Source organism: Hermetia illucens, chromosome 2 (genome assembly GCF_905115235.1).
Source record: "Hermetia illucens chromosome 2, iHerIll2.2.curated.20191125, whole genome shotgun sequence".
Taxonomy (NCBI): domain Eukaryota; kingdom Metazoa; phylum Arthropoda; class Insecta; order Diptera; family Stratiomyidae; genus Hermetia; species Hermetia illucens.
The window spans coordinates 159,379,321-160,440,319 of record NC_051850.1 but is presented as its reverse complement, the minus strand read 5'-3'; the positions used below and the strand labels follow the sequence as shown (position 1 = coordinate 160,440,319).

Here is a 1,060,999-nt window from a genome sequence, read left to right as displayed (position 1 = left end):
ATGGCCGAAAAGTGGAGGAATCTTTTGAAAAACTTTAAACGCTCATATCTCCCTTAATATTGAGAATTTCGAGAAAAGGAGCTTAATTCGTGATCACTAGTATAGAGGAGATTTAGAGCTTGAAAATGGTATATGGGTTGGGGGTGTATGTGGTGGGGAAATGGCCGAAAAGTGGAGGAATCTTTGAAAAACTTTAAACGCTCATATCTCCCTTAATATTGAGAATTTCGAGAAAAGGAGCTTAATTCGTGATCACTAGTATAGAGGAGATTTAGAGCTTGAAAATGGTATATGGGTTGGGGGGTGTATGTGGTGGGGAAATGGCCGAAAAGTGGAGGAATCTTTTGAAAAACTTTAAACGCTCATATCTCCCTTAATATTGAGAATTTCGAGAAAAGGAGCTTAATTCGTGATCACTAGTATAGAGGAGATTTAGAGCTTGAAAATGGTATATGGGTTGGGGGGTGTATGTGGTGGGGAAATGGCCGAAAAGTGGAGGAATCTTTTGAAAAACTTTAAACGCTCATATCTCCCTTAATATTGAGAATTTCGAGAAAAGGAGCTTAATTCGTGACCACTAGTGTAGAGGCGATTTAGACCTTGAAAATGGTATATGGGTTGAGGGGTCCATGTGGTGGGGAAATGGTTGAAAAGTAGGGGAATCTCTTGAAAAATCTTTAAAACGCTCATACCTCCCTTAATACTGAGAACTTCGAGAAAAGGAGCTTAATTCGTGATGACTAGTGTAGAGGCGATTTGGACCTTGAAAATGGTATATGGGTTGGGTGCTCTGTGTGGTGGGGAAATGGCCGAAAAGTGAGGAATCCTTTGGAAAACTTTAAACGCTCATATCTCCCTTAATATTGAGAACTTCGAGAAAAGGAGCTTAACTCGTGGTCACTAGTATGGAGGAGATTTAGACCTTGAAATGGTATATGGGTTGGGGAGTCTGTGTGGTAAAGAAATGGCCGAAAAGTGGAGGAGTCTTTTGAAAAACGTTAAACGCTCAAATCTTCCTTAATATTGAGAATTTCGAGAAAAGGAGCTTAATTCGTGATCACTAGCACTGGCTTCCAGAAAAAGAGCGAAATGGTGTTGGGGTTCTGGTGTACAGAACATCCTTAACACGCCCACCTGGTTGCTGCTAGGTAGCAAAACAGAGGAGAGAGCTGATAGGCCGGGAACTTTTCTCACTATCGGCGTTCCCGAACCCGATAGTGAAAAATCGGGCTGCCGGCTCTACTATGCGCTAGGGACCGTCACGTTACAAGTGTCGGCTCCTAAAACCGTTGAAGAGGACATGGAGCCCCCAGCATCTACATCTGAAACGTAGATGAGGTGCCACATTCCCAAGTAAATTTGCAGCATTGTAAAGCGGCGACTGCACTTATCAGTCGTCGGATCAATAGCTGCAAGACATTTATATACCTCATACAAGAACTGTGGGTTGTTGGTGTGGCAGTCAGGGGCCTGAACTTCCAACATACTGACCTATTGTATGCCAATGGAAGCGATCGACCCCGCACCTGCATGGTAGTCTCTAAAGACTTCCAGGCTAACCTGGTTAACGACCTATGTGATGGCGACACCACATCGGCTAAGCTAACCATAAAAGGTCAACAGGTCAGATAAAGAGATACTATGGTGCTCTGCATATTTCTCCTACGACGCAGAAGACGTTCCCAGTGGAACATTCATCAGAGCTATCCAATATACCAAAAGTAGAGGCATGGGGGTAATAGCAGGATATGATGTCAACGCTCACCACATATGCTGGGGAAGTTCGAACATCAATGCAAGAGGATCGAGACTAATGGAGTATCTAGTAGGAACCGATTTGCAGATCCTATGAATGAACCCACTTTCTTCAACGTGGTCAGGCGAGAGGTCATCGACATCACGATGGCATCTCGGGGAGTGGAGAGTATCAAACAATATCACACTCTCGGATCACAGATGCATTGATTTCGTTATGGGCATGGATCCACCTCCACCCACTCCATTTCGGAATCCGAGGAAGACAGATTGGGTGATGTATCAAATAGAATTGAGCGCCCAAGTCACGATCCCTGGGAAGCGCATCAAATCCATTGCTGGAATTGAGAAGACAACCCAGATGATCACAACTAGCATGAGAGAAGCTTTCGAAGAAAGCTGTCCACTCAAGATGCCAAAGAAAGGTAAAACACCATGGTGGAACTCTGATTTGGCAAAACAGAGGAGAACGACAAGGATGCTCCTTAATCGTACCCTGAAGGGTGAATCAAGCACTAGCTGGAATCGCTATAAAGAGGCACAGAAGGCTCTAAAAAAGAACATAAGATCGGCTAAACGATCATCTTAGAGGCGCTTTTGCGAAGAGACTAACTCTCAAAGCTGAAGCGGATTCTGCTCAAAGAACGTAGCCAGAAGCTGGGTTCTTTTCGTTTACAAAATGGGAAGTACACAGAAAGCGATGAAGAAACGGCAAATCATTTGCGTCAAGTACACTTCCCAGGCAGCATCCAAAATCTAATCTCGGGGCCAACAAGTGCATACAGCCCTCAACCGAGCGACTGGAATCTAGCATGCAAAGTAGTATCACTGGAGCGAGTGGAATGGGCATTTAACTCGTTCCATAGATACAAGTCTGCAAGTCCGGATGGCATCATCCCTGCGCTAGTAATAGAAGGAATGGATGCCCTGGGTCTACACATTCGGAATATATATCGTGCATGCCTTGCACACGCTTATGTTCCAATTAAATGGCGGGATGTGAAGGGGTTGTTCATTCCCAAACCAGGAAAACCCACTTACACAGACGCAAAAAGCTTTCGACCGATCAGCCTAACGTCCTTTCTGCTAAAAGGACTAGAAAGACTAGTAGATCGGTTCATAAGGGATACACACATTCCGCCTACCAGAAAGGCAAATCCACGGAGACAGCACTCCATGAACTTACGGCAAAAATTGAAAAGGCGATGTCCGAAAAAGAATACGCCTTAGGCGCATTCATGGACATCAAAGGTGCCTTCAATTATGCCTCATTCGCGGCAATTTGTGATGCGGCAAGACAGCATGGAATCGAACCGCTGCTAATCAGTTGGATCCTTCACATGCTAGAGTGGAGAAAAATCCACATATCAGTCGGCCGGAAGTCTATTGAACCAGGATGTCCCAGAGGCTGTCCACAGGGAGGGGTTCTCTCTCAACTGTTATGGCTCCTGGAGGACAAAAAAGTCTTCGCGCAAGCATTTGCGAACGACCTAGCCGTAAGTTCTAAAGTTTGCAACACAGTATGTGACCGCTTGAATGCAACTCTGCATGTAACCCACAACTGGTGCCTCCGCAATGGACTCACGGTGAACGCTAGGAAGACTGGACTAGTTATGTTAACTAGGGACGTCAGGGGGGCCAGCGATACGCTACCCACCTTAGCAGGGGCGGAAATCCAGCTGGCACAAACAGTCAAGTACTTAGGAGTACATTTCGACTCCAAGTTAACGTGGAAGCATCATATCCAGGAACAATATCAGAAATCCTGCAGATTGCTCTGATGCTGTAGGAATGCGATAGGTAGGACCTGGGGACTTTCACCTAAACGGATATACTGGATGTATACATCCATAATAAAACCCATTTTGATGTATGCATGCATCGTCTGGTGGCCAAGACTGAACTTTGTTAATAGCAGGAAGCTGCTAACGCAGATTCAGAGACTTGGTTGCCTAAGTATTACTGGAGCAATGAGTACTACGCCGACTGCGGCACTTGAAGCTATGCTAAATTTACCCCCCATTCACTTGGAGGTGAAACGGAAAGTTGCCAACGACGCATATAGGCTCGATACCAGTGGGGCGTGGAAAGGCGGCCAATCAAACGGTAGTCCTGATACCGACCGATCATATGGTTTCCAGATTCGTCTTTGAAAAGACATGTCGGAATCACCGAAAGAGAAGAATGGTCGAGAAGTGGCCAGGAATCTTTTCAGATTACAGACCTAATAATCTTCACCGACGGGTCAGTCATGGAGGATGTATCGGGCGCAGGGGTGATCTCGGAGAATCCGATTATAGAACTGGCCCGACCCCTTGAAAAAATGACGACCATATTCCAAGCGGAAATATATGCCATTTCGTTGGCAGCAGAAGAATGTCTGCGGCAGAAATGGAGTGGTCGCACCATTCGAATCTATTCCGACAGTCGGGCGGCATTATCAGCACTAAATGGCAACGACGTGTCAAGCCAGTTGGTGTGGAGTTGTCATCAGGTGCTGCTGAAACTTGGCCGGGGCACTCTAACATCGCCGGTAATGAGGAGGCTTGCAGACTAGCTCGCCAAGGGTCTGGATCCATAATGGTGGGGCCAGAACCAGCTCTTGGAATCCGACCATATACTGTCAAGTCTACTCTTAAGGGTGAAATTGCAAGGATTCACGCAACCGAGTGGAGAAATTTGGACTTTTGCCGGCAAGCGAAAATCCTTGTGAAGGAGCCTAGCGCCTCTAGAGCGGCATTTATGTTGTCCCTTAAGAAGTGGGACATGAAAACCCTAGTAGGGCTTTTGACGGGACACTGCCCCCTAAACTACCAATTGGAAAAGATTGGGGTAGTGGTTTCGGCTGTGTGCAGCCAATATGAGAAGGAGGAGGAGACGGCCCTGCACTTTTTATGCAGCTGCCCGGCATCCTCAGATTTCAGACGAAGACGCCTTGGCAAGATTTTCTTCAATGAAGAATCTGCACACTCTCTGCCTCTGGAGAATGTTCTAAGATTCGCTAAAGCCTGCGAACACCGTAGGCGGGAAGCCATTGAATAGGCAACTTACGGGGATAGTACAATGGGCCTAACAATGGCCTGAGTGCTCGGAGCTGCGGCTCCCCCCAGTTAACTAAACTAACTAACATAGAGGAGATTTAGACCTTGAAAATGGTATATGGGTTGGGGGGTCTATGTGGTGGGGAAATGGCCGAAAAGTGGAGGAATCTTTTGAAAAACTTTAAACGGCTTTTTCTCCCTTAATATTGGGAATTTCGACGAATACTAAGCTTGAGAAAATGGTGTTCTTCGTATGCAGTCCTCAGTGAAATTCGTGTCTCGTCAAACTGTTGACATTCACTCAAAATACTTATCGCGTGCTTAGCTACTTTCCCCAAATTTTAATGTATGATATGGACCGTGTAACAATGCACATTCTTTGTTGCAAGAAGATATTATCTTTGCTGCTTGAAGATAAAGGGAATGGAAAATTTAGGTTTGTTGTTTTTTTCGGTTTATCTGTGCCGCGATGATGGGCAATATTCATAAATTCAAACCCAGTTAGCCGCGAAACGAACGTTTCTTGTTTCGAACGGCAGATGGCGAGGCGGTCATTACGGTGATTCGAAACGTCAAATCTCAGCGGACAAATTGGATTTAGTCGCGGTCGCCTATCAAAAATCAGCGACGGGTGAACAATATGATGGCGTACAGTGTTTAGGCGGGTGAGGTCTCGTGTCGGTGCAGTGAATTCTCCGATTTTGTTGCGTTCTGTATTGTTTTCTCGTAGTGCTCCTATGAAATTATGATTTGCCAATAGTGTGCGTCCTGTTTCGCTAATTTCCAGTTTCTCCTTCCGCGTAATTTTCGAGTTTTCAGTGATTTTCCGGGTAATGTAAACAAGTGTCGTGTGGTTGTCGGGAAACCTGCTTGGAAGTTGCTGTTCCCGGACGAGATAAGGCAAGCAAAATAAACAAAACTCATTCGGATCTAATCAATTCGGCGATAGCAAATTGCCTGTGGCGATATTTGAGATTTCGATTGCATATTGAAGCGGTTACACCCTCGAGGCAAGTTCCTTGCGCGACTTGTGAATCGATAAAAAGTGCCGTGTTTGAGGTTGAAGGGAAGCGTGCCTGCAGCCTGAATTACCCAGAGTGCCCTCCGCAGCAACTCGAGTGGAAGCTGAGTGATTGACGGCGGATCATCTGCAGAAGGTAAGCGTCCGACCCAGACTCAGTCTTAATTGAATTGAATTCGCAGGGGGGATCCCCGGGATGAACTCTCCGCTGGGGCACCATATATCAATCCTCCCCCAGAATCAATAAACTCACCCCGACGGGAAGACAGCACACACGTCTGGTACACGCAAAAATAGCTGCCGTTGCTCCGCAAATGGTAGGTCATCGGCGCCAATTAATATATGACCCCATTCGAAGAATTCGCACGAAACATGCGGCAAGCTTTCACCCGGTCTCGCTTCCCTCGCCGCAAGTTTTCCGGCAATTTTCCTTTCTCATGCCGAAAATAGAACAGAAAAGAATTTCTGAGTTTCATTGAGAAATGTCGGAATTGGCTACGACGGGTTCACGCGCAAACTTTTCAGAAGGTGTCCGCCGATTTGAGTTTTTATGAGCGATTCGCTCGCGATGCGAGTGTGATCCTTCTTGGTCGATTCAAGCACGTCGAGGGTCAAAAGAATTTTTATTGGGTGCCACGTAATTAGCGGAGATTTAGAAATGACGCGAGCCAAAATGTTATTGAAATAATTTCGGGGCAGATGGGAACAATCGGGCGAAGTTTATCTGCCAAGAGAAGGTGCCCCATTGAGCCAGTTCGCCGTGTTCGAAAGAAATGATCATTGCAGGGTGCAAGCTTAAAACCAGCAAAAATGTTTAAAGTGAATTTATTGTCTGGGTGGGAATGGAAACCACTTTCCATGCTGGTCCTTTAGGAAGATGTACGGTACTAGCAGCAGCAAATTTACTACTTTAAGGCCTTTTCCTATGGCTTATGTCGTTATATTTGTCAGTTTTTGGACTTCGATATATTCGTATGACTGTGATCGCTGGCTATGCCTAATTGCAAACTGTCAACTGTATTCTCAGGTCCCGATGCAGATCTTCATTACAAATTGGCCCCAAAACAAAGGCCATACGAGAGATCGTGTGGTCTTAAGAGGCTGTCCGCGCGTTTAACAAATCCCGTCAACAACTGGCCGACGCTACACTCTTGGCATTTCCTCTGCAAGATGCATCCCCAGCCGTTTTTGTTGATGCCTCTGACATCGCAGTAGGTGCTGCCCTTCACCAAAAGGTGCATCAAGTTTGGCAGCCGTTGAGCAGTTGAATTCCACTCAACGGAACCACAGCACTTACGATCGCGAATTGCTCGCCGCGTACTTGAGCATCAAATACTTCCGCTTCTCCCTAGAAGGCAGGCCGTTCACAGTGTTCACAGACCATAAGCCTCTCACGTATGCTTTGAAACAAAAGCCCGACAAAGCGTCCCCCGTCAGCTTCGACGTCTGAGCTTTATAAGCCAGTTTACGTCAGACATGCAGCACATGTCCCGCAAGGACAACATAGTTGCTGACGCTTTGTCTCGTATCTTCGAGGTTAACATCCCCGCCTCACTCGACTTCTCGGCTATTGCCAAGGCGCAGGAGGATGACGCAGTACTTCAGAGCCTCAAATCCAACCCCAAATACAAATTTCGGGACTTGCCTATCTTCGGCTCGAACCTCTTTCTCTGCTGCGAAGATTCGGAAAAGGGACCCCAGCTATACATTCCGGCCACCTTTCACAAGGAAGTGTTACACGCGGTTTACGACTTAGCGCATCCAGGCATCAGGACAACAAATCGGCTAGTCACCTGGCCCTCCATGAACAAGGATGTCAACTCCTGGACCAGAGAGTGCATCGGATGCCAGAAGTGTGTCACTAGGCATGTAAGGAAAGAAGTGGGCTCATTCCCCCGCACTACCAAGCGGTTCGACACCATACACCTCGACATAGACCTTTGCGAGACTCGCACGGTTACAAGTATTGCCCTACAATCATCGACAGGTTTATGCGGTTGCCTGAGGCAATACCTCTGAAGGACATAACGACGCAATCTTGTGCTGAAGTCCTCTGTCGAGAGTGGATACCTCGCTTTGGCGTCCCTGCAGTGGTCATCACTGACCAGGGAATGCAATTTGAGTCCACCCGTTTCTCGGAGTTAGGCAAATTCCTGGGATTTAAACGCCAGCGAACTACTGCTTACCACCCGCAATCAAATGGGATCCTAGAACGTTGGTACCAGACGCTGAAAGCCGCCATTATGGCACGCGACGATCCGTCCTGGACTCAAGTCTGGTCCTACTCGGCCTACGTACAACCCGCCGAGAGCAATTTGCTGCCAGCCCCGCGGAGCTGGTATACGGGGAGAACCCAAGACTCCCAAGCGATCCGGTCTTCGACAAGAGATCGGGTCTCACAGAGTTGGGGTTGGTGCGTCTGCTGAGGGACAATCTCCGACACATCAAAACCACACCACCTACCCGACACTCGTCCGCACCTGCCAGTGCGCCCAAGGAGCTGGACACGTGTACGCACGGCCTGGTCAGGACGGATGCCGTCCGGAAGCCGCTGCAGCCTCCATATGAAGGCCCGTACCGCGTTCTCGAGCGGGGAGAACATTTCTTCCAGCTCGAGATCGGCGAACGCAAAAAGGCGGTCTCCCTGTCCAGGCTGAAACCCGTGTGCGCCCCGAAGCAACGTCGCGTTCGCTTCGCGGACTAATGGAGAACGCAGTTCCGGATTTAGTCGCTGTAACCCCCTAGGTTTCATCTGGGGGCGGAGTGATGTGGCGCAGCAGGATTCGCGGCATTCGAAATTTATTTCTAATGTTGCGGATACGAGGGATAGATGGCGCACGGAACTCTCCACGCCTTTACAACTCGCCACGGGAGTGAAGAGCTAGCGGTGAGAGTGTGCCGTTGGTTGGGGGCATAAAGAACCACATGGAGACGAATCGGTCTCTTCTGCCTCCAGCCTAGAGATAGACGGTTGTTCTTGCGGTGCAACGACTCATAATTTCTTTAAACTCTTTCGTTCCAATTAGTGTGAAATAAAACTGTTCTTTCTTCATTGAGCGCAGGTCGTTTTTATTCATTGTTTTGGAATTCTATCCTCGGCGTAAAATTATTTTCTATGCTGAGTCGCGGGTAGTGGAAGCGTGCAATTAGAACTACGTCCTAACGGGGCGAAAATACCAGCTGCGCTCGATGCGAAAGTGGAATTGTTACAGTGAGGTGACACAAAGCATCTTGAAATTTGATTTTTGTATGAGCTGCCGAACGGCCAGCGAACGAATACTAATTTGTGGTATTCCTTTTGCATAATAACGTTCGAGCTGAACGGGCCAGGTCGCCAGAACTAGTTGCGGAGTCGAAGAATAGCTAAAAGGCAATCGTTTGATGAACCATGTATTCATAAGTACAAGGTCATGGGTGTCCGCAAAATCGATTATACGCTCGCCAGCCTCATTGCGCGCTCCGAACCCCTTTCCCCCATGGCACCTGTTACCGTCTGCCTTTTCATCCGCATGACCATTAAGGTCGCCGGCAATAATACTATAGTCGTTAGGAGGCATGTGACAAGTCTTTTCATCGAGAAGTTACCAGCAGGCATCTTTCTCAGCATCAAGTCGGCCTGTCTGTGGCGCGTACGCGGTGAAGAAGTGAATAGTGCGATCAGCTAATATAATGGTGAGCTTCATCAGCCGATCATCAAATCGTTCGACTTCTTTAATGGCATCACGGAAACCCTCTGAGATGGCAATGCCAACACCATATTGAGTGTGTGGGTTACCAAAATAGAGAAGTTTATAGCCATTTTTACCGCGTCCGAGTTCAATGTCGCAGCTTTTGGCACCAGACCATCGAGTTTCTTGCAGAGCGCAGATATCAATGCGCCTTCTCCGAAGGGCTCTTGCGAGTTCTTCCGTCTTTCCAGTTAGGGTGCCAACATTTCGCGTGCAGACACGTATTTGTTTTGTTTCTTTTGTTCGAACTAACTTGCTTACGTCCTGACGCCGTCCATGCGTCAAGAACCCATGCCCATTTCTCGACAGGACTGGGGCCCGTCCTACCGCGTTGACTACGGTGGACGACCTAGCATTTCTCCGAGGCTTGTGACTCAATCGGATCATCATGTTTGTAACGATATTGTATGCATTTTCTTGGTCGGCCTGTCGCGGGACCTGTCACCAAGAGAGATCAGGTAGGATTTAGCATAGTGGAATAACTTTATTTATCTCTTTCCCTGCTCTCAGCATTTTATTTTTGTTTAATTGAGGATAGTACAGAGTACGTTGCCTCAAACCCTCCTCCTTTACCTGGTCTCGGAACCAGCATACTATGTTAATAGCTTGGCGGAGTTCCCCATGCAGATCCTCATTACAAATTTTATATTTATTTTAATGAACAATACGCAAGACAACTTGCTCGACTTTACCAACTTTGTCGCCAAATGTCTAAATTCACGGCAGGAGGTGCATTCTATTGACTTGGCTAAAGCCTTCGACACTAAATCATAAGATACTTTTATCCAAACTCTGGTCTCTAAGCGTTTCCGTACCACTTGTTTTATGGCTTGCCCCTTACCTTTTCAACCGATTATACCAGATCTCTTTTGAGGGCTGCACATCCCGCTCCTTCTTCTCCTCCGCTGACGTCGCAGGGACCTATTGTGGGTTCTCGAGTTATCACAATCTCGACAGATGCCGGTTTTTACCTAATACTAGCACTAAGTGCCAAGCATTTAGGCTCGGACGATCCTACGTACTTAAAAACTAAAGGGGCGCTGGTGGCGGCGGCCAATGGCAGGTTAATGGGAAAATCCGTCGAGAACTCCCCGCAACATCGAGCACGTATGCAGAATGGTATGCTTCTGTATGGTTTGAACCAGCCAATGGCTCATAGTTCACCTTCTTCTCCACATATTTCCGTTCAATGTTGCCATTATGGGGGATAGCAACATCAATAATCTACGCGGAGCGGCCCGTCTTGTCAACTAACAGTACGTCAAGTTTGTTATGTCCAACGGCTCTAACGCCGAACCACACATTCTGCACTGGTCGTTCTCCACCCGTTCTTTCATTATGAGCTTTTTATAAGCTCGGGTGGTCATGAGGCAGGTTCATCTGCTCCACGGTAGACTTTGGGTGATGCATTCGGAGTTTGGACATACTAGTCCGCATCGGCCGCTGTTCGTTTTCCAGATCGGTCTTCATCCACGGTAATATTCCGAATGCATAAGCCAGTAAAGGAATGGCGAATACATTCACCGCGCTTATTTTATTCTCTAAGATGGTTGTCAGTCCCAGCATACAGCTTGATGTCATCTAAGTACGTCAAGTGTGTCAGTTCGCACTTAGCACGTAGGCCATACGACTCATGACCTCATTTATACTGCGTGCCAACCGCAGTGAGGAAGGGTGGAAATTCCTCCGGCCGACTCATGACCTCATTTATACTGCGTGCCAACCGACTGTGTACGCTGGTAAATTTCTTATACCAGAAATTCTGCACCCGATCCAGACCTGGGCCCCTCTAGTTCTTCAAGCTGTTTATGGCTCGTCGAACTTCCTCTTCGGTAACATACGCGAAATTCATGCCATGCGTATTGGCATGGCGGGTACCTTCGGCGGTGATCCACTCAGTATGCTGGGCGGGTAACCAATGTCCTGCCTAAGTGAGTTCCGCCGCCGTTCCAGACGAATTTTCCATGGTGGATCTCTTTGGTCGCTCAAATCAATAACACGAAAGCGAATCTTCTGACCGTGCAATCTGACAGCCGACAAGTGATTGTAGTTGCAGCAGCGACATGTCAGCACACAGCCGAAATGCAATCTCACCATTGATTTGAGATAGAATTCCCAGAGTTGCTGGAGATGCATAGAGCCTGGGATTACCCGGTCTATGCAAAGGATCCATATCCGAGAAATCTATACACACTCTTTGGAATTCGTCCCGAACCTCAGCGGAGACCTCAGGTGGACGGTGGAGAAGAGTGCTTCGACGAGTTCTGAAACTGTTACCTGCAGTGCGACGTGATATTGTTGATGCAGCCGCCTCTACCCCCATCGACTCTCGGTCACCAGTTTCCCCGATGACCTCAAGTCGAACACGCTCCCTGATGGTGACCGGGATTGTGTCGCTGCAAGTAATAAAGCGGTACTGGTCTGCGATTCACTGCACAGTCACGTGCGCGAATTGCGGGAACCGTTCGACGAATCTCTGGTGCAACAAGGGGCGGTAAGATGTTGTACCCGGCCCCGCCGTTATTTCGTAGTAGGAGCGGATGATAAAGAGGTTCATTTCTTCAGTCCATTTCATCCGCTGCCTACGCGAGACTGCTGAAGTAGTCGCCACAGATTGTGGTGAAACAGCTGCAGCAGGCGGAACTATGCTCTTACTCGTCGTTGCGCCTAGACGTCGAACTGCTCCACGACTAGCGGTTTCGACGCCGTGCTGTCCATTAAGGGAGCCCGAACCAGTCACCAAGTCAGACGACTCCCGCCGGTTATTCGTACCGGACCTCAAATTTCTCCTTCTTCTCATTGGATGGATTTGCATTTTATACCTGCAAAGTTCTTGCACTTTCCTCACCTACCCTTTGAGACGCTGCGATGGCGTACAGCCATTCAGACTGAAGCTATCCAACCCTGCTCCTTTCAAAACCGGGCTTGGGATCGGCTTCGGCGGAGTTTGGGTTTTCTATTATTTTTATTTTTTATCCCATCCCTCCTTAATTGTCCCTGTTTACTCTATGCCGACGACCTTAAGCTATTTTCCGCTATATCATCGCCTATGGACTGTGTTTTCCCTCAATCTGACACTGCTTCGTTGGTGCACTGGTAATGGTTTAGCGCTAAACATTAAAAAGCGGAACACACCAACGACTCAGCGGATGGAACCTTACAATCAGAAGAACCAGATGCGGTCAGACTGGACCGGATTAAGGTTCCAACGTTCGATGGAACTTGGTCAGCTTGGATTTCGTTCAGAGACCTCTTCAAATTTCTTGTCCACGACAACGGGAGACTGTCTGGGGTGCAGAAGCGACAGTATCTTCCGGAATCAGTAAAGGGAGAAGCGTCTCAGAATATTAGGCATCTTAATATGTCGGATGCCAACTATTTCGCCGCTTGGGATCTCTTGACGAAGAGATACGACAACAAGCGCATGATTGCCCAGTTTTGGAACATGAAAACTGTGGTAAACGCCGAAGGCATCAAAAGAATGATTGATACGACCAACGAGCTGATCACGAATTCCTAAGACGTGGAGGTTGACCCATTCGACGCAATCATGATATTCATTCTGCAGAGCAAGCTTGATCTAGAGTCAAGAGCAGAATGGCAACGGAAAATTGGCGCCACAGCGGACGTACCTAAGTTAGAGGCATTCCTAGAATTCCTGAAAACCCAGTACCACATCATTGAAGAAATGAACAAGTTCTCCTCCCCTAAGAAGTCAAAAAAGTCAAATCCGAACCATTCTGACCAGTCCAAGAGCTACCTCGTGAATCGGGGAAACATGTGGACAGTGCTATTGGCAACCGTAATAATTGAGCTGCACAATGTCAACAGCGACTTCATCAAACTGCGCGTGCTAATAGACCAAGGCTCCCAGAATTTCTTCATTACGGAATACACTGCAAATTTATTGGAGTTGAAACGAGAATGATCATATCCGGAATTGGAAATGCAACCAAGAAATGTAGAGGAGAAGTACCAATAAGCATGAAGGATTAAATGGTCAAACGATCGGGGAGCAAAGACTGCCAAGTCGTACATTGCGGTATTCATCTGCCTTGCGACGAAAGCTATGCATCTGGAGTTAGTCAGTGATCTCACGTCAGCAGCATGCATAGCGGCGGTAAAACGATCCAGAAGAGGAAAATGTAAAGCCATCTTTAGCGATTGTGGAACAACATCATAGCAGCTGGAAAGGAAATAAGGACCTTGTTTCAAACAATGACGCAAGAAACGCCAGCATGAATGGTGAATGACCACATCGAGTGGCATCACATTCCACCAAATAGTCCATTTCAGTGGATTATGGGAGGCCGGAGTCAAATCGGTAAAACGACACCTCTTGAAAACCTTCGGAGAATCCCTTCTCACTGAATGAAATACAAAATACAACACAATCAAAATCTATTGCAAATCTATTGGAGTCACTTTCGACAATAAGTCCTGCTTCGACACCCATTACCTCAAAGTCACCAATCGAACAGCAAAATTGCAAATAACCGGGCCGAGAACACATCCTCCAGGAATTCTCCTGGAGCATATGCTCTCAGAGGGCCACCCCGGTTCCCATGGTACCAGATAACCTCCGGTGAGGCTTCGTGGCAGAGCCACTTCAGATGAGTCCCTTGCAGACTTGGGTCTGATCGCCCTCCTCGAGTACGTGGGGACGAAACTCCCCAACGGGTTAACTGGAATCGATTATTTTCTAGGTATCAAAAAATTATGTATTATTCTATGGAGAAACATAATTCTGGGTAATGTAGGAACTTCAAGACTGTTTTAAACGTTACTGAATTTACTAACCAGAATATCACTTTTTTACGCGATAACTCGTAATGAATCCCTGCAAGTGATTCATAAAACCAAGAGGCCGAAAGTTATACACAAAATAGCCTATAAATGATAACGTTTCTGTATTTCATTTGGGCACCCAATAATCACAAGAATGTATAATTTTAAGTGTTTATCAAGAGCCGCTAAATAAAACTATTGTTTTGAAGAAAAAATAATTCAAATATATGAAATCATCATAATAATACACATGCAAGGAATCTGTCCTTTTTCGAGAAATCTGTAAATGACTATTTAATTCCACTTAAGATCGTGCCTAGCACAAACAGATGCGGCATATGGTCCACGGAGTCGCTACCACAATAAGGAACTTGGAGTGAGATTTTATGTTCACATTCGATCCCTTTAGATTCCAATGACATACTCACAGCGTTGAAAATTACTCACTCAGGCCCAGAGTGGAGAGTGACGGAATTTTATATCGCTTCCAATGGAACAATTGCTTTATCTTGAAGCAGATATGATTAATCTTCTTTATCTTGAAATTCAATTGGATTAATATTGTGGGCTGATTCTAGTTCTATAAAAAGGGATGTGATTAATATGTAATACAATGTTTAGGAAGTCAAGAATTACAGAAGAAAATTGCCAAAGAGGACACCCGAGAATATTATATGCAGCCCCTTCCTGTGTCGGCTACATCTTTTTATTTAGAAACGATTCGGATCGAAAGTGGGAATTGAAAAATTCTACCGTTCTACCCAGCTCTACTGAGGTATTTTATCAACACGTTCTTGTGCTAGTCACATACGAGAATATAGGGAGCGGTTCCTTTTGGACAATTCAGCTCTTTGCACTTCATTAACACAATTTTTACCTGTTATTAATCTGATCGATGGAACCGCACCAGAACCTGAAACATCAAGCTGAGAAAAAGCGCGAGAACCTACCGACAAACTCAGGCGAAGCTAAATTAGGAAAATATACTTTCTTTATTTAAGTGTAATTTCGCGTTGTTTCTCGCAATTAAATTATTTGAAATAATTAACACTTGCTCTCTCTCTATACCAACTAACAAATCTTGTTAGCACTGATGAAGGAAACAAGTGGTTCCCGAAATATCGGTATTTGCAACCATAATAAATATCACTAGCGAATAGAATCACTTACTGAACGAGCTGACGCTAGGCGACCGTACCCCCTTGCCAGTTGCTACGAGAAATGAGGCCGAATTGTTCGCACGCCCCGTTTTCGTGGAAGTCTCTAGGGACACCCGTCGGGAAGTAGAGGATCTGAAGGCAATGGTGGCGACACTTGCGGCCGCAGTTTCCAAACTTACGGCGACTGTACTTTGCGTTCGAAAGGTAGATCTTGATTGTAGTCACGGTCTAGGTCTGCTTCCTGAAAAAGGCGTTTGGATAGTTGCATTTGCTGCAATTCCGCGAAGCTGGTATACAGGGAGAACCTGAGACTCCCCAGCGACCCTGTTCTCGACATCAGGTCGGGACTCAACGCTACCGGTGTGTTGCGTCTGCTCAAGGACGCAATGCCAAAACTGAAGTTGCAATCACCCGTCAACCAGACGAAAACCGTGACTGACGTGCCCAGGGATTTCGAACCCTGTACCCATGTCCTAATTAGGACAGGTGTTCCTCGGAAGTCGTTGCAGCCACCTTATGAGGGCCGATTCGAATTCCTCGTGCGAGGCCGACATCATTAAAGCCTCAAGGTTGAGAGCACTTTCAGACGGGTCTCCTTGGCTCGACTAAAACCCTTCGTTCAGCAAGAAAACCTGACCAGGCCGAGAGACGCGGGACGCGTCCGTTTTGACTTGCAACAACGAAAATTGTTTTTCGGTGTCAATTATTATTATTTCCGAGTTGTCACAATCTCGACAGATGCCGGATTTTACCTAATACTATTACTAAGTGCCAAGCATTTAGGCTCGGACGATCCTACCTATTTAAATTATAAACGCCTCTGACGCCGAACCACACATTCTGCACTAGTCGTTCTCCACCCGCTCTTTCATTATAACCTCGGGTGACGACCACGCTGTCCTGAATGGCACACTCGCCTGGAAAAATAAGCGCGCCGCGAATCCACTTTTCGATGATGTTGTGCCACCACGTTTACCACGCCTCTATCTCCGATGTCACGAGGTAGGTTCAACCGCTCCACGACAGAGTTTGGACAATGCAGTCGGAATTTAGACATAGTAGTCCTAATGATAAACGAAATCTCATGGTAGTCAAACCACCGTTACTTCGAAGTCAATTTGACTACCACGGATGAACTGTCTATAATACAAACTCGCAATCTTAGGAAAACGGATTTGGGAAACTTCATTGAATTCTTGGTGATAAAGTGCTGCTGCCTGTGCGACTAAGGCCTCCTTTGGCTGCCGAGGCTCAATTAGGAACTCTAAATCGAACCATTTTAGAGTAGTATGAGGCGAAAGAGCGGATTCAAGTTCTGCTGAATCATACTTCTAGAGTACTATGCGGGGAAAGATAGGTTTCAGGCTGTGGCAAATTCTTAAGCGTGATAAGTCGAAAATAGATGGTTCTTTTTCATACTTAAGCGTTAAGTCAGCACAGCCTCTCTAAGAGTACATGTTTTTGCAAACAGTTTAAAAAGTGTTGCAAAAGAAACTGGAACATTGCGAGAGCGGTGGCTACCAGGGAAAAAGAAGAAGCTGCTATATTATTCTCTGAGCCTTTGAAAATAGTTGACATGGATGGCATTTATCTGACGATAGTAAGGAAAGGAATAGAGAAACGACCTGTGAGGAATATCTTTCTGGTGAGTCTTGCCCTGGGCAAGGGAAGCCTCTTGGCAGAAGTTTAGCGTAGCCTTCATGCCAACACCTGAGAAGGATGCCTATTTAAGCCCGAAGAATTTCAGACAAATTAATTTACATCATTTTCACTAAATTGTCCGGATTGAGGTGCTTGAGTGTTACAGTGGCGAAAAGGAGCAAGTTTCCCCCGCTAAATAAAAACCAGCATAATATCACCGTAGAAAGTTGGTTGCCAAGTGATTCATGGACATTGTACGGGATTTTGATTGTGCGGTCTTATTAGAACTTTGCGATACTGTTAGATATAAAATGAACGCTATGCAGCAAAGATTGCAATTATAGATCCCTGTCTGACAATAGAAGCAAAGAAGGTAGTCCCAAGGACCTGCTAGAACTGCCAATACACGATAAAGCATATGCCCTCGGTGATAACCAAACAACATTGAGATTCAAAAGAAAGACCACTAAAGGTTTCATCCAGGACAGAGGCAACTCATCAGTGGTAACAGGTGGAAAACGCTTCTTTTTTAATTTTTTCTGACACAAAACCTTATTAGAATCGATTCGATGTCTGTCTGGCACACTCGATTTACTCGGAAATGGCTAAACCAATTGTCACGAAATTTGGTGAGAACATAGTGGTCTGTGAATCCCTTTACAGACAGGGACGCCATTTTCCGTTGAGTTTAAAGAGGCTCAACATACATATGTGCGGGGGGGGGGGGGGGGGGTGTAATTTTTTTCACAGAATATGGTCTTGTGGAGCATCAAATGAAAGAACTCAATTGGTACTTTTCGAAACTGATGATAATTTTGATATCGGAAGGGACATAGGGAAGTGGGGGCTTAAAATGTGTACCCCACAAAGTGTAACAGGTCTCGTTCTCGAAACATATCCAACCGAAAAATCTGAAAAATCACAATGATGCATCCATTCGAAATCTAGGCCTCAAAAAAATATCCCATTCCGCTATCTGCTTAAATAAAGATAATAATAGTATATTCCCATATTTTGGAAATTAAACCGTATAGTTCAGGCTAGAAGTAGAAAATAATCTAAGTTGGACCGAAATCCAACTATTATTAAGAAAGTGTTGGAATATGGACATCAGTTGCGTATCATAGCCAGGGTGAAACTGTATACGGCCATAAGAGAATTCGGTATTCCGGTGAAATTGGTAAGACTGACTAAGTTGACCCTCAATGTGCGAGGTCAGATAAAAGCAGCAGGATCACTATCAAGACCATTCGACATCAACAACGATCTACGACAAGGGGATGCCCTATCATGCGTCCTCTTTAACCTGGCCCTGGAAAAAGTAATCCATGATGTTGATGTAAATGCGAGGGGATCCTCTTTAAGTCCACCCAACTACTGGCCTATGCTGACGATATCGAATATATATATACCATGTGTACCCCTAATTAATTTGCGGTTTTTTGTGAATAAAATACATAATTCCAAGGAAACCATAATAGTTATTTTATTCGAAATATTATATTTTCCATCGCTTTCTACACAATTTGTCCACCTTTCTGGTAGTTTGTGAATACCACACCAGTAGAATCGACTGTCTTTCGAGGTCAACCACTCAGTGATCCATTTCCGCAAATTTTCGTAGGAGTCGAAGCGCCTCTCAGAAAGTGCGTGGCCCAAAGCGGCAGGGGTGGTAATCCGATGGATCCAGCTCTGGTGAGTAAGTCGCATGGTTAAGCACCTCCCATTTGAGTTTTCCCAGCGTGTCGCGAACGACTTTCGACTAATGCGATGATGCATTGTCGTGGAACAAAATCACCTTCTTTTGTCTTTCTTGATATTCTGGTCGGTTCTCCGCAATCGCTCGGCTCAAATCTTTCATTTGTTGTTTGTAGCTAACGGCGTTCACAGTTTCATCAGGTTTCAGCAGTTCATAGTAGATCACATCACCACCGAGACCATAACGATTTAGTCGTGCCGTCGATGTCGATGCTTCCCCTGGACTCACCCACGATTTGTTGCGTTTAGGGTCCTCCAAGGACCGTCGCCCGTAACAATACGATGGAGAAAAGACTTTCTTTTGTACTGTTGAAACATCATTTCACACGTCACTTTTCGGTTCTCCATTTGTCTCGCATGAACTGACGACACCCACTTCTCTCACTTCTGAATTTTTCCCATAGCTCGCAGACATTTCGAAATTGCTTGCTGTTGAACTCCCAACGTATCTTCAAGCTGTCATTGTGTTTGCGTGTTGTCTTCATCCAATAATGCTTTCAATTTGGCGTCATCAAACGATTTTCGCTTGCCGGAACGTACGACGTCGTTCAGGTCGAAATCTCCGTTTTTGAATTGTCGAAATCACGTTTCACATGTTCGAAATGTTAATGCACGATCGCCATAACCTTCCACAAGTGCACAGTGGCTTTTGGACACTATTTTCCTTGAGTGAACATGAAAAGCAATGCATTGCGTAGATGCTTGAAATTCGGTACGTACGCCGACATTTTTAACGCGCACTAAAAATTTCCTGGAGGAACTTTTTGGGGAAACGTCAACGCAGTTTAGACACACGATACAACTAAAGAAAATGGCAGGTATGTGTGACCAATAGCGACACAAAACATAGAACGCCATCTATCGAAAAAACACCGGAAATTAATTAGGAGTACACCTGCTATATGGTGGCAATGTTAGCACCGAAAACCAGCCAACCAACAGCATCAAACCGCACTGGTCAAATCATCATCATCAACGGCACAACAACCGGTATCCGGTCTAAGCCTGCCTTAATAAGGAACTCCAAACATCCCGCTTTTGCGCCGAGGTCCACCAATTCGATATCCCTAAAAACTGTCTGGCGTCCTGACCTACGCCATCGCTCCATCTTAGGCAGGGTCTGCCTCGTCTTCTTTTTCTGCCATAGATATTGCCCTTATAGACTTTTCGGGCTGGATCATCCTCATCCATACGGATTAAGTGACCCACCCACCGTAACCTATTGAGCCGGATTTTGTCCACAATCGGACGGTCATGGTATCGCTCATAGATTTCGTCATTGTGTAGGCTACGGAATCGACCATCCTCATGCAGGGGACCAAAAATTCTTCGGAGGATTCTTCTCTCGAACGCGGCCAAGAGTTCGCAATTTTTCTTGCTAAGAACCCAAGTTTCCGAGGAATACATGAGGACTGGCAAGATCATAGTCTTGTACAGTAAGAGCTTTGACCCTATGGTGAGACGTTTCGAGCGGAACAGTCTCTGTAAGCTGAAATAGGCTCTGTTGGCTGACAACAAGCGTGCGCGGATTTCATCATCGTAGCTCTTATCGGTTGTGATTTTCGACCCTAGATAGGAGAAATTGTCAACGGTCTCAAAGTTGTATTCTCCTATCCTTATTTTTCTTCGTGTTTGACCAGTGCGGTTTGATGTTGTTGGTTGATTCGTCTTCGGTGCTGACGTTGCCACCATATATTTTGTCTTGCCTTCATTGATGTGCAGCCCAAGATCTCGCGCCAATTGCCGCCTGCTGGATCTGGATGAAGGCAGTTTGTACGTCTCGGGTGGTTCTTCCCATGATATCGATATCGTCAGCATAGGCCAGTAGTTAGGTGGTCTTGAATAGGATCGTACCTCTTGCATTTACCTCAGCATCACGGATCACTTTCTCGAGGGGCAGGTTAAAGAGGACGCATGATAGCGCATCCCCTTGTCGTAGACCGTTGTTGATGTCGAATGGTCTTGAGAGTGATCCTGCTGCTTTTATCTGGCCTCGCACATTGGTCAGGGTCAGCCTAGTCAGTCTTATTAATTTCGTCGGGATATCGAATTCTCTCATGGCCGTGTACAGTTTTACCCTGGCTATGCTATCATAGGCGGCTTTAAAGTCGATCAACAGATGGTGCAACTGTTGTCCATATTCCAACAACGCAGAGAGAAAATCTGATCTGTTGCTGATTTGCCTGGAGTGAAGCCTCTTTGGTATGGGCCAAAGATGTTCTGAACGTATGGGGCTATCCGACCTAGCAAGATAGTGGAGAATATCTTATAGATGGTACTCAGCAACGCGATACCTCTATAATTGCTGCACTGTGTGATATCTCCCTTTTTATGTATGAGACAGATAATGCCTCGTTGCCAATCGTCAGGCATTGATTCGCTGTCCCATACCTTGAGCATAAGTTGATAAACCACTTGGTGTAACTGGTCGCCTCCATATTTAACTAATTCGGCTGTAATTCCATCGGCTCCTGGCGACTTATGATTTTTTAGCCGATGAATTGCACGGACTGCTTTTCCTAAACTTGGTGGTGGCAGTATTTGTCCGTCGTCTTCAGTTGGCGGGACCTCCAACTCGCCGATGTTCTGGTTGTTCAGTAGCTCATCAAAGTACTCAACCCATCGCTCTAATATGCCCATTCTGTCGGAAATCAGATTTCCCTCTTTGTCTCGGCAGGATGAGCATCGAGGTGTATGAGGCTTCATCCTGCTGACTTGTTGGTAAAACTTGCGCGCCTGGTGCGTTTGCTCCCGGTACTTTTCTAGTTCACAGGCTTGTTGGTTCTCCCAGGCTTCCTTTTTCCGTCTGTGAAGTCGTTTCTCCGCTCAACGGAGTTCGTGATAAGTCTCTGCGCGTGCCCGCGTTCTTTGAGAATGCAACATTACTCGGTATGCGGCATTCTTCCGTTCCGTTGCTAGCTTACATTCATCGTCAAACCAGCCGTTCCGACTCCTTTTGCGGCTGGGGCCAAGTGTGCTTGTAGCTGTATCCATAATAACGTTCTTTAGGTGGTTGTGAAGATCATTTGTTGATGCTTCATCTTCAGGATCGCTGTTGACTGCGGTTATTGCGACATCCATTTCCCTCTTATAGGTGTTGCGAAGGGTTGTGTTGTGGGTGGCGTCAGTGTTAACTCACACCTGATTGTCAGAGGGGATTCTGGGTGGTGTTGTTATTCGAGCTCGGAGCATCATGCCAACGAGATAGTGATCCGAGTCTATATTGGCCCCCCTATATGTTCTGACATTCATCAAGGCTGAGAGGTGGCGGCGTTTGATCAACACGTGCTCAATTTGGTTGAAAGTGGCCCCGTCTGGAGAGGCGCACGTATGTTTGTGGACCGCTTTCCGCGCAAACCAGGTACTTCCGACAACCATTTCGTGTGACCCTGCTAATTGAATAATCCGCAGTCCGGATTATTTGTTTTTTCGTGTAAGCTATGGGAGCCAACGTATCGCCTGAATACGGGCTCCTTCCCTACTTGGCTGTTAAAATCCACAAGTATGATTTTGATATCATATCTGGGACAGGCTTCGAGGGTCCGTTCTACTGTCTCGTAGAAGGTATCCTTCTCCGACTCTGCAGTCTCCTCTTTAGGGGCGTGAACGTTTATGAGGCTTATATTTCTAAACTTGCCTCGCAAGCGCAGAGTGCATAGCCGTTCGCTTATGTTTTCAAAGCCGATAACAGCAGGTTTCATTTTTTGGCTGACTAAGAAACCTACTCCGAGCACATGGTTTACTGGATGACCGCTATAATATATGGTGTAGTGGTTCTTCTCCAGGAAACCGGTTCCTGCCCATCGCATCTCTTGCAACGCTGTTACATCAGCCCTATATTAGGACAGGGTATCGGCTAGCTGCTCATCAGCTTCATCTCTGTACAGGGAGCGCACGTTCCATGAGAAAATGCGCAAATCGTTGATCCGTTGTCGTTGCCGGGTCCGTCGTTTTAAAGTCCGTCCTGTCCGAGGCTCCTGTTGTGGCTTCGTAACAAGCTGTTTTCTGTGTAAGGTTGTCTGCCCTACCCAACCCCCAACCTGGAGGACCAGTTGGTACAATTTTTCCCGTTTTTAGGCGCCGGAGACTCGCCTTCATCCTTCTCCGTCTGCAGCTTTTCATTAAGAAAGAGCTCCCAGCGGTCACCACGTGGAGGTGGAGATAGGGTTTGGTAGTAAAGCTGTTGGTGTTGGTTCAGCAGGCATTTCCCAGGTTTTATGCTCCATCGTGGGTACCAATCCACGTTTCGCCCTGGGAGCTATACTACCCTCTGACCACCACTGGTCAAATGGGAAGAACAAAGTTAGGAGACTACAACTTTGAGACCGTTGCTAATTTCTCCTGTCTAGGGTCGCAAATCACAACCGATAACAGCTACGATGATGAAATCCGCGCACGCTTGTTGGCAGCCAACAGAGCCTATTTCAGCTTACAAAGACTGTTCCGATCGAAACGTCTCACCATAGGGTCAAAGCTTTTACTGTACAGGACAACGATGTTGGCAGTCCTCATGTATTCCGCGGAGACTTGGGTTCTTAGCAAGAAAAATTTCGAGCTCTTGGCCGCGTTCGAAAGAAGAATCCCCCGAAGAATTTTTGACCCCCTGCATGAGGATGGACGATTCCGTAGCCTACACAATGACGAAATCTATGAGCGATACCATGGCCGTCAGGTTGTGAATAAAATGCGGCTCAATAGGTTACGGTGGGCGGATCACTTAATCCGTATGGATGAGGATGATCCAGCCCGGAAAGTCTATAAGGGCAATATCTATGGTAGGGTTTTAGGGATATCGAATTGGTGGACCTCGGCGCAAAACCGGGATGTCTGCAGTCCCTTATTAAGGCAGGCCTAGACTGGATACCGGTTGTTGCGCCGTTGATGATGATGATGTGAGGACCATAAATCGTGAGAATAAGTTGCTCTCCATTTGGTCTGGTTCAGCATCAAGTAGAAGTTGACTTAGGATTCCTTATATCCCAAGCGAAGAAGTCACATAAAAGACGACTAAAAAACCAATTACCAGGTTCACGAGACAATATTATCAAGTAATCATCGATTTTTTTTGAATAGATTCCAATGCTCTCCTGCAGAAAAAGCTGAAAAAAGTGAGATCTAATCCTACAAATGTACATAGTTGCCTATAATCATCCCCAAGCTTCGTTCAATCAGCAACCTCCAAGTACAATAGAAACAAACAAAGATCCAGTCCTGATGGTAACTTTTAAAGTAATTTCAGAATGAAATCGTAATTATCCCCTGGGACTTTTTTTTCTCCACTTCCATCGTTTAATTCCACAAAGCGGGCGTTGGAGTGGTAAATGACTTCCCTTTCGAGTCGACTCGTATTTACGTCTAGCATTTTTGTTTACAGTTTTGCTGGTTGTTGTAAGATTTCACTTTCCTTTTTCGCCATTGTTAGATAAGAATTTTCCATTTTATCGTGGTGGGTTAGTCTAGGAATCTGGTATGCAAAAGTTGGCTTGCGAATTAAGATATAACTTAGTGTTGTCACCAGAGATGCTGACAGATTAAAAAGCACAAACACAAGTTAGCGCTTGGCTGAAGGGAAAGGGACACAAAACTTTTGGGGACGTTCAGCGGAGTGGAAATGTTCTCCTTCAAAATAATTCTCATAATCACCGGATTTTTTGTTTAAGAAATTCACTTCAGCCACTTTTCCTTTCAGACGCGGCAACAATGTCTTTATCGCTCCAACCCTTTCGCGGAGGCCTTTTGTTCTACCCTGGCTTTGTGTTTCCTTTATTCTTTTCTATCTTTGCAGTGGTGAAAAGTTTTCCGTTTTCGGTTCCGAGGCGGTTGAAATTGCTGCATTTGTTGTGGGTAATGTTCGCCAATGACTATGCGGATTTAGTCCCACAGAGAACACACTGCAAATTAGATTTGAATTCCACTTCCGAAGGTTTTCCGACCACAACACAAAGCAAACTTTTCAATTCATTCCCTGCAATTGATGCTCATGGAAAATATTTCCAAATTGGAAGCGAGGATGTTCAGCATTCATTCCATTCGCTATTTACAGAGTCTTCAATACAGGTCTTGCCATTTTATCTCCCAATGAGCATTTCATTTCATTGACTATAAAAACTCGTTATTGATGGCCGATTGGATAGTGAAAATTCGTAATTGAAATCGTTGCTTTTCCATTTTATTCAATGGAAATGTAAATGTCGTTACTCTTAAGGGAGATGCAGTATTCACGGCTAGTTTTGCTGGAACTCCGAGTGCAAGCCAGCTCTCTGCATAGAGCAACACAAAACGCCCAATATGAAGATACAACTTGAAGATAGAAAGATGCTGGGAATGTGGGTGTACACATGCGGAGAACTCGATTTTTCCGTAGAATGAATTATTCTTAATGAAGTTTTCATGAGATTTTAATTAAGCTCGGTTGGGAAGAAGCGCATAGTGGATGACTAGGTTCTTATCGATCCCATGGTAACGAGTGACGACATCCGAAATCGAAGTGTAGGCGACTTCAATGACAAATTTGGATTGTTCAAGCACAATTTTACATGTGGTCATTATTCAAATTTGTTGCTAATGATTTAGAATTCGACCGGATAAGAGGATTTTATATACATATATCGTGATAGAGTTAACATTTTCATCTCTATTTTAGCCTAAAATGGTACAATTGATTGATGATTGATTCAATTTAAGATTACAAATTATGTTGTGTAATGCGGCCTCATAGACGACTATAATAACGTAACAAATGATAGTCACGTGCCATGTATATCAAATTTGTTGTGTGTCTTTATAACCATTGTTGGAAAAAAATATAAAATTAAATGTCGAAATCTAGGCGCTATTGGTATTTACTAAGAAAAGATCGGTCATTTACCCCGATCGCGAGGAGTTTACCCTTTCCCTCCGCCTTGCTTCTGAAGACTCTCCATAATCGCGTATGGAGATCCTCATTCTAAGTGATTAGGAGGCCCATGAGATCTTCCGTCTCTATTGTCGCGGAACTGTCACCATGTGTGCTCCTGGTATATCATTTCCAGCACATGTTGGCAGTTCTGTCCCTTTCCATCCTGGCAATTTAGGAACTATGGTCCTAATGCACTCTGCAGTGTCTTCCGTCGCGCAGTCCACCAGTATAAGACCTGGTCGAAAGCTTGTCCAACACAAGTTTCAAAGTCCATTCCTTGCACATCTGCCTGCCGATAAAAGTCTTCGATGGTTTCCTGTTCTTCACGAGTGAGTATTTGTTTGGTAAACATTTTTGGCAGTATGGCCTTCTTCTGTCAGTCTTCTGCAAATCTGGCCCTTTTCCATGAATTTTTCCCTTCAGCTGGTCTAAAAGGTTACAATAATATTCACAATTTATTGTTTTGCCAGTTTGGAAGTGATTTACAAAAAAAATCCTTTCGCATCCCAAAAAGCTGATGCTAACACCTTCTTGGCCGATTTCTGGACATTAACTCGTTTCGGAGCAGAGGAACCATGTTCACTCCACTCTTTGCGTCTTGTTTTGATTCAGGATCACAATAATTGACTCAAGTCCCATAGTTATGAATCGAACCACAAAATCCACTTTATCCTTCCGAAAACGCTCTAAATGTTGCTGAGCGAATGCGGCACCCATTGTGCATACAGCTTTCTGAAACCCAATACTCCGATTAAAATTGAATGCGAAGAGTCCTTATAAACTTTTAACATTCGTTCATAAATTTCCTTTGATTTTAAACCTTCCAAAAATAAAAATTCAATCACTGCACGATACTTGATTTTTTCCATTGTAAAAAAAATACTCTGACACGTCGATACTAAATGGCTTGTAAACAAAGAATGAATTGACAGATTAAAATGAAACTTTACATACGTTCACATGAAGATTGTACCAACGTAACAAAACAAATTTAAGCTAGTGGCAATGCCCTCTCTTATTGAACCGCAAAACTTATTGAACAATCTAGTATTTATCTTAGACGTGCTTTTGTTGGTCCCTGCTTTTTGAGCAGTGGCGTTTGTTGGTTGTTGTCCACGTAGTATGCCAATATTAACCTTGGATCCACTGCTTGACGTCCCAATTTCTCCCTTCTTGGGTGTAATCACCTGGCTCTCAGTATTTCCGAGATGTGCCTCCGCGTGGTTAACCAGTTTGTGTGCGGTACGGAGTCCCGCTTTATCGGTTTTAGTTTTTTTTTTTTATTGCTGGTACTCATTTGATTCCCACGAGTATGGGGGCTAGGAGGTCCGCCGTGCCATAGCCCGTAGCACGGTGAGGTCTAACTTACTCACTGAGGCGCCCAGGTATCAGTGAGGCTCCGTTCGAATACAATCAGTTACCCTCGACTGCTAACTATCCAATAATAATGGTTCGCATGACACCCTGGATTGGGCGAGATGTTTTTCGACTCCCCAGTCTAGACCCGTAGCGTTTTGTTAATAGTAGGGTCACCTCGTACAAGGTGTGGCTATTACCACTCACTAACGGTCTTGGTAGACGAGAGGCTTGGCCCCTGAAAAGCCATACATCGCTCTAGAGGAGAGACAGCTCACCCTCAGAGAAAGATAGGTTAGCCTCGGGGAGCTATATTCCGCGTCGGTCTATCCTGCAATGCACTGCTTGACCCCTCGAAGTATAAGGTCTACAAATAAGTTCTGTCGGTTTTCACAATAGATAGCGTAGCTTGTTTTTTATTCCATTGATCCACATTTCCAAACATTCATCGAAAAGCTACTGTCAATAGGCACAAACGTCAGTATAAATTATTTAATTGAAGTGTAAACAACAATACTTTTTTCATCAACGAAAATGGCCAATTTTGTACCAAATAATGTGTTTTTGCGGGGAGTTCTACTTCATTATTTCAATATGAAGAAAAAAGCAACCGAAAGTCATTGCATTTTGGTGGAAGTTTATGGTGACCATGCTCTATCTGAAAAGTGGCAATTTTGACTTGGAAGACGAAGAGCGCGCCGGACGGCCAACAATGTTTGAAGATGAAGAATTAGAGACATTGCTCGACCAAGATCCATCGCAAACGGAAAAAGAACTTGGAAAAACACTTGGAGTCACTCAGCAAGCCATTTCCAACCGTTTAAAAGCAACGGGAATGATCCGAAAGGTCGGAAATTGGGTTCCGTATGAACTGAAGCCAAGAGACGTCGAACGCCGTTTTTTTCACGTGCGAATATCTGCTCCAATGACAAGAAAGGAAGGGTTTTCTGCATCGAATAGTTACTGGCGATGAAAAGTGGATCCATTATGATAATCCCAAGTGTCGGGCAACGTGGAGATACTCCGGCCATGCCTCATCATCGACAGCCAAAGCGAATATTCATGGTGAGATCATGCTGTGTATATGGTGGGACCAGCTGGGTGTGGTATACTATGAGCTGCTAAAACCGAACGAAGCGGTCACGGGCAAACTCTACCGACGTCAAATGATGCGTTTGAGCCGCGAACTCAAGAAAAAACGGCCGCAATACCAGCAAAGGCGTGATAAAGTTATTTTGCAACATGACAATGCTCGTCCACATGTTGCACAGCCCGTTAAAACATCTAGAAACGTTGAAATGGGAAGTCCTACCCCACCCGCTGTACTCTCCAGACATTGCTCGTTCTGATTACCATTTGTTCCGGTCGATGCAGCATGGCTTGACTGACCAGCACCTCCAATTACGACGAACTCAAAAAATGGCTCGATGAGTGGATAGCGGCCAAGCAGGCCAATTTTTGGCGCGATGGTATCTATGAATTGTCTGAAAGATGGAAGAAAGTTGTGGCTAGCGATGGGCAATACTTTGAACAATCAATGTATAACCAATTTTTCACAATAAAGCTTCAAATTTAAAGAAAAAACCGACAGAACTTATTTGTAGGCCTTATACCTTACGCTCATATATGTGAACATTCACTTCCTCTTTGGGGCTAATCATAAACTAACGAATGATAAAGGAATGTTTTTGCTCAATACTTCATCACTTACTTCATCATAGATCCATGGTAGCAAATGGCGATTATCTATTACGGAACCTAAAAATGTGTTCTTCATTACGGACAAATCCATAGTTATCATAGTTAACCGTCTCCCATTTTACAAAATTTTAACATTTGAATAAGTTGAAGAAAAAAATCTAATCACAATCCTCCTCTTGAATCAGTATAAAAGTAAAGTTGAAGCCCCATTTTATTAGCAACTTTCAAGGTTGTTTTTTGTACTCTTGAAAAGTAACCGGGATGCAAGTCCCCACAAAAAAGGATGGATTCTGATGGGCTTCGAAAACAAAAAACAACAGTGGTTGACCAAGGACTTGTGCTTATCGACCGTCTAAGGACTGCTAGAGACCTTACTGATGTTGATTACCTGAAAGGATGTCAATACCGTGTAAAGTCTCGGCTAGTGACAAAAAAAAACTCAATTTCTTCGAAAATGATTTGACTTGGATTTATGCTTATGCCATCTGCGTTGCCAGAGGATATGCGACTCTAATCTTCTCACATTCCTTCTGTGCGCCGCGCAATAGCTTTTGCATGGTACACTGTATGTCTCATCAACCTCCACCACGACAGTGTTCTTCTTTCTACCGTTCGCTGTTAAGATCTGGTTAACCTGGCCCTCTCCAGTCCAGAATTTAGCGCACTTACTGTGTCGATCTCATAGATCTTCACATATTCTAGATGCTTTGCTTAACAACCACATCCAGTTAATTGGAAAAGTCGACAATCTGACACGGGAAAATCAAGCGCTCCATTATACATGACATTACATAGCAGGGAACCCAGTCGAGCTATGTGGTACCCTTGCTATATCGTTCCAGAGAGACATGTAAGAGTTTATTTTCGATCAAACTTGCCAAATATCCAGGAACACATATTTCAGCTGATGCCCCTGCGTTTGTCCCATCCACAGCACAGCAGCAGTCGGAACTCAGGACGTCTTTTGTGAGGGTCAACACCATGTTTGCACATACTGACATTCTGACAAGGAATTGCTACTTTCAACGATGGACAGCAGTATTGTAGATCTCCCCAGAATCTTCTCCATTGTATCTAAGAGACAGATCAGACGATATGATCTCCAGTTAGCTTATTGGGCTTGGAAAGCACCACCAACTGTTGCTTTTTCCACTGAGCAGGGAATATTCCTTCTTTTAGGCATGCTTTGAAGAATCGAGGGTTTTAGTGAAAAGTTCGTGCCTAGTCTTTAGTGCCAGTTTCAAAGTGCCGTTAGGAATGCCATACACACCTGGGACCCTGTTGTCGCCGATCCTACCACATATTTCCTGCAACTCTTCCTTGGTTTCTAGCGGTATCATATACTCATAGAGCTGAACTGCCGTTTGCCTTCCGCTGTTTTCGTGCTGAGGAGACGAAGGCAACAGTTTTTTTTTCAGAAGACGGTCTTCTCAACCTTCTCATTACCCCCCTATAGGGCCCGCCCCAAGAGTTTATATGTGCATGGTCACACAAATGTTTGAAGCAGTCCTTCTTGCTCCTCGGGAGCCTCCGGTAATGTCTCTTTGCTCCTACACATACAGCTCGCAAAGTTTCGATTTGCTTCATTAGTAGTTTGGTTGCCTACTAGGAAACAGTCGCATTGTGGTACTTGTATTTGTACCTGGTGCAGGAATAGCGGGCTACGCGTCAATCCAGCCAAAGTCCCCATAGAACCATTCACTATGAAGCGTAAACTTCATCACTTGATAGCTATTAGGTTACTTAGCGTCTAAAAGAAACGAGAAACAGAGGTAAAATATTTGAGGTTTACGCTAGACCAAAAATTACTTTCGAAGCCACATGTTGGAAAGCTAGAAGGACTCTGATGACTAGCAAGTCCACAGCAGGAAAAAAATGGGGATGCACACGAAGATACCACTTTCGATATATACTGCAATACTAAGCCCATAATTACCTATGAGGCTTTAATTTAAGTAGAAAAAACTGAACTCGACACAGCAGCTAGAAAATTACACTAACTTCAAAGACTAGTTTACGTGAGTATGAATTGGACAATGAGGACATGTGGAACAGTATATATTTGGAGATCCTACTGGGATTAACTCCTCTACATCTTCATATACAGATTCAGACAACAAGTGCGATTTTCCGAATGACTTGTAGTATCAGTGAGACGAGGAGCTACCTAAGTCGAAGGAACATTGATTGTCTTTCTAAACGGTATCTCGAAATACTGATGCGAAGGTATAATATGACAGCGAGGTTTCCTTTAAGGAATATGTTTGAAACACATTTGGATAACAGTGCAAACGGGGAAAGCGTGACAATGACCTATAGCTTAAACAAGCAACTGATTACCTGTTGCACTAACGGAGCCCTCACAGCATATGGACGGCCGCCGGGATCATTAGTAAAAAAAAACATACATTAAATCAATGGATAAGCACACTAATATATTCCAGGCAAAAATATGCGCCATAGACAGATATACCTCCCTCAAACTCCAAAGGAACTATAGGAGACAAAACATTGGAATGCTCGTGCAGTAAGGTGTGGATACTCTGAGTTCCAGGCCATGTGGGATTAGAAGTCTACGAGGCAGCAGACGTACTGACCAAAAACGGAGCTGGGACGTGTCTACTCGAACCACGACCCATCTGTGGAATTGAAAACAAGTTCATGGCCACGACTTGTACAAATGAAGAGGAACCCTTGAGGAAACTACACTTGTCGAACCTACCAGGAATAGTGCAGTCCAGGTTGCTCATGGGAATATACGAACCCAAGCACTCAAAGGGTTGTTTAAACCTCATCAAGAAGAGGCTCCGGGTCATAGTTAGAAAACTCGCTGCTCACTTCGGACTAAACTATCACCTGGCCAAGCTAGGGATATCCACAGACGCTGCCTGCAGATTCTGTCCGGCACTTGTGCAAAGCAGTTTGGGGCATCTGGGAAAATACTTAATAACAGATGCCAAGGTGAAATACTTGGAAGTAGGGAATATCTTAAAATTCTTGACGGTTTTACGCTTGCTTGACATATTATAGTTAATAGATACATTATAGCCAGTAAAAGGGCACAATAGTTCTTCTTGGACACAGTGCAACTTCCCTTAACAGAATTTATTAATATTATTTCATTCCCGAGTTGTTACAATCTCGGCAGATGCCGACTTTTACCTAATACTAGCACTAAGTGCCAAGCATTTAGGCTCGGACTCGTGGATCTTATCTTAAAAGATAAAGGCGCAGCACATCAGGCTTGTTCTGTGGTGTATGGTGCTCAGAACTTGGCGATCCCAATACATTCTGTAAGCAGAACTACCGGCAAACCGGACATGTTGCCGTGATCAGCCCATGCTTGTATGCAAGGTTTTGGTGAATTACATTACATACAGCATTATGCCTTTTTGTATATTGCACCGGTGCCATTACAGTGCAGCCAGAAATGAAATGGTCCAACGTCTCTTATGTCGAACTACACAATGTGCACTGGTCGTTCTCCACTCGCTCTTTCATTATGGGCTTTTTTTATAAACTCAGGTGGCGATAACGGCATCCTGAATATCACACATAAATCCCTCTGTCTCAGAAAAAAGCTCCCCAGCACACATCTGCTCCACAAATGGCTGTTGTGCATTGCCATCGGCTTCTATTCATCGATCATCTCTTGTTCTGACTTCATCCCACTCAGAGGATGGAAAGATCAATCCTTCTAGTTAAGTGAATCAGCCCACAGTCTGCTTTACAAACAGTCACATGCAACAGTGAAGAAAGCGAATAAATTCAATGCGCTTGCCTTATTCTTCCCCGAGAGGTGCGATTTCCGTACCAGCTTTACACGTCGCAGGAATCCGGACAGCAAAGCATCCTTCAGATCACCAACTCGAGCGTGTCCGGCATGCGGCTCGTGATGACCTTTGCGGATGACTTGGATTCGACACTTGTCGAAATGTCCAAATTCAACCCGTCTACTATATGCAACAGACTTCTAGGATGGTCATCAGTACCAGCATACAGCTTGATATAATCTAAGTATATCAATTGTCTCAATTCGCATTTAGGCCATACTTTATTGCAAATGCTCTCTAGTATCATTCAATAGCCAAGAACGCAGGTTCAGTGCCGTGCAGCGAATCCCCTTGGGAGGTGCCCCTCCATATACGAATGGGCTCTGAGGTGTTGGTTCTCTCAGATAAACGCACTGATAAGATGGTATGCTACTCTTCCATGACTGTCGCCAAAAATTTTATTAGTTTGGGACCAATGAGATACATATGTAAAGCATCGATTAGCCAGGTGTGCGGGACGCTGTCGAAGGCCTTGACATAATCGATATAGCAACTAAAGAGGTTTCTTTGATCGCTATTCGCCTGTCCTACAACAATCGAGTCGATAGTGAATTGCTTTTTGCAACCCCTTGCCCCGGCTCGGCAGCTTTCTACTCCTCGGACAGAATGTGATTGGTCTCAAAGGTACGCATTGACTCTTCCACTAATAAAGGACGTTAGGAATTTGTAGTGGATTGGTAAGCAAGTAATCGGTCTTGTATCTACGGGGCTCTGTACCGTGCCTTTCTTAAGGAGAAGGTAGGTAATCCTCGCAAGAGGAAAGGTGCAAATTCCTCCGGCCGACTCATGATCTGATTTATGCTGTGTGCAACCGACCATGTATACTGGTGAACTTTTTGTATCAGAAGTTCTGCACCCGATTCAGACATGGGCCTTGCCAGTTCTTCGAGCTGGCTCGTCGAACTTCCTCTTCGGTAACATTCGCAAATTTCACGCCTGGCAAAGTGGCATGGCGGTCTATCCCAATATTCTTTCGCCAACCTTATATAAAACTGCACGGTCTAGACACTCTGTTGGGATTTGTTGAGTGATTTGAAAAAGCTCCGCTGTTTCCTCGCGTACGGTGCGTTGTGAACACGTCTGAAGTTGCCAGCCATACCGGGCATCCAAAATTTCAACTTCGTGTACCTTAGTCGGAATGACAATTCCTGTAAATCCTCTGTACTTTTGTTTTTCACTTGTCTGCAGGCACTGCCAAAGCTGATTTGAATCAGCCTAGCAAAGTCTTGTCATAGTGAGTCACGCCGACGTTCGAGACGAATTTGCCATGGTGGATCTCTTCGGTCACTCAAACCAATAATGCGAAAGTGAATCTTCTGACCTTGCAATCTGACAGCCGCAACGGCACCATAATACACAATTGATTGTAGTTACAACAGCGATATATGTATCAGTACACAGCCGAGTTGCGTCTCATCATTGATTTGAGATAGAATTCTCAAAGTTGCTGGAGATGCAGAGAACTTGGGAATTCCTGGCCTATGCAAAGGATCCAACACCCTCCGTGATGATGGCCGGAATTGTGTCGCTGCGAGTAATAAAGCAGTGCTGGTCTGTGACTTCCTGCGCAGTCACGTGCGCGAATTGGGGGGAACGTTCGACGAATCTCTGGTGCAACAAGGGGTGGTAAGATATTGGACCCGCCCCCGCCGTTATTGCGCAGTAGGAACGGATGATGAAGAGGTTCACTTCCTCAGTCAACTTTATCCGCTGCCTACACGAACCTGTTGAAGCGGCGACACAGTTGCAGCAGACGAAGCAATACTCCTGGTCATTATCGGGTCTAGACGTCGAGCCACCCCACGATTAGCGTTTCGACGCCGTGCTGTCCATTACGGAACCCCGATCCAGTCACCAAGTCAGACGAATCCTGCCGGTTATTCGTACCGGACCTTTAAATTCTCCTCTTTTTTATTTGTTCTATACCTAACTGTCAGGTGTAGTCATAGCTTCCTCAGTGAGTATGCAAGACTGCAAAGTTCCTGCACTTTCTTCACCTACCTCCTGAGACACTTAGGTGGCGTACAACCATTCAAACTAAAGCTATCCATCCCTCCTCCTTTCACAACCGGGCTTGGGACCGGCAACAGCTGAGTTAATTATTAATATTATTATTACTTTATGCTTGTTTATACTCAAATACCATCGGTATTGGGCGTTACTGTTGCTTTAATAATTCTGGTGAGTGATTTGACTGTGAAATTCGGCGAGGCGCTGTCACTCTTTAAGGCAGGCCCCATGATTTTATGTCGGTCACCTCAAATTATTTCTTCCAGGCATTGTGGATTTTCTCTTAAGTATGTCTTTGATTTTGATATCACCTTCTAAAATCTGAAAAGGATTCGGTGAACGATTCACCAGATGGTCCTCTAGATTAATTTTCAAATAAATATCACTGCCATACCTAAAGGTCTGTGTTTACCAGTAAGTCCTCAGCTTTAGTAGCATGAGCAAGAAAGCACGGATGACTTTAGATTCGGAATGACGAGTCGCGGATGGAGCAAAATAAGGTGGAAATTCTGAACTGAAAATCCATCAAAAGTCACACAAATTCAATCTTAAGTTAAATTTTCATTTTTGAAAAACCTTTCTCTCATTGGCTTTGTGAACCTCATCCCCCAAAACCCAGTATCTGCGATAAAAATATAAAAAAAATAGTTTTTTTTCTTTGGCATTTAACCTCTATTTTCTAAAGTTGAATTATTTTATTACAAAATTTATTTCTAATAAATGGATGATTTTTGACGGCCTCGTTTCGAAACGAAAAAAGCAAGCTCGTCCACTCTCCAAGATCCACTATCAAACTCAATTTCACACCAGTGGGAAATGAAATGTACTAATTTAACCTATTAACACTGACTACGGGGCTTGCCTTCGATATGATAGCTCGCGTTTATTTATTGAATGTATGTAATCTAAATATAAATAAATTCATTGATGCCACTCAGCGTTAATCGAACCCGTTCTGGCTGATAACATTTGAGTGAACATCAACATGCACTACCCAATGAAACTTGACTCAAAGAATCCACTGAATATCAGCCAAGAAAGCGGGAAGTTGAGATATGCTGTCTCCGCTCCAAATCAAGATCGCTGCCCTTTATCTTCTGATAACACAACATGGTGGAAGTTATGCATGAATTTCGCGCTGTTTCCACAAATTTAGTAACAAAATCCAATTTCGTAGATTTCAGAGCACCAGAACTATGACCCAGTTGTGTAGATATTTCTTCTCAGATTTCGTGGATTGGTACTCAGCGTCCAGAAATAAACCTGAATGGTTGCAACCGAAATATTGAAGCAAAAGCACAAAATCATCGAGTGATGGAAGTATATCGTGTCAATGAACCGTACAATGTTGGCCAACCTACAATGACACTCAAACAAATTACCGCTGCTCCCGACATGTACTAATCGCTTTCTTGTCCGCAAGTCATTGCTTTTCAGAACGATAAGACCCGGCATCAACCACCACACTATGGTCATTATAAACGGATTATCTGCACTTTCTTAGCAGCGATTTAGAAAAAGTTGCTGAAGTTCAAAGAAACGACCTCGTTCCTTCCGGATGATAACGCCATACACTTGTGAGCTGTCGCCAAAACCCACCCGTAAGCAATTAGCTTCGGAACGGTTTATGAATATTTAAATTTTTCCATTAGATTGGGTCTCTACCGTCCTTAATGCCCTACGCACAATGAAAGAAGAATGACGCACGCCGAAAATGCTGCATGATATCCCAATTAACCCTAAAATCGAGCATTTCAAAACCTGACGCTAATGGATCCGATATCAGCTCTGAATCGGGGACGATTTAGATGAGCATTATTTATCAGGCTTATGGCCCACTTGTTACTATTTTTGGGAACATTAAAAATTTACAAATCCGCCAACATAGAACCAACGCAGATCTTCTCAGAAGAAAGCATTCAGTCCATGAAGTCAATGATTTCAAATTTCCTCTAACTGATTGTGACATACCCTTATCAGCGGTAACGTCGAGATAAGATAGCTGGCGACATGTCCTGACGTTCCAAAAGGATTATGGTGATTATAATGGATGCACAATATGTTTGCGTTCTGGTTTTGATAACACCAATTCAGATGCAAAGTCAAGTTTTGTTATCAGGAATGACAGTGTACATGATTTTCTCAGCAAATATGAATATATCGCATTGTCAGCCGACGAATTATAGTTGGGACGAATGCCAATCATTCCAAGCTAAATTTATTTTTTCGATTTTCAGTAGTATTCGAATGGAATGGGGCCGTGCCTTTGCTGAGAGTTTATTTATGTATGTGGACAGATTTCATTGGTGAGGCTGCGGAAAGATGTTGTGTATCGCATATGTCATTAATATGTGGTTGCCTTTCCTATATTGGCACTCCAATGCATTTAAGGATGATATGAATGAACGTCAGCGTCAGCAATGATCCATCTAGATTTTTTGATTTTAAAATCATGTGAATGACAGCACTTTGATTTCTAATTGTTGAAGGCTCAAATATCCATTTTCAAAAGCAGGAAAAAGATACATGGTGTACAATAAACCGAAAATCTACAGAAATTTATCGTAAAATCTACATAATTCCCAATTCGAAAGTGTCAGGGATGTTTAAAAAGTGATTGTCTGGAAAGTTCCTAATGCTAGACCGCTAAAAGTCAAGTGAATGATGGGGAAAACTTCGTCGATAATGAGTGGGCCAAAGTTGGTTGGATGTTGGTTCCGAACCCGGACAGATAGACAAGAAAAAGGGATGAGTGCCAAGAAGCCTAACTTCATTATCCAAAACGAAAAGATTCTTAAGTTTTTGTTGAAAACAAAAACTTATTCAAATCGGTTAGGTGTGCCACCATGAGCGCTTCGATAATACGGTTTCATTCGGCAGAATTGAACGCGTTCTTGATGTCGCAAGTCACCAGTGCACAAAATTTCCCTTCATCAAAGGCTTTCCTGGCTAACTCGAAAACAACTTTGGTAGTATCAAATGTTGACCGAGCCGTCGGGAAGCCAAACTGCCTATTTGATAAACACCCGCCTCCATCAATTATTAGATGTAGCCATTTATAGATTATCCCCTCAATAACCTTCACTATTATATTCACCTCCACGTGGTGACGGCTGGGAGCTCATTCTTAACGAAAAGCTGCAGACGGACAAGGATGAAGGCGAGTCTCCCGTGCCTAAAAACGGGACAAATTGTACCAACTGGTCCTCCAGGTTGGGGATTGGGTAAGGCTGACAACCCTACACGGAAAACCGAAGTTACGAAGCCACAACAGGAGCCTCGGCCTGGACGGATAACACAACGACGAACCCGGCAGCGACAAAGGAATAACGATTTGCACATTTTCTCATGGAACTTGCGCTCCCTGTACAGTGATAGAGCTGCCAAGCAGCTAGCCGATACTCTGTCCTAATATAGGGCTGATGTAACAGCGTTACAGAAGATGCGTTGGACAGAGACCGGTTTCCTGGAGAAGAGTCGCTACACCATATGTTATAGGGCCATCCAGTAAACCATGTGCTCGGAGTAGGTTTCTTAGTCAGCCAAAAAATGAAACCTGTTGTTATCGGCTTTAAAATCATAAGCGAACGGCTATGCACTCTGCGCTTGCGAGGCAAGTTTAGAAATATAAGCCTTATTAACTTTCACTCCCCTACAAAGGAGACTGCAGAGTCGGAGAAGGATACCTTCTAGGAGGCAGTAGAACGAACACTCGAAGCCTGTCCCAGATATGATATCAAAATCATACTTAGGGATTTTAGCAGCCAAATTGGGGAGGAGCCCGTATTCAGGCGATACGCTGGCTCCCATAACTTACATCAAAATATAAATGATAACATACTGCAGATTATTCAGTTAGCAGTGTCACATAAAATGGTTGTCGAAAGTACCTGGTTTGCGCGGAAAGCGATCCACAAACAAACGTAGGCCTCTCCAGACGAGACCACTTTCAATCAAATTGACCACGTGCTGATCGAACACCGCCACTTCTCAGCCTTGGTGAATATCAGAACATATGGAGGGCCAATATAGACTCGGATGACTATCTCGTTGGCATGGTGCTCCGAGCTCGAATAACAACACCACTCAGAATCCCCTATGTCAATGAGGTGACAGTTAACACTGAAGCCATCTACAACACAACCCTCCGCAACACCTTTAAGAGGGAAATGATGCCGCAATTGGAGCGATGGAGGTCCCGCCAACTGAAGACGACAGACAAATACTGCCACCACCAAGTATAGAGGAAACAGTCCGTGGAATTCATTGGCTTAAAAAACATAAGTCGTCATGAGCGAATGGAATTACAGCCAAATTGGTTAAATATGGAGGCGACCAATTACACCAAGCGGTTCATCAACTTATGCTTAAGGTGTGGGACAGCGAATCAATGCCTGGCGACTGGCAGCAAGGCATTATCTGTCCCATACAGAAAAAGGAAGATATCACGCAATGCAGCACTTATAGAAGTATCACTTTGCTGAGTACTATCTTGCTAGGTCGGATAGCCCCATACGTCCAGAACATCATTGGCCCATATCAAAGAGACTTCACTCCAGGCAAATCAGCAACAGATCAGATTTTTTCTCTGCGGCAAGCGATGGGAAAACTGTTGGAATATGTTTATATAGTTTCACCCTGGCTATGCTATCTAAGCGACCTTAAAAACGAGGTAAAGATGTTATAACTCATACATCTTTTCCTCGTCTTTAAGGTCGCTTAGATAGCATAGCCAGGGTAAAACTGTACACGAGCATGAGAGAATTCAATATTCCGACAAAATTCATAAGACTGACTAGGCTGATCCTGGCCAATGTGACAGGCCAGATAAAAGCAGCAGGATCATTCTCGAGACCATTCGGCATAAACAACGATTTAAGACAAGGGATGCCCTATCATGCGTTCTCTTTCACCTGGCCCTGACTGATTATTTCTCCTATCTAGGGTCGAAAATCACAACTGATCAAAGCTGCGACAGCGAAATCCGCCCACGGTTGTTGGCAGCCAACAGAGCCTATTTCAGCTTACAAAAATTGTTCCGCTCGAAATGTCTCACCATAGGATCAAAACTCTTACTGTACAAGACAATGATCTGGCCAGTCCTCATGTATTCCTCGGAGACTTGGATCCTTAGCAAGAAAAATTGCGAACTCTTAGCCGTGTTCGAGGGAAAAATCGTCCGAAGAATTTTTGGCCCCCTTCATGAGGTTGGACGATGCCGTAGCCTACATAACAACGAAAACTATGAGCGATACCACAACCGGCTGGTTGTGGTGAAAAGCCGGCTCATCAGGTTGCGGTGGGCGGATCAATTAATCTGTATGGATGATAATTATCCCACCCGGAAAGTCTATAAGAGCAATATCTCTGGTAGAAAAAGAAGACAAGGCAGACCCTGCCTGAGATGGAACGATGGTGTAGGCCAGGACGCCAAGCTGCTTTTAGGGATATCGAATTGGTGGACCTCGGCGCAAAACTGGGATGTTTGGAGCTCCTTATTAAGACAGACCGGATATCGGTTGTTGCGCCGTTGATGATGATGAAGTTGAGTGAGGGTGAGTCGGGAATATTCCTACCATCGACAAGAATATATTGCCAGGAGGGGGGAGCACATAATTTATTCGAAATAAGACAGCATTGGGTTTTAGAAGCATTGCACTGCAATAATAGACAATATGTCTTCATTCGATGACTCAGACATGCGCTCCCGGTTGACACGCAATATACTACGACGAGAATCAGCCAGCGAATCAAACGAATATGCCAAGTCAAGGGCACTGTCATCCGCAACGCTGTGGATTGGATTGACAGTACTACTTAAGAGGTCATTAATGACGATGAGAAAGAGGGTGGGTGACAGAACAGTACCTACGAAATCAAAATTGTCAAACTTGTACAAAAAAATTACGAGAAACTCATTCTGCGATAATTCAAGGTTTCGACTGTCTAAACTGTCATTTCCTTTCCGGAGATACAGTATACACAGATTTACACCGGCCTGGTCAATCATTCCCAAAAAAACAACGCATCGGCCATCGGTTGCTTCGTCGGACACACGTGTAGTTCGAGCACAGTTGATCAAAGACATCTGTCCACATTTTGTTTTGATTGTAGAAAGGAATCGTCTCTGGCTTATCACTGTCTACGCATTGTTTTCCCGTCGTGTGCTGAAAGAAAGCAAAATATTATCCCCGTCATATCCATATCTGGTTGTACCAATGAAAGAATTACATTTGAAAAATTGCGGAATTTCACGCTTGTTTTTTCGGATTGTACCAGTCATGACTTTTCTTCATCCTGCTGAGCAGTTCGATAAATGTGAACCAGTTGTCAAATATGATAATTCGAGGAATGTCATGAATCGGCTCACCCAATTTACGCACATAATACGATGGTACACTTTCTTCGCGCTCTATTGGTACTTGCTAGATGTACGGAATATAATTTATCATGTAAAACGTTTTGTCATAATTCATCGAAACAATTTTAATTCCATAACGCCCCGGTTTAGATTTTATATAATATTCTGTCAGTTGATGCATATAGCGAGAAATGTTAGGCCGCCGAAATTGGTAACACTGCGCACGGAAAAGGTTCCGAACGTCGGTAGTGCATGAACGACAACACGATGAAGTTCGGTAACTACGAAAAAGGAATCGCGATTATTACGTTCCACCAATGTGGGAATACGCCGAAAAAGATTCATAGTTTGTTAAAAGTTTAGTAGTTTGTGGTTGACAAGCCGCGCGCTCCGTACGTGGTCCGAATGTCGTGCATGTTGTGCGTGAGCGTGCTCGTCGCAATCCTCTCAGCAAGGAGAAAAAAATGTCGCCGAAAATGGGCGTTTCAACTCGAAGTATAGTATGAGTCGTATTTTATGAGAAGATCTCGGTCTCGGTGCGTTGGCCATATGTTAACGCCAAAACTTAAGGAAATATGGCGAATTCGGTGTGCTGCTCTTCTGCAACGATTTCCCAGTAAAAAATATCGCAAAATTAAATTTTGTGATGAAAAAATTTTTACCATCGAGGAACAATTCAACCGACAAAATGATCGAGTATATGCTCATAATTGTTATGAAGCCAAAGAAAATGCTCCGCGAGTCCAACGTCATCACCATCCGACTTCTGTCATGGTATGGTGGGGCGTCTCATATCACGGAGTAACTGATATTCATTTCTGCGAGCCCGGTGAATCTCTATTCACTGGAAAACCGTGGTGCTTCCATGATAGTTCTATCAAATCACGGGGATATTTGCCTGAACTACCTGTATGTGTTTGAATCTACCTTTATATTGGAGAGGTGGTTATCTCGTTCTTTAGAAAGGAGTACTACGGAGAATAAATAATCTTCGCCGCAGGGTTTTCTTGTAGTGGATGTCTTGTAGGATATCGTCTGGCAGAGGAATAAGGTTACAAAAAGGAGTGGGGGTGGGTGGCGGATTGGCACGAATTCGTCAGATACCTCATGAATTGCTTCAGTATATTGATGAATCGCACGTTCAATTGTCTCGTTGGAAATTTTCTGGTTCTGTGGGAGTTTGCCTTTCAGGGATCGGTTTATGAGCTGCCAGTTAGCGATCCTAAAATCTGGGGTTGTGAGAAGCGGTGAGCGAATGGCTCGATCGGGGAATTGTATATCAAGGATGATAGCATCGTGATCACTGATACAAGGAACGGTTTCAATTGATGGAACGGTGTTTCGGTACACTGTTGGTCCGCGCAAAAGGATTTGATGATGGGCAGGTCGTTCCGATCAAATGCTTGGTTAGGACAGTACAGGAAAATTACGTATACGAAGCCGGATGTGATTTCTATTGAGGAGATGGTAATCTCTAGTGACTTAAGAGAATTGGCAGAAAAAAAGAGTTAAGTTGCGGGAAATTTATTGGAGACCAGTATTGCGATTCATCCAACAAGTTATGAGGAATTTTGATTAGGACGGTTCCTGTCTGTATGGAAAAATTTCAAGCTTGGAAAGGAAGGTGTGTTTCAGAAGCAACCTGGTTTCACACATAAGCACTGTTTGTGGGTTATGCTCGCTTAGGAACAGATTGAACTCGTGTCTACAGGTACAACCGACTATAAAGTTAATAACCACCTCAATGACTCTAATGTTTACGTTGGATGCCATAAGGTTGATCATTCGGCGAACTAAAGGAGAGCCGCGATGGCTTGATTAGAAGGTTCATATGCAGCCGGAAATTTTGGACTGTCGTTGCATACTACTCCAGCGGTTGCCTCGGGAGGGGGGCCCGTTTTTAAGCGTTCCTCCTCGCCATCGCTTTGACGAAGTTAAGGGCACTTACCATAATTATCGGAATGATCGCTTACCCCACAATTTACGCGTTGGAAACTTTCTTCATGTGTCTCGGGACACTTGCCTGACTGGTACGTGCCGTCACATTTCACACTGTAATTTTGAAAGCGGCAGTGCGATGCCGCATGACCAACCCCCTGACAGTTTTTGCACTGCAATATTTGCTTATTGATAATCCGCTCAGGACGGACCAAAGTGCGATTTATACCTTAACTACAGTGAGATCATCTATCTAGAAGGTGACTAGCCACAGGCTCAGTTTGGGGCCCTCTTGCTTCGCCTTCGAGATGACGAAAGTTTTGACGGACAACGCGGAGTAGTTATTATATGTTTATTCTACGTTCGTAACGCTTCGTCAATAGGAGGGTAAGCTCATACAAAGTGTGACTATCATCACACACTAACTCTCTTTGTAGATGAAAGTCTCGGTTATTGAAGACCGATGGGTTGTCCCCCAGGCAGCTATATTGCCCATCAGTCTATACCAAATGACCTATCCTTTATTTATTGGTGATTTCATTATTTAATTATTATTATTTATTATTAGTCCTTCAGACTCATTAGATTATATAAAAGGCGACAGAACCATTTTAACAGTATAAGCAACATTCATCAGGAATTGCTTCCTCTAAGTTTTGCTTTCAATCAATGAATAAAAGACTTCCATTTTCATAAAGGTCAGAGACCCTCTCAATTGTATTTCTGTATTGTTCCTTATTTCATTTCTCATCTCACTTCTAAAAATTCCTTTCAGTTCTTTTTCTAGACAAATATTTCTTAGAAATGAACTCTATACTGCCCAAAATAATTTCAGTATAATCACCTCTTACCTATATTGTTTACAAATTAGTACGCAAATTCTCCCAGAGACATTATAATATTGAAGTTTTCGCCGTCAATGGAACGCGTCGACAAATCATTATTCCCAATTTGTTTTACGATTTCTACACTCCGCGATCCGCGAGTAAGAACACTTGATCAAACGGGGGAAAAGTGTGTGGAAATCGTTGCGATAGTTCGTTGCTCACCAGACAGCTTACGGAAAATATACTTGATTAAATCATTTTTGCTTCATAAATTTAACATTTGTTGCTTCAAACCTCCACAACCCTTACTTCTTAGGAATCGGATTCCCCCGGACCCGGAGTTTTTTCTAGGGGTTCCGAAAAGAAACTTGTGCTAAATTAAATTAAAAAATATCAGGACGACAATCCCCATTAATATCTAAATTGTCGATAAGAAATTTAACAATGACAGGAGACAGAAGAGGAATAGAAGGATGAAAAAATAGGAGTAGATGTAAAAATTGGAGAGAAGTAATTCCGAAGAAGTCCACATGCAGAGTTGGGGGAGACTAAAACACAATCATCGAATTTTATGTTGGCCCCCGGCGGAGCAGCCAAAGAGTGGGCAGATCTGACATGAGACCAGAAAGGCTAAAATTCATATCTCTCGAAGGAGCCTTCAATATTTGATAGGTAGGTTGGTTGAGGTTGAGTAAATGTTTCTAATTAAGGCTTTTGTGGACGAACCTTGATTTAGATAGATATTTTTGCCTAGGCCGGTGTTTCACACGTAAGGCATCACGAAATACAACCCAGGAGAAAGTGGGAATGGAGAATGAGTTTGCTGCGTTTAGACCGGACGGCAACCCAGACAGTACCAACGCAGTGTTTTAGTTGCGGAAAGAGGCACAGTGGAAACTGCTGCAACTAACCAGATGGTTTCGAATATAAGCCAAGTGGGAGCGCTGCCGACTACTCTGGCGAAAGTTGAAGAGGAAAGGCTTATTAAGAAATCCGCAGTAGTTGTGATGCAAATGCGATTTGCGACGTTCCTCCAGAAAAACGTCAGCAAAAAGGCGAAAAACGGGCTGATGGAGCTGGAGGCACTCCTGGGCAGAATTTCCTATTACAGGTGGACATGGAAAGTAAGAGAAATTCCGCAGAAATCAGAAAAACCGCACCTCCCGATGACAGCACCACAAGCGCTAAATGGATCACAGACAGCCCGTCGCAGAACGAACTGGCGAAAAACGAAGAGAGGAACGAGCATCTAAAGGAGACTTCACTCAGATACTCTCAAGGGCTCAAAAGAAGAAGGCGAAGGGGGACAAGAGACAACAACACGCCCCGTCATCAGAAAAACCTCTACCTAAAATTAAGGCAGACCCGAAGAATGGAGCACCAAAATGAAAGGTGGGGAGACGAAAGAGGACTCGACCGCCAGCTCTACTTATTTAGCGGGCTCGATGCGGTGTCCAGTCTTCAGAGCAGAAATGGAAAGAGCTAGGACGCGGTCAACATGATTCGTCTCCTACAAGTCAACATGCACCGGAGTGCAACCGCTCACGACTTGCTAGCGCAATTCGCTGCGGAGACCTAAGTTGATTTAGTGTTCATCAGTGAGCAGTATCGAAATAAGGACCCAGCTTCATAACACACTGACATATTAGGTAACGCTTCCATCTGGGTTCGAGACGGCACTCACCTTAGGGTTCTTGCCTAAGGCAAACTAGAGTTGGACTGCACGGCTCATTGGCAATTTAAATGCGTGGCTGAATGGAAAGCATGGCGAAACTGACTATCTCCTTACCTAGTGGGCATGGTGGTTTTCAGTCTTACCTGCATAAGATTGGAAAGGCACCATCTCCAGATTGTGTTTTACAAGAGAGTTGTGGACGACGCCCATCACACCTTTTTTTCATGTGGAAGGTGGGGTGGCATTCATCAGCAGCTCTATTGAAACAGAGAGGATCTCTCATCAGACAACATTGTTGCGGAGATACTGAGTAGCACTGACAGGTAGAGCCGTGTTGCCCATTACGTTCGGGTCCTTCTCGTTGCAAAGAAGGCAGAGCTCGACCGGCGAAGGAGCGGCTGGCAGGGGGTTGCTTGATCTGACAATTCTCTTCCTCCCGTTTGTGAAGGGAATTCCCTGATTTGAAAGGTCGCCCGAAGTAATGTGACAAACGGTTCCAGACTAGCTCTCTGACAATGGGGAGGTGTTTAGTTGGTGGTCCAACGACGTACCGTTGCGGGAGTCCAACACTCTGTCCGCAAGTACGTTCACCTACTCTACCGAATTGGCAGAGCAGTCCATCAGACAATTGCAGAGTTTGAAAAGAGTACACATCAAGGAAGATACGGCGTTGCTGCAGAAAGGGGAGATTGAGGGTGCGGAGTCGTGACGGAGGTTCTTTTTTTAAAAGAGATGGAAAGGGGGCCAGACTACACAGCAATATTCAAGGATATTTCTGACAAGGGAGTTGAGGAGTGTTAAGCATGATGCCAACGAAGTGGGAATTGAAACGGAGTTTGTCGTCAAATATTACACCCAGGTCTTGGAAGGAGGTCAGTAGTGAAAGGGGTTGTCCACTAAGAGAATAGGGAAAGGATGTTGGGAGGGTTTAAGCGAATAGCACATCCAGTGGCATTTGCTGACATTCAGTGTTAGCTTGTTGATCGAACACCAACGGACCAAATTATCAAAGTTAGAGTGCAAGAGAGCACGCATACTTCAGCAGAGACGAAACAGAGGCAAATAATTTAAGATCGCCTACATAAAGCAAACACGTGCAGATGAGGATGGAGGCGTGGTAATTGATAAAAAACAGATAGATGTGGCGATAGTAGGAAGGATAGAAGGGTCTCCACTCTTGAGGATAGGGATGATAAGAGCCTCTTTCCAGTGTTGGGGAAAGTTGCATTCTTCTAGCCTTTTGTTGTAGATTATAGACAGGTGGGAGGAAAATGTGTTTTCTACCATCGGGGCCAGGTTCGACATTGCAGATAGAAGAGACGTAGAGGGTAGAAGGGTCGCAGGATTGTTATGGGGAGTTGGCAGTGGAGTCAGCAAAACTGATAGAACAATTACTGCGGGCAAAAGCGACTTCGACGTGCAATAAGTACCTTTTATGCGCTTATGACTGGGGTGGACGTTAAATTGTAATTGTTTGGGAAGAACAGTCGGTCCGACAGAGGTCGACTATAAAATTCAGGGAAACTTGAAGTCCCTACAGAAGATGAATGGCTGGCCCGGATGTTTAGTTGATAGAACATTCGTAAAGTATCAAACAATTCTTCAACTAGCGAAGCTGGACAAGAACACGGAAAATTATAAACGGGGCACATTTTAAAGGTACAATCCAATTTTATGGTAGCCACGATCTAACACCAGTGAATGAGAGCCAGAAACCCAAACCAAAAGTTCTATAATCTTTATTTAAATATAGCCTCAAATGAAAGCAATCTCCCCTCTACAGAAATATAGATATTGCTGCCATTATAAAATAATGATGATCTAATAAGCCATGGAACCACACATCCCAAAGACGAACAAATGCAGCAGAATTTATCTGAGCGCACTTGTCCATTCCAGCTGCATCCCTTCCTAATTGACTATCAGATATCGTAACAGAATACTCAGAACTGCCCACGGATTCCTCAAAAGAACAATGCCCTTGGAGACGATTATACACTCAAAGTTCAATTTCTTTCCGTATCAAATAAGTGTTAATGGCCTGCCGAATTGAAATCCGATTCTATCTTATCTCGTTGAATCTTTTTGTCGCATAGTAAACTGCTTCTGGCTTCCCGACCCATTCACACTAATTCGTGCATCATTCATTTGCTGGTTTGTCGGTTCGTTGTTCTACAATTCCTCCGAGATTCCGTTAATAATATACAATAATAAATATTCTCCCAAGTCGTCAAAGTGTGACTAAACGATTACCTAAACGGAATGAACATGGACAACGCGTACTGCACGAACCTCGCAATCACACGACTTGGTGCGACTGTGCCACCGGATATGATGAAATATTTTTTGATAAAATCATTTCGTGCAGCGAATACTGATTTGGTGGATTTACGTTTGGGAAATTTTAGTGTTCTTCTGGGAGAAACCACAACTGAAAGAATTGTCGGCGGAATTCGACCTTTACAATTTCGCTAATCAGTTGAGGATTAATGGAGTTTACAAACAAATGGGACAGATACTGCAGGTCGGAAGTATCTATTGGTTCGAAAGCTCCAACTTCCTAGGGAGCTCTGTTCATTATCTCGTTATAACTCTTCCTTAGAAAACGAACAAATGATGACCTTTGTCTGCTACAAATAAGATTCACTGATTCAGATTAATACCGTCGCCAGCATAGTACTTTCTCCATCCGTTCATGTAGAATCACGCCTTTCTGGAATTTCCATAAGCACCCTTGCTTCGCTGTAGTGCAGCCAATTGCACTGGAGCACCAGAAGCATTGCAAGGTAGACTGCGCACTTTAAGGGCTTCCATGAACTACTTGATACCGACCCTCCTTCTTGCCACTCTTGTAACATTTCTTCTTTACTTTCTTTGCAGACCAATTTCATTTGAAGAGCATGGAATGCGATGCTTGAACGTCTGCGTCTCGGTGGATTAAGTGGTACATATCGGAGCCGAAGTGCAGAACTGGCGCGTGACAAGAAACCACGAACAATTAGTGTCACTGTATTGTTCCTTGATGACAGTACATACACATTCCATATAGAGGTAAGTCAGAATGTTCGTGCAGTCAGAATCGAGTCAATTTCCAAACACTTTGCTTAAGAATTGTTGGCTGTTGAAGGTGGAATTTGTAACATTTTAATGGAGAACATGTAAAATAGGAACAGTAAATTTTCGGTCATCCAACATTCTAAAAAATAAAGGTCCAGATCTCGTAAAGGTGAAAAGTGTTTGTATTTTGCAAAGCCATTGGTGAATACGGATGATATCAAATAGTATTTTTAGCTGCTTATCCTTTTGAATGTTTTGCTACTTTTCCGAGAAAACATTCCAGTGGAACCACTCAGACTCGATCACCATGGCTACTAAACTGCGACGGGATTGAGAGGGACATTGAAATTTGTTTCATATTTTATTTTATTATATTTTACTATATTTTTTAATTCGTTTTAATTTGCCGTTGTGTACTGCGCCACATCACTCCGACCCCAGATGAAACCAAGGGGTTTCGGCGACTGAACCCGGAACTGCGTCGTCCATCATTCGGCGAAGCGAACGCGACGTTTATTTGGGGCCCAAACGGGCTTCAGCCTGGATAAGGAGACAGTCTTTTTGTGTCCCCCGATCTCGAGCCGAAAGAAATGCTCTACTCACTCGAGAAGACGGTACGGTCCTTCGTATGGAGGCTGCAGCGGCTTTCGGATAACATCCGTCCTGACACGTGCGTGCACTTATCCAGCTCCTTGGGAACGCAGGCAGGTACGGATGTGTGTCGTGTGAGGTATGGCTTTAATGCGGTGGAGATTGTCTTTCAGCAGGCGCAGCAATTCTGGGTCTGTGAGACCCGATCTCCTGTCGAAGACCGGATCACTTGGGAGCCCTGGGTTCTCCCCGTATACCCGCTCCGCGGGGCTGGCAGCAAATTCCTCTCGGCGGGTTGTTCGTAAGTCGAGTAGGACGAGAGGCAAGACCTGAGTCCAGGACGGATCATCGCGAGCTAAAATGGCGGCTTTCAGCGTCCGGTGCCAAAGTTCTAGCATCCCATTGGATTGCGGGTGGTAAGCCGTAGTTCGCTGGCGTTTGAATCCCAGGGACGCCAAAGCGAGGGATCCACTCTCGACAGAGGGCTTCGGCACAAGATTGCGCCGTAATGTTCTTCAGAGGTATTGCCTCAAGCCACCGCGTAAACCTGTCGATGATTGTAGGCAATACTTGTAACCGTGCGAGTCTCGCAAAGATCCTACTATGTCGAGGTGTAAGGTGTGGAACCGCTTGGTAGTGCGGTGGAATGAGCCCAACTCTGGCATGCGATGCACTCTCTGGCCCAGGAATTGACATCTTTGTTCATGAAGGGCCAGAAGTATTTCTCGGTGACTAGTCGATTTGTTGTCCTGATGCCTGAATGCGCTAAGTCGTGAACCGCGTGGAATACTTCCTTGCGAAAGGTGACCGGAATGTATGGCCGAGGTGCCTTTTCCGAGGCTTTTGCAGCAGAGAGAGAAGTTCGAACCAAAGATGGGCAACTCCCGAAATTTGTAAATGCTGCGTCATCCTCCTGCGCCTTGGCAATAGCCGAGAAGTCGAGTGAGGCGGGGATGTTTACCTCGAAGACACGAGACAAAGCGTCAGCAACTATGGTGTCCTTGCGGGACACGTGCTGCATGTCTGACGTAAACTGGCTTATAAAGTTCAGGTGTGTTTCAAAACATACGTGAGAGGCCTATGGTCCGTGAACACTGTGAACGGCCTGCCTTCTAGGGAGAAGCAGAAGTACTTAATGCTCAAGTACGCAGCGAGCAGTTCTCGATCGTGGGTGCTGTAGTTCCGTTGAGCGGGGTTCAACTACTTAGAGAAGAAGCTCAACGGCTGCCAGACTTGATTCACCTTTTAGTAAAGAGCAGCACATACTGCGATATCAGAGACATCATCTTGTCGAGGAAATCCCAAGAGTGTAGCTTCAGCCAGTTGTCTGGATTTATTAAACGCGCGGACAGCCTCTTCAGACTACACGATCTTGCGTTCAAAACGGACTGGTGTTGGGCGGCCTTGGGCAGGAAACGACGATAGATGTGTAGCATGCCACAGTTTTCGGACACGGAAAGCTTGAGATGGCTTGCACCTTGTCTGGGTCGGGCTGTATTTCGTCAGGGGAAATGAAGTGGCCGAGGAATCTCACCTGTGTCAGAAGAAACTTGCATTTATCAACGTTTTGGACTAAACGAGGAGACAAGGAGACGTTGAAAAATGCACTCGAGATGGGCTAAATGTTCAGACTCTGAGGAACAAGCGACCAAAACATCATCCAAATATACGAAGCAGAAGTCGAAGTTTCGCAGGACCGAATGAATGAACCTTTGAAAGGTTTGCGCCGCATTGCACAATCCGAAAGTCATCCATGTGAACTCGAAGAGTCCAAAGGGTGTGCGTATTGCCATCTTTGGAATACCTTCTGGAGCTACAGGGATTTGGTGATAAGCCTTGGTTAAATCCAAGGTCGAAAAGATGCGGCAGTTTGTGAGATGATGCGCAAAGTCATGGATGAGTGGAATGGGATATCGGTCAGGAACAGTCTGTGCGTTTAGCCTTCTATAATCCCCACAGGGGTGCTATTCGCCATTTGGCTTAGGGACCGTATGGAGTGGGGAAGGCCAACAGCTGTCTGAAGGTCTGTAGATATCCTGTTGTATAAGTTGTTCGAATTCTTTCCGTGCAATAGCTAGCCAGCCAGCCAAAAATCCAAGGCCGTTTCCTTTAGTAAATATTTTAATGCCTACATATTTCGGCGACTACTTGCTGCTTTATCACTCAAACACTGATGAAGACGACAAGTAGTCACCAAAATATGCATATTTGCAGACATTAAAATATTTAGTACAGAAAACGGCTTTGGATTTTTTATTTTATGATATTAAAGCAATATTTCTAGAACGTCAACTGCCATGGCTAACTTTGAAAGTCTGCGCCTCGAAATCAGAATCAATAGTGGTTCCAGAGGTTGGTGGTGTGGTGTTAATCTCATTCCATTCCATATATACAGTTACTCAAAAAAGTATCCGGACAATGGTTAATTTAGAATTGTAATGCGAAAAACATAGATTTGTAAAATAGTAACATAATTTCGTTTTCCACGATAATAATATTTTATAGCAACACTTTCGAATGAGCGAAAAAAAATCATCATTTCGTTTTAGTACAGTTGTTTTTCTGAGAATTTATGTATACATGCTTGTTATGAAAGTCAAAAAAGTATCCGGACAGCGATGAATTCTTGGAAAATGCACAATATTGCAACTGAGTTGTCTTTTGATTTAACATGGTGATTAAACATTGATTAGTAGCGCATTTAATTCTTCTGTGTATACACACGTTTAATAAAGATGGGTCGGAAAACGCGGGAGATTAGTAGTGATGTTAGAAAAGTTATTATTGATCTTTTCAAGGACAATAAACCGATACGAGCGATCGCGGAAATCGTGAAAGTTAATAAATCGACGGTTCATGAAATAATTACACGCTTTAAAAAAACGGGTTTCATCGATAAGAAAGGGCGATCAGGCCGTCCACGAAAGTTTAATGACCGAGAAGAAAGATGGATCGTGCGGAAAATGAAAATAAACCCCAAACTAAGTGCAGTTAAGTTGAGAGCTCAGGCGGAAAAGAGGTTTGGTAAAGTTACAAGTGTCGAAACAATTAGAAATATTCTTCGAAAGAATAATTTCCACGGTAGAGTTTCCAGAAAAAAGCCCTATATAAGTAAGCAAAATCGGCAAAAAAGGCTACGGTTTGCTATTGCACATATAAATAGGTCTTACGATCTTTGGAAAACCGTTATATTTGCCGACGAAAGCAAATATAACATATTTGGATCAGATGGAAGTAAGTTTGTATGGCGGCAGCCAAATACGGAGCTGAATTTGAAAAATTTAAAGTGCACGGTGAAACATGGCGGTGGTTCTCAGTTGGTATGGGGCTGTATGTCAGCGGCGGGAGTTGGCAATTTAAAGTTTATAAATGGGAAATATGACAAATATCAGCATCTCACAGTCCTTAAGGAAAACTTACTTCAAAGCGCAAGGAAAATGCAAATGGAGCATTTTTGTTATTATGAGGACAATGATCCCAAACATAACTCCTACGTTTGTAGACTTTGGCGGCTGTACAATTGCCCAAAAGTGATAGATACTCCGGCGCAAAGTCCGGATCTAAATCCAATAGAGCATTTGTGGGAACATTTGAAAAGAAAAATTCAAAACTGCGAAATTTCAAGTCTAATTACACTTAGAAAAGCTTTGAAGGAAGAGTGGGCGACGATCAGTCCACAATTTTGTGAGAAACTTGTCAAATCGATGCCTAATCGACTAAGGGAAGTAATAAAAAATCGAGGAGGTCCAACAAGATATTAAATTTTACATTAAGGGGGTAAGTTTCCTTCAAACGCTTTCTGTCCGGATACTTTTTTGACTTTATTTTTTGTAGCGTTCTTAACAGCGGAGCTATTTTTTTTTAAAGCGGAAACTGAGAAATTTTTTTTTTTTGGAAATTTATTATAAACCAATCAAAGATAAATATAACAAATAATCATTAAGCAAATGTGCTACAATTGTTTATATTTCTTTGAAAATATCTATACAACGGTCATGTCCGGATACTTTTTTGAGTAACTGTACATATGATTGCCATTTACCCCTTGGTGGGGTATAGCGCGTCAACCACACTTACACGCCATCGTTCGCAGTTACCTGAAATACGCTGCGCTCCTCTGTTGTTCTGCGCCAAGTGCTCTTGGGGCGACCCATTCGTCAGCAACCTTGGGAGAGTTGTCCACTGTCCTAACAACTGCTACTTCCACTTTTGTATCACAGTGCGCTCGATAGTATCAGGCCAGCGTTCTCCGATGATAAGGCGCAGACAGATATCGATGAAAGCTTAAACCTTCTGGGTAACACTGGAGTTCGCTTTCCATGTGCTACTCTCATATAGCAACACAGGAAGAACACTAGCACAGAAAAGTCTCAATTGATCTTGGTATTGAGATAACTGCATTTCCAGATTTTAGACAGGGCAGCGAAAGCCGATCTAACGCTATTAATGCGATGGGCAGCATCCACTTCGGTGCTGCCGTTGGCAAAAACCACGCTTCGTTGATATACAAATTGTTCGGCGCCTTCGATGCTCTGCCCATTAATGCAGATAGGGAGAGTGCAATAACCCGTCACACTGGGACCTTAACTTTGTTGGTGCTTATCTTCAGTTCAACACTATTTGCCCTCTCTTTCCAAATCCAGAGCCATTTGGCCAAGGTACATGACCCGGTGAGAGAGCAAACAGATTTCAACAGCTTAATTGAAGTGTTTGAACGTCACCGATAACAAGACAAAACAAGTCGGCATACCTAAAGCCAGGCATTTCGGGTATCAAGGTTTTGTGTTCATCTTATGTGAGAAACTCACTATACACAATTTTCGTAACTACGAACACAAAATATTCCGGCATATTTTGCCAAACCCCAAGATTCACATATGTACATACAAATCAACGACATAAATACTGTACTCACCCCAAATAAACATTATCTATTACGGCATAACGATGCATGCATCTATGTGCGCATCTAAATTGGTGTAACGCGTCTTCACGCATTTTCACTTTACTCCTGGGATGAACTAAAGGGGACTTTCCGGTAAATTTCCAAAACATGGTAATATACCTTTATTAATTTTATTGGCGCCGATATCGGAAAGGAATGTATTTTGATTCCTAGAATTCATATAGTTGCATCACGTTGATTTTTTCAGATTTTTTGGGGAACACATTTTGTGCCCTACCTCCACTAGGTTTCATCCAATATCACAAAAAAAAACAATTTTGAAAAGTACCCATATGATCATGTTCTGTAGAAAAAAATGTGCACCGTTCGCATATATGGAGAGCCCCCCCCCTAACATTCAACACATAATAGTGGCACTTGATGCATGTAAAAGGACACACAGACCACATGTTCTCACCAATTTCGTAACAATCAGTTCAGCCGTTTCTAAGTAAATTGGGTGTGACAAGCAGACAGACAAACATTGAACCGATTTTAATAAGGTTTTGTGTATACATAAAACCTTAAATATTGATGACAAAATACAACCCTGGATTGGACATCAAAATCCTGTGAAGTTTTACCTTTAGTTTCCTCGGAATGCCGCATGCAGATATACTTTCTATTCACACTAACGAAAGCTCTCTCGAAATCGAAAGAAATCAGCCTCCTCTCTATCGATCAAGCTTTCGAGATATTATTTAATGCGTTCCAGGATTGTTTTAGATACTCCTTCAATTGTCACAACCAAAACGGGTGCCCTTCTTTGGAATCATAATGACTCTCTAGAAAAGCATTCGGATTCCCAAGATTTCCTTACGAGTGAAGTAGCAGATCTGCAGTAACCGCAGGTGCAGCGATAAATATCTCTACAGGGAGACTGTCAAGCTCCTCCATTTGAGTGACTGATTCCCGAAATGATTTCCCTTCTGCTTAGAGGAACAGTCCGTATGCGCATATTACGATCATTAGCCATTTCATCAACAAGAGGAGGAACCTCATCGAATGTGATAATGTTAAGAAACGTAATCAGGTGTTCTTTCTACTTCTTTAATTGCACGTCATCGTGGATTAGAATGCGACCGTTGACATCCTTCACAGGACAATCGAAAGATTTGCGACCACATGCAAGCTCTTTCGTCTTGCGGTGTACACTTCTGAAATCATTGCGTTCTACTGCATCTTCCATTTCACTGACCAGCGCTTCTCGGGATTTCCCTCAGTATCAGATTTCGAGCGTGTCATGCCATCAGTTGCAGCGGTCAATAGAGCCTTCAACCCCCTCCGTTCATCGATTCGCTTTCACAATTCCGCAGTCAGCCAGATCTTATGACTCCCCTTTTGGACATAGCCGACGAACTGTGCAGCAACCGAGTAAAGAGCATTTTAGACGACAGCCCAATGCTCATCGATTTTCTCAAGAGAGTTACTCAGTATATCTGCCGTCCGATCAGCAAGATAGCAACAAGCAGGGAAGATTTTGAGTGTATTCTTAAGCCCCAACTCAGACTATGGCTATGACTATTCTGACAAGATGATGACGTTGATGATTGACAACGAATTCAGATCAACAAGTTCCTCTGCTTCAACTTGTTTATCTAGCCTCTTCAGTTTTAGACCATATTGGGGTATTAAACACGCTCATGTCCTCTTATTTTGTCGGTGTAGATCGGCTTTATTCACATACTACAAATCAATCAAATCAAGACTACCTGGATTAGGAAAATTCGTAGATACAGAGATAAAGCCTTTAAAACAGATCGTCAGATCGTATAATTAGATTTCATTCTTATCACCATTTAGCGCATTGTTGATATTCTCTGATAATATAGGCACCATTGAAAACGGAAATCGCCATAATCCTACCTCCGGGAGCCAAGAAAAGAACTTAATTCGCATTGGTATCCCCACCGGATAGTCGCCATCAATGAGGGTTTTTTTGATGGCTAGATGACGTTCGGCAATATTCCCCGATAACGAGCAACTCTAGTTGGAACACTGTACAATTCGAAATGACGGTGTTTCCTAATGAACTAAATGGACGGGAACCAATTTAACGGTACTAGAAGATCGCATCGTATTTGCTGATAATTTATATAAATTCTTATCTACGCGATTGTTGGTGCTAATACTGGCTGCATCACCTTATTAATTACGGATCGCGCTTACAAAATCGTGTATGCAAAATCTCTCCAACATTCTATGTCTCTATGGCTATGTCTCTTTTAGGAATAAGAAGTTCTGTGAAACGAAAGCGGGAGCTTTTTTACTTGTTAGCACGAGATTGGCCCTTGAATCTGTAATGACTTATGTGGATTGGACGATGACCAGAAGACCATTCTGTGTAACCGGAATCGTCCTAGAAGGGGGAGCAATCATTTGTGATCATCTGGGTTGTCTTCTCAATTCCAGCAATGGATTTGATCTGCTTCCCAGGAATCGTGACTCGGGTGCTCAATTCTTCCGCAATTGATGGAGTGGATGGAGGTGGATCCATCCCCATTACGAAATCAGTGTGCCTGTGATCCGAAAGTGTGATATCGTTGGATACTCTTCACTCTCCGAACAGAGCCGCAATGTTAAGGTATGCCAACGTGAGGTCGATGACCTCTCGCCTGACGACGTTGAAGAAAGTTCCCACTAGATACTCCAGTAGTCTTGATCCTCTTGCATTGATGTTGGAATTCCCCAGCATATGTGATGAGCGTTGACATCACATCCTGCTATTATCCCCATGCCTTTACTTTTGGCATATTGGATAGCTCTGATGAATTTTCCACTGGGAACTTCTTCGTCATAGGGGAAATATGCAGAACACCATAGTATCTCTTTATCTCCCTGTTGACTTTTTATGGTTAGTTTAGCCGATGTGGTGTCGCCATCACATAGGTCGTTAACTAAATTAGTTTGGAAGTTTTTTGAGACTACTATGCAGGAGCGGGGTCGATCACTTCCATTGGCATACAACAGGTCAACATGTTCAAAGTTTAGGCTTCTGACTACCCCACCAACAACCCATGGTTCTTGTGTCAGGTATATAAATGTCTTACAACTATTGATCCGACGACTGATAAGTGCAGCCACCGCTTTACAATGCAATGCTTTATTTGGGAAAAAAGCACCTCATCTACACTTCAGATAAAGATGCCGAGGGTTGCACGTCCCCTTCAATGGTTTTAGGAGCCGATATTTGTAACGTGACAATTCGTAACCCGTAGTAGAACTTGCAGCCTGATTGTTCCCGAACCTTCTTAAGATCGGGTTCGGGAAACCGATAGTTCGCGGCCTATCGGTTCTCTCTCCTGTTTTGCTGCCTAGCAGCATCCAGGCGGAGGTGTTCAGGATATTCACACCAAGTTGTTCCAGAACCCCAGCACTATTTCGTTCTTCTTCTGAAAGCCAGAGAAAGCACTTTTTGAACGATGGCAGCTCAGAGACCCTTTTCAGGATTAGTCGCGCACCCTCCTACACATGGAAAAGTAGACCTGAGCCACTCGTTCATGTCTTCAGGTACTTCCAGCAACCATTTCGTGCAGCACTGCTAATTAAATAGTCCACAGTCCGTTATCATTAGTTGTTTTTTTAATGTAAGCTGTTGAAGCTCCGCCCCTACTTGATTGTTAAAAATCTCCAAGTATGATTTTGTTATCATACTTGGGACTTGCTTCGAGGGTCCCCTCTACTGCCTTGTATAATAGAAGGTATCCCTCTCCGATCCTGTAGTCTCGTCTATGGGGGCGTGTACGTTAATGAGGTTTATATTTCTAAATTTGCCTTGTAAATACACGCTTATGTTTCCAAACCCCTTTTTGGACTGAATAAGAAACCTAATCTCAGCACATGGTTTACTGGATGGTCCCTATAATATATGCTGTAGTGCTTTTCTCCAGAGAACCGTTCCCTGTCCAATGCAATGCAATACGCTGTGACATCATATACAGGGAGCGTACATTCCATAAGAATTCGCAAACGGTTCATCCATCCAGTCCGAGGCTCCTTTCATGGTTGTCAATTCTGCACAACCCCCAGCCTGGCGGATCAGTTGGTATAAAATTGGCCCTGTTTTTAGACGCTGGAGACTCGCCTTCATCTTTTTCTGTCTGCGGGTTTTCATTACGAAAGCGATCCCAGTGATCACCACTCAGAGGTGGAGATAGGGTTTGGTAGACGAACTGTTGATACTGGTCCAGCAGGCGTTTCCCAGGTTTTATGGTCCATCGTGGGTACCAATCCACTATTGGCTTTGAGACCTACCTATACTACCCTTTAAACGCTTTCATATGCAGAGCGTCTATTCATACAGACTACGGTTTTGTATATGTCCTCTCGTTACTTCCTGACTAATTTTGTCGTAGATTTTTAGAGTTGCGATTGAATAAAGGTATTTGATTCTGTCCTTGATTAGACTTCCACTTCGTACGCTCAACACCGATTGAACCTTGGAATATTTTTCCGCAATATAATAATTAGAATTGACATCTCCATTGAAAGAAAAATTTTACAATTAAATCAAAGGAATCAGTGTTTATTGTTCTTATTACCCTGTAGATAGCACATATTGAAGAAATTGAAAAAAAGATTTCGCACTGAAGAAGAGAGCGAATGATTCATAAAGCGCTCATATACAATAATTTCAGGCAAGGTTTTCTAAGATCGTTAGATTCTGAAAATGCCCCAAGTCCACACCATAGATAACAATCAACGATTCTATACAAAATTCATTCAAAATTCCGTTGTTAAAGACTCGTCCCTATCCTAGGCTCTAGAGTCCTTCGAAACTAATTAAGAAAAAACCTTCAAAATCACCAAATAAAAAGTGAAAAACGCATTTATTTTAATTGATTACCTTGAAAAGGGAAAACGATCATTGAGGGAAGTACCATGCAATTTTACTGGAGCTAAACGTTAAACAATACAATTAAGAAAAACATCAGCAATTACGGGGGATCAAAAATTGTCTTTAATTGCTATATATCCTGGCTCACACATTCTTTCAAGCATCGGCATAATTGGACTGATTACGCTATGAATTGCTACCCCACCCTATCCCTTAGTGAGTCCCAAGATTTTTTTTCCATCTTTAAAAAGATTACTACATGCTGCCTTCAGACCACTCATGAATACGTGAAGTTCTCCACTACGATGTTCTAATAGGTATTCAATAGTGATTCAGGTGAGCCACAATTCCCAGTATCTGAGAATTAGTTGCCATGATTCCCATCACGCACCGTGGTTCAGCTATCAAACACGACTACTTTACGATAAGAACACTTTTTTCTTGTCTACATATCATAAATTTCCCGTATTTTTTTTTCTATATTTACTTTCATTTTTTTATTCATATTTTCCAACGCAAATAATTTTTCTTTCAACTGTGCGATTACCATGTACTTAACTTTTCTTTACATTTACATTTCCTCCCTTCTTACCTTTCTTTTCACTTTTCCAGAAGCGTGCCAAAGGTGCTGAGCTACTCGATCAGGTTTTCCAGTACCTTGAGTTAACGGAGAGAGACTACTTCGGTTTACTATTTCCACAGAAGCCGGGCGATGTCGTCGTAAGTTGGTTATGAAATCCATTCCCTTCCTCTATCGCTATCCACCGATCCGCCCATCCATCCATCCATTTGCCCATCATATGCACTCGCTTGTCAACGACTCTCATTCTTACTCACAATTTTCTTAGAATTATGAGTTATTATGAGTGTCGTTAAGACAACACATAATCCAACCATTATGGACTCTTTAAGTTGTCGAGTTAATGTGGCTAATATAACGTTTTTCTCGTTGTTTCTTTAATTTTTTTCTTGTCGGTCGTGTTGCTGCGATTTAATATCGTCGTCTGTGCCTCATTTTGATAACGTTTAGCGGTGGGTTGACTCGAACAAATCTTTCAAGAAACAATGGAGCAATTTTCGAGAGGCGGATACAGTTCCGTTGCTTGAGTTTAAAGTTAAGGTGAGTAGTGGTCGAATTCTGTGATGGCCCTGAACTTATAGGGTCTAAGCCAACTATTTTGGACAAGCCATTCATTTTAATTACCGTGCCCACTTTCAGTTCTTTGTAGGTGATCCGAGTAGACTGCAGGAAGAGTATACACGATACCAGTTCTATCTGCAAATCAAACGTGATATATTTCATGGGAAGCTGCCATGTTCGTTGAACACACAATGTCTCTTGGCGAGCTATACGGTGCAATGTAAGTATGGATTTTCACTGAATCTTAGTAGTAGTCTTTATCCGCTGCATCTCCAGTATCGCTTATACAAAGATGTGCATATATCGGCGCTAACCCAGCGAGCCCAAGCTAACATGTCTCAATACTTCAGATTATAAAGAATTGTGGTTACGTTCGAACTTTTCCCCAAGTTCTTGATATTTGCGTCATGATCTTAGTTGTAAACACCGCATTACCATAATAAGCCCATTTGACTGCAATAAATTGTAGGCAGTAGCACTATTTTGTCGAATTGAACATCTGCATACCATGCATATTCCACTAAAAAGTTTGTAAAAGTATATACATACTATCCGCCCTACATACTCATATTATACAGCCGCGTCCACAAATGCTTAATTGCATTATATCAGCCACCATCATATCGAAACGGCTGTCCCTGTTTTCATTTGGATAAAGCATCATTATGAGTCATAAATATCATGAACGTTCATTAAATAAAGGTGGGAACTTCGCTGAATTTCTCGTGTTTACAAATGTTAACCTCGAGATGCAATATTGCAAATTTATGTGTGAATAGTGCACTTCCGTTGAGCCTTTCATTCACAATGACTTGACTATGAAATAATATCCAAGAGGAAAATGAAGGAGATTGTGGACGGATTGAAGTAACCTTGACGTTGTTGGTGTTGAAAACTTGACTTATACGCATTGTTAAAAAGTTCTCATATAAATCTTATTATTTCGGGATATTTAAATAGTTTCATATATTCAAGTCATTATGTAGTGTTTTTATAATCCGCATCAATAGCAGTGGTGTTACAGTACAGTTCGGATTTTCTTCTATTGAATAACTCACTTAGCATCGCAGAATTTTCCCCGAATCTTCTCACTAGGGTCCTTTCCAAATAAATTTTCCCCCCTCTCATTAGGCCTGCTTTGGTCGTGAAAATTTTGATATTAAGTCTCTAGTTCACTTGCATTTTCGAGATAAGGAACCGCGAATGTCTCTACTGAAAAAAATGTATAGCAGCGATAAAACAAGACCACCTGGTTGTGGCCAACGTTGAGAGATAAACGTCCCATTTGTTAACTTCAGAAAACATGAGTTGATTATTATTATTCTATTAAGGGAAAGTCGCACCGCGTCCTTGAAGAACTATTGTGCCCCTTTGACTGGTTATAGTGTACCTATTGATCATGCATCTCAAACAGGTCTATAACCGTCAGAAACTTTAGTATGTTCCCTATTTCCAGATCTTTCAGCTTTGCATCTGGTATTAAGTGTTCTCCCAGATGCCTCGACCTACTTTGCACAAGTGCCGGACACTGTCCCAGAACGTGTATAGAGGTTTCGTTATACTCCTCACAAAACCTGCAAGCAGTGTCCGTAGTTATCCCTAGCTTCCCTAGCTGATAGTTCAGCCGACAATGACCAGTGAGAATTTCCACTATGATTCGGAGGTTCTTTTTGGTGAGGTTTAAGCAATCCTTTGTGCGTATGGGTTCGTATCCCCCAATAAACACCCTGAACTGCTCCATCCCTGGTAGGCCCGCCCAGTATAGTTCCCTCAACCGTTCCTCTTCATTTCTTAGATTCATAGCCATGAAACCGTTTTCGATTCTACAGAAGGGTTCTGGTCCGTGTAAAGGCGTCCCTGCTCCCTTCTTGGCTTGGCTAGTTAGTCGCTGCCTCGTTGCCTCCAAACCCAGCATGGCCTGAAACCCAAAGTATCCAGACTTTGTTGGACGAGCCGAGTGTATTCAGTCTCTCAATGCATTCCCATACTAGTTTAGAGTTGACCTGGTTGGACCTAAGTGCCTTAATCGCTGCTTCGCTATTGGTGAGAATAGCAATGTTCTGCCCCCTATAGTTCCTTTGCAGATTAAAGGAGGCACATTTGTCTATGGCGTATATTTCCGCTTGGAATATGCTAGTATACCTGCCCATTGGCTCAAAGTACATTTTCCTTGGACCAATGACACCGGCACCCGCTCTCTCTGCTATGAGGGACCCGTCAGTGTACCAAATAATCAGTTGCTGGTTTAAGCCGTATGTCGCAGACACGCTCTCCTAGTTTGCCTTGTTACTCCAACGTGTTTCAAACTTCTTATCGAAATGAAACCTCGTTGTCATGTTATCCCTTGGTATCAGTAATTCGGGATACCGCCTAGAAAGAATATCAATCTTCCTTCGATTTAGGCAGCTCCCCGCCTCACTCATACTACCGGCCATCCTGAATATTGCCCTCCTTGCCTGCATCTGTATGTGCAGATGGAGAGCGGTTAATCCCAGAAGGACCTCCAGGGATGCCGTTGGGCATGTCCTCATTGCCCCACTAACACACACGCAAGACAGCCTTTGGAGCTTATGTAATTTCCTGGCTTGTGTGCTGAGTTCGGTAACATGAGTTGATACTCAGTCAAAATCTAAAAGAATTTCTTGGGGAGAACAGAAAGATTTTCCCCCGCGGGGGCCAAATTAGAGATACTAACAAAAAAAAATAAATTAGTATTCAACTTCAATAAAGCGCGTAATCTTCACCCCGTTCCGGGTTTCTGCTTATAACCCTACCCGTATGTAATGTAATGTTTGGTGAAATAACCTCGTCTAGAATTTTGTTTGAAAATTGAGGGATTCCTAAGTTCGCCATCCACTCAATGGCAGACCGGACCAGTTGAAAAACAACATACTTCCTTAGTTGTGGTCCACGGAACCCTCATCCTCTGGCAAGCACCCAAGATGCAAAAAATTTGACTTGCGGTTTCGGTCAAGGCAGAAGCAACTCATAAGACGCTGCCTCTGCTCTGGAAACAGCGTCACCGAAGTGGTTACAAGTTGGCATTTGCTCGCTTGTATTCATTCAAAAACACGGCATATGTATAATTTATAATGAAGAGAAAAACCGCTTTCAGTCAAGGGAACAAATGCCAAATTGTAACCACTTCCGTCACGCTGTTCCCAGGGCAGAGGTGAGGCAGCGTCTGATGAGTTGCCTCTGCCCCGCAAGTCATATCAAACCCTCATCTGCTTTGTGAGGTAAGCTTCCTTCTCTGAAAAGTGAAGTTCGAAATACGAATCCATATTAGACGACATTTCAAGGAATGAGTCCTCAAAACAGGCATGTCTCAACTCAGCTCTCGCGATAGTCAAATACGTGTAGAACCTCTGTAATCATTTTCACGACCTGAGTGTTGGCCAACTATAAAAGACAATGAATAACGTCTTGCGGTAATGGAGACGAAGGTGATGCGTTGGACTAGTGGCGTGACACGTTTTAATCACATCCGAAATGAGGATATCCGCGATCGTTATGGGGTTGCACCGATCGTGAATAAATTGCGAGAGATGGTCTTGCAATTCGTGCTAATGAGAATTCACTTGCCAAGATTGGTCTGAACATCGAAGTTGATGGTAAACGAACAAAAGACAGGCCGAAACAACGGTGACTTGGTACGCGGAATAGGGGTTTAAAAGCCTCGATATTGCACCCAAATCAGGCATAGAACCAAATGGCGACACCGATCACGACGAGCCGACCCGGCTTGTAAACAGGACAAAGGCTGCAAAAAAAAATAGAAGAAGATTTTCACGACCTGATTACGAGGAAATTGTTTCTAACCTGATCTTTGCACCCGAGTTCTTGGTTACAATCACATAGCCAACCATTTTAGCAGAATAGCCAGTGACCTACAATATATTGTATTCCCAGCTTCCTAACGTATGGAATGTATTTGAAACATTGGAAATGTCAACGTAGACAAGTTTATCGAAACTTTTCTCAAGGCTCAGATGTAGACAAAGGGGCTGTTACTAAACGCCCGTGGTTTTCAAAGACTCCTACTCAATGCTGAACACGTGCTTACAGGCCCGTTGAGAGAGGTGGACGTACATCATTACCCTAGACCCGAAGTTTTCTATAGAGACTAATAAAATTAGGTTAATTTCGAAATTGGTGGAAGCGCCTAGGTATTTCCAATTATAAAACACCCTGTTCTGAGGAACTTAGAGAAAATTAATTTTGTTCTGTGGAATTTCGCGAATTTTACATAGGATTTAGTAAATCACGTCCTACACTCCTCCTGCCCCCTTTCTGAGGCCATTATCGGGATCTTCTAGTTCCCTTGTTGATGTGAAATCTCCCATAGTCTAGAGTAATTGTCATTGATTACTTTATTATTATTCCTCTTACTCAATCTGCAGGCATTACGAGGCCAGTATTGCCATTCCCATTACGTATGTTGGAATTCGGCGTCCAACTATCTACCAATTATCTTTGAAAATACCAAAACATCGACGAAAATCTCGTGCTTGGTGCTAATTGCTCCTTTTTTGATGAATCCTCGCAATAAGTCGAAAAAATTACTCTAAATTGCGACAGGCTGATCTAACCTGTTCGCTTACTCCACAGCCTTGTGCCTACTTATAGATATCATCCACCGAATATTCAGTCTTAACTTCAACTTTCTCGAATTAATTCTAATAAGTGGAAAATGGCAGAATAGTTTTCTTCCCAGGCATCAGAATCGTCCGTTTCGTAGTAATTTGAATGAATTGCAAGCTGTCAAGATTTCGTCTTAAAGAACGGAACTTGCAGGTTTGGCATGCTATCTTCTTTTTTTCAATCGTTGTTTAGTCCCCGTTATCGAGGTTGACTTCGCCATTTTTCTCGGTAAAGTAATCGTCCTTAAGATTTTCGATTGCACTCAAAATTTGCAGAATTTCAATGTTCGATAAAAGTGCAGAGATCGAAGGCTAAATTCTGAATGTTCTTCAGACGGTCTTATAGAGCAATGCTTTATATTGTAACGGTAATTTCTAGTTCTTCCTTTTCCGAATCTAGGGCCATTTTGCCAAAGTCCATGATTCAATGAAAGAGCAAGCAGCTGTCTCCAGCACAGTCGAGGTGTTTGAGGAAAGATTTCATAGTCCGTGAAAGCCCTCCACGTCCCCCTGGCAAAACAGAACGGAGAATAATATCAGGAACATCTTAGCCGTAACGAGCACCCCTTTTTTCCATTCTCTGGGAAATTTGGGGATCAGAAATTTTCCCAGGGCTTCTGTTTAAGTGGAATAAGCAGTTCTTCAGAGACTGCAGGAGATGTGATGAATAATTCCGCAGGGAAACCACTTACCCCAGCGGCGTTAGTCCGTCTGAACGCACTAATCGCCAAGATATTTCACTTTAGGTTGAAGAACAAGTCCTTTGACCACATTTCCGGGCCAAAAATTATCGTAATTGTAGCTGATGCGGAATGGGGTGCTGATTAGCCATCCGGGATTGAATTCAAATACTACTCATGGCACAGATTCCTTACTTCACGTTAAAATCTTCCTTTTTGATGCCGCTAACTTTCTACTTTTTCACTCGGATTATTTCACTAATATATGGTGGCAACGTCAGCACCGAAGACGAATCAACCAACAACATCAAACCGCACTGGTCAAACACGAAGAAGAATAAGGATAGGAGAATACAACTATGAGACCGTTGACAATTTCTCCTATCCGCGCACGGTTGTTGTCAGCCAACAGAGCCTATTTCAGTTTACAAAGACTGTTCCGCTCGAAACGTCTCACCATAGGGTCAAAGCTCTTACTGTATAAGACTATGATCTTGCCAGTCCTCATGTATTCCTCGGAAACTTGGGTTCTTAGCAAAAAAAATTGCGAACTCTTGGCCGCGTTCGAGAGAAGAATCCTCCGAAGAATTTTTGGCCCCCTACATGAGGATGGACGATTCCGTAGCCTACACAATGACGAAATCTATGAGCGATACCATGACCGTCCGGTTGTGGATAAAATCCGGCTAAATAGGTTACGGTGGGCGGCTCACTTAATCCGTATGGATGAGGATGATCCCACCCGGAAAGTCTATAAGGGCAATATCTATGGTAGAAAAAGAAGACGAGGCAGACCCTGCCTAAGATGGAGCGATGGCGTAGGTCAGGACGCCAGACAGCTTTTAGGGATATCGAATTGGTGGACCTCGGCGCAAAACCGGGATGTCTAGAGTTCCTTATTAAGGCAGGCCTAGACCAGATACCGGTTGTTGCGCCGTTGATGATGATGATGATTTCACTAATGTTTGGTTACTTTAACTTTGAGTTTGGAAAGCGCGAACCGCACAACAAAAATTAAACCTTACGCCCAAGAAATTTCCACGTGCGTTATTCAAGAAACGTAATACTCCACGCGTCTCCTTTTCCGTTCCTTAGTTTCCACGCCGAAATTAAACACACCATTCGAACTCGTCAATTTCTGATTTTCACTCCCCTCGAGACAACACAGCAGCATTTTCCTATCAGCAGGTCCCGCTAACCGTGGCCTTGACCATCGAAATTCATGCCGGCTCAGCGACAACAACAACACCTCATGCCCCGTTCAGAAGCTAAAGAACGCTGGAGCATGCATTCAACAACACAGTTATTGTTTTTTTTATAAAATAAATAAGATTACTAAATTTAAAGGTTGCATGTTGAAGTTAAAACTACAATGTAAGAATGGGAATAAGTAAGTGAAAGTAGGAAATTGTAGTAAGGAATGTTCGGACAGGAGAAAACGAGGGAATATTGCATATTATTACATGCACTCTCCCGTCAGATTGTCCTTGGACAAGGCAACGAAAATGTTGTCAATGTCGCAAAGTCGCGGTCATTACACGGAGCTACCATAACAGAAAGACATGCGGCGGAGTTGTTTTGAATGGAGGATTGATAACAGAATAAGCATCGTTTATGGAAAACTATGTTCGATATTGAATGTAAATGAATCAAGGGAAGAATTACCTCAAGCTTAAAACAAGTCGGGAAACCGGAAGCTAGACGCTTCAGGTATGAAAGGTTTTGTGTATTTCTTTTATAAAAAGATTTGGGTGTGCATTTGTCCCATTAGCATGTAGCACGTAAAATATGCATATATTATGTGAAAATAGCCACTTTCAAGTGATATTGACATTCATAGTCTTGAAGTTGCAGAGGAGCGCAGATTTGACCTAGTATAACTTTGTTAGTAATAGTGTGATTTTCACCAAATTTGGCAGGATCATGATCTATACTGTAGCCTACATTGCTGAAAAATTTTGTGATTCTAGGGTGAACTTAAGGGGGTTTTCCTGTCAATTACTAAAAATTATTTTAATATACTATTATTAACTTTATTTGAACATCTATCGATATGGAGGGTATTTCGGAGCCTAGGCACCATATAGGGGCAGCCCCCTGATTTTTTCCAGATTTTTCGGTTGTGTAGTTCCTGAGAATGGGTTCGTTAAAAAAAATGACCACTTTCAGCCCACCGCACTCCCCACCTTTTCAGCAGAAGTCAAAACTAATACCGGCTTCGAAAAGTACTAACCGAGACCTTTAATTTGATACCCCACGTGACTATATTTGATGAAAAACAAATTTACACTCCCCTTTTGCATGTATGGGGACCCCCCCCCCCCCCCTTAAATTCGTCGTAAGAGGATGTAATTCACTATATGCGTGAGTGTTCATAGTTCCCACCTTTCTACCAAATTTGGTGTCAATCGCTATAACCGTCTCGGAGAAAAATGCGTGTGACGGACAGACAGACAGTAAACCGATTTTAATAAGGTTTTGTTTTACAAGCAAAACCTTAAAAAGTGGACGGAGTAGTTAATAATCCATCTACGCTACGCTTTTCGGCTCCTACAATTGAGTCTACAAGCAATGCAATGTAAAATCTTCCGCTAGCGATCAGCAGTCATCTTTAAATCCAAACTAGCTTTATATATTGACTTAGATTTGTTCGAAAGGAAATATGTATTTTGAAATATGCGATTAACATAAAGACTGCATAAAGCCTGCTTTCCTAGCCTATACTCATTAAATTTGGAGAAAAATGCTTTGTTACTGCATTAAAATGTTGCTGATTTTTTTCAACTGACAAGCCAGAGTATATTGGGAATTGCGGATATTATCATCACTTCTCTACTGGATGATGATGAAGTGCTGCGCTCGGTGATTGTAGTGTCATATTACACTTTAAGCTAAAGTCACTTTTGTGATACCATATTACATACATCATCTACCCATCTTTAGTAGAGATTATGAAGTCTAATTTGTTGAATTGCAAAAAAAGGTAAGAGTTTAGTACTTTTACACTCACTCTTTATTGTCGGGGAGTAAAAAGCACTTATTTCAAATCGTTTTCGAGGTCTAGCTGAATCAAATAACACTACCAATTCGACGAACCAACTCGTAAATGTAATATGACTTTTCAATACGCGTGACGAATTTTTCTGCGAATGTCGTGGAATACGCTAGGCCGCCAGCTTTGTCGGCGGTAGTTCAGTGCGTCAGTGGATCACGCTGATTGTTATAAAACATTTTGCTAGGTGTGCCTCTTATGAAGCTCTTTTGGCGGACAGATACTAAACACCCGTTTCACAGCCTTGTCTAAGACGAGCAATGCGTGCGCCCACCGGACGCGCAATTTTGTAAATATCCGGTGTGTTCGTCAGACACGCCAACAATCGGAAAGAGCGCGGGTGGCCACGAGGTTGGTTGTAAAACGGAACTCAGCCCAGTCGGACAGGATCCCGCAAAGTAAAGAGCCGCTGCGTTTTCTTTATCGCTGAAAGAAAGTAATCAATTCTTATGCTAGATTATGTTAATTCTGATCAATCGTTTGTGTCCTTTTTCAATCAAAAAGATTCGTTTCAAAGTAAAGTGATACACACTCTCCTTTGGGAGCACTTGTCTTATGGAAACTCACACTGAACCCAAGCCAAAGCTTACATGTGAGTCAGCTCAGCCCCTTCTTTGTCAAATCTTTGAAGGAGTTGGTTGAGGAGTACGTGAGGGGGATATCTTACTCTCTGCATCTTGTCTAGCATCCTTAAAGACTAAAGAAGCCTTCTAAGATAGCATTATATCAGCTAATATCAATCAATTAGCATGGAGACGACTATCGTGGTCCTCATGGGTATAAGAGGAACTTCTGATAAAATATCCGTTGAGTCTTTGGTCTTTGATAGATAGCACGATGTACGAAACATTATTTATGGATAACTACGGTCGCAGCTAAAAGGCAGGTTGGCCCAAGCGTACTTGTGATGAGACCATGTACATCGTCATTTGCAAGCGATGTTCGCAAAGTGGGAATTCTATTACGACTATTATGGTAGGGGATGTAAGCAAACCCAATTATTAAACAGGGCAGGGTATTGTGGCCTGAGATATGCTAATAATGTCAATACACTTACTATGGAAAAATTGCTCCAAACGATTTCGGAGTTTGTTCAACAACTCCGCATTAAACGCTAAACTCTAAAGATACCATCTCACCCTGTAGAACGGCTTCAGCTATCAAATAAGGCTAGAACAAACATCTTGAGCAGGTAATAAATAAAAAGAGTCTAGATAAGACATGGCTTTTAAAACCATACATAGTATATTGAATATATCAAGTAATGATAAGACCCGTGCTTGTCTATAGGACTTCAATCCTTTGACCAAGCTTCGAACAAAGGAAAGCTGCAGGAAATTTATGCCGGCTTCAAAAGCTAGTCTATCCCTGTGTTTTGGAAGAGTCCGTTCTCCCTTATCCTAGAAACGTTGTTGCAACTGTCACTTTCTCAGTCAATTCAACTGAACCAAAAAATAAGATAAGAAGTGAGCCCTGTAGCAAATATGCTCTAAGTGCACTTTGAACACCTGTAATAGAATAACAAAGCAAATCCAACATAATTGTATGTGATAGACTTGTGTGCGTTAGAGAGAATATGCGGAGAAAGTACAGACGTATAAAAATCCAGATCCTCAAAGACAGAAACGTAACCCTAGAAGCACAGCGTCTGCTTCACCTAAAACAATATCTAAATTGATCTGAAAAAGCCACTAAAACTTCAAGACCCTTAAGATTGAAAACGAAAATGAAAAACATCTGATTCACCATTTATAATATCAAATCCCACTCGTGAAGACTATAAGAAAATGAGAAACCAAACAATTAATATGTCAATGGGAAATGATTAAGATCAAAATGAGGACGCTTCGCTTAAATAAATTTTGTCAATATGTGTCAGCAGATTCGAATACGAAGCCATAGAACTCTATTCCATATCCAGGCCTGATGAGAGGGGGAGAGGAAAGGGGGATTACCGCGAATCCAGAAAGGGATTATAGAGGGACCTGCGTAATTGTCACCTCAGGCGCGATTTTCCCCAAAATATTAACCATATTTTCCGGATAATATTCACCTTGGACCCCCATCACTTACTTGAATATATAATCTATCTTAATTGTTGGGGTTATCGTAATATTTTTTATTTTACTTTGCAGCCGAATTGGGTGATTTTAATCCAATTGAACATCAACCCGGATATTTGAGTTCGATGCAATTGCTTGCTGATCAAAATGAGGAAGCTGAACGTCGCATATCGGAACTCCATAAATTACATCGCGGACAACTGCCAGCCGATGCAGAATACAATTACTTAGAGCATGCTAAACGCTTAGAATTATATGGAATAGATTTACATAAGGCAACTGTGAGTATTCATCTGGAAATCTTTTGAATAATTGGAGATCTTGATAGTAAATCAAGTTAGAATCTTCCTTATTTAAGGAGAAGTGCGGGGAAAATTTAAGTGATAACTTCTTTGATATTTCATTCATAGGACTCTGCCGGAAAAGAACTGCAGCTAGGGGTAACGTCCATAGGGTTACTAGTATTTCAATACAGTATTCGTATAAATACATTTTCCTGGTCCAAAATGGTTAAGGTTTCATTTAAGCGAAAAGACTTCTTCATACAATTAAGACGAGAGCCGGTAAGTTATGCAAAACGCAAGGGTTGACAATCCCTAATACTATCGCTTCCTTTATTTTACAGTCCGAGGACTATGACACATTACTAGGATTCTGTATGGGATCACATAAAAATGCCAAAGCATTATGGAAATCATGCGTTGAGCATCATTCATTCTTCCGTTTAAAACGGCCACATAGATTGTCGAGGTTTTTAAATCTGTCATTGGGCTCAAAGTAAATATCTTGTCACTAAAGCAGGAAGAGCTTTCATATTTATGTATTCATAATTTCGTAGGTTTTATTATTCAGGCCGAACTGAATTGCAAGCTGTGCAGGAGAGCAAACAACGTGGCAAGATTGCCAAAGTTTTTGCTAGATCGCCCAGCAAACGTGTCTTAAGCTCACCCCTAAATGGTGCAACCACGACGGAGAGTAATGGGACATCACTAAATGGGAAAAATCAACTTTTGACAATAACAAAATCATGCCGACCACATGACAATAAAGTAACATCAAAGGAGTCAATTCCTCGTAAGGCATGGGAGCAACAAAGTGATGAGTACGTATATTTCTCTACTTCTGCAAAATATCCATTCAATTCATTGACAATTTCTCGTACCTTTCCAGAGAGGAAGGCTTCATAGAGCGATTAGCTCGAAGCTATGATTCGCCTGCTCCGCCTGTTTATAGTTCCGAAACGCACAGTCCAGTTCCGTCCGATGATAATTTAGTCACAATCCGTCTGATAGCCGACGAACAAGGACGGTTCGGTTTCAATGTTAAAGGTGGAATTGATCTCAATCTACCCGTTCAAGTGTCACGAGTAGTTCCTAATACACCGGCCGATCGAAGTACGCCAAAGATTTGTGAAGGTGACCATGTCATCATGATAAATGGACGTGATGTGAACGGATTACGGCACGAGCAAGTTGTAAGTTTAATAAGGACGTCGCGAGAATCCCGTTCCGGCGAACTAGTTTTAGTTGTTAAACCGAATTCATCACCTACCCTACCCGAAGAAGAGCCATTATATCAGTATGTGCCTGATGAGAATGATGATATCGTACAACAGCTGTTAGATGGCGATGCGTTGTTTACCCAGTCACTTTTACTGCTAAGCGATGGGTTGGCCTCTGGTGCTTTGCTAAGCCAATATGAACAGTTGTACAGGAAAAATCCAGATTTAACCATAACGGAGGCGAAGAAACCAGAAAATGTACAGAAAAATCGGTATCGTGATATTTCGCCTTGTAAGTGTACTTTTCTCTTTTTTATCGAATCAGGAATTTCGAAAAGGGTTCATCTCGCATTTTTAACATTTTTCACGAAACACGAAAACTTAATTTCTTTCAATATCTGAATGAAGGGATTTAGCTTTAGGATAGGTTTCATTAATTTAAGGGGTAGTAAGCTGAAGGCTGAAAAGGTACACTCTGAAGGAATTCCAGGATGAACCCTTTTCGAAATTCATAGAGATGCCCATATCCACTCTAGTTCTAACATTGGAGAGTGTGACTGAAATATTGAAAAACACCATTTACAGATGACTGTACTCGTGTTGTACTCGTCAATTCCGAATCAGGCGACTACATCAATGCCAACTATGTGAACATGGAAATTCCTGGTGGCATAGTAAATCGTTACATTGCCACACAAGGACCTCTATCAAACACCACCGCCGACTTCTGGCGCATGGTGCAACAGGAAAGCAGTCATTTAATTGTTATGCTAACAACTGTAATGGAAGCAGGTCGCCAAAAATGTCATCAATATTGGCCAGTAACTGGCGAAGAACTGAAACTAGGTGATGGATTCTCTGTGAAATGTTTGAGTGAGAAAGCCGATGAAACGGGCAGCTTTGTATTTCGTGAATTCATTTTAAGCGATAAGAAAACAGGCGAACAACGTTCCATCCAACATATGCAATATTTGGCGTGGCCAGATCATTGTGTGCCGTCCGATCCAAATTTATTTTTAGAATTCACTGAGCGTGTACGTGCCGCACGCAATAAAACTTTGCTTCAGGAGATTGAGGAGAGCTTGAAACAAGTTCGACTATTAGATGCTGATGCTGATGGAGTTGACGAACTGGGCCTGGGTGAAAGGAAGTGTATTGTTAGCGATGGAGAGAGCCCAGAGGATGAAATCCCTACAAGTGTTCATCAGTGAGTTTCTCTTTGCAGGACACAGTTGAACCCAGCATAACTTTCGATTTTAATCCACAGATGTATAAGTGCAGCTAATCCACCCGTGATAGTTCATTGCTCAGCTGGAATTGGTCGAACTGGTGTTTTAATTCTAATGGATACAGCATTGGCTTTGATGGAAGCCAAGGAGCCTGTTTATCCGTTATACATAGTTCAAACGATGCGTGATCAACGTGCTTGCATGGTTCAAAATGTTGTAAGTATATTAAAACTTTCAAATGTTCATCTTGTTGTTGTTAGAGTTTGGTAGGGACTATCCCTACTATTTCTTTATTGCAAAATGAACTCAACATTTTTACTTAGCCTAAGGGCAGAATTAAAGAATTTAAGAAAAATCCAGGATTCCTGGGCATCTCTCTGACAATGATATCCCGAATCTATTAGTGTTTCCTGTGTTTTTTTTGGTGGCTGGCTTGGCTTACACACAGCTAGTTATTTTCACTATCATCACACTAAACGCTGTGCAAATGATAAACTCACAGCAACGGAAGAACACAGGCATTCATAACGATTGGGGGGTTCTAATCCAGAGCATCGAGATTGAGAGGCTGACGTCTGTTTTGGTCGCTTCTTGCTCAGAGTCTGAGCACTTAGCCCATCTTGAGTGTATTTTTCAACGTCTCCTTGAGGTTTAATCCTAAACGTTAAGAAATGTAAGGCCCTCCAGACACAGGTGAAATTTCCCGGCCATTTCATTTCCCCTGACGGAATACTGCCCGACCCAGACAAGGTACAAGCACTCTCAAGCTTCCCGCATCCGAAAACCGTGAAGGATTTGCGGAGGTTCTTGGGCATGCTAAACTTCTATCATTGTTTCCTGCCCAAGGCTGTCCAACACCAGCCCGTTTTGAACGGGTACTTGTCTGGCCCCAAAACAAAGGACACACGAGAGATTGTGTGGTCTGAAGAGGCGGTCCGCGCGTTTGATAAATCCTGACAGCAACTGGCTGATGCTGCACTCTTGGCATTTCCTCGACAAGATGCACCCTTAGCCGTTTTTGTTGATGCCTCTGACATCGCAGTAGGTGCTGCTCTTCACCAAAAGGTGAACCCAGTCTGGCAGCCGTTGAGCTTCTTCTCCGAACAGTTAAACCCCTCTCAACGGAACTACATCATCTACGATCGAGAACTGCTCGCCGCGTACTTGAGCGTTAAGTACTTCCGCTTCTCCCTAGAATGCAGGCTGTTCACAGTGTTCACGGACCATAAGCCTCTCACATATGCTTTGAAACAAAAGCCCTACAAAGCGTCCCCTCGTCAGCTTCGATACCTGAGCTTTATAAGCCAGTTCACGTCCGACATACAGCACGTGTCCGGCAAGGAAAACATAGTTGCTGACGCTTTGTGACGTGTCTCCGAGGTTAACATCCCCGCCTCATTCGACTTCTCAGCTATCGCCAAGGCGCAGGAGGATGACGCAGTACTTCAGAGCCTCAAATCCGACTCCAAATATAAATTTCGGGAGTTGCCCATCTTCGGCTCGAATCTCTCTCTCTGCTGCGAATACTCCACGGCCACCTTTCGCAAGGAAGTGTTCCACGCGGTTCACGACGTAGCGCATCCAGGCATCAAGAGGAGAAATCGGTTAGTCGCCGAGAATAAGGACTTCAACTCCTGGGCCAGAGAGTGCATCGCATGCCAGAAGTGTAAGGTCACCAAAGGCATGTAAGAGAAGAAGTGGGCTCATTTCTCCGCACTACCAAGCGGTTCCACACAATACACCTCGACATCGTAGACCCTTTGCGAGACTCGCACGGTTACAAGTATTGTCTACAATCATCGACAGGTTTACGCGGTGGCCTGAGGCAATACCTCTGAAGGACATTACGGCGCAATATTGTGCCGAAGCCCTCTGTCGAGAGTGGATCACTCGTTTTGGTGTCCCTACAGTGATCATCACTGACCAGGGAATGCAATTTAAGTCCTCTTTTCTCGGAGTTAAGCAAACTCCTGGGATTCAAACGCCAGCGAACTACAGCTTACCACCCACAATCAATGGGATGCTAGAGCGTTGGCACCGGACGCTGAAAGCCGTAATTATGGCTCGCGATAATCCGTCCTGGACTCAGTGTCTTGCCTCTCGTCCTACTCGGCCTATGAACAACCCGCCGATAGGAATTTGCTGTCAGCCCCGCGAAGCTGGTATACGGGGAGAACCCAAGGCTCCCAAGTGATCCGGTCTTCGACAAGAGATCGAGTCTCACAGACTCGGAATTGCTGCGCCTGCTAAGAGACAATTTCCACCGCATTAAAGCCACACCTCACACGACACTTGCCCGCACCTACCTGCGCGTGGCGGAGTAAGCGTTGATTTTCGAAATGAAAAATAATGGAAGTAAGGAAATTAATATTGACATTTTTGAAATTCAATTAAGAGAAGAGATAACATGGCCCTCGAGAAAGTGATCCGTGATGCTGAGGTGAATGCAAGAGGTACGATCCTCTTCAAGTCCACCCAACTACTGGCCTATGCTGACGATATCGACATCATGGGAAGAACCACCCGAGACGTGCAAACTGCCTTCATCCAGATCGAGCAGGCGGCGCGAGATCTTGGGCTGCACATCAATGAAGGCAAGACAAAATATATGGTGGCAACGTCAGCACCGAAGACGAATCAACCAACAACATCAAACCGCACTGGTCAAACACGAAAAAGATAAGGATAGGAGAATACAACTTTGAGACCGTTGACAATTTCTCCTATCTAGGGTCGAAAGTCACAACCGATAACAACTACGATGATGAAATCCGCGCACGGTTGTTGTCAGCCAACAGAGCCTATTTCAGCTTACAAAGACTGTTCCGCTCGAAACGTCTCACCATAGGGTCAAAGCTCTTACTGTACAAGACAATGATCTTGCCAGTCCTCATGTATTCTTCGGAAACTTGGGTTTTTAGCAAGAAAAATTGCGAACTCTTGGACGCGTTCGAGAGAAGAATCCTCCGAAGAATTTTTGGTCCCCTGCATGAGGATGGACGATTCCGTAGCCTACACAATGACGAAATCTATGAGCGATACCATGACCGTCAGGTTGTGGACAAAATCCGGCTCAATAGGTTACGGTGGGCGGGTCACTTAATCCGTATGGATGAGGATGATCCCACCCGAAAAGTCTATAAGGGCAATATCTATGGTAGGAAAAGAAGACGAGGCAGACCCTGCCTAAGATGGAGCGATGGCATGGGCCAGGACGCCAGACAGCTTTTAGGGATATCGAATTGGTTCCTTATTAAGGCAGGCCTAGACCGGATACCGGTTGTTGCGCCGTTGATGATGATGATAACATAAAGTTATTATTCTCGGCCGACACGAGAAAAAAAATTGTGTTTTCTCAAATTTCGGAGGTCTCAGACGAAGAATCGAGCGCAGCACAACGCTATTAAGTTACTTTACCGTTCAGTGCAACTTTGACGATATTGGAAGATATATCAAGACTGAACTGATGTCCAAAGACACCCCTTTCACGATTCTGCCCTTACTCTTGATTACAGAAATTTTCGACAACAAGTCGTTTAAGCATGTCGTGGTCGATTTCCCTTTTATGTGCGCATAACAATGCTCCGCAAGCAAGTTTTTTGTTTCTACGAAGGGAGATAGGTCTGAAGTTCATGGTATTGTTCAGATCAATGTGGTTTTTGGGTATTGGAATAATCTTGACTGTCCTCCATTCTTGTGGTAGTTAGAGGACCCTCCAAGCTCCATTAAGTGCGCTCAGGAAGTGTAATTAATTAATTAGTGATTAATCAAAAAGAGATGAAAACTTCTTGCCCATGATCTTGACAGGCGAAGAATCATGGGTTTACGATTAGGACATTGAAACAGAGATCTAATCGTCCTAATGATTAGGTTCAATTCAATGCTAAGGAGACGCTGACAATTTTCTTTTATATTTAGGATGTTCACCATGAATATCCCCCCAACGTCAAACAGCAGTCAAACTTACTAAATTCAGATTTTGGGGTTAATTAAAAAGCTAGAAATGCAACGTAGTGGCGACTGACGCGACGCAGAAAACTCGTAAGCTTTTACCAGACACTCGATCGTTGTTACCACCCGATGGCAGTTTGAGAGCTGCTTCTGTTGATAAAGTGATGGTTACAGTTTACGTCTCTCTGTACGCCTGCCTTAACCCGTTCGGGAGTTCCGTCTCCACGTACTCGAGGAGGGGGATCAGACCCGAGTCTGCAAGGAACTCATTCGAAGTGGCTCTGCGACGAAGCCTCACCGTAGGTTATCTGGTACCATGGGAACCGGGATGGCCCTCTGAGAGCATATGCTCCAGGAGAATTCCTGGAGGACGTGTTCTCCGGCCGGTTATTTGCGGTTGGCCCTCTAGTGGGAGTTTCATGGTGGTTGCGGTTATGCGTACATCGCGGGCAGAGCTCCTCGGAGCTCAAACGTGGAGTTGCGCTGTAGAGGTGTTAGATAGGCCTCGCATTCACTGGTATGAATGCTCAGCCTGCACTCAGTATAAACCAGTATCGCTGTGCTTGTCATGGCGGGGCTGTGATTGTGGTCCCAAAATCAACCCGTGTCCGAAGAGAATTGTGGGATTATGCCCACACGGCAGGTACTCACTTTAAACCCCCAGGACTTTCATGTACGCCTGCCTGAACTTTTAACCCTTGACTCTGAATCTAAAGCAATCTATACTGTGTTTCTAGCGCCTCACAGATGTTCACTTCCGTCGTCTTTTCGCTTTGTCAATGTCCTTGCATTACATAACGTTTTTTGGATTCTTGGTCCTTATTTTAGCTTGTTGGTCGAAAGCCTTATAGAGAAAATCTTCCATTAACTTGTCGGTCAATTCCATAGCATATTTTTATGATATAAATTGTAATTTGTTTACTTCCTCATTTAATTATGAGTTCACTTTCAAACATGTAATTTCTTTCATTTCAGAGTCAATATCGGTTCGTATGTGAGTGCATTTGTGCAGCTTACCTTAAAATGACGAAGAGTGCATCTACAGACGGATAGTATCGTTTCTAATAAACTTTGCAGAGCTCTGCAGAACTTCTACTTGTATATGTTTGATAAATTGTTAGAAAAATATTTTTTTAAGGCCAATCAGAAGAACCATTTTCAATTAAAATTGTGTACAATTGCTATGTTCTCGTGGTGTTAATTTATTCATTTCTCATCGTAGACGATAGTGGCTACACGAAATTGTAATTATTCTTGACATTTCTTAAAGTGCATTGATTGTATTGAATAATTTGAAACCAACTTCAACGGTAAAGCATTTTAAATTTGCACAATCAAATCTTTGGGATATTAATCTTAAGGCGTTAATCATTAAAAAGTAGGTTCAAATATTTTGACGATATTCTGATTGATTTAAACTACTGAAACGCTATTCCAGGTAGTGAACGACGGAGTAGCGTTGGCGAACTCGCGCTTCTATATCCGACTAAGTAAAAAGCCTCAAATATTGTCCATAGAACTTAATATTTTGTAATCATTCCAATCACAATTCTACTCATTGCTATATTTCTAACAGTAACTTGTAATACGATTAAGCATCTCAACACATATTTATCCTTCATTCACTTCAGTATAGACATTGACACGATCGTAATGCAGCTTTCATTTTGGCAACACAAGTAATATTCTACGCAATATCCTTTATCTTTGCTAACGTATTTATTAAGACACGCGGAGGGTGGAGTTTCTTCTTACTTCTTACTATTTGTAGCGTTTTTTCTGTAACAACCTATTGGTATGTATTACTGCAACACTGGCAACAATTGATACAGGAATTATCTTCGTCCGTTCTATATATTTCGATGAGTGACTTTTATCTTTACGATGGATATTCAGAAATGTATTTTAGGATTTCGTAAACATATAATGGCAGGAATACAATGTAAAGATTATAAGAATAATTTTAAATAGAAATTTGGCAATGAACATATTATTGACATAGTATTTATAAATAAATGTATACAAAATTTTGTACAGGAATTTGTGTTTGATTCCGAACATTTCCTGAGTTGACTTGAGAAGGAAGCTTCTGCAATCCCTACATTTATATCCAAGCATGCAGGATGGATGAATATGAGTCAACATATCAGCATTTCGGAAGGATAAGTATGTCTATCTTATTTTTCAGTGCAGTTTGTTATCAGGCATAATCGACGAAATATAATGTGCTCAAATGTCATGAATTCCAGGAGCCTAATCCTTACCCAATTGCTCTAAATATCCTTTAAATTGTACTCAATGATTGCTCGTGTTTAAACTTTCTTGGGTACTACAGGAACGGACAAATTAGCCCGAACATTGTCAAAGTCAGAAGTGCTCACTATTTGAGCACTACAGAAACCCAGTACCGGCAGGTTTTGAAAGTGTGCAGGCAAGCTCCACCCCGTCGATTTCCGGCAAACCCAGTACATCAGTGGAAAACCTGACTACTCTGGCATCTAGTGCTTGAAGAGATAAGAGTAGAGGGGAAATGAGACCTATGCCGAATCCTTTTCGTGAGAGCTCGAAGCTTGCGAGGTAACCATCGTGGACAACTTTGCCCGTTGACAATCAAGCTACGTCGCGGGACTCGGAAGTGAATACGAATAGTCCGCTGGAACGACACCATCGCTGGTAGCGCAAAAGATAGACGTAAAAGTGAGCAACCCGGAACTGCGTTTGTTCACTGGGAGAACGCATAAGCTGTGTGAGTTCGTCAAGGAGGGGCAGAATATTCAGGAAAATATCAGGCCTCCAAGTTGTCCTATATTAAGCCACTCGAAAAAATGCCCAAGCATTAAATGCTAATACCCTGTTAAGGAGGTAGCTGGGAAAGGGAAAACGATGTAGAGACAATATCAACGAGCTCCTTTGCCGTGGACCTTCCAACCAGGGCAAAGTGGAAGACCGGCGGCGTTCTGCAAGACTATGACACAGTATTCTTTACGGACGGATCAAAGATGGCCTATGGAGTCGGCGCGGGGGCTTTCTCGAATACACACGGTGTATCCAAGTCGTATGGTCTCCCAGGTTTCGCCAGTGTATTCCAGGTGGAAGTACTGGTGATATTGGAAGGCTGTCGATGGCTGGAGCGTGATTCGAGCCCCAAGCGTAACATAGTCATTCTGACCGACAGTCAAGCGACCATCAATGCCTTGTACTCAATGACATCTTCCCGGCTGGTGGGGCAGTGCAGAGACGCGCTTAACCGTCTGGGCGGCACGCTCAAGGTCACTCTCCTCTGGGTTCCCGGGCATAGGAACATAGAGGGGAATGAGCGGGCTGACGGATTGGCCAGGCAAGGCTCTGCTCTTGGCAATCCCTCGGCGAATACAGTCGGTGATCCACTAGCGGCTGTCGGGGGCCGAGTCTACTCGCACTACCTAGCAGCCGCGGGCTTGAGATGACCAAGGCTTACAAGCTGTGCCAACTCAAGGAGAATTTGGCCCACTTATAACATAGCCCGATCACGAGAGCTCCTGTGTCAGACGCGTGCAAATGCATTCAAGATTACGGCGGTCTGCACGGGGCACTAGCCCATAGGGTGCCATACCGCTAGACTCGGCATACCCTACAACTCGCATTGCCGAAGCTTCGGAGAAGGAAGGGAAACCCTCATGCACTTTCTCTGCGATTGCCAAGCGCTGGCTAGAGTCAGGCTGCGGACACTGGGTAAACCATTCTTTGGGGACCTCAAAGAGATTTCTAGCTGCAGGGTTGGCGAGCTGCTTTACTTCGTGAATGCTACGGGCTGGCTCTGAAGATCCGAGCCGGCTGGACTCTGCCTCCCTGCTCCCATAACAACAGTCACGGTCTTAGGAGTTTGTGGTATCAAAACGCCGCACCAAAGCGCTAATTGGGCTCCTCGGAGCGGTCACTGATACCTACCTACCTACCCCATCAACGAGCTATTTGAATTTTTGTTTAGGATATGACGGTCACGTTTCCCCTGTCAGTCGCCTTTCTTGAGCTAGCAAGCATCCAAGCAGAAAAAAGCTTTTTCACCGTTGGTAATCCAACGACAAACCAGAAAAATGGAAAGGTAGGCAAGTACATAGATCGCAGTACGATTTGTATCAGACGAACACAGAAAGTCGATCTGATATTGGGAAAGGTGCTAGGTCAGCAAACGGAAGTTAAAACACGAAATCAAGAGATAAGAATAGAGTAGAGTTCCATAAAAAGGCTTGCCTGAAGAATCAGTGGTTAAATTTATTACAGCGAACAAGTAAGAATACGTCAGCCTTGTATGGGCTCAGTGAGCAAGTATCTCCAAAGAAACGCTCCGGCTGCTTCGACTTTGGGCCATTTTGCAGCAGCATGAGAAAGAGGCCAATTTCATAAAAAATTGCTGTGGAGCTCTAACATGCACGTTGTATAAGAGGGAAGGGGGAATAGACAGCCGGCACGTTGCAGATCGTAGTAAATGTCTAGCATACAGAAGGGTGCTGAATCGCACGGTTAAATGAGGTTGACAAATGTTAGTTTCAACCACTGCGAGGCAACTGAAGATCTGCTCCCACATACCATTCAAAAATCGAATTCAACGCTGCATATGGGCACATAGAAGACAAGCCATGCAAAAATCAATGCTATTCCCGGCAGTTGGCTTTGTAAAGTCAAAGTTTAACGTCGTCCATATCTACCGCTGTTAAGGTCCTCTTAGTGTAACAATGACGCAATATGTGGAAATGTTAGATAGCGTAGTGTTGGATGCAAGAGATCGTCAGCATCATCATCTACGGCGCAACAACCGGTATCTGATCTAGGCCTGCCTTAATAAGGAACTCAGGACGCCCCGGTTTTTCGTCGAGGTCCACCAATTCGGTATGCTTAAAAGCTGTCTGGCGTCCTGCCCTACGCCATCGCTCCATCTTAGGCAGGGTCTGCCTCGTCTTCTTTTTCTATCATATATATTGCCCTTATAGACTTTCCGGGCTGGATCATCCATCCATCATATGGATTAAGTGACCCGCCCACCGTAACCTATTGAGCCGGATTTTATCCACAACCGGATGGTCATGGTATCGCTCATAGATTTCGTCGATATGTAGGCTACGGAATCGTCCATCCTCATGTAGGGGGCAAAAATTCTTCGGTGAATTCTTCTTTCGAACGCGCCCAAGAGTTCGCAATTTTTCCTGCTAAGAACCCGAGTTTCCGAGGAATACATGAGGACTGGCAAGATCATAGTCTTCTACAGTAAGAGCTTTGACCCTATAGTGAGACGTTTCGAGCGGAACAGTTTTTGTAAGCTGAAATACGCTCTATTGGCTGACAACAACCGTGCGCGGATTTCATCGTCGTAGCTGTTATCGGTTGTGATTTTCAACCCTAGGTAGGAAAAATTATCAACGGTCTCAAAGTTGTAGTCTCAGATTTTTATTCTGCCCGTTTGACCAGTGCAGTTTGATATTGTTCATTGGTTGGTTTCTGTTCCTGACGTTGCCACCATATATTTAGTCTTGCCTTCATTGATGTGCAGCCCAAGATCTCGCGCCGCCTATACGACCTGGATGAAGGCAGTTTGTACGTCTCATTCTCAAACCAATTGCTTGGACCTTCATTAGCCGTGATAGCTATCTGGTACTCAGTTAGAATCACTATATTTTGCCATTGTAGTTGCTTTGTATATTGCTTACCCACTGGTTCGAGGTATGTTTTTTCTAAAACGATCCCAAACGAAAACATGGATTGGTACCCACGATAGAACATAAAACCTTGGAAACGCCTGCCGAACCAATACTAACAGCTTTACTATCAAACCCTAACTCCACTTCCACGTGCTGATCGTCGGGAATTCTTTCTGCACACGGAGAAAGCTGAAGGTTAGTCTCCCGCGCCTAAAAATGGGACAAATTGTACCAACTGGTCCTCCATGTTGGGGGATGCGTAAGGCTGACAACCCTACACGGAAAACAATTTGTTACCAATCCACATAAGGAGCCTCGTACTGGACAACCTGGATAACACAAAGACGAAACCGGCAACGAACGGGGAATAAAAATTTTCGCATTGTCTCATGAAACTTCCATTCCCTATGCAAATCGAATGCTGCCCAGCAGCTAGCCGATACTCTGTCGCAATATAGGGCTGATGTAACAGCATTACAGGAGATGCGTTGGACAGGGACCGGTTTCCTCGAGAAGAGTCGCTACACCATATATTACAGTGGCCATCCAGTAAATCATGTGCTCGGGGTAGGTTTCTTAGTCAGCCAAAAAATGAAACCTGCTGTTATCGGCTTTGAAAACATAAGCGAACGGCTATGCACTCTTCGCTTGCGAGGCAAATTTAGAAATATAAGCCTCATTAACGTTCACGCCCCTACTGAGGAAACTGCAGAGTCCAAGAAAGATAGTTTCTACGAGGCAATAGAACGAACCCTCAAAGCCTGTCGTAGGCATGGTATCAGGATAATACTAATATATATAGACTCGAATCACTATCCACTGCTCCGGCCTCGAATAACAACGCTACTTAGAATCCCTCTGGCAATCAGGTGAGATCCATAGCGCAGCGTAATACCACAATAACCGCAGTCAACGAAGGTCGTGCCGATAAACCATCAAAAAATGAGGAAGTGATCCGTGATTCTGAGATAAATGTGAGGGGTACGATCCTCTTGAAGTCCACCCAACTACTGACCCATGCTGACGATATTGACATCATGGGAAAAACGACCCAAGACGTACAAACTGCCTTCATCCAGATCGTGTAGGCGGCGCGAGATCTTGGGCTGCATATCAATGAAGGCAAGACTAAATATATGGTGGCAACGTCAGGAACAAAAACCAACCAACCAACAACATCAAACCGCACTGGTCAAACGGGAAGAATAAAGATGGGAGACTACAACTTTGAGACCGTTGATAATTTCTCCTATCTAGGGTTGAAAATCACAACCGATAACAGCTTCGACGATGAAATCCGCGCATGGTTGTTGGCAGCCAACAGAGCCTATGTCAGTTTACAAAAACTGTTCCGCTCGAAATGTCTGACCATAAGATCAAAGCTCTTCCTGTACAAGACAATGATCCTGCCAGTCCTCATGTATTTTTCGGAGACGTGGGTTCTTGGCAAGAAAAATTGCGAACTCTTGGCCGCGTTCGAGAGAAGAATCCTCCGAAGAATTTTTCGTCCCCTACATGAGGATGGACGATTCCGTAGCCTACATAACGACGAAACCTATGAGCGATACCATGACCTTCAAGTTGTGGATAAAATCCGGCTGAATAGGTTACGGTGGGCGGGTTATTTAATCCGTATGGATGAGGATGATCTAACTCGGAAAGTCTATAAGGGCAGAATCTGCCACAGAAGGAGCGATAGGGTTCGCCAGGATACTAGACATCATTTAGGGATATCCAATTGGTGGATCTCGGCGCAAAACCAGGATGTATGGAGCTGCTAATTAAGGCAGGCCTAGACCGGATACTGGTTATTGCGATGTTGATGATAATTTCCCTTATATGGTTGAATCTCCGCTGCTCCCCGCTTTCTTGGTTCCGATAATGATGGCTGGGTCTATCCTGAGCCTTCTTATGTGTCTCTTCTGGTTTCTGGCTTTCAGATAGCGCAGGTGCCATTTCGCATTTGCTTTACTGAGGCCTGTCTCCTTCCGGACGTCTGATATACTGGTCTCAGACGTGCTTTAGATTGTCCCAGCTTTTCGAGCAGAGACATTGTTGGTTGTAGGCCAATGTTCACCTTAGCTCCACTGCTTGCTGCTCCAACTTGTCCCTTTTTGGGTGTAATCATTTGGCTTCCAGTGTTTCGGAGGTGTGTCTCGGCCTGCTGGACCAGTTTGTGTGCGGTGCGGGGTCTTGCTTGCTTGTTGTTGTCTTCTTTGGGGGTTAGGAGGTCCGCCGTGCCATAGCCCAGCGTAGCACTGTGAGACCCTGTTCAAATACAATTAGTTACCACCGACTGTAAACTATTCAATGAGACCGGTTGGCATGACACCCTGCATTGAGTGAGACTTTTTTGATTCTCCAGTCTAGATTCGCGGCATTGCTAATAATATGGTCGCCTCGTATAGGGTGTGGCTATCACCACTCACTAACGGTCTTGATAGACGAGGGCTGCTGAAGAGCCTCATATCACCCTCGTAGAGTGGCATATCACGCTCAGCGGAAGACTGGTTGCCACGCAGGGAGACATATTCCAAGTCAATCTATCCTGCAGTTCATTGCTTGACACCCTCCACAGGGTCAGTCACGCGCTCTCAGGCACATCGTTGAGGGAGGAGCAGTGCTGGATGAGCCAATATGCCTTGTGATAATGATGCTGTTCGCGTCACTTACTATCATAACTGTATATATTGGCGTCTCGGGTTCTTGTACTGACAAAAGGGGCTTGCTTTGACTCGTCCGTTAGTATGGTTCCCAATTGAATGAGCGGAGAACCTAAGTTGCCATCGATGAGCTTAGGGTTGCTTCTTGTTTTTGTTGTTTTATACTTTGAGATTTTTCATAGTGGGCTAGCATGCCTTTGACACGGTAGTCATATGTATATTGAATTGGGGTTTTGATTGCCGTTCACCTTCGAGTTTCACCTCTGGTTCCCTAGAAGATTTTTCTTATTGAGTTCCCTCAACATTACAATCATCGAGAGAGTTGCGAGCAGAGTTTATTAAATATTTAGATAGCTAAGACATTAATGGAGTCAACTCTACTTGCTGGGTATCGGAGTATGGCAAAAATCCTTGGGATATTTGCTTAAGGCTCTTAGACCACAACAAAGATTACGGATCCTTGGGACGGGTAATGGGGCTAGTAAAAACCAGTAATGGAAAACACCGCGGATTGATTATGGCTAGCCTACTTTATTCATTTCGTTCTGATTTATTTACAAAATTATTTCTTACTTTAATTGCTTGATCAACAAATTACAATTTTTTGCAAAAAGCTAAATTGCATATTTAACAAAAATTCTTGGTTGTAATTGGGTCGCCTCGACCATTCTTGGGACATTAAGGGACAAGCAATGCGTATTCTAGTTTTGGATATAGAGATAACGGAACAGTGAGAATTGAACATCAGCTGATTTGTTACGTCATTAATCAGCTGATGTAACAGAACAACAGAAAGTAGCTGTCAACAAATTTGGTTGATGGGCAGACGTAAACAATGGCTTGATCCCTGGTTTCCGTGGTGCATATTCCAGTAGAATGAACGATTTTGAAAATAGTTTCATTACCAATGGCGACTTGATGCAGGTACTTTGCGTAGCTAACATTGTTGTTTATGATTAATCCTTTAATTGCACTGTCAGGATGTCGAATTGTTCCAACCGTCTGACGGAGAAATTCTGCCCTGCGAAGAACCAATCCCTCAAAGCCTCCACCTGGATCAGCTTACCGCCGAATTGCCAACAGCCAGGATATTCGTGAAGATTCCCAACAACTTCCTTGATCCTCAGAATTCCACGCAGTGTAAGGCCCAGCAAAGAGATGCCCAGAACCAGGAAGAGATCAAGTCAGAGCCGATTAAATTCGAGCTAGGCGAGAACCATCCTCCAGAAAACGCAATCCTTGTTAGAAGTGAACCACAAGGGGAAGCTGTGAGCGATATAGCCCCAAATTTGATTACCGCAAGGCCAAAGAACGTCGTCAAATGCTTTAAGTGCACTCAGTGTTTGTTTGCCAGCGCCTTTGAGAACCGTCTGAACCAGCATTTGAGCGAATCTCATCCACAACAAGCGGAAGTAAATGACATTAGGAGTAGTAACAACGTCGTCAAGAAAACTAGAAAATGTCCTGCGTGTGATAACGAATTTCTCGCGAGGAAGGCGTTGGAAGTCCATCTAGAGTTGGACCATGAAATGCCGATGAGTGAGATTCAGAACTTCATTGAGGACCGAAATGAAACTCACCAGCCCGCGCCAATGCCCGTTCCAGAGCAGCGACCAAACCGGATTTTCATTAAAAGTGTTGATGTGCTGCGACAACCCGAAACTAACTTCGTTAACACCGAGATCATCCAGCCGTTCTCGGATCCATCGCCTACGCTGGACAGTTGTCCACAAAGCGGCCCAATCTATATCGACCTCATCAACACAGATAGTCCGAGTCAAGTGATACTTCCTTCCTTAATATCTTCACATGAAAACTCCTCGGATGGAACCTTTCGCACAAATAGCTGTGCTCCCATTCCTGAGGACGTCAGCTCGCCAAAGCCGGCGCCCAATACTGCATGCAAGGCTAAAATTTACATAAAAAATGTCGACATTTTGAAGGAACCAATTTTGGTGCCGCCCATATCAGCTTATCCGTCCAACATCCTGAACGCGAATGACAAGTTAGAGCTGTTCCCGCTGGACGAAAATCAGTCCTCCCTGGACATTTACGACTTAAACACGAACATGCTGAAGACATCAAACTGCTTCAGCGGAACTGAATTTTCCGCTCCGCCTGCTTTTGAAAATTCGCAGAAGAAGTTGCCGAATGTATTGCATTTGCGTACGGTTGACGAACTGAATCTGATGAATATGAATGAAGTGCAAAATCTACTGGCACCCCTTCCGGAGCAAAGCACAAATAACAATCACATGACCCACCAAGCTTCGTCGATTCCTTCCTCTGAAAACTCCAAGAGTTCCGATGAAGTTCGGCTCCTTAATAACAGCACGCCTTACATCATTCCTGACCTGCCTTACAATGCAGACACCAGTTTCAGCATATCCGAGAACGAGCTGATGCCTGCGAACTGGAGTAGTTATTACAATTTCGAGGATCTTGAAAACGCTACGGTGACGCCGCTGAAATTACAGCCAGAATCCATACCAAATTCGACGCATTTCGATTTGAATACGCCCCAGCAGATTATAGACCTCGAAAATGATCAGGACATACTTTTCGTGTGTGCCCAGGAGCTGATAGCCGATAGCGGCGTGTTTAATTCTCCCGAAAAAATCCACGACGAGATTCTGTTTCCAATGTTCAACAAAGAAGAACATCCAAACACGGAAAATACCGAAAGTCAACGAGCTGAAGTTGTGGAAATAGAGGATGATCTAAACCAACAAGGAGCGATCGAAAACGAGCCTGAGAAAATGGAAACAACAACTGCTCCAGTTGCAGAGGGTAATGCAGCACCGATACCAGAGAAGGGCAGGATCTACGTGGCTGACAATCTCATGGAAGACCGCAGTGATAAAGTTGAAATCGAGTTGAGCACTATCCGGCGAAGTCGTGGAAGGCCAGTGGGGTCGAAAAAGACTGGCATTACAAAGTTGAGGAAATCTAACGCCAATGCATCCGCTGAAGACTTGGGATATCATAAATGTGATTTGGATTGTGCGTACAGGTTCAAGGACAAGAGCAAACTGGAGTATCACAAAAAATGCCATACGAGGTAAGTCACGGTTGATTTCTCATAAAGTTTTGGAAGATTAGAGGTAACCGTCCGTTAAAAAGTTCAAAACCTCAATTTCAGCCAAACAAAAAAAATATTGGCATCTGCATTTTAGACCATAAAAGAATAATTTTGATTGAATATCTGGTTAAGGGGGTGACTATCAATGTGGCAAGATATTTGCGGTACCCTAAAAAAATTGAAAAGGGGGAGATTCAGAATAAAAGGAAGAGAAAGGTAGTCTACATTTTCTTTAGGAATTGATGAGTGCTAATTCCGCCTTCCACTCCATGGTAAACTGGATCAGTTGGGAAGCAACTTACTTCTACGGTTGTGGTTACATTTCACGGCCAAAATGTTGGATATAAAAATAAAGTTACGAAATCAAGTTGAATCCGTTGCAATCTAATTTTATGAAAATTATACTTTGACATTTTTCTTCGCCCCAGTCCCATGTCAGAGCGTCAGCTGTTTCGGCGGCCATTGAATGTAGCGGTGGAGGCGAATTCATGTTGGTGCCTAGGTTCGCGCCTCCGATGTGCCACGCGGGTTCAGCGAAGCAAACCATCCGCGTGATCCTGCCAATTGGGGTCAACGGGCGAATCTGACGCTTCGCGAGCGCCCTTTCGAAGCAATCACTGGCTCGTCGAAGGCCTTCAGCCTCGACAAGGACACCTACTTGGGTCCACCTCGGACGATAAGTTTGAAGGAGTGCTCGCCTCGTTCCAGGACTTTAAAGGGGCCCTTGTATGGTGGTTACAGCGGCTTCTGAGGAGCGTCGACCCTGATGAGGACCTTATCACATGTCTCGAGACCCCTGGGGGTGTTGACCTCCAATATCGCGTGCCTGGGTGGTGGAGTCAGCCGCATCTTCGAAATCGCGTCCCTAAGCAGATGCAACATTCCCGAGTCGTTTAGCCCTACTCTGATGTTCAAAAGATGATCACCGAGGAGACGTAGTTTTTCCACCTAAACCATTTCCGCTGGGCTGGCCGCGAACTCCTCTCGCTGGGCTGTACAGTGGAGGAAAGGCAAGGACCGCAACCACGACGGATCCGTCGCAGGCCATTAGAGCGGCCTTCAGCGTCCGGTGCCAACGTTCCAGCATACCATTGGACTATGGATGGTATGCAGTAGTCCTATGCCGTTTAAAGCCAAAGAGCTTTCCTAACTCCACGAAAAGAGTAGATTCGAATTGCATTCCCTGGTCCATGATGATAACGGCTGGAACACCAAAGCGCGGAATCCATTTTCGACAGAGAGCTTCGGCACATGATTGCGCCGTAATGTCAGGCAGAGGTATTGCTTTAGGTCACTGCGTAAACATCTCGATAATTGTGAGGCAATACTTGAATCTGTGCAAATCTCGCAAAGGGCTGATGATGTCGAGACGGATGGTGTGAAAGCGCTTGGTTGATCAAAGGAACACACCTACTTCTTTTCGAACGTATTTATTGATCCTGCACTTCTGGCACGAGATGCACTGTCTGGCCAATGACTTTACGTCCTTGTTCGTGGACGGCCAAAAATATTTTTAGGTGACTAACCGGCTCGTCGTCCTGATGCCTGAGTGCGCAAGCTCGTGAATTGCATGGAATACTTCCCTGCGAAAATCAGCCGGAATGAATGTCCTGGGTCTCGCAGAGTAAGTAAGAGTTTGAGCCGAAAATAGGAAACTCCTTCAATTTATATTTGGAATTTACCTTCAGGCTTCGAAACTCTGCGTCGTCTTTTTGTGCCTCGGTGATTACCGTATAATCGACCGAGGCAGGGACTGTGACCTCCGAAATTCGAGACAAAGCGTCTGCAACAACGCTTTGCCGGGCTATTGTCTAAGCGCGAATGTGAGGGGCTTGTGGTCCGTGAATATAGGGAACGGCCTGCCCTCGAGAGAGAAATCGAATCAAAGTACGCGACCAATAGTTCACGATCGTAGGCCCTTTAGTTGCGTTGAACTGGGTTGAGCTGTTTTGAAAATAAGTTAAACGGTTGCCAGATTTGATTCACCCGTTGGTGCAGAGCGGCGTCTATGGCAGTATCTGCGGAATCGACGAACACAGCTACGGGAGCATCTGGCTGAGGAAATGCCAACAGTGTTGCCTCAAAAAGCTGTTGTTTGACTATCGCAAAACCGAATGCATGGACGGGCTCAGCAGACCACGCAATCTCGGGGGAGTCTTTAGTTTTGGGCCCAGACAAGTCAGCGTTCAGTATCGCTTGGTGATGAGTGGCTCTGGGCAAGAAATAACGGTAGAAATTGAGCATGCCCAAGGAGCTTCGCAGATCCTTAACCGTACTTGATAGTGGGAAACTCTTAATCGCGTCAACCTTGTATGGGTCAAGTTGGATACCGTCAGGGGTAACTAATTAGCCGAGAAATTCCACCTACTTCTGTAGAAATCTGCATTTTGCAACGTTTAAGACAAGTCCGGCCTCAAGTAGACGTTGAAAAATGCACTCGAGATGGTCTGAGTGCTTAGATTTGGAAGCAACCAAAACATCATCCATATATGCGAAACAAAGGTTTAAGTTTCGTAAAATAGAGTAGATAAACCTCTGGAAAGTCTGCGCAGCGTTGCACAAGCCGAAAGTCCTTCTAGTAAACTCGAAGAGTCCGAAAGGTGTGAAAATATCTTCAGGAGCCACAGGGATTTGGTGGTACGCCTTGGCTAGATTCAAAGTCGTAAAAACACGGCAATTCGTTAATGAGTGCGCGAAATCATAGATGAGTGGTATCGATCTAGAACTGTCTGAACATTCAGACTTGTATAATTTCCGCATGGCCTCCATTCGCCGTTTGGCTTAGGGACCATATGAAGCGGAGAGGACTAACAACTGTTCGATGGTCTGCAGATACCCCGTTTCATTACATTCCCAAACTCTCTGTTCGTAGCAGCAAGTTTCTTGGGTGAAAAAGGACGCATCCTTGAGGAGATTGGAGAGCCGGTGGTATTGATATGGTGCTGCACTTCGTGCTTCACCGGCTTGGAGAAACTATTTTCCGTTGTGATGTTGCGAAACTTTCGGAGGAATGCGCGAATGCGATAGCCGGCAATGTCCTCGAAAATGATCGGGAGAGTGTTATCTCGGTAGGTAGATATCTTCCATGACGTCTGTAACGAGGTTGCGGGGTCTATCAATGTTCTGTTCTGTAAATCAGCCAGTAGTCCATAGTGAAAAAGGAAGTGTGCGCCTAATATGGGGATGCTGATCTCCACTAAAATGAAGAACGTTCGATAGAGTCCGAGACTCACGTCCACCTGTCTATAGCCATAGGTGCTCATGGGAAATGAGTTCGCGCCGACTAAACCCAGGTTTTACGGAATAAGGGTGTTCGGACAGAGTACCGAGAGAACCGACACCTTAGCGCCAGTGTCGACCAGGAAGCAACATCTGCTTAGGGGGTGGAAGATTGTAAGGCGGCGTGGTACTGCTCGAGTAGCCGTCACAGAGGCACCCAGCGGGTCTAGATTTTTACTAGGCTAAGCTAAATTCCGGTGGTACATTTAGTCGCTTGAGCTTCATATTTCTGGTGGTACCAAGAAACCGTCGAGGCCAATGAGGATCCCGGCGTGATTATTCAAACGCCCCTTCGGGAAGCATACCTCGACCGTGATTGCGATCGAGATCTACCTGCCGAATGCAAAGTACCTACCGCCGTAATGAGCTTGGCGACCGGGTCGGCCAATGTCGTCACCATCGACTTCAGTTCGTCGATTTCCCGAGTTGTCTCGGGAAACTTCCGCGACCACGGGGCGCATGTACACCTCGTGCATTTTGTCGGCCGTGGCGGACAACACCTCCAGCGATCCCGAGTCCGCGCAGGCCAAGATGGTGTGGGTGCTCTCCGCGAGTCGCTGCAGCCAGAGAGATTTTAGCAGCTCCGAGCCGACTGTATCCCTACCCAGCTGCTTCATTTCTCGTAGCAACTGGCTGGGTGGTTTAGCTTTGCTTCCTCACTCACTGAAAGACCGATAAGCGCGTGGCTGAACCTTGTGGCGTCCGTCATAACGCCGCCAATTTGCCTCTTCGTGTTGGCATAAACTGCAATCCTCAAGTGCAATTGATTGGTTGGCTAAAACGATCCTATGGCTCTTGAACCAGAAATATATAAGGACAGTCCTGCAACTATGCCAGCTTTACCGCCAGTAGATAGGTAGAAGGTTTGGCATGCTGGAGGTTGATTTGACTAACTCTTATATTTATAGCCATAAGTGCAGTCTAATATGAAAACCGCCGCTGAACTGAAAAGACTGCTGCGTTCAGTGTGGATTTCACCGAGTTTACCAGCTTGTTCTCATCTTCAATTGAAAGTTCCGTATTCTTGCGTCCGATTTCTCTGGATATCGCCACACTTGGTGGTGTAGCAACGTTCATGTCCTCATTCATAAGAAACTCCGCCTTTTTTCGCAGTGCCTTCCGTTGTCGTTGGCTAGAAGCCCTCCCAGGTTCACGGAGGCCGGGCTGCATCGATCTGTTTTCACATATCGGCATTAAACAAGTTGCGTCCACATTACCAGCTTCCCTTTCTTCCGTTTTTCCGGGTACAGGCGGAGGAGAAGGTTCTGACAGGCAAGCCTGTAGTCCCTTCTCCTTTGCGGCTAAAGTTTCCTTCTGGCGAGCCTTCCTCCCCGTATTTTAGAAGAGTTAGGCAACAGTGTGACCGACAGGCCTCTCATTAAGGGAGTTGTTGTACTCTCCTTTTTGGCTGACCGCGCCGTAGACACCGGGTGTAAGTTTTCCACGATTTTCGGACGCAGGAAGCTTGAGATCGCTTGCACTTTGACTGGGTCGGGCTGTATTCCGGCAGGGGAAATGGAGTGGCCGAGGAATCTCACCTGTGCCTGGAGGAACTTGCATTTCTCAACGTTTAGGACTAAACCAGCCTCAAGGAGACGTTGAAGAATACACTCGAGATGGGCTAAGTGCTCAGACTCTGTGGAAGATGCGACCAAAACATCGTTCAAATATAAGTCGAGGTTTCGCAGGACTGAGTGAATGAACCGGAAGGTTTGTGCCGCATTGCACAACCCGAAAGTCATCCGTGTGAACTCGAAGAGTCCAAAGGGTGTGCATATTGCCGTCTTTGGAATGTCTTCTGGAGCTACAGGATTTTGGTGATACGCCTTGGTTAAATCCAAGGTCGAAAAGATGCGGCAGTCGCAAAGTCGTGGATGAGAGGAATAGGATATCGGTCTGGAACAGTTTGTGCGTTTAGCCTTCTGTAATCCCCACAGGGGCGCCATTCGCCATTTGGCTTAGGGACCATGTGGAGTGCGGAAGAGCAACAGCTATCCGAAGGTCTGCAGATACCCTGTTGCATAACTTGTTCAAACTTTTTCCCTGCAATAGCCAGCTTCTGGGGTGGTAGGGGACGCACCTTCGAGAAGATCCGGGAACCAGTGGTGTTAATGTGGTGTTGCACATTGTGCTTCATTGGTTTCGAGAGACTACGCTCGGTAGTAATCTGGCTGAACCTTTGGAGTAGTGCCCGAACACGAGAGTCGGTAATGTCTTGTAAAAGTACGTAAAGATTGTAACTTGGGTGAGATGCCATTTGGCCCGACGAATTAAGGTTGGCCTACGGGATCTATAAGAGACTTGTTTTGCAAGTCCACCAGCAACCCATAGTGACACAAGAAGTCTGCGCCTAGTATGGGGAAGCTGACATCCGCCAGGATGAATCGCCATAGAAACCTCCTACGCAAGCCAACACTAATGTCCACTTGCCTATACCCGTAGGTGTTGATTCGGGAGGAATTTGCTGCCGCCAGTTTCAATGGTTGCGGAAAAAGCCGATGATGCCGGGGTACGGGAAGAACTGAAACCTCCGCAGCAGTACCTACGAGGTAGTTACGCCTGCTGAGGGAATTGAAAATCGTTAGGCGAGGTGGTGCTTTGTACATTTGGTGGCTTTCTCGCCGAAACTGCGGTGGTACCAACAAATAAATTTCGAATGTTGCTAATCCTGCTGCGCCACAATGATACGTGCCCATCCTGTAATAAGGAAGCGGAATCCACGGGACATTTCCTATGTGAGTGCCACGCCTACAGACGCATCAGACATCAGATTTTGCAGCGGGTAGCATCACATCCACTAACGGAAATCCTGCGATATATAAACAAATTCAGGTTAGACGGGGGAATCGAGTACAATGGACCACTAGGTCTGAGTGCTTTGTTTCTCGCCCACCTCAAACCCTCCTAATTAACCTACATATTTCCTCTTTAAATATCACTTTCACGTCTTTCTTTTCAAATACTTTTCCATTTCAGTTCCTCACAAAAAATGCTGTGTCCTGAGTGCAACCAAAATGATTTTTGTTCATGGAACACTCTTCACACTCACTTATGGCGGCAGCATAAAATCGACATGGAACTCTACAGTTGTGAATTCTGCTCCTTCAAAACGCCCATTCTGTCTCGTCTGACGAATACTCACATTAAAATTCACTCGGACGATCGGAACTTCAAATGTGATCAGTGCAACAAAGCCTTCAAAAATTCTAAACAGTTGAAGGATCACCGAAGGCTGCACAGGCTGTCAACATTACCTCAAGAGGCTCATGTTTGCCAGGAGTGCAACTCCTCTTTTGGACGCCTTAAAACGTTGAGGGAACATATCAAGAAAAAGCACACGGAGAAGGAGGGTAGCACGACGGATGTGAACGCGACAAGATTGCAATGTGATAGATGCTCCTACGACACTGTTGACCACAATGCCTTGCGGAGACACAAAATGACCCATGAGAATGGAAAGCAATACCAATGTCAATTCTGTGATTATATGTGCATTCAGAGTACCATGTATCAGAAACATATACGGCAGAGGCACCCGGAGCATGCATCAGAAGTCATTCTTCAGTGCGCGCATTGCAATTTTTGCACGATAAATCGGCGGTATTACAACGTTCACATCGCCAAGCATAAGAACGTCTCCACCCCCGAGATGAACACGTCAAGCTGTGATAATGCCCAAGATTGCTCAGACGATCGGGAAGAAGAAACGAGCATGCAGGCAGCCTATGTATTAGCGGAAGCCGTGAGCGGTAGTTTTGACAAGGACGACTACCAAATTATGGACCTGGACCGGAGCAGCGTGATCGACCTGTACGACGACAGCAACAGCTTACGAATTCTCGATCTGGACCATAACAGCATCCACTGCGAAGTGGACAACAGGCACAAAATAAAAGTCAAGAGCGATTCCGTGTTGACGGACCCCAGTAAGTTTTGTACGCTAGAACCTATCCCAATGCCAGATCTGCAGATCCTGTAGCTCATAGACTGAATAAAAACACGGAGTTATGTAAAAACCAGTTACTTGTTTATATATTATAGTTTATAATTACAAAATACAAAAACAGTACAGTAAGATATTGTTTTTGAGGATCGAGGGGGGTAGGGGTAGGGGTCGCTACATAGAAATAACAATTTTACAGAATAAAATTAGGAAATATTTAGATGAAATGAAAGCAATCGATTATGCATAGTAATCTCTCTCAGTAATAAATAAATGCTTTGCGATTAGTCAAAGACAAGAAAAATCATTAAAATAGTTCGTAAACGATTAAAAATCGATTTTTTTTAAACTTAGGCGAAGAAAGAAGAAAGGTTACGACAAGTACAAAGCATACTTTTGTGATTGTTGATTTCTTTGTTTGATTCTTTGTTTCGTTCTTGTTAGCAAAATATATATATAAAAAGTGGGTACACGTGGAAGCGTGTGTAATCCTAGTTGTAAACGTAGTTAAAAAAAAGCAACACAGCAATTAGAAAAGTCCACGCTCTTTCTTTAAGTTGGTTTGCTTCCAAACGGGAAGCTGATCGAATTCTTGTCTCGTTATCCCTAGAGCCGGCACAAACTCCGAGTCATTTAAGTACAGTTCCAGCCGCGTCGGCTCGACACCCTCCGGGAGCGGGCGTTGTTTTAAGACCGCCAACGGATATTCCTTTTGTGTGAGCTGCGAGAGACACTCAGCTATGGGGGTTGGATCCTTGTTACGTCCGTCCTGGAATGGAGAAAAAAATCAAGTAGGTTAGAAAGAATGTCGATTATGTTTTCAAATTCAGAAATTCAGTTGAAATCAGATTTAATTAATTTAAATGTAAGCCTGACATGAGCAAGCAGATTGAGTATATAAATCAACGCCGAAAGCCGAAAAGTCCCCCCTCCCACTACCCGAAAAGCGGGAAGTGAGGGTGGAACATACTTCGAATAGGTATAGAGTTAATTGGAGATCTCAACCGACAGCCAACATGTTGGACAGCAATAGGCTGTTATGCAATGAAGATACAGTCTTGAGAACAGAAGAACAGTGAAAGATTTGTAGATTTCTGGAATTTAAACCATCTATCTATTAAGCTTTTCAGAGTATAAAAAGACAGTTTCGCAAGATGAAGAGGAATACTTCCCAGAATACATCTTATATCACTTCAGTTAGGCCCAGAATGTTCAGCTTATAATATATCGCTTGAATTCTCGATGAAGTTGAGGAAAGCGAGCAACCTGAAGGCTCTCGACACCCAATGCCGTTGTCGATGAGCGTTCGCATATTCCAGAGACCAATTTGTTTCTAGTCGACTATAAATTGCGGTTCTGGGTCAGGAACGCAAAGATAAAAGTGTTCCGCTCTGCAAAACTGGATGACGATCTAGATCCAATCGACGCCGCCAACCAACTGTTGGAGGAGAAGGCGATGAACGGTCCGACGGGGACTGACGAATCCTCCACGCAAGTAGATCATGCTGAGGGTAACGCAGATAAATCTGCACCACTCGAAGTGCGCCTTGGCTAACTTGCACTAACACAGGAGCCCTGATTCGGAGGTGACCGAACCATCAAAGGGTTCCAAAGCAAATATTTTAATTTATTCCACAGCATAGGAGACGCTGATCAGGACAGACCAAGAGCATGTATTCTGGGGAGGAGGAATCTGCACGCTTTTCTGTGTCCGAACCTGAGCTCCAGCGACCTAGTCGTGGTCAAGTTGGAGCAGGCGGGGGCAGAGGACGTGTATATTTCATCGGCTTACATGGCGCACGAACGATCAGCTCCGCCAGAAGAACTACAACATCTGACGAACACCATAGCAACAAAGGTCAACCTGTTGATAGACTGCAACGTCAATGCAAGGCATACGCTTTGGGACAGTTCGTATATCAACGAGAGAGATGAATCATTCTTTGATGTTATTATTACTTCAAACCTATCGGTGTGTAATAGGGGCAGTACACCAACCTTCTATTTCCCCTGCTCGGAGAACTGTGACGGTTGGGAGGAGGTCTTTTATATCACCCTAATAACCGACAATGGGATTCTTAGGGTGGATGATTAGAGAGGGTCTGACCAGAGATTCTTGTCGGATCACAGTTGGATACTTTTCAGTCGAGATCTCGTCGCAGAGGTCTCCAAACCCTTCAGCGACCCCAGGAAGATCGACTGGAGAAAGTTTGGTCTAGTAATTAAAAACAAACTCGCCCGTGCGCAAATTGGTAAGATTGGCCCGACAGACGAACTGGAGGCAAAGGTCGGCGCTCTGGAAAAGGCATTTAGGCATTTGATACCGCCTTTAAAGTCTCGTGCCCTACTAAGTACAGCAAAAAGACACTGCCAACCAGGCGGAATGAAGATCTCTCCAGTCTCAGGAAGCTGACCAGAGAAATTTTCAACATCTGCTACAGGCATAAATACTGGCAGCCATACAAGGACTGCCTGAAGAAGTACAAGTCGGCCATCATAACCGCCAAGAGGCGGTCTTAGTTGGACTATTGTCAGAACATCGAAAACATCAGTAAATCCGCGAGGCTCAATAACATTCTGTCCAAGGAATATAAAAGCCCATCCTTTCTTAAAAAGTCGGAACGCTCCTGGTCGGAATCTTCTAGTGAAACCTTGGAGCTGCTGGATCAAACGCACTTTCCCGCCAGCGAGGAGGACTATGAGTCAGAACCTTGCTTGGAGGGTTTGCGGCCACCCCAGCTGTGCGAGACTATCAAATCGGTAATTACCGCGGATAAGATCGGCTGGCTATAAACAGCTTCTCCGCATATCAATCTCCAGACCCAGTCATGCTTCAGAAGTAGCAGGAAAGAATTGTTCCGTGGCTTGTTGAGATTTGCCGGAGCTGCATCTCTTTAGGATACGTACCACAGTCCCGGCGACGCATACACGTGGTTTTCATAACGACAGCGGGCAGGCGCGGTCATAAGTCCGTGAAGGACTTTGACCAATCAGCCTGACTTCTTTCGTGCTGAATACCCTACAGCGCGTTCTGGACATCCACTTAAGGACAATTATAGAGAGAACGCCTCTTTTTAAGTCCCAGTACGCTTACCTCAGAGGGAAATCCACAGAAACCGCTCTCCACGAGGTAATTGGCACGGTTGAGTGGTGGTGGATTCACCGCATGTGCAGGTGCTACTGGGGCTCTGCAGTCCTGCCCGGCAGATGTTCTCAATGTACTCCTGCATCTCCTCCCCCTAGACCTCCACATTAAATACGTTGCAGCGTGGAGTGCCGTCAGACTATGTGACTCCGGATGCTGGGTAGCGAAGTCCTACGGTCACAGTTTTTTTTTTTTGGAGTAGGGTAGGTGAATGCGTTTACGCGCAGAGTGTTGGACTCCCGCAACAGCACGCTGGCGGACTACCAACTAAACACCTCCCTGCCATCAGAGAACTAGCCTGGAACCGTTTGACACATTACTTCGGGCTAGCCCTACCGCTCTCCTGGCTTTGGGAGCTTTCAAATCAGGAAATTCCTTTCACCAACGGGAGGGGAGGAGAGAAAGGGAGTTGTTGTTAGTTCAGGGAACCCCTTACCGTCCGATCCCTCCGCCGGTCGAGTTCAATCTTCTTCGTAATAAGAAGAGCCCGAACATAATGCGCAATACGATTCCAGTTGCCAGCGCTCTTCAGCATCTCTCTGACGATGTTGTCTGGAGAGAGCTCCCCTGCGTCTGCATAAAGCTGCTGGTGTAGACCATCCCACCTCTCGCAAGAGAAAAAGGTGTATTCAGCGTCATCCGCCACTCCATTGCAGAACACACAGTCAGGAGATCACGCCTTCCCAATCTTGTGCAGGTAAGACTGAAAACCTCCATGCCCAATTAGAAGTTGGGTAAGGAAGTAATCAATCTCACCGTGCCTTCTGTTCAACCATGGGTCTAACTTGTCGATGAGCCGCGCAGTCCTCTGGCCCCTTGACTCATTTTGCCAAGAAAGTTGCCGCTCGCTAAGGATGCGTTGACATTCTTTACGGGCAACCACTTCCCTTAAGTTTTCGCCCTTACGGCGATAGATAGCTTTGCGCTCCTCGGCAAGGAGGGAGGTCACAGTAACATCATAGACAAAGTACCTAGGGAATTGCGGGCATTCCCCATGGACTATGCCACACGCCAGCTGGACTTCATGAGAAACTTTGCTGTGGACTTTCCAACCAGTGGAAAACCGGCGGCGTGTTGGAGGGTTATCTCTGATAAACTCAGTGTACACAGTTCCAATCATCAAGAACTGAATAGAACCATAGGAGATTATTTCTTTTGAGGATTAGCGTTGGTCGCTCCAGTTAATGTTGGCCTGCAGTAGTTGCATATTAGTGCGTAGACCACTCGTTCATGGACAAGATGCCGGGATTTTCGAAAATAAAAAAAGTTGATAATTTCAATTTCAATTTCACCTTTTCAGACGCAGCTTCACCTGTATTGTTTTGGGAGTACTCTTAGGACATAGGTGAGACATTGACAAATATTCTCTTTGAACCAGATGAAACTTCCTGACGTTTTTCGGTTCTCATAAGAGATTATCACGGAGTCGATCAATAATAGTTTGAATTGTTTGTCAGTCGAACGCTTCGAGAATGCTGCGAGTCTCAAATAAACTTGAAATAAGCCTGTAATTGCATAAATCGAAAAAGACCTAACGTAGACATCCCCTTAAAAATTGGTTAAATCAACCAAATCAAATGGAGTATGATTGCCAGTTACCCCTTGGTGGGATATAGTACGACAACCACACCCACGTGTCATCGCTTCGCGGTTACCTGAAATGCACTTCAGTTATCCCCACGACTTCTCAAGACGTCTGAACTCCTTCTCTACTGTTTTGCGCCATTCGTCGTTGGAAGAGCGGATTCCACTGCATGGTGTAGCCAGCAATGCAATTGTCGCCCCTCTTTAATATGTGGCCTGCCTGTCCATTGCCACTTTTGCCTTTCCATCACATTGTGTACGAGTATCTAGTTTGTGCGCTAAGTTTTTCGTTTTTAATAGTGTCAGACCAGCGTACTCCGATGATATGACACAGACAGATATTGACGAAAGCTTGGGGTTTTTGAGTAACAATGGAGTTCACTTTCCATGCTATTATCATATAGCAAGACAGAAAGAATACTAGCACAGAACAGTCTCAACTTGATCCTAGTGTTGAGATAACTGCATTTTCAGATTTTAGGCAAGGCAACGAAAGCTGATCTAGCGCTGTTAATGCACCGGGCAGTATCCAGTTTGGTGCCACCATCAGCACAAACCACACTTCCTCGATATACAAATTGATCGACAACTTCGATGCTCTGCCCATTAATGCTGATTGGAAAAGTGTCCTTATGACATATCAGACTGAGAGCCATGGTTTTGTTGATGTTTATTTTCAATCCAACTCTACTTGCTTTTCTTTTCAATTCAGGGCCATTTGGACCATTTGCCATTTGTTTGAGGAAAGATGTCATTGTCCATTGAACTCCTCCACGTCCTGCGGAGCCCAAAGAACGTCACCGATAATAAGAAGAAATAATGTCGGTGACGAGACGCAACCTTGGGGACTCCCCAAGATCCTCGATACAGCACATGACATTTTGCGCCATCATATCTCGCTCTGATAATAGCTATTATTTTCCCCGAAATACCTCTCCTGCGTAGAGCACTCCAGATACACTTTTTGTTCACGCTGTCGAAATCGATGAAAAACAGGTGAAGTGAAGATTTAAACGTCGCGCACTATTCCAAAACGACCCGTAGACTGGTGGTCAAAGCAGGAAGATCCAGAACAGAAATCAGCCAGCTCTCTGTCGACCAAGCTTTCGAGATGTTCTATGATGCCTTCCAGGATGATTTTAGCTATTGCCTTCGCGAGGGCAGGGAGTACACAGATACCTTTCCAATTATCACACTCAAAACGGATGCCCTTCTTTGGAATCTCAACGATCATCTCCTTCCCTCCCAAAGGTTTCGGATTTCCAGGATTTCCATACGAGTGGAAATAGTAGATCTGCAGTATTTGCACGAGCAGCGATAAACAACTCTGCGACCTTATGGAAAGCTATGCGTTCGTACAATATATCATCAATGACGAGACGGTGGAAGCTGCAGAAACTCACAAACCTCTCATCATTATCGTTACTGTCGCTAAGATTGTACTTCCCCATTCGGTGTCCGAGTAACGCCAGCTTGGCGTTCAGATCACTGATGCTCTTGGAACGCTTCCCTCTCCACTATATCGGAAGTTTCCGTTGGTGCTTAGCATTGTACAATTGTGATGCTCCTTAACTTGGACCGGAATCTTGTAGACAGAAGTCTGTCAGAAACCGGCTCCCAGGTCAAGAGAGCGCAGCTTGCGGTGGCCATCAGAAAAAAACTGATATTGGATTCGCGTCTGGCTTTCCAGAGTACAAAAGGACGTTGCCCCAAGAGGGAGGGAAGTACTCTCTAGGCTTCCATCATCTTACTTTGCTTAGCCCCAGAATGACCAGCTTATATCGTTGGATTTCTTGCTCGAGTTGGGGAAAGTGAGCAACCTGAGGACTCCTGCTACCGTTGTCGAGGATCGTGCGCATATTTCGGAAAGCAATCTTAGGCCCTTCTTCGTTAGCCAAAGGTAGCGTGCGTGGTCGGTCCGAGGCGTTGTTGACTTTTTGCTAGCAGAGTAAAGTTTCGAAATTTTCAGGTTGCTAGACCACAAATTTGTATCCCTTTTATTCGTATCTTACAACAAGCAGGAAAGGCTTTGAGTGTATTCTTGATTCCCAATTTACAGGGCTCGTTCTATTAGCTTTAGCACGGGGTCGTGCTGAAAATTTAGCGAATCATCCTATTATCTCTTTAGCTTCAGCTATTTTATTGGGTGGATTTCGAGAAAACTACCGGGGAAGGGGGAATCAAACTATCATTTCCTCTCCTTTTTCCCCGCACGGCTGAGTATACGATTGCTGATTTCATCCTCATTTTCAAAAATCAAAGTGTTTTGAGACATAAAGAGGTGACTGCATCGGGCCAAGTAGGTTGTCAAACGAGATTCATTTGATTGGTCAGGAAAGTTGGGAGGATCTTATGCTATACAGAAGTTGGTTCCACAAACTGAATAATGCCGCATCACTGGCGCTAACATCAAATTTTAGATAATAAAACAACTCACCTGTAAATTGATCTCCTTAATATCGTTTCTATCCTCCCAATAAGGGAAAAGGGATTTGAATTCAAGTGGTTCAAGTCCAGCCCAAACCACATCACCGTTGATTCCTCCAAATGTTGGATCTTTGTTGTCTCCGTCGTCTTCATCGCTCGACGATGAACTGCAAGAGGCTTCACTACCCGACGATAAAGTTCGACACTTATCACCAAACTTTGCTTTCCAGTACGAAACAGCAGTCTCTAGTGCTGCACGCCTTTCCGAGATCCACCGATTAACGCCGGAACGGTTCTCAATATTGGGGTTTTCAGATTCATCGTCGCTAACTGTAGGATGGAGATAGGAAAAAGTAAGGACCATATATTTAGATTTAGATAAAACGTGAGGGATGAAGTTAAGTTCCAGTTTCAAGGACAAGGGGATACTTACTCTTCAATCCGTCCAGCGGCCACCAACCGAGCCACATCCACAGCTTATCTCCATCATCCACCATAAAGATCGTGGGCTGTCGAGCGTTATACAGGAGAGACTGTGTGAATGGGAAGGGACTAACTAAATCCTTCGTCCTAAGACTGTACATAATTTCAGTTGCCTTAAACACTCCTTGGGTGCTTGAGAAGTGAAACAGACGCGGCGTGTAGTTGAAATCCTTAACACAGGATTTCATTGAATAGAAAGCGGTCTCATCAAGACCATTGGATAGTGCGTTTTTAAATGCTTCAGTTTCTCGACTCTCATTGATTTCATCTATCCGAACAGAGCTGACATCATCTGGGAACAGATCACGGAACTTCTGCTCCTTTATAATTTCCGCGGCGTGTTTAGCCACATCTTTTGTGTGCGTTAGGCTCTTACAGCCATGCCAAATAAATACTTGTCCCAATTCACCATTTATAACTAATATCGATGCACGAGACCTTAATTGATTAGAATCACAGTTAACTTCTTTGAGAACGATTTCAGATTGATCGTTCCCGGTTATAATATACATGCGCCAATCTGACCGCCTTGCCAGGCATTCGTCACGACGTCCTTTGTGCTGAAACAGTATTCTGAATAGGCGTATGAAGGCAGGGAATTCGTCACCTTGCGATACGCGCATTTGTGAACCCTTCTCCTTGTCCAGTTCGACCGTTAAGAGAGCAGCTGCACCTTTTTCGTTAGCACTTGCGTCTGTACCCTGCCAGCAGAAGTAGACGCATCGGTCGCGTCCGACAGCTATGCTACGAGAAGATATTCTTCCACTTAGCTCGCGGACCGTAACAGAAATTTGATACATCCAACGAATGATATAGCTCTCAGCAGAATAGAAATGGCTGTAGTTGGACTCGTTCTCCTCTTCGAATGAGTACTCATTTATTTTCCATTTGTTCACAGACTTTGATTTGATGTCGTAGTGCCTCATACTGTCGTCATCGTAGTAGAAGTTTCCGCGGCCCAAATTACTGCCTTCTAGGACCAAATTAGGTTCCTCATAAGGTTCTCCCTTGAAGAGTGCATTTCCATCGAGGCTCCGGATAGCGGAGACACCGTTCAAAAGATAATCTTTCTCCAAATCCTCCCGTTCGCATTCAGGCCAGTCTGCAAACTTCTCCTTGAATAATACTGTCTCCATGTGTTGTGTGACTTTTGCCAGGAGGCACCATTCGAACCTCTCAGACTGTTTCGGTGCCTTATAGTTGCTGCGGTCCCCTGCGATTTGAGAGAAGTTCAGAGGATTTAGAGCGCATGCCTCGTAGTCAATCTTCTGTGTTGAGTACTGTTCCTGTGCAAGACGAATCGCTGCCCTCTTATTGTCAGGCAAAGCATTCTTCCCGTTCCAAACATACATTTCACTTCCAAAGTCGAAGACCAGGACTTTCTTTGGATCGAGCATTTCAATTTTTGGTACCGCTCCCCAATACTTTTCAATCGGGACTAGAGAATCATCGGCGAATTCATAAATCATATTTGTTTCAATCAAACTTGTCTCGAATAGGTCATCCTCATCAGCGTGCCCACAATCGGGAACTTCGTAATCCTCCGGCTTTTGGAGTATCGACCAGAATGCCCTCCAATGGCGGTCGGTTCCGCCACGTCCGTCGTTCAGGATAGTCTCCGAGTTGGCAGTGCAACCCATATCCTTATTTTCAATTAGGTATGCGCAGATTTTCTTACTTCGTGAGATCTCAATAACGTTGGCAAATGCGCCTACGTAGCGGTAGAGTTTGCTTCCTGAAATCAGGATAAAGCAGTCTCCTCGGTTAATAGAGGTGTAAACTGACTCAACGAGTCTGGTCTGAACATGGGTTCGACCCTTCACGTGGAGCAGCATTGTGGGCTTGTACGGCAAAAATGATTGATTTAATGGCAACGAACTTGACTTTAGGCTGACCGATTTGAAATCCTCGACACTAGCCAATCCAGCTAATGCTTCGACGGCGAGATTGCTATTTTTGGCAACTGTAAAAGGAAGGAAACATTTAAAGTAGTTTTTCTAAATTAACTAAAAGGGGAAAAGCTGCCGCCTATATTATCAATCAACTTACTCGACTCCAACTTTATACGTTTCATCTCCTTCTCTGCGATTCCGGTTTTGATCTCCGTATATTCACTTTGGATATCGTTGCGAGCTGCCAGGGCTTTCAATGGATTTCGTGCCGCAGGACGCCTTCCTTGCGGTCCTTGCACTGTCTTTTTGTTAGACAATCTAAAATTTGGATAAAGAATTAAGTGAATAAAAGTTCGTAACATTTTTTGTGTTCTCAGTGATCATTGTTTCCTTTAAATCCTAAACTAACTAAGCATCTAGCTCCACGAAAGGCACCTCAAAAATTCCCACGCAACATTCGTTGTGGGACACATTACAGGGAAATAATCCATCCCAAAAGCTGGAAGAGGGTCGTTACATATCAGTGAAGGTAAATGATACACCGACGCAAGTGGCGTGGCCCACGCCAAGTAAGATCTCCTTAAAATAATAGTGGGCCTAGTATAAAGCCTTGAGGAGCTTCAGATCCAGAGAAAAGAGAGAGGGAATGGAATGTGCAATCAACAAAAGATACTCTGTAGAAGGGTTAGAGAGGTAGAAGGCTGACCATGTAATTACTGAACTTCTATGACCAACAGAAGAAATTGTGACGCACAGAAATTAATTATGGACCTTATTTACTCTCCAACCATCACCATTAGGTGGAAAATAAGGAGTATGATGGGTTGCCGGAAAGACAAATATGAAACCAGGATCAGATGATTAATGGGGCTATAATTACGTCCAAGTGCAACTAATTCTTAAACTAATCATTTAGATTCCTGAAGTATTCCAAAAATTTTGAGCAACTATGATATTTAGAAAAATTCTGTTCCTATTCTTATTGGCAACGTATTTTGGTCCCTTAGGTCTTAATAAAGTCGTTTGACCGTTCAGGTCTTAATTACGTGTAGTTCTACCAATTTCGTAATTGTGTAGGTCCACTATTTCTTTCTTTCCTGCAGCAAAAACTTCCCCGGTGAAATGAGCATCAGACCAATAACTCACCGCTGCAGTAACGTCATTTTCGAAGCCCCCTGCAATACAATTTCAGGGGTTGAACTCTTGTTTCCGTTCTTGCAAGAAACATCACGTCAATAGAAAGGGTATATTCTATCAGGGACAATAGACCATTGCTGCCGTTGCTCGATTTTCTTCCTGAGTGACATTTATTTCAACTTTGGCCATATCTGGCCATCCGCAAACGATCTTGCAGGCATCAGGGAGACGAACCGGTTAATCACTGGAAAATACTTCTGGCCATCTATAAACAAAGACGTGAACTCTTGGGCCAGATAGTGCATCGCGTGCCAGAATAAGGGAAGTAGGTCTATTCCCTCGGCCGACAAGCGTTTCCACACCATCTATCTCGACATCATTGGACGTTTGCGAGACTCACACGGGTACAAGTATTGCCTTACAATCATCGACAGGGTTACGCGGTGGCCTGAAGTAATACTGACATTACGGCACAATCATGCGCCGAGGCCGTCTGTCAAGAGTGGATCAGCGCTTTGGTGTACCAGCAGTAATCCTCGCGGACCAGGAAATGTAGTTTGAGTCTACCCTTTTCTCGAAGTTAGATAAGCTTCTTAGTTTCAAACGTCACAGGACTGCTGCACACCATCTGCAGTCCAATGAGATGCTGGAACGTTGGCACTGGACACTAAAGGCAGCTTTAATGGCTCATGACGAACCGTTGTGGGCACAGTCCTTGTCTTTCGTACTTCTCAGCCTTTGCACAGCCCACTGAGAGGAGTTTACAGCCAGCTCCGCAGAGATGGTGTACGGGGAGACTCCCCACCGAGCCTGTGCTGGACATCAGAGCTGGGTTAAACGACTCCGACATGCTGAGTCGGCTCAAAGGTGCGGTTTTAAGGCTGCGACCGACGCCACCTTCCCGACAAACGAAGCTGGAGGTCGACACCCCCAGGGACCTCAAGACATGTTCACACACCCGCCATACGAGGGCTCCTTTAAAGTCCAGGAGCGGCGGGAGCACTCTTTTAAACTCCATGTTCGGCCCGAATAGGTCCCCTTGCCGAGGTTGAAGGCCTTCGTTGAATCAAAGGACGCTTTAAACAAGCACACGCGAAGCGTCAGGTTCGCCCGTTAACCCCATTGGCGGGATCACGTCCCGGGTTCCTCCGCTTAGCACGAGGCCGGCGCGCAGGCTTCCGCTCTTCTCGATTAGATCGTCGCCGAATACAGACGCAATTTTGAAGTAAAGAAAAATTTATTTATTTTTTGTCGTCTCTACATTCATTATATCCAATCAACATAGGCTGAGACTTGTGAATTGGCTAAAGGACGCTTCTGATAGATACTTTGGTGCAAGTGCAGACGATTCCGTGGGCGAATGTCTTCTTTATAAGGAACCACCAAGTTGGGATATCTCTGGATCCCGTAAATAGCACGTTAAAAACGCTTCCTTACAGAAATACGTTTATCCAGGGAGGATAGTGGGAAGTGAATGACTTCCTCCGTTTCGTAGTTTTCGCGAGAGGATGGAATCGAAACTTTATTGAAATAAAGGAATAATGAGTGTCCCCCATAATTATTACCCCCGGGCTCAACACTTTTACCGCGCGGCTACTACCCCATTCTGTCAAGATAAATCTACACGTCTCAATGTACTCACTAGATGAAATACGCAAGAGTCGTACTATGTAGATGTCGTCCTTTTCTTTGAGGTTTTATCAGCTTGTAAGCTATTGAGTACGATGGCCGAGGTAGTTGAGGTGTCAATTTCGTGGTCCCTATTTGAAAACGAGCCACTATCGACTCACGATTTTCGGCGAACTTTAAAATCATCTTATTGGTCCTTCTATTTTAGGATAGAGTCTTCCTACTCGACTTAGGGACTGTCGTAACTTTAGTTTTTGCCCTCGTTGTGATATGCTGCCAATATTAGAGTAGAGCCTAGTTGGTAGGGCGAACGTGAGTTAGCTTGGGGCTAACAACTCATTCATAAAATTCAAAGCCAATACAAAATCGCAAGGGAAATTAAAAGGGATAGAAGCAATAAACCTGGTGATATGGCGATATGAAAATGTTTCCATAAAACATACGCACGAGGCCAGATCAAAGAAGTTAGATTATTATCGATTGCCCTCAACATTCCAAAGGACTTCGAGAGAAAGAGGCAGAATCGTGTATCTTCTTTAATCTGATGCTAGAAAAACAGCGTTGAGTGAAAATGAGAGGAAAGAGGTTTTCTTCAGAGGTCGCACATCGGAATCAAGAACAATGACGATGCATACATAGAAAGGGCAATATCACGTAGTACACCAATTATAGAGGTATCACGTTGCTGAGTACCATCTATAAGATATTCTCTTCTATCTTGCTAGGTCCGATAGCCCCATACGCCCAGAACATTATTGGCTCATACCAAAGAGGCTTCACTCCAGGCAAATCAGCAACAGATGAGATTTTCTCTCTGCGGCAATCAGGAATATGGACATCAGTTGCACTATCTTTTCATCGACTTTGAAGTCACCTATGACAGCACAGACTGACTAGGCTGATCCTCACCAATGTGCAAGGTAAGATAAAAGCAGCAGGATCACTCTCAGGACCATTCAACATCAACAACGGTCTAAGACAAGGGGATGCCCTATCACGCGTCCTCTTTAACCTGGCCCTGGAGAAAGTGATTTGCGTTGCCGATGTAGATAAGAGAGGGCACCATCCTCTTCTAGTTCACCCAACTACTGGCCTATGCTGACGATATCGACATCATGGGAAGAACCACCCAAGACGTACAAACTGCCATCATCCAGATCGAGCAGGCAGCGCGAGATCTTGGGCTGCACCAACCAACAATATCAAACCGCACTGATCAAACGGGAAGAATAAAGATAGGAGAATACAACTTTGAGACCGTTGATAATTTCTCCTATCTAGGGTCGAAAATCACAACCGATAACAGTTACGATGATGAAATTCGCGCACACACGCCAACAGAGCTTACAAGAACTGTTCCGCTCGAAACGTCTCACCCTACGGTCAAAGCTCTTACAATACAAGACAATGATCTTGCCAGTCCTCATGTATTCCTCGGAAACTTGGGTTCTTAGCAAGAAGAATTGCGAACTCTTGGCCGCGTTCGAGAGAAGAATTTTTGGCCCCCTACATGAAGATGGACGATTCCGTAGCCTACATAACGACGAAATCTATGAGCGATACCATGACCGTCAGGTTGTGGATAAAATCCGACTCAATAGGTTGCGGTGGGCGGGTCACTTAATCCGTATGGATGAGGATGATCCAGCCCGGAAAGTCTGTAAGGGCAATATCTATGGTAGGAAAAGAAGACGAGGCATACCCTGCCTAAGATGGAGCGATGGCGTAGGTCAGGACACCAGACAGCTTTTAGGGATATCGAATTGGTGGAGTTCGGCGCAAAACCGGGGTGTCTGGAGTTCCCCATTAAGGCAGGCTTAGACCGGCGCCGTTGATGATGATGAAAATAAAATTTCAAAGAAGTTAGATTGTTTTCCTATTGGGGGTCGAAAACGGTATAGGTCCTATTTTAGCATAACAAAACTCATCCGCAAGATAATTATTTTCAGGGTCCCAAGTTTTTACTGTGCAACACCATGATTTTGCCAGTCGTATTGTATTTTTGTTTTAAGTTGGCTGATAAGCAGACAAAGAGGAACATCCTCTGGAGGATCTTCGGCCTCAACGACGAAACCTTTGAGCGATATCTTGGTCACGGAAAAAAATCAGGGCAGCCCGCGTGCATTACTTTATCTGAATGGATCGACAATATCTATGATACGAGAAGACAAGGTAGGATTTGCCTTCAGTAGAGCGATGGCATATGCCAGAAGGCCAAGAACTTGTTGAACTGGATTACCTCGGCACACGCTCAGGGCCTATCTGGACAAGTCAAATGGTTATGCTTAGCTTCTATGCTTTTTGGACGAATAATGGATTATTTGATGAAATGTGCCATCATGAGAAACTAAATATAATACTTTGAGCTTCTTTCACTAAAGAGCAGGCCGAAAAAGACTGAATTCAACAAGTTACAGAAACAACACGAGACATTCGCAACACGTCTAGAGAGGAGAGCTATGAGGACAGCTTAAGTTCGGTACAAAAAGGTTAACAATGGAACTTCCAACTTAGACGAGGCTTATCTAGACATTTTCTGAATGAGGAAGAACATAAAAAAATAAGAGTATTAACAGAAAATGTGGACTATGACAAAACACTGTCGCTAACCATGTTCATTCCTTGGAGTCTGCTAAAAAAACTTGAACCTTGTGTGCCACATATATTAAGCGACTAAGGGAAAATGGCTACGAAGTAGTAGCTTAAAATTTCAATAGAAGCGTACAACATGCGGTGACAGGCAACAATTTTGGTACAGACTTTTCACGGTAGATGAGAAGTGCGGTCTTTACACCATAATCAAGTTGAGGAGGACATATCAAATCCCAGGGGTATACTGGGAACTACTGGGGAAGAACAAAAGGGTCGGCAGAAAACGCTACCTCGTCAAGTTTCATCACATAAAGGGCCGATCAACGCCGATAAGCCACTCTTCTGCAGAACAACGCATATCCTGACAAAGAAAACATCGTCAAAGATGTTTTAAAAACTCTCGAATTAAGAGATTCGACCGCATCCGCAGTGCTCTCCGGACATTACACAAGTGGATTATGACCTTGTCTGGTTGTTGTGCAACCGGGGAATTTTCATCAAAGTCACTTCTCGCTTAGTTTCGCGACGAGACACTATAATGGCCATGGAAGTCTTCATTCCCGAAGTGGTGGTAGTTGGAATTATTTATCTGTAATCTTTTTGGGAGTTCAAGCTTATATTTTACTGGTAGAAGTAAAGTCCTTACTCGTTAATCTCCTAAGTCCCTTATAAGTTAACACCAATGGAACACATCTAAATAAGGTTTCAAATATCGAATCAAAACTGAATGCAATGAAGTCAAATTTCCCACAGAAGCGGCCAGAAGCTTTTTCCTACATATGATCCTCACTATTACTTGTCTCATCTACTCAACATTTTTTAAGCTTATATATTTGAACATCTGTGGCGCGGCAGGATCTGCAGCATTCGAAATTCATTTCGAATGTTGCGGATGCGGACGGGTAGATGGCGCGGAACTCTCCACTCACTCATTTTAGAACGCACCAAGGGAGTGGAGAATTAGCGGTGGAAAAATGCCGTTGGTTGGGACAGTAAGGACCGCATGGAAATAAGCCGGTCTCTTCTGTTTCCAACCGCGGCGGTGAACACAACATAAAAAAAGTAAAAGTATATTTATTACATTGTGATACGTAAAGTAACAAAGAAGAAAATCCGATTTGTACCGGTTTAAAGATTAGCATCTGAACGCAATTGACGACAAAAAAAACTGTTAAAATACATTTAAATTGGCAAACATAGTCAGCAGTGACTTTTCAATTTTTGCATTAAAATTTGTGAAGATAATAATCGTTTCAACAAATCTAGAAACCTAAAAAATTATATGTGTGAAAAGTTGACTTACCTCTCTGTCGATTTGATATCATCAAAATCAGCTATTTCCACACTCTCATCGATCACAGCTTTCTGTACAGTTGTGAAAAATTTCGAGAAAGTCTCCTCATCATCTAACTTTGGTACTGCCACTTTAGTTCCAGCAAAATGTTCGCCATTCTGCCGTCCAACACGATTCTCCTTTTGGCTTCGGCCACTGGCATCATCTGAATCCGCCCCATCGCCGCAATTTACACTGTGACTACGTTTGAGGAGGCTTGCCAAACCACCACTACCTATACCACCAACATTTCTAACACCGGCATTATGTTCGTCACCCTGATTATTTGAGCTTCCAGTCATTGATGTCACCATCATTGATGGACTCTTGGCCAACCCCAATGGTGTAGGATTGGCACTTCGAAGTACCTTCATGCGGGGTGACTGTTTGTTATCGCCTCGTTCAAATTGCAGTTTGGCTGGAGATTTTGATTGTAACCGACCGGCAACCGTGAATTTGGATGCATCGGATGGCTCTGTGGGAAGAGAAGAGAATTTAAATAAATTGAAGTAAGGAAGAAAGATAAAAAGATAAGATAAACAAAACTAGACCAAATGGATGGAAAGAAAGACTCGATATTGTACATCGTGCTTCACGACAAGGGTGTTCTCCAACTCGACCGGTGGAGGAGCCGGATGGCAGGCGTTCCTTGAACTGACTCGCATTGGTGAAGGGAATTGCCTAATTTGAAGGCTCCGCAAGGTGTGACAAACGGTTCCAGGCTAGCTCTCTGACGATGGGGAGGTGCTTAGTTGGTAGTCCGACGACGTACCGAACCGGGAGTCCAACACTGTGTGCGTAAATGCATCCACCTATCCTGCCTATTCTTTTGATAAAGAAATTTTCCAACAACTTTACTGATCAAACTTTCTGGAAATGCTACTGTAACAAATTAACTTCGCTCTCATTTAGTTTATTAAATTAATCGGGATGCATTAGCTATATTAAGTGTGATGACGCTAGGTCACATCATATTGCATTCCAAGGCTTTCAGTTTCATTGGTCGTGGAATGAACATGGGTACATCCTTTAGTGAAAAGGATGTAGAAGCGGTCAAACTAGGTTTAACTAAAAAGATAGCGCAACTAATGAGAAATTGATGACTAATAGTAGGCTTCAGTATTGACTAAAGATAATGAGAAAACGTGGACATATTAGCAGAAAAAATAGCTTAGTTGTGGCAGTCAAAATATACAGACACCATGTTCGTGCAGAGCGGACCTTCTTGTCGAATTAAAACGCAACACATCTCCATCGCTAGAAGAGATTTTTTTATTCAGCATATATCCATATTTCGGGAATCACTTTTTCCCTTCTTCAGTGCCGGATGTATACAGGGACCACTTGGTTTTTTTAGAGCGAAGTGAAAAAAAACATCCGTCATATTAGACATTGGGTTTTAAACAAGAGCCCGGAAGTAAATCGGCATATCGGCGGTTTTTGATGCTTTTGAATGTCAACAAATGGGAGGTAACTGATAAGCAAAAATGTACCCCTTGGACGACAGAAAGCGTATTTTTTTTGTACATGGGCAGACATTTTTGTGAAAGTCTAATGCAAAAAAGACATACACTTTAATGTGCTTTTGGATTTTGTCGGTTTTTGACAAACATCAGAGGATCTGCTATGCATAACAACGCCCCACGAGTGTTTGTATACTAGACTACATGACTTGAATGAAGGCGACCCACCAGGTGAACAAATATTTTTTAATTTTCGTCAAAAATATTTGTGGCGAAAGCATTCGGTGTAAATTTTTATTGATGCGGTTCAATCCAAGAATAGCCGAATTTTTTGGGTGATTATCGTTTTACTGGACTCGGAAAGTTGAACGGGGAATTTTCCCAAAATGCATTCCACTTAATATATGAATGATATTATTTACTTCTAATCTAATTATTTGAATATATGTAAGTCAGGTACTCACCAATTCTATTCCTCCAGCTTTCCGATGAACTTTTCAATTTTCCTAGACGATCTTGAACTTTTCCACCTTCGACGCCGGATGGTATCAACGTTGATGAATATGGTGGTGGTTTATCCGATAGATTGTGGGTTAATGCATCCTGAAAGAAAAAGTAAGATCATATAATTAATTGAATAAGATAGCGGCTGTGCTTAAGTATTTGGCTAATGGTGTACTCAGAAGACCATATCAATTTGCGAATTACATGATTATTCCCACAAAGAGAATAATAAGTAGACCCTTCCCAATATGTTTAATTAAAATATTTTAATGAGAATATGGGGCTTATTCTTAAGAGTTAATTTACCATTTCAGAATCACCGGGTGAGGTAGATGGCCGACACCAGAAATTCAATAAAAACTTCTTCTTTTTTAAAATTTGATTTGTTTATTTAGAACAGAATAGAACACGTGGATCCTGCTTTCCAATGTGAGAGCTGTGAGTAGACTCCCCTTCTACCGAGTGACTGCTCTATTTATTCCTTTAGCAATTAGCTAGCTTTTAAAGAGTAGATCACTTCGGTAGAAAACAATGGCAATTAAACAGGTTCTAAACTACAGGTAAGTGTTTGGAGGTGATTATCGGCCCCCACACCTATAACAACTTTTATATGCACTTTATGATCAACCATATTTGCAGTAAATTAGCTGTTTGAAAGTACTCCTTTCTCTTATTTGAGAATAATTTCTTGATAATACCATTTGTGTGTTTTCGGTGCCTCTGGCAAGTAAATTCAGCAAAAACACACCTTGAACCGAAGAAGGGAACAAGTTATTCTCAAAATACTGACTGCAGAAATATTAAAACTTTATTTTAGATTTATTTCTCCTGTGACCTGCAAAATGTCGTTATCATGGGAGACTTCAATGCCGGAGCGATTGCCTTTGGGGATTCTTTCAACTTGGCGATAATGGGGAGATCACTTTCTCGATAATAACATACACCGGAGTGTGCAAGTTTTCAGTACCGGACATATCCCTAACAAATGTAGTAGCCGCGTCCTTGAATTGGAAAACACTTGACGCATCCTTCTCTAACAGCAATCACAAACCGATTCTGGCACAGAGCCGGGAAGTCAACCTCAAGGATGCTTTCAGAGTGGTTAATCTCAAACTTAGGGAATTGATTTAGAACCTACAGCCCGTCCCACGATGGCCTGATCAGGTTGCCGACTCATAAAGTAAGGAGAACCGCGAGTCCCAAGGCCTGGTGGAATAAGGACCTAGGATTCCACCTAAGAGAAAATTGGGAGCGGTCAGAGCTTTCGCCCAAATTCCAAGCTACCAGAATTTTCTCAGGATCAAACAGGCTACTAAACGATGGAAGGAGGAAATCAGGAAAATAAAAACTCCTGGGGTAACTTATGGGAAGAAATGTCCAACCAGACCGACAACAAATCGTTCTGGCTAAAGTTTACGCGGTTAAAAATTTTTCATGAAGGGTCCAAACAACTTAAATCATGGGATAGGGACGAAAAACGAAAATTTCTCACAGAAATAGAAGATTACTATGACAAAAGATGTGTAGATACAACACCATATACCCCCTATTGCCATGCTGCCTTCAGCATGGATAATCTCAATAAAATTTTTGCTAAGCACAAGAGACAGTCCGCTCCAGGGAATGAAAAAAAACTGTACTCCTTTGGGAACGGGCTGAATGAAAAAAACAAAATACACTTTCTGAGCGCGCTTTATTGAGGCTTGGGGGCCCTGCAACCACGACAGGAATGGAGCAGAGTCAAGACTATTCCAATACCTAAAAACCACATTGACCTGAACAACATCATGAACTTCAGACCTATCCTAATAAACATCTTCCCCAAAATTCTTAACGGTATGGTCTAGAAACAAAAAACGTGCTTGGGGAGCATTGCTATGCGTACAAAAAAGGGAGATCGACCATGACTTGCATAAACAACCTGATGCTCAAAATATCTGTAGCCGAGAGTAAGGACAGAGTTGTGAAAGCGATATCCTGAGCCATCAGCAAAGCGTACGAAAGAGAAGACCTATTCCTTCTTGCCGGAACTATGAGAGAGAAAAACGTGCCATCTGGCATATACTTTTGGACCCTGCGCTTTCTGGAATACAGGTTGTTCGAATTGGATGAGTGGTCGTGTTCAGTAAACAGTGGCCTACCCCAAGGAAATGTACTGTTCAATTTGTACCCAACCTTGCTTCACTCCACCGTCACTGATTGCAAAGCCGTTCCCTATAAGACTATCGTACCTCAACATCGGGCTTTGATTGCCGTCCTGCGAATTAAGCCACCGATAAAACAGCGTGAGGAACGCATTGGCCCACCGTGCATTAAATGGCGGCAATTTCGTGAGAAGAAAGAAGAAATGATCTCACTTACGCGATTACTAACCATTACGAATGTGGAAGAATCGTGGAAACAAATGAAAGACACGATCCACAAAGCGGCCTCTACAACCCTCGGGGTCACCAAGCCGGGTAAGCGGTACATCTATTACAAAAATCTTTGCGATAAACTGGACACTCGGAATGGCGGAAGAGATCTGTATCGACTTGCCAAAAGCAGACACGAACGCACACAGGACAGCAATACAGGCTGCACGGTTACCTATGGGAAACACCGCGAGAAGCATCGCCCTCTTTACATTGCATTTGTGGATGTAGAGAAAGCGTTTCACCGTGTGCCACACGAACTCATCTGGTATGCATTACGACAACACTTAGTGCCAAAAGAACTCGTGCGCTGGGTTCAATTGCTCTACCATGATCCGAAAAGTAAAGTAAATCGCTCCGTGTCTCTGTTGGTGTTCATCAAGGAAGCACCCTACCATCACACCTCTTTTTTCTTGTTATGGACACTATCACACGGAAGATCCAACGGGCAGCGCCCTATACACTGCTTTATGCAGATGTCTTTAAATTTTTGACGACCGATTCCCATAAAACAAGCACAATCACTGTCCACTGCCCAGAGTTGAGCGATTTAAATATCTCGAGTCAATGCTAGCAGCCAATGGAGAACTGCGTTATGAAATTACTTCAGGTAGCAACGCAACCTGGATGAAGTGGCGTTCCACAACTGGTGTTTTTTGTGATCGACGTATCAACGAACGTCTCAAATTTAAAATTTACCGCAACGTCGTCCGTCTTGTTGCTCTCTATGGTTCTGAGTGTTGGCCTACTATAAAACGCAATGAACCGTGCCTTGCGGTAATGGAGACGATTGAATCACATCTGAAATGAGGATATCCGTGATCGATATGGAGTTGCACCGATCGTGGAAAAACTACGCGAGAGGCGTCTTCGATGGTATGGTCACGTAATTCGCATTAACGAGAAATCACTTGCCAAGATTGTTCTGAGCATCGAAGTCGATGATAAACGACCAAAAGGAATTCCGAAACAACGGTGGCTTGATACGCTGGATGGGGATTAAAAAGCCTTGCGATTGCATCCAGATCAAGCATTTGATAGAATAAAATGGCGAAGCCGATCACGACGAGTCGACCCAGCTTGTGAACGAGACAAAGACTAAAGAAAAAGAAGAAGAATGGTACGATCCATGAATCTTACCACAAAGTAGGGATCATAACATACATGGAAACTCGACTTAATTCGTCATATTGTTTGGTCCCCAGTGGACAGTGTTAACAACATCATCATGTTAGCCCACACTACGGCCAAACGGGCTATGTCAGTATGCTCCTCCCTTTCCTCATCTGATGGAATTAGCTAAATTTCTGACGAGATCAAGATGATTAGGGAGACAAGCTACAGATTCCGAGTCCGAATAATAATAATAAGTGTCCGGATAGCTGAGTGGTTAGAGTACAAGGCCATCATACGGGAGGTCGCGGTTCAAATCTCACTGGTGTTTGGCAGTGTGATCTGACGTCGTGATTTTAAGGTTTTGTTGAATTCGCCAGTGTGTGGAATTACCTACTAAAATCACCCCGACTCCTCCCCTACTCTGTGGAATCACCTTCAGGTATTATTTTAAGCGGTGGATTAGTGGTTAGATTAATTTAGCTAGGTCTCCTTCCGTTCTGCAACTCTTCCACTTTATGCAATTTACTTCGAATAATGGCGATCATGGAGTTGATCGCATTCCAACCCTACTGGGAAGCTACCATTTTCCGGACAAAATTTTCCGGTGTAGCATTTCACCGAGAGTTTTCTCTAAGTTCCTCCTTTCTTCCACAAACCTCGGGCATAGGAAGAATACGTGCGCAGAGTACTCTGGGACTTCATCGCAGTTTCGACAGTCAGGTGAGGTGTCAAATTTAAACCTATTCAGGTATTGGTGGTATCCTCCATGGCTGGTGAGAAACTTGGTGAGATTGTAATGGATTTCCCTACGTTTTCTCTCTGATGTTAGGGATCAAGCTGTGTGTGTGATATGCAGCGCTGATCCCCAAACTGAGATTGCATGCAGCAAGATTAAATTCATCAGTCTGCCTACAAGCAGCCTGCAAATATGCCGCGGACCTCTTACATCATTCTTGCTAGAGCCATATTGGCTTGGATTGTTGTTTTGCAAATATCTTCCACTTGTTGCTTAGAACTGAGGTTTGCGTCTATCATCACTCCCAAGTATTTTATGACAGACTTTGAAATGATGATATGATTTCCAATTCTAATGCAAGCGAAATTTCCTTTTTGGCGCTTGGTGATGAGGACCCATTCCGTTTTTTCCTCCGCGAGTGCCAGCCCAGCGCTAGCCAATCAAGCCTTAACAGGACTGATTGCTTCGCATGAGTACAACTCAGCATCATCGAGATGCTTTGCAACCACAACCAGTGCAATGTCGTTGGCGTAGTCCATCACTATGGCCTTCTCCGAGTAATACGTGATGTTCCACAGTAGTCGGGGCCCTGTTGGACACCTGCGGAGGTAACGTATTCCTGAGGTCTATTATCTGTCATATACCAAAATGTCAGTTCTCGCAAGTAGCTGCCTACAATGGCAGTGAGTTAGATGGGCACAACAATCATCCCCAGTGACTTATGTATGCGGCCCCAATTAACCGAATTGAATGTATTTCCCACGTCCAGGGTTACTACCACGCAATATTTGCTGGTACTACCCTTTCCATAAATTACATTTTTCACCAAGCCAGTAACCAATTTGATAGCATCAATGGTTGATTTGGCTTTACAGAACCTATACTCTCAATATGAGAGGCGTCCTAGGCTCTCAATAACCGGCAGTCATCTATTATAGATTACCCGTTCCAGCATTTTTCGCATAATGGCTACAAGACTTGTGGGTCTATAGGAGGATGGTTCACTTGGAGGCTCGCTGAGATTAGGCAACATTACCAACTTCTGCTGCTTCCATGCTGTAGGGAGTATCTCCTAAGACGTGCAGGCTTTGAACATCTCGGCGTACATGTCCCGTCTAAATTCCAAGACCAGCTTAAGGATCCTATTCGGTGTTCCATCCAGGCCCGGAGGTTTGTTGTCATTTATTCTGCTGCAGATCTCCAATAGCTCCTCTGTGGTTACTGCCGGAATTGCCGTCAAATTTAGAGGTCATCGAATCGTGTTAGCGCCCCTCTCTTGCTGGGGCAATAACCCTTGGATGGTTTTCAACAAGAGAGTAAGAAACGTGATTTACGGAAATTAACAGCCTCTGAATTGTCCCATCACAACTCTATAGGCGCTCCCCCGTGGATTTGCCTCCGCCTCAGAGCAGAGCTCCTTAATCCCTTTTGCTCCGCTGGATGGCCAGCTTGCGATTTTTGTTGGCTTCCTTGTATGTTCTTCTGGCTCGGTGGCAGGCTGATCGAAGGCCGGCCAGTTCATTATACCACCAGTAGTTGGTTCTTCTACTGGGGAATATTTGTTTAAATCATTAAGGACTACCACCACACATTTGTGGATAAGCCACGGGAGACTCTATATCGATTATGCCTACTTGCCTTGAGGTTTGTAATTATTCACCTCTAGGCCGAACCGTGGAATCTGCATGGAAGATGTAAGCTTTATTTTGGTTTACAATGGTTGGTCACCTTGTCTTCCATATTTCAATGCATATTGAATCTTGGAAAATCTAAAAACCGTCTTTTGAATACATTTATCTGTTCCTATTTTAAGGCAACTTAATGTCTGATTCATTGATGATGACTGAAAAAGATGTTGCTAATATGTTTCTCTAATGCTGTCGTTATAATTCAATCGTTTATTAGAGTTCCCATCAAGTTTTCATTACAACATTGTATGTATACAATGTTAATTCATCTAAAAAAACAATATTCCAATATATTAAAATTTATATATTCCATTTAGGTATATACTATTGAAATGTTAATACATCGATGACTAATCCAGATTTCTGATTATTTTTATGACTCGCGTCACTTTGTCTTGATTAAAAACAAATCACTAAATTCATATCAATTGAAATTATGAACGGTCACGACTATTTATAATCAAGAATGCACTCTCATTGTTAAACTTTTCCTCAATCAGTCTAGAGACAGTTTTATTGCTGAATACTCATTCATAGGAGCTCTCCCCCATCCATATAATGGGGCAATCTAAGTTTTCTATCTAGTGTGGGACCAATGTTGTTGCATTGATTTTCCATGACATGCATCTACGTATTAAGTCTAGCAAGATCAGTGAGTAATCACCGCTATTGTCCTCGATTCTAATTTATTACAAATTGTTCAGCAATCATTGTTCAAAATTGTATGGTAAATGGAGCTTGATGATTACAGATGCGGGATGATGCGTGAGAGACCTCATTTCTACCGAATATTTCGATTTATGTAAATCAAGAATTTATTGAGACCACTGTCTTTGCAGACTATCGACAAATTGAATTCCCTCATATTAATTTCGAATAGATATGAATGTAGATACCAACGGCAATAGATACTTTTCAAGCCACTCTAATTTTCACTTGACGATTAACCATGAATATACTTTCAGCTAAATAATTACAATCAACTTCAGATACTCCCCCTTAGCATTATTTCATGATTCCAATTGAATACGTGATCCATGGAAATGAGGCTCCCAAAAGCGTGAGTAGTATTTGTATTTCACACTCTATTTGCATAGTTGACCGATACAAATTGATCGAATAGTATCACCGATTAATTGACATGAAATTGGAACGGGCCAATGCCGAAACTTTGTAAATGGAAAATTGAAAATTTTACAATAATTATCGCCTACCACATGTTATTCCAAAACGTAATTTGGTTGTGGCTTTGGGAAATCAACTGAATTTCAATAATTCAAATGAATTTTGCGCATTTAGTTTGGGAAAAGTGGTTTCATGGCATATTGCAGTATTAGCAAATGCGGTTTCAAGATTTGAGTTCGTTGAGGTAATGAGGAAAACAATGTATTATATTTGATAACACTCATTGCAATGATTAAATATCAACATTTTGAATAATCAATTTGAGATTATGCCTCTGAGCTTCAGGAAAGCTGTGACTTTGGATTCATTTTGATTTCTTATCAATATTTATTTATTGACAAATGTATAGATACGAATTAATTGAAATCATAGCTCGACACTACTAAAACTTTTCTGCCATTCAGTGAAAAGGAGACACATTCATGTAGGTTTATGTACGAAGAAAAAGGGAGCAAATAGTTCCCTAAATGCTATACATGAGGTAATTCAACAAAAATTTTCTTATAAAACAATAATTTCTATTGATCCACACTTCATATGATTTAAGGACAATAGTAAACTGATAAGATATTTGGTTATTGTTTTTAGTTAGCTTTAAACGGGGGCTGTATCCAAACAGGCAATGCATTTCCAACTGCTCAATCCCGGAACTAAGGGTAGATTCATGTGCACTTCAGCTTTTACATATATAATAGTAACGACTCGCATCGTCCACCATTCCCTTCTTCTTGTCGAGTACCTTATTGGCAAACTTGATGTCAATGTCGGCCCTGGCTACAACGGTCTTCTAAACCTCTCTTTGCTTCAAACTGGTCAGTCCATCTCCCTTTCACTATCCCTCAATTTCAACAAAAGCGTCGAAGAGAATCATTTTCCTGGCCTGTGAAAAAAGGCTGTTATCATCCCCATTCAAAAAAGTAGCGATCGTATTCTTGCCGATAGTTACCGTCCCATTTCGCTCCGCTCCTCCTGTTCCAAAATCTTGGAAAGATATGTCAGCGACTGATTGTCGGCCCACTTTGTCCACCACATAGTGAAAGAGCAATATGCCTTTGTTAAGCGTAGGTTGACTGCCTTTATTAGCTTTGTCGTTAAATGTCTAAATTCACGACAGGAAGTGCATACTATTTACACTGACTCTGCGAAAGCCTTCGACACTGTAAATCACAAGATATTTCTGTCCAAACTCTCGCCTCTAAGCGTTCCCATACCACTTGTTTCATGGATTGCCTCTTACCTTTCTAACCGATCCTGCCGCATCTCTTTTGATGGCTGCACATGCCGCTTCTTCTCCCCTCTCCGCTGGCGGCAATGACCTTCCTCCCTCCTTGCTTGTCTCAGTTTGCACTATGCCGACGCCCTTGAGCTGTTTTCTGCTATATCGTCGCCTATGTACTGTGTTTCCCTCCAATCTAACCATTCAAGACCTCTGAGTCACTTTCGACAATAAGCTCCGCTTCGACACACATTGCCTCGAAGTCACCAATCGAGCAGCTAAAGTATCAGGCTTTATACTTTGCTCCTTCTCTGAAGAAAGTTACTTCCCAATTGGTCCGGTTCGTCATACAGTGGATGCCGATTCAAGACTCCCTCCATCTCCAAACAAACATTTTTCAATTTATTGAGTAGCTATTGAGAGTGGTTAACAGAAGTCAACTCTACAAGGAAAACCAACGCTACGAAGCCACAGAAGGAACCTTGGACAGAATCGGCTTTACAACCACGAACCCGGCAACGAAAACGGAATAACGATTTGCGCATTTTCTCATGGAACGTGCGCTCCCTGCACAGACCGAATGCTGCTGAGCAGCTAGGCGATACCCTGTCCCAATGTAAGGCTAATGTAACTCTGTTGCAGGAAATACGTTGGACAGGGACCATTTTCCTGGAGAAGAGCCACTACAATATATATTATAGCGGCCATCCAGTGAAGCATATGCTCAGCCATAAAATGAAAGCTGCTGTTATCGGCTTTGAAAATATAAGCGAAAGACTATGCACTCTGCGCTTGCAAGCCAAATTTAGAAATATAAGCCTCATAAACGTTCACGCCCCTACAGAGGAGACTGCATAGTCGGAGAAGGATACCTTCTACGAGGCAGTTGAACGAATGAAGCCTGTCCCAAGTATGATATCAAAATCAAACTTGGAGATTTCAACGGTCAAGTAAGAACAGAGCCCGTATTCAGAGGATGCGTTAGCTGCCATAGCTAACAATGACAATGGACTGCGAATTATTCAATTGGCAGTATCGCACGAAATGGTTGTTGGAAGTATCTGGTTTGACCGGAAAGCGGTCCACAAACATACGTGGGCCTCTCCTGACGGGACGACTTTCACCCTGACCAATGTGCGAGGCCAGATATAAACAGCAGGATCACTCTCGAGATCATTCAACAACAACAACGGTCTAAGACAAGGGCATGCGCTGTCATGCATCCTCTTTAACCTGGCTCTCGAGAAAGTGATTCGTGATGCCGATGTAAATGCGAGGGTACCATCCTCTTCAAGTCCACCAAGTCACTAGCCAACCCTGTACAGTCTACCTTCATCCAGATCGAGCAGGCGGCGCGAGATCTCGGGCTGCACATTAATGAAGGCAAGACAAATTATATGGTGGCAACGTCAGCACCGGAAACCGGAAAAAATAAAGGTAGGAGAGTACAACTTTGAGACCGTTGATAATTTCTCCTATCTAGGGTCGAAAGTCAGAACCGATACCAGCTATGACGATGAAATCCGCGCACGGTTGCTGGCAACAGAGCCTATTTCAACTGACAGAAACTGTTTTGCTCGAAAGGTCCCACCATAGGGTCAAAGCTCTTACTCATGTATTCCTCGGAGGAGGGTTCTTAGCAAGAAAAATTGCAAACTGTTAGCCGCATTCGAGAGAAGAATCCTCCGAAGAATTTTTGGCCACCTACATGAGGATAGATGATTCCATAGCTTACATAACGACGAATTCTATGGACGATACCACGACCTTCCAGTTGTGGACAAAATCCGGCTCAACAGGTTCCGTGGGGCAGACTTAATCCGTATGGGTGAGGATGATCCAGCCCGGAAAGGAATGGTCGAAAAAAGAGACAAGGCAAACCCTACCTGAGATGGCGTGGGTCAGAACGCCAGACAGCTTTGAGGGATATAAAATTGGTGGACATCGGCGCAAAACCGGGATGTCTGGAGTTCCTTATTAAAGCAGGCCTAGACCGGATACCGGTTGTTGCGCCGTTGATGATGATTGAATTAAGATTCTATTATCAATATACAGAGTGACATCAAGAAATATTTTACATCAAAGCCGCCTGATATTCTGAATAATAGATGAACAGAATAAGAAATGTCAATTGTCATTGATAATGATTATATTATTGGCCAAAGTATAAAATCTTCAATTAATATTGTTTGAAAACAATTGATTTCTTATGAAAGCTGCTGATAACAAGGAGAATGGTATCCAGGGTGAAAATAAGTTATTTAATTGATATCCAGTCCACGCAACTTTTCAGGATAAACGAGTGGGCTTTCCTTCACTGAAATTCGCCCGAGAAACATCCAATTCTATCAAGGTTTACGCTGAAATCACGAGATTACCCAAAGCTATGTTGGCACACAAATCGTAAAGGACTTTCGTACCAGGTAATACAGAATTTACAGGAGGATCATTTCAAAGCAGAATTCCGAATATCTTGTCTTAATTCCCCGAACCAAAACACAGTATACAGTAGTAGAGCTTAACTTATCTGCATCGATTCAAGGTATATAATCAACAACTTAGCAATTAAGGATTACGACCTGTATTTCTGTTCAACTCTAATACAATTTGTTTGCGAGATTCGAAATTACCATGCTCCAGACTCAATCTAACCTCAGAGAACTATTATTATTATTCTGTTAAGGGAAAGTTATATAGTGTTACAGTGTACCTATTGATCATAGTATCTCAAGCAAGCCTATAACCGTTAGGAACTTTAGTATGTTCCCTAGTTCCAGATCTTTCAGCTTTGCATCTGGTATTAAGTTTTCTCCCAGATGTCGCCACCTACTTTGCACAATTGCCGGACACTGTCCCAGGACGTGTATAGAGGTTTCGTCCTCCTTATCACAAAACCTGCAGGCAGTGTCCGTAGATATCCCTAGCTTCCCTAGGTGATAGTTCAGCCGATAATGACCAGTGAGAATTCCCACTATGATTCGGAGGTTCTTTTTGGTGAGGTTTAAGCAATCCTTTGTGTGCATGGGTTCGTATCTCCCAATAAGCATCCTGGACTGCTCCATCCCTGGTAGGCCCGCCCAGTATAGTTTCCTCAACCGTTCCTCTTCATTTCTTAGATTCATAGCCATGAAACCGTTTCCGATTCCACAGAAGGGTTCTGGCCCGTGTAAAAGCGTCCCTGCTCCCTTCTTGGCTAGTTCGTCCGCTGCCTCGTTGCCTTCCAACCCAGCATAGCCTGGAACCCAAAGTATCCAGACCTTGTTGGACGAGCATTCCCATACCAGTTTAGAATTCACCTGGTTGGACCTAAGTGCCTTGATCGCTGCTTGGCTATGTTCTGCCCCCTATAGTTCTTTTGCAGATTAAAGGAGGCACATTTGTCTATGACGTATATTCCCGCCTGGAATATGCTAGTGGCTCAAAGTACATTTTCCTTGGACCAATGGCATCGACACCCGCTCCCTCTGCTGTGAGGGATCCGTCAGTGTCCCAAGTAATCAGTTGCTGGTTTAAGCCGTATGTACCAGTATTAATCAGAGAACTAAGGACTCTTCAATTCCCTCGAGCGGAGTACCCTCGAGTACCGCTCCGTGATCTGGTCACCTTCCCGTAACTGTGATTTTCTTGCCCTTGAAAATGTGCAACGTAAATTCACCCGTTCCCTCTTCTTTAAAAAAAACTTCCCTCGTGTGGACTATCCCTCGCGCCTTCGCTTTCTGAAACAGCGTACATCCAATCTGGATGTAGATCAGCGTACAACAGCGTAGATCCTATGTGGATTTATGTATATTTTTTAAACTTTCCTTGGATCTGATGGACCGACGACATCACCTGCCATCCTGCGTCTAATAATACACGCAACGCAGACATTTCCACCGTGCCCTTCGAAGTCTACTTTCATTCCCCGATTCCTAGACTTTGTCGAAGTTACAACGCAAAACAGCTTGTCCCTTTAAACTTCTCTTCTTTCGGTAGTTTTAAGCATAGCTTAAGATTATTGCCTTTTCCTCCTCCTGAAGGCAATAAGTAATTGGAGTTTACTCTATTTATTGTCCGATAAATAAATAAATAATCGATGGCGCAAGAATCCAATTTGGACTTCTGCCTTGAAGTGTGTTATATCACTTCTTCTTATAATGGAATACAAGAGGCAATATGGCCATCATTGTGTTCGCTTGAAATTACATATATTAATCTGACTTAATAAAGGCACTCATTCGCTGCTGAGTCGACTGATGTCAGACATCCCGCCTTAATACAAATTTGTCGGCCATCAGGGATCAGGCGAGGAAATGGCCCCGCAGATATCATATCTGAACTAACTAGTTTTGAGTCCTTTCAAGAAATTCAGTGAAGTGGTGAAGGTGAAATATATCCTTTGCCAAAACCCGCAGAAAAGGTCAGAAGTTCTGAAGAAATGCAGTGTTACAACTGTCAAAACTTCGGGCGCATTATCTAAAATGGCTCAAATGCGCAAAGAACCACTGGCCTTGGGAATATCCAAGACCCATGACGGAAATACCAACGACTGCGGCCAAAACGGATATCAAACTAATTATTGCACAGTCCCAGCTTACAAAACATGTTGCTAGAAAGAAACCTGGTAAAATGTCCCGATATCTCTTAAGCCTAAGCCGCTAAAATCGCACTTTCCACAACTGCGGCCCAAGCTGTCTCCATTCCAAAATCTATGGCATTCAAACAACTGTGCAGTCGTTGGTTGATTTTTTGCAAACAGATTTCAACTTGATTTTGAAGAAGTAACTAACTAATAATAATATCATCAAGGAAAGACGCACTGCGCTTTCTGCTGTTCAAGACATAACCAACGAGCAGACATAATGTCAATTTCGCCGGTTGTAACATTATCTGGAATGACACCAACACCAGCGCTGCTCTATTAGTCTGAAAAGACTATGAATTTGAGGAAGTCATCATTGACAAGCTGCCGACATCTTCCGCTGAAGTGACACTAATTAAAACTGCCAATAATCGAAAAATATTGGTAGATTCCCTCTATATCGAGAATGCAACCCCCCAATTGAGCGACTGGGACAAGGTTTAACCGTCATGGATGACCTCCAGTAAAAATTCAAGTGCTTTAATTTTCGGTGGTGACTTCAACTCAAGGCACTTCCGTTAATTAGAATTTAATCTAACGAACAGTCAAGTACAAAGACGGAATCCTAGGAAACCGGATTGAAGAAAGTTCAATGGACTTCTTGGCAACAAAGTGTAGCTACCTAGGCGACTAAGGACTCCTTTGGCGATATGAGATCAATTGGAAACTCTGAATCGCACACTTTTAGAGTGCTTTAAAGAGGCTTGTCATATTTCCTGAGGCCAACGTGGTAAACGCGGTAAAACGGTTCAATGATGGAACCGAGAACTGCAAAGACTCAGGAAATCAACCAGACGACTTCTAAATCGTGCTTGCATAAGTAATAAGGATGAAGACTGGGTAAACTTTCGGAACTTACAGTGTGAATACAAGAGGCTTGTAAAGCGTTCGAAATGAGGAACTGTGAGGAACTGGAAGGTGAAAGGGAGACTTCCAGATTGTGCAGAGTCCTTAATAAGGATGATTCGGCCAAGTTGGACTCTCTTAGAAAACCGAATGGTATTTTCACGAACTCTAGAGTTGAGTCTATACAGACTCTCTTGGAAGTACACCATCAGTGAGAAAAGGTCTCTGAAGTGGGAGTAAAAGAATTGCGGTATTTGCAAACCCTTCAACCGGAAGGTGTTTCAAGGGGAATTGGGACACTGCGGGAGCGGTTGTTACCAATGAAAAGGCGAGAGCTGCTGTACTATCATTGACCTGACACCTGACATGGATGACATATTCCCAGTGATGCTAAAGGAGGGTATGGGGCATTTAGAGCAACTTCTAAGAAATATTTTCCAAGGATGTCTTCCTCTGAACTGCATGCCTTCCTCTTGGCAGAAGCTTAAGGTGGTCTTCCTACCTATGCCTGAGAAAGATGACTATTTAAATCCAAAGAACTTCAGACAATTCAACTTAACATTATTTTCGCTGAAATGTCTGAAGAGACTGGTTGAGGATCATATTCACGAGAAGGCGTTAAGGTCGCACCCACTAAATGAAAACCAACATGCTTATTAACGTGGAAAGTCCTGTGAAGTCTGCTCTTCACTCTTTGGTTTCAAAGATAGAAGACGCAAGTCTGAAAGGCGAGTTCGCGATGGGGTTGCTTGTCGACATTGAAGAGGCGTTCGACTGTGCACCCTTCCAAAAGCTCTGTTATGCCGCTAGAGAGCATGGTGTTGATGAAACATTAATTAAGTGGATCTATGCTACGCTAACGCAGAGGCTGCTGTGTGCTGAAGCGGAAGCGACAAAAGGCTGTCCTCAAAGAGGTGTGCTATCGCCACTTCTATGGAGTATGCTGATCGACTCACTACTATATGAACTGCAAAATCTGCCAGTACACGTTCAAGCTTATGCGTATGACGTGGCTGTGCTGGTTGTTGGTCGAGATCTCGAATTGGTGTGTAGGGAAATGAAATCTCGGACGCTTTAGCAAAAGAGGGGTTCAATCTCCTCCATGCCAGGACCAGAACTAGCAATTGAAGTATCAACAACCAGCAATTGTAGGAACAAGCTTCCCAAAGCTGCTAGACACCCCAAAATTTTCCTGTTAGAACCAAACATGCATACCGCAAAGTTAATCTTGTCGAAAAGCATGAGGACACATTTTCTATGTGAATGCCCCGCCTATGGACGCATTAGGCATCAGAACTTCGGTGCCTATATTCTCCAGATGCAACATCCACTAACGGAAATCCTGCGATACGTTAACGAATCCGGAATATTCCGTTAGACGGGGGAGACGAGTATATTAGGTCACTGTTGCAGGGGCACTAGTAAAAATTGCCGAGAGCAGGCAAATTTTGGTAATCTCTCACTGCTTCGAATGTGACTCTCAAACTGACCAGCTGGAACATGATATCTAATCAAAATTAAAGTACGTCATTTTCGAAAGGCAATAATCTTGTGGATTAAAGTTTTTGTTTAAGAATCGAGGGATTCCTAGAACCGCCATCCAGTTAATGGCGGATCGGACCAGTTGGAAAGCAACATGCTCTCTCGGTTGTGGTCTACGGAACCCCCATCCTTGGGCAAGCTCCCAAGTTGCAGAACATGACTTGCTGTTTCGTCCAGTGCAGAGGCAACTCATCAGACGCTGCCTCACTTCTGCCCTGGGAGCAGCGTGGTCGAAGTGGTTACAAGTTGGCTCCCTTATATTAATTCAAAAACACGACATGCGTATCAATTATATTGAAGACAAAACCGCCTTGTAAAATTCAGGCCTAAGCCGGCCGAGGTTAACCTAAAAGTTTTGTTTAAGAAGTTCCTAAGTCCGTCATCCACTTAATGGGACTAACTGCCTGAGAACTCCAATCCGGGAAATGTTTGCCGAATTCCATAACGAAAAACGTATCCGTAAGTTAACATATGTCAAAGACAGTTGAATTTGTTTCAGCACATAAATAGGCGGACAGGTAGAAACAAATGCCTCAACTTTGTTCTTATCAAAACGAGGAGCTTATCTGCAGTCAATTACAAAAACGCAAATACCAGCGAAATCTTTTGAACCTCAGCTCCACACTCCTTCGCCCCGCACCAAACTCGCCGTACCGTCAATTGTTGACTTGAAACCTTCTAACAAACATTCTGCAACGGCAAACTCTCTGCGTTTATGCCAGCTCACGGGACTTACCAAAGATTTTAATGGTAACAAATTGGTCCGGGCAGACGAAATTCCTAGCTTCGCCATTGAGAGCGTACCCAAGGCCTCAATGGAGCTTCATCTTGAAGGCTTTAAGAAATGCATTAACATAGGCTATTTTCCCTGAACATGGAATATAGCACAAGGATTACCAAGAGCCTCAAAACTATAGGCCTACCACCCTTTTATCAAAGTTGAGTAAACTTTTGAACAAAGTATGGACTGTAGGGTTGGTCCAACATTGCGACCTCACAAGTATTATTCCTAGTAGTGGGCCTAGTAGACTCAAATTTAATAACCTACGGTAACATGTGCACTAGACTTGGAAAAGCCTTTTGACTCCGTAGGGGTAGATGGTCTCATATATATAAATATAATTGACCATGAATTCCTTATCCGAATAATTAGACTTTTTATAAGCACCTTCGAAGGCAGTCACTTCTATATTAGGGTGAGAAATGAATTCTCCTATCTCCTGTCGGTTACTTCGGGAGTACTGCAGCGATCCACTTCAGGACCAACTTTCTACAACATGTTCACGAATGACGTTCTGGTCCCAGAGGGTGGTACAGATCTGGTCAAATTTTCCGGGGTAACGCTTAATTTCTCTTCAAACTTTCGCTCCGACAAGGCACAACTAAATTTAACCTGTATTCCTCGCCGATGCCATAAAATAACGTTTTCTTTCAATTTCATCTATTTTCCAAAGAGTACATTTTTTTTATCGGCTGACAGTGGGTTGTTGAAGAAACATGCTGGCCAAGGAGCTAGGGGTAGAAGCTAATCTTTCTTATGCTTTGTCATCTGGAATGAGTCGCAGTTCATGAACTTTTTTTGGGTCCACTTCCTCTTAAATGATTCGAGCAGCTTATTTGGCTCGAAATAAGAAGCTTTTCTTTAGGGTAACAATACATATTTTTAGAAGTTTAATCTCCGTTTGCAATGACATTTTCCAGGTGTTTTGCAAATACCACCCCTTTTTGGCATCACTGTTTGCCCAGGAGCCGTCTCCTGATATTTAGGGTGATTGATTTGAACATGCCTTTTTACTGTTTGCAACTTTCCCTAAGGAAAAGTCATATAGTTGGGGTATGGGTAGGGTAGGTAGGTATCAGTGGCCGCTCCGAGGGGCCCAATTAGCGCGTGGTGCGCCGTTTTGATGCCACAAACTCCTAAGACCGTGACTGTTGTTATGGGAGCAGGGAGGCAGAGTCCAGCCGGCTCGGATCTTCAGAGCCAGCCCGTAGCATTCACGAAGGAAAGCAGCTCTCTGACCCTGCAGCTAGAAATCTCTCTGAGGTCCCCAAAGAATGGTTTATCCAATGTCCGCAGCCTGACTCTAGCCAGAGCTGGGCAATCGCAGAGAAAGTGCATGAGGGTTTCGCTTTCTTCTCCGCAGCTTCGGCAATGCGAGTTGTAGGGTATGCCGAGCCTAGCGGCATCGTCCCCTATGGGCCAGTGCCCCGTGCAGACCGCCGTAATCTTGAAAGCATTTGCACATGTCTGGCACAGGAGATCTCGTGATCGAGCTATGTTATAAGCGGGCCAAATTCTCCTTGACTTGGCACAGCTTGTAAGCCTTCGCCATCTCAGGCCCGCGGCTGCTAGGTAGTGCGAGTAGACTCCGCCCTCGATAGCCGACTGTATTCACCGTGGGACTGCCAAGAGCAGAGCTTTGCCTGGCCAACTTGGGGTAGAAAAATCAAAGAGACGCAATTGAAGCCAGAACTTTTCGGAGACAGTCTGGATACTAGTTAAGTTAAATATATGTAAGTGACCATGTTTAGAAGAATGAAAATAAATTCCAACCATGCGTGGTGCTCCTGGAAACATGCGAATTGAGAAATGAGTATCACAATGGGAAATTATCACCCGAAAATTATTATGAGATAAGAATTTAAGATGGGACCAGTATCTCTGAGCATTTGCATATTCAAAAGTTGTTCTTTTCGAATTTGATATATTAATGAACGCAGCATCGAACCCCTGCCAATAAAAGGTTAAATCCCTACAAGTGTTATTAATAATTACGGCTACACAAAAATAGACTATGTGGAAAAACATGTCTTAAAATGGCTCATTATTTATCGATTAGGACGTAGAAAGTATCTTCTGCACATGGCGATAAGAATCAAATTAACTAACTGCGGACTTATGTATTTACTGGTGAGCAATAGCTTGCTAATCAATTATTTAGTATTTCAACCTTTCTTTTGTGTTCACAGAAAGTGATAAGCACCTCTTTGGACTCATAGTTCTTATCTTGAAATGTGAATGTTCTCATAACATCGCGCATGTGTTGCTCCAAACAGATTTGCTTCAAAATATTGGATGGCTCTTTTCCGCTCGTGTACTAAGCACAGGGCGCTCACATGGTCATGTTTTTGTTTATTATTTTTATTTATTACATATTATACTAATGAGCCCATGCTTTCGTCTCACTATCTTCACAATTAAGACCGTTTAAGTGATAAGCCAACAGCAAAATATTTAGTTTTCGTTAATTAAGGCCAAGGTGCGACATTACTAGAAGTAACTCCCAAGGTAGGCCCATGCCATAAATAATTCAGTTCATATCATATGGAATGGGCTGCAAAATACTCTTTCGGAGTCATGTAAATGTTTATTTCATAAAGTGTAACAGCTATCTTAGGTTCAATGCAAAACTTGGAATTCTTATATTCGTTTGCCTTTTATCTTAGGGATAATATTTTTGCATTAAAACTTAGAACGCGTCATAGTTGCTCTTTGCTGTTTTCAAAAAAAAAATAAAAAGATGTGGTACCCTTTAGTCTATGAGGTCCATACGTACTAGCAGTCAAAGTTAAAACGAAAAAATGGAGAGAAAGAGAGTTAAATTTTGTGCCCATAATCACAGATGATACCGCGATGGCGACCCACGCCCTATTTGGTGTATAACGCGTCAAGCATATCAATGCGTCATCGCACGACGTCACGACTTTCCGAGATGCTTGTAATGTTTCTCCACTGTTCTATGTCACGGGGCTCTAAGATAATGTTGTTCGTGTTTGCCTTCACTCTCAGTGTGCTTCCCCTTTTTACAAATCCAAAGTCATCTGGGCAAGGGCCATGATTCGGTAAAAGATATCAACAACATAGTAGATATCAACAACATAGTTGAGCAAAGGTGACATAATACTTTGAACCATTCCACGTCCTCAAGTCAAGGCAGCATGAAGAACGTCTCTGATGAAGTAAAGAAAGTTTCGAAAACAAATGGAAACCCTGGCGGACTCCGCTTTGGACTTCAAATTTCCGTAAAATCTTACCTAGATGCAACACATGACATTTTGAACCAGCATATGCCGAAGGTTTTCCATATAGCGGAGAAGAATGCTTTCTAAGAGCAATTACACGCAGTTCAGGAGAGGCTTCCTAAAGGTGACATTGCGATGGTGATTGGTGATCTGAATGTCAAGGTGGGCTCTGACAACGCCTTATTCGGATATGTGATGGAAAAACACGGTCTTCGTGACCGTACCTTTAATTGGCGTGAGGTTTGTGGAATTCTGTAGCTTCCACTGCCTCGTCATTGTTAGTACATTGTTCGAACATAGAGGTTGCCAAGAAGTCAGTTGGGTTTCATTTAACTGACACGGTAGAAGCAATCAAATTGACCGCTTTACGATCAGCAGTGGATTTAGGAGCTGTCTCCTGGATGTGCATAACAAGAGAGTTACTGACATGGGCTTCGAATGAGGTCACCTGATCTGATCTGATCTGATGGTCGCATAAATTGGTTTCTGATTTCTGCAGCGTTGGAGAGCTATGATCTTCTATGCTCAACATCGATCGCTTATATGATCGACAGAGGACGGGAAGCGGATAGATGGAAGGGGTTGAAGGTTCTATTGACCGTTCCGAGCGATGGCAGCGTAACGCACTCAAACTTCGATAGTGAACGAAATTTCGTGAAGTTGGGCGTATTGCGCGCCGTGACAAAAAAGAATTTGTTATTGTGCTGATTAGAGAAGCGAAAGATGCCGCGAAGCGTAATGATTTCAGAAGTGTATATCGCATCACGAAAGAACCTTTCGATGGTCCTGTGAAGGAGGTTAATAGTCGACTTTTCATTCACGATGAGGAACAACTGAAGAGGTGGAGGACACTTGGGTGTACTCGTAAGTATTGTCAAGCAAGCATAAAATTGCTGGTCTGAAACACGAGGGAAATGTGAATGCAATAGTATAAGAAAAACATAGGTACCTGGGAAAATGTCAGAATAATTAACCGCTACCGGATAGGCTGGTTGCCATTCCGTTTTTTTCGGAATCGGATATATTAAGAATTCCTTCGAATAAGGGTAGAACCATGTGGCGGCTTCCACTTCTCATGCCTAGTGACAGTGAAAAGTTCTGGCATTGACATTCATAGCCTCGCGGATTCCATTCAACAAGATTACAAAAAATTACCAAAGCCTCCTATTATGAAGCGCCTCAGCTCTGTTGGTAAAGGCCTACCCAACAAGGCCCCGAAGCTTGAAGCCAACAATCCCATTCATAAAACGCATACGAAATTTAATGGACAAAAGCTAACCGATATCCTAAAACATATAATGCTGATAGCACCGTGCTGCAGGAAGTGATGCAGAATTTTTGGCACATCTACTCTTGACGACAAGAATTTCTTCCTTGAAGAGGAAGGACGAGCCTTTGGTGCCTGCTCTACGTATGACCCCTAAATTTAGCCAGGGTACGTTAATAGTAAGTACTAATGAATAGCTAGATAGGGATGGACATAACCGATGATAATCGATTCTGAATTATCAAGGTGCGCAAGTTGGCGAGAAATGGATGGTGGAACTTTAAGCGACAAATATCCACAAAATTTTCGAAATAACTTCAGATAGAATCGCTTTTAATCAAGTTGGCTTCTTTGAACCTGACGAATGAAAGACCATATAGGGACACCAATATCAACTTGGATCATCATTTTGATGGGGTGAGGTTCCGAATTAGACTTCATAACTTCAGAAGGCAGCTGGAGCTGAAAAACGACATGACAGACAGAAGGAGGAGACCTATGCAATCGATGAATACATGGAGCAGTCGTACCGGGCGGTACTTTTATCAAAGCATAAACAAAGATGACAGTATACGCTATGATACGTCTACTGTCGTAACATAATAAAGGAAAAGAGCATGAGAATGAGCATATGAGACAGGCACAATACTCTAAAGAATTGTTTAGCAGTCAGATTTCTGAGTTGAAGACGACTGCTAACATTATTGGTTGTATACAACAAGGAATGGGGCCATTATAGAGACATTATGATGTTGAGTACCTACTTGACAGAATGGGCTCATATGCCCAACACATTATTAGCCCATACCAACTAAGTTTCGCCTCAGAAAAGTCTGCAACCCATCAAATGTTCTGCCTACAGTAATCGATAGGAAACCTTCTGAAATCTAATCGCCTTTTCATGGATTTCAAGGTCGGGTATGATGGCGTAGCCAGAGTAAAACTTTACATGGCGATGAGAGAATTCAACATCCAAGTAAAATTGATAAGTTTGATTAGGCTGACCGTGACAAAGCCAGATCAAAGAAAATGGGTCCTATGGACTCCAACGGACTATGACGGGCAGATGGACTATTATGTATGTATTTTTGTTCAGCCTGGCATTGGTAAAAGTAATACCGAGACCTAGAAGTGAGTATTACTAGTACCATCTTCATCAAATCTACCCAATTCCAATCCCGTCTAAGGACGAACATGCCCTATAGAAAGCTTTAATATTAACGAAAGCAATACGGTGACAGCATTGGGAATAATGGCAAGAGCTCAACTACCGATAGGAAGGGAAAGCTTTAATGAAGTTGAATTATTGTCCTATCTGAAGTGCTACGCCCCGTGAGTTGGGGCCTAAAAATACACTCAAAACCTTCCCAACTTGTTGTGAGAGGCGACTAAAAGGGATAAAAATTTCTGGGCTAGCAACCTGCATATTATGCCATTTTATGGTCACTTACGTTCGTTTGCATGTTGCGCCCGCCATTTCTCACAGTATTGGAAACCTGGGATCCCCCGAGTTCAACATCGACCGCTTGTACTACCCAGCTGTCGCTTGACAGTGGAAGAACTATCTTGCTGATCGGAAGGCAGATCTACTGAGTAACCCTCCTGAGAATATCGATGAGCATTGGGCGGTCATCAAAAATGCTGCACAGGTCGTCGGCCACGTCCCGAAAGAGCGTCATTAGATCTGGCTGACTGCGGAGTCGCGGAAGCAGATCGATGAACGGAGGACGTTGGAAGCTCCACTGACCGCTGCGAGTAATGGCGGGCGTGACGCTCTCGAACTCTGATATCGACCGAAATTCTGAGAAGTTCAGCTACTCAGCTAGTCAGGGAAGCGGAAGATACCGCAGATTGCAAGTGTATACCGCATCACGAAAGGGCTTGCATGTGGTCGCAAATCTTTCGATGGTCCTGTGAAGAACGTCAACGGTCGACTTCTCATCTACGATGATGAACAACTGAAGAGGTGGAAAGAACCCTTCACCAGGGTCCTTAACCGTATTACATCCGGTGAGGTTCCTTCCCTTGTGGTTGGTCACCGTAACATGCGGATACGAACTGTTCCTCTAAGCGCAAGAGAAATCATTTCGGCCATCAATGCACTCAAACGGAGTAAAGCCGCTGGGCTTGACTGTCTCCCCGCAGTTATTAATCGCTGCACCTGCAGTTACTGTATTTCACAGTGCTAGGATGAAGGGGGGGGGGGGGGGGGGTTGCAGCCAATTATTAAAAATTATAGTAATATACTATTATTAACTTAATTTGAACAGATATCGGTGTGGAATATATTTCGGAACCCAGGCACCATATGGTGGCAGCTTCCTGATTTTTTTCAGATTTTTCAGTAGGGTAGTTTCTAGGAATCGCCCCCTTAAAAAATTTTCACTTTTCAACCCCCCGCAATCCCCACCTTTCTAACAAATGTCAGAATTAAGACCGGCTTCGAGAAGTACTGACCGAGACCTTATATGTTTGCCGAGGCGTTCACCACATGCCTTAAAGTCCATCTTTATTTCCTACAAAATGGAAGAAGCAGAAATTAATACTAGTCCCCAAGCCAAACAAACCTTTGAGCGAAGCTTTGTCCTGCAGGCCGATATGCTTTCTAAATAATACTTGTCCTAGTAGCTAACGCAGCCAAGACCGCACTTGACGGGCATATGTTGTGCAGTGATTACACTTGATGTGAAGAATGCCTTCAATTCCGCTAGATGGAGCAAGATACTTGAGTCCCTAATCAACTTAGGCGTGGCGAAGTATTTGATCTGTATCGTTGCCGACTTCCTAATTTATAGGATTCGGTGCTGCGAATCAAATGAAGGAATGAAATCATACCAAATGACATGCGGAGTTCCACAAGGTTCTGTCCTAGGGCCACTCTTGTGGATTATTATATATAACGGAGTACAGACGCTAGACCTTCCTACTGGTGTGACCTCCATTGGTTTCGCGGGCGATTTTGGTGTGACGGTTGTTGCACGTCTTCTCGTAGAAGTCGAGCTTTACGCAAATGGTTAGAGAACGGTGGTTTACAGCTCGCAGAGCATAAGACGGAAGTAGCACTTATAACTAAGCGGAGAAAGTGCACTTCCATCAAAGATCAAAGTTGAAATGCAAACAATTCATCCAAGCCTGCGCTCAAGTACTTAGGCGTAATTATTGACCAGAGCTTAAACTTCAGATTTCACGTGGAGGGTGCAGCAACCGATGCATATAACATTGGAGCGCTGGTTGCGAGAATGCTACCAACGAATTTATGATCGAACGTGTCTCACCGAAGAATCTCCTGCCCGTCGGCGACAGTTCGCACGAACTGAAACTGTCGCGGAATGGAAAGAGAAGGGGGGAGGGGGATGGCCGCTGCACTCACAAAATCATATGGAATATCCGGAACTGGATCGAGCGACCGCACGGTGAAGCAGGTTTCGACCTAACTGAATTCTTCAGCGGACATGGAGGCTATCGAGCATATCTGTATCGATTTGGGCGTGGTGATTCGCCATATTGCCCAAATATTGTAGAGGACGCAGAACACGTCTTTTTTCATTGCCCCAGATTCGAAGCCCAAAGGGCTACATTAGAAGCTACAACCAAGGAGCACTTTACACCCGAAAATATAATGGAACTTATGATGAAAGCAAAGGGGATATGGACCGAAGTCGAAAAAGTGATTGCAGTCATAGGAAGGAAGCTTAGGCAGGAAGAAGTCATCCGAAAGAATGAACGCGAGAGAAACCCGAATATTAACATGAGCGTAGAATAAATTCTGATCCAGCCCCGCGACGTAATACCAAATGGGAGTCCCGCGGGGAGAGTGGCAGGAGAAGGAGGTGGTTATAGTGGGTAAGAGTCCCACATAATCGTGTGGCAGAAACCTACGGTAGCATTTGAAGCTTTCCACCTTCCATCGGCCAAAAAAAGACAGACAGACAGACGTACAGACAGTAAACCGGTTTTAATAAGGTTTTGTTTTACATAAAACCTTAAAAGGCAACCCGTGGAGGGTTATCTGCGTGCTCCCTACCGTCGCAAAGATAATGACTAAAATGATCCTGGAACTCATTAAAGAACATCTCGATAGGTTGATCGATAGAGAGCAGGCTGGTTTCTGCTACGGATCCTCCTGCATCGATCGCATCAATACCCTACGGATCATTTTTTTCATAGATTTCGAGAAAGCATCGAGATTGCATCCTGTGACCGATATTATTTCTTCTTGTTATCGGTGAAGTTCCTCATGCCGCCCTGTCCGGAGGAAGTGGAGGAATTCAATGGACGATGACATCTTTCATCAAACACCTCGACTACGCTGATGACATCTGCTTGTTCTCTCATCGGGTCATGGACCTTGCCCAAATGACTCTGGATTTGGAAAGAGAAGCAAGTAGAGTCGGACTGAAGATAAACCGAAGTTCTCAGTCTGACGGGTCATCACGTTCCTCCTCTCCCTATTTGCAGGGCAGACTTGTTAGCACTGATGAAGTGGTTCCCGAAGTATCGGTGTTTGCAAGACCAATAAAAAGCAAGTCTTAATTATTTCAAAAAAGAGAAGTTAGAGAGGATTCATCTAGAATAACCTAACATAGAAAGGATATCGAGAATAATCTCAGCTATGTATAGTTGTAAGGGAACTTTGAACTCAACCCTTTTTTCATTATGCAAAGTTATGCAAACCCGACCTACTTTATGCTAAGGCTCTTAATTTGCTAAATTTTTTAAATGTTACATAATATTTACCAGCAATTTGTTAATCCTATCCATTTTGTTCACAAATTGTTAAGTTCTCACAATTTTTAAAATTGTTTCCTTATCAGTTGAAACCAAGTGCAACCATTTGCAATTCTATCGTTATTTATTACAGTTGAAGTTCATATTTATTGACTGCTCTATCAACATCCGCAATCAATCACATAATCAATAGCGAATTATCGTTATCACCGCAATTTCCTTCACTCAGACCAGATAGCGTCCGGGGATAAACAATCTATCTTTTTATTAGCTTGCGAAATCACAACTCACACAACTCCAGAACACAACACTTAATATTTAAACTTATATCACAGCCACTTTCAACATGACACAATAATAATAAAAAAAATTAGAGAAAAAATTGCAAAGGCAATCTCCACCTTTAGATATATCTGTACACTCGGATTAGCTTGATTACACTCTATATAGCACTGAATATTTCTCTATTTAATTTTAAAATTACACACTACGATGATTAGGAGGAGGTAAACACGATAAATATCACCAGATAAATGATAAAAGTTGCACAAATGCAAAAAGCTTGTTGTTATCAGCGCAATCGAATCATACGAAAGGAGACACACTCGATTCTCCTCTATGAATTTTAGATAAGATATTTACAATCGAAAATAGATACGGGTGTGAGTCACACCTTGTTCAAAACGTACGAGGTTCGATTCAAAAAAGGTGGTCAATAGCGTTACTTGAAACTCATATCCTGTGTCCATTAAACAGTCCCTTTGGCTAGTGAAGATCGTTTATGATTTGATCGATATTCGGATCCGGCGGCTGGTCCTTGAGTAAATCACTTATCGAGTAGGACGAGAGGCTGCGCGAGAATCGCTGTTCCACCAGGATGTCCTCCACTGTCTCCACTTGACCCGCCTTCTTGCGCCGCTTTATCGGTTCGTACTGAGGTGGTGGCTTCAATGAGTTCGGACTATCTGGGGGTTGGTGATTATCGCTGTTATTTGTCGATAGTTGGCCGTTAACGATAGCACTAATGATATCACTGCCATTAAGTTTCTCCTCCGACGGTAATTGCGATACAGAGTTCGATTGTATTTGGCGAGGCTCCTCTAGTGATTTCTGGAGAGTTTGCGGTACCAGCTTGGAATAAGGACCGTTGGTTGTTTCGGCTTTAACTGCTGCACTTGGCTTCTCCACTTTGACCTCGGGTATTTTGAATCCTTCGAAGAAACTAAGTGTGTGTCGTTTGCGAAGGGCCGCCGAGGAAGCCACATGGATTTTTTGCTTCTGCGCCCTTCGCTCGTATTCGTTTGCAATTTTCGCCACTGAATATGTCCCCCTGAATTCCTCATTTGTGTCGTTGCAATTATCAAATTCACCTATGTGCTGGCCTCCGTTATTAACTAGTGAACTTTGAATGAGGGTTGGTGACTTATTAACTGCTTCGGAATTTTCGGTGGTGGTGGCTATTGTCCTTCTCCTAGCGATTAGGTTGGGTTCAATTCGCTTTATCGTTTGTGAGGTTTCCTTCAATTTTGTCCGCCAGGACTTTTTTCGGTTTGCCTCGTATTCAATTTCACGACGTGCATGCTCCCTAATCCTTCGCCAACTCTTGGGGATCAGGGTCAGTACGGAGTAAGCGTAAAATGCGAATTTGAAGTATTGAAACCAAATATCGTACGGCTCAGGTAACATGGCTGCAGACAATGGGCAGTAGGAATCGAACCGGTCACTTAGCAACTCGAAAAACAAGGGTTTGAAACCAGAAGATATTAGATATGTTAGAACTCGCGATCGGACCGTTCACACGAAGCACTTTGTCTGCAATTAGAACTGTGTCAGGTCTGGTTTGGCGTGGCGACGTTTAGTCATGCCTTGTGCACTCCACGGTTTGCTAATCGCGTCAACGTTCTATAAAACCATACTGCGGAATGTTTTGCTACACTGAAGCTGTTCCGCGGCGCTCTCGGGGTTGTTCTTTGTATGCACTATTCTAAATAATTCAGTCTTGAATCAGCAGCATTACACAGACCGGACCGCTGGAGCCGCTCAACACTCATACTTTAACGGCGGAACGACAATTCGCTTGTTCCAGTGCTATTTATCTTATCAGAGATGACGACTACGTAGACGAGAACGGGTAGCGACAATTCCTAGTATTTGCCGAAGTAATGGCACTCAACCTCAACTAGTCCGCTGGGCTGCTTGGACAATAACTCACTCAATACCGCCAAGCACTTAAATCAATTTGCTCGAAAAACTCGCGAATATCTGAAGAATCTGAGAAGTCATTGCTTTTTGAAATGCGACTGCGGATCGCTACCACTTACTTGCCCTCTGTTTGTATAAAAAATTTCTAGATAAAAACGGTGGAGTTCACCTTTAATTTGCTCGGAAAACGGAATGGAGTGTGGGGAAAGAGAAGACGTTTAGTGAAAATTGGCTGCTTGAGTCATCGAAAAATTTCGCATTAAAGATGATACTTTTTATTTTGAATCGTCTTCAATACTCGTTATAGATTGCCGCGGCCTACACGCACACAGCCAGCGCCAAATATGGGCTATACACCTTGTTTTCGCGGACCAGACACAGCCCGGTCAACATTCCATCATTAGCGATCTGCAGGTCTTAGATAGCTTCGTAACGAACATTAAATCCTCCTACGAAATGCCTAATGTGTAAAGTCAGCAGTAACCTTTCTTCGGAAAAAGACTTATAGAGATTGATTGGGATCTGAGGTTACAGTTGGGGATGCAATGAATTGGATACTTTGGATGTGATGTGAGATGAATGGGGCGATTCGGTTGAGTATCAGCCGTCGGCTCCGCGGTTGTAAACTTATTATGGAAGTGACTGTTATTGATTATAATGATAGTAAGGAAAATAAAATCGAGATGTCGTCCCATGAATAATGAATAATTTAATTGTGGAGAACAAAGGTTTCACCACAAAGGAATAAATAACAGTATATTATTATGAAAGTCAGCAACTGCTCATAAACCAGCAGTGAATGTAAGCTAAAACCCTTACGTCACTGGAGTAACTACGAAAGTGTTGTCTGAATTTGAACTGACAGATAAGAGTAGTCATACTGGCACATACAACAAAGCAATCAATGATGTCCCATAAAATCCGAAATAAAGAAGACTGGTGATCAAATATCGGGTCCTCCCCCTCGGACACCACCTTGTCGTGGTGGCGGAGCCTGTGATAGTTTACTACTACACTAAGGGTGATCAAAAACACACGAAGATGGAAACAAAGGATTGTAACTCTCCAAGTGGTAAGAAGTCACAGATTTCGAATCTTCTCGCGACTTTGAGAAATCAGGTCGCGGCCGAGCCACGGATTTTAGAGGCCTCACCAGATTCATGTTCCCCCACGGGGAAATTTGTGGAAGACAAGCTCTCCACTTCAGTGGAAAAGCTGCACCCGGGGTTTACGGCACGGTCAGCCAGAAAGGATAATACAGCAACTTCCTTAATGGGAGGAACTGGAAACCTGACTACGGCTGGTCTGTCAGTGACACTGTTCCCTGATTCTTCCAAAAAACGGGATAGGAAAGCTCGGCAGAAAAAACTTCAGCCGCCAAGGAGAAAGGACTACAAGCTTGCCGGTCAAAATTTTCTCCTCTGCCTTTACCAGGAAATACGGACGAAAGGGAAGTTAGCCTTGGATGACGGAACTAATTCCGGTCTAATTCCGGTATGTGGAAACAGATCCGTGTGGACCTCGGAGGACTTCCAGCCTACGACAACGGAAGGCACTCCGAAAGAAGGGGAAGTTTTTTAACAATGAGGACACCAACAAGTTTGGCGATATCCAGAGAAATCGGACGCAAGAAAGCGGAACTTTCGGCGGAAGGTGGGGACAAGCTGATAACCCGGCTTTTCAGTTAGCGGCGGTTTTCATATTAGTCTACACTTATATTAGGTTGTTGCATATGAAATGGGCGATTTGGCAATCAAGTGAAGTTAGTTGCGATTTTTGCTGTAGCGGCGCCAACCAGTTGGTGCTGTTGGTGTCGGATAATGAAGTATAAATATTTTGAGCATGATTGTGATAACAGTGAATAAAAAGGAAAAAAAGATGGAAAAGAGCCAAGAACGTATATTATTTCAATATGAGTTCAAACTCGGTCATAAAGCAGCGATGGCCACCAGGAACATTAATAGCGCATTTTGAGCTGATACGGTAAGTGAACGAACCACACGGCGGTGGATCGAAAAATTCCGGTCAGGTGACGTAAACCTTCAAAGTGTAAGCCACGTAGACATCCAGGACTATCGGTTGATAACGACGAACTGCGTTTGCTAGTCGAATCCGACACACGTCAATCTGTAAGAGACATTGTAGAGAAGCTGAACTTGGGTTCCGCAAGCCTTACGGAGCAAAGCATGACGCTTCGAATGGAAATTTGCAGTTCTTTACTCTCCCGCAACAGAAGCGATCCCTTTTTGCACAGAATAGTGACATATAATGAAAAATGGATATTATACGACAATCGTCGCCGATCAGCACAATCGCTAGATGCTTATGAGCCACCAAAGTATATGCCGAAACTGAGCTCACGTCCGAAGAAAGTAATAGTGACTGTTTGGTGGTCCACAGCTGGAGTTATCCATTATTATTTTTTGGCACCTGGAGAAACGATAAATGCACAGAATTACTATGCCAAACACGAGAAAATGCACCAAAAATTGAGTATTCAACGGTCGAGATTAGTCAACAGAGATGATGTGATACTCCTTCACGACAATGCACGACCTCATGAATCCAGAACAACGGTTCAAAAGTTGAACGAATTGCAGTATAAGACTCTGCCTCATCCACCATATTCATCGGACCTTTCGCCAACCAACTACCACTTTTTTAATCATTTGGATCATTTTTTGCAAAATAACAATTGCGGAAAGAAGAGGTCAACAAAACGAGTTTATAAACCCCTGAAAATGGGACTTCTACGAAACTGACATACATGCTCTTATATCTCGCTGGGAGAAGTATTTTGAATCGACTGGCACCTATTTTGATTATTTAATTAAATTTTGTTAGCTTTACAGTCGTTTGAAATTTTAGTATCAAATCGGCCATTTCATGTGCAACAACCTAATATCTACAGACATAAGAGTTAGTCAAATTAACGTCGCAGCATGCCAAAGCCTCTCCCTATCTACTGGCAGCAAGGCTGGCAAAGTTGCAGCACTGTCCATATATATTTCTGGTTTAAGAGCCATGGGTTCGTTTTAACAAAATTTTTAATATTGGATCGTCAAGGGGACTAGGATCTTTTTCGATGAGAAATCCTCGAGACCGAGGGCCTCCGTTCTGATGTCAAAATTGTTAGAGGGAACTATGCTGAGACAATTTTGTCCCTAGTACCTTGTTGCGATCAACTTATTCCTACTTCCTATATATAGTATTTCTGGTTGAAGAGCCATATGTTCGTTTTAATAGAATCTGTGGTATTGGATCAGTCAAGGGGACTGGGATCTTCTTCGATGAAAGATCTTCGAGACCGAGGGCCTGCGTTCTGATGTCAAAATTGTTAGAGGCAACTATGCTGACACAATTCTGTTTCCAATACCTTGTTGCAGTCAACTTACAATACCAGGTTAATGGTAAGAGCAAAAACGCCATAGTTGCCTCTGCGTAAGAACTAAGGAATCTAGTAGTGTATGTAGAATCAAGTGGCCTTGAACTTTTAATAGGTTGTGATGCGAACGATCAGCATCTTTGTTGGGAATTGCTACTTCCCAATCCTAGAGGAGAGAAGCTATTTGATTTTATCACTCCAACTGGTCTAATGACCGCGAATGTAGAGAGCGCCTCTGCGTTCGTGGGGCCAAGAAGAAGTGAAGTAATTGACCTAAGAATCTGCACTTCAAAGTTGCTAGAGTTGATTAGAGACTGGCGAGTGCAAGATGAAGCCTCTTTCCCAAATCACCGTTGCTTAGAATTTAGTTTGACTTTCGCAGGCAAACAGTCTGTAACATAAAGACGGAATCCTAGGAAAACGGATTGGACCAAGTTCAATAAACTTCTTGGCGACAAAGTGGAGCTAACTAGATGACCAAGAACACTTTTGGCGATAGAAGATCAATTCGAAACTCTGAATGGCACACATTCAGCATACTGCAAACACTTAGGAAATCAACCAGATGACTTCTAAATCGTGCTTGCAAAAGCAATGAGAGTGAACACTGGGTAAACTTCTGGAACTCACAGCGTGAACATAAGGGGCTCGTAACGTTCAAAACGAGACTCTATGCTGTGGGGAACTGGAAAGTTCAAGGGAGACTTCCAGGCTGTGCTGAGTACTTAACAAGGATGAGTCGGCCAAGTTGGATTCTCTTATAAAACCGGAAGCACTTTGACGAACTCCAGAGTTGAGTCTATACAGACTCTCTTGGAAGTACACCACCCGGGAGAACAGGTCTCAGAAATGGGAAGGAGAGAATTGATGGTTTTTGCAAACCATTCAACACGAAGGGTAATTGGGACACAGCCAGAGCGGTTGTTATCATAGAAAAGGCGAGACCTGCTATAATTTACATCTATCCAACGATGCTAAAGGAAGGTATAGAGCACATAGTGGAATTCCAAAGAAATATTAAGTAGAACCGGGTTATTTGCACTGACTGTTTTTTTTAGAAAAACCAAAATTATTCCTTTTAAGTTCATGAGTAATTTATTGTCCCAAATGTACATTTCAGTAGCAACTTGCTACCTTCATCAGTGGTCAGCATTATGTTGACGAAACTTTAATGAAGTGGATCTACGCTACGCTCATGCATAGATTGCTGTGTGCTGAAGTGAGTGTTGTTCGCTACCTGACAACGAAAGGCTGCACTCAAGGACTAGTGATGGCTGGGCTGAAGGAGATGTGATTGACAGTTGGTGCCTCAGGTACGGAACTCCAGTAAATCCAAACAAAACCACGATGTTATTATTTACAAGAAGGAGTAGACTGAATGGTCTTTGCATTCTAGAGATGAGGTGTATAACCCTTCAACTCTCCGAAGAAGTGAAATGTTTGGAAGTTGTTTTAGACATGTAGAGGTAAAGATGAAACGAGCCCTCCCAGCTTCTGGGCTTTGTAGGCGGACCTTTGCCTCGACATGGGTACTTAGGCCTCAGGTAGTAATGTGGATAGTCACATTGCATAGAACTGTGTGGCTGTGTGCACCATGACATCCAGCGCAGCTCTGAATGCATTACTCAATCTGCTGCCCTTGGATTTGGTTATTCAAAATCCAGCTCATAGACTAATTCGATGAGATGAATAGAGAAACAATGGATATGTGAGCACAGAGCATTGGAAGAGTTATTGGGAGAACTGAATCTAGCTTTCACCATGCCTTCTGATTCTTGGATCCCCATACATTTGTTTAGTAGAAGATATGAAATTATCTTGAAACGAAGAGAAAACTGGGACGAACCAACCGGACGATGGTTCAAAAACAGAACAAGGTTCTGGAGCAGGAATCTTTCGTATCTGGGAGATGTGGGACAATATACAACTGTATTTCAGGCTGAAGTGTATGCGATCTTAAGGGCGGAAACCTGGATGATTGACGAGCGGTTGAAGGGCAGGGACATCGCAATTTGTAACGATAGTCAAGCTGCATCGAGGGCGTTGAACCGTCCTTTGATCACTTCAAAAATTGCTCAGGAATGCAGAAATCGATTGAACTCTGTTTCCATATTCAATACGGTGAAACTACTCCGGGTCATTGTGTTGTCGAGGGAAATGAAAACTCGGATGCTTTAGCGAAAGAGAGTTCAATTTCCCCCATGCCTGGACTTGAACCAGCAATTGGCGTATCAGTAGCATTGGCTAATGCTGCTACCAAAAACTGGGAATAAACTTCCCATAGTGACAGGTAGTTGAGCCTTAATACTGCTAAATAAACCAAACTTTTCCTGTCAGAACCAAACAAATATACTGCGAAGTGTATCATGTCGAAAAGCAAGAAGACTTGCAGAAGTATTGGGGGCATTCTGACTGGCCATAATTCACTAGCTGAGCATATGTTCAGAATAGAAATGATCCAAAATGATACGTGTCCATCCTGTAATGAGGAAGCGGAATCCACGGAACATTCTGTATGTGAGTGTTCATCCTATGGACGCATCAGACATCAGGTTTTGATCCTCACACTGATACTAAGGAGCATTGAAATTGGAGAAAATTAGAATGACAAGGATACTGGGTTGTCGTGTATGTTTGTTTATAATATTTGACATTCTACATATTCTTAGCCAGGTTTGATCATCGCTTTGAAAATGCAAAATTTGTTCAACCTGTGTATTTGCTTTGACCTCCACGAATAGGTCGCTGGAACTCAGGTCCGGATACAGAAAAACGTGCAGACTCTTCCTCGCGAGGATACATGCTCTAGGTCTGCCCTGATTAGCGTCTCCTGTGATGTGGAATAAATTATAATATTTGCTTTAAACCCCTTTGATGATTCGGTCGCCTCCGATTCATGGCTCCTGTATTAGTGCGATGTCGACGTCATCCTCTAGGAGCAAGACAAGCAGATTAGTCGAGGATCACTTCGAGTGCTGCAGATTTAGATGTGCTAGTTTCACCAAGATCTACTTGCGTGGGTGGTTCGTCAGCCCCCGTCGGACCGTCGACCCTCATCTCCTCCGACAGCTCGTTGGCGGGGTCAGTTGGATCTAGGTCATCGTCCGGTTTTGTAGAGCGGAACACTTTCATCTGCGCGGTCCTGACCCCAAACCGCACTTTACAGTCTGCCTTTTCCAGTTCCTCCGGACACTGTCCGTTTGTACGGAGCGGGAAAGGTTGGCTGTTGGTCTGGGGTTCCTCCTCCTTGGTAACTACCCAGTCATCCATTGAAATCCTTGGGTATTGAAAGCGCTGGGATTGAACGAGTTTGTCCTTATGCATGCGGATCTTCAGCAACCAGATGCGAGCGACTGGTCTCCTGGGAATCTAGGCGTAGAGGATAACTTTGAGCTTTGCGCCCTCTCAGGCGAACCGTGAAAGTCCATGGAGAGTTGGTCCTCGCAAGCTATGAAGTGGAACCTACGGACCACGTGAGAGGAATCTAAGCAGGGGATGGGACCGAAAAACAAGAGCTAAAAATCGAAATAGTTGCTTGGAAACAAAGCAATCAACAGGGCAGTCGAAGCGGGGTTAACTAAGTTGGATTGATTGTTTAATTTCAGAGGGGGCACATAATTTTTACCGCGGTCCTCAATTCTCTTCTTATAACGCCACCAATATTAGATAACTGCTGGGCGAAATTTGTTTATCTCCCTTGTAGAGTAAGCTTTGTTTCCTGGAAGATGAAAGATGTAGGTTCTTTTTAGAAGATATTCGGGAAAATGAGTCCCGAAGACTCTAGCGAAAGCCCCAACATTTCCACGATCTGCTTACGAAAAAGCTGCTTATAGTCTGATCTTCACATCGGAGTTGCAGTTGCATACCTAAATGTATTCTTGCGGTGTTTCTCACGATTAAATTCGGTGAAATAATTATATGGTTTTTGTTTCTTCTTCGCTAGTATGAGAAAATGGTAGCGAAGAAGATAAGTTATAATTATTTATCAGCAAAAAATTTTAACAGAATATCCAGTGACTGCTTTCCGGGGGAAGTAGAAACCACTCCCAGTGTTTTAACATGTGGAATATATCTGAAACATTGGGAAGGTCAATCTAGGCAGGTTTGTCTAAGTTGTTCATAAGATTCAAACACAGGCAAAGGAGCTGCCACCAAGCGCTTATGGCTTTGAAATAATTTTAAACACGTGAAGTGGCTGGCAAGTTCGTCGTGAGTGAGGAAGGAAAGTGGGAGTTTGTTCCAGGCCCGAAGTTTTCTCAGGGAACTTGATAGAGAGACTTTAATAAAATTAGGTTGATTTTGCAAATAGAGAAGTACATCCTCTTCTAATTTCAAAGTCCCCCTGGATCTAAAGTTTCTTCCGATCACCCAGGTTGTTTAATGGTTGTTGGTCTACGTAAGAATCCCATCGATTTCGATAAATTTTTCCTTTTTTGAGTCACACGAATATGGAGATATGAAGGGATATCTGTACTTGTAATTGATACAAAAAAACTCTGTTGGAATGAAGTAATTGTTAATATAAATAAGACCCATAGAGCCTCGAAAATAAGCTATTTATCCAGACGCTTGATCCCCTTTGATCATCGTTTTCACTGGAAGTGACAGCCACAGAAGGGATTACTCGAAGATTTCTTTTGTCCAACCTCTCATAGTCGATGTCATCGATGAAGACGAATGAACAGAATATGGCCCTCTCTTATTCGTAATAGGGTAGCAGAAGAGATCACTGTTTAGAGTAAATACTCTTTTCTGAGTAAATTCTCTGCCTTTGCTATAGGCGGATAACGGCATAAATAAGTAAATTGGGACTTCGAGTTCCACAGAGTTTCCCTGGACCGGTACAATATTTATGGGTCAGCGATTCTTATTTTTCTTTGCATGGAAACAAAATGTGTGAAATTCCTTTAAAAAGTAAGAAACGCCGAATTTAATATGCTCAGAATTGCTTGAAGGTTTTCCTTTTGAAAAGCTGGTTTCAGTGGTCTTCTCAGTGTGCATTTTCTTTTCATATATTTATTTATAAAGATAACAAAAATTATCAAGAAGAGCAAAATACAGTTTGTTTATTCGTTATTACTTAAAAAATTGTTCAACATTAGAAAAGTAAAAAAAATTGAAAATTATTGATTCATAAAGCAGAGGAGACTCATCCGCAAATTCACTTCATATAAACTTTACTACGCGACAGTGCGTGTGATCACGCCGGCGGTTGGAGCAGAAGAGAGATGCGGTCCCTCTGTTTCCAAACAACGAGACTCCCTCACAGCTGGCTCTCCATTCTCCTGGCGAGTTCTAGAAAAGCCGCGGAGAGCGGTGGCGGCGTCATCCATCCGCTCGTATCAAATTTATGGAATGGAAATTTATTTCGAATGTTGTTAATCTTGCTGCGCCACATCACTCCGCCCCCAGATGAAACTTCTCGTTCGTGCGTTCTCCATCATATCGCGAAGCGAACGCGACGTTGTTTTGGGGCGCACACGGGCTTCAGCCTGGATAGGGAGATCGCCCTTTTGTGTACTCTGATCTCCAGCTGGAAGAGAACACGGTACGGGCCTTCATATGGAGGCTGCAGAGGCTTTCGGACGGCATCCGCCCTGACCAGGACGTGCGTGCACGTGTCCAGTTTCTTGGGAGCACAGACAGGTGCTGACGAGTGTCGGATGGGAGATGTGGCTTTCATGCGTCGAAGATTGTCTCTCAGCAGACGCAGCAATCCCGACTTTGTAAGACCCGATCTCTTTTCGAAGACCAGATCACTTGGGAGCCCGTATACTATCATAGCTCCCGGGGGGCTGGCAGCAAATTCCTTTCGATGGGTTGTTCGTAGGCCGAGTAGGACGAGAGGCAAGACTTGAGTCCAGGACGGATGGTCGCGTGGCATAATAGTGGCTTTCAGCGTCCGGTGCCAACGTTCTAGCATCCCATTAGATTGCGGGTGGTATGTCGTAGTCCGCTGGCGTTTGAAACCCAGGAGTTTGCCTAACTCTGAGAAAAGGGTGGACTCAAATTTCATTCGCTGGTCAGTGATGACCACTGCAGGGACGCCAAAGCGAGGGATCTACTCTTGACAGAGGGCTTCGGCACAAGATTGCGCCGTAATGTCCTTCAGAGGTATTGCCTCAGGCTACCGCGTAAACCTGTCGATGATTGTAAGGCAATGTTTGTAACCGTGCGACTCTCGCAAAGGTCCTACTATGTCGAGGTGTATGGTGTGGAACCGCTTGATAGTGCGGGGGAATGAGTCCACTTCTTTCCTTACATGCCTGGTGACTTTACGCTTCTGGCATGCGATGTACTCTCTGGTCCAGGAGTTGACATCCTTGTTCATGGAGGGCCAGAAGTATTTCTCGGTGACTAGCCAATTTGTTGTCTTGATGCCTGGGTGCGCTAAGTCGTGAACCGCGTGGAACACTTCCTTGCGAAAGGTGGCCGGAATGTATGGCCGGGATCCCTTTTCCGAGTCTTCGCAGCAGAGAAAGAGGTTCGAGCCGTAGATGGGCAACTCCCGAAATTTGTATTTGGGGTATAATTTGAGGCTCTGAAGCACTGCGTCATCCTCCTGCGCCTTGGCAGTAGCCGAGAAGTCGAGTGCGGCGTCATGTTATCCATTCGCTCGCATCAACAACATTCGAAATAAATGATATTCTTGGCTATATAAATGTCCTTTTCCGAAGAAGTTAGAAGCATAGAATTGCACTGGAATGGTGATTGATCTACGTGATTATTTCTAATCAAGTGTTCAGTTTTCTTGGTAGCGCTGTATTACTTCTTTGCTGTTTTATAACGTATACGTGACATATTTCATATGCAACAAGAAAGACCGGCCATCAACTTTGTCAGCAACAAACCAAATTTACACAACAAACCAAATAGTCAAATATTTTCGAGTGTTTGTGTATACACCGAAAATACATTTTGTTTGAAAAGTCATACAGAAGTTGAACAACAACAGAAATACATACAAATAATAAATTATCTTAAAAATGTTTCGCTTCACGAAAAAATCAAGTTTGCTGGGTCGTGTTGAGGATGATTAAGTGGCTCATCAACTCGCTTCTGAGTCTAGTCTAATCGCCATTGTTGCGGTGATGTTACTCACGGTTGTGCAGATGACAATGATTGTTTTTTGAAGCAGGCACACTTCATTTGGAGTCTTTGCAACATATTCCGAGTCATACGTGTACAAAGATACAAAAGCGTACACAAGATCATCTTTTTAATGTTTTTTTCATCGATAAACAAGTGCAGATACACAGTGTTGTGTCACTCTGTTGCTCCAGCACAGTATATCGCACGGTGCGGCTCAGATTGCTGCTTCTAACCACAGACTTGGAATATGGATAATTAATTATATTTACTCGTACATGCTCTTTTTTCAATACCGGTATTGGGAGTGAAGTTTCGCAAACCGGTTCCGAAATGATTAATGCATTATTAAGTCTAAGCATCTTTTTTCCGCAATAAATACGGCTACGTGCATTTGTATTCCAAGACCGGCCCGTCGGGCAGGTGATCAAAGCAATGTTGTTCAAATTTTACGCTACAAATTTGTTATTGTAATTTCCTGAATAATTTTACGCACAGCAGACAATTAATTACAGAATTGATTGACAAATTGTGGTGTCGAATTATGTTTTCGAATTTTAAATGAACCATAACTGACGTTGCTGTGGATGAATCATCCCCAAAAATTATGAATACTTTGGGAGATGTTACTTAATGGCGTGACTAGAGTCTGACCCTCTGCTTTTATCAGTGAAGGTGGGGTGAGATCACTATAGGAACGCATACACGTGAGAAGTTCATGATCTGATTCATCCTAGACTCTTGCATAAATAATTAAAGCTATGATTAGGAGCATGTTCTCAAAAGAATGTATTCACGCAGTTGATATTGACTACTGCCTATTTTCAAAACAAAAATCAACCATTTTTTAAAATCATGTTTCTCTATATACAGCGCCCAACGTGGGACTGATTTTTGAAAGTGACAAATTAGACTAAAGCATTTCCTGTCATTATTGAAGGATCTCTTTAAAATTCACTACAAAGTTTAAAAATTAATAAAGTATTAAAGGAGGTAAATTTATTGCAGTTAACAATTTCAATAAAAGCTTCTTGAAGCAAGGGGTCGTCTTTTGTTTAGGAACTTTGAATGAAATACAATAATTGCTTCAGTCAGCTAATGAGCCACGTAATGTTACCTAAGAGCAGCGATGTGATAATTTGGAGCCTTTCATCATCATCATCAACGGCGCAACAACCGGTATCCGGTCTAGGCCTGTCTTAATAAGGAACTCCAGGCATTTCGGTTTTGCCCGAGGTCCACCAATTTGATATCCCTAAAAGCTGTCTGGCGTCCTGACCTACGCCATCGCTCCATCTCAGGCAGGGTCTACCTCGTCTTCTTTTTCTACATGGAGATATTTCCCTTATAGACTTGCCGGGCCGCACTGACTTTCCGGTTGGGATCATCCTAATCCATACGGATTAAGTGACCCGCCCATCGTAATCGATTGAGCCGGACGGTCATGGTATCGCTCATAGATTCCGTCGTTATGCAGAGTACGGAATCGTCCATCCTCATGTAGGGGACTAAAAATTCTTGGGAGGATTTTTCTCTTGAACGCGGCCAAGAGTTCGCAATTTTTCTTGCTAAGAACCCAAGTCTCCGAGGAATACATGAGGACTGGCAAGATCATTGTTTTGTACAGAAAGAGCTTTGACCCTATTGTGAGACGTTTCGAACGAAACAGTTTTTGTAAGCTAAAATAGGCTCTGTTGGCTGCCAACAACCGTGCGCGAATTTCATCAACGTAACTGTTATCGATTGTAATTTTCGACCCTAGATAGGAGAAATTATCAACGGTCTCAAAGTTGTAGTCTCCTATCTTTATTCTTTCCGTTTGACCAGTGCGGTTTGATGCTGTTGGTTGGTTGGTTTGTGGTCGGATCGGATCGGATCTCTTGCATTTATCGGATCGTACCTCTTGCATTTATCTCAGCATCACGGATCACTTTCTCGAGGGCCAGGTTAAAAAGGACGCATGATAGGGTTTCCCCTTGTCGTAGACCGTTGTTGATGTCGAATGGTCTTGAGAGTGATCCTGCTGCTTTTACCTGGCCTCGCACATTGGTCAGGGTCAGCCTAGTCAGTCTTATTAATGTCGTCGGGATACCGAATTCTCTCATGTCGTGTACAGTTTTACCCTGGCTATGCTATCATAGGCGGCTTTAAAGTCGACGAACTGATGTCCATATTATAACAGTTTTCCATCGCTTGCCGCACAGAGAAAATCTGATCTGTTGCTGATTTGCCTGGAGTGAAGCCCCTTTGATATGGGTCAATGATGTTCTGAGCATATGGGGCCATCCGGCCTAGCAAGATAACGGAGAATATCTTATGGATGATACTCAATAACGTGATACCTCTATAACTGCTGCACTGTGTGATATCTCTCTTTTTATGTATGAGACAGATAATGCCCCGTTGCGAGTCGTCAGGCATTGATCCGCTCTCCCATACCTTCAAAACAAGTTGATGAACCACTTGGTGTAATTGGCCGTCTCCATATTTAACTAATTCGGCTGTAAATCCATCGGATCCTGGCGACTTATGATTTTTAAGCCGATGAATTCCACGGACTGTTTCTCCTATACTTGGTGGTGGCAGTATTTGTCCGTCGTCTTTAGTTGGCGGGACCTTCAACTCGCCGATGTTCTGGTTGTTCAGTAGCTTATCAAGTACTCAACCCATTGCTCCAATATGCCCACTCTGTCGGAAATCAGATTCCCCTCTTTGTCTCGGAAAGGTGAGCATCGAGGTGTATAAGACTTCATCCTACTGACTTGTTGGTAAAACTTCCGGGCCTGGTGCACAGAATTGTTGGTTCTCCCAGGCTTCCTTTTTCCGTCTGTGAAGTCGCTTCTCCGCTCGACGGAGTTCGTGAAGTCTCTGCGCGTGCCCGCGTTCTTTGAGAATGTAACATTACTCGGTTTGCGGCATTCTACCTTTCCGTTGCTAGCTTACATTCATCGTCAAACCAGCCGTTCCGACTCCTTTTGCGGCTGGGGCCAAGTATGTTTGTGGCCGTATCAATGATAGCGTTCTTTAGGTGGTTGTGGAGACCATTTGTTGATGCTTCATCTCCAGGACCTCTGTTGACTGCGATTATTGCGGCATCCATTTCCATTATCATTGGTATCCCTATGTAAACTATGGAAGCCGACGTATCGCCTCAATACAAGATCCGTCCCTACTTGGCTGTTAAAATCTCCAAGTACGATTTGATAGCAGATCTGGGATAGACTTCGAGGGTTGGTTTTACTGCCTCGTAGAAGGTATCCTTTTTCGACTCTGCAGTCTCCTCTGTAGGGGCGTGAACGTTAATGAGGTTTATGTTTCTAAATTTGCCTCGCAAGCGCAGAGCGCTGCAGAGCTTTTCGTTAAAAAAGAGCTGCCAGCGGTCACCACGTGGAGGTGGAGATAGGGTTGGGTAGTAGAGCTGTTGGTGTTGGTTCAGCAGGCATTTCCCAGGTTTTATGCTCCATCGTGGGTACCAATCCACGTTTTGCCCTGCCACCTTTCTATAAATGGAGGGTTAAACTTTCCAGTAATTTCCCACCTTATTGCTTTAGAGCAGATGGATCGGTGTATAGTGACTGAAGATTTTCTGGACCAAAATCGTTGTAAACTATGTTTCCTCTTTTTCCATAATACCCTGATAAATTTGTTCTGCTTTAAATTTTAGGGGGAAAGTAAGTCAATAGAAAATATGTATTAGGCTGTTTTAGCTGCTTCTGTTGTCTGATTGTTAAACAAGATTCAGATGAGTATCCTGAAGCTTTTGATATAAAATTCTAAGCTGCTATTTACGAACACCTCAATATAGTCTCATCTAATATGGTTGAATTATATTAATAGGATTGTATTCTACTACTATTATATTTTTACTTACAAAAATATTCCTTAAACTTACCTGTAAAGAAAAGAAAAAAAGTCGTTACTATTTGAAGCAAAATTAATAAAAGTCCGTTTCAATGATAAATTAAAGATACCATAAAGAGTTAACTCTTCAATCTATAAATTGAGCCAAACAATACAATCTACATACAACTGATGGTTTCATCCAGTGGAGAGACGACGATGCAGCCCCACCTCTTCTCTGAGAACAGCATGCAAGAAAGTGCTTACCAGGTGTTGTTTGCTACCCTCCCCACGGAGGTGGATTATTTTGAGGATGAAAACTGTCTGGTATAGACTTAGGCCAAACGAAACATAATTGATTTTTTGTTTAAGGATTGAAGGGGTCTTGATAACAGACCGGACCTATTGGGGAGAAACTTTTATCTACTTTTTTGGTTCATAGACTGCTCGTTTTGGAAAAAGCTCTGAATTTAGAAAAATAGGACTGACAGTTTCATCCAAGAGAGCAAGTAGTATTTCGGTCACGTTACTCCCAAGCTAGATCTGAGGTAGCATCTGATGAGTTGTTTCTGCACTGGGTGAAAACGTCAGTCATCGTTTTTCAAAACTCGGGTGTTTTGTCCAAAAGGATAGGTTCGTGAACCAAAAAAGAGAAGAGAATTTACCCCCATTTGGATCGGACCTCAAGGAAAAAATGTAACCTAATATCTGTCAGATTCATTGTATTGAAGGGGGAATCGAGCACACTGAACCACTTGTTGGCTTTGCCTCTCCTCCACCTCAAACACACACAATTGTATTGAACAGGTAAGAAGTAATCGACAAATAGACAATAGCCATTTTCCCTAGGATATATCCAGATAGCATTAGCAGATGTATATGATCATGGCTTGATTAACTAGCAAAAATAGAAAAGACAGTTTGAGAGAGACGAACTTTTTTATGCTCCTTGTAAATTACTATACTGTTCCTATTCATGGCTTGCTTCTTCTGTGCTGACGCAGTTTCATCAGTGCTAATACGGTGTTAACAGCATCCCTACCCTCGTATTGTGAATATTCTTTTCGGTATGTTCTTAGATGTTTGCAACGGTTGCGATTGGCTTTCCATATGAGGGTTTGTTCTCAGCCTTCCGCCTGCTAAAGTTTCTCAAACGATATTTAAGGTTCATGGCCCCTGGCGAATTGAGGAAATACCCGTCAACTCTTACCGCCGCTGTGCACAAGTTGTGTAGTGCATGCCTACTTCGTCATGTCGAAAGATTCACAGCAACTAGGCCAAGCCCCAAGTAAAGGTTGTTCTATCTTCTAGTAGACAGTTATACGAGAAAACCGCCATGTTTCTATCGGGTACTAACATAAGGGGCGCCAATCTAATGACTTGTAATCCAAGGAGATATTCAAAATGAGCATTCTGGTTTGCTGTGGTTAACCACAAGAGCAGAGTTTTCCCAAAACCTGAAAAAAATTGCGAACGTTAACCGTGCCGTTCTTTCAACGACGAAAGTTGGATACGAGAGTTTATAAGTTAGACAACCCCAAATGCTCACGGGAGCACAACGATCTGCATAGGGCCTTGGCCAATACAGAACTTGACATACCCTATAATACGCACTACCGAAATTGCAATTAGGAAGGTGAGACCTTCATGCAATTCCTTTCCGATTGCCTAGGTCCTTGTGTCAAACAACGGACACAAACGGAAACGTTCTTTGTCCGCATGAAGGAACTTCTAACTGCAGTGTAAAAAAGTTATTACCCATCGTAAAGTCAACGGCTGGCTCTAAGATTCAGAGCCGGCAACTACTCCTTCCCCCTTATAGCGGCCATGGTTTTGGGAGTTGTACAGATTTTCCCTTTTTCAATCGCGGAATCTGGATTACCTAGTGGGCCTTTCCAAGCGTGGTCGCCGTTTATTCTTTCATTTCCCGTCCTTTTGGTGTCTTTGACTCTACCTAGGTAGCAAGTCTAGGTTATGGCGGAGCTGAAAGGTGAAAATTTGCCGCTTTTCCGGTTTGTAGGGCAACTTTGTTCTGGGTGCTTATAATAGGCAACTTGAATGTTCAGTTGGTGCATCTTCTTACTTTTTGATTAATCACAGAGGGCAGACGAAAGAAAGTGGATATCGACGAGATCAGAAATTGCCGTTGATGATTTTCGCATCGGCAAAATACCAATGGCTTGAATTCAACGCTGTGAAGTAAATACCTTACGCCTTGTGTCACAAAACTTTGGAAAGTAACTTAGTAGCGATAGATTGATAATAGAAAGAAACCTTGTTGATCTCTTAAATATTTTCGAATAAACAGTAGAAGAAGAGGAGTCAAATGAATAGCAACCCTCAATCAGATTTATATTTCCTCCTGTTGAAGCGAAGGATTAATTTCCCAAAGCCATCTTCCCCTTCTTCAGCATTTGTCTCGTCCAGAAGCGGGGTCGAGTCTTCCAAATGCATCTGTTTAAAAATCTGAAAGGAAGTAATAGGGGCGTCTGGTCGCGGAGTTTTTGGGGTCGGACTAGAGATTTTACTGAATTAAAGGGAGCTGGGCTCAAATTTTCCGGATAATAACCACATTGGACTTGGTTTTTTTTCTCTAAAATCCTGGCCAGATCATATCAGCCCAGGATGATATTTCCACCTTTCCTCGATGCCTGAGTTTAACCGAGGCTAATCTGTTACTAAAGCGGCTGTTATTCCCTTTCAAGTTCTTAGTAAAGAAGCATATTGACTCTCGTTTGTCCTCCATTCCAAAATAGGTTTGTTTTTTTAACTAACTATTCAAAGGAGTATTTCTGGAACATTACAGAGATATATGATCTCAAATTGCGAACGGATTTAGGTATTAAGGGCAAATAAACCAACAAACACAAGATCATTTCAGATACTGAAGGATGATACAAGAAATCGGTCTGGGCACATATTAACAAGGCCATCAGACCCAAACTAAGAAAAAGGTTACAAAAGAAGTAACTACTGCCGGGAATTCGTCATTATACGGTCCGTATTGGTGGTGGTCAGTTTTTGAAGATGAAGCTGAAGCGTTTGACCGTGTGCCACACGAACTCATCTGGTATGCTTTACGACAACACTTTGTGCCAGAAGAGCTTGTGCGCTGGGTTCAATTGGTCTACTACGATCCGAAAAGTAAAGTTCGAAGTATGGCGGGTGTGTATCAAAACCTCCTCTTTGTTTTTGTTATGGACACCGTCACAAGGGACATGCAACATCCAGCGCACTATACACTGCTTTATGCAGATGATGTTTTCCTAGCATTTAATTGCAAAAATAATCTCGAGCAACTTGTCCAAAAATGGAATGATCGCCCCATGCAACACGGCCTTACATTGAATCTAAATAAAACTGAATTTTCGGCCACCGATCCCCATGAAACAGGCACAATCACTGTCAGCGGCAGCGCCCTGCCCAGAACTGAGCGATTTAAATACCTTGGGTTAATGGTAGCCAACGGAGAACTGTGTTATGAAATCGCTTCACGCATTATCACAACCTGGACGAAGTGGCGTTCCACAACTGGTGCCCTTTGTGATCGACGTATCAAGGAACATCTCAAATCTAAAATTTACCGCAATGTCGTCCGTCCTGTCGCTCTCTATGGTTTTGAGTGTTGGCCGACTATAAAAGATAATAAACGGCGTTTTGCGGTCATCGAGACGAAGATGTTGCGTTGGACTCTTTGCGTGTTTGATCACATCCGAAATGAGGATATCCGCGGTCGATATGAGGTTGCACCGATCGTGGGAAAACTACGAGAGAGGCATTTTCGATGGTATGGTCACTTAATTCGCGCTAATGAGAATTCACTTGCCAAGATTAACGACCAAAAGGCCAAAACAGGCAGAAAGCAATAGGTACTTGTTATCATTTTGGAGTCATGTGTTTACATCATGCCAGAGTTATTCTTGCCATAATGTGTGCATATGCCTAGGAAAAGCCAGAATATGTGATATTCATTGGAAAGGAGGTATTCAAAAAGGTGTATTTGGGATTTAATGAGGAAAGGCAATCTTCGTAAATATTCGAAAATAAGGCCATTTACTTCAGCGAAATTAAGTTGAAGTTTTCATCGTCCTATCTTATTTTTTATAATGTTGAATGCACCCGTATTGAGGCAGATATCAAACTTTGATAGCTTAAAATTGCCTTGGAACTACTTTACTTGTGCAGATATTGGCATTTAGATTATGCCAGATACGCTTTGTCCATTCCATACATTTATGGTACATGCGATGATGGAAGTTGGAAGGTATTTTGACAGTATCTCATTGTTAGGATGTTCTGTTGTTTTAAAATCCTGCCCATTCACCCATTTTCCATTCCCTTGAATGTCAACATTGAATACGCAAATGTTCCACTAAGAACCTTTCAAACTCTTTCAGTTTTGGATTTCCCGATATAACTGTAATTAAGCTGCCATTAACACGTCATGGATATGCTATCGTGAATTGGATTCTATGGAAAACTATTCATTTCTATCTTTTGCTCACAAAGGAGCTGCTAACATGTATTAAGGACCGATCTGGAGGTTGATGTCTAGCTGATACAATCGAATCTTTCACCATTTATAAAAGAAACTATCCATTGCGAATGGTACAAAGACCATGGTTCAATCTTCCTGAAGATACACGAAGAACATTGCCATTTGGCAGCATCATGCTCGCAAATATCTTACAAAACTATCTTGCATAAGACTTCATATTGAATTTCCTATGAAACCTTCATTACATTGTTTATTGGCTTTTTATTCGGTCAATTTACAATACAAATCCTCCATCATTTCTCTCCCTGAAGCCATAGTCACTTCGCATCTTTTATTAAATCTCACCGAATGGAAACTCTCAATAAACCATTAGTCGGCGATTACCATCTTCATCCGTTGGTTGCTCAGCAAATTACAAAACGTGAATTTATGTATCTAACATTATCATCGCAAACTTAAGACGTAACACTTTAAAATTGCCAATTGTAAGTAGCAACAGGGCAAAGTGGCAGCTGCCTGTAAGACGCTGCTTAGCTAAAATGGCCATAAATGCTCCATGATACCAATGCCAAACGTGCTGATAAATTATAGCCATTTTCATGCTCCGCGCCACATATCCCCAGCGTGGAGTGAGTGCTCCAGTAAAAATGAAAATGAAACTTTTCCTTTCAGTGCATTCAGTCCGTACAATCCTCCATTCATTCATCCGCCATTCCATTGTGTAACGCGCTTGATAGTGTCTTTGGCTAAATAATTGGTTGCAATGGAGGAATGTAATGAGAAAAATCGGCCAAGATGAAGATGGCTAAGACCTCTTTGGAGCAATGTCAGTGTCTGTAGACGTCGGTCTTTCGGTCGAATGCAAAAGGAACCCACTTCAAGCCTTGTTTCGCTGGTCGTGGGTTATCTTCTTTTGCTGGTTTACTTTGTATCGCACGAATCTGCTTAATTAAATCATGGAATTGGATGGGCAAAGAACCTCTGGATGCTCGGTACTGTCTTCCCCGTCGGGCGCTGCTGATGGACGGCCACTTCTGCTGGTTGGAACAAACCAACAGACTGGCAAATTATGCAAATTGAAAAATAAGATTTGCTCAGAAGCAAAAAGAGGAGAAACTGTGAAATATTGAAACAGGTTCCCACAGAATGGCTACTGGGCTTGAAAATGACGTTGAATGTGGCATTACAATTTTTCATTGACTTTACGTGAAGGAAAAAACTCTACGGCAGATGATATCTACATAAAACCTTAATTTTTCTAGGAATTTATATTTATTTTTCACTTGTAGCACTAATATCTTTTATTTATGCATATCTGAAGAGGATCAGTTGGCATTATTGGGCTCTTCATTTCGCAGGAATGGGATGAAGCATATCAATCAGGCTTTTTGGAGAGTAAATGCTATAAACACGTGCGAAAGCTTAAAATTGGGGGTAATGTGAACCCACTTCCTTTAGGAAATAATCATGATACTGACTTTTATGCAAATTAAGCGGTCATTTGTGTGATAGTCCTGATTGTGATGTGTTCCCTGCTGTAATAGACTAACAAACGAGATTGATTTGTTTTCAACCCAATCGAAGAAAGTCTTTCAAGGATTCGAAAGAAGAATTTATCGTCTATGCATGTGCACTGCGCAACAACATTGTGAGGAAGCTAAATCCTCTCTAGCCTCAAGTATTCAACAAAACCGCGAATGTGAAGTTTCAACCGCATAACAAGCGTAAAATATCTGAAAAACGGCAAAAAATCGGCCCAGGGAGATCGCCGGAGCTTTGAAAAATTCATTCTTCTTTACAAGATTACGTACCAAAGGTCATCGGGCGATCACCTTTCTGGATTTCACTGTGTTACAGTCCTTATCGTCGAGTCCACAAAGTCCTCATAAATCGATATTAAATGAGTACCTTACGTCCGCAGTCCTTTGGTAACTACTTTTTAAGGTTAAAATCGGTTTACTGTTTGTCTGTCTGTCCGTCACACGCATTTTTCTCGGAGACAAGAGCGATTGACACTAAATTTGGTGGAAAGGTGGCAACTGCGAACGCTCACGCATAGTGAGTTACATCCTTTTACATCGAATTTAAGGGGGGGGGTCCCTATACATGTAAAAGGAGGGTGTACATTTTTTTTCATCAAATACAGTCATAGTCATGTAGGGTAAAAAATTAAGGGTCTCGATTAGTACTTTTCGAAATCTGTCTTACTTATGACATTTGTTAGAAAGGTGAGGAGTGCGAGGGGTTGAAAGTGATAATTTCTTTAACGGACCCATTCTCAGAAAGTACTTAACCGAAAAATCTGAAAAAAAGTCGAGAGGCTGCCATTGTATGGTGCCTAGGCCCCCTCCATACCGATACCTGTTCAAATGAAGTTAATAATAGTAAATGACTGTAATTTTTAGTTTTTGGCAGGAAAACCCTTGCAGCCTTGTGGGCTAGAGCATAAGGCATGATCCTACCAAATTTAGTGAAAATCGGATTATTACTAACAAAGTTATAATAGGTCAAAGCTGTCGCTTCTGTGAAAATTCAAGACTTTGAATGTCAATATCACTTGAAATTCAATTATATCTGATAACGACGGCTTCTGGAGCTTCCATGCCCAGGAGGTCACCGAGACGTGGTAAGTCTTCTATGGATTGGTAGACGCAGAAATTGCAGAGCTTCGGAAGGAGTGTTAGAAACTCCCCTGTTTCACACAACGGACCGGGAGGAGGCATGTGTAGGGAAATGCGAGCCCGTGGGGATTTGGTTACAAACTGTTAATCCGAAAAATCGGGGCTCTGCGGAAACCTTCATCATTTAAGGTCAAGTAAATGGACCGCATTGTACGGGAACTATTCCTTGGACACTCCGATATGATGGTAGTGCGGAGAGCGCCGAGGATGGCCAGCTTTTTTCTATAAAAGAGTTGAAAGAGACAGTCACCTCTATGCAAAACAAGAACTCTTGCCTGAAAGAGGGCATTTTCCCTTCTCGTTGGCAGGTGGTGAGGCTTTCGCTGAACAGTGAAAGGCGACCCTGAGTTGCCGTCTTCATACCGACCGCTTTGTAGGCTTGACATTTCCGGTAGAGTGCTGGAAAAGCTCATCAGAAATAGACTCGCTGAAGTGATACGTGCCGCCGAAGACTCATCTCCACGGCAGTTCGGCTCTAGAGCAGAACGATCCGCTTTTATCCAAGTTGTGGGTTCCGTTCATCAAACGGAGGCATACAGCCGCCGAACTCGACAGGTGGTGTTCTTCGTAACGTTTGAGGTTAGAAATCCCTTTAATTTTGTAAGATGGAAAGATATTTTAGGCACATTGGACAATATTTTCTACCCGCTATCTCTTATGGATATTGACAGATTATCTGAGGAACCGCTCCCTGTTCTATGAGATGCTAGTGGGTCAGAGGAGGATGGAGATCACGTCGGAGATAGCGCAGTAATCCATCCTAGGGCTATACCCCTGGAACGTTTATGGAAAAAAACCAAAGTAGTCATACCAACGGTAAAATGCCTTGGGCTGAATTCTTGACTCAAAGGTGAGCTTTTTCGAGTAAATTAAACCAGCAGCGGATAGGGCTATAGCTGGAGTTTCGGCCTTAAGTAGACTAATGGCAAATATTGGAGGTCTCCTGATCAGTTCAACGCAGTCTGTTCTGCTCAGCGGCGCACAGGTATCGGCTGGTGGTGGTGTATCGTAAGCGTCTCGCCCAAGTACAGAGACGGGGAACTTTGCGGGTGGCGTCTGCGCCCCGCACTGTCTCTGAACTGGCTGTGATGATGAAAGCGGAAGTGATCCCCGTTGCACGTTTTGTTAACGAACGTAAAATCATATACAAGCGTAAGGGAGGTGGTGCAGAACGGCTTCGTACACTAGATTAGTGGCAACTTTTTTGGCAAAATGAAACTAGAGGCAGATGGACTGTGCGGCTCTTTGGCAACTCAGGTGTGTGGCTGAATCGGAAGCATAGTAAGATTGACTGTTTTCTTACCCAGTTCCTAAGTGGGCATGGAGATGATCAGTTTTACCTGCACAAGATTGGAAAAGCAGGATCTTCTGATTGTGTGTTTTCCAATAGAGTTGTGGACTTCGCCCATCACACTTTTTTTCCTTGCAGAAGGTAGGATGGGTTTCGTCAACAGCTCTACTTAAACACAGGGGATCTCTCTCCAGATAACATGCTTGCGGTTGGTAGTCTGACAGCGTACCGGGAGTTCAAGACTCTGTGCGCATATCAATTTACCAACATTTGCCCTCGAGTTTTGGAACGCTTCATATAATTGTTTACTGCATTTCGAGATGTCTGACGAATCGCGTCTGATTGGATAGGCGGATGAACGGCCGAAAAATTCCCGTGTACAACAGGAACGTAGAAGTGGTGGAGACGATTCTCACAATCCTTCCTAAAGGGGTTAGTGAAAGAAATTCCCTGATTTGAAGGCAGCAAGCGGTTCCAGGGTAGTTCTCTGATGTTGAGGGCGAGATATTTAGTTGGTACTTAGACGATTGCGGGAGACCAACGCTTCGTACGTAAATGCATTCACCCACTTTACCCAAAAAAGATAGGTTTGTAACTAAAGTTTCAAGGAACTGATTTATTTGTCCTGCTGGAGTAGGCTTATTTTTAGTGACAGCTATATACTTTGATCAATATATATATTGCGTCAGAATGTTGGTATAAGACATTTGGCAATGGATTTTTTGATTATTGGAGTATTGGACCAAAAAAAAATGAATCGGTAATAAAGACAACAAATGTTGCCGATGTAATTGAGATGAGACTATTAGTGACTTCTTCAACTTTAAGATGAATGGCAAAAGAAGCTCTTTAAGACAACGAGGATATCGTCTCATTCATCAATTCGTACACGACTCAGAGCATGTATATGTAAAATCGGTCATTCCATCGACGAAGCTTATGACTTCAACAAGTAAAATACAATCTAAAATGATGATGAGAAATTGACGAAAATATTTCTATTGCGGTAGTTTCTGGGGTCTTGTCGTTTGATATAACAAGTCCTAACTTATAATTTTGTAGATATTTTTTATTGTAGGATACCGAAGGAACATTTAGGTCACGAAAGAAACAAGTACAAATTTGATGGAGGACCAGTCTTTATGTCTCATTAGCAATAAAGTTGCGAAATTCATAAGCTGCCGGATCGAAATTCCGTTCTCTTTGAGTCGTTCCTTCACAAGTCAATTTTCCGCTGTGCAGCGGAAATCAAGAAATCTAGTTACAAGTTACTGCCGAAACACCATTAGTTGCTGTAATAGGTTGGATTTGAGCTAACCTATAGACATATAGACCAGATGAACTGCATAATATCGATTTATATTACTGAAGACGAAAGAACGTATGAAGTCAAGTCAGATTCTCATTCCCGTGACTTAAATGAGATCGTGATGGTATCCTGACAGTAAATACGAGTAGTTAAATACATATTTATATTGGAAAAGAGATATTATTCATGATTTTTTGTCTCCTCTGTAGCAATGACTGGTAGAGTTCAAAATCCTCCTCTTCGCAAGTCAATACCCTTCAACCCCAACAAATATCAGACATAGACACTTACAATACCCAGCGCCTATTATAGAAACTAATTAGTAAACTAACCCAGTTCCCTCAAAAAGATAACAAAAGCTTAATTTCTATGTCAATAGCGGTAGCAGCAAATTAAATCTCGATGGGCTTCCTCCCGGCCTTTCTCGTCCCATTCACTTTCGACTGTATTTCCCGTGCTAATTATAAGGAAATTTACATAGAAATTAGCAACCGTGTTTTGACTACAAATCACTCCAATTAATGCTTTAATTAACGATGAAAACTCCTGCAAGCATTATTATTGCGAAAAGGTTGATTGCAACAAAATTTCAGGCATCACTGAATATTTTAGTTTGCAGAATTTGTGGGAGTCAAACTGTATTCCGGAATTTGATTAGTGGAGCATGAGATATTTCTGTAGTTTTGTATGGAGTGTTGCTATGCAATTGTGTAGACACACAATAAACTGATATTACATTTTTCGAAAAGAAAAAGGTTACACATGGTTTGTTTTATGACTGGTTGGAGCTCGGTAGCTACGCAGTTGAGGCATGGACAATTTTGTTGTTTGAATATATTTAACCAAAACTATTGGTGCGACTCTATTATACTATTATTACTAAGATTCTCGGGTAGAACACAATGTTGGGTTTTCATTGAAAAATGGTGAGAGTTTCATTGAACTTTTCCATTTTTAAGTTTATACGAGCATCATTCAATAACAGAAAAGAAAAACAGAGTCGTAGGATGAAAAACCGGCCCCGGAGTGAAAATCATGTGGGCTCCCATTAAAATCGTATACTTGATGATGACGTCATACACGCCTTAGAGTGCAATAAATTTACGTGAAATACAGAAATTTAACTTTCAATTACTTTGTTAAGAATAGTTAGATTGCGTTCAAGCTTTTACAAATTATGTCCTATATTATTGCGTATATTAAATTTTATACTTCTAGAATGAGCTTGAGAGGGGTTTTCAGGCAAATTTCTAAAATATGGTAATGTACTGTTATTAACTTTATTTGAGCAGATATCAGAACGGGATGTATTTTGACGCTTAGATTTTATATAGGTGCATCGCTGTGAATTTTTACAGATTTTTCGGTTGGATGGGTTTTGAGAACGAGACCTGCTTCACTTTCTGGGAGTCACATCTTAAGCCGTCACTTCCTTATATTTCACTCAATATCAAAAGTAAGAAGAGTTTCGGAAAGAACTAATCGAACTAACATGACCACATTTCCTGAAAAAAATTTACACCCTCCTTCAAACCCAACACAAAATGGCGCCACTTGCTTTATGTAAAGATCACACGTTTTTACCAATTTTAGTAACAATCGATTCAGCCGTTTCCGAGTGAATCGAGTGTGACAGACAGACAGGCAGACAGCGCGAGTGATCTCTTCAAACGGAGCGCTAAATTAGAGCGATAACCGTCAGCGAATTTGACGGAAAAGCGGCATGTTGGATCGTCTTCAGCAGTATTTGCACTACTGCTGAAGACTGCTTAAGGTGACGCATTCACGAGACTGATCAATAATCTAATGGAGCACGTTCTCAACGAAATGACGTATACCACGTGATTAAAGATCAGGTGCGTTCTATCAGGGCAACATACTTCAAGGCTAAAAACGAAGTGAAAGCACGTGCAGAAGGAATAATGTTGATCAGCCAACTGAAACCGATGGTTTCCGTAGCAACCCAAACCACGCAGAAGACATCTCTTCCCAAAAAGCTCTTTGATAAAGAAGTCTTCCAAAGTGATAAGGATATCTCGGAAATTCGGAACAAACGACGATGGGACTCAAATGACGAAGTGCAATCTCCCTAGTGAACAGCGAAAAGGAAAAAAGAGAAACAGATGCCGGCACAACCTAGGAAGGACCGAGGTTTATCTGGCCATGTGGAACAGGCCACTAACAGCATCGAAGACACTTGGACGAAGGTAGGACCTATGAAAAAGCTGCAAAAAAGAGCCAGCCCGGATGGGCTGATAATAACTAAAACCATCGAGTTGACGTACGCGGAAATCTTACGCAAGGTCAAAGCTGATGCCTCTTTGACTGTTCTGAGTGCAAATGTCACGCGGATAAGACGAACACAGAAAGGCGACCTGCCGTTCGAATTTAAAGCTGGTGTCACTATGTGAAGCTGCGGCGGTCAAAATGAGTAAGGATTCCGTGCTGATCGAATACAAGGACTTGGTTAAAGTCACCACAAAGTCTGAGATCTACGAAGTCATGCACATCTAATCAGGATTACAATCGAATGTGGAACTCTGGCGCGGCCAACACATTTCGAAGGGGGAATTTCAATCGGTGGTAGGCCTCAGCTTCGCCAGTGACACTCTAATCAGGTACTTGCAGTGGCGTGTCAGCGAGAAATATACACATAGCCGTCATCAGGCTATCATCTATTAAACTTCGCAAAGGAAGATTATGAAGCTATTAAAAAGAATAACGATGAGCTGGGTAACCAAGAAATTTGACGAGGAAATATTCAAGGAGTATTTCTGGGAGATACATTGTCATCGGGAAGCGCATAAGAAAAATTTTCACAGGTCGTGGAAAAATTAAACGGGGTATGCGTTGCCTCTGTGCTTCGGCGTAGCGCTTTCCCAAGACCAAATCACAATTTCTGGCGGAATTCCGAAATCGGGGAATGCCGGAAAAAAATGTCTCAAAACTTGGAGACGCTCCCAGCGCAGAAGAAACCGACCTGAATTTGAGAAGTTGCACATGCAATACAAAAATCCAAGGAAAAAATTGCAAGTAGCTATCACGAAAAGCAAATCCATACATTTCAAGCGGATGTATAGTGAAGCTGACTCTAACCCATGGGGTGGTGCCTACAGGTCGGTGATCATCATTAAAAGGCAAGCGCTCTAAACCGATTACTTGTCCCGTGCTGTTGCAGAATGTAGTGAACATTCTGTTCCCAGTAGATGAGAACTGTACGAGTTTTCTAGCAGTACAGGCAAATCCCGACGAAGTTCCGGTATTTACCACTACCGGAGGAGCAGGTTCTAAACGCAGCGAAAAGATCCACCGAAAAGAAGATGCCAGGGCCGAATGGAACCGCTAATATCCGCCATGACAGCGCCAGGTATGTTTGCCCAAGTTTTCACGGCATGCCTTAGAGGAGGAGAATTCCCCGAGCAATGGAAGCTACAAAAGCTCATACTCATTCCGAAGATGGGTAAAACATTGGATGACCCCTCCTCATATAGACCGATACGTCTGGTCAATACCATTGACAAACTACAACTACTATTTGACCGAGTTATAAACAATAGGCTGCTCACTGTTGAAAAAGGAAGGATGCCTTTCCGACACACAGTTCGGATCCACCGATGACTGGCTTGGCTCAGGCTGCAATGCTGGGTAGTAATAACCCTCGACGTAAAAAATACGTTTAATACTGCAAACTGGAGAAAAATCATCGAGGCACTCGCCACGCTAGAAGCTCCGAAATACTTTGTACGCATTGTTGTTGAGTTTCTCCTTGGGAGAAGACTTTACTGCGACTTGGACGATGGGCTGTCCTAGGTCCCTTACTGTGGCTAGTTATGTATGATGGGGTGTTGATGGTACACCTTCAGTACAACGTGACAACCATTGGCTTTGCCTATGATATCGGAATAACAGTACAGTACAGTACAGACCTCAATTCCTTTTTAAAAACTTCTGGCCTACCATTTGCTGAGCATGAAACAGAAGTAGTTCTCATCAGCAAGAGAAGAAAAAATACAACGGTGAAAATTAAAGTTGGCGAACAAACAATTTAATCCCAACCATCGCTCAAATACTTGGGAAAAATTATTGACAACTAAAGCGTCTTCTATCGCTGCAACGATTTCGAAGATATTACCGAATATTGGTGGGCTAAGACAAAGTCGACGTCTTCTACTGTCTACGCAGCTTCAGTTGGGGCAACTGTTCTGGATAACAATGTAAACTACACTCCGGGTATGCAGTGCGAATCGGACATCAGGAGAAGCAGCATATGTACTAGTAGGGATGCTCCCCATAGATATATTGGCGAATGAAGATCGGCGACTCTACGACAAAACGTATGCAGCTGGGAAGTCTAGGGTATTTCGACGGCAGCTGGCCCGGTGGGAATCTATCGAAGGGTGGCAAAAGAGATGGGATGAGTCATAAACTGGTCGTTGGACATACCAGCCATGGGGAATTAAACTAGTTGACGCAATTCTTAAGTGGACATGGAGGTTATCGTGCTTATTTACATTGATTTGGTCGCGACGAGTCACCGAAGCATGTCATATTTAGTTGCCCCAGGTTTACCGCGCCTCGAACAAGAATGGAAGCGGTCGCATACAGGCGCTTAGCACCCGAAAATATTGTAGAGTTCATGCTGAAGTCAACAGATGCTTTGAACCAGGTTGCAAAGGAACTGCAAGCTATTCACCAACTGCTTAGGCAGGAAGAACTACGGCGAAAACAAGAAAGGGAGAGAACCATAATGAGCCGCAGTTAAAGGCTGATCCAGCCCCGCGACGCAATAGTTTATACGAGTTTCGTGGAGAGAGTGAAATGAGAAGGAGGTGGTATTAGTGAGTAGAAGTGTCACATAACTGCATGGCAGGAGCCAGTAGTAGGTTTTGAACCTTTCCACCTGCCAACGCCGAAAAAAAAGACGGACAGACAGACAGTGAATGGATTTCAAGGTTTTGTGTAAACACAAAAAAAAGTTCCACATCTAAGTATCAGCGGGAAAAGTCACGTTGACAATATTTTGGGGTACTGTAGATGCGGTTTTATGAGATTATCTTGAGAATGTCGAATAATCCTTTGAAACAGTGACAGCTAGACAGATACTCTATTGTGAAGCGTTAGGTGACCGAGTGGCGTTATAGATCCAGAAGCAATCGTGCGGAATTAGAATTACGTAAGAAGAGCCTTTATTAGAAGATAGACGTCAAAGAATTTAGCGGAAAATGGCTGAAATATTAAGGCGTAAGTTTTCTTTGACAGCGGGTATACGAAAGGCACCTTTAAGTTGTATTTTTTTTAACGCGGGTTAGTTCCTTTAATGTTTAAATAAATAACAAAGTGGTTTGTACTTTAATCTCAGTTTACCTGGAAAATCTCGAAAGAGCTCTTCACGCTTCTTGGCGAAAAATTTAATTTTAATTGTCGGTAAGTTCTGTTCTTGAATAAATTTGGCGTGACGTGCAGATGGGCATAGAGAACTGCTAGAAAGGCTGAGAATCAACTTTACTTGTAATATTATTCTGCTTTCTTTCATCATTCAACAAAATGATTGATGTCTCAATTACTGAAAGTACAATTGCAAAAGATATTCATCTTATTGCGTGTAAACTTTTAAACGTGATTGACTAATTGCTAAAAGGTAGATCCATTGCTATTTAACAACTACCTCACACATGAGAGCCTTCTAAATCATAAACTTCCATTCTAAACATTCGTTCTTTCACCCAAAGATTAATAAAAACTGCAGGTGAATTACCATCATGAAAACTACACGAAGAAGATGTGCAACCACCATGGAGAGTTCAAAGGGGTCAATAACTTTTTCACGGCTGTTATGAAAGACTTGCTCTTTCCAGTGAAATTTACTTTAAAAGAGCCAAAAGAGACTTAATGTATGTTTAAGCATATGTGAAAAGGTGTCAACAATTTGACATTGTAATTAGGTGGTCGCACGTCAGGTGTGATGTTTCAATATAGTTCTGAAGCATGGAACCAGAATGAGCTATGACGTTCGAATTCTTTAGGACTGTTTACGTCTGAAAGGGACGTTTTAGTTAATTGGACTGGAAGCTTCCTTAGATAGTGCTGTGAATAACAATTAATTAATAAATAAAAACAGCTGAATAATAATTAATTAATAAATGAGAATAGAGAATAGCTCAGAAAATATTGACCTTCCTTGTATATGGGGAGTGAGTAATGCCATCGAGTTGAGTGGTGAAGTCGGCAGGACAAGATATTATGAAGCTGACCTCGATATAGTTAATTACATTAGATATCATTGACATAAAGAGAAAATATAGCAGGTCAGATCGAACTGTTAGCTGCCGAGATAATATCAATGACGATAGAAGTGACTGTTGGGATCAATGTTCTCATTCCTATTAAACGCTCAGTAACTCTTCATCGTGTTATCATACTTTCAGGGAGCCAAATGAAAATTCGGAAATAGAAACACGAAAGGCCCAGATATTGATTTCATGGATGCGAGATGTCGACGAAATACTACATGATTACTAGTATAAGAATCTTCTCGAAGATACCAGCTAAATTGTTTTGGAATTTATAATATCAAAGGACATCTTGATAGATTGAACGACGAAGAACAGGCTGGTTTCTGCTTTGAATCCTTCTGAACCGACCACATTAACACTTTTCGGATTATTGAGGAGCCATTTGCCGAGGTTATATTCCCGCTCCACCTGCTCTCAATGGAACCTACTATCCTAGGATGAGTTACGTGTAGGTTGTCCTGAAATTAGGTGGCATAGAACAGTGTACAAGGAGCGCAAGCTTCTCGGAAAATCATGGAGGAAATTGTAGCACATTGCGAAGAACCAACAGGATTAGGTATAAGTTTCATTAACGATTGTAAGTTAACCATATATGTAAGAGTATATAAGGATTCTGTTGATATGACCATATCCTGATAATCAACAGGGCTCAGCAGTTTGACAGCAAAGCTGGGAACTTCCAAATACTAGGTTTCCGTATATATTAACTAGTGAAATTGTAATTGAAGCTGCAATTGATAAAATGTTACCTTTGTAGTTTTCTCTCTAACAGACATTAGTAAACACAACAAAAATCGCTCTTTCCATAGATAATGTTGAAACCCACCAGCGAAATGATTCCAAAGTATATATTCATGAAAATGATGCGGTGAGTGCGGAACCAGTCCCGCCCCAACTAAGGGATATTGATGATAATTTACCAGCTAAAATTGGCCTATGGAATATCGAAGTCGATGGAAAATGGCGAAAAGGTTGGCCGACATAGCAACGGCTTGATACGCTAGACGACGATTTGCAAGCCTGTAAAGCTGCGACAGTTCCTGCCCTGGAGGCGTGTATTTTTAGGTATTCGCGTGTATTTTTAGGTATTCGCAGTTTATATCGGAACCTTTGAGCCGGTAATACCGAAGGTTATGGAGAAGCCGGGTCTCCACATAGTTTTGTTTTAGCTTTCAAGGAGGCGATTTTAGATAGGATTTTAGAATTTAGTAACTTTTTTGCTCAACAATTTGTGACTAGTTTGTATATACCAGCGAGTTTGACACCTTTTGACAGCATTCCGGCTGGAACTGGGGAATTATCAGAAAGCAGGCCGATTCAATCCCAATGCCAGGGCCATGCTTGTGGTTTAAATTTAGCTGGAAAGTTCTTTTTACTTAGTAATCGACATGTGAAGCATCCAGTATCGTAATATGAGTAGACTGAATAAGGCAGGGTAGTAGTAGAAAGGGCCTGTAACGTGTCTTAATGGACATGTGGTTGAAAAGGCAGGCGGTGACAGGTGCTATGGGGAAAAGGGTTTGGAGCACGTAACGAGGCTGGTGATGGTATAGTCCATTTTGTAAAGCCTCACGACCCTGTATTTATCAATACATGGTTTATCAAACGATTGTCTTATCTTCGTACATTTTATGGCAGGGGTAATACGGGAATCGATCAAACTATAGTAAGACGAAGGCATTTCAACACCGTCACTGACTACAAAGCCATACGTGATACATCGTACCTCAACATTAGTCGTTGATTACTGTCTTGCGAAACAAGCCAACGATAGAACACCTTGAGGAACGCACTAGTCCACAGTGAATTAAATGGTCCATGTAATCCTCGGGGTCATCTAGCCTGGTAAGCGGTACATTAACCGAGATATTTGGCTTTGGAATAAACATATCCAAATGAAGATCCGTGAGAAGAAACGACGCTATCATAAGTTTCTCAATAAATTATTAGCCAATTGGAAAATTTATATGAACGCCAATCGGCAGGCAAAGAAATCGGCGGCTGTTACTCGAGCGTTCGGTCACAAGATTCTTTATGATGAACTCTGTACTCGGGATGGCAAGAGAAATCTTAATTGACTTAATGAGAAAAAAAGACAAATTTTATTTTTTAAATGCCGAATAATGAGCTTTTTATTCCTCATATACCGGTATTTCGAGGACCAGTTCTCTTCTTCCTCAGTGAGTTTTTGTCTATAATTGTCTGTAATTGACTTGTCAAATGCAGAAACCAACACAGGATGTCGAACATTGCAGGGGTTTGCCAAGAACAATGAAATTATTCAGGCGCAGTGGGAAGCATTGCCATCAGTATATTGCATTCCTAGATCTATATAGAGCTATTGACCGCAAGCCAAACGACCTCCTCTTTGTTCTTGTTGTAGTCACTGTCACTTGGGATATCTAACACCCACCCCCTTTACATTGTTCTACGCAGGCGACGTTTTTTGAGCGTCTCATAACAAAACTGACCTAGAACAACTTGTTCAAAAGTGGAATAATAGCCTCCTGAAACACGGTATCAGACTGAATCTGAAAATGAAATGAAAAATAACCATCACTACCAGTAACAATGGCTTGCCCAGAACTGAGCGATTTAAATATCTCGGATTAATGCTATCATTCAATGGTGAACTGCATTATAAAATTACTTCGCGCATCCACGCAACTTGAATGAAGTGGCATTCCACAGCTGGTGCTCTTTGTAACCAAAGCATCAACGAACGTCTCATCGCTTCATCCAAAATTCACCGCAATGTCGTCCGCCTTGACACCCTCTATTGTTCTGAGTATTCACCGATTATAAAAGACAATGAACACCACGTCGCGGTTATGGAACCGAAGAACAACACGTAACACGTCATAATCACATCCAAAATGAGGATATCCGCAATTGACACGGGGCACTGATCATAGGGAAAATTAGGAGATAAGCCCCTTCGATGGTGTGGACATATAATCCGCGCTGACGAGAACTGACTTGCCAAGATTGGTCTGAACAACGAAGTTGATGGGAAACGACCAAAAAGGCCGACTTAAACAACGATGGCTTGATACGCTAGACGGTGATGTGAGAGCCTCTCGACTTCATCGAAGACGACTTCACGATTTCGTACCAGGGCAGAATCAACTCGTCAGACGCTGCCTCACCTCTGCCCTGGGAGCAGCGTACCCGAAGCAGTTCGCAAACGTAAAATGTTCACTTTATATAATTCGCAGCCTGGCCTGGTTCAACATCAAGTGAATGCGGACTTAGGATCCCTCAATCTTCAAACAAAATATCATGTTAGGTTCTTGTGCAAAGGAAATACCCAAAGTTTGGATTTGCTGACAGAAATGGGTCCCATATTTTTATAAAGAGGATCTGCCTGGACGGTTAGTTATTTCTATCCGGAAAGACGTTATTCAATCCTTTATAAACGCAATATGTTCATGAGATTCATTTCCATTCAATATTTTTTTTTGTTTTTATCTTCTAGCATGTAATATAACTTCAGCGTAGCCGTAGGCGATTCGTCCTTGATTTTGATCGCCCGCAAGGAGTAAAGCGTCTTGGGAGAGAATTATTTGAGTGAAAGGCTGCCAATATAACGAAAATAGTAATGCCATCTACTCAGCTAGTTTCGATAGAGAAGACAAATGGACTCCATATACTAGTGTACCGTCTCTGTATGAACTAGTTTACGGGTGAATCAAACTCTCGATAAGAGATAGGCGATACATCTACCCGCAAGGTCATCTGAACAATCCATTGTTTTTCACTTGGCATGTTGGCTACAAGTGGGCTAAGTAAAATATCGGCCATTTTTTGATTATGCTAAAACAAAAATTACCTAAATTTAAAATTTCAGTTTTTAGGATCTCCCTGAAGGGGTGTTCTTTGTGATTGACGTAACAACGACATTTCATCGTCTCATTCAAGATTTATGGCAGTGTCACCCCTCGGTATTTATAGTTCCGAGTGTGGACCGAATGTAAAAAATAATGAACGACGCCTCGCGGTAATGGAGATGAAAATGTTGCGTTAGACCAGCAGCTTAATAGGCAATGATCATATCCGACGTGAGGATACTCGCGATCAATGTCTATGAAGGTATGGATGCGTAATTCGCGCTGATAAACATTCACTTGCCAAGGTTAGTCTGAACATCCAAGTCGATGGGAAACGAAAAAGGCCGGCCGAAACAGCGATGGCTTGATGCGTTGGATGGTGATTTGAATGTCCCGTGACTGCATCCTGATCAAGCTTTTGATAGGACAAAATGGCGCAACCGAACAAAATGAGCCGACCGCCCTTCTGAATGGGACCAAGGCTAAAGAAGAATGAAGGGCTGAGGAGAAAGAAAAATGTTTGCACTCAAGTAAGCTATTGATGTACGCCTCCATTGTCTATATTACAAAATAATAAGATAGGCATTAGGAATAGATGATAGTGGGTTTGAGTTCATCTAATATTAGTATTCGGCTGGAAAAAAGTGCAATTTTATCCAGTCAAAGCATAGTTGGTTAAAAAGGATAAAGGTTCAAAATGCAACCTAAGCCCTTCAAACCAGAAATATGTATAGGATATGGACATGCATAAGATCCGTGCAAATCAAGTAGATTTTACATTCGTAATTTTTACTGTCTACCGTTGGCATATATAATTGGGACGTCGAGAGACTTTCGACATTTCGCACTTTTTTTGGGCTGTGTTTTTAGGGATAGAAATGCATAAATCTGTAAGCCTTTTACGTCGGTTTACCATTCACCGGGACCATGTGTCCCTACCATGTATGTTATCAACAGTTTGGAAAGCCATTTTGATATTTTCATTCAAGAAGGGTTTCTAGAGCATAAAGAACTAATGATCGCTTCGTTAATATCTTGAACCCAGTCGGTAGCAGGGCGCATTTCGGGGGCTTTGTTGTTCCCCGCAGGGTATGCATATTACAGCGACAGATGTAACTTTCACCTCTTAGCTACAAAGCCCTGGCACTGTAATTGTTTATTCAGCAGATAACGCTTACGTTAAAACTTACATTGACAAAGTTCTCTCGTTTAACATCATCGACCTCATCCCGTTTTGAAATTCGTTTACGCCATTCATCCTCTCCGCTTTTTTGTAGAGCTGCCAATCGCTCGGCAATCGAGCCAGTTTTGGCAATAGTATTCTGATCGGGCCTCATGACCTGAAAATGTATCCAAAATAAATTCATTCAACATCCTCCGAAGTAAATACGGTATTACTCAACTAACCTGCGTGAAACTCCTTCGTACACCGCCTCTTAGAAAATCAGGAAGAACTGTATCGGAATTACGTTTTTCGTCCAAATGTCCTCCACTTGTGCCCGAATGGAGCCTGAGAACATCGTCCGATGATTCCTTTAACGCATTTCGTAGACTTACAAAACCTCCACCTCCAATGGGACCAGTATTTGTTGGATATTCAGATTGATTTGATATTGATGAATCTACGATGGATGAATGACTCTTGCTTTTTGCTATTAGATTGTTCGCTTGTCTAAAAAGAGAATTGAAAGAAAACAGAAATGAAAATTAGATTGAAAATGGAAATTTATTGTATGTCGTTATGATATTGTGAAAATACTGGTAATGTAATCCGATAATATCGTGTGGTTTCCTTTGTGAATTTAAGTTGTAATATCAGAATTGAACTTGTGGAGTCCAGAGAAAGTTATGAAATAGGAGATGCAAATTATTTAATTTTTTAACCCTACACTACTACCCTATCAACATGCCGGTATAAACAATCTTCTGGTGTACAGAGGATATGGACGAATTCTTAGGTAAACAGCATTTGCTTAAAAAAAGACCGAAAAAGTTGACTGACGGTTTCTTCCAGGGCAGGGGCGACTCACCAGACGCTGCCTCACCTCTACCCTGGGAGCAGCATGACCGAAAGTAACGGCAGACGGTAATTGCTCCATAATCGCAAACACGAATTATATTCAAGTGAAATCCATCATAAGTTCAGACCTAAGTAAGCAAGTTGCGTCCCAAGTGGTCCGCTCCGCTACCAAGTGGGTGCGGACTCAGGACTTCCAGCATCTTCAGCAGAAAAGTATTTGCTTGTTTTCCATCTGAATGATAGAGCCTGGTTAAATGTCCTTAAATTTCTCAAAAAAATGAAATCGAAATAAATCGGACCTTAGCCGTGGTATGGTGGTAATTTGATGAGTAATTACACGCATCTATTTGTATTGATGAGGATCGGTTGTATCCTTTGGCGTAATTCTTTCAAAACTCAAATCAGGTTGCTGTTGGTTGGCAGCAATGTTCCCTTTATGAGCAGACAAATTCATAGTTCCCAAAATACACAGCACCGAGTAGGAAAATGACAAATTCTTCGAAATCCTGGAAGGATTTCAATTTTATTACTCAGATCCGGTAGCGATCGCTGTTATGCCCAGAGTCGCTCAAGTTCGCTCAAGTTTGGTTACGAACTTGGGGGTTAGGTCAAACACTTTATGATCGGTTTCGCAAGTTTCGTCGTTTTTATAAAAATTGGGTGCTTAGCACAGCACAAGCGGTCCCTCGATCAAAGAAGAGGGAGAAAGATCAGCAATTTTGGACTCCCTCAATACTAAAACAAGCATTAGTTCTGCTTCTGTCGGCTTAGTATTAAATTAGGTGGTTTTCCTTCTATAATATGATTCACACCCACATCGCGCTTGTCGATATGTATAAGGAAGTGAATAACATCTAGGGAGCACTTTTGGTAATGCTGCTTCCAGGGCAAAGGTTAGGAGGCGTCTCATGAGCTGGTTCTACCCTACACATAACCGCAAGTTGTCTTTATTAGTGTGTAGTTCAGTATATACGACCACACGGGGGTGTAATACATTGCATTCCGAAGTTGGTACTACGCTATAAGACACATAGTAAAGACTTCGGAATGCAGATTTTCCCGATTTCAGGAAGTCTCATTCCAAACACATGTCGGTATGAATTTTTTTAAAAAATCCCGTGAGTCCTAGGAAGCCGATTATGCTATTTGTGTCGCGAGGTTCAGCAAAATTTATTATCACCTGCGAATAATTTCTGTAAGGGATTCACACTTCCTCTAAGTAACTATTTTGCTGAAATTGCGTGGACAAAGGAAGCGCGTCTTGCAACGAAATAGGCGTTTCGCAAAAGGCTCAAGATTTGTTCTCTATGCTCGGTGTCTGATAAGTTATCGAATCAAGATTGTTCTTTCTTTGGTTTATTTGGCGGAGTGAGAGTTTACATTGTCCTGTTGCGAAAGCTAAGTTAAGTGGCGCATAAATTTAATCGAGTTGCGCACCTAAGAAAACTGGGCAAAAAGTCTGACCTTTGGGATCAACAAGAAACCGATTATACCTTAGAAATTTCACGAAACATACAATATTATTCTTTGGTTACCGCTTCCTTACCCGGGTTCCTGAAATAGACTCATTTCCATAGCCGGTCACAATTTGACGAATAAAGTGGTTGTCACTTGAATTATCCAGTGACCAGCATTGTCGATACGATTTGGAGCTTGTGTTTGTTAGGTCATGTGACAATCCTCAAAAGCAGTTTTTATTTTCCCAAGATGCCGGATAATCGACGTTTGAGGATTATTGAGTTCAGTAAAATGTCTGGAGCGGTGGGTTGACCTCAGCCGGTGAGATGCGCAAGACGAAACGTACTTTTAAGATTTCAAACTGGCCGTCCCTTTCTTGAGAACAATTGGTAAGCGGAAAGGGCAGTGGAATTTAATCATTCTCTTATTCATTGACCTAGAGTCAATGCATACATATGTCGGGTCGTCACTTTTAATTACCAAAACTATTGAATATGCATAATCTGAATTCATCTCTCACTCAATCTTTGATCCATTCATCAATAAATTTTCTCGACGTTATCTCCATTTTTATGGGGTAAACTTTTTGGGCGCGAATATTATGATATTTTATCCTTAAAGACCGATTTTATTGGAATGCCACTATCTTTCGTCTTTTGGAATTATTATATATTATAATTCGCGATATGGTACCCTATTTTGCGGAGGACGTTCAACTTCGTCAGGAACATTGCTCTGGAAATGAATATCGCATGGGTTAGCAGTCCGCATTTTTGAGATTCGATTTTCCCTTGCGTAAATAGTCAAGCTGGCTTTATTCCACAAGCATTGCCGACATTTGGAGCCATTCCACCTGGCACTGTCACTGAAGTCGAGGAATCAATAAAACGAATGAAATTGGGGAAAGCAACAGGACCTGACGACATCGCATCTGAGCTCTGGAAAGCGAAAAGCTGGGACCCAATACTGTCGATATGTGAATTCTTAAATCGGGTTATTCTGACTGGCAAGACAGTGGCACAATACCAATATGGAAAAAGAGAGGTAGTCCAGCAGGATGTGCAAATTGTTGAATCAAGCGGAACTACTGACGCAATACACGCTGCGTGGTTACTCATGGAGAAACACCGTGAGAAACATCACCCTCTTTACATTGCATTTTTGTACCTGGAGAAAGCGTTTGACCAGAAGAACTCGTGCGCTGGGTTCAATTGCTCTAGTTCCCAGTGTGGCGCCAATCAGCCAATGGAAAATTGCGTCATGGCGGTCCATAACTGGTGTTTTTTGTGAACGACGTATCAACGAACGTCTCAAATCTAAAGTTTACCGCAATGTCGTTCGTGCGTGCTGTCACTCTCTGTGGTTCTGAGTGTTGGTGGACTATAGAAGACAAGGAACGGCGTCTTGCGGTAAGAGACGAAGATATTGCGTTGGACTAGTGGCGTGACACGCCTTGATCACACCCAAAATGAGGATATTCGCGATCGACATGGGGTTTGCAGCGATAGTTGAAACATTGGGAGAAATGCGGTAATTCACTTGTTAAGATTGGCCTGAACATCGATGTCAATGGTAAACGAACAAAAGGCCGGCCGAAACAACGGTGGCTAGATACGCTGGATGGTGATTTAAAGGCCTCACGATTAACTCCAGATGAGGCTTTTGATAAAAATCATGACGAGTCGACCTCGTTTGTCAACGAAAAGAAGGAAGGAGAGGATGCTCGTCACAAATTCACTCAGTGCTTAATTTGAGAAGATCCAATAATATTGGCACGCTCAACGACAATACTGATGAGCTTATTTTAGCATACCCATCCATTCTCATCGCGCTCAGGTCACTATCGGTGTCAATAAATCCAGTAAAACTACAGTTTTCTATCAAGACCATTTGCATGTATATCCTCAGCTTGCCTTATGATTTTTTCTCACCGTACAGGTTTTCTTTTTGTCAACATTGTTCTTGTCGCTCTTACAGCCGTGACTCCTCATTCTCAATTTGTTCTTACAATCTGCTTCTCCTTTCATTTTTCAGCATCATTCAATTGCCTTTTTCAGCTGACGAACGGTCTTCATGCAATACAATATATCCTTATTGACAGGGAAATCTTTCCGGGTAATCTTCGAGGAGGTTTTGCGTATTCGACGTGAACATGTACATGTCAGAAAGTTTTCAAGTCATCTGGTGACACTCATGTCAGTTCTGCAACGGAATTTCTCCAGTAAATCGTCCATGTTATCAAATATAGTATTGTCTCTGCTCGATTAATTTCACTTTTTTTCGCCGTGTTGTTGGTGTCTGCCGGTGATCAAATGAGTACTTTCTAGTCGTTATTGTTTTGCTTATCTCTTTGACGTTATCACCTCATCCTGCTTCACCCCGCATTGTTGTCAGACTTGGTTTCAGTCATACAATTTCCGTTCGGCTTTAATACTTGGCTTGCCATTGTAAGTCGTACCGTGTCCTCGTGATGGCTATTTCCTCGTTGATGGCTACCCGCAATCTTTTCATCTACTCTGCATATTAGGGGCTGACTATTGCGACCTTCTTTTCTAGGTAATGATCACTTCTTCTGAAGCTACTGGCTATGTTTACTGCTGGTTGATCTCTACTTGATTTTTGATAACAAACTGAAACTACTGATTTGCATCCTTCATGTGAATTTTGTTGATAATAATTCTTTGGGGGCTGTCATATGAGATCCTTTTCCAATTCAATTTATAATAGTCATTTTTAAGCTTTTGTCTGACTGCCTTCTGTGAATCCATCCGTCTGTCTGTCACACGCACTTTTCGCAGAAACCGTTGTACCGATTAACACCAACAAACTTGCTGGGAAGGTGGGAACTGTGAACATCCGCGCATGTAGTGAGTTACATCATTCTATGTGGAACGTAAGGGAAACTTAAGAGGGATGTAGAATTGTTTTCTATCGAATATAGTCATGTCGGGTATCAAATGAAAGCTCTCGATTAGTACTAGTCCGAATCAGGTCTCAGTCACGAAGCCGATTGCGAAACGGAGGAGTCAGGGGGTCATAAAGGAATCACTTAAACTAAGGTGCCATTCTCAGAAACTGCCCCCCAGAAAAATCATCATGATGATGCCTCTATATAACACCTAGGCTCCAAAATACCTTTCATACCGATATTTGCTAAACAGATTACAGTATTTTAATCTATTCTTGAAATTTACTGCAGAACTCCCATTAAGTTCATCCTAAACCCGTAAAATTTTGAATTAATATAGGCTTTCATATATATATAATATAATGGAAAGTTTGGTGGAAATCTTACCATCATTAACAACGTTGTAGTAGGTCAAATTTCCTTCCTTTGCGTCAAAATGGTACTCCACAATGTCAGTACCACATCGAATTGAGTATCGGGTATTTTCAACGTATATATACTACGGGCTATGTATAAATGAAACCATCATGCCTCCGAAAAATATTACATAAAAGATCAACAAAACCTTTCACACTTGAAGCGCCGAACTTCCGGTTCTCGACTTGTTTGTCAGCTGCGGGCAGACCATGGTTTGTACATTATTTTCTGGGTAGAAGATCTACATATATATGACCTTAGTGAGGTTAACTTTCTATAGATGCTCTACCTAATTTAAGCTACAACTTCGTTGAATGTGATATAGAGAGAAACAAGTCGGGAAACCGGAAGCTGGACGCTTCAGGTACGAAAGGTTTTGTGTATTTCTTAGTACGTAGCACGTAATATATCCATATATTATGTGAGAGTATCCACTTTCGGGTGATATTGACATTCATAGTCTTCAATTTTCAAAGAAGCAACAACATTGATATATTATAACTTTGTTAGTAATAGTGCGATTTCCATCAAACTTGGTAAGATCATGCTCTATGTTACAGTCTACATCACTGCAAAATTGCGGTGCTAGGATGAATTTAAGGGGGGGTTTCAGCCAATTACAGAAAATCATAGTAACATACTATTATTAACTTTATTTGAAGAAATATCGGTATAGAAGGTATTTCGGAGCCCAGGCAATATACAGTGGCAGCCTCTTGATTTTTTTTCAGATTTTTCGGTTTGGTAGTTTCTGAGAATGGCCCCCTTAAAGAAATGATCACTTTCAACCCCCGCACTCCCCACTTTTCTAACAAATGTTAAAACTAAGACCGGCTTCGAAAAGTAGTAAGCGAGACCTTTATTTTGATACCCCACATGACTAAATTAAACGTAAAAGGATGTAACTCACTGTATGTGTGAGCGTTCACAGTTCCCACCTTTCTACCAAATTTGGTGTCAATCGCTCTAACCATCTCCGAGAAAAATGCGTGTGACCGACAGGCAGACAGACGGACTTGCAGAAAGAAAATCGAGTCGTCACTGGGGGAAGCAGCAGAAGTGAAGCTCAGTCAAAATCGTGTGGTTATTGAGTGTTATTGAGGACGAGATCACAACGAAGGAAGAAATTTGTCAAGCCCTACGATCCCAGCTGGGAATACAGTCGGTCTAGGAGCGAGATATTCTACGGCTAAGGAAGGCATATGGTGGCACACAAACTGCGACCATAAGTCTAACACTTGAAGCGGCCAAGGGCTATCAATGCCAGTAAAGTCCGGATTGGCTGGGTCGTCTGCCGACTACGAGAGCAGATAACTTTGAAAAGATGCTTCAGGTGTTTGGAATTTGGGCACGTGGCGAAAAAATGTTCACGATAGGTCCGACCTGTGTCGAAAATGGGGAAAAAAGGCCACATTGCAAAAGTTTGCGAAGAGGGGCAGGGGGGGGGGAGAGACAGACAGACGGACAGACAGTAAACTGATTTTAATAAGGTAAAAAGGTTTCTTGATGTTTCGACCAAGTAAACTTTTTCAGTGGAAATTCTTGTCAAGTAGAAGTTCTTTATGGCAAATATTGCTTCATTTTTCTGCATTTTCTTCAATTACTTATTCAAATAGTTTATAATTTTAGTTTATAGATGATGACCTATTTAGGCGAGCACTGCAAATATATGTTTCTTATTACTTTCCAATTGCCTCTAGTATATACAAGTATGCGACCCTTGTGATCTCCCATGAAAGTAAAGGAGAACATATCATAACGAAACAACGGGTTAACTCTACATTCTTCTTAGCCACAAATGAAACTCTTATTTTCATGCTTTCTAGAGCATCTAAATGCCAGAAACATCAGCAGCTCCACTCACATCTAAATGCTATACTTCACCATGTGACTTTTACTTGGCCCCTAAGCATGCAGCTCCCATCTTACAATACAACAAAGAAACCTTGAAGAACTTGGCGTGGAAATCACATGTGGTCTCCCCAGCATTGCTCGGTTACAATGATGTAACAAGTTGCATGTTATGATATTTGAACTATCCGTTTCCAGTCCGTTTTCTTTTCTCGGTTTTGTCCCCATGCAACATTTGTCGACGGAAATGCCGCCACGTTTTTAGCTCAGCGACCATAGTTAGAATGAGCAGTTACATTTTTAATATAGGAAAGAATTTCCATGAAAAACAATGGGAATTATAATTATGAGGAAGAAAATGTCTGAAATGTCTGGGTTGTGTATTGTATGGGAATTGCAGCAAGAATTTATGGAAGAGATCAGAATGAACAATGTCGTGTGTGCTGGACGATGAAAGGGGAGAAATGGCGACCGGAATAATGGACAGTTGTAATTTGGCTAAGGAGCTATTACGTAGAACGGAATTTTGATAACTGTAATGAGCTGATTATAGACATTCGTATTGTTTTTGTAAAACGATTGTTTATTTCTATCTTTTCATGGGTAAAATATCCATACTAATTTTAAAGGCAGATCTGACACATCTGATCTACCGGTAGAAGACGTGAATAATATCGTGGGAATATCCACTCAAATAATTATCGACGCGGTAAATAAAAGGCCTCTTGAAACGTGAAATTGAGGAGTTTGAAAATGTCAGTAATTGAATATAACAGTCTAGCGACTTTAAACCCTAAATGAATTTACTCAGTGAATAACCAATGGATTTTAATCATAACGTAGCCTGCAATATCTAGTAACAGATTTCTTTAAGCACAGAGAAGAAAAGTGTGAAAAAAATTCCTATAAGCAGCCAAGTGCTAGATTGCTGAGCAATGCGCCTGCGCTTGTTGTCCTACATGTACAACAACTGACTTATGATATATAGTGATGCCAAATCTCCAAAATTACAAATGCCGATTCTGGGTAGCGGTATGTGGAAAGATGAAGGATAGTTTTGGGAAGGGACGAGATGTTGGCAGTTTCGATAGTTCTTCTTCGGTGGCGCTACTGCCCAAATAGGGCCCTGGCCTCCTAGATGCATCGCCTCCAATTATCTCGATCCAAAAACCGCGTCCTCCAGTTAGAACATTTTAGAATCGGTCTGCAATCTGCGTCCACTCAGTTCTCAATATGTTGGTTACCTTAGCTTCCCTTTTGGTCGTTCGATGTGGCCAGTCTATTGCAATTTTCAGATTTTGACTAGTGTCGATACTGCTGGGTAGTCAAATAATTCACGCAATTTATGATTGTATCTGATTTGTCAGTCATTTCCTTCCTTTACAATTCCGAAAATCATTCGAAGGACTTTTTTCTCGAAAATATTGATCTGCTTTTCCGATATTTGCGTCAAGGTCAACATCTCGCATGCATTCAGCAGTACGGACGAAATAATATATTGTAAATGCGCAGTTTATTGGATCTGTGCGTCTGATCTCATCATCGGAGGACCACATAAAATGCCTTATGAGCAGTAGAAATTCGCCTTTGGTTTTCGTGTTTTTCGTTTCCGCCCTTCGAGACTAGAGCACCTAGGTAGACGAATTGGTCCAGTTGTTATGCTCGCCCATTGCAGTGTTCTACATATTAGCAGTCGCCTTTCGAGTTTGGGTCATGTATTTCGTTTTGGATTCATTAACCCTGAGCCTCACTTCACTCGGTACTGACTCGAACTGCTCGAACACTTCCTTCGCACGATCGGGCAAGAATATTCACATTGTCTGCGTACGCAACCCGTTACACGGATTTTGACAGTAACGTACCTCTGCCATCAGCTGAGGCCACCTACCTGACCAGTACCCAGTTAAAAAGGGTGGGCGTGAGATCATTTCCTTGCTTAAGTCCTGTGTCACCTCATTTTGAATTTTTATCTGGCCCTCGTTGTTCATCATTGTGGCTTTCACTAGTTGGACTAATTTTGGTGGGATTTTTAACCCGATCATTATTCTGTACAGAGTATTACGATTTATACTATCGTACACCTGACAGAAGTCAGCGAACAGCTAGTGTCCATCGATGTCATATTCCCAGTACTTTTCAAGCATCTGCTTTACTGTGAATCGTCCGGACCTGAAGCCACCTTTGGTATTTCCCTGTCTGTATATTCTGTCAGTCGTTTAATAATATTCGTTAGCACCTTGAAGCACAACAATAATATCCCCGAGTGGTTTTCGCAACGCGGACGATCCACTTTTTTTGGACACTGGACAAATTACAATTTTTCTCCAGTCGTCTGGTATTTGTTCGGTTGTCCAAATTCTGATGATTAATTTGTAGCTTGCTTTTATTTGATTCACTTCGCCCTTTTGATCTCTACAAAGGTTGGTTCGCGGTTTAAAACCTATATTCATCTGAGGCCTCAAAAACCCAACCTGCACTATAAAATGCACCTGAGAATTGCACACACTACTTCCATGCATCCGCATTACTGGTTTGCGTAGCGTACCAGCAGAGACATATATTTCCCACGATCTTACCTATTCTAATATCGTCTACTGCAGTTTGCTCTTTGGTTTGGCTTTGACGTCAATCAGACGTTCATCGCGTGCTCATTTCGGATCAAGCCATAAAAGATGCCTTACATTCTAGACCTTTTACAGTAATCAACATTAGTGTCACACTCTATGAACCTCAACTTTGAAATTTTGAACAGATATCCATTCATTGGTTAAAGGTTTCGCGACCGTACTCAATAAGTGATAAAACGGGATTATTCAGATGTGAGCAATTTCAATGTGGGATTTACATCTGTCAACTTCAAAGGATAAAAATTGGTTATTGCCACTCTGTCACATCAAGTTAACTTCTGCATTGTGTGAAAATAAAGATGGGATCATTTGCAGGATACGGCGAAGGACAATTCCAGCCCTTTGTTGCGCTGGGCCTACGGGCACATTGTACCGGTTTGCAAAGGGACAGAAGCAGTCTGTGTTAGAGGTGTAGCGAACCTGGACAAAAAGTGAAGACAAGCCAGTCGAAAACATGCTGTGTTGTGTGCCAGGACTCTGCAAAAACAAGATGTGTTTCATGTTCTCAGTTCCGAGCGCTGCCAGTTCTTCAAAGAAGAACTATAAAGGTAAAAAGCCAAGCACCATGATTTACATCCTGTAAGCGAACATGCATAGGAGTGCATCTGCTCACGCCCTGAGGGAGCAGATGATGCAAGAAAGAAGAGCTAACGGTTTCTCCCAATGTTCTGACGTCCATCAAATAACTAACGTTGGAAAATATGCCAAAGCTCTCTCAAGAAATGATAGAAAAACTGCGAGTGAATTTATAGTATACTCAACAACGAGCCTCATCACCGCAGCTTGCAACACATCGGCTTCCAAAGGAAAACACGGTCACAGCAAGTTACCTATGTACTGGTGGGTGGCCAAAATTGCAAATTTACGAAGGAACTGCCTCAGACTTTGGCGAATTGCTCAGCGTGCAAGAACTCTGCGACGAAATTAACAGGCGGCAGGAGATAATCAGAGACGTTTAGAGGTAATCATGGAGATTCGGGTATAAGCTGGTGGCCAAAAAAATCGATGCCTCTCGATCACCCTGTTTCATGGAAATAGAGGAGGCAGACCTGCCTATGACGGACAAAAAAGCACTAGGACCGGATGGTATTCCCAGCGAAGTGCTGAAACTTGTATACAAATATAGGTGGAGTTGCTACTCAGCAGGGTGGTTTAATCTCCCGCTGGAAGGTTGTGAGGGCTGCGCTAATACGCAAGGACAAAGGTTACAGGTTGCACACAACAGGGAAGCTGCTTGAGAACGCAACGCAATACGTGCTGCAGGGAATACTCACATGCACAATATGGTTTCAGAGCGGGGTGATCTACAATTGATGCGATTGTGGAAGTGGCCTAAACGGTAAAACTGGCTGATGCATACAATCGCTACTATCGACGAGTGGCGCTCATTATGATCCAAGACGTAAGAAACGCCTTCAATTCTTCTAGGTGGTGCCACATCCTTGAGGCGCTGGAAAATCGTTTCCATATTCCATGTTACTTTTTGCGAAATTGAGGAATTATTTAAGGAACCGTGCCCTGCTCTACCTGATCCGGGAAGATCAGCACAAAATGAATGTCACAAAGGAGGCCGGCTTAGGGATAGTAAAAGGCGATAGTTGGGCGGCGAGGTAGTAGATGGATGGTTGAAAATCAATTCTGCTTAGCTCTAGAGAAGGAAAGAGTTCCCACAGTCCTCTCTATTCAGGTTGGCGAAGCCATGGTCTTGTTGAAGCCGGCATGTCCATGAAGGACAAAAAAGCAACAGGACTGAAAGGTATTCCCAGCGAAGTGCTGAAAATTGTGTCTCAGTATAAGCCAGATAGCGCCTTCAAGGCATGTTTGACAGTGAGTGATTTCTCCACCCGCTTTCTGTATTTGGACATAGTGGAATGGTTGTTTGACAAACTTATCAAGCCAATAGTGACTAACGCAACACATGCTGCGGTGAAACTGGCTGAGGTACACAGTCACTACTCTCGACGAGTGATGCTCCTTGTGACGCTAGATGTAAGAAACCCTTTCAATTCTTGCAAGTGGTGCAACATGCCTGAGGCGCTGGAAAATCGATTTCAAATTCCATGAGACCTTTTGCGGATATTGAGGGAGTAATTGAAGAACCGCGCCTATGAGACCTTGGAAGGAAGATTACAATGAGGATTAAATCGGGAGGGGTAGGATTTATCCTTGATGCAAATGTTTGGAATGCTTTATGAATAGTCTGCTACGACACGAGATACCAAATCCGGTCGTACACGCGGATGAATTTGCGGCGCTGGTTGCGGCACATGCTAATGAGCAAGCTCAGCGCACACTTAGAATAGATATGCGGTGAGTCCGCTACTGTATGACTGAGCATGGATTCTTCCTATTTTTGGAGAAAATCGAGATAGCGGTTCTAACCAAGGAGAGGGTTTCCACAGTCCTCCCTATTCAGGTTGATGAAGCCATCAGCAGCCAGCATCATGGCAGACACGAAGATGAGTTCATTCAAGCAGATTCTCAACACCACAGGTAAAGCTTTGGCTAGGATGTTTGCGATTTGCCAGCGGAACATCGGAAGCTTCTTAACCAGTAGACGTCATTTGCTGATGGTGGCCGATATCTCCCACACCTTTTTCTTCTGCAGAAAATGGGAGCACCATCGACATCATTTTTCGATGGAAGGGATTAAATACCATAGCTGAGGCCATGCTGTGGAGTGAGGACGCTCAAAGCATTTTTAAGTCGAAAAGGAGAAAAGAGGTGGATAAGGAAGATGCCAGGGTAGCTGAGGCTGCCTGAACCACGGAATTGTGTTCCTACACTGAATAGGCCTTGCTTGTGGTTATGTGTGCGGGTTAGGGTTCTAGACGCAACAGGGGGCCCTTTCAGCCGGTCTCTTTCCTTCAGTCCCTAAGTTTGATTAGAAGTTTAAAGTAGGAGTGGATAGTTCACAACTGAAAAAGGGCGACTTCTTTCTTTTTTGGCTATGACATGCAATGGAATCCACTAACCCAAAGCGATGGACAAGTAGGTCGTCCGAGAAATGTATGGGACAGAACAGTAGAGGAGAAGTGTAGATTTCTCAGGAAGACTATGAAAAAGCTAAAGCACATTTCTGACAACCGATAACGAGGAGGTGTAGTTGACGCGCTATGCTCCATGGAGAGGCAACTATATATTACAGGAGGGTATAGGAGCTTGAGGCAGAAAATGATGCTTGATCTATCTGTAGATGAAGGATTCTGAAGGATGATAAAATCTTTTGTATGTATAGACAATTGTGCACATACATACCTCACTTTCTGTATTAAATGGATTCTATATTATTTTTATGCACTCAAGGGAAACTAACTTGCACTGATTGCATTCGAATGATAAACCTTTCCGATGCCTCAAACTACAATGCACTAACAACACCGCAGAAAACACTGGAAAACATCTAATGAACTCCGCATACTCGTATTGTTGTGGGCACTCTTTCCTTTTGCAAATTTAAATTTATCAACGACCATAATACATTTCATAGGCGCAGTAAGTGATGTTGCATCGTCTTCGCTTGGGGCTGGGGGCATTCGATTTTCTCGTATTTTCTTTGTTGCAAGTGTAATTGGCCATGAGTTACGTAATTAAAAACATTCTCTGTAAATACTCTTTACGATACTTGAGCTTGCGCTGGAGATGTTTTCCCAAGGCGAAATGTGTTTTCTGCGATACCAAAAGGTGCGGCTTTCCTAGGTTCCAGATGATATCAGCGGTGGCGTAATGGAAATGGATGCCCAGTGCTTCGAGGGGGAGGGAAATGAGAAATGATGCAATGAAGTTGATAGAATTGTTATTTCTGAGGTATTGATTGTGAATACGTGATTAGGGATGCATGGAGTACTTGGAATATTGCTGAAACGCATATTGAGGTTGGATTGGCGAGGTCATGACTTGTCGTAAGTGGAAAACATATATTTCGGGTATTCGCGCCTGGAGTGAGCTCTGTATTTCGACAAACACTTCAATGCGTATGTAAATATCACTTCAGGGTCAAGTTGCAATTCCCAGAGGTGCCCCGACTAATGTACATTTAAGTTTATTTGCATCTCAAAGCTTGCGATAGTCTAAAAATAGACAGAGAATTACCACTAAACAAACGAAAGATTTTGTTTACGAACATAACAATCAGATTTTGATACGAGTCAAAAGAAAGCCGCCTCTCGCAAGATACAAGATTGTTTTTTGATTGGGTGGATTAACATTTTCTCAATTGAAAGCAGAAACAGTTTTCGGAAAAGTTTTTAGCAAAGTAGCGAACATGAAAATTAAAGTATTAAAAATTTTCTGTTTTAGAAAGTCGCCGTGTTTTCATTTCAATATGCAAATGAATTTCCAAGCGAATTTTCCTAAACTAAATTTAATCCGACCATTGCAAGGCACACATTCTCAACTAAATTTTCATTCAAACCGGTCCTCATACTTCAATTTATAAATGCAGTCCTTACTTTTGATGCAGTTTGGCTTCAACTTCCTGCTTCAGTTCTCAATGACCATCACGAATCATTCAAACGTAAATTGGCCACCACGAAGCGAAAATGCCTGCTCCATTAAATGCAAAACCTGAAACTTCCCGGAGACCACTTTTTGGATTTAATTCACGAAGTAGAAAAATTGAGTTTTCTATTTCCAGCCCCAACTTTCAGGAAATTTCTCCCTAAATAAATTGTTAAATGTCTGAGCCGTAATTATGGTTGTGCCGGTGATATGCGGTTCCGAAAGGATTTGACGCTGTGACGCTAACGAGTTGGCAGCCTGGCTGGTTGGGAAAATAAAGGTGTGCCCGTTGTGGAGCAGCAATTTCCGTGATACTGTCCTTTGGCGAAATAATGTCAGACTTTTTTTATAGGTCAAAGTGCACTAAGTGTATGCTTTTAGTTATATTTAATGCCCACGAGCGCCAAGGGAGTGGAAGACTCATATCGTTCATAGCTTTTTGGATTGATAACGAGACCTTTAGGAAGGATGCGATGCAATTAAGCTCCCGCCTGGTGTTGGAGAAGGTTCGCGATGACTTTGACTACTATCCATGTGAACACAATGAATATTTGAAAGGTTGCATGCAGAACTGAGGGAGCATAAATCTCATTTCCGGGTGACAGTAATGAGAATGGGGAGTTCCTTTTGTATTTTAAGCCATGTTGTGACAATGGCTGCACTCAAAAGATCTTCTGCTTGTAAAATATCTAGCATGCTTTCAGCTACACGCTTTCATCCTTTCCCAACGTTGGTTTTTCCAACTTGTAGCTTGCAATTACCAAATTCAAACACTGACTAGCAAACAAGTACAGCACACACTTTCTCATTATACAAAGCATTTGCATGACCGGATTCACGAATATTACGGTAGTAGTCATTTGTGTGTACCTTAGTCCTACCTTAAATTACTTGTAAAAACGCATGAAGCCCTCATATGCATACTGAAAACTGCATACTTCGCTGCACATTATGTAAGCTGCCATTCGATATGCTTGGAATCGTAAATATCCACATACGCTTGGACTGGAAATTATTTCTTAACGTAACCATAATTTTGTTTATGTTTTCATTTCTTCTTCTGTTTTTCCAGCGACGTAAACATAAACAAGCCAGAAAAAGTTGCAACAAATTATAAATAATTACCTGGAACTTTTGCAGAAGCACATGTACCGGAAAAAATGCGATATGGATTCGTTCAAGTGTTGCGTACTCAGATTTACGGGGTGGCTGTTTGCTTTTGTTACCAAAACTTTGGCGTGAAGAATTGCAGAAACTCTGCAAAAGATGGTATAGACCAATTGAAAAAGAAGGAAGTTCAAAGAACATCTATGAGTTTCTGGTTATACCGTAGGTGGAGTATCTGAGTGTGTCTAAATATACATGGTTTCCACATCCTTGTGTAGACTTTCTGTACCAACCATGCTTATGAGCGTCTCTTCCTGGCTATCTATTTCACGCTTTCAACATTCCTGCTTCACATGGCTGCAGAGAAAACAAGGCAAATGATGGAATTGTTGCTCTATCCATTGGCAATTCGGCCTAATCATTACTTCAACCCGGAACCCGTAATTCATTCGAAATGATATCAGCGAGAGAGACAAAAAAAAGATACAAGTCAAAAATAAATTGATAAAGAGTATTCCTTTCGGACACATTTTGGACTTCTGGAAGGCGGATACTTCCGAGCTAGGCTTTGTATTGCAGTAATGCGTGGGTACTCTGTGGATATCACATAATAGCAGAGGGTGACCAATCCCTAGCGACATTTGGGAGGCGTGAAGCTGCAATCCAAGAGGCTTCCCCGAGATCTGTGGTTCCCATTCGGTTGCCCAAAGCCTGCACCGATAGAAACAAAACCTAAGGATCTTATGGGGACGTCTTGGATGCACGGACTACAGAGTACGATTCGGAGTCAGGAAAGCAAATGTCTAACCCGACAACGATTTGAACTAATGGATGCCGCCAACAAGCTGTTAGAAGAGATGAATGTCGAGGGTCTTCGACAGACCAACATTTTCTCTACGCGACTCTCTCGACTCTCGACTTCTCTACGTGACAATCGATGTCATGCCGTTTCTAGTCCAAAATTGCATTACAGAGAGGGCAATATGAGCCCGCGCGTTACCATAATAGAAGAAACAGTCACTTGTGCACCAAAGATCTGTCCTTTTCTTCTGAATATTCTCCCTCAATCTTTTCAAAACTTCCAAGTATAACTTTTGGTTGACAGTTTGACCCGGGGCAACGAACTCTGCGTGCACAACACCTTTGCAATCGGAAAAACAAATGAGCATTGTCTTGATGTCTTCACGTTGCGAGCTTTTTTGAGACGAGGGGAACCAGCGGTCTTTCACTGGCTCTTTCGCAGCATCCCCGTAGGCATATATACGGTTCCATTCGGTTCAGTTTGTTTTCGGTCGCAACCTAAAATAAACCGAACTGAATTAAACCTTTTCACACATATATGACTCCTACTCGGTAGACTGCTTATTTCACTCAAGTAAAACCCGAAAACTTTTGATAACACATCATTAAAATCCACTCACTTTAACGTCAAAATCTCAACTGTGTGAAAGCTTTGTTTGTTTTTTGTCCCCTGCACGTTAATTTGAATGGCATTGAAACCTGATAAGACCTCTTCGGGTCGTGGGAGAATTCGGTTCTATACAGTTTCACTGAGGTGCCCAACAGACGCCGAACTGAAACCTAAGCATTGTTTCTGCCGACAAGGCAGCGACCTAAACTAAACCGAATGGAACCGTATAGGTACAATCGTTACGTTTAACGGTCGCGCATTGTTCTTGACAATAAGTTATCACGTTTGGTTTAAATGGAGAAAACTGGTTTACTAAGAACGCTCACGGGCAAATCGATGTATTCACAGCGACACGGCTTCGTACTTTGACTCAGATGACGGTTCCGAGGAGGACTTCTATATCACCCTACTAATTTACAATGAGACTTTTAGTGTAGAATGATCGGATCACAGTTGTATACTTTTCGGTTTTTACCCTTCTAGTCACCCCAGGAAGACCGACATAATTAGGTCTAGAATTATCAGTTCTGGTTAAAATAATGTCAGAAAATAGAAAACATCAGTGATTCTGGGAGGTTCAGTGAGATCAGAATCCAGAGGCAATTAACGTAGGAACCTATCTTTTCTTAAAAAGTCGGAGGGCTCCTGGACAGAATCCCAGGGTAGAGGTAATGCAGCGACTGATGAGTTGCCTCTGTCCTAGACGAAACCGTTAGTCAACTTTTTTGGAAACTGTGTTCAACCCAAAAAAGAGGAGTCCGTGGATCACAAGAGAGGAAGTAAGTTGCTTCCCAAGTGGTCCGGTCCGTCATGAAGTGGGTGCGGACTCAGGACTCTCAGGATACTAAAAATTCAACTAAGGGTTGAGAAAGCCTATATGCTTGCAAGAAAACTTTCGTAAAGAAATAATATCAATGGCCAAGGACAGTTATTTGGGGAATACAACTGTAGTCCGTCTTATTTTAACCTACGGTTCTACTGCATGGTGGCCGGCGTTGAAGAGGGGACACGATGGGTTAGAGCCTAACAAGATCCAGCAATCGCATGTCCAGGTGTTTTTGGGGGTTTACCCTGTCCGATGGATGCTTTACATTATTATCACGGTGCAAAAATGGGTATCGGGTCTAGGCGTGCCTCGGTAAGGCACTCCAGACATGTTGATGCCATCTAAGGGAGGATCGGACACAGTTTCTTTTTCTATCATCGATATTGCCCTTATAGATTTTCTGGGATGGATCGTCCTTACCCGCACGAATGAAGTGATCCGCCCACCGCAAGCTATCTAGCCGAATTTTAGCCACAAGTAAATGGTAGTGGTATCGCTGATAAATTGCATTGTCATAACGGCTACGGAAATGCCTTTCATGTACTTAAAAAACAGCTAAATAGCAGATATTCATGCTTGCGGTTTTCTGTCAACTTGGGGTTCACAATCTACTGACACTATTCTATGGTTACCGTAAAATCCTGTATCGAAGAGGATAATTAAAGGAGCTGAGTTGTGGCTTATGGATTTCTGATTTAGCAAATAAAAGTTTGGAATATTAGTCGATGAGTGAGATTAATCTTTGGATTTTAATGCGGTTTAGAACAACGGTATCGTTTAGTTTTAGGGAGCTAGTTTGAAGATGAAGACGAACTCATTCAATCCTCATATATTGAATCCATTGTATTATTACCCAGTATGCCTATTTAGACGATTTCTTGCCTGCATCGCCTGAAGCTTTCAAGAAATGAAGGATGTATATTAACGTTTCAGAATATGCGGAACCTTTTCAAGGTGTTTTTCCTTTAAATCTAGAAGCTGGATAGTTGCATATTAAGTCTGGGATCACCTCTTTGTCTTCCTCACATTGGTTGCTGGTAGATATGCGCACCGAGCCACCGGTTATCGTTTATATGTAGAGCAACGTCCCGTCCCAAGTCCATTAAAATTTCCGTGCTCTATTTTTCAGACAGGAAAACAATGTGGCACTAGCAGCTTCCATATGGCTCAGTGAATCTTTAAATCTTAACGCCTCAGAACAATCTTGACAGTGGATGTTCAACGTTAAAACCCGCTTTGGTCCCACCAATGTAGAGCCAGAAATCTGGCTAACCAATCTGCTGTTTCGTTAATACCTTTCGTTTAAATCGATTGAGTTTAAGAATTTTTTGATTACAATCCTTTGAAAACGGGCCGGGCAAGCTATTACCGGTTAGTATTAAATTCTTAATACTGCTTGCGACGTTCGCGGGCTGTTGCGAATTTGAGAATGTCCTCTAAAGGTAGAGAGTGAGGAGACCCTACGTTGGAGAAAACCTTCCTGCAGGCAAAAAAAATATACTCTAGAGCCCTAGGCCATTTTCATAAAAATTTCCACATATCGACAGGACTGTAAGTTCCTCTTTCAGAGTCGAGTTGATAGTGAATGGCTGAAGGTCACATGCTCACTTTGGTTTTACCACTGTCGGGCCTGATGACCTTCTCATTGCAAACGACATTCAACTGGTCTGGCACAGAATGAGAAATGTTTCGTTCAGTCTTCTGTTTCAGCAGTGACTGATGGTATCCTGCTGTTTGTGCAATACATATTCTTCTATTGCTAGGCCGGCGCCCTACGAATAAACGGATGACCATACAATCGACGGCTTTTCCACATACCATTTTTTCCAAGCCTATTTGCATCCTTAGTTGCTGTCCGCTCCAGGCTACCTCCGAGTGCCACGGATGGCATAGAGCCTCTCACTATAATAATATTTCGGCGATTGAGCCCTGAGATCTGTTCCAGTAGCTTCCTGTCGCTAATAAAGTTCAAATGGGCCGGGGCGATTATAAAAGTGTACATCCAGAGAATTGGTTCAACAGCAACAAATCAATCTGCAAAATTGTTGATATTGTTCCTGGATAGGATGTTACAACGAAAGTATAGAGTTAACATGGTCTCCTAAACACTTGATTGTTTTTACTCTTTTGAATCCCGCCATTGACAAAGCGTCCAGAGTGTAGCCAGCTCACTTTTCGTTCCTGGTGAACATAGCTAGTCCAATCCGAATGCTAGATTCATCGTAAGCTCTTTAGGGAAGCATCAATGGTGAACCACATGAAGAGTTGAGCCCAAGCTTACTGCGGCCAGGTTCTACTGGTGTCCATGAAAACGTTTAAGACGTATTCCTTTTTGGAGTGCGGGCTTCGTGAACTCTCTTTTCTGGTAGGTATGCTGCCTGCAATAAAGCAGTGGCCGCTTGTAGTGTATAGAAAGGAAGTTAGACCGATCAGTAAGAAGTCTTTCGCATTTGTGTATATGGTTTTCCCCGGCTTGGGGAAGATGTCATCTGGGCACGCAGATTTGTTTCTGTGGAACGAGTAAGGTGCCCGTTTAACACGCCAAAATGACCCTACTCTATATGCAAAAGTTAAATTAGGTTGAGGACTAAACATGTCTGTTGGTTATGATTTTGGATGCTGTCTGAGAAGTGCGCTTCAAACCGACGGCTTGCTGTTTCCTAGTTGCTATAGCTTCTCTCAATGTAGGTTACTTAGCTGCTGGCGCTTTGGGTGAATCAGTCTTAAGAGCTAAGTTCAGGAATGCCCTTGTAGTCTTCTGCATGACTAAGTTTGAGTTACATCATTTTATGTTCCGTTTATGTACTGAGAGGACAGTTCTCTTCACAAGCTGCTATCGTACTTGGTCTTTTGAAACCACCATGCAAGAACGGAACTTTTGAAACTACCAAGAAGAACGGAACGGAAGCACTTTCGTTCATATTCAATAAGCTAACACAGCAGTTTATGCCCTTAATTCACCCCCTACAATCCACACTGATCACTTTTTTTTCTTTACTCCACTCCCTAGTAGCATCCAGATGGCGGTGTTGAGGTTATCTCGGACAGTAAACTGTTTCTGAACCTCGAAGTCTTTCAATTTTTCTATAAAACCCAGGAAAAGCAATTGTTGAACGATGGCAGCTTAATGTCCATCTCTAGGTTTAAAAGCACACCATCCCGTACGTCCCTTGGCTTCGATAGTCTTGGCTGTAAATGAAGACTTAGCCGTTGCTAGCTAAGTCTTCTTCGTTGCCATTTCGGTTCCTGATTGGGATCATCAGAGGACTACCAATACTTCTGTTAATCCTTAACTCCAGATGGCTCTTACGATCCTTTCCTCATAGCCTTGGTAAGACCAACGACGGTTTGCCCGGAGGCCGGAGCACGAGCCTTTTCGCATAGGCAAGGCCTGACCTCAGCACGTGACGCTGACTGAAGCATAGTATGAGTAGTACTGGCAGAAGGGGTCTTCTTCGGCTGGACGATTAAGGACTCGGTGTCAATCGGATTGGCTCCAATTGAATATGTAGAGAATCTGAATCTGGAAACAAGCTCTTTTTCGATAAACTCAGGGTAACCCCTTTCCCGTTCAGAGTTGAATCGAATCCCCACGATCAAAGTTGAGTTTTTGGTTTTCTTTTTCTATTGTTATTTGTACCACCAAGGTATTTGTTCTAAAATGGTACAAACTGATAGAAGGATTCATAGTAAGTTAGGATATGATCCATTGGAAATATCAACAGTTTTTCTGCATTGAAATTTTGAGGTAGGGTTTTCCGAATTGTTCGGCTGAGCTCGCGAAGGATTTTGGGGATATGCGTCTGGCCGACATAGCTATGAAAAAACAGACCAAATTACCCAACGAATCACGAAAGTATGTTGTACTCTGCGATGTCCAGGAGCCAAGAAGAAGAATGCAGGCCAACCAACCATTGGTGAAATGCATAAATTGCAGCGCTACGGTCACATTTTTTTGGAAAAGCCTATTCTACCTGGGATTTAGAGAGAAGAGAACCAGGAGAACTGGAGGATACTATTCGGGATACTAAAGAACATGCTTTCAAGAAGTTGTATGAGGAGTCCATCATAAATCACAAGGTTGCAATCTACAGAATTGTAATGAAAATTCTGCGAGAACATCAGCTTAGATCATCCTTTCCAAAAGGATACATAGTTTAAAAATTTATATTTGATTATTGATAGGAAAACTTAATAATTTCTATTGATGCTCTAATAATAAACAAGCAAAGTTTTCAAGAAAGTAAATATGTCAGACATGTCGAAACATATTAGAGATGTTAATTCGATTTATGGATCCCAAAGGATTACTCCTCACAAAGCAAATGTGTATTTCAACTGACTACATACATATGTACTTAATATGAACGGTATCTCCACGAAATGCTTTGAACTTTTCTCCTTTTAAATCAACTTAAAATTTCTTTATACCCTCGTTCGTAGTATTTTGGAAACTACTTAGCCTTTTTGTTCAGTATTGAAGAAGTTTTGTAAGTTTTTTGTTTGTTAAGGGTTGATAAAGATGCTCAAAGTTGGAAAACTGTTTTTTCCAATGTTGCAAAAGGGTCGAAATAGTCTGACATAGTCAATAGAAATTAATGTCCAGGAATAATAGACATGATATCCCCTCGAGGGTATCCTTTTGATAATATTTTCGGAAAATTTATTGTTGTAAATTCTTGAAAATTAATCATCTGCATTCATTTCTGGTGGAAGAATGAAAAAAGTTTTTCTCTATATTCCAAGTTTATGGGTGTTATTTTCTTTGTAAGGAAATTATCCGTTTTCCTACTATATTTATTGTTGTTAGATGGAAAAGAGTCCTTCAGTTTATTAATGTCAGCTATCACTTTCCATTAGCCAGTGCGGGTAGAGAGTCGGAATGCCGACACCAATGTCAGATTTTGTCTTAGGATCGAATATCGCTTTATTTCATGGTACTTGGGTATGTCCTTGTTTTGGTCACGCTACTACAGGTAATTGCGCAGTAAAAATAGATTATAATTGAAGTGAAACATTGCTCCACCTAATAATACACGGAAAAACATGAATATTCTATACTCGTACAGGAGTGAACAGTTATTATTTGGTGTTGTAGGTTGTACAATTGCGCTTACTCCATTCGTACTTCATTCAGATACTTACATAAAATTATTCAAATGAATTAAAGTAGCCTGATATCTACCATACAAGATACATCTGAATTTATGTAACGTCTCACCGTCTACACGCAACTCGCACTACTCATCGACCTAGATACATTTCCAAAGTGCATTTAAGAATAAGTAAATGCAGATAATGAAGAGAATTTACCAAATAATTGGAAAAATCTTAACAAGCAACAGCGGAAAGAAAGTTATTTTATGTAATGGAATTGGGGAAGCCATTGGAGCAGCTTCGATAATATTCCTAATTGTTCAGTGGAAAACTTTACACAGTAATCGACTTCAAGGAAGTTATGTTGCAGTTCGTACGGTTATACTGGATTACTCATGCCACGTATGATTCAACATGCGGATGGATTTGGGAATGCTTGCAACATAGAAGCATTAGCAATGCATTATGGCTACTGGTGGATTGCACTAATCGTTTATTATGAAAAGTTTTCAAAATGAAAACCATAAGTTAAATACTTAGTGGTATACTGGAAGACCAAATCCCGGGGCTAATATTGCTGGAAGTGTTAAGCGAATTAAGCATGAAAGTTGTTTGGATGTGGATATTATGGTAGTAAATTCACCGGTCAAATATGCGTGTATAACTCATGTTAACTTAATTTTATTGGCATCAAAGAATGTTTGGGTGTATTAAGAACAAATTGATTAATTAGAGCACTCTTAACATTGAGGAAGTAACAAAATTTACTGTTTCTGAAGCGGAAAAAAAAAGAATTTCAGCATTTCTAACTATATGATGGCCAGGACACCAGGTCTGAGGTGGAAATAATGTGCCCCTCCCCCCCTTGCTACTTCAAAATCAATCTAAGTTCAAATCTTTTTTCCGGATCCCACAAAGAAAACTCCGAGCCCACGGGAACCCCTTCCCTGTCAAGAGATTTTATGATGCTATGGGTTCAAGTCTGTTACACTCGCCAATAAACTAGGGTAATCCATAAAATTAAACGGATTGAGAAGATTATTCCCTTTATTGGCTAAACATTTGATGAAAAACTAATACCATATTTCAGGCACCAACTGTCAGTATTTTGAAATATCGGGAAGGGACCTACTGATATTTGTCACAAGAAACTCGAAGGTGTGGATATAAGAATTGCGACAGAGAGACCGTGAACGTAGAAAAAGCGGGTAAAAGTACTCACGTTCTCAATTTGGTGTCGGTATTGTCAATCCTAATAGTTTCCATCTGTTGATTACGCATCGCAGACAGATCGGTCATATGCCGAAATGGACACCTACTGACATATCCTCGAAAGACAGATCTGTGGCGTACTTTCCGATGAATGTATCATCATTCAAGTGATCTCAATTGTCATTTTGGTGGAAAGCCAGGTAGCAGTGGGTGAAACAGGATTAAATAAGTTGATGAAAATGGCCAGTATGTTGTCGACTTTACCAATACTCACGATCTTATGGTTGTCAGGAGATACATTGTACAGGCACTGACAAAAACGAAACGAGACACAGCACAGAGCACGCAGTCGCTGTCAAACATTTTTTTTCGATGTCGTGGCCAAACGAATTCGCACTTGCGCACACACGCTCCGCCACAACACTCCACTACCAGTTGAAACCAGGGGGGAAAGGGGGGCTGCCGCTAGTCAAAATGGATATGTCGCGCGTATCACGCCTGGGTCGCGTGTGCTTGCTGAACGAAGGGCTTTAGTCGAGCCAAGAAGACCCATTTTGTCGTGCCTCCAACGTTGAAGGTATAATAATGTCAGCCTTGCTCGAACACTTCGAAGGGGCCTTCATAACGTGGCTGTAGCGGCTTCCGAGGAGCGTTCGTCCTAATTAGCTTTGGCATGTCGTCCTTGAGTAGACGCAACAGACCGGTAGCGTTGAGTCCTGACCTGATGTCAAGAACAGGGTCGGTGGGGAGTCGCAGGTTCTCCCCGTATACCAGCTCCGGGGGGCTTCCAGCAAATTCTTCTGACTGTTCGGAGGCCAAGAGGAGCGAGTGGCAGGATTTGCGCCCAAGAAAGAACATCTTGGGCCATTATAGCGGCCTTCAGTGTCCTGTGCCACCTTTCAAGCATCCCATTGGATTGCGGGTGGTACGTGGCTATCCGGTGGCGTTTAAAGCCGAGAAGTCTACCCAACTCTGAGAAAAGGGAGGACTCAAACTGCATTCCCTGGTCGGTGATTATAATTGCTGGCACACCAATGCGTGAAATCCATTCTCGACAGACGACCTCAGCACAAGATTGCGCAGTAATGTCTTTCACGGTTGTCGCCTCAGGCCACTGCGTGAACTATCGATGATTGGAGCCACCGCGTGAACCTATCGATGATTGGAGGCAATGCCTGAAATCGTGTGAGTCTCGGAAAGGGTCAATGATGTCGAGATGGGTTGTGTGGAAACGCTTGGTAGTGGATATACTGCCTGGCCCAAGAATTAATGTCCTCGTGAATAGCCAGAAATATTTTGCGGCCGATTCGTTGTCCGAATGTTTGAGTGCGCTAGATCATGAACGACGTGAAGTACTTCTTTTCGGAATTTGGCCGGAATTTATGGTCTTGGTCTCTTGTCTGAGGTCTCGCAATACAACTGTATTTTGATCCCAAGATAGGAAACTCTCTGAATATATATTTGGAGTTGGTCCTCAAGCTCTGAAGAACTGTGTTACCCTTATGCGCATCGGCGATTGTTGGGAAATCGACGGTGGCGATGATCTCTGCAATATGGCCTCTGCAATATGTGACAAAGCGTCACCAACCACGTTATCTTTTCCACACAGGCAGTTTCAAAGTAAAAGTGAGTGGCTTATGGGCCGTGAATAATGTGAATGGCCTGCCTTCAAGGGAATATCGGAAGTATTTAATTGCGAGGGACGCGGCTAATAACTCACGATCGTTAGTACTGTAGTTCCGTCGAGCTATTTGGAGAAGAAGCTCAACAGCTGCCAGATTTGATTCACTTTTTAGTGAAGAGCAGCACCTACCGCAATGGCTGAGGCAGCAACGAATATGGCTAGGGGGCCACCTTCCTGAGGGAATGCCAGAAGTGTAGCATCCACCAGCTGTTGCTTGGTGGTCTCAAACGCCTGGACAACCTGGAAACTACACAATCAAACGGGAGTCTTTGGTTTTCGGTCCAGGCAAGAAGCCTTGCGCAAGAAATGGCGATAGAAGTTTAACATTGCCAAGAACCTTCTCAGACCCTAAACGGTTTTTGGAAGCGGGAAGCTCGAAATCGCTTGCACCTTGACTGAATTCGGTTGGATGCCTTCATGGGTAATCAGGTTGCCGAGGAATCTCACCAGTCATTGTAGAAATTGGCACTTTTCAAAGCTGAGTACTAGACCGGCCTGAAGGAAACGTTGCAAAATGCACTCGAGGTGTTATAAGTGCTCAAACTCAGAGGGAGACGCGACCAGAATATCATCCAAATTTGCGAAATAGAAGTTGAAGCGTTAAAGTAAAGTAATCCTAGTGAACTCGAAGAGTCCGAAAGGTGTGCATATTGCCGTTTTCGGAATATCTTCGTGAGCTACAGGGATCTGATGGTATATCTTGACGAAGGCCAAGGTCGAGGAAATATGGCAGTTTGCGATGCAGGGCGCAAAATCCTGGATGAGTGGGATGGAGTAGTGGTTTAGAATCGTCTCAGCATTCAGACATCTGTAGTCACCGGAAGGTCTTCATTTCCTATTGCATTTAGAGTTCTTCAAACTTTTTCCGCGCAACCGCGAGCTTCTGCGGTCGTAATGGGCGTACTATAACTATAGTCTCAAATATCAGCCGCCCCTATAATTGGCAGAAAATTTCGGATGGTTTCTACTGTTTGTGTTTTAGTCTTATGCCTAAGCAACGTGAAAGATATTCTCCGAGGTGTTTTCCTGCTTAACACGAGTTCCAGGTACATATGTAAATTTGTAAATGGACTTTTTCAAGTTTCCGTCCTATCTGCTAGAAAAAGGGCAGAAAAAAGCCGCAAACCCATGCTAATGTATGTACAGCAACTTATATCGAAAATCTGATTATGTATCTTCAACGTTGTGGAAGAATGTTTCACCGTTTTTCTGTCTCATTTTGCTTTGTATGGCTGGCGGTGTAAGGATGAAGCAGTGTTTGGGTCCTCTCCCACCAAAACCACCTCTACTTTCTCCTTTATCCTTTCTCGCAGAACCGCCGCAAAGCATTATTTCGCTTTAAGCGACCATGACCTTTCATATATTATAGTGGCCATCCAGTAAACCATGCCCCCGGAGTAGGTTTCTTAGTCAGCCACAAAATGAAACCTGCTGTTATCGGCTTTGAAAACATAAGCGAACGGCTATGCACTCTGTGCTTGCGAGGCAAGTTCAGAAATATAAGCCTCATTAACGTTCACGCCCATACAGAGGAGACTGCAGAGTCGGAGAAGGATACCTTCTACGAGGCAGTAGAATGAACCCTCGAAGCCTGTCCCAGATATGATATCAAAATCATATGGTGGATTTTAACAGCCAAGTAGGGCAGGAGCCCGTATTCAGGCGATAAATTGGCTCCCATAGCTTACACCAAAATACAAATGATAACGGACTGCGGATGATTCAATTACCAGAATCCCCTCTGACAATTCGGTGAGAGTTAACACTGAAGCCATTCAGAACACAGCACTCCGCAACACCTATAAGAGGGAAATGGATGCCGCAATAACCGCAATCAATAGAGGTCCTGGAGATGAAGCATCAACAAATGATCTTCCAACCACCTGAAGAACATTATCATTGATGCGGCCACAAACATACTTGGCCCCAGCCGATGACGATGAATGTAAACTAGCTACGGAACCGAAGAATGCCGCATACCGAGTAATGTTGCATTCTCAAAGAACGCGGGTACGCGCAGTGACTTACTACGAACTCCGTCGAGCAGAAGTTTTACCAACAAGTCATCAGGATGAAGCCTTATACACCTCAATGCTCATCCTGCCGAAACAAGGAGGGAAATCTGATTACCGACAGAATGGGCATATTGGAGCGATGGGTTGAGTACTTTGATGAACTACTGAACAACTAGAACATCGACGAGTTGGAGGTCCCGCCAAGTGAAAACGACGGACAAATACTGCCACCACCAAGTATAGGAGAAACAGTCCGTGCAATTCATCGGATTTAAAATCATAAGTCGCCAGGAGCCGATGGAATTACAGCCGAATTGGTTAAATATGGAGGCGACCAGCTACACCAACTGGTTCATCAACTTGTAATCAAGGTATGGGACAGCGAATCAATGTCTGACGAATGGCAACGAGGCATTATCTATCTCATACATAAAAAGGGAGATATCACACAGTGCAGCAATTATAGAGATATCGCGTTGCTAAGTACCATCTAAAAGATATTCTCCGCTATCTTGCTAGGCCGGATAGCCCCATACGCCCAGAACATCATTGGCCCATACCAAAAAGGCTTCACTCCTGGCAAGTCAACAGATCAGATTTTCTCTCTGCGGCAAGCAATGGAAAAACTTTTGGAATATGGACACCAACTCGATATCCCTAAAAGCTGTCTGGCGTTCTGACCTACGCCATCGCTCCATCTTAGGCTAGGTCTCCCGTCTTCTTTTTCTATCGAAGATATTGCTCTTAGAGACTTTCCCGGTGGATCATCCTAGTGACCCGACAACCGTAGCCTGTTGAGTCGAATTTTATACACAACCAGACGGTCTTGGTATCGCTCATAGATTTGATCGTTATGTAGGCTACGGAATTTTCATAGTTTGGTATTATTCAAAGATCTACTATGTATTGCTTGTGCTACTTTTCCCTTTCTCCGTGAATGGTTTCTGTTCACTCCAACATTTGCCCCAGTTTTATATTTGAGCAAGCTTTGAAGCAGCACCTCCTGTGCCTAGCACTGTCATTACCTACTTGCTTGTTTGCTTGGGTTTGAAGGCAAATAATTAATAGTCAACTTTCGGGGCGAAACATGGCATCAACGTCTCCATTCACTTGGTTTCGGAGATATGGTCCTTAGTTTTGCTTGTTTGTTCGAGGTGACTCCACCTCCTACCTTAGAAGTCGCGCCAAAATTTCACGTGTCTGCAGAAAATTGCTCCAAATTTGGATTGTTTTAAAATCAAAATCAAGGGCACCTTGAACCGATAGCTTAATACACGTTTTAAGATTTCGTAATATCTACTAAGTGGCTTTATTAAAAACAAACATTATCACCGGCAACGTGGCCAAAAGAAATTAGCCAAGGCAAGCAACATATCAAGCCAAATCAAATATATTAGATACACTCGACACCCAATCTCTCAATATATGTATGTATTTATCTAACAGCGAATATACATAACTCATTATTAAAAGTGACTGAGGTAGCTGAAATTCCAAATCATCGTAGTATTAAATGGCGTATAATTTGGGGATTTTTTAGCCCCGCGTTGGGAATTATTTATTATGTTATAAATTCCATGTTGAGTGTAGCAATATCTTATGAAAGAGCGGAGTATATTGTGGAATTATTATTTAGGTAACCACACAACGCAAACTTGTATCTCCAATTTAGGTCAATTCGCCAACGCATTGTTTCGAACGTAGATACATAAATCTAATAATCAGAACTTCTCACGTTTTGGAGCTATGAATGCCAATCCACCTCCTAAGCAACATATCTGGGATACCAGCATTTGAACCTGTCATTCGTTCGTACCTCGTAGATTTAGTTGAGAATGATACATACGAGTGTGGACCCATTGAGATATATGGACCTGCTTGAATCTACCACCACTTCAGTCGATTTAAATTTATGTTACCAATTCAGAAGTAGTTTGTGTCGAAAGACAATATTTAAATTGAAATTCTAACGTATGTAGCTCGTGCGTTTGTCTTCCTGATTTTTTCTAAGCCATTTTCTTTGAGAGTAGTCTGTCCAGGAGCTGGTTTATAACTAGGAAATGAGAAAATATCATTGTGGTAGCTATAGATATTCCAATGAAATTTCAGATGGAATTTGCACAGGTGCGATACTATTTCCTTAACAATGCTGTTCAAATTGGTGGCAACCCCCTAGAGCTTTGTGGTATGCATCTAATCTGGATTTAATGATGAAAGCGAGTTTCATTAACTCAAAATTGTGCTCGATTTCTGCACGGATCGTATCCCAATGTACACAAACTAGTTTTCAATTAAACACATATTGCAAGCAATTTTCCGCAGAATAATAAATACTTTTGCATGTCAACATGTTTTTTTGCAGTAAAGTGTTCAACCTGCACAGGTGAATGCCTGGCAACGAGTGGGTGCTCTAATTAATATTGAAATGCCAATAGTCGTTGAATTATGGATTTGTTAATTCTGTAATAAGACAGCGGAGCTTACTGGCTGCTGCGATTGAAAGTAAGAGGAGAACCTGCTAATAGAGTCACTACTTTGACACCTCCATGCGAGCTAAATTTCAGTTGCACCTGAGCTTGGAGTATGTGACTATTTTATGATTCTACATAGGTGCATGCATGCCACTTAGTAGGTATGATCGGAAATGTGTAGGTTCTCGTTGGATGATATGGATCTGGGTCAGATTTACTACCAGACCTGTGAAAATATTGTTGGCAATATGATATTACTACTTAAAGTTTATAGGAATAGATTGAAAATTGAGATGGCGAACTGAGAACTGTATCGTAGGAAATTCAATATGGGTACAAGTATTATCTTGAAGTTATAACTACAGAATAAAATACAAAACTAGAATAGAATACAACAGTTTCCAACCTAGGGTGGAAATGGTTTTTCTCATCAAACTCGGTGAATGGGCCGCGGCATTATCCAGCAGCGAAGTAACTGTTTCCGCGCCATTTCGGTTTTTTTTCTATGAGCACATGGTCTTATTTGACGAATCGCAGCTGGTTTCGGCAACTCCTAGTACCCCACGCCCGCTGGTTTCACCAGATACAAAGCATATCCTTCTGGTCGAAGCGATTGGGTTTTGGCACCGATGAGGAGGCTCGTCGGCTGAAACCTACGACTTTTTTATTTCGGGTTCTGGAAGTCGATTCATTCACCGTATCCGGTCATAATACGATGCAAAGTCGACTTTTCATCAAAGCGAAGAACCAACACCTCACACATCGATTTTCGCCGCTCCATCTACCTTCATTTCAATCGATGAGGCACCCACTCTCCTGCTTGGTCCTCATCCGAAAATGTTTGCAAGGCGGTGTCTTCAAACTTTTTGGTTGGTCTGGACGCTCTTTTTGTTAAGTCGAAACCACTCTCTTGGAAGCGTTGAAACCAGCGGAAATGAGTCTCCACCGTTGCTTATAAACAGACGTTCAAACAAATATGCCTTTCAAAAGGCTACTGTCTCCTGTTCACTGGCACATCAGTTTCGCTTCTATCTACTGTAATCTTCCACCGCCATTCCGCAGTTTTTAGGTATAAATTACCACTGTCCCTTGCTCATGCCAAAACCTTATTTATTCTCGACATTAAATGTATAACTTTGCTTCAATCGTTTTACAGTAGATGGTTCTGGCGGCAAATATTCATCGAAATAAATAGGCCATCGATTTTATGCAATAGGCGTCGACATTCATCAATATAACCCTGTTGAGCACAATTGGGAATGTCAGTTTACAAGTCAGACTCTCGTCCTTTGTGGGGGATTTGAATTTTCTGCGTTAATGTGAAGGTACTCTAAGGTGACTAGAAAGCAGACAGAACAGCAACCCTGTCGGCCGAATCAAAACTAAGTGGGCGAGGAGAACATCGGGAAACGCTGGATTCGCTTTGACTTGCTGGTCGTGATGCGATAAGGTTCTTATCTGAAGTGGCTTCGGCAAGGAAGCCTCATTAGGGTTACCTGGTACCACGGGAACTGGGATAGCTCTCTGGGTCTATATGTTCCAGGGGAGTTACTGAGGTATGTATTCTCAGCCCGGTTATTAGCGATTGGCTCCGCAGTGGGAGTTTTATGTGGGTTATGGTCCCAGCAGACAAGAGACCTTTGGGCCTTAAGTCTAGAATTGCGATGTATTCAGTATAGACTAATACCGTTGTTGCTTGTCACAGCGGAGCTATGGTTGTGGTCACAAACTCAACCCGTCTCTTAAGAAGACCGTGGGGTTAGGCCTAAACGGAAAATACTCACATTAAACCACTAGGACATAGTCTGCTTCAGAATGAAGAAATATGAGCCTGGGGTTCATCATATGCCCCCAAACGCTTTTGATAAGGTCGGCGAAGGTCAGTGAAACAATGCTTCCCAAATACATACAATACATATTTTTTTTAGGAAAAAAAGAAGAAAGAAAAGACAATACGCATCAGAAACGATAAATACCTTACAGCTATAGAGGTTGGGCTGCCGACAACGCAGCGTTCTAAGCAACAAAAACTTTTCAAGGCTAATACGAATTAAAAGATCATCCAAGGCAGAATTCCATCAAATTTTAGGTAATACGTGGCTGTATATCTTCCGCTGTTTTTCGTGCTGTAGTAAGGATTCATAAAAGCGTCCAGACAGTGCAGTTTTTGGTAACCGAGGCAAACGAATATTGGGTTTGACTTTGGAGGTTATACAGAATAGACTGCTGTCAAATACATTCATCATGTCACTAACCTGAACACGACTTTTGTCATAAATAGGTCGAAAAACTGGAGTGTTCGGGGGTGGATCGATTAGATTTCCGGTAGAAGAGGTTCACTAGTATACACAGTTGATTGGCACTTTTTATAATACAGGTCATAGTCGGCCGCAGGAATTTTTATCTTTCCCCACGTAGAAATTCTCCCTAAGGGCACTGTACGAGGCCCCGTCAACGTCATGTCACGGCCGTTGTAAAATTCAAGGATACTAACCTCCTGTTTAACTCTAGGGCATTCACACCGCCTTCTTTTCATTTCAATGTGATTATTATTAGAGCGTCCATCTCAATCGACAAGGCAGAACGGGTCCACTGTTGTCAAGAAACGAATAAGGATTTTTGACGTAAGGGGGATATTGGGACATAAGTTTGTATGTTCAATATTGATACCCTCACTGGTAGACGGAGCATCTCGCAAGAGAAGCATCAAAGACTACGCTCTGCAAAAAGGAACGCTCTATCATAACTTTGTTGCCAATAAAAAATACGGTAATAGACAAATTGCTAAGAATGCGAAGCATGAACCAAATAAAGCGATTGCTATTACACGAGTTATAGAAGAATTTGATCTGCATCATTTCCATGATAACTCCTGACGTTTGGAACAACTTGTGTTATTGAGAACGATAGAATATCATCTGATTGACAAAAAAAACACGACCATCCTAAGATTTGGAGATGGATTGCTGGCAACCGCTTTCGCAGCATCAGGCAAATTACCTTTAACTAAGCCTTGTTTGCCAGAAACTGCAGAATTGCTGACGTAATAGACGTTGTACGATGGTCTTAGAGTCAGTGCCGGATAGCAGGCATGTTCCGTCATAATACTCGGATGCAATTTGGTCCATGTCAAATCCAAGTTATTTGTAAAGGTTATTACGATCCGCTTGCTGAACTTGACATTGGTTACCACCTTACTTAAGCTATAACCAAGATAGACTTCTACAAGTAGCAAGCAAGTCGGTGATTTGAATAATGTTTTGTTATCTGAAATCCTGCGATTGATGAAGCCGGTGCAAAAATCATGTCTCTCGGGCAAGAACTAACGCGCACTAAATGTGTTCGCTATCTCTTTGGAATTGGAGCTGAAAAGCGTCCAGCAACGATTATGGACTGCTACATGCGAATTCTGCATAAATCCGCCATGCAATTAACATAGTATGCTGGCCCCAAACCCAGGTAAAGGAGGAGTGTTTGAGGCAAAGTACTCTCACCACTGCTCTTTATTCTTGTTATGGACACCGTCATACGGGATATCCTACGTCCAGCGCACTATACACTGCTTCATGCAGATGATGTTTTCCTAGCATCTAATAGCAAGAATGATCTCGAGCAACCTGTCCAAAACTGAATAAAACTGAATTTTTGACGGCCGATCCCCATGAAACAGGCGCAATGTACTTTGTCATCGACGTATAAACTAATATATCAAATCTAAAATTTACCGCAATGTCGTCCGTCCTGTCGCCCTCTATGGTTCTGAGTGTTGGCCGACTATAATAGACCGTCTTGCGGTAATGGAGACGAAGATGTTGCGTTGGACCAGTGGCGTGACATGTTTTAATCACATCCGAAATTAGGATATCCGTGATCGATATGGGGTTGCACTGATCGTGGAAAAATTGCGAGAGAGGCGTCTTCGATGGCATGGCCACGTAATTCGCACTAACGAGACTTCACTTGCCAAGATTAGTCTGAACATCAAAGTCGATGGTAAATGATCAAAAGCCCGGCCGAAACAACGGTGGCTTGATACGCTGAATTTAAAAGCCTCCCGATTGCATCCAGATCAGGCATTTGATAGGATCAAATGTCGAGGCTGATTACGAGCTAACCCCGCTTGTGAACGGGACAAAGATTCAAGAAAAAGAAGAACGAGAGAAAAAAAAGCGACTGACGATTTGGTACGAAATATCGGGAGCGCAAAATAAAAAAAATTAACTCTGGGGACAGACAAATTTGTACGATGTAGGCGAAAATACGAATAATAGATGTACGAATTATCGAGATTTCACTCCATGCAAATAACTTTGACGTAACCGTCAGGGTCTTTTGCTTTCATATATTTGTCTCCAGGTTATCCTGGTATATATAAAATTATCTAGAAAAGTAGTTATATGATGTGCTCTTCAAGGAAAGATGAATTCCAGGATTAATAATAATAATAATAATCGTTGGCGCAACAATCCATGTTGGATCAGGGCCTTGAAGTGTGTTAGAGCACTTCATTCAAGACCGTAACGGTACACTAGGAGGCAATGTGGTCAGCATTGCGCTCGCCCGAGATTATTACCCTGATTTGACTCAGGTACTCATTCACAGCTGAGTCGACTGGTGTCCGACGTCAAATCACGATACAAATTCCACTGCCACCAGTGAGATTTGAACCGCGACCTTCTGTACGATAGCCTTGCGCTCTAACCACTCAGCTATCCGGAGCACACGGGAGCATTCCAGGATTAGCCGCAGAATTCTAAAATCTGCGACGAATTTGACCTACACCCCACTAATTACATAGTAAAAGTTATGTCAGCCAAAGGACCAAATAATGACAAGAAGAAGGGGAAATGATCGCAGTTCTTGCATGCTGCACTACTGATGGATGATTTGGGCCAGCTGTGATCATTCTGAAGTGAGAGAATAAAAATCCTCGTTTCGAAGGTGGCATTAGTAGCACCTGCCTAAGTGAAATGAGAAATCATCCCAGATTAATGTATTATACTTCTGCCTTGGTTTGAAAAATATTCCTTGCCGCGAAAGGTCCCGGGTGAATTCTCCTTATCTCAGATGGCACGACATCCCCTTCTTATTATTCAAAATTTGATAGTCACCTGAAGCTAATGATCTGGTGCTGATTTACTGTTGCTGATTTACTAGGGCGTGTGGGACTATCCAGCCTAGCAAGATAGGGGAGCATTTCTTACAGATGGTACACAGAAACTTAATACATATATTGTATAATTCCTGTACTACGTGACGCCCTCATCACATGTTGGCAAACCAAGAGAGCAAATTATATCTGACTACATCTTACGGTCACGCTACTCTTAGGTTAGAGTGTTCACCTCTGTGATTGTTTCTTCTGCTGCAGGGTTATCCTTTCATGAGCGCTGGTCGGTCTTCTTCCTGATGACTTGAGTTTGGCGGTTTAAATAATCAATATGTGCTAGATACACTTGGCGCGCACATCGAAAAAGCATGGTACAATTTGGAGACTTTCCGACTGACCCAGAAAAAACAATGTAGAGCTCCTACTAGGCTCAGAATTATGATCCGTAACTGTCAAGCCCAACTATAAATAATGCAATTTTTTTAGGATCTTGCGCAATGACTCAGTTGATATTAAGTCCTCATCACTAGTTTGGATATATTGCTATCGGGGTTATTGAAACAGATGAGAATGAGCCCCAGAAGGTACCTGGTTTTGAAAGGCAATTTAAGGAAAATTAAAAAAAATTGTGCGAGAAGTAGCGTTTCCCGACAATGAGAAATCTACTCTGCGAAAATAGTTAATTTTTCTGATAGATTCTAAGCAATAAACACAGTCAAAAACTTCTTCTCTGCCAACATATTATATGTTGGAGCAACTAAGTCAGGATATCTTTAAATTTTAGGCAATACGCAAGAGTATATCCTTCGCGGTAACAAGGAAGAAAAGGAAATCGGACTGATTTCTAAAGAAACTTCGAAATTCTGCAAGGAGTCGATGCAAATTTTGCTGTTGAGTAAATGAAGTTGCCTCGTGACATTGGAGAGAGGGGCGTGGTTTATGTTGTAGCAGAACATCACCGTCGAGTCGACTCTGCGCGCTTATTTTGATTGGAAGGAACAGGGGAATCCCTTGCAATAAACATCAAATACGCGAATTGCTTCTGATAGCGGTTCGTCAGTTTCTGAGATGGAGAAAGAGCGAGTGAAGAAGGACCTGTGCAGAATGTGTGGTTCAGCGCCAGAAACGCCAGATCTGATTTCTAGTACAATATATGGGCAGGAATTTCTGCATGTAAGATTACTCATCGAAACCTTGTATAAAAGCATGAACTGATTAAGGAAATATGTTCGGTTTGCAGACAACCTCAGGGTATTGGCATCAATAAGTTTTAATCGATCCCCATATTTCACACAACAAGTCTAACAGTCTGCTAGTTGACAAGACCTTACTCCTCAAAAAATAGTAACATTGAATGGAAATACATGAAGAAGGTAAAATCAAGTAAATTTGACATCTCGGGAGGGTTTTCTTGTAGTTTTCCAAATATTGTCAGCTGGAGGTTTCACTAGATGTCCTGGCCCTTTGGCATAGTCTGATTCAACCCATTTAGAAGTACACATTTCTGCAAACGTGCTCGACTTTGCATAGAGTTCTACACGGATCTTTCTAGTAACCTACCATTTGCCGTCACTACTAATGCCCCCCGGTAGAAGGACTGCGCGGCTCATCGGGAACTTAGGTGCGTGGTTGAATAGGAAGCATGGTAAGTCTGACTATTTCCTTATCCAATTTTTAAGTGGGCATGGGGATTTTCAGTCTTATCTGCACAAGATTGGAAAGGCGCGATCTCCGGATTGTGTGTTTTGCAATGGATTTGTGGTTGACACCCATCACACTTTTTTTTCTTGTGGAAGGTGGGATGGGGTTCGTCAGTCAAGGGATCTCTATCCAGACAACATTGTCGAAGAGATGCTGAGGAGTGCTGACAGGTGGAGCCGTGTTGCCCATTACTTTCGGGTCTTCTTCGTTTCTAAGAAGATAGTGCTCCATCGGTGGAGGAGCCGGATGGCAGAGGGTTCCTTGAACTGACAGTTCCCTTCCTCCTCTCCCCTCCCGTTGGTGAAAGGAATTCCCTGATTTGAAGGCTCCGCAAGGTGGCAGAGTCCGGGAACTAGCCCGAAGTAATGTGACAAACGGTTTTAGGCTAGTTCTCTGACGATGGGGAGGTGTTTAGTTGGTAGTCCGACTACTTACCGAACCGGGAGTTCAATACTGTGTGCGTAAATGCATTCACCAACCCTTATTGTTTTTTTGGGTAGAGAGGATGGTTTAAGCCTAACCGTCCGGAACAGTTAGTCTTAGAACCCGGCACCACTTAGACAACTTACTTGCGGTATCTTAAGCAACCCTATTGGTTTAGAATCCGCTTCTGTTTCATATCCATTTCTTTATCAATATCTATTTTATTTACACTGTTACACTTCAGTTTTGGTATCGTCATACACAATGCTGTGTAAGCCTGCAGCAATGGGAAAAGTGCAAAGATGATTAAAAAATTCAGAACCGACCGAGGATTCAACCGCGGGGTTAGAATTAACTAGCTAACCTTTAATCAAAGTATGAGGCAGGATATATCATCATCATCAACGGCGCAACAACCGGTATCCGGTCTAGGCCTGCCTTAATAAGGAACTCCAGACATCCCGGTTTTGCGCCGAGGTCCACCAATTCGATATCCCTAAAAGCTGTCTGGCGTCCTGGCCCACGCCATCGCTCCATCTTAGGCAGGGTCTGCCTCGTCTTCTTTTCCTACCATAGATATTGCCCTTATAGACTTTCCGGGTGGGATCATCTTCATCCATACGGATTAAGTGACCCGCCCACCGTAACCTATTGAGCCGGATTTTATCCACAACCGGACGGTCATGGTATCGCTCATAGATTTCGTCATTGTGTAGGCTACGGAAACGTCCATCCTCATGTAGGGGGCCAAAAATTCTTCGGAGGATTCTTCTCTCGAACGCGGCCAAGAGTTCGCAATTTTTCTTGCTAAGAACCCAAGTTTCCGAGGAATACATGAGGACTGGCAAGATCATAGTCTTGTACAGTAAGAGCTTTGACCCTATGGTGAGATGTTTCGAGCGGAACAGTCTTTGTAAGCTGAAGTAGGCTCTGTTGGCTGACAACAACCGTGCGCGGATTTCATCATCGTAGTTGTTATCGGTTGTGATTTTCGACCCTAGATAGGAGAAATTGTCGACGATCTCAAAGTTGTATTCCCCTATCCTTATTCTTGTTCGTGCTTGTGTTTGACCAGTGCGGTTTGATGTTGTTGGTTGATTCGTCTTCGGTGCTGACGTTGCCACCATGTATTTTGTCTTGCCTTCATTGATGTGCAGCCCAAGATCTCGCGCCGCCTGCTCGATCTGGATGAAGGCAGTTTGAACGTCTCGGGTGGTTCTTCCCATGATGTCGATATCGTCAGCATAGGCCAGTAGTTGGGTGGACTTGAAGAGGATCGTACCTCTTGCATTCACCTCAGCATCACGGATCACCTTCTCTAGGGCCAGGTTAAAGAGGACGCATGATAGCGCATCCCCTTGTCGTAGACCGTTGTTGATGTCGAATGGTCTTGAGAGTAATCCTGCTGCTTTTATCTGGCCTCGCACATTGGTCAGGGTCAGCCTAGTCAGTCTTATTAATTTCGTCGGGATACCGAATTCTCTCATGGCCGTGTACAGTTTTACCCTGGCTATGCTATCATAGGCGGCTTTAAAGTCGATGAACAGATGGTGCAACTGTTGTCCATATTCCAACAGTTTTTCCATCGCCTGCCGCAGAGAGAAAATCTGATCTGTTGCTGATTTGCCTGGAGTGAAGCCTCTTTGGTATGGGCCAATGATGTTCTGGGCGTATGGGGCTATCCGGCCTAGCAAGATAGTGGAGAATATCTTATAGATGGTACTCAGCAACGTGATACCTCTATAATTGCTGCACTGTGTGATATCTCCCTTTTTATGTATGAGACAGATAATGCCTCGCTGCCAATCGTCAGGCATTGATTCGCTGTCCCATACCTTGAACACAAGTTGATGAACCACTTGGTGTAACTGGTCGCCTCCATATTTAACCAATTCGGCTGTAATTCCATCGGCTCCTGGCGACTTATGATTTTTTAGCCGATGAATTGCACGGACTGTTTCTCCTAAACTTGGTGGTGGCAGTATTTGTCCGTCGTCTTCAGTTGGCGGGACCTCCAACTCGTCGATGTTCTGGTTGTTCAGTAGCTCATCAAAGTACTCAACCCATCGCTCTAATATGCCCATTCTGTCGGAAATCAGATTTCCCTCTTTGTCTCGGCAGGATGAGCATCGAGGTGTATAAGGCTTCATCCTGCTGACTTGTTGGTAAAACTTCCGCGCCTGGTGCGGTTGCTCCCTGTACTTTTCTAGTTCACAGACTTGTTGGTTCTCCCAGGCTTCCTTTTTCCGTCTGTGAAGTCGCTTCTCCGCTCGACGGAGTTCGTGATAAGTCTCTGCGCGTGCCCGCGTTCTTTGAGAATGCAACATTACTCGGTATGCGGCATTCTTCCGTTCCGTTGCTAGCTTACATTCATCGTCAAACCAGCCGTTCCGACTCCTTTTGCGGCTGGGGCCAAGTATATTTGTGGCCGTATCCATGATAACGTTCTTCAGGTGGTTGTGAAGATCATTTGTTGATGCTTCATCTCCAGGTCCTCTATTGACTGCGGTTATTGCGGCATCCATTTCCCTCTTATAGGTGTCGCGGAGGGTTGTGTTGTGGATGGCTTCAGTGTTCACTCTCACCCGATTGTCAGAGGGGATTCTAGGTGGTATTGTTATTCGAGCTCGGAGCACCATGCCATCGAGATAGTGATCCGAGTCTATATTGGCCCCCCTATATGTTCTGACATTCATCAAGGCTGAGAGGTGGCGGCGTTCGATCAACACGTGGTCAATTTGGTTGAAAGTGGTCCCGTCTGGAGAGGCCCACGTATGTTTGTGGACCGCTTTCCGCGCAAACCAGGTACTTCCAACAACCATTTCGTGTGACTCTGCTAATTGAATAGTCCGCAGTCCGTTATCATTTGTTTTTTCGTGTAAGCTATGGGAGCCAACGTATCGCCTGAATACGGGCTCCTTCCCTACTTGGCTGTTAAAATCCCCAAGTATGATTTTGATATCATATCTGGGACAGGCTTCGAGGGTTCTTTCTACTGCCTCGTAGAAGGTATCCTTCTCCGACTCTGCAGTCTCCTCTGTAGGGGCGTGAACGTTTATGAGGCTTATATTTCTAAACTTGCCTCGCAAGCGCAAAGTGCATAGACGTTCGCTTATACTTTCAAAGCCGATAACAGCAGGTTTCATTTTTTGGCTGACTAAGAAACCTACTCCGAGCACATGGTTTACTGGATGGCCGCTATAATACATGGTGTAGTGGCTCTTCTCCAGGAAACCGGTCCCTGTCCATCGCATCTCTTGCAACGCTGTTACATCAGCCCTATATTGGGACAGGGTATCGGCTAGCTGCTTATCAGCTTCATCTCTGTACAGGGAGCGCACGTTCCATGAGAAAATGCGCAAATCGTTGTTCCTTTGTCGTTGCCGGGTCCGTCGTTTTAACATCCGTCCTATCCGAGGCTCCTGTTGTGGTTTCGTAACAGGTTGTTTTCCGTGTAGCGTTGTCAGCCCTACCCAACCCCCAACCTGGAGGACCAGTTGGTACAATTTGTCCCGTTTTTAGGCGCGGCAGGCTCGCCTTCATCCTTCTCCGTCTGCAGCTTTTCGTCAAGAAAGAGCTCCCAGCGGTCACCACGTGGAGGTGGAGATAGGGTTTGGTAGTAGAGCTGTTGATGTTGGTTCAGCAGGCATTTCCCAGGTTTTATGCTCCATCGTGGGTACCAATCCACGTTTCGCGCCGGGACCTATACTACCCTTTGACCATATATGGTCGATACAATTGTAGTGAACCATTCAGCTTGGGGCTGTGATTTTGATGAAGATGTCATGATGATGAATTATTTGCTGTTAATTACGCGGTTACTGAACGTCAAATTGGAAAGTGATGAAAACGAACTAAAGATTTAACATTGACAAGGTTGTCCAACTACCTTGCTGTACCTTGTGGTTCTTATCGGAAGGTGTAGGTAATGAAAGATATGAAGGACATTTGAAGATATTATGCGTTCAAGAGTGTTCATGAGATTTTCCATAGTGGTTAGACCTTACACCTAGTTACTCTGAGTTCATTACCATATCCAAATTCTTAAACAAAACTCATTAAACTCCCACCTATTTGGTAATATCTGCTATAAGAGTACTCACCGTAAACCATTCACTTCACATTTCTTGCACTTTCAATTTCAATCGGCAGCTCTTTGTTTCCGCAAAGCTTAACAATGGACTGAATAATTAGTCATTATCGTCTCACATCAAAATTCATGAATTCAGTATAATTACGAAATTTGCACGTCCGTAACCTCTACACTTGGAACACCTTGACTGCTTTGACCATAAAACTTAAGTAGACTATAAAAACAGCAACAGCAACAATACCACCATCATCGTCTGCACAACATAGAAAATTTCACGGTCAAAACCAATAAGCCAGTTTTTGGCAAGCCAGATTTTGGCAAGCCTCTTTTTTCGTTCGGTAAGCTTTGAACCTAATAAATCTTATGTTCCGTATACGTTGCTGGATGGATAATCTTGCCTTATACGTTTGGATACTGCCAGTACATCTGAGAGAAGATATTTGATAAAACAGGTTTTGAAGGTTTTTTGTTGACACATGTGTTCATGCAAGCACGTAAGTTCTGCAATGCGAAACGTAGTATTTTTTTGTTTCTCTTCGATTGTACCGAATTTTGTTTTCTTTGTGAAGTATTGAGAGCTTAACATACCTGAAGTCTTCTCAGGTATCTGAAGTTAGGTCATTTCCTTGTGCCTCGGGCATTAGCTCTGAGATGGGATCTACACTTGGTCCGTTAGTTTGTTGTTGCACATTGTATCGATTGGTGGTTAATCATTACTTTAGAACACTTTTGTGTTATCGAGATGCCAAAACGTTAGTTAATCTCGTAGGAGGTAACAATTATAAGAAGTAATCAGGTACAAATTAATTCAATTCTAATTTGAATGCGAACATATCAAGATTGAAAGGTGGGTTCGATTCATACCAATTCATGCAGAGTCTGTAATCCTCCGTCGATCAAAAAGATACCAATCCAAAATTAAATTAGTATCAGCAGGGTAGAGGTGAACTTCAGATACATACGATTACACTGTAATAATTTTCAACTAATAGATGTCTATCTTCATGGATTATCTAAAACCTCTTGGTCTTCCAAGGCCCATAGATGCATATGTAGTATAATTTGCACTTCTTGAATTGCTCCACTAAAATTTCCCACTGTTCAGACTTCTTACAAGTCAAGTGCCTATTTTTTGAACGAATAATTGCGAATGAAAGAAATGGCCCGACTTTTAGTACCCACTCTGGGTCATCTACATTTTTAAGACCCTCACGTACAAGTGCGTAATTTTCACACTCCAGAAACTCATTGGACACTCCACTGAGTCATCGTTGCACTAAAATGTCAGTAACTGGATGTTATGCAATGGAAGCACGAACGTTTTCGCCTGGCCTTAGACCAAAACTCGGAATGGTTCCAGTCAAACCTATTACGAGCAGAAATGAAAGTAAATTCATATTTGGGTTATTGACGTTTTGAATGGTGCTACATTTAACGGAACATTGACCTTATCAGTCGGGAACTTAATAATGGACGATTTTAGTTACTACACTACTTTCACGATTTATATTTTAAAATTTTTCGCACAGTTACATTTGGGGGATTATTTTGGTGGGCTATCGCGAATTTGGCAAGCGTTTACGTTTTTGGGTGTTCTATTTTTGCTGATGACTAGTGTTTCATGAGCCATGGGTTCCAATTGAAAAAAAAAAACGTTTTTAGATGCACAAAAATTTGGTTATTCTTATTTCATGTTCCACGAAGCAATGCGTGCTATTTTTCGTTTTTTTGGATGTGGTGCTTAAAATTTTACACAACAATTTACTACTTCCACTCGTACGAAAAGCTTGGGAATCTGAGACTTTTCCTAGAGAGTAGAAAAAGTTTTCAAAGAACGGCACACGTTTTGATTGTGATGTGCGAGCAGATCCCCAAAGTTGGAGGGGTAGCTGCGAGCTCTCTACCATCGTGAAAATAATATTTAAAATAATCCAGGAATGCCTTAAAGAACATCTCGAAAGCTTGATCAACAGAGAGCAGGCTGGTTTTCGTCCCGGATTCTCTTGCATTCAACACATCAACACCCTACGGATCATTTTGAAACAGTACGCGGAGTTTAGATTTTCGCTGCACGTGCTCTTCATCCATTTCGAGAAAGCTTTCGTAAGCATGAGCAGGGAGCCTATCTGGAGTGCTCTACACAGGAAGAGCATTCCGGAGGTAAAATCTCGGAATCCTCCAGAGTTGCATCTCGTCACCTATATTATTTCTTCTTGTTATCAATGACGTCCCACATGCTGGTTTGTCTGGAGAACAATGAATTCTTTCCTTAAATACCTCGACTACGCCGATGATATATGTTTGCTCCCTAACTGGAACATATATGTTGGGCAAATGGCTCTGGATTCGGAAAGAGGGACAAGTAGAGTCTGACGGGTCATCGCGCTTTCCTATCTGCATTATTGGACAGAGCATCATAAACATCGATCAATTTGCATATCGTTTTTGTCTTTTATTGCATAACATTCATTTTTGGACCTTTCTACTAAATAGAAAACGATAGAAATTGATCAAATCTTTAATCTAAAAAACAGTCTATTTTGAAATCAACAAGTGGTACCCTAATATAAAATTCGCGATGGAAGAGGAATCAAACGGTGGTATCCTCTTCCTCGACATCAAAGTGCTAAAGAGGAATAACGGCCTCGAATTCGATATATATAGGAAGCCATAGAGTACACAACGTACCATTGTCAGGACATCTAACCACTCACATCAGCATAAAGTGGCCGCCTACCAATTCAAGGTGCACAGGCTTTTGTTTATATTACTGACTACAGAAAGTTTCGAAAAAGAACAGGCATACATTGTGGATACAGCTACAAAAAATCGATTTTGGCCAAATCTAATCCAGAGCTTAATTAGGAAGATGCAAGGTACGAAGGAACAAAATCGCCTAACAACTTTGTTCGAACGAGAGAGAATGAAGATGGATACACAACGAGCGAGCATAACATACTCAAAGGAAATGTTCGCAGCTTTGCGATGACTCTTGGTCAAAGAAAGCATCGAAGCAGTAGGATTAAGCAAGATTCACACGCTCAAAACGCAATTAGGCAAGGAAAAAGACCCAAAGGAGGAAAAGGAAAAAGCGGCATCTACAAGATGTCTTGTGAACATTGCCGTTGTGCATACGTAGGGCATACCAAATGGCTAGTCAACACTCAAGTCAAGGAATACTTAAAAGAAGTTTTGCTAATAAAACGGGATACCCTATGTGACAGAATCCAAACTGGATTAAGTGTTACTAGTGCCTGGTGCAGGAAGGTGGGACTGCGGATCAAACCAACCAAAACCCCCATAGTACCATTCACTAGGAAGCGTAAGCTGGATCGCCTGAGAGCCATAACATTACATGATATGGAGGTGAAACGAGAAACAGAGGTCAAATATTTGGGAGTCACGCTAGACCAAAAATTACTCTGGAAGACACATGTCGGAAACACTTGTCGGAAAGCCACGAGGGCTCTGATGACTTGGAGATTCATAGCAGGAAAAAATGGGGTTGCAGCCCGAAGATACTACTTTGGATATATACTGCAATAGTAAGGCCAATGATTACCCATGTTCCCCGCCCGCCCGCTTTTATAAAAAAGTCAACTAATGGAAGTTTTTTTCGACTTTGCCTCCAGATATCATGTATTTTTTCCATTTATTCCTTAGCGATAAGTTAGTTTAAACCATAGATTATACCTTAGATTAAGCTAGGCTGTTAAGGTAGTACTTAAGTTAGTTTAATTTAGCACTGTATTTTTATAGGTTAGAATAAAAATGTTTGTTTATGTTTGTTTTCCAATGATTACCCATGGAGCGGTAATCTGGGCAGAAAGAATCGAACTCAGCACACAAGCCAGGGAATTACATAAGCTCCAAAGGCTGGCTTGCGTGTGTAACAGTGGGGCAATGAGGATATGCCCAACGGCATCCCTGGAGGTCCTTCTGGGATTAACCCCTCCCCATCTGCACATACAGATGCAGGCAAGGAGATCAATATTCAAGATGGCCGGTAGTATGAGTGAGGCGGGGAGTTGCCTAAATCGAAGGAAGATTGATATCCTGTCTAGGCGGTATCCCGAATTATTGATACCGAGGGACAACATGACAACGAGGTTTCACTTCGATAAGAAGTTTGAAACACGTTGGAGTAACAAGGCAAACTAGGAGAGCGTGGCTGCGACATACGGTTTAAACCAGCAACTGATTACTTGGTACACTGATGGATCCCGCACAGCAGAGGGAGCGGGTGCCGATGTCAGCCAATGGACAGATACACAAGCATATTTCAGGCGGAAATGTACGCCATAGACAAATGTGCTTCCTTTAATCTGCAAAGGAAGTTCAGGGGGCAGAACATAGCTATTCTCACCAAAGCAGCGATCAAGGCACTCAGGTTCAACCAGGTGAACTCTAAACTGGTATGGGAATGCCTTGAGAGACTGAATACACTCGGCTCGTCCAACAAGGTCTGGATACTTTGGGTTCCAGGCCATGCTGGGTTGGAAGGCAACGACGCAGCGGATGAACTAGCCAAAAAGGAAGCAAGGACGCCTTTACACGGGCCAGAACCCTTCTGTGGAATTGGAAACGGTTTCATGGGTATGAATCTAAGAAATGAAGAGAAACGGTTGAGGGAACTATATTGGGCGGGCCTACCAGGGATGGAGCAGTCCAGGGTGCTTATTGGGGGATACGAACCCATGCGTACAAAGGATTGGTTAAACCTCACCAAAAAGAACCTCCGAATCATAGTGGGAATTCTCACTGGTCATTGTCGGCTGAACTATCACCTAGGGAGGCTAGGGATATCTACGGACACTGCCTGCAGGTTTTGTGAGGAGGAAGACGAAACCTCTATACACGTCCTGGGACAGTGTCCGGCACTTGTGCAAAGTAGGTCGAGACATCTGGCAGGACACTTAATACCAGATGCAAAGCTGAAACATCTGGAAGTGCGGAACATACTAAAGTTCCTAACGATTACTTGAGATACTATGTTTGATGCTTGAGATACTATGATCAATAGGTACACTATAACCAGTAAAATGGGCACAATAGTTCTTCAAGGACGCGGTGCGACTTTCCCTTAACAGAATAATAATAATAATAAAACAGGGCAGAAAACCACATATTAATTCTGCAGTCGTCCGACATATTGTAGAACATGACCAAAGAATGGAGAGGGTAACAGTGCTGAAAGAGGTCAAGCGTCGCCAAGGTAGTCGCTTTAAGCAAAAATTGCATATAAGCCACGGCCCAAGGTAGCGTCCTTTGAGGTTGGTTTTCCTTTTTAGAAAGAGTAAAAAGCCTGCTGGATCAACGTGGGGATATACAGAGGCTGGGGAATTATTGCGATGCCATTCCCTGTCGCGTGATCGACAACCACGGCGTAGGTGGAGCTTCTAATTGACGCGATTTCGGGCCGCACTCGGTTGACCCGTCGCTTCACTCTCTTTAGCACTTCTACGTAGAAGGCATCAAATTCCGAATGGACAACACTCTTCCTGTTAAAGAAAACGAGTAGCATTGATTCTGGACTTTTACATGCGAGTCTCCTTTTGACGCATCGATTACGGAGTGCGCCATTCGCTGCTTTGCCGTTTTGTTTTGAGATCGTATTCGAAAATTCAAGTTTCATTCGCCTAAAAACTCATGCTCTTTTTCAATGCATCCGAAAATATCTTTTGAAATAGTCTCGCGGGTTTGTTTCTGTTCATTCGTCAACACTTGCGGAACGAGCCTGGCGTAAATCTTCCTCATCCAAAGATCCTCATCGATGATTTTGTGCGCCACCATTTTATCGATTCCCAGGATATCCGCGATCATACGAAGATTTTAACGTCTGTTCGTGTTCAACAAATCTCGCACACTTTCTTTTATCTTCAGCTCAAGAAGTTGACGGACGACATCCCCGGGGTTCATTCTCTACGCCCTCCTGATCTTCTTTAGATATTTCACGCCACCAAAACTTTAGTTTGCGATAAGAAGACGATGCAGACCCTGCCTTAGATGGAATGATGGCGTAGGTCAAGACTCCAGACCTGGTGGAACTTGGCCCAAAATCGGGATATCTGGAGTCCCTTATTAAGGCAGGCTTAGACTGGATACCGGTTGATGATTATGCTTTCACTGCCGTACGCTTACTGAAACATCTCCAGCGTTTAGCCACCAATTTTTCCAAAGCGAGCAGAACACTGGATTACGTAACGCTGTTCAATGCTTGCTGCATTTTGAGCTTGCACACACTTGGTTTTGTACGTCTACTCCGCTATCAAATATTTGGGAGTGATGATCGACGCCAAACTGAGCTTTATCGAGCACCTAGAGTATGCGTTTCAAAAGACACCAGGTGTCGCTGCGCCACTTGTAAAAGTGTCGCCGAATGTGCGCAGCTGGAAAAACTGCCGGAGATTGTTTTTAGCCGGAGCGGTGCGATCCACTCTACTTTACGTGTCACCTGTGTTGGCGAAGGCGCTTGCCAGTTCTGAGAGAGGAAAGCAGGTGCATCGGGTTTACGGTTGATGGCTCTAAGGGTTTGCAGCACTTTTGGAACTACATTGAATGACACAGTACTAGTGATGGCGGGCATTATCCCAGCCGATATTTTAACTAAAGCTGTACTGCGCTAGATGTATGGAGGAAAACGCAGAATCTGGGAATGTTTGCAAGGTCAGACTCGCATGATATCGGGCAACGCAGATGGGAAGAGTCTTCGAAAGATCGGTGGACCAACAGGTTTATTCCCAACATAAGGGTATGGCTGCTGAGGTGCAGGGAGAACTGACTTATGGTTTCCTTCGTCATTGTAAAAATATAGTATAAATTACTAGACGTCTGGGCACAGCCTACTCTTCAAAAACTTTTCATGTTTTGTTTTTACATTTGGGGTTCAGGAAAATCCATTCGTACTTCATTGAAATTGGACGTTGATTTCCCATAAAAATACTGAAATGTACTATCGTGTTCCCTAGATCCGTACAAGGATTCCATTCTTGTGTAGTAATTATTACTAGAATTGTCTTCCTAAACGCTGGTTTCCCCGGTTAGAAAAAACATTTCTCTGGACAATAAGCAAAACTCAGTTTGAAAAAATTTTTCAAAAGACTTAACACATTTGATTGAAACCAATGCATCCTTAAGCCAATTATCTACAAACTCAACGTGTTCGTGGAAAACCAGCGCCTTGTCAGACTAAGCTTTTGTACCACTCGCTCCTCTCAACTATGCTGGGAAATACTATGCGACTACTGAACATTGTTAAGGCCAAAATCATTGCCAGTAGAATACAATTAAGCAGTAAAAAGCTAACCGTTTTAACTCCTGATGAACGAACACTTCCTCATAAGCTTTCCTTATTGGTCGCTATAGACCAACTTCAAGTAATACCAGCCCAGCCGAAATCTTGAAGCATTTTCAAGCACACAAGTATTTGAATGTGAACAATGCAGCCAATTGGAGAGATAACATTGAGGTGACTACCCAATTAGTAAGACCACTTGCTGCTAAGCAAGCTGAGTGTCAAATGAGAACATACTCAGCGGTATTCCCGGAGGACCTTCTGGGATTGACTCTTCTTCATCTTCACATAGAAATGTAGGCAAGGAGAGCAATCCATAGAATGTCAAAAGGGATCAACGAGGCTGAATCCTGCCGCGTTTTCTAGGCAGCATTTCAATTTACTGATACCGAGGGATAGCATGATAATGAATGGGGGACAGTAATGACCCACTTCTTAGACCAGCAACACACTATTTGGTATACTAATGAGTTTCTCACAGCAGAGGGAGTGAGTATATACGTCATTGGCCCGAGGGAAACATATATCGCCAAGCCACTATGTTTCAGGCGGAAATATAGATTATAGACAAAGGAAAGATAGCTAGCGGAACACTGCAATCCTAACTGACAGCTAGGCAGATGTCAAGGTTTCAGTGTTGTTTCCTTCTTCAGTGTTCACCAACTGTTGGTGCACTTCTGTCAAGCGTACGATAGTGTAAACTGTAATGCTCTGTACAGAATATTAAACGAGCTAAAAATACCACCGACGCTAGTCTGGCTAGTAAGCGAATAAAGGACAAGTAAAAAGTCAAAATGAACTGACACAAAGCATTCCTATGGTATCAGAAGGTGGCCTCAGTTGTTACTAGATGTACATTACTAATAAAATTCGCGCAACTCGTCGCGTACACAGACGACGTAGATGTTCTTGCCCGATCGATGCTTCGTGTAAAGGAAGTATTCGAGCAGTTCAAATCAACAGCTAGTGAAGTGGGGCTCACTGCCGTCCCATGCTGCTATATAGAGGCGAGGCGTCCTCCGAAAGATTTTTGGAACCGTAAAAAAAGGTGATGCCTGGCGAATGAGATCCAATCATGAATTGTATGAATTATTTGATGACCCACGACGCTAGTCAAAATCCGGAAATTGCAATGGGCAGATCACATCGAACGAATGCACGAGAGAAGGATTCCGAAATGAGTGCTGAAAGACCGAGTCGATGGTAGCTGACCAAAAGGGAAATCAAGGAAACGTTGGGGAGACTCTGTGGACGCAAATTGCAGATCAATTCTAAGATTTTCTAGCTGGAGGACGCGGTCTTTGGATAGATATAATTAAAGGCAATGTATCTGGAAGGAGGAGGCTCGATTTGGGCACTAGTGCCATCCAAGAAGAAGAAGAGTTTTTGGATCATCACTTCAGGCTAAACTGCCATCAGCTGGGGATATTTGCAGATAGCGTCTGACGTATGTCGAGGGATTGATCCCCCATATATTCGGGGACAAGGACATAAGTAGAGAAGCTTACAACACCGTTTTTAGCATTCAATAGATTTATATTATGTCACAAATGGCTGATGGATTCAATTCGTCTAAGCGCTGTGAGTTTAGAAAGAGCTGAATTCTTCTAGTATATCCGACATTCAAACCAAAAATAATCTACAGAATAATTATAAGTTTTTCGAAAACCAGAGTTTGCTCCGTTTTGGAATATTACAACATCAATCTTAATTCAAATGTTTACAAGGAGTAGCTACAAATTTTTATATATTTTTTAATGTAAAATCAAATCGGGGCATAGTAGGCATTACGCATTGTCGCATACAACATTAATCACTTTCTCCACGCCTTTTATCAGTCACATCAATCGCGGGTACGTCCTTCAGCACCGCCATAAAATGTGATCTATCTAACAATGAATTACATATTTTAGACTATCTGTCATCTGAGTTTCTTGTTAATCAAAGAGATTAAAGTTTGGCTCCAACAAAGTCTCTTCAGCACCGCACACGCGGCCTTGCACATCGGAGCCGAGTGGAATTTTAATAAAGAAACAACTCAGCCTTCTTGTGATGCATGGCGTCGTTATACACTTGATAACTTTTCCGTTACCACATAATTCCCTGCAGCACGTTCTGAGATGTCTAACGTTATCAAGACCTCTTAGGGAAACCCACATGATGTCGTATTGTTGCATGAAATAGTGCGGATGCTCTGTCACCTCCGCTACCTACATCCCAGATATTGTACATCTCCTGGAGATAATTACGCTGAGTAGTTTATGCATTACCATAATCTTGGAAGTAGTTGGCTGGCACTTTTGGCATGTGGTATTTGTACGCCACACCTTCCGATAACTTCTCCTGCTCATTAAGTAAATTGTTTATGTTTACATGCATTAAATGGAAATGAGTAAAAGCAATATTTCCGGGACATTACTTGCCGTTTTGTGTAATAAACTCAATTTCATTGCTGTAATGGGAATTGACTAGTTCGGAGAGGTGTTGATGGTGGCTTTCGTTGAAGTTATCAAACTTGGAATAACTAATTTTCTCGGGGGTTTATCGTTAGAAGTCTCTTGAGTATGGAGATTAGCATGGATAATTAATTTCCTAAATACAATGTCAGAGGATACGGCAAATAGAAATTTTGTGTTTCGTTGTGAATGTGGAAGGGCTGTTTCCAGAGCAAAGTGCCTTATAAGAGCTAGATAAGTCGTTTGAAGATTGAAAATGAATCTTATTATTTGGTTTGGAGAATGAAGGCTTGCCTCCGATTTAACAACGGCTAGAAAAGAAGATGAAGATAAAGATAGAAATGGGAGAGTCACACCCACAAATATATCTCATAACTCATAAAGAACGATGATCCTCATTCTACTTTTAAACCTGGGCCATAAATGTTATGATAATAGAGGCAACTTGATTTTTAATGAATATTATTCAGATAGTAACACATAGCGTTGATACATACTTATTGGGAGGGCTTAAGATGGATTTTTTTCCGTCCTTAAAAACTGAAAAATAATTGCTTTGTGCCCGGAAAGAGTCAACGATTTGCGGATATTGATATGAGAAATGTGAAATATTATTAACTTTTTACGATTTCGAAAAATTTAGAAAATCTGTTAATGAGACAGAATTTATCTATCGGAAACAAATTTCAGCAATGAACTAAAATTGACAAGACAATTTCCCGGAAGGGATAACAAAGAAAATGGCCGCGAATGAGAAAACAGCAAAGTGATCTTCTTAGTTGTTTCAGGAAACACCTAAAAAAATGCAGAGGGAAATCAAAGCTATTGTGACTGTTGATAAAAATCGGGCCACAGACGACTGTTTTTGGGAAAATATTTCGAAAATCAGCAAAAAATTTGCTGGTATTTTTGAAGAAATTTTTATCGATTTGGATGCGGCTTGGATATGTTTCTAACATTCTGAAACATCAAATTATGTTTCTATTTTCTGGCTTGGACCACAGAGCAACTACAAAGCCCTTCCATCGGAATTTGCCTTGGTTTATAGTGGTATTTTTGATCAACAATCTGCCATTAATTTCTCTTACCCTGGTTTTCAGTTAAGTACCAATGCTGCAGGGTGGGCTGAAAAGCTCGCAGGCTAACATACAAACTACTATAATTATATCCATACCATTTTTGGTTAACCCTAACTTTCAGAAGGCACATCTGCAAATTTGACAGCTGTCAAACTATTAGTTTGTGGGATAGAGCTTTTTGAGTGAAGCAACTTTTGTTAGTTTAAAGAAAATGGATAAAAAAGAATTTCGTGGGTTAACAAACATTACTTTTTGTTGAAAAAAAATGCTGTTGAAGCCAATGTTTGGCCTGATAAACATTATTCGGACGGCACCAGGAAAATTAATCGTTGAGAAGTGGTTTGTTAAGTTTAAACGAGGCGAAATGAATACCGAGGACGCCTGAAAGAGGCTGACATCAACGGAAGCATCACAAAAGTCCACAAAATAATTTTGGATGAATGTAAAGTGAAGTTGATCAAGATAGCTGTGGCTCTATAGATATCAAAGAAACGTGTTGGGCATATCATTCTTGAATGTTTGGGTATGCGAAAGCTCTGTTCAAAGTGGGTCTGAACGCGACCTCATAATCGACCAAAGACAACAAGGAGTTGACGATTCTGAGCCGTGTTTGAAGCTCTTCCTCCATAAAAAAACAGAATTTGTGCATTGATATGATGAGGAAACTTGGCTCCATTATTTCAAACCAGAATCAAATGATCGATTTGAGTGGATGTGATGAATTGGCTTCAACGCGTAGAAAGACGCAACAGTCAAGGCAAGGTTATGGCATCAGTAATTTGGGATCGCATGGTATGATATTTATGGACTATTTTGAGAATGGAAAATCCATCAGCAGCGATTATTATATAGCGTTATTGGAGCGCTTGAAAGATGAAATTGAGGCAAAACGGCCCCATTTGAAGAAAAAGAAAGTGAGGCAATGAACCGTATTATAAATTCATTAGAATGTTGGCAAAATTGCATGAATTGGGCTTCGAATTGCTTCGGCATCCACCCTAATCTCTAGATCTGATCCCCAGCGATTTCTTAGGCCTGAAAAGAATGCTCCCTGGAAAGAAACTTAGCGCCGATGTAGAGATAATCGCCGAAATTGAGGCTAAAGACAAATCGTATTATAAAAATAGTATTGAAACATTTTTTGACAGCTTTAATCGTTGTATCGCCCTCGAAGGAAACTATATTAAATAATGAAAACAAATTTTATTATCATTATTTATTAGTGTTCCTAGTGCGACGTTCGTTGATAACGAACGTCTGAAATCTAAAATTTACCGCAATGTCGTCCGTCTATGCTTCTGAGTGTTGGCCGACTATAAAAGGCAATGAACGGCGTTTTGCGGTAATGGCGACGAAGATGTTGCATTGGACTAATCACGTGACACGTTTTGATCACATTCGAAATGAGGATATCCGCGATCGTTATGGGGTTGTACCGATCTTGGGAAAATTGCGAGAGAGGCGCCTCCGATGGTATGGTCACGTAATTCATACTAACGAGAATCCACTTGCCAAGATTGGCCTGAGCATCGAAGTCGATTTTAAACGACCAAAAGGCAGGCCGAAACAACGATGGCTTGACATGCTGGATGGGGATTTAAAAGCCTCGAGATTGCACCCAAATCAGGCATTTGATAGAGCTAAATGGCGAAATATTTCACGAGCCGACTCCACTTGTGAACGAGGCAAAGGCTGAAGAAAAAGAAGATGTTTCTCTACTGTATAGCAGGAGTCTCCTAATATACCTTGAACACTGGAAGTTTCGTTCCAGATAGACCTGCAAGGATTTCTAGATAGCGTTTAATCTATAAAACTCCATATTACACTATTATTATGCTTTTGGAATTCTTTCACTTGGGGGATGTAAAATTTCGAAAAGTTATCCATTTTTCATATTTTTCTTATTTACTTACTGATAGATGGTAGTGTTGGTAATATTCAAACGCACTTTGGTGACTTACCTGAAAAAGGATGAAAAAGAATATTTTTATTTTTTTTTTGGAATTATAGATTCTATATTTTAATCAATTAGACCATTTTCAAGTAAAATTGGTAATTCTAATGAATAATCCTGCAAATTCCAGTAGCGAGCATGAAAGGGATATAAACGAAAGTAGCCGCTCGAAACTTAAACTGTACTGCACTATCGCGACAGCCAACTGCAAACAACTACATATTTTGACATTTTAACAAGTGGATGTAAACCAAAACTGAAAAATCGTAGCTGTCAACTGAGTTCATTATATGGAAATAACACACGACACTGCAAAATATTCTTTGCCAGGCAACTCGGCAGCGTCGCGTCGCTTAGCTGAATGTGGCGTCGCGCAATGTCTACAAGACCATATGAAGATATTTTGACAGGCACGCCGCATGACGTATACGGGGTCCTACCTTTAGGGGTAACTTCCCAATTCTCCCACTTAAGGGAGCTTTCAAATCAGGCAATTCCTTTCACCAAAAGGGAGGAGAGGAGAAAGAGAATTGTTAGTTCAACGAAACCATTGCTGGCCGATGTTAATTTTCTTGGCGAGAATAAGAACCTGGACCTGGAACCTGGATCTTTCTGTAAGTGTTGACCAGAGCTTCCATGAATCTGCATAAATTTACTGACAAATCCCATTCCACCTTCACATCACACCACACAGTCAGCAAATTGCGCCTTCCCTGTACCTCATGTAGTCGCTTACAATACATTTCCTTGGCTTAGTCTAATGCAAGAACTTCGACTAATATCCTGAATATAACTTTTGCGACATTCCGGACGCAGCGAGAGCTCCGGGCAAGTGCACGCTGCAGAATAGCATTAACCATTTCGAATGTCATATATTGTTGGAAGTTCGCTGGAAAGTTTTCTACAATTTTTCACCTGTCGCAACTGTCATCGATGCCGTCACTGATTTCAAGGCGAAGGTTTCACGGGAATGTTTCCCTCGGAATCCGGGCATCGGAACGTTGGTGTGGATCCGATATTTAAAACTTTGGCCCCCATTTTTCTGGCTATTATCAGACATTACCCTGGCCAGCTAGAGTTACAATCCGCAAGTTATTTTGTTTTTAAAATCCGCTTGGGTTTCAGTTTCTCAGACTGTACTGCAGTCGTGGTGGAAAAAGTTTTGGGGCACTATGCCTAGAATACTGTCATGAAGACATGGAGATCATAAAATTTTTTCAAATGCGGATAGTGCTTGAAGTAACCAAATTATTGGTTAAAAGTTAAATTCATTGACAATGACAATGATTGATGATTTTGATACCATATTTTGGATAGGCTTCGAGGATCCGCTCAATTGCCTCGTAGAAGATATCATTCTCCAACTCTGTAGAGGCGTCAATGTTTATGAAGCTTATATTTTTAAATTTGCCTCGCAAACACAGAGTGCATAGCCTTTCGCTTATATTTTCAAAGCCGATAACAGCAGGTTTCATTTTTTGCCTGATTAGGAAACCTACTTCAAACACATGCTTTTCTGGATGGCCGCTATAATGTAATGTGTAGTGGTTCTTGTCCAGGAAACCCATCCCTGTCTAGCGCATCTCTTGCAACGCTGTAACATCAGCCTTATATTGGGACAGGGTATGGGCTAGCTGTTGAGCAGCATTCGGTTTGTACAGGGAGTGGACGTTCTATGACAAAATGCGCAAATCGTTATTACTTTTTCGTTGCCGGGTTCATTGTTTTAAAATTAATCCAGTCCGAGGTTCCTCCGGTGGCTTCGTAGTATCGGTTTTCCGGATAGGATTGTCAGCCCTATCCAACTTCAACCTGGAGGACCAGTTGGTACAATTTGTCTCGTTTTTAGGCGCGGGAGACTCGCCTTCATCCTTCTCTGTCTGCAGTTTTTCATTAAGAAAGAACTCCCAGCGATCACCACGTCGAGCTGGAGAAAGGGTTTGGTAGTGAAGCTATTGGTGTTGGTTCAGCTGGTGTTTGTGAGGTTGTATGCTGTATGTCGGTATCAATCCACGTTTCCCTCTGGGATCTATACTACCTAATGACAGACAATGATCCGATTTGAATCAGTTTTTGTGTTCCACGAAATTTTAAATATGATAAGTCTTGCGCATACTATAAAAATAAGATAGGAAATTGGGCCCCAAAGCGTGGAACAGAAATGAAGGGAAGGAAGACTTGCTTTACTGGGAAAAGGGATGTGAAAATAAGGCAAAATTTAGGGGTTGAAGTCCGGTGTTCGTAGAGTCTAGCGGTAGAGCAAATTTAACCAAAACAAAGTTCGACAAGCTTCGAGAAATACTAATTGAGACCTTTTATTTTAGACCCAACATGATTATATTCGGTGAAAAAAATGTTACTCTCCCTTGCATGTATGAAGAATATTCTCATCAAATTTCCTGTCAGTCGGTGTCGTTTCTGAGAAAAGTTTGTGTGGCAGACAGACAGACGAAGCGTAAGAAGCAAACGTCGATAAAGACCAGGATTGGCCAACACATTATACACTCGGGACGAATGCTTAAAAATCTAGGAGTCATGATTGACGAGAAACTGAAATTCAAGCCACATCTCGAGAATTTAGCAACAAAAACTTCGCGAGTTGCAACATTGTTGGCAAAAATTCTACCGAATGAATGGGGCCCTAGGAAAAGCCGTCGGTTCCTTCTCTCGAGAGTTGTCAGTTTCATACTGCTTTATGCAGTTCTAGTCGGGAAATTTGCATTGAAGCTGGAAGCAAATAGGAGAAATTGACACCGGAGCGCTGTTATCACCCAAGAATATCGTGGACCACATGCTAGCCTCTGAAATTAAAAGGCAGTAGAGGGCCATAATCTACTGAAGAAGGAGGAACTTCGGAGGAAATACGGGTCGCAGTTTGTAACTGATCCTGTCCCACGGCGTAATACCGAATTAGTAGTCCCGCGGGATAAGCGAATGAGAAGGAGGTGGTTTTTGTGAGAAAAGTCTCACATAACCGTATGGTAGGAGCCAGGGGTAGGTTTTGAAACTTTCAACCTTCCAACCCCAAATAAAGACAGACAGACATTGAACCGATTTTAATGTTTTTTTTACACACAAAACTTTAAGATCCATCCAATCATTTCAGCTAATTTAATAGCTAGAAACACCACATGAACATACTTAGGGTTTCTCTCAGTTGGTACAAAAGAGTATGTAAGACTTAAACTGACTTCTTAGGAAGAATGTCAGAACCCCTCCAAATAAGAGAAATGGCTTAAGTAATCTAATATGCCTCTAAGAATATAAGATCGCAGCTAGCTTAAAAAGTGCATCTCCATCAGAAAGAATAAGCAAAAAAACCGATACATTAATTGAGAAGTCATCATCTGAACTTCAAGACCGATATTAACAACTACATATGAATAATTAATTGAAAAAAAAACATCTTTTTTGCTACCATAAATTACATTCCTCCTGTGGAGAAAATTTAGTAGAGACTCTAATTGCTCTTCGAAACCCATTACTTGGCACGAATAATTCTAATAATTGTAACATAAATTGTGTGACGGTTGCAATAAATAATAGTAAGATACGCACGTGCTGAAGATTTATGGTCTTTTCTTTGATTGCTACGGAACATCTAATAAGTAATAACCATTATTCACTATAAACATGCATCAATGTTATTCGTTATTAATTTTTTTGCATTCCTATGGCTTTTCCGTTTGAATGATGATTTGGCAGCATTCACACTAACATATTATATGAGTACAAAAAAGGTAATTTGGATCTACAGACATTCTTCAGTAATAAATAAGCTCTTTTTACAGATTATTGCGATAATGTCCCTAACGATGATTGCCTTCTATAATAATTTTGAATGGAAAAAAATCTTTACTTCATAGAATATCTGTATACATTTGTATTGTATCCACTTTTCCTTGAAATCGTGCCAAAATTTAAATTCCACCGATAATGACAAACCTAGTAAAACTTCATCAGCGAATCCTTGCAACTCTTCCTCACTTCGGAGTCTTTTGAATCCTCATTTGAAATGCACGAAACGGTGCAGCTATTTCCATGCCTTCTGCCATTGTCAAAAGTAGAATAATGGAAAAAGTTAATGCGACTCTTATCAAGGCTTATTCGCTCTAGCAGCGAATGAGAAAGGACTGAAAAGATTCCTTCTAAAGGGCAAACATTTTTTACATAATATCATGGTCCTTTTGAAAGGATTCTCTAGCTGGTGTGTTTCTGAATAGCAAAAGGTAATGAAAGAAAGTGCTTTCGTGAACGATTGTACTTTCATCTGAAAGAGACATTTTCATTTGGGATTTTACAACATTCAAAGGCGCCTTACAACAAAGTGTTCTAGTGCTTTTATATCTTAGTATCAGGAGGCAAGATAATCGATCAAATAAGCAGTTTCAAGGATGCTGGTGGGAATAAAAAACATAAGCAAACGCCTGGTCAATAGACAAAGCCACGAATCTAGCTGAAGAATCCAATCGAAGCCTAGTGGTACCTTCTAGATAATTTTAGGTAGGATTGTGACAGGTGAGATATAATACATCCTTGGGCTGGACGAAAGATGTTACTACGCACCTTGGATGAAACCTAAGAATAGCTGGCGGTTGCTCAAGGAGAAAAACCAATCACCCTAAAAATGGGGACTGGGATGCATCTCGTAAGTCCATCGGCGGTGGGGTCCTAATTGCAATAAAAGATACACTCCCCGCCGAACTCGCCTTCTCCTCCTCTGGCTTTCCTTTTGACTGTGTTGCTCTTCATGTCTCCCCGCGCAACTTCCTCCGGTTCATTGTATCTTGTTTATACGTCCCTTGTGCTTGCCCTTCTCACCTGTATGAAGAATTGTTTGCCAGTTAGTCTGAACTCCTTACTGTCAGATTCCCTTCCCTCCTTTTCTTGCTTTGCAGAGATTTTAACCTCCCCATGCTTCACTGGTCTAATAATTCTAGCCTTCCCAAATTCCTTCCAACAACCTCCCCCATTCTTCCCTTCTACTTTCTTCCTTTCTGAACACTTGTTCTGCCGTGAATTTCGATATCTCCAAAAACTCCTTGGACCGCACTCTCCATCTCTTCCTTTCCAACCTCCCCGAGCGCCACCTCTCTTAATTTCCTTGCACATCCCCATATGTAAAAACTGACGCTCACCTTAAATTATTTGCCACTGTTTCGTCTCCGCTGGACTTTGCTCTTTTGCAGTCTAATCTTGATAATTTGGTCCATTGGTGTTTGGTCGACAAGCTAACACTGAATGTCAGCAAATATCATTAGATATGCTATTTGCTTAAACCCTCCCTAACGTCCCTTTTCTATTCTCCTCTCTCTTCTCTTTCATTACTGACCTCCTTCCAAGATCTGGGTGTAATATTCGACGACAAACTTCGTTTCAATTCGTTGACATCATCAATAGAGCTTCCAAGATGTCTGCTTTTATGCTACGTTCCTCCTCCGACTTTACCTCAATTCAGCTCTCCTTAACACTTTTCAATTCCCTTGTCAGAAACATCCATGAATATTGCTGTGTGGTCTGGTCCCCCTTCCGCATCCGTGACTGTCACGCTCTTGAAGTTGTACAACGTAAATTCACCCGGACCCTGTTTTACAAAAAGAATCTTACACGGGTTGACTATCCATCACGACTCCGCACCCTTAATCTCTCCTCGCTCCAGCAACGCCGTATCTTCCTTGATATGTGTACTCTTTTCAAACTCTGCAATTGCCTGATGGACTGCTCTACCAACTCGGATATTACTTTCCGCACCGCCTCTCCTAACACACGTAGTGCGGGATTTTTGAAGTACCCTTCGTGGAGCTTGAGATTTACTTTCACTCCCTGATCCCGTGGCTACGCCGGTCCTAGAACGCCCTACAGTTTAGGTCCTTCGACTGTGTCTCTTTCTTTAGTTCTAAGCGTAAAGTAAGCCTGATGTTGATTTGATCGATTTCATGCCTTGTCATGAGGAAAATCGGGATGCACGATGGAAAACTTCAGTGAAGCTTCAGTATTTGCCTTCATGGTCAATTCCGTTAACTTATAGTTCTCCCCTCTTGATTGAATCTGGCCAACCAATATGGTATTTATACCATCGCGAACCCATCTATTTCATTACGAATGGGTCCGGTTTGGTGTCCATCTTTCGTTAGCTTCAGGGCGAAATTTTCATTTGTTTCTACCTAATTGAAATTTTCGGAAATAGTCTTTTCCAGCTCTAAACTTTGTTTCGGTGTTTCGGATAGAGAGACAAAAGTTTCATAGACTTTCCTGACACTCCGAAAGTTGAGGTCTCTGGTGTCGTTAGAGATGCTCTGAGAAGGCGAGGACCCAAGCCATACAGGAATTTATAAGGCAGCCCACAATTGGGTTTGTATGGGAAAACATAAATGACATAAATCCCTAGTTGCTATACTCCTCCAAGCCTGACGTTGGTTCAATCCGACGACATGTTGGATAAATTGGTCTTGGACCTAAAAGAATGCAGATCAAAAGTCATCGCCGGTAACTTCAATGCATGGGCCACAGAATGCAAAACTCATTGACTTATTGATGCAAGAGAACAGTTCATTTATGGATCTGACTTTTGTTAGTTCTTCACTAATTCGCGATATGTCCTGGAACCTCAGTGAATAATACACCCACCAGGCAATCGTCTTTGACCTGAAAATCAAGCCAAGCGGTTGGAAACCTGCTCGTCCAAGAGTGAGGAGAACGTCACGTTGGTCAGAGAAACCAATTGACGAATAAACATTCATAGATGTGTGGTTGGACCGGGACACTGTATCAGGCACACTCTCGGAGAAAGGCCCACACAGGCTCATAGATATCGAGACGTTATCCTTTTCCCAGTAGAATGCACAACTGCTGGTGGAATGGTGAATTGTCTGATTTTCGGTCAGCGTGTCATCGGTCGAGACCGGGAGCCGGTCCAGAGAACAATGAATATGATTGACCAGAAGGTGAAGTACCATGTCGGGAAGCTAGAGGAAACCTGAAGCTTCAGACAACTCTGCGCAGGGGCGGATATAGAACCAGTGGAAAGCGCCTATAGGGTTGTAATGGGGAGGTAAGGCACTCAAATTAAATGTCCCGATATCCTAATGAAAATTGTTCAGGATTTGTTTTCTCAGGGGAGCATAAGCGGTTATAGTATGTAAATACCTTTAGATGTGAGTGTAATACCCCCAGTAACGACGAAAGAAGTACTAGAGATTTGCGCTCGGCTGGCAGACAACTAAGCACCGGACCTATACCAAACAAAGCCTTTAAGTTGGCTGTTAAGTCAAAGTAAGACAATTAATAGAATTGGTTGAAGCATACTTGGTTGATGGAATCTTTCCCGACACTTAGAAATGACAAAGACAGTATTGTTGCGTGAACCTGCAAAGCTACCGGGTGAGCTATCTTCTTACAGCCCTTTATGTCTATTGGACACTATGGGGAAAATGTTGAAGCGAGGGTGCATTTTCACCTCGTTTTCTAATTCCAGACTAAGAAGAGTGGATTCTTGCGTTTCCCCTTTTGATTTTTGTTGACTGTATTCTCCTATTCTACGATGGGTAGCGAGTTTCTCTTAATAGAGTAAATTTTTGTACATTTTGAACAATCAGGGGGTTGTGATGGCACTTTGTCGTTAGTGAGATTCACGGGAAGTCCTACTTCCGCTGGCTTTTTGGGTCTTCCTTGGTCTTGTAGTTTGAGGAGAACTTTCTTTGACCGTGTGCAGGAGTTAAGAGTTAGAGAAGTTAGTTTTGGTTCCCACGGGTCCTCATTTACCTCGTAGATTGTGTTCTGCCAGCCGCGAGCGTTGCTCTTATTTATCGGGCCGCGGAGTCTCCTTTTTGTTGATCTGTACTTTGCCTTTATCGGGCATGCCTGGCCGCGGATGTGTAAACGTTGTGACAACCAGCGGAGCATATGGCACTTCTTCCGTAAGTCGACAATTTCTGATTTCCACCAGTACATAAAAGGCTTGTTACGGCTACAGCCCCTCCGGGACATGAAAGCTTCACAGGCCGTCGTTAACAGCCTAATCACTGAATTTGCAGCAGTGTCAGCTGCAATACTATTATCCCCGAAGTGTTCTCCGGGGCGAATTTGCTTTTTCAAGAGCTTCGACGAATCTCCCAATGTTCAACCACTTCGAACGAGATGTACTAGTGGTCACTTCTCGCGAAGCCTTCAAGAACTCGCTTCTAGTTCATCGACGATACCAGAGATTTTGATTGGCATGGATTCTGTGTTCAAAACTACGAATCCTGTTCCAGTCGCCAATTCGAGAATCTGGCTCCCTCTGGAATGTGAGTGAGGAATCTTTCATTCACGGTCTCTAGCGTTAAAATCCCCTCCTATCAGGATTCGCTCCTTTCGCGCCCAAAACGGCGTCCTTCAGGGCATCAAGCCTGCGTCGAAAGCCGGCATCATCTTATTCGGGGTTAGGTAAACGTTAAGAAAGGTTATTTCTAAACTCCGAACTCCTCGGCCTTGGGCAAGAACCCGAAGTTGAATGCCGTCCCAAACCCAGATGACAACGGTGCCTGATAAGTCGAGATGACACGAAGCCGGACTATTGTTCCGGTGTTGCTTGCTGATTAGCACTAGATCAGGTTTTGCCTTCGCGGCAAACTGCGCTAGCAACTCTTGAGCGGTGCACTCCGGTGCATGTTAATTTGTAGGATGCGAATCATGCTAATTGCATCCTACACCTTTCTAGTTCCTTTCTGATGAATGAACACTGCCCGGAACCCGCAGTGTGTGCAACGCTTTTACCAGCCACGACAATATCCTTGCAAAAAGCGTAATTCTCATTTTCGATGCAGGCCTTTGCTTGGGATCTACCAGAGTGCATCTGCCGCATGCTGTTCTCCCATCTGGTTCCTAGCGAGCTGCAGAAGTTTGTTTATAGTTGTTAAGGAGTTTCCTCCCGTGTTGCTCACTGACTTCCATCACATCGAGCTTTTGGCTCAAGCATTCACAGAAGCGATTCCTATCTGAGCATTGGTTACCTCTGGACAATCACGCTTCATGGTCTCGTCCACTTTGACCTTGTTCGTGAGGCAATTAAGATCTGGGATTTCCAGAGAGCACATAGGTTCTAGACAAGGCCGTTTCGCAGAACGTACTCTTACTAGTTGTCTTCAGGCCTAATTCAACGACGACCCTGGCATCCTTCGTTTTCCATAAGGAAGACAGTTTTTCTGCACTGTCTTCGGCCTTTATCTTGTAGTGGATTTCACTGAGGACTTCCCCAATTGTTTTGCCTTTCCTCGACTTGATGAACAGAACCGATAGTCTGGTCCTTGTCTTCGGACAGATGGGTTTCTGAAGGTGAACCACGTTGTTTTTTTGTTTTTCTTTGCTTTCTTTTTTGTGTCCTGGAACTACTAATTAACTATCTGGATAAACTCCCCTTCAGACATGACTTCCGCTTTCCGCCTCTTCCCGAGTTCGCTGTGCAGTTGGCTGTCTATGATCCGTTCTGCGTTTACAGTGTTCTCAGCAAGGAGTGCGGCTTCTTCTGCTTTTTGCGCATTTTCCGCTGATATTCGCCTGTAGAAGGAGATGCAGGCCAGTAGTTCCTCCAGTTCCATCAGCCTGTTTTTGGCGCCATTGCTGGCGGTCTTCTGGAGGAACATTGCCGATCTCATACACTTCATCCCTGCCGCGCATTTCCTGAGGAGATTTTCTGCTACGGCGGTAGCTAGAATGGTCGACGCGCTTCCACTCGGTTCATATCCGATGCATCTGCTCAGGTCTAGTGATTTTGACTGGGCTTTTTCCCGGAGCAGTCACGTCACTTTGCAAGGCTTCCTATTTATTTGGGCGTCCCGATATCACCTCGGGTATTTCAGCCCTCACTGCCTCTTTCGCTAGGCGCCGCGGTGAGTGGGGCATTTTCGTGTTGCGCCCAAACGTAATCAACTCTTCCTCCTTCCCCGTTATTGCATTGATTTTTTGATCTGTTTTATTTTTGTTCTGCATGGGCGTTTTGTTTCCTTTATATTAGGAACGGTTGGAGCGATGTTGGACTATGTAATGAGCATATAAGTGAAGGACGGCCAAAATGATTATCGAGGTTGACCATGTTCAACTGAAAGTAACGAAAAAACTGGGATAGTTGTCTGGTCCTCCGGGGCTTTTAGAAAAGAAAAGGAGGTCACGACCTGAAAGGCTTGGGTTGGGTCAAATGTGCCATCGTATAGCTGTCGCATGTGACAGTACAACGTCACTATGGCGTTTGCATTATAGCGGGGGACCAAACTACTGGTGGAGATAGGATTGAGGTTGGGATTGTCTTGTCTGCGAACAAAGACACTTTGCTAAAGCGTCAGGGAGAGGCCGAAGCACCGGGAGCTCGAAAAAAAATACCGTGATTTCAGAAGTAGGCGTATGAAAAAGCAGAGTCGAAAATGTTACAAATAGCTGTGCTTTCAGACTAAAAGGAACTGCACGAAGTTCACAGTAATGTACAAATCATGTTAAATGGCGATCCGTGGGATTACTTGTGAATAATTACACCTGTAGGCTGGCCCTTAGCCAGTGATTCAACATGACACCTTCTCGATCATCCGAGTTTAAGGAGCAGAAACCACAGTAGATCTGCAGACATATCGGAAATAATAATCCTTCAGGACTGAATCGAATCCGGACCAAGCAGAGCATAGTGCCAAAGAGTTGAGAAATCCTAGGCCTAGGCTCAATTTAGAATAAGTTCACTTCAGGGGTTTTCCCAGGTTGTGGCCTACAATTAGAACAAATGTCGATCCATTTCTAGGGATCGTTGCATATCCTACATAGTCAAAAAAATCCTCGCCTTTCTTGTCTAGGTGAAATTTGGCGTAACTATGAGAATTTTGTTTCTACAGTGGGACCAGAATATCGGCAATGGTATAATTGTCCACTTCATTGCCCCTTTTTTTCTACGAAGCTGTGAACTGAATCCCAGATAAACTGCCATATGGGGCAAACATTTGTGAATGCAGCTACATGCAGCGATAAATAACTGCACCAAATTGCTGACTTTAGTAGCTTTTGGGATCAGATTAGAAAAAAGTTAGGAACTTCATTCCACAGCCACAACATGTGGTTAGTTCCGCAAAACTTCGAAGCGATTGCATAGTTAGTAATGGTTAAGTGAAACCGCATCCATAATTTTGCTTCAAACTTAGTATCTAAGTTATTTTAAGCGGAATTCGCCAATAAAAAGGTTTCCAACTCGCTGCCATTGCTTCCTGAAGGTATTCCGATTTACTTTCAAATTCAAACCGCATTCAATGAATCCAAGGTGAAATTCCCTAACTCAACCTCTCGCTGCAGTTCAAGCGCATACACGTAACGATGCAATCACAGTTCATTACTCGTAGTCGTTATGCAAACGAGGAAGGTGCTGTTGCCCAACAAAGTATATGCCACCTACCAGCGGCCAGCAGCTGTAGTCATTCTACTATAAATAAAACATCAATAGAATATTGCAATTGCGAAGAACGGTACCGCCGGCCATTACCTGGTTGCTGCATCTGCATACTTTGCAATGTGTACCGCCATGTCTACCTGTTTCGATGGTTACTGCACAGAAATAGATACGTCGGAATGTTCTTGTGAAATGGGCATTGTATGAAAATCGAGTTTCCCGACTGCAGAACAATGGGCAGAGTAAGCTGCATGAGCCATTGTCGATAGATATACCGATGCAAGGGCGCACATGAATTTCAAAATGCCAAAACGTGACTCCTAGTCAGTGATGCACTTGGACACCATCATAACGCTATCTTGAAGTCGGGGGCATGCATCTTTCGTATTTTGCCCAACCGGTTCTTCCTCATAAGAAAGCATGCAATGATGTCTAACTCGCTATTACTTATGGTCAATTACAGGCGATACCATGCCTTAGTTTGAGTCAGGGTACACTGTACGGACGTGAGAATAGTACAGCGAAAGTCAAGGGAGTCAAGTTCCATTTGAAATTGGATCTTCATTAAACCTTACTCCTACTTATACCAAGATCCTTTAACGAAGAGCTTCAAAATAACGTTTCATTCCATCCAATTGCTCGACTGGCGAAGCACTTGAAACATTTCCATTGCAGAGTACACCACGATTATTGGCTAATGTTTTACTTCAAAGTGCTGTTAGTGCTTAGAGAATCACTCTCGAAGCACCTCGGCATGTATCATTTCGGCACGTAAAAGTTACTTTATTATTGCTTGGCAAATCCAACATACGAGCCCCATACTATACGCGGAAAAGCGATGTGCAGGTTCAAGTGAAAAGTCAATCAATAAACCAGGAAAAAGTAGTCATGCTCCACTAGACGACACGACACTCGAGAACCTCAATGAACCTGCGAGTCACTGCTATTAATATTGTTGTTACTTCCCGCGATGGATGCAACTGCGAGAGGCCTCTTAACCTTATGCCCGCTCCATCCATCCATGCACTTGACGATTTTCTTCCATTTAAGGAAAGCCAGCATGGATCGTGTGTGTATTGTGGAAATGAGAACATGAACCTTCGCTTAAGTGAAGTGCATTAATCGAGGAAGTGACTTTATCGACTTTCTTGGTTATCTTAGAAGCAGGTGTACGACATAGGATTGATTTCCAGCACGTTTGAAATTTATGGGTTTGGTACTTTGAACCGAGGACAGAGAAATGGATATCAGTGTATACCTGGATGCTTTCTCTAGTTGTGATATGTGTTGGTTTTACCGATTTGGAAGGAATACCACTTGATTGAGAAGGACAGGGAGGGAGTCTTGGGCAAGCTATCAGGAAGTAGTGTAGTTCTGGAACCTAACATAAGTGTTCGGTTCCAGAACTACACTACTTCCTGATAGCTTTTTTTTGTGATATCCCAGAACATGTATGGAAGCTTCGTCACTCTTCCTACAGAATCTGCAGACAGTGCCTATAAATGTACAATGATCCTAAGGCTCTTCTTGGTGAGGTTTCAGCAATCCTGCGAGTGCTTGGGTTCCTATCCTCCAATGCGCCCCCTGGACTATTCCATTTCCGGTAAGTTCGTCCAGTATATGTGGCTCCCTCAGTCGATCCTGCTCATTCTTTAGCGCCACAAAAGGGTTCCGGTACGTAAAGCGGGGTTCCTATCTCTTTTTTCCTGGTCAGTTTATCCGCTACCTCGTTGCCTTCCAAATCAGCCTATTAAGAAACTCCCATATCAGTTTAGGGTTCACCTGGTTAGAAATAAGTGCCTTTATAGTTGCTTGTCTGTCGGTCAGAATAGCAATGTTCTTCCCCCTATAGTTTCTTTTGAGGTTGAAGGAAGCATATCTACCTAGGGCGTGCTCAAACGGAAAATGAAAGCAGAAATTTGTTAGAGCAACTAAAACTTGCTCGATGAGCAACGGTAGTTCGATAGTTGTTAGTTCGGGCTTAAGAACACCCTCAAAGCCTTCCGTGCTTGTCGTAAGAGGCTACCGAATCGTCAACAAAGCCTTGGATAGAGGCTGGCATCACGGCAACGACCTTTGGCTATCAAAAATTGACTATGATTGGTTTCTGTAATGTGCTCTTCTACAACGGTAGCGAGGGTCCTCAGAATGCTCGCTTTCTCTAACTTGAGCGATATATACAGGATATTCTGAGCCAAAGCGAAATAAGATGGTGGGACTCTGCAGAGTACTCGTCTCCCTCTTGGGACACTAATAACTTTGTACTCTGGAAAGTCAAGTGGTAGGGGACGTGAATCCGGTTCGGGATGCTTCTGACGACTATTGAAAGCCGCGCTCTCTTGACCTGGGAGACGGTTTTTAACAGACTCCTAGCTGGAAGATTTAGGGTCAGGCTAAGGAGCATCACAATTGTACAATGCTACTTACCAACGGAGACTAGCAATTAAACGCGGTGCAGAAGAAGCTTCCTAAAGGCGATATTTTGATTTTTATGAGTGATCTGATTGCCAAAGTAGGATCTGACAGCACCTTGGACAAGTGATGGGGAAGCACGGTCTTGGCGGCCGTGAGGTTAATGGTATGAGGCTCAACGATTTCTGCAGCGAATAGAGAGCCTTCACGAATAGATTTAGGAATTGTTTTTTGGATGTGCGTAACAAGAGAGACGATGACAACGGCCTTGAAAGGGGATGGTCGCTAACGTTTGCCTGCTTGATGCGTTCCCCTAAGTTCAACATCGTCCACTTGTACGACCCAGCTGTTGCTCGACAGCGGGAGGACTATCTTGCTGACCGAGCGGCAGATCTACTGACCGCCTGAGAGTGTCGATGCAGGCTGGGCCGCCATCAAAAATGCTCTTTTCTCGGCCACGTCCTGAAGGTGCATCAGAAGATGTGGCTGACTGCGAAGTCATGGAAGCGGATCGATGAACGGAAGCAGTTGAAGGGTTTATTGACTGCTGCGAGTTATGGCAGGTGCCGCAGATCGCAATGATTTCTCTTCAGTTGTTCATCATCCACGATGATGAACAACGGAACACTTTACCATGGTTTTCACTCATATTACATCCGGTGAGGTTCCTCCTCTTAGGGATGAACTGGCTAGTCATCGTAAAATGAGCATACGGACTGGTCCTCTAAGCAGAAGAGAAATCATTTCGGCCATCAATGCACTCAAACGGAGCAAAACCGCTAGGCTTGAAGATCTCCCCGCAGAGTTATTCATCGCTGCACCTGCAGTTGCTGCAGATTTTCTGCTTCCACTCCTACGGATGTCTGGGGGATCTGAGACGTCATCCAGAGAGTGGAAGAAGGGGATGATGGTTAAGCTTTCAAAAAAAAAACACACGATTTGAGTGTAATAATTCTCGTTCTCCCCGCCATCGGAAACTATAACTATAACTATAGATAACTATAACTATAACTAAAATAATCCAAAAAGGCATCAGAGAACATCTCGAAAACTTGATCGACAGAGAGCTGGCTGCTGTGCCCTCTAGATCCTCCTGCACCACATCAACATCCTACGGACCATGTTGGAACAATGCGCGGAGTTTAGACCGTCGCTGCACCTGCCCTTCAACGATTTCGAAAAAAAAGCTTTCGATAACGTGAACAGGGGCGTGCGTAGACGCAGGAAAGGAATTCTGGATAAACTAATAGTTATTATCAGAACATGGCGCAAAATGTCTCTTGCTGCATTGAGGTAAAATTTCGGAGGGTTTTGAAGTCCAAAGCAGAGTCCGCCAGGGTTGCATCCCGCCATCGACATTATCTCTTCCGGAGGACGTGGAGGAATTCAATGGACGATGATATCTTTCTTCAAACGCCTCAATTACGCTGACGACATCCATTTGCTTGCTCACCGGGTGATGGACCTTGGCGAAATGGTTCTGGATTTGGAAAGAGACGCAAGTAGAGTTGGGCTGATGATAAATACCAACAAAACCAAGGTTCTTAGTCTGACGGTTCATCACGCTCGCCCTATCTGCATGGGCAGAGCATTGAAAGTGTCGCTCAATTTGTATATCTAGGAAGCGTGGTTTCTGCCCACGTTGGTATCGAACTAGATGTTCCCCGATGCATTAACAGCGATAGATTTGCTTTCGCGGCTCGGTCTAAAATCTGAAAATCAAGGGTTCTTCCTGCACTGCTATATGGGAGTAGCACATGGAAAGTGAACTCTACTGTTACTGAAAAGCTCCAAACTTTCGTCAATACCGGCCTGCGTCCGTATCATCGGAGTACGCTGGTCCGAAACTATCTTGAATGAATAACTTGGTCGGCGCACAGGCCTGGTACTCGTACGCACTGTTATGGGAAGTAGCAGTGGATAGGTTACAATTTATGGAGGGCAGCAATTGCATTGCGGGCTGCGTTATGCAGGGGAATCAACTCTCCTAAGATGGCCGACGAGTAGGGTGCCCCAAGGGTACTTGGTGCAGAACAGTAGAGGGCGAGTGCCAGCGTCTCGGGAAGTCGTTGAGGGACCTAAAGTGGATTTCATATTACACTTTAATCGTTTTTTTTAAGCTATAACTCTCTGGAAGTATGAAACAAGTCGGAATACCGGAAGCTCGTGCTTCGGGTATAAAGGTTTTGTGTTCATCTTATCTAAGAAACTTCAACGCACATTTTTCTACCCCTATACAGCTACAAAACTACGAGACTTACGTACATATTACAGCCGTAGATGTTACGCTCACCCTAAACAAACAAACTGCCTATTTCCGAATACTGTACACATATAGGCACATATATAAATTGATCCTACTCATATTTCCGATTTACTTCTTATATCTATTTAAATTAGGCTCTACCCGCAAAGTTCATTAGCACGCATATACTATATACCTACATACACACATGTCTCTTTGGAATAATTGATATTCATATACAAATGATTAAAGAACTAAAACAAAATAATTCTTTTCCACCCAATTTATACGAACTTACTTCGTTGTGGTATGGATGAATTGATATGTGATGATAACGTCGTGCAGGTGGAAGAGTGCACGAAATTCACAAAAAATTGTAAAGTTTTACCCTCTATAACTTTGTTAATAATAGTAGGATTTTCTTCAAACTTAACTAAATTGTGCATTATGTTCTTCATGACACGCATGCCAAATTTTGTACTTCTGGGATGAACATAAGGGTGGTGCCGGGTAAATCTCTAAAATATAGAAATATACTATTATTAACTTTATTTGTGCAGATATCGGAACCGGATATATTTTGAGGCCTAGATTTCGTAGAGATGCACTATTGAGATTTTTTTCAAATTTTTCGGTTGGATAGGTTCTGAGAATGAGACCTGTTACACTTTTTGGGGGTCATATTTTGAGCCCTCACTCCCCTATATTTCACCCAATATCAAATATTGAACCAGTTTTGAAAAGTACTAATTGAGACCTTTCATTTGATATCCCACATGGCCACATTTTATGAAAAAAAATGTTGCACCCTTCTTTTACATGTATGGGGAGCCCCCCCTTAAACTTAACGCAAAATGGCGTCAGTTACTGCATGTAAAGGGAACGGCAGATCACATACTCCTACTAATTTTTATGACAATCACTTCAGCCGTTTCCGAATAAATCGGCTGTGACAGACAGACAGACAGACAGACGGACAGACAGACAGACAGACAGACAGACAGACGGACAGACAGACATCGAATCGATTCTAATAAGGTTTTGTTTCACACAAAACCTTAAAAAGTACCGAATATAGACTGATCTATTAAAATCTAAATTTAACCTAAGATAATATCGGCATGGGTCCAGAATAAGACTACCAAAATTGTATTGAGTTTCCTATGTACATATATGTCATCTGACACACTTAATGCTGAGGAAGTGATAAACCGCAGCAGTGAATCAAATCCATAACGTGACTAGGATTCGAATCCAGGACACGAGGTCATCGGTTTCCCATCTGACGTTTTGCATTTACCAAGAAATTGAGGCAACGACAGTGAAGTTTTGTTTTGAAAATAATTACAATTTTTAATAACTTCGACTGAGGATGCCAAATGGTAGAGGAATCTATATATTCCAGGAGCCTTCTCGAATATAACAATTATATATGTAATTGTTTCCAAATGACTCCTGCGGAAGTCGCCTTTATGAACACTTAACGCAAAATTTCAGTGTAGGGGCCCCAACTGAAAAATGCACCTCAACCTCAAAGCGAAAATCTAGGTTTACCAGAGTGTAAAAATTGCTACGCACCTATGCACATGTTCATATGGTAATGCATTAACAGCTAGTTACCGTATCAGGTGTCATACGAGAAGCTGCTTGTTAACGAAGTCAAACAGCGGTCAGGTGACCATTAACCACTTCGTTGAGCACTAAAAAATCAATTCATTTATTTGTCAATTTACGAGCAGTGAACGAGTGGAGAGAAACCTTGCTGGCCTACTTTGCAGAGTGTGTACAAGCCACCGTCCGATGCATAGAGGTATGCACTTACAGAACGCATTCACGCACCTCGCCTCGAGCGACACACCGTATTCAAGTTTGAAAGCCGTTCAAAATTGATTGTTCTAAATTTGCAGAGATTGCGGCCTAATGATCGATGCAAGTCGATTGGCAGGTCTTAATTTGGACGCAAAACCACTGGAAATTGGGTTTTAATTTAGAAAAATCCGGACTTTTCAACTTAGTTACGTAGTTCTTGCTGGTGTCAGCCTATGGAATGGTGGCAAAGGTTAATCAATTGGAAATAGAAGGTATTGCTGTTGGAGAAGCTCATTTGAGTTGATCTTGTTTCTGTACAAATTAGGAACACTTTTTCCTACTTCTTATCGTGAAACCTCGATGCAACCCGACAAAACTCAGTTCATTCCATTTCTGGGGGCTGAAAAATATATTGTAAAATTAGGCAGAATGAAGAAACGTTTGAAACATTAATGGAATTATATAAAGCCGAAAAATTTGAAATTGTCATAAATATTTCGGTGAGAAAATAAAAAAGTTTCATAAACAGTGATGAAGATCGTGTTGTGTGCTAATCATTGTTGGTAAGAAACCATTTGTCGTGAGATGCAATTTCTATTGCTAACAACTATGTAATAAAAGCAAGTGAATGAAAATAATTGAGCAAAAGTAATCAAGAGTTGTGTTGCACACTAAGTCGTGGTGGAAATGGCGGAGGTGTCATGAGGAGTTTTGATGAATCATCATATAACCTTGCGTCACTAGAATAGGTCATGAAAACTGATAAGGAAAAGCCCTGGACATTTCGTCCAGCCACTTTCTTAAGATTTAAGATTAATGCACGGCCACCTGAGGTCCTAATACATCCCGTGCAAGTGGAAAGAAAAATAGGAATTGCGAGATATTGTTCATCTCCACATATCACTAATAACGACTGAACTGCAAATAAATGGGATTCAAAGAAAGCATGCTTTGAAAGAACTACCCCGGTTACCGGGTTAACCGCGTTAATCGGTCAGAACTCTGATAAGGTATCAATTATGATCCGTCCAGTTTGATTTTCGCGAATATTTATATGAAATTCTTCGTAAAAAGTATAGAATTCGTAATTTTTCAAGGCGTAATCCTAGAGTCTATTGTCATCCGTGATTATTGGATATTAACGAGTTTAATATCATCCCAGATAGTAGCCTATTTGGACGGTAGCCATAGAACTAATCTCGGCATGATTGAAAGAGAGAATGAAGGAAACCCTGGTGAAGCTTGAAACTAAGGAAGGCAGCCTAAAAATAAAGGAGAAGACTAAAATCAAGACATAGGCAAGATGACGAAACGCGATAATAAACAACTTCGTACATCTTCAAAAAAGTTGACAGTCTTGTGTACTTAGGCATAACAAACAAAAACAAACGACATAAACAAAATCAACAGGGGAATCGTCCTTGCCTACAAAATATTTTACATTCTCTATATTATAGCTTACATTCGTGATTCTAGAGTGAACTTAAGGGGGGGGTTTGCAGCCAATTAATAAAAATTATAGTAATATATTGTGTTCTGATAGCTGAGTGGTTAGAGCACAAGGCTGTCGTACGGAAGGTCGCGGCTCAAGTCTCACTGGTGCCAGTAAGATTTGTATAGTGATTTGACGTCGGATACCAGTCGACTCAGCTGTGAATGAGTACCTGACTCAAAATCAGGTAAATAACTTCGGGCGAATGCAATGTTGACCACATTGCCTCATACAGGGTACTATGATCATGTAGTGTACCGTTGTGGTCTTTCCATCAAATTTGGTATCAATTACTATAACCGTCTGCGAGGAAAATACGTGTGACAGACAAACAGACAGACAGAGATTAATAGCTCTATTGGGAACAGCATCCAGACCGGGCGCTTTGTTATCACCAATTTCCGGTGAATTCGCGCAAGCTCCTCCTCAATTAGCGCAGGTATGGTGTAGACGTCCAATGCTTGCTCGTATTTTTTGCGCTCACCTTTATCCGAGGGAAGAGCGCTATCATCGATCAGAAGATGCGGGTAGGTTCATTGTGGTGTCCCCGCTCTCATCTTCTTGATAAGCATCCTGTACTCTGTTCTCCAGGGGCTTTGGTTGGCCCCTGCAAAAAGTTCCTTGAAGCATTCTCGCTTGCTGCTACTGCTTAACCCTACCACGAATACTTGCTATTTCTCGCCGAAATCCGGTCTTCCTCTAGATCGTTGGTAGATACTTCTAGTTCGAAAATATGCAGCTCGCAACTCCGCGATCTCTTCATTCCACAAATAGTTTGACCGCCTTTTTGCGAGCACTCGCCGCCTCGGTATAAGAGCGTCGCATGCTCTCGTTATGCGTTCCATCATTTGTCCAATAGCATCTTTATGAACCAGCTGTTAAGACGACACCCGACTGGTTTATCAGCGTATTTGAAACATGCATGGTAAAAGGACCCGACCGGTGGAAGAGGCAGAAACTAGTTTTGCTCCCGAAGCCGAATAAGCATCCAGGACATTTCATCATCAATTTTGATTTGCTCAAAAGCGCCATTTACAATAGACTGCTTCCTATCATTAAATATAAGGATAGACTGTCGGTCCGCTCAACGATCGGCTTGAGACGCGATGTCGTCTAATAAATGCTGTGCCATGGTGACGTTGGATGCGAAAAATGGGTTCAATACCGCTAGTTGGGAGTGGACAAAAAGCTCGCTGGCTAAAACGGGTATCCCTAGTTAATTGACTAAGCTCCTCGAAAGTTACCTCTCCGAGAGGACACTTTGGTACGATACGGATGAGGGATCCAAGCAGCACACCGCCACCGTAGGAGTACGACAGGGCTCAGTGTTGGGTCCTCTCCTGTGGAATGTGATGTATTATACAATGTGGTCCTTGTCCTTACCGCTACAAAGGAGGCCACGATAATCGATTTCGCAGATGATCTAGCCGTGGTTGTCGCCGCGAAACAATCTGAAGACATTGAAGTGTACGCTACGGAAACCATTAGCGCCATAAAAGCGTGGATAGAGATTGTTCAGCTTGACCTTGCGGAACAAAAGACGGAGGCGATCTTGATTATCTACAGTAAGAAAAGGAATACGGTTAATATTTGTGTTGGTGGTTACATCACCACTTCGAAACCGGTTATCAAATACCTGGGGGTTATGATTGTCAAGGGACACCTGGACTTTTCCTGTGAGAAAGCGGGGACGTATCATTAGTGCGGAGTTCCAAGATACAGTCGTAAATTACTTGCGGCCGGAGTGGTTCGCTCCACACTATTATACGCGGCACCAGTTTGGGAAGAAGCACTAGCGTGTGAGAGTAATCGGATGAGGGTAAACATGACTTACCGCTTAGTGGCGCTAAAGGGGCGTGTGTTATTGCAGAAATTATCCAGATGGACATTCTGGCAAGTGAGGGACGCTGTCTGTACGAGAAAAGGAGAGCGAATCCACCTGAAAATGATACAGAATACCGAAAGGCGGGAAGGCAAGAGTCGCTGGAAAAGTGGCAGCAACGGTGGGGTGACTCGCAGAGGGGTCGTTGGACCCATTCTTTGATTCCCCGTATTGGGGAGTGGATTCACCGACGACACAGCGAGATTAACTACCATCTGACGCAATTTCTGTCAGGGCATGGTGGTCACAAGAAGTATCTGCACCAGTGCAGGCTTCCTATTTGTCCTGAATGTGGTTGCATACCTGAGGACCCGGAGCATGTTATGTTCTACTGTCCACGATTTTACTCAGAGTGGAGGAGTCTGGAAGACTATCTGAAAATCAGCATAAGCCCGCAGAACATCGTCGGGGAAATGCTTAAGTCGGAGGGAAGCTGGTGCACGGTGAACTCTGAACTGAAGGTAACTTAAAAACTGTACACAGAAAGTGAAATTCGCAGTATATAAACCGTTAATGTGGCCGGTTCTGTGTTACGGCAGTAAGAAGCGAACGATGAATTAATGCTTTTGAACGCCGAGTCCTGAAGAAAATGTTAGGCCCAGTGAGAATTGACCGTTGGTGTTGAATGGGATATGACAGTGAGTTGAACCTATTATATGACGAACTAAAAACCGCCAGTGGGCAGGTTATGTAGAGCGTATGGACGACAGAAGGATTTAAAAATGCCTACTCAAAGGCAAAGGCGAAGATTTAGAGATGTCATTAAATTGAATGTAAAGTTTTGAAAATTTTATTGTGATCTGAATTAAAAAAGACCATTCTCCAATGATGATTTAGCACTAAAATTCCGTTCTTATATCAATCTTACCCTAGATCTCTCATGTGGGTGCGGTGTTCATACACTTATAAAATCGCTTACCTGGAAAAAGAGAAAAAATAAATAAATATTTCTGCCCGTAAAATAAATAAATCAAATTAGAAGGACATGATTTAGTCAAGAAATTACTCCAGCTTGCAATCTTTCGGATTACATACATAGACATATTAAAGTGATCGAGACTATTTTCTACTTCTATTGCCCCTTCTTGTTGTGACCTGATTCTACTAAATCTAAGGCAATTTATTCCTACATGCAGCTGTAAAAGTTCTACAAAAAACATTCCAATTCAGTCGGGTGAACGTTCAAACTAAAGGGAGTACGTACAATATTTGCAGCTGACTCACCTCTAGTCTGGCCGTCTCTTAACTCGGGGACTACAAATTGGTACTACTTGCGGGGTGGGTTAGTCCGGCTGCCACAGCCTCTTTTGGATTTTCCCTTTCGTCTGTCCTTCCCTTTTCGTTTCAACATCCCCAATTTGTACTTTCTCACCTTTGGCGCCTCATGAAAGTTTCTTCTTTTAGCCACGCATCGCGGTCCTCTGGTATGCTACAACATTCATGATAATTCCAGGAATCATCTGATCCAAAACCGTTTTGATACTCTCTGGAGCAACCACCCTGTCCTGCGTGGAGCTAAGTAATATCCTAATTGATCTCCCCGTGTCTCCGCTGGAGCCACTTAGATTTCTAATGCGACTGCGCTTCAGTTTCATTATCATTGCACTTGATGCTACCTTACAGCAGCGGGACCACATAAAGACGAACATATCTCTGATAAATCAGGATTCATAGCCTCTATTAGGATGAGAAGCACGTTTACTCGATTATAAGTTACAGAGGGCCCAGTACCCAGATTTGTAGCAATTTCCCAATAACAATGTTCCCTTTTACGGTCGTTATCTGTGAAGTACCGAACGGTAATATTTAAAAAGTATTCTTGATCAAACTGGAAGAAAATCTAGAACCGCCTATTTCAGCCAATACGCCTCTAGTTGGCGAAGTTGGTTGTGTTTTTAATATCTAACCTCAACAGCCTCAACAACCAGCCAGGATTTACTGTATGCCTTACTAAGTTTGCCGCCATACTTATCGCATCCAAAGTAGGGGTGGCCGTACCGAAAGCCATACCGGTGCTTTGGCAAGTCTTTCAAGTTGTCGAAGCAGCGCCAATTTTTGTTTTTTTTTCACTAGACAGAGAATATTCCCTCTTGTAGGGACCCTTAGAAAGTGTTGGAAAAAAGGTCAGATGTAGTCTTTACTATTAGCTTTAAGGTTGCCTTGGGCATATCATTCAAGCCTATGGCCTTACTTTTGTCGTTCCTCCCACATATTTCTTGCACTTCCTTTTCAGTAACTGGAAGTATCGAGAAAGTTTTGGAAAGTAGGTCACATGTAGTTTTAACTATTAGCTTGAAAGCTTTCTTGAGCATCTTCTCCAAGCCTACGGTCTTATTTCGGTCGTTCCTCCCACATATTCCTTACACTTCCTTCTCAGTAACTGGAGGTATCGTGCACTCGTGCGATTGGACCACCATTTGCCATTTGGTTTGTGGCAAGAAAAACAGAATAGCAACAATTTGTTTCGGAAAGTACCGGTAGATCGTCCGGTGTAATCTTTGCCGAAGCAACCCTGTCATTGCTACTTTGTAACCTCAAACCGAGAGTTTATGTCATCAACCATTTGCGGTTTCCATTGCTTCTTCGCTTCTAGGCTCCCTCCCAATAGTCTTGATCGCGGTAGTATTTTTTTAAATGGGCTTCTGGCAAAGCCTTCTTGCCCGAAATCATGGAGCATGCTGCATTGCGTTTTAACTGTTCCCGTTTTGGATCTTGGTTTCCTTTCGATCTCCATGCAGGTTGTGTGACGGTCACTGTCAGTATAGTGTCACCTAAATTGCGAAGCGGCTTCCCGGTTTATGTGGTGTTCTTGCAGTGTTAGGTTTACACCTCAGGTGTATGAGGTCCCAACAATTGCGGCTATTACAATACATCCAGCTCAGGAAATAATTCGAGAAGTGCACATTTCTACATTCTACATTTGTTATTTCATTGCCTCACTCAAGAGTCCACACATCAGAATCTCCTGTTATGATTGTGGGGTAATATCCTCTAGTTTTCAAGGATGGTCGTAGCAACTCTATATGTGGATTCTTGTCATCTTTCACTACCTATGTGTATGATAAAAAGCATTTCCAGTTGCCGAATGTAAAAAACCCGCGGAATAAAATGCAACCACTTCGGAAATTTGAGTTTGGAAAACTAAAAATTCAATAGCAAAGGAGATGATCGGTTTGATGATGAACGCCAGGAAAAATAGAGTCAGCAATCAAATGCTAAAAAGTGAACAAGGCGACGGGCATAGATGACATCCCCGATGAATTCATCAAATTAGGCGATCCATGGACCATAAACGCTATCTATAATTTGGTCCTCTCCATCGATAACCACGAACTGATTCTGTAACAGTGACAAGCGCCATGTAACTTGTCTCGTGAAGACAAAACGGGGGAGGCGCAGTCCCGCGGCGTGGTTCAACTTGCAGGCATCACAGTGGACGACATACGCTTTTATCACGCGCTTGTCGATCTCGACAAAGAGACCATCGGGCTAGTCGCGGACGTGTTGGAAGATGACTCATACGACCGGCTGTCAGTAAGTGAGGAAGTGAAACCGAATCACTTGCTGAACGAGCTGACGCTGGATCAGCTGCTTCGAGAAAGAAGGCAGCTGGGTGGGGATAAGGTCGGCTCGGAGCTTCTGAAATCGCAATGTTTGCAGCGGCTCCGGAGAGCACCCGTGCTATCTTGTTTGCGCGGATTCGGTGTCGCTAGAGGTGCTGTCCACCACGGCCGACAAAGCCCACGAGGTGTACGGCCGCCCCGTGGTTGCGGAAGTGCGAAGAGACATACGTCGGCAGAACGGGGACCTTAGGTCAATGGTGACTAGACTTGCGGATGCAGTCTCCAAACTGGCGGCGACTGTAATTACTTTGCATTCGGGAGGTAGATCTCGATCGCAGTCACGGTCGGAGTCTACTTCTCGAGAAGGGCGTTCGGGAAGTCGCGCTCCGAGACACCATAAATTTGGAACTCAAACGACTCAATATATCACCATTTCAATGCAAAAAACTAGCCCCACTAGTTATGGCTGAAGAAAAAGAAGAAGATATCAACAATTAAAACAATAGACGAACTATTGTAATCTTTGCAGAAATCTAACACACGCGCTGCAACCTGAGGAGTTTACTTAATAAAAGTAATGTTGGCTAGCATAATTTAAAATATAAATATAGGGATGACTATAACACGCGGGGAGTTGCATTTAAAATCGTAATTAGTTCGGTTAAATCGCTGCTTGGTCGTTTGGAACTAACCTCGTATAAAAAAAAGAATAATTAGTTGGAAATAAAGACATTGTGTACTTGTACAAACCAGAGTTTTCTTTCAGATACAGTGCCTTCCATTTTTCAACACAGAGAGCAGACGTTACTTTCTGGTGGACCCGGGCGTGGAGGTGTGGTTCTCTCTGCACCCCGTTCAAACATATTAATACCGCAAACTTGCGACTGGCGGCTGCGGACTCCTCTCTCAACCGCACTTACGGCTACAGGTAGGTGGACGTGAGTCTCGGATTGCGCCGAACATTTTCGTGACGATTTATTTTGGCTGAAATTAGCACCCCCATTTAGAAGGAGACTTCCTGTGTTCCTATGGCCTGTTGTTGGACCTGCAGAATAAAGTCTTGATAGACACCACAACCTAAACCTAACCTAGCAACCTAAGGTAGGTTTTCCCAGTCAGTTAAGCACGATGTGCAGCGCCACATCAACAATACCGGCTCCACGATCTTCTCAAAGGTGCGTCCCTGATCATCCCAGAAGCTAGCTATTGCAAAGAAAGGGTCCAATGATCTTATAAAACAATAGCTGTTGGTCATCTCCACTCCATATGGTCCCTAAGCCAAACGGCGATTGGAAACCTTGCGAAGATTTCAGGCCTCTGGATGCTCAGACATTTCCCGACCGATGTCTTACTCCACTCATCCATGACTTTGTGCATTCATTGACAAACTGCCATGTTTTTACGACCTTTGATGTAGCCAAAGCGTATCACGAAATCCCTGTAGCTCCCGAAGACATACCGAAAACGGCTACTTGCGCACCTTTTGGACTCTTTGAGTTCACAAGGATGACATTTGGCTGTGCAATGCCGCGCAGACATTTCAGAGATTTATCCATTCTGTCTTAAGAAATTTAAACTTCTGTTTCATCCATATGGATGGTGTTTTGGTCGCCTCTTCTTCCGAATCTGAGCATTTGGGCTATCTCGAGCGCATTTGCTCCTTGAGGCCGGGCTCATTGTTAACGTGAAAAAAGCTAATTTCTACAAAATCAAGTGAAATTTCTCGGCCATATGATCAGGTTAAAGCGATCAAAAACTTTCCCCCTGCCAGCCATGGTAAAGGATCTGCGAAGGTTAAACTTCCATCGTCGCTTCTTGCCCCAGGACGCTCATTACCAAGCGATCTTAAACGTTTACTTGTCTGGGCTAACAACAAAAGACTCCCGCATTTCCCGGGCCAGACGCACCGCTTGCCGTGTTCGTCGATGCCTCAGACACAGTTCCCGATATTCGCAAGGAAATATTCAACGCAGTACACGATCGTGTGCACCTAGGCATCCGCCGACGGCGAACCGCCTAGTCACCGGAAAATATTTCTGGCCGCTCATGAACAAGGACGTCAACTCTTGTGCCAAACAGTACATCGCGTGCCAGAAGTGTAAGATCAACAAGCACGTAAAAATGAAGTAGGCGTATTCCCTCGGTCGACCAAGCGCATCCCCACTATCCACCTCGACATCATTGGTCATTTGCGAGACTCACACGGATACAAGTATTGCCTTGCAATTATCGACATTACCGCACAATTGTGTGCCGAGGCCCTCTGTGGAGAATTGATCCGGCGCTTTGGTATACCAGCAAGATCCTGGGTTTCAATCAACACAAAACCACTGCATACCATCCGCAGTCCAATGGGATGCTGGAACATTAGTACCGACGCTAAAGGCCAGCTTAATGGCTCGCGACCATCCGTCGCAGTTCTTGTTTTTTGTCCTCCTCGCCTTCGCACAGTCCATCAAGAGGAATTCATGGCTAGTATCACGGAGATGGTGTACTGGAAAAGTTCTGTGTTTCCCAGCCGACCCTGTGCTGGAGAGCAGGGTTAAGCAATTCCAGCATGCGGCGTCTGCTCAGGGACCCAGTTTCGAGACTGCGGCCAACTCAACCTTCCCGACATTCCTCGAGACATGCTCGCAGGTCCTCATAATGGTGGCATTCATCATATGAGGACCCCTTTAAAGTGCTGGAGCCAAGTTACTCGACGAATCAACGAAAACATTTAGAAATTACGGTCATCTACGGCCATATTTTTTCCCCTTTTTTAGGGCCACTTCCGTATTTCCATTGTTAGTTGCAGTCCTTTTCTCAAGAACTGCAGCTATGTGTGTTTTGTCGGCAAATTTAGCCGCTCCTTCTCTTGCGGGTTTCGTTGTCTGTTGATTCGTTCAACCGTTCGTCTAGCCTCTTTCCCGGTTCTATAAGATTTCAGTATTAGCGATAGTCTTATTTTGGATTCATAATACTCCATTTCTATATAAGGGTAACATGTGCAAAGTATTCAACATTATCACTTAAACTTTCATCAATTTTATTTGAATCCACCAAACGTGCCATCAGAGCGCCTTCAACCGGCAATGAAGTGAAAAACTAAATCAACTTCGGGCAAAGGCAGTAAAGCCTCTTAATGAAAAGTAGTATTTGTTTCACTGCAACATTGTTTCTATTCTGCGAGTGTATCTATTTCATAGCAGAACATAAAAGAAACTTAAGATTAAATGCAAATTGAATTTAAATGTTTAATTCGGCTCCGTTTACCCAAAGAACATAATAATTGCATGTGAAACGCAGCTAGTCACCTGCTAACACGCAATGCATCCCCGCACTTTACTCTGAGGTGAACAGTGCGGTTAAGACAGCTAAATAGGCAAAGTGAACTTGTAACACATGTAAATTGCCGTTTGAATAGTTAATCCAATTGAAAACGGCGGATTATGGGAGAATCCCGATAGTGCTAAAAGCGGCGTTAAGCCTACTTGATATCACGGCTCAAATCTTACCAACTTGTAGCTTCTCACCTTGAAGTCAAATGCTCGTGACATTCTATTCATGGTGACACAGTGAGCGATGTATATTTGTACGTTTTAGATAGAATTATGTATGTAGGAGCGAGATTGCTGGTACCATAGATTGCAGCTCGTAAATATTCCTAAACTAGCGCAAATAGTGTTTATCAAAGCATTCCAAATGTATTCTGGGAAGTTTTTGATAGTTTTCTTTGCATATCAAATTGCGCGGAATTATGAGCATGATTCATCACAGTTATGAGTATGACTGCTATACCTTCCATACATCTTCGAAGGGGAGAAATAATCACATTACGATAACAGAACATACATTCACTGATAGCGGATTGATAACGCTAATGGTATGGAAATATTTGCCAGTGCATTGTGAATGAAAACAACTCAAGTGGAAAGGTCAGATAAGTGGTTCTACTCGTGTGCATAGAGTCAGTCCTCCGGTAAGCAGAGATACCAGGCAATCCAGCTCGCACAATGCCCCGCTGGTCTAGATTCCTTCTTTGTTTTCATCACTGAAATCATTGGAGTACGACCACCGGTACCGCTTCATCAATCACATTAACATAATGGAGCAGCCACTTGTTTGATGTCAGGCTTTTAATCATATCAGTTTCGGCTTGGGATGTCGAATGGGAAATTTGTAGATGTAGGAATCCGATATCTATAAAAGTATCTAGGTGTATGGACGCTAATGAAAATGTAGACGAATTGGTAGACTTCCATTTCAATCGATAGTATAACGTGTCATCACCTCCAAGAATTTTCAGATTTTCCTCAGGTTTCCGTTTTAATACTTACGCTGATGACAAAGTCACTGAAGAATTTGTGGTGAGATAGATAAATTTTACTATTTTTGTTGGACCTTGCAGTCATCCAACAAAGCTTAACGACTCCTCATAAAACGTTCGACAAAAGCCACAAAGCCATTTATACAATGACAAGAAGATGCCAGTTAACCTCTTTTCACAATGACCCTCCTTGGCGGCATCAAGTCATCTTCGAACCAACCTGCTTCGTGACTTTCCTGCGCTCTCCAATGATTAGAATCAGTACAGAATAATTCATCCACCGTTTGGGACCATTATAAAACGATCATTCCTCAATTTGATTAATCACGTTGTCAATAAATTAAAATTTGCGCTTCCATCTCCTTTCGCTATTATGATAATGAGCAATCGATCAAGAAGCATAACGACTTCTAGTTAGTCAACAGCATCTACGAGTATGGCTGGAGAAAGGAGGAAACCAATCTGTGCTCGTATTCTGTTAGGTAATAGTTAAGGAAAATATGGGAGCGAGCGCATTGTTAGATCTTGGGGCTGATTTGCGCTGCAGATCAATAGATTGAAGTATTCTCATCACCTTGCTGCAAGCTTAACATATCATGGAACCGATGTGGTTACATAAGAAGGGATTTTGAAGTTGATACTGGCCACGAAATATAAACTTATTTTGAAGTGCAGATACGTCACGACGTTCGTGATTCAATGACAAGGAAACGAAGATGGAACTGAAAATGAAATATTGATTTCAGAGGTTGACACCTATTGATTGCTGTGGCTTGACTTTGAAGCTCAAATTGCAAGCATTGGATTGACAATTAAATAATTGTGGATTTTCTGGGAAGATCTGTCTAATTGAATGTCATGAGATGAGGATTGACCACATGAACACTCACTCCTATTGTTGCAGTCATACATGCGCTAAGGTGGCGATTAGGAAGACAGAGAAGCAGCTCTCTCGGCTGAAAAAACAAAATGGCCGAGGGGAGCCTCCACATCGTGGTACCAGGAAACGTTGTACTCACTTTGACTTGCTGGTTGTGATGATGTACTGACTTCTCAGCTCGGTTATTAGGTGGTCCCCTAGTGGGAGTTTCATGCGGATTGTAGGTCCGCATCCAAGCCGACAAGAGACCATCAGGCCTCAAGCGTAGAGTTGCGTCTACAATTCGAGTGCCGTACCCTTTATTTCGACAGAAATTTATGTAGGTGTTGTTTGTCACAGTGGGGCTCTCATTCTTCATTTACTTTGGCTTTTGCCACACATTCATAAACCATACTTTTACTTGGGTTGTATTGTTCATAACTTTATTGGAAAGTCCTAAAAAAAAACAAATAACAGCTCTGCCAAACTAATTAGGTATTGTCCATTATTATTCGCTACTTGCTCCCACCTTTCGGCAGTTCATAGATCGTATTTCGTGGGGTCAAAGTAAGTGTCGACCCAATCCTTTCCGTTATCGATTTTTACGTAACACAACTTAACTGCGCTGCTTATTCCCCTGATGACGTAGACGAAGCTCCTAGTGGACCATTCATTAGAGCTAACCAATATGCCTAAAGTAAAGGCATGGGAATAATAGCAGAATGTGGTGTTAACGCCCACAATATATATGTTGGGGAAGTTCCAAAATCAACGCGTGAGGGTCGAGACTATTGTAGTATCTGACAGAAACCTAATTACAGATTCTCAATTTGGGTAACGAACTTACTTTCTTCAGCGCGGTCGGGCAAGAGATCATCACATCCCCTGACATTCCGGCTTTTGTCAGAGAGTGGAGAGTATTAATCGGTATCACGCTCTCTGATCACAGTTGTATTGATTTCATAATAGGCATGGATCCGCCTCCAACCACTTCATTTTGGAATCCACGACCTAAGGCAGATTGACTGACGTACCAAACAGATCTGACCGCTCGAGTTACAATCCCTGGGAGACGCATCAAATCCATTGCTGGAATTGAGAAAATAGCCTAGATGATCACAACTAGCATGAAAGAAACATTCGAAGGGAGCTGTTCACTCAAAGCTAAAGCGGATCCATGTCAAAGAACGTAGCCAACAGTTGGGTTATCTACGTTTACAAGGCGGGAGGTACACAGAAAACGATGACGAAACGACAACCCATTTGATTGAAGTGCACTTCCCAAGCATCGTCCAAAATCTCATCTTAGGCCGACAGACACATACAGCCCTCAACCGGAAGATTGGACTCTGGTATGCAAAATAGTTTCATGGGAACGAGTGAAATGGGCATTTAACTTGTTTCATAAATACAAGTCTGCAGGTCTGAATGACATTATTTCTTCTCTAGTAATAGAGGGAATGGATGCCCTGGGTCTACACATTCGGAATACATACCGCGCTTGCCTAGCACACGCTTTTATTCCAACCAGCTGACGTGATGTCAAGGGTAATATTTATTCCCAAATCAGGGAAACCCATCTACCTAGGCAACATGCCTACCAGAAAGGTAATTCCATGAAGACAGCACTCCATGAGCAAACGGCAAACATTGAGAAGGTGCTGCCTCAATAATGAATTCACGGTGAACGCTAGGAAGATTGGACCAGTTATGTTCACTAGGAGCGCATAGGCGGAAATCCAGTTGGTACAAATAGTCAAATATTTATGGAGTATATCTCGACTTAAAGTTAACGACGCATATAGGCGTGATACTCTTGGCGCGTGGAAAGGCGGCAATCATACGGTCATGCGTCCATCTGGAAATTTCTTGGCAAACATCAGGTGGCTCAGATGGCTGTCAATCATATGGTATCCAAATTCATCTTTAAAAGGACATACTCCGTCGTAACCACCAAAAAGCAAAAAAATTGGTCATAAATGGCCACGAGTCTTTTGGGATTATAGACTCAATAATCAGTGGTGAAAAACGATCAGGTGCAGGGAAATCCGATTATGGAACTGGCTCAACCCCTCGACGAAATGACGACCGTATTTCAGGCGGAGATATATGCAAAAATGGAGGGGTCACACCATTCGGATCGCTCGACAGTCGGGCGCATTATCAGCGCTAAACAGCAACGATATATCGAGCCAGTTGGTGTGGAGTATTCATCAGATCCGGCTAAAACTTGGCTGACTGAACAAAATATTCCTGATGTGGGCGCCAGAGCACTCAAAAATCACTGGTAATGAGGAAGCTGACAGAATGGCACGCCAAGATTCTGAATCCGCAATGGTGGGGTCAAAACTAGTTTTCCATTCCATTCCAACCATTTACTGTCAAATCTACTCTGAATGGGAAATTCCAAGGATTCACGCAGCCGAATGTAGAAATTTGAACATCTGCTGACAGGCGAAAATCTTTGTGAGGAACCCCGGGGCGCTAGTGCGATATTTTTGTCGTCCCTTAAGAAGTGGGACATGCAAATTCTATAAGGACTTTTGAACGAGACACTGCCCCTTAAACTATCACATGGAAAAAGTCGGAGTGGGGGTCTTGGCCATATGCAGCCAATGCGAAAACGAGGAACAGACGCCCCTGTACTTCGTATACAGCTGCCCAGCCTCCTCGCACGAAGATTCCTTGGTAAGGTTTTCGTCAGTGCAGAGTCTGCGCATTCTCTCTCTCTAGGGAACGCTTTCAGATTCAGCCTGCAAGAGGCCAACGAATAGGTGATCTCCGAGGATAGTACAATGGGACTAGCAAAGGGCAGAGTGCTTGGAGCTGCGGTTCTAAACTCAACTAACTAAGTACGTAACTCAATTTATTAGTGAGCGGAATGAATCCAAGTTGAAAGTCTTTGCCCCTTACTCATTTGGATCATTTTTTGAAAAATCGTCATTGTTGAGTATATTTGCTACCCACCTCCGAGCTGTTTGACGGCCATTTTCTCTTCATATTGCACTGAGAACCTATCCGTTAATCTCGGCAGGTCGATGGTGTGATTGATGATGTGCGAAATTGAAGTTTGAATTTTTGGCTAGTAGAGTCTTCGAACATCTTAATAGAGATGCAGGGTGCGTTCCATTAGATAAACTCCTAGAAACTAATTATACCTTCTCACATTAATACACTTCTGGAGGTGGTGTTTGTATGGTAATGTAAGACCATCTTCGGGATGTCCTTTAAAGTTAATGTAAAATGAGCTCGAACATTGCTCCCCTATCGTAGTTCACTTTAAACATGGAAAGAAAACCAAGTTCGCGGGAGCCAGGGTAGGGCTGCAGAGAAGCTGATTTCTGAGGAGTAGGTTTAAGCCAGGAAACTATGAACAACGAGGGTGCTGCAATTTGCGGAATTAGCATAATGACGTTTTCTTACGTCTTTGAAGTTTCCTCCAGGGCCGGGGTGATCCTCAGGTGTACTACTTTGAGGTCTGCTTTGTTATCACCATATAAAATTTTAAAATCCAGGAGTTATCACCAGTGATAACTGAACTTTAAAACTTCGAGGTAATTTGGACAGTCCGTCGGACAACAACTCTTGGACCAGTTTCGGGCACGTGTTATTCATGTTCAAATTTTTTACTACAATGTATTAAACGGTTGTTTTCATCTTGCTTAGAATTTTTGCTATCCATTGCCGCCGTTAACTCCCGCTCAAAATTGATAAGATCAAGAACACATTTTTGTCGATTGGGGAAGTTAAGGACGCTTGTGGGGTTCATTGGTGGCCTTTTTTGGGCTATCTTGAATGATTTGTGCTACTCCTGACTATCCAGTAATTAAATTTAGGCGTATTCTGGAGTTAACTCCGCGTGATCTAGTTCAGCAGTAGCGACGGTGAATTGTTGCATTAGGAAAAAAAATTGGCTGCGTTACTTGTGAAATGTTCTTTGATCCAATTATGAAAAATTGAAAAAAAAAACGGGCGACGAAGGATGGGGATGGTGATGATATCCCTTCTAGTCTTTTGTTGTCGTTCTAAATAGTTTAAATTTGATGTTTTCTGTTGTCAAGGATCAGCTATCTGAATGACTCGAAGCTTATTCAACGAAAAATGTAATGACTGCATGTACCTTTCAGCACCACATGGGGAAGCAGTACCTGATGAATTTTCTTGGGGTGCACGAAAAAATCATTAAATCTGATATTTCTTAATCCTTTTTAAGGTTTTTTAGAAAAACAAAATCTTATTAAAATCGGTTCACCGTTTGTCTTAATTTGACTAGAATCCAACCGGGGCTTGATTCACTTTGATAGTCGGCTTCGATCGCAAGATTGGCCAAACTTTTGAAAGGATTTTCTATTGAGCCTGCTGATGTAAGGCTTTGTCGTCAATATCTTCTCTAAAACGTTTTTGTGATTCTAGTCTTGGTCGCGGTGGAACCCTCCGCGGTTTACCGGTTCTTTCCTGCTCGCCTCAGTTCCTGTCTCTGGGTGGTCGACAACAGCTGAGGTAATACGCAGTAGCAGCAGGTTTGATGATAATGAAGGGCTAGATTCTTCTTCGTTTTCTTCAGCCTTTGTCCCGTTCACAGGCCGGGTCAGCTCGTCAGGATTGGTTTCTTTCTTTTATCAAATGCTTGACCTGGATGCAATTGCGAGGCTTTTGATTCCCTATCCAGCGTATCAAGCCACCGTTTTTTCGGCCGGGCTTTTGGTCGTTTACCATCGACTTCAATGTTCAGACCAATCTCTTAAATTCTCGTTAGCGCAAATTGCGTGACCATACCATCAAGACGTCTCTCTCGCAATTTTTCCACGATCGGTGCAACCCCATATCGATCGCGGAAATCCTCATTTCAGATGTGATCAAAACGTTTCCCCCACTCGTCCAACGCAACATCTTCATCCCCATTGCGCCGAGACGCCATTAATTGTTTTTTATAGTCGGCCAACATTTAGAACCATAGAGAGGGACAGGACGGACAACATTGCGATAAACTTAAAATTTGCGACGTTCGTTGCCGCTTCGGCCACGCTGCTCCCAGGGCAGAGGTAAGGAAGCGTCTGAGGATTTGCTTCTGCCCTAGTAAGAAACCGTAGCCGTCTTCACCCCCCTTTTCATTTTTGAACTTTGAGTGTTAGCTCAAAAAGAGGAGTCCGTGGACCATAAAGAGTGCTCTCTATTTGGTCCGGTACGACATTAAATGGATGCGGACTTAGGACTCCTCAATCCCTAAAAAAAAATTGTCTAAGCATATGTTCGACAGCATACGTCTTTGACCAAGTCTGATACCACAGTCTCTAAATCGTCAGGCTTGGATGAAGGGAAAGTACAGTACTGAAAAAGCCTTGCTCAAAATATCGGGGCGGAACTGTTGATATGTGCTAAATTCCTACAGCCAGATTAAAGGATATAGAGGAGCTTCTAGACTTCAGGATTGTTTAAAATGACCGTCTTCATATGAGGCAGTGGAGAGTGTTTAGAAACAAAGGTGAGGAAGAGGAAGAGAAGCAGAATGATCTCCTGGAGCCAGGGTGGATAATGAATCACAAACGAGTGCCATACCAAAGGCAATGCAAAAGAGCTCCAACCATTAAAGGAGTGAATGCCAATACTAAGACAGCTTGGGTAAACAGCAGTTTTCAGGTCAATTTCTGAGAATGACATTGGGATAGGACGGTGTGACAAACTCAACAACCCCTCTCATTCCAAGGCCATATTCGTGGTCTGGCAAAAGAAAGCAAAATACTAAGAAATCATGAACGTATACGACGCGAGATGAAGACCATTACCTCATTGAGAGGTGTAACCTGATGGCACAAAAACTTAGCTTGAATGAGGGCAGATGCGCGAAAACTTTTCAACTGGGTAAAACAAAGCACAAAGTGCTAACTATGTAACGCATAACAGTGCGATTAGAGAACAAAACGGGGAAAGTCTGTGAAGATGCTGAACAAACCGAAGGAGCATCCGGACAATGAATGATATCAGGCAAGGATACGACAGTATCCTCTACTTGTTTGATAAAGGAAAATTGATATTCTTTTTAGGTGTTATCCCGAACTGCAAGTAAAGAGGGCCGACTTGGCAGTGAAGGTTTATTTCAACAAGAAATTCGAGACATGAATGACAAGGGCAGATTAGAAGAGTACAGCAGTCCAATAACGCTGGAATCAGCAATTATTTATCTCGAGTACCGGTTGAATTGAATTGAATTTAGCGTTTAGCAATAATTCATGACTGCTGCTGCGGCACTGTCAAACGTTTTTAACATCAATATCCAATAGTCAACGTAACATAAATTTGGTTTTTTTTTTTTAATTTTACCCCAGGGGCCTGCTCAATAGTGTCAGTTTCTTAAACTTAAGAAAATAAAAGGATACCTCCTCCTTGTTGGCGACTGTTTATCAAAAGACACCACCAGTTTTGCGAGGCGATTATTTCTTTCCATAGCTCCAAACAGGCTTTTCAGGAATTTTCTTAATATATTCTTTAAAAGTTCAATTCATTATTTTGGTAGAACGCATTTGTCTACTCTACAAAATATTCTAAGGCTATCATAAGGGAGGGTCTTTTAAGGACTGTTGAATTTGAAGTTTAGTTTCGTATCAGTTAAATATATACAAATCAGGATAGAAAATTTGCCACAACTAATTTTATATCTATTTGATTCGTAGAGTCTATATTTAATTGTATCTGGTGTGGTTATATCCAAAATTTGAAAAATACCCCTCCGGCTATGACGAAGTAATTGTGCAGGTTTTTTAGCTTGAAGATTAACAAGGGAGTCGAACTTTTCTCACACAGTATACGCGCATGCTCGTAATTTCCACAGGTTTAGAGGTTGACAATTTTTTAAATCGAAAAATGGCTTTATATTTTATGTTCAAGGCACAAAAACAAGTTAAAAGTGGTTGATTCAGTATATACTCCTTCAGTTCCCACACATTTCCGTCATCTATCGCACAAGTTAAAGATGCCTTGCGAAAGAAAGATTCCTGTTTGGAGACGACCCACCCGTGAGCTCATTGCTGCTGCAAAAGTGCATGCGCCATTGACGAAAATAAGTCATAGTCATAGGGCAAGGTCCATAGAATAAAGCGGGAGGGGCAACAGTTCCCAACCAATGAAGAGAGCTGCTGCAGAATAGCTTCGCCGTGCCTCTGCGCCCATTCCGACGTTTTCAATGACAGACTGGTTCAAGTTGAGGCCTGGCTGCCAGCAGCACTCAGCCGTGAACGCCTGATCGGCATTTAGGAGCTCGTGGTACACCATCCCACGCTGATGTCACCAGATTCACTAGCCGAAGCGATTGGATCTTGGTGTCGTTGATGAGGAGCACTTGCCGATTGAAACCCTTGGGGTTTTAAAAGTGGAAGTGTTTGCAAGGAATCGAATGCCTCGAATTCAGAGGGATTTAGATACGATCTAAGAGATCCGCTTTTTGTTCTTTTGCTTTGTGTAAAACAAAACTTTATTAAAATTGGTCCATTGTCTGTCTAGCTGTCTGCTTGTCTGTCCGTACGTCACATGCACCTATCTCAGAAACGAGTGTACTGATTGACACGAAATTAGGTAAGGTGTTGGTTTGAACTGTGAACAAAAGCATGATATTGCCAAGTTTGGTGCAAATCGTACTATTACTAACAAAGTTATAGTAGATCAAAGTTGTGGCTCTTATTCAAATTTACTGCAATCTAAGAATGTCGGGATCATACTAAGACTATTCAAGACTTATAAATATATAAGAAATACACAAAATCCTTCAAATCTGGAGCTTACAGTTGAACTTCTTGCCTGATGTCTTAGTTGTGGTTCGATCCACCCTGGCCGTATTATGATTATCCTGGTGAACTTGGAGGAGACCAATGGAATTAGGTGAAACGATTTAGATCCCCCCTCCCGGAATCGCTAGACTCTAAGGAAATGGCAAGTAGTTGCTGTTTTAAATTAAAGCATGTTCTTTTTTTGTTCGGTGGCTATTGTAATCAACTATTGATAAGAATCTTGGATGATTTCATGGTCTTAACTGCAAGGAACAACCCCGAGGGTAGTATCCATGGATTTCCCTGTTTATATATTTGAAGTGTTTATATTTTGGCTTCCAACTTGTATTAATCCTAATTTATGAGCTGCAATTTAATATATATCAACATTAAATATGTTTGCTGTTTGGTTTTCGCTGCTCCTAGTATTACGTCAATGTCATCATATACAATGCTCTCATGCCTCCTTACGGAAAACACACCCGAAAAATCGATACTGTGATGAACGCTTTTAACCGAAATCTAATAGAAACGAGATACGATGATGACCTAAGAACCCAACCTAGCTTAGTTAGGTGTTCTCCCATAGGCAATGCGGGGTCGTACCGAAAATGGATTAAAAGACTAAAACGTGGAAGTGGAATTCCAGCGCTACTTTTGCTTCATCTTTGCTGCACAAAAAAGAGCCATTTCATCTTCTACTTTTCATCCGCCAAACTCTCGCATTTTAATTCTGACGACTATAGATAACCAGCAATTATGCAATTAAATTGAACGAGATATTTCGATCATTTTACCAAAACGGATATAACAATTTTCAGTGATATATGAGAATGTGGAAGTGAAGCAATTTACAAACGATTAATCACGGACGGGCGTTTATAGATTGCGGTTCATTAAACTCAGCCGACATATTAAATTTCACAGGAAAAACTTGGATATTTCATTAGCCGAAAAGACGAGTACGAATTGCAGGAGTAATTTAAAAATCGCTGTTGCCAGCGAAACGCTGTAAATTATGTTCAATGAAAATGGAAATGCTCAAATTTATTGCTGAGCAAGTACAAACTTTCGCTACACGGAATTATGTATATTTTATTGAATTTTCAAATGAACATTTTATCTGTTTGCTTGAGTACTTGCTGTCCGGTGCGGTAACGTCAGCCCCGGCAGCCCGTCACTGGTCCGCAGTTAGTGGCTCCCATTGCATTAGAGGCTTAGCAAATGCAAGTGCAAAACCACTTTGATTTACGATTCAAAGAGCATTTAATAGTAAATCTCATTACCTAATGCCATGTCATAATGGCTACGTTTAATTTTATTTCCATCAATCTTAGTGATTTTACCATAAATAGACTTGTATCTGGTGAGCTTGGCTGGTAGAGGCATGTTGCGTTCAACTGCGCCCATTACAATTGCATTTGCTGAAACCAGGAAGTGTGGTACTACGAAACCTGTCCGTAATGGAATCTTCTTCGAATGTGAAGTATATCCTCTGCCTCATGGGAAGTAGTTTTCAGATTATGAACCCATCATGAGCCCGACGATGGATGGGAAAATTGTCTTGTGTGCAAATGGAATGACTTCGTAATAATATGCTTTCAAGATTGCAGTAGTTGTCTGAGATTAATAGTCACGTTTGATGTAGTGACACATTATTTTAAGTACTAAGTAGATTCCATAATAGTTGTGAAATTGACTGGGTAAAAAGATCTTAGAGTTCAATCTAATAGATATAAATTCTTCGACAAAAGTTTAGTGTAATATGACTATTTCGTTTTCAATTTCACTCCTTATTGGGAAGGTTTTAGCATTAAAACATGAAAAGTTACCCCCTTCGGATATATAAGGAGCTTCCTCATAAACTCAAAGCAAAGTTTTCCCATCTGCTATGCATCTGGGCAGTCCTTTTTGTACTTGAAACTCAAAGAAGTCGGAAACCAGAAGCTCGGCACTTTAGGTCAGAATATTCGGGTTTAGGATGGTCTCATTTGTACATTGGGCGTAGTGTAGGCAACTTTGACCTACGTTGGTAATAATGATAGGATTTCCACCAAACTTTCCAATATGATGTTTCATATAAGAACAAATAAAATACAATTAAATACTATTACGAGGGTTCCGTGAACAACAACTGTGGAAGTATGTTTCTTTCTAACTGGTCCCGTCTGCTATCAAGTGAATGGTGGACTTAGAATCCCTGGATTCTCAAACAAAAGTCTACTATTATCAACTTTATTTGAGTAGTTATCCTAATGAAAGGTATTCGGAGGCCTAGGTACCATGTGGATCAGAATTTCTTTCAAATTTGTTGGTTGGGTACTTTCTGAGAACCGGGGTTTCTGAAATAATTGACCCTTTTCGGACCCCTCACGCCTCTTCTTCGTAAACAATGTCAAAACTAATATCTGACTCGGAAAGTACTTATTGAGATCATTTGGCTATATTTGGTAAAAAAATTGCACCAATTAGAATCAGAAGTTCAACGTGCAGTAGTGTAATTCTTCGCATGTATAGGGATTCATAGGTCCAACCTTTCTGCTAAATTTCGTGTTAATAGGTGTAAACGTCTCTGAGAAAAACACGTGGGGGAGAAAACCAAACCTAGGGCATAGCTACTGATGTGTTCATGTACTTTTTTTCACACTGTGAAGAAGTGTTTGCTCTTCTCTGATACGTGGACCAAAAAGGCTATGGCAAGGATACCCTCAACATAAAACCAATAACAGGGTCTCTGAACCTTTGCACAGGCGGTTTTAAAAGTTAGCCAGCGGGCTATTGCCGTCGATATCCCTCGTCCATAGTGCCTTGGTAGTAGACAAATTAGCCACCGTGACAGCTAATACTAAAAGTGTTTTAAATTTCGAGAAGGACGTGTTCAAACGAGATATAACTCCACCAAGAACACCAATATCAAAGGCAAAGAATGACGGGCTGACAGGAGATGGCTGTCTAGAGAAGGCGATCCCGACACCTCACCGCATCTGCCCAAGACATACTCCAGGGGCAGGAAATAAACCCACCCAGCGCATTAAGTGTTAGGTGTCCTCCAAAGCCAAAACGCAAAAGAGAAAGCTCCTGGAAGCTCAGTAAATGATAAAGTCGGAAAAGTCTTTAGAACGAGTAGTCCGATCAAGACTCAATGAGAACAGAGCCTTGATCCCGAAGAACTGCCTTTCATGCAGCTTGGGGCTAAACTAGTTAAGCTGTTATCAAGGCCAAGCATAACGTAAACCAATCTATTAAGAACATGGTGCTTGCTTCACAATAGGTCCAAGGAGGAAGAAAAATGACCTAAGGATAAACCGAAACCTGATATCCAAACAGTGTCACAGGCAATCCAAATGACACCAAATCGCAGAGCCATCGACTTCCGGGACGACCAAGTAAAAGAAGGTTAGTCAAAGAAGGAGAACCTTTAAGGAATCGCCAGGCATCTAAAAGGGAAGGAAGCTGTTGGCTGTAGGAAAATTTTTAATGGGTTGGGTTGTTTGCTGTCATAAGGGACAGATCTCCCTAAAAAAGTGCTGATGTTTGGACATTTTGCGAAGATCGGTCTGGCCGATGTTGAAGATGTGAGAAGAAAGGACATATTGACAAGGAGTGCAATAAGGATTCTAAAAGAATTTTGTGCAAAGCAAAGGAGGGAAGAAATAGAAAATGCCCAGAATTTAGAGAGGCGTGAACTGCAATGAAAAAATGAGATTAATACAAATAAACCTTAATCATTGGAAGATAGTACAGGATTTGCTTGCGCAGAGCACTTACGAATCCGAAATGTATATTGCCAAGTGAAACCTACAGAAACCTTGATGCTGGTGTGTGGATCACAGATTCGACTGATGGAACCATACAATATATCATTGGTCAGACAGCTAGTGGCTTTGAGTAAGCAAACATAAACGGTGTATTCGTGGATAGTCGCTACGCCCCATCGAACCTCGCGTTGTTTGAATTTGAGAATCAGTTAGACAACCCTGTTCTCGACGTGAGGGAAAGAAGTCCAAGGATGATAACTGCTGATTTACGGGGGTCATCGAGTGCGGCAGCAAAGAAACTAGGGCAAGAGGGCCCAAGTCATTAGAAGCATTCACCCAGTTAGATAGAGTTCTAGCCAACGAAGTTGATGTAAACACCTATTGGAAAGGGGGTTCTGGTTCAATTGTAGATCAGACTTTTGCCAGCTCTGCGCTGGTTTTAGCGAGGACTTCACGTACAGCGATCAGCATCGGATTAGGGAGGGAACTACAGGGCAGGAAACCCGCACGCCGGAAGCTAAAATTGAAAAGAACATCAGGATATTCCGCAAAAGCAACCGATAAGCAGACATTCATGGAGGTGTGGCTAGACCAGGCTAGCAAGGCAGGCACCTCCACGGCTAGAGCTCTCCATATAACGCAAAGCATCGTCAAAGCAAATGACACTTGGATGCTTAGGAGGTGCTCATTCCTCACTAGAAGACCCAATTACTGGTGAAATAGTGAACTAAGCGGCCCTCGATTGAATTGCCATCGAGCCAGACGAGCGGCTCAGAGAGCCTATAAGGAAGCCTGCAAGAACCTCAAGTGCTTTCAAGAGCTCTGCTCGCAGAAGGATATAAAATCGTGACGGGACGATTCAGAGGCCGTTCATCTCCACAGGTCACGTGCCCTAACCTTTTGTTAAATATCATCCAGAGATTATTACTCCGCAAGACGGGAGCCCTGACATCTTTCAGCGACCTCTGAATGTGACGCCAATTCAGGCGGTCACCAGAGACGAGCTGTTGAGGATCTGCAGTAGAATAGGCGGCAATAAAGCCCCGGGTGTGTAAGCCGAATCAGCACCTAGTCGTTAATTCCTTTCGTGCTGAGGATCGGAAGGATAAGGGGCGGCGTTTTTTATACCCTTCAAATTTCCGGAAATTTTTTTCTGAAATGAAATCTTAGGTATAAAAGAGTGCTCCGTCAAAATCTTTATGAGTGGTTTAGCAATACAATCGTGCTTACTCGCTTATGAGTAACCAGTTGTGCTATCACACCGATAGTTTCCATCGCATGAACTTAACACCGTAAAATGAAAATTTGGACCCTGTTATCTCTTCAACAATTTCATTGTGTGTATTTATTCCGAGACCTTGAGAGAATTGCTGCCTGCTACTCTCATAATGCTGGGAAATCTTTTCTGTGTTCCATATTTCGTATTATTTCGGAAACTTGTCCGCCGTGTCTTTACTGCGAACTTGAATTGAGGTTTCCTCCCAACTCCGAAGCTCTTCTTTGCTTACTGTAGGCTCTAAAACCATCTTCCAAGGATTTTATGGCATTCAAGATTTCTCTCTTGCTGATGTAATTCATGAATGATGATGAAATCTGCTTAATAAGCTTTATTTACCGTACTTTATGCATTAGGGAGGATAGACACTGTTCCACCAGAAGTTAGGTTTTCTGCTGCAAAATGTGCATCCTCTCAACATTGAATCCCATTTTGTTTTGTAGGAAGCTCTCTCTCTGTAGGTACCTGATCTAACTGGACCCCTCCAAAGGTTACTGGACCATCACTTTCGCTAGGCAATTTGACAACGTCTCCATTTTCTCCAAGTCTCCCATAGATTCCCTCCCTTGTTGGAATAAAATTACTTGGGGATTTCAGGGAGCAACCCTGATTGAAGTCCGGAGACATGTTATGCACCAACGCAGCGCCAATGAATGTCAGTCCCATAAGTGAACCAGATACCCCTTACCGGAACCTAATACTTTTGTGACCAGTATAATGTCCAGCTGCATGAAACTTAACAACCACGAGCATCGGGGAGCTAGCTGCCGAGGCATGTTCTCGAAATGTGTAAAAGAAAAACTTGGAAAAGCGGTCTACAGAAAAACAGCCCTAAGGGTGCGGTCTACAGAAGAACAGCCCTAAGGGTGTGCTCTGCCTTCAGAACCGTCCCAAATGACGCGGCATCCGTCATCTCGGGAATGGTATCGGTTGACACCTTGGCAGACACGATTATGAACATATATAACGTCAGGTTCATCTCCCCTTTATCGCAGGTGAAAGGAAAAGATAAATACATAAGCAGATGACAACAGCCATGGGACCAGTCAGAAAAGGGTAAATGAAATGAGGTTGATGCATACCGTCAGAGAGTGTCTCTGGAAAGAAAAAACATTGGGGGGCGGGGGGTGAGCTAACTCTGTCCCGTAATGTAATTCCTAATGGTGGTTCCACGTGGCAGTCGAGGGGTAATCAGGGGTGAACCCTTTTAATAAGGTTTTGTTTTCAGTTTTCAACGAAAACCTTAAAGAAGAGTGTTGCTCATAATGTCATATCCTTGAATTGGATCTAAAGATCCATACTTAAATTTCATAAGATTCCATTTCTACCTAATTTGTTTATGTTTTGAAATTGGAATTTGGATTTTCCGATTTATTATACTAAACTCGTAACTTGAATTTTGCTATTTTATTTCGTTCCGTAAATGAATAAAAGAATCATGGATAATGGATAAGAAAACCATTCAAAATTCAATAAAATGTTGTCTTCTTCATTCGCAATTCATTTAAATTATACAAATAAAAAAAAAGTGCAATAATTTCCAATCGCAAATCTCGAAACTTTCAGTATCTGAGTATATTTATGACAGCGGCTCCTACGTAAGCAAATTTTACTTTCTTGAATGAGTCACGTTTCAAGCAAAGATAAAAATGACGGCGAATAATTTGCATATTTTGCTTCATTAGAAATTTTTATTACTATTCTCACATAGAAGATGTAATCCAATAAATAACGAAAGTATTCACTATGTCCGATGGGTGAATTTGTATGTTTTTATGGATTGTTAGCTTTTATGGAAGCACACAATTGAATCGTGACAACATTTCATCAAATATGGAATGAATTTTTCAACAAAGTTTATTTGTCCTTCTGGAATTACTCGGGAAAGTTTTCGGAATACGGTTTGAACTGTATAAGGATAGTTTTAGCTGAACTCTTCTTCTTCTTTTTTCTTTAGTCTTTCTAGAGTTCAGCACAAGGGTCTTCTTTTTTTCAGGCTTTGTCTCGTTCACTTATCATTTTGCTTGGTCATAGGTGTGATTCGCGTGGAGTCGAAGGGTTCTCAAATCACCGTGTATGATATCAAGTCATCGTTATTTCGCTCGGCCTTCTGGTCGTTGCCAGTGGTTTTGGTGTTTAGACCAATCTCACCTAGCGAATTGTCAGAAACGTGAATCACATGACCATACTATCGAAGACGCCCGTTTCACAATTTTCCCATGATGAGTACAACCCTATATGGATTGCTGATATTTTCATATCGGATGTGATTATATCGTGTTATTGCGAGGCGACGTTCATTATCTTTAATGGTTAATGACAGAGGTTACTTGAAATCAGCTTTGTTTTGAGGTGGTTGCTGGACATAGGACGCCTAAAGAGGAGTCGCGAAAGCATTTCCTTGATAAGCATCGATAGACACATGAATCAGTTTTGATATGTCTGCCACATTTCAAACTTTACTCTTCAAATTGTGGTAAAGCCAATATGGCTTTAACTTACTGCATGAGTTCCTCTGGCTCTAGGTGTCATCGTAATGCATACCAGATAAGTTTTCCTAGCACATGGTCAAACGGGCTTCTCTAGATTCAGGAATACGATGTAGAGGGGGTGGTGCTTTAAATGGTATTTCTTAGCAATGACAGTGCTTCCTGATTATTTCAGCAGATAACACAATAGACAAAAAGAAAAATAAAAACTGTATATTGGAGCGTCCACCATTTTCTCTTCAAAGATTCGACAACAAGTCGGGTAACCAGAAGCTCATTAGGAATATTTACACGCACAATTGTTCAACAATGTAATCGGATTCAGCTTAGTGTAATTCTATGTCTTATATTAAACACAAAATGATCGCGCGATGGTTGAGAGGGCAGAGTGTTGGTCTCTCGATCTCCTTCCCCGGATTCAAATTCGGTCGTCATAGATGTGTTGTGTTCGCTTTTCTGATTGTCCCCGTTACTGTAGGCTTGCCACTTGAACAGCATTCAGTGTGATGGTGGTGAAACTAAAGCGTACTCTCATTGAAAATAAAATGTGAGTGTGGATGCTCCATTAAATCGTAAACGGGAAACAAACACAAAATGAGCAACTTTATCCTACTATAACTTCGTCAATAATAGTAGGATTTCCACCGAAATTTCCAGCATCGTGCTCCATATTATAACCTGCATTTTGTAATACTAGTATACTAGAACTTCCAGTCAATTCTCAAAAAATATAGTAATATACTGGTAGGACATTGGCCACAATTCTTAACAATAATTTTTTACAACCCACTCCCCTCCCTTTGAAACCAATTCCTTTCATTTCATTTTCCAACAAATTTGTGCCAATAAATATAACCGGTTCCGAATAAATCGCGAGTGGCAGGCAGAAAGACAGACGTGTCAGTCATGGATAGGAGACTCGGCTCAGGGGTGCTTTCGACAAATCCGATTATGGATCTTATCCACATCTCAGGCAGATACATTTGTATCCCATCCCACTGGGACAAAATTGGCGAGATCGCACTATATGAATCCATTCCGATAATGAATAGGAGTTACTAGATGATAACGTCATTATCAAGTCAGTTTGTGTAGTCGGCTGAAGACTACTTGACAGAAGTGGGAGGGTACTTGAATATTGTTCGGGAGCATGAGGCTGCAAAATTGGCTGAGTGGAGGGTCACCCTTGATAATATTGGGACCAGAGCTACTTTTTTTCGTCAAGATATTTATCATTGGGTCTGCTTTGAAGAGTAAAGAGTCGGCAGGTGAACAGCTTTGTGAAAGAAACTGGAATTACTAAAATGATATTATCATTGAGGTCATTTCCTAACGGCTGCTGTCTTATAATAGCACAGAGAGAACATAGGCACGAAACAACAATCTGTATTTCCAAATTTTAGACAAACCAACGAGCACGGCCGATAACATCGAGTTTTAGGCCACTGGCGAAATTGATTGACGTGAAAAAAGGGAGCGTGAGAACCTTGGTTTTGTTGGCATTTGTACTCAGTTCAACTCCTTTTGCCTGTTTTCCAGACTTATTTATCCAAGGACTAAGCAAATGTTAGCAGCGTAGTCCAGGCATTTGACGAAAGATGTCATAATACGTCCAATCTAATCCAATATATATATACATAAAGAAATATTGTCGGTGGTATAATGTAGCCTTTTCGGTCTTTCTGTTGACTTCAAACTTCCCCGATGTTTTAGCTCCATGCAGCGTGTATCATTTTGTGGCATCATATTTTGTTCTCATAATAGCTGTTAGTTTCTCATGGACGCCCCTCAGTGCAAAACATTCTAAATACATTCCTTGTGGACGCTGTCTGCCGATCAAGCTTCCGAGGCGTTATTTGAAGCGCTCTAGGATTATCCTTCTACTCCTCGGTAAGGATGTCGAATTGCCAGGATTTTTGGATACGTGAAACTAGCAATTCTGCAGAAAGTGCAGGGAATGCGATGAACCATTAAACCCTGGGACGTTGCCTCGCTAGGTCACACTGTTAACCGCGATATGGTCGATATTATTATGTTCGTTGCTGGTAGGTTAAAATTCAACTGACCTTATGGCAGACTCTGTACTCGAGCATTTTTCGTCAATGTGGAAATCGTGGAAGGGGCAGGTTGTTATTCGAACCCAGCTACCTATTCAGGTCACTCACCCGATCGAAGAGGAGCCGCTTCTCGACTGCGTTGAACTGCTCATACAAAGCTGGTTCTTGCTCAGTATAGAAATTATTCTAAAGAATAGCTTATTAAATTTTCAATCAATTTATTGGGGCTTGAGAGCCACCAGATGCACTGCACATGGTTAACACAATGGTTTTAAAGTGATGGTAGCAGTGGTTTGGTGTTCATTACACCAAGTGAATGGTTATTCAATGAACCAATGAAAGGATGTGCCAATTATTTTTGAAAATTCGGTTTGATGGCCGCCAATTACATGACCATACTATCAAAAATGCCTCTCTCGCGAATATATTACCCATATCGGGTGTGACCAAGGATTGCCATACCACTAGTCCAACCCAAAATACTCGTTTCCATCACCGCGGGGCGCCATTCATCATCTTTTATAGTCGGCCAACACTCAGAATCATATAAGGTGGCAGGACGGACGACACTGCGGTAAATTCTGGATTTATGAGGTGTGTTGATACCCGTATAGCAATTTCAAAACGCAGTTCACCATTGGCTGGTAAAATGAGTAGATCACTACCACTGACAGTGATAGTACCTGTTCTATTAGCATCGTTCGTCAAAAATTCTTCTTTATTCAAACTCCATTTGAGACTTTTTTGTCTTGCTTCCGCAACATTTCCTCTAGCATAGCCTTTTTGCATTTCATTATCCCATGTATTTTCTCTATACCGCCATCCTTATTCAACATCGATTAAACATCAACTTCGAATGATCAAATTAAGTTCACTTCAATTTTTTTATAAAAAATTCCGCAGTCCTCAAATGAAGCCAACCCGGAATCCACTTTAATTGGTACTTTTCTTAATGACTATACCAAAGCTCAGGGGTGGCCCTTTGATGCTATAAAGCTATAGCAAAGCCTTGGCCAGGAAGAAGGAAGTTAGGATTGGAAGAGGAAGGGGTTGAGCGCGAAGGAAGTGGCGATGCATTCCTTGGCTAAACATCTGTATGTTGTAGTCAGACGGGAAGACAGAAGATGGTAGTTTATTCCCCATTCATATAGTTTGAGAGAAGAAGGATTCGTGGTATTTCACGGTGCCACTGGCACTGACCCTTAGAGTATGGGGATGGGAGCGGCTACTTAACCGAAGGTTGCGTTTTGGAGGTTGACCCGCAATGTACTACGACGAGAGTCAGCCAACGAATCAAACGAATACGCGAAGTCAAGGGTGCTATCATCTGCAAAGCTGCATTGGATTGAAAGTGTTACCTAAGAGGTCGTTAATGCAGATGAGAAAGAAGGTGGGTGACACAACAGTACTTTGAGGTATCCCGGCATTTTGGATATGAAGTTCTGATCCAACATCGTCCAATACAACTCGAATGGGAGGGCCATTGCGAAAACTTTCAATCCATTTGACGAGCTTGTCAGCAAGACCAAATGCACGAGGAGGAGCGCAGGGTGCCATACTCTGTCAAAAGTCTTCGAAATGTCAAGGGTAACAACTTTTACTCGCCGTGATTATGAAGACAATGATTCCATTTTTTTCCGTGAGAAGGGTCATCACGTCACCGGTCGAACGCATAGAACGAAATTCGTATTGCTTGTCGTTGATAATGTGGTTTGAGTCAAGATAGGTCATTAATTTAGAGTTGATAAGTTTTTCAACACCTTTGGACAGCATTGAAGTTAATGCTATTGGTCGGTAATTAGAGGGATCACAAGTCTCTGCTTTTTTAGGTACAGGCTGGATACGAGCAATTTTCCAAGCCAATGGAAAGATACCTTGAGCGTAAGACAGATGAAAAAGTTTGCGCAAATGTCTAGCCAGAGAAGAGGCGCAGGTTTTTACGACTATGAGGGAGATACCATCAGGGCCGGCAGATTTGGACACATCAAGCTTGGTTAGTAATTTAAAGACTTCTCTTGTGCGAAAGTGCAGGGGTCCTTGATGAGAATCGCAACTTTGTATGTTAGTATGACTCTGGGAAGAAGATTAGAGTTCGCCGAAAAAAATTCGGCGAATAAATTGGCCTTCTCCAGTGATTCATTGAAAATTTGATCAGAAGAGCTTGCGAAGTTGTTTTTCACTGTTTTCGCAAGGGACCAAAAACTTTTACTACTCTTTTGGCTAGTGAAAATGTTCTGTCTTATACTTTGGCTTTTTCAATAGTGGACTTGCAGATTACATTTGGAAATATAGGTTTGCCTCATTTCTTCCGATAGGCAGTTTTTATATGCCCGGAATGCCACTTCTTTCCCATGAATAACTATTTTTCAATCGTTTGAAAACTAAGTCGACGTGGAAGATTTAGGGGTTTTAAAATTATGTGGGATGAATGAACGCAGACCATTTTAAATTATATTATTCATGCAGTTGCATAAGAAGTCCACAGTTTTCACAGCGAACACCGCAGACCAGTTTATCACTCTTATGTATTTATTAAACGCGACCCAGTCGGCTCTGGCGTAATGCCACACTAAGCGATTGGTGGAATAAGGGAGCTTTTTGTATAGAAAGGTGGTACTAAATTTTGTGGAAATAATGCAGTGGTCCGAACTCCCGAAAGGCGCTACTACGGAGACTGCGCACTTCTCAGGGTGTGACGACATGAAAAGATGATTTATCAAGGATTCTTGTTGGACAATTCACTAGACGCCGTAAGTCATGAGACTCACCGAGAAGCTCGACATGTTTTCCCACCAAGCTTGTGGTAACTGAAAATCTGAGCCAGTGTACATTATGCAGCTTGAAATCGCCTGCAATAACGAATTTAGACAAGGGAAATTGTTGGGTCAAATTATCAATGTTAGAAGAGGGTGCGTCAAAGAAACGTACAGCATCGAAGAAACAATAGAATATGATGTGCTTCGAGAGATTAATTCTAATCCAGGTGGATTAATGGAGTTTAGATTAGGGACTATGGAGAAGGGCACATCGTTACGAGCATAAACAGCAATCCCTCTTTGGAGAGAGAGAAGAGGTACTAAGAGATAGCCAAGGACATGGTGTTGATTAATGTCAGCATATGAGCTGACCTTAGTTTCACTTAATACAAACATAGCCGGTTTACGGGTAGTCAACTACACATATACCGAGAAAAAGTTTTCCCTTATCCCGCGAATGATACAAAAATTGACACAGAATTCCTGCGTCATAATTCTATTAGAAAATAAATAGAAATAAAAGTAGACTGCAACAACAAATTTACAGAACTACAACGTTCGCAGAGATAATGAGCGATCCTGGCCCACGTCCGCTCCTTTCGACTGCACAATGCAAGTTCACATAAATCAAAAAATTAAATTGTTCATTAACCTTTTATTTTTCTCTTACTTGCATACCATCAGATGCATTTTGCTTAACGGCTCAATACAGGCAATGGAGAATTTTTTACGGATGCACACGGCATTTGTCTCATACACAAAGCCAGCTGGTTGTTGCAGAGTTAACCGGTACGTCGAGGAAAGCACTATGGGGGGCTCTACCTCAGGCAGGGGTTCGATAAATAATCTGATTGAGAAGTCTTTTCACAGAAATTGATTGAAAAGCAGCAATTGTTTCATCCGTTGCACGGAGGATGGAGGATATTTGGGGTCGTCAACGAGTTGCCTATAAAATGGAAAGTTCTACAATATAAGCATAGGCGAAAATCATACCTAGCAACGGGAAAGATTTTGATTTATAAAGATATAAATATTCTGGTTAAAAAAATGCCTACAAATGTATAATAGCTGATACTCTCCAGAACTACATTTGACCCACAATGTTTTATGAGCATCAAAAACCAGAACTGGAAAACATATTTGGTACTTGATTTGCAAGGGTTCTAGCAGGTCAATGCCCGCAGAAAATTAATGGGCACTGGCACTTCTGGTTTGTACCATAACTTTTCTGACGGATAAAGCCACAAAATCATTTGTATCTGCAGTGCTGAGCTTCCGGTAATCTGGTAATTATAGAGTTATCTCCAATAATTCATAAACATGAAACCAGCAATTATTCACTTTAATTGCAATACCTGCAAATTTTCCAAATGCTCTGCATCCGGTGTCTATGATTTTAAGTATCTGATAATCAATTTTATTGGAAGAATCAACAACTACTCCGAACATTTAACCAAATCCATTCGAAGCTGGTAGTACTCGTTACTGACGTATCCAAGAACTAACACGAAACTCTAGGAACTGGTACCAGCCAACACCATAATGTGTTAGTTTTAGTTGTTGGAAACAACTTTTGCAAAATAATAGTAAACAGGCGAAACTCTAGTAAACAGATGAAAGAAAAAAAGATTCAGATTCATTTGAAAAGATAAAAGATGAAACACGATTCATTTTACGACCCACATTATTCTGACAATTGCAATATCCTCACCAAACACAGCTGAATGCGAAAGGGTTCTCTGTTTCCAGCCCAGTCGGCCTACTTGAAATTATAGAGCTCTTGCCTTCTGCAAGATACACGAAGCTACTAAAGTAGGCGCTCGCGGATTATATGGATGGATAGATGAGACAGCGGCAGTTAAAACATACATTGCAGCCGTTTTATAAAAAATGCAAAGGCTCATGGAAAAACGAACGATGACTGGCTGACTTACTGACTTTCATGTATCGGAGTGCACTTCATAGTTCATGCAACGCGAATGTATCTTTGACTCGCTTTAAATGGTTTTTATATTTGGATTGCCAGTCAGCCAGTGTGTCAGAATATCACAGAGAATTTTACATGATGCAATCCGTACATTTCGCTTTAGCGGAGTTAATTATGAATATTGCAACGGGTAATTTTTGCTTGGTACTCTTAAGCTAACTCGTATGGACGTTGCGCATGCATATTTAAGTATCTGTGATTGCATGCAGGTGGAAGAGTGTCAATGAACTATGCAGTTGTCGGCATTTGGATCAACACATGACTAGCAACTTACAGGTTTCTCCGAGCTAGGAGGAAATCTTTGTGATTAGATAACCAACTTGGGGGGTTGGCATACCCAGTTTGCTTTTAAGCAAATTGCCCTCAATTTGAAAGCAACGATTTTATCCATGGATATATCAGAAATTCGGGGACTACGTATTCTCCTACTAATTTTCCTTTCTTTTATACTGCTGGAGGAATTTTTGAAAAATACAAATAGGACCACAAAAACTACTATCAACAATCATCTAAAGCAACCAGTTAAGCAGTGGACTGCAGCATAGACTAACGCGGAACGCGGCTCCCTGAAGGCCAACCTGTCCCTCTTTGGGGTTGATGTGTGCTTGGGAGCCAAGCTATCTCTCTTCATGGATGATATGTCGGTGTCTACAAGTCACCGCTAGTGCGTGGTGATAGCCAGACACTCTGCAAGGTGACCTTACTGTTAACAAAACGCTACGGATATAGACTGGGGAGTCGTTAAATGCCTCCTCCTCGACGATATTGTGCGAACCATACCTATCTGATAGATTGCAGTCGAAGGTAACTGACTATGTATATTCGAACGGAGGTTCACTAATAGCTGATCGCCTCAGTCAGTATCTTTGACCTTACTGTGCTTAGGAGGGCTATGGTACAGTGAATCTTCTAACTTCCATACTCGTGGGAATCAATTGAACGAGCAATTTAAAAAAGACAAAAGATAACCAATAATGAACTAGCGGGATCGCGCAACGCACACAAACTGCCCCGCCGGGTGGAGCCACATCTCCGCAATACTGAGAGCCAGGTGGTTACTCTCAAAAAGGAAAAAGTTCGGGAGCCAAGCAGTGAAGCCAAGGTCAACAATGACCTACTGCGCAAACCAAAATCAACAAAGGCACTGCTTAAAAAGCAGGGTCGCCCAAGACGTCCAAGATATCAAACATCAGGAAGGAGACAGGTACCTGCGTTACCTGGAGGAAGGCCTGAAGAGGGCCTAAAGAAGGGTTAGAGTAGACCTAAGCCTTCAACATCAGAGCAAAGGACGCGGGAAATAGCGGAGATCAGCCCAAAAGAGGGGGATGCTCTCAAAAAATCCAAACTGGAATCTAAGATGGAGGAATCCCGGGTAGATCAGGGGCGGAGGCATGAACCAGGAGGTCCATTATAACCTGCGTTAGTACTGTCAAGGGCATTTGACTGACCAAATTGCCGAAAACATTTCCGGTACAAATAATCACTCGTGAGGAGCAGCAAATTATCCAAGACTTTACCGTCAGACAGGATTGCAAAGGATGGAGTGCAAAGCTCGTGTCCCACCGGCGTACGCTTTCCACCAGGTCATATATTGGTGGACTCCGTGATGGAGGACACTGCGGAATGACTTATGATAGCCCCTAGATTTCAAGGTTGGAAAGGAGCAAAATTGTCGACATTGGCTGGAGATGATATACCAGATGCACACATGGTAACAGTGTATCTTGCTTAATTGCATTATGGAGAGTCTTCAAAAGCAAGGTGAAGGGCAAAGGCAAACTCCTCATAATCGGAATGGATGGCCGACCCCTAGAGGCAATCTATAGATTTGGCAATATACCTGGGCACACGCACGGGGAGAAGCCGAGGAAAGATACTTTGGAGGGTAGATCGGGTGGAAAACCTTCCGAGGTCCCCAAAGGAATTACGGTGATCATTGACGATGAAAGGACAGAACCAAGCAAAGAAGGTGACTTGCTGCCCTGTGAGGAAAAAAAATTGAATGACCTAGACCTGGATCTTCTAGGTCTCAAGATGGACAGCTATATGCAAGAAAGCGGCATGTCGGAGGAAGGTGATGCTTCGATATTAGAGAAGAACTTCTAGCACCAATGAAGCCAATCGCCAGCACTAAGACAGCCCAAGTAAACCTCCACCATGCAAAAGATGCATCTGCAGTAATTGCAAACGCTAATTTCAAGGATAACATTGGCTGGCTCAAGAACTCTGATAACAACGGAGTCAAATTTGTGGTCTGGAAAGAGGTAGTACGCAGGTATATTGGGATTTCGTTCGCGTGAAACCAACAGCTTGCAACATTTTTAAGCGAAATATAAAATATATATATATTCAGAGTTCCTGACTGGAAACTATCTCGAACTCGAGAAGCAGTCGTAGCTTCGCGATACTTCCCAGGAGACGACGCCCGAATTTCACCGGAATTAGTTGCTAAACTGGTGACGGTCCGCTAGACGAAGCCGCTACCAATTCTTCTCGGCTGCACGAGATCTGAGGAGCACCAATCGAAGAGTTGTGTACCTTCTTAAATTTATTCTTAGCAATAAGTTCGAACTATATAATGAAGAGAACATGCCAACACTCGTGACCGGAAATAAGCAGGACTTGCTAGACATAACTCTAACGAACACTATGATGAACGGGCTGGAATAATCAGACTCAACAGTGAAGGCAACTCAAAAGTGGAAAGAATAGTTAGAAATTTTTGGAGAAGAAGATTAGAACTGCTGAACCTGAGTGACAACATGGCTCTTTTAGAGTTGGGCGATGACAACAAAAGCGAAATAGAGTTAGAAACAGTGGTGACAGATCCTATCAGAGTCGCTATTGAGGCATTCCAGGGCAGCTGTCCGACTATGGCAGTCACGTCATCAAGGGATATACGCTTGTACAATAGGAATCTAGTCAGAACGAGGTCCGGAAACTCTTGAAAAGACCGACAAATGTACAAAAAATGCACTAGTGACGTATAGCAATGTTCTGGGAAGCAAAACGAAACAGCGTTAGGAAATGGTAGGTATTTGCGAATTTAAATAAAACACTAGCGAAACAAAAAAGAAAAAAAGGTCCAATCATTTCCACTAAACGACAAAAGTATCTGGGCTATACAAGGTTATAGCTACACACAGGGCAATCTCTTCTGTCTTGAATGGAATTTGAGTCTGTTACCGAGAATGAGCAGAGGTGTGACCCTACTTCTCTTAAAGGATATAGATTGGGATTTGGTGGTGTTGATTGGTAAGCCTAATCTACGGATTTCATCAACAAAGAGATTAACCTGTCTTTGCAGACGATAACTAATCAATAGTTTAGGGTCCTAAAGAACTTTAGGGACGAGTACCACTCGAATAAAAGACCAATTCTAAGGTGGGATCAAATTGCACCAGATGAGGTTAAGCCCGGGTAGCAAGGCCAAGAGGGCTTCAGGCACCAACCACCGTAAATATTGATAGGTGATCTTGTCAGCACCAGAGGCAGAGTCACGCTTGTTCTTGAGCAAAACGGCCGTAAGCTCTTCTAGAGAGATGGGCAGAGGTACTGTGGGATATCTGAGGACATCAAGAAGAAAGAGGGGGGGGGGGGGGGGTGTACTGCCCAGCTAGATAATCAAGATATTCCAAATTCTTCCTAGGATCCCATGTTGGGGGCCTGTAACTAAGATAGCCACGAAATTCCTTCATGGATTTCAAAAAGGACATAACATCTTTTGTCTCAGATAAATCAGATCAAATTTCGCGCCAACGCTTCCGCTTCGCGTTCGCAACCACCATCATCCACAATTGTTCGGCCTCTTCAAAAAGGAGAAAATTTCTAGTGTTGAATTTAGTTCTAAAAAGCCTATACACGATTACTTAGGCTCGGAGGCCCACCACATCTTTGGCTGGTCAGTGTGGTTAGTCCAAAGTCCAGAATTAGCAAGAGCAATGTCCAGAACCAAACTCAATTGGTTTGACATTAACGGTGGGTTGTGAAAAGTGGGTATACCATTATTAACGAATATAAATGAGAAATTGCTGCTGCTATTGCTGAAGTAATCACCCAGATTAATGAATCTGGCATTCAGACCCTCCGTGATGAGAACATTGTTATATTTTTCACAAATTATGAGAAGCCTCCCAATCCCTGTTGGAGATACTGGAAGAGAGATAAACAGGAATGTGGAGTATGGGAGTTGACAAACTCCTAAGAGAGGTAAGATACACTGGAATACAGGGACAGGGTTGCGTTGATGACATCATATTAATCTGCAGGGGCAAATATGAAGATAGCCTATGGAATAGAATCCAAACTGGACTACGAATCATTAGCACTTGGTGCAGAGAGGTGGGGCTCCGCATCAATTCATCCAATACCAATATGCTACTAGGAAGCGGCAGCTAGATCCCCTGAGAGCTATTATTATATATTACATTGCATGAAAATGAAACGAGCAAAAAAGGTCCAATATTTGAGTATCATACTAGACCTAAAACTCTTCTAGAAACCACATGCTGAAAACACATGTCAGAAAGCTATAAGGGCTTTGAAAACTTCTAGTTTCATAGCATGGGGATGTGCCCCGAAAATGCTGCACTAGATATACACCGCAATAATAAGGCCAATGATTATCTACGCGGTGGTAATGTGGGCAGATAAAACTGAACTCAGCACAACATCCAGGAGGTTACACAAACTCCAAAGACTGGTTTATGTGTACATCAGTGGGGTAATAAACCAGCGACTGATCACCTGGTAAACTGACGCATTCCTTACAACAGAGGAAGCAGTTGTCGGGGACATTGGTCTAAAGGAAAGGCACAACAGAACATTCTAGGTAGAAGTATACGCTGTAGATAGAAGTGCTATTATAACCGAAAGGCAGACGGCCATTAAAGTACTTAGGTCCAACCCGGTGAATTCTAAACTACACTTAACTAAAACATGAATGCATTGACAGACTGGACATGCTTGGTTTCCTCAATAAAGTCTGGATATTCTGGGTTTCAGGCCACATTAGGGGTAGAAGTTAATAAAGCGGCGGACGAGCTGGCCAAAAAAGGAGCAAGGATACTGCTGTATGGATCAGAGCCCTTTTGTACAATCGAAAATGGGTGCATAGCTACGACGCTGAAAAACAAAAAGGAACTGTTGGGGGAACTGTAAGGAACGAACCCACCAGAAATGGAACAGTCATAGGTGCTCATGAGGGGATACGAACCTAAGCGCTGGAAAAGTTATTGAAACCTAACCAAGGAGAGCTGCCGGATCATAATAAGAGCACTTACTGATCACTGCAGGTTATCTACGGGCAATGTTTGCAGATTCTGTAAGGAGAGTGATGAAACCTCCACGCATCTTCTGGGATACTTTCCGCTGTTTGGATATATTGATATCTTTTCGAATATGATTTAAGTTAGGAGGTGGTTTGTTAGTCAAGGTTTAAATTAAACAGGTTTCGGGGTTATTCATCAAATTTTTTAGCCAATAAAGGAACTACTCTTCGGAGCCCGTTTAATTTTATAGTAAAATCAGTACACCGAGATGATTAAAAAGGATTATTTCGGGAGGCAAAGGACACCAAGCATAGTCTGCATCGTCATGGAAGAAGAAAAAAGTTATTGGGGCCAGCTTACAAATGAAAATAGCTTAGAAGTAACTAAATATTTCAGAGTTAACTGCCGAGAAAAAACTGTAATCAAAGTTGTTTATAAATTCATAAATCTAACATAACACATAAATCTAACGTATCTGATAATTTCGTTCTTTTTGATCAAAACTGCTGATTCACATACATCTGAATCCGAAAGCTAACAACTTAATAGTGGCGTTAGTCCAAAATTAATGTTATTGTATAATTCCCAGTGGGTTATCCAAACATGCTTCTCGCCTAAATAACCACCTGTCTGTTTCTGAAAAGTAGAGAATCTGGTTGTAATGGAAAAAGACCGATATCTCCGTTCAATTAACTTTCACACAAATTTAAAGATCGCACGAGAAGGCTTAAGAAATGCGTATCATTCATGATGTACTATAGATAGTTTCTCTGGATGGTGTTCTGCAGGTTTTCTTTAATTGCGATTGTAGCTATCAATTGTTCCGAGCAAAAGTGATAATGCCAATGATTTGTGATTTTGTGCGTAAACAAAACTTTCAGTTTCAGGGAAACGCACTTTTTACATAAAAGATTAATTTGAAGCTTTACAAATTGTTGCAGTCCTTCCAAATTAAGTGGAAAATTTGCGTGAGAAATTCAACCTTTGGTACAATGTAGCGAACATCGCTGAAGGGAGCTAAGGGAAACTCGGAAGAAATCGTTACAATTAACGCGATCTGCAGCACTTTTCCTAAATACAGCAATCAACTGGAAAAGGTAGACTTTTCGCATATTATAGGTCTGAGTTTTTAATAGGGACTTTCACTTCAGTAACAAGTGCGTTACTCGATATTCGTAGATAATTGAATAGCGATGCACTAATCTTCTTCCATAATTTACTGAAGGGGAACTATTGCTATAGGCATACTGTGAGTAGTTAATTCTTAATTACGATTGTTTTTCTTAGACTGCGTACTTCGAGGAACGCTTCGCAAGAATAATTAAATTATTCCGATAATCAACAATCATAACAACTCCGGCAAACCCACGAAGGATGTATCGGTTAATGAGCGCTGTAATTGCAGCGATAACTACATGGAAAGTTATCAAGGGGGTCTAAGATGGAATTATTTACAGAATTACAATTTCTAAGAGCACAGAAATTGCAGTGCCAGTACTATGGAAAATTAAAATGTGGATCACTACTTGGCTTCAGATACTTTAGTGTCGCCAGCAGTAATGAGTATGTCTTCAATTCCGAGATAAGATTCGCACTGTTATCCGACAATAATTACTTCCGCATCTTCTACTTGGCTTTCAATTCTATAAATTGACCTATGACTTGAATACAGAAAATATGTAACATAGTTACATATACAGACAAACATTATTATCAGCAGCGACAAAGAAAAAAAAACTAATGACTCCGTTCTGAATGGAGGGCGAATTTCAGGTGGTGTTTAGTAAAATGCGGTATCGTAGTCGACAGTGGTCACGGACAGAATTCGATGCAAGTCGCGACGACCCACGAATGCTAAAGAAAAAACCAGCCTGCTATCATTCGTGCCCTGAAGAAGCAAAATGACAGCTCCCTCTGTTAATAAAATGAGCCCCATACCGGAAACAAACAATTCCCTGGGATAAAAACCCTAGAACCCTAGAAACTGTTCTAGATACTCACTTAGGAAATTTCAACATAAGCGGCAAACCTTAACTTCTTCGTTGGACACAGAAAGAGCACTCAAAAATGTTCCAACGCCACCCAGAAGGCTCTAGTCAAAATATGGATGGAAATGTATATCTTACGTATTGGATAGTATCTATGCTAAGAATCAAGATAATTCAATAAGATCCTGACCAGCAATGGGTATCTGGAATGTTTCCAACTGTTATCAGCAAAGTTTTGGAGATTCCGTACGAAAAAGTAAACCTGTGGCCCACAGGATGCGGACTAGAATTCAACTAAAACTGATTTGAGGCTATTCACTATTAAGGCGAAGATAAGCGAGTTCCACCTCTGGGGACTGAGCGGACAATACAGTCACTTTCTTTTACGTAAAGTATTTTGGTGTGATCCTGAAAGCAGCGTTGAATTGAAAACCAGACGTAAAACTGTAGATTAAGAAAGCCGAAATAATCTCCCATCTTTGTTGAAGGTCATTGGGCAAAAATGGTGTTTTCGTCTGAGCCACTAAAGCATCAAAAATGGATAGTGCAGCTTATTGGCGAAACCAAAATGAAATATAGTTATTTTGACCTTTCAGTCCACCTTTCATCAAAATTTTAGAACTAGCGATGAAACCCTTTAAGTTAGTGAGTCAGCGCAGGAAGAAGTTCCGCTTACTACTGCTTACCATGAAATATGGGCATTTCGGCGGAATTTCGTTGGTTTTCATGAGGAACAGAAATACTCGCACACTTATCAGTTATTCACTCCAAGTGGAGGCTATACTAAATCCAGAAAGATTTTGCCTTGTTCGATAAAATTCCGGCACGTGAGCTTATAAGTCCTACAAGTGCAAATGCTCTCAGGATCACAACGATCTGGAAACGATGCCGCAAGATTCGGCGTACCCTATGATATGCGCTGTCAAAGTTGCGTGAGGAAGACGTTGCCGCCATGCATTTCGTTGTAACTGTACAGCTTTAGCTGGAGCCAGGCAACGTATGCTAGATAAATCTAAAACTATAGGGCAAAATAGCTGTTATCTTTTACAAGCTCGCACAGATTCAGTCCACCAGAGTCCACCAGATTTTACTTTTATCACCATTTAACAGTCATAATCGGGAGAGATGTGACATCAGAATGGCGCTATATAGCGGTAATTGGACTACGGAGCTTCTATGACGTCCCTATTTAGGGGACTTCAGTTGATAACTATTCTACTAAGTGAAATAATTTGAACGACATTTTGGGAAAATCAGTCCTACGCAGGCCAACATTTTACTAACACTGAAGCCACTGCAGCCATTGCAGTCGCCGCAACCAATGCAGCCGAGATCAGCACCTAGAACTACCGCGGCAGCCAATACTGTGCAGCATATCTAGTCAAAGGGCAACGGCCACAACAGATTTTTCATAGGAAGCATACAAATAAAAAAATACCCTCAATCACTGCTATCGAACCAGCAGCGAATTCCAGGGGCACATAAGCGACAACCTCTAATTCCGTGTTCCAAGAATTCCTGATGAGAAAATCAGCAAGTTCGTCATTTTAAACGTACTTGCTCTACACATGGGGAACGCTGAAAACGTAAAGGCCAAAGGCATTTCCCACAAGATGTCCGCCAAACCCTTTGTCACATCGGAAGTGAAACAAGAGTCCTGCTAGTCTCTTTTCCCGCCTTCTTTTATGATGCACCACATGAAAGCGATGAACTACACCTTAGTTCGGTTTGAGTGGAATAAACAAATTTAGCAACGAAAAAAGTGCAAAGTGCTCGCTGCAAGGTGTCGAATCACCTTGAACTTCAGGGCATGCAACGAACTGTAAAAGAATGTAAGTGCCCTAGCCTGAGGAGAAACCCCCCAAAAAATACTCCACCATTCCCGACCAATCCACCTGATCTCAACATCTTCAATCATTCCTGTGTCGTGGCAATCGCTGAAAACGAAAACCAAAATCCTTCTCTGTAAACTTTTAAGCAGAACTACTCCAGGTCTCTTATCTCTAATGTCATTATCACAGGCAAGCGCAATGCACATTGCCTCCTAGTGGACGGTACTGTCTTAAATGAAATGTTCCAATACGCTTCAAGGCCTAGATCCGATTGGAATTGTTGCGTTGAACATTAACTCTATAGACAAATAGTCGCTATCCTAACCAACGGTTCTCACGCGTTAGCGAAAGCACAGCAGATTTATTATTTCTTCCTACTATCGCCCTCAATTTCCACTTTGAGCGGAAGGGGAAAATCATATATTCTAATCTGCGCTTGTGGCAGTGGAATTTATACCGTGATTTGACGTCAGATGCCAGTCGACTCAGCTGTGAATGAGTATCTGAGTCAAATCAGGGTCAGACCGCAATGCTAACCACATTGCCTTTTATAGGGCACTGTAATCCTGCAGTGTACCATTACGGTCTTAAATGAAATGGTCTAACGCACTTCAAAGCCCTTATCCAATTGGATGGATGCACCAATCATTATTATTATTAATATTAGGGGGTAACTAAAATACCAGACATACCTGCTGGTCGTATTCACATCTCCGGTACTCTGTCTAATAACCATGGATGAAATCCTAAGAAAACTCAACAGGGGGGGGGGGGCGGGGATGGTGGTAGCGTATGTCGGCAATGTCGGGATATTGGCATCAGGATGTTCCCCACTGTTGTCAGTGAGACTTCGTCAGCGATGAAGAACTGAACGGACAAAGTATGCAACTAAAATCGATCAGATGGAATTCACCACTAAGCCGGAAATATCTGAGCTATATCCCCCGCGTTTGAACGAAAACGTATTGTCATTTTCTTCCACTGTGAAGTATCTTGGCCAAAGTAAAGTATCCGCATGCGAAGTTAAATTGGAAATAATACATAGAATTTCAGGTTAAGAAAGGTGGCATAGTTTCTCATGTTTCCGAAAAGTTCTTGGTGAAAAAAGGAGTTTCGTTCGAAAATGATTCCATGTTGCCTTATTTGTCAAAAAATCATTAACCTCTTACGACTAGTGGCAAGAACCCATTTCGTAGAGAGCAAGGACAATTTCTCGATCGACGCTCTTTCTTTACAGAAAACCACGTCACTTATTATTCATCATTTTAATCAGAATTAATATTTCAAGATATTATCGACTGCAGGGTTCCCTAAAATAATAAAGGAATTCAGCATGTATGTGACGAACTCGTAATAATGGGCAATTTCTTCTATTTCTCCGTAACCTCATTTTGCTCCCAGGAGGCATCTACTACAAGAAAACCGTACGTCGAGAACTATATAGAAGTAGATACTCTCCGCAGTACTTTTCTCTGAAAAAAAGAAATTCACTATCCTCAATCCGCGACCTCTTCCATAATCACTTTTCCAATCTCAAACGAAACCCTAATACTTGCTGTTCAAATACTTGAATAAAGTATTGAAGCTGCAGACAATGACACAGTTGGCAGTGCTTGCTGTCCTATACCTAAGCAGCCAGCCAGACCGGACTATCCTAATATCCTGTCCTACGAATGAACTGACTAGAACAGGTCAGTTTTGTCAAACCCAAAATAGTCATAATATCCGTTTGATCTTGATCAAAATCTTTAAAAAATATTCAGTTTTCATCAGTTCCTTTGTGTCCACAATATTTAACTATTGAACATATACTTCATCGCAGCAGAATTAAAATTCTTCCCTTTCCGAATAGTTACAGGAGTATTTCCAATCTCTAAACCTGAGGGATAAATTATCGAACTGATCATTAAATTATGAATACTGAGATAGAAGCAACACTGTCCCAGACTTCCAGTTCACTAGTCGAGCAGGTCGTTGAGCTAAATATGCCGGTTAAGTATACCCTCGTAACATTGGAAGCCGAAGTCTTTCCAGAGATTAATCGCAAATAGGTAAAACTTTGGTAGCCTTCAACCTGCAGAAATATCATAAAAAGGTCCTCAAAGGAAAAAAATGAAAATTACACCAACAATAATTTGTCGCATTAGACACTTAACCCCAGGAAGAATCTTATCCATGTTAAGATAGAGGTGTTCTTTATATAGGTCGCCACTGGCTAGAGTTGCTTCCTTACAGGCATTATCTATAAATATTCTAGTTAGAATCAATAGAAGGTGGGCCGAAATTGTATTTGAATTTACATCGACTGTTGAATAGCATCGCTCCAGAAGTAGTAGAACCACTGAGAAACATCAAGGAACTTCAATAAACCTGAGTAAATAATTACCATCAGCAACTAAATAATCCCAGATGATTATATTGACATGACACGATTATGGAAATATAAAAGGACAACAGTGGAAATTGCCTTTGCCTATCAATATTCGACTTTGATGCCAACATTCAACTATTGACAATTTCAGGAAAAGATGGCATCCATTGAAATGTTTACTTGTCCTTCCTGGTGATATTTACCGGCATAATTGAAAGATACATCCTTTTCACCCCATTTCCAGGACATTTCATTTCATTAACAGAAACCCATCTACTTGCAATTCCGTCCGTGTCCACTGCAGTTATGATATTTCCGCATTACCCACATATGCCAATCAATTCCCTTAGACCCGAAAGATGTAATTCCATCGTCAGCTTCCGACCACCTAATTAAGAGAGAAACGTCCGACCATGTTCAAATTTTATCACTGGCCTACAATCGCCACTGGCCGTATTCCCTGTTCAATGGAATCGCATCCTCACTACATCATCACCCCAACCACGAGCACGTTGCCCATTTACAGAATCAATGTCCGTCTGTCTATCGATTGGTGAGCAGATTCGAACCGTTCGTTCTTCCAAATTAGGGATTCAAAGCTGGTCAATAACGTACTCGTAAATTACAATTAAAATCGAATTTCGAGATACAGATACATTGCGACATCCCATTCAGTCTGGTCCGAATGGGAAGCAATAGTGATTACGAAAGAGCTTGTAAAGGCGGCGGAATGGACAAAGTGAACGCTAGTCAGCATCCCAGTCGTAAGCAATTACCATCATTATCGCCATTGGGAGGGCATCTGCAATCCACGCATGAGTGCATATCATGGAGTCCATCAAACGTACTCAAGGGCAATATTTTTTCAAGTGAAAATTAATACTTTAGTTCTAATTAAATTTATCCGTTTCGGTATTTGTTGGTACGTTATTCAGTGGGGGTGGTAGTGATTGCGTATTGGATAGTCATGCATATATGGACATATCAATTGAACAAAATTGAAAGCAGATTCATTTGCTTAATATCTGAGAAGGGTTTGAATCTGCTTCCTTTGATCTAGCCAAAGTATGAGTTGAGAACTTTTAATTAACTACAGTGTGGGGAGGGGAGGAATTGTGGCTTTTTTTTTCCTTCCTAATTCACATGTTATAGTAGCAGCTTTCGCCCTTAACAGTCTGTAAAATCGTAAGAAATACCATAACATACTTTGGCTGTATAAAAGGTCGGAAAGCACTCTCTTTTAAAGTGAATGTTGTTCTACCAAATAGGTGCGCGATCCGTCGAAAGCCGCTTAGCGGATGCAAATTTGCGTTGAAAGCCGATATAAATAGGAAAGGTCATTAGTCTTCTACATTTAGCATCACAATGTTGTGCACCTGCCCATACTAGCGTGCAATTAGATGTATTATATGTACCTAAGCATTTCCATCAAGCAGTAAAGAGATATTGGTGGGAGTAATATTATAAAATCGTGGGCTCGCGCCTAATAAATATGGTTTACTTAACATTTCTTTGACGATTCAAATGCAGAGGAGAGTTAACCAATACGTCGCTGATTGGACTTGACCGATCGATTATTGCTTGATGTGTGATCAGTTTTCTTGCTTTCTTTGCGAAGTGTCCGTCCGTTGTGCGTTCTATCGCAATATCACCGTGTGCTGAAAATTTTTCGGAAAGAATTTGAGTTGATGACACTTCAAAAAATAAAAAGCATCCAAACGAGGCATTAGCAGGCACGCAACGGTTACGGCGCAGACCACGATGATAACTGGCGAACTAAACTAGATCTTCTTTACGATGACTATGGTGATTTCCGGTCTTAGTCTGCAAAAATTTCACAATCAGGCGAGAAGATGCGAAGCATTGCGATAACATACATGCCATCCAAACAGAAAAACACCTTAACAGCGCAACCCCAATGGACACCTAGATCCCTCGTACATGCACGCAACCAATCTTCCACTGTGGAAAGCTTCGTGAACAGTTTTCTCGGAGAGAAATTTCGGGTTTCCTGCGCGGATTCATGGATGCTGCGGAGCAATAAAGTATACTAAGTACAGAATAGAATTGTTGGTAGTTAATTTTATAGCCACCATGTTCCTATGGTACTAAATAACCCTTGGTAAAGCTTTGCGATAACAGGCGTCTCAGATAAATCCCTCGCATACTCGGGTCTGTCGATCTCATCAAGTATGGGGAATGGCAAATCTACAATATATGGATGGGGCAAGAACATCAAATCAGTCGAAAAACCGAGGACAAATAGGAAGACGCAATTGACGGTAACGAATGAAATGAAATAATTTAAGGTATAAGGAATTGGAAGGCACTGTCACTGATCCGGGACAGTGGGACGCAAATCTTCAAGAAAACTATATCCAAAAATGGGCTGTAGCTCTGCGAAGAGGAACGAAAGCGCTCTTATGTGAAAATTGAACAAAAATGGAAATGCATTAGGCTCAGAGAGCAAGGATAATTCACTCATAATAAGTGGTTCGATGAAGAACGTTTTAAGGCCACGAGAAACGAAAAGGGAATGTAACATACAAGCAAAAGATGAACCACATACTTTCAAATGCCCTTAAAATCGGGTGAAATCTAGTTGCCAAGTATCGTACCAACTCTGAATGAAGTGCTTATTTCCTAAGTAACTTTGATAAATTTAGGAGACCATCCAGAAACTGAAAATGAATGAACCAATGAGAAAGTCCTGAGTCTTCCATCCACTTGATTGCGGACTACACTAGTTTTGACCTGAGAAATTCCAAGAAAAACACTTTCGATGATATGGTTATGGCGGTGACGTAGTTAGCAACACAGTTGCTCTGAACATCCAAATTGACGAGTAGCAGCATAAAGGTGGACATTGGTTTGAAAACCTCTGGAACTCCTCTATAGCTGGATCAAGCTTTGAACGGAGGATTGGCGAATCGTAACCAGATGAGCCAAATCCATCACTGAAGGGAGCAAGTACTGAAGACGGGGGTTAGAAACACTCATTTTGAAGGAAAATTACAATTTATACAACAACGAAAAAACCCATGCAAGCTACCATCAAAAATTAGAAGAAGCAAACGAAGAGAGAAGTGCTAGTAGTTCTTAGCAATAAATGATAGTTTCAAAAGAAGTTATTGCTTAACGAATTAAGATTGGCCACTGATCCCCAAGGCAGTCCGTGGATGCGTCGATTTCAACGAGTAGTGCTCCCCATAACGCTTGATGTCAGAAATGCCATCAATTTCGTAAGATAGGAAGATCTGGTACTCTACCCCTTGCGGATATTGAATGACCATCTGCGAGACCGCTCGCTACTCTACAAGACGTTGGAGAGCCAGAGAAGGTAGCACAGGAATCTATCCTAGTACCGGATCTCTGGCACGTTACCTAAGATAGTATACTGAGATTGCTGCTCATAGTTTCAGTTTTGTGCTGGAAAGAAAATCTCGTCCCTGCTTGTCAATCGGTGAGAACATTATCAACGCAGAGCCTACGGTTGAGTTCCTTGGATTTACGCTCGACCCGAAGATTAGGTTTTTGGAGCAAATTAAAACAGCAGCGAACAAATTGCGAAGTTTAGGCTGCTGATCTTAACAAGGATTTGCATCCCTAGGCGCTTTGCGCAAGTGTAGAGACGGAGGTGTTTGCCGGTTTCGTCTGCCTACCGTAGTGTCTTAGAGCCGTTTGTTATGCTCATGTCCGCCCTGCTTGCTAAGGAGTGAGATGCTTCCAGCATTCCCTGGCAAGAAGGCCAACGATTACTAAGCACCAAGGTATGGGACCCAAAAGCAGTAGTTGCTAATGAAAAATGCCAACATACAATAAATTAATGGCAACCTTCTTGGGAAAATGGGTCAAGAAGCAAACTGGACTACAAGGCACATCGATAGATTAAGTTCGTACTTAAACCGAAAATTAGGTGAGATTAACTATTTCCTCACCCAACAATGGGGTGGTGGTCAACTTCCCTGAAAACCTTTTTTCCTGGGGAGGGTGGATAACATCATCAAAAGATGCTGAGAAGCGCTGATGAATGAGGTTGTCTTGGGCACTATGTACGGGCTTTTCTTCTGAAGAAGAAGATTGAGTTCGACCGGTGGAGGACCCGACAGCCAAGGGATTCTTTGAGCCAACAACTTCCTTCCCTACTCTGCCCCCACCGTTAGTGAGAAATGTTTTGAAATGAAGGCCGGCTAAGATAAGAGAGCGGAAGTGCTAGCCGAAAGTAATATCACAAGCGATCCCAGGCTAGTTCTCTAACGACGGGGAGATGTTCAGTTGGTAGTCCGATTGCTTACCGTTGCGAGAGTTTGCCACTCAGTGGTTAAACGCATTCACCCACTCTACACAAAAAGAGAGTGGTATCGTTAGCCAAACTGATCGGAACATGTGAAAAAAAGGAACTGAATTAGTGTTTGGTTTGGAGAACTCCTGGAATAGGACGAGCTTTTGGTTTCCACTTTCAGAAAGTAACGAACCTAAGAACAGTACGGTGGCAAGAAGATTGCATTGGCAAGTGAGAAGAGGTGGCCACTTAATAGAAAACCACTAAATGGTTCATTGTATTGATTGCATAATAATTTTTGGCCTCTGCCTCGTTAACGCTAACAAAAGATAGAGAGCTAGAAGGCTAGTGAAGCCACTAAAAGATGGATACCTTTTTTTTAAACGTGGAAGCCAAAGACTTGTCATCTACTCATCAAGAGCAAGGTGGTAACGAACGTAGCTGCGAGCAACAAGTTTTCTCCTTCTTTAGCCTTTGCGCCATTTAGTAGCAGGATCGGTCCGTCTGGATCGTATTTGCCATTTTTCTAGGTCTGGGTGTAGTCGAGATGCTCTTAAAACACCACCTCGTGACCAAGCCATCATTGATTTGGTCTGCGCAAATCGCATGACCATATCATCCATTACACCTCTACCACAATTTTTCTAAGATGGGTGCAAGGCAACATCTTCGTCTCTATTACCGCCAGCGACAAGTACTTCCGTGTGGACCAAGAGACTGCAATTCAGCTTGCATATCAACACATATAATAAGCCAACAGCAATGGGACAAAACAAAGAGGAACACATACATCCATGACGAACCTTCAATTTAGGGACTCCGGTGTTTGGTTTTTGGCTTTTGGGGCACATTTTCGACCTACTTACTTGGTGTATTTGTCTATTCTATTACATACTACACTTGCTTGTGATGCATTTCATGTGCGACCTATCGTGAAACCCATACAAGTAGTTTTTTCTTAGGCGAACTTTAACAGTAGACTTAAAGATAAGTCATATCAACAAACAAAATCGTTTCTTGGGAAATTCTTTGAATTAAAGATGTCGAAGCAAACCACCAACTTTATCATAAGATATTCACTTAGGTTAACATAGATACGTAGATATTATCTATTACTGCGGTCATGATTCAAACATCACTTCATGATTCAAGCAATGCTGACATATTTCTGTCAACCAACAACTTAATCCACCTAGACCCATTCGCATCAATTCCAACGATGTCTGCATCATAGTCCAATCTAAGACAGTCGCAATAAAACCGGACACGACGTGAAGCAGATCAGATCGAAACATTTATTCACACCATCAATCTTTTCATCCATTTACTTTCACTCCAGCACATGCCCCCTATGAACAACAGAATATCATAATATCTAATGAAATATTCATCTCATGCATGCACCAGATGCACAAGACTGTCCAAGAAAAACAAACTGGCGGATCCTTGTCCAGAGTCAATTTGCTCATATGCATATGGGATGTAAACAGAGCAAAAAGCCGCAAAATTGCCGGTGCGTCTATCGAATGCCAATGACTAGCTTAAATCTGTTTTATGCGAGATTTATAGTGCCCACCTGATTGGAGTTAATGGATTTAATTTGAGCGGAATCGCTTTTTGATGATACCAACTGGCCGAGTTGTATCTTTATTAGACATTCGGGACGCATGTTTTCGCTGGGTTTTTGGGATTAGTGTTAATTTTATGGTGCCGACAGAACTGGACTGAAGCCTTTATCAGGAAGACAATAGTTTGTTTTCGCAGTTAGAGGAATTAATCTGATGATAGAAGTGAGGAGGTATATAAACAAATTGCGACTTCTTAAAATTGGTCATAGGGTATGCCAATATAGAGCGAACTCAAACCTTTTGGAAACCTGTTTGAGGATGACTCTGCCGCAAGTGATGATTAGAAAAACTTTCAATACGTATACAGGTAAATGTTCCTATGCCAACATATCAATGGACAAAAATTCCTTATTTTTCAAATCAAATCCCAGAAGTGGACTTCCAATGAACTTCGTTAAGTTTAAATACTGAACTCCAAGTTCGGTTTATAAGTCCCTTTTAACATTTTTTATGACGTTTATAATACTTACTTATCAATTAAATAATCAAATCGATGACTTACCTAGAAGAGAAAACAAATTATTATTAGCAAACGTATTAGAGGATGAGAAAAAGAAAAAAATAAGAGTTAGAGTTACTGGCACCACTTCAGAAATTTATGGAAGTCTGACCTTGAATAGTAAAAACCTAAACCTAATAAGTGGCTAACAAGAAGACTACACAAGGGAGATTCGCCTCCCGGCGCATTAGTTGGATTTGTATGGTAGAAAAAATCATTGCACATATTCAACGTTCTTTGATCATTTGCGCGTGAAAAATTTCGCTTATTTACTCTGATGTTACTGCCGTGCATGTACACTGAGTATTGGTCTGCGGGTACGTGGTTGCGAGCACAGTTGTTTGTGGTGGCCTGTTGATTCAAGGGTAGTATGTACCTCAGCGCGGTAGGCCGCATGGCACGGTATACTACGATCAAAAACTAAGAAATACACTCTGATCTACCATCTACAGCTCTGCTACCAAATCCCACTCTCCCCTTCACGTGGTAACCTTCAGGCAATTCAACTGTAGCTAACGAAAGAGGGAGCCGGGGGGTTCCTTATGCGGGGAAACAAGGTTTTAAGCCATACCTGGCTGTAGGTATAAAAAGTAATGGGAAGGTCACCCTGAAAATAAACCTAAGGAATGTAAAGTACCTGTACACGTCATTGGAATACGATTTGGATTATTGACTTTGGGCTAATGTTTACAACATTCTGTTACCTGAAATCTTACCGAAATGACATTCAGGCTAATGTTCTGTCAAAGAAAGCTCAATGTTTCGTCACCATTAGGTTGGTGGTGTAGATTCGGATGTACTATATCTAATTAATACTGATTCGACTGTGAGCGCAAGACCCCCTAAAGGCTTACACCAACCCTTGCATGGCCTCTCTGTTTACATAGATAACCATAGGATCTCTTAGTGACTACACACCCGAACATTGATAACGGCTTTGAGTAGAGACCCAATTAACATGAATTCAAATAACATAAATTATACCGGAAGAAACAACAACCGCGATCTGAAATTGGCGAACGAGAAAAATCCCTTCGAAAGGACTTTTAAAATTCCAAGATCACCAAGCGCAAGCTTACCACGGAGCGTCACCGAATGCAAACCCCAAACGCCACTGAACGTGAATATGAAAGTGGACTTAGTCACGGAAGGAAGCAATTTTAAGCATGATGAGCAAATTAGGAAATTGATCGATATGTTGGAGGATGGAAAAAGTCGTTCCATTCATCAACCAATGAGGGATCCAATTGAGAGTATTAGAGCTCTCTATAATTTGACGAAGATTGAATGGCGTGACGAGAAGGCTAAAGAAACGATTCGGAAGAATAACCCCTCACAGACCACTTCTTGGATTAAACGCTTTCGTGGTAAAGAGGAAGAATATCCCGAATGGAGACTCCTCGAACTTGAGACGCAAGCAAGAAATGACACAGATACCGCAAATGGAAAATGCAAATATTACAAACCTGAAACAGATGGACGATAGAGAAATAAGTTGGACAAAATTTACCAAGAACCGGATGGCGAAGAAGAGCAAAGAATTCAAAAAACCGAGGGCCGACGCTATTTTGATTAAGAAAACGGGGGAAATGTCGTATGTACACTGCGCAAATGAGAAGGACTTAAAACGGGGATCTATTGCTATTAGCAAAGAAGGAGAAAAATCAGTTGAGTTCAGAAGCACCATCGCAGAAGCCCTGGGCGTACAAGCAGAGGTTAAAACCCTAACCTATCGTATTACCATCAAATGTAAAGGCATCGATGAAATTACACCGCCACCACCTCAGGAGTTACAATAGGTAATCCCTTTTCTCCCCTACTTAGAGAAATTTTCGTGAAAAAAATAGAAGAGAAGATGGAAAAGGAAGGAACAATCCCTTTATTCTTGGCAAGATATATGCATGACATCCTTGTCATGGTCAAGAGGAAAATCTAAAAAATACCCAAAAAAATTGCCTTCACAGATGCAAATGGAACACAGCCTCCCCACTTTCTGGACGTCAAAATAATGAACAAGGATATAATGAGTTCAGAAAAATCACCCACACCTGACAGACCATCCAAATAACCGCCAACTGTGGAGTTCCCTTCAACTTCATGATTCATCGCATGTACGTAGTTTCGATAAGTGAGGAAAACTTCAAGAAGGAGAAAAAATACACCCGCATCACCCTGAAGATGAGGAGCTGCAAGAAGAACAGACAACTGAAGAGGAGGGAACTAACACCCCTAAGCGAGCAGCAGGAGAACCCAAAAAAACACAAATAGATTCCCTTCCATTTACTTAAGAGCAAAGCGTAGCATGGAATGATTAATGGCAAAGACAAACCTAGTGCCGATACCCGCAAGCAGAAAACAGCAACTGAAACAAAAACTGAGTTTCTCAAAAGACTGCCTGTAACAGAAGGAAAAGAGTGGGATCTATAAAATTGATTGCCCGAAATGCAATCAGGTCTACATCGGACAAGTAAAAAGACTAGTGGCAATCAAGATTAAAGAACACATAAGGGCACGGTTAGCATAAAAAAGAAAGCGAATGAAATTATCAGTAGCCAATCACCATGGAGAACTACGAGATGCTGCACGCAAGGAACCCTCTGCTCTCCGACTCCTCCACCGGTCGAGGTCTATCTTCTTGGCAACGAAAAGGACCTGAACTTAATGGGCAACATGGCTCCACCTGTCAACACTCCTCAGCATCTCCTCGACAGTGTTGTCTGAAGAGGGAACCCCTGTGTTTAAATAGAGCTGCTGACGAATCCCATCCCACCTTCCACAAGAAAAAAAGTGTGATGGACGTCGTCAACAACTCCATTGCACAGCACACAATCCGGAGATCGTGCCTTCCCAATCTTGTGCAGGTAAGACTAAAAACCGCCATGCCCACTTAAAAATTGGGAAAGGAAATAGTCAGTCTCAGCACGCTTCCGGTTTAGCCATGCACCTAAATTGCCGATGAGCCGCGCAGTCCATCTGCCTCTAGTTTCATTTTGCCAAGAAAGCTGCCAATCGTCTAAACCTGTTCGACGGTACATCCAGCAACAAGCGCCGCGACATCCTCTGCACAACCGACCAGGCGCGGCTCTTCTGGCATGTCGAGTTTAAGCAGACTATCATAGGTAGCGTTTCAAAGGTCCAGGACTAGGATGGAGTGACTTCCATCCTCCTGTGATCGTCTCGTGTTTCATAGAGCAGAGAGCGGTTCCTCAGATAGTCCCTCAATAATCGTAAGAGATAGTTCGGTACGTGGAAAGTATTGTCTAGCATGCCTAGAATGTCTCTCCATCTTACGGAATTGAAGGCGTTTCTGACGTGACCGTCGAGTTCGGTGGCTATGTGCCTCCGCTCGTCGAATGCATGACAGTATCAACTGTGAATCTCCCTGCTCTAAAACCAAACTGCCGGGGGAATAAATCTTCGGCAGCGTATATCACTTCAGCGAGTCTACTTCTTTTCGAGCACTTTTCCAACAGTGCCAAGCATACATAGTAGGCGGTATGAAAACGGCAACTCGGGGTCGCCTTTCCCTTTGTTAACCAGCGCAAGCCTCGTCACCTTCCAACGAGCAGGGAAAGTACCCTCTTTCAGGCAAGCGTTTAGTGCGCCGAGCAATAGGTCTGGCCGGTGTCGGAATACCAGTTTCTATGCCTCCTCCTACCATCGGGTCCTGGCGCCTTCTTGCTTTTCATAGAGTGGCCTGCCTAGTCGAACTCTTTTATAGAGAAAAGTGGACAGCCCTCGATGCTCTCCGCGCTGAGGTCATTATCCCATACGGGATGCGCAGGGAATAGTGCCCTTACAATGCGCTCCATCTGCTCGGCCTTAAGCGAAGAGGGTTTCCGCAGAGCCCCGATTTTTCGGGTTACCAGTTCGTAACCGCGTCTCCACGGGTCCCCATTCACATCCTGACCAGATCATTGCCAGCAGCCAGCTTGGCTCTTGTTTATTGCGCTGCGGAGTCTCCTTTTGCCTGATTTGTACTCCGTCATAATGGTACAAGCTTCCTCCCGGTCGCTTGGACGTTGTATTAAGCGGCCGAGCCTGTGACACTCCTTCCAGAGATCTATGATTTCCACTGTCCACCAATATAGAAGGTTTGCCACGTCTCGATACCCTCGTGAGCGCCACCGCCCCCAAAAGTACCCTCCATTGCGGCCCCACCTGCTCCAAGGGTTTCGACAAACCTACCGGTGTTCACTTTCGCAACGTTCTATGCACAGAAAGAGCGCCGGGGTGGCGCCAAATCGTAGGCAATGTATTGATGGTCGCTTGCCGAGAAGCCTTCCAGAACTCGCCACCCGTCCACCAGCGACACCAGTGATTCCGACGTGAAGGTTATGTCTGGAATGCTTTCCTTGCAACCCGGGCGCCGGAACGTTGGGGTGAATCCGGTGTTTAGAACTACTAGTCCTGTTCATCGCCGCCATTTCCAGAATTCCTTTTCCTCTGGAGTCTGTGAGGCATGCCCCTTCAAGTGCCCTGGCATTGAAGTCACTCCCGACCAGGATCCGCCCATGTGTGCCTAAGAAAGCGTCCTCCAAAGCATCAAGCCTGCATCGAAAGTCCGGCATCGTCTCATTCGGCGTAAGATAGATACTAAAAAAACGTTATCCCTGAACACCGAATCCAGACAAAGCTGTCCCCTCGGTCTTGGGTAAGAAACCTAAGGAGAGTGCTGTCCCGAACCCAGATGGCAGTGGTACCTGATATGTAAGGGTGCCATGCAACTGGTACTGCTCACTGATGAGTACTAAATGAGCTTTGGTCTCCGCAGTGAACTGCACTAACAACTGATGTACTTCAAAGATCTGTGGGCCCAAGAAAGAACAAAAAGTTCATCATTGGTCTAAACATTAAAGGACAAACCCGTCTACTGTAACTTACAAGTTCATATCAATGAGATATTCGAAACTATTAATTGGTAAACTGAATACGACACCAACTTACGTTAAAAAGCAGATTATATGTAATTTCCCTTGATATCAAAATATTCAGTAATTTAGCAATTCATCTCTGCCCTCCATGCACGCAAATGAAGCTCTTGAACATGGAAACAACCGACCGAGGGAAATAAATGAAATTTCCCTGCCAAATGCAGCAGATAAGATAGGCGGTGTTAAGGGCAATATATCACGAGCAATTTGCGACCAGCACACAGAATCACGTACATCCACTCCGTCGTTCGCATGTGCATCAAATGCCAACAGTTTTTCCAACCCTTTTAATAAATGTAATTAGACGGGCAGATATAAACAAGCCGAAAATGGATCTCAATTTCATAAGGGGGTAGGGAAGGCATGCAAACATCCATTCCGGGAGCATTTAAATGCAATTTAACCCTATCGTCCGGGGTCTAATGCAGCAATCTCCATGAGCAGACTATTATCGATAGCCTGCAACTAATACCCCAAGGGTGGATTTTATGTTGTTATTCGTCACATACAACCCCCGCATCTGGCTCGAATTACCGTACACTGTCAAATCCAATATCAGTTCGAGTTCTGTTGGAAGTCAGGGAAACAGCCTGCAGCTGAGCTATTAGCATGGCTAAGCTGAATGACAAACATCAGACCACTCACAACCATTATTTTCTTGGTATCTGGTATTACACTTTTGGGATTTATTTGGCTGCATTTATGTTGATGGTGTCACGTACTTGAAAATGTGTGTGTGTATTATGAATATGGTAGGGATGAATGAGTGATTTAGAAAATTGTTTAAAATCCTAATTGAATTCTACTTGAATGGCAGATTTGCCATAGAATCCTTTCAGATTCGGGAAGCACATCCCTCTTTTTTAGCGACAAATCCAAAATGAGGACAACGACGTAACTTCCAGTGTTATCCTTACTAGCCGAGGAGCTTTTGCATCAAGGGCAGCGACCCTCCCTCCACATAATTGACTGTGCACAATCCAATCTCCAAACAACATGTAAAACGTAAATAATTTGCAAATAAAAACATTTTCGCCGAAAGCAAAAATTACCTCGCAAACAGAGCTCCGTCACCCACCCCACCCACGTCGCCCTTTGTTTTGGAAGGGAACTATAGCTCAAAACCCTCCTTTTTCACTCGTATCAAATAGCTGCCAATGTATTAGCCCCAGGGCTGAAACAAAGCACAGGCAACAACATAGGGGTTGCTTCAAAATTCAAATATTGCCTTAAAATATTAGAAGAATGAGACATGAAGCACATTCGGCTGATATTACCAAAGTGAGTTGGTATCTTATTCAAAGGGGCAAGGCAGGCGGCATGCTGTAATTCATTCGTTCTCATCTGAAAGATACTCATAGGTACACATATATTCTAGTGTCATAGCATGGGAGGATACATACTTAACTCAGCTATACAGTGATGTACGAGCTGGGCATTGTTCTTCGGATCCAGCCTTCTAGCTAGAACGGTGTTCTCTCTCCTTCTCCACGGGATATTTCAATATGCCCAGCACTTAGCGGGCTGGTGGTCCACCTGAACCTGAGATATGGCCATTTAAAATGCTATGAATGGAAATGGTCACTATGTACACCTATATAGGAACGACAGCCTAGGTTGCGCAGAGAGGATGGACTTTCTTTTGGAAGCCAACTGACTCGACTATGAGGATAATAAATTTCAATAATACTAAAAAGATGAGCATTTGGAAAAGTATCTGAACTGTCGGCACCTTTTGCAGCAGAGTTGCCTCCAATATGAATGTGTTTGCGGGACACTAAAAGCTGGATGGGTTCTATATTCGTTAGCTTTCGTATTGAATTAGCATTTGTACAACATAAATCCATAACACAGTCAGTATGGACTTTTTCTTGTAGGTTGTTTGGAAGTGGCTTTTATGGCCCGTGACCAGTAACTACTTTTAGTCCTGATGATGATTTACTTATGTGTTATTTAGATACATATTGTAACAACTAAATTTGCTGCTTCATGCTTTCGAAATTGGGATTCTTTGAGGAGTTCAAAGTGGGCCACATGACTTAATGGATCCGATTTTAAGTGCAGTGCAGCAAAGGTCGATACATCGTACCGAGAACCAAGAACTTAACTAAAGAGATCATAACAGTTATTATTATCGCATTACTAATGCTAAAGTACATTATTTATGTCTCCTTTCATGTACACACTCTTTCATATAAATCCAGGCTTTGAACTCCACCGACATAATCGACAATGGTTAGACAATTTCAAAATCATCTTTCTTGGAAGAACTGTTCAGATAATCCGTACAAATATGCAAAGGATTGCGATGACTTTACAAACTGTTTAGATAACCTTTTGAATAATTTCTTTTTTAAATTTTTATGCTCAACAACTTAATGGCAACAGAGGGTCTGGAGTCTGAGTATTGTGAAGATCAGAAGCAACAAGCACGCTTGACCTAAATTGCTGGCTTACGTAGGTACTTCGTGTTGACTAGGTGGTGTAAGCCGATAAACTAGCAAATCAGATTTATTTGTTACATTCTTTATTGAATGCATAGAAATTAACAATTCAGTTCACACCAGCATTTACACCGGCCGATTTAGCTTGGATGTAATTGACACAAATCATTTGCGCAGTTTTGTAGAGGTAATTCGCTGTAGTCGAGCTAGAAGTGTTATAAAATTCTATGGGCGACAACCAATTCAAAATCCATTGAGTTAGGAAAATACGGGAAATCTATATGGAATAAATATTGACACTCGACTAACATAGCGGGGGTGCTGCGCTGAATACTATTTCCACTCAATGAACACCACATGGCCAAGCTTATATAGTACAGAATCCACACGGCTTATGGTTACGAACAATTTTGATCCATACTCATTGGTTGAAGAAAAAGATAGTCCAAGAGATGCCAAACTGGAGCGCACCAAAATTTTGAAAGCAGATTCTTGCACAAAAAGTCGCCGAAGTTCTAATCTGGGATGTACTTTGTTGCTTTCAGGACAATAACCGGAAGATCTTTTATCCGTAAAGGCGAGTACGTACTGAGGTTTGAATTTTATCAAGCCAAGTCGGTTCAAGTTTATTACAGATCTGTATGTGAATATTGCTTTGGGTCTAGCGGATACGGTGAATTTTACATTTTAATAGTGTGATTTCAACCAAACTTAGTAGGTAGGTAGGATTATGATTATATTATAGTCTATATCACTTCAAAATTTCATGATTCTAGAATGAATTTAAGGGTGGTTTTGCAGTCAATTTCGGAGCCCAGGCACCATATAGTGTTTTTGATTTGGTCTGTGAAGGAAATGATCACTTTCGACCGCCCACACTTCCCACATTTCCAACAAATGACATAACTAAGGCCGGCTTCGTAAAGTACTAACCAAGACCTTTCATTTGATACCCCCCACGACTATATTTTGTGAAAAAAATGTGCATGCTCCTTTTGCATGTATGGGGACCCCGCCCTTAAATTCAACGGAGAATGATGTGACTTACTATATGCATGAGCATTCACAGTTCCCAGCTTTGCACTAAATTTGGCTTCAATCACTGTAACCGTTTCCGAGAAAATACGTGTGACAGACAGACAGACACCTGCTGCCAGATCTCTCATCAGACGCGTCCCTTCGTGCGGATAAGAGAATTCCCGATGGTGTACAAACATGCACTTTGTGTGCGTCCATGGACATACTTATGCGCAGTTCAAGTAAGGAGGGGGGGGGGGGGGGGGTGAAGGGTGAATATGGATGAAGGAAACAAAATACCATTAATATTGAAGGAAAAAGAGGATGTTGATGCCATTCTTGTTGGTGGAGGAGGTAACGTACCTGGATTTTAAGCAAAGGGGTAAAATGTCACGCTCTCCAACCAGGTCTGTGAAGACGGATGGACGACGAAGTATTGATTGTGGCAAAGGATGTACCGGGCCCAGCAAAGAAGAAGCTGTGCCAATGACAAGAAAATTGACACAGTCCTAGCAAAAGTACTCAGAGTGGAAAATTGTATAAAGGAGAGGGGTAATACCCTAAACACGCTCTACGAATTCATTAGGCCGAAGCATAATGTTCATCGCTATATAAAAGTGGTTGTTCAAAACCTTAAAGACACCTGCGAAAAGGCCATGGGTGAGATAGGTTGCGTGGAGGTTATATTTAGGCCCCACGCCGCAGGAAGTGGAAAATGCCCCTTATCTAGAAAGAAACCAAAAGTAAAGAGTAAATGAGATTTATACAGATAAATGTCATTCTGGGGCCGCACATGATCTTTTGAGCCAGTCACTCTAAGAGCTTCATGTGGACGTTGTTGTAATAGACAAACACCTGCAGACTGTTATCTCGGCATGTGAGACATCGGTTAGGCTAATCAAGGTTTGGTTGGTATCACATGGGTTAGATTTGGCGGAACATAAAACTGAGGCTGTATTGGTCAGCAGCCGTAAACTGAAAGAACCTCTACGGTTTCGCGTGGGGCAGCATGTGATAAAGTACAAGCCTTTCATCAAATACTTCGGCGTTATGCTGGATCATCGGTTGACCTTCAAGGATCGCCTGAGCTACGCGGGCGAGAAAGCAACGAAAGTTGTAGGTACGTTAACTGGCATGATGCCTAATGTTGAGAACCCAAACCGCCGAGGAGGCTGCTGCTAACCAGTGTGTGTTCATCTATTTACTATATGCAACACCCGTTTAGACAAAAGCCGTTAATGATCAGGCGTATAGGAGAAAATTATCTTCAGTATATCGTCTGAGTGCGTGAAAAGTCGCAACGCATTCCGAACAACGTGAGAAGAAGCAGCTTTCGTAGTCGCGGGAAAGGTGCCCATTGATATTTTGGCTGAGGACATCGGAACATTATACAATTGGAAAGCATGATCAACCATAATGCCGAAGAGCGACGGCGAAAAAAAGAGCGCGCACAATCAGGGTGTGGCAGGAACGTTGGGATAATTCGAAAAAGCGGCAGGGAGGGAGCAATTCTCACCATAGGAGTGAGCCGATTGGGATTTAATCCACTCCACGATGTAATGTCTCTAGATAGTTCCGTGGGGTATAGCGGGTGAGAAGAGGTGGTTTTAGTAGGTTAAAGTCCCCTACTATGGAATGCTGTGTTTCGATGCTTTCCACTTCTAAAACCAAAAAAAAACGGACCAACAGACAGACAGTAAACCGATTTTAAGAAAGTCTTGTTTTACATAAAACCTTAAAAACGGGGACGATGCGAGATGAGCGTCTTATTTCAAGAAAGTCTTCAACCCCTCACACACAACTCAATCACCAGATCTCACAAGAATTATAGTCGAGTACAATGGGAACATTTAACCGCCAAGATTGGAAGAAAAAGGGTCAGCAATTAAATGTCAAAAAATGAGCAAGGATAGATGACATTCTCGTTGATTCATCAAATCAGTCGGAATAAAATAAGGATATTGGCTGTCACCTCTACTGTTCAATCTGGCACTGGAACAGGTCATACGAAAATTTCCTGTGGAAACAAAGGGCACGCTGCTATATAAGTCTTGTAAAATCGTTGGATATGCGTGCGATATAAATATCATGATGCGACCTTTAAGCGTTAGCAAAGGAGATTTTTATCAACGTCGACAAAAGAACAAACGAAGCTTTTTTCTTTTCAGTACGTAGCTACAAGTAAAAGTAAACTACGCCTCCTTGAGTCTTTGTGGTCATCAGCAATCATAGGCATCGGCGAGCAGGCTGCCAAAGCAAATTGTCGAACTCTGTCAAAATAAGACTTGAAGGCGAATAGAAACTAGAAGCATAGAGATCGCCAATCATGTTTAACACAAAACAACCCCGTGTAATATATAGTTTGGCGGCAGGATGTTCATTTTGGATATTTGGAATTTGCGATAATGTGGTGCGATTATCTAAACCCTTCTTCTCTTCGCACAACATCAACGTCGCATTGTGCTTCCAGATTCTTGGGGTACACAAATTAATTGGAAAATTTCACGGCCAGTGCTTATCAGTCCATTTTCTTCGTGCGACAAACCGAAGTAGAATATCGGGAAAACGACGCTGGAAAATTCGTTAAAGCTGCCTGAAGAGGGGTAAATGAGCCACAACACCGTGACGCTGATAGAAGAATTGCGACTGAATCACTCGTACATCCAACAATGAGCCTTACCACCGCAGCCTGCAATAGATTGGCGCCCAAAAAGAGACTTCGCCATAGGAAGTTATTTGTGTTCCTGTTGGACGGCTGAAATTTCAAGTCTACGAAGGAACTGCCTATGACTTCAGTGGTTTGCCCAGCGTGCAAAATACCAAGCTGAGGTTACCCTTAGCCCCGCAGAATACAAAAGATTGAGAAGGAACCTGCCACGAAATTACATGCAAAAAGCAAGCTACTAGCAGGAGCTGATCAGCGACATCAAGCAAAGATTGACTAATGCAATACGCGCCGCGGGAGGCTATTCACCAAAACAATATGGTTTTAAAGCGCGGCGATCTATAAATTATCCGATTGAGGAAGTGGTCCAAACGTTGAAAAATCGTTTCCATATTCTAGGCTACTCTGTGCAAAATGAAAGTTATATCGGGAGGAGCTTAGGGATCTACCCTTGGTCCGGACATTTGGAACGCTATGTATGACAGTTTGCCATGACTTACTTGCTACTTGCTGAATCGCATCTGGTCGGATAAGTGGATAATATTGCGATTAAACAAACTCAACGCGTACTGGCAATGGTGATGCGGCAAGTCTGCAGATGGATGGTTGAAGTGGTGATCCTTATCAACGAGAGGGTTCCCACAGTCCTCCCTATTCAGATTGGTGAAGCCATGGCCTTGTCGGAGCTGATGATGAAATACCTTGGCATCATGATAGACACGGAGATGAGCTTCTTCGAGCAGATTCGTGACACCGCAGACAAGGCTACGGCTAGAATGTTGGCGATTTATCGGCTGATGTCCAATGTCAGAGGTCACTTATCAAATAGGCGTTGTTTGCTGATCAGTGCGGTTTAGTTCTTTACGGCTCGAAAGTATGGCCTGACTCCCTGATTAAGGGGATGCTCCTCAAGCGCTTAGCGCGTTCGTCTATTATGCCGTTTCTGATGCAGCAGTTTATATACCTCAAAAAAAGGCGAAGGAAATATGGAAGCCGTCGCTTGTGAAGAGAAAACGGCAATCTCAGCGCATGGCATTCTGAGAAAGAGAATCGAGGGTAGATGGATCGCGCAGGTGCGGCTGCCGTTTAATCGAAAGAGCGGTGAGGTTGATTATTACCTAACCTTGTCTTACCTGCACACAATCGGGAAATCACCGTTGCCCAACTATATTTACTGCAAGAATGTGGTGGATGATGTCTGTCCCAAATTTTGCTTTTGCAAAAGGTGGGAGTGCCATCGTCATCCCTTATCAACGGATGGACATCAAGTGTTCCTGGACACTATGATTGGTGGCATGCAGCAGAACGAAGACACGTGGAGCAGAGTGGCACGTTACATTGAAGACATTCTAAACGTGTAAAATAGGAAGATGGATACGAGATCCATCAGGGTAGCTGAGCCGTTCTTAAGGAGAGGATTGTACTTTTACACTGGCATGAGGCAATGTTGTGGGGGGGTTCTTAGCAAGAAAAATTGCGAACTCTTGGCCGCGTTCGAGAGAAGAATCCTCCGAAGAATTTCTGGCCCCCTACATGAGGATGGACGATTCCGTAGCCTACACAATGACGAAATCAATGAGTGATACCACAACCGTCTGCTTATGGATAAAATCCGGCTCAACAGGTTACGGTGGGCGGGTCACTTAATCCGTATGGATGAGGATGATCCCACCCGGAAAGTCTATAAGGGCAATATCTATGGTAGAAAAAGAAGACGAGGCAGACCCTGCCTAAGATGGAGCGATGGCGTGGGTCAGGACGCCAGACAGCTTTTAGGGATATCGAATTGGTGGACCTCGGCGCAAAACCGGGATGTCTGGAGTTCCTTATTAAGGCAAGCCTAGACCGGATACCGGTTGTTGCGCCGCTGATGATGATGATGATGTGGCAATGTGTCACAACGGTTCCGTGTTAAGGGTCTAAACGCAACAGGGCACTGTTTTAGCCGGTAGTCTAGCTGAGACAGGAGTCCGGCAGTTTGTGCGTAAATGCACTTTGCTTCCCTATTGAGGACCCCCCATATTGAGGACGGTAAAGAGAACATTCGAGAATAAAGTGCCTATATCCCCAAAATATTTACGAAATTTTGTTAAATTCTCTATGTGGAGAATTCATTCCTTTCTTTCCCCCTATCTCCACAAGTTTGCCCACCCGGATGCTTGACGACAGCACTAAATCTCTAATTTTTTCATTAACATTTCGTTCTAATAAAACTTCCCTAATTAAATATAATCCCAATTTCCGTTATAGATTATTGACTTTATTGATATCAAGTATTTACTATATCATCTTTCTGCTGTTTACCCATGCAACGGAAATACATTTTAAATTTTTAGTGACATCCACCGACGAATATTGATAAACGGTTTTTTTTTCTGAAATGATGCATAAAATAAAGATATTTTTCTATAAAAGATACATCTTGTGGCGGTGGGTTTTGATGTGGTCTTGATATAGGTTTCAGAATTAGATACGATGAAGTAAGAATTACCTTCACTTTCTATTAACTGTGAAGTTCGAAAGTAGTGGATTCATATTTAGTATTTCATATTTGATTCATTATCATATAAGTTTGCATAAAGACAAAATTTGATAAAAGGCTACGCTTTTAAATCTGCATTCGGCAAAAATTTAAAATTGAGTATTTTTTCGATCGACATATATAAGTGAGGAAGAAATTTATGTATTTACGAATTTGATATTTTCTTACCAAGCACGACAAGAATTATCATTCAAATGATGCTTACCTGAAACGAAAAAAAGAATGGTTTGGATATAAATATCTGAATAAAATATTCAGTGTAGAAAAGGAAATATATATATCGAGGAGGGCTTAACTGTAAATAAATAAATATCCATCTTTAAGTTGGTTTTGTTTGTGCGTTGAAACCGCTGATAAGGCTTTGCATATGAGATGAATGTCTTATTATTAAAAAGGAAAGTGATAGCTTACGCATAAATTATCTATGCAGGGAGAGAAACCATCTAAGGCCAAAGATAGAGGCAATTATTTAGCTATAATTTCCGAGCGCGATTAGCTATCATTAACCCCACAACTATGGAAATATTTATCACCCGCTTCTATCTTACATTCGAACTTTTAGTACGGATCCAATTTAAACTAGCTCTTCTACTTCTAAACCTACGCATTCCATTTCGTGCTCTTGTTATCTTCACTTTCTTGACTAAAGAGAGCTAAATTCATGCCACCATAAATTTCGATGTCTCATTTAAATATTTCCATTACAAAGTTCTAACTCTAAGCGGTTTCCACTTTGTACTCCTCATAACGAATCCACTCCAGGCACATAAAACAGGAACCCCAAAACGGCATCCCACAACACTCGAACAATCTAAATTTGTTCTTCTCTTCCTCAGATTTTCTCACGTGCATGTATCGTTTCCAAAACTATTAATTCGAACATATAAGGTATCTCCTCCTCTTTCCCAGTCCGGATGTGTCGGGAAGCGTAACAACAACCACTCAAACAAACATGAGCTAACATTTTAATGGCTACTTAAATCGAATAAGACAATGCAGTTATTCCCTAAGATGGAGGGCTAATGGCCTTTCTTCCTACTCTCAAGGGCTCTATTGGTTGCACAAGTTGAAACTGATACAGATATTAGATGTTCTGCCAAGGGGATACCACTTGTGTTGGGTGTTCAACCGTAACGATTATAGCATGCACATGTTCGGGTGTAATGCTCAATTTTCAAGAGCTCAATTCATGGAGCACTTCATTGAAGATGACTACTCGGGCTGGAGAGGGGATAAGCACACCTTTGGATTAGCAAGGAGAGGTGAGATTTGGTGCAAATGAATGAGAATGGAAAGTCCACTCATAGAAAAGTGTAGTGAATGGTCACCAATGAATCAGGTTTTAAAGGGAAATATGGGTCTATCAGGGAATCAGCCCTGTAGGTAGACTGTCTCCTTGTTTGGAATATGAGGGATCTTAAGTCCACATCCACTTGATGTTCGACCGCCCTGTCTCCTGATTATTGATTCCAACTGTTAATAGAGTAAATCCTAGAACTTAACCATATGTCTATAATTGGTTTCAACTATAAAATATACACCCCCAATCATTGACTTAAGTTTCCACATTGATCAAATTTGCTTGAATTGCCTTAAAAGTTTCCACTGCACTCCCTCCTACATCCCAACTTTAAAGCAACGTACTATGGACCTGTAATTAATAGAATTTCTAATGGGGCTTTGGTCATTAAATTGTAATCAAGAATAACGCCAATGTGGAATGTAGAAGAAAATTTATAACACTCACGAGAAATTAGAAAAACAAAAGGGAAGCTAAGACGATGGGTCAGAATGCACGTTTCCCCTAGGTGATACGTGCTTGGAGTTGAACACATGGCTGGCGTAAGGAATGGCTTCAAATGGAAATTCCCTGTCAGCTCCATGGTCTGTTTTTGATGCAATGAAATGGTGGCACGTGTCCTAATATATCTCAAGTGCTGACAACCAGACCGCATAAGCAATAAACTTCTCTGTACTTTCTAGTCAGGTGGAATTTCAGGTTTTGAAGAACATTTCAAGCTGGATTTGTGGACCTTAATCGTATTTAAAACTATGCAGAATCATCACTGCAATTCAGAGATTGTTCAGGTGAATTATGTGTCAACTAGGATTGTAGTGGGTATTTGACGTTAGCTCATAACGTCAATGTCATTTTTTCGCACTTCTGTATTACGCCCAAGGAAGTCGTTAAATCCCCAATAAATTTCCGCTAAAAGTGTTCACTCCAAATCTTAACCAAAAGAAAACAAGTTCCGCCACCAGTGGTGAGCGGGTAAGTTTCGCTTCGTGGTGAATTACGCTACTCTGGTGCGGAGCTCGAACTACACACTGCAGCGCTTCCACACTCCCCCATCCCCAGCGGATACTGGGTTTCAGCGACAAAATCCAACCACTGGCACCTTTTTCCCCAAAACTTCAGCCCCAGGAATAAAAGGCTTAAGTCTGGACACGGAGACGTTCTTGGGCCTGCCGTCGACGTCCAGCCTAAAGAAGTGCTGCCCTCTATTCAACACTACATATGGGCCCTCATATGTATGTAGGTTGCAAGGAAATCCGGGAAGCATCCATCCGAGCGAAGACGTGTCTGTGGACATCCGGGTCCTTGGGGTGTTAGCCCTTGTCGAATAATTAAGGGATGGCGGTGGTAATTTTAATCTTGCCCCGGTGTCCCGGATCGAACGCAAAAGCCCAATGTTGGAAAGGGCTTATCTGATATTGAATACTGATCACTGGGAAGTCTCAAATTCTCCCCGTACACTAGCTTGGCGGAGCTGGCGGCAAACTCTTCACGATAGGATGTACGTAGGCCAAGTAAAACGAAAGGCAGGACTTGCTACCACGAAAAGTCATCGTCTTCCATTATGATGGCCTTCAGTCTCCTATGCCAACCTTCCAGCATCCCCTTGGATTGCGAGTGGTGCGCAGTCGTCCGGTGGCATTTGAAACCTAGGAGTTTGCCCAACTCCGAGAACGGAGTAGACTCGCACTGTATTCCCTGATCATCATCATCATCAACGGCGCAACAACCGGTATCCGGTCTAGGGCTGCCTTAATAAGGAACTCCAGACATCCCGGTTTTGCGCCGAGGTCCACCAATTCGATATCCCTAAAAGCTGTCTGGCCCCCTGACCTACGCCATCGTTCCATCTTAGGCAGGGTCTGCCTCGTCTTCTTTCCGGGTGGGATCATCCTCATCCATACGGATTAAGTGACCCGCCCACCGTAACCTATTGAGCCGGATTTTGTCCACAACCGGACGGTCATGGTATCGCTTATAGATTTCGTCATTGTGTAGGCTACGGAATCGTCCATCCTCATGTAGGGGGCCAAAAATTCTTCGGAGGATTCTTCTCTCGAACGCGGCCAAGAGTTCGCAATTCTTCTTGCTAAGAACCCAGGTCTCCGAGGAATACATGAGGACTCATAAGATCATCAAGAATTACTATTCTTTTCCGACAAAGGGCCTCGGCGCACGATGATTCGGAAAAGTCGCCCAGAGGTATTGCCACCGCATGAACATACCGATCATTGTGAGGCAATACTTGAAACCATGCGAATCTCGCAAGGGATCAATGATGTCAATGTTGATCGAGTGAAAATGCTTTGCAAAACGAGGAATTTAGCCTACTTCTTTCTGTACGTTTTTAGTAACTTTACAGTTCTAGCACGCTATGCACTGTTTGGCCCAGGAAATAACACGCTTACTCATTGAGGACCAGAAATATCTGTTAGTGACAAGCCGATTCGTAGTCCGACTGTTTAGGTGCGCAAGATCATGTACTGCATGTAATACTTCCTTACGAAAAGCGGTCGAAATATATGGTCCCTTTTCAGTGGTCTTGCAGCGTATTTCGGAGGTTTACCCGAAAGAGGAAAAACAATCGAAATTTGTATTTTGTGTTGTCCCAGAAGCTCTAAAGCACTGTATCAACTTTCTGTGCCTCGGGGATTGCCGAAAACTCGACCGGGGCAGGGATTTTAACCTTTCAAACGCATGACAAAGCATCTGCAACTATATTATACTTGCAGGATACGTGCTGGATGTCCGGAGTAAACAGGTCTATAGAGCTCAGGTGCCCAAATACTGTTAGGGTTGCATCTGTTTGAGGGAATGCCAGGAGTGTAGCGTCCGCCAACTGTCGTTTGGAAGCCTGGACGGCTTCTGTAAACCATGCAATCACACATAAGTGTTTGATCTTGGGTCCAGATAAATATACATTGAAGACCGCTTGATCTTGTTTGGTTTTGGGCAAGGAACGACGATAGAAGTTGAACATACCTAAAAACATTCGCAGATCCTTGGCTGTTTTAAGGTTGTGGGAAGTCTGTGATGGCCTCAACTTATCTGGATCCGGTTGAATTTCCTGGTCTAAAAACTTCACCTGGTCTTGAAGGAAAACGAGGTGGCCAAAACGTCATCCAAAACAAAGCCAAAGTTAAGGTTTCGCAGGACAGAGTGGATGAACCTCCGCAAAGTTTGCGCCGCATTACACAGAGCTAAAGGCATCCGTGTGAACTCCAAGAGTCCGAAGAGTGTGCATATTGGCGTTTTCGCAAGATCTTCTGGAGCTACAGGGATTTGATAGTACGCCTTGGCTAAGTTCAAGGTCATCAAAATACGGCCCTTATCGAGGTTATGTGCGAAGTCGTGAATGAGTGGTATAGGATAGTGGTCTAGAATGGTCGGAGCATTCAGACGTCTGTAATCGCCACATAGTCTCCATTCGCCGTTCGACTTTGGGACCATGTGCAGTGGAGAAGACCAGCAGCTATCTGACGGTCTGCAAATATATATCCTGCTTTAAAAGTGTATTGAATTCTTTCATAGTAACTTCGAGCTTTTGGAGTGCTAATGGACGCCCCTTTGAGAAGAAATGAGAGCCAGTAGTGCAGATGGCGCTTACTCAAGGGATCATATATTGTTAAGCGGCGTGGAGCTGCGTTCTGGGTAGTCGCCGCCGGAGTTTTCAACGAATTCAGTTTTTTGAAGCCGTGAACGTACACGGGCTAATACATCTCCTTGGTTTGTCTGCAAAGATGCGGTGGTACCATCAAATTGCAGAACTCGTTGAGGACCCCGACGCACGAGTGTTGCCACCGTCTATTGAAGCTCAGCAATTTAGTCGGTGGCTTCTCGCGACACTTTGCTGACCACGGGGCACGCATGCGTCTTGTGGATTTTGTCAGCAGTTTTTGCTAACACCTCCAAAGATTCGTAGTTCGTACAGGTCAAAATTGCCTGGGTGCTTTCCTTCAGAACCCCAACGTTATCCTGGCCCAACTGCTTCATCTCACGCAACAGTTGGCTCGGGAAGCGGTCGAACTTTTGACGAGGTTCGCCACTTCGCTCAGTGGAGCCCATAAGTCTGCGAATCAGATATAATTCCAGCGAATATGACCGTACCATTAAAGACGCGTCTCTCACAACTCGCGTCCTCCAATTGGGTTGTGGCAATCGTTGAGTTCAAAGGATTTATGAGAAATTAAGAAGTGATCACCGCATATTGTTTCTTGGGGTCTTTTTCATACACCGCCCACTTCGGATGCTCTCAGCTAAAGTGAGAGTGCTGAACGAAAATATTTTCTGATAGTAAACGGAATCGTCAATGGACTATTATACGTGAAGGCAATATCGGACATGAAATGATATCTCAAACGAAGGATGTGCCATTTAAGAAAAGTTCAAATCGGTTAGTAAACATCTCACAAATCTACTGCGATTAGATCTAAAGATGTTAGCAGTTAAACTAGCATATTTACTCCTTCTTCAAGATCCTCCTAGTGCTGTCTCCGCTCAGACCAGCGAAGGTTTCAAACGGATGGTTTTCTGTCATTATAATTCATAATCATGCCAGGGTTTTGAATTTATATAAGCGGGCCAACAACACCTGTAGCGCTTTTGGCCATATTGCTTTGCAGCGCAGAAGTGAAGTAGTGTCTGATGAGTTTACCTCTGACCTTGAGAATGACACCAGCAGCAAACTCTTTTTTGAACTGAAGGAATGTTTGCGTCCTTCCCTGAAGTCACTTCAACTTTTTACCAGCTCGAACTGCGAAAAGCGTCTTGGTTTCCATCCGCATACAGGGGTGTTCTGTTCTTTATGAACTTATGACTGAGCGGAGGCAATCATCACTTCAACGGGACCCCTGTATAGTACTCTTTTGACCACTTTTCGGCTTCTTTAGGGGCAGCTGCGATGGAATCTCCAGTTCATTTGTTTTCTTTTGGCAACAAAACCATCGTTTCCTCTTCCATTCGTCACGTTTTCATTCAGGTATTTTCGTATGGTGCGTATAAGCATAAGCAGTCTCGGGTGGGCAGCAGCTTTCCCCGATTCGCTCGGAATACCATCAGTTCCCGGAACTGTCACTTATTTTCTTGCATATTTGAACACGGTTCTGAAATTTATGCGCCTTTCACAAGTGGTCTTTTTGTGATAGTAATATCTGCGATATTTTTTCAAGCGGATCGAGATCTATAGCGCGAGCCCTTAATTTGGCAAGCGATTGGTTTTTGCCAATAACCCTTTGAAAATAAAGAAAAGTCTAAAACACCCCGAAATCGAGTGGTTGAACTGTTGAGGGATACCACAAAAATAGGTGACATTTAACAACAGAGGAATTCAAATTACGATGAAACCCGTTTCTCTGGATATCATTCCATGATCATTCCTAGATGTAGTTAGTTCAAACGGTAGAGGACTACACAAAATCAACCTACGTTAGTGGACACTCCTAGACTAAGCAAATAAATAGAATGATAAAAAGGGTAACCCGTGCCAAATAAATGGGTTGAAAATAAATCGGAACACTGCCAAGTAAAAAAGGACCCAGGCAAGTGACGTTTGCCCCACGAATAGGAACTGCTGAAGTATAGTTGCGATGATTAAGAACCATTGAGTATAGAAAGTTGATTACCTGAGTTGTACAAGGAATTACAAAGAAATTTCTAGTTTACGGTATAACCACAATAAATCTTAGGGGTGTGGATTTGCCAATAAATTTTCTGGGTGTTTGAAATTCAGTCGTCATAGAAAGTTTTTCGGGAGATAATTCGATTCGATTGGCTACGTACCTCAAATGATGCGCGAAGTGTTTCCCTAATTCGCAAGTGGGTCGAAAAGTTTAAAGAGACTGGTTCAGCATTGGATACACCGAAATCTGGATAAATAAGGTCATCTATGGTAAATTGGATGAATCGGTCTGCTCGTGAAGATCCGAACTTTTCTATTGCTTTCCGTCTGCAAAACTAAGGAACTAAGGAGTTTCAGGATGATGAAGCCACAACATTACACGCGTCCTTGACAAATTAATCTGTTTGGAAATTGACGCAAGAGAGAGAGAGAAGTTCCAAACTCTATCCTAACGAGAATCTACACCGGGTACCGATGGTTGCACTGTTGGTGGTGGTGATGTAATAAAAATAATCTTCAAGGGAGGAGATGTAAATTTCCCCCACGTAATCATGATTTAAGCCTATTCATTTTTTTTGTGGAGATGTTTCAAATATAAAGTGTGCGTCAATAATCCGGCATTGTCGAAAGACAATATCCCTTACGAACTAGCAACCATCACGCTGCGTATATAAACATGCGAGCTCGATGTTTTACATTTATATGATATTATTATTATGACTACTTCAATAATTAATAATTTCAACGAGAGACAGGAACTTTTCTTTAAGATAGATATATTAGATACAAATTTTCTTGTGACGCTCCTAATATTAGCCGACACGCGTGGGACACAATGTATCTTCGTGAGCGATTTAACTGCTTCTTACTTCTAGTGAACCTTTTGAGTACCGCGTTGTCCAATTACACTTAAGTACTGTGGCATCTTAATGTATAATTTATGCTACATGAAAAATGGAAGAGAAGTTTTCTGATGAGCAGCATAGAATACACAAGTTGCTTGACTATTAAGTGAACACCTGCTATTTCACTTACAAAGAGAAGTTGGGGATGGAGCATTTGAAGCTATGCAATCAGTTACCATTAATAAGATCATAAAATTGAAGGCATGGCTGTATTTCTCCTAATAACACGGCCCAGAATAGTATAATTTTTTAGATATTGTAGATAGCCTAAAATCCTGGGTCACAGCATGGATTAAGATCGGAATTAATTTGGGAGTGTATTCGAAATTTTCATTATTGCAATGAAAAAATAGCACTGTAACGAGTTGATGTCCTTATCTAAATGATTTGATGATGGAGGTCTGCGCCTGGAGTTTGTAATCAAAATACTGAACAAAAGCCTCTAATTATCAATCAAGCTGTACCTAAATCCTACTAAGCCTCCCTAGGCCCCCTGTCACATTTAATAAGTTTGTATCACACTGAGCTCCACCATATGCATTCCTGTCCACACACCCAAACGGAAAATGCATCGCAGCACTTAACCTCGATATATCGTAAATAAAACTCTTCATTATGAATTCTATCAATTGATCAGAAGCAGGGGCTTAAGATACAAAGTAATATTGTATGGAATTCCAGTGCCCCCCACTGTTGTTTTCAATCGAACTTTTTAATGATGTCAATGATCTTACGAAAGCATTTTTTTGTAATTCTAGCCCTAGACAAATACTCAAAAACTACGGCCCAAAGAACGTGATCGATCACTGACATTCGGCATTTTGGGGAGTGCTCGATGCACACAATTATTGTTATTTCTTTGAGGAGTTCCAACTTAATAAACGACTTCTACTTGGCCATCGTGTTCCGCCTTTTGTACTGAAGATATGCCACTGACTTAGAGAAATTATTAGATTCAATGTTGGATGCCATCAGAATATTCGTCAAATTTTTTGTATTGAGGGAATTTGTAAAACATAGTACGGAGTATGATTAAAATGTTCTGAGATAGTCTATCCCGTCTCCAAATTGCTGGTTATAACATTCTGAATTGTATCTTATAAAAGCATCGATACTTTTCTATTCGATTCATGCATTGTTGAATTCTGAAGATTGAATTTAGCTCAGGAATTCCTTTATATACATCGAAATGGTGGGTCCAAAAAAGGCGTTTAAAATATCCCTCGGACTTGGCATAAATAATTGAATTTTTTATACAAATTCAGAACTGAATAAATTCGCTGAATTAAGGAAAGTGACCACATCGCTTTGCGTTTTTCTAAGCGGATCCTAATAGAGGTCACCACTGGTCTTAAAATGAGAAACCTAGAGAACGATATTTCAAACCAGAGTATTTTACGCCTTAGAGCAAAACTGAACCAAAAACTCCTGGAAGCATATCACCTTCATTTGAAACGAGCACACGAAAATAATTCGAAAAATATCCTTTATTTTTACCACTAAAGCGAAAGTACCAGAAAGATATAAAAGCGAATGAAGAGAGAATTCCTTAATAAGAAGTTTAGAGGTCTACAAAGGGAGCAGAAGCCAATTACCCTACATGAACCTTATGTTCGTATCAAATCGTCAACTAAGTAGTGAACCAGTCCTCGCAAATGATCACACAGCACCAACTAAAGCTGCTGAACAACGAGCTAAGCTTTGCCATCCAAAGTCGGGCAAACGTGTCAATACTTATCACCGTTAAAGAAGTAGGAAGTAATGCACAACCACCCACCCCCCCGCCCCCCCTCCTATATACTCGTAAGTGAACGCAAAACATCAACAGCCGACGCCATAAAAAAATAAATCAATACACGGGCAATGAAGAAAATTCACTGTTTGTATTGGACAAAAAGGCCAAGAATTCGAGCAAATTCTTCCACGCCAAGATTTTCGACGAAGTATCTGGCTGACATCAGCGCGATCACTGAAAAGCCAAGTTTGAAAACGCGCTTAATTCTCTCAACAGACTACATCAAAATGTTGAGTTCATATATACATACATATATAAGAGTTGTCTTTTTAAGGTTTTGTGTGAAACAAAACCTTATTAGAATCGAGACGGTGTCTGTCTGTCCGTCTGTCCGTCTGTCTGTCTGTCTGTCTGTCTGTCTGTCTGTCTGTCTGTCTGTCTGTCTGTCTGTCTGTCTGTCACACCCGATTTATTCGGAAACGGCTGGACCGATTGTCACGAAAATTGGTGAGAGTATGTAATCTGGTGTTCCCTTTACATGCAGTAAGTGGCGCCATCTTGTGTTAAGTTTAAGGGGGGCTTCCCGTACATGTGAATGGAGGGTGCAAATTTTTTTTTCGCAGAATGTAGCCATATAGGGTATCAAATGAAAGGTCTCAATTAGTACTTTTCGAATCTGGTTCAATATTTGATATTAGATGAAACATAGGGGAGTGAGGGTTCAAAATATGACCCACAAAAAGTGTAACAGGTCTCGTTCTCAGAACCTATCCAACCGAAAAATCTGAAAAAAATCACAGTGGTGCATCTCTACGAAATCTAGGCCTCAAAATATATCCGGTTCCGATATCTGCACAAATAAAGTTAATAATAGTATATTTCCACATTTTAGAAATTTACCCAGCACTCCCCCTTATGTTCATCCCAGAAGTACAAAATTTGGCATGCGTATAATGAAGAACATAATGCACAACTTGGTCAAGTTTGAAGAAAATTAAACTATTATTAACAAAGTTATAGGGGGTAAAACTTTACAATTTTTTGTGAATTTCGTGCACTCTTCAACCTGCATGACGTCATCATCACATATCAATTCGTCAATACCACAACGAAATGAGTTCTTATGAATTGGGTCGCAGACAATTATTTTGTTTTAGTTTTTTAGTTATTTGTCAGCCAGACATGTGTGTATGTAGGTATATAATATATGCGTGCTAATGAACTTTGCGGGTAGTGCCTAATTCAAATAGATATAAGAAGTAAATCGGAAATATGGGGACGATCCATTTATATACGTGCATATATGTGTACAGTTTGTTTGTTTAGGGTGAGCGTGATATCTATGGCTGCAATATGTACGTATGTCTCGTAGTTTGGAAAAATATGAAGGATTATGTTGGATTTGTAGCTATATACGAATAGAAAAATGTGCGTTGAAGTTTCTTCCATAAGATGAACACAAAACCTTTATACTCGAAGCGCGAGCTTCCGGTATTCCGACTTGTTTAAACTTGTCATTGAAGAGGAGACAGGAAACATTCGATTCAAAAATCTTCCAGAAAACAATGTCGCCCCTTACCCATCGAGTCACATTCATCAACACAAGGTGGCGTCTTTCACCACATGATCCATTCAATGCTTATCATCCTCATATACACAGAGGCCGTGGCGAAAAAAACCCAACAGATTCTGACTAGAATATCAAAAGCTTAATCAAATAATCGCAAAAGGACTCTTCACAGGTAAGCACTCATCAAGCTTACTCCGGATTAACAACCCAAAAGGAGAATAGCAAATTTAGACAAATCTAAAGCATGGTTTGAACATCGTTTTCGGTAACAGGAATAGCTTAAAACTTCTCTGGCGGTCAAAGGGTAGTATAGGTCCCAGGGCGAAACGTGGATTGATACTCACAATAGAACATAACACCTGGGAAACGCCTGCTAAACCAACACCAACAGCTCTACTACCAAACCCTATCTCCACCTCCACGTGGTGATCGCTGGCAGTTCTTTTTTCATGAAAAACTGCAGAGGCAGAAGGATGAACGCGAGTCTCCCGGGCCAAAAAATGGGACAAAATGTACCAAGTGGTCCTCCAGGTTGGGGTTGGGGAGGGCCGACAACCCTATACGGAAAACCGATGTTAGAAAGCCACGAAAGGAGCCTCGGATCTTACAACGACGAAGCCGGCAACGGATTAACGATTTGCGCATTTTCTCATGGAACGTGCGCTCCCTGTACAGACCGAATGCTGCTGAGCAGCTAGGCGATACCTTGTCCCACCGTTGCAAGAGATGCGATGGACAAGGACCGGTTTCCTGGAAAAGAGCCGCTACACCATATATTATAGTGGCCATCCAGTAAACCATGTGCTCGGAGTAAGTTTCTTAGTCAGCCAAAAAATGAAACCTGCTGTCATCGGCTTTGAAAATATAAGCGAAAAGCTATACACTCTTTGCGAGGCAAATTTAGAAATATAAGCCTCATTAACGTTCACGCCCTATAGAGGAGACTGCAGAGTCGGAGAAGGATACCTTCTACGAGACAGTTGAGTGGACCCTCGAAACCTGTTCCAAGTATGATATCAAAATCATACTTGGAGATTTCAACAGTCAAGTAGGCAAGGAGCCCGGATTCAGGCGATACGTCGGCACCCATAGCTTACATAGGGATACCAAGGATAACGGACGCATTATCCAGATAGCAGTATCGCACGAAATGGTTGTTGGAAATACCTGGTTTGCGCGGAAAGCGCTCCACAAACATATGTGGGCCTCTCCAGACGAGACCACTTTCAACCAAATTGGCCACGTGCTGATTGAACGCTGCCACCTCTCAGCCTTAATGAATGTCAGAATATATGGGGGGGGAGGGGGCAATATAGACTCGGATCACTATCTCGTAGGCATGGTGCTCCGAGCTCAAATAACAACACCACCTACAATCCCCTCTGACAATTAGGTGAGAGTGAACACTGAAGTCATCCACAACACAGCCCTCCGCGACTCCTATAAGAGGGAAATGGATGCCACAATAATCGCAGTCAACAGAGATCCTGGAGATGAAGCATCAACAAATGATCTTCACAACCACCTGAAGAACGTAATCATTGATACGGCCACAAAGTTATTTGGCCTCAGCCGCAAAAAAAAGTCGGAACGGCTGGTTTGACGATGAATGTAAGCTAGCTATGGAACGGAAGAATGCCGCATACCGAGTAATGTTGCATTCTCAAAGAACGCGGGCACGCGTACAGACTTATCACGAACTCCGTCGAACGGAGAAGTGACTTCATAGACGGAGAAAGGAAGCCTGGGAGAACCTACATGTCTGTGAACTCGAAAAGTACAGGAAGCAACCGCACCAGGCGCGCAAGTTTTACCAACAAGTCAGCAGGATGAAGCCTTATACACCAGGAAGTTCATCCTGCCGAGACCAAGAGGGAAATATGATTTCCGACAGAATGGGCATATTAGAGCGATGGGTTGAGTACTTTGATGAGCTACAGAGCAACCAGAACATCGGCGAGTTAGAGATCCCGCCAACTTAAGACGACGGACAAATACTGCCACCACCAAGTATAGAAGAAACAGTCCGTGCAATTCATCAGCTTAAAAATCATATGTCGCCAGGAGCCGATGGAATTACAGCCGAATTAGTTAAATATGGAGGCGACCAGTTACACCAAGTGGTTCGTCAACTTGTGCTCAAGATGTGGGACAGCGAATCAATGCCTGACGATTGGCAACGAGGCATTATCTGTCCCATACATAAAAAGGAGGATACCTCGCAGTGCAGTAATTATAAAGGTATTACGTTGTTGAGTAAAAGTTATAATATATTCTCCGCTATCTTGCTAGGCCGGCTTCATTCCTGGCAAATCAGCAACAGATCAAATGTTCCCTGTGCGGCAAGCAATGGAAAAACTGTTGGAATACAGACATCAATTGCACCATCTTTTCAACGACTTTAAAGCCTCTTATGACAGCATAGCCAGGGTAAAACTACGTACGATAGCCTTGTGCTCTAACCACTCACCTATCCGGACACATAGCATAGCCAGGATAAAACTGTACACGACCATGAGAGAATTCGATATTCCGACGAAATTAATAAGACTGACTAAGCTGACCCTGACCAATGTGTGAGGCCACGTAAAAGAAGCAGGATCACTCTCGAGACCATTCAACATCAACAACGGTCTAAGACAAGGGGATGCCCTATCATGCGTCCTCTTCAACCTGGTCCTGGAGAAAGTGATTCACGATGCAGATGTAAATGCGAAAGGTATCATACCATCCTCTTCAAGTCCACCCAACTACTGGCCTACGCTGACGATATTGACATCAGGAGAAGAACAAACCGAGGTGTACAGATCTTGGGCTGCACATTAATGAAGGCAAGACGAAGTACATGGTGGCAACGTCAGCGCCAAAAATCAAAGAACGAACAACATCGAATTGCATGGTCAACTGAAAAAAATGAAAATTTGAGACAGCAACTTTGAGACCGTCGAAAATTTCTCCTATCTAGGGTAAAAAATCACAACCTATACCAGTTATGACGAGATGAACAGAGCCTATTTCAGCTTACAAAAACTGTTCCGCTCGAAACGTCTCACCATAGGGTCAAGGCTCTTACTGGACAAGACTCTGATCTTGCCAACCCTTATGTATTCCTCGGAAACCTGGGTTCTTAACAAAAAAAATTGCGAACTGTTGGCCGCGTTCGAGAGAAGAATCTTCCGAAGAATTTTTGGCCCCCTAGATGAGAATGGGCGACTTCGTAACCTACATAACGAAAAAATCTATGAGCGATACCACGACCGTCCAGTTGTGAATAACATACGGCTCAACAGGTTACGGTGGGCCGGTCACTTAGTCCGTACGGATGTGAATGATCCAGCCTGAAAAGTCTATATGGGCAATATCTATGGTCGAAAAAGATGACGAGGCAACCCCTGCCTAAGATGGGACGACGGCATAGGTCAGGACGCCAGAGAGCTTTTAGGTATATCGAATTGGTGGACCTCGGCGCAAAACCGGGGTGTCTGGAGTTCCTTATTAAGGCAGCCCTAGACCGGATACCGGTTGTTGCGCCGTTGATGATGATTAATTGCATACCGCCTAAGGACCTTTTGGATAACTTTCTATCAAACAACGTATTTTAGTTAAAGCTACTTTCTAAAGCAGAAAGGAAATTGGACGTTACTTCGAAAAAGAGAGGACCTTATTATAAAGAAGGGGACTAATGGATCCTGAAACACAGTAGGTATGTTATTGAAATGGACGTTTTGCAACGAACAAATCTTCTAATTGTTCATATTCTAAAAAGATCTTAGAATGAACTTAATGACAATAACTATTTCCTCCCGCAAAAGATCAAGTCAATCTGGTTTTTGCTGCTCTTGATAGGAGTAAATTGGCTCTAAATTTTAAACGACCCTCAGTTACCCTAACCTTAATAAGCATAACCGCTCTCTTCCTCTTGATAGTGATTAGTTAAACAAAACAAAAAAAAATAATTTCTCAAATAAGCTGCCATTTTTAAGGTTTTGTTTGTAAAACAAAACCTTATTAAAATCGGTTTACTGTCTGTCTGTCTGTCCGTCTGTCTGTCTGTCTGTCTGTCTGTCTGTCTGTCTGTCCGTCACACGCATTTATCTCGCAGACGGTTGTAGCGATTGGCACCAAATTTGGTAGAAAGGTGGGAACTGTGAACGCTCACGCATATAGTGAGTTACATCCTTTTACGACGAATTTAAGGGGGGGTCCCCATACATGCAAAGGGAGGGTGTAAATTTTTTTTTCATCAAATATAGTCATGTGGGGTATCAAATTAAAGGTCTCGATTAGTACTTTTCGAAGCCAGTCTTAGTTTTGACATTTGTTGCAAAGGTGGGGGGTGCAGAGGGTTGAAAGTGGTCATTTTTTTAACGAACCCATTCTCAGAAACTATCAAACCGAAAAATCTGAAAAAAATCAGGGGGCTGTCACTATATGGTGCCTAGGCTCCGAAATACCCTTCATACCGATACCTGTTCAAATAAAGTTAATAATAGTACATTACTATAATTTTTAGTAATTGACAGGAAAACCCCCCTTAAGTTCACCCTAGAATCACAAAATTTTGCAACAATATAGACTACAGTATAGAGCATGATCCTGCCAAATTTGGTGAAAATCGCATTATTGCTAACAAAGTAATACTAGGTCAAAACTGTCGCTTCTCTGCAAATTCGAGACTATGAATGACAATATCACTTGAAAGTGGCTATTTTCACATAATATATGCATATTTTACGTGCTACATGCTAATGGGACAAATGCACACTCAAATCTCTTTATAAAAGAAATACACAAAACCTTTCACACCTGAAGCGTCCAGCTTCCGGTTTCCCGACTTGTTTGAATTTATTTTCCAATTCCCTAATTACGACGAACTTGATACCTCTCAATGAAACTTTTTATTATGATGCAACCATCATTTTTGTTTATGAGGTGATAATGGAATGATCAAAATGCCGGTACTTTTATATCAACAAACATAATTCGAAATTAGTCTTAACGTGGGAAATCATTTTCGGGGCAAATCGTATACTTTATTACGAGACACGTTCGCCATAAAAAAGTAACAAACATGATGCGTGCCCTCCGGTGCTTTTTTTCACTGTCATCAAACGAATTAATCAACTTCGTTTATGAACAAAATCCGCAGATAAAACACCATATTCGCGAAATCCCACTAGGTGTGAACGTACATCTTGTAACTAGCTCCCCTCATTGTATTTACGTTTCTAATTATCTCCCAACATTATGACTCACCCGCTGTAATCTTCAGCCATATAAGATACAAGATATAATTGCACACAAGATACAACAGAGTCTAAAGAAAACGTTCCGTAGTTGGTCATGTTATGTTGCTTGTTGTTCGTCGTTTTTCCTAGCATAAATAATTACAGTCGTATAAATTTATAGGAAAAACAAACGCAATCAAGAACGTCTCCAAGTTGGGAAGACAAAACCCAGGCCTGTAGCTTACAACGTGTATGATATGTAACGAGTTAAGAAAGACCGCAACCAGCTACGGAAGTTGACTTTACCTGGTTGGGCGGGCCATTTGCACGATACTTAAGCACGCCAAGAACAACAATTGCACAAGAGGTTAATTAAGGCGAAAATGATTGAGAAACAGATAAATTGTCTTAGTTTACCGTAAAATTGGCATTAGAGCTATGAAAGAATTTAATCTCGCACGAAAAATCTGAAAATTTACCACGACGAAATTTCTGTGCCAGTTCCCTTAATTTCGGTAACGAGATCGGATTTGTTACCTGAAAGCGGATGGAAAGTTTGTGTGTATTGTCAATACTTTAGGAACTTTGTCCTTGTTCGTGTTCTGGTCTGCAAACATTGGATTAGTCAAATTTACGAATGGAATACTTTCTGACTTGTTGCCATAACAACTTATAAAAGGACCCAGATTCAACTTAAAAGCAATGCAGTTCCTCCTCAGAACCGTCCAATCACTGTTGCTCGTTAGCACACTTCGAAACTTCCCTCCCCATTATGAGCTTCAAGCACGCTCCTAAATATAAACAAAAGCAACTTTGTAACTAATCCCGACTCCCTGCCAGGAACTTATGTCTCCATTAACGTTGTCACAAAGTCACTTCTCAAAGTTTTCCGAGTACCGACCCTACTACATTCTAAATATTAGCTCGTAATCCTGCAGAGCAGATGGTCTACTTTAGGCTTCGTTATAAAATCTTTTCAAACAATCCACTTGTTCCTTCACTTGCTCCTGTTAGGTTCCTCTTGTCTGCTCCGTGCAAAGAAGAAGTTCTGGGAAAATTCGAGCAGTGAATTACAAGATTTTACGGACTCTTCGAAGGAAGTAAACTTTGAAATTAACTATAAACAATGCAGCGAAAAGTGTGGATTCAGTTTGGGAAGGGTAACGGGGGGAGTGGTCAGTATTCAAAGGAATAATGAAGTAGGAAGATAAGTTCATTTGTTCAGAGCAGCGAAAAGGAAAGTTATGCCTTAAATCACTTTGGGGCAGTTAGTTTATTTTAAGTACCTTCTCCAATGGGACGTAAATTTTAGCGAACGTAATTTCAAACTGAATCTTTAGTAATAAATTTCAAAGTCTAAAGTAATGGTCAGTAAAGGGGATGTACTAAGAGATTTGAAAAATTTACAAGGAATACTCGTATCCTTCAGTAGGAAGGACAACATTGAAAATAGAACTAGAGTCCAGTAGTAGTCGGAGAAAAGATGAAAACAAGGACGCAGTGGAAAACTATACCAACACTTGGCACCGTTGCAGGAGGCATAGAGCATCTGCTTGCCGTATGGTCACTGTTACTTCATTAATTTCAGTGGTCATTATTTTCGAAAGTGTCCATGTTTCGGCTGACACATTGAACTTAGAGAATGAAAAAGTAAAATGTATATATCTAGCTACAAAAAGGACACACAAAGCGGCTGCCAATCATATCAAAAATGCACCTACATCAAGAACGAATTACACAGCTGTTTTTGGTCCACCTTTTGCCTTGGTAGGTATCAATATTCGCTCTGAGGAGTCAATTTACCACTCTGGTGCGCCATTTTGAATGTCCCAAATTACTAAGACCAAGATTGCTATGGGAAATCTGGGGAGAGCTGAATCGAACTGGCTCAGATTTTGCGAGCCAAGCCGTAGCGAAGGATGACAACTCTCCCAACCTGCGACTGGAGTTTTCTTTGAGGTCCTCAAAGAATTATTTACCAAGTGTCTGCAACCTGGCCCTAGCTAGAGTGTGTCCGAGGGTTTCTCCTTCCTCTCCGCAACCTCGGCTACGGGAATGGTAGAGTATGTGTTCTATCCTATGTGTTCTGTTTGCAGGCTTTAATGGGTGGAAAGTGGATAGCTAAATGCAGTGTAGTCTTCTTTCATTCCTCAGATTGGCAACCCGATTCGGTCAGTTTGAATAACATTCATGAGTGAAAGCAGGAACGAGGCTTTTTCACATTATGTATATGCTTACAGCCTCGCCCTTCAAAATAGTCATGGCACGATAGTATGACGCCTACAAGCTGGCTCTAGCCCCACGGAGCTGCTAGACAAAACTATCCCGACAACCATAGCCGAGGCTACTATATGTGACCTGCAGTTCAACAGTTCCCAGTGTTTACGGAATAAAAAACCGAATTACTAAAGAAATCTTACATCACTGCTTTACATAAAAAACACCAAGGATGATGATCATCTTGTGCGGATCCTCCATAATCTTCTTGAAACTTGAAACACAAACTATATGTAAGTGATGCTACAAAGAAGACTATCTACCATAGATAAGATATGTGGATCAAACAAACAGATATGCAGAAAATCTGTAGAGTTTAAGCACATTTATCGAAGCCTACTTACTATCCCCGATAATATTTAACTTTCCTCTGAAACTAATGCAAACGACAAGCGTTTACTAAGTTTTTTTCCAAGGAAAGTCTTGTTCTTTTCCTTCAGCCTTTGTCCCGTTCACAAGCGGGGTCGGAAAGTAAGTTTCACAAATAAAAAACGCTTGACAGATATATGATTTGAGGTAGAAAACAAGTCGGGAAACCGGAAGCTAGATGCTTCAGGTATGAAAGGTTTTGTGTATTTCTTTTATAAAGAGATTTGAGTGTGCATTTGTCCCATTAGCATGTAGCCCGTAAAATATGCATATATTATGTGGAAATATTCACTTTCAAGTGATATTGACATTCACAGTCTTGAATTTGCATAAGAGCGACAGTTTTGGGGCAATGTAACTTTGTTAGTAATAGCGCGATTTTCACCAAATTTGGCAGGATTATGCTCTATGCTGTAGCCTACATTGCTGCAATTTTGTGATTCATTTTGTGATGGATTCATTAAAAAAATGATCACATTCAGCTCCCCGCACTCCCCACCTTTTCAATAAATGTCAAAACTAAAAGTACTAATCGAGACCTTTAATTTGATACCCCACATGACAATATTTGATGAAAAAAAAAATGTACACCCCCCTTTTGTATGTATGGGGACCCCCCCTAAATTCGACGTAAAAGGATGTAACTCACTATATGCATGAGCGTTCACAGTTCCCACATTTCTACCAAATTTGGTACGAATCGCTACAACCATCTCCGAGAAAAATGCGTGTGACGGACAGACAGGCAGACGGACAGACAGACAGACAGTAAACCGATTTAAATAAGGTTTTGTGTTTACACAAAACCTTAAAAATTAACTTTCGGGCCAACGAGGGGTATTAAGGCCCTTACAAGGAAAGACGCAATGCAGACCGATATTGATCAGGCATATTAAGAGGTTAAGTTCATTGATACATTTACTCAGAAAGCTAAGAAGATGCCATGTCAACAGGGATGATAGAATTTTGTTCGAGAATCGAGGAATTCCTAAGTCCACCATCCACTTAATGGCGAATTGGACCAGTTGGAAAGCAACATACTTCCCCGGTTGTGGTTAGAGATAATAGGATTTCGTCAATGCGGACATCATATTGTCGATTAAACAACAGAGTAAGCAAACCAAAACAGTTGAAGAAGGACCTGAATGTAATCCAGAGTTTGATTTGAACTATTTTCGTCCAGCTAATGATCATTGTTGCGAAGAGCAAGAACAGGAGACTCATAGCACATACTAAGGGAAACTCCTGAGTAATTGTCTTTGAGAGGACAGTTCGTCGACCTTACCAAAAATTCATCTAGTTGGATAAAAGATAATGAATATTCAATGTGTTCGTTCTTCGATTCAATTAAATGCCTCCATTCATCCGCATATCTTTTAGAGAATAATACAAATCTGTGTTTCCCTTTGGGAGGCTTCAAATTTTCTACCTTCCAACTTTAACCTTGCTTCAAGGCTTCCACTTGTGGAAGAAAGAAATATGAAATATGAAATATGAAAGCCCAGCTAATTTGAAAGTGTTTACTTGCTTGTTAGGCCTCCCAATAACGTATTGCATCGAAGGAGAACAAAATATTCTATACATTTTGTTGAAAAATGTTATCCTTCTTCAAAACGCTGCATCAGCAGATGTTTTTCTTCTTGTAAATTTTCTGAAGGTCCTGATCTGAACAACGCGATCTTCCTGCTATGAAAAGATCCGTTGATGTTTTTTGTTTATTCCCCTCGGCATGCTAACATTGCAAACAGGACCTGATAACTACCACGATGTACCTCAACAGGACTGATGGCAGGCGAATAATCTATGTTACCACAAACTCACCCTCATTTATGGCCACAAACAGCCAAAAATAAATAAGTTTGATTCTTTTTTGTAATCAACCGATATACTTACAAACACAACAAGATGCATTGTAGTTGAGGTCCGGAAAACCAAGATTCAATATTCTTTCGAGTGAAATAGAAGGTTGTCTGCATGCTCCATCCGAAACGCTCCCAGCCTAGACCAGAAAGCCGACAGTAACTTGACACACGAAACCATAGAGACTGCCCGATGGTTTAAAGGTATCTGGCACCATGTGAATCAGGTACTTCTTCGCAACTCTCCTAACGATTGCGAACCATTGGGAGCGCCGAGGAGAAGTGGAGGGAGGATCTCTACTCAAAAAGATTTATTGAAGGTTAAAAACTTATTATATCATCTACACTTAATCTGAAACCGGGCATAGTCCTTACACTCGAAGATGCTGTATTCGTTAGTTTCTCTAACCTGAAGACGATTCATTTATTTTTCTTCGGGAGCTGTAAGCGTACGCGGTTGAATTAAGGGTAAAGCAGCTTGAATGTTAGAAACAAATGGTCCTTTGACACGTGGTACCGCCAACAAATCAGCCTCCCACTCTCTATAGGAGTGTTCCTGAATTGCCTTCAGAACATCTACAGGGAGGGTTCAACCAAACTTGTGGGACTAGCAGCCAAGGCCTTACGGGCCTCTACATAAGAAAGTTCATTTAATGGGTGTTCCGCGTGCGCTGAACACCATAGAATTTTTAAAGATTTAAACAGGGGGTCAGAAGCTAGGGCATGTATTTTGCCCACTAGGTAATGCGATAGCCTAGTTTGTTTGAGTAATTTTGTAAGTCACCTATCCTGAAAGCCACCTTGATGACCTGAAGCACGGCAAAAAGTTCAGCCAAAACCGAATTGACATCCATGGAAAAACGTGAGACTTGCGTCCTATCCGGACCAATCACCGCACTGGCAGAACCACCAGGGATGAACGCAGCATTAGACGCCAGAATCAAAAAACCTCTTCATTTGAGGTCTTCCAAAGCTCTGCCAAACGCAGCCGCCACCTGGGCTCTGCCGCAGGATAACCTGAATCTTATTAGAGATTGAAGGAATAACATTGGGAATTAAAATGTCAAACAAGCTACGGAACGACTTAAAGATCGAGGAGAGACCATTTTCAGCATCCGAGTTCTGAACCACCAAATGATAGGCTCTGGGATTTCTTTCCTTTAATTTAAGAAGTTAAGAAGACTTCAATTTGCAAAACTGGCAATGGCCTCTTGGTAGAGTCCACTCTAAGATCACATCTACTTGTTACTTGCTGCTACTAGCTTTGTACTGATGAAGGGGGTAAGTTGCTCCCTACTATTGCAGCGTAAAAGAAACTGATTACAAAAACCTCTTGAAAGAAATCTCAATCAAGGTTAAGCCGCAAAAAGCAAAAATACCATTAAGCGGGGAAAACGGACTGGTATTTTCTTCACTGGGCTTACTAACTAGTGGCAAACCTGCGCCTCTCAGATACCCTAAAACGATACACAGCTTTCAACTTTTTTGATCCAGGAATCGTGTCCTCTTCTGATTTCTTTGCGTGTATCCATATATGAAAAGTTTGGCATACCACCCAATACGACCACTTCATCGCAGCCTATGAAAACCGACATGTTCCGCTAGTCGCGTTTCGCCAGATAATTCGTACAACCGGCGGTTCACGATGCATCTTCTTTTACTGATGCGAAAACCTTATGAAGTATTTCGTTATCAAAAGGGGACCTCTAATTCACCAAGATTTATATTATTACCTTATGCCTCTATGTGGACCATAGTGTCAATCATAACTACATACTATGGTTGACGCTTCCCCCAGAAAACTCTGAGGACTTTTTACTCCACCCTTACTGTTCTATACGACGTAGGTATAGGGCCTATTCATCGGCCATCCTGCAATAATATATATATTCATAGGAAACATCCTTCTCCTTTATATGTATACTATTGTGACATTCCTTAACCTCACTCGGAATCCCGCGTTATTTTGACTGCGTCAGAAAATGGTTCTCAGGCTATAAGGGTGCGCCTTATGGCAGTTATTGGTAGCAATCCGTCACCACATTCTCATCTACTAGCGTTATGCACATCAGATTACAAAAGTACAGTACTGTGTGAGGAAAAGATGTGCACAGCCACACCATGTTTCCCAAGATGTCGAGTATTTCAAGAGCCTTCGAAAACGAACTCGACCGAAAGACCATCCTTTCTCTAATACATAGTGCAGATAGCGAGCCCTTAAATTTGTCTCTTTTTAGCCGACTTTTGTGATAAGCAGGTGAGTGTATTCTTATTTCACCAACTCAAGGGGAACGCACCAAATCATTGGAATATTTGCTGCCCTGGGGAGCGGAATTTACTCGAGCTACTCACCGAGAAGTCGGAGCGACAGTATAAATTAATGATGATGTTTTATAGAAAAAATATATTCAGTTCCGGCAACTAGAATAGGACCAAACACGCGTTTCACTCAAAAAATCTAGACTTTTCTGGTTACCTGAACGAGCGAGTAAATATATTCATGGTATGGTATTTATGGGGACCCCCCTTAAACTCAACGTAGAACATCGTTACTCACTATTCTTACCATAACCAGTTGCTCTTATTATCATAATGTCCCTTAAATGCTTAGCAACATCTTAACCTTACGTCAGGAATGCGTGGAAAATCGATTACATAAAACATCTAGTTTACTTAATTCTTCGCTTTTCTACACGTCCAACTTACATAGAAGCTACCAATGCAGAATAAAGAACGGAACCTACTCCGGAACGCAATGAAGTAGAAAAACCTTCATAAGTCAGATCGATACTGATTAGTGAACGCACAACCGTTAAAACTACTTCCCGTATTGAAGAGCAGATGTTAAATTCGATAATTCAAAGGCCAAGAGTAGAAATGTTAAGTTGTCTAAAAATAAACAAACAAATCGAAAGCCTTCAGATATGAAAGGTTTTGTTGAATTTCCAAATTTATTTATATTTGACTATATGATGGTTCCACTTATATATCGCTGGTAGTGAATATGCGTTCAATTTGCCCTATATCCGATTCGATCTGACAGGGGTAACTTTGACCTACTGTAACTTTGTTAATAATAGTAGGAGTTCCACCTTTCCAAAGGAGGGGGGGGGGTTACAATGAAATTTAAAAGATAATAATATACTATTATCTACTTTATTTGCGCAGATATTGTAATGGCGAATATTTTGTGGTCTAGATACCCCTCGCACGTACCACCATGATTTCAGATTTTTGGGATGGTTAGTTCCTGAAATCGGATCCCTGCTAACTTTGCAACTAATGTCAAAACTAATGTCTGCATCAAAAAGTACTAATCGAGACCTTTAAGTTGATACCCCGCATGACTATATTCAGTGAAAAAAATTGTACACCCACCCTTTAAACTCAGCGTAGGCCAATGTTACTCGCAGTTTACAAGGGGATTCACAGTTTCCACTTTTCAACCAAATTTCGTATTAACGACGTAATTATTTCTGAGGAAATGGATGTGACAAACAGAGCGATGGACGGACAGAGAGGCAAACAGTAAAGCGGTTTGAATAAGGTTCTGTTTTCAACAACACCTTAATAAAGGACGGTCAGATTCATCAGATTCGTTAACATCAAAGTATAGCTTCATTGGAATATCTTACGACACCGCTTGCTCGCTACTTTGTCAACTATCTCTGGAAGGTGGTTCGAGTGCTTGGCATTAACAAATAGCACCTACTTTAAATCCAGTGTATCTAGATTTGTACCGGGTAGATGAAGGGGTAAGCCTCTACAGTTTACACAATGTAGAATAAAAGACTGTGCATCAAAGAGGCTTGATGTGTGGAAGAAGCATAATAGTATAAAAAACTTAAAAGGGATGAAGTTCCTAAACTAATCATAATGGGAAATCTGAATCAGGAAGCATATTTTTTGTGTAGACGTTTCAATGCTAATAATAACGGTGAAATATGGGCAGTTTTGCAATCCTAATCCCTTTAATTTCGGCGGCACATTGCTGGAGCGTAGAACTTGCCGTAAGGTATTGTGAATAAGGTCGACCAGATTGCAATCAACGGTAGATAGAGCGGTAGTTCCTTATGGCGCCCAATGAAGAGACGATAAGCTTAAAAGGATGATAATTCAATTATTGTACAACTTGATTCATGTGTTGGATCAAAGCACATTGAATAGAATAATCCTTCAAAGCGCTAGCGCTACAAGAAAACTGTTCATGGGGCTCTTGGTACAATATTGTGATTACAACCTCTCCCGTCCCCGTAAGGCTAATGTATCCAGTGGTTAGTGAGTTTAATTTAATGCATCCCCTGAAACCGCTTATTCAATGGCTTCCCATATGCGTTGTTCGCAGGCTTTTGCGAATGTCCAGAGAAGAGGAGAAGGAGAGAGGAGGAGAGGAGAGAGGAGGAAAGGAATATGGACACCAGTTGCACCATATCTTCATCGACTTTAAAGCCGCCTATAATAGCATAGCCAGGGTAAAACTGTACACGGCCATGAGAGAATTCGGTCTCTCGATGAAATTGATAAGATTGACTAGGCTGATCCTGACCAATGAGCCAGGTCAGATAAAAGCAGCAGGATCACTCTCAAAACCATTCGACATCAACAACGGTCTACGACAAGGGGATGCCCTATCACGCCTCCTCTTTAATCTGGCCCTCGAGAAAGTGATCCGTGATGCTGAAGTAAATGCAAGAAGTACGATCCTCTTTAAGTCCACCCAACTACTGACCTATGTTGACGATATCGACATCACGAGAAGAACAACCCGAGACGTACAAACTTCCTTCATCAAGATCGAGCAGGCGGCACGAGATCTTGGGCTGCACATCAATGAAGGCAAAACAAAGTATATGGTGACAACGTCAACATCGAAAACCAACCAACCAACAACATCAAGCCGCACTGGTCAAACGTAAAGAATAAAGACAGGAGAATACAACTTTGAGACCGTTGTAAATTTCTCCTATCTAGGGTCGAAAATCACAACCGATAACAGCTACGATGATGAAATCCGCGCACGGTTGTTGCCAGCCAATAGAGCCTATTTCAGTTTACAAAAAATGTTCCGCTCGAAACGTCTCACCATAGGGTCAAAGCTCTTACTGTACAAGACTATGATCTTGCCAGTCCTCATGTATTCCTCGGAAACTTGGGTTGCGAAAAAATTGCGAACTCTTGGCCGCGTTCGAGAGAAGAATCCTCCGAAGAATTTTTTACCCCCTACATGAGCATGGACGATTCTGTAGCCTATATAACGACGAAATCTACAAGCGATACCATGACCATCAGGTTGTGGATAAAACCCGGCTCAATAGGTTACGGTGGGTGGGTCACTTAATCCGTATGAATGAGGATGATCCACCCCGGAAAGTCTGTAAGGGCAATATCTATGGTAGAAAAAGAAGACGAGGCAGATCCTGCCTAAGATGGAGCGATGGCGTAGGTCAGGGCACCAGACAGCTTTTAGGGATATCGAATTGGTGGACCTCGGCGCAAAACCGGGATGTCTGGAGTTCCTTATTAAGGCAGGTCTAGACCAGATACCGGTTGTTGCGCCGTTGATGATGATGATGATGCGAAGCAAGCCCTGGTCGCCCAGATATGGCTTAAGAGGAACGTGTTGTTACGGAGTGCTTAAATTTCTGCTGTGAACACAAAGTCGAGAGCAAAATCCAATACTCAAGGGCCTATTACTAGTTCACCAAGTAGATAACAACGGGAGGTTGATCAATGATGAACAAAAGACACGATTTCTATCTAACAAGTACCGAAGCTGGCTGACGTGATCCATTAGAGGAATCAATGCTTTATTGATAATTTGGCATGCAATGATGCGAGGAAAACTGGCAGCTACTATCAGGGAAAATGATCGAGAAGTACCGTGACAGATAGATCATGACCAGGGGGATTTTCAGTAGCATTTCAAATATGTAGTGGCTACTCGATGGGAAAGTGAAGGTCTGGAGTGTCCACGCTTAGCCACGTAAGCCTTCGCACAAAGCCCTTGTAACCAACAGAGTACGACCGGAGAATCGTACCAGAATGTCCACGTTTTTCCCGACTTCACTTGAATTTCAAATTTTCTATCCTTACCTGAATTTAAAGATCCATAAAAGCGGAGGCAATTCATAGTTCCTGAACAATATCCACTACATTAAGCTTTGCCAATTCGTCACTTTTGTGTATATCCATAAATGACAAATCAAGCGCTTCCAACCGATTTCCAGGAATCGTGCATAATTCAATATAATATCGAGGGTGAGATTTTTGGAGTTCTTGTCAGGTGTACCGACGGAAAATCTGGAATCCCCTTTGTGATTCCAGATATTCCCTTTGTCCCTTTGACCTTTGTCCTGTCCTAGAGATCATCGGATGTTTCCCATTACTAAAGGGTTTTGCTTTCCGTCATAAATCAACTGCAACCACTACAAATCCCTACAACCCACTTGCTTTCATAAAAAGTATAGTCACGAAACCTAATAGAAAATTCAATTGGTATTATTACATCCAAAAGGGGTGATGCATAAAGCAGAACAACACTACAAGAATACGAAATAATCTTCCAAGACCTCTCCTGGCTCAAGTACAACCAAATCGCCTGCAAACTTTTCGGGGGATTTGATTCCGTAAAAGAGATTTGTCTAGTCATTGTTGGCCAATCCTCAACTGAATACAGAAAAATAATCTGATTTCAGAACAGATTCATTTTCCTCGGCAGACGCGCACATCAGAGAAATCAATGACCGATTGCGAACACGAATTAATAATGCTCCAATTATACTCAGGAAACGTGTACTACTGCCTCTATTCACAGCCCACAATAGCATGCAATTAGTCGGATAGAATTCGATTTCCCAGCTAAACTCAGGAGCGTTTTCCTCTGCTAGAATACCAAATCGTTCGAATAAAAATGAAAAGGTGCAAAGCCCTCACATACGAGAAGGCGGGGGTTCATGTTCAAACTACACATGTAGATTCAATATAAAAGCAATTACCACTTTGCACTCGTAATCCAACAATTGCTTCTGACTTCAGTGTTTCTCTTTGGATTTCCAACGTACCCAAGGTGGCTTTCCCCGGAGTGAATAATCAATCGGGAGGAATAGAATGGGCTTATTCCCTTCAATCGATTCGAATGGGATCTAAAGCGACAATTAACTGTTGCCGTCATCGTCTTAAGAAATTAAAAATTGATTACGTGAGGTTTGTCCTAATGACACAGCCACGAACAAATAGAAGCTCACTGGAGCGTCTCCAACAGCCCCGGGGATTCGAAGGCATTTTCCGGCCTCCAATAAATAATGAAAACCCGTTCACGTGCCATCCCGTGATGAATGAAAGGCAACGACATAACGTCTAGAAAGTTTAATGGGACTCCGATGAAGGGTGAAAGTGGGTGATTTTTGAAGGAATGAGTTTTATAGGGGTTGCATGTATGCTAAGTAGTTGAGACTGGAATTATGCTCGGATAGGGGAGAAGAAAGTACAAATCGCAACTCCAGAAGGAAGAGTGTGCAAGGAGTGTACACAGAAAATTTTGGAAGCAAAATAAGTCCTTCTTCCTACTACCCCTTTTCCATCAAAAGGACTAGAACCGAGCGGCGGAACAGTCGGATAAATTTCCTTGAAGTTCCGGGAAGTAACATTTTGTACGGAAACAGGACCATCTAGGACGCAATTAAAACCATTCTAAAAACAACTTTTTAAATTTCTTACGCAAAATTTACGAAACTGTCATAGTGACCGAGTTGTCACACGAACTATGGTAATTTCACCCCTTCAACTCCTACGGAAAGCCATGGCAAGAGTCGAGACAATTCTCATAATTACCGTCTCCTATTTACCTTGCACTCATCCACCCTTCTCAAAACATTCCTGATGCATTGCAGCGCTCTATGAAAACAAACATGCATTTCCTCTCCCCCCCCCCCCCCTCCAAGTTATTCACTTGCAGCAAAATCAATGAATTCTACTCGTTTGGAGACGTCGACCGTCTAGTGAAATATGAAACAACATTGCAAATGCGAATCATGGTCTCGTAATCACAACAATGCAGCACAGACTCTGGATGTCATTCTGTCATCCAAGCGGCACTCAGTAATAATGAAGAAAATTAGAAACAGTGAAGAAATCCTTGAAGCTCAGTGTCGGAACCTGTCCTATGCTACTCTGTGTCGGTTTCATCCAGTCTACAAAAAAAAATCCCAAACGGCTTATAGGTGGCTGACACAATGCTGAGGAAAAAAAATACGGAAAATCCCAGGAATCACTACCGAACGCGTCCCCCTCAGAAAACGGTCCCATCCAGCAGAACATGCCGGGATCCCGAAGGAAACTCATAAAAAACATCCCCGACAAGCCGGGTGAAACACCCAGACAGAACGGGTCGATAATCAGCAGTTTTATGTTTTTGGGTGTTTCGGTAAAATATATTACAGAGCGAAGTGCGGTTGAAAGGAAGTCAAAAGTGGGAGTGGAAATTGGGGCTGATACTGCCGGTAGTACCTTGAACTCGACTTCATTGCTGTGCGGCTTAATGAGTTTGATTCGATTGTGGGCGGCATAGTTGACAAGGCTGGTGGTTGCACGAAGGGAGCAGCTGCTCGGTCCCTCTTCCGAATCGAGGTGTAGGTCTTGGAACTTACTAAAGAGGCATTCAGTGGAAGGCTGTTGTCCTCGACAACGATCTGATTGTGATGAAAGTTTATGGGTGGATTCCCCTAATTTTAATTTCACCAGCAACACTTCACCAAAGCTTGCAATGTGTTTTGAATATTTTCATCGCAACAGCAACTCCCCGGCACAGAGCACCAGAGGGTTCAGCCAGTGCTTTGTCCGTGGAGCATCTTGAGAAGAAAGGAGCACTTACAAAGAATTACGACAGTCTGAGCAAGCGGGAAACCCCAATACATTACAGCGTCTATACGTCCCATTTTTTGCGTTAGCGAATGAATAAAGTATTTATTACGGTTCTGCTTCTTTACGGCCGACAGGGATATGGTGGAGAGAAGTCGTTTTTTACTGGAGATGGTAGACGTAACGGGTGGCTTTAATGGAGCTATTTCAGGAGCATTGCTTGCTTTTCGAGTCTGCATTTAAGATTGTCACTTGAGGGGGATTTCGAAGATTGATATTTGTATTTCGGAATGTTGAATCTGATATAAAAGATGTTCTTTGTTTGGAGAAAAATGACTCTTAAGCGATGATAAAACGATGGAAGAGGGCATGACATATGAAGTCGAGTCTAATTTGCGAATCTTAAGCCTGTGGAAGTGGGGGATTTAGGAGATTTTTAATTTTAAAAGAGGCAATAAGGAGAGTTGTTTTAGAAGAAAGATTCTCGTTGAAAGGGTAACTGACAGCAATGAAAGAATCTTGCCTTGTTTTGCGTCAACGGCTTATGACTAGAAGTTTATACTTGCTCCTATGAAGGGAAGGATTCCAATGCTCTGGAAAGAGTATAGTAGTTTCGGAGATGAGCAAATGGTCGAATCAAATCGAATTGAAAACCATGAGGGAAGGCTATACCTTACATCCATCGACACGCTTTTAACACTTAAACGTTAAAAACGGATTACATTTAGATTCAAACAACCCCAGATAAAACCCTATGTGGTATATTACCTGTAAAGCATGCTCGTGAATCCTCGTTGACTAATGCGTTTAAACTCCCCCCAAGATTTTCCGAAAAGCTTTCACTACTCCTCCTGTGATTTATGCGAAAAAGTTCTAGGAATAATCGTTAGTTCTAGGGATAATTTAGACTAGTGGATAATAATATAATTGAATTAATAATAATAATCGTTGACGCAACAATCCAATTAGATAGGGCCTTGAAGAGGGTTAGAGCACTTCATTCAAGATTGTAACGGTACACTACACTACCCTATAGGAGGCAATGTGATATATATTGATTACCCGAATGATATTATTACCCGAATATGACTCAGGTACTCATTCACAACTCAGTCGAGTGGTATCCGACGTCAAGTCACGATAAAATTCCCCTGGCAATAGTGAGATTTGAACCGCGACCTACCGTACGACAGCCTTGTGCTCTAACCACCCAGTTATCCGGACACAGCTATCCAGCTATAAACTTGTTATCCGGAAAATTGGGGCTCTGCGAAAACCGTGCATTCTTAGTACCGACTAGATGGAGGGCATTGTACATTAATTATTCCCTAGACATCCCGTACGGCTTGAAGTCGATATCGCGGAAAGCGTCGTGGACTGCCCCCTTTTCACAATAAAAAAGCTCGAAAAAGCAGTTCTCCCCATCTTCTTTTTCTTTAGCCATGAAAAACAAGAAGGCTCGTTCGGCTTTCGGATTCAGAGCAGGGAGCCTTCAATTCCGTATGATGGACAGATATGCTAGGCACATTAGAAAACTCATTCCACGTGCCAAGCTATATCTCGCGGATGTTGAGGAATTATCTGAAAGATCGCTCCCTGCTCTATGAGACGGAAGAGGGCCAGAGAAAGAGTAGCACAGGGATCAATTTTAGGGCCCAACCCCACACAGTTGATCCTCGAAATACGTATTTTTATAGATAAGATGCTTTTAACCAATAAAAAATAAAAATATCTTTCAAGGTAATCCTTCATTTTAATGACGAATGTTGAAGGCCCTATATCCCGAGGCGTCTTTTTATGGGAACAACGTAGTCCGTACTGCTCTACTGCGCGGAGATATGGACTGATACCGTTGATAAGGAAGTGCATAGTAACCACCTTGCGCAAATGCAGCGACGGAGAGCTTTGTGAGTGTCATCTACTTATCGCACTGTCTCAGAACTGGCCATCATGGTGATCGCGGAAGTGATCCCCGATGGTCTTTTCGCTAAGGCACATGAAGCTATTTACAACCAAAAGTGCGAAGACTTCAGAGAGTCGGTTCCCCGTCTGAAGAATGACAACGCACACTTACCCAGTGGCAACTCCCTTGGCAAAATGAGACAAGAAGAAAATGGGTAGCACGGCTCATCGACAAGTTAGATCCGTGGCTGAACCGAACGCATAGTGAGATTGACTACTTCCTTATCCAACTTATAAGTGAACATGGAGGTTTTCGGTTTTACCTGCACAAGATTTGGAAGGCACAATCTCCTGATTTTGTGTTCCGCAATAGTGTTCTGAAAGGTGGAATGGCTTTCGTCATCAGCTTTATGCAGACACAGGGGACCTTTCTCCAGGCAACATTCGTTAGACAGATGCTAAGGAACGCTTTCTGTTACGCATCATGTTCGGGTTTTTCTTGTTGCGAAGAAAATTGAATTGAACTGACCACTCCTTTCCTCCTCTCCCGTCCCGTAGTTGAAAGGAATTCCCTAAGCCGGGAGAGCGCCGAATTATTGAGATTCCAGGCTAGCTCTCCGATGATAGAGAGGTGTTTAGTTGGTAGCACGACAGCGGACTACTGCGGAAGTCGAGCACTTTCTGCATAAACACATTCACCTACCTATTCCCAAAAAAACCTCTGTCTTCATAAAAGGCAACCAACGTCGGACCCTGAAACTATAGGAAACTCCTGGAAATACGTCTATGTTGGAACCTAGTGTCGCTTTTGCATGTCCAGATAGAGTTGAAACTTTACTCCCGTTTATGCTCAATGCCCACTTGCTTCGACTTCTTTGCCAAATCTCTGAAAGTTAACGATTTTTGCATTTGGGCTCAACTAAAATATATCGGGACATGCGCTTACATGCCTCTGTGCCCTGTTAGGTAAAGGGAAAAAATTGTGTCTTATACATGGTCTCATATGCAGTCGGATAACTGGAAATCGGTGTGCCGGTCGTGGTATCTACAACGGATAGCATTCTTATCCGAAACTTCCTTCGCCTTAGGTATTTTTGGGAAGCAATCTACAAGGTTCTCACCCTGCTTCGACAGCTACTTAAAAGTGGCGAGACGGCAGACGGGGCAGCAACCCTGTCGGCTGAGTCAACACCAAGTGGTCAAGCGAAACCTCATAGTGGTAGCACCGGGAAACGCTACAGTTGAATTGACTTGCTAGTTATGGTGGAGTAGACGGAGCTCCCCTGGTCATCTGAAGTAACACCGGCCACGGATCCTGAACAGAGGTTATCTGGTCCCAGGAAAATTCTTGAGCTGATTCTTTGCCTTTAGCCCCCTTGTAGGATTTTCATCGCGGGCAGAGCTCCTTGCACTGTACAACTCAGGTGCCGTTTACAAATACACTATAAATAGCATTGCTTAAAAAATCCCTCCTCCTTTAACTTTTGCCTACAACTAACTACGCTATTCTGGTCATGGTCGAGTTTAAAAAAATGGCTGCATTAGAAAGGGCCTAAGAAAAGTGCTTCCCCAGATGAGGTGTTGGCAGAATTTCCTAATGAAAGGTGAAGTGCATAGCCACACATGGCACATAGGCTTGATTCGGGTGTACCAATGTAACTGCTGTAGTAGGACATTATGGCATTATGGCTGTTTGATAAGTGATCCAAGCTGAACCGAATTTTTAAGACCTAATAAAATTATTAATCACCTAATCACCTAAGATCTGCATAGAATATTAATTTCTCATCCCAAATTATCCTAGTACTTGTGAGGTATTAATCCCTGTCTTTAAAATGGCTGACTGTGGTAGAAGAAAAAGAGGTTTCACCCTTATACCAGGTACTCAAATAAAACAAGCAGCAACAATAAAACACTCAACTTTTAATTAGTTAACTGACCTATATAATACGACGAAAGAGTGCTCAGATAAACAATAAGTCAGTTTCCCAGACTACAAGGATAGTTTTACCCCGCTCCTAGTCCTGGACCTCTGGTCTCGGCTTACTAGTTGTGCAGTACTCAGGATCATCGATAATAAGAGACTTCCAAATGGTATAAACTACTGCAAAGGCATCAGCTTTGAACACATCATCCTAGACAGACCCTCATAACATCATTTTTTTAAAAGCATTCCTAATTGAAACATCTGCAGTAAAATTAATTGTGGAAATTCTTCTTTGCGTTCCGCACCCATTAAAAAGCACTTTATTTGCATATAATTTCCACGCACGCCAAGACGCCATTAATTCCAATACGTTTGGAATGAGAAAGGATATCGTGCAGGCTAAATATAGCGAAAAAAACCGTTTCTGTTTCCTTTGAGACTAGTATTCCTGGAAACATTTTTTAGAAAGCAATAGGAACGGAACGTTTGAATATTTAACAACCTTTTCCTAAACCAATAAAGTTTCCCGAGCGAAGGACAAACATGAGGACTCACTGGCTACATAGAATAGGTAAGGAGTAAAAATTACCTTGACGAAAACATTGCATGCAGGTACACACGAGACTTTCAACTACCATTGACAGAAAGGAAAGGCGGGTTTAGTCACACTTTTGCAACCATAAAATCAGAAAGGCAGACAGGATTGTTTACTTGTGACCTTGCAAGGAATAAGCAGGTAATATTGTGTAATTCTAGGAATCGTTTATTACTAAGCAGGGATTTGTTAAACTAGAAGGACGTTTCTAGGCAATAGTTTACCTAACGCCACCTGACTCAAATCAGCGTTAGTAAAGAGTTGTTCCTAGATTGATTTGGAATTACCTCGGTCAATATTTGACTGGCGTTTGGGTTCAAATTAAATGTTTCCATTATGCAATTCGTCGGAATCCGCAGATTGCATTGAAAGGAATTGTCTTAATATTTTAATTAAAATTTAACATTAATCAAATCAATAATGATTATTTAGAACTTTCATTCATTGAACTTCTAGACGAAAGTGGTAATGATTGAAGGAGATATCAGAAATTTATGTGGGGATAATGCTGTGGTCAAAGGGTAGTATAGGTCCCAGGGCGAAACGTGGATTGGTACCCACGATGTAGCATAAAACCTGGGAAATGCCTGCTGAACCAACACCAACAGCTCTACTACCAAACCCTATCTCCACCTCCACGTGGTGACCGCTGGGAGCTCTTTCTTGACGAAAAGCTGCAGACGGAGAAGGATGAAGGCGAGTCTCCCGCCAGCGTTGCAAGAGATGCGATGGACAGGGACCGGTTTCCTGGAGAAGAGCCACTACACCATATATTATAGCGGTCATCCAGTAAACCATGTGCTCGGAGTAGGTTTCTTAGTCAGCCAAAAAATGAAACCTGCTGTTATCGACTTTGAAAACATAAGCGAACGGCTATGCACTCTGTGCTTGCGAGGCAAGTTTAGAAATATAAGCCTCATTAACGTTCACGCCCCTACAGAGGAGACTGCAGAGTCGGAGAAGAATACCTTCTACGAGGCAGTAGAACGAACCCTCGAAACCTGTCCCAGATATGATATCAAAATCATACTTGGGGATTTTAACAGCCAAGTAGGGAAGGAGCCTGTATTCAGGCGATACGTTGGCTCCCATAGCTTACACGAAAAAACAAATGATAACGGACTGCGGACTATTCAATTAGCAGGGTCACACGAAATGGTTGTTAGAAGTACCTGGTTTGCGCGGAAAGCGGTCCACAAACATACGTGGGCCTCCCCAGACGGGACCACTTTCAACCAAATTGACCACGTGTTGATCGAACGCCGCCACCTCTCAGCCTTGATGAATGTCAGAATATATAGGGGGGCCAATATAGACTCGGATCACTATCTCGTTGGCATGGTGTTCCGAGCTCGAATAACAATACCACCTAGAATCCCCTCTGACAATCAGGTGAGAGTGAACACTGAAGCCATCCACAACACAACCCTCCGCGACACCTATAAGAGGGAAATGGATGCCGCAATAACCGCAGTCAACAGGGGACCTGGAGATGAAGCATTAACAAATGATCTTCACAACCACCTGAAGAACGTTATCATGGATACGGCCACAAGCATACTTGGTCCCAGCCGCAAACGGAGTCGGAACGGCTGGTTTGATGATGAATATAAGCTAGCAACGGAACGGAAGAATGCCGCATACCGAGTAATGTTGCATTCTCAAAGAACGCGGGCACGCGCAGAGACTTATCACGAACTCCGTCGAGCGGAGAAGCGACTTCACAGACGGAAAAAGGAAGCCTGGGAGAACCAATAAGTCTGTGAACTAGAAAAGTACAGGGAGCAACCGCACCAGGCGCGGAAGTTTTACCCCACAAGTCAGCAGGATGAAGCCTTATACACTTCGATGCTCATCCTGCCGAGACAAAGAGGGAAATCTGATTTCAGACAGAATGGACATATTGGAGCGATGGGTTGAGTACTTTGATGAGCTACTGAACAACCAGAACATCGGCGAGTTGGAGGTCCCGCCAACTGAAGACGACGGACAAATACTGCCTGGAGAAACAGTCCGTGCAATTCACCGGCTAAAAAATCATAAGTCTGTGGCGCGGCAGGATCTGCAGCATTCGAAATTTATTTCGAATGTTGCGGATGCGGGCGGGTAGATGGCGCGGAGCTCTCCACTCACTCATTTTAGAACTCGCCAAGGGAGTGGAAAATTAGCGGTGAGAAAATGCCGTTGGTTGGGACTGTAAGGACCGCATGGAAATAAGCCGGTCTCTTCTATCTCCAACCGCGGCGGTGAACACACCTAGACGAAGTTTAAAGTTTTAATTGTTTAATAACAAAATTTTGTTGTTCGTCTAGGTGTGTTCACCGCCGCGGTTGGAGACACAAGAGACCGGCTTATTTCCATGCGGTCCTTACTGTCCCAACCAACGGCATTTTCTCACCGCTAATTCTCCACTCCCTTGGCGAGTTCTAAAATGAGTGAGTGGAGAGTTCCGCGCCATCTACCCGTCCGCATCGGCAACATTCGAAATAAATTTCGAATGCTGCAGATCCTGCCGCGCCACAAGTCGCCAAGAGCCGATGGAATTACAGCCGAATTGGTTAAATATGGAGGCGACCAATTACACCAAGTGGTTCATCAACTTGTGCTCAAGGTATGGGACAACGAATCAATGCCTGACGATTGGCAAAGAGGCATTATCTGTCTCATACATAAAAAGGGAGATATCACACAGTGCAGCAATTGCAACCATCTATAAGATATTCTCCACTATCTTACTAGGCCGGATAGCCCCATACGCCCAGAACATCATTGGCCCATACCAAAGAGACTTCACTCGAGGCAAATCAGCAACACATCAGATTTTCTCTCTGCGGCAAGCGATGGAAAAACTGTTGGAATATGGACAACAGTTGCACCATCTGTTCATCGACTTTAAAGCCGCCTATGATAGCATAGCCAGGGTAAAACTGTACACGGCCATGAGAGAATTCGGTATCCCGACGAAATTAATAAGACTGACTAGGCTGACCCTGACCAATGTGCGAGGCCAGATAAAAGCAGCAGGATCACTCTCAAGACCATTCGACATCAACAACGGTCTACGACAAGGGGATGCCCTATCATGCGTCCTCTTTAACCTGGCCCTCGAGAAAGTGATCCGTGATGCTGAGGTGAATGCAAGAGGTACGATCCTCTTCAAGTTCACCCAACTACTGGCTTATGCTGACGATATCGACATCATGGGAAAAACCACCCGAGACGTACAAACTGCCTTCATCCAGATCAAGCAGGCGGCGATTAGTGCGAGATCTTGGGCTGCACATCAATGAAGGCAAGACAAAATATATGGTGGCAACGTCAGCACCGTAGACGAATCAACCAGCAACATCAAACCGATAACAGCTATAATGATGAAATCCGCGCACGGTTGTTGTCAGCCAACAGAGCCTATTTCAGCTTGCAAAGACTGTTCCGCTCGAAACGTCTCACCATAGGGTCAAAGCTCTTACTGTACAAGACTATGATCTTGCCAGTCCTCATGTATTCCTCGGAAACTTGGGTTCTTAGCAAGAAAAATTGCAAACTCTTGGCCGCGTTCGAGAGAAGAATCCTTCGAAGAATTTTTGGCCCCCTACATGAGGATGGACGATTCCGTAGCCTACACAATGACGAAATCTATGAGTGATACCATGACTGTCCGGCTGTGGATAAAATCCGGCTCAATAGGTTACGGTGGGCGGGCCACTTAATCCGTATGGATGAGGATGATCCCACCCGGAAAGTCTATAAGGGCAATATCTATGGTAGGAAAAGAAGACGAGACAGACCCTGCCTAAGATGGAGCGATGGCGTAGGTCAGGACGCCAGACAGCTTTTAGGGATATCGAATTGGTGGACCTCGGCGTAAAACCGGGATGTCTGAAGTTCCTTATTAAGGCAGGCCTAGACCAGATACCGGTTGTTGCGCCGTTGATGATGATAATGCTGTGTATTCAGAAAGGTGAGGAAACTTTCACTAAGTAGTTGTTCTTGCTGAGCGGAAAAGGGTAATAATATGTACCCTTACATATTATTACCCTTGCGGGTGCAACTATATAAGAGGTCAACGTACACATATACCTTTCCACATTGCTGAGTGGTCCAATAAGCAACTAGGTAGATACGCTATTGCCTGTTCGTTAGATTTGTTTGAGTGAAACCTGGGATTGTATACTTGCACTGAATAACTTATGACATCTTTGTTTCTTTATCGAAAAAGAGTTATGTATATGGCTGCTGGGGGCATACGATATCCACCATGCCTACACACCATTGCTGCTGATTTTTTTACAATGTGCCTTACTTCTTCCTAAGGAACTACAGGGGGCAGAACATAGCTATTCTCACCGATAGCCAAGCAGCGATCAAGGCACTTAGGTCCAACCAGGTGAACTCTAAACTGGAAGGGGAATGCCTTGAGAGACTGAATACACTCGGCTCGTCCAACAAGGTCTGGATACTTTGGGTTCCAGGCCATGCTGGGCTGGAAGGCAATGAGGCAGCGGATGAACTAGCCAAGAAGGGAGCAGGGACGCCTTTACACGGGCCAGAACCCTTCTGTGGAATCGGAAACGGTTTCATGGCTATGAATCTAAGAAACGAAGAGAAACGGTTGAGGGAACTATATTGGGCGGGCCTACCAGGGATGGAGCAGTCCAGGGTGCTTATTGGGGGATACGAACCCATGCGCACAAAGGATTGCTTAAACCTCACCAAAAAGAACCTCCGAATCATAGTGGGAATTCTCACTGGTCATTGTCGGCTGAACTACCACCTAGGGAAGCTAGGGATATCTACGGACACTGCCTGCAGGTTCTGTGAGGAGGAGGACGAAACCTCTATGCACGTCCTGGGACAGTGTCCGGCACTTGTGCAAAGTAGGTCGATACATCTGGGAGAACACTTAATACCAGATGCAAAGCTGAAACTTCTGGAAGTGGGGAACATACTAAAGTTACTAACGGTTACTGGCCTGCTTGAGATACTATGATCAACAGGTACACTATAACCAGTAAAAGGGGCACAATAGTTCTTCAAGGACGCGGTGCGACTTTCCCTTAACAGAATAATAATAATACTTCTTCCTAAGACCCTTTGAGGAACCAACACTCCTCAACTATTCCGCACCGTGAGGCTCTAAGGTGACCCTTACGTAACGCTTCATGGGAAAATGTAAATTGATATAACCAGCAATATAGTTGTTAGCCTTTTTTATATGTGACCTATCCACTGCGGTTCCGTTTTGCAATCTGCTATCTTATTTGTGCGCTGATGAAGTTTTTCATTCCAAATTGTATTTAGTCAGTATTTTTGGCAACTATTGAGGACAAATTTTCATAAAATTTTGGAGTTTGAACTGACAGTGGTGGTCTACCACTGCCCATAAAACTAGTTGCAGAATAGCCTCAACTTGATGCTGATATTGATATAACTGCTTATTTTAGACAGAATAGTGGGAACGAATTTAGTGACGTTTATGCGCCGCATTGAATTCAGCATCAAAGTAGATGAAAACAACTCCACCTCCAGCTTTTTCGATTTTTATAAAACAGTAGATGTGAGTTGATGTAGGCGTGGAGCTTTGGAAAAACAATAACGGTTGCTCTCCACTGCTGTTTCTATGCTATTACATTTACGACAGCAGGAAGCACCCTAATACCCCTCCAATTATCACACTCAAGACAAGTATCCTTCTTCAGAATCTTAACGATACTTTCCAGGATTTATGAATCAGTAAAAGTAGCAACTCCACAAAAAGTGCAGGGATTCAAGAAGCAATCCCGCGGAGCGCTCCGGACTCTGATCTCATTAAGGGTTCCCCTTAAAATACAACCGATTTACTGGATGTGCGCATCCATAATCAAGCCCATTTTTATATCTGCATGAATCGTCTGCTGGCCAAAGCTGAACTTTGCTAACAGCGGTAGGTTACTGGTTACTGGCATGGATCTAAAGGTTCGGTTGGCAGAGTATTACTAAATGGCGCAACCAATCACGGCGAGCCGACCCCACTTGTAATATGGACAAAGTCAATAGAAAAAGAAGAGGTTGACTGCCTGTTACTAGTGCGATAAATACTATGTTGACTGTTGTCCCAAATCAATACCTATTCATGCGGAGGTGAAGCAAGAAGCAGCTAACGACACATTTAGGCCACCACTCATATGACCACGCGTCCATCTGCAAATATAATGTTGCTCTAATGCTATAAACGCATTTGAGATGAGATTTGTCCCATTAGTACCTAGCACGTGTGATATTGACCTTCAAAGTGTTGAATTTTAACAGAAGCGACAACTTTGACATATTATAACTTTATTGTTTATAGTGCAATTTTCACCAAACCTGGTAAGATTACGCTCTATATTATAGCCTATATTGTGGGGAATTTCATGATACTAGGATGAACTTAAGGTGATTTATAGTAATATACTATTATTAACTTTACAGATATCGGTATGGGGGTTGTTTCGGAGCCTAAGCACCATATAATGACAGCCTCTTGTTTTTTTTCAGGTTTTTGGCTTGTGAGGTTTCCGAAAATGGTCGGCGAAAGAAATGATAACTTTCCACCACCGCACTGCCAAAACTAACACCGACTTTTGAAAGTACTGAGACCTAGCATTTGATACCCCACGTGACTATATTTGATAAAAAAACATTTACACCCCCTTTTTGTTATATGGAGACCCCCTTAAATTAGAGGTAGCATGATGTAACTCATTGTATGCGTGAGCGTTCACAGTTCCCACTTTTCCACCAAATTTGCTATCAACCGCTATAACCGTTTCCGAGAAAAATGTGTGTGACAAACAGACAGATAGCCAGACACAAATCTAGACAGTAAACCGATTTTAATAAGATTTTCTTCTTCTTCTTTTCTTCAGCTTTTGTCCCGTTCACAAGCGGGGTCGGCTCATCGTGATCGGTTTTGCCATTTGGCTCTATCGAATGCCTGATCTGGGTGCAATCTCGAGGCTTTCAAATCCCCATCTAGCGTCTCACGCCACCATTGTTTAGGCCTGCCTTTTGGTCGTTTACCATCGACTTCGATGTTCAGACCAATCTTGGTCACGAATTACGTGACCATACCATCGAAGACGTCTGTCTCACAACTTTTCCACGATCGGTGCAACCCCATAACGATCGCGGATATCCTCATTTCGGATGTGATCTAAACGTGTGACGCCACTTGTTCAACGTAACATCTTCGTCTCCATTACCGCAAGACGCCGTTCATTGTCTTTTATAGTCGGCCAACACTCAGAACCATAGAGAGCGACAGGACGGACGACATTGCGGTAAATTTTAGATTTAAGACGTTCGTTGATACGTCGATCACAAAGAACACCAGTTATGGAACGCCACTTCATCCAGGTTGCGTTAATGCGTGAAGCAATTTCATAACGCCGTTCTCTATTGGCTGATAGCGTTGACCCGAGGTATTTTGTTTTACACAAAACCTTGAAAAACAGGTTTTCTTGGTTGGCTAAAAATATATATATGAAAACAAATCCCTTGCCTAGTGTTTTGCTCCTTTCTAGCACGGATGAAACAAAACACTGAGGAAGGGAAAAACTGATTACCGAATTACGGATTTTGTTTTATTAAAGACAATTATAGCCAACAAAGGAAACTCGTACTTTTTCTTTTCACATAAAGAACTGGCTACCAAATTGAGTCTGAAAACGGCTAATTTGAAAGACATACTTTGAGGAAACAGTAAAATAGAAGAACGGTAGACAGACGATCACGAATTTTTTGGTATCACAGACTTAATAATCTTCACCGACGGAAGACAAACTAGGTTCAGGAGTGCTCTCCAAAAACACGAATTTGAAACTGGCCTGACCTCTCGGAAAAAACGACAACTATACTTTAAACGCCATTTTATTGGCAGCAGAAAAACGTTTCTGGCTAAAATGATGGCGCCTCATCATTTGAATCTGCTCCGCTCGACAGGCAGCATGATCAGCACTGAAAAATAAGACCAGATCATACCAGTTGATGTGGCCTTGCTACCAATTGCTGCTAGAACTTTCCTGAATGAACGAAACCTTTTTGATGTGGGTGCAGGATACTAGACTCTCGCTGATAAAGAGAAGGCTAACCTACTGGCTCGCCAAGAACTTCAATCCCCAACGCTGGAAAAGAGGAAGCATTTGGCACCAGACCAACCCCTACTCTGACGGTTGAAGAATTCAGCCAGTGGGATGGACAAATTTGAATTCCTGCTGACAGGCGAAAGTCTTTTTAGCAGAACCCAAGGTCTTTGAAGCAGCATTTTTGTTGCCCATTAAGAAAGAGAGTGAGAGCCTTTAACAGAATACTGCTCCTTAGAACACCATAATTGAGGTAGTGATCGCGACTACTGGTGGCCGATGTGAAGAAGAGGAGGAGAAGGCCCTACATTCCATACGCCGCTACCACCACCCCCCCCCCCCTTTCAGACCTCAGACATAGATACTTCGAAAAGGCTTTCTTCAACGAAAAATCTGCAAACTCTTTACCTCTAGGAGATGTTCTCAAAATGGCAAAAACCGACGATAGACGCATGTGCAGGCGATTCTAGGCGAAGAAGCAATGGACCTAATAAAAGGCCTGAATAGTTGGAGCTACAGCTATTTCGTCAAACCCAGCCTGAAAAATATTCCCACCATGTTACCAAAATATCTGTCAAATTTGGTAGCCTCTATTCCGAATCTCGATAAACACGCATCCTAAGAAAACCACTCCCTCCTCTCGTCGAGCCTGCCTTTTACTAAAACTGCTATAACCGTTGGGCTTTTCAGGAAGGAAATGAGGGCAAGACCCAAATTGCAAGTTCCAGTGCACTGTGATACCTAATGTGTTCCTGCAATTCATATGGAAGGACTTAAAAGGGACAGAAGTGAATACGCTGGCATATTTTCTTGACTATAAATAGCCGCAGTAAATCAGTGGAATATGCAAAAACTTGATGGGGTTTCATTACCCGCAAACCTTCACGACTTTCGACCTGACTCCATTTACTCATATTCGGAGGAAAATTTATTTTCTTCGCTGCTCCTTGCGTCGTTTACAGTTTCAAGATTTTTAGTTTATATTCATTTTTAATGGAAAAAAAACTTAACTTCCATTATTTTTTTTCAGAATATAATACAGGCTCCGTGGAAACCAGAAAACATCTGCATATCTAAAGAAAATTGATCCACTTTCCAAGAACTAAGGCGGAATCTGGTCGATTTTGATCTACTTTCAACAGAAAAAAGTCTTGATTCGTGATAACAGCAATTAGCGCAATTCTACCATATCTCGATGGCTGGAGTGCGCCACTATATAACAAACTAACTTTCCCTGGAGCTCAATTAACGTCATTTATCGTAACACAGAAACGTTGTAGCACATGTAAGCCACATAATTCTCAAACTATCGCCAACAACATTATCGTGTTCCGCAATTTCGATAAGACAATCTTGGAAAGTTATCTACGCTCCGAACAAGCACTCCCCGAAAAATCAAGTGCGCTTGGGGGTCAAACATGCATGCGTTCTTGTACATGGCACATGGTGACTAAGTTTTTTTATAAACCATAACAATATCAACGATAAGGTTCGGAATTCGTTGACAAACTTTTTTTCTAGACCCAACAGAACTCAATCAAGTGAATGCCTTAGTGGAGACGATACTCTCCCAATAGGCGGCCATTCATAATTTTTCCAGTAAGACTGCTGGGAGGCCTGAGGAGCTGAGGATTATCATGATAAAGGCCACGTTAATAAAGGGGAGACATTGTCCGAAAAGACCAAACAAGAAAGAAAGAAGGAAAAATAAGTGGCGTCCATGATACAATGATCGCCCATTCCTAAAGAAGTCGCTCGGGGTCTCAATGAAAAGGCCACTGACTCACTGGCTAACGCTACAGCTCGTACGAGCATTGGATAACGTGTGGTCGCACCGAACACACAAAAAAGCAGGAAAGCTGTAATCAAAACAGAACATGATACCGAGATCAAGATAAAGATTATGAACCACTTCAAGTTTTCGGAGCTATGACAACATTTCATGGAAATGAACACTGATGCGTTGTTACTCATGGGGCCGAGCTTCCTCTCGACCAATGGGTCTTGGGGGATTTAAGGATTAGTCGTTGCTTTTGGCACTGGGATCAGCTTTCTACAAGAAATTGATGCGTAATTAACGCGTTCCACTGGAGATCCGGCTCTGATCGAGGGAGCTGGTATGGGACCCGAGATGACAACACAACAGAACACGGTGCAGGTGCTACAGGTGCTAAAATATCGTGGAGCATGTCGCAAACAGAAATAACGTAATTAAGAGATACATGTGAGCCACTTAATGGTGATGTCGTTGTTTGTACAGGTTGTGAATTATGAGAGTGTTTTACGGGGAAAGTACAGTTCAGAAAGGTTTAAGACAACCTCGGGAGCCAGAAGATACTTGGATTGTACTCTGGACCCTCTTGGGAAGAAAGCAAGAATCAAGGGAACTTAGAAACTCTAAACAAACGTCTTCAAAAGGCAAAACTTGAGAAGTTGCCTGGATTGCAAACCTCTAATTGATTGAGTCTTCCCCCATTGCCATGGCTTGATTTATTGCCACTAATTCGATTTGAGCGTGCCATTCAGGGTCACCCGATCGGATCCCCACTGGCTCAACTGGTTCTAATCCCCCAACTGCTTCCCAGACCCATTCAAAACAAAGCTGAGCATCGTCGCACTATGTCTGGCTCAGAGCATTCGCTTGGAAGCATTCGAATTAGGTAAGAAGCGTGAGTTCTCATATCTGAAACGCCTGAGACCCCGAGCCCCGGCTTTGTTTATGTCAGCGTATTTGCCCACGCCATAAAAACGACATATCACGGTTTCGTTTACTGCAGAAGATACTGTTCGTGTTTTTCCTAGGCAGACCGAGCAAGCTCACAGTTACGTTCAGACACTATCAGCAAAAAATCTGAAACCAGAAATCGTGTGTAATTTCAGACAAGTTTACCTTTGGTGTGGGTTCTCCGCCCGGTTCACAGCTTCTCCAGATTTCGAATTTACTCTTTTGGTATCAACTGCACTTTCAGAGGAATTCACTTCACCGCTAAGACCACCCAATCGACTGATGATAGTCTGGGAACGATTCTATGCACTATCGCACTCTTGGAGATTTTTTGAATTTCCAGGAAAAAACACTTTTCACGAGCAGCACAGGCACTGTGCTCGATTCCGAACCAATTTCAGATAATTCTGGACACCTTTTAATTCATAAATCACAAGAAATGCACTCTGTGAAAATCACGGCTCAGTTTGACAGGCTTCGTCTGGGAAAATGCACTGCCGCCAAAAAAAGACACACAACATACCACCTCGCCAGATGCTCCGACTGAAATGCTACACCGGCTCCGAGGAAATCACACAAAAGCTGCGGAAAGACACGACCCCACTATGCGGGACTGGAAACCAAGCACATGGTAACCCTGCCCAGTGTGGACTGTAAAGATACACTAGAATACCACAATTCTCCTTCAGTCCGGTGCATGGTGTCTTCACTGACTTCTCATCTCCAGTTGGGTTCGCTTGTGTGCGTGCTATTTTGTGGACTGTGAGACAGTCACCCAGTCGAACTGGTGGACGCGAATGAGATGGCAGAAGTCGTGTTTCTCTGCTTTCTCTCTTCTTTGTTTACATTTTTGGGGAATTCCATGGATTCAGCCTTGTGACGTCACGAACGGTTTAGACTGCATTCACTCATACATTTCCGCGAATGCAGTGCACGTGTTGAGCAACCAGACCAGCTGTTTGGCAGACACCGGCGACAGGGTAGCCAGATTTGGTGCAATTTGTGGTGATGAACGGGCAATTGACACATCGACGCTTCTCAAGGAAGCAGAAATACTAAGTCAATCAAAGTGGAGACATATCACCGCAATTTACTACCGCATGATATCATGATTCCCCTGAAAGTCAGACAAATTTGGTGCAAAAAACTCAACAGGCATTTTTCAAATCTAAAATGATTAGAAAACATTGCTTTCTCGGATTAATTGTCTGAGTACATTAATTTGTGAAATGTTGGCAGAATTCCTTAGGAAGGAATTCTCACAACACCAATATCCTGTCGGTTCCAGAATCGTGATGGTTTGCACTAAGTGTTTGCAAGTGGGAAAAACTGGTAAGAATGTATATTAATTGAAATTTGAAGTGCTAAATTTGGAGTGATTAAGGGGCGACTGTGTGCGAATTGTGACAAGACCATATTTTGAAGGTTTTTTGTTAAACACAAAACCTTATTAAGGTCCACGTAATTTGCGCTAACGAGAATTCGCTTGCCAATATTGGTCTGAACATCGAAGTCGATGATAAGCGATCAAAATGCCGCCCGAAACAACGACGGCTTGATACGCTGGATGGGGATTTAAAAGCCTTCCGTTTGCATCCAAATCAGGCGAATGGCGAAACTGACCACAACAAGCCGACCCCGCTTGCAAACGGGACAAAGGCTGAAGAAAAAGAAGAAGACAAAACCTTATTAATGTCGATTCAATATCGCTCCGTCTCTCAATTCTCACGAAATTTGGTAAGATGGTGTGGTCTGGGAACCGCTTTACATATAACCAGTGGCGCCATTTTGTATTGATTTTGAAGGAGGCGCCCCACTTTTCCAAAATGATCTTGTTTCTGATATTGAGCGAAACATTGAGGGTTGAGGGCTCAAAATGTGCGCCCAAAAAGTGGAACTGGTCTCGTTCTGAGAACCTATCCAACCAAAAAATCTGAAAAGAAATCACACATCATCTGTACGAAATCTAGACCTCAAAATACATCCCGTTCCGATATCTGCACACATAGCTTAGATATTTACCCGGCAACGAACTTAGGGGGGTCATCCTAGAAGTACAAAATTTGGCGCTGTTATGGGGGATAGCATAAAGCACAATTTAAAGTTCGTAGAAAATCCTGCTATTATTAAAAATGTTATAGAGGGTGGTACCCATGATGGAGCATAAAACCTGGGAAACGCCCGTTGAACCAACACCAACAGCTCTACTACGAACCTTACCTCCACCTCGACGTGGTGACCGCTGGGAACTCTTTCTTAACGAAAAACTGCAGAGGGAGAAAGATTAAGGCGAGTCTCCCGCATCTAAAACAACTACTACTAACTGGTCCTCCAGGTTGAGGGTTGGGTAGGGTTGACAACCCAACACACAAAACCGAAGTTACGAAGCGACAACAGGAACCTCGGACTGGATGGATAACACAGCGACGAACCCGGCAACGTAAACGGAATAATGATTTGCACATTTTCTCATGGAACGTGCGCTCCAGATACAGAGATGGGCCAGATACCTTGCCCCAATATAGAGCTGATGTAACAACATTGCAGGGGATGCATTGGACAGGGATCGGTTTTCGGAGAGAAGCCACTACACCATATATTATAGGGGCCCTCCAGTAAATCATGCGCTCGGTGTAGGCGTCTTAGTCATCCAAAAAATGAAACTTGCTGTTATCGGCAAAATGTTTTAATTAAATTGGTGACTCCGAAGAACTCGCCCGGTTCGAGAATAATTGGAATAAAATTCCCGATTGATTGGAACGAGGAGAAAAAACGGGTTTGTGTGGAAATTTGCAATTGCGACGATTGTGCCCAGGTAGAGTGAGACAGCGCAGCCAGAACTTGAGCGAGAGCCGGCATCGTCGCAGGGCCAGTTCGGGCTGTTTTTTGTGTGCCGCTCGTTGCGAAGACGGCGAAAGGTGGCTAAACCGAAGGAGCCAGACGCAGCAATGCCAGCGCAACTTCGAATGAGCGATCGTAAGGAATTCTGCCTAGAACACCCCGCATCAGCGCCGACTGGAAGGTTCATGCCATTTATTTCGCTGGGAGACCACAGGGAGCCGGAGCCGCCGACAAGGATCAATCGGAGGCTTACGAACCCCAACCTCAAAAACGTTGTCAGTGCAAGCCGCAGCAGGGAAAAAGTTTTTTAAGTTGTAAAATTTTGTATTGTTTGATATTGATGACATACTTCCACCATGTCCTGAATTTGCCGCAAGAAACAGCGACAATATTTTTTAAAATTCGTCCTTGGATTTCCGCTCTCTTGGCGAGTTTTTTATTTTTGGTCCGCGCTTCAAGCGTCCGCTCCGGGGTACATCGGTGGATTTCGCTGAAGTGTATTTTTCTTTTGTCTTTCGTAAGGACATTTGGGAGTGCGGTCTGTTGTCGTCAAATTAGGGTCTGTTCAAATTCAGTACAGCCGGGTTCTCGACTCATCTCGCATCGTTCAACTTAGCTTTTGTCATGTCTCTGGACAACAAAGACGCGGCAGGCGCATCGGGGTCTCAAGTGACCGCCCCGGCTGTGCGCGTCCCCCCTTTTGGCGGAGGGACCCGAACCTGTGGTTTGTCCATCTGGAGGCGCAATTCTAGATGTCCGGAATCACAGCGGACGCGACCAAATTCAGCCACGCCATTGTAGGCCTGGATGAGGAGATCATCCTCCTGGTGGCAGACATTGTTAAAACGGCCTCCTACAATGTACTAAAAACAGGGCTAATTAAGCGCCTGTCGGTAAGTGAGTCAGCTATGCTGGATCACTTGCTGGCAGGTTTGATGTTGGGCGAAATGAGGCAATTGGGAGCAAGAAAGATTCTGGGGATGAAGTATTAACAAATGATCCCAACAATCACCTGAAGAACGTAATCATAAATTCGGCCACAAACATATTAGGCCCCAGTCGCACAAAGAGTCGGAACGACTAGTTCTACGATGAATGTAAGCTAGCAATGGAACGGAAGAATACCGCATACCGAATTATGTTACATTTTTAAAGAACGTAGACACGCGCAGAGACAGCATGAACTCCGTCAAGCAGAGAAGCAACTTCACAGACGGAAAAAGAAGCCTGGGAGAACCAACAGGTCTGTGAACTCGAAAGTACAGGGAATAACCGCACCAGGCGCGCGAGTCTTACCAACAAGTCAGCAGGATGAAGCCTTATTCACTTCGATGCTCATCCTGCCCAGATAAAGAGGGAAATCTGATTTCCGACATAATGGGCACATTGGAGCGATGGGTTGAGTACTTTGGTAAACTACTGAACAACCAGAACATCGGCGAGTTGGAGGTCCCGCCAACTGAAGTCGATGGACAAATACTGCCACCATCAAGTATAGAAGAAACAGTCCAAGTATAGAAGAAATCATAAGTCGCCAGGAGCCGATGGAATCACAGCCGAATTGGTTAAATGTGCAGGCAACCAGTTACACCAAGTGGTTCATCAACTTATGCTCAAGGTATGGGACAGCGAATCAATGTCTGACGATTGGCAACGAGGCATTATGTGTCTCATACATAAAAATGGAGATATCATACAATGCAGCAATTATAGAGGTATCACGTTGCTGAGCACCATCTATAAGATATTCTCCGCTATCTTACTAGGCCGGATAGCCTCATAAGCTCAGAGCATCATTGGCCCATACCAAAGAGACTTCACTCCAGGCAAATCAGCAACAGATCAGATTTTCTCCCTACGGCGATGGAAAAGCTGTTGGAATATGGACATCAGTTGCATCACCTTTTCGTGAACTGTAAAGCCGCCTATGATAGCATAGCCAAGGTAAAACTGTACACGGCCATGAGAGAATTCGGTATCCCGACGAAATTAATAAGACTGACTAGGCTGACTCTGACCAATGTGCGAGGCCAGATAAAAGCAGCAGGATCACTCTCAAGACCATTCGACATCAACAACGGTCTACGACAAGGGGATGCCCTATCATGCGTCCTTTTTAACCTGGCCCTCGAGAAAGTGATCCGTGATGCTGAGGTAAATGCAAGAGGTACGATCCTCTTTAAGTCCACCCAACTACTGGCTTATGCCGGCAATCGGTACGATATCTTGGGCTACACGTCAATGAAGGCAAGACAAAATATATGGTGGCAACGTCAGCACCGTAGACGAATCAACCAACAACATCAAACCGCACTGGTCAAACACGAAGAAGAATAAGGATAGGAGAATACAACTTTGAGACTGTTGACAATTTCTCCTATCTAGGGTCGAAAATCACAACCGATAACAACTACGATGATGAAATCCGCGCACGGTTGTTGTCAGCCAACAGAGCCTATTTCAGCTTACAAAGACTGTTCCGCTCGAAACGTCTCACCATAGGGTCAAAGCTTTTACTGTACAAGACTCTGATCTTGCCAGTCCTCATGTATTCCTCGGAAACTTTGGTTCTTCGCAAGAAAAATTGCGAACTCCAGGCCGCGTTCGAGAGAAGAATCCTCCGAAGAATTTTTGGCAGCCTTCATGAGGATGAATGATTCCGTAGCTTACATAAGGACGAAATCTATGTGTGATACCATGCCCGTCAGGTTGTGGGGGGGGGGGGGAGACTCTGCCAAACCATCCAGCATTCATCTGTTACAACGGTCTCTCCTCCTTAGTATTTCCGCAAGTTCGATTAAAACTCACTTACCAAAATTGGTCTGCATAGCGAAGGCAGAGGTCACTGAAACAACGATGGCTTGTTACACTGGAAGGTGATTTGAAAACTTCGCGCCTTTGACCAAACTAAATAGCGCTGCCTGATCAAACTAAGCCGCCCTAGCGTCTGAACCGGAAAACAGTTGAAAAAAGGAGCACCGTCTATAAGATATAGGCTTTGAATATCATCTACCTATCAAAAGGGGTTCCCTCCAGGCAAATCAGCAACCGATTAAATTTTCTCTGTACGTGGTCACAATTTCGTCGCCGCCTATAATATCCAAAAAAAATGTACACGGCAAGGAATTCGGTATCGCCACTAAACTAGCAAGACTGATAAGGCTGACCACGACCAATTTTCGAAAGCATATTAAAGCAGCAGGATCAATCTCGAGACCATTCACCGTCAACTACGGTCTAAGACAAGAATGATCCGCGATGCTAATGTAATTGCGAGAGATAAGAGAATAACTCTTGAAGTCCACCCGATTACTGGCCTATATTGACGTCGTGAGAAGAGTAACCCGAGGTGCGCAAACGATCTTGTCAGTCCTCATGTATTCCTCGGGTATTTCGGTTCTTAGCAAGAAAACTTGCGAACTCTTGCTCTTGCTAAAGATATCTGCCATCTGACCAGCAAAACAGTTCTCTTGCTTTCGAATGACAGCTGTATGTCGCATGCAAACCATGCTGAGCTTCGGCGATCGAGAGTTCTACCTTCTGCGAGAAGATGCGGATGCAATAAGCAAATGAAGGCAAGCGATCATCACTAGAAGCCAAAAATAGCGCCTCTCTTGATTTGCGCATCCAGAAGCAACTTCTTAATCTACTGTTCATTGCAGTGTGGTCGATCTGCCAGTCTGTTGAAACAACTGAGTCTATCGCGGGCTCTATTCTCAACTAATATGTCACCAATGATGAGGCGGTGATAGGTGCAGAAAGCTGAAAGTCTGTCGTCATTGTCGCTATGGTCCCTAAGACTGTGTTTTCTCATCACGCGTCCGAGGAAGGTAGTGTCAGACTCCAGTTTTGCTTTCAGATCTCTCACCACGATCACAATGTCAGCTTGAAGCAGGCGTCTCTTGAATCACATTGAGTTGATCATAGAAAGCCTTTTTCTCTCCTGTATCAAACGCCTCTGTTCTTGCACTGCACTATAATATTGAGACATTCCATAATATGGCCGGAATCTTGCACCTAACCTTACCTAAATATAGAATTACTAACCTGTATCTGAAATTCTCACTGGGATTGAAGGAAGGGAGCCTTCGTACTACTAAGGTGGCATAGTGAAATTTGGACTCTTGCCGGCAAGCGAAAATCCTTGTGAAGGAGCCTAGGGCCACTAGAGCGGCATTTTTGTTATCCCTTAAGAAGTGGGACATGAAAACCCTAGTAGGGCTTTTGACGGGACACTGCCCCTTAAACTACCATGTGGAAAAGATTGGGGTAGTGGTTTCGGCTGTGTGCAGCCAGTGTAAGGAGGAGAAGGAGACGGCCCTGCATTTTTTATGCAGCTGCCCGGTATCCTCAGATCTCAGACGAAGACACCTTGGCAAGGTTTTCTTCAATGAGGAATCTGCACACTCTCTGCCTCTGGAGAATGTTCTCAGATTCGCTAAAGCCTGCGAACACCGTAGGCGGGAAGCCATTGAATAGGCAACTTACGGGGATAGTACAATGGGCCTCATAACGGCCTGAGTGCTCGGAGCTACGGCTCCCCTCAGTTAACTAAACTAACTAACTAAGGTGGCATAGTATAAATCATAAATCGTTGTCGAAAACAAAAATCGTGGCAGAGAAATCACTTTCCCGCTGAGGCGTGGTAACAGTTTTTGAAGTAAAAACTCAAAAGAATTTTACGAAGAATATTTGGGCGTTAAATATCTATAGTAGAAAAAGAAGGCGTAGTAGAGCTTGTCTCCTGAAGCGATGGCGCAGCCCAGAACCCCAGACAGCTTTTAGAGATATTTAACCTTAAAAATTCGACGGCGTGTGGAGTTCCTTACTTACGAAAATCGACATGGTATACATTTTGAGGCGTCAAATTTAGCTGGTGATCTACCTTAGGAAAACGTCGTCTAGCCCAAACTTGTTAGCTGAGATAGTGATGAATCTCTTCCCACAAAATGTTAAAACCGCTAGCCTTCCTATTGTCCAAGTGGGTCGCATCGAAAACCCCATTGTAAGCGAGGAAGAGACCCTGAAAGTTGCAAAAACATAGCAGAAAATAAGGAGCCTGGCTTGGACAGAACAAATCCAATAAGGTAGCAAGGAATATAGCGCCAAATATGTCCGCCGAGGTATTCACCCCATGTCTTCAGGAAGGAGCATTTCCTACAGAGTGGAAAAACAGAGGCTGATTCTCATACTCAAGTCCGACAAACCGCTGGGTGAACCTTTATCATACCGACCGATACACCTTCTCAATAATACTGGCAAATTATTTGAACTTATAATTTGTAACAGATTACTTCCAATTGCCGAAAAGGGAGTCGGTCTCTCTTATAATCAGTTCGGTTTGCGAAAGGAGAGTTAGCCTGGTTAGCCGCACTTGACGAGGAAAAATGTTGTGCAGTAATCATACTCGATGTAAAGAACGCCTTCAATTCCGTGAGATAGGCCAATTACTTGAGTCCCTAATCAACCTAGGCATACCGAAGTACCTGGTGCATATCATTGCCGACTTCCTAATCGATAGGCTTCTGTACCACGAGTCAAATGAAGAAATAAAATTATATCAAACGACATGTGGAATTCCACAAGGGTCCGTCCTAGGCCCACTCTTGTGGATTATTATGTACTGACGGTAGCCCTCCCTACTAATGGGTCCTACATTGGTTTCACGGAGGACATTGATGACACGGTTGTTGCACGCCTCCACGAAGATGTCGAGCTTTATGCTAATGAAACAAGTAATATTTATTACCAAGCGAAAAAGTTCCTTACTGAGAGGTTTATTCAGAACTCTTTAAATTCTGGTTAGGCCCTGATCATCTTATCTTAGCAGATTTCTTTGATGATTTTGGAGATACATACATCTTAAATATTATGTATTAGTCACACTTTCGTCATTTTGACCACAAATTGTAAGGCATCATGTTTAGAGTCTTCCCCTGACAATGAAGTTCAATATCTTAAATCTGATTTTATTGGATGGTTGTCGGGGTGGTGGTTTCATAAAATGGTATGAATTTGAATTCAAAGCGATTCCTATTAATCTTGTTGTAAGAGATCTTAAATACCATATCCAAATTATGTTGAATTCGAAAGCATTTCCTACCGCAAAACGTTTCACTATGAGATCCATGAGATACAATTTTACATATTTTCGGTATCGCATCACATCTTGACTTAGAACGAATTTAAGACGGGAAAGGTTCAAGTTTGGCATCAAATACCTTTGAAATGAATGTCGTCGTGTTTAAAACGTTTGAAATTTCCTGCATTGCGCTTGAGTTTCCGCTATGGCGACAACATATCGAAAATTCACCAGTCACTTATCATGAAAGACGCCAACATATCTCAGCTTTCAAAAGTTGCTACTTCCATCATTTGCTGGCCATAGTGGAGTGAAGACATGGAATTCACTGATCTTAGAGGAGCTTCTATGACAACTCCAATTCCAGCGAATGGCTCCCCGCAGTAACTTTAAATTGCCGTTCAAGCATTCCCAAGTCATATTTGCGGATATGACTTTGCCTTTGTATCGCTTACAATGATATATCACGTTCCAGTCCGTTTTCCGCAAGCTCACAGAACACCAGTCGGAAGTGTCTTTGAAAAGTTATTTAATACAACTTGGTCGCAACCACATAAATTGCGAATCATTTTTAATAGAAACCACAATGCACGTGACTCGGAAAATTCCCTGTCCCCCATTTCGCTCCCTTTTACCATTATGTAAGCACGTAAGCCCAGCAGCTCACAAGATAAGAAGATGAATGACGTCTGAGAGAATGTCCCTGAAGATACTTATCAACGTCCTCCACTCGCCATTCTTGTTTTCATTCATCAGTGAAAAGAATTTCATTTTCATTTGCGGAAGAAAATGAAATGAGATGAAAACGCGATGCTGACGAGATTCTTCTTTGCTTGCATGCGCTTTTGTAGGCCTTCAAAGCTGGGAAGCTGGCTGGAGCCAAGTAGGCGATGCGATATGCCAGCGAAATACGTGCATGGAAGACATAAAACGCCCGCGCCTATGAGTTTTGAAGGTTTCTGCACGTCCTTGCGGGGGTATCCAGTAACACGCATTGAACGGGCGCCTCGTCTATTGAATGATGAATGGAGGCTGAATGACGGAGATAAGGCACGTGGCAATCGGATGTTCGAAGGTTCTTGTAACGATTCTGTTCTCCTTTAATGCAGTCAACCTCAATGAGGCAACAGAAGACTTGTTCAAGGTTTCAGTATAGCAGGCATTGTTGATGGCTTGTCTAACTTTCTCGGGAACATGGAGGCACTCACCTCGCTGTCAGGAGATACATTTTCTTGCGCAATAGGAATTCCTTCCCTAGTGTAAGGTGAATTGCGTTGTACCAATATAATGTTCAAGTAAGACACATAAAAATACAGATAAAGTTCAATATAAATAAAATTATATCGAAAATTTGAGTGACGGCGCACGAAATTTAGAGAAACTAATGAGACATCAGGACTACTGAGGAAATCTAGGGAAAAACGTCCACAAAATTGGCTCAGGATTATTTTCAGGTTTGGATGTAAGGGAAGGTATTTTTCAAAATAATTTGAGTTGCCAATGGACCCAAAGATTTCGGCCGGAAACAACTTGCTTCAATACAAACTTTATGGTGACCTCATATATACTGCATACTTTAAAATATTGTATCTTTATATAATTGACTTAGTGGAATACCAACATGATGATGTGAAAACTTGCACTGTTGCTGGGAAGTGGGTCAAATCCAGGATGCAGAAATTGCCCTGGTGATCACTATTAACATATGTAGTTTCCGAAAAAAGCCGTCTTCATAGTATACTAAAACAAGTGGGAATACTGGAAGCTGGCGCTTCGAGTATGAAGGCTTTGTATCCAACTTATGAGAGAAGCTTCTACGCACATTTTTCCATATAGCTACAAATCGCCTTTTAGAATGCACGAAATTCACATAAAATGTAAAAGTTTCACCTTGTATAACTGTTAATAATAGTTGGATTTTCTTCAAATTTCTCAAAGTTATGCCTTGTGTCATCCCTTATGGGGTCAAGCAGTGTACTGCAGGATAGACTGATGCGGAACATAGCTCCCTGAGGCCAACCTATCTTTGTCTAAGGATGAGTTGTCTCACCTCTGGGACGGTGTGTGCCTTTTCAGGGGCCAAGCCTCTCGTCTACCAAGACCGTTAGTGAGTGGTGATAGCCACACCCTGTACGAGGTGACCCTACTATTAACAAAACGCTACGGATCTAGACTGGGGAGTCGAAAAACACCTCCCCCAATCCAGGGTGTCATGCGAACCGTGCCCATTGGATAGTTTGCAGTCGGGGGTAACTGACTGTATTCGAACGGAGCCTCACTGATACCTGGTCGCCTCAGTGAGTAAGTTAGATCTTACCGTGCTACGGGGGGCTATGGCACGGCGGACCTCTTAACCCCCATACTCGTGGGAATCAAATGAGTACTAAATTGGAAAAAAAAAACAAAAACCAAAAAAGCGGGGCCCCGTACCGCACCAAAACTGGTTAATCAGGTGGAGGCACGTCTCCGAATTACTGAAAGCCAGGTGACTACACCCAAGAAGGGAGAAGTTGGGACGTCAAGCAGTGGATCCAAGGTGAGCATTGGTATACTGCATGGACTACAGCCAACGAACACCACTGCTCAAAGAGCAGGGACCAGCAAAAGCACGTCTGAGATAAATATAACAGACGTCAGGAAGGAGACAGGTCTCAGTGGCGCCGGGGTTAAATGGTACCTGCGCTATCTGAAGGAAGGCCTGAAACCAGAAGAGGCCCTTAAGAAGGCTCAGGACAGACCTAAGTCATCTCTACCGGAGCCGAGAAAGCGGGGAGCAGCAGAGATCAGCCCGCATGAAGGGAATGCCCCCAAAAAACCCAGACCTGAACCCACGGGAGGAGAAAACCCGGGCAGGTCAGGAGTGAAGGCAGGACCCTGGAAGCCCGGCATTAGCTATGCTAGTGCGGTCAAGGGCATTCGACTGGCCATACTGCCAAAAAGGTTTCCCGAGCAAATACTCACTCGGGAGGAACAGGAAACCATTGAAGAACTTGTCGTCAAGCAGATGATCAAGGGATGGACGTCGAAACTGGTGTTCACCGGGATACGCTTTCGACCAGGCCTTATACTGGTGGACTGCGCGACGGAAGGTACCGCAGAATGGGTCAGAACCATAATTCCTAGATTGCCAGGCTGGGAAGGGGTGGAACTGTCAACATGTGCTGGAGATGATATACCAGGAGCCCACATGGTGACAGTTTTTCTCCCAAAGGCCGCGGCAATAGTAACAGAAGACCTCATGAGACTCCTAATTGCTCAGAACGAAGATCTCCATACTCGACTATGGAGAGTCTTCAGAAGCAAGGTGGAGGGAAAGGGTAAACTCCTCACGATCGGGGTAGATGACCGATCCCTAGAGGCAATTAAACGTCGGAGTTGTCATATCAACTACCGATTTGGCAACATACCCGTGCATGTGCACAAGGAAAAGCCAAGGAAAGAGACCTCGGAGGAGGCATCGGGTGGAAAACTTACCGAGGTCCCTGAAGAAGTCGCGGAAGCCATAGAGGCGGAAAGAACGGGATCAACCAGGGAAATAGACCTGCTGCCCAGTGAAGAGCAGAAGCTGGACGACCTAGACCTAGGACTGCTAGGGCTCGGGGTGGACAGCGACGCGCAGGAAAGCGCCATGTCGGAGGAGGAGGGTGACACTCCGACAGTGGAGAAGAGCTCCAAACAATAACGGAGCCAATGGCCAGCACTAGGATAGCCCAGATAAACCTCCACCATGCGAGAGCTGCATCTGCAGTGATTGCAAGGGCAAATTCCAAGGAGAACATTGGAATAGTGCTGGCTCAGGAGCCCTGGGTGTACCGGGGGCAGATTCGCGGTCTGCAAGGAGGAGACATGCAGGTAATTTGGGACTCGTCTTGTGAAAAACCAAGAGCTTGCATAATTCTCAAACGTAATCTAAAATACATATGTCTTTCAGAGTTCTTAACCGGGGACCTTGTGGCTATCCAAGTCTCATTGGAAGCCGGGAGGAGCACTCGAAAGGTAGTGGTAGCATCGGGATACTTCCCAGGAGACGAGAGCCGGGCTCCACCGGAACAAGTCGCAAAGCTGACGGAGTATTGCGAGGAGAGGGCGTTACCACTTCTTCTCGGCTGCGATGCCAACGCCCACCACGTAGTGTGGGGAAGCAGTGACACTAATCGTAGAGGTGAGTACCTTCTCGAATTTATTCTTAGTAATAAGTTAGAAATATACAACGTAGGGAACACTCCAACATTTGTGACCAGCACCAGACAAGAGGTACTAGATATAACTCTAGGAAATACCCTAATGAACGGAATGGTCAGGAATTGGAGGGTGTCGGATGAACCCTCAATGTCTGATCACAGGATAATCAGATTCGACATTGAGGGTAACTCCGAAATAAAAAGAATAATAAGGAATCCCAAGAGAACGGATTGGGAATCCTACACAATGCACCTGAGCAACAACATTGCCCACCTTCAAGGGAGCGGTGACATCAGGAGCGAATTAGAATTAGAAACGGTGGTGGAAGACTTCAACACAATCGTCATTGACGCATATGAGGCCAGCTGTCCGGCCAAGACAGTCAAGTCATCAAGGGATGTACCATGGTGGAACAGAAACTTAGCCAGAATGAGAACGGAGGTACGAAAACTCTTTAACCGGGCAAAACGAACCGGGGACTGGCGGAGGTATAAAAATGCACTGACTGCGTATAGCAACGCCATCAGAGAAGCGAAACGGAACAGCTTTAGGGAATTCTGTGAAGGGATTGAACAGATCACAAAAGCAACTAGGCTGTACAAGGCTGTAGCCAAAGACGGGAGAATATCCTCTGTCTGCTTGAAAAAGGAAGATGGGACATTCACCGAGAATGAGGAGGACAGGGTACACCTGCTTCTCAGGACTCATTTCCCGGGGTCCTACCCCTCGGCGGCAGGCGACAATAATCTGCCTGACACCCCAACAACGAATAAAAGGGGAAGGAAAGAGAGCTGGAAACTAGCAAAAGAGGTATGCTCAGAAGCTAGGCTAAGATGGGCAGTGGGAACCTTTCAACCAATGAAATCTCCCGGAGCAGATGGCATTTTCCCTGCACTTATCCAGAGAGGCCTAGGAATTATCCTAGAGTCTCTTCTGAGGGTGGTAAGGGGGAGCATAGCACTGGGTTACATACCAAGGGCATGGAGACGGGCAAAAGTGGTCTTTATTCCGAAGGCGGGTAAAAAGGATCCTTTTCACCCTAAATCTTTCAGACCAATCTGCCTAACATCGTTCGTACTCAAAACGGTGGAGAAGGTCATAGACAACTATATTAGAACTAACGTTCTAAAGCGTAATCCCTTACATCACTGTCAACACGCTTACCGGGCAGGAAGGTCAACTGAAACTGCTCTGTATCAGCTGACAGAGGTACTACGGGACGCCATTGAAACAAAAGAAATTGCACTGTGCGCGTTTTTGGATATCGAAGGAGCATTCGACAACACATCGCACACAGAGATACAGGATGCCCTGAGCCGCAAAGGAGTGGGAAACACCCTGGCACTCTGGATGGGCAAAATGCTAGAAAGCAGACAAATAGAGGTACAAACAGGTACAAATTCTATTATCATGAACACCACTCAAGGCTGTCCACAGGGCGGAGTACTATCGCCGCTGATGTGGAGTATGGTAGTGGATGAACTCCTGGACGTGTTAACTAATACTGGAATACAAGTCCAGGGCTACGCGGACGATATTGTTCTAATCTGTAGGGGCAAATATGAAGATACCCTATGTGATAGAATCCAAACTGGATTAAGGGTTACTAGTGCCTGGTGCAGGAAGGTGGGACTGCGGATCAACCCAACCAAAACCACCATAGTACCATTCACTAGGAGGCGTAAGCTGGATCACCTGAAAGCCATAACATTACATGATATGGAGGTGAAACGAGAAACAGAGGTCAAATACTTGGGAATCACGCTAGACCAAAAATTACTCTGGAAGACACATGTCGGAAACACTTGTCGGAAAGCCACGAGGGCTCTGATGACTTGCAGATCCATAGCAGGAAAAAAATGGGGTTGTAGCCCGAAGATACTACTTTGGATATATACTGCAATAGTAAGACCAATGATTACCTATGGAGCGGTAATCTGGGCAGAAAGAACCCAACTCAGCACACAAGCCAGGGAATTACATAAGCTCCAAAGGCTGGCTTGCGTGTGTATCAGTGGGGCAATGAGGACATGCCCAACGGCATCCCTGGAGGTCCTTCTGGGATTAACCCCTCTCCATCTGCACATACAGATGCAGGCAAGGAGATCAATATTCAGGATGGCCGGTAGCATGAGTGAGGCGGGGAGCTGCCTAAATCGAAGGAAGATTGATATCCTTTCTAGGCGGTATCCCGAATTACTGATACCGAGGGACAACATGACAACGAGGTTTCACTTCGATAAGAAGTTTGAAACACGTTGGAGTAACAAGACAAACTGGGAAAGCGTGGCTGCGACATACGGCTTAAACCAGCAACTGATTACTTGGTACACTGACGGATCCCTCACAGCAGAGGGAGCGGGTGCCGGTGTCATTGGTCCAAGGAAAATGTACTTTGAGCCAATGGGCAGGTACACTAGCATATTCCAGGCGGAAATTTACGCCATAAACAAATGTGCCTCCTTTAATCTGCAAAGGAACTACAGGGGGCAGAACATAGCTATTCTCACCGATAGCCAAGCAGCGATCAAGGCACTTAGGTCCAACCAGGTGAACTCTAAACTGGTATGGGAATGCCTTGAGAGACTGAATACACTCGGCTCGTCCAACAAGGTCTGGATACTTTGGGTTCCAGGCCATGCTGGGCTGGAAGGCAATGAGGCAGCGGATGAACTAGCCAAGAAGGGAGCAGGGAGGCCTTTATACGGGCCAGAACCCTTCTGTGGAATCGGAAACGGTTTCATGGCTATGAATCTAAGAAACGAAGAAAAACGGTTGAGGGAACTATATTGGGCGGGCCTACCAGGGATGGAGCAGTCCAGGATGCTTATTGGGGGATACGAACCCATGCGCACAAAGGATTGCTTAAACCTCACCAAAAAGAACCTCCGAATCATAGTGGGAATTCTCACTGGTCATTGTCGGCTGAACTACCACCTAGGGAAGCTAGGGATATCTACGGACACTGCCTGCAGGTTCTGTGAGGAGGAGGACGAAACCTCTATGCACGTCCTGGGACAGTGTCCGGCACTTGTGCAAAGTAGGTCGATACATCTGGGAGAACACTTAATACCAGATGCAAAGCTGAAACTTCTGGAAGTGGGGAACATACTAAAGTTCCTAACGGTTACTGGCCTGCTTGAGATACTATGATCAACAGGTACACTATAACCAGTAAAAGGGGCACAATAGTTCTTCAAGGACGCGGTGCGACTTTCCCTTAACAAAATAATAATAATAGTCATCCCTTATACTACTGCCAATTTTGTACTTCTAGCATAAACTTTTATGAAGTGCTACCACCAAACAACTTCAGTAACCCTTAAAAAACCAATTCATAAACAAAAGCGTAACGAGGCCTGCCCTAATAATTAGTTGGTTCATGTTGTTTAAAGGCCGATTCCTAAAGGCCTGCATCCCTGGTTAGCTAAGCCTGTCAGTTACACATGAACGGCTCACAATCCATCCAGCCACCTGTTGGATTGAAAGCAAGCTGGACGACACCATTTGTCCAACTCTGGCCGTAAAAGGTGTTGAGACGCAAATCAGAGATAATTTTATCTTCGAGCATTTATAACAAGAAAGCCGCAAGCTGGACGCTTCAGGTGCGAACATATCAGTGGATACTTGTTCCATTAATACCTACCACGTAATATATCCATATATTATAATATATGAGAATATCGCACCCTTGAATTTGAATTGAATTGCTCAGAAGCGACAAATTTTATTTATTATAACTTTGTTAATAATAGTGCGATTTGCACCAAACTCGGTAGGATCATTTCGTAATTCTAGGATGAACTTAAGGGGGTTTCGCAATCAATTATTTAAAATTATAGTAATTTCCTATTATTAGCTTTATTTGAGCAGATATTGGTATGGAGGGTATTTCGGAGTCTAGGCACCATATAGAGGCAGCTTCCTGATTTTTTTCATATTTTTCGGTTGGGTAGTTTCCGAGAATGGATCCATGAAAGAAATGATCACTTTCAATCCCCTGCACTCCCAGCCTTTCCAACAAATGTCAAAACTAACACCGACTTCGAAAAGTACTAACTGATACCTTTCATTTGATGTCCAACCGTGAATAAAAATGTACACCCTCCTTTTGCATGGATTGGGACCCCCGTCAAATTCGACGTAGAATGATGTAACTCACTGTATGCGTGAGCGTTCACAGTTCCCATCTTTCCACCAAATTTGGTGTCAATCGCTATAATCGTTTCCGAAAAAAATGCGTGTGGCAGACAGACGGACAGATAGCCAAACGGACGGACGGACAGACAGTTAGACGAACAGACAGACAGGTAGTAAACCAATTTTAATAAGGTTTTGTTCTACATAAAACCTTAAAAAATGTTTACCAGTGATGAAGATCTCCTGAACCACCTGTGTGCGACGACCGTCGATATAGCGCAACAACGAACACATGATTTATAATAGCTTATCTCCTTTGCGACCAACCGAATGACTGATTCGATCACCGGCCACCTGAACAGTTGAAAATGACAGGTCAGCTGCATCTCACTCTTTCGTTTGTGAAGAAGTTTTTCAATATTTCTGTTCACAGTGATGGGCTGAACTAACATGAAATTCGGTAGAATTGTAGGAACTATGTAATCTCAAGTTAGCATGAATTACGCTGAGTTTAAAGAATGTTCCTAAAAGCGTGGAAGGGGGTAAAAGAAACATTCTCTATTTAATACAGTTAGAAAAGCAATATACAAACTTCACTAATCTTTCCAATTTTGCAATCATGTTTATCCATTTTTTGATTCAAGTCAGGCCCGTCAAAAGGAGGGAAGAGAAAGGAGGATTCTTCCAGGCCCGGAGTTGTGTCGGGAAAGTGGGCTAGAGAACCTCTTTTTCTTCTTCTCCAGCCTTTGTTCCGTTCAGAAACGGGACCGCTCATCCTAATCGGCTGCGTAATTTTATTGATCTGGATGCAGTCACAAGGTTTTCAAATCACCACCCAGCGTATCAAGCCACCGATATTTCGGCCGATCTTTTGTCTTTTCCCATCATGGGGAAGAGGTATGTATAATTCCCAACATGCACTTAAAGATGAAGAAAAGACACCCCTACCTTCCCGATTTCAAGAGATGTCTTATTCTGACTTAGTTCCTTACAATTTATGCAAGTTTATGTTGGTGAGTGTTGGCGCACTTTCTGTAGAAGCTTATGCTGGACAAATGGTCCACAAAGGTATAAACACGTCGTTGAAAGTTCCAACTGATCAATTCCATGCTATCTTTTTGCGAATGAATCATTGAAACCACCTCTGATGTTGATAAATGCGCCTAAGGCTTTTTCAGATATCGTCTTCTCAATTTTTGCCGTGAGCTCATGGAGTGCTGTCTCCGTAGATTTACCTTTCTGGTAGGTGTGTTGCCTATAGTGAAATGGGTACTTAGGAATGCATCCATCCCTTATGAAATGATCTACTAGTCTTTCCAGTCCTTTTAGTAGAGAGGACGTTAGACTCATCGGTCGATAGCTTTTCGCGTGCGTGTACGTGCATTTCCCTGGTTTGGAACTAAATATCATCTTCAGATTACGCGAGTTAATTAGGTGCGTGTGATCGGCATGCACGGTATATATTCTGAATATGTAGACCCAAGATATCCATTCCCTCTATCACTAACGCAGGAATGATGCCATCCGGACCTAGAAACTTGTATCTTGGAACAAATTAAATGGTTTTGCTTGTTCCAGTGATATTGCTTTGCGTGCCAAATTCCAGTTTTTCGGTAGAGCGCTGTATGCACCAATCGGAAATGTACTTCAAGTAAATGGTTTGCCATTCTTTTATCATTTTCTGTATACCTCCCGCTCTGGAAACGTAGATAACCGAACATCGATTCGCTCCAGCTTTGAAGTTGCCTCAAAAGAATTAGCCTCTTCGCAAAAGCGAATCTTATCTATCTTAATGAGTCGGGCCGACGTTTCCATGAATTTTCCATGGTGGAGCCCAATAACACGAAATCTAATCTTCTAACCATGAAACTTGACAGCCGAAACTATACCAGAATCCGCAAATGACTGTTGTTTCAGGAACGTGCAATTGAGACACAATCTCATCATTGATTTAAAATATAGTTTTCAGCGCTGTTCGAGATGTATGGAGCTTGATTGCGCTAAGGGTGTGCAGCGCATTTAGGACGGCGTCGACGGAGGCAGTGTGTGTTATCGCAGGAATGATCCCTATAGATCTTCTAGCGAGCGAGGCACACTGGCTCTACGAAAAACGGAAGGCAAATCCAGCCGAGGTGAATGCGGATTTCCGAAAAGCCATCAGGAGAGAGTTATGTGGCAAGTGGCAACAACGATGGGATAACTCCGACAAGGGCAGGTGGACCCATACATTGATCCCGTGTATCGAGAAATGAGTCAACCGAAAGCACGGAGAATTGAATTACCACCTGACACAGTTCCTTACGGGACACGGTGACTATAGGAAGTACTTGCATCGTTTCGAGTTGGACGAGTCTCCCAACTGTCCTGAATGCGGTGCTACACTCGAGGACCCGGAGCACGTTATGTTCCATTGTCCCAGATTTCTGCAGCAGAAAAGGAGGTTGAACAGCATCTTAGGGGCGGACATCGAGCCCTCCAACCTTGTGGAAGAGATGTTGAAGTCGGAAGAAAACTGGATGGTGGTAAATGAGGCAGTAGCCGTGGTGCAGACAAAACTCCTGGAGTTGGATCGAGCTCGAAAGGCGGCGCTACGGAGACGTGACATGGACGAGCTGGTATAGCGAACCAGAGCTCCCCTCCGCGAAGTAATACTTCCCGCGGGGAGGGGCGCAAGAGTGGGGGTGAATCCCACACACTGCTGCAACCTGGCGCAGCAGCGTCTTTCTAAGATTTCCACCTCCATCCATAAAAAAAAAAGATGTATAGAGCTTGGGAATACCTATGCAAAGAAACTTGTATGACATTCGTCCCGGACCTCGCCATGCGGAGACTTTAGCCTAACACTGCCCATTACAAGAACTAGACGCATGTACCAAGTTAGACAACCTCGCGGGCTCTCCGAACCGAACTTTAAATTCTACCTTGTTGTGATTAGTTGGTGATCTATTAATACTAGAATGCAAGATTTTATGATGGTATGTAGGTAGGTATAAGTGGCCACTCTGAGGAGTCCAATAAGAACTGTGATGCGCCGCTTGATTGCCACAAACTCATTGCACCATGACTGCTCTGATAAATTCAAGGGGAGCAGAGTACGGCCAACATAGCTCTCCCACCCTGCCACTAGAAATCTTCTCCAGGTCCACAAAAAATGGTTCATTTAGTGTCCGTGGCCTAGCCCTAGCTAAAGCTGGACCGCCGCAAACGAAGTGGCTGAGGGGTTATTCGTCCTCTCCATAGCCTCGGTCATGCGAATTGCAGGATATGCCGAGTTTTCCCGCATGGTCCCCTATAAGCCAGCACGTCCTGCAGACCGACGCAATCTTCCATGCATTTGCACACGTCTGGCACAAGAGCTCTTGCGATCGGGTTTTGTTATAAGTAGACCTTCTGAAGTCAATGGGTGCTAAGTACTGTAAGTAGATTTCGCTTCTGACAGTTACTAGCGGAACGCATATTGTGTCCACCGAGAGAATACCTGGGTAACAAGTAAACCCGTCCATTCCTCTCTATGTTTCTTTCACCGGGAACCCAGAGTAGGGTGACTTTAACTGTGGCGCCCAAACTGTTTAGCGCGTCCCTCCCCTCTGCTTCACGAACCTGGAGGATGTCGCTACTAGTACAAAACCTTCATGGCCGTTTGGCTGTTGATGAGAATGGCTATGTTATGCTTGGGTCATGACCCAACTAACGGCAGGATTCTAGTATCACCAGCACCTGCGCTTGGAATATACTGGCGAATCCTGGAAAACCGTACGACTTGACTACGGCGTGTGTATCCGAGAAAACCTTCGCACAGACCATCTCCGATCCATCAATGGAGAATACAATGCCATAACCCTGTTACACGTCACCGGTCCTTCACTCTGCCCTGGTTTGAAAGTCCACAGTGAGGTTGCTCGTAAAACTTAGTTTGCGTGTGCTGTAGTCAATTGGGAACGCCCAAAGCTCCTGAAGTACTTCGTTTAGGATGTTACTGTGATCATAAATCTTCGCTGCCCAACATCTGGACTAGTCACGATAGCTTCTTTAGCGAGTAACCAGCGATATTAGAGTGCCCCGGCACCCACATCAGGAATGATTCGTTCAGTCGGCCAAGTTTCTGCAGCACCTGATGACAACTCCACACCAACTGGCTTGATATGTTGTTGCAATTTAGTGCTGATAATGCCACCCGACTGTCGGAACAGATTCGAATGGTGGGACGCCTCCATTTTTGTCGCAGACATTCTTCTGCTGCTAATGAAATATCATATATCTCCGCCTGGAATATGGTCGTCATTTTTCTGAGGGGTCGGGTCAGTCTTATAATCGGATTCTCCGAGAACACCCCTGCGCCCAATCCTCCCTCCATAACTGACCTATCGGTGGAGATTATTAAGTCTGCAATCTGAAAAGACTCATGACCATTTGTCGACCATTCTTCTCTTTCGGTGATTACGACAGACGAATCTGGAAAACATATGATCGGTCGGCATCACGGCTACCGGATGTTTTTCATGGAATTTCCAGATAGACCCATGATTGGGTGATTGGCCGCCTTTCCACGCCCCAATGGTATCGAGCCTATATGTATCGTTGGCTGCTTTCCGTTTCACCTCCAAGTCAATGGGGGGTAAATTTAGGATAGCTTAAAGTGAGGAAGTCGACGTAGTACTCATTGCCCCGGTGATACTTAGGCAACCTCTAAATCTGCGTTAGCAGCTTCCTGCTGTTAGCAATGTTCAGTCTTGGCCACCAGACGATGCATGCATACATCAAAATGGGTTTTATTATGGATGTATCATATATATCCAGTGTATTCGTTTTGGTGAAAGTCCCCACCTATCGCCTTCCTACAGCCCCAGAGCAATCTGCAGGATTTCTGAATATGGTGCTGGCACGTTAGCTTTGAGTCGAGATGTACTCCTAAATACTTGACTCTTTGTACCAGCTGAATTTACGCCCGATAGGATATGGTGGGTAGCGTGTAGCTATCCCACCTAAAGTTCCTAGTGAACATAACTGGTCCAGCACTCCTAGCGTTCACAGTGAGTCCGTTGCCGAGACATCAACTGTGGATTACATGCAGAGTTGCATTCAAGCGTTCACATACTGTGTCCGCAAACTTGCCCGTGATTGTTACGGCTAGATCGTCCGTAAATGTTTATGCGATTAGGAGCCATAACAGAGGAGAGAGAACCCCTCTCTGTGGGCAGCGCCTAAAACATCCTACCTCAATAGACTTCTGGCCAACCACTCCCCACTCTAGTATGTGAAGGATCCAACTGATTGAAAGCCAATCGATATCATGTTGTCTTGTAGCATCACAAATTGCCGCGAATGAGGCATAAAGGCACCTTCGATGTCCATGAATGCGGCTAGGGCGTATTCTTTATCGGATATCGTCTTTTTATTTTCAATGAGCTCATGAAGTGGTTTCTCCGTGGATTTGCTTTTCTGGTAGGCATATTGTCTGCAGTGAAGTCGTCACTTAGGAATGTATGCATCCCTTATTGAACGATCTATTAGTTTTTTTCAGCCCTTATTGTAGAAAAGACCTTTTCGGGTTTCCATTGTTTGGAAATAAATTTCACCTTCATATCACGCCAGTTAATTAGGATATAAGCGTGTGCTATGAATGCACGATATATATTCCGAATATGTGGACCCACGGTATCCATCCCTTCTACTACTAGTGCAGCAATGATACCATCCGGACCTGCAGACTTATATCTATGGAACGAGTTAAATGTATATTTTACTCGCTTCAGTAATACTACTCTGCATGCCAGATTCCAGTCTCTCGGTCGAGCGCTGTATGCACCTGTCGGCCCAGAGATGAAGTTTTGGATTCTGTCTGGAAAGTGCACTTCAAGTAAATGGTTTGCCATTTTTTTCATCGTTTTCTGTGTATCTTCCATTTTCTAAACGTAGATAACTGAGCTAGAAGCTGCTTTCTTTAACAAGGATTCGCTTCAGCTTTGGGTTGCCTCAACAGAATTAGCCTCCACGGAAAAGCATCTCCATTATGGTCGTTTAGCCGACCTTATTGTCTACTTTACGGCTTTTTAGCCTCTTTGTAAAGATTGCAGGCAGTGGCTGAATCAAACTTTATAGCTCCGTTGAGGAGTGCCCTTGTCGTTATCTACTATTTTGCTAAATCCGAGTTCCATCATAATGTTTTCCCCTTCTTTGGCATCTTGGATGGACAGCTCTCCCAGAAAGCTTCTCCCATGCTCGTTGTGATCACCTGGGTTGTTTTCTCAATTCTAGCAATGAATTTGATTTGTCTCACAGGGATCGAGACTCGGACACTCAGTTCTATTTTATACGTCTTCTGCGAATACCGAAATGACGTGGTGCCCATTACGAAATCAATGCGCCTGTTATCCGAGAATGTGATGTCGTTTCATACTCTCCACTTTCCGACAAGAGCTACAATGTCAGCGGATGCCACCGTGATGTCAATGACAATCTCGCCTAATCAGGTTAAAGAAAGTGGGGTTATTACCCAAATTCAGGATCTGCATACTCTAATAATCTCGATCCTCTTGCTTTTATGTTGGAACTTCCCCAGCTTATGTGGTGGGCGTTGACATCACATGCTGCTATTACCTTATGCCTTTATTTTTGGCATATTGGATAGGTCTGATGAATGCCCACTGAGACCTTCTTCTGCCTCATAGGGGAAATATGCAGAGCACCATAAAACCTATTTATCTCCCTGTTGACATCGTCATCACATAGGTCGTTAACCAAATTAGTCTGGAGGTGTTTTGAGCGGCGTCGATCACTTCCGTTGGCATACAACAGGTCAGCATGTCGGAAGTATGTGAGGTATTGCACCTTAAGAATAGGGACAAGTCTCCATGTCTCCATGTAGTAAGGAACGCAAATAAGGCACCACAAACATATCGGAAAAATCTTCTTCAACGAGGAATTTTTACGTTCTCCGGCTTTTGGAGACGTAGATTTACGACGACGCCATAGATTTGTAAAAACCTGAAATTGACGCAAGCGGGTCGCCGAAATTTTCGTTCCCTACTTTAGTTTTCACACTGGTGTCGATTTTAACCTTTACCAAGCCAGTCAAATTCAGTCATTGATTTTTTTCCGAGAGGATTTATTTGAGACCCCACTTAATGTATTAGACCCGACCTTGAACTGAGTAAACTAAAATTTAGCTGAAAGCAAGGATGACAAAACACTTATAGATCAGGTGAACACTAAACAAGTAATTTGTATCTTTTAGCCCATCACCTTTTGATATATATCATAATTTTGACAATACGAAGACCAAAAAAGTTCCAAGAATTAGCACTTGGTTAGTCTGACTTTGACAATGACGGACGGGTAGAAATTAAGCATTAGAAGATACCAAAACCACACAATTAAAAGTAGTTAATCTAAAAGCATAGATATAAATGAAACGCCAGGACATTTTTTTGTTTTTTTTTTGCATTATAAAAAATTAAGTACGTTTTCGTTTTTATTTCTTTCTTTTTTTTTGTGGAAATAAATAATTTATTTTGTTAACATTTTACTTCGACCAGCAACAAAACAACGTATCAATCGTATCTTTACTTTGTTAGTACTTACTCATGCGGATAAAATTATGCAATTACGATGCGTCTTTTTTGATAATCTTTTATATTTATAGTTTTTTGATAGTTACAATTTATGAATGAGAAGTAATTGTCTTTTTCTGGTTGATATAAGTTTTAAAATTATGTTTAGCAATTTACTTTGTTTTTAGTATGAAATTTGGATTTTTGTGCAGTTTTTTCTCGAGTTAGTTTCAATAAAATTTGAAAATGCATTGAATAATGGAATCAACAACCATTCGTGAAGTGCAGGTCGGAGGTAATTGAGTAAATTTTAGTAATATAAATTCGATATATATTTTATTACGAAACTTTGATTGTACTTTTTTTTTAAGTTCACAAAAAAATTTTGCTTTTTTTGTTGTGTAAAATTGAAATAAAAGACAATTTCGTTAGTTGCTGTATAGATGAGTACAGGAAAATGGGTAAAAACATTCAGTTCAAAAGAATGTGGTTCAAAAAATGATCAAAGCCAATTTATTTTATTCACAAAAATTTATTGAGATTTTTTTACAATGTGAATGAAAGATAACAGTTAATAATAGATAAAAAGCATGAAAACAAGGAAAAATGATAGACAAAACTCGATGAGAAAATTGTGTTCAAACCAGACACATGTTTTTTGTTTTTCTTTCTTTTTGTGTTTTCACAAATTCAACATTTAATTTTCGAATAATTATATTTATTTAATTACAATTTTTTTGGCCTAGATTAGAATATTTGCAATTTTGTTTTTATTATTATTTTTTTTTTATATTTAATGAGTATAAATGGAGAAAGGCAATGAGAATTTAAAACGTTAGACGAGAAATAAAGCAGTGGAGAAAGGCTTCTAGTGGTCCCCCTAATAAATGCATCTAATGCCGAGAATATGATATGATTAGGCTAAAATGATAGAATGGCAACAGGATAATGTGGGTTGGAAAAGGCAATGCAAAGACTTTTTAAACGTTTACCTTCCATCTTTGATACTTTTAATTCTAATTGAAAAGCAAAAACGGCTCTTCATGCGTGTATCTGCAGAAGTAATGATAAATTCAGTTGCGGTTTCGCCAAACACAGATTTTTTTTCATTATTCACAGAAACATTTAGAGAAAACAAAATTGCAAATATATAAATTTAGAGGAGAGAGATAAAACGAAATTTTGGATTCAATTTTAAAAGCTTAACAAAGAGTGAAAATACGTTAATATACAATACAATCACAAAGGTCCTCGCTAGGTTAGTCTCTGTCAGAGGGGAGAAGACTAAGTAGCAACAGAATTTACAGGATAATTTGTTAATTAACGCTTAAATTAGTTCCTTACATTATATCAAACAAATTCTCAACACTATCGGGAGCTGCTATAATTAGGGCTCTCTATTCCTCACATTCATTCCGGCATGTATTTTTGACTAAACATTCATTTATAAGTGGCTTCTCATAAGACAGTCCTTAATTAATTGAAAAACTTTAAGAATCGAACGTTATCAGCTATAGTTGTAGTTTGCTAGGGTGTACGTGATGTGAAGGGCTAAGTGTGGTTTTATAAAAAGCTTCGATTAAAAGGCGAATTCGTTTCTCTCATCTTACTTCCATTTTGTTTAGTAATAACTATTCTAAGTCGCTTGATAAATTGTTATGATACTTTGTTTAGTCAATAGCTGAGAGAGAAGTCAGATTAATTCTTAACCAACAGTGACAGTGGCAAACAGCAGTCTTCAAGGAATGACTTCGTAAAATGCTTTTAGTTTGTTTCTTAGGTTATTCAATTTTCCAATAATTTAATCCCATTATAATTTGTTCCTAGTAACCATGAACGTGATGAGTAACAATAGGTATGTGATCAAGGCAGCAGACAATTTTCGACTCTACTCGTTTTAGCCCCTCAAATTTTCATTCTCCTCCTGGAAACTATCACTTTAAACTAATTGATAAATTTGGAATAATTTCTTTTGCAACGGCCTCCAATTTAATGACCCCTGGTATTTCCTCAAATATAGGCAATATCCTTCAGAAATCACTGGACGCTCATCTTACACCCTAACCTCTTCTTATCTCCTAAAGTATCTTCAATTCACTCACCCTTCGTTAAGTTTTCGTCGTCTCGCGATCGCACTATTCTTGATGATTGACGTAATTTCACGACCCCCGGAACTTTCACCTTCGGAAGTTGATGTTGCACTCTGAGGAGCATAACCAGCGCTTTTCAATTCAGCTGCGGTAGGACCTTTTTCTAAACTGGCTAAATTTCGGACTAGATTGATTGTATCGTCATGATGTGATTCCACTGAAGGCAATCCACCACTTGTTGGTGCAGTCTTTTGACTCTGTTGTGTTTTCGAGGCTCGGTTCATGTTCTCCTTAGAAACACTTCTCAAGATTTTGGCAAGATTCTTTTCAGGATCCACTCCATCGTCATCGTCGGATTCTGATGAGCTCGGCTCATCGGCCGGAGTGACAGGCCTTGGTGGTGCAATTTCTGATGGTCCGCGAGGTATTGGTTGATCAGATGTGGCGGATTTTCTCAGATTTGAGACGGTGGCATGAGTGGATTTTTTGAGACGATTTTTCAATTCAGAGCTTAAATCAGTCGGGAACATTCCAACACAGCCGGATTTTGATTTAAGGATTCCTTTGCGAGGCTCTAGACCACCGCCAGGCGGTGAAAGAAGTGGCAGATGGAGTGGTTTGGTTACTGTTGAAGATTGGGTGGATTCTGAAAAATAAAGAAATGTAAAATAAGTTTCATTTGCTATCGTATTACTAGCTTCTATAAAATTGAATATTTTTCATTCAGGAAATATGTGAGTTTATAGCAGAAAGATCTTGATACAAACCGGAAACTGAGTCCCTCAAAAATGAAAAGTTACGAGGTTCCTCCTCTCTGTCAAAAATGTAACGGAAATTAGAAGCTCCGCCGCATTGGTTTGTGCTAGTGGAGGCGATGCTTATCTAACACCTCTGCCACAATTGAGCGGTACGGCCCCCAAGTTGTACAGCGCAACTTTCCGCGATATGGACGCAACCACACCTACCATGAAATCGCACAGGGGCCGCGCCTCATAGAAGACTATCCCGGTTCCCATGATGCTAGATAACCTCCGGTGTGGTATTATAACCAGAGCCGCTTCAGACACTCAGCAACGATTTGACTGGAATCAGTTTAGTGCGGAGAACCCCAACCTCAGCCTTTCTACAATTCATATGCCCCTCTGCATGCAACCTAAAAGTCATCACAGGACAACACTATCACAAAAGACACGGAACTGGTGAATATCCACCACGACCACTATGAGCAACCGCTCTTCATATTGCAAATAAAGCAGCGTTGATGAACTCCTTCCGTCCCGGGAAGGTAGGACGCATGTATGCATTAGCGCATAGAAGCAAAAATATTGTCCACTACATGATTGCGTCTGTAAGTCTAGATTGTGCCTGTAACACAGGTAATGCAACCAATCCTCTGAATCTACAAAATGAAACGCTGATTATAGGAAAGGTTTCGTGAGAAAAAAAACTCATTCAAGCTTCTCTGCCTCATCAAGAGGTAGCACATCTCGAGCCCAAAGTCCAGCTGTCTCTGGCAGACACATATTTCACGTGCTCATATGTGACCGAAACTTGCCTACTTTCATTCCATCTAATCTGAAACTTAGACGTAACACTCTCATCTCACTAAACTATAACAGTTCGCAGCGAAAATGCGCTCTCCTGATCCTGTAAGTGGTGTCCGACTGCATTCAGTTCAAGAGGAGGAACATCCAAGAGTACAATATGCAGGTCGAAATCGTGCGACATACAAGAAGACACGCTTAAAATGCCACACGGTGACAGGTGAAAGCAGTTCCCTGCCCTGCATCATCATGGCAAATTCATACAATAGAGGGGAACCGTAGGTCGAACGCGCAACGAAGAGTCCCATATACATGGATCCAACAAGTCTCCTGCTTAGACTACAATCACACCTTATTAAACGCCTCAACGTGTCCACCAAATTCAGTAAAGGCATCCTGAGCTTGGTCAGGTGAGGGCAAGAGTACATGTATTCCCCATATCACTTTCCTCCGGTATATTAAGCACGCATTGTCCAACTTGGGCAGTGTCGGAGAATCTTTGAGCAACATCGCAATGTTTTTTTCCATTGACACGCGACACTGACTTTAAGAGACTACGCATTAATGACGCACATGTACTCAGTACCCTGTTCTTCAAACTCAATCTGGGTGTTCCCCTCAACAAGAATAAGACACCTCTTCCGCGTAAGCAACGTATTCAACCATTGAATTAACCTCACTCAAGAGTTCATGCATTATCAGGTTCCTTGTAAATGGACATGTGATAGATCCTTGTGGGTAGCTGCGCCGCACATTCACATACACACGCTTATGGTCGCCATAGAAATAGGCCATCTAAAGGGCTAATTCCTGGCACCCAAACTCAAAAAATGTTGACAACACAGACGGGATACACAGCCCCATGCTATGCACCTCCGCTTCCAATTGAAAACTCTCCAGAAAAAAACATCGTCCATCTGACACTAAAGAAAACTCGTCTCTTCAATATATTATAATGTTCGAAACGTCTGATATCCGCAACGAAAAAGAGCGAAGTACTGGAGGAGCACCTCACTACACTCCTCCATTTCCAACCTAATAAGCGCTCTTTCCATTTTTTCATTCCGACTCAGACGAAGAGGTGAAATGTGAAATGCTGGTGACGGCGAGGAATACCAGCACACAACAGCCCTCCGCTTCCAACTAAATACTCGTAGATCATTAGCTTCTTCTTCACCAAGAAAGAAAGGACCAGACCCTTCTACAACTCGGTCGGCACATCCTGTCAACTTGCGACTTGACGTTCGTGCTATGCAACTCAGAAAAGGTGAGAAAACTTGCCTATGGAAATGGGCGTGTATCTCAAAATTTAAAAGACACACTAAGAATAAATTGGAAGCCGGAAAAAGCTATCTTCCACAGATTTACTTGGTTGAAACCTAACGAATGTTGGCCGTCCCAAAGCATAGATTTACACAGCAACTATTATAGGTAGAGGTCATATCATTTAAGCCAGAACTATACAGGTCAAACCTAAAGGTCAAAATTTGAACGAAAGTAAATTAGAAGATCTCGTCCATAATGACATAAATTTGCTTGAATACTTCACATTTCCAGTTAACGTTTCGAAAATATAATTCAGTCGCCGTTGTGTTTTTTCTTTTGCTTTGTGTTGCTTACTGGTGTGATTATAGTTTCCAGTGTTTATTTCCTTTTTGTGGTCCCACATTTGACAGTGTCAGTCTACTTCAGTCTTGTTGTTACTTAATTTGTGTCAATGAGTGTCGCCGGGCCTACATAGTTTTTGTTAACAACAAACAAAACGGCAAGTCAGCCATTTCTGTTGCCCATGCGCCGTTTATATATGGAAGCCGGTGTTGTGTATAATCGGCATTTATCAGTGGCTCCCACAATGCACCAAAATCGGTCTTGAACATGGCTCAAAAGGAGAAACGGACCCAAACGGACGGGTCATTATCCCCGCCTCCTGTGCGTGCCTTCAAGACGTCAAGGCGCACAGTTTCAGCCCGTGTTAAAAAGGTCCCCAAACGGAAGGGATGTGCAAGTAGTCACTTACGACGAAAGCATCCGTAAAAAGTTCTTCTTTGTGTTAGTTGAGTAGGTTTTTCATCCAACTGAAACCAGGAAAAGCCTGGAAATTAATTTCTCTCATTTTCGTGTCACCCTTGACACTGCAAAAAATGCGAACGATTTTGTCAGAAACGAAAAGTAGAAGGAGAAAAGCTTGAGAACCTATATTCCTCAAAACTATGTTCTTTCAACATTATATACAAAGTTTACGCAAAAACAAAGCATCTCTTGTTTATTGTGCTAACAATCTTAATGCCGATATAGTGATATTCGCAGAAATTTTCAACAACGAAGAAAAAAGTAGTAATTTCTCTATTCTTGGTTTTGATACGATTGTTAAACTAAGACCAGACCTGTTTGGGGGTGTCGCAATCGCCTTCAGACACAACATTGTGTTCCAAAGTGACCATGACATTATCATAGCCTGCACTAAAAACCTAGACACCAATATCACAATTGTTTCCATATACGCTCCTTTTTCAACCCATGTATCTACCTTTCACGCAGAAATCAACAAGCTGCTTCAATTTTTGGAGAGCAGACCAAATGTTGTTCTAGCTGGTGATGTCAATGCACGTTCCCAACCAAGAGGTGATATTATCAATTCTCCCAAGGGTCGAGCTCTTTCAGAACTCCTCTCTGGAACAGATTTCGAAATTACTAATAATAGGAAACCTACGATCTCATCAATCACACACAGATTCTTTTTTCGGTCCCGGACCTAACTATAATCAACAACCCCAGCTTAGGATGGATGTGGGATACACTAATGATCAATATCAGCCACCACAGCCAAAGGTCAGAATCCTATATAGCACGCAGCTTACTAAACAAGTCGGGAAACCGGAAGCTAGACGCTTCAGGTATGAAAGGTTTTGTGTATTTCTTTTATAAAGAGATTTGAGTGTGTATTTGTCCCATTAGCATGTAGCACGTAAAATATGCATATACTATGTGAAAATAGCCACTTTCAAGTGATATTGAAATTCATAGTCTTGAATTTGCAGAGGAGCGACAGTTTTGGCCTAGTGTAACTTCGTTAGTAATAGTGCGATTTTCATGAAATTTAGCAAGATCATGCTCTATACTATAGCCTACATTCCTGCAATTTTGTGATTCTAGGGTGAACCTAAGGGGGGTTTACTATTATGAACTTTATTTGAACAGGTATCGGTATGGAGGGTATTTCGGAGCCTAGGCACTATATAGTACCAGCCCCCTGTTTTTTTTTTCAGATTTTTCGGTTTGGTAGTTCCTGAGAATGAGTTCGTTAAAAATATGACCACTTTCAACCCCCCGCACTCCCCACCTTTTCAACAAAATTCAAAACTAAGTCCGGCTTCGAAAAGTACTAACCGAGACCTTTAATTTGATACGCCACATGACTATATTTGATGAAAAAAAAATGTACACCCCCTTTTGCATGTATGGGGACCCCCCCTTAAATTCGTCGTAAAAGGATGTAACTCACTAAAAGTGTGAGCGTTCACAGTTGCCACCTTTCTACCAAATTTGGTGTCAACCGCTATAACCGTCTCCGAGAAAAATGTGTGTGACGGACAGACAGACAGACAGTAAACCGATTTTAATAAGGTTTTGTGTTTACACAAAACCTTAAAAACAATCTAATAAACATAACAGTGCCTACAGAAATAAACAATATAACCTCATATCTACAGTCTGCACAAAGTCACCTTACATCAAAAACAACTCTAGGAAGCCAAAGGCTGATGGAACCCTTCTCTAAAACCTTTTTGCAGCGAAAAGCAACGTTGCTAAAAAGTCTTTTGTACCACATCAAAACTAAGGAGTTTTAGGTTGTTCTAAAAAGCTTCAGAGGAATAGGAACAAAAAGTCCGGGAGGGCAAACTCAATCCTCAAATTTTTCAGAATTCTGGACCTTCATTGAACGAATCCGGAGCTCCTTGCAGGAAACTCAAACAAAATCGAATGACGAATACAACGGCAAATACCTTGATCTGCTTACGGCTCAATGTCATCCCTCGTCGGGGCTACCTCCGTTAAAACCACCTACGGCTGGTGTACCCCAACCTTTTTCACATGCAGATCTGATGTATGTACTTTCCAAATACGTTTCTTCATCCGCTCCAGGCGTGGGTGGCATCACCTATGATATTCTGCGTAACTTGAATGAGCTTACTCAAGCCCAGCTGTTGGAGGCCTTTAGTTTTCTATGGATGCAGAAATCGGTGCCACCGGAGTCGAGAATCATCCGTACAGTTCTCATCCCAAAAGGAAACAAAGATCTCACGGGCGTCCGCAATTTCAGACAAATATCACTAATCAACGTTTTTGCCAAAAGACTCAATGCAATGGTTAAAGATGGGCTTTACAATTTCCTAGAAGATTTTGAATGTTTGTCAAGCCGAAGCTATGCGTATAGGAAACATAAATCCACAAGTAAGTGTCTAAATATACTTCTGCTACACATAACTTCGGAAAAACAGGAAAAAAATGGCATGTATCTGCCATTTCCTTCGACATCCAAAATGCCTACGAAAAGATTGAATTAAACCAACTTAAATATTGCCTTGTATCTCATGCTATGCCTACAGAGATTTCGTCGTGGATTCTAAACTTCCTGCGTGAACGCACGCTCAAAGTCGACAAGTGCCACACACTCATTCAGCATGGCCTACCGCAAGGCAGCTGTCTTAGTCCAGTTTTTTATTATTTACTATTGCGGGCACCTCAACGGTAATCTTTCAATTTGCTGACGTTTTCCTCATCATTGCGCCTGGTAAGACCACATAATTGACAGCCAGCAACTCCCAATTGAAGGTCAATCAATTTTCCAGCCTATGCAACAGATTAACGCCCTCCATCAACATCGACAAGCCCAGTACCATAAGATTTATCAGACATTAAAAGGAAGGACTCAGTATCAAGATAGGAGAGATCAACTGATCTCATACACCGGTCATATCAAATTCCTTGGAAGAACGATAACCAGCCCCCTCCCCCCCCACAATTAAACTTCATTTTGACGATATCTTAACAAATGCATTAGCTGCAACCAACGCTCTACGAACAATGCCCGGTATCAAAAGTAGACCCCACTCCAACAAAACCTTAATGCTCTATAGGAGCTTAATCAGGCCCAGGTTTGAACACGCTGCGTCCACTGTCAATAGCCCACGTTACATTAACAAAAAGCTGGACAGCTTTGCAGTCTCGCAGCTGCGACGTTGTGCAGGGTAAAATTTTTTTTCACCGAATATAGGTATGTCTTGATTAGCACTTTTCCGCAAAAATATTAGTTTGCAAAAGAGAGGAGTGCAGGGGTCCGGAGAAGGTCAATTATTTTAATGACCCGTTCTCAGAAACTAACCAACCGAAAAATTTAAAAAAAAAATCATGATGGTCCGTGTACATAGTATCTAGGCCTCAAAACACTCCCCGTTATGATATCTGTTCAGATAAAGTTAATTATAGTATATTATTACATTTTGAAAATGTGCTGCCAACCCCCATTTAAGTTGATTCTAGATCTAATAAATTTTGCAGCGAGATATACCTTACTGGGAAGTTTGGTGAAAATCCTACTATTATTAACAAAGTTATGGCAGGTCAAATTTGCCGTTTTCGCATCAAATTACTACTCCCCACAAGACAAAATATTATATTATATCGGGTATATTTAACATATATGTGTATATTACGAGCTATATATAAGTGGATCCATCGTGTAGCCAAATATTCTTATATGAAAACTCCACAAAACCTTTCATACCTGAAGCGTCTACTTTCCAGTTTGCCGACTTGTATAGTGCTTACCACGGATTTTATTACTTTTCTTTAACCAAAAATTAAAAATCATTAAAGAGTTAAGTTAACGTCACGTTGACAAGCCGTGAAAGTTCCAGAATTAAACGTAAACCATCGGAAAACAGTATGAAAATTATCAGTCAAAACCTTCTTATACAATGATCTGTAAAATAACGTTGATTTTGTGGGTGGTGTTCACTCGATTTCCCCACGTATTTCAACCTTGACAAAAAAAATTCACATTAGTGAAGGGCGCGACACTTCATCTGATTTGGTCCTAAATTTCATCAATAAAGAGTGGAACTCCGCCGGATGTATGATAATATGGTGTTGACAGTCCTCTTAGACACTACTAGTACCCCTGATTAAGAACTTAAAGCATTTATTTTTGTCAAAATCTTAGTTTCCCTCGATTGGTGTGGTAATAAAGCTCCCTTTGTTAGGTTTCAACCGGCATTGACCTTAGAGCGCACAACGATCACATCCATTTGGAGCGATTATTTGAACCCGTAGTTCCTTCGCACCTTAAACTTTATTGTGGCACGGTAACCTCAACCTTTTTAGGCCGGAAACACCGCCTATGTTATTATGTACATCCAAAGGATATCCGGTCTCATTTGGAGTGGTCGGAAAGCTTTTGCTTGAAGAAGATGCCGTTCGATGACCGGATTCAAAATCCTCCATTAACACTTCATATTTCGACATTATCTGTACAGAGTTTCTCCTGAACTTTTTTGATATAAGACTGTTAAATGCTGCATTTTGGTAAACGACTTTGAAGTCCTCAGGGGAGTTTGACAAAGTTACATTCTGTCGCCGATACTTTTGCTTCTTGCCCGGAGGATTCAGAAGACTTCAATAGACCATGCCCTCTTCCCGTGACTGCGATAATGATATCTGCTTGTTCTCTTATCGATTTACGGTGGCCAAATGGATCTAGATTTGTGGAGCAACACCAACAAAATCAAACTTCTCAGTCTGATGGATTATCGCACCCTTCCAAAGCAGTCGATCATTCTACCCTAGTAGTGTTGTTTTGGCTAAAGATGGCATCGAGTCTGATATTACCCGGCTCATTAACAGTGATAGATCCACTTTCGCTACTTTTTTTTTAAATATGGAAATGCAAATATCTTAGCGCGGTGTAGATGTTTGAACCGATTAAGCATTCTGCATGAGGTTCTAACTAGCTGCTTTTTTGTGAGGGGATTACCTTACTGAATTAGTTCATTTTCTCATTGATTTGTTAGTCAATCAAATCATTCCTTGGTTTCTGGGATGGCCGAACTACACCTTTCTTTGTCCAATAACTGCGTCCTCCCGATAAACGGTCTCAGGGGCGCTCTGCTGCCCCCATCAACTGAGCCTCCTGTTCTCTTAATTATGCCCCTCTAGTTCCCTTGAAGTGTACTCTTTAATATACAGCTGGAAACTCAGCATTTTTTCATGCACGCGCAGCCCACTATCTTTTTCTAAGTTTCGTGGATGTGTAGCTTCTCGAAGGTGCGTCCTTTAACTTTCAAGGAACTCGTTATTGCGCAAGAAGAGTTTGAACAACTCGTTAGCCACGATGTAGACCTTCCAACAGCTATTGGTATCTTCCACTCCATCTGGTCCCCAAACCTACATAATAACGACTGGCGTTCTTGTAGAGATTACAGACGTTCGAATGATCAGACGATTCCGGACCGGTACCCCACCCCTCTCATCCAAAACTCCTCATTATTTAGCAAATTGTCGAGTTTTCTGGACCCTGGATCTCGCCAAGTCTTACTACCAAACCGCTGTAGCTCCCGAAGATATTCTCAAAACAGCAATTTGCACAGCTTTCGCTAGAGTTTACACGAAATACTTTTGGCCCGTGCAATGCGGTCAAACTGTCCAAAGATTCATCCACTCTATACTACGAAACTTGGACTTCTATTTCGCCTTCTTGAATGATGTTTTCGTCGCTCCCTTTACCGAGTCCAAGCATATCTCGAGTGCATTTTTCAACGCTTCCTTTACTGTAAGCTAGTATTCAACGTTGAAAAATTTGAGTTCCTCCAACCGCAGGTGAAATTTCTAAGCCGGTCCATCACCCTTGACGTCGTACAACGTGACCCGGACTAGGCGCAAGCAATCGCGAACTTTTCGTTACTTAAAACAAGTAAAGACTCTATAAGGTTCTTGGAAATGGTAAACTACTACCATCGTTTCCTGTTCAAAGCCTCTCACCACCAGACCTTACTTAACGCCTTCCTGTCTGGTCCTAAACCCAAAGAATTGCGGGAAGCTGTGTGGTCTCCAGAAGCCATCGAGGCGCTTGAAACCACTAAGCATCAGATGGTATGCGCTATACTTTTGACATTTCATCGATAGGATGCACTTCTTGGTCGTGTTCTCAGTAGGCGCTGTTCTTCACTAGACGGTGAATCAAAGCTGGCAATTATTGGGTTTCTCCTCGAAGCAATCGAATCTCGCTCAATGGAGCTACAACACCTAAGATCGTGAACTATTGGCCGCATATCTGAACATCAAATGCTCACCTTTCCTCGTGGGAGTTAATTTTTCGACATTCTCTGTGGGCCAAAATGATGACGAAATTCTTCGAAGCCTGCAGTCGGACTCCAAATGCAAGTCTGTAGAGTTCTCCATCTTCGATTCACCCTTCCCTTCGAAAGGGACCTAAGGGATATATCCAGCTTTTCGTAAGGGAGTGTTTCGGTCGTTACTTGATCTTGAGCTTTCTGGTATTCGGGCAAAGTACTGAGTAGTGTTTAACAAGTATTTCTGGCCGTTCATGAACAAGGGCCAGAGAGTGCATCAGCTACTGGGCATGTTAGAAACGAGATAGGAATATTTTCTAGGTCTACAAAGCGCCTCCACACCATAAACTTTGTCATTGTAGATGCTTTATGAAACTCGCACGGGTTGATCGGTTTACGCGGTAGACTGAGGCAATACCTCGGATTCCGCGCCTTGAAGTTCCAGCCGTTATAATTACAAACTAAGGAATGCATTTGGAATTTGCTCTCTTTTCGAAGCTCGGCAAGTTCGTAGGTTGCAAACGCCTGCGGACAAATGCATAACATCTGCAGTCTAATGGGATGCTAGAACATTGCCACCGGATGATAAAAGCTGCCATTATGGTGCGCGACGATGCGTCCTGGTCGCTGGTTTTGCCGTTCGTTCTGCTTGGCCTCCGTATAGCCGTCCATGAAGAGTTTGCTGCGAACCATGCTGATCAGGTGTAGGGGAGAATCTACCTTGACAAGATTGTTGCGTCTGCTACGGGAGGCCATACCAAAATTGAAGCCGCCTTCGCCATCTTGTCAGGCCCAGCCACCGGCCTGTACCCTTAAGGAACTCAAAGCCCACACCCACGATCTGGTGAGGACAGATCCTACCCAAAAATCACTGCACCCACCATACAAGGGCCCTATAAGATCACCGAGTATGGAGCACACGGGTTCAGACTAGATGTTGGCTCGACGACGTTCTCCTTAGATAGGTTAAAGCCTTTTTTCTAGGGGGCAGACGGGACTAAAAGGAAGTGTAAACGCCGCGTCTATTTTGACGTCCACCAGTCGAACGCAGCGACCGAGTAACCCCGTCATGGGTTTTCTAGCCAAAATCGACTGGGTTTAAGCTGGGAGCGAAGTACTGTGGCAGAATGATGAACGCGCCCAGCGGACACCTCGACAGCTAAGACCGGATGCGGATTGCCCGCCGAAAGTACCGATAATCGGAAAATGGCACGCGGGAAAGCAGAACTCAGCCAAGTTAAGCAGAATCCCTTGCATTCACCAAACCGGCCGATCTGCAACCATTCAGAATTATACAAGTAGAAAAAAATTAAAAGTAATTTAATATTATTTAATTAGTAATTTAATTAGTAACTTAATTTAATTTAACTCAAAAGTTTTTCCACTTTATATTTTATCCAAAGTATTTTATCCAAGTGGGTTTTTGCGCTTGATATCCGTTGATTTAAAACAGTTTTTAAATTGCATCCGGCAGAACACATTTAAATGTTTTTGAGACCGGAACTGACAAAGGGACTTTTTCGATTTGATATTTGGAGCATGTAATTGAGTCCAAGCGAACGTTTTGCGGAGTTGAATTTTCTAATAGGGTTAACTTATACCCCACAGTCGCTAAAATTTAGATGATCTTTGAATATAACAGTAACATTGCAGAAAGGCCACACTTTCTTACGCTTATGGTGAAGCAACCACTTTGATGCTTCAGTTAATTGTCAGACGTTAAACACAAAGGACCTTTTGCATATATGGGTCAACGCTTAGTGGCATAGGGCTCAATTTACTACCGATCAAAGATTCATTTATTCATACTTATTTGTAACAGTTTCATGGTGTTAAAAACTTACTGGATTATTTTTAGGACAGTATCTTTGATAGTGGGTCAAAGAGCAGATAACTGGAAGAGCGTATCTTTGTGGTTTCACTGAATTCGCAAGGCATATTGACCAATGGTAGTAGGCGAAAACTCAATACCACCCCGGAGAAACTGACTTCATTGTGAAATGCTGTATTTGACAAAGCATATGGTAGTATTGATATTTCCTTGGTATAGTTTAATCCTCACGTATCCCAGAAAGGAGTTCACATCCAAGCTTGCAAGGAGCTAATTGGAACCTGGAGAGCCCTTCCAGTGTATACGCTCCGATTATTTGCAGCGGAAAATGTTCCTTATGGGCTCAACGTATGGAGATGCGCTTTAAAACTCGGATACCACACCCCTTAATTACAGCAAAGATGTTAGATGCACCTAGCATTCTGCTGCACTGAGCATACTAGTAGTCCGATATCCGTGCGGCATTTACTGCGGAGCGCCAAAAATCAAAGAACCAACGAACCAACAACATCGAATCGCACTGGTCAAACGAGAACAATAAAGATACTAGACTACAACTTCGAGACCGTTCTTTCTTCTATCTAGGGTCGAAAATCACAACCGAGAAATTCGCACGTGGTTGTTGGTTGCCTATAAGCCTACTTCAGCTTACAAGAACTGTTTCGCTCGAAACGTCTCGCCATAGGATCAAAGTTCTTACTGTACAAGACAATGACCCTTCTTCGGACACCTGGGTTCTTAGCTGGCTGTGTTCGAGAGAAAAATCTTTCGAAGAATTTTTGGCTCCCTACATGAGGATGGACGATTCCGCAGGTTCTATAACGATGAAATCTATGAGCAATACCATGACCGTCAGGTTGTGGATAAAATCCAGCTCAACAGACTGCGGGGGGTTGGTCACCTAATCCGTATGGGTGAGGATGATCCTGCCCAGAAAGTCTATAATAGTGGAAGAAGTAGATGTGGCAAACCCTGCTTAGATGAAACGATGGCTTAGATCAGGACGCCAGACAGCTTTTAGGAATATCGAAATGTTGGACCTCGGCGCAAAACCGGGATATTTGTAGTTCCTTAATGAGGTAGGCCTAGACCGGATACGGGTTGTTGCGCCGTTAATGATAATGATTCACTGCGGAGCTCTAATTATTGTCACCAAACCAATACTTGTCCGAAAAAAATCGTAGGTTTATGCTTAACCGGCAGGTACATACGTTGAATTTCATAACCTTCCCTCACGTTTCTGAATTGGTGAGCCATAAAACTCGAGTATATACAGAAAAGTTTTGTCTTCTTTCGAGCTGATGCTCAAGCTCATGGCGGAATTCAGTTTTTCTCGGCTCAGCTTGAAATGGTTTTTTGTCGGGTTTCTATCGTTTGAGAGTTTCAAGAGTTGATAAATCTTAAGCCAGCCATAGGCACACATGCAGGCCTATCATTTCACAGACAGCATGTGACCGAAGCATGTATGGCTTTCGGCCGGCCTGTCAATTCCAATTGTACAGCCGGTCGGCGCTCAGAGGTGACGAGGAGGCAGACAGGATTGCAATCCTGTCGCCGAATTAGCATCGCTATGGAAAACCTCTAAGCAATGACACCGGGACACGCTGTATTCACATCGACTTGCTGGTCGTGATGCGAATGGTCCAAGACCTTGGGCGATCAGACCCGAGTCTTTACGGTCACGAGGCCTCACAAGAGGTTATTTGGTATCATGAGAGCCGGAATAACCCTTCGAGTTCACATATCTCAGGAGAATTTCTGGGGCATGTGTTCTAAGCCCGGTTATTTGCGGTTGGGCCCCTTGTGGAAGTTTCATGGAGATTGTGGTTATGTCTACATAGTTCCTTTTGGACTTAAATGTGGAGTTGCGCGATACGTTTCGGGTGCCGAACTTTCTGATTCGGTGGGGACTTCAGGTATATCTTCCATTCACCAGTATTTATGCTGAGCTTACACTCAGTATGCACTAGTACACTCTGCTAACCACAGCGGGGCGCTGATTGTGGTCCCTAAATCAATCCGTGCCGTAAAGATTGCGCCAGCTGGCTAACCTAAAGGAGTTCAGACAGGAATGGAATGAAGTGCCCGGCCGACATTTCTTTTACCATGTGGACTTTCTGTCTGATGATTTTCACGGCTAGGATTCAACTGATGGTACTGAATGGAGTTTTCAGTTCCAGAGACGCCCAGATGGATAACTGGTAAGCCTGCCGAAGTGTGTATGGCTGGCTTCAAATGGCCTGAAATAGATCAATATCCTGCGCATTACTACCATGGATTTATGAGAAGCGAAAAACGATAAAAATGACCAGCAAACACTGGAATATTGGAAAACGCATCTAGCGCTATCTAATCTTACTTAAAGATGGCACAGTGATTTTCTTCCTGAACAAAAACTGAAAATTTTACTGAGGATTTCTGAGTATCCTGGTGGGAGACAATGCAATAGAAAGGCATTTGTTTAGAACAGAAGTTTGTAGACGATGTTTTTGCGTATCCGGTAAGGGATCTGTGGCCGCACTGAGGAGCCCACATAACGCCATGACATGTCGTTTTGATATCACAAACTCCTAACACCAGAGAGGTGAAGGCAGAGAGAGAGAGAGAGAGCTGAGCGTCCAGAGTATTCCCTCCATCAGTGCCTTGCGTTGTGGCCCGTATCTATTTTGATATATTTCCAAGGGGTGACCTTTAACACTAAGGGACTCTCCTGCAAATTGGTATCGGTTAAATGAGCACCTTTTCTTGCAATTTAAATTGTAGTTCGAAAAATCTTGCTCAATAACAATATTCTCTACCTAAATGCTTCAGTTTGGCAGAATTTCGTTTCTGTTAGGGTCTTCTTCTGCATATTGTTCGTCGGCTAGCGAATTTTCGTCTCAAAAACGCTCTCAAAATAATCATTTTGCATTGACTCAAACTTACCTTTTCTCCGCTATAAACTCAACTTATCCTGACAACAAAAGGTGATTATATGATTTCCAAAAATCCAAAGGACAAAACTTATTAAAAAATGCATACAAAAATCGACTAAAAGCTTAACAATACGAAAGCCAGTTATTACTAGGTGCAACAATGGCAAGTGCAAGATTAGTAAAAGACAGAGGTCATGCGGGTGTTAAATTTGTACAGTGCAAGCAGTCAAATGCAATAACGAAGTGATTAGGTGAGGGACATGCAACAATTATGCAAAAAGATACAACGAGTGGTTAATTGCAATTATCAACAGCTCAATGTATTTACAATAAACACAAAAAAATTGTGAGTTTGGCATATGTACATGTGTATCTTTACATCAATCTAGATTGCAGCAAGAATACCAGGAGATGTGTTCAGCGTGTTTTTATTAAAAATATTTAACTTGGTCTATATAAAGTAATTACATTTTTAATTTGTTTATAAAGCATCACGCTAACTAGACAAGTGTTGCAATGAGAGAAATGTACCTGAATCAATTGTGCTTTTAAAGGACATTTCTCCCATCGTGAGCCTACAGCGTTGCAAAGGATAAAAACATCTAGAAAATACGACGAACGACTTAAATAAAATAATAAAAACAAATAAATCTACAAAAAGCGTAAGCGTATCTACATAAATTGAGTTGATGTCTCTTTTTTATACAATATTTATTTTTTGTTTAATTTATTTACTTAGAATTCAGGATGAGTTTGATTCGAATGAAAAAAGGACTTTCTATTTTGAAAATGGACGCGATATGCCCAGAATGTATTTTGTATTTAAAAATGTTCTAATTACAACTAATGCGGATATGGAATGAAGAGAAAACATAAGAAGGAAAAAATAATGATGTGCTTCCGATTTTTTTATTATCAAGAACCCAAAACAGCAAATGTAATGATACTAAAACTAAACAATCTTTTATTATACCGCACCTAAGAAAATCTGTTCAAATTCCTTAGCAGCCGTTAGTAAATCTTCTTTGGTCACGTGCAGATCTTCATAGCGACTTATCATGTCCTTCGGACTCAACAAGGTAACTGGCGTCCCGTTGGTGATTGTCTTTGAGCGATTTCGTAGGGACAACCGCCTGGTCGACTTTTCGGGAGTGTTGTTTACAACTGTTGTAGTCACAGCACGACTTCGGCGAACTCCAAAGCTGCGCCGCTTTGTTGAAGCTGACTCTGCTACGGTCTCGCCATTTTCAATGGGGTCGGCCATGAGGATGTCTATCCCAGGTGCTTCCGATTCTTTTGACGTCGATCGTTTCAGCACTTCTAAGACGACTCCATTCCCGTTTCTGCATACTTGGTTCACTTGGCTCAAATTGCTTTCACTGTTTCCATGCTTGGATACATCATTTTCCTTGGCTACCCCAAAATATTTCGCGATTTTATCGTCTATGCTTGGTGAAATTTTGAGGCTGCTTAGGTCCTTAGAACCGCTCCTTTGGCATTTTCGTCTGTTTTCGGAGTGATTTGAATCGTAGTTCTCCTTGCCTGAGTCGAAGTTCAAGTCAGTTATGAGCGTGGCGGATTTGGAAGTTAGCACCTTCTGGGGTGGCGAGTCGTCACTTATGTTACTGCTATTGTTATTCAGGAAAGGTGATTTAATTTTTCCTATTTTCCTTGGGAAATCCTCCTCAGTTTTTTCATTTGAACTGCAAAGGGTGGTGTTGTTGTTGGCATCGAAGAAGGACGGTAAGGCGAGCTTCCCAATAGTTCGGAGTTTAAGCCGCTTTGGTGCCGACGATTTCGGAGTTGTATCTATTGCATCTGATAATGGCTGCTGGTCCTGATTTTTATCGGTGCTTTCGTTAGCAAGTGACTGAGCTTTACGGATGCTATGGACGCTGCTAGTCGTATGCGACCGACGGATGGGGGTGACTTTGTTACTTTCATTCATTGAGGTCGGCCGTTCACCTGAGAATATCTTCAAGCGCTCGGAAAGTGGTAAAGTTGATGGCTCTGTAATGTTGCATTTTGATTTTGGGGGTTTATTTTCAAGGATTATAGTTTTGGGAACAACACATTCATTTCAATTTAAACTTACATAAAATGGATCTAAGGAATTTGGTACTTTTCTTGTAATTTGCATGGGTTTTTGTTACTTCATTTTATAATATTAAGTAAAAATGTTTTGCCAATTCTTTTGATTGCCAAACTGGTTTCAATTTGCTTTTCAGTTATAATTTAAAGTTATAAATAAATTAAACAAAATCTTGGCACTAGGTCATCCGATTAGAATTTGATTTAATTGGGAAACATAAGTAGGGCCGGTCACCTCAGTACTAATAATTGAAGAGCATTCCTTTATTAACTTTGTAAGATAGAATATAGGGGGAAAGTGCTCAGTGGAAAGAGTATTTAGTGAAGAAACAGTTGTGAGTGCTTAGGTTCAATAAACTGAACTAAACATAATTTAAACCACAATTTAAACAACCTTATATGCTCAGCGTAATATTAAATTGAATACAGGATGTCGTTGTCATACTACTAAGAGTAACTGCATTGTTCAGTAAATATGCTCAAAGGACTCTGGGCTTTTGGGTGGAGGTATTTAGAACATCTGCCTCCTTATCTGGTAAAATATTTATATCATATATCGATAAAGTCGTGATAGGTTTCGTAACAGATACCAATGCAGGGCATTTAGTGTCCCTATATTAGCACATACCGTGGACGTCCAGAAAAAAGTACAACGAGCTCTCACGATCTGATTTTAAGGTTTTGTGTAAAACAAAACCTTATTAAAGTCGGTTTACTGTCTGTCTGTCTGTCTATTATACGTATTTTTCTCGGAAACGGTTATAATAATTGACACCGAATTTGCTGAAAAGGTGGGAGCTGTCAACGTTCACGCATACAGCGAGCTACATCATTCTACGTCGATTTTAAGGAGGGGGTGGTCCCTATATATACCAAAGGGGGGTATCAGTTTTTTTCACCAAATATAGTCATGTGGGATATCAAATAAAAGGTCTCGATTAGTACTTTCCAAAGCCATTTGTTGGAAAAGTTGAGAGTGTGGGGGGTGGAAAATGATCGCACCCATTCTCAAAAGTTACCCAACCGAAACACCTTTAAAAAAAATAAGAAGCTGTGACCATATGGTGCCTAGGCTCCGAAACACCCTCCATACCGATATCTGTTTGAAAAAGTTAATAATAGCATACTACTATGACGATGATCCCACCCGGAAAGTCTATAAGGGCAATATCTATGGTAGAAAAAGAAGACGAGGCAGACCCTGCCTAAGATGGAGCAATGGCGTAGGCCAGGACGCCAGACAGCTTTTAGGGATATCGAATTGGTGGACCTCGGTGCAAAACCGGGATGTCTGGAGTTCCTTATTAAGGCAGGCCTAGACCGAATACCGGTTGTTGCTCCGTTGATGATGATGATGATGACTATAATTTTCAGTAATTGACTGTAGAACCCCCCTTAAGTTCATCCTAAAATCACCAAATTTTGCAATAATATAAGCTAGCATAGAGCATGATCCTACTAAGCTTGGGGGAAACCGCATTATTACTAATAAAATTATAATAGTTGCTGTTTTTGTGTAAATTCAAGATTGTGAATATCAGTATCACGCGAAAGCTGATATTCTCACACAATATATGCATATATTACGTGCTAGGTACTAATATGACAAATGTCCATTCAAAAGATTTTATAGAAGAAATACAGAAAACCTCTCATACCTTGTTTCAACATGTTGGTAACATTGTCGCATAGCCTGATTCCTCCCCTTCAAAACAGGACCAGTTTCAAGTTGGTATATAAAAACTCTCGGTCGCTACCCTTTTGTGCTTACGGTCATGGAGTTATGAATCGTACAAGTGTGTACAAGTGGTGTCGCGAGTTTAAAAATGGCATGACAATCAGAGCAGATTGACGTTGAATGAGCTTTGGACACGGACTTTGGAAACCGTCTGCAAGATAGGTCCCAAAAAAACTAACAAATAAAGGGCGATCTCTAAAGAGTTTGTGGAGCTCTGCTAAAATATCACAACCACTATTGCAGCCAAGTCATGGAATGCATACTTTGAGATCAAGGTATAATTATGTTTGAATATCTAACTCAGGAGAAGACCATTAATGCAGCAATATACTAAACTACTAAAAATGAAAAAGGGGATTTAGAACAGCAGGAAGGTCATACTGACAAAGGGAGTCTTGCAGTGGTAAGACAATGCCAACGTCACCCAGCATCTCATGGATTCGTTTGGGTGGGACGTTTTGAACTACCCCCCCTATTCTCCTGACCTGGCGCTGTTTTTGAAGCCTACACTCACTTTCTCGACATACCTCGTACCATTAACTTGCGGATTTTTCGCCCTTATATTACCAGGTTGCGAATAGGTATCGGATCCATTTCTGTCTTGAAGACTATAAGCTGTCCATCTGTGAGAATAAAGTCATCCTATAGAACAGGGTTTACCACATTCCGATGGAAAAGGGCACACAATAACGCATAATGAAGCATTCTTTCCATTCTAATTGGCTATGTGCGGCTTCCAGCACGATATACGTATATTCTTCGCTAAGAGAATATGAGGATTGTTGATTGTTTCTCCTTTCGATATGTAGATATTGCGATAGTTTACAAGATAAAAACAGATACAGATACAGATGGCTCAGCATAAACTGCATGACAAAACAGAATAAATGGCTATTTTAAATAAAATTTAAATACGTTCAAAGCCTTCCCTGCTTGTCGTAAGAGGCGACAAAAAGGGATAGAAATTTGTGAGCTACCAACTTGCAAAGTTTGAAACTCTACCGCTACTGAAACATCAAAAACCCCTCGGATAGGGACTGAACTCATGGCAACGACCTTTGGCTATCGAAACCGGACTATGATTGGTTTCTGGAATGTGGGCACGCTCCTCAACAACGGAAGCGAGGGTCCTTAAAATGCTCACTTTCTCTAAATCAAGCGAGAATTTCGGCGATATAAACTAGACATTTTGGTCCTAAGCGAAATAAGTGGTAAGATCAATGAGCATTGGGTCGCCATAAAAAATGTTCTTTTTTCAGGTGCTACACAGGTCGTCGCTCACGTCCCGAGGGGACGTTATAAGTTCTGGCTGACTGCGGAGTCACGGGAGCAGATCGATGAATGGAAGGCGTTGAAGGCTCTACTGACCGCTGCGAGTGAAAGAGCTTGCATGTGGTCGCAAATCTTTCGATGGTCCTGTGTCGACTTCTCATTCACCATGATGAACAACTGAAGAGGTAAAAGCAACACTTCAGGTGAAAACAACACTTCAGGTGGGAACACCACTTCATCCGGTGAGACTCCTCGACTTGTAGATGAAATGACTAGTCACCGCAACATGCGAATCTGAACTGATCCTCCAAACAGGAGAGGAATCATTTCGGTCATTAATGCACTCAGACGGAATAAACCAGCGTTGTTTATCGCTGCACCTGCAGATCTGCTACCCCGTTGGTACGGAAATTTTGGGAATACGAGACCTCTCCAAGAGAGTGAAAGAAGGGGATGATCGTTAAGATTCTAAAAAAACTCCCGTTTCGCGTGTGACGATTCGAGGGGTATCTGCGTACTCCTTATCATCGTAGAGATAATAGCTAAAATAATCCTGGAATGCATCAAAGAACATATCGAGGGCTTGATCGGCAGAGAGCAGCCTGGGTTTCGCTCAGATCCTCCTTCATTGACCGCATTAACACCCCAGGGATCATTTTGGAACAGTACGCGGAATTTAGATCTTCGTTGCACCTGCTCTTCATCGATTTCGAGAAAGCTTTCGATAGCGTGAATAGGGAGTGCATCTGATGTGCTCTACATAGGGGGAATTCCGGAGAAACATCAGAGCGATGGTCAAAATATTAATGTTGGACTGAAGATAAACACCAACAAAACCAAGGTTCTCAGTCTGACGGGTCATTGAACTCTCCCTATCTGCATGAATGGGTAGAGCATCGAAAGCCTCGATCAATTTGTATATCTAGGAAGCATGGTTCCTGCCAACAATGGCACCGAACTAGATGTTGCCCGGCGCATTAGCAGTGCTAGATCCGACTACTGTATCTCCAGAAATCTGGAAGGGTCAAGTTGAGATTGTTCTTTGCTAGTGTTCTTTCTGTGTTGCTATATGGGAGTAGCACATGGAAAGTAAACTCTACTGTTTCTCAAAAGCTCCAAACTTTCATCAATACCTGCCTGAGTCCGTATCATCGGAGTACCCTGGCTTGACGGTATCTCAGAACATATAGAAGTGGGAGCGTCCGGTGAGTCGTGGGGAAGGGGAGGAGCTGGAGCACATTCTAAGTTACCGAGCAATGGTGCAAAGGTGTGCTTGACGCGCTACACGCCACCAAGCGATGAAAGCAACCATATATAGAAACCGATAAAACACCCATTTTACGTTCCGAGCTGCACACGGTCGAGCTGTTCACTTTTCATCTTTATATTTCAGTATTTTGGCTGCAAATCAGAGCCCCGAACTAGGTAGCATAATACGAGTAGCTTATAAGCGCGTATCGATGAAGATTTCGGTGTAGCTACCGCATCCAGAGGATCTGAACGGTTCTTAATCGCTAATTTCCCCGAAGTTAAGTATACTTTCGTGCTTATGATTAATAATATTTGGTAGCCTCCTCCCCCTCTCCACCCCAACATTTCGGTTCAGTACATATTAATTATAGAATATAGGACACCATAATATATTGGTCCTTGCAAATTGTTACATTGAGGTAAAGAAAAAGAATACAGTTTGAGACACGTAAAATGTAAAATTTAGTACTTCGCTTTGAGTGTAATTTTTCTCGGTTTTCGGTAAGTTAACTTTAGTTTCTTCAACTTTTAAAATAAAATATTTCTGGGACATTTTCCTCGCTACAAAATGAACACTCACAACCTGATTTTCACTAAATGACGATTTTCAATACATGCAAATTGTGCATTCTTTACTGTTGCCTAAAAGTGACTGCAATCAAAGTTCTTCAAATTATCTAACATTTTCATCTCGCCTGAGAGTGCTTCGGCCTTTTGTCTAATTTAAAACCAATCGAAAATTGGATAACGATAGATTGACAAGAAAAATTCATGTTTTACTATAGTAGTATATAATATGGTAGTTTTGCGTCAAACTTTCTGGTACCGTGCCTTGTATAATGACATACATCGGTGTAAAATAATGATTTTAATAAGGTTTATACAAAACCTTAAAAATAACATCCAAAGTCCAACGCCCTATACACTGCTTTATGAAGTGGAGTTACACAGCTGGCGTTCTTGGTAATCGACGTATCAACGACCGCTTCAAATCCAAAATTTACCGCAGTGTCCTCACCCATGTGACTATGTATGATTATGAGTGTTAGCCAACTATAAAAGACAATGAACGTCACCTCTCGGTAATGGAGGCGAAGATGTTGCGTTGGACCAGTGGCATACCACGTCATGATCACATCCAAAATGAGATCAATATAGAGTTTTTGCACCGATCGTGAAAAAAATTGCCACTAAACGCCTCGGATGGAATGAACATGCAATTCACTTGCCATGATTGCTTTGAACATCGAAGTCGATGGTAAACGACCCAAAGGTCGACCGAAACAATAATGGCTTAATACGCTGGATGGTGATTTGAGAGCATCGCGATTTCATCCAGATCAGGCCTTTGACCGAGCAAAATAGCGCAACAAAGGCTGAAGAAAAAGAAGGAGAGGAGGGGTCCAAATTACTTCATACACAATTTTGTTCATTAGTTTCATCATTTATTATATTACTGAACTCGTTACCTATAGAGCCCCAATAAGGAGTAAAGGGTTTAAATCTCAAAACCACCCGGCTCACTTGCTTCATGCTGGACTGATAATAGAACGGCAAACCCGGCAAAGACAACGGAATAACAATTTGCGAATTTTCTCATGGAAAGTGAGCTCCTTGTTGAAAGATAGAGCCAAGCAGCTATCCGATACCCTGTCCCAATATAGGGTTGATGTAACAGTGTTGCAGGAGATGCGTTGAACAGGAACCGCTTTCCTGGAGAAGAGTCACTACACCATATATTATAGTGGCCCTCCAGTAAACCAAGTGCTCGGAGTAGATCTCTTAATAATAATAACAATAATCGTTGGCGCAACAATCCATATTTGATTAGGGCCTTGAAATGTGTTAGAGCACTTCATTCAAGACCGTAACGCTACACTACAGTACACTGTAGGAGGCAATGTGGTCAGCATTGCGCTCGCCCGAGATTATTACCCTGATTTGATTCAGGTACTCATTCACAGCTGAGTCGACTGGCATCCGATATCCAATCACGATAACAAATCACTTTGCCAACAGTGAGATCTGAACCGCCACCTTCCGCTACGACAGTCCAGCGCTCCAACCACTTGAGCCATTCGGACACTTTGCTTGCATATTTCCTAGTCAGCCAAAAAACGAAGCCTGCTGCTGCGCTTGCAAGGCAAATTTAGAAATATCAACCTCGTTAACGTTCACGCGCCTACAGAGGAGACTGCAGGGTCGGAGAAGGATAATTTCTACAAGGCAGTAGAACGAACGCTCGAGGCCTGTCCCAGATATGATATCAAAATCATACTTGAGGATTTGAACAGCCAAGTAGGGACGGAGCCCGTATTCAGGTGATACGTTGGCTCCCATAGCTTACATCAAAATACAAATGATAACGGACTGCGGATTTTTCGACTAGCAGTATCACACGAAATGGATGTTGGTAGTACCTGGTTTACGCGGAAAGCGGTTCACAAACATACGTGGGCTTCTCCAGACGGGACCACTTTCAACCAAATTGACCACGTGCTGATTGAACGCCGCCACCCCTCAGCCTTGATGAATGTCAGAACATATAGGGGGGCCAATATAGACTCGGATCATTATCTCGTTGGCATGGTGCTCCGAGCTCGAATAACAACACCACCCAAAATCTCCTCTGACAATCAGGTGAGTGTTAACACTGAAGCCATCCACAACACACGCTTCCGCAACACCTATAAGGAGGAAATGGATGCCGCAATAGCCGCAGTCAACAGAGATCCTGGTGAGGAAGCATCAATAAATGATCTTCACAATCACCTGAAGAACGTTATTATAAATACGACCACAAACATACTTGGCCCCAGTCGCAAAAAGAGTCGAAACAGTCGGTTCGACGATGAATGTAAGTTAGCAACGGAACGGAAGAATATCGCATACCGAGTAATATATGCATTCTGAAAGAACGCGCGGAGATATATCACGAATTCCGGCGAGCGGAGAAGCGACTTCACAGACAGAAGAAGGAAGACTGGGAGAACCAACGGGTCTGTGAACTCGAAAAGTACAGGGTGCAACCGCACCAGGGGCACAAGGTTTACCAACAAGTCAGCAGGAAGAAGCCTTACACACCACGATGTTCATCCTGCCGAGACAAAGAGGGAAATCTGATTTCCGACAGAATGGGCATATTGGAGTGATGGGTTGGCGAACTAATGAACAACCAGAACATCGGCGAGTTAGAGGTCCCGCCAACTAAAGACGACGGACAAATACTGCCACTACCAAGTAAAGAAGAAACAGTCCGTACAATTCATCGGCTTAAAAATCGCCAGGAACCAATGGAATTACAGCCGAATTGGTTAAATATGGAGGCGACCAATTACACCAAGTGGTTCACCAACTTGTACTCAAAGTTTGGGACAGCGAATCAATGCCTGACGATTGGCAAAGAGGCATTATCTGTCTCATACATAAAAAGGGGGATATCACTCAGTGCAGCAATTATAGAGGTATCACGTTGATGAGTACCATCTATAAGATATTCTCCTCTATCCTGCTAGGCCGGATAGCCCCAGACGCCCAGAACATCAGTGGCCCATACCAAAGAGGCTTCACTCCAGGCAAATCAGCAACAGATCAGATTTTCTCTCTGCGGCAAGCGATGGAAAAATTGTTGGAATATGGACAATAGTTGCACCATTTTTCATCGACTTTAAGGCCACTTATGATAGCATAGCCAACGTAAAACTGTACACGGCCATGAGAGAATTCGGTATCCCGATGAAATTGGTAAGACTGACTAGGCTGACCTCTCAAGACCATTCGACATCAGCAACGGTCTACGGCAAGGGGATGCCCTATCATGCGTCATTTTTAACTTGGTCCTCGAGAAAGTGATCCGTGATGCTGAAGTAAATGCAAGGGGTACGATCTTTTTTAAGTCCACCCAACTACTGGCCTATGTTGACGATATCGACATCATGGGAAGAACTACCCGAGACGTACAAACTGCCTTCATCCAGATCGAGCAGGCAGCGGTTGGCGCGTGATCTTGGGCTGCACATCAATGAAGGCAAGACAAAGTATATGGTAGCAACGTCAGCACCAAAAACGAACCAATCAACAACATCAAACCGCACTGATCAAACGAGAAGAATAAAGATAGAAGACTACAACTTTGAGACCCTGATGATTTCTCCTATGTAGGGTCGAAAATCACAAACGAACGATGATGAAATCCGTGCATGGTTGTAGATTGTCAACAGAGCCTATTTAAGCTTACAAAAACTGTTTCGCTCGAAACGTCTCAACATAGGGTCAAAGCTCTTACTGTACAAGACTATGATATTGCCAGTCCTTATGTATTCCTCGGAGACTTGGGTTCTTAGGAAGAAAAATTGCGAACTCTTGGCCGCGTTCGAGAGAAGAATCCTCCGAAGAATTTTTGGCTCCCTACATAAGGATAGACGATTCCGCTGCATCTAAGATAAATTTATGAGCGATACCATGACCGTCTTGTTGTGAATAAAATCCGGCTCAATAGGTTACGGTGGGTGGGTCACTTAATCCGTATGGATAAGGATGATCCAGCTGGAAAGTCTATAAGGGGAATGTCTATGGTAGGAAAAGAAGACGAAGCAGACCCTGCCTGAGATAGAGCTATGGCGTAGGTCAGGACACGAGACAGCTTTTAGGAATATCGAATTGGTGGACCTCGGCGCAAAAGCGGGATGTCTGGAATTCCTTATTAAGGCAGGTCTAGACCTGATACCGGTTGTTGTGTCGTTGATGATGTTGAAGCAAAGGTATAAGCAGAATGGAAGATGATTTCTGAGAAAACCATTCAAAACTCGGCTTAAAATCTCTCTAATAATAGTGTTTCATAAGATCCAGTTAGCAGAATGGCATTAGGCTTGTCTGAACATTGGTGAAAGGGCATAACATCGTGATAAGTTCTAAGAAATTGGAGGACGCAAACCAAATCCATTGAAGACATTGAAACTGAGATTGGAAATGGATAGCAGCGCCGCGAGGTAGAGGTTAAAGAGGGTAACATCTGCCAAAAGATATTACTTCATTTAAAGACAAGGCGGTAAAAGAATGGTTGAATTACAAGCTAGAGAAATGGTTTCGGTTTAAATATTTTGTACTAGCATTGGACGACTAGTTTTTCACATTAACGTCTTATCCTTGAGACGATGAATCAAAATGGCAAGGTAAATACAATAGCAATTTTGAGAAGATTCAATTACTTTGTTTGTTAGTTCGTTTCTTCTTATTGAATGCAGTCACTTTTTCACCTAATCGAGATATCATATACAGTAGTTCGCTTCTTTTCACAGGCAAAGCTTTGAAGTTTTCTAGTATTCAGAAAGATATATACAATTATTCGGAAAATCATTAAAATACAGCAATTTTTGAGACGTTTTTATATATTCTCAACAAGAGAGATCCTAGAAATGCATTTTGGTTTCACAAAAAAGGAGAATTACATACTGATAAAGGATACAGAAAGGCATATAGTTTGATGCTGGGGCTACAAACTAGTCACTACTTATGTATAATTATTGAGTTAAATTTAGATAATACGAAAAATCTAGAATGGAAAATGATCAATATTTTCTTTCCAAACAATAATTCTACGATCTATGATTATCTACTTAACACTATACAAAATGAAGCTAATTATTTTTCCTCTCGTTATTTATGAGTGATAAAACTTACATTCTTACTTGGTCCATTTTCAAAGTAGCTTAAAACAATTTACTTAAAATATTTCAGTTGTAATATAATCTAGGTTTTCAGGAACATATACATATATAATTACTTGACAGTTACTTAGCACTATCTAAACCAACGAAACTTTTCATAAAAGCTATCAGCAATACCAGAACAAAGTTAACGGACGATCAGTTGGTTTAAGCGAAGGAAAACAAAAGAAAAATCATTGTTGTATTATTGTTATGCTAAAAATATGAAAGTTAACAGGAGGGACATTAAAAAATTAAGGAAAATCGATTGCGTGCTTCGAAGCTTTAACAAGAGCCATCGCAAATTTTATTTATTTAAAACAAGGTAGAAGCGCTTTATGGAAGTGATTCTAAAAGAAAAGTGCATGGAATCGCCATGATTGCAAAAGCTAGAGGCTTTAATTTCTTGAAATTCATCTATAGAGTAACTAAGAATATTTAACAGTATTTGACATAAAAACGTCTATGGAGCTTCGACTATGGTATATCCTGATAATAAAAGAAAATACTTGCTAAGAACCTTAATCACTAACAACGAAATAACACATTGAGGGTCAAAAGGAATCATGTTAATGAAAAAGGAAATTAAAACATAAAAATCACAATACATTTTGAAAGCCTATTCGTTGTAAGATTCCAGGACAATATCAACTATAACAACACTTCAAACAGCAACATCAACATCAATCAATTCATTGTCAAACCAAAATGCATAAATGAAATTAATAAAGTTAGTTGCAAAATTAAATCAAATATTTTCTTTGTAATTACGACTAAAAATCTTTCAATAAAGACAACATCACAAAAAAGTCGTTGTAAAAATAGCAAAACAAAAAAACCATTTCAAAGGAATTAGGAGAAAAAATATCAAATAAAAATACAGAATAGATAAAAACACTTCAAAAATTGTTTGCTATGCAATAAAAAAGGAAAACCACATGCGTTAAAAACAGATTTGAACAGTATATATCGTATATATTCCATATTATATATTATTCAGGAAATATTATGAAAGACATTCAATCAAAGGTAGAATGATTTCATCTTTTATATAATTTAGAATGCAGAAATCGCCATTGTATCTAAAGTGTATTGTGATACTTACCAAATTCACTGTCCGAATCTTCTGAGCCAGTCTTAGGTGCAGCAGGGCCAGGCTTGATTGGGGTCACTTCACTGGCAGCTGATGTTGGTGAAAAGCATGCTGGTACTGAAATTAAGAATAGTTTAGAATTGAACTCATTCAAATAAAGAATAATTTTGCAAGTTAGTTATATTTTGGGAATTGTATCTTTAAATATGCGTAGCTTCTACTTAGCTAATGCCAGGAAACTGGCAATTGCCTAACGAACAAATTTGTATTTGGAAACCTAAACAAATGCAACAAACAGTTAAAAAAAATTGGCACACATAATAGATATCAGGCAGTAGGATTAACTTCGAAAAATATTGAATTTTTTCTTCCATAACGACGTCAATGGAAGCTCAGAAGGCTATTCGGAATTTCCTGTTGACATTTTCTTGCCAATAACTTACCTAACAATGAAATCGGTTAACGAATAAACTTTAAACTCGATAATCAAAAAAATCAGCGCCTCCAACTTCACAAGAAGCCAAGAAGATACCGGGATTTAACAAACGGAATGCCGAGCAACAAGCAACTGCTTGAATCTTTCTCTAACTATTGCTTAACCATGAAGTTTATTTTTTATTAAATTCTCCCAACAATTTAAATTCCTATTCAAAAAAAATATAATGACGAACAACAGCAGGTCCTTCATCTGTACTGTGCTACCTGAAAAAGTAACAATTCTCTACTTAAGAAAGAGGTTTTAGAGTCACCAGGTTTCACCACAACCCAAGCAAAAAGGGGCTAGCACGACCTATGAAGGTTTTTCGACATTCGATCGGTCTACTGCGATATGATCTAGAAGGTACACTCAATTATTTTATGCTATCCTATCGTCGTTTTGCCCCGGAATACTAGACTGTACCTCCTATATATGCCCCCAATGAGCTAAATTAATAATTTTAACATTTACCTCTCTACATTAGTCGTAAAAATTGTCTCCAATACACTATCGTCCTAAAACTCCCTATTCCCTCAACTGCTGGAATACTCAAGTACATTCTTCATGCGTTTATGTTTTTGACGTGCTATTCCTATCATTGGAGCAACTGGATGCAAAGTTTCCGCCATTGCATGTTTTACGTTGGTAATAACAATGCCCTACGGTCGTAATCATCAGGAAATTCCATTTTCGTCGTAGGGGAGTCATTGCGTAGTTCTTTTCAGATTGTCAAAACTTTTCATCTAGTCATTCTCATTAGATTTTACATTTGTGTAGATTACTTGGGAGTATATGGTAGATGTTTTAGTGTTAAAGACAAAAATATGGATCTCAAAAAAAATATAGTAAACATGACACTAAAAGAATAGAAGAGAGAGAGTTCTTCGTGTGAACATATATAATGTAAGGAAGCTAGTAAAAAAAAATGAGTAATCTGAAATCGTAACAGTATACAGAAGACAAGTTTATAGACAATAAGACGTTATCAAGAATTTCGACCGGGATGCGAAACCTCTATTGGAAAAGCATCCATAACGATTTGAATTGTGTGAATAAATTAATTTTAGGGATTCTACAAAAGATGACGCAACCAACTTCATGACGGAGCGTCACTGTCAGACTTCAGATCTCAGTATATGCCATTTCGTTTTAGTGTACACAACATATTTTTTTGTACTTCAAACATGTCAAACTATGTGCTATAGCAACAAACCGCAATTTGCGAGAAGCCTTACCTTTTTGTTTTAATTGGAAAAAAGCAATCGAAAGTTATCGATTGCTGTGTGAACATGCCCCATCGCCACAAATGTGTGATAATTGGTTTCACGCTTTAAAAAGGCGGTTTTGACATTGAAGGAAGGACGTTTTCATATGTGTTTCAACCACAAAAAAGAAAAGGCTTTTTGCATCGCATGGATACTGGCAATGAAGAGTAGATCCCGCCGACAATCCCGAGCGAAAAAAAATCAATATCCATGGATCAACGCTTATATTCTGCATTTGGTGGGTTCAGAAGGGCGACGTGTACTACAAGCTGCTTCATCCGAACGAAACCATCACGGGGTAGCGTTACCAATAACAAATGATGAATTTGAGTCAAGCGATGAAGATAAAACACCCACAATATGAAATAAGGCATGAAAAAATGATTTTTAAACATGAAAATGTTCTAGCCCACATTCCAAAAACCCCTCAAAGAAAAAATGGAAGCGATAAACTGGTGCGTGTTATCCCACCCGCTATACAGCCCAGACATTGATCCTTCGGATTACCACTTTTCCCAATTAATGGCCTGTCTGACCAACACTTTATTTCTTACGAGAAAACCAAAAATGGGTTGATTGGTGGATTACATCAGAAACCTAGGGACCATTTTCACGTGGAAACCCTTTTCTACCAAAAAGATGGGAAAAAGTAGTGGCTTACAATGACCAACATAGCAACCATTTTTTAAAAATAAAGGTACCATTTTACGAAAAAATTCTCAACATTAATGTAGACTCTCAGCAATTTTTTCTAAATATCTAAGTCAATATCTGTATTTTAATATACGAAATAAAAGGGGAACAATTAGTTGAAAAACAATAAGCATCAGCATCCAAATGTTCCAGTTCGTGAAAGTTGTGGAAGAAATGCCAACTAGAGACAGAAAAAAGCTTTTACGACCAACATAAGGGGATCACCTATATAAAAGTTTTTTTCTTTTTGACATTGAGATGTGACGGACTGATGCACCAAAGGACTCAAGTCACCTTCCCGAACTGGCGAACAAGCGTGAATCAATCAGAACGTTATTATAATTGCTCTTGAGTGTTCCGCTTCATTTGAGAGGTCTTCCCTCATGGTTGACAATAGACAACTTGGATGTTCATTTTGAATATTTCTAATTTTGTATTACAAAGGCTAATGATGACTTAATTCTTTAGTTCGTCAAAATTTTTAACTTAGTCGACTGAAATAGTTCAGTTTTCTTAGTAAAAAATTAATCCAATTTAAATGCATATTATGCGTGATAAAAATATAACTTTAGATAAACAATTACTGCGGTGATTTTATTTATCACTCAATCAAGCGTGCCACAGTCTATGGTTCAAGTCGATATTTCAAAATACATTGAACTTAATTTGAGCAGTTATCGACACAGTATAGAGGAAACTTCATGATCTTTTTCAGATTTTTCGATTGGTAATGGGTTCGTTAAATAAATCATCACTTTTGACCCCTCTCACTCCCCGCCTTTCCTTCCAAAGCTAAGACCAGCATCGAAAAGTTGTAATCAAGACCTTTTATTTGATATCGAACATGACTATATTCGATGAGGACCCCTCCTCCCTTAATCCCAACCTAGAGAGATGTTACTCACTGCATGTCTGGGCGTTCACAGTTTCCACTTTTTCACCCAATTTAGTGTCAATCGGTATAGTCGTTTCTGAGAAACGGGTGTGTGACAGATAGACAGACAGAAATTGAACCGATTTTAATATTGTTAATTGCAAACGAAACCTTAAAAATGAGTCTCCACGTCAAGATTCGCCCTGCTATATATCGGTTGGAACTTTGCCGCTGATCTCCCTGAGTTGACATAATATTGCTCTTTCTTGGAGTTTGAATCCTCGTGGCATTTACAAAACTAATTTCTTAAAATTCTTTTAGAAATCTGAAGACAAGCTACAGACATTCAATGCATCGACCAACAAAGGATCTTCTTAGTGCTATTACGTTGAAGATTAAATCAATCGTAGCCCATGCGCATAGGCAATATTGCGAGCTATTTTCAGCAAGGGAAACCTTCAACCAGTGTTCCTCTGTGAAATCAGCCTACACTATAAATACAAACCACACTTTTGGAATTTTCAAAATTTTTCAAACGGTTGTATGCATACATGATTGCCACTCCAGAAATAGGGCACTGTGCACCAACCCCATTTAGGAGTCATCGTTGTCGGTTTACCGAACTGATCAGTCACAAACTATTTCCTTAAACCTTCAAGTTACGATGGTGAGGTTCTCATCTCACTGAGAAAATCCTCTATTTCCAATCATAAATTTAAAAATTTTCATTTCGGATTTATTAGTTTTTTAGGAGACAGGTCCTTGAAATGACATCATCATCTTGCTCCCTGATTCGTTCTATATCACATTAGAAATATTCTAGGGATAAATTATTTGAAATAAATACTTCTGGAATTTTCTTTCTCCGCCGCTGAGATAGAATCCTCATCTCTTGAACCAACAACAACTGCATTTCCGAATCGAGTTCTGGCAAATGCAGGAAAATTAGGACACCCAACCCTGAATTTGGAGAAACTACCAACCAATACGAGCGGGACATAAAACCCCCAGATAATCGTTCAGAGCTTAAACGAGCAAATACGGAGGGTGGGGAATGACAGATGTCTTCTGGGAGGCTAAATAGCGGTTCACTCCTAACACCGTGTGTACAGGGGCATTAGAATAACGAAGGAACCACTCACCTGATCGCCAGCTATTTCCTCGGTTCATCCTATTGCGGAGGTTTTAAAACTTCGAAATGAAAGTGCTGGTTAGCAGTCTGACCAAAGGGGGACAAATTCCCGGTATATAATTCTACGAACTTAAACAAGGATAATTGACATCGTTTTCACATTCAACATCATTTGCGTTGTTTTGTTTGGTCTTGGGGAGTTGGAAGTCTTCCAATAGATTGACGCTTGCTTGATTTCTAGGTCACACCCCAACCTTCATCACTTGTAATGACTTTGGACAAAATGAATGAAATGAAGTGGCAATACGTCTAATTTAAAAACCCCAGTTAACAATATCGAACGAACTCCAACTCCCACCTGTCTGTTCTGAAATTTCGTCGATCAATGATCCTCGATGATTTTTGTTAGATATTTTCAACGTTTTCATTGTTTCGAAAAAATGAAAGACGCAAAAAACCGCATGGCCTTTAACACTTATCCCATCATGTTTAAAACGCTCAAGCCAACCACACTGTGTGCGGTTCCTAGTATCCTCTTTGCACGGAACAACATTTCAAACAAACTCTTTGTTGTTGAGGATGCTGGGAGTCCTGAGTACGCATCCACTTGATGACGAACCGGACCACTTCGGGAGCAACTTCCTTCCTCTCTTGTGGTCAACGGACTCTTCTCTTTGGGTAAAACACCCAAGTTTATCAAAAAAATTTTGCTGACGGTTTCGCCTTTGTTCTTGTAAATTTTCTATAAAGACTCTGCCGGCACATCACAGCAGCAGTAAAACCCAACATTATAATCCAAACTAACGCCGTATGGTCAATTGTTATGTCGAGATCCCTGCTAATTCCATCTAGTGACAGACCTTTCTACAATGGGTCTCCATTCGTTTGCAAATTTCTCAAAAAATATATTCTCCAATAGGAAAAATTGATAGCAAATTGTTTTATCCTGCTCAGCTAATTTATCTTCACACTCCTCTTTATTATGCGTGACAATAAGCCAGTGAGGCAAGTTCATACTGATCGTTGCGAAGGAAGTATAACACCGTACAAACCAAATTTACCAAAATAATGTATTCTTTTCACGACATTCGTAGCAGTAAGGATTGTGTAAGATATATACATATATACGGTGTCGATTGTAGTTTAGCCGATATGGGAAGCTCACTTCTCTCTCTCTTCTATCCTCGACCGCCGGAGCCCTTCACGGCCGCAGAGTAGCACGAAATCCAACTTTATTATATATGAATAGCGTGGTACCACTATCGTCAAAATGTTTTACTTATTGACATCGCCCTGGTCTAAAATGCGATGAATTTCCTTATTAAATATTTGCCTTACTCTAATCTCTCTCTCCTTGAATCGGGACGTATTGAAAAAGTTGCATGGTAACACCATAAGTAATAATAACACATGATTCTTAAACTCCACCTCCTCTTCTTCTTCTTCTTCAGTCTTTGTCCCGTTCAGAAGCAGGGCCGGTTTGCCTTGATCAGTTCCGCCACTTTGCTCTGTCAAAGACCTGCTCTTGATGCAGGCGCGAGACATTCAAATCACCATCCAGCGTGTCAACCCACCGTTATTTCGGCCGCCGTTTTCGTCCTTTCCTATAGACTTCAATGTTGGCAAGTGAGTTCTCGTTAGGGAAAACTACATGATCATATCATCGTAGACTCCTCTCCAAAAAAAATGTTTACACGATCGGTGTACCCCATATCAATGGCGAATCATTTCGCAAGTGATCATAGCGTGTATCCACCAGTTATTGTCATTTATAGTCGGTGAACACTCAGAATCATAGGACTCGGCAGGATGAACGACACAGTGGAAAATTTTAGATCTGAGAAGCTCATTGATATGTCGATCACAAATAACGTCAAGTTGTGTGGGACACGGTCAACTGCTTTTTCTAGACCCAGAAATGCTATGTAAAGAGGGTTATGTTTCTGACGGTGTTTCTCTATAAGTAACTTCGCAGCATATATTGCGTCAGTAGTTCCGATTTTGAATGAAGTCACGAATACAATTGCCAAGAATACGTTCAAAAATTTAATTCCTAAACCCCACCTTCATCGGAATCCTTTGTTTAGTACAGGGAACTCCTATAGTTACTTTGTTATTATTGTTGATAGGCGGAAACATCATTGCATTTTCAAAGTGTGTTTTATCACAATCAATGGTGCGCAAGTGATAAGCCTAAAGCGGCCGGAATTCGAAACCGCAGCAAGGAAATTGAAAGGATGACGTTCAAGCAATTCAGCTACCGGCTAGAATTACCGGGATACCGACTACGATAGAGTACACTCGTACGATAAATGACGAGGGTCCTAAAAATAAGGCTCAAAATAGCATAAAAACATTATTCCCATTTTCTCTTTAATCTGCAGTAGTACATTAAAAAGTCGAGTCCAAGGAAAATGGCCTAGAGAAATACAACTAAAGATAGGACGACTCAATTAACGCAAACAACAGATCACTTTTGAGGATGTTCATCTGGAGGACGCAATCACTGAACTGAGAAGACTACATGCAACTGATTCTGCAGGCCAAGAATTGACTTGGCTCACTTTCCCATGGAAGTAAAGGGCATAAAAAAATCAGCAGAGTATTTTCCACAGCTACTGCTACCCAATGGAGCATTCATAAGCTGGTTTGAGTTGATGAAATTCAGCCTTTTGTGATTAGAATATATCCTTGCTTCCAGGATGGATGAACTACCAGAAGAATATATTAGCTTGTTGCACATGAAATGGCCGATTTGGTACTAAAATTTGAAACGACTGTAAAGCTTACAAAAATTTATTTAAATAATCACAATAGGTACCAGTCGATTCAAAACACTTCTCCCAGCGAGATACAAGAGCATGTATGCCAGTCTCGTAGAAGTCCAATTTTCGGGTGTTGATAAACTTGTCGAAGGCAATTTCGATGGCCTCTTCATTCCTAAATTGTTTTTCCGCCAAAAAATTATCCATATGCTTAAAAAAGTAGTAGTTGTTGTACAGTTTTTCTGTGCATTTATCTTCCCTCCAGGTGTCAAAAAAGAAAAGTGGATAACTGGAGCTGTAGACCACCAAACAGTCACCATTATCTTCTCCGGATGGAGGCTTGGTTTCGGCATATGCTTCGGTGGCTCATCAGCATCTAGCCATTGTGCTAATCGGCGACGATTGTCGTATAATACCATTTTTCATCACATGTCACTATTCTGTGCAAAAAGGAGTCGCTTCTCTTACGGGAGAGTAAAGAACTACAAATTTCTATTCGAAGCGCCATGTTTTACTCCGTAAGGGCATGCGGAACCCACTTGTCTAGCTTCTTCACCTTTCCCAGTTGTTTCAAGAACGGGGAAACTGTCGAATAGTGTATGCCCAGTATCTCTGCAATGTCTCTCATAGACTGACGTGTGTCGGATTCGACTAGCAAACGCAACTCGTCGTTGTCAATCGATGGTCCTGGATGTCCACGTAGCGCAATTTGAAGGTTTACGTCGCCTGACCGGAATTTTCCGAACCACCGCCGTATGGTTCGTTCGCTTACCGTATCAGCTTCAAATGCGCTGTTAATGTTCCTGGTCGCCTCCGCTGCTTTATGACCGAGTTTGAACTCATATAGAAAAAGTATACCTTCTTGACTCTTTTCCATCCTTTTTTCCTTTTTATTGACTGTTATCACAACGATGGTCAAAAATGAAATGACTTTTTGATTAAATGTAGGAGTATAAATACTTCATTATCCGACACCAACAGCGCCAACTGGTGGTGGTTTGATCCTGCAAAATCGCAACTAACTCCACTAGATTGCCAAATCGGCTATTTCATGTGCAACAACCTAATAACATCGCATCCAGCATGGAAGAACTACTAGCGAACCGAATAGCTAACTTCTTGATGCCTGAGCAAAACGTACGTTTGTCGCGTGCGACGTGAGCATAAAACGGAAAGCAAACTCTGCTAAAATACAAACTAAGCGCTATTGGACAAGCTTCGTAAAATTCTGGCGGAAACAGTTAGCAATCAAGAAGTCTTTCAAAACAAGGGATATGCAACCAAACCAATATTCGCATCGTAACAACCACGAAAGAACATACATAGTATAAGCTAGCCCTGCCCTGCCGAGGTACCAATTGAGGCTATAAATAAACGCAAGAAAAGGTACCTTTACTTTTAAGAGGGATTCATAATTCCTAACCTACTGTACTGTTGCTGTACTGCTGTGCAACCCGGTCCCTGGTGGAAGATCGAAATCAAGATGCAGTTTGCACACCCCAATTTTCACCATTAGGTGAAGATTTTGAGTTTATTAGGATAACTGAGGGTTTATTAAGGACAACTGAAAAATATCGAAAGAAGCCTCGTAAGCTAGAATAAGATTTTAGTTTGAACCAAGAGAGAAAACATCATGTTTGGTTTGAAGCCTCGCCCAGAATTTAAATGTCTATGACCGTCAGTCGGCCTAGCAGCCTATACCAAACTCTGTTAATATAGTTGACAACTTCTTCTATGCGAGAAGGTGACGCAGATGCTTCTTTAGCAAGTGAAAATATATTTTTTTAACACTGATATAAGACTTGCTGATTCATTAGTTTGTAAACATACACATTCCTACATTCACTTCAATCAATCTTGACCTAATCTACTTTTACAGCTGCTAAACATAATACCAATTGCTATATATCATATTTATAACTTCTATCATGTGGCAATTTCAGGTACCGTTTCTGAGTAATCATACATAAAAATTGGTGATATCTTTAAGTTCACACATAACAAAAGAAAGTGATTCTAATTTTCTGTGTCAAAACCACACCAAATCAAAACATAGGCTATAATTATTTCACAGCAAACAAGTCGTTTTTTTAATCATTGGATTAGAAAGATAAAAGTTCACTTTAAAACTTTGATTGCAAATAAACGCTAATATAAAGATAGCATAGATTAGATTGGGAAATATGAACAAAAAAGGTGCTGTGAGAAAAGTGGTAAGATATCTTCGATTTCGACTCCAAGTTTACTTTTGATTGATTTTAATTCAAATGATGTATCACAGTTATCCAAAAAAAAAAAATTAATTCAAATAGGAAGAGTTTGGTCATACCTTTTCTAACTTTCGGTGGTAGAGGTTTCTCCTCCGGGCTGCTACCATGCTTCATTCGCTCCTCCAACTGTTGGAACATACTGGCCCGGGCACGAACACTGTTATTACGCGCTAATCCACTTGCAGCCCCTCCCGACGTTGGGGGCGTCGTCATTGTCTTGTCCATATCGCTACTATCGTGTTTGGCAAATTCTTTATCTTCTAAACTATCGCATTTAGTAAGAGAATCATCTTCGACGATATCGTCCTTGCTAATGCCGCCCACCGCAGACGAACCCGACTCTGATGCTAGTGATTTCGACGTGGGAGTCGCACTCGCAACTGACGACGTTGAAATATTATCGCCGTATCCGGACATTTCAGATACTTTGCCCGTTTGTAATCCGCTATCGCTACTTAAAGATAAACAATTCAATTCAGCCGATACCGAATTTGGTGAATATTGATCGGTTATTGGCCGCGATGATGATGATGTTGGTGAATAGGATGATGTGCTACGTGGTGATATTTTTAGCAAATAGTTCAAAGATTCCAATGATCCTGGCTTGAATAAATCCACTGCGGTTGATTGTACACTAAAATGAGGAATAGAATGTGAATATTGCGTTTTTTAGAAGCTTTATAAAAATGTGTAATGATAGAGGGTAAAATGAATGGAAAACAGATGGAAACCTAAATCGGAACCATACAATTTTGGAGGGATACTAGAGTTTCGGCAAAGTTTTTTTTTCTTCAAAATCACTATAGATTTAAAGATTAAACCTCTTATCCTGATTAAAAGTTTAGTGATAGTGGTTCACATGATCACCCTTTAATATCGTTTAAGAATGGTAGATGTTAACTAGCGTTGTAGGTTTAGAAAATACATATCTTCATTTAATAATTTCCATTTGCGCCAGTCTTAAGTAACAGGTAGTGAATTTTTATGGCTTCCTAATATTGTCGAATCAATTCTGAAAATAAGTAGCTGCAATACAAAAATTGATGGACTATTTTAGAAATCTCTGAGATCTCTAGTAGTTTTCGAATCGATGCTTCGAGAACAGTTCAAGATTGGAGAATAATCCTTACACATATCACGACCGAGAAGATTTTCGCAAATTCTCCATAGACACAGAAAAAAGTGGAAAATTTGGTGCAAACCGTTTTATGCCTACGCGAACGTCCAGTTTTATTTTCATTTTCAAATTCCTTTATTCTGCTACTACGTTTCCCAGTCTGGTTCAGAAAGGGAAGGAAGGAGGGGCTAGGAATTAATCCACATAATCGATAGACATCTAAGTACTACAAAAATTGGATGAGGCAATGATTTTCCTTTGAACGAATGAATAATAGGGATTGAAATTTATGGCCTACCCTAGCGGATATTTTGAATCTAAACGAAATCTCTTTCAATATGGCACTGCACTATTGCCATCTGGTGAGCATTCCAGAAAAAAAATCTTTTGTCGCTTTGATGCAAGTAACATCCGCAAGCTGCAACCGCAGAATCTAGGAATAGCTTCCAGGCAGAATAGTCAGGTCTGACGAGAGGACGGTCAAAAGGAGGGGTTTCCCCAGGCCCGCACAAGCAATAGAAATTTTAGTAAACCCATGACCCATATAATTTTCACCCCGGTCTCGATTTTTTCGCATGATTTTCATCCCGGCTATTCGGAGTATAGCGTATGTCCCTTTTCAGCCGGGACTGAAGAACATTACAACAAAGCACCAAGAGAGACTTGCAACACGGAGGAGCGGAAGCATTTTAGTGTAAAACTGAATAGTTCAACATACTCTTTAAAGCTAACAATGGGATTGTGATGACAGATGGATATGCAGGCGATTCTGACAACACTTTGTTACACCTAACAATTAATCAGAGATGAATATTGAGCCGTTATAAAATCAGCTAAGCATAGGAATGCTGGAAACGGAACCATGAACAAAAAAAGATAAGGAATCAAAGGGAGTTAACCATTGCGACGACTGGAGAAATAGGTCATCCCACATTATATCGGACTAGGATTGCTAAACATAGTCTCTAAGATACGCAATCGTTTCCACTTCAGTGGATAAAACAGTTGGTCGTCGAAGCGTAAGGATACTAATGCCCCAGCTATCTACTCAAAACAAAATCATTACAGCTATCAATGTTGTCAAATGGAATAAAAGATATGAAGGACTCTTGATAAAATATTTCTGTCTGTACACAATAGAGATGAGTTCAACATAAGTTTTTAATAAGTGATGTGACATCGGCAGTCAAAGGGTAGTATAGGGCGAAACGTGGATTGGTACCCACGATGGAGCATAAAACCTGGGAAACGACAACCAACACCAACAGCTCTACTACCAATTCCTATCGCCACCTCCACGTGGTGATCGCTGGGAGTTCTTTCTTCATGAAAAACTGCAGACGGAGAAGGATGAAGGCGAGTCTCCCGCGCCTAAAAACGGCACAAAATGTACCAACTGGTCTTCCAGGTTGCGGGTTGGGTAGGCCTGACAACCCTACACGGAAAACCGATGTTACGAAGCCACGGAAGGAGCCTCGGACAGGATGGATTTTACAACGACGAACCCGACAACCACAACGGATTAACGATTTGTGTATTTTCTCATGGAACGTGCGCTCCCTGTACAGACCGAATGCTGCTGAGCAGCTAGCCGATACCCTGTCCCAATATAAGGCTGATGTAACAGCATTGCAAACGATGTGATGGACAAGTACCGGTTTCCTGGAGAAGAGGTATTATAGTAGCCATCCAGTAAACCATGTGCTCGGAGTAGCTTTCTTCGGCAGCCAAAAATGAAACCTGCTGTAATCGGCTTGGAAAATGTAAGCGAAAGGCTATGCACTCTGCGTTTGCGGGGCAAGTTTAGAAATATAAACCTCATAAACGTTCACGCCCCTACAGAAGAGACTGCAGAGTCAGAGAAGGATACCTTCTACGAGGCAGTTGAGCGGACCATCGAAGCCTGTTCCAAGTATCATATAAATCATACTTGGAGATTTTAACAGTCAGGCAGGGACGGAGCCGGCGATACGTCGGCTCACATACCTTACATAGGAATACCAATGGTAACGGACTGCGGATTATTCAGTTAGCACTATCGCACGAAATGGTCGTTGGAAGCACCTGTTTTGGGCGAAAAGCGGTCCACAAAGATATGTGGGCCTCTCCAGACGGGAGCACTTTTAATCAAATGCTGATTGAACGCCGCCACCTTTCAGTCTAGATGAATATCAGGATATATAGAGCGGCCAATATAGACTCGGACCACTATCTCGTTGGTATAATTCTCCGAGCTCGAATTACGACACCACCTACAATCCCCTCTGAGAATCAAGTGAGAGTGAATACTGAAGCCACTCACAACACAGCCCTCCGCAACACTTATAAGGACGAAATGGATGCCCCAATAACCGCAGTCAACAAAGATCCTGGAGATGAAGTAGCAACAAATGATCTTGACAACCACCAGAAGAACGTTATCATTCATATGGCCACAAACTTACTTGGCCCCAGCCGCAAAAAAGGTAGCTTTGGAACGGAAGAATGCCGCATACCGAGTAATGTTGCATTCTCAAAGAACGCGGGCACGCGCAGACACTTATCACGAACTCCGTCGAGCGGAGAAGCGACTTCAAAGACGGAAAAAGGAAGCCTGGGAGAACCAACAAGTCTGTGAACTAGTAAAGTATAGGGAGCAACCGCACCAGGCGCGGAAGTTTTACCAACAAGTCAGCAGGATGAAGCCTGTACACCTCGATGCTCATCCTACCGAGACAAAGAGGGAAATCTGATTTCCGACAGAAAGGGCATATTGGAGCGATGGATTGAGTATTTTGATGAACCAAAATATCGGCGAGTCGGAGGTCCCGCCAACTGCAGACGACGGACAAATGCTGCCATCACCAAGTATAGGAGAAACAGTCCGTGCAATCCATCGGCTTAAAAATCATAAGTCGCCAGGAGCCGATGGAATTACAGCCGAATTGGCTAAATATGGAGGCGACCAATTGCACCAAGTGGTTCATCAACTGATGTTCAAAGTATGGGACAGCGAATCAATGCCTGACGACTGGCAACGGGGCATCATCTGTCTCACACATAAAAAGGGGGATATCACGCAGTGTGTCCGTGTCCGTGTGTCCGGATAGCTCAGTGGTTAGAGCACTAGGCTGTCATACGGAAGATCGCGGTTCAAATCTCACTGGTGGCAGCGGAATTTGTATCGTGATTTAACGTCGGATACCAGTCGACTCAGCTGTGAATGAGTACCTGAGTCAAATCAGGGTAATAATCTCGGGCGAGCGCAATGCTGACCACATTGCCTCCTAGTGTACCGTTACGGTTTTGAATAAAGTGCTCTAACACACTTCAAGGCCCTGATCCAATATGGATTGTTGCGCCAACGATTATTATTATCACGCAGTGAAGCAATTATAGAGATATCACGTTGCTGAATACCATCTATAAGATATTCACCTCTATCTTCTAGGCCGGATAGCCCCATACGCCCAGAATATCATTGGCCGATATCAAAGAGGCAGCAACAGATCAGATTTTCTCTCTGCGGCAAGCGATGCCAAAACTGTTGGAATATGGACATCAGTTGCACCATCTTTTCATCGACTTTAAAACCGCCTATGACAGCGTAGCGAGGGTAAAACTGTAACTGTAACTGGCCATGAGAGAATTCGGTATACCAACGAAATTGATAAGATTGACTAGGCTGTGGAGTGGCAGTGGAGTTCTATTTGGATTTTGGATCGCCAGACCTGCACAATCAACTTTCACCACTTTTCCCAATGATCATTTTGGCCTTACTCTCACTGGAACCACTAAACTTATTAACTCCATCACTTTTTTGCAATATGCGGAAACTGGTTGAAAAGTTGTGGTAAACTCTGTAATTGAGAGGTATAAAAAATAGCCATCCCCCAAAAAGCTATTAAAGTAGCAGTCAAGAGAGCGCTGTTTGCTCACGCGTCTGAAAGAAGGAGCTTTTCCATGCAGCGGAAGAAGCAGAAGCTGATAATCATTCTCAAGTCAAATAAAACTTTGGATGAACGCCCACCATTTTCTCTCTCCTCTCCCCAATTCTCTGGCATTTTTTTAAATGGATAATCTGTAACAGATTACCGAAAGAGAAGAAAAGGTTTCTTGGAAAATCAATTCAGATTTCGAGAGACAAGATCTATGACCTATGCAGTTATCTAAGTGCAATCTGTTTGTTTTTAGTATTTTTAGTGATTAAATTATTTGCAATAATTAAGACTGCCTTTTCTATTCGTTAGTAATATTCATTAAGCTTGCCAATACCGATATTTCGGGAACCGCTTGTTGCCTTCATCAGTGCTAACAGATCTCTCTCCGCCACGCAATGATAACACTTGATATGGAGAATGCCGTCAAAGCCACGAGATGAAGAAAAATACCAGAGACTTAATCAAATTAGGCGCATCAAAGTACCTGTTGTTTCTCATTGCCGAATAGAATTCTGTGTGCAGATGAAGGACAGAACTCATATCTAACAACATGCGACGTTCTATAAACTCCATGCTAGGCCCACTCTTGTGGACAATATGTATAGCGGAGCGCTGATGCCTGACCCACCTACTGGCGTTGGTTGTGGTTTCGTCAGCAATTTTGAACTGACAGGTCGATATTTAGGCGAAGGAAGCAGTTTGTGACATTAAGTCCTGGTTAGAGAATGGTGACCTATCGCTCGCAGAACAAAAAACGGAAGTAGTACTTATCAGTAAGTACGAGTAAAAACAGTCATCGTCTATAAAAGTAGGAGCACAAACTATATATTTACAGCCCGTGCTTAAGGCTTTTAGTGTAATCACCGACCAGAAATCTCGAACTAGATAGAGTGTACAGTAACCCAACCATGCAATGCTGGAGCTGGGAAAATGCACTGGAAGAGGAAACAAATAGAAGGAAAATAGGAGCTGCATACTGGAATTGGCCATTTACACCCCGCACATTGCACTTACCAAACAATATCCGACGAAGTGGCTTGTGTGATAATAGGGACGATATTCTGGTGAAAGAAGGTCATTGTGGTCAAACGTATACCATCGGAGGGTCTTCGCGACCCAATGGTAGTTTGCACAGGATGAAGCTACTGTTGAGTGGCAGAAGAGATGGAACGAGTCAGAAAAAGGCTTTTGTACCCACAGAGACATATACGATACTTCTAGATGGACGGGACGTCAGGCAAAACAGGTTTCGATCTAACGCAGCTTTTGATTGGATGCGAAGGCTATCAATTCATAGATTTGGATATAATAATGTACCAGTATCCTGAATGCTGTAGAAAACGCAAAGCATGCTTACCTTAAATGCCTAATGTTTCTAGTTCAACTTAGCACCCGAAAAGATCATGCAGGTTGTGTTCAAGTCGAAGAGGATATGGATTGAAATCGAAAAGACATAAGAAGCTTAGGCAGGAAAAAAATTGTTGAAGAAAGGAACGAGAGAGACGTACGAACCCGAGCAAATCGTGATCCAGTCCTGCGGCATAATCCTGTATTGCAGGGAACGTGGAAAAAGAAGGAATTGATTTCATTGGGCAAAAGTCAAACATAACCGTCCGACGTAGTAATATGCTGTTATATTCTATATTTGAGTAGATATCGATATGAAGAGTATTTTAAGGCCTCAGCACCGTCCAGGGGTAGTCTCATGATTATTTTCAAATTTTTCGGTTGAATAGTTTCTAAGAATGGGTTCGCGAAAGAATTTTTTTCTAGCGGATCGAAACCTTTTCTTTGATAACCAACATGACTATACTCGGTGAAAAAAAAATGACACCCTCTTCTCGCAAGTATGTCCCACCCCACTCACCATCACACTCAACTTAGAACGACCCGACTCACTGGAATTCACAGTTCCAAATACCATCAAACTTCGTGTCAATTGGTATAACCGTTTCTGACAGACAAACGAACGGAACAACAATCAGAAAGAGCATAGTAGGAGTTCTCTCCACTCGATGGAAGAGGCGAAAACTAGTTTTCCTACGGAAACCCAATAAATAACTGGGATATCCATCGTCATACCAGCCGATTTGCCTTATAGACACTATAGAAAAAAAACTCTTGACAGAGCCATCTACAGCAGACATCTTCCTGTCACAAAATATAGGGATTGCCTATCGGGGCGACACTTTGGTTTTTGTTAAGCTTATTCGGAGATTGACGCCGTAGGCGTTGACTCGATACGCGATGTCCTCCAATAAATGCTGCGCCTTGGGCATAAAAAATGCGTCAACTCAGCCAGCTCGGAATGGATACAAAACTCAGAGCTCAGTGGTGGGTCCTCTTCTATGGAACTTTATATACAGTGGAAACCATCTAAGCTGAAGATAGCTCAGCTTCACCTTGAGAAGGCTTTTTGATTACCAACCCATACTATATTACTATTTGCCTTAGTGGTCACATCATCACTTCGAAAACGGTTATCGAATATCTAGGCGTGATGATTGACGCGAAAATCAATTTCAAGAGACACTTGGACTATGCCCATGAGAAAGTGGTAACTACCAACAGATCGTTAGCACGGGTGAATCCATAGCATGGGAGACCCAAGATATCACAAAATTATGCGCCACCAATTTGCGAGGAAACACTAGCAAATGCGAGTAGTCGCAGGGGGAAATATATGACTTATCGGTAGTGGCACAAAGGGTGTGCAGCGTCTTCATGATATTCTCAGGACGGGCAGCGTGTAATATTGTGGGAATGGTCCCGGGGGCCATTTTTACAAGTGAGGCACACTGTCCGTACGAGAAAAGAAAAACGAATTTACTCAAAAAGGATATATACCGAAGGGCGGTGAGGAAGGGAGAGGCAGGAGTCGCTGGAAAAAATTAGCAACTGTAGGATGATTCACAGAGACGACCAAATATTGAGGATTGGATTCAACAACGACATGGTGAGAATACATATCAGGGAATAGAGCTTACAGGAAGTATCTGCACTGATTTAGATTGCATGACTTTCCATTTTGCTCTGTATCTGGTTGCATACCTGAGGACCCCGAGCATATCATGTTCTACCGGCCTCGATTTTGTACAGAGAGAAGGAACTTGGAAAATTCTCTATAAATCAGCATAATTCTTCAGAACATTGTCGGGGAAATGCTGAAATCCGGGCAAACTCATCCGCGATAAACTTCATAATCAAAAGGATTCAGGCGGGACCTGGAAAAGCGAAACACGCAACCAACACTTGATCCCTTGAAAAGTAGGCACATATTCAAATATGTATCTACCGAATTCAATGGAATAGTGAGTTCCGTTTACTTACGTTCGAAGTGAGGGCTCTCTTCACAAACAATTAATGAGCGACGTAGAAAAACTTGGCAAAGTTCTGAAGGAACAGAGACGATCAGTAAGGAAACGTCAGGCTTGTTCTACAACAGTTACAGGTCATTTCTATATAAGATCCTTAATCAATCCATGGCAGCTGGAAAATTTTAGTTCCATGTGAAGTAACATCTCATCATCTAAAGCATTGTGAATATCTTTCTATTAGTATAGGTTAAGTCATCCCAGTTTTAAGGTTGATCCATTGCTTCACTCAATAAAACATGGCTTTTTATGTTCCCTTTTCAATGCAAATTCCCCACAATGAATATAAAGGAAAACCACAACACAAAATTTTAACAATATTAGCAAACATTTAGAAACCATCGTAAACAGGTATAGCTAAACTTACAGATTATAAGCTTTCCATTAACCCGTAACACTTGTTTATAATGCCGCGAAAATAAAAAATAAAACATAAACGAAAACGTTTCTCAACGGACAATCCTGCGCTGAAATCTAAAGATAGCACAGTCTCCACACTTGAATTGTCCACATCCACAATCACTTCATACGATAGACACGAATGGCCTCTATCATTCAAGATCTCCAAAAAGATCTTTTAATAATATTTATTTTCATTGAAAAATCTTTCGTTTTCCACTGAGCGAGTTGAAAATCCGTTAAAAATAGACTGTCCACAAATCCACGGGGATCACACTCATTCACAGTCGAATCGGACGCGATGTAATTGTAACTTTTGTAAAACGATTTTCAATTAAGTGAGGGGAAAATCTCGAGATGTTTTCAAGTGGATTCCACAGAAAATTGTCTTCTGAAAACCGCAATGTCTATTGCTACCCCGATTATAAGCCACAAAAACCAGACGATTCCGATCGGTCAGATCAAATTCAGTGTCTGAATACTGCGCCGTGATTTCTTCTATACACTATGTATCGACTAGAACCGACGATTTTCAAAAACTTAAACTGTTCAAAACGTTTTCATTTATCCGGAAAATCGAGTGAAATGTTTTAATGACGATTCATTCTAACCCAACTGTGTGAAGATAATCCCCAAAAGACTAAGTCGTTTCAGCAGGTTGCTAGCTTCGCCGGCGCAGCCTAGTACCGCCGCTCAGTCATGTGAGAATTTTCCGTGAGAGCAGCATGAAAAGCGGGAAATTGTATGGAAAATATTCCGGCGCAAGTCATTTAGTTAATATTTTTGTTTTCCCGAGTGGGAAATGAAAGTGCGAGCAGAAAGGTTCTGAAAAACTACAAAGCAGCTGGCCGCTGTCGGTGCTAATTTTATAAATGCTGAGAGTTGAGAAATATTAGAAGGGATTTAGCATTTCCTCAAAATTTTCCGAGAGAATTGAAAACTTACCGCATTTTCCTGGCTACAGCTGTTCGGTGCCAGCAGAATGGAAACAGTAATGGTAGTGAGACTGCCCATAGCATACCCGACATTTCCTAGTTCCATTGAAAGTTTTTGTGTTGGAAATCAATGCATTCCTTGCACTCAATCGTGCGAAAGTATATTGATTGCATGTTGGGTAAGCTACAAAACCTTTAAGCCGATTATTCTGTCACTTACTGCTGGAATTATTGTACTGTTGGCGCATTACGGGCAAGTTATCAGTGTAATTTTTCCAGAGCAAATAAACGAAAAAAGCAAACTATTTGCGATGCAAATTGTGTTATAAATTTGATCTGATTGTTTGGTACCACATTGGAGAAATTAATCTCTTTAATTGGGTAATTTCGATAATAAATTACTGACAATTTATAAAATGTACGGTAAAACGGTAGTTTTCGAGTTATTTTGAAGATATAAATCTTGATGTTGATGATCCCTTTTTTCCTTTTACCTTTTAACTTCGAAGGAATCGAAAACCCAGTTTGCGTATTATGACCTATTTTTTTAAAATTCTAAACCATCAAATGGAAACGAAAAATACATATCTTATTTCCACAGATAATTCGCCAAATCAAGATCTGGGATATAGTAGTAAAGCATCTGTTCGTTGGAACAGTAGCTTGATTAGTTACGATAGCTCCTAGAGAAAGCACAACCAAGTCGGTGGGTGATGCTCGTAAAAATACATCTCCTTAATCTATAACAGGCCTCCGACGAGCACCAATATACTTATGTATATCGGGAAATTGCAAAATTACAAACGAATTCACCAGCTCTGATTCAATAGAAGAGTGGTGAAAAGTGGGGAATCTCACGAGAAAAAAAAACTATCAAATTAACCTGGATGTATTTATTTAACAAAGACCAAGGAGCAATTTTCACAACAAAAAGGCTCGTAGGTAAGACATAGGGATTGAAACCACATCTGGTAGTATACAACTAGATACAGCATGTTAATGAAGCCCATGTCTTCCTACGGAGCACTAGTATAATGACCAAAGATGCTGCAAAGGCAAGCTGTCAGCAAACTGTCCATTACAGGTTCCATGAAGAGCACACTCAACCTTGCCAGCAAGTCTTCAAAATGCTCGCTGAGGAAACCGAAATGGATATCGAAACAGAAAAATCTTGCTGACAATGAAAAGGCGGATAAGATTGCAAGAAAGGGATCTCAAACACCAATTGTAAGACCGGAGTCTGCACTTGGAATCAGTAAAATCGTAGGTGCAAAAAGCACATGAGACTGGGAACCCAAAAATTAGCCGATCGATGGGGCATTGGTGGACTGTAGGCATAGTGAATTAATACTACAGGGTGGACGGCGAATAAGAACAGCAGAAGTCCTGACACTAAGTAAACTGAGAATGAGGAAGACAGACTCGATTAAGTGTCCGTAGTGGACTATCTCCTTAGCCTGGCAACTAGGATCGGACTTCTAACATAAATGAACTTTGGTAGGGCATACAATAAATTAGCAGACTGAGATATAGTTGAATATCACCCAATCCTACAGAGTCAGATCTATCTACCCATTCATTACGGTATTTTTAAATACCAGCAAGGATACAACCTTAACCGACCTACTGACATTCAGTTTCAATCATCTCTAAAACCCTTGTCTAGGCATTAAGTGCATTGCTTTGGTCCAATAGACTGAATTTAGCTTTACTGCAGCAACCTAGTTTACAGGGTCAACAACGAAATGGACAGAAGGTTTGAGTCCTTACGAGGCTCAAATCTGTGCAACAACTGCCTTAGAGCAGGCTAGTTCTGAAAGCGACATCACACGATCTTCTGCCATACTCCAATATAACAGGGGTCAGTCCAGACCCAACATCGCCCCCACAGTAGCAAAACGTATCCAAGAGTCCGATTAAGTGGAATCCATCTGCATGAGAAAAGCTTTTGATTTTCTCTTTGACGAAGGACTAGACAGTAGTCCTCTTGGCAATGGCGCAATTCTAGGCGAATGGCAAGTTTGGGCAGCAACATTTGCTCCGAGCATGCGACTCTATCTCACAGGGAAGCTTTATAATGTCTCGATTGGTGCAGCGGCTCCAACTACGTAGGAAAGGTAGGGATGTGGATGTGGTAGGCGTTGGAGCAGCACCTACAGTTCACTTATTTGGCTTAGTGAAACTGTCTTTGCGTTTAATATAAACGGAATTTAGCCTCAACCTCGAGGCGATGGAACTAGCAATGATTTCTCCGGCAGTGTAGCTAAATCGGCCTCATCGTCACGGATTTCAGTTGACGCATTCACTATCCGGAGCATTTGCTCACTGAGCAGATGTTTGGAGTCTCGTCGCGAAATCTGGCGAAGACCAGTGGTCAACCTGAGGAACTCATCGCGCAGAGGCAACTCGATTTGGCTGGCTAGTATTGACCCGAGCTTCGGCAATCCCATCAACACAAGCTCCCATGCAATCATTTACTGTGCATTTTGACCACGAGCAGTTACGCTCAGATGACCTTATTCATGATTGATGCTGACCATCTGAAGGAGGAACATTACTGCGCCGGCATCTTTACAGACACCTATTTTCACATAAATGATGGTAGTTACGTCGTGCAGATCCCGTTTCGAACGGAAGTACCAAACGTGTGTGATTCCAGGCAGATATAATTGAGGCAATTTAAAAACTTAAAGCGGCATTTAGCTTCTAACCCCGAGCTGCGAGAGAAGTATGGAGCTTCCTGATGATGTATGAGGACATAAGGTGCACGCCCCTAGACCTGGCTACATCCCCAGAGTTGTGTTCAAGGCCTCGGCGCTGACGCCCAACGGCAATTCATTGAACGGCGTGCAGTGAAGCAGACCCTACTCCACATCATCCTGCGATTTAGACAATTTCGAGTGGCATTATCCGCAGAGATCTTGGACATGTTCAGATAGGTGTAGCATCGTGACTATCAGCGAATCGTTTGGAGAGAACACTCGCAGGATCCTTGACAGCTTTCGACGAGCTTCTGTTCCGAATAGATTTCCCATCTTCGCTATCACCTCCGACTAAGTGCCAACTGCTGAGCTAGGTGGCAAGACTTTTTCATCCTGTTAGCCTTACCGAGGCCACGTAATTCATTTGGGCAGCTGGTTTGGATTGGGATACGCATCTCCCAGATACTACGGCACAGACTTGGCTAACCTTAAGAGAGGGCTTGAATAACCTCGATCGGTTGCGTATTCCACGATGGTCTACACACTCAATTTTTCAGATGCCAACATACAAACCTCAAACACCACAAGGCGATGCTACGATTCCTAGGCTGGTGTGCTCCAACCAGTAGCTAATCTTCTGGCAATCATGGTAGACAACGTGCGATCAGTGTTGTCATTAGCGGCCTTTTCGTGCACATCAAGTGATGCTTCACTGACTTGCTTTGTCGAATGTGACCAATCGAGTGAGGAAAATGCAGATTCTCAGTTTCAGAACTGATTGCGTTCCGTGAGATTGGCCGAGAATCATGCTTATTGTACGAGTCAATGTCTCTCCGCTGCGGAGCTTCTCAACTATTCTCTATAGTGACAAGACCTGATGTGGCTTAGTGCCTTCCCCAACGAACTTGCACCAGGCTCCACTGTAGGAAAGGCCTTCAGTTATCGTAGCATCGGCAGTTATCATTGCCCCGACCATTGCTTCATGTCATGACAGAACTAATCGATCTTTCAGACATTCTGGCGGGGTTGGCGCGACGAATTTGGCGACACTACAACTCTGCAGCAAAAGATGGAAGACGTTATTTTGATCACGTTACATTTGGTTTGACGTTTTTCCGTTTCCTTCACACTCTTTAGTATTGGCGTGAAGTGGCATGCGTAATGTTTTTGGTTTTGGTGAAATAAATTCGTTTCGTTGGAAATTGGTTTTTATTCCACAAATCGGACTCACGAAGTAAATAACTCTTAACACCGGGTTTTTCAAGAACTTCAGAACTACTGATGCAATACATGCTGGGCAGTTATTTATGGAGAAATGCTGTGAAATGCGTCGCCCTCTTTACATTGCATTTCTGAATTTAAAGAAGGTCTTTGACCGTGTGCTACACAAACTCATCTGGTATGCCCTGTGGCAACACCTAGTACCAGAAAAACTTATGTGCTTATGTTAAATTGCTCTACCTCGGGGGGATAGTACAGAGTGCTACCAGTAATACTCAGGTGACCGAGGCTCCGGATTTGGGACAGCAGCTTTCTACTGTTAGCAATCTTACCAGACGATGATTGCAAATCCTGAATGGGCTTTGTAATGAATGTGTGCATCCAATGAGCCTATTGTGATGGGACTTTCATCAAAGCCTATTACAATCCTACAGCCACATAGCAGTCAGTAAGATTTCTTATATTTTTGTTGGATATGATGGTTGGAGCCGAGGTGCATTCCTAAATACTTGACTATTTATATTAAGAAGCAACAACTGAGGATTACCTCATTCAAGCGATCACACAATATGTCACAAATTGGTCGATAAGGTCGTCGGCAAAAGATTGCATAAAAACCTTTGTGTACTACAGGATTCACAGCGAGGTTGCCAGGAAGAGAGTATCCCTCCTTGTGGTCAGTCCCTGAGATATCCTGCATCAATAACTTTCATCGGATCAATATGTGGACCCTTCCCCACTCCAGCATTTGAAGAATGCAACAGATTAATAGCTTGCATGTTACTTTGTCGCAACTAAGGTGTATAGCTTTCCCAATTTTTGACATAACCTCGTTGAGTGCTGTCTCTGTGGATTGGCTTTTCTGGCTTATGTTGCCTGCAGTGGAGCAGCCACTTATAAATATATATACCCCTTATCGCTTATTTACAAAACTATTAATCTTTTCAGACCTTTTGTTAGAAATTGGCCGGAAGCTTTTCGAGCCCATGTAGGTGGATTTTGCTGGTTTCGGAATAAATATAACCTTCACATCACTCGCGATAATGGGAATATAAACATGTACCAAGGATGCGCAGTGTATACTCCGAACATATAGACTCAGCCCATCCACTTAGTTTAGTTTAGTTTAGTTAAATGGGGGGAGCCGTAGCTCCGAGCACTCAGGCCATTATTGGGCCCATTGTACTATCCCCGTAAGTTGCCTATTCAATGGCTTCCTGCCTACGGTGTTCGCAGGCTTTAGCGAATCTGAGAACATTCTCAAGAGGCAGAGAGTGTGCAGATTCTTCATTGAAGAAAACCTTGCCAAGGTGTCTTCGTCTGAGATCTGAGGATGCCGGGCAGCTGCATAAAAAGTGCAGGGCAGTTTCCTCCTCCTCCTCACATTGGCTGCACACAGCCGAAACCACTACCCCAATCTTTTCCATATGGTAGTTTAAGGGGCAGTGTCCCGTCAAAAGCCCTACTAGGGTTTTCATGTCCCACTTCTTAAGGGACAACAAAAATGCCGCTCTAGTGGCCCTAGGCTCCTTTACAAGGATTTTCGCTTGCCGGCAAGAGTCCAAATTTCTCCACTCGGTTGCGTGAATCCTTGCAATTTCACCTTTCAGAGTAGACTTGACAGTAGATGGTCGGATTCCAAGAGCTGGTTCTGGGCCCACCATTGTGGATCCAGACCCTCGGCGAGCCAGTCTATCAGCCCCCTCATTACCGGCGATGTTAGAGTGCCCCGGCACCCACATTAGGAATGTTTCGTTCAGTCGGCCAAGTTTCAGCAGCACCTGACGACAACTCCACACCAACTGGCTTGATATGTTGTTGCCATCTAGTGCTGATAATGCCGCCCGACTGTCGGAACAGATTCGAATGGTGCGACCCCTCCATTTTTGTCGCAGACATTCTTCTGCTGCCAATGAAATGGCATATATCTCCGCCTGAAATATGGTCGTCATTTTTCCGAGGGGTCGGGCCAGTTCTATAATCGGATTCTCCGAGAACACGCCTGCACCCGATCCATCCTCCGTGACTGACCCGTCGGTGAAGATTATTAGGTCTGTAATCTGAAAAGACTCATGGCCACTTGTCGACCATTCTTCTCTTTCGGTGATTACGACAGTGTATGTCTTTTCAAAGACGAATCTGGAAACCATATGATCGGTCGGCATCAGGGCTACCGGATGTTTTTCAAGGAATTTCCATATAGACGCATGCCCGTTGGATTGGCCGCCTTTCCACTTACTCTTTAACTAGAGTAGGAAAGATGGCTCGCAGTTTTGTATCTATGGAACGAGTCAAATGCTCACTATAGTCGCTCAAGTGGCACTATTTTGCATGACAAACAATAGTCTCTCGATTGACGGTTAGTGAGTGGCTGACGGCCCTGATCAGTAATTTTGGATGATGTTCGGGAAGTGTATTTCAAATAAATGGCATTTCTTCTGTAAACTTAGGTGCTGGCTACGTTCTTATTATTTTTCAACCAAAAAAAGGGAGAAAATACATTTCCTGTACGCAGGACGTTGATATGGTCAATGCAGTAGGATCTGGAGCGGAAACCAGCCTGTTCTCTATCGATCAAATTTTCCAGATGTTTTTTAATGCGGATTATTAGGATTATAGCTGTTTTCTTCGCGACGGCAGAGAGCACGCAGATGCCCCTGCAATTGTCACATTCAAAATGGGTGTCCTTCTTTGGAATCTTAATGGTCATCCCATTGTTCCGCTCTCTGGGAAAGGCCCCGGATTCCCAAGATTGTCGTATGAGTGGAAGTAGCAGATCTGTAGTAACTGCAAGTGCAGCGATGCGGGGAGATCGTCATGCCTAGCGGCTTTACTCCGTTGATGGTCGAAATGATTTTTCTACTACTGGAAGGAACAGTCCGTATCCGCATGTTACAGTGACCAGCCTTTCATTCAGAAGAAGAGGAGCTTCACTGGATGTGAAACGATTAAGAACCGTGGTGAAGTTTTCCTTGCACCTCTTCAGTTGCTCGTCATCGTTGATGAGCAGTCGACCGTTAACGTCCTTCACAGGATCATCGAAAGATTTGCAAGACATGCAAGCTCGCTCGGGATGCGGTATACACTTCAGAAATCTTTGCGCTCTGCAGCATCTTCCGATTTCCTGACCAGCGCAATAAGTTCGAGTGCGTTAGAGTCGCCATCACTCACAGCGATCAATACAACCTTCCTTCCGTTCATCGATCCCCTTCCACGGTTCCGCAGTCAGCCAGATCTTATGACGCCCCTTCGGCACGTTGCCCATGACAGTTTTTGATGGCAGCCGAATGCTCATCGATATTCTCAGGCGTGTTACACAGTGCATATACTCTCCGATCAGTAAGATAGCTCTTCTACTGTTGAGCGATCATACAAGCGGTCGATGTAGAACTTGGGCGAACGCAGCCCTTCAGCCTTCCGAACAGTGGCGGATCCAACACGCAGGCGAAAGTAAGCGACTATAGGAAGATAATCCCTTTCCAGGCCGATTTCAGCGTCTCTCTTGTTACGCACATCCAGGAGGCAACTCTTAAATCTATTGTTGATGACAGTCCTGGTCAATCTGACCACTCGTACGGCGTCTTTCAGTTGAAACCAAACTTACTTTATATATACACATACTCTCGGCAACCTAATGGGAAGTTCAGAGAAAACAGAACGGCGAAGTCTTCTATGGTTAAAACTACCCGATGTTTCGGAGGAATTTTTTGATACCATGATCAGAAGTAAGAATCAGTGGAATTGAATGGTATATTACACTTACTGGCTACTGAGTTGACAAATATTATGGAATAAATAGGAGAAAAGCCAGAGTAACTAGTGTTCTCCCATCGCTTTAATGATAGATTCACTCTGAATAGGATACCACACGTTCCCTGTCTAGGTGTGTAGTCCACGTGAATAAGAAATTCATAATTATCGCTTTCGACGCCTCATGTCGTTGATTCTAAGTTGCTCAGATCATCAACCATACGTCGACAGGGTTGGTTATCCCAAGTAATGTTGGGATAAAATTTCAGTGCTTAGAAGTATTCTTTTTACGAGTACTTCCGGAAATTCCTCTATTCCCAGCTAGACCACAAATTTACTTGACACAAATTTCAAACAAAGATCATTGTACTTTCCTCAACCAACAACAACTATAAACAAAGCTTCAATTCTACATCTACATAAATTCATGACTTTTTTTCCTGAAAACTACCAAACAAATAATTCTTCTCAAATTGAAATAATAATCTATTTTCGGTGCCATGTCAGCACACGTCTTCTGTTCGCAAATTGGGTTTGGAACATCTCCAAAATAATTTCATGTCCTCTAGGCAAATTATAGTACACACGCGGTAAATCCCGAAAAACCATAGATTTTGTAAACTGTGAGATTTCAAACAGAAAAGCATCAGATCCAAAAAAACCAACAAATTATCTGATTTTGCATTCTAGATGTGTGTGCAAGTGTATGGTAATTTTAGCTTTTGGGAATAAACCAATGAGTCAGTGGCGAAATCTATGGGTTTTCACAGAGGACCTGGCATTTAAATTGCGTGCAATGATCGGTGATGAGTGATTTTAGCTTGGATTTCGAGGGGCAAGTAGTCATTTTCAAAATTGTTAACAGTTTAGGTATATTTATTGCGATAATGTGGTAACTTCATATGAAAAAAATTAGCCCCTCCCTTTATGAAAACAGGTTACGTTGCGAACCTAAGTTCTATATACAAATATGGATTCCAAGTCGTAATGTTATATGATTACATCGTTATTCATGAAAAGAAAGTCATCCTACTCACCAGTTAATTTCATCGACAGTCACCGGTTGCGTTCGGAACCGATTTTTATAGATATCCCTCTTGATACTCCTCCCTTGCTTAGGTACAGCACCACTGCTTCCATCAATTATAAATCGTTCCATATTTCGAATTCTCTCTGCCACTGAAATTATTGGTTTTTCAATTGGCCCCGTACCAGACGAACTCGATGCTGCCGCTGCTGGATCCCAAGGATCTTCAGGATGCTCTAAACTTCGGCTACGTTGCAATATTGTATTCGATTCAAAGTTATCAGTCAAGCTACGACGCTTAGCAGGCGAATCAATCTTCAAAATCGGTTTGACTAGCTCATCATTATCTGATGATTCTTCGCGACTACTTTTACGCGAGGTCTTAAGTATGGGCCGGATTTCTTCCATTTCGGACGAATATTTCTTTTTAAGTATCGGTTTAGGGACGTTAGGCACGTTCTCTGTGTTATCAGTTTTCAAGATTGGTTTAATATCGTACTCGTGATCTGATGTTATAATGTCTTTGCATAACTCCGCCGCGGCTAGGATGACAGCCTGCGATATTGAAACATGTTTCGGTTGGTTATCAGACGGTGTGGATGTCGAGTCTTTCTTCTTTAATATGCCATGATGAGGTTCAGCTGAAGGACATCCATCACTTTTACTTTCATAGCTACGTTGCTTCAAAATACCGTGGTGGGTTTCCTCAAGACTGTTCCTTCGAGGGGTTTTAATCAGAATACTCTTTTCATCAGGCGAGTGGCTTCGACTGTATCGACTTTCATCCAAGCTGGAGCGCTTCTTCAGGATTCCCTGGCGCTTTGAGCTACGCGTTGGTGTGTCCACTACGCTCGATGAAAAAGTTACAGGCGAAGCGTTACTCGATGCAGAGCTAGATTCGGCGTCTTTCTTTTTCAAAATTGAGACAATATGGCTAGGCCCGACTAGATCTTCAGGACTTCTACGACGGCCCATTGGCGAGACTTTCGATGGTCCTGCAGCATCTGGGCTGAGTTCACGATCGTGACTTCGGGTTTTCAAGATTTTACGAGGTGATGGCTGGTGATCATGTTGCATACCAATGTCATCCGGTGGTATTTCGTCGAAACTGATACGATCTTTCTTAGCGAATTTCCTTCTAATGAAGTTAGGATCACTATCTGCACCCGCAGAAGCACCACGATCATTTGTAAAGTCTGTTCCGCTACTCGAAGCAACGGGTTCGCTATGCCATCCGGTTGGAGCTAAAAAATGAAAATGTTAGTAAGAACCTTATCGTCTTTATAAGAAAACTTAAAAACGCATGGAATGCGTGGGAAATATATCAGTTGAAACTTACCGGAAATAGCACTTGCTACAGTCTTCGTATTCACAAGAATTTCATTACATTTTGCCGTAATCTTATTAATTTCTGCCAATTCACTTCTGGTTCGCTCACGAATCGCGTCAACTTTTCGGCTAACATCAGATAATCTTTTATTCTTTCTTAGATAGTCATGTTCCTTTGTGTTACTGCTACGAGTTAATGGCACTGATTCACACTTTTCCGGGGATTTTCGCGTCACCTTAAGATCCACTTTAATTCCAGGACTCGATGCAGAGCCGGATCCAACTTTTGGACTAGCTGTGTTAGCACGTCGACGATCAGTCGATCCAGAAAGGACCTCCCTCCGGGCGTTGGCCATATGGAAAGCAAGATCATTACGAGGTTGTGGCGAGGATCCAGATGGTGAAGTTGAATTTTTAATGGGTGAGATAGCATCTCGGATCGCCGTTGATGTTTCGTCAGTGGGGATTAGCTGGCGAGCCATGCCAAGTTCACGTCTTCGACGACGACGTAAAGCAGCATCATCTGAGATCAGAGATAATCTCGATTAATTTAAAATACTTTAATTGAGGAGAAATAGATTTAAGCTTACGAATCACAATCCTTAAAGTACACAACGAAAAGTGGAAAATATAAACCTTTGCTACCATACTTTCACTAGAGGAAAATAAAAGTAAAGGCCGCGAGATGCGAGCCTATTGACTTAGCAAATCGAATTATAAGCTGACATAGTGGCACTAAAACGCCACACTCGCCGACGCTATTGAAATTTGTTGTGTTTTTTCATAATATCTGTATCTGTGCAAGTCGACAATAAACTCAACCTATGCATGCTATTCTCTCGTTTTTGTTTGTTATGAAAAATACAACAAATATCGCAAATTGTTGTTGATATGCACGCAGAAGCTCAATTGCTTGTGCTCACTTGGTATCCAGAAGTTGACTTCAAACGAAAGGGAAAATCACAATTGCCATTGGCAGTTCTTAGCTTCTCGAATGCTTTAGATAAGAAACTGCAACATTAAAGGCTTCTTTATCGCTTTTGTATCTGGTTCTAATAATTACTATCTTAGTCTTGACGAAAATTCCTAAGCTGTGAGCGAGGCTTACAAGGGCGTGCATTGTGGAAAACCCTGGCCCTATATCGAGAAGGCCATAATTTTCTAAGCTTCTCACATCCTCGAGCTGATTGTAAATAACCGCCCTCGAGTGTTTTATGCATTTTTTTATAGGTTACACTTATTAAACATTTTACTTCCACTTGCAGTTTGCGGAAAAACTGCAAGCGTTTTACATTATCAGCGACGCGTGAAATACTCTTCTACGCAGGGCGTACTTTTTGCCACACGAGTTTATATTGATAACATAGTACTTGAGCCGGGAGTTTCCTTCCTCGTAAGTGTATAATTTATCCAAACAAAGTGTAATATTTAAGGCAAGGAAGACCTTGAGTGCATTCTTTCTGATATGTATAAGTACATCCGCATGCAGTAGATTGAATGCAATTCCATGTTCTTTTTGTGAATATATTGAATCTGCATATTTTCATGATGGCATATGAGAGATTGCACTTGTGAAAACAAAGGCAGCGCACTTGTTGATGGATATTGGTTGCTTATACGTGTGCAAAAGTGGAGGATGATCTGCAATGAACAGACATGTGGGCGACATTTCTCTGTTTTTGATTCATGCAATTGTAAAAATGAACCCTCGTGCTAATAACATGAAGAGCTCACCAAAGGTCTTGATTATATGTCGGGGGCATAGCACGGTAACCACACCTATTGGCCACAATTGAGGTTCCTGGCAATATTTTCCAACCCTCTCAACGATTTTCCGAGAAGTTTGCCCTCTTCCTCTACTAATCTACCCCATGTAGTTCTAGAGGGACCCACTCGATGGCCATACCATCCACTGCCTTTTTGGCCTTCTAATCAACACATCCACGGGTGTTAGGCCAGCGCGACAAGTTGTTAATTTTTTTATTATCTCAGGTCAAAATATTCCCCCACCTTTTAAGCTCCTCGTCATCGTGGATGAGAAGTCCACCTTTACCGTCCCTAAGGTTTGCCCCCACTCACAATCACAAAAAGGCTCTTCAGCACCCTACACCCGTTGACCAGCTTCCAACTTCCAGCAAGTAGCCAAATCTCAATGCATTCCTTTGAGACAAGACCACTTGCGCCAGAGAAAAGAGCACTTTTGATGACGGCCCAATCCTCATCAATATTCCAATTCGAGCTGCTCAAGATGTCTGTCGCGTCCGGAAGCGGACCGTGTTGAGCTTCGGGAGTTGAGGCTCCTTACCCCTGCAAAAAGATGTGGACGCAAACGCAAGCGACCACCACATTTAATGCTGCTTAATGATAAACTCACAGCTGTGGGGCAATACTAAGCCGAACGCAAAAAATCTATGACAATTCGAATTTGAACCCAGAGCATGTGGCCTGTGAGCTGGGGCTTAAAATTGCGCTCAAAGTCTTCCCTGCTTGGTGTAGACGCTGACTAAAACGGATAGAAATGTGTGGACTAGCAACCTGCAAATTTTAAAACTTTATTGCACCGAAACGTCAATAGCGCCTCAGATAAGGACTGCCTTCACGCCGATAAGGAGGGTCCTCAGAATACTCACTTTCTCCAAGTTGAACGGGAATTCCAACGATATAAACTGGACATTCTGGGCCTAAGCAAAATAAGATGGTGGCACTCTGGAGAGTACTCCTCTCCCTCTTGCCACACGAATAGCAATGCGCTTTTGTACTCTGGATACCAAGTGGTAACAGATGCAAATCCGGTGTTGGGTTGTTTCTGACGGCTACCGCAATGCGCACTATCTTGACCTTGTCCGAGTCCGGTCCAGGTTACGGAGCATCACAATTATATAATGCTTCGCACCAACAGAAACTTCCGATGTATTGAAGGATTCTTTCTACGAGCTAGTAAATGCAGTTCAGGGGAGACTTCTTAAAGATGACATTGTGATTGTGATGGGTGTTCTGAATGCCAAGAATGACAACACCACACTCGGACATGCGATGGTGAAATACGGTCTTGGAAACCATAACGATAATGGTGGAAGGTTCGTGGATTTCTGCAACGTCCACCGCCTCGTCATTGATGGGACATTCTTCAACTGACCAACACCGTACGAGCAATCAGATCGAGCACCTCGCAATCAGTAGTAGATTTAGGAATTGTCTATTGGTTGTGTGTAACAAGAAAGGCGCTGACATCAGCGTAGAAAGGAATCACCATCTGATGGTTGCTTATCTTCGCTCGTGTGTTACGTCCGCCACTTCTCGCAGCATTGAGGAGCTGCATGCAGTTCAACATCAACCGCTTGTATGACCCAACTGTCGTGCGACAGTGGGAGAGCTATCTTGCTGATATATTGAGTAACCCGCCTGAGAATGCCAGTGAGCATTGAGCCGCTTTCAAAAATGTTCTTTTCTCGGATGCTGCACAGATCGTCGGCCATGTTTCGAAGGAAAGTTATAAGATCTGGCTGACTACAGAATTCTGACAGCGGATTGATCAAAGAAAGGGGCTGAAAAGCCTATTGACTGCTGCTCCGATACCGAGCGAAATCTCGAAGTTTCTCCTCTTGTGGATGAAATGGTTAGTCACCCTAACATGCGAATACGAACTATTCCTCCAAGCAGAAGAAAGAGCCATGAATCCACTCAAACGGAGTAAGGCCGCTGGGCTTTACGGTCTCCCTGCAAAATTATTTATCGTTTCACTTGCAGTTGCTACTGATCTGCTAGTTTCATTCGTATGGAAATCTTGGGAATCCGAGATCTTAAAAGGAGAATGGACGAAGGGGATTATCGTTAAAATTCCAAAGAAGGGTATCCGTTTTGAAGTGTGACATTTGGAGAAATATCTATGTGTTCACTGCCGTCACAAAGATAATAGATAAACTTATGCTAGAACACATTAAAGAACATCTTGAAGCTTGATCGAGAGGGAGAAGACTGGTTTCAGCTCCGGATACTCTTGCATTGACGACATTAACACTCTGCGGATCATTTTCGAAAGCTTTCGATAGTGTAAACAGGGAATGCATCTGGAGTGCTCTACGCAGGAATGGCATTCTAGAGAAACTAATTGCTATTATCAGAGCGACATGTGATGGCGCAGAATGTCACGTGCTGCACCAAGGTAAGATCTCAGAGGATTTTGTGGCCCAAAGCGGAGTTCGCTAGGGTTGCATCTTGCCACCGATATAATTTCTTTTTGTAATCGTTCTTTATGCTGCCTTGTCCGGAGGACGTCGAGGAGTTCAATAGATGAAGAGCCAAATATCTTAGTCAAATGGATTTAGATTTGGAAAGAGAGGCAAGTACAATTGGGCTGAAGGTAAACACCAAAAGAACCAAGATTCTCAGCCCAATGTCTCCCTACATGCATTAATGAGCACAGCATGGAAAGCATCAATCAACTTGCATATCTAGGGAGCGTTGTTTATGTCGACGGTGGCATCGATCCGACTAGCGACTAGACCCCCTCTAACTGTCTTGTCCAAAATCTGGAAATACAGTTCTCTCACCATCAAGATCAAGCTGAGACTTTTCTTCGCTAGTGTTCTTTCTGTCTTATTATATGGATGTGGCACATTGAAAGTGACCACCTCTGTCACTCAAAATCTGCAACCCTTCGTGAACATCCATCTGTCGCATATCATCGAAGTACACTGGCCTAATACTATTTCAAACAAATAACTTCGTCGGCACATAAGCCTGTGATCCGTGGGTGATGTGATCGGAAAGCGGAAGTGGCAGTGCATAGGTCACATTGCTGCTCCCGAGTGGGTCTCTCCAACAGCACTTGGCGCGGCATAGTGAAGGAGGTGTGTAGGTATCTTGGGAAGTCCTGGGGGGAGCTGAAGCGCATTTCAGCGACCCATAGACGAAGACGCGTAGGTATGGTTGATGAGCTTTACACCAACAAGGGGTAAATGGTAAACATATATATGCAGTAACTGGCATTTTGCACCCAGGTATGTCTCTCGGATAAAAGTTGATAGCTTCTACGGAATGCCCTACTGCCTAGAACATTCCAGACACAACACACCCAAGCTGTTGAAAGACTTCTCGAAATCGATAAACAGCAGGTGAAATGAAAATCACTATTCCAAAATGATCTGAAGAGCGTTGAAGTGGTCAGTGCAAGACAATCCAGAGCGAAAACCAGCCTACTTCCCGTCTAGAATAATTTGAATTATAGTCGTTGTGACACTAGGGTGCACACAAATCCCACTGACCCCCAGATTCCCAGAATTAACAAAAAGAAGTAGCAGTACTAAAGGGACAACAAAGAAATGCAAGGAACACTTTCGCACATTAGATAATACCCCACAGGGCTCCATACTGGGTGCACTAGTGTGGAACATCATGCACAATGATGTACTAAATCTTAAGGTTCTGGAAGAGGCCAGGTAGTGAATTACGTCAACGACATAGCACTGGTTGTGAATACAATTATTTCGAAAATGCTGTAATATACTCATGCAGTCAGCGGTTGGTCTGGTTGGTTAGGGAACGCTGGGCTGGCGCTTGCGGGGAAAAAGACGGAACCGGTGTTTATCACCAAACGCGTTAAAAGAGATTACGCTTGCATTAGAATTGGAAGCCACATCATTACTTCCAAACCGACCATCAAATACTTGGAAGTGATGATAGATGCAAAGCAGCGCATGAAGTGTATTTACGAAAAAGTGACCACGGATAAAGCTCTAGCAAGAATGATGCCGAATGCGGGAGGACTGCGGCGCACTTGTAGGCTGCTTGTAGCCAGGTCGGTGAGTTTCATATTGCTGTGTGCAGTCTCATGTTTTATCTAACGTACATAAACTCAGCGCCGTCTACAGAAAAGCAGCGCTGAGGGTATGTTACGCCTCCAGGACCGTCTTAGATGATGCGGCGTTTGCAATCTCGAGAGTGGTACCGATTGACATCTTGGCCGTAGAGGGCGAACATATACAACTTCGAGTCCATCTCTCCTCCATTACAGCTGGAAGTAGCTTTAGTAAGTAAAAATTTCCTAGTGTTTTTTAAAGACTTTCCCCTGTTTAAAAATAGGACAGACAGGTGGTGAACCGATTCTAATAAAATTTGTTTTCCGGAAAACCTTCTAAAGGATCCAATAGCAACCAATAGTACGAGGCAAAACTGGAAAAACAATTAGGTCCTATTCTCCAGAATATCACGAGAAACTTCATAGATGACACCTAGAATAACATAAACCGCGAAACAAGTTGTGGCTGGATCCCTGGGCCGGAGAAATGAGATCCGACAAGAAAAACGAGGCATATAAACAACGTATAGAAGTTGTTTAGGATATGGGATATCTTAAGTCCACATCCCCATGATGTTGGAGCAAACCAAATGGGGAGCAAATTACTCCCACGTTTTTTGGTCCACGGATCCCTAGTTTGGGGCATAGCCCCAAAAAAACGGACTAACCATTTCGTCCAGGGCAGAGACAACTCTTCAGACGCTGCCTCACCTCTGCCCTAGGAGCAGCGTCACCGAAAGTGGCAACAGTTGGAAAAATGCTCCTTTATATAATCGCAAATACACAAGGTTGCGAATTATAGTTGTTTGATTCTAAGCTAGACTAAAGCTGGGTAATTGTTTAGGAGATGGAGGATCCTAAGTCCACATCCACATGGACCGACTGGACTGGACGAAACCGTTAGTCGTTTTTTGCTTTTTTAATGCTTGGGTGTTATGCCCCAAACTAGGGATCCTTGGACCAAAAACCGTGGGTGTAAGTTGCTTCCCATTTGGTCCGATCCGACATCAAGTGGATGCGGACTTAGGACCTCTCAATCCTTAAGTAAAATATTTTCAGCTCTGAACAAGTTTTGGCTTAAAATATGGGCGGATTCACGCTTAATATAATCCGCAGTCATGTCGCGTTCTGCGAATTACATAAAGGAGCATTTAACATCTACAAGCCGCTTCGGTCACGCTCCCAGACCAAAGGTGAGGCAGCGTCTGAAGATTTGCCTCTGCCCTGGCGAGAAACCGTAAAGCTGTCTTCGCCTACTATTTTTTGTTAAAATTTTGTTGTTATTGAACTTTCGTTGTTCTCGTCTGCAGATCTTCTTAGTGTATCACCTTAGTTCGTGATACTTATCTTCTCTATCTCGGGTTCGGCTTCCGACTAACAGTAAGCCTTTCTTGTTAATCGCTCCTAGACATCATTGAATTATTCCTTACGGTTCCTCCGTTCTACATACCCAAGGATGTTTTTAGCTGCACTGTGAATACCATTCTTAATTTTTTGCCACATTTCGTCACTACTTTACTCCGAACCAGCATGAATTAGTTCATCGAAATGTGCCCTGATTGTGGACATGTAAGTCACTTTCACTGTGTCGTCTTTCAACTTTTCTACATTGATTTGAGAAGTCCAGCTCCTGTTGCTGTTTTCGACTATTCGACAGCAGTACTACCCTCTAACCAGGAAATGGTCTGGTTCACAGTCAGCACCTCCTAGCGTCATCACTTCCAATATGTATGAGCTCTTTTTCGACAAGGACGTGATCAATTTTATTGAATGTCTGCCCCTCGAGTGATGTCTACGTCATTTTATGTATGTTTTTATGGGGGAAGCAAGTAGAGCTTATGACTAATTTTTTGCTGCTGGCCAGGTCAATGAGTCTTTGGCCAATATCGCTTATTTCATTTTGGAGGCTCTGCCCTTCTGCTATGCTTCTGTGGAACAGTTCGATGCCAATTTTAACGTTCAAGTCTCCCAATGTACTTTGATATCATTTGAGAGCAATCCGTCAAAAATCCTGTCCAGTTGCCTTTAATGAATCATCTTTATCCTGCGCTGGTGCATGGCAGTTGATATACCACACCTTTTGGTGAAGAGCAACACCTACTGCAATGTCAGAGGCATCAACAAAAACGGCTAGGAGTGCATCTTGTCGACGAACTGCCAAGAGTGTAGCGTCAGCCAATTGCTGTTGGGATTTATCGAACGCGCGGACAGCCTCTTCAGACCACACAATCTTTCGTGTATCCTTTGTTTAGGGGCCAGACAAGTACGCGTTCAAAACGGATTGGTGTTGGGCGGCCTTGGGTAGAAAACGACGATAGAAGTTTAGCATGCCCAAAAACCTCCGCAAATCCTTCACGGTTTTCGGACGCGGGAAGCTTGAGATCGCTTGCACCTTGTCTGGGTCGGGCTGTATTCCGTTAGGGGAAATGAAGTGGTCGACAAATCTCACCTGTGTCCGGAGGAACTTGCATTTCTCAACGTTTAGGACTAACCCAGCCTCAGGGAGACGTTGAAAAATGCACTCGAGATGGGCTAAGTGCTCAGACTCTGAGGAAGAAGCGACCAAAACATCATTCAAATATACGAAACAGAAGTCGAGGTTTCGCTGCACCGAGTGGATGAACCTTTAGAAGGTTTATGCCGCATTGCACAACCCGAAAGTTATCCGCGTGAACTCGAAGAGTCCAAAGGGTGTGCATATTACCGTCTTTGGAATGTCTTCTGGAGCTACAGGGATTTAGTGATAGACCTTGGTTAAATCCAAGGTCGAAAAGATGCGGCAGTTTGCGAGATGATGCGCAAAGTCGTGGATGAGTGGAATAGGATATCGGTTTGGAACAGTCTTCGCATTAAGCCTTCTGTAATCTCCACAGGGTTGCCATTCGCCATTTGGCTGAGAGACCATATGGAGTGGGGAAGACCAACAGCTGTCCGAAGGTCTGCAGATACCTTGTTGCATAAGTTGTTCAAACTCTTTCCGTGTAATAGCCAGCTTCTGGAGTGGTGGACTACACTCGGTAGTAATCTGGCTGAACTTTTGGAGGAGTGCCCGAACATGAGAGTCGATAATGTCCTCTAAAAGTACGGAAAGATTGTTACTTGGGTGAGATGCCATTTGGCCCGACGAATTAAGGTTGGTCGTGGGATCTATAACAGACTTGTTTTGCAAGTCCACCCATAATGACAAAAGAAGTCTGCGCCTAGTATGGGGAAGCTGACATCCGCCAGGATGAATCGTCATGAAAACGTCCTACGCAAGCCAAGACTCACGTCCACTTGCCTATACCCGTATCTGTTAATTCGAGAGGAATTTGCTGCCGCTGGTTTTAACGATTGAGGAAATAGTCGATGGTGCCGGGGTACGGGAAGAACCGAAAGCTCCGCACCAGTGTCTACGAGATAACTGTGCCTGCTGAGAGGGTCATAAATTGTTAGGCAACGCGGCGCTGCGTTCTGGGTGACAGTGGCCAGGATCCCCCGCGGGTCTAATTTTTTGAGGTAGGCGCAAATTTACACGGGATCGTACATTTGTTGGCTTTTTCGCCGAATCTGCGATGGTACCAACAAATGCTTGGGTTCGTATCCTGCTAAGGTTCGCAATCATTTACTTGGCTTCTGAGCCATTCCGTTTCTTGAAGCGTGAGGATGCTAATCCTGTTACGAGATGCTTCCTGGAGAAGCTCCCGCGAAAAAGGGATCGCACATTCCAACGCCCAAAAGAGTAGGCCATTTTACGTTGTCGAAGTCGTTGCCGTTTGATTCGTCTAATCCGAGGCTGGATATTGGTTCCTGGACACGTTGTTATTTTCCAAGAAAGTGTTGTCAGAGCGTCGCTCAACCCCCTACCAGGAGCCCCGGTCAGGGGACGTTTCACAGGATTTGGGCTAGCCTAGTACCGCCGTGTTGCCCTGTGGTCCCTATTCTCTTTTGACCATTACTTCATACATTTCAACGCGAAAATTACCTTTGCAAAGCTTTTATCATAATATTTAATAACTTCGAAATCTACTCTTTATCCTATTAAGTTTAATTAACCAAGTTTTGCTTTATATAGCAATCTGATAAATTTGAAGTACGTGAGGGACCACGAATTCCACACGGACCTTCAAAAATATGTTGCCGTTACTTCCAATTCTGAATTAAATAGATGAATGCGTAAAACTTTTCTCTAAATTTTCACCACGAAAGAATTTGAGCTGTGAAGTACCTACCAGACTTATAGCGTCGTCTACCAAACGATCCACCTGGCTTTTTCTCAATGAGTAAACATTTCATATTCTGTATTAATCGTGTCTTCCAATTTAGTAACGAATCCACAAAATAACTGATATCCTTGGGGGTTGAAGGAAGACAAAATCACAATTTGTCTGGCTAGTTAACGAGTTGTCGATGGACGATCCAATAAACTTTAAGAGTTGGTCCCGACACTAGTTGCGTAGAAAAGAAACCCTTATTTTACTACAAGATTTTCTTCGATGACCGAAACGCGGCAAAGTTTAAAGTATTGAGATTGTATCTGGAAGAGGTCTGGGGTAACACTAGGATAGCAATAATTGTGCGAAAGTATAATCGGATAATCAGGTAAACCAGTTTCTAGAGAGATTACTATTAATCAACAGCTTTCTTTCAAAATCACTCATTCTCACTATTCCATGACATTAACATTTTCTTGACTGTTATCAACACGTTTTTCTTTAACGCGAATGGTTCAACTGTGTTTATATCAAGTGCAGATTTACCCGTGACAGACGTGACAACACTGAGATTAAGAATTTACTAGTATCTAGGCTCCAAATCAGGCATGCTTCATTGTTTCTTGGAATCCACCCAAGTACGGCATTTGTCATAAATTGGGGGAAAAATTTCTCAACCCCAATATTTTGAGAACAAAGCACTTGAACACCAAGTTACATTCTGGCATATTCCATCAAACACCAATCACTTTTCGTTAATTAATTCACTTCAAGAGTTTTATCTGTAAATCCAATTAGCCAAAGAGACTGTGAAGTGAAGTCACTTCAGGCGGATTCGCGGCGGCGGCGGTGATTTCGCACTAACAACCGGTAAAACCCCCACGAATTAGTCAACCACATCAAAGAAAGTGGACGAAAGAACAGCAACAAATAAGACTCTAATAACAAATTCTTAGTGTACCCTTTGTATGCAGAGGGGGGGTAAGGTAGACAATGGATAACAGTCATACATGTGACAAACGGTCTGACGGTGAATACGGCGGCGACCGTTTATGAGTACGAGTGTAGTTTGGCTACCATTTATTGATTTTATATGGAATATGTTATTGGAATGTAATTTGTTGCTAAAAATTTAAATGGGGACGAAAATTTGAATATGGAATTATATGCAAGGCTCTAGTTAAGCGTTTGATTTTTCTACAGCTTAATTTCAAAAATGTTACATCCCTATATAAGAGCACTACTTCTGATTCAGTAATAAAAAGTGGCATCGTCATATAAAATGTCCTAACCAACTATGTCTTCACGTCGATAATCCCTGGATAAGTATAAAGCAAAATAAGATAAACAATGAGTTATCGGCATTGCGAAACAATGCGACATCTCTTCACGGGGCACATTGATTATCCCTGACGAAACCCAAGAATTATGCATTAAATCACTTGGAAAGGAGGTTTTCCGAACTCGAAATCGTCGATAAAAAATAAACCACTACTCATGAAACGAAACGGGTAAGGAGTGATATATCTGATTCTCGGATAAAACTCAAAGTGAAAGTTCGTTCATTTTTTATTATATTGATCATCTTGTCCCTAATTTCCTACATTCTATCCCGACTTCATAATATTAAAAATTGACATCTCTAAAATGAACTTTGCTTTGATTTTTTTTCCCAAAAACCACCAACGGAAACTCCAGATCCAATTTTTATAGCTACTTTCTTGCCCATGCCAGTACACAATTAAATGCATTTTACCTAATGGATTGATCACAAGTAATGTTGTGAAGCTCGATGCGGCAATATTTACAATTTTCTTTATTTGACATGACTGAATGATGATAAAATGCGGGCAATCGGCGAAACGAAACAATTCATTTTGTCCCAGGTATGTACTGGACAATGACCTGACCGGTGGAGGTGTATTCGGCAAGTCGGGTAATTTCTTCAGAGAGTTATTTTGTGAACACGAAACACATCTAAGCCAAAAGAATTAAGAGGAATTTGAAATGAAGTGGTAGGTGAATGTTGTTTACTTAGAACACGCCTCGTGCAATAAGCGATATGGAAATTGATAATTGGTACTTATATAGACTGGACGACTTATGAGCATCGTTAGTAACGTGAGGGAGAACATTTTTTTATTATATGAAGGCGGCCTTTTGAGTAGAAAGTGCGAAAAAGAATGAAGGACCCGGAAAAGGATGTCCACGCAAATGTGAAAGGCAGCCATGAAACCCATTATCCCAAGATAACCGGTTAGCAATTCTCCCTAGAACCACGTGGCGTAGAATAGCTGGTGAAGAGGAGCACTTTTAGGGTAAATAGTAGAAAAAGTTAAATCACATTGGCAGGAACCGACAGCAAAGACATGCAAGTGTAATTGACACACTATCCCCCAAGAAAAAAGTTTATGACGACCATAATGCTAGGCAAATATGATAATATGCGTAATATTGTTAGTAGATTAAGGAAGCTGTTAGTAGATTAAGGAAGCAGGCAAGGGCAGAATTATGATTCTGGAATAGACGGAATAGTTGTAGCTCCCAGTACCCTCTAAGGAACTTACGGGACTGAATTTCACACCGATGTAATCTAAACTCAATACCAGCTCATTATTGCCCTGAACTATTTTAAAATTGGTCCTGCAAAGAAACTAAATTTCGGTTACTATCTGCCAACTGCATACATCATCAATCCAAAAGCGGGAGGCATGAGGATGAACGATTTTTTCAAGATAGAATTGTTAAACGATCCTGTTTCCAAGCGGGACCCCTAAACGACTCCGTTTTGCAAAAGAATTTTGCCCAATCTTGTTTGAAGGAAAGCGCAGGCCAAACTTAAAATCAACCCTCAAAGTTCAATTCTGATACATTCTATAGATAATTAATCTGAAGACAAGCCAAAGTACGTGGTGGGAAAGTCAGCACCAAAAACCAAAGAATCAATAACATCAAATGTCACTTGAAAAACGAGAACAATAAAAATAGAACACTACAACTTTGAGATTGTTGAAAATTTCTCCTATCTAAGGTCGAAAATCACAACCGATACCAACTAAGACGATGAAATCCGCACACGGTTGTTGGCAACTAGCAGTGCCTATTTCGGCTTACAGAAGCTGTTCCGCTCGAAACGTCTCCTCATAGGGTCAAAGCTCTTACTGTACAAGACAATGATCTTGACAGTCCTCGTGTATTCCTCCGAGACTTGAGTTCTTAGCAAGAAAAATTGCGAACTCTCGGTCGCATCCGAGAAGAATCTTCCGAAGAATTTTGGCCCCCTACGTGAAGATAGACGGTTCCGTAGCCTCTATAACGACCCAATTTATTAGCGATACCACGACCGCCTGGTTGTGCATAAAACCCGGCTCAATGCGTTGTGGTGGGTGGGTCACTCAATCCGTATGGATGAGGATGATCCAGTCCGGAAAATCTACAAGGTAATTCTATGGTAGAACAAGAAGACGAGGCAGACCCGGCCTCAGATGGAGAACGCCAGACAGCTTTAAGAATATCGAATTGGTGGACCTCGGCGAAAAACCGAGTTAGCGGCCATTCTCATCGAGCCAAAGGAAAAGAGATCTTTCGCGAAAGTTCTTCGAGAAGTCCGTACAACGCTGGAGTAGACGTTAAATCTATTCAGCAGACCCTAATCAGCAATATACTTGTCGGGCTTGCGCCGAAAAAAGAAGAGTAGTTTCTGCGAGGCAATCCAGAGCATTCTGGGCATGTACGGTTGAACAAGATCAGCACACACTGGGAATAGTCGTGCGACGAGTTAGTAAATGGATGGCTGTACATGGATTCTGCCTAGCTCCAGAAAAAATCGAAGTCGTTATCCCAAGGAGGGGGTTCCCACAGTCCTATTCAGTTCAGGTTTTCACGAAGATAATAATTCAAAATAAGAAGTATATGTAGAACGTCCTGACCTAATATATAAGTGCAAATGATTCGAGATTATCCTACGACGTCCGCAAAACTCCCACATTTTAGGGACATCCTCCATAGTAATGACCTGAGGACGTCAAGGAAGGGAACCAACCTCGTGGCCGGCGCTTCAATAAATATCTGAGACAGAAGAAATAGGGGGAAACGGGTCTGGAGATTTACGGCTCCTCGCGCGCAGTCGAGCCGTCGTTTTTTTTTATTTTCATTCTTCAGGGTTTAGCTCGCGTTTTGGTTTAACTCATTAAGCATACCCGAATACCTACATATGTTTATGCCGTTATTTACAAGATCAGGTGCGGACCCATGCACTGTTATGTACACGTGAATTTTGTATAATGAGACGTAAGGGATCGTAGCGCTCAAAGGGCCTCGGGAGGTGGACCCGACATTCCCAACCGTTGCTAGCACAAAGCGTGCCAGTAGCTCAGATGGAGCTTCAGTATTTACGGTAGATTTCGCCGCTTTTTAGGTTTTTGAAATAGCTTTTCCCTCCAGGTCGTCCTCGGCCACTGAGAATGGTCGTTTGACCATCGCAATCCTGTTAGTTCATTACAAAATATCTCGACAACTATGTTCTTTCTGAAAAAAGGCATAGCAGACGAAATTATAAATTTTAAAAGACAGCCAACAGGGGCCGTGATGAAATTTGTGATAAGCCGGCCAAAGTTTACGTTACCAGAAATATAATATATTGACTCGGTCAAGAACCAATGGAAACAAGGCAGAGGCAATTAAACAAGCGCTACCTCACCTCTGCCCTGGGAGCAACGTGTCCGAAGTGGTTTCAAGGTGGTATATGTTTCTTTATAGACTCCGCCATGCTATTAACATAGTATGCTGGTCCCAAGCCCAGGTAAAGGAGGAGAGTTTGAGGCAACGTACTTTGTACTATCCTCAGTAAAACAAAAATAAAATGCTGAAATCAGGCAAAGAGATAAATAAGGTATAATCGGATTTATTCAACTATGCTAAATCCTACCTGATCTCTCTTGGTGGCAGGCCCGCCAAGAAAATGCATTCAATGTCATTAGAAACCAGATGGTCGGATCAAGTAATAAGCCTCGGAAAAATGCTAGGACGTCCACCTCAGTCGATGCGGCAGGACGGGCCCCGGTCCTATCGAGAAATGGGCAAGGGTTTTTGACGCATGCACGGCGTCAGGAGGTAAGCAAGTTAGTCCGAACAAAACGAACAAAATAATTGCTTCTCTGCACGTTAAATGTTGGCACACTAACTGCATTGATATCCGCCCCGATGGTCTGATGCCAAAAGCTACGACATTGAACGCGAACGCTGTAAAAATGGCTATAAACTTCTCTATTTTGGTAGCCCACACACTCAATACGATGTTGGCATTGCCATCTCAGAGGGTTTCCGTGAAGCCAATAAACAAGTCGAACCATTCGATGATCGGTTGATGAAGGTCACCATTATATCAGCTGATCGCAATATTCATTTCTTCACCGCGTACGCACCACAGAAAGATGCCTTCGGGCAACTTCTTGATGAAAAGACTTGTCATATGCCTGCTAACGACTAGATCATCATTGCCGGCGACCTTGATGGTCATACGGATGAAAGGTAGACGGTAACAAGTGTCATGGAGGAAAGGGGTTTGGAGCGCGCAATGAGGGTGGCGAGCGTATACTCGATTTTGCTGACACTCATGACCTTGTACTCATGAATACATTTTAACACCGGCACAAATGGTGGCGACTTCGTAACAAGAAAGAAGAAATGATCCCACTTACGTAATTACCAACTACTACGAATGTGGAAGAATCATGGAACCAAATGAAAGACACGATCCACAAAACGGCCTCTGCTACCCTCGGGGATACTTGGCTTTGGAATGACGATGTTGAAATGAAAGTTCGTGAAAAGAAACGCGTCTACTATAAGTTTCTCGACAATAAAACGCTGGCCAATTGGCAAATTTATAAGAATGAAGCAAAGAAAGCTCACTGTCACCCGAGCGAACCATTTCAAATATCTCTGCGATAAACTGGACACTCGGGATGGCGAGAGAGATCTGTTTCAACTTGCCAAAAACCGAAAGGAACGCACACAGGATATCGAACACTTCTGTTGGATTAATACCAATAACGGCTCTTTGCTTACCGACCGTCGAGCCGCCACGGATAGATTACGAGAATACTTCGAGCAGATTTCAACTGAAGAATTTGTTCATCCTCCACTTCCACAATTATTGCCAACATTTGGAGCAGCTCCACCTGTCAGCGCAACTTGTGCTCAGAGGTGGCAGTGAGGAAGACGGGGCGCAACCCTGTCGGCCGAACCAAAACCGCGCCGCGGAGGGCCTTCATAGTGGTGGCACCGGGAGACGCAGTATCACATTAGTTTGCCGGCCGTAATGCAGTAGGCGAATGCTGCAAAGACCTAATTAGAGCGATCAGACCCGAGTCTGCATGGGGACTCATCTGAAGTGGCAACTGGTCACGAAACCTTACTAGGGGTATACTTCTACCATGGGAACCGGGACAGCCCCTGAATTCACATGCTTGAGGAGAATTCCTGTTGTATGTGCGTTCAACTCGATTGTTGTGGTTGGCCTACTAGTGGGAGCTTAATGGGAGTTGTGGTTACGTTCAAGCGAACAGAGACCTTCGGGTCTCAGCGTGCAGTTACGTTTCAACACGGAAGCCGTACTCCTTAGTTCTGTAGAAATTTAGGTAGGTTAGATAGGTAGGGGCTCTGATTGTGGTCACAAAATCAATCCGTGTCTTAAGATGACCGAGGGATTAAGTCCACGAGACAGGTACCCACGTAAAGCACAGTGACGTAAATGCAGCGCAACTGAAGTCGAGGAGGCAATAAAATGAATGAAATCGGGGAAAGCAACAGGAGCTGACGACATTGCATCTGAACTCGCGCAGTGAATTCTTTAATCGGGTTATTCAGGAGGGTAGAACACCATGTGATTGGCAAGAAAGTTCCACAGTTTCAATATGGAAATAGAAAGGTAGTCAAGCAGAATGTTTAAATTATCGTCCGATCCGATTACTTTCCCGTACCATGAAGATTTTTGAACGCATTCTTGACAACCGTATTCGCGAAATCGTTGAAATAACCGTGAATCAAGCCGGATTTGTCAAGAACTGTGGAACTACTGCCGAGCTACTGCGCGGTTATTCATGGAGAAACACCGTGAGAAGCATCACCCTCTTTACATTGCATTTCTGAATCAAAAGTTTGACCGTGTTCCACCCGAACTTATCTGGTATACTCTACGACAACACTTAGTGCTAGAAGAACTCGTACACTGGGATCTATTGCTCTACCACGATCCAAAAAGTAAAGTTCAAAGTGTGGCAGGTGTATCAAAACCGCTTCGTGTCTCTGTTGGTGTTCATCAAGGAAGCGCCCTCTCACCACTCCTCTTTGTTCTTGTTATAGACACCGTCACAAGGGATATCCAACGTCCAGCGCCCTATACACTGTTTTATGCAGATGATGTTTTCCTAGCATCTGATAGCAAAAATAATCTCGAGCAACTTGTTCAAAAATGGAATGATCGTCTCATACGACAAGGTCTCAGATTGAATCTCAATAGAACTGATTTTTTGACGACCGATCCCCATGAAACAGCGGCAGTGACTTGCCCAGAACAGCGATTTAAATACCTCGGGTCAACGCTATCAGCCAATGGAGAATTTCACTATGAAATTGCTTCACGCTTTAAAGCAATCTGGATGAAGTGGCGTTCCACAACTGGTGTTCTTTGTCATCAACGTATCAACGAACGTCTCAAATCTAAAATTTACCTGTAATGTCGTCCGTCCTGTCGCTCTTTACGGTTCTGAGTGTTGCCCGACTATCAGACACAATAAACGGCATCTTCCAGTAATGGAGACGAAGAAGTTATGTTGGACTAATGAAGTAACAGGATATCGGCGATCGATATAGAGTTGCACCGATCGTGGAAAAACTGCGAGAGAGGCATCTTGGATGGTATGGTCACGTAATTCGCGCTAACGAGAATTCACTTGCTAAGATTGGTCTGAACATCGAAGTCGATTGTAAACGACCGAAAGGCCAGCGGAAACAACGGTGGCTTGATACGCCGGATGGGGATTTAAAAGCCTCGATATTGCATCCAGATCAGGCATTTAATAGCGCCAAATGGCGAGGCCGATCACGACGCGAAGAAGATATGCTTCTTTATATCAATTCAAAAATACGACATACGTTTGAATTGTAACGAGGACAAAAACCACTTACTCAAATTCAGGCAAGCCGACCGAAGCTAAACTAGATTTTGTTTGGGAATCAAAGGAGTCCTAAGTCCGTGTGTCAGGTGAAGCAGCATCTGTCCTGGACGAAACCGCAAGTCATATCCTTTTCGCAACTTGGGTTCTAGCCCAAGAATGAGGGGTCTGTGAACCACAACCATGGAAGTATGTTGCTTTCACATTGGACCGGCACGCCAAAAATCTAGCCCCTGACTGTTTTCAGGTAGAAAGATATAAACCTAAAATTCGCGTTGAAGGTGGAAGCAACTGTTTCCCGAGATACTGTAGGCAGTAATTCAAAAATAAAAATTCTTTCTAGGCGAAACCAGTCTTGATGCAATTCGCTCTAGATATAATGGAGAAATTATGTAGTGATATCACCAAATAGCACCACCTTTGCATCTGTAAACTCACCAACACCAATTCGCGCATATCATTGCAAAAAAAGAGATTATCGCGAACGTTTAAACTAACCTTTACTATAAACTAAAAACAATAGATCGTTGACTTACCCTCTTTCGTCGATTCTTCATTCAAAGCGCGATTTAAATTCGATTTACGTTTCGATGATTTATCACGTTCGCCGCCAGTCGGTGAGTTTGACTAAAATAGAATAAAAAGAAAGATTATATTATTTATATAATTGGTTTCCAAAACAATTACCGTTCTCGAAGATCTGGTTGGGCTTGAAACTGCTGTGCCTGCATTTGAAATATTTGGCGAGCGCTGTCTCAATTTTAGGGTGCATTCCGTATCTGCTGGACTCCGAATTGCCGGCGATACACTATCACTTCCTGGTGGAGCTGGCGAGGTGGAGTTCGACACGCTTCGGCATCCATCAATGGACAATTCATTAAGAGTTTGCTTGACCGACACCGAGATTGATGGATATAATTTCTTTGTAGACGAAGACGGTGCCATAGAGGTTGCTGTAAATCCGCTTGGAAGTCCCGAAATTGTATTGGCTTTCCTTGAAGTCGAGACACCAATACGAATTCTATGCGATGGGGACAGTGGTGTTGTTGCGCTTGTTGCTCCCACTGTAGCCGGTGGCTCCGACCCAGACTTGGTGCTTGTCTCCAATGAGCTTTGTGAAGCTTTAGGTGAATAACGAGAAGAAGGTTCGTCGCTTGAGTCTTTCGTTTTTTTCTCTGTAAATAAAAGAAATGATGGTGGAGGGAAATGCGAGGTTAGTAATAATATTCACATTAGCTTTTTTCATACTCAACTAATTGGGAGCGAAAAAACGGACGTTGAATGCCCGGTGCGACTCATTCAGTGTCGGAATAATGACTAGTTCGTTTTTAGTTGACAAATTTTTACAATTGAAAGACCTTGTCTGGTGTCTGGGGTTGGCTTAATGATATGCACACTAAGGGTTGTTCGAGTTGTTTCTAAAGAAAGGGTTTATACTCACGAGGGTGCACAAACTAAACTAAATCAGTAAAAAACTCGTCAGAGCTAGAGAATACCCTACGGTATGTCCGAGCACTCACAGCTGAGCTCACTAATCTAACTGAAAAACACAAATTAGATTTGTGACCCAGAACTCTGCATTTCTTCAAGTGAAGACAACAAAATAGCGACAACGAGTACATGGACATGATTCATTACGTGTCGTTATCACGTAAGTGAAAAGAATTTTTCCAAGAAGGTTGCATGCAATGTACGAGGCGAGTGCCATAAGGCACTCTATCTGTTCCCAGTTCCACATAAATGCACATGACGGCCGAGGAACGGCAGATATGCTTATTACTGTAACTATGCAATTATCTTCTGGCGATTATTGGTACTCTCAGAGATTATGGGTATGATTTGTGTGTGCCGTGGGGTTACGTGCCTGAAAACAGGTTGACGAGCTGATTGAGGCGACAAAGAGGTTGGGACCAATATCAGTCATATATAGGCGACTGATAAGATTTGTGGAACTGCTGACACAATTCTTGAGTATATGCAGCTTGGGAGGAAAAGAAGTTTGGAATGTTGTAATTGATCTTAAAACGGTAAATGTAAGATTATAATATTTTTTCTTTATGCGGAATAATTCCTCTTTTCCAATGAAAATTAAGTTTTCGGAATTTTTCAGTGCGAAATGATACTAGTTTTTTTTTTAAAAAAAAAATTACGAGTTTTTGGCAAGAATAACCAAAAAGGAGTAGGCAATCCACGTAACGAATTTTGTTATTTCTGAAGCCTAATTTCGTGGGAGAGTCAAAGTTTCAAATTTAATAACTTCCACTTTCGCTTTTGGCCTTACTATCACCTTTTTGGTTACCTGATGAATTCTTTATTTTTTCTTGTTCATACACGGAGGTGGAGAATCTTAGAAAAATACATTTGCTCCAACTCAACCGCGAGATCGTCAGAGTTAGAATAGGCGCGTGTGGGATTCACACCCACTAAACACCACCAGTCCCAGCCCCGTGAGACCATCATTTAGGTATTATTACGCGCAATTGGTTCGCCTTTAGACGCTTGTACTATTGCTCCCTTCCGTTTTCCTCCATCTTTCTTTTTTCAGCAACTCCTTCTGCATTTTTACGATTGCGGAGGAAACGGTTAGTCAGTTCTTCTTCACCCTCAATATTTTCGCAACTATATTCTCCCTGCTTGGTTCAGATTCTTCTTCTTGGACAATGAAACATTACAAACTCAAAATTCTCCGATATGCTACATCTAGGACAATTCGGTGAATGATCCAACTCAAAGCGATATAGATACTATCTGTAGCAACACCTTGCCCCGTGAGGAACTGGGTAATGCTGTAGTTGGTGCTCACTAAAGCTATACCCTAACGTTGGAAATAAGCATGTGCGCCCAGCGACATTTCAAAGACTCGTCCCATCTGTGCCAATAGAGATCATACAACGCTGACCTTCCTGCATTCCTGCGTTCTCCGTCTACCTCCACACGTCTTACATAGTACAACAATGCAAGGATGTCTTTCGCTTGAATGCCGTCTGGGATCATGTCCGCACTGTAAACTCTCAAAGTCATCAGTCGGTAAACCAAAATCGCTTTCTTCCTTGTCTTAGAGTTTTGAAATGCCTTCCCCGATAAAGACGATGCATAAAGTGGAATAGATCGCACCACGCCGTGTCCCACGGCGTTTTAGTCCGCCAACTTTCAGTAACATTGTTGAAAATGCCGATATTAGCTAGCTTTTGGCACCAATCATCATCCCCAGGTATTTGATAACCGGCTTCGAGACGACAGTATGTGCACCGGCATAGTATTCTTCTTTCAAGGGTTCATTATTAACATCACTTCTGTTTTCTCATCCGCCACGCCCAACACGGTTATTTCTAGCCAAGACTTCACTGCTTTTACTGTTTCCATTGCGTAAACCCGTAAGGTGACTCTTCTGGGACAGGAAGAACAAGCAAACCATTATACACAAAATCCCGCAGCAACCAGCATCGAGCCCTGTGGTACTTCCGCGGTGATAACTTTCACTTTGAGGACCTCATCCGTTCCGTGCCAAAGAGTACTCTATGAGAGGTAATTCTCAACCAGACACGCGAAATGTCCAAGAACGCTAACACCTCTTTAGGAGTTAAATACATTTTTGCATCCAATGCCAACATGGCATTCAGCGTATTTTTTGCCAGATTCACTACCATGGTTATTGCATCCACTGTAGAGTAGGCGCATCGAAACCCATACTGGAGCTCTGACAAGTCATCGCTGATTTTGACGATGGGTAGTAGTCTGTTGTATATGACTCCCTCCATCCTCTTCCCTATTGCACCTAACAGACAGATTCAGCAAGCTGGATCTCCAGGTGGTATATTGGATTTAGAAAACAAGAGCTGATTTTTCCATTGAGCAGATAATATTCCTCCTCTTGAGCACGCCTTTAAGGTGTTAACGAAAAGACCGGGCCTATTCTTCACAGATAGCTTCAAAGCTGTATTAGGGATGTCATCCAAGCCTAGAGTCCTGTTCTCGCCGATCCAATCACATATTTTCGCCAGCTCCTCCTCGATTACTGGAGGTCTCGTACACCCAGTATACTGAACCAGTTTCTCTTCCGGTTTTTAGTGAGAAGGAAATAGACTGGCACATTCTTCGTCAAAAGGCGTGAGCAGGTCCCCCGAAATGGTTTCCGCAGCCCTTTTATTATCACCCTGTAGGCTCTACCGCCGGGGGTTTATAGCGACATTGTCGCACAACTGTTTGAAGCACTTATTTTTATTCCTGCTAATAGCCTTCTGTCCGGGCAGCTGAGTAGTTAGAACACAAGGAAGGTCGCGGTTCAAATCTCACTGGTGACAGTGGGATTTGTATCGTGATTGACGTCGGATACCAGTTGACTCAGCTGTAAATGAGTACCTGAGTCAAATCAGTGTAATGCCTCTTACAGTGCAACATAGAGCTGTAGTGAATCGTTACGGTCTTGAATGAAGTGCTCTGACACACTTCAAGGCTCTGATCCGATATGGATTGCTGTGCCAACGATTATTATTATTATTAAATAGAGAGCTCTTTCTTGACGAAAAGCTGCAGACGGAGAAGGATGCAGGCGAGTCTCCCGCGCCTAAAAACGGGACAAATTGTACCAACTGGTCCTCCAGGTTGGGGGTTGGGTAGGGCTGACAACCCTACATGGAAAACAACCTGTTACGAAGCCACAACAGGAGCCTCGGATAGGACGGATTTTAAAACGACGGACCCGGCAACGACAAAGGAACAACGATTTGCGCATTTTCTCATGGAACGTGCGCTCCCTGTACAGAGATGAAGCTGATAAGCAGCTAGCCGATACCCTGTCCCAATATAGGGCTGATGTAACAGCGTTGCAAGAGATGCGATGGACAGGGACCGGTTTCCTGGAGAAGAGCCACTACACCATATATTATAGCGATCATCCAGTAAACCATGTGCTCGGAGTAGGTTTCTTAGTCAGTCAAAAAATGAAACCTGCTGTTATCGGCTTTGAAAGCATAAGCGAACGGCTATGCACTCTGCGCTTGCGAGGCAAGTTTAGAAATATAAGCCTCATAAACGTTCACGCCCCTACAGAGGACACTGCAGAGTCGGAGAAGGATACCTTCTACGAGGCAGTAGAAAGAACCCTCGAAGCCTGTCCCAGATATGATATCAAAATCATACTTGGGGATTTTAACAGCCAAGTAGGGAAGGAGCCCGTATTCAGGCGATACGTTGGCTCCCATAGCTTACACGAAAAAACAAATGATAACGGACTGCGGACTATTCAATTAGCAGGGTCACACGAAATGGTTGTTGGAAGTACCTGGTTTGCGCGAAAAGCGGTCCACAAACATACGTGGGCCTCTCCAGACGGGACCACTTTCAACCAAATTGACCACGTGTTGATCGAACGCCGCCACCTCTCAGCCTTGATGAATGTCAGAACATATAGGGGGGTCAATATAGACTCGGATCACTATCTCGTTGCCATGGTGCTCCGAGCTCGAATAACAATACCACCTAGAATCCCCTCTGACAATCAGGTGAGAGTGAACACTGAAGCCATCCACAACACAACCCTCCGCGACACCTATAAGAGGGAAATGGATGCCGCAATAACCGCAGTCAATAGAGGACCTGGAGATGAAGCATCAACTAATGATCTTCACAACCACCTGAAGAACGTTATCATGGATACGGCCACAAATATACTTGGCCCCAGCCGCAAAAGGAGTCGGAACGGCTGGTTTGACGATGAATGTAAGCTAGCAACGGAACGGAACAATGCCGCATACCGAGTAATGTTGCATTCTCAAAGAACGCGGACACGCGCAGAGACTTATCACGAATTCCGTCGAGCGGAGAAGCGACTTCACAGACGGAAAAAGGAAGCCTGGGAGAACCAACAAGTTTGTGAATTAGAAAAGTACAGGGAGCAACCGCACCAGGCGCGCAAGTTTTACCAACAAGTCAGCAGGATGAAGCCTTATACACCTCGATGCTCATCCTGTCGATACAAAGAGGGAAATCTGATTTCCGACATAATGGGCATATTAGAGCGATGGGTTGAGTACTTTGATGAGCTACTGAACAACCAGATCATCGGCGAGTTGGAGGTCCCGCCAACTGAAGACGACGGACAAATACTGCCACCACCAAGTTTAGGAGAAACAGTCCGTGCAATTCATCGGTTAAAAAATCATAAGTCGCCAAGAGCCGATGGAATTACAGCCGAATTGGTTAAATATGGAGGCGACCAGTTACACCAAGTGGTTCATCAACTTGTGCTCAAGGTATGGGACAGCGAATCAATGCCTGACGATTGGCAACGAGGCATAATCTGTCTCATACATAAAAAGGGAGATATCACACAGTGCAGCAATTATAGAGGTATCACGTTGCTGAGTACCATCTCTAACATATTCTCCGCTATCTTGCTAGGCCGGATAGCCCCATATGCCCAGAACATCATTGGCCCATACCAAAGAGGCTTCACTCCAGGCAAATGAGCAACAGATCAGATTTTCTCTCTGCGGCAAGCGATGGAAAAACTGTTGGAATATGGACAACAGTTGCACCATCTGTTCATCGACTTTAAAGCCGCCTATGATAGCATAGCCAGGGTAAAACTGTACACGGCCATGAGAGAATTCGGTATCCCGACGAAATTAATAAGACTGACTAGGCTGACCCTGACCAATGTGCGAGGCCAGATAAAAGCAGCAGGATCACTCTCAAGACCATTCGACATCAACAACGGTCTACGACAAGGGGATGCGCTATCATGCGTCCTCTTTAACCTGGCCCTCGAGAAAGTGATCCGTGATGCTGAGGTAAATGCGAGCGGTACGATCCTCTTTAAGTCTACCCAACTACTGGCCTATGCTGATGATATCGACATCATGGGAAGAACGACCCGAGAACTGCCTTCATCCAGATCGTACAGGCGGCGCGAAATCTTGGACTGCACATCAATGAAGGCAAGACAAAATATATAGCGGAAACGTCAGCACTAAAAACCAGCCAACTAACAACATCAAACCGCGCTGGTGAAACGGGAAGAATAAAGATGGTGGACTACAACTTTGAGACCGTTGATAATTTTTCCTATCTAGGGTCGAAAATCACAACCGATAACAGCTACGATGATGAAATCCGCGCACGGTTGTTGTCAGCCAACAGAGCCTATTTCAGCTTACAAAGACTGTTCCGCTCGAAACGTCTCACCATAGGGTCAAAGCTCTTACTGTACAAGACTATGATCTTGCCAGTCCTCATGTATTCCTCGGAAACTTGGGCTCTTAGCAAGAAAAATTGCGAACTCTTGGCCGCGTTCGAGAGAAGAATCCTCCGAAGAATTTTTGGCCCCCTACATGAGGATGGACGATTCCGTAGCCTACACAATGACGAAATCTATGAGCGATACCATGACCGTCCGGTTGTGGATAAAATCCGGCTCAATAGGTTACGGTGGGCGGGTCACTTAATCCGTATGGATGAAGATGATCCCACCCGGAAAGTCTATAAGGGCAATATCTACGGTAGGAAAAGAAGACGAGGCAGACCCTGCCTAAGATGGAGCGATGGCGTGGGCCAGGACGCCAGACAGCTTTTAGGGATATCGAATTGGTGGACCTCGGCGCAAAACCGGGATGTCTGGAGTTCCTTATTAAGGCAGGCCTAGACCGGATACCGGTTGTTGCGCCGTTGATGATGATGAATAGCCTTCTATAAGAGGTTCCGCAGTCGTCTGTGTGTCCCCTCGATCGTCGCTCCTGGGTTTTCTTTGAGGTCTCTGGTAAAATCCCTCGCGCGGAAACATGTAGCTTGCAAACTTGCGATTTATTTCGTTGTGGCATCTGAAGTTGAGGTACCTACTAGAGGGCAGTCGCCTTCTGGGCGTAATAGCGATGCATCCTTCCGTCATTCATTAGGTCGGTTGAGTGACTTTTTCTTTGGCTCTACCATCCTGGGATATGTCGGGCTCTAGTGCCACTTTAAAAGCACTGCAAATACGGACCTGGTGAGAGCTCTTTTTCGTGCTCGATTCGTCGTTGATTTCCATGCAGGTTGTTTGCTGGTTACTGTGAATGTAGTCCTTGCCTCGTAACTCTACTGGCTAAAGCGGTGCTCACGTAAGTCAGATACTGTATAGACCCTAGACCGCTTCCTCTGAAAATATGTGAGGTCCTGAAACTCATTAGCAGCACATCTAGCTCCGGGAATGCTTCAACCAGAACATGCCCTCTCATATTCGTTACCCGGCTGCCCCATTCAAGACACTAATCGTTAAAGTTTTCGACCAGCATTTGCTCATGTTCGGCAAATCGAGTGCAAGGTAGAGAAAGCAGCTTCATATGTGGATTTCTTTCACTTTCGCTCTCATAAATCCCTCCTCCGGATGCTTCATAATTTCCTAACCCAAATGCCACCGCCGTGATTTTGGCATAGCTGGTCACATCCATGCCTTCCTCGCGCATTATTTCGGCGAATATTCCCTGCACTGCCTAGCAGTAGTTGAGGTAAATTTGTATCAACTTTATCTAAGATTTGCGTTGAGGGCTCTCCTCTATTCGGGGTATCTGCAACTGCATGCAATATGCCGATGCTCCATACCCTGCTCCTTCCTCTTCAATAGTAAGCAATTTTGGTCAGCTTTAAAATCCCACCAAAGCCATCCGCTTCAGTGCCACCTAGTCCTAAGCTCTATGTATCGGCTCTTACTCTCCCTGCTGCCAACAGTTTAAGTGCTTCCTCCACTGGTAGACTGATCATGGCGATTTATGTTCCATCATTTTATTAGCGTTTACACGGCAGACTGTTCTAATTCGATAATATCAAATAGCTTTTCTGTCTTTCGTGGTGAACTCATGTATACCCTTCCAGAGTATGGTGATCTCCGGTCGATTAGCCCTTATTTCGGCTTCCCGTCCTAAGGAGCTTCCCATGAATTTCTCAGCGGTTATATCCTTGGATTTCTTGAGCTTCAACATAAGGTTTCCTTTCTTGGACCGTCTTATGCGGCTAACATTATCACTCAAATTGGTTAGTTCGGAGTTTGCCTTCACTCTTTTCAGGGTATGACCCTTCACCGCGTTTGGAGATGATAATCTCCGGCCTTATCTTCCAAAGAAGCAGAAAGAAGGATGTAGAAGCCTGGAGAAGGGTAGCAGCTCGGAAAAGGAGACACCGGTCCTTTTCCGAGGTGCCACTTTTCTCCAGCCATCTACATCCTTTTCTCACTTTCTCCAGAATTCCGCTATGTGAGTTTTGCCAACAGTTTCAGCCATCCTCCTTACGTGCTCCACAATTTTCAGAATTGGACCTTTCTCTCTCCTCGGAATTTGCTAGCCTGTTAATTCGTTTAACTGCCACGCAGCCTCTTCCTTGGTTTTTCCTCTTTGGTCTTTAGGATGGGTATTGTGTCTATCATACACCTGGCACTGAAGAATGGAACAAGTTGCTCCCGAAATATTGATATAATCTGAAAAAAAATTACTTCGAATGACAGAGACAATGTTGATTTTTATTTCTAAAATTCTTATGAATATTCCGCTGCTCGCTGAGTTCCATGACCTTGTTAAGTGATAGAGGCGGGTCCTGATTGGACACTGCCTCCTCCATCGCTCCGGCGGTTTGGGGTCAAAGCTTCTACCCTAGCGTGTTCCTCGACAAACCCCTCCATCCGAGCAACATATTCTACCCAGTTACAAACATGTATGATATATTCCAACGAGTCGGCACAAGTGCGGAATCAACACTCACAATCACACCTCTATTGACGAGCACGACTTCAATAGGAATGGTGTCACTCACGCTGCATCCATCCAACAATCTACATGACTGGAGAAACACATTTTCACACACGTAACATTAATATCACTGACGCCCCTTGAGCTCTCAAACGTATAAACATTTGACAGGACATTCAGGAAAACACATCATGCTTAAGAAACGTTTCATACAAAACCTCTCCCCTACGTATAGTACGATGGCAAGACGTACACTTGACCATCTTACTATGCCACATAGGGAAGACCATATTCACGTTCATGTGCAAGATGAATGGTGTTCCGTAAAGACGCGGAATCATCTCATTATCTGTGGATGGACAGTACATGTTTGTACAAAAGATTCTCATCAGAGATGCAATCTAGATGGCCGGCCCCTTAGCAGTGAACGCCAGCATATTTGCAGGCAAGTCCCTGATGCAGCATTGCAACGCTAAGCTTTGCTCGTGCAAGTGCTGGCCGAGATCGTACATTACGGGAGTTGCTCTAGTGCACTTCAAGTGCAGCAGTGTGAGCGACATGGCGCTTAGTAACGGGCATTAATCCTAGCTAACCTGCGGCCCCGCCGGAAGTCCTCGGAACGCACAGTTTCGGCAGTGTATTTCATTGCTGAAGGTGGAAGCTATATGGGTACTTTGCGAGAAACGAGCGCAGGTAATGCGACTTGACCTTGTAGCTAAACCATTTGGCTGCCTCAGGACCCAACCGTATTGGACGACTTACAATCTTTGCCTCTTTCTTAAATCGCTCGATGACCATCTGGTCCCTCAAGTGATTCTCATGCATCTGTTGCATCAGTTCATTGGCACTGATACAAAAGTGCACATTATATACGATGGCACGAGGTCTCAACTTCTGGGCTGCCACCTGCGATCTATGAGTTTGGGTTCTCAGAAACTCCCTCTACACTTCAATGGGTTCACGGTATGAACTCTAACTCTCAGCGCGAGAGCCACTTCGTGCATAAGCGCCCATGTGAATTCCTTCCGCGAAGCCTGCTTGTTCCAGCTTTTGACTACTATCGACTATGTCTCATCGGGCTTAGGTGCCGTGGGTAATGCGCCAACTACGAAGGCAATTGACCTGCCGCTACTCACTATCTGAATTACAGGCGGGTTGCCCAGCCCTCAAGTCTTCCAACTTCCCTTTATACAGGAATACCTTCTCGCCCTTTGTGGTCAGCAAATTGCTGTACTCCAAAAGAATCTTCACATAACTTCCCAATTGTCCTCTTCGAAGCAGTGGTTTTCAACAAAATCCTTTATAACAGGCGAACAGGAAGGGTCGCTCTTCTTTACCTTCGTCGAACCGCTCTTCCACAGCTCAAACGAAGCGTATGTCGACTCGTGTTTACTCGACAATTTCCTAGCCAGTTCGGGAAGGTAAGTCGGGTCCTTGTTACTTCAGTCCGCCGCTGCTATCATTCAAGGTCAAATTTTAAGTGAGGTACACTAGAGACTTAAGGTAGGAACTTTCCTGGGGGCGAATTTCCATTATTCCTTATTTATAGTTAGGAGAATCAACGATATAATAAAAAAGGAATTGCATAGAAATTAATTAGCATTGAAAACCCCTCTATTGAGTCTCATTTTCTGTCAGCCCTCTTCTCACTGAAAGTATCTGAAATGATGGTCAACCCAGAAACTCCACCGGTGACGCTGCTATAAAGGTCTCAAAAATTGTAGACGATGGTTACTAGCTTTCCGAATTTAAATTTAAAATGAGAAAAGCGTAACTAATGAAGAAATTGGAATAAGGTAACGGAAACTAGAGCATCTGTTACAATATTTCAAAACGTTCTTCGCAATTCAATCTTTTTTAATGAAGCTGCAAATCATCCTCGCGCAGTCAAAATAAAATAAAAGATTCAAAATTTAAACGCATGACTTAAAAACCAGCTTCTCTTCCATGCATCTGACCTTCGCATTTACCGCTATTATTATAATTTTATACATTTTTTTACTTTACAAAAATTTCCATGTGCTAGTGATAAATCAAATATCACCGAACAAATGAAAGGAAAAAATAGTCATGAATCACGTTCACGCTTAAATCCCTCGGCGAATGGTGGAAATAAAAGTAAATGGTGCACTAAAAGCCGAGCTAACAAAAATATATGAAATCACGAGCTAAAGAAAGAAAATTATATATAAATAAAAGTGACCTTCCTCCATAGCCGGTTTGTGATCAAAGCGGGCATGGGACAAACCATCTAAAAAATTAAACATTATGGACAGTCTTGATGCTCCGAGTAAATATGGTAACGAGACCACTCGGATGCTTTGGTTGCAGAGGTCTTTGGAAGCAGGGTTCGCGTTTGCAGAGATTGTTTAAGTGGACCTGCTTGGCATACTCTTCTCGACCTTCATGGCCACGAAATTTAACATACTTTAACGGATGCATTGCAAAATCTCTTACCAACTAAAGCTGCGGCTCGGAGTCTGGAGGCCTTTGTCGTCCGTATGGGCTGGGATAGTGTACCACTGGTGGTGGATGAGAGAAGGCGGCTATGTAAGGTACTTGCACCGCCGCTACCACTCCCACCTCCCGATGAAGGCGAGCTGTTATTGCTGTGTCGTCCAGAGCTGGATAATCCTAAAATAAAATAAGAAAATAATTAGTAAGGTGTTCTGAGTTGAAGTGGATGATTCAGAATTCTTTTGAAATTGAGTCATGTTTTGGAGAAGGTGACACTTGGATGTTACTATGATACTTAAGAGGAAAAGGTTATATTGCTGGAGATGATCCCGTAATTCATTCATGGGATAAAATGTTAAGCTCTTGAAGGCATCGTAAATTTGAGTCACCTGAAGACGTACAGTTTTGGGAGTTCCTGCTTTTGCTTTTTTTGTTTATTAAGAAATTGGTCATACTTTCATGGAGGTTTATTCAGGGTCTGAATGATGATAAATTTACTTCAAATTCGTCATAAATCTCATGCGGGGACGGTGACATGGTTGCCACTCGTTTTTTTGTCCTGGGTTCAAATTTTGAACGATGGCCTGTGTATTTAAGCCCTCCTTAGTAGAGAAAATATTGAACGGTTTCGTACGATATAAATGTAGTGATACCGAAGAAAGCCTCAAGTTGCAAGCATTTCCAACTCCAAGTTGAAGGGATTTTTTTCTGGTTTTCTACTAGGGAAACCACTAAACTAAACTATAGAAACAAATTCGGATTAGGCTGGAGGTAATTTTTAAGCATTTCCTAATTAAGAATGACATCATCATCATCAGCCGTGACAGCCGGCATCCGGTCTCCAAACATCCTGGTTTTGCGACGAGGTCCACCAATCCATAGATCAGATAGACCTAGAAATTTTGGTTAGTTTAGATAGGTACCTAGAAACCGATGATTATGGGTATACATTACGATGTCCTTATAAAATGAGCTCGCGACCTGCCGCCCGAACGTTGAACGTCCAGCGTCGCCGTCATCTCCATCATGCTGCGGCTATCTCACGTTTCAGCTCGCCTAATTCATCTGAAGGCTGCTCAACGGCCGCTATTGTGAAAGCGCGTACACGTCATGCACATTATCAACCGCAGCGGCCAGCGCCTCCAAAGAACCGGAGATGCACGGGAGGACCGCCTGGGTGCTCTCCGGAATTCGTCGTCGATCTTACTCCCACCCAAATGCCTCATTTCGCGAAGCAATTGGCTGGGAGTTCGATCGCCCAACGTTAAATCTGCCAACAAGTGATCTAGCTTAGCTGACTCACTTACCGACAGGCGCCTGATCAGCTCCGTTTTTAATAAGCTGTAGGAGGCCAAGTTAACAATGTCGGCAATTATGGACTCCTCATCCAGGCCCACAATGGCGTAGTTGAATTTTATCGCATTCGCTGTGATTCCGGACATCTGGAATTGCGTCTCCAGATGGACGAACCACAGCTCGGGATTCCTTCGCCAAAAGGGAGGGACGCGTACAGCGAGGGCGGTCACCTGAGAGCCCGATGGGACTGCCGCGTCTTTGTTGTTGACATGACAAGAGCTAAGTTCAATGATGTGAGTTGAGTCCAGGACGCGGTTACACCGAATTTCAAAAGACTCTAATTTGACGACGGCAGACCGCACCCCCCCAAATTCCCATACAACAGGGAAAAGAAAAAACCACCAACGCATTCCGGAGGGGACGCTTGAAGCGCAGACCAAAATATAACTCGACCACGAGAATGCCAACGGCGAATTTAAAAAATGTCATCACCGTCTCTTGCGGCATTTCTACAATGGTTATTAATGTTAACAAAAGATTACAAAAAGAATAATGACTTAACCTATTTAATAATATAAGTTGTTGCTGATGATGCGCTTGTTGATTATGTTGCTGCTGGTGGTATTATTGGATGATACCTCATTGTGGCCTTATTTGAGTTTTCCCTGCGGCGGCTTGCATTGACAGCGTTTTTTTTAGGTTGGGGTTCCTGAGTTTGCGATTGATTCTTGAGGGCGGCTCAGGATCCCTGCGGCGACATCGTCGAAGTCAGTTTCCGCTTCGAAGAGGCTGGCGGCTCAACGGTCTGATGAATGATTTCAGCGCTAGACATAAGGGGCACACAAAAACCAACGAAATTTTTTGCGTCTCTCCCAGCGAAATAATCGGCACGAACCTTCCAGTCGGCGCTGATACGGGGCATCCTCGGCAGAATTCGAAGCCGCGTTCGCGGTGCTGCGTCTGGCTCCTTCTGGCGCACGATTTAGTCACCATTCGCCGTCTTCGAAATGAGCGGCACACAAAAAACAGCCTAAACTGGCCTTGCTGCGAGTTCTTCGGGGTCACCAATTATAGTATAGCTAGTGGAAATGAGATCTACACCGGATCCTTTTCGCAAAAGTTCAAAACTTGGGAGGTCAACACTGAGGGCAACATTACCCCTAAGTAGTCGAGATTCGTCGCGCGACTCGGAACGGTATTTGGAAAGTCCCCGGACTGACATAATTATCGATGCTGTAAAAGACAATCGTGGAAGGCAGCAAACTACAACAGCGTATATTTCATTGGAGGAACGCATCAATGAACTCTGTGAGTTCATTAAGGAGAGGCGGAATATCCACCAAAATATCAACGCTCTGATACGTGGCATTAATTTGTCCTATATTAGGGCGATGGAGGAGAAAAACGCTTAAACGTCATGTGGCAAATTCACGCGGGAGACGCAGGTGACGCCTCCCAACATAAGGGGAGAACACGGGCAAACGGAGTAGGGATGGAAAAAGTGAATCTCTTGGTGTCCAACAAGCAGCCAAGAAGAAAAAGGCCTCTTCACCGAAGAAAGCTGCGCCGAAGAAAGCTTCAGGTAGTTCTTCAATTAAGACCCCAACTGTGAAAAAAGGAGAAGAACTTACAGCCTGTAAACCCGAAGAATGGAGAAAGGTGGGCGACAAAAGGAGGGAAATGAAGATTCGCCCGGAAAAAGTCATTATTTCCAAGAAAGGAGATATGTTCTACGCCTTTATCCTTCGGAAAGTCAAAGCCGATTCGGAATTGACAGACTTGGGCGACAGTGTAAGTTATATCAGGCGTACGCAAAAGAGGAATATGATGCCGGAGCTAAACAAATCTAGCGAGAAAACAGTGGATAGTTTCGCGGCCAGGTGAAGAAAGTGCTAGACGAGCAAACAGACGTGAAAGCTCGAAAGCAACAGAAAGTAATCGAATGCAAAGACCTAGACGAGATCACATCACGAGAGGATATTTTTGCTGTGCTAAGGGAACAATTCAACCTTAGCGACCTAGAAGAAAGTGCCATCAAAAGGATGAAGAAAGCATATGGAGGTGCACAGACCACCATTATTAGCTTGCCGGTGGAATGAGAGATTAAATTCATTACTGCCGGCAAGGTAAGAATAAGTTGGGTCGTGTGCCGACTTAGCCAGCAAGTATCTCTTAAGAGATGCATGCTTCAGATGCCTCGATTTCAGGCACTTTCCAGCAGCATGTACTAGTGAGCATGATAGGTCGAAGACTGCACGGGAGATCCACGATGGATGTTGCGCAAAGAGAAAAGGGGAGTGGACAACCGGCACATTGCAAGTGGCGACAGGTGCCCGGCATATAGGGGGGAGCTGAACCATAGGGTCACATGAGGTTGATACGGCGATATGGGCATGTGGACGGCAAACCATCCAAGAAACAATGACATTCTCAGGAGCCGGCTTTGTAAGAGCAAAAGTCAACGGCTCCATATCTACAGCCATTATGCTCCTCCTGGCGCAACATTAGCACAATATAAGGAGATGCTAGACAGCTTGGTATTGGACGTTAGGAACCATAGCCCCAAAATCATTGCCGACGATTTCAATGCGTAGGCTTTAGACTAGGGAAGTCGAGTGATGAACACCAGGGGCCAAATCTTGCTTAAAACCTTCGCGGAGCTGGGCATCGTACTCGCCAACGTTGGATGCGTGCTCTACTTCCGAGGCAGAGGACTAGGCTCAATCGTCGAACTAGCCTACGTCAGTACCTCGTTGGCGAAAGGGATGGTCTGGCGGGTGAGTCAACACTATACCCACAGTGAACACCAAGACATCCTTCTCGACATCAGGAATGGAGTGGGCGGCAGTCGAATGGGCAACAGAAGCGGAAAAACCAAGAAAGCTGAGTGGTCCATTGGAGCTTTTGAGGATACATTCCTGGCAGCTTTAGAAGGAGGTTGCGACCCGAAGGGAACCGCGCTGAAAAAGTGAGCCAGTTATGTCAACGAGTAATTGAGGCATGCGACTCTACAATACCGCGACGGAAGTTTCACCACAGTATGAAACTAAACTACTGGTGGAACCAGGAAATCGCGCTATTGAGAGCACCGTGTCTGCGAGCGAGGCGGCTTCGCCAAAGGACCAGAAGGAAGCCAGAACATCGCCAATCGGACAAGGAATACCGCGATCTTCGAAGTAGCCTTAAGTAGTCTATACGGAGCGGAGTTGCTCCAAACAGTTGTGTTTTGATGCAAATACGAACCCATAGGTCGCTGCCTACAAGGTTGTAATGAACAAGATTCATGGACAAAAATCACCCCAAGTGACGTGTCCACGACTCTTGTTCAAAATAATCGTAATTATTTTCCCACAACAGAAAGAAAGTGGACCTCAACCAACGGTACAACAAGTCGTCTTCATAATCCTAGGGGTTACCGAGGAGGAACTACAAGAGATTTGTGGACGAAGTGGGGATAATAAGGCTTCGGGATTAGATGGGATTCCGAACAAAGCTGAAATTGCCTGCTGAAATTAGGACGTCCCTGGTTACCTAGCCCGAATAATCGAGAGTTACCTTTCGGAGAGACTTCTTTGTTACAAGACGGACGACGGGCCGAAGGTTCCGTAGTTCCGTGCCAAAGGAGGCAACAATGATTGGTTTTGCAGACGACCTGGCAGTGGCAGTAGTTGCGAAACACCACCAGGACGTGGAACTGTATGCAAGCGAAACCATTAACACCATCAAAGTATGGCTCCAAATGATGAAATTGGACCTGGCGGAAGATAATACCGGTCCTTATTACCAACCACAAGAAAAACAACACTGTCAAAATCCGGGTTGGTAATCACGAGGTCGTTTCACAATCAATCATTAGATACCTGGGGGTAATGATCAATGCGAAATTGAGCTTCAAGGGGCACCTGGACTAAACGCGAAAAGGCAACAAAGGCTAGCTCATCTGTAGCAAGGATGATGCCTAATATTGGAGGGCCAAAGTCTAGTCGCCGGTTGCTTATCGCAGGGGTAGTGAAATCCATCCTGCTATACGCGGCTCCTATATGGGCGTGCTCACTGGATAACACAGTAAACCAAAGAATGGTAAGTTCGGCATACCGATCAATCGCGCTGAGGGTGTACAGTGCATATAGGACAGTATCTGGTGAGGCAGTGTGTGTCATCGCGGGCATGATTCCCTTGGATCTTCTAGCGAATGAGATGGAGATATAATAGGGCAGATTCAATATACAGAATGATAAGCATAATAGGGAAGGAAAGCGCGGTTACGAATGGAATCGATGAGACCAACAAATGCTTCCAGGCTTTAGAATTAATGGACATCATTACTTCATTTCCTATTCCTCAGTCATTTTGCAACCGATATTCAACTCGATGTCCGTTGAAGCTATGCTATGCAGCCATATTTGAAGGAAAAATGTTACACTTGGGGACCACCTTTTAATTCCAGTCATACTATTCGCTGTATTCCTCGGAGACCGCGGCCGCGTTCGAGACAAGAATTCTCCGAAAAATGTTTGGCCCCCTACATTAGGATGAGCGATACCATGACCGTGAGGTTGTGGATAAAATCCAGCTCAATAGGTTACGGTGGGCGGGTCACTTAATTCATATGGATGAGGATGATCCAGCCCGGAAAGTCTATAAAGGCAATATCTATGGTAGAAAAAGAAGATGAGGCACACCCTGCCTAAGATGGAGCGATGGCGTAGGCCAGGACGCCAGACAGCTTTAGACAGCTATAGGGATATCGAATTGGTGGGCATCGGCACAAAACCGGGATGTCTGGAGTTCCTTATTAAAGCAGGCCTAGATCGGATACTCGTTGTTGCGCCGTTGGTGATGATGATGATGATGATGACACGGAGTATGTATTTATCCACTGTCCTAGATTCACGGAGGAAAAGAAAAAATTGAAGGGATATTTCAGGAAGGACATTAGCATTGGAGAGCCCAGTTAAGGAAATGATTGCGTACCAGGAAAACTGGAATGCAGCTTAACATGGCGCGGTGGATTCAACGAGAGGCAGAAGAGATGAGGAGGCAATCGATGAACAAAGGGAAAGGTAGCTGGAGCTATGTCCACCTCGCTGAAGCTATGTGACCTCGCGGATCCACGGGCAAGAGGACAGAATTTAAGGCGTGGTTTTAGGGAATAAAAATGGGGTAACATATGTGCCAGTGTCTTTTATAGATTTCCACGGCCGAACGAAATATCTTCCAATCGATGCTAAAGCTAAGGCCCGATTCGTAAAATTCTAACCGAGATTTATATTTAAGACCACGACTATATTTGGAGGAGAAATATTGGACCTTCTCAATCATTTGCATAGGGACTCTTCTTAAACTCGATGTGTACGTAAAATTAACAGTTTCCACTCTGCCATGAAATCCCGCGTCAGTAGATGTGTTTATGAGAAAAATGAATGACAGACAGACAGACAGGCGGACGAACTTGTCCTGAGTTATCCGGTCTCCTATCAGGTGCTATCCGAGGTGTTTGTTGACTTCTCGTGGGTAGATCAAAGGTAAGTATCAATGGTAAGTATCCTAGAATACAAAGATTTTGGTTCGGAACCCTACCACTATGAGTGGGGGAGATGGCTCCTGTCGATATCACTCGACTACAGCACTTCGTTGAAGGATTATTTTCCCACTATTGTGTCTAGTTCTATAGGTGCAACGATGCGGAAAGATGCCCCACCAGCAATAAATAGACCGCAGTCAGCTAAAAGATATCTTAGCGGTTAGACCTGTCTAGGCCAGGATTAACGATTTTGTCAGCTCTCTTCTTGCCAATGGCAATGAATGTTGGGGGTCCGGAGTCTTTAGAAAAGCTTCAATTGTGGGGAAGCCGGGGAAAAATTCGTACCAATAGAAAAACAAGTAGAATAGCAAGAATTGTACCTAACTGCACCATGCTTCCCACTTCCCAGTAGCAAAATAATTGAGCTGCTCAAAATGCATAAGGAACAAGGATGATATGCACCAACCCTTAAAAACATAGGCAGACTGATTAAAGTTTTGTACAACGGTAACAAGGTAGAGGATAACTACACGGAAACGCAAGTGACACCTCGTGAAAGTCCAAGGGAAGGTGAATCGAAAAGAGATGCAAAGAAAGCAAATGAATCTTCTGCATCCAAGCAGGAAGCTATAAAATGCGCCGAAGAAAAATACAAGATAAAGGACTCCACTGAAGTGGATGTTATCTCAGAAATTTACCATTTCCAATGAACCTAGCCTTTGTTGTTCCCAAGCATCAATGTGATTCACACATATCTCCGTAGCTCTATAAACATTTCACATACTCTGAAACAACAAAGGAAATTTCATTCCCATCGCAGCCAGATTGAAAAATATCAAACTCATCCGACCGGAAGCAGTAAATCAATTACCATTTTGATTGAATTATATTCCGACCATCATTTCGTCCCCAATTCAATTGGATCTGTGAAAAGGATTCGATATCATTGTCGCAAGCAATCCCGTGTGGGGGCTATCGGTTTCGAAATGGAAAGCTATCCACTGGGAAATTGATTCAATTCAAAAATCCATATAGTGAAAACACAACTCATCCTTTGAGAGAATGCATTTTCAGAGATGTGTCTGGACAGTTTATTTAGAATTCCGTCAATATCCTTGGACTATGCACTATATTATCGGAAAAATATTCGCGTGGATGGTTTTAACATTGTGAAATTAAAGACCCTCCTAGTTCCTGACTGATTTCATACCTTAAAGAGGGCCAAATTCGGAAAATGTGCGATTGACCTTCCAAAAAAGGAACATTCGATTACTAGCCTTACTTCTATCTTAAAAATTCTAGATATTTATAAAAAACAAACCAAACAACGTTTAAAGTTCACTGACCTGATGCATGCGTTGGTGACTGTATCGATGCTATTGACCGGATTGCACCCATAGCAGTTGGTGAACTACTTGATCGGAATCCTTTTCCGTGAATTGGTGAATTAGTTCGCGAATTCGGCGTTGTCAGCATTCTTGAGGGTGATTTTATTGGCGATTTAACACGGTTCGTATGAGTTAATAGAGGGTTACTGGGCGAGGAGGACGAATCACTACTCACTGGAGTACGACTAGATCTGGTTATGTACCTGGAATGAATGAAAGGAAAGGGATATTGTTATAAAAGATACAAATATCTTTATTGGGAGAAAAAATTATCTATTAATGAAAAAAAATAAATTTAAAATTCTGGAGTGGATAAAACTATTTTTATAATGATATATTCCTAAAATTTTAATTCCTATGGATTAGTTGGAATGTGCAGTCATATTATCGACTCATCTAGAAATGCTTCTAATCCTCTATAAATCGTTTTTCGTTCACCCTTCGTTTTTCAAAATCTAGGAACCTTTGGAAATTTTTAATTAAATAATGATGATTGAATAAGCTTGAGCTCTGGAAAGATTAGAAAGAAGGGTCGAAAAACGCAATAAAAATTTCGGTAGTGATTAATTTTGAATGAAAAGCAAACACATAAATTGGGTCGCATAAATTGAGTCGTTTCTTCGCAACCTAACCGAGGAGATAAATCCGCCCTACTTGAAGTATGGATGGATGTAAACAAAATAAGAAAATGAATAGTCTCCTTGATAGCTTTGCTCGATGTTCTAAAAATGTAATCAAAACAGAATCAAACTTTGTATTCTGTCAGTGGTACATCTCAACGTTTTCAGTGATAGTGATTTTGTTTTAGTTTTTTTTTTTATTTCAACTTTGGCACTGACCGTATTAACTGAATCATTATTTTTAGATATTAAAAGAAAGTTACAAGAGGAAATACTAATTCAATTTAGTTCACGACATTTGAAGACACAGAGTCTGATAAAGAAATCGATTTTTCTCTTGTTGTACGATTTTAAAAATAGACCCAAAATTGGAGCCAAAATATATGACAAAAAATTTATATTCTCAGATAGAAAAGAAACATCTGAGCAATGTCTGATTGAAAAATCAAAAAAAGATTTCAAGTCGACAATCAATTAATTTGTTTGTTGCGGTTTATTTCATTTTTCCTTTTACACATTATAGATTTCATTTTTAATGATTGAAGGATTTAAAACATCTCAACGTTTGCCACCCAATGACACTAAAAGGAACTCGTTAAACTAATCATTCACCAAAGTCTCATTATTTTTTTTTCAATTTAGATTGTCTAAGATATTTATATTTGCGATAATAAATTCTATTTCACATACCCAGTGCCAGCATTCAACTCTGTCAATTATTGTGATAAAACTAAATAAAATTCAAAACTATTCAAAATATCTCATTCCAACCAGCTAAACAGCGTTGAGACACTTGCTGGTGACCTGTACAAAAAGTACACATCATGGTTCCATCCAGGATCGAACTGGAGACCTTCTGCGTGTAAAGCAGACGTGATAACCGCTACACTATGGAACCACACAGCCACTTGCTGAGTATATACACATGTGTACACAATCTGCACTTGTACTCGCAGACTACATATTTATAGCAGATATCTTTTGTATAAATAGCTAAATTCGAAAGTAAAGCCAACGCTTCGGAAGTAGATCTAGTTTTAAATGACGGTGTATTCCGACTTCATTTAAATTTTGTAATTGGGTTGGTGGTTCATTTATAGGTATTTTGCCTGTTTTGAGTTATCTGAAAATGATACCTTTCTATCTAAACAGTATCATTTAGAGAGCAATTCAAAATATAAACTGAGAAGATTTATATGAAGAGAAGTCAGGCAAAGTCTGTACTACCAGTCCTTTTATAAGAGTCTTCTATTTCTTCAGCTTTTGTCCCGTTCGCAACTGTCCTAATCGGTCTCGCAATTTGGCTCTATCAAATGCCTGATCTGAGTGCGGTTTCGAAGCTTTCAAATCCCCATCCAGCCTATCAAGCTACTGTTATTTCGGCCGGCCTTTTGGTCGTTTACCATCGACTTCGCTGTTCAGACCAATCTTGGCACGTGAATTCTTGTTAGCGCGAATTACGTGACCATACCATCGAAGACGCCTTCCTCGAAGTTTCTCCACGATCGGTGTAACCTCATATCGATCGCGGATATCCTAATTTCGGATGTGAGTCCTTGAGGGTTTTACGTGAGCACGTATATCTGGACTTTATCCCATGGTCTTCTTTAAACTCGGATTGATTTTGTGACCACAATCAGAGCCCCTCTGAGACAAGCAACAACGGTACCAGTCTATACAAAGTGCATGGCTTAGCATATATACTGGTGGATACAAGACCTACCTAAATCTCTACCGAACTAAGGAGTACGGCACACGTATTGAAACGCAACACCACGCCGAGGCCCGAAGGTCTCTTCTCGCTTGAGCATAACCACAACCCCCATCAAGCTCTCACTAGGGGGCCAACCGCAAATAACCCGAGCTGTACTCACATACAACGGAATCACATACAACGTGACCAATTTGCCACTCCTGATGAGTCCCCGTGCAGACTCGGGTCTGATCGCCCTGATTAAGCCTTTGGAGCATTCGCCTATTGCATCACGGCCGTCAAGCCAAAGTGAGTACAGCGTCTCCTGGTGCCACCACTATGGAGGTTCCCCTCGGCCACTTGGTTTTGGTCTGGCCGACAGGGTTGCGGCCCCGTCTTCCTCACCGCCACCTCTGAGCACCTCATTTCGGATGTGATCAAAACGTGTCACGCCACTAGTCCAACGCAACATCTTCGTCTCCATTACCGCAAGACGCTGTTCGTTGTCTTTTATAGTCAGCCAACACTCAGAACCATAGAGATTGACGACGACATTGCGGTAAATTCTAGATGTGAAACGTTCGTTGATACGTCGATCACAAAGAACACCAGTTGTGGAACGCCACTTCATCTAGGTTACGTTAATGCGTGAAGCAATTTCATAACGCAGTTCTCCATTGGCTGATAGCGTTGACTATTTAAATCGCTCAGTTCTAGCAGATCACTGTCGCTGACAGTGATTGTGCTAGTTTCATGGGGATCGGTCGTCAAAAATTCAGTTTTGTTTAGATTCAATCTGAGACCGTGTTGCATGAGCCGATCATTCCATTTTTGGACAAGTTGCTCGAGATCATTTTTGCTAGGAAAACATCATCTGCATAAAGCAGTGTGTAGGGCGCTGGACGTTGGATATCCGGTGTGACGGTATCCATAACAAGAACAAAGAGGGGTGGTGAGAGGACGCTTCCTTGATGAACACCAACAGAGACACGAAGCGGTTTTGATACACCCGCCATACTTCGAACTTTACTTTTCGAATCGTGGTAGAGCAATTGAACCCAGCGCAGAAGTTCTTTTGGCACTAAGTGTTGTAAAGCATACCATATGAGTTGGTGTGGCACACCGTTAAACGCTTTCTCCAGATTCAGAAATGCAATGTAAAGAGGGCGATGCTTCTCGCGGTGTTTCTCCATAAGAAACCGCGCAGCGTGTATTGCGTCAGTAGTTACGAAGTTTTTGACAAATCCGGCTTGATTCACGGTCATTTCAACGATTTCGCGAATACGGTTGTCAAGAATGCGTTCAAAAATCTTCATAGTATGGGAAAGTAACCGGATCGGACGGTAATTTGAACATTCTGCTGGACTACCTTTCTTTTTCCATATTGGAACTGTGATGATGTTCTTCCTTCCTGAATAACCCGGTTAAAGTATGCACTGAGCCACAGTGTTGGGTCCCAACTCTTCGCTTTCCAGAGCTCAGATGCAATGTCGTCAGCTGCTGTGGCTTTCCCCGATTTCATTCGTTTTATTGCCTCCTCGATGGAACTGATTCAAATGTCGACAATGATTGTGGAAGTGGAGGATGAGCAAATTCTTCAGTTGAAATCTGCTCGAAGTATTCTCGCCATCTATCCGTTGCGGCTCGACGGTTGGTAAGGAAAGTACCGTTTTTGTCATTAACGCAACAGAAGTGTTCGATATCCTGTATACGTTCATTAGCAAGTCGATATAGATCTCTCTCGCCATCCCGAGTGTCCAGTTTATCGTGAAGATTTTTGTAATGGGCCGCTCGGGCGACAGTGACTGCTTTCTTTGCTCCCCGGTTGGCATTCTTATAAATTTGCCAATTGGTCAGCGTTTTATCGTCAAGAAATTTGTGGTAGAGGCATTTCTTTTCACGGACCTTCATTTCAACATCGTCATCCCAAAGCCAATTATCTCGGTTGATGTACCGCTTACCCGGCTTGATGATCCGGAGGGTTGCAGAGGCCGCTTTGTGGATCGTGTGTTTTCTTTGATTCTACGATTCTTCCACATTCGTAACGGTCAGTAATCGTGTGAGTGAGATCATTTCTTCTTTGTTCGCACGAAATCGCCACCATTTAATGTGCCGCGGGCAAGTGCGTTCCTCACGCTGTTTTATCGGTGGCTTAATTCGCAGGACGGCAATCAACGGCCGATGTTGAGGTGCGATGGGCTCTTAGGGAGAGGCTTTGCAATCAGTGACATGAGAATATAGTCGATTTGCATTTTACTGTTCCCACTATAAAATGTCGCAATAACCGCAGTCAACAGAGATCCTGGAGATGAAGCATTAACAAATGATCTTCACAATCACCTGAAGAACGTTATCATAAATACGGCCACAAACATACTTGGCTGGAGTCGGAACGGCTGGTTTGACGATGAATGTAAGCTAGCAACGGAACGGAAAAATGCCGCATACCGAGTAATGCTGCATTCTCAAAGACCGTGGGCACGTGCGGAGGCTTATCACGAACTCCAGCGAACGCAGAAACAACTTCACAGACGGAAAAAGGAAGCCTAGGAGAACCAACAGGTCTGCTAACAGTACAGTACAGTACAGGGAGCAACCGTACCAAAGGGAAATCTGATTTCCGACAGAATGGGCATATTGGAGTGATGGGTTGAGTACTTTGATAAGCTATTGAACAACCAGAACATCGGCGAGTTGGAGGTCCCGCCAACTGAAGACGACGGACAAATACTGCCACCACTAAGTCATAAGTCGCCAGAAGCCGATGGAATTACAGCCGAATTGGTTAAATATGGAGGCGACCAATTACACCAAGTGATTCATCAACTTGTGCTCAAGGTGTGGGACAGCGAATCAATGCCTGACGATTAGCAACGAGGCATTATCTGTCTCATACATAAAAATGGAGATATCACACAATGCAGCAATTATAGAGATACCACGTTGCTGAGTACCATCTATAAGATATTCTCCGCCGTCTTGCTAGGTCGGATAGCCCCATACGCCCAGAACATCATTGGCCCATACCAAAGAGGCTTCACTCCAGGACAGATCACATATTTTTCTCTGCGGCAAGCGATGGAAAAACTGTTGGAATATGGACACCAGTTGCACCATCTTTTCATCGACTTTAAAGCCGTCTATGATAGCAAAGCCAGGGTAAAACTGTGCACGGCCATGAGAGAATTCGGTATCCCGATCCAGCAGGCAGCGCGAGATCTAGGGCTGCACATCAATGAAGGCAGGACAGAGCCTATTTCAGCTTACAAAAACTGTTTCGCTGGAAATGTCTCACCATAGGGTAAAAGCTCTTACTGTGCAAGATAATGATCTTACCAGTTCTCATGTATTTCTCGGAGACTTGTGTTCTTAGCAAGAAAAATTGCGAAATCTTTGCCGCGTTCGAGAAAAGAATCCTCCGAAGAATTTTTGGCCCCTTCATGAGGATGGACGATTCCGGAGACTACATAACGACGAAATCTATGATACGGTGGGCGGGTCACTTAATCCGTATGAGGATGATCCTGCCCGGAAAGTCTATAAGGGCAATATTTATGGTAGAAAAAGAAGACGAGGCAGACCCTGTCTGAGATGGAGCGATGGCGTAGGTCAGGACGCCAGACAGCTGATGATGATGATGATCATGACTAGAACCCCCGTATATAACTATGATTTGAAATATGCAATATATCTTGTGTGATTGAAATCCCTTTGTCTTACCTACTGTTCTTCTTGTGGCAAAAAATCCTCACCCGTCTTTGCTATTAAATGATAATAATGAGTGGACAGCCGAAGGACTTACTGAAGACAGCACCGGCACACTATTCGGCGTAGGGAAACGAGCAATAAGCTGCAATGAACACGTGACTTTGGGGGTGGCGAAACAACCATCTTGAATTGGTTATTGTTAATCACAAGAAGAGGACTATACATATTTCAACATGGGAAACTTAGCGGTCATTAAACGTTCATGTCCGCTCAGCTTCACAGAAGTGCTTGTCGACACTTGCTCGGCTAATCACAAGTCGTTTTCCGAAATCGCATCTTTCTTATGCCTGGCGTGTCTGAATTTATATCGGAATGAACCTTTAAACCCAAAATACAAGAATTCGAAATTCGCCAGCGAAACCAAGGAGAGCCACGACTGATTGTATTCTCTTTTGTTACCACTGTCGAGATAGCCACCGCCGAAGTTCCCATCGTAAGCGAAAAGGAGGTTTTCGAAGCTGCGGATAAAATTGTTGGAAATAAAGCACCTGGCTTGGAGAGCATCCCCAAATATGTTTGCCGAGGCATTCACCACATGTCTCAAAAGAAGGAGCATTTTCTACACAATGGAAGAAACAGAAATTAATTCTAGTCCCCAAGCCAAACAAATCTTTGGGTGAAACTTCGTGCTACAGGCCGATATGCCTCCTAAATAATACTGGCAAACTATTCGAACGAGTAATCTATGACAGATTAATTCGAATTGCCGAAAAAGATGGCGGTCTCTCCGAAAATCAGTTCGGTTTTCGAAAGGGGAGGTCTACAACGGATGCACTTGTCCTAGTAGCTAACACAGCTAAGACCGCACTTGACGAGGGCAAATGTTGTGCAGTGATTACACTTGATGTGAAGAATGCCTTCAATTCCGCTTGATGGAGCAAGATACTTGAGTCCCTAATCAACTTAGGCGTGGCGAAGTACCTGGTGCGTATCGTTGCCGACTTCCTAATCGATAGGATTCTGTGCTGCGAATCAAATGAAGGAATAAAATCATACCAAACGAAATGCGGAGTTCCACAAGGGTCTGTCCTAGGGCCACTTTTGTGGATTATTATGTATAACGGGGTACTGACGTTAGACCTTCCTACTGGTGTGGCCTCCATTGGTTTCGCAGACGGTATTGGTGTGACGGTTATTGTACGCCTTCTCGAAGAAATCGAGCTTTATGCAAATGAAGCAGCCTATGAGATTAAATCCTGGTCTACAGCTCGCAGAGCATAAAACGGAAGTAGTACTTATTACCAAGCGGAGAAAGTGCACTTCCATGAAGATCAAAGTTGGAACGCAAACAATTCATTCCAAGCCTGCACTTAAGTACTTAGGTGTAATGATTGATCAGAGGTTAAATTTCAGATTGCATGTGGAGGGTGCAGCAACCAAGGCATATAACATCGGAGCGCTGGTTGCGAGAATGCTACCAAATATAGGTGGCCCAACTCCAAGCTGTCGACTCCTTATTTCGAAGGTGGTCAGTTCGATCCTACTGTATGCAGCCCCAGTATGGGCTGACGCACTAGAAAATATAGTAAATAAGAGGAAGATTCGAGCTGCGTATCGCATAAGTGTACTCCAAACATGTTGCGCCTACAGAACAATTTCCAATGAAGCAGCTTGCGTGATAGCAAGATAGATGGTGATAGATGATCCCGGTTGAAATCCTGGCGAAAGAAATACAACAACTTTGCAATCGAACGGACAATCTCCTGCCCATCGACGACAGTTCGCACGAGATGAAACTGTCGCGGAATGGCAAGAGAAGTGGGACTAGTCAGAAAAAGGCCGTTGGACTCACAAAATCATATGGGATATCTGAAAATGGATCGAGCGACCTCACGGCGAAGTAGGTTTCCTCCTAACTCAATTCTTGAACGGACACCGAGGCTATCGAGCATATTTGTATCGATTTGGGCATGATGATTCGCCATATTGCCCAAAGTGTCTAAATAATCCAGCGGACACAGAACACGTCTTTTTTCACTGCCCAGATTCGAGGCCCAAAGGGATACAACCGAGGGGCATTTACACCCGAAAATATCATGGAACTTATGGTGAAAGCAACGGGGACATGGACCGAAGTCGAAAAAGTGATTGCAGCCATCGGAAAGAAGCTTAGGCAGGAAGAAGTCATCCGAAAGAATGAACGCGAGAGGAACATTAGCAACGAGAACATGAGCGCAGAATAAATTCTGATCCAGCCCCACGACGTAATACCAAATGGGAGTCCCGCGGGGAGAGTGGAAGGAAAAGGAGGTGGTTTTAGTGGGTAAGAGTCCCACATAATCGGACTATATTGCTTAATGCTCAGACTCGCAAGTAATGAGGCAGCGGGGCACGCCCCCAACTCGTTAATTTTGCCGCAGAAAAGAAGCTTCCACCAACAGATTGAACCTCAAACAAGTCGGAATACCGGAAGCTCGCGCTTCGGGTATAAAGGTTTTGTGTTCATCTTATGTAAGAAATTTCAACGCACATTTTTCTATCCGTATATAGCTACAAACCCAACAAATTGCTTCATATTTTTCCAAACTACGAGACATACGTACATATTACAGCCATAGATATTACGTTCACCCTAAACAAACAAACTGCCTATTTCCGAATACCGGACCCATATATGCACGTATATAAATTGATCGTACCCATATTTCCGATTTACTTCTTATATCTATCTGAATAGGCACTACCCACAAAGTTCATTAGCACGCATATACTATATACCTACATACACACAGTTGATATTCATATACAAATGACTAAAAAACTAAAACAAAATAATTCTTTGGGACCCCATTCATAAGAACTCATTTGGTTGTGGTATTGACGAATTGATATGTGATGATGACGTCATGCAACCATGCATGAAGAGTGCCCGAAATTCACAAAAAATGGTAAAGTTTTACCCCCTATAACTTTGTCAATAATAGTTGGATTTTCTTCAAACTTGACTAGCTTGTGCATTATGTTCTTTATTATACGCATGCCAAATTTTGTACTTCTGGGATGAATATAAGGGGGGTTCCCGGATAAATTTCTAAAATGTAGAAATATACTATTATTAACTTTATTTGTGCAGGTATCGGAACCGGATATATTTTGAGGCCTAGATTTCATAGAGATGCATCACTGTGATTTTTTCCAGATTTTTCGGTTGGATAGGTTCTGAGAACGAGACCTGTTACACTTTTTGGGGGTCATATTTTGAGCCCTCACTCCCCTATGTTTCACCCAATATCAAATATTGAACCAGTTTCGAAAAGTACTAATTGAGACCTTTCATTTGATACCCCACATGGCCACATTTTATGAAAAAAAATGTTGCACCCTCCTTTCACATGTATGGGGAGCCCCCCATTAAACTTAACACAAAATGGCGTCAGTTGCTGCATGTAAAGGGAACGGCAAATTACATACACCTACCAATTTTCGTGACAATCGGTTCAGCCGTTTTCGAATAAATCGGGTGTGACAGACAGACAGACAGACAGACAGACAGACAGACAGACAGACGGACAGACAGACATCGAATCGATTCTAATAAGGTTTTGTTTCACACAAAACCTTAAAAACGATTGTTCGAACCAGAAAATATATCTCTGGAAATATTTCTTTGCCCACTTATATATGGTATAGCTAACAAAAAATATGCTTTTAAGCACTGAGTAAATGTTAAAAATAACACCTGAACGCAGGTCCTTCAGTTTCCCATATACATAATATGAAATAGACATAATTCAAAAATGAATACATACCTTCTACCCACTCCGGTGAGGCTATCAGGTCGACTATTACTTGCTTTTCGTTCCAATTCACCACCGCTGCTACCATCACCGCCACTACCACGGACACTATTATTCTGTTGATCATATTTATCACTACTATCACTGGCTAAGGCTGAAGGAGCTCCCGCTACTGCTGCCGCTCCAATTTCATCCAATTGCTTCCTGCGCTCCTCCTTATATTTCGCGATTCTTTCCTGTCGTCCTCGATCCATGTCCCCACTGGATACCATTGAATTGTTACTAGCTACACTTGCATGTCCGTTACTACTACCTAAAGTTGTTGCACTAGATCTACCGTTACTGTTACTATTTAGGTTACTATCATCGTTATTGTTGTTTATGTTAGTGTTTATGTTATTGTGATTCAATTCGCTAGCTAAGTGAAAGTTTCCCTTTGGCATTTTAGAGGGTGCTGATTGTTGCTGCTTTCGAAGGGGACTGCCCTCGTTCGTCATTTCTGTAGAATTTGCAGGTCCACTGGCAGTTGGTAGCGAAGATGTGGATTGTCCTGAGGTCTTCGGTTGGTTCGACGATTTCTGTCCGTTCTCCAGGACACCCATCATGTCCTTGAATAGTTGCAATTGACCACCACTTTCGTCCAAAAGATGAGAATGGCGGTCAGCACTATCGTTTTTTGGATTGGTAAAGTTGGAAGCGTTGTACAGGGTTGCGGATGGTTCATAAAACAGGGATGCGGATGCGCTATCCGTTCCATCAGATTTTGAAGGGTTTCCAGTTTTCTCGTCTGCTTTTTGTGCTATGGCAGCATCCAAGCTACTCATATTTGATTCGATTTCTTTTTCTTTGCATATTATGTCGTACAAGGTGCTCCTGGGACGGGAATCACTGCGGGCATAGTTGCTGTTGCCAGTTGGATTCGTTTTCGTCGGCCTGAAATTTACACATGAAAACACTATCGAGTTTCGATCAGGCTCAACATGAGTTCCGGAAGCTGATGAGATGGCTAAGGTATTGGCTGGACTAGCTGAATATGGGAAATTAGCAGTTGAATGGGCTACTTGGCTTTCGGTTTGCTGTTGCTGATTACCATAGAAATCGTACTTGTTGTCGACCGGGAAGAATTTCTTGTTGTCATTTGTTATCAACTGAGACGAAGTACCGTAGACACTTTGATATTTATCATTTAGAGTTGGCGAGATCAAGTTTTCAATGGATGTATCTGTTTCAATGTCAACTAATTTCGACTGTTGGTTTGATGATGGCTGGCAGCTTTGATTGGCAGTGGTCGATGGTGACGATTGGAACAATGGCGCTAATGGTGGCGCGGAAGAAAACTTCTTTTTCTCTCTCAGAAAAGGCTGATACGGTTTTGAAGTAATCGGTTCTGTAAATAGGAAAAAAAAGACATTTTCAGTAAAAGTTGTTGAACGTAATATACGGTTAAGGTTAGGTTTAACAAAGAGGCGACGTAGGAAAAAATATTTTGTCTCTAGGTCGTCCAGGACTGTCCAGCGACGTGTAGGCTATGGCTTCTCTTTAATGCTATATCTGGCCCTCTCCAATACTCCATTGACATTTCATGCCAAATTTTGGACAAACAAAGAAGTTCTCGGAATTATTCAATATTTTTAACTTATGCGGGGCCTGGGGTGGAAATTATATGAGTCTAGGATGAAAATTATGCGGGCCCTCCTATTATTTCTTTTTCCATTGAAATTTCTAATCAGGACCCCAAGAAAACTGTGAGCCCGAGGAAATCGCCCCCCTTTTCACCGACCTCTTATAGGGCCTGCACTCGTGGTTGACAATCAATTTGCGATTCCAGAAAAAAAATCTACGCAGCAAGATCGTAGATTCGAATCCTTTGCCAACCGACAGTTTGGAGAGGATTTTTTCAAGTCTGTCAAGGAAAGATAAATTGCGATTAAATAGTAATTAACTACTGCTTGGAAATTCTGCTCCACAAATATGTAAAGGAAAAGAAGAACAATCATTTACTTCGCTTAAAAGGTGTGTGCTTTCGATATATAAGCAAGAATAAATAGAAAAATCAAATCGGACAAGGACGTACCATTAAAGATTAATTCACAGAGAGATATTAAGTTCTCTAAATGGAAAGCTCTTACAATAACGATAACCCCTACCCCCTTTAAAGTCATTAGCAGATAGCGATTATTATCAACTTAACAAAAAGCGGATTACTGGAAAAATTAGGAGTAGTAGTTCCTATATCTTTGATAGTCTGAGGGCATATATGTAGGACCTCCCAGGAAAACGTATGCTTTCTGTTCTCTCCTTTGTGGGGGCTTCAGAACAGCGTCGCCTATCTTATTTTCCCTCCATTTCATTTTCAAGCTTCAATTTTATTATCTTCACATTTAATACGCAAGTAGTAATCCTACAGTAGCGGAACAAGCCCAACTTCAAACACAAATATTAATGATACAATCGCAATTTAAACCCGGGATAAGAACGTGTAGTCAAATCAAGTCAAGTCCGTCAAGGAGAAGATAAACGTGGATCATAGTCTTGTAAATGTTAGATTCCAAGTACTCTAATAATAACATATATTCACATCGGATATTTTGCTACCAACAAAGGCAAGATTGATTGGAGGAAGCACAAACTGGGTTTTGAAAAATGCATATGCTCCTTCATGATGGCATCGGGGTCTTTAGAATGGTCCCTACTGGAACGAACATTGAAGCAATACAGACTCACTGTGCGGCTGTATTTTGGCGAGCCTCCTACAAAAATATGCAGGTCTATCTTTTGGATCGATGGTAACAAGAATTCGAAAGCATGTCGTAATGGCTTAAAAGTCAATTTCAGACAGGATTTCGCCAAATTCCCAACAAACATAGAGAGAATCACAATAAAAGTGAATGTACGTTTGATGCTGATAACTTAACTTTCTTCAATCAACCTCATATAATCTAGCGAATTTACAGGACAAAAGCAAGATTGCGATCGTCATGGCAAAGTATATGCTGATTAAACATTATTAGAACTTATAATTAGGAAACACAATCTTATCGAACGTTCGATACTAGTGAAAGGTTTAAAGCCTTCTGTCACTTTACTGTTTTGTTATTGTCAGCATAGAGTTGGATTAGGAAGCACCAGTTTAATGCCGGCTACTGGCTACATCGCCTACATCAGTTAGATATAAATTCCAGGAGAAATAGAATCTCTCACCTCGATTGCAGAAGGAATTTTTGGTTAAGATTCCTGGGTATAATTTGAGAACGCAGATAAGTTATTGAAATTTGCTTCTACTCCCAAACGGCTGTAATGATGATGACTGTTCGATTTCTTCAGGGCTAGTGATGGAAATCTTACAATTGCTTGTAAAAGTAGCCCGCTCAGCTGTGATGCAGGATATATTGGACAACGCCATCTTATATGATTTGCGGTTTCGTGCAGGACAAAGGCAACTCAACAGACCCTGCCTCACTTTTCCCTTGGGAGCAGCGTGACTAAAGTGGTTACAAGGTGGTATTTGCTCCCTTATATTAATTCAAAAACACAATAATATTGAAGACAAAACTGCCTTGTAAAATTTTTAGGCTTAAGCCGGCCGAAGCTAAGCTAAAATTTTGTTTAAGAATTGAGGGATTCCTAAGTCCGCCATCCACTTAATAGCGGACCGGACCAGTTGGAAAGCAACATGCAATCCTCGCCCTTGGGCAAGCCCTCAATTTTTAAACGAAATTTTAACGCGCTTCTCCCCGGCCCCCTTAAATCTAACGCACAACGACTGGTATTCACTGCATGCACTGAGGCGGAGGTGGGGAGGGTGTGATTAATCCAACGTCCGCACCAATATTTACCTCAATAAGTGAAACGGTGTCCGAGCAAATCGCACAGGACTCAACTAGCAGCAAGTAGGATGAATCATCTGGGAAAAGAGCACGCCTATAGGGAGGCCCACAGAAATCGCTAGCTGACTATTCCATAAAGCAAGACAAGATAGGAAACTCTGATCAAAGGCGCCACTCATTCACGCAAATCACTTCTCCTACGCTATTCCTGACAATCAACCAGGAGTACCACCCCGTCTAGAGGGGGATACTGACTCATACTCATACCTCTCAACGTGACACGAAACCTGTAGAATTATAGTCATACAAAGCAATCAGTGCGGTTATGACTTGCGCTGAACTGAAACTTGAGAAAGGAAAGCTGGATTGACCCTTGCGGATAAAAAAAGGAAGCAGCTCTCACCAGTGCTGTAAGAGGAAATTATAACACCACCTCTGAGTTGCTTACCAAATCTGTGGGAGTCATAAATAATGAAAGTACGTGTAATATGTCTGCGACAAAGTATCCTGCACATGTAGACGGGCCGCGGTATACATGTAGGTGATTCGTAGTCATTATAGTGAGACCCATCTTTTCGTATTCAGCTTCACTTTGAGAAAGGACAACAAATATCTTATATAATACATGAATAAAACATAAATTGAGTGCTATCTACACGAGAGCATCTTTAAGTGTGTATTTTGCCTTTTTTTAGGACGACTCAGAAGATGCAGTTATAATTATCTCAAAAGGCATCGTTTTAACATGTAACAAGTGATATGACGAACATATCATATGACGAGAGAGTACTGGAAAAATATTCGATGAACACAGATTGATCCATGCAATCCATGAGCCGTTGAAAAGAAAGTACAGGCACGGTGGAAACCGCGAGTGCCTCTACTGATTCAAATTGGATAAAAATTAATAGGGACTCAGACAGCCGGAAATATGTTCTCCTACATTCCGAGGTTTGTGGAAAGAATGATAAGACGGAAGGTTGGGCGATACAAGCCGTAATATCTCAATCGAACCTGAGCAGCAAAGTTGCAGGAGCAGAAGCAGAAGCGTGAGCTGGACCCAAAACTCACTAGTTTTGAGGTCAAATCCCAATATTAAGGGTCGGGTGTGATAGAAACCCGAATAGTTCCCTAACATATCGAAATGTAAACAACCAAAGAAGAAGATTACCCTGACGCAAACAATTTTCACTGAACACAACGTGTACAAATTAATCAAGATCATGGGGACAGCCCCCATGGTGGCAACAAATCACAAAAGTTACATAAAGACGTAGGAGAAACATTGAAGCATCCAAAAAGCATCTAAGAAAAGGCTTACCTACATCGTCCGCTCTGAGAAAGGGGACTGATACTTGGGTTGGTGAGAAAATAGTACGAAAAAGTGTATGACGATCGAAAAGAGATTGTGCCAGAAAAGCTTAAATAAAGAAGATTAGGATTCGCTCCAAGACAACCGCTACCTAAAGCGTGTGAAATATATATTTGGCAAACATTCAAGAGCACACCTCGATTTTAAAGCCCTAGAGGGCAATCCCATGTTAGAGCTGAAAAAAACCGCCGAGGGCAAGGCAGGTTTTCAAAGTCAAGGAAAAACCTACGTGGAATAAAAAACATGAGATAATTCAATGTAAGGACTTAGGTGAAGTCACTTCTGAAGCAGAAAATTATGTTATCTTACTAGAACAGTTTCAAGCCTCAAAAAAGCTCATGATAGCATACAAACTACAACCATCCAGTTAAAACTCAGTATTGGACGACACACTTCTTTGAAGAGAGGCTTGGAGTGTCTTTTATACCAATACGTACACAGGGCAAACTGAAGAGCAAATCTACAAGGAAGTTCGGAGAAACCTCATGCTAATTATGGACCGATGCAAGAGGGATTATTCCAGACATGAGGAAGGATTGATCTCTACGAATCAGATTCGTTTATCTCTTTTTTCCAGATTATTCCTTCAAAATGGCAAACGCGACTACTGGCTCCAAGGACCCTAAAAGCAATAGAAAGCCCCACAGAAACTACAGAAAATTGGTAGCAACAGAACACCGAATTGAAAGTATACTCAATACTGCCTTAGATTGATTATTCAGGCTAAATTTATGGAGTTATTCGAGACATACCTGGTGTACCTTTTCTCCGTTATGGAAACACAAGAAGCTCGCCTAAAACTAATAAAACTCCTTGTGCGTCATAGAAACCAATGCTGCTTTTTGGACACTATGGCTGGAGTGAGTAATCTCCAAAAGAATGCTCATCGACGCTGAGGAAGTGTAAGGCTTATGGGACCAACAATTTGGTTTCCGCATAGCCAAGCCAAGCCAACCTTTAACGCTGGCTTTGTCGTAAGTGAGATGAAGTAGGTAATGCTAGCAGAAGCAGCTAGAAGTAGTTGTGTAAAGCGTACGTTGACTTCGCAGGCATCCCAAAGGACGGTGGATCCATTATTGTGGTATATCATGTTTAATGATGTCCAGTTGTTGAAAAAGTCAGGACATCTGCGCAATGTTGAGCCGCTCTGAACCAAAAAATCACTACAATAAAGAAGTGGCATAGAAATGCTGGACTAACTGTCACGGAGGATGGCAGACATTATAAGGGAAAAAATGTCCGCATCAAATTAAAGAGTCATATCAGCACTATAAAACGACCTATCAAATACCTTGGAATGATGATTGTCGCGAGGTTAAACTTCAAACAGTATTTAAAATGTGCTTGCAATAACGTATTCAATATCAACATGAGCCTGGCGTCGATAGTGTCAAATGTCAAAGCTTCACAATTCAAGTCATAGTGATGAGACCCTCACTGGTTAATGCCGTACCCATTTGAACACTGCGCGGGATACTATAGGCAATATGCAAAATATGAGTGTGGTTTCAAGTAGGAGGGTTTCAAGAGGCCTTTAGAGTGTGTTGTGTCTTAATAACCGTTTCCGAATAAGCATTGCTGAAATGAAACCGATTGACCTTCTAAATGAAAAGATTCTGTGCATCCATGATGGGTTCAGTTCTTTCGGACGGCTCGTGCAGAAAGTCGAAAGGGTGGAATCGTTTAGTAGGTAACAACAGCAGTGGGAACGACTGGAAAAGCGTAGTAAGATATACAAACTGATTCCTAGCATTAATGTTTAGACGCAGAAAAATTCTGGGAGTCCTGGGTATTTCCTACGGACAACTTCACGAGGAACTTTGCTGTGGTTTTTCAAGCAGTGCAGAGTGGAAGATAGGCGACGTGTTGCAAGGCTATGATAGAACCAAAGGATCAAAGATCGTCGGTGGGGTCGGTGCGGGAGTTTTGTCGGATACACACAGCGTACGGGTCGTACGGTCTCCGAAGATTCGACAGCCATTCTGACCGACAGCCAAGCGGCTATTAAAGCTTTTTACTCACAGTCATTCTCTCTTGCGTTCCCGGTCCAAGGAGCATAGAGGGGAATCAGCGGGGTAATGGTCTGGCCAGGCCGGACTCTGCTTTTGGCAGTCAGAAATACAGTGGAGCGCTACTAGCTAGGCTCCTTTAATCTCAATTGATTCCAAGAAGGCTTTCAAAAGCGTTGATGGGGAATGTGTTTGGAGTGCTTGGTATTTCGGCAAAAGAATTTTAAAAACGACATTGAATCGTACCTCCTGCACTGAGGTACACACAACGAAATATTCGGAAGGCCAAAGTGTAATTTGCCACTGATGCTACATCTTCAAGTGGCTTGGAATTGGACTTTCCTATACTTTATTTTACTTCATCTAGAAGCGGTGGAAGAGTTAAGTACTAATATCTTTCCTAAAAAAAACCTCAACTGAGAGGCACTCCCTCTCTTACTGATTATTTTCCCGGAGCTCTTTAACAAATGACTTTAGACCTAGAAAAAAGGTAGGATTCTTGAAAAGGAAACAATTGTAACAAATGATAATATCGGACCAATCAAGGAACCAAATAAATGGAGGGAGGATGGATACGGTCTAGTGACTCATAATTCTGCATAAGGACCAACAAATTGGACCACAAAGTATTTAAAAGTAGCGTGATCAGGAAATTTCAGCTCTATATGCTTGCGAAAAAGATGCGGAATCGGCAATAAATCCGTACTTTTGGTTTGGAAATCTTATCCGGGGCTGCATGCAATGTTATTCAACCCAACAAGTTTAATAAGATTATTATGACATAACTAGTTCTGTTTTGAGCTCTGGATCGATATCTGAACAGTGATTATTCTAACACGTGCCTGTGAGACAAGTTAGACAAGTATCCACAAACAAATCACCTCAACAAAGGAAAATAGATACATCAGCATACATCAGTGTGCATTTATGTCAATCAAAGTTCAAATCAAAGTCTTGCGTTCTAGCTCCACATATCCCCAACAAGTGCGACATGAATCAGGTGTCAGCTAGTGGCAGTAGAAGACCAACCTTGAGGTAATACACTAGCTGGCATGGAGGCGAATGATTGCGGCAACCATAATGCCATTACATAAGAGCATTAGTTATACATGGGCCTATAAACAGTATCCATAATTCTAGGAGCTTATACAACCGCTTGACTTTCCACAGACGCTCGTCAAGTGGAACGAAAAAACTTGGGAGACGGTTGTAATCCAATTTTCCGAAATATTACGTTCAATTTAATCAGAACATACCAGTAACGGGAAAATATGCCATTAGTGTGTATGGATGAAGCGCACAACGAAACTAACGAGGAAAACCTAGAACTCGTGGGGAGTTTCCAAATGAAGGAAGTTGGAATAGTTTTCCGAGTCAAAGCGCTTAGAGGGTTGCGGGGTCTTCGAGAGAGAATGCTGGACAAAATATGCTAAGCTGAAAACACTGTTCCAATGCAAATTAGGAAAGCACATTTCCTCGCCATAACCACTTTTCCAACTAAGGCTATAAATTACACAGAAAAAGAACGCATAGTAAGAGCTTAGTGGGTAATACGAAACCTGTGGGTATTGCTCAGTAAACATAATAACCATTGCCAGGCCACATGTGACATTCGAGAGGGCTTACACAAGACGCTATGCCAAATATCATGACCTGAAGTCTGCCTGGGTTTCTCAGGTGAGTGAATTAACTCAAAAACATTGTAGCAGTCAATCAACGCAACCACTTGACGTGTGGGCAGTTGTACTGCGAAACTTATAAGTGTGCAGGCCCAATGTGCATATAATTATAAGATATACCTTTCAGAAAGCAGCAAATTGGAAGGTCTTTTATTCAACATGTCGCAGAAGTGGTTAGACATGTCAAGAAGAAAATTTGTAATGATTTGTCGTGTTGAATGTGAAGGTGCTGAAATGTCTCTATTGGGCACTAGGAGATTGAATTTCAGCAGAAAAGTGGGTAGGACGCATTCGCATGAATGCAAATTGTTAATTTTTTAAATTGGTTTGATTGGGCAAAAATATGATGAAGATAAAATTTTTATTGTACAAATTTTGGAATAGACATCATATCATATTTCATATTCAAGATTTGTTTTACGAGCTACTGAAGCTTGATTTACGTAAAATACTTGTTCCCATGGCCCAACGCAATGGTGCCTATATTACAAGAGCATATCAATGGCCATCCGTAGCACTGGGAGAGAAGATCAAAATTTCAATCAGCATTTGCATTAAACGTCAGAACTGTCAGCTTTGAAAGTACTAATCATAACCTATCTTTTGAGACCCCACTTGACTATATTCGGTGAAAAAAAAAATGTTACACCTCCCTTTTGGATCTACGGGGACTCGCCCTTAAACTCAACGTAGAACGATGCTACTCATGGCATGTGTAGGAGTTCACAGCTCCCATCTTCAAACCAAATATAGAATCAATTGGAGTAACCGTTTCTCAGAAAGTTGCCTATGATATACAGACAGACAGACATGGTGGGATGGTAAGATGTCATATGAGGTTCCTCAGGACCGAGAGCCAAATTCGTTCTGGACAAGCTCAACAATTATGAGATTTCATCCAATATCCACTACGGTAAGAAACCTGAGCCAGAAGAGCTCCGTAAATATCCCGAAAGATACGGGAACAAAAATGGAGGTCACTCTGGACCAAAAGGCTATTGAACAAGAGTCAGACCTGGGAGAGTCACTCTCCATTTTGTTTGGAGTGAAAATTTTTGAGTTGCCGGTATTTATCAAACACAATCACAACCGGGATCTGGAGTTCCTTACTAAGGCAGGCCTAGACCGGATACCAGTTGTTGCGCCGTTGATGATGATGATGAATCACAACGGGCACTAAGCATTCAGGAGGTATCCATTGTAAGATTCAGAAAGGAGTCTGAAATCACAAAAACGGCGACAATCCGCGTACCAACAAAGGCAGTGCACAAACTGCTGGACGTTGGGAAGGCACGAATGAGATGGGTAGTTTGCCGCCTTATCTCTTCGCAAAGGTACTTTAAGTGTCTCTCGAATGGCAATCTAACGAGGGAATGTAGAAGTGTGGTTGATTGGTCTGACCGATGCAGAAGGTGTGGGCAAGTTACGCGATGGAAAGGAAGGCCTGAATAGGAGGCATACTGCCGGAAGCGGAATGTGTCCTGACCTAACCTTAACAAAAATTTATAGGTAGCCAATCCCTACAGTGGGACGGCTTTGTGGGCATACGGTGAGCAAGCTATACAGAAATTTATAAAGCAGTCTACAATATGGTCAAAAATAGACGGTATATAGTTACCATGCTCTTTCAAGCCCGATGAGGACATGCTGAAGAGATTGATCTCGGACACAAAAGGACGAAAAACGAAAGTCATTGCCGGTGACTATAACTCATAGGATACCGAATGGGGGAGTTCACTGAAGAATGCAAGAGAGCATTCCCTCCTGGAGACCTGCGCACAGTTAGAAATCATATTAGTAAACGATGGTCGGGTTAACGCTTACCGAAAAGGGAGTCCGGATTGGTTGTGGACCCGACTTTTCTAAGCCTTTCACCAGCTCGCGATATGTCCTGGAATGTCAATAAACACTACGTCCAGAGTTATAACAATACAATCATCTTTGGCGGTCAAAGGGTAGTATAGGTCCCAGAGCGAAACATGGATTGATACTCACGATGGTGTATACAACCTGGGAAACGCCTGCTGAACCAACACCAACAGCTCTACTACCAAACACTATCTCCACCTCCACGTGGTGATCGCTGGGAGTTCTTTCTTTATGAACAACTGCAGACGGAGAAGGATGAATGCGAGCCTCCCGCGCCTAAAAACGGGACAAAATGTACCAACTGGTCCTCCAGGTTGAGGGTTGGGTAGGGCTGACAACCCTACACGGAAAACCGAAGTTACGAAGCCACGAAAGGAGCCCCGGACAGGATGGCTCTTACAACGACGAACCCGACAACGGATTAACGATTTGCGCATTTTCTTATGGAACGTGCGCTCCCTGTACAGACCGAATGCTGCTGAGCAGCTAGCCGATACCCTGTCCCAACATAAGGCTGATGTAACAGCGTTACAAACTATCCGATGGACAGGGATCGGTTTCGTGGAGAAGAGCCGCTACACGATATATTACAGCGGCCATCCAGTAAACCATGTTCTCGGAGTAGGTTTTTTAGTCAGTCAAAAAATGAAACCTGCTGTTATCGGCTTTTAAAACATAAGCGAACGGCTATGCATTCTGCGCTTGCGAGGCAAGTTTAGAAATATACGCCTCATAAACGTTCACACCCCTACAGGGGAGACTGCAGAGTCGGAGAGCGATATCTTCTACGAAGCAGTTGAGCGGACCCTCGAAGCCTGTCCCAAGTATAATATCAAAATTGTACTTCGGGATTTTAACAGCCAAGTAGGGAAGGAGCCCGTATTGAGGCGATACGTTGGCTCCCATATCTTACATCAAAGTGCAAATGATAACGAACTGCGGATTACTCAATTAGTAGTGTCACACGAAATGGTTGTTGGAAGTACCTGATTTGTGCAGAAAGCAGTCCACAAACAAACATGGGCCTCTCCAGACGAGACCAATTTCAATCAAATTCACCATGTGCTGATCGAACGCCGCCACCTCTCAACCTTTATGAATGTCAGATCCATATTGGGGTCAATATAGACTCGAATCTCTATCTCGTTGGCATGGTGCTCCGAGTTTGAATAACAACACCACCCAGAATCCCCACTGACAATCAGGTCATAGTTGACACTGAAGCCATCCATAACACAGCCCTCCCCAACACCTATAAGAGGGAAATGGATGCCGTAATAACCGCAGTCAACAGAGAACCTGGAGATGAAGCATCAACAAATGATCTTCACAACCACCTGAAGGACGTTATCATTGATACGACCGCAAACATACTTGGCCCCAGCCGCAAAAGGAGTCGGACCGGCTGGTTTGACGATGAATGTAAGTTAGCAATGGAACGGAAGAATGCCGCATACCGAGTAACATTGCATTCTCAAAGAACGCGGGCACGTATCGTAATGTATTTTAGAGAAATCGCCTCAGGCCACCGTCTGAATCTATCGATGATTGTGAGACAATACCTGAAACCGTGCGAGTCTCGCAATGGGGCAACGATGTTGAGGTGGATGGTGTAGAAGCGCTTGGTGGACCTGACGAACACACTTACTTCTCTTTTCACATGCTTCAAAGTATTACACTTCTGACACTGTCTGGCGCAAGAATTGATGACCTTGTTTATGGATGACCAGAAATAGCGACTTCACAGACGGAAAAAGGAAGCCTGGGAGAACCAACAAGTCTGTGAACTAGAAAAGTACAGGGAGCGATCGCACCAGGCGCGGAAGTTTTACCAACAAGTCAGCAGGATAAAGCACTATACACCGCGATGCTCATCCTGCCGAGACAAAGAGGGAAATCTGATTTCCGACAGAATGGGCATGTTGAAGCGATGGGTTGAGTACTTTGATGAACTACTGAACAACCAGAACATCGGCGAGTTGGAGGTCCCGCCAACTAAACACGACGGACAAATACTGCCACCACCAAGTGTAGAAGAAACAGTCCGTGCAATTTATCGGCTTAAAAATCATAAGTCGCCAGGACCAATGGAATTACAGCAGAATTGGTTAAATATGGAGGCGACCAATTACACCAAGTGGTTCACCAAGTTGTGCTCAAGGTGTGGGACAGCGAATTAAAGCCTGACGACTGGCAGAGAGGCATTATCCGTCTCATACATAAAATGGGAGATATCACACAGTGCAGCAATTATAGAGGTATCACGTTGCTGAGTACCATCTATAAGATGTTCTCCGTTATCTTGCTAGGCCGAATAGCCCCATACGCCCACAACATCATTGGCCCATACCAAAGAGGCTTGGAATAAGGACACCAGTTGCACCATCTTTTCATCGACTTTAAAGCCGCCTATGATAGCATAGCCAGGGTAAAACTGTACACGGCCATGAGAGAATTCCGTATCCCGACGAAATTGATAAGACTGACTAGGCTGACCCTGACCAATGTGCGAGGCCAGATAAAAGCAGCAGGATCACTTTCAAGATCATTCGACATCAACAACGGTCTACGACAAGGGGATGCCTTATGATGCGTCCTCTTTAATCTGCCCCTGAAAAAAGTGACCTGTGATGCTAAGATACATGCGAGAGGCACCATTCTCTTTAAGTCTACCCAACTACTGGCCTATGTTGACGATATCGACATCATGGGAAGAACCATCCGAGATGTACAAACTGTCTTCATCTAGATCGAGCAGGCGACGCGAGATATTGGCCTGCACATCAATGAAGGCAAGGCAAAATATATGGTGGCAACGTCACCACCGAAAACCAACCAACCAACAACATTAAATCGCACTGGTCAAACGGGAAGAATAAAGATAGGAGATTACAACTTTGAGACCGTTGATAATTTCTCCTATCTAAGGTCGAAAATCACAACCGATAACAACTACGATGATGAAATCCGCGCACGATTGCTGGCAGCCAACAGAGCCTTTTTCAGCTTACAAAAACTGTTCCGCTCGAAACGTCCCACCATAGGGTCAAAGCTTTTCATGTACAAGACAATGATCTTGTCAGTCCTCATGTATTCCTCGGAAACTTGGGTTCTTAGCAAGAAAAATTGTGAACTCTTGACCGCGTTGGAGAGAAGAATTTTTGGCCCCCTACATGAGGATGGACGATTTCGTAGCGTACATAACGACGAAATCTATGAGCGATACCGTGACCGTCCGGTTGTGGATAAAATCCGGCTCAATAGGTTACGGTGGGTGGGTCACTTAATCCGTATGGAAAGTCTGTTAGTCAATATCTATGGTAGAAAAAGAAAAATAAGACGAGGCAGACCCTACTTGAGATGGAGCGATGGCGTAGGTCAGGATGCCAGGCAGCTTTTAGGGATATCGAATTGGTGGACCTCGACGCAAAACCGGGATGTCTGAGGTTCCTTATTAAGGCAGGTCTAGACCGGATACCGGTTGTTGTGCCGTTGATGATGATGATGCTGACACCGGGATCAGCAATAGAGTGGCGGTAGCATTGACAACTGCCCAAGGATTTGGAACAGGTATCTCATAAGGCAACAAACATTTCCTATGTAAGGACCCGCTTTTTAGTCCCACTGCACTTCAGTGGATAGCATTATATCTACTAACGGAGATCCTGTGATTCCTAAACACATTTGGAATATACAACTGGACGGGTCGTCAAGTAAATTGAACCTTCACGGTCTAAGTGCTTAAGGCATGAGTCTCGCTCTTTTCAAGCAAGTCTGGCCCCAAAGAAAACGAACACAATATCGAAGCAGTCCTCGATTAGGAAAGCTAATTCGTACTATAAACATGCATGTCAAAAAATTCAACCACAAAATTTGAGCTTATTGGATTGCCATCCAATCTACTTTTATCAGATAGATTGCTTCATTTAGTTGACCACATAATGTCGAAAGAAATAAATGCTGATTACCCATTTAACTTCAGAAATAACGTCTCCCTTATGTTGTCCACGCCAAAAAAGTTTAATTATCTCGACTTCAATCACCCATTCAAATCGGAGTGTCCCAGTAAACCGCCCAAACCGCCATTAAATAGCCAACCAACTGTTCTAGGGCAATTTATCGGCACTTCATTACTCGCACTAATGATACTCATGAAGTATTGAAATCTGTCAGCACCACGATAAATAGAAGGTGTGAATTTTCTATTTTTCCTTTTCGCCCATTTCTTCCCTAGCCCAGCCTAAGATTTTGATAGGTAATTTGTTTGGCCATTTTTGGCGAAACATTCAAATCAACCTAATGAGTCAGTCAGCCCCAAGCTGATAGATCTGCAAGATAAAAGATACAGATTTTACCTGGTTACATTCGTGAGTGTCTCTGCGTCATTAAATAAATCAATAAAAGTCTCCACCGAAAATGAAACGTTAAAGCATTAGCGGTGTGGGTGGCAAGGCATGAGGCGCCTAAATTAGGTTAAAACTAATGAAAGTTCATTTAACTTGGGAGAAATGACTGAATGAAGTAAGACATGAGCGTGCGTTGGCGCTGGTTTGAATTCACCGGTCAATGAGTACATCGCGGAAAAAAATCACTTGCACTCAGTTGAAAGTTTGTTTTGCGGAATCTATTGTTAATTTTATTTGAGTATTGACAATCTTTAAAATTGGCATTTCACCAAAAGGAAATTGCAAATCAGTGGAGTGCTTTACTCAGTACCTGGGGGCGTTCGACGGAAACGAAAATTGCACTTTGGAGCACTTGAAAACGCGTGCCACTCTCCAAGCAATTTAGGTGAAGTATTTTCTTACGTTACTATGGGGTTCGAACATTTGAGCACGGAAGACTAGACTTGCCACTTAAATTATTCATTTCAATTTACTATAAATTACCATTCAATTATATTCCATTAATTCGTGACTCAAATTTCAGGCTGTAATTACCTTACGAGCTCCAAAAGAAAACATTCTTATTGGCTGCACGGAGCGGACTTCTCAAGCGATACGTTTTCGAGAAGTGCCGATTTAATTAATTAGTATTGGCACCTGCTGACTGAAAATATCGAGGTCTAATTAAGATAATTGCATCGAGATCGAATTTAATATTTCATTTTTTCTCGTTGGCACTCCCTTCTGTTCGTGACTTTACTTATTCAGGTACTTCAGCAGACACCATCAATTCGGTTCACCAGGTGAACTATCGTTGCATTCTACGAGCACCAATTGCATGTGCTGCGGTGTAGTGCATGCAGAAACTATTTCAAGGGTTTCAACCATACGAAATTGGGTACCTGTTTTCTTAGCAAATATCCTAGCATCTGCAAAGGTTCTTGTAGCTGTGAATAACATTTTTACGTTTCACTCCATCCAGAACCACTCGATGAATATCTAATAAATAGTCACGTCGGAAGGATATTTCCTCAAAAGGTATTGAGTGCCATTCGCTAAAACTGGCTTTCCGTTGAACATCCCCAGAAGGGTCTGTAGAATATAGACCGATACCTTCAGCTCTTTGATCACACCTATATGCAGCACTTCTCTTGCCACTCCATTTCATATTCACATATGAATAACTTATCAACCTCAAACAGAAAAGGTACCAAATGCAGCATCATTCGCTACTTTCATCTGCTGGACTGTTGGTAGTTTTATTACGCGTAAAGTCTAGCTTCTGAGGCTTCATCCTCCATTCCGCCATATGCTTTTAGATGGAGAATTTTTCAATTCAGTCATAAAATAATGTGCATGCATGAGTTCCAGGATAGCAAGGATAGCACCTGGCACCACTCACTTACTGGTCAATATGTTAACAACAATGTTATGACCCTGCGTGCTATAAAACACTCGACTCTGGCAATAATATGTCGTAGTGAAAACTCATGCTTTCTGTGTTTTTATACTGTCCCGATGGTTTTGGGGAAGCCGGTTGAAATGTTTTCCCAATGAATGAATGGAGTAGGCCTGAAAAGCTGACTACTAAGTGTATGTTATATGATGATTTTCCGAGTATTATATTGGATGCAGAATCCGCTTTGAAGGTGAAAAACATTTGACCGGTGATTAGCTAATAAATAATTATCAACGATAGCTCCCTTCCCTACAAAAAAGCTATAGAAAACCTTTTTTTTTTCTTTTCAGTTTTTGTCTCGTTCACAAGCGTCGTGGTCGGTTTCACCATTTGGTTCTACCAAATGCCACCCTTGTTTCGGCCGGCCTTTTGGTCGCTTACCATCGACTTCGATGTTCAGACCAATCTTGCAAATGAATTCACGTTATCGCGAATTACGTGACCATACCGTCGAAGACGCTTCTCTCGCAATTTTTCCTCGATCGATCCAACCCAATATCGATCTTGGATATCCTCATTTCAGATGTGATCAAAACGTGCCCCGCCACTAGTCCAACGCCGCATTTTCGTCCCCATTACCGCAAGATACTTAAGTAATTAACATTACTTATATTTTATTAAAATATTTCAGTGAACATTTATTATTAATGGTTTTACATATTAATCGTCCTAATTCTAGTCAACGAACTCAACACCAATTCTAGTCAGCGAACTCAACTCCAATTCTATTTTCCAAGTCAAAAAGACTTCAGTGTTCTTTTTTCAATTCCAAACTTAATATTAAAAATCAGTGACATTTCTGAAAAACATAATTACTGCGATCTTCCACTCCCTTGGCGTGCTACGCAAAGTGGATAGATCCGCGCCATCTATTCGCTCGCACTCGTAACATTCGAAATAAATTTCGAATGCTGCGAATCCTGCCGCGCCACATCACTCCGCCCCCAGATGAAACCTAGGGGTTTCAGCGACTGATCCCCGAACTTCGTTCGCCGTTAATCCACAAAGCGGACACGACGTTGCTTCGGGGCGCACGCGGGTTTCAGCCTGGACAAAGAGACCGCCTTTTTGTGACCACCGATCTCGAGCTGGAAGAAATGTTCTCCCCGCTCGAGAACGCGGTACGGGCCCTCATATGGAGGCTGCAGCGGCTTCCGGACGGCATCCGTTCTGATCAGCACATGCGTGCATGTGTCCAGTTCCTTGGGCGAACAAGCAGGTATGGACGAGTGTCGAGTGGGTGGTGGCGCCTTGATGCGCCGGAGATTGTCCCTCAGCAGACGCACCAACCCCGACTCCGTGAGACCCGATCTCTTGTCGAAGACCGGATCGCTTGGGAGTCTTGGGTTCTCCCCGTAAACCAGCTCCGCGGGGCTGGCAGCAAACTCCTCTCGGCGGGTTGTTCGAAGGCCGAGTAGGACGAGAGGCAAGACTTGAGTCCAGGACGGGTCGTCGCGTGCCATAATGGCGGCTTTCAGCGTCCGGTGCCAACGTTCTAGCATTCCATTGGATTGCGGGTGGTATGCAGTAGTCCGCTGGCGTTTAAAACCAAGGAGTTTGCCTAACTCGGAGAAAAGGGTGGACTCAAATTGCATTCCCTGGTCAGTGATGATCACTGCAGGGACGCCAAAGCGAGGTATCCACTCTCGACAGAGGGCTTCAGCACATGATTGCGCCGTAATGTCTTTCAGAGGTATTGCCTCAGGCCACCGCGTGAACCTGTCGATGATTGTGAGGCAATACTTATAACCGTGCGAGTCTCGCAAAGGCCCTATTATGTCGAGGTGTATGGTGTGGAAACGCTTGGTAGTGCGGGGGAATGAGCCCACTTCTTTCCTTACATGCCTGGAGACTTTACACTTTTGGCATGCGATGCACTCTCTGGCCCAGGAATTGATATTCTTGTTCATGGAGGGCCAGAAGTATTTTCCGGTGACTAACCGGTTTGTTGTCCTGATGCCGGGGTGCGCCAAGTCGTGAACTGCGTGGAACACTTCCTTGCGAAATGTGGCCGGAATGTATGGCCGAGGTCCCTTTTCCGAGTCTTCGCAGCAGAGCGAGAGGTTTGAGCCGAAGATGGGCAACTCCCGAAATTTGTATTTGGGGTTGGACATGAGGCTCTGAAGTGCTGTGTCATCCACTTGCGCCTTGGCAATAGCCGAGAAATCGAGTGAGGCGGGGATGTTAACTTCGGAGACACGAGACAAAGCGTCAGCAACAATGTTGTCCTTCCCGGACACGTGCTGGATGTCCGACGTAAACTGGCTTATGAAGCTCAGGTGTCGAAGCTGACGAGGGGACGCTTTGTCGGGCTTCTGTTTCAAAGCGAACGTGAGAGGCTTATGGTCCGTGAACACTGTGAACGGCCGGCCCTCTAGGGAGAAACGGAAGTATTTGATGGACAGGTATGCGGCGAGCAGTTCGCGATCGTAGGTGCTGTAGTTCCGTTGAGCGGGATTCAACTGCTTCGAGAAGAAGCTCAACGGCTGCCAAACTTGGTCCACCTTTTGGTGAAGGGCAGCACCTACTGCGATGTCAGAGGCATCAACAAAAACGGCTAGGGGTGCATCTTGCAGAGGGAATGCCAAGAGTGTAGCGTCAGCCAGTTGTTGACGAGATTTGTCAAACGCGCAGATAGCCTCTTCAGACCACACGATCTCTCGTGTGTCCTTAGTTTTGGGGCCAGACAAGTACGCGTTCAAAATGGATTGGAGATGGGCGGCCTTGGGCAGGAAACGACGGTAGAAGTTTAGCATGCCCAAGAACCTCCTCAACTCCCTCACTGTCTTTGGACGCGGGAAGCTTGTTATCGCTTGCACCTTGTCTGGGTCGGGCTGTATTCCTTCAGGGGAAATAAAATGGCCGAGGAATCTCACCTGTTGTTGAAGGAATTTGCATTTCTCAACGTTTAGGACTAAACCGGCCTCAAGGAGACGTTGAAAAATGCACTCGAGATGGGCTAAGTGCTCAGACTCAGTGGAAGAAGCGACCAAAACATCATCCAAATATACGAAACAGAATTCGAGGTTTCGCAGGACTGAGTGAATGAACCTTTGAAAGGTTTGCGCCGCATTGCACAATCCGAAAGTCATTCGGGTGAACTCGAAGAGTCCAAAGGGTGTGCATATTGCCGTCTTTGGAATGTCTTCAGGAGCTACTGGAATTTGGTGATAAGCCTTGGTTAAGTCCAAGGTCGAAAAGATGCGGCAATTTGCGAGGTGATGCGCAAAGTCGTGGATGAGTGGAATTGGATATCGGTCAGGAACAGTCTGTGCATTTAGCCTTCTGTAATCCCCACATGGGCGCCATTCGCCATTTGGCTTAGGGACCATATGCAGTGGGGAAGACCAACAGCTGTTTGAGGGCCTGCAGATACCCTGTTGAACGAGTTGTTCAAACTCTTTCCGTGCAATTGCCAGTTTCTGAGATGGTAGAGGACGCACCTTCGAGAAGATCGGGGAACCAGTAGTGATAATGTGGTGCTGCACATTGTGCTTCACTGGTTTGGAGAGACTACAGTTGGTAGTAATCTGGCTGAACTTTTGGAGAAGTGTCCGAACACGAGAGTCGGTAATGTCTTCTAAAAGAACGGAAAGATTATTGCCTGGGTGAGATACCATATGTCCCGACGAATTAAGTTTGGTCGTGGAATCTATAAGAGACTTGTTTTGCAAGTCCACCAGCAATCCATAGTGACACAGGAAGTCTGCGCCTAGTATGGGGAAGCTGACATCCGCCAGGATGAAACGCCACGAAAACGTCCTACGCAAGCCAAGACTCACGTCCACTTGCCTATACCCGTACGTGTTTATGCGAGAGGAATTTGCTGCCGCAAGTTTGAGCGGTTGAGGGAAAAGTTGATGATGCTGGGGTACGGGAAGAACCGAAACCTCCGCACCCGTGTCGACGAGGTAGTTGCGCCTGCTGAGGGGGTCGAAAATAGTTAGGCGACGTGGCGCTGCGTTCTGGGTGGCCGCCGCCAAGACCCCCCGCGGACCTAGTTTTTTGCAGTAGGAGAGAATCTACACGGTAGCGTACATCTTGTCGCTTTATCCCCGAATCTGCGGTGGTACCAGCAAATCCCTGGGTCCGTGGACTGTCTTGACGACCTGCTACCTGATCGCCCTTTTCGGATGGCAGACCGCGAGCGTGCTCGCGATCTGGCGCCCGAACGCTGAGCGTCCAACGTCGCCCGCATCTCGGCCATACTGGCTGTTAAAGCAGCAATCTCGCGCCTCAATTCACCCACCTCATCCGACGGTGGTTGAACGGCCGCCAAGGTTGGGCGTACGTACACCTCCTGGACCTGGTCGGCCGTCGCTGCCAGTTCCTCCAAGGAACCGGAGACGCAAGCGAGGATCGCCTGGGTGCCCTCCGGGAGCCGACGCAGCCAGAGCGACTTGATCAGGTCTTCGCCGATCTTGCTCCCACCCAATTGCCTCATTTCACGAAGCAATTGGCTGGGAGTTCGATCACCCAACGTTAAACCCGCCAGCAAGTGGTCTAATTTTGCCGACTCGCTTGCCGACAGGCGCCTGATCAACTCGCTCTTGAGCTGCACGTACGATGTCGACTTCACCACGTCGGACACCAGAAGTATGGACTCTTCGTCCAAGCCGACCACCGCGTAGTTGAAACGGGTCGCGTCCGATGTGATGCCGGACATTTGGAACTGTGCTTCCAAATGCACGAACCACAGTTCGGGGTTCCGCCGCCAAAACGGAGGAACGCGTACGGCGAGGGCGGTCACTTGCGGGTCCGATGGGCCTGCCGTGTCTTTATTGTCAAAAGACATTTTTCTTACAGAGAAGTACGAGATTGAGATGTAAACGCGGTGAGTTTATACTGAAACGCGGTGAACTTTACACCGACACGGCAGGCCGCACCCACAAATGCACGCACGAAACGAGAAAAAACGAAGCGGACGCTATCCAGCGCAGACCAAAAACACCACCAATGACAATGGAGAACTCGCGATGCTAAACACCTGCACGCCGTCTCTTGCAGCGATTTCAATTTTTTATTACTATTTTTTTTTTAACTGAATAAATAAATAAATATTATATATAAATGAATAATAATTTCACTTAAGTATAACTCCTCGACGGCGGCGCTGGTCGAACTTGTCGGCTGTAGCTGCGGCGTTGGCGGTGCTGGGGACGTCCGTTTGTTGCTGTTGTTGATCGTTGTGGCAATGATGACTAGTCCGGTGCGTAAAAGGTGTTGTGCAGGAGGGCGTGCGTACGGGAAGTCGCGTGAAAATCTACTTCTGGTGAGGGTCCAACGTGTGTCGCGCAGTACACTGTGTAGAGAAGGTTTTCTCGCGTTTTTCTTTCTTGCCTCTGCTCCGACTCGGGATGTGGAGATGCGACACGTTTTCGTGATGTTTACAACGGCACTCCACACTCAACTGTAGATGCGAACGCGTGAAAATCGCTTGCGGTACGGTCTACTGATGTTTTGGATGGATTTCTCAGTCTTTGGAAGTTCTATTTCTGCCGTGTTGCTCGGACGAATTTTTGTCGTTAATAGAACTTCACCAATGTCGGCGATGGTGGGCAATTTATCACCTGCTGAGGAGGCGGCGATGGTGTCGGAGCCTTCGGCTCCTGCTGCGATAGCGATGGTTGCGGCGGTGATATTGGTGTCGGCTGCGACGGTAGCGGCTACGGCGGTGACGGCGGCGGCTTCGACCTCTGCGGCGATGGTGGAGTTGAGTGCGGCGGCGAAAGTGGCTGCGGCAGCGATGGTGGCTGCGGCTGCGGAACTCTTACTTATCTCCAAGCGGTTGTTGCGGCTGCCTGCTGGGCGATTGTGCTTGCGCAGACTGCGATTTGTTGATGGGGATGATGATGTGCTTGTACAGTTGGGTGGAATTTTAACGGTCGTTGGCATTGGCTTAAACAAATTCGAGCTGCAATGCAGCTTGCTGCGGAGCACCGCTACTGCTGTTCATTGTCCTTTTTGTTGAGTTTTTCAATTTTGCAGGTTCTGGGAATTCGGGATCTTAGTTGTTGATGCTGTTGGTGCGAGTTCCGGGGTCACCAATTAAGTAATTAACATTACTTATATTTTATTAAAATATTTCAGTGAACATTTATTATTAATGGTTTTACATATTAATCGTCCTAATTCTAGTCAACGAACTCAACACCAATTCTAGTCAGCGAACTCAACTCCAATTCTATTTTCCAAGTCAAAAAGACTTCAGTGTTCTTTTTTCAATTCCAAACTTAATATTAAAAATCAGTGACATTTCTGAAAAACATAATTACTGCGATCTTCCACTCCCTTGGCGTGCTACGCAAAGTGGATAGATCCGCGCCATCTATTCGCTCGCACTCGTAACATTCGAAATAAATTTCGAATGCTGCGAATCCTGCCGCGCCACAATACTATGCATTGTCTTTTATAGTCGGCCAATACTCAGAACTATAGAGGGCGACAAGACGGACGATATTGCAATAAAACTGAGACCGTGTTGCATGAAGCGATCATTCCATTTTTGGATAAGTTGCTCGAGATCATTTTTGCTATTAGATGGGAAAATATCATCTGCATAATGCAATGTATAGGCCGCTGGACGTTGGATGACCCGTGTGACAGTGTCCATAACAAGAACAAAGAGGAGTGACGAGCGGGCGCTTCCTTGATGAACACCAACAGAGACACGACGCGGTTTTAATACAGCCAGATCGTGGTAGAACAATTGAACCCAGCGCATGAGTTCTTCTGGCACTAAGTGTTGTTGTAATGCATACCAGATGAGTTCGTGTGGCACACGGTCAAGCACTTTCTCCAGATTCAGAAATGCAATGTAAACAGGGCGATGCTTCTCACCATGGTTCTCCATGAGTAACTGCGCAGCGTGTATTGCGTCAGTAGTTCCGCAGTTTTTGAAAAATCCGGCTTGATTTACGGTTATTTCAATGATTTCGCGGATACGGTTATCAAGAATGCGTTCAAAAATCTTGATTTTATGGAAAAGTAACCGGATCGGAGGTTAATTTGAACATTCTGCTGGACTACCTTTCTTTTTTCATATTGGAATTGTGATATTTTCTTGCCAGTTAGATCGACCTTCGACCTTCCTCTATAACCCAATTGAAGAATTCACTGAGCCACAGTGTTGGGTCCCAGCTCTCCGCTTTCCAGAGCTCAGATGCCATGTCGTCAGGTCCTGTGGCTTTGCCCGATTTCATTCGTTTTATTGCTTCCTCACAACTGAAGCTGCGCTGATAGTTGGAACTACTCCAAATGCCGGCAATGACTATGAAAGTGGGGGATGAACAAATTCTTCAATTGAAATCTGCTCGAAATATCCGCGCCATCTACCGTCCTTGTCAGCCGATACAGATCCCTCTCCCCATCCCGAGTGTCCAGTTTATCGTAAAGATTTTTGTAATGGTTCGCTCCTTCCCGCTTGGCATTCTTATACATTTGCCAATTGGCGAGAGTTTTATCGTCGAGAAACTTTTAATAGAGGGGTTTTGTTTCATAGACCTTCAATTGAATATCGTCATTCCAAAGCCAAGAATCTCGGTTGATGTACCGCTTACCTGGCTTGGTGACCCTGAGGTTTGCAGAGGTCGCTTTGTGGATCGTATCTTTAATTTAAAATTAGTCCGCTAGTCAAAGAACGAAAGCCTCGGAACACAAGTTGACTGCATTGGGATTACCAACGCAAAAGATTAGAAATCTAACATTGTAATCCTGCAAAAGGTAGTGAAAATGTATGCGGCCATACATCATTATGAACCCAATGCTCCTGAAATCCCAACACAGACGACATCTCATGTGAATTCAAATTCATCCCAGAGCAAGTGCAGGGGCTGATAAAAGACAGACAGGATATGGTTTCGGAGTCTAGTGACCCAGAAGAATCATGAGGAAATTTCCGGGCCTCCCGCCTACCTCACCATCTAGCATAAACGAATCATTCATTAGCTTCAAACTCTTTTATCAAAATATGGGAAAGCTAAAAACGAAGGTGTTATATTTCAAGGGCTATTGGGTCTTCCGTTGTGGCAGAGATCGCGCGGCACACTGTAAACTCTCCCTTCCATACCGAACCCATCTTTGCACATACTCTTGTTCTAACGATTGTAACCCCCGCCTATTTCTCTGCCCAATGTAAGTCCACTTGTCATTTCGTATGTACATTTTTCCCGCCTTAGCCCCTCTCAATTGTATTACATAGACAAATTACTATGATTCTTCCCTCTCAGCCTTTCATTGTTTGTGGTGATTTTAATCTTCCTATGCTCAGCTGACCTAACCTTCACGGCCCTTCCCCTCCCGAGTAAAGAGAAGAGTGGAATCTCTTCCATTTTATACCTTAACGAACACGTGTGCTGCTCTTCGGCTTAACCTTACCAACAATTACTTAAACCCTACTCTTGATCTTGTACTCTCCAAGTTGCATGTGCATTCCCCCCCCCCTCACCGTTTTCAGATGCTCCTTCATAAGTCTTCCCGTGCCATTGAACTCGATACGTAAATTAGTCGTATCAACTCCCAAGTTGTGCACAAACCTGCTAAGTCCAATTTGCGAAGGACTGGTCTCGAAAATTTCAATTAATCCCTGATATCTTCCCCCCCTTCTATAATTTTTAGAGTGGCCTACGACTGCTTCTATACCATTCTCAATAGAATGCTTTCGTGTTAAAGGCCTCGAGGTTGCCATTTTCCTAAGCAGTGGAAAGACGGTCTCATTATCCCACAAAGAGCGGGGATCATACACCGAATATTAACCCCTTATTTCCCTTGCGTCTCCCTGATCCAAAAAATGTCAATGGTTAACCGCGAACATTAGCCACTTTATTGCTGAAGAGAAATACGACTTTGTGAAACGTCAGTCCACTGTTACTAACCTACTAGACTTCTGAAGCATTTGCCTTTGTTAAGTATTAATATTGTCTACATTTACTGGTCTTTTGATGGATGCATATACCGTTCCATTTACCCTTTTTCTGGTGGAGCGCATGGGAAATTTCTCGGAGACACAAGATTTCCGGACGAGCGGAAGCAGCAGATCTACATTAACCGCAGATGCGGCGAAAAATAACTCTGCGAGGAGACCGTCACGCCCAAAGGTTTTACTCCGTTTGAGGGCATTGATGGCTGAATTGATTTCTCTTCTGCTTGGAAGAACAGTCCGCAGCCACATGTTACGGTGACTAGCCATTTCATCCAGAACAGGAGGAACCTCACCTGACGTAATACGGTTAAGAGCCCTGGTGAAGTGTTCTTTCCACCTCTTCAATAGTTCATCATCGTAGATGGGAAGCCAACCGTTGACTCCTTCACAAGACCATCGAAAGATTAGCCGCCACATGCAAGCTCTTTCGTGATGCGGTATACAGTTCTGAAATCATTGCGATCTGAATAGCGCAATAGCAAATTCTTTCTTGTCACGGTGTACGCTATCCTCGACTTCTCGTGATTTAGCTCTGTATCGGAGTTCGAGCGCAACACTGTCTGTAGAGCCTTCAACCCCTTCCGTTCATCAATCAGACACCGCCATCAGCCAGGATTTATGACGCCCTTTCGGGATTGTCTGAAAGCTTTCACAGTTAGGTAAACAATTTAATTCGCATGCTACCACGCTAGACAATCTAAACAGTCCAGTCAGCTGTATGGACCAACAAGTGAAGGGTTGTACTTACTAATACTGAAGAACTGTGTCTGAGTATTATCGGTGCCATGAGCACGATATCTGACCCAGCTCTAAATACACAATTGCGGCCCCTGGATATATTTATTCAAAGCACTGCAATGAAAGCAGCTCAAATTCGATTAGATCTATGAAAAAACAAGGGATGTGAGGAGCACAGAGCATTAAAGAGTTATTGGGAATACTGAATCAGTCCTTACAATGCCTTCTGATTCTCGGGTCCCTATACATCTGTTTGGTAGAAGATATGAAGTTAGTATGAAACGTAGAGAGGAGTGGGAAGTCCCAGAGGAATGCGTGACGCGATATAGGGAACGTCTGAAAGTGAGAAGGAACAAAGAAATTAACTATAACCGCACCCAAATCTCAGGAGAAATGACGAATACCAAAAATACTTGGAAAGCTTAAAGTTGGATAGTTCACCTAACTGATCAAATCAAATAGATCGGCACCGGTGGACCGACGCTTGACAAAGCCTTGTTGCTCTTTCACAATGAAATGTCTATCACGTCGGTTGATTCTAAGGCCGCCGATCACGCGTGAGAGGCGATATAGGAGCTTCGATCTTAGTTATAATACACCTCCCAACTTCATCAGAAAATAGCATTTATGACTCCCTTGACAAGAAAGGTTGAGATTGTAGAAGATAGTAAAGGAGCCAATTGGAGTATTTGAGACAGAGGTCAGATAACCAAACATCCTACCATGCGTGATACAGGTCGCGGCACCCGATCAACACTACCTGCTCCCATGCAAATTATGTACGCGTTATCGAATAAACAACGACACCGACATCAGCATTACCCAAGAAAATCGCTTGTCGGTAGCAGGAGGCGACCACAATGAATCACTATTGCCAGAAAATACATACTTTGAAGGAATTCTAACCTCCGGCGTAACGGGAGCAAAGCATCACTCATTTAACGTTCGGAAATGTTGTGCACTCTCTAAATGTGAATAAAAGGCTAATATCAGTATCGACTTCCTTCAGGCGTATGATAGCATCAAATGAGAAGCACTATATCGTATCATGCGCGGGTTCCACTTACCAGAACAACTCGTATGAATGACCGAACTGCCGATAGCTAAGACTGAATCCCATGTAAAGGTGCTTGGCGAACTAACGCAATGCTTCGTGCGGAACTGCGGATTAAAGCGTAGAAATGGACTTGCCGACAAGCTTTCTAACCTAGCCCTTGAATATGTTATCTGCTAACTGGAGTTAGGCACTACAGGAACATCGCTCTACAAATCTTCGAAAATAGTGGGATTCACTGATGACATAAACTTCTTGACAGGTTCAATTCCAGACGTAAAGAAAGTATTCCTACAACTAAATGAAGCAGCGCAAGCCGTCGGCCTAAGGAAAAAAAATGCATGACCCAATCAAAAGCCGACAATGGGTGACTTTAATTTTGGAAACGTGGGCCACTTTGTATACTTAGAAGTAAATATAGCGAAGGATGGTAATGAAAAGAACGAAGTTCAGCGACAAATAATGATGGCCAGCAAATCATACTACTCAGTCCTGCGTATAATGAAAAGGATGTACAAGAAAAATAAGCTCCGAACTGACATTACGACCTATGCGGCTGTACAAAGATAGAGCTGACTAGCGAATTCGATACAATCATGAGTTGTACCAGCTCTATGACGACTCGGTGGTAATAAAACTACGAATTGGTTCAGTCACATAGAATGAATGGACGAGAAGCGGATACCTAACAGGGTATTTAAAGGTACACCGGAAGGACGCCCCTCCCCCTCAGTGGACGAGACCAGTAAAAAGCTGATGAAATTTCCTAACTGCACGACGCATTCGATGAATCAAGATGGCTGCAGGAGTTCTACCCTCGACGCCAAGGACCGATTTGGCCTGCCGCGCCATTGAAGAAGAAGAAGAAGAAATCAAGAAGCGAAGGTAGAGCGTTTCAGATACGAAAAGTTCTATAGATTAATAGATGTAAGATCTTTAAGTAGTGGTATTAATTTTAAGTTTCCATCGTATAGTATAAGCTCCGTTTAACAAAATGAGCCCACGTGTTTACAAATATCGCTCAAAATTTAAGCCATCATTACATTATCATCTAAAAAATGTAGTTTGGAGAGAAACATGTTTAAAAGAATGTGTTTAGAAGTTCGTAATATGTGCGGGCTCCTAAACTAAGCGTGGCACACATATTTACTGAGCTCACGGACATATATAATGTTTTGTATGATATTTCTATAAATACATGAAGAAGGTGTTCTTAGAAAATCAATTTTTTAAAAATAGATAGCAGACGGCTCTTTATGAAAAAATTAGTTATTTAATTTATGATATTATTTCATCTATATAGCTTTATTTATTACCTAGTATCTGAATATACAATAATTTGCATTTACCTAAGCAAAGTTTAGAGAAATAAGGCGAATGTTATTCAGCGGTGCCCCATCCAAATAGTCATTTCTCTCAACAAAACTTAACTTGGATGATCGGATGATTTTTCTTTCAGCCACTATTAAGGTTCAGCTAATTAATAACTTTCTAAGAATTGAAATGTATGTCTGTTATTCATAACTTGGAAAGAAAACTTGAATTCAGATGTCCATTTGTCCATCTACAAACTCACCATTCCTGACGACCCTTTCATTTACATAAATGAGACTGAGACCAAAAATATTATGGCGTCTACATTTTGTTTCCTAATTTCTATAACTTCTGCTTTCTGATAGCCTCAAACCATAGCAAAAGCATACTTTGAAATAGCCTATGAATGACAACTTGATACTTCTGATCTCAGCATTAGTAATGCAGCGAAGGCTTTCCAATATAAATTGACAGAAATTGCCCTGACTGGATTACTTGATTGGCAACTTCAACAATGTTGCAATAGAGCAGCAGCAATTTCAATTACTACAAATCATCTCTAAACTCAATACTCAATAACATCATTCTGGAAATAATCCATTAACAACGCAATAATCTTTCGAAGGCAATTGTCATATAAATAGTAAAACTTTATCTCTTGGTAATAAAATGCGTACGAGTTCTCCTTTCGCTTGGCCTTCTCAACAGTCAACAATCACTTTTACAACAAACAAACATTCCAATAGATACATATACATATTTGCTAGCGAATTTCGTTTCTCTTTCAGATTCTTCCCCAGATTCCTATGAAATAATTGTATCTAAAAATAAGTTGATCGGTCGATGATCAAGAATAAAATTATAATAGATTGGAATTTAACAAGTTCTATGACTTTGTAATGGTGGATTAGGGAAAGATTCTTAATGCTTGGGCGGAAAGTAATTTTCAGCAAGCGTGTACATATGTAGAAGGAAAGAGGAAAACTGGTTCTATGGAAAATTGTTTAATCACTGTAAATTTGAGGAAATTATTGCAGGTTGCCCTTGTGAGTTCAATGAGTTTGCAATCAACGCGTTAATGTATGTAGATAGTATTAATAAAGTATTTAAAATATGAAAAGTGAAAATCTTAGATGTTGTAAAGATACAAATCTATTTTAAAATATCTATAAAATCTTAATTGTCTCTATTTTCAAGGTGCGACTATGTACACATACTGCAAGTATCACTTGGATTCTCTAATTATAAAGTTGATTTCCAGACTATATCAATACCACACGAGTAAAAGTGGACAGTACCATACACACCATCAACAGCACCAACTCCAATCAGTTGAATTTGTCAAGTGAGCGACCGTAAATTGATTGAAGTTATGCTGGAATGCTATTTGAAAAGCTAACAGGACAGGACCAAATATGGAACCTTGCGGTAAACTTCTGAACCAGAGCAATTATGATGTTTTTTCTCGCCAAGTGTTACTGGAAACATCTTGTGCATTACAAAAAAGGTCTATGTCAATGTGATCAGATACTTTTCATATTCATTTCGTTTACCAAGTACAGAAACTTGCAAACGTTTCAAAAATGTTTTTAGATGCGTGTATCCGGTTTCGGATACTTTCTGAAAGGAACTGGTTTTGTTGATTTTGCAATTTCAATTTATGCTGCAACTGTGAAAAGACGATTTTGGAATTTATGTTTAATTTCGAAATTGTTGCCGGGGTTAAAGATTTTCAAGCATAGTAAAATCGAATGGGGGTCAAGCGGTGCACTGCAAAATAGACTGAGGCGGAATATAGCTCCCTAAGGCCAACCTATATCTCTTTGAGGGTGAGCTGTCTCTTCTCTAGGGCGATTTGTGGCTATCCAGGGGCCAAGCCTCTCGTCTACCAAGACCGTTAATGATTGGTGATAGCTACACCCTGTACGAGGTGACCCTCGCTACGCTACGGATCTAAACTGCGAAGCCGAAAAACTCGTCCCCCAATTCAGGGTGCCATGCGAACCGTGTCCATTGGATAGTTTGCAGTCGGGGGTAACTGACTCAATTCGAACGGAGCCTCACTCATACCTTGTTGCCTCAGTGAGTAAGTTTGACCTTACCGTGCTACGGGGGGCTATGTCACGGCGGAACTCCTAACCTCCATACTCGTGGCAATCAAATGAGTACCCGCATTAAAGCAAAAAAACTACAACCGAACAAGCGGGACCTCATACCGCACACACTGGTTAACCAGGCGGAGGCACATATCCGAAATACTGAAAGCCAAGTGATTACACCTGAAAGGGAGAAGTTGGGACGTCAAGCAGTGGATCGAAGGTCAACACTGGAATACTACGAGGACAACAACCAACAAACACCACTGCTCAAAAAGCAGGAACAAGCAAAAACAGGTTTCAGTGACGCAGGTGCTAAATGGTACCTGTGTCATCTAAAGGAAGGCCTGAAACCAGAAGAAACCCTTAAAAAGGCTCCTCACGATCGGGGTAGATGATCGATCCCTGGAGGCAATCAAATGTCGGAGTTGCCATATCAATTATCGATTTGGCAACATACCTGTGCACGTGCACAGGGAAAAGCCGAGGAAGGACACCTCAGAGGAAACACCGGGTGAAAAGCTAACCGACGTCCCCGAAGAACTCTCGAAAGCCATAGAGATGGAAAAGACTGGATCAGCCAAGGAAGTAGACTTGCTGCACAGTGAAGAGCAGAAGGTGGACGACCTAGATCTAGACCTTCTAGGGCTTAAGGTGGACGCGCAGGAAAGCGGCATGTCGGAGGAGGAGAGCTCTGGCTGGCTGAAGCCCTGGGTGTACGGGGCGTAGATTCGCAGTCTGCTAGAAGGAAGCATGCATACAATTTGGGGCGCCTCTTGTGAAAAACCAAACAAGTTGCTAAACTGGTGAAGTACTGTGAGAAGAAGAACACCCATCACGAAGTCTGGAGAAGCAGCGACACCAATCGAAGAGGTGAGTACCTTCTGGGATTTATTCTTAGCAATAAGTTAGAAATATATAACATAGGGAACACTCCAACATTTGTGACCAGAGCTACTAGACATAACTCTAGGGAACACCCCAATGAACTAGCTGGTCAGGAATTGGAGTGTTGGATGAACCCTCTATGTCTCATCACAGAATAATCAGATTCGACATTGAGGGTAACTCCCAAATAAAAAGAATAATAAGGAATCCTAGGCAAACGGATTGGGAATCCTATGCAATGCACCTGAGCAACAACATGGCTCACCTTCAAGGGGGCGGTGACTTCCGGTGCGAACTGGAACTAGAAACAGTGGTGGAAAACCTTAACACAATCATCATTGACGCCACCAGCTGTTCGGCTAAGACAGTTAATTCATCAAGGGATATACCAGGGTGGAACAAGAACCTACCCAGAATGAGAACAGAGGTTCAAAAACTCTTCAACCGGGCAAAACAAACCGGGTGCTGGCCGAGGTACAGAAATGCATTGACTACGTATAGCAACGAGACGAGGGAATATCCGCTGTCTGTTTGAAGAAGGAAGATGGAACATTTACAGAGAATGAGGAGGAGAGAGTACACCTGCTTCTCAGAACTCATTTCCCGGGGTCCTACCCCACGGCAGCAGGCGGCAATATTCTGCCTGACAACCCAAAAATGAATAATATGGGAACAAAGGAGAACTAGAAACTGTCAAAAGAGGTTTGCTCAGAAGCTAGGGTACGGCGGGCAGTGGGAACTTTTAAACCACTGAAATCACCGTTAGTAGATATCATTTTCCCAGCACTAATCCAGAGAGGACTAGAAATAATCTTAAGAGTCTATCTGAGTGTAATTACACGGTATTTCTAGCGATTAAATTATTTGAAATAATAAAAACTTGTTTTTCATATTCGCTAGTATTAATTTATTGGTCTTGTTGATACCAATATTTCGGGAACTACTTTTTCCGTTCATCAGTGCTAGCCAATCTGCTGTTATGTAAGGGGGTATAGAGACGGGCAAAAGTGGTCTTTATTCCGAAATCCTTCAGACCAATTTGCCTAACATCGTTCACACTCAAAAGGGTGGAGAAGGTCATTGACAACTATATTAGAACTAACATCAGTGTCAACACGCCTATCTATTGTCATGAATACTGCTCAAGGTTGTTCACAGGCTGGAGTACTATCGCCGTTAATGTGAAGTATAATAGTGGACGAACTCCTTGACGTGCTAACAAATACTGTAATACGGGTCCAGAGTTACACGGACGACATTGTTTTAATCTGTAGGGGAATATGAGGATACCCTATGGACCCCTATGGACTAAGAGTTGCCTGGTGCAGAAACCATAGTACCATTCACGAGGAAACGTAAGCTTAATCACATGAGAGCCATAAGGTAACATGACATAGATGTGAAAACGAAAAACAGAGGTCAAATATTTGGGACGCATGTCGGAAACACTTGTCGGAAAGCCACGAGGCTTCTGACGACTTATAGGTCTATAGCAGGGAAAAATGGAATTGCAGCCCGAAGATACTACTTTCGATATACACTGCAGTGGTAAGGCCAATGATTACATATGAGGTGGTAATCTGAGCAGAAAGAACTGGGTTCAGCACAAAAGCCATTGAGTTATACAAACTCCAAAGCCTGGCTTCCGTGTATATCAGTGGGGCAATGAGGACATGCCCAACGGCATCCATGGAGGTCCTTCTAGGATTAAACCCCACCATCTGCATATACAGATGCAGGCAAGGAGTTCAATATTCAGGATGGCCAGGAGTATCAGTGAAACGGGGAGCTGCCTAAATCGAAGGAGGATTGATATTCGTTCTAGGCAGTATACCGAATTACTGATACCAAGGGATCACATGACAACGAGGTTTCACTTCGATAAAAAGTTTGAAACATGTTGAAGTAACAAGGCAAACTGGGAGCTAATTACTTGGTACACTGACGGATTCCTCACAGCAGAGGGAGGGAGTGCCGGTGTCATTGTTCCAAGCAAAATGTACTTGAAGCCAATAGGTAAGCACACTAGCATATTCCATGCGGGAATATATGCCATACAAAGATGTGCCTCCTTTAATCTCCAAAGGAACTACAGGGGGCCGACAGCCAAGCAGCGATCAAGGCACTTAGGTCCATTGGTGAATTCTAAACTGGTATGGGAATGCCTTGAGAGACTAAATTCGCTTGGTTCGTTAAACAAGTTCTAGATACTCTGGGTTCCATGCCATATTGGGTTGGAAGGCAATGAGGCAGCGGACGAAGTAGCCGAGAAGAGAGCAAGCAAGCCTTTAAACGGGCCAGAAGCATTCTGTGGAATCGGAAACGAGTTCATGGCAATGACATTAAAAAATGAAGAGGAACGGTTGAGAGAACTATGGTGGGCGCGCCTACCAGGAATGGAAGATCCAGGGTGCTTATTGAGGGATACGAACCCAAGCGAACAAAGGACTGCTTAAACCTCACCAAAAAGAATCTCCGAATCATAATGGGAATTTCCACTGATCATTGTCAGCTAAATTATCATCTAGGAAAGCTAGTGACATCTACGGACACTGCCTGAAGATTCTATGTGATGTAACCTCTATACACGTTGGGACAGTGTCCGGCACTTGTCAATAGCAGGTCAAGGCATCTGGGAGAACACTTAATACCAGATGCAAAGTTGAAAGATCTGAAAGTAGGGATTATACTAAAGTTCCTAACGGTTATAGACTTGCTTGTAATAGGTACACTATAACCAGCAAAAGGGGCACAATAGTTCTTTAAGGATGCGGTGCGACTTCCCCTTAACAGAGTAATAAAAATCAAACAAGTTCGAACAAAGAAACTGACACTGCCTAAAATGTGAAATTAAAACATCAGGAAATTGCACATTGAAAAACATGTATATACTGAATCATGAATTATTTATTCTTGTGTGCAAATAAAAGTAAGCAAAGTTAAGGCAATGATCTGAGATAATAGATTTAGTAGCCCTGAGCAAAGAAAGTCAGACAAAAAAAAACAAAAATCTGAAGATAACATGAAATATTTAGTTGAAATCAACACTTTTCGATATTAGGTTGATATACAATGAAAATTAATTTTTATGACATAATCCACTTTGTAACATTTTTTTATTAATAATAAAGCCAAATTTATACACAAACAAAATAAAATACAAAATGAAATACAAAAAAAAACTATCAACACTGGCTTAATATGCAAATAAAAAAACTATAAAATAGTTTTTTTTTAACTGTAAAGCTGCAATTAAGTATGCTGATAACACAATGAATTTCATATGTTGAATAGCCTTGGATTTGTTACGATCAATTTATATAAAACTGCGCTATCAAAACAATAGCATGTAAAATACTTCTAATACATACATATGTATGTCTGGTATAAAAACAAGTTTAGGAAGCTTGAAAATTTTTAGTAACGTAACTTATCATTCTCTAATGTGCTTAATTTAAATGAGCGTGCACCCCTCAAGTAAGTTTTTATTAGGAAATAACAATAGAGGATATTTTCAATAAAATCTTCGAATATTATTCTAAAATATATATACATAAATATATGCAAATGTTTATTTATATTAAATATCAAAATTCAGAATGTTAATATAGAGAACAGAAGAAGAAAGAATATTAAATATATCCACATTCGAGTCCATGAATATAAATACATTTTCGGAAAGCTCCTTTGATGTTTTCTCTTATTATTTGGGAACATCTTAATCTCAAAAAATTGGATAATCAATCTCATGTTTTCCCCTGCAATCTTTTGCTTTTTTCAAATTTATTAGCCTATTATTTATACTCAATTTACAAAAAAAGTGTTTGCTGCAAAATCCTGATGAAACGTCTCGGCCAAAATAGAACTGATAATGGTATATTACTTTTCTTGTCCCAGAAATTCACTCCTCGTGCACTTAACACAAGGGTCCATATTTTGAGTGCGGATTCCTCGATATTTTAAGCGCAAGGAGGAATTCCTTTTCAGGGTAAAACCTAGTAAATCTACTGACCTTAGGACAACATCTACTGACCTTCCTTCACCATGGCCTAGTACTTATCGTTAAAAGATGCAAATTCCTCCAAGTCCAATTTCCAGGCCATTTCATCACTCCTGACGGCCCGACAAAGACGTGTTTGATCTTCAGAAATCGTGCAGGTGGTAAACTACTGCCGTCTTTTCCTGCACAAATCCGCTCACCACCAGTACCTCCTTAATGACTGGGCTTAAAAACAAGGAATGGCGGAAGATTGTGTATGTTAGTTTTCAAAAACCCTCCGGACCCTCAAAACCACCACACCACAGATTCGTCGATATCTAAAACATCACAGTAAGCGCTGCTCTACACATATGTCTTACGACAAAAACGCAACAAAGCGTTCCCTCACCAATTTCAGGACCTCATTTTCATGAGCCAATTTACTTCGGACATTCAACATGTGCCCGATAAAGGTAACTTAGTCGCTAACGCGTTATGCCGGATATCTGAGACCAACATCCAAACCACAGTCGATTTTTTGGCAATCGCTGCGGCTCAGAAGGATGACGCAGTTTTTCAAAGCTTGAAATTGGACACGAAAGTTCCAATTCAAGGAGTTCCCTATTTTTGACTAACCTTCATCTGTTCGCTGCGAGAACAACGAAACGGAACGCGGCTCCCAGGGCAGAGGTGAGGCAGCGTCTGAAGAGCTGCCTCTGCCCTGGACGAAACGGTCAGTCATTCTTTGGTTTTTTAATTTTGAATACTTGGGTCCTATGGTCCAAACTAGGGATCCATGGACTATAAAACGTAGGAGTAAGTTGCTCCTCATTTGATCCGGTTCACCATCATGTGGATGTGGACTTAGGATCCCACATACCCTAAACAACTACCCAGCTTTAGTCTACCTTAGACTAAAACAACTGGCGGTTTAGTCCAATATGATTCGCAACCTTGTCGTGCTTTTGCGATGATATAAGGGAGCGTTTTCAACCTGTTGGCACTTTCAGTCACGCTGCTCCCAGGGCAGAGGTGAGGCAGCCTCCGGTACTTGTGAAAAATCGTAAGACAATATTTAGTATCAGATGCCAAGTTGAAATAGTTCGAAGTAGGGAATATTCTAAAATTCAATTCGTTTATAGGATTGATCGATAGTTGATAGATATATTTAACAAATATGCTTAATGTAGAAAAAGTCTCTCTAAGATGGGACGTGTAAGAAGAACCATCCCCAGCCCGAGACCCCATTTGCTATAATAGCCATCTAGCAATTACCTCGTAAACAACAATCTCCGTGGATTTGCTTTAAGGTAGGCGTGCTGAGATTTGGGTTACAGCGCTCTAGGGTCTTCAACACAAAAAAGACGAGGCTGATTAGTCATAAGTCCTTGACGTACTCAAAGCCGCGCCTGCCCTCTTTCTGCATGCAAACCACGCACGCACGTCTCCCGAAATGCAGTATATGTCTGAACAAACCGTTCTTGTTGTTTTTGGAGCATAACTGACATTATATCGTTTGGGTCCGAAAATTGATATGCGAAAAAGCTGCTTATAGCCCAGCTGATGAACGAGCACCTATAGTATTCATACACGATTGTACACCCCAGGGCTATGGTAAAATTCCAATTGAGACTGAAGCTGAGACTGAGAGAAGGCTCTGGCACAGATAAATGAAAATTGTGGCTTATCCTGTCTAGAGTCCTTGTGAGAAACTCAAATTATGAACAACAACAACCAAAGTCGGAGTGACCATAATTGTCACCGTTGACAGTACGATATTCGGGCACAGCCTACTTTATTGGAACGATCATCAGCGGTAGATTCGGGAATTGTATTGTACGCGAGAAGAGCGTTAATATTCTAGCTCTCTATTCTATACAAGTCGGAAATGGGAAACCCGGTGCTCAGGGACGATCAGTTTTCTGCATTTCTTATATTAGAATATTCGAGTGCAAGGACTATTTTTTCATATCAAGCAATAAGTATGCCACTTAAATGTAATGCTGGTATTGTAGTGTATATACTATGGAGGGCGGAGCAAATTTATGCGAGAGAGCCAACTTTGATCTACTGTAGCTTTGTTTGTAAAAGTAATAGCACGGTTTCCACCAAACTTCTCAGTATCGAGCTCTATGTTAGAATTTTATAATTGTGATGAATTTAGGAAGTACAGTAATATACTACTCTTGACTTTATTTATGCAGACATCAGAATGGAGAGTATTTGGAGATCTATGTGTTAAAGATAAAAACAGTTAGTATGATCTTTTTTCACATTTTCCAGCTAGGTAATTTCTTAAATCAGGGTAGGCAATGAATCATGTTAGCCTGAGGTACCCTAATGTGTGTTTTATACTTACGACAATGGTGAGCATAAAAGTCTACGACTTTAAATTAAATTTCACTCACCTGAAAAAAGGAAAAAAAAGTTAGTAAATATTGTAAATACTAAATTAATTAAATTAACTAAATTAATAAATTAATTATTATATAATAACTTCGCGGAAGACGATCCCAAGCCCGATTACGAAAGGAGGAGGAATGGATAGCTTCAGTCTAAATGGCTGTGCGCCACCGCAGCGTCTCAGAGGGTAGGTGAGGAAAATGCAGGAACTTTGCAGTCTTGTAGATTACTCACTAAGGAAGCTATCCGTACACCTGGCAGTTAGGTATAAAATGCAAAACCATATATGAGAAGAACCGCTAGTCGTGGGGCAATTTGGGGCGACCACTTCAGCAAGTTCGCGTAGGCAGCGGATGAAGTGGACTACAGAAGTGAACCTCTTCATCATCCGCTCCTACTACGAAATAACGGCGAGGGTGGATACAACATCTTACCGCCCCATGTTGTACCAGAGATTCGTCGAGCGTTTCCCGCAATTCGCGCGCGTGACTGTGCAGCGAGTAGCAGGCCAGTACCGCTTTATAGCTCGCAGCGACACAATCCCGGCCATCATCAGAGAGCGTATTCGACTTGAGGTCATCGGGGAAACTGGTGACCGAGAGTCGATGGGAGCAGAGGCGGCGGCATCAACAACACGACGCGGCACTGTAGACAACAGTTTAAGTACTCGCCGAAGCACTATTCTCCACCATCCAGCTGAGGTTTCCGCTGAGGTTCGGGACGAATTCCAAAGAGTGTGTATAGAATTCTCGGAAATGGATCCTTTGCATAGTCAAGGTATTCTCAGGCTCTATCCATCTCCAGCAACTCCAGGCATTCTATCTTAAATCAATGATGAGATAGCATCTCGACTGTGTGCTGATATGCCGCTCCTGCAACCACAATCACTTGTGTATTGTTGGGTCATTATCGACTCGGTAATTGTAGGACAAGCAACTAGAGGCCAAAGAAAACTCTTAGTTGCTATATCGACTATGCCAAGGCTTTCGACAACGTCCCGCAAACCTGACTAATCGCTGTTTTACATCTGTATCGTATTGATCCCAAACTAACAAAGTTTTTGGCGACAGTCATGGAAGGGTGGCATACCACCTTATCAGTGCGTACGTCTGAGGGTAATTATACCTCAGAGTCCATCCATATACGGAGGGGCATCTTCCAAGGGGATTCGTTGAGTCCCCTTTGGGTTTGCATGGCACTGAACCCCCTTTCATGGCTACTGAATGATGCCAGAGGGCATGGTTTTGCAATAAATTATGGCCTACCTGCTAGGTGAGAACTGACACACTTGATGTACTTAGATGACATCAAGCTGTATGCTGGTACTGACGGCCATATTAGAAGTCTGTTACGAATAATAGATATGTTCAGTCGTGATATTAAGATGGAGTTGGGATTAGACAAGTGTTGCATGCCGGACATAGCATTGGTGACCTTCACATTGTAGCTATGACCGAGACAGATTTCTACAAGTATCTAGGAATTCTGCAAGGAACCCATGCTCGAATGGTGATCTGAAGGATGCTCTGCTGTCCGAATTCCTGCGACGTGTAAAGCTCGTGCTGAAATCGCATCTCTCGAGGAAGAATAAAATTATTCGCTATCCCTTCACTAGCTTATGCATTCGGACTATTGCCGCGGACGAAGACCGATCTGGAAAACGTCCAGCGGCGGATACGGACAACTATCTTCAAATTCCGAACGCATCATCCAAACTCTGCCGTGGAGCGAGTGAACCTGCCTCGTGACATCGGAGGTAGAGCGTGGTTAATGTGACGGTCTCGCTGCGCGCTTATGTTTACAGCAAAGAGCAGGCGAGTCCCTTGCATGCGGCTGTTTATAAGGCAGACAGTGGGCTGACTCCACTTAACTTGAAGGATGGATCTTTCAATCCTCTGAATGGGATCAAGGGGGCCAAGAGCGGATCGATGAATGGAAGTTGAAGGCAATGCACGGTAAATACGTGAATTGTCTTTGGCAGCCATTTGTCGATCTTCATTGGTCAAACAGATGGCTATGTGCTGGGGAGCTCTTTGCTGAGACGGAGAGGTTCATGTGTGCCATTCAGGAAGGCGTGGACACCACCCGAGCTTATAAGAAGCTTATCATGAAAAAACGAGTGAAGAACGACCAGTGCAGAATGTGTGGTTCTGCGTTAGAGACGTTGGGCCATCTCATTTCTGGCTGTACTGTTATGGCACTGGTGCAATATATCACCAGGCATAATGCTGTATGTGAGGTTATCCTTCAAAACCTTGCATACAAGCATGGGCTGATCACGGGAACATGTCCGGTTTATCGACATGAGCGGGAAGCAGTACTAGATAGTTCTGCCTACAGCGTGTATTGGGACCGGCAAGTTCTGACTGACCCCCATACTGCACATAACAAGCCTGACGTACTGTTAGTTGACATGATGGGTCGCTCCGTGTATATTATTGATATTACTATCCCCCATAACAGCAACATCGAACGGAAATACGTGGAGAAAGAGGTGAACTATGAGCCACTGGCTCAAGAAATCAAGGAAAGTTGGCTTCTCGAGCGGGTGGTTGTAGTTTCCATAATATTGTCAACTACAGTTATTGTACCTAAATCCCCACGACTTCCCTGGACACAGTCTAGTTCAAACCATGCAGAAGTACACCATTCTGCATACGTGCTTGATGTTGCGGGGAGTTCTCGGATTCTCCCATTGACCTACCACCGGCCACTACCAGCAGCGCCCCTTTAGTTTTTAAGTAGGTAGGCTCGTCCGCGCCTAAATGCTTGGCACTTAGTGCTGATATTAGATAAAATCCGGCATCTACCGAGATTGTGATAACTCGGAATTAGTATTTAGTGTAAATAATTCTGATTTATATGATTGGAAAAAATGGCTTTGCATCAAAACCAGAATACGAAATGATTATATTTTCCGCTAATGTGACATAATTAAGGAGTAAATATTTCAATATCTAAATTTAATATTAATATCTTGAAATAGACGTCATATTCCTTTTGGCATAACTCAATTTGAAGCTATCTTTATTGTATTTTTCGCTTTTCGTTTGCCGTCACTAATTTGTATTTATTATATTTATTCAACTTTTGAAAAAGAAAATAATTTTCCATCAAATTCAAAAGAGAAATTAACTCCGATATTGTTATCTCCAACGACTGAGCATTATTCAATAATCGATATTTCGCATAAATTGCAAATGATATGAGGGTTTCAAATTTCTTGAAAAAATATCCATGAGAAAAGGAGGGACCCAAAAAAAATGAGCTAATCTCATTTACATGTGAAAGAATATTTCTTCAGAATAATTAATTCAAGAACATCTGTCGAAATAATTAATATTTTATTCCCCCCAACAAACAATAAAGCGACTTGGATTCGATTCTTGATCCCAATTCGTATCTTTTCTGCATTTCGATGCACCAGATCTAATTCCGATTGATGTTCAGTTGAGGAATTTAGAACGTTCGTTGCCAGAAATAAATTAAAATAGTGCAAGTTGCAAGTGTCCCGTTGTTCTAGCACGGGACGACGTGAAAATATGTGCATTGGCGTTGAAAAGTGAATGTAACGTCTGGTGATTATGATTGTAATGAAAGTAATTTGGATGCGGAAAATCTTACCGAGTCATCGATGAAAATACGATGGAAAATGACGTGGATCATGATTGAATTATTCGTGTTCGATTCAGTTAATATCTTTATTGCTGAGCAAGTCAAGATAGTCTGGCAGATTTAGGTTAGGAAGTACAGTTTAAAATTATTTTGAATACTAGAATGAGTTTTTTAATGATTTTTGAAAAATTTAATGAAAATAAGGGAAACAAAATATTTAGAAAGACCCCTCTTTGGAAATGTACTGGTTGAAAATCTGGGCTGTAATATAATGCCTTCAGGGACTTGAACGGATTTTGAATATAAACATAGAGTTACACCCTTCATTCTACAGTGATGGTGCTCCCAATATCAAGACAACAGATTCTCCTCACCAATGTATGATAGAATCATCATCATCAACGACGCAACAACCGGTATCCGGTCTAGACCTGCCTTAATAAGGAACTCCAAACATCCCGATTTTGCGCCGAGGTCCACCAATTCGATATCCCTAAAAGCTGTCTGGCGTCCTGACCTACGCCATCGCTTCATCTTAAGCAGGGTCTGCCTCGTCTTCATTTCCTTTTTCTTTTTCTGTATGTAGAAGTGTTGGAATAGTTAAGATTCCTCAGAAGAATGAAATGTCAACATCAAGCAAATTTGGCATATAAAATTTAAGAATAACGTAAACATACTATATTGAAAATGTGGAAAATAATCACTGTTCTGAGATCTGCAATTTAAAAGAGAACCATCACATGATTCACAATCTTTTTAAAGAGGATTGACTTTTGACAGACTGCCAATTTATAGCATACATAGATTGAAACAAGTATTCATCAATCATTATTTACTAATTTGAGTAGTGTCTATTTGAAAATAGAACCTATTTTGAGCAGTTTCTGGCAGAAGTTTCCAGACCTAATTGAAAAGGAAGCGGGTATAAGGCCACACTTACAGAAATCAAAGCTTGAGTCCCGATGTCAAAGAGTTCCTTTTTCTTTGATCGCTGTGAAGTTTCTGAATGCCGATTTCTTGGATGGTGGGTAACATTAAAAATAAATTAGTAGAAATGAGATGAATTTCACATGACGACCTTTCCTCCATTCCTGACTTAACGCCCTGGAATTTCCGTTCCCATCCTTAAGAAGTAAGTTAAACGATACGAAGTCGTAGATATTTCCAAATTTTAAACCAGATAGCAATAATGAATCGGCGACATATGCGCATAAGTCCGCGTACTTCACACAATATCACGGGAATAATGGCCCGAAAAAGCTACTTTACGTCTCTCTAAACTGGACTGGACTGGTTGATTGGAGCAGGGGATTGTGTGAAGGAAGAGAGAAAATAGCAGAGTTGGGCAGAATCGTAATCATGATTACGTAATTGTAATCATAATCAAGCTCTCGTGATTATGATTGTAATCACTTAATCATTCAATCATAATCATGTAATCACGTAATCATAATCATGTAATCATAATCCTACATTTTCAAACGGGATTGCCTGATCTCGTTGTTTAATAAAGCATATGTTTGTATGATTTCCAGCTGAGCTAAGTTTGAAAAGATGATACTAAGGATGCTTTGTGATGCCAGGCGCTGTTGATGGGTTCTTTTAGTAGTGTAGAGCAAAGGGCATTTCTCGTCAGGCATAATGGATGATGAGAAATCTCTGTGCCAGACAAACATCTGTCAGTGTCTGTCTCAGACATCAGGCAAGCAAATGAGTGTACCCATGTCAGACAAATTTTTCCATCTGAACAGTATTTCACAACAATTGCCACTTACGAAATGCACCATATATTGATATGTACATATAGTATTTTATGTTTCTGAATTAAAAATATTGGTATATTTGTGCGCATTTGAATTCTCCATCTCAGCTTGATAAGGACGCGCTTGTAAATATGTACGTATTATGGTTGTTTGCACGTTGTAGACATGTACATATGTATCTACGAGCGTATTCATATAGGTTTTATCCGAGCCATACGGATCTACACATTTTGCTTGATCTAAAGATGTTACCTTATTTTGTTTCTTAGAGAGCAATGCAAAAGTAAAACAATTTTGTAGTATAAATAACAATTCGCAATGCAATGTATAGATTGCTCACTCTCCTATGCTTCACCCAATGTCAGAAATAAGATGAGCTTCGATAGGTACTACCCACATGACCACATTGTGTGAAAAAAAAATTTACACCCTCCTTTCGCATGGCCTGAAAGCCCCCTTCAAACTAAACATAAAATGGCGCTATATCAGGACAAAACCTTAAAAATAGCTCCAATTTCAATTTGCATAACTCTGGAACGTATGCGCTCATTTTCAATTCCATCAACTAAACCAAATGTTACCTACTCCGCCCATTGTACCGAATTCCCTAATTTTTAATTAAAATATTTGCAAACCAGTTAGCACCTGCACAGAGCACAAACAACATCCATCGTAATGGTAACTGCAGTGATTTGGTTCCATGATTATGATTACGGTAATTATGATTTCATGATTACATGATTGCAATCATAATCATGGCCCGTGATTATGAATACAATCGTGTAATTACAAAATCAAGCTCATTTCTGATTATAATCGCAATTATGATCGGTTTAATCATGATTATGATTTCGCCCAACTCTGGAAAATAGAGACGCGAATCCGATGTCGGGTTATTTCTGGCGGTTACCGGAAGGCGCACTCTCTTGACCTGGGAACCGGTTTCTGACACATCCCTGACTGCAAGATTCTAGTCCAGGATAAGGAGCATCACAATATGCACCACTTTCTCAGAGAGTGGAAGCAGAAGATTATCGTTAAAATTTCAAAGAAGGGCACTGTGTTTAACTGTGACAATTGGAGGGGTACCTGCGTGCTACCTGCCGTCGCAAAGATAATAGGTACAATAGTCCTGAAACGCATCGAAGAACAGAACGAAAACTTAATCGACAGGGAGCAGCCTGGTTTCCGCTCCGGATTCTCCTGAAATGACCACATCAACAACCTACGGATTATTTTCAAACAGTGCACGGAGTTCAGATTCTCATTGCACCTCCTCGTTATCGATTTCTAGAAAACTTTCGATAGCGTGAATAGAGAATGTGTCGGGGGGCATTCCGGAAAAACTGATAGCTATTATCAGAGTGATATTTTATAGTACTATCAACTTTTATAACTCTGGGATAAACGTAAGGAGGGTTTTTACTCAATTTCCCCAAAAATATGGTAACATACTATTATTAACTTAATTTGAGCAGCATATACGGTAGGGTAGTTTCTTTCCAACAAATCTGAAAACCCAGACCAGTTCCGAAAAGGTTAATCGAGACCTTTCATTTGATCGGTGAAAAAAATTTACATCCCCTTGTACATGTATGGGAACCCCCCCCCTAAATCTCAGCGTAGAAGGATATCATTCACTGCATGTCTGGGCGTTCACAGTTCCCACCTTCTCACCTGATTTCATGTCAACCGATATAGCCGTCTCTGGTAAAAATGCGTGTGACAGACAGACAGAGAGTTATTTGACTAAGCTCCTCGACAGTTACGCTAACGAAACCATCAGCGCCATAAAAGCGTGGCTGGAGATGGTTCAGCTTGACCTTGCGGAACAAAAGACGGATTCGGTCTTGATTACCAACCATAGGAAGAGGAATATGGTTAATATTCGTGTTGGTGGTCACATCATCACTTCGAAACCGGTTATTAAATGCCTAGGGGTGATGATTGACGCTAAAATCAATTTCAAGGGACACCTGGACTTTGCCCGTGAGAAAGCGACAAATACCAGCGCGGATGATGCCTCACATTGGAGGCCCAAGATACAATCGCAGATTACTTATCGCCGGAGTGGTTCGCTCGACACTATTATACGCGGCACTAGTTTGGGAGGAAGCACTCGCATGTGAGAGTAATCGAAGGAGGGTAGATATGACTTACCGCTTAGTGACGCTAAGGGTGTGCAGCGCCTTCAGAGCAATATCAGGCGACGCAACGTGCGTTATTGCGGGAATGATCCCGGTAGACATTCTGGCTAATAAGACAGGCTGCCTGTATGAGACAAGGAAAATGTATCCTCCTGAAAAGTGACAACAACGGTGGGACGATTCGCAAAGGGGTCGATGGACACACACTTTGATTCCACGTATTGAGGAGTAGATCCAGCGGCGGCACGGCGAGATTAACTACCATCTGACGCAGTTCCTGCCAGGAGATGGTGATTACAGGAAGCATCTGCACCGATTCAGGCTGGATGATTCTCCCTTTGTACTGAATGTGGTTGCACACCTGAGGACCCGGAGCATGTTATGTATGTTTTGCAAACAAAACCTTAAAAAACTCAGGGCTCCTAAAGGCCCGTTGTATTACCTTGCATACAGTTCACGCTTCAATCACCTCATCAACTGCACCACCTGGTAGTCTGCTAGCATCAACGTCAAAAAATTGACCAAGATACATCTATACTTAGAATCAGTCTCCTTTAAGTTCTGAGGCAAATGTAGAAATTTAGAAAATGAAATGCTAAGAGTGAAATCTACTCGTACTACCAACCAATATTTGTCTTAAGGTAGGAGATACACTACATCAATAAAGATGGACTCCGATTACTTTATAAACGAGACAAGAGATCCCGGATATCAGAGGTATGTCTGATAAGGATAAGAGCAGCATAGGACATTTTTTTAATGCCACAATAAATTTGAAGATTTGGACCAAGTAATTGCTGAAAGCCGGGGGATTTTTCTGACTTTACTTGAATTTTTCAACTTAATTTTAGGGTATGCGTAGGTAGGATATTCTTTCTAGGCAGTGTCCCGAATTACTGATACCAAGGGATAACATGACAACGAGGTTTCACTTCGATAAGAAGTTTGAAACACGTTGGAGCAACAAGGCAAACTGGAAGAGCGTGGCTGCGACATACGACTTAAGGGGGTCATCCCGTGTGTCGGATCCGCGGAATCAATTTTTTTTAGCATCAATTGTATCTAGATATAGTGTAGAATATATGCGCAAAGTGATTTTTTGGTATTCGGAGTCATTCAGAAATTATAGTGTTAAACACGTGATAAGTCACATGCCAGATTTATGTCGATCGACGGAATAAAGCTCGTATTTATTGGTCCGAATGACTTCACTAAAAGGACAAGAATTGAAGCCAAGGCCGTACATGTGTTTCTTCCAGAAACCTACGGTTAACGGACTAGGTATAGCAAATTAATGGTCAGTTAAGTTTTTATGACTAAAAATCGTATTCTACTTTTTAAATGCGTTTATCTCGAAACCGCATGTTGAAAATCGGCTGCCACCATAGCCCAAAATCTATCCAACCAAATTCTTTGAAATTTTCAGGACTTATTCAGAACATATTTATACGGTCCGCAAACTAGGATAATTGGGATTCATTCAGTAGTTTTTTCTTATTCATTGAAGAAGCCGTAAAAAAACGCCAAAATTCAGTTTTTAGAAGTTTTTAATATTTTCAATAATTCTAGTTTGCGGACTGTAGTTAAGTCTGTACGTTAAAATGGCGGTTACTCTTTTTCTCTAAGATGATCGCAGCGCCCTCTAGCGTGGCAGCAGAAAAACACCTTTTTTTTGGCGATGGGTGTATAAATTGCTCTGTATTTCAATAACGAACTATGTGATCGAGCTGGAAAAATTACTATGCACGCTCAAGATATTAATAAATCTATGGTGAAAAATTCGTATTTGTAGTTCCAGTTCTTCACGAAAAATTTCTAAAGAAAGCCAAAAAAAAAACAGACTTCCCACGGGATGACCCCCTTAAACCAGCAACTGATTACTTGGTACACTGACGGATCCCTCACAACAGAGGGAACGGGTGCCGGTGCCATTGATCCAAGGAAAATGTATTTTGAGCCAGTGGACAGGGGCACTCGCATATTCCAGGCGGAAATATACGCCATAGACAGATGTGCCTCCTTTAATTTCCAAAAGAACAGCAGGGGGCAGAACATAGCTATTCTCACCGATAGCCAAGCAGCCATCAAGGCACTTAGGTCCAACCAGGTGAACTCTAAACTGGTGTGGGAATGTCTTGAAAGACTGAATACACTCGGCTCGTCCAACAAGGTCTGGATACTTTGGGTTCCAGGCAATGCTGGGTTGGAAGGCAACGAGGCAGCAGACGAACTAGCCAAGAAGGGAGCAGAGACGCATTTACACGGGCCAGAAAACTTCTGTGGAATTGGAAACGGTTTCATGGCTATGAATCTAAAAAATGAAGAGAAACGGTTGAGGGAACTATACTCCAGGGATGGAGCAGTCTCTGCTTATTGGGGGATACGAACCCATGCGCACAAAGGACTGCTTAAACCTCACCAAAAAGAACCTCCGAATCATAGTGGGAATTCTCACTGGTCATTATCGGTTGAACTATAACCTAGCTGGGGATATCTATGGACACTGCCTGCAGGTTTTGTGAGGAGTATGACGAAACCTCTAAAAACGTCCTGCACTTGTGCAAAGTAGGCCGAGGCATCTGGGAGAACACTTAACAGCAAAGCTGAAAAATCTGGACGTAGGGAAATTAAAGTTTCTGACAGTTATAGGCCTGCTTGAGATATTATGATCAATAGGTACACTATAACCAGTAAAAAGGACACAATAGTTCTTTAAGGACGCGGTGCGACTTTCCCTTAACAGAATAATTAGCGTATGCGATCTCAAAACATTACTTCAAAAAAGCTGAACAAAAAGCCATTTAGATTGCAATCGAAGATGAGTTATTTGCCATAACCAGAAAGAAATTCATCCTGAGGCAGTATTTTGACTCCCACTGAGATAACATTCTTTGTCTGTTTAACAATAATGTCTATGATAAATCCGTTCTATCTGAGATATACCATATTGTATATATGTATGTATATAGCCAATCATTGTTTTAGTTAGAATTATCAAAGTGCAATGATATTTACTTTGCTCATGGAGAGAATATCCGAGCTTAGGTAGAACGTCGTCTAGCGAGAACATTTTATCTTCAACGCCACTCCACATATCACAATCAAAGTGGAAAGCACTAATTAAAACGGTGATAACGCGACTTCCGATTTATTGTTGTTTCTCGATTCACCACTGCATATTTATCGAATGCAATTCGCTGCAGAATCGTGCATAATTAAGCGATTAGCACTGCTAACGAGAGGAGGCCCAAATAATGCCAATTCCTGACCACATCTTCCCGTTCATACAATCACAAATCATTTCTGTAACACAGCAATAATCACTTATAACAATAAACAATATTTAACGTTTCTCAGCTGCGAAACGACACCATAAAAAATCCACATTTTCAACGGATATTTAACCATTAAATGACCGTTAAAATTTGCATAAATATAATATACATTTTTCACATTGCAAAATTCATGGCGATGTACTCGTTCTCACGCGCGAATATTACAAAACATTCACATAAAATAATAGTAATTTTGATATGTAATAGAATTTTACAAGTTTTCAAGCGCCTCAAGCTTTCCTCCGTATTTTTATGCGATAATTACTCGTAGACATCGTCGTTGAACGTCTTCTGCTGACCGGGCGCGAAAATTCAAATGTACGCGGTGATACCCGCAGGGTATCTTGTCTGATGTGTCTATGTCTCACTGACAGTGTTGTTCGGCAAAAACTGATTTTTGTGCAAACACATTTCAGTAAATGTGAAGCTTCTGCTTGATGAAAACAGATAAACACAGACTGAAACTTTGTAGGGAAATGCTGTACAGTTGAAGGGGGAAAATCTTTTATGCGTGGCGAGAGATGTTTCCGAATCAATTCAGTAGCAAATGTTGAAGACGTGAGCGTTAATATTTGATGAATATTCAAAATTTGATAATTTGATTTATTCAGAGGAGACTTTACTGGATTTGGGACTAGTCTAGTCCTCCAGACGTCTTGATTATTGTGGAATGGATTTGGCTTGAATCCTTTTAAAAGGCTGCAAAGGAAAATTCCGCCGAATATTTGCTCGAAGAAAAACGTAGTTGACATAGATTTGATTATGGTGATATCTTAGCCTGATTATCTTTTAATAGAAATCCATTTTTTTTCAACAAATCTTAGTCGTAGAAGACAATGTTCAAAATTTCGCTAAATCATTTTTTTTTCAGCCCTCCACCGGCCCACGATCAAAGACTCACACCTCCCACTGTAATTTCGGAGTAACAAAAATAGCAATATGGATAGATACGAATGTTCACGAAAAAAGATACTATATATAAGGCTTTTAAGAGCATTTGTGAGTTATAATGTGTGAAGGAACTCATACAGTTCCACATGAACTAAATAATATCCTCTATCCAAAGAGTGAATGTCAATGACGAATGAATGAAAAACTGGGCGGTGGAAAATGGGCGATAGGAAACAAGGAGGATTGATGGGATTGGGTTGTCTTTATCGAGCTGCACAAAGGAAGTTTTGTCGACACGTTCAACTCCCAAACAATGAATTTTGGTGAATTTGTTTATTCAACGTTTTGACAAAAGTAAAAAAAAAATCGTGGAGATGGCGGTAGGAATGACTGATTTCATATTGTCGTTCATTTTGGTAGATGAATACAGATGCGATTATCATCTGATTTTTTGCGGTATATTGATTTTCAGTCAATGCAACACAAATAGTATTTCCTGTGAATAGAGGAATATTCACGTCGTTAGATCGGAAACCGCATTTTCTGTTCATCTGAAAATGAAAGCACATCAAAAGCCAGATACCTCCATTTCTCATAAATGAAACTTAGATAACACCAAGGTAAAGAATCATCTAAGCCCAATTAGCACAAGGAAGAGTGAGGGCTACAACAGTGCCCAGTACTTTGAGAATTTAACTAGAAGTTCTCATATTCAACTTGCTAGAAAATTTTGGACGGTTTGTTGGAATGGAAGGCAGGACACTGAAAAGATTTTTGCACTTCTCCTAATAGTGAGGGTATACAGCTTTTGTGAACCCGAGCAGGCGTAATATATAGGAATCCAAAAGATACTTGCAAAAGAAATTGTTTGACCTAGCATAACATTGCTAATAATATTAGGATTTGCAGTAAACTTTCTAATTTTGTTGCCCTTTCATATTAGCACACTCCGTTACGACTTCCTACCTTGTTTATTTTCTGGGAAACCATGAAGCTCCCAAAACCAAGTGGCAATCAAAAAAAACCCATCCAAATGATGTGCGACCAGTACTGACGGGTAAATGGCACTAGGAATGAATGATGCCATGAAGGAAATCAATGGAGTTACGGGTGACCACTTAGAGCAACAAGCCTCGCATATCTACCGAGGTCGCTGGGCACGTGAACTGTCAATTACCGCCGTACTGCCGTCGTGAGACCACATATAGACCATATAATCACAATAGAAAAAGAAACCAAATAACAAAGCTAGCAATATGGAGGCATCAATGTGGGTCCAGGAGTATGGGGCAACCACAAAGACTCGGATGAGAATATGCTTCAGTTTCATTATCAACACACGTAACACTATGCAAATGATAATATCACAAACAGAACATAAACACAAACATCCATGACTGCTGGGATTCGAGCCCAGATCAACGAGATTGAGAAGACCGAACGACCTACGAAGACCTGGCACTCCAGAAACTAAATAACGGCGGCTTCTTCAAACTAAGAACAAATCCTCTACCAGAGTCGATCAAAAGAGTTAAACACTAAGGGAATGTGTTGACCTTGTCAAGAACATCGCTGCACTACGCATGCCTAATCCTTCTTTGCGTAGGTTCAGAACATAACCCAAGGTACATAAAAATGGTAACGAAACACGAGAAATTATCGCGAACACTAATGCCCCCACCTACAATATTGCAAAATGGTTAGTACAAGAAGCCAACGCTTTCGGTGACTATCGTAGCAAATATGCCGTAACAAACAGCCTCCAGGTGGTCAAGAAGCCGAAGGATGTTAAAATTAGGCAACATGAAACCCGAGTTTCGTTTGATGTGAAAGCCCTCTTTTCGAGTGTACCCGTTAAACAGGCTCTACACAACTTCGAAACCTGACTCAACAAACACCGCACCTCAACCAAGGAAAAGAGGGGGAATCGCCAATATACAAAGCTAGCGTCTATATGTATGAATGAAAACTATTTCACCTTGCGGAGTGAATACTATAAAACCACCGCAGGTACGGCAATAGGTCACCCACTTTCCCCTCTACTAAGCGAAATATTTATGGTAGGTCTAGAGGAACTAATGAAATAGCGTGAGATAATGTCCACTTTTTGGGTTAAATATGTTGATGATGTACTAGTCATCGTGGACAAATCGCTGTTGAATGGATTGCTAGAAAAAATAAAAAAAAATCGCAGATTTCCACAGCATGGTACATAGAATGCTTAATATCCCCCTAACCAGATCGAGATATATCAAAGAACTGACTTATATCAAAGACACTGCGAAAAAGAACGGGTACAGCACCGACATCATTATAGATGGTGTAACAAAGGGGAAACACACTATCAATAACAGGAAACAATTGACGTCGTTGCTAGGTATCAATGACAAGGCAACAGTGAGATCGAGCATTAAATGCACCTCGTTGTGGCCCAGGATCAGTAATGCCCATAAAGAATTTAAAATAGAAGCTGCCCCAACAAGCAGACATGCGCAACTTAAAACTTGACTTAGGAGCGTAAAGGACCCGAAATCCAAGGAGGAAGAGAGCGGGATCTATAAGATCACATGCCTGGAATGCAGCAGTATATATATAGGACATACTAAGCGGTTGGTAAAAATACGATTCAAGGAACATACCAAAGAAGCGGAACTAGCGGCAAAAAACCCACTAGGGCATGTCAAGTCTCCAGTTGCAAAACACATAGTAGAAGAACATAGTAGAGAACGTGGATATTATACAAAAAATACATAAAATCCACAAACTAGACACGGCAGAAAGCCTGGGAATATTTAAATAGACTAACGCCAGATTGTTGAACACCGATATGGGCAACTGCTCATCTAGTTTATTCTAGGTAATTAAGGGGGTACTACAATTTCAGAAAAGGTAATTAAATACTATTATAGAAAGTAGATTATATAAGGCAGCACTGAAGAAGGACACATATTGTGTCCGAAACACGTGTCTGCAATCCTTAAATAAAATTTATAGTTAAACTGGAAACTTTTCCTTTTACTTGAGAATGAGAAGCTGATGCATAACCCCTCAGACATCGGGCTGTTTTGGGAACGCAGGTGGTAGGTTTATGTATGACATGTCATCAACAAATTCACAACATTCATATCTACATATGCTAAACATTCGTACCATGAGCTGAGAATGCTAGAAGGGAAACCTCACAATTGAGATGGAGGGAGTAAGGAGGATCGAGATGACTCTGGACCAACTGAACACAGAACTGTAGGCTGAAAAAGAAGCATACACAAACTGCAGCGGGTGAAGTCAAAATCTGGCAGACATATGGTAGAAAACACACCGACTATTTAATAGTACAAAGAAGACATAGCGGGAAAGGAGGATAAGTGACCACTCACCCAGTATACTAAAAGGATCTGAAAAGTCAAGAGTTGCTGATGGAAGAAGTACTACGAAGCAATTTAAACACTTCAAAAACGAGTGTGCCCACAAAAATTACTTAAGATCTACTTAATTCCATTGGGGTACCGAATAGACTTGACAGAGCATATCCAAAAACGATAGGAAATTCTTTCAGGAATCTGGAAAGTTCTGAAATAACAAAGGGTGACAAAATTCAGATGGATGAATCACTTCTGAAAAGTAAGTAATCGTGACATTGGATGAGATGAAAAGGGCGTTAAACTCATTTGACCCATATAAATGACCTTGTACAGATGGAGTCTACCCCATTCTTTTGGGAGCAGCATTTTATCAAAATCTATAGAGCTAGTGTTGTACTCGGAAATTAACAAACGGATTGGAAGCGGGTTAAGGTCACCTCTCCAGGAAAACCAGAGCCCTTTTCCTTTTTTTCCTCTATAGAGTCAGTGCTGTATTAAACTATATACTAATCGTTTAGAGGCAAGTTAGGATGGTTTTTCCAAGAAGACTACGGTCACTTTCCTTGTCACAACACTAGAAGAACTAAATGAGGGAGAATCTTATAACTCCCCCTTAAAGATTGCTCTGAACATCGAAGTCGATGGGAAATGACCAAAAATTTAGCCGAAACTAGGATGGTGATTTGGAAGCCTCTTGACTCCAACCAGATAAGCCCTATGACCAAAATATTGCCATCGATCAAGACAAACCGAGCCCGCTTCTGAACTGGACAAAAGTATAAGTACGCAGTGTCTATCAAAACAGGGCTTATCCCCGAAAATTATTCCGGGGTCCAAGAAGAGGACGATAGGGGAATATTAAGTGCGGCGAGCTTAGACAGAAACATCGTATGATTAACCGGGGCAAACGCCTTAGAGAAATCCACTTCCTGCCGAGAATTTATACGTTTGGTCATGAAGTTAGTGAAGCCTAGCAGTGGAATGCGTGAACTCATATACCGCAACCGATTTTAGGAAGTGCAGCGTAGCGTGCGTCATTAGAAAAGGGAATTTCTTATTGCGCTGCTCGAGGAAAAAGAAGTTACTACAGCAAATAAAGATTTCGGTAATCTTATTATACCACATACAGCAGAACTTACTGGTGATCGCAAGGTACTGCAGTGTGGAGTCGCTTAGCGGAAATTCACCCGAGCTCCAGAGCAAACTAGCGCACCACAACTCAGAACGACTGAGCAACTCGAAACTCACCCGCCTGAGTAGCTCGCATACCTGTAGCAGGATGACAGCCATGAGGCCGGCGTAGGAACCAGGCTAGTCAGTTGCAGTCAGCCGTTGATCAAGAGAGATCAATTAATTATTAAAAAATGACGTAAAGAATGATGAATTTGTAATTATAATTTATCAAATTTATTAAAAAATTATTATAAATATACATAATTTCAATTTATTAATTACATTATACGATCAAGGGCATTAACAGTAAATTCCACATTTACAATGAAGAGCAACTTAAAGCGAAAAAGGAATAATTTCACCACTTTCCTGAATGATATAATATCCGGTGGAGGCCCATCGGCCTTGCCGATCACCCCGCAGAACTGGTCATCGCAATTTCGGCAGAGTTTCTACACCCAGAAATTTTGAAAATCCGAGATATCTTACCAATGAAAGGAAGGAAGGGGATGATCGTCGAAATCATGAAGAAAAGCATCTACTTAAAGTTCTAGTTAATACTAGAACACATCAAAGGCTTGATTCACAACCAGCAGGCCAGCTTCCTTTCAGAATTTTTCTGTACGGGGACTAATACCTTACAAATCATGGTAGAGCAGTGCTTTTTATCGACTTCGAGAAAACTGTTGACGACTGCAGTATTCTCGAAAGGAAGAAGGAAAGAAGGAACTGCATGTCTCCTGAAATCGGCAGCAATAGTGCGCAGATGTGGTTGATGCCCTTTCCCCATTTAAGGGGTAATGATGATGATAATGAAAACCATATTTCCCGCGATTACCGACTGTGGAACGACACTTGAACAAGACCTAAATCTGACATCTTTCAAGCTAACATCGTCGCATTACTCAAAATGTTGTGTCATCCTAATTATGAACGGTGACTGGTAGTACTCTTTTCGGGGTAAGAAGAAGAAGCAGACGGTAAGAAGGGCGCTGCCTCGTGATCGTTTGTCACCTAACAAAGTTGGAATAAGCACTGCTTATGTCTAGCAAAGTTCAATCTGCCGTCGACGTGGGCATAATAACAAGCACCATATAACTCTCGAAAATATCCAAGCCGAAAGCATATGCCCTAAAATTTTTCTTGGTCGAGAAGCTTTAATGGGGTGTCATGTTAAAATATGTCACCTTCGATGTGTCACTTATTCACTGCCACTTTCGCCATTTGAGCAACAACCTATCAGACTGAGAAACTCAGTTTGTTGATATTTATCTCCAATCCGACTTTCCTCGCCACCTTTTTCAAACCCAATGGACATGAATAAGTAGATGTCATCAGGGTAGTTGGGGTTTTTAGAGGAAGATATATGGGATCCCGCCTTAATCTTCACATTCCTCAGCACGTGGTGGTTTGTCTTTTCTTTATAATAATAATCATTGGCGCGACAATCCAATTGTATCTGGGCCTTGAAATGTGTTAGAGCGATTCATTCAAGACCATAACTGTACACTACAGGAGTACAGTACACTATAGGAAGCAATGTAGTCAACATCGCATTCATCCGTAAGTATAAGCTGGGTTTGACCCAGATACTGACATCTGAGTTGATTGCTATCCGATATCCAGTCGCGATACAAATTCATCTGCCATCAGTGAGATTTGAACTGCGAACTTCCGCTACGACAATCTGACGCTCTAGCCCCATGGTCGTCAAAATACTTGTTCTGATTCATAATGACCATAGTTCATTTTTGCTCTATGAAAATGTGAAGCACACACTGCAGCTCTATAAGCGTTGGTTCGGCAATAGTTCAGTGCATAAACTCTACCAGTAGATTCATTCTTTGGAAAAATTCGAAAAGTGAAATGGACTTATATCACCCCCTCCACTCACTGTTTCGCGGTGAACAGTGAAATGAATGGTACAAAATCAATATATGGAAGAATATTATTCTTTAAATTTGGAAACTGCTATTTATTATAAAGTTCTCGCAGTTTCGTTTGAGCGATTTCTCTTTCACGAAGTTTTGAGAAGGAGCTCTGTATTCATGGGGTCAAGAAGAAGCTCCTTACGGGGCGGCATTGTTTACTAGAATCTAGTTACGCTTATTTGGCATAATGTAGGAAAAATCCCTCATTTTTGTGATATCCTACTGATAAGTAAGAAATTGGTCCAAATATTCCTGGATAGTAGAAAGAGCTTCGTAGGGCTGACAATTGCGAACTCGAGCCAAGGTTTTACTTCCTAGGGCTGAACGGACGCAACTTGAATTTTCTAGATAGATTTAAATGAGAAAATCTTTGACTAGTAATCAATGAGATTTCCTTGCCCGTAATAGTTGCTTATGGTACCGTGCAACGATTTTTCCTCAATATTCCATCGGCGAATATCATCATCTCAAATCTGGCGCATTCATCTAACTCTATAAACGACCGTCATGCCCCGTAAGAAACTAACTAGTCCTTGTTCTAGATTTGGCGAAAACCTGGCGATAAACTGTTTTACATTCCTAACTGGTAGCTAGTAAAGATTCCTAGTTAAGTAAAAGCCACACGTAATAATAATAACAATAATCTTTTTTTTTGCTTCTTTTTTTTTCTTCAGCCTTTGTCCCTACCACTGGCCACTGCCACCAGCGTCCCTTTAGTTTTTAAGTAGGTAGGATCGTCCGAGCCTAAATGCTTGACACTTAGTGCAAGTATGTATTAGGGAAAATCCAGCATCTGCCGAGAGTGTGACAACTCGGAAATAATAATAAAGTTTTTGGCGACAGTCCCTTCACTGGCTTATGCATCCCGAATATTGCCGTGGACGAAGACCGATCTGGAAAACATCCGGTGGTGGATACGAAAAACTATGTCCAAATTCCGAATACATCATCCAAACTCTGCCGTGGAGCGGATGAACCTGCCTCGTAATATCGGAGGTAGGGGCGTGGTTGACGTGGCGGCACAACATCATCGCCAAGTCGCTTATTTTTACAGCAAAGAGCAGGCGAATCCCTTGCATGCGGCTGTCTGTAAGGCAGACTGTGGACTGACTCCACGTAACTTAAAGGATCGATCTTTCAATCCTCTGAGTGGGGTGAAGTCCGACCAAGAGCGGATCGATGAATGGAAGTCGAAGGCAATGCACGACAAACACGTGAATTATCTTTGACAGCCATTTGTCGATTTGCATTTGTCGAACGGATGGCTGTGTGCTGGAGCGCTTTTCGCTGAGACGGAGGGTTCATGTGTGCCATTCAGGACGGCGCGGTCGCCACCCGAGCTTATAAAAAGCCCATCATGAAAGAACGAGTGGAGAATGTGTGGTTCGGCGTTAGAGACGTTGGGCCATCTCATTTCTGACTGTACTGTTAGGGCACCAGTGCAACACATCACCAGGCATAATGCTGTATGTGAGGTTATCCATCAAAACCTTGCATACAAGCATGGGCTGAACACGGGAACATGTCGGGTTTACCAATATGAGCCGCAAGCAGACAAGACGGGTCGCTCTGCGTAAATTATTGATGTTGCTATCCCCCAAACCAGCAACGTCGAACGGAACTACGTGGAGAAGAAGGTGAACTGTGAGCCACTGGTTCGGAAATCAAAGAAATTTGGCGTCTCGAGCGGGTGGTTGTAGTTTCCATAATATTGTCAGCTACAGGTATTGTATCTAATTCCCTCCCGGCTTCCCTTGATGTCCTGAGACTTTCGCACAGTCTGGTTCAAACCATGCAGAAGTACACCATTCTGCATGCGTGCTCGATGTTCCGGGAAATTCTCGACAGATTCTCTCATTTAACTACTACCGGCCACTACCACCAGCGCCAGGTAAGATCATCCGAGCCTAAATGCTTGGCAGTTAGTGTAAGTATTAGGTAAAATCCGGTATCTGCGAGATTGTGACAACTCGGGAATAATAATAATAACGTATGAGAACAAATTACTGCTAGATTCTACTTGGATTTACCTAATTCTGCAATTGAAAATAAAACCTAACTATCGAAAAAATCCTCTTTAGGCGTCTATACAAAAAGTTATATAGTTCTGAGTGTCTGGTCAGCTATAAAAAGCAATGAAGGGCGTCTTGCGATAATGGAGACGAAGACGTTGCATAACACACTGTAATCATATTCGAAATGAGAATATTCGCGATCGATATGGAGTTGCACTGATCATGAAAGGAGAAAGACATCTTCGATGGTATGGTTACGTAATTCGCGCTAACGAGAATTCACTTACCAAGATTGGTCTGAACATCAAAGCCGATGGGAAAATAACTGTGGCTTGATGCGCTGGATGGTGATTTAAAAGCCTCGCGACTGCACCCAAGTCCGGCAAATGAGAAATCACAAAGGCTAAGGAAAAGGAAGAAGAATCGTTGCACCACAGTTCAATTTGCAACGTGTTACAGGACTTCATTGCAAGACTGTAACGCTATCCTAGAAAACAATGTGATCAGCATTATACTCGCTCGTAATTATCATCCTAAGTTGACCCAGGCTTTCACACGGAACTGATTTTACTAAAAACAGACGTATAACCTAGGATATTTAGTCCCTTTGTTACCACAGGAATTTGAACTATACCGTCCGCTACGAAGACCGGCTACAGTAGATGGTAGTTTCGGAAGTTTTTTTCTTCCATAGAATAAAATATTTCAGTAAAATAGATTTTATATCTCAATCTCAACGCTTCGATGAAATCTCTGAACGGCAAAACCTCCCACATAGTTTGCACTGAGCAGTATTTACATAACTTTTGAAATTGTACCTTCTTCGAACTTATTGAAATCTAAAACGATTTGGGAGTAAATATTGTTGTCAGTCTGACCCTATTGACATACTGACTGACTCATTGCTCTCTAGTTCGAGTAATAGCTTTCAAACTTCCTATTCGTATTATTTACCTTGTTTTCATCAATTATTATAATTCTCCATGGGGCAGAATAAACAAGACCAAAATCTCCAATTCTACTCTCCATTTCCATTCAGTTCGCGAAAACATCACGTATTGCCCTTGTCGACAACCTCCCTCCTGTGAATAATATGAAACACCGCCAAACGTATTCAACGAGAGCACAATAGACGACTAATAGCAAATTTTGTAAACAACATTAATTTCAACAACAACGTTTCATCAACCCCCCACAAGTCGCCTAGAGGGTATTAAACTTCGGTAATTTGTTTACATCAGTATTTCTCTATAACTTATGATCGGTTCATTTATGTTTACCCAAACATTTTGGGGGTAGGGGCTGCGGAAGGAGAGTGAAAATTGAGATTTTCTATTTGGATAAATAAATTCGAATCAATTGCAAGGGAAGTGGTTTATTGCAATAAATTAACGCATGGAGCAATTTAACTAAATAGCAGCATTAAAAACTGTGCGGAGTGGATAAGTTTAGAAAGTCAAAAATGCAGGATAAACAACAAGGTAGAGTTTTCACTCCTTCAAGTGTGGATTGCTGACTTGCCAGTCTTTTAAGCAAACACGCAGATATTTTTTAATAGAAATATTGTCGAACCAAACCAAATTCACTGATCCTTAAACAACCAATTCAAGAAAAGAAAGAACCTTGAATGACGGTTTCGTCCAGGGTAGAGGCAACTCAACAGACGCTACCTCACCTCTGCCCTGGGAAGAGGGTGACCGAGTCCGTGGACCACAAGAGAGAAAGTAAGTTGCTTCCTAAGTGGTCCATTCAGCTATCAAGTGGATGCGGACTCAGGACTCCCAGCATCGTCAACAACCAATTCAAGTACACTCTTCACAGACAAAAAAATAGTGGGGTCTGCCCTAACAACTGGGATTAATGCAGAAATGCATTGGTTGATGTTGTTTGAGGGCCGATTCCTAAGTATTTGAAACCAACTTAACTTAGCCACGAGAACTGTTTGAATCTCTGCATAGTTGGAGTAAAAAGAGTTTTTTGCATGAATTTTATGAACCAACATGGAATTCGGAAGTTATAGAAACTATGAAAGCCCACGTAAGCATGGCTTATGCTCAGTTTAAACGACTATCCTAAAGGCATGATAAAGGGCAGGAGAAGCTTCTCTTATATAATACAGTCAGGAAAGCAATATTAAAGCTTCGGTACTTTTCCAATTTTGTTTCCATTATCTCAAGCTCGAAAGGGACCTACAGAAATCCCCCTCCAGAACGAACCTCTATCAAAATCAATCAATGCAATGTCAGGAGGAGAGATTCCGCATAATTTTCACCCCGGGTTCAGTTACTTCTCCCTATGACCCTTCCTCCTAATATAGGGCGACAATAGTTCCAGCTTCTTTGTTTCTATTTTTTGTCAATCATATTTATCATGAGTTAACAGCCGATTGTTACGTACACGTTACTTTTTACCTACTCGATGGTTTAATTCATCTCAGTTGAGTAAATGCTTAAAATAGAAATTCTAAAACAATTTCAGCATAAGTGAAAGACAATGCTATCTTCCAGACGTCAAAAGATATTCTTATTTGGCTCCTGACATTTTATGTTGGTTTCATGGGAGTTGATCACGTTGATGTGTGCCAAAACTGACTTTGGCCATTTTCTGTAGAAGTTTACGCTGGGCAAACCACCTCCAAAGAATGGACACTAGGACACTTTTTGGAAGTTGGTTTTTCCTGGGTTTTGGTTGATAATCTCGTCCAACAAGGGACTAGTAAACGTCCTCCGAGTTATGCAGATATGTAAGTAGGACGAAACAATTCTAATCTATGTTGCGGAGGGAATTTAGGGTACTTACTCCCAGCACGTAAATGTACATCTTTCTACCTTACTGCGATCTTGGTAATGCTTCCATATGCACATCACTTACGATTCCTCGAAGGACTCTACGCCTGCTGGTCTTTCACTCATCACCTTTATTCTTGTGACAGCTTTCAAATGTTCTCGCTATGTCTTAAGAATCCGAAAGTTATAATCATCCAATCTTCTGAGTAACTTGTCCTTTAAAGCTAACCGTGATAAAGCTTCCACCAAACATTTAACCACTAGTGACTTTAAACTGGTTCCGCACGCGAAAATGAAGTTGAAGAGAAAATGAAAATGATGACGCGGACCTTCTGAGGACCTGAGACAACGAACATGTCTTACTCCTGGATATAACTTAAAGTTGGTCTTCGGGCTGGTTTCGACGGATGGAAAAATGTATTGAATGTAGAGGAAATTACTTTAAGGTTTAGGCAACCAGAATAGCTGCTTATGAAGTGCAGGACCGTATTATCGGCAAATAGTGGAAAACACCATTCCAAGTTTTTCTAAGTGATGATTTAAGGAATTGAGTGCCACTAGTCCCATCAGGCATCAGGAAAAATGGATACTAGGGCACTGAGACGAAAGAGCTAGAGGATTTCATCGGGCTGTAAGGTTTGTGGTGAAGAGACTTCAAATCGTAATTCCGTGACACACCAGACTAACTGCTTTCGTGAAAACCGTGAAAGCGTCAGGGTTGATCTACAGACAAAAAGACCAAACATCAACTGATGAATAAAGTGTGAAGCTAGAGTTGGAATTTTTCCAACAAAGAGGGTCGACATGTGAGTAAATATACCGCTATCGGGATGTCAACTTCATCTGCTTTCTCAATTGGAAAAATTGTTTGCAAAAAAAGGAATGTATCGTTCGTTGGGTCACTCACTATTTGATTAGTGAACAGAGGAAAAAAAGTCTGGGGAATGGAAGACTATTGCGACACACATTGGAATTGTCACAATTGATAAAATGTGGGCTAGAGGACTTCAAACCAGTGTATTCCAATATAGCAAATGGAGAGCGCAATCGTTTTTCTAGACCGCGTACCTTGTGAAACTTGTGGGGCAGCAGCCTATTATTGTGCCTTCTTGCAAAAACTGAATAGAAAAATGCACAAAAATTGCCTCATTTGTTCACTCCGAAGCCATAATTTTACATAATAATGCACACTAGGGCGAGAGGTCAGTTCGGTTAACCCCGTTACAACTGGGAGAAATTCAGATATGAGTCCACCAGATTCGAATTGTTCCCTAAGGTACCCACGCATAAGAAGCGTTTGCATTCTGTGCACATTAACAATGCAGTTCAAACCATTAGTGTCGAATTCATTTCTTCAATGTTTCCAAAGTTCGTGGGCTTTTATCCGTAGACACTTTAATTTTCAGATGACACCACGTTACAAGTCCGGGAATTATAATAGAAGGGAGCCGAACCGCACACACAACTTGAACCACTGCAGGACAGCCCAGGACCTACTTTCCAATTTATTCAAAAGTCGAAGTCAAGAGCCACAACTGAACAATTCCGGGAGCCGGTTTTCTTAGGCCAGACAGCAATGGCGTCCATATCTACAGTTGATTTAGAAAGGGTAAGACGAGCAACGAAAATCAGGGGCAAATCCTCATCAAAACATTTGCGAAGCTAGGCATCGCACTAGTCAATGTTGGATGTGCACCGACGTTGAGAGGCAGAAGATTAGGCGCGATGGTCGATCTGACACACCTCAGTACCTGACTGATGAGACGGATGGATGGTCTGGCAAGTAAGTAAGCACTACGCTCACAATGATCATTAGGTTATCTTTTTTGACATTGGAAAGAAGGAAATGACAAGCAAATGTGCACTGGTAGCAAAAAATTTCGGTTGGACTATCGAAACTATCGAGATATTGTTCGCGGCATTAGGAGGTATCGGCCCAAAGGGAACAGTAGTAATACCACAATAGCAAGCCGAACTAGTGGTGGAATCAGGAAGTATTGAAAGTTCAGACTATTTCTGCGAGCAAGGAGACTTTACCAAAGAGGAAACCCGGAATATCCAAAACCGGAGGAAGAATATCAGTATCTCTGAAGTAACCTTAAGAAAGGTTCACGTTAAGAAATACGAATCCGTGGGGTCCTTTCTACAAAATTATAATGAACAAGATACATGCGCGAAATTTACGTAAAGTGATGTGCGGAGGATTAGAGAGAAGCGAGATCCGGGAGTGAACGGGGTTTCGAATAAACCTCCGAAGTAGGCTACAACGGGCAGGCCCGAGTGGTGTACACGTGCATGAGCGACGGGATGTTTCTCGCTTAGTGGAAGAGGGAGAAACTACTTCTACTACCGAAGCTTCAAAGACCACCTGCCGTGCCCTCTTCATATCGCCTCATCAGTCTTTTAGACATTACGGGAAAGATGTTGAAAATAGTGATTGAAAATTGAAACTGTGTAGATACCCCATACTCCCCAAAGGAATGAATAGAAAACACTAAGTAAAACTCCTGTTCACTCCTTTGTGGAGTATAGGACATCCAGACAGCCTCTCTACCGCTCACCATCGCAAGATCGAAAGTTGCAGTCTAGCTTAAAGTCAAAAGATGTAGCCAACGTAGCAGGAACCATCCTTAATTCGAAAAGTTGTACGACCAATTTTTATATATTAAAAACTGAGTTCCTATTTAATTGACTCACAATTTAATATCTAGAAAAACTGAGTCTCTACTCTTCCCATTGGTGAATTTTGGGTTTCCACTCCACTCATTATTAGATCGTTCACTCGTTATTAAGTCTGCTATCCATTGCTATAGAACTTCGCACAATTTGAATGAGTAATATGAATTTTAGAGGAAAGGACTGAAGGAAAGAAAAGAATTGCAAAGTCAGAAGAAGAATTCAGAAGTAGAACTAGGTTCTTCAAGAGATTAAGCGAGGAAACAGACCCCGACCTATAGGGGTCTGCACAGTCAAGGGTAAACGCTCACCGCTGGTATCCTACCCTGGTTTGCAGCAGACCATAATTAACACTCTCCACGTGGAGTAAACCTACTCACTCTTCAGGAAAATCCCCATGAAATTCCAAACATAATCACGGAAGAAGTCTTTGAAACCACGAAGAAGATTATCAAAAATAAAACCCTCGGCTTAGACGAAATTTCAAGTAAAGCACTCTTAGTGGCTAAGATAATTCCGAATTGACTCGTTCAAACATTTCCAGTGCGTTTGAAAGAAATGGTCTACCCGGCAAAATGGAAGCAACAGAAGCTAATGCTGATTTGGAAGCCAAATAAACCCCTGGAATTCTTCTCTGCTTTGTTTTATACCTTTCCGATTTCGGTAAAATATTCCAACGATTCCTTACGTTATATCGATCGCAGAAAGATAGTGTCATCTCTCAAATAGGCAGTTAGGACAGTTAAGTCCTTGAGGGTTTAACGTGAGCACCTGTCTGCACGACTTAATTCCACTGTCTTTTTAAGACACGGATTGATTTTGTGACCACAATCAGAGCCCCGCTGAGACAAGCAACAACGGTACCAATCTATACCAAGTGCATGGCTTAGCATTCATACTGGTGGATGCAAGACATACCTAAATCTCTACCGAACTAAGGAGTACGGCACCCGTGTTCAAACGTAACACCATGCTGAGGCCCGAAGGTCTCTTCTCGCTTGAGCATCACCAACAACCCCCCTGAAGCTCCCACTAGTGGGCCCCTATAACCGCAAATAACCGAGCTGTACTCACATACAACGGAAGTTCACCTGAAGTATGAGAGTCCAGGGGCTATCTCGGTTCCCTTGGTACCATACCCCCCAAGTTGTCAGTTCAGATGAGTCCCCGTGCAGACTCGGGTCTGATCGCCTTGATTAGGCCTTTGGAGCATTCGCCTACTGCATCACGGTCGGCAAGCCAAAGTGAGTACAGCGTCTCCGGGTGCCACCACTATGGATGTTCTCCTCGGCCACTTGGTTTTGGTTTGGCCAACAGGGTTGCCACCTCGTCTTCCTCACCGCCACCTCTGAGCACCAGGCAGCTAAGAGGCAGTTGCAATTCACGCGGTAGACCTAAATCGCATTGGACAATTTGTAGTGTTCCACAAGGATCGGTCCTCGGCCCTCTCCTGAGGATAATAGTTATGACAGCATTTTGATGTGCAGCTCCCCTGTGCAGTTATGCAGCATGACACCTACTGTCCGCCCTCTTCTTCTCTCCCACTCATCGAATCAAGTCCTTGTGATTTCTTTGTGTTCTACAAGCTCAAAAGGGATATAAAAGGAAAGGAATGCCTCCATGACATATGAAACCGGCGAAACTTATGACAATCAGATGTTTCAAAGTATATTAAAATACGGCATAGATAAATTAGCAATTCCTAAGCGGACATGGATGATATCACGTATACATAGTGCGCTTCAGGTAGGTCGACTATCCACGCGAGATGGTTCTAGAGGATATGGAACGTGTTGCTTTTAAATATCCTAGATTTGCTGCCCACAGGGCGGAGGCGGACACTGCTGTCGAGACACTTTGTCACCCGGGAATATCATATAATAGAATCTAGCTTCAGAAATAGCGTGGAGCGCGGAAAGAAAGAGTTTCAAAAGAAGGTAATGTACATAGTATAGCCACAGGTTTTGTCAGTCAATCAAATCTTTATTTCCCACGAAGTAATAAGCCAATTCAATCGAAAAGTACACCATTAGAAAAGGGAAAATGGAGCTTCCAAAAGAAACAAATATTCAAAATGCCGCCGCTAACAGCTATACAAGCCCGAAGTCCGTGAGGCCATGCTTCGGTTGCTCCACGCATGGTATGAAACGGCACTTCTCGAGCTGCACGCATGATGCTAGCCTCCAAACTCTCAAAATCGGTGTAAGTTCAATCGCAGGCAAACTGCTCTAACTTAGCCCAAAGGAATCCAGAGGACTCAAATCTGGGCTACTTGAGGCCCATTCATCCGAGGTTATGAAGTCAGGAACATGTCCCGCTAACCACTGCTGAATTATCCTGGCTTTGTGAGTGGGGGCCGAGTCCTGGCTCGACTACATCCTCTAACATCTCTTCGCACACGCTCGCATTGTTTATCAGTTACTCCGTGATATGAGACTATACCATGACAGAAGTGCGATGGTGACGACGTTGGACTTGAGGAGCATTTTCTTTGACTTCATAACAATTATGAGAATATACTCGATCATTTTGTCGGTTGAATTTTTCCTCGATGGTAAAAATTTTTTCATCAGAAAATAGAATTTTGCGATATTTTTTACCGGGAAATCGTTGCAAAAGAACAGCACAACGAGTTCGTCGTATTTCCTTCAGTTTTGGCGTTAACATATGACCAACGCACCGCCAGTACGCACTGAGACCGAGATCCTCTCGTAAAATACGACTCATATTTCGAGTTGAAACGCCTATTTCCGCCGACATTCGTTTCTGCTTGCGGAGAGGATTGCGACGAACACGCTCACGCACAGCATGCACCAAATTCGGGCGACGTACGGAGCGCGGACGCCCCTCCCGCGGCGTGTCAACCACATCAGCTGTTTCGCGGTATCGAGCTAATGTCCTAAAAACGAATCATTCGTTTACTGGCAGCTATGTTAAGAAACTATGAATTTTTTTCGGCGTATGCCCACATTGGTGCAACGCAATATTCGCAATTCTTTTTTCCTAGTTACCGAACTTCATCGTGTTGTCGTTCACGCGCTACTGACCTTCGGAACCTGAAAGTCTGACGGAAGTGGGGTATGGTTGCGTACTCTCCGTTCGGAGTTTCGGCGGCCTAATATTTCTGGCTATACGCATCGACTGACAGAACATATGGCTATACTATGTATAACAAGACAAGCTGAAGTCAGTGACTGGCCCCGTAACGCGCTTTAATACCGCAATGGCAGTCCCGCGGCGTAAGAGAAGAAAACGGTGGTGGTTTCACTGAGTAAATGTTTCACATAGCTCGATCCCAGAAGGCAACGGTAGATTTTAAAACTTCCCACAAAACCTTAAATATCGCGACTATACACCTTTATGGAATTTATGCTACAAAATACTGCTCAAATAAAGTAAATATTTGGGTATTACTACATTATAAAAGCTTAGTAGTACAATATTTTGCAGTAATATAAGTCATAATATAGGGCACAATATCAAGAGATCTTGTGGAAATCCTCCTAATACGTACAAAGATATTCCTGCTAGGGGGAGCCTCAAATTGAGTTCGCTAAGAGGCATCGCTTGATAAACGAACTTAATTTTCAAATTACCAGAACCATCCCCCTACCCGATAATATAACATTACTTTAACAATTGTGTAGTTAGGTACAAATAGATGAAAGAAACTATCAATCTTCGTCGAATCATCGAGGTTAAGCGTTATTGACAATTGTTTGTACTTAGCTAGGGGACCAAATAGGAACACATAAAATCCAGAACGAGGTGGCCATGTAAATGAGTCATGAAAAGGAATGTACAATTGAATTTTTCAACACACAAAGATGGGACAGTCATGCACCAAAAATGCCTCACAAAATCTTTCACACCTGAAGTGTCAAACTTTCAGTTTCTAACTTGCGCTTATCCTTATTTGCTGAAACTTTGCAAATATCTCATTCGAGCCGTGCATGCCCGGAAAACTACAATCAATCTTACTTAAGTGTGTGGAAAATGTAGAAGTAAAAATTAATCCATGCACACTGAATTTCAAGTGCATCTTGCTTTATTTATTTCAGTTATCAGCCATATTTCAACCAGAATAAAATATTAGAAAACATTTATTTGGAATCCACTGCCAAAATCCTTTGTTTATAAACAATTCAAGAAAATTCCAAAACAAAGAAAAAAAACTGAATAAATATCATAATTTCATCCCAGAGATGATTTCAAAATTTTGGCATACAAAATAATAAACACATCTGCAGTTTCAATAAGTCTATTATTGGTTCTCCAAAATGCGTCATTTTTCCCCGGAAAATTCGATGCGGAATCGAACCGAGTACGCTGCAGATGTAAATAATGGAGGAAGGAAGTATGAAATCAGCACTTTTCTGATCAAAAAGTACAAAAAAAAAATACTGACAAGTTTCAATTGAATTTTCGGCAGGAAGTGATTTGCCTTCATTCATCGAAGTCTAAATTTTCGAAATTATTGGAAACTGGGAGTGTTAGATATATGAACATATATATACATATATTTAAACTTGAAGTTATAAGAGGAAATATTGTAGTTTAGAAGCCACGGGGGCTTGCGCTGTAGAATGCGGAAATATCAAATCTTTTTCAAAACCCCAGACGGTATTGTAAATATTTTTTAAATTATTCAAAATCTTCAAAAATTAGCAGATTTCGTCTTCATAAAGTTGTTGAGAGAAAAGCCTAAAGGCCTGTAGGGGCGAATATGTGAAACAATTAAAAACCGGATGAAGTAGAAATGAAAAACGAGGAAATAGGCAATAACTAGATTTTAATCTTAAATAAAGCGAAAAAACGTGTTTCGCCATGAGTTCTCAATAATAATAATAAAGTTTATATCTGTATTTCCTATGCTACTTGGTAAGAGAAAAAAATATGGTAATGGCATAATGATATGCAGAACATTAAACCCAAAAATTAAAAACAAAATCTAAATAAACGAAAAGTGTCTTCCTGCATCATTTGGCACGAGACCAAACCACTGTAAAAATGTTGCTCAACATTTTCAAAACTTCTATGCCAAAAGCATTTTATTGTAATTTGACGGTATTCTGACACCCAACAAAACTTAATGTCGTGCATTAATTTACAAATTTAGTACCCCGAGTTTAATGTAAGATAATAAACTATTTTCAAATCCGCCATACAACTGCATAAGATACTATAATAAAATGCAATTTAATTCTCTACGGCACCATCACTGGCAAATTTTTTATCTCCGCGGGGGAACCGATTCAAGCAATTTTACAATAATTTCCGAGAGTTTAAAAATAATTCTTACGTATTTGCTGACTGTAAAGAAAAACTTTCACATTCGAGGAAAATCTTTCATAAAAATATTTCACAGTTTACAATTTGACTGCAATTTTTTTAGTATCATGGAATAATCTTAAATAAAAAAATTAAATTTTTTTTTGGATGAATTTGTTTATGTGAAACGCAATTGGACGATTTATCGATGTTGCCTATTTTTAAAGAGATTCACACATTTATTTTCACATTGGAGAAAAAATGTGTTACACAAATGATATTTCTGGAAATGTATGTTAATTAATTTGGGTCCGATTAAGCAAGGTTGTTTACGCCTACTTGAATGGAATATTTGATTGCATTTGATTGTTTTAGTTCGAGCGGAATTTTGCTTTTATGCATTTTAATTTAATCCAGTTACAAGAGAATTCGAATATCGAAAAATATACAATCTATTGAAAATGATCCATAATCAACTTAATTTGCATCCAAATTTCGTTTTAATTTTAATTTTTTTTCTAAACCTGACACCTTGTTCAAATAGGATTAATGATACCTAATTTGATTGAATTTAAATACCAAAATTATAGTCTTTTTCTCCTTATATGGATTTATTGATTTTTGCTATAATTGGTGAATTTGTTGATTATCATTATCATTTTCATATCAAAAATGTTATGATTATTACATTTTATATCCTAACCTTGAAAAAATCTCACTCTTGGTCTTGTTTTAATTATTTTTAAATTTTAAAAGGAAATAATATTTTCTGGAAACTAAATAGAATTAAAAGATAAACGTTTGAAATATAAAATATTTTATTTTTGTTAAAAGAAACGGGTTGATGAACACTTTCCTTTATTGAGTAAAATTATTATATTTGTTAAAAATTACAGATACGGTATTTCTGGAACAATTAGCAATTGATTTCGGAAATACAATAGGTATATGTGATTCCTAACAAATATTTTCAGCTAGTAAGGGAAAACTGTCCTCAATCCGTTGCTTTTGTTTAACCGCCGGTTAACAGATAACCTTAAACCTTAAATAAACTTGAACTATATTTTCCCCAAGGTAGTGTACTTGGTCCTTCTTCTTTTTCTTCAGTCTTTGTCCCGTTCACAAGCGAGGTCGGCCCGTCGTGATCGGTTTCGCCATTTGGCTTTATCGAATGCCTGAGCTGGGTGCAGGCTTTTAAATCCCCATCCAGCATATCAAGCCACCGTTGTTTAGCCCTGCCTTTTGGTCGTTTACCATCGACTTTGATGTTCAGACCAATCTAGGCAAGTAAATTCTCATTAGCGCGAATTGCGTGACCATGCCATCGAAGACGCCTCTCTCGTAACTCTTCCACGATCAGTGCAACGCCATAAGGATCGCGGATATCCTCATTTCGGATGTGATCAAAACGTATCACACCACTAGTCCAACGCAATATCTTCGTCTCCGTTACCGCAAGGCGCCGATCATTGTCTTTCATAGCTGGCCAACACTCAGAACCATAGAGAGCAACAGGACGGACAACATTGCGGTAAATTTTAAATTTGAGACGTTCGTTAATATGTCGACCACAACGAACACCAGTTGTGAAACGCCACTTCACCCAGATTGCGTTAATGCATGAAGCAATTTCATAACGCAATTCTTCATTGGCTGATAGCGTTGATCCGAGGTATTGAAATCACTCAGTTCTGGGCAGATCACTGCCGCTGACAGTGATTGTGCCTTATTCACGGGGATCGGTCGTCAAATATTCAGTTTGGTTTAGATTCAATCTGAGACTTTGTTGCCTGAGACGATCATTCCATTTTTGGCCAAACTGCTCCAGATCGTTTTTGTTATCAGATGCTGGGAAAACATCATCTGCATAAAGCAGTGTGTAGGGCGCTGGACGTTGAATACCCCGTGTGACGGTGTCCATAACAAGAGCAAAGAGGAGTGGTGAGAGGACGCTTCCTTGATGAACAACAGAGACACGAGCGGTTTTGATACACTCGCCATACTTCGAACTTTACTTTTCGGATCGTGGTAGAGCAATTGAGCCCAGCGCACGAGTTCTTATGGCACTAAGTGCTGATGTACCACTTACTCGGCTTCGTGACCGCGAGGGTTGCAGAGGCCGCTTTGTGGATCGTATCTTTCATTTGGATCCACGATTCTTCCACATTCGTAATAGTCGGTAATCGTGTGAGTGAGACTGTTTCTTCGTTCTTGTCACTAAATCGCTACCATTTAATGCGTCGCGGACCAGTGCGTTTCTCACGCTGTTTTATCGTTGGCTTAACTCACAGGACGCGAAGTCACTTGCTTACGTCCGAATCAATCCGATCATCATGTTTGTAACGGCAATGTATGCATTTTCTTGATCGGCCTGACGCGGGACTTGTCACCAAGAGGAATCAGGTAGGATCTAGCATAGTGGAATAACTGCAACTATACTGTATTTATCTTTTTCCCTGATCTCAGCATTTTATTTTTGTTTTATTGAGGATAGTACAGGTTACGATGCCTCAGACCCTCCTCCTTTGCCTGGGCTTGGGACTATACTGTGTAAATTAAAATTTATTATTGAATTAATTCTACATATTATTTGTCTTGATCTTAGTCGGCAGACTTGACTGCCCGGTTCCCTACTGGATTCTCTACTAAATTCTCTCATCACACCGAAACACAGTTTTCGTTGTCAAAAATTGTTTTTTTGGGCACGTCACCCACGGTGTTCGCGTGGTTAGTAGGTGGGCAGCTTCAGCTTTGGCTTTACGTCCTTGAAAAGACGCAAAAGGCAGGTAGCGTTGAGTTCCGACCTGATGTCGAGAACAGGGTCGTTGGGGAGTATCAGGTTCTCCCCGTATACCAACTCCCCGGGACTTGTAGCAAATTCTTCTCGATTGGCTGCATGGAGGCCAAGTAGAACGAGTGGACCTGCGACCAAGAAGGGTCGTCTTGAGGCATCATAGCGGCGTTCAGCGTCCTGTTGGTACGCGGTTGTCCGATAGCGTTTAAAGCCGAGGAGTTTGCCCAACTCTGAGAAAAAGGAGGACTCAAACTGCATTCCCGGATCGGTGATTATAATTTCCGATACATCAGAGCGTGGAATCCATTCTCGACAGAGAACCTCTGCACAAGATTGTGCAGTAATATCTTCCAGAGGTATCGCCCCAGGCCACTGCGTGAACCTATCGATGATTGTGAGGCAATACCTGAAATCGTGCGAGTCTCGCAAAGGGCCAATGATGTCGAGGTGCATTGTGTGGAAACGCATGGTGGACCGAGGGAGGGGGGGAACACTCCTACCTCTTTCCTCACATGCTTTGTAGTTTTGTATCTCTGGCATCAGATGCACTGTCTGACCCAAGAATTCATGTCCTTGTTCATGGACGGCCAGAAATACTTCGCGGTAACTAACCGATTTGTTGTCCGAATGCCTGGTTACGCCAGACCGTGAACGGCGCGAAATATTTCCTTTCTGAAATCGGCCGGAATATATAGCATTGGTCCTTGGACCTTGTCTAAGGTCTCGAAGTATATACTGGATGTTGAGCCGAAGATAGGAAACTCCCTAAAATTGAATTTGGAATTGGTCCTCAAGCTCTGAAGAAATGCGCCTTTCTTTTGCGCCTCGGCGATAGCCGGAAAAAACGACTGCGGCGGGCATCTTGAACTCTGCAACACGTGATAAAGCGTCAGCAACCACGTTATCTTTTCCAGACACGTGTTGAGTGTCGGAAGTGAACTGGCTAATAAAGCTCAAGTGGCGAAGTTGGCGAGGAGATGCTTTGTTGGTGTTTTGTTTCAAAGTCAAAATGAGTGGTTTATGGTTCGTGAGCAATGTGAACGGCCTGCCTTCAAGGGAATACCGAAAATATTTAATTACGATGTAGGCAGCTAACAGCTCATGATCATAGGTGGTGCAGTTCCGTTGAGTTGTTTGGAAAAGAAGTTCAACGGCTGTCAGATTTGATTCACTTTTTAGTGAAGACCAGCACCTACGGCAATGCCTGAGGCATCGACCAATACGGCTAGGGGTGCATCTTGCTGAGTAAATGCCAGAAGTGTGGCATCCACCAGCTGTTGCTTGGTGGTCTCACACGGCAGAATGTATAGCATATAGCGAGAACGCCAGAAATGTAGCATCCACCAACTGTTGCTTGGTGGTCTCAAACGCATGCCTGGATAGCCCCTATGAATCACACAATCACACGGGAGTTTCTGGTTTTCGGCCCAGACAGGAAAGCATTAAGGATCAATTGATGGTGGGCAGCCTTGAGCAAGAAACGATGATAGAAGTTTAACATGCCCAAGAACGTTCTGAGATCCTTAACAGTGTTTGGAAGCGGAAAGCTCGGAATCGCTCGCAACTTGACTGGGTGCGGTTGAATGTCTTCAGAGGTAATCAGGTGGCCAAGAAATCTCACCTGCGATTGCAAGAATTTACATTTCTCAACCGGCATTTCTAGACCAGCTTCAAGGAGACGTTGAAAAATGCGCTGTTCGGATGGAAGACGCAACCAGAACATCATCTAAATCTACGAAACAAAAGTTGAGGTTTCGTAGCACAGAGTGGATTAATCTTCGAAAGGTTTGTGTCGCGCTGCATAATCCAAAAGTCATCCTAGTCAACTCGAAGAGTCCGAAAAGTGCGCATATTGCCGTTTTCACAATGTCTTCGTGAGCTACAGGGATCTGATGGTATGCCTTGACTAAATCCAAGCTTGAGAAAACTGCCGTGTTGTGCACAAAGTCGTGGATGAGTGGTTTGGGATAGCGGTCTGGAATTATCTAACCCACAATGTATCCATTCGTCATTGGATTTAGGAACCATGTGATGCCGCGAAGACCAACAACTGTCTGAAGGACTGCAAATACCCTGCTCTTTCCGCGCAACTAGGAGCTTCTGGGGCGGTAATGGACACACCTTGGAGAAAAATGGGGAGACAGTAGTATCGATGTGGTGCTGAACATCATGCTTAACAGGCTCAGAGAGACTACGTTTGGTAGTGATGTGGCGGTATTTTTGAAAAAGTGTACGGATACGTGCGCCGGCAAAGTCTTCAAAAACGATGAAAAGAGTGCTGGGCGAGCGGGATGAAATTTTTCCTAATGGCCCAAGGGAAGTTGTGGGGTCAATGAGGCACAGCAAATCCATGCCTAAGATGGGTATGCAGATGTCGGCGATAATGAAGCGCCAAGAAAACGCTCGTCGAAGTTCTAAACTCAAGTCTACTTGCCTCTGGCGGTACGTGGGGATCGACGAAGAATTTGCTGCCGCGACTTTTAGCGATTGCGATAATGCTGGGATACGGGAAGAACCGAAACCTCCGTACCTATATCGACCAAGTAGTTGCGCCGGCTCAAGTGGTCGTAAATTGTCAGGCGAGATGGTGCTACGTTTCAGGTAGCATTCGCCAGAACTCTCTGCAAGGCAGGGTCTTTCAGTGCGAAATTGCAGGGGCTAGTACATTTCTACCAGCATGGCCCGGTGCTTCGCGAAGATCTACTAACCGATTGCCCATTTCGGAAGACGGATCTAGACGTTGATCTAGTCCTACTTCCTGAACGTAAACCACCGACGGCCTATGCCAACTCAGAGAAGGTGGCTGTTAATGCTGCCACCATTTGCTGTAGCTGAGCCTTGACTTGTCGCGGGACAACCATAGGTCACACGTGGACCTCATGAACTGTGTCCGCGGTGACGGCTAACGTGTCCAGAAACCCCAAATCCGCATATGTCAGGATGGCCTGTGTGCTCTCTGCGAGCCTCTGTAGCCAGAAATACTGTAGCAGATCAGTGCCGACTTTCTCACCACCCACGGATACCTAGCGTTTGCTCTATCAGCAGGTGGTCAAGTTTAGCCGTCTTACTTACTGACAGGCGATTTATGAACTGCTCCTGCAGTCCCTTAGAAGAACAGTCCTCGAGGATGTCGGAGACAAGCTCAACCGCCTCCTCGTCTAGCCAGCGCGTGATTAAAGCAAACGGCATCCGTTTTGACACCGGCCAAAACGAATTGGACCTCGGGCTGGAGGAACCATACTGCCGGGCCCTACGACAAAATGGCGACAACCGTACGGCCACGGTAGTTACCGAGGGAGTTGTCTCTATTCCGTTAGCGGGAGCCAACAACCCGCAAGAAAAAAACACGCAAGTGGAACGAGTACAGAAACCAGCAGAAAGAGCGGAGGAGAAAGAAAGCGGTCCTGCCTCGTCCCTTGTAGTAGAAAGAAACACTGCCGACTCTTGGGACCCGCCGTGTTTTACTTTAATACTACATTAAATTTTTTAAATTTAAACAAGTCAATAATCTAATCTAAGAACATCACATGGGCCGGAAAAAAGTTGATCCTTGTAACTATTTACTCCTAAAGATTCTTTCAATTTAGTGGTTTTAGGTAACTTTCCCATGCTATGTCTTGAAAATGCTTTCCTTCTGTTTTGAGTGACGGCATACAGCGACGGTTGATGTTGGCTTCCGGCATACGGCAAATCACAATAACCCAATGTATCCTTGGAGCACTACTACTTAGAGCACACCTGCTTATAAAATTTCGTTAGAGCCATGAATGTATGCCATTATATAATTTCACCAACTTTACTCCTTTTGGGGATAAATATTCGTACATCGTCTGGTTTTATTACTGAAATGCCCCAATTCCCATTTGATGTCCTTAATTTTCAAAGTTCATCCATTTTTTTTTAAGGACCGACCACTCTTTCCTATAAATTTCCGAAGCATCATTGCTAATTTCCTGGGGACGTCGGGTCAGAGATTACCTTTAAGAAAATTATTTATTGTAGATTTTACGTAGACCAGAACTTTTCCGCATGTGGGGATGCTTATACATCATGCTCTGCTACTTCTGTCAATTCTGGTTGAATTTCAAACAGTGGGGTAATTTTGCGCTGTAGGCTACAGAAGAGGTTCTGAGACTATGCAGATTATTCTAATCTACAACCTAGGGACCAAGAAAGAGCCTAAAATTTGGTTTCTTCCGAATTATCGTATAAAATCAAATCTGCCCTTCTTGACTTTGGAAAAAAACCTCCAACAAATCCTTCTCAAATGCAGTCAAGTTCCGAACTTTCCTAATATCCTACAACCATGACCTCGCCTTTTTCTGTTTACTATTTCGCTTATTCACTTTATCTCCCCATAAAACCAGGGTCGGTATCTAATGAATTTTAGTTGCACTCGGTCTCGTAATCTTCATGAAATTTACAAATAGGATTAGGAATGTCGCGCATCATGACATCCTAATGGATTAGAGTACGAGTAAAATTTTCAGATTCAATTACGGGAGTTATGACGGAAATTTTAAATAGAAGGACGATGATAGCAAACTTTTCTTCTCCTACATGCATATGACATGTATAATGCAGAGTCCGAAGCTGCAGCCACGCTCAAGGAGAACTTGCATATTTTATGTTTAAAGGAAACTTAAATGGAACATGTTGAAAGTTTTATATTCAGGGAATTATAAGATAAATGTGAAACTATAATGGAAAAAATGGAAATTGATGGAGAATTAAATTGTCTTCTAACGCTTATGGCTGCGGTTGGCTTAAAACTGCAAACAAGGGGGTAGTTTCCGTTCTGCAAAAGGAATTTAATGGACCATGTACTTTGCGGAGGATTTGAATAGCAGAGATTTTATAAAGCAATATTTAAATAGGTGGAAGGACTAAAGGGAGAATTTTATGAAGAGGTACCGACAGCCGACATCTGGCTAGAAACAGTGGTATAGATAATTCAACACCTAAGTGGAAACGTATAGCTCTCATGGGGAGGCAGTCAGCATCTACTTGGATAGGAGTACGAGGTAATTTTAGAGCAAGTTCAAGAAACAGTCGTGCAACGAGAGAGAGTCAGGTTGTGCAGTGTTTGGTATTCAGACCATTTAGTTCGAACTTCGTGACAGATATGTATATCCTATGGTAGATAGTTTGGGTTGGACTTGTATGGTGTCTTCAGTGTGAATTGAATACTGACTGAATTTTATGGATAGCATATGGTGGCACAGTAGACTGCCGATAATTCGTATCGTCAAAGGAATGACGGTTTGGTATGAACTATCGGGATTACCAGGCAACGAGAGTACAAAATAAAAAATACTAACGCTGATATGAAATTTTATAGTGCAGAAATACTAAGAAATATTAAAACTCACTTCCACGAGAGGATTCCTGAGCATCACTTAGGTAGTCGATCCAGAAAATAGGATGAAGGTGCTTAAGATTAAGGATATGAGCCAGGGCTGTCAAGTTATCAGTGAAAACGTATAAATTACTGCCGAACGAGATGAAAACAACCACAATGGCTTCGCCAATAAATGAAGTACTACGCTTCTGGATCGTTGGCCATTCGATCCTTATTCAAAGCAATCCAAGAAATGAAATAGTTCGACAGGGAAACTGTGTGATATTTGCGATAATCATTGGCCACAGTCACAAAGTTGATGATATAACGGACCCACGAACAGATGACACATTAAACACATTAAAGGGTGCTGCACCAGGGAAAAAGTCTGCCAGACAAATTGAGGAAGCGTTTAGGGGATACGATTGGTACGGCCAGCACGGCAGTTGACAATCATGCCTCAGAATCGCAGTAATTGGAAATATATACTGGAAGCAAAGGATAAGTTTACGCTGTTGACAAAGCAATATAACATTTAGGAAGCTTTCCAATTACCGTTAACCCATGTTCACGTTTAAGACCTGAAGGAAGGAAGACCTGCAACGAGTAGTCAGAAAGTTTGAAACACTTTCCAAAGTTAATTTGTTATAGAGGTGATATGTCTCTTGTTTACTCCTTTATGAAATACAGAATATCATCGAATCGTTATTATTGTAAATTTGTTAGTGCTGTGAACCTGATAAGCCTACAATGGTAAGACAAGCACAAAGTTCATTATGACCGGGATTCAGGGCCTATTCCTTAGACGTTTTTAAAAGCAGAGGTCTTGACAATGGTTGCATATTCTCGATTGCGTGTTGTGTTGTGCAGACAGAAGCTTTGACTTCAGAAGTACAATATAGAGTATGCCAGTGATTTTCAAAAACTGGGAACAAGTTTCCCATAATGACAGGTGGCAGAGCCTAAATGCTGCTCGACACACCAAACTTTTCCTGCCAGAACCCAACATACGTACCGCAAAGTTTATCCTGTCGAAAAACAGGAGGACCTGCAGGTGTATTGTGGGCATTCTGACAGGCCATAATTCGCTAGCTGGGCATATGTTCAGAATAGGAATTACCGTAGATGATACGTGTCCCTCCTGTAATGAGGAAGCGGAATCCACGGAGCATTTCCTATGTGAATGCCCCGCCTATGGACGCATCAGGCATCAGATCTTTGGTGCCGATGTTCTCCAATTGCGACGGGTAGCATCACATCCACTAACGGAAATCCTGCGATACGTTAACGAATCCGGAATATTCCGTTAGATGGGGGTGGCGAGTACAATGGGCCAACACGGCCTGAGTGCTCAGAAGCTGTAGCTTCTCCCCCACCATACACACACACACACACACACATGCCAGTGATCCGCTTGTCATTCAGCTACAAAAAAATCATTTAATTCTGGGGTTGACCGCAAAATTGCATCTCTGATACGCGAATAGTTAGCCATGCCATAGAACCTACATTACTCATAAAGATTTCCAAAATATATAGTAAAGTTAACTCTTCTTGCACAAATGTCAGTCTTTTGATGTCTAGATATCATATCAGATTCAGATTTTTAGTTTGAGTAGCTTCTAAGAATGCCTCCTTGATTAACAACTGCAGGTTTTTGCCCTTCGCTCCTCTTTTTTACAACCGATTTCAATAAAGATTTGTAAAATACTAATGGAAACCCTTTATTTGATACCTTACAGGGCTATAGCTTTTATGGGCAAAAAAGGCCCGAACCTCTTCTATATGAATACCGCCGTCCCCCCCCTCTTTCCCTTAAACTCAAAGTGATGTATTGGTCTTCTCAGCACTTAAAGAATTTCCGTAAAAAAACCGCATGTAACAAACAGACAAGCAGACCGGTGCGGAGTTACCTGACCTACTATCAGGAGCATCGCTTCGTGTAGATAAGGAAATGCATACGAACATGTACTTGTACCCATTCGGGAGTGTGCGCAGTTTAGGTAGCTATCTGGAAAATACCGACTCCTAGAAAAAATGCCTATGAGGACACCCAGAACAAGAAATTAGGATGTAGAGGCTGGAACCCCAGTACCCGGTCGTCGATATTTCTCAACTGCAACACCTGGGTGGTGGGATACCTGACCAAATCACCGTTGTAAGAACTTAGACTAGGCATTCGTCAGCTCTTAGTGGTGTGACTACATTTGGTCGCAGGAACTACTACTGGATTCATTTAAAAGAAGCTCGACGATCCTGCACTCTACCCGGATGTCAACATCGGTGAATATACCCCCCTGTCCGGAAGAAAAGAAATACAGTTGTCCGAGTTCATAAGAGAGAATGTACACCAGGCGATTAAAATCATGTACCATAGCCAATGAGGTCATGTATAACAGCGCCTAGAATAAAACAATTGCATGAAGAAGGCGAACATCACTCAGGTAATACAAGCGACAGCTCCTTAAAAGCCGGTAAACACAAAAAGAAAAGTATTGGCGAAGCGAATGGTCTATCGTTTCATACCAGAAAAAGGAGATTGCGGAAATAGCGTCAATGAACATAAGAAAGATAAATCGTCGAAAAGGAACTGCAAAAGCATTGACCAAGGTTCGTGCAAAAAAACGTGAAACAAGAAAGAAGATTATGACCCGAATTGATCATTATCTCCAAAAAAGGTGAAATCTGATCCTGAACTAATAGACCTTAGAGAAAATGTTAACGAAATCAAACGTTACCACAAAAAGAGGAGAAAACAAGTCGGGAAACCGAAAGCTAAACGCTTCAGGTATGAAAGGTTTTGTGTATTTCTTTTATAAAGAGATTTGGGTGTGCATTTGTCCCATTAGCATGTATAATAGCACGTAAAATATGCATATATTATGTGAAAATAGCCACTTTCAAGTGATGTTGACATTCATAGTCTTGAATTTGCAGAGGAGCGCAGATTTGACCTAGTATAACTTTGTTAGTAATAGTGAGATTTTCACCAAATTTGGCAGGATCATGATATATACTGTAGCCTACATTGCTGCAAAATTTTGTGATTCTAGGGTGAACTTAAGGGGGGTTTTCCTGTCAATTACTAAAAATTATAGTAATATACTATTATTAACTTTATTTGAACAGGTATCGATATGGAGGGTATTTCGGAGCCTAGGCACCATATAGTGGCAGCCCCCGGATTTTTCGCAGATTTTTCGGTTTGGTAGTTTCTGAGAATGGGTTCTTTAAAAAAATGACCACTTTCAACCCCCCGCACTCCCCACCTCTTCAGCAAAAGTCAAAACTAATACCGGCTTCGGAAAGTACTAACCGAGACCTTTAATTTGATATCCCACATGACTATAGTTGATGAAAAAAAAATTTACACCCCCCTTTTGCATGTATGGGGACCCCCCCTTAAATTCGTCGTAAGAGGATGTAACTCACTATATGCGTGAGCGTTCACAGTTCCCACCTTTCTACCAAATTTGGCGTCAATCGCTATAACCGTCTCCGAGAAAAATGCATGTGACGGACAGACAGACAGACAGTAAACCGATTTTAATAAGGTTTTGTTAATGATTCCGTTTATATATAACTTGAACTTGAACTATACCCGATATCGAATATCCCCGATATTCAATTCGGTGTGGTACTGACATTTTATTCCTTATAATTATAATTTTGTTGGTAACAGCAAGATTTCCACTAAACTTTCCAGAAGAATGCTTCATATTAAAAGCTATATTATTGACAGCTTTCGCTCTCAAGTCATAACTCTCTTGGGGCGAATGTCGAAGTACGTGCTCAAAAACATTAGGTCTACATACAGTGTACGGACCTCGATGAAGTGACGTCCAAACCAGAAATTAGCACTACCTTGAAGAAGCAATTCAAGTTACAAGAACTTACTGAGTAGTCTATTGTCAGTTTGCGTAAAGCTTATGGCTGTACTCAACGACCACAATACGATTGAAGCAGTGCAGAAGTTATTGGCGGTCGGAAAATTTCGAATTGGATAAGTACTCTGCCATTTGAAAGAACAGGTCTCAATTAAGAGGTGTTTTAACTGCCTCGTGTTTGAAGACCACGCGAAGGCATGCATCACCGACATTGGGCAATCCGACCAATGCAGAAGGTGTAGGAAGAAGGGCCATATTGCCAGGGAGGGCAATAGGGATCCCGAATGCAATTTATGCTAAGAGAAGAGGAACTAGATAGCCAGCATACTACTGGGATTAGTAAATACCAGAAATTCAAGAAGACGCTGATTTTTTCGTTCAAATAAATCTCAATCATCGCCCAAATATTGAGCGCTGTGAAAACCCTCAGCAAAAGAGGGGCACCGATAGCTTCTAGCGATCTCTGAATGTGACGTCGTTTCCAGCACTCACAACTGGGGAGATGCTGGAAATCTGCATTAGAATAGGCGATAGTAAAGTCCCGCGCCCGGACGGAGTACCGAATAAGGCCCTTAAGTTTGGCGTGAAGTCCAGGTCAGGCATGTTCGCTGAGTTGTTCGAAGCGTGAAAGTGTGAGGGGATATTTCCTGAAGCTTAGAAGCGGAAGAAGTTGGTACTGTTGCCTAAGGCTCGTAAACCTCCAGGTGGGCCACCCTCCTAAAAACCCATATGTCTGTATATTGTCGGGAAATGCTAAAGCGGATTATATAGAATAGATTGCTCCCGGCTGTCGAGATCAACCATTGATGCCATTAAAATATGGGAAGGCGATTCGGCCAATTGGAATCTAATACGGAAAGATTGGAATTCCGACTATCTGGCGCCCGGTTTATCTCTCTGCGAGTGTCCCACAAGGTTCCGTACTTGGTCGCCTGATGTGGACTATCATGCACAACAATGTGCTTAATTGTGGGAGGTTACGCCGAAGACATAGCATTGGTTGTTGTCGAAAACATTTCGAAGATGCTGAGTTATACTCATGCGAGGCAATCAGTGCTGCTAGTTAGAGAGTTCTGATCTGACATTTGCAGAGGAAAAAACGGACGTGGTCATCAACACCAAGCGTCGTCAAATTGGAGATTATATCATTACTTCCAAGTCGGCCATAAAATACTTGGGAAGAATGTTAGACGCGAAATTCAGTATTAGCAACACGTGCAGTATGTTTGCGACAAAACATACAAGTATGGCCCCGACAAGGATAATGGGAGAGGGGAACCACGGTATACTTCTAGGTTGCTTATAGCTAGGGTTTTGATCTTGATCTTGCTCTTTGCAGCCTCAGTTTGTGGAAAGGCATTGCAGAGCATAAGACACAAACATGGTACAAGTCCCTAAAAGAGGGTAACTGCAAAAAAGCGAAGGGAGTATACGCTTTCGGGAATTTACCTTGGCTCTCTCCCTCTCTTGCCTCTTCTTCTGTAGCGAAGTTGGCTCGTTTAGATCGGATTTGCCACATTTCTCGATCCTAAGGTTGTCATGAGTAGAGCCAAACCATCCAATTAGAGCTGAAAATATGGAATATCTTTCCCCTTTTTACAATAAATTCTCAAGTATCGATACTTTTCAAGTCAACAAGAAAGGAATTTTCCTTTTTATAAAAGCTGGAAAATTCCATTTACTCCTGAAGGAAGAGATAAATACTAATGTATCTACTGGTAACGCGAAATTCTTTCCTTAAGCATATCTACTTGAAATTGTTATCTACCATCCATTCATAGGCTAGATGCCTCTTGAAAGCAAGCAGGTGTAAAGAAGATTACAGAAATGATTTGCCCTATGATGCCCGTGGCTCGTGGCATCTCTTACTTCCAGATGAAAGGCGTCGAAGGGCAATAAAATCCGGAATAGCGCCAGAGACAACATGAACTTTTTATAGAAACATATTGGACATAGCATGTTTTGCAACGTTTTCTGTGCTAATTTCTTTTATCGCAGAGCCCACAATAGACCATAGACCATAATACGTTTGAGGCACGTGTTCAATAAACCTCTCCATTCTCGACACAATGACCCATCGTTCCATTATCAATAATGAAGTGACTGAACTCCATCTATCAGACTGGATTGCGTGACTGTCTGCCAATCTGCCCTGACTATCGAATACATGCCTACTAACCAACCACCCCTTCTTTGTCCATTTAACACTTGCACGCCCACTTTAGATTCGCGTAACGTGCACTTTATAGTGCTATTAATTTGTCAAAGGATTATTTGCTTTTAATTCTTATCCATAATCTTTTCCTTTCTCTAAAAACTTGAACTACTTCACCGACTAAAGCGAAAATCTCTACTTGTGAATTCGAAATGGCATCGGTGGTGAGTGCACTTGTAATTGATGGGTGGCAGTAGGCAAGAAGAATTATTTCCTGAATAGAAGATTTCGGGGCGCTGAACGTTGAGAAAGCGCTTTCTCCGAGGTTACACCCTCCATGACGTGGGTGACAAGTGAACGAACTCTATCAGAGCCCCTTAATGACATTTTACAGTGATAATGGCAATAACTTTCCTGGATTTTCCCTTCCGTAGGATGGCAAACTTGGAAGGAATTAGGAGAAAAGAGATTACGTGATTGTGGGGATGTAAAATCTTTTTTTATCTCAACGTGCTCCGTAATCTTTGAAGGGATCTTTGAGGTAGAAGGAAGTATTTCGAGGAGTGACGTAGGTCTAGAAATTGTCTTGGTTAATGATTATGGTGAAATAGGGATTACGTATGAACGGAGATTGTATTTTAATTGTGTACGAAATAAAGTTGAAATTACGTAAGAAGTAAAAAGATTGTTTAAGGCACTTCATAGGTGTTTTTCCAATCTGAGCTGCGTAATTTCAGACCACACTTTTCCTTTCCCAAAACCTTCGAAAAATGCTAATATGATTATTTCTCCGAAAATAGGTCGCCGTACTTCAGAAAAAGTATTACAAGCATAAATAATACTCCCAAGAAAGATCTTTTCGTGTAATATGCATTCAGGTTCCGCCACATTTGGCAAAATTCCAAAAAACAACAAAATGCATCTGCATATTACCTTGCACCGAAGAACTAGGTTACAAAAATTATTACTTAATCGTCTGAGAAAAAAGTTTTACACCAGTTGAACATGCTTTATTAGGCTCGAAAGATGCTCAGAAACCAGAAATTATAATAAAATGAAAATTCCCAGGCGTTTTGTGGAAGCGCTGCTTAGCGTCCATACGCCAAAAAAGCGAGGAAGCCGCAATTTATTTTGTATTAATGAGACACATAAAAAGTTGACTATAAAGGAAATTGGCCTTTTTTGAACAATTTGTTGAAAATATAATCTGCGCACTGATAATGAGATTTTGTATATATGGATATGTTCAGGTTTATGTGCATATTTAAGATAATATCGTAACTGAAAACGGAGTATGTATGACATCATGACCGACATTTTACAAATTGGATCTTGAGCCGCCCCTACATAAAGTGGCGCTTCATTACAAGCAAATTAAAGTTAATGCGATTATTAATTGAGGATACTTTCATATTAAGATTGATTTTGAAATATTACTTTCTATTTTATGGAATACAAAATATTGTTGCATGTGTTAATTCAGCGAAGTCTTTTGCTTCTGTAATCTCTAAAAGATCTTGATGGCCTTCCTTTAATTTTTTTGGAACATGAATTGCAACGAATTTCCGCGGGAAATAAGCACTAATTGACGTTGATCGTTTTTCCATTATCTTAGTCATCTGTCTATTTCTTTGGAATCACATCACTTGAGAAAGCACAAACGCCAATGACTATGATGAAATCCGAAATTAAGACAAACGTGCTCAATTCCCCATTATTAAGTCTGAAATATGTTTGTTGGCGAGTGTTTTTCTGTTGTATGCTAAATTTTTGTATTTTAGTAACATATTCTGTATTTCGGGAACCATTTTTTACCTTCTTCAGAGGCAGATTAGAAAGGAAGAGTTCAGCACCAAAAATTGCTGTATTTCTCCAATCTGTCTGTCTATTTTTGGTTCTAGGCTCCGTAAACACTCGGCGCTCCAACCTCGACCATATATTATTTATGAGATTGAAGTCAAGAGAGCTGCCAGGCCCATCCGTCCAAAGTGGGCTCCTTCATCCTACATCAACCTACCCCCCTTTAAGTAAATATTTTCCCTATAGTAACCTCCGTTAGCAGCGGCTCATTTCTCGACAAAGTGCAGTCGGCACTGTATCGCGTGATTCCTCGATTTTGTTATCTGTTCTGCAGATTGAGCGTCGCTTTTTTGGATCGTCCCTTCGGTTCGGCGAAGGCTTGCAATCTTGACAAGGAGAGCCATATGAGCCCGCCCCAAAGTCGAGCCTGAAGGAGTACTCCCGTCGATCCAGCACTTTAAAGCTGCTCTCATATGGTGGGCACAGTAGCGTCCGAGGAGCGTTTACCCTAATAAGCATGCCTCAAGGTCCCCGGCGATATCGACCTCCGGCGTCGTTTGTCAGGAAGGGGGCATCGGTCGCAGTTTCGAAACCGCGTCCCTGAGCAGACGCATCATGCTGGAATTGTTTAACCTTGATATCCAGCACAGGGTCGGCGTTTAGTCGCAAATTGTCCCCCTACACCATCTCCGCGGGTCTGGCCGTGAACTCCTCTCGGTGAACCGTACGAAAGGCAAGGACTGCGACTACGACGGATCGTCAGGAGCCATTAAGGCGACCTTTAGTGTCCGATGACAACGTTTCAGTATTCCATTGAACTGCGGATGATATACAGTGGTGCTGGGGCGTTTGAAACCCAGGAGCTTGCCTAACTCCTAGAAAAGAGTAGACTCAAACTGTATCCTCCCCTCCTTATCACGAAGATGATCACGGCTGGTACACCAAAACTTGTTGCCCGCGAACACGGTGAACGGCCTGCTCTCAAGGAAGAAGCGGAAGCATTTAATGGAGAAATACGCGGCGAGCAATTCACAATCGTAGGCGCTGTAGTTACTTTGAGCTGGGTAGAGTTGCTTAGAAAAGAAGCTCATTGGTTGGCAGGTTTGATTTACTCATTGATGAAGAGCGGTGCCTAATGCTGTACCTTAGGCATCGACAAACACTGCTATGGGTGCATCTGGTCGAGGAAATGCCAATAGTGTAGCATGAACGAGCTGTTGTTTAACAGTTTCAAACGCCTAGACGGCCTCAATAGACCACGTAACCTCGCAGAAGTCATTCGTTTTGGGTGCAGACAAGCAAGCGTTAAAGATCGCATGGTGATGAGCGGCCTTCGGCAGAAAACAAAGATAAAAGTTCAACAGGCCCAAAAACCTTCGCAGATCCATGGTTGGCAAGGGAAAGTTTTTGACTGCTTCAACCTTGTCTAAACCTGGTTGAATTCCGGCAGGGGTGATCATGTGGCCGAGAAATTTCACCTACTTCTGCAGGAATTTGTATTTTTCAATATTTAGAACGAGACCGGCCTGAAGGAGATGTTGAAAAATGCAGTCGACATAGTCCATATACTCTGATTCGCAAGAAGAGGTGAGCAAAACATCATCTATGTAGACGAAACAGAAGTTTAAAATCCATAGGACAGAGTGCATGAATCTGCATTGCATAAGCCAAATGTCATCCTGGTGAACTCAAAGAGTCCGAAAGGTGTACAGAAAACCGTTTTCGGTATGTCTTCAGGAGCAACAGGGTGGTGGTGATGGTGATACCCTTCTCCAGACCCAAGGTCGTGAAAATATGGCAGTTTGTCAATGAATGCGCAAGTTCATGGATGAGTGGAATAGGGTATCGGTCATGAATTCTCTGAGCATTCAGACGCCTTAATCTTCGCAAGGACTCCATTCGTCGTTTGGCTAAGAAACCAAATCTAGTGGAGATGACTAACAGTTATGGAAACTCTACAAATACCATGTTTTATGAGAACTTCGAACTGTTTTCTTGCAACAGTTACCTTCTGGGACGATAGAGGACTACTTTTGAGAATATCGGGGAGCCGATAATATTGATGCGGTGCTGCATATTGCGCTCTACCGGCTAGGAGAGACTACTTCCAGTAATGACGTTGCTATATATTCGGAGGAGTGCGCGAATGGGATGATTCGGGATCTATTAAGGCTTTATTCTGTAGGTCCACCAACAGCCCATAGTGACTGTGTGACTGCGCCTGAAAGGGGATTCTAATGTCTGCCAAAATGAATCGCTACAAAAACGTTCGGCGTAGTCCGAAACTCACTTCCCCTATAGCCGTAAGTACTGATGGAAGAGGAATTTGCGGCAGCCAGTCGAAAGTTTTGCAGTGCCAGCGTGTTTGGACGGGGTACGTGGAGAACCAACACCTCCACGCCTGCGTCGACCAGAATGCAACTCTTGCTCAGAGGGTCGACAATTGTAAAACGATGTGGTACTGCGCTTCAGGTAGCCGCTGCCGAGGCACCCAACGAGCTTAATTTGTCGTTGTATTGAAATTGCATTCGGTGGTACATTTAGTCGCTTGAGCTCTGAATTTACGGTGGTACCAGCAAATTATCAGGGCTAATGAGCATTCCGGTGGTCAAAGGGTAGTATAGGTCCAGAGCAAACCTGGATTGGTACACACGATGGAGCATAAAACCTTAAATAAGCCTGCCTGAACCAACACCAACAGCTGTATTACCAAAACCCTATTCCCACCTCCATGAAGTAACCACTGGGAGCTTCTTTTTAACAAAAAGCAGCAGACAGAGAAAGATGAAGGCGAATCTCAGGCGCCTAAAAACCGGTCAAATTGCACCAACTGGTTCTCCAGGTTGGGGGTTGGGTAGGGCTCACAACCCTACCCGGAAAACAACTTGTTATAAAGTCACAAAAGGAGCCTCGGACAGAATTGACTAGACAACGACGAATCCGGCAACGACAATGGAATAGCGATTTGAGCATTTTCTCATGGAACGTGCGCTCTCTGTACTGAGGTGTGGCTACTAAACAGCTAGCCGATACCCTGTGCCAATATAGGGCTAATGTAACAGGATTGCAGGATATGCGTTGGACACGGACCAGTTTCCTGGAGAATATTCACCACATCATGTAATATAGTGGCCATCCAGTAAACCATATACTCGGAGTAGGTTTCTTAGTCAGCCAAAAAGGGATGAAGCCTTACGCACCTCGATGCTCATCCTGCCGAGACAAAGAGGGAAATTTGATTTCCGACAAAATGTATGAGTGATGGGTTGAGCACTTTGATGAACTGCTGAACGACCAGTCGGCGAATTGGAGGTCCCGCCAATTAAAGGCGACGGATAAATACTGCTACCAACGAATATAGGAAAAACATTCCGTGCAATTCATCAGCTTAAAAATCATAACTCGCCGGAGCCCATTGAATTTCAGCCGAATTGGTTAAATAGGGAGCCAATTACACCAAACGGTTCGTCAACTTGTACTCAAGGGTGTGGGGCAGCGAATTAAGGCCTGATGACTGGCAAAGAGGCATTCTCTGTCTCATATATAAAAAGTGAGATATCACACAGTGCAGTATTTATAGAGGAATGACGTTGCTGAGTACCATCTATAAGATATTTCCACTATCTTTCATTCCAAGCAAATCAACAACAGATCAGATTTTCTCTCTGCGGCAAGCGATGGGAAAATTGATGGAATATGGACATCAGTTCCACCAGTTTTTCAACGACCTTAAGGTTGGCTATGATAGCATAGTCAGGGTAAAACTGTATATGGCCATGAGAGAATTCGGTATCTCGACGAAATTGATAAGACTGTCTAGGATGACTTTAACCAATATGGGAAGCCAGATAAAAGCAGCAGGATCACTCTCGAGATCATTCGACATCAACAACGATCTAAGACAAGGGGATCCCCGATAATTCGTCATCTTTACCCTGGCCCGCGAAAAAGTGATCCGTGATGCTTTATGACTGGCTCAACTACTGGCCTATGCTGACGATATTGACATCATGGGAAGAATGACTCGAGACGTACAAACTACTGTCATCCAGCTCGAGCAGATGGCGCGAGATCTTGGGCTGTACATAAATGAAGGCAAGTCAGCACCGCAAATCAACCAACAAACAACATCAAACCGCGCTGGTCAAACGGGAAAAATAAAGATAGGATAATTTGTCCTATCTAGGGTCGAAAATCACAACCGTGTTGGCAGCCAACAGAGTAGCCTATTTGAAGCTTACAAAAACTGTTTCGCTCGAAACGTCTCACCACGTCTTAGTCAAAGCTCTTACTGTACAAGACTATGATCTTTCCAGTTCTCATATATTCCTCGAAGATTTGGGTTCTTAGCATGAAAAAATTCGAACCCTTGGTCGCGTTCGAGAGAAGAATTCTGCGAAGAATTTTTGGCCCCCTACATGAGGATGGACGATTCCGTCGCTTACATAACGACGAAATCTATGAACGATACCATGACCATGTGGATAAAGTCCGGCTCAACAGGCTGCGGTGAGCCGATAACCTAATCTGTATGGATGAGGATGATCCAGCCTGAAAAGTCTCTAAGGGCAATATCTATGATAGAAAAAGAAGACGAGGCAGACCCTGCCTGAGATGGAGCGATGGCGTAGATCTGAATATGTATGTTTTTTGGAAAGCTCTCTATTTTACATACTAGGTTTCATCACAAGCAGTTTCCAAACAAACGAATTCTACATCATCTATAAGATGAACGGCAAAAGACGCCAACATCTCATCCGGCTTGTTTTCAATCAGTTTCTATAAGTCCAATCCTTTGATATTAGTAGTAATTCATTATAACGCGCAAAGCAAACTTCCCTAAACAAAGCCAGATGAATGCATTCATATCCCTTATAACTCCCGCGACCACATCCCATATTCCAGAACAAAAACTATTCCGGATCTGAGCATTATTCTCGACATCGCATAATAAGTACCGTCTTCCAGTTTCGTTAAGGAAGAAAAATTGAATTTTTCACTCGACTAACTTGCTTTGCATATGAAATTTGTGATATATGAATGCACATACAAGCGAACGGATAAAATCAACCCCCAGCAATATAATGGAAGAAATAAACGATGATGTGGAAATATGCAAGTCAAACTCAAATAAAATGTATAGTGAAGATCCCGGAGAAAATTGGTACCGCATTTTAATAAGGTCCTCGATGCAGTTAAGAAAATGTCAATAAGCATGCAGAAATGAGGCTGCATTATGGAAATTTAAATTGCTTTTCATAATTGTATGTCTTCTATGGAGTTCGAAAAATAACTAGAAAATTAACTTCTCTTGGCAACTATAAAGTGAAAGGAACAAAAATTCGAGGCATCATAAATTCACGTTTCCATAATGAAATGAATTCTTCTCCACATAATAAGGCCACCACCACGCTGAATAGAAAAGTCTACCAGCAACAAAGCACGAAAATTGCTACCCTTAGAGAATTTTCGATGAAAAATTAGGTCAAACGAAATATGGTTAATTAATTAGGGCATAATCCAACTGGGTACTGGGTACTCCGCTTGAAAGATTATTAACTTATAGAACTTTTTCGAAAAGCAATAAAAGTGGTCTGCCGGTAATGGATGAAAGAGCTCCGGGAATTTAACTTCAATGGAGCCGCTCCCTGACGAATTTCCTTCATGAATTTGACTATTTTTGATTGGTCTTTATTATGTGAAATTTTTATGTTATACGTCTTTATTGCATGCAATTTATTTGGAAATTAAATAAACATTGAATAGGAGGTTTGCCAAACATGCGAAAGATGACTCAAAATAATAATTGAAAGGTCCTCATGCAAAATATGGTTCAATTTTAGATTATTCATTTCCTACTTCAATTGTTTTTGGGTAATTACTCAACTTCAGTGCTCATTTCGCACAACACTCCTCTATAATAATAATCTTCAACCTATTCAACGCTGCGTGGCTACGAAGCATACAATGCGCACCTGAATTCGTGAAAAAGGAAACTAACCTATATAATAGCTATAATAGCTGTGAAAGTGATTGTTTGTGAAGTTATTCTCGACTTCATTGATCCCTAAACTACTCTACAGTGGGAACCAACTAGGGTTAATTTTCAGATCTACTAGTAATTAATTGTAATTGTTTGTCAGTTTTAGAGACAGATCCCACCCTAGCCATAAGGTTCGGATCCAACCTAAACAAAGTTCGGACAGTTCGAATGCTCCGTGGGAACTACTCAGTGACAATCTGGCCTTCAGTGTCTCTTCTCCCCAAGGAATCTGACTTTGTAAATGTGAAACTAAAAAAGGATCGTAGATCAATCAGGGATAGATTCATATCTCCTTCCCATAAAGAGAGTCCAAGCCCAACCACACAGTGGTTCAAAAGAGAAAGAATGCCTAATGCTGAAAGAAGTCTTTCCGGAGTTTCCGGAAATCCGCCAACCAGACGACATGCTGGTAGATGGAGTCGTCCTCGAGTATGCTAGGAGAATGAGTCTCAACGGGCTGAAATTCTTTGAGTTAACTAGCACCGCCAAGATAAAAGGCATTTTGGATGTAAAAAAGGTGTAAAGTTGCGAGGGTGAGAGTAATCTTTGACAGCGCCGATAACATAAACAGTTTTGTTCAGAACTCTAATGAAAGCGCTCTTTCAAAAACCCTTCATATCATAAAACTTTGTCTACTGATTCAGAATTATGAAAAGAGTCCCTCTCGTCTTTAGGAAGGAACTAGTCAGTGTTTCACGCCCAAGCGGGAGAACCCTAAGAAGCCACAAGAATACATATCTTCCAACCTTCGCTTTCTAAATCATAGTAAATCCACCTTCTCAAATCCCTAACTGGACCGAACTACGTCCGCTTTTTCCCTGTATTCTACATATCTCCATCGAGAATAGCAAGGTTTATTCAGTGCAAATGACATGAGTAAGGCTGATGAAAGCATGGATGTGTTCCTCTTGTTGAATGACATGTCAGACGCGAATCTCTTTCCTGACATCATCCTATGGACTTGGAGGATCATGTATAACAGGAAATTGTCTATGTGCAGTCATCAGGCCTCGGTAAACAATAGCGCACTACACAATAAAGTGGAGATCCACCACTACGCAGGTGATTTCCTTATCGTAGTAACAGGGGACTCCAGGGATGACACCGAAGACATCCTACGTCAACAAGCAACCAACCCAGAAGATTCAAATTGCCCGTTAATTTTGAAAAAAACCAAGATCATTACCTTTTCGTAATTCACGTTTCGTTAACCTCTGTAAACACAAAAAATCCATACCTTTTTCCTCCCTCCTCGAAAAGAACCCTGTTGGCGACGAGAGAAGTTCTGATTGCCAAAAGTCTTCAATCCTCCTCTCTACTCCTCCTCAGAGACCTGTCGCCTTGTCCCTTCTAACATGTTAGTCATTGTTTCCAGTAAATTCCATACAATCATAAAAACACACTGTTGCTGATAGAACCCCCAAAATTATTAAAATTTTCATCATTTTAAATCCATACGGGGTGGAAGCCACATACGATTTAAACAACTTTGCCTCCCGCTGTGAGATGAAAGTCCAAAAATGGGATAGGCTTCACAATTCTGGGAACCGATGCTTTAGTTGACCTCATGTATGCGCTGTCTATTCAAAGCTCGAACCGCTCTCTGCTCAGGACATACGCAGTTTCAGTCCTCTCAAGTCATAAAGCTATCAGGCGAGGTAATGGTCGACAAAATTAACACGGATCCCTTCAAGCCATCAAAACTCTCCCCAGCAAACCACCCACCAACTACCTGGCAGCACGAGCGCAGAATGAAATGAGGAAAGCTTAAAGAGGTCCTTATCCCCCAATACACAGGTGATTGTAGTTGCAGACCTGTGTATTGGGGGGTGTGTGATTACATGGTCATAAGATTCGCTTTATTGTTCGTCTGAAATGTCGACACAACTTATTAACAGGACATTGCCGACTTAAATCAGCATGACCAAGGCTAGCGATCGGGTAAAGAATAAACTACGGAACTATGCCATCCCCACTGAAACACTCGCCGCGAAGTAGTTAAAATTCTAGACAGACTAAAGCAGAAACCTTCTGTTGTATGCAGTTGGTTACGACGATAAGGTGGAAGTCATTCCAGATGTGTTTACAATCCAACGCATACGGGAAACCAGTGGAGCTTTCTCAGATCACTCAAGGAATTACAACAGAGTGTCCAGACAGTGTAATTTTTGGAAACGGAAACAAAAAAATATTGGAGTGGACATCAGTAGTTGACCAGCATGCTGAGTGCATTACCACCGAAAGTATTCACCATGCCACTATTCCGGGCACGAATTTAGCGGATGTTACCGAAGACGAGGTTCAGCAAACCATAAGCAACTCAGCGAACTGGCGGGACACAGGTCTGTATCCGATGCAAAACTTCTGGTACAATGAGCTCACCAGTATACATGGTCGAGACCAGTTTGAGTCCAATAACATTCTGTCCGAGGAGAAGAAGGGCTACCGAGTCGAATCTAGGGTAGGGTACCTCAGTGCCCATTCGTATATGGAGAGGCTCTTCTAAGGGGTTCTTTGAGTCCTCTCTGGTGCGTGAATGATAGAAGGCATGGTTTTATGTACCTAGATGATATCGGGTTGTAAGCTGGTGCTGATGACTACCTCAGAAATCTGTTACGAATAACAGACATCTTTAGCCGCGATATTCGGGTGGATTTGGATTGTCGAATCCAACCTATCTGCAAAGGTCATCACGAACATAGCACGACCGAGACAGACTTCCACATATACCTAAGAATTCTACAAGGAACTAAAGCTCGATTTAGTGATCTGAAGGATGCTCTATTGTCCGAATTCCAGCAAAGTGTGAAGCTGGTGGTGAAATCGCATCTCTCGGGAAAGAATAAAATAGGCGTATTGAATGTATTCGATGTTTCCTCATTGGTGTATTTATTCGAAATATTGCCTTGGGCGAAGACCGATCTGGAGAACGTCGGCGAATACGAACTACTATGTCCAAATTCCGAATGCATCACCCAAATTCTGCCATGGAGCGGGTGGGGTGGCACAACATTACCGCTAAGTCCACTCGGTACGCGCTTACTTTTACAATAAAGGGCAGGCGAATTCATAGCATGCGGCTGTTTGTAAAGCAGATTATAGGCCGGCTCCACTTAACTTAAAAGATCGGTCTCTGAGTGGGCAATGTATGGTAAATACGTGAATTGCCATTGTCGATCTGTATTTATCGGACAGATGGCTATTTTCATCCCAGGCTTTCAAAAAGCTAAGTAATATCCACGTAAATTCATACGCGGTCTATCTGAGTCGCTCCTTTCAAGTTGAGATGACCGAGTTTTTCGAAGTACTGGGCTTCGAAAACTAGTGGTCTAAAACATCGGGCGGAGGCAACAAATTCCGGGACAATCGCCACACGATAATCACTTTGACAACTGCATTCGATGAAACCGAAAACAATTTTTTACAATTCCTTGGGGCTCGTAACGACGAAGACCATGGGGCGAGATGCCCTGCACCAACTTTTTCTACTTTGAGTTTGTTTCTATATGAACCTTTTTATTTGCGAGAATTCACAAATTATTCCATAGCTACAGTAATTGATTGGCCGTCGTAAGAAGATTCCGATTCAAATCATTGGGGATTTAAAAAAAAGCGAAGAACGAAAAATTCAAAAACCTCCACAAAGCTTTTCACTAACTCTGAGCAGTCTGGACGGTCGGATAACTCATACTTTTCACAAAAAAATCGTCACGCTATGAACCCTTCAGCGAGTCTTAATCGTTCGAATGATTTTAGGATTACTTAAACTGAATCAATGTTCCCCCAAAGAAATAAGTAATCCACCAAGACCCTCTTCTGTGGGACTTGCCTATAAAAGATTTCATTTCGAACAGTTAGAACGCCACCGCTATGAGCTGAATACTTTTTATTTTTAGAAGATTTAGTCAGAGGTTTTTTGGCACGATAAAAGGTATTTTGCTTACGAATGCAGGCGGCTGGCTGATTGCCAGCCACGAATGAAACCTTCTTGCTCACGATGAGTATTACGATTATCACCAGGTTGATTGCCAATATGATGAATTATGCAGCCAGACCATACCTTAACCGTCGCCTCCACTGTTAAAATTACACGACTATTAGATCGAAATATACTTTTTATAAGCTCGGCAAATATATTGTTTACCACAGAAGCTAGTCAGAAAGAGAATTAGATGAAGCGTAACTAATTCAGATGAACGACGTATCTCAACTCCAGAAATTCGCAAAATGCCGTCTTACTCCGATAACACTCTCCAAGCACCGATTCAGTTGTGTTGCACTGAGCTGGCATCCACCAAATAGAAGCCCCACTATGTCCCATCATTCACTTTTGCACATACAAAATTTCGCCTTAGTCAAAAACAAATGTTAGTAATGCATTTCAACATGATTGAATCTATGTGCAAACAAGAAGACAAAATGTTAATGATCGTTTTCGAAATATTAAAAAAATTCTATTTTAACCTCCAATATGTTTAGGATTTTTTGGGGGGAAATTAAAAGATGAGAGAGTTTTGTAAACAGGATTCAAAATAACAATTCTTAAAATGAATATTTTAAAATAAGTGGATGTTGAGATAGGAGATTGAAAGAAGAGCAGCATCTGATGAATTTGCCTCGGTCAAAGGTTATGCGAAGTATCACATCTGCGGGCTTCACCTCGTGTTGGACCGTATTTTTTGGTTAGTTAGGCTCTACCTGTGACATCGTGTTGCTTATTTTCTCCCCCTTTAAACTTCTGCGTTATATTTGTACCGAATCTAGCATGAGAAACGAAAATTTTAATAAATGGGGTTTACAGAAGAGAATTATCAAAGAAACCGGGATATTGCAGCTCTAGCCAACATAGTAATATACAGACAGGACAATTTACCAAGTACCAACGAACCCATATGATCAACACTAGCCAATTTTTGGGTCTGTGCTAGTAGTTGACAAGAATTGATTCGGGTGGTCGTCTAAGAGGCTGAGATAGTATAGAGATTGGGGCTGCAACTTAAAAAACAGCCTTCATTTTACAAATTATTGATTGCCCCCAGCTGTTTTCAGAGCTGCCATGACTTTTTAGCACTACTTTGTAACTACACATTTTCGTTAGAAAACGAGTTTTACTGCCCTTCTGATGAGAGCTAAAATTGGAGAGATAAATTGAGAAGGTTATCTAAAACATTTCAAAACTATGCTACAAATCACTAAGTACTTTGGCCCATTTGGAACCCACGTGGAACTTTCTAATAAAATTTGATAATAAGGTCTACCTTACAATCCGCATCCAGGGTTAATTGCTTGCCTATTTTTCTTGTTCAAATCATACCAGAAGAAAGCAATTTGCTGTTCCAATATACCATCATAAAAATCACCTTTTAAAATCGAATTACCTGAAAGTAGAGAAGAAGAAAAAGACCTACGTTAAAATACCATCGAATACCATCAATTTTCTGTTAAATTCAACCAATTTAAAAGCAATGAAAGTAATAAAAACATAATGGCATCATTACACAAAATGACGTAAAATCCAAAGTGAGTCCATTTTCTTTTGCATTGCATAAAAATAAAAAGAAAACCACAAACAATTTTTCGCAGAATAAAAATAATAGAAACAATTGTGAATGTAATCATGTGTGAGAGTTTTCTCTGTTCAACGGTGAAATTTCTACGATTTTTCTTATATTGTATAAATTATTGTTATTTAGATTAAATTGCATAGTTGAAAGGAAGAGTTAGCTTGAATTGCATTGTATTGTAAAGAGGTGTCAATTCCCACGTTTTTTTTTCCGGGAATCTAGAGCTAAAATCTATTTCCTAATATCATGTTAAATAAAAGATGAATAGGCAATCACAGTTTTTGTAATTACTGATTTAATAATGACTTTATTGCACGTTTTTAGAGAATTGTAAATTGAATATCGACCAACGTGGAGAAATACCGATTGGAATGATTTGAGGAGTTATAATTGAAGATAAATGGTTTTTACACCGTTTTTTTTCTTCAATTATGCAACAAAAAAGTTAAATTTGCAATTGAATTGCTATCAATAATTTAATATAACTGGGTCGACCCCGAGGCCTGGAACAAAGGCTAAAATAAAGATCAATAATTTAGTATTGGAAGTCGCAATTAATTGCAGCGTTATTCAAGAAAAAAATTATAATTTTATTAAAGGAAAAAAACAGATTTGTTAAAGTATTTTAAATTGTTTTATATCAATCTTTTCCGTTTTCTTTTGTTTTTGTCTAGGAAACGGCTACTGCTTCAAAAGGAAGCCTCGGCATTAGATGCAATCCATGAATCAACCCATTCTTGACAATCCCTTCTACACTTATGGTTAGACTGACCATGATCCACGGATCTAAACAAACATTTATCTGGAGCACCAAAATCTAAGGAAAACGGCTGGTAGCATATGGCCTTCCGTTTAAGTGTTTCCACGACGTACAACCGAGCAAAACCACTTTGTCGAGTCTTTCGCATAGGCAGGCCCCGCTCTTAACCCCTCTCTAAAGCCGTGCTGAATGAAAGTGGGGCAATTTTCATGACAAAACGATGAACCCTATCCCCATGGGGGCGTATAAAGGGAAAAGCGGGAGGTCCTCTCACTCTCAAACCCCATCGGTCACGCTCCCCTCCCCCCCTCCGTGTTTAGAAAGTTATGACGTTTCAAATGGGGGGCGGAGGTATTTTGACTTCATTATGGTAAAGTTTTATTTGCCAACCCCACCATGGCAAGAGGAGGATAAAGGGAGTATCTAAGCGGAAGAAAAAGATCCTGTCTTTCTCCCCCGCTAAAAATCCATAACGACCACTTCACAAAAAGTTACAGCGCTCGAAAGAGCTATCTTCAAATCATTAATAAGCTTATTGTTAGGGCAATCATTGTCGAGATGTGAAGACCTTAGCGTCTCAGAGAGTAGATGCGGCCAACTTCACCCGCATTATTTACTGTTAAGAGTGAAACTCGATGCTATCCTGAGGTAGTGGTCCCCTATTCCCTGCTTGTCACACAAAGCGACTAACACGAATAGAGAAATTATTTATGCTCGGGATACGACTCATCTTTCGCTTACGAACTTCTTCTTTCGCCAACGGTTACTGGTTGTATTTTAGGGTGCTCAAACACTCCTCGAAGACGGAATCGAGACTATTCAGAATGCTCACTTGCTCTGTAGTTCACCGAGATAAAATGGAAAGACTGGGCAACACTCCTCTCCCTCATCTGGCACTGTGATACTGTATTCTGGTAAGCCTATCTGAAGTAAGCACGAATCCGGTGTCTGTCCGGTTAATGCTTATCGTATCCTCTAAGCGCGCTCTCATGTTCTGTGGACCAGTTTGAGCCATATTCACTGCGAGGTTAAGGTTCAGGATGAGGAACATCTCAAGAGTACCTCGCTATTAGCGGCATATTGTTCAAGTACAGTCTACCATAAGGTCAGTTGGATTTTAGGACTTAGTAGTTCACTTCTAGATGTATGAAACCAGAAAGATACTGAGATCCGCCTCGAACGAGATCATCTCTAGATGGTTGCTTTCCTTTGCTTATGTATTGCGTCTGCATTTTTTCGCGGAGTTGGAGACCTCAATTCTCAAAGATCAACATAATCTACTTTTGAGATATGTTGAACAGCACGCCGAAGAAAATTGTTGAATATTGGGTAGCTATCAAAGGTGCTCATTTCTCATATGTAAGTCAAGTGGTTGACCATGCTCCGAAAAGGCACCATAAGATCTGCCTGACAGCTTGACAGCTTAAACTTGGAAGCGGATCGACAAGAGTATAAAACTGAAGGCTCTTATTTTCGCTGTGAGTGGGAGCGAAAGTGTGCACCGTGACAGAAGGGAATCTATAATTGCGCTTGTCAGGGAGGCAGGGATATACACTATTAATTTCCCTTTCGGTCGTAAGTCTTTCGACGGTTCAGTAAAAGACGGTCGCGGTTTATTCCTTATTCGCGACAGTGAGCAGCTCAAGAAGTGGAAGTAACATTTAGTGAATCTTCAGTTCTTATGGCCTTGATAGTCTCCCTACAGAATTCCATGTTCCTTCCATGTGAAAAATGAAAATGATCATTAAAATTTCAAAATAGTGCACCCACCTTGAGTGTAACAATTGGGGAGTATTGGCCTAACCCCTACTGTCGCAAAAATAATATTTAAAATTATCCTGGGATACATTAAAGAAAGTTGAGGAAGCTAGATTATTCTGTTTCGACCACATTAACACCCTTTGGATCATTTTGAAATTGTGTGCGGCGTTCATATCTCTTTTCCACTTGTCATTCATCGATTCCGAGAATATTTTCGACAGCGTAAACAGTGCATTCAAATGATTTACGTAGGGAGGGGGAGCAACATATGACCGCGCAAAATATCACGTGTTGCATCGAGGTAAAATTTCAGAGAATTAGACGTCCGAAGCGAAAGCCGGCAAGGTTGCCTTCTGTTGCCAAGGTTGATTTCTTTTGTTATCAGTAAATCCCTTCATCATCAAATTTGGTTGCCGATTACTCCTTGGTGAGGAATACCGCGTCAACCACATTTACGCGCCATCGCTTCAGCTCACCTCAAGGCTTCCTGGGACACCCACAGTTTTTCTCTATTATTCTACCCCCAGTCCTCTTGGGGCGACCCACACGTCGTCCATTTTGGAATATTTTGATGTCTGGCACCAAAAATCTTAAAACAGCACCCCCCCCCTCCTCTTGATCCCCGCTGAAAGCCTTTTTTCGGAGGATAATTCAAAATGTCCCATCCAAATGAGTCCACAATTTGTTTCGTGGCGTTGACCGCATGGGGTCTGGAATTGCCATACAGCAGGCAGAGTTCTTCTGTCAGCATGCTGTTTTATTCTAAATCTACAATACAATATCTACACCCACCCCAACCGATTGAACCTGATTTTATCCACAGCCAGACCGTCGTGGTATCGCTCGTAAATTTCGTCGTTATATAGGCGACGCTGACATTGCGATTTTGAATTTTTTGATGGAGGTACCTATGACGTTGTTCCACAATCTACTTTCATCCAGGTAGAGGAGGTGGCGCAATCTGTGCAATGGAGCCAACGTAGGCCTGGAAGCCAGACAGCTTTTAGGGATATCGAATTGGTGGACCTCGTCGCAAAAACTAAAGCAGGTCTAGGCCAGATATGGGATACCGGTTAGTTATGTGAAGATTAGCATGGATCATTCAAAATGTGCATAGATTGTTCGACAGGGCTCGATAATTCGTATTCGGTAATAAACAAGGGATTTGCTCTCCTAAAGATTATAAAGATTTTCCAACGCAAGTGGAGTATGATGAACCTTCTACGAAGCTTTGCAGCGTCGAAATAAATCATGAGTTCATTGTCTTAGTTTCGAAATCCAATGGACGACAAATCTTTTTTAATCAATCACGGAGACTGATGGTCATGCCGTTATCAGTAAACTCATGGAGGAACAAGAAGAACATCTACACAAGTGATCCGTTGCATTCAGAATTAGGAGCATAAAATTGGTTTAGAAAATGTTTACGTTTCAAATCAAATACCCTTGGCTCCTTTTTGACAACAGTGGACGAGGACCAGGTACGTAGGGAGGGAAAACCGAGCCCGGGATGCTTCTTGAGGTTCTAATACTGGCTGAGCAAAACTCTTTACTTTCAATTTCCGGGAACAATAAAAGGATTCCTACACACATAGCAAATTTTTTTACAGTGCTAAGAAATCACTCTCCCTGCTTCGGACTTCGACATTGCACACCAGAAACCTGCAACATTTTGTCAAGCTGATGCACTATCCAATCTCACTGGAAATCATCCAATGTCGAATGAAGAAAGAGCAATTTCTACCGTACAAACTGTATTCGATTTCGGGTCACTAGCTCTTTCTAGCGAGCAGGATAACAACGATAGACTTCTTCAACTTGTCATTCACTACGTTATCCACAAATGACCCATTGTCTTCAACTTTTCCATCACCGTCGGAACAGACTCACCGTCGACCAAGTTACTTACATATTGAAAGAACTGAGGGAGGGTGCACCTAGCTCCCGGAACATCGACATATGCAATTAAATAGATTAGGATTGTCCCTGATTTGGATATATGGTTTAAAAGAGTAGACCCTTTATTCATATACCCAGGACAACTTAAAAATGATACCATAAAAAGCATAGAGCAACTTTACTGTCTAACATTCTCATTTTCACCCTTGATATCCTGACATCCGAAGTATGATATGTCTGGCTCTCATTTATTTCTACTATACAATGCTCGTCGATGTTCAACATACGTCGCTGCTCTTGAACATCAAAGCCGAACCCTCCTCTTGATCGAATGCGACTCAACCATGGCAACAGATTCATATCAACTTTGCAGGATTCTTTTAAGGAAAATACTTTCCTGTAATTGTCGATGTCTACTCCACATTACCAGAAATAGTCATGCTTATCCACTTCTTTACCAACTATTGAAGTTCTAAGCAAATTGTTCGCAGCTATGTCAGTGACAATGGAATTTAATTCAAGTCGAATTAAGTTCAAAAAAGTCTAGTCTAATGTAGGGACACTCTAAGGTGGCGAGAAGGAAGACGGGAAAGCAACCCTGTCGGCCGAATCAAAACGAAGTGGCTAAGGACAACCTTCACGTGGTGGCATCGGGAAACGCACATTGACTTGATGGTCAGGATGCAATAGTTGAAGGTCCAATTAGCGCGATCAGATCCGAGTCTGCACGGGGACTCAACTGAAGTGGCTTCGGCCACGGAGCTTCACCAGAGGTTAACTGGTAGCATGACAACCGGGATGACCCTCTGAGTTCATATTTCCCAAGAGAATTCATGGAGTATATGCTCTCAACCTGGTTATTAGCGGTTGGCCCCTAGTGGACGTCCCATGGGGGTTGCGAGTATGTCTAAACAGACAAGACTGGTACCCTTGTTGCTTGCCGCAGTGGGGCTCTGATTGTGGTCAGGAAATCAATCAGTGTCTTAAGAAGACCGTGGAATTAGGTTTATACGAGGGGTCCTCAAGTTAACTCACCAGAACGTAGTCGTTCTAAAGTAGCACACATTTTTATTACACAGCACCATCCTCAATCAAATGTACAAATGAAGCATTTTGTAGGCACACTTCAACGAGGTTTGCTCAAATTAAAAAGGGAGAAAAACTTGAAACGCCACCTTCACATCTTCATTGGTGTTTAACAAAGCGAGCGCCCGAACTACCAGACAATAAATCTCAAGCCGAACTCTTTTCCAATCGAAAGGCTAGGACGACGCTTGATCCCTCAATGCCTACAAGCAAACCTTCGCAGAAAGGAAAGCAACATAAAACAGGTTTTATTGATTAGGATGGCTTCTGAGTAAAAATTTCCCTTGTTTTAAGTCGTTCTGTGTCGATAAATCATGGAGATTGTGAGTGACATGCCAAGTTGACGAACATCAAAGCAGGGAGAATACCTTCATGTTTCCATAGACCCTGTACATACAGGTTTTGCTACGAGGAAATGAGGTTGTGGTCAAGCAGACAAATCAAGTTGTTCCGATCCCCAACAGGGATTTAGACAACTTACGGTCTATTCGAGGTATTTCATTAATGGGTACCGTGTAGGAGGAAAAGGGTTTCCATACCTCACAGAGTTGCACCTCACATATGAAAGGTAGTTCTCAATGATAAATAAATAATTCGAAGAAAACTGCATGGATGACCCAACTTCAAATAGGAGTGACCAATAATACGGCCGAAACTACTGACTTCCATAACAAGCTTTCATCATTTTTAAAGCGAATCATAATAAAGTTAAAAATGCGGTTTTGCTGTAGAATATTTGAAAAGGAAGCGCTAGCATTGATTAGTCGCAATGTTTTTTAATAGCAACAGAACATTTAAGCGATGTAAATAACCGCAGTGATGGAGCTTTCCAACATTATCTAAATACCTATGAATATCTTCTTTAAAAATACGAAAACAGATCTTTTTCGCATATATCTGGAGGCAGTCGTCCAAATAAATTTCAACGAAGCATAATAACTCAAAATAGTTGGCAACTTTGGTATCCAGATTAGCCAACGGATTATCGGCCTACCTGCAACACACGAAAGTAATTGACATAAGAATGTGAAAATTCTCCTCTCAACTGTTAAACAGTTGAACAATAAAAAGTATAGAAAATTTGTTTGGAAAGTAATAAAGCATTAGTTGCCAAATCTGATATTATGCGACGTATACAAGTACGAAAATAAGCCCACACTTTCCAAAGCAGCACCCAAATAAATGTGTATCTAAAACGCAATCACAATTCCATCTTGAAACAAATCATAGATATTTTACTGAAAATAGCTCGTCTTAAGGAGTTGTATTTAACGGATGTCAACGTAACTTTCAAACTCACGAAATAAATTGCTGAATTTCAGAGTAAACAATTTTCAAAGTAATATCACTTAGCGAAGTATATGAATGGCTTCCAGAATCGAGCAATTATTCAAAAGTCAGAAACTTTTCAAATCGAGATAAATCATCGACTCCCACTTTGACCTTCAAAGTTTACATGGTTATCTGTATCCGCTAATATATTTTATTCGGAACTTTTCTAAGTGTGTCATATGGTGTCTGCTAGTATCTATTTGTGAACCATAATTTGGAATATTAGAATGGAAAGAACAGACAGAAAAAAAATGTAATCCGCCTGAATAATATTTGAACATGAGATCGGTAGTTGATAGTGGCATTCAGGGAAAATTAATCTTTTAATTAAATGTTTAAAAAAAAAAAAGAAAGAAGAAAGGGGGAAATTATAATATCTACACCGTCTTATCCACTTGTATCTTTACTTTCACTTTATTTTCAATGGGACTATGCTTCACTTTCGCTGCCATTATAGTGCAGAAGCTGTGCTAGTGATGAGTTTTCAGCAGGGGGATGGACTCAAAGAGGAAACAAACATGCATGACAGAATGGGTATTCGAACCCGGGGCATGAAATCGAAGGATTGGCGCTCATGTAGTTTCATCATTGACCAAGATGCACAACCGGGAGAGAAGGGTGCAGTTGACAAAACCTGCACTGAAAGCAGTAGGAAGCACTTATCAAACTTAGTAGACAAGTGGCAGTTAGATTTAACAAGTCGTGAGGGAAAATTTGATTCCAAAGAAACTGACATTTTAGAAAATTTTACTTTATTGTTCCCTTGCAAGGCGTGCTGCGAAAAATCCGTATCTAATCACAAAAGATGAAGAAAATTATTTTAGTGAATTTAGTAGCAAGAATACCAATGACAAGTTGCAAATTTAAACGAGTCGAAAAACCGGAAGCTGGACGCCTCAGGTATGAAAGGTTTTGTGTATTTCTTTTATAAAAACATTTCAATGGATGTTTGTTCCATTAGTACGTAGCATGTAATATATGCATATATTCTGTTAGAATATTCACTTTTGTGTGATACTGACATTCAAAGTCTTGAATTTGCACAGAAACCTATTATAATTTTGTTAATAATAGTAAGATTTCCACCAAACTTGGAAGGATCATGCTACATTGCTGCAATTTCGTAATTCTAAGCTGAACTTAACGCAATCAATTACTAAAAATTATGGTAATGTACTATTATTAACTTTATTTGAACAGATATTAGTGTGGAGGGTATTTGAGAGCCTAAACACAATATAGTGGTAGCCTCTTGACTTTGAAGATTTTGTGTGAAACAAAACCTTATTAAAATCGATTGAATGTCTGTCAACCTGTCACATCCAATTTCTCCGAAACGCCTGAACCGATTGTTATGAAATTTAGTGAGAATATGTGGTCTGTGTGCTTTTACATGCAGCTAGTGGCGCCATTTTGTGTTAAGTTTGAAGAGGGGCGCTCCCCATACATGCGAAAGAGCAGTGTAGATTTTGTTTTCACAGAACATGGTCATGTGGGGCTCAAATAGTACTTTTCGAAACTTGTCTTATTGCTGACATTGGGTAAAACATAGGGGAGAGATAGGGCTCAAAATGTGTGCCTCAAAAAAGTGAAAAAGGTCTCGTTCTCAGAACCTATCCAACCGAAAAATCTGAAAAAAAGTCACAATGATGCATCTATATAAAATCTAGACTTCAAAATATATCCCGTTCCGATATCTACACAAATAAAGTTAATAATCGTATATTGCCATGTTTTAGAAATTTACCGGAAAGCCTCTCCCCCCTTCATCCCAGAAATACAAAATTTGGCAGCAACATAGGCGATAATATAGGACACAATTATGAAAAGCTTGAAGACAATCCAACTATTATTAACAAAGTTATTTAAGGTCAAAATTTCGTATTTCAGGCAAATTTATTGCACCATAAGCCGTATATGACGTCATCATCATATAAAATGAACTTATATGAACGGCGGGATCCATGGCGACTTCTTTTTTTGGCTTTTTTAGTTACTTGCATATCAGTGTCAATTACTGGAGGGAGACATGTGCATGTAATAATCAGTTTAATACACATGCATGTACCTGGTTACCAGCGGTTTTTAATTTACGAACGTGCTCTTGTGCACGGAGTAAAGTGGAAACAGTTCTTGTTTATTTAACATGAGCATAATATTTATGCATTTACGTCGTTATGTACATATATATGCGTATCTTAGAGTTTAAAAAACTATTGCGAAATGTTTTGTATTCTTAGCTATGGACGAATGGAAAACCGTGCATAGGGGTAGGTATCAATGGCCGCCACAAACTCCTAAGATCGTGACTGCTGTTATGAGAGCAGGGAGGCAGAGTGTAGCCGGCTCGGATCTTCAGAGCCAGCCCGTAGCCTTCACGAAGGAAAGAGATTTCTGGCTACAGGATGGGAGAGCTCGTCCTGTAGCTAGAAATCTCTCTGAGGTCCCCAGTGTCCGTTACCTGACTTTAACTAGACCTGGGTAATCCCAGAGAAAGTGCATGAGGGTTTCACATAAGGTGAACACGAAACTTTTTACCTGAAGCGCCGGACTTCCGGTACTCCAACTTGTTTTCAGACTTTTCGGTTGGGTAGCTTCTGAGAATGAGTCAGTGAAAGAAATGATCACTTTCCACTCCCCGCACTCCCCACATTCCCAACAAATGTCAAAACTAGCACCAGCTTCGGAAAATACCAACCGAGACCTTTCACATGACCATATTTGGTGAAAATTTGCATTTTCCTCCCTTAAATTCGACCTGTTGTAACTCACTGTATGCGTGAGCGTTCACAGTTCCCACCCTTTCACCAAATTTAGTATCAATCGCTATACCCGTTTCCTAGAAGAATTCTCATGACAGACAGACAGACAGTACACCGATTTTAAGAAGGTTTTATTTCACACAAAACCTTAAGAAGGACAAAGCGAAAATTTTGAAGAATTATGTATGCATTTTCCACTCCATCCTCCCACACAGCCTTCGTGAGTTTTGCCCTATTGTATTCATCACACTTATCGCTGTACAAGTGATAAGCCTGCAACAAAGAGATCAGTACAAAGCCGAGGATAAATATCAATGACAAACGGGATCCCAAACCCAAAACAAAGAGATCGAGTGATCGTCGCTCAACCAACTCAGCCATCGCGCTGCCCACGTTTGTACTAAAAAGGACGGAATTGACTGCAGCATTAAATATTACCTGACAACGTTTTCCACATCCACTACTTCTCACATAGCACTATCTTCTCATACTCAATGAAGTATAATTTTCCTCGATAGATGTCCTTAGGCATCTTGCCGCAGAAATTCCAGAGATTGCGACCCAGGCCTTCAGGAATAGCGCGTGACTTTAACAAAGGATAGCAGACCAGAGATCTCCTTAAGGTTGCCAAAAATTGTTTATTTAATATTCGTAGCTGTTCTGAAAGAAAGTACTGTCAAGTATTGCGAGTATTTTCCACGATTCACGGTTGCTAAGGTTACACAGCCTGCGTCCACCGATCAACTATGAAGAATGCAGTTTTCCATGCGAGTCCATCGGTCACCTCATTTCCTTCTAGGCTCCTATGACCGCAAACCCAGAGGAACGCGAACTTGAACGTGCCACTCAAACTATTTAGCACATTTCCGCACTATCCCACCAGCCCGGTCCTACCCGGAGAAAGATCCTATTTATACAATTGAATTTACATACGATGAAAGTTAGGTTTGATTCACTTTAATGAATGCCGAAATGATTGCATCCATATACGAAACGTGATACAAAAATGATGAGACTGATACACGAGCTGCTTAGTCCGGCTTTTAACTCCATTTTGTCGCCACAATAGTTTTGAAAACACGGTCAGTGAACTTGTCGTTGTCATATGGCACGCGAACGAAGCAACGATATGACTTTTACGTTAACCTGGAAAAGTTATATTTTAGATGACCGAGAAATGGTGGAAGTTCATTCTCGCTCATGAAGGCCCTTCACTTCAAAAGCTAATGAAAACACCGAGCTTGTGACGGCTCCTATGAAGTCAGACCGTTGTTCAATAGTAACGATGATGAGTGACCAGGTTAAATTTAATAGTTTGAAAGTACATCAAATTTTAACTGAAGATTTACACGTGCGAGAAGCATATGCCAAAATAGAGCCAAAAAACCCAGAACTAAATATAAAAACCAACGAAAAAACGAACGCCTTAACATTGTTGACAGAATTGCTAATGACTACGATTTTTTGCGATGGTATAATCAAAGCTGATAAATCCTAGATTTTTTCACACAACCGTAAGAAGCGGCGAAGTCAGGAGTGCCATACTGAGATATTTTCTCAACCGAAGAAACTTTAAACGAGCAAATCCAGCACCAAATCAACAATGATGTGCCTATTTTACAAAAAAATAATCTTTCGCAGATAATTATTACCTTGAAGGCAAGCTGTCAATCAAATCTTTACAAGGATTTCCTTGGAATGCCGAGCAGAAAGATAGTTCTTGCATGGCCAGATATTTCATTATAACAACGCTCACTTCACACAAATATCTCCATGAGGAAGGTTTGATTTCAAAAGGCATTCCTGTTATTCCGCAACTCCTCTCCTTGCTTCATCTCAGTGGTTGTTGATATATCTTATGTTTTTCTCAGATTAGAAAGTGGAAGTGTTGTGGAGGTTACTTCAAGACTGTGGAAAAAGCCTAAGAAAACGGGGCAGACATACTGAAGGCAGTATAAGTTGCAGCCTTCCATTGTTGATGCCAGAACTAGGAAAAACTACGCTGAAAGACAGTGGAAACACGAAAGTGACCAGAAGTGTCGATAACACATAGTCTGTTTACTTTTAGTTTATTTTAAAATAGGACGCCAGTGTGTCCGCTTTGTTCAAGGAGAAAGCGATCCTGAGGACTCTATCTATAATACCACATTAGTTTTGAAAAGCACCTTATTCCTTCTTTCCACTCTACGGACTATTCCTTTTTGAGCAAATACCCAACTTTTTAAAGGAAAAATCGCCGGAAGTTCCTTTCGCCAGGGCAGAGTCAAACTCATTAGACGCTGACTAGCGTCTGCCCTTCGGCCGCTACGGTCACGCTTCTCAGTAGCACTCTACTCTTCAAAAAAAAAGTTGTTGCCAAGGTTCAGACCAGCCAAGATTTAAACCGAAAGTTTTTTTTTAAAACCCAACTATTCAAAGATGAAAGATCTTCAAAAATGCACTGCACCTTCGGTTGAGAATTTGTCTGTGCTATCGGCCTGCTCCTTCTCTACTCGCCTAAGGCTTGAAATATAGTGGAACGGCAAGCAATGCACCGAGAACAAAAGAAAAGATGTCCACAGGTCGATTATGTGTGATCTTATATGTCATTCTTTGTTTGCTGTCGACGTTTTCAGAGCCCGTTTGTTCCCGTCCCAATATGCAAGCAAAACTTTTTTGACTTTAGCGAATGTTAAACAACGGAGATATGCTGGCCCAAACAGAGTTTTATAGCGAAGATATCCTCAATAATGAGGCGCATTTATGGTCCAAAGAGTATGTTAAAAAATAGAATGGCGATAGGCTAAAAAATTCAAAGAGTTGCAAGAGCAACCACTATATCCACAGAAAACAACGATTTGGTATGGTTTATGAACCGATGGAATTATCGGTCCATATTTTTCCAAAAAAGAGGACAGACAAAATGTAGCTTCAGTGGTGAGCGCTACTGCTTGTTACCTGGATTTCAGCCTGTAACCTAAGTGGGTTTCGTTGGTTTCAGCAAGATGGCACAAGTTCTCAGACGGGGCGAGAAACAATGAGCTTACTGAAAATTCATTTGGCAGACCCTTGATTGGCTCAACCATAGCAAAATGTATAAATGGTGATAAATGCCCCTCCTGATAAATATAATACGAATAAACACTCTTCCTATTTACTTTTATTCGTTTAGTTTCACCAGTAATTTTCGATTGAATTCAAAGTTATCACACAAATCTGAAATCATTTTTAAAGAACGAAACCAGCCAAGAGAATAAAGAGACGCAGAATAAAGAGATTCACTAGCGAGAATCGGCGTCGCCACGCAACAACCGCCATCGCCACTGGTACTAGGAAGAATAGCGTAATATATCGAACGCATTACAATCTTACTCAGTGATGTTTAGTGATGTCTTGTACTTTGTATTCTATCACCTCGGTGCAGACATTACAAAGCATTACATATGACAAGAGTAATACCATCATCGCTTCTTTGATAGGTAGCCATGTAATGATGTGATGCTGTAGTGTTTGGTGGCGTTTGGAACGCGTTTGGTGACGGCTACCGGACGTTACACTTTAAGATGGGATCACTTTCGTGATAATGCATACCTCTTCTACGGGTCGATTTTAACCCACTTCATGTCCGAGACGTACAAACTGCCTTCATTCAGATCGAGCAGGCGGCGCGAAATCATGGGCGGCACATCAATGAAGGCAAGACAAAATATATAGTGGCAACGTAAGCACCGGAGACGAATCAACCAACAACATCAAACCGCACTGGTCAAACACGAAGAAGAATAAGGATAGGAGAATACAACTTTGAGACCGTTGACAATTTCTCCTATCTAGGGTCGAAAATCACAACCGATAACAGCTACGATGATGAAATCCGGGCACGGTTGTTGTTAGCCAACAGAGCCTATTTCAGCTTACAAAGACTGTTTCGCTCGAAACGTCTCACCATAGGGGCAAAGGTTTTACTGTACAAGACAATGATCTTGCCAGTCCTCATGCATTCCTCGGAAACTTGGGTTCTTAGCAAGAAAAATTGCGATCTCTTGGCCGCGTTCGAGAGAAGAATCCTCCGAAGAATTTTTGGCACCCTACATGAGGATGGACGATTCCGTAGCCTACACAATGACGAAATTTATAAGCGATACCATGACCGTCCGGTTGTGGATAAAATCCGGCTCAATAGGTTACGGTGGGCGGGTCACTTCATCCGTATGGATGAGGATGGTCCCACCCGGAAAGTCTATAAGGGCAATATCTATGGTAGAAAAAGAAGAAGAGGCAGACCCTGCCTAAGATGGAGCGATGGCGTAGGTCAGGACGCCAGACAGCTTTTAGGGATATCGAATTGGTGGACCTCGGCGCAAAACCGGGATGTCTGGAGTTCCTTATTAAGGCAGGCCTAGACCGGATATCGGTTCTTGCGCCGTTGATGATGATGATGTTAATTGCAATTGTTCAGAAATGTAAATCCTTTATTCTTTCAATACGGAATTTCTTCCCATCAAAATTCAGAATATCTACGTAAAGGTCGTTAAACATCACCCTACGAAGAAGACCGACTTCAATAAAGTCCTTGTAATCAAGCATCACTAATTATGTAACCTTCTTTCCCTTGCCGTGTCTTCCTCACTTGATGATTGCACAATTTTTATCTAGTTGCAATTAACCAAGTACCTTCAACCTACTTAATTTCGAGTGAAAGGTGATCACTTCTTGTCCATCTGCTTTTGAGTAAATGATTTGGTTTCATGTGAGTGCCTGTGAAACAGAGATCTTCTTGGCCCGCAAATTTCGTAACATGTCCCTATTTTCAGGCTTATAGAAGATACTGGATGTGGACAATGGTGAACCATTTTCTCAAAACGACAATGTGAATTACAGGATATGCTGAGTCGGGTGGCATGGTCCAATATAGGGCAAGGTCCCGTGCAAAACGACGTTATCCGATAGACCTTTGCGCGCATCTGGCCCAAAAGCTATCGCGTTCAAGTCTTGTTATGGGAAAGTCAGATCCTCCTTGACTTGGTGCAGGTAGCATTCAGCCTTCATAGTCGCCAACAGGACGCCGACTGCGCTCGCCGAGAGACTGTTACGAGCTTTGATGCTGTGATGGTTGATGGTTTTTAGGGCCACCTTATGCCGCTTGACGAGATGGTAGAATATCCTTTTATGATCACCATAATTTAGTACAGAAAATCTTTTCCTTTTAAGTAAGAAAACTGTGAAACTTTTGCAACTTTCCTAACAGAGGCAAAGGAGATGAAATTGCTGGACTCTGCCCTTGGAAATAGAAGCGTATGACATCTGAAAGTCTCCCAAAGTTTTCTACAGCTACTGATTCTTACTATTGGAAACGGTGTAAAGACAACTGAAAAAAAGTAAATAATTTTTGGAGCAATTTGATAGTCAATTTTTCACATGGAAGGAAAAAAGGATCTTCCTTTTTTTGCCTACGATTTTCTTAATTTGACAAATACCGTTTTTCGGGAACGAAATAAACAATGAAGAAGGAAACAACTGATCCCTGGAGCACAGTCTTTGTTCAAATGGAAAAAAGATTTAACAAAAAATGTAAGCAAATAAACTAAGCAAATAAATCTGATGTAAATTGCTGTTTTGAAGATAGTGAAAGTAAGATTTTTTGCTAAAGGAGATAGATGACGCGACCACAATACTAATTGTAAGTATGCACTTAGTACGAAGGAAAAACGAGTGGCGAGTGGTTGACTAGGGATAAACCAAAGCAAGCCCCTATAGAAGTGGAAGGAATCGAACCCGTAGATATTGCGGAAAACAAGGAGCGGAAAAAACGAAGTATGTTTATAAGATGATTTACTAAGTTGATGCTCATCGAAATCATCAGATAACACAGTTCATAACCGTTTAAACTGCGTATGTGGTATAAAAGTTAGTTCCACATTCTAGATTGGTAGCGACAGGCCGAGGTTTACCCATCCTTTAGGGAGTTGTAAAGAGGACACAGTTTAGCAATTTTAGCCTAGGAAGAGTCTCTTTGCTTTTTTGCAAGGGGATTTCTTGAAAAAAAAACTGATAAAACACAGGAACAGATATGATATCTCAGGTTGCCTTAGTGTCAGCCACGAGTACGAGGCTGCTAGGAGTAAGTGTGAGGAAAAAAATTTTGAGATACTAGGCGGGAAAAATTGCAGAAGAGTATGTGGAACTGTCGATTTAGGAGCAGAAAAGATTAAAGCCCCAACGGTTAGGTGATTCTTTGGCATTGACCGACTGGAGGATCCTATGATCATAATTTTAAGGAAGAGTCACAATAGGTCAAAGTGATTTTTATAAGCCAAAATTTTTGGATTTTTTTTAACTTTCTCCAGTTTTCAGTTTTCAGAAGAAAGAAATGAGAATTTCAATTTTGCGTTAATTTTTCCAGGTTAGAGTAATATTTCTTTCTGATCCATGGAGGTTTAATAGATCGTGAAAAAAATACTAAAACAGACTTGTACCAGCAACAACTCGGAATATACTGTCAAAACTTAATTATATACCAGATATAACCATAATAGCAATCATTCGCAAACACTTCCCAAACAATCTGTGACTTTTTCCATTTAATTTCATATAATCCCACAGCTTTATATCAAATTTGACAGAAGACATTCCAATCCGAGAGCCCCTACTTACCTTGCTCAAAACTCAAACCGAACGCAAACACAGAACATAAATCAGGCGAAATATTGTTTTAAATTTATTGGCCGGTGACCAATGAAATCATGCCAAAAACTGACTAGACAACTTGTGTAAAGATGACAGGAACCATAGAAGATCACCAAGTGTTTAAAAGAAAATTTATTATGTCATCCCCAAGGAAACTGTTCTCAGAATTGAATGGGAAGATAATGTGTATAATATGGAAATTTGAAAGCTTGTTGGGTGGTTGCAGGAAGAAATGGGAAAAATTTTCTAATTTAATGACTGCGAGGACGATAATGTTTAGTTTATGCACTTTTGCACACAGGTCGAGGTTCTTTTGATTAATTTTATAGCGACTTAGAACCGATAAATTGCACACGGGAAATTTTGGCGAAGTATTCATAAAATTTAATCGAAAAATTAATATTTAACAGAAATATTCAAAATAGACTAAATAAATATCAGAGAATCAATGAAGATATAAACTATTAAAGATAGTCTTCCTGGTTGGTTTATCACAATGAGTGTACATATATCTTTGCTAATTAGTCATTGCACTTCAGTAAAGTTCGCGACAATGCACTTCCCCTTTTGCCAACAATGAATACATAAAACAAAATTTATCTAATCGCGAACAGATTTTGCAGTCAGCAGTACACATCCCACTTCCCTTTACGTCTTTATTCTTTCTGATATCATATCTCACTCGGCAATTTTCAATGATATCGTCTTACGTAGGTGCTGATTGTGTGTGGTATTCAGAATGATACAATTCTAGATAATTTTTTCTGCAGTCATATACTATCAACTTATTTACTCATACTTTATTATCTTTAGGCAGCGAAAAAAGAAAAACATTTACAAATAAGCGTGAAATAAAGTTATATTTATGGACACCGTCCATGAAGATTCTGGGTAGATAAAATAAGCTGATAAAATGCAACGACAGCAAGATATTTTAGCTACATGAGAAATGCAAAGTATTTTGTTCTATAATTTATGGCATATTTTTAAATGCTTTTAAAAGATAATTTAGTATTGTGGAACTACAGTCTGTTCGTGAATTAGCAATAATCGGTTTCTTTGCCCCTGTATATCTAACTGTAGCCTCTCTGGACGGCAAAGAAATGCAAATAAAGGCCTGGAGGGTATGGTGCCTTTTCTTAACAAAAGTCTGAAGGATCTTTAATCAGATGGCCGCAAAGATTAGAAAATACATTGGGACAACAGGTGGTTATTTCAACAAAGGTAAAGAAATAGGCAATATCAACGAACAAAGGGTTAAGGGAGGGTTGAAAGCAAACGACTACAAAACAGCTGGAGGGGTTGATCACCAAGTTGCATTTGGAATAACCTGATAAGAGCCAGGCGAGAAATAGGATAATCTGTGCGAATGTAGTGTGCGCAGCAAAAGGACTGTATACAGGAAATTCAACTCCCAGAACATTATTCGAAATGTTATGGTAGAGGAAAATCCTTGCGCATCTTCGACCGTCGACGGTAATTGCGGGAGAAATATTTCGCGCATGAGGTCTGGTGTTAGTGTTGTGTATGCGGTGCATTGATGTGCTCCCACGTGGTTGCGAGCACATGCATACGGGCATGTGACATTGTCACATAGAATGGGGAAACACACACAAGAAAACCATCTAAGCGCATCGATGCACTGATACATTAACACATGGGTCACCTTGTCTCTACCCCAAAGATTCACAATGATTTTCCGTGTCCCTTTGCCACTGGATTTGCTTCTTGCTGTGCAGATTCCATCGACATTTTGAAAATAAAGTTATCTAAAAAAGTACTCCGAAGAAGACTTTACTCTCAAAGAAACTGGTGTAGAAGGATAGCAGTAGGTTACGATTGAGCGAGTTATTTTCAGCAAGTTGTCCTCGGCGATAGAACCTCTATGGAATCCATGAAGGTTCTTTCTTATGAATGCCTCTGGGCCCAGAATTTTGGCCAATTTATTTACTTCGCAGAAGCCCTAGACCCTGAGTTCATGGAATTTACGTCGCAATTACACAAATCTGGATTGTTATGGTCTGCCGAAAACTTGCATGATACAAATAACCGAGATCGAGTTTTTCAAGAAACAACAAACATCAAAGCCGAAATTACCTACGCTGGAAAGATGGAAATAAGATTGGTTGTATAGTGGAATGGCGAGGTCGTTTCAGCTTTCAGATGCCACCCGTATGGAAAATGTTAGAGCATAAATGAAATCCCAAATAGCTTGCAGAATATAGTCGAAAGCTGTTGAGCGCAGGACAGGTGAAATCCGTTTTGCTTCTCGCGATTCCAGTTCGAGTGCAACCAGTCGGCAACGAAGTGAAACAAAGCAGGATGAGTGCGGTAAGGCATACCGACCAACCGTGCTAAGGGTTTACTGCGCATATAGAACACTATCGGCTGAGATAGCATGTTTTTAGACCTCCGAGGCGCACTATCTTTACGAGAGAAAGAAGATAAATCTATCTGAAGTCATTACGGACTTCAAAAAAGCCACTAGAAAGGAATTGTATAATATTCGGGGGATAATACTGAATGATGCCGCGGAAACGATACATGTATTGAGAAATGGGTCGAACAAAGATATGGAGAATATGCTCCACTTTGGATTGAACCAGTTTCGCGATTGTCCTCATGGGTTCCATCGTTGAAAGTTATCGAAAAAATCGCCAACGTAAATGGTATCGAAATATAAGAAGCGAATAAAGTTGATTTAGGTCAGCCTTCTCAGAAAATAAAAACCTTATTCTATGAGTTGGGGCCTAAAAATGCACTAAAAATCTGCCCTGTTTGTCGTAAAAGGCGGTTAAAGGAGAAAAAAAAATTGTGGCCCAGCAACCTACAAAAATTTCAAAACTTTATTGCTACCGGAACGTCAACAACCCTTCGCATAGGGACTGATTTCACTCCGACAACCGTATCGACGATCCTCAGAATGCTCGCTTTCTCCAACTCAAACAAAATTTCCAATAATATAAACTGGAGCAGAGTGGACCTAAACGGGCTCTGGAGAGTACTTCTCATCTCCCTTCGACGATGTGCTTTTGTGCTCTGGCAGGCTAAGTGGTAGCAGACACGAATCCTGTATTGGGTTATTTCTGACGGCTACCTTGAGGCACGCTCTCTTAGCCTGGGAGCCGATTTCTGAAAATCTGCAAGATTCCTGTTCAAGTTAAGGAACATAACGATTATATGCAGTGTATAAAACGGCGGTGACTTCCAATATGGTGGGAGTAGACAGAATCGTAGAAGAGGCTTACTGAATGTGACTTTGTGATAGTGATGCGTGACCTGAATGCCAAGGTGTTTTCTGACATCTTACTTGGACAAGTGATGGAGAAGCACAGTTTTGGGGAACGTAACGACAATAGTGGGAGATTCCTGCAATTTCCTCCGCCTCGTCATTGACTGCATACTTTTCGAGCGCAGAGCCTGCGATAAGGTCAGTAGGGTTTCAGCTGACCGACACCGTACGAGCAACCAGATTGACCACTTTGCAGTCACCAACAGATTTAAGAATTGTCTCTTAAATGTACAGAGAGGGGCTAACATTGGCCTCGAAAGGGATCACTATCTGATGGTCTTGTTGCGTCCACCACTTCTCGCAGTTGCAAGTCCACAAATTCAACACTGACCGCCTGTATGATTCAGCTGTCGTTTGACAGTAGAAGAGCTATTACTGAATATCGATAAGCGTAGGGCCGCCATCAGAAATGCTCTTTCTTCGAGTGCTACGCAGATTGTCAGCCAAGTCACAAAGGGAATCGTGGATGTCGATGACGAACAGCTAAAGTGATGGAAAGAACACTTCACCATTGTTCTAACCGTATTAGATCTGGTGAGGTTCTTCCTCTTGTGGATGAAATGACTAGTCACCGTAATATGCGAATACGAACTGTTCCACCAAGCAGAAGAAAAATCATCTCGCCCATAAATGCACTCAAACAGAATAAAGCTTGACTTGACGGTCGCCCGGATAGTTCCTACTATTCTACTATGCTACTTCCACTCGGCAATCTTGGGAATTCGAGACCTTTCCAAGAAAGTGGAAGAAAGCGAAGATCGTTAGCATTCTAAAGAAGTGCACCCGTTTTGAGTATGACAATTGGAGGGGTATCAGCGTAGTCCCTGCCATCGCAAAAATAATAGCTCAAATAATCCCGAAATGCATCGAAAACATCTTGAAAACTTATTCGATAGAGAGTAGGGTGATTACCGCTTCTGATCCTCCTGCATTGACCACATCAACACCTTCCGAGTCTTTCTGGAACAGTCCAGGTCAGAACTTCATTTCACCTGCTCTTCTTCAATTTCGAGAAAGTTTTTAACAACATGAACAGAGAGTTTATCTAACGTATTCTATGCAAGAGAAACATTCCGGAGAAACTAAAAGCTATCATCAAAACACGACATATAATGGCAGTTCACGTGCTGCACCGCGGTAAAATCTCAGACGAATTCTGAGGTCCAAAGCGGAGCGCCAGGGTTGCACCTTGTCACCAATATAATTTTTTTTTCTTGTTATCGGTGACGCCCTTAATTCTACCTGATCCATAGGACATGGAAGAGTTCAATGGACGATGACATCTTTCCTAAATACCTTGACAACGCTCATGACATCTGTTTTCTCTCTCATAAACTCTGACCAAATAGCTCTAGATTTGGAAAGAGAGGCGGGTAGAATTGGACTGAACACAAACAACAACAAAACCACTTACCCAGATTTCTGAAGGCTCTAAACCCAAGCGAGAGTTCCTCAGAGCAGGGTATTATGCGACTTATTTTCTTTGATAGGAGCTTAAGAATTCAATACCAAACGAAGCATAAAAAGGAAACCTTGAGGAAAGGGTTCGGCAGTCTTCCTTATATCTCTATCGCGGCTGACAGAACAGGTGGGTCCGACTCCCAGGCCATCGTGGATGTTTGTGTTCCTTTTGAGTTTAATTTGCTGCTGCACTTGCACAGCATTAATTGTGATGATAACGAAACTGAAGCATAACCTCACACACACTCCCCTATACTCCCCCAAGCAGCAAAAAGGAGATAAACAAACCAACAAGGAAAAACCGAATACGCCAGTAGAATAAACACTCAATAATGATCTTATGAATTTCAAAGATTCGTAGAAATCAAATAAATAGCGTATGACAAATAAATTCCAAGGTAGATGGACACAAAAAAGGAAAACAAGAGCCTTTTGTACTTCGTAAACCAATCAACGTGGAGCCCAACATCTGCTTTGTTTGCCCAACTTAGCTTTGCGTGTGTTTTTTGTCCTAGATCCTAGCGATAATCTCCTTTTTGGTATTTCGGGTTCTGGTTACCGCACCAGAACATGCATATGCGAAAACTCTGTCATAAGAAGAAATATAATGTCCAAAAGGACCTCCCCCACATTTCCGAGTCTGGTTAGCACAGAGGGGTGCAATCGCTGTCGATGAAACTTTTCAGCGGAGATACAGTATTTTTAGACGGACCATCCCGGTCAATTTCGAAGTTACCCGGGTTCGGCTGAGCTGGACTTGGCGAGTGACACGAGACCACGAGTAGGGATCTTGTACGTTCGGCTGTTCCTTTCACGCAAGATGCAGGGGCGACGGACGTTTATATCGCTTCACGAATTGAAGAATTAACTCGAGCGCGATTGATTGTCGGTTTCAATTCATGCGCCATTTATAAGGGACAAACATGAACATAGATATTTCATGGATAACTTTTACGAACTTGACGACGGATCTGATTTTGGCGACTTCTACTGACGGGGAAGATAGATGTGGACCTGAAAATTTGTATGGGCATAGCGAACTGCACTATGGCTATCCGTCATTAGGATGCTAAGCGCCAATAGTCAAATCCATCTCAGTGGATCATGTATATGCTATGATAGGGTCCTAGGGTCTGGTTTATGATGGCACATTAAAGAGTACCTTTTTCGCGTAGAAGGATTGACTCACTCAGCCGTGCAGAGGGATTTCGGGCTGCTATTGACACATGCACACCCCTTTTTCATAGCTAAAGCAATAGATTGGTGTTGAGATTACCACCACTCTACCTTTCTTTGTGAGTCTAACCGCCAACTGTTTAGTAACCCATTAGATGCCTCTTGAACTAATGCAAGGCCACGAAGGCGAGACTTGTGAAGATTTCGGTAGATACCTTAAAGCGGTTACCCGACGTTCATAGCTAACCTCTCTACTGCGCTGGTACGGTCCCCACGCTACGCAGGTTAGTAGAGAAGGGTGAAGTTTTAGAGCAGACCGAAGGCCCGGCTATTATTCTGAATCTGGAGTGTATCTAAGACAAAGTGCAATAAAAATGATATGAATACTAGTTTATGGAAAAGGATATACAAAGATAACGTTTCTCTCCAATCTCCACGAAAGCAGTTAGCCGATTTCATTCTCTAGTCAACCTATGTCAAGAGAAATTATACCAATTTCTCTCTCAAAACATTCTTGGGCAAAATGGTACCTACCTGTACCTATTAAAAAGAAGAGAATCACCACCGTAACTGTTCCGTAGGTCTTAGCCTAACAACTAGGATATATCCCAGTAAAATATCTGTATCTGTAAGGGACTCGACAAAACAAAAACTTTCGTAATGTCTGAGAGACAGGGACTCTTCCATGTCTCCTTCTTACCCTTTTGTGGAACCTAAGGTATCCACAAAGCTTTCTTTTTCCTAATAGTCTCTTCCTACAATGATATTTTCAAAAGCACTGGTCTCAAGTTTCGAGAATAATAAATACTTTTGTAAGGGCTTTTCTAGGTCTCCTATTCACCCCTCTATGGAGTGAATGGGGCTTCCACATATTCTACCAATTTTATTTTTACTGAGACGGTGCTACAAATTCATTATCGTACTTGACGCCATGTAAGTGATACACTTTAACCAATGAGACAACCACAAATACGACGAATACAAACATCCATGACACAATCAGGATTCGAACCGGGAGCAAGAGGTCAAGGAGAAAGAAGCGCCAAAGACAAGGTAACCCATACAAGGTAACATTCAGCACTTACGTACTACAACCTTCATATTGAATAGAAATCGCTAAATAGGATTCTAACCCAACCAATACCGTCGATTCTATCCAGTAAATCACAGAGACAAAAACGGTATGAGAACAATTTAGTTCAGTTGGTTTAGGTTTTTGCTTCCGGATAATCTTGATGCCACTTAGCCCACATGATTTAGTTATTTTCCTTAAAAAGCAAAGATATAACCTCCATTCGAAAACGAACTAAAAACTACTAATTGAAAATTTCTATTTATAACAACCATGCCAGCGTAACTTTGTTGCATCAACAAACCAAATTTCCGATACCCACAAATGGTCAGTTTCTAAATAAAATCGAATTATATTATTTTTCACATTTGCGAATTATTGTCTTTCCAAACTGGGGCTAGAGGCGATCACGGTGTGCTTTACGCATGGCGACAAAGAGTTAAAAACAAGAAAATAAAAACCACCAAAGTCATTATCATTTCTCACAATTCGTAATTATTTTTTTCCAAGAACCATTTTTGGTGAAGAACAGTACAATGTAGGCTGCCAAGTTGCCAAACAACAACGGATTAGATTTCTAGCCGCCCGAGAGGGATATTCCATTTGGAGTGATTCAGATAGACAAAGCAATATGGTTTGCACTCTGTCTATGGCAGTTCTTGATGATTTAATCCAATTTGGTTTAAATTTTCAGTTTTTAGTTGAAAAGATTTTGATCAAATTTCATATGTTTATTTGGTGGATAATCTACTACTCTCTGACTAAAGAACATTTTTTCTTGATCAGTGCAAGACTCCAATTTTTAAAGATCAATTGATTCTAATGTAACGTGGGTTATTGAAGGAAACCCAATTCTTATTCAACGTCACAAATAAAAATAAATAAAATAAACGCTATTTTTGGCACAGCGACGCAGTATTCTTGCATTTGCCACTTTAGCGCTCTTCTTAGTGCTACTGAGATTGTGCCAATTAGCCGCTTCTATTTAGCTTGATATATTGCACCCTCTCCTACCACATTACATTTTTAACATTTTCTGGAAAATGAAAATTCCCAATTTCTTGTATCCCATCCCATCACAATGCTATGCACCTGTCCATGTTAGCGTACAATTACATGTATTTTATCTGACATTTATTAAGTAATATCAAATAATGAACACCCGCGCCACTTACGCAATACACATAAGATTCAAGTGAAGAGGATAGTCTACCGGTACGGTCGAGAAAAGTATTACTGGTGGTGGATGGCGTGCCATCACTTCACTTGGTAATCAAAAAAATGATAAAGCTTTGGTACTTGACTGGAAATCAAAAATAATTCAGAGAATCTGAACTGCTTCTAGGATCGAGCTGTTCGGGAAAGGATTGAATGGTTTTTGTGACAGAAGAAAAATAGACTGTCATCTTAAGGTCACTTTGTAAATCACAGATAAAGAGCAAGTAAAAGGTTGGCCAGCTTAGAATAGAATCCCTGAAGATCAATGAGGAAAAGAACTGTCTCGGAGCCATTAACCACTCGACTCTCCAATTTCGTCAGGTGGGAAGAGAGTGGCTAAAATAGTAACAAGTGAATAATCGACAGTTCGAGCAATCTGTGCGCACTTCTTACCCCAACGGTCGAACGCTGCTTAACAGAAAAATCTGCAGTTAGAAATCAAGATACCCTTGGTGTCATCATGGAATGAAATTTTATTGACGCAAATGTTTCGTCTGCAAATTTGCCGCCGGCATAGGAAATGTGACTGTTTGGTAGTTTCTCCTGTTAAAGTCAGGTTTATTTCTTTTTCCACAAGTAATCTCTTTACTGTTATTACATTTCATTATTTCTTCTGGTAAGCTGTAACTGTCATGTACTAGTTATGATATGGGCATCGACTATTTAAAATTTTAATTTGATGATCTTCTTTTCCTTAACTTCCTGTAGGACTATTACCAAACAATTGCATTATTGAATTCATTTACAATGGCGTCGGCCATTCCTTCATACCTTCCCTTGTGTCCATGTATCGTTCTGCATCTCAGGCTCTGATATCGTCTCACACAACGGCTACAAGCCATGCGAAATCTTATTAATGATATGGGGCGGAATGAAGTGTTAAAAAGGACCCACATCTTATTCCGGACTCGTAGCTAGTACTCACAGGAGCGTGCAAGCGCAAGTCGACGGGACACCCCAGACACAGCTGCGCTTACTTGCCAGTGGACCTGAATGGTAAAATTTACAACGTTTCGTTAGGTTTAGGGGATCCTCACCCTCGTGGTAGCACATGATCAACTTGGATAATTATTTGATCATAACGTAACTCAACAGTTCCTACAGGCTCTTTACTGTTCTGTAAAACCCCGCATCTGGATAATAGCGTTTTCTATTAAGATGGGAAGTCGGTGCCACGCTGAGGTAGCAACCCCCTATAAGTGGAGGCTAGTAGAATTCACTCAAAGTATTCCCTACTTGTCGTAAAATGAAGGGATAGAGGCAACCCCCAACTCTCAAAATTAACGGTGCTTCGGAAACGACGATCACCCCCCGAATGAAACTAATGTTTCGGTCGGTTTATGATTGAGTTTTAGCATGTACGAACGCTTCTTGACGGCGATATCGAGGCTACCTAGAATGCTCTTTTGTTCCAACTCCAGGGGGATTTCCTGTAGTATAGGCTAGATGGTCAGGGATTAAGCGAGGCAAGTTGGTGGCACTTTTCTCCTTCCTGCGGAACTGTGCCATTGTATGCTTCCATTGCAAAGGGGATGGAAGACCTGAACGTCAAAGTGGGCTCTAAAAACGCCTCTTGTTTCATCACAGAGCCTGTTGTTGGATCAGTTCGGGGCGAACTGTTCGGTAACGTGCAACTTATCTACCAGGTATATAAATAGGAAACTGGCTTTTTTAAGTTGGAAAAACACATATATTCAAAAGAAATGGTTAAATTTATTCCATTTGCAGTATTGGCCATCACTGGGTACATAATTTTACCATCCTTCTGCAAATTTGTGGATGTCTTGCCAGTTGAAGCGTCGGTCCTTTGAAGCGAACCATGCATCGTGCGATATTTGGTCTTCTTCGTGAGAACCTCTGCTACTCAGCAAGTGTGAGCCCCATTGATGCAAACAAGTCAGAAGGCACCAAGTCTGATGAGTAGGGTGGGTGGGATAGGACATCTCAGCGAAATGCAGCAATGATATCCCTGCCTGGTTTTGATGTGTGTGATGCGCGTTATCGTGCTTGGTGTTCATTCTGGTCGCTCTTCAAGCAATGCATGTTTCAAATTGATCATTTACTGTCGACAGCGTTGCGTAACAGTTTCGCTTGGTTTTAGAAGCTCCTAATAGATCACACCCTTGTGATCCCAACAAACGCCGAGCATTGTTTTGTTTCCAAAGCGATTTCCCTTACAGTTGATGTTGACGGATGGCCCATGATTTTGCCTATTCAGGATTCTCGAAATAAATCCATTTTTCATCCCCTGTTACAATTCGATGGAAAAAACGTTTTCTTTCGTGCCTTACAAGAAGGTGCTCAGAGCTAGCGGTGAGGAAGACGAGGCGGCAATCCTGTCTGCCAAACCAAAACCAAGTGGCCGAGGAGAACCTCCATAGTCGTGACACCGGGAGACGCTGTACTCGCTTTGGCTTGCCGCTCGTGATGCAGTAGACGAATGCTCCAAAGGCCTAATCAGACCCGAGTCTGAACGGGGACTCATCTGAAGTGGCAAATTGGTCACGAAACCTCACCAGGGGTATGCTGGTACCATGGGAACCGAGATAGCCCCTGGACTCTCATACTTCGGGTGAACTCCCGTTGTATGTGAGTACAGCTCGATTTTTACGGTTGGCCCCCTAGTGGGAGCTCCATGGGGATTGTTGGTTATGCTCAAGCGAGAAGAGACTTTCGGGCCTCGGCGTGGTGTTGCGTTTCAACACGGATGCTGTACTCCTTAGTTCGGTAGAGATTTAGGTAGGCCTTGCATCCACCAGTATGAATGCTAAGCCATCCACTTGGTATAGACTGGTACCGTTGTTGCTTGTCTCAGCGGGGCACTGATTGTGGTCAAAAAATCAATCCGTGTCTTAAAAAGACCGTAGGATTAAGCCTCCACTACAGGTACCGACGTAAAACACTCAAGGACTCACTGCCTTGCGAGAAGAATTTCACAAGTTATATTTCCTAGTATCTTTAGTTCAACTCATGCGGCACCCATTTTCCGCACCTTTGAACCTTTTCCATGACCTTCAAACATAAGGAGATGCTCGCTTGAGTCACATTCAATTGTTCTGCAAGTTGTTTTTGAGTTTGATTGTCATCCTCATCGAGCAATGCATGCAGTGCGGCATCTTCAAACTTTTTCGGTAGTTTTCTACGTTCTTCGTTTTCAAGTAAAATTGTCACTTTTGAATCATCGCAACCAGTCTTTGTACTGTGTTTGGGATCGAGTATGCTTAGATTGACTGCATCGCGATCAGTAGTAAATATAGAAGTAGTATTCTGGATACGGGTAAGAAGAGAAGCGTTGACATGGGTTTCAAGCGAGACCATAACTTGGTCACTGGTTTCTCGTAGGGGTGAGAAAATTTGACACCAAAAGATCCAATGGTTCTTTTATAGGACCTGGCTGCCGGAGGACAATGGGAAAACTATCTTGCTGATCGCACGGCAGATATCCTGAACAGCTGACCGGAGAATATTGATGCAAATTAAACGTTTCGACGGGGCACCACAAAATCTGGGTAACTACCGAGACATCGAAGGGATTTGAGGAGGATATTGAAGTGAAGGCTCTTACAATCACTGTGAGGGGAGCGGACCTAATGCCCTAGAGCATCGAAACTGCTGTGAATTTCGAGATGTGAAGCATAGCATGAGTCGCGACAAAAAAGAATTTGTTATTGCACTAGTCAGGAAAGTAGAATTTGCCACAAATAATCTAAATTTCGCCACCGTATAACGCATCACGAAATAACTTGCTGGTTTTCGAACGCCTCTTGCAGGTCTTCTGAAGGACGCGACGATCCTCAACCGTACAACATCTGGTAAAAATGAAGAGAGATTAATCTCTGCGTCCAAACAAAAGAGAAGTCATTTCAGCCATCATGCGTACCAACGGGACAAGGCCAGCAGAACTATTTATCGCAGCTCCTTCTCCTCTAAGCAGGAGCTAATGATCATTATCAGAGCGACATATGATGTTCTAAAATGTCGCGGGCTAGATTGAAATGAATTTCTAAGGAATTCGAAGTTCAAAGTGAAGTCCAGCAAGGTTGCATTCTATCGCCGATACTACTCCTTCTTGTTATCGTTGACATTCTCCATCATCATCATCATCAACGGCGTAACAAACGGTATCCGGTCTAGGCCTGCCTCAGTAAAAAACTCCAGATATCCCGGTTTTGCGCCGAGGTCCACCAATTCGATATCGCTAAAAGTTGTCTGGCGTCCTCGCCTACGCCCTCGCTCCATCTCAGGCAAGGTCTGCCTCGTCTTCTTTTTCTACCATAGATATTGCCCTTATAGACTTTCCGGGTGGGATCATCCTCATCCATACGGATTAAGTGACCCGTCCACCGTAACCTATTGAGCCGGATGTTATCCATAACCGGACCGTCATGGTATTGCTCATAGATTTCGTCGTTATGTAGGCTACGGGATCGTCCATCCTCATGTAAGGGGCCAAAAATTTTTCGGAGGATTCTTCTCTCGAATGCGGTCAAGAGTTCGCAATTTTTTTTGCTAAGAACCCAAGTCTCCGAGGAATACATGAGGACTGCCAAGATCATAGTCTTGTACAGTAAGAGTTTTGACCGTATGGTGAGACGTTTCGAGCGGAACAGTTTTCGTAAGCTGAAATAGGTTCTGTTGGCTGACAACAACCGTGCGCAGATTGCCTCATCGTAGCTGTTATTGGTTGTGATTTTCGACCCTAGATAGGAGAAATTATCAACGATCTCAAAGTTGTATTCTCCTATCCTTATTCTTCCTATTTAACCAGTGTGGTTTGATGTTGTTGGTTGGTTCGTTTTCGGTGCTGACGTTGCCACCATATATTTTGTCTTGCCTTCATTGATGTGCAGCCCAAGATCTTGCCCCGATTGCCGCCTGCTCGATCTGGATGAAGGCAGTTTGGACGTCTCGGGTGGTTCTTCCCATGATGTCGATATCGTCAGCATAGGCCAGTAGTTGGGTGGACTTAAAGAGGATCGTACCTCTTGCATTTACCTCGGCATCCCGGATCACTTTCTCGAGGGTCAGGTTAAAGAGGACGCATGACAAGGCATCCGCTTGTCGTAGACCGTTGTTCATGTCGAATGGTCTTGATAGTGGTCAGGGTCAGCCTAGTCAGTCTTATTAATTTCTTCGGGATACCGAATTCTCTCATGGCCGTGTATAGTTTTACCCTGGCTATGCTATCGTAGGCGGCTTTAAAGTCGATGAATAGATGGTGTAACTGTTGTCCATATTCCAACAGTTTTTCCATCGCTTGCCGCACAGAGAAAATCTGATCTGTTGCCGATTTGCCTGAAGTGAAGCCTCTTTGGTATGGACCAATGATGTTCTGGGAGTATGGGGCTATCCGTCCTAGCAAGATAGCGGAGAATATCTTATAGATAGTACTCAGCAACGTAATACCTCTATAATTGTTGCACCGTGTGATATGTTACATTCTCCATACTGCCATATAACATCAACATCTTTCCTCAATCACCTCGATTACGCTGAAGACATCTGTCAGCTCTCTCATTTTTCTAAAAGTTGGAAACATGAACATGAAGCTGGCGTTGTTCCGCGTCAATATTCTCTCCGTGCTATGTGGGAACAGCACATTGTGTTCTCTGGCCTCAGAAAATCTTGAACGATAATTTGAATCAGCATATGGGCCAGTTACCAGTAGATGAGTTCATTAGAGGGTGGAAGTGACAGTGGAGAGGTCACACATTAAGGAAGGGTGACAACATGGTTGCTGATTATGGCATGCAATGGCCACCCACCTTATATTCAAAAAGAAAAGTATTTTAACTGTTTGATGACGCCCATCAGATAAAAGAAGTAACAACTAGGCTGACTTGCAGTGGCTTGCGAGAGCCTAATATAATGTATAGAACTTATAAACCTACTGCATCCACTCAACCATTTTCAGCAGCTTTTCATATAAAATTGATTAGAATCCGAATAGAATTGAGAATTCAGTAATACTTAAGACCAGATAATACACCGATGTTCTACTTAAAAACGCTAAATAATTGAACAAATCCCTAAAATATTATTTCGCATTACTCCAGCTCAAACTGTGGGAAAAAGATAAATTCGAAACTTTCCTAATAATTTCTCCAAGCAAAATGAATATAAAAACATTAATCATCGATAAATATTAAATATGGGCAAGAGAACTTTTTATGTATCTGCGAATTTTTACTAAGCTGGCATGACGGTGAGAAATAAATTGCAAATATCCGCTTCGGTACATCTTTCAAAGTATTATCAAAGATGCAGCTAAGCGAACATAAATTTTAAGATTACCCACAGTCATGGACCTGAAACGTTTTCAAATATCGCTCATTATTTCTTCTGACCTTTGGATGTCGAAGAACTTTATAAAATTTTAAATATTTATTAATTTATTCTTGGCTGGCTTTATCGGCGGAACTCGTTCTTTTCATGGAAAGTGGATAAAATTGATTATGAGGCCTTTTTTTGCTTCAGATAAACAGGTGGCCGGTTCTTTTCTAATAGTTCAAATTTAAATTTGATAGAAGGAGTGTGAATAAAAATCCGGAACTAGTCACAATACAAGTCGAAGTTTGGCCCTTTAGGCATGAAAGGTTTTGTGTATTTCCTATGAAAGAATTTGTACGTAGGTCCCAATGTTTACGCATTTGCTATTCACTCTGACATTCAAAGGCTTAAACTGCATTAAATTTGCGTACTTTGATAAATTATAAATTTATTAGAAACGGCGCGATTTCTACCAAACTTGATAGTATATATACATCATATTATAGCCTCCAGAAGTGCAGAATTTGATGATTCCAGGAGGGTTTCAATTTCTAAATGTGGTATACTATTACTAACTTTCTATAAACAGATATCCGTATGAAGCGTATTTTGAACCCTAGGTACCGGTTCTTGATTTTTAAGGGGGTCATCCCGTGTGTTGGGTTGGAGAAATCGATTTTTTTTTGCGTGAATTATATCTATATATCTATCTATATTCAGAAATTACAGGGTTAAACAGGTAAGGAGTTTGCAGCCGCGGCTAGAGTACTCGATGAGAAAGAGCATCGAATCTTTTTTTACCTGTTAGTTTTTTATCTGAGCCTTATAAATTCGAACACAGGTATAAATATAAAAAGATGGAAAACCAATCAATTGTCTAAACTTATTTGCTGTTTGGAATAAAAAGGATAATCCAGTCTAGAGTGAGCACTGAAAGACTTTCAAACTATACTCGGTTATATTGTGCTGTTTGTGTGTTCAGTGATTTTTTTAAATGGATCGTACGAAGGGAGATCGCTTTAACGTTCAACGTCATGCTTGCACTAAAAAACGAGTATTTCATGGGAATCGATAGTTATCAGAGAAGAAAAAAGACTTCGCATCAACATCAGCGAAGAAATTTTTAGCAAGCATGAACATGGATGTTCCAATTGCGACAAGTTTTGTATATTGTATATTGGATTCTGCTGGAGTTTTCTCCGGTATTTCTGCAAATAATAAAATCTGCGTAGTAGTAAAAAAGGAATGCGTAGGACATGTCGAGAAAAGAATGGGAACGCGGCTTAGAAATGCCAAGAAGAATCACAAAGGCATTGGTTGAAAAGGGGCTGAAAAACTTACTGATAAGGACCTCAGTATATTTTTTGGGCTAGCTATTCGTCGACACGCAAATTCTATAGAAGGAATGAAGCAAGAAATTTGGGAAACTTTCTTCCATAAATGTTCTACAGACGAAAATCCTCAGCATCAAAATTGTCCAGCAGGCGAGGACAGTTGGTGCCAATGGCACAAAGCGGAAGCTAAAGGAGAACTGGATAGTTTTCACCACGAGAAGGCACCTTTGATTGAAGAAATACAAACAGTCATCAAACCAATCTACGAAGATTTGTCACGAGATGATCTCGTGAATAGAAATTTAGGAGGAGAGACCCAGAATAACAATGAGTCGTTAAATGCATTGATCTGGATTTTCGCTCCTAAACACCTTCATTCTGGGGCCAAGGTCGTAGAAATAGCCACTTTTCTGGCTGTAATTATTTTCAATTAAGGATTCAAAGGCATTCTCAAAATCCTAGTGACAATGGGATGTCAAGTTGGTCACATATGTCAGGTTTATGCCGACCGCCATAATGAAGTGCGAATTTGGCGGTCCGAACGACGATCGACTGACCTCGCTAAAAGAGCCACAATTGAAACCAAACAGCAACAATCGGCCTTACAAGACTTTTTTGAAGAAATGGAGGGTGCTCTCTATGGACCAGGTATAGCAGATTAATGGTGAGCTAAAATTTTATTGTTGATAATCACATTTAAATTTTCAAATGCGTTTTTCTCGAAACTGCATCTTGAAAATCGGCTCCCATCGTAGCTCAAAATCTATCCAACCAAATTCTTTGAAATTTTCACGGCTTCTTTAGTACATATTTCTATGGTCCGCAAACTAGGATAATTGCAATCGGACAGGTCGTTTTTTTTTTATTCATAAAAAAAGCCGTAAAAAAACACCAAAATCCAAAAAAATAAAGTTTAAAAGCCCACCAAAAATTTACCTTTTAATATTTTCTAATTATCCTAGTTTGCGGACCGTGGAATATTGTCCACATTAAAATGCCGTTTAGTTTTTTTCCCTCAGTTGAACACAGCGCCCTCCAGCGTGGCAGCAGAAAAACACCTTTTTTTGGAGATGGGTGCATAAATTAACACGTACTCCAAAAATTAGCTACGATATCAAGCTGAAAAATGTTTCACATATACTAGAGATATCAATAAACATATGGTGAGAAAATCACGTTTCTATCTTTATCCAGTCCTTCAAAATAATTTTTCAAAAAAAGGCAAAAAAAACGGCCTTCACACGGGATGACCCCCTTAAGTTGGGTAGTTTTTGCGAATGGGTCCATGACAGAAATGATCGCTTTCCATTCCCCGCACTCCTCCTTTCTGCATCAAATATCAGAACTGCACTATTCAACACCTTTCATTTGGTATGACTACCATATATTCGGTGAAAAAAACTACCCTTGCCGCATATATGCCCCCCTCTCCCTTTAACTCAACGCAGTACGATGTAACTCACAGTTCCCACTATCTAACAAAAATTTCGTGTCAATAGGTGCAACCTTTTCTAAGAAAATGCCTGTGGCAGAAGAGCGGTGCCGGTGGCCGTTGAAAGTTAGCAAGTGATATCGCTCGATCCCAGTGCCTTGTTGGTGAGCAACTTGAGTCACTCTGACATCTAATGCTAAAAGTGATTTAGATTTGGAAAGTAATTCACGCAAAAGGACCTTATTAAGAACGAAAACAAAAGGGATAGGTTGAAAGATGATCGCTCGGACTAAGGCGATTTCGACATCCACCGCATAAAGGGTCGACCACAGGAGGTCCAAGAATTGACCAATTCGAGAGAAGTTCCCTAGTGCCAAAGACGGCAAAAACCAAGACTCAAGAAAGCACATTAACTGCTAAAAGTGAAGGAGTGTTTGATAGGAGTAATTCGGCTAAGGGTCATACATAGAAGACACAGCCCTGACACGGAAGAACTACCTTTCATGCAGCTTGAAGCAAAAATAGCCGATTTGTCTGAGTTTATTAAGGACAAGCTTAACGTGGGCCCAGCCAGCCCAAGCATAGTGAAAGTTAGGTCATCTTTAATAGGTCACAACAGTAGAAAAGACGTCCCAAGGAATAATTGAAACTTGCCGTCCCAATAACGTCACAGGCGCCCCAAGTGACAGTTAACCGCAGTGTTATCACCCTGCCACTAAACAAAACACGGCGAAAAAAAGATGGGATTCCCCTAGGGAATCTGCAGGCCCCTAAGAGAAAGAAGCACACTATTCCGAGGTAAAGAACTAAACGTACGGAGAGAAGAACGCCTGTGCCCCAAGTGCGAGCGTTGGCAATCGAAGGGAAATCCAAGGGGGACGAAAATGGTGAATGTTAGCAACAAGAGACTAGTGCTATCTCCAGCAAAGTCTAGCTGTGGTATGTGGAGATTGTAAACAATAGACAAAAGCTTAATGGGCCTAAAAGATGTAGACGGAGATATCAGCAACATCCGAAGACCCAGAAAGGCGATCTCATATTTAAGCTGACAAAATCCAGGTTGGGCAAAACTGAGGGCTTTCGTAACCAAGTTAAGAGACCCATAGTATGGCCCGAACATGGAAACATGACATATATATACAATGCGATAATCTCGACGAAGAAACATCCGGAAGAGAAATCGATACTAGGTTGAAAGAAGAATTTATGTTAAAGGAGCTGGGAGAATTTAAGAAAAGCCTATGATAGCACTCAAACAGCCACAATGTAACTACTTATGTAGAGGCAGCGCAGAAATTGCTGAGAGAAGCGACTTCGTTAAAAAGGTGCTCAAGCAACGTCAAGTTCGATAGATGCAGAAGGTGTAGGAAGAAAGGAGTTATTGCCAAAGAGGCCTTATTGCCCAAATTCCTATTATGCGAAGGAAAAGAGAGACGGGATAGTCGGCACTTTGCCGGAAGGCGTTGAGACCCAGAAAAAATGAGGTTTATCCAAATAAACTTTAATCATTCGACAATCGCTCAAAAATTACTTGAGCAAACCACAAATGAATCTCAGAAATTGTCACCATGCAAAAACTGGCACGGCGGCACAGGGAGTCGCAGATACTGCCGGCAAGTTATACAATACACCATGAGTCAGTCGACCTGTGGCCTTATATGGGCCAAAATAAGTGACGTGTACGTGTACAGTAGATACGCACCAACCAGTCTTACTTCGTTTGAATTTGAAGTAATTCGGAGACCTTTGCGCAGTAAGTATAATAAGCACCTTTCGGAAAGAAGATCAATCATAGACCTAACTGATGCGTGGTATATCCTTGCATGCTAGCAAGAATTACAAGCAGAGCGATCTCCAGGAATTACCTCCGAACTAAGGATAGAACCACACGGCAGGGAAGCGGCATACTCAAAGCTAAGAAAGACATCGGACTGGTCCACAAAAGAATTGGATGAGTAAACCTTCATAGAAATGTGGCTAGACCAACATACCAAGGCTCTCGTTCATGCCTAGGAGATGCACATCACCTAGTAGAAGATCCGACTACTGGTGAAATTGTGAACTGGCTTGCCTTTGATAATCCTGCCATCAAGTCAGATCAAACTCCGAGGGCAGTAGCCAGGGTCGATTATATGCAAAAAGAGCATGCATATAAAGAAGCCCGCAAGGGTGATGGATGACTCAGATGCCGGTCATTTCCACTTATAACGTGCTCTACTCTTTTGTTGAAAATAAGCCAGAGGCTATTCCGCCAGAGGGAAGAGGGGCGCAAATACCTTTCAGAGATCTCTCAATGTCAGGGCAATTTCTGCAGTAACCCCAGACAATCCTTTGGAGATCTGTAGCAGAATAGGTGACAACAAAGCACCGGGCCTGGACGGAATATCGAATAGGACCCATAAGCTCACCGTAAAATTTAAACTGGACGTGGTCGCTGAATCCTTTGAAGCATACATGTGCGAGGGGCTATTTCGTACAATTTAGAAGCTGATTTTGCTGCATAAGACTGGCAAACCTCCAGGTAAGTTATCATCCTATAAACTCATATATCTTCTAGACACTATGGATAAAATATAAGAGCGGGTAATCTATAATAAATTGCACTCAGTTGTTGAGAGGAAAAGGAGACCTTTCACGGAGAAGTAATACCAGCAAATATTGCGTGGAGACTGTAGACGTGCCGAATGGAGTTAAGTCGGCTAATTGGAATCTTATACAGAGATTCCTGGTGACACCTATTGTACTGCTACTTTCGATAACTACTGGCAAGAATGGAGGCTCTGGTATGGCACCGATGATGAATATAAGGAGTACGTTTTCTCTCAGGCTGCCCCATAGAGCTCCGTACTGAGCCCACTACTATGGAGCATCATGTATAATGATGTATTTAATCATCCGGTTCCGGGCAACATCACAGTAGTGAGTTACTCCGGCGACATAGCATTGGTTGTGGTCGGAAAGCATCTCGAAGATGTTGAGTTGTGCTCATACGAAGCTATTTGTGCTGTTAAGGTCTGGTTAGAGAGCGCTGGATTGGCATGTGGGGAGTTGCGCCTCTACGATTTAACGTGGGTACCTGTCTCGGGGAATTAATCCCACGGTCTTCTTCAAGCACGGATTGATTTTGTGACAAGCAACAATGGCACCAGCCTAGGCCGAGTGTATGGCTCAGCATTCATATTGGTGGATGCAAAACCTACCTAAATCTCTACCGAACTAAGGAGTATGGTACCCGTGTTGAAACGCAGCACCACGTTGAGGGCCGAAGGTCTCTGTTCGCTTGAAAGTAACCACAAACCCCATGAAACTCTCACTAGGGGGCCAACCGCAATAACCGAACTGAACGCAACAGACGAGCACAACCGTAATTCTCCCGAAGTATGTAAATTCATGGGCTATCCCGGTTCCCATGGTACCAGTATATCTCTGGTAAGGTTTCGTGACCTACTGCACCTTCACATGAGTCCCCGAACAAACTCGGGTTTGATTGCCCTAATTAGGCCTTTGGAGCATTCGAACTACTGCATGACGATCAGCAAACCAATGTGATACAGCGTCTCACGGTGCCACCACTATGGAGGTTCTCCTCGGCCATTTGGTTTTGGCCCGGGCGACACCGCCCGTCTTCCTCACCGCCACCTCTAAATACCTGGCTTTTGGGCCTCCCCATGGCGAACATACATCACGCTAATTTCATCTCTCCTTTATCGCAGGTGAAATTGCAACAGCGATAAGACCACTTAAAAAAGATTCATTAGGCTCATAGATTGATTCCTGCCGGGGGTGGCTGGTGAGAAAACAGGAGGAGGCCAGTTATAATCCAGTTTCTCACGAGCCATGGAGAAAACCGTCAGTAATTATCTAAACTGCGATGGATATATTCTTCCAATGCCTGAGGTTCGCGGAAGGAAGAAGAAACCTAGAGGAAAATCTAGATGAAATGCTATCTCCGGAATGTTTTGGCCAAAGAATGTTAACATGTCAGGAGGATTGGGTTGCGATCGACTTCTTGATCGCAATGATGCAAGATTAATTGGGAATAGTGGAAGAGGTCAGGATGGCGCGATTACGAACGGTTACGAAGAAAGGAAATCTAACTAAAGTCAGTTATCTCCACCCCGTGATGTAACACCTAATGACGGTTCTACAGGACAAAAGGTAGTCGGAGGTGAAAATTCCGCACACTGAGGTGTCCAGGCCAGTATCTTTTAAAGATTTCCGCCTCCTTAAACCGAACAAAAGAAAAAAAGACAGAAAACCGGTTTTAATATGGTTTTTTTTTATAAAAAGTCAAATGCAATCGGGAAAAGCAACAGGACCTGAAAAAGTCCCAGACGAGCTTTTCGACACTCTGGCCCACCGAGATCTTCAATCGCGTTAATGACCATGCTAGAACACCATATAATCGGCTAGAAACCATGACGGTTCTAATAGCTAATAGTCCTAATAACTCACATTACCGCCCGATCTGGTTGTTATCCCACACCATGACACATTCATGATAATTGAGTTCGTCACATCGTTAAATTAACAGGAGCCAAGCTGGATTAGTCAGCGACTGTGGAGCTATTGACACAACATAAGAAGAAACTCCGTACACTCTAAATTGCATTCACAATTCTAGGGAAGGCGTACAACCGTGTGCTATCTGTATGCTATCGTCTGGTATGTACTCCGGCAACGCAAGAGGAACTCTGGCACTGGGTTGATTTGCTCTACCGCAATTGAAGTAAGGGCAAATTCTGAAGGCTTTCCCGAAGGACAACTGGTGCTGCAACATAATCCACAACGCAGAAAAGGGAAATCACCGAAGCTGCAATTACAATGGTAGGGACCTTATCGAATAGTGAGAAGACTAAATGACGTCGTCTATCGGCGAAAGTACACCTGGAGAGACTGGCACCCTTCAAAACATCCGGACGATAGTAGCAAATCTTGTTCGGTTTAGGCGGTGGGCAGTGTGACGAAAATGACAATTAGCCATAGCACCAAAATTGTATAACAGTAGGGCGAAAATTTAGTCAGGATAATTGTCAACAGATGACTCTAACGCCAGTAAGGAGACCTTGTCAAAGGTGCAAAGTAGTTTTTTAGCAAAGTCTTTGCATGCCTTTCTGGAATGTACCGCGAGGTAGACCCAAGGTTTGAGGTCCGCCCTCGGAGTCAGTCTAGTTGTCGAATTAAAACAGGTCACGTCGGTTATGAATACGCCTCGAATTGTACCAGTTGAAGGAATTGTTGTATAATTAATTGTGCAGTACGGTTGTATAACCTAGTGTAAAAGAAATACTTATGTTAGAGTTATAGAATGGGTTGTGCCTAGTGTTACACAATCCAGTGATACGAGCAAGTATGTAACAAGTAACGTAACAATATATTTGACCAGCTCATATTAGGACTATTAACATACGAGCTAGTTTGGCTATATACACTGAATCAACAGAAAAACTAGGATTCCACTGATGACAGCAACTGTTGTTGCTTGGATTTTCAAACTCAAGAAAGTTGCCGCCATTTATTTTTAGAGCTGCCACTCAATTTAAAACCAAGAAGACTACACACAAGGGAAGAAAATCAAGTTTCTAAGGACCACGGAATTTCATTGCGTATTCGCGGAGTAGGTACGAGGTAGCTAACTGGCCTGTGGTCCTTGAGATTAATGTATTGGTGTTTGTTTTCTTGTATCTGTTTCCCCATCCCATGTGATAAGTCATAACTACGGTGGCGTACACCAATGCACTCCATCACATAGCCAGAAACATCAGAATAAATGCGCAAAATTTTTCACGCGGAAGTGGTCGGAGAACGTCGAACATGTGCAATGCTTTTCTTCCGCCATACAAATTTGAGCAATGCGCTGCAAGCGTAACATTATAAATGGGATATTAACAACCAAAATGAGTATTGGTTTGCGTCGAAAAGGTTCGGTTCACCCATTACAATTTCCAGAGGTTCGCAGATAGGGGAAATAGGTTGACTTTTAGAGACACATTTTTCTGATACCCCGATTATACAAATTAAACACACAGTCGAGGGTCGTTCGAGTTTCGATTCGTTATATGGACCACATCTAGTAGATATTCCTCAGTGGAGAAACTCACTGATTATATCAAAGTAAGTACATTCATAAGTTGTATCTCGTTGTCCAAAACTTATCATAAGATCAACTGTTATACTATTAAATCGAAATTCCTTAACGACAACCCAATAATCACAAAAGTATTCAAACTGAAATTGATAAGAATATTCGGTGCTACTTTCTGTTTTCAAGAATTTTTCCACTAGCATCAACTACTAGCTTTCTTGAAGATACACTGAAATCACAAAAATCGTAGATATCAAATTTATTGAGTACGACTTAGCGGCTTTCTACTAACTCCAAGATTTAACTAATTTAATCTATTACAATTTACAGCTACGCAGATTACCCCCAAGATAATCACTTAAAAATTCCCATTCGAGTTCAATTACATTTTATATTTGCTTACTTTAAACTAGTTTAAAATCTTTCTATTTACACAATGACGGTGATCCGATAAAAGTGATAATACGGAGTATACAGTTCAATATTGACTGGGCAAATAAGTATCTCTGATTGACGATTATTCCGATGGAAAGTGTTAATGTAAATTTGAATTCCGAAGTAGTACAAGGATTTGGTTCAACGTGTCCAAGCGATAGCCTTGAGGGGTGAGAAAATGGTTCGGTGCTGTGTGAAGTTACTTAGACATATTTGGAGAAAGTGAGGTCGTATTCAATCTTTTTTTGCTACTTTCTTTTGTAAAATATGGAAAATAATGTTGTACTTGTTTACTTTGAAAATTAACCCAAACCAATTAAAGCAACTTATTAAACCACCATTGCCTGCATTTAGCCAAAACAGTCGGTGCGTTTCGGACTTAATTTTCAAATCCACAATCGATCTCTGCTTCGCCTCCAACTCGAATCCCATAAGTATTTCCACCATCCTGCTATGGAATTTATCATGCAAACCAGATATGCACAGCAAGTCTAGTTGGTTACCTAATTAGTGCAATTGACCACATATGTATGAGCAGACATTAGTCACCGCCTCTTCATGGCTTCAATCCGGGGCCAAATACCCCGTCATCGGGCTGCAGATATTACCAATCCTTGCATAAGTCGAGCACAGGTGGATTATGTCAGATTGATGACTTTGATAACGCCTTTACATAGCCGGCCGCCGGTCAAAACTTGTACCGCCTCGATATATTCCACTTCTCGCTATACTTGAGCACTAAATCAACAGCATTTCTTTAACTCTTATTGCCTGGGAGCATAAGTATCTTTTTCTCCTTCCTCTTTTCCCAATTCTTATCGTTATTCTTGCGATTATTCTACTTAACTTTTTTTTAAAGAAATCTAGCTAAAAATATATAAGTGGGCACCAATACAAGAACAAGTTGAACAACCTTTTTGCCATTTCTAGCTCAGAATAGAACGTGATTCCAGACTTGTTTTATCTATTTGCAAAGTTGAGATATTCATTGAGCAAATATTTACTGAAAAATATGGCATACAAAATGAAATAAATACCCTGGGTGAGGTAGATAATGGAAAATTATGAGAAAATAGACATTGTACCTATCAGCCAAATGTGTGTGTGTGGAACTGCAGGAAAATGCATTGGAAGGTGTGGAGATATGATGGATAGTAGACGATTATAGATACAAAGTTTAATTAAAATCGTTAAGTTTGCGGAAAGATGAAAAAACCGGAACGAAGTAATGCATGTTGGAGCCAGTACTGAATTAATTGAAACTTCGATAATGAATGGCTGAAGATGAACACAAAAAATGAAAGGGTTTTGGCATATAGAAAAATCGGCTACGAAATTAGTGCAAACAATCTACTGAATCCGTTGAATCTTTGAGGAGAATAATTAAACTGTTAAAGCGTTGTTTGGTAAGAGGTTTTCCTATTCAATATGAGTTTTCAGTCAGGAATATGCTTAACAATTTAAATCTGATCAAATGGATCTCATCACTCTTGTAATGGTGGCCCAGTCCGATAATGCTTCGGGATAAGGTTGCATAGTTGAGCAAATTCTCATAGAACCTCCACGCGGTGACCGCGGAAAACGATCTCCAAACAATCTAAAAGTGAGCAGAATCGGGCTAGGAGTATGTTCATCCAACTAACAAGAAACTCCTTGCCTGCAAGTCCTGTTTTAGTGGCAAACGAATCTGGCGGATGTTAAACCGAAGCAGCAACCCAAGGACCATCCTCAATCCACCGGATACTTTATTAATAGGACCAGAAGGCAAAACCCTGATCGAGCTAGCCAAGGTAGACTTTTTTCTCTAATTACTCATGACACCAAGCCATGGAATCAAATTTGAAAAAAAAATAAACAACGAACAGTAGAAGCAGAAGAAGTGTTAATACTAAGCGCATTACGGGAAGACGAGCTGCTGGCATCCAACCAGGAAACAATAGCCATCGAGCGCAGCATTACCGGTGTCTAGTGGTTTCCAACCTGAAAACCACGAGCCAACTGCCAGAAGCCAATGAAGAAGCAGAAGTACGGCGGAGTTCTGTCTAAGAACCAGCATCACAAACCCATCTTCTATATAACGGCAAGGGTCTGGGAAGCCCCAGGGTGACAATGAGCAGAATAGCAAGAAAAACAAAGTTTGAAATTGTTCGGACGCCAAGTAAATGATCCAGACAGCGAACCGGCAATAGCTGGCCGACGGATCACACGCCACGATACCCTTTAATGAAGTAGGTAGGAGTTGCTTACGAGTGGAACTGGCGAAAGATAATTCCGCTGCGGCAAATTGATCCGAAGAGTTTGGACCAGCTTTTCGAACAAGTGGTCGGAACTGGTGGTCGAACCTTTTTCTGGATGACAAAGGGAAACAAGAGAGATATATCCCCAGCTAATCTGTGGGTAGCACATAATAAAATAAGTACCAAGTCTCCAGGGAATTCTTTGGTTCATACGTCGCTAAGATCGGTGGCTCCTGGAAAGGTGCGAGGCTTAAGTTTGCCCATTCCACGAAATTTTCAGAAGACGAATAGTCCACATCTGCTTGCCGAAGATCCTCCGCATGATCCAATCCCTCCGCCTCTAAAAACCCCACGATCCATATGGACGAGACCAGAATCCAAAGTACTCCCAGATGAACAGCCAACCTTTTCTATTTCGCACAAATGAAAGGTCCTTGGAGACACTGGGAAAATGCGTTTCGAAGTAAAAAAAAAAATGCAAAAATTAAAATGTTCAACTCCACGAAATTGGAAGAGGATTTGGAGTTAGTTTGCACCGCCACCGAACTTCTGGAGGAAATTAAGATCTATGGTCCGACGGAGACCGACGATCTGCTTTCACAAGCAGAACATGTTAAGGGTAGCGTAGATAAAACAGTACCACTAGAAGTAAGCATAATTTAGTCTTCCTCCAAGAGAAAGACATCCCCATTATATTGGTGAAAGGGCCCTTGATCGGAAGAGGCCGAATCATCAAAGGACTCTAGAGCAAATAAAATAATTCTTTGCATAATCCGAGGGACAATGGTCGGGACAGGCCTAGAAAATATATCCCCACCAGAAAAAACTCGCACGCCTTTCTTGATCTATCATAAATATGTGACAGCTAAGTCTGGTAAAACTGTAGCCCCCTTTTTGGAGCGGACAACCTCAACTTATATGGCTCAAGGCCGATCAACGCCACTAAAGGAAGTACACACAACATCTAACGTCTATCATCGTAGCAAGAAAGGACAACCCGTTGATAGACTGCGATACCAATGCGAGACACATGCCTTGGTAGAATTCGGAAACCAAACGAAAACGAAAACCTATCAGTGTGTAACAGGAGCAATGCACCAATTCACAATCCCATTGGAAATTGTAATAGTTCTTCCTGATATCACCCTATTAACCGACAATCGAGCTTTCAAGACACAGAAAAGAATGTCTGATCAAAGAATCTTTTTATATCATGATTGGATACTTGTCAGCCTAAATCTCGCTGTAAAGGGTCCCTACCCTAGGAAAATCAACTGAAAGAAGTTTGGTCAAGTTATCAAGAGCAAACTCACCGGTGCTTCCAATGATAACTCTGGCACGACAAACGAAATGGAATCAAAGTTCGGGGCTCTGGAGATGGTATTTGAAATCACCTTAGAAGTCTCTTGCCCTGCAAAGTACAGAAAAAGACTCGAGCACAGTGGTAGAACCAAGATCCGTCCAATTTTGGGCAAGCTTACCAGGAAGGTCTTCATCATCTGCCACAGGCCAGCAAATGCTGGCAATTATACAAGGGCTGACTGAAGTATAAGTCGCCCATCAGGACTGCCAGGAAACCGTCTTGGCCGGTTTACTGTCAGACTGGCAAAAATATCAGTAATTCTGTGAGACGGAATAATATTCCGCCCAAAAAACATACCAGCGCATCTTTTTCAAGAAGTCGACCTTGAAACTGCTAAGCGAAACATTTCTCCGTTAGCCAGAAGGACTGCAAGTTAGCACCCTGCCTGTATGTCATGCAGCTCCAGTCGCTTGAAAGTATCAAATCAAAAATAAAATCAGCTAGGCAATGACCAGCTAGCACCAGATGGCATAATACCGGTCATGCTCCAAAAATAGTAAAAAAGGATTGTGCTGTGACTTGTATAGTCGTGAGTTTAAGAAGCATTTTCGGCCAATCAGTATCACCTCTTTCATATTGAAGACTCTAGCGCGACCTCGATATTTACTTATGGATAATCATGGTGAAGTTACCCTCCTCTAAATCATTGCATGCTTACCTCAAAGGCGAATCTACTTAAACCGCTTTTCGTGAGGTGACCTGCACGGTTTAGTGGTTATCACACTACGGCAACATACCCTAGCTGCCTTCCTGCATACAGAGGAGAGAGAACCCAACGATGTGAGTCCCAAAACCATTAAGTAGGCCCTAACCAGAAAAGAATTGGAGGAATATCTTACGCCATGGATAGTGTCCTTGTTAAGAACCAGGATAATCCAATCTGACCTGGGAGGTAGCCACTATCAGAACTGTGAATAGAGGTCCCTGAGGGGGCGATATCACTTCCGCACTCGATTGACAATGATGGACGAATTGTGTGCGTATGCCGACGATTTGACGATATTGGTGTCAGAGATGTTTCCCTCCGTTATGAACGAAATTTCACTTACCACGGTTAAATTGAAAGATCGGAAACGAGCTGGTCCCCCTTTGAACTACTGTAGGCCATAGTCTACACAATATACCTAACGAAACCGCAAGCAGGCTTATAGAATTCACTTGCAGCAGAATGATGACAATCTCATCCCCTTTCTCACACCGCAGCAACTACAAGACAAAATGGGCGTCATCACCAGATTAAACACGTCCTCATTGAGAAACGAGCTCCAGCTAGCATCTTTGACGTACATTCACATCGCATAGCCAATTGCGGTAATAACTACCATCTCGTAAGAGCAAGATATTGATGTCGGCTAGAAGACAATAGGCTCCCTCCAGCTATCAGGCTCAATATTGCCAAGCTCCAGTACAAAAAAATTAGCACGAAAATATGCCAGAGTAGTAGAAGAACAAATGCTTCAGACGCTGAACCGTCCTGTTGACAAGATCTGCAGAAGGAAGAAAGGGTGGACATTTTCTCCAGATTACTGGTCATGGATTCAGTCAGGGATTTTAACTATACAAACAGAAAACAGACGACGCTAGGTGAAGAAAACGAGGCGTTGATGCCAGGGGTTTCATCGGTGGAGGAGCTGCTGGTTTCCAGCCAGCAGACAGTAGCTGTCGATGCAATACAGTCAGTGCCAACCGTAACGCTGCGCTGGAATCAACAGCAGAGACCAACGAGAGCGGGAAGAAACTCCTAACCTCGAAACGTCGACGGCGTGAGTCCTTAAAGGAACAAGGCCCCGCAAGGATGTCGGCCCCAGGAAACTAGCAAAAATACGGCGGTCCCTAAAGCCCTACACAAGAACTACTACCAAAAGGTCATCCATATTCTGAGCGAGATTGGCCGAAACTGACGGCGAGTGGCGTAAAAAAGACTTTGAAAAATACCTGGCGATTTTAGAGAAACACAAGGACCATCGCCTGCGAAATCAGTAGAAAGAGGAAGGTACCGCTCCCAAACGCAATGGATCTTAGGATGCGATTGAATAACAAAACAAAAAGAGCAGAGTGTGCAAAAGCACGAACGCCAAACAACCTCTGGAAGCATTAACACAGCAGCGGTCAGCCGGCGAGACACTAACTGAGATAGCTTTTAGCGACGCGCCCAGGATTCCCTTACCTGCGGCATTGGCCGATGATAATTCCGCTAACAGCAAACTAAAGCCGGATGTGTGGACCAGTGTTGAACCTAGGCTGTCGAGCATCTCGTAGAAAACAAAAGGAAAACACTGGGCATCCATAACTTACTGTAATCCCTCTCAGGTGGTCTGTGAGTTCCACATCATAGAATGGGGACCTTCCCGGTTCGTGCGACGGTAAGATCAGCGACGCCTGGGAGGGCGTAAAGCTCAAGTTTGTCACTAGGAAACAGTTAGCTCGCATCTAGTTGCCAACAAGCTCGTCGAATCCTTGCATCTTCAAAACCCCAATCCACTTTTTCTACTCAACTGCCAAGTTTTTATTCTCCACATCGTTTGTGTATATGAAGGCATTGGGAAAGGCAGACTATGAAGTCCGATCCGAAGTCAAGAATACAAAAGTGAAAGTGTTCTACTACGCGAAACAGGATGACGACTTGGATCCAGTCGACGCCGCTTAGTCGCTGTTGGAGGAGATGAATATCGACGCAAGCAGATTATGGCAAGGACAGCGCATATGCAGCATTCAAAGTGCACCTCAGCTAATCTGGTGGCCTTCCCAACAGAGAAAGACATCGACGTCGCATTAATATCAGAGCCCTAGATGGACGAAGTACGAATAATCAAAGGGCTCAAAAGTGAATATTCCTATTTATTCGATAGTACACGGGACTCTCATCAAGACGGACCGAGGGCATGTATCCTCAGCTCGCATGAGACATAGAAGGAACGTTAAACAACGCTAGTATCGCAGCCATGAAGGAAGATGTGACTAAAGTAGTATTGGAGGGATGTCTTATGTATACTAGGAATCTGGATTGTCCAAGATAGCCGTTTAAAAAGAGCTGTGAGCAAATGGACTCGCCGGGGAAGCGTCATCTCTCTGATGCTCTGTTCGACACTGATGGATGAAATTATAGGCATATTGAACCGGAGCGCGGTGAATATGGAGTGCTTATAGAAGATGGGACGATTCGGCGCAAAACCGGGATATCTGGAGTTCCTTATTAAGGCAGGCCTAGGCCGGATACCGGTTGTTGCGCCGTTGATGATGATGGACCTACAAGTCATTAGAGCCCTTGTAACTTTCAAACAAGTGTTTCCGACATGCGTCTTCCAGAGTAACTTTTGTTCCAGCATGATTCCCAAATATTTGGCCTCTGTTTTTCGTTTCACATCCATTTCATGTAACCTTATGGCTATCAGGTGATTAAGCTGAAGAAGGATGTGCTGGCATAGCTAACAAAAATATAAACCTTAAAACCCCTAAGCCCGACGTGGTCTTTGAACCATCAAATGAGAGACCATAAGTATCAGATAACCATATGTACAAAATTTAGTTAAAAATTAATAGTTCAGGCAACAAAATCATGTATCTAAAATATGGAGAGCTATTTGCCTTAAAATTCTGCATCACAGAATACACAATATCTCTATAAAACTGGATACATCATTGTCAGCGAAATTTTCATTCCCTGCCAAAAAAACAGATAAAAGTGATGCAGTATATCTCATGATTCTTGGAAAAGAAACACCAATCCAGCTGACATTAACCCTTAGGAGCATGCTTTCAACACTCGGGGGTGGATATAGAGAAACAATTTAATGCGTTGGATTTCATAAGGTTATATTCACGCTCCTTTTATCACACAACACTAACTCCCAATTCCCCTGAGGTTATCCTTGAACTTTACCCTTGCCTGATTCAGTTTCTTAACAGCATCAGAATCCCATCTCTACAACTCCAATCAACTGTGACCTTTCTTCCACGCCATAATTCATCAGATAGTTAAATTTAGAATTTCTACAACGTAAAAGCAACATCCAACGACACAAACATTACATTCGTCAATTAACCTCGTTTTGATATCCTGCGCCCACCAAAGTTTCTCAGAAGGATGATTTAGCAAGTGATGATATAAAGGAGTTTCAACATGAGCAGAATCAGGATGCAACGACAATCTTACACAAACAGATACTGACAGTGAGCTTCCCACTTAGTTTACTTACAATCGAAGCACTCAATACGTCAATCCTCCTCGAATGACACCTCCCACAACATTTGCTCCTTGAATTCAACGTTTAATTCGAACTTCCTCAATATCTTTCACATGCAGATCACCACAAGAACATCTTCCAACTTTAACTTCGTGCACTCTTATAGAGGTTATCACTGTATATAACACATTCCATAGAAGAGCGGTTCACTTAGGGAATTTTTCCTTCAGGAAAAAATCTCAAAACACTGAACTGTTGGGAAAATGTTGAAACTACAAAGAAAATTGAATGGGGGAGAAAGGCATGAGACTGCCAATAACTGGACACTGGTCACCAACGCCTCGATTAAGCAAATACACATTGACACGCGTTTCGCGAACGATTACAAATTGCAGGCATTTTGCTGTGACTGTAAACCGGGGACCGTACAAGTGATAGTAGCCCCACCGACCGACCAGCGACTGAGCATACCGTAAATGCGTTATCAGACCCTGGCGAGGAGCGATAAAGACTTGTGCCAGTTGATTTCAAGTTGAATATCACCTCAATAACAAATACACAAATATGCAAACTGTGCGGGAAAACAATTTCCACGAAATAATGAAAAACGATGCGAGCAAATCAGAGGCTGTGACGAGGAAAGAAAGCGTAGGAAGTTTACATGGAAAGCATCGTTAGAAGTCTAGATAGTCTGCGTATTTGTTAAGAAAGGCAGCCCAAACGGGCCCCGGTCTCCGCTACTAGTACAGACGATCCAGATGCCAGCACTCAGTTGACTATCTAACCTATAATATCATAGTATCAGAGAACCGGCAAAGCCCGCCGCCGCTAGAAAGGTCTGAATCGGTGGGCCGAAAAGTGCACATGAGGCCCTCCCACCTGGCCCTTACTTGTTTCTCTCGAACTTTTCACTTTATCATTATCTAATTGCCATTGTCGAACGGCACACGCGACACGGAAAAGGACAAAGGCAATGGCAAACGAATGAATGATTCACAGCGCGCTCGAGATTCGGTCAAATCTCACCTGGCGAGAAACGAAACGAAAACTGTTGATCGTCGACATTGCCATGTAGGTAAAAGCCTCGCATTGCTTGAACAGGTGAGATAGCGTGTGTGGACTCCAAGTCCGCGAGTTTCGAGACAATTGGCACGATACAGCCATACGTGGAGCTCTTGGAGACTGCGGTGGGCTACCCGCTCACTCACCTGGCTGGCTCTATCTCAACAATTGCCAAGCCAATATACAACGCATCGACTCCGATTCTTTTTTAACCGGTAAACCATTTACGTTTATTGCACCGACCACACCGCCAGGTCTTATTATCGCACTACATCCAACACATAGTAGGCTTGTGGCGGAGCCTTCTTCTCCCTGGCTTGGAGCTCATGTCGTTCTCGTCTTCACGCGTCGTCTTAGAAGTTCTCCTCGAGCTTCTTTAGTGGAGCCTCCGAAGGGAGATGGCGATGACTATGTGGCGAAGACACGACATCCATGTCGACGACGAGACCACAGAAATTGGGGCGGCATGGCGCAGTTACAAGGCGCGTTAATATAATGGCAAAAATGGAAAAGTCAATTTCCAACAAGCGGCAGGCAACCAGCCAGTCTTGAACCCACTTGTGGCCTCCTCCCAATCCATACGCTGGATAAACCAGCTGGCGACAAGAAACAAGCACGAGTTTAGTGGTGCCAAGCGGCATTCAGGCTACGAACATATATTGCCACCATCCTGGGTGCAGTAAGTTAGTAGTGCTGCGTCGTTGGGGGTTGCTAATTGAATAGTACCAGCATTCAGAGGGAGATGTCTCGATATATTCACTGAACGGATGTGATCAAGGCCATAAAATCAGGTTTAATATTTTTGAAAAGGTTCTATTCATAGATGGAAGCTTCTCAACTGTAGTCAGACTATAGCGTTCGTGATGTAATAATTTTCGGCTCTTATGCTCCCCGAGGACAAAGCAAAAGGAGAGGTTTAGTATTTCGATGAAATGGTGCTGAAATGAGGGCTTACTTTAACGTTAGAACCAATTATTGCGTGTGCCTTAACTTGGAGATACTAACTCCATTATATGTATATCCTCGATGAAATTCCAAAAAGCGTACAAAGCAAAGTAATTATTGTAAGTATACCGTGCAGGTATGGAATGGGGTCTCGACGGTATTTGATAGAAATCACTAGGAATCTGGTCATATTTAAATCATAATCAGTACACAGAACATAAAGGGATACTGTCATCTACATATACACATCCTTGCAGGTGTAATGACCAACCTGTGAGGAGTGGCCAGACCTCGCATCAGCCCCCTAGCTGGCGGATTGGGGCATACCTATTTATGAGTAAATATGTGTTCATGCACTTTTCTTTTCTGACTGTGCATGGGCTAGTCTTTGGTCATTTCTGGTGCGTGGAACAAAATGGCTATTGGAAGGATACCCAGAACATAAAACCACCATGGAAGACGGAAGAAGGAGGAAACTTACGGTGCAGGGGCTCGGAACCCCACCCCTGCCTCGGTGATGGACAACTTGGCTACCTTGACATATAATGTTACAAGTGATTTGGATCTGGAGAAGGAGGTGTTCAAGCGAAGTACGACCTTACCGAGAACACCAACAGCAAGGCCAAGCAAAGATGAACTGAAGGCAGATCGTTGGACAACAAAAACCGTGATAACACCCACCGCATATGTTCAAGGTGCGCGACAGCAGGAGGTGCTCCAGGAACAAGAAAGAGATTCATTCGAAAGAAGCTCATCAACTCTAAGATCTCCACCAATGCTAAAGACGGTGAAGCATAAAATACAGGCAAGATCAATAAAAGCCAAAAGTGAGGCAGCGTATAGAAGGAGTAACCCTGTCGAGACTGATAAGGAGCAGAGTCCCGATCCGGAGCAATTACCCTTCACTCAGCTTGGGGCAAAAATAGTTCACCAAGGACAAGCAACACGTGCACCAAGCCATAAAAAATATTGTGAGGGCTATTAGGATCCTCTATAATATATCAAAGATGGAGGAAAAGAATACTAAGGATACCGCGAACCCCGCTGCACCAACAGTATCACAAGCGACCCAAGTGACACCTAACCGTACTATCATCGAATCATGGTGAAATAAACGAGTACGTGAAAAAGAGGGGAATCCTCTAAATAATCAGCAGGAACCTAAGAGAAAAAAAGGCGGACGAGAAACTCTGAAAACCAGCACTAATAGCTCTGAAGGAAGAAAGTGTATAGCGAATGTAGGAAAGTCGACCAGCGTTGCGGAGCCCAAGACGAATGGAAACGATGGATAGACTAAGGTTACGAGCAAAAAACGAAAGGAAAAGCAAAAGTGTGAACCCGTCCTGATGCGATTGTTATCTCCAGTAAGAGCAATCTGTCCTACTCGGAGATACTCAGAAAGATCAAAGCAGATCCCGACTTAAAAGATCTGAGCGGAAGTGTGAACAGAATCTAAAGAACCCAGAAAGGGGATCTCATGTTCGAGCTGAAAAGATCCAGCGTGGGCAAAACTGATGACTTTCGCACTCAGCTGAAAAACTCACTTGGGAAGAATGCCGCAGTGTGTGCCCAAAAACATGAGATCTATATACAATGTAAGGATCTCGATGAAGTGACATCGAAAGGAGAAATTTGTACTGCTCTGAAGGAGCAATTCAAGTTGGAAGAACTTCCTGAGGAGTCTGTCGTGAGTTTACGAAAAGCCTAAGGCGATACTCAAACGGCCACAATACGAGTACCAGCGGAGGCAGCGCAGAAGTTTTTGGCGGCCGGAAAAGTTCGGATTGGATGGGTTGTCTGCCCTTTAAGAGAACAGACTTCACCAAAGAGGTGCTTTAAATGCCTCATGTTTGGGCACTTTGCGAAGGTATACACCAGCAGCATTGATCGATCCGATCGATGCAGAAGGTATAGGGAGAAGGGCCATATTGCCAGGGAGTGCAACAGAGACCCCAAATGCCTATTGTGCGAGATGAAAGAGGGACAGGATAACCGGCATATTGCCGGAAGTAGTAAATGTCCGGAATTTAGGAAGATGCTCACTGCAATGAGAAAATGAGGTTTATTCAAATAAACCGCAATCATTGAGCAGACCACGTTCGAATCTGAGATGGAAATCGCCATCATAAGTGAGCCGTACAGAAACCGTCACGGTGGCATTTGGGTCACAAAATCGACTGGTGGAGCGGCGATATGGGCTTGCGGTCGACAGGCCATACAATGTACTGCAAGTCAGGCAGCCAGTGGCTTTGTGTGGGCAAAAATAAGTGGTGTATATGTATACAGCTGCTACGACTCACCAAGTCTGACCCCGTCTGAATTCGAGGAAATGCTTGATAATCTTGTTCTCGATGCAAGGGGACGAAGTCCAAAGGTGATTGCTGGTGATTTCAACGCTTGGGCGCTTGAGTGGGGTAGCAAAGAATCAAATGCCAGGGGGCGCAGTTTATTAGAAGCTTTCGCGCAGATGGACATAGTTTTGGCTAACGAAGGTGCTGTGAACACCTTTCAGAAAGGGGGGTCAGGTTCGGTAGTAGACCTGACCTTTGTCAGCCCAGCGCTGGCGCGTGGTATGTCCTGGTGCGTCAGCGAACACTACACCCATAGCCATCACCAGGCGATCTTCTTTGAGACATGTATCCAGCCACAGGGCAAAGACTCATCATGCCCGAAACCTATAAAGATTTCAGGCTGGTCTGCAAAAACTTTGGATGAACAGATCTTCATAGAGGTGTGGTTAGATCAACCTGATAAGGCAGGCGCCTCTACGGAAAGAGTCGTCCATGTGGCCCAATGCATCGCCAAAGCATGTGACGCGACCATGCCTAGGAGGTATTCATTCTCCAGTAGGAGACCAAACTACTGCTGTAATGATGAACTGGTTGGTCTTCGATCAGCCTGCCACCGAGCCAGAAGAGCGGCTCAGATGGCGGTGGGTAGAGTCGGTCAGGGGCAAAAAGAGCGCGCCTATAAGGCAGCTCGCAAAACCCTCAAGCTTGCCATCCAACGAAGCAAGAGGAAATGCTTTAAGAAGCTCTGTTCAGAAGCGGATGTAAACACGTGGGGGGTTGCCTACAGAATCGTGATGGGGCGATTCAGAGGCCGTTCAGCTCCGCAGATCACGTGTCCCACGCTCTTGCTGAAAATCATCCAAAGGTTATTCCCCCAGCAAGAGGAGAGCACCGACACATTCCAACCACCTCTGAATGTGACGGTAATTCCACCAGTCACCAGAGATGAGCTGCTGGAGATCTGCTGTAGAATAGGAGAAAATAAAGCGCCGGGACTGGACGGAGTACCGAATAAGGCCCTTAAGCTTGCAGTGAAATCCAAACCGGACATGTTCGCTGAGTTGTTCGAAACATGCATGTCCGAGGGGATATTTCCAGCGGCATGGAAGCGGCAGAAGTTGGTACTTCTGCCTAAGCCTGATAAACCCCCAGGTGAACTATCCTCATACCGACCTATATGTCTTTTGGACACTGTGGGGAAAATGTTAGAGCGGGTAATCTATAATAGATTACTCCTGGTTGTTGAGGGCCAAGGCTGCCTTTCAGATCGGCAGTATGGGTTCCGTAAAGCCAGATCAACCATTGATGCCATCAAATTGGTTACTGGCTTGGTCGAAAATGCAATTCACGGAAAAGGTAGTACCATAAAATATTGCCGGGCGGTAACCCTGGATGTAAAAAATGCATTCAATTCGGCTAATTGGAATCGAATACGGAAATCTCTAACGAAAGTTGGTATTCCCGCCTATCTCACTGCAACTGTCGATAGTTATTTAACTGAAAGAAGCCTCTGGTATGACACCGATGACGGACCCCAGGAGTACGTCGTTTCCACGGGTGTCCCGCAGGGCTCCGTATTAGGCCACGGCATAGCTCTAGGTTGCTTATAACCAGGGTGATGACCTTGATCATGTTCTATGCAACCCCAGTTTGGAAAGAGGCGCTGCAGATATCAGGGAACGCTACCAAACTGAGTTTAGTCTACCGGAGGACAGCCCTGAGGGTATTCAGGACTGTCTCAGATGATGCAGCATTCGTCATCTCTGGGATGCCGATTGACATCTTGGCAGATGAGATGGCGAACATATACAATGCGAAGCCAATCTCTTCCTCATCGCGGACGAGGAAGATTGAGGAAGAATCTAGAGGAGACTGTAGGAGAGGTGCTGGTACCAGGAAATCTGGTGCCGAAAATGCTGGCACATCAAGAGAATTGGGACGCGGTCAATTCCATGATCGCATCTATCCAAAATAAACTGCGAAAGGCAGAGGAGAGGAGAAAAGCGCGATCACGTGCGCCGCGTATAGAAGAAAGGCGACAAAGCTAGCTGGGCTGACTCGGCCCCATGATGTAATACTTTATGGTGGTTCCGCGGGGCAGGGAGGGAGTCGGGGGTGGTTTTAGTGGGTAAAACTCCCACACGCTGGTGTGTCCAGACCAATGTCTTTTAAAAATTTCCACCTTCCTAAAAAAAAAATATGTAATGACCAATTAGGAAGGACGATGATCTAAAGAGAATCCTGAAGTGTTTCGTCGACTTGTACTTGCATGTTTCATAATTTCGAATATAATCCTTGACCTGAGAAACCATTTTAGGCCAATGGAACCATAACCGTAGTCTACCAAAGATTTTACAAGCCCCTGCATGTGCACTTAAAAGATGGTCATGGACACGGGTGATCACCTCAGTCGTCAGCTCCTCCATAATCCAAAGCTTCCAAGTCTGTTGCTCTTCCAGCTCATCTCCTGAAGCATAATTGGTTCGCATGTATACCAATGCATCACACACCTACAGCAGATCAGGAAGTTTGTTGGAATTCTCCCTAAGGCGTTCGATCAGTTGCAAATAACTCCCAGACCAAGAAAGTGGCGAATCATAATTCACGTCTGCAATGTTCCCGTTTCTCTTTAAAGCATCCAACTCCCCTGGTGAATACTTGCAAGATAGAGAATCCGGCACCAGATTTTGTGAGCCCTTTCTGTGTTTGATAATGAACGAGAATCCTTAAAGCTTCAATCCCCATCTAACCAGTCTACCGTGAAGGTCTGACTGGTTCATCAGCCATTTGAGCAGAGCATGGTCATTTACAACTTTGAACGTTATACTTTCTATGTACCCTCTAAATTTGCGCACGGCCTCCACCACTGCCAAACAGTCTTGTTCACTGACAAAGTAGTTTCGCTGAGGCTAGGTAAGCTTCTTTGACATATATGGTATGGGAACTTCATTTCCTTGCTCTGTCTTCTGCATCAGCATCGTTCCTATGCGTGATCATGGATGGCGAAAGGTTTGGAATAGTTAGGGCTGTGCAAGACCGGAAGCCGAAAATAGACACGTTTTCAGAGCGGCAAAGGTCGAGATGGCTTCCTCACACCAGCAAAACTTACCTTCTTCTGGAGAATGTCTGCCAACAGTGCAGATAGCGTAGCGTAATTTGGCACAAATCGCTGATACCATCTACACATTCCTAGGAATCGCCGTATCTGTTTGATGGTTTTCGGATGCGAAAAATCTTTGATGGAACGTTTCTTTTTAGGACCCGATACAAACCCACACATCGGAAATCACATGTGAATTTTTGGTATAATGACATGTAAAGGATCGAATTGCTCAAAGGGCCAACAATCCTCCCATTCCGAGCCTGGCTAACACAAACGCACTTCAATGGAATTTCAGTATTTGTGGGAGGATCTTCACGGTCAATGTTGCCATCTTTTTAGGTTTCTGGGATAGCTCTCACCTCTTAGTCGTCTACGGCCACTCAGAGTTGTATTTTGGCCATCGTCAATATCACTTTGTCATTACATAGGTTATCAATGGTGGCTAACGATGATCGAGTTAATACTTAATAATAATACGGAAAGGATACCCTGGTTCGGTTGTGAATCTGACTTTTGTTAGCCCTTTACTAGCTCGCAATATGTACTGGGGCACTACGCCCACACTCATCAGCAGGCAATATTTGACCCGAAGAACAAGCGAAGCAGTTGGGGAGCTGCACGTCTAAGAATGGAGAGAACGTCGGGTTGATCTATGGAAGCAATTGACTAGCAAATATTCATAGGTGTACGGTTGGACCAGGATATTATACCGGGTACACTCTCGGAGATAGTCTCCCATTTCACGGAGTGCATCATGACGACATGCGGGTCGTTGATGCCTAGAACAGCGGATAGATTTGACCAGGGGGTGAAGCTACGTACGTACGAAAAAACCTCAAGCCAGCTATACAACGAAGCAAGAGGGACTACTTCAAACAAATCTGCGCAGAGGTGGCTATAAATTTTATGGGAAAGCGTCTACAGGATTGTAATGGAGAGACACGAAAGTCAGGCAGCTCCACAAGTTACATGTCCTGATTTTCTACTGAAAACTGTTCAGGGTTTGTATCCTCCGGAGGGCAGCAGTCTGCAGAGACCTTTAGTTGTGGCTTTAACACCTCTAGTAATGATAAAAGAAGTGCTACAGATTTGCTGTAGACTGGGAGATAACCTCGACTTCGACATTATACCAAACAAAGCCTTTATGCTAGCTGTTAAGTCGAGGCCGGACATATTTGTGGAGTTGTTTGAAGTATGTTTGATGGATCGCATCTTTCCTAAGATATGGATACACCAAAGACTAGTGTTGTTTGCTAAAGCTGGTATACCTCCTGGTGAACCATTATTTTACTTGTTCCCAGCTGTAAAGAGTGTGGGAAGATTAGCTGATCGATAATTTGGTATGTTAAATGAATTCAATTTGGCCAATTTAGACTCTACAAGAACGCCTTTGACGACGCTCGCTTGTCGATAGCTATCTAACAGGAAGAAGGCTTCGGTACGACACAGACAATGCATCGAAGGTATACATTGCCTCCACGACTGTTCCACCGGGTTCTGTGCCGGGACCACTACATCATGTATAACGATGTCCTCAACGGTCCAGTTACTAGCGAGGCCACAATAGTGGGCTATGCCGATAACATTGTAGTGATTGTTGCTGCAAAAAATCTCGCGAATAATGTAAATGTATTAAAGCAATCACTACTATTATATAATGAAGTGGCACGCAACAGACGCGTACTTACCACGAAGTGCTGTAAGAAAACGACTGCTCGCATCAGAAAGGATAACAATGGAGTGCGAGGTTAAAGTTCAAGCAGCATTCATAACATGCTTGCATTAACGCGTCCAATGTCAGTATAGCCCTGTCAAGGATGATGTCAAATAGTGGGGCCCACGATGCACCCATAGGCTGCTTATAGCTAGAGTTTTGAGCTCTATATTACGCAATACAGCGCCAATTTGAGCCTTAAGACTATATTGTCACTTTAGAAGCATCTCAAACGAAGCAGCCTACATGATAGTCGGAATGATGCCGATCGACATTTGGGACGACGAGATGAGGCTACCTCTGATCAGGATGTGAAAAACGCTGAAAGGGAGGAATCGTTTAGCAGAAGACAACAATGACAGAAATGGCATAATGATGAGATAAACTATGATCTCACACAGTTTCTCTCGTTTAACCTGGACAGCTCACCTATCTCAGCTCCGGCGAACAAAGCAAGTCTAGAGGACGCATTGTGAAGAACAATTACACCGGAAAATCTAATTTGAGAAAATTCTTGCGTATAGCGAGAACTGGTATCCAATTCATCACACGATAGGGCTGATTCAGTACGGGTTGAGTGAGGCAGACTAAGTGAGAAAAGCGCTGTTTCGAATGGTACCAAGGGGCGAAGGGAGACGCTAAAGCCACATCCACCTTGCAAGGTAAAATTTTGTAGGGGTTCCGCAGGAAGAAGGCAGGAGTTAGGGAATGATCTAAGTGAGTAAAAATCGTACATTCTATAACATATCCACCAGTGTCTGTTAGTGAGTTCCACCTCCGGAAAAGAAAGCTATCAAAAGTGGCATTGTTATCAATGTTTTACAGTCAAAATTGGGAATAGAAAAAGGACGAATTATTTTAGTGCCAATAGCTCTAACTTTCAGGGATCTTAGAAAGTAAAAGAGGCTTTATCAATGCTATTAATTGCTAATCTATCGCATCTTTACCTTACTGAGTTAGCGATACTTATTTTGGGCTAAGGATTAAGAATTCACTGAAGGTTTGCCTTGTTTGTCGTAAAAGCAGCCTGCTGTAAGGCCAGTTAGGTTTCAACTGAACGACAACGTGCGGGCATTCAGAATGACAACACTGCGATCTACAGTAAATTTGGGAGTTTCTTTTTAAATGTGCGCAACAAAAGGGGTGCCATGATGAACCTCGACAGAGAAAATCGCATGATGGCTGCATGTACCGTTTCTTGTAGGATTGGGAAGCTTCGACCCCCAAGTTCAACTCCAACGAACACCGAAAAAGTACCTTGCTAATCGGACGGCACATATCCTGAATAGGTCGCCAAAGAATATTGATTGAGCATTGGGCCGCCATTAAAAACCCTTATTTCTCATGTCGTCGGCTTCGTACCGACCACCACTATCACTTGAAGTCTAAGTCGTCATTAACACCTGTGTCCGCCGTGTTATCGGAGCATTCTGACACAATCTCGAATGAAGAGCTTTATTGACGCATGGACCAAATACCTGTGGATATGTTAATCTGGAAGCCTGAGGGGCAGTAGATAGGTCACACTCTAAAATAGGGCGATAACTGTATGAGTAGCCCCGACGACTGAGTCATTTTAGGAACACGTAACTCAGAACGGTTAGGGAGGAATATTATCTCCTCGGGAAAACCTGGAGTGAACTGAAACACATCTCAATGAACCGACAGTGGTAACTTGTAAACGATAATTTTAAAAGAAAACTGTTCAACCGAATATCACACAAAACATAACGCGAACCGCATATCGATTTTGAGATTGGAAACGGAGCGAACCATCCCGCATATAAAGGTCCAATTCGGTCTGTCGAGTCATTGAAGAAGAAGAAGGTACCAAGCCTCCTCGACGATTACCTGCCCTGTTCTGGTGAGGGAGTTCAGTAAGGAAAATCCTCTAGGCGACTAGAAATGAAACCTGAAGCTAAGCGATAATCGAAATGCCAAACCGAGGAGTTATTACCGTGCCGAGGACTGAATAATCACAAGTGCTTAGGATGTGGATGTAAATGGTTAACTCTGAGTACCAACCAATCCCCAGTTTCAACTAGCTTTCGTTCAACACAAAAGAGCTCCCCGGGATTGGCTTACTTTCCCCGATAAAACAAAAGTCATGGCAGTCAATAATGCTGCAACTGGAAAAATCCGTTTTCGGGCAAAAAACAGGCTCGGGGTAAACATTCCCCTCAGGTAAACTGTCATGTAACAAACCACCCCAAGGGCAAACTGTCTTCGGGCAAACCGCCTTTCGGATTATGCGAAGGTTGAAGAGAAAGAAACGGGACCTCTAAATTTCTCTAAAATTTGCAAAAAGAACGAGCATATTCCAGACGGCTCAATATTATTGGCAACAAAAACGTTATCAACGCTACGTAGTAAGAAAATAAAACGCCAGTTGGTGGGGAGTTGCTACAAGTCGCTGCTGAAATTTGGCCGACGGAACGAAACATTGCTGATGTATGTACCAGCATACTCGAACATCGCCGGTAATGACCAGGCTGACAGAGTAGCTCGCCAAGGATCTCAATCTGAATGGAGAAATTCCCGCAGATAGATGGAAATCTTTGTGAAATAACCCGGGGTCTCTAGAGTGGCAATTTTATTATTCCTTAAGAAGTGGGACATGAGAACCCTAGTAAGGCTCTCAACGGGGATTTGGTCCCTAAACAACCACATGGAAAAAAATAGTACATAGTATTCTGCCCCGTCGACCTGTCCGGCTTTTATACTAATGACGAAAGTTTTATATGACGCTACATTATTCGGATGAGGAACTTGTCAAGAAATTGGTGACGTTTAATACCAGACATTTCTGTGGTCTGACTTTAGCTGATCAGTACAAGCATTACTTTAATCTGAATACGCCAGAAATGTCGACTAACCAGGTTGCCATGAAAACTGAATTTATTTTCAAAATGAAAATATTAGCCAACTTTGGAGACATATGGAGACGCAAGAAAGGTTGAATGGACGTAAGTAGTTCAGGGTTGGGAATAGTGTTGGCTCAAGAACGGGGGCAGATTCGTGGTCTGCAAGAAAGAAGCTGCTGGTAATTTGGAACTCCTCTTGAGAAAAACAAAAAAAGTTGCAGGCCGGAGATTTTATGACCGCCCAAGTTTCATTCAAAAACCACCTGGAGAACTCAAGAGGCAGTCATGACATCAGACTACTTTTGAAGAGACGACACCCAGGTCTTACCAAAACTAATTGCTAGACTGGTTAAGTAGTGAAAGAGGAAGACACTACCACTTCTCATCGGCTGTGATACCAACGCATATAACAGATGAGGAGAAGCAGTGATACTTATTGAAAAGGTGAGAATTTTCTGGAATTTATCCTTGGCAATAGGTTAGAAGTATTTAACGTAGGAAACACGTCAATATTAGAGACTCACCTTATCAATACCCTGGTAGAACACAGACCTAGTCAGAATGGGAACAGAGAACTCTTCAAGAGAGCACAAAAAACCGGGAATTTGCTGTAGTAAAAAAACGCATTGACGACGTACGGCATTCTGCGGACCTGAGCGTAAATCCAACCAACATCGCCACCAGGATTCATAAGGTTGAATACTCGTAAACCATAAGACTACACAGAATAAAAGTTAAACAGAAAAGTGTGATCAAACATTTGGGAATTACGCTAGACAAAAAATTACCCTGGAAATCGCAATTCGGTCCATAGTAGGGTGCACCCCCAAAAAAATACTAGACTGGATACGCATTGCACTAGTAAGCCCTATAATTACCTATGGGACGGCCACCTGGGGAAACAGAATTAAAGACCGACTTGTGTGTGTTTTACTGGGGCGATGAGGACATGTCCAACGATATCCTTAGAGGTCCTTCGGGGATTGATCTTCATCTTGACATACAAATGCAGGCAAGGAGGACAATCTGCAGAATGCCTGGGCATATCAGTGAGGCAGAGAGCGGAGGAGGTATCCTGAATTGCTGATATCATATCATTTCGATAAGAGATTTGCAACACGATGGAGCAACAGGGCAAATTGGGAGAGCGTCGTAGTGACCTACGGGTTAAATCAACAATTGATTACTTAGAACAGTAGAGACACCGGGTGCAATAATTTTTCAAGGAAAACATAAATCGAACTAATAGGTAAGCATGCCAGTATATTTCTAGTGGAATTATACCCCATAGATAGAAATTCCTGCTTTACCCTCCAACGGAACTACAGGAGGCATAACCGACAACTAGACAACTATCAAGGCGCCTATGTCGAGCCAAGTGAACTCTAAACTGCGATGGGAATGCCAGCACAATAAGGTCTGGATACTCTGTGTTCCAGACAGCCGATGAGTCGGCCAGGAAAATTGTAAAACGCCACTATAAGAACTAGAACTCTTTTGTTGAATCGGGAAGGGGTTCATTGCCATCACACGATAAAGGATCTGAGCGAGCTTCCAGGAAATAGAACAGTCCAGTATGTCCATGAGGGACACCAACCAAAGGGTTTTGTTTAAACCTCACCAAAAAGAACATCAGGCTCATGGTGGGAATCCTCATGATTCACAACGCGCTAAATTACAAGGCGAAAGCTACACTAGATAGGTCACATATTTAGACAGAGGGAACGATTAGAAGAAAAAAAGTGAACTCTCAAAAAGGACTAGAGAAAGGTAACAACCACCAATAAGTTTACCGCTTAACTATAATTGGCTCATCCAAAAGTTTTCAGTTCACAAAAATATATATAACAGAATGAAGATATGAGCCGTTGAGTAAAAATTACTCAACAAAATCGGCAACCCAAACAGGACTTCCCGATTTGATGCAAGAACATACAAAGTTTAATCGAAAAGGAGTGCATAAGTAATTAACACTTTTCCTTGAAGTCAAACGAAAGGTGGATCTGCTCCTTAGTCCTAATCCGACCTGGACAAGCTGTGACAACATTAACAGACATTAGGACAGTACATATGCTCATTAAGGAGACCTTTACTATATATTGTAATACTCTTGTAATGACATGGATTTTATTTCGATATCACATGTATTTATTAACCTCAAGGCTTTCCGATGGGGGATTTTCCGGTTAGAGGCAAGGGTGAAATTTCATTGATTGACCTGCTTTTAGAAAGGAGAATGTAGGACAATAATCACATCATTACAGGTAATTTCCTGATTTCCGTTAACAATCTCGATGAAGCCTCGAGTCACATGCACATACATTATCCTGTTTGAAAACCCTAGAATAGTATCTTGTGGTCATCAAAGCAAAGCCCTTGAGGCTTATCCGCTATAACAAGCGTATTACTGTTTATTTTTCGTATTCTGTTTTCTTTAATATTCCCTCCGAGTAATGTATCTTTTCCCATCAACTTTCTCCTCGGTAGAATCAGAGGAAAACATCAAATGACTTAAAGAGAAAGCTTTGATTAAAGACTCTCAATGCAGAAAAATATCAAACCAAATCCTTTGGAGACGAAAAGGTATAAAATTTTCCGCGCTACATTACGAAATCTGCCGCCACAAGGACTTCCTCTGATGGCTCATAAAGTTGAAACTAATGCGGATCATCCAAGGATTACGTGTTATCTACGCCATCATCATTTGTGACTTCATCAATTATTTCACTGTAATTCAGTACATACTATATATATATGTGCCTAATATTCAAGTCCTCCTCTCGGTGCTTCCATCAACCTCCGGATTTCCATGGAAATCCTCGTAACCTCGGCAGCACGCTCATTACCATTTCCACAATAAACACCAATTAGGCCTGGCATTTCAATTCAAAACGGAGGAAGACCCAAAAAGGACCTCGAAAGAAAGAACTTCAAAAGAAAGGAGAATGCTTCAAATTTTCCAGAAGTTAAGATAATTTCCAAGAAGTATATACACGAGTGTTTATGATGACTACAAACTGTCTAGACGTCGCCATTCAGCGAATAAGTGGAAAATTTGGCTTCGTCCTTGTGAAGGAAAGTCGGTCAGCATTCCTCCGTTGAGGATGGTTGGAATACATCGATGAAGGAGCTTAAAAGGTTTCATGTTCATCGTCCTAGTTGGATCTGATCCTACCACAAATTGGTTCGGGATATTTGCTTTCAAGTCCAAGACTCCCGTCCATTGTCCGAAAACGAACTTTCCTTTCTGCCCCGGGGTATGAAATGCAAACCGAAAGGTAATATCCTAATTTTTTTATTAGGACGCAGGAAAGAAGGACCATCATCGTTTCAGGCCCCGACCAGACTGATTTGTAACGATTTGGATAGAGGAAGCGGGAGTTGGAGATGGGTTGAGTGACTTTTTGGGCGAGGTTGCTACTTGATACACGAGGACTTCGTTCTGTTTTCCCTTTGACTTTTTTTCTGCTCAACAGGAATTCCATGGAAAAAAATTCACGTTCCTCGTCATATTAGCATTTGTTTCAACTTTGCATATAGAAAGGTACCCACGCAATTTGTTCGCCTGGTGACAGGAGACTTGATACGAAGTTCGATTAAGGGGATGATGTTGATGTAACGTTCCGATGAATTATCTAGTGTTTGATGTGTTCGGCGGAAACACAAATTGGAGACCGCACAATTTTTCTTTTTGGGTTTATTAGGACGAGCTTTTTGATAATGTACTTTGTGTGTTGTAATGGGAACTAAATTTGGAAATAAGGTAAGTCACCCTGAGAATTTTATAGAAGCCCATGCATATGTAATATTCACGATTCAATGACTAAGGGAGAAAAAGATTGATGATGGGAGAATGGTGAAATGCAGATGAATAATTCTGCGGTTGCATCAACCTAATAATATCTAATTTGATATGTTCACAAGGGAATTAAATCTATCGGTGTTCAAAGCTGTAGCCCCTAATATCCTATTTCTAAATTTGAGGTTTTAGATTCAGATACCATCTTGCCTGACTCTTAGTGCTTAACGTCTTTTTCCGTCCTAAATCTTCTGGATACTCGCAACAAGAAAGGCGTTGACATCGGTGTTGAAGGGGATCACACTCTAATAGTCGCTTACGTTCACTTGAGTGTAGCGTACGCCATTTCTCGCAGAACCGTTAAGGTGTGACCCTCCAAGGTCAACATCGACCGCTTGTATGACCCAGCTGTCGTTCCACAGTAGGAGAGCTATCTTGCTGAACAGGCGGCAGATATATTGAGTAACCCGCCTGAAAATATAGATGAGCATGAGGCCGCCATCAAAAATGCTGAAGATCAGGCTGACTATGGGATCGTAGAATACAAGCAGAAGAGATTGAAAGCTGTATTTACCGCAATGACAGGCGTGGCATGCAAGATACCTTGCGAAATCCCGAGAAGTTCAACGTAGTGTGCACCGTGATCAAAGGGAATTTGTTATTACGCTGGTCAGAGAAGCGTTCTCCAGGTGTTCTCTCTCCACTGTTATGGTTCTTGGTAATGGATACCCTGCTGTGGCCCCTGGAGGACAAAAAAGTCTTCGCGCAAGCATTTTCGGACGACCTAGCCATAATAATTACCAGAAAGTTTGCGCGCACAGTATGTGACCGCTTGAATGCAACTCTGCATGGAATCCACAGTTGGTGCCTCCGCAATGGACTCACGGTGAACGCTAGACGACTGGACTAGCTATTTTCACTAGGAACGTGAGGTAAGGCAACTATACGCTACCCACCTTAGTAGGGACGGAAATCCAGCTGGCACAAACAGTCAAGTACTTAGGAGTACATTTCGACTGCAAGTTAACGTGGGAGCACCATATCCTGGTGCTGTAGGAATGCGATAGATAAAGCCTGGGGACTTTCATAGAAACGGATATACTGGATGTATCCATCCATAATAAAACCCATTTTGATGTATGCATGCATCGTCTGGTGGCCAAGACTAAACTTTGCTAACAGCAGGAAGTTACTAACGCAGATTCAGAGACTTGGTTGTCTAAGTATCACTGGAGCGGTGAGTATTACGCCGACTGTGGCACTTGAAGCTATCCCAAATTTATCCCCCATTCACTTGGAGGTGAAACGGAAAGCAGCCAATGACGCATATAGGCTCGATACTATTGGGATGTGGAAAGGCGGCCAATCACACGGTCATGCGTCTATCTGGAAATTCCTTGACAAACATCCGATGGCCCTGATGCCGGCCGATCATATGGTTTCCAGATTCGTCTTTGAAAAGACATACACTGTCGTAATCACCGAAAGAGAAGAATGGTCGACAAATAACCATGAGTCTTTTCAGATTACAGACTTAATAATCTTCAGCGACGGCTCAGTCATGAAGGGTGGATCAGGCGCAGGGGTGTTCTCAGAGAATCCGATTAAACAACTGAACCGACCCCTGGGAAAAATGACGGCCTTATTTCAGGCGGAAATATATGCCATTTCATTGGCACCAGAAGAATGTCTGCGACAAAAAAGGAGGGGTCACACCATTCGAATGTGTTCCGACAGTCGGGCGGCATTATCAGCACTAAACAACAACGACATATCAAGCCAGTTGGTGTGGAGTTGTCATCAGGTGCTGCTGAAGCTTGGCAGACTGAACGAAACATTCCTGATGCGGGTTCCGGGGCACTCTAACATCGCTGGTAATGAGGAGGCTGACAGACTGGCTCGCCGAGGATCTGGATCCACCATAGTGGGAATCTGACCATCTACTGTCAAGTCTACTCTGAAGAGTGAAATTGCAAGGATTCACGCAACGGAGTGGAGAAATTCGGACTCTTGCTAGCAAGCGAAAATCCTTGTGAAAGAGCCTGGGGTCACTAGAGCGTCATTTTTGTTGCCCCTTAAGAAGTGGGACATGAAAACCCTAGTAGGGCTTTTGGCGGGACACTACTCCTTAAACTACCATATGGAAAAGATTGCGGTAGTGGTTTCGGCTATGTGCAGCCAATGTGAGGAGGAGGAGGAGACGGCCTTGCACTTTTTATCCAGCTGCCCGGCATTTTCAGATCTCAGATGAAGACACCTTGGCAGGGTTTTCTTCAATGAAGAATCTGCACACTCTCTGCCTCTGGAGAATGTTCTCAGATTCGCTAAAGTCTGTGAACACCGTAAGCGGGAAGCCATTGAATAGGCGATTTACGTGGATAGAACAATGGGCCTAACAATGGCCTGAGTGCTCGGAGCTGTGGCTCCCCCCAGTAAACTAAACTAACTACCGCAAGCAAGAACCTATAGGAGTCGAAACAAACGCTTTCAACAGGTACTGTATTTTACGCGAAGAATTACGTTTATGGGCTCACCGAAATTTTGCTAACCAATATTCTCTGTTATTTGTTTTGCAGAAAAAGGATTACGACGAATTTAACCGCCAAAATTAACTTTACCAACATGCGGCACTTTAAGGCTCTCCAAAAAACTCCTCGAAGCCAACGAAATTATATCCCACCTTCAGTGCTTATCTAGCGGAGTATGTCATGGCACAAAGCAACGGTTAAGCAAATCCATTTCTGTGAAAAGGGGTGAAAACGATTAGCCCGGTCTATAGTGATATGTTAAACAAAGTGGTTCGACCATTTTCGGGTAACCTTCCGTGATGTTCGAGAATGTGCCTGATTCCATTACAACGGAAGAGTGACGTTCAGAGAGTCCGAGACCTCAACTTCTTGGATTACTGCCTCTGGAGCGAGTTAGAGGCGATTAGGGGATTCCTAAGTCCGCCATCCACTTACCGCAAGTCATATGTTTTGCAACTAGTGTGCTTGCCCAAAGGTGAGGGTTCCGTCGACCACAAACGAGAAAGTATGTTGCTTTCCAATTGGTTCGGTTCGTCATTATGTGGATGATGGAGTTAGGAATGCTTCAATTCTGAAAATTTTAGTTTAACCTCGTCCGCCTTAGGCCTGATTTTACATGGCGATGTTGTCTTCATTATAATTCATACACATGTCATGTTTTTGAATTAGTATAAGAGAGCAAATGCCAACCTGTAACCACTTCGGCCACGCTACTCCCAGGGCCGAGGTGAGGCAGCACCTGATGAGTAGCCTCTGCCTTGGACGAAACCGCAAGTCATACGGTTGTAACTATATTAGTTATGGATCATAATTTTAATCCATCTAAACCGAAGCAAAGTAACTTGAAGATTGAGGTTGAATTAGAAATTGGATGGTAAGAACCAAAATAAAATTTCAATGTTTAACAGAGATCATCGCTCGTCCACAAACGGTAGGGTTCGTGGAAGAATGAGCTGAGTAGACCAAATAAAATTGAAACGCTTATTGAGAAACTGTATCAGCTACTTGGAGATTGAAAAAAGGGTGAAGAGGAGCAGTTCAGGAACGTATTTTTTTAAATTCGGGAAAGAAAATATTATTCGAGATAAGTGTGATGTGTGATGCCGGTGTTCTGTAAAGTAGAATGACAAAGAAAGTTTCAGTTGCGAAGACAAGAGTGTATTTTATCTATTATTTCTATTCTATCTTTTTGCTTTAAAATAAATATATTTTGGGGTTTATTAAATACACGCATTTTATTGAACTGCAGGAAATATTGATAAAAATATCACACCTTTGCCATGATAAACACTATTGATAATAATTGACGTCAATAAATTCACAGGAAAGGGTCATTGAAATATTACAACATGATGGACAACGAATTGACAGATACTGTACAAGGGATGTCTAATTTAGGACACGAAAACAAGAGAAGTACTAACCAGTAACAACTCCATTGTCATGAACATAACCCAAGGTTGTCCACAAAGTGGAGTACTATTACCGCTTATATGAAGTAAGAAGTTACAATAGTTGATAAAAAAAAATTTCGAAGACTGGCATGCGAATCCATTACAGGTGCGACGAGAACATACCCGGCAGTATTACTGGAGGTCCTTCTTGAGATTTTCAGTCAACGAAAGAAGGAAAAGTAAAGTCCGGGGTTATCACGTAGCTAGAGAGCCACCTAAATTGAAGATTGATCTTGTTTTATAGGCGGTATCGCGAATTTCTGACCCCAAGGGATGGTATAATAATGAAGTTTAATTTCAATAAGAAATTTAAAACACAGTAGAGCAACCGAGCACACTGGTACACTATGGCTTAAACCACATCTGATTACCTGGTATACTGGCTCTCAATAGAGGGAGCAAGGGCAGGGGTCAATACGCCATAGATAGGTATGCCTACTTTAATATATAAATAAATCTCCAAAGGAACTACAGGGAGCGGAATATTTCGATCCTAGCCGACAACCAGGCGACTACCATGGCACTTGGGCCCAAACAAGTGAACTCTGAACTGGTATGACAATGCCTAAATATAACGAACACGGCTAACATAATACTAACTGTAAAAACTTAATTCCAGATAGAACTCGGAAGGAAAAGCCTCACAATGGCATCTGGTTTGCTTACTTGCAGTCTCTTAGGAAGTTTTAAGAGATTTATTTATATTCAGGTGGCGAATATTCTCCCCGAATATTTGCATTCGCCTTTGTGAATTGCGCAGCGTTAAGAGTGACAATAATGAAATTGATGCAGTCTCATTCATAATGAAGACGTTAAAAAAAATGACGGATATAAATAAATAGCGTTGAACTTGACACTATCTGACGTCTGACATGGTCCTAGCTTGAGCCTGGCTTGGTACCATCTCCCACCCGTCAAAAAATGACTAGCGCTCTAACCAAAGCATTACCAAATCTGCTAGGGCCTAGCTAGACCTTTCTTCACAGGACCATGATATAAAATAGGCTTTTCTAGTTTCTAAGTACAAATTTCAGCCAGTTTTCTCTCTAATTGGACATAACAGATTATAGACGGTCTAAGGACCGCCAATTATAGTCAATACAGCTTGTGCCTGTTCCTTGATTTGTGTTGCTAACTTTGCACTAATGGTTGACAATACATAAAATGGGCCTTGCAAGCTTTTTAAAGCGACCTAACTCACTTCAACATTTGAATTTTTTCATATGACCTAAATCAATCAATTTGCACTTTTTTTTGAGAATCGTGGGACTCATAAGTCCGCTATCCACTTGATGTAGGTAGTAAATTTTTCAGCGTAAATAAATGCGACCTTGAAGGTTTCTTGTCAGTAATGTGTTTGTGGTGTGATGCGACAGACAACAGTTAAAAACAAGACGGAAAACCGGAAGCTGGACGCTTCAGGTATGAAAGATTTTATGAATTTCTTTTTTAAAGACATTTGAATGTGAATTTGTCCCATTAGTACGTAACACGTAATATATGCATATATTATGTGGGAATATTCACTTTCAGGTGATATTGACACTCAAAATCTTCAATTCCCCATTTTGTTAGTAATAGTAGGATGTCCACCAAACTTGGTAAGATCAAGCTATATAATATGCCCTACTTTGCTGTTCGTTGTGCTACGATAAACTTAAGGGGATTCTGCAACCAATTACTGAAAATTACAGTAATATACTATTATTAACTTTATTTGAGGGGATATCGGCATGGAAGGTATTTCGGCGACTAAGCACCGTATAGTGGTAACCTCTTGATTTTTTGCAGATTTTTCAGTTCCGCAGTTTCTGAGAATGGCTCCGTTAAATAAATGATCACTTTCGACCCCCCGAACTCTCCGCCTTTCGAACAAATGCCAAAACCAACCAACTTTGGAAAGTACTAACCAAGACCTTTCATTTGATACCCCACATGACTATATTTGGTGAAAAAAAAATGTACACCCTCCTTTTGCATGTATGGGGACCTCCCCTTAAATTCGACGTAAAAGGATGTAACTCACTGTACGCGTAAGCGTTCACAGCTCCCACCTTTCCGCCAAATTTAGTATCATTCGCTGCTACAGTCGCCAAGAAAAATGCGTGTAACGGACAGACAGTAAGACCTTACCGAGAACACTAGTAGCGAGACCAAACAGAGATGAACTGAAAGCAGATCGTTGCACGACAAAAACCATCATAACACCCACCGCATATGTTCAAGATGGGCGACAGCAGGAGGTGCTCCAGGAACAAGGAAGGGATCCATTCAAAAGAAACCCGTCAACTTTGAAATCTCCACCAATGCCAAAGACGGTGAAGGATAAGGTACAGACAAGATCAATAAACGCCAAAAGTGAAGCAGCGTATAAAAGGAGTAACCCTCTCGGGGTTTATAGGGAGCAGAGCTCCGATCCGGAGGAATTACCCTTCACTCAGCTTGGGGCAAAAATAGTTGAGCTGTCCGAGTTCATCAAGGACAAGCACAGTAAGCCATAAAGAATATGGTGAAAGCTAACATATTAGAGTCCTCTATAATAGATCGCAGATGGAGGAAAAGAATACTAAGGTTACACCGAACCCCGCTGCACCAACATTGTCACAAGCGACCCAAGTGACACCTAACCGTATTACCATTGAATCACGGCGAAATAAACGAGTACGTGGAAAAGAGGGGGATCCCCTAAATAATCAACAGGCGCTTAAAAGAAAAAAAGGCGGGCAGGAAATTCTGAAAACCAGCACCAATAGCTCTGAAGGGCGAGAGCGTACAGCGAATGTAAGGAAGTCGACCAAAGTTGAGAAGCCCAAGAGGAACGAAAACGATGGATGAACTAAAGTTATCAGCAAAAAAAACGAAAGGAAAAGCAATAATGCAAACTCGTCCAGATGCGATTGTCATCTGCAGTAAGGACAATCTGTCCTACGGGGAGATACTTAGAACGAGCTAAGCGGAAATGTGAACAGAATCCGAAGAGCCCAAAAACGGGATCCCATATTCGAGCTGAAAAGCGTGAGTAAGACTGATGACTTTCGCACTCAAGTCAAAAACTCACTTGGGGAGAATGGCATAGTGCATGCCCAAAAACATGAGATCTGCATAAAATGTAAGGATCTCGATAAAGTCACATCGAAAGGAGAAATTTGTACTGCTCTAAAGGAGCATTCAAGTTGAAAGAACTTGACGAGGAGGAAATGCTTGATAATCTTGTTCTTGACGCAAGAGGCCGAAGTCCAAAGGTGATTTCTGATGATTTCAATGTTTGGGCCCTAGAGTGAGGTAGCAGAGAATAAAATTTTATTGGAATTTTATTGGAAGCTTTTGCGCAGATGGACATAGTTTTGGGTAACGAAGGTGCTGTAGACACCTTTCAGAAGGGGGGGAGGTCAGGCTCGGTTGTAGACCTGACCTTTGTCAGCCCTGCGATGGCGCGTGGTATGTTCTGGTGCGTCAGCGAACGCTACAATCACATCGATCACCAGGCAATCTTCTTTCAGATATGTGTCGAGCCATAAGGCAAAGAGCTATCATCATCACCCGAGACCGAAAAAGATATCAGGCTGGTCTGCAAAATCTTTGGGTGAGCAGACCTTCATAGAGGTGTGGTTAGATCAACCTGATAAAGCAGGCACCTCTACGGTTAACTGATTCAATGCATCGCGAAAGCATGTGACACGCCCATGCCTAGGAGGTGCTCATATCCCAGCCAAAGACCAAACTACTGGTGGAATGATGAACTGACTGGCCTTCGATTAGCCTGCCACCGAGCAAGAAGAGCGACTCAGAGGGCGGTAGGGAGAGTCGATCAGGGGCAGAAAGAGTGCGTTTATAAGGCAGCCCGCACAACTCTCAAGCTTGCCATCCAGCGAAGCAAGAGGAAATGCTTTAAGGAGCTCTGTTCAGAAGCGAACGCAAACCCGTGGGGGAGTGCTTATGGTATCGTGATGGGATAATTCAGAGGCAGTTTATATCCGCAGATCACGTGTCCCACCCACATTCCAACCACCTATGAATGTGACGGCAATTTCACTAGAGACGAGCTGCTGGAGATTTGCGGTAGAATAGGAGACAATAAAGCACTGGGTCTGGACGGAGTACCGAATAAGGCCCTTAAGCTTTCCGTGAAATGCAGGCCGGACATGTTTGCTGAGTTGTTCGAAGCGTGCATGTCCGAAGGAATATTTCCAGCGGCATGGAAGCGGCAGAAGTTGGTACTTCTGCCTAAGCCTGGTAAACCTCCAGGTGAACCATCTTCATACAGACCCTTATGTCTTTTAGACACTGTGGAGAAAATGTCGAAGCGGGTAATCTATAATAGATTACTCCTGGTTATTCGGAGCCAAGGCGGCCCTTCAGATCGGCAGTATGGTTTCCGTAAAGGCAGATCAACCACTGATGCCATCAAATTGGTTACTGGCTTGACTGAAGATACAATTCACGGAAAAGGAAGTACTAACAAATATTGCGTGGTAGTAACCCTGGATGTGAAAAATGCATCCAATTCGGGCAATTGGAATCTAATACGCAAATCCCTAGCGAAGATTGGTATTCCCGCCTATCTCGCTGCTATGGTCGATAGTTATTTAACTGAAAGAAGGCTCTGGCATGACACTGACGACGGACCCCAGGAGTACGTTGCTTCCGCGGGTGTCCCGCAGGGCTCCGTATTAGGCCCACTACTGTGGAACATCATGAACAATGACGTATTTAACCTGCCCCTTCCAGAGGAAGCTATACTGGTGGATTACGCTGACGACATAGCGCTGGTTGTTGTCGCAAAGAAGCCGACTATCAAATACTTGGGGGTTGTGATAGACAGAAAGCTCAGCTGTAAGCAACACGTACAGTATATTTGCGATAAATCCTCCACTGCTAGTATGGCCCTGGCGAGGATGATGCCGAACGTAGGAGGGCCACGGCATACCTCTAGGTTGCTTATAGCCAATACCAGAAAATCTGGTGCCGAAAATAGCAGCACATCAAGAAAATTGGGATGCAATCAACTCCATGATGCCATCTATCCAAACCAAACTGCGAAAGGCAGAGGAAAGGAGGAAAGCGCGATCACGTGCGCTGCGTATAGAAGAAAGGTGACTAACCTAGAATGAGCTGACTCCGCCCCGTGATGTAATACCTTGTGGTGGTTCTGCGGGGCAGGGAGGGAGTCGGGGGTGGTTTGAAGAAAAAGACAGATGGACAGACAGACAGACAGTTAACCGATTTTAATAAGGTTTTGTTTTACACCAAACCTTAAAGAAACGGAATGTGAAGAAAATGAGTGAAGTTGCAAAAGGGACGATTTTGGTGTTGCGAGCCGAATCTTTAAGCACGGGGGAAATTTTGGCTAGGGTAGGCTACACTAGGTCTGAAGTAGCAACTTTTTTAAAAAAAAAAATATGCTGAGACTGGGTAGACTGAGCGAAGGGTAGGATCAGGAACCCACAGAAAGACTTCTGCAAGTGAAGATCGAGGATTAGTCTTAGAGACCGCTTCAAGACGCCTGAGGACGTTAGAAAGCATTTTGTTGGGCTTGGAGGAACACCAGTTTCTACAAGGACTGCACGACGAAGGCTCCAACCGCGTTTTACCGTTCAAATGAAACGGAAACGCCTTGAGAGAGCTAAGGAGCACAAAAGCCGAATTTAAAAGAGCTAGACAGAATAATCCAAAAGGTTTGGTACGAAGGCATTCTAGCAGAAGTCTTGAAAAATTTAATCAGTTCAATGTCACGTCGAGTTATGGCGGTTATAAAAGCGAGAGGCGGTTCAACAAAATATTGAAAAGTGTGTTTAATATGTACCAACATGACAACTTGAACAATCAAACGTCAAAACGTTTAAAGGAATTTAATAGAAGTAAAATTTGACCATGTATTACAAACTATCTTTTAATAAACATTTGGAAATCTTACATAATTTTACCGAATTATGTTGTTTGTAGATAATCTGGAAATTTTCAGGTAAAAAATTTTAAGCGCAATAATTCACGTTTCTGATCCTTGCCATGTTTCTTAAATGTGGCTGAAAATTTCGGTCATAAAACGATGTAATTAAACTTTTTCAACTTATCCACATATCATTGGTCGTGGCTGTATATGACTTGCGGTTTCGTCCATGGTGGAGGTGAGGCAGCGTCTGATGAGTTGCCTCTGTCCTGGACGAAACCGCAAGTGAATCAATTTAATTTGATGCCCGGAAGATGATGTCTAAGACCTCGTTTCAAGTTAAATTTATAATGCTATGTGAAGGAGTTGACGTTGCTCATCTATAATGGCGAGAATAGTCAATAGAAAGTGGAAGGTTAGAAAGAAAATGATATTCTAAGCCAACTAAGCGACAGAATCCGGCCTTTGTACATTCATTTCCAGTGTAAATTTCTACACAAAGCGTTGCAATGCAATGATTGCAATCGAAATGAAATATTATTATCGTTCGATATCTCCTTGAAAAATCAACTCACACTCCATTCATATTGCTGATGTCATTCGATTGCGAATCACTTATAATGTTTCATTTAACCGAACTGATAAACTGATTATCTGATAGGCCCCGTCTCCCCAGTTAAGAACTAGACAATCCAGCAGTCCTTGGTCATCAAATTTTTTTAGAAAGTTTCCATGTCTCATATTTACCTCGTAACTCAATTCTGTTATTGTTTCCCATATTATTCTTTGTTATTAGTTGTTTATGGAAATGCCGGCAAGTCCGGTCCCCGTCCCGTTGAAGCCTTGAACCTTAAGCTTGAGCTTAAATCGCCATTGATCACACAAATGACCAGTGTTCCGTATCATAGGCCTCACTTGGCGTCATCAAAACAGCTAACATTTGCAGCTAAGAACAATCGGGGAGAAGGCGTTTCCCCCTCTATCTTTTCTTTTCAATGTATCTGTGGCGACAGTAGCAGCAATCTCTAAAAGCAATTCTATGTATAATTTTTATTTTTAGCAAATATAAACGACGATTACGTTATTAATCGACTGATAAAGAAATTTTGAAATGTTGAAAGTGAATCGTTGATAGGTTGGAATGAGGAGTGTGTGAATAAGCCATGATTATGGTTTTTGTAGATGAACTTTTCAATAGAGGGTAGATTGTAAGGTGAAATTGAAAAATATGTGGATCAAGATAAATAATAAAAGAAATTTACAACTAATAATCTATAAGTGTGTTCGTTAACTTTTCTTATCAAAATGAAAATAATCCTAATCATTTAAGTCGAATTCTTTTTCTTTTTCAAGAAAAATGCATGTAAATATATGCATCCATGTATATATGGCAACCTATAACGAGAAAGATACTCCGAAACAACATTAGAGATAACTAAGAATCCGTTTCATGTTATGAACCCTGAGTCAGATTTTACTACCAAATCATTCCTGCGAACTCCCAAAAAAAGTACGAGCAATATTCAGATACACCAGAAAAAAATTAACAAATTTTTTAGATTAAATGCATTTTATTCCGAGAAGATCACATTTCCCCTTATCGCGTCTATTATGAGTTAATTTGTGGCAAATTACTTTGTATGATAGTATCATCCCTCGAATTTATAGGTCTTCTGTATATTTTGCCATTTTTTGCTGTTGTCAAGCCCACAACAAGTTGAAAGAGATAATAAAAATATATTCAGTTGCTATTAATCGTTATATTAGTTATAATTCAAAATTCCTCAATAATCTTTCCCCTGGAAGATGTTGATCGTGTAGAGCAAAGGTTGTATGTGCCAAATAATTGAGACAGTGTTATCAATTATAGTTAGCAAACAGATTACCTAGGTATTTTTGAGAGGGACCCTTAAGCTTTTACCAACCAAAGTCTTTTCATCATCAACGGCGCAACAACCGGTATCTAGTCTAGGCCTGCTTTAATAAGGAACTCCAGACATCCCGGTTTTGCGCCAAGGTCCACCAATTCGATATCCCTAAAAGCTGTCTGGCGTCCTGACCTAGGCCATGGCTCCATCTTAGGCAGATTTTATCCACAACCGGATGGTCATGATATCGCTCATAGATTTCGTCATTATGTAGGCTACGGAATCGTCCATCCTCATGTAGGGGGCCAAAAATTCGTCGGAGGATTCTTCTCTCGAACGCGGCCAAGAGTTCGCAATTTTTCTTGCTAAGGACCCAAGTTTCCGAGGAATACATGAGGACTGGCAAGATCGTAGTCTTGTACAGTAAGAGCTTTGACCCTATAGTGAGACGTTTCGAGCGGAACAGTGTTTGTAAGCTGAAATAGGCTCTGTTGGCTGACAACAACCGTGCGCGGATTTCATCATCGTAGCTGTTGTGATTTTCGACCCTAGATAAGATGCACTGAAATAGAGAAACGACTGCGATCACGGTTCGATAAAAAACCCATGGGATCATGAGATCGAGAGAAATTCAGGTGATGAAAGTACAATTCACTATTTCTTCGGGATTTGAACGCCCAAATTGGAAGTGGGGATGTGCTCAAACAACAACAAGCGAAGAATGAAAGTGGACAGCGCGCTGTTAACTTCGGTTGCAGAAGGGATATGATAGTAACATCCACATGCTTCCTACATAGACGCGTACACAAAAAAAAACCGTGGCATATCCAGATCCCTGAAGTTACAACCACGCCGACGATATACCTGTTCAGAGAAGAAAAGCCTCAATATTCGTACATATCAAGGAGCAAACTACAACTCCAATCCCTATCTAGTGAAAGCCACCTACTGGCGTCCATTAATGCTGTACGAAAAAGTCAGCTCCATTAAGAGGCTCAGCATCAATAGACTCCAGAGTGTACTAGTGAAGCTGGAATATATTCCTACTTTGGAAAAGAAGTTCATTCCTATACTCAATTGCGTGGGAAACAGACTCATCAATGGCACATGAACAACAGTAAGGGACACTATTAAACCGTCGCGGAAGCAACATTGATAACGAATGGACATTTTGACAAGACGCTTCAGAGCATTAATGACAATTTAGCAACACAAAGCAGCGAAAAGGATAAAGATCGGGTTCCAACCAAAAATAAGTATATGACATAAAGATGACAACACCATCAACGGAAAAGAAAAGAAAAACGAAAGATAGGTCGCATAGTTTGTCAATCTGCACCACCCCTCTGAATTGGCAATGCCGCAAACGGAAGACCCTGATACTGGGTAAAGACAGACGAACAGACGGACAGAGGGACAAACAGTGAACCGATTTCAATAAGATTCTATTTCCCACAAAACCTTACAAAGCGCCAGCTTTCAATTATATATCCGCGGTACTATTGAAGGGTAGCAGTTACTACGTCAAAAAGGTCGTCTACATACTTACGAGGGTTGTTTCAAAAATAAGGTTCCTAACGCTGTAACTTTGTTCGCTGGTTCCCCCACCACCGATCCCAACAATAATCCAAGCCTGACAGCCATCCGCAATGGAGCCCGTTATCGTCATCACCACCAGGTGAGAAATTCGTGCGGTTATCCGATTTTTGCACGCAAAAAAGTTACCACCCATAGAAACTCATGGCGCCATTACATTACTCCCAAAAACAAAACAACAATATCGCAAATGGAAACACACCGAGTCGTCCAAATCAAAGAAGTTTAAGCAGAAGCTGTCAGCAGGAAAAGTCATGGCAATGGTTTTTTGGGATCAGCGGCGTGGTGTACTACTTGTCGAGTTTATGCCTAGAGGGACCACAACACACACGGATATTCGACAAATTATTGCGAGACCTTGAAATAGCTCAGATGAGTAATCCATAATCGTCATAGAGGAAAACTCACCAAAGGCGTAAAACTGCACCACGAAAATGCGCGTCCAGACGTCTCGCAACAAACGAAAGACTTAATCGAGAGATTTGGCTGGGAAGTCATTGTCCATCCTACTTACAGCCCGGACATTGCACCCAACGATTTCCATCTGTTTACGAAGTTGAAGGAGCACCTAGACGGTCAACGATCGGAGACGGACGACGAATTGCAAGATGAAGTTTCAGATTTCGCAACGGGTTGGCAACGGAATGCGTAGAAATAAATGGCGACTATTTAGAAAAATAGTTTAAAGATCAACGTTTCCAATGGTGCATTCGTTTTTTTTTTAAATAAAAAAATCCAATGTGACTGAAAAAAATGTGGGAATCTTATTTTTGAAACAGCCCTATGGAAAGAGGAAGAAATCCCGGTGGCTTCTCATTGTATTGTTCGGCCTATAAAGTATTCACCAGAATCTTAGAAACCAAGTTGAAAACTTACGCCAAAAAAGTCTACAGGGGTCACCGTGAAACAAGTACTTGAGTAGTGCTAGGCATTCAATGTTGATGTTGATAAATATTCATTGACTCCAAACGAACATACAACGATATCGATGGTAATGTACTGTAAGGAATTATGCTTTGTCAAACTTTATTTTATGTTAGAAGGACTACAGTGTCAAACCACTACAAACGAAAGGCTCAACCATTATATCCATGTTCGGGTGATACTGATATTCGAAGTCCTGAATTTGCAAAGAAGTGACGAATTTGACCTACTACAACTATGTTAGTAATAGTGCGATTTCCACCAACAGGGAGAATTGGTAGAATCGAAGCAGCAAATGTCAAAAGTAGGGCTGGCTTCGAAAAGTACTAATCGAGACCTTTCATTTGATATCCCACATGGCTATATTTGGTGAAGAAAAATGTACACCCCCTTTTTGCATGTATGGGGAGCCCCCTTAAATTCGACTTAAAAAGTATGCGCCAGCGTTCACAGTTCCCACTTTTCCACCAAATTTGGAATCAATCGCTATAACCGTCTCCGAGAAAAATGCGTGTGACAGACAGACTATAGAAGAAACAAATGGGAATGCGGAAAATGGATTTACTCAAGCTTTCTTGCGTTTGAACATCATTTTGGCAAACACCGGAGGATCAAACACATTCCGAAGAGGGGAAATGGGTTCTATAATAGACACAACATTCATCAGTGATATACTAGCTAAGGGTCTCCAATGGCATGTTAGCGAGAACTACACGCATAGCGACCATCAAGCGATTGTCTTTCAAATGGGGCGCACCATTAGACCAAAGCAACATAGAACTCCGGACATAAGGATACATAAAGGACACACATAAAGGTCGACGAAGAAACATTTTCGGAGGTATTGCTGCAAGGTACAAATTTGTCGGGCAATGCAATGGATATGGCTGCACAGATTCCGGAGCGAATCCATTTGGCGTGTGACGCTTCCATGCTGCGGCAAACGGGATCCTTGAAGCGAAGACCAAATTTTTGGTGGAATGATGAAACCAAAGAATATCGTAAAGAATGCTTAAATGCGAGAAGCCGATGCCTACGCCGCAGGAACAGGCCAGGATATGAGGAACTACAACAACTATACAAAGCTGACAGAAAAAACTCCAAACCGCTATCGCAAAGAGTAAAACCGTACATTTCAAGCAGCTCTGCAGGGAAGCTGACTCTGACCCTTGGGGTGGTGCATACAAGACAGTTATGACATCAATCAAGGGAAACCGTTGCCCACGGATTACATGTTCTTAAGACCTCGCTAAATGTCGTAATAAACGTCATATTCCCTCAGAATATTAATGACGCCCTTCCGAGCGTTCAAATCAACCCCGATGAAGTACCAGAGATAAGCGACGAAGAGGTATTGAAAGCGACCTAGAACGTCCAAGGCAACAAGGCTCCCAGCTTAGATGGCATACCGAACATAGCTATCAAATTGGCAGTAGGGATAGCACCAAAAACTTTCGCACAAGTATTTACTGCGTGAAGGTGTTTTCCGTGCACAGTGGAAAAAACAAAAATTGGGACAAGAGCAAAAAAGGTCGGTGAAGGTTCCGAATGTTGAAGACGACTAAAAGGAGGCACGGTAACGTGGGTTATAATTTGACGCAATTCCTCATCATACAGAATGGAAATGGAAGTGGCAGTCAAAATCTACTTGTCAGCGGAAAACATAGTGGAGAATATGTGGAATTTGACTGAGGATATGGAAAGCGGTAGAACGGGCAATAAAGAAAGAGAAACAGAGAGAGCGGATCACCATCTCGAATAACAGTTAAATACTAATCCAGACTCGCGACGTAATACCATAAGGCAGTCCCGCGGGGAGAGTGGATGGAGAAGGAGGTGGTTTTAGTGGGTAAAAGTTCCACATAACCGTATGGCAGAAGTCAACGGTAGCTTTTGAAGCTTAGTTCAGAAGTTTCTTCAGTCGAGTTGTGACGCCAAACAACATGGCGCGGGCTTTTCAGTCTGTTTGAATTAGGTTGAAATTTAAAATGCCGATAATTTCAAATACACAGTTCTTTTCAAAAACGGTGTTTGAGAGTTTTATTAGATTGCAAGATAGAAGTGAATTCCGTCATTAGCGAAAATATTCTTACGAACTGAATAAAAAAACATCAAAGCAGGTGAACACCGGGAAGTTTGTCAAAACCCTTGGAACAGGTAGAGCCGCGCTGGAGGGTCTTCCTGGTGTCACTGCATCTTACATTGTCATAAATTCACTTGTGAACCTGATAACGACGGGCTGCGGAGTTCCAACAGAGGTAAAAAAACTGGTATTCAAACATCGGCCAAACCTACTGCTCGGCCCATTCAACGCTTGCCTGAAAGGGGGCATTTTCTCTTCTTGGGAAGGTGGCGAGGCTTGCGCTGATCAGCAAAGGAAAAAGCGACCCTGAGTTGCTGTCTTCATACTGTCCACTTTGTATGCTCGGCACTGCTAGAAAAGTGCTCGAAAAGCTCATCGGAAGTAGAGTCGTTGAAGCGATACGCGCTGTCGATCTCCACGCACAGTTAATGCTGTCATGCAAGTCGTGGATGAGGTTCGACGAGCGGAGGCACATAGCCGCCGAACTCGACGGATGGTGCACCTCGTAACGCTTGACGTCAGAAACGCCTTTAATTCCGTATATTAAGGATATTAAGGAACTATCTGAGCAACCGCTCCCTACTCAATGAAACGCTAGAGGGTCAGAAGAAGATGGAGGTCACGTTGCGAGTAGCACAGGGATCCATCCTAGGGCGGGACTTCTGGAACGCTTTCTATGATAATCTACTTAAACTTGACATACCAGAAGAATCGCGCCTGGTCGCTTATGCACATGATATCGCGGCGCTTGTTGCTGGACGCACTGTTGAACACGCGCAAAGCAGACTTGGCATATTGATGTGACGGGTAAGCGGATGCATGACTGCTCATGATTTCGACCTTGCATTGGAAAAAACCAAGGTTGTCAACCTGACTAAAAAAGAGAATTCCGACCCTGCGTCCCATATCGTTCGACTGGTCGATAATCGAGTCAAAACAGTAAAGTGCCTTGGACTGACTCTTGGATCAAAGATGAGCTTTTTTTAGCAAAGCAGCAGCGAACAAGGCTCCAGCTGGAGTTTCGACGTTAAGTAGGTTAATGGTAAATAATGGGGGTCCCGTCTTGCAGGTGACGTCTCCTGATGAGTTCAACACAGGCTGTCCTGCTCTACGGCGCGGAGGTATGGGCTGACACTCTTGGGAAGGAGGTATGTCGTAAGCGTCTCGCGCCAATACAGAGACGGGGGCTTTGCGTACCGCACTGTCGCTGAACCGACCGTGATGGTTGCACTTCTTGATAAGGAGCGTCAAGCCATATACAAGCGCAAGCGAGAAGAGTGAAGGGAGGTGGTTGTTCGTGACGAACTGCAGCGCACCGTAGATGAGTGGCTAAGGATCGTCAAGCCATAGACAAGCGCAAGGGAGAAAAACCAAGGGAAGTGGTTGCTCGTGAAGAACGGTGACGCACCCTAGATGAGAGGCAACTCTCTCGGCAGAATGAAACCAGAGGCAGATGCAACTTAAATGCGTGGCTGAATCGGAAGCACGGTGAGACTGACTATTTCCTTATCCAGTTTTTAAGTAGGCACGGAGGTTTTTAGCCTTACATGCGCAAGATTGTGTATTTTGCAATGGAATTGTGGACGACGCTCAGAACATATTTTTTTCTTGTGGAAGGTGGGATGGTATTCGTCAGCAGCTCTATTTAGACACACGGGATATTTCTCCAGACAACATTGGCGAGGAGTTGCTGAGGAGCGGTGACAGGTGGAGCCGTGTTCCCCATTACGTTCAGGTCATCTCGTTGCAAAGAAGATAGAGCTCGACCGATGGAGGAGCTGGATGACACAGGGTTCCTTGAACAGACAGTTCCCTTCCTCATCTCTCCTCCTGTTGGTAAAAGGAATTCCCTGCTTTGAAGGCTTCGAAAGCTGGATAATTTCTTCAACCAGATTCAGGGCAAGATTGCTGTTTCTATAAAACCTTGAAAAAAATTAACCCTTTTCAAGAAGTTACTATTGCTAATCAGTTTACAATAAGTTATTCAAGTGGGTTTATTAGCCCTAATTGCATCGCAATCCAACGAACCAGATAAGTCATAATTCATATCGATTTCTTGATTTGATTCTTTCGTTATTCCAAAAGTGTGAACGCCCTGCTAATAAAATTCAGATTTCCACTAACGGCCTTATTCCAGTCTCTCCATAGTCTCACCTCAATTCTTCGATAGCTTTTTCTTTGAAAGACGGTTTCACGCTCCACTAAGCAAGAAAAACACGTATTTAAAATCTTAAGTACTTATTGATTGTATATGATGGGATCATTGGCAATTTTTCCACTCTCATAGAATCTATTTATCTACGGTTCTATAAATGGAGGTTTCGCAAGAAATCGACATGAGCAGTGGCAGCAGCTACGTCTGACATTGAAATGTCGGTGTCCAGCGGTGAAGCGATTCTTTTTGATGACACCCACATGAACTCCATAAATTAGATCATAAAATCTGGAACGAGGAAGGTTGTTGTTGCTGCTGCCTTCAGACCTCAGACATGGACGCAGATACTTATGAAAAGTGAATGTGGGTAAAGTAATTGTAACTGCGGCAGGGCTCAATGATGGATGTTTTGTTTAAAGAAACTGAACAAGAATAATGCTGTGATATGGACAGTAAAAAGAAATGTCCAAAAGTGGCGCTAAGCTATCATATGTTAATGGAAATATGAAGTGGGTTTTAATTTATTTGAGAATTCAAGGTTCACTCTTCCGATCGCGGGTCAATGGTATCGTTAGAGACGTAGATTTATTATAGGTAATGAGTCAGCTGGTTGGGTTTATGGATGTAATACACGAAAATAGATAAAGAATGCAAAAATGAAAAGAAAGATGAATTTTTTTGTTACATTAGAAATAGAAATGAGTCAATTTGTGAGAGACAAAAAATTGATTTTTGAGTAATTTTCCCATGGTTTGTGGTTTCTATCATGATGGCGAAAATTTTAGCTCTTGGTATTTGACGCAATACGTTACAGAGACTGGGTGAAGTATCCGTAATCGCTCACTATAAAATACAATACATGCAGGAAACATGAATTGATTTCGCTAAAGTCTTGGATAGACAATAACAAAGGGTCTTATCTCGCTTCTGGTTGCTTATAAATTATGTAGTAGCTCACAAGGCATCATCATCTCTTGTAACATGAAAAATACAAAGTTCCTGAATAGATAGATATTTCGCAAACTATCTTGGGCTTTATCTCATACTCTGCAATATAATCGTATTTGCAAGTAGCTCAATTCCCTTGCCGAATTTCAGATAACTCGTTACTATTAAGGGTGAAGTTTTTCGCGAGTTCAATCAATTCAAGAGAAAAATTTCCATCAAATCAGGGAAAAGACTACTACTTTCTGTGGTAGCATTTATCTTGCTGAAACTTTTAAAAAAAAATCATAAATTTGCTGGTTAATCGACGTTTCTATTTGTAGTCAGTTTTTTTAACTTTTTCTTCCCGTTGACCAGCACGAACAACGAATTTCTTTTTAAGGATTCTACGGGCGCAAACATTAGTTTAGTTTAGTTAACTGGGGGAGCCGCAGCTCCGAGCACTCAGGCCATTGTTAGGCCCATTGTACTATCCCCGTAAGTTGCCTATTCAATGGCTTCCCACCTACGGTGTTCGCAGGCTTTAACGAATCTTACAACATTCTCCAGAGGCAGAGAGTGTGCAAATTCTTCATTGAAGAAAACCTTGCCAAGGGGTCTCCGTCTGAGATCTGAAGATGCCGGGCAGCTGCATAAAAAGTGCAGGGCCATCTCCTCCTCCTTCTCACATTGGCTGCACACAGCCGAAACCACTACCCCAATCTTTTCCATATGGTAGTTTAAGGGGCAGTGTCCCGTCAAAAGCCCTACTAGGGTTTTCATATCCCACTTCTTAAGGGACAACAAAAATGCCGCTCTAGTGGCCCTAGGCTCTTCACAAGGATTTTCGCTTGCCGGCAAGAGTCCGAATTTCTCCACGCGGTTGCGTGAATCCTTGCAATTTCACCCTTCAGACTAGACTTGACAGTAGATGGTCGGATTCCAAGAGCTGGTTCGCGCCCCACCATTGTAGATCCAGTCCCTTGGAGAGCCAGTCTGTCAGCCTCCTCATTACCGGCGATGTTAGAGTGCCGCGGCACGCACATCAGGAATGTTTCGTTCAGTCGGCCAAGTTTCAGCAGCACCCGATGACAACTCCATACCAACTGACTTGATATGTTGTTGCCATTTAATGCTGATAATGCCGCCCGACTGTCGGAACAGATTCGAATGGTGCGACCCCTCCGTTGCTGTCGCAGACATTCTTCTGCTGCCAATGAAATGGCATATATCTCCGCCTGATTTCTGATATTGTTCCTGGATATGATGCTTCCACGTTAACTTGGAGTCGAAATGTACTCCTAAGTACTTGACAATTTGTGCCAGCTGGATTTCCGCCCCTGCTAAGGTGGGTAGCGTATAACTGCCCCACCTGACGTTCCTAGTGAACATAACTAGTCCAGTCTTCCTATCGTTCACCGTGAATCCATTGCGGAGGCACCAGCTGTGGATTACATGCAGAGTTGCATTCAAGCGGTCACATTCTGTGTCCGCAAACTTGCCGGTAATTATTACGGCTAGGTCGTCCGCAATTGCTTGCGCGAAGACTTTTTTGTCCTCCAGGAGCCCAGCAGGGTATCCATTACCAAGAGCCATAACAGTGGAGAGAGAACCACTCCCTGTGGACAGCCCCTGAGACATCCTGCTTCAATAGACTTCTGGCCGACCGATATGTGCATTTTTCTCCACCCTAGCATGTGAAGGATCCAACTGATTAGCAGCCGTTCGATTCCATGCTGTCTTGCGGCATCACAAATTGCCGCGAATGAGGCATACTTGAAGGCACCTTCGATGTCTATGAATGCGCCTAAGGCGTATTCTTTTTCGGACATCGCCTTTTCAATTTTTGCCGTAAGTTCATGGAGTGCTGTCTCCGTGGATTTGCCTTTCTGGTAGGCGTGTTGCCTATGGTGAAGTGGCCACTTAGGAATGTGTGTATCCCTTATGAACCGATCTACTAGTCTTTCTAGTCCTTTTAGCAGAAAGGACGTTAGGCTAATCGGTCGAAAGCTTTTTGCGTCTGTGTAGGTCGGTTTTCCTGGTTTGGGAATGAACAACACCTTCACATCCCGCCATTTAATTGGAATATAAGCGTGTGCTAGGCATGCACGATATATATTCCGAATGTGTAGACCCAGGACATCCGGACCTGCAGACTTGTATCTATGGAACGAGTTAAATGCCCATTTCACTCGCTCCAGTGATACTACTTTGCATGCCAGATTCCAGTCTCTCGGTTGAGGGCTGTATGCACCTGTTGGCCCCGAGATTAGATTTTGGATGCTGCCTGGGAAGTGTACTTCAAGCAAATGATTTGCCGTTTCTTCATCGCTTTCTGTGTACTTCCCATTCTGTAAACGTAAATAGCCCAGTTTCTGGCTACGTTCTTTGTCCAGAATCCGCTTCAACTTTGAGGTTGCCTCAAGAGAGTTAGTCTCTTCGCAAAAGCCAAGATGATCGTTTAGCCGATCTTATGCTCTTCTTTAGAACCTCCTGTGCCTCTTTATAGCGATTCCAGCTAGCGCTTGATTCACACTTCAGAGCACGATTAAGGAGCATCCTTGTCGTTCTCCTCTGTTTTGCCAAATCCGAGTTCCGCCATGGTGTTTTACCCTTTTTTGGCATCTTGAGTGGACAGCTTTCTTCGAAAGCTTCTCTCATGCTAGTTGTGATCATCTGGGTTGTCTTCTCAATTCCCGCAATGGATTTGATGCGCTTCCCAGGGATCGTGACTCAGGCGCTCAATTCTATTTGATACATCACCCAATCTGTCTTCCTCGGATTCCGAAATGGAGTGGGTGAAGGTGGTTCCATGCCCATAACGAAATCAATGCGTCTGTAATCCGAGAGTGTGATATCGTTTGATACTCTCCACTCCCCGATCAGAGCTGCGATGTCAGGAGATGCCATCGTGATGTCGATGACCTCTCGCCTGACCACGTTGAAGAAAGTGAATTCATTACCCACATTTAGGATCTGCAAATCGGTTCCTACTAGATACTCCAGTAGTCTCGATCCTCTTGCATTGGTGTTCGAACTTCCCCAGCATATGTGGTAAGCGTTGACATCACATCCTGCCATTACCCCCATGCCTCTACTTTTGGCATATTGGATAGCTCTGAAGAATGTTCCACTGGGAACGTCTTCTGCGTCGTAGGGGAAATATGCAGAGCAGCATAGTATCTCTTTATCTTCCTGTTGACTTTTTATGGCTAGCTTAGCCGATGTGGTGTCGCCATCACATAGGTCGTTAACCAGGTTAGCCTGGAAGTCTTTAGAGACTACCATGCAGGTGCGGGGTCGATCGCTTCCATTGGCATACAGTATGTCAGCATGTTGGAAGTTCATAAAGATGGCATAACGGATAAGGTCTCACACCTCTTCTTGGCAGGGGATATGCTAGGTTGAACTGGAGGTGAGCAAACCACTTTGCCATTATTTTACGGACAAACAAGGCCTGTTTCATATATTAACTTTACCTGTTTGCCTTCTCTCCTTTCATAATAACTATTGCCCCCTATAAGAAACGCGGTACAATGCAGCTAATAGTTTTTAATTGGAGGCATACCAGCAGGACTGATAATAGAAGCCTCAAATAATATGTAGACCAATCTATTGCCAGGGCATTGTGCGGTCACATGATATTATCCTCTGTGCGTCTGATTGGTAAGACAACAAACTGTTCGAAAATGATAGAAGCAATGCTACCCACCGATTTGGTGGTTACCCAATTCCATGAAGATTTTGGAAACCATCCTTGACAAGGACATTCATAATATTTTGACACCGTCACAATTTGTGATGTCAGCGACGTGATACACGCTGTGTGATTGCGGATATTGCCGTCTTGTCATTGCCCTCCTCGATTTACAGAAGGCGATGTATCAAATAAGCTCATCTATGACAAAATCTAGTACCAGAAAACTCACCCGCTGGTTGAAATTGCTCTACCGCGATTCCCGGATCAAAGTTCAAAGTATTGTAAATACATCAAAACTGTAACGCTAGGTTTGACAACGTCTGAAGACCAATCCCAATGACAATAATGACCTGCCCAAAATCAGCCGATTTTCTCAGCCAATAATAAACCGTGTCAGGAATATATAAAATGGCGCTCCGATTACTCAATTTCTAGGTCTACCGCAGGATCGTTCATCTTGTCACTGACTCCCTAAGGTTCCGAGTGATATGAAGTTATCGAAACCGATCAGTATCACACACATTATACAAAAAAGATGTAACGCCGGATCAGTGACATAATTCGCTATGATTGCTTCCGAAATGAAGACATGAGGATTCAACCCGAACCAAGCCTTCGATCGAGAAAGATCGCCAACTCGACTAAATGAGTTAACCCCACTACTGGACGGATTAAAGGTTAAGAAAAACACAAGATTTAACAAGGATCACTACCGACGAAATTGCAATCAACTGTTGTGCTGTGATATGCCCGTTTATCAAGGAACCCGATGCTTTATAAGAGCTTCAATATGAAGCATGATGAGCTCATTCTATGATTGGTGCAATATAGCCAAGGTTGTAGTTCTAGTTTGGGACGCGATAGCGGTCGACAAATGCTAAGCGGTGGTGATGTACTATATGCCCAAAATTTGTATAATTTAGCCAACTGGAATTGCACTGAGGACATTTTGGGAAAATTGAACGTCCCTAATTAGTTAGCTAGGTTAATACAGAATTATCTTTCAGAAAGACCCTAATGTGCGAGACGGTAGGAATACATCGCAATGGCATTAGTTTTTCAAGGTCCCATATAAGGACCCTGGAACGGCCCTCCTACGGCGCCGGTCAAACCATCGTTGCAGTTTGTCCCAAAAGTTTTGAGTAATGAACAAAAAGCAAATCGTTTTGCAAATTTCAACAAACATTTTGAAATGCATTAGAGGAAACTTTTCCCTCTAACGTGTTTAGCGGAAACGAAACCTGGTATTCCAGAAAGACCCGAAAACGAAACGCCAAACTTCGAAATGATACAGAATCAACTCTCCTCGTCCAAAAATGGCTCAAGATGAAAACCAAGCTTCCGATGTTTTTCGATAATAATAATATAATATTTTTTATGAAATTTTGAATGCATAATTCTACACAGAGATGCTCTGTCAGTTTCGAAAACGAATGAACCGCGTAAGACCAGACATCATCAGTTCGAGACAGCTCGGCCAATGTGCCGTACCACATTGCTGTATTGATGCATGCCAGCCCAGCCAGTCTGGGTATGGCACTACCACGTTGCCTACAGATGTCAAAATTGAAAGACCCGCGGAATAAAAACTAACCGCTTCGAAAATTTTAGATGAAAAAACTAAATATGATTGAATAGCGGGAGAATACAAGGCGAGAATTAGGTCCTATTCTACAGAATTTGACGAGCAAGCGGCAAGATGACACCTGGTTTGACCTAAAACTCGCTATCAAAGCAACAGCGGAAGAAGAAGTTGGCGCCGCCGCCGAGACGATGAGTGCCAGGAAGCGCATGGCAAGTAAAACGGCACATATAGAGCAAAATAGAAGGGCGTAAAGAGAAAATTACGAAAATTTACGATAACAGCTAATACAATTTTAACCCTACAAAGTAATGAAGACTCTGAGGCGCGGATATCAATCCAAAATCACCCTTTGCAAAAGCAAAAACGGAGCGATTATTGGGGACGAAAGTGAAGCACGTGAAAGATGGAAGTTTTATTTAAAAGAACTCATTAACCCTTCGCATGCAATTCAATCACCAGATTGAAAGAATTATCGTCGAGCATAATGGCAATAATGAACCGCCAACATTGGAAGAAACAGACTCAGCAATCAAATATTCAAAAATGAATAATAGACATAACTGACATCCCCACTGAACTTATCAAATCACTTTGTGCGTCCTATAAAACCTTTACAAAAATCTTGAAGACGAGAATTAGATGTACCACGATAAGACAATTAGTGAATACCAAGGAGATTTTCGGACTGTCCACCAAATAAAATATATATAACCATTGACAAGTACAACTAAGAAAATATAGTCAACTTTATATACTTAGGTGTACAACTGATGAAAGATGGAAATAAAATTAATGAACTCAGCTCTAAAACTGAAGCATCTACTAGGTCCGACTTTGAAAGCCAGCTACATATACAGGAAAACTAAGACCTGTGCTTTGCTATGGATGTGAAACATAGACCTCAACCTCCAAAAAACTGATCAACACCTTCAATAGGAGGGCCCTGAGGAAAATAATAGGAACTAAAAGAAATGACAACCAATAGCGAATGTGATACAACAATAAGTTGTACCAAATATTTGACGACCCTCTCAAAATTAATCAAACTTCAGTAGTAGAAATGGGGTGGCCATTTTCAATGTATGGACGACACTCGAATACCTAAAACGATATTCGAAGAGAGTGTAGAAGGGCGAAGACCGGCAGGAAAAACTCAAAAGCGTTGGGTAGATTATCACATTTCGAAATTGGAGGACGGGATCGACATATCGAGATAGTTGGAGAACGGAGATCCTGGAGGCCAAGCTATAGAGTTGTAGAGCCTCAACAACGAGAATGTCAAGGAGTAACACAAGATGAACTAACAGACTTCTGCCGATGGGCAGGCTCAACCTTAAACAAACAGATTGGAAGAAATTCCAAAGAGGTTTATTCAGGGATATCGGGTATCTCCTTAAGCTGGAGAACTTGACACTGGATACAATTGAACAAGTCGTCCCTCAGATTAAACCTCGCAATATAGAAAAGCGCAATGCTGACCACATTGCCTCCTAGTGTACCGTTACGGTCTTGAATGAAGTGCTCTAACACACTTCAAGGCCCTGATCCAACATGGATTGTTGCGCCAACGATTATTATTATTATTATTAATATAGAAGGATATGAAACTGCAGCCATAAAACGGTTGAAAAAAGTGAAAAGCCTTCTGATCACTCGCGTTAACAAAATCTATCGGAGATATGGGGACTATCATCATTCCATATTGGTTAAGTTCAAATCATTTCTTAAGATCGCGCGGGATCTTATCCGTCAATATTACATAAATGAAGTGATCTCCCAATGGGTGGAGAAGTTGAAGGGTATTTCACCAAGCGATCCAGATTCCATGTTGTGGAATGTCCATGTCCGGAAAAAGTCACGAATAACTGTACCGAGAATTAAAGTCGGTGGCAGCGAGATACAACACTTTATTGGCTTAGGTATAGACACGAATAGTGCGCTCTGAAACTCGAACTTATAGGGAAGCACTTAGAATCGGTGCATCGGCCCAGAACGGACTTGGATCCAACGCGAGGTGTCTACAATTTCAAATATAGCCTGAACGGCACCACCGTTCTCCAGTTTAGCTCTGCGTTGCGGGCTGATCTCATACCGAGTGATAATCTGCTTGATTACATTGTGTCATGTATGGAGTTAACTTCCATATTTAGAAGGGTAAACAATAAGAGATGATCCGGTATGGATGGCATTCCCAACGTGGTCCTTAGCCATTTACCAACCATTGGCATTCGTAATTATTGCATTTTCTTCAATAATTTATTGAACAATTCCTTCTTTTTAGGACAATGGAAGAAAGCCCGAGTGTTCCCGATTTTAAATAGAGGAAAGGATTCATCCAGTCCTAAGAGCTACCGCCCAATCAGTTTGCTAGCTAACATCAGCAAAGTGTTTGAGGTTTTGGTATTGAAAGCCTTGAACAGGCATATCAAGAAGAAGGAATTATTGTCGAATGCGCAATTCGGATTTCGATCTGGACATTCGACAATACATGCAATAACAAAGGTAAGGTCTGATATTTGCTGGCGGATTAATAATGGTGAGTGTGCAGGCGCTTGCCTTATAGACATGGAGAAGGCCTTTGATACCGTCTGGTTGGATGGACTGATTTTCAGGCTCCTGAAGAATGAGTTTCCCAGCCACCTCGTAGCGATGATGTGTAGTATGCTGTATAGCTTACGGACGGAAATCTCAAGACTAGTAGAGAATTTCATGTTCTGAATGGATTACAGCGAGGGATAGTGACTGCGCCTACACTTTTCACAGTATTTGCCGGCGAATTACTCAACTCTTTCGAGTTTAATAAATCTCCGAAAAGGTCGTTGGTTGCCTTTGCTGACGATTTGATAGCCTACACGGCACACAAGAAGATAACTGAGGTGCAAGTTAAACTTCAGAAGAGGTTCAATGATATTAAGTTCTTCACGAACAGCTGGCCGATGAAAACCAATGGACAAAAGTGTGAAACGATTCTGTTTCGAAATTCCTTGGTGTACGCCAGTAGGAACTTGAAAAGAAATTGGTGAGATTTCTACATTGTCGCGAACGAGGATACTTCTCAGTGCATTCCTCATAAGAAGTGCGTTAAATACCTGGGTGTACGTCTTGACAAGCGTCTCCAATTTAACGAACACGTTAAAGTCGCACTAGAAAGCGCTCGGAAGGCATTCATGTCTCTTCGAAGACTTTTTCATGCTCCACATCTTTGTCGGAAGGATAAGATTATTTGCTATCTTACTTTGGTTAGATCGGTGTTCACCTACGAGTGTCCTATTTGGTTTAACTTGAGTGCTAGCCAAATGGAGAAAATAAGGATCTTTTAAAGGAAATGTCTATGTGCCTGCCGGGGCTTAATAGGACTGCTTCGTCAAACTATGAGCATTATGTAACTAATGAGGTGATGTATGCAGTTGCTGCTGTGCCGAGAATCGACACAGTTATCATCAGATTGTGCGATCATATAGTGCGATCTGTTTCACATAGCGAGAACCCTTGGGTTTCGCAGCCGTCCTACCCAAATGATGGGTATTTCGAGAAAACTCACACGACAGGCTTCATTCCTCCTGAAGCGTTCGTGTATCTTGACAGGAATGGTCTAATTCTTGATTCTGGCTGTGATCCGGTTATGTATCATATACATAGGTCGGCCACGGACAAAAGGATAGAATACCCCCCAAACCTGACTGTGGGGCTAATTTTTTTTTTTAATTTTTTTATTCGTCAACAAGACAAAGCTAACTTTATCGGGTGTTTGACCATTTCCCGATAACTTACATATTATTTTTCAATGTAATGTTTTTTGTTATATTAATTATAGTTTGTTGTTTATTAGCAAAAAACTTTGAGTACCCACAGTGGCCATAATGTTTATTCCACTTTTTCTTGTTAGTTTATAAGATTCATTCATTTTTCTCGATCTATATTATTACTACTCAACATTTGTTTTAAATAAGAATGATTTTGAAAATGAAAATGAAATGAACTAACAGAAATAACTTTAATTTTACAGGAGGGATTCGATATCAATCCCACCGTCAACAAAGATGCTGGTCGAGCTACACATTTGCTTTCAGTTAAGCACTAACTTTAGATTTCAGCAGTTCATGAAAAATTTCTAAAAAAATTTTCCGCTTTTAATCAATAAACTATTCAAAGGTGTGTTATATATTGAACATAGCGAGACTTATCTTCTCATTTTTATTACTAAAATATCTTTTTGGTAGATCTTATTTCGACTAGCCATATAAAATCCACCAAACCCAAACCAAAATTTTCCTGCTCTGCCACTGAACACAAAAGATACTTTCAACTTCGATTTGAAAAAGCTCAGAAAAGGCTTTATCTTGTGGTCATTCAGATTTCAGATATTTACTTGTTCCTATAGATTCAAGAATGTTGAAAAGTTGCACTAGAACGTAAGCTTTTCACCACGGCTTCCATTTATAGATTCAACATCCACTCAACACTAGATGGCAATAGTTGTAAGAAGCAAATTTCCACACGACGGCAAGTCTAGTTCGTGCAATTTTCCATTCAAATTTTGAATGTGTTTTAGGTTTTTCATTTTTGGCTCTGAAATTAATGCAAAGCTGGCACGCGTATTTCCAGATAGCCAGCGGCCAGCTCTTATTAGTAGAATTAGCTTCTGTTTGGTTACGGATGATTGATGGGAAATGGAATTTGAGAATGTGGACTTAGTAAATGCAGTCACAATATTGAAGGTCAAGGAGCGGAATTACCTCATTTATGCATACTTAGATATTTGAACTTCCTTTTCCTTGAAAAGATTCTAACGAAATTATTCAAGTTTGGATTTGAATTTAATCCAATGCTTGATGATAGTGTCATGAATTTCTGGGTTCACTAACTTCCTGGCACTGGTTCCAACAATTCCAAGCTTCTTACTTTTGTTTTGAAAATATACAAATTTCTTGAGATGAATCATAAAAAGTTCGTTGGAGCAATCTGACAAATGAAGACAATTCACCCCCATACGCGAAACCAGAACATCCTTCAGTAAATACATTGGCGAAAAGTTTATTTTTATTTTTTTATTTCGCCGGCGCTATTTTTAGGATTCATTCTATTATTTCGAGTGCGAAAGAAATCCTTTTGCCAGCACATTGCCCCTTCCGCAATGATTTAGCGAGAATGCTGTTCATATTTCCGAAAATAACGAATAATACAAGTGAAAAATGATGAAAAGAGGAAAAGTGTTTGAAAATTAAGAAAAAAAAAAATGGTTTGCAAAATTGAACAGCAAAGCAAGATCTTAAGATTAAAAACTCGTTCGGTTTGAAATAAATGGACGGATTTATTGAAAGGTTGCAAAGATGAAAGACACGGAAAGATTTAAAGAAAATGCATATTTCCTCCTGACTTGTTTCTGCGATTGATTTTATGTTCACTTAAGATGTTTTGTTGTTAAATTTACAAAATCTAAATAGCATTTTGTTGAAGTCAAAAATATCCGTAAATATTTCTTATTATAGAAGAAAACAAAACTTTGTAAGTTAGCAGTTCCTTGGCGTCAAGCAGTGCACTGCAGGATAGACTGACGCGGAATATAGCTCCCTGAGGCCAACCTATCTCTTTTTGAGGGTGAGCTGTTTCTCCTCTAGAGCGATGTGTGGCTTTCCAGGGGCCAAGTCTCTCGTCTACCAAGACCGTTAGTCAGTGGTTCATAGCCACACCCTGTACGAGGTGACCCTCTTAATAGCAACTCGCTACGGATCTAGACTGGGGAGTCGAAAAACACCTCCCCCAATCCAGGGTGTCATGCGAACCGTGCCCATTGGATAGTTTTCAGTCGGTGGTAACTGGCTGTATTCGAGCGGAGCCTCACTGATACCCGGTCGCTTCAGTGAGTGAGTTAGACCTTACCGTGCTACGGGGTGCTGTGGCACGGCGGACCTCCTAACTCCCGTACTCGAGGGAATCAAATGAGTACCCGTAATAAAATAAGAAAAACTACAGCTAAGAAAGGTTAATCAGGCGGAGGCACATCTCCAAAATACTGAGAGCCAAGTGACTACACCCAAGAAGGGAGAAGTTGGGACGTCAACATTGGTATACTGCGAGAACAAAGACCAACAAATACCACTCCTCAAAAAGCAGGGACTAGCAAAAGCACGTTTGAGATAAATATATCAGACGTCAGGAAGGAAACAGATCTCAGTGGCGCAGGTGCTAAATGGTACCCATTGGTACCTCCCTGAAGGGAGGCCCGAAACCGGGAGAGGCCCTTAAGAAGGCTCAGAATAGACCTAAGACATCTTTATCGGAGCCAAGAAAGCGGGAAGCAGCAGAGATTAGCCCGCATGAAGGGAATGCTCCCAAAAAATCGAAACCTGAACCCAAGCCGGGAGAAAACCCGGGCAGGTCAGGCATGAAGGCAGAAATCAGGAAGACCGCCATTAGCTATGCTAGTGCAGTCAAGGGCATTCGACTGGCCATACCACCAAAAATGTTTCCCGAGTAAATACCAACTCGTGAGGAGCAAGAAACCATCGAAGATCTTGTCATCAGGCAGATGTGCAAGGGATGGACTTCGAAGCTTGTGTTCGCCGGGATACGCTTTCGACCAGGTCACTGGTGGTACTGGTAGACTGCGCAACGGAAAACAATGGAAAGTGGCTTAGAATCATAGTTTCTAAATTGCCAGGCTGGGAAGGGGCATTACTGTCAACATGTGCTGGGGATGATATACCAGTAGCTCACATGGTTTTTCTGCCAAAAGCTACGACAATAGAGACGGAAGATCTCATGGACCTCCTAATCGCTCAGAATGAGGATCTCCATACGCGATTATGGAAAGTCTTCAAGAGCAAGATAGAGGGAAATGGTAAACTCTTGAAGATCGGAATAGACGACCGACCGCCGCAGGCAATCAAACATCATAGATGCCATACCAACTATCGATTTGACAACATACCTGTACATGTGCACAGGAAAAAGCCGAGGAAAGGCACCTCGGAGGAGACACGGAGCGAAAAGCATATCGAGGCCCCCGAAGAAATCTCGAAAGCCATAGAAACGGAAAAGACTGGATCAGCCAGGGAAGTAGACCTGCTGCCCAGTGCAGAGCAGAAGCAGGACGACCTAGACCTAGGACTTCTAGGGCTCAGGGTGGACAGCGATGCGCAGCAAAGCGCCATGTCGGAGGAGGAGGGCGATACTCCGACAGTAGAGAAGAGCTGCAAACAATAACGGAGCCAGTGACCAGCACTAAGATAGCTCAGATGAACCGCCACCATGCGAAAGCTGCATCTGCGGTGATTGCAGTGGGAAGTTCTAAAGAGAACATTGGAATAGTGCTGGCTCAGGAGCCCCGGGTGTATAGGGGTAAATTCGCGGTCTGCAAAAAGGAAGCGTGCAGGCAATTTAGAACTCCTCTTGCGAAAAACCAAGAGCTTGTATAATTCTAAACGCAATTAAAAATATTGTGGGGAAAAAGAAACGTCGTATTTTGTCAATAGATGGCGACACTCGGGTCATACTATACTACGATTTGGAGACGACAATCTGTGCTACAAGTGTTTCTTTGCCAGTGTTGTGATTATACGTTTCAGTCTCAAGTCATAGCGCGTCAAAGATGGAGTCCACCAAGCAAGAAATTCGTCAAATTTTAGATTTTTACTACCTGAGAGGTAAAAATGCACCGAAGGCGGCCAAAAAAATTTGTGAAATTTATGGGCCCGATACTGTAACGATTCGCACAGCACAGCGTTGATTCGATCGATCTCCTTCCGGGGTAGTGGATGTCGAAGATACACCCCGTACTGGTAGGCCAATCATCGTAGAAACCGATAAAATCGTCGGAATCATTCAAGTAGACTGGCATGTGAGCATTCGCCCGATTGGCCAAGAACTGGGTAAAACCGCTTGGAGCCATTTGCAGAAGATTGGATTCCAAAAAAACCATGGATGTTTGGGTGCCACATAAGTTGACGCAAAAAAATCTCTTGGACCGGATCAATGCCTGCGATGCACTGCTGAATCGGAACGAATTCGATCCATTTTTGAAGTGGATGGTGACTGGTGATGAAAAGTGGATCACGTACGTCAACCTCAAGCGAAAAAGATCGTGGTCGAAGCACGACGAGCCGGCCCAAACCATCGCAAAGCACGGATTGACGGTCAGGAAGGTTTTACTGTGTGTTTGGTGGGATTGGAAGGGAATCATCCACTATGAGCTGCTCAACTACGGCCAGACTTTCAATTCGGGCCTCTACTGTGAGCAACTCGACCGTTTGAAGCAGGCGATTGACCAGAAGCGGCCAGAATTGGTCAATAGGAATGGTGTTGTGTTCCACCAAGACAGCGTTCGGCCTCACACATCTTTGATGACACGCCAAAAGCTACGGGAGCTCGGATGGGATATCCTATCGCATGCACCGTATAGTCCGGACCTGGTACCAAGTTGTTACCATCTCTTCCGGTCCATGCAAAACGTTCTTGATGCTACTAAGTTGGTCTCAAAAGTGGCTTGCGAAAACTGGCTGTCTGAGTTTTTTTACAAATCAGGAAGGGGGTTAATGAAGTTGCCTTCTAAATGGCAACCGTTTTGCGAATAAAACAGCGCATATTTGACTTCAATCGGATAATTCTAAGTATGTAAAATAAAGCGTCAAATTTCGATCACAAATACGACATTTCTTTTTCCCCAACTCTATATATATGTCTTTCAGAGTTCCTGATCGGGGATCTTGTAGCTATCCAAGTCTCTCGCTCAAGCCGGGAGGAGCACTCGAGAGGCAGTCGTGGCATCGAGCTACTTCCCAGGAGACGATATCCGAGTCCTACCGAAGCTAGTCTCTAAACTGGTGAAGTACTATTAGCAGAAGGCGTTACCACTTCTCCTTGGCTACGATGCTAACACCCATTATGAAGTCTGGGGAAGCAGTGACACCAATCGAAGAATTTATTCTTAGCAATAAGTTAGAAATATATAACATAGGGAATACTCTAACATTTGTGACCAGCTAAAACAGTTAAGTCACCAACGGATAAAAGGGAAATAAAGGAGAACTGCAAACAATCAAAAGAGTTATTATTGAGGATACTGGGAGTCCTGGGTCCGCACCCACTTGGTGACGGACCGAACCACATGGGAAGCAATTTACTTCCTCTTTTGTAGTCCACGGACTCCTCTTTTTTTAATTAAACCCAAGTTTTCAAAAAAGAACGAAAAAGTTGCCTGAAGGTTTCGTCCAGGGCAGAGGCAACTCATCAGACGCTGCCTCACCTCTGGCCTGGGAGCAGCGTGACCGTGATTTCACTTAAATATAATTCGTACTCATTACGTGTTTGCGATTATATTTAAGTGGAGCGATTTCCATCTGTCCTTACTTTCGGTCACGCTGCTCCCATGGCAGAGGTGAGGTAGCGTCTGATGAGTTGCCTCTGCCCTGGACGAAACCGTCAGTCAGCTTTTTTGTTCTTTCTTGCCAAAAGAGGTATGCTCGGAAACTGGGGTAAAATGGGTAGTGGAAACTTTAAAATCATTGAAATCACGCAGAGTAGATGGCATTTTCCCAGCACTAATCCAGAGAGGCCTAGAAATCCTCTTAGAGTCTTTTCTAAGGACGATAAAGGGCAGCACAGCCCTGGGATATATACCAAGCGTATGGAGGCAGGCAAAAGTGGTCTTTATTGCGAAAGTGGGTAAAAACGATCATTTTCACCCTAAATCTTTCAGACCAATTTGCCTAACATCATTCGTACTCAAAACGGTGGTGAAGATCATAGACAACTATATTAGAACTAATGTTCTAAAACTTCATTCTCTACATCAGTGCCAAAACGGCCGGGTAGTCAACCGAAACTGCTCTGCATCAGCTCACGGATTTATTACGGGATGCCATAGAAACAAAAGAAATAGCACGGTGTGCGTTTTTGGATGTTGAAGAAGCATTCGATAACACATCGCACACAGAGATACAAGATACCCTGATCCGCAAGGGAGTGGAAAACACCCTGCCTTTCTGGATGGGCAAAATGCTAGAAAGCAGGCAAATAGAAGTACCGACAGGTAAAAATTCTATTGTCATGAACACTACTCAAGATTTTTCACAGGGCGGGGTACTATCGCCGCTAATGTAGAGTATGATAGTAGACGAACTCCTGGACGTGCTAACAAATACTGGAATACAAGTCCAGGATTACGCGAGCGACATTGTTTTAATCTGTAGGGGCATATATGAAGATACCCTATGTGATAGAATCCAAACCGAACTAAGGGTTACTAGTGCTTGGTGCAGGAGGGTGGGACTGTGGATCAATCCAGCCAAAACCACCATAGTACCATTCACTAGGAGGCGTAAGCCTGATCGCCTGAGAGCCATAAGGTTACATGACATAGAGATGAAACGAGAAAAAGGGGTCACATATTTGGAAATTACACTAAACCAAAAATTACTATTGAAGACGCATGTCGGAAAGCTAAAAGGTCTCTGATGACTTGTAGATCCAAAAAAGGCAAAAAATGGGTTTGCACCCCGAAGATATACGCAGTAGACAGATGTGCCTCTTATTTCTCCAAAGAAAACTGACAGCCAAGCGGCGATCAAGGCACTTAGGTCTAACCGTGTTATAGGAATACCATGAGAGACTGAATACGCCCGGCTCTCTCAATAAGGTCTGGAAGGCAATGAGGCAGCAGACGAACTAGCCAAGAAGGGAGCAGGGGCACCTTTACACGGGTCAGAATACTTCTCTGGAATCAGAAATGAGTTAGGACATTAAAAAATGAAGAAGGGCAGCTGAGGGAACTATACTGCAACCCAGGCTGCTTATTGGGAGATACGAACAGCGCATCAGGGACGTTTTAAACCTCTCTAGAAAGAACCTCCGAATCAGTGGGAATTCTCAATGGCCACTGCCGGCTGAACTATCACCTAGAGAAGCTAGGGATATCTACGGACACTACCTGTGTTATGTGCGGCGTGTGTTGAATCCTCTATACACGTTCTGGGACAATGTCCGACACTTATGCAGAGTAGGCCGAGGCACCCGAGATAACACCTGGATCTGGACCAACATTTGGAAGTAGGAAATATACTAAAATTCCTAACGGTTATAGGCTTCCTTGAGATACGATAGTTAATAGGTAGACTATAACCAGTAAAAGGGGCACTATAGTTCTTTAAGGACGCGGTTGGACTTCTAGATATTACTTATTCATATTTTTGGAAATTTTATACATTTGCATATCATTGTAAGAATATAGATTGTTGTATTGAATTGCTCAAGTCGCGGATATTTGATAAAAGAAACAAAGTTACTCAAATTGAATATTGAATTGGTTAGATGGAATATTAAAATAAATACAAATACCACATCAAAATAACATAAATATCTGTTATCTAAATAAACACGAGGATAAAGGATAACCAATATTCAAATCACACACAAGACGTCAACGTGTTAAAAAAATAGATATAATTAATTTTTGGCACATTACCTTTATCACTGAAGGCAGATGAAGTTACGTTACGAATACGAATTATGAGCACGAGCAGAATGAAGTATCAATCAAACAAAGTAGATATTTATTACGAGTGAGATGATTTTGGGGTGTGTAATCTGCATTTACAAAACACCTATAATACGAGAGGGAGAGAGAGAAAGACCAAAAATTTCGTTAGCCAAAAACAGTATAATTTTGCAATGAACAGAATATATTTTGTTTCAATCTTTTTTAAATCAAACAACATACGAGTACTTTAGATTTATCTCATTGACATACAGAGCAGGTGATATAAAAACTCCAAAAAGGAAGTAAAGAAATTTTAATATGAACAATATGAAAGTTTGGATTTTTAGAATAAATTCAAATACCTATGGTGGTGGTGGTTATTTTTGATACGGTCATTAAAAAAATTGAGAAAGTTTTGAAATAAAACTCGGCGCCTTTTTATTCCTTCGAAAAGGTGCAGTGCAAATGCATACTACGAAGAAAACAAATGATAAAATTTAGAAGATTGATTTTCAAGTGAAAATTATTGGGAATAAAAACTCACAATTGTAGTTAGTTATTAGTTCTAGTGTTTCCAAAACTCGCTGCAAAAAAAGAGCGACTAAGTTTGTAGTGATTTTTAGGCAGCTGAAAATTTACACAAAAATTAATATCGAAAAATTAGCTCTTAATTATGATATTTTTAAAAATAGCTGAAATATAGTTGGAAGATGCCGCTTTAAGCATCTGATACAATTTTCATATTCAAAAAGTCGCAAGAGGCAATTTCCACCTATTAGAACTTTGCTGACAATGGTGAGATTTCCTCCAAACTTTCTGTTATCATCGCGGGTAGTTTTTGAAAATGGGTCCTTAATTTAACTAAGTGCTCCCCTCTTTTACAACTAACATCGAAGCTAAAACCAATGAAAACCTTGCATTTGATACCGTAAATGGCTGTATTCTGTGAACAATGAATCTAATGCCTAAACATTTAAATCGACACCTTGACAAAAAAAATAATGACAGGTGGACAATACATATTGAAGCTCTTTAAGTTATCCAGAACTCTTGGAAGATAAATAGGAAGTAGTGGCTCAAGTTCGGAAGGAAACCAACAAGGCGACGATGAATCAAATTCTTCAAAAAGTTCTTCTGGCCGCTTGGTCTGATTATGTTTCAGGTTAACGTTCCATCATTTAACAAGCTGGGGTGGCCGCTGCAAACCGTATTCAGATGTGTAAAGAGTGCTGGGAGTAGGCTCATCGCACTGAGGAGGATTTGTTCGCCTGCTGGTCACGTGTTGGTGCCAAACAGATGTGGTGGAGGGAGGCAGTGAAGCAACAGCCCAGAGATCGTCCTCCCTGCACTAGAAAAGATTCTAACAGAAAAAAGACAAGGTATGTGCGTACTCTGAATACGCGGGGCACCTGCGTTTTCAAGTAAAGCCTTTACCTTAGTGACTGCGCACGGGCAGAGTGCACAATTTTCCAAGATTACTCGTCAGACCAAGCCATGGAATCAAATAACAAAACTATAAAACGGATGGTGAAAGGTAGTGATGCCAGGCCCATCACCGGAGGATAAGCTGCTAACCGCTGCACTGCTCTGCTGAAACTAAGGACAGAACCTCCGAGAGGAGGTTTCCAGTTTAAAAGCCGAGGTCGTCGAAGTGAGCGTAGCGAGCACCAGCGTCGGAAGTCCCTAAACAGCGAGGGCTGATAAGAATGTCGCCCACCGGAAACCAGCAAAGTAAAGAAAATTCACTGGAATTCTACTCAAGCGTTCAAACGCAATCGATCTCAAGAAGGAGTCGAACAGCAACACAAATGGAGCAGAGTGACCAAGAACAAACAATCTCTGCAAACAGATAAGCAGCGACGGCCAGTCGACGAGGCACGGACAGCGAAACCCTTCAGTGACTTGGTCAAGAGGGACTTACGTGTGGCGCTGGCGGTTGGTAATTCAGTCAGCGGCAAACTGCAGACGGAGGTGTGAGGCCAGACTGTTGAGCACCTCTTGAATGACAAGTCCAAGTCCAATGCTTTCATTCCTTTTAAACTTTATTCATATGAGCCAGCAGCGTCCAGCACTGCACGTTTCAGACACTAAAGAATTGCTCCATACATTTGCTATGAGAGTATTCATCCAATCCAGTAACAGACGTCAGAATTCTTCTTTGTCAGCAGCTTAGATAAACTAACAAATGACTACAATGTCATGTAGAAAGAATGGTAGTTGCATTTCTCGATACTAATTTAACATCAATTCATTTCTCAATAGTTTGCATTGATGAAATCATTATTGCAAGAACGAAATAGTTGCGTATAGTCCCACTGGGGCCAATTCTCCAGGGACTGGCCGCTCAAAGTCATCCCATATGACAGGATTCTTCAAACCCGCAGGTTTTACCTGGGCGGTTATTAAGGAGAAAAAATCCCGGGTCAACAGCCAATCTCCGCATAAATAAAGGGAGCCTGGAGGCACTGAAAAAGGCTTGTAAAGTTAATTTCGGAATCAGGAGCGGGAAGGTGACAGTATTCCGCTCCATGAAACCGGACGAAAATGTGGATCCCGTCGATGCCACCAACGAGCTATTAAAGAGAGATTGACGGTCCGATGGAGCAAGCAAATCATACTTAGGGTTGCGCAGATAAATCTGCACCACTCGAAGTGCGCCTCAGTTAATCTGCTGGTTTCCCTCCTAGAGGAAGATATCGACGTCACAATAATACAGGAGCCCTGAATCGGCGGAACCCGATCCATCAAAGGGCTCTAACACAAATATTACGATGTATTCCACAGCGTAAGAGACACTAATCGGGATAGACCTAGAGCATATAACCAGGAAGAAGATGCACGATTTTCTGTACTCCAGATGAAACAGGCGAAAGCGCAGAACGTGTATACATGGCTCACATGGTTCACGACCGATTAGTTCAGGCGGATGAACTACAATATTTGATGTCCACCATCGCAACAAACAAGACCGACTTGTTGATAGGCTGCGTCGCCAATGCAATTTCGCAGCTCGAAAAACTGTGACGGTTGAGAAGGGGTCCTTGATATCCCCTTACTAACCGACAATGGGTTTCTTGGGATGGAGAACTGAAAAGTGTCTGATTAGAGATCTTTCTCAGATCACAGTTGGATACTTTTCATTTTAGATCTTGTTGTAGAAGTCTCCAACCCATTTAGAGACCTCCGAAGGATCATTTAGAGAAAGTTTGGTCAAGTTATCAAGAACAACCGCTGTGATATGCAAATTAGTATGATTGGTACGATAGACGAACTGTGTTCAAGGAACATAGGATAATAATTCAAAAAATCCTGTAACCTCTCAAGAAGCACCTCAAAAGTTTGATCGACGAGAGCAGGCTGGTTTCCGTTCTGGATCCTCTTACACTGTATACATCAATGATCTCCGCATCATTTTCGAATAGTGAGCAGAGTTTAGATTCCCGCTTCACTTGCTCTTCATTAATTTTAAAAACGCTTCCCACATCGTCTGCAGAGGGTGTATCTGAAATTTTTTACACTAGAGAGGCACTCCGGGGAAACTAATAGCTATGACCAAACCAATATATGATGGCGAAATCATGTGGTAAGGTCGCCGTTTCTTTTTCTTCCCGTTACTGATGACATCCTTCATGTTGCCTGCAGGACGTACAGAACTTCAAGGGAGAATGTCGTATTTTCCCAAACAACCCGCTTTAGCTGATAACATCTGCTTGCAATACCATCCATTCATGAACCTTGGCATAATGACTCTGCTTCTAGCTGCATTAAGGTCCTAGTCCACAACACAAATTAAAAAACATCGATTTTATTTTTTGGGCACTTTTCAACTCCTTACACCCACAAAAATCGCATCTTAAAATAGTTAAAATAGTGTAAAGTAGGCTTTAAGTGTGATCGCGTTTTCGGCACTTGGCAGCTACTTTCCCAGCCTCTATTGTGTATCCTCCCTCTTTAAAATACGGAATCATATTCGTTAGCTAACAAAAAAAAGGCTGCCAAGGTCGCTAGTGCAGTGCAGTGCATTGCAGGATAGACTGACGCGGAATATAGCCACCAACCTATCTCTCTCTAAGAGTGAGCTGTCTCTCCTCTAAGGTGATGTGTGATTTCCAGGAGCCAAGCCTCTCGTCTACCAAGACCGTTAGTGAGTGATGATAGCCACATCTTGTACAAGGTGAACCTACTATTAACAAAACACTACGGATCTATACTATGGGGTCGAAAAACACCTCCCCCAAACCAGATGTCAAGCGGACCGTTCCCATTGGATAGTTTGTAGTCGGGGGTAAGTGACTGTATTCGAATGAAGCCCCAGTGAGTAAGTTTGACCTTACCGTGCTATGGGGGCTATGGCACGGCAGACCTCCTAACCCACATACTCGTGGGAATCAAATCAATACCAGCAATAAGAATAAAAAAAAACTAAAACCAATAAAGCGAGACCCCGTACCGCTCACAAACTGGTTAATTAGGCAGAGGCACATCGCCGAAATACTGAGAGCCAGGTGAATACATCCAAGAAGGAAGAAGTTGGGACGTCAAGCGGTGGATTGAAGGTTAACATTGGTATACTGCGTGGACAACAACCAACAAACGCCACTGCTTAAAAAGCTGGGACCAGCAAAAGCACGTCTGAGATAAATATATCAGACGTCAGGAAGGAAACAGGTCTCAGTGGCGTAAGTGCTAAATGGTATCTGCCCTACCTGAAGGAAGGCCTGAAAGCAGAGCGGCCATTTTTACCGGAGACGAGACAGCGGGGAGCAGTAGAGATTAGCCCGCATGAAAGGAATGCTCCGAAAAAATCCAAACCTGAACCCAAGAGGGAAGAAAACCCGGACAGGTCAGAAGTGAAAGCAGGACTCAGGAAGCCCACCATTAGATATGCTAGTGCGGCCATACTGTCAAAAATGTTTCCCGAGCAAATACTCACTCGTGGGGAGCAGGAAACATTGAAAACCTTGTGGTCAGGCAGACCGGTCAGACTGGGATACGCTTCCCACCAGGTCTTATACTGGTGGACTGCACGACGAAAGACACTGCGGAGTGGATTAGGATCATAGTTCCTAAATTGTTAGGCTGGGAAGGGGCAGAATCGTTAACATGTACTGGGGATGATATACCAGACCATACGGGATTGTGGAGAGTATTCATAGGCAAAATGGAGGGCGAGGATAGACTCCTCACGATCGGGGTAGATAACCGATACCTGGACGGCTCAAGGAAGATGTACTTGGAGCCAATGGGTAAGCACACTAGCATATAGCAGGCGGAAATATACGTCCTAGACAGATGTGCCTCCTTTAATCTTCAAAGAGGGCAGAGCATTACTATTCCAACTGACAGCCAAACAACGATCAAAGCACTTAAGTCCAACCAGGTGAACACTAAACTGAAAAAACCTTCAGAGCCTGAAGCGGACGAACTAGCCAAGAAGGGAGCAGGAACGCGTCTACACAGGCCAGAACACTTCTGTGGAATCGGAAACGGGTTCATGCTATGATATTAAAAAAAGAAGAGGAACGATGGGGGGTTGATACAAATCAACCTCAACTACTGCGAGAGTCAAATGTGGACGTGGCGGTAACCTGAGAACCTTACCGATATTACAAACGCGGAGATATGGGCATGCGGACGGCAAGCCATTCAAGAAACAAGGGCATTCTCGGGCGCCAGTTTTGCAATGGCAAAAGTCAACGGCATTCATATCTATAGCTATTATGCTCCTCCTAGTACAACATTAGCGCAATGTGAGGAGATGCTAGATGGCTTGGTGTTGAACGCTAAAGACCACAGCCCCAAAATGATTGCCGGCGGTTTCAACGCATGGGCCTTAGACTGGGGAAATCGAGGTTGTAATGAACAAGATTCGTGGACAAAAATCACCCCAAGCAACGTGCCCGCGACTCATGTTCAAAATAATCGCAATCCATTTCCCACAAAAGGAAGAAAGTGAATCTCAGTCAACGGTTCAACAAGACGTCTTCACAGTTTCCGAGATGACCGAGGAGGAACTACGAGTGATTTGCGAACGAATTGGGGATAATAAAACTCCGGGAGTAGATGGGATTCCAAACAAAGTCCTGAAGTTGGCTACTAAAGTCAAGCCCCCATGGCTCATAAGCGCATTTGCATCGTGCGTGGTGGAAGTAATGTTTCCCGCCCAGTGGAAAACGCAGAGGTTGATTCTGCTACCGAATGCTACAAATGGCGCACTCTCTTTATATCGCCCTATCTGTCTTTTAGACAGTGTGGGAAAGATGTTAGAGAGGGTGATATACTACAGGCTGCTTCCGTTCGTCGAGCTAGGAGGTAACGTTTGAAGACAACCTGGCGACGGTGGTAGTTGTGAAACAACCCTGGACGTGGAACTGGCTGGAAGTGAAATCATTCATACCATCAAAGCATGGCTCCAAAATGTGAAACTAGACCTGGCAGAAGATAAGTCGGAGGCAGTCCTTATTACCGACCGCGAAAATAATACTATATCCGGATGGTGATCATGAGGTCGTTTCAAAATCGATCATTAGATACCTGGCGATAGTGATGGATGCCTAGTTGAGCTTCAAGGAGTACTTGGATTATGCGCGCGAAATGCAGCAAAGGTTAGCTTATCTCTAGCAAGGGTATTCGATATTCGAGGGCCAACATCTAGTCAAAGGCTGCTTATCGCAGAGGTGGTCAAATCCATCCTGTTATAAGCGGCTCCTGTCTGGGCGTGCGCACTGGGTAACACCGTGAACCAGGGATGGGTAAAACCGGCCAATCGCGCTGAGTATCCAATGTACAGGAGATGGCAGCAACGAGGTGATAATTCCAAAAAAAGCCGCTGGACCTATACACTGATCCCTTGTATTGAGAAATGGGTCGACGCATGGAAAGTTGAATTATCAACTAACTCAGTTCCTTACGGTACACAGTGGATACAGGAAGTACCTGCCTCGCTTTGGATTGGATGAGTTCCTAGACTGTCCCGGATACGCCACTACACCCAAAGACCTGGAGCATGTTAAATTCCATTGTCCGAAATTCACAATGAAAGGAGGGAGGTTAAACGATGCCCTCAGCGCAGTTATCGGACCCCACAATTTCGTGGAAAATATGCTGAGGTCTGAAGGAAATTGGAATGCGATAAACGCGCTACAGAAAAAGCTGCAGAAAATGGATCGAGCCCGAAAAGCGCGACGGACGCGTGACTTAGTTGTGGTGGATAAACCAGAGCGCTCCTCGGCAAGTAATACTTCACGGGGATATGAATGGAAAAGTGGTGGTGGTTTTAATGGGTGAGAATCTCACATACTGCTGCAACCTGGCGCAGCAGCGAGCTTTTAAAATTTCCGCCTCCACCCTTAAAAAAATTGCCACCATTTTAACTGGGTTTCGACTGACCGTCTACGCGCCGTCAATAGTCGATTTAAGGATCCATGACTGCGTATTTCAGGAAGGGAGCAATAGAGTGGGATTGAAGATAAAGTCCAACAAAACCAAAGCTGTCAGTCTGACAGGGCGTTGAAGGCGTTGGGCAATACATATATGTACATATATACGTATCCTTGATACTTCCGACGGTAGCGACGAACTTTTTGTCGCTCCATGCGGCAATAACACAAGAGCCGCCTTCAAGGTTTTGGGAATTACAGCTATCTCGTCGCTTCTTATGGAAGCAGAATAGAAGTTGACCGCCACTGTTACTCGAAAGCACCAAGCCATTGTCAATCCTCGTCTGCAAGCCGCATACTCGTGTACATATTGATTAGAACACTGAAGTGGCAGTAGATAGGTCGTTGTTGATAGGCGTTGCCAGCAATCTATCTACTATTCTAAAATAGCTGGAGAAGGAGGGAGATAAAGCTGAACGACATTTGAGGAAAACCGAGCAAGATGAGGCGTAAGTCGGGTTAATGTATTATGCCCCCCTTTTGACAAAAATCGTCCGACAGTAATTTATTAAAAAAATAGAATGTAATAACATATATACAGTTAGGGTTTTAAATCAATCAGAAAAAATTTTTTACCGGTTATAAGTTCGACTGACTTGGAAAAGTTTTGAGAGTTTTGAGAAAAATGCGTTTCAAATTTTTGGTATATTCGCATCGGACTGAGAAGAGCTTTGCCAAAAATTGAAAATAAAAGCATTTATGTAAATATTTCCCCAACTCCATCCTTTGAGTATTATGGCATTGTTAAGATGTTAGGTCATTTTTTCAGTAAAAAAAAAAAAAGAAAAGTGCGATTTTTTGACATTTTTACAATAGTCTAACCCCTTGTTATCAAATTAAGACGAATATATATATTTATATCAACAAAACAGTTTTCCACCGTTTTATCAATGTCAGCCAAGAATTCTTTTAAAACATTTCGGTGAAAAGACGGAGACATGAGTCTACTCTGAAAACGCTTCGTAGGACTAGCACAATGCATGATCAATGGTCTGTGCAACAGTGAAGGTATTCAAAAATGTGATGTGAGACAGTCCCAAATATTGAGTCATTTTCAGCTCAGTCTGCCAAAAAAATTAGGAGAAAATTGTTGCCGACGATGAGTAATACTTTAATGGAAAAATTCCTTTATAATAAATAATCATTTTTTTAAAGAAAATGACCAACACATGGACATTTCAGACCAAGTGACCTATTCCTTCAAACTGAATGATACACTTCAACTGTTCGTTTTGGTCCAACATATATAAAATAGTAATTTATCAGAGATGTAGTAGTTTATTTAGAATGTGGCTATCATATTATAAGTAGTAAGTAGAAAAAAAGTATTCAAACAAGGAAAAAAATATGAAACCCTAAGATATACATTCTACCTAATTTTCCAAAAATATCTACTCGGAAGATTATATGTCATTTTTTGACAATTTTGAAATGAAAAAATTGGCCTTGAAAATCACCTAATTGTCAGATTAAATTCAAAATACTTTTATTTGAAATAAATAAAGCTTCAAGGGAATTTTGAACAAAAAACCAAACAATATCACACTTCCACAAACAGTGGATATAACGGATTCAAATATTTAAATAAAAAAAAAGAAAAACCAAATAAGTTAACATAACACAACCAGAAATAATGGTTACTCAACAAAAAACAAGGGGGTGAGTAGAGCAGGTTGAAAAACAAACACAATTAGGGATTATTAATATATCTTTTATTAAATGCACGCTTTAGATACTGTGACTTGTAACTGTTTTATTACAATAATAATAATAATTATATCAATTAGATACATAGGACAAAAAAATGATAGGTCTCTCTTCTATTGATTTCATCAACGTTAATTAATCTCTTGTTCTAGAGTTTCTCGTAAAATTTATAGCAATAAAACATGAACTATTCAATAAAACATCTAAATATTGCCAAGGCAAAATTATAGTCGAATTAAATATATATTATAAATACAAATCTATGAAAACATTGCGTAGACACAATCCACTTTGCTGTTTTAATGAGAGAGATGAGAAGTTATGAGTTTGGAAATAATTACAATATTTAAAACTAGTTCTATTTCTATCTAAAAGAAAAAAAATCTGGATAAACAGTAATGAAACTATTCCGTTTAATGAATGTGATGTTCCTTTGTTGTGATATATTTTGCTTTTAGAAGAGTTTTTCATGATGTTAGATGTACTGATGTGGACTATGGAGAAAATTCATTGGCACAATATGCAGTCTAATAAAAAATAATTCTAAAGTCTACTAATTCGATTATGTCAATAGTATAAACTTATGTCCTTTCGAATTTATAAACAAAATAAAACTAGATTAATAAAATGTGTACTTTGAAAGCTAAAAAATAATTTAGATTTATTTAAAAAAAAAATATACAAATGCAAATAAATTCGATTTAAATCGATAACTTGTAAAGTGATATAACTTTCGTCATAAAAATAAAGGTAACCCAAGAATTATCATCGATTATTCTGTTGAAATTATATTTTATTCGTCTTCCTTCGATTTTATCTGAGATCTGATTCGAATTATCCGAATCAAATGTCAACTTGGTCGTGTGGTTTTATTATATTTTGAAACCATGACTTTAGTTAGGGATAATGTTTAGGCAGTTAAAGTATTATGCAACGGAAGGCTTTTCGCTTTTTATCGAATTTTCCTATAAATAAAATTTTGAAAATATTGTTTTTAACAAATGCAGATAATTTCTTTGTAAAAATTCCAAATATCTAACGGCCATTCGGTTAGAAACATCAATAAGTGCATGTGTGGGGATGGTATAATCTATTTTGGTTGATAGTAACCACATTTTGTTACAATTAGCAGTTGGCTGATAATAATCCAACTACCAGAAATGCAGTAGTGAGGTCACTCCGTATGGTTATGTACAAGTAAATATGTTTTAATAAAAATTTGAAGCCTTAAAACATAAAAGGTATCGAGCAAGCTAATTTTCAAATAAAAAGAAGAAAATAAATGTGTAGAGAATTGTAAAAAGTGTGGACTTAGCTAAACCTTGCTCGTTTCAGAAAACTGCAGGATTTAGGTTTTGTAATTGGAATTGGATCCGAATCAGGTTTTAAAAATATGATAAATGTTCGAGAACCTCGAGAATACTTTTTTTTTTATTCAAAATTACTACGAATGTCGATCCACATGTGAGGCATGGTTTCAAAATACAAAATTCAGAAGGCACCCTAAAAATTTCTCGTTGGTGAAAAACAATTATATTAAAATAATAGCAATAATTACGATCACAGCGAACGCAATAGCGACTAAAGTGTAGAAATCATGACTAGCGACACCGCAAGTACAAGCTATTATTATATGTTGTAGGAAACCTTGCCGTGCATGTGCATGTACCAAGTATTTAGGTACTTTATTTTTTGAACCAGGCAAATCACCAACAGTCAATTGACTCATGCCACACGATCTAGAGGGTCTCCCCTCGCCCACCAAGGAGGCAGGCCGGTTTGAAATTTGAGACAGTGATGAGCGATTTCTCAATTCTGAAGGAGTACCATCGCTTCTAATTGTTGGTGAATCTAACCTAGCTTCCCTGAAATCGGATTGATTCTCAAAACAATGGTTGCCCATAGCATCACTGTTCAAAACCTCATCACTAATAGCACTTTCATCTACACCCACAATATTATTTTCTTCAACAACTAAATCAACATCATTATCCGAACAGAAATCTTCGGCTTCACCAACGGTTTGTATCTCAATTTGATTGACAAACGGATACAGATTCGAATACGTAAACTGACTATTCTGTAGTAGTGAAAGCTCTAAAGTAGTATTCACTGAATTATCATGCACTAGTTGGTGTTGTTGTCCGTGAATTGGAAAATCCGATAAACTAACATTACCCGAATCTGGATTAGAGCTAAACGAAGTTCTAGTTTCTTCACCAACATCATCATTCTCATAAACATTCCTCATGCTATTTCGGCTAGTATTGGTGAATCTGCTAAAATGATCAAATGTGTTTGTATTATCAACAACAAAACGCTCATCAACATCACTTTCATCAACTTTATCATCATCATCATCATCATGACCAACATCATGCATTTCGGGTATAGTATCAAGGCAAGCTGGTCTTAAAAATGTTGTTGAAATTGGAGAAGGTACTAATCTGATTAATCTACAGGTTTCTGGTGTTATAAAACTAGCGACAGTTATAAAATTGGCATTGTCATCATTATCGTCATGCTCATAGTGTTGTTGATCTTGCTGTTGTGAATAGTAACAAGTATTTTCACCAACGGCATGACAATCGTCAACAAAGCCACTCGTTGATGAAGTGCTAGTAGAAATGGTAGAAGTAGGACTAGTAGAAGCGGCAACAACTGTAGTAATAGCAGAAGGAGTAGTAGTAGCAACATTTTTGTGGTTATTCGCAATAGTAACACAGGCATTCGCGTTCTGGGTCAGCTTCAGTTCAAGCGTCTTTTTACCTGTGGTCGCTGCTGTTGTTGTTGATGTAATTGTTGATGCATTATCTGACGGTTGGGCATTTGAAGCTATTACAGGCGGAGCCATACCAAAAATCATGGCCAACTCTTCAGATGAATTGTATTGTGATTGTGATTTATTTTGACTGTCAGCAACTTCATCAACGACATTCTTGCCTATTGGTGTAGGTGCAAAAAGCGGTGATGGTGTTGTACTAAGTGGCGAATTTGTGATATTTGGCGTGGGACTAGACGAATTCACGTCATAAGATGTTGTGCTAAAGGTTTTTATAGGGTCTGTGCTTGGTGTGTGGAATTCACTACTCGAGGACTTGACAAAATCACTTGAGGATAAAGCATGAATTGATGTAATACTTGACGACTTTTGACGACTCGATGTCGGACTTGATGACTTCGGACAATCGCTTGATGAGAGTGACGTGTATGGGGTCTTGTGCATCACTTGATCCTCACACTCTTTCATTATCTTATCTATATCTTCATCATCATCGTCTTGAGAAGCTAACGGTGCCATTGCTTCAGAGGATTGTTTTCGTTCTGAAACAACAGCAATATGATCGCCATGAATATTATCATAGTCAGGGATATCATCATCATCTTGTTTACAAGTTAGAGTGTTTGACGTCTCGGGTTCTGAGTTCAGGTTATCGTAATCACCTTGATCATCATCCTTGTCCATCGATTCGGTCTTGGCTTCGGCCTCTTCAGCTTGTAGATCGCTAAGTTCACTAATCTGACGCATGCAACGCTCAGCAATTTTTCCAATCTGAGCTGATTGCATCGGGTCCAGTTTCTCCAGTAATGTCGAGACAGCGAGCGGCATTTGTTTTGGAACTTCTGAGTCATCTGAGAAATCGATGAGATCCACTTCGGACGCAACTTCTTCTGCCTTTGGTTCTCCCGTTGAAACCCCAGGCACTTCCTCATTTATCTTCCTATCGACAAAGTCTTGTATTTCCGAGATAGTTTGTGAAACAATTTCCGCAGTTTCCACCGTTACTGGAGGCTCAATTGTGACAACATCTTTGAGAATTTTCTCGCAAACCTTGGCTGCTTCTGAGGTTTCATCAATATCCTTAATTAATTTTTCTTCTTTCGATAGTCTTCGCTGTTTAGGTAGAGGAATTTCTTCAGTTTGTGGTACAATCTCTGAAAGCACTTCTCCGCATATTTTCGCTGCTTTCGATACCTCTTCGATGTCATCATTCATTTTAGATATTTCTGGATTCATTGGTTTCTCCACAAGATTTATCTTCTCGTCCCTTAATTCCTTCAGCTCTCTAGTCAACTTCTCACTGCTTTCCTGTGCTTCTTTGGCGATTCTGTTAAGGACCTCCTCCATCCCGCTAGTGTCTTTCATTGGATCAGGACTGTGACTCTTCCTAGGCAGTGGAATAGGAGGCTTCTGAACAATATGCGGTGTGTTTTGGGGAGAAGTTTTCAGCGTAGACGGCAAGTTAAAAACAGCTCCACCTTGATTCGGATGACGAAATACCGGAGACATCTTCCGGGGTGATTCCTTCTCATCCTTTCTGAGATTCCTCAGAAGTTGCAACGCTGAAGGAACATCATCAACATCACGGCGAACGTCACTCAAACTTCCAGCTTTCTCTAGAGCACGATCCAAATCACTGAAATCAAACAAATTTCCCCCAGCTGGTTTTGCTGCATCTCGTTGAATAATATTATATATATTTGCCGACATTGACCTGACGGCTCGTTTTTTCTTCGTCGAACCAGATGGGAAGGCAACTGTCGGTTTCACCAACCCCGGTACATCTTTTCGAAGCGCCCGGACAGCTAGATCGTCCGACACTAAATCAGGAACATTTTGCGGAACACAACGATTTTTCTTCTGCTCCTTATCAGGGGTAACATGCAGGTAGTCCGTATTGGGAGAGGGTGGGACAGGACCAACCGGTATACCAAACGGAGGTTGAGGATCAATTGTTTTTACGATTGTGTTAGCTCGTTGGATATTTCGGTAAGCAACATCATCTAAAACAACATCAGGTTCACCGTTATTTTGTTCCTCATCCTCGTCGCTGACAACTGCATATTTTTCGAAGTTCGTTGGAGTTGGGATATCTCGACGTTCAGCTCGGTCTAGCAGATCCTCGTCACCAAGTTTTAAACTGTTGTAGATTGCTTCAAGTTCATTGATAGCATCCTCGAGGTTTGTTGCTGGTTTACGCAAATCTTCTGTGCTCAATCTTATGGATTTTCGCTGAGGCGGTGGAGGTGGTATTTTGGCAGGTTTTATCACATTCTGAGGTGCCTTGCGTGCGATGTACTCTTCGTATTTGTTAGGAGGCGGAGTTGTTGTCTTGCGCTGTTGCAATTGCTGTTGCTGCTGTTTCTGCAGTTGATGTTGTCGCTGCTGTTGATAGTAGTTAGGCATAGAGCTGGACTTGTTTGCGTAAGGCTTAGTACTTACTTCAATGAAATTCTTCTCGTTATCTTTGGTTGGTTTTAAGTACAAGTTTCCGCTTACAACATTTTCTGCTTCATCTACAGACTTATTCATGCGACCATTCATCGCCCTGAAGTTCTCTTGCATGCTTCCACGAGATGGGAACCCGTTACCCGCTCTTGAACTCGAAACAGACCTTGGTTTATCCATGGAAGATGATCCTCCTCTGTTTGGTTCAGGGCATCGTCCACGCCTCTGTACTTCTTGCTGATCGATTTGCTTCCAAAAGTGCGAAGCTGTCTGCATCGGAGAAGGTAATCCTGACTTAGTTGTTCGTATTACTGGAGGCGGTGGACTAAAAGCAGAGTTCGGAGAGGGCTCCAGCTTTACTCCTTCAGATTTCAGTATATGTATAGGTTTGCGTGATCGAGGGATCGCGTCCGCGATGTATTTATAATCGGGTCCCATGATGTTGCTACTGACTTTATTTTGATTATTGTCACGATCAGCCCTTGTTATAAATCGCCTAGGCTGCGGAACAGGCTGAGCTGAAGACGGACGTTGAATATTGGATTGATAGATGCTTCCTTCCGGTCCCCACAGTTTGTCATCCGAGACGCAGCGATTATTCATTGGGTATGAAGGTAGCGCAGATTTATCGAAAGCGTAGGACATCGGTCTTAACTCACTTTGTCCTGGCACGTGCACTCTTCGAAGTGGATCTCGGGGAGGAGGAGGCGGAGGTGTATTTTTAGCTATTCCTTCCTTTTTATTATAGAGATTTTGTAGATGTATATGGTTGTCGTAGCTGATGCTTCGTTTCTCTGAACTCACAGAATTCATCTGGTTGCCCTTGTTGGGAACTGCGTAGAGATACTGTTGCGCGTTTGGAACGTTACTCAAACTTGTCGAATTTTTGAGATAATATCCTTGGTTGGGTCGGTTAGAGTCATATATGGTAAGCTGTACAGGCTGCGTTTTCCACCGACCGACCTGAGGTGTCACCATAGTTCCCGCGGTGTTCTCGTCTCTACTCATCCTTTTGTAGTATCGCTCTGTTCGAGCCGCCCTACTACGTCTATTTCCTACAACTCCTCCACTTCCTATGCTTTCGTCACTCCTATACCGAGGCAACGACGATGAATTATGCGATTTCACATCTTCATCACTGGACGAATGACGTTGCACTTGCAAACGGCTCGACCGGTGCCTCTTCTCCTTTCTTCCTCGTCTATCAGCCGAACCTGATGACCTTATCGACTCAGTTGTCTCGATTGTTTCGAATGGTAGAAAAATTTCATTTGTTTCATTTCCCACTGGACTTATGACAATATGATCGAATCCAGGACTGACAATTTTACTGGCCCGTTTTCGCTTTTCTTTCTTTCGAGGTTTCTGTGGTGCTATGAAGCCTGCCTTGCGATCATCATCAGATGATGAGTCCGTTTCTAAATCTTTTTTCTTACGGAAGAATCGACCAAATGACCATTTCTTATTGGCCGGTGAATCTTTTTTCGTACTTTTCGAGTCCATTGTCGCTGAATTTTGAACAAATTGCGCCGGAATTTCTTTGGGGAGGGGCAATTGGGGCCTCCACGATGTTTGAACGGTCTGAAATGAAAGAGAAAGATTCTGATTAGTAAAGAAACTTCCGTTTTTTTGCTAAATATATATGGGTAGCCTCGGTTAAAAAAGTCGATGAAGCTTCAGAACCAGATTAGCTTGCACTACCTCAGAGCAACATATGGAACCGAATTTTCCCATCGCCTCGATCTCTAAGCGAATGAGGCAGTGCGTGCCATTTTCTGATACAATGTCTCGTAAAAACGTTCCTCTGGCTCTTGCGAACAGCAAGCCTCTTTGAGGACGCTGTGGTTTATGGTTTACCTTAATAGAATCACATGAAACCAAACCAACTTAGCTTAATTTTCCAGAATGTGAAGGAGACACTTTTACCATTATCTCCATTGGAAGAGATCCCCAAAGAATATAAAGTACGACACAAATCCGTCAAAAGTAGAACACTTGTGGGGTTACAGGATTGGAGGAGTCGAAGTTGACACACCTTTTCTAGGGGCAAAGCAAGTACAATACAACTGCTTGGACACTGGCGTTAGAACCAAGATTCTCCAGGCACCTATTATGGAACAATCATCAAACAGAGATTTGTGTATTCCGCGTAGCGTAGACAAAATGACCAAAGAGTTCCAACCACCCACTATATTTCTGCATAATTGAAAGACTACCTTCCTCCAAATATATGGACTCTTTTTGGCAAATAACTAACTTTAAATGCTGACAATTTCGTTGTCAGGACAAAGGCAAATTCATCAGATGCTGCCCCATCTGTATGCTACGAAGCAGTGTGACCGACAGCGGCTACAGATGTTGTTAACTACGAATATATTACGGGTTAACATATATCGAGCGAAAACCGTCGGTTTAGACGTTGGTCACCTACCTGATAGCGAATTGTCCTAATCTACTTGATGGCAGGCTACATTTTTTTGACGAACTTACTTCTTCCTCCTAGTGCACGGAGCACTTTTTTTTGGACCATGCTATCTTTATTTTCTATGTCTGTACCACTTGTTCGTCGTTTTAGGCGGAAAAAAAGTCATCGGCACAATGACAAATCGATCTACCCCCGAGGCTCTATCAAACGAGCAACATAAAAATCGCTAAGATAGCGCATGAGAAAGGTTGAAGACAAAGGAGTTTTTCATCATATACCCAAAATGCGCACAGGGCTAACGAAGAGAAACAATAAAAAACCAAACCCGAATTCGACCTTATGATGGGATATGGAATTTATCAACCCTAGTTGAGTCAGTTGTCAGAATGATGAAGGAAGACGGGTTCTGGCGCCCCCGAGGAGACTACAGACGTTATCTCATTCACACTAGATATTCTATCCGCATGGTTGCAGTCTCAACATTGATTTCGATTCGAGTCTCCGACCAAATACGATATTGAAACTGAACTTGTCGGGGTCAAAGTAAGACCAATCGGAATATTCAATACACAAACCTTCCAACGACCCTTACATCGAAGACATTCTGCATGGATCAAAGTACCACGAAGGATACCGAGAAGAGATAGCGAAAACACCTCACTCTTTTTAAGGCGATCTGAGAGTTCGGCCTAAATCACCACATCGAAATATATTCTAGAGGCAGACTCAGATGAATATTAACCACATCCAGGCAGAGTCAAGCAGTTTTGGAGTTCAATAGGCCTGACACCATCGAGGACCTCAGACGCTTTTTATGTATGGTTGCCATAAACCGCTAAGTGGAGCACAGGATGAACCCCACTCACCCTCAACCGCAATTTTCATCGACAATACCTCAAATACACTGCGACCATCCAAGCTCCACGGCATCAATTGATGGCCAGAGTCAAAAAGAAAGACAAGAGTCCAATTAATTGGACACCCAACCTTAGCGAGTATTTGAGGAATCTAGTATTCGGATTCCTCAAATACTCGCTGGCGGATGTGGCGCTATTTGTTCATCCCGCGGACTGCGTTATTTCGAAAGAATATACGCGATGATAGAATAACTTCACAACGAGATTAAACACACTATGTACGACCGAGGATCACTAACCCTTAAAGGCTTTATCAAGACAATTCAGCTAGCTAGATTATATCAACCAATTGATCTACGTCGTGGTCGTCATTGTTTATCGTGCACATTGAGGCCACCGGTACCAGATTATGCAGCATCTCCACTGACATTGTGAGCCCTGCCATAATGGATATTGTTATGCTCTTACTGTCACATAAGTCAAGATCATGATCGCCAATACTTTAGCGGAAGTCTTTTACTCAAATTGGATCTTCAGATTTGAGTCTCCAGCAGCAATAACGTTCAAGGCATTGTTGCTTAAACCTCACTATCACATTGTGAGTTTCAAGAAAGCCAAGACAACAGCTTCCCACCGTGAAGTCAACGGCATGGTAGGACACTGGCACCACCTTTAGAAAGAAGTCCATAACAGAGTGAGCTGGGTCGAAGTGATCCCGACAGTAATGATTGATCTACCCAACAGTCTAAAAAACCTCAGTGCCTGAATTGTTTCAGAGAACTAACCTTCAATCAAACGAGAAAAATGTTTCTCTCAGAACACAGACTTTTAGTATTCATAGGGTTTGAGGTAGGATAAGGGAAGAACAAATAAGGCAAATTCTTTCGGCTCTACTAACTCATCATTATCGATGGAGAATTTCCATTCACTAGGAACTGAATCTGTGTCTTCGCCAGAGAAGGCAAAGTAAAGAGACCACTGGAGCAGCATTATAAGGGATCGTCCAAAAAACTCCACTTGAAATGCATATTCGATGAGGCAAAAATTGTTTCAACTTTCGAGAAAACTCCAACTCCAGACCGCTGTTTCCGCTCTCCAGCAATCCAGATGACTTTGAAACCCTAATTCTTGGTCACTTCTTAGTTCAACTACCGCGCTGTCCTGGAGGTCAATAGCACCCAACATAGCTTACAAGTCCCAACTTAATAGAGCAAGGAAATTTCGAATATGAAGTCTGGCACTGGCCAGTATCCACTGTGATACTGGCCATGGAAAGGAAAACACCCTCGATGAATCGGTCATTAGCACATATTTACGCTGTCCATGCTGGAGACGTAGTAGAACAGTTGCGGTTCAGTTTCATGGATTTTTGGGGAAACAAGTCGGAATGGTGAACCTACGTCCCATGCTGCTTGAGATACAAAACGGTCATAAAATGGAGTCTTCTGAAGCTAGACCTGGTACCTGGAAATTTCTTGCAATGCCATCGCACCGAACCCCATAAACTGGAAATTGCTCAGTAATTTGGAAGCCGTTAATTCCGAACGCCAGAAAAATCTAGCGACGCCAATTGTGCTACAACGAAGCAGCAAGGATGGCCCCGTGTTCCTGTGTGCGTGCACTAATCAACCTGACAATACTAATAGTATCATTCGGAACAACGTTTGCGCAAAACTTAACGATGCCCCACTACAAAAACTATTTGACATAGCAGATCCGGCGGTATGTGGAGGAGGTTGGAGAGTCAAAGGCTATGCGTGGAAACCTCGGAATTGAAGTGGACTTCCTAATAGAGGGGATGATAGAAGATCGCTGTAATATGCCGGTCGAGTTAGATTATATTAGAGCAATGTGCAGAGAATTCGCAAAGATTGCACCAACCACAACTGCGACACCGTGTTCAGATATGAAGACATTGCCCGAAAGTTCGAATCAGTGCTCAACGTCCCGGGAGCAAGGAAGCAAAAATATTGGTTAAGGTTCTAATCGCCTCTTCGGAGTAAACGAAGAGTTTACATTGATGAACGATCTCCTGGGGTTCTGGATAACCACCCGACAGAATGTCATACTTAACAATTGTGCAGAGGCATATCATTCATCGGTCTCCGTTCGACTGAAAAATTTTGGCGAAAAGCTGAACTCTGCCAGCATAACAGTTAACAAAATAAGTAGTTGGTTTAGACGAGTCGACTAGGCGAGAGTGTTCAGCTAATGTGCGTATACTTAACAGCAGTTTGAAATCCTTCAAATTCCATTGGAACGCATGTTGCGGATAGGCAGGGCGAACAGATGAGGATCTTCGGTTTTTTGCTAAGCAAGTTGGACCGCAGTGGTATCGGTTGCTTCACGTAACTTCAGCGAGGGCAAGTTCGCATCATATAACTGTCTACGCCAGGTCTTTTTGATCCTCACCGAAGATCATTAAAGACATTAGTGAGGTGCCTAACTGCGCAATTGACACAATAGTCAAACGCCCATACAAGCCGACATAACCCTTGTATGTTACTTTTAACCACTCAGCTGTCTGGATAGACAGGAAGCTATTGCTAAGCAAAATTTGGCTGTATGTCACCAACGGGGTTGCAATGGCCTCCCTGACTTGTAATGGACAGCGGTGTCAGCTTGAAATGCGAAGTATCGGCATTATCCAGACAGGCGACAACTGCAACATTCTGACCGACCACGTGCATTTACGATCCATGTTTTCGGAGGTAAGGCACGTGGTTTCGGCCTTGATCGCGACACTACCGCTTGAAAAATTGGTTATAATATGGACTCCCACACCATCTCAGCATCAAGTACTGAAATCGGGCATCAAGTGCTTCGCTCAGTAAAGATCGAGATTCGACCTGAGGCTCCACCTATAACGAATCGACACCTCCTCACTTTAAGCCTGTTATCATCATCGGGGAGTGATGACGATCCTTGTTGGGCTAGAGCCCAGTACAGACAAAGCTCATTGAAACAATGGGAGGAGAACCGCTGTGCCAATGATTACGGAACTCAGCTAGCCGACCGACCCCAGTATGTTAAGCCTATTTAACATCACACATAAGTGTGATAGCAAATTAAGTATAATCAACCTGTTAGTACGAGGGTTTGAAAATAAAGCGTTAAGAAACCACCTCAAGTGCTTACCATACACCTTCCTCCACTTATCCCTCAAAAGTGATACATATGTATCTTCTAAAACAATTAAAGATATTATCATTCCTCGACCTAATAGACCCGACTGGAGTGGACGGCTATTAGGTTTTCTACGAGAGACCTACATGTTGAGGCCGAATGGGAAAAGTTCACTACCTTTCCACACCACTAGGAATAATACGTATAACGAACCAATAGTGCCTACATTTATACGATTTAAAAGAAAACGACCTTCACAATCATCTGAAGAACGTTATCATGGATACGGCCACAAACATACTTGGCCCCAGCCGCAAAAGGAGTCGGAACGGCTGGTTTGACGATGAATGTAAGCTAGCAACGGACCGGAAGAATGCCGCATACCGAGTAATGTTGCATTCTCAAAGAACGCGGGTACGCGCAGAGACTTATCACGAACTCCGTCGAGCGGAGAAGCAGACGGATATGGAGGCGACCAGTTACACGAAGTGGTTCATCAACTTGTGCTTAAGGTATGGGACAGCGAATCAATGCCTGCCGATTGGCAACGAGGCATTATCTGTCTCATACATAAAAAGGGAGATATCACACAGTGCAGCAATTATAGAGGTTGCTGAGTACCATATATATAAGATACGCCCAGAACATCATTGGCCCATACCAAAGAGGCTTCATTCCAGGCAAATCAGCAACAGATCAGATTTTCTCTCTGCGGCAAGCGTTGGAAAAACTGTTGGAATATGGACAACAGCTACACCATCTGTTCATCGACTTTAAAGCCGCCTATGATAGCATAGCCAGGGTAAAACTGTACACGGCCATGAGAGAATTCGGTATCCCGACGAAATTAATAAGACTGACTAGGCTGACCCTGACCAATGTGCGAAGCCAGATAAAAGCAGCAGGATCACTCTCAAGACGACCATTCGACATCAGCAACGGTCTACGACAAGGGGATGCCCTATCATGCGTCCTCTTTAACCTGGCCGTCGAGACAGTGATCCGTAATGCTGAGGCAAATGCAAGAGGTACGATCCTCTTCAAGTCCACTCCACTACTGGCCTATGCTGACGATATCGACATCATGGGAAGAACGACCCGAGACGTACAAACTTCCTTCATCCAGATCGAGCAGGCGATGATTGGCGCGAGATCTTGGGCTGCACATCAATGAAGGCAAGACAAAATATATGGAGGCAACGTCAGCACCGAAGACGAATCAACCAACAACATCAAACCGCACTGGTCAAACACGAAGAAGAATAAGGATAGGAGAATACAACTTTGAGACCGTTGATAATTTCTCCTATCTAGGGTCGAAAATCACAACCGATAACAGCTACGATGATGAAATCCGCGCACGGTTGTTGTCAGCCAACAGAGCCTATTTCAGCTTACAAAGACTGTTCCGCTCGAAACGTCTCACCATAGGGTCACAGCTCTTACTGAACAAGACTATGATCTTGCCAGTGCTCATGTATTCCTCGGAAACTTGGGTTCTTAGCAAGAAGAATTGCGAACTCTTGGCCGCGTTCGAGAGGAGAATCCTCCGAAGAATTTTTGGCGCCCTATATGAGGATGGACGATTCCATAGCCTATATAACGACGAAATCTATGAGCGGTACCATGACCGCCCAGTTGTGGATAAAATCCGGCTCAATACGTTACGGTGGACGGGTCACTTAATCCGTATGGATGAGGATGATCCCACCCGGAAAGTCTATAAGGGCAATATCTATGGTAGAAAAAGAAGACGAGGCAGACCCTGTCTGAGATGGAGCGATGGCGTAGGTCAGGACGCCAGACAGCTTTTAGGGATATCGAATTGATGGACCTCGGCGCAAAACCGGGATGTCTGAAGTTCCTTATTAAGGCAGGCCTAGACCGGACACCGGCTATTGCGCCGTTGATGATGATGATACTCATTATTGGAGCAATAAAAGACGATCACCGTGACTTTGATATTAAAGCAGAACTGTCTTGCCTTTTCGGCAATATAGCACGTTTAATATAAGTAATATAGCACGCTTCCATTTTATGAATAAGGACTTTCTGGGTTAGCTTTTGAGTAAAACCGGGAATCATTACCAGTTATTAATAGACATCATTGTTCACAGAATCTCCTGTACGATATCCAATTGTTTGTGGTCAACTTCGACACAAACTTCCTGGGGACACATTTTCAGATAAAGTCGGATAAACCAGTAGGAACCCCATTTCACTGTGGTCCTACTACTTGCCACATTCTTCGCTGATGAGCGGCTATCATTTAAAGAGGTTGTACCACTCATTTATCCATGTGGTTTATCCTCAAACACTGTTTCCGCTTGAGAATCATCAAGCTTCTGTCATCCATTATCAACGGTGTGGCCACAATTGATTGATTGATTGATGCCTGCAAAGGACAACTAATTCCTGCTCCCACAGTTTCGTTTGTCTGGTCAGTCAAAATTATAATTAGATACATATATGTTATCGCAATGATAATAGACAATCTAATCCTAGATGACATGGTGATCGATTTAACCTACTTCGCAAATACTATCGCAGAGAGCGAAATTTTGGTCTTCGCGTCGCCTGACTTCCAGCAGCTATGGAAAGCAAACTCAGCATTCGAAAGTTTGAAAGCATATCAAGGGTTCATAGTTAAGGGACGAAATCAGAAGCATCCTGATTATGGGAAAGTAGCGAAGAAGACTTAAAAAAATGCCGACAAAGATAAAAGGAAAATCAAAACAGTAGCTGAAAGATAATAAAATCTCAACGAAGCAGAAGTAGAAAACGAAGAATGAGCTTTGCTCGGTCATGATATGGATGGAAAAAAAATTTCTCATAATACAGGCATTCAAAAACTCACAAAAGAGCTGCCGATGGCAGAAAGGAGCTCAGACCATTTCAAAGGATTTCGGGAATTTCTAAGTAGCGCAGGGTCTGCACATTCCATGAGATAAACACAAACGACGCCTCACTGAAATAAGAAAAAGAAAATCCAATATTTGCATGGCTCAACACAGCATTTTCCGAAATACTTCTGCCTAGTTTTACAGACGCAATAAACCTGCAATGAATAGCCTATACTCCATGAAGAAGTGCTTGGGAAGCATCCGTGAAATCAGCAAAACGCCACTTAAAATGCGTATTCGATGAAGCAAAGATTTTGGAACAATCTTTGAAGAATTTACTATGATACCCTGCTAGATCGAAGCATGTCTGAAACTCAAACCGTTTGTTCCGCTCTCCAGCAATCCAGCTTACGTTGAAGCTCTGACTCCTGCTCATTTCTTAGTTCAATGATGAATCAGCGTTCTCCCGCAGGTGAATCGCACCTAACATGACTTTTATGAACGGTGGCCGTCAGGCCATTCATCAAACGGGGAAGTGGTCTCACTACAGCCAAACCAGCACTAAATGGGGCAAAGAAATTCCAAATATGAAGTCTGCGCAGTTCGTACTGGTCACGGAAAAGAAAACACCCTCGATGAAATGGGCATTAGTACATATTTACCTATCCATTCTGGAGACGACACGGCGTAGTCCGAATAGGTGCAGTCCAGTATCACGGATTTTTGAGTCCCATGCCGGTTGAGATACCAAACGATCAGGAAATGAAATCCTTCGAGGAAATCCCTGCTTGCCATAAATCTCTTGCAACACCGTCAATACGAACCCCGTGAACCGGGAATTTCTTAGTAGTTTGGAGGCAGTTAATTTTCAACCTCAGAAAAATTTGTCGTCAATTGTGATTCAGCACCCAGAAAAACCAAGGATAGCCCCGTATTCCTGTGGACGAGCTTAAGTGCCCAAGTATTGAATGGCAGTGGATTATTACGATACGAATTCTAGCCATGACCTATGGCCATGGAGACGCTCTAGGCCTGATTACTAAGGACGCACTTACCAAAGCTGTGGATGACATAACAAAATTGGTCCTTAACTTGAATTTCTGTAAATTACGCTGGAGCGAACAGATCTTCGGCTTCCTATGTATAGTTGGGCCGCATGGGTATCAGTTGCTTCACGTGACTTCTGTTCCCCCAGCAGAGGGGAAAGGGTGATATTTGATTCCTTAGTTTCCATGCCATTGACTACGACGAGCACGAAAACTATTTGGAGCTCAGACGCGGACGAGCTCGCTTCATGTAATCATCTCAACCACGTTTTTTGTGTTCATCCAAGATCATTAAAGACATTAGTGAGGCACCTAACTGCGCCATTGACACAATATTTGAACGATCATACAGGGTGACAAGACCGTTCTATGCTGCTTTAAGTAGTAGAACAACTTGGAAAGAGTTTGTAGTGAGCAGCAGCTGGCTCAGTTAGCAACAGAGCTGCAATGGTCTCTCTGATTTGTAATGGGCAGCCGCGAGCTTGCATTGGGAGTTGTCGACGTTATCCAGACAGAGAGCAACTCTAGCATCCTGATAAATGGCACACATTTGCGATCTACGTCTTCGGAGGTAGAGAAGATAGTTTCGACCTTTAACTTGTTTAAAACAATGTGTGAGGTGGGAAAGGCAAAACCTCTGACCCCTCAGACCCTAGTGATCCATTGTATTAAAACAAAACTGAAACATAAAAGTCAAAAGAGTGATGCACCAGACGAACCGAAGAAATGATTTGAGAATATCATTGACGGGGATAGTAGGACTATGTGTCAATTCGGCAGTTAAAGCATCAGATGATAGGATCGAGTTGACTCAAAGAAAGGGATACTAGCAACCAAGGTTTGATAAAAACTATTAGACTTGTGGCGTTATGTGGGCGTACCAAATAAAGTAGACGAACTAAATACTGGATAAATGGATCCAATACGCAAGATATGGTGGACCACTCCTAGCCTAAATTTTGCAACTAATTTCAGCCAAATCCTGTGCCCTGTTAAGATTTTTTCTCATAAACTGTCAAACCTGTGTTAGTGTATTACAGCAAAGTAGTTCGTCGATAAAAACTGATCGGCGGTCAACGATAAATTTGTGAAAAGAATTTGAACCCCAAGGAATATCTCATAAAGCATCGAATACCTCCGCTGTTGAACACTTCATTTCTAAAAGATAAAAATAGGATGAATTAAAAGAATCATTGGGTATGCCATGCAACCCGAATTTTTTCATCAGCTGCATTTTAAATTGCATGTGACCGAAAAATATTATATTTGTTTGAATTCAAAAATATATTCATGTTGCACATGTCTGGCCGCCACTCTCAGCGAGAAAAAAAGACTGAAAATTGGGTAAACATAAAAGCTATCTATATCTTCATACGAAGAAAACACTCGTATTTTTCGGATCTAAAAATGTGGGCGATGTTCTTAGGAAAGAGATGATTTAAAAATAATTTTCTCACAGGAAATTCCTTGATATTTCAAAATAGACACAATTTATTCTCCCCATTTTGTTTCCCCCGAGTTTTCGTTAGTTGAAACTTTTCAGCTCCACTCAAGTCATCTGACAAGAAATTAATTTTAGTGTAGGACAGGTCAAATTCACAAGTTTTCCGGCATCATAAGCTGCAGAAAGCTGATAAGGAGTACAATGTACTCATTCGTTTTGTTTGTCTTTTTGTTCTTCACCATTGTTATCAGCGTTAAAAGTGTGTTTTCGTTAAATATTTGAATGAATGATAAGACATCTTAGCTCAAAAGACACTTGGAATTGTCTAGTTTAAATGCAGAGTTTTAACACATAAATGGGGCGGCAAACACACCAAGCTTCTTAGCTGATGGAAACTGGAAAGTATCATGGCTTTATTGTGCATTTAAGTGTATTATATTTAATTGCATTGTTCTCTAAATGGCTATAAGAGATAAACGAAATGTGTCATGTTTAGATCATTCAACAATTGTAGAGTCTTCAAATTTGCGTTGATGGTTTTCTGTGCTGTTTACTCTGCGCAACTTGTGACCTATCTATTTTTAGGAGAACACGACAACTCCATTATGAGACACGCTTTGGAGAATGACAGTCCCCTGAACCTATTAATGTAATTTATAGGCAATAACACTAATTGATCAGCATGATACACTTTAAAAGGCATTGTACAAAATTACTCTGAATTGTTTGATACAATTTGGAACAGAATTTGCGGTAATAAGTTCCTGTTCATATGATGAGCAGTGTAATGAGCACTTTCGCAACACAAGTTTGGAATTTTTCTCTGAGGTTCCTTAAACAAGTTTAGTGGCAAATTTGATAGACTCCGTCTTCTAATTGAGGAGACTTTCTAGGCAAGTATACACTGATAACATTAAGTCAGAACATAAGCCATAAAACAAACTAGCACTCAACATAGACTAAAGAAATCTGTCACTCCTGTTAGCATAGACGATCTGAAGGCAAAAGTGGCAGTGAAGAGGTCACATAAAAATGAGACTCATGTGCCCGTTGGAACGGCCAGTAAAGGAGTTACTTGCGCCTAATAAATCATGTGTTCCTCAAGGCAGGGACGCTAGTTCAACTAAATCACTGTATTCAAAATGACGACATTATAAATTTGTTTAGATTTGCGTCTGCTACTTGTAGTTCAGCCTAAAATTAATTAAACTACATTTTCATGCTTTTAACGTATATATATATTTCGGGAACAGCATACCCCCTTCTTCAGTACAAAGCTTAAAGGTGGCTTGTAGTTACACTACTCCTTGTCTATTAATTTTCGTTCCTAGTTATCGCCTTACATCAAAGTATGAGCATAATCTGGATGTGAATCAAAGAAGATTTCTCATTTCCTAGGTGATGGTGCCGAAATCTCACAATGACAAAGGGAACAGCTAATTCCCGAAATACTATGAATCCGGAAATAGAGTAGAATCTTTAGTATGAAACAAAAAAAACAGATCTAGGAAAGTTTCCCTTTATTGGCTAAAATTATTTGTCAGAAATCACAAATCCTGTATTTGCCGAGTTATCTGCTCCCTGCACCAGTGTCGTCCACTCTTCTTCTTTGATCCATGCTCAAATTTTGAAGATTGGCTAACAAAATCTCTCCGTATATCAGCGATGTAGCATGAATATTAAAGGACGCCCAATCGCTGACCTTTTGACGAAATCACGGTCGTATAACCACTATTAAAAGATATGACATTCCTTCATTAGATGAAGCTATCGGAAGAGAGATTTTCCCCGAAACGCAAACTTCGTGTCCATGGACAAAGGAAACTGCGAGAGATTATGTATTTGAAGGAATATGAAATTGGAAACAAAAGAAAATAGCGACTTAACCTTGCGTAGACCCGCAACGAAACGGACAGATCTCAACTTATTGATCTGTATCAACCTCCTCCCCCGCCCATCAAATATCCACTCCCCCCAGCGATCTCCCGCCATCATCCACTTATCAACGAAAACAGCCAACGAATCATACAATCCCGTTCACAACCGATCGTAGCCATGGGAGCGATTGCTCAGGAATAGAGGGGGTGCACGACCCGTTCCCAAGGGAAAATCCCAAAAGAATGCCTAGTAACTATAATTTGTTTCACGACGATCACATATTTCTAGCGCAATTTCCCAAATCGTAAACGGGAGAAAGCACCTCATTTATTAGACGAGCGTTAGGAAATCGGAAAAAAAAATTTGAATCTTATAATGTTAGCAAATTAGAGAAAAAGTTTGAAAGTGCACCAAATAAAATTGTATAGCGGTGAAGTGAATAAATAAACAAAAAAAACGCTCACAAAATTAAACTTGCCAGGCCAATTCTTCTGCGACATCTGAAGCATCCCGCTCAAGCCGTGGATTATTACAAATATTTTTTTCAGGATGGAGTGGAAACAGATCATAGCACTTCCTTATTAGGCGCAAAAATAATAAATAATAATGGGAAGGTAAAATTCGACACCCACAGAAGGCACCAGTAGTATCGAACAACACCTTGAGTTATAAAATTAGGTTACCTTCTCGCGAGTTCGCGCTCACCCAGGCTGTGATCAGACTGCACTATAGACGATACAAAGCTTGTTGAGAAGAGGAGGAAGGAAGAGTCAATATGTGACCGTGAAACAACTAGGCATTTCAGGGTCGAGGTGGAGTCAATTTCACTCAGGCAAATGGTTCTTATTGTTAAGGTGGAGAGTTGATGCCACGCTAAGTAGTGATTCTCCTGCTGGATGAGTGTTGAGCATCAACTTATGGTATGCCAAACTTTTCGTAAAAAGCCACTTAAAAAGATATATAGCAAACGAATACCATGCTACGAAGGCGGACTACTTTTTTACAGCTACGACTTTATTTTTTACTTTCGTCAACGGTTAGTGACGGGATGTAAGAGCACTTCTCGACAGCGATGTCGAGGTTGATCAGAGTGCTCATTTACTGGGAATTCCAACAGTGCAGGCTGAAAATTCTTCTCAGGCGAGGTAAGTTATTGGAATTATTCTAAGGAGCACTCCTCACCCTGTTGCGGTACTGTACTATTGTACTCTGGAAATCTTGTCCGGAATGAACGTAATTCCCGTATGTCCTAGGAACCAGTACTAGACAGAATATTGACTGCGAGATCCCGATCCAGAATGAAAAATAGTACAGTGTTACGCACTAAACGACACTTCCGATAGAAAAGAGAAGGGGATTTTCTATGAGGGACTTAACGCTGCTCATGAGAGACTTACGGTAGCAATGCGATCGTCATGAGTGCTCTGAAGGCAATGATGGCGTCTAATAATATTTTGCTCGGGCATATGATGGAGAAACATGATCTTGAAGACCCCAATGACAATGTTAAACGGTGAGATTTTTCTGTCTTGATATTATTCGAGCACAGAGCTTGCTATAAAGCAGATGGATCACACTGTGATCAGCACTAAATCTAGGAGCATTTTCTAGATGTGCGTAAGATCATCACTTGATAGGTGCTTGCCTTTGCTTGGGTATTACGTCCACATTATTGGCAAGGATGAAGAGCCCCGGCCCGCAAATATAATATAACACAGTTTGTTTTCGTGATCCAGCACTCGTTCGGCAAAAAGGGAACCGCCTTTCTCACCATTTTCAGAAGGGCACTTTGAGGAAGTCATGAAATCTAATGGTTTGCTGAAAGTTGGAAGTGGAGCAATGAGTGTCGCTGCGAGTGCGACGAACAGGACGCGGTACAATTTCGGTGTTGCGAGAAACTAGGGAAGTGCAGCCAAACGGATGCCGTAACAAAAGGAAATTTATTATTACGCTAGTCAGCGAGTTAGAAGCAGCCTCAAACAATTTCCATTTTGACTGACGCTAACGGTAGACTTCTCATCCATGATAAAAGAAAGAAGGAACACTTTACCACGATTCTCAATCGCATAACATCCACAAAACTCTGCCGAGTTGATTCCTCCATTCATCCGCAAATACTAGGAATATGAGATCTTTCCTAGCGAGTGGAAGAAGGGGATGATCATCCAGATTCGGAAAAACAACACTCGCCCTAGATGCCAAAATTGGAAGGGATCCTAGGTGGCTCATGTCACCGCATTACCTAAAATTATCTTTGAATGCAACAAAGAATACCTCGAAAACGCGAACGACAATAAAGAGGCTGGTTTCCGTTGTAAATCCTGCTACAATGACCACATTAACATCCTTCGCATCATTAGAGCGCAATGTACGAAGTTCAGATCACCGCTTCGCCTATCCTAAATAAATTCCGACAAAGCGTTTGGCAACATCAACAGGGACAATACCTGGAGGGCCTTGCACAGGACGTGCGTTCTGAAGAAACTTAAAACGTAAAGAGCCATGTGTTGCATCGAGGTGAATTTGCGAAAACATTTGATGTTCAGGATGCGGAAAACAGCATTTCATTAGTGATACTGTACAAACTGCTTTGGTTAAAGGATGATCGGTGCTTCAAAGGGCTATGTCGTCTTTCATGAAGTAATCTCCTATCTGCTACTCTGCAATCTGTTTACTCTGGCTGAGTCGCGAATCTTAGCTAAATAGTTCTGAATTTGGAAAAAGAGACCAGCAAAGTAAAGAACAAATACCAACAAAACCAATGTTTGGTTCAACGGATTATTGCACTCTTCCTATTTGCATTAACGAGCAAAATATGGAGGCTGATGAACAGTTTGTATATCTAGAAAATGTTATTGCTAGCTATTTTTGACTAAGTGAAGTCATACCTTAAAAATAAAAACTTTCAGGTTTCCTAGGGCAGGTAGCTTAGTGGTCGCTCCGAGGAATCCAATTAGCGCTGTGGTGCGCCGTTTTAATACTATAAGCTCCTGAGACTATGACAGGCCTTCAGAGTCAACCCCTAGCATCCTCGAATGATAGCGAATTTTCCACCCTGCAACTAGAGGCCTTTTTGAGATCCTGAAAAAATTGTTTACTTAGCGTCCGCAGCCTGGCTCTAGCTATAACTGAGCAATCGTATGTGTGAGAGACTATTTCCCTTGTCTCCAATTTCGATAATGCGATTTAAAACGGTATGATCCTCTACAGTCCATGCGCATTGCACGCTTTTCCCAAAAACTCTCGCGATCGGGTCTTGTTGCAGGCGAACCAAATCCTTGACTTAGCGCACAGGGTGAACCTTTGCCATCTTTAGTCATCATCATCATCAACGGCGCAACAACCGGTATCCGATCTAGGCCTGCCTTAATAAGGAACTCCAGACATCCCGGTTTTGCGCCGAGGTCCACCAATTCGATATCCCTAAAAGCTGTCTGGCGTCCTGGCCCACGCCATCGCTCCATCTTAGGCAGGGTCTGCCTCGTCTTCTTTTCCTACCATAGATATTGCCCTTATAGACTTTCCGGGTGGGATCATCTTCATCCATACGGATTAAGTGACCCGCCCACCGTAACCTATTGAGCCGGATTTTATCCACAACCGGACGGTCATGGTATCGCTCATAGATTTCGTCATTGTGTAGGCTACGGCTGATAATTAGTAAAAGTAGATTCCGCCGTTAATAGCCGTCGGCGGGACTATCCTATTTATTTTTTCAGTCTACGAATATTGACAGCCAGTTACTGCTTTTTTCTGCGGAATCTTCCGGAAAAATTAATACCCATTGACTCCAAAGAACCTGAGAATGTTCACTGTTAGAATAGGAAATGATGTTTCTGCCGACCATGGCACCAAACTCATTGTTACTAAACACATTAATAGGGCTAGATCCTCTTTCGCTTTTTTTTCTAAAATCTGGAAATGCAGTTACCTCAACACCAACATCAAGTTGAGGTGTTTGTCGTCAATGTACTCTTTCCGATGCTATGTGGAAGCAACATATGAAAAGTGATCGCTTCTGCTATTTATAAACTTCAAGTTTTCGGTAACACCTGCCTTAGAAAGCATAGGTCACATTTTTATCCTGAAACTGCGTTCATTCACAGAACCTTCTCCTATCAAAAATGGACTAAGATTGGTTTCTGGAATGTGTGCACGCTCCTTGACCAATCGGTATAGAATCCTGACTTTTTTCAATTCGAACCAGAATTCCAACGATATAAGTTCGATATTCCGGAGAGTACTCCTGTCTCTCTTGGAACAATGTGCTTTTCTACTATTGAAAACCAAGTGGTAACAGAGCCGAATCATGCACCAGGTTGTTTTTGACAGCTTCCACAAGGTACATTTTCTTGACCTGCGAGCCCGTTTCTGACAGGATTCTGAATACAAGATTCCGCCCGAGGCTAAAGGGCATAATAGTTGTACTGTGCTATGCATTGATGGTTAATTCAATAAATTTTAATTAGGTTGACGGAGTGCTCCCAAGGTCACTATTTAACATTTCTCCTTCAGGTACCCTGAAGATTGCTAGACTTCCAACGTCCGTGTCCCTCATACTCTGTGTAATCTTGTAATTCGATTCGATTTTTCGGCGATATTATTGAAACCTACGAAAGTGGAGTTTGGGGTTTGCCTGTTAACGACGGTATGGACATCACCTACGTATCTTAACCAGAAGAAATGAATTATTATTTCATCTTCTCTTCAACTATACCCATGAATGTTTCGTTGAGTAGGAAAGAAAGGGGATTAGGATCCCTGAGGTTGTCTTGAAGTAAAATAACTTTTGCTCATGCACGGGGAGACTAATTTCTTATATTGACGAACCTCTTTTTTCTACTCAGATAAACCTTGTTACCTCTTAAGAAACTCTTCTTCCATGTAGCACAACGCCTCGTTTACAGAGATTTCTAGCATCTCGTCATTCGCTAGTTTCTTCTTTATTCTTTGTTTTGGCCTTTTTTCATGTTTTCCTTTTCGTCTGTTGGACGGTACTGGAGGGCCGTTTCAATATTCATTAATTATTGAGATTGCCGCTATGTGATCCTGCTTTATGAACTTAAGCCATAAAGTGTGATCAGACTCCGTTCCATTTGGACGAGAAGAGAGACAGTAGGCTATTTTGCTCCACATATATTTCTTTTCGTGTTCTAGGACTCATTAGAGTTGCGCATATTTACACCGTTCACTTTTTGGTTGATTACTTGATGAATCAAACTTAAGGTCCGCCGTACTATTATTGTTGCTTTATGTATGTATAGACTTTTGAATCGACATTTTATATTCATGCAAATCGATTCAAAGTATTCAAACTAGCCGAAATTTAAATTAATTATCATTGATTAATTTTCCCTTTTCCAAAATTTCTAAAAGGTCAACCAAGTCAACCAAAAAAAGATAAAATTTAAATTAAAATATTTCTCCAAATTAGCTATGATAATTATCATAGTTTTACAAGCATTTTAATCGCATGGAAATTTATTAGCAATTTTAAGCTTTCTGAATCCATTGACTGTATTGACTTTTTGCCAAAATTATTTACTTCCTCCAATTTAATCAAATTTTGATGTCATCTTGCCAAAAGATGCATCATGATGATCTTGAATATCTAAATTACCTGCACATGACCAAACTAAATGTCTTGTTAAAATATTTATACGAATTTATATTTTTTTTATTCAAAAAATATATTTAAAATGAGGTAGGGAGTCAAAATATTGACGAAAAATTTGGTTATTTTACTAATTTTTCAGGTGGGAGGTCGGAGATCCTTGGAAAATAAAAAAGAAAAATAGATTTTATATTCAATGTTCTTTTGAGTTTGTTAGTCAGCTCGCACAAATTTAGAAAGAATGTTTGCTTGGGAAAGTAATTTAATTGTCATTGTATTTTCATTTGTGGAAAATGTCACGTCGATGGCAAAAAAATATAGAAGAAAAAAATGCATCATGTGTACTATTGGCATGAGCATTTAAGATCTAATAAATTCACCTTTTTTTGTTGATGAGTCAATATTGAATGAATCAGATGCGGATGAATAACTTGTATTTGCTGTCTTCCCGCCAAGTGATTTTGTCAGATAAATTTTGAGGTCTTACTTCGGGGCTTGACCGTTACCAATTTAGGCAGAGATGGACCGGATATTATTTGGGCCTTGCCTATGAATTACTTGCTAATTTTTTCTACAAAATACGCTTGTCAAGGTCTTGAATCAGCTTATCGTTACGCAATGAAATTTACAAATAATTTCTAACCAGCTCTAATTACACTTTGCATTTTTTGTGATCGAACTAGTCCGAGACTATATGGGGCTCGTATAAGCAAGAAAGAGTGATGGAGTTTTACTTTAGTACATCTCGATAAGCTCGTGTGGTTTCGAATAGCCTTCAATGAACCGATATGAAGCTGAACAAAAACCACTCATAAGATCAATACGAAACAAGTAGTCCTGCTAAAAATAGATTTAGCATCATCTCCGGAACTTTGAGAAGTTGGGATTCCAACGTGTTCCAGCACGATTTCAAATCCAGGAATAATTAGTAACGAGATCACAGACGAACTGGGTGAAGATCACATCTCACGCGCTAAACAAACATAAATTAATGAAAATTGCAAATTTTCCCTGTGGAAAATACAATTTTCAACAAATGCCGGCCATCTCTCTATAAACAAATTGTTTCCAGGCCAGGCAGTAACATGTGGTTCATGTTCAGCCTCGATCTTTTAAATCTGCCGTTCATACATCGATGTTTCGCTTTTTCATGTATGACGGAAGATCATTATTTCTCTCGACAATGTCGTTGATCGCACCAGGGAAAAAAAGTAAAAGTGTGAAATGTCCGAAGTACGAAATTGTATTGCGAATTTTTGAACGATTTCTAGGGCAAGGTGAACGTTTCCGTAGTCTGATCTGCTTTGTCGGAAGCTTCAAGGCAAGCAGGAATTTCCAGTGATCAGTGATCAAAGTACTATTAGAACTGTGAGTGCAACTACAGCGATCACTAGCTGTAGTCTGAACTCAGGGGAAATAATTGCAAGTGGGTACCTTGTCATACCAGTCGGGGCTATCTGTTAGTTAAATATTAAAATTTATTCACTGTTCGAACTCGTGTTTCTTTTGAAACGTGCTCATTTTTTATCGTCTGCCAGAATTATACGTCATTTCGAAGAATGAACTACATCTTGATCCACAGACTACTTAACTCTTAGTGCTCGTTTTCGTACTGACTACTATAGTTTTATCGAGAATATAGTATATGCACATTAAGACTTTAAACCCGATCCGCTCTCTGCCGCGAGAGCGTGTTATTCGTGTTTGGTTAACGAAGGTCAACCTCGACGGGGAAGGTTAAACACATAATGCATCTTCACATATATGAAGACTTCAAATTTGATTTATTTCCGACCGGATAAATTTCAGGAAAGCAAAATTTATTTTTCTACTCTATATACAGTATTTCGGGAACCATTTCCCCTTCTTCAGTGCTGATCTTTCATATCTGCTATCTCGACTGTCTATCCGCTACGTGGATGTAAGGCGTGTTTTCATATATGCGAAAAGACATGCTATAATTTTGCTCAGAATATTAGATGACCATAAAGAATACTACACAAAACACTCAGACAAGCGCTTAGTCTCTATTCTGGAGCGTCAAAATATTTCAATATCTTCTCAAATAAAAATTATTTTAGAAAATCAACTAGAAATCCCCTTAAAGCCATTGCAGGAAATCAAAATTATTTTGAAAGTTACGATCTGTCGGATTAAATACTATTTCCAAAGCAGAAAGTATAATATATCCGACAACCTTGAGAAAAGGTAAAGGTTAAGCACATCTACGGTTACATCAAAAAGCTATGTGTTCAAAGTTTCTTACAAAATAATAATAAAAAAAATATTGCACTTCCGAGTACGAGAGATGCTTCTGCATAATAATAATAATCAGGAGTGACACATCTCAAGGCAAAAATATGGTTTCTTCAACGAGCATAGATGAACGGAGACTATAAAAGAATAAAGTCACTGATTGGATGTCAGCTCTTTCCGGTAAAGTACCTCTTCGCTTCCCTAGAGAACATCACTCCATTAGGAACAGAGTTTTGAGAGCATTGCAAAATAAACATAGGAGTCCAGTCAAATATTTAAACCACATAAATCACATGTGGCCAAGTGAACAGCAATCATGTACTAGAAGTCTTTTTCCCTGTTACACTTTTTGGAGCACACATTTTGAGCCCTCACTCCCCTATGTTTCACCCTGTATCAAAAATATCATCAGTTTCGAAAATTACTATCTGAGTCCTTTTGACTCATTTGATGCACCACATGACCATTTTCTGTGAAAAAAAAATAAGACCCTCCTTTCACATATATAGGGAGCGCCCCCTCAAACTCAATATAAAATGGTGTCACTTGCTATATGTAAAGGGATTCACAGACCAAGTTTCATGACACTTGGTTCAGCCGTTTCCAAGTAAATCGGTGGTGACACACAGACAGACGAACATCGAATCGATTCTAATAAGCCTTTGTTTTACACAAAACCTTAAAAAGCTTCCAACTGAATTGACAAAATGGCAAAGTCTTCGTAGTAGAGTATAGAATATCCTTTTGCAGTGTTTGTATTATACTAACCAGCAAATATTAATAATAGTTGGCCGAACAATCCATATTGGATCAGGGCCTTGAAGAGTGATACAGCACTTCATTCAAGACCGTAACAGTGCACTACAGGATTACAGTACCCTGCAGGAGACAATGTGGTCATCATTGCGCTTATTGTTCTACAATATTAACCAATCGATTAGTCATTAATCAATCACTATTAACGATTAAATTTGAGTAATTGTCAGTAAATTTACTTAAGTCAATAGTTAATCGTGACCACAAGGAGTTACTCTAGTGTTAAGATTTTATTCAATTTTCATACATATGACTTAGTGATTCCACAAAACTAAAATTAGACAAAAATATTACATTTGGAATATTTAGGACTTTTCCCAACAAAAAATGCAGCGAAAATCGAGTATGCAATATTCAAAAGCTTGCCAAATTGTCAAAATTCTAAATCCTTAAAGACTCAATAAAGAAGCCTGCCAAATTTTAAGTCAACAGTTGTATAATTTTCTTTTTATAACAGTTTTAAAAGGATACCCTTTTTCACGTGCTTAACACTAGAATAACCTGATCGCACTTCGTTTTTTGACAATACCTTTTTTTACGAGATTGGACTAACCACCCTTGCGCAACACCAGGGCTGATGAAATCATGGTTTTTATTTCTTGTTTCTAACAGATCGACGCCGAACCTGATTTTTGGAAGCAAATTTTGATGACCGCCGAAGCCCATTTGACACTCTGAGAAGAACAGGTGGCTCTAAGAGAAACGCCACTCCGAGAAAGAAGCAGGACCTCCACCCAAAGAAGACCATGATTTGCGCTTGATAGGGCCAGAATGATGTAGTGCATAGGGGGATGACTGAAGGAAAATTGACCAGCTGCACCTCGTAAGTATTGCTTCACGACAACACTAGACTTCATGATGTACACGCGGGATAGCTTCAGTCTGAATGGCTGTACGACACCGCAGCGTCTCAGGGGGTAGGTGAGGAAAGTGCAGCAACTTTGTAGTCCTGCAGATCACTCACTGAGGAAGCTATCCCCACACCTGGTAGCGGCGAGAGTCGTCTGACTTGGTGACTGAGTCGGGCTGCCGTAATGGACAGCATGGCGTCGAAATCGCTAGTCGTGGGGCAGTTCAACGTCTAGACTCCACGACGGCCAGGAGCATAGCTCCGCCTGCTGCAGCTATTTCGCCACAACTTGTGGCGGCCACTTCAGCAGGTTTGCGTAGCCAGCGGATGAAATGGACTGAAGAAATGAACCTCTTCATCATCCGTTCCTACTACGAAATAACGGCGGGGGTGGGTACAACATCTTACCGCGCCTTGTTGCACCAGAGATTCGTCGAGCATTTCCCGCAATTCGAGCACGTGATTGTACAGCGAGTCGCGGACCAGTACCGTTTTATTACTCGCAGCGACACAATCCCGCCCATCATCAGGGAGCGTGTTCGATTTGAGGTCATTGGGGAAACTGGTGACCGAGAGTTGATGGGGACAGAGGTGGCGGCATCAACAACATCACGCCGCACTGCAGGTAACAGTTTCAGTACTCGCCGAAGCACTCTTCTCCATCGTCCAACTAAGATTTCCGCTAAGCTTCGGGACGAATTCCAAAGAATGTGTATAGAATTCTCAGAAATGGATCCTTTGCATAGACTAGTTATTCCAGGCTCTATGAATTTCCAACAACTTCGGGGGATTGCATGGTCAGAAGATTCGCTTTCGAGATTCAAGATAGTACAGTTTCCGTTGACGGAAGCGAAAGAGTATTGGGATGGGCTTTGGGGGTTACTCGCCCAGCATACTAAGTATAAAATCGCCGAAGTCACCGGTCATGCCAATACACCTGGCATGAATTTTGCGGATGCTACCGAAGAGGAAGTTCGACGAGCCATAAACAGCTCGAGGAACTGGAGGGGTCTGGATCGGGTGCAGAATTTCTAGTATTAGAAATTTACCAGCATCACAGTCGGTTGGCACACAGCATAAATCAGGTCATGAGTCGGCCGGAGGAATTTCAATCCTTCTTCACTGCGAGGATTACCTATCTTATCCCTAAGAAGGACACGGTGCACGACCCCGCAAATACAAGACCGATTACTTGCTTACCAATCCTCTAAAAATTCATAACGTCCATTGTTAGTGGAAGGGTCAACAAACATTCTGTTCGAGGAGCAGAAGGGCTGCCGAGTTGGGTCATCAGGTTGCAAAGAGCAACTCATTATCGACTCGGTAGTTGTAGGGCAAGCAACTGAAGACCAAAGAAACCTCTTTATTTACTATATCCATTATGCCAAGGCGTTCCGCATACCTGGCTAATCGATGTCCTAATTTGTATCGCATAGATCCGAAACTAATAGTTTTTGGCGACAGTCATAGAAGGATGGCATACCACCTTATCAATGCGTATATCTGAAGGTGCTAATACCTCAGAGCCCATCCGTATATGGAGGGGCATCTTCCGGGAGGATTCGTTGAGTCCTCTTTGGTTTTGTATGGCACTGAATGATGCTACTATGTCTACTGAATGATGCTAGAGGGCATGGTTTTGCGATTTAATATGGTTTACGTGCTAAATATGCTGCTACTGACGACCATCTTAGAGGTCTGTTGCGAATAGTTGACATGTTCAACCGTGATAATCGGATGGAGTTTGGATTAGACAAGTGCCGATTCTAAGCCATTCGCAAAGGTCGTCACGAGCCACATGCCGGACATAGCATTGGTGACCACATCGAAGCTACGACTTAGACAGACTTCTACAAGTACCTAGGAATTCTGCAAGGAACCCATGCTCGAGTTGGTTATCTGAAGGATGCTCTGCTGTCCGAATTCCTGCGACATGTAAAGCTGGTAATGAAATCGCATCTCTCGGGGAAGAACAAAATAAGCGCGTTGAATGTATTCGCTATCCCTTCACTGGCTTATGCATTCGGAATATTACCGTGGACGAATACCGATCTGGAAACCGTCCAGCGGTGGATACGGACTACTATGTCCAAATTCCAAATATATCATCCAAACTCTGCCGTGGAGCGGATGAACCTGCCTCGTGACATCTGAGGTAGGGGCGTGGTTGACGTGGCGGCACAACATCATCGCCAAGTCGACTCGCTGCGCGCTTATTTTTACAGCAAAGAGCAGGCGAGTCCCTTGCATGCGGCTATCTGTAAGGCAAACTGTGAGCTGACTCCACTTAACCTCAAGGATCGATCTTTCAATCTTCTGAGTGGGGTGAAGTCCCGACCAAGAGCGGATCGATGAGTGGAAGTAGAAGGCAATGCACGGTAAACACCACCAGTGTAGAATGTGTAGTTCCGCGTTGGAGACGTTGAACCATCTCATTTCTGGCTGTACTGTTATGGCACGAGTGCAATACATTATCAGGCATAATGCTGTATGTAAGGTTATCCATCAAAACCTTGCATACAAGCATGGGCTGATCACGGGAACATGTCCGGTTTACCGATATGAGCCGCAAGTAATACTTGATAATTCTGCTTACAGCATGTATTGTGACCGGCAAGTTCTGACTGATCGCCATACTCTACATAACAAGCTTGACGTCCTGTAGGTTGACAAGACGGGTCGCTCCGCGTATATCATTGATGTTGCTATCCCTCATAACAGCAACATCGAACGGAAATACGTAGAGAAGAAGGTGAACTATGAGCCACTGGCTTGAGAAATCAAAGAAATTTGGCGGCTCGAGCGGGTAGTTGTAGTTCCCATAATATTGTCAGCTACAGGTATTGTACCTAAACTGCAACCCAACATGGATTCCTCCTGCCTCTTTCTTCGCCGGCGTCTAGGTCAAAATTTTACTCAGCTCTACGCGTACGGAGTCGTTTTTTTTTCCATCACGATCTTTTCTGTTCAACCGCATGGCTTTGGTTTGATGAGATATTGTGCATGTCCTGGATTATAAGGCCTGCTTCAGGACAAATTAAAATGTTCCGAATTTAGACACGGGACTTTTAGCGATATCGGGTTGGACAGCAAAATGCCAAGAACCTGGCCCCATACTCCCGTAGATGTTAGCAACGCGGCGAATAGCCACCTGTTGGCGAGTGCTTCCTAGGCTAATCATATGAAGAGTAATATCCGAGATAACCACCATGTTCAGGATGGACATGGAAATCACTCGGCATTGTATAAAATACTGTCTGAATTTCCAGCTCCTATAAAACTTATCTCATTTTCCAGAATGACAATGAAACAGCCTAGTGTTCTTGAAAGACTATAAAATAAAAATTTACACACAAAACAAAATTAATAAAGCTTTGATTCGGCCGATTCTGTGTTTCAGAAGCCCGGGAGAAGCTACTCGATCTCTTCTAATGTTGAGCCTTCAAATGAATCCTACCATCAGTGAAGGACAATAGGATATAGCGAATTAGATACAAAATGTAGTTATGTCTTTTACACGACGAATTGAAAGCCGCTACTCTTATCAAAATTTGAAAACTTGGAAAAGCCAGCCACAAGACTGAAGGCAACCAATCATCGGAAAAAGCCAGAATAGATAGAACGCTATTTTGGTTCACGAAATTTAGGACGCTGTCCACCGACCGAAAAAAACAGAGACGAGGACTTCGGAAACCCAACCACAAACATCACATTCTCCTACTAAATTGTTCCCTGTAATGAGAAACTATCGCAAACGGATACAATACACCCCTTTTCAAGTGACTGAACTGAGAAGGGTTATATTATTTCAAAGCAGCAGTACATCGGCCGATTTAGACTCTTCCGATCAGTAAAAGTGTTCGAAGCTGAACTCCCTGACTGAAAAAATCATGTATTTAGAAAAACGTTCGAGTAATTCCGATTGGGAGGGAAAGATGCAATACACTGATGTTCCGACTTCAAACTAAAGTAAGGTTCGACTAATTTGATACATTCACCACCAGCATCGGATTCGATCCTCCCTACTTCCAAGGACATTAAAATTATCCTAGATGCAAACTTAATCAGGCACCGCAATATGTACTCCCAAAGCTAAGAAACGATAGCCAGTATTGGACAGGGAGAAAGAACATCAAGGAAAAATTCAATATAAATCATGGAACCGCAAGTCACCAAAAGGAGAGCTATACGGTCATATGATTGGTTGTGCCCATATCACCGACCGGTCTCCTCTTGTCTCTTCAATCCGGGTGTCGTACTCTCTATTGCAACAGAAATGATAAATGGGTCTCCTTTCCGCCAGTATAGATAATGATCCTGAGCTCAGTACAGACCGGCTTAAGGGTGTGGAAGGACATCGCTAAAAGATGCAAAGTAGGAAGTTCTTCGAAAGACAGATACTCGAGTTTCTATAGATCTTAATCGGTTAAGGAAAAATAGTTCTCGTTAATCAGGAAGAAGGAACTTCACATTACTTCCCACTTAAAATCCGAATTTTACTGATCACAAACCCAGCCACAGGCAAACTGACCATGTGGGTATACACATATAACACAGGATCAATGTCGTATTCTTGCTATTAAAAATAATATATCAGGTTGTCCACAAAGTTTTCGCACAAATATTAATGTGACAATTAAAAAGCAATTAGCAGACAAACCAAAACAGCAGGTACAACATGTGATATCCCAATGGAAAGGTCAGAGTCCTAACTATAAAATGCATGGTAAATTATCCTTGAAGGATCAGTGTTGTGAAGGATATTCAAGGATAAACATGGAATTCGACAAAGTACATTTTCGTCATTGCATTTTGTACGAGTTTCAAATGGGGACGAAAGTGCCGAAGGCGATTGAAAATTTGTCGAAGGTATTCGGTGAAGGAAAGGTAAAGCGCAGGACAGTTTACGAATGGTTCGAAAAATTCTACAGCGGAGACCTGACACTTGAAGATGAACCTCGCTCAGGAAGACCCTATACGATTGACGACGATATCCTGCGCAACAAACTGGAAGCGAATCCTTTTCTTTCGACACGTGTGCTTGCAGAGGATCTCGGTGTATCAAAATCAGGAGTAGCAGTAGCCATTACGCGTCTTGGATATGTTTTGAAGAGCACAAAGTGGGTACCGCACGAACTGACTGAGCGAAATCTGGCCGATAGAGTGAGAATTTGCTCCGCTAACCTTTTACGGAACGAAAACGACCCTTTTTTGAATCGATTGGTAACTGGCGATGAGAAATGGATTGTGTACGAAAACGTAGCGAAGAAACGAGCCTACACTCATCGAGATCAACCGGGTCCATCGGTAGCAAAGCCGTCTATTCATCAGCAGAAGCGAATGCTCAGTATATGGTGGGACGTTCGTGGCCCCATACACTACGAGCTTTTGGGACCAAACGAGACCATTACCGCCGATAAGTACTGCGAGCAGCTCGACAGATTAAACACCCAGCTACGTTCGAAACGACCAGCATTGGTCAACAGGCGAAATATTGTCTTTCATCATGATAACGCCCGGCCGCATACATCTTTAACTACTCAGCGAAAATTGAGTGAGCTTGGCTGGGAAGTTTTGAGTCATCCTGCGTATAGTCCCGACCTTGCTCCTTCTGATTACCATTTGTTCAGGTCCCTCCAACATTTTCTGGATGGTAAAAAAATGACTTCTGAAGCTGACCTCCAAAGTGCACTTCGCACGTACTTTGAGGGGAAGGGGGAAGAGTTTTATAGAGGGGGGATTTTGAAGTTGCCCGATAGATGGAGGGAAGTCGTATCTAATGGAGGCAATTATATATTAGATTAAATAATTAAAGGTTTTTATAAACTTATCTGCTGAATTCTGTCTTTGATTTGTGCGAAAACTTTGTGGACAACCTGATATATGATACCAATAATCTTTCATTTACAGATACATTCAGTACCTCTAGAAACTGTTCAAAGTGTACGCTGTTTTCTAGCTGTCAACACGAACATCTAGTGGAGAACTACTGAACGTTCGCAGGTGTGTTGTGTATACCTGGAGATCATCTCGCAGAAAATGAATCATAATCCCTAGACTGTTATTGTTGTGGGCAGATTATTGTCACGGAGATTGATCTAACAAGAAGCCGGACATTTCTTACAAGGGCGATCACTAATTCGTAGCTCCAACTATAGAAAATCCAACGTGTCATATGCCACAGTCGGTGAAAACAGAACATATAAAATCGAGCCACCTTGTCCTTTGCAGCACGTCTCAAGTAATGTTGAGGCGAATATTATTCGATTGGTTCTCTGAGATTGCGTAGGTTTACTTAGTGTTATGCTCCGCAGACTAGGCATGGCGTTTCTCAATGACCGAAAGGATATTTTTGGGTGGAAATTGAGATGACATTAATTCGCTGCATGGTTGATGTTCAAGATATTCATTTTCAGTAATTTCAAAAAAAGCTCGATTGTCTCTATTGGTTTCAGTGGACTGTGAGACCTTCAACCTCGAAAAGTAGACTCAGGGTCCTTTAATTATCCAACTGTGAATTAATGGTGGTGAAAAAATCATGGAAGGATCATGAGAATGGTTATACTATGATAATTAGGGCCAAATCTAGGAAAGCAAGAAGGCGGCTGTAAAGATCTCGGCTTAGGCTAATGCTTGGATACGACTAAGTTTAGGTCACTGACAAGCGACAATAAGTGCTTCTTATACATAATAACGTAACAAAATTAAATCCAAAGCAGCTTACATCATAATATAGAATGCCCTGATTACTCCTCGGAATCCGATGGCCTGAATTGCTACTCATCTTTCAATTGATTTACTCCTCCTTATCACAAGCACCATAAACTAAATTACACAACTATAACACAATCACTAGCAACAAAAAATGTATGGTAAATATGACTAGAGATGACTTCAGTAAATTTCTTCACTTCACATAATCACCGTTATATTGCATCTTAAATTGTTGATAATCTTTTAACATTTCTACATCGTTAATCTTCCTAAACTTCTTATAATTTTTTTCTTTCATTTCACTCATGGTTTTCGTTCGTTCTAATCGCGTTTGATTGGCATTGATCTTTCGTTGCAAGATCATCAAAACACTTTCCAAAAAACGCTCTCAATCACACGTTTCTTTCGAATTTTAACTAAAAACTGATCTAAGTTCTGCGATAATTGTCAACGTAACGCTATACGCGTTTTTCATCCCGTAACTCGCATAGACGTACACCAATGCAACTTTTCTATACTACGTCAATAATTACGGAAAATTTGGTGGGCTTAGGAAAAATGTAGCAGAGAATCCAAAAGAAAGCGAAAATAAATTGTATAAAAGAAACATAGATGAAATCCGCATCTCGTTTTTGGCACGGTACCAAATTATTTCCAAACAGGAAAGCCCGCACGAATCCCGAATCGATCGTGCAACGTTCGAATACGAGTCTCGCGATCGCGACGAAACCGCACCCGGACCCGGTACTATCAAAAGATCGATATCGCGACGAACTATAGGAAAATGCGGAAAAAAAACTACTAAAACTACGATCAGTAAACTTAGATGAAGCCCACTAAACTTTTGACACAGTTAATTGTCTCCGCAGGGTTTATAATTAATTGATCGCGTTGATGGTGTTGAAAATCGAGAATTATCCCTGATGCACCTGTTGTATCACTTGGGGGGTGAACAGGGGTTAAACAGATTCTTTCAGAGGAAAATCTTGACTTCGTACGCACGTTTAACGCAACGTTTCGCGACTTTCTCACACGTTCGACTGGGTGAAAAATTTCCTGGGCTTTTAAGAGGCGCTCGCGCTTATGAGTGATCTTTTAACGAGCAAACTGTACCGCCAAAGAGTCGCGATCTTTTGCACGATAGTGTGCCCAGGGTTTGGGTTTATGACTGTAAGCAGTGTTCGGCAAGCTGTGAGTCAAGATCGGAAATTGTTTTAGTGAAAAACAGTCGCTTTTGCATAATCTACATAAGTTAAATAGTTGAGATAGTGAGAAACGCCAAATTAGTCACATTCGCAGAGTTGACTTTCTTCGAAAGATTTCATTGCATTTAACGTAATGAAACAAGTGTAGCAATTATGAGCGTAACTAGGGAACGTATGATTGCTAAATTAGGGCCGTGTTGAAGTAATGAAACGTTACTAGCGCAGAAATTAGAACTATACTGAATTCTTAGGCCCAAGATATAGAATTGAGCAGCTCATTCTCACACCTACCAGCCACTGGGTTTCAGATTGGTCAAACAAGGCTCTAATGGCACAGTGACCTACCTAGAGGATGAGTGCCCTTGAGCATTGGTTTGGCAAACTATGCCTTCATGACACCAGTTAGAATTAGATACCTTTAGGAAGCATCAAATCCCAAAAGGAAATCAGATACACTATGCGGTGATATCCTTGCAGATAATGAACCGTCTGCCTTTTAAGTTGTGTAACTAACTGTATTTTCCGGTCTAAACCATGGCTATCACGAACTATCCTTGCACAGCATCACTTGAAGAAATGATAATAAATGATAGCAGCGAGACAACACAAATATCAATCCTTCAAATCGCTTTTAGAGAGCGGAATGAAATAGGGAAAGTTGACAATCCAAAGCTTTGGAAAGTATTAATCAAGACCTTTCATTCGATACCCCACATGGCTATAATTAATGGAAAAAATTTGACACGCCCCTTTTGCACGTATAGGGACCGCCCCCCTCCTTTAAACTCAACAGAGAACGTTATACCTTGCATGCAAGAGGATTTACAGTTCTCACCTTGCCACCCAATCTCATATCAATAGGAGTAACCGTTTCTGAGAAAATGGGTGTGATAGACAGGGATCTCGAATGGGGAAGCAGAATAACGAAAAGAGCCGAAGTCTATTAGAGACTTTTGCGCAGTTAGATATAGTTCTGAGCAATGAAGGTAATGTAAGCCATTTGTTAGGCCTGCATTGACGCGCTGTATATCCCAGCACATTAGCGAGGACTATACTTACAGCGATCATCAGGCAATTATCTTTGAATTAACAAGAAAGCCACACGGTAGGGAAACAGCATACTTAAAACATAGAATAACATCAGGCTCGTCAACAAAAGCACTGGATGGGCAATAGTGAACCGGTCAGTCTTTGATCGGGTGCAAAAAGAGTACGTATACAAAAAAGTCACCAAAAACGCCAAGCTGGCTATCCAACGGAGCAAAAGGCAATGCTTTAAGAAACTCTGTTCGTGGAGGAGCGCCTATAGAGTTGTGACGAGATGATTCAGAGTTCGATCATCTCCTAAAATCACGTACCTTACCCTATAGTTGAAAATCGTCCAGGGGTCATTCCTCTAACAAAAGAGTGCGCTGACACCTTTAAGGGATTTCTAGATGTGAACGCAATTGCGGCAGTAACCACAGATGAACTGTTGAAGATCTGCAACAAAATGGGTGACAAGAAAGCCCCGGACCAGGACGGAATACCGAATACGGACCTTGAACTCGCCGTCAAATCTATACCGGACACGTTCGCTGAGCTGTTCGAAGCGTAGAAGCGACAGAATCTGGTATTGCTATGAAACAGCAAAATGGTATTTGATTATGGACAGATTTCGATATTTCGGGAGCCAGTTGCTCCCTTCCTCAGTGCTTACAATCTGGTATTGCTGCCTAAGGCTAGTAAATTTCTATGTGAGCTATATGTCTCCTAAATACTACGGGAAAAATGTTGGAGCAGGTAATCGACATTAGATTGCTGCTGGCTGTTGAAGGCCAAGGAGGCTTATCAGATCGGCAGCATGGGCTTCATAAAACCAGACCAACCATTGATGCCATCAAATTCGTTACAGGCTTGGCTGAAGATAGAATTCACGAAAAGGGTAGGAAAATATTGCGTGGTGGTGACCCTGGACGTGGGGAATGTATTCAATTGGGCCAATTGGGGATTTATACACAAATCCCTGCTGACGATTGATGTTTGGGAACTTATATAACTCTTTATCAATTACATCCACCAATCGCAGGCAAAATCACATTTTATTAGTTGCAGACAACACCACATTCATCACTTAATCATTTAATTATTTAATTAACTCAACGAATACACCTTTAAAATCAACAATCAATTAGGAGTCGCAGTCGTAGACAGAAGTTTTTGTAATTGATCTCTTTTTTCAAAAATGACATTTTCCGAAATAAATTTCGAATGCCGCGAATCCTGCCGCGCCACAGATGTCCTCACGTATGTTATCTCACTGATATAAAGCTACTTGCGATAACGGAGGCTCTGTTATGACACCGACGATTGGCCCCAGGTGTGCGTTGTCTCCGCAGCTGCCCGCAGGGCATATCTGCTACTGTGGAACACTATGTACAGTGATGTACTTAAACTTCCAGTTCCGGAGGAGGCCAGGGTGGTGGGTGACGCCGATGACAGCCGAGTTATACTCATGTGAAGCAAACAGCGCTGTTAAGGGACGATTAGAAAGCGCTGGACTGGCGCTTGCGGAGGAAAAGACTGAAGCGATCCTGATGACCAAGTGCCGGAAGAGAGTGTTGATACATCCAAACTTCAAAAAATCCAAAAAAGGTTTGTTGGATAAACAAGTTGATCCCTACCATCAGCCTTGACTTGTCTGCAGGATCCAGAGTAGCTTGAATGCTGGAGCTAAAAAAATCCGAAGAGAGCAAAGTCGAAATTCACCTCGTAAAAGTGCCGCTATGCCGTGAAAATTTTATAAAATGCAAGAACATAGACGAGGACACTTCCAGGGCAGAAATCGTGACTGTCTTAACAGAAGAGTTCAAGCTACACGACATACAAGAGATATCGATTATAACCCTTACGACGACTTACGGCGACGATACAGCTACCAGCTTTAATGCATGGGCCACTGAATGGGAAAGTGCACTGACGAATTAAGGAGGGTGTTGTGTCTTAGAGGTTTTCGCGCAGTTAGACATCATATTGGCTAACCGTAGCTATGTCGTGAACGTCAATGAACACAATAGCTACAGCGGTCACCATGCAATCATCTTTGACCTGAAGAACAAGCCAAGCACCACGGCTCTTGCTGAAAGATGTATGGGCTGTTACCGCGTACATTATCAAACCAAGGTTTCACTGCAGTCTCTAGAACCTCGATATATGCAGCAGAATTCACTCACGTCCTTCAGTAAAAGAAGGGTGGTGGCGTGACATATGCTTTCTTGCTCACAACACCCAAAACCATAACTGTGGCTGGAAGCTTCGTGAGCATGACAACAGGAACTTCTGTAGGATTGTAACATAGCTTGCGATTGACTTTTTGGCCTTGGTCAAAATTTTGTTCGTCAGAAAAAAAAAACCATCTCAGGCGCTCCAGGATGTTTAATTTTGTTTAGAAGTCGTTTTGCTAGGATAACTCGTTGTTCTCGTGTTTGCTCCGGCATAGACTGTCTTCTGCGCATAACGTAGGATTTATACCGGAGGTCTTCGTGGACAACTCGACGGATAAAACCATCAGAAACATTAAGTTCCCTCGCAAGGGCTTCATTGATTTTGAAGAGTCCTCGTCAATAGCCGCTTGCACTTGTTTAATATATTCCGCAGATCGGACATTGCTAGAACGTTTCTCGTGTTTTTTGCGTTTTGGAACAGATTCTGCATCGCTACCTCACGTTTCCAAGTCACGGCGAATCTTATGAACGAATCAACGGGCGCACTTAAGGAAATTAGAAATTTCTAAATGTATATGTATGTCCTCACCGTACGCACCCTGTACATAAATTGATTTCATAAGATGTTCATGGGAGACCTCTGCTATCAAGGGAAAGATTGGACATTTTTTCCTCTGCGTGCAACCATGTGATTGACAAACTCGAGGACACCAGCCCGCCCCTTCAATCAAATGATCCACAAAAATTATATACGGAAAGAGACTTTTATGGCTAACTTTTTAACTGTACCGACCAACAAGCGACAGATTTTCCAGGTGCCCGTCACTCACAAAATATAGTACACGTCCTTTGCGACACCCAAAGAACAAAATGACAAAAGGTCGCATTCGGATAATTCAATAATACTATTCTCAGGGCTGATTTTTTCAATCTAAAAACCGAATACAATCACAGGATTTCACATCAAATCGAATAAGGAAGGAGGTTGGGCTGATTTACTGATGCAGAGAAAAAGCGGCAAAAGAAGCAGGGTAAGCTTGATTCCACCGCATCATTATCGACTTCGATGTTCAGACCAATCTTGGCAAGTGAATTCTCGTTAGCCTAAAAGTATCTAATCTATACAAATACCAATTTCGGGGACCAAAAAATTGCCTCCCCAATTTGGGTTTTTATAGCTATTCCTGTGATTAATAATAATAATAATACCTTACTTAAGCTTCCATTCTTCTGGAAAAATTGTTGCCCATGTCCCTGTTTAGCCTTTTTTTCGAGAGAAATTTTCGAGATGTGGAGACTCTCGTATGAATGTAGTATCCTAACGTCGTCCAGTTCCTTCAAAATATTGGCGTTGTGCAACGACAAATGGTATCCCTGCTCTATTATATGCCTATTATGTGTGAATTATTCTTATTTTTAGCGCATTCGGCTTCCTTTATGCATTCTAACACCCTGGTGTGGACTGGTGTTTTGTTTGCCCTACGTAAATCTTGTCGAAATCTGGGCAGGAAATCTTATAAATACCGCTTTTCTCCGTACACTCTTTTTTGTCCTTGACTGATTATAACCGGGTCCTAAGTAGGAATCATCTGCTGTCGAGGTGACCCGGAATCCACGTTTATGTAGCCCCGTTTTGATGTTCTACGTCCGACCCAAGTAGGTTAATGTTATCCATTGCCTAAGTTCTGCGTTCACCTCCTGGAAGATTGTTGAAAGTTGCTGTCTTGAGCCGTGGCGTAGTTTCTCTTTGATCCGATTTTCAATGAGGTTCCTGTTGTACCTGTTTTTCTTGGATGTTTCCAGGATGTAGTTCATTTCTTTAGTTCAGTTCTTTAGTTTAGTTTAGTGCCCCAGCCTCCTTGAGTTCATTCTCCAGGTTCTCCATAAATATCTCACATATCAGCGGTGAGAGGGGGTTGCCCATTGCTGCCCCGGAGATTGTTTTATAAAATTTATTCCTGAATGTGAAATAGGATTCACTCATACATGTGAAGGCCAGTTTCTTATACAATTTTGCATCCTTCCTCCATTCGGATGAGCTTCCATGTGTCGTGATCCATTCCTCGAACAAATGTAGGGCTTCCTTCATTCCTTTATTTTCATTCATTCATTCATTCATTTTTCCTTCATTCGTTAAGCCTGGTAATGACTTCTCTACCGTTTCCCATTGCTCGTTTTCCTATTTTTAGGCCTAACCTTTTGGCTTCTTCCAAGAGCCACTTCGCAATATTTTGGGTCGGTGAATTCTTTGTGGCTATTATCTCTCTGAGCTCGTTGCCTTACTTACTTTTACTTACTTTTAGCCAAAGAAGGGAAAACACCTTGCAAGGCAACCTTCATTTTAAGACTTCGACTAAAAAACTACCTCCTAATTCAAACCATATATTATTTCGTGATGCCTTAATTTTTTTCGACAGCATTTAACAATTGATTGCGACAAATTTGAAACAAGTGGAAAATATTAAAATTAGTTAATTTAAAAAAACTACAGATCTTCAAAATTAATTCTTGGCAGAAATTAATCAAATTTTAGAAACTTAAGGGGGTCATCCTGTGTGTCGGGTCAGCGGAATCGATTTTTTTTTATGGCTCCAATTGTATCTAGATATAGTGTAGAACATATAGGCAAAGTGATTTTTTGATATTCGAAGTCGTTCGGAAATTATAGTGTTAAACACGTGATAAGCCACATGCCAGATTTGTGTCGATCGCCGTAATAAAGCTCGTATTTATCGGTCCGAATGACATTCGAATGTATTCGCTAAAAGGACAAGAATTGAAGCCAAGGCTATATTCCTTGAAGAAACCTGAGGTTTATGGATTAGGCATAACAGATTAATGTTCAGTTAAAGTTTTATGGCTAAAAATCGCATTCTACTTTTTAAATGCGTTTTTCTCGAAACTGCATGTTGAAAATCGGCTGCCACCATAGCCCAAAATCTATCCAACGAAATTCTTTGAAATTTCCACGACTTATTCAGAACATATTTCTACGGTCCGCAAACTAGGATAATTGCGATTCTTTCCGTATTTTTTCTTTTATTGATTGAAGAAGCCGTGAAAAAACATCAAAATTCACAAAAAAAGTTTAACCAGCACCAAAAATTTAGCTTTTAATATTTTTTAATAATCCTAGTTTGCGGACTGTAGTTAAGTCTGTACGTTAAAATGCCGTTTATTTTTTTTCTTTAAGATGATCGCCCTCTAGCGTGGCAGCAGAAAAACACTTTTTTTGGGGATGGGTGTATAAATTGCTCTGTATTTCAATAATCGACTATGTGATCGGGCTGGAATTGAATAAAAAAAAAATACTATGAACGCTCTAGATATTAAGAAATCTGTGGTGAAAAATTCGTATTTGTATCTTTATCCAGTTCTTCACAAAAAAATGCTAAAAAAAAGCCAAAAAAAACGGCCTTCGCACGGAATGGCCCCCTTGAGAAATAATAAAGTTGATGTTCCAAATTAGGATATTCTAAAATCGACACTGTTGCAAATCATAACAGGGTGTAGCTACATTACACTCTTATAGGGATGAAAATGAAGATCATCACGAAGAATTCGTCTCACAGAACGATCGGATAGTCCAAGGGCAGATGCGTGTTTGCGCGCAGAACGCCGTGGCGATCGCAACATTGACGCTCTCACTGCTTCAATGTTCTCAGGTGATCTAACGGGCCGAGGGACTCCAGTTCTTCCTTTTGTCGCACTTGCAGTTTGTTTGAATGTAGTGACCCATGTAACAATTGATTTGCGATCTGGGACGGGAGCCAACGGGGATAAATTAAAGCGATTCCGAAATGCACGCTGTGTTGCAATAACCGAACATCCGCTTGAAAAGTAAACCTCAACGGCAAAGGCACGCTCCTCACTATTCCAACGCATGATGGCGACTGAACCGTGTCGGGACAAAACTTTACAGTATCCCCTCTTGAACGAGACCACTAGCGCTCCGCTATGACATCAACTAACTGGGTGGCGCGCATTTTAAAAAAGGAAGTTATGCTGCCGCACCCTGTATATATAGTACATACATATAAGGTTGCCAAAACGCTCGTAAGCTACAGTTATGTGCCATCTTCGCCGGTTCTTGGAAATGTCCTTCAGATTTCTCGACGATTTTCCGAGAAGCCGGGAACAGGGCTCGGAGGAATGACTACCACCCAGCAACCACTTGAACCTATCTTCAGGGGATGAAATGCATCAAATCATATAAAATTAACGGAACCCAAAATCTCAACAAATTTGATGTTATAATATATCATCTTTCTTTTGTTCCAGAAACAACCTAAACATTTTGAAAACGCGGCTCGCCATATCTAAAAAGTTTTCGCGAAACTGGCTCACATTACTCTGTTATAAACTAACAGCTTCATTGTATATACATAGTTTGTTAGGTACTTCACAACATTACCAGAATATCTAATTATCTAATATAAAATCAGACTAGACGATCTAATGTGGGCCTAATCACAGATCAACTCGTCAGTAGGTACTGAGCATACCCCAGAATCTACACTATACTCTGCCTGATTTTTCTCATACATCTACACATACACAACCGCAGTACCTACGCTCCCAAATAGTTTGTGGGAACACGAGTGGCTTGCTGAGCAAGCAAGCAATTTCAGAATAAACTTAAACAGATTAGACTTTTGTATACAAAACAAACTATCGACTAATTGTCTAACCTTGTCCGAGAATAAACTTATGAACTGAACTGAACAACCGCTCCGGCCGCCTCATATTGCCCGCTCAGCGGTATCTGTACTTGTGTAGGATCCATTCTAAACAAATTGACAATCCAAGTCGGATCCTATTCAAGCCGGATTGAGCAGATAATGCTAAAGCAAATGCAGACATTAATTATAATTAATATTGTTGTTGTTATTATGGTTATTGGAAGACGAGACGGGAAAATGATTTGTCGAAAGAATTTAATTCGAAAAGAGAACGGAAATAGAATGTTTGTGATAGAAAAGGTCATTCGGTGCAATTCCTAGATTAATTTTATGAAGGAAACGTTTGAGTCGTATAAAATATGAGGCACAGTCTGTGAGTATCTGATCGGCTTTGGAGGAGATACAAATTCTCATCGCAAATCTACGATGACTTATCTGAAGATTTCGTTCAAGGTTTAGATAATTTAGCTTTATGGACTAGCGGATATTGCTCTACTTTCAAAAACTTTTGTATGATATTTTGCCTTTGAACGAGTGATAATGACGTACTTTCTGGTTTAGATGTCCAAACTTACTGCAAAGCTGTTCACACGTACATTTAGCCAAGAGCGGTAATTATTCACACAAACGAGAATTATGTTCATTAAAATAAGTTTTCCGCCAAAAAACGAGCATATTCCGAATTTATAATTAGGATTTGTGTTTAGTATTTTGCTCAAAAATAAGCAAATGTTTATGGTGCCAGTGAAATAGCTCTGGCAATTAGGAACATTTATATCAGAGATAAGTTTACAATCTAAAACTGATATGGCGCCCGCAGTGTTATTACATTCTAATTATTACTTCCGGGCATGATTTTTAAGTGCCGAATCACTAAAGATTTGAAGATCGTGGAGTTTTTGAAAAGGTTACAATTGGTGAGTGAGAAAGATTTTTGTATCTACTTTAATATGATTGCAGATGCTGCGAACGCCGACAGTTCCACATCAATCAAATATTAGAGGTATCTTAGGCGACTGTATACTACTTAGGTAAAATATTGTCAAAATTGATGTGTCTAAAAAGAAAAATCACCCAATTTTCAGGGGAGGAATGGTTAAAAACTATTGAAGATATCAACAACTTTATAGGATACAAAAAGTACTCAGTACCAGATAAAAAGTAAAAAGCATGACTCATTACAAACTGGTTCTAGAACCGAAGAGTTAACTTTTATCTTTTATCTTGCTCTGCTAGGATCGGCAATTATAAATGGCCACTCTGAGAAACCTAATTACCGCTCATTCATCCCTATGTTCCTAAGAGCAGATGAGAGTGTCTTCGGGTGTACCACCCAGGCAGATCAGCGGGTACCTGCGCTGCCTTCAGTCTAGAAGTAGTCACCACTGAATACAAGCCTTTAACGGACTTAGATGTAGGTCAGAATAACTACGTTGCGCTTCGAACTTAGATTATTCGCCAGTCATCTACAGACCTTCAGAATCATCAGTGCCTTCGCTTGGAATACACTGGCGTATCCTAGAAGACCGTACGACTCGGCTAGCCTGTCCGCATCCGAAAATATCCCAACTCTAACTAAACCGACTATCTTTGATCCGTGGATAAAGAATAATGTCTGGAGGTTTTTGGTGTCAAAATTTTTGGTTGTCCTGAGTCTATGAATGAAAAGACCACTTTGTTTTTTAATAAGGGACAACTCTGATATATTTAATCGCATATGTCGATATCGAAAGCCAGTTGCTCCCTTCCTTCGTGCTTGCAATTGAATGTAAGCAAAGAAACTAAAAAAATATTAAAAATGACCCTTGATTTCATGAATACAAGGTAGTATTACCCCTTAAGAAGTTCCTGGCTGTATAAAAACAGTAATTCTAAGATACTTGGCCCCAGCCGCAAGAAAAGTCGGAACGGCTAGTTTGACGATGAATGTAAGCTAGTAACGGAACGAGTAATATTGCGCGGGCACGCGCAAGACTTATCACGAACTCCGGCGAGCGGAGAAGTGACTTCACAGACGGAAAAAGGAAGCCTGGGAAAACCAACAAGTCTGTGAACTCGAAAAGTACAGAGAGCAATCGCACCAGGCGCGCAACTGTTACCAACTAGTTAGCAAGATGGAGCCTTACACACCTCGACACTCATCCTGCCGAGACAAAGAGGGAAATCTGATTTCCAACAGAATGGGCATATCGGAGCGATGGGTTGAGTACTTTGATGAACGGTGAGTTGGAGGTCCCGTCAACTGAAAACGACGGACAAATACTGCCACCACCAAGTATAGAAGAAATAGTCCGTGCAATCCACTGGCTTAAAAACCGAGCAGCCGATGGAATTACAGCCATATTGCTTAAATATGGAGGCGACCAATTACACCAAGCGGCTCATCAATAGATGCTCAAAGTATGGGACAGCGAATCAATGCCTGACGACTGGCAAATAGGCATTATCTGTCTCATACATAAAAAGGAGCAATTATAGAGGTATCACGTTGCTGAGTACCACCTATAAAATATTCTCCGCTATCTTGCTAGGCCGGATAGCTCCATACGCTTAGAACATCATTCGTCCATACCAAAGAGGCTTCACCCCAGGCAAATCAGCAACAAATCAGATTTGCTCTCTGCGACAAGCGATGAAAAAACTCTTGGAATATAGACATCAGTTGCACCATCTTTTCATCAACTTTAAAGCCACATAGCATAGCCAGGGTAAAACTGTACATGGCCATGAGAGAATTCGGTATCCCGACGAAATTGATCACTGATCAATGTCCGAGGCGAGATAAAAGCAGCAGGATCACTTTCAAGACCATTCAACATCAACAACGGTCTAAGACAAGGGGCTGCCCTACCATGCCTCTTTGACCTGGCCCTGGAGAAAGTGATTCGTGATGCCGATATAAATGCGAGAGGTACATTTCTCTTCAAGTCCACCCGACTACTGACCTACGCTGACGATATTGGCATCATGGGAAGAACATCCCGAGATGTACAGTCTATCTTCATCCAGATCGAGCTGGCGGCGGGGGATCTTAGACTGCCAGATTAGCAAAAACTTGTTAGCACTGATGAAGGGAACAAGTGGTTCCCGAAATATCGGTATTTGCAAGAATAAATATTCACACCAACGAAAAAGAAAGAACAAGTTTTTATTGCGGTAAAATAGATAGGTGAGTACCAGTGATCGTTCCGAGGAACCCAATTAGAGCGATGGTGCGTCATTTGAATGCCAAAAACCCCTAACACTATGACTGCTGTGGTCAAACCAAGTGCAGCAGAGTTCAACCGACTCAGATCATAACATTCGCGAAGGATAGCAGCTGTCCCCCTGAACCTAGAGATCTCTTTAAGTTCCTTACAGAATGGTTTATCTAGTGTCCGCAGCTTGGCTCTAACTAGAGATAGTGTTTACTATTCACTCCTCGGTGAAGTAGTCAATCAGTAAGATTTTGCTTTAGTTTCACTATCATCACGCTTAACGCTGTTCAAGTGATAAACTCACAAGAACAAGACTAACACGAGACGAACAAAGACACCCATGACAACTGGGTTTCGAACCCAAAGCAGCGAGATTCGGGGGCTAACGCTGTACCCTCTCAATCATCGTGCCGTCAACTAACTAGAGATGGGCAATCGTTAAGGAATCGTCTGAGGGTTTCCCTCTCTTCTCCGCAACTTCGTCAATGCGAATTATAATATGCCGAGTCTGGTGGCATGGTTCCTTATAGGCCAGTGTCCCCTGTAAATTACAACTGAAGTCAGCGGCTTCAAAGTAGTATACCCCATGATCGGAAACCCCGAGAAGGGTACCTCTATGCGTACCACCCAGACTGTTCAGCGAATCTTTGTACTGCCCCACCCGCTGAGAGGGTATTGCCACTGAGTACAAAGCATGAATGGTCGCTTGACTGTCGTTCCGAAGAGCTACGTTACGCTTGAGACTCGGATTATGCCCCAGTCATTAACAAGCTTCCAGTATTGCCTGTACTTTCGTTTGGAATATACTGGTGAATTCTGGAACTCCCGATTCTACAGATTATCTTTGATTCGTCGGTAAAAAATACTGTGTTATAACCTTCAACCCTTCGCCCTTCACTAGGGCTGGCTTCGAAATTTGGGTCAAAATTTGTGATATTCATGTTATGTCACTGAGGTACGCGATATAATTACAGAGTCAATGACAGATATCTCATACAGCTGCTTACGACAACAATTAATAGAGCGGTTGTGTGCCAGTCGGGAGGAAGAAAGAGATAACTGATGGAGAGCACCTCCATGGGTGATTAGAAACCCTCCCAGTTTCTCCGCCGCCTACCGTGTCTCGACGGTATCGCAGTTCCAGAGCCCTAGATACGACTGGCCAAGCGATTGTAGCGACGATGGCTGGTCAGCCACTACAAACTGCAGTCGACCTAACACATTAATTCATCCAGATGGAAAAATCAGCGCTCTGAATCCAGATCGCGTACGCAGTGCACCTCCCTAGAATATATGGAGTAAATTACTATGTTGGTACCACCGAAAGTTCAATTCCAAAGCCACCAAAGGCATGTAATTGGAATTCGTAGAACGAGTTTCATCCTCTTCACGTTGGCCGTTTAATGTCCGACCCAAATACGAAAATAAGATTGCCCATAGACACAGGCGTCGATATATACAATTATCCGTATTCCAAAAACCGAAGAGCATATAAAAAGAGACGATGCAAGCCAGCCAGGGAAAGTCACAGCAGCAGTAGTTCCTCACCAATCACGTGACCAACATGTGCAAGCAGAGGCGTTATTATCTCAGTAACCGGTTCAACAACGAATGTCGCAAAGTGGATCCGGAAACCGTGCCTCTATCTTGAGTTTGCTAAATAGTACTCCGCTTCAATGATCAGTGCGCCTGTCAGTAACATCGTGGAATCAAACCTTCTCACGCGATGACCAGCTACATCGAAGGAAACCCGCTGTTGACGCAACACCAAACACATCACGACAATACTTGCTGTCGGGAAAGATCCCGAAAATCGGTCAAATTCCCGTTCAACAACCTGCAGTGACAAACCCAACGAAATCTGAAAGACGGGTTAGATTTGCTGAATGTTGCTAGACTGGCCTTTATTAATTCAGCCATGCATCAGCAATTCAACAAAAAACACCATGAATCCACCACTGGCGTCGCAACACGGCCAGCTGCAACAGCGTCATTTCCTTGCACTACATCATTGGCAGGCGAGTGCTGTAGCGGTGCTAATTACTTTCAAACACTTACCTAAAGAAGAAAGAAAAAATCAGGAACCGCCTCAACAACGAAAAGATGTTTTGTGCAGACTGTATAAGGGAGCACTTGGCATTTGCGAGACACTTCGGTCACGCTGCTCCCAGGGGAGAGGTGAGGCAGCATCTGACGATTTGCCTCTGCCCTGGTAAGAAACCGTAAAGCCGTCTTCGCCTCTCACATTGTAAACACCACAACACATTCACCGTAAGTCAGATGTTCTAGAAACATGTAAGTAAAACGTTATCAAAAAAGGCTTACCTCACCTGGAACATACCAAAAGTGTAGTGCATAGCGTAGTCCTGAACGGTGAACTCCCTCAACTTCAACTGCCGAGGTCACATCACTTCCCCCAGTAAAACTAAAGCCATCGTAGGTAAACATCTGCCTGAAGGTAAACTACAACGGTCAGGTTTCACTAAGGTTATAAAAATAGATTCTCTGAGACCAAGGGTGAAACGAAACGACAACGGCCTTTTAAAGCAGTCTTTGTTCCAATAGCCAACGGATCATCTACTGTGATAAATTTACATGGCCCATCTAAGACAAATAGAAATGTTAGGAGCCCAAACTTTTGGTATGTTGATTTGTTGCAGACTAACGAAAATGCTAGAACCCGTTGTTGCATGGTTAGCAACGTTATAACAACGAAACAGGTGAGTCTTTAGTACCCTGTTGCCAGAATGGTCACATTCACCCTGAAGCTACGAAAACATAAAATCAAAAGCATCCTTGTAGTAAACCTAGGCGCTCATAACCTAAGAGGGCAGGGATACATAAACCGCAATTTGGTACAACTCACCACGCAGGCCCGCTAGACTCTAAGCACTGAAAAAGAACGCGATTAAAACCCGATTTGATGCTAGTCCATGAATTGCTTTGAGAATGTGAACAGGGTCCTTGCCAACTTCTATTTCTCTTGGTTGGCGCAAGTCAATTAAAGATTAGCATTTGGCTACCCAGGCTACCCAGATCCATTACAAATGATATCGAATGCAAAAATGGTAAATTTCACTATAATAAGAGCTTTCGATTAGGTCACCCTGGTTCCAAATTTCGTTTTTGGATTACCGAATAGAGATGACTGCCAAGTTTTTCTCCCTATTCTATTGAACACCAATTATCGTTGTTTTAGTTTGAGTTTCAAAACCAAATCAGTCAGTATCCTGGAGAACATCCATTATAGCTGTTCTATACCTATCAGTATTATATCCACCATTTTGAAAGTTTTTCGTGGTTACCAAAGCAACACTCGATCGTAAATTCAACTTCAGGTCTATCTAAACAAAACTGAATTTTTGACGACCGATCCCCATGAAACAGGCAAAATCACTGTCAGGCAGTGATCTGCCAAGAACTGAGCGATTTAAATACATCGGGTCAACACTATCAGCCAATGGAGAACTGCGTTATGAAATTGCGTCACGCGTTAACGCAACCTGGATGAAGTGGCATTCCACAACTGGTGTTATTTTGTGATTGACGTATCAACGTACGTTTCAAATCTAAAATTTAAAGCAATGTCATCCGTCCTGTCGCTCTCTATGGTTCTGAGTGTTGGCCGACTATAAAAGACAATGAACGGCGCCTTGCGGTAATGGAGACGAAGATGTTGCGTTTGACTAGTGGCGTGATACGTTTTGATCACATCCGAAATGAGGATATCCGCGATCGATATGGCGTTGCATCGAACGTGGAAAAAATTGCGGGAGAGGCGTCTTCAATGGTATGGTCACGTAATTTGTGCTAATGAGAATTCACTTGCCAAAATTGGTCTGAACATCGAAGACGATTGTAAGTGACCAAAGGGCAGGCCGAAACAACGGTTGCTTGATGCGCTGGATGGGAATTTAAGAGCCTCACGATTGCACCCAGATCAGGCATTCGATAGAGCCAACTAGCGAAACCGATCACAACGAACCGACCCCGCTTGTGAACGGGACAAAGGCTGAAGAAAAAGAGGAAGGGGTCTATCGGTACCTAGTGGAAAGCTAGTCAAAGAATGATTTAAAAGTAATCTTTTTCCGATAATTTCTGATGAACACAGATCGCCCAAATTAGGATGACAGGCTCTCTTGCTTTGAAACACATTCAAACAGTGTAGTGCCACAGGATATACTTGACTCCCCATTGAAACTATAGGAAAAGTTTTCTAAAAACAACTGAGTTTAGGAGAGGATCAAGTTTTTTTAATTTAATTTTTGATGACAATTTAGAATGTCAAGGTGGATCTTGGCAACACTCCGAATATGTCAAAACACCTTCCTCAATGGTAATAAAGCATTTGAAGATCCCCGTGACTACCGCTATCTTTTCATTGACAGAACACAATATGAACAAAAAGGCAATTATGATTAACATACTGATGCCTTTGTGATGAGATTCTAATGTTAAGAAATTTAATGAGATTCTAAATTATATTACATCGAGTAAATTTCTCGGTATGGCAAAGTACTCCTCTAATAATAACATCTAAAAATTTTAGAAGCAGACCCAGAGAGAAAAGGATAATCTGTAGAGTGAACTAGACTTTTATCACTCTTTGAGAAAGAGAAATTCAAACTTTTCTCTAAATAATAGATATAATAGATATCGAAAGTATCTAATCCGCTTATTCAACAATCTTCGTTTATAATTCCAAAAAATTCACTGACACAATACAAAACATAATCAGAAGCATAATTCCACTACCAATTATAATTAACCCCAATTACAGAGCCAATTAGCTTTCCATAAATCTCAATCTCGAATCTCAATCTGTCGTTCACAGTCTTTTTAAGATCAATGATCAAATCCTCGATCAATGCTCTCCTCTGTCACCTGCTCATTATTCTCAATCGAATTCGATTTCAATAGATTTATCACAAACTTGCTAATCATGCTCCTCTCACAATAAGCAAGTGAGCCGATCATTGAAAGCAATCTAAAATGGTTCAATGATTTATCCAAGATAGATCGCTTTTCGAGATTCATTGGAGAATTTACACGACTTTCACTTTGGATCTGATCATGTGCACTTACTCCCTTTTACAATAATTTTACTTACATCTCACCTTATTAATCATCTCCAGGCTATCGGCTGGGTCCGATGATGATTCAATGATCTTGTTGCAGACTCTGGGACGCCTAGAGATTATGGAACTATCGTCTGAATGGGAAACTATCTGTATATCGTTAGCGGTATCGACCCGTCTGGCAGATTAACGACCGTAGTGAGTAATGTGGAGAAGGTGGACCAGATGTTTACTACTTGATTTCAGATTTTCGATTTTCATTAAATCCATTTCGAGGCTTTTCTCTCTCCCTTCGAGGAGTCGAGGTGATCTTGCTCGTTTGCGCCTGGTTTAAATGGTAAGTGAACATGTTTCACTTGATTACTGATGGCCCTTCATGCAATTATTATTTTCACTTTCGAATTGAGATTCGATTCGTTTTTCACTTTTTGTTGAACAGGTTGTTATGCGATTGCGACGTTGATTAAGTTACTGCAAATGGTTGTTTGGGTGCAGGTTTTTATGTAAATGAAGGCGCATAAATCAATTGAAATTGAAGTTGGATGATGGATTTTAGAATTGCCTGGATTGGCGGTCAGTACCCCTAGATGCCTTCCCAGTTGTAGACATGCAAAGTCTTCCGGAGTTCAAGCCGACAAGGTATTAATTAGGTGAGTTTCTAGCCGGTCAAAAGACGTTAATCGAAAATATGAAAATAAAACAAAATGGAAGATTGAGGGAGGAATTGTAGTAAAAGAATTGAACATTCATCCTGCAGCACCTCCTGGAACATCTTCCACTTAATCCCTAGTTATGAGAACAAATCTTCAACAGATCCAGGACACTTGTCAATTTTCAAGCTTAAGCAGAAGACGAAGGAAATTACCTTCCTTTCAATAAAATATTTTTGATTTTGGAAATATAAAACATATTTCGGGATCAGTTGTTCCATCTTCAGAGCGGGAAGGACTCCATTATCTCATCTACAAGTCTCCTTTTCTCATACGTACAATATTCCCTTCCTGTCTGTCGTATTTCCACTGAGACTAGCTACAGTGAACCTAAACTATGCTATACAGAGGGTGTAGCATTTGTCACAGCCACAGCCAGCCTGTCTGTCCCACCTAATTTACTCGAAATCGGTGTAAATGGGTGGTGAAGGGGGTGTAAATATGCTTTCTAAGAATATGTGTCATGTGGGGTGTCAAATGAAAGGGCTCAATAAGTACTTTTCAAAACATTCAATAACTTAAATAGAGAAATTAGGGTTCAAAGTCTATCCAATTCATCGAAAACCTTGTTTTTAGGTTCATTCAGAAGTCAAAATTTGGCACGGAAATGAGCGATAGCATATAGTACAATATTGAAAAGTTTGATGAAACTCATAATATTTTTACCGAATTCACAGTCGGTTGGATTTCTCTCTTTCATGTGAATTTACTACACCTCAGGTCATCTATGATGGACATTGGCCTAATGACGCTAGCTTTGGAGAAGGAGGCAAGCAGCATTGCACTGAAGATAAACACCAACAAGATTAACGTTCACCATCTAAATCGCCACCATCCTCTCTATATTTTCATCAATTGTATTTAGAGAGTGTAGTTCTCCTAACGGCAGCACCGAACTAGATGCTGCTCGACTTGCTAACAGCGCTAAATCGGAAAGTCGATTGTTTTGTTCAAAGTCTGGAAATTGAGGTATCGCAACACTAACATCAAGTTGACACTGTCAGTGTCCTCTCTGTGCTGCTATATGAGGTTACTACGTGGAAAGTGACTGATGTGTTACTTGGCAGCTCCGAGCTCATATCTGTATCGTGTCATCGGGGTATTCTAGTCTGAGAATAATAGGAAACTTGTGATACCAGCGGCCATGTTGACGGGAGGTGGGAAGTGGCGACAACTGCCTCGCGAGACATATCACGCATTGGAATCTGGCTTACGTGGCTCCAGGGCAGTGAAGGAAGGGTGCCAAGTTGTCGGAAATTCGTAGAGAAAGTGGAAGCACATTATTAGCAACCGATAGAGATGGCGCATAGGTGTGATTGACGCTCTTTCCCCAACAGCCCACAAAGAGTTAACGCCAGGCTATAAGATGCTATAATAAAACTACCCATTTTCTGGCACAAATTAATAATAAGCCTGAGGGTAGTCAAACAATCTTGAGGTGACTTCTATCCACAAATTACTAATGACTACACTCAAATTTTCGAACTAACAGAAATGTGTCAGCAAGCGGGCCTGCGTGGTCAATTTCACTAGGTTTGAGGTATAGCGTAATTCTCTGGGTAACAAGCATTCAGGCCGATTATAGAACCACCCTTGATTTTTTATAGCTTCAAAGCGGACATCACAGGACTGAAAGCAAGACAACAGAACACCGAAAAAAAACGCACCTAGTGTTCAGTCCAGTTCAGATTGGACCCTAATCCTCCGGGCAACGTATTCCAGTAACCGAGAGAGGAGGTTGGAGCAATGTAGGCACAACAAATCAAAAGTTTCGGCGCCCCACTTAGATACATACATTGTCATACCCCAAGAAAAAACAAACAGTCTCAATCGATTATCTTGAAGAACACCAAAGGCAGAAGCATCTTAGGCATCATCGCCTGATATGTTGAAGTAAGAAAGTTTAGAAAAGGTGCCACAATTGGAGAAAAAATGCACAGATATCACCAGTCTTTCGAGACGACTGAAAGGAAGAGCCAGTCCCACAGCAAAACCATTTTGTATTGGGGCTAACCACAAGCTACAAAGGAAGCTGATAAATGAGGAAATCTCAGCCATAACTTATCGAAAGGTGGTTTTAGTTGGTGAAATTTGGGATTTTTTTTGTTTGGGATATGAGGAATTCCAAGTCCACATCCACTTGATGTCGGACCGGAACAATTGGAGAGCAACTTTTTCTGTCAGGGCAAAGACAACTCACCAAACGCTGCTTTACCACTGCCCTGGGAGCAGTGTGACTGTGGTTAGAGTTGATAATCGTCCTTTTTAAATACGGGTTTGGCAATTTTGCTAGCCTACCTTAAAATTCGTATGTCAAAACGCGAGTGTTTAGGCGAAAACAATAAAGTGTTTCTTCTCTTTTCGAGTTGCTTTTTTCTTGAACGTTGTATGAATCTTAAAACAAGGAAGAAAAAGAAGTAGGTTTTGGCAATTCTTAGTTCGATTTAAAAAAGAAATAACATTAAAAAAGGAAAAGGCAGGAGCTAGCGTCTGATCCCAGGCTTCCCGAAGAAAGTTTTTCAGGTCCTCCCATAGCGTTAAGTTATCATTTGCGAAGAGAATAACCAAGGAGGCCAATTTTCTCATTCAGCCGAACCTAAGATTGTGATTCCTATACTTTTTGTATACAAAGATGATGTGGTCATTTATTCACTCGCACCAAAGCAGCCACAGTCCACAGGTGACCGAACTACCCCTGTCTTGGCCAAGAATTTATAAACCAGTCTGTTCAGCGTCTTTGTATCAACTAAACTTAACTGAAGCTTGGATTACCAGGGTTTGCAAAGTATGTCCGAGTATATCTCTATTTACAGTAGTCATTCCTCTCTGTCAGGACTAGTTTACGCACCGCACTCCACAGATCTACATCCTCCGGGAGAAGGTGGAACGGATCTATCTCTTACCAGAGCCTGCCACTACATCAGAGAATTACATGTTTCAGACGTGCCTTTCCCATTTCGTCGTGACGATGTGCAGCGAGATAATTTACAGAGAGAAAGGACTCTAATATTATGCAGAGAATCAGAGATAAGGACTATCCTACTAATATTTTCCCCCCAAGAAGTTGAATGGCTTGACAGATGGCAAATCCTGATGTTGCTGAAAGAACTCATTTAGATGAAATCTTAAACTGTGTTGGGTTTCTCCTGAATAAAATAGACCGCAACTTCGCGATCAACACAGGCATCTGTCATAACGATGATAAAACCCTCCAACGCTGTTGAAGGGCCAACTCCTCGTAACGAGCGACTAGGTCAAGTCTGTTGTATGATGTTTTCCATAATAGGGCAGAGAAAGAAACGGAACCCCTGAAAATCCTGTTAACTTCCACGCTATCCATAATGTTGTAAAATTTATCGAATACTTGTATTAAAATATTTTTCGTTATATGATCACCTCTAAATGCGGAAGTAGAATGCTGAGTTGTTCTGAAGGAGGGAGAACGTTTATTTTTTAATGCAAAAATTGTATATGTGGGGGTCGCTCTCATGAAGTCCAGACATCTTTTCGACAAATACCGTGAGGTATTTAAGTAAGTCTAAACCAGTATATTTCCTAGGGAAGACAATATTATTCCACTTTTCAAGATTCAGGGACAGCCTAAGTCTTCCACGCTCCTTAAAAACATTGCCGCGTGATATCTAATCAACTACTAAGCATCTACCTTAATGTACCCGGCTCTTTCAAAGAGAAAGTCATCCGCGTATTGATATATTTCAATTTTGTTATGAAGCGATATAGTATAAAGATTGAAAATGATAGGACTTAGTACGCAACCTTGGGGTAACCCCTTGACGCGAAGACATGTTCACCAGCCATCGCGAGTTTTCTGTTGACTAAGACTTTACGTAATTATAAAATGAAATCAGAGGAGAAGAGAGATGGGTCTAGGAATTGAAACAATTTTTACTTTTGATCGCTCCACAAGCGATCATTCGTAAGACCAGATCTTGTATAACAATAAAATAGTGGCTACGAGAGATGGTATATAAAAAAAGCAACGACTACCTGCAACAACTTTTGTCAGCACCTGGTGAGTTATCTCTGCCCTGGATGAAATCGTCGGTAGTCATTGCCTTTTTTCTAGAGATTAGTCTTATGAAGATTTACCCAGCGAACATCTACCAATAATCGTCTCCCTAGTTCACCAGATCGAACCCCAAGGGACATTTTTCCTGTTCTTAAGCCGTTTTTTGCTGGTACCGGATTGAATCCCACCCCTTAACTGTCAACCAATATCGTGATAACATAAAATTTTGACAAAAATAAATGACTCAATCGAGTGCGAGGGGCCGAAAACCTCGCTAATCCAGATGCCGCAATCGAATGAGACAGAACCCCGATGGAGCTCTGTTCGACGGGTTCCGGCCTTGCTTGACTTGAAACGCAAATCTTAGAAATAACAGGCGTTTCTGAGTCGTAGTAATTTTCTGCAAGATCAAGGCTAACTACGACCAGAATAACGGCGCAAAAAAATCCTTTGAGGATAAAAATGGAAAGATTGCAATAACATCCATTGTCTAAAAGGATATCATCGAAATATCGTGGTATCTTTTGGCTCAGTTTGAAGAGTACGATAACAAATAATGATTTAATTCTTGCTCAAGTTTCTTTACGAAACTAAAAAGGTATAAAGGTGATATGATTCCTTCAACTATACAATTTTCAAACCCTGTCTATTAGAGCGCTCCAAGGGTGAACGAGACGGAAAGAGGAAAATGATACATCGATGAAATAACCGAGGTAATTACGCGTAGGTAGAACGAACTGGTCCGTTTTAGTTGCTTTCCACACTGAAGAGAACAGGCTCAAACAGTGATCGCCCGTTTTAATTTTAAAAATGGTACAGTCAATTAATAACGGGTACGGTGTACTAAGAAATCCTGAAATTTTCAAAATTTTAAGCTTGTGCAACTGTCAACTGAGTTCGGACTCTTTGAACATGTCTTAACTCTCTTCAAGTTATGCAATGTGTGGCATCTTGAGTTTACAACTTGATGACATTTATGATCTGCAGTAAGTCCAGGGCTTATTTCACGAAATCTATTTATTTCCAGTTTAGTTCACCCGTCCGGCTTGCTTCACCTACTGTCGCACAAAGGACGACGCAAACTAGTACGCACCGCAAGAGGCATGCCTGTATCCCGCTAGCTATCCACAAGGTAGCGAAAATAGCCCCCTCATTTTCCTCTTTTGGTGATGGTTGAATTCGAATAGTATAATAAACTAGGAGGGGTGATTTCTGATTATAGGTAAGTACAATGATATGAACGATCATCCGCAAATCAAGCAACCTATACCGTCAAATCATGGCTGTAAGAGATCAAACCAAGTGTCTTAATAGCGTATCTAATGTGAGAGTAATAACCAAGTCCGCCAAAAAGTTGGGAGGAAGTTGTGATCCCCCGTTCCAAAATATTATCAGGATGCCCAGAATACAGACTTTAACAGAATTGAATTGATTACGTCATTTTTTGGAGAGGAGAGACAAGCACATAAATTTTATCCTGGGGTCGACTTTTGACAGTACCACCCAGGATTACTTAAGCCAACATTAGTGGAAATCTCAGTCACTGATTTACTTCGGAACTACTTTCAATTATAAACATATTTACCAAATATCGACGCACCGCCTACTACCTGCATTTTGTAGAAAAACAACGACAATAACAATAAAAATAACAAAACACAATTTTAAATTCATTACCAAATGTAACTTTATAACAATAGTCAATTATTTTCCAAACAATGGTTGGTGTCTTATCTCAATTGTGGTGGAAAACGAGGCCACTTGTTCGCTGCAATACGTTTAATGTAATTTTTAAGAGCCTTCATGGTTTTAAACTTAATTTCAGTTAAAAGAGAATTAAAACGACTAAGGTATTGTCACTCTTGGTCAAACCATTCATATGAAAACAAATCGACTTTATCATTGAATGAATTATTCAAACGTACGTGAATGGAAGAAATAACAAAACAAATAAATGCCTTTCTTATGCAGTCAAAATGGTGTTATTGAAACCTTTATTACATTTTGGCACAGTTTGTTTTGTAAGAATAATGGCGGATACCAAATTATGATACTTTTTCACACAATTGTTCAATTGTTTATAAATGCGATCAATGTTTATATTATTCCTAAAATTCAAGTGAAAACCATATTTAGAAGTTCAGTAAGATAGTATGACCGATTTGGTCCTTAGTATTTTCAGAAAGAACTATGTATTCCAATTTAGGCTGAAGAATACTTCTTTCAAGACAGTCATTGTTCTATTGAAGAAGCCTAAGAGGAAAAAAGATGAGCCTCAAGAGCTTACTGAAACGAGAAAAACTCAATCTCATTACTTACTATGTTTGAGCCACTCATCAACAAGAAAACTAGGTAACGAGAGAGTCGAGCGGTTCAAGTGACTTGAATGACATATGGCGAATTCGAATTCTCTGTGTATAAATGCACTTAATCGTCGATGTCCTCCCAGGCATCCTACAAGAAATCGTAAATTCGTGCTTCAAACATGGCGTTTTTTCCGTAGGTGGCCCTAATCATACCCATCGTGTCAGCAGCCGGTTTCCAAAATTTCATTCATAGCTTGATTGTGTACTGCTCTTCGACAAACTACTGCATATTGAGTTTCAACACGTCATTGGAGCACACTTTACAGGAAAGACGACCCTCGGTCTACCACGGCCAGCAGGCGAATAAAATAATCTCTTAGCCAAGTCTACCTACTCCAGCAAAAACACACCATGCTAAGACTTGTGATTCGCTGTAGAATTTTCGTCGATACTTTTGAAGAAATCCTGTAGCAAGGAAACAAAGCAGGTTAATTGAGGTGTTGGACTTGTTAATACCTAGGAGTGAAGGTTCCATGGATCGAACTTCAATCGGTAGTCTGTGGCGATTAAAAATGTCTATCAGCGATCCGAAGCGACGAAAGATACAACAATCAGTCAAAAGGGTTTATTCCCCCACCTAATCTCAACAAAATAAGCCATAATGTTAGAAAGCAAGTGAATTGGATTAATCCCGCTATCACTTCCATTTTATGCAGATTCTGATTTTTTTTTCCGATTTTTCGATTGAACAGGTTCTGAGAATGAGATGTTCACTTCACTTTTCGGGGTACACTTTATGAGTACTCACTACTGTATGTTTCACCCAATGCCAAAAATAAGATTAGCTTAGAAATGTACTAATCGAGCCCTTTCATTTGATATCCCAGATGATCATCTTCTGTGAAAAAAAAATTGTGTGTGTGCAAGGGGGTCTGCACATCTACAGGGAGCTCCTCCTTAATCACAACGCAAAATGAAGCTACGCAGTGCATGCAAGAGGAGACACAAAAACCACATACTCTCACCAAATTTCGTGACAATAGGTTCAGCCGTTTCCTAGTAAATCGTATGTGACAGACAGACAAACAGACGGACAGACAGCCTGTAACGAGCTGCCAGATCTCCCAACAGTGACGCCCCAGGTGGCAGATAGGAGCATACCCATTGATGTGTTAATATTTGTTCATATACTTTTCTAGCTGAATGGTCATGGGAAGGATGCCCACAAAATAAAACCGCCAGTACCGGCGGCTTTTGGGAGTGAGCAAGCGGGCTCATGCCCGTCGATAACCTTCCACCGCATTAACACGGTGGTGGACAACTTAGCCAACTTGGCATCTAATGCTACAAGTGTTTTAGATTTGGAGAAGGAGGGGTTCAAACGAAACACAACTCTACCAAAACCACCAACAACAAAGGGAAAGAATGATGGGCCGAAAGGAAATGACTGACCAAGAGAAGACAAGAGATACTCCAGGAGCAGGAAATAGGAGAAGCTTATGAGTTTTAAAATTACCTCCAATGCTAAAGAGGACAGGTAATCCAGCGACGATTAAACGGGAACAGGGCCCTGGCCCGAAAGATCTGCCTTTCATGCTGCTTGGAGCTAAAAAAATAGTTGAATTGTCTGAATTCATCAAGGACAGGCACAACAAGCTACAGCACACTAAGAACATGGTGAAAGCCGTCAGGATACTTTATAATATGTCGCAAAAAAAAAGAAAAGCAAAGTAAATCCCAAAAACTGAACATTGTGTCACAAACTAACCAAGTAACACCAAAGCGCAAGGTCATCGAAGTCCGGTCAATCAGCAGGCGCCAAAAAAGAAAAAAAGGTATTCTAACCAGTCCAAGAAAAGGAACTAAAAGTTCAAAAGGGAGAAAGCATCTGCCCGATGTGGGAAAAACGGCGGATTGAATAAGGTGGTAAATAAAAAAGAAGAACAAGAAAAGAAAGTTGCGAATTCGCCCGGAGGCAATCTCCAGCAATGGAAATTTATTATAAGCGGAGATACTAAACAAGTTGGAAGCTGGACACTTCAGGTATGAAAGGGTTTTGTGTATTTCTTTCATAAAGACACTTGAGTGTGCATTTGTCTTATTAGTACCTAGCACGTAATATATGCGCTCGTAAATATTATGTGAGTGTCAATATCAATCTTGAATTTGCAAAGAAACGACAACTTTGACCTATTATAACTTTGTTAGTAATAGTGCGATTTCCACCAACCTTGGTAGGATCATGTTCTATGTTATACCCTGCATCACTGCAATTTCGTGGTGCAAAGATGAACTTAAGGGGGTAGTTTCTGAGAATGGGTCCTTTAAAGAGATGATCACTTTCGGAAGCTACTTTATGATTCGGACGAAGGGTCGAAGATGTATGTAGCAACGGCACGAGTTTCGCAGGGATTCAGAATGTATAATGGCGTTTTTCCGCTCCCAATATCTAAGCAAGACGTTATCGTCGGATTCGCAAATGACGCTGGAGTAGTCATAACATCCAATCACCCCGATGAAGTCGAGATATATACGAAGGAGATTATACGAACGATTAAGTCTTGGTTTAAAGACACAAGCCAGAGCTTGCCGGACAAAAGACGGAGTTGAGACTCTTTACAAAGTGGCGAAAACAGAAAACTGTTGAAATCTGCATCGAGGCGCATGTTGTTAGCTCTCAGCCATCACTGAAATACCTGGGAGTAACATTCGGCTGCAAGTCTGAGCTTTAAACCTCACATAAAGCTTACTGGACAGAAATTGGCGACTATCAGCTCAACACTGGCAAGGATGCTTCCAAATGTAGGTACTTTTATCGCCAGTCGTCTACCCTGTCCTTTTATACACGGCACCAGTGTGGGGGTCGACGATAAAAATCGGAGAAAATCGCAAACAGCTTCAAGCTGCATACCGGTTAAGCGCTCTCCGAACATGCTGCGCCTACCGATCAACATCTTATGAGGCGGCATGCGTGATTGCGTGGATCATTCCGGTGAATATTCTAACCAAAGAGGCAAGTCGTCTGTACTAGAACCAGGAAGCGAGCCTAAGCAAGCAAAGCGAGCGTATGAAGTCATTGGTGGCATGGTAAACAGCATGGGACCAGACGGAGAATGGCCGGTGGATACACATAAGTATGTGGACTATGCGGAACCACGATGAGACGAATTACGATCTGACTCAGTTCTTAATCGGACACGATGGATACAGGAAGTACCTCTATAGGTTCGGTCAATTGAATCGCCCGATTGTCCTAGGTGTGAATGTGCAGCCGAAAACACAGAGCACGTTTTCTTTGTCTACCCAAGATTTAAAAGCTCAAGGAACAAGTTTGAAACTAGTTAGTAGAGGGTAGAGGTAGAGATACATGGTCCAATCAAATACAGCATGGGACGCGATAGTTGCAATAGCGAAATGGATCCACCAGCAACTAAAAGCAGCAGAAGCGCAGCGGAGACATAGAAGGGAAGCTACTGCAATTAACGCCCCCGCAAAGCGGTAGCAGCTCGTTTAGAGTGCTAAGAACTGAACAAATCCGCGAAACAATACAAGAACAGTGGTCGCGCGGGAAGAGTGTGGAGAAAATATGGAGGGTTTTATTCGCTAAGAGTCCGGCATGCGTGTCCTAGATTCCCGATGCGTATCCATGATGGATTTCGCACAATCAAAAACAAGTCGGGAAACCGGAAGCTAGACGCTTCAGGTATGAAAGGTTTTGTGTATTTCTTTTATAAAGAGATTTGGGTGTGCATTTGTCCCATTAGCATGTAGCACGTGAAATATGCATATATTATGTGAAAATAGCCACTTTCAAGTGATATTGACATTCATAGTCTTGAATTTGCAGAGGAGCGCAGATTTGACCTAGTATAACTTTGTTAGTAATAGTGCGATTTTCACCAAATTTGGCAGGATCATGATCTATACTGTAGTTACATTGCTGCAAAATTTTGTGATTCTAGGGTGAACTTAAGGGGGGTTTTCCTGTTAATTACTAAAAATTATTTTAATATACTATTATTAACTTTATTTGAACAGGTATCGATATGGAGGGTATTTCGGAGCCTAGGCACCATATAGTGACAGCCCCCTGATTTTTTCCAGATTTTTCGGCTGAGTAGCTCCTGAGAATGGGTTCGTTAAAAAAATAACCACTTTCAACCCCCCGCACTCCCCACCTTTTCAGCAAAAGTCAAAACTAATACCGGCTTCAAAAAGTACTAACCGAGACCTTTAATTTGATACCCCACATGACTATATTTGATGAAAAAAAAATGTACACCCCCCTTTTGCATGTATGGGGACCCCCCTTTAAATTCGTCGCAAGAGGATGTAACTCACTATATGCGTGAGCGTTCATAGTTCCCACCTTTCTACCAAATTTGGTGTCAATCGCTATAACCGTCTCCGAGAAAACTGCGTGTGACGGACAGACAGACAGACAGACAGTAAATCGATTTTATTAATAAGGTTTTGTTTTACAAAAGAAAAAAGATGGACGTGTTAGGTTACCTCCTATGGAAAACAACGCATATAGCAGAAAACATTCGATCTCCCAGACCCAGAGGAAGTCCCGACAAGTAATTCAGAATATAGACGCTCCCCATCTTGCTGAGGTGGTTGAGTTCCATCTGTTCGCCCTAAAGACCTGGTAGCTGTAGGAATGAAAATAGCTAAATTTCATTGTGTCAACACCAGCGACTATGGTGCATGCCTGGGAGCAAAGATGGAAGACCTACAACATGCTTCCCACTCCCACTCCAATTTTGCACTGAATTGATTTGACAGGAATCCTATCGACAAGGCTATACCACATAACCTTTCCAATAAACTCTCAGACTCTGCCAAAATTAAATAAGTCTGTTTGAAGTGAGTTTGAGAGACAAGATAAGTGCGAAATTTCATACCACTACTCATGATGGAGCGACTATTAGAAAGAGGAACATAAGATCTAGAGGCTGACACTCAACCAATGCAGCTACTGTCAACCCCGATTTGAAGCGAAGCCAAACCCTCCATCCTAGCGAACATCTCAAATGCATTGCAAAGGAAATACTACACCGCATCTTTAAGATTCAGCAATGTCACAACTACCGTGAAAACAGAGCCATCAAAGGCCATTCTGTTTTTCTGACGTCCCTAACTTGAATAGGAAAACTATTTTCCGAAACTGCTTAGACTCCACAAATTAACCAGCGGAACATAATGCACTACATAAATGTTGCTCGTTAAATCTTATGTCACCTTGCATAAAAAAGCATAACATCTTTGAAAAAAATTAAGCACCATTTCCCCATTACATGAAAAACAAGTTCAAAACTTAATAGTGTAATAAAGTAACGAATCAAATTAAACTGTTTCATTTCTATATGTGCATGTCAAACCGAAATTATAATCGTCATACACTTATCATTAAAACTGAGATAATTGGATGGCATAACATCGTGTAAATATACCTTTTTATCTGAGTTTCCAATCGATTTTACAAGATACATTTGAATAAATTACCGAAAATTATTTATCAATCATAGTTAATCGATTGAACCCAATCGAAAATTACTGTACCAACGATCATCGTTGATTTTTTTTTGGCAACACTTTTTGAAAAATTTGTATGATTTACATAACTTAATAGCCCCCGTGGAAGACAAGTAACGCCTCAATATGGACGCTTGTTTGCCTCAATTTCATTTTGAAGATACAGAAACAGAAACTTGTTGAAATTACAGAGCTTGTAAGTGGCAACTTGAAATTTACCTGGCCATCATTAAATATTTGTGTAAATCGGCCCTGAATCACTTGTAAAGACATTTGCGGCATGATCAGAAAAGTTAGTCAACCAAAGATTTTTTTATCTTTTAGATGTAAGGCAGGTTGAGTGAGAGTTAAGGGGCCCTAGTTTCGTTTTGGTCGTTCCTTTTTGTGGTTTAGATACATTTTTCTCACGTCATAATCCAATGTTGATAGTATCAGGCCCATCCTGCTTTCTTGGAGAGATAGGAAACTGACCGCTTTCAAGAATTTTGTACAAAAAACAATTAACCTTTCGGATGTTGACTTTCGTATATCCAAAAAAAGATTGAATGATGATGCTAAAAACCATGATGATCAAATCTTTGATTAACAGATTATTTCAGAGAAATTTTAACCAGAAAACCTGGGGTTTTTATATTGCAAATCAATAAGAATCCACAGGGTCATTTTGCAGGTAATACTATATGTCTACTTGTTTTCAACATAATTCCTTGAATCCAACTCTCTAAAATCCCCTTAAAACTTGTACCGGTAAATCCAGACTTATTACGTAACCCCACACACATCGTTTGTATCTTTTATGATTGCACACAAAATACTTTATTTCTTTCAGAGTAATCAGATCCCATGTGAACAATTTTCATGCAACTTTTAATTCGATATCATTTCGAATAATCTTCAAAGTCCTTGATCATGTTGTTTTCGTTGTTTTTCCTGCCTGGCTGATTGCTACTGATGCATTGACATATTCCATGAAAATTCACCTTCAACATGTATTTTAAAAAGCCTAAATCAATGCTTTGAACTTTAAGAAATTTCAAGCCTTTGTGGCCCCGATTTATGTCATGATCGACGCTTTGGGATTGGGGCTATCAATGCATCGTTCAGATCTCATGAGCAACATACTTTTATGTGCATCTATGCTTTAATAAGAGATACAGAGATTGAGGTCCAAGGAAATTCAGTGTAAAATTATCATATGGAGTTTATTAGGTAGACATAAAAGCAATGAATTTATTGCTGCATCGACGGTGAAAGTGACATTGGATGTAAAATCTGTGAATGAACTTTGATTATAGGTTGATGCTTGCGTGCTTGGATTGTAGTTTGTTAAAATTAATTTATGGTAAGACTTTTATTGATAAAATCAGTTGTTACATGCAACTACTTCGCTCTGATATATTGCAGTACTACAGAAGTTTCTGAAAATGGATACGTGGAAGAAATGATCACCTTCGACCCCCCGCACTCCCTACTTTCCAACAAATGTGAAAACCACCAGCTTCGGAAAGAGCTAACGGAGATCTTTCATTTGATATCCCACTTGACTATATTTGGTGAAAACAAAACTGACACCCCCTTTTGCATATATGAGAACCCCCCTTCTTAAATTCAACGTAGAATGATGCAATTCACTGTCTGTGTGAGCATTCACAGTTCCAATCTTTCCACCGAAGCTGGTGTCAATAGCTATAACCGTTTTCGAAGAAATGCGTGTGACAGACCGACAGACAGAGAATAAACCTTAAAATCGGATTTATTTTATATAAAACCATAGAAAGGTACTCAGTAGGTTACTATACTCAACATTGGTGTTAAAAAGAAACAGCAGCGACATACATTACACACAATCATGACCCTCAGCCTTAGTTTTAAGATGGTATCCACCCTCTTTCACTGGCGAGGAAATAAAAATCAATTTTCAAAACCATGTCAAAAGTTTGTCAATAAAGGACTTTACGTAACTGAACTTACCCTTTGAATTTAAACTTTATTGTGACCGTGAAATAAGTGTGTTTCTAATCTTTAATACACCCAAAAATAAACATTTCTGAAGCATTATTTCCCGTCTAGAAACCCATTTTGAAGGTTGCAATTTGGTTGATACCCTTCGTATATCAATGACTCACCTACAAATAAAAGCGTCTGCTACAGATTCGACAATATGAAGCAGCCTGATGGTGAATGGCATGGCGGTTCTGAGATTCATAAAAAGTCGTATAAATTCACACCTATATGTATACTGCGGAGCAATCTGTAAGCTTTTTCAACACCTTCTTTAGAAAAAACTAGAAGAATAACCCTCCGAACTGTCCAATCGATGAATTGTGACCGACCATCCAACTGGACAAAGGAAACAAAGGCCGAAGAAAAAGAAGAAGATATCGAAAGTAGATCTCTGCGTAAGCCACCAACCCGATCGTCGGACTTCAGTTGAGGAATGATGCCGAAAAAGGTCCAATCTTTATTCAACGCTTGAGAAGCCTTTTTCAACCAAACGAACTGCTAAAGAAACAAGAATTACCACTTTAGATTCGCTAAGATAGCTTTCCAAGTTGCCAAAATGTTGAGATTTTCGCAAGACCGCATCGACCCTAAAAAGCTCTTTGTTTCTTCCTTATTACAGGCAAAATGATCCAAGTACCGCCAAAATCTGCAATCATTAAACTTACACGCTTAATTAATGGTGGGCAGGGTTACTTTCACAAACCCTAGACATTGCCACTAATTACGATGGTACGTAGCGTCATCGGCCTTTTGCTTTACTTGATGTATACTGTTGTGTTCCCCATAAATGATGACAAACTTACTTCTACCGCGTTGCTGACGATACGGAGATTCTCTGCACATATTCAAATCTTGCATTGCATTTGGATGAAGTTAGCGATGGTTGGTTTATTGGAAAAGCGAAGTCAACGAAAAAAGGTGCCGTCATAATACCTTCCCATTGAAGAAACGAGCATTTCCACCAAAGAGGCTTAACGGCATTCCATTCCTCAGCTTTAAGAGGTAAACTACCCAGGAATACACCCAAACAAAAGGCTTATTTGGAGGCAACATGTTGAACCCATAAAAACTAAGGTCAATCTGACATTCAAAAGCTCATACTGGCTACTAAACAAATTTTCTAAACATACGAGTATATATAAAGCAGCAGTAAAGCCAATCTGGACTTATGGTGCACCATTTTAGGGTTTTGTTTGTAAGTTCAATATTGAAATTCTCCAGAGCGTAAAAGAATTGCATCTTCCGTGGCTACCGTAAGGAGTTTTGATGCCTTACCTAGAATAATAATTGTACCTATTGCAAATTTTTGATTATTCCACTCGCTCTAAAGTGGTTATCATTCTTCGGTACGACTAGGACCACAAAACCTTATTAAAATCGATTCATCATGTGTCGGTCTGAATGTCACGTGGATTTTTTTGGGAAACGATTATAGCGATTAACACCACATTTGGTGGAAAAGTGAGAACTGTCAACGCCCATCCTCAGCTAGTTGCATCATTGCTCTCCGAATTTAAGGGGCGTCCCCATACATGCAAAAGGAGGGTATCAATTTTCTTCATCAAATATAATCATGTGGGGTATCAAATTAAAAGCCTCGGCGAGTATTGTACTTTCCGAACCTGGTCTTAGTTTTGACATTTGTTGGAAAGGTGGAAAGTGCGGGGGGTTGAAATTGATCATTTCTTTTGCGGACCCATTCTCAGAAAGCATCCAACCGGAAAATTAGAAAAAAATCAAGAGGCTGCCACTATATGATGTCTATGCTCTGAAATAACCTCCATACCTATTTCTATTCTAATAAAGTTAATAATAGTATACAACTTTTTTTATAATTTTTAGTAATTGGCTACAATTACCCAATCCAATAATCACGCAACAATGTAGACTATAACATAGAGCATGATCCTACCAAGTTTGGTGAAAATGGCACTATTTCTAACAAAGTTATAATAGGTCAAAGTTGTCGCTTCTGTGTAAATTCAACATTTTGAATGTCAGTATCACGCGAAATTGGATATTCCCACGTAATATATGCATACACTACGTGCTAGATACTAATGGGACAAACATCCCCTCAAACGTTTCTATAAAAGAAATACACAAAACCTTTCATACGTTCACGCGCGTTTATCCTTTAGTGAGGATTGCCCTCTGAATGTCTTTTACAAGGTACGCCTCGATGTTTACATTGAACAATTTGCTTTGGAATTCCAACAATTAAAAAATAAGGATTACCCATTGTTATGTGTTTTGATCCTTTGATGACTTACCTGTAAAAGAAAATTGAAAAAATAATTAAAATTTTTAACTTTGATAAGAAAATGGATATTAAATTTTTGGCTTGAACGAAAAAGTAGTTGAATTAAATTCAAGACATTAATCATGACAAACTTCCACCTGTTAAACGAATATTAACACAAATATAGGCAATTCTATTCATAAATATTGGGAAACGAAACTTAATCATTTATTAAATGATGCAATATAAATAAAGGGGAAATTGTAGAATCCGCGGCTTTCATAACCTACATAGAATTACCAATTTTCCGTTGATCTAACCTGATATCGTATAGATGCCCTTATCCTATTCATTTCCGATAATATAATATTTTTTTTAGATTATTTCTCATATTTGCATCCTTATTTAGTCACTGCAATTTTTTAAGTAGCTTTTTTCCAAAATGCATAACTAACCAGGGTACGCCACTTCTATGTAGAAATGGTTAGGTAATGAATGTATCATCACAAAAGTAATATTATCTTAAACTGCCTTGCCTTCACCGAGCAAGATTCCCACATCATCAAACGTTAACCCACCACTTGACATCACAACATCACCACCCAGCAGAAAAGTGATGATAATGTTACTCTTGTGACAGGTAATGTTTTGTAATTTCGGCGAATATATGATATCAAATCGCCAAACATCACCAAGTTATATTGTAAGGCCTTCGATACACCAAACTATCCATGGTACAGAGGTACATTCAATAAATTCAGGCTTCTATTCCCTTGCAAAACTCATATTTCCATGCTTTATGCATGTGAAAATATTTTACACAGATTATAATGACATCTTTCGCTTTTTTCTTCTCGTGAAGAAAGTTTTTTCCACATTCATTACCTACTTGGCGCTGCCTTACATTTTATGCAACGAATACGTAAACGCAGGGAATATCATAAAATAAGTAATTTTTAATAATACCGACCTGATGTTGGCGATATCACATCACATGGAGAATGGTGATATTTGTGATATCACCTGTTGTATTGTCCTTCTAACTTGAAGAAAAATTCGATAAATATAATTATAATTTTCAATTAAAAGATTCATCTGCAAAACAGATTGCTAGAGATCAAATGAGGATTCGGTTGGATCAACTTATTGAAACCATAAGTCCTGATATATCAGCAAAGGTACAGGAAATTCTCAAGAGTTTCCTTTCCTCTTGCATATTGAAAATATTTTCAAAATAATAACTGAAATTGAAACACACACATAACTATTAGAGCTCTAACACACGTGAATTTTTGACATGTGAGAAGGTGAAATGATAAACCAAGAGGCAAATAAATGCGTGCACACGAATGAATTATTGGAGATGATGAAAATGAACATAAGAACTGACCGCTCTGAGCGATCTCAGTACACCACCCCAATCTTTTCCATATGGTAGTTTGAGGAGCAATGTTCCGTTAAAAACCCTACTAGGATTTTCATGTCCTAGTTCTTAAGGAAAAACAAAATGCCACTCTGGCGATCCCAGGTTCCTTCACAAGGATTTTCACCTGCCGGATAGGGTTCAAATTTCTCCACTCGTGAATCTTTGCAATTTCATCCTTCAGAGTACACTTGCCAGTGGCTGGCCAGATTCCAAAAACTGATTCTGGCTCCACCATTGTGGATTCAACCCCTCGTCGAGCCAGTCTGTCAGCCTCCTCATTAACAGCGATGTTTGAGTGCCTCGGAACCCACATCAGAATGTTTCGTTCAGTCGGCCAAGTTTCAGCAACAACTCTATACCAACTGGCTTGATACCATCAGTGAAGATTATTAAGTCTGTAATCTGAAAAGACGCAAGGCCATTTATCGACCATTCTTCTCTTTCCCGGCCTTTAGGTTCTCTCTCCTGTTTTGCTGACTAGCAGCATCGAGGTGGAAGTATTGAGGTTATTCAGCACACCAAGTTGTTCCAGACCCCCAATCACTATCCCGCTCTTCTTCTGGAAGACGGAGGAAGCACTTTTTTAACGATGGCAGCCCAGAGACCCTTTTCAGGATTAGCCGCGCACCCTCCCAAACATCGTTGAGAGAGGAGCAGTACCGCCTGAGCCACTCATTCGTGTTTTCGTTGGCAAAGCTTAACGCTTTGTGAGGATGCAGTTCTTACAGCTAGGAGGAATTTCCTCTTAAGATATTCGCACTGCTCAGTATCGTAACCGGATGGATTAGAGTCGTCATACAAGACCCATTCATCGGCTTCGATAGCCTGCAAATGAAGGCCTAACCGTTGCCGGCCGAACCCCCTTTGCTGCCTTTTGTATCGAAGAGTTGAGATCGTATGAGGGCCCCTGCCGTTTGAGTTTGCCCTTAGCCGCAGGTGCCCCGAACGATCCTTTCCCCTCAACCTTGGCACAGCCCGTGGGTTGTGATTTGCTCGAAGGTGGTTTGCCCGGAGTTGGCGCCGATTGGAACCTGGGGTAAGGAGTGCTGACAGAAGGGGCCTGTTTCAGCTCGTCCGTTAAGGACTGGGTCCCAATTGGATCGGTTTCCACCCGAGTAAGTGGAGAATCTGAGTCTAGACTCAGGTTCTCCATCGATCAGCTTAGGGTTGCCCCTTCACTCGGGGATGAATCATCACGATCGGGATTAAATTGTAGTTTTTTCAAAGTTTTTTTTTGTTTTCTCATAATTGGCTGAGTTTTATCGGGGAAAGTAAGTCAATCTCGACAGAACCCTTTTTGCCGAGACAAGGCTAGTTGAAAGCGGGGTTTGCATGATACCCAGAGTTCACTGTTTACGGTCACATCTTAACCCCTGTGACCATTCAGCCCTCGGCACGGTAGTCACACCTTGGCTTGTGGTTTTAATTACCGCTTCGCCTCAGATATCACCTCTCGTTTCCTGGAGGATCTTCTTTACTGAGCTCCCTCACCACGACAAGGTAGGTAATTGTCATTCAACATTTCCCTCGGAAAGAATATCTTAGCATAAATATCTCAATGTTCACTTTAGATCAGATAGGAGAAAGATAATTACGAAAATCCTAAATTAAATTAAAATATGATTGTATCGTTACTCCTACAATTATTTGTAAGCATGCATCCACGCAAAAGTAGATTGTTTAGAAAAGCGCTAGGTTCTCTGCCCTTGGTCCACCAAGTTGGCTGTGAAGGTACGTAAAATGGTTGGAAATAATAATTTCAGGCATGTAGACCTCCAAAGTTGTTTTCGTATGAATTAATTTTATCCAATCGTGCAATGTAGCTGGGATTTTTAGTATGAAAAACATGGGGAACATATTCGAATATCAACATTCTCAGCGCTCTATGAAGTAGAACAGAATTTCGCAAAATATTCCAAAAATGATTAATATTTTTCTATGCGTATTTTAAAATTTTATTGGGTTCATTGTACCAGAGAGAGAGTTTTATTTAGAAAGGACCTACACATCCCCATAATATATCGTGAGTTTATTCAAGTTAGTCTATTATTTATAGAGAGCAAAATTCAGAATTTTTAACCCCCACGCCAACACAAAGTCTTCCAAAGTTCTTGAACCCTGATTTGATAGATAGGATGTTGTATATGTGCATGTAATTCCCAGCAAGTATACATAAATAAAGTTTCACATAAATCTAAAACTTTTGCTCTGAGATGACGGGAAGGAAGAAGGTAATTAATTTTTTCACGTCGTAGATCATTTTATAGCATTGGCTATTAAAAAGGTGAATATTGAGTCACTGTTTTGTGTAAGATGATTTTATACAAAATTTGATATAATGAACTAGTAAAATAAAAGAAGAAATTATTTATGAGATTTTTCAACTAATGTTGAGAGATTTTTCATCTCCACGCTTTCACGGGGGGAAGTAGAGCGGTTTGTCACAGAGGTCACACTAACAATGACCAAATTCATGAGCACCATGCAAAGAAAATTGTTTGTCATCACTGAGGCCACCCAAAAACAAATAGAAAACAAGTCGGGAAACCGGAAGCTGGACACTTCAGGTATTATATAAAAGGTTTTGTGTTTCCCTATGTGAGGCACTTTGACTGCGTGGCAACTTGGCATGCGTAAGCGTGATATTCCTCACTGCTGCTAGCGTTAATGCAAAAAACTCCGTCCCTATCTGAACTCCAAAGTCGTTTGCTGATGGATTTGAAGGCTAAAACAAGTGAGTTGAGGGTTTTATCAACAAAAGAATTTTATCATCAATGAATGAATGACTCTTTTCCGCAGATTTCTCGTTTTTAAGGTTCTGTGTAAAATAAAACCTTATTAAAATCGATTATCTAGACGGGTATCCACTAAAATCAACCAAAACCCTGCCCTGTGGAACAACATTAAGGTATTACATCACGGGGCGGAGTTAGCTCACTTCAGTTATTTCTCCTATCTTCTGTGCGAGACGTTCGTAACCGCGCCTTCCTCACCTCTCCTACTTTTCGCAGCTTGCGCTGGATTGATGGGCGATATTAGCATTCTCCTCATCATATTTTCCAGTATCAATGCTTCACCTAAAGTTTCCTTTAGGTTTCTCTTATCCACCCGCATCCATCGTGCCTGGATCTCGGACAGTTGAAGAATACGTGCTCTGAATCTACGGGGACTCCGTCAATTTGAACCTATAGAAGTACTGCGATATCCCCCATGCCTCGTCAAAAACTGGATGAGATTATAATCAATCTCACCATGCTGTCTTGCCAATCACTCCTTGATAGTAGGGATCAGCCTGTGTGTCCACCGGCCTTTCCCGAGTAGTCTCAATTCTCCTGCCATTTATTTACTGATCTCCCACATCGTCTGCGATGAAGGAGAAATTGACCTCAGAGTGTATATGATGCCATCCTGAGATGACAAATGTGCACACATCCTAAGGGTTGTCCTTTTATAGACCGCACTCAGTTTATGAACATTACATGATATGTGAAATGCCTTTCCCCAAATAGTGGGGGCATAAAGCAAAATCGAGCTCATCACCCTGGCAATAAGTAGTTTTCAAGCATGCCGAAGAAAGTGGATCTCAACCAACAATTTGTTGCATGACATCTTCACAATCCCCGGGGTGACCGAGGAGGAACTACGAGGGATTTATAGACGAATTAGGGATAATAAGGCTCCGGGATTAGACGGGATTCCGAACAAAGCCCCGCAGTTGGCTGCTAAAAGTAGGGCCGCATGGTTCATAAGCACATTTGAATCGTGCATGGTGGTAGGAGTGTTTACTGCCCAGTGAATAGGGCAACGTTTGGCTCTGCTACCGAATTCCGAAAAAAACACCAGGCGCACCCTCTTCATATCGCCCTATTTGTCTTTTAGACACTATGGGGTGGATTTTGGATAGGGTGATATACAAGTCGCTGCTTAGTTTCGTCGAGCTAGCAGGTGCTCTATCAGAACGGCAGTATGGAGTTCGAAGAGCACGGTCCACTATAGATGCAATAGCAACGGTAGTGGACCTGGCTCGGGAGGCATTTGCCGCCGGTAAATGCTGCGCGATGGTGACGCTGGATTTGTCTAATAACTCGGCCAACTGGGGTTGCATTAAGAGCACCCGGTCTAAACTGGGTGTCTCCCTTCAATCTTCTAGCGAATGAGACAGTCTGTCTCTACCGGAGAAAGAAGGTAAATTCGACCGAAGTCACTGCAGGCTGCCGGAAAGCCACTAGGAAGGAGCTGTACAGAAGAGGTGGGCAATTCCGAAAAAGGCCGCTGGACCCATACACTGATCCCGTGTATTGAGAGATGGGTCGAGCGCAAACATGGAGAGTTGAATTATCAACTAACACAGTTCCTTACGAGACAACAGGAAGTACTTTCCTCGCTTCGGATTGGATGACTCCCCAGACTGTCCTGAATGCGCCGCTACACTCGAAGACCCGGAGCGTGTTATGTTTCACTGTCCAAGATTCGCGACTGAAACAGGGAGGTTAAACGATGCCCTCAACGCAGTTATCGGATCCCATAATTTTGTGGAGGGCATGCTGACGTCTGCAGCAAATTCGAGTGCGATAAACGCAACAGCAACTGCGATACAGGAAAAACTGCAGGAAATGGAACGAGCCCGGAAAGCGCGACAGACGCGGGACTTAGTTGTGCTGGCGTAAACCAGAGCCCTCCTGGATAAGTAATACTGCACGATGGTCCTGCGTAGCATCGTCTTTTTAAGATTTTCACCTCTACTAATAAAAAAGATTATGTCGTAGCCCTCCCACGTTCAGCATTATCCTTGCCAGATCCAAACTTGCCGCGGATCCCCTATCGTAAATATATTGCACGCATTGTTTGAAACTTAACTTTGTATCTATCAATGGTCGGCTTGGAAGTGATGATGTGATTTTAATTCGGGTGTAATTTCGTTTCCGGCGCTTTGCGATGGGAACCGATCTCGTTTTTTCTCTATCCAGGTCTTATCAGCACTAATTGCTTCGCAAGATTATCACTCAGCGTCCTTTAGATGCTTTGCGATTACAACCAACGCTATATCATTGGCGTAACCCACTTCCAGAATCGGAGGATTAAGTACATTATTGTACATAATTATTCCCATTTTTAGGCCCAATACAGAGCCCTGTGCGACAAGTGCAGGGAGAACGTATTCCTTGGGTCCGTCGTCGGTATTATACCAAAGCCTCATTTCTTCTAAATAACTATCGACAATAGCAGCGACGTAGGTGGGGAGGGGGGTACGGCGAGCTTAAGGGCGCTATTCGGTATGCCATCCAGTACTGGAGCTTTGCTGTTATCTATTCTGCTGCAGATCTCCAACAGTTCGTCCATGGTTCATTCAGAGATCCCTGAGATGTCTCAGTGCCCCTCTCTTGCTGGGGGAATAATCATTGAATGAATTTCGACAAAAGAATAGCGCACGTGATCTTGCAAATGACCGGCCTCTAAATCGTCCTATCACAATTCTATAAGCATTCCCCACGGATTTACATCCATTTCCGAGCAGAGCTCTTTAAAACACTCAAAGGCCCAAGTGTTGAAGTCACTGGATTTGGATTTCACCCCCTTGCATCACGAACAAGGTTGTCTAAAATGTCTTCAAATTTAGTCAATGTTAGACTGAGTGGGGCGTAGCAGCCGTACCCGTACCCATCGATTATTTGCGCTCCGCGAAACCTCTATCTGCATGTCCATCTGTCTGCCTGTCACGCACACCTTCCTCAGGAACCGTTGTATCGATTGACACCAAATTTTATGGGAAGATGGGAACTGCGAATGCCCATACATTACATCGTTCTATTTTGGAACTTGAGGATGAGTTTCCATAAATGCAAAAAGGGAGATGTAAAATGTTTTTCACTAAATATAGTCATGTGGGGGTATCAAATGAAAGGTCTAAACTAGTACTTTTCAATGGTGACACTTTTAGCATTTAATGCATAAAAGTGGTAGGGCGAGCATGGAAAGTGGTAATTTCTCTTACGGACCCATTTTCAGAACCTATTCAGCGAAAAGATCTGAAAAAAATCACGAATATGCCACTATACCCTATACGCTGGTAGGTGGAGCCATGTTGCCCATTACGTTTGGGTCCTTATCGCAAAGAAGATAGGGTTCGACCGTTGAAAGAACCGGACGGCTGGGGTTCCTTGAACTGACAGTTCCCTTCCTCCTCTCTCCTCCCGCTGATGAGCGGAATTCCCTGATTTGAAGGTTCCAGGCTAGCACTCTGACGATTAAGACCTGTTTAGTTGGTAGTCCGACGACGTAGCGTTGCGGGAGTCCAACACTCTCCCCCAATAAAGACCTTAAGTTCATCCTAGAATAATGAAATTTTACACTACTAAAAAAGTATGATCTTACTGATTTTAGTGGAAATCGTACTAATATAACAAAGCTTTAGCAGATCAAAGTTGTCACTTCAGTGCAAATTATAGTAATTTGAATGTCGTTATCATGCTAAAGTGAATAATGTGATACAATGTATGCTACTTTCGCTGCTCCCAGGGCAGAAGTGAGGCAGCGTCTAATGAGTTGCCTCTGCCCTGGACGAAACCGTATGCCGACTTTTTTGAAAAACTTAGTTGCTTAACCCAAAAAAAGCAATCCGTGGAATACAAGAGAGGAAGTAAGTTTCTTTCCAAGTGGTTGCGAACTCAGGACTCCCAGCAACCTCAACAAAAAAAAAGTATGCATATATATTACGAGCTAGGTAGAAATGGAACAAATGTCCACTCAAAACCTTTCATACCTGAAGCTTTGGATTGTTGATCCTAATAAGACATGTCTGCGAATTTCATGATAATAGGAAAGCGTTAGATGACGATATTAGATTTTCTTGACTTCACCCGGACCAAGTTTATAACCGAGAAAAAATCGCAAATACAATCTAGACCAGTGAATCCCACTTTCAAACAGGACAACAGCTAAACAACAAGAAAAAAAAAATAATGGTAACAGAGGTTGCCGGCCTTTCTCTGGTAGGCGACAATATAGCCTTTCACGTTAAAGAAAAGTGACAGTTCGATTTTGACCGGCTGGAGATGCCGGCATTTGAAGTTTTCCAACAGCCCCTTGCTCCCACTCTTCGACTCCTCTAGCATAATCGGCCCCCAGCATACGTGGACCTAACTTATGTATTGAAAATGAATTGTCAAAATAACGTATCCATCTGCTTACAGGTTACATATCAATTCGCCTGTGACCCATTTAGATGTTTCTCAACCATCGGTCTTCTCCTTTTCCACCCAACTCAGCGCCGTTCATGAATCACAGCCACTGTACCACTCACATGACTCATGAGTCCTACAGCTCCAAACTAAACAATTTATTCATAACATTGTAAAAATTTGAATATTAACTCCAAGTTCTTTGAAAAACAATTACCAGCATCTCACCCATCGTGATCGCACCTAAGAAGCTTATTGGATTTAGATTTACATGAATTGAGTACGTGGCAAAACTGGAACTTTGCTCTCCTCCAGTCAACATAATTCACACCTGAACCTCCCACGCCTGCTTCAAGAACACAGAAAACATCATTGTTGTCAACGTCATTACGTATGGAGTCTGCCGAAGTCTGCACATAACATATTCATTTGAATATTTCCATTTTGATTAACAATTGAAATTGAGTCGACCAGAACCAGACACTCAGCATTCGTCTCGGGTATCTTTTTATTTTTGAATTGTAATAAAGTTTCGTCTGCATTTGTGATGCAAATTACCATGTACAAGGTGGAGTACGAGGTAATTTATGTAAAGAAAAATTGGCTTGGAGTATCTTTTCATCAATTGAGCTTGTAAAACGTGCTATAAACCTTTGATCAAGCTCGTCTGTCAGCCCTTCTGAAGTGTGTTTACAGCTTATGCGTAATGATTAGAAGTGAAAAATCTGCTATTTCGAAATATGCTCCCAAGCATCAAACTGCTTGAATCCTAGAAATCACAGGCAAGTATGACATAATTACAGGCACATTACGAAATTAGTCACTTCCCTTGAAAGTATCTCCAAGACCACGTAGGCGGTATTCCATTCCTTCCATAAGAAAAATCTTTTAATACACCATAACATTTAGGCGTAACATGAAAGATGAACTGTGAAGTTGTCACATTCATGTCGTAATTTCAAATCAAATCTGTCATTTTCAAATCGACTTCGACGACACTTTTTTCTCCGCGGTGAGCTGCTGTGCGCCCAAGGAGGAAGCTAAATATAATGCATCTATTATACGAGTGACTATAAAAGTGCGTTGCATGCTGTGAACAATGTTTTTTACCTCACCTTTCGCCTTACACGAACTGAGGTGATACAATACTGACCGGAAAAGTGTATTTTCCGACTTAATGGTGAAGTGGGTACCTTTCCGGAAGTGCAACAAGTTCTCATTGAACGTTGTAATTAATGTCACAGACAATCTTTACTATTGGGTCTAGTCGTATCTGTGGCCAAGTATGGAGAGTTTTTTCTCATATTTTACGCATAAATGGATTTATGTTGTTAATTGTTGGATGTGATAGACATAAGCCGGAAATGCTGTCTGATTCTGGAAGGGGAACTAATAGATGTTTTTGAAATATGCGGTGGAAAGTGAGATATGGAATGGTTGAACGATAGATGCATCATTTTCAAAAATGCTGTTAATTGAAAGATGTTTTGATAGTTTGGTAAATAATTATTTGAAGATTCATTTAATTTATACCAATTGATTTAAGTTTTGTGATATTTTATTTTTGCTGATGAATTTCTTTTTGGAAATTTCCTAAATATCAGAGGCTCACCACAAAAGATACTTTCAAAAAGATTGAATGTAATCAAACAAGTGATTTAGGCCCATCAAAAATAGATTCCTCTGACCTGTAGCATATCAAAAAAGAAAATTATTATCCCAACCTGATGATGATAAACGAGCGAAAACAGACGCTAAGAGCAACAAGTATATGTTTAGATAATTAATCATTTCCAAATGAGATTTTCTTTTCTATTCAGAATTCGTCCTTTTCACTGAATCCTAGACCAGATAAAAGGCCAATATAACGCATGTTAGGGCTTCTCTTCCTAGTTCTATTCCAAGGGACTGTTCTTTTCAAGCGAATAATAACCCTCATTAGTGTTGTACCCGCATCATTCTAGAACCATTCCATCATCGAAATTCATCATATCTAGAAATGTCGGATGTTTTGAAGTTTTGATTTCACGAAAAATTGTTGTAATTTATATTTATCCCTAGGATAAGTTTGTGGTACCATTTTACATATCGTTTGTTAGTGTGAGAGGTCTAATGCTTCAATTATCCTCACGGGACGTAGAAGTTTCGTGTTAGAACGAAGTTTCTCATCTAAATTGCGTGACCTTATCTAGTTTCCGGGGGCAGGGTGGTAGTTCTAAGATTTACTTCTTCGTCGATCGTTGGTAGAATAATTTGTTATTCGATAAATGATTGTTTTCAACTATATCAAAAAACTGTCACTTCAGAAATATTAAATACATTTGGCAATTACTTTCCTTTTGTAAGGGACTTCAGTTACGCAACCTTTTAACTCTAATATGATAATTATGATCTACCTTGCCTAATAGTTCAATAAATTCGCACTAGAAATACAATTTCGCTTTAAAATCTACTAATTTTAGTAGTATTCGCACGAAATTTCACAGTCTCTAGGCTACACTAGATTTACATATTCGCAGTGTGTGCTCCTAGGGCGTTTTTAAGGGAGGGAACCACATTAGCAGGTTTCCCAAATCGATTTTTTTAATGCATACATCGTTAACTTAGCTATCTCCGAATACGTTGCAAAAATTTCAAAGTGAATTTCGCATTCCTCCCGAAGAGGTGTGGTACCCCCCCCTCCCACTCGGGAGTTCTTTTATTATTTATCGCACTGACTTCTATCATGCAAAATTTTAGCACATCAGTCTCCTCTAAAACAGATACCGGGCAGGACAATTACGAAATCCCTATCCCTGAAAGATTATGTCAATAATACAATCATAAAGGTGAAACAGGCTTCGAGGTTAGTAAACTTTGCCACAGGTTTCTGAAGGAGATTAAAACCTGAGAGAGCCGTAAAACTGTTTAGGACCATTGTGAGACCAACGCTTGCCACGCTTTTGATGCTCAAATCCCTACACAACAGAAACCACGATTGTAGCGTCTCAGTTAAAAAGATGCTTAGGTTTAACTAAGTCTTCACCGCATCATGAGGCTCATGCTCTAGCAGGCGACCCCCCCCCCCCCCCCCCTCAAGTTCAGAAAGGCGCTATTGGCCTCTAAGTAGCTGATAGGATTCAACAGATCTGCTAGCTCCTGCTATAGTTTGCTCATAGACAATCCCATGGCTAGCAAGTCAGGAAACCGGAAGCTAGACGCTTCAGGTATGAAAGATTTTGTGTATTTCTTTAATAAAGACATTTGAGAGTGCATTTGTCCCATTAGTGCTCGTCGCGGTTCTCCGCCTCGGGCTGATTCCAGTTAACCCGTTAGGGAGTGCCGTCCCCACGTACTCGAGGAGGGCGATCACACCCAAGTTTGGAAGGGGCTCATCTGAAGTGGCTCTTGCCACGAAGCCTCACCGAAGGTTATCTGGTACCATGGGAACCGGGATGACCTTCTGAGATAATTCCTGGAGGATGTGTTCTCGGCCCAGTTATCTGCGGTTGGCCCCCTAGTGAGAGTTTCATGGTGGTTGTGGTTATGCCTACATCGCGAGCAGAGCTCCTCGGAGCTCAAGCGTGCAGTTGCGGTGTACAACTCGGGTGCCGTACCCCTTAGCTGCAGCAGAGGTGTTAAATAGACTTCGCATCCACTGGTATGAATGCTGAGCCTGCACTCACTATAAACCAGTACCGCTGTGCCAGTCATGGCGGGGCTCTGATTGTGGTCCCAAAATCAATCCGTGTCCGAAGAGGGCCGTGGATTATGCCTACACGTCAGGTACTCATGTTAAACCCCGAGGACTTTCATGTTCCATTAGTACGTAACACGTTATATATGCATATATTATGTGAGAATATCCACTTTGAAGTGAATGTCAATATCATCATAAATATCAAAATCTTGAATTTGCAAAGAAGTGACAAATTTGACTTATAATAACTTTGTTAGTAATAGTGCGATTTTCACCAAATTTGGTATGCTCTATATTATGTCGGTATGGTGGATATTTCGAAGCCTAGGCACCATATAGTGGCAGCCTCCTGACTTTTCGGTTGAGTAGTCTCTGAGAATGGGTCCGTTAAAGAAATGATCACTTTCAATCCCCCGCCACTCTCCACCTTACCAACAAATGGCATCGGAAATTCTAATCGGGACCTTTATTTGGTGGAAAAAAAGTTACAGCCCCCTTTCGCATGAATGTCAAAACTGGCTATAAGATGCAAGCAATGACGGTCCTCTCTGCTGAACTGAATCGGATAAAGATGGCCACGCAAATGGCAAACAAACGAAAGATAAAAAAGAAGATAGCAATAATCACAGACTCCCAAGAAGCCTGCACCCTTCTGGGGAAGCAAGACATCAGAAATCCCATTGTTTGGGAAATAATTCACGCAAAAGCGAACTCTAACTTCGAAGGGATAAGAATACTGTGGTGCCCAGCTAAAAGTGAAATGAAGTGAAATCAAGCAGGACTGGGAAGATGAATACCAGGCAACATCGAGATTAAAAGGCAAAGACTTCGCGTCAACCTTTCCGGAACTGCCCATTAAAATACCAGCTTTCAACTCTACAAATAGTGTAGCAATTGTAAAAACTTTCAATAGACTTTACTGAATCCATGTCTACAGCAATCAAGTGATTTAAACGAGACTATGAGCGATAAGCCAATATCTGTACGAACTGGCAAAGAAAAATGATAAGCCAGCCAGAGGCCACCGAAATCGAGAGTAGCGAATACTTTCATAACCTTCTGGATCCGGCCCCACTAGCAGTACCCTTGAAGTCTATCCCACGAGGTGAACTCAAGTAAGAAGAGGCAGTTCAAGACCAATCAAAATCAAAAGGGTCCTAAGTTCAAGGCATGTCAGCAGAGCTTCTTGAAAAGACTCGACCACTACTGGTCAAACTCTACCACCTGAGGGAAAATATAAAGTGAAAGAAAATTGTCAACCAATTGACAGAAAAGTTAACATAACCGCTAGATAAAAAAGGGGACAAAACTTCGCTGCGATAACTAATTAATTAGTGATATCATTGTTGTGAATACATATCTCACGGCCAAAAATAACTATTCGGATTGACAAGAGTAGATTTCAGCGTCTGATAAGGTGCGAGTAAAAAGAAGGGTCATACTGGTGGCAAAAGAAAAATCGCATATTGCCGAAATCCTTGGGTGGTGGAAAAGACATCACTTTCTAACGGTAAACGTAAAGCATCTTTGTAGGTCCATCGAGCTGAATTCCATTCAAACAAATTGAAAATTCGATCTTAGTTGCTGCTAAAATTGGCAATGATCCGGGCTCATGAGCAAAGCGCTAGTGCATCAGTTAGAATGAAGTAGCTTGAATTATGATAAGAAGTAGACCACCAAAGGAAGCCCTGTCGAGCCTTTGCTAGATGAAATAAGCCAATGCCAAAAATTCATTTGCCACCTTTAATTAAAAGCTTTTGTACTACACTAGAAGACGAAGCAGTGTAATTCTTACAACGTTGCCTTCTAGTGTGCCCTTCAGCCCCGAAGTGTCCTACACGTTTCAAGATCTGCGTCCTACCCCTTATTATATTATTGCTACTTTATTCGGATTCCAATCAACCACCACATTAAAAAAGGCCAGGAAAACCTCTTAGATAGGTTGAAAAATTTCTTGAATTACTTTTATTCCTGCATAGGTAACTTAATATGATTACTGGAATACTGAGGTTTCACCCTTCCTCGTTTTGCTCCTAAGCGGGGCCGGGTCGTCTTGACCATTCCATTTTGTTTGGCCATAAGCCTGATTAGGATGGAGTCGAGAGGCTTTCAAATCACCATCTAGCGTACCAAGCCGACGTTTCTTCCGACCGGTTTTTGGTCGTTTCCCATCGACTTCGATGCTCAGAACAATATTGGCAAGTGAGTTCTCGTCAGCGCGAATTGCATGTCCATACTATCGAAGACGCCTCCTTCGCAAATTTGCCATAATTGGTGCAGCCTCATATCTTTTGCGGGTGTGATAATGGCCTGTCACCCCACTGATCCAACGCGAGAACTTTGTGTTCTTCACCGCGAGGAGACATTCATTGTCTTTTATGGTAGGCCAAGAACAGTCAGCACCATGAAGAGGGGCAGGGCGGCGATATTCGGATAAATTTTAGATTTAGGATGTTCGCTGATATGTCGATAACAAAGAATGTCAGTTGTTGAACGCTGTACGCTTATATTTTCTGGCAAACTAGAAAACCTACTTCGAGTACATAGTTTACTGAATGGCAGTTACAAGACATACGTGTTTGGTGCAGTGAAGTTTCTTCAGGAGACTTTTCCCTGCGTAGCGGATTTCTTGAAATACATTAATATCAAGCAAACAAGATGTAGGGTACTGGGCAGCTTTTATTCTGTACAAGGATGCAAGATCCATGAGAAAATACGCATATCGTTAGTCCTATTTCGTTGCGAGGTTCGTTATAGTGTGTCTAATCCAATCTGACGACTCTTTAATGGTTCTGTTTCAACTCACTTTTCCACAACTTGGAGGACTAGCTGGACAAGTTTAAACAAAAATATTTATTGGTTGTTTGAAATTTTACAGAAAGTCTCCTTCCGCTTCTGTACAGTAATCAACTTCCAAAGTCATAAATTTTCTTTGAAGATACTCATTCGAATAAAAGCTACTAATTTCAATGCAACCTCTCGTCTGTAATCCTGCCCCGGAATAATAATAATAATAATCCATTATTGCATAAGTACTCTGATCTGACAAATTTCCTTGCGAATATTTTACGGTGCACTCACTCATCAAGTTTTACTACGATGACATTAGCTGACGCAATGCCATAAAATTGAAGACACGCGAAACATTTTCAAATTAATATTAAATCGTTTAACTCGACCGTAATAGGATTATAGCTTAATAAAGTAGCAAAATTTACTCGGAAATTAGCCTGCTCACTTCACTTCCAATTCGCACCATCATTCGCATTATCCTATCCACAATAATTACATCAAAGCCATATTAAATAACAATTTATGCAACACTTCCATCAAACCATCCAAACCACCTAATTCATGAGCATTGTCACTTTTGAATTATGTGGTTATGGTATGTCATTTCATTCCGTTTCATTTACTTGACGATAATAGGACCCTCGGGTCTTGAATTATTTTTAGCTCTCCACGGAGGCATTCCTCCACCATAATCTACTCGTGCAATGATATTTCTATACCCGACTTGAGACGCAAATTAGCACTGGTCCGGGCTGAAAAACTACATCTTTCGAGTAGAGAAAAACCAAATAAAATTAAGATAAATTGATGTAATAAGACCAATTATGCGGCTCTTTCAATCTAATTACAGACATGCTGTCTGCCTGTTGAAGTCAGACTGGATCCTAATCAAGCCGATCCTCACCTAACCGGGTTTTTGGTTAGACGATGAAAATATTTTTCTAGACAAGACCTTATTAAAATTAATGAGACGTTTCCATTTCACGGAAATTGTGGTTTAGTTTTATAATTTATCATGTGTTTAGCGTGCATAAGTTTTGGTTATGATAAAGAGTTTGAACCAGAAAAGTATCTAATGAGACTGAAAATTTTTATGGTGTAATAAAAACTAGTGTGAAAGTTGAAAAGTAAGAATAAATATTATTGAGTGTTAGGTCTTTTACGACCAGTTCTACTTATAATTTCCTCAATTCGACATGGAAAGAAAGTGAATGAAAATGTCCAGATTGAAGCGCACTTAGAATTAGATACGAGTTCAAGGTTATATTCACCGGTGTAGATATTTACACCACTACGCGAATCAGTTTCACTACTAATGGTATAACCTAATTGAGCAAACATTTAGTCGCCCCCGGGATAGGCTGGATGTCAAAGCACAACAGATCCAGTTGATGTTGTGAATTATTATCCTCAAAATATCTGACAATCCACAGAGTTAGTTAGGCCCTTAGCGATATAAAAACTAGAAAATCACTCTTAATATTTTCACTTTTCGCAACTAACAGAGGCAGAGATTTGTGAACCAACAATCTTTGGACCCAGATCTTTCTGCAGAATTATAAAATTTTAATCAAGGAGGCTTACCTCTCAATTTAACAATGCAGGGAAATGATAGTTTGACAAGCGCCCCTAACCTTCATTTGACCCAGTACTATAGGTACAACAATACTTCCGTGAGCCTAACGAAAGTAAGTAAAAATTATAACCTGGATGTATTCCAGGAAGACTGACAATTGCATTTTTATGAAGCATTTGGAGTCTTGCTGAGAAATTCATGTGAATGGAGGTGCAACATTTTTTTCCATAAAATGTAGCCATGTGGTGTATCAAATGAAAGGACTCAATTAGTACTTTTCGAAACTGTGCCATATTTTATATTGAGTGAGGGCTCAGAATAATGACCATCAAAAAGTGTTACAGGTCTCGTTCCCAGAACCTATATACCCGAAAAATCTGAAAAAAATCACGGTGGTGCATCTCTACGAAATCTAGGCCTCAAAATACATCGAATTCCGATATCTGTACAAATAAAGTTAATAATAGTATATGTGGAAATGTGGAAAACATTTTAGAATTTTACCCGGCAACCCCCCTAATGTCCATCCCAGAGGTACGGCTGTAAAAGATAATACAATGCATAATTTGATCAAGTTTGAAGAAAATCCAATTATTATTAAGAAAGTTATAGGGGGTGAAACTTTGCCACTTTTCGTGAATTTCATGCATTCTACAATATGTATGACGTCAAGCCTTATCAGGGGTCTAAGCTTCGTGAAAATTTCCGGCCCGCCCGCCTGCCTCGCTGAACCTGAATGATTCCAACAACTATACGCTATTTTATCAAAATGTAAGGGGTCTAAGAACCAAGCTGTCGGATTTCAAACAGTCTGCCGTAGCATTCCAACATCATCTGCATTTCTGAAACCAGGCTGGATGACAGGATTTTAGATTCTGACCTCCTCAAAGGTTATTCTGTCTTTCTTTGTGACAGAGACTGCGCTGCACTTGGCAAGACAACTGGCGAAGGTGCTCTAATAGCTGTTAAGTCCCCTCTCCGTGCCGAAATCATCTTTTCCTCCTCCTCCTAAGATTATGTTACCATACGTGTCTTTCCGCCTAACGTATGTCCTTTTATCATATCGTGTGTACATTTTCCCTGCCTAAGCCCGCCTTCTCTGTCCGCAGATTCCTTCGTTTTGTTTAACTCACTTCCTTTCATCCTCTGTGGCCACTTTAATCTTCCTATGCTCTCCTGGAACTCCCTACCTCCCTAATAACTCGACCCACCCTTCCCTTTCTCTATCCACTTTAATGTACAGCTGTGGCGCCCTCCAGTCTAACCTTCCTAGAAACCACTTAGATCGCACTCTTCACCTTGTTCTCTCTAACCTTCCTGTGCGTTGTCTTTCCCAATCCCTTCATGCTCCCACCCATCATCCTGCTCTCGAGTTCGACGTTCAGATATCCCGACTCCACTCTCCTGTCGCCCACCAAGTTCAACTTTCGTAAGGCGAACTTCGAAGGTCTGAACTCAACACTTTCTATTCCATTTTATCTGATCTTCTTCCTTGTTATGTTCCCTCCTCTCCTAACTGCTTACGCTCTTACCCCATCTAGTTCACCACTGAAATTCACAAAAAATTACGTCAAAAACAGACTACGAGAAAGAAGTTCCTGTCTTCTAGAAACGTTGCTGACTTAGTTTTTTTCAAATCTCTTCGTTCCTCTGTAATACGTAAGTCCAGAAACGAATATTTATTCAGCGTGGAAGACTCACGAAAACGCGGAAACCTGAAACCTTTCTAGTCCCACATTCGCAACTCCCGCTGCCCTGCCCAGTTATCCCCTCCGTCCACTAAATTCTCTGGCTTCTCAGCTAACTCCCCGCAACTATCTTGTGATTTACTCTGCTGCTACTTTTCGTCAGTCTATATTCCCCCTCCTTCCTCCGAACCAGGAACCGAATTGGGGACGATATCAATAAGGTCAAAGCAAGCTATCAGGAAGAAGAAGGCTTCTTCAATGAAATGAGAAAAAATCACGAAAATTTACTAGGACGCAGGCAGGTATACATACCACGGGTCAGGCAAGAATAGGTTATGTCGCTTGCCGGCCCAGGGAACAAATATTCCTAAAAAAATGCTCCAGATGCCTCGCTTTCGCCCATTTTGGAACAGCATGCACCGAAAAAGTGCAGCAAGTATGGAGAGGAGAGCCATTTCATAAAAGATTCCACTGGAGATCCAGGACGTAGGTTTTACAAGAGGAAAGAGGGTATACACAACCGATACATTGGAGAGGATGACAGACATCGAACATATAGAAGGAAGCTGAGATGAACGGCTAAATGAGGTTGAAACAAATCAATCTCAACTCCTGCGAAGTTTTACAAGACCGAATCGAAATTAGGGTAGTATTCCTTAGCTAAGGAATCCGTTTTGATATAAGCGAGTGACAATCCCGGGAATTGGTTTTATAGGGGGAAGAAAATGGCACCCGTATTTGCTGCTTCTATCCTCCAAGAGCCCCAATAGCACAATATGAAAATACCCTAGCGTGTTTGGTATTAGACACCACAACCCTAAGATAACTGCCAACAATTCCAACATGTGAACGGTGGAATGGAGAAGCCGAGTGATAAACACCAGGGGCTTAATTCTACTTCCTAAAATTAAAATCTGTACGGAGATAGAAACCCCCCCCCCCCGCATTACTTACGCAACTATTACGCTATTACTCTGAAATTTGGAGGAATGTCAGTAGCAGACGTGGCAACCTATCGAAAACCAACAAACGGGGTCAGTAAAAGTGCTAGACGATGGTTATTCCGGGAATTTTTGGATCAACCTAGAAGGAAAGAAATCTTCTATTCCGTTGTGTGGTTCCATTAAATCTCAGTATAAACTGCTCAAAATCGACAAATCAGCTCTCTCAAAATCCATAAATTTTAGCCATGAACTAATTCGGTCGACAGTTAGTGTAGTTGTTGCACACATTTCAAAGATTGCTGCATGTTAAGCTCCTCCGATGACATAATTATGTGGGGACTAAAGCGAATTCGGAGCATCGAATTAAAGGTTGAATTATTAGCCCCATCTCCGGATTGGACAGCCTTGAAGAAAACTTGCGGATTTCCTCAAACAATTATGGGGCTTCAATGTGGTTTTCGTTATTTGTCATGACGAACTTCAATTTTTGAACACCACCCACCACGCCCACCCAAACAGAGTGATCTTCTTTCTAACCAAATTCAAGAGTTGCAGCGGCCTTTTTCTGCCCCTCCCTTTAAGAAATTGTGGCCCCTTAAAGTGGGACTGTTTTTAAATCGAAACGGTTCAATTCTGAACCCCATTCCCAGGAGATATGAAAAGAGACGCAAGAAATTCTTTTCCCCATTGAAAATCGTGGCGACCATTCCCCCTTAAGGTTATAGCGCTTCAAATGAGGGTAAGGCGGAGGTTGATTTTTTATATTATCATGGCAAAATTTAATTTTCCAACGATGGAGTGCGGAAAGTATGCATGAAGAATTAAAAGGTTTCTCTTCCCTAGCTCCGCTGAAAACTCGTGGCGAGATCCAAAAACGAGCTATATCCCCGAGTAATACTAAAAGCAAAGAGTGAGAAGTGTTCAATAATCAAAACAAAAAATAATAAATCAAGAATTCACTTAATCTTGTTAATGCTCCTTTGAAATTTCATTCTGAATCGCTGTGGTTACACTCTCGGAGAATGCATCAATAATTCTTCCCCTTTCTATTTGTTGCCCTTTTTTAAGCAATTCCTTAAAAATGTGAATTCAGCACGAAACACATCTAAAAAAAAACTAAATTTTCAGTGACTGTCAGGACAAAGTGTGTAATTTCAGGTTTTGTGGCCTAGCAGCCTAACCAGCAATACAGTCGCATGGGGTTAACATTACTAAACTGTTCTTCGTGAGTCCTTCCAGTACTGTGATTTCTTCTGCGATCGATGCACATGTATCTTAGCTAGCACTATTTGTGGCTGTCCTGGTCCTGGACGGAGCCGAGGGTGGAGTGTCCTGGACACGGAACAGCACAGCAAACAGAATTCGGGTATAAGCAGGCGAAGGCCCAACTTTTGCCACTGCACACTCTCGAGTGTGGAAAGCTGCTGAATTCCATGCGCGGAGCTTGTTACATTACCAGAAAAATCAGAAAAAAAGTCAATATGGACGCATCGCACGCAATCCCCTTCAATGGGCCTCCCTTCAATCACACCTGTTCAATTTCTGTAATTCACGAATTTCTTTTCGTATAACCTCCAACGCTAAATCACCTAATTCAGCTCTTCTGTGTAGTATCTTTTGGCCCAGTTAGGCAACAGTTGCACCAACACCATGTTCATCTAAGATAATTTCCTAGAACTTGGCTCCAATCTGGTTTCCGCATTAACCGCTTAAATATGAACGATTTCATTTCTTTTGACTCAAGGATTTCTTTTCACAAAATTACAAATTTTCAAACAACGCACGCACTTTGTCCGAATTTACCACTTCGCTGTTCAAAGCTTGCTTACCAATTGAAGACCGCCGGTCCAGCTCATCAGCTGTCCCTTTAATCAACCGACCTCGGTCCCGCTAATCTCCTTCTTGGTCCATGGCAGCTTAAAAGTCCATGCCGGCTCAGCGACAACAGCAGCATATACTGTTTCTGAAGTGTACGGCAGGTCATCTTCCTCAGCTACGAACGGTCGTATGCCTGCACCCAATAATGTGCAATTTGAGCAAGTTTATAAAACATAAAATTTGAAATGGTCTAAGTGAAATTAGATTATGAAATTTAAGGAAAAGGGACCAGTGTTTGGATTGTTTAAAACATAAGGAAATTTAATTAGTTAATTAATAATTAGAAGTGTTAAGTACTGCATTTAAAGGAAGGAAGGGAAGGGAATTGTGAAATAAAGAGGGATAACTGTGAAAACTAAAGGAGTAGAAAAAATGTGAGAATAAAGAGAGTATTACACATTGTTAAATGCATTATTTGGTCAGATTGGCCCCGGAAAAGGCGAATGGAACACCGCTTCGATCGCTAAGAAGCGGACACTACAAAACATTATTATTTTCAGGTCGTAATGAACCCAGGGACTGTTGATTTTTGAGACAGGTTATAGGCTTACTGCCAATTGTTAGTCTCTTAGGGACCTCCACCATTCCATCTTGCAAAAAAAGCTAAGCTTGTTCATTTGTTTTCTGGTTAAGGATCGAGAATGGCGAAGAACTGCACTAAGAACGTGTACTCATCACTTAAATTCTGCAGCTCCAAGCAAAATGAATTCAGATAAATTATGTCCAGCAGATGTGAACGGGAACTATTTAGTGGTTACGATACCCACCCAAACTTTTCACTGACAGCTTCTCATCACTCAGCAACAAACTGACGAGTATAATACAAAAGTAGACCTTCAGCTATGATTTAAGGGCAAGGAAGACATCTTGGGGCTCATTGTAGTGCAATTTAAGCATCTTCTTTCCTTGAAACAGTATTGTTCCTGACTCAGAATATGGCCTGCCAAATTATTCCTCAAATCTACGCTTCGCAATTCGTCAAACTTAACGGGATGAGAAATAGGATCTCGAGAACATAGCAGTGGGCACACAAAAGTTCTACCCGCTCCTGTCAACTGTCCTTACATTTCCCCATAGGAAACCCGCAACCCGAACTATTAGGTTGGGGAAAAAGTAATGTCGTATTTTGACAATAGATGGCGACACTTAAACATATCTTGTGTTGTACTTATCGCATCGGGTCATACTATACGGCGATTTGAAGACGACAATTTGGGCTGTCTCTTTGACGGTTTTATGATCGTACATTTCAGTCTCAAGTTATAGCGCATCAAAGATGGAGTCCACCAAGCAAGAAATTCGTCATATTTTACATTTTTACTACCTGAAAGGTAAAAATGCTACGAAGACGGCGAAAAAAATTTCTGAAATTTATGGGTCCGATACTGTAACGATTCACACAGCACAGCGTTGGTTCGATCGATTTCGTTCTGGTGTAGTGGATGTCGAAGATACACCCCGTACTGGTAGGCCAATCGTCGTAGAAAGCAATAAAATCGTCCAAATCATCCAAGTAGACCGGCATGTGAGCATTCGCTCGATTGGCCAGGAACTGGGTTAGGACCATAAAACCGTTTGGAACCATTTGCAGAAAATTGGATTCCAAAAAAAGCTGGATGTTTGGGTGCCACACGAGTTGTCGGAAAAAAATCTCTTGCACCAAAAATCAATGCCTGCGATGCACTGTTGCAACGGAACGAATTCGAACCATTTTTGAAGCGGATGGTGACTGGTGATGAAAAGTGGATCACGTACGAAAATCTCAAGCGAAAAAGATCGTGGTCGAAGCGCGGCGAGCCGGCCCAAACCATCGCCAAGCCCGGATTGACGGCCAGGAAGGTTTTGCTGTGTGTTTGGTGGGATTGGAAGGGAGTCATCCACTATGAGCTGCTCAACTATGGCCAAACCCTCAATTCGGTCCGCTAATGTCAGCAACTCGACCGTTTGAAACAGGCGATTGACCAGAAGCAACGGTCGGCCTCACAAATCTTTAATGACCCGCCAGAAGCTACGGGAGCTCGGATGGGATGTCCTATCGCACCCACCGTATATTCCGGACCTGGCACCAAGTGATTCCCATCTCTTCCGGTCCATGCAAAACGCTCTTGGTGCTGCTAAGTTCTCCTCAACAGAGGCTTGCGAAAACTGGCTGTCTGAGTTTTTTCCAAATAAGGAGGGAGGATAATGAAGTTGCGTTCTAAATGGCAACAAGTTTACGAACAAAACGGCGCATATTTGACTTAAATCAGATAATTCTAAGTATGTTAAATAAAGCGTTAAAATTCGATCACAAATACGACATTATTTTTTTCCCCAACTCAATATTAATCACCGAGCAAAGTTTATTGGAAACTGCGTAAACGACGCACACATACATCAGATAAAAATTCAACCAGATTTTGGTATCAAAAGAGCTGATTAGCCGAGGATAACCACAATAGTGGGAGAGACAGTCATGATCTGATGCAGCCCTAAACGTTCATCATCATCAACGGCGAAACAACCGGTATCCGGTCTAGGCCTGCTTTAATGAGGAACTCTAGACATCCCGGTTTTACGCCGAGGTCCACCAATTCGATATCCCTAAAAGCTGTCTGGCGTCCTGACCCACATCATCGCTCCATCTTAAGCAGGGTCTGCCTCTTTTTTTTCTACCATAGATATTGCCCTTATAGACTTTCCTGGTGGGATCATCCTCATCCATACGGATTAAGTGACCCGCCCACCGTAACCTATTGAGCCGGATTTTATCCACAACCGGACGGTCATGGTATCGCTCATAGATTTCGTCATTGTGTAGGCTACGGAATCGTCTATCCTCATGTAGGGGGCCAAAGATTCTTCAGAGGATTCTTCTCTCGAACGCGGCCAAGAGTTCGCAATTTTTCTTGCTAAGAACCCAAGTTTCCGAGGAATACATGAGGACTGGCAAGATCATTGTCTTGTACAGTAAGAGCTTTGACCCTATGGTGAGACGTTTCGAGCGGAACAGTCTTTGTAAGCTGAAATACGCTCTGCTAGCTGACAACAACCGTGCGCGGATTTCATCATCGTAGCTGTTATCGGTTGTGATTTTCGACCCTAGATAGGAGAAATTGTCAACGGTCTCAAAGTTGTTTTCTCCTATCCTTATTCTTCTTCGTGTTTGACCAGTACGGTTTGATGTTGTTGGTTGATTCGTCTTCGGTGCTGACGTTGCCACCATATATTTTGTCTTGCCTTCATTGATGTGCAGCCGAAGATTTCGCGCCGCCTGCTCGATCTGGATGAAGGCAGTTTGTACGTCCTAAACGCCCTAAACGTTACTCTTCGAAAAACCTAGAATTTTCCCCTACACGACCGGTATTTCATCAATTTGGCGTCAGTTAGAATGACAAAACTACGACAAACTGATGAATATTGAACATTTTAAATAAAATCTGTCAGTCTGGCTGGACTGATGATAGGCTGAGTGTAAAGCAGTCACCATTGACTTCTAAACAGTTCTGATGTTTAAGTCCATGCGATAAAAACTCTTTTTTGTCGTCTTGCTTATACTGAGACGTCAGTCTATCCGTTTTCACCAGTCTATTTTTGCCGGGTTGACTTATGGCAGACTGATGAATACTGATAGGACTGACTAAGCTAACCCTGACCAATGTGCGGGGCCAGATAAAAGCAGCAGGGTCACTCTCAAAACCATTCAACATCAACAACGGTCTACGACTATCATGCGTCCTTTTTAACATGGCCCTGGAGAAAGCGATCCGTGATGCTAAGGTAAATGCAAGAGGTACGATCCTCTTTAAGTCTACCCAACTACTGGCCTATGCCAACGATATCGACATCATGGGAAGAACGACCCGAGGCGCGTACAAATTGTCTTCATCCAAATCAAGCAGGCGGCGCGAGATCTTGGGCTGCACATCAATGAAGACAAGACAAATTATATGGTAGCAACTTCAGCACCGAAAACAAACCAACCAACCAACATCTAACCGCACTGGTCAAACGGGAAGAATAAAGATAGGAGAATACAACTTTGAGACCGTTTATAATTTCTCCTATCTAGGGTCGAAAATCACAACCGATAACAGCTACGATGATGAAATCCGCGCACGGTTGTTGGCAGCCAACAGAGCCTATCTCAGCTTACAGAAACTGTTCCGCTCGAGAAGTCTCACCATAGGGTCAAAACTGTTACTGTACAAGACAATGATCTTGCCAGTCCTCATGTATTCCTCGGAAATTTGGGTTCTTAGCAAGAAAAATTGCGAACTCTTGACCGCGTTCGAAAGAAGAATCCTCCGAAGAATTTTTGACCCCCTACATGAGGGTGGACGATTCCGTAGTCTATATAACGAAGAAATCTATGAGCGATACCATGACCGGCCAGCTGTGGATAAAATCCGGCTCAATAGGTTATGGTGGGCGGGTCACTTAATCCGTATGAATGAGGATGATCCAGCCCGGAAAGTCTATAAGGGCAATATCTATGGTAGGAAAAGAAGAAGAGGCAGACCCTGCCTGAGATGGAGCGATGGCGTAGGTCAGGACGCCAGACAGCTTTTAGGGATATCGAATTGGTGGACCTCGGCGCAAAACCGGGATGTCTGGAGTTCCTTATTAAGCCAGGCCTAGACCAGACACCGGTTGTTACACTGTTGATGATGATGAAATACTGACCGTGTAGAATAAGTATAAGAAGTGGACTAGTCCCCGGAGTTCCGCAAAAGAAGTGAAATGCTCTAGTCAACCTACCCTAGGAGAACCGGTTTCTTCTCTAGCACAGACAGCACCAGTCGACACAACTGCTCACACATGAAAAAGCAAATGCATACAACGACCCCCAAATCGCTACTTTTGTTTTTGATGAGAGAAAAATTTTGAATTAAAAAACCGATAGCGCCACTTCATGACAGGGTATTTTCAACGGTCGAACGTCATTGACCTTTAGGAGCGCTTCGTGTGAATGCAGCTGAATACCGAATCCAAAATATAATTAAGTTGCTTGTGGATGATATTATATAATATTCAGCATTGCCCTATTTCGTTCAAACTCTCATAAAATAAATCATTTCGCCAGTCGTAAATCTAATTTCTTAACTCCATCTTAACATAAAAATCTTGAACTCTCCGATAGCAACCATTGTATCTGCACATTTTCCCTTACTCTGCTTTGAAGACTACACAGCAAAACGAATTTTCCTCTCAATGAATATGGCTCCGAATAAGCCACAAAATGCAGATTTTCAATGAATGAACGGAAATATTTTTACGAAATAGAAGAAAAAACTCATTATCATATAAATCCGCTATTGCATGATTCAAGCTTATGTAGATGAAATGCGTTTGTTTAAGAAGCTAAACTCCGTAATGCCTTCGTGCTATCGAGGGATTTTCTTGGCAAGGTAAAAGATTTATATCTGGATTTACTGCAGATTGGGTAAAAATTGCAAAATCAAAAGGTACTCGTAGAAAGTCGGCGGGGAACAAAAAATCGTAAATTCTTGATTGGTGTTAGATTGATGCCGGTAATTTAGTAATTTAAAGTGTTAGCTGGAACTAACTTGGCGTTTCAAAAGAAAACCTGCTATACCGGTACTGCGGTTTGGGTTAAGCGAAGAAATTGAATTAATTTGAAAGACACTTCTTGAGAAGAAAATTCAATTAGCAGTAAATTTTCATCATTTTCAACACTAAATACTTCAAATCCTCTGTAATTGCTTGTTTTTCTTGTATCAATATCTAGTTTTTTCCTACATTTCTGACATGTTACTGCGGGAAAAACATGTCTGGCCACAAAAATCAATCAAAGATACTTTGAAACATAAGATAAAGATAAACAACATTCGCCTTTATAAAAAAGCCAAACATTGTCAAAAAACCGCACCTACAAACTACAATTGGGATAGATTCTACAGGTCGGAAAAAAAAACAGAAGCGTGTTGGCAAGGGCATTGATTTTCCATTACAATACAAGCTCATAATATTTCATTTAGTTATAAACCAGTTTAGAATACTAGATGTGAGCCTTAATAAACTTTTCCAAGATATGTAACGTATTTCAAGCACTTGTTCAATTCAGCCTTCGCATTATTCAAATACCCAACGTGTCTAGGATCGTCTAAGTGCTCCATAGATGTCCGTCAATATTGTGGTCGACAAACGATACAATCTACTTGATGTATTGTATCTTGAGCTTACAGTAACAATCTTTATTATGAATTATTACTATGCGGTGTGAAGAAGTGAATTATGGCGTACCAGCTTGAGATTTGCGAAATTGCTCAATCTACGGAACTGCGCAAAGGCAATAGAAGCGTTGAAGTATTTAAAGGCAAAACGGGTCGGGAAACCAGAAGCTGAACACTTCAGATATGAAATATTTTGTTTGTCTCAATTGTAAGAATCTTTCGTTATTCGACAATTCCATTTGCATGTAACAGGTAGTGTATATAGGTACGATATGACAGGCTACTCACTTTAATGTGATACTAGCATTATATACTGCTCAAATTCAAATAAAATAGACCTAGACAAACCTTCAACAATTTTGCCAATAATAATACGATTTCCATGAAACTTTCCAATAACATGCTTCATACTGCTCCCATCCCCTTAATGGCAGACGAAATCGTAGTTCTCTGTATACTTTGTGAACTTTGGATGTTAGCCCAGAAAAGGGGCCATGGATTAGAAAAATGAAAGAAAGTTTCTCTGCAACTGGCCCAGCCCGTCATCGAGCGAATGGCGGACCCAGACCTCTAGAAATATCTCTGTGATTTTTTGTTTTCCCGATTTTTCGTTTGGATAATTTCTAGGAATTATCCCTCTAGTCGGCAAACGATGTGAAATCTTACGTACGTATAATGGATCCCTCACGATATGGAGTACGATGTCCGATTAAGTAATTCTGATCCTCTAGCTCGTATTATACCTGTGTCGTAGGTAGTAGACTTGAGAAAGTTTCTCGGTGAAGAACGAACCACTAGTGACCGATACACGTCGAGACAGACTGGAGGTCCTCGAAGTTGTGGTCAACTCTCTGCTGACGTTAGTGAAGTAACGTGGTTCTAGCTTTGTCAAGTTGGCAGTTGTGGCATGTATTAGGAGCCAGCCCCTTCGGGACCCTAGTCGGGTAGTATGCATTAAACCAGCATTAGTAGACCAAGTCGCCGTGAGCTCCGTGGGTTCCCGAGTCAGCTAAGTGTAGGTCACGCCTCAGTGAGCTGGGGTAAGGGCTCTGTCTCCGAGGGTACGCCTGCTTCTGATTGTTGTGTCCTGTTCCCCTTCCCGACGTGGGACTTCTATGGAGAACAAATGCAATAAAATTTACAAAATCGATGCAATGGCATTGAAGGAGGAATAGTTGACCACGTTTGGGTGCAGTAGGAAAATGCGCCTAGCGAAATATGCGTCACTTACCGCAGCGCCCGGCGGCAGACGCAACAAGGGCTGAAACATCCAACGTAACACCGAGACGCCCAAACAAAGAAGAATTCTTGCAATGTGATGATGCCGCTGGTGCGAGGACAGAGATACAGAGAAAATCGCTAAACCTGAGCAGGTGGATTCGAACATAAGCCGAATGGGAGCGCAGTTGACTGTCTTTGCTGGAGTCGAAGCCGCGCAATGTTGGAGCGCTTACAGTTGGCACGGTTCCTCTTGAAGAACATCAGCAAAGGAAAAGAAGGAACAGGCACGCTTCCCATTGAGAACACTGTAACCGGCAAACGAGTCGCAGACAACCCATTGCATAGCGAACTGGAGGAAAAGCGGAAAGAAGAAGACACGCCTGAAGAGGACTTCATCCAATTAGACTCCAAGACCCAAAAAAAGAATGCAAAGAAGAACAAAGGGAAACAACACACCACTTCCTCAGAAAACCATTTGTCCAAAGTAGAACAAAACTGTCGTCATTACAGAAAATAAAGGGTGGCGAAGTTCTCGTTACATTAGGCCCGAAGACAACTAATAAGAGTACGTTCTCCGAAGCGGTTATGGGGCTATTAGGATGGAAGGCTGTGGTTTCTAGTCTAAAGTCTAAGTGCTCTCTTCAAATCCTAGGCCTTGACTGTCTCACTGAAACGATCAAAGTGAATGAGGCTATCAAGCATGAATGTCCGGTATAGGTATCACTTCTACAAATCCTTGAGGCCAAAAACTCGCTGTGGGAAAAGTTGCCGAACAATACCGAAAACTACGGCCCGTAGTTTTAAACATGTCAGCGTTTCGGCGCCTAGGCTGTGAAGGAAGCATCTCTGGTGTAGCTTTTGTGGCATCGTCGGTAGACGGGTGACGAGTTCTGGAAGACTTCCAACAATTGACCACCAATACACTTCGATCGAAGTGGTTGACGCTATCTGTCGGCGTGCAGCAACCAGGGAGATTCGTGGAAACTTTGGGAACAGTCGGGGTCGTACTGGAGGGCACTTCAGAAGGTCCTAGAGTTGCAGCTGACAATGTCGTAAATCTGATAACGACGGCCTGTGAAGCTACCATGCCCTGGGGAGGCCCATCCGTGACAAGCCTCGTACTGGTGAACCGCGGAAATAAATGACACGTGGAAGGAAGATCATGGGCACTGCCGTTTGGCACAATGTTTTCCCGCCCAAGAAGAGGCATCGAACCCAATGGCAGAGTACAGTTCAACCGAAAAGACACTCCGCGGCGCGATAAACAAAAGCAAAGCTCGCTGATGGCAGGACTTTGTCGACGATGTTAATGGAGATTCGTGAGGACTCAGTTAAAAATGTTTCAACCGGAAAACCGGGGCTCCGCGAGAACCCTGCATAGTTAGTACTCACCAGATGAACCGCCTTGTACGGGCATTATTCCCTAGATACCCCTTACGGATTGACGACAATCGCGCGGAAGCCGACGGTGCAGCAAGTACTTATCCCCAAGGCAGTTCGGGTTTAAAAAAAGGAGATCCACGATGGATGCTGTTATCAAAATTGCGGATGCGGTCCATCGATCTAAGTCACCCAGCCATCGATCGCGACGAATGGTGATCGTTGTAGCTCTTAATGTCACAAATGCCTTCAATCTCGCAAGATGAACAGACATGGAATACTTCTGGAAAGCTTCCTACGCTCGGCTAAAAATCGACGTGCCAGAAGAGTGGTGATTATGCAGATGATGTTCCGGCACTTCTTGCCTGACCCACTATGGAATCGGGGTTAAGCAGACTTGGCATATTGTGAAAAGTAAGCGGATGAATGACCGAAGCAGTCATCTTGATCAAAAAGAGCATCCCGACTCTGCGACCCAGATCGATCGGCGAGTTGCCAAAAGAATCAAAACCGCCGGTTAAATACTTTGCTTTAACACTCGACTCGAAGATGAACGTCTTCGAGCAAATCAAAGCAAGGCACAAGGCTGCATTTGGAGTCTCGGCCTTAAGTCTGCCAACGGCGAATGTTGGGGGCACTATAGCTACCAGGAAACTTTTCTTCATGGGTGCAATGCAGTCCGTTCTGCTCTATGGTGCGGAGGTATGGGCTGATGCTTACGCTTATGATCCTCCCAAGTGCTGAGGCGGGGAGTTTTTCGAGTGGCGTCTGCCAATCGTACTGTCTCACAGCCGGCTGTGATGATGATCACGGAAGAGATCCCCGTCACCCTCCTTGCTATGGAATATAAGCTATCAACAACGAGGCGGTTACTCATGAAAAACGACAACGCACACAAACTGAGTGGCAACTCTTGGCAAAATGAGTAGAATCCGTAGCTGAATCGAAAGCATTATGAGGTTGATTATTTCCTTACTCGACTTCTAAGCGGGGATGGAGGTTTTCAGTCTACAGTCTTCTGCAATGGAATGGTGGACGACGCTGATCACACTTTTTTCTCTTGTGAAAGGTGGGATGGGATGCGTCAGCAACTTTATGCAGACACGCAGAAGCTATTTCCGCAGAAGCTATGTCAGAAAGATGCAGAGGAAAGCTAGCAGATGAAGTCATGAAGCGCATTAGGTTCGGGTTTTTCCTGCTGCGAAGAAGGTTGAACTCGATCAACAGAGGGACCGGATGACAAGAGCTTTTTTTAATTAACAACTCCTCTTTCCTCTCGTTGGTGGAAGCAATTTCTTGACAAAGGCTCCCTATCTAAGCCAAGAAAGCAGGAGGGCTAGCTCGAAGTAAACTGTTAAACGGTTCCAGTCTAGTTCTGGAAGACGAGGAGATGAGCGTAAACACATTCACCTACCTTACCCACAAAAAAATCGCAGCACATGGCCGACAAATTTTAATCTCCATAAGTGTAATCGTTTTCAAGAAAAGTGCGTGTGACAGACAAACGATACAGAGGATGCAGGATTGTTACAAGTTCCCAAGGTGACGCCAGTGCGGCAGGTGCTTATTGTGACAAAGCATATTTGCATAGAGCTGCAAACATCAGAAAAGTTAGCAGCGGAAGAAGCGAAACATCTGGATTTCAAGTTGGGTTCACAAATGAAATCACAAAAGATGAAACCAATTGTGGTCCCAAAAAAACAGATAAAACGGAAGAAGCTCCGTTCGGAAGTGATTGTTATCGACAGAAAAGATAATTTTTCTTACACTGAGATTCTGCCGAAGGCCAAGTCAAGGAGATACGATGCAACATTGCGGCCTAAGTGAAAATGTTACATGAACCAGAAGAACGAAGAAGGGAGAACTTCTCCTAGAGTTTCGGAAGACACGGGACGAAAAGACGTGAACCTACCAGAATTAGGCAGATCTTTAGAAAAGGAGCTTATGGTGAGACAATTGGGGGACCTTGAAAAGGGGCACCAGGAAGGCACCTACTGGATGAAATAACTGCAGCACCAGATACTGGACTTGCCATAGCCAAAATTAACGGGTTTCAAGTCTATATCTGCAATGCTCCGCCAAGATCGACAAGCGTGGAATATGGACGAATCTTACACGAGCTAGTCTTAGACGCCAGCGCATAATTCACCATTGTCTTCGCAAGCGACTTGGACGTATATCTACCGCGAGGAAGGCATGTTTTCAAATAAGATGAGACTGATATTGCTGGGAGGCTTTTCGCCGCTGGACATTGTGATTGCTAATACGGAAGTGCCTATACCTTCTGCAAAGGGAGGTTAGGCTAAATAACACATATTACCTTCCTTTCCTGTGGGTTAAGGAGGGAAATTCCTGGCCACAAAGCTATACTCTTTAGTATAATGGAAAGCAGAAGAAGTGGTTCACGTCCACTTTTAGTACCTGTTTAGTACCTGAAAAGGACATCCCCACGAGTCAATAGAAAAATCAGGTGCTGGTACTACTGAGAAAAGGTGGTAAAGGTATACCATGTTGTCAATAGCCTCGCTGTGATGAATTTGAAAGCACAAGGGCAGCAGATCTGCCCATGTTTATTCAGGTAATCACCAAGGACTATTTCGTGTATATAAAATGCTGCCATGACACCGATGTATCCAGTTGAATATTTAGTAGTCGGAAAAGTGCCTCAAGGATCAGCGCAGGGCCCATTACTGTGGAAGTTGATGTATGGCCATGTACTTAGCATCAAACTGCCGTGACAAAATACCCTTATTGGCTATGCTGACAATATCGCAATTATGATTTTCTTTTCTTCTTTTCCTTCAGCCTTTGTCCCGTTCACAAGCGGGGTTGGTTTGTCGTGATCGGTTTCGCCATTTAGCTCTATCGAATGCCTGATCTGGGTGCAATCGCAATTATAATAGTAGATAAAAATCTTAAGCAAGTTTTCTGGGCATGTGAAACCTCAGTAAGGCTGACCAAGGAATGGCTGGTATCACATAGGTTAGAAAAATGAGGCTGTACTAGCCAGTGGCAAGTTTAACGAAGTTCTAGGGTTTCTTACCGTTGGATAATCGGTTAACCTTCAAGGAACACTTGACTTAGGAGAGCGAGAATGCAGAGAAAGTTGTGGTTGCAATAACTAGCATGATAAGCAAGAACGTGTAAGTGAATAGGTGGAGCACTTACTGTTCGTGTGCCTGACGTTTCCAAGTGAAATATAACAGTTTGAATTTTGTAGTGACCGCGGCTTCGCAACGGAAGCGGAATCTCATTCGGCTCTTTCTTAATTAATTTGCTTAGATAATACATTTCGAAGGCCTGGAGAGTGATTGGATTTTTTTTTGTGAGAAGATTGGCAGAGAAAAAATTGAAGGAGATCATGACGAGGAAGTAAATTAGTGTGGGAGTCTGGGAAAAGAAAAAAAAGTGAAAGGATCCCAAACTGGGGAGAGAAAGGAGATTGTGAAAGGACGTGAACAGCGCGAACCCTTTGCCGTCTCCGTTCCAGACAAAACAAACCTCCGGGATTACCTCGAAAACTAGCCGTGTTGTGGTTTAAATTAACATTGACGGTAGAAAATTATAACATTCGTGGAAATAAATTGCTACAACAGAAAACAGCGGAAGAAAGGCGAAGAGGCGGCTGCAATTGATGTAAAATTTTCGGGGAGGCTTGCCCGCGACAAACCATTCATCTAGCCGGCTTCGGTAGTGTGTTTTCGCAGCCCGATCGGGAAAATCCCCGCGCACAGAATTTGCAGAAGTCACCGAACCCAAAGAGGTTTTCTTGTTTATTATGAAAAAAAAAGAAGGGAAAAATATAAACAATTGTAAATTTTGTTTAGGAATTCCTAATGTTCTTAATTTTCTTCCCACCACAGAATCAGCCACCACGCCGAGCTCAGAGTGATTAATAGCAAATGTAAGTATAAAGTTTTTTTAAATTCCTTTTTTTTTTGGTTTTTAATTTAATTTAATTTTGTTTTATTTTTTTATGATTATTTTTTTTATATATTTGGTTTTTTTCTGGTGAATAATAGTACATTATGAATTCTGATTAATTCTTGAATGATTTGAGGACTTCCTCCCTCTCTCTTCCTCCTTGTTCCCGCAGAACCTGTTCAGGGACATTCTCAAAAAGATAAAATTGCCTGAGGATGTCAAGGAAGGGTGGGAACCTCACGCCCCCCCCCCCTTGATATCGGCACTAGGGTCCGGGGACTTACGTTTCCACACGCGCGGTCGAGCCGTTTTTTTTATTTTTTTACTTTCAATTTTAGCTCGCATTCTGGCCGTTATTCGTTAGGCCGTCGCGAATTCCCTTGTATTGTCTATTTTGGAATCCGGTGCGGACCCACGCATCGGATTAGACACGTTGATTTTGTAGTAATGAAGCGTGAGGGATCAAAGCGCTCAAAGGACCCCCGCCCCCCCCCCCCCCCCCCACAAATTCCCGAGCCTGGCTAGCACAGAGGTGTGCAAGAACGTGTCGACCGAGCACTTTGATGGAGCTTCAATCTTTGCGGGCAGACCTTCACGGTCAACTTCGCCAACTTTTTAGGTTTCTGGGATAGCTCTGCCCTCTAGGTCGTTGGCGGATGATCGCTCTGATCATCCTACCCAATTAATTGCATTAAAATTTCTCCTGAGAAAGCCTTTAAAAGTGGAGACGATCATTCCGCAAAAGCCCGATCGAATCCCAAGAAAGAAATGGTGAATAATTCATACCGGAGGAGATCTTTAACGTTTAAAGTCACTAAATTTTCGGGTCAACTTTTACAAAGTGTCTTATTATTATTCTGTTAAGGGAAAGTCGCACCGCGTCCTTGAAGAACTATTGTGCCCCTTTTACTGATTATAGTGTACCTGTTGATCATAGTATCTCAAGCAGGCCTATAACCGTTAGGAACTTTAGTATGTTCCCTACTTCCAGAAGTTTCAGCTTTGCATCTGGTATTAAATGTTCTCCCAGATGTATCGACCTACTTTGCACAAGCCGGACACTGTCCCAGGACGTGCATAGAGGTTTCGTCCTCCTCCTCACAGAACCTGCAGGCAGTGTCCGTAGATATCCCTAGCTTCCCTAGGTGATAGTTCAGCCAACACTGACCAGTGAGAATTCTCACTATGATTCGGAGGTTCTTTTTGGTGAGGTTTAAGCAATCCTTTGTACGCATGGGTTCGTATCCCCCAATAAGCACCCTGGACTGCTCCATCCCTGGTAGGCCCGCCCAATATAGTTCCCTCAACCGTTTCTCTTCGTTTCTTAGATTCATAGTCATGAAACCGTTTCCGATTCCACAGAAGGGTTCTGGCCCGTGTAAAGGCATCCCTGCTCCCTTCTTGGCTAGTTCATCCGCTGCCTCATTGCCTTCCAACCCAGCATGGCCTAGAACCCAAAGTATCCAGACCTTGTTGGACAAAGTGCCTTAGTTGAATAAAGAAATATGAGCAAAGTTTCTTCAGTCTTCACAAACATATCCCTCTCTATGATCCGTGTGCACGCACTTTTAATTGAAATTCTAAGCAAACAAAATCATGACCTCCTGAACTTTACATAACTGCAAACACCTTGCACGTAGCTCCGTTAACCGCGTATCAACTTTAAAAAGACTTTCACACCTTTATGGTCTGTGGGAATTCACACTAACAGATTTGCTTTTCTAATTACAGAACATCTAGAGCATGAAACTTGCATGGGCATGGGTTACATGGAGTACATGTCGAGTACTACCAGACACCTCAAGGTAATCATCACCACAAGTCTCACGTTTAGAAAAACAGATTAAGATATTTACACATCTTACGCCCAGAAAAAAACAGTACCTGCTACCACGGCAATTTTTTTTCTAAACAGCTAGGGGCAGTCAGTTTTTTTCACGCAACCGTCAAAATTCTTCGGTTCCAGGTAATCGTAAAAGCTCATTAATTATACACGTCGTGCTTACACAAAAAAACGTGAGCTGCATAAATGTGAATTAAATAAATAAGTTAGAAGCAGGTAGGATGCAGTAAGTCACGGGGAGAAAAGAATGTGAAGAAACAAACAGCGAAAAACACAAAAAGATATTCATCTTTGCTGACGGTTTGGTAGGACCTTGACTGGCTCAAATTCAAAATCAGAGTCAACAGTCATTTTTATGGAAGCTTTAATGTGAGAAGTATTCACAGCCTCACGCTCTTGGTAATTCCCCTCATAATTTTGTGGCTTTGAATCATGAACTTTCACGTAATAATGGTCATATTTAATGAATTTCTGGGCTTAATGGGATCTGGTGAAATATAGCCAAGAACAGGTGTCATGGTGTCAAGTAGCTTCATTTAAATCTATTTTGTATGCAAATGCACATCCAAGGTAAGAAGATTCTCTTTTCACAATACAATAATTCAAAGCGATAAAGAGGATTCAGAAATGGATGTTCCATTCAAATTCAAATTTTAATTCAGACTCTTCTTTTTGAAAAAGGGATTATTATTTCAATTCCTTGGGTCTCCTTCGTGGATGGAAAAAAACATGAGTTATAGATAAGAGGCACACTTGCATCTTGTCTGCCATGCGCCATAGACCCATCGGACAAAAACAAAATTCTTGGGACCAAATTTAGAGTTATCTCATCGTGAGGATTAGTCCCATTAGGGTTCATTTTCCAGCCAGATACAACTGAAAAACACTAGAGAGCTCTTCCATCTCTCGCTAATGTTTCGGAATTGAAGATACAATGTCTAGAGCCCAGTATCTCTGAGCCTACAGGAAAAAATCAACAGGAGATTTGTAGCCTTCATTTTGGATTGAAATTTTGACAAATTGAAGTATATACACAAGTCAGAATGATTTGTTTCAGGTAACGCTGAAATTGACAAATTGATCTATCCAGTTTAGATTTATGAGTTTCAGGTAACACTTCTTGAAGCATAGCCTTTCTATCCAATGAAGAGTAAATTAGAGTAGGCCATGTTTTCTACAAAATTTAAAACTGAATAATTTTTAAAATAAGAGCCTTTACCCTTGGAGATCTCTCACTTCAATTTCTTTCAACCTAGATCAAAACAGGAACTAAAAAGATTGGTAGTACTTCTGATGACTCTTTGTAGTGAGTTACTAGCTAGGGAAGCAAGAAATTACTGCAGTAGAATGATAAGTAGCATCTCGCTGAAAATGCACAGAAGTGGTGAAGGAAACGCAATACTGTCCGTCCTTACTCGGCTTTTGGGAATCCCGAGAAAAGAGAAGGTCTTTGTCAATCATGCCCTCATATCCTTCACATTACCTATCTAATTGTGTCTTCAAGAAGAACTGAATAGTTAGGTATGTGGTGCAAGGAAATCGTCACTAAAATCATTTATATATTAGGTTCGAGAAGAATTAAACAATTCCAAGAGGCGTCCACGTTGTACAAGGGTTTGGCTGAGGATAGAGCAATATCTTCTGCTAGTCTGAAAAGCGAAATAAAACCTTTATCGAGAATGACTAGGACAGAGCCACCTACTTGTAAATAGTTATTTCTCGGGGTCATTTCCCATAGTGGAGGGTAACAACAATCTATCTGATATTTCAATAACAGCCAGAGGATGGAAAAGACGAACCGAGCAAAAGGGGCAACCTCAGAAGCTAGAGTCAAATGAGCTGAAATCACCCAAGCAAGAAATATGCGAGGAAACTCCTTAACAGCGGGAAAATCAAAATCGGATGGGTAATATGTAGGTGCCAGTGCTACAGGTGACTGGACTATGGACACACGTCAGCAGCTTGCAAGGATCCGGACAGGAGATGCGGCCAAGTGGGTCATCAAGCGAAGACCTGCAATTAAAGTGAGAGCGTCGCACACACTGCGGGCTCGGGACAGTGTCCGATCTTCAGCTCGGAATTGGAGAGTGCTAGGGTCCGAACAGAATGATCCGCATTTTGCAAATTAACATGCACCGGAGTGCAACCGCTCACCAGTTACTAGCACAGTTCGCTGCGGATGTAAATGCTGATCTAGTACTGAATAGCGAGCAATACCGAAAGGACCCGTCCTCATGGCATCTCGACTTATCGAGCACCGCTGCCATATGGGTTCGGGACGACGTTCGACTTCGTGTTCTTGCCGAAGGCCGGGGCAATGAGTTTATCTGGATCCGGTGTTAGGCCCCTCCGGGGCCCCAGGCGCGACAAGCCTTCTATGGACTGGTGGACGGCAGAAATTGCCGGCCTACGGAGGGAGTGCTATAAGCTCCGTCGTTGGCACAAGGTTTGCACGCCTACGAGGAGGCAGGGTATAGATCATCCAAAAGGAGACTCCGCAGCGCTATAAATAAAAGCAAAACTCGCGGCTGTCAGAACCTTGTTAACGAGATGAATGAGGACCCGTGGGGACTTGACTATAAGCTTATCACCCGGAAAATCGGGGCTCTCCGGAGGCCCTGCATACTAAGTACCGACCAGATGGACCGCATTGTGCGGGAATTATTCCCCAAACACCCTGTACGGGTTAATGTAAATAGTGCAGAAAGCGTCGAGGATTGCCCCCTTTTCACAATGAGAGGGCTCGAAGAAGCGGTTCTCACTCTAAAAAACAGGAAGGCGCCAGGCCCTGATGGCATCCCGGCAGAAGTTTATAAACAGGTGTTCCGCCAACGACCAGAATTGCTGCTTGAAGTGTTCAACGCTTGCTTGAAGGAGGGCATTTCTCCTTGTCGCTGGAAAATGGTCAGACTCGGGTTGATAAGTAAGGGTAAAGAACACCCGGAGCTCCCGTATGCATACCGACCGCTGTGTATGCTTGACACGGCCACCGGAAAAGTGCTCGAGAAGCTCATCATGGGTAGACTCGCTGAAGCGATCCGCACTGCCAGGAACTTATCCCCAAGGCAGTTCGGGTTCAGAACAGGGAGGTCTACAGTGAATGCTATTATGGAGGTCGTAGATGCCGTTCATCGAGCCGAGGCACACAGCCGCCGATCTCGACGCCTCATAACGCTTGATGTCAGAAATGCCTTCAATTCCGTAAGATGGACAGATATGCTAGGCACACTAGAAAACCCATTTCACGTGCCAAGCTATCTCTTGCGAATATTGAGGGATTTTCTGAAAGACCGCTCCCTGCTCTGAGACGCTAGAGGGCCAACGGAGGATGGAAATCAAGTCGGGAGTAGCACAGGGAACCACCCTAGGGCCGGACCTCTGGAACGCTTCCTACAATAGTCTGCTGATACTCGATATGCCCGAAGTGTCGCGCCTGGTCGGTTATACAGACGACGTTGCGGCACTTGTTGCCGGACGCACTGTTGAACAGGCGCAAAGCAGACTTGGCATATTGACGCGACGGATAAGCGGATGGATGACTGCTCACGGTTTCAACCTTGCGCTGGAAAAAACCGAAGTAGTCAGCTTGACCAGAAGGAGAATCCCGACCCTGCGTCCCATAACGATCGGCGAGTTGACTATAGAGTCAAAACCTTGGTTTAATTCTCGACTTGAAGATGAGCTTCTTCGAGCAAACCAAAGCAGCAGCGGACAGGACGCACCCTTACCGAGTGGCAACTTTCTTGGCAAAATGAGCCAATGGGCAGATGGACTGCGTGGCTCATCGACAAATTAGACCCGTGGTTGAACAGAACGCATGGTGAGATTGATTACTTCCTTACCCAACTTCTAAAAGAGCAAGGAGGTTTTCAATCTTACCTGCACAGGATCGGGAAGGTGCGATCTCCTGATTGTGTGTTCTGCAATGGAGTGGCGGACGATGCTGAACACACTTTTTTCTCTTGCGAGAGGTGGGACGGCTTTAGTCAGCAGCTTTATGTAGACACAGGGGAACCGTCTCCAGACAACAGAAAGATTCTGAAGAGCGCTGGCAGCTGGAATCGTATTGCGCATCATGTTCGGGCTCTTCTTATTGTGAAGAAGATTGAACTCCACCTGTGAAGGGATCGGGCAATAAGGGTTTCCCTAAACTAACAACTCCCTTCCCCCCTCCTCTCCCGTTGGTGAAAGGAATTCTCTGGCTAGTTCTCTGATGACAGGGAGGTGTTTAGTTAGTAAACCGACAGAGTGCTTTTTAAGCGAACCCAGCACTCTGTGCGTAAACGCATTCACCTATCCTACTCCAAAAAAAAACTACTCAAATCACCCGGAGCTGTTGTATCCTCCCAGCACTGCTTCAAATGAACTTAGAAATAATTTTGCGTTTCCTTCTGAGCGTGTAAGGCACAGTGTAGCCTTGCGATCCATACCAAGCGCAAAGAAGTGAGCAAAAATGATTTCCACTCCGAAAGTAGATAATCCCAAATCTTTCAGACCAATTTGCCTGGCATCGTTCGCTCATTTCCTTCACAAACGGTAAGGAATACCCTGGCCATTTTGATGGACAAAATGTCAGAAATAATTCGGAAGCCAAGCGCACGACGCTTCATTTGTACATATTATTCATTTTAATGTGGTACTGACATTTTACCTCTTAAGGTACTGTGATTTTATGCGTAAGACACATCTTTAACCTACGGTAGCTGTGTTAATAATAGTAGGGTTTACATCAAACTTTCCAATATACTGTTCTATATTATGGCTTTGTCACAATTTGACGATTCTAGAATGAATTCAATGGTAGCGCTCCAGTAAATTTACAAAACTGTAATACACTATTATTAATTTTATTTGCGCAGGCACGTTTCGGGGGGCATTTTGAAGTTAAGATATGTAGGGGCAACAAGGTACTTTCTTTCAGATTTTGCGTTATAGTAGTTTCTAGTGCTACTACCTTGATTACTGTCATCCGAATCAAGCCAAAGTTAAAGCAATATGAGATTGTGGCGGTTTCGTCAGATGGGAGAAGAAGTGATGTCATTTACACGATTTCGGACCACTACGAATGTCGAAGAATCGGTCATATGGTCCACAAATCGGCCTATGCTACACTGGCGATTGCGAAGACTGATAGGCGGTTCATAAACTGAGATGTTTGGCTTTGGAATGACGATGTCCAATGAATATTTCGAGCACATTTCAACTGAAGAATTTATTCATGCTTCGCTTTTACCAGCACTGACCAAATTCGTAGCAATTCCACCTGTCAGCACCAGTGTAGTCGAAAAAGCAATGAAATGAGTGAAATCAGGTAAAACATAAGGGCCTGATGGCATGACAGCTGACCTCTGGAAAGCGAGGAACTGGAATTTAACACTCTCGCTCAGTGAGTTGTTCAATCGGGCTGCTGAGAAGAGAATACCATTCGACTGGCAAGAGAGCATCACCGTTCCAATACGCAAAAAGAAAGGAAGGACAGCAGACTGTTCAAATTACCATCCGAACCGGGTGTTGCGGATAGGGATGAGGATTTTCGGACGCATTCATGACAACCGTATTCATTTGATATGCCCTACGACAACACCTAGTGCCAGAAGAACTCGTGCATTCGGTTAAATTGCTCGACTGCAATCCCAAGAGTAAAGTTTGAAGCAGGGCAGATGTATTAAAAACGCTTTGTCTCTATCCTGTTGTCACTTCTCTTTGTTTTTGTTGTGAGCACTATCACAGGAGACATCCAACGTTAAGCGCCCCACACACCAGTCTATGTATATAATATTCTCCTGACCAATCATAAGGGTTGATCTCAAGCATCTTATCCACTTGACCATGGATGACCTCATGCAATACGGTCTAAGATCGAGTCTGAATGAACAGAGGTTTTGACGGCGACCCCAATGATTATCACAGGCATTATCACTGTGAGTGGAAGCGACCAGCTGAAAAGACAGATTAAATATAAATTACACTAGTAAGACCAATAACTTCCCCTAGAGCGGTTATCTCGGTGGACACTGTTACCGTTATTTCCAAGATTGGTTTATGCAAATATCACCCGCCAGGGCTATGAGAACGTGACCAACTGTATCCCTTGAGGTTCTTCTGGGATTGAATCCTCTACATTTTCCTGCACAGATATAGGCGAGGAGAGCAATCTTGATAATGTCCAGGAATACCAATGGCGCAGAGAGCTGCCTAAACCGTAGCAAGATTGATTTTCTTTCTAGGCGGCATGTTATGAATTACTGATACCGCGGGATAACATGAAAATAAAGTTTAATTTCGATAAGAAATTTAAAAAAGGATGAAGGAAAGATGAATTGGGAGAGTATAGCACTGACCTATTACTTAAATCAACAAACGATTTTCTGGTAAATCAACAGGTCTCTCACAGCAGAAGAAACGGGTCTAAAGAAAAAGTAATTTGGTCCAAACTGACCTTATCGATAATTGGGTATCTAAGCTCCATGCTATACTGGGGTTAGAAAATGAGTTGGCTAGGAAGAGAATAAAGATATCGCTCTATGGACCAGAGTACTTCTCTGGCATCAGGAAAGAGTTCATGACCATGTCACTCAGGACTCAGTGAGCGAAGTTACCAGCAGGTTGTTGATGGGGTAAATATGAACCAAATTAGGGGAAAGATTGTTTGTACCTTGCCAAGAGAAGATTTTTAGTTCAGGAATGATTGTTGCAAATTGTACATCATCATCATCAACGACGCAACAACCGGTATCCTGTCTAGGCCTGCCTTAAGAAGGAACTTCGGGCATCCCGATTTTGCGCCGAGGTCCACCAATTCGATACCTCTAAAAGCTGTCTGGCGTCCTGACCTACGCCATCCCTCCATCTCAGGCAGGGTCTGCTTCATCTTCTTTTTCTACCATAGATATTGCCCTTATAGACTTTCCGGGTGACAATCCTTCAAAGGCAGAAAGTACGCAGATTTTTTGTTAAGAGAGGACAGGAATGAGAAGAGAACCTTACCCAGATATCTTCGTCTAAGATCTGAGGTTGTCGGGCAGCTGCATATAAAGTGCTTAGAACGCCTCCTCCACCTACACATTGGCTACATACAGCCGAAGCTACCACTCCAATTTTCTCAATGTGGTAGTTTAAGAATTAGTGTCCCGTTAAAACCTAGCACTAGGGTTTTCATGTCCCATCTTTTAAGGGACAACGAACGTGGCCCTTTAGCGGCCCCGGGTTCTTTTATAATTTTTTTTATCTGCTGGCAGAAATTTGAGTTTTTTTATTAGACTACGTGAATACTGCTACTTTCAGCCATCTGAGTAGACCTTGCATGCCAAATCTTGACTCTTTTTGACCCTATTGTTGAAATAATGAAAACGCTACCGGACAAAATATTCAAAAGAGACGAAGGCGGCTTACGGTTTCGTATCAAAACAAAGGCAGTTCATTAGGCGCTGCCTACGAAACCATAACCAGTCTTCGTCACTCTCGATTTTTTTGACATTTGGGTGTTAAGCCCGAAAAGAGGAGTCCAGGGATTAAAAAAAACTGGAAGTAAGTTGTTCCCCATTTGATCTGGCCCAACATCTAGTGGACCTCCTCAATCCTTAGACAAAAAAAACTACCCGACTGTCGTAACAGATTCACCAATTTGTCCCAACCAATCTTTTGCTGCCAAGAAAATGGCATACATCTTCGCCTGAAGTATGGTTGTCATTTTTCCGTGAAGTCAGACCAGTTGTTCAATCTGATTTTTCAGGAATAGCCACAACCCATCGGTGTATTAGGTCTGCATTCCCAAAAGTCAGACTTGTAACAATTTGTCGACCATTCTTTTCTTTTGGTGATTACTACGGAGTATGTCCGCAGGCAACAAAGCTATCGGATGTTTGCTGAGAAAATTTCAGAAGGACGTATGACCGCCTTTCCACGCGCCAGTGGTATCAAACCCATAAATGTCGGTAACTGATTTCCGTTTCACCTCCAATTGAATGGGAAATAGATTTAGCTCCGAGTTCCGTGCTCGGCGCATCAAAATAGGTTTTAACAGGGATGTACGCATCCAATGAAAACCACCACGTCTTATCTATTGCAGTCCTACTGCACTAGAGTAATCTAGAGGTTTTCTGATATTGTTCCTAAATATGGTGCTTCCACGTTAGCTGGGAGTCGAAAAAGTTACCTTTGGCCCAACTTGGGATGAAAAGTGCAAAATCTTGGAATGAAAAGTGCAAAATCTTGGAATGAAAAGGAGGTTTCGCACCTATGTAAGCTTTTGGGAATATATGTAAAGCAACGATGAACATCTGAGAGCCACTTAATTAACTAATTACCGACAAGTACTTAACCTCACCATTCGATGATGGCTTTTAAAAAAGTGGAGAAAGAGCGCTTTTAGCAGGGTGCTTCCAAACTTTGAAAAAATCACACGTTGGGTAAAAATTTGAGTCGAATGAGAAGGTCTTCGCCACTACGGGAGCCTACTTTGCAGATTTCGAGAAAACGTATTTTTCAGACGGGGTAAAGAAGACCAACAAATCTGTAACGGGCAACGATTTATGGTGCTCCGCACTAGAGCCTATCTACATCCACGCGTTTTGCGGGAATTAGGCCTGGTGTGCTTGGAGGCGATCAAATCAGTGATCCCATAGGAATACGGACAGGAAGGCGGGAAGGAAGAGGACGTATGCGAAAGCTGCAGCAAGGTTTTCGCGATGAGCTTCTCCATTTGGAGTGCATTGCTAAGACTGCCTTAAAGTGTCTCCAGGAGGTAATCCCGGCTTTGAGTTCTGGCGGTCCACCCCAATATGGGAGTTCGCACTGACGAAGGGACTACAGAATGAATCCTACCTGCTAGTAACTTCTCCTATACTATTTAGGGCTGTTCCGTAGAACAAGAAAGAGAAGCCAGGGACGTGAACGGAATTGAGTTGATGCTAGTTCGAGTGATCGAATCTATGCAAACCGGACCTGAGATGGAGCAATGGCGTAGGTCAGGACCCCAGACAGCTTTTAGGGATATCGAAGAATAGTTATGCTGGTACCCGTATATGACATTTAAGCCTCAAAATACTCTCTATTCCGATATATGTTCAAATAAAGCCAATAAGTTCATCCTAGAACCATGTAATATGGTATTATAGAGCAATAATATGCAGCACGATACTGGAAAGTTTGGTGAAAATCACCGTATTATTATTTAAAAAAGTTATAATCACTCCGAAGTGAGTGGTGCACAAATGAGGACTGCTGAGGACATTTTCTAAAAAGTCATTAATTGTGGAAATACAAAAAAGGTAGACCATCGGTGATTACGAACAGATGCTGTGGTTGTCATACGAGTATATTTTACAAAGGCGTCAAAAGGAGGCAACTCATATGTACCGAATTGTGTTGAAATCAGAAATTTATGTGCTAAATTTATCTTATGGAGAAAATTTAAAGTTGTTTAAGAGATATAAATAAAGACTTATAATTTTTATTAGTTTTAGAGTACCCAAAAGATATACAATTACTCTACTACTTCCAGACCACAAATCAAAACAAATATCAATAATAAAACTGCAATCATTCACTGGAACCACTCAAAACATCACCATCAAATCGACATAATTCAAAATTAAATAAAAGCATTTTAAAATTTTCAAAAAAAAGTTCAATCAATATCCATCAGCGAAAATGTTGAATGTTCAAAGATTATAAAGCCCCCAAAACTGCTTGCTCTTGGCCAACTTCCAGACAGTCCGCCGGCGGTCCACCGATCGTCTGTCAGCATCCAAATTGTTTAAATATATAAATTTGGGTTACATCAACAAAGCGATAAATAATAATTTTAAAACATTTTTCGATAGAGCGCATTCAGATACCTACGTCCGAATTTTTATGCAGAATTATGGTTTCTAGTTGCGAAATTCTAAGGTGAAGGGTGTGTTTTGGGATGTCAAAATGAATTATTAAATGACGCATTTAAAAATTAACAAGGTCACCTTTTGTACTCGTAAGAGAGGTTGAACTCTCTGGATTCTTGATAATCAGGATGGTTGACTCCAATCAAGTTAATTCAAATTTTCCCCTAATTCAACGTAATGATGACATTGATTTTCACAAATTTCTTTTTGCTAATAGATCGATTCTGTATGCAAATCAACCGATCAGATACATTAGCGTATGCGGATCTAGCAATTAGAGATTTTTTCAGTTTAACAATCAAACATTCGTGTCACTGGCATAACATAGTAAACGAATTGACATGTCAGAAGAATGACTCGAGCCGTTTCTTGTTTAGATTCTTTGCTGTAGGTAAATTTGACAAGAACCTCAAAGTTATTTGGGTTAGTGATTTTTCCATTGTAAGATAATTAGTTTGCATGAATTGAATGTTGACTTAAACATGCCACATTAAGAATTTGCCATTGTGGTTGATGAAGCTTTGAATTTCAGGGAGCAAAAAATGTGCGCGGGCTAAACGATTAAAATTAAGTGACGTTGTAAGTTCTTAAGGATGACCTATTTCGTTTTTATTGTCAAAACTAAGTGCTATCCCGCAAAGATGGCTAAGATTTTAAAAGTCATTTTGTAACATCGTTGCGGGGTTTTTAGTTTGTGTAATTTGAATATTGTTTGCTTTTTATAGCTCTGTTCATTAGCAGGCTAAACCAAACAGGCTGTCATATCAGAGTACGATCTAATATCTGCAGGATCAATGATCAAATTGGGCACATAAAATGTTATTAGATACAATTAGAATACAGAACTGTTACTTATACGAAATTCCGTTAGAATGTGAGGAAATCGCTTCTGTATTTTGGGAGCATTGCACCTGGATGAGATCCCAGTACTTTTCGCTACATTCCTGAAATGGAGCTCTTTATCTTGTTCTGCGGTGGTGATTCTGTTGTTATGTGTTACTTAATTCTGCCCTTCATCTTTTCAGTCTAAACACTGCTCGTTAATTTGAAAGGAACGCGCTTTATTTTTCTTTCTTGGAGGCATGTCAGAGGCCCAATCTAAGCAAAAATGGGAGGCAACGATAATCTTAGTACCGATGATACCTTCCCAAAATTAACAGCGACGCATAGGCCGAGAAAAGTATCAAAGGAAGTTACGCAACATTCCTCCACCTTCCCGATCACGACTAAAAGATCTGCAACCTTCTTTTCATTGTCTGCGATGTCCAGACTTTGGTCCTCGTTGGTCTATTGGCATTCTCATAGAAAATGGTCCATGGATTCGGCTTCCTCACGACAGGAGAGACACGTATCATCTTGAATAATTCCTATTCTGAGCTGGGAATTATGGCCTGCCAGAATGCCTACACTACTTTTACAAATCCTCCTGCTTTTCGACAGGATAAACTTTGTGGTATGCATGTTTGGCTCTGACCGAAAAAAATTGGTGTATCTAACATTTAGGATCTGCCATATGTCATTGTGGAAAGCTTGTTCCCAGTTTATGAAGACAGCTTTAGCCAATGCTACTGATACTCCAATTGCTGGTTCCGCTTCCGGCATGGGGGAGATTGAACCCTCTTTTTGGTCAAGCATCTGAGATTTCATTTCCCCTACACCACAGTACCTAGAGTAGTTACATCGTATTGCATCTATAGATAGAGTTCAAACGGCTTCTGGCTTCCTGAAAGATTTTCGAGGTGATCAAAGGACTACTCATCGCTCTCAATGCAGCCCGACTATCATTGCAGATTGTGATGTGCCTTAAGGGGGTCACCCCGTGTGAAGGCCGTTTTTTTTTTTGACTTTTTTTAGAAATTTTTTGTGGAGTACTGGATGAAGACACAAATACGAATTTTTCACCATATATTAATTAATATCTTGAGCATGCGTAGTAATTTTCCCAGCCCGATCGCGTAATTCGTTATTGAAATATAGGGGAATTTATACACCCATCACCAAAAAAGGTGTTTTTCTGCTTCCACGCTAGAGGGCGCCGCGATCAGCTAAAAGAAGAAAAGTAAACGGAATTTTAATGTACAGACTTAAATACAGTCCGCAAACTAGGATTATTAACAAATATTAAAAGGTAAATTTTTGATACCGTGTTAAACTTTTTTTCTGAATTTTGGTGTTTTTTTAAGGCTTCTTTAATGAATAAAAAAAAATACTGAATGAATCGCAATTATCCTAGTTTGCGGACCGTAGAAATATGTTCCCAATAAGTCCTGAAAATTTCAAAGAATTTTGTTTGATAGATTTTGGACTATGGTGGCAGCCGATTTTCAACATGTGGTTTTGAGAAAAACGCATTTAAAAGTAGAATGCGATATTAAGCCATAAAACCTTAACTGACTATTAATCTGCTATACCTAATCCATAAACCTTAGGTTTCCTCAAAAAACACATGTACAACCTTGGCTTCAATTCTTGTCATTTTAACGAAGTCATTCGAACGACATTCGGATCGATAGACACGAGCTTTATTACGGCGATCAACATAAATCTGGAATGTGACTTATCACGTGTTCAACACTATAATTTCCAAAAAAAAATCACTTTACCCATATATTCTACACTATATCTGGATACAATTGATGCCGAAAAAAAAATTCGATTCCGCGGACACACGGGATGACCCCCTTAACCGCTCGTCAATCAGCTTGAAAACTTGGCTTGTATATTGTCCCAAAGAAAAGTCCATTTCTGTTCCTTTTTATTGGATAGATAGACCCCGCCTCCAGAACCCTGTTCTGTGTTTGAGCCATCGGTAGTCTTCCGGAAGTCTTCCGTATATCCCGACACGCATTAATCTTAGACTTCCCAATTCTCTCTACAGTTCAGGGTAACTTCATATCTTCTACCAAACAGATGTATAGGAAACGTTGAATAAATATATCGATTTAGAGCTGCGTTGTATGTCGTGCTTATGGCACCTGTAATACCCAGACACATAGTTCTTTGCAGAGCGGCTAGTTTACGACGAAAACCTAGGGACATGCTGGAAAAATATTCCTTAGCAATCGCTCTAAGTGCTCCATCCCGTCCTTTACCATCGCTGAATAGATGCCATCCATGCTAGGCGCTTTGAAGCGTTCAAAGGACAGTATGGCAGCTTTCATCTTTTCATAGGTAACAACCACTTTCGCAGTGTTCCATTTCACCTTGCAATACTTTCATTTTAAAGGGGTTGCAAGAATCGTCAACTCCTCCCTGCCACTTTTCTTATCCGTTCTCCATTCCAGGAGTGTATGTACTAATTCCAGTCTGGAACTCGAGAAAGTACCATCGGGTTTTCCAAGACAGTCCAACTTGATCGATTCATCCCTTTTAAGGAGTCTGCACAGCCTTAAAGTCTCTCTTACGCCTTCCAGTTCCTCACAGTACCCTCTAAAAGCGTCTCGTTTCGAACACTTAGCGAGCCTTTTGTATTCACGCTGTGAGTTCCGGAAGTTTAACCAGTTCTCGTTCTTATTGCCTTTACAAACACGGTTCAGAAACCGCCTGGTTGATTTCCCGAGCCTTTGCAATTCTCGATTCCACCAAGGATCTGTTTTACCACTTTTGCCTCGGAGAATAGGGCAAGCCCCTTCATAGAACTCTAAAAGTGTGCAATTCAGAGTTTCCAATTCATCTCGTAATGCCAAAGGAGTTCTTAGTCGCTTAGGGAACAGCACTTTATTGCCAAGGAGTTCATTGACCTTTGTCCAATCCGTTTTCCTAGGGTTCCGTCTTTGTATTACAGACTGTTCGCCCGCAATAGTCAATTCTAGGCATTGGTGACAGTGACACCTCGTCTAGCACCAACCAGTGTGTAATTAACAAGACTTTCGAAGTACAGATTGTTAGGTCAATTACTTCACTTCTTCTCCCCCACGCGCCCTACGTTTGCATTCATGAAACTAGCTGAAGTGATGTTAGTTTCCCTCCTCTTGGATTTACTGCTAACCCAGGAAATACGTTGAGCGTTCGCATTATAATCTATTAGGAGTTCGAGATCACTTGATTCTGCATACGCTACCAGATCTCTTAGTTCTTGCGTCGGTGCAGGATAAATATAATCGTAGGATGAATAAGCGGAGGCAACTATGATGTTCTTCCTCTCGCCATTGATCTGGTATTGTATGATAACCGTAACTAAGTCCTGGGAACAGAATTGCCTCGGCATGGTTGCTTCTAACCGTCAGCAGGAATCTCTCGGTCTTATGTGTCTTTCATCGTAGAAGATCCTATCCTCTTCAATCCAACGTTAAATCGAACCAATGAGTATTGCATCAGAAAATTGTATGGGCAGTCCTGCAGCTTTATCAGTCGCGCTGGCAGCGGATAGGAGGAGGCATTGGCCTTCTGCAGGTTTATTTGACCAATACTTGTGTTTTTCAACATTAACTTAGTCTAATGTGTAATTGAAAACGGAAGCGTATGCCGCGGTGGGCATGTGACAGGGTTTCCCTCACACCGTACCGCCAGAGACTCGATCTCTTCGTGTTTGATTTCTCTGAGCATAGTCGCTAGGTCTTATCTCATCCTGCAAACTATTCGTCTATTTTCCATTTAATGCTTTCCGATTATTACATCTTCCGATCTCCACAAAATTGTTTATGTGGCAAAGTAAAAGGTATTGGACCACAATGGATGATATTTAATTCAAGTTAAAAGAATTGTTCTCCATTTTCACTACATCATTATTACGAGCTTAGGTCTTGGAAGTATCTGCAAACAGTGATATTGTTGAGTTACGACTTTTTAAAGCCTTATTTTGGTAAGTAAAGGAAATTTTGAACTTGGATGGCTATATTTTGTAGCATCCCGATCTATCCCGATTTTATTGTTGTTGTTCTTGACCCTTGAGAATTCTGGAACGAATCGTCAGGGATATTTTTCAAAAATACTTACAATGGAAATATCGAATTTTCGCAATACAACTTACCTGAAAAGAAAAAAAAATGAACATTAATTTTATGCTTATGCTGAACATGCCTTAAACAATACAACTTCTGAGCGCCAAAGAATAAAAAACAAAGACAGTGAGCGCTATTTTTGTGAAGCTAAACCTTAATTAAAAGTCAATTCAATGTCTGTCTGTCTGTCACAATCGGTTTTTTAAAAAACGACTGAACCTACTGTCATGAAATTTGATGTTTGGCCTTTGAATCTCTCAAAATGTCGCCCTAAAAAATAAAACAGGTCTGGTTTTCAGAGCATATCCGACCGAAAGATCTGGAAAAACTTGTAATGATGTATCTATACAAAATGTAGAACCAACTCATCACAATACTTGCAGGACAGTTTTATATGTTTTGATTGCTTGGGTGCTAAGCTAAAGGACTTAGGATTCCTCACTCCTTAAACAAAAAATTATAAGCACTGGTCTCAATGCTTAAAGGACTGATTTGTAGAGAAACAACAAAATCGAAAGACGACCAGAGGAAGATGCCGAATTGCAAGTTTTGCTAAATGAAAGTCCCTGTCAAATGCAGCAGCACCTTGCAGAAACATCAGAAGTTTAGCAAGGAAACGCTTTTATAGGCCTTAATGCCTTGGAAACGTTGAAAATCGAAAGAAAAACAGATCAGAGTTGTTGCAGAATATAGTGAACGCTCTATTCCCAGTAGATGTGAATTGTACAAGTCTGCCTGTAGTACATTTAAATCCCGACGAAGTTCCGATAGTGGTCAATGAGGAGGTTCTAGACGCAGCAAAAAGATTGACTGAAAAAAAGACTCCAGGACCGGATGGAATCCCTAACATTGCCCTGAAAGTAGCCGCCAGGAAGAATTCCCCGAGCTATGGAAGGTACAAAAGCTAATACTCATTCCGAAGGCAGGTAAACCATTGGGTGACCCCTACTCATATAGGCCGATATGTCTGGTCAATATCATTGGCAAACTATTTGAACGAGTAATATATAACAGACTGCTCGCTGTTGCGAAAAAGGAGGGAGGCCTTTCCGACAAACAATTCGGATTTCGTAAGGCGAAATCAACTGTCGACGCAATCAACATGCTGACTGGCTTGGCTCAGGCTGCAATAGAAGAAGGAAAATGCTGTGCAGTAATAACCCTCGCTGCTAAGTGCATTCCGGGTATGCAGTGCATATCGGACAACATCAGGAGAAGCAGCATGTGTACTAGCAGGGATGCTCCCCATAGACATATTGGCGAAGGAAAGTCGGCGACTCTACGGCAAAACGTATGCAACTGGAGTCTAGCGCATTTCGACGTCAGCTGGCACAGTGGGAATCTATCGAACGGTGACAAAAGCGATGGGACGAGTCCCAAACTGGTCGTTGGACATACCGCATCATTCCGGATATTCAGAGATGGTTTGAACGAAACCATGGGAAATTAAGCTACGAGTTAACACAATTCTTAAGTGAACATTGAGGTTATCGTGCTTATTTACATCGATTTGGTCACGACGAATCACCATGCTGCCCAAGATGTGGTAACGTGGCTGAGAACGCGGAGCATGTCATATTTGTTTGCCCCAGGTTCACCGCGCACCGAACAAGAATGGAAGCGGTCGCAGACAGACGTTTAACACCCGAAAACATTGTGGAGTTTATGCTGGAGTCAACGGATGCGTGGAACCAGGTTGTAAAGGAACTGCAAGCTATTCACCAACAGCTTAGGCAAGCAGAACTACGACGAAAACAAGGAAGGGAGAGAACCATAATGGGCCGCAATTAAAAGCTGAGCCAGCCCCGCGACGCAATACTTGATAGGTGTTCCGTGGGGAAAGTGGAATGAGAAGGAGGTGGTTTTAGTGAGTAGAAGTCTTACATAACTGCGTGGCAGGAGCCAGCAGTACGTTTTAAACCTTTCCACCTTCCAACGCCGAAAAAAAAGACACCGTCTCGATTCTAATAGGGTTTTGTTTCACACAAAACCTTAAAAATGAAGGCGGCCCAGTAGAAGATTTCTGGACATTTGGTTCAAATTACCGTGAATTAAGCCGAGTTTATGTTAAACCGAAGAAATGCACATACAATGATGCATGCATGCTGCACGGTTCGTCATGGGGAAACACCGTCCTCTACACATTACATTCCTCGATTTCATGAAGACGTTTGACGGTGTGGCACACAAACTAGTCTGGTATTTATTGCCGAAACACCTAGTGACAAAGGAACTCATCCCCTGGGTTAGATTGCTCTACTGCGATGCTAAAAGTAAAGTTGGAAGTATGACAAATGTCTCTGTCCGCGTTCATCAAAAAGTATCCCCTCTCTACTTCACTTTTCTTTTATTTTGAACACTGTCACTGGACATCTAATCTCCAGTGCTTTACACACTGCTCATTCTGCAATGCAGATTCTGTTTCCCTCACAATAAAACTGATCTCGAGCAACTTGTCTAAAAGGGGAATGATCGTCTAACCTTCGTCATCGGCGCATTAACGAATGTTTCAAATCCAAAATCTACCGCAATGCTGCTCTCCCTGTTGTCCTCCTTAGTTCTGAGTGCTGTCCGATTACCAAAGATTATGAATGTCACCTCGCGCTAATCGAGATGAAGATGTTACCTTAGATTATTAGTTCACGTTCGAAATGACGTTAGATGTCCTAGTAGATATTGGCTATACGACAGAGTGAATTTTGTTCAACGCTTCAATTGTATTTCCAATGAGTAATTCAAAGCCGATATCGAAAACTTATTTATAGCCCTAAAAGCCCCCCACCAAAGAAAAACTTTGTTTATATCAACATATTTACAACAATTCTGTTTCACCGCAGCATGATCCAGTAGCGAGTCATAAATTTTTCTGATAACAGAAAAAATACTTTCTGTATGAGGTTGCCTGGAATTGTTTAATTTATCATTGACGAAATGTTTCAGGCATTTCGATGGATGCAGGCCTAGTGCGGTGAAGTAACAGGAAGTAAGGAACATAAGTACATGCATTAGGGAGCGACATTAAGTATTCTAGCGATCATAAAGTATTTTGGTGTGTGCTTGACGCTCCAGGGGCTTATTTACGAGCTATTAACAGATTTACCACTGCACATAATAGATGGGAATAGAAGAACTTCAGAATAGTTTTTAATCGAATGTTGGGTGGATGTAATGCGGGTCGGAAAGTTCAAATGATTGATGCAATGGGAGTGAGTACTTATTGAAATTTAAGTTGCTGAAAAATGTTAGCTTTGAGTTTTCAACATTTTTAAACAATTTCAAATAGCAGAGCTCTAAATACTTATCTATCAAGATACCGAAAAAGCCATGACAACACCAAAGAATCTAATTCTCCCTGACAATATGTAAATCGATTTGTTCTACTCCAACATTACCAAAATAATCCCAAACAGGTTTATGGTCTCCTTAGCATAAGCAAACAGACTTTTTCACAAGCTTTATATCATCCCATAAACAACGTAGCAATATCGTGTATCAATTTCCCTTCTTTCAATTGCCTCTAGACCAATCGATCAAACTGACTGACTACCTTCCGGGGAGGATTCCTCCGGACAAGCTATAGCTATTTCCTAGGAATTTGGTCGTAAATTGTTTCGGTTTAACATTTCATTTGGCCACAAGGAAGGTGCACGCATGACAAGCGTACAGCACCGTTTCATAGGTCTCACCCATTTGTTAGGACGGGCCATGTGATGAAGCTTCCTTTATTGATTTATATCAAAGGCTTTCCTGCAAATTTCGCAACGGAATTTCCTTGGATATTGTCATTGTCAGGAAATGGATCAAATTAGCTTTAAATGGATAATCTTGATTGAATAGTTGAGTAAACACGTCAGCACATGGAAATTATTTCAAATTGATTGCAGAAATGCTCGATTAACGATTCTTCCTTTTGTAGTTAGTTAGTCCTTGGGAAGTCTAATGTTTCCCCATCATCAGAAGGATAAACTGAATACAATTGTAAAATATTATATTGAATCAGAATCAAGGAACGGAAAATCTATGCAATTTTTCAGCTCCCGGCTAGGCTAGCAAATCGACCAAACAAGTTACGCATATTCACATTTTTAGAAATTCCTACAACCAGAAAAACCCATTGCACGACAATTTTATCAAATCGATTTATATGTCATTATTCAAAAACGTTTTGCGTGCTGATAGCTATTTTTGTTCTGGCACGCAAGGCAGCTTGTGAATAAATATTTCCGCCTTTTATTGCATTAAAGTGATAGCTCGCTGGGTTGCAAATTGATCTATTCATGGCGCAATATTTGTAATCGAGTTGAATGATTTGTTTTGTGGTGAGGGGGACCAACTGGAGGAAGTTTGGTCAGGTGAACAAGCCAAGCTTATCATTGCCCCCAATGATAACAACCGTACGACAGATGAACGAGGGTGAAAGTTGAGTGCTCTAGAGGAGGCAACAAAACCTTGAGAGTCTCATACCGGGCAAAATCCAGGACAAAACAAGTTGGGATACCGAAACCTGGACGTTTCGGGTATAAAGGTTTTGAGGAATTTCCTATGCACGTTTTCCCAATCGTACAAAGCTAAAAATTCAAAAAGCACCATCATGATTTTTTTAAGATTTTTCGGTTGGATAGGTTCCGAGAACGAGACCTGTTACACTTCTCCGGGCACACATTTTGATCCCTCACTCCCCTATGTTTCGCCCGATATCAAAATTAAAACCAGCTTCGAAAAGTACTAACTGAGCCCTTTCATTTGATACCCCACATGACTATATGCTATGAAAAAATGTTACATCTCCCTTTCACATATATGGGTAGCCCCCCTTTAAACTCAACACAAAATGGTGTATGTGAACACAACACAAAATGATGTATGTGAAAGAATGCACAGACCACATATTCTCACCGAATCTCAAAAAGACACCGCCAGGATGGTGGAACGAACGATTTCGAAAGGGAGGTCAATAGCATCTGTTCTGTAGTCGATCTTTGAATACAAGTAGCCATTCTAGAGCTGCCTAAAGACCTATAAGTCGGCCATCAGGAATATCAGGAAGCCAGCACCGCGAAAGCCTCAACAATTATGCGAATCAAAACGATTCTTGCGCAGGGGAGTTTCTTAGAAAATCGGAATCGGCACCTGGATGAAATCTTTTGGTGAGACCCTGACACTGCTACTCCAAAAGCACTTTCCCGCCGACGCAAAGGAGTGTAAGTAAGAACCCCGCATTTAAGTTATGCAATTTCGCTGATTTAAGAATATCGAATCGGCAATCATTATCAGCGACGAAACAACCGGTATACAGTCTAGGCCTACCTTAGTAAGGAACTCCATATATCCTGCTCTTGCGCCGAGGACCACCAATTCATTTAAGGATAAAATCAGTTTGGTTATAAGAGTCCTTGTACCTAGATGGCAAAATGCCAATCATGCACCAGAAAAAGCTGGAAGGGCTTGTGTCACTGCTTGCATAGATTACAGAGCTGTAATTCGTTCAGGCATGTATGACACTTCTGAAGATGCCCGCGGGTGGTTTTCATACCAAAAACGGCCAATCAGCATAACTTCTTTCGTGCTGAAGACCGCAGAATTGTACAATTCATCCTCTCTCCAAATCTCAGTACGCCTACCCAGAAGGCAGATCCACAGAGACCGCTCTTCACAAGGTAGTTGACACGATTGAGCAATCCTTGCACTACAAGTATTATAATATACCTTATCTGCCTTCCTGAGTATAGGAGGAGCATCGACAAACATGATTACGAAAACCATTAAAGAGGCTCTAAGCAGAATAGGATTAATGGAGCGGAATGGGTAGTATCCACACTAAATCCAGAAAATCCACTCTGATCTGGGATCTGGACTTTATCATTTGGTGTCAGCAATGTTTTCGCCGTTATCAGCAAAAGGACGATACGTTGGGAAAGGTGTACCTATGGGTTCCAAAATGAGGACTCGGGGTAAATCCAACCAAAACGGAGCTGATGCTGTATACCACCTAGAGTAAGATATCCAAATTCCATCTTCTGACTAATTGGACAAAAATTGACACTTTAACCCAATATAAAGTATCTGGATGTAATTCTGGATGTCAAATTGAACTCTAAAGATAGAAATGAAAGTTAAGAAGCTGAACTTCAATAGAAATTTTGCGGTGGATTTTTGAAGCAGAATAGACAAGTGATGTTGTGTAGCGGGGCTATGATACAGAATTCTTTACGCAACGATCAAAGATTTTTGAAATCGCAGCGAGAGTACTCTCAGATAAACACAGTGCAGCTGAGTCGTGCTGTCTTCCGAGAGGCACAACTATACTCCGAGTGAAGATAATGGTGATACTGAAAGCCTGTCGATGGGTGGGCCATGGTTTAATCCACAAACGTATTGACGGTGAAAGGTAGAGTATATGTACTCACACTATTTGACAGTTATTGATTCACGCACGCAAATACGCAACTGATCTATGAGAGACCATGCCGCCAGGTTCGCCATACTCTATAATTCAATTTGGGAAATCTACGGTGATCAGAGAGCGAGCCTCAGACACTTCTTTGCGATTGTGCAGCTCTAACCAGTTTTTGGGGACGGAAGCTATGTGAACAATTCTTTGGAGACCTGAAAGAGATCTCTGACTGTGAGACGTGGGAGCTACTATTCATAAACATAACGAACTGACTCTGAAATTTGAGTCGGCTGGATTTTACATCATATCGTTTGTACAGGAAGATTGCGCAACAATAATAGAATTCGACAGGAAGGTCTAGTGCGTCATAGTGATTATCGGAAACTCGCCTTCCAGAATTCTCGACGTCCCGCGGAAAATCAGGTAGGTGTCGGTAAATCAACCATCTCCAAGGAGCATAAACAACATTCGAGGCCACGATTTGATCTGATGCATCGCTGGGTTCCATATAGAGAGAGTTCCCTTCTGAAGGAGATCGAGACTTTGAAATAATCAGAACTAAATTGTCGCACCGCCGCTCTCCTTCAAAGAAGTTTGGAGCGGTTGGAGGAGTTGTGGGGGCAGTTTGATGCAAACAACGCCGTATAGATCACCTTCAAACTTCCACAAATTTGTCCTATATCAATACAAACTATTACGCCCCAGGCAAACCCATTTATAAGGGCTGCAGCGCTCAGAACACTGAGAACCTCCAAGTATCCCGACAGCATTCCTAGTCGCCGAAGTCAAAGTGGCAATGATCCATCAGCATAAGGGGTTTACGATTAAGAAGGGAACTTTTTGGCCACTAACCAAAAGCTCGCGTCTTATTGTGCCAATATTCATCACTACATGGAACCACAACTGCCAGCAGCCATTATCCAACTCAACCTAAAATATCCTCCATGTAGAGATACGGTAGCGCAGACAACCCCGAATTAAGGCTCCAACTTCTCGAAATAGCTATTCCCAAGTTCTGCTACTTGTAGGTGCTTCATTTATACGATCTATGATACCACAAAAACGATCTACTGAGCGTAGCAGATTGCCTCATATGGTCCTAAGTCCGCATCCACTTGATACCGGACCGAACCAAAGGGAGAGCAACTTGTTCCCACTCTTGATGATCTATGAACTCCTCTTTTTGGGTTTAACACCCAAGTTTCCAAAAATTAAAAGAGGGACGAAGATGGCTACGGTTTCTTACCAGGGCAGAGGCAACTCTTCAGACGCTGCCTCACCTCTGCCCTAGGAGCAGCGTGACCGAAGCGGCTCGCAGATGTTATACGCTCCCTTTTATAATTCGCAAAACACAAGAAGAATGCGAAATATATTCAAGGTAAATCCGCCTCTGCCCTGGTATGAAACCGTAGCCATTTTCGTCCCTCTTTTAATTTTGTTAAACCCAAAAAGGGGAGTCCGTGAACAATTAAGAGTGAGAGCAAGTTGCTCTCCATTTAGTCCGGTCCCGCATTAAGTGGATGCGGACTTAGGACTCCCCAATCCCTAAAAAAGTTGTCTATCTCCGGCCGCTGAGGATTTACGTTGAACATAATTCGCATCTTTGTCGTGTTGTTTTGCGAATTATAAAAGGGAGCGTATAAAATCTGCGAGCCGCTTCGATCACGCTGTTCCCAGGGCATAGGTGAGGCAGTGTCCGAAGAGTTGCCTCTGCTCCGATAAGAAACCGTAGCCGCCTTCATCCCTCTTTAAAGATCATCAAAATACATGCGTTTCCGACGTGTCTGAAAGGAGCCATGCGGCGACAAGACATCGTAAGAGTCAGATTAGTATGTGCCAAATCACGGGGTGTCCCCATTAAACAAATCACTTTGACCAAAATCAAACTCTGAGCCGCCGAAATTGCGACCGACCTAATAACCCGTGTGAAGTCAGACCTTGAGGAAAAGAAATAGGCTTACTTTACTGGGCTGATTCGTAAGTAGTCCTAGCTTGGCACAAACCCGCTCTACATATTTATGGCAAACAGAGTTTCCGCCATTTAAGCCGAAGCAAAATCCAACTGACTTAATCTCATGTGAGCTCAGTCCGGAAAAGATCAAAAAGTGCAGGTTATGATTCTATGAACTCATCTTTCAACATGGGAAGGAGTGTGCGTGGCCTCAACCTTTAGCCTTCAGGAACCAGGAAAATGGGAGAAACTGGTGCATGGCAATTTGTATGATCGGCAGGTCGAAAACGTAGCCTTCATACTTCGATTCATTCACAATCGTCAGACAATGAATCACAATGACTTCTCCCATTTGTACACAGCGGGAGCACTTCCCGGGACTAGAAGCGCCAAGGTTCTCACTCGGAAGAGACGAAGAATAATCCGTTGTCAAGCCTAGTCCCATTCATGGATCAGAACGACGTTATACATCTTTGGAAAATCCTGAGAGAAGCCGGGGTGAGATACATCCAATGCTGATACCATATTCAGACCCTGTCACTATACAAATGATAAGAGTCTCTTCAAGTCCGTCCGCAAGAATGTATTATCCATAACAAGGAAACGCTACTGGCTGATAAAGGTAAGTCCAAGGAACGAGAGCCAACAACGTATTCAATACAATGAAGCCAGATACCGATTAATGTCTGCCGTCCAGAATAAAGCTTTTCGTCTGTTAACGAAAGCAGGAGGCCCTTAATTTCAAGGTTCTTACGAATTTAATCACTGCTTTCATAGGAGCCGTGCGTTGTAGGAAGACGCGGTCAGTGCAGTCATATTTATTGCGACAACACAACCAATTTTGCTGAGGTCAGCGATCAGCTCCACAAATTACATCAAACTATCTTTTTGAAGTAAGCAAAGGAGCAAATTCTCAGCTGATATCAGCTCAAAGTTATATTTCCAAAATCAAACCGCGAACCAGCCTCTTTAAATGAAGAATTTCCACCGGATCCTTGATTCTTTTAGCCAACTATACATTTTTCGATAATCATAGAAAATTATTAGATCACATGCAAATGTAATTTCAATTCATGATTTCCAGTTCCACTTTATTAGTCCTCAGTGATCTGGAAAACACTAATAGGATATATAACATTTAGTCAGAGCAAAACGGAGCTCATAATGCGACAAGAAAATCCATAAAACCCACATATGGAGTGGAATTCACTATGTTTCTTTTCACTGGGTGACATCAAAGTACAAAAAAAGTGTATCATCGATTTTCCCCCTTCCAATCGTATTGATTTTACGAAGTACACATTATTCTACATACTATGCTCACCCAGCATAACGCTTTCACTTTCCAGACTGGCATCCTCAAACAAACTTGGTCTCACATTTACCCAATTCCGCCATCGAATGGATTAGTTACAATTCAATTACAGCAACCAGAATGGAAACTCGCAGTGGTAATCATGAACAAAATCAACTTATCATTCATAATTCGCCATGCCCACATTCCTTGAGAGGTTTCAATTGGTTTCAATGCTCCCAAGCCACCTCAATCGAATAAAATAATTAATCGAAATGGATGTAGATCTTTTCTTTGAAAAAAGATCGTTGTAGTAGTTACTAGAGCGATGAATCAAATTCATTTTCTTCCACAATATCTATCACTAAGAAAAGGAAAGTTTAAAGCCTATCAATACACCCCATGCTCAAAAGACTTGTCTACTGTAATCAATCAATAGGAAATCTAGATACTAGATACTCCGTGTATCTCAAATCTATCAAACATTTTTCAAATGCATTGTTGTAAACTATTGGGCGCAAAACTTCTTTAGGCAATGCCAAATTGCTTGTTTTCATTGGGACTAGCGATTTGCCAAGCAATGAATCAAAATTTATCAGTTTCAACAGAAATAAACCGAATCATAGGAAAGGTAAGCCGCTGAAAGAGTAGAAGAAATGGCGGCAGATCAGATATTAATACTCCATTCTATTTTAACAAAAGGCCTCCGATATAGTATTGATTTGCAATAATGGAATCTAGAGTGAAATTGTTGACGCAATACGAAGCGTGCCTGCAATGATATACGTGAAGCGTACTCAGGGGGAAATCATTCTGTGCGTGGAATAGATTGAAAGTTAAAAAAAAATTCGCAATAAGTATCATAACGGTGGGTTGCTGTAAATTCGACGGTGTTATGAATGATTTGGGAAAAGGTATTGAAGAAAAACCATAATAGCTGCAATATAGTGAAAACAAGTCGTCAGATTTCGGTAATAGATAATTGCAAAATAACCGTTTTAAAGAGCACACATTAAAGGCTATTTGAACTCTTTTTTGTTTCAATTAAGCTTTTCCACAAAATTGCCCATTGATTGCGGAAGCTATCTGTAGTTGACCTAAACAGTATCTATTGTAAAATATCGCGGTATGAAACAGCAACTTGCTGTTGGATCAAATCCAATTCTTCAGCAGTAAGCAGCACAAAGCCTCACAGAACCAGTAACGCAAATGTAGGTTCAAAAACTTCGTGTGGATGGCCAACAAAAGATTAATCATCCATTGGAGATACCTTTCCCCTAATTTTTCCCACAATGGATAAATCACAGTTGTTCTTACTTCCTTACTTATAGCATATTATTCATTATGCCATATCTTCATTTCCATTATCGCAAGGCGGCATTCATCGTCTTTTGTAGTCGGTTAGCGCGCAGAATTATAGAGGGCAACAGGGTGGACGGAACCGCGGTAGATTTTCGATTTGAAGCATTCGTTAATGCGAACTTTGGCCTTGAAGCATGTTAAAGCACTTCATTTCTAGCCCATAATGGCACACCAGGAGGAAAGGTATGCAGCATTGTGCTTCCCGTTATTATTACTCTAAGATGACTGATATCTGACATTGACGGTTTAAATCACTCTGCCCCCAGTGAAATTTGAACAGCGACCTTCCTTTGGAATAGTTTGGTCAAACCACTCACCAACAATTTAGGGACAAATACGAAATCTGCGCAAATCCAGCTGACTCCAGGAAGATTTGCTAGTTTTGCATATATCAGTTGATGATAACGTCGTTTTCCGATTGCAGACAGCTTATGATGTGTGTCAAACAGCTTCACCGTTTTAAAGGTGGTAAAAAGTCAATTAAAGACGTTGATATCTTTCGATATCAACTAACGACCCACACGTCGACACAGTCAATACTATGGTGCGGACGAATTGGCATTAGGGAACTAACTAAAAAGTGTGGGGTATCAGTTGGGTCTGGTTACAAGATTTTGACTGAAAAATTGAAGATACACCTCATCGCAGCGAAATTTGTACCATATCTGATAACAAATGACCAAAAAGCCAATTGCGTCAAGGTTTGTCAGGTATTACTTGATCAGTCAGAAGATGATGAAAACTTGTTATCAAGAATCATATTAGCTAATGAAGTATAGATTTACGAAGTATGACCACACCTGACAGGTATAAAAAGCAAATCCATCGAATGAGAAAGAGAAATTTGAGGTCCAATAGGGATAACCGGCAGGAGCCGTATGACTTGGTAACTGGGTCGGGCTATCGGAATGTACAGCACAGCGGCGAAACAGCTAATCATGGGCCGGTTCAAAGTCCAAGCGCCACGATGCCCAGGAATATGATTCCGCCTGGTGCAACTGTTCGTGTAGGCACCGAATGAAGCGGACTGAGGATAAGAATCTCTTTATCATTCACTCCTGGTACCGGAATAACAACAGCGGGGGCAGGTGCAACATCTTATCGCCCCTTGTTGCACCATAGATTCGTCGACCGCTTCCCGCAATATGCATACGCAACTGAGCAGCAGGTTGAAGGCTAGTACCGCTTTATTACTCGCAGTGACATAATCCCGACCCCCTAACTGATGACTAATAACACTACGCCGCTTTGCTGGAAACAGTTTCAGTACTCACCGAAGCATTCATCTTCTGGGTTAAGTGTGTGCTGAGGTTCAGGACGAACGTATGGAACTGTCGGCAATGGATGAGATTAAGTCTGAGCTGATAAGTGTGCTGATAAGTCGCTATAGCAAGTAAAATCACTTGTGTATTGTAGTGCAGTTGTGCTGTCAAATTTCACTGCCAATGGTTTCAATAACCGAAAGGATCCACCATGGAAAATTCGTCGGTAACATCGACGGGACCCACTAAGGCAGGACATTGCTAGACTACTATAAATCAGCTCTAGCAATGCCAGCAGATGGATGAAGAACAAGATGAATGAATGAATGGATGAAGAAGATTTGTCGGAACTATGTCATCCCCAGCGTGACACTCATAGTTGTAATTCTAAACACATTCTAGCCGGTTGCGACGGTATGCCGAAAGTAACTCCAGAGGTGTTCAGAATGCAATGTACATGAGGAACCAGCGGAGTTTTTCAGATCACTCAGTGAATCCCTACAGAACATCCAAACAGTACAGTTTTCAGTAATGAAAGCAAAAGAATATAAGGATGGACTTTGGGGGTTAACACCTGCCATGCTACTATGTTGATATGATGTTACCGAGGAGCCACAAACAGCTCGAAGAACTGGAAGCGCTACGGTTTGGATCGCCTGTATACACAGTCGGTTGGCACATAGCATATGGTCATTTTTCGATTGGAGAAATATTCACCTTTCCTCACGGGGGGAGTACCTACCTTATCCCTAAGGACACGGTGCATCCATTATTAGCGAAAGGGACAATATGCACCTCGTGACCAACATGCTGTTCGAGGAATAGAAGACAACTTTCAAGGGGATTCGTGGAGTACTTTTTAGTTTTGTATGGTACTGAACCCCTTTCCATGGCTACTAAATAATGCTAGAGGATACGGTTTTGCAATTAAATATGACGTGCGACGACATCAAGCTGTATGCTTGAAGTCTGTTGCGAATAATAAACATGGTCAGCCATGATATTCTGATGGAATTTGGTCTAGACAAGTGTCGAATCCGAGCCATCCGAAAAGGTCATCATGAGCCGCATGCCACCAAAAACTACAGTCAACATTTCGCCCGCAAAATTTTATACAAATTCGTTAACATCGAAATACAACTAACCTTTTTGCTTGTCAAACACAAATTTCGAATACATGCAATGCAAAATGGCGACAAATTTCAACATATTATAGGGAGATTATTACCACCAAATTTGTCTCAGAATATCGAATGGTTTCAAATGGTTCCTTCTTTAAGTAACCTCGTACATACTCGTAGTATTAAGTATATATATCCTTCCAATCTTTTGACCTCTAACATTCAAGTTAATAATATTAACTGGTCACCAGCGTAGCTATTCTTTGACCTCTGATATAAATGCTCTATGCGCTATTTTCCACACCAATGGTACATAATGAGGGTAGGCTTTTCGTGAATACTACCTTTAACGATGGAGCAATTAACGCAGCACTTCTCGTAACATTACTGGAATAATTCCACTCTTATCAGATGCTTCATAAGATTCAAATAAATGTCTGGTGTTAAGGAATGGGTAACTGTTTGATTTTTTGTTGAGCCCGCCCTAGGTAGAAGGCAAAGCAGGATTGTGAATCCAATTTCGTAAGTCATACTAAGCATTTAGTAAGGAGAAACTTCAAGGATAATTCCCGAGAGATTCAAGGATAATTCCCAAGAGATTCAATCCGACAGCAGTTACCAAGGAAAACCGTAAAACATTTAAAAATTTGCTATCCTACTCGATGCTTTTTCATCCTACTTTCCTCCCTTCGAAGAACATACCCACAATTTGAGAAACTAACATTTTTTTGACTCCGTCACATCATAGTGTCACCCAGGCTGGTTAAAATGGTATCGAAACATCTTCTTCTCAACGATAGTCATAGCCACACTTTGGCTTTAGAAGTTTACTGAATGTTGTAGAATTAAGCTAATACAGTGAACCCACTAATCTAAACTGAACTACTAGTGAAACCTTGAAACTGATATTGCAAATAATACTAAACTAATCAAAAGTATCTGAAAATGAATTCTTTCAAGCCTTACACACCTCCTTCTACTACCTTCCGGAATTACCACTCCCGGTTATTAGACTACCTACGGTTGGTGGTGTGACCTTGAATGGATCCAAAACACAAACGATCATGAAGACTGCTATATCTGAACTTTCAACTCCTGGTTCGGAAAAATCTATACAAAACTTAGGAAGCGCTATATGTAGACAGTACTTACAACTCTGACAGTGCCGAAGCCAACCTAATTGAACGTCAACGTATCGACTTCATGCCTGAGTTGATATCCTGGTTAAGCCATGAGTTGGGAAAAAATTTGGAAACTATTAAAGTGACAAACTATGATATATTGATACTATCTACTCAATAACGTCTAGGGCAAAAAAAGTCCTTTTTGCTGACCCTAGATATTAAGAAAGGTTTCAACTTTGAAATGCAACAGAATGACTGTGACATCCAGGGCAACGGATATGATGTTTTAGCAAATAAGCAGGAAAGGAGAATTAGGAACGATTTGGAAAACCCATGAAGTTCGAAAGCACAAGAAACTTTCAGATCGATCTAGTAGCCTACATAAGGATATAGAATATCGCAGGATGTTACTGCAGTGTAAATCATTGTGTACATAGCGATGAAACGAATTAATAATTAGATGAAACGGATATTTTCGGTGAATAGTGAAAAAGTCGTTGCTGATTTTCTGTGACCTTAAGGAGACAATGAGAAGTTATCGTAATATAAAGTTGGAACAAGCCAGTGAAATAATACCATCATTCCATCGTCCTCTTTCCCAAGATGTCCAGAGAGACCATAGTATTTTCCATTGAAAAAAAAAAATAAATAAACAATCTACAGTGACTTTATTTAGGTCAACCATAAGAGCAAATTTCAGTTTACCTCACCATGGTACCTACGAATTTTTGACACCCTATATAGGTTTTGCAAGTCTGATTCAGAATTTTCCGAACTAAATTACGAATTTTCTAAACAATTTCAGAATTTTCCAAATTGACTTCAGACTTCTCCAAGTCAGTTTCAGAATTTTTGATTTCAAATTCAGACATTTCCATTTCAAAATCAGAATTTTCCATTTCAAATTCAGAATTTTTTTAATGTTCTACTATAAGATTTTATGCCAACATTTCATCACTGGACAAGGATGGAGAATCTATGAGAGAAATGTGCACAACTCATATTTTTTTCATAGTTTTCGTTTTTTTTTGTAAATAAGAACTAATTCAAGTTATGTAAGCTTGAAGACAAATTTAAAGGGAAGTGTTTATCTATAATAGTTACCAAAAAACATCAAAATTATGAAAAAATTATGGATTGCGCAGACCTCTCTCCTAGAATCTCATCCTTTATCAGTTCAGGTGACTTCGCTTCTTGCTTACTCCGGGTAACTGTTTGAAAGTGATAAGCAACCCCATAATTTAAACTCCTTAATCCTTGGGAATTTTTTTCGATTGTCACTGCACATTAATAAGGTTCTACACGAAACGAATGAATTAATTGCAGTCAAAAGTACATGCATGGAGTCTTGAAAAACACCGAAAATTGGGGAGGTTATATTTCTCTCCCAAACCACGAAAACGAACAATAATGGGAGTTCAGATTTCTCCCACTGTATAAACTCCATTCTTATCCAGTGATAAAATGTTAGTATAAAACGTTATAGTAGAACATTGAAAAAATTCTGAATCTGAAATGGAAAATTCTGGTTTTGAAATAGAAAAGTCTGAATTTGAAATCGAAATTTCTGAAATTGATTTGAAAAGTCTGATGTCAGTTTGAAAAAATCTAAAATTGTTTGGAAAATTTTTAACCACACTTGCAAAACTTATATCATAGCCTATGTGCCGCTATGGTTATAGCCCCCACACCCGGCTCCTTGTGCTTAATTTACTCGTTGAAGTGGAGGAAATTTCTTCTGAGTTAAAAATAATTTGGAAGCATAACTCAAAGAGTGATGTGCGAAGTACATGCACCCTTGCCGCGCGAAAACAAACATCCTAGGTAATACAATATTTTTACGCGGAAGGAGTAAGCAAGTAAAGAAATAAGTGCCATAGTTATTTCGAATCGGGGAGGATTCATACAACAACCAACGGAGAGGCGGCGCTTTAAAAGGATACAAACTAAATAAACTCCTAACTCCTGGAATAGGAAGAAAATCCAAACCCAAAAGCCCTACTCTGCTTACCAACTACAGCCCTACAATCACCGTCTTACCTGTATCAAATACATGATTCTAGGTTCAATCTTTGCTGCTGACACTGCTTCCCGTGCTTATCCACAGTTCAAAACACCTTCCTTTCTCAGAATCTCAGTTTTGTTTCCAATTCTTACACGTTGCTAACTAGAGCGAAGACTCGTCTCACTTTTCGCTGCATATCAATGCAGCAATGTGTACTGTTGCACCGCATCATGTGTTTCGTAACTTAGATACTTTGCAAAACAAATATCCAATGCACTTGCCGTTATCAGCAAGTGTTGATTGCAAAATCCCGCGAAACACACTCCTTAAGATAACAAACGGTGGGAACCCGAGAAAAGGAGGGACGAAAAGGTAAACACAACTTTCTTCACCAATGCCGTGAACAATTATTAAACCAATAGTTTAGCAATTTGTTTCCACTTGAATGCAACCTTAAATGAGTGGAAATGCGAGGTGGAAAGGTAAACGAATATTTTATGGATTTTGGCCGTTTTTTTCACGTTTTTAATTTTCACAAACAAATTTTATTGGATGGAGTTACTAAGCGCGGTCACGTCTGCATGCGTTGTTATCGTTAAGTCCCATGTGAAAGTTGCATAAATTATCAGGCATGTCACACGAAAACCAACCAGAGGAACACCAATAAACAAAACAAGTTTTCGGACGATTATTTGATGGTACTCGCACTTTTACAGCCACTTAGTAAGCCACGGATTAACAATTGCACCAAGAAGACATTAAGCAAATTATAAACGATGTATAATTAGCAATGTTGCTGGTGAGCTGTTGTTGTTCCGTACACAAGTACACAAGTCTCCTAGAGACAGAACGGTCAATGGTCGATTATTACACTAACTTCTAGCATTAGATACTTGTATGTTCCCTTCGCAGATACTAAATGCGGAAGAAACGGCCTCGTGAAATCGATTGCGCGGAATTATCGAATTTTCCGACAACTACGAGTAGCGGGCACGAAAAACACCTTGGAAGCTCCCTCTCATGAATGGGGCCAACAACAGTTGGAACTCATTGTAATGTAATTTCCCATAGCCGATGGGGAAGACTGACATGCACTAGAAACGCTTTCCTAGAAGCTCCAGAAACTATATCTACAATCTTAAGGCCGAATCCAATTCTACCGCTTACTACGACGGTTCGTAGTGTAATGTGAGGCCAGAAACAGCATAGGAGCCAGATAGCCACCTCGCGTCATACCACCAGCCAATACTTGCAACGGATAGTTGGTGGCTTGAGGAGCGGCAGGCTAAGTCACTATTGTTGCTGTCTTAAGACGTTTAGGCCTATGTGAACTCGACGCTCAACACGACCCAAACAATCAGAGAAAGATGAATACAAAACACAAGATAGAATGCAACTTCGTTTGGTTTCGAGGTGGATACGACTCGTCGTCACATTACCTTTAACATTGGGAATTGTTTGAATACCTCACACATGTTACCTGTGCCGTATGGCCGCGTATTATGACGGAATGTGGCCGAGCGTGCATACTTTAGTATGCAATTTACAGTGAAGCAGGTGAATTTTTGTTTTAATTATATAGGGTGAATTTTTAAAGTTATTAGCCCTATTGGAAAAGTGAACAGCGTTTTATATTGATACCATTTCTCAGAGCCAACCAGCAATTTTTGGGGTTAAAGGTTTTAAATAAATTTTTTTTGGTTTTATCTTATCTTGAAAAAGACCGTTCCAATATAATATTATCAGCAAAAAGGATGTTGCATTCAAAGTGGTTGGTTCGAATAACCAAAACCTACCCCTTGACTGTACTCCGGCCCATTGCAGCTGGTAGAGAAAATAGCACACACATTGTTCAGTTGACCATGAATGCACGTAATCCCCAGGAGTGTTAGCACTATACAACGATATTTTCCTCCTCATCATAGGGGTGTCACACCAACGTAGAAAACATTACCACCAGCCTCAACTCCAAGGAGTTATCGATTGCGTTACGTGAGTACGGGCATGCCATAAATTGACATGGTTCAAGACGGTCCCTGTGCCAAAGGTCGTTAGCTTAACATGTACATTAAACTAAGGAAGGACAAATTCAAATAGAATTTTTGATGTCTCGGAATTCCCTTAATCCTATCCAATATTTCCACGCGGATGATTGTAAGGACTAGAAGGTTCTTTTTATACCAGACGCCCTGAAGACCAAACAGCAGACAGATATACAAGTCCAGACTAATTGCTAACTCTTTTTATCCCAAACAGTTCTTAATAACAACTTAGGAGATAGAAGGAGCATTTCGCCACAATGTTAATTAAGTCAGCCTTATTCTCAAACGAAAGTCAAGCTTAACAACCCCTATACGCACGCATCATATTATCTATAGGACAGTTTCTGAAAATTTGTTTCAATCACTTCTAGGGAAATTACGGAAAATGGAAAGAGGGTCGTCATCGTCGAGGAACTACAGCCCATTTCAAGCCTTGGTCTTCAAGATGCCCTTGCTCCAATTATCTCGATCCAATTTTTAAATCCGAGAAATGGTGTGGTACCTTCGACAACAGAATCTGACCAGCCCGTTCGATGTTTTCATACCGGTCTTCGTCCTTTCACCCTCCCTTCGAATATCCTGTTAGGTATCGGAATAACATCCATACCCTGAATATAGCCGGCCTATAGCAACTTCCGAAATTTTATTGATTTGGAGAATTCAGGGTCGTCAAATATTTGGCAGAACTTATGGTTGTATCTAACCATTGGTCTCCCCTCGCTTAGCTCCTATTATTCTCCCCAGGACCCTCTTCCCGAAGGTTTTATTATCGTTTTGTACACTGGGAATTTTGGTTGCCTTTGCTTTTAAAATACGTTTCGGTATATAAAGTCCATATTTTCTAGGTTGTACTCGTCAATCAATACATTTGGTCTTGGGCATCATTTTTCTCGTTTGTGTCATAATTTTCGTTTTGTTTTCATTAGTTCGTAGACCAACTTAATTTGCTTTTTCATCAAGGTTTATAAAAATTTCCTTCGCTGGTGTGAAATATTGCGTCATGTTTATATCCTCCGCAAATACGACAATTTGACAGGACTTATAGACCCGAGTTCCTTTTGGTTCCATGGGCAACTCTCTTAGAACCTCCTCCAGTGCCGGATTGAACAGTAAAGGTCGCACCCCACCTTTTGTTTTTAAACCGACATTTATCTCAAATTCATATAGGGGGGGCATTATCATTCTAGTAAGGCTTATTAGTTTTGTAGTTTTGCTGGAATTCCCAAGTCAAGCATTACTTTGTGCAGTATATAGTATTACGGTCAATACTGTTAAATGCCTGCTTGAAGTCTATGAATATTTTTCCAGCACTAATTTAACCGTAAATAGCTGATCAATGATCAATTTTTCAATCCGAAAACCTCCTTGGCATTTACCAATTATCTTTTCGGCGTAGAATCTAATTCTTCTCTCTAAAATACCTATAATTGTCACATGTCAACTTGTCACCTCTTTTATGGATAGGGCATATCACACTTTTTTTCCAACTCGGGAGATTTTTCGTGGTTCCAGATGTACAGAACCAAATTATGAGTAGCTTCCATGATCTACGAATCTAGTCAATCTTACCATGCTTTCGATTTAAACACTTAAACACGCACCTGAGCTGCCAATGAGCCGCAAAATCAATCGGTCTCTTGTCTCGTTTTGCCAAAAAAGTAGCTACTCTTTCACGGTACGTCACCATTCTTTTAATTTTGTCCCTTGCCATTGTATATAGCTTTACGCTCCTTAGCAAGAAAGGCAACGGGGATCACACCTGCGATCCCTATCACAGCTGGTTCAAAGACGGTACGATAGGCAGACGCCACTCTCGAAGCTCCTCGTTTCAATACTTGCGCAAGGCGCTTACGATATACCTCCTTACCAAGAGCATCAGGCAATACTTCCGAACAGAACAAACTGCGCCTCACTAATTAGAAGACATCGCCTCCCAGACGCAGGACTCCTGATGTTTGCCATTAGCGAGCTTAAAGCTAAACTCTAGTTGCTGCTTTAATTTGCTCGAAAAAGTTAATTCTTAAGTCGAGCGTCAATCCGAGATACTAAGCCATTGATTTTGACTCGGTTATCGACTTGCTGATCGATATGGGAGGGAGGTTCGGAACTCTATTTAAGTCACGATGATTACTTCGGTTTTTTTAGTGCAAAATTGATACCATGAGCAGTCATCCGTCCGTTTAACCGTCGTATTAATATGCCAAATCTGCTTTGCACCTGTTCAACAGTGCGTCTGACAACAAGTGCCGCAACCCCCGACGTCATCTCTATCCTCTGACCCTCTAGGACAAGGAGCAGTTTCTAAGATAATTCTCCAATTGTAAGATATAGCTTGGCACGTTGTATGTATTGTCTAGTGTGCCGAAAATAGCTTTTCATCTTACAACATTAAAGGCATTTTTTATATCAAGCGTTACGAGGATCACCACCCATTGAGCTCGGCTGTATACCTCCACTTGACGAACCGCGTCGACGACTTGTATGAGAGCATCTACTGTGGATTTCTCTTCTCTAAAACCAAACTATCTTGGGAATAAATCTCCGGGAGCACGTATCACTTCACCAAGTCTGCTCCTAACGAGCTTTTCGACTACTTTCCCGGCTGTATAAAGCATATAAAGTGGCCAGTGTATCTGCAAAGTGGCCAGTGTGCAGATAGAAGCTCATGGTCGCCTTTCCTTTTACTGATCAATACCTGCCTCGTGACCCTCAAGCGGAAAGGAAAAATGTCCTTCTTCAGACAAACGTTGAATGCGCCGAGCAGTACGTCTGGCCGATGTTGAAACATCAGGTTGTACACCTCTGCCGGGATACCATCGGGTCTTGACGTCTTCTTGTTTTTCATTGAGAGGGCTGAATCTCTTTTATAGAGAACAGTTGGCAATCCTCCGCGCCTTTCATGCTGTAGTCGGGAAATAATTCCCGTACAATACGATCCATCGGGTCGGCCTTTAGTGAATCAGGGTCCCGCACAGCCCCCATTTTTCGGATTACCAGTTTATAACCGGGTCCTTACGGGGCCCTTCATCTCGTCATCTCGTCAACCAGGTCCTCCCAGGAGCGAGCTTTACTTCTGTATACCGCGCTGCGAAGTCTCTTTTCGCTGATCTATATTCTCCAATTGTGCTACATTCCTCCTCCCGGCCGATTAGGGCATTGAATCAAGCGGCGTAGTTTGTTACACTCCTTCCGGAGCTCGGCAGTTTCCTCCATTCATCAACATATAGCAGATTTGCACCCCCCGGGAGTGTCACTGAATCTCCCGGTGTTCACATTCATGATGTTCCATTCACAGGAAGAATGCCGGGCTAGAGTGCACCGAGAGGGAATGTCAACCACTTCGAACGTGATGTATTGGTGGTCGCTTGCCAAGATTTTCAGAACGCCGGAACGTTAGCGTGGACCCGGTGTTTAAAACTACGAAGTCTGTCATTTCGAGAATCCGTTTTCCTCTGGAGTCTGAGAAGTGCTGACATTGAAGTCTCCCCTAACCAGAATCTGCCCCTCCACGCCCAAGACAGCGTTACCCAAAGCGTCAAACCTGTGCCGAAAGTCCAGCATCGCCTGATTCAGTATTAGATAAACGCTAAAAACGTTATCCCTAAACACCGAATCCAGACAAATCATCCCCTCGGGTTTGGACAAGAACCCTAATGTGGTTGGGTCCCGGACCCAGATGGCAGCGGTTGCTGATAAGTCAGGAAGTCTTAAAGCTGAGGCCCTGTTCCGGTACTATTCATTGATGAGTACTGAATTAGCTTTTATCTCCGCAGCGAACTGCGCAAGCAATTGATAAGTAATCATGTTCACCGCGTCCTAACTTCCCTTCAATCTAACTTAGATACTCTGGTTCGTTGGTGCTCGACTAAGGGTTTAGCGCTAAATGTCAGAAAGTGTTACTTAACGAACATTCCTTGTTCTGCTTAAATTCTATTCAAGACGTCGGAGTCACTTTCGACAATAAGCTCCGCTTTGACAGCCATTGCCTCGAAGTCACCAATCGAGCAGCAAAAATTTTCAGGCTTTATACTTCGCTCCTCCTCTGATTCTAACTTCAGCCAAACCTCCTTAACTCTCTTCAATTCCCTCGTGAGGAATATCCTCGAGTACTGCTCCGTGATCTGGTCACCCTCCCGTAACTGTGACTGTCTTGCCCTCGAAAATGTGCAACGTACTACTGTGATAAAAAAGTAAGGTGAAATTGTCATTTAAAACTCCCGCGCATTAGGAAGGCAAGTAAATTCTTTTTCTAGATTGGTAGGACTGTCTATAACTTTTGCCAGGCGTCTGTTTGTCAAAAGGTTTAATTATCTCCGAGTTACACATGTTTTTGAAAAGAACCAAAAGTGAACTTTTCGATTTTTACAATGGTTGATTAAGCAAAGAAATTGCATCAAATTTTGTTTGCGGAACGAATATTCTTGTACGGACACGTTGAAAATGTTGCGGAAGGCCTTTGGTGATCAAACTATGGCACAAAAAACAAACAACGACTTCAAAGCGGGCTGAGAACGCGTTGAAGACGAACCGCGCTCTGGACGACTATAAACATCTACCGACGAGAGCTACGTCCAAAAATTCAAAGATTTGGTGCTTGAAAATCGTCGATTGACAATTAGGGACTTCGTCGATAATGTTGGAATATCATCTGGCTCAGACCAAACCATTGTGAAGGATGTTTTGTGCTTCAAACGCGTCAAGTCTCGATTGGTGCGAAAATCGCTCAATTTTTGGTTCTTCGCGACTTTTTTGCTAAAAACTCGACTCATATCATTGCGCAACCACCGTATTTGGCTCCGTGCGACTTCTGGCTATTTAGCAAACTCAAAAGGCCAATGCGGGGACGCTGTTTTGATAAGATTGAGGAGATAAAAACCGAATCGAAGAAGGTCTTGAGGGTTATACTGAAAAAAAGACTATTCCCACTGTTTCCAGGATTGGAAAAAGCGTTAGCAAAAGTGCGTTTTATCGGACGGGGATTACTTTGAAGAAGATGTAATTTGGAAGAATAGGTAAAGAATTTACATTTTATAAACAAATTCACCTTACTTTTTGATCACAGTAGTAAATTCACCCGTTCCCTCTTCTTTAAGATAAGCTTCCCTCGTGTGGACTACTCCTTCCGCCACCGCTTTCTAAACCTTCCTTTCCTACAACAGCGTAGATCCTATCTGGATCTATGCACACTTTTTAAACTTCCCTCGAGTCTGATGGGTTGCTCCGCCGCTAACGGCATCACCTGCCGTCCTGCGTCTTATAACACACATTGCGCAGACATTTTCAACGTGCCTTCGCAGAGCTCGAAGTCTACTTTCATTTGCCGATTCCTAGGCTTTGCCGAAATTACAATGCACAACAGCTTGGTCCTTTTAAATTCTCTACTTTAAGTAGTTTTAAGCATAGGATAAGATTATTGCTTCTTCTTCCTCCTGAGGACAATAAGTAATTGAAGTTTATTCTGTTTGTTGTCCGTTAAATTAAATAAATAAAAAAATACTAACCAGCCAATTTTAATTTTCCCGCTGTTAAGAAGTTTCTTCGCGTATTGCTTGGCAATTTCCAGCCCAGCGACTACAGGCATTGATTACCTCCAGATATTCGCGCTTGATGGCCTCTTCTACTTCCATCTTGCCTGAGAGGCAGTCAAGATTTCGGATTTCTAGAGAGCATGTGGGTTCGACGCTCGTTACCAGAGCTTTCTCTTCCAATATCGCCTTGACCACTTCACAGAACGTTCATTTGTTTGCCGGCTTCGGACGAGGAGTAGACCACCCTTCGTTTTCCGAATGGAAGACGCTTGTGATTAGCTTCTATTCAGTTCATACGGACGTAGATAAAGACGCATTTGCAAAATTAGGAATCAAGATCACCAAACTGAGTCTCTGTGCCGAGATACACAAAAAAACTAATAAACTAATGGGTGCAATAAGGGCGTCTTCAACGCGGAATCTGCACGAGAGCATTTAGGAGTTTTTTTTTAGATTCGAAAAAGCCTACGAACGTCGAAGGAAGCTGCCCAAATAGACATACTTAAACATTGTACAATTGGCACTGTATCTGAGCCCTGAGTAAACTACCTAGAAGGTAAAAAAAACCCTGAAGCAATGAATGATTTAGTAGTGATTGAATGCAGGGACTTGGACGAGATCGCTACAAAGGCCAGATTTTAAAATCATAACTAAAAACTAAAATATGTACTAATCGAATCGCTCGTAGGGAGAGTAACTGCCATAACCCAGGAACTACTGACAATATTAATGCTTAGATCGAAGAAATCAACTCCAAAAATATGTTCAAACCTTTATGATACTTAGGAATAGTTGACACTTTCACTTTCTGGGAAGGCGAAATAAGTCAGCCACCGATCAATGATACACGCTCGACGCAGATCCCTAACCCTAATTTGCTACAGAATATATTATAATTAGTACTCTTTTCCCACAAATTCCAACTGCGGCCAATCTACAACTGTTCAGTTAGAACCCCATGAAGTTATCTATTTTCTTTTTTAAGGTTTTGTGTAAATCACCTACCTACCGCTCTCTGAGCCACTCTTCTGGCTCGGTGTCAGGCTGATCGAAGGCTGGTCAGTTCAGTATTCCACCAGTAGTTTGGTCTTCTGCTGGGGAATGAGCACCTCCTAGGCATGGACGCGTCACACGCCTTGGCGATGCATTGGATCACATGGACAGCTCTTTCCGTAGAGGCGCCTGCTTCTTTAGGTTTTTCTAACCACACTTCTATGAAGGTCTGCTCATCCAGAGCTTTAGACTATCTGTCTGCCTGCGCGTCTGTCTGTCTGTCTGTCTGTACGTCACACGCATTTTTCTCGAAGACTGTTATAGCGATTGATACCAAATTTTGTGGAAAGGTGGGAACTGAGAACGCTCACGCATACAGTGAGCTACATCCTGTTACGTCGAATTTAAGGGGAGATTCCCATACATGCAAATGGGGGTGTAAATTTTTTTTCACCAAATATATTCATGTGAGGTATCAAATGAAAGGTCTCGATTAGTACTTTCCAAAGACGATCTTAGTTTTGATATTTGTTGGAAAGGCTGGGAGTTCGGGGGGTCGAAATTGATCATTTATTTAACGGGGCCATTCTCAGAAACTGCCCACCCGAAAAATCTGAAAAAACTAATAATAGTATATTACTATAATTCTCATTAATTGGCTGCAAAACCCCCCTTAGATTCATCCTAGCACTACATTTTGCAGCAATGGAGGCTACAATATAGAGCTTGATCCTACCAAGTTTGATAGAAATCGCACTATTCCTAACAAAGTTATAATATATCAGAGTTCTCGCTTCTGTGCAAATTTAAGAGTTTGAATGTCAATATCACTTGAAAGGGGATGTTTCAGATAATATATGCATATATTACGTACTAATGGGGCAAATGCACACCTAAATGTCTTTATAAAAGAAATACACAAAACTTTTCATACCTGAAGCGTGCAGCTCCCGGTTTCCCGACTTGTTTCATATTCGATTATCTTAAATGCAAATTACAATATCTGAAACTACTTTTACGCATATTTAGCAAAGGTTCCACTGTTCACTTTTCTTCTTTAATACACACCTTTCAATTTCCAGCAAAGAAAGCCTCTTACGAACCATTGTCTAAAAGAGGGAAACGCCCTCCATATACAAAAAAACATCACATCTGCAAACTCAGTAATCACCGGCAGCTTTGTTAAAAATTTTCAATGTTGTAATACGTTCGAGGTGTAACCTCTCTGGTTAACACTCGCAGCTAGTGTTTAACGCAACATACGAGTATTTATACAACCTTTCTTCCACCGATGTAGGTAATATGAAAGATACATTTCGTTTACATAATATTTGTCGGGAATATCTTAGTCAAATAGTTACAAGCAATAAAGGTAAAGATAGTGGCTATTAAATTGAATATATGCATGTTTCCCGCCTCTTTGAGAATAGTTGCGGTAAAGTGGATAATGAAGACTTTGGTTTAGGTTCTGTTTTACTGTTAAGATGATGCGAAGGTTAATTGGACATTTTCATAAGACATGACAAACTGTTACATATTTCCAAGTTGTTCCCATGTTTGGTAATTGAAATATGTTTACATCTGAACTTGAACAAGAACTTGGAACGTGAGAAGGGTAGATAATTTCTCAGATAGTTGTTGGGAATGGTTGTTTTATTACAATGATCACATCATCAAGGATAATTTTTTAATCAAAATTGAGTAATAACATAAACATCCCAACTTTCGGTTTCGTCCAGCACCACAGGTACTCTCTACAGGTGCTTCCTCTTTAGGAGTCTAAAAAATTCTTAATTGCAAATTTTAATATCAAATATAAACTTTTAAATCTTCCTATCCGGTAATTGCGCTAGATTATCTCATTTTCTCAGCCTCACACCCAACCCCCTCAAGTACCACTTGCCAAAATCCAAAGATATCATCTTCAAAATGATAACCAGAAAAAAGGCATCACAAGTCACGTAAATAAACAAGTCTACCATCAAACACCAACAAATTCAATGCTCCTAAACGTCATCTTTTAGACACCTGTTGGTGTGCGAAATGGCGGATTAAACAAGCTAATACCGCGGCTGGTCAAAATCACTTGGTTCCTGCAATTGTTGAGCTCTCGGAAAGAAAACGCTACAAAAACCACAAAACGTAGAAGACTTTTTCATCTTCAGCGTTACATGAAAACTAGCACCAATTACCCCATGACTCCCACAACCTTCAAATCTGCAAAAAACCACCTCAAAATAATTGAACATTTCGTACACTTAAGCGGTTAATAACTTTTGGATTTTGAACATATCTTTAGTGAGATTTTTGATAGTAAGACATGTTTTTCTAGATGTTTCCTGCGGCTGGAATTGCAGACCAATTACGTAAATCTAGTTTTTTACTCGCTTTCCGAATTTGCAAGACAATCTAATGCCAATTTTCAAGGTGAATTCTTATTATCAGAATGCGATGCGGAAAAACAAATTGTGGTTAATAACTCCGGTTTTAATATGACTTTCAATTACTTCGAAAGCTTGTTCAATTGCTCAATAGGAAAACTCAATTTGAATAATTCTGAAAACAGAACACAGATTACGTATTAAGTAAGTCAAAAACCGGAAACTGAACGTTTTATATTTTATAGTTCCTAATGTAACAATTTTTGGGAGTAACGACCGTGTTAATAATAGTAAAATTTCCATCAAACTTTCCAATATTGTCTCTTATATAATTATGCTCCCTGAACTATTTTACAGGAGAGTCTGCATAAATCTCGACATCTGCCACTAACTTTATTTGAGTAGATATCAAGATGAACTCTGCAGAGGATAATGAATGAACAACCTAACTCCCGATTGAAAAGTTATAAAGCAAAGACGTCTTTACGGTTGCGTACTATCGCAGGGACAACCCATCAAACGCTGCCTCACCTTACCCTGGGAGCATCGTGACCGAAGTGGTTCGCAGATGTTAAACCCTCCTTTATATAATTCGCAAAACACGACGTGGGTGTATTGCCTTTTAACCTGGTACGAAACCGTAAAGCCATCTTCGCTTCATAATTTTTGAAAACTTGCACACTAAGTTCAAAACGAGAGGCCCGTGGACCAAAAAAGCGGAAGTAGATTGCTCTCCATTTGGTCTGGTCCGACATCAAATAGCTGCAGGCTTCTAATCCCTCAATCCTTAAACAAAATGACTTAGCTGTGGCTAAGCTTTGACCTAAGGTATGGACGGCCTTACATTCAATATAATTCGCACTAACGTTGTATTTTGCGAATTATAGAAAAGAGCCTTTCATATCTGCCAAACGTCTCGGTCACGCAGCGACGAGTTGCCTTTGCTCTGGTACGAAATCGAAAAGCGTCATCATCATCACCAACGGCGCAACAACCGGTATCCGGTCTAAGGCTGCCTTAGTAAGGAACTCGAGACACCCCGCTTTTGCGCCGAAGTCCACCAATTTGATATTCCTAAAAGCTGTCTGGCGTCCTGACCTACGCTATCGCTCCATCCCAAGCAGGATTTGCCTTGTCTTTTTTTTCTACCATGGATATTGCCTTTATAGACTTTTCGGACCACCCACTGCATCCTGTTTAGTTGGATTTTATCCAGAACTGGACGGTCATGGCATCGCTCATTGATTTCGTCGTCATGTAGGCTACGGAATCCTCCGTCCTCATGTAGAACGCCAAACATTCTTCGGAATATTCTTCTCTTGAACGCCGCCAAGAAGTCGCAATTTTTCTTGCTGAGAACCCAGATCTTCGAGGAATACATAAGGATTGGCAAGGTGATAGTGTTGTACAGTAAGAGCTTTGACCCCATGGGGAGACATTTCGAGCGAAACAGTTTTTGTGAGCTGGAATAGGCTCTGTTGGCTGCCAACAACTGTGCGCGGATTTCATCGGCATAGCTGTTATCGATTATGATTTTCGATCCTAGATAGGAGAAATTATCAATGCTTTCAAAGTTCTAGTTTCCCATCTTCATTATCTTTATTTACCCAATGCCATTTGATGGTGTTGGTTTTTTGGTTTTTGGTGCTACCATTGTCACCGTCTTACATATTTTGTTATGCACCCGACGATCTCGCGCCGCCTGCTCCATCTCAATGAAGGTAGACTGTACATCTCGGGTTGTTCTTCCCATAATGTTAAAATCGTCAGCGTGCCTCTTGTATTGACATTTGTATCGCGATTCACTTTCTCCAGGGCCAGATTAAAAAGGATGCATGATAGGGCATCTCCTTGTCTTAGACCGGTGTTGATGTTGAATGGTCTCGAGAGCGATCCTGCCGCTTTTATCTCGCCTCGCACATTGGTCAAAGTCAGCCTAGTCAATCTTCAGTTAGCGGGACCTCCAACTCACCGATGTTCTGGTTGTTGAGTAGTTCATCAAAATATTCAACCCATCGCGTCTATATGTGGATTCTGTCGGAAAGCAGATTTTCCTCTTCATCTCGGCAGGATGAGCATCGATGTGTATAAGGCTTCATCCTGATGACTTGTTGGTAAAACTTCCGCGCCTGGCGCGGTTGCTTCCTGTACTTTTCGAGTTCACAGATCTGTTGGTTCTCAGAGGCTTCCTCCTTCCGTTTGTAAAGTCTCCACACGTGCGCGCGTTCAACATTACTCGATATACAGCATTCTTCGGTTCCCTTGCTAGCTACGGTTATTGCAGGAGGACTGTGTTGTGGGTAGCTTCAGTATTCACTCTCACCTGATTGTCAGAGGAGATTGTAGGCGGATTTTTAATTCGACTCCGGAGCACTATGCCAATGAGATAGTGATTCGAGTCTATGCTGGAGGTGGCGCGTTCTATCAGCGCCTGGTCAATCTGGTTAAAAGTAGTCCCATCTGGAAAGGTCCACGTATCTTTGTGGACCGCTTTCCGCGTAAACCAGGTACTTCCAACAAGTATTTCTTGCGACACTGTTAACTGAATAATCCGCAGTCCGTTATCATTGGTATCCTTATGTAAGCTGTGAATACGGGCTCAGTCCGTTATCATTGGTATCCTTATGTAAGCTCTGAATACGGGCTCCTTCCCTACTCGACTGTTAAAATCTCCGAGTATGATTTTCATATCATATTTGCGACAGGCTTCGAGAGTCCGCTGAACTGTCTCCTAGAAGGTATCCTTTTCCGATTCTGCAGTTTCATCTGTAGTTACGTGAACGTTTATGAGGCTGATATTTCTAAATTTGCCTCGCAAACACAGAGTGCAAAGCATTTGGCTTAAATTTTCAAAGCCGATAGGCAGCAGGTTTCATTTTTTGGCTCACTAAGAAACCTACTCCAAGGACGCGGTTTCCTGGATGGCCGCTTTAATATATGGCGGGAGACTCGCCTTCATCCTTCCCCGTCTGTAATTCCCAGCAATCACCACGTGGAGGTAGAGATAGAGTTTGGCAGTAAAGCTGTTGGTGTTGGTTCAGCAGGCTTTTCCTAGGGGTTTTCCTCCATCGTCCCACGTTATCGTGGGTACCAATCCACGTTTCGCCCTGGGACCTATACTACCCTTTAAAAACTTGCGTGCGAAGCCTAAAATGGACCCGCGGACCAAATAAAAGAGAAGGAACAAATTGCTCCCCATCCATCAACCCTTAAACAAAAAAGGGGCGCAATTGTTTAATATAATATGTGGCGATCATGTTGTTTTTGGGAATTCTGGCACGAAATGTTTTCCAGGATTGTTTATAGCAGGTTTAATAAAAATGCGTAATAAAGAAAAGGTCACCTGCGAATTAACTGTTGTCACCACGAGTGCAGGGCTGCATTTCAAACAGGAAAGAGGTGAATATCATAGTGCAGCTCCAAAGAAGAGTTCGTTGACCAATGCCTGCATACTGCTGGGTCATCTTGTCTAGGAATGGGAATGGAGCCTTTGACGCTTCAATGCCTCAACGTTTTTATACTCTGAACTTCGCAATGAGATAAGCTGCTAATTTACGGCAAGAAGCTTTGACAGGAATGAATGAAGCAAAATGAAAAAACAACACATCAGGAAACTGAAAGGTTGATTCTTCAGGTATGAAAGGCTTTCTGTTTTTCAACTACACGACTGTTTTGTTTTTACCCAGTTGAAAATTCAATTTTACACCAACTTTCAAGATCGTTCCCTCGATGATTTTGTTCTGGAAGGAGATGCCAACGTCACAGGGGAGACACAGGTGGCGCCTCCTCAACATAAGGTAGCAGTAGGGAAGCCTCTTCGTCAAGAAACCCGAACTGACAACATTTCCAGATAGTTCTACATTTACGGCCCCAGCTTTGACAAAAAGGGAAGAATCTACAGTTCATAAGTCCAAAGAATAGAGAAGATTCGCCCGGAAATAATCATTATTTCCAAGAAAGAGGATATGTCTGATGCCAATATCCTTCAGAAAGTCACAGCCGATTCGGAATTGACAGACATGGGCGGTAGAGTCGTATCAGGCGTACGCAAAAGAGGGACCTGATGGTGGAGCAAAAGAAATCCAGTGAGAAAACAGCGGATAGTTTTCGCGGCAGGGTGAAAAAGGTGCTAAATAAGCAAACAGCAGAGAAAGCTCGTAAGTAAGAGATAGTAACCGAGTGCAAACCTGGACGAGGTCGCATCAGGAAAGGATATCTGTGCTGCGATAAAGAAACAATTCAACCTTAGCGGAACAGAAGAAGGCGCGACAAATGGAGAAACCGTATGGAAGTACACAGACCGATATTATTAGATTCCCGGTTGAATCAGCGGTTAAACTGATTACCGCGGACAAAGTAGGAATAGATCGGATCGTATGCCCACTTAGGACCCAAGTATCTCTCAAGAGATGCTGCTTCACTTGTGAACACGATAGGTCAAGAAGGTGCAGGAAGTGTGGAGAAGAGAGCCATTTTATAAAAGATTGCACTAGAGATCCACGATGTATGTTCTGCAAAGGAAACAAGGAAGTGGGAGCTCGATGCGTTGCAGGTGTTGACAGATGTCCGCCACATAGGAGACAGATGATTTATAGGGATAAATGAGATTGATACAATTCGACGACCGCTCAAGACTTGCTCTCGTAACCCATTCAAGAATCGAATGTGGTGGTAATCTGCGAATCTTATCGAAATTTCGGTAGGGCTACGTGATTGAAAGACTCATCTAGAAGCGCGGCGATATGGGCATGCGGACGGCAAGCAATTCAAGAAACAATGGCATTCGTGGGAACCGGCTCTGTAAGAGCAAAAGTCAACAGCGTCCATATTTACAGCTATTACGCTACATTCGGAGGAGTGGAGGCTGGTTTTATTGGATGAGAATCCCACACACTGTTGTAACCTGGCGTAGCAGCGACTTTTTAAAATTTTCACCTCCACCCTTGATGAAGGTCGAAAGCATTTGCTTCAAATTTCCAAATTAATTTTTAATAAATTTTCAGCCTTTTAAAATGGAAACTCCAGGAGTTGAAAAAGTTCACTTGCAACACCCCTTTCGTCCTGATTAGAAAGCCAAAGAGGCTATCAGAAACCTTTGCCTATATAGAGCGAGTTCTGCAGTTTCCAGAATAGCCCAGAACTAGTAAAGAAAGCTCAATAGCGTCAGTTAGGACGGATGGATGATACTTCTAAAGGAGAATGCTACCTAAACAACATAAGGTTGGCGGAAACTATGGACAGTCCCTTCACTAACCATTTTAGCTCCATAGAGTTTAGTCAAAACCTTGGAACTTGGAAGTCATACATAACCCGAGAAAATAAAATCATCGTGAAAACGCAGCTCGGTACGTCGTCGTGTTTTTGCTTCGACTACGCACATTAGGATCCTAAATTTGACAGCAGTCTCTGTGTTCTCCTAGCGTTGTGCCAGGTGCACTTCGCCGCTTCTATGGTTAGATTCATTAACAACAAAGCTTTTTAACAATTGACTAATATGAAACAGGCATGATCATAGCGTCACGTTCGATATTAGGACGTCTGTGAGGTTGATTGAAGCTTTTACGAACGCAACAACTGTGGCCCTACGTTGGGCGTCAATTCTGTTACGATGAGAGCGAGGCGTTGCATCCGCTTAGTACCACCACGGTCGCAAAGGCTGTCAACCAACCAAACTCTCATAATGGGTTTACCAGTCGTAGACACAGACTGCGCGAGATAATATATGGAACCCGATAGCACGTGCTAGAGCTGACCCGAATACTAGCAGTTCGGCGAGATGAGGGCCGGAGAGTTCATGGTTCTCAAATACTTTCTCTGTCAGGACACAGAGATTTTACTCACGTGCCTAGTCTCAATACAAAACAAGTCGGGAAACCGAAAGCTGGACGCTTCAGGTATGAAAGGTTTTGTGTATTTCTTTTATAAAAACATTTGAGCGGAAATTTGTCCCATTAGTACCTAGCACGTAATATATGCATATATTATGTGAGAATAACCACTATCGTGTGATACAGATATTCAAAGTCTTCAATTTACACAGAAACAACCAATTTGACCTATTATAACTTTATTAAGAATGGTGCGATTTCCACCAAACTTGGTAGGACCATACTCTATCCTATAGCCTAATTGCTTAAATTTCGTGATTCTCCCCCCCTTAAATTCGACGTAGAATTATGTAACTCACTGTATCCGTGCGCGTTCATACAATTTGGTGTCAAACGCGATAACTGTTTCCGAGACATTAAACCGATTTTAATAAGGTTTTGTTTTACACAAAACCTTAAAAAATGGAAAACCCTATTGCCTAACTAAATAATTAGATAAAATAATCCATAAAAGTTGCTACTTTATTTATTGCTCTCATTTAGGCAGTTTTACGTATTCTCCAGTAATTATATTTGTTTCACAGTTAATTACAAGAGCTAACAAAATAAAAGTGAAATGTTCCCACTTGCTCCCCCATCTAAGTAAGCGTTAACCACTACTAACAAGATTTAATCTCCGCGGTCGCACGACAATTAGCAATTAGAACGTTTCAGTAATTTGTAATGTAATGAATATTATGCAATATAACATTACGTCATGCGCTCATGTAATATAATTATTAATTATTACAATGCTTAAGGAAATTACTTAATTAATTAATTATGGTTTTAGGGAAAGCCTATTCTCATCTCATATTTTTTTCTTTAAAGTATATTTCAGACTATTCACTTTGTTTATTTATTTTATTGTGATATTAGCATTCTGTGATATCAGTAAATTCACATGAAAAAGTAAAATTTGATAGTTCCACAAAGGAACCAGAGGGTTGGTAATACGGAATCTCGTATCGCCCTTTTTGAGTGACATATTCATGGCCTACTCCCAAGGATTTGGTTAAAAACTTGAATATGGCTGCAGTCTGGTCTCCCTTCCACAACCGTAGAAGTTCGTCACCTGCCATACTCCACAGGTAATAGTACTCCACTATTACTTACTTCTATTTGCCTGCTCTCTAACATTCTGACCATTCCGAAGGCCAGGATGTTTCCCACTCCCTTCCGAATTAGGGCATCTCGTATTTCTATGTGTGATGTGTTATCGGATGTTCCTTTGATGTAAACAAAGTGCTATTTTTTGTTTCTATGGGATTGTCTATGATATTCTCTCCTCCGTTTCAAGTATGAACGATACCAGGCGGATGAGTATGAAAAAATTTGGGTGAAAAGGATCCTTTTTCGAGATAAAAACCGCTTTTACCCGCCTCCATTATCTGGGTATACATCCCAAGCCTGTGCTGCCCCTTATCATCCTTGGGAGAGATCCTAAAATGATTTCAAGGCCTCTTTGGAGTAGTGCTGGGAAAATGCCATTTATTCTTACTCCAGACTGCGAGTATACATCTTTTTCTAGTTTCCAATTCATCTCTTCCCCCTTCCCCCTTCTTCTATTAGGGCGTCAGGCAGGTAGGTATCAGTGGCTGCTTCGAGGAGCCCAATTATATCTGTGGTCGCCGTTTTGATACCACAAACTCCTAAGACAATAACTGCTGTTATAAGAGCAAGGAGGCAGAGTCCAGCTTGCTCAGCTCTTTAGAATCAGCCCGCAGCATTCACGAAGGAAAGCAGCTCTCCCACCCTGCAGCCAGAAATCACTCTAAGGTTACCAAAGAATGGTGTCCTTAGCCTCACTCTAGCTAGAGCTGGGAAATCGCAGAGGAAGTGCCTGAGGGTTTCTCCCTCTTCTCCGCAGCTTCGGCAATGCGGATTGGTTCCCTATAGGCCATAATCTGATATGCATTTGCACGCGTCTGGCACTGGAGATCTTGTGATCGGGCTATGTTATAAGCGAGCCAAATCCTCCTTGACTTGGCACAGGTACTAAGTCTTCGCCATCTAAGGGCCGCGGCTGCTAAGTAGTGCGAGCAGATACTGCCCTTGACAGTCGCCAGCGAGACACTGACTGTACCCGCCGACGGACTGCCAAGAACAGAGCCCCGCCTGGCTGATCCGTCAGCCTGCTCATTCCCCTCTACGTTTCTATGCCCGGGAAACTAGAGAAGGGTGACCTTGAGCGTTCCGTCCAGAATGTTCAGGGAATTTCTGCACTGCTGGCTCGACAGACTTCCAGTATCGCCAGTACTTCCGCCTGGAATACACTGGCGAAACTTGGGAGACCATACGACTCGGATACACGGTGCGTATTCGAGAAAACCACGGCACTGACTCCACAGACCATTTTTGATCCATCGGTGAAGACTACTGCATCATAACTTTGCAACACGCCGCCGGTCTTCCACTCTGCCCTGGTTGGAAAGTCCACAGCAAAGTTTCTTGTAAAGTTCAGTTTACGTGTGGCATAGTCAGTGGGGAATGCCTAGATTTCCCGAGGTGCTTCGTCTAGGATGTTACTATGGCCGGAGGGCTTCGCTGTCCAGCATCTGAACTTACGTAGTCTGACGGCACTGCACGCTACAACGTATATAATGGGGAAGTCTAGGAGAAGGTGATGCAGGAGTACATAGAGAGTATCTGCCGGGCAGGACTGCACAGCCCCGGTAGCGCTTGCACCCGCGGTTTTTTGAATCCTATTTAGCTTCGTTCTATTCTACTTTTTGCAAAGCTTGTCACTATACAATAGAGCCGTAAGTTAGGATTGGACGCACCACAGCGGTGAACATCCAGAGAAACATCCTCGGCCGGAGACCTCATTTCTTTGTTTCTCTTGCAGGCATAGAAGGCTATACAGGCCGTGTTAACCCCCAATTCTATATTCAATCTTCAATTTAGTTTTGGATCCAGGATTACACCCAGATACTTTACATTGAAGAAAAGAACCAATCTTTGTTCATTCAGCCGTGGTAGGTAAAATTCAAGTACCCTTGTCTTGGCGGTGAATAACATCAGTGCCACTTTTGTTGTACTGCAATGACCACCCAACCGTGCCATTTACCTCGTGGAGAACGGTGTCTGTGGATTTGCCTTTGAAGTAGGCATGCTAGGACTTAGAGAAAGACGCTTTCTCCATAATCGCGTGGCCACTTAAGAAGGGATGTCCAGGACGAGCTCTAGAGTCTTCAACACGAAAGAGGTCAGACTGATTGGTCCAAAGTCCTTCGCAGACTCATGGCCGCGCCAGCCCGCTTTCGGTATGAAAACCAGCCGATCTTATCCTCGGTAATTATCGATTTGATAGTTTCGCACGGCTGGGGTGGTCGCAGACCTTCCAAGCAAGGTTCTGACCCACAGTCCTCCTCGCTTGCGAGAAAGTGCGTTTCGATGGCCGACTTGGACTTTTTCAAGCAGGCGTTGTATGGGTGCCAATACTTATGCCTGTAGCAGATGTTGAAGATTTCCCCAGTCAGCTTCCTGAGGCTAGAGAGATCTTGATTGCACCACAGTGGCACAGTGCACACAGTAGTTGCTGTATTTAGCAGGGTACGCGACTTACCGAATACCTTTTCCAGAGCCTCATCCTTTGACTCCAGTTCGTCTGTCGTGCCAATCTTGCCAATTTGCACACCGGAGAGTTTGTTCTTGATTACTTGACCAAATTTTCTCCAGTCGACCCTTTAGAGACCTCTGCGGCGAGATCTAGACTCAAAAGGATCCAACTGTGATCTGAGAAGGATCTCTGGTCAGACACCCTCCAGTTCTCCACCCTAACAATCACATTGTCGGTTAGTATGGTGATATCAAAGACCTCCTCCAAACCGTCACAGTTCTCCAAGCTAGGGAAATGGAAGGGTGGTGTACTACCCCAGTTACACACCCATAGGTTTGAAGTAATGATAAAATCAAGAAATGTCTCACCTCTCTCGTTGATTTCCGATTTGCCCCAAAGCGTATCCCTTTCATTAGCGTCGCAGCCTATCAACAGGTTGACTTTCTTTGTTGCTATGTTGCTCGTCAAATCTAGTTCTTCTGGCGGATCTGATCGATGGTAACCCATGTAAGTGGAGGAAATATGCACGTTCTCTGCCCCTGCCTGCTTCAGTTTGACCACGACTAGGTCGCTGGAGCTCAGACCCGGACACAGAAAAGCTTGCAGACTCTTTTTCGGTGCTTTAGGTCTGTCTTAATCAACGTCTCCTGTGCTGTGGAATAAATTAAAATATTTGCTCTGAAACCGTTTGCTGGTTCAGTAGCCTCCGATAGATTTATTTGCGTTACACACACTCAAAGTGATCTGCTTGCGTGCGGGGTTCGTGAATCTCCTTCGGACCGTCGATCCTCATCTCCTCCAACAGCTCGTTGGCGGCGTCGATTCGATCCAGGTCGTCGTCTCGTTTTGTAAAGCGGAACACTTCCACCTTTGCGTTCCTGAATCCGAACGGTACTTTTTGGTCAACCTTTTCCAGCGACTCCAGGCACCTTCCGTTTATACGCAGTAGAAATGGTTGGCTGTTTGATAACAACCCACTCGTCCGTGGGAATCCTGGGGTTTTGAAGGTGCAGGGATTGGACGAGCTTGTCCTTATCCATGCGGATCTTCGGCAACCAGATACGAACGACCGGTTTCCTGGAAATCTCGTCGTATGGGATGACTTTCAGCTTTACATCCTCCCAGGCGTCGCTGATCTTAGCGACGCACGAACCAAGAAATCCCCTAGGGAATTGGTCCTCGCAACGGATAACGTGGAGCCCACGGACCACCTTAGTAGAATCAAAGCAGGGGAGGGACGCCGTGTGTTTGCCTTTGGTGTCCCAGAGATACTCAATGACCATCTCCGATAGCCTTTCCTCAACGGAGCCCAACGGGTCCGGCGCTAGTTTGCCGATAGCGGAATCCGCCACCACCACACGTAAGTATTTCGCAGTTCGTGGCTCGTCAGCTGCCTGTTGCTGCGCACTTTTCTCCAGATGTTGCTTAACGTCCGAGCTCTTGCCCATTCTGTTTCGCTTGTGATCTTGTTCGACCTCGTCTTGAGATCGATTGCGTTTTGAGAGGGGCGGGCTTCGCCTGCTGTTTGTCTGCTAGGTGTTTGCTGGTATATTTCTCAACAAACGCCTATTATTTAGCGAGGTTCCTTTCATCCCGCTGGTCGACAGTACCGGCCTCCTTATTTTTAGTAATCTTATTGAGAATATGCACGACCTACTGATACTGGCTCTGGAGCAGGACACCAGTGGACTTTCGCATCTTAGCCGGTTTCCTGTGACCGACGTTCTTGCCGGTCTTTACATTTAAGGGATCCCCCGACGTGGAGAGTTACGGGTTAGGAGTAATCTGGTACTCGCTACACCCAACTTGACGGAAGTGATCCCAAGCTGGAAATAACTAGTCCCTCCGCCGCCTCGATCCGGGAGGTTTCTGCACCGAGTATGCTGCTCTCGACGGCTACTGTCTCCTGGCTGGATAATAGCAGTTCGCCCTGCAATAATACGCCTGGCATCACCAAATCCTCTTCTATCGTCGGTTTGTTGGTTTTATTAATAATTGAGTCCATATCCCATCAGTAGTTCGGGAAGAATGTCCACCCTAGGAAACCCGACCAGCAGAGTAAGGATCTTATTTGAAACCGAAAGTTCCCAAGGTATTCAGAGTTCGCATACTAAAGACCAAGCTACCCATTAGCCACGCAGCTCCCGGCGTATACTGTTCCACCTTGGCTCGGGGTTCTATTAGCACCTTCTCCAGTACAGGGAGGACGATCCACGAGTTGTTGCTTCGGCTCCCTAATCCGCCCCCTCTGCCCTTAATACATGACCAACAGACAAGCACATCCTCGTCAGTTGGATGAACCTACTCCCAGCCCGACCCTACACACTCTTCACACTAATTCTGGTGGGGTCCGGGTATGGTCCCATGGAAAGTATCTTGATGCCACGATAACCTCTCGAGTTCTTCCCCCGACTTTCAATGAGACTTGGATAACCACAAGATCTAGAGTTAAAAACCCAAATTACCTGCATACTTTCTCCTTGCAGACCGCGAATATGCCCCCGATAGACCCTGGGTTACTGAGCCAGCATTGTTCAAATGCTATCCTTGGAACTTGTCCTTGCAATTACTGCAGATGTAACTTGATGAAGGTTTCCCTGAGCTATTTTAATGCTGGCCATTCGCTCCATTAGTGCTTGAAATTCTTCTCTAATGTCGGAATATCATCCTCCTTGTCTGACATGACACTTCCTTGCCTTTCACTGCCCCGACTTGAGCCCTAGAAGGATTAGGTCAAGTTCGCCCAACTTTTCCTCTCATGTGGACAGCAGGTCTAATTCCCTGCTCGGCCCTGTCCTTTCAGCCTCTACGGCCTCCACGATTCTTTCGAGGAACTCGGTAGATTTTCCACCCGATGTGTCTTCGGAAGTATCCTTCCTCGGTGCCTCCCTATGGAAGCGCAAAGGTGCGTTGTGAAATCTGTAATTAATGAGCCAAGGATCGATCATCTACCCCGGCCGTGAAGAGTTTTCCTTTCCCCTTCTCCTTACTTCTAAAAAATCTATGTTTTGAGTACATGGGATACTGTCAGCTATTTCAGCATAAGCAATTCATTACAGACAGGAAGAGAAAGGAAAAGCATCAATTATAAAATTAAAATCAGTTTCACTTCACGGAATAATAAGCACAAAACTGCTCACTTCAGTTTGCTCACCTGTTAAAGACGCTGTCATCTTAGGAGTCAACTTTGACTTACAGCGATCAAGCTGAAGTACGGAAATGAAACACTTTTCTTTCTCCAATGGTATTTTCTTGTTTGACATAATAATATGGCAGAAGACTGGGGTCTACCATAAGTAGGGCAGAATGCATACTGGCGGTCATTAAATGCATTCACTGCTTCGTTCATATGCAGCGGATATTTGCTTTTGGTCAGTTTCTCAATTCATCTTTCGCAGCATTCATCGTTTTATCTATCTATTTTCCGCTCAGTTCACAGATGAAGAACTAGTTTGCACTGATGCAAAATATAGTGCTGAAATGGAGTGTCCACCGAACCAGGATGGTTGAGTAACTGGCAATTGAGTAAAGTCTAACAGCATAAATTATGCAAAAGCTCATTCCAATTCTTCTCGTTTATGTTCCTAATATGTCACAATCTCGTACTTACCTCATTTTATCTGCAAACACAAGTATGTAGATATCCAAAAGAGCGACATGTAATACAATTTAATCTTGAACTTGTGCAAAACCCAACGAAACAGAAAGAAATTCCATTGTGCCCTAGAAGAAAATATTCATTTGTTCCATTTTCACGGGTTACAAGCAGTTCACTAGGTCCCCTTTTCATCCGTTTATTTTCTTTTTCAAAGTCAGAAAATCTTTTATGCAAAGTTTTGCTTTGCTTCAGATTTTTCTAGACTTACTAGATAGTTTGCTCCATGGAGATATGTCGGGCACGGGCCAGAGCCATGAAAGAAAAGAAATGTGTGAGTATCTGAGAAACTTGACTTTTACAGAAAGAACTAGAACAAAAGTTGCTCAGTTCTAAGTTCACACTTTTATGTAAGAACATAACTGCAATTAGTTAGCAAATGGTGCTTTGTTGCGATGTATGTTTGTTTGGAGAAAGCAACAGCCATTAATGCTGTTATGTTGAGCCCTTTTGTGAAATAGATTGCGTTTTGTAAGTGATTAGAACAATTTATATAATTGCCGTAATTAAATCAGTTGGGTGCAAAGCGTATGCTTCATCCCTACTTATGGGAAATAATGGAATTAAAAAATCAATGGATACCGTTCAATGGGGCCTGAAAACATTTAGCAAGTGAACGGAAACATTCAAGTGATTTATTCTTCCACAGTCATTGATGAATGACTTGCAACATATCTATCAGAACTTTATTCCCTTCTAAACTCATAGAATGGCCATTGTTTACGACTCTAACAATAAATTCACAAAGCCATTTGTATCTATTATACTATTATCTAAAAGCAATCTAAAGACATACAAATTGCAGACCAATCGGCTTGGTCTCAAACCACCAATTATAAGACATTCCAAACCTCTCATTTTCTGCAGCATTGCTTGACATTTTCACCTTCAACACTCACACAAATCCACGTACTTTCAAACCCTGTCAACCCGGACGAGTACTCTGAAGTTCGAAATCATTCTCATCACGATGATCATCATCGAATTACCTGACCGTAAAATAATGTCTTCGAGACATGTGACAAAGCGCCAAACAATAGATACGTGAAAGATCTGAGTGGATGAACAAAGATATAAGCTGAGAAAAACACTTTCCATCCAGTGGACCCAGCGTATCTCTGGGGACAGGGTGCAGTGGACTGGAAGAGATTTGATATGTTCCTTTCGGCTTCTGTAAACGGCCGAATCAAACTCACCTGAGAAATTGGAATTTCAATTTAAAATTGGATTCTTTGTTGAATGCTTCATTGCGTTTATCCTTCCCACATCAAATGATAATAGCATCCAAGAAGATACTTTGGATTTTCTCTCGTGAAAATCTCATGAGGAAGTTCCTTATTGGGCCTGTCTCAAGCACCCTACATTCCATGTCTTTGGAAATTTTCAAAAAGGAAATTTCTTTCTCCGGTAATTAAACTCTAATATGAATTGTAATGAGATGTATCGACATTGTACCTACATACATCGCTTGTTAATTGCAAAGCAATTTTTTTCTTTCAAGTTTTTCACATTCATCATCTTCATCGTTTCAAAACGAAAGTTTTTCCACTTTGGTATTTAGATCGGAATATTAGTTGCGTGTAATGTATACTTGTAAAAGACATTTTTACAACTTTACAACTTTACAGTTTACAATTTCAAATGATATACGATCATTTTGTACTTCAATCTGTGTCTTGTTGTCTTGCACTTTTCTATCTGAAATGAAAATGATCTGATGTGCATTTCGCTTGGATACATTTGCAAAATGGAAACTGGGAAATTAACGAGTGTTTGACTTTGTAACAAATAAGCGAAAGGAAAAAGTATTTTCCATAATGTCTTGGCATCTATTAGAACATCATATGTTGCGTGAATTGTGAAGAAGGTTCGGTTTTTCATCGAATGTTGGATGTGGTTTGTGGTCATGGTCATGGTATTGAAGCGGCTACAGAAATCTTTAGAGAAGTATCTTTTATGATTAGAAACGACACGATTGTCTTCACTAACCTAAATACATGTTTACATATCTTGTTTATCATATTTTATTTGAGACAATGTGCGATGGAATCGGTGGGAATGGATCGCAGATAACACATGGCTGCTGTAAAATCTAGATGACATGTGCTGCCGTCATTGGTTTGGGACTGCCTTGAAAGCTCCAAATCCCATCAAGATTTGATAGTGTCCGTAACAGGGCAGCCCAGGAATAGAAAAATAAAGCAGCTAATGAAACATATGACTTCCGGAAGGTTCTTCTCCTCTGGTCGCAATAAGACCATTAGTTTGATCCGAATCATTGCAGACGCTCTTACCTGAGTATCGCAGTTGCATAATGCGGGAAGTCCTCACTTGACTTCTCCGCTAAAAACCGTCTTCGAATAGGCAAGACTAAGGCCGGACTGAGAGTAGTTCCACCCAACTGACAACGATCTGTTTCTTTGCTGGTCATGTTTTAGGACAAATGGATTTTAGGGGGATCAGGCGAACCAATAACCGGGAGACTGTCCTCTTTGCACTGAAAAAGGTGTTAATAAGACCCCAAGCCAAGTTGGTACGTTATATGCCAAATGCTACGGGACCAACACGAGCGCGATCTCAAGTACACTGAATGCCGAATACCTCAAACATCTTCAGTCTCAAGTAAGACCCTTACCCTGATGGATAATCATGGTGGATATTTTCCCTGAATTACTGGTGAGACCAAACATGGACTCAAACTTTTCAAACAAAAACAGACAACGCTGGAGGGAGAAAAGTTGTTGACGTCAGGCGTAACATCAGAGGACGCGCTGCTGGTAGCTAGCCAGCCAGGAGACAGTAGCCGTCGAGGGCAGTATAGTAGGTGCCAGCCATAGCACCGCTTTGTTGGAATTAATGGCGAAAGCGAGTTGGAGTCCTGCTTAAGTGCCAGTACCACAAACAAATCCATATTCTAAGCAAGATTATGAATAGGAAATATGTGTGCACAGTGGTTCAAGCGAAAAAATTTACCACATTGAAACTCGACGCCGTTTCCGCCGCCACTAGTGGTTTTTATTTTGCAGATGCCGATATTTCGGGAACAGCTTGTTCCATTCTTCAGTGCCAAGTGTCTACCAGCCTACTTGCAAAAAAAGACCACTACTAGCGAAGAAAGACGGTGTTGCGTTCCGATTCTGTAAGATTGCGAAAAAAAGAAGGCCGACTGTCAAGTAGCAGGTGAAAAGCACCTCATCATCTCATCATTGTAGAGAAATACAACGACAAATGCCCGGAAAAACAGCAGGAAGCGAAACATACCGCCTTCAAACGCAATCGATCTTAGGATGAGGTGGAACAACAAAACAAGAGGTGAAGAGCGTGTCCAAGGGCTCAGACGCTAAGCAATCTCAGCAAACAATGACGTAGCAACGGCCGAATGACAAGGCGAATATTGCGAAAACCTTCAGGGACGTCACCAGGAGTTACTTAAGAGTGACCCTGGCGGATGATAACTCCGCTAGCGGTAACCTGCCGTAGGAAGTGTGAACCAGTGTTGAGGCCAACTTGTCGGAGATGGCCATCGAATATCCCTTCCGCGGCAAGGGGAGGGAGGAGATGCATTATCTCTGTTAGTGCGGTTTTAAGATCAGCGTAACCTCAAAAGTTGTAATGCTCAAGGGTACCTCATACAATGGGATTCCCACGAGAAGGAGATGAAGATGCTCCCGCAGGGACTGACGACCACTCAAGATCGTGCTAATAATGAGAATTGTCGATGGTCAAAAAACCATCTTGAGTTCCGGAAAAGGCCAAGAGAAATAGTCCTCTGACCATCGACCATTCTCATTATGTCGTTACAAATGGCGCCCAACGTGGGGGCGAACCCACGATCCTGAGATTAAGAGTCTCATGTTCTACTGACTGAACTAGCCGAGCCCTCAGAATGGTCTAGTAGGTCATCGCCCACCACATTTTATGGTTATGAATGGCGCCCGACGTGGGGCTTGTTTATAATGAGATGTGATTGATACGATGCACGCTTAAAGGGTGTTGAATCTATTTTCACCTGTGTCCGTTACGTGGGAACGGCGAGTATTTTCGAAGGAGAGTTTTGTTCTGTTGAGAGGATTGGGAGAATAAGAACTTAAATAAATTTGGCTAACTGAAAAAACTATAGTAGCGGATGAGTGTTGTAATTAGCAGTGTCAAGCGAACCCGATTTCAGATAGTCAAATTTTCTGAGAAAAAGTACTACACTCAATAATATATGCGATCCGATAAAATTTAAAAAAGGGAATTGTAATGTAAAGAACTTTTGAAAGAAATTTACCTAATAGATTACACAGTAAGACAACACATATATGATAGAAGTTAATCGAATTTATTGAGGGTTGGTTCTAAATGATAGTAAAATTATTTTGTTCAAATGAGTTCATTCGTCATTATGGGCGCCATTTGTAATGACAACCTCTTCCGCTACTCCTGCCTAACCCCGCAAATCTCTACTTAAATTAGGGACATCTTCCAGTATGACGACCTGAGGATGTCAAGGCATGGCGGGGACCCCAAAGGTTGCACCTCATGACGCATCTGAGGCAGGAGAAGTATCAATTGAAGATGCGATCCGTCGTGGATCTTCCCTCCCGATGGCGGCACTCGGGTCTGGAGTTTTATTTTTCAGATTTAGCTCGCGTGTTGATCCTTCAGTAAGCTTGCACAAATTCCCATCTTTGTTGAATTTTCATGTTCCGGTGTAGACCCACGTATTGGTAACGGGTGAGGGAGTTGTTCAAAGGATCCCCCATAATTCCGAGCTAGGCAAGCAACGAAACACTTCGATGGAGCTGCAATATTTACGGGCGGACTTTCACGATCAATTTTGCCATTTTACCATACCAGGTTTCTGGTATAGCTCTCGCCTCTTGATTACATCAGACCGTTCAGGATGGTCTATTTGTAATTACATGCGCCTCATTTAGTCTGCTGGTCTTCTTCGAAGAGAAAGACATTGATTTTGTATTAATACAGGAGTCCTGGATGAAGCCGAACCATCAAAGGGACTCAAAGTAAATAATATAATTTATTCCATAGCACTAGGGGAACACTATTCGGGGAGACCAAGAGCATGTGTCCTTGCTAGAAAGGGCCTGCATGCCTTTTATGTCACGTCAGAGAACGAAAGAAGGTCGTTAATACCACCTTACTAACGGACAAGGGAGAGACCAGAAGGGTCTGACCAGAGATCCTTCTTAGATGAGAGTTGGATACTTTTCAATCTAAATTTCACTGCAGAAGTCTCCTATTCTTTCAAAGGTGAAGGTGATAGTATCAGAAATGATCACTTCCGTTCAGAATAAAATCATGCAGAACAGATTAAGAAAGGTGTGACTGTTGGGTGTAAGATGCGGACTCACGATAAATTCAACTAAAAGAAAATGGCACTCAAAATTCGCCTGCTGCTGCTAAATGATTGGCACTTTTCTCTAAAGTAAAATATCTGGGAGAGATCCTGTATCCTAAATTGAATTGGAGGCCAAACATAGAACTGAGGGTTGGGAAGGCCTGTATAGCCTTCAACGCCTGCAATAGGATCTTCACCAGGAAACGAAGTCTTCGGGCGAAAATGGCTCTCTGAATATGCACACAGTATATATACTGTGCGGTAGCAATCGATAAACAAGAACTAAAATAGAACCAAACTTAATAAGATTAAAAAAAACCGCGTGTGCAGGTTCCATTTGGCTCAGCAGTTCTGCACGGCAGGCGCCTCCAATGCGCCCTTGCATCTCCTCCCCCTGGACATGCACATTAAACACGCTTTATTGTGCAGTACTGTCGGACTACTTGAGTTCAGATATCAGATAGTGAAGCCTTAGGGCCTGAGTATCATTCTGAGTAAAGTACCTCGGGAATTCTGGTCATTCTCAACGAACAAGCCAGGCTTCACGAGGATTTGACTGTGGGCTTTCCGACCACAGCAGATTAGAAAACCGGAGAAACGTTGTAAGGTAATGACAAAGTATTCTTCGCCGATGGATCAAAGATAGTCTGTGCAGTTGGTATCCGGGCTTCTCGGATACACACAGCGCGGTTCGGTCGAACAGTCTTCCAAAATTTACCATTGTATTCCAATTAGAGGTATTGGCGATACTGGAAGCCTGTCGATGGCTGGGGCATAATCCAAACTCCAAGCCGGGAATTACGAGGTCATTAGGAGAGCTTTGTGGTATCAAAACGGCGTCTGACAGCGCTAATTGGGTTACTCCAATCGGCCAATGATATCTACCTACCTACCTGGCTACCGCGTGCAAGGTGATATGAATATGATTTTGATATCATACTTGGGACAGGCTTCGAGGATCCGTTCAACTGCCTCGTCGAAGATACCCTTCTCCGACTCTGCAGTCTCCTCTGTAGGGGCGTGAACGTTCATGAGGCTTATATTTATAAATTTGCCTCGCAAACGCAGAGTGCATAGCCTTTCGCTCATATTAAAGCCGATGACAGCAGGTTTCATTTTTTGTCTGACTAAGAAACCTACACCGAGCACAAGGTTTACTGGATGGCCACTATAATATATGGTGTAGCGGCTCTTCTCCAGGAAACCGATCCCTGTCCAACCCATCTCTTGCAACGCTGTTACATCAGCCTTATATTGGGACATAGTGTCGGCTAGCTACTCAGCAGCATTCGGTCTGTAGAGGGAGCGCACGTTCCATGAGAAAATGCGCAAATCGTTAATCCGTTGTCGTTCCCAGGTTCGTCGTTGTAAAATCCATCATGTCCAAGGCTCCTTTCGTGGCTTCGTAACATCGGTTTTCCGTGTAGGGTTGTCAGCCGTACCCAACCCCCAACCTGGAGGACCAGTTGGTACAATTTCTCAATTTCTCTCTCAGCTCAACATGTGTTCATCAAGCCGAACCAGTGCACTAATTCGCAAGTAAACTTGCAAAATGTCCGAGTCGTCCCAGCAGCATTAGTACTTGCCCTGTGCATACTCCTTACTGTCACGTTTCCGTCCTTCCTTATTTTCTCTGTGGCGCCTCGATGTCCACTTATCTTTAGCATTAATCAACTGGCATCGTATATTACCGAACTTAACGAACACTCTTTACAACATCTTTTATAAAATTCTTCACTACGGAGTTGCATAAAAATATTCGCCTGTAACTTGCACTCCGGGCACAATAGTTCTTCAAGGACCCGGTGCGACTTTCCCTTAACAGAACTTGCACTCCAGAGGAAATTTCTGTCCTCCAAAAATGTCGCAAACCTAGCTTATTACAAGGTTATGCATTCCTCTGTGAAATCAGTGATTAAAAAAGTGCGTTAAGACCGCTCTAGCACGGGGATCTTAAACCACTTTGTTCCCAATCTCGCAAACCTCGTAACAAAACTCAATCTTCCCCAACGTCCACTATTTCTGCGGCCTCCACTGCTAATTCCTCACAATAATCATGTCATTTACTTTCATCGATGTTTATCTCTTTTACGACTCTTCTAGGCGCTTACTCTTTTGAGTCTCCCGCCATTATTTTTCTCACTCCTTTCTGGTTGAGTTTCTTATTGAGAAACTTGACACCAATGCAAATAATACATTTGCCTCCTTCTATGCATAAGTTCAACAAAAGTCTTCAAGAATCTTACTTTCCTCATTTTTGGGAAGAAAGCCTTATTATCCGTATTCTCAAACGCGATGACTACTCTATCTGTGAACTGTCACCCTACCTCTATCCTATCCTCTTCTTTGAATATTCCTGAAAAAGATGCGTTCATGACTGGAATGTCTCACATCCACTGGAATTAATTTTGAGCCTAGTATCATTGTATTATTCATGGCTGTGGTTTGATTGGGATTCCAAAATCAATCTGCCATGACGGTTGAAACAGCCGCTTATAGGTGTGAAACCTAAAAATTTGGTTGCCCACTATGCGGAAACTTCAGATTGACAAAATCTAGTTGCTGGAAAATTTGATGTTATTCTGCAAGATTGCATTTTCGGAGAAAGTTTTGGTCTTTTCGAACAGTTGGTTTTATGGATTTCCGCTAGAAGTATTCATCCAGGTCCTTCGATTGACATCCCACTTGGCTATATTTGAAGAAAAATGTCATGCCTCCTTTTAGGTGAGCTTAGACCAAAAAAAATATTTTACTTCTATTTAATTTAAAGATCAACTCCTGTCTGATTTCCCGTCCTCAAGCAATTAAGCGCTGATTTATCAAATTAATTTTAATTTACCTGGGCGTTGAAATTGATGAGAAACGACCAAAAAGCTGACCAGCATAATGATGGCTGAATATGCCGAATGAGATCTGAGAGAGCCTCTCTACCCCTCCCGCACTGAGTCTATGACAAAGAAAAATGGCGCATTCGATCCAGGCGAGCCGACTCCCTTATACTTTTCTGGTGCTTTATCAGGTTCTAGTCTTGGAAGATTCAAGGTTTTACCAGTAAGCCATGGTGCCCTGTGTTTAGTTTTACAAAAACAAATATCGCAATGGATTACCAGGGAGTGCTCGCTATAGACGATATTCCATATATGAGTACATTTGAGATTCAGAGTTTTCTTTACTAAACCTGGCCTGCAGTTCCATTTTCCACTACTATCGAGAGAGTATACTATTTCTGGTCACTTCATCTTCAACAAGTTGCTAAGCATTCTGCACTAGCAGAAAAGGAGTGTCTGAAATTACACATGATAGGCTTTATAGACAATCCGTCAAGTATTGTAGTAATTTGGCAGGTGGATGAGGGATTCTGCCAATCTATTGAGGAAATTTTTTAAGATACGCTGATTTAATTGTCAAAAAAACTTCCACATTCATTTTAGGATATGATTCAGTGGATAACTTTTGGTTAATTCAGTGGTTACGATTTAAGGTAAGTCTCAGTTCACACATCTGTGATGATGAAACCAAAAACCAGAACAGATATCAGATGAAATAAATACAGATATATTGTACCGTTTAAATGCGTTTTGTTGCTCCACTCTCTTACGAAACATCTACAAACTTCCAGTAGAATCAGAACTCCGTTTCACCTTGATTGTAACATATGGTCATCGAAGTCAAATTAAATGCATCTATTGACTGCATTCTAGATATCTGTGATTGAATCTAGAAGCAGATGAACTAGAGCTATTTATTTTTGAATTTCCTCCAGTGGGAGGTAATAAAGCAGCATCTGAAGTGGGTGTACGCGCGTGCTAAGATCAAAAGAAATGGTGATGTCGACGGCATGGTGCATCTTGAATTTAATAGCATCTGCATCTTTCAGAAATTGAAGACCTGTTTGGAAAACATTGGCTATTACGCTGGGAAATTTCCATTGGATTAATGGAACTGTACAAAGGAACCTCCGAAATGTTGTTTTGTCGTTTTTCATTGACGAAGTATTTTGATTCAACATTTGAATTCGCTATGGTTTCTTAAAGCTTAATTTCTCTCTAAGCTCATGAGGATTTGTAAATTGGAACTCTCGCGAAAATGTTTAGGTCATTCGATTTTCGTTGATGTGTGCTATTTAGATTGACGTCGAATTGATCGTTTTTTTACTGCGAAATATCGTAGTTCCTGATTCTCTTGTTGTAAGTATGACGTAAGCATATTTTTCGATGTTATGAGATGAAAGATAAATGTTCCAAAAGCAACCTTAGGATTCTGAATTAATGATCTCAGGGGTCGTCAACGATCCTTACCGGGTCGCTTACGATATGGGGAGTGACATATCCGCGGTGCCCGAGCAAGTAGTTCTGACCCCCCAGCTGACATAATACCTGCGTCCTAGGTAGTAGCCTCGCCAAAGGTTCTCGGTGAAGAGCGAACTTCTAATGACCGATACACGCCGGGCCACATTGGGAGTGAGGTGATGTGAACCTAACTCTGCCAAGGTGATCGTTGCGGCGTGTATCAGGAGCCAACTCCTTTGGGACCTTGGTACACTACCCAACCAGGGTCGCAAAGGAGTTGAACCGGTATTAGTAAACCGCGTTGCCTCGAGTGAGCGCTGATCTGTCCATGAGTTCCGAATCACCTAATCTTAGTTCAGGCCTCAGGGAACTGGAGTAGAGGCTTTGTCCCCCAAGGTATAGTATACCCGTTCCTGACTATTGCGGTCCACTTCCTTGCACACGATGCGCTGGTAAAAAACTTAAATGGCGAACACAAACAAAACGAATGAGGAGATAGTGGGCATGGATGCGTCGCTCGCCCCAGCGTCTAGCAAAGGACGCAGCAAAGACTCAAATACCCGACGAGACATTGGGATGCGCAAATAGAGAAGAAGACTCGCAAAGTGATGCGACACCTGCAACGGAGACGGGAACCCAAACAGTACCACGCAGTGCTATCGTTGCAGAAAGAAACACGCTGGAAACTGCCGAAACTAACCAAATGGTTTCGAATATAAGCCAAATGGGAGCGCTGTCGACTACCCTGGCGAAAGCTGAAGGCTTAGAAAGAAATGCACGGCAATTGTGCAACCTATAACGTTCGTTCAGAAAAAGTCAGCAAAGGAGTGAAAAACAGACAGAATTTCATATTATAGGCGGAAGTGGAGAGTAACAGGAAATCCGTGGGAAGCAGAAACAACCGCACCTCCCGATGAGATCACCGCAATCACCAAACGGATCGCAGAAAGCCCATTGTAAAGCGAACAGTGGAAGTAACGAAAGGAGGAAGGGGCATCTGAAGGAGACCTCACTCAGGTACTCTCCAGCGCCAAAAGAAGATGGCGAAGAGGAACAAGAAATAACAATACGCCGCATCATCAAAAAAACCTCTGCTTAAAATTAAGGCGGACACGGAGGACAAAGCACTAAAAGAAAAGGTGGGGAAACGAAAGAGGACTAGACCGCCAGCTCTGCTTATTAAGCCGGCGGAAGGCAAGATTTTTGCAGAGATCCTCAGTGAAATTCGTTACAAGATCAAACCTGAAGATAACGAGGCAGAAGTCTTTTCTATTCGTAAAACAAAGGGCGGTGGAGTCCTCGTGGAACTAGGCTCGAGGACAACAAATGAAGTTACGTTCTGTGAAGCAATCAAGGGGCTTCTGGGAGATACAGCTTTGGCTTCCACTCTAGAACCCACGTGCTCTCTGGAAATTCGAAACCTTGACTGCTTCACGAAGAAGAACGAGGTAGAAGTGGCCATCAAACGCGAATGTTCGGAGGTAACCAATGTCCGGATTGGTACCACTTCTGCCAACTCCACGAGGCCCAAAAACTCGTTGTGGTGGAAGTTGCGGACCAATACGCGAGGAAGCTCACGAGTTGCTAGAGCAGCTCATTGCGGAGGCAAAAGCCGATTTAGTGCTCATCAGTGAGCAGTACCGAAACAAGGACCCAGTTTCATTGCACCCTGACATATGAGCCACAGCTGCCATCTAGGTTCGGGACGGCACCCTTCTTAGTCAAAGCCGAGCGGACGACTTTGTCTGGATTCGGTGTTTAGGGATGTTTTTCAGTGTCTATCTTACGCCGAATGAGACGATGCCAGACTTTCGACACAGGCTTGATGCTTTGGAGGACGCTATTTTGAAGAGGTGGACCGCATTGTACGGGCACTATTCGTTGCGCACCCGGTATGGGATGATGACGCCGGCGCGGAGAGCGCCAAGAACTATCCACTTTTCTCTACAAAAGAACAGGAATAGGAACGCGCAATAATTACACTCAGAGGCAATACTTTTTCCGAAAAGGAAGAAGGCGCCAAGACTCGATGGTATTCCAGCAGAGATATACAAACTGGTATTCCAACATCGACGAGAACTACTGCACGGCGTATTCAACTTAAAGAGGTAATTTTCCCTTCTCATTGAAAAGTGACGAGGCTTGCGCTGATTAGCAAAGGGAAAGGCGACCCTGAGTGTCTTCATACCGCCCACTTTATATGTTCAACACTGCTGGAAAAGTGCTCGAAAAACTCATCAGAAGTAGACTTGTTGAAGCGATACGTGCTGCCGATCTCCACGGCACAATTGATGCTGTCATGCAAGTTGTGGATGCCGTTCGACGAGCGGAGGTACGTAGCCGTCGAACTCGACGGGTGATGCTCCTCACAACGCTTGACGTTAGAAACGCCCTTAATTCCGTAAGATGGAAAGACATTCTAGGCACACTAGACAATAATTTCCACGTGCCGAACTATCTTTTACGGTTATTGAGGGATTATCAGAAGAACCGCTCAATGCTCTATGAAACGCTAGAGGGCCAGAGGAGGATGGGGACCACCTCGGGGGTAGCACAGGGATCCATCCTAGGGCCGGATCTCTGGAACGCTATCTGTGATAGTCTACTTAAACTCGAAACGCCAGATGAGTCGTGCCTGGTCGGTTATGCAGATGATGTCGCCGTGCTTCTTACTGGACGCACTGTCGAACAGGTGCAAAGCGGACTTGGAATATTGATGCGACGGGTAAGCGGATGGATGACCACTGATGGTTCCAACTTTGCACTGGAAAAAACCGAAGTAGTGATCCTGACGAAAAAGAGAATTCCGACTCGGCGTCCCATATCAGCCAGCGAGTTGATAATTGAATCAAAACCAGCGGTAAAATACTTGGGGCTGATTCTTGACACAAAGATGAGTTTTTTTGAGCAAATCAGCAACAGTTGGAGTTTCGGCTTTAAGTAGCCTAATGGCAAATATTGAGGGTCCGACGTCCAGCAGGCGATACCTCCTGATGAGTTCAACGCAGTCTGTCCTACTCTGGGCTGATAATCTTGGCAAGGAGGTCGCTATCGTAAGCGTCTCGCGTAAGTACAGAGACGGGGAGGTTTGCGGGTGGCGTCTGCGTACCGGATTGTCTCTGAACCGGCCGTGATTGTGATCGCGGGAGTAATCCCCGTTGGCCTTCTTGCTAAGGAGCGTCAAGCCATATAAAAGCGCAAGGGGGAAGAGCCAAGGGAGGTTGTTACTCGTGAAGAATGGCGACGCACCCTAGATTAGTGGCAACTCTCTTGGCAAAATGAAACTAGAGGCAGATGGACTTTGCGGCTCATTGGCAACTTAGCCAGCATGGTGGGACTGACTATTTCCTTACTCAAGGTGACGTGGACAGCAAGCATACTGTCGGAAACGGCTTTTTTTGTATGTCGTACTCTACATACAAATCGGAGGTGCACATAAATGGATCCCATAGAAGGTTTGGCAATAACGTATAAGTAGCAGATCTGACAAGTGGAGCGACTTTGTGAGCATGTGGTCACCAAACCATATAGGAATGTCTGAAGCAGATAGAAATAGATGGCATATACGTTTATAGTTGCCAGATTCCTCTAAGTCTAACATAGACTGGGTGTGAAAACATGTTGAACATACTGGCCTCGGACACGAAAAGATGAAAATTAAAATTCATTGTCTGTGCTTTAATACGAGGATCATAAAATAGGAAAGTTCATTGGCGGATGAAAAGTGTGCGAGCTTTTGGAAGTTTCCATGTAATTAGGTATCATACAGAATGTAATGTCTAGGTCAATATACATCGGAAAGGAGTGTCTGGTTCGGCTTTGAACTGTGCTTAAGCAAGCAGTGTCCCTATTGGGAACACAATCGGAGAGAATTTTTCATATCACGGATTGCATTTTGATTCGACTCATCGTTACTGAGACTCTCTATTTTCCACAGTAGAGCGTTAACAAAACATATAACCTCGGCGATATGCCAAGCAAAACCCTCAAGCTGGCTGTCAAGCTGAGGCCGGAAATATGGGTGGAGCTGTTTGAGGAATGTTCCATGAACAGGATATTTTCTGAAGTATAGAAAGATTGTTCCCTGCTGTAGAGATTCTAGGGAGCTTATCAGATCGACAGTTCCTTTGCAATACCATCGAAGCCATCAAACTGATTACTAGGTTTCGCCGACAATACAATGCACAGAAAGGATAGTGCTAGAAAGTTTTATACAAAAGTTGTCCTTAATGCATAAACTGCATTCAACTTGGCCGATTTGCACCTAATAAGGTCTTTGGCGACGATTGATGCGCCCAATTGCCCAATTGTTCTTATCGGTAGCTACCGAACAGAAAAAAATGTTTAGGACAACATGGCCAATGGTCAGAGGGAATACGTTCGTTATGCGATGCGTTATGCCGATGACATAGCACTCATTGTAGTCGCAAAACATGTTGAGTTGTATTCATCTGGAACAATCACCGCTTTAGTGGTTGAAAAATGAAGGTCTTGCGGAGGACGAACCAGAAGCGGTGTTTGTCACGAAGCATCGTAAGAAATCGACCGCTCGCTTCAGAATAGGAACCAGATCATCACTTCACGGCAATCAACTACCTTTGAATGGGGTGGGATGGGTTTCGTCAGCAGCTTTGTTTAAGCACAGGGGATCTCTCTCCACACAACATTGTCAAAGAGATGCCGACGAGCGCTGATACATGGAGCCGTGTTGCCCATTACGTTCGGGCCTTTTCCGTTACAGAGAAGATAGAGCTCGAGCGCTGGACGATCCGGATAGCAGGGGATTTCTTGAGCGGACAGTTCCTTTCCTCCTCTCCCGTCCCGTTGGTGAAAGCAATTGCCTGATTTGAAGGTTCCGCAAGGCGAGAGAGTTCGGGAACTAGCCCGAAGTAATGTGACAAACGGTTCCAATCTAGCTCTCTGACGATGGGGAGGTCAGTCGGACTATCAAGTCCGACGACATACCGTTGCAGGACTTCAACACTCTGCTTAAAAAAGGAAGAGTTACTGTCTCTTGCCGCTTTGGACAGGTTGGGTGAAACCTAACAAAGTTTCAGAGCCATTCTGAAGGGAGTAAGGACCTCCAGATATTTTTAGAAAGTTTTTATATATTTAACTATCAACACTTTTGCGTTTGCGGATTCAGTGGACAGACCCACTGCCCGCACCAAGTTTTAGGAACAACTTATTGCTACCCTCTGACTTGCACTAGTTTAAAGCCCTCATTTTTGGTTGACCACTTTCAATTTCTGCATTTTTCCAACCAAGGTCATTTGAAAGATTTTAGAACTGAACATAAATGACATTAGTGATAAATGGAAATACTAAACCACCGCCGAATACTAAAGAGATGCTCACATATTTCACTTTACTTGAACAGTTCTTCCACCTGCTGCAACTTGCATAAATGGCTAATCGACGGAAGCAATTCTGTTTTGCGATTATAAACATCCCAACAATAACCCATGAATAATCCATAAATTATTAATGAATACAAATTCGTTATTGCATCCGTTATGGGAACTCATCAGAGAATACTCTGTGCTTAGTGGAAAGGGAAAGTGATTGGTCGTCACGTTCGAATCTTTTTGGAATATTTACGTTAAAAAAACAATAGCTTCAATGGCACTAATAACCGGCGGTATCATTTAAAAATGATAAAATGAAAAGCGTATTTTCATATGGAAATTGTCTGGGTTATTATTCCTGTTAACCTATTGTATCTTAATGTATCAGTTGATCATATTTAAATAAATCTTTAGAAAAATGAAGTTAAGTATAACTTTTTCAACTGGAGATAGTATTCTTTTTAAAAAAGATAAAAGAGATTATGTCAGATGACGTGAAACAGAGTATTACGCTATCTTTTGTTTTGTATTTTGATACTTGCGTAGAGGCTTATGAGACTCAATAAAATTTTGAATTACCTTTTTTTAGATCGTATTTATTGTAAGAAAGTAACATGCATTATTGATATTGTACAAGAACCTAGAAAATTAAGATTCAATCCATTATTCCAAGATGTCATCCTTACTTTATAGATTTCCCGGAACTAGAAAGTTACTACATATACCAACTAAGTGAACCACAAAATGGTTGTCTAATTATACACTTCATTCCTTATAGAGTTTAGATTTTGCATTGGTATTCTAGGACCGAGAAAGTTCATATAGTCTAAGCCATCGGCTATAAAGTGCTACAATACTCATTCAAGTAAATCCTAAATGTCATTACCTTCTCTAACATGAATAATGTATGGTTGAGTAACGAGGATACAACGTATGGACGGAGTGTATCGCAATATTTTAACTATATATGGGCTCCAGAAAAAAAAAGTCAAACTAAGAGATCTGAGAACTCTATGAAATCTTCATCTTCCGTCGACAGCAAATCAATAGAAAAATAAGCAATATTTATCGAACATCAGATGTTGCAATGTTTCCCGTTTACGATTAAATTCAGTGAAGGTAAATGAAGGAAAAAAGGGTTTTGTAAAGTTGTCTTCGCGGAAAAGTGGCGGTACTCATATTGCTGAAGTTTTCCGATACATACAAAAGACAGGTGTCATGTGGGATATCAAATGAAAGGACTCGATTAGTACTTTCCAATTCTGATATAAAAGGCGAAATGTAGGGGCTGAAAGGTGATCATTTCTTTCCCGTGTCCATTTTCAGAAACTAAACAATCGAAAAATCGAAAAAAAAACACGAAGTTGTACTATACAATCTCTAGGCCTCAAAATATCCTCCATATCGATATTTCTTTAAATGAATTACTACATTTTTTTAAAAATTGACGGAAACCCCCCCTTAAAATAATGCTAGAATCGTGAAATCACGCAGTATTGGAAACCACACCATTACTAAGATATAACAGGTCAAAGTCGTCCTTTTTCTACAATACTGCACGTTGCGAGCTAGATACAATTGGGACCAGTCGAATACATAAAATGTTTGATACCTGAAGCTTTCTTCTTCTTTTTCTTCAGTCTTTATACCGTTCGCAAGCGGGGTCGGCTCGTTGTGATCGGTTTCGCCATTTGACCCTAATAAAATGCCTGATCTGGATCGTCTCCATTACCGTAAGATATCGTTCATTGTCTTTTATAGTCGGTCAACACTCAAAACCCTAGACAGCGAGAGAATGAATGATGAAACGTCGATCCCAAAGACCACCAGTTGTGGGACCCCATTTCATCCAGGTTGCGTTAATGCGTGAAGCAATTTTATAACGCAGTACTTCATTGGCTGATAGCATTGACTCGAAATATTTAAATCGCTCATTTCCGAACAGGTCACTATCGCTGCTGATATATCGCAATAGACATCACACTCTCTAAACTTTATCGAGCGTACGAATGCGAGCAAGATCGGACACTAACTCCCCCGCCAATAATATTGCGAAATGGTACTCCAAGAAGTAGCAAATATGCTGTAAAAAACAACTTCCAGGTGGTCAAGAACCAACGACAAGACAACAGTGACATCCAGCATTACATATACCTCGTTGTGGACCAGGATCATTAATGCACCTAAAGAATTCAAAATGTCCAACTTAAAACTCGGCTTAGGAGCGTAAAGGACCCGAAATATGTATAATGAGGAAGAGAGCGGGATCTATAAGATCATATGCCCGTAATACACCAGTATAAATATATAGGCCAGAATAAGCGGTTGGTAAAAATACGATTCGAGAAACATATCAAAGAAGCGGAGCTAGCGGCAAAGAACCCATTACGGCATGTCAAGTTTGCGGTCGCAAAACACATAGTAGAAAGCGTCCATAACATTGGCTGGGACAACGTAGGCATTATACAAAAAAATACATAAAGTCCACAAATTAGGTGCCGCAGAAAGCCTGAAAATATTTAAACAGACTATCTGACTTTGCCTCAGATTTACATAAAGACAAAAGTGTCCATCTCCCGTGACAATTCCTTACAAAAAAGGAAGCATATAGGCGCCTGCCTCTGAACTAGCTCCCTATACTAGTTGTTCGCCAATCATCTTTCAGAGGGGCTTTCAGGTGATTTTCGTAAAACTCAAGAGGGCGATCACAATGAAGTACTTTTCGAGGCCAAAGACACCAAGATGAACTGTTCGCAGCGCCTATTTTTAGGTGAAATGTATCTTGATGCAACTAGTTGATCTCGTCAGTATTACATACGTTGAAGTACAGTTAAGTCCTTAAAGATTTAACGTGAGCACCTGTCTAGATGACTTAATCCCACGGTCTTCTTAAGACACGGATTGATTTTGTGACCACATCAGAGCCCCGCTGAGACAAGCAACAACGATACCAGTCTATAACAAGTGCATGGCTTAGCATTCATACTGGTGGATGCAAGACCTACCTAAATCTCTACCGAACTAAGGAGTAAGGCACCCTTGTTGAAAAGTAACACCACGCCGAGGGCCGAAGATCTCTTCTCGCTTGAGCATAACCACAACACCCATGAAACTCCCACTAGGGGGCCAACCGCAAACAACCGAGTTGTACTCACATACAACGGGAGTTCACCCGAAGTATGAGAGTCCAGGGGCTATCCCGGTTCCCATGGTATCAGTATACCCCTGGTAAGGTTTCGTGACCAAATTGCCACTTCAGATGAGTCCGGGAAACTCGGGTCTGATCGCCCTAATTTGGAGCATTCGCCTACTGCATCACAGCCGGCAAAGCAAAGTGAGTACAACGTCTCCCGGTGCCACCTCTATGGAGGATCTCCTCGGCCACTTGGTTTTGGTTTGGCCGACAGGGTTGCCCCCCGTCTTCTTCAACGCCACCTCTGAGCACCACGTTGAAGTACAGAGAGAAATTATTCAGGATTTACTGCATGGTACATTGGAAACTACTAGGCTGAGTAGAGGTACGCATCCAGCGCGAGAAGAGTGCTGTACAGCTAGGTTATCCTGCGGAGAAGTGAGTACTCGATCGGTGGAGTTACAGTTGATGGCTAATGTCGGTCTGGATTGACCATGTAAAACCACGTTAGTTCCATTTCAAATCGTAATCAAGGTTGACAGACTGGAATCATTACACGAAATGGGCAGACTAGAAAAATTAAGGTAAGCGCATGAGAACATCAGAGAGAAGAATTATCAGTCATGATCTCTGTATCCCTCGCAGAGTATATGGAGCAACAGTGTAGCGGGAGGTGCCGTTGATTTCAAACGAAATAGCTTAACATTATATGGTTGTCATGATTCATCGGTTGGTGAGACATAGCGCGCCAGTTCCTCGTTCGCGGTTCGCTAAAATTTTGAGATAATTGCATTCCCAGCGAAGGCGGACCTCTACTGTTAAATGCGTCAAGCGATATCCAGTTCGATGCTACCTTCGGCAGAAAGCGCAATTCCTATGGTAGATATATAAATAGATCAACATGTTCCATATTCTGTCTAATAATACAGATAAGAAGAGTACAATGACCCGTCAGACTGAAAATTTTGGTTTAGTTGGTGATTATCCTTTCCTTGCCAAATCCAAAATATCTGGGCAAGGTCCGTGACCCAATAAGAGAACAAGCAAGCGTTATTGTCCATTGAACTCTTCCACATCCTACAGACAAGGCAGCATGAAGGACGTCGTCGATAACAAGAAGAAATAATATCGGTGCAACCCTACCGTACTCCGCTTTTGACCTAGAATTCCTCTGAGATCTTACCTCGTGACATTTTGCGCCATCAAAAGTAGCTCTGATAATAGATATTAGTTTTTCAGGACAGACATCCTGGGTGGAACATGCCAGATACGAAATTGATGAAGAGCAGGTGAAGACAAGATCTAAATTCCGCACACAGGAGGTTCCGGAGCGGAAACCAATCTGCACTCCGACGATCAAGTTGTCGAGGTGTTCTTTGATGTGTTCCAGGCTTATTTAACTACTATTTTATTTTGTAACGGAAAGAAACATGCAGATATCTTCTCAGTTGTCACACAAAAGACGGGTACTTGTCTTCGGAATCTTGACGATTATCCCCTTCTTCCACTATCTACAAGTTTTTTCGTGATACAGCAGCAAAGTCGTTATTATTTGCGATAACTTCAGGGCACACGCAACGCTGAACTTCCCGAAATTTATCGCAGTACTGCAACTCTAGGGCATCACGTTCGACGCATTTGCAACGGCGACAAAAGCGTTGAGTTTCGCGCGCTCTTTGATCCGTCTTCATGTTCCAGCAGTCAGCTAGATCTTATGGCGCCCCTGTGCCCCTCATCTGCATCGGAGAGAACAACACTTTTGATGACAGCCAAGTGCTCATCAATATTCATAAACGCTGCTCAAAATGTTTGGCGTGCGGTCATCCAAATAGTTTCTTACTGAACGATAGCCGCAAGCAAACATTGCCGATCAGTTGAAACCCAACTGGCCTTATAGCAGATGCTCTGCTTAAACAATGCCATCATCATCATCATCAACGGCGCAACAACCGGTATCCGGTCTAGGCCTGCCTTAATAAGGAACTCCAGACATCCCGGTTTCGCGCCGACGTCCACCAATTCGATATCCCTAAAAGCTGTCTGGCGTCCTGACCTACGCCATCGCCCCATCTTAGGCAGGGTCTGCCTCGTCTTCTTTTTCTACCATAGATATTGCCCTTATAGACTTTCCGGGTGGGATCATCCTCATCCATACGGATTAAGTGACCCGCTCACCGTAACCTATTGAGCCGGATTTTATCCACAACCGGACGGTCATGGCATCGCTCATACATTTCGTCATTGTGTAGGCTACGGAATCGTCCATCCTCATGTAGGGGGCCAACAATTCTTCGGAGGATTATTCTCTCGAACGCGGCCAAGAGCTCGCAATTTTTCTTGCTAAGAACCCAAGTTTCCGAGGAATACATGAGGACTGGCAAGATCATAGTCTTGTACAGTAAGAGTTTTGACCCTATGATGAGACGTTTCGAGCGGAACAGTCTTTGTAAGCTGAAATAGGCTCTGTTGGCTGACAACAACCGTGCGCGGATTTCATCATCGTAGTTGTTATCGGTTGTGATTTTCGACCCTAGATAGGAGAAATTGTCAACGGTCTCAAAGTTGTATTCTCCTATCCTTCGTGTTTGTGTTTGACCAGTGCGGTTTGATGTTGTTGGTTGATTCGTCTTCGGTGCTGACGTTGCCACCATATATTTTGTCTTGCCTTCATTGAGGTGCAGCCCAAGATCTCGCGCGCCTGCTCGATCTGGATGAAGGCAGTTTGTACATCTCGGGTGGTTCTTCCCATGATGTCGATATCGTCAGCATAGGCCAGTAGTTGGGTGGACTTGAAGAGGATCGTACCTCTTGCATTTACCTCGGCATCACGGATCACTTTCTCGAGGACCAGGTTAAAGAGGACGCATGATAGCGTATCCCCGCTTAAACAATTTGCCACCAATAATGAGATTGTGGGAGCTGCAGAACGACGGAAACACTGTGTATTCCATCATATGTCAGAGTACACCTTGGCATTCAGATCACCTATCATAATTGCAATATACCTCTAGTTGCTCATAAAAAGTCTCTTGCTCCTTACCATCGGAAGCCTCTATTGGTGCGTAACACTGCTCTATCAATGTATTCTTCATCCTGGACTGGAACTGCGCGTTTAGTGGTTGAGGTAAGCAAAAATTCGACATTGGATCGACTATTACTTCCGGCGAACTTGCCAGAACTAAACATCACACTGCCACAATAGGAAGAAGAGTGGTCCTCAGAGCCCTACCATCCTACGTCGCTTAACTACAGAATGTCCAGCCTGTATCACATAAATTTTCGTTGAAGTTAGGACATTTTGGCGAGCCTCTATATCGTTGTCAATAAGTGTTTGCACATGCCAAAATCCAATTATATACAGTTAACGGCAAAAGTTCGTATCCGAAAGATCAATTTAATTCCGAGCCAGTTTCCAAAGTACAAGAAATGTCAACATTTGCACGTTGCTAACTCACAATTATCTATCACTTTCACGAAAAGCAGGAAATACTATAGCTCCCAGAAGAGTGTAGAAAAATCACTAATTTTTACGGCAACTACCGCCTTCCTGACGAGAGCAACAATAAATTCCCTTTTGTGACAGCGCTCTTACCAAGATTTGTCACTCTCACTTGCAATGGCAATAAAAGCTTGGAATTCCATACACTCATCGACCCGCATCTGAGTTTCAGCAGTCAACCAGATCTTATGCTGACCCTTAGGGAATACAGCCATAGGTGCTGGGACGGTCAAAAGAATAGACAAAGTGTGTTTCTCTGAAGCACTAGACACCCCCAAACCTCACAACTGGAAAGCTATCAAAAGTGACTGCAAAGGTTCGCTTGCAACAACTTACCTCTCCACAGAAATGTCTTCCATTTAAAATTGTCGCACCCGCTAAAGCAGACTTCATACAGACTGAAGTGTCTGATATGGCGTAAAGGGGGTTTGGATTCAAATTTCCCCTTTGAATAGAATTATTACGTCAGTCGATAGAGTGCCAATTCACTGTCATATGCTATCGTCAACATAATCTGGCTATGGCAGCGTCTTTGTCGACCGAAGGCATTCGAACCGGTCCCGTGGCCGCCCGCGCTCTTTCCGCCGGATGGCGCGCGTATCGCTTGTCCCAAACAGGCCTGCGAAGTGAGTACTTAATATCATTCCCTCACACTATCTTCTAGTACTGATCGCTTATCTTTTCGAATAATAAGGCTCTACTCACAGATTCAGGCATTACTTTGTCAATTATTTTACCGATATTACCGAGGACATTGCGGTTTCGGTTTTAAAGCAGCCTATTACGAATGTCAGAGGCAACAAGCTAAAATACGTGCATTTTTAAATACCGACATGAGAGGCAGAAATGCCAGGAATGTTGTCCACCTTCCCATGTACGGAGCTGCATGAGGTCCGAGAAAATTTGCACCATCCATGTTGTGTACAAGTGCCATCTCCAAATGTCCTTTATTTATCCTAATAGTGGGTAGACCATTCTGCCTCTCAACTCTGCCTCTACTCAACTCAATAACTTATCCCTCTTGCAACCAATAGCTCATCAGGGATTTTTCTTCGGAGAGCCCTTGCTCCTTGTCCAAAAAAGTTCATTGTTCGGATATATGTTAAAAATCGGGTCTGGAATACTGAAGGGTCTGCAAATACCGCATCTGATACTTCATGTTTCCCCAATTTTAATGAAAAGTCGTATTTATTTTTAAAACATCCCGGGCGTTCTATCAGTCAACTTCAATAGAGATATTAGTAGGGCTCTTTTTACAAAACCCTAAAAGTACAATCGGACAAGAAAAACCCAAAGAAAATCCCACACAGGAATGAGAAAAGCATTCCATTAGAGTACTTTAAGAAACGATTTTCCCTTTTCGTTGGTCATAATGTGCGTTGCACTTACTGCTTAATGCAATTTCATCTTCATCATCTCAGATTGCAAGCACTGGACAAACAAGTAACAACAGAAGTTGTAGAATTTCAAGTTTCCACTGCAACTAAGAGTACAAGTGCTTGATGATATCTGAAAACTGAATTTATATGTGATGAGGAAAAAAGTAGTGCGACTGAAAGTTGGTTATGTGAAAATTACGAAAAATTACGTCGCGAAGATTATGGAATCAGGTTTTCCGGATTATAGTTTGCGGAAAATAATTTCTTTTCACATATCAGGTGAAGTAAGACTGAATGCGTCAAAATGTCATGAGGTGACTTCAGGGATCTTACTTTCGGTTGACTGAAGATAACAAAACTCTCATTCTTCAGTGAATGAATTAAGAGATTCATAGAAAACAAAGCTAATCATCCATTACACACAATTTTAAGAAAAAGATACTTTCTGGCAAACTTTCTTTAAAAAAAATATAAATCTCTAATGAAAGATTTAACGATTTATCGGTAATGAAGCCAGCAATGTAACATAACGTCTTCATTTCAAAATTCAATGCATCGTTCACCTGCTCAAACTATGTCAATGACTTTCGATTGATTCATTATGAGCAGAAAAAATTCATGTTAATTCGTTTACTTGCACTTTGATGTTGGCAATCAATGATATTTTCAACAACTAAAGATATACATCTTCCCGAAAGTATGTTTCTTTTCAAGGTAGATCTTTTCTGACCTAACAGTTTTTTCGCAGTACAGTATTTGCCAACAGGGATTCGAAAAGAAAAGAAAATCAAAACCACCAATTTAACACTATTTTTATCTTTTTTAGGGTGAGGTGGAAATCTTCAAAAGACTCTGACCTGGGCACGCCAGAGTGTGAGATTTTTACCCACTAAAACCACCCTGACTCCCTCTACCCCGTGGAACCACCTTTAGGTATTACATCACGGGGCGGAGTTAGCTTACTTCATAGCTAGGTCTCCTTCCGTCTATCCGCGGAGCTCGTAACCGCGCCTTCGTCAATTCTTCTGCTTTTCGCAGTTTATCCTGGATTACTGCGATCATGGAATTGATCGCATCCCATCCCTATCCTCCTGGCAAGCTACCATTCTCCAGACAAAATTTTCTAGTGATAGCAGTTCAACTAGAGTTTCCTCTAGGTTCCTCCTTTCTTTCACGAATCTAGGACATTGGGAGAATACGTGTGCTGGGTCTTCTTGGACCCCGTCACAGTTAAGACAAGTAAGTGGGGTGTCCAATTTAAACGTGTACAGGTATTGACGCTATTCCCCATGGCCGGTGAAAAACTGGGTCAGATTATAATTGATTTCCCCATGTCTTCTCTCCAGCCACTCCCCGATGGAAGGGATCAACTTGTAAGTTAAACGACCCTTTTCTGATTGGTCGCATCGCTGCTGGATTCTGCTTACCGATCTCTCCCTTTCGGCTTTTTTCACCTGCAATAAGGGAGAGATGGACTTGGTGTTATACATGTTCAACATCTCGGTTGCCAGGATGTCAATCGGCATCATTCCCGAGATGACGAACGTTGCATCATCTGAGACGGCTCTGAAGGTAGCACACATTCTTAAGTCTGTTCTTCTGTAGACCGTACTCAGTTTATGTGCATTACCTAAAACATGCAGGGCTTTTCACCAAGCTGGGACTGCATACAACAAGATAGAACTCACCACCCTGGGTATGAGCAGCCGATAAGTATGCCGCGGTCCTCTTAGGTTCGGTATCATCCTTGCCAGACATCTATATGCTGTTTAAAGTTGAGTTTTCCGTCTATCATCACTCCCAAATATTTGATGCCCGGCTTGGAAGTGATGATATGATTCCCGATTCTAAGGCAGGGTTACTTTCTCTTACGGCGCTTAGTGATGAAGACCGCCTCCTTTTTTTCCTCCGCAAGTGCCAGTCCAGCATTCTCTAACCAAGCCTTAACAATACTGATTGCTTCGCTTGAATACAATTCAGTATCCTCGAGATGCTTTGCGACCACAACCAGTGTATATCGTCGGCGTAACCCACTACCATGGCCTCCTCCGGAACCGGAAGGTTAAGGACATCATTATACATGATGTTCCACTGTAGTGGGCCCAGTACAAAGCCCTGTGGGACACTCGCGAAGACAATTTACTCCTTGGATCCATCATCGGTATTAAACCAGAGCGTCTGCTCTTGCAAGTAGCTATCGACAATAGCGGCGAGGTAAGTGGGAACACCAATCGTCGCCAGACACTTTCGTATAAAGTATAAAGTTCCAATTGGCCGCGTTGAATGCATTCCTCATATCCAGCATCACCACCACGCAATATTTGCTGGTACAACCCCTTCCGTGATTTGCATTTTCGGCCAAGCCAGTAACCATTTTGATGGCATCAGTGGTTTATCTGGCTTTACGGAACCCATACTGCCTATTTAGAAGGCCCCCTTGGCTCTCGACAATCGAGAGTAATCTATTATAAATTACCCCCTCCAACATTTTCCCTATAGTGTCTAGAACACATATAGGTCTATAGAAGGACACTTCCCCTGGACCAGCTTCTGCCGCTTCCATGGTACAGGAAAGATACCCTCGGACATGCACGTTCCGAACAGCTCCGCGAACATATCCGGTTTACATTTGACGGCAAATTTGAGGGCCTTATTCGGTATGGCGGCCAAACCCGGGGCTTTTCTGTGGCCTATTCGACTTCAGATCTCCAGTAGCTCGTTCCTGGTGGCTTGTAGAATCGGCGTTAAATTCAGGGGGTGCTGGAAGGTGTCAGTACCCTCCTCTTATTGAGGAATTAGTCACTGGATTATTTTCAACAAGAGCATAGGGCACGTGATCTGCAGAGATAAACGGCCTCTGAATCGTCCTGTCACGATTCTATAGGCGCTACCCTACGGATTTATGTCCGCTACCGAACAGAGCTCCTTAAAACATTCCCTCTTACTGCGCTGGGTGGCGAGCTTGATGTTGTTGTGGGGTTCTCTATAGGCATGTTCCTTTTACCCTTGATCGATCCTACCTATTGCCCTCTGGGCCCTTCGTCTGGCTCTGTAGCAAATCAATCGAAGGCTGGCAAGTTCACTATTGCACCAATATTTGGGTCGTCTAGTGGGGAATGGGCATCTCCTAGGCATCGCCGCGTCACATGTTTTAGAGATGCTTTGTGTGACATGGAGAGTTCTATCCATCCTGGTGTTCTTTTGGATTTTGAATTCCGGCGTACGCGTCTCCTGCTTTGTGGCTCCGTCCTTATTTCAAATGTGATTGCCTGGTGGTCGCTGTACGTGAAGTCCTCGGCAACTTGCCAGGACATATCACATGCCAGCGCAGGGCTGACAAAAGTCAAGTCTACTGAACGAGATCCCCCTTTCCGATAAGTGTTTACATCACTTCAGTTGGCCAGAAATACATCCAACTGGGCGAATGCTTCTAATAAGCACTGCCCCCTTGCCTTAGTCTCTTTGATGCCCCACTCGATGGCCCATGCATTAAAATCACCGGCTATCACCTTTGGACCTCGTCCCTTGCATCGTGGACAAGATCGTCTAACAGGTCTACAAACTCAGGCAGTATAAGGCTCGGTCTGGCGTAGTAGCTATGTACGAATATATCACCTTTTTTGCCCACACGAAACCACTAGTCGCCTGACCCATGCTATATTGTATGGCTTGATGACCGCACGCCCATATCGCCGCTCTACCAGTCGAATCTGTGACCCATACACCACCATCAAGGTTTTTGTACGATTAACTAATAATAGCAATCTGCATCACGGATTCATAAGTGATCTGCGCGAGCGTTTATTTGTATTAACCTCATTTTTTCACTGCAGTTAACGCCTTCCTAAATTCCGCGCATTTACCACTTCCGAAAATATGCCCATTATTCCGTCCTACCTTACCTTCGCACAAAATGCATTTGGGGTCTCTATTGCACTCCTTGGCAATATGTTCTTTCTCCCCCCACTTTCGACATCGATCGGACCAATGCCGCTAATGCATGCTTTCGCGAAGTGGCCAAACATTAGACATTTGAAGCACCTCTTTAGAGAGATCTGCTCCCTTAGCAGGAAAACAACCCATCTAATCCGAACCTTTCCCACGCCCAACAACTTCTGCGCTGACTCCACTGGCAGTTTGAGTACCGCCATAAGCTTTTCTTAGGCTCACGATAGGTTCTTCCCTGAATTCCTCCAACTTAAATTGTTGCCTCAAGGATGTTCAGATCTCTTCTCTGCATGTTACCACATCGAAATCCTTGCACTGTATATAGATCTCATATTTTTGGAAACGAACCGCGACATTCTCTCCAAGTGAGTTTATAATTTGATTACGAAAGCCATCAGTGTTGCCCACGCTGGATTTTTAGCTCAAACTTGAGATCTCCTTTCTGGGTCCTCCGGATTTTACTGACACTTCCCCCAAGTCTTTTCGGCCAGGGTCAGATTTCACTTTTTTCAGTATCTCTGCATACGATCTTCCTTTGCTGGAGATTACAGTTGCCTCCGGGTGCGAACCTTTGGTTTCTTGTTCCTCTTTTTGTTCACGACCTTAGTTCAACCACCGTTTTTATTTTCCTTCGGTTTCGCTTCGCTAGCCGACATTCTTACTTTGGTCACTTCTGAATTTTTAGTTCCGTTTGATGGACTGATCAAGACCCTTTTTTTCATTTTTAGTGCCTCTTGATTGCCTAAACCTTCCCCTCTTCGTCTCGTACTCTCTTACTTGATCGAAGGTCGATGACCTTGTGCTTCGGTGTCACTTGGGTCGTCTGTGACACTGTTGGGAATGGGGTGTTCGGCTTGCCCTTAGACTTTCTTTCTTCTTCCTGCGATCTATTGTAAAGCATCCCGATGGCTCTCACCGTGTTCATAATGACTTGGTGCACGTTGTGCTTGTCCTTGATGCATTCGGACAGCCCCCAAGCTGCATAAAAGGTAGTTCTTCTGAGTCAGGGCTCTGTTCTAGGTAAGTCTTACCCAGATTACTCCTTTTAACTCCTTCACCTTTTTCAATTGCTAAGCTCCTATGAGCTTTCTCTTTTGCCATCTTTACTATTAGAGGAGATCGTAGAATTGATGAGCGTCTCCTGAATGGATCTATTTGGTCCTGCTGGAGTACCTCTTGATCAGATCCGATGAGTGTCGAAATCGCCTTTTTTGGCCAGCTATTTCCTTTTACCCCACCATTCTTTACCTTTGTAATTGGTGTTCTTGGTAGAGTTGTGCACCAGACCTCCTTCTCCAAATTTAAAACACTTGTAGCATTATATGCCACGGTGGCCAAGTTGTCCACCACCGGGACCTCGGCCGGGACCCCGCTTGCTCACTCCCAAAAGCTGCCGGTACTGGAGCCCGAGCCTCTGCATCGTAATTTTACTCTTTCTCAATTCATCCATTTTGGTTTTATTTTCTATATATCCTTCCCACAGCCATTTTGGTCCACGCACCAGAGATTAGCAAACACTAGCCCATGTACAGCCAGAAAATAAAAGTGCATGAACACATCAATAGCTATGCCCCTATCCGCCACCTGGGGTCACGCGTCATGAGAGAACTGGCAACTCCTCACAGTCGATGTCTGTCTGTCTATCTGTTACACCCGATTTATTCAGAAACGGCTGGAACAATTGTCACGAAAATAGGTGAGAGCATGTGGTCTGCTGCTCCCAGCAGTAAGTGGCGCCATTTTGTGTTAAATTTAAGGGAGGGCTCTCCACACATGTGAATGGAGAGTGCAAATTTTTTTCACAGAATGTGCCCATGTGGGATGCCAAATGAAAGGGCTCATTTAGTACTTCTCGGAATTGGCCCCATATTTGACATTGGGTGAAACGTAGGGGAGTGAGGGCTCAAAATATGACCTTCAGAAAGAGTAATAGGTCTCGTTCTCAGAACCTATTAAACCGAAAAATCTGCAAGGTGTATCTAAACGAAATCGATATTCCGACTTGTTCTAATTTTGCAGTTAGGATGATTCTTCCAACGTCCGGCTCCAATTCCTTGATGTCCAAAATGCATTACATTTTAATTGCCACGCTCAACGGCCTCGCAAAATAAATCAAGTTTCCAGGATTCAAATGAGGTAATTACCACCCAAGCTACCACCCAACAATTTCGGAACATTAAACCAAAACCTTTGAATTAATCATCAGAGAACTCTGCATCGTACGAGTACACACATTTGTTCAATTATTTGATGGAAAGCATTTCACCGCCCGGGGCACAATTGCTTCTGCACCTGGTTTGCCCCATGCACCTTCGACACAAATACTTTGTTGCATACGCTGTCAGCCAACATCATGCAGTTTCCCCCCGTGGAAGAACTCATATGCTCGCTATTACTTGCATTTCGTATCTTCCAGATAGTAAAAGGTATCTCAACCTACGTGCACAGGTTACAAATGATCGAGCAAGTGATCAATCTTCAACAATGTTTCACTGGCTCACTGTTGACGATTTCATTCCGAAAATTGTTTTAATGTTCAACTGAAGGTTGCTGCAAGTGAGAGGATTAGGTACGCTTACTTCACGCTTTAATCTTAACCGAAAATTCATGACCTTTATGAAAATTGAAATAATGAAAGTGAAAAACAATTATGGAGATAGGTAAGATTATATTATGGGGAGACGCTTTGTAATTTGTAGCAATTTATCTTGGAGTTTTGATTGATTGTATTCTTTTCTGGGGGTGGCATTTCGTTTCTGGTGAAAAATGTGACAATCCGTATATATTACAAAATCATGGAGGCAAAAGATATATTAAAGAAATTGCTTTTAAGATAGCCCTAGTGAGGATAAAAAAGATGTGTAGAATTAGCTAGAACAAATGCGAGTGCATGCCAATGAATTATTGTGTGTTCTGTTAGGAAAATGGGAAATGCTAAAGGCTGGTATGGTAGGTAGGTATCAGTGGCCGCTCCGAGGAGCCCAATTAGCGCTTTAGTGTGCCGTTTTGATGCCGCAAACTCATAAGACCGTGACTCCTGTTATGGGAGCAGGGAGGCAGAGTCTAACCGGCTCAGATCTCCAGAGCCAGCCCGTAGCATTCAAGGAAGAAAGCAGCTCTCCCACCCTGCAGCTAGAAATTTCTCTGAAGTCCTCAAAGAATGGTTTACCCAGTGTCCGTAACCTGACTCTAGCCAGAGCTGAGCAATCGTAGAGAAAGTGCATGAGGGTTTCACTTCCTTCCCCGCAGTTTCGACAATGCGCATTGTAGGGTATGCCGAGCCTAGCGGCTTGGTCCCCTAATTGCCAGTGCCCCGTGCAGACCGCTGTAATCTTGAATGCATTTGCACGCGTCTGGCACAGGAGCTCTCGTGATCGAGCTATGTTATAAGCGGGCCAAATTCTCCTTGACTTGGCGCAGCTCATAAGCCTTCGCCATCTTAGGCCCGCGGCTGCTCGCAGTAAACTCGGCCCCCGACAGCCGCAAGCGGAACACCGACTGTATTCACCGAAAGACTGCCAAGAGCAGAGCCTTGCCTGACCAATCCGTCAGCCCGCTCATTCCCCTCTATGCTACTATACCCGGGAACCCAGAGGAGAGTGACCTTAAGCGGGCCGCCCAGACGCATCTCTGCACTACTCCACCAGCCAGGAAAATGTCGTCGCTGAGTACAAAGAAAGAGCTCTACTTCCAGCTAATGTTGCAAAAGAACCAACCCGACTTCTGTAGATCATTTCATAGCCAAGATACGACACACAAAAGCGTGTCAGAGAACCCGTTGATGATTCAACCATACACCACGTAAAAGGAGCCAATAATCAAAGGGATCCAAGCTCAAGTTGGATTTTGGTTAAATCAAAGAAGGAGCAGCGGAAATGATTACGAAACGAAACTGCTAAGAAGCGCTGGTAATAACAGCAAAAGAGGGTATGTCCTATGCTGATATTTTACCAAAGGTGCGGGCAGATCCTACGCATTAGGAGCTTAGCGACAATGAATTATATGAATTAGGCGAACCCAAAAAGGAGGATTACTGTCCGAACTATCGAAGAAAAAGAAGGATTATGATGACCTATCATATCAAGGCTTCAGTCAGCGTGCAAGCGACCGTGCACGTGAATCGGCCCATGGTAACGATAGAGTGTAAAAATCTCTCAATCGCTCAAACACTAATTGAAACTGGAGGACATGCAGGAAACGGACATCAAGAACCTAAGCAGAGCGTACGGTGGAACGCAGACAGCAGCTAACATAAGCAGAAGCGCATGGGAAACATAGACGCTAAGCTACTGCAATTAACGCCACGCAAAGCGGTAACAGCTCATTTAGAGTGAACAGCTAAGAACTGAACAGCCCCGCGAAGCAGTACCAGAACCGTAGTCCCGCGGGGAGAGTGTGGAGAAAATATGGGAGCTTTTATTTGGTAAGAGTCAGGCACGCGTGCCCTAGATTCCAGATCCGTATCCATGATGGATTTCTCCCAGTAAAAAAAGACAAACAGACGGTGGCCAACATTCCTTCGGGTTTATATTCTGTGAGCGTCAGACTAGCGTCTTCTAGCAAAGACCGATTTTAATAAAATTTTGTTTTATACAAAACCTTAAAAAGGGCCATTTTTATTTGGAAATAGTTAACATAACAGTTCGTGAAGTGGAAGGGAGAGAATTACCACCTCCGTAACAACACACATTAGTTATTGACAAGGACACATCATAAAAAGAGTGAAGTAGACATACATTGTTGCAGAATAAAAACAGAGAAAGCCGATAAAGTAGTCACTTTTAGATTATTTTCGTTGTGATCTTATCTACAAACGATAATACTTAGAAACGTAACAGGTCCATTGAACTTCGCTTCAACTCCCTCACGACTTCCCGAAACGCCCGCACTCCTCCTCTATTGTTCATGGCCAGACGCTCTAGGTGTGCCCCAGTCGTCGGCCATCTTGGGAAAGTGGATTCCACTGCACGGCGGAGCCAGCAATGCAATTTTCTTCTTAATGTGCCACTTCCACCTTCTGATCACATCGCCCCCGAGTAACTGACCACATTCTTTGTTCGAAATAGTATCGGCCAGTGTACCCAGAGGGTACGTCGCAAACAAGTGTTCACGAAAGCTCACCGTCGGCAAAAACTACACTTCCTAGATAATGCTACCGTCTGGAAAAATTAGACCAACTTTCGGTTTAAATCACGCGGGTTGCAAAAATTGTTGCAGACATCTGTGACAAAATTTAATGTCAAAACTTTTTTTACTTTTTTTTACACTTGGTTTTGTACGACACTAAAAGTTCATTTGGCGATTTTTGCAATGTCCTTTTATTAAATTGAGCATCTTATCTTATTATTATATTGAGCCCCTTCAGGGACCATACTTTGTTTGAAAGGATTATTTACAAATGGTATACACAGTTCAAAGAAGGTCGTGGAAGTGTTGAAGACGAAGAGCGTTCCGTGCTGCCATCAACCTCTACCAATGAACAACACGTGGAGAAAATCAAAGAACTTGTGCTTGTCAATCATGGAATAACTTCTAGAAACTTTACCGATGCTATTGCCATTTCAAAAGAATCTATCAATACCATTTTAAAAGATATTTTGGGCATGAAACCTGAAAAGTCTCGACTAACGCCAAAACCACCCAATTTTTTCGAAAAAAAACCGTCGGGTTAAGATCTGGGAATAGACGCTTTCTGATTATCAACCGATCACTAAGCGGATTATTATTGGAGATGGAACTTGGATTTGGTCTTACTTTTTGGACGCAATACTACAAATTGATCGACGCTCTGCCCATTAATGTAGATAAGAAGAACGCGATGATCCGTCAGATTGAAAATCTGGGTTTTGTTGAAGTTTATCTTCAGTCCGACTCTATTTGCATCTTTTTCCGAAATCCAGAGCCATTTGGCCAGAGTCCATTCATCATCGTAGTCAAGGTAATTGAGGAAAGCAATCATCTACTGGTGAACTCCGCTTTCGACTTCAAATTCCTCTGGGATTTTAACTTGATGCAGTACGTTATATTTTGCGCCATCATCGCTCTGATAATAACAGCGCAGCACGCCAGATACACCCTACGAAGAACAGCGGTAAACTGTGCTTTCCGCCTCTTCAACTGCTCGTTATCGTAAATGAGGTGTCGACCGTTAACGTCCTGCATAAGACCATTGAGTACTATGCGATCACATGCAGACTCTTTCGCGGTACGGTATACATTTCTGCTATAATTGTCTTCTGCGACATCTTCCGCTTTCTTGATCAGCACAATAGCAAATTTTCTTGTGGTGTACACTACGTTCAACTTCAAGGGATCGGTATCGGAGTTCGAGGGCGTCACGCCCGCTATCATTCGGGGCAGTCAGCAGAACCTTCAACCCCTTCCATTTATCGATCCGTTCCCACGATTCCAGTCAACCAAACCTTATGACGCCTCTTCGGGAGGTGGCCGACAACCTGTGTAGCACCCGAAAGAAGAGCATTTTTAATGGCAACTCAATACTCATCGATGTTCTCAAGCTCTCCCATTGTCGACCAACAGCTGGATCACACAACCGGTCGATGTTGAACTTGGAGGGTCGCAGCTCCCCAAACTTGGGAGAAGTGACAGAGGCCACATGCAAGCGAAGGATGATCCCTTTCTAGGTCGATGCCAGCGTCTCTCTTGTTACGTACATCCAGGAGACAACTCCTAAATGTACTGCTGATCGCGGTGTCGGCCAGTTGAAACCCAACTGATCTTATGGCAGGCTCAATGTTCGAACAATGTACTGCGGATGAGGAGGCGATGCAAGTTGCAGACATCCACGAACCTCCCACCAGTATCGTTACGGTTCCTAAAGCGGTTCTCCCCCATCACATCCCCGAGGTGTTGTCACCTGCAGGAAGTCTCCCCCGAACTGCGTGTATTTACTTGTAGAAAGCATCCTTCTCCACTATATAGAAAATCACCATCAGTACAGAGCATTGTATTATACAATTGTGATGCTCCTTAACCTGGACCGGAATCTTGCAGCTAGAAGTCTGTCAGAGACCGGTCAAGAGAGCGCGATAGCTGTCCGACATCAAATTCGCATCTGTTACCATTTGACTTTCCAGAGTCCAAAAGTTTGAGTTTTAAGGCCTATATCGTTATCATCTTCATAAACAACGGTCTAATATTCGTGATTCTATAGTTCTTCTTGATCGTCCAAAGTAAAGGTTCACTACAAAGGTTTCGAAAAGACATGGTGAAACTAGATACAAGGAAGAAGAATAGACTTGTGAGAAGATACCGCGAAAATATTTTTGTTATACTCACTGTACTAAAAAGAGTGTTGAGACTTACCTGAAAAGAGAAAAGAAAAATTTAAAATATTTTAAAAAATGACAAATGATGTAGGTTCCGTGAAAAATGATAACAATTTTTGACCATTTGATGAAGTAGAGATCCACGGAAAATGTAAATTGACCACTTAGGAAACCTTGGCCTCGTTTTGAATATAGGGTTCATTTTGGCAAAGACAGAAGCTTCTCAATTATAATTTTAGTCGCCTTCTAAGTTATAGTACGCAGCAAATTAAGATGCCCAAAAAATGGCACATTTTGGCAAGTCAGAACTCACTTTATTGTGACTTCAGGATAAGCGCAGGAAGGGAAAGTGACCGGGCTCTTCATAATTTTGCCCTAAAAGGTCTTCTGTCTCCTGACGCATTCAGAACTATTACAAACCCGAGGTCCAAGGACCGTTGATATCTCAGCTGGCAGTGTAAGCCATATCTTAAGTGAAATTTTGGGTTTTAGGAAGTTGGATGGAACAAAAACGCATCCGAATGCAACATTCTCAGCAACATTTGGAGCGTTTTAGCAAAAATAAAAAAGATTTTGTGCGTCAATTCATAACCATGAATGAGACCCTGGATCTATCACCACGATCCTGAATCGAAACAAGAGGCTAAGGATTGATGTCCGCCTAAATCTTCGGCACCGAAGCGAGTTCATGTAGAGAAATCAGCTAAAAAAGATGTTAGTGGCTGAAAGGGGGGGGGGGGGGGGGATGCTATGAGAATTTCGTTAGTGGATTAACTCAAAATTGGACGTGAAAATTCAAGAGAAAAGGTTTGGTTTGCACAAGAACATACAGCTCACAAAACCATAGCTAAAATTCGGAAAAATGCTAAATGAATTCTTTAATCGGGTTATCCAGAAAGGAAGAACACCATCTGACTGGCAAGAAACTACCACAGTTGCAATATGCAAAAAGAAAGATAGTCCAGCAGAATGTTCAAATTACCGTCCGATTCGGTGACTTTCCCGTACCATGAAGATTTTTCAAATAACCGTGAATCAAGCCGGATTTGTCAAGAACTTTGGAACCACTAACGCAATACACGCTGCGCGGTTACTCATGGAGAAACACCATGAGAAGCATCGCCCACTTTACATTGCATTTCTGGATGTAGAGAAAGCGTTTGACCGTGTGCCACACGAATTTATCTGGCATACTCCACGACAACACTTAGTGCCAAAAGAACTCGTGCGCTGGGTTCAATTGCTCTACCACGTTCGGAAAAGTAGAGTTCGAGGTACGGTGGGTGTATCAAAACCACTTCGTGTCTCTGTTGGTGTTCATCAGGGAAGCGCCCCCTCACCACTCCTCTTTGTTCTTGTTATGGACACTGTCACACGAAACATCCAACGTCCAGCGTCCTACACACTGCTTTATGCAGATAATGTGTTCCTAGCATCTAACATCAAAAATGATCTCGAGCAACTTGTCCAAAAATGGAATGATTGCCCCATGCAACACGGTCTCAGATTGAATCTAAACAAAACTGAACTTCTGACGACCCATCCTCATGAAACAAGCACAATCACTGTCAGCGGCACTGACCTGCCCAGAACTGAGCGATTTAAATACGTCAGGTCAACGCTATCAGCCAATGGAGAACTGCGTTATGAAATTGGTTCATGCATTAAGGCATCCTGGATGAAGTGGCGTTCCACAACTGGTGTTCTTTGTGATCGACGTATCAACGAACGTCTCCAATCTAAAATTTACTAAAATCTACAATTCATATCATCCGTCCTGCCCCCTTCTATGGTTCTGACTGTTGGCCGACTATAAAAGACAATGAACGGCGTCTTGCGGTAATGGAGACGAACATGTTGCGTTGGATTAGTGGCGTGACACGTTTTGATCAGATCAGATTAGGGATTTGATAAAATAAAATGGCGAAACCGATCACGATGGGCCGGCACTGCTTGTGAACGGGACAAAAGGCTGAAGAAAAAGAAGAAGATAAATCCCTAATGAGTGTCTATCTATACCTTGGATGCTTCTGGAAACTGGGAGTTATTCATGTTATATGTAATTTCCAACTGTTCAGATTCCCATCTGCCACAGCAAATAGTAAAAAATACAAAAAACATCTTCAGATGAATTTAAAAATCATCTCTCAAAACCACAATCTAGTCTCATTACTCCCCGTCATTTAGGTACCTCATAATTTCTTGATTGATTCGCATTACCCAGCAATACATCTGCTTCTGTAAAAGAATCCGATTTCCTATGCGCATTTTTCAATGGATTCCAATATGCCTACTTCTGCTTATCTGATTATTTATATTTTTCACGTTCCTTAATTATTACACTACGGAGACTGCCTAACCGTACGCACCAGACGTTTAATGATTTTAGATAAAATACGCACAATTTATTTGTAAATAACTGAAGAAAAAAGTTTGAAAACAAAACGTTGAAAAATCATAGTCATGATCGTCGTTGTGATTATTAATGAATATTCAATTAATGTAGAGGCTTGGGATAGTGCGGCGGCAGTAGCAGTAGCTGTAATGCTACCACGGATCAACAGTGCTATAGGGTGGCGTAAATTGAAGTCTTGGGAATTTGTGCCTCTTTGGGAATAGTCCTCGGGGACAAGTCAATTTATGTTACTTTGTTGCGAAGTGAATGTTTCTTTCCAGCAGCAAAGGATTAAGCCGAAGGAACAGTGTTGATAGTATCTTTAAGATTTCCCCAAGGAGGCCGTGTCACAACACATCGACGCTTTTAAGAAGACACTATCAATCTGAAACTAAACAGGAACATTTCTACTTTGTTGCCAGGAATTGCCCTCGTCAATAGATCCCAGTTCATAAAAACACCCTGTGTTACCCCATCCAAGCCTGCAATGCGGTAGCGCAACAATGTTTCAATTGTTATTTCATTGGTAATCAGTAATCACTTAGAAAAATTCATCACGTCAGTTCGTTATCCGTTCCTTTGAACCTGCGGACAAATCACAACAAAATGCAGTATGAACTTATCTACTTTTATCATCACGACAACGCTATTGCGCTATTGCGTCGATCGCCCGTAAGGGCTTTATCAGAAAAGGGCATTTTAAAAAGATAAATTGCCACAGAAGATATGTTAGATATGACCATTTAGAAGCGAACCTTAATGAAGTATGGAGGAAAAAATTATAAGCGAATGTTTCTGTGATGAAATTTCTATGAACTCTTATTGTGCGGACATGAGTATATAATACACACAAGCGGTAGTTATGTGAATGGCAATTGATTTTTAATGATGAATGTTTTGATGGAAATACTGAGGACACGATGATTATGAAGAGAAAAGGTAGTTTTACGTCCATCGATTTGATGAATTTATCGTGATTTTAATCAGTATGCAAAGATGCATCATATGAACGTGAATTATGGTAATTTATTCTTCATGCGGTTATCAGTATTGCATTCGAGATTCAAGAGAACAATGACCTTTTGACTCCAATAACGACAATTTATGGAGCTTCATTTATAGGAATTTAACTGCACTACAGGAAGAGCATTCACTGACATAACAATGGACGATTCTCAAATTATAATATAATGTCCTCTTTGCAAATAGGAGAAGATTCAAGATCCAGCTTGGGGTCAAGCAGTGCACTGCAGGATGGACTAACGCGGAACATAGCTCCCTGAGGCCAACCTATCTCTCTCTGAGGATGAGCTGTCTCTCCTCTGAGGCGGTGCGTGGCTTTTCAGGAGCCAAGCCTCTCGTCTACCTAGACCGTTAGTGAGTGCTGATAGCCACACACTGTACGAAGTGACCCTACTATTAACAAAACGCTACGGATCTAAAGTGGAGAGTCGAAAAATACCTCCCCCAATCCAGGGTGTCATGCGAACCGTGCTCATTGGATAGTTTGCAGTCGGGAGTAACTGACTGTAACGGAACCTCATTGATACCTGGTCGCCTCAGTGAGTAAGTTAGACCTTACCATGCTACGGGGAGCTATCGCACGGTGGACCTCCTAACCCTCAAACTCGTGGGAATCAAATGAGTACATGCAACAAAGAAAAACGAAAACCAACAAAGCGGGGCCCCATACCGCACAAAAACTGATTAATCAGGCGGAGGCACATTTCCGAAATACTGGGAGCCAGGTGATTACACCCAAGAAGGAAGAAGTTGGGACGTCAAACAGTGGATACATGGTTAACATTGGTATACTGCGTGGACAACAACCAACGAACGCCACTGCTCAAAAAGCAGGGACCTGCAAAAGCACATCTGAGATAAATATATCAGACGTCAAGAAGGAGACAGGTCTCAGTGGCGCAGGCATTAAATGGTACCTGCGGTATCTGAAGGAAGGCCTGAAACCAGAAGAGGCCCTTAAGAAGGCTCAGGACAGACCTAAGCCATCTCTACCGGAGCCGAGAAAACGGGGAGCAGCAGAGATCAGCCCGCATGAAGGGAATGCTCCCAAAAAATCCAAACCTGAACCCAAGGGGGAGAAAACCCGGCCAGGTCAGGGGTGAAGGACACAAGAAGCCCGTCATTAGCTATGCTAGTGCGGTCAAGGGCATTCGACTGGTCATACTGCCAAAAATGTTTCCCGAGCAAATATTCATTCGTGAGGAGCAGGAAACCATTGAAGACCTTGTCGTCAGGCAGATGTGCAAGGGATGGACTTTGAAACTTGTGTTCACCGGGATACGCTTTCGAGCAGGCCTTATACTGGTGGACTGCGCGACAGAAGACACTGCAGAGTGGATTAGAACCATAGTTCCTAGATTGCCAGACTGGGTAGAACTGTCAACATGTGCTGGAGATGATATGCCAGGAGCCCACATGGTGACAGTTTTAGTTTAGTTTGCCAAAAGCCGCGACAATAGAAACAGAAGACCTTATAGGCCTCCTAATCGCTCAGAATGAAGATCTCCATACCCGACTATGCAGAGTCTTCAAAAGAGGGCAAGAGTAAACTCCTCACAATCGGGGTAGATGACCGATCCTTGGAGGCAATCAAACGTTGGAATTGCCATATCAACTACCGATTTGGCAACATACGCGTGCATGTGCGCAGGGAAAAGCAGAGGAAAGACACCTCGGAGGAGACACCGGCTGCAAAGCACACCGAGGTCCCCGAAGAAGTCTCGAAAGCCATAGAGGTGAAAAGGACTGGACCAACCAGGGAAGTAGACCTGCTGCCCAGTGAAGAGCAGAAGCTAGACGACCTAGACTTATGATTCCTAGGGCTCAGGGTGGACAGCGATGCGCAGGAAAGCGCCATGTCGGAGGAAGAGGGCGATACTCTGACAGTAGAGAAGAGCTCCAAACAATAACGGAGCCAATGGCCAGCACTAAAATAGCCCAGATAAACCACCGCCATGGGAAAGCTGCATCTACGTTAATTACAAGGGCAAGTTCCAAGGAGAACATTAGAATAGTGCTGGCTCAGGAGCCCTAGGTGTACCGGAGACAGATTCGCGGTCTGCAAGGAGGAAGCTTGCACGTAATTTGGGAATCCTCTTGTGAAAAACCAAGAGCTGCATAATTCTTAAACGTAATTTAAAATGCATATGTCTTTCAAAGTTCTTAACCGGGGACCTTGTGGCTATCCAAGTCTCATTGGAAGCCGGAAGTCGTGGCATCGGGATACTTCCCAGGAAACGAAATCCGGACTCCACCGGAACAAGTCGCAAAACTGGCGAAGTATTGTGAGAAGAGGGCGTTACCACTTCTCCTCGGCTGCGATGCCAACGCTCACCACGAAGTCTGCGGAAGTAGCGACACCAATCGTAGAAGAGAGTACCTTCTTCAATTTATTCTTAGCAATAAGTTAGAAATATATAACTTAGGGAACACTCCAACATTTGTGACCAGCACTAGGCAGGAGGTACTAGACATAACTCTAGGAAATACTCTAATGAACGGAATGGCCAGGAATTGGAGGGTGTCGAATGAACCCTCTATGTCTGATCACGGGATAATCAGATTCAACATTGAGGATAACTCCGAAATAAAAAGAATAATAAGGAATCCCAGAAGAACGGATTTGGAATCCTACGCAACGCACTTGAGCAACAACATTGCCCACTTTCAAGGGGGCGGTGACATCAGGAGCGAACTGAAACTAGAAACAGTGGTGGAAAACCTCAAATAGTCGTCATTGACGCATATGAGACCAGCTGTCCGGTTAAGACAGTTAAGTCATCGAGGGATGTACCATGGTGGAACAGAAACCTGGCCAGAATGAGAACAGAAGCACGAAAACTCTTCAACCGGGCAAAACAAACCGGGGACTGGTAGAGGTACAAAAATGCACTGACCGCGTATAGCAACGCGATCAGGGAAGCAAAACGAAACAGCTTCAGCGAATTCTGTGAAGGGATCGAACAGATCACAGAAGCAACCAGGCTTTATAAGGCTGTAGCCAAAGACGGGGGAATATCCTCTGTCTGTTTGAAGAAGGAAGATAGAACATTTACCGAGAATGAGGACAACAGGGTACACCTGCTTCTCCAAACTCATTTCCCGGAGTCCCCCCCAACAACGAATAAAAGGAGAAGAAAGGAGAATTGAAAACTAGCAAAAGAATTATGGTCAGAAGCTAGGCTAACGTGGGCAGTGGGAACTTTTAAGCAACTGAAATCTCCCGGAATAGATGTCATTTTCCCAGCACTAATCCAAAGAGGCTTAGGAATTATCTTATGAGTCTCTTCTAAGGGTGGTAAGGGAGAGCATAGCACTGGGATACATACCAAGGGCATGGAGACTGGCAAAAGTGGTCTTTATTCCGAAAGCGGGTAAAAAGGATCCTTTTCACCCTAAATCTGGCAGACCAATTTATCCAGACCAAATGCTCGTGGACATATTGACTGGAATGCAGAAATAGCAGTGCATAAGAGAAATATTAAGTACGACGGCTCTGCTGTTGTTCGTGTTATGCAATGGTATCCACTAGCCCCGGTGTTCAACAAATGGGGCGCTCAAGAAGTATGTGGCGCATAACAGTGCAAGAAGAGTGTAAACTTTTCGGAAAGTCATGGGCATGGTCACGATGGCAATTTTATGAAATAATGATCCCTTTATTGTTTTTACATAATAGATACGTGGTACCTCGGGGCTACGGGTTTACAAATCAAAACGAAATATAAAAGGTATCGAGAGATCCATATTTCCTGCGGCTCTAACCACTTAACAAAAAACCTTAACAAAAGCAAAAATATCGATTACACTTTTAAGGTAGTGAACACAGGAATTGAATAAGAATATTTGATTAGGTAAATGAAAGTCAGAAGTGGCCGCCAGAACTAACAGTTGTGAATACTTTTCACAATCGAATCCTTTTTAGACTATCTGGTCGCTAGAAGGTGACTGGTGCGAATTTGGTTTGGAATAACCCACGTGTGGGATTCGCATCGGCTAAAAACTACCCCCGGAATCTCGAGCCCTCCGTAGTACCACAATTTAGATATTACTTCGTGGAGTGGGTTTGCCTTTAGGCGCCCGTTCTTCTCCTTCTTTCGATTTTCCTCCTTAAGCCGATCCTCCTGTATTCTCACGCGGAGGAAACCGTAATCCAGGGTTCCTCCGACCTCAGCATCTAAGTTCTCCAGGCTCACACTCATGCCAAGTGCTTGGTTCTTCTACTTTCTCTACATTGCGAACCATGGGCAGTAAAATATCGCATGCTCTGAATCATCCGGAATGCCACCACTCTAGGACAATTCGGTGAATCAGCCAATCCAAAGCGATGCAGATATTGCCTGTAGCAACCATCGAGTCTCATGAGAAACTGGGTAATGTGGTAGTTGGTCTTCCCATGTTTCCGCTAATATTGAGAATGGGCCTGTGCGTCCACCAACCTTTCGCAGACTCGTTCTATCTGTGTTTCCAGCGATCATTCGGTTCTGACCTTGTCGCATTGCTGCTTCCTGTATGCCCCTCCATACGTCTTAAATGGTACATCACACTCATTTCTTTCGCCAGAATGTCGACCTCATCTGATGTGATTCTAAAACCAATTCAACTCCTCAAAGCCATCAACCGGTAAACCGAGTTTCCCTGCTACCATCTCTGAGAGTTTGCAAGCGTCGTGGCCCACACAGGTGACGAGTAAAGGATGGATCGCAACACTCCGGCTAGAAGCAACCTCCGGCAGTGTTTCAGGCCATCAATACTCGGAAGATTTTTGCAAGTGCCGCGGTGATACCGGCTGCGTTTTGGCATGCATACTGTAGATGTCAGGCGATAACCGCTTTACGGTTTCTTACCAGGGCAGAGGCAAATCGTCAGACGCGATCTCACCTCTGTCCTGGGAGCAGCGTGACCGAAGCGGCTCGTAGATGTTAAGTGCTCCTTTATATAGAGATTTTCTCCGTCCATCTTAGTAGCCCACCCAGTATTCTGCCAGAGTTCTCCTGAAGTTTGATTCTCTCTTGTTCTATATGCCGATTTTCTAGTGGTCAATATGAGTATGGTTCTGTTTTACATCTAACGGAAATTACCACACCACGGTTCCGATATAATTGTCATTTTTCTCACAGATAATCTACGAGGTTGATCTGTATCAACCTGATCTGCGATTCTATTCGGAGTTTCTTTGCACTCCCGACATCTTCCGCGACCTGCATTAGCTGTCATTCACGCTGATACTTCCTTTGGCTACATGGCCGAAGCCAAGGTATCTAAAGCAGCACTCCAGGGACACTAGTTCCCTAAGCTGACATATTCTCTCTACTACCAAAAGTGTCGGTGCTGTCATGACTGGTAAGCTTTTCGTAGCGTTTTTAGCGCTATATTCCACCGTCATCTTTCCATAGCTTTTTTGTCGCTTATTTCTGAATTCTGATGAGATCAAACCCCCCCCAAGCTCTGAAGACCCCCTCCTTCTTGACAATTTTATCTATACCTTTTCACTCCCTAGTGCGTATCTTGTTTGAAGATGATCACCTACGGTTGTATCCAAATCCTACCTAGTCTTTTTCTCCAAAACTCTGCATCTTCTTTGTTGTGTTTTCTCAGGCACTGCGGCTAGGTACGTTGCGCCAGCAATTTCAGCCGTTCCCTCACCTGTTCCACTTTTTATGATGTTCAGACCTTTTCTCTCCTGAGAGTTGGCAGTCCTGTTGATTTGTTCAACCCTTCATCGAGCCTCTTTCCCGATTTGCCCTCTTCCTTACTTTGTGTCGCCTGGCTCACCTTTTCGTCTGATGATTGTGTACCTCTTTCATCAAATTGAGTTATCGCTACAGTTTGTCACCGCGCTCCACTTATTACAAGCACTAAACAAACTTTTGAATTGAGTCAAAAGATTTGTATTTGTGACACCCTCGTCTGAAGTATTAATAGATACGAAAACGGTAATTTTGCTTCACGACAAAGCCTATATGACTTAAAAGAGAAATATGCATCCACTTGTTGAACCCACAATAGAAATTATTGATTATGGATTTCACGTGTTACGCTAAAGCATCAAAGACCTAAATACTTTGATTGTATCAGAATGTACATGAAAAAATGCTTGAAAGGTTCAACTTGGTATTATTTCTGCTGAGATTCTAATCCCACCGTGCCCTCATATTGTCTACACCCTGCTGCATTGAGAATACGCCTAACCGAGTGAATTGAGCACGTACGAGATTTGAAATTAGTGACAAGTCAGTGACTGTCAATGACACGTCCCCCTATCACGTCGTTCGCTAGAGGGTTTACCAAACAATGGCAAAAATACTTTTATCGCCATAAAGGCTTTTTCAGGCCTCCGTGAATGTTGGGCCAGGCGGGGACATCGCCTGCAGTCTGCACTTGTAAAGTACACTTATTCGTAACTGCTGATAAGCAAATATGTAAGTAAGTAGTATGTAATCGTCTGCTGAGCTGCTAATTTGCATAGATTTTTTTCCATTTTTCAATTGCTGTGGAATGCTTTTCACTACGCTTTCTGCTCGACTCTGGAGAGGTAGAGGCGGAGGAGGCTTTTAAGTGTGAAATGTTAGGTGATTACACGTAAGTGTAATTAAACGGTCCCTGATGTGGGCTCCGTTTTGTGGGTGGCTAGAATTGAATAGTGTCGAAAAGTGCAGTTTTACTATCGTCAGTGTAAGTAGCTTGAGCCGTAAAGTGGTAGTTGACTGAAAATGTTGGGCCACTTTCATTGGATTATGGTTAGGCTGCCAGCATACAGGCGGGAAAGTGCAGAGATATGAAATAAGGTCAACAAAATATGGGCGAATGACTTTCATGTCTCAAGTTGGGCACAAATTGCATTAGACTTCCGACGAAATGAATTAGTGTGGAAAGCCTATTTTATGTTAATTAAACAATTCAGCTGTGTTAATTATAAAGAAATGAGCCCTCAACATTCAGAACTCTCATTTTTCCCTTTAGAGCCCATGAAAGTTGAAGAAATGCGTTGAAAGTCCACTTGCTCATAATCATAGACACAAATCATCCCCTCCACGCTAGCGTACTCCAATCTACAGAAAGCCTCAAAATACCACAACACCACACTATAATTCTTATCTAATCAACTGTAAGAAAGTGTATCAAAAGCCCTCATACTGGTACCATAGCATTAATTTATGCGCCAGGCATAGCCCCAAACATCATCTTTGTAATTTTCATAATTCACCTAATTCCCCGGTCTCCTCGGTTAAAAATGCTTTCCTCGTACGCCAGACATGAATCCATTCACCAAAACCATAATAGGCATTGGTGTTAAATGGATTCTCTGCGGATCATATCACATCACATATGATTCGAATCAGTCAATTCGATATGATGTACCGTTGTAATGGAGAAAGAAGCTATTTGTGCGCTACCACAAAACCCAGCCGCCACAGTGAAATTCCCTTCCCTGTGAGCAGTCTGCCTCCTTGTGGAGTTGATCTTGGTAATGAAGTAGCAGTCAGACTCCATTATTTCTCGTATGCATGAATTGTGTCGTGATGTAGACATGAATCATCTAGAATTTCAATTTGATATGAATCGGGCGGGTTCTATGATGGGATGGTTGCGGTTATATATTGCATGGGTTAGGGCAATGTGATAAATTTAAATCCACTTCCACGTGTAGAGTCGCCTGTTTGGCGGTGAATGTTTCCAGGAAAACATGAATTGTTTTCAAAATGTTTACGAATCTTTGAGAATTCCAGAATTGTTTGGGGTTTGGATAAACATTACTTTATTTTGAGTAGAAAATGGAGTACGGGGTGAATGAGTTGGCAAAGATCCCATATATCTCTGTAAATACCAACATTCACGATATTTCATACATAACTCTAAATGTAACCCTAGCTGATAAATATCAGGCAAAGGTTCAATTTTCAGCTCCTCCTGAGGAGAAGGGGACATAATGGTCATCCCTCTACAAACAACGAAAACCCCAACCAAAACCACCATAGTACCATTCACTAGGAGGCGTAAGCTGGAACACCTGAGAGCCATAACATTACATGGAGGTGAAACGAGAAACAGAGGTCAAATATTTGGGAATTACGCTGACCAAAAATTACTCTGGAAGACACATGTCCGAAACACTTGTCGGAAAGCCACGAGGGCTCTGATGACCTGCAGATCCATAGCAGGAAAAAAATGGGGTTGCAGCCCGAAGATACTACTTTGGATATATACTGCAATAGTAAGACCAATGATTACCTATGGAGCGGTAATCTGGGCAGAAAGAACCCAACTCAGCACACAAGCCAGGGAATTACAAAAGCTCCAAAGGCTGGCTTGCGTGTGTATCAGTGGGGCAATGAGGACATGCCCAACGGCATCCCTGGAGGTCCTTCTGGGATTAACCCCCTCCATCTGCAGATACAGATGCAGGCAAGGAGATCAATATTCAGGATGGCCGGTATGAGTGAGGCGGGGAGCTGCCTAAATCGAAGGAAGGTTGATATTCTTTCTAGGAGGTATCCCGAATTACTGATACCGAGGGATAACATGACAACGACGTTTCACTTCGATAAGAAGTTTGAAAGACATTGGAGTAACAAGGCAAACTGGGAGAGCGTGGCTGCGACATACGGCTTAAACCAGCAACTGATTACTTAGTACGCTGACGGATCCCTCACAGCAGAGGGAGCGAGTGCCGGTGTCATTGGTCCAAGGAAAATGTACTTTGAGCCAATGGGCATAGACAAATGTGCTTCCTTTAATCTGCAAAGGAACTACAGGGGGCAGAACATAGCTATTCTCACCGATAGCCAAGCAGCGATCAAGGCACTTAGGTCCAACCAGGTGAACTCTAAACTGGCATGGGAATGCCTTGAGAGACTGAATACACTCCGCTCGTCCAACAAGTCTGGTTACTTTGGGTTCCAGGCCATGCTGGGTTGGAAGGCAACGAGGCAGCAGACGAACTAGCCAAGAAAGTAACAGGGACGCCTTTACACGGGCCAGAACCCTTCTGTGGAATCGGAAACGATTTCATGGCTATGAATCTAAGAAATGAAGAGAAACGGTTGAGGGAACTATATTGGGCGGGCCTACCAGGGATGGAATAGTCCAGGGTGCTTATTGGGGGATACGAATCCATGCGCACAAAGGATTGCTTAAACCTCACCAAAAGAAACCTCCGAATCATAGTGGGAATTCACACTGGTCATTGTTGACACTGCCTGCAGGTTTTGTGAGGAGGAGGACGAAACCTCTATACACGTCCTGGGACAGTGTACGGCACTTGTGAAAAGTAGGTCGAGACTTCTGGGAGAACACTTAATACCAGATGCAAAGCTGAAACATCTGGAAGTGGGGAACATACTGAAGTTTCTAACGGTTACAGGCCTGCTTGAGATACTATGATCAATAGGTACACTGTAACCAGTAAAAGGGGCACAATAGTTCTTCAAGGACGCGGTGGGACTTTCCCTTAACAGAATAATAATAACAACGAAAACAAGTTGCGGTTACCCTCTCTTAACAGGCTATAACGAAAGTGGTGTTTTTTATATCAACATTTTGAAGTTTGAATTTAGAGCCCTAACCCCCGGAGGTTGAATGGATGGGGAGTGCCTGTAGGAGGGGAAGGATTCCATCTCCTTAGCCCCGTTGAGAAATTGCATGACAAAACGGTATGATTTAATTTTAACCTCACCCAACAGGAGGAGCAGAATATAGCGGATATGGAGGAAGAGGCGAGAGATCCTTACTGGCGATCCACTCCTTCTTACAGAATTTTAGTGCTTCGATAGTAGAGTATTTTAATATCATCACGGTACATTCTGATTTGCCAGACCCATACCCCGGAGTTGAAGGAAACAAGGGGGAATGCATGGATTGGCGATATGTTGCAAAGTTTTGACATCGCATTTTCTACCAACGACAGATAGAAAACAGGCCATGAAATTTCAACGATGACATTCTCCAAACTAATGGGTCAATGTAGAGACAAACTGATAGTCTAAACCCTGATCCCTTTAATGTCTCTCTCCTCTGAGTTCCCACACGCAGGAAAGAGGGGAACAATCGGTCGAATCTCCCCTCGGACACCACCTTGTCGTGGTGGGAGAACTTATGGCAGTTTAGTACCACACTAAGGGTGTCTAAAAATACATGAAGGTGGAAACAAAGGATTCTAACTCTCGAAGTGGTACGAAGTCACAAACTTCGAATGCAGCCGCGACTTTGAGAAATCAGGTCATGACCAAGGCACGGATTTTGGAGGCGTCACCAGCTTCATGTTCCCCCACGGAGAAATCTGTGGAAGAGAGTCTCTTCACTTTAATGGAAAACCTACACCCGGTGTCTACGGCGCGATCGGAAAGGATAGTACAGCAACTCCATTTATGAGAGGAACTGGAAACCTGATAACCGTCGGCCTACAAATGACACTGTTGCCTAACTCTTCCAAAAAACGGGGGAAGAAGGCGTGGCAAAAGGAAGGCGGTCCCAAGCCCGGTTGTGAAAGGAGGAGGGATGGATAGCTTCAGTCTGAATGGCTGTACGTCACCGCAGCGTCTCAGGAGGTAAGTGAGGAAAGTGCAGGAACTTTGCAGTCCTGCAAATTAGTCACTAAGGAAGCTATCCCCACACCTGGCAGTTAGGTATAAAATGCACATTCATCTGATGAGAAGAAGGAATTTGAGGTCCGGTACGGATAACCGGCGGCAATCGTCTGACTTGGTGACTGGGTCGGGTAATGGACAGTATGGCGTCGAAACCGCTAGTCGTGGGGCGGTTCGACGTCTAGGCGCCACGACGACCAGGAGCATAGCTCCGCCTGCTGCATCTGTTTCGCCACAATCTATGGCGGCCGCTTCAGCAGGTTCGGGTAGGCAGCGGATGAAGTGGACTGAAAAAATAAACCTCTTCATCATCCGCTCCTACTACGAAATAACGGCGGGGGCGGGAACAGCATCTTACCGCCCCTTGTTGCACCAGAGATTCATCGAGCGGTTTCTGGAATTTGCGCGTGACTGTGCAGCGAGTTGCAGACCAGTACCGCTTTATTACTCGCAACGACATAATCCCGGCCACCATCAGGGAGCGTGTTCGACTTGAGGTCATCGGAAACAGTTTCACTACTCGCCGAAGCACTCTACTCCACCGTCCAGCTGAAGTTTCCGCTGAGGTTCAGAGGTTTAGGATGAATTCCAAAGAGCGTGTAGAGAATTCTCGGACATGGATCCTTTGCATAGACCAGGTATTCCCAGGCTCTATGCATCTCCAGCAACTCCGGGAATTCTACCTCAAATCAATGATGAGATTGCATTTCGGCTGTGGGCTAATATGTCGCTGCTGCAACTACAATCACTTGTGTATTGTGATGCAGTTGTGGCTATCAGGTTGCACGGTCAGAAGATTCACTTTCGTTGTTATTGGTTTGAGTGACGAAAGAGATCCACCATGGAAAATTCGTCTGGAACGTCGGCGGGACTCACTAAGGCAGGACATTGCTAGACTGATTCATATCAGCACTGGCAATATCAGCAGATGGGTAAGAAGTAAAGTGCAGAGGGTTTACCGAAACTATGCATCCCCAGGTCTAGATCGGGTGCAGAATTTCTGGAATAAGAAATTTACCAGCGTACACAGTCGGTTGGCACACAGTATAAATGAGGTCATGAGATGCCCGGAGGAATTTCCACCCTTCCTCACTCTTAGAATCTTCTCTTCCACCTCTACCAGGAAAGGTGGAAGAAAGAAAAGCTGGTAAAGTGTAACTGGTCTAATTCTGGTAGGTGGAAACAGATCCATGCAGCCCGGATACAGTGAACCTGGGAGGGTTTCTAGCCGACAACAACTGAAGGCACTGCAAAAGAAGGCGAAGTTTCTTGGGAATAAGGACATGGCCGTTGCTGCACCACCAAGTGTGGCGATGTCCACACAAACCGGAACTTTCGGCAGAAGCTGAGGACAAGCTGGTAACCTCGATGGGATCCACACTGAACGCCGCTGACTTTTCAGTTAGCGGCGTTTTTCATACTAGACTACACTTATATGTACAAATATAAGAGTCAAATTAACATGCAGCATGCCAAAGTCTCTTCCTTCCTATTCCTGGCGGCAAAGCGGGCAAAATTACAGGTCTGACGATATATATTTCTGGTTCAAGAGCCATTGGTTAATTTCAACGAAATTTGTGGTATTGGATCAGTCAAAGTGACTAGGATCTGCTTCTATGAAAGCTCCTCGAGACCCAGGGCCTGCGTTCCGATGTCAACATTTTTAAAGGCCACCATGCTGAGATAGTTCTGTTCCCAAGACCCTGTTGCGATCAACTTACAATACCAGGTTAATGGTAAGAGGAGACACGTTATAGTTGCCGCTGCTTACTTACCCTATGATTCTTTGTGTCCTCTGCCGACGCAAGAACTAAGAATCAAGTGGTCTTGAATAGGTTGAGAGAAGCTGTTTGATCTTATCACTTCAGCTGGTCTGATATTCGGGAACGTAGGGTGCGCCCCTACGTTCTTGGGGCCAAGAAGGAGCGAAGTAATTGACTTAACAATCTGCGCTTCAAAGTTGTTAGAGTTGATTAGATAATGAAGTCTCACTCTGAGATCACCGTTACATAGAATTCAGTCTGACTATTGAGGGCGAATACTCTGCAATACAAAGACGGAATCCTAGGAAAACGGATTGGACAAACTTCTTGGCGACAAAGTAGAGTTCCCTAGGAGACTAACGACTCCTTTGGCGATATAAGATCAATTGGAAACTCTGAATCGCACACTTTTATGCTTTGAAGAGGCTTGTCCTATTTCCCAGAGCCAATGCAGTAGAATGGGTCCATGGTAGAACCGAGAGCTACAAAAGCTAATTGAAACACTAAGAGAGCGGTTGTTGCCAATGAAAAGACGAGAGCTACTATACTATCATTTAAACACTTCAAAGCACCTGGCATGGATAGCATCTACCCAGCCATGCTAAAAGAGGCTATAGAGCACTTAGAGCGACTTCTAAGAAATGTTTTTCGTTGATGTCTTGCTCTGGGCTACGTGTCTTCCTTTTGGTAGACGATTAAGGTGGTCTTCATACCTAAACCTAAGAAAGATGACTATTCAAATCCAAAGAACTTCAGCCAACTCAGCTTAACATAATTTTCGGTGAAATATCTGGAGAGCGTCACATTCCCGAGAAGGCACTAAGGTCGCATCCATTAAATGAAAACGAACATGCTTACCAACGTGGAAAGTCCTGTGAATTTGCTGTTCATTCTTTGGTTTCAAAAATGAAGGATGTAACTCTGAAAGGCGAGTACGCGATGGGAGTGGTTCGTGGACATTGAACGGGCTTTTTGGGGGGACTGTGCGCCCTTCCAAAAGCTCTGTGATGCCGTCAGAGAGCATGGCGTTGATGAAACTTTACTTAAATGAATCTACGCTATGGTAACACAGAGATTGTTGTGTGCTGAAATTAGTGTTAATCGCTAGCTAACAATGGAAGCCACAAAAGGCTGCCCTGAAGGAGGTGTGCTACCGCCATTTGTGTGGAGTATGTTGATCGAATCACTACTATGCGAATTACAAAATCTTCCAATACACGCTCAAACTTATGCAGATAACGCGACTGTGCTAGCTGTTGGTCGAAATCTCGAAATGGTGTGTAGAAATACACATCGCTCCGTTAATTTAATTGACAATTGGTACCTCAGGCATGGACTTTCAGTAAATTCAAATAAAACTACAATGGTATTATTTACAAAAGGGAGGAAACTGAATGGTCTTTGCCTTCCAAAGATGAGGGATACAATCCTTCAAATCTCCGAAGAAGTGAAATATCTGGGAGTTATTCTATAATAGAAGCTTCTTTGGAACAATCATGTCTTGGTAAAGATGAAATGAGCTCTCACAGCTTATGGGCTGTCTAGGCGGACCTTTGACTCGAAATGGAGACTTAGGCTAGTAGTAATGTGGATATATGTCGTTATCATTAGGCTGATGTTCGCTTACGCATATGTAGTGTGGTGAGTTAAGGCGAAGCAAAAGAGTTTCGCTGTAAACTGGATACACTGCAGAGAACTGTCTGTCTGGGTATCACCGGTGCCATAAGCACGACATCCGACGCAACTCTGAATGTATTACTCAATTTGTTGTTCATTGCTAATAGACTAATTCGATTAGATCTATAGGGAAACAATAAACATGGGGGACACATAGCATTGGAAGAGTTATTGGGAGAACTGAATCCAGTTTTCGCTCGTTTCGTTTTTTGACTTCTGATTCCCGGATCCCCATATATCTGCTTGGTAGTAAATATGAAGTTATCTTGAAACGAAGAGAGAACTGGGATGAACCAGAAGAATGCGTGACAGAATATACTGACGTCTTTTACCCCGATGGCTCAAAAACAGAACAGGGTTCTGGAGCAGCAGTTTTGCTTTCGAATAAAAACGAGAAAAGGCCTTTTCTCTTGGGACAATATATAACGGTCTTTCAGGCTGAAGTGGATGCGATCTTGATGCCGGCAACCCGGAAGATTGACGAGCGGTTCAAGGGCAGGCGCACCGCAATCTGTAGCGATAGTCAGGTGCATTGAGAGCGTTGAGCAGTCCTTTGATCACTTGTCAGTTGACTCCATACCACTATACTCAACATACCTTATAATAAGCAATATCGAAACTGCGAGCCTTAGCTAGAGCCAGACACAAAACCGTCCTTTGGCGACCACAAGAAAATCTCTAGTTGTATGGTGAGCTTCAAGGATTGACTCTGAGATTAAGAGCTTGCTAGATTTTACTTCTTTCACCGGCCATATTCTCGGGAATAGTGGCATCAAAACGACACAACGTCTTGCTAATTATGATCCAATTGATGGGGCAAACACTTTTACTTACCAGCCTACCCGTCGCTAAATAGTGAAGCAGATTTTGAAAAGAAATTAAAATTATTTTGGCTAGTATTGTCATCAATATATTGTGGTAGGATTCATTCAAATTTTGAGTTGAACCGCGGGAGCACTTCCCAAGCAAGGGAGGGGATGGCAAATCCAAAAAAAATAGGGTGTAATTCTCCCATTACAGGCTATGTTTGCCCTCTTGCTTTTGTTTTCTGACCAGAGAGAACATTTCTCTCTTTTAATTTGCCGCGACCATTATCCTTATTTGGACGTGTCCAAACTAGTCTAATTTTAAGACGGGGCGATCTTCGCCGTAAAGGAAGCTCGCAGCAACTTTTACAAAATTCCAATGAACTCCAATAGACCTAACCAAGGGCTGAGAACTAGACCTACGAGGCCCTCCCCCTCCCACCTCCTCCCTTTTCATTTCGCACGGTCTGGAATCTCTTTTCTGAAACTACTTCATGCTTTCTTTCTGTTCTCATTGAACTAAATAAAAACTTAAGATGATATATTTTTCTATTGCTACAAAAAATGTACCAAAACATGAGTCTTTTAAGGTATAAAGATGCAAATTGCCAGTCCTCTTTACAACAAAGCATCCCTAACGACTGAATTAGGTGCAGAACTGTGATCCTTGGTGGATGAGAAATACCGACTCTTCATCATTTTTTTAATGACCTTTTGAAATCGACGCCACTGAATTTATATCACTTCCCCAGTGTCTTAAAAGGCATTGAACATGACCCAAAAATTGCCAATGAGCCCTAAACTATTTCATATAGAAAGTTTTGAAAAAATTCCGAGGGCTTAGCATATTCTAAATACCAACTTTAAACAATTATCCATTATCCCATCCAAAGACAATTCCGTACCTTCTTACCCACATCTAATCTGTCACCAATCATCCATTAATATTTCCGGCAGAATTATCTACCTGAAACCACCAATTATCCGAAAATATTTGAAACGGTGCCAGGAACGCCTTGTCAGACTACTACATTTCCTAGACGTTTGTTTTGTCAATTTATCCACTAATAACCCAGAAATACAAAAGATTACAGACGCGGCTGCTTATGTATATCTTGAATGCAGGCAGGAGTTTCAGCCCCGATAAGCTACTGAACATTGCGTGTCTTGAACAGACCTAAATGTTTTATAAACTGCCAATAATAACAAATGGAGTCGAAGCATGTAAAAACAACCATTTCCAATTGATAACGACAAATATATTCAGCAGACAGGAGGAATTCATACCGAAGCTTGCCAATGAGAATGGAGGTAGTCATGATTTCATAAATCATTACGTTTAACGTAACAAAAGTCGCAATGTCAGGTAAACAGACGTTCATAAAACATAGAACCGCAGAGTCGCCATCCAACTCAAAACAATGCAACCCTTCTGCAATCTGCCAGCCCTTCAGCCCATAAAAGTGGCGTCCAATGATCTTTACGTAATTGATAGGATTCTGGCTCCGATTTCATAGCTTGGAAGAATTGATTTTCAGAACGTCTCCATGGATACTGACACCATCAATGAAGGGATATATGGCCCTGTTTTATGACTGCTGCATTTTAATGCATGCATGCATGTAGGTTACTACTGCAGCATGAAAGACAGTCATTTAGGGTGTAATTAAGTCAATTTAATGTTCCTTTAAAGATAATAAAATGAATTTGTTTATGGGATAAATTGATTTGATTGAAATTGAGATGGTTCACTGTTGATAGGCTTCTGATGGGGATAAGAAACGAGGAATAATTAGCTACTTCGAAGTTTGAACGCTAAGTTAAGAAAGATTCGAAATAGCGTAAACAAAGGAAGCAGCGTTCAAAAGAGGAGAGAAATTAGGTCCCATACTAGTGAGTGCTGAAATGTACTTAATCGTTCAAGTGAGCATATTGAATCGGGATTAGATTTGATGCTTGAACCGTTCATGTCATTGAAGGTATATCTAGTTGCGTCAAGATACAAAAAAGGTGCCAAATCCTTTAGGAGGCATGGTTCCTATTTTCGAAGAGCTGTTAATGAAAGTAAATCTGAATTTCTAATAGAAACGAAAGTTTGCAATTTCAGAAGGATAGAATCAGCAAAGTGATCTCCGGGATAAAAAACACTTAAAGGGCTTGTTTTACACAAAACCTTAAAAAGAAGAAATCCGAAAGAAACCTATAAGCTGGACACTTCAGATATAAAAGGTTGTGTGTATTTCCTTTATAAAGACATTTGAGTGTGAATTTGTCCCATTAGTACGTAACACGTAATATATGCATATATTATGTGAGAATATCCACTTTCGGATGATATTGACATTCAAAATCTTGAATTTGCAAAGAAGTGCCAAATTTGACCTATTATTACTTTGTTAGTAATAGTGCGATTTCCACCAAACTTGGAAGGATCAACCTATATATTATAACCCAGATTGCTGCAAATTTCGTGATGCTAGGATGAACTTAAGGGGGGTTCTGACGCCAATTACTGAAAATTAAAGTAAAATATTATTATTAACTTTATTTGAAGGGAAATCGGTATGGAAGGTATTTCGGAGCCTAACCGCTATATAGTGGCAGCCTCTTAATTTTTCTCAAATTTTTTGGTTGGGCAGCTTCTGAGAATGGCCTCGTTAAATAAATGATCAGTTTCGACCCCCCAAACTCCCCGCCTTTCAGACAAATGTCAAAACTAAGACCGGCTTCGGAAAGTACTAACCGAGATCTTTCATTTGATACTACACATGACTATATTTGGTGAAAAAAAAATGTACTCCCCCCTTTTGCATCAATGGGGACCTTCCCTTAAATTCGACATAACAGGATGTAATTTACTGTATGCGTGAGCGTGAGCAGTTCCCACCTTTCCACCAAATTTGTTGTCAATCGCTGCTACAGTCTCCGAGAAAAATGCGTGTGACGGACCGACAGACAGTAAACCGATTTTAATAAAGTTTTGTTTTACACAAAACCTTAAAAAAGGATATTTTTTGGGTTTGAAAATCTTGTGTAATGATGGAAATTTTTATTAATCGGTAGTCATTTTTGGGAAGTAGCACAGGACCTATTCTGACCGTCAATTAGGATGATAATGACTAATATAAATAACCTGCTAGATGTATTGTACAAAGGTTTAACAAAAGTATGAGTCAAGGGGAACCAGTGCCGAAACCTTGAACGCAGTAATAAAGCGGTCTTTCTCAATGTGTGACATTACTGGAAAATCGTACACTTCCGCCAATGGAAACCAACTTCAATGCTTGTTGTTTGAGAAAATGTCTCCCCTTATGTGCTCAGTGGTGATAAGGTACTATCCACAACTGTAGAGAGAAAATGCGTGCCGAAAAGGAAAATTATGCAAAGAAACTGGGCCCGAAGTGAAAATTATATGGATCTGGGGTAAAAATTGTGTGGTCCTACTATTATCCCTTTTTTTATTGAAATTTCTATTCCAGGGAGCCGAGAAATTCCAAGCTCGGGAAGCGAATCCGTCCTCTCAACTTCACAGTCGTGAGGCCTGTTCAGGCCAATGTTTATTGCGAAATGTTAAGTGCAAAAAGCGCTATTGCTACACACTCCAGAAGGTATGGACCTTTGGAGACTATCCAGTTGGTCATCACTCAATTCGAGAGTAACATGGCAAAGCAATACAATTCTTGGGATGTCAGTGGGAATCTACAGTTGAAAGTCCAAGTCAACCCTATGCTACTCTATAAAGCTTTATTCCACAAAAGACGGTAAAAAATACAATAAGGCATAGACGTGTTCATTAGCACTCAAATTACCTTCTAATAATGTTAAAGGTATACAACGACCTTTAAACCGGGAAATCAGATCCTGGCTAGAAGGCGTTTGTCTGGCGCTCGTAGAGCATAAAACGGAGGTAGCCTTAATCACTAAACGAAGGAAGCAAACGTCGATGAAGATTAGAATTGGCGAACAAACCATACACTCGCAATCAACGCTCAAATACCTGGGAATCATGATCGACAAAAAGTTAAACTTCAAGCCACATCTGGAAAGTTTCATAACAAAAACAACCGGAGTTGCAACATTAGTGGGAGAAATGTTACCGAATATAGGCGGAAAAACGAGAAGCCTTTGACCCCTTATCTAGAAAGTCGTTAGCACAATTTTACTTGCAGCTCCTAACTGGGCCTCCGCATTGAAGGATGAAGCAAATTGGAAAAAAATGCCCCCCATACCGATTAGGTGCACTGCGGACATCGTTCGCCTACAGTACAACATCTGACGAAGTAGCATGCGCGATAGCAGGCATGGCCCCCATCGATATTTTGGCGAACGAGGGTCGACGCCTGTATGGCCAATCATATGTAATCGGTGAATCTATCGTCGACAGTTGGCACAAACTGAAGCAATATTAGAATGATGGGACGATCCTCTTAAACGACGCTGGATACACAGAAATATCCCAGATGTCCCAAAGCGGATTAAACGACGCCATGGAGAGAGGTTAGATATTGTCTTCTATTTGTAGTCAAGCCTAAAATTGATAGGCAGCCTTGGTACCGGATTGCAGGTAAGCATCTGATTCCGGCAGGGGCGAAACGATCGCGTCACCTCTTGATCTACGAACGCGATCGAAATCAGGTTTCATCAATCGATTCGCCCGACACCACCGATTTTTCGGTAGCCAATCAGCTGCAACTGATTCTCAAACCGAAACGAACTGGATGCCATAGAAACGAACTTTATTAGGAATCATTCAAAGTAGGGGCAATATCTATGGTAGGAAAAGAAGACGAGGCAGACCCTGCCTAAGATGGAGCGATGGCGTGGGCCAGGACGCCAGACAGCTTTTAGGGATATCGAATTGGTGGACCTCGGCGCAAAACCGGGATGTCTGGAGTTCCTTATTAAGGCAGGCCTAGACCGGATACCGGTTGTTGCGCCGTTGATGATGATGATTCAAAGTAGAATGTAAAGTCCCACATGCGAATCGTAGACTTCACATGCTGTCTCAAATATGTGCGGCGGATGTAGCGGTTAATCAACCAAAAGCGAATTCAAATTCCTGATTTTGACCACAATTGTTAAGAAATGGGAGATGCTGCTGATCAAAGCTAACCTCACTTCGTTTGGACACCATGACGATCAACAAAGTTACCAAGGCCGCCCTCTTGAACGACGGTCGAACGTTCTTGGCCGTCAACGATGCCCTAATCGAATTTCATGCAGACTGCCGTGCAACGTCTCCACTATTGGAATCCAAAGACAGAAACAGCCTGGCTCACCGAAGCTTAAACAATTTGAGCACTCTATCCACTGAAAATGAACGTAAAATTCAACGCTAACTACGTCTTCAATAATTCGAAGAAGAAAGCCACTGACAATGTATAATAATTTATGGGATGTGGGCAGAGTCGACCTAGAGGGGAAAGTCACCCCAAACACCTTAAATGTTGGAGAAATTCGACCCACCCTGCCTTGGAAAATGCAAGGTCACGCACACCAAAACGAAGTTGGGAGCAGGGAAGAGGCTGTTTTCCACTGGTTCACTTATTCGGAACCTCACAAATGCAGTGCTCTGAACCTAACGAATGAGACCCCACGTTGGAGACGAAAGCTTGGAGCTTTTGGGTAACAGTGGAGTTCATTTTCCATGTGTTATTACAGAACAGTCTTAACTAAATCTTGATGGCTCGCGGAATTAAGAATCCCTCGATTCTTAAAGAAAGTTTCTAATTTGGCCTGGGCCGGCTTAGGCCTGAATTTTATATACATGTAGTGTTTTTGAATTAATATAAAGGAGCAAATGAGAACTTGTAACTACTTCGGCCACACTGCTCCCAGGGCAGAGGTGACACAGGGTCTGATGAGTTGCCTCTGCCCTGGACGAAATTGCAAGTCATATTCATCTTGGTGTTGATACTACTGCATTTCCAGATTTTAGACAGGGCAGCAAAAACAGTTACAATGCGGGCGACATCCAGTTCGCTCCCACCGTTGATAGAAACCACGTTTCCTAGATATACAAATTGATTGACGCTTTCGATGCTTTGGGCATGGATGCAGATATGAAGAGCGCGATGACCCATCAAACTGATTGGTGTTTATCTTCAGTCCAACTCTACTTATCTCTCTTTCCAAATCCAGAGCCATTTGACCAAGATCCCTAACCTGGTGGGAGCATAAACAGATATCATCAGCGTAGGCGAGGTGTTTGAGGAAAGATGTCATAAGCTATTGAAGGACGTCACCAGTAGCAAGAAGAAATAGTATCGGTGATAGGATGGAACTCTGGTGGACTCCACTTTGGACATCAAAATCCTTCGAGATTTTGCCTCGGTGCTGCACGTGATATTTTGCGCCATATCATGTCATGTCACTCTGATATAACTATCAGTTTCTCCGGAATGTACCTCCCGCTTGGAGCACCCTAGATGCACTCCCTGTTCAAGTTACCGCAAGCTTTCTCGAGATCGATAAAGAGCACGTGCAGCGTAGATCTAAATTCCGCGCACTTTTCCAAAATGATCCGTAGGGTGCTGATGTGGTTAATATAGGAGGATTCAGACTGGAAACCAACCTGCTCTCTGTCGAACAAGCTTCCGATATGTTTTTTGATGCGTTCCAGGATTATTTTAGCTATTATCTTTGCAACGGCAATAGATACGCAAAATAGATGACCGTCTTTGGGATCTTGACGATCATCCCTTCTTCCGCACTCTGGGAAAGGCCTCGAATTTCCAAGATTTCTATACAAGTAGAAGCAGCAAATCTACAGAGACTGCGGGCGCAGCGATAAATAACTCTGTAGGGAGACCATCAAGCCCAGCGGATTTACTCCGTTTGAGTGCATTGACAGTCGAAATGTTTCTATTCTACTTGGAGAAACAGTCCATATCCACATTTTACGGTGACTAGCCGTTTCATCCACAAAAAGAGGAACCCCACCGGTTGTAATACGGTTAAGAACCATAATGAAGTGTCCATTCCACCTCTTCAGTTGTTCATCATCATGAATGAGAAGTGAACCGTTGACGTCCTTCACAGGCCCATCGAAAGATTTGCGACCATATACAAGCTCTTTCGGGATGCGGTATACAGTTCTGATTGCGATCTGCGGCATCTTCCGCTTCCCTGACCAGCGCAATAGCCAATTCTCTCTTGTCATTACGTACACTACGCTGAACTTCTCGGGATTTCGCTTCCGTTCATCGATCCACTTCTATGACTCCCCAGTCAGCCAGATCTTAAGGTGCCCCAATCAGCCCCTTCTGGACGTGGCCGACGACCAAACTCTTGGTCCCTGGTTTCCACAATGACCTCATGTCAAACAGGCTCCCTGATGACGGCCGGGATTATATCACTCAAATTTCCTTATTTTATGTTGATTCATAACTGAATCAGGACTCGAATCAACCAACTCCAGCATCGCACCATCCTTGGTAACATCATAATTTAATTCACAAACCGATGTACGTCCTCATATTCATTAAATAGCTTTAACAGCTATATCTCATTTCAAGTTCTCGCCCATTGAGACGTCCGCTCCGCAATTGCATATTATGATAAATGCCTGTGAAATCTCAGCAAACTCACATAAATCACTAGCACCAAACTTAGACGCAAAGTATCTGCAAATGGTTGTGCATTTCAAAAGACTCCATCCATATTTTGTATTTGCTCTATTGCGTGTGCTAATGTTGCAAATTTTACGACTCTCGGATGCAGGGTTAATGTCTGCTTCCTCTGGATTGCAGGAGTTTCCTTCAAAGCATGAATTGGTAAACATTTTAGTAGGTGCGAGAACATTTCTGTCCATTAAATTTCCGACCACGTGAATGGTACTCTGCCATCGAAGCTGCTTGGTTTTGGATGGTTCCAAACTAGATTTCCAATGCCAATGTCTACCTTTTCTTGGAAACTCAACAATTTGCTAATATTCGGAATCTGACAGAAAACATCTCCTCTGACAGCATCAGATACCACCCAAATGGCATTGCCACTTTCAACCAAGGGATCAGCTACCATGAAGTACGTAATAAGTTAAAATTAAAAATGTCGAAATGAAGTCATCAATTCAAGTTACGAAAACTACGGAAATCCACAGCATAAACGATCGATTTCACGCCAAACATAAGAGAGAGATGTGAATTTCATAAACAATGTTTGTACTTGAATCCATTTTTTCTCGCATGGTTTATTTTCTCAAGCCATCATTTATATTGTGTGTTGCCTAATTGGAATGACTACGGCACGTAACGAAAATCCCTAGAGCCGAGTCGCTTGCGACTCGGCAGAGAATATAAGACCAAAAAAATATGGGGCCATATACCACTTTGTTTACATTCGCACTGTACAATTTCAATTTCAATCAGTTCAATTCTGAACATGAAATTGGAATCGAAAATTAGCACTGTGCCATGGTATTTCCATGTATTTTTACATTTCCAAAGAGGCAAAAGAATATTATTAAGAATCTTGAAGGAGTTCACGACTGTTGAATTGATCTTGTTCCACGTCATTTGTATGCATGACATCACGATGATGTTTGGTCTGCGTGCTTGGCTCATTCCAAGAAGTGGCATTTGAAATTACAGACTTTCTCAGTACATTGTGTGAACCAATTGCGCTCGGCACAACTACGCCAGTGTAAAGACTCTGAGGGATATCGACAATTTAATGCTATTCTGCAAAGAGCATTCGCAGATCGCGATCATGCCAATCACATACGATGAAGATCATGTTTATGTTACTGATAGATGATAATCATACGTGATGCAGCCTGCAGAGGATATGAGGATTGCTGGCCATTAGGAAAAGGGTTGTAGCGTTTCATAAAAGAAAAGTAAATGAGACCGCACTTCAAAATGTAGACATAAGACTACACCAAAATCGTCTTTCCCAAAGATTTCCTTCTTTACTCCACTCACAATGATATCCTGCATCCTAAGCTGCGCCGAACTTTACCCGAGACTTTAAAGATACTAAAAGTCCTCCCAAAATCAAAGAAGTATAGAGCAGAAGTCCTTCTCCTGAAAAAAATGCGGAGCTATCATTGTACATGCATTGAATTTCGCCTTCCTTCGAGATCCACAGTTTTCCAAAAGCGCTGAAAAATATCCCTTAACTCCCAACTGGACCGACATCGCTCCAATATCTCGAAGCAAATTTCCCTGCCAAACATCCATTGCTCCATCGAATAGGTTCAATTTATCACGCCATAATCACTCCACGATCATTTCCAATCAATCATTATGTCAAAGGAGTTTTCCTTGATGATATTTCGCAAGAAACAACTAAGAAACGATCTTTCATCTGTATCACTGCACTCACTCTTAACTTCAATTCGCATTACAAAAACTGAGTGTTAACATGATCGAGATCAATTGCTTGCCGGTGAAGGATTTATGTTTTCATTGTCTTAAGTGGTGGCACTTGTCCAAGAAAATGTGGAGTTTATTACCCCAACATTGCAATTTCACTATTGCGGAAAAATCACAAATGACAAGACAAGGAAATTTAGGATGGTTGTGATGACTGTGATCCGTTAGGGGAATGGTTATTTATGGTCGATTTGTGATAATGTAAGGCACACGTGTATTGCGACACAAACGTGATGAGTGTTTATGGGATACGATGAACTTCCTTATTGGAGAATTCTCTTCCTTATGCCTCCATATTTTAAGTTTAAAACGAAAGAATCTGCGGTTAAGTTCCCACCAGATAGGCAATAAATTTCGTTAAAAGCTAAACCCTGTTCAGCATCTTGGAGCAATCCTTTTACTTATAATAAGGATTGAATATGGATTCCGCTCTACTTCATAGTGAGAGCAGTTCATCGTCATTCATACGTATTGATTAGTTTTGAACGTGAATTGATGTAGAAAGACGTAGATCATCATTAACGAAAAGCTAACACTGCCAGGTTGCCTGTAAAACCAAACAAAGCTGCAAAGTTGCACTTTTTCGTATATGAGCTCCGAAAACCTTGAAGGTCGTCTTCTGTCACAATGTACTCTATCCACACGTCCCTCGTTTTTACCAGAAAAAACTCACCGTGAGCTAACTCTCGGTTAACCGGGCCAAATAGCCAGGCGCACCCAGTTTATCCAAAGTACCTTTTATCCAACCATAGTTGGCCGAACTTGCATTGTTGACATAAAGCGAGCCAAATCAATGATTATTTCTATCGCATCGACCGTAGAACATAAACTCATACAGTCGTTCTGATAGACGCTCCACGATTGGGACAGCCTGTTGTGAATCACCCTCTTCCACATCTTCTCCATAGTTTCTAGAAGACGATGGACGATGTGAAAAAGGACGTCAAATTGCCTTTCGGGCTTCAATAGTAGAACTAACTTCTACCTCTCTCACTGAAAAGGAAGCACACCTTTCACCCTGCACGGGTTACATGTACTTGTGAACTACACGGGTTTGCAATATCAACACACTTGAAAGCCTTGTTTGGAACCCAATCCAATTCCAGAGCCTCCTTATTTCTAATATTCCCGCAGATTCCCCGCAGTTCCTCCTCAATGACCTCAGGGATCAAAGAAGCATCCTGTTGAACCGCTAAGTAGTGTTTTTTTTTTAGTTTAAAAATCATTTTTATTTTTAAGAAATAGGTAACAATAGTATATAGATTGGAAAAATGAACAATAAAAAACAATCTTTTAAAATAACAAAAATAACTTAAATCGAATGGCCACTGTGGGCTCTCAAAGTTTTCGAATAGCAATTTACAGACAGAGAAGAGAAACAGTAAGAAATAAAAATCTAATTTTACAATAAGTTGTCGGGAAATGGTCAAAAACCCGACAGAATTCACTTGGCCTTAGTGGCAAATAAAGAAATATAAAAGTAATAATAAATATTTGATCGCTTCAAAAAATACTTTTAACTTAAATTATTGTTCTTAAAACTATCATAATTATATATTTTATATTACACATTTTTTCTTTTTTTTACAATAACATCCATACAAAAAAAACAAAGAATAAAAACGTATGTATTTATAAGTTACAACTGGAGACAAAATCAGCACCCGTTCAATATGTACATATTTACAAAGCCCCACCAAGAAACAAATGGCAGAACTGAGCACGGTCACCGCTAACCGGCATCCCGCAGCCACCAGTACCAAGATTTCTCTTTTTCATCCCGCTTAATATCAATTGCTCTCGCTCTGGAGTATCTCCAGTCGAATCCCGGAGCCCCCACTGTCAAATTTGGGGGGTATTCTATCCTTTTGTTCGTGGCCCGTCTATGTATATGATACATAACCGGATCACCGGCACAATCAAGAATTAAACCATTCCTGTCAAGATACACGAACGCTTCGGGAGGAATGAAGCCTGTCGTGAGAGTTTTCTCGAAATACCCATCATTTGGGTAGAACGACTGCGAAACCCAAGGGTTCTCACCATGCGAAGCAGATCGCACTATATGATTCCGAATCAATCTGTCGATAACTGTGTCGATTCTCGGCACAGCAGCAGCTGCATACATCACTTCATTAGTTACATAGTGCTCATAGTTTGACGAAGCAGTCCTATTAAGCCCCGTGCAAGCACGCAGACATTTTCTTTCAAACATCCTTATTTTCTCCATTTGGCTAGCACTCAAATTAAACCAGATAGCACACCCGTAGGTGAGCACCGGTCTAACCAAAGTAAGATAACAAATAATCTCAACCTTCCGGCTAAGATGTGGAGCATAAAAGAGTCTTCGAAGAGACATGAATGCCTTGCGAGCGCTTTCTAGCGCGACTTTAACGTGCTCGTTAAATTGGAGACGCTCGTCAAGACGCACACCCAGGTATCTAACGCAGTTCTTATGAGGAATGCGCTCAGAACTATCCTCGTTCGCGACAATGTGGAAATCTCTCCAATTCCTTTTCAAGTTCCTACTGGCATACGCTAAGGAATTTCGAAACAGAATCGTTTCACACTTTTACGCATTGATTTTCATCCGCCAACTGTTCGTGAAGAACTTAATATCATTGAACATCTTCTGAAGTTCAACTTGCACCTCAGTTACCTTCTTGTGCGCCGTGTAGGCTATCAGATCGTCAGCAAAGGCAACCAACGACCTTTTAGGAGATTTATTAAAATCGAAAGAATTGAGCAATTCGTCGGCAAATACCGCAAAAAGTGTAGGCGCAGTCACTGTCCCTTGCTGTAATCCATTCAGAACATGAAATTCTCTGTTAGTAGTGAGATTTCCGTCCGTAACGACAAAGCATTTGCCATACAGCATACTACACATCATCGCTACGAGGTGACTGGAAAACTCATTCTTCAGGAGCCTGAAAATCAGTCCATCCAACCAGACGGTATCAAAGGCTTTCTCCATGTCTATAAGGCAAGCGCCTACGCACTCACCATTGTTAATTCGCCAGCAAATATCAGACGTTACCTTCGTTATTGCATGTATTGCCGAATGTCCAGATCGAAATCCGAATTGGGCGTTCGGCAATAATTCCTTCCTCTTGATATGCCCGTTCAAGGCTTTCAATACCAAAACCTCAAACCCCTTGCTGATGTTAGGCAGCAAACTGATTGGGCGGTAGCTTTGAGGGCTGGATGAATCCTTCCCTCTCTTTAAAATCGGGAATACTCGGGCTTTCTGCCATTGTCCTGGAAAGAAGGAATTGTTCAATAAATTATTGAACAAAATGCAATAATTACGAATGGCAATGTCTGGTAAATGCCTGAGGACCACGTTGGGAATGCCATCCATACCGGATGATCTCTTATTGTTTACTCTTCTGAATATGGAAGTTAACTCTACACATGAGACAAAGTAATCAAGCAGATTATCACTCGGTATGAGATCAGCCTGCAACGCAGAGCTAAATTGGAGAACTGTGGTACCGTTCAGGCTATATTTGAAATTGTGGACATCTCGTTCTACAATTTCCGAAAGTCGCGTTGGCTCTAAGTCCGTTCTGGGCAGATGCACCGATTCAAAGTGCTCCCCTATAAGTTCGAGTTTCAGAGCATCATCCATCACGATGTAATTGCCTTGCGCATCAGCAGTTACACTATTCGTGTCTATACCTGAGTCAATAAGGTGTTGGATCTCGCTGCCACCGACTTTAATTCTCGGTACAGTTATTCGTGACTTCTTCCGGAATAACGTATTTATCTTAGTAAACATGGAATCTGGATCGCTTGGTGAAATACCCTTTAACTTCTCCCACCATTGGAAGTTCACTTCATTTACGTAATGTTGACGAATAAGTGATTTGAACTCAACCAATATGGGATGATGATAGTCCCCATATCTCCGATAGATTTTGTTGACGCGAGTGAGCAGAAGGCTTTTCACTTTTTTCAACCGTTTTATTGCTGCAGTTTCATATCCTTCCATATTATTGCGAGATTTAATCTTAGGGACGCCTTGTTCAATTGTTTCCAGCGTCAAGTTCTCCAGCTTGAGAAGATACTGAAGTATTTCCTCGTTGCTCAATTTCCTGTCACCTGGTGCAATTGTACTATCGTTTTCCCCATCAAGAGGTGGGCATTCCTCTCGATATCCCCGAATAAACCTCTCTTGGAATTTCTTCCAATTTGTTTGTTTAAAGTTCAGCCTGTGGACGCCACTGTCCATCGGCAGAAGGCGAACTCTTCGTCCATCAAACAGAACTTCAATAAGAATAGCGTTATGGTCGCTATCGTAAGGAAGAGTCTGTAGTTTCCGTTGAGGATTCCTAAAATTAAAGTTCAAGCGCGCGTCAGCAATGCACAAATCCAGATAGGAATTTGCCCTGGGCCAGGTTGGACTCTCTGACCCATATAATTCGCATTTATACTCTATCTGGTATTGCTCTATCCAAGATTTGAGGAATACCCCTCTGGGATTGTTTGTGGCGTTTAGCCACGAGGCATGCTTAGCATTCAAGTCACCAGCTATAATATAGTAATTATGCAGCCTATTCTGTTCGAGTATCGTGAACACAGAATGGAATTCCTCCTTGAACTTGGCTCGGTTGTTTCCCACTGCATAGACTGACAGAATGTATAAATTCCCTCCTCTAGGCAGTGAAAAAAGAACACATGAGACTTCGATACACTCAAAGGTTTCAAATTCAGGCCTATTAACATGCCTGAAACGATAATGGCGACCCACAAGTATTCCGGTACCACCTCCCCCATCACAATTTCGTCTATCGTTCCTCACGAATTCAAAATCCTTGAATGTTATCGAATGCCTCGGATTGAGGTGGGTTTCTGAAATCAAGACTCTGTCAGGCTGTTGTCTGGCAGCGAAATCAAGGAGCTCCGCTCTTCGATGGATTCCTACGATGGAATTCACATTAATCGCGATGATCCGGAGACCATCCAGTGGTACCGCTGTGACTGCAGACCTAGCAGCGGGCATGCTGTTTGTGTAAATATTCTGTTATGCTATTTATTTTTGTATTGTCTACGTGTAGCGTATGCTGCATGTTTTCACACATGGTTAGTATTTTATTGAGGATAGTGTTCATCCCGCCACTTGCATCTTGTTGGAGCTTCTTAGCTCCCCCTTGTCGAACTACTTCTGCAAATGGGATCCCCGAGACGATTGGTGCCGAAGGGACGGTACCGTCCAACGCCGCTGACACCTTCGTTCTTTGGGCCGATCTCGGTGCCTGCTGCCTTGTGACCTTAACATTGCGGTATGCAGGACATCCATGGTACGAAGCCGGATGGCCTCCGCTTCCGCAGTTAACACAGAAAGTTTTTTTCTTGCCATCTGCTTCAGTCAGCGAACATTCAGCTGCGGTATGGTCTTTCCCGCACTTTACACATCGTAAGGTCATTTGACAGTTCACTGCCGAGTGACCATAGCGCTGGCATCTTCGACACTGGACTATTTCGCCCCTTAGCAGGCGCTCAAAACGAATGGCCTGGTAATTAAGCGACCTGATGCCGATCAGATCGCTTCCCCGGCTCTCCCGGCTTATCTGCACGAGGAAGTGCGGCAGAATTCGTTTTTCCAAAACGGATCTCCTCGTACTAAACCGTGACACTGAGAGGAACTTGACCTCAGTTCCCGTCTCCCGGAGCATTTTGAGCACCTCATCGGGCTCTTCCTCCGCATCCAAACCTTTCAGATGGAAGGTTTGCACCTTCTCTTCCTTTGGAGTGTAGGTGAAGTGAGGAGCCTTCACTCGCTCGAGGACCTCCCGTGCTTTTTTGTAATCTACAATTTTATTACATTGGACTTGGGCTCTCTCGGTCCCCGTCTTTTTAATAACAAAATTTGACAGCCCCGCGCTCCTATTAAGTAGAGTGGCTAAATCTCTACCACCTAATTTATAAACATTAATGGGGGGCACCCTTTCCCCCTTTTCTTTATTTCGGGTGCTAATTGTATCCCCAGTCAGACCATTTTTTCAATTTTCACTCGTACTTGCATTATTTTTTACATTATTTAACATTTTCTCTTGAGTTTTGTTTTTTTCTTTAATTTTTTGGAAACATAGACCAAAAACTCACCCAATTTTCCATCTTCACTACTGCAACTTGCCTGGTTAGCATCCTCTTCTGGGACATTTCCATCGCCACCGTTGTCGCTGACTCTCGTATCGTCTGCTTTACTGCTCTCTATGTCCTCCATACGGACAGATTCGCTGTCGAGAACTTGTTCGCCCTCAAGGCAGCCCGGTTCCTCCATGACTGCAAAAGTAGTCGAAGAAAGCTTAACCTTTTTTCTGGCTACCTTTGGAGACGGCGGGCCCGCCTCCCAAGCCATTAGCTGCTCTGTAAGCTTTCCATTTTTTTTTCATTAACATTGTCATTTGCTTTTTTAAATCTTCGAGTGTCTTCGCCAGCTCGCCATTTCTTCTTTCAAGATTGGCTATTCTCACTTTGGCTATTTTCAAGTCTGGATCCTCCTCGTTGCGGACTCCAAGACCGACCCGAGTACCCCTAGTCCTTATGGTGGGGGGTGGTCTGGTCCGCCACCCGCCGGCGGCTCGCCGCTCATTCCCGCCAAGCCAAAAAAACGATTTTTTTCTCAAAACTTTTTAAGGAAAAGTAACTTAGATAACAACTCAAAAGTAAATTAGTTTCAATTAAGTTTTAAATTATATATTATTAATTAGGTAATATAAGTATCTTTTTATGTTCTTGATAAAAGTTAATTTAATTTCAATTTTAAATTATTTTTATTAATGCTAAGTAGTGCTTTCTGCCCACGTATTTTGTTCATTCCAACCCTGTAAGCAACACCTCACGAACTCATATTGGCATTGAGGCATAGCCGCCAGTAACAATCCCTTTTGCTTGTGCATATAGCTTTTCTAAGGTTACTTCGTAGATCCTGGTATTGTTCCTCTAACTCCCAATCTGTAATTACGCTTTTCTTATTTCCATAAGTTTTTTACGTCACTCATACACTTGATACTCCTTAAGTTTCCTCCTTATACAAGCATGCATCAGGAGCCTCCGTAGCATGCCCGGCGGTTTAATTTAATTAATTATAATTACTTACATAACAAAATGTGATTTTCTCAAACAACGTCAGCTGAGAAAAACATCCCCACCATATCCTAGAAACCCTAACTCAAAAGAATTTCTACAATAGTGAAATTGAAAGATCTTCGCTCTTTTCCTAAATATTCCCAGATTTGTTCTGCGCTATGTGAAAACGGAATCTATGAAGTGCCCAACATTGTGCATGGAATGCAGCTCCTGGTACAGGACTACCTAAACCACTACGTCACGAGATTTAAGTATGCCAAAAACTACCTTCTAACAGATGAGCAAAATGCAAAACACGTCGAGCAAGTGCTTCCCAACAGAGGTTAAACTCACTGGATCTGTGTTGGATTGGATGCCCAGCTAATATAAACTGATATAAAGTGCAAGGAACTTTAATTATAGCTAAGTTGATACTACGTCTCTAAAATCTAAAACCGACCAATAGTCCCTCCTCCAAGTAGTCAAAAGAATCGAAATGACAATTAGTTTCATTATTATCCGACGAACACAGCATTCATAACCACAACCCAAATTCAAAATCGAGTCTCGAAATAAAGAGACTGACAATCCATCTCATCCTTCATCGTATTGCCAAAATAGACCCAAGTTTACCTGAACAACATTGCACTCGTTCAGGATTAATGCCCAGATTTCGTCTAGATACTCAAGAATTGAGTCTACTGATATTTGCCGTGCAGTGTAGGGTACGAATCTTCCTGATACCTGCGAAATTTGAGCCGCCCCCCTCATCTTCCAAACTTTGGTCTTCGTCCAGATTCTTCGGGCTTTATTCACAACGTCAACTGTAAAATTGCATGTTAAACTTGAAACAGTCGATAGATTAGACGCGGATGCGAAGACCACAGTAAGAGTAGCTACGATAAGGGTGTTCCCTGTTTGATAAATACTTCCGTGCGATCCTCATCACCGATGAGGTCCTCTTACACAGAACAGGGTTGTTTCTTGTGATATAGCCGTTTTAGTCGTTAGGGCGTCAGGGCTTGTCACAGTTCTTTACTCCCAAAAAATGTTCGGTGTCTTTTACGATAGACCTAAGGCATATTCACCTAATTCTTCTTCAAATGATTACAAAGCAGCCAGCCGTCGAGGTGTCCTTTCTGTTCTGCCCATAGGGACCTTCGGCTGATACGAAAATTATTCATAGATCGCCGCGAGGGTGAAGTATCTCAGATAGAAAGCTACAGCATGAACCATCGACCTTCTTAATTGTAAAAATTACAATGCAATTGATTTGCTGGCAGGAAAGTCTGCGTTCATATAGCCACAGAGATCCCTATTTCCAGACGCACTCGAATACTACACAACGAGTCCATGTCAGAAACGAACGTAGAGTAACGCCGGCGAACTTAGCTGGATCCGCTAAAGTAGATTTTGGCGAACCGGCAACGAAAGCGCATTGGTATGATGGACCCACTATACACCAACTAGAGGATATTTGCAACCATTCATATTTTAGTTTATAGATTTAACAAATTGAAAAAGAAGGGGCGTCAAGCTTCTGCAAATTATGGTGATAATAATCTACAAAGCCGGTGTCAAAATTGGTTCCGTGCTGATAATTTGTAGATATCAACGATCCTCCTCGATCAGGGGGCCGACTGAAGTCAAAGGCTTCAAAATATTGGCATTGGTCACATTAAACCCTCATTATACGCACAAGAGATTCCAGAAATCGTGGAGGCCAATTTAAAAAGTTTTTATTTCCACCTAAAGAAACTAAAGAATATTTGGTAGGTAGGTAGGTAGGTATCAGTGGCCGCTCCGAGGAGCCCAATTAATGCTTTGGTGCGCTGTTTTGATGCCACAAACTCCTAAGACCGTGACTGTTGTTATAGGAACAGGAAAGCAGAGTCCAGCTGGCTCGGATCTTCAGAGCCAGCCCGTAGCATTCACGAAGGAAAGCAGCTCTCCGACCCTGCAGCTAGAAATCTCACTGAGGTCCCCAAAGAATGGTTTACCCAGTGTCCGCAGCCTGACTCGAGCCAGAGCTGGGCAATCGCAGAGAAAGTGCATGAGGGTTTCCCTTCCTTCTCCGCAGCTTCGGCAATGCGAGTTGTAGGGTAAGCCGAGCCTAGCGGCATGGTCCCCTATGGGCCAGTGCCCCGTGCAGACCACCGTAATCTTGAATGCATTTGCACGCGTCTGGCACAGGAGCTCCCGTGATCGGGCTATGTTATAAGCGGGCCAAATTCTCCTTGATTTGGCACAGCATGTAAGTCTTTGCCATCTCAGACCCGCGGCTGCTAGGTAGTGCGAGTAGACTCGGCCCCGACAGTCGCCAGCGGAACACCGACTGTATTCCCCGAGGGACTGCCAAAAGCAGAGCCTTGCCTGGCCAATTCGTCAGCCCGCTCATTCCCCTCTATGTTCCTATGCCCGGGAACCCAGAAGAGAGTGATCTTGAGCGTGCCGCCCAGATGGTTGAGCGCGTCTCTGCACTGCCCCACCAACCGGGAAGATGTCGTCGTTGAGTACAAGGCCTTGATAGCCGCTTGGCTGTCTGTTAGAATGGCTATGTTACGCTTGGGGCTCGAATCACGCTCCAGCCATCGACAGACTTCCAATATCGCCAGTACTTCCGCCTGGAATACACTGGTGAAACCTGGGAGACCATACGACTTGGATACACCGTGTGTATTCGAGAAAACCCCCGCGCCGACTCCATAGGCCATCTTTGATCCGTCCGTAAAGAATACCGTGTCATAGTCTTGCAACACGCCGCCGGTCTTCCACTTTTACCTGGTTGGAAGGTCCACAGCAAAGTTTCTTGTGAAGTTCAGCTTGCGTGTGACATAGTCCGTGGGGGATAGAAGAATATTTGAATGAGCCATAAACTCGGAATTCTCTGAACTGGGCGCAATTAGGTTCTGGAAACAGAACTGTCTCAGTATGGATGCCTTTAACCGTCTTGACATCAGGACAAAAGCTCTCAGTCTTATAGATCTTTTATCGTTTTACCGCTCGTAGCCCCTCGATCCCTTAATTTATCCAATGCCACAGATTCTATTAAATCGAGCCCTTAACTCATGCACCAAAAAAATGTAGTGGTAATCCTGCAGCCTTGTCAGCCTCGCTGCCAACAAATAGGAGCAGGCTTTGTCATGCTGCAGGATTCTTTGACTAACCTTTTTGTTTTCCGACATAAACTTAGTCTAATGTGTAATGCAAAACAGAAGCGTATGCCACGGTCGGCGTGTGGCCAGGTTTCTCCCATACCGCACCGTCAGCAGTTCCCATGTCCTCATCCATAAAAGATCTTATCACGCAGAGCATTTGTCTGATGTTCAATTAACACTTTCAATGGTATTTTTTGTTGAGGAAATGGTTTCCGGTTTGCATAGATTCCATCACAGGGACTGGCATCAAGCCAGTTCGGTTCATTTCTCCGGCTTCCCTTCTTTCTGCCTATTCCGTAAATGATGTAGGAGAAGTTACTAGCAGGTAGGATTTACTCTGTATTCCCTTCGCCAGTGCGAATCCCGGGCGTTTTCGCCGCTGTATGCCCTATCCTCCCCGCGCAGTTACATTGTGAGAAAGCGCATCGAAGATGCTGCAATTTGTTCTATTTTGAGTGAGTCGAAAACGCTCCCGATATGCTCTCAATATAGAGATGATGATCTTCAACTTCCTGATATGAATCATTTCCAATCTACCGAGGAAGAGTGGGGATCCATATGGTGATTGTCCGTGAGCACCTTCAGACTCTTTTGGTTCAATTCGAATACCACACTAAAACCCACGTTTGTGGGTAGATTCTTCCTGGCATTCGTGAACTTTACCCCTCAGTGTCCAAAGTCCATGCCCGGGTTCTGTTCACCTAACATGCGGATGATGTTCCCTGCCTTCCTTCGTCCGTCAGGTATCCAACATCCATCCGATATTCTATCCTGCGCAGCTCGGTGTGCACAATTCACTCCAAATGAAGAAGCCCATCGCGAAAGCCTTGATTGTTAAATCTTGGCCTCATTGCAGGCTCGAACATTTTTTTCCACAAGCCCTACCGGAGGATGGTAAATTATCTCTCTGGCACTTTGCCATCCCTTACGCATACATCCTCGTATTTCTTTCCTTCTTGTCCATATTCCCATGGGAGAGACCAGCTTCGATGAGATCTCTCTTGCTGATTTGATTGCCTCCCGGCACACCGGTTCTAATCCACGAGGGACGCAAGAACATAGGCCCTAGTGCGGAACACAATGAAGCATTGCCCACCACAAATGTGTTCGTTTTGCACTTCTTGCGCCCATTACCGTTGCCAAAGGAGTCTGGCACATCCAGAATGGGTCTCACCGAAGTTACTAGTTTGTCCCTTGCGTTTTCTTGCGTCTGATTTCTCTCGACATTACCGAAACTGGTTGTGCAGCCACGTCCATGTCTTCATTCTCAAGATGGTTTACCAGTTTCTGCAGTACCTTCCTCTGCTGCCGGTTTGGGGCTTTCCTAAGTTCACCGTGTCCGATCGCTTGGTCCCATTTTCACATAATAATAATCGTTGGCACAACAACCCATATTAGATAAGGGCCTTGAAGTGTGTTAGAGCACTTAATTCAAGACCGAAACGGTACACTCTAGTATACTGTAGGAGGCGATGTGGTCAGCATTGCGCTCGACCGAGATTATTACCCTGATTTGACTCAGGTACTCATTCACAGCTGGGTCAACTGGTATCCGACGAAATCACGATACAAATCTCACTGCCACCAATGAGATTTGAACCGCGACCTTCCATACGGTAGCCTTGTGCTCTAAACACTCAGCTATCCGGACACATACCGGCGTCAAATCAATAGGGTCCACGTCATCACCTTCCCTATCTCCTGCTCTTCCTGGTTATGGTGAAAGTGATGGTTGTGACAGGCAGGATTCAGCTTGTAGTCCCCACTCCTTAGTAGCTGAAATTTCCTTCTTCTGAGCCTTCCTCTTCCACTTATTGGTAGATTTGGGCTGTAGTACCGCGGACGGGGCGGTCGCAGCCGGATTTTCAGTTTCTCTTCAGGTGAGAATTGCTCTATTTTCCTTTCTGGCTGGCTGGGAGGCAGGCACTAAATGCAAGCTTTCTTTCGAGTTAGAAAGCATACCTTCTATAGATTTCTCCGTAGGGGGCATGAAATTAGTGAGGCCATAACTTCATACCACTTGAAGAGCTAAAATCCGTTGCTTCCACATTCATATTTTTGGACATCCGTAGTGTAGTAGTAAATCCCTAACGACTATCCATCACGACAAGGTGGCGCCGGAGGGGGAGCTGCGATATGTTGCTGAAGCATGAAGAAAATGATCCTTTTTTGGGAAAAAAATGTAACTAATGATGAAAGGTACAACAATTTGGAATGTAAGTGGTCTGAGTCCCGACGTGATAATTCACCTCACGACTGGTCGCAGTATTGAGCTCCTATCAGGGAATTGAACAGCGAATCTGTCATTCAGAAACGTATGGAACTCATCAGTCATAAGGGAGATGCGTTCTATCATGTGAGACTTCACACATCTTTGACGACCTGTCAAAAATGATTATGACGTCAGAAACTTCACTCATATAATCTTCTAATTGGAAGACAGAGTTCAAGGTGAGTCCTTAAGGAGCTACTTTACTTTCAGGGCATGTGCTTGGATATCTACTTTAGCTATAGACATATAGATACATGACCAGTACCTAACCATTTAAAGAAAGAAGTCTCTCCACGGTTGTTGATTTTGGAACACATAAACTTCGAAGCTATCTATCTTTTATCTGAAATTCTGCTTGTTTACCGAAATTCTTTAATCTAATCCAATTTAATTCCAACTCAAAACAAAGAAATTCTGAACATTTCTTTCCGACAACCCAGTAGTTTCCTTCATTTGCCAGAATTGAGATTTTATTTGGCGACAAGTGTAGGAAGCCAATTATTCATCATGTATCATTCCCCATAGATTCAATCTTAAAATAAATACGATCAGGTGTCCGAACTCATCATTTCCTACCCCCATTTTCTATATATAAAAACAAATTTAGTTTTAATATTCATCCCAGTGACCAATAAACACAGATGAAGTCCATGCGTCGTCTGGCAATGCCATTCCATTGATCTATTTTAAAGTGAATTATATCATGCCATCATAGATTGGAATATCTTCCTCTGGTGGTGTTTTTTCTTTGTGTTTCCTAGATTTTCCAATAATGCCTGCATGCGGTTTTATCGACCCTAAGATACATAGCCAGGAATTCCTTCGGAAGAGGGGGTTAGAAGATAAGCGGTCTCGTGGCAACGTATCTCTCGGAACAATAGAGTAATGAAAGTGGAGCACAGCTGGATAAATGAATGACATACTTACACTAGCTTAATGTACCGCAAAGCCTGATATCTCCGACGTTATCTCTGGTCAATTAGTCGATGGACGGCAAACAGGACTGCAAGATAATCTGAAAAAATCCAGAGCAATGGTGGTGCTCTGGCACGAGCTCCACTAAGTGTTAACGCTCCTTGGCACTTGAGATGTCCAGACGCGCGACTCTTCAATGTCGTCAATTCTAAAATTACAACACAGACACTAACCGGCTTCAAGTTTGAATTTTCGATAACAATACGCTTGAGAAGCCAACGAGGAAGGCACTTGAAATTGTTCTGCTTTGCAAGACTCTATTTTCTTTGCGACAAAAACAAGGCATGCAAGCGCGAACTTGGTGATTTCGCGCGTCCAATTAAACCAAGGAATAACAACTGATTGCACCACTCAAATTGCATCAAAACAACCGAAACTCTGCGCGAAACAGTCGAATAATTCTAAATTGACTTCGAGAGAGAACGTGCCGGGCTAGAACTTAACTCGCGCCAAAAATTTCAAAAAATCAACCGAAACCATAAGAAATCATCCAAAAAAGAACCTTCGCAATGCAATCTCAGATGCGTCGGGAATATCTCCAACAAGATTGTTCGTTATTCGAAAAAAGAAAATACAACAACAATTAAAAAGCTATTTGAAAAATTTCGTATGAGAGAGGAAAACCCCCGGAAAAGCGAAATAAACGAAAAAACCACACGTACACGTACCGCGCCCGTTCGAATTTCAAAATCAACTTGTGCTTACAGCCGGGACCTAGTGCGCGTTTGGGTCAAGAAGGCAAAAATTGCCAACCCCCGCATACCCTAGTCTGATCCAACATGTAGCAAGCGTACAGTCAGAGGACGCCCCCAAACCACCCGACATGGCACAATAGTATCACGCTACCGCTTCCACGGGGAGAAAGCATACGTTGGAAGTGAAGTCAACTTCCTCTCTCTCTCAGCGCAAGGCGGCAAGCCAACAGCACTTGGGGCCTATGAGCGTTTTAAAAAAAGAAAATCCGCTCAAAGGAAAACTAATAGGAAATACAAATCTCAGGAATTTTCTCTGTGCATGTCAAGAAGTCGTGAAATTAGATAGAAGCGCTCTCGACTTTTTCACAGACGAAACGCAGAAACGCACATCAGATAAGATGTGTAGATAGGCCGCCTTTTGGATGGCGTCCAAGGAACTAGGCGAGTAGAAAGTGCTTCGGCCAAAGCATGTAGTGTGGTTAAAAATAGTTGAAAAACTTGCGTGAACTGTTGACGAGGAACTTGCGTATGGTGCGTTGGGAAAGCGAGGATTGAAGTGAAAACACACTCGCCGGCAGATAGCTAGTGCCGCAATGTTAAGAGGAGGCAGGTCCCCTACTTCCCGGTTTGAGAACATGGAAGATGTCCGTGGTGCTGTGGAGCAACCCTTAGGGGTACTCGCCTGATATGACCCATGACAGCCCTTCAGGAGCAAAAAATATCCCTTAACACTGAGGGCCGAGTTGGTGTCCAAGAAATACGAATCTCTGCAACCCCATCTTTCGGTCCCCCCAAATGGAAATATCTGAGCAACCCAGACTGTAAAACGAGCCAATCAAAGAAAATTCAAAGCGAAACATCCCCAAGAACTAAGCAACCTTATTCAAGCTTTTCTCACCCAAGCACCAACTAAAGTAATTCATTTCATTACACCATTCGCGTGTCTCCAATCACCCGAAAACCCACCCCGAGAGAGCCTCCACATTTTTCTCCATTATTGATCTGCTTGCCCTAACTGTGAATTAGTTCCATTTGGCAAGAGCACTAGAAAAGCTAAAATTGCACAAAGCACCTTGGCTAGTCTGAAGGGGTGACAAAGTGCCATTGTAAGGGTTGTAAAGGGAAAAAAACTTTACACACGCAATCCTCTAAAATGGTCGCATTTCAAGCGAAAACGTATTGTAATGCTGGAATAATGCCGAACTTGTATTGGTTTGCCGCGACCCCACTCACCAGACAAGCGGGTGGTCAGCAACCTTTGATGGGGGACTATTGCATAAAGTGATGTTAGGGTAGAGCTTTTTTGCAGCATTTGGCGCGATTTATTGCTAACGAGATTACAGCACCCTGTGGTGGTCATTTCGGAATTGAAGGGTGTGTTTTTTTTAGTAAGCGGTGAATGATTGCGGTGGTCGTAAAAATTTAGAGGGGCTACTGTGAGACAAAAACATGTACGATGACAATGGGTTATTATTGTTGGTTGTCCGAAAAGGGTACTATCTGCGCCAAAATAATTTTACATTCACTCGAGGGATGAAATAACCGAAAACGAGTACTTTGCGATTTAGAGGTAGCACCTTACAAACTTTAGGGGGAAATCTGAAAGTATTAAATAAAACTAGTTAAAAACTGAAGCAGTATTTCGGTTAAAAGACGGAATGTCCTTGTATCGCTTGGTCATCCATAAGCCTGCTCAGTTCTGACAAGAGAAAGGGAAAGGGGTGATTTCCTCCGGGACATGTTCCAGTACCCTGGCACCCACAGCAGCACTCCAGATCAACATGCTTGATATATTATACATATGGTTGCCATTTACCCATTGTTGGGATATAGTGCGTCAACCACACCTACGCACCACCATCGCTCGGTTACCTGAAATGCCCTTCGACCTCCCCTACGATTTCCTAAGATCCCTGCACTCTTTCTCTACTGTTCTGCGAGGAGTGCCCTTGGGACGACCCACCCGTCGGCCATCTTGGGAGACTGAATTCCAATGTAGCAATGCAATTGCCGCCCTTCCTTAATGTGTGACCTATCCACTGCCACTTTTGCCTTCTCACCAATTGGTCCATGTGCAACTGGCCTGTGCACCGACCAAGATCTTCGTTTGGAATAGTATCAGGCCAACGTACTCTGATGGTATAATACAGGTAGATGTTGGCCAAGGTTTGGACGCTGTTAGTGATGATCACTTTCAATGTGCTACTCCTAATATAGCAGAAAGAACACTGGCAAAGAACAGTTGCAACTTGATCTTGGTGTTGAGATATCTGCATTCTCAGATTTAAGACAGGCCAGCGAAAGCGGATTAAGCGGTGTTAATGTGGCGGACAAAATCCAGTTCGGTGCCACCATCGGAAGAAACCACGCTTCCTAGATATAAAAATTGATCGATGCCCTCGATGCTTTGTCCATTAATGCAGATAGTGAGAATGGCCCGTCAGATTGAGAACCTTGGTTTTGTTGTTATTTATCATCATCATCATAATCATCATCAACGACGCAACAACCGGTATGCGGTCTACGCCTGCTTTAATAAGGAATTCCGGTCACCCCGGTTTTGCCCCGAGGTACACTAATTCGATATCCCTAAAAGCTGTCTGCGTCCTGATCTACGCTATCGTTCCATCTCAGGCAGGGTCTGCCTCGTCTTATTTTTCTACCACCCTATGGTGAGACGTTTCGAGCGGAACAGTTTTTGTAAGCTGAAATAGGCTCTGTTGGCTGCCAACAACCGTACGCGAATTTCATCATTGTAGCTGTTATCGGTTGTGATTTTCGACCCTAGATAGGAAAAATTATCAACAGTCCCAAAGTTGTAGTTTCCTATCCTTATTCTTCCCGTTTGACCAGTGCGGTTTGATGTTGTTGGTTGGTTTGTTTTTGGTGCTCACGTCGCCACCATATATTTTGTCTTACCTTCATTGATGTGCAGCCCAAGATCTCGCTCCAATCTCCGCCTGCTCTATCTGAATGAAGGCAGTTTGTACGTCTCGGGTCCTTCTTCCCGTGATGTCGATATGCACATTCTGTCGGAAATCAGATTTCCCTCTTTGTCTCGGCAGGATGAGCATCGAGGTGTGTAAGGCTTCATCCTACTGACTTGTTGGTAAAACTTCCGCGCCTGGTGCCGTTGCTCCCTGTACTTTTCGAATTCATAGACTTGTTGATTCTCTCAGGCTTCCTTTTTCCGTCTGTGAAGTCGCTCCTCCGCTCGACGGAGATATTTCGATTGGATAGGTTTTGAGAACGAGACCTGTTACACTTTTTGGAGGTCAAATTTTGAGCCATCACTCTCCGACGCGTGACCCGATATCAAATATGGGACGAGTTTCGAAAAGTAGTAATTGAGCCCTTTCATTTGATACCTCACATGGCCACATTCTGTGAAAAAAAATTTGGCAACCTACATTCACCTACCCCTTTATGTAACTTGGGACTAAAATAGTTGAGTTGTCCGAATTCATCAAGGACAAGTACAACGTGCACCAAGCCATTAACAACATGGTGAGAGCCATCAGGGTGCTTTACAATAGGTCGCAGGAAGAAGTAAGAAAACCTAAAGAAAAGTCGGACATCCCAGCCCCAACAGTGTCACAGGTGACCCAAGTGACACCAAAGCCCAAGGTCATCGATTTTCGATCAATTAAGGGAGTGCGAGACAAAGAGGGGGAAACTTTGGGGATCAACAGGCACCAAAAAGGAAAAAAGGTGACTTCACCAGTCCAACAAGCGGAACTAAAAGTTGAGAGGGGCCAAAAGTGCCCAAAGTAGCAATGTCGGCTAGCGAGACGAGACCGAAGAAAAATAAGAACGGTAGTTGGACTAAGGTCGTGAACAAAAAAAGGAACAAGAAACCAAAGATGCGAATTCGTCCGGAGGCAATTGTAATCTCCAGCGAAGGAAATCTAACGTATGCGGGGATACTGAAAAAGATTAAATCTGACCCCGACCAAAAAGACCTAGGCGAGAATGTCAGCAAAATCCGGAGGATCCAGAAAGGGGATCTCATGCTCGAGCTGAAAAAGCCGACGTGGAAAAAACGGACGGCTTTCGCAACCAAGCTATAAACTCACTTGGGAAGAATGTCGCGGTTTGTTCCCAAAAACCTGAGATCTATATACAATGCAAGTATCTCGATGAGGTAGCATCTAGAGGGCAGATCTGCACTGCCTTAAAACAACAAATTAATTTGGAGGAATTCAGTGAAGAATCTATCGTGAGCCTAAGAAAAGCTTATGGCGATACTCAAACGGCCACAATGCGACTGCCAGTGGAATCAGCGCAGAAGGTTCGGATCAGATGGGTTGTTTGCTGACTAAGGGACCATATCTCTTTAAAGAGGTGCTTCAAAAACCTAATGTTTGGACACTTCGCGAAGGCATGCACTAGTGGCATCGATCGGTCCGATCCAGAGTGCAATAGAGACCCAAATGCATTTTGTGCGAAGGAAAGAAGGGACGGGATAGCCGACATAGGAGGTGGAAAATGTCCGGGATTAAGGAAGGCGCTAACTGCAGTGAAAAAATGAGATTAATACAAACAAACCTAAATCATTGCAGGATCGCACAAGATTTTCTTGCGCAGACCACTTACGAATCGGCGATGGAAATTAATATCATTAGTGAACCGTGCAGAAATCTTGACGGTGGTGTATGGGTCACAGATTCGATTGGTGGAGCGGCGATATGGACATGCGGTCGTCAAGCCATACAATATAGCATGAGTCAGGCCCCACCGCGCCTCACACTGCTGAGGATGAAGACTTGTTAGACGATCTTGTTCATGACGCAATGGGACGAGGTCCAAAGGTGACTTTAATACGTGGGCCATCGAGTGGGGCAGCAAAGAGACGTAATGCAAGGGGGCGGTGCTTATTGGAAGCATTCGCCCAGTTAAATGTAGTTCTGGCCAACGAAGCGGATGTAAACACTTATCGGAAAGAGGGAGCTGGTTCAATTTTAGATCCGACTTTTCTCGCTGGCACGTGACATGTCCTGGCAAGTTAGCGAGAACTTCACGTACAGCGACCCCTAGGCAATCACCTTTGAACTAAAGACGGAGCCACAAGGGAGGAGATCCGAACCGCGGAAGCCGAAATTAACAAGAACACAAGGATGGTCTGCAAAAGCGATGGATGAGCAAACATTCATGTGGTTAGACCTTCCTAGCAAAGCAGCCACCTCCACGGATAGAGCCCTCAATGTCACACAAAGCATCTCTAAAAAATGTGACGCGTCGATGCGTAGGAAATGTTCATCCCCATCCCCATCCCATCATCGACTATTGGTGGAATAGTGAAGTTGCCAGCCTTCGATCGATTTGCCACAGAGTCAGTTGAATGGCTCAGAGGGCAATATAGGTAGGATCGATCAAGAGTAAAAGAAGGATGCCTATGAAGAAGCCCGCAAGAACCTCAAGTTCGCCATCCAGCGAAGTAAGAGGGAATGTTTTAGGGAGCTCTATTCAGAAGCGGACATAAATCCGTGGGGTACCGCCTGTAAAAACGTGACAGGACGATTCAGATGCCGATCATCTCCGCAGATAACGTGCCCTATGCTCTTGTTGAAAATAATCCAGAGGTTATCTCCGCAGCAAGAGGGGGTACTGGCATCTTCCAGCGCCCCATGAATGTGACGCCGATTCCACCACTCACCAGGAACAAGCTGCTGGAGATCTGCAATCGAGACCTGTTACAATTTTTGATTGTCACTTTTTGAGCCCTCACGCCCTTATGTTCCGCCCGATATCAAATATGGAATTAGTTTCGAAAAGTACTAATTAAGCCCTTTCATTTGATAACGCATATGGCCACATTTTATGAAAAAAAACTTTTGTACCCTCCATTCATATGTATGGGGAGCCCCCCCTTAAACTTAACACAATTTTCATGACAATCGGTCTAGTCGTTACCGAATAAATCGGGTGTGACAGACCACAGTCAGACAAGCGCGACAATAGAAGAATTCGAAGGAATGCTAGGTATGCTCGGATGAAAGTCCTGGGGGTTTAACGTGAGTACCTGCCGTGAAGGCATAATCCCACGGTCCTCTTCGGACAGGGATTGATTTTGGGACCACAATCAGAGCCCCGCCATGCAAGCACAGCGGTCCTGGTTTATGCAGAGTGCAGGGTCAGCATTCATACCAGTGGATGCGAGGCCTATCTAACACCTCTGCCGCAACTAAGGAGTACGGCACCCGAGTAGTACAGCACAACTCCACGCTCGAGCTTCGAAGAGCTCTGCCCGCGATGTAGGCATAACCACAACCACCATGAAACTCTCACTAGGGGGCCAACCGCAAATAACCGGGCCGAGAACACATCCTCCAGGAATTCTCCTGGAGCATATGCTCTCAGAGGGCCATCCCGGTTTCCATGGTACCAGATAACCTCCGGTGAGGCTTCGTGGCAGAGCCACTTCAGATGAGTCCCTTGCAGACTTGGGTCTGATCGGATGCAAGAAGTCGAAACCGCAAGATCATAGCGGGTGATTTCAACGCGTGGGCCGTGGATTAGGGCAGTCACACTACGAACACCAGGGGCCGTATCCTGCTCGAAGCTTTCGCAGAGCTAGACTTGGTGCTTGCCAATACGGGAAATGTTTCAACTTTTCGTGGGACAGGGTCGGGCTCAATAGTCAATCTGACCACATTGGCGAGGAGAATGGCATGGTTTGTCAGTGAGATTTATACTCACAGCGACCACCAGGCAATTTTGCTCCAGATCGAATATTGGTCATGCGATGTGCGTTCCCGCGGAGCTGGACACTAGGGTTGGTCCGTGAAAAATTTTGAAGAGGATGCATTCAACGAGATGCTCTTGGGAGGTCAAAATCCCGGTGGTGTGACTATGGAAAAGGTAGAGGAAATGATGAGACGCATAACGAGAGCATGCGACGCTGCTATGTCGAGGCGGCGAGTCCTCGCAAAAGGCGCTCAAACTATTGGTGGAATGAAGAGATCGCAAAGTTAGGGGATGCGTGTTTTCGAGCTAGAAGGATCTGCCAACGATCTAGAGGAAGACCGGACTTCGACAAGAAACGGCAAGTATATGTGAACCTTCGAGGTAGGCTTAAGCAGGCTATAAGGACCAGCAAACAGGAATGCTTCAAGTAACTTTGCGCCGAGGCAGACCAAAGCCCCTGGGGAACAGCGTACAGGATGATTATGAAGAAGATGAGGGGGCGAACACCACAACTGACCTACCCGCATCTTCTGCTCGATATCGTGATGCCGCTCTTCCCGGATAAATGGGAGCGCAAACACCACAAGCAAGCATTGGACGTCTACACTATACCTGAATAACTGAGGAGGAACTTGCGCAAATTTGCCGGAAAATGGGTGATAACAAAGCCGGTCTGGATGCTGCTCCAAATAGAGCTCTCAAACTCGCTGTTACGACCAGATCTGACTGGTTTATCAGTGTTTTTGAAACATGCATGGTAAAAGGAGTTTTCCCCGACCGGTGGAAGAGGCAAAAACTAGTTTTGCTCCCGAAGCCGAACAAGCACCCAGGACCGATTGCCTCATCAACACGGCAGGAAAGATGCTTGAAAGGATCATCTACAATAGACTGCTCCCTATCATTGAATATAAGGATGGACTATCGGAGCAGCAATTTAGATGTCGACAAACCCACTTAATGATTGACGCCGTAGACGTTGTTTTGAAGCTGGCTCGAGACGCGATGTCGTCTAAAAAATGCTGTGCCGTGGTGACGTTGGACATAAAAAAATCCGGTAGCTGGGAGTGGATAAAAAGCTCATTGGCTAAAACGGGTGTCCCTAGTTATTTGACTAAGCTCCTCGACAGTTACCTTTCGGAGAGGACACTTCGGTACGACACGGATGACGGATCCAAGCAGTACACCGTCACCGCAAGAGTACCACAGGGCTCAGTGTTGGGTCCTCTCCTGTGGAACGTGATGTACAATGGGGTCCTTGTCCTTCCCGTGCCAAAGGAGGCCACAAAAATCGGTTTCGCAGATGATCTAGCTGTGGTTATCGTCGCGAAACAACCTGGAGACATTGAAATCTACGCTAACGAAATCATTAGCGCCATAAAAGCGTGGCTGGAGATGGATCAGCTTGACCTTGCGGAACAAATGTTGGAAGCGGTCTTGATTAGCAACCGTGGGAAGAGGAATACGGTTAATATTCGTGTTGGTGGTCTCATCATCATCTCGAAACCGGTTATCAAATACCTATGAGTGATGATTGATGCTAAAATCAATTTCAAGGGACACCTGAACTATGACTGTGAGAAAGCGGCAAATACCAGCGTATCATTAGCGCGGATGATGCCTAACATTGGAAGCCCAAGATACAGTCGCAGATTACTTGTGGCCGGAGTGGTTCCATCGACGCTATTATACGCGGCACCAGTTTGGGAGGAAGCACTAACGTGTGAGAGTAATCAGAGGAGGGTAAATATGACTTACTGCTTAGTGGTGCTAAGGGTATGCAGCGCCTTCAGAACAATATCAGGCAAGACAGCGTGTGTTATTGCGGGAATGATCCCAATAGACATTCTGGCAAGTGAGACACGCTGCCTATACGAGATAAGGAAAATGAATCCTCCTGAAAAGGATGCAGAATACCGAAAGGCGGTAAGGCGAGAGTCGCTGGAGAAGTGGCAGCAACGGTGGGACGATGAGAGGGGTCGCTGGACCCCATATTGAGGAGTGGATCCAGCGGCGACCCGGCACGATTCAATACCATCTGACCCGATTCCGTCAGGACATGGTGGTTACAGGAAGTATTTGCACCAATTCAGACTAGATGATTCTCAACTTTGTCCTGAATGTGGTGGCACACCTGAGGACCCGGAGCATGTTATGTTCCACTGTCCACAATTTTTCTCAGAGAGGAAGAGTCTAGAAGACTCCCAGCAGCCCGTAGGACTTCATCGGAGAAATGTTGAAGTCGGTAAAAAGCTTGTGTACGGTGAACTCCGTAATCACCGCGAAGTAATGCTTCGCAGCTCCGCGGGAAAGGAGAAAGGAGTAAGTGGGGGTGATTTTAGTGAGTGAGAATACCACACGCTGCTGCACCTGGCGCGGCAGTGTCTTTCTAAGATTTCCAAATCCACCCATTAAAAAAAAAAATACAGCAGACACACAGGCGGACAGACAGACATCGAATCGATTCTAATAAGGTTTTGTTTCACACAAAACCTTAATCAAGTGACAGATCTTTTTCCTGAGAATTTACTGAAGGACTTCGCTCAAATAATAGATTTCCAAGTGGAGGCCAAATTGGTGTTTCAAAATTTCTGTTTTTATAAAATAAATAAAAAATATTTTTAATGAATCAGGAACATTTCACGTAAGAATGATTTTTACTCCCTATAACAACAAAATAATAAAAAATAAAAGTTAATTCTTTTTCAAAAAAACTTACCGCAACATTTTCCGCAATCCAATTAGGCAGCCGTTTCCGCATCCACCCCCCATGACAGTTTCTGGCATGATCATTTCCATGCGCGCGCCTTTGACCACGATCATTTTCTCACTCCAGACACAAACCAATTTTCGCACTACACCACCAAATACTTCCCGACTCATAACTTTCCCGTTTCCCATTCGCAAGAAAACACGGAAACCGCGATTCGCACGCTCACATAACCTCACAAAAAGAAATTTCATTGCAAAACGAAAACATTTCACATCGCCGCGACGACCGACCGCTCGCCTGTCAAACGGTAAAAACGAAAACAGCGTGCACCAGAGCGGGACGCCCGCACCTACCCAGCTCAGGCCATCCCGTTCCACCGTTGCACATTCCGTCGTCGTCGGACTTCGCGTGGCGGTCGGTCGGTCGTCGGCCGCCTCGACAGAGACTTCTCCACTGCATGGAAAACTTGGCTACTTACCTGCGGACGATTTTCCGCCGGAAAAATGGAACAAATTCACAAAACGCCACAATCACTTCACACGCACAACACGGGACGCGGCACGCACGAACGCTGCACTCGGCTCGCGACACGATCGGCCGCCGCGATTTCGCACAAAATCAAAAAACAGAAACCACAATCGCGGAAAACGCGTCCCCGACGTACTGTCAACAAAAACGAGTGAACCCGCGAGTGGTTGTTTGTTTTCTTCGTGTTTTTGTTCATTGCGCCCGCCACCAGGCACTCCGGTGAATTTTCTTGTAGTTGGGACGGGAATCGGGGCGGGTCTAGGGTCTGGTGCGTGGCTTTGGTTCGTGGAGAATTCATGGAGACCTGATGAAGGGAGAAATTTCGAATTTGAGGTTAATTCGAAGTGCGTGTACTTGACGGCGAATTGTTTTGGTTTCGTGCGTTGAGTAGGCTCGCAGTCGAGTAGCCTTGCCGTTGAATTTGGGTCGGTGAAATGGCCAAGAACGAGAGTAAGTCGGAGGTGGAATCAAGCAAGCGGAAAGCGAAGAAGCGTAAGCAGCAAAATCAGGCAGAGGACCCTCACGAGGAGAAAGTGTTCCTGGGTAGGTATCAAGAAGGACCTTGTTCTTCATCCTCCTCATAAATTACCTGAAAATGATCCATACCAACGCCTCTCCATTTCAGAACAAGCCCGCAAGGCATCAAAACGCAAATCCGAACCACTCGAAAAAAGTCCCAAGAAGCGAAAGTCCCACCAGAACGACTCCGAGGACAGCGCCAACTCCGACGATGAAATCCGGGAACCCACTCAGCAGGAGCTCCACGAAAGTGAAAAGCCAGAAAACACCCTCGACATCGAAACCATTCGCCAGAAGAAGCAAAAGTCACACAAGAAGAACCTGAAAATCAAACAGGACCAGGCCACGCTCAAGGAATCGGAGCGCAACGACCAATACTTGACGCGATGGAAGCATTCCCGCGATGAGTGGAAATTCGAAAAACTACGACAAGTTTCCATTCAGAAGTCCGTGTTGGATCCTTCGAAAATGAGCGATGAGATTTTCCCGATTGCCTTGGAGTATTTGGCGGGAACAAAGGGCGCAGCGCGCGGTTTAATGGGGAAAGCAGCCGAGGAAGACATCAAGAGGCTGGACAAGGAGTTTGGGGAGTCGCCAGAGGCGAAGAATGATCCCGTGAAAATGAGTAGATATAAGCGGGCGCGGGAGCTGGTTCAAGTTTTGCAGTAGATAAAGTATTTTAAGTTTAAAGTTTTTGACTGTATTAATTTTAGTTGTGCATGATTTAAATATATTTGGTTAATTAAAGTTGTTGAACTCGTTTTTTCTGCACAGCTACTGTAGTCCACGACGAATAAATGTGGCCCCCTTCATTCCCTCCCCAATGCTGCAAGTTCGCTGAAATTTGCTTCAGATTCCTCTAGGTCTTCCCAAGAAGCTTGCACTTCTCCAACTATTCAGCGGCGCTTACCTCCAGTTTGACTCATTATATGCCAGCCAACAATAGTGTTATAACCCTTTCTTAAAGTGTGTCCTATTCACTGCCACTTCTGCCTCACAACCTAGACTATACGCCGACAACGTTCATCATTATCAACGGCGCAACAACCGGTATTCGGTCTAGGCCTGCCTTAATAAGGAACTCCAGACATCCGGGTTTTGCGCCGAGGTCCACCAATTCGATATCCCTAAAAGCTGTCTGGCGTCCTGGCCTACGCCATCGCTCCATCTTAGACAGGGTCTGTCTCGTCTTCTTTTTCTACCATAGATATTGCCCTTATAGACTTTCCGGGCTTTATAATCCTCATTAAGTGACCCGTCCACCGTAACCTATTGAGCCGGATTTTATCCACAATCAGACGGTCATGGCATCGCTCATAGATTTCGTCATTATGTAGGCTACGGAATCGTCCATCCCCATGTAAGGGACTAAAAATTCTTCGGAGGATTCTTCTCTCGAACGCGGCCAAGAGTTCGCAATTTTTCTTGCTAAGAACCCAAGTTTCCGAGGAATACATGAGGACTGGCAAGATCATTGTCTTGTACAGTAAGCGCTTTGACCCTATGGTGAGACGTTTCGAGCAGAACAGTCTTTGTAAGCTGAAATAGGCTCTGTTGTATGCCAACAATCGTGCGCGGATTTCATCATCGTAGCTGTTATCGATTGTGATTTTCAACCCTAGATAGGAGAAATTGTCAACGATCTCAAAGTTGTATTCCCCTATCCTTATTCTTCATGTTTGACAAGTGCAGTTTGATGTTGTTGGTTGGTTGGTTTTCGATGCTGACGCTGCCACCATATACTTTGTCTTGCCTTCATTGATATGCAGCTCAAGATCTCACGCCGCCTGCTCGATCTAGATGAAGGCCGACGACGTTCTTCGTTTGAAATTGCGTCGGGGCGAAATAGCTCGAGGATACAGTGGGGGACTGGTATTAAGCTTGCAGCTTCCAAGTAACAATGACACTCACTTTCCATATGAACCATTGATCTGCCATTAATATAGATAGGAAGAGTGTGACACTGCTTACCTCTCTTTCCAAATCCAGGACCATTTAGTCGTTGACTCCGTGAGATAATCAGTCGATATGTTTGAGGAAATATGCCATGGCCCATTAAAGTCTTCCACATCCTCTGGAAGGGGCGGCATAAAAAACGTCATCAGTAGCAAGAAGAATAAGATCAAGGGGAAAATTCAATTCTAGCGAACTCCCTATGTACAGAGAATGTCATTCCTGCGAAGTATACCCTAGATGTCCTGGCTGCCGAAAACTTTTTACAAATCGTGAAGAGCAGGTAAAGCGATGATCTGAATATCACATACTGTTCCAAAATGATCCACAAAATGTTGATGAATTCAGTGCAGGAATGGAAGTCAACCTGCTCTCTGCTGATTAAGTTCATGATACCATTTTAACACCAACTTTACACGTCACAGGAATTCGAACAGCAAAGCACCCTCCAAATGACCAAAGCGTGCCTGAATTCCTAGGTACTTGTAGAATTCTGTTTCGGCATAGCTTGGACGTGATGACCTTTCATCAGCATCAGTCAAAAGCCTTGGTGTAATCGGTAAAGCAACGAAGCAGATTTTCTGGCTTCCAGTTGCTTATTCCAAAACTACCGAGCCGATAATGACGAACGCATTTTTTAATGGTCGGTTAGCAAATAATCAGCCTTGTGTAAGCGTAGTTCCACCGTACGAGTAACAATCAAATTTATACTGTGAAGCAGTTGACGGTGTATACTGGTCACGAGAATTTCTGCATTCCATTCAGGCTATGACGCCTCTAATTCATTGAGCTGTCGATCTCCTTTTCGACAACATCCCTCAAAACATCTAAAGTCAATCAGAATATTCTTTTGCTTCCGTCACCCACTGAAAACTGCAATCCTTGGAAGGTCTGATGGGATTCATTGGGTGATCTTAAAAAGCTCCTTCTTCTTTTTCTACACACCTCTGGAGTATTTTCAGCAAATCATCGCAACCGACTCCATTCGACAGAAAGTTTCTGATTGAGTGGCCCCAGAATTTCAATAACGGGTATTTCACTGGGAATGACATAGTTTCGGTAATCCCTATGCATTTTGTTTTTCATCCATCTATTGGCATTGCCAATACTGATTGGAAGCAGCCTAGCAATCTTTTTTTTCTTTTTCTTCAGTCTTTATTCCATTCTGATACACAGTTGACTCGTCTTGACCAGTTGCGCCATTTTACTCGGTCAAAAGTCTGATCTGGATGGAATCGTGAAGCTTTCAAATTACCATCTAGCATATCAAGCCATCGTAGGTTCCCGGCCTTTTGATCGTTCTCCATCGACTTCGATATTTAGACTAATCTTGGCAAAGGAATTCTTGTCAATGCGAATTACATGTTCATAAAATGGAAGACATTTCTTTCGCAATTTTTCCACTATCGAGTTAATTGTATATCGATCGCGGATGTTCTTATTTGGGATGTGATCATGATGTGTTGCGCTCCTTGCCCAACGCAATATTTTAGTGGCGATTACCGCGATAGAGGGCAAATGACATAATGAAATTTTGGATTTGAGGCGTTCGATAATACGTCGATCATAAAGAACGCCAATTGTGGAACGCCACTTCGTTCAAGTTACGCTGATGCATGAAGCAATTTCGTAACGCAGTTCACCATGGGCTGATAGTATTGATCCGAGATATTTAAATCACTTAGTTCTGGGCAAGTGACTACCACTGACAGAAATAGTGTCTGTACTAGGTATTATCGCAAAACACACCAGATAAGTTTGTGTGGCATACGGTCAAATGTCTTCTCTAGATCCGCAATGTAGAGAGATAGCTGCTTCTCACAAAATTTCTCTATGAGTAACTACGTAGCATGTATTACCTCAATAGTTCTGCAGTTCGCTGTTATTTGAACGATGTCGCAAATATGCCTGATAACAATGCGTTCGAAATTCTTCAGGATATCGGACAACAGACGAATCGGACCGTAATTTAAACATTCTGCTGGACTTCCTTTATTTTTCCACATATGGACGGTTGAACTTTCTTTTCAACCCGATGGAGGGCAATTGCGTAATACAAATCACCTCTGCTCCTTTTTCACAAAATCATCAAGTGCCAAGCAAAAACAGAATGGTAAAAATTCAAGTCCCAATCGCTGAAACGAAAAGTTGGCAGTTGCCACCAAAAAGCTAAAAATGGTTCTTAACCAAAAGGTTCGAATCTTGAAACATAATTGAGTAAGTTGTCCCCTTCAGGAACGTCCGATTATTCACTTTGGAAAGCTATGTAAATCTGCTCGAGCTCAGGTTAACGATGTTAAATGCCTCTCAATCTCTGGATGCATCCCGATCGATTGCTCACATGGAAAAAACGACGTAACAACCATTAACTGGTGTAGGCTTTCCTTAATAAGGAACTCTGAACACCCTGGTTTTGTACGGAGATCCACCAGATTTACGCAATCGCTCCATCTGAGGCAGGGCTTGACATGTCCTCTTTTTTACCGTAGACGTTGTCTTTATAGACTTTCCAGGTTGGATCATCCTGTTATGATGTGGAAAGTCCCCGCCAAAAGCTTCAGATATTTTTGGTACGTAATAATAGAAAAGTTCTATCCCGAAGCGAGCCAGCGTAAAAAGCGAATGAATCTCCCATGCTGCTTCGCTCCAAGTATTCGCACACCCATTTAACCACCCCCACTAGTTCTCACCATGTGCATCGAATAATGGTTTTTGAGGTTTTGTTTACAAAACAAAACCTTATTAAAATCGGTTCAATGTCTGTCTGTCCGTCTGTCCTTTCTCAGAAACGGCTATACCGGTTAACACGAGATTTGGGGGAAAGGTGGGAACTGTGAACGCCCAGACATGCAGTGAGTGATATCCTTCTACGTTGAGATTTTTTGGGGGGTGGGGGGTCCTATTTGGATGTAATCCTGGATCCAAAACTAAATTGGAGATTGGACATAGAACTGAGACCTGTATAGCCTTCTATGCCTGTAAGAGAACCTTTGCAAAGAAATGGGGTCACCGGCCGAGGATGGTTCTCTAGATGTACACCGGTGTAGTATAGGATGAAGTTTAATAGGATTCAAAGAACCGCGTGTGCAGGTGCAACGGGGGTCTGCAGTCCTGGGACTTCCCAACCAGGGAAAAGTGGAATACTGGCGGGTTGTTGCAGGGTTATGATTCAACATTCTTTACTGATGGATCAAAGATGGGCTGTGGAGTCGGCGCGGGGGTTTTCTCGAATACACACTGTGTATCCAAGTCGAATGGTCTCCCATGTTTCGCCAGTGTATTCCAAGCGGAAGTACTGGCGATATTGGAAGTCTGTTGATGGCTGGAGCGAGATTCACGCCCCAAGCGTAACAAAGCCATTCTGACCGACAGTCACGTGGCGATCAAGGCTTTGTACTCAGCGACGACATTTTCCGTAATGGACATTGAAATGGGAATCAAATAAATACCACTTGAGGAGAAATACACCGATTACTATATCTCACTAAACGAAGAGCTCTGAGAAATTTACTTTTTTTTCTCTCTGGTTTTTGTAGCTTCCGGTAGCAGGGTTGGCTTGGTTAGATCAGATTTCCCACTAGGCTTAGTCCAGCTGGATTAGGGAAGCCCTTGAATCAGCTTATCATGCAACGCCATATCGATCGCAGTCGTCCTTATTCCGGAAGTCCCTGTTTCCATTACCACGAGGCGGCATTCATTGTCGTTGGTCGCCAGCCAACACTCGGAATCATAGACAATAACAAGGCAAACGACGCTGCAGTAGATTTTAGATTTGAAAGTTCGTTAATACGTCGGTTGTGGGGCACAACATCATTGTGGTTGCACCGATGCGACTGAAAGCTCTGATCTAACTTACTTAAATCGCGTAGTTCTGTACCGAATTCTAATTTCATTCTTACTATTATGAGATCATCCGAAGGACACCTTGAGAAAGTAAGGGTTAGACTTCTTCCGCGAAAATATTTACTCGCTTGCCATTCAAGGTTTTGAATAACGAACCAAACGACTCCGAATTTAGGAGTGGACTGAACATAAAACACCAACCGGACAAAGTAAAATCTCCTCATTCTGTCTCGTATTTTCTCTTCTCTTTATTTTACAAGTATGTATACCTCAAAAATATTTTACATATAGAGATAATTAGTTGCTAATTACATAATATTATTAATAATAATCAAAATTAATAAACACATGCGTTTCAACAAAAAAGTAGAAAAACGAAAAAAACACTTCCGTCTTCAATTTAACAGTACAGATCGCAAACAAAGTAGTTCAAATTAAAAAAAAATATATCTATTTACCGTGGAGAAGGAGAGACAGAAAACCTAGATTCCAATCGCTCCCCCCACCCCGAATGAATTATGTACGTAAATCCTTTGGGAGATAATTCGCACTGACTTAAGATCACACCGTGTTGCTTCCACGACATCGTCGCCCTCCTTCATCCCCGACATCATTTTAAACTTAAACACAAATAATTTGATAGTCTTCGGTTCCTACATAGAAGTCAACGATGCTCTTTTAACTTTTCCATTATTTTTAAAGTTTTGCCCCGTTAGAAACTCCTTTACATGCACGTTCGCATCACAAAAGAATGAAATTTACAAATTCAATTTCCATTTAGTATAACTTAAAGAGAATTTTCATCCACTAAATTAAAAGTGATTAAAATTAATTCAACATTCCTAATTTTCATCTAAAATGCAACAATTCCAGGTGCAGCATCGCCTCCTGCACCTGCCCCTGTCCCGCCGCCACCTGCCTGTTCTACCGGAGATTGAGCTGGGACGGGGGCCGGTTCAGCGGCTGGACTCGCTGCCGTTGCTACTCCCGCTCCACTTGCTGTTGCATCTTGTGATTTCTTCTTGCGATGATCGTAATTGACCAGTCTCTGTCCCACCAAGTATTTGTCGTTCTTGATCGCCACGTAAAGCTTCTTGAACTGTCTAATTTGAAAGTAGATGATGGCAATGATGATTGCTACTATTAGGAAACACGGGTAGATCTCGCGAACCACAAGGATGCGTGTGTATTGGCTTGTGAAAAAGATGGGGACGATTGAATGCGCTATGACATAGGGAACGGCCAGAGCCAGGCCGAAGCATGTGATGACCGGGGCTGCGAGCTCACGGATGATAAACCTGAGGTCAATGTCGCGCAAACCGTCGTGGCAGGCACGTTCAATCGCTCGTTTCAGCCTCCAGTCTGGTCCCATCACGGTTAGGGCGCATGCGATTTTAGTATACAATACGCCCAGGGTCCAGTCTTGCCATAAAAAGTGTATGGGAGTCTGGTCCAATGGCACTCGAAGTGGAATAACCAAGACGAGTTCCAACAAAAGTCCAAACATGAGCGGAATGACTCCCAACATTAGAATAAAAATGAGGGCAGCTAAGGCATACGATGCTCCCACTGATAACCATTGCTTGAGTTTCTGCACGACCGCTTGTCTTCCTTGCGGCAACAAATTCACAGCAATTGCAATTCCTCGCGATATTATCCAACACAAATAGGTTCCCATAGCTGCTGTGTACAGTTCATGAGGTCTTGATGGTGTTTCTGAACTCACCACCGTCTGAGCTGGATTCGAAATATGTCCCCCAACTGACCAAAGAGCCATACATTGACGTCCAATCCAAACCGGCACTGTCAATGTAACCAAAGAGCTTACAACTAAACTGCAACACATTAGAAACACTAATCCAATTAAACGTAGTGGGAAAAATGTTGGACGGTCATAGGGTTGAAAACCGACTGGAACATCGCGTTCCAGGATAGCTTGATGTGCTGCACCTAGTCCTTGACCATGTTCAGGTGGTGGCCGCGGTGGCGGAGCAGCATCTTCATTTTCGGCTGATCGTTCACTGCCTAGTAAGTAACTGCGAATTCCCAGGAGCCAGGAGACCACATTACACCAAATTCGGATTAAACCTTTCAGCCAGATTCGTGTATGTGATTGTTCGAAGAAACCGGGAAGAATGATCTGAAAAGAAAAAAAGGAAGTTTGATAATTTGAAATTATTCTTTTAATATTGCCAGAATTTAGATGCGTATATAATAGTTAGGATGGGAAAACTTAAAATTCCTTAAAAGCCAGTTCTGATGCTTCCACTATTTCAGAGAAGTGGGGAGAGATTGACTGATAGACAACTAAATACCTCCTCGTCATTAGAGCACTAATCTGGAACTGTTCCGACAAATTTCTTCGAGTTAGCCCTCCTGCATTAATAATCCTTTTCAGCAATGGGAGGGGAGGAAGGGAACTTGTTAGTTCAGAGCCGGTGGAGCGGAATCTACTTCGTAAGAAGAACACAGACGTACTGTGCAAGACGGATCCTTTTGCCACTGCTCCTCCGCATCTCTCTGACAATCTTCTCCGGAGGACTCCCTGTATCTGCATGAAGTTGCAAAAGAATCCCAGCCCCCGATGAGCCAGACAGTACATTTAATTTCGACTGGTTTTCCAAAAAGAGCTCCAACTCACCTCGCATCCTTGCGCTAGTAGAGGTTTTTGCGTTCCTTAGCAAGAAGAGGGAAACGGATTACTTCCGCGATAACCAACACAACGTTGCACGGTTCTGAAGTCAACATGCGTAAACATGAAGACGAAATCGCCCGACTACAAAATTATCGTCAGACCTGTGTTAAGTTATGGCAGCGAAGCGTGGCCTTAACTCTGACAGCAATAGCAACACTGAGTAAGGTCCTACGGCAGAATATTAGCAGCAATTGGCAGGCCTTTGTGCCGAACAAGTTCTTCTTTGAAATAGTATCAGGCCAGCGCACTCTGATGATACATCGCAGACAAGTGTTGGCTTGGAGCTTTTGAAAACAGATTTTAGACAGGACAGCGAAAGTGCTGTTAATGCGCCGGGCAACATCCATTTGCAATGCCACCCTCGGCAGAAACCACGCTTTCTAGACATACAAATTTATCGACGTCTTCGATGTTCTGGCCATTGATGCAGATAGGGAGAGTGTCATGACACGCCAGACTGAGAACCTTGGTTTTGTTCGTGTTTATCTTCAGTCCAACCCTACATGCCTCTCTAAGGTCCATGACCCCATCAAAGAGCAAACAGATGACATCAGTGTTTGAGGAAAGATGTCATCATCCATTGAATTCCTCAATGTCCTCAGGGCAGCATGAAGAACGTCACCGATAACAAGAAGAAATAATATCGATGACAGGTTGCAACCATGACGGACTCCGCCTTGGACCTCAAAATCCACCGAAATTTTACCCCGGTGCAGCACGTGACATTTTGCGCCATCGATATGGAGTTGCACTGATCGTGGAAAAACTGCGAGAGAGGCGTCTTTGATGGTATGGTCACGCAATTCGCGCTTACGAGAATTCACTTGCCAAGATTGGTCTGAAAATCGAAGTCGATGGTAAAAGACCAAAAGGCAGGTGGAAACAACGGTGGCTTGATACGCTGGATGGGGATTTAAAAGCCTCGAGATTGCATCCTGATCAGGCACTCGATAAAACCAAATGGTGAAATCAATCATGACGAGCTGACCCCGCTTGTGAACGGGACAAAGGCTGAAGAAAAAGAGGAAATTGGAGTTTGCTGTCAAAGGTCAGACCTAGATCCTTGTAAGAGGCAATCACGGCTAAGGGTTGACCAAGATAATAAACCAGTGTCGGAGAGAAGTTTTTAGTGAATAGCAGCATTTCTTCACAAGTTGCTGAGGTTTGATTGAAGACGTAAGAACTTAACCAGGAGAGCATACTCGTCGGCAATCCATACGAGCGGAGTTTGGTGAGAAGCAAGTAGTCAATGGAATTGAAAGCTTTGTAGAAGTCAGTATAGATTGTATGGACGTAGTTTCTTGTATTTAATAACTTCGCAACAAAGTTGATGAATTTCAACAAATTGATCACAGTGGTGCGACCGGGTTGAAATCCATGTTGCTCTTTCACAATGAGGTGACCGAAAGGAGACGAAATTCAGTCTTTTATGGATCTTGGAGATTTTGGAGAACAAGGAAATGATGGATTTAGGTCAGTAGTTTTCGGCCCCGGTGTTATCACCGTTTTAAGGTTTCGTGTAAAACAAAACTTTATTAAAATCGGTTTACTGTCTGTCTGTCACACGCCTTTTTCTCGGAGACGGTTATAGTGATTGACAAATTTGGTGAAAAGGTTGGAACTATGAACGCTTACGCATACAGTGAGTTACATCCTTTTACGTCGAACTTGAAGGGGGGGGGGGGGGGGGGGGAGTGCCCATACATACAAAAGGGGGGTGTACATTTTTTTCACCAAACACAGTCATGTGGGGTGTCAAATGAAAGGTCTCGATTAGTACTTTCCGAAGCCGATATTAATTTTGATATTTGTTGGAAAGGTGGGAAGTGAGTTCACCATAGCAGTACAAAATAGCAGCAATATAGTCTATGATATAGAGCATGATCTCACCAAGTTTGGTGTCACATTATTAGTAACAAAGTTATGATAGGTCAAAGTAGTCACTTCCTTGCAAATTCAACACTTTGAATGTCAATATCACTTGAAAGTGGATATTCTCAAATAATGTACACGCTCAAATGTCTTCATAAAAAAAATTCACAAAACCTTTCATACCTGAAGCGTCCAGCTTCCGGTTCATCGACTTGTTTGTATAAGAACTTCCTTCCACATGTCCGGAAAAATGCCTTCAGACAAGGTGTTGTTATAAATTATAGCAAGGAGAAGGGAGATGTTTGATTTACATTTTTTAGGAAAAGATTCTGAATGATATCGAGACCGCAACCGCCACTAACTTCAACGTTTCCAAGAAGGAATTCGACAATAGAGGGATTTAGAAGGGGAATGGAGAGTATACTAGCCGAAGAGGAATCAAATGTGTCGGAAGAGAGATAAGATGAATGGTTAGGAGTAAAAACGCAGGAGAAATGATCCCGAAGAAGTTCACAAGCTGATTTAGAGCAATAACAAATGTGATCATCCAATTTAATATTAACATTAAATTGCCACATGTGATCAGAAGAGTTTGAATTCCCGTCGCGCTTCGATGCTATTTAAATATTTGAAATGTGCACTTTTGATCTGGATTTTCGCAGATGAACGTAGAGTTACAATCTTTACCCTGTCTTCAGCATTCCTGTTATGCTTAAACCTCAGACGAGCTTTGTGTTTCTCACGAAGAGTATTAAAGACCTCTACAGTGAACCAGGCAAGGCAGTTGTGCAAACTAGGACGAGAGAGGGGAACAAAGCAGGGATCGTTTTCTAAAATGTCATGAAATCGTGAATCACACCTTTGTGCCATCGCTCGCGGTTACCTAAAATGCGCTTCAGCTCCCCTCACGGTTTCTCGAGACGCTCATACTGGTCATCTACTGTTCTGCGCCAAGTGCCCTTGGGGCGACCCACTTGTTGGCCATCTTGGGAGAGTACAAATACAGTGCTGAAATCATTGCGATTTGCGGCATTTTCCGCTTCCCTGACCAGCGCAATAGCAAATTCTTTCTTGTCACGGCCTACACTACGCTGAACTTCTAAGGATTTCACACGATATTGAAGTTCGAGCGAGTCACGCCCACCATCACTCGTAGCGGTCAGTAGACCCTTCATACCCTCAGTTTATCGATCTGCCTCCACTGTCGAACGACAGCTGGGCCATACAAACGGTCGATGCTCGAGCTCGAGCTCCCCAACTCTGCGAGAAGTGGCGGACGCAACACGCAAGCGAACTTAACCGACCATCATTTGGAGATATCTTTCGAGGCCGATGTCAGAGGCCTCTCTAGAAAGTCTCACCATCCCCTTCTTGGCTTAGACGCAGAATGTTCTGCTTATATTATATGTCGAGGAGCGTGCGCACATTCCAGAAGCCAATCATAGTCCATTTTTGATAGCCAAAAATCGTTGGCGTGAGGTCAGTCCCTATCCAAAGTGTTGTTATCCAACAAATTCTTATTACTTTTGCTTAACGACAAGCAGGGAAGGCTTTTTGTGTATTCTTGGACGGTAGAGTGAGTCATCAAGTAGACTTGGACCAGAACAAATGGAGAACAACCTACTCTCACGTATATTGGCGTTTTAAATTTGGATATTATTCACATCATTATCGTGTTTTGCGATTAAATAGAAAGGAGCCACCTGAAGCCACTTTCAATCATGCTGCTTCCAAGGAAGAGGTGAGGCAGCGTCTGATTACTTGCCTTTGCCCTGGACGACACCGTTAGTAGTCTTTCATTTTTCGACTGCCTGCGTAATATATCACTGAGTGCAGCATTTGGAATGAAGGATGGTAGTTCAGTGCTCTGAAGATCTTTCGGAATTTCTTGAAGGTAACTGGCCGCGGAAAATTACGTAGTTTTTATTCGCCACGCCTGTTGTGCAACTCCGTTCTTGTTAATGGTGCTCTCCATTTCTGAGCACCTCAAATGCACTTCAAGATATTAATAACGAGAACACCGATTGTTAAGATAGTCAAACCGAATGCGTAACTGCTGCTCTGGATTTTCCGGTGAAACCAGAATGTCATCGACATAGAAACGTAAAAATCGAGTTCTTTTAATGTCTCGCTCATAAATCGTTGGAAGGACTGTGCCCGAACGTCATCACTGAAAGTAATGACAGCTGTTTTGGGGATGCTACTTTCCACAACAAATCTATTTTGCTAAAGATTCGTTAAATGGCAAGCCCCGTGAGAACGTCCTCAATGTGCTTCATTGGACCGATCGACAGGGCTCAGTACTCGCACTAAAACGGCGATAATCGACACAGGGCCGCCAGTAGACATCCTTTCTAGGAACCAGTTACAGTGAACTCGATCAAGGTCTGCTTGATGGAGAGCAATGGCCCATCTTAAGCACATACACGAACTAGCTACACCATCATCATCAACGGCGCAACAACCGGTATCCAGTCTAGGCCTGCCTTAATAAGGAACTCCAGACACCAATTCGATATCCCTAAAAGCTGTCTGGCGTCCTGACTTACGCCATCGTTCCATCTCATGCAGGGTCTTATAGACTTTTCGGGCTGGATCATCCTCATCCATACGGATTAAGTGACCGGCCCACCGTAACCTATTGAGCCGGATTTTATCCACAACTTGACCATCATCGTATCGCTCATAGAACTAACTTCGCCGGAGTTAATTACTCGGGGGCTCGTCGAGCTCATTCGGCGACTGGTGTCCTGGTTGTTACAATATGATGCTGCATCGAGAGATGTGCGGCTATAAGCCTGGGAATCAACGCCGGGAATTGTCTGAGCACCTTATAGTAGCGTGCAACTGTTGGCGTTGCACAAGCCACCTGTAATCCTTCAGATGATTCACCGATTGATGCACTACACCACCAGGATCGATTCTTTAGTCTAAACTTCACTCGAAGACACCTTTTGGGCATACGTACCTGTAACAGCAGCAACTGCAAGCTAAGCTCATTAACTTCGGAGTCCCCAGACAATGTGTAGGGCAAGAACGCCGGCCAGATGTTCTTCAAAATTTGAATCGGCAACCACAGCATAAGCATCACTGCCGAACCGAAAATTATCGCGGACGCCACCAATCTCCTCGCGTGTCTCATGATCGACAAGTGAATCATTTCCTGCAACGAACAGAGACCGAAATCAGGACATTTTCCTCACTGAAGCGAGCAAATAAGCCACTACCTGTATTGGACTGAAATCTGGATCATTTAAATTCCTCAGGAACCACAAAACGCCTGGTCGTATCACTTCCCTGAGGAGAACTATGAATGAGGCGAAATAGTAAACGTAGACCATCCCAAACATCCAGTGGATGAAGAGTGACGTGCCAGGAGCGGCTCGAAAACTTGTCTTGCGGTCCTTAATGGAGGCATCGAACATGGGCAATGAGCAGATGTCCAGCCACCAGCCGCAGATCAGTGGCAACACGCCGATTTCAACGACCGAAAGCAACGACACTTTCACCACGATATAGCACAGACCGAGGAGCCACCGAATCTTCCTCATTTGTAGTAACCGCGCCAGCGAGTGCAGCATGATTAACGTCACCCCAATGATGCAGTAACCGAACAGGGTCGTTAGCAATCCGTGAAAGTGCAGCAGGGGCTTGTCCGGCCTGAGGAAGCCGAGATACGAGATGACACAGTTGCCAATGCAGTGCGGCAGAAAGGCAAACGTGAAGATGAAGATGGTATTGAGGGAGATCACCCAGAACACGTGCTCCAGGAATACCATGGACCCGTCGAAGCCTAGCAGTCGCTCCCAAGTCAGCTCCTCTGCGGCGCGATCCCATTCCATTGGATTCCAATTCGCTTCCTCGTTGCCGTTTGCCAGGTCGTTGTCCGCATCTGCCGCTTCTGCGTCCGCCTGTGGTGGTTCTGCGTTGTCCATAGGCACGTCCACGGGGGCTTCTCCCTCGTTGTTGTTGTTCTCATTATTGTTGTTGTTGATGGCATCGTTTGCGTCCGCTTGTCCGCCGTTTGCCTCGGCTTGCTGTTCTTGGTTTTGGTCGTTTTGCTGGGGCGCGTCGTCACGCTCGAGCCAATCTGGCCCGCCACCATGCAGGATTTGTTCCCGCAGCCAAACTAGTCCAATAAACGAGAGCAGCGTGCAGGTAACCACGAAGCAACCTCGCAGCACGTCCGACGCTATATTCTCCGTTGAAAACACATCGAAAGGCAGTGAAAGGATTGTATCGAAGGAGGAGCCGCTGAACATGAATCGGTACGTCCGGTACGCCGTCAGCGGCACTATTCCAAGCCAGGCGAGGGCGACCAGTGTGTAGTGCAGCCAGTACTTGGCAGCCCGGGCCACCGAACTAAGCAGACCCCCGGCCACATCGCGGAGCGGCAGCACCCTCGGCATGTCCGGCGAGTAGATTGGCGTGAACGAGAACCGGTGGCCGCACAGCTCGCAGTACTCCTTGCGCGAGTAGCGCATCCATTGCGTGAGGCAGTCTTGGTGGATCCACTTGATGCTGCCGGTGCAGATGCACGGGTGGAAGAGCGGCCGGTCGGACTGGCCCTCGCAACGACACACTCGACAGATATCGCCCTGCGTCAGATCGTCCATAGCGGCAGCGGCAACGGCAGTCGCGACAAAATGAACTTCGACCCACTACCGCCCGATTACGGCTGGTGCTTGTTTACCGCAAATGTTTTGACGACCTCCGCGGTCGTGCTGCTCGTGTCGAGTCTTCTCGTCAGCAAGCGCCCGCTCACTTCCAACTGGATTTCCACGCACAACCGCGCGAAAGGTTTCGTCGCCTCACCAACGAAGGAAATGAACACACGTCAGTACTCCGGGGACTGCTTCAAGCTCGAATGAATGACTTTTAACTTGTTTGGGGTTGCGTTACGTACGTTCTACGGTCGTGTCGCGGGAGAGATTTTTCTTGGTGCGGGGGGCGCCCGTCTCACGTGAGCGTCGATGACATTTTACCCGATTTATCACCTAATTCATGGTGAATTCTTATTTATTACCCGCAACTGAAGCACTCATAGGTTGTTTTTAATGCTAAAATAAAACGGTGGAAACTATCGACTGCCGCGGGGACAAAGAAACGACACAAACTGGAAATTGAGCTCTTCTGACACTTTGCGTTCTTCTTGATATAATTTCACTTTTTTCTATTATGGTGGTTGTGGATGCTTCTTCTTGAATGGTGTTTGAGATTGCTTAAATCAGAATTCTTCGGGAGAAAATGTTGGCAAATTGTGAGGATTTCGGGGAAGCCCCAAAATTAAAGATAAATAAAAAATACCAGAAAATTGAGTAAATCCCCATGGAATTCGATAAACTGATGTTTTATACAAGAAAATTCAATAAACTTTTCAATCCAATTGAAATACATGCGTGTACGTGTTTTTGGTTTTTCTTTCGGGCCAACGAGATTGAAAGCGATGAATTGTTAGTGGTATTGTAGGCTTGGGATAAATTCGCTGTTTCAGACGTATCAGAGGGGTTGCATCGTACCACAACAGATAGAAGAATTCGAACCCTGGTTACTTTATGAAATTTGATTTCTGGATGCCGACGAGTTATCTCTCAGTAACAAAAAAGAAAGGGCAGTGTAGGTCCCAGGGTGAAATGTGGATTGGTGCCCACGATGGAGCGTAAAACCTGGGAAACGCCCACTGAACCAACACCAATAGCACCAAAACCTATCCCCACTTCCAAGTGGTGACCGCAGGGAGCTCTTTCTTAACGAAAAGCTGCAGACGGGGAAGGATGAGGGTGAGTCTCCCGCATCGAAAAACGGTACAAATTGTACCAACTGGTGAGCCACGGACAGGATGGATTTTACAACGACGAACTCGGCAACGAGAACGGAATAACGATTTACACATTTTCCCATGGAACACGTGCTCCCTGTACAGAGATTGAGCTGCCAAGCAGCTAGCCGATACCATGTTCCAATATAGGGCTGATGTAACAGCGTTGCAGGAGATGCGTTGGACAGGGACCGGTTTCCTGGAAAAGAGTCGCTACACCATATATTATAGCGCCCATCCAGTAAACCATGTGCTAGGCTTCTTAGTCAACCAAAAAATGAAACCTACTGTTATCGGCTTTGAAAATATAAGCGAACATACTCTGCGCAAATTGCGAGGCAAATTTAGAAATATAAGCCTCATTAACGTTCACGCCCTTACAGAGGAGACTGTAGAGTCGGACGATACCTTCTACGAGGCAGTTGAACGAACTCTCGAAACCTGTCCCAGATATGATATCAAAATCATACGTGGGGATTTTAATAGTAGGGATGGAGCCTGTATTCAGGTGATTCGTTGGCTCCCATACCTTACATCAAAATACAATTGATAACGGACTGCGGGTTATCAAATTAGCAGTGTCACATGAAATGGATGTTGAAAGCACCTGGTTTGCGCGGGAAGTGGTCCACAAACAAACGTGGGCCTCTCCGGACGGGACCACTTTCAACAAAACTGACCACGTGTTGATCGAACGCCGCCACTTCTCAGCCTTGATGAATGTCAGAAGATATAGGGGGGCCAATATACACTCAGATTACTATCTCGTTGGCATGGTGCTCCGCGCTTGAATGACAACACCACCCAGAATCCCCTCTGACAATCAGGTGAGAGTTAGCACTGAAGCCATCCACAACACAGCCCTCCGCAACATCTATAAGAGGGAAATGGATACCGCAATAATTGTATTCAACAGAAATCCTGGATATGAAGCATCAACAAATGACCTTCACAACCACCTGAAGAACGTTATTATAAATACGGCCATAAACACACTTGGCCCCAGCCGCAAAAGGAGTCGGAACGGCTAGTTTGACGATGAATGTAAGCTAGCAACGGAACGGAAGAATGCTGCATACCGAGTAATGTTGCATTCTCAAAGGACGTGGGCACGCGCGTCGATGTTCATTCCTCCGAGACAAAGAGGGAAATCTGATTTCCGACAGAATGGACATATTAGAGCGATGGGTTGAGGACTTTCATTAATTACTTAACAATCAGAACATCGGCGAGTTGGAAGTCTCGCCAACTGAAGACGACGGACAAATACTGCAACCATCAAGCATAGAAGAAACAATCCGTGCAATTCATCGGCTTAAAAATTATAAGTCGCCACGAGCCGATGGAATTACAGCCGAATTGGTTAAATATGGAGGCGACCAATTACACAAAGCGGTTCGTCAGCTTATACTCATGGTGTGGGACAGCGAATTAACCCCTGACGATTGCCAAAGAGACATTATCTGTCTCATACATAAAAAGGGAGATATCACACAGTGCAGCAATTATAGAAGTATCACGTTGCTGAATACCATCTATAAGATGCTCTCCGCTATCTTGCTAGTTCGGATAGCCCCATACGCCCAGAATGTCATTGGCCCGTACCAAAGAGGCTTCACTCCAGGCAAATCAACAACAGATCAGATTTTCTCTCTGCGGCAAGTGATGGAAAAACTATTGGAATATGGACATCAGTTGCACCATCTCCTCATCGACTGTAAACCCGCATATGATAACATAGCCAGGGTAAAACTGTACACGGCCATGAGAGAATTCGGTATCCCGACGAAATTGATAAGACTGACTAGGCTGACCCTGACCATTGTGCGAGGCCAGATAAAAGCAACTCTCAAGACCATTCGACATCAACAACGACCTATGACAAGGGGATGCCCTATCATGCGTTCTCTTTAACCTGACCCTCGAAAACTGTTGGCGCGAGATCTTGGGCTGCACATCAATGAAGGCAAGACAAAGTATATGGTGGCAACATCAGCACCAAAAACCAAACAACCAACAACATCAAACCGCACTGGTCAAACGAGACGAATAAAGATAGGAGACTACAAGAAAAATTGCGAACTCTTGGCCGCGTTTGAGACAAGAATCCTCCGAAAATTTTTTGGCCCCATACATGAGGATGGACGATTCAGTAGCCTACATAACGACGAAATCTATGAGCGATACCGTGACCCTCAAGTTGTAGAAAAATCCGGCGCAATAGGTTACGGTGTGTGGGTCACTTAATCCGTATGGATGAGGATGATCCAGCCCGGAAAGTCTATAAGGGCAATATCTATGGTAGAAAAAGAAGAGGAAGCAGACTCTGCCTGAGATGAAGCGATGTCAGCGCGTAGGTCAGAACGCCAGACAGCTTTTAGGGACATCGAATTGGTGGACCTCCACGCAAAACTGGGATGTCTGGAGTTCCTTATTAAGGCAGGGTTAGACCGGATACCGGTTATTGTGTCGTTGATGATGATGATGATGAAGGATACCCAGAACATAAAACCACTATGGAAGACGTGAGAAAGAATAAACTTACGGTGCAAGGGCTCGGAACCCCAGTATCGGCGCTTTTGGGAGTGAGCAAGCGGGCTCCCGGTCGTCGATACCCCTTGACCACAGTGCCTCGGTGGTGGACAACTTGGCCACCGTGGTATCTAACACTACAAGTGTTCAGATTATTTGGAAAAGACGGTGTTCCGTACCACTCTACTGAGATAACCAGTAACAAAATCTAAGAAAGATGAGTTGGACGACAAAATCGGCAACAACACCGAGCGCACATATTCAAGAGAAGCGACAGCGAGAGGTACTCCAGGGCCAGGAAAAGGACCCATTCAGAAGAAGTTCGTCAACGTTGACATCTCCACCAATGCCAAACATAATAAAAGATAAAACGGAGATAAGGTCAATGAATGCCAAATGTGAAGGACTATTTGAAAGTAGTAAGTTGAAAGAACTAGGTTACCTAATTAGATACTAGCATTGAGGAAGGAGGCACGTGGTCTCCGAAACGATTGTATGCGGGAAAAAATAAAAATATTTACAGAATAAAGAAAAAAACCTAGTTCTTTTTTCAACTGAAAGTAGTAATCCGGTTAGGACTCATGGAGGGCAGACCTCTAATGCAGAGGAATTACCTTTCACCCAACTTGGTGCAAAAATAGTTGAGCTGTCCGAGTTTATCAAGGACAAATACAATTTCCATCAAGCCATAAAAAAATAGGGGTAGAGATATTAGAGTGTTCTACAACAAATGGCACCAGGAGGAACCAAATTCCAAGGACAAGTTGAAATCTTCTACCCCAACGGTGTCACAGGCGACCCAAGTGACACCTAATCTTATTGCAATCAACCTGCCACCAAACAAGATAGTGCCGGAAAAAGACGTGGATCCTCTGGAAAATCAGCAGGCTTATAAGAGGAAAAAGGCCATACAAATAGTCCCGAAAAAAGGAACTAAAAACACCGAAGAGGGAAAGCAGATCCCCCAAGAGCAAACTCCGGCAATCGAATCGGCAAAATCTAAAGAGAATGAAAACGATGAATGGACCAAGGTAGGCGAAGAAAAGGGTAAAAGTGCGAATTCACCCAAAACCAATTGCGATCTCCAGAGAGGGAAATTAGTCCTACGTGGATATACTGAAAAAGGTCAAAGCTGATCCCGGTCTAAAAGATCTAGGCGGAAATGTCAGCAAGATTCGAAGGACCCAGAAAGATGACTTCATGTTTGAGCTGAAAAATCCAACTTGGGAAAAACTGATGGCTTCCGAACTCAATTTAAAGCTCCATGGGGAGAATATCACAGCACGGACCTAAAACATGATGTCTATATACAGTGCAGAGATCTCGATGAAGAGATATTCAAAGAAGAAATTTGCACTGCCTTGATGGAACAGTTCAAGTTGGAAGGACTTGCCGACGGTCCAGAGCACGTTCTCTTCTACTGTCCAAGATTTGTGGAAGAAAGCAAGAACCTAAAAGGGAGTCTAGAAGAGGTGCTCGTACTAAAAAATCTGGTGCGAAAAATGCTAGCATGTCAGGAAGACTGGGATGCGATTAACTCCATAGGCGCATCTATCCATAGTAAACTGCGAAAGGCAGAGGAGACTAGAAAAGCGCGGTTACGTGCGCCACGTAGAGACGAAACGTGACCAACTTAAAGTGAGCTGACTTCGCACCGTGATGGTGGAGAGTGGGGGAATTGAGTAGGCGGTGGCTTTAGTATTGTTATTTCCACCTCCTTAAAAAAGGCCCTTACTAGCCTCTCTCACTCTCAAACATCTAACCAACAGAGTCATGGCGTATTTCAGCGATAATTCTCTTAAATCTAAGGTTATTTGCTTCAGAAACCCCAGTGGGAAATGCCACTGACGCACAGTGCCAGAAAGTATAGGCCACCAGGTCACCCAACCTAGCAGAAGCTCTCCAACGCTTCGAAAGGACTATACTTAGGAAATCCACCGCCAGATACGGTAAGTCGAACATAAAATTCAACGAAAATTCTCTTCTGTACGCCCTCTCCGTCAGACTGAAGAAGTGGCGATCCCACCCTAATCCACTGATAAAAACGCTTGCTATGGATAACGCCTCGTTGGGGGAGCAGAGAGATCTCTGTAAACATTAAGGTCCCCTTTGAATTAAAGTCCCTCCTCCTAGCAATTAGGCTCCACAATCTAAGCTCCCTCAATCTCACTATCTCCTTGGTCCCTCCCGCCTTTGGTCACTGTTCTTGCAAAGGCCCAAATCGAGTAAAAGATATCCATTTCTCGGGTTGCTATTACCAATGAGGAAGCGCTGCACTTTATTCTAAACCCGCCTCTCATTCCTGTCCACCGGTGCCTAAAAACTCTCATTCCATCGTTTTCCAGTACGGAGTGATCACACCATATTAATTGTAATATTTTATATTGCGTCAACGCTCCTTTCCCCGAATTGGTAATCAAACTTTCCAAAGTCGTTATTTGCCTCTAGCACAATTATCTTCCCGAGAGTGCTTACCTGTTTCCCAATTGGCATCTGTCACCGAACAACTGTGCCTGCCAAATGTCATTGACACATCAATGCACATCAGCTGTAACTGTCACGTTGTTGCGATTTCGTCGTATAGCGTTTTTGCAGGTGCATATTTTTCCGGGATTTCCCTGAGAACCGTAACATTAATCATTCTTTCATAGGTAGAAAGGATAAATGATAACGAAGAGTGCTAACACTTGCTGCAACAAAAATGGACGCTAACGAGAAGGCGAGTGTTTCGGAGCGAATTCCCGAAGTTGTGCCCAATTCCAAGGATAATTCGTGCGGAGAGGCGCCAACACAAGAATCTAAACGTCGGGTTAGACCTCGCCGGAGAAGACATCGTTCGAAAAAGAACAAGCAAGGCCAGGACGATTGCGAGGAAGACAATGGCTTGTCTGATGAGGGAGAGGAAGTTGGTCCGCTTGACCCCAATGGAGTGACCCAGAAATCAGAAATTGGCCGGACGCCAATCGCCTCCAGTGATTTGAAGGCGAAAATCTCTCGTGTCAAAAACAAGCTGGCGAAATTCACGAACAAGTGCAGTAAAGTGGATAACAGGCGACCATCACAGACGACAGTCGATCAGAAGTCTGAGGGGAAACGGCGAACTTGCTCGGAACGGTCGGCATCCCAACAAGGGGCTGAAGCCAGTTTCATCAAATCCATGCTATTTACCTCCAGCGCAACGGTAAATAACGCGCCAAAAACCGGAAGGTCTGTGTCAGAATCTGAACCGGGACCTAGTCGAAGGCGAAATACAGAAGAGGAGGATTCCATCGCTAAATCGGTAAAAAAACGGGCGCGACAAAAGAAGGGCTCAACAGAGAAGTCCCTTTGGGACCAGTTTTATGGCCGCAAGCCTGAAAATGGAAATGGCGAGTTCAGATTGGACAGTCTCTCGTTCTTTCTGCTCGACATGCTTTTTACTTCCGCCGAAAAGAGGGAGCAACTCATTGCCAGGGAAGCCTGCAACCGAGGAATTTTGCTTGAAAGCAACAACTTTTGGCATTTGAATCCGAAAATCCTCAAATGGAATTCACAACCGTTCCGCTCTTCCTACGCCAAAATTGCTGCCAACTACTCGGACCGTAAATTCGCTGGGAAATTGTTTGCCGCCGCGCCACCGCCGGAAGAAGCCAGTCCGAAAACTTTCGAGGATCTTGTAAACATTGTTGTCCAGGAAGGACTTTCCGAGGATCAACGAAAAGAGTTTGCCTTCCCAGTGACGGCGAGCACCAAGCGCAGAAAGAACTACTTTAAGGAGGAGGACTTTGAGAGCAAACTGGAGGCGTTTGCTCAGAAATGTGTAGAAGCGAACCTCGGCGTGATTGTTGAGGAAGAAGTGCGAATTAGCGCGAAGAACAACCATCACGCATTCATAAAAGTGACCGACAGTGAACGGGACGCCATGATTTCGACCCCACTGACGAGGAAGTTTGCATTGCAGGGAGATGTGGTGCGAGCTTTTGTTCGAAACGGGTTCGAGGAGCAAACCACGGCGGAAGAGACAGTCGACTCGCCACCCGACGATCAAGTCATTTTAGACTCCCAAACCGACGACCAACTCGACGTGGATTCCCCGCCTCTTGAAGATACTGTTCAGCTACCCGAAGAGGAACCTCTTGTGGTCGGCAAAAGCACGAAAGCGTTCGTGATCAAAATTGTGAAAGAAGTGCATAATCGCATGGTCGTCGGCAGTTTCCTTTCGTGGCGGAAAAACTGTAAGTTCATCATGTTCGTGCCGCAGGACATGCGACTACCTAACATTCGCATTTTCGAGGAATTCTGGCCCGACTCCTTCCGACAGGGTAACATGGACAAAGTCTCTGACACACTTTACGTCGCTGAAATCATCGGTTGGCAAAATGATGTGTGCATCGGACGAATCGTCCAGTCAATTGGAAAATGTGGTGATTTGGATTCGGAGAATCGCGCGATCCTGCTGAAGAACAACTTGCAGTTGGTGCCGTTCGATGAGAAATTCAATGAAATGTACAGCGGCGAGTTTACGATCCCCGAAGAAGAGCTAGGAAGACGCGAGGATCTGAGAAAGGAGTGTATTTTCACGATCGATCCTCTCACAGCCAAGGATTTGGACGATGCAATGTCGGTGAAGCAACTCCCCGACGGGAACTTTGAAATTGGCGTGCACATTTCCGATGTGTCATATTTCCTGGAAGAAGGATGTGAACTGGACGAGCTGGTAAAGATGCGCACTACTAGCGTTTATATGGTCAATGAAGTGTTCCATATGTTGCCAAAATCGCTATGCTTCCGATGTTCCCTGCTGCCCGGTACCGACAAATTGGCTTTTTCAGTATTTTGGAATATGACCCCTGAAGCTGAAATACTTTCCACGCGATTCGCACGAACTGTAATCCGTTCCTGCACGCAGTTTGCCTACCAGCATGCCCAGCTGATTATCGACAATCCAGACCGAGAGTTCAGCGATTTGGATTTCCCCCTAATCCACAACGGATTCACAGCAGCTGACGTGGTTCGATGCGTCAGACAATTGGACTCCCTTGCCACAATCATGCGAAGAAAACGCTTCGAAAACGGAGCCTTGAGAATCGATCGACCCAAAATGTCGTTCATATTGGATCCGAATACGGGAGCACCAATTGAAGTGAAAAAACAGGAACAGCTCGAGGCGAATTTCCTGATTGAGGAGTTCATGTTGTTGGCAAATCGTTCGGTGGCTGCGTTTATTTATGAGAAATTTCCCAGCTTATCGATCTTGCGTAATCATCAGTCTCCGTTGAAGAATGTTTTGAAGCGCGTCAAGGATATATTGCAGAGGGTGGGAATGTCTTTGGACGTAAGCAACTCCAAATCGATATATAATTCGTTGAGGCGTTTGATTGCGGAATGTGGAAACACCGAGGCGGCATCTGTTTGCTTGTCCCAGCTCATTTCGAAGCCTATGATGAGAGCCAAGTAAGTGGATGATTTGGTTATTAATTATTAGAATAAAATATTGAAGGAGTGCTTGTTATTGTACGCTGTATTGACGCCGCAACCGCCTTGTCTTTATCGGTTGTTCCATTTTCCTTGGTCAAAGGACTGATCGGGATGGATTCGCGAGGTTCTCAAATCACCATCTAGTGCATCAAGCCATCGTTGTTTAGTTGACCGCTTTCCATCGACTTCAATGTTCAGATCAATCTTGTGAAATCTCGTTAGCGCGAATTACATGATCATACCATCGAAGAAGCCTCCCTTGCAATTTTCCCACGATACAATTCCATATCGATCGCAGATATCTTCACTCGGATGTGATCATGGCGTGAGTGCGAGCTGACACACTTGATGTACATAGATGACAACTATTGGTCTTCTTCTTTTTCTTCAAGATCTGTAGCTGGGAGCTACAATCACTTTTCCGAGGCGCGAAATTTCTTTGATTTTCCGAGCCAGTGTTCGGCTACCTTCTTCTCTACATACTTCCGTTCAATGTTACTATGATGGGGGATAGCAATGTCAATACGTGGAGCAACCCGTCTTGTCAACTAACAGCTCGTCAGCTACAGATATTGTACCTAAATCACTCACGACTTCCCTTGATGTCCTGGAATTCTCACCCAGTCTGGTCCAAATCATGCAGAAGTACACGATTCTGCATAGGTGTTCGATGTTGTGCTTCTTTGACTAACACCGACAGAGACACGGAGCAGTTTTGACATGCTCGCCACCCTTCGAACTTTACTTTTCGGATCGCGGTAGAGAAATTTAAACCAGCGCGTGAGTTCTTTTGGTACTGTACTAGGTGTTGCCAAAGGGTATACCAGATGAGTTCGTGTGGCACACGGTCAAACGCCTTGTCTAGATCGAGATATACAAAGACAAGAGGGTGTGGCGGAGCGATACCAGGCATCTGGAGACAGCGTGATGGGCCACGTGTCCGTTTAAGGAAAACCGGGACCACTTTACAGTTCAGTCTCAGTAATCGGACATAGTAGGGATCCACCACCAGGCACATTGGCCTCAGCTTAACCCATCGCCAGGTGAGCCCATTCTTCTCATAATGTTAATATCGTCAGCGTAGGCCAGTTCGGTTAGGCGCTGCCGGGCGTCACGACGGACGCCACTAAATTCAACCACGTGTTGGTCGGCCTGGATGAGGAATCTATCGCTGAGCAAGTGTTCCTATGCCCAGTTCACTAGGCGTCTGTTGGTAAGTGATCTAATGCTTGGTGACCGCAAAGCCGGCCAGTTGCTTCGGGAAATGAAGCAGCTGGATCGGGACAACATTGGCTTGGACCTCCTAAAATCCATGTGGCTTCAACGACAGTCGGAGGGCACGTAGGTCATCCTAGCGTGTGTCGATAGCGGTTCTCTGCAGGTCGCACGATTGCACGATGTGCTCGACCGCCTCGCGATCGCGGAGGTGTCTCACGACTCCGCCGACGTGGCAGAACTGAGGAGGCAATTTGCCGCGCTTACGGCCAATGTGACCCCCCTGACGACGATGGTGAATGCTTTGTGTCCAAGAGAGCGGTCGTGAACTCGTTCGATGGCCACTCCGAGAAATAGGCCTTCGGGTTTGCAAATCACGCGAGGAATTGTATTGCTCATACACTTTTCTCGCGACCTAGAAAAGCTTGGAAAAGATGATTTCGTGGCTAGAATCGGTTAGGCGGAGAAGTGTCTAAGCTGGGATATGATTAGAATATCAGTTCCACCGTGAGCTTTTTCATCTGAATGCTTGGTGTCGTAGAATGTATATCCTTGCATCTGGCGGTGGTCTTTTTGTGTAAGATGCATTTCGGAGATCCAAGAATCGTTTAAAAATCTGTACAGCTCAAGTTCAATGACAAATTTGACTTGTAGAATTTGTGGCTGGTTACGCATCATCTCCTGGAATATGGTCAGCATTGATGCCATGAATTGTGTTATAGCTTGCATCAACATGACGGGAAGTCCCTCTAAAATTTATGAAACGGGGTTCACTGGTGCTTGACCTTGGGAAATGAAGTGAAAGATGATTTGGCTATTTTATGTTTATTAAAGGGTTGCCGGTGTAGCTGGGGTCGCATATTTTGCTTAATATCCATGAACACATTATGTGGTCCACCGCAGTTATTGCAAGATTTGAGACGTGAGTCCTCCTTCTTTTCAATACAGGCAGTTGTACTGTGTCTCCCGGTGCCACCACTATGGAGATTTTCCTCGGCCATTTGGTGGTTATTGCTTCCTCGACTTCAGTTGTGCTGGCATGTGGAATTGTCGATCTTCCGTTGAAATGTGCTCGAAATATTTTTTTGCCATCTATCCGTTGCGGCTCGACGGTCGGTAAGCAAAGTACCGTTCTTGTCATTAACGCAAGAGAAGTGTTCGATATTGGTTGTACGTTGGTGTTAGCTTTTGGCAAGTTGATACAGATTTCTATCGCCATTCTGAGTATCCAATTTATCGAAAAGATCTTGTTGATGGTTCGCTCAGATGACAGTGATCGCAACTACCTGGCGCAGTCTTTAAGGCTGCAGAGATTTCTGGAGAGTACACAGACCATTTAGGCATATATGGATTCGGGCTATCTGGATACGTTGGCCGCCACCGCAGACAAAATTCTCGAGGTCCACGCGCGAGCCGTGTTTGGCCCAGCAGCAGTAGACGAAGACAATCGTTGCTTTGCGTTCAGGAAGTAGGGCTAGATAACGGTGTAACATAGCCTCCCGAAAAGGGCGATCGGGTAGTAAGTCATCAGGACCCTCGTGCAGTCTTTAAGGCTGCAGAGACTTCTGTAGAGCACACAGATCAGCAGGGCTAGATCACGGTCTAGAATCGCCTCTCGAAAAGGGCGATCGGGTAGTAAGTCGTCAGGACCCTCGGCACCGGAGCATGCAGGTACCGCCGTAGATTCATCGAAGAGGCCACAAAATGCAACACCCTCTGCACTTTCTCCACAAGAGACTGGGGTTACCGGGAGCTTTGACGACGGCTACTAGAAATGGAGCATCACGTCGATACAGGCACTTTGATCTATGCTTTTCTCGCATCCCGAAATTATAATTTAACATCGCAATTATTAAAACTCGCAGCGGGAAATTTCCCATCGATCCGCATGTTTGGCTACAGACGGGTAGACTTAAGTCTAAAATTTCAACGAGCATTTTTTTTGGCATTTCATTATCGAGGATATCAGCATTTCCGAGCATCCAGACCCCCAATCTATACACCATTTTGCAGGACTAAATGTGCTCTATACTATACAAGTGATCACGAATTAAGCTCCTCTTGTCGAAATTCTCAGTATTAACGGAGATACGACCCTTTAAAGTTTTACACAAGATTCCTTCACTTTAAGGCCATTTTCAGAGCACCTAGACCCCCCAACCACCATTTTGCAGTCGCAGACTTCCTGTACCACTATGAGCTGCTAGTGCTCATCTTTTAACTCACCATTTCTGTTTATGTGAATAACAAGAAATGTTTGTTTTTAATCTACAGATACTTCTGCAGCGATGGCGTGGAGTATGATAAATTCAGTCATTATGCATTGTCAATTCCAATCTACACGCATTTCACGAGTCCTATTCGGCGATATCCTGACGTATTAGTTCACAGGCAAGTACATTTTTTTGGGATCATTTCTTATAATTTAAAATATTTTTCTTTTCTGTAGATTGTTGGCGGCTGCTTTGGACTATACTCCGGTTCCTAAGCGAACACCCGCTGAACTCAAAATTCTAGCTGAGCGCTGTAATGATGATAAGTACAGTGCCAAACTAGCAGGTGATGATAGTGCAAACCTGTACTTCTTGCATTATGTTAAGGCTAAAGGTTCAGTACTAATGCTGGCGGCTGTGATGGAGATTTATTCTTATTCGTTTGACGCAGTACTAGTCGAAACCGGCAATGCGATCTCGGTGAGTCTGAAGAGTCAGTCTGAAGTGAAGACACGTACTACAAAGGAAAATGGAGTTTGTAAAATGTTTATAACTTATCCCTCTTCTGATGAAAATATTGAGGTGAATCTATGTAGCGAAGTATGGTTGAAATTGTCGGTGAAATCGAACCGGTTAAGGGGTGTGCTTGCTCCACCTCCAGGAAGCAATATAGAGAAAGTGGAGGAGACTGTTAACGAAAGCAATGACCAACAAAGTGATGTTCCAGTGAATGCAGAAGAAGAAAGGATTGTTTCTGACGAAGGGAATGGTGAAACAAACGACGATTTTGCAGCTGAGACTGTAAATGAAGAAACCAGAAGTGTTGACGAAAGCATTCAAAAAATGGCTGTCGCTAATGAGGCGTCAGATGTTAAAGAAAGCTCACTAGGAAACAACGACAGTAGCATTAGCATGTCAGAGCTGGTGATGTCCCAATCGCTCGCTTTGGCGAGGTTACTTGTTGCGGAAACTAATGATCCGATTGACACGGGGGCTGTATCAAATTCAGGAGAGTTGGATATAGCAGCAAACTCAGAAGAATTTACCATTCCTGCTGTGTCAAACTCAGAAGAGGTAAAGGTTTCTGCTACGACAATCTCAGAAGACTTGACTGAAAGGAATCAGAGTTCCCGTAGTAGTAGCGTAAGCAGTGACTCGTCCAGCACAGTTTCATCATCTGTTAGTCAAAGTGACGACTCTGAAAATACAAGGCCGCAGAACACAAATGAAGCAGATGTGCAAGCACAAGTGACAACCGATGCAGGAGATAAAACAGGAAATTCTCCCGAGAAAGATGAACAAAAAGATTCAGTCACAGAAATTGCTGAATCGATGAAACAACTCTCCGTCGAGTCGACAGACACTCGCGACGAAACCTCTAATCTCACACCGGGCACAATTCAAATCGAACAAACATCAACAGACTCGATCGGGGTCCCGATCTCAGAAACTGGACAAGAAGTTCAAACTAGTGCAAGCAAGTCGTAGAAAAATGAGCATAAGGAGGTTAAGTAGCACTGGCTCTAGTAGATTGAAGATAAGAAGTTTTTTACAGTTTTATATTTTTATTATATGCATCCTTTGTGAGGATTAAACATATTCAACAAAAAGATAACAACCGAGGACAAGAATTTGTGATAATCATTCACTTAGTTGCTGCAACGAATACAAATCGTTATTTTACTTCCTAGAAAAAAGTCCGTTTCGTTCAGATTAATGCGTATCAGATAACTTCGCTCAAAACAAACATGTCCACATTATAAAGAAGTGAAACTTCTGGGTCGACAGTTGCTTGCAGTACGTATGTTCCATGTAGGTCCGTTTTGGGTGGAACATGAAAAAAATTAAATTTGATAGTGATGTGATATGGTTAAACCATTCTTGTTTAGATATATAGCTTAGATTTTACTTGATTATTCTATCATCCGGACGTGTGTATGTTTTTTTCAATAATTTGAAGTCCGCTTGATGTCGCTATCCAGGAAAAACACTTGAGTGTCTCTACAGAAGTAAATAGATTGCATGACCGTTTAGTTTCTGTAATAGAATTCATTTTTCTAAGTTTAATTCATTTACATCATTCAATAAGGATTATATACTGAAAATATAAATCGACGTTGTACTATAATTTTTACAATATTTTAGAGAGAAGTTGTAAATAAAGAAAAGAGTTTTTTAGAGAAAATGTAAAAAGAGTTAAAAAAAAATGCTTTAATAAAAAGACGAAAACTGGACGTAATCTGCTGTTTGAGTTGTTGGTCGAGAACAAAGCCGAATGCCCTGAAATGAGGTCAGTGGTTGGAACATGTGTTACGATGAAACTACAGCGTTGTATCACCTTGGCACCAACCCGGTCACCAAGTCTGTCAACCAACCAAACTCCCCCTAACAGCATTTGTCAGTCGTGAACACCGACTGCGCGAGATAATATATGGAACCGGACGGTACGTGCTGGATCTAACCCGAATGCTAGCAGTTTGGGGAAATGTGGGCCGAGCCTCTTGGTTCTCAAATACAGTCTCCCAAGACACAGAGTTTTTATCACGTGGTTGACTCAGTAGTCAACAAAACTAAACCCACCCGAGGTAAAGTACTATAATAGAGATGTAAAGTCTGGAGAGGGGGGTGCTCATACCCCCGAAAATTTCATTTCCAAAGATGCTAAACTGGCGAACCTAATAAGGAAGAGGATCAAATAAAAAAAAACAACTAACGCGCGAAGGATTAACGAGGAAGGACTAGCCAAGAGCCGATTCTTGAACCAACGTGACAAGGGGCCTCCGTCTTCCTTTCATCTTATTGGGGAGGGGAGGAGATTACATGGCGACCCTGCAGCGGCCCAGTTCAATCGAAATGTTCGCCCCTGCCGCTTCAAACATGATGGGGGGAAACCATAAATACATGGGAGGACTGACGCGAAATATTTTACACAGAATAAAGTTTTGCCATATAATCTCCACAATATTCTCTTCATGTTGGACGGTTTTTTTTTCTTCCTCCGCGTTTAGTGTATCAGAAGACAAGACAAGAACACAATCTGAGAAGATTCACCGCGAAGGTACGGAGACAAAATGGCCGAGACTGATTGAGACTATGACGACGCTTCTCTAGTGAGCTATAAACTCTGCCTTTACAAGTCTCGGAGCTCTACTTCTTCTCTGCTTCGATTCCGGAATGCGATACTTTGACCACTCTTCCTCAATTCATCAAGACTCAGCGCCTTGTCGATACAATTCTCCATTTACTGAAATGGGACTGGATGACCGGTTCCACTTTTGTTGGAACTTTCTTCCTGAAATGTGACGTGAAAATTTTGTTTCGATTCGATCGCCGTTTCACAATTTCACCTAATTCCATCTCAAACTGTTTCCTTCCCTTTTCAAAGGGACTTTTTTTTCACGCAGTTCCCCAAATAAATCAATCAGAAATCCCACGCCATGTTGCTCGGCAAAGCGGTGAAGCCCTGCCACACCGATAAAATTCCCCTGCTGGAGTCGAAATTGGAAGGCTCAAATTTGAATTTTTAAACCCCCGAATGCGGGCAGGAAAGTTGCACCGATGTAACAAACCACAGGTGCTTCGCGGACCCCATGGCAAGGAGAATAATCTGGAGGAATCAGTTGGGACGGTCAGAGGTGCCTGAGTCGGGCTTTGCCTTCATCATCGAAATGTACTCGTGGATCCTGAGCGGCCTTGATGTTATACTGGCCCCCCGCGTCTATCGAGTCCAGTTTAATGAGGTTCTGAGTAAGCGTTTCCTCCAGTTAGAAATATTTCCTGTTGCGGAAATCGATGGATTGCTGTGCCGCAGCTTGGCCCCGAGGGAGCCATTGAGGTGTGACTGAGAGCTAGCTTTTATGCCTTTCCATGGAAAACTCCAACATCTCTCTCACTGGCATCCATCAACCTGTAAATATGAGCGCCCAGCCGTTCCTTCGCGACAATGAGGAACTTCGTTTGTTAAAATCGCTTTGCCGGAAATTCCTCGGGAACAGCCTGTCGTGTCTTCAAGTTGTGGTGGTTAGCTGCTCTCTGCTGGGTCAATCGCAGCTTCGTTTGTACCTCTTGTTTCAGGAGCTCTGTACTCGCATTACCAGAGATGACCGAAGAAGGATCCTGAAGGAGGTTCAATTGGCGTAACTGAGAGTAGGACCCTCAATGAGTGTTCATGTTCTGAACGAAAGTTCCAGTCGCGTTGATTAGGAGAGGCCTAAGCTTGGATGGCAGATATTAGGGATTGATTAACCCATTTGGAAGCATTCGCCTGAGGAGAATACAGAGCGATGAGCACATATCTAAAGCCTTTTTGTTTCATCACCCGACCGAAGTGAGCGAAACGGAATTGTACCTCGTTGCCCGGTAATACTGATTAAGGAGTGCCAAAGACATTAAAGATCCGATCCACTAGGAATCGAACTACAACCTCAGTCACGAAGCGCCGGATCGCCTCCTTGAAAACGAATTTCGTGAAGTAACCAAGCACGACGATTGCTCCGACGTTCTCCGACTTATTTCGTGGTTACGGACCAATTAGATCGACGAACAGCTTCTGAAACGGAGTGGGAACCATAGGAGGATGAAGCGTTTGATTGGGCGCCTAAGTGGTTTTACACGTAGTACAACTGTCTTCATATGACTTTCCTTGTTGAGCCATACGCCGCCAAAAGTACATGCTTTTACGGCGATGTAAGGTCTTAGCAAACCTCCTATAAGCATACAGAGAATGGTCATGAAGTCGCTCAATCAAATCTCCCGTTCAATTCCACCGGAAGCAAAATTTTCCAATTTGAAGCTTCACACACCCCTCCCATCCTTAGTTACGGCTACAGGCAGTTGGACGTGAGTCTCGGATTGCGTCGAACATTTTCGTGGTGATTCGTTTTGGCGGATATTAGGACCCCCATTTTAGATGCAGACTGCCTGTTGCACTATGGGTTGTTGGTGGACCTGCAGAACAAACCCATAATAGACCCCGTAACCTCTTTAGAGTCGTCAGGAGAAATTTCCAAGTACTACGCAAACTACACTCTTTCCGTTGTTTTCGGGGGCAGCCGGTTAAGCACGATGTGGCTCCCCGATCTTCTCAAAGGTGCGTCCCCGATCACCACAGAAGCTAGCTGTTGCAAAGAATGCCCTCCACCTAATATGGTTCCTAAACTAAATGACGCATGGAGGCCTGGCGGAGATTACAGGTGTCTGAATGCTCCCCAAGGATACCCTATTCCGCTCATCCATGACTGCGCATTCACTGACAAACTGCCGTCTTTTCACGACCTTGGATCTTACCAAGACGTGCCTCCAAATCCCTGTTGCTCCCGAAGATATACCGAAAACGACTATCTGCACACCTTTCGGACTCTTCGATTTCAATAGGATGATATTTGGCCTCTGCAATGTTGCGCAGACATTTCAGAGGTTCATCCACTCTGTCCTACGAAGCTTAAACTTCTGTTTCGTTTACATGGATGATGTTTTAGTTGCCTCTGCTTCCGAATCTGAGCATTTGGACCACTTCGTGTGCATTTTCCAACCTCTTCTTGAGGGCCGGTGTTCTAAACGTCGACAAATGCAGATTCCTACAGAAGCAGGTGATCCACATGATCACCCCCTGACAGAATCCAGACACAGACAAGGTTGAAGCGATCAAAAACCTTCTTCTGCCAACCACGGTTCTTGGACATGTTAAACTTCTATCAGCAATTCTCAACGCTCAAAACGAAAGACTCCCGCGAGGTTGTGTGGTCTACTGAGGCCGTCCGGGCGTTTGAAACCGTTAAATGACAGATTGTTGATGCCCTAGCTGTGTTAGTCGACGCTTCAGATATAGTGGTAGGTGCCAACCGTTGAGCTTTTTATTTAAACAACTCAACCCAGCACAACGTAACTAGAGCGCCTACGATTGTGATCTACTTGCTGCGTTTCTCTCCATTAAATACTTCCGGTTTTCCCTTGAAGGCTGGGCGTTCACAGTGTTCACGCACCACAAGCCCTTTATTTTCGCGCTTAAACAAAAGCTCGACAACCCTCGCCCCTCCTCAAGTGAGCTTCATCAGCCAGTTCACTTCCGACATTCATCTTGAATCTCGGAGGTCGCAGTCCCCGCCGCGGTCGATTATATGGCAATCGCCTAAGGGCAGAAAGACGACGCAGAGTTTCGGAGCCTGAGGGCAAACTCCAAATATAAGTTCCAGGAGTGTTCTATGTTCGGCTCAAACTCCTACTTATTCTGCGAGACCTCAGGCAAGGGACCTGTGCATCCAGACATCAAGACGACGAATCGGTTAGTCAATGGAAAATACTTCTGGCTGTCCATGAACAAGAACGGAAACTCTTTGACTAGAGATTTCAACGCGTGCCAGAAGTGTAAGATCAACAAGTACGTAGTAAGTAGTAAAAAAGGAAGTGGATGTTTTCCCTGGGTCGAACAAGCGCTTCCACAATATCTACCTCGACATCGGATTCGAGCATTGCCTCACAATCAGCGACAGGTTTATGTGGTTGCCTGAAGCAATACCTATCTCTTCTGAACTGCCCTGACTTCATGCCGCACTGACACCGAAAAAGAAATTTCGTTGTCAAAAATTGGTTTTTAGATATCATAGTCACCGCGATTTGCACTTGGGTAGACATTGAATAATGCACTCGAGGTGCTCTAAATGCTCGGACTCAAAGGGAGACGCGACCAGAACACCATTCAAATATACGAGACAGAAGTGTACATTTTCAATCTTTGGAAGGTTTGTGCAGCGTTGCACATTCAAAAAGTAATCCTAGTGAACTCGCAGCAGAGTCTGAAAGGTTAGCATATTGCCATTTTCGGAATGCTTTCGGGAGCTATAGGGATCTGATAGTATGCCTGGACTAAGTCTACGGTCGAGAAAATACGGCAGCTTGCGATAGAGTGCACAAAAACGTGGATGAGTGGAATGGGATACCGTTCTGGAATCGTCGCCACAAGGTCTCCATTCGCCTTTGGATTTAGGAACCATGTGAAGTGGCGAAGACCAACAACCGTCTGAAAAAAAAAGTTCTGTGAACTCCTTCCGCGCAACTGCGAGCTTATGCGGTGGTAATGGATGCATCTTAGAAAAGAGCGGGGAGCCAGTAGTGTTGACGTGGTGCCGCGGTATTTTCGAAGAAGTGATATAATGAGTGCTGGGTGAGTAGGAGGAGATTTTGCTTGATGACCTAAGGGAAGCTGGAGAGTCAATAAGAGACCTGTTACATAGATCCACTAGCAATCCATAGTGCCATAGGAAATAAGATGGAAATGCTGATGCCCGCGATAATGACGCGCCAAAAAACCCTCGGCGAAACTCTAGTCTCAAGTCTACCTGTCTGTCGCCACTCGTGCGGATCGACGAAAAATTTGTTGCAGCGAGTTTCAATGATGCCGGGATATGAGAAGAACACTGGCTTAAGGGGCGACGTGGTGCTGCATTTCGGGTACCAATCGCCAGAAGCCCTGCAAGTTTAGTTTTTTCAGTGTGAAATTGCAAGGGCTGGTACTATTTTTAGTCTTTTCGAAAAACCTACGGTGGTACCAGCATGCCTCGATACTTGCCGAGAATCCCAAGGACCCTATTGATCGCCTACTTTCCGAACGCAAAGCACCGATGGCCTCTGCCAACTCAGGGACGGTAGCTGTTAATGCCGTCTCATTTACTGGCAGGTGCTTTATGAGCTGTTCATTTATTTTTTTGTCGGAGCAGTCCACAAGAAGTTTAACCGTCTCCTCATCTGGCCCGACCGGCGTGTGATTGAAGCGAATGGTGACGGCAGTCAACGTGAATTGGGCCTCGAGCTGAAAGAACCATGCTACCGGGTGCCAATGCCAAAACGCACCGCGCCAGTTACCGAGGGACTCGCCTTTATTCTGGTGGACATCGTGAGCGGAAGCGAACAACCCTGAAGAGATCAAAAACATGCAAGCGGAACGAATGCAGAAAAGAGCAGAAAGGGCGGAGAAGAAAATGGTCCTGGGCCGTCTCTTGCGGCGTTCTTTTTTTATATTTTTGTTGGTTTTTTTTTTGTAGAAGGGAAAGAGGTAGTGCTGACACAGTAATAATAGAAAAATAAAATGAAATTTAAACTGTAACTAAGCTTATATTAATTCCAAACACTTTATTGATTCTTTCTGGTAATTTTTGCTTGATCCTGGCATTCTGGCAGTCGTCGACGGAGCTGTCATGCTGGTGCCATCTTCTAGGGTTCGAACTGTGCTCCTGGTGTCTTTGGCTTTTTTTTTTGGTGACTGTGATGACTTGAGGATCTATATTAGGTTTCCGCTATGTGTCTGCGGGTCGGGAGCGACGGAGCGCTCGTACTGTCTGCTGGGCTGGAACTCGAATGCGAATTCGGCTGCACGGTCTGGCCTGGTTAGCTCCCGTCTTTTGATCGGCGTTTTGCCAACTCGGATTTGCAGGAAAATGTTGACTTCATTTCAAAAACGAAATCACGCACACACCAAAATTCCACGTTTCCGATCGCTCGTGGAAAACTCGGCCGCATAAGGGACTTTCTTATAGGCTCTAGTGCAATAATTCCAAGTTGGAATTTGGCAATGAAAGGTCCATTTACGTCACGATAAATACATTTTATTTCTTCAATAATATAAAGAGTTCCGTCGAGAAAAAACTATACACATAAAACCTCACCTAAGAAGGGGTAAAAAATACACTTAAAACTTTAGAAAAGTTCAAGCACGCTATTCCACAATTTCGAGGTATATAAAGAAAATTTACCTAAAACTATGAACTAAGAGTATCTACAAACTAATATCGATCTAAACTATCCTCAGTTATTCTGTCGATTTATCTTTACTTCCAACATCTACGGAATTCTCTTCGCTACCAGTCGAAACACTCAATACAGAGCACGTCCTGTCGAACTCATTCGTTGAGAAATTATTGGTACTTGTACAAATATTTCGGAGATAATGATAAAATCGGGAACCTCGTCGTTCCACTTGTGATCGAGCTTTCTCACTTCGGCAAATCGATCGAAGGACAGGTTCGTAATCAAGATCGATTGACCGATTCGAGCGAACGATCGATTGCGGAAGGTAGGTTGACAGTGATAGTCTAAAACCAAATTGGTGATTGTTATCACTAAATCAAGAGGAAAAAGAAAAGACTTACCGTTCCGGTTTACTCCTCGGAGCCATATCGATTTTCGTTTTAAAATGTAAATGCGCACGGAGTGATTTTTCTACTAAAGTATGAGCTATGGTCTCTTCTAAATTTTCACTTAGACGACTTTCAACTTCAGGTGATGTGAGATATGATGCCACCGAAGCATTTTCATAGAATTGAATGATATTATCAATGCTTTCAGGAGCCTTTGAAGTATGTTGCGCAGAATTTTTGGATCGTCGACCACGAGTTGCAGGTTTTTCCGGTGGCTTTTGCAAGTTTTCAAAAATTGTATCCAAATTATAATGCAAACATTCAAAATCAATTGGACACTGTATCAAATAGTCTGAGTTTTGATTGATTGTGAAGAAATCAAATAACGTTTGATGTGAATAAACACTCAAAGCTGCAGTTTTGTCCACAGGGACCACATCGTCGACAATCTCGCTTTCAGTATCGTCCTTGAAGAATTTACGCGGCGACTGCAAATTAGACGGTTTACCGGGCTTCACACGAACTCTGTCTCCTCCGCTTTGTATGAAGAATTGCATCTCCAGGAGTGTTCTCCTCACGTTGCGATCATTGTACAGGTAGAGTCTCATGATATCGTCTAGCTCCACGAAACAGTTTTCGACCAGCGACATAACCGACAAGAATTTTGATATATTCAAAACATTGGGTTTGGGAAACTCAATGCATGATTGCTTTTGTAACCGCGTCAAATGTGGACATTCCAGGCTGTTTGAAATTATGATAACGGGGCGTTTAGAGGTGTTGACTAGTTGGTAAACAGCCTCAACAAATCCTGAATCCTGTTCGAATACAATGTCTGCATCCTCGACCAAAATCAAAGATAGTTTCGCGCTTCCACTTAAATCGGAGATCGAGGAGCTATCATTACCATCTAAGTCTTTTGCTTTGTTACCGCTGAGGCTTCTCTTTAGCATATTTGGTTTATCGCTTTTAACCAAATGAGACTGAGTAGCCTCTTGCATTTCTTGTAGAAGCTTTTTTCCGTTCCTTTTCATCCCCGCGTTTATTTCAAGCACATTAAAATTTAGTTCATTGGCCAGAGCAAACACAGCATTGGTTTTCCCGCTAGAACTAGGTCCACATAACACAACGCAATTGCAAAATCCCGAATAGTTCGAATCATTGCTGGCTTCAAAATCATCTGAGCTATCATTAAAAGCGGAACATCTTCCGTTTTGCCAGCCGGAGAGGAAGTTTTTCAGTTGGCTGACAGGTTGAAGGTTGACTAAAACCTGATCGGAAGTCATTGGCTTATATTTCTCGGTAAACATCATCTCGCCGTTGACGCTAAAACCGTTTTCATCATCGTTAACTTTGCTGTTCGTTTTCAGCATCACAACTGAATCCGAAACTTGTTGTACAGCCAATTTTCTGGTTTGTTTGTATTTCCCTCGCAGCTGCTTATAGCATCGATACGTTGGGAATTTTTCATAAGAAACCTTCAACGTTTTGATGATATCAACCTTGTTTTCCACTTCGTCTAAGGTGCCGAGCGTTGGGAGAGGCTTTTTCAATGGAGTAAATGGCTTCAAACCATTCACCTTGTGCACTTTACTAAGCCTATCTGGGCTATTTGTCTTCTCATGCCAAGAAACGCCGCATTTCTCCCAATCAATACTCCGATTGGAAGCCACTCGTTCCTCATCACTTTCGTGCCCTACGTGACTAATTTTTGGAAACAGTGATTCCAATGAGATCTCGTAATTTTCTTCAAATTGCTTCTGCTTGGCTATTTCTAGCTTCAGTTTTTCGGGAATTCCAGACATCAGGAAATCCTTTCGAGCTTGCATGATGGCAGGATCTATAGCGGGTTTTGGAACGTTCTTGATAAACAGCGGAGCCAATTTTTTCGGTTTCTGCGCCGAGGAATTTTCAGTTGAAATGTCTAAGCAAATTACATCATCATTTCCCTTGTCTTCGTTCTTTTCACTGGTTTTGTTTGTCGATCTCTGCCGCCTAGGCTCGACCTTTTCAGGACTACCGTAGAAATACTCTTCATCGTAGTGAACTCGGTTGGCGCACGATCTCCGAGGTCTGCTTGTCGGCGTCTCCGCTTCAGAAGCAGGTGGATCAATTTCTTTTGATTCCACGGTTTTTGAAGAGTTTTTTGGTTTACGGCCAGCCTTCCTAGTTTTTACCTCTTGTTTACATTCAATTGGCTCAGGAGAATCTTTTTCTTTTTCCTCTTTCACGTTTGTGGGGGAAACGATTTTCGGGAAATACCCCAGCAAACTGTCACGCTTTTTTATTGGCGACGATAACTTTTGAACAAAATCCGATTCTTGGCTACAAACGACACTACCATCGGATTCAGCCGAGGAAATTCGTCGAGATCGTTTTTTACGCAGAGCAGATAAATTTTTCCCATTCACAATAGGTGAGCAGTCTGTTGGTACTGATGAGTCTGGCGGCGCTGTAATTTCATTTTGTCTCCCCCTTGGCTTACGTCGAGTGCGTGTATTTTTAGTTTCACTCCGTGGCTCCTCATTGAGAGTTTCTTGGGAGGAAGAGGCCGAGATGGCTTCGGTACTAGCAGCTGCAGATTTTAACCTTTTGCTCGTCTTCTTCACTGATTTTGGTGAATTAACAAGCATTTTTTTCAACCTATGTGAAAAGGCAACACAATTGTTTTACTTCCTTTCAACTTTAGACAGAACTTACCTTTTCGCTCGTTGCTCCATTTGATGCTCCACATACTCCTCACGCTGAAGCTCTTCTAGTTTCCTTTTTCTTCCGCCTTTGCGATCAGCCCAGTCTTGCAGCATCAACTTACGTTTTACTTTCTCAGGATTTGATGGAGATGTTAAATCATCTTGCGATGGATCTTTTCCCGCTTGATTCGAACCAATTGTACGGTTACGAGCGCTCATCATAAATGTGAAGGCATTAATTTTTGGGGTCGTGTTTTCTTCCAGTGGTTTAGGGTCATCGTCGACGATCGTCACTTCAGATGATGTATCCTTTGCAGATGACTGGGTTGGAGTATTCGTGTCTACAGAGCTTTCTTGTGTGGAAATTAATTTCGCATCGTCTTCATCCAATCCAGACTTTTGAGATGAAGATACGGTTGCTGATTTCAAGGAGTTCTTTCGACGTTTTCCAGAATTTGTCAGTCTCTTTTCTTTGCTTCTCCTTCTAACAACCTCCACGACACCATTACTCGCGACATTTTCTTTTAAGTCGGGAGTGCTACCTTTCACTTTTTCCTGGGTGGTGTTTGGTGATACGAAGCTTAAGCTGTTGCTGAGGATGTTCGAAATGTCTGTGATTTCAGGCTCCGATTTGTTCAACCCGTTAGTTTCCTTTCTCCTCCGATGCCGATGTTTCTTTTTTACAGAACTTATCACAGACTCCATATTTGATATGATTTGACGACTCTGTGTTTTGGGAGAGGGTTTGGGTGTTGGACCATTTTTAGTTGATGGGGTCGTTGCAAGCTTCGGAGTTGATGGTGTTGCTGGTTCAGATAGAGTTTGCGTTGATGGCGATTCCAGCTTCGTTGGGCTGAAGTAGTTTTTTAAACTATTCATGTTAACAGTGGACCGCTAAAAAAGTTGTGAATTATTACTGTTAATTTTTGTTCGTGTTTCAACGGCAGAAAAAAAAGGTTGAATAGAAGATTTTTCTATTTATAACAATTAATGAATTTTCGGAATATCCCGGGTTCGTTTAGGTATCGTAGAATTTCCGTTAATAGACGTGGTGTGGCCCGCTGCAGTTGGAGCACATCAGCACCAAAAATCTGATGTATGATGCAGGACACTTACATAGAAAATGCTCCTTGGGCCCCGCTTCCTTATTACAGGATGAACACGTATCATCTTGAAGAATCCTGAGCATATGTCCACCTAGTGAATTATGGCCAGTCAGAATGCCTACATACTCCTGCAAGTCTTCCTGCCTTGCGACAGGATATACTTCGAAATATGTTTGTTTGATTCTGATAGGAAAAGTTTGATGTGTTCCCAGTTCAGTTTAATTGCTGGTGACGGTGACGGCAACTCATCAGACGCTGCCTTACCTCTGCCCTGGGAGCAGAGGGGCAACAGGTGCCAATCGCTCAATTTATATATAATCGCAACACGGCATGAGAGCGAAGTATATTGAAGCGAAATCCGTCGTATGTTCTTAAACTAGGCCAAAGTTAATTTTGGTTTGAGGATGCATCCACTTGATGATGGACGAGACCGCTTGAGAAGCAACTTACTTCCTCTCTTGTGGTCCATAGACCCCTCTTTTTTGAGTTAAAGTGCAAGTTTTTCAAAAAAGTTGACTGATCGGTTTGTTCAGGGAAGAGTCAACTCATCAGACGCTACCTCACCTCTGTCCCTTCCTCTGAAGAGGGAGCCCTTCGCAACACCTATAAGAGGGAAATGGATACCGTAATAACCGTAGCCAAAAGATTGAAACAGAGGTTCTAGAGCAACCCGAGCAGAAAAAGCATCAACAAATTATATTCATAACCACCTGAAGAACGTTATCATTGACACGGTCACAAACATACAGTCACAAAAAAGACGGAATGGCTGGTTCGGCGATGAAAGTAAGCTAGCAACGGCATGGAAAATGCTGCATACTGGGCAATGCTGCAATCTCAGAGAATGCGGACACATGCCAAGACCTATCAAGAATTTCGTCGAGTGACGAAGCGAGTTCACACTAATCCTGGAAGAACCAACAGGTCTGTGAACCCGAGAAGTACAGGAGCAACTGCACCAGGTGCGGAAGTTTTACGAACAAGGGTGTACGGGACAAATAGGTCGAATTCGGCCAATTGAAACCTAATACGGGAATGTCTGGCGAAGATTGGTATTCTCGCCTATCTCGCTGCTACCGTCAATAGTTATTTAGCAGAAAGGAGGCTCTGGTATGATACTGATGACGGACCCCAAGAGTACGTTGTCGCTCCGTTGTCACCAGATAGATCCATTCGAATTACTCTATGAGCTGCTATCATTGCAGTGCTCTGATAAACAAATCCAAGGACCGCAAATTGAATAATACATTTAGAGCTGCGCGGGATATCGTGCATATGGCACCGGTAATACCCAGACACGCAGTGTTTTGCAGTGTGGCTAGTATAAAGCGAAAAATTTGTTGTTTCGCCATAGCGCACCACACTACGGGATGTGGCACAGCAGGGTTAACAACGAGCGTGACCACCTTTCAACATTCGCAGCAGCAACCTAGACAACGAACAAATCGCCCGAGGAATAAAAGAACTTGTTAGAATTGTTAACATATTTAAAAAAAACATAAAACCGCCGCCAGAGGCGGCATTGATACTCTTTGGATTTCCGCGCGTGAGGCGTCCACTTCGGCGTGCGTCGGTGGTGTCTCTTTTTCTGTCGAACGGGGCATTTGTCGGTGCGGTCTGCCGTAGTCAGAGTAGGACCTTTTAGAATTCGACACCACTCGCGTCGTTAACTTAGCTTTTGTTATGTTGATTGACAATAAAGTCGTGGCAGGATCCTCAGGTGACCACTCTCGCAGTGCGCGTCCCTCCCTTTGGTTCGTCCGTCTGGAGGCGCAATTCCAGGTGTCCGGAATCACGGCGGACGCGACAAAGTTTATTTACGCCATTGTGGGCCTGGATGAGGAGTCCATCCTCCTGGTGGTCGACATCATAAAATCGGCCTCCTACACCGTATTGAAAACTGAACTGATTAAGCGCTTGTCGGTAAGTGTGCCAGCTAAGCTGGTTCACTTGCTGGCAGGTTTGACATTGGGCGATCGAACTCTCAGCCAATTGCTTCGCGAAATGAGGCAATTGGGTGGGAGCAAGATCGACGACGATCTGTTGAAGTCGCTCTGACTGCGACGACTTCCGGAGAATACATAAGCGGTCCTCGGGTGCGTTTCCGGTTCTTTGGAGGCACTGGCAGCTGCGGCTGACAAGGTGTATGAGGTGCACGCGTGTCCCTTGATAGCGGCCGTTCCGCAGCCTTCAGATGAATTTGGCGAGCTGAAGTGTGTGTGGCCAGCATGACAGAGATGAGGGCGACGCTGGACGTTCATCATTCGGGCGGCAGGTCGCGGACTCGCGGTCTACTGCTCGAAAAGGGCGATCGGGTAGCAGGTCATCAGAACAACCTACGGACCGAAGCATTTGTTGGTACCATCGCAGATTCGGCGAAAAGGCAACCAGATGTACGCTCCCGTGTAAATTCACGCCCGCCTAAAAAAACTAGGTCTGCGGGGGGTCCTGGCGACGGCTACTCAGAACGCAGCGCCACGTCGCCTAACAATTTATGATCCTCTCAGCAGGCGCAGTTATCTTGTAGATACTGGTGCGGATGTTTTGGTTCTTCTCGTACCCCGGCACAATCGGCTATTCCGTCAATCTTTGAAACTTGTGGCGGCAAATTCCTCGCGTATTAACACCTACGGGTACAGGCAAGTGGACGTGAGTCTTGGCTTGCGTAGGACGTTCCCGTGGCGGATGTCAGCTTCCCCATTTTAGGCGCAGACTTCTTGTGTCACTATGGGTTGCTGGTGGACTTGCAGAACAGGTCCCTTATAGACTCCACAACCAACCTTAATTCGTCAGGCTAAATCTCATCTCTTCCCCACAACAATCTTTCCGTACTTTTGGAGGACATTACTGCCTTTCGTGTTTGGGCACTTCTCCAAAAGTTCAGCCAGATTACTACCGAGTGTAGTCTCTCCAGTGAAGCACAATGTGCAGCACCACATTAACACTACTGGTTCCCCTATCTTCTCGAAGGTGCGTCTCCTACCTCCCCAGAAGCTGGCAATTGCACGGAAAGCGTTTGAACAACTTATGCAACAGGGTATCTGCAGACCTTCGGACAGCTATCGGTTTTCCCCACTGCATATGGTCCCTAAGCCAAATGGCGAACGGCGCCCTTGCGGGGATTACAGAAGACTTAAGGCACAGACTTTTCCGCTCATCCACGATTTTGTGTATCATCTCGCAAACTGCCGAATCTTTTCGACCTTGGATTTAACCAAGACCTATCACAAAATCCCTGTAGTTCCAGAAGACATTTCAAAGGCGGCAATATGCACACCCTTTGGACTATTCGAGTTCACACAGATGACTTTCGGGTTGTGCAATGTGGCGTAAACCTTTCAAACCACTCGGTCCTGCGAAACCTCCACTTCTGTTTCATATATTTCGATGATGTTTTGGTCGCTTCTTTCTCAGAGTCTGAGCACTTAGCCCATCTCGAGTGCATTTTTCAACGTCTCCTTGAGGCCGGTTTAGTCCTAAACATTGAGAAATGCAAGTTCCTCCAGTCACAGGTGAGATTCCTCGGCCATTTCATATCCATTAACGGAATACAGCCCGACCCAGACAAGGTGCAAGCAATCTTAAGCCTCCCGCGTCCGAAAACCGCGAAGGATTTGTGGAGGTTCTTGGGCATGCTAAACTTCTATCGTCGTTTCCTGCCCAAGGCCGCTCAACACTAGTCTGTTTTGAACGCGTACTTGTCTGGTCACAAAACAAAGGATACACGAGAGATTGTGTGGTCTGAAGAGGCTGTCCTAGCCGTTTTTGTTAATGCCTCTGACATTGCAGTAGGTGCTACTCTTTACCAAAAGGTGAATCAAGTCTGGCAGTCGTTGGGCTGCTTCTCTAAACAGTTGAACCCCGCTCAACGGAACTACAGCACCTACGATCGAGAACTGCTCACCGCGTACTTGAGCATTCAATACTTCCGGTTCTCCCTAGAAGGCAGGCCGTTCACAGTGTTCACGGAGCATAAGTCTCTCACATATGCTTTGAAACAAAAGCCCGACAAAGCGTCCCCCCAGCTTCGACACCGGAGCTTTATAAGCCAGTTCATGTCCGACATACAGCACGTGTCCGGCAAGGACAACATAGTTGCTGACACTTTGTCACGTGTTTCCGAAGTTAACATCTCCGCCTCACTAGACTTCTCGGCTATCGCCAAGGCGCAGGTAGATGACGCAGTACTTCAGAGCCTCAAATCCAACCCCAAATATAAATTTCGGGAGATGCCCATCTTCGGCTCGAACTTCTCTCTCTGCTGCGAAAACTTGGGAAAGGGACCCCGGCCACCTTTCGCAAGGAAGTGTTCCACGCAGTTCACGATGTATCAAATCCAGGCATCAGGACGTCAAATCGGTTAGTCACCGAGAAATACATCTGTTCCACAATGAATAAGGACATCAACTCCTAGGCCAGAGAGTGCATCGCATGCCAAAAGTGTAAGGTCACCGGGCATGTAAGAAAAGAAGTGGGCTCATTCCCCCGCACTACCCAGCAGTTCCACATCATACACCTCGACGTCGTAGGCCCTTTGTGAGACTCGCACGGTTACAAGTATTGCCTTGCTATCATCGACAGGTTTACGCGGTGGCCTGAGGCAATACCTCTGAAGAACATTACGGGGAATCTTGTGCCGAAGCCCTCTGTCGACAGTGGATCCCTCGCTTTGGCGTCCCTGCAGTGATTATCACTGACCAGGGAATGCAATGGAATTAAGCAAACTCCTGGGATTCAAACGCCAGCGAACTACGGCTTACCACCCGCAATCTAATGGGATGGTAGAACGTTGGCACCGATTCGTGACTTACTGAGGAGGCTGTGGATTGTAGACGCGATGGAGCGAGACAGGATCGGAGGCTCAGTGGACCGTAACTCGTCGAATGGGTGGGCCCTGGATCAGGGGTGTAGAGCCAGTGGAAGCAACCCTGGTGTAGGAAGGCATTGCAGACGAGATCAACACAGATTGAGAGACTTGGTGCATAGACTCCTGAGATGATGTTGAGGTTACACTGTTAGGCACAGTAGGAAGCGCCTTTTCGGAAGTCACAGTCTCGTCTAACGAATTCCTAAGCTGCCGGGAACACGTAGATAGCGACGACTTAAGAGATCGCTGCATTTTTGGCATCGCACCAGTGTTGCGGTTCACGTTTTCGGCATAATTCAGTGATTGTGCTGAATCGGTGGGCTTGGTATGGTCACCCTTGGCAGAAGGAGAAGTAGACACAGCTGAAGATACAGTAGAAGCTGCCGGTAGAGGGAACCCAATCGACTTCGATACCAAAGCAGAAGCCTCAACGAACGACGAATCTTGAAAAATACTGCAGGTATACCTAGACATTTGGTGTGGTAAGATTTCCCGCAGTAATCGTCGGAATCGAGGAATTTTGAGCGCGCGGATTCAGGTTCGTTACACTGCGCGCATCGTCATTAGTCATTCTAGAAACATATGACCCAAAACAGGTGGGAGAATTGGAGTACATTTTATTTCGGCGATGCCGCGCAGTAGTGGTGCTTGTGGTTGGTCCATACTGGCAACCATATTACCAGCTAAGCTGTTGTGTTGATTGTGAAAAAAACAGATAGGCCAGGGCCTGGATGCATGTTGATTTAGGCCAGGAGAAGCAATTTTAAATTTTTAAAACTTTGGCTCGTTGAAACCATGACCCTGCTTACAAGGGAGCAAAGAAATGCATTTCTAGCCCAGTTGACTCATCCACGTATGCTTTTTTCGCTAGATTACCTTTGTATTTTATACGCAGAGTGAGATGCGTTCATAGTTTTAAAATAAAACAACGAAAATCAACATTAAATTCACAAAGTTGAAATTCTTGTCTATCCACTGATGAGTGCATGCAGCAAAAAATGGACTGTCATGTCAATGACCTCAATTACTTCTTCCTCAAAACCTGCTTTGGATTTTATTCGCCACCTTAATTTCAACGATTTAGTATCCTGTTGGGCCCAATAATAGCTAAAATATCACTTCAAATTCACAGAGATAATTAGGACATGATGCTTTACGCACTTACAAGATAGTGGGAAACTTCACTAGCAAAACACTCTTAGTTCGAAGACTATCCTCGCAACTTCACTACTAATTTGTCATTAGTTTATGTGTTACTTTCAGCCAAAAACATTTTCTCACAGTTATTACCGCGAAAACTTTGAAAATAAACACTTCACCAAGTACCGAGACGAGCAGTGTCAGACATATTGACAGTGAATTTGGCGGGCGGTTCGATAACCTTGAAATTGATTAATGAAGAGTTTTTGAAATCGAATTTGTTCCAACTATAATCTTATTTAAAATGTGAAAGGATGTTCTTTAAACCCATTTTGAATTTTTTACAAAAAAGTTCATATTTGCCAATATTTTCAGTGAGCTTTGTTGACCTAGCTTGAGATTCCGCCACAATTCAAATGGTTTTTCGAAAATCGAATAGTCTTAATTCGAAGTCCAATTGGAAACTTCAGAGCATTGTCAGTGGTCCGGTACGACAATGACGAGGGTGATGTAAAGCGATAGCTGCGGGAGAACTACATTTAAAAATAAGTGATTTCAAGCTTATAGCACTTTTTAACCTTCATGATTTGAATCCATCTATCATTGGATTTGTCGTCAGTAAGTGTCTCAAGTGTTTAATCCTCCTGTCGAAATTGGGTGTCTTAAGAAATTTGAATCCATATAAAGAAAATTTCATTTTTTGGTGATTAATAGGGCAAAACGTGCCATAGAAACCTTTTCCTACTTTACAGATCCTGCAGATTAATTTGTCGAGAGACTAAACAACCAGCGAAAATGATATCTCTTGGGAAAATAGCTCGCATCGCCGTCAGGCGTACAAATTGCCGGGGCATAGTGACTACACCGAATTGTCGGGAGATATTCCAGGTGCAAAGCCCCGAGGATTTTGAGAAGAAAGTGAAGCAAAGTGAAAAGCCCGTCGTAGTGGATTTCTTTGCAACGTAAGCAGACTGAATTGCATCCTACGTTGCATTCAACTAAATGCCATTCCGTTTTAGGTGGTGCAATCCGTGCAAGATGCTCACGCCGCGGATAGAATCAGTGATCGGCGAGAAAGCGGGAGCTGTTAAGCTGGCCAAAGTCGACATCGACGAGCACACGGACCTTGCTCTCGACTACGATGTCTCTGCGGTCCCTGTTCTGCTTGTTATCAAAGATGGTAAAGTACAGAACAGGATGGTCGGGCTCCAGGACACAGACAAAATTCGCGCCTTCATAGAACAAGCGGTCGACGCGAAGGCGAAGTGATTTCCAACAGAGAAGCTGATGTGGTGTGCGCTCCTTTAGTTCTGTAAATATCCAACACCCTCGTTTAGTCCAAAAATATAATAGTTGACGGGAATTTTCCTAGGAGTTAAGGTTAATATTAAATTTGATGATGAAATGAAGTCTTTGATTCTGAATTGCCAGTGATTGGTTGAGGTCGCACGCTTATGATAAACAGGGGGAGGCGCCTCTCACATCAAAGTCAAGGTCGTCTTCTGTGACGTATTTAAGGCAATGCATTTGTTTTCGACACGTAAACATTAGACTGATATATTTATAGACAGAAGGCGTCCAGTTGAATTTATGCGCAATTGAGCGCACTCAAAGATTCAACGGATAATTAGGTTAGTTCAGATATATCGGAACAGGGTTAACTGATTATGAACTTTTATTTTAATGACTAAACAACAGTAGATGTGGCATCTTAAAAGTGTAATCAAACGCCTACAATTTGAAATGAACAATTTGGAAGTCATATAGCTAACACGATAGCTAGGTTGCATTTGTAATAAGCGTAGAGCGTGAAGGTCTTGGGGGGTTTAACGTGAGCACCTTCCATATAGGCACAATCCACGGTCCTTTTCGGATTCGTATTGATTTGTAGATCACAATCAGAGCCCTGCTCTAGCTGGCACAGCGGTACAGGTTTATAACCGTCATGGAACTCTCGCAAGGGAGCCAATCGCAAAGCGGGCAGAGAGCACACTCCAGGATCGCTCTCCTCAAGTACATTTGGATGGCAACAGGCGAAGGACAGAAGAAATCATCATCATTAACGGCGCCACAACCGGTAACCGGTCTATGGTAGGCCTGCCTTAGTAAGGAACTCCAAACATCCTGGCTTTGCGCTGAGGTCCACCAATTCGATATTCCTAAAAGCTGCACATGCATTCATCAGGAGATGTGCGTGTATGGGCATGCTTATGCGCAGGCCGGGTAGTCCATGAATAAAAATTGGCTATGGGAAGGATACCCAGAAATCAAACCAAATATGGAGGACGAGAAAGAGTTTTTTTACGGTGCAGGGCATCGGAAACCCAGTACCGGCATTTTTTTGGAGTGGGCAAGCGGGCCGTCGATATCCAGTGACCGCAGTACCTCAGTAGTGGGAAACTTGGCTACTTTGGCATCTAATGCTACAAGAGATCTTAGTGGAGTGGAAATGATATCTACACCGGATCCTTTTCGGAAAAGCTGAAAACCTGGGACGTCACCACTCAGGGCAACATTACCCCTAGGTAGTCGAGATTCGTCGCGGGTCTCGAAACGGAATTTGGAAAGTCCCCGGACTGACAAAATTATCGACGCTGTAAAAGACAATTGTGGAAGATGGCAAATTATAACAGCGTTTATTTCATTGGGGGAACGCGTCAATGAACACTGTGAGTTCATTAAGGAGAGGCGGAATGTCCACTAAAATATCAGGGCTCTGATACGTGGTATTAAGTTTTCCCATATTAGCGCGGTGGAGGAGAAAAACGTTCAAGCGTCAGGTGGCAAAGTCACTCGGGAGATGTTGGTAACGCCTCCCCAACATAAGGTAGGTGAGAACTCGGCCAAAGTGAGTAGGGATGGAATAAGTGAATCCCTTGGTGTCCAACAAGCGGCAAAGAAGAAAAAGGTCTCTTCGTCGAAGAAAGCTCCTCTGTCTAAGCGTCATGTTGCAAAGTCACGCGGGAGACGCCTCCCCAACATAAGGTAGTTAAGTCCTTGAGGGTTTTACGTGAGCACCTGTCTTGCGACTTAATCCTACGGTCTTCTTAAGACACGGATTGATTTTGTGACTACAATCAAAGTCCCGTTGAGACAAGCAACAACGGTACCAGTCTATACTAAGTGCATGGCTTAGCATTCATACTGATGGATGCAAGACATACCTAAATCTCTACCGAATTAAAGAGTACGGCACCCGTGTTGAAACGCACACCACGCCGGGGCCCGAAGGTCTCGCCTCGCTTGAGCATAACCACAGCCCCCATGAAACTCCCACTAGGGGGCCTACCGCAAATAACTGAGCTGAACTCATATACAACGGGAGTTTACCCGAAGTATGAGTGTCCAGGAGCTATCCCGGTTCCCATGGTACCAGTATACCCCTGGTAAGGTTTTGTGGCCAATTACCACTTCAGATGATTCCCCGTGCAGACTCGGGTCTGATCGCCCTAATTAGGCCTTTGGAGCATTGGCACCACGGCCGGCAAACCAACGTGAGTACAGCGTCTCCCGGTGCCACTACTATGGAGGTTCTCCTCGACCACTTGGTTTTGGTTTGACCAACAGGGTTGCCGCCCCGTCTCCCGGGGCGACGGAACGAGAAGAAGAAGATTCGCCCGGAAATAATTATTATTCCCAAGAAAGGCGTAGGACGCGATATTCTTCGGAAAGTCAAAGCCGATCCGGAATTGGCAGACCTGGGCGGCAGTGTGAGTCGTATCAGGCGTACACAAAAGGGGGATTTGGTGCTGGAGCTAAACAAATCTAGCGAGAAGACAGTGGATAGTTTTCGCGGTCAGGTAGGTAAGGTGCTAGGCGAGCGGGAAAGCAACAGGTTGTAATCTAGTACAAAGACCTAGACGAGATCACATCATGAGAGGATATCTGTGCTGCGCTAAGAAAGCAATTCAACCTTAGCGACCTAGAAGACAGTGCCATCAAAAGGATGAAGAAGATATATGGAGGTACACAGACCGTTATTATTAGCTTGCCGGTGGAATCAGGAATTAAACCGATTACTGCGAGCAAGGTAAGAATAGGTTGCGTCGTGTTCCGACTTAGGGAGCAAGTATTTCTTAAGAGATGCTTCAGATACCTCGATTTCGGTCACATGTACTAGTGGTCATGATAGGTCGAGAACGTGCAGGAAGTGTTCAGAAGAGAGTTGGGGAGGAGATCCACGATGCATGTTATGCAAAGGGAAAAAGGGAGTGGACGACCGGAACGTTCCAACTGGTAGCAGGTGCCCGGCATATAGGAGGGACCTGAATTGTAGGATCAAATAAGGCTGATACAAATCAACCTCAACCATTGCTAGGCAGCTCAAGACCTGCTCTCGCAAACCATTCGAGAGTCGAATGTAGACGTGGCGGTAATATGTGAACCGTATCGAAATTACGTTGGTGCTACGTGAGTGAAAGACTCATCAGGAAATGCGGTGATACTGGAATGTGGACGGCAAGCCATCCAAGAAACGATGGCATTTCCAGGAGCAGACTTGGCAAGGGCAAAAGTTAACGGCGTCCATATCTACAGCTGTTAAGCTCTTCCTAGTGCAACATTAGCACAATATGACCAGACGCTAGACAGCTTAGTGTTGGGCGCTAGGGACCACAGCCCCAAAATCATTGCCGGCGATTTCAACGCGTGGGCCTTAGAGTGGGGAAGTCGAGCAATAAATACCAGGGGCCAAATCTTGCTTGAAACCTCAGCGGAGCTGGACATCATACTAGCCAACGTTGGATGCGTGCCTACCTTCAGAGGCAGAGGGCTAGGCTCAATCGTCGAGCTAGCCAACTTCAGTGCCTCGTTGGCGAGAGGGATGGTCTGAGATGTGAGTGAACACTACACCCACAGTGACCACCAGGCCATCTTTTTCGACATCAGGAACGGAGGGGGCGACAGTCGAGTGAGTAACAGAAGCGGAAAAACCAGGATCGCTGGATGGTCCATTGGAGCTTTCCAGGAAGAAACATTCCTGGCGGCTTTAGAAGGAGGTTACGACCCGAAGGCAACGGCGTTGAAAAAAGTGAGCCAGTTATGTCAACGGGTAATTGAGACATGCGACACTATAATGCCGCGATGTAGGCTTCACCGCAATAGGAAACCAAAGTACTGGTGGAACCAGGAAATCGCGCTATTGTGAGGATCGTGTTTGCGTGCGAGCAGGTTTTGCCAAAGGACCAGAGGGAAGTCAGAATATCGGCAGTCGAAGAAGGAATACCGCGATCATTAAGAGGGCAATACGGAAAAATAAGAGGAATTGCTGCAAGCAGTTGTGCCTTGTTGCAAATACGAACTCGTGGGGCGCTGCTTACAAGGTTGTAGTGAACAAGATTGGTGGGCAAAAATCAACCCTAGTGACGTACTCGCGACTCTTATTTAAAATAATCGCAATTCTTTTTCCACAACAGGAAGAAAGTGGACCTCAATAAACAGTGCAACACGACGTTTTCACAATCCCAGGGGTTACCGCGGACGAACTACAGGAAATCTGTGGACGAATTGGGAGTAATAAGGCTCCGGGATTGGATGGGATTCCGAACAAAGCTCTGAAATTGGCAGCTAAAATTAGGTCAGCATGGTTCATAAGTACGTTTGAATTGTGCATGGTGGAAGGAGTGTTTCCCACGCAGTAGAAAAGACAGAAGTTGGTTCTGCTACCGAAGTCCCAAAAACCACCCGCCGCACCTACTTCATATCGCCTCATCTGTCTTTTATTAGGTTGTTGCATATGAAGTGGCCGATTTGGCAATCAAGTGAAGTTAGTTGCGATTTTGCTGTATCAAACCACCACCAGTCGGTGCTGATGGTGTCGGATAATGAAGTATAAATACTCCTACATGTAATCAAGGAGTGATTTCAGTTTTGACCAGGAAGATTAACAGCGCCTTTGGAGCTGATACGGTAATCGAACGAACCACACGGCAGTGGTTCGAAAAATTCCGGTCAGGCGACGTAAACCTTCAAAGTGAGCCACATGGACATCCAGGACTGTCGATTGATAACGACGAGCTGCGTGTGCTAGGCGAATCCGACACACGTAAGTCTGTGAGAGACATTGTAGAAAAACTGGGCGTACACTATTCGATAGTTTCCCGGCACTTCCAATAACTTGGAAAGAAGAAAAAGCTCGACAAATGGGTACCGCAAGCCCTTACGGAACAAAACATGGCGCGTTGAATGAACATTTGCAGTTCATTACTCTCGCGCAACAGAAGCAACCCCTTTTTGCACAGAATAGTCACATGTGGTTATATTTATAGTTATACGACAATCGTCGCCGATCAGCACAATGGCTAGATGCTGATGAGCCACCGAAGCATATGCCTCCATCCGAAGAAGGTGACGGTGACTGTTTGGTGGTTTACAGCTGGAGTTATTCACGATTCTTTTTTGGTACTTGGAGAAACGGTAAATGCACAGAAATACTGTGCCCAACTCGAGGAAATGCATCAAAAATTGAGTATTCAACGGCCGAGATTGGTCAACAGAGATGGCGTGATACTCCTTTATGTATCCAAAACAACGGTTCAAAAGTTGAACGAATTGAAGTATGAGACTCTGCCTCATCCACCATATCCACCGGACCTTTCGCCAACCGACTACCGGGCTGGGCGCAATCGAGGAAAATTGAAACTTTCCACGAGAATGCAAAATCGGCGGATTGCAACGGGCGATATCTCGTTCGAACCGGGAGGAACCCAGGTTCAGGAAATCTAAGAATTTTCACGGGAACGCGAGATATTGCGGAAAATCGGCAGCCAGAGGGACTGGGCAAAATTGAGGAAAATTGAACATTTCTACGAAAATTTCATAAGGTCCATTATTAGTGGAAGGGCAATGTGCACCTCGAGGCCAACAACATTCTCTACGAGGAGCAGAAGGGCTGCTGAGTTGCGTCAAGGAGTTATAAAGCGCAACTCATTATTGACTCGGTAGTTGTAGGACAAGCAACTAGAGACCAAAGAAACCTCTTTAGTTGCTATATCGATTATGCCAAGGCTTTCGATAGCGTCACGCATTCTTGGCTAATCGATGTCTTACATCTGCATCGCATTCATCCGAAACTAATAAAGTTTTTGGCGACAGTCATTGAAGGGTGGCATACCATCTTATCAGTGCGCACATTTGAGGGTGCTAATACCTCAGAGTCCATCCGTATCCGGAGGGGCATCTTCCAGGGGGATACGTTGAGCCCCTTTTGGTTTTGTATGGCACTGAATCCCCTTTCATGGGTACGTGATGCTAGAGGGCATGGTTTTGCAATAAAATATGGCCTACGTGCTAAGTGCGAACTGACACACTTGATGTACCTAGATGACATCAAGGTGTATGCTGCTACTGACGACCATCTTAGAGGTCTGTTGCGAATAGTTGACATGTTCAGCCGTGATAATCGGATAGAGTTTGGATTGGGAAAGTGTCGATTCCAAGCCATCTGCAAAGGTCATCACAAGCCGCATGCCGGACATAGCATTGGTGACCTCCACATCGAAGCTGTGACCGAGACAGACTTCTACAATTACCTAGGAATTTTGCAAGGAACCCATCCCGAGTTTGTGATCTGAAGGATGCCCTCGCTGTTCGAATTCCTGGGACGTGTAAAGCTGGTGCCGAAATCGCATCTCTCGGGGAAGAATAAAATAAGCGCGCTGAATGTATTCGCTATCATTTCACTGGCTTATGCATTCGGAATATTGTCGTGGACGAAAACCGATCTGGAAAACGTCCAGCGGCGGATAAGGACAACTATATTAGGAATATTAGGAAAGATTGAAAGCATCTCAGACCTTAGCATTGGATGGTTTTCCTAGAATGTTGAAGGAGTGGAACGTTTTAGATGTTACTAGTAGTGGTCATTCAGTATCGACCCAGAAATCGTTGCAATCTAAACAACTACAAAGACGGGGACCAAGCAAATGTCATTAGCTGAAATAGTGAAGTCTAGTTGCTCTCCAAAGGAAGGTAAAACACGTGGTCCCAATTTATTAAGCCTATGAACCTTAGTAGGAATTTGCTTTGAGCTAGAAAGGGTCTCATCTGAAAAAAACAGATGGCTTAAATACAGTTGAGATTCCATCTTATGATTTTCTTTGAAAGTTCCTTTAGTTTTTTAGCTTCTATTCTTGCTAATCTACCAGCGGTTTCCACTGGTCTAGGTATCGAAAAGAATAATTAGAAGTTTCGTGAGGTTGATATTTGTAAGTAGATTGGAGCAAGAAATAAATTTATGGGCTACAGTCAACTTTTGTCCGATTGAAGCAATATTGAATTATAGCTACTGGAATTCATCCCTTGGTGATTCATATGTGAACATTCAGTAAAAGGCATAAGGGCCGAGTGTCGATGTAGATGCATTTCGGTGCATTAATTAGTTGACTGAAGTTCAGTTCATCCTTTATGCAGGCACAACTGCAATTTTTAAGTGACAAGTACACACCAGAACAAATAAAAGAAGAAGTTCATTTCTCATGATCCCGAGGGATGAAACGTTTGGTCCTTGTTCCAGGTTGCACCTTTTTCACATGCAAACAACAAAAATCAGAGTTTCGTTGAAGTGGAAACAATCACAATTGCCACGTTTTCAACAACATTTTCAGCAGTTACTTCAGAGGCAAACAAGTGTGAACGAGCATTTCTCATTCGCCACTTGACAAAGAGACTTTTTTCCAATTTACTCCTTCCTGTGTACGGTTCCATCTGTAGATATGCTCGTATCTGGATATACACGTTATAAATCTAATTCTTGGTTGCATACTCGACTTTCCCGACTTTCCCGGGAACCATCTATTATATCACATGCCATATAATTGTACTTTTTGTTGTTAACTTGCAAATGTTTTTGCAGAGGTGGATGCAAAGAGAAATGGAATTCCGACAAAAGAGATATGATTCGTGCAATATTTGCACCTGTACATCCTTTTTTTCGATATGGACACGGTGAAAATAATGGTTTCACCTTCTTGCTGAAGGGTAGTTGCAGTGTTGAGTCCGGAGATTTGAAGGAGTCCTTCAGTGCATGCATGAACAACTTCAAAGTGCCAATTATGAACTCTCGCTTGATAGAACTGCACTTGACTGCGGCTATGGTCAGTGCGCTGAGATGTCATGGGATCTTTTTATTAAAATTTTCATGTCCTTTAGACGGAGATAAGGTATTCAAGCCCCATAAAAGGACACTAATGAAAAAGTTTGAATTTTAGTATATACAGAGAGCTGGGGGCTTCTAATGAATTACATCTGGATGAAAATGTCAGTCAGAAAAACTTGGGGTTTTGTGGACAATCTCTCGCAGTAATCTCTCTTTCTCCCTAATTCAACCTGAAAGACTAGACTGCACGCATCCTCAAGGAGTTCAGGAAAACTCCTTTTCGTTAGAACTGTTTTCATAACTTTCTTTTCCATTATCATATTTTCGACTCCTCGAACATCAGCTTAACTTTCTCTGGAAGAACTCGTCCTTGCTCATGTTGAAAACGTTTAATAACGTTCACCTTTTCTTTTCAAACGCTTTCATCTTTTTTAACGTTCACCTTTTACCAAGTCATTTAACAGTTTTCTGTTCTGATCCAAAAGCTTTTTCTAGTCCCCATTGATCTATAGTATGATAGTTGTCGACTGATCGCCCTAAACCAAGAATCAAGTTTTTTCCGACAAAGAGTGGAGTTCTTGAGCGTAATCGCAAAAAGGCCAGGCTACCATTTCAGTACCCGCCTGCTTAGGCGAAGTGCATTTAATTGTGCATGAGCATTGAAGTATATATTGCATTTTTAAAATGATAAAGATTTCATGATTATTTTTGTTTCAAAGTATACAATTGTATATTGTACCCTAGGATTCAGGGTTGCGGGAATTATACAGTTGAAAGGTTTTGAGTAAAATTTATTGGGTAGCTTTACTTATGATATAGTGATTTGAAATAAAGACAAAAAGAATTTGATTTCTTAACTTTGTGGGATCAGGAAGAGATATAAGGAATCAGAAGTGAAATTATGAAAAGGGAAAAATGCTATTTGCTACGAAAAAGGGAATTTAGGAACTCCAATGGCAAAGATGACCGTATAGTACTAGAGGGCAGTTAGGTCGAACTTGCTCGAGGAAAGAGAGTTGAGTACCACGGATACTAAAGGGAGGTTTTCCAGCAAATTTTAAAAATGTAGTAATACACTATTATCAACTTTGTTAGATTGGTTTGAACATCGAAGTCGATGGTAAACGACTAAAAGGCAGGCCTAAACAACGGTGGCTTGATACGCTGGATGGGGATTTAAAAGCCTCGAGATTGCACCCAGATCAGGCATTCGATAGAGCCAAATGGCGCAACCGATCACGACGAGCTAACCCCGCTTGTGAACGGGACAAAGGCTGAAGAAAAAGAATATCAACTTTGTTAGATTAAATATTGGAGTGGGATGAATTTCGAGGCTTAGATTTTTTTTCTTGAAATTTTCGGGGCGGGCCGTTTCTCTGAATGAGTTTTGTCTCATTTTCATTCTTCACTTTTTGGTCTTTCACTTTACGGCCAATGTCACAACTGTCAACTCTTTCTTTTCCACATAATCTTTTTGTATGTTTGGAGAGCTCCCTTTAAGTCAATATAAAACCATGCCATTCACTATAAGGCTGCGATTGTCAGACAAACACAGAGCTGGAACACAGGGCTGGCTAGTGCCAACATTTGATAGGGATGAATTCAAAGAAGTGCTTTTAGGAGGCCATAATCTCGGAGGAATTTTCAGAAAATAAAAATGTGCATACCGAAATATTGAGTAAGGCAGTAAAACTTTTGGAGAGATCACGATGTTGGCGAGCTGCGGGCTGCGGGCTTTTCAGCATGAAGACTCTGATAGTGAGTTAGAGGGAGGCCTGATTCTGGCTAGATTTTGTATTAGAGCATGCTTGAGCAAGTCATATCGACGAAAAAGCATACAGCAGTGTAAAATTTTACGGATGAATCCATGGGGCGCAGTATACCGGGTGTTATGAAGAAGTTAAAGAGCGAATAATATAGCTGAGGTATCCACATCTTCTTCTCAATACAATAACGAGCAAGGAATAATAAAATAATTGTTGGAGTAGGTTTAAGCAGGCGATACGAACCAACAAGTGTGAATGCCTTAAAAAACTGAAGCAGATTTGAATATTCGGGGAACCTGGTATTGATTTGTTAAGGATCATTTGAAACAATGAACACTACAGGTGACTTATCCGCATATTCTTCTAAATATACCTTCAGAAAAGGAATGACAAAACGTTGAAAGTAAGTCTGGATGTTGCCACACTACGTGCATTGACTAAGACTAAGACTGTCTGCCTGTCTGTCATATAAACACAGGCCTGTGCGGCGTTGCCAGATTTCCCATCAGGCGCGTCCCTTCGTGCGGATAGGGGAATGCTCGGTGGATGCCTATGAACATACATTTGAATGCATTTGGAGGTATTTGTGCATGGGGATGTTCATGTGTAGGTCAGGTAGGATGAAGAAATACACCCATCCGTGGACAAAAATGGTTATGAGAACCACACCCACAGCAAGAAACCAATATGGAGGAAGAAAGGAGAGTAAAAGTTACGATGCAGGGGCTCGGTAACCCAGTACCGGCGGCTCCCCGTCGTCGATATCCCTCGAGTGCAATGTATCGGTGGTATATTACTTGACCAGTGTTGCGTCTAATACGGTAAGTAGTCTGGAGAAAAAGGCATATAAAAGGACTATATCACTCCCGAGAATGCCTGTTCAAAAGGTACGGAAAAAATATTCACAGACTGAGCATTCGCCAGCGCATAGTGAGGTGACAACACATGGTCAGGAGATCTTGCAGGAACTAGTGCCTTATCCATTTAGAAGAAGCTCGGTGATCCTGCGATCTCTCTCGAAGTCAACGTCACTGCAGGATGGAAATCAAGAACTCCCGGCAAATTGATGAATGCGGAAGTATAGAGGGTTCTCTCCCAGACAGAGAAACAGGAGGGAATTCATAAGGGACTATGGTTTGGGACAGTTGAAGTACGAACACCAGGAGCCATATTTTGCTCGAGATTTTTGCGGAGCTGGACTTGGTGCTTGCAAACATCAACTTTGAGGGGCAAACTCGGGGCAATGGTCGATTTGACATATGTGAGTAGCATATTAAATAGGAGGACAGTCTGGTTCATTAAGGAGCACTATACTCATAGCGAGCACTAGGCAATTTTCTTCCAAATCGAAAATGGGTTATGCAACGAGGTGCGCGAGGCGGTCTACCGATTGGTGGAACAAAAAATCGTGGAGTTGCGGACAGTTAGAGGAAGCTTAGTTTTCGAAGGGAAACGGGAAGTATAAGCAAACCTTCGAGGAAAGCTTAAGTAGGCTATACGGACCAGCAAGCAAGAATGCTTCAAGGAACTTTGCGCGGCGACAACCAAAAACCCCTGGGGAACAGCGTACAGGGTTGTTATTAAAAATATAAGAGGACGAACACCAAACTGGCGTGCCCGCATCTTCTTCTCGACATAATGATGGCGCTGTTCCCCATTCATAAAGGAGAGGCAAAAAATATAAACAAGCGTTGAACGTCTTCATCATGCTTGCGGTAACTGAGGAGATTTGCCGGAGAATCGGTGATAATAAGACTCTTAGTTTGGATACCCAATTCCCAATAGAGCCCTTAAACTGCCCGATCATCAGGGTCATTTACAATAGACTTCTCGTACTTCCCCCCTGGTTTTCATCAAGTTCATCCAACGATCGACGCGGTAGAAGTTGTTTTGAAGCTGATTCGTGACGCGATGTTGTCTATTAAACGTTGTCCCGTCATAACATTGGAAGTCCAAAATGCATACAATCCAATCACGTGAGTGTGGATAAAAATCTCATTAGCTAAAACGGGTGCTTTTCGTTATTTGACTAAGTTCCTCGGAAGTTACCCTTCGGAAAGGCCATGGATGAGGGACCTAAGCAGTATACTGTGACAGCAGGAGTACTACAGGGCTTAGTGTTGGGTCCTTTCCTGTACCGCGAAACAACCTGAGAGATGTTCAGGTGTACGCCAGTGAAACTATCAGTGCCATAAAAGTGGGGCTGGAGATGGTTGACCTTGACCTTGTGGAACAAAAGACGGAGGCGGTCTTGACTATCAACGGTAGGAAGAGGAATACGATTGTTGTTTGTGTCGGCGGTCACATCTTCACTTCAAAATAGGTGATCAAATAGCCGGGGGTGATGATTCACGTGAAGATCAATTTCAAGGCACGCCTGGACTATGCCAGTGCCGATGGACACTCTGGGAAGTGAGACACGTTGCCTGTACTAGAAAAGGAGAATGAATCTACCTGAAAAGAATACAGAATATCGAAAGAGGGAATCGCTGGAAAAGTGGCAAAAATGGCGGGATGACACGCAGATGGGTCACTGGACTCACGCTTTGATTCTCCGTATTGAGGAGAAGATTCAGCGACGACACGGCGAGATAAACTACCACCTGACTTAAGTTGTGTCAGGGCACGGTGGTTACATGCAGTATCTGCACTGATTCAGGTTGGATGAATCACCCTTTTGTCCTGAATGTGGCCGCAAACCAGAGGATCCGGAGCATGTCATGCATAAGCCCTCAGAACAGCGCCGGGGAAATGCTGAAGTCGAAGGTAAACTGGGGCGCGGTGAATTCCGCCATTAAAAGTATACGGGCGGAACTTGCAGAAGCGGAGCGCGTAAGGAAGGTTCGAAAAGCGAAAGACTAGGTCGCTTAAAGCGCAGTCCTCCCGCGAAGTAACGCTTTGCGGCTGTCCTGTGGAGAAGGAAGAAGAAGAGACTGGTGGTAGTTTTAATGGGTGAATCGGAGATACTATTCCAATCTGGTGCGGCGGCCAACAACACGTGAGCTAAATGAAATACAAAAAAAGGCGGCCCGACCGCGCGCCTGGAGCGTAAAACTTCGGACCCGAGTCCCACGATCGAAAAAGTGTCTTCGTAAGATTTCCACCTCCATCCATAAAAATATATTAAAAGGAGCAGACGGACAGATATTGAACCGATTTTAATAAAAAAAGGGAGGTGGTAGACAGAGAGAGAGGGAGAGAGAGTAATTTACTAGACTCTAATTTGATTTCCCAGAAGAGCAAGATGATGATCTCCACCAAGTGTTAAGTCGTAGACGTTCAAAATGTGTTTATTTCGCTTAACTGGATTGGTGAATTGAAAGTTCATCGGCAAAAAGAACTTTCCCTAGTTTCTTCCCTAGAACTTTCCCTCGCTAAACTGAGTGAGAGTTATCCTTTCAAAAGGACATTTTATACGAGCTAACGCAGCTACGAGGTGTCTAAAGAGTACACTGTGTCGGCAGGAGTCCTATAGTGTCAGAAGCTATTTGATACAATGGGAACCAGGACGATTGGGATACCTTGAGAGAGAAATCTTGGCAGATATGCTTTCGTCGACTTGTGGAAGTTTCTTGCTGGTTACAATTAAGCTTATGTCGCGAGTGGGGCACCTTGTGTACTTAATGTGCAGATGTGCGCTTTATAAGTTGAACTTTTAATGGGTAAACCACCATCCTGAGTCACCGGAGACGATGAGGAGGGAAAAGCCAAAACCTAAAAAAAAGATGTCCAAATTGACCGTTAAGTTTCGCTCGTAATATTGAAGCTTCATCAAAGCGTGCTATTGACCCGTGTTTGCACGTTTCTGCTGCTAGCCAGGCTCGGGTTTGTGGGGGGTTTCACAAAAATTCGCGTGTATTGAAAAATACTCAAACATGGGGGTTGCGTGCACCTATCGAACTGAACAACACGCCTGACCGCGCGCGTGGAGCCGTAAGACTTCGGACCCGAGTACCGCGATCGAAAGGGAGGATTCACAACAGATTACATGTTTTGTAAGACGTGTGCTCTCAGGTTCCCGGCCTGCCTTGATATCGTGAGGCCATTATATTGTAGGATGCCCTTTAATGGCACCCAACATGGGGCCGAAGTTTTACGTCTTTTTTTTAAGGTTTTGTGTCAACACAAAAGCTTATTAAAATCGGTTTACCATCTGTCTGTCTGCCTTTTTTTTTTTTTTTTTTTTGAGGAGGTGGAAATCTTCAAAAGACACTGGTCTGGACACACCAGCGTGTGGGATTTTTACCCACTAATACCACCCCCGACTCCCTCCCTGCCCCGCGGAACCACCATAAGGTATTACATCACGGGGCGGAGTCAGCTCACTCTAGCTTAATCCCACTTCTTCTATACGCGGCGCACGTGACCGCGTTTTTCTCCTTTCCTCTGCCTTTCGCAATTTATCTTGGATTGATGCGATCATGGAGTTGACCGCATCCCAATTCTCTTGATGTGCTAGCATTTTCGGCACCAGATTTTCTGGTACCAGCACCTCTCCTAGAGTCTCCTCTAGGTTCCTCCTTTCTTCCACAAATCTCGGACAGTGGAAGAATACATGCTGTGGGTCCTCTGGGACTCCATCGCAATTTGGACAGTCGGGTGAGGTCTCCAATTTAAACCTATGAAGGTATTGGAGATATCCTCCATGTCCCGTGAGAAACTGGGTGAGATTATAATTAATCTCACCTTGTCGTCTCTCCAACCACTCCTTGATGGCAGGAATGAGCCTGTAAGTCCACCGACCCTTTCCCGAGCGTTCCCACCGCTCTTGCCATCTATTTATGGATCTCTCCCTCTCAGCATTCTTCGTCTGCAATAAGGGAGAGATTGGCTTCGCATGGTATATATTCGCCATCTCATCTGCCAAGATGTCAATGGGCATCATTCCAGAGATGACGAATGCTGCATCATCTGAGACAGTCCTGGAGGCAGAGCATACCCTCAGAGCTGTCCTCCTGTAGACTGCATTCAGTTTGTTAGTGTTAACTGACATCCGCAACGCCTCGCTCCAAACTGGGGTCGCATAGAGCATGATTGAGGTCACCACCCTGGCTATAAGCAATCTAGAGGTATGCCGTGGCCCTCCCACGTTCGGCATCATCCTGGCCAGGGCCATACTGGCAGTGGATGATTTATCACAAACATACTGTGCGTGTTGCTTATAGCTGAGCTTCCTGTCTATCACCACCCCCAAGTATTTGATGGTCGGCTTGGAAGTGATGATATGATTCCCGACTCTAACACAGGCGTAATTTCTCTTCCGGCGCTTCGTGATGAGGACCGCTTCCGTTTTTTCCTCCGCAAGCGTCAGACCAGAGCTCTCCAACCAGCATTTGACAGCACTGATTGCCTCGCTTGAGTATAACTCAGCATCTTCGAGATGCTTTGCGACAACAACCAGTGCAATGTCGTCAGCGTAACCCACCACTGTGGCTTCCTCCGGAAGGGGAAGATTAAGTACATCGTTGTATATGATTTTCCACAGTAGTGGGCCCAATACGGAGCCCTGCGGGACACCCGTGGAAACGACGTACTCCTGCGGTCCGTCATCAGTGTCGTACCAGAGCCTCCTTTCAGTTAAATAACTATCGACAATTGCGGCGAGGTAGGCGGGAATACCAACCTTCGCTAGGGATTTCCGGATTAGATTCCAATTGGCCGAATTGAATGCATTTTTCACGTCCAGGGTTACTACCACGCAATATTTGCTGGTACTACCCTTTCCGTGGATTGCATCTTCGGTCAAGCCAGTAACCAATTTGATGGCATCAATGGTTGATCTGGCTTTACGGAATCCATACTGCCGATCTGAAAGGCCGCCTTGGCTCTCAACTACTGGGAGTAATCTATTATAGATTACCCGCTTTAGCATTTTCCCCACCGTGTCCAAAAGACATATGGGTCGGTATGAGGATGGTTCACCTGGTGGTTTACCAGGCTTAGGCAGAAGCACCAACTTCTGCCGCTTCCATACCGCTGGAAATATTCCCTCGGACATGCACGCTTCGAACAACTTAGCAAACATGTCCGGCCTGGATTTCACGGCAAGCTTAAGGGCCTTATTCGGTACTCCGTCCAGACCCGGTGCTTTATTATCTCCTATTCTGCCGCAGATCTCCAAGAGCTCGTCTCTGGTGACTGGCGGGATTGCCGTCACATTCAGAGGTGGTTGGAATGTGTCGGTGTTCTCCTCTTGCTGGGGGAATAACCCCTGGATGATTTTCAACAAGAGGGCGGGGCACGTGATCTGCGGAGACGAACGGCCTCTAAATCGTCCCATCACGATTCCATAAGCTCTCCCCCACGGATTTATGTCCGCTTCTGAGCAGAGCTCCCTAAAGCATTTCCTCTTGCTTCGCTGGATGGCGAGCTTGAGGGTTTTGCGGGCTGCCTTGTAGGCGCACTCTTTCTGCCCTTGATCGACTCTACCTACCGCCCTCTGAGCCGCTCTTCTGTCTGTCTGTCTGTCTGTCCGTCTGTCTGTCTGTCTGTCTGTCTGTCTGTCTGTCTGTCTGTCTGTCCGTCACACGCATTTTTCTCGGAGACGGTTATAGCGATTGACACCAAATTTGGTAGAAAGATGGGAACTGTGAACGCTCACACATACAGTGAGTTACATCCTTTTACGTTGAATTTAAGGGGGGGGGGGTCCCCATACATGCAAAAGGGGGGTGTAAAATTTTTTTTCATCAAATATAGTCATGTGGGGTATCAAATTAAAGGTCTCGATTAGTACTTTTTGAAGCCGGTCTTAGTTTTGACATTTCTTGGAAACGTGGGTAGTGCGGGGGGTGGAAAGTGATCATTTCTTTAAGGGGGCCATTCTCAGAAACTACCAAACCGAAAAATCTGAAAAAAATCAGGAGGCTGCCACTATATGGTGCCTTGACTCCGAAATACCTTTCATACCGATATCTGTTCAAAGAAAGTTAATAATAGTATATTACTATAATTTTTTGTAGTTGGCTGGAAACCCCCCTTAAATTCATCCTAGCGGCACGAAATTCTGCAGTGATGTAGGCTATAATGTAGAGCATGATCATACCAAGTTTGATGGAAATCGCACTATTACTAACAAATTTATAATACGTCGAAGTTGTTGCTTCTTTGAAAATTGAGGACTATCAATGTCAATATCACTCGAAAGTGGACATATGCATATATTACGTGCTACGTACTAAGAAATACACAAAACCTTTCGTACCTGAAGCGTCCAGCTTCCGGTTTCCCGACTTGTTATTTTAACCTGGGATTGAAGCTGGAAAATTTCTAGAAAGCCAACTGCCAAATAACATTTTTATTTTCATGATTCTCTGCGTGACTATTCAATTAATGAAAGGGAGTTTTATATACGATGGTTTGCCCCCTCTTTTGTTTGAAAGTTAACCCCTCAAAAGATGGGATTATGTGGGTAATTCCGGTGTGACGTACTGCTTCTCTGTAAGCGGAAAAGCTGCCATGAAGCGCCCTGGAAGGGGGGTTTAAGGATAATACAAAAGTGTGAAAATAATAAGGGGCAAGCAGAAAAACAAATATCTATGATTCAACCCAGATTCGAACCAGGGACACGAGACTGAGAGACTGACGTTCAATCACTTTGACCATTGCACTGTCCACCGTCGACAATGAAGCATAAAAGTTCAAAACGATTTTTCGTCGAAAAGTTCAGCACTAAAAATTGGTAACCAAAACTAGTATACTTCATCAGAATATCATACTTTAATTAAACCAGCTTCCCAGTAGCAAGAATATTTGATACAGAAAAGCATGGCAGATTTCTACGAACGACTCCTGAAAAAAAAAGGAATAAAATGGAAACTAAAAGGAAATGAGTTTGCATATAAACAGACTAAGGGGAGAATACCTGCAGTAGTAATTGTGTTTGAATAAAAATGAGTTAGTGGAAAGCATGTTTTAAATTGAAATACCAACTCCAGGGATTGCTGCTTGTAATAAATAACAGAGCAGCAATGTATGCGGCAGATAAATAAAAAGTTTTTAGGGGAGAAATGCTACGTACGTACCTGAGGAAGACATTTTTTGAAATGGTATTTTCTAAATAAAGAAAAGCTTGCGAGAAGATCGAATACAGGAAGTTGTCTCTCTTTAGTCTGGGATATAAATACGCTATTATGAGTTCCGTGTGGAAGGTAAAAAGGACGAGGTTGCTTCACAGTCGTAGTAGTGAATTATTTAAATTATTTTCCGAGGTACTTTGTAATAAACTGAAATGGGTTACTATGCAAACTTGGGAGAATTACGATGTTTGCTTTCTGGGCTTACTGAAGAGAATCGAGATTGTTATTTTCAGATCGAAACTTTAAGATTCTAGAAAAAGAGAAAGAGGGACGTTTTGAGTTCCTAATACCTGGGATATGGATTGCTTTTGTAGCCATTATTTGGCTTTCACTAGGTAAGATCATAAGAGCGCTGTTTGTATTCCTAGTTGTATCAAATTTCTCTGCTCTGGGTACCAAGGTAGAACACACTGACATGAGGACGGAAATCAGCAGCTCCATGAAACCCAGGTAACACCTTAACGGTTATATGGACTAGATTTCCAGGGAGTAACAATTAAGAAGAGAATTAATCTATAAAATAGGAGGATTGTACTGAACAGGTTTGTGAAGGAGCTTATCAAGTCGGGAAACGGGAAGCTGGACGCTTCATGTATCAAGGTTTTGTGTTGCCTTATGTGAGGAGCCATGTGTGTATGGCAGTTCCACTTGTACATAGTTAAAAATTCAGTTGTGCACTATTTTTAAGAGCAATTTATACAAACAGTGGTCAAAGGGTAGTATAGGTCCCAGGGCGAAACGTAGATTGGTACCCACGATGGAGCATAAAACCTGGGATATACCTACTGAACCAACAGAAACAGCTCTGTTACCAAACCCTATCTCCACCTCCACGTGGTGACCGCTGGGAGCTCTTTCTTAACGAAACAACTACACGGAACCCTACACGGAAAACAACCCGCGACGAAGCCACAACAGGAGCCTCGGGCTGAACGGATTATACCACGACGAACCCGGCAACGACAAAGGAATAACGATTTGCGCATTTTCTCATGGAACGTGCGTTCCCTGTACAGTGATGAAGCCGCTGAGCAGCTAGCCGATACCCTGTCCCAATATAGGGCTGATGTAACACCGTTACAGGAGATGCGTTGGACAGAAACCGGTTTTCTGGAGAAGAGCCGCTACACCATATATTAGAGGGGCCATCTAGTAAGCCGTGTGCTCGAAGTGGGTTTCCTAGTCAGCCAAAAAATTCCTGTTTTGAAAACATAAGCGAACGGCTATGCACTCTGTGCTTGCGAGGCAAATTTAGAAGTATAAGCCTCATTATCAGATCATTATTTAGAAGTATAAACCTCATCATCACGCTCCTACAGAGGAGACTGTAGAGTCGGAGAAGGATATCTTCTACTAGACAGTAGAACGAACCCTCCAAGCCTGCCCCAGATATGATATAAAAATCGTACTTGGGGACTTTAACAGTCAAGTAGGGAAGGAGTTCTTATTCAGGCGATACTTTGGCTCCTATAGCTTACACCAAAATACAAATGATAACGGACTGCGAATCATTCAATTAGTAGTATCACACGAAATGGTTGTGGGAAGTACCTGGTTTGCGCGGAAAGCGAGGTGGGCCCCTCCAGACGGGACCACTTTCAACGAAATTGACCACGTGTTGATTGAACGCCGCCACCTCTCAGTCTTGATGAATGTCAGAACATATAGGGGGACCAATATCATCGCGGATCCCTATCTCGTTGGCATGGTGCACCGAGCTCGAATAACAACACCACCCAGAATCCCCTCTGACAATCAGGTGAGAGTTAACACTGAAGCACTGAAGCCATCCACCACACAGCCCTCCGCAACACGTATAAGAGGGAAATGGATGCCGCAATAGCCGCAGTCAACAGAGATCCTGGAGATGAAGCACCAACAAATGATTTTCACAATCACCTGAAGAACGTTATCATAAATACGGCCACAAACATACTTGGCCTCAGCCGCAAAAAGAATCGGAACGGCTGGTTTGACGATGAATGTAAGCTAGCAACGGAACGGAAGGATGCCGCATACCGAGTAATGTTGCATTCTCAAAGAACGCGGGCACGCGCGGAGATTTATCACGAACTCCGTCGGGCGGAGAAGCGACTTCACAGACAGAAAAAGGAGGCGTGGGAGAACCAACAAGTCTGTGAACTCGAAAAGTACAGGGAGCAACGCACCAGGCACAGGGAAATCTGATTTCCGACAGAATGGACATATTGGAACAATGGGTTGAGTACTTTGATGAGCTACTGAACAACCAGAACATCGGCGAGTTGGAGGTCTCGTCAACTGAAGACGACGGACAAATACTGCCATCACCAAGTATAGAAGAGACAGTCCGTGCAATTCATCGACTTAAAAATCATAAGTCGCCTGGAGCCGATGGAATTACAACCGAATTAGTTAAATATGGAGGCGACCAATTACACCAAGCGGTTCATCAACTTGTGCTTAAGGTGTGGGACAGCGAATCAACGCCTAACAACTGGCAAAGAGGCATTATCTGTATCATACATAAAAGGAAGATATCACACAGTGCAGCAATTATAGAGGTATCATGCTGCTGAGTACCATCTATAAGATATTCTTCGCTATCTTGCTAGGCTGGATAGCCCCATACGCCCAGAACATCATTGGCCCATACCAAAGAGGCTTCATTCCAGGCAAATCAGCAACAGATCAGATTTTCTCTGTACTGCAAGCGATGGAAAAACTGTTGGAATATGGACATCAGTTGCACCATCTCTTCATCGACTTTAAAGCCGCCTATGATAGCATAGCCAGGGTAAAACTGTACACGGCCATGAGAGAATTTGGTATCCCGACCCACGAATGTGGGAGGCCAGATAAAAGCAACAGGATCACTCTCAAGACCATTCGACATCAACAATGGTCTAGGACAAGAGGATGCCCTATCATGCGTCCTCTTTAACCAGGCCCTTGAGAAAGTGATCCGTGATGCAGAAGTAAATACAAGAGGTACGATCCTCTTTAAGTCCACCCAACTCTGAAAAGATGCTTCAGGTATTTAGAATTTGGGCACGTGACGAAAAAATGTACTAGCGTTCACGATAGATCCAACCAGTGTCGTAAATGTGGGAAAAAAGGCCACATTGCAAAAGTCTGCGCATCCCAATTGTCTGTTCTGCAGGCAAATAAATGATATTAACAGCGCCCATATTACAGGCAGCAGCACCTGTCTGGTGTATAGGAAGGCGATCGACAATAGGCGGAAATGAGGTTGCTACAGCTAAACCTGAACCATTGCCAAGCGGCTTAGGACCTCCTCTCCAGGACGATATTTGAAAACGAAATCGTCGTTGCTATTATCTGAGAGCAGTACAAAAATCTAGACAGTGGAGTTTGGGTCGCGGATAAGAGCGGAAAAGCAACGATTTGGGCATGCGGAAATCGGGCCATAGAAGGAACCACGAAGATTCTCGAGAGTGGGTTCACTAGAGCAAAAATAGGCGGAATACCTATTTACAGCGGCTCCAAGCCTAATGAGAGAGGAGTTGCATTCTTTGGTGGAAAGGTTAGCAATGGATGCAAACAACCATAACCATAAAATAGCGGCTGGCGATGGGCTGACGAATGGGACAGTCGAAAAATGAACCCAAGAGGACGTATAATTCTCGAAGCTCTTTCTCGTCTGAATCTTGTAGTTGCTAACACTGGATGTGTGAACACTTTCCGAAAGAGAGAAATGGGGTCCGTTATAGATGTCATTTTTGTTAGTGATGTTTTAGCCAAGGATCTCCAGTGGTATGTCAGTGAAGAATACACACATAGCGACCATCAGGCCATCATTTTTGAAAGCATGCATGATACACGAATGAACACGAAGAGCTGAAAGGTGGGCAGCTAATAAGTTTGACGATGAGATTTTCGAAGAAGTTCTGAAGGAAGCGCAGAAAATAAAGCTTTACAGATCAGCGAAAAGTTGCGGCGAGCATGTGACGCCTCCATGCCAAGGTATGTTGTATCGCAGAAGCGAGTTTCGAACTTTTGGTGGAATTCTGAAATCGGAGACTGCCGCAAGGCCTGTCTAAAGGCCAGAAAGCGCAGTCAGAAAAATAGAAACCGATCTGGATTCGAGCAGTTACATGAAGAATACAAAAATGTTAGGAAGAAATTACATGTGGCCATAATAAAAAGTAAAAGCGAACGCTTTAAGCGACTGTGTAAGGAAGCTGACTCGAACCGCTGGGGTGGCGTCTATAAAACAATAATATCAAAATTCAAAGGCAAACGCTTCCCACCGATTTCTTGTCCTACTCTGCTTAATGGAGTAGTAACGGATCTTTTCCCACAGTATGTGAGTACCACTACCCTTCCCACTGTCGAGATAGACACCGCCGAAGTTCCCATGGTAAGTGAAAAGGAGGATCTCGAAGCTGCGGATAAAATTGTTGGAAATAAAGCACCTGGCTTGGATAACATCCCCAATAAAGCTCTCAAAGCAGCAGTGAAAATAGCTCCAAATATGTTCGCCGAGGCAGTCACCACATGCCTTAAAAAAGGAGCATTCCCTACACAACGGAAGAAGCAGAAATTAATATTAGTTCCTAAGCCAAACAAACCTTTGGGTAAGGCTTCGTCCTACAGGCCGATATGCTTTCCAAATAATACTGGCAAACTATTCGAACGAGCAATCTATAACAGGTTAATTCGAATTGCCGAAAAGGTTGGCGGTCTCTCCGAAAATCAGTTCGGTTTTCGAAAGAGGAGGTCTACAGCGGATGCAATTATCCTAGTAGCTAACACAGCTAAGATCGCACTTGGCGAGGGCTAATGTTGTGCAGTGATTACGCTTGATGTGAAGAATGTCTTCAATTCCTCTAGGTGGAGGAAGATACTTGAGTCCCTAGTCAACTTAGGCGTGGCGAAGTACCTGGTGCGTATCGTTGCCAACTTCTTAATCGATAGGATTCTCTGCTGCGAATCAGATGAAGGAATGAAATCATACCAAATGACATGCGGAGTTTCACAAGGGTCTGTCTTAGGGCCACTATTGTGGATTATTATGTATAACGGAGTAGTGACGCTAGACCTTCCTACTGGTGTGGCTTCCATTGGTTTCGCGGACGATATTGGTGTGACGGTTGTTGCACGCCTTCTCGGAGTAGTCGAGCTTTATGTCTATGAGATTAAATCCTGGTTGGAGGATGCTGGTCTACATCTCGCAGAGCAGAGTCCTACTGTATGCAGCCCCAGTATGGGCAGATGCACTGGAAAATATAGCAAATAAGAGAATAATTGGAGCTGCCTATAGCATAAGTATACTCCGAACATGTTGCGTTTACAGAACAATATCCAATGAAGCTGCTTACGTGATAGCAGGAATGGTCCCGATTGAGATTCTGGCGAAAGAAATACAACGACTTTACGATCGAACAGTTCGCACAAACTGAAACTGTAGCGGAATGGCAAGAGAAGTGGGACGAGTCAGAAAAAGGCCGCTGGACTCACAAAATCTTATGGGATATCCGGAAATGGATCGAGCGACCCCACGGCGAAGTAGGTTTCGACCTAACTCAATTCTTGAGCGGACACGGAGGCTATCGAGCATATCCGTATCGATTTAGCGTGTTGATTCGCTATATTTCCCAAAGTGCCCAAATATTGCAGAGGTCTTTTTTCATTGCTCTAGATTTGAAGCCCAAAGGGCTACATTAGAAGCTACAACCGGAGAGCACTTTACACCAGAAAATATAATGGAACTTATGGTGAAAGCAAAGGGGATATGGGCCGAAGTCGAAAAGGTGATTGCAGTCATCGGAAAGAAGCTTAAGCAGGAAGAAGTCATCCGAAAGAATGAACGGCAAAGAAAAACGAATATTAACATGAGCGCAGAATAAATTCTGATCCAGCCCCGCAACGTAATACCAAACGTGTAGCAGGCAAAAAAAAGACAGGCAGACAGACAAACATCGGCTCGATTCTAATAAGGTTTGGTTTCACACAAAATTTTAATTATTTAGACGACATACATAGATGCGAGCGGGGAAAATGGATAACTCAGTGGGAATAGGATGCTCAATTGCGTTGCGTCGGACTTGGTTCGAAGGATTGTACCTCGAGTTTGGTTCGGTGATTTGGGTTGCCTATGCAGATGGCTTCATTTGTAAAGACAAAGTAACTAAAGGAAGCATAATCTCATAAGCTATAAAGAATAGTTGAATGAATCACGAGTACTCTATTCCATATTGGCGAAAACCAAAAGACACCAACAAAATTTAATATTGCGCTACTGATTCGTAAAATTTCGGCTGATTCAAAAAAGTAAGTCATAAATCATAAGAGCGATTTCTAGAGAAAAACCCCGTAAAATACCGGAATCGGGTAAATATTTCAATCGTATAAAAATGTATCATCTTACGCTTTCCAACTGTAAGTTCTACCCTTCCGAATAAAACCCTTTGCGCTCTTTCAGATGAATATTCCCGAATGCACCTTTGAGTTTTGCAATCGAAATCATTCAAACTGTATAAGGCCAAAAGTAATTCCCTCTTAGCTTCCAAATCCCGGCTCCCGATTCCATATCTAAAAGTCACAAACTCTATCTTTGCTGCCATCAAATCTATCTAAACGCTATCTGAAATATTCATTTCATCAAATCTCCATGTCAAAGACGTTTCCAGTATCAGGAGAAAGAACTGGTTTATCTATTTTGGACGAGCTTTTACGATAATATTGCACTGCGCCCGTTCGTTTTCGAAGTTTCTTTTGCCATTGCAATAAATCCTTTGATAATACCAAACTACTATAGCACTTAACTTCTTCTCTATTGCCCGTGACCCGTGCGCCTGAAAGGGAGCATAAATGGGAATAGAAAAGCTTTTTCGGCTCCTTAATAAAATGCTAATATAATCCTTTAATAGAACCATTGAAAAAGTTTCCTTTTGTTGGTCGAAGGCAGAAGATCCAATCCAATATCTTTTTAGTTTTGGCTGCACTAACTACGATTTGAGGTCAGTAGAAATTTGTTTAGTGAAGCGAAAGGAATAGGAGGAGGACGTACTGAGATTTTACGTTTCAGATACGATATAAAATATTCAATTTGAGAAAGGCGAACTATTACTTGAATTAAGAAGTTAGTGCTTAACTTTGCCGAGAAATTGTTTGTTTTCGGATATAATGTAAGGAATAATGAAATGTTATGCCTAAAGTGAACATTTTCAATTGTAAACTATGTGCTCGGAGTAGGTTTCCTTGTCAGCCAAAAAATGAAACTTGCTGCCTTCGGCTTTGAAAACATAAGCGAAGGCTATGCACTCTGTGTTTGTGAGGGAAATTTGGAAATATAAACCTTATTATTCAGGCCCATGCAGAGGAGACTGCAGAGTCGGAGAAGCATAGCTTCTACGAGGCAGTTGAGGGGACCCTCGAAGCCTGTACCAAGTATGACATTAAACCATACTTAGAGATTTCAACAGACGCAGCCCGTAATCAAGCGATACGTCGCTCTTATACCAATGATAACAGACTGCGGATCATTCAGTTAGCAGTATCATACGAAATGGTTTTTGGAAGTACGTGGTTTGCGCGGAAAATGGTTCACAAACACACATGGGCCTCTCCAGACGGGACGACTTTCAACCAAATTGACCACGTATTGATTGAACGTCGCCACCTCTCAGCCTTGATGGATGTCAGAACATACAGGGGGGCCAATATATCACTATCTCGTTGGCATGGTGCTCCCAACTCGAGTTACGACACCGCCTACATTCCTGTCTGACAATCTGGTGACAGTGAATACTGAAACCATCCACAACACAGCCCTCTGAAACACCTATATGGGGAAATGGATACCGCAGTAACCGCAGCCAGCAGAGGTGCTGGAGATGAAGCATCAACAAATGATCTTCACAGCCACCTGAAGAACGTTATCATTGATACGGCCACAAACGTACTTGGCCCTAGCCGCAAGAAAAGTCGGGACGCTCATTTGACGATGAATGTAAGTTAACATCGGAACAGAAGAATGCTGAATCCCGGGCAATGCTGCACTTTCAAAAAACGCGGGCATGCTCAGGGGCCTACACGAATTTCGTCAAGTGGAGAAGCGAATTCACAGAAAAAAAGGAAGCCTGGGAGAACCAACAAGTCTGTGAACTCGAGAAGTACAGGAAGCAACCGCACCAGGCGCGCAAGTTTTACCAAGAAGTTAGGAGGATGAAGCCTCGATGCTGATCCTGTCGAGAGAAAGAAGGACACTGATTTTTGACTGAATGGGCGTATTGGAGCGATAGGTTGAGTATTTTGATGAACTGCTCAACAACCAAAATATCGACAAGTTGGAGGTCACGTAAACTGAAGACGACCGACAAATCCTGCACCACTAAGCGTGGAAGAAACAGTCCGTGCTATGCATCCGCTTAATAACCGTAAGTTGACAGGAGCCCATGAAATTACCGCCAAATTGGTTAAATATGGAGGTGACCAACTACACCAAGCGATTCATCAACTGATATTCAAGATGTGTGACTGCAAATCAATGCCTAACGACAGGCAACGGGGCATTATCTGTCACATACATAAAAAGAGGGATATAACGCATCTATAAGATATTCTCCGCTATCTTGCTAGGTCGGAAAGAGGCATCACTTGAGGCAAATCAGCAACATATTAGATTTTCTCCCTGCGGCAAGGAGAAATTTTTAAAATAGGGCGAACAGTTTCATCATCTTTTCATCGACTTTTGGGCCGCTTATGATAGCATAGTCAGGGTAAAACTGTACACGGCCATGAGAGAATTCCGTATTTCGATGAAATTGATAAGACTGACTAGGCTGACCCTGACGAATGTGCGAGGCCAGATCAAAGCAGCAGAATCACTCTTGAGACCATTCAGCATCAACAACGGTCTAAGACAAGGGGATGCCCCATTATGCCTGCTCTGTAACCTGGCCTTGGAAAAAGTTATCTGTGATGTTAAGGTAATGAGAGGCATGATCAAATTTAAGCCCACACAACTGCTAGTCTACACTGACGATATTGACATTCATCCAGATCGAGCAGGCGGTTCGAGATCCTAGGCTGCACATTAATGAGGGCAAGACGAAGAACATGATGACAACGTTAGCGCCAATAACCAAAGTAAGACAACATCGAATCGCACTGGTCAAACGAGAACAAAAAGGATAGGGGATTGTAATTTTGAGACCGTTGAAAATTTTTCCTATCTAGGGTCGAAATTCACAATAACAGCTATAACGATGAAATCCGCGCACGGTTATTGGCTGCCAACAGAAATCCGGTTCAACAGGTTGCGGTGAGCGGGTCACTTAATCCGTATGGATGAGGAGCCCGGAAGCCTATAAGGGCAATATATATGGTAGAAAAACAAGACGGGGCAGACCCTGCCTCAGATGGAGCGATGGCGTAGGTCAGGACGCCAGACAGCTTTTAGGGATATCGAAATGGTGGACCTCGGGGTAAAATCGGAATGCCTGGAGTTTCTTACTAAGGCAGCCCTAGATCGGATACCGGTTGTTGTCCCATTGATGATGATGATGATTATGTCAAAGAACGAGACAATTTATTTTCTCAATTTTTATCAAATTTAAATACTTTTGGAAGGATATCCTTCAACTGTTTCCGCCTTGGTTGGCTGCTCGACTTGAAAAGAGAAGAGTTGTAGTCAGATCTAGCGGCGCAACCTCACCGCTAGAAACTTTTCTCGCTAGACCGGGCGCTTTTAGGGTGCGCTGCTCTAGTACTTCGCTGCAGGTAAATTCACGCATCGGTAGATTTTGTTACAGCGGTCTCAACAATATCCTAGGCTGTCCAGAACCAGTATTTAGGCGGAAAAACGTGTATTATATAGGAAAATAAAATAAATTTAGAATTGTATCTGCGCTCGTACCTTTTCGTGTTTTTAAGGTGTTGTTTGCCAGAAGTATGTACTTAAACGTTATTAAAAACCTCCGCGTCAGAGGACTTCGATCTGATGACATCTTGGCAGTACATATCATAGTACCTTTGTACTTTAGGTTCATCTCATGTCGCCCATTAGCGATGACGTAATTTTTGATAGCGTGGATCAAAGTAAGCCGATTTGTTTACAAAGTTGGGACACTGAGAAATTCAGTGGTAGATGAGGAACCATTTTCCAGGTTTGATCTGATTGAATTTCTGTAGGATATCAGGCTATCCAGGTCATGTTTGACACTGATTGCTGTCGGATATGACGACCTCTCAGTAAATTTTGGCCAAATGATATCGCTACCTTTCGGCCAAAAACTTATCGGTGAAGCAATTCCCACATGCTTTATGTTTAGATTGAACCTTTGGCCTTTCGGAAATCGGATGTTCTCGCATTTGTCCTGTTTAAATACGGCCTCATAGTTTTTTCGAGGCGTTTTAGTTGTGTCCGGATAGTGGGTAGAACAGAAAGCTGTCGTAATGAAGGTCCGGTTCAAATCTTACTGGTGGAATTTGTATCGTGATTTGACGTTGGATACCAGTCGCCGCTTATGTCTTCTTAGGTTTTTATTCTTCTTGTTTACTCCCTTGAATGTGGAGGTTACTTCATCATATTAAAGGAAGTATGATAATCAAGCTGGTTATCACTTATCAACTTGCATCGCCCATGCATCTTTTGTTCGGCGGTCTCAGAGATCCGTTTGGTTCTAGCTTCATTTTGAGCGGATGCTTAAACAACGAAATATTGTATTTCATTACCATTGACCTGGCAAATAGCTTTTCACTTCTTTCAGCATTTTTATGACTAATCATTCCTTAAAGGAGTTACTTAAATCAGTATTTGATAACAACTTACATTGCATAACAGGGAGCTCGCCCACCTACTGGCCTTCTGACCCCAACGAAATTCCCGATATCATCGACTTTGGAGTTGCAAAAAAGGTTAAATCACACCTAATCAAGGTTATAACAACCAACGATCTCTCATCGGACCTGCGCTAACCAATGCGGAGCCAAGGCTAGTGAACATTAGGACAAATTGGGTCAAATATCGCAACAGCTTCGATAAAAGTTCCGGCCCAAAATTAGATTAAAAGTAAACGAGGATATAAAAAACGCGATAGACTATCTTGTAGCGACAGTTAAAGAATGCGCAGAATTAGCTACCCCAACAGCCCGAATGACGAAACCAGAATTTATAAGCACTACAATAGCTCAATTCTCCAACTCTTTCGAGCGAAAATAAAAGCGAAACCCGATTGGCAGTAATATAGATCCCCTAGCTCCAAAAAAGCACTCAACGATGGAAATCCTGGACCATAGCGCCGATACAGAGATAATAGTTATCCCCAAACCAGGGAAATACAGAATAAAAGTGGAATCATACAGACTAATTAGTCTCCTCCTAGTTCTTTCCAAGATCCTGCCAGATAAGCTAATGGCAATAATAACAAGCAGAAACCTTATTCCAGAACACCAGTTTCGATTTCGATAGAAACAGTCCACCATAGCGGGTACACAAGATAATGAACAAAATCAAAACAGCCCCAAACAAAAGAAAATATGTCTTTGTATATTCCTAGATGTAGCTCAAGCAGTAGCCTCAATAATAATAATCATTAGCGCAACAATCCATATTGGATTAGAGCCCTGAAGTGTGTTAGAGCACTTCATTTAAGGCCGTAACGGTACACTACAGGATTACAGCACCTTGTAGGAGGCAATGTGGTCAGTATTGCGCTCACGCGAGATTATCACCCTGAGTTGACTCAGGTACTCATTCACAGCTGAGTCGACTGGTATCCGACGTCAAATCATGATACAAATCTTACTGCCACCAGTGAGATTTGAATCGCGACTTTCCGTACGACAGCCTCGTGCTCTACTGAATTATATTCATGCCGAAAACCGCCTGGTAAGTTCTGCCTCTGCCCTGGATGCAACTGCAAGTCGCCTTTTTTTTGTAAATTTGGTTCAGAACAAAGGGGTCCGTGGACAAAGAACTGAGGAAAAAAGTTTGTTCCCAATTGGTCAGGTCCGCCATCAAGTGGATCGCGGACTCAGGATTTCTTCATATCCTTAAACAAAGGTACGGCCGGATTAGGTAATTTGGTACACGTTTTGACATATAGGTCCCAATTTTGGCTATTTGTTATTTGAAAAAAAAATTGAAGAATTGCCGAAAAATTAATTATTCGCTCTACATTGAAGTCAGTGGAGTAGCTAAGTACTAAGTAATTAAATGGTCCAATATTTTTTCAAATTTTTCCGTAAACCATCTGTTAGTCTGTTGGTATTTCTTTTTGTAAGGAGGTGGAAACCTTCGAATGACTCTGGCTTGGACACGTCAGAGTATGGGATTTTTACCCACTAAAACCACCACCGCCTTCCCCGCTCTCTCCCGTGGAACCAGCATAAGGTATTACATCCCGGGGGGGGGGGGGGGGGGATTTATTTCACTTTAGCTATTCCTCCTATCTTCTATGCGCGACGTTCGTAACCGCGCCTTCCTCACCTAGGCCACTTTTCGCAGTTTGCTCTGGATTAATGCGATTATTGAGTTTACCGCATTCCAGTCGTCCTGCGGTGTTAGCATTCTCCTGATCACATTTTCCAGTCTTAGCGTTTCATTTCACATTTCCCCTGAATCTTGGGCAGTGAAAGAATGATTGCTCTGGGTCTTCGGTGACTCCCTCGCAGTTTAGACAATTGGGTGAATTGTTCAATTTGAACCAACAGAGGTATTGGCAATATCCCCCATGTCCCTTCAGAAACTGGGTGAGATTATAATTAATCTCCCTATACTGTTTTCTCCTACCCTTGATGGTAGGGATCAGCCTGTACATTCACCGGTCCTTTCCCGAGTGTTCCCAACGCTCCTGTCATCTACAGGGTGCGTACGGTATTTGAGGACATGCATATATGTCGCTATAATTTTCCGAAACTATTATTTTTCTTTTTGTTCTTTTTCAGATAATACATGGAACTTAACCCAAGAAATGAAGAAACGCCATGTCGCTATATGTGCAAATCACACCGATTTAGAAATCTCTAATTTTCTTAAGTGCGCCCGTTCATTCGTTCATAAGGTTCGCCGTGAATTGGAAGCATCAGGCCGCGATACATAATCTGTTGCAAAATGCAAAAACAAACGACGTTGCGACGTTCTGACACTGTCCGATCTGCAGAATTTATTCAAAAAGTGCAAACGATCATTGACGAGGACCCTTCAAAATCAATGAGGGCCCTTGCCAGGGAGCTTAATGTTTCTGACCATCTTATCTGTCGACTTGTCCAAGAAGATCTCCGGTATAAATCCTACGTTTTGCGCAGACGACAGTTTATGTCGAAGCAAACTCGGTAACAGCGAGTTATCCGATCAAAACGTCTTCTAAACAAAATTAAACACCCTGAAGCGCCTGAGACGTTATGGTTTTTTCTGATGAAAAAAATTTTGACCAAGACCAAAAGGCCAACCGCAGAAATGACAGATGGCTCTGTTACGATCCTACAGAGGTTTCTGCTGTCATGCACACGAAGTTTTCAGCTATTGCTATGGTTTTGGGTGTTGTGAGCAACAAAGGACATGTCATGCCACCTCACTTCTTCATTCAAGGACTTCGAGTGAATTCTGCTGCATACATCGAGGTTGTAGAGACAGTAGTGAAACCCTGGATTGATAGTGTTCGCGGTGACAGCCCATACATCTTTCAACAAGACTGCACCTTCACACAAAGCGACTGCGACACAAGATTGGATGGCTGAAAATTTTCTTGACCTCATAACACCGAATTTATGGCCGCCTAGCTCTCCAGACCTTAATCCTCTGCGTTATTATATATTGGGCGTAGTTGAGCGTGAAACCAACAAACATCATCATAACACTATTTCTTCTCTGAAGGGTGCAATTAATAACGTTATGGTCAATATGAACAAGGAGCGTTTGATTCGGGCATGCAATCGTTTCCGGACCCGGATCGAGGAGGTTATTGCTGCTAATGGAAATTTTATTGAATGAGTTTATCGATATATAATAAGTTAATGTTGTGTAAAAAAATCGCCAAGTTTCATTCATCCATGTTCAAACTAAAAGCTAATTAGTTTTACTCTCAAGTTGTCCTCAAATACCGTACGCACCCTCTATTTACAGACCTCTCTCTTTCTGCGTTGTTCGCATGCGATAAAGGAGAGACTCACTTCAGATTGCAAACGCTCGTTACCTCATAGGCCAAGATGTTATTGGTATTATTCCCGAGATGACGTATGCAGGCTCATCTAAGACGCTTCTGAAGGCAGAATACACCTTTAGGGCTGTCGTCCTAAAAACCGCACTCAATTTAAGGGTATTGGATGATATGCGAAATGCCTTTCCCAAAATAGGAGTGGCATTAGGTAAGATCGAACTCACGACCCTGGTAATAAGTAGCCTACAAGTATACCATGGCCCTCCCACTTTCGGCATTATCTTTGCCAGGGTTATACTCTCTCTCATATTGTAAGTATCTATATCTATCATCACATTCGAATATTAGATGGCCGGCATGGAAGTGATGATAATTTTGTTTCGGGCGCCTTCTGGTGAGGACCACTTCCAATTTTTCTGCCTGCTAGTCCAGGGCTCTCTAACCAGGTCTTTAATAGCACTGATAGCTTTCCAAGAGTACAACTGAGCATCCTCTAGATTCTTTACAACTACGACCAATGCTATATCATTGGCGTACCCACCATCGTGGGATGGTGGGTACGCCTGGGATCCGCCGTCTATATCACACCAAACCCTCTTTTCTGCTAAACAGCTATCGACAATAGTAGCGAGGTATGTGGGAACGCCAATCGTTATCAGGGTTTTCCCGTATTAACTGGCCGAATTGAACGCATTTTTCACGTGCGCGGGTAACAGCATGCAATATTTGCTGGAAATACCCTTTCGTGAATCGCGTTTTCGGCCAATCCAGTAACGAATTTGATGGCATCTATGGTTGATGTTGCTTTATGGAACCAGTAATGCCGATCTGAACGGCCTGGTTGGATCTCAATAACCTGGAGCAATATATTGTAGATTACGCCTTCTAACATTTTCCCCATAGTGTTTAAGAGATATATGGGTCTATAGGGAGACGCCTTATTTGGAGGTTTACTAGCCTTAAGCAGCAGTACCAGTTTCTGTCGCTCCATGCTGTAGGAAATATCCTCTCGGACATGCACACTTTGAACAATCCTGCGAACACGTCCGGAGCTCTGTTTGGTATGCCGTCCAGGCCCGGAGCTTTCTTATCACCTATTCTGCTGCAGATCTCCAAAAGCTCGTCTGTTGTTGCTGTAGGAATTGCCGTCATATTCAGAAATCTCTGAAATGTGTCATTGCCTCTCTCTTGCTGGGGGTATTTGATGCGCGTCAGGATATACTGACCTCTCCTACACCGATTGCTCAAAAACAGGACAGGTTTCCGGAGGAGGAGTTTACTTCTTGAATAAAAACGAGAAACGGGCTTTTCCCCAATATATAACGATCTTTCACTACTGTCAGAACCAAACAAATATACGACAAAGTTTGTCCTGTCGAAAAGTTGAAAGACTTGTAGAAATATTGTGGGCATTCTGACAGGTCATCCTGTAAACAGGAAGGGGGATCATATTCTATGTGAGTGCCCTGCCTATGGGTGCATCAAACATCAGATTTTTGGCGCTGATGTGCCTACTGCAGCGCGTAGCATAACATCCACTAACGGAAATCCTGTGATACATAAATGAATCCGAGATATTTCTTTCGACATGGGAATCGAGTCCAATGGACAGCTAGGGTCCGACTGTTCAGAGGCCTTGCTTCTCCCCACCTCAAACAGACACCCACACACATAGGACATTTGATCTGTGGGTATGACCGACCTTTAAGCCTTTTCATCGCAATTTTATAGGCTCTCCACCACGGATTTAAATCCGCTTCCGAGCAGAGTTCCTTAAAGCCTTCCTTTTTGCTCTGCCGGTTGGCAAGCTTGAGGCTTTTGTGGGCTTCCTTGTGAACATGTTCCTTTTTGTCCTTGATTGCTCCTACCTACTGCCCTCTGAGTCGTTCGGCTGGCGCGATGATAGGCTGATTGAAGGCTGACCAATTCACTATTCCCCTAGTAGTTGGCTCCTCTATAGGGGAATGAACAGTCATCTTCCGGTAGTTTTCTTCTGGCTTTTTCCTTATATACTATGGTAAGCCATAGTGGTAGTAGATGCGAATCCGTTGTTGGATTAGCGTTGCTATTCGTCAAAGGGGATGCTCTTGGAACCTAGACACTAGTTTTTGACAGGATTTTGACTACTAGATTCCGTTCCAGATTAAGAAACCTCACAATTTTGCAATGCGGATATAGGGGCGTAGGATATTTCTATATGCAACCCAGTAACGGAGAGACATCTTTAGGATAAGAAAAGGGTGTACAACACTTTGTCAGAGTATGCAATGGATTGACGGGGTCTTCGTGACCGTAACAACAATGGTAAAACGATGGAGATTTCTGAAACGTTCAGCATTTTGCAATCGGCGGTATACTGGTCAGGGTCAGCCTAGTCTCGTCGGGATACCGAATTCTCCCTTGGCCCTATACAGTTTTTCCCTGGCTATGTTATCATAGGCGGCCTTGAAGTCGATGAAAAGATGGCGAAAATCTGATCTGTTGTTAATTTGCCCGGAGTGAAGCCTCTTTGGCGGAGGCCAATGATGCTCTGGGCGTATGGAGCTATCCGGCCTAGCAAGATAGCGGAGAATATCTTACAGATGTTACCCAGCAACGTAATATCTCTATAATTGTTGCACTGCGTGATATTTTCATGTATGGGGCAGATAAATCCTCGTTGCCAGCTGTCAGGCATTGATTCGTTGTTCCTCACCTTGAGCATCAGTTGATGATCCGTTTAGTGTAGTTGGTCGCCTCCATATTTAACCAATTCGGATGTAATTCCATCGGCTCCTGGCGACTTATGATTTTTAAGCCGATGAATTGCACGGACTGTTTCTTCTATGCATGCTGGTGGCAGGATTTGTCCGTCGTCTTCAGTTGGTGGAATCTCCAACTCGCCAATATTTTGGTTGTTGAGCAGTTCATCAAAATACTCAACCTATCGCTTCAATATGCCCATTCTGCTGGAAATCAGATTCTTCTCTTTGTCTCGACAGGATGAGCATCGAGGTGTATAAGGCTTCATCCTGCTGACTTGTTGGTAAAACTTCCGGGCCTGGTGTTGTTGCTCCCTATACTTTTCTAGTTCGCAGACTCGTTTGTTCTCCAGGCTTCCTTTTGCCATCTGTGAAGTCGCTTCTCCGCTCGACGGAGTTCGTGATAACTCTCTGCGCGTGCCCGCGTTCTTTACATTCATCGTCGAACCAGCCGTTCCGACTATTCTCGTGGCTGGGGCCAAGTATCTTTCTGGCCGTATCATGATAACGTTCTTCAGGTGGTTGTGAAGATCATTTGCTGATGCTTTATCTCTAGAACATCTGTTAGCTGCGCTTATTGTGGCATCTATTTCCCCCTTATAGGTGTTACGGAGGACTGTGTTGTGAATGGCTTCACTCTCACCTGATTGTCAAAGGGGATTGCAGCCTCTGTTGTTATTCGAGCTCGGAGTACTATGACAATGAGATAATGATCCGAGTCTTTATTGGCCTCCCTTTCTGTTCTGACATTCATTAAGGTTGAGACGTGGCGGAGTTCAAACATTTCTCAACCCTAATTAGGGGTCCTGGAAAAATGGGATTGGTCGTTGACCTTTTTGATATTTTATCGTTACAATGTGGATATGTGAGTTTGCCTAGGGTCCTACAGCTAAACTCACGTTTAGAACTAACTTGCCTCACTGAATTTTGATGAATTAGTCAACCTCAGGTTTAAACCATGCCTAAATCGATCTTTGATTTGAAGTCCAATATTCCTAGTTCTCCAATTTCTTCCTTGAAATGGTTTTCTCAACGGCTTTCGAAACATTCGCTTATCGCCCAAGACTGTCATGACTGATTTGATTTTTGGGAAGACAGAAGGGGATTCATAGATTGTTCTCATACTTCTGAAATCGTTGCCATTATTATTAAGGAAGTGTCAAAACCGCGCCAACCAGATTAGCATGGTAATCGAGTTATATCGAGTTATCCTGGTATACATAACGACGAAATCTATGAGCGATACCACGACCGTCTGGTTTTGGAGAAAATCCAGCTCAACAGGTTGCGATGGGCGGGTCAATTAATCCGTATGGATAAGGATGATCCAGCCCGGAAAGTCTATAAGGGCAATAACTATGGTAGACAAAGAAGACGAGGCAGACCCTGCCTGAGATGGACCAATGGCGTAGGTCAGGACGCCAGACAGCTTTTAGGGATATGGAATTTTTGGATCTCGGCGCAAAACCGGGATGTCTGCATTTCCCAATAACCTATTATTGGATAAGAATCCAAAATAGCTTCAAAAACAAAAGGTCATATTCGAATCAATCTGAATTAGATTTTCCCAACTTCTTAGCACGAATTACACATTAAATGGCTTCTGAAACTGGCTGTAATTAATTTTGATTGCTTTCAGTCTGGTAAACGTGTCATTTCTCTAATTGGCTTGAATTCCTCGTAATTTACTATCCAGGATACCGACAGCTAAGGTTTCATATCTTTTATGATTGCTTAGCCTTACATTCATGCATAAAGGAACACTCCCTAATCCCTGTACCCTGGTCCGAGCTGATATGTATCTTTGCTTTGTTTGATGGATTAGCTCCAACCACTCATTACAGCGGGACAATTGCATTAGATAATTGATCGATTTTCGTGCGTGATATCATATCGTCGGCGGGATATTAAATGTGTTTACGATTCTGCTCGAAATGCTGGTAATTTTCTAGGATCATAGTGAGATTAATGTTTTAGTACGCGATGGATTTATTAGATATTTCGAGTTTGTTTTGGGGATCACAAGTAATGTCAGGACTTATGTAGATTTTATCGGAGTTGTTAAAATTTAAATACAGACAACACACTGTAGAAGGATTCAGACAGTCGAAGGAGTTATTTCAGTACATATGATAATAATATTTCGGTTGAAAGGGTTGTACCAATAGCATAGCTAGCTCCAGTAGCTTTTTATTGTAGCAATGACTTCTTTGTTTTAACGATCTTTTCGGTTGCGACGCAGTTTATGTTTTTCAAATGTAGATTACAAATGGTAACATCAAAGGATGATTATGAGTTTTAAGGGATTGTTGAGTTTATCAGGAGACTTCGTTCGAAAGCTTAACCTTTGTTACTTAACCTTTGAATAGCATTCAATAATCCTGGACGAATGATATACTTTCAATGTGTGACCACCAGCATTTTGAAAGAAATTGAATAGTCTTTGTCAGATTGATACTATCCAAACTATGTATGTACATATATATAACATATGTTGATTTTTTTAAATACACGGAGGTGTTAAAAAATCTTAGAAAGACACATCCATTTCAAGTCTGCCGTGTGAACGTGAAAGCTGGCATGGATGTAGTGTGTGGGATTCGTACTCACACGTACTCGCACCCCCACCTCACTCCTGCCCTTGCCCACGGGACCTCCATCTAGGCATTACTTCGGGGAGCGGGCTTGCCTTCCGTCGGCCTCCATGTTTGCAACTCTGCAGTCTTCCGCTTCTTTGCTTCCTTCAGCAGCTACATTCTATTTTTAGGGCACAGCCTCTTCATTCCTTTGCGCTCTTCTTGTGTGTGCTTCTCTCAGGAGCCGGGTTTGTATCCGTACAATTGTGTGGATGAAACTAAGTCCAGTTTGCCTCCTGAGCAATTCCCGGATTAAGTTTTGGTGGCTCATCCCGCCACCCAGAGCTCTGCTCAGGCTTCTTCTCTCCTCCCGGAATCTCGGGCACCCAAACAGGACATGCTCCGGGTGCTATGCGATCCCATGACATCTGTAATGGTTTGGGGAATCATCCACACCAATACGACGCAGATACGTTCGGTAGCAACCACCGCGCGTGAGGTGATAGTCCACCTCCCCACGTCATTGGTCAATTCATTTCCTTATATCAGGAATGAGCTTGTATGTCCACCGACCCTTCGACGACTCGTCCCACCGTCGTTGTCAGAGTCTATGCGTCTCCTTTCTTCCCGTTCGCCGGTGATCTGCTTTCGTTCTTGATGAACCCGCCTGCCTCAGTCCATACAGGCATCGCATCTCTCTCGCTAACAGGTCAATATGGACCATCCCACGAACACCGCATCATCCGAACTAGTTTGAAATGCACTGCGTACTCTCAGTGCGATCAAACGATAGGCAGAATTTATCTTCCTCCAGTTCTGTATGTTTTCCAAAGCCTCCGCCCACACAGGCGACGCGTACAACAATATGGACCGCACGACCCCAGCTATCAGCAGCCTGCTACACTGTTTTGGCCCACCTACCTTCGGCATAATCCTGGCAAGGGCCATGGTGGCCTTTGCAGCTTTTTCACAAGCGTAAGATATATGCCCTTTGAAATTCAGCCTGGTATCGAGAGTCGCGCCAAGGTATTTGATGGTCGGCTTTGAGACGATCATGTCGCTTCCAACCCGCATACTGATCGTATTTCTTTTCCGGCGATTTATAATGAGGATTGCCTCCGTCCTTTCCTCTGCCAGGCTGAGTCCAGCTCCCTCAAGCCAGGACCCTACAGCCATGACCGACTCGGTGGCGTAAACCTCCACATCACCCGGGAGTTTTGCAACGATCACTATGGTCAGTTCATCTGAAAAACCGACCAACGTGGTCTCCTTTGCTACGGAAAGCAAGAGCATCTCGTTGTACATCACCTTCCAGAGCAGAGGGCCTAACACCGAACCTTGTAGTACTCCCGCTGTAACGATGTATTCATTGGGCCCGTCATCCGTCCGGTACTAGAGAGCTCTGCCCGACAGGTAGCTCTCGATTAGCTTAGCTAAGTAACCAGGTGCATTAATATTGGCCAATGACTCCTTAATGCGGCCCCAGTTGGCGGAGTTGAATGCATTTTTTATATCCACCGTCAGTACGGCGCAGCACTTGCGAGAAAGCATTGTCTCTTGAGGTATTACATCCACCTCGAATTGGGCTTCCGTTTGATACCTGTTAACCGTATGGTGAGGAAAGAGCGTGGTTATAATCTTTTGTAGAAGCCGTATACAGGTTACCTGAGGCGACCTTTCCCCCAGCAATTTCCAGCCTGTAGGCCATGACTCAGGGGTTTATGTTGGTATCTACGCTTCCTTTATTCTGCCACGCTTTCGGCGAACATTCAACCCGCCACTTGACCCACCAGCGACTTTAATAAAGATCGCCTGGTGGTCGCTGTGGGTGTAATGCTCACTGACATACCAGGACCCATGTAGTACTACCAGGACCCATGTAGTACTACCTGGTATATCAGTGAGCATTACACCCACAGCGACCACCAGGCGATCTTTATTAAAGTCGCTGGTGGGCCAAGTGGCGGGTTGAATGCTTGCCGAGAGCGAGGAGAGATGTCGGAGTTCACTGGCATAGCACCTATACGGGCTGTGAAGGCGAAAGTGCAGTGGATAGGCCACATATTAAGGAGGAACGACAATTGCATTGCTGGGTACGCCATGCAGTGGAATCCACTCTCCCAAGATGCTCGACAAGTGAGCCGCCCCAAGAGTACTTGGCGCTGAACAGTAGAGAAGGCATGTAGACGGCTCAACAAATCGTGGTGGGAGCTGAGGCGCATTTCAGGGAATCGCGAATGATGGCACGTAGATGTGCTTGATGCGCTATACCTCACCAAAGGGTAAATTGCAACCAGATATCAAGTTTTTACTAAATATTTGGTCTCTGTTTCTTGTTTAATTTATATGACGAGTAATCTGCTGACCCTCTAATGATGCAGCTTTCGCTTAACAGTGAAGGATACTATGACAATCTTGGCTAGACTAATACTCAGCCTCGCTCACTTCAGTCAGTTGTTAGTGATGTTCAGCCTCACTTCGATTCTATCGTGTAAAGTGTTCTCACATTGGTTAGCTCTCCCAAGAGTTTACCATAGTGGTAATGGTAGCCCACCTTGTGGAAAGGGAAATTTAAGGAAAAATTGATCCTTTTTATTCGCTATCGGAAAGAAAACCTTGTAATTATGGCTATCTTTATACGTTGTTCGATTGCTGGTTTGGAGTAGTGGTGCGAAAATATCATTCGTTTCATGTGATTTTGGTGGGTTAGAGGTTCCTACTGTCCATCTCCCTTTAACTTTCAGCATATTTATTTCGCTATTTTCAAGTTTTGTTTTTCTTCTCCCCCTACTTTCTTTTCTGGGTGTCCTCAACCCCGGAATACTACAGGACCCGGGGAAATGAGTTTTTGAAAGAAGGTGCGCCTTATCCTCCTGCTTGGACCACTTCTTCAATTGTATCGATCACATCGGAGCCGTATTTTCAATCAGTCTTGGTTTGATGAGCTGCACAAGCAGTTTCCCCGATGTGTCTAACACACTAAGAGGGCGGTACGCTGACGGCGCCTTGCATTTAAAAACACCTGGCGTTAAACATGCGTTGAATGCGTCTAGTAGCAAGTATGGATTGTAATTGAATACAAGTTTAAGCATTTCGCTGGAAATACCGTCCGGTCCTCGTGATTTTTAAGATTTTGTGTAAAACAAAACCTTATTAAAATCGGTTTACTCTCTGTCCGTCACAGGCATTTTTCTCGGAGACGGTTATAGCGATTGATACCAAATTTGGTGGAAAGATGGGAACTATGAAAGCTCACGCATACAGTGGGTTACATCCTTTTATAACGAATTTGAGGGGGGGGGGGGGGAGGGGGAGGGGAGGTCGAAAGTGATCATTTACTGAACGGGCCCATTCTTAGAAACTACCTAACCGAAAAATTTGAAAAGTCAAGAGGCTGCCATTAAATGGTGGCTCCGAAATACTTTACATACCGATATCCCCCACCCAGATGTCTTTATATAAGAAATACACAAAACCTTTCATACCTGAAGCGTCCAGCTTACAGTTTCCTGACTTGTTTGTTCTTCATGGACAAGACTGCTACTTCTAGTTCCTTTACAGCGAAAAGTGGGCATTCCTCAGTACTTCCTCTTTCTTCAACAAAGTCAGCTCGGATATTGTGGAAAAGGGAAAGGAAAAAGTACATGCACCATTTCTTCCATCTTCATTGCTTCATCGAACAGAGTGATCGATGAGTGTCGAGTTTTTTGGTAATCAATTTATACTCACCGCTCATTGTTGAGTTCACTAACGATTTAGTCGTAGTTCTTCTATCTGCGTCCGGGTCTTGTGGGTCGCATATCACTCTTGAGAATACTTCCACAAAATTTCCAACGTCGATTTTCCCGATGTCCCATCAGGTGGATATTTGCTGAGTGTCAGAACATTGGGAGGAGCCGGTTGTCATTTCTATGAGAATGCCAATACTGGTGATCACTGGCCGTGAATTCCTCCAGTACTCTCTATCGTTGCACCGCTGACATTAAGGATTGAAACCAGCGAGTCGGAATATCGGAGTTGTTTGCCCAAAGAATCTGCTTGAACCAGGCGCTGAAGTCTTCTTCAATTAGAGCTCTCCATTCCCTGTTTCGAATCTCATCCTCCAAGGTGCCGAGCCTATTCCTAAAACCACTTGTTCCCTTCATCAGTGCTAACAAGTCGTTGTTAGCAAGTTTTTATTATTTCAAATTGGCGCATTGTTTTCTAATGGCCAAATTTTATCCTCTGGAGTTGACAAATGTAACTCCAACCATGAGGTTGCTCACATCTAGGGAATAGCTTTTTATCGCTTCCTCCACTTTTTTTGATTGCGAGAGAGTGTATATCCCTTATTGAGGATGCACAAAGGTTCTAGGCCGGAAACCAATGCTTTCACCCCAAGAATGCTTTGGATTGCCTCGCAGAACGTATTCTCCTTGCCAGTCTTTGATCCAAGTTCGACAAGTATGGCTCCGGTTGGGGTAGGTGCGATAGATTTGGCACCTACCTCAGATTCTTCTGGTTCGACATTGTTTTGGATTTTCGGAAGATCTTCCCCTCCTTCCGCTTGATGAGAAGTGTTTCTGACCGCCGTTTGTCTGTCCTCTTCTCCTTTGAAGCTGATGCTTTGCAGTAAAGCCACTGCCGTTGCTGCTGATTTATTTTCGCCTTGTCTGTTCCTATTTTGGTGGTGTGAGGCCCCCGCGTGTTTCGCAACTAGGGGTGCGCTGGTGATTTGCTTTTTCCTCAGCTCCTCTTCGGCGGGAGTCTAGGAGTTTCGCTGGTTTGTGATCAGGTGCGGGAGTTCCTCCTCGTCCATTATGCCACGTTTTACATCCATAGAGATATATTGATGAAAGATAGTAGCAGCCTTTCTGTCCTTGTCGTCGGATGAGATCTATCCTCTCCGGTGTGATGACTTATGTTTTCGCCTGGTTGGCAAGTTCGTCAATATTTTTTCGCGATAGGTCATACAACTATTCATCTTTTTCCGCGGTCCGACCTCGCGCTCGCTGACATCTTTCCTTTTTGACCGCTTCAGCTAGTATCTTCCACGTTGCTACTCCTTCTACTAATAGTCTCCTTCTCCAGAGGGGCCCTTCAATCTTTTCAGTAGATGATCGTCGTAGCTTTGCGCGTCTTATAAAGGGGGTTATAGCAGAATAGGCATCACCAGGACGAACACAAATATCTATTGTAAAGTGGGATTCGAACCTGGGACAAAAAGGTCGAGAGGTTACCGCCTAACTATCTCAGCTATCGTATCATGCGGTACGGAGTTGTGTGTTAATGTCCCGAATAATAGGAACTTATTAATTCTTAATATATTACACACAACAAATCTTTGGAAGGATTTCAGTGACAGACGGCTCTTAAAACATTTGGTTAAATGTGCTCCAGCAAAAACTAAGCTAACTGAACTTGAATTGACAGAGAAGGTTCAAAGTTCCAGATAACACCCTTAACAAATTACTACAGCTTATTAAGCTACTCTGTCTGAACTTAAAATCACCCAAGTAACGTGATGAAAGCCATTTTTCATCATCAGTTATCCGACTCTCTGATAGCCCCAACCATTACCGAAATTGTTCCCTCCATTCATTTAAAGCCACGGACAAGGACAGCTTTAAGAGTCTAATCATTTATGTATGCTCTATGCGTCTCCTCTGCAGACATAGCAAATACCGTCTAGACTTTCGAATTGGTGCGTTTCCAAGGCTGAAATGTTTGTTTGTTTTCAATGTTCCGTGAACGTTTCCAAATATTTTAAATACGAACATAAAAACTACAATACATTCCCATATATTTTCCATGATATGGTACATATACGTGAGTGTCCTCTGGGGAAACCTTGTCATTCAGTGTGAAATCTGAAAATGTGCCTGAAGGATGTTAGGAACGCCGTTCTCCTTATTGAGATCAAATTCTTAAGGACTGAGTTGTTAAATTGAAAGAAGCTCCAAAGCATACGAGGCACAAAACAAATGGCATGCCAGCAATAAAATTCTGGTGAAGCCTCTGCTTTTTTGTCGACGAATGTGGTGATATTTTGAGGCTAATGTGACATGTCGAGTAATTCCCCTTTGAATCTTGGGAAGCCCTTGCAATGTTCAGTGTGTTGATTGTCATGAAGGGGCTTTTCGGAATGTCTGGCCCTGAGAGAGTTTTACTTAGAACTGACGCCCTTGTCTTTGATCAAATTTATGTTAACATTTAGGTGATGGTTGTGGGTTTCCTTGGAAAATCCCTGACAATCAAACTCTCTGATGTATTCATATTGAAGTCTCTCGCTTTTATCAATACAAATTGCTTTGATATTTCGCGTGTGGGTTTTTTTTTACTTTGAGGCTAATACTGGAAAGTGTTGCGTACATGCCTTCTAATCCCCTGAATTGGTATATTTATTACATTTAAATTAGCTCCCTATTTCAGGATTCTAGATGATAATCTTCCCTTTCTTTACCAGAAGTTTGACAGCGTCCCTGCTTTATGAACTAGGCCAAAATACCGTGGAAAATTGATTGAAGTACAGCCGAAGCAAACGTGCTGATTGTATAAAAATGTCCATGCTTTCTGCTGGAAGCTAATTCACTGGAAGATTCAGTTATGAAAATTTTCAAAATCTAGGTATAGGATAATAATTGGGATGGAATATAACCTCTTTTATCTAAAATTAACCGGGTTTGTTGCCATTCGTAGATACAGTATAGGGTTCTGCCAGTGCTGACACTAGAGATATTGGTAAAGGTTGAAATTTTCAATGCTGTGGTTGCAGTGACTCCTGGAGAGTACCCAGGCTATCTTGGCCTGTGCAGACTCCGGATCTTTGGAGGTATTGGTAAACACTATGGATAAAATCAACGAGGTGGATGCGCGCCCCGTGATCAGTGAAGTGTCGCGGGAGGCCACGGGCCAAATCCAAGCATCCTTCCTTTCCGTCTCTAAGCTAGCGGCTTCAGTGGGAGCTTTCCGTCGAAAAAGGTGATCGAGTAGTTGCGCGTTGGGGACCTCAACGTGTCCTGCAATTAGCTGGTACTACCGCATCTTTGCCAATAAAGTAAAGAAGGGTATCAGCCCGCGAACGTTCTTTTTAAAAAAACTCAATTCGTTGGGAACTCCAGCGGCGGCTACCCAGAAAGCAGTTCTACTCCGCTTAACAATATACGATTCCTTGAGCAAGCACCATTACCTGATCGACACAGACGCAGGTGTTTCTCTTTCCCGGTATCGCATAAGGCTAGGATTTCGACGAACGGCGTTTTATTGTAGCGGATATCAGTAGTCCCATATTAGGCGCAGACTTTCCAGGCCACTATGAATTGCTCTTATAGATCCCATAACCCAATATTCAGGAAAACTTGCCACCTGCTCTACGTCAGCCTTCTAATTATTTTTGAAGAAGTAGCGGACCCTCGCATTCGCACGCTTCTTCAAAAATACAGCAACATAACTACTGACACTACACTACAGCCAGTTAGGCATGATATACAGCACCGCTTCCGCATTACTGGGTGTCATATCTTCTCGAAGGTGCGTCCATTACCACCCGATAAGCTCGCTGCTGCTAAGAAAGAATTCGACACACTTTTAAAGCAGGGTATTTGCAAGCTATCAAATAGCTGCTGGTCTTCCCCACTACACATGATCTCAAAATGCAACAGTCAAAGGAGACGATGTGGTGATTACAGACATCTGAATATTCAGACCGTGCCAGACCGCTATCGCCTCCCCCCCCCCCCCCCCCAGATCTCCCACTAGGCGCGACCCCAATCGCCGGATAGGTGTTCATCCACTTTTCTTTTCTGACTGTGCTTGGGTTAGTGTTTGCTTATCTTTGGTACGTGCACCAAAGTGGCTATGGGAAGCATAGCCAGAAAATAAAACCAACATAGAAGAAATGACAAGGAGTAAAGTTACGGTGTAGGGGCTCGGAACCCCAGTGCTGTCGATATCTCCCGACCACAGCATTAAATGCTACATATGATTTAGATTTGTAGAAGCAGATGTTCATCGAAGTAGGACTTTGCTAAGAACACCAATAACGAAGGCAAAAAATTATGGGCTGATTGGAAATTGCTGGCCCACGAAAGCAGTTGCAAAAAATAAAGCCCTGGAAAGCGGGATTGACCCATTCAGGAACATCTTTTGAATTCTTCGATCTCTACCAATGCCAGAGTCGGCAAAAGTTTGAAAAATGCATTAAAGGCTAAGAGTGACGGAGTGTTTAAAAAGAATGCTCTGGCCAGGACACTTAGAACATAGAACCTTGACAATCCTAACATCAAGGTCTACCAAAACGTGCACCAAGCTATTAAAAACATGGTGAGAGCCATTAGGGTCCTCTCCTTCTCGGAGGAGGAGGAAAGAGCAGAAGATGAAACCGGCCGTCCAAACAGTGTGACAGGTGACCCTACTGATCGACAACGGTGATCTTTTAGGGAATCAGAAGGCGCCTAAGAGGAAAAACAGGCACACTGGTTGTTTCGAAGAACGAAGCTTAAAGTTCGGAAAGGCTCGTGTGCGATCGTCGGTGACTGAAGTGAAACTTAAGGGAACCGATAATGGTGGATGATGCGAATTCGTCCAGAGGCAGTTGTTATCTCCAGCCACGGCAATTTGTCGTACACGGAGATACTAAAAAAAGTCAAAGTTGACCGCGACTTAAAAGATCTAGGCGGGAGTGAGATCTATATACAGTGCAAGGATCTCGACTAAGTAAGTTTCAGAGGAGAAATTTGCACTGCAAGTTGGAGCAACACGGCCACAATACGATTACCAGTGGAGGCAGCGTAGAATCTATAAGCGATGGGAAAAGTTCTTATCGGGTGGATTGTCTGCCGCCTGAGAAAACAAATCTCATTAAAGAGGTGGTTCAAGTGCTTCATCTTTGGTCACTTTGCGAAGGCATGCGCTGATACAAAAAAGGTGCGGGGAAGAAGGCCATATTGCCAAGTGTGCAATAGATACCACAAATGCCTATTGTGTGAAGGAAAGGAAGGAAGGAAGGAAGGGATAATCGACATATTCAAGGAATGTTCTGTCCCCTGTAGTTCCTTTGCAGATTAAAGTTTATGTTTATGGCGCATATTTCCGTCTGGAATATGCTAGTGTACCTGCCCATTGGCTCAAAGTACATTTTCCTTGGACCAATGAGACCGGCACCCGCTCCCTCTGCTGTGAGGGATCCGTCAGTGTAACAAGTAATCAGTTGCTGGTTTAAGCCGTATGTCGCAGCCATGCTCTCCCAGTTTGCCCGAAGTGAAACCTCGTTGTCATGTTATCCCTTGGTATCAGTAATTTAGGATACTGCCTAGAAAGAATATCAATCTTCCTCCGATTCAGGCAGCTCCCCGCCTCACTCATACTACCGGCCATCCTGAATATTGCCCTCCTTGCCTGCATCTCATACTACCGGCCATCCTGAATATTGCCCTCCTTGCCTGCATCTGTATGTGCAGATGGAGAGGGGTTAATCCCAGAAGACCTGCATGCCGTTGGGCATGTCCTCATTGCCACACTGATACACACGCAAGCCAGCCTTTGGAGTTTAGGCATGGTTTGGATTGTCTATCCCTCTTCTAGTTGGAGATAAGTGACCTAATTTGTTTTCCAACTGCCTCTTGTTTCCAGGCCCACTTATTCGAGGTACCGCAGGTTCCTTAAATTGTCAGTATTTTTGCCTAAGACAGATCTTCTAGTGTGGAAATTACATACAGTTCTCGGTAATAAATTAGAAACGTCGTTATGACCGTAGTAATACGTCATCTAATATGCAGATCCAAAGCTTAGATTGGTGGTACTCCCTCTAACCCCCCCAAGATCGTAACATTTGGCCTTAACAATGCGGTTATTGACGATATAAAAACAGCAACAGGTTTTAAGGGAGGGGAATGATCGAGTCTTTCTTCTTCTCTTTTATACTCTTCCCATCCTTACACTTATCCGTAGTGGGACCCTCTCATTATTATATAGAAAACCCTCCAACGCGCCATGACTTTTAAGGGAGGGAACCGCCGTGAGTTTTCAACGCGATTTGAGAGTGGGGATCTTCTCCTTTTCCCTTCCTCCCTTTGCGTTAATTGCTCGTTTAGTTGATTGGACAACCATGTATTCCTATAATAGAATCCTTTGAAAAGGATACCTTTGCAATTAAAAGCCCTTCATGGAAATATTGTATCAATTCACCCAAATGTAATGACTATTTTCCTCCCACCACCATACTGACAAGCATATCCCAATTAATTGGCCAAACATGTTTACTATTACAATTTACGGAAAATTCACACTTAAAAAAACCTGGGTTATTGACAGTTGTTTTTAAATGTTGCACACATTCTTTTTGCAATTTTAATTTTGCCACTTTCTGACTCGAAATTAAAAACTGAATATTGTAAAAAGATGAAAATAGACCCTTGTTGGATTGGATGATAATCAATATTTTATTGTCAACGAAGCGAAATGTTCGTATAAACAATAAGGGATGAAAAACATCAGCGACCACTGCGCTCCTGTTCAATTATGAAAAATTAAAATTTTATTGCCAGAAAGGTACACATTGCAACTGAATTTTTATGTGTATTTTCTGTGGTTGAATTGGTTGATTTTTTTTTCAATTTACATTTTCACTTTATGCAGATCATGCGAACATGGGTGTATGGATGGAAAGCTATTTTTGAAGCTTTTGTGACTCGTTGAAATATATTGTAAAACACATAGAGGAAGGGAGCAACCGCCTCCAGAAACATCGATATTTCGGAAACGGCAATAAAGATAATGTGTGCCCCCCCCTTAAAGTAGAAGTGGAAAGATGTAACTTACTGCATGTGTGTGCGTTCAAAGTTCCTACCTTATCAAATTTAGTATCAATCGGTTCTGAGAAACGTGCGTGTAACATTCGGTCCTGGGGGTTTAACGTGAGTAGCTGTCATGGAGACTTAATCCCAAGGTCTTCTTAAGACACGGATTGATTTTCTGACGACGGTACCAGTCTATACCAAGTGCATCGCTCAGCATTCATACTGGTGAATGCGAGACCTATCTAAATCTCTACTGAACTAAGGAGTACGGCACCCGTGTTGAAACGCAACATCACGCGGATGCCCGAAGCTCTCTGTTCGCTTGAACGTAACCACAACTCCCATGAAGCTCCCACTAGGGGACCAATCGCAAACAACCGAGCTATACTCACATACAACAGGAATTCTCACGAAGAATGTGAGTCCAGGGGCTATCCCGGTTCCCATGGTACCAGTATAGCCCTAGTAAGGTTTCGACGAATTACCACTTCAGATGAGTCCCCGTGCAGACTCGGATCTAATCATCCTGATTAGGCCCTTGGAGCATTCGCCTACTGCATCATGGCCTGCAAGCCGATGCGATACAGTGTTTCCCGGTGCCACCACTATGGAGGTTCTCCCCGGCCACTTGGTTTTGATGCAGCCCACAGGGAGCACCACGTGCGTGTAACAGACAAACAAACGAACAGGCCTGTTTGTATGCGACGATGTAACGAGGACCGCCCCAAATTTAACCTAATTGGAGTCTATTAAGTTCGCTGATACAGCTGATGGATTACATCAACCCCAGAAATAATGCCCACCACGCCATTTAAAACCAGGTGCGGGCCATCAGAGCTTCCTATAATAAATCCCGTGACGAATTTTGCAAGAGTTGTCCAACACTGACCAAATAATCGAAATCTGATTTCAAAAAGAAATATTGCAGCCAAGAAAGGAATCACAAAAGCGTGTAAGTTAAAGCCCTTGATGATCCAATTTTACATCCACAGACTCATAAGAAAAAAAAGAAGGATCTCCCCCCGAAAGCACTGACCGATGTTGGGGCAAAAAGAGTCGACAGGCAAAGGGATCCGAGACCAAGCTGGATACTAGTCAAATCCGAAAAGGAGCGAAGCGAAGCCGAGAGAATAATTCAGAAACGAAACCGCCAAGAAGATCTGGTGATGACAGCAAAAGAGGGCATGTCCTACGATGACATTTTACGTAGGGTAAGGGCAGTTCCTGCACTTAAGGAGCTAAGCGACAATGTAGTGCGAATTAGGCGAATACAAAAAGGAGGACTGCTATTCGAATAGAGAAAAACATCGAGTCTTCACTCAATGGCATCCGCGTTAGTCGGCCATAATTGTTGTAATAGAGTGGAAAGATGAGGTTACCGCCAAGAATGAAATCTGCCAAGCACTCAGAGACCAAATGAAACTGGGAGACGTACAGGAAACGAATGTGAAGAGCCTAAGGTGGCAGGCTACGCGAGCTAATTAACCTTAAAAGAGTGTTTTAAATTTCCCGGATTCGGATACATGGCGAAAAATTGCGAAAGACGCATGCATCGACAGATCGAAACTGTGTCGAAGATGTGGAGCAGAAAATTATTTGGCGATTGACTGCACCAAGGACCCTCACTGTCTTCTATGCAAGGAAACTAAAGATCGCGATAATAATCATCTAACAGGTCTACCAGGTCTCGAGCCTGCAGCCTTAACTAGCTTACATAAATGAGAGTTACCCAGAATTTAAATCACTGGCAAGCTGCTCAGGACCTGCTATAACAAAAAGTGTTTGAAAAAGCAATTGATGTTGCTGTTGTCTGTGAGCAATACAAAAACCTCCACCTAGGCGTTTGGGAAACGGATGCAAGGGAAAGGGTGCGGTTTGGGCTTGCGGAAACCGAGCTTTGCAACAAGCAATGGATCACCGCGAACACGACTTTACGAAGAAGATTGGCAACCTCTACATTTACAGCTGCTATGTCACACCAAGTATGGCAACATGAGAATATTGCAACATAGTGAGAGACGCCATAGAGAACAACCCCAAGATTATTGCCGGTGACTTCGACGCCTGGGCAGAGGAGTGAGGAAGCCGCGAAACAAATGAAAGAGAAAGAATCCTACACGATGTGTTCTCTTGCCTAAACATCGCCCTGGCTAATGTCGGAAGCGTAAACATATTTAGACGCGGAGAACTAGGCTCCACCGTGGATCTTACTTTCCTAAGTAACTCGCTGATTAGCCGTAATGACGTATACACTCTCAAAACTGGAATATCAACTACTTGTAGAGCGCTTAAATAGCGAAATCTGGACGGTTTGCTTGAAGGCCAGAACGCAAAGTCAACGCCGAAGGAACACGCCCGAATATGAACAACTGTACCTCGAGTATAAAAACGCGCGTAAAAGGTTGCAATGGGCCATCACAACGAGTGAAAATGATTGCTTTAAGCGACTCTGTGATAAGGCAGATTTTAATCCTTATCGGCAGCAAAAAGTAAAAGGTCTTCTTAATTATACATACCAGACTGCTGCTGGAGATCGTTTCGACACTTTTTTCCCAACATCTGGAAACTACATTTCCTACGATCTCACTAAATGCAGAAGATATCTCTTGAGTAACCACAGACGAAGTTCTGGACGCAGTAAAATGAGTCCGGGATAACGCAGCCTCCGGTAGTGGTCGAATCCCTCAAAAAGCGCTGGAACTGGCAATGAGAATGCCCCAAGAATTTTCGCGCAAGTATTCACAGACTGTCTTCCGCGGAGTGCAAATTACAAAAGCTTGTATTGATCTTGAACCTATGTAGGCCAATAGGTGAACCAACATCTTACTGATCTATCTGTCTTCTGAATGCAATAGGCAAGGTTCTCGAGCGGATAATATATAACCGGTTATACCAAATAATTGATAGTGGCGGTTATTTATCAGATAGGCAGTTTAGATTTCGAAAGGTTGGTCAGTGGTTGATACCACCAAAGTGGTTTTTAAACTAGCCAGGAAAGCCTTTGACGAAGGAAAAAATACAGCGTACTGGTGACTCTCGACATCAAAACGCATTCAATACTGCCAGATGAATCCCACAGCGGAAGTTACTTTACGATTCGGATGAAGGGTCGAACACATATAATATAACAATGGGAGTTCGACAGGGGTCTGTTATGGAATATAATGTATGATTGCGTTCTACGGCTCCCAAGCAGGTTGCTATCGTAGGATTCGCAGATGACGTTGGGTTGGCCGTAACATGCTCTCCCTGACGAAGTAGAAATTCATCTGAGTAAGGCTATCTGGCTTGAAGACTTTGGACTGAAGCTTGCCGAACAGAAAACGAAGCTGGTACTTTTTTCGAAGGGATGAAAAGGAGACACTGTTCAGATCTACATCGGCTCACATATCGTTCGCTCCCTGCCATCGCTAAAATACCTGGGAGTAACTTTCGACTCAAAGCTTAGTTTTAAACCCCATTTAAAGTTTTTAAAGCAGCGATCACCAGTCCGACATTAGTAAGGATGCTTTTAAATATAGGTGGGTACAGAAAGTGTCTCTATTGGTTCGGTTTGGATGAATCATCAGATTGTCTTACATGTGGAGGTGCAGCAAAAGATGCAGAACATGTTTTCTTCGTCTACCCAAGATTCGAAAGCCCGTGGAGAAAACTCGAGAATGAGCTGGGGTTCCGGTTAATGGTGGAAAATCAAGTTAGCTATATGGTGAAACCGAATACCGCCTAGAATGCAGTAGTTGAAGCGGTGAAACGGATACAACAACAGCTGAACGGAGAAGAAGCGAAGAAGCGATGCTAATGCAACTAACACCAGATAGATCAGAAGCGAAGCAATACCAGAACGGTGATCCCCCAGTGGGATAGGGTGGAGAAAATATGGCGTCCGATATGCGTGTCCTCGATTCTGCGTATCCATGATGGATTTCACCCACCCAAAAAAAAAGGCAGACAGACAGGCTGCTCGCGTTCGTCGATATCCCTCCCCCACCCCCTGGTGGACAGCTTGGCCACTCTGGCATCTAATGCTACAAGCAGCTTGGACAAGGAGGTGTTTGAACCAAGCGCATAGTTTCCTGGAGCACCCATAGTAAACGCGCAGAAGGATGTGCCTAAGGAAGAATGGTGGTTGTTAAAAGCAGCAATGACATCAACCGCATCCGAGCGTAAAAAGTTAAGGGAGGCTTCTGAGTATCGAGAGCCGGATCCGTTTAGGAGAAGTTCAAAGATTATGAGATCTCTTCCAATATCCAAGGTAGAAAAGGACGTGGACCACACACGGAAAGAAGAATGGAGGCTTTGGAACGGAAGTCTGACCTGGAAGAGTCATTTTTCATTTGGCTTGGAGTGAAAATTGTTGAGTTGTTGCAATTCATTTAAGATAAACAAAACGTGCACCAAGCATTCAAGCATATGGTGAGGGCCATCAGGGTTCCATATAATAAATCGCGGGAAGATGAGAAAGATTCATTGGAGAGTCCTAAAATTACTTCATCGATGGGGATGCAGGTGACACCCAATCGTATACTCGCGGATGGAGAGACGGAAAAGAGTGTTTGGAAAAGGAAGGCGAACATCCAGGAAACCAGCAGAATCCCAAAAACTAAAAAGACGTATCACCCTGTTTGAAGAAGGGGCCTAAAACCAGACCGGTAACAGATCCAACTGGTGGCGGAATAGTGAATTGTCAGACTTACGGTCGGCATTTTATCCAACCAGGCGACCGGCCCGGAGAGAAAAGTTTAGAATTGACCAGAAGGTGAAGCAGCGAGCTTATAAGGAAGCCCAAAAAAACCTGAAACTGGCAATACAACGAAGCAAAAGAGACTGTTTCAAGCAACTCTGCGCGAGGCTGATATAGACCCAGCGGAAAGCGTCTATAGGTTTGTGAGGGGGAGATTTAGGCTTTAATATCCCCAATAACGACGGAAGACTGGAGATTTGCGATAGGTTGGGAGACAACAAAGTCTTCGGTCTCGATGGCGTAGCAAACAAAGCCTTTAAACCCGCTGTTAAGTCGAGGCTAGATATATTTATACAGTTGTTTGAAGCATACGTAGCAGATGGGATTTTTCGCGAGACATGAAAAAAACATGGGTTAATATTGTTGCCCAAACCTGGTAAGCCTCCTGGTGAACCATCTTCCTATAGACTTATATGTCTATTGGATACTATGGGGAAAATGTTGGATCGAATAATCTACAAGAGATTTCTCCCGGCTGTTGAAAGTCTGGGAGGCTGATCAGACCGACAATTCGGCTTCCGTATGGCCAGATCCATCGTTGACCCCATCAAACTGGTCACTGGCTTAGTTGGAAGCGCGATGCATGGAAGTTATATTATTGTATTGTGATTACTCTTGTCGTGCAAAATGCGTTCAGCTCTGCCGGTTGGAACCTTATAAGGAGGTCATTAGCGGCGAATGGTGTACCCAGCTACTTAACTGTGTTAGTCGACAGCTATTTAACTGATAGAAGGCTCTAGTACGACACAGACAATGGAACCAAAGAATGCATTGTCTCCGCGGGTGTTCCACGGGGCTCTGTTCTGGAACCGCTATTGTGGAGCATAATATATAATGATATCTTCTACGTTTCAGTTGCTAGCGAGGGTACAGTAGTGGGTTACGTCGATGACATAGCAGTGATTGTTGTTGCAAAAGATCTGGCGGATGCGGAATTATATTCATCCGAAATAATCAGTGCTATAAACAAGTGGCTGAAAGATACAGGTCTTGTACTCGCAGAGGACAAAACAGAGGCGGCGCTTATCACAAAGCAGTGTAAGAAAACCACTGTCCGCATCAGAATGGGGAAGCATATCATCACTTCAAAGCCAGCCATTAAAATCCTTGGAGTGATGATAGATCTAAGGCTGAATTTCAAGCAGCGGGTGCAAAATGTTTGCATCAAGGTGTCCAATGGTAGCATGGCCCTGGCAAGGACGATGGCAAATGCTGGGGGCTCGCGATGCACTCGTAGACTGTTTATAGCTAGAGTGGTGAGGTCTATACTGCTCTACGCAGCACCAGTTTGGTCAACTACATATACCGGATGCATGGTCAATGGGCCCACGGATTGATTCCTAGCATCATGGTGTGGACGCAGACAACACATGGTGAGATAAACTATGATCTCGCAGTTTCTCACGGGACATGGCGGTTACCGTAAATACTTCTATAGGTTTAAACTGGACAGCTCACCCAACTGTTACAGGTGCGACGGTATTCCAGAGGACCCGGAACATGTCCTAGATTCGCTGAGGAAAGGAAGACTCTAGAGGATACATCGAGGGGAACAGTAGCACTGGAGTCCACTCCGCGACGAAATATTTTGTGGTGTTTTCGCAGGGAAGAGGACAGGAGTTAGGGGGTGGTTTTAATGGGTAAAAATCCCCCAGACAGGCATTCAGTCGATTTTAATAAGGTTTTGTTTTACAAACAAATCCTTAAAAACTAGACCATTGGGTGGTATATCAAGAATAGCTATAGATGTTTCTTAGTGAATCCACAGTTATAATCCAATGTTAAAGATTTAAGTCTTAATCTTTTGCACATTTATGGGCTTAAACTGCTATCAAAAGTAATTTAATGAACAAAGAAAGATTATTCCAGAATGATTACAACGAAAGTGTTAACGAACGACCATGACCACTTCATATTTTAAAACTTTGGAAGTGATACACTCTCCTGTTGGACAGTTGTATTATCTTGATGATAGAATATCTGATAAAATGAAAAATTTCCTGATTCTAGGAGTATCTTTCTTTTTAACTTCAAAGGACCCGGTAATGAACATCTGGCATTGTCTTCAGTTAACTATTTTAATTTCTATTCAGTCCTGGTGAGACCGTACAGCGATGAAAGCAATTAAGACTTTAATAAAATCTTTCTAGATACGACTGAGAAGATGGAGCTACTTTCGAAGATGCTTGGAACAATTAAGTGGTGGAATAATTGCAAAATGAATGGTAGCTTACCTGACGTAATTTATGGGGATAATAATTTTTGTTTTTATTGTTTCTAAGCTTTTGAATAATACAGAATTTCTTGGAAGAAGGTGTGAATTTAAAATAGGTGAATAGGGTTAAGGGCGGTCAAAGGGTAGTATAGGCCCCAGGGCGAAACGTGGGTTGGTGCCCACGATGGAGCATAAAACCTGGGAAACGCCTGCCGAACCAACAACTGGATCTCCAGGTTTGGGGTTAGGTTGGGTTGAAAACCATACACGAGAAACCGATTTTACGAAACCACAGAAGGAGCCTCGGGCAGGATGGATTTTTAAACGACGAATCCGGCAACGACAACGGAATAACGATTTGCGCATTTTCTCATGAACGTTCGCTCCCTTTACAGATCAAATGCTGCTGAGTAACTAGCTGATACCCTGTCTCAATATAACGCTGATATAACAGCGCTGCAAGAGATGCGCTGGACATTGACTGGGTTCTTGGAGAAGGACCACTACACTATATATCATATTATAGCTGCCATCCAGTAGACCATGTGCTCGGAGTAGGTTTCTTAGTCAGCCAGAAAATCAAACCTGCTTTTTTCGGCTTTTGAAAATATAAGTGAAAGGCTGTGTACTCTGCGTTTGCGAGGCCAATTTAGAAATATAACCCTCCTAAACGTCCACGCTCCTACAAAGGAGACTGCAGAGTCGGAGAAGGATACCTTCCTGCGAAGCATGTCCCAGGTACGACGTCAAAATCATACTTGGAGATTTCAACCATCAAGTAGGAACGGAGTCCGTATTCTGACGGTACGTCGGCTCTCATAGCTTACATAGGATTGGACAACGGACTGCGGATTGAGTTAGCAGTATCGCACGGAATGGTTGTTAGAAGTACCTGCTTTGCGCGGGAAGTGGTTCATAAAAATACGGGGGTCTCTGTAGACGGGACCACTTTCAACCAAATTGATCACATGCTGACTGAACGCCTCTCAGCCTTGATTAATGCCAGAACATATAGAGGCATCAATATAGGCTCGGATCCCTATTTCATTGGCATAGTGCTCTGGATAGCTGGGTGGTTAGAGCATGAGGCTGTCGTAGGCAAGAACGCGGTTCAAATCTCATTAGTAGCAGTGGGATTTGTATCTTGATTTGACGTTGGATACTGGTCGACTCAACTGTAAATGAGTACCTGAGTCAAATTAGGGTAATAATCTCGGGCGAGCGCAAAGCGGTATTAAAGGTGACACGGTGATCGTGATGGGTGATCTGATTGGCAAGGTGGGTTCTGACTGTTGTCGGGCATATGACGAGGAAACTCGGTTTTGGCGACCATAATAACAATGGTGAGGCTTTGTGGATTTCTGCAGTTTCCACTGTCTCGTCATTGGTGACACATCGAGCACAGAGCTTGCCATAAGGTCAGTTGGTTTTTTATTGGTCGACATTGCACGAGTAATTAGATTGACCACTTCGCGATTGGCACTATGATTTAGGAGTTGCCTTTTGAATATGACTAACACGAGGGGCGTTGACATCGACTCAAAAGGAATTACAGTTGATGGTCGTTTATCTTAGCATGAGTGTTGCATCTGCGTCCTCGGATGATGCGCATATTGTCTGCCACCTTCTGAAGGGGCGTCACAAAGTTTGACTGATTACGTAATCGTCGAAAAGGGCGTGATTCGCTTGAGCTCCGGTACCGTACGAAATGCCGGGAAGTTCAACGTAGTTTGTGTCGTGATTAAACAGAATTTGGTCAGGGAAGCGAGAGATTCTGCAGAGCGCATTGATTACAGAAGTGTGTACCGGATACCATTCGTTAGCTCTCTGAAGGACATTACCAGTCGATTCCTCATCAACGATGACGAGCAACTGAAGATGTGGAAGCAACACTTCATGATGGTTGACATCCTTCTCTAATGAACGAAATGGCTTGTCACCGTAACATCCGAATGAGGACTGCTCTTCCAAACAGAAGAGGAATTATTCCGACCATTAATTCACTAAAACGGAGTAAAGCCGCTGGGCTTGACACTCTCCTCCGTAGAGTTATTTATCGCTGCGCCTGCCGTTATCAAAGTAACAAATGGTTCCGGATTTGGAAAACGAGGCAAGCAAAGTTGGACTGAAGAAGAATGTAAATTTCTTGGAAAAACAGAGGGAATTGAAGCGCATTGCTGAGAATCGACAACGATTGCACGTAGGTGTTGCTGACACGCTATGCCTTACATAGGGGACTATAATAATAATCGTTGGAGCAACAAGTCAATTCGATCAGGGTCTTTGTAGGAAGCAAATCCCAGTATTGTACTCGCCCGTGATTATTACCATATTTGAATCAGGTGGCGATTAAAGGGTAGTATAGGTCCCAGGGCGAAACGTGGATTGGTACCTACGATGGAGCATAAAACCTGGGAAACGCCTGCTGAACCAAAACCAGCAGCTCTACTACTCAGGCATTTACCAGCCATTGCCATTCGTAATTATTGAATTCTGTTCAATAATTTATTGAACAATTCTTTCTTTCCAGGACAATGGAAGAAAGCCCGAGTATTTCCGATTTTAAAGAGAGGGAAGGATTCATCCAGCCGTCAAAGCTACCGCCCAATCAGTTTGCTGCCTAACATCAGCAAGGTGTTTGAGGTTTTGGAATTGAAAGCCTTGAACGGGCATATCAAGAAAAAGGAATTATTGCCGAACGCGCAATTCGGATTTCGATCTGGACATTCGACAATACATGCAATAACGAAGCTAACGTCTGATATTTGCTGGCGGATTAACAATGCGTAGGCGCTTGCCTTATAGACATGGAGAAAGCATTTGATACCGTCTGGTTGGATGGACTGATTTTCAGGCTCCTGAAGAATGAGTTTCCCAGCCACCTCGTAGCGATGATGTGTAGGATGCTGTATGGCAAGTGCTATGTCATTGCGGATGGAAATCTCACTACTAGCAGAGAATTTCATGTTCTGAATGGATTACAGCAAGGGACAGTGACTGCGCTTACACTTTTTGCGGTATTTGCCGGCGAATTACTAAACTCTTTCGATTTTAATAAATCTCCTAAAAGGTCGTTGGTTGCCTTTGCTGACGATCTGATAGCCTACACGGCGCACAAGAAGGTAACTGAGGTGCAAGTTGAACTGCAGAAGATGTTTAATGATATTAAGTTTTTCACGAACAGTTGGCGGATGAAAATCAATGCGCAAAAGTGTGAAACGATTCTGTTTCGAAATTCCTTGGCGTATGCCAGTAGGAACTTGAAAAGGAATTGGAGAGATTTCCACATTGTCGCGAACGAGGATAGTTCTGAGCGCATTCGTTAGATACCTGGGTGTGCGTCTTGACGAGCGTCTCCAATTTAACGAGCACGTTAAAGTGGCGCTAGAAAGCGCTCGCAGGGCATTCATGTCTCTTCGAAGACTCTTTTATGCTCCACATCTTAGCCGGAAGGTTAAGATTATTTGCTATCTCACTTTGGTTAGACCGGTGCTCACCTACGGGTGTGCTATCTGGTTTAATTTGAGTGCTAGCCAAATGGAGAAAATAAGGATATTTGAAAGGAAATGTCTGCGTGCTTGCACAGGGCTTAATAGGACTGCTCCGTCAAATTATGAGCACTATGTAACTAATGAAGTGATGTATACAGCTGCTGCTGTGCCAAGAATCGACACAGTTATCGTCAGATTGATTCGGAATCATATAATGCGATCTGCTTCGGATGGTGAGAGCCCTTGGGTTTCGCAGCTGTTCTACCCAAATGATGGTTATTTTGAGAAAACTCTCACGACAGGCTTCATTATTAGATTAGATTTTTATTTCTTAAAGTTTCCCTTCTCTGCCTGTAAATTGTTATTCGAAATCTTTGAGAGCCCACAGTGGCCATTAGATTTAAGTTATTTTTCCAATCTATATACTATTGTTACCTATTTCTTGAAAATAAAAATGATTTTGAAAACTAAACTACCAAATCCTATCTTCCATGTGATGATCGCTGGGAGTTTTTTCTTTATGAAAAACTGCAGACGGAGAAGGATGAAAGCGAGTCTCCCGCGCCTAAAAACGGGACAAAATGTACCAACTGGTCCTCCAGGTTGGGGGTTGGGTTGGGCTGACAACCCTATACGGAAAATCGATGGAAAAAGGATGGATTTTACAACGATGAATCCGGAAACGACAACGGATTAACGATTTGCGCATTTTCTCATGGAACTTGCGCTCCCTGTACAGACTGAATGCTGAAGCTAGCCGATACCCTGTCCCAATATAAAGCTGATGTAACTGCGTGGGAAGAGATGCGATTGACAGGGACCGGTTTTCTGGAGAAGAGCCACTACTCCATTTATTATAGCGGCCATCCAATAAACCATATGCTCGGAGTAGGTTTCTTAGTCAGGCAATAAATGAAACCTGCTGTTATCGGTTTCGCAAATATAAGCGAAAGGCTATGCACTCTGCATTTGCGAGGCAAGTTTAGAAATATAAACCTCATAAACTTTCACGCCTCTACAGAGGAGACTGCAGAGTCGGAGAAGGATACCTTCTATGAGGCAGTTGGGCGGACCCTTGAAGCCTGTGATATGATTTTCATATCATACTTGGAGATTTTAACAGCCAAGTAGGGACGGAGCCCGTATTTAGGCGATACGTTGGCTCCCATAGCTTACATAAGGATATCAATGATAACGGACTACGAATTATTGAGTTAGCAGTATTGCACAAAATGGTTGTTGGAAGTACTTAGTTTGCGCGGAAAGCGGTCCACAAACATACATGGGCCTCTCCAGACGGGACCATTTTCAACCAAATTGACCACGTGCTGATTGAACGCCGCCACTTCTCAGCCTTGATGAATTTCAGAACATATAGGGGGGCCAATATAGACTCGGACCACTATCTCGTTGGCATGCTGCTCCGAGCTCGAATTATGACACCACCTACAATCCCCACTGACAATCAGGTGAGAATGAATACTGAGGTCATTTACAACACAGCCCTCCGCAACACCTATAAGGGCGAAATGGATGCCGCTATAACAGCAGCCAACAGAGATTCTGGAGATGAAGCATCAACAAATGATCTTCACAACCACCTGAAGAACGTTATCATGGATACGGCCACAAATATACTTGGCCCCAGCCGCAAAAGGAGTCGGAACGGCTGGTTTGACGATGAATGTAAGCTAGCAACGGAACGGAAGAATGCTGCGTACCGAGTAATGTTGCATTCTCAAAAAAACGCGCGCAGAGACTTATCACGAACTCCGTTGAGCAGAGAAGTGACTTCACACACGAAAAAAGGAAGCCTGGGAGAACCAACAAGTCTGTGAACTAGAAAAGTACAAGGAGTAACCGCACCAGACGCGGAAGTTTTACAAAGAAGTCAGCAGGATGAAGCCTTATACACCTCGATGTTCATCCTGCCGAGACAAAGAGGGAAATCTGATTTCCAACAGAATGGGCATATTAAAGCGATGGGTTGAGTACTTTGATGAGCTACTGAACAAGCAGAACATCGGCGAGTTGGAGGTGCCGCCAACTGAAGACGACGCTTTTCCGAAGGTAGGTTCTACATCATCATTACATCATTAGCTTCTTAGTTTTCCATTGGGTAATTACCTTTCAACATGTATACTCAAAATGTGTTGATAAATCACGTTTAGGAGCTCGGTTTAGAATTTTGTCTTATTCTAGGATTTTTTCTGCCAACAAGTCTGCAGATCTCCAGGAGTTGAATGTGCAAAAACGCTGGCTGGTGTTATTGGGCCTTCAATTAATTTGTCAATGGACCTTAAAATGTTAATGCAGGGAAATATTTTTCAATTTTGTGTCAATATTTTAGCATACATTAGTGAACTGAAATAAACTGTGGAGTCTTGGAGTCTACTGAGTTAATCTGGCTAACTTGCCCCTCCCCCAGCCCTTTAACCGCATTTGATATGTAGAGTCGAAGGTGCTCAACCAAAAACAGGTCGTTCGTTATGTGTTTTCTTGATTGTTTAAATGATGACTGCTAGGTAGTTGGGTTCATTGTTTCTGTTACTGAATTAAGCATACCTAGATTATTAATTTATGTATTACCTGGGAGTTCTAGTTCTACCAAGTAAAATTTATATTGCAATTAACTTTAGAGGTTGGAAGAAACATTTATCTCCGCACACACAGTCTTGAGAATGGATTCGAGGGTAAAATACACAACTTCAATCCTATCCTAGACGCCTATAAAAGGTACAACTAATAAACTTTGGAAAAGTTAGATTGTCAAACAATCATCAAATCCAAATGCCCGTCACTGGTAAAAAAACCTTCAGTCTCCTTGGAACCTATAGACATCAATACCCGTACGCTCGATAAATCTCTGATGATTTATCCTATAATTCTCCTAATACACCGTCGCTGTCGCCTTACACCGGAGACAAACAAAAATGAAAAACGTTTTATCGATTTAGATAATATCTACGGCAACTTGTGCTTCCCTGAATATTTCTTTCCAATCTCCTCAGTTGCAATCACAAATTTTCTCATTTCTCCAAACATTATGTTGGAGTATTTTATTCCATTGGGTGCACATATAAGTTTCGAGAGGTTTCAAGGGAAAAATTGGCATTTTTTAGGGGTTATTATAGCTATTTCCTTCAAAGGATGCTACACTGGGAGTTAAGAAATTCATGAATATACAAACGTATCTGTATCTTAGTCAGTAAATAAATTTTATGTTTCATAATTGAGCTGGGGCTGACTTTTCTGGGGGGAAATGAATTGTATCTTTTATTCTAAATAAATTTGAAGTGGTTGAAATAATTGGGCAGATTTGCTGGAGACTTCTTAGAAATCCAAACCAAGTGAAGAAATTTATGTTTTTGGTCAAGACGACTTCGTACCGAAAGGGCAAAAAAATGGTTCCCGAAGTATTGTACCTACGTTAATAAAATTGAATGGATCATGTCAAAAGTCAGGTTAAGGATGGTTTTTTCTGTCTTTCCTCTCTTGGTCGCTTCGACATTATATTTTAAATTAATCTTTAGTTTATGCTCGCAATTTTTTCTTTTAATCCCCATCCTGTCCTTATAGGTCACATGTGTATAAACTAGCATATATGCTGCTACTTGCGAATTTATATCCTCTTTACAGACATATGAAACCCACAATATCTACGGGAAATTCCTCAGAACTTATTCGTAATCCCAATATACACATAGATTGATTTGATATCGATATTAGTGACTTAAACTGATACAGTACTGTATTCCCGAAAAGCGGGGACAAACAGGGTAAATTCTAGTTTAGAACTACCGAGGTGAGAAGGAAAAACCAAGGAAGAACTGAGAGGAAAAAACGAGAAAAGCTCATCCTACTAAATCCTGTGAAACGGTTGCCAATAAAACTTGAAATATTAGATGCTATTAAGGACCATGGCATAAACGAGGTCAAATCCTTATAGATCCATTCCATTATCCAATATTCACGAAAAGGAGTTTGGAAAATGTCGGAGAAAATGTTTTTGCTTTCGATAGGTGTATTATTTGTCTGTCTTTACTGAAAATGTTTTGAAATATGTCTCCGGGTTTTTCGAGATGAAAAGGTTTAGCTGAGAGGTTGGATATTGCTGACGTGTGAATGACATCACTTAATAACTTTGCATTACCTCTTAATAGTGATGGCATGATATGTGGGGGTCTAGGTACAGTTTAGGATAAGTTAAATAGGTGAATGGGGAAAAACTGCATTTGCTTCAATGTTTCTGGATTTCGGGGGTGAATTTGACAAAAGCGGATATGCTATAAGGGAAGACCCTTTGAAATAATCAAATGTAGCAAATGTAGTACCATAACAGAACTCAAGGGTTTGATAAAGACTTAGTAGATACTTTCAAAATGCGCACATCTCTGAAAATTTTACATTTTGCACATGGCTACTACATAAATGAGAGAGAAAAACTCGAGATGTTCTGGAGAAAGCCGTGGGAGGTATAGCATGTCTGGGCAAGAAAAATTTACCCACATCAAGTCCTTCATCACTGAATTAGTAGTATTAAGAACAAAATAAAGGGCCCATCCCCTCTTTTTGTCGACTAGCCCAAACCTTATTATCATTATTAATATGTCTAGAGTCCTTGTCCTATATCTTCTTGAATTCTTCACTTTCAAGGTTTTATGCTTATCTATCTATTTTTTAGTTAGATACAATTTGTTCAGAAAATTCATGAAGTTTGCAGTTACACTGGTGCTTTTAGGCTGAATTTTCAAGGAGAGGGATGAACAAAGATTTATTATTGAATAAAGTAATGTGGGGTGACCAATAAGTAGCCCTTTTGGAATAGATCCATTCCAGTGTCAATTTTATTTGCGAAGTAAAGAGCATCTTTCGCAAATTCACTGGAAAATCCATACAAGTATTTTTTTTTGTTTTGGGTAAAGTAGGAGAACTAATTACCTCTTTATCATCAGAGAACTAGCCTGGAACCGTTTGCCATATTACTTCGGGTTAGCCCTCCCGGTCTTCCGGCTAAAGGAGCGTTCAAGTCAGGCAATTCTTTTCACCAACGGGAGAAAAGACGAGGACTCACGTTGCTAGCAGTGTGTGGAACTTAGTCTTTTTTGCAATAAGGAGCACCCAAATGCAATGTACCATACGTCTACATCTGCCAGCGCTCGTCAGCATCTCTCTAATAACGTCGCTTGAGAGAAAGAAGTTGTTGACGAAACCCATTTTTGAAAAGAGAAAAAGGTGTGAGTGGCGTCGTCTACAACTCCGTAATACAATATACAATCAGGAGACCAGCCTTACCGATCTTGTGCAAATAAGGTTGAAAACCTCAATGTCAGTTGGGTAAGTAATTAATCATGCCGCGGATTTAAATTGCCGAGGAGGCAAACAGTTCACCTGCTTCTTATTTTGCCAAGAGAGTTGACGTTCTTCACGGCAACTACCTTTTTCAATCCTTGTGCTCCTTATGGTCGCCATTCACGTTCAATTCGGCTTGTCAATTTCGCCATAAGAGCCCATCGCCAGTTAAACGGAAACCACCATCCACGCAGCGGCAAGTCAAGTGGCATCATTAGTTCAACTCTGGACGTGGAAAGCGTTGGAACGCAAATTTATCAGGGATGAAGATGCCCATAAAATTCACGCTCACAGCCTAAATAAACAGGAGATTCTCTCTCACTGCCTAAACGGTATGTCTGCGTTGACAGGGCGCATCAATGCACACATCAACGTGTACGCGTGTGTCTTATCTTCCTTCCGTCTGCTTAGATGGCCGAATCGTTTTTCATTTGATCATCGAGATCGAAATAGTCCAAACTGATAGGCTAGCCGCATCCCATCCACGTTCCAGCCGCCAGTCAACTGCGGACTGTTCAGGCGTAACGGATAGGCCGAACTGATCGTGGATGGCGACCTTTAGCAAGGAATACAAGGAAGATTATTCTCGCGATCACCACTCGCAAAACTCCCCCGTCTTTGCACTTGGGTAAGGCGCTTACTATACACCTCCTTACCAAGGGCATCAGCCCATACTTAAATCTGAAACTCTAGCTACTGATTTGTTCGCTGTTGCTTCGGTTTGCTCGAAGAAGTTCATCTTTGGGTCGAGTCAACCAAGGTATTTAACCGTTGGTTTTTCCTCTATAGTCAACTCGCGCCGATCAGACTATTGTAGGAAGCGTTACAGAGGTCCGACATTACGATGGTCTCACCGCAACCCCTAAAATGACCACCATTCTCCTCTGAATTTCTAGCCTCTCATTGACTAGGGAGAGGTTTCTCAGATAATGTTTGAATATCCGTAAGAGATAATTCAGCACACGGAAAGTACTATCTAGTTTACCTGGAAAGGCTTTCCATTTTATGGAATTAAAGACCTTCCTGCCATCAAGCATTACGAGTATCACTATCCTAGTCCTCCATAATAGCATCCACCATGGATCTTCCTGCGCTGAATCCGGACTGCCTCGGGATTAAGTCCCCGGTGGCACGGCACAAATTTATTCTTGATGAGCTTTGCGAGTACTTTCCCGGTCGGATCAAGAATATATGATACAACGGCCGGTATAAAAACAGGGTCCTATTTCTCTTTGCTGATAAGTGCAAGCCTCGTCACCTTCCAGTGACAAGGAAAAATGCCCTTGTTCAAGCAAGCGTTGAACACGCCAGCAATCTTGGCCGCTAGTTTAACTAGCGTTAGTTTAGATACCAACTTTTTGGCGTCAGACGTTTTTTTTTGTTTTTCCTAGTGAGAATTGCTTCTTCGAGCGCGGCATGTCTGGGGAATAACGCCTGCACAATGCGGTTCATTTTTTCAGTACTAAATATACAGAGTTTCTGCAGAGCATTGATTTTCTGGGTGACAAGTTTATGGCCGAGTCACAACGAATCCTCATTTACTGGCAGTGATCTTTGCTCTGCGGAGTCTCCTTTTAACTGAGCTGTAGTTAGCCATTGCAGCGAATGCCTCTTCTCGGACGTGTAAACGTTGTGCCAAACGGCGGAACTTATGGCACTCTGTCCGTAGTTCGGCAATTTCCGCTGTCCACCAGTACATAGAAGACTTATTATGGTTGGGTCCCCTCCGTGCATGAAACTTTTACAGGCCGTCGTTATCAAGTTTATAGTTGAACTTACGAAAGTGCCAGCTGCAACGCCCCCATCTCCCGAGCTGCTCTTTATCGCAATTCTATCTGTTTTAATAGCTTCGATAAATCTCTCGATGATCACCCTCGCAACGTTCCACGCGCTGGGATAGCGTCGGGGTTGCGCTGGGATTGTGCCGGGCTGGCGTACGTCAAAAAATAATCTGAACCACTTCGAACGTGATGCATTGGTGGTCACTTGCTGAGTAGTTTTTCAGAACTCGTCATCCATTCACCGACGGCGCCTTGATATCGACGCAAAGATTACGTCAGGGATGCTTCTTTCTCTTCCTGGGTGTCGGAACGTTGGCGTGGATCCGATGTTTAAAACTATTGACCCTGTTTTCACTGCCACTTCCAGGATCCGTTTCCTCTTGGAGTTGAAGCAGTTGGGGTGTAGCATGCTCCATTCAAGGGCTCTAGGATTGAAGTCACTCTCAAGAATTTCACAACCGGCCCTCCGTACCCAAAACGGCGTCTTCCAGAGCATCAAACCTGCGTCAGAAGTCTGGTATTGCCTCATTTGGTGTCAGGTAAACACTAAAACGTTATCCCCAAAAACCGAAACCAGACAAAGCCATTGGGGAAGAATCCACCGTCGTATGCCGTCCTGAACCCAGATGGCAGTGGTACTTGACAGACCCCCTTGGCTTCCACCCTGTCCTGCGGTGAGTATGCGCATTGCGACGATAATTGTCCTACCAATTAGCTTATAAACTTTTTAGAGGGCCTTACCCCTCCGACGGAAATAATTGCCACAATTTAACGGAATTCGACAGGGGGACTCTTCTTCTACTTCCTTTTACATACCCTTTATATACCCTCCATCTACGGAGGTTGAGCTGGCAAATCAAACTTTACTATGATCATTTCCAAATATTCTCCATTTGAAGTGCGATAACATTTTAAGGGGGATGGGACGGTGTCCGATGCAATTTTTCGACGCGTTTCGAGAGAGAGTATTTCCCGTTTCTTCCTTTGTAACCTCCTTTCTTCCCTACGAGGACGGGGTTCTAAATTAAATTCTACTGTTTTGATATAAAAATAGCCCCATACTGGCGCGCTAAAAACTTTTTCAAGAGGGGACGGTCCCTCAATCCTTAAACTAAATGGGAGAAAGGGTCCTTCCCTTCCTCTTATATATCCTTTCATTTTCTATGGGGGGGGGGGTGTTGCGCCACGAGTTTTCATTGGGGTTGAAAGGATGTCAGCAGTGAATTTAACCAATTAAGTCCTAACTAGGGCGAAGTGGTTGGCTCTTGGTTACGTTGCTCCGAGTTCGAATTCTGGTCGTTAAGGTCGCCTTTGTATTTGTCTCTTTACTGTAAATTTGCTTTTGGGAAGACATACTCTGTCGCAATCACCAAAAAAGAGGAACGGTGAAGTGATGGTTACGAGTTTTTTGGGGTTGTAGATATAATATTCTTCACTGATGGTCGACTTTGGCAAAGAGATAATCATATTCCAGGTGGAGTTATATATTATTTCATTGACAACAGTTACCTGCCTGCGATAATTGCGGCGGGAGTGCACCGTATAATTTTTTTTGACAGTCAAGTGTGAAGGGTACGGAGGGTAATCGCGCATTTCAATTTCTGTGCATAAATGTGATGTCTCTAGAGTGGAATTTTTACTATTCCTTAAGAAGGGAAGAGTAAGAAAATCCTAGTAGGGCTTGCAACGGGGCATTGTTCTTTAAGCTACCACATGGAAAACATCAAAGTGATGGCCTCGACTAAAATCAACCAATGTGAATAAGAAGAGGAGAGACCCTACACTTCTAATAAAGCTCACAGAGGGGTCTAATAAAATATTTGATTGGCTGGATTTGCTGCCTTTCTTAATATGACCTAACATAACAACTCACACTGACAGGAAGAAGCTAAGAAAATGGATATATTGGGCTTGAAGACGAAAAATTTGCAAAATGTCGCGAATATTCTAAAATTTAAGGTCAGTTTTGAGTCGAAAAGTTATAAAAAAGAAGTCATCTGGGTCCATTAGTAACCATACTTCTGAGGGTTATCTTCGAGACTCATGCATTTCAAACTCATCAGACCCTGCCTCACCTTTGGCTTGGGAGCAGGGACAAGCTCCTTCATATAATTTGCAAAATACGACGTGAGTGCGAATTATATTATATTCTTAAACAAAATGTTTCAGCTCTGGTCAAGATTTGGTCTAAATATGGGTCGATTTACGTTCAATAAAATTCGGTTTTACGTCGTGTTCTGCAAATTATACAATATAAAAGAGCGTTTAATATCAGCGAAGTGCTTCGGTCACCAGGGTAGAGGTGAGGCAGCGTCTGGTGAGTTGATTGGTTGATCCACCAGGTCTTTTGAGGCGGATCCGGCTCTGGATCCAAAGGGAACGGCCATGAAAAAGGTGGATCATCGGTGTGCGTGTGACTGAGCCATGTTACGCTACAAGACTTCAAATACCGCAAACCAAACTACTGGTGGAACTAGGAAATCTCCAAATTCAGATATTCTTATTTACGAGGGAGGAGTATTTGCCAAAGAGTAGGTGGGATGCTAGAGCACTAGGAGCTGAAGGAAGAATACCGGCATCTCTGATGTAGTCTTAAGACCATCGGTACGGAAGAGCAAACGGGACTGCTACAGGCAGCTGTGTCGTGAAGCTAATAAAGATCCGTGAAGCCCTGCTAGTGCAAAGAGTGTTTCCTGCTCAGCGGAGGAGGTCCCAAAGACAAAAAAGAAACTACCGTTTCGTATCCCCCCATCTCTCTTTCAGATACTATGGGGAAGCTATTGAAGAGTACAGTATTGATTTTGGCAAGCTCATTTTGCCATTTAAACGACAATAACGTTGGGTAATCTGGCTCATCAGACGATTGCTATTGGTAATTTTTGTGCAGAGGTGATGCTAGATATCAGTAATGCCCCATCCAACTGAGGTTGCGTTAAGGGCAATGTTGCTGAACTAGATGTTCCTCGCTATTTGGCTGTGTAAATCGTGAGTTACCTGACGGAGAGGCTTCTGGTACTAAACAGACGACGGGCCGAAAGGGTACATTGTGTCAGTGCTCCTCAAAAATTTGTTATGGAACATCATGTATGATGGAGGGCTTGATCCCCAGGAGGAGGCAACGTTGATTGGTTTTCCAGATGACCTAATGGAGGTTGCAGTT

General features: G+C 42.7%; 9 protein-coding genes and 1 non-coding gene across 23 annotated transcripts in view; 5 read left to right on the top strand and 5 right to left on the bottom strand.

Annotated features, from left to right (window-relative positions):
• Positions 1 to 59,601, bottom strand: part of LOC119648001 (putative odorant receptor 92a) — a 76,310-nt gene extending 16,709 nt beyond the window's left edge. The window contains exon 1 of the mRNA XM_038049386.1: positions 59,514 to 59,601. The gene's annotated coding sequence lies outside the window, so the exon portion shown is untranslated. The remainder of the gene's footprint in view (positions 1 to 59,513) is intronic.
• LOC119647998 (tyrosine-protein phosphatase non-receptor type 4) lies at positions 5,402 to 79,221 on the top strand. The gene is made up of 13 exons (XM_038049384.1): positions 5,402 to 5,953; positions 48,372 to 48,542; positions 59,534 to 59,641; positions 59,952 to 60,041; positions 60,141 to 60,282; positions 70,573 to 70,781; positions 70,911 to 71,063; positions 71,126 to 71,277; positions 71,339 to 71,602; positions 71,671 to 72,293; positions 72,587 to 73,208; positions 73,269 to 73,446; positions 78,157 to 79,221. The coding sequence occupies exons 2-13, from the start codon at positions 48,402 to 48,404 to the stop codon at positions 78,232 to 78,234; spliced, it is 2,760 nt and encodes a 919-aa protein (XP_037905312.1). The 5' UTR covers positions 5,402 to 5,953; positions 48,372 to 48,401; the 3' UTR covers positions 78,235 to 79,221.
• A 7,084-nt stretch (positions 79,222 to 86,305) lies between these two features.
• LOC119649164 lies at positions 86,306 to 95,891 on the top strand. Its single transcript, XM_038051189.1, has 3 exons — positions 86,306 to 86,440; positions 86,497 to 88,577; positions 94,854 to 95,891. Exons 1-3 carry the CDS (start codon positions 86,393 to 86,395, stop codon positions 95,854 to 95,856), a joined length of 3,132 nt encoding a protein of 1,043 aa, XP_037907117.1. The 5' UTR covers positions 86,306 to 86,392; the 3' UTR covers positions 95,857 to 95,891.
• Positions 95,883 to 934,140, bottom strand: LOC119649162 (supervillin). Of its 12 annotated transcripts, XM_038051178.1 has the most exons (23): positions 732,869 to 733,877; positions 701,204 to 704,570; positions 700,529 to 701,083; positions 595,184 to 595,330; positions 492,302 to 493,676; positions 482,430 to 482,674; positions 474,264 to 474,440; positions 462,784 to 463,271; positions 462,633 to 462,723; positions 443,940 to 444,452; positions 442,611 to 443,844; positions 424,215 to 424,789; positions 414,691 to 414,795; positions 402,507 to 403,538; positions 386,903 to 387,536; positions 177,217 to 177,481; positions 177,000 to 177,149; positions 113,970 to 114,108; positions 112,013 to 112,517; positions 105,509 to 105,669; positions 103,410 to 105,422; positions 102,987 to 103,306; positions 95,883 to 96,589 (listed from the first exon to the last, which is right to left on the bottom strand). In XM_038051178.1, exons 1-23 carry the CDS (start codon positions 732,926 to 732,928, stop codon positions 96,350 to 96,352), a joined length of 14,391 nt encoding a protein of 4,796 aa, XP_037907106.1. In that variant the 5' UTR covers positions 732,929 to 733,877; the 3' UTR covers positions 95,883 to 96,349. The 12 variants fall into 12 exon arrangements, with proteins under 12 accessions (XP_037907106.1, XP_037907107.1, XP_037907105.1 ...); XM_038051179.1 differs by lacking the exon at positions 732,869 to 733,877 and adding an exon at positions 933,406 to 934,140 and having other exon boundaries at positions 700,529 to 704,570; XM_038051177.1 differs by lacking the exon at positions 732,869 to 733,877 and adding an exon at positions 834,129 to 835,239 and having other exon boundaries at positions 700,529 to 704,570.
• Positions 483,917 to 483,989, bottom strand: Trnav-uac. Its single transcript has one exon. It is a non-coding gene; the product is annotated as a tRNA-Val (tRNA).
• A 10,179-nt stretch (positions 934,141 to 944,319) lies between the features above and the next one.
• LOC119649165 (uncharacterized protein C7orf50 homolog) lies at positions 944,320 to 945,353 on the top strand. Its single transcript, XM_038051190.1, has 2 exons — positions 944,320 to 944,616; positions 944,699 to 945,353. Exons 1-2 carry the CDS (start codon positions 944,508 to 944,510, stop codon positions 945,259 to 945,261), a joined length of 672 nt encoding a protein of 223 aa, XP_037907118.1. The 5' UTR covers positions 944,320 to 944,507; the 3' UTR covers positions 945,262 to 945,353.
• A 5,258-nt stretch (positions 945,354 to 950,611) lies between these two features.
• LOC119650442 (E3 ubiquitin-protein ligase MARCHF6) lies at positions 950,612 to 960,145 on the bottom strand. Its single transcript, XM_038053285.1, has 3 exons — positions 958,183 to 960,145; positions 957,924 to 958,118; positions 950,612 to 952,528 (listed from the first exon to the last, which is right to left on the bottom strand). The coding sequence occupies exons 1-3, from the start codon at positions 959,569 to 959,571 to the stop codon at positions 951,242 to 951,244; spliced, it is 2,871 nt and encodes a 956-aa protein (XP_037909213.1). The 5' UTR covers positions 959,572 to 960,145; the 3' UTR covers positions 950,612 to 951,241.
• A 5,675-nt stretch (positions 960,146 to 965,820) lies between these two features.
• LOC119648709 lies at positions 965,821 to 974,429 on the top strand. Of its 2 annotated transcripts, none has more exons than XM_038050516.1 (4): positions 965,821 to 965,900; positions 965,957 to 968,738; positions 972,252 to 972,368; positions 972,427 to 974,429. In XM_038050516.1, exons 2-4 carry the CDS (start codon positions 966,007 to 966,009, stop codon positions 973,676 to 973,678), a joined length of 4,101 nt encoding a protein of 1,366 aa, XP_037906444.1. In that variant the 5' UTR covers positions 965,821 to 965,900; positions 965,957 to 966,006; the 3' UTR covers positions 973,679 to 974,429. The 2 variants fall into 2 exon arrangements, with proteins under 2 accessions (XP_037906444.1, XP_037906446.1); XM_038050518.1 differs by having other exon boundaries at positions 965,858 to 965,900; positions 965,961 to 968,738.
• A 6,336-nt stretch (positions 974,430 to 980,765) lies between these two features.
• Positions 980,766 to 991,371, bottom strand: LOC119648897 (ATPase family AAA domain-containing protein 5). The gene is made up of 4 exons (XM_038050799.1): positions 991,147 to 991,371; positions 984,019 to 984,902; positions 981,331 to 983,961; positions 980,766 to 981,273 (listed from the first exon to the last, which is right to left on the bottom strand). The coding sequence occupies exons 2-4, from the start codon at positions 984,885 to 984,887 to the stop codon at positions 980,991 to 980,993; spliced, it is 3,783 nt and encodes a 1,260-aa protein (XP_037906727.1). The 5' UTR covers positions 984,888 to 984,902; positions 991,147 to 991,371; the 3' UTR covers positions 980,766 to 980,990.
• Positions 991,372 to 991,578: 207 nt separating this feature from the next.
• Positions 991,579 to 992,526, top strand: LOC119648898 (thioredoxin, mitochondrial). Of its 2 annotated transcripts, none has more exons than XM_038050800.1 (3): positions 991,579 to 991,739; positions 991,853 to 992,083; positions 992,141 to 992,521. In XM_038050800.1, the coding sequence occupies exons 2-3, from the start codon at positions 991,917 to 991,919 to the stop codon at positions 992,388 to 992,390; spliced, it is 417 nt and encodes a 138-aa protein (XP_037906728.1). In that variant the 5' UTR covers positions 991,579 to 991,739; positions 991,853 to 991,916; the 3' UTR covers positions 992,391 to 992,521. The 2 variants fall into 2 exon arrangements, with proteins under 2 accessions (XP_037906728.1, XP_037906729.1); XM_038050801.1 differs by having other exon boundaries at positions 991,581 to 991,739; positions 991,874 to 992,083; positions 992,141 to 992,526.
• The last annotated feature ends 68,473 nt before the right edge of the window (positions 992,527 to 1,060,999 follow it).

Bases quoted from the DNA above. Each gene is read 5' to 3' on its own strand.
- LOC119648897 (XM_038050799.1), bottom strand. From the start codon at position 984,887: ATGAATAGTTTAAAAAACTACTTCAGCCCAACGAAGCTGGAATCGCCA. The intron at 983,962-984,018 runs GTAAGTTCTGTC...CTTTTCACATAG, and splicing joins ATGGAGCAACGAGCGAAAAG to GTTGAAAAAAATGCTTGTTA. The intron at 981,274-981,330 runs GTAAGTCTTTTC...ATTTGGTTTTAG, and splicing joins CCGAGGAGTAAACCGGAACG to ACTATCACTGTCAACCTACC.
- LOC119648898 (XM_038050801.1), top strand. From the start codon at position 991,917: ATGATATCTCTTGGGAAAATAGCTCGCATCGCCGTCAGGCGTACAAAT. The intron at 992,084-992,140 runs GTAAGCAGACTG...ATTCCGTTTTAG, and splicing joins GTAGTGGATTTCTTTGCAAC to GTGGTGCAATCCGTGCAAGA.
- LOC119649165 (XM_038051190.1), top strand. From the start codon at position 944,508: ATGGCCAAGAACGAGAGTAAGTCGGAGGTGGAATCAAGCAAGCGGAAA. The intron at 944,617-944,698 runs GTAGGTATCAAG...TCTCCATTTCAG, and splicing joins CGAGGAGAAAGTGTTCCTGG to AACAAGCCCGCAAGGCATCA.
- LOC119649162 (XM_038051176.1), bottom strand. From the start codon at position 732,928: ATGAGTAGCAATTCAGGCCATCGGATTCCGAGGAGTAATCAGGGCATT. The intron at 595,331-700,528 runs GTAAAAAGACGC...CGTGTGTTGCAG, and splicing joins AACAACAGCAGCGACCACAG to GTAGGCCGATAATCCGTTGG. The intron at 112,518-113,969 runs GTGAGTACCTGA...CTCTTCCCACAG, and splicing joins AAGCTGGAGGAATAGAATTG to AGCCATCCGATGCATCCAAA.
- LOC119647998 (XM_038049384.1), top strand. From the start codon at position 48,402: ATGCTTGAACGTCTGCGTCTCGGTGGATTAAGTGGTACATATCGGAGC. The intron at 71,064-71,125 runs GTAAGTTATGCA...TTTATTTTACAG, and splicing joins TACAATTAAGACGAGAGCCG to TCCGAGGACTATGACACATT. The intron at 71,278-71,338 runs GTAAATATCTTG...ATAATTTCGTAG, and splicing joins AATCTGTCATTGGGCTCAAA to GTTTTATTATTCAGGCCGAA.
- LOC119649164 (XM_038051189.1), top strand. From the start codon at position 86,393: ATGAACGATTTTGAAAATAGTTTCATTACCAATGGCGACTTGATGCAG. The intron at 86,441-86,496 runs GTACTTTGCGTA...TTGCACTGTCAG, and splicing joins CCAATGGCGACTTGATGCAG to GATGTCGAATTGTTCCAACC. The intron at 88,578-94,853 runs GTAAGTCACGGT...TTTCCATTTCAG, and splicing joins CACAAAAAATGCCATACGAG to TTCCTCACAAAAAATGCTGT.
- LOC119650442 (XM_038053285.1), bottom strand. From the start codon at position 959,571: ATGGACGATCTGACGCAGGGCGATATCTGTCGAGTGTGTCGTTGCGAG. The intron at 958,119-958,182 runs GTAGTGGCTTAT...TGTTCGTTGCAG, and splicing joins CAGATTTCAGTCCAATACAG to GAAATGATTCACTTGTCGAT. The intron at 952,529-957,923 runs GTACGTATGCCC...TTTTCTTTTCAG, and splicing joins TGCAGTTGCTGCTGTTACAG to ATCATTCTTCCCGGTTTCTT.
- LOC119648709 (XM_038050516.1), top strand. From the start codon at position 966,007: ATGGACGCTAACGAGAAGGCGAGTGTTTCGGAGCGAATTCCCGAAGTT. The intron at 968,739-972,251 runs GTAAGTGGATGA...TTTAATCTACAG, and splicing joins AAGCCTATGATGAGAGCCAA to ATACTTCTGCAGCGATGGCG. The intron at 972,369-972,426 runs GCAAGTACATTT...TCTTTTCTGTAG, and splicing joins CCTGACGTATTAGTTCACAG to ATTGTTGGCGGCTGCTTTGG.